We start from the raw sequence: 1,153,433 nt of genomic DNA, 5'->3' as shown, positions 1-1,153,433 counted from the left end.
GTCCAAAGGGGACAGCAGGTTTTGGAGACAAAGTGGCACAAATGTAGACAGTTCTTCTGTCCTGGCTGCTTGTCATGGACAGGAATATAAAGTGTGCCCAAAAGAGATTATGGCATAGTGCGGCGGGGAGGGTGGTCTAGTACATGCCTCTCTTCAGCTTTTTGGAAATAGGGTAGAACTGTCCAAAGAAATTAAGCCAGTGTCAGTAAATTATGAAATAAAAGACCTGATTCTGTATTTCTGCAATAGTGTACAAAAACCACAGAATTTTTAGCCACATGGAAAACAAAAACATAGAAAACCCTGAGGACTTCAATTTGCCTCACTTAGGCTTATCACCACTACATGCAAGTAACTCGTGCCTCTCCCTGCAGCCCCCTCAGCATTTCAGTCATGCTCTCCTTATATGTGCAGCCCATGTACTTGACTGTGGACATCTTCTTCCCACCTCTGTGCCTCATCCCAACCTCAGATGGGATATATAATTTTGTTCAGGACTATGTCACTTCCCCGTGGCACCAAACAAAGAAAATGACATTTCAGGCCGGGCGCGGTGGCTCATGCCTGTAATCTCAGCTACTCAGGAGGCTAAGACAGCAGAATCGCCTAAATCCGGGAGGCAGAGGTCGCAGTGAGCCGAGAACACACCATTGCACTCCAGCTTGGGCAGAAAGAGTGAAACTCCCGTCTAAAAAAAAAAAAAAAAATACATTTTAAAACAAAGCCTGGCTTGAAAAAAATTTTACTTTATCAGATAATATTACTGAAAAGTTCAAGAGATGTCTGGTTTCAGGCACAGCTTGAGAAGGCCTCAAACAAGGTCATCAGGATCGGGGTTCCGGTCCTCATCTTTTTTATTGTTGTTGAAGTCTGGCTCTGTTGTGCTGGCTGGAATGCAGTGGTGCAATCTCGGCTCACTGCAACCTCCACCTTCCGGTTCAAGTGATTCTCCTGCCTTAACCTCCCAAGTAGCTGGGATTACAGGTGTGTGCCACCACGCCCAGCTAATTTTTGTGTTTTTAGTAGAGACAGGGTTTCACCATGTTGGCCAGGCTGGTCTTGAACTCCTGACCTCGTGATCCGCCTCCCTCTGTCTCCCAAAGTGCTGGGATTAGAGGCATAAGCCACTGCGCCTGGTCTCTAGTCCTCATCTTTCAGCTCCACTTCCGACCTGCTGGCTTCACGCTCAGGGCCATAGCGGCAAGATGGCTGCCGCTGCTGCTCACAGTCTTCAACTACAGTCCCACAGATAGAGAGGTCTCTTTCCCAGAACGCCCTGCAGTGGTCAAGTTGAATCTCACTGGCTCTGATTGGGTCCAATCACTGGGCATAGGAAATGGGTTGTTCTGATTGGTACCAGCCTAGGTCCCGGTCAGATGCTTCAGCACTCCAACCAGAGCACAAGGATAAGAGGAAAATCTATGCTATTTAGTTACCAGAAAAAGATGAATGGCTGCTGGGGAGCATAGGTGAGAGATCTCCACTATACTAGACTTGAGAGGTCATTTAGTATAGAGGATAAAGGCTCAAATGCTGCAGCTAGATTACCTGTGTTTAAATCCTGGCTATGGCCTTGTTATCTGAGTGACAAATTATTTGTTTGTTTATAGAGACAGAGACTTGCTATGTTGCCCAGGCTGCACTTGAACTTCTGGCCTCAAGCAATCCTACTGCTTTGGCCTCCCAAAATAGTGGGATTACAGGCATGAGCCCCCACGACTGGCCTGAGTGACAAGTTCTATTAACCTCATGGTGCCTCAGTTTTCTTCCCTGACAAATGGCAATGATGAAAGTGTTTACCCCTTAGGATTGTTGTGAGGTTTCACTGAATCCCTATACATACACCACTTAGAAACTGTCAGGCAGTTACAATGTGATACCTTGATGTTAGCTGTTACCCAGGAGAAGACTTGACTCCAAGACTTCCCTCTGAGGTATCTGCACTTCCTTTTTCTGGGTATTTCCCCATTCTTTTTAGATTTTAAAGGAGTCAGGAGGTAGAGGCTGGTAGGTTTGTGGCCCTGGGGCCTCCCTTCCTTGCTCAGCAAGGCTGGGGGCGCCACCAGCATTGCCTTTTTTGATGTGGAAACTCCAGCAACTTTGAGTCAATACATGTCAATAGAGTCATCCATAAAAATGATCATCAAGGATCATTTATGAACTTCACAAATGCATATTGAGTAAACATTTATTGGCTGCTTCTATGTGTACTCAGGGCTGAGGTTGCCGTGTTGAATGAACATGTGACTGTTTTCTAGAACTGCATGGACTAGAGGGAAAGACAGGCAAGAAAACAGGCAACTAAAATAAAAAGGATTTATTATAGAAGTGTGTACCAGATGTCAACTCTATCTAGGATGGGGAATGGGTTCATTTTATACAAAAGAAGAGGTGGTTACACAGAATCTTTAAAAAGAAAAAAAAATGTGTGAAAAGGAAGGTGAGGAAGGGAGGGGAAGTAATTCAAGGCTGAGAGATGAGCATGCGCAAAAGCAGGGCAACGTAAAGAGTGATCTCAGGTCTCTCAGTGGGGACTAGCTTGGGTGTCTAAGTTTGTGCATAAACTTCTAAGAGGAAGCTGAAGATGGAAGGAAACTCAGAAGTGATGGAACGTCGCATAGCTCCTTCACAAGAGACCCAAATACAAATATACACATTCTATATGAAGCTTTGATGCCCTAGGCTTTGATGAGACCATCTAGACATTTTAACTACTTCTTTGAAAGCTAACTGTCCAGTTCTTCTACTGCTTCCCCACAGACCTTCCAAAGCTCAAACCAAAGAAAGGGTGAAGAGCAGGTTATTGGAAACAAGAGGTGGCAGACTGAGGTCTCCAGGGTGTTTATATGGTTAGGAGAATAAAGAGTGCAAGGGAAGATTCAGATAATCCACAAGGATTTATTGCTGGGAGCAGTGGCTCATGCCTGTAATCCCAGCATTTTGGGAGGCCAAAATGGGAGGATTGCTGGAGCTCAGGAGTTCAAGACCAGCCTGGACAATACAGTGAGACCTTGTCTGTACTACAAATTTTAAAAATTAGCTGGATGTGGTGGCGCGCCCCTGTAGTTCCAGCTACTCAGCAGGCTGAGCAGGGAGGATCACTGAGTCCAGGAGGTGGGGGCTGCAATGAGCAGTGGTCATGCCACTGCACTCCAGCCTGGGTGACAGAGTGAGACCCAGTGTCCCACAGCAACAGCAACAGCAACAAGGAGTTATCGAGTCCTACATGGACCTCATGTCAGGCACTAGGAGGTCCCTAGATATCAGACAGCTAAAATGAGCAGGAACATGGTCTGCTGGGTGGGCCTGTCCAGGATGGGGTAGCAGGCAGTGCCACATGCTGGCAGGTGGAAAAATGAGGGGGACTTGGCAAGGCCTATCAAAAGTGTTACAATTTTACTTACTTTTTATTTCTAGAAATTTATTTTAAGAAAATAATCATAGATAAGTACAAAGATTCATCCACAAAGATGTCGTCTTAGCATTTTTAGAACAGCAAAAAATGGAACTAACACTATGCCCAACACTGGGGATTAAATACACAAATCACAATTGATTTATTATAAATAGCCACCTAATAGATATATAGTAGATATACAAATGTTTCAGAAGTCCTAGTTTTATGAGAAAATATGTATTGCAAATCAGTGCATTCACAATCGTGTGATGATACCCTACGAGTAAGTAAGTCACACTCATGCATGCCCAGATGCACACACTGGGTAGGGAGAAGCTAGATGTATATAGACTGAAATGATATCAAACATTTTATCTGAGTGTTGGGATTGTCAGTTATTTTGTTATTTAAAATTTGTATTTCTTCTTAATAAATACCAAAATTTCTACATTTCTACTACAAATAGTTATTACTTTTATAATTCAGGAAATATATATTAACACACATCCTATCTTGAACCAGTCTGGTTCAAATCGGAAATCATTTAGAAATGATTTATTTCTGAAATCAAATGAGAAATCTTCACCTCTTTCCCATATTCCTTCTCTAGTTCCCTGTCCCCTTGTCCTCTTTCCTTGACTTCACTCTGTGGGATGTCTGGTCGTTTCCCCTCTTCTCTATTTGCAGGGGCCACCGATATGGTCTTGGAGGGCTGCCCCTCCTCACTGCAGCCTGCCTGCTCCCCTTGTACCTCTGTGTCCAGCTGGAGCCCAATGCCTGCTGTTCACTTCTCTGACTTCTGCCTCCTCAGCGGTTCTAGGTCATCCACTTTGGTGTTGGGAGAACCTACAGAAAATAAATGATAGAATCTTTAACCTTATTATTTATGTTTTTTTAAATTTATTTTTATTAGACTTTAAGTTCTGGGGTACATGTGCAGAATGATTATTTACTTTTTTTGAAAAAACAAAAACACGTATTGAGGGCTGAGAGCTGCTGGGCAGTTAGGGAAACCAGATTAACAAGCAACGATGGTGGGGCTGCGCAGCCATGCCTGAGTTCAGTAAGGGAGAGGCCACACAGAGAGGACCAGAGAGGGCTGCAGGAAGGGGCGAGCCTACCAATGAACCTGGCAGGTGGGGAGGGTTGAGATAGGCAGAGGTGAGCTGAGGGGCACAGCATGAGCAGGCCATTCCCCGGGTGTTTGCCAGGCCTGTGGTGTCTGGTCTGCTAGAGCAGAAGGTGTATGGGGAAAGACCAGAATGAAGACAGGCTCTACAGACCTCCAAATGGTCGCGGCTGTGAAGAACTGCGGGGGTTATCACCAAGGTTCCTTTGATTACCAGCAACAGAGACCCACTCAAATCTACTTACACTCAAACCACTCAGGTAAGGGGGATATTTACTGCAAGTCTTGTGGAATCCAGAAAGCTTTTGGCAACAAGGCCACTTTCTTCCTAATTCCACCTGGCCTGAGGCCTCCCTGAGCCTCTGCTCCAGGATGCCCTCTGCAGACCTGTCTCCTGTGCAGGCTCCCCTGCTTTCCCATGGCCCAGCCACCTTCTTATTCGGTATGACCTCCCAGCTTCCTGGCTTTCCTGCTCACTGCCCTAATTCTCAGGTTCTGAGAGAAGTATCTGATTGGTCCAGTTCATCTAATGTTTCTAGGCCAAAGGGGAGTGATTTGCTTAGGGTTTTTCTTCTTTGTTGACCATGAACTTCCCATGGGAATAGACTGTGACTCTTTTGTTCACCACTGTATACCCCATACTTGTCACAGGACATGGCAAATTGTCAGTCCTCAAAAGATATTTGATGCACAATGGATAGCCCATTTCTGGATGGATTGCATTCATCCAGTAAGCTGCCAGCATAGGTAAGGGCAGGCCTAGAAGGACGAGAGAAGCCATGGGCACAGGCAGTTTCCTCTGCAGGCCCAGTGGGCATAGGGTCCATGATCCTCATCTTTAATGGCTCTCTAGTGCCTATAAGACCATTAGAAACTCATTGAGGTACATAGAAAATGGTTGCCATAAAGCTCAGATCTAAATTTTCAGCTTAATTTTAGCAACTAGCTTTAGCCTAGATTTTTCCGATACAAGTACCCTAGTCCACTCCTTGACTGGCCTTCCCTTACATCTGCAATTTGATGGAATTTTCAGTTAATGATTATTTTAATGGCTCATCGTCCCTGTGTCTTTGTGAATTTCTTTATATCTTCAAAAACTTATAAATCATAAGAACAAAATTTAAAAGTTATGATTCATGAATTGGGTGAACACAGGTGGTTCAGGGTCATGAAGCCCTGCCTGGATTGACAGCCCATGAGAGTGATTTCCCTATCAGGCTCAAGAAGGAGTAGGGAAACTCTTCCCTCTCTGGGGCCTAGAGGAGAACACCCTTCATGGGTGGATCACGACAGGGCTAGCTAGGCTCACATGAGTAACGCATTGGGGTGAATTGTGTGGTTGGAGCCAGAATATTCTGGATTCGACCTTCATCTCTGCAGGTAACTGCTGTGTCCCGCAACCCACACTCCTCAACTCTGGAGCATCCCTTTCCTTCACCGTATGTCTGCCTGCATCTGCTCTCCGACCCCCGCCTCCAGGCTGTTCTGTCAGTCCTGCATCCCTCTAGGACTGCATCATAGGGTCCCACTTAGAGGTTCCTTGGCATTTGGTGACACAAGAATATTGCACTGTCCCTGCAGCCTTTGGAATCCAGGCTTGGAGAGGTGGGCGGACCAAAGCCCTCCCGTTCTCCCCTCCCCATGTCCCCCTGCCGACAGCACAGCCTGTAGATAGCTATGCTGGGCTCCCCCGTACCCACCTCTGTCCTGTTGTCTTAGCAACTAGACCGAGGAAGTTGGTTTTCTTGGTATCCAAGGTTACTCCGTGTTCAGACAAAGGCTGCACACTACATGTGCATGTGGATCTACAGTTGGTAGGAGGCTCACATTGTACATGGGTTATACAGGTATGTGTAGGTGACATGCCGAATCTGGGGTCTGATCTTGAGATACCCTTTCATTTGAATAACCAGAACTCAGGGTTATAACTAGGAACATTGGGTCCCCTTTGCAATGTTTAACGTGATCTCTCCCAAATCAACAGAAAGAGCTCCGCTTCTGTAAGGGAAGTGGGCTTTTAAAGGAGGGGATGTGGAAAAGGGGAAGGTGGGAAGGGAGGGTGTATGTTATTTATTTTTTGTTTAGATAAGTGGATTTATGACAGAAAAGAACAGGGCATCTTAATACTTTAGAGTTGATAGCTCTGGGTGCTGTTTCTGGGAGTCTCACAGACCTCTTCCAAGACTGTCAGGGTCAAGCTTCTAGTTCAAGGGACACACACGGCCCACTCTGTATAGTCAGATCTGAGTAGAGGCAGCAGGCCTTCATGCTGGGAGTTCCTTGGCGTCTCCAACCTGCTCTATCCTGCAGGCTGGAGCTGCCTGGGGCCAAGACTCTTCTCTGGCTGTCGCCTCTGAGCCCAGCTCAGTGACACAGGTCCCTCAGGCCCATGGGCCCAGTCCAGTGCTGCTTATTCCCACCTTGACTCATTAACATCCCTTTGTGTTTTCTAAAGCAGTTTCGCAGATATCTCATATGACCCTGCAAAAAACCAACGAGGAGGAAGGTATTATCAGGCCCATTTTGAAAGTGAGCAAACAAGGTCTTTGGGCAGCCCATTTTTTAGCCTGGAGCATTGGCTGAGCCTAGTGCCACATGCTCTGAGGCTTGGGGTCCCCCTCTTCCCATGGAGGAGAACAAAAGATGTTGGCTTCCTCAGCATGGAGAGGGCATTGGGCCCACTCTGCAGGTCAAATCTGATGAAAACAGAGTAAACATGGGGCCTCTGATCAGACTGGTGATGGGGTAGGAGCAGGGACTCTTGGGTTTTAATACCTCTGTCTCCTGATCTTTAGAATATTCTAAAACATTCAGCTTTACTTCCAACCATTCATGGGTGGATCACGACAGGACTAGCCAGGCTCACATGAATAATGCACTGGGGTGAATTGTGTGGTTGGAGCCTAACCCCACGACCTGGGAATGTGGTCCTGCGCAAGGTCTTTGCCATCTCTTGGGAAGAAGAGTTTGCATACCCTTTTTACTTGGTCTTCTCTCAGAGAAATTGGAATAAATTAAAACTATTCCATTGACTCTAGTAGTACAGTTTTCAATAAAAAGTTCATGGTTACAGCATAACCTGGTACAAAATGTAACTGGGTTGAACTGCATTTCAGAAATAGCTGCTGGATTTGCCCAGATTCGACTGTTACACACACAACCAACCACAGTGAAAATGGGTCATAAACACAACTTGCATTACAGGGGCAACCAGATTTTGGACACAGCACCAGGATCTTTCTTTTCCTTCCCACTTTATCTTTGGCTAGGCTTCGCACTAGCACAACCAGACCTTTGTTCTGCTGCCCACCCTGCAAAGTCAGTAGTGCTTCTTATTCTTGTGTTCTTCCTCCATCTATACAAGACGGGCTCCCCTCCTACCCTCTAAATCAAGATCCATGCTTCAACTTGAAGGATGAAAGAGAAAATAAAATTGAGTTGCCTTTGGGGGATTAATTAAAATTAATCCTGGATGGAATTAATGGCTTGAATGTCATAGTTTTCCCTCTCACTTCCCTTCCCCAGTGCTCTCCTGCCCCACACTCTACTCATATTGCTGTGATACCTGGTTTCCTGATGTGCTGTTGTAGCACTAGCTTCTCAACAGCCTTTGCTCAGTGCATCCATTCTTTCCAGTCTGTACTTCCCAACTCAGTTGGTCGTTTGTTCATCGGGTTAACACATTTATTGATCTTTTGCCGTGGGCCAGGCATTGTGCTTGGGATGCAAAGATCCATTCATGCAATCAATCAGTCAATTAATTATCAATATTTTTTGAGCAACCGTTATGTGTTCTAGGCCTCAGTTTATAGCAGAGAACAAAACAGGCTTTAGAGTACTTATAATCCACAGGGAGAGTGGTGGAAACAAATGAATAAATTATATACCTAAAGTATATACTATTAATATGTTAGTTAAGTGCCTTGAAGAAAATAAAGTAGGGAAGAGAGATGAGGAGTGTTGGGTGGGGCATGGCAATTTTAAATTTTGCAGTTAGGGGTGGCCTCACTGTAATGATGGCATTGAGTTAAAAGGCCTGAGTGAGAGGAGGGAGTGGACATGGATATCTGAGTGTGATAATTAATGTTATGTGTCAACTTGACTGGGCTAGGGGAAGCCCTGATAGCTGAGGAAACATGACTTCTGGGTGCATCTGCGAGGGTTTTTCTGAAAAGGATGATCATTAGAATCAGCAGACTGAGTGAAGAAGCTCCACCCTCATCAATGTGGGCAGGCACCATCCAATCCACGCTGTCGAGGCCCCCAGTAGTGGAAGGGCAAATTAGCTCTCTGCTTGAGCTGGGAAACCCATCTTTTCCCATCTTCAGACAGCAGAGCTCCTGGCTCTTGGGAGATCAGATTCTGGGACTTACACAAGTGGCTACTCTGTTCTCAGGCCTTTGTCCTTGAACTGGAACTTACTCCATTAGCTCCCTTGGTTGTCAGGCCCTCAGACTTGGACTGAAACACATCACCAGGTTCCCTGGTTCTCCAGACTGCAGTTGACAGGTGGTGGGATTTTTTGGCTTCTGTAATCACATGAACCAATTCTCATAATAAATCTTTTCTTATATATCTCTATGTATCTTGTTGGTTCTATTGTATTTCTCTGGAGAATCCTAACTAACACACCGGGGTAGAACCATCTGTCCAGTAAAAGGAACAGCCGTGCAAAGGCCCTGAGGCTGGAGCATGCTTGGTGTGGTTTAAGACCTGCAGGGAGGCCAGTGGGTATCTCATGTTCAAGGGGGAAAGTGGTAGGAGAGGAAATCGGAGATGTAGGGGATGGAGGCGGATGATATAGGGTTTATAGGACATGTAAAGGACTGTGGCATTGACTCTGAGTGGAATGTGAGCCATCCAGGGGTTTCAAGAAGAGGAAGGATATGATCTTCTGTGATGGAAATTGACTGGATGGAGGTCAGGAAAGGGCAGAGCAGGGAGGCAGTTGAAAGGGCACTGTAGCAAAGCATGTGAGAGACAAGGTGGGTCAGGATGGTGATGGGGCGTCAGGAACCTGGTTATGTATGCTACATAGAGGATATGTGACAGGATTTACTATAGATCAGATATGGGATGTGAAGAAAGAAAGGAGGTATGACTCTAAGGTTTTAGGCCTGCACACTGAAAAAGTAAAAATGAGACACAACACCTGCCCTCAAAGAACTCACAGGCTAATGATGGGGACCTCAGGTAAAGGAAAAATTTGCTCTCATAGAGGAGGTGCCATGGTGAAAATTTGTGCAGGATGCCAGGGAGGAATCTGGATAGCAGAGAGGGGCCATGAGTTGAGTCCTGAAGGGGGAGTAAGGAATTGCCAGGCCAGCAAGGCTGGGGAGGACGTTGCAGACTGAGAACCCAAGGAACGAAATGGGGAGTCAGTCAGCAAGCCTGGCAAAAGAGGAAGTAGCCACTGGTGAGTTTGAAAGCCAGTGTGGCTTCAGTGTTGCCAGACTCACCCAATAATCATTCCCAACCTTCTCTCCTCTGACATCTTACCATGACTGGAAAAGCTAACTCTACATTTTCTGCATCTTCTTTGCAGAGAGAAGTGACCATGAGACACAGTTCTAGACAAAGACAGTAAGCTTATATCTACCTGGGGTTTGCAGCAGAAATGTGATTCGCTCTCTGCGTTAGTCTGTTCTCACGCTGCTAATAAAGACATACCTGAGACCAGGTAATTTATTAAAAAAAAGAGGTTTAATGGATTCACAGTTCCACATGGCTGGGGCTGCCTCACAATCATGGTGGAAGGCAAAGGAGGAGCAAAGTCATGTTTTACATGGCAGCAGGCGAGAGAGAGAGAGAGAGTGTGCAGGGAAACTCCCCTTTATGAAACCATCAGATCTCATGAGACTTATTCATTATCATGAGAATGGCATGGAAAAGACCCACTGCCATAATTCAGTTACCTCCCACCAGGTCCCTCCCATGATATGTGGGAATTATGGGAGCTGTAATTCAAGATTTGGGTGGGGACACAGCCAAACCATATCACTCTCCTACTGAAGGAATAGTCATTGTTGCCAGGCAGGAACTCTTCATCTTGCTTGGAATACACACATAATGTGGAGTTGCAACCAACAGCCTTCAGCCCTGAGGTGGTAGCCCACAGGCTAAGGAAGAGGATGTGGAAAGTTAGGATGAGAAATAGTCTTTGAGGAGGGTGAGCTGTTGCTCCAGCTCTGAGTGCCTACTTGTAGACTTCTTGTTATGTGAAATAATTAAATGTCTGCTTGCTTGAGCCTCTGTTAGTTGAATGTTTTGTAAGTGCCCAAAGAAGAGCCAAGAATGGCTCTGACTTGTGGGCAGTTGGGAACCACAGAAAGGTTTTGGGAATGCCATGATCTGATTTTTACTTTAGCAAGATTTTTTGGGCAGTGGTATGGAGAAAGTTTGGAGATGGGAGGCAGGAGGCCCAGCTGGAGACTGCTACTCCCCTCCAGCAGAGCTCAAGGTGGGCCATGCCAGAGAAGGGCAGCAGTAGGCCCTTTCCACCACCCACTACCTTGCCTGCTCCTCAGGCCTCCAGCTCTGACCTTCTCCTTTCCACAGCTCCTACTTTGGTGCTGGGCTTTCCATCAGTCTCCCTCAGGGGACTCCAAGGCAGCTGATGTAGCAGGCAGCCTTGCTTGCCTTTCCTTTGGCCTCTGAGACTCATGACTTCCCTGGATTCTGGCCACATCCATCCACACAGTGACTGGAGGACTGTGTGGGTTGGTAGGCCCTTCTCAGGGACTAAAGGGCCTGATTTTAGACCAGGCCCTGCCTTTATCATGCTGGGGAGCCTCGGACAAATTGCTTTTACTTCTGCAGGCCCTGATTCCTTTCCTTTGAAGTCAGGAGTGTAGAAACAGAAGGTCTCTTGCTGCTTTAACTTTCTGCAATCCTGGGACCCCTGCTCTACCCAGGAATCAGATGCACCACTGTCAACATGGTGGGCTGGGGGCATCTCCTGGAAGCAAACTGCTCCCAGATGGTTTCCTCCACTTGATGCCATGGTATGGTGCCTGAAAACCCACCATTGGTCAGTTCATTCTTTTGAGTCCTGAAGACCTTCAGATTTCCTATACTTTCCTACTGTGCATATACTTCTGGAGAAGACATGCTTTAATCTCTTTCTACTTCTTGGTGGAGGGAAAGAAAAGGGAGGGAGTTAACAAGAATTTATAAAAATTGCCTACTATGCCAACTAAGAATCCCTAAGCCTAGCTGGGAAGGTGACTGCATCCACTTTTAAACATGGGGCTTGCAACTTAGCTCACACCCCACCAATCAGGTAGTAAAGAGAGCTCACTAAAATGCTAATTAGGCAAAAACAGGAGGTAAAGAAATAGCCAATCATCTATCGCCTGAGAGCACAGTGGGAGAGACAGTGATTGGGATATAAACCCAGGCATTCGAGCCGGCAACGGCTACCCTCTTTGGGTCCCCTCCCTTTGTGTGGGAGCTCTGTCTCCACTCTATTAAATCTTGCAACTGCAAAAAAAAAAAAAAAAAAAAAAATTGCCTACTGTGGGAAGAACATAGAGGCAAGATGGGGAGGAGGAGGCATTAATTGGAAAAGTCCAGAACTAGACCACCTCATTTAGAAAACCACTGTCACTGAGGCATCCTCATGTCTGGCCTTCTCTCCATTAGCCCCTGGGCCACCCACAAGCCTTCCCAGCTCCCACCTTCAAGGGTTCTTTTGTTTGTTGGTTTGTTTTGGAGACAGAGTCTCACTCTGTCACCCAGGCTGGAGTACAGTGGCGCAATCTTGGCTCACTGCAACCTCCACCTCCCAGGTTCAAGTGATTCTCCTGCCTTAGCGTCCTGAGTAGCTGGGACTACAGGTATGCACCACCACACCTGGCTAATTTTTGTATTTTTAATAGAGATAAGGTTTTGCCATATTGACCAGGCTGGTCTTGAACTCCTGACCTCAAGTGATCCACCTGCCTCGGCTTCTCAAAGTGTTGGATTACAGGTCTGAGCCACTGTTCCCGGCCCATCTTCACTGGTTCTTAACCCATCTTCTTATCATGACCTCCCTCTCTACTGCCCTCTCCCCACCTTAGATAAACGTTCAGGTGACGATGCTCTCATTTCTTTTCAAGGCCTTGGAAGACTCGGCCGAACGTTTATATTATTTAAGAGGGAAGTTATATGAAATGCTGGAGGGCAGTATAATTTTTCTCTAAAGAATTCCATCCCCTAACGCACATACTCCCTAGGCCTCCCGGATGCGTCAGTTGTGTGATGTGACAGCATGGACTCGGGTAGACCATGGAAGAGCCAGCTGAGGTTTCGGTCCCCAGTGGAGCCTCTGAATGCAAGGGAAGAACAGCTCAGAATGTGGAGGACCCTGTGTGCCTGAAGCTGGGGAAGTCTTCAGCTTGGGTGCCTCTTCCACACTTGCTCTAAGCACTGCCTTTATTTATGGGGAGGCAGGAAAAGGGGCAAGAAGAAATCCTAATCATTGCCCTTGCCCACCATAGAGGCTTCTATATTGCATAACAAATGACCACAAACTTAGCATCTTTAAATGACACCAGTTCATCATCTTGAAATTTCTGTAGGCCAGAAGTCCTGGCACGGCACAGCTGGGTTTTCTGCTAAGAGCCTCAGAGCTGAGATCAAGGGGTCAGCTGGAGCCGTGGTCTCATCTGGAGCTCTGGGTCCTCTTCCCAGCTCACTCAGATTATTGGCAGAGTTTACTTCTTCCAGTTTTCCTGCTGGCTGTCAGCAGAGTGGCTGTCAGCTCTTAGAGGCCTCCCTCCAGTCTGAGCCTGTGGCCCCCATAGGCAGTTCACAGTGTGACAGTGTGCTCCCTTCTTTGAGGCCATCAGGACAAATCCCTCTCTCCAGTGGGCTAAGATGGAGTCATGTGTAACATAAACTAATCCCAGGAGTGACTCTCCTGACATATTCCCAAGTCCCACTCACATCAGGGGAGGGGATGACACGAGGCATGCGCACAGGGAGGGGGTGGGCGGGGGAGTCGGGGGAGATGGGAATCTTGGAGCCATCCTTGATCCTGACCACCTCCCACCATCTCCTGTTCCCCTTCTCTCCCATCTGCTCTTCGCACCCTTTGGGATTTAGTCTCTAGGTACATCTTACCTCTAGGAAAATGTAAGTCATATTCTAGAATGGGAATTTTATTGTCGAAAGGGAATTTGAACTGAACCAAAAGAATTTGAACAGAACTGAGCCTTCCTCTTTGGCTAATCTGAAGTCCACCTGATTTGTTTACTGAAATAGAGGATTCACTGTGTTGTGACCAGTGCTACTAAATGCTTTATGTACACGATTTTATTTAATTTCTTGGTCATCTGTATGAGAGGAGCATTGGTGGCCCCATTTTACAGATGAGGAATCTGAGATTCAAAATGGACTCACTTAGGCTCACAAAGGTAACTACAAAGGAGGTAGTTTTGTCCAAAGGCCCTGCTCTTCACTGGTGCCCATCTTACCTCTGGCTATGACTTCATCTTGGGGTGGGCAGGGTATGGAATGAGGAATAACAAAGCCACCTCTCAGAATGACATTCCTCCATTGAATTAAATAGGAAACCAGTGTCTTCTGCAACCATCCGGGTCTGGTGCACCAGCCAGCCCCCTTTGGCTCTCTCTTCACAGCGAATGATGCCTGATATTTTCAAATCAGCTTTCAGTCATCTTCATTAGAAACACAACTTGGAATCAAAGAATAATTTTAAACCTCAGAAGTCAGAAAGAAAAGACTGTGCGTGGGTTAAACTTGAGGTGGAACTTCTAGCATTTAGGACTTGCAAAAATTTTGGATAGGAATCAGTGGAGCATGAAACAGCAACATTGATGGGCTCTAAGCAAAGCATGCACCTTCCCTGGGTGATCTCCCAGGCCTTTGCATGGACCAGTGGCGGCCTGGCATAGGTTCTTCAGAATCAAGCTCTTGATCTGCTGCTGCCAGGATTGTGGCCAAGGCTTACAAAGGAGGCAGGAAGTTGCTGGCATAAAATGGCCACACTGCTTTGCTTTAGAATCTTTGTCGACTTGTGTGGACTGAGAAAACACCGTGAAAGCCTAGTGGACACATCAAGGGAAGTCACTTAGCACCACGGTAAAATCACAGGCTTTCACCCAAGTCTTGTGTTTAAAACACCTGCTTTGCCATTTCATAGGTGTTTGACTCAGGAAATTTTTTTAGCCTCTCCAAGCCTCAGTTTCCTTATCTGTAAGTTGGGGGTATGAACACCTACCTCTGGGAGGATTCAAATGAGATATTAAATCCCTTAGTAGATAGTAAAGGCTCTGCCCACAGGAAGCATGTGACAGAGGCTCTGCTGTCGTGTTGCATTTGCAGCTGGGGCTCTCCTGCGCGACACTGTCTGCCACATTCCAGCAGAGGTACCTCTGTCAGCCAGGCAAGAAATGCCACATCTTCTAAGAAGCCTTCTTTTAGGAGAGGCTCCTAACTGTGCCTGGGATGCCAGAGAAACTTCTAAGGTGAGAGGATGTTTCAGAGCGACACTGATGGAGGCTCAGGAGTTGGCAAAAGAGGAGAAAGTGGGAAGGTGCTCCGGAAGGGAGGAGTGAGAAAGGGGGTGTTGCCACGGCTCTGCAGTTTGTTTTTGCTGGAAATGAAGCCTCTTATGTTTTCCCTGCCCTGATGTCTAGAGGAACGCATGTAGGAGTTTAAAACATGGGAAGTGTCGCCATCTGTATCACTTAGAGATGTTAAGTGTTTTGAAAAGTTTGTATGTAAATGTGAGCGAGACAGACAGACAGACACACACACGCACACACACACACACGCACACACGCACACGCACGCACACGCACACACGCGCACACGTACGCGCGCGCACACACATGCACACACGTGCACGTGCGCACACACATGCACGGACACACACACGCACGCACATACACATATACACACACACACACAGAGTTAAACAGTTACTTTGAGGCAACACTCTCCAAAGTTCAGTGATGCCCCCAGTCTTAGTAATCAGAACCTATTTTACAGAGAGCGACTGAGAGCAGGACGCCCTCTGAGAACAACACTTCCACTGCGTTCTTCCAAGTGGCAAACCTTGTAGTTGAAGATCCAGGCACTGTGGTGAGCACATTACTGTGTTATGTCAGATGTGTTATTATCTTTATCCATTTTCCCTTAATTCATCTGCATGCAGTTTCATTTCATGTAGACACAGAATGTTTGACAGGAAGACTGATTAAGTAGCAGCCCCTTCTGCGTAACTTGGCAACCGACCGGGGGTTTCTGTCTGTTTGTTTGTTCGTTGCTCTTCTTGTTTTTGTTTGTTGGTTTGTTTTGTTTTGGTAGAGACAGGATCTCACTATGTTGCCCACGCTGATCTGGGACTCCTGGCCCTAAGGGATCCTTCCATCTTGGTTTCCCAAAGTGTTGGGATTATAGGCATGAGCCATCGTGCCCAGCCTTGTTATTTTTGAAGCCTGAATGGAGGCTCTTTGTATCCTTGGACTTGTGACCTGGAAGGGACACAGAGTGAAGAACTGCACGCATTGGCCAAGGGGGACTGAGTGCCTACAGCTTTGGGTCATTACAGCTATTCCTTGCCAGTTCTTTGATTTCATCTCCCTATCGTTTTCTGCTTTGTTTGCATCCTTTCTCTTTCAAACTATGCCACATCATGATACCATCTGAAAACAAAAGTATCTTCCCCCAGATCTCTTGAAAAAAGAAGGAAAAGAAAGATAGGCAGAAAGTTCTCATGTTAACCCAATGAAAACTAGGGCAATGTCGCTGTTCTTGGACCTCCAGATACTACAGTTCTGTAGGCAAAGACTGCAGCAAAAGAAATCACACACCAGTTTACTCGGCGGTCAGATCAGACTGCGTGGAGATTGCAGGCCATCCCAGCAGGGTCAGGCCTACAGCTGACCAGCCCCCCCTGCCTGCTTCTCTCTTCCAATATGCCATTCTGAAGCTTGGGTTTCTCTGCATTTTCATCCTCTTTGCCTTGGAGTCTGCTGTTTACATGCAGGGGTTACTATGGTAATAGAAAAACCCTGTCGTGTTAACATTTTTTTACAGAGAGAGTTTAGGCAGAAGCATGAAACTGGTGTATTATCTTTTTATGGGGATAGAAGCCTGTGTTCTGAGTTTCCAAGGGAGTCAGTGGAGTTCTGGTCTACCCACAACTGTCCAAACCACCTGGAAATGGGTCACTGCCTGGGCCACTGGGTGGGGATGGACGGCCAGCCCTGGGTGAATCAGAAATGTCTTTGCCAGGAGCAGGGGACAAATAGTCCTGGCCCTCACTCCTTTCAGATGTGATAAGACAAGGTGTGCTGAACACCTCTGCACTGAGAAATCTGCCACGTGAATAAATGAACACATGGCTTTGTTCTCTGTTCATTCTCTCTGTTCTCTTTTCTCCTTTAACAGTTGTGTTGATAGTGGGATCTAATTAACTTAAGAGCTTCTGTACAGCAAAAGAAACTATGAACAGAGTACACAGACAACCTACAGAATAGAAGAAAATATTCACAAACTATGCATCTGACAAAAGCCTAATATCCATAATCTATAAGGAACGTAAACAAATCTACAAGGAAAAAACAAATCACCCCGTAAAAAAGTGGGCAAAGGACGTGAACAAACACTTTTCAAAAGAAGATGTATAAGTGGTCAACAGACATATGAAAAAGTGCTCATCATAGCTAATCATCAGAGAAATGCAAATCCAAGTGGCAATGACATGTGAGCTCACACCAGTCAGTATGGCTTTCATTGAAAAGTCAAAAAATAACAGATGCTGGCAGGGCTGTGGAGAAAAGGGAATGCTTCTATACTGTTAGTGGAAATGTAAATTAGTTCAGCCACTGTGGAAAACAGCTAGGAGATTTCTCAAATAACTAAAAATAGAGCTACCGTTTGACCCAGCAGTCCCATTACTGGGTATCTACCAAGAGGAAAATAAATCATTCTACCAAAAAGACACTGGCACTCAAGTGTTCGTCACAGCACTATTCACCATAACAAAGACATGGCATCCATCCGGGTGCCCACCAACAGTGGACTGAATAAAGAAAATGTGGCACATATACATCATGGAATACCATGCAGCCATTAAAAAGAATGAAATTATGTCCTTTGCAGGAATGTGCATGCAGCTGGAGGCCATTATCCTAAGCGAACTAACTTAGGAACAGAAAACCAAATATCACATATTCTTACTTATAAGTGGGAACTAAACACTGGGTACTTGTGGACATAAAGATGGTAACTATAGACACTGAGATGACTAGAGGGAGAAGGGAGGAAGGGAGGGGGGCAAGGGTTGAAAAACCAGCTGTCAGGTACTAAGCTCGGTACCTGGTGATGGAATCATTCATATGCCAAGCCTCAGCATCATGTAATATGCCCATGTAACAGATCTGCCCAGGTATCCCCTGAATCTAAAATAAAAGTTAAAAAAAAAAAAAAGTTGTGTCCAGTGGGTATGCGGGCTGAACTGTGAGCTTCCTGAGAGCAGGGCTGAAGCTTACTTGTTTTTTGCCCCCTCTTTCCCTGCTCCCCATTGGGTCCTGATTATAGACCTGTGGCTGCTCCATAAATGCTTGTATTGACTTGACCTGACTAGTTGGTCAACCCACAGCAATGGAGAACCAGAGAGACAGATTACATCAGTGGTTTGAAAGAAGTAGGGTACAGGGGAAGCCTTCTCTGGGGAGATCTATCTGGGCAGAGTTCCTGAATGAGAGGAGCTGAGGGACATCACGAGTCTTAAGACATCTCTATACTGGGGCTGGGAAAGTGGCGCCTACCTCCTTTCTCAGACAGCCCAGGGCAGAAGGTGACATGGAGTGTTCCAGATGACTATGGTGGAACACATTTACGTGGCTCATGACATGACCCACTGACACATTCTATCCGTCCTCCATCCTCCCCTGTTTCTTCCGCCGTCTAAAGGCTAATTATCTCTTCCTTTGCTCTGTAGCATAAGTGATTGGGAGGTAACAGCTGTTCACACTGGCATTGTACAGAAATCATAGTCTCATAGAACTTGAGCATTGCCGTGTTCCAAAGATCATCTGGAACAGTGAGTGATTCATAATCTTTCTTTCCCCCGTGCAACACTCTAAAGGGTTGAGCCACCTTCCTGTCAGCAGAAAGAGCCTTCTACAGTGGTGATCTGGACTGGGGTGGGGTAGGGTGGGGAGTGTCACATGGGTATCTCAGGGGTCATGATAGTAGCTGTCAGGTTTGCTTTCTGTCATTTAGAGGGCATAGCCCTGAGAGAAGGGGACATAGGACAGGTACATTGTGATAAAAGTGATTAGGAATAGCCTGGAGCACACGACGGGAAGTCCTGCTCTCTCTGAATCCCACAGTTCTGACACCCCCTTCTCTATGCTCCTTCTTAAGTTGAAAATCACTGATCAAGTTAACTTAATTTTTCAGATGTGGAAAGCCAGAGAGACCCAAAGAAGGGAGGCAGCCAGAAACACAGAGTAAAAGACAATGCTGTGTGTTAAACCCAGGTCCCACAACTCCTGGTCCAGATCAGCAGAGCATAGAACTCTCTGAAAAGGACGAACATGCTTTCTGCAGAAGAGCATAGGATATTGATCTACTCATTTGTTAGTTTAAAATGAAGGAAGAAGGAGGGGGTCAGGGAGTTCTTGAAAAGCAGCTGAAGAAGTCAGGGGTACCTGGACATCAGCTAGAGGCATGGAAGGGCAGGGGCTGGTGCTTGGGGGCAGGAGAAAATCCTGCTTTACCTTAGAGTGCAGGCTGCTTTCCAGGCTGGACTGCGATGGCAGAGGTGGTGGGGGACAGGGGCTGTGGGTGGAGATGTGCTGGGGCTGGGGTGTGCGGGATCTCAAGCCCACCGCGTGCATCCAACTCCTTATTCAGCGAGGCTGTCAGTCACGCACCAGCTCTGTCATGCACCAGCTAAATGACTTTGGCAAGCTGCCTAATCTCTTTATGCTTCAATTTCTTCATTTGTAAAAATGAAGATGGTAATGAAAGTACTTATCTGGCAGGTTACTATAAGGATTAAACAAGTTAATATGTGTAAAGTATTTAGAAGAGTGTCAAGTAGAAAGTAATCAACTATATTAACCATTATAATTGTGTTTATTGCCTTGGCTGGCTTACGGGTCCTCAGAAAGCCAAAGAAAGAATCTCAGGGTTGTTATAGAATGTGAGCAGCTACCAGAGAGAAGATTTAACAAGGTAAATCATGGTTTAAGCCAGAACCACCGGAACCTGTCGTGGGCAGATCAGTGAAGGACTCAGTGGTGAGGCCCCTTATGTGCCTGCCAAGCTGGGCATCAAACACTTTCCATTCATTTTCTCCAAGTCCCCCCAATTTCGGTGCCTTCCTCCCACCTCCCAGGGGTCTGCTCACATCACACTCCCTGGCAGTGAGTGTAACCCTCCTATTCCATGGGGACAGCTCCCCCAGGCAGGGAGACTTGTATTTTCCACTTTACTGGGATTTGCCATCAAACCTTCCCTGTCTTCAGGGCCCTGTGCCCTGCTAAGTGACACAGCTGCTTTGATAAACCAACTCTAAACATTCATGGGATACTGTTTTCTATCAGAGCAGCCCTCATAACCATCTCAGGAGATGGTTATAATTTTTAAAATCAGTATTCCAGAGACACAGGTGGTTCACTCATTAAGGAAAAAGAATTCCTAGTCACAGTACATTATCCTGCCGCTTTCCAGGAATGATGTCGACCATTCTCACAGTTCCTTCTACCATCTGATAAATCCAAAATGCTGCTGTTCATGACTATCTATAAGTCCCGAAGATACTTCCAATTCCCAAACCGACTGCATCGTCTTATCTTCAAGATCAGCTTCTTTTGTGTTCATTGTCGCAGGTGATGGCAACCCCCTCCCCCAATTACTTAAGCGTGAAATAGAAAATTAATTCCTTTAAAAAATGTATATATTTTTTGGAGATGGGGTCTTGCTATGTTGCTCACGCTGGTCTCAAACTCCTGGGCTCAAGGAACCCTCCCATTTCCGCCTCCCGAAGTGCTGGGATTATAGGCGTGAGCCACCGCACCTGCCCTTCTTGATTCCTCCCTTTCCCTTCACCCCTTGCCACAATTTAGTCAAACAAGTCTATGGAATTTAGGATGACCAGTTATCCCAGTTTTCCTAGGACTGAGGAATTTCCCAGGATGTGGGACTTTCATTGCAAAAGTCAGGAAAATCTGGGGAAACAGTGATGAGTTAGTCACCGCAGATGAACTTCACCTCCATTTCTTGACTCCATCTCCTCCATCTGTAGGCTACCTTGCTAGTTCAGGTTCTTCCTGGCACTTACCTGGACCACTGCAGTGGCCTCCTAATATATGTTGATGCCCCCAGACTTGCTCCCTCAAATTTACCCTCCAAACAGCTAGCAGAGCCATCTTTGGAGAAGGCACTCTGAGAAGGTCACTTCCCTTCTTGGCTCTCCTCTGACCCCCTTGGTTTCTCAGTGGCTCTGCACAGCCTACAGGACAGAGCTAAGATCTTTACTTGGCACACAGTGGCCCTGTGATCTGGCCCCCCTGGCTACCACTCTGGACTCTCAACAACCTACTGGTTGTTGAGTAAAACAAGCCCGCCTCTAGTGTCTTCCATGCTCTCACTCCAAAGTACACAGGCCCTTGACTTTGTATCTTTATCCCTGTTATTTGTCTTAATTTGGACTCTCACAGAAGCAGAGCTGAGACAAAGATTTGGATGCAAACAGTTAATTTGAGGGGTGATCCTAGAGGCAGGTATGAGAGAGTGGGAACCGTGAGACAGGGAGGAGGAACAGCCAATCTGTGTGTGCATGGTCACTGCTGGAGGATAGGGTGAGGGATTCCACCAAGCCCTCAGAAGCAGACACAATGCCTCCAAATGATGGGAGGCTGGAGTGGTTATCTGCCAGCTCCTATCCCCTTTCACTGAGAGATGCCTCTGGATGTAACCTCCCCCACCTTGCAGACCTGGCTTACAAGAGGCCCTAGAGGCAGAAATCAGAAGGATGCATGGTATAACTTGAGGTGGGTGTTGCACTGTCGGCTCTGAGCCCATTGTAGCTGAGGCTGAAGTCTGAAGCAGACCAAGGGGGGCTGCCTCTGCCTGGAATGACCTTCCTCATTTTTTCTGGCCTGAGTTGCAGGCAGGATCCAGGTTTGCTCCCATTCAACTTTAAGACACCCTGAATTATCATCTCCTCCCAGAATTCCTGCCCAAAAGACTTACTACCAAAGCAGGAGCTGTTCCCTTAGTACCTAGGACCATTATAGAGCTGGGTCCTGGCTTTCCCTCTGGGGCCACAAATCCCCAAACTCATGTTGATCCAATCCAGGGCCTCAAAGCTGAGGCTTTATTTTAATTGTCTATGAGAGTAGCCCTCATAACACTACTTAAGTAATGTTTATTAGGTTGCTGGGTACTCTTCTAACCACCTTACAAATTTCAACTCATTTAATTCTTAGAAAAACCCTACAGGCTAAGTATGGTTATTTTCTCACTATTTTACTGTTGAGGAAATTAAAACACTAAGAGGTTTAGTAACTTGCACAAGGTCACACAGCTAATAGTGTCAGAGCTAGGATGCAAACACAGGCAAGTGGCTTGGAATCCCAGCTCTTCCCCTCCACACACGGCTGCTCGGCTAGAGAGGGCTCCCTGGATACAGAACAAGAAGGAGCAGGAGTCTTAGAGGGGTGTATTGGCTTGCTAGGGCTGTTGTAAAAAAGTACTACAAACTGATGATGTCAACAACAGACATTTTATTTTCTTACAGTTCTGGGGGCTGGCAATCTGAGACCCAGGTGTCAGCAGGGGTGGTTTATTTCGAGGGTGCTGAGAGAGAACCTGCTCCAGCCTCTCTGCCAACTTCTGGTAGCCTCTGGCACCCTTGGCTTGTAGGTGGGGTTCTCTGTGTCTTCACATCATCTTCCCTCTGTACATAGCTGCCACTGTGTTCAAATTTCCCTCTTTTTTAGGACACCAGCCATATTAGATTTGGGTCCATGCTAATGACCTTATCTTAACTTTATCATCTACAAAGATCCTATTTCCAAATAAGGTCACATTCACAGGTATCTATAAGGGGTAGGACTTCAACATCTTTTTGGCAGGCTAATTCGGATCATAACAAGGGGGCTGCTCTGGGCTTCCACATCCCCTGCTCTTAGTAACGGGCAGAGAGCTCGAGCACTTGTGCTCCAGGACACACCGATGCATGAACGGGACACTCAGGGCATCTCACTGTTTGATCAGGCTTGTAGCCTTCATGGTACATATATTAGTCCATTCTCATGCTGCTATAAGGACATTCCCAAGACTGGGTAATTTATAAAGGAAAGAGCTTTAATGGACTCACAGTTCCACGTGGCTGGGGAGGCCTCACAATCATGGCAGAAGGCAAAGGAGGAGCAAAGTCACATCTTACATGGTGGCAAGCAAGAGAGTGTGTGCGGGGGAACTGCCTTTTATAAAACCATCAGATCTCATGAGACTTATTCACTATCATGAGAATAACATGGGAAACTACCGTCCCCCCACCACCATGATTTAATTACCCACCACCAGGTCCTTCCCACAATATGTGGGGATGACGGGAGCTACAATTCATGATATTTGGGTGGGGACACAGACAAACTGTATCAGTACATCTCACAACCCCTAGAATCCAGACGCCAAGAATGATGCACAACATTTCCCTATGTTCCTCCCAATTCACACTTAAGTCTATGTAGAATCAGCCCTGCTGAGCATCCTCGAATTTCTTTTCTCTCTGTGCTCTCTCCTTCCCTCTCCCTTGACATCCCCTAAGCGTTTCCTGCCATAGGAGCTGGATTGCTCCTCTCAAAGTGACACAAATCAAGGTCATGGACATAATGTTCCAGGCAAAATTCTGGGAGGAAGGTGATCCTTAAGCATTTATGTAGCCAGATGGTGTGTGCAGCATCTACATCTCTCAGAACTTGTGGGGGTGCTCTGGCCAACTTCCTCTGCCAGTCTCTGCCTCTGAGTCTGATATTGACAATTTCTGCCCTCACTCCCAGCCCAATCTCTGAAATTTCCACCTAACCACAGGTAGACCAGAAGTACTAGGAAATTCACAGCCTTAGAAGCAGTCCTCAGGGTTGGCATACAGATACCCCAGCTCACTCCTGCTTGGATGGGATAATTCTGAATGGAGTATTTTACACCATTTCTCAGTTTCCCACAGGTTTAAGTAGGTTTACTGGCTGCTTGGCCTTCCCCGTGCCACCTCCCCACTTGCACTTCCTGCAATTTTTGAATAAATTACTCACACTTAAATCTTTACCTCCAAATCTACTTCTGGGAAAACTGAAACTCAAACAGCAACCATAGGAGAAGCTCCAGGCCTTTCAGATTCCTCAGAGTGGAGTTGCTAGCTCAGCACTGCTCACAAAGAACCGCCTGTGATCATAGAAACGTCCTAGATCTGTGCTGTCCATAGCTACCAGCCACAGGGACTGCCAAGCCCTTGAAATGTGGCTAGTGTTACTGACAAGCTGAATTTTAAATTTTAACTAACTTTAGTTCATTTCTATTTAAATAGCCACATGTGGCTTGTGATTGCTGTATCAGAGAGCCCGTGTCTGAAGGACAATTACACCTTTCTTTTTGTCCATGCTTTGTAGCAGAATTAAAAAGTGATTTTGGCTGGGCATAGTGGTTCACACCTGTAATCCCAGTACTTTGGGAGGCCGAGGTAGGCAGATCACCTGAGGTCAGGAGTTCGAGATCAGCCTGGCCAACATGGTGAAATGCTGTCTCTACTAAAAATACACACACACACACACACACACACACACACACACACACACACACAAGCGCGATTTGATTTGTAAATACCATAGGTTGGGGGTTGATAAGGAGAAAAGTTGGTGGAGGGTGGTCAGGGAACGCTGGATTTTGACAATTCCTGTTTCACCTGTTTCTCTTGAAGAAAGTTGTGCTGTTGAAGGATCAGGGTTTCACTTAAGGCAGATGCTGCCCACAAAAGAATCCTGCTGGCAGCACTAACAAATGACAGGTTTACCTGCACTAAATGCAAGGCTTGTGCCACTTAGAAGGCTTGAAGGTCTTGTAATTACTTCAAATAAAATCACTCCAGAGTTCTCTTGGTAAAAACCCTTCAAAATCCAAGCTAACTAAGTGCCTCTTGTTTCTCTTTTAACCATATGTTCTTAGAGACAATGTTTTCCATGACCTTGAGTGTATTAGGCTTTCGAGAGAGGTTAGGAGTAGAGTCCTTCGGAGAATGTTAAACACATTTTCCTCGGAGGAAATGCTCCCTAAGAACCATTTGTAATGCAGAGAAAGAAATAAAAATATTTTCTGCATAAAGGGGGAAGTCAGGCTGTCCACATTACTTAGGACCCTTGGAATTACGAAGAGTTTCACATTGAGAACAGTCATGTCTCTCTTGCTGCCGGGACACAAAGGATGCAGTGTGGTGACTGCGCAAGTGCCTAGGGTTTGGGGTCACCCTGACCAGGGACTTGATGCCTGATTCTTCCTCTATATGACTATGAGACTTTGGGCTGGTTTCTTAATCTTTCCTTATCTGTAAAGTGGGCATAATAGTAGTACTTGCCTCATAGCATTGGTGTGAAGATGAAATGGAACAATGCAGGTAAAAGGTCAGCACATTGCCTGGCATTTAGAAAACACTCAATCAATGCTATTATCTTTACCATTGTCATGAGACAGACTCAAGTTCAAATCCCAATTCAGTCATTTATTGATTGTGTGTACTTGGCCAGGTGGTTTAACCTCTGTGTCTCAATTTCTTCACTTTTAAAATGGAGATAAAATCTACCTTGAAGGATTATAAGGAAGAAAAGTTATTTGTAGGCAGTACTTGGCATGCAAAAGGTATAACTTAATAATTATTATTATATCTTTTTCTTCCTGTAGTGACAGGAATGTGGTAGGAATGTAACATACCTTGGCTGGATTATTTTTCTCTATGCTGAAAAATATTAATATCAGGCCTCTTTGCAGTTACTTCAGTGGACTACTAAAATTACTTCTTAGTGGACTCTGAAATTTGTATAGTGTTTTATACTTTATCAAGACGTGCCAGGGATATTCTCTCTTTTGACTTCTTGCATTTACTCACTGTAGTCAGGGATAAGCTCGGTGTTTTATATGTTAATTTCAGTCATGCTTTTGTGCATATTCAAGTCCATTTCATGGATGAGGAGGCTAGGAGCAGGAAGAAGCTCACAGTAACTGAGCACTTTGTACCCTGCACTGTGCCCAGATTTACCTATACTATCTCATTTTGTCTCCATAGCAATCCTTTGCTATTCCTCGAATAGGCTATTGTTATATCCATTTCACAGGTAGGAAAACTGAAGCAAAGAGAGGTTCAACACATCATCCAAGATGACACAGGGTGGAGCCAACTTTCAAAGCCAGGCTGTCTCCCTCTGGATCCCTAGTTCTTCCTCACTCTGCTGTCCTGCCACACTGTGGCTTTTTTTCTTCTCCCTCAAGGACCTCCGCTTTGGTGAAATCTTGTCAAAATGAACCTCAGAGACATACATCCAAGGACCCTGCATGCACCAAAGAGGGTGGGTGGAGGGGGCAGAGCTTCCTGGGGGTCCGCTCTAGGGCCTGCAGGAGGCCTGACCTTGGGCAGACAGCCCTAGCCTCAGCTCTTCTTGTAGCTCCCCTGCTCTTTCCTCTTCTTGAACTGCTGGGTGCCAGCGTCAGTTCAGCTCTTTCCTCTCACCCTCTGCTCAAGGCCTAGGAGCACAGCAGCTGTCCCCACTTGCCGCACTGTGGGGAGGTTCCTGTGCTCACTGCTCTGCTGTGGAAGAGCTCAGTGAAGCATATAATGTGACTGTGGATATCCAACAGCTTTAGCTGACATCTTGGTAAGTGGCTTCCCGCTCCAGTTCCATGGAGGCCTTTCCCGGTTCTGATGTAGACCAGTGGGGTGGAGACTGGTGGGTCAGTGGGCATGCGGGGTGTGCTGGCATGTATGTCGCAGGGGGTCCAAGCAAGTTTTCTAGGTAGCTCTCATCTCTCCCTCTCTTGCTCTGTTTCTCTGTCCAGCAAACTGGATGGATGTTATTTGACAAACACAAAAGAGTTACAAAATCCACCCCCACTCCTTTGTTTTTTTAAGCAAGATGGCGTCTCCTTTTCAGGCTTGCTGTGGTGGGCTGAGCCGTAACCTTACATGGGCGGATTTGGGCTTCATTTCACATAATTCACATTGTTGGTTTCCTGAGTCACTGTCAGCATCTAACCTTTCCTGACAGCCAGGAGTGTGTGGGCGTGGATGGACAGGGAATCAGATAAGCCCCATCCATCTGTGCACACATCCGCTCGGCACCCCTTTACCTGATTCTAGAGAAAGCTTTTCACATTTAAAATAACGTGACTAAAAAATTCTTGTGTGAATTTCTTAATCCCTTGCTGGAGTCAGTGGACATTTTTGGACCAGGAGACATATGGCTGCCAAGAAAGGCTGAATCAGAAGGCAGGCAGCATCTCTTTAAATCCAAAACCTCTTTAACTGTTGAGTAGAAAATCAGAGTTCAGCATAGTGGCAGATTGTCAAGTTGTTCTCACAGTGAGAATCATTATCCAAACCTAGTCTTATTCTGAATGCTTTCCTATTTATTCTCTTTAATCTCATGGCTTCTGGGACAAATTCCTCTTCTGCAGTAGACCCAGCCTTATCAAAACAGGAAGCAACTGTGGAAGCTTTCTCTGGGAAAGGAATCCCTGAGTGGCAGATGACTTCCAGGCTTACATTTTACCCCTTTCTCATCTGCCACATGCCCATTCCTTACATCTCCATCCCCTGGTTTGTGTAGAAAGCCATAATAAAGGACAATCCTTGGGAGCTCTTCCAGCGGTCTGCAGTGAAGATGAAGCTGAGGGCGTGTGTTACAGTCCACAATGGTCACTTGGTGAGGCTCATCTGTGCTTGTCAGGAACTGGCTGGCCTCTATCCCCGGGACCTTGTAAGTTGTCTAACTCAGGGCACGCTCTCAAAGGCCCAGGGTACAATGCAGGCAACAGGTGAGGCACGTGGAGAAGTGGGGAGCACAGGTAAGGTTTAGAGGGGCAGCTGCTTTCGCCTGTCTGGTGGGAAGGAGGCCCAGTGCTGCTGCATCTTTTGATTTTTTTTAAAAAAGAGAAGCCAGATAGCCAGGCATCATGGCTGTCTGTAATACCAGCACTTTGGGGGCCGAGGTGGGCAGATCACCTGAGGTCAGGAGTTTGAGACCAGCCTGGCCAACATGGTGAAACCCTGTCTCTACTAAAAATGCAAAAAATTAGCTGGGTGTGGTGGTGCATGCCTGTAATCCCAGCTACTTGGGAGGCTGAGGCAGGAGAATCGCTCAAACCCGGGAGGTGGAGGTTGCAGTGAGCAGAGACTGTGCCATTGCACTCCACCCTGAGCAAAACAGTGGGAGTCCCTCAAAAAAACCAAAATAAGTCAGAAATACAGATTTGAAAAAAATATAAAAGATTCCAATTTTTTTTAAAGGCTGATAGCCAACCAATAACAAACAGGCAATACTGCAAAAACCCAAACAGAATATATCTGGGGACTGCATTTGGCCCACAAGCCACCCATTTGCAACCTCTGGAAAAGCCTTCCTGAATTGACAGCTAAAGCCATGTTTGTGGTCTCCCCTTGGTAAGCTTAGAGGATGCATGGGGTGTATTTTTGATACTTGATCATATTTCAGGGTTCATTTTATGTAGCCTTGTTTTTCCTTTGCTTCTTCATCATCATTTAATTCTAGTAAATGTTATCTCATTCAACTGCATGTATCACCAAAAATGCCTTTTTGGAATAAGAAAGATAAATCAATTTCTTAACTGCAACATACCTGACCTCCCTGTTTTCCCAGGTCCCCACATTGGGCTAGTCTTTAGGTGAGTGCTGATGAGTCTAAGACGATAATGGTAATTCCTTGGCAGGGATTGGCTTTTGGCATGCTCATGTGACACAACTCTGACCAACGAGATGTAAGAGAAAGTCTAGGGGAGGAGTGTACATTGGAACAGTTTTTTTTTTTTTTTTTTTTTTTTAAATGAAAAAGCTGTTGGGTTCTTCAAACCATTGTGAATCCCAGAGCTAACAACCCTGGGACTTCCTCCTTCTCCTGGTTAAGTGAGGTAACTAGTTTTTCTTATTATTCAAGCTACTTTTATTTAGGTTTTTCTGTTTGTAGCCAAAGCATCTGAGTTGGTATAAAAAGGAAATTTCTGGGTCGTTAGCCATGCTTGGCTCACAAGATCAGATAATTTACCTATTCAGAGGGGATAGGCTGGCTGCCTCTCAAGGGCCACCCTATTGAGAAGACCAAACTGTAGACTTTCCACCTCTGCTGCTATTGCGGGTGGGTTGCGGGAGGCTGCAGGCACATTCCCTCTGTAGCATTTACTGATTGCCTGCATGAAGAATCCTTAACTCCAATAAGCATGGTGAATGTGAGCAGAAGGAACTAGGTGTATGTTTAAGGACAGCCTCATAGAGTTCTAGAGATGAAAGCTGAAGGAATTTTCCTGAAAAGGACTGGGTAAGTTCATTTTCTTCTCACAACTCGTTAGAGGTCCTAAACTGTTAGGATGGTGCCAGGTTTTGTTGATTTTTTTTTTTTTTTTGAGATGGAGTTTCACTTTTGTCGTCCAGGCTGGAGTGCAGTGGCATGATCTCGGCTCACTGCTACTTCTGTCTCTCAAGTTCAAGCGATTCTCCTGCCTCAGTCTCCCAAGTAGCGGGGATTACAGGTGTGTGCCACCACACCCAACACATTTTTGTAGTAGAGACAGGGCTTCACCATGTTGGCCAGGCTGGTCTTAAACTCCTGGCCTCAAGTGATCCGCCTGCCTCTGCCTCCCAAAGTACTGGGATTACAGGCATGAACCACTGCACCCAGCCAATTTTTTTTTCTTATATCAAATATTTGAACCATGTTTAGCTCTCATTTTTCTGCAATAAGCTATGAAATGTGATTTGTAACACCTAGAGATGCACCAAGGGCTCAATAATCCACGAGCCCCCCCTAAATGCATGGATAGGACCAGCCTGAGGCAAAGCTATGATATGGGCCCTCCCATCCCACAGTGTCAGTGGACCCAGATGTGTCACTCTTTGGTCTGGGAGTCTTCTCCCTACCTCTGGAAGAAAGGCTGGGTTTCTTCCAACATTCGCCATTTCCTGAGCCCAACAAAGCTACAGAAAGTCCTATTAGTAATAAAGAGGATGGTGATAGTAGTAGCAGCCACTGCAGTAGTGCCTAACCACACTGAGACCTTGTATGTGTCAGACACTTTAAGTACTCTATCTATAGTAACTTATTTAACTCAAAAAAACCTGGGAGGTAAGTTATCCTCATTTGACAGATGAGAGAGCTGGAGCCAAAGTCACATAGCTAGTTAGTGGCAAAGTTGGGATTCAAAGCCAGGCAATCTCATTCTGGGCCTTGTGCCAGATGAATGTGCCACTGTCCTCTCAAGTGTTAATTGTGACTACTCCTGGGGATGGGGAGAGGGATAGGAGGACTTTTTAAACATTTTTAAACATGCACTAATTTTAGCTGACTTAAAAATGTTAGACATGACAGCCAGCACACACTCTTGGGAGTTCGTGTCTAAAGACTGTGCACCTTAACATCTGCTATGCTAGCGCTCACAGCCCATCTTCCCACATGGCTTCTGAAAAACCCCTATCGTTGTTTCCATTGATGAGATCCAGGAAGAGAGGAAATCGAGGATGGATGTTATGGTTACAGTTTGGGGGCCTCCATGTGGTTCCTGAACAACCTTGGTGAGAACACCCCTGGCTTTAGGGGGATGGTAGTGAAGTGGAGAATTAGTGAAGTAAAGGCACATGAAATGTGGAATTATACAATTTCTAATTCTTGGGCAGGGTGTTTATCTTGGCTTTTAAACTGCAGAGTTCATAACTCAAGAGTACAGCTAACTGATATATTTTTACAAAGTGATTATCTGATTTTCTTGGTTTCGATGTCTTTCGCCAGTTAGGTGTCAGTGGCTACCTGTGCTCTGGTTACTGTGGTTGCATAACAATTACCTCCCCGCAGTCCACCACCCCCAAAACATAGTGGCATAAAACAGCCATGTATTAGGCTCACAGATTCTGTGGGTCAGGAATTCGATCAGGGCAGAGGAATTCTATGGAGCAGAGACAAGAGGATGGCTGGCTTGTCTCTGCTCCACAGCATCTGGGGCCTCAGCTGAAAGCCCTGAAGGCTGCAGGTTAGAATCTTCTGAAGCTTTGTCCGTTCACATGTCTGGTGGTGGATGCTGGCTGTTGGCTGAGGTCATCAGCCCCTCCCCATGTGGCACTTGGACTGGTTTGGACTTCGTCGCTGCACAGTGGCTGGATTCTGAAAGTGAGCATTGGGAGGGCTTGAAGTAGGAGGAGAGGTGGAAAGCAATGCAAGCAGTGGATGGAGGCTCTAACCTTTTTGTGATCTAGCCTCTGAAGTCACGGAGCATCAGTCACTTCCACCATTCCTCAGTGACTTGAGCAGCCATGGGCTTGTCCCTAGATTCAAGTGGAGGAAAAACAGATGCCACTTCTCAGTGGGTGGGCACCAGTCACATTATAGGAAGAGCCTGTGGAATGAAATAGTAATCTCCATCTTTGGAAAATGCAATCTACCCCTCATAGGATGGTGGCATCAGTGGCAATAATGGCAGCAGCTGCAGAATAAGCCTCTGGTACATGCTTCCCACATGTACCAAAGAGACCCCCCCACCCCCACCATTATAGTTTAGAAAAGACTCCTCACGCTAGTTTCAACAGTTACCTACCCTATATCCCATTCCATAGAGCCTTGTTTGGAGCCCGTTAATTGGAGAAACTCATCTCTGTTAATGGGTGCTAATGGGTTACTCATCCCGTGAGACCTCACTACAGGTAATGGGGATCTGCCTTCTGGAGACAGGATTACTTATCCTAGGTAACTGAATAATGGCCCTAGAAGAAGGGAGTGGGCAGAAATGGCTCTCTTTTGGTGCCACTCAGCTCACATTGTGTGGGCAGACACCTGGCTCCACCAATGCAAGCCCGGATCCATATGACAGCTCAATTAATGCAAGATTGCTGGGTACAGCTATCCACTACAAGATAGCTTAGATGAGTCATTTATTTCCTGGTTTAAAAATGTCCCTTTTGACCTGGAAAACTGATGTTAAAAAAATTGTGTTTAACTGGTAGAACTAAAGATGATTTTTGTTCTCTACTTTTCTCTATTTTCTATTTTTTTCATGAGTACATATTATCCTTACAATACAAGTAAAAATAATTGTTTTAAAAATTTTTCATCAGGAAGGATAACAGGAGAGAGACCTGAGCCCTGACCTTCTTCTGTCACCATCAGCTTGTGACATCTTCTCAGGCCAGCCCTAGCCAACTCTGTGACTGTTTCCACAGGTGCCGATGTTGGCATCATGTCTAACTTCTGCTGCTTCTCAACGCTGCCATGATAATCTCATTAGAGAGCAGATGTGAAGTATTCGGAAAAAGGCATCATGCAAAGATAAAGTTCACTGTTATTCAGCCTTTTCCTTCCCAAATAAACTAGACTTCTTTAAAACATTAAAGCAAAGTGAGGCCAAGCTGTTTACTTCTTTACCCTAGCACGCAGGGCCACTGCAAAGCCTGAGGCTCAAAGGTAAGGTTCACAGCCAGGTGCAGTGCCTCATGCCTGTAATCCCAGAACTTTGGGAGGCCAAGGCAGGGGGATTACTTGAGGTCAGGAGTTTGAGACCAGCCTGGGCAACCTAGTGAGACCCTGTCTCTACAAAAATAAAAAAAATTAGCCAGGCATGGTGGTGAGCGCCTGTAGTTTCCAGCTACTCAGGAGGTAGAGGTGGGAGGATCACTTGAGCTCAAGAATTTGAGGTTGCAGTGAGCCATGATTGTATCACTGCACTCTAGCCTCATCTCAGAAAAGGTAGGATTCACCACATGTTTTGAAATCCTACAGAGTTCCTGAAGTCACACACACACACACACACACACACACACACAAATGTGATATGTGGTTAATGGAAAAATGGCATCAGAGACACTGCATTAATTAAAAGAAATGAATTTCATTTGGCATTTTCTTCTTTGGTCTTCCTAATATCTACCTTATAGCCATATGCAGCACCTGTGGACTGATAAATAATGTAGTCAAAGAATTCTGCAAGTCCAGAAAGGTCACTGTTTACACATCATCTGTCTGTCAAGTAAAATTCTTGGTTCAAAGCAAAAAAGCAAGTTTATTTTGGGAATTGGTGACTTGGAATAACAGCTGCAAAAAGAAATGAGAAATAAAGACCCATCACTTAATTCTTTTTCTAAATATTCATCTGAAGCCCAAATTTCATCATATTTGATTGGTTTTAAGGAGAAAAATCTTGCCAGATGGAAACATGAAGATTGGAAAAGCAACAGAACTTGGAATTCAGAAGTGTGGGGGATTTATAGAAGCGTTTGTTAAGAATGGAGGATATGCACAGCCTGGGTGGGTGTCAGCTCAACTGTGTGACCTTGTGTCCCAGCCAAGCCATCCTTGTCTGCACAGCTGAGGAGGTTGATGATGATGGAGAGACTTAGTGGTACTCCCCGCACTCTCTTCTGAGATCCCAGAGCAATCCTGATTGCGGCTGTAAGTATTTATGTAGAACCATCGCTTCTCGCCTCCAAGCTGGGAGTGACTTCGCATTGAACTTCAGCCCTGCCTGCCCCAGACTGACCGTGGCTTCTCAAATCTTACGTTGCAGCAGCTCCTTCCCGCCCACTTTCTCCCTATGCTATCAGGGTGACCTGCAACAAATATTCTCACACAGAATCCTCAAACAACCTCCAGCACGAGGCAGGTGATACCCTCATTCTCCCGTGGGAAAACTCCAGCCTAGAGGTCAGGGTACTTGACAAAATCACACATGAATGGCACAGCTAAGCCTGCCTGTCTGCAATGCCTACCTTTTGGTCTCTCTGCTGCCCTTTCAGCCCTGCCCCCGGGCTCCAGTTTGGGAGGCTCCTCATCTGTGCCTCACCCCCAGTGCCTCTGCCCTCACCTGTGCAGTGTCTGGTTTGCAGGTTAACACCTGCAGGCTCCTCTGGGGCACCTTACTCTTGCTTGCTGTGTTCTGTGGCCACCACGCTACCTTGGTTCTGGGGCTTGGCAATTTCAGGGGTAGAATCTCTGAATTTCAGGGAATTCAGTCTTGAGAAATTTCAGCTTTGCTGGGAAAAGTAACGCCTCCATTCCTTTCTCAGCCCAAGCAAATGTAGATCACTGTCAGGGAACACAGTATCAGCAATTTCCCCTTCTCTCCAGAGCAGGGGACTGGACTGGAGATCCGGTCTTTGACTTCAGTATTAATATCCAGGGAGTTGCTGCTTCCTTTCTAAACAAGGGGTGCAGCCTTTGGAGGATGGTGCCCTGGTCTTGGAAGAGCCAGGTTACCCATGTTTACAGGGACTCTGTCAAATGAAAAGGTGAAGACCTCAGGCACGGAAGACCTCCTGCTCCAGGATACACTGATCTTTCCTAACCTCCTCAAACACAGCAGACCCAGAGGGAAGCTAAGCAAAGATAGGCCTGCCTTGTAGTTTCTTTCAAACCCACTCATTTGATCTGGTTTTGATTAGAGTAGGCCAGTCGACAATGAGCAAAGCCTTTCACAAAAGTCAAAAACATATGGAAATTCCAAATTGGTGTTTAAAATTCAAAATTTGGCCCAAGAATCTTACTCTACAAGAAAGAAATGTGCATTTGTATATTCTTTCTCAGTTACTCGAGAACAGACTTCTGTATATTCTAATCAAAGGCCTTGGGTCCCAGAGGCTGTGTTGGTCTGGTTCCTGACAGCCCTTGAATTCCAGCTTCTAATCTTTTGCAGATCTCACTATGTGCAGACTAAACTAGAGATGTCTTCAAAGGTAGCTCTCTAGCCTTGTATGTGCTGGCTGTTTTCTGGGCTCAAATTCATGCCTTGATTGTCCGACCCATCTTCCCTGGAGAGACACAGTTCTTCCACTCCAGTCTTTGATCATTGTCTGTGTTAGGCTTGACCAAACTTTCTGAAGGACAATTGATTTTAAATAGTAGTCACAGGCTTAAGTGTAGTCTACACAGTAGATTTTTATTACACTGTAGTGAAAGGGCACACATAAAAGTGCATGTGAATCACAGAAGGCAGGCGAGAGAAGGGGGTCAGCTCAGGACAGGAAGAGAATAAATTTGTCCACAAATTACATAATCCACAAATTACATAATACATTAGCAAGTAACACATTCGATCCCAAACTCTCAGGGAGAAAAAAATAATTTGTTTTCATGTTCCCTCGTCTTATTTTTTCTTCTTAAATATTGAAAATGAGTTGTGATGACAAGTGAAACGACTTTAACCCCATGATCAAAATCCATACTCAGAGACAATATTAAAACAAGCGAAGAATGACTATTCTCCATTTCATTTCTCCTGCAATACTGTGACTGTAACTACCATTGCTAACTAAAACATTTGGATTGGCTTTCTCACATTCTAAAGCTCTTCTTATTTCTTTTGTCACCCCAGCAACTTTGTGACTCCCATTTCAGTGATCCCTGCTCCAGAGATGAGGAAACTCATTAGTTTATCACTATGCAGAGAGAGGGGTCTGAAACCAGTACTATGTGATGTGGATACTGACTGGGATTTGTGGATTGATGCCCCTACATTTCCATCCTCAGATCCTGTAGAAAATAACTAGCTCACAATGCACATGGCAGTCATCAAATTCTGTTCTGGTTGCCTATTGCTACATAACAAACTACCCCCAAATTTAGAGGATTAACACTACAACCACTTTCTTCTGTCTCATAGTTTTGTAGATCAGGAATTTAGGGAGGACTTGGCTGCGTGATTTGTCTGCACCCTGTGATGTAGAAAGGGATCATTCAGTGGTTATCAGCTGGCAGCCGGTCTGTCTGGAGGGCAGGCCACACACACACCTGGTGCCTTGGTAGGGACAGCTGGAAGGCCATGCTCGGCTGAGCCCTTCTTCGTCTCCCAGGAGAGCCTCTCCATGTTATCTCTCTAGCAAAGCAGTTGAGCTTCTTTTATGGAGGGCTCCCAGAGCCCGTGCTCTGAGTGACAGGAAATGAAAGTTTCCTGACTCTTAAAGCCTGGACCTGATCGAAACAGTCACAGAACCTGCCTAGATTCAAGGGGAATGGCAAATTTATATAACGTCTGCACAGCTTCATATAAACTGGCAAGGTCCAAAACTGATACCATTTGATGATGACTACATAGCTATTTATGAACGGAGGCTCACAGTTTGAGAAAGTTCCATATTTGAGGGAGAAGAGAGCGGCAATGTTATCTCATCTGAGGCCCCAAATTCCTACTCTCTGTTGAATGACTAGCCCTGGGTTTCCCAGAGCATGGTGTATGCAACTGTCAACTGTCCACACCCAGGAAGATCTAAAAAAAGGAGACAGTTCTGAGGTGGTTTGTGAGGCCTAGACTTCCAACAGCTCTTTCTTCCCCTGTGGTAGGCAGGCTGGTGGTGGAGGCAGGGGGCAAAATGCTACTGCTACATGACAAACTACCCCAAAACTCAGGGCTTAGACTTCTTTCCCTAAACTTAGGAATATTACCATATTTAGCAAAGGAGGCTTTGCAGATGTGATTAAGTGAAGGGTTCTGAGATGGAGAGATAACCCTGGATCACTGGTCATGCCCAATATAGTCACAAGGGCCCATGTAATAGGGAAGCAGAAGAACAGAGTGGGTAGCAGGAGATGAGAGGCGGGGAGCAAGAGGTCTGAGTGAGGAGGAAGAGGCCAGGAGCCAAGGAACATGGGCGGCCTCTAGAAACTGGAAGAGGCAGAGAACAGAGTCTTCACTGGAGCCTCCGGAAGGAACTGCTGACACCTTGGTTTTAGCCCCGTGAGACTCACTACAGACTTCTGACTTCCAGAACTGTAAGATTAAAAGTGCATGTGGTTTGAAGTCACTAGCTTTGTGGTAATTTGTTACAGCAACAACAGGAAACCAATTTACTCTCCTAAAACACCGCGAATAAGTTGCCTATGTAGCATCTCATGGTGTTTATATTGCACAGGGGTTGACCTAATAAAGTGCAACAAAGCCTCTTCTGCCCAGAGATAAACTAGGATTCTGCTTCCTGCCTCTGGCTAAATCCCTGTGAACACATGGTTTGATTTTTTTCATCCTGCCTTTGTAAGTGAACGGCTTCCAGGGAAAAGAGTTAAAAGTAACCAGGAGCCAAAAGCCATCTTCTAATGACTGAAGGAGCAAATAACAGTTAATTTTGCTTTTTTTAAACTTCTAAACTTGAAAGAGTGGTTTAACTAGGGAGGTCTCTTTTAAGGACAAGACCACTAAACCTCGAGTAGATTTCTTTCTTTGCTTTTCTTAGAGATGGGGTCTTGCTTTGTTGCCCAGGCTGGAGTGCAGTGGCTATTCACAAGCACAATCACAACACACTGCAGCCTGGAACTCCTGGGCCCAAGCAACCCTCCCACTGCAGCCTTCCAAGTAGCTGGGGTTAAGGCATGTACCACCACTCCCAGTTTGAATAGATTTCTTAAGAATTATCCAGATAATTCAGACTTACTGTCTTATATTAGAGAATAAAACTCAACTAATACCTTTTTTAAAGGGGAAATAATGTAATAATGTTTACATTATTACATTACACACTACAATAATAATATACTAATGTTTATTTACTTTTGTCAAGTACTTTCACAGACCACTCTCCATGAATATTAATCATGACAAGTAAGCTTGTCTTCCTTATAAGAGAGACTGGGAAGTGGAGACTCAGAAAAATTCAGCAACTCACGGAACTCCCATGCTAAGTTGTGAAGGGACTGATCTGGGATTTGAGTCTGAGCCCAAGTCTCAAGTGCCTCCCCTTAAAACTCTCAGGTCAAGGCCAAAGGCAAAGGTTCCTACCAGGCTCCCTGCTCCTCACCCAGCAAGAAGAGGGTTAAATCAAAAATCAGTAAGACATTTGCCTATATCAGGCACCAACCTGACCTCAGTTTAAAAGAACTGGCCTTTGAAGGCCAGGAGCGGTGGCTCACGCCTGTTAATCCCAGCACTTTGGGAGGCCGAGGCAGGCGGATCACCTGAGGTCGGGAGTTGGAGAACAACCTGACCAACATGGAGAAACTCTGTCTCTACTAAAAATACGAAAATTAGCTGGGTGTGGTGGCACATGCCTGTAATCCCAGTTACTTAGAAGGCTGAGGCAGGAGAATCGCTTGAACCCGGGAGGTTGCGGTGAGCCAAGATGGCGCCATTGCACTCCAGCCTGGGCTACAAGAGCGAAACTCCATCTCAAAAAAAAAAAAAAAAAAAAAAAAAAAAAGAAGAGAACTGTGACCTTGGGTACCAGGACAAATACCAAGGAGAGATCTCACTAGAGAGGGTTCTCTCTCCTTAGCATGTCTGTCCTCGGTCTAGATCCTCAGACTGGCCTCCCTGAGCATTTCTGAGTCTGAGAGCAAACTGCCTGCAAGCACTGCCTGAGGAAGACGATGTGGCCAGCTGCCCTGGTCAGCATTTCAGATGAGGAAAGACCATCTCCAGCTTGCTTGAAAGAGAAACAAGGAAATGCTCAGGGAGCAGCCGAGCTGCGTCCATCACCACCTCTCACTCTGGCACCCAGGGAGATGGGACCCGGGTGCCCCGAGAAAGACTGACAGAACAAGGCGTGGGAGCTGAAGGCTGAGGGCTGGAATCCATCGGGCTCTGAGATCATGGCTCTACTCCCTCATCAGCTTCAGAATCCAAGACCTCCCTTTCCTTTAAGATTCTTGATAAATTCCAGAGCAGAAGCGGGAGAAGCAGGAAGTTCAGGTTCAAGGTCAGAAGAGGTGGTGGTGTGGGATTAGCAGCTCGGGCCAGTTACCTGAATTTATCTGGAGAGAAAAACAGGGTTGCTCCCTTTCCTAACATGGCAGGATACTAGGACAGCCCTTGCTCCCCAAGGGCGCCTGGAAATGAATTCCAGTGGGTCTAGGAGAGGGAAGTGGCGATGTTTCCCTCCACTCTTCGGAGAAGTAAGACAATTCGCCAGCCTAGAGCGCTGGCAGAGCATAGAGTGATTCCTGGTTTGCTGGCTGATCTCCGCTGCCCAGCTGGACTGCGTTTCAATCAGCAACAGAATCCCAGGCAGTGTTTTGCTCTTCTGAATAGCAGAGGCACTTTTTATGCAGTTACAGGATAATTTCCTAACAAGTGCATGATTTCCTGCTTAGATACTTAGAGTGAATGGCCCTCAACTCTGCTGCACATTTAGATCACCCAGGACAGTTGAAAGCCCCCAAAGCCTGGAACTCACCCCGATCAGTTAGGTCAGCATTCCTGGGGTGGACCTCGGACACCGGGGTTAGAAAAGCTCCCCAGGTGATTCTAATGTGCACCAAAGGTTGGAACCAGCCGTTTAGAATCATTTAGGACTCTGCTGACATGTCACCTCCCCCAAAAGGCCAGCCAGTTTCAAAGAGCCTGCTTATTTTTTTCTGCTAACAGATATTACATGACAGAGTTATTTGTGTGTTTGTGTTGTCGGACTGCTCAATTAGAAAGTTCTGCATGGGCAGGGGCATCAGTGAGCCATCTGTGTTGTTTGCCACCATAACCCCGTACCCAGAACTGAGCTGGCAGAGAGGAAGCACGGTCTGAATCGTGGCTGAGCGAATGAATACATGACTAAGAGGCGGTTTTTATACATTTTATGATCCATTCACAGGCTTGTGGTGGATGAATAATGTTTGTAAGATTGCAGGAGAGTGTGTCAGAATGGAGACTGTCCCTAACTCCAGGCTCTGGGGGTAGAGCACCCTTCTATTAGGGAGTTGGTAAAATCCCTCAAAAATCACACTAGATCGCCCTGCAGAGTGCGGTCCACAGCGCCATCTGCTGCTCAAAATGTAGAACTGGGTTTATTTGTCTAAGATCTGGGAGGTTTGCTTCAAAGTGTCTCCCAGAGAAAAGGAGCCACAGGCAAGCCTCTTCCTGGACACAGTCAACAGTTTGGGTGTGCACCATTGTGTGTGTGAGTGTGAGTGTGTGTCTGTTTGTGCATATGTGTGTGTGCCTGTAAACAGTGACAGTGATTGAGATTTTACCTAAAGCACAAATGCAAAACCAAAGCCAACCACTCTTTTAGGATTGACCAAAGCGGTGAAGAATCTCTGGGTCAGGGCCAGAGAAGTCAAACCTAAGGATTGTGAAATAACTCCAACAAGTAAAAAATGTCCAGCGTGAAATGAGTGGGAGATTCCGCTCTCTCTCTCCCAACATCTGCTGCCTTCGGGCCATACCAAGGTGACCACAGAAAGGGCTGTTTGGTGGTCTTTGATCAGTTCCTGGAGCTAAAATGACAAGAGGTCCCAGCTGTTAGAAGAGCTATTTCAAGTACTTAAGCAGGCTTCCAAATGCTTACCTTATGTTCATTAAGCTTTAGACTGGTTTGGTATTTTTATACTGTAACCTGATCTTTAGAATGAAAGCTTCATACTCTCTGTCTGTCTCTCTCTCACCCTACACATGTACACATGCAAGATTTAATATATTTGGAAGCTTCTCTTTGACCCTTACAAAAATAATGTAGTCTATTTCAACTTGAAAATATTGTTGAAGGCCAGAAATAATCTCTGGGGGAGATGAGGTTACTTAACCTGGAGAGAAGAAAGTTGATTTAATAAAATCTTCAAGTGAAGCGCAGGTCTTGATTAGGTGGGCACAGGACTAAAAGATGTGTGGGCTAGTTACACCATAGGGGCTTCCCTTTATGGAGTTCTATGCAGAAAATACCATGATATCGTGTGATAAACATGCTCCCCTGAGTGACAGCCAGTCATGCTTAAGAGAGTTCTAAGGTCTACTAAGGACCATTATGCCAAATATGGGCACCAGCTGTTCTCCAAAGTACAGGGGTGAAAACAAAGAAAACTGGCTTACAATATGGCTTGAGGAATTCAAGCAAACATCAAGAATTTCTCAACAGTGAATTATTATGTTCTAGACCAAGCCATAGAGGAAAGGTATAAATATCCTTTTTATTGGTGACTCTTTTCAAGATAGGACACATTCTTATCTGAGATTGCTGGTGTCTGAGATTTTTAGGAATTGGAAGCAGTGAATATAAGAAATGATTTCTGTGGTCATTCAGCAAATATTTAATGAGCACCTGGTCTCCATCAGGCCCAGTCGTGGTTCCTGGGGAGAATCCAGGCTTGTATACGACCTGGTCCTGCCCCTCTGGGAGGATGAGGTGAGGATGGGAGGAGCAGTGAGAAAGATGCAAAGAGACACCAGACACCCCAGAGAGGATGCTGCTCATGGGGCTGACCAGGCTGTGCTGGAGTTGAGCCTTGGAAGGATGGGTTGGATTTTGTTTGATGGGACAGCTGGGAGTGAGGCAAGGTGGGTGCAGCCAGGCCAAAGTGACTCAGAGTGAGGACCCAGTCTTAGGAATCCACAAGTCAAGTCTGAGGGATGGTGGGTCATTTGGGTTGGAGCAGATGTATGTGGGGGGCAGTGGTGATAGATAAATAGAGAAAGGTAGTTGTGGGTGACCTCAAATGCCAAACTAACGAATTTAGACTTTGTTCAGTGAGCAACAGGATGTTAGTTATGACCTTCAAGATGCCAGCGGCCTAAAGAAACGGTGTGTTCTGAGCCTATGGTTTATGCTACTGGAGTCACAGGGATCCCCCTGAGTCCTAGATAATCTGGGAACAGCTAAGGGGAAGATTACTGGTGGCTTTTTCAGAAGAAAAGGTAGTTATTTCATGGAAGATGCCAAGTTCCACCAAACATGCTTGAAACGCCACTCAGGGAACATCACCTAAACAGCATCACCTTACAGTAGCGTCAGTAGACTTCCGCCTTATCGTGTTTATAAGTCATAACCTTATCCAGACAATAGCCCTGCTAGTCTACAGACTAAGAGGTGTATAAACCTCTAGCTGTTTTTCCAGGAGGAATATCCTTCCTTGGTAATTTTGAGCATTCATCTCAAAATAATTTGGGATAATCTTATGTATCTCCTTGGTATTTTGAGTGTGCTTTATTTCCTTTATTTTAGATTTTTACTTACACTGCATTCATTCCTTATGATTGGCCTAGTGTTATTTGGAGGCCTTTTAAAAACTGAAATCCTTCTGGTATTTCCAGGATAAGAGAAGCAAAGTGATTAAAGTTGGACTCTTGAGTCAAACTTCCTGAGAACATACTGACCTTGGGCAAATTACTCACCCTCTCTAGGCCTCAATTTCCTCATCTGTAAAATGGGGATAGCAATGCTACTTACTACCTGATTGAGTTGTGAGGACCAAGTGGTGTGATACCTGTAAGGTGATTAGAAGAGTGTCCAACACTAACGCATACTGGAAGCCCAGTACGTGCTATTTCTGTCACTTTACTTTCTGTACTTGGGTCAGAGTTGGCCTCTGTTAACAAATCTGGCTCTGGCTTAGTCTCTGATTCTTGTAGCAAGAGCCCTTTCTTTCCTGGCCCTGCCACCTCCTAGACCTCAGGTCCTGCCCTCCCCCTTTACCCTCCATACTCAATGACACCAAACTCTGCTTCCCAGAAACGCTGTGCCCCTTCATGTGTCAATGGCTCTGCACACGGCGTTTCTGGGGCTTTTTACATTACATCTCCTCTCCATTCTTTAAATCCAGCACAGGGGTCACCTGCCCCGAGAAGATTCCCCTGCCGTCCACACTGGCTCCCGCCATGCCCACCCCAAGGAGAGCAAGCGCCTGCCTTCTGTGACAGCTGGACCTGCTCATATTTCTGTCTCTGTGTCCACTGCCCTGGTGGGTAGTTACTTGTTCACAGGCTTTTCTCCCTCGCTGTGCTGCAGGTCCGGGAAGACCAAGACCTCGTCTTACTCATGTGTGTATTTGTAACACCAGCATGACGTGAGCCAGAGCAGGGGCCGAGTGAGGGTTTGCTCAGTTGAACTAAGTGGGGCTGAGAAGATTCAAGAGCCTGCTTGGAAGTGCCAGATGTGTAACAGATTCTGTCTGGTGCTTTGTGGGAACACTACCTCAATGAGTAGCATTCCATAGAGCTCAAGGTCTAGTTAGGGAGTCCATAGCCCGTAGGTGACAAAGGCCAAAGGGAGTCAAATAACAAAATAATGGAGAGCTGGTAAATATCAAGTCCAAGTGCTAAGGATGGGATGGAGTGAATTTGAGTCTGGAGATAAGGGAAGCAAAAGACCAGGATTTGAGGAAGGAAGGAGGAGGGAGAGGCAGGTTGGGTAGGGCAGGGCAGGAGGCTCAGGCATTCCAGGCTGAGGGCAGGCCTTGGAGAGCCTTGCATATCTCAGAGATGGCACCTTCATGCCCTGGACGGGGCAATAGTCTGCAAGAAGGGCCTGATAAGGGAGGAGCTTAGAGGCAAGAACTAAGTAGGGAAAACCATAGACTCTTGGCCAAGGGACCTTCATAATACATGACTTATTCTGCTAGTTTTTAGGTTCTTTTAATGAGTCTTCAATACTTTTTTGTGGAATGAATAAGCAAGGGAGGAAACCAGATGTGGAAGAAGGAAGATGAGCTGTGGACTTAGTCACCTGGGTTTGAATCTTGAAGTCACTACCTGCTGGTTCTGTGACGTAAGCATGTTCCCAATCTTCTGTAAGCCTCAGTGTCCTCATCTGTGAACTGGGGATGACACATGCTTCATTTTGGGGTGGGGTCAGTTTTACTTAGATATAATTTACATACAGTAAATGTTCACCAATTTTAAGTGTTCCCAATTAAGTGATTTTTAGAAATCAGGTATGTTGTTGTGTAACTACCACCACAGTAAAGATACTAAATTTTTACATCACCCTCTAAAATGTCCTTATGTCCCTTGCAGTCAATCCCCTTCTCCCACTCCTGCCCCTGAGCAACCAATGGTCTGCTTTCCGTTACCATCATCTTGCCATTTCTAGAATTTCATACACATGGAACCATGCTGTTATAATCTTTATGCCAACCTTATTTTTTTAACTTTGCATGATGTTTTTGAAATTCATCTATGTTGTTGCTATTATTAAGAATTCCTTTCTTTTTTGCTCAGTGGTTTTCTATTTTGTGAATATCCTACAATATATGTTTTTCTATTTATCCATTGGTGGACATTTAGGTTGGTGTCAGTTTTTACGTACTATAAATAAAGCTACTCTGAGTATCGGTGCATAAGTCTTTGGGCAGACAAATATTTTCATTTCTTTTGGATAAATACCTGGGAGTCAAAGTGCAGGGCATATGGCAGCCTTTATTTTAAAAACTACCGATCTGTTTTTCAAAATGGCTACACCATTTTACATTCTTACCAGCACAGCCTGAGAGTGCCAGTTCTCCAGATCCTCGCCAACATTTGATATTATGTGTCTTCTAAAATTGTAGCTATTCTAGTGACTGTACAGTGGTAATTTATTGTAGTTTTAATTTTCACATTTTTCTGATAACACGTTTTATGTAGGTAGCAGCACTTCATGTATCTTCTTTGGTGTAGTGTCTGTTCAAAAAGTTTGCCAATTTTTTTTACCTAAATTGAGTGGTTTATTTTCTTAATATTTTTGAGTGGTAAAAATTTATTATATATGATAGATCCTTGAACCACGTGTGGGTTAGGGGCACCAACACCCCCCCAACTCCTGCAGTTGAAAATCCACATATAAATTTTGACTCCCCCAAAACTTAACTAATAGCCTATTGTTAACTGGAAGCCTTACCACTAACATAAACAGTCGATTTATACATATTTTGTATGTTATACATATTATATACTGTATTCTTACAATAAAGCTAGCTAGAGAAAAGAGTTATTAAGAAAATCATAAAGAAGGTAAAATACGTTTACAGTACTGTACCATATTTATCAATACCGTAAGTTTCTATTGTCTGTTTACAAGATGAATCCTCTGTCTAAAATGGCAACTGCAGCTACTACAAGCCTCAATCTATGGTACATCAAGAAACTCAACCTTTTCCTGTACTGACATTACTTTTCTTGCTTCTTGGGAGCACTTCCAGCATCACTGGTGGCACTTCATACTGGTCCCATGGTGTTCAAGGATTACAGTATTACAACGAACACAATGAAAAATACCTGAGAACCAACAAAGATCACTTTTTATTTGGATGTGCAGCTTACTGGAGAGACGAACTGCCCACATGGAGATGAATAGCTTACATGGCATGTTAAGTGGATATTCTTAAAATGTAAGCTTCACCACAATAACAGCAGGAGGTGCCTATGAAGTTATTACAGTACCACAGGATGTACTATGGTTAATTTATGCAGTTCTGATTTAATACTCCATCTTTATGTTTGTTTCCATTTCTTTTGATTGTGAATGGTGCCATGTACAGTCCGCGTTTGTGTGTGTAAGTTTTGTTAACTTTTAACTTTATGTGAAAGATTTGTGTATATTTTATGGTAGTCAATGATAAAATAGACTAGTATCTACATACATTTTATGCATTCATGGCATACCTAACTTTTCCTTAATTTTAACATTTCTAGGCTACACAGTTCATCTTTGAATTTTTTCAAATTATTGCAAATCTACAAAAAGTTTTTCAACATATGTATTGAAAAATATCCACGTAGTGTTATAGCTCTTTTAGAATTTGTCTAGCAGCTTTTCCAGTATTCACCAGAAAGTCCCTAAAAAAATGAAAGAAAGGAAGGACGGAAGGAAGGAAGGAAGGAAGGAAGAAAGGAAGGGAGGGAGGGAGGGAGGGAGGGAGGGAAGGAGGGAGGGAGGGAGGGAGAGGGAAAGAAAAAGAAAGAAAGAAAGGAGGGAGGGAGGGAGGGAAGGAAGGAAGGAAGATCCTGCAGCCTCAGCCTCCCAAGTAACTAGGCTTACAGGTATGAGCTGCTGTATCTGGCAAACTTTTTAAAAAAAGTTTTTAGAAAACTTTTTAAAATTAAATTTCTCTCTGCATTTCATTTTGCATAATTTCTATTGTTTTGTCTTTTTTCTATTCTTTTGTCTCCTTTTTGTAGAGATGGGGTCTTGCTATGTTACCCAGGCTGGTCTCAAACTCCTGACCTCAAGTGATCCTCCTTCCTTAGCCTCCCAAGGGGTTGGGATTACAGGCATGAGCCACCCTGCTTGGCCTCTTTCCATTTTTAAACAGTGTCTTTTGAAGAACTAAAGTTGTTAATTTTGATGACGTCCAATTTATTAAGTTCTTCTTTTGTACTTCAGGCTTCTTATGTTCGATTTGAGAAATCTTTCCCAAACCTAAGTCACAGAGATTTTCTTGTGTTCTCTTCTGAAAGTCGTATAACGTTATGTCTTACCCTTAGCTCTATGGTTCATTCAGAGTTAGTCTTTCTGTATCGTCTGAGATAAGGGTCGAGATTTATTTTCTTACATATGGAAGATTTGCATAACTAACTCTTCCAGGACCATGTGTTGAAAAGATTATTCTTTCCTTACTTAATTACCTTGGGCTTTTTTTTTTTTTTTTTTTTTTTTTGTCAAAAGCCAATTCACCACATATGAATGAGACTATCTCTGGACTCTCTGCTCCACTGACGTATATGATTGTCTTTACACAAATACCACTCTCTCCATTGCTGTATAGTTCTATTGCATGTACTGAAATCAAATAATATAACTCATTCCACACTAACCTTCTTGTTCAAAATACTTTATACGTTTTAGGTCCTTTGCATTTTTCACATACATTCTAGACCTAGTTTGTCAATTTCTACAAAATGCTGGGGTTTTGATTGGAACTGTATTGAACCTATATATCAATTTGGGGAGAACTGACAGATAACAATATTGAGTTTTCTGACCCATGAATAGGGCATATCTGTCTTTCTTTAATTTCCCTCAGCAATGCTTTTTGGTTTTTAGTGTATGTCTTGCACATGTTTTATAAAATTTAGCCAAGGAATTTAATACCTCTCTCTGCTCTTTATATGGCACTCCAAGTACATGTGTTTATTACATGTAAATGTAATTGTTATTACAAGTAAGTACATGCAAATGTAATTGTAGTTACAAGGTCATTTTATATTGTCTTACAGGTCACTGATACTCAGTTCTTATTATTTTTGTTTGTTTGTTTATTTTTTGAGACAGGGTCTTGTTCTGTCACCCAGGCTACAGCACAGTGGCCCAGTCAGGGCTCACTGCAGCCTTGATGTCCCGGACTCAATCAATCCACCTGCCTCAGCCTCCTGAGTAGCTGAGACTACAGGTGCACATCACCACACCCAGCTAATTTTTGTGTTTTAGTTTTTGAAGAGATGGGGTTTTGCTATGTTACCCAGGCCAGTTTCCACCTCCTGGGCTCAAGTGATCTGCCTGCCTTGGCCTCCCAAAGTGCTAAGATTATAGGCCTGAGCCACCATGCCCAGCTCTTATAGACTTTTTAAAATCGTATTTCTCTCTGTGTTTCATTTTGTATAATTTCTATTGTTTTGTCTTTAAAGTCACTAGTATTTAATTCTCCAGTGTCTAATCTGCTGTTATTCCAAGCCAGTGTTTTTTCTTTTCTGATAATGTATTTTTCATCTATAAGAAGTTCCATTTATGTCCTTTATGTGTATTTCATTTCTCTCCTTATGATGTTCAGATTTTCCTCTAACTTTTTGAACATATGAAGTATATTTATAATAGCTCATTTAAGGTCCATGTATGCTAATTTAATTCTATGTCTGTTTCATTTGATTGTTTTTTCCTTCTGTCTGTGGGTTGTATTTTCCTGCTTCTTTTCATGCCTGATAATTTTTGACTGGATGCTGGACAATGTGAATTTTACATTGTTAAATGCTCAGCATGTTTAAACTATTATTTAAATGTTGCTGGGCTCTGTTCTGAGATGCAGTTATTTGGAAATAGTTTGAACCTTTCAAGACTTGCTTTTAAGCTTTGTTAGGAAGGGGAGTTCCGAACAATCTTTAGGACTTCTTGATTTATTTGGTCTCACTATGAAGTAATAACCCTTCTTACGGGTACAATGCTCTAATTATCTGGAGGTTTTTCCACTCAGGCTAGCGCATATAAACTCTTCTAGTCTCTGTGAGCTGTTGGAATTGTTCCACCTACATCTTCTCAGTGATTCTTTCCCCATTCTCTGTGGTCTCCTTACCTGCCTATGGGGATCAGTACAGCACAACCATACATACAAGGGGATCCCTCTGAAGAACTCTGGTCTGTTCTCTCTCTCTCTCTCACTCCTTGTTTTGAGGGAAAGCACTGTTTGTTTGTTTTTTTTCCTTTCTAGTCTCTTGCACAGTCACCAACACACCCTTTCTGACATCTGATGTATGGGGACTTCTCCCCATACATCAAGCAGTTATTCAGTAGACATCAGCTAAATGTCCAATAATTCAACTCAATTCTGACACTATGTACCTGGAGATAGTATCAAATCCCACAGGTGAAGGGCTTAGTCCCATAACACTGCTGATCCCTGCCCCCACTTCAGATGCCAGTAATAAGGCCCCTGTGCATCCTGACTGACTGGCTATAGATCAGGGTTCCCATCACCCTCTCTTTGGGTTCAATTAATTTGCTACAGTGGCTCACAGAACTCAGAGAAACACTTTACTTACATTTACACATTTATTATAAAGAATATTACAAGGCCAGGCATGGTGGCTCATGCCTGTAATCCCAGCACATTGAGAGGTCAAGGCAGGCGGATCACGGGGTCAAGAGATCGAGACCATCCTGGTCAACATGGTGAAACCCCGTCTTTACTAAAAATACAAAAATTAGCTGGGTGTGGTGGCGCATACCTGTAGTCCCAGCTACTCGGGAGGCTGAGGCAGGAGAATGGCGTGAACCCGACAGGCAGAGGTTGCAGTCAGCCACGATTGCGCCACTACATTCCAGCCTGGCGACAGAGTGAGACTCCTCAAAAAAAAAAAAAAAAAAAAAAAGAATATTACAAAGGATACAGACAAATGGCATGTGGAAGAGATGCATGGGACAAAATATGGAGGAAGGGGAGTGCCACCCTCCAGGCACTCCATGTGTTCGGCAATCTGGAAGCTCTCCAAATTCCATAATTGTGGATTTTTATGGAGGTTTCATTACATAAGCATGATTGATTCCCTCACTGGCTATTGGTGATCAACTCAACCTCCAACCTCTTCACCCTCCCCAGAGGCTGGGGGATGGAACTGAAAGTTTCAACCCTCTGTTTACATGGTTGGTTTCCCTAGAAACACGCTTCCATTCTCAGGCTATCCAAGAGCCCACCAAGAATTGCCTAATCAGAACAAAAGTTGCTTCTACCACTCTGGAAATTCCAAGGGATTCAGGAGCTCTATGTCAGACATTCTTATCACTTAGGAAATTGCAGAGGTCCCAGGAGCTCTATGTCAGGAACTAGGGTCAAAGACCAAAGTTGAGAACAAAAGACCTTCCTAGCACCACCATTTACAAGGGCTTCAGGAGCACTATGTCAGGAACTGGAGGTGGAGATCAAATACATATATTTCTTGTTATCTCACAATGTCACACTGTTATTTTTCCTACCAATTTTAGTCATCTTTGTCTCTCTTTCTAGGAATTGAGTTTCTTCAACTCAAGGGACCACCAGGCTCTGTCTGGGGCCACCTTTCTTACCCTGTAGCCTGTAAACTTGCTCCAAGTCCCGAGCTAAGGCACTCACAGGACTCACCTTGTTTGTTTTCCTTTTCTCAGTGATCACCTGTATGGCCAGGTTTTAATGTCTGAAGAACATTGTTTCATATAGTTTGTCCATTTTTTCAGTTGGTTAAGATAGGAAGGTAAGTGTGGTCCCTAGCTGAAAGCAGAAATCCTATATTTTTTCATTTGTATTAAACCTGGTAACATGCTGGGTACTGAAGCACACAGCCCAGCACCTGGCACTGGAATAGTGATCGGCTCCTTTACTCCTTCTCTTTGTGAAATGGCATGGGAGCCATCTGAGTCGTTTGACATGGTACCAGAAATGATTAGTTAGAAGACCATTCAGGAACTGTGCATGAAATATACAACTCAATTACAAAATATATAACTAACTCGATGACAAAATATAAAACTCAGTGGGTGTATTGAGCACCCATTGATGGCAACTAATGCTTGCTATGATTACTGTTATTGTCATTATTGCTGCATTGTTGTTTTGTTAATTGTTATTTTTATGTTACATAGTGAGAGCAGGATGCACTGAAATGGCTTCTTATTTTTACCAGGCTGTGATGATCTCGAGGGCAGGGTCTAGACTTTATCACCGTCTCCACCCCATCTATGGAAGCAGTGTGGTGTGATAGTTAAAGGCAGGGGTCAGCAGCCTTTTCCTGTAAAGAGCCAGATAGTAAATATTTTAGGCTTTGTGGGCCATATGGTCTCTCTGTCTTTATAGCACAAAGACAGCCATAGATAATACGAACAGGTATAGCTATATTCCAGTAAAGTGGTGTTTATAAGAACAGGTAGTACAATGAAGTTGCCCCATGGGCCATACTTTGCAGACCCCTGCTTAAAAGTGCTGCTGTGGAACCAAACTACCTGGGTTTAAATTCCAGCTCCGGGCCGGGCGCGGTGGCTCAAGCCTGTAATCCCAGCACTTTGGGAGGCCGAGACAGGTGGATCACGAGGTCAGGAGATCGAGACCATCCTGGCTAACACGGTGAAACCCCGTCTCTACTAAAAAATACAAAAAAAAAAAAAAAAAAAAAAAAAACAAACTAGCCGGGTGAGGTGGCGGGCGCCTGTAGTCCCAGCTACTCGGGAGGCTGAGGCAGGAAAATGGCGTGAACCTGGGAGGCGGAGCTTGCAGTGAGCTGAGATCTGGCCACTGCACTCCAGCCTGGGCTACACAGTGAGACTCCGTCTCAAAAAAAAAAAAAAAAATTCCAGCTCCGTTGCTTTGTGACTTAGAGTTACTCAATCTCTCTGTAATTCAATTTCTTCATTTGTACATTGGGGGTGAAATGAAGTAAAATATATAAAGCACTTGGAACTTTGCCTGGTAGATAGATAATAATAAGCTCTGTGTGTGTGTGTGTGTGTGTACACGTGTAAGTGATTATATATATTATATATATGTGAGATATATATTTTTCTTTCTTTTTTTTTTTTGAGACAGAGTCTCACTCTGTCACCCTGTGCAGTGGCATGATCTCGGCTCACTGCAACCTCTGCCTCCTGGGTTCAAGCGTTTCTTCTGCCTCAGCCTCCTGAATAGCTGGGACTACAGGCATGTGCCACTATGCCCTGTTAATTTTTATAGTTTTAGTAGAGATGAGGTTTCACCATGTTGGCCAGGCTGGTCTCGAACCCCTGACCTCAGGTGATCCACCCACCTCGACTTCCCAAAGTGCTGGGATTACAAGCGTGAACCACCAAGCCTGGCCTATATATTTCATATATATATATACACACACATATATATACATATACATATATATGTGTGTATGTATACACACACATATATATACATATACATATATATGTGTGTATGTATACACACACACGCACACACGCACACACATGAAATAAGCTAAGTTAACTCACTGGCCGACTATCTCTCTGTCAGGCATTCCAGTAATAATCATTTACTGGACAAAGCCTAATTATTACTGGAATTTCTAATAGACAGTAGTGCTCACTAAATATTGCCTAAGTGGTGAACAAATAAATGCACTCTTCTCACTTAAATTTTACTCATCCTTCAAGTTCAAGGTTGAGTTCTCTTCCTTTGGGCGTCCTCCTCAGCAACCCAGGCTCAGCCTCTCTTCCTCTCTCCCTTCATGGCAGTTCACTGGGTGTCACACTTGGCAGCCTTGGGTTCTCCAGAGCACTTTCCACCATCCCGCTTGTCACCACCTGCTTTCCATGTTGATGTTGTTCATGGACCGTCTGCCTCAATAGAATGTGAGCTCCTCACCATGGTTTATCCAGTACCTGGGACAGTGCCTTTCAGGTGCTCAGTAATTGCTTATTGATTAATGAATGAATGAATGAACGAATGAATGAATCCTTTCTGTTATTGCACCCTGTTGTTTTCATCATTTAACATTTCTCTGTGTATGCTTTCTCTCCCAAACTACAGACTAAGTTTTTTAAAGATAACTCTCTGATCAGCATTTCAGGATTACTATGAAGATCAAATTAAATTACATGTGGCAGTGTCTAGCTCGTAGTTTGGTGTATATTGATGTCAATTGCATATTCCTTATTCATACTTTCTTCTCTTCATTTCATAAATGTTTGCTTTCCAGGTATCACAGAAAGAATCGAAAGGCAAGGTTCTCAGAGAGATATGGCAGCTAAGACACCATCTGAGGGATGTTATCAATGTAACTCCACGAAATTGCCATATTTTAAATCCTGCAGTTCAGCAGTAAAGTGGTGGTATTTTTGTCACAGCCCACATCAAAGCCCAGATGGCGTGAGGGAGGGATGGGAATGGGGCTCCATAACCCCCAGGAACTCTGAAGATTTCATCTCCTAAGTGGTATTGTCCATCTGTTTCTGCAACTTCCTTAGCAACTTGACAAGTAAATCCTTAAATAGTAACTGCCAGCAGTATTGCAGTTCTTTGTCTTTCTGACTAGGTATGAAAGCAAAGAAGGCAGCCCTTTGTAAACGGTGTCACTGTTTGAGATGTTTGTGGGGCTCCTTGCTCTCCTAGATCCACATGGCCTTTCAGTTTGTCTCCACAGGGAGGTCTATACTTGGTCATGATCAGCTGACACTCACAAATCCTGTGTCTGGACATCTGTCACTCCTGCCAGTCCAGCATCCCTTTCTTGAGGTAGCAGCTACCTGATTTTCCTTGGGACCCCTCTGAATCTCAGACTCAGAAGGCTACGGTGGGCTGGGCACAGTAGCTCACGCTTGTAATCCTAGAACTTTGGGAGGCAGAGGCTGGAAGATCACGAGGTCAGGAGTTCAAAACCAGCCTGGCCAACATGGTGAAACCCCATCTCAATTAAAAATAAAAAAAAAATTAGCTGAATGTGGTGGTGGGCACTGGTAATCCCAGCTACTCAGAAGGCTGAGGCAGGAGAATTGCTTGAACCCAGGAGGTGGAGGTTGCAGTGAGCCAAGATCGCACCATTGCCCTCCAGCCTGGGCAACAGGGTAAGACTGTCTCAAAAAAAAAAAAAAAAAAGAAAAAAGAAAAGAAAAAGAAGAAGAAGAAAGCTAGGGTGAAGACAATGCCCTTTGGATAATTATTTATTTACGGAACCATCCTGAGAAGTATGACTCCTTTTAAAAGAAATATGTGAAAATAATATTTATTCTCACAACTTCGATCTCCTGGATAGTTCGATCTTTGAAGAGGTCTTTTATTGTTGCTGTTGTTGTTGTTTTTTTAATTAGATACAGAGAAACATTTTATTAGACATTGTGGTTTGATTGAAAGTTGGCTGGCCAGGCCTGCAGAGATCATGAGTATGTTCAGACATCAAATAGATTTCTTGTCTTAGATGATGTTTTTCAAATCAGAGCTATGTGGTTTTACTTTATGATTTTTTCAGATGACTCTGGTTACAGTCACCACCAGAGTGCTTGGTGCTGTTTATTAGACAACTCCTCAGGAGCCAGAATCCAGACGCTGGGAAATGTGAATGTTCCAACATGGTGGTCATCATGGAATGAGATCAGCAGATGGGAGTAGGAGCCTTCCTCTTCTTCATCTTGGTCCTGAGGCTCCATCAGCCGGGTTTCCAGCACACAGTAAGCCCAGATATAACAACTACATGGCCCAGGTTTTTCAGTCTTCATTTCAAAAGTGTCTCTTTGTCTCCATCTATATCTGGTTGGTCAGCTGTCTTGATTTTTCAATTGGGATCCAAAGTTACTATAAAACTAGGGCACCTGGTTTAATATCTTCATTACCTGGATTCTTGACTCCTCTGCCCACCTTCTTTCTCCTTCACAAGTTCCTCTTGTTCTTCCTGCCTCTAGAATATAGGTCTTTGGCTTTCAGCCATTCCCATGGCAAATTAACCCTTCAATCTTAATGACCACTGTAGTGGACAATGTTAGTGCTTCTTAAAAATTCTTTTTTTTTTTTTTTTTTTTTTTTTTGAGACAGTATTTTGCTCTTGTTGCCCAGGCTGGAGTGCAATGGTGTGATCTCAGCTTACCACAACCTCTGCCTCCCGGGTTCAAGTGATTCTCTTGCCTCACTCAGCCTCCTGAGTAGCTGGGATTACAGGCATGTACCACCACGCCTAGCTAATTTTGTATTTTTAGTAGAGATGGGGTTTCTCCATGTTGGTCAGGCTGGTCTCAAACTCCTGACCTCAGGTGATCCATCCACCTCAGCCTCCCAAAGTGCTGGGATGACAGGCATGAGCCACTGCACCTGGTCCTAAAAATTCTTTTACTGTGTTTTTAACCACACAAAGTTACACATAGTTCTAGAGGTGACTAGCAGTTTCCATTTCTCCCTCTACAGCCCTGAGACCATTAACTGCTGACTGTCAGCCCAGGAGTATGAAAGCCAAGCTCAGATTGGGATGACTCTGAGGTATTTCTTACCCACAGTTTCCCAGGGGAGTGAGGCTGAGACTTCCCCTTGCAAACCTGTTGCTTAGATCTCACCTTGCTTCATGTTGTGGGGTGCATTGTGTCTACCCCAAATTCCCATGTTGAAGTCCTAACCTCCCCTACCTTAGTATGTGAACTCATTTGGAAATAAGGTTGTTGCAGATATAATTACTTAAATTAAGATGAAGTCATACTGGAGTAGATGGGCCTCTAATCCAATAGGGCTGGAGTCTTTATTGAAAGAGGACATTTGGACACAGACACACACACAGAGAGGACACTGTGTGAAGATGAAGATAGAGATTGGAGTGCTGCATCTGCCAGCTAGGGAATACTGAAGTCTACCAGCAGCCACCAGTAGCCAGGAGAGGGACAGGGTGCAAATTCTCTTTCACAGCCCTCAGAAGGAACCAACCCTGCTGACGCCTTCGTCTTGTACTTCCAGAAATATGATTCTGTTGTGCAAGCCATCCAATTTGTACTACATTGTCATGGCGGCTCTTGGAAACCAATACACTGAGCTCCCTCCATTTCCCTCCTGTGCTCCTCACTCCTTCACTGGTCTCCACCTGGAGGACTTCTGTGATAAACCACTTGTATATGAATCCTCAACTTGCGGCCTTACTCCTGGAAACCTGAACTCAGACAGGTGTCAGGTGTCCCTCACCAGCCTGGTCTCTCCTGTGCTACAGACCTCAGTACCCACTGCCGACTGGACACCTCTACCTGGATGTCCCACAGATACTTCAAACTCGATCTAACAAAACCAGGCTTGTCACTTCTAAAGTATCTGTGTTCCCAGTTCTGCTCCTCTAAGGTGTAATGGCACCATCAAGCTTCAGATGGCTCCTATTAGAAGCCCTGAAAGCTACCGTTGCCTCCTTTCCCTCCCTCACTCCCTCAGAGACCATCATTGTCTAAAGCCTGCAGGTTTCCTCTAAGCTCCCAGATCTGTCCTCCCAACTCTGATCCTACCGGCTCCTTCCCTGGCCAGATGTTCATTTGTGTCCCTTGAACAATTTCACTAGTTTTCTAGTCCCCAGTCTTCCCTCTTCTATGCCCCATATGGCTGCCAGATTTTCGTGACACAACCCAATGGTGTTATTCTTCCTCTTAAAGCCCATCAGTGGCTCCCTGTCATCAACAGATGAGATCCAAACTTCTTGGCATGGTAGGCCTAGCCCCTGCTCCATATGGCACCTTCCTCACAGACCTCACTGAGCCATCTGGAGTTCTCCAGGTATGCCACGCTCTCTCCTGCTTTTTGTCTTTGTTCAGGTCTGGGTCTCCTCCTTTCCTCAGTCCCTGGCTGAATGACTCTTGCTTGCCCTCTAAATCTCTCCTGAAGCTTGGGCTGCTCCATGAAGCCTCCCAGCCACTCTGCACACCAACATCCCTGTGAGCCCCGGATGCCTTGGCCACACTCCAGGGTGTCTTCTATCCATCCCTCTGGATTGTAATTGTCTGTGCTTCCCATTGGACCAGGGGCTCTGTGAGGGGCAAAGGAAAACACACTGCAAGAGCCAGAAGGAGACAGCTGGGCAGAGCTCTGGAAGGAGCCTTTCCAAGACCTGCTTTTAGTGGAAGCTACAAAACCTCCTGGGAGGACACTGAATTCCATGTTGGTGTTGCACTATTGCTTTAAAGGTGACTTAAGCTGTTTATTAGCAAACCAGTGGTGTTTTCTTTGATGCCATGTCCCTGAAAATTACAAGTCTAAGATTAGCCTTATCATCACCTCTCTCTCCTTTCCCCTATTAGTGCCACCCTTTGCCTGGGGCCAGTAGACAATTGTGCCCATTATTTTCTGGTTCTAAGGAAGGATGAACTTCCTTCTAAGGCTTCAGGGATGACAGATGCCTTCTTGGGTAAGTGAGGAGGCTGAGATCAAAACTCAAGACGGTGAGATTACGCCTAACTTTAGGCCTATTAGTCTTTTCATTTTCTGCCTCTTGTCTGTTGTTTTAATGTAAAGGTTTCCCCCCTTTTAAAGAAATAAGAAGTCATCTGCATTTTGAGTACTAGATTAGGATACAAATAAATAGTATCTTCAATGCTTTACTTATTTAAAAGGCATTTTATTTTCATCCTCACAAAGTTTACACTAAAAATCTGGCTCTGTGATTCTCTTACATGATAGTAATTTATTTGACAAGCATTTACTAAGCACCTACTATGTGCCAAGCACTGGACTAGGTTCTGGGAATGCAAAAGTGATTTAGAATGAAGTATCTTCTCTGATGCTGAGACACTTAACAAGAGCATGATGTGATTGGCAGATGGCTAGTTATTCCTCAATCTCCCTTCTCTCATTCTTTATAATAGTGGAGTTTTCTCAGTCCCTTTGGACATCTGCGGCAGATAGTGAGAGAAGGATGAGACCTCGAGAGACCAGGAGAAAAGAGCAAGGTTGGGGCATGGGAGTAGGAGTGGGGACAGTTGCCAGGAGAAGACAGGAAGGAATCTTTGCAGCAACTGTGACCTACACTTCAGGTCTGCAGGGCCTGCCCTTTAGACCCACTCCATAAATGTTGATTTCAGTTTCTTTTACAATTCCAGATTTATGCTTATGAAAAGTCATATGGCAAAGTTGCTTGGTCAAATACTCATAAGAATGACCCACAGACCGAATTTGCTCCAGCTGCAGCCTAGCTGGAGTTTATGGCAGTCTTGTTAGCAGCTTTGAAATAGAGAAATAGAAGTTGCAAAAAATTCCAGTTCCATCCTCCCCATTTAATCTTCTCCGTGTTGGGGATAAAAGAGAAGTTGTTCCCAATATTTAAAAAGTTTCTATAACATAAATTGCTGGTAGCTACAAAATTCTGGTATCTGTATTTTCTGACTCCAGATCTTCTCATTTAACCCCAAGTCTCTTTAGTTTTTAATATATGTCCTTCTTTATCTCTTCTAAAATAAATGAAAGGACATTTGGATCTTTGGAGGCAGCTGTTGTTCCTCCAAGTTAAGGAATCTCTGTTCCAGAAATCTCTCCTTCCCTGCCTACATTGATTTTACAACAAACAAGCTTTGACCAAGTTTGCCAAGCAAGCTTTCTTTTCCCCTTCCAACCTTGCTGTCAGGACAGCATTCCTGCCACACTCCTCCCCAGGCTCAGATGCTAGACCATGTACTCCCTCCTTCTATCATCACTTTAAGTTCAGGAAGCAAATCCTTTGACTCAACCAGAAGAGGATTACTTAGTGCTTTCTCCATTCTTCATTTTAATTTTCATCTAAATGCATCAAAACTCTACCATCTGAGGCTTTGATTTTCTTTTAACTACAATTCAAGTGTTTTTAAGATTTAGACTTATCTTTCTGTCTCCTGTTTTTATTTTGCCATTTGGATTAGTCAGAAAAAGTCCTTTCTTTGCAAGGAAATTATCTTTGCAACTTGGGGGTTATTCATTTTCTAAAAATATTCTTGGGGCATGTATAAAGCTAGAAATGCATGTGTAATGTGCCAAGCATGTAAGTACAAAGACAGAATTTTTGCACATAATTTCAGCCATTCAGTTATTTCCAGGTTCATTGCCTCTTGTAATGTGTAAGCTTTCACTGGCTACACTATGGAAAACTTCCATTTCTTTCAATGGTTGAGAAATGAGATTCTTTGTGAATTGTTTCTTTTGGCTAGATGAAAGTTACTAAAATGGCATTAATAATGACTATATTAGTCTGTTTTCTGTTGCTTATAAGGGAATGCCTGAAACTGGGTAATTTATAAAGAAAAAAGAATTTGTTTCTTATGCTTACAGAGGCTGAGAAATCCAAGGTCGAGGGCCTGCATCTTGTGAGGGCCTTCTTGCTGGTGGGGACTCTGGAGCATCCTGAGGTAGGCAGGGCATCACATGGTGAGGGGGCTGAGTGCGTTTGTGTACTAGCCCAGGCTCTCTTCCTCTTCTTATAAAGCCACCCATTCCACTCCCATGATAATTCATTAATCCATTAACCCTTTAATCAATTAATCCATGAATGGATTTATCCATTCACTGGGGCAGAGCCCTCATGATCCAATCACCAATCAATTCTGACACATTTGTGTACAAGTTTCAACATGAGTTTTGGAGGGGACAAATATTCCAATCATATAACAACGGCCCATGTCCAAATAAGCCCACAGCAGTGTGTACTTAACCTTAGAACCACCCAGAACATTCTTGAATCTTTCTCTGATGGTTCAGGAGGTCTTCTCGGTCTCTCAGTTTGTTACTTAGGACATCACTAGACTATTGATTATCCATAGTGGCAGGAATATGTCAATTATTTGAGCTTCCCAGAAAGAATTTGACATTCCAGACAATTAGAAGTACACTTGAAAACATATCAATAAATAAGTGGACATATAAATGGCCACATTTTGAGCAGGCTAAATGTTAACAGACAAGAAATGATTTGGCCATAAAATAGATAAGCAGATACAGATGCTGAGATCCAGTTGCTTTAATATTATTTTTTTTCAGGATGAAACAGAAGGAACAGCCAGGGAAATGCATCCATTTAACCTTCCAGACTCTGAGGTCCACCTTCTTTAAGTAAATTTTAGATGCAGAGGCCATGAACTCAGCTTATAATCAGCCGTATCGCTCATTCATTTATTCCATATTCAAGATATTTAATGCTCACATTGGTTTGACCACATGCCAAGGATCTTCAGCTGACACATCCCTGAATACTCTACTGGGTGATATCTCTTCTGATTTGTTTCTGTGACTGTTCTGATTAGTTGGACTCATGCTGTACAGGTTGTTCATTATTTTGAATAACATCCTTGCCTTATAAAATTGTCATGGGATAATAGTTTATAGTATCAACCAAGGTTTGTTTCTTTTCTTTTTCCCTCAAGAGTCTCATTATATTCTTGGTACTTCCTCAATCAATGCATAAGAGCATTCCAGCCTATGGTATTAGTCAGGATAGGCCAGACTGTGCTGCAATAATAAACAGCTGCAAAAATCTCAATAGTTAAACACACAATAGTTTATTTCTCATTCATGCTACATGTTCACTGTGGGTCAGTGAAGGACTTTGCTCCATATAGTCACTCAGGAACTCAGGCTAAAGCGGGTGCCATCACCTTGTAGTTGTATCATTTGAGTACGTGTCCTCCTTGGTAGGCACAGCAGAAGAAAGCACAAAAAATTGTACATGGATGTAGGTATGCAGCAATCATTATTTTTACCCATATTTCATGGCCAGAACTAGTCAAGTGGCCCTGCCTAACTGCAAGTGCTGGGCAGTGTAAGAGACCAAATGGAATTTTTGCCTCATGGGAAAAAAGACCCAGCAAACGTTCTGAGAAAAGAAAAAGTGTCAACTGCGTTTTAAAATAAACTATCAAACATTTGGTAATGAACATATCTTGGAGACAAAAAAGTATGAAATTACAAGTACCAGGCTTTGAGCCTCAGAAACCATACCTAAAAAACTCAGAGCAAAACATATATATTTATAAATATAAACAAGAGATAAAATAGGTGAAGAGTTCTAACGATTGCTGAAAAAGAGAGATAAGTACAAGAGAAGAGTAATGGGGTTAGAAACTGGTATACATCTCTGCAAACAGTCCTCCTGGGTTGAGACCCAGGGTCGGGCTGTGCATGTTAAAAATCCCGAGTAGGTTTAGTAATATTCAGGAGCAGAGAAGACCTGGACCTCTCTTCCCAGGAGAGTCTTGTGGATAAGTCTCTTTTGAGAGTATGGTTATGACAAGCTAGAAATGGCAGCCTATATGTCCAGGAGGAAATAGTCTGAGATAGGCTATATTAGTCCATTCTCACACTGCTATAAAGAATACCTGAGACTACGTAATTTATGAAAGAAAGGACTTTAATTGACTCACACTTCCACATGGCTGGGGAGGCCTCAGGAAACCTACAATCACCTTGGAAGGTGAAGGGGAAGTAAGCGCCTTCTTCACAAGGTGGCAGGAGAGAGAGAATGCAGGGAAAACTGCCACTTTTAAACCATCAGATCGCATGAGAACTCACTCACAGTCAAAAGAATCTCATGGGGGAACCCCCCCCATCATCCAGTCAGCTCCCACCAGGTCTCTCCCTCAACATGTGGGGATTACAATTTGAGATGAGATTTGGGTGGGGACACAGAGCCAAACCATATCATAGGTCTTTGCATTTCTCATTTCCTAAGAGAGCACAAACAAACATCCCAAAATTCCTGGGATTCCCCAAGGAAGTGTCGGATGCCCAAGGGAGAGGGACAGAGAACTGAGAAGGCCTTGTGCTTAGGATAAGAGGGTGGGAAAAGATAGATGACCAGGGAGCAGATGGAAAACACAGATGCCACAGAGACACCAGCAGGGAAGACTAATGACTGGACCTGCAGGGCCATGAGGACCTTGAGGACAGAAGACCAAGAACCAGATCTGCCCTCCTCTCAGATTCTTGGACACTCTTGACATCCTTGCTTTAATGTGTAGCCTCTTAACCTGTGATCAAACTGTCCTCCATCCCTGACCCCTATGTGCCTCAGTCCCAGGACTGGGTCCTGGCCTCAGTTCTTGCCCACATGCAGGACTCACTGGCATTTGTTGATGTATCAGACACACCTGGACTGCTTCAGACTCTCTTAACCTCATCTATCTTCAGGACCCTTGGGGACTAGAGCCCAGACTCTCTGGGTCCATACATCACTTTAGGTTTCAGATGAAGTGCCACACCAAAGGGAGTGGAGTCTGGCTTCCTTGATGACTACGTGATGAATCCCCAAAGTAGAAGGGAGGTAACTCCTCTTGGGGCACACTTTGACCAATGCGAAGCATGTTACAGGGGAAACAGATGGACTAAATACCTCTGCATTTCTCTCAGTGAGGGACTGTTCTGAAGGGTGGTGGTTTTCTACAGCTTATCTGGAGATGTCTCCCATGGCCAAGTGGCTGGCTGTATCTGTGAAGCAGTGGGCCTCTCAGTAGCACTACTCTGTATTGGCTTCTTACTCTTCCCTGCCTTTCTTTCCTTTCCCCTCATTTTCCCAGCCCTAGGATTTTCCTTCCAATAAAGCATTGCACTTAAGCTTTGTCTCAGCCTATTTTCTAGGGAAACTAGGCTAAGACATTTGAAGATGTCCCATGTGTTGGCAAGTATATGAGGTAATTTCACGAATGTGATTCCATTTCACCTTTACAACAACCTTGGGCAGGGAGGGCATGACTTGACAAGGTCACCCATGAGCAAAGAGTGGAACTTTTTCATTGAAAAAGCAATTACTGACTATGTTCTAGCCATCAGGAATACTGTGGTGAACCATTCAGACACAGCTGCTACTCTTGTGAAACTCATGGTCTGCTGGAGGAAGGCACATAACAACAAGTAAACAAATCCATAAACAAGATAATTGCATAATGTGCCAAGTTCTAGAGAGACAAATAAGTCTATGTGATAGAGTGTGACTGGGAGAGGGGACACTTTTTTTCGATGTAGTATTGAGGGAAGGCCTCTCTGAGGATGTGACACAGGGCTGAGGCCTAAATGATCAGGTAGCCATGGAAAGTTCTGGAGAAAATATTTTCCAGGCAGAGAAAACAGCAAGTACAAACACCTTTAGGCGGGAACGAGTTTGGGGAGTTTGGGAAGGATGACCAGTGATTTTTTTCATCATACTATGCTTGGCCTAGGGTCTGGCTTTGAACATTCCAGGCATGGCAGTGACAGTGATACTCGTATTCGTTATCTATTGCTACATGACAAGTTATCCCAAAACCGAGTGGCTGAAAAAAGCAACAACAATCATTTTTTTCATGGTTTCTGTGGGTGAGGAACTTAGGAGCAGCTTAGCTGGGCAGTTCTTGCTTAGGCTCTCTCATGAGGTTGCAGTCAGGATGTAGGCTATGGCTGTATCATCCGAAGACTTGACTGGGGCCAAACAATTTGTTTCTAAGATGACTCAGTCACATGGTTGGTTAGTGTTAGCTGTTGGTGAACAGCTTCAGTTCCTCCCTCACTGGCCCCCTCCAGAGGACTCTAGTTTCCTCTTGACATGTGACTGGCTTTCCCCAGAGTAAGTGATCCAAGAGAGTAGGGCAGACACCACATTGTCTTTGATGGTCTAACTTTGGAAGCCATATACCATCATTTCTACATTGTTCTTTTAGCCACAGAGACCTGCTCTGAAACAGTGTAGGAGGATACTAGCCAAGGTTGTAAACACCAGATGACAAGGATTGGGGCCATATAAGACTGCTTACCACAATGCCCAAATGCTGTAACAATATCTAGTTTTATGTGCTCTCTTCTCTCTCTCGGTTTGCCTCCATTCACAAACTATCCCTATATAGGAACATGAATCTCAAAAGCTCCAGGCTTCCACATTTCAAGTTCAAAATAAAGGGACTTCTTTTTCCCAGTATCTCCAAGAAAATTCCTGGAATTGAGTCCCATTGACTTTGAGTACATGCTGTCATTTCGGCATTATTCTGTTGGCCACACAGATCAACTCTGAAGCAGTGTAGGAGGATACTGCCCAAGATCACTGGGCATGAAGATTGTTCATCAAGATAATTGGCTTGATCCATTTCTTGCTCAATGTCCATGATTGGGGGGAAGGGTGGGGTCCACCCCACCAAAGTCACATGGACTGAGAATCAAGAAGTTGCAGTGTCCTCAAAGGAAAACTAGGATTTTCTTATGGGAAGAAAGTAGAATGGACAGTGGGTGGGTGGAAATAGCAGGTGTGTGTACTACACCTATAATCAGGATCTCTCCCTCCCCTTCATCCTTATCCAAGTTGGCCCTTGGAAAAATGGAAATAATTTTACAAATTCAGTTTGATTGAGGTACTAAAACAACCAATGTCACGTTAAGAGTTACTCTTCTTTGCATTTTAAGAGGGAATATGATTTTATTCCCAAAGAAAGAAACTATGATGAGGTAATTTCAGTCATTCATGAAAACGACATGGTAGTCTTTTGGGATAGAGAAGTGAAAGTGTCCTAACGCCTCTCAAATCAGGCTATATCTACAGTCATATTGCCAACCATCCTGCATCTATCTTATGTCACTTTTTAAAAACAGTTTTATTGAGGTATGCTTGATGTGCAATTACTCATATTTAAAGCATATGATTTGATAAATTTGAAATATGTGTATACCCATGAAACCAATCAACAAAATCTCTGTTGTTATTAGCTATGTAAACATTTAGAATTGTTATGTCTTCTAGGTGAATTCACCACTTTATCATTAAAAAATAACCTTGTTTTTTCTTTTTTTCTTTTTCTTAGAGACAGGTTTCACTCTATCATGCAGGCTGGAATCCAGGGACACCATCATTGCTCACTGCAGTTTTGACCTCCTGGGTTCAAGCGATCCTCCTGTCTCAGCCTCCTGAGTGGCTGGGACTATAGGTTTGCACCACCATGCCCAGCTATTTTTTTGTATTTTTGTTTATATTTTGTAGAGACAGGGGTCTCTCTATGTTGCCCAGGCTGGTCTTGAACTGCTGGCCTCAAAACACCCTTCTGCCTCCTAAAGTGCTGGGAAATACAGGTGTGAACTACTGGACCCGGCCAGAAATGACATTTTGAAATCCCTGGTAATGTTTTTTGCCTTAAATATACGCTATCTGATATGAGTATAGCACTTACTTTATTCCCAGCATTGTTCCAACCACATGCCATTGCATGCATTGCTTCATCAAACCTCAGCAATAACTTTACAAGCAAGGTGTAGGGAATTTAGGTAGTTTGTTCAAGATCAAGATTTGAACCTGACTTTAGAATCCACCCTCTTCACCAATACAATATTAAAAGGAACTATAATGAGCCATAGAATTAGAATGAAACAATTATAATACTTTGAGAAGGAGGCATTTCATGTCAGAATATCAGATAAACAAAGATAACCAGGCAAAGTTACCTCTGCTCTCTGAATGCAGTATTTTTTTTTGAAAACTCACACACAAGTACCCCTTTGGAGGCTTGCTCACTTCGACAGCTCATAGAGGTTATTCACTGAGCTCTCTTTAGTCCTCTGCTTCCTCAGATAAAAGTTTTTGATTCACTTAAAAAATGAAACGTATGTTTGTAATTGCAGAACCTTATTGCACTAAATTCTTTTCCTTTGAAGCTATTCAGTGAAAGTTATTGTAATGAACCATAAAGTCAATAAACAAACACAAAATAAACTATTCTACCATCTGAGTTCTGCTTTTGCTTTTAGAGTCTTGTATGAGATTTATGCTTTCAAATCGTATTTCTCTTGTAGTAGTTTTAGAGGAAATGTGGGTGTGTGCATAGTTAACAGAATGATCGTTTCTTTAATAAAAGGAGACTAAATCAGCATGTCCTGAACAACATGTTCTAGGTAACAAATTGATGTTATTTATTTCGCATGATTGCACTCTATGGTACGTATTCTTATTTCCATTCTACAAATAGAGGAACTGAGGCCCAGATTTACATAGCCAATATACGGGACAGCAGGATTATGCAACCAGGTCTCTCTTTGGCACACACTGTGCTTTCTGCCTGCTATCAGACAATACACCTATTATTATATTTTTTCATAATTTATATTTATTAAATGTAAAAGCTACAGTAAATTAAGAACATAAAAGACTTAATATTGTAATTTCTGATTTTAAAAGAAAACGTATTTCTGGAGAAAAGCAGTGTAATTGGGGCTTGATACTTGGCTTCGTGAAGTTTAGAATTAGCGTGCTAAGTTGTGGATTGGAACACAGATTGCTGTAATCTGTATTTCAAGGTTGACGGCTAATACGCATTCCGAACAAACTATTGATGCGCACAATTGCGCTGTGATGTTTTGGCCAGCAGGTGGCGATATTGTGTCACAAGGGACGAGGTAAAAGGTGGGATTTCATTTCTCTATCAGTTACTGTATTTTAGAGTAAAACAATGGGTTCAGATTTGATTCCTTTGAAATCTACTTCCTCATATGAACAAGGAAACACAAATATTTCAGGCGACTCTGTTAGGCGGCAATTAGATATCAGATTGCTCTCCTTGGACCTCAGTGAAGAACGATCAGCACTCCAGAATCGTTGCTTGAGGGCCCCTGCACTCTGCCAGGGACTTCTTGGCTCCTGAAAGCAGGCGCTTGTCACTGGGTTCAGAAGCACCTGATGGAAAGGTAGCTCTTTAACATGGCAATGGATATTATAGTACATCTCTAGATCCAATAACTTCAGCTATTAAAATCCGATTCATAAAGTGAAGCACAGGAGAAAACAGAAACATTTAATAGAGATGAATTCATGTAGCTTATTTGTGAGAGAGACATTGAGCTCCTTATGGAAGGTCTGTTTGCTCTTATGTTAGACATAATTCGAACTCGATTATTTGGTTTTCTAGCATACCAGAAAACCAAATAAATGCCAGAAAACCAAATCATGTAACGGGTGAAAAAGTACTGTTTGGAAGAGGGAAATATTGTTAGAGGCAGGTACAAAGATAGACTCAAGTTCAGAAAGATGGTATTAAGACTGGGAACAGAAAAACCCAAAGAACAGCAAACGAAAACTTGAAGACTGGGACTAAATAGAGCAGGAACAGAGAGCCCCCGAGTGCATCACCATGTGAGAGCTCAGCCCAGTTGTCAAGAAGCCTGAGTCATCCATCGAGTGTGACTTAGACTTAGAATGCTCAGTTTCATACGGCAAATCACTATATAATGCAATAAGGGTAACAAGATTTCTATCAAAACAGAAGACATAGAAAAAACTGCAAGGAACAGTTTCAGTGACTGGGAAAATGGACTCCTCGCCCAGTGAGAGGCAGTTTGAGCTTTTGAACTCTGGCCGCAGACCCATCTGAATGCAAATCCTAGCTGACAGTGGGGTTACAGGAGCATAAGCAGGTTATTCAAACTTCCCAAGTCTCCATTTTCTCCTCTATAAAATGGGATTAGGCCAGGCAAGGGCTCACACCTATGATTCCAGCACTTCGGGAGGCTGAGGCGGTTGGATCACCTGAGTTCAGGTGCTTGAACCTGGGGGGCGGGGGTTGCAGTGAGCTGAGATCATGCCACTGCACTCCAGCCTGGGCAACAGAGCACGGCTCCATCTCAAAAATAAATAAATAATAGAATGGGATTAAAGGGTTTGGGTGAGAATTATAAGAGATAATGCATGCAAATTGCTTAGCCTAAACCAGGCATACGTCAATCCCCATCTTTTAATTTCAGGTAAGCCAAAATGTAAGTGTGTGGCTGTGACCTCCACCACTGTGGGGCTCCCCAAGACCTGCGGTTTCCTCTTTCCTCTGATAGGCGTGGGACTGGGTCCCACATCTGCATCCAGGGTTCTGGCTATAGCCAACAGTGTGATGTTCCCTGTGCTTGCTGCAAAGTGTCTCCCGCACCTCTGCCCCGGTTCTGTAGCTGGACATCCCCAGCTATGTGGCTGCTCTGATGCTGCATCCCTGGTCACTCGCTTGGTGGAAGGAGTAGTAAGCATGGCTGCAGCACTAAGCTCCTCTTAGTGCTGCTTCCACCGATGCCTGGACACTGTCACCAGGTGCTTGTCACAGGGTTCAGAGCCACTTAATGGAAAGGTAGCTTCTTAACATTACAATGGATATTACAGTACATCTCTAGATCCAATAATTTCAGCTATTAAAATCCTATTCATAAAGTGAAGTCTGGGAGAAAATAAAAGCATTTAATAGAGATGCATTCACGTAACTTATTTAAGAGACACCGAGCTTCTGTTCAATCTCACCATCAAGGACCTTACTGAGGCCCCACATTACAGAGTGGCCCACACTGGCAGTGTCCAGCAGAGGCTTGGCAAAGTCAGTGTCACAAGATCGAGCCCAGGTTCATGACAGCACTGACCTCAGGATGAGGCCTCCCAGCCCGGGTGGCGCCTGAAAGCCTGGGTCTGATCAGATTTCTTTCTGTGAAATCTTCATTTTTAGTACCTTGTGGCTTTGATGACAGCTCAATGTTCTCATGCTGGGCTGCAGAGTAAAGAGCTGCTATAACAAAGTACCACAAACAAGGTGCTTAAAACCACAAATTTATTCTCTCCCAGTTCTGGAGGTAAGGAGTCTGAAATCAAGGTGTCAGCAGGGCCATGCTACCCCTGGAGGCTCTAGGGCAGAACCTTTCTTTGCCTCTTCTGCTTCTGAGGGCTCCGGACTTCCTTGGCTTGTGGCTGCATCACTGTAATCTCTGCCTCTGTCTTCACATGGCCTCCTCCTCCTCTGTGTCCATGACTTCTCCTCTTCTGTCTCTCCATAGGATTATGGGCCCACCCAGGTAATTCAGGATAATCTCATCTCAAGATCCTTAATTATATCTGCAAAGATCCTTTCTCCAAATAAGGTCACATGTGCAGATTCCAGGCCATGGACATACCGTTTGGGGACCACCGTTCAACCACTTCGTATTCCACCGAAGGTGGAGGATGGCTCTAAGCCCTCGGGTTTGAATAATTTCCCCAGGCTCATATAGTGAGCTACTCCAGGGATCTACTCAACCTGGCCCTGCCCCGCCTCCCACCTTCCCACTCCCCTGACCGCCCAGGTCATTTTCATGCATGCTGAGCACTGACTGGGGAGATCTTCAGCATCTCGAGGCCTACCCACAGGGGTACTCTGCTGCCCACCCCATGCCAGTTCTCCCAGACCAGGGCCCCGTGAGTCCCCAGGAGTACCCTGCCCCCTCAATGCGCTTTCCTGCTCTCTATGAACCCGGCTGAGGCCTGAGGGCTCTGCCTTGCATGTCGACCTCATACCATGAGAATCCGACTGCAGCCTCACTGGGGCTCTGAGATGCAACCAACTCCACCAGTTTCAGTCCTTTTGAAAGTTCTTGGCACCTAAGGTGTACGCCTCACACGTGTGCATATACACACACACACACACACACACACCCTTCAGTGCCTCTCCAGGTGGAGAGCAGTACCATTTGCCTACAGATATTCTGAAAAGATTATATTAGATTGAACTTTTAGAACTTAGCTACTATTTTCCTATGAAGTTTCAATAGGTTAGAGATGACCTACCTTTCATTTTTCATTACTTTCCTCATAATTTAAATGTTTCTATGCAACTTTAAGTTGTAAATATTAAAGTGACTACCTACCATTAAAGGAAGCCTTATTAGAGAGTCACGCGATTACTGAACCCTTACTTATTTATCTGTTTGACAGTATTGCCTATGAGCAGGGTTGCCTGCCTTCTAAGTATAAAAGAATGCTGGTTTTATTTTATCACGAGTAGTACACAGTGTCTAGAGGAAGCCAGCCAATACTCACATTTTGAAAATTCATTTTTGGCTAAGTTGCTATGGAAACTCCTCCCCTCCCCATTGTGCCCTCCTGGCTCCATCCGTCCCTTCACCTGGGGTCCCCAAAGCACATCATGTATGGGGAGCACTGAACCCCCAGCACACCACTAGGGCTCTGTGATCTTGGACCAGACACACAGGACCCACTTACCCCTCAGGCACAGGAAGACCACACCTAGGGCCCACCACACTCATAGGAGCCCATAAAAATATTATTTTTTAAATTACAAATATATACATATATATAACTTTAGGTCTAAGAAAATGTTTTAATACATATCAATGTATTTGTCTTTATACCAATGCAGTCAGAAAATAGAACTGGTAATATTTTTGATGGAGGAAGGGCCGGGAAGATCGGAGTGCACGTAGACACACCTTCTCTCTAAGCCCGGTTCCTCAGGGGGATGGTGAGTGTGATCGTTTTTAGTCCCTGAGGCTGTTGTAAGGATTCAAGGAGCAAAAAACTGGATGCATGGTAGGTGCTCAATAAATGCTGCTTCTCTCATATCCTCTATCCCTTTCTGAGCTCCAAAGAAACACTCCCAGGCCCCACCCTATGAGTTAGGCATTCTTTCCATTTAGGGGATAAGGAAGCGGAGGCTGTGAGTCAGAAAGTCCAGATTCATCCCTCTGTGTTCTACCCTGTCAGACATGGAGGTCCTTATATAAGAAATATTTTTGACTGGGCACGGTGGCTCATGTCTGTAATCCCAACACTTTGGGAGGCTGAGGTGGATGGATTATCTGAGGTCAGGAGTGTGAGACCAGCCTGGCCAACATGGGGAAACCCTGTTTCTACTAAAAATACAAAAATTAGCCTGGCAAGGTGGCGGGTGCCTGTAATCCCAGCTATTCGGAAGGCTGAGGCAGGAGAGTTGCTTGAACCCAAGAGCTGGAGGTTGCAGTGAGCCCAGATCACGCCATTGCACTACAGCCTGGGCTACAAGAGTGAAACTCTGTCCTCCACCAAAACAAAATGAAAGAAAGAGAGAAAGAGAGAAAGAGAGAGAGGAAGAGAGGAAGAGAGAACGAGAGAAAGAGAGGAAAGAAAGAAAGAAAGAAAGAAAGAAAGAAAGAAAGAAAGAAAGAAAGAAAGAAAAGAAAAGAAAAGAAAAGAAATAATTTCAGGCTTGAGGATTGCCTGAACCTGGAAGGTCAAGGTTGCAGTGAGTCGTGAACATGCCATTGTGCTCTACCCTGGGTGAGAGAGTGAGACCCTGTAAGGAAGGAAAGAAGGAGGAGGGAAGGAAGGAATGAAGGAAAGAAGGAAGGAAGGAAGGAAGGAAGGAAGGAGGGAAGAAAGGGAAAGAAAGAAAGAAAGAAAGAAAAGAAAGAAAGAAAAGAAAAGAAAGGAAGGAAGGAAGGGAGAAAAAAAATATTTTGTACCACCTTCCTCCCCCATTTTACTAGGTTGAATTAAAATTAATAGATAATAACCTAACTATATGCCTAATTTCAAAAAATCAACACAATGCCCTAGAGAAGAAATAAAAAGACAGTAACTTCCAACAAAAGCATATGTATTTCAGTAGACAGAAGTGGAGGCCCGATTTTGCCAGAAGCCAACAGGAAGTAGGCAAACACTTGGCCCCCTACATGGAACCCCACAAATGGAGTGGCTGCACATGTTAACCTCAAGTTTCTTTGACATAGTGAACAACTCCCAACAAAGCTCTGAATAAAACTAAGCCTAGTCTTTTCCCCAGTTTGCATGGTACTTGCATTGCTGAAAAATTCAGTGTGCATTAAACCATGTGAAAAATACTTTGTTTACATCCAAATTGAATTAGCTTTTATGCTCAGAAGTTTTTCAGCAGGTGGTTCATGTACATAAAATTTCAGTGGGACATTCCAGAGTCATGCAGGAGAAGGGACAGTTTCGCCTGGCAGGACTGTCCTGCACATTGCACGGTGTCCAGCAGCCCTGGCCCCGTGAAAAGCCAGTAGCGCTCAACATCATTAGGCCAGCCACAAGCAGCCCTGAAGAGCACTGTGGACAGAGCCCACAGGGAAGCAGATCCTGGAAACACCACTTCCTGTACAGAGGATAGAGTGAGAAACTGTAGAGCTGCCAAAGGGGGCAGCTCTGAGGCTGCTATAAATGTCTCTAAATTTTTTTCTAAGCTCCATTTCTAAGAGTATTTCTTACCGTTAAACCAACTACAGATCTTGATCCTCTGATATAAATCTTGATGCTTATTAGCTGGTTGCACTGGTGAATGCTAAATGAGTTTTAGATTTTAATCCTGTAACATTCAGTCCTCTGAAGACCTGCTTGATACTGAGACCTTATATGCAGAAATTTACCTACATGCAAATGGACACATCTGCTGAAGCCACATGCAAAGCAACCCTTCAGACACTCAGGATCAGCAGATCCTTGCCCTGGGGAAATGCTGTCCGATTGCTCTCTAAGCCAAGGCGTCTTCTGGTACTTTCTCATGAGATCCCTGGTTTGTTTATTGTGCTTTCCTATGTGCGACTAACCTCACATTTGCATAGCTGATTACCTACATTTCCAGTGGGCTTATATTCCTCTGGGGTTTTGAAGAGCCCTTAGAATTTGTCCTCTTTGGAGCAAGATTTTCAGGCCACGAGCAACCGGGAGCTCCCAAACTCGCCACTAGGGGACTGCTTTTCCCGGGCCCTGCTCAGCGGCAGGCGTTGGAAGTTGTGACTGGGGAGGTGCTGGCTCCTTCCTGCTGGGATTTGTATCAGGGCAATCAAGGTCTTTCCTGCCCTAGTCCTGCCACGCTCTGGACTCCCACTCCCTTCTGTACACTGCCTCCCAGAATCCTATCTACACAGACCGACCTGAAAAATAAAAAGCAGTAAAAACTCTTGGTTTTTGTTCACTCTGATCTTTCTGCTGCTTTTCTGTCTGACAGAAGCTTTCTCCTGCTTCCAGGCCTCAGAGAAGTTGTGCTGGCCCCAACCCGGTAATACTCTATCGCATAGCGCAGCATTTAATATACAGCCGAAAGTGGGATCGGTTCTCCGCTTCTGCCTGCCTTCCTTTGGGATCAGGAATAGCAGCTGCTCACAAGTGGTCCCTTAGCACCCTGGGCATGAGGTCCACCGATGCACTACTTTGCTCCACCACAGTGGTCCCTTTGTCACTGGCCAGGCTAGGAGCTTCTGGAGAGTGAGACCATGCTTTTGTTTGTTTTTCTAGTTTTGTGGCTCCTATCTTTAGCAAATCACTGTACAGGTAATATGCACTCAACTACAGTTGATTGAATTAATAAATTACCACTTTCGGCGCTAAAAGATAGATCACCTACTCTATGGATCATCGCAGGCCCAGAGAAGCATAACCGCTTGGCTAAACTAAACTAGCAAGTTGTGGTTAGGACTAAATCAAGTTCAGTGAGTAAATACATTGTTTCAGACCCTTGGTTTTTAAAAATGTAGCCCTGTGCACAAGAACTTTTTTCCCCCATGAGAAGAACTAGTGCTCCAATGATGTTGCAACCAACTGATACAGTTTTGATATGTGTCCCCACTCCTCATCTCATACTGAAATAGAATCTCCAGTGTTGGAGGTGGGGTATGGTGCAAGGTGATTGGATCATGCGGGTGGATTTCTCATGAAAGGTTTAGCACCATCCCCGTTGGTGCTATCCTCTCAATAGTGAGCGAGATCTCTTGAGGTATGGTCGTTTAAAAGTGTGTGGCGCCTCTGGCCTTGCTCTCCTGCTCCCGCTTTTGCCATGTGAAGTGCCTGCTTCTGCTTTTGTCTTCTGCCATGAGTAAAAGCTCCATGAGGCCTCCCAAGAAGCAGATGCCACCATGCTTCCTGTACAGGCTACAGAACCACCATGCTTCCTATAGAGGCTGCAGAACCACCATGCTTCCTGTACAGGCTGCAGAACCATGAGCCAACTAAACCTCTTTACTTATAAATTATCCAGTCTCAGATATTTACAGCAATTCAAGAATAGACTAATACACCAACCCTCAGCAAAGGTTTACTGAATGAATCAAGGAATTGATAGAACAATGAATGAATGAATGACTTATCTCTTTGTATTAAACTCTTTAATATGAAGAAGACACACACAGAAAAGCACACAAGTTATAAGTAAACAGCACAAAATTCCCACAAAATGAACACACTTAATGATCACCATGTCTGGGCAGGCGTAGTGGCTCACACCTGTAATCCCAGCATTTTGGGAGGCCAAGCTGGGCAGATCACTTGAGGTGAAGGGTTCGAGACCAGCCTGGCCAACGTGGCGAATCCCAGTCTTTACTAAAAATACAAAAATTAGCCGGACGTGGTGGCGTGAGCCTGTAATCCCAGCTACTTGGGAGGCTGAGGCAAGAGAATTGCTTGAACCCGGGAGGTGGAGGCTGCAGTGAGTGAATATGGCACCACTTGCTCTCCAGCCTGGGCGACTGAGCAAGATTCCATCTCAAAAAACAAACTAACTAACTACCAACCATGCCAATAAATGAAACAACACCAGCACCCCAAAGCCCACTTCACACCCTTGCCCAATTACTGCCTATTCCATCCTCTCCACAAGCAACCATTTTCCCAAATTTTATCATAGATATGTTTTGCCTGTTTTTGAATCTTTACGTAAATGGCATAATACAGTATGATTTCTTTATGTTTGGCTTTATTTTTTTGGCTTAACATTGTGTTTAGGAGATTCATGTATATTATAGTATATTAGCTGTGGTTTGTTCATTTCATTGCTAAGTAGAATTCTACTGTATGATTACAGCATAGTTTATCCATTCTTCTACTGATAGATATCTGGGTTCTTTCTGGTTTGGGGTTATTATAAATAATACAGCCTGTGAACATTCTTGTCCAGAGATTTGGACATGGACATATAATTTGCACTTGAACAATATACTTCCCCCAAGAATATTCATGGGCATAGATTTGCTGTCACAGGGTATGTATGTGTCTAACTGTAGTAGATAACGCCAATCTATTTTCCAAAGTTGTATCAGTTTGCATGCTCACCAGAGTGTGTGAACATTCCCATTGGGTTGCATCTTCACCAGCATTTGGTATTGCCAGTCATTTTTAACTTCAGTGATTCTAAGGGGTGTGAGTCATAACCATTAATTTTTTCCTTAATTACTAATCAACCTGTTTACTGACCATTTGAATATCCTTATTTTTGGAAGTTCCTGTCCAAATCTCTTGCCTATTTTTCTATTGGTTGTCTGTTTTTTGTTTTAATTGATTTCTAGGGACTCTATATAATTTAGGCACTGTCTCTTTGTTGCTTACATATGTTGTATCTTTTGTTACTTAGTCATTTGCCCTTTTCACTCTTCTATGTTGTCTTTATGAAAAAAATTCACATACAAAAATAGAGGAAACTAGCACAATAAACCCACATATTTCTATCACCCAGTTTCAACTCAGGCCAGTCTTATTATTAACCCATTTCCTACCCTCTTTCCCATCCCCACTCCCACAACTGCAAAATATTTTGTAGCAAATCCTAGATACCATGTTCTTTCATGTGTAAATATTTTAGTATACATCACAAGGATGTAAGGACTCTTAAAATATAACAAGAATACCATTATCAAACCTAAAATTATTAACAAGAATTCCAGCCAGGTGTGATGGCTCATGCCTGTAATCCCAGCACTTTGGGAGGCTGAGGCAGGTGGATCATCTGAGGTCAGGAGTTTGAGACCAGACTGGCCAACAGGGTGAAACTTTGTCTCTACTAAAAATACAAAAATTAACTGGGTATGGTGGTACACACCTGTAATTCCAGTTTCTCAGGAGGCTGAGGCATGAGAATCACTTGAGCCCAGGAGGTGGAGGTGCAGTCAGCCGAGATTGTGTCACTGCAGCCTGGGCAACAGAGTGAGACTGTCTCAGAAAACAAAAAGAAAAAATTCATAGTATCTATCAATGAATGCCAGTTTGTTTTCATAATTACTTGATCATAGTTTTTTTCCCCCTCTGTACATTATTATTTTGCTTCAGAATAAAGAATTTTCTTTCCTTTTCTTATTGCACTGAATAGTTCTTCCAGTACCATGTTGAATAGAAGTGGTGAATGTGAGTAGCCTTTAGTATTCAGTTTTTATTTTCACTATTGGCTTTCTAAAAAGTGATTGCTTTAGGACTTACAAAATGTATCTTGAACTTTGTTTTCTGTGCTTTAGTTTGGATAAGTTTACATTTTTATGTCTTCAAGTTCAGGATATTTTCTTCTACAATTTCTAATATGTTATTAATCCCATCCAATAAAAATTTCGTTTTAGATACTGTATTTTTATTTCTAGAGTTTCCATTTATTTTATAAATATCTTCCATTTTTCTTCTTATTATGTTTATGGTATTCTTTGTATCTTCAAGTATATAAAACATATTTAAATAGCTATTTTAATATTCTTGTCTGTTAAATTTATCATCTCTCTCATTTCTGGGTCTGTTTCTATTCACTAGCTTCCTCTTGCGTGTGGGTCACAGTTTTTGGCTTCTTTATAGGTCTACTGATTTATTATTGGATGATGGATACTGTGAATCTTGTTGTGGATAGATAGATATTGTTATTTAAAGAGTGTTGAGCTTTTTGTTAGGGCAGGCAGTTAAATTCATTGTGGATCTCTTTGATACTTTAGTAAATTATGTTGAGCTGTGTTCTTGGGGATCAGTATCTAGAACAGTCTTCACAGCTGTTTTAGCCCCACTACTAAAGTAGGAATTTTCTGCAGTCTATAGAATGGTGCATATATTCAAGAAGACTTTTCCACTCTGGTTGGCGGGAGCTTGAACATTCCCTGGCCCAATGTGAGCTCTGGGAATTAGGCAAGCTTTTATAAAATTTTCACTTAGTATTTCTAATTTCTTGAAATAAGAGAATTCAGGGAAAAGTAGAGTACGTTTGCCAAAAATCAGAATTTCTTGTTTATGAGATTTAACAAAAAAATCTGAAAAATATCCCTCCTCCTTTTCTTCTACTTATCCTTCACATTCAGGCCTGTAGATTCTGTACCTTAATATTTTTCAGATGTATTTCTTCATCTCCATTCCCAAAACTGCCTGGTTTTAAACACTAGCTTCACCACATAATACGTTTGTGATTTTGGATAAATTGATAAATTTCCTGTGCCTCAGTTTCTTCATCTGTAAAATGGGGATCATACTAGTGTATAATATAAAAAGGATTATATTAGGCTCAAAGGTCTACTCCTTGATTTTTTTTTCCCCCAAATACCCCAACTTCAGGGAGATGCACCTTGCTTTTTAAACTTAAAAAACTTGTTTTGGCTATTTTTACTGTATTTGTACAGATGTTGCACAGATCCACATTATTTAAGAAATGGGCTCTCTCTTCCTTTTTCTGCCATCATGGCATGTGCTTGACTCCACTTCTTGTCATGTCTTCTCACAAGACTTTCAGGATTAAGCATTTCCTGGTCAAGTAACAATAGCAAAGTCACCTTATTCCCCAGTGGATTTAAATGAAAACTGGTAATAAAATCAGGTACAACTCTAAAAAGAACCATTGGAGAAGAAGCAAGCTGGGTCTCTGAGGAATTGCACATGAAATGGCACACATTTATGCATGACCATCTTACCACAGCAAGCTGAAAATGTCACCACTATCTGGACAGTTGGACATGTTTTATTGGGACTATATATTTTCTCTTTTTTCTTTGTGTATGTGTTGTATGTGTGCTGGTAGGCTTGGTTTAGTAATAAATATGTGAGACCTTTAGTTTCAAAAAAAAAAAAAGAAAGAAATGGTTACACAGCATTCCACTGCATATCAATCATAATTTATTTGATAGTCTCTTATTGAGAAGCATTTTAGGTTGTTGACAAATTTTGGTATTATAAACAATGCAAGAAGTATTATAAATAAACTTTACTGTCCTTTTGCAAACATATTTTGTGTTAAATTTATAGTAATATATCACCAAATTAAAAGGCATGTGCATTTTAAATTTTGATCAAATTTTTCTCCATAGAAGGGTACCAGCTTACAATTTCAGCAACCACATGTGAGATAATCTGCATTCTGATCAACAATGTACACTCTCAAACTTGATTTTTGCAAATTAGATGGGTGTAACATTTTGGTCTTAATGTTTACTTTTACATTTTTAAAATTAGAAGTTGAGTGTTTTTACATGCTTACGAGCCATTTGTATCTACTTGCTCTTACTTTCAGCTTGTTTTTCTACAGGAATGTTTTTCAGTTTTATAAGAAACTTTAAAAACTCTTTGTAAATTACAAAAGCTTATAAATTAAGGAAATATATGTGCTGCATAAAGTTTCCTCCTAGCTTGTCATTTTACTATTTTAAACATACATAGTTTAACTTTTTTTTTTGAGACAGAATCTCACTGTGTTGCCAGGCTGGAGTGCAGTGACTCGATCTCAGCTCACTGCAACCTCTGCCTCCTGAGTTCAAGTGATTCTTGTGCCTCAGCCTCTTGAGCAGATGGGACTACAGGCGTGCACCGCCATGCCCAGCTAATTTTTGTATTTTTAGTAGAGACGAGGTTTCACCATATTGGCCAGGATGATCTCGATCTCTTGACCTCGTGATCTGCCTGCCTTGGCCTCCCAAAGTGCTGGGATTACAGGCCTGAGCCACGCGTCTGGTGTACAGTTTAACTATTTTTTAAGACTTTATTTTTGTAGAGCAGTTTAAGGTTCACATCAAAATTGAGAGGAAAGTATAGAGATTTATCATAAGCCCCCTACCCCTACACGTGCATAGCCTCCCTCATTATCAATATCCCACACCACAGTGGTACTTTTTTTTTTTTTTTTGAGACAGGGTCTCACTGTGTTGCCCAGGGTGGAATGTGGTGGTACGATTGATCTCAGCTCACTGCAACCTCTGCCTCCGGGATTCAAGTAATTCTTGTGCCTCAGCTTCCTGAGCAGATGCGACTACAGGTGTGCGCCACCATGTCTGTAATTTTTTGTATTTTTAGTAGAGACAGGGTTTCACCGCGTTGGTTAGGCTGGTCTTGAACTCCTAGTCTCACGTGATCCACCCGCCTTGGCCTCCCAAAGTGTTGGGATTACAGGCATGAGGCACCAAGGCTGGCCCAGAGTGGTACCTTTTTCTTACAATTGGTGAACCTATATTGACATACTTATCACCCAAAGTCCATACTTTATCTTAAAGCTCACTCTAGGTGTTGTACATTCCATGGGTTTGGACAAATGTTCAATGGCGTGTATCCACCATTATGGTATAATAGAGAGTTGTTTCACTGCCCTATAGATCCTCTGTGCTCTGCCTCTCGCTCCTTCTCCCCACAGCCTCCCAACCCCTGGTAACCACTGATCTTTTTACTGTTTCCATAGTTTGGCCTTTTCCAGAATGTCATATCGTTGGGATAACGGAAACTTTTTCAGATTGGCTTCTTTCACTTAGTAATACGCCTTTAAGTTTTCTCTGTATCTTTTCATGGCTTGATGGCTAATTTTCTTTTTTTTTGAGATGGAGTCTCGCTCTGTTGCCCAGGCTGGAGTACAGTGGTACGATCTCGGCTCACTGCAAGCTCTGCCTCCCGGGTTCACACCATTCTCCTGCCTCAGCCTCCCGAGTAGCTGGGACTACAGGCACCTGCCACAATGCCCGACTAAGGCTTATTTCTTTTTAGTGATAAATAATAGTCCATTGTCTGGATGTACTACAGTTTATCCATTTACCTATTAACATCTTATTTGCTTCCAAATTTGGGCAATTACAATTAAAACTCCTATAAACACCCATGTGCAGGTGTTGTTTTGTTTTTTTATTGTTATTTTTAGAGACAGGATCTCACTTTGTTGACCAGGCTGGTGTGCAGCGGCTATTCACAGGTGTGATCAGAGCTACAGCCTCAAACTCCTGGGCTCAAGTGATCCTCCTGCCTCAGCCTCTGAGTAACTGGGGTTGTGGCACATGTCACTGTGACTGGCTCATGTGCTACATTTTATGTGGATGTAAGTTTTCAGCTCCTCTGGGTAAATACCAAGGGGTGCAGTGGCTGGATTATATGGTAAGGGTATGTTTAGTTTTGTAAGAAACGGCCAAACTGTCTTCCAAATTGGTTGTATCCTTTTGCATAATCAGTAGCAAGGAATAAGAGTTTCTGTTGCTCTATACCCTCACTAGCATTTGGTGTTGTCAGTGTTCTGGATTTGGGGCATTTTGTTGTACAAGTTATCAATACTTGCCTTACGGTTTTGGGTCTTGTATTTCACCATGCCACTCAGATTGTATTTTATTTTTCACGTTTATAGTTTTTTTTTTAATGTTGAAATCTCTGTCCATTTTATTTGGGATTTATTTTTATATGAGCAGTAGGACAGGAATCGGGCTTTATGTTTTTTTCCAAGGAGCTGGTCAGCTTCCTCACAATTTCTTGAATAATCTAACTTGTCCAACTAGTTTGGAATGCTACTTTTATAAGATAATAAATAAGCATAAGTGAGTTTCTTTGTGGATTCCCTTTTCTGTTAATCGAATCTCTGATTATTTCCTCTCCAGAAGAAAATGGGACCTTATTCATTTATAGGCTTTAATATCTGTTAGAGTCTCTCTCACTACTTACTCTTTTATTTCCCTCAGAAGTTTTCTTTGCATTCATTCCTTTTATTTCCAGTATCATTCTTTAAAATTCCTGCTATTAAAAAATACTATTTTATTGAGGTAACATAAAATATACAAACTAATTTAGAAATAGTTGACTTTGGGAGGGGGGAGGGATTGCATTGGGAGTTATACCTGATATAAATGACGAGTTGATGCGTGCTGACGAGTTGATGGGTGCAGCACACCAACGTGGCACAAATATACATGTGTAACAAACCTGCACATTATGCACATGTACCCTAGAACTTAAAGTATAATAAAAAAAATAAAAAAATAAAAAAATTTTAAAAATTAAAAAAAAAAAGAAATAGTTGACTTTATATTACTGTTTTCTTTTCCAAGAATAAGATAAACTTTCTGTTATATTATGCGGTCATTTAAAATTTTTCTGTGTATATATTTTCTACATTTCTTGTATATTACCTATTGTTTTTTTTACTTGCTGTGGTGTATAAGGTAGTTCTTGTATTATATTTCCCGTCTGGTTATTGTCTGTTTATATTAAAATGATTGTGTATTTTAATTTAATAAAATAACCACTTTTTGATGCTTTCTTTAGTTCCAAAATTTGGGGCTGATCATCCTGAGCTATCTAAAAATACAATTGCAGTCTTAATACATGATGATCATTTTGCTTTGTTTCCAATTTTCATCACTTCTTTCCCTAACTGTGTTGGATGGTGCTTCTAGAACTCTGGGAAATGGCAGTAGGAGCCTGCGTCCTCAGTCTTGCTTTTTGTTGTTGTTTTGCTCCAGGGTCTTCAGCACTGTGACCAAGTCTTGCTCAGATTCTAACGTCTTTCTCTTTGGTGTGTGGGAAGGTCTGTGGTTGAGTCAAGGTCAGAGCTTCTTTGCCTTGTTTCTAGGCCATTCAGAGAAACTACACCTTAAGGTAAGGGAGTTTTCCACAGGGACCAGTCACCTCCCTGGAGTTATGCCCCAGGGTTTGAGTCCCTGCAGCGATGCATGATGTGAAAAGAGTAGCTGCCTGAGACAGAATGTGGGTATTCCTGTTCTCCCATCCAGGCGGTTTCCCACCCAGTTACGTCATTGCCAAAGACACATTTTTTATGTATTAACTATAACTCATTTGCCATTTGTACCTTATATGTGTGCTTATCCAAATAGTCTGTTTTTCTAATTATAATTTAGGTTTTTAAAATTCTGGCAACAAATTATGTACTTCTCTAAACACCCGGTCCCTGGCATAAAGTCTTGCACTCAGTAGATTCTCAATCAATGATTAACTGAACTTAGTTATGTGAGGCACTTCGAAATGAGGAAAGTACACTTCATATAAGACATAAGTTCTTAGTAACGATGAGGACAGTCGTCTTAGTCATCTCTCAGTGCTGTTTCCAGATCAAAGAGATAATGGATGGAAGAAAACTTGGAATATTCGTAACATTGCTAAGGCTGACTTTCCATTCCACATACCATATTGTAATGAAATGATGATTATTGTTTGTTTTCTTAACTAGACCATGAGCTCTTTGAGGACAGGAGCCAAGTCTTATTTATCCTTACATTCTTGGCACCCACTCCAGGTCTTGACATGTAGTGAGTACATAATCAATGTAGAACTGAACAGAACTACAATCCACAGCATGTCTTCTGATATGAGGCCAGTTACACTATTGTCTGAAGGTCATGAGATACAGCTTCTATTCTAAATGGCCAAAATGGACCAACCACCAAAGATGAGACCTGGCTCCAGGGACAGCAAGCAAAAGTCCTTGGAGCTCCCTAGCTCTAGTTTCTGATGGTTCCTCTGATAATTAATCACATGCTTCTTGGGGCTGTCTCTACTGCTGTTCAATTATTTTATCCTCTTATCTTTTTTTTTTTTTTCACACATTTAGGTTAGCAACTTGTGGGGATTGGGATATCATTGTATTTTTAAAAAAGATTCCCTTGCTCCTAGTACAAAATATTGTTTCTACTCCTGACCCAGGCTCATCTAAAAGTCTTTTTTCTCCTCTTCTCTTCCTAGACTGATCTCTTTACTTCCTCTGCTAGATTCTTTTTTTGCTACCCTCTGGATTCCTGGGCCAACTTTTAATGATGCCAATAATTGCCAGGCACTGTGTGGGGCACTTAACATAGAGAAGGTATCACCACACACATATTGCAGATGAGGATGCATTTGAAAGTTTTCTTTTTCTATTCTCTTCAAGTAAGGCAAGACAGTTTGGCTGCCTGGATTTTAGGAGGTGTGCAGGTCTCCATGGAGAACACTGGTGAGAGAATGCACTGGTAACTTTACCTCATGATGTGAAGAACCTCACTGAATTTTAAACAATTATTAGATGACCTTGGTGACTTATAAGCACTTGGAAATGTGCATATTAAAAGTACCAGCATCTGTAGTTTTCTGAAGTGCAGATCTGCATGTGGGAGTTTTGAAAGCACATCCTCTGCCTTTGCCTTGTCTAGATGAAGACCTTATTTGAAGATCAAACTTTGTGCGAGATTTTATCATCAAAGTCTTCAAGGACTTTGGGGAGGTCCCAAGAGAACAAAACTATAGTGAGTCTTACTGGGAAGAGTCTGCTTGGGGCTTGAGTCTTAATGGATAGAAGCAATGATTGTTAAACTTTTTGACTTATGTTCCTTATCAGTAAAAACTGAAATTAAGCAACATTTATGTCCATGCCTCTGTATTTGTATGTCTATTTCAAAATCATACACATATATGACTACAGCATTATATTACATAGGATAGAAAATTTATACAAAAATGGAACATTTTAAAGGATGAGAGAAAACTGAAAAAATAATATTTTAATAATACTTTTAATTATTATCTGTACAAGACCAAATTATAGTGTAAGTTGTATAATTGAAAGTTTATTATTATTATTATTTGAAAATATTATTTCAACATAGCAATCAGTACCTGGGCCTAATGTTAATTTAGGTTTTAGTAGCTATCTGAATTTTAGAAAGGTACCTCATAGAGATATATAAAGCTAAGCACAAGAAGTGTGTCATTGGCAACACTTACTGAATCATGATGTTTGTTTTTCAACCTTTCTATATTGTCCATTTTCACATATGAGAAAATGAAAGCCCAATGAGGTTTGGAACTTTTCAAGGGCCCCCAGCTGGAATCAGATCCCAGGTCTCCTAATACCCAGGACACTTCTTCCACATTCCAAGGAAAAGCGTTTCCCAACCCTCGACATCTTGCTTTGCAGATACTCTCATGTCTTTTCACATGTATGTGTGGGCTTCCATCTTTCTTCAAGTAATTGGAGGATTTTTCAAGGCAAGGACCATGACTTTATTTTTTGTATTCCCCCAGTACCTAGTGGACAGTGGAGAGAAAGAAGGAGAGAGAAAGGAATCTGCTTCCACACTTCCAATGGAGAGATTCCACTAACTTTGGATTCCCAGTGTATAGACGTTCTCTTCTTGGAAGAAGAGGTAACTCCCCGCACCAGAGACTTTCTTTTTTTCGCAGCTCTTCCCATCTGAAACTGTCCAATAGATTTCTGGCACCCTGTACCTGGCATATGAATACCAAGTATTAAACTAACTTTGTTTACCTTTTTGGTCATAAACACTGAGACGGTTTTCTCCTTGCTTGCAATTGCTTATTAAATCATACACTTTTCCAGACTGCAGGTCTTTGGTGGTGGTGATGGTTGGGCACCGCCATCTCAGTTGACCAAATTGGAAAATATGCTAAAGAGCCTCGGCAACCATGGTTCCCCTGTGTGGAATGAGTCCATCAGCCTTTGGTGCAAGAAAAGAAGAGCTTGGACCGGTGCGGTGGCTCATGCCAGTAATCCCAGCCCTTTGGGAGGCTGAGGCGGGTGAATCACAAGGTCAGGAGTTCAAGACCAGCCTGGCCAACGTGGTGAAACCCTATCTCTACTGAAAAAACAAAAAAATTAGCTGGGCATGGTGGCAAGCACCTGTAATCCCAGCTACTCAGGAGGCTGAGGCAGGAAAATCGCTTGAACCCAGGAGGCGGAGGTTGCAGTGAGCTGAGGCTGAGATTGTGCCACTGCACTCCAGCCTGGGCAAAGAGCAAGACTCCATCTCAGAAAAAAAAAAAAAAAAAAAGAAAGAAAGAAGAGCTTGTAAGTATAGAAGAGGAAAAGAAAAGAAATGCACTTATTAAATCCTAAACCCTGCACAGCTAAAAGTTCGAGAGACAGATTTAAAAGATCATCTATTCAAGTAAAATCTCAGGAACAAGACTAACCAGGATTTAGTGTGCTCCTGCAGGAAGCCTATGAAAAGATCCCCCCAAACATCTTAGGGTGCTGTTTCCTCTATTTTCTGATATTTTTCTTCTTGTTTCTTATGACATGCTGATTCCAAGAATTCATGCGATCACACTTCACTATCTTCCATTGGCCTGAGAGTGGGATTCAGGTAAGGCCAAAACTTCTCTAGAGACAGAAGAGAATATGGGGTCCAATTCCAGTGGGGCTGGCACAGTTCCAATTCCATTTCAGTTCCACAAAACTGAATTGGAGCCCTGTGGTAGAAAGAAATTGTTTTATTTGCCTAACACTCTTGTTGGCTTCTAGCAAATTCACCTCCTACCATTTTGGGGATAATTCCTCCTCCTCCCTGACTTCAACTGTGCAGTTCTAGTCATGACTGCAATCATCACACTTCAATCGATCACTTCAGAAGTAGGGATGTGACTCAAACCATGCCAAGGAGTTTTCTTCCCCACCCCAAGGAGACTTTTGAAGGCTGGAGGTCTTTAGTGGTGGTGATGCTCAGGCACCACCATCTCAGTTGACTAAACTGGAAAATACGCTAAAGAGCCTTAGCAGCCATGGTTCCTCTGTGTGGAATGAGTCCATCAGCATTTGGAGCAAGAAAAGAAGAGCTTATAAGTACAGAGGAGGAAAAAAAAGAAAAAGAAAGCTGAAAGTTCTTGTTAGCTACAACTTTGGCCTTTCCTAGTTACGTAAACCACTAAATAATGGCTAAAGTAGTTTGAATTTAGTTTCTATTACTTACAATTAAAACTGCCCTGATGATGACAACTGTCCCTTAACATGTACTTGGTCCCATTGCCGGTGTTGAGGAAACAAAGATACATATGATTCTGTGTCCATTCTCAAATTGCTGAGAATCTGTGAGGAGAGAAAGATACCTCAGCAAATAAGCACAAAGCAATGTGATACGATAGAGGGCATGAAGACAGGGGTAGGTGTGAGGGGGAAAGAGCTCAGGAAATGCTAACACTGAAGATGGAAATTTGAACCAGGCTGTCAGGGCTCTGGAATCAAGCAAATAAGGACTTACTAGAATGAGCATTTGTAACCAGTCCCCTGCACTTTCTAACTAGGCAATTTACTTAACTTCTCAGAGGCTCCGTTCCTTATATGTAAGAGGAAGATCATAGTAGTACCTGTCTCACAAGTTTTGGTGAACATTAAATTATATAATGCTTATACAATGTTTAGTACAGTAACATTTTTGCAAATGTTAAAGATTACCATCATCCTTACCCTCAGGGCAGAGACCATTATCATATATTTTTAGGATTGTATTTCCTAAATGTTGCCAGTTAGGGCAGAGCTACTAGGGGAGAAAACATTTTATGCTTTGCTTGACAAATTCACTGCTTCATAAAGAGGAATACTTACATCACCTCCCGTATACACTCAAGGCATATGTATGGTTTCTAGATCACTGGCTTTTTGGAGAGGAGAACCTCAGAAGAAGAGATACTTGCTTGGAACTTCATGAGCTTAGTGTAACATCTGATAGAATCTGAAGGGAGATAGAAAGCTCATGAATTTACAACCTTTTATGTATGGTTTTTAATAACCTCCTGCTTGTTATTCTTCACAAAATCCATGGTGCTGGTTTAATTTGTTCAGCGTTGCAAATTAATAAACTATGAATAAAAAAGCACAGTGAGCTGAAGTTTCAAATTTGACTCTTTAATAGCCATTCTCAAAATTCTAAGACCAGAGGAATCTAGTCCTGATTTTTCTTGTTGGATTCTCCTGGAAACTGGAGCCTGAAGAGATTCTAATGAACCTTGGTGACTGGGTGATTAAGTTTTGCATACTGTGAAAATCCAGGTACATGTCTTATGTTGCCAACTATTGTAATTTATCAGAAAGAGAACAGAACTGGAAGCCTGGCTCTGATGACAAGATAGATTGAGCTAATATGAACGTTCCTCCTCCTATAACACATAGAAATGCTAGATACAATAAAATCACCACCTCCTCTAAGGTAATTACATGGTTGAACTGAGAGGAGAAAGGGAGGAAGGGAGGAGGAGGAGAAAAAGGAGAAAAGAGAAAAGAAACCCCCAGGTGCCTGAATTGAAGACGGTGTTTAAATCAAGAGCCATAAATGAAAAACAATATAAAACAACTGTGACAAAATGTTAACATTTATCCGGCTGGTGACTACATAGGTGTCTGTTATATTATTGTATTTATTTTTTCATCATTGCAATATTTTGTGATTGAAAATGGTGATTTTACAAAGAAGAAGAGAGAGGAGAAGAAGGATTTGGATTTGGTGCATCTGAGTCTAATGCCAGCTCTGCATGACCTTAGGCAAATGATCTAACTCCATCTCCTCATCGGTAAACTAAGGACAATGACATCTACTTCAAACGTGATTTCAGTATTAAAAGGGACAACATATAACGCCCAGCACATAGGCTCAGCATCTTCACTTTCCTGTTATCCCTTCTAACCTGAGGAAGAGCCTCATGAGTCACGCTCTCACTGAGTCTTTCTGGGACAAGGATGATGTCAGACCACTGTGGACACATTGATTGCTGATCTGTAACACTTATGACCATCAGAGGCCGTTGCAGCCTCTTTTCTCCTTTTATGATACAAACATTTTCTAAAAGTCTAGGCCAGTATTATGGAATGCCTTTAAATTTGGTTTGTCCAGTTATTTCCTCAAGGCTAGGGTCAAGTTAAACGTTTCTGGTGAGAATCCAACAAAGATGGCTTTGTATTCCTCTCAGTGCATCCTATCAGGGGCTCCATAAGTTCTGCTCACCTCTTTATGGATGATGTTACATTAGCTCTTTTGGTTAAGGAAATGGCCACTAGATCTCTCTGTTGTGAAGGTAGCTTTTCCCTTTCAGAATTAGTGAAGTATAGATGTGGTTGGACTTTTAGACTAAGTTAATATATTGTCCTCAGTAACATTTCACACGATGGTTTTAACATCAATGAATGATTTTTACACGAATTATTTCAAAGGGGCTGTAACGTTCTCTGGCTTCCTTTTGTCTGATTGCCTGGTGCCTACATAGCTTTCCAGTTACCTGTTTGATTCAGTCCCTCCCTTGAGTATCAGCACTCCCTAATCCTTCACTGTAATTCCGAGATTCATTTACTGTCTTGTCTTCTTGATTCACCTGCTCCTCTTGCCTGTAATCCATGATCTCATCTGGTTGGTGGTGGGTCTCCTGCTTCAGAGGTTAGCATTGTTCATTGTATACCTGATACTTTGACTGGCCTGGGTTGACCTGCAGTCCTTCTCTGCTTAGCTGTATCTCTACTTTGCCAGGGACTGCCCTGCACAATGGGAAATGGTATTTGGGGGACTCTGTCTAGCTTCCAAGCTTTCAAAATAAATTTTTTTATCCTAGCTTCAGAGTAAATAATAAACACATACACATTTGCTCACATTTACCCATCCTACTTGTGATGCATTCTGTTTCTATTCAATTTCATTTTTTAAAGTGCTAGTCAGCCCACTTGATTTCATAAGCTGAAATGGCTGGCAATCTTGTACTTTGAAAAATACTGTGTGAGAGCTTAATGCACCAAATCATCCGAGATCCGCCCTTCCTATGAATACAGAGCGCCCCTTTGGTGATCATTTTGCCCCTGTCTTATTTGAATTTGAATTGTGGAACTTGAGGGCTGGAAAGGTCCTTTAAAAACTCATCCAGCTTCATCATTCATTCAGTGCTTGAACTCCTTCAACAACATCCCTCCTGCTTGGAATATTACCAGCTTCTCTTTAAACATCCAGCCATGTGGAAATTACCATTGTCCCAGATACCCTGTTCCTTTTTTGGGTAAAGTTCCAGATCTTGGTTAAGGTCTTTTCTCTATTTAGACTCCTGGAGGCTATGTAGGACAAGCCAACTCCCTGTTCCACTTGAGAACTGACTGGAGACAGCCATCGAGCATTCTGAGTCCTCCTTTCTCCAAGTCCTTCAGGGGATCCTCGATGGATACCACATGGTTTCTACATTTGTAGCCACCCTCCTCAGAGCGCTTTGTCAATATCCTTCCTGAACTGTGACTCCTGCCTTTGACACATTATTCTAGCTCTTTTCTTCTGTTGTCATGCTAGCTTCATCTTATATTGATATCTAACTTCTCGTGGTTCTATGCCTTATCTGCCTTACTAAGTTCTATCCTTTATTTATGGTGACGGCATTTTGTACAGTGTGACTCCAAAGTAAGAAAGTCTTTATTCCCTGGTCAAATAAAGGTACATCCAAATGAATGATGTGTTTCAGGAGTTATGCACTTATTCCAGTGATGCCTTAATCACCCACATTATCCTTTAGAAATTGTATTCACCCTGGGAGAGAGGGAAGGAGAAACATTTGGGGCAAGATGCAGAGGAGACTTCCAAGTTCAGGGCTGACTTCATGTGTTCAGCCTGTACCATCACATGGGGCCCCTTTCGCAGAAGGGCCCTGTACTAGGATTAAGGCTTGGCCATCATGGTTGGAAATTCTTGATAATGTTATCTTTGAGCTTGTGTTTTTTAAGTAAAGGCTTTTTAAGTAAAGGCACAATGGAACATGTGCATGATCAGAGGAGAAACATGAAAGAAAGAAAAAGCTTTATGTCTTAGTACTTTTAATAGTACTTTATTCCTGCTTTTTGAGCAAGGGAGCCTCGTTTTTATTTTGCACTAGGCCTTTTAATTATGTAGCCAGTTTGGGGTAAGGTTCCTTTTCTTAACCTGAGTGGTAAGTACACAGGTGTTTATTTTATCATTATTATTCCTTAGGCAATTTATATTTATTTTATGTTCTTCTGAATGTATGGTACTTTTTATAAGAAAAAGAAAAGAAAAAAGTCAAAAAATGCTCTCAGAGCCTGAGACTCTTTTCTACAACCTCATGGAGGGTTAATCTTTCTTTTGAGAAATGAATTTTAGTTTTGGAAGCAGTCAAAAGTATTTGGATGATGATTCTGGACAATGACTTTGATGGAAAATATAACTTTAATTCACACATAAAATTATTACTCAGACTGATTTTATCATGAGGTTCATCAACTGCTTCTAAAGAAACTCTAAACAAATGTTATAAATGTACTTTGTAACACATAACATCATTAGATTGCTTAGAAGTTTCTGAGTTAACTCTTTTGAATAGAACAGTGATCTTTGAAAGCATCACTCCTTATATGATTGTTTAGAAATTAGACAAACCACTTTAAATACATTTCTCCACACAATTCTTGAGCACTGTGAAAATACAATAAATATTAATTTCACAATTTGTTTTTCTAAATAATTTAGGGAAAATTCACTATGCAAGGCAGCATAAATGATATATTAGTCCATTTTCACACTGCTAGAAAGATACTACCTGAGACTGGGTAATTTATAAATAAAAAAGATATCCTTCTGTGAAGCCTCTATGTCCCAGTCTTCTGGGAACTCCACCTCCTCTGTGTTCGAACATTAACAGATGGGACCCAGGCTGGGCATGGTGGTTCACGCCTGTAATCCCAGCACTTTGAAAGGACGAGGTGGGTGGATTACGAGGTCGGGAGTTCGAGACCAGCCTGACCAACATGGTGAAACCCTGTCTACTAAAAATACAAAAATGAGCCAGATGTGGTGGCAGGTGCCTGTAATCCCAGATACTCGGGAGACTGAGGCAGGAGAATCGCTTGAACCTGGAAAGTGGAGGTGGCAGTGAGCTGAGACTGCACCACTGCACTCCAGTTTGGGTGACAGAGTGAAACTCTGCCTCAAAAAAAAAAAAAAGAAAAAAAAAAGAAAGAAAGAAAGAAAAGAAAAGGAAAAAAGAAAAGTGCATTTATTACTTTGTTATAATGTATGTGGAAAACGTGAACATATGATGTATAACTTGTCCTAAATTAATAACACACCCCACCTGTAGATCTGAGATAAGGTTAGGACATAAAGTTCTTGACTCTTAACTAATCAGCACCTTTTCTTCTGCTCTGCTTGATATTCTGTAGGACTGTAGGTTTATTTTTCTTATTCTTGACAATTTAATCATTTTTGCTTATTAATTTAGATCGAAATGGTCAAACCACTTCCCCTCCTGTCGGAATACAAATATAGCCCCTACCACATTTAACCTATACACCATGCTCTGGATAATGACTTCTGGCAATAATGACACAGGGGACATAATTACAGTCAACCCTCCATATCTGTCGGTTCTGCATCTGTGGATTCAACCAACCACAGATCAAAAGTATTCAGGAGAGAAATATGGATGTATGTATTAAACGCGTGCAGACTTTTAAACTTGTCATTATTTTCTAAACAATACAGTATTAACTACACAGCATTACATTGTATTGGTTATTATAAGTAATCTAGAGGTGATTTAAAGTATACAGGAGGATGTGCATAAGTTATATGCAAATGCTATACCATTTTATTATTATTATTCAGGAGAAAAATAGGGATGTATGTATTAAACATGTGCAGACTTTTAAATTGTCATTATTTTCTAAACAATACAGTATTAACTATTTACACAGCATTTACATTGTATTGGGTATGATAAGTAATCTAGAGGTGATTTAAAGTACACAGGAGGATGTGCATAGGTTACATGCAAATGCTACACCATTTTATATGAGGGACTTGAGCATCTGTGCATTTTGGTATCTGAAGGAGATCCTAGAACCAATCTCCCATGGCTGCTGAGGGATGACTGTATATGCTAACGACATTCATGTGCTACATTCGTTCATGATGCTGGTGTCTTAGTTTCTCGGGGGGAGGAGAAGGATGGCAATATAATCCAGGTGATTAAATAAAGCACCATAGCCTATGAGCTTTGCCGTCTGTCTTGAGTGCTTTTCTGCTTGGCCAAGTCAGCAGTGGGCCTGAACCCGCCACCTCCCTGATCACCAGGAAGAGAAGGTGTTAGAACTCTGGAACGGTCATCAGGGAGCTGGTCTCCAGGGCTAAAGACAGAGGATGTGCTGGTGCCAGTTCTTGCCAGCTTGCTAGAACCCACTGTGCACATGTCTTCCCAACTCCATATTCAGTGACTTCATGTTGGTAGTTAAAAATTGGCCATGGTGCATGGTGACTCATGTCTGTAATCCCAGCACTTTGGGAGGCCAAGGCGGTGGATCATCTGAGGTCAGGAGTTCAAGACCAGTCTGCCCAACATGGTGAAACCCCTGTCTCAAAATACAAACACTTAGCTGGGCGTGGTGGCGGGTGCCTGTCATCCCAGCTACTCAGGAGGCTGAGGCAGGAGATTCACTTGAACCCAGGAGGTGGAGGTTGCAGTGAGCCGAGGTCGTGCCATTGCACTCCAGCCTGGGTGACAAGTAAAAAACCCCGTCTGAAAAAAAAAAAAAAAAAAAAAAAAAATTTGGCCATGGTGGATTTATCTATACTAAGGGAACTAGCAAATCCAACCCTTTTCTTTTTGGAGGGCCTGTGTTAAACATTTACCAGCACACAACTGGCTGAAGCCCTGAGCACTGAGACCTGAGCCTGTTGGGAAAGGAGCAGCAGCAGGTCTTGAGAAGGCTGGGCTGATGTCCCTTCCATCATGATTTCACTGGTCACACTGCAGGAAAAAAATCCAACACAGGGACCAGGCTGGTGGGACTGCAGCCTGGCTGACCCTTGCAAGCTAAGGATAAACTGAATTTATCAAATATTTCTTTCACTTTGCACTCAACTGTTTTGGGAGAAGAGAAGCATTTTTTCTTCCATGTGTGGGCCTGGCCTGTCATGAGAACTCAAGAGATGTCAGTGGGCGTCCTCCAGTGAAAACAGATTCCTGTTTTTTATAAAAATCATACGACCTGTTTTCATATTAGCTATCATTTCTAGTTCTCCTGCATCTTAATATTAAAGAAAAAACCCAGAAAACTAGGTAAAGAACTAAATTTTATTTGAAAAAAGGGTGAAAAAAGTAAAAGAAAAACCTTAACAAAAATTGATATAGAAGATAAGGGCTATATAGCCTTTTTACCTGTCTTTATTTTGTTGTTAAGGTGTATCCCTAATTTTCCACGTGTTTACACATCCTAGTGGAATGTATAAATGGAAAGTATTACAAACGATACGAGCACTGTCATCTTCGGTGATTTTGGATAGATGGAATCTGCTGGTTAAAGATAAATACTGTTGAAGAAACACAGCACTAAATGTGTATTGGATGGAATCTGTCCTAGCTGTTATTACCTCAGCTGATTTGAAGTCTAAGCGTGTAGCTTCCATTCCAGTTGACATTATCTGAACTGAACAGACAGGATGATGGATGGAATCCACTTTAAAAAATGACACAGTTGAAGTAATACCTAGAAACTTATAGTTTTAAATATTGTTTTCTTAGCAAAAATGAAATAATTTGCTTTCTCCTTTCTAGCAAGACTAATATTCAATTTCTAGTCTCATTAAATTGTCATTTTCTTTAATGTTCAAAATTGACATTTTTGGTCACATCAATTGTATTCACATTTTGGCCAGGCGCAGTGGCTCATGCCTGTAATCCCAGCACTTTGGGAGGCTGAGGCAGGCAGTTCACCTGAGGTCAGGTGTTCCAGACCAGCCTAGCTAACATGGTGAAATGCCACCTCTAGTAAAAATAAAAAAATTAGCCAGGCATGGTGGCATATGCCTGTAATCCCAGCACTTTGGGAGGCTGAGGCACGTCATCACCTGAGGTCAGGAGTTCGAGACCAGCCTGGCCAACATGGTGAAACTCCATCTCTACTAAAAATACAAAATTAACTGGATGTGGTGGCGCATGCCTGTAATCCCAACTACTCAGGAGGCTGGGGCAGGAGAATCACTTGAACCTGGGAGGTGGAGGTTGCAGTGAACTGAGATCGTGCCATTGCTCTCCAGCCTAAGCAACAAGAGCAAAACTCCATCTCAAAAAACAAACAAACAAACAAACATATATATATGTATATATATATTCATGTTTAAAATTGTGAATATATATTTTTTAAGTCACATAAAATTCCCACTACAGAAATGTCTGGAGATTCCTTTTTATTTTTTTTTATGGAGATAGATGGAGAAGAGTCTTGGTTAGCAGCTGGAGGAAGTATGAGAGATAGGTAGCATTTAATTAAATGTGTTCTGGATGTTTGGGGAAAACATTCTGGGTTTATTCAACATTTAGGCAACGGCGATCTTTGCAGACTACAGCTAATATTTGTCTCTGGAGAAGAAAGCTCCTAATCCCAGAACTTATTAAATACTAAATACCTTGTTGAGGAAAGATTGAGGCTAAAAATGTCAACTCTAAAATGTCAGAAAATTCTGAAGTTTCCATAGCAATGTTAATTTGCTCCTCTCATAAGCCATTTTAATGTTAGTAAAAATGCTGTTAGCTGACTGGGAAATGCAGCTCCCTCTGAGTGATATTGAATAAGCTCATCTTAATTAAGCTACAAGGCTCCTCCATTTCCTGGCTGGACACAGAAAAGACTTCATTGGCTGTATCGAGCAAGAAAAAGAAAGCCCTTTGTGATCCTGGTGGATGGCATCTGTGGCTGAGAAGCATCAAGAGGACAGAAATGGTCTTGGAAAGGCTCTGAGCTCACAAGGCTGGCCGTGGCGAACATAAAGCTCAAAGCATAAAGCAAGTTAACAGTGACTGAATTTTAGGGCAGCCGTGCCCACTGTGAAAGTGTCTTCAGGACTCTTGGAGGCTTGGAATCCAGGGAGGGCCACACAGTGATAGGGCTTAGCATCCTAAGGTCCATAGTCTAATTTAATGGGCTAAATATTAAAGTTTTTTTAAGCTATCCTTAATTCTCAATTCCCAAATTGCTCCTGAAGCTGTAGTCAATGCCATTGGTTTCAGAGTTATTCTTTTGTCCTGCTTCCAGTAACCATTAGTATATGTGTAACTGCTGAAAATGGCACTCAGGTTAATGGCTAAATCTAAAATAAACCTTTGAGATCATTTGTTCCAAGTGGCTGAAAGCTGGCCTGGAGAGGGGAGTGCCCGGAGCATGTACAAAGCCATCTGGCACGCTGGGGGCAGGATGAAGACTATGTGATTCCCTGACACTTGCTAGCAAATTGGGTATTCCTGGGCACATCAGTTAAATCTTTGGCTTGTATCTTGGCTGGGCGTGGTGACTCATGCCTGTAATCCAGCAATTTGGGAGCCAGAGGCGAGCAGATAACCTGAGGTCACAGGTTCGAGACCTGCCAGGCCAACATAGCAAAACCCCATTTCTACCCAAAACACAAAAATTAGCCGGGCAAGGTGGTGCACACCTGTAGTCCCAGCTACTTGGGAGGCTGAGGCAGGAGAATTTCTTGAATTCTGGAGATAGAGGTTGCAGTGAGCTGAGATCACATCACTGCACTCCAGCCTGGGTGACAGAGTGAGGCTCTGTCTTTAAAAATGAATAAATACATAAAAATAAAATTGAAAAATAAATATTTGGCTTGTATCTCATGAGAAATGGAGATAGAAATGTCAGAGGTGTTTGAACCAGAGCAACATCATCTTGAATAGGGCCTGGGTAAAATGAGGCTAAAACCTACCGGGCTGCATTCCCAAATGGCTAAAGCATTCTAAGTCACAGGATGAAACAGGAGGTCAGCAAAAGATACAGGTCATAAAGACCTTGCTGATAAAACAGGTTGCATTAAAGAAGCCGGCTAAAACCCACCAAAACCAAGATGGCGATGAGAGTGACCTCTGGTTGTCTTCACTGCTACACTCCCACCAGTGTCATGATGGTTTACAAATGCCATGGCAATATCAGGAGGTTACCCTATATGGTCTAAAAAGGGGATTCACCTTTTGTTTAGTAAATAATTTTTAAAAACCCGTAAAAATGGCCAGCCAGCAGCCCTCAGGGCTGCTCTGTCTGTGGAGTAGCCATTCTTTTATTCCTTTACTTTCTTAATAAGCTTGCTTTCACTTTACTCTGTGGACTCACCCTGAATTCTTTCCTGCACAAGATCCAAGAACCCTCTTTTAGGGTCTGGATCCGGACCCCTTTCCTGTAACAGTAATAGCTATTTCACATTTTTTAAGTGTCAAATTAAATGGACTAATAAATTCTAAATACTTAATCTGGTATTTGGCCTAAAACGCTATGATTTATTTATTTATACTCCCCTTTCTGCTCCATATCCTGTTTTCCCTAGCTAGATATATATGTTGTTCCAAACGAATTTAAAATGGGATGCCTTTTACATGTTGTTTGTTTCCTTCTCTTCAAATTCTCCAAATTCTTTCTCCAAATTCCCCAGTAACTCCAAATTCTTTACTTATCTACCTACCTAGAATTATTTTGTTAAGGGAGAACAACAAACGTTGTTAAAGTGATGTCTAATTGTTTCCTTGCAGCCAAAGCCATCTCAACTGCTACATCGTTTTTCTTTGAATCTTCAAATAATTTCAATTTGGATCAAGTACAGATTAGTGGAGGTTAAAGGCATATTCGTTAAGGAACTGATCAGAGGTCCTCCACACACTCCCACCCAGTGATTCCTGCCATGGCTGCCCCTTGTGATCCCCTGAAAACCTCTACATCAGATTCTTTAAGAATCAAGAGCCTTTAGGGGTGGGTGCGGTAGCTCGCACCTGTAATCCCAGCAGGTTGGGAGGCTGAGGCAGGTGGATCACCTGAGGTTAGGAGTTCAAGACCAGCCTGGCCAACATGGAGAAACCCCGTCTCTACTAAAAATGCAAAAATCAGCCAGGTGTGGTGGCAACCCGCCTGTAATCCCAGCTACTGAGGAGGCTGAGGCAAGAGAATCCCTTGAACCCGGGAGGTAGAGGTTGCAGTGAGCCGAGATCGTGCCACTGAACTCCAGCTTGGGCAACAGAGTGAGACTCCATCTTAAAAAAAAAAAAAAAATCAAGAGTCTTTAAACATTTCACACCATTTGACTCAGAAATTCCACCTTTAGGAATCAACCTATCCTAAGAAAATAGATGCCCAAAGTAGCTCATTTATTTATATATATATAAAAAAATCTTTCAAGTCCAATTAGAGGAAGAGGGAATGATGGTATAAAATATGTATCTTTAAACTATTGCAGATGTTTTAAAAATTAGAATTACACTGTGGTGTTAGAAGTCAGGATACCAACACTCTTGGGGTAAAGATAGTGACCAGGAGGGGGCATAAAGAAGGCTTGTGAGGTGCTGGTCATATTCCATTTCTTCATCTGGATGCTGGATGTATGTGTGTATTTACTTTGTGAAAATTCATCAAGCTGTATTCTTTTGAGAGATATATATATATATATTTGTTAAAAATGATGGCAAAATACACCTAACATAAACTGTATCATTTTAATCAGTTTAAGCGTACAGTTTAGTAATGTTAAGTACATTCACATTGTTGTGATAACAATCTTTTCATCTCGAAAAACTGAAACTCCAAGCTCATTAAACAACAACTCTCATTCCTCCCTCCACCCCAGCTCTGGCAACGGCCATTCTACTTTCTGTTTCTGTGAATTGAAGCACTCTACGTGCCTCATATAAGTGAAGTTATACAGTATTTGTCTTTTGGGGGCCTTATTTCACTTGGTATAAAGGCCTTACGTTTTATCTATGTTATAGCGTATATCAGAATTTCCTTCCTTTTTAAGGCCAAATAATATCCTGTTGAATTGGGTACACCACATTTTGTTGATCCATTCTTCCATCAACGGACATTTGGGTTGCTTCCACCTTTTGGCTGTTGTGAGTGATGCTGCTATGAACATGGGTGTACAAATATCTCTTTGAGAACCTGTTTTAATTATTTTGTGGATATATCCAGAAGTGGAATAGCTAGAGATATATGCATGTTTTATGTGTATGTTATATTTCAATAAAATATAACTTAAAAAATACTGGTGCCTGGGTTTTACCTCTAAATAGTCTCATTAAATGGTCTGGGGCCATGAGTCCTGGGCATTAGAGTTTGTAAAGCCGCCTTAGGGATTCTCACATGAAGCCAAAGTTGAGAACCCCTAACTCAAAAGATGCATTAAGTATATTTTCACAAACTACTTGGAGAGGACTGTGCAGAAGTAGGCGTCAGGGCCAATGTGTCCAGTCTTCACATCAACCTTTTCCTGGTGGCTTTTCTGACCCAGCTTTATCCCTTCAGTCTTTTAACTGAGAATCATTCTCCTCACAGGGTAACCTGGACCATGTATGTCAGTCAATGCTTATGCCTCCCACCAATTGCAGGTAGAGGAGATGACATGCCTGGGTCCTCACGTCAGCCCTTGCCAGAATGAGTGGGCAGGACTGGTCTTTCTACCCATAGAACAAGTAGGTAGATGCCTCCATGATGAGATGAGAGGAATAGTCAGGAGAGCCTCCCCAACACACAAATACACACACACACACAGACACACACACACACACATTCTCCTACTGGCTACCCAAGAGTCTTCACCTCTTCTTTTTGCCTGACTTAAAGTCCTGCCAATAAGTGAGAACCACTTTTAAAAGCCAACTGGGCCTGGCAAGGTTATATATGCACTATTAGCTATTCAAACCATATTGTGAGTTAGTTCAAAGAGAGGCTTTTCAACAATACAGCTGTGATATCAGGACATGAAAGCAGGGTTTTCCAGCCTAGTACTGTTGATATTTTGGGCTTGACAATTCTTTGATGTGGGCAGCTGTCCTGTGCATTGTAAGACATTTAGCAACATCTCTGGCCTCTACCCACTAGAGATGTCAGGAGCAGTCCACCCTCAGTTGTAATCACTAAAAATGTCTCCAGACATAGTCAAATGTTTCCTTATTGATGGAAGAAGAGAGGAAGAAGTGTTGCAACACAGAAAATTTAGAGGCAGTTGGGCCTGGAAAAGATTGATATCCTCTTACTTCTCATGATCCACTTGTGTCTCAGCCCCAGAAAACCCTCCTTCCTGTTATTAATGAGAGATAGGTGCACCATGGAAAATAAGGCACTAAAGACAAAGTCCAAGTGTTACAAGATAGTGCCTTGCGCCTACATGGAAGCTGTGTAATTTGGCACTGATTGCTCTCCTCCCAGCTTCCTTACTGCCTCCAAAATGTGAAATGTTGTGAGGTTAGGACTTATTATGGGAACCATTCTGCCCCACCCCTGTCCCCACAAAAATATGACCAGCTTTTCATGATGACAAAGCTACCTCTTGTGAATGCCATAAATGTGGTTAATTCATTGACACATATCTTGTCATTTATCACATTTTAAATCATATGACATATTCCCAGAGTTTTAAAATTTAAATTTGTAGCTGGGCACAGTGACTTATGCCTATTGTCCCAGCACCTTAGGAGGTTGAGGCAAGAGGATCGTTTGAGTCCAGGAGTTCAAAACTGGGCAACTTAGTGAGTCCGCATATCTACAAAAAATTTTAAAAATTATAAAAAATTTTAATTTGTCCCAATTCTAAAGGACTCTGCGTTGCTAACGTGGAGGTATTTTTAAGTACTACACACAGATGGAAGGCAGAGGAACAGTGCTGGCTGAGGGCTGAGCTCTGCTTTCAGGGGAGACCCTGAACCTCTGACCCAGACTTCCAGCCACTCTCTTCCTGTCGGGCTCTTTTTTGTACCTTGGAGCAGGAATCTTAAAGGCAGCCACAAGCGGTGGCTCACTCCTGTAATCCCAGCACTTTGGGAGGACAAGGCGGGCGGATTGCCTGATCTCAGGAGTTTGACATCAGCCTGAGCAACATGGTGAAACTCCGTCTCTACTAAAAACCAAAAAATTAGGGGGGCATGGTGGTGCATGCCTGTAGTCCTAGCTACCTGGGAGGCTAAGGTAGGCGGATCGCTTGAGCCCAGGATGTCGAGGCTGCAGTGAGCTGAGATTGTGCCACTGCACTCTAGCCTAGGTGACAGAGGGAGGCCCTGTCAAAAACAAAAACAAAAAAAGGAATCTTAAAAGCTACTTTCCAGGACTGTCTGTAAATGACAGAGCCTGTTTCCAGGACTGTCTCTAACTGACAGAGCCTGTTTCACGCCTTTGTCTTCTTCCATTTTGTCCTCTTCACCTGAGGCTTCTGCTTTATTAGGGTTATGGGGCCTAAGCCCCTCTTTTGTGAGGAACATTCAGCCAACACTTTGTTGCAGGCAGGGTAGTCGACTGGCCTGAAGGTGCAGACACCACTCCAAGCTCCAGTGTCCTCTGGCCGCTGCTCCCCAGCTCAGCTCATGATCCTCATGGGCAGCCGTCTTGCAAAGAAAGGCCATGAGTAAGTAAACAAAGCATTTGCCACAGGAGTTTGGCTCAGATTTAATAGAGGACGTGTGCAGTCTTTCAGTGCTCCTCGGCCCACAAGCTTTAACCACTGTACAAACTGATTTAGAACACTAAAGCTCCACTGTTTGTTTAATGCCTTTATTGACTTAATTCCCGCCTCTTAGGCAGGTGGCCCCGGCAGGCAGCGCCGTCATTGTTCTGAGTCGGATCTCCTCAGTGACACCGCGGCCTTCCTGCTGAGAGTTCCTTTCTTTATTTCATTTTTTCTGGTCCTTAAAAAGTTGGGCAATCAAATTACAGTTACAGGTGTAGTGTTTCATTTTGAAAGAGGTGTAATTCACTCCAGTCAGTATTTGCAGCGGTCGAATTAGGTTTGTGGTGTAATACGGACTTTTCCACTTTCCCCTTGGCTAAAGCAAAGGGCTGATTTCCTGGGTGACCGTGAGGAGTGCCGTTAACTCTTCTGGTGTATTAACTCTTTCTGAACCTTGGGCCTCATTTGTCAGTGACTTTCAAGGTGCCCTCATGTATAATTAAGATATACAATAAGATACATGCAAAGCGTTTGCAAACTTCCTGCGGTGCCTTGCTCCACTATTGATTTGGCGCAAAACAAAAAATATTTTCATTGTTCATTGCAACAACAACATCATTTATTAAACATACACTGTGCAAAGTACGTTATCTAGTGAGGTTTTTCCTTAGATGCCTGCCTTGGCTCCTTTGAGCAGCACCATAAACTTTTGTGCTGGGTATTACTGCTGTCTTTTATCAGACAGGGACAGTGAGGACTGGAAAGGTGAAGTGGCCTGCCCACAGTCCCTTCGTGTCTGGAGGCGGAGCAGGAATTTGATCCCAGTGACCTGACCACTTCCACTCATCAAGGAGAAAAGGAAACCCCACAGGCTCTAAAAGGGAGTCAGAGTCACGTGAGTGGTCCGGTGAGCTATGCCTGTAGTGGCACAAGTGGGTTTGCTGGGCTCGTGCCTCTCAGAGGCCACTTGACAACTTCTCCCGATGGCACAGAGCTGTTCTTGGACAACTTCCTTAAGCTTTCTCATCAGAGGGCACAGCTCTTGTGTCACCTGATCTTGTTGCCGGTAAGGAAGTTGGGAGCAGCATATATGCACACACATTCTCTCAGACACACAGCCACACGTCCATTCACACAATGCACATTCCCATAACCACACACATGCACACTATCAGGCACACAGACATGCACATGCACACATTTAATCGGACACACACATACACTCTCAATACACTCACACATACACCCACACACCTGTCCACCCTCGGTACACTCACACATACGCCCACACACCTGTCCACCTTCAATACACTCACGCATACACCCACACACCTATCCACCGTCGGTACACTCACGCATACACCCACACACCTGTCCTCCCTCGGTACACTCACGCATACACCCACACACCTGTCCACCCTCGGTACACTCACGCATACACCCACACACCTGTCCACCCTCGGTACACTCACGCATACACCCACACACCTGTCCACCCTCGGTACACTCACGCATACACCCACACACCTGTCCACCCTCGGTACACTCACGCATACACCCACACACCTGTCTACCCTCGGTACACTCACACATACACCCACACACCTGTCCACCCTCGGTACACTCACACATACACCCACACACCTGTCCACCCTCGGTACACTCACACATACACCCACACACCTGTCTACCCTCGGTACACTCACACATACACCCACACACCTGTCCACCCTCGGTACACTCACACATAGGCCCACACACCTGTCCACCCTCAATACACTCACACATACGCCCACACAACTGTCCACGCTCGGTACACTCACACTCACACACATGCACACTCACATTCACACACACACACTCATGCATGTGTACACCTCTTGCTTTCCTGCATAGAAGCTGAGTACACTCTGGGGTGCAAGATCAGGAGACCAGCACCCAATATAATAAACTGCCAGAGGGGCGGGTGGTGTGCTGTGAGATTTTGTGACTTTCCAAGGCTTGAAATAATCTGAGAATTTACAGCAAGGACCAGGAATTGTTGTAAAGAAAATTGGTCTCTATTCTAACTTTAATTGCCCCCAGCCTTCATGAATCAGCTTTTTGGCACCAGCCCCTTAGCTCGAAGCATGCCCTTTGAGGCCTCACGCATTAGCGCTGAGACCTTGGGCAAGCAGCCTACCTTCTCTTTTCCTCCATTTCCTCATCTGTAAAATAGGGATAATAACGGTGCTTGCCTTATAGTTATGAGTATTAAACAAGCCAGTATATGCCAAGCTCGTGGACCAGGGCAGGGCACAAACTGTGAACAAACATGTTCACAATCAGTGGGGTTTTAATGGCTTGGGTTGGCCTGCCATTATGAACCAGTAACAATGTGTACTAAAGACACACATTAAGTTTGAGACTTCATAATGGAAATGCGGTCTAAGGAGAGATGTACCAAGCTTTGAGGGCTTTCTGTCCTAGTGTCTCAATCTATATAATCTTTCATTTGAAAAAGTTTCAAGACAGAACGGCGATTTTTCCTTCTGAGTCTCAGAGCCTTCTTGACTCCCTTAGGCAGTGAATCACCATCTACCTCCTGGGTCAGAGAGGGAGCATCACAGAGTGCTAGAAAGATCAGGATTGGCACTTTGCTATCTCCCAAACCCTCAGTTAAAGGAATCCTCATCTTGTGAGAATTTTGCAAAACCCAGTTGGAGAAGGAGCCATACAACAAATAAAAATCTTAATTTTGGGCTGGGCTTACCTGTAAGTAGGTAGAATCTATGCATCAACGCATTTAATCTGTGATTCAAACAGATCTCCTTGGTCGGGTGCGGTGGCTTATGCCTGTAATCCCAGCACTTTCAGAGGCCGAGGCAGGTGGATCACGAGGTCAGGAGTTTGAGACCATCCTGGCCAACATGGTGAAACCCCGTCTCTACTGAAGATACAAAAATTATCTGGGTGTGGTGCTGCGCGCCTGTAATCCCAGCTACTGGGGAGGCTGAGGCAGGAGAATCGCTTGAACCTAGGAGTCGGAGGTTGCAGTGAGCCGAGATGGCACCACTGCACTCTAGCCTGGGTGACAGAGCAAGACTCTGCCTCAAAAAAACCCAAAAAAACAAAAAAACAAAAAAACTCTCCTTTTAAAAGTTATAGAAGAAACTGAAATTATTCTAATTAAGAATAGCCAGATCTATGACACTATTTTGTTCTATTTCTTTCCTTTGATCAGGTCTGGGATGATCATTTTTCAAATCTTCCAATCATCATTATCTTAGTCACTTTTCCTGTGTGTTCATCTGCACAGGCACCCCGGCAGTGGTTGCTTTGTTAATGGCTCTGGGCCACACCTTCTCTCTCCTTTGCTCTGTGGTGGTCTACGTCTTGATTCTACATGAATGGCTCCTTTCAGAAAGTCCCACCATGATCAAACCAACTAGACATGGTTCCTCTGTTTTCCAACCCACCTCCCACCCAAGTTAGGCCAATGCTTGATCAGAAAGGCACTATTTACTCACCTTAGAATTTCAACAATTTCCTTATCAGAGCACTCATCTCATCAAAGGAGAGGCCAGAAAGATTATTTTATAATCTGTGGAAGTAAAAGTTCTTCTCTCTCCTTCATCCTCTAAGAGATAAATGGAGATTATGCAAGTGATTTTCCTTTATAATTTGCTTTTTGTTTAAAATTTCCCCCATGTTTACAAAATAATTCCTATCTATGCCTAGAGAATTATTGGAATGAGAGTCACTGAATGCTAATAATAGTTTCTTAGGGAGGTGGCATGTAGGGTGATTTTTATTTTAGATACTGGTTCCTGCTCTTTAGTTTTCTGTATTGATTGATTTAAAATTGAACATGTAAAGTTTCGTCAAAAAATAAGGCCATTTAAAACATGTTTTTTTTGGTTTGTTTTAGAAATGGGAGTCTCTTTATGTTGCCCAGGCTGGACTCGAACTGCTGGGCTCAAGTGATCCTCCCCGCTCAGCCTCCAGAGCAGCTGGGACTACAGGTGCACATGACCATGCCTGGCTTAAAAGAAAGTCATTTTAAGAAGGAATTTTTAAATGCACACACACAGCAACAATGCCATACTTTTTCAAATCATTTTGTGTGTGTGTTAGTTTCTGAACACCTCATTCAGCAGACCAGTTAACCTTACAGGCCAGGTTAACACATTTCTTCCCAAGCTCTGTTCAAGGCATGTTTTGAGATGAAAAGAAAGTTTCTATGAATATGGAGGAAATGTTCTCCTTCATTTCAGAAGGCATAGTTGAATTATATTATCAGCTCATGAAGCCTTTGTAAAATACACCTAATGGGCTTTTTTTTTTTTTTTTTTTGGTCAGACTTCTCTAAAGACAACCAAAATGGTCAGTTGGGAAAACTGTTCAGAAGTTACAGCATGTAGGCTCTTCCCAGCATCTTTAAAAAGAAAGAAACTAGCCAGGTGTAGTGGTGCTTGCCTGTATTCTCAGCTACTCGAGAGGCTGAGGCAGGAGGACCATTTGAGCTCAGGAGTTCAAGGCTGCAGTGAGGTATGATCGCTACACTGCACTCCAGCCCGGGGGACACAGCAAGAGCGCATCTTTAAAAAGTTAATAACAAATAATAAAGTAATTGAAAAGAAAGTGAGTCTTGCTATAAATAAATGCCAGTTCTCCCTTGTTGAGCATCATCAGCTACGCTTTGGATATGCATTCTTGGAGTTGATTTCAACTTTCTTTTTTCTTGTTTTGAGGAGCATGCTCAGATTTAAACTTTTAATTGAAGTGTAATATGCATGGAAAAATGCAGATCTCATAAATACACAACTCAATTAATTTTTAAACTCAACGTTCTTCTGTAACCATCACTCAGATCAAGAAACAGAATTTTATACACCTACTGTGTACCTACAAAGATTTAAAAAATAAAAAAGGGGAAAGAAAGAATCAGTATACAATATATCAGCACCCCAGAAGTGCCCCTCATATCTTCTTACAATCGCTAACCCCCTACCCTCCACCCCAAGGGTAACCACAATCTTTTTATTATTATTATTATTATTACTAAGTTTATTTTCATTGTCTCAGGTCTGCTGAACTCTGGATCCAGGCTGTGTCAATAGGGTAGTGTGGTGCCTCCTGTACCTATCTCTGCCTCCTACAGTTATTTTTATTTATTTTTGATAGTAGAGACACGGTCTTGCTATGTTTCCCAGGCTGGTTTCAAACTCCTGGGCTCAACAATCTTCCTGCCTCGGCCTCCCAGAGTGCTGGGATTGCAAGTGTGAGTCACCGCACCCGGCCAAGTCCTTTATCATCTCCCAAGAAGACTATGAGAGAGATTTGGGGCCCAAGTTGATAATATCAAATACACTGAACTTGACTGTGTTCACCATGTTCTGGCTCTAGAGAAATGAGAGCTGCTAGTGAGGGTGGTGCCATTCTGTGTATCTTCTGTACCTTGAAGTCTCTCAGAAATCTTGCCCCTGGTCTTCTTGTTCTAAGGACACAACAGGTTCCCTTTTTCTCTGGAGATGAAATCTAGATCTTCGATTTTGGAACCAAATTTGGACTCTTGACTCTGGAACACTAATTTCTTTAGCAAGTTGTTTCCTGGAATCAGTCCCAGGGTATGGGTTTTTCAAAAATGCCTTGATGAGAGGGCATAATTGAGAGGCACTGTAGGTGGTACAACACCGTCGAGCTTCTCTGCTTTGAAACTCTGCACCAGGTTGATCTTGTCCGTGGCTCTGGCTTGATTCTAAAGTCTCTGGTTCTGGTCTTTTCTAGAATCCACACCTAGCTCTTCAATTCTGAAACCAGATCTGGATTTTTGACCCTTCTGTATTGATTTATAAACCAAGTTTTTGTTTGGTAGAATAACCTGAGCAAAGTTTTTGATTGAAGGTATTGATGAGGATTTTCAATTGATCTGTGAGTTTGCTGCAACTGTACCTATAATTTGTTGCTACCATCTTGTGTAAAGAGGTGTCTTTGGTCATGCTGGAAGAGAGTCCTGGAAGCTGAACTACTGTCTGGGAGACTCATAATCTCAGCTTCTTCATTCTGCCAGTTTTGTACTTTATGTAAGTGCAGTATTGACTCTTTCTTGTTTAGCTTTTCATTCAAACTCATGCTTGTGAAATTCATCTAATTTTGCGTGTAATTATAGATAATTCATTTTCTTTTTGTATGGTATTCTACTGTGCAAATATATTACAATTCATTCTACTGTAGATGGTCATTTGGGTAATTTCAGTTTTGAGCTATTATAATCAGTTATTATAATTATAATCAGCTATTATAATATACTATGCACATCTAGTACATGACTTTTGGTAAACATTGTAAACATTTCTGTTAGGTATGTGCATAGGAGCAAAATAGGGTATGCAAATGTTTAGTTTGCTAGACACTACTCAACAGTTTTCTGAAGTGGTTGTACCAATTTACCACCAGCCATACATGAGTCCCAGTGGAATATAAATGTAGAATTTCAATTTTTATAAGAGTTGTGCTGAATGGTAACTCTGGAGCTACCCTGAGCCCCAAAGATGATGAGGCAGAGGAGTTTTTCCAAAAAGTTCAAATCACCATTACTTCTTCACGTTCATTTTCAGGTCAAAACACCCCTGTATGTCAGGTATGGTGGTGCACGCCTGTAGTCCCAGCTAGTCAGGAGGCTGAGGCAGGAGAATTGCTTGAGCCCAGGAGTTCGAGGCTGCAGTGAACTATGATCACACCACTGGACTCCAGCCCAGGTGACAAAGTGATACCCCTGTCTCTAAAAAAAATAGTGAAATAAATAATAATAATGATAATCATAATAAATCCTTGTAAAATAGACAGAGGTATGCCTTATGCCATTTTCTCCTGAAGCTGAGGAAATAAGACAAAAGAGATCAAATGTTTTTTTTTTTATTATTATTATTATACTTTAAGTTGTAGGGTACATGTGCATAACGTGCAGGTTTGTTACATATGTATACTTGTGCCATGTTGGTGTGCTGCACCCATCAACTCATCATTTACATCAGGTATAACTCCCAATGCAATCCCTCCCCCCTCCCCCCTCCCCATGATAGGCCCCAGTGTGTGATGTTCCCCTTCCTGAGTCCAAGTGATCTCATTGTTCAGTTCCCACGTATGAGAACATGCGGTGTTTGGTTTTCTGTTCTTCAAATGTTTTTTCTAAGAGCCCTACTAATCCTGTATTTCCCACTCTAGCTCCAGAGCTTTGATTTTAGGTGCATGTGCCTACCTGTGAATTTGTTACAGAAAAGGCATGCTCAGGCTGAGGCTGGCATTTCTATAACATTGCTAGTTTCAAACCACAAGTCTGAATGCCATGAACCCTCATAGCATGTGAGGGTTTATTCCGCTGAAGATTCGCCAGGTAGAAAGGGCATATTCATAAACTCTTTTGCCTGAACTTGGAGCTTTTCTGGCAGTTTTTTGTTTGTTTGTTTTTGAGACGGTCTCACTCTGTAGCCCAGGCTGGAGTGCAGTGGCATGATCTCAGCTCACTGCAACCCGGCTTCCCAGGTTCAAGTGATTCCCCTGCCTCAGCCTCCCGAGTAGCTGGGATTACAGGCATGCACCACCACGCCTGGCTAATTTTTTTGTATATTTAGTAGAGTCGAGGTTTCACCGTGGTTGTTGGCCAGGCTGGTCTCGAACTCCTGATGTCAAGTGATCTGCCCACCTCGGCCTCCCAAGGTGCTGGGATTACAGGTGCTGACAGTTTTAAATGGAAAAAGGAGCCTATCCACGTTTCCTAGCCTGGTTTCTCATGAGACTCAGCTGGGCAGCTTTTTAAGCTACAGGTTTCCCCATCCCCACTCAAGGGCAATTGAATTGAGGTCCTTGGAATTGGGACTTGGGAATCTGTATTATATGAAGTTCTCAAGTGGTTCCAATTTAACTGGAGGCCAGTAGCAAACCTTTGACTGGAATCACTGTTGCTCTCATTTTTAAAAAAAATAACCATCCAATACACTTTACCAAAATCCTGAGAACAAGCAAAGAAAATGAATTTAAAGTCAGACTTTCCCCCTTCTTTAAAATACTCTATCAAAAGACAGTATTTTGGGCGCTAGGCTTCCTTCTGCAACAGGCATGGGACTCGCTCTTGCTCGCTCTCTTTCTGCCGCCATCTTGATTCCCCATTCCCTCCACAAAATGCCCGGCGAAGCCACAGAAACCGTCCCCGGTATAGAGCAGGAGTTGCTGCAGCCCCAGGCTGAGACAGGGTCTGGAACAGAATCTGACGGTAATGAGTCAGTACCAGAGCTTGAAGAACAGGATTCCACCCAGGTAACCACACAGCAAGCCCAGCTGGCGGTAGCAGCTGAAATTAATGAAGAACCAGTCAGTAAAGCAAAACAGAGGCGGAGTGAAAAGAAGGCACGGGAAGCTGTGTTCAAACTGGGTCTTTGACAGGTGACAGGAGTTACTAGAGTCACTATCCGGAAATCTAAGAATATCTTCTCTGTCATCACAAAACCAGATGTCTACAAGAACCCTGCTTTGGATACCTGCATAGCTTTTGGGGAAGCCAAGATCAAAGATTTATCTCAGCAAGCACAACTAGCAGCTGCTGAGAAATTCAAAGTTCAAGGTGAAGCTATCTCAAACATTCAGGAAAACACACAGACTCCAACTGTACAAGAGGAGAGTGACGAGGAAGAGGTCGATGAAACAGGCGTGGAAATTAAGGACATAGAATTGGTCATGTCACAAGCAAATGTGTCTAGAGCAAAGGCAGTCCGAGCCCTGAAGAACAGTAATGATATTGTAAATGCTATTATGGAATTAACAATATAACCATCTGAAAGCAACTTTTTTCGGTGTCTCAAAGGAGTAACTGCAGCTTGGTTTGAAATTTGTACTGTTTCTATCATAAATAAAGCTGTGGCTTCCTGTTGGATGAAAAAAAAAAAAAAGACAGTATTTTGCCAAATTAAACAGAAAAGGGAGTTCAGTGGAAGATGGCTCTGATTTCAGGGTAATAATAATGGTAGGTAACAATTAAATGGCATTTAAAAAATTGCTGAATGCTTGCTGGGCACAGTGGCTCATACCTGAATCTCAGCACTTTGGGAAGCTGAGGCAGGCAGATCACCTGAGGTCATGAGTTCGAGACCACCCTGGCCTACATGGTGAAACTCTGTCTCTACTAAAAATACAAAAATTAGCTGAGTGTGGGGCTGTGCACCTACAACCCCGCTACTCAGGAGGCTGAGGCAGGAGAATCACTTGAACCTGGGAGGCGGAGGTTGCAGTGAGCTGAGATTGCACCAGTGCACTCCAGCCTGGGTGACAAAGTGAGACTCTGTCTCAAAAAAAAAAAGGTTGCTGAATGCTTTCACATATTTTATTTCACTTACTCAGGATCTCTTTAAGGTAGACATAATAATTCTCAATCTACAGAAGATGATATTGAGGGTTGGAGGTTAAATGCCTCGTCTGAGGACATATATGCATGAAATGGCATAACTAGGACACAAACCCCAGTTTCCTGATTCCAAATTTTACCTACTTCTCACTATCCCGCAGTGCTCTGGGAGTCAGGAAGCTCCCTCAAGGTCAATAGGAATTAAGTGTTTTGACAACTCTGAATAAGCGCCATGAGTCTAACTGGACTCCATTCCATTCTCCTCCCCTCCCTCTCTTTGCCCTTCTCCCTTCCTTCAATATCCTTTTAGTGTCTCCCAAGCAACAGGTTATTTGCAATGTGCTAGGGAATCAGAGATTAAAGAAAAAGTCCCTACCCTAAAAAAAATTCATAGTCTAGTGGGGAGATAGACAAATCATTGTGTGGTGATGCACTAAACATCAACCCAAATAGGTCAAAATTGGAAGGGGAAATTATGACCTGATCACCAATCCAAGTGGCCATGTAAATTTATAAGAAGCCTACATTCCTAAAGGTAAGAAGAACTTGCTTTGATGAACTCTCACTTCAAAGGAGGCTGTTTTATTTGGAAACAATTCCTCTGCCTTCAATATCCTATTAGTATATCCCTCAAAATGTGTGTTTAGATCTTTAATTCCGTAACATGTGTTTACCCTTTCATGATTAAATTCAGAAGCATGCCATCTTAGTAGTGGTTCATTTGCATACTCTTTCAGGAATGATAATGTTCAAAGAGGTATAGGGGCCTTAAAGAAGTAGGGGAGGGCTGGGCGCAGTGGCTCATGCCTGTAATCCCAACACTTTGGGAGGCTGAGGTGAGTGGATCACAAGGTCAGGAGTTTGAGACCAGCCTGCAGCCTGGCTAGCATGGTGAAACCCTGACTCTACAAAAACAAACAAACAAACAAACAAAAAGTCTAGGGATAGGCTTAGAGATTTCCTTCTAGGTCGTGTGTATAGGAAAAACAACTTCCAAGATACTAGGGAGATAATTCTGTTTGTAGTCAGCAACCAGGCTGGATAGAGCATGGATAGGTAGATGAGTGTGTTCACAGGTGTGTGGCAGAGGTCAGTAGCAGACAAACTTTCCAACATACTGCTTCAATAATTGTCTTCATTAGTGGCAATAAACTATGCACTTTGCTTTCAAACACCTAAGAATTATTCAACAATAATAATTAGTTGCTGGGTGCTCCCTGGGTACCAGCAGCTTCTTAGGCATAGGAAAAGGAGACAGATACATTTCTGCCCCATCCTTCTCCAAATAGACTACTGATGACCAATCAGACATTCCTAGAAAATTGAGTGTGAGCATTGCTCTTAAATCTAACACTTTCCATAATTGCTTAACCCACTTGACATTTCTGAAGCCTTGCACACTCTTGATGGCCCATTTCTGAGTATTAGTCTCCTTCTCATCTTCATTATGTCCCCTCTGAGCAATTGTGACATCCTCTCCACTTCCCTCTCTGCTGCAGGGTTTCCAACTTTGAATCCAGTCTCATCTTTCAGTTATCCATTGAGGTTATCTTTGCTCTGCTTTACAACTATAATGATAACTGAGAATTGCATGGGCTTTTAAAACATTTACAGAGAAAGTTCCATCCATTATCTGAATCAAAAATCACTGAAAGCCTCATTGAGTCCTGGCCCCAGCCCTCAAGGGGAGCACTGATGTTCATCCCAGTGTGATGAACCTGTCATCGTGTGATGGACTGACACTCTCTTTTAATCCTTGATTCTTGTTCTTTCTATCTGTTTCGGGGGGGTTCCTAGGAAGCACACCATGGGATGAAGGTTCACATACAGGAGGTTCATAATGAATATTTTTGGGGTCAGTGCTGTGGAAGAAGAGAAGGGGAGGAAGCAGGATTGGGCAGAGGAAGAAGTCACGCTGCAGTACAATCTCAAAGAAAGTCTCGTTTGACCTGACTTAGAATTCTGAAGATGGGATGACTCTTCTGAACTGTCTGCTTGTGAAGTTAGACTGACAGCTGAGGGTCGTGGGCCGGCAGCACCCTCAGCAGTGAGGCAGGTGAGTCCTTCAGTCGTGGATGGGCATCCGGGCAGTACATCACAGCATCCACAACACGATTCCTCGTGCATGACATTCACTCAACACAACTGACTTGACTTGCTGTCTTGAGCCTCAGTATCTAGAGCAGGGAGCTCATGGAGAAGGGGAGCTGAGTGCCTGGGGCCAGGACCACTACCCTTGGTGGTGGCAGAGCAAAAAAGAGGCTAGAATGGGTCTGATCAAATCCCAGCAGATAAACGAGCAAAGGCCGAGGTCAGAGCAAAGCAGACAACCATATTTCTTACCTCAAGTCTTTATTTATTTATTTATTTATTTATTTAACAGATTCTCACAACTGCTATCCTGGAAATTCACCATCACCCCTAAAATATCTAACCACATTGTCAATTGTGCCGCCTGGTCAAGGACTGGGGACCTGTCTCAGAATGATCTTTCTTAAACACAGATCTAGTCATGACTTGGTTTTGCTCAAAACGTTTCAATGGCTCCTGATTGCCTGAAGAATAAATTTCAAATTTCTAAGTAGACTCTCCAGCTGATCCTGTCACTTGAATGAGCCTCTCTCTCTTCTGGGTCCGGTGAAATCTCTCTTGTGGAAAGCTGTTGAGAATGCCTGCTCCATAACCAGCTGCGAGTCATCACTCTTCCTGACTGCTTTGTTTATACTGTTACAGTAGCACTTAGCAAACTTTACTGCACTTCGCTGCATGCAAATCTGATAGGTCGCTCTGATAGAATGTAAACTCCGTGAAGGCCAGCCTGGGCTCCTCCATGTCAGCAGAGCTCCATAAATACTTTCATGTTTTAAATGAGTAATGAATAAACCGTTTTTAAAAATGCTTTCTCTTTTACTCCTATCAGATCTTTCCAGGAAGGATAAGCTAGAGAGAAATTGTTTCTACTGAGAATTCACTTTAATATAAGGCTCCCTGAGAAGAGGTTCTGAAATAAACAAAATAGCTGGCACCATCATGAGATCCTAGAAATGCTCCTTGGACAAACCTGAAAGTACTGAGAAGTAAGATGCCTAGTACCATAGTCTTGGGTGATTTGCTATAATGCTCTCTCTGTTAGAAAGAAAGTTTTAAAAATAAAAGCTTTTTTTTTGGGGGGGTGGTGGGGACAGAGTCTCAGTTGTCCAGGCTGGAGTACAGTGGCACAATCTAGGCTCACTGCAACCTCTGCCTCCTGGGTTCAAGTGATTCTCCCGCCTCAGCCTCCCGAGTAGCTGAAATTACAGGTGCCTGCCACCATGCCTGGCTAATTTTTTTGTATTTTTAGTAGAGAGGGGGTTTTTCCATGTTGGCCAGGCTGGTCTCGAACTCCTGACTTCAGGTGATCCACCGGCCTCAGCCTCTCAAATTGCTGGGATTACAGGCATGAGCCACTGCACCTAGCCAGAAAAGCTTTGACATACTTCTTTCAAATGATTTTCAAATGAGAAAATATAATTAATGTGTATCAAAAGGAAATTCATAACATCCATTTTCTCCTGTGGCTGTTACCTAGCCAAAAACCTTTGGCAACTATGATTTCAATATTCTTTACTTTGCTGTAAGAAATCGATGTGATCTAATGAACAATTATGAATTTATTGACACCAGGAGACTGGGCTCTAAAAGGACAAGCAGGTGCTTTGCTAAGCAACCCTAACAATCTCTGCTGACGGAAAAGAAAAGAAGACAGTCACTGCAGCCAGGTGTGCTTAACCCCACATGCTATTCTCAAGAAGGGTTGACACAACCATCACAGAATGGGAGACCCAAATCCCCTCCCACAAAAACCTTTTGGTCACACAGCACTTACCACGTGCCGGGCGCCATGAGCTTGAGCTCCATGCTTACAAGTCTCATGTAATCTTCGCAAGAACCTAAGAGATAAGAAAAACTTTCATGACTTGCATTTTATAGCTGAGGTTTTCAGAAGTTAAGGAACTGCCCAAGATCATGGGTCCTCTCAGCTGCAAGGCAGGACTAGAATAGAGTTCTGAGTAACTGAAGCCTGTGCCCTAAACCTGCTCCTTGTGAACTTGACTGCATGTTAGAATCATCCTGGGACTATGGAAAGATGCAAAATAAATCAGACAAGCAACAACAACAAACAAATAAATATATATATTGTGACATGGTGTGAGGGCTCTCTAGAGAAATACAGGACAGAAAAAGAATAGTGATGTGTGGAGAAAGGGTAAGTTGCCATGTTAAATGATGTCAGGAAAATGGCTAGGGAAATAATCAGTGAGATTACACATTAGCAAAGATATGAAAAAAATGGGGGAGCCGTGTATGTATGTCGGGGAAGAGGTTCCCAGACAGGGGCTATATGGCAGGCAAAAGGCCCTATTGTAGAACAATTGGCCAGTGCAACTACAGAGACTGCGACTGGGGGTTGGGGGGCGGAAGATGAGGTCAGAGAATCACATGAGAGTTTGTAAACCACGGACAGACTCCTCCCCTCTTACAATGTAAGTCTACTGGTTAAATTATTGATATTCCACTTTTTACAAACATTTAAAACATATATAAAACCACATTAAAAACATATCTTCAAAGTTGGAACACCTGAGCCAATGTTTGGGACAGAGAATGGAGGGGCTGGAGAACCAGGAAAGATGGGAACCAGGAGCAGCAGCGCCACAGTTCCTCTGTATATCTCTTCACCTTGATCTCCGTGTCCCCACTCCTAACTCCAATTATGCTATTGTCTTGTTTGGTGACCACGTTCCTATTGTGGCCTCCGCCCCACCTCATCCCCGCACTATATTCCGCTTTCACGTCCTCATCTCACCCGTTTTCTGGTCTTGGTCCCTGTGGTAGACAGTTAGATTGAGGGCCCCAATAAACCACAACCCAAAAGAGTCATAACCTGTGTAGCGCCTCCTGCATTGACTCTGGAATGGGCGATGTGAATGTTTCTTTGCTTTGGCCAAAGAAACATTAGCAAATAGGATGCAAGCAGGGACCCCATTGGTGCTTATGCATTGAAGTCATCTGCCGTATTGTAATATTGCTCAGGTGGTTTCCTGAGTATTAATAGGCTGTGTGGAGAGAGACGCTGAAGGATGAGATGCCATCTTGGACTGTCAGCCCGAGCCAAGCTCCCAGATGAAGGCAGCCATATGACTGCACACGACGGCAGTACGTGAAGCAGGAAGGCTGTCCAGTGGAGTCGGTTCAGCCCTCAGACTCATGAAAAATTAAGACATTTTGCATGTCTGTATTTGTTTTAAGCCACTAAGTTTTGTGGATTTGTTTGTTTGTTTTTTAAACACAGCAATAGATAAACAAAGCAATCCCCATCTCATCTGGACCAAACCTCTTACTCCCAGGCCTGGCAGACCATCTCCACATCTGTGACAGCCTGAGTTGCTGCATGTCTATGCAATTCCACCAAGACCTGCTGATCCAGCTTCACCTGAACTTGGCGTTACCACAACATCTGGCTTTGGACAGATTGGCATTTGAACTTTCTGAGCAGGAAACAAATTGAGAGAAAACTGGGTGTACAAATATTCATTACTTTCATGCTGTGTTTTGACCTGTGTATGACTCTCCTCGTTCAATCCTGGGCCTACATTATATCTGTGATTCTGCTGAGTCATTGTTGGGAAATGAATTCCTATTTGCCTTGTCTATCAGCCAGTGAGCACAGTCCTTCTGGTTCCCTTTCATAAATACACTCTTTCCTCACATCCTCGAAGGTGAGAGATTGTTGGCAGCTTCATTTATTTACTTTTCTTAGCTGTTTTAAGACAAGACTCAAATTTTTAAAATTTAGTTCCAGAAATAGTTGAGAAAAGCTGATATGTTACTTTTCAGGAAGAGAGTGACTTCCTCATTTCCGAAGGACTGCTTGCACACTCCTGCTAATACATTTGCTTCTGGTGCACTCAGTGTGCGCTGAAGGGCTCAGGAATTTGGGCGGAGTGGTCTGCATTTGAAAATTGCCCACGCTGTGGCCTGAGTGATGGATCGTCAAGTGTGACGCATCTGATAGGAGAGACCTTGGACCTTGAACCCCACAAGGGCAGTGGTGGCTGATCTAGTCCATCACTGTATTCTCAGTCTTTGGCACAGGGCCGAACACAGAAATATGCCTAATAAATATTTATTGCATGAGTGAATAGATTACCTTTACGAGAAATTTCGTGCCTTGGAAATGATGTTTAATATCCTATAGAAAACCACTTATCTCGATAAGCTAAAAAAATTAGAATAAAAAAGCTGCTGCTCCAAATGTGATAAAAACAAGTTCAGTGTTTTCTTTCAATTTCCATGTCAAATATTAGTGTGAAAACAAGTTTACTATATGACCAAGTGAACTCTGCAGAACAAGGGCCAGGTAAGTAAGCAATGAATTGTACATACGCTTCCTCTGCATTTCATTTGAAATTTGAAAGCAAAGGTAAAAATTTCAAAACCAGAAATTTTTTTTTAAGCACCATTTTTTCTGATGAAAAGTAACATATATTGGGCAGCAGGGTGGCTCACACCTGTAATCCCAGCACTTTGGGAGGCTGAGGTGGGTGGATCACTTGAGCTTAGGAGTTTGAGATCAGCCTGGGCAACATAGTGAAAGCCTGCCCCTTCCCTTCCCTTCCCTTCCCTTCCCTTCCCTTCCCTTCCCTTCCCTTCCCTTCCCTTCCCTTCCCTTCCCTTCCCTTCCCTTCCCTTCCCTTCCCTTCCCTCCCCTCCCCTCCCCTCCCCTCCCCTCCCCTCCCCTCCCCTCCCCTCCCCTCCCCTCCCCTCCCCTCCCCTCCCCTCCCCTCCCCTCCCCTCCCCTCCCCTTCCTTTCTTTTTTTTTTTTTCCTTTCTTTTTCTTTCCTTTTTTTTATTTAAGCAACACGGGTTTGCTTTAAATGTTTTATAAAATACGGTATTTCACAGTCTACTTTATTCCCTTACCAATATTTCATGCATCACTTTTCATTTTGCTGAATATTCTCTCATGTTATCATTTTTAATAGATAAGTTGTGTTCCTCTACTCTGTTTATGTGGGTATGAAATGTTTTTAACGTTCCCTAATTTTGGACATTTATATAGTTCACTTTTTTTTTTTTATACTATTATAAACAGTGTGATAATATGCATACCTGTAAAAACATCTTTGTATGTATCCATGATTATTTCCTAAGGCCAAATTCTAAGAAATGAATTTCCTGAGTTGAGTGGTTTCCATTTAAGTCTTTTGATACATATTGTTAAATTTCTCTCTGGAAAAATAGCCCCTTTTTTATACCTCATTCTATACCTCACACATAACTCCTGTGCACTCATCATTCACCACTGATTATTATTATTGCTTTTGGGGTTTGTTGTTGTTGTTTTGAGACAAGGTCTCACTTTGTTGCCCAGGTTGGTGTGCAGTGATGTCATCTCAGCTCACTGCAATCTCAGCTTCCCAGACTTAGGCAATCCTCCCACCTCAACCTCCTGAGTAGCTGGGACTACAGGCATGTGCCACCCTGCCTGGCTAATTTTTAATTTTTTTTTTTTTTTTAGAGATGGGGTCTCACTATGTTGCCCAGACTGGTCTTGAAATCCTGAGCTCAAGCAATCCACCTGCCTCAGCTTCCCAAAGTACTGGGATTACAGGTGTGAGCCACCATGCCTAGCCGCTTTTGGTTTTATTGTAAGTATAATCATGCTTGAAAATAAAAGCTCGTATTTGAAAACTCTTTGTTGTCAGTGAGATTAGACATTACTCTATTTCTTGGATTATTAGTGAGATTATGTATTTTAATATGTTTATGAACCATTTATGTATCTTGTTTTTGCAAGTGCCGGTACATGTCTTGTGGCTATTTTTTGCTATTGCAATGTTTTCCTTTTATGTATTGATTTTGCATATGCTCTTTGCATAGAAATGATACAGACTTCTTGTCATATAATTTGCAAATATTTTGCCTGTGTGGTCATTTGTCTTTTAGTATTGTCTGTGGTGATTTTGACATAGATTTTTTTTAAAAGTAAATAGTCTAATTGCATTATCTTTTTCCCTTCATAGTTTCTGTCTCTGATGCCATATTTAGAAGGGCTATTTGCACCCCAACTATTTAAAAAACCTCCTATTTTCTTTAAGTACTATTGTGGTTTCTTATAATTTTTATTTTATATTTAACCTCTTTTGGCCCTGCTCTTTAACATGTCTTTTCTTATACTTTATTTAGGTTTCATTGACTGTACTTCGCCAATTTCTTGAGATGAATGCTGAGAGTACTGATATCCAACTCATCTTCTTTTTTAATATGTGCACTTAAGGATATGTATTGCTCTCTAAGCATAGCTTAAGCTGGATCTTAGAAGTTTTGGTATGCATGACTTTTCCATTGTGATTTCTTCTTTAACCCATAGATTATTTAATGTGTAGTTTTAAATGTCCAAATACAGAGAGGATTTCCAGCTAATCTTTCTTTTGAAAAAAAAAAATTGATTTCTAGCCTACTTCCAGAGAACGTAATTGGTGTGATTTCCATCTTATACCATATAGACAATTTTTGTTTATGTGACATGTGAAAAGTACACATGACACATAAACAAAAATTGTCTATATGCTGCAAGATGGAATTGGCAGATAGATACCCTTTTTTTTTTTTTTTTTTTTTGAGATGGAGTCTCACTCTGTCATCCAGGCTGCAGTGCAGTGGCCTGATCTCCGCTCACTGCAAGCTTCGCCTCCTGGGTTCACGCCATTCTCCTGCCTCAGCCTCCTGAGTAGCTGGGTCTACAGGCGCCTGCCACCATGCCCGGCTAATTTTGTTTTTGTATTTTTAGTAGAGTCGAGGTTTCACTGTGTTAGCCAGAATGGTCTTGATCTCCTGACCTCGTGATCCACCTGCCTCGGCCTCCCAAAGTGCTGGGATTACAGGTGTGAGCCACCATGCATGGCCTAGATACCCTTTTTAAGTACACATGACACATATCTTGGGTGCAACATTCACATATGTCAATTGGATTAAACTTATTAATTAGGTGCTTCTTCTATAAGAAATGTGGAAAGTCTCTTACTACAACTGTGGCTTTTTCTGTTTCAGTGCTATTCAAAATGTGTTCTGCTGGCCAGTGGTAGTCTCCAAACTGTCACCTGTCCAAGAGCACATAAATTAGCGTGTTCTTAGAACACATTGTAAATTGAAACAACTATTTAGCAACTTTATTAGCAATTTGACATTGCTGTGACATCTATGCATTATTAGTGAATTTGTATTTTGTGTGGTTTTCACTTTCTCTATTAATCAGTTTTTATTGTAATTTTATAGGAGTATTAAACTGCAGCAGTTTAGAAAATTTTAAATGTTCCTTCACCACAGATACTTTGAAAAACAGTTTTATTTTGTAGTTCTGTTAAATTTTGTGCTGTGTATTTTCACCTGTTATTAAAGACATACAATCTTAGAAGTGCAAAATCTTTGTAGCAAACTGCACATTTTTGTCATTATGAATTATCTCTCTTTATCTGTAGTAACACTTTTGCCTTAAAAATCTACTTTTCATGATATTAATATAACTACTATAGCTTTCTTTTTCCATTTGTTTCTATATGTTTGCACTTTATTTTATTTTATTATTTTATTTTATTTGAGACAGAGTTTCACTCTTGTTGCCCAGGCTGGAGTGCAACGACGTGGTCTTGGCTCACTGCAACCTCTGCTTCCCGGGTTCAAGTGATTCTCCTGCCTCAGCCTCCCGAGTAGTTGGAATTATACGTGCCCTACACCACACCCAGCTAATTTTTATATTTGTATATTTTTAGTAGAGATGTGGGTTCACCGTGTTAGTCAGGCTGGTCTTGAACTCCTGACCTCAGGTGATCCACCAGCCTCTGCCTCCCAAAGTGCTGGGATTACAAGCGTAAGCCACCACACTCAGCCTCTTTGTACTTTAGATGAGTGTTTTGTAAGCAATGTGTTGTAATTTTTTTTAAATCCTGACTGACAAACTTTAATTGGATGTTTTAGTTTGCTTATATTAAATGTAGTTACTAATGTGTTTAGATCTAATCTGCCCTTTTACTTCTCCTTTCTCTTATTGATCTATATTCCTTACTTCTTTCTTGCCTTTTTGGGGACTCCATATTATTTATTATTCCATTTCCCTCTTCTATTAGCTTGGTAGTTTTGTTTTTTGTTTTTTGTTTTGTTTTGTTTTTTTTTTGAGACGGAGTCTCGCTGTGTCTCCCAGGCTGGAGTGCAGTGGCGCGATCTCAGCTCACTGCAAGCTCCGCCCCCTGGGTTCACGCCATTCTCCCGACTCAGCCTCCCAAGTAGCTGGGACTACAGGCGCCCGCTACCACGCCCGGCTAATTTTTTTGTATTTTTTTTAGTAGAGACGGGGTTTCACCGTGTTAGCCAGGATAGTCTCGATCTCCTGACCTCGTGATCCACCAGCCTTGGCCTCCCAAAGTGCTGGGATTACAGGCTTGAGCCACCGCGCCCGGCCTTAGCTTGGTAGTTTTATATAATTTTGCTTTTCTATTTGTGCTTACCTCAGTGACTACACTTAAAATCTTCACTTAAAGTCTAACGTTGCTTGGTATTTCTACTCTTTTCCAAGGTAATGCAAAAACCTTAGAAGCTTTAAACTTCATTTATTCCCTCATGACTTATGTGTAATTTACTGTTTAGTTCTTTATGTGTATTTTACCCTAAGGGATTACTATATATATTACATATAAAAATATATTATTATTGTATTTTACCCTAAGCCACTATTATTATTGTTTTATATAGTCAATGGTCAATTAAATTAGTCACATATTTACCATTTTTGTGCTCTTTATTTTTTCTTGCATCTCTGATCTTCACTCTGAGTTGACTTTTCTTCTGTGTGAAGAACAACCTCTTAGTTTTGATCTGTTGTAACATAACATGTCTCACTTCTTTTTGGTAACATTTGGAATTATTCTTTGGCAATTATTTTCCTTCAGTATTTTGAAGATACCATTCCATTATCTTCTAGCCCTTGTTACAGTCAAAAAGTCAGGGAACAGTTTGTTATGCCTTGGAAGGTATCTCTCTTTTTCCCTGGCTACTTTCAATATTTCTTCTTAGTCCTTACTTTAAGAAGTTTTACTATGATAATTTTACTTTTATTTTTCATGCTTTGAATTTTGAGTGATTCTGAAATCTGTGGCTTGATTATCTTTCATTAGTTTTAGGCAATTATCAGCCATTATCTCTTCAGATATTGCTTCTACCTCATTTGGGCTTCTCCTTACTTTAAGAAGCCTCATTTATACATATGTTAAAACGTTTTGCTATATCCTCTGTTTTTAATGCTCTTTTCCATGTTTTTCCATTTCCCCTCTCCTTTCTGTGCTTTATTCTGAGCTATCTTCCAGTTCACTAATTCTCTCTTCAACTTTGTCTAAATTCTGATTAAATTCATTCACTGAGTTCTTAATTTCATTTATTTTAATTTTTAGTTTTAGAATTTCCTTTTTTTTTTTTTTTTTTGAGACAGAATTTTGCCCTTGTTGCCCAGGCTGGAGTGCAATGTTGCGATCTTGGCTCACCACAACCTCCACCTCCCAGGTTCAAGTGATTCTCCTCCCTCAGCCTTCCCAAGTAGCTGGGATTACAGGCATGCACCACCAAGCCCGGCTAATTATTTTTGGTAGAGATGAGGTTTCTCCATGTGGGTCAGTCTGGTCTCGAACTCCTGACCTCAGGTGATCTGCCCACTTTGGTTTCCCAAAGTGCTGGGATTACAGGCATGAGCCACCACGCCTGGCCATAGAATTTCCATTTATTAAGGGTTTTTCTGGTTTCTAACCCACTACAAAATTCTCAGTCTTGTATTTTATCTCAAATAAAGTAAGCACACATTTTAAATCTGTGGTAACTGTATTTTCTGTATCTTCTCTGGATCTGTTTCTATTGTCTCATGTTTTCCATAAGTTTTAATAAACTGGTATCATTGTGTGCTTGGTTATTTTTTTAATTGGGTTTCAGATGTATATGCAATATACAATAATTTGAGACTGACAAAGTGCAATTTTTCCTAAGAAAATTATTTATATTTACAGGCATACTTCAGAGATATTGTGGGTTCAGTTACAGACTATGGCAATAAAGTGAATATTTTAATAAAACAAGTAATACAATTTTTTTGTTTCCCAGGGAATACATAAGTTATGTTTATACTACCATGTAGTCCATTAAATGTACAATAGCATTTTATCTAAGAAAACAACATGCATATATTGATTTTACAATACTTTATTGCTAAAAAATGCTAGCAATCATCTCAGCCTTCAGTGAGTCATAGTATTTTGTGCTGGTAAAGGTCTTGCTTTGATATTGATGACTACTGATTGATCAGGGTGGTGGTTGCTGAAGGTTGAGGTGGCTGTGGCAATTTCCTAAAACAAGTCGACAGTGAAATTTGCTGAATTGATTGAGAGATTTCTCTCTAATGTGCCATAATGTTTGATAGCATTTTACCTACCATAGAGCTTCTTTAAAATTGGAGTAATCCTCTCAAACCCTACTGCTGCTTTATCAACTGAGATTATGAAACATTCTTAATTCTTTGTTGTCATTTCAACAATGTTCACAACATCTTCACTAGGATACTGCATTCCATCTAAAGAAACCACTTTCTTTTCTTATCCATTAGAAGCAACTCTTCATCTGTTCAAGTTTTATTGTGAGGTTGCAGCAATTCAGTCACATCTTCAGGCTCCATTTCTAATTCTAGTTCTCTTGCTATTTCTACCACATCTGCAGTTACTTCCTCCACTGAAGTCTTGATCCCTTCAAAGCCATTCATGATGGTTGGAATCTACCTTTTATAAACCCCATTAATATTATTTTTTTGACCTCCTCCCATGAATCATAAGTGTTCTTGATGGCATCTAAAATGGTGAATCCTTTTCAGATGCTTTTCAATTACTTTGCCCAGATCTAACAGAAGAATCATGCTTTACGACAGCTATAATCTTACAAAATGTGTTTACTTAATAGTGAAACCTGAAAATCAAATTATTTCTTAGTCCAAGAGGTGCAGAATGGATGCTGTGTTAGCAGCCATTAGAACAACATTAATACACATCCCTGTACATTTTTTTTTCTGAGAAGTAGATCTCAAAAGTGGGCTTTAAATATTCAGTAAGCCATGCTTACTGAATGTAAGCATGTAATGACAGTGAACAGATATGCTGTCATTCAGGCTTTGTTGTTTTATTTATAGAGCACAGGCCAGATAGCTTTAGCATGCTTCCCGAGGGCCCTAGGGCTTTTGGAATGGTAACTGAGCATTGGCTTCAATTTAGTCACCAGTTACATTAACCCCTAAGAAGAAAGTCAACCTGTTCTTTGAAGCCAACATTAACTACTCTTTAGCTAAGTTCTAGATGGCGTCTTCTTTCAACAGAAGGCTGTTTCTTTCTACTTCAAAAATCTGTTGTTTTAGCATGGCCACCATCATCAGTGATTTTAGCTAGATCTGAATAATTTGCTGCAGCTTCTCCGTCAGCACTTGCTGCTTTACCTTGTACTTTTACATTATGGAGATGGCTTTTTTCTCTAAACCTCATGGACTAACCTCTGCTAGCTTCAAATTTTTCTTCTGCAGTTTTTTTCCACCTCTTAGGCCTTCATAAAATTGAAGAGTTAGGGCCTTGCTCTGGGTCAGGTTTTGGCTCAAGGGAATGTTGTGGCTGGTTTGATCTTCTACCCAGACTACTGAAACTTCCTCTATAGGAATCTCGCTCTGTCGCCCAGGCTGGAGTGCAGTGGCGCGATCTTGGCTCACTGCAAGCTCCGCCTCCCGGGTTCACGCCATTCTCCTGCCTCAGCCTCCCAAGTAGCTGGGACTACAGGCGCCCGCCATCTCACCCGGCTAGTTTTTTGTTTTTTGTTTTTTTTTTTTTTTTGTATTTTTAGTAGAGACGGGATTTCACCGGGTTAGCCAGGATGGTCTCAATCTCCTGACCTCGTGATCCGCCCGTCTCGGCCTCCCAAAGTGCTGGGATTACAGGCTTGAGCCACCGCGCCCGGCCTGGAGTAGCACTTTTAATTTTCTTCAAGAACTTTTTTTTTTTTTTTTTTTTACATTCATAACTGGGCCAACTATTTGGCACAAAAGGCCTACCTTTCAGCCTATGTTGGCTTTCAAAATGTCTTCCTCTCACTAAGCTTAATTATTTCTAGCTTTTTAGGTAAAGTGAGAGACATGCAACTCTTCCTTTCACTGGAATACTTAGAGGCCATTGAAGAGCTATTAATTGGCCTATTTTCAATATTGTTGTGTCTTAGGGAATAGAGAGGTTGAGGGAGAGGGAGAGAGATGGAGCAACGGCCAGTCATAGCAGTCAGAACATACACATTTATCAATTAAGTTCACCACCTTATATGGGTGCGATTTGCAGGGCTCCCAAACAATTAGATCTTTGATAGTAACATCAAAGATCACTGATCACGGATCACCATAACAGACATAATAATAACAGTAAAATTTGAAATATTGCAAGAATTACCAAAATGTGGCACAGAGACATTAAGTGAGCACGTGCTGTAGGGAAAATGGCACTGATAGACTTCCTCAATGTGGCACTGCTAAATAAACCTTCGATTTATTTAAAAAAACAGAGTATCTGGGAAGTGCAATCAAGGGAAGTCCAACAAAACAAAGCACATGAAACAAAATATACCTGTACTTCTAGGAGGCTGCTTAGGGTTATAACAATCCAGGATCAACCCAATCCAATCAGGGTTGGAAATGACTGGAAACTGTTCAATATGAGGGCTCATCTACTTCCACACTCACTATTCAGGCACAGCCCTTCAGGAACCCTAACCAATGTACTGGGAGTTTACTAGAGGCTTTCCTTTCCGAATTATCCTTTACTCCAGTTTTCATTCTCTTAGCTCCTTAAGGCTCTCAAAAGTGTTGTAGTCTACAGTTTCTCAGCCATCTACTTTGAAATTGCCCAGCACCTCCAGGGGCAAAGCATCCCCAGATGCTGTGTTTACCTCTCTGAGTTTCCTTCGTCTCTTAGATCTTGACTTTATTATTCTTCACGGACTTCTTGACTCTCAGATACCTTCAAGGAGATGTATTTTATAGTTTTTCAGGTTTTCTGATGGTTTTCAGCAGGAGCATTGATCTGAATTGCCTAGCCTCTTATTGCTAGAAGACGAAGGTTCTTTTTTAAAACTTCAGTTCACTTGGAATGTATTTAATTTGAGGGTGAGTTATCCTGTTATTTCCAACATCATTCCTTGAGTAATATTTTCATAATGATATAAATAATTACCATTATCATACTCTAAATGATTGTACAAATATTTGGGTCTGCTTCTGGAATTTTTATTCTGTTCTGCCCCTCTTTATATTTTTACACAAGAACCAAGAACCATGTCATTCGGTGGTTAAAGTCAATTGCTGTAATTGTGTAATACATTTTAATATCTGGTGAGAGAAGACTTCCTTCTCTCTGTTTCTCTTCTCTCTAAAAATAGTTCTCTATTTTTTTTTACAAAATTTTTTTGGAGGGTGTGTTTTTACCTTTATTGTTTCGGATAAATTTTAGACTTTTAATTATATCTACTCCCAAAAATTCCAATTAAAATTTTGATGGAAATTTTATTCAATTTATATATTAATTTGAGAACTCACAATTCTCAATATTAAGTTTTTAATGCAGCAACAAGGCATAAATCTCTATTTACACACACCTTTTTAAATTTATCCCAACCTCAGGCTAGGGAGCTGGGCTTTCATACTATCAAACCAGCTTATCATGAGATAAGAGTGGCGTGGGGAGGTGCAAAATTCCAGGTACTTCTGGCTCTCTGCATGTGCAGGTAAAGTGTTCCAGTAACCTGAGGGAAGTATTCCAAAGAAAAGTTCATAGTCACAAGTTGTTAGTGGTACAAACACACAAAGGCCAGGGAAACAGCACACAGAAAACAGTCAAGGGGTCCAAGGGGATCTGGCGGAGTCAGTAGTGTCTGTTATAACATGTGTTTATTTTTGGCATGTGTACATTTATCAGTCAAAAAATTTCATCAGTTGTGCTTGTTATTGTTTCTGGAAATCTGCCATGCCTACTCAGAGTGGCTTCTCCAGTGTTGTTCCCTGGGTAAACACTAGATTATTTCAGTTTCCTTCTTCCTTAACTTGAGCATTACCTACAAACAAAGTATTGTAAACCTTACTTTGCTGTACACCAATGTCTTTAACTTTTCACATTTTAGCACAACTTTGACTCTACAAGTTCCCCCAAAATGTTTTGAAACACAAAATAATGAAAAAAAAGACCCCAAAACCAGTCAAGTGGAAATACTGGCAGCAATAGAAGAGCATGGGGTTGGGGGATGGAGGCTGGGAGCTGAAAGAGCAGGGAAGGCCATGGAGGCTGTGACAGATGGGGGTGTCATGAGGTGGGAAGGAGAGGCAAGATGGGATGTAAGAATTACACTTGTTTTGCCACACACACATGTAACACACATACAAACAGATGAATCCACAAAAACCCACATAGAGCAACCCAGAATATGGTAGGCCCAGTTTGAACCTTTGCTATCAGCACTACAGAATTATATATGTATTGGGGACTCATAAGAAGATTCTTTGAATGAAGGACTAAGGAGTAAGGAGTCTTGTAGGAAAACATTCATCCAAAGAGAGAGAAGTCAGACTCTTCTAGAGTCCGAAAAGAAGAATGGTTTAAATATAGCACATCTGTCATCAAGCTGTTCTTTCAGCTCAGGACTGAGTCTATGTTCTAAAGGAAGGGAACTGTGGGCAAAAACTGAATGACCTCTTCTCACAAGAAGTAATATGTGACAATGGGAGCACCATCCAGCTCTACATGGGAACCCTTGTAATGAACGAAGGTAAGGGACTTATCATAGCACATAGGCTTAGATGCATCCGTCTGCAGTGGGCATAGCTTCAAATCATCAGAGGGTTCTGGTATACCCTGACTTCTGATACATCTGCAGGAAGTGGGTATCAGGGGCTCCACAAATAGGAGAAGAGGTGTTAGCAGCAGTGAGGACCCCACGAAGCTTGGGAATACCAAAGACTGTGATGCAGGCATCACTCCAGGAAGGTGGAGCAGCACAGGACGGGAGGAAGAGGGTGAATGTTGCGTAGCCCATGTTCATGAACACGTGTGAGATGCTTGCTGGAAACAGCTGGGAATGGGGTGGAGCCTGACTTTAAAGGAGAGAAGGCTACAGTTTCTTGTGTTAGTTCAGGTCTCCCAAAAAGCGGACACTAAGTCAGGATTAGATGAGCAAAGCATTTATTGAGGGCACTGCCTGTGAAGGAGAAGAAGGAAGAAGCCAACTACGTTGGGGAAACCATCAGACCATGGTGCAGGTCTGACCCCTGTGAAGGAGAATTAAGTAGGAAGAGTCTCGGAATGTAGCCTTATTCCAAGAAAGTTTCAGCCAGGCTTCTGGGGAGTTCTTGAGGCAGCATCTCCTGGTTGAGGAGACGCAGGTCCTGCAGGAACGCCACCATGTTCAATCATTGGTTGGGAACAGACTATGAGAAACCTGGCCTTGGTACAATGTCCAGAGGGACAATGTTGGAGCCATCAGACAACCACGCTCCCACTGAAGGAGATGAAGCAGCTCCTCTTAATGTTCATCACAGTTTCTTGCCAGCAGATGGGACTCAAACAGAGAAATACTTGTTATGGTTTGTGAAGCCACATTTTGAACCCCGGATCTGTGCTGAACTAGATAAATAAACTTGGATTGCAAAGGGTTAAACTTTTTGGAACTTAAATAATTATACTCTTAGTTTTCAGAACTCCTTCATCCAGAACTATACCCTTCTTCCTCTGTGATACCCTTCTTCCTTTGTGATGCTTATAAACTGAGGCATATCTAGAATGGGGTTTATTAGAACGCATCAAAGAGGTCCTGGAATTGCCAACAGCTTGTGCAGAGGCCATCAGAATGAAACTTTTCTGGCCTCAGTATATTGAAAGATAACAGATTGCTTAAATTTGTCTAAATGTACATATGTTGGCTAGGGAGACAAAGGTGAAGATATATAAAAGAACTCATGTAACAGATGGGAAGCAATCAACACTCCTTACTCCAGCCACTCATGCCAAGCCTCTACCCATGACAAGGGTTTGAAAGTTGTCTGAGGATTTAAAAATTGTCTAAATAATAGAAAAACTGCTCAGCATGTCCAAAATTCCAGAACATTGGTGACCCCTCCCCTAGAAAGGATTTTACCGGACTGAAAACCTGGCCAATATGCATTTATGATGATGCCATTTGTCAGGACCGTCAATTCAAGAATTATTTGCTAAAGTAGTGCTTCAGCCACAGCAGGTTGAGCATGTTTACCAACACATAGCACCCCAGGGGTTACCCCTGGAAAGTGAGAGAGGTGAATATAGGGCAGGTAAAAGGAAGTGCCTAGGTGGTGGCAACTTACTGAACTTGTTATGTCAAGAGGTAATGATAGCCAAAAACATAAATAGCACCTCTATTAAAAAGTTGAGATAAGTTTATGCCTGATAGATCACTAGCTGTGATTTAAAGGTGTTCTTCTTTAATCTTTTGAGGGTGACTTCAGAGAGATTATCCTGTTTATCCCACAGCATAGTCTACTGGGGCCTCTGTAAAAACCAGATTGCTGGATCAGATGTACAGTGGTTCTAATTCAATGATTCTCAAGTGAATGAATGAATGTGAGGAAATTCTAAGGCAGCCATTAACTTCTGTGGTTGTACTAGGCTTAGCTTATCACACTTTTATTGGTGGTGCAGGGCTCTTCAGCCAAGAAGACAACTTCATGAGCACTGCCCAGACATCTTTACCTGCTTAGCTCTAGGGCAGTTCCCTTTTATGCAAGGTATTGAAGCAGAGGCTGGAGCTCCTGGAAGAACTGAGGTTATCTAAACCCTTTCCCAACTCAAAGAAACAGGTCACTCTGGTTGAAGGGATGGGGGTTCAAGGGCTGACTGGAAACAGCACGTGACCTGTGTCCATCCTCCTTCTTTGTCCCCACTGAAATTTCTGAGGCCCCTCTTCAGGGCATGATGTGAGAACTGCTGTGGCCAATGAAATCAATGTACTTAGAGTTGGGCTAGATGACTAGTGGTGTCCTTCCAGCCCTAGGACTGCATAGTTGGCTGCGTGACGGCTGCCACATATGTCAGTCTGAGTTCTCTGGTAAACACAGATTGACCTTTCTAGAGGGCAGCATGGTGAACTGGATAGAACATGAGCTGTGGAGTCAGAAGGCTTGGGCTCTGGTCTTGACTCTGACATTTACAGGTGTGTGACTTTGGCAAATAACTTCACTAAGACTCAGTTTTCTGGCCTTTGAAATGGGGAGAATAACATCTACCTCAAATAATTGCTGGGAAGCTTCAGTGAGACACCCACATGGTCTTGGCAGAGACAGGACAGACCTGCACATACACACATTCTCCAGGAGCTCTTGTCTGGTTTCCGACACTCTTTTGTATCTTGGCTCCCCACATTCCCCTTATGGCTTCTGCCTTTGGCCACCCACTTTGTGTATACCACTGGAGCCCAATATCATTGGATCCTAGAGACACAAACCTCATAGTCACCCTTTGACTCAACCTACAACCATGGGTGTAAGGCACCAGGACACTCCTCAGACTGGCCTTGCAGACTCAGACTCTAGCTGCTGGAGAGGAGAGTGGTTGGGGTCTCCAGGCCCCAAGGCCCTCTTGGTTTCTGGTTTAGTTCAGAGTTGGCTTTTCTACTGGAACTTGGGTTCTGAGCCTTCCCAAAACTGAGAGAACATGTCGTGGCTTCACGCTCCACACTCCAAATCTTTCTGCCATTTAGATCCAGGCAACTGAATTATTCATCCCAAATAAGCATTGGTTCTGACCACAAGCCACTGGGGGAAGTTTGCAGAGAATGGCATGCACAGAGAGGACCAGACATTAGCTGGTACCCAAGAGTAAGAAGACAAATTAGGCTCACCCCAAATGAGCCACGGCTGCACAGAACAAAAGGAAAAGGCACCGAGGAGAATCCACTCCTCTAGCTGGGCATGATGGCATGCATCTGTAGTCCTAGCTACTCAGGAGTCTGAAGTGTAAAGATCCCTTGAGCCCAGAAGTTCAAGACTACAGTGAGCTATGATCACACCATTACACTCCAACCTGGGTGACAGAGCAAGACACTGTCTCTAAAAAATACATTTTAAAACAGAGAGAAAATCCACTCCAGCTCTGAGCCTGGAAAGCAACAAAACTTTAAGAAGGAAAGAGCAGTGGCCCGAGAGTTGGGAGAGCTAAGATCCTATCTTGGCTTGACTAGAATCCAGCTGTGAGTTACAGCTTCTTGATTTCCTCATCAGTAAAATGAAGAGGTGAGATGTGATTCTTACAGGAATGAACCTAGGAATACAGGGCCCTGAATTTCCTGCATTATTTATTCTTTAGTGTTCCACCCATACAGGCACATGGGGAAATGGATGGAAAGCCAAGTCTACCAATCTGGCTTACTTGGCAGAAGAGATCCTCAGTTCTTAAAACTAGTGAAAACAATACCTTGGACTTATCACAAAACGTGTGCTAAATAAGGCACCACTGATACCTATAGTACATGTTTTTATAATTCCTTAATCTCAGCTGACTGGCTCCCTTCTGTTCATTGTGAAGGAATCAGCAGGTGTGAAAGGATGCAGGGTAGCAAGTTATAGAGAGAGCAAGTTTGTCAAGCCCATCGCAGTGGAAACTGGGCAATTTAATCTGGGAATATTAGATAAGCAAACAGATCTGTTAATGTAGGAAACAGTATTGGTTCCACAAACTAAGAAGGGAGATTGGGCCAGATATGAAGGCGCCCTTTCCTCCTCAGAGGCAATGGTTTCTACCTGATTATTGATAAAGATGAGACTGGCATTTACCTCTTACATGGAACATGAGGCAGTATGGTGGCAGTAAGTTCCACACGTTGAGAAGCCTGGCAGCAAACAAGAATAACAGAATTTAGCAGAAAGAAGGTGAGCAAACAAGAAGCAAGAACCCCAGTGATTCTGAAGTAGGGAATTCAGGGAGCACCTTCTGGGCTTGCCTGGGGGGTTTTGGGGCAGGCAGGGTTGGCCCTGGAGTCCTTCTCACTAGCGTCTCACTTGGCCTTTCTAATGTATATGAGGAACTTCAGTGGATCAAATCACTTATGTAAAAACTTTTAATATTCTGTGTGCCACATAAGCATCTTATATCAGGCTTCCTGTGTTGAAGGCTGTCTTCAGAAGATTTCTAAACACAGAACCAACCAATTAATAATGATGATGATGATGATGATAGTGATATCTAATCGTTGGAAACTCTCCCAAGCATTGTACGTATATTTTTTCATTTAATCCTCACAACAACCCCTTGAGGTAACTATTATTATAACTTTTTAACAGTAGAGAAATTGAAGCTCAAAGAATTGAAGGAATTTACTCATGGTTATGAGGCTACTCAGTGATGAAGCTGGGACTCCAACCCAGAACTATTTGCACCTAAATCCATGCTCTCAGTTAATATGCCATACAATGCAGCCAACAGTGAACAGAAGGCATTTAATGAACACTTATTAATGACCAACATCTCTCAAGCACTTTACCTCTAAAATCTCATTTAAATACAGTAGTCCATACAGTAGGTGCTATTATTATTGTTCTTATTGGCACTACAGGAGAAGACAAGGAGGCTTGAGAGGTTTAGCAACCTGTCCAGAGTTGCATGGGAACGCAAGCAGTCGATTTTGGATGCAACCCTGGGCAGCTTGTCACTGAGTTAAACTGAGACAGTAACGTTCTGACTCTCACTGACTCTGCAGCACCTTTATTGTATGTTGTAAATAATCCGATGTTCCAAGGTTAATCCTATTTGGCAAGTTCAATTTTATTTCATTTTATTTATTTTATTTCATTTTAGTTTTTGGAGATGGATGCCTCTGTCACCCAGGCTGGAGTGCAGTGACGTGATCTTGGCTCACTGCAACCTCCGCCTCCCGGGTTCAAGCAGTTCTCTTGCCTCAGACTCCGGAGCAGCTGGGATTACAGGTGCCCACCACGATGCCTGGCTCATTTTTTAGTAGAGAATTTTTAGTAGAGACAGCGTTTTACCATTTGGCCAGGCCAGTCTTGAACTCCTGACTTCAAGTGACCCAACTGCCTCGGCCTCCCAAAGTGCTGGGATTATAGGTGTGAGCCACTGCACCCAGCTTTCAATTTTATATTTTGACTGTCTAAGGCCCTTCCTGCAGGGGTAATGTTTGGTACCTAGTGGACTGCCAACAGTTTGGACATTGGAGCAGTTTCATCTCGCCCCTATTTATTTATTATGGAATATTTATTATGAACTACTAGGAACTTCCCAGGCAAAGGCAATCTGCCCTGTATAAATTGAAGGGTGAGGAGCTTTATCTCCACATGGAACTTTGTCTAAAGCTTTTCAAAACTGCTATGTTGCCAATGCAACACTTATTTTGCTCCTATTTAACCTCTTGCCAGGAGGTTAGTAGGGGCCAACCTCAGAACGATGCTGGCTCTTCTAAGTTGAGCCTCTGTGTCGTAAAGGGCTTTAGGGTTTCCTAACACTAGACCTCCATCTGATGAAAATTCTAATCTAGTCCAGGCTTCCTGCCCCAGATGTTGTATTGCCTCATCCCTTCCAGACCTGCACTTTTGAAAAGACCCACTAAAGCGTTTCTAATGTCCACCTCCATTTCCTTCAGCAATTGTGAATGTAGGCTTCCTGGAGTGTTATCAGTATGAAGAATCTTGAGCCATTTCTGATGTAATCTATCCCTTCCCAAATCCTCTTCACCAACCCATTGTCATTTGATTCCAGATTAGGAAAATATCGGTTCTTCCTCACAAATGATGTGGGGTGCTGGAAGGGTTTCATATCTTTGTCCTTATCTGTTGTAGAACACATTATCCTTTGGCATTTGAGGAAGAAATTACTTTTGCATCCTTAATCTTGGCTTATTGTTAATTGTTTTTGTTCCTTTGGATGCTTCAAAATGGCAATTTGCCTTTCTTCCTATAACTATACCTTGTCTTTAAGAACCAGGACCTTGGCCAAGTCAGTTCACTCAGCATTAATGTCCTCATCTGTCAAGCAGTTGGACGAGAACAGGGGCCAGCAACCTTTTACTGGAAAGGGCCAGATTGTGAGTATTTTAGGCTTGTGGGCTATATTATAGGCTTGTCTCCATGGCAATTACTGCACACTGCCATTGTCGTGTGAAAGCAGCCGCAGACAATACACAAACAAGTGAGCCCGGCTGTGTTCCAGTTCAACTTTATTTATGGACACTGAAGTTCAAATTCCACATAATTTTCATGTTTCCCGAAATACTATTTTTTCCAACCACTAAAATTTGTAAAAAGCCATTCCTAGTATGTGAGATATACAAAATCAGGCAGTGGTCCAGATTTGGCCCTGGACAAAATGACTCTAACTTTCCTCCTTATTCAAAGTCTCATGACACTCCAGAGCTAGAGGGGGCCTTAGAAACAGGCAAGCACGGTCGCCTCGTGAGCCACAGAAGGAAACGGTAGCCCAGAAAGGTGAAGTGACTGACACACACCTATGTAGCTGGCAGGGCAGTGGAAGCTGAAGTCAGGCGAAGAGCCTGACAATAAAGAGTCTACGACTGTGTGTGCCTCCAGTATGTCAACACATATGCTAGGCTCCAGTTATTAGCGGAATGAGATCATTTTAGAGTTACAAGTTTGGGAATGACTCTTTACTCCTGCCTGGAAATAGCATTTTATATCTTTGTATTTTGGTAAAAACATGATTGTGAGCACTTTGTTTGAGTGAACATAGAAACTCCTCACTTCGGTAAAACTCCAAAGAGTTTTTGTCGTGTATGCTTTTTTTTTGTTGTTATGATTAAGGCCAAATTAGACAACAGCTTAAATCAAGCCAGTGCAATTTACAGAGGCCCAACATTTTTTAGGCTAGTTAAGTGATATAGAAAACCAACATTTGTGATACTTGCACTAAAAAAAAAATTAAGTAAATTTATCTTGAAAATTTGGAGGAATGAATTGGACTAAAATATTAGATGGAAGAGTAATCACAGACACACACACACACATACATACACACACATACACACACACACTCATATACACACACACACCTACACACATACACTCACATATACACACACATTCATACACACCTACACACTCACATACACACACACATACAGACTTACATACACACTCCCATACACACACACACGCACACACATACACCTGGAAGGGAAAATTTTGGTTCATCCCCCTCCAAAGACTGGTAAAATTAGCATGAATAAATTGAACACTAGGCGAGCGTGGTGCAGTGTATGCCACCTCTATTCTCCCAGGAGCCCTACAAGGTATTAGTGATAAATACTTTCTTTGTTTGCAAGAAGATGGAGTCAATCACAGTGCAGCACCTTAAACTATGAGGCTCCATTTTAAAATCTGTCAGTCATCATCCAAATGGATTGACCAGGAAATAAGATAGACCACTGCAAAAGCCTGCTTTCTGCCCCACACCCCTTTTGCTTGCTAAAAATGGAGAAAATGTCTTGGAGGGCTGTGTGTGTATGTGTGTGTGTGTGTCTGTTGCTGTGGGGGTCGGACAGCTGCTTTAAAAATTCAGTGCTCTTCCTTCCACTTTGGTGACCAGAAGGGTGGGAAGCAGAAGTTGGAGACAAGAAGGAATTTCATAAAAACAGCCCATCAAAACAAGTTTTAGGATGGTAGTAGAAGGAGGAGGAGATCACCGAGAAAAAGAGGGTTCCAGGAATTCCCATCTGGAACTTGGTTTACACTTCTTGAATATTCACACTGTTTCTTAACTTCCAGGCAAGTCTCTGCATTAGCAGCCAACTCTGGCAAGCACTGTCTAGGGATCCAGGGACATTTATTGCAAAGAGAGAGATGAGAGATGCCTTGTGGAGCTTTTCAGATGGACCACATCTTCTCATGTCATCATGCAGGCTCACTCTCCTTCCTGAACCCTTGCCTGAGCCTTTTGCACTCACACCTGGGAAGAAAGGGGATTTGAAGTTCCAGCAAAAACAGCCACAAATGATGCGTGGTAAGGCCTCTATCTACCAGACAGGAAGGCAGCAGCATAACTAGTCCAGGCCCTTGTGATTCAGGGACTCGCCAAGCGGCACTAAAGCTCCCAGCCAAGAGTCTAGGATCCACTTTTATTTGTGGAACCCTGATCCTGCAGGTTGCTAAGCCATTTTCCCCGGCTCCCCAGACTTTGCAGGAGCTTAAGGCTTCATCATGCAAAAGAAAAGGATCCCTGCTTTACACTTTGCAGAGTAGGAAATTAATGGCTTAGCTTTCCTCCTAGGATAAAGAAGATTTAGACTTGGTCAGTCATCTCTAATATGATGGCATGCCTTCCCTGTTCGCTTAACTACACCCACCATGCGGTCCATTCCTGAAAAGGAGATTCTAGGCATCCCACATCTACTGATACAGAAGTCCTGTGCTTTCTCACTTTCTGCTCGCCTAACTCGGTTCTTGGACATACTGAATTCCTAACCTCTCGGTATTGTCTTCCTTTTTCTACCCACTTCTATTCTTTGGACCTTTATTCATGTTTGTTTATTCACTTATTATTGATTTCTGCCAACAATGTGAGTACTGTTACGTGTAAATCTGTGCCAAAGATATACGTGATAGAGAACAAAACAAAGGGGGTTCCTGTGCTTTACAATTTACAACCTAGCAAGGAGGAAGACAGTCAATAAAGAATTATCTGGCCGGGCGCGGTGGCTCACGCCTGTAATCCCAGCACTTTGGGAGGCCGAGACGGGTGGATCACGAGGTCAGGAGATCGAGACCATCCTGGCTAACACAGTGAAACCCCATCTCTACTAAAAATACAAAAAATTAGCCAGGCGTGGTGGCGGGCGCCTGTAGTCCCAGCTACTTGGGAGGCTGAGGCAGGAGAATGGCGTGAACCTGGGAGGCAGAGCTTGCAGTGAGCCAAGATCGCGCCACTGTACTCCAGCCTGGGCAACAGAGCAAGACTCTATCTCAAAAAAAAAAAAAAAAAAAAGAATTATCCAAGCACTTACAGCCTTCTGATGTAGTGAGTGCTGTGAAGACTAGTGGCTCACAAAATATGAATAGAAAGCCTGTTAGTGCCAGGCTGAGGACAAACAGGGAACATGAAAGAGCCCCTTCTCCCATCCCTATTTTCATGGAAACAGACCTTTAACCAAACAATCACGCTCATGAGTGTCATGAGTGGTACAATCTGAGTATCTAACAGGGGAGCTTAACATATGCCTGAGAGTGATTGGGTGACTTCTGGGAGGAAGTGGCACTGAAGCAGACACCTGCAGGTTAGGTAAGAGGTGACACAGCCCTGCTAACTCCTTTGGCTTCTCTGCCATGTACCCACCTGTAGGTGTGACTCTAGGCACCTCTCCATGGATGTGAATTCTGCATCTGCCTTTTGCTTTTATCTGGTCTTGCCAATAGACCACACAGACTAGTCCAAATGCTCCGTGGGATTACACCAAGGCATCAGCCTACCTGACCAGCATCCCTGGCCCCTGACAGTGGGTATTGACATGTGGGAATGCCGTGGCTTTTCTTCCCACCTAGCATGGGCCCTGCACACAGTACCACTCACTAAATAGCAATATTGAATATAAAGTCACTAATTTCCATTTATTTGATAACTGGCTCCAGTCATCTGTGGGTGGGGCCTCTTCTCAAATTCTTCCCACATGCCTTTGCTCTCTAGGAAGAACTTCCTGCCAGCACGCTGCCACCTGCCTTAGTTATGACTATCCACAAACACAAGGCTAATCATTGTGTTATATTTTAGCCCTGGGGTGGGTGTCTCACTCGTTTGGTGAACCTGAACCCCATAGCAGTCCATTTTTCCTTGGCCTCTGTGGAAGCTGGAGGAACAATAGGGCTCCATTAGTTTGTCTGTAACAGCAGAAAGGTCAGGGAGTGAGCAGGTGCACAGAAGCATGGCTGCTCACGCAGGGCAGAGCTTGGGTGACGAGTCCTCCTTCCCTCATCACTGTTTATTCTTTTCAGTTCTCACTCGCCTGAAGCCTTGGCTGGGCTCGGTGAGCTAAGAAAAGTATTGAGCCCAGAGTAACACAGAGTTCCTGCTCCAGTTGCCCCAGTGGGTCTCTGAGTAAGCTGTTTAATGACCTGTTGTTACTCACTGTGAAAGAAGAGTCTCAGGACAACCTTTAAACTGGCCTCCCTGGGAGGTTGAGGGGGATCCTCATTAAGGTCATTTGAAAGTATTTAGCAAAGATGAAGTTCAGGGTCAGTGCTCAGTGTGGTTCCTAATAAAACCCTTGGCACTTTCGGGAAGAGCAATGCTGAGGGAGGTCCAGGTGCCGAGAGAACAGGCACAAAAGAGGACCAGGAAGGGGCAGGCCTGCCACAGGAGCCGGCCACGTGTGCCCAGCCTTTTCTTCCATTTCAGAGATTTCATGGCAGTGTTCCTGCAATGGGAACAGGCTGAAAAATCTGATCATGCTCAAGCGGTCACCCAGTTCTCATCTTGGGCTTTATTGTGGGACTATAATTGGTGTCACTGGCCAGAAGGTAGGTGTCCCTTTTGATTTTAACAACTACTTCCTCTGATGGCCTTCTTTGGCCGCAGTTCTTGAGTATTTTCTTCCTTTTGTACCTAAAATCTGTGATAACTTGGGGACATCCCGGAAACCACCCCAGCTGCTTGGGTGTGAGCTTCAGGAAGAAGAGTTGCATTAAATTGTCTACATAATATAGCCACATTTTAGAATTAAAATAGAGAAAATTAGGGGGAAACATACGTGGTCCCATTAACCTAACCCATTATTATTATTACCATTTTGATGAATTTTTCCCATGTTATTCCCAAATGTGTTTTGGTTTTTTTTTTTTTTTTTTTTTTTTTTTTTTTTTTTTTTTTTTAAAGATGGGCTCCCACTGTGTTGCCCAGGCTGGAGTGCAGTGGTTATTCACTCCAAGGTGTGATTGCATGACTGCTCAGCATGGGAGTTTTGACCTGCTCTATTTCCAACCTGGACTGGTTCACCCCTCCTTAGACAATCTGGTGGTCCCTTGATCCTGGGAGGTTGCCATATTGATGCCATACTTAATGCAGACACTAGACAGACATAGCTCTCTATAGCCCAGAACACCTAGGCTCAAGCACCCCTCCTGATTCAGCCTCCTGAGTAGCTGAATCTACTGAGTAGCTGGGACTACAGGTGCACACCACCAAACTCAGTCCAAATGCTTTTTTTTTTTTTTTTTTTTTTTTTTGAGACAGAGTCTCACTGTCACCAGGCTGGAGTGCAGTGGCGCAATCTTGGCTCACTGAAACCTCCGACTCCCTGGTTCAAGCGATTTTCCTGCCTCAGCCTCCTGAGTAGCTGGGATTACAGGCACATGCCACCACACACAGCTAATTTTTGTATTTTTAGGAGAGACGGAGTTTCACCATGTTGCCCAGGATGGTCTCGATCCCCCGACTTCATGATCTGCCCGCCTCAGCCTCCCAACCAAATGCATTTTTTTTACAATGCTATAATAATGGGCATTAAAATCAGTGTTCTGTTTTACTTTATATTTCTACCTAGTCTTCACAGAATCTATTTGAAGGCTAGATATTATTTATTGAAAAATAGATTGGCTTTATCGTAATTGTTCCTTAGATTTTACATTTTCTTGCATCCAGTCTTCCACTAGTGGACTGGCACTGGACAGATCAGTGTTGTATGAGATCCATGGTACAGTTCTAGGAAAGGGACTGAGTCACGCGGCAGGGTAGCTCTCTCTGATGAAGCTGGCTCATATCAAGGGTGTCTTCTCGGGTATCTGGCCTGAAGCTAATTGCATGTCAATCAGGCAGTGCACTGTATCATAGATAAGATTCTGGTTGCAAAAATCAGTATCTCAGTAGAGTTAAATTTAGCAAGAAAGAAATGTTTATAGTAAAGACAAAGGGGTGTTTGATGGCATAGAAGAGATTCTCCAGGCAGACCTCAGGGAGGGCCTGGACTTGCAAAGCCATCAGAAGCCTGTCCCATTTCTCCTCTGTACACACATCTGCTTCATGCTCTCTCTCTCTCTCTCTCTCTCTCTATATATATATATATATATATATATATATATACACACACACACACTAGTTATATGTGTATACCTAGTACCTTCCGGAGGCCAACACTGTTACTACTGTATATGATGTATCCCTGCCCCGTCCAAGGTCAGCCCCTCCAACTGTACCCTGCATCCTATTCCTTCTCACCTTCTCAAGGACATGACTCCTGAAACTCTCCCCTCCCTATCTTGCATCTCAATTTCCTCCATCATTCATGTCATTTTGTTTGTCAGCAAACACGTTCCAGTATCTTCCAACTTAAAGCAAATAACAAACTACCCTTAGCACCATGCCTTTCTCCATTTAACACCCAATCTCTCTGCTCTTCTTGACTGACCTCAAAAATCTCAAGAGAATTGTCTGTATTGTTGTCTTCATTTCCTCATCCTTCCTTCTCTTCTCAGTCTTTCTAGTTGGATTTGCATCCTTCCAGTTCCACTAAAATGTATCTGGTTAAGATAATGATGACCTACATCTGCCACATCTGTATCCTCCTTTAACCCAGCCTTTCAGAAATATTCCATATGGCTGGCTGTTCCTTTCCTGAAACATTCTCTTCTCTTGGACTTGAGGATACCCTGTACACTAGATCCTCTGGCATGCTATTCAGATCCCCGCTGCAGGACCAAGGAACTCGTTGCTCTGGCTGCCAGCATTGTTGGTGACTGACAGCTCAGGGCTAAGTCTATCTCTAGGAATTATCCTTATATGGAGGAAGCTGACTTGACTAAACGTATGCCCCTGTTGCAAGAATAGCCTGCACCTAAGGACTGGTTGATACAGAGGTACGAGTTCCAGCTCCCCCATGTCAGTTTGGGACAATTCTGAAGGATCATGCCAGCTCCAGAGCTGCCCTTTGGATGGGCTGAGGCTCCACTGTAACAGGATCACATTTCAAGCCTCTCTCTGCCCCATCCTGATCCCCTAACTTCCTTATAGGTGCTGTTCCTGTGGCCTTGCCAAATCTCTCTCTCTCTCTCTCTCTCTCAAACTTTGTTCCCAGAGACCTGCCCTAATATGCCGAAGTCTCCTGGTTTTCATACAATCTCATTGTCTGTTGCCTAAATATCTCACAAGTTCATTTAACTGATTGTTTTTTCTGTCTCAACAACTTTAAAATACCTCTTAATTTTTTTATTTGGCTTTATATTTTGACCAGCTTAGGTTCATAGAAAAATTGAGCAGAAGGTACAGAGATACTCCGCCTACCCCCGCCGCCACACATGGTCCGCATCTCCCAATGTCAACCTTCCCCACAAAGTGGTACATTTGTTGCAATCGATGAACCTGCATTGGCATGTCATTACCACCCAGAGCCCCTAGTTTACATTAGGGCTTACTGTTGATGGGCAATCTATGGGTTTGGGCAAATGTACTATGGCATGTATCTACCATTACAGTATCATAAAAAGTATTTTTACTGCCCTAAAAATCCTCTGTGCTCTGCCTATTCATCCCTCCCTCTCCTAACCTTTAGCAACCACTGATCTTTTCATTCTCTCCAGTTTGGCCTTTTCCAGACTGTTACACAACTGAAATTGTACAGTATATAGCCTTCTCACATTGTCTTCTTTCCCTTAGTAATATGCATTTAAGTTTCCTTCATGTCTTTTCATGAAAACACATTTTTCCTTCTCCCCCTCACTCCTTCTGTTCTTCACCTTCTTTTCTTTGTTTGTATTATCTGGCTGTTATACACGTGCTAAATAGAGAGCTGATAAGTTAGTGGTCCCCCTCCCTAATGGTTTTTTTAGAAACAAACACACTTGCCAATGACTGTGTTCAGGTTTTCTGAAATCTAAGGGAGAAGGAAATTACAGAATGGATTTTATCCACTGGGTCAAGTGAAATTAATGCAGCAGCAACTGACTCATTTGTTCTTCTATAATTAGGTAAATAGAATTTACCCGTGGGTACAAGTCTGAAGACTTGATACACCAATCAAACCAGTAATTGTGAAATTATATATGTACTTTGCTACTATTTTGTTGTAAGTACATTTCATTCTTCTCTTGATTCAACTCTAAAACAAAGAAGTAAAAGACCAAATGTTTGGATTTGCCACAGCTGTAAACTTCTCACTGCGGAAGGGGGAAGTAGAGCATTTTTTCACAAAGAGCTTCATCACCTGAGACATCAAGAGGAAACTGGATTCCTAGACAATTGCATCCAAATGAGATTACCTAGAAAATCAGAAATTACATAATGTACATTTTGTATCCTATTGCGTATTAAATGTACATATACAACCATTGTTGGTCTTTTAGTTTTGACAAACAGACCATGGACAGGTAAGATGCTAACATTAGGAGAAGCTGGATGAAGAGTATAGGGGACCTCCCTGCATTATCTTTGTGACTTCTCTACAAATCTAAAATTGAGAGTTTAAATAATACACAGTTTCATAGATAAGCTGTTGAGAGAACGTACCTCAGTGATGTTGAAATTGGGTATTTGGTGACTCCAGCCCTTCAGAGGTTAATGGTGAACACTGAAGTCAGAGAAAAAGTCTTTGAGCAGTTAAAAGCTTTCATAAACTTCTCATAGATAAGGCAGAACTGTCTTCAGGCCTGCTGGCAACAGCTATGCATGAAAATACTGAAAAGACTGGAAGCTGCTGAGAAACACTGACTAGAGCAAGCAGTACCGAAAGGAAAACTGCCAAAAAGTGCACAGCTGTTTGGGGGACATTTGGTATAGCGGAGAATGATCCTATATACTTCAAGAAGTGAAGCTGAATTATAACACATATCTCAATGGAGGGCATTCATAATGATGTTCTTGGATGACAAAGAAAGTTGGAAGCTATTTTTGGCTTAAGCAGGAAATACTGCTTAAAAGTTTCTGCTCCTTTCTGCTCAGACACCCTCAGAAATGCAGTGCAGATGGGAGAGAATGGGCTTTGGAGTTGACATCCTAGCCCATCTGACCTTGGGCAAATTCCTTAGTCTTTTTGAGTCTCTCCTTCTATGAAATAAGAATAATGATACATATCCTGCAAAGATTGCTGTGAAGATGCCATATTAGAATCTTTATAAAACAGCTAGCAAAAGCCTGGCACTCAGCAGGTATGAAGGGTTCAGAGAGATAACAAATGCACACCTGAGACTGAGTCCCGCTGCTCAGATCACCTCTCCGGCTGTGGCACTTTAAGGCCCCCTCTCCATTCTGTCTCTGAGGACAGGATGGTTTTATATGGGCCAGGTCAATGACTTTGATAGGTCACAGTGATCAGGATGAAAATTATTGGGTGAAGAGCCAGTAGGTTACGAGGAGCCCTGGCATCTTTGTGGTCCTGCCTTTTGCGCTTGACTTTCTGTCATCTTCCCTCTGCCTCCTTTCTCCCTCTTGGAGACCCCATAAGGCTGGTAGAGAAGACAGGTCTGGGGCCTCCACTGGCCTCTAGCTCCAAGAAGGGTTGCTCAGACCAGCTTTACTCTGAGCCTTCAGGAGAAACACTTTTTCAGTAGATAGACTTTTCTTTTGAGTAATCTTCCTGATTTTTCTTACCATAAAAGTAGTAACCTCTAGAGGACCAAGATCAGAGGTAAGGAAGCTATTAGCCTGGTCTCAACCTAGGCCCAGTGGGCCTGCCCATTATGGGAGAGAGACTCTTCTGCTCCATGAGGTCCATCCTCATGCAGAGCCAACGGTCCCAGGGGGCCATCTGCAGAGCTCCGAGAATCCTCAGTGTAGGCAGCTAGTGGAGGATTCTCTCAAGACTAAGGGTCCTTTAGGCCCCTCCAACCTGCAGTCATTACTTGACTCCCTAGAGGGTGATCTTTTACCTGCTCTGGCTTTCAGAACCAGTTCATATCCCTGGTCTGGGCTAAGCCCTGGCTTCTCAGTGTCTCCATCCCCATACTGTCCTCCAAGCCATGCCTTGAAGGACCTGATCTTGGCCTATTGCTTTGTGTCTATGTTTCAGTGCCCTGGTGAGAAAAGCATACCCTACATCATAGAAAAGTCTCTGTTCAAAAGGACTTAAAGACAAGAAATGATGCTCAAACAAAAAGTTACCAGGTATCATTCCAGGTGCTGTGGCTCATGCCTGTAATCCCAGCACTTTGGGAGGCTGAGGCGGGTGGATCATGAGGTCAGGAGTATGAGACCAGCCTGGCCAACATAGTGAAACTCTGTCTTTACTAAAAATACAAAAATTAGCCAGGTATGGTGGTGTGAGCCTGTAGTCCCAGCTACTTGGGAGGGTGAGGCAAGAGAATTGCTTGAACCCGAGAGGCAAAGGTTGTGGTGAGCCAAGATCATACCACTACCCTCCAGCCTAGGCAACAGAGTGAGACTCCATCTCAAAAAAAAAAAAGTATAAATATGAGCTGTCATGTGAATCAAGACATAAATGACGACAGTAGTCATGCATATTTTTTCTGACTGTCCTTGCATGAGTTGGAGATTTAGAAAATAGAACTTTTTGAATTTGGCCTGTTTTCCTTGAAAGTGCCCATCTCATTCTACCTCTTGCCTGACTATTGATTTCCTGAGGCCCTGCTCATATGTTCCCACCTGCCTCGTCCTGGGACTTAGATCTGAGGAGATCAGCCACTTCCCCACACACTTTAAACCAATTTGCAGCTGCCTGGCCATCATTTCTGATAAAAAATGTACTGTGTCTTTTCAAGTCTAAAAATAGGGTAATAATAACCTATAAGATTTTGTTGATAGCCAGTGTCCTGGTTTGAACTACTTATAAAACAGAAGGCAACATCCAAACAAACTGAGCCATGAAGTTGTAAGTCTCATCTCCTAAGGAAATGGTGACATTCAGCTCATCTCCTTTCTTGGAAGGAGGGACAGGTTCCCTCACCTTCTCCCCTCTCCCTTGTCAGGTCCCTTCCCATAGTTTAGTGGCTTCCTTACTCCTGACAGCCCCTTTCATTTGCCCCTTTCCCATCAGGTTCACCCTTCATGGTGTGACCTGTCCTCCCCTCCAAACAGTTGCTGAGCTCTTTGACCCCCAAGGGTACGCTTGCCAACATCCCAACATCTAGCTTTCATTAATCAGAACCAGACTAGGCATGGTAACTAGTCTGGAAGGGGAGAGTGAATAGACTTTTTTTTTTTTTTTCATTCTCTCTTAGGGCCAAGTGTGGATAAACGATGCAGGAAGATGAGAATTCTGTCTCAGCCAAGCAGTGAGCAATTGTCAGTGCATATCGGAAAGGTGAACCCAATGAAAGGCTTTGGGACATCAAGCCCCACGTGCGAAATATGAACCTATGGGAGAAACTAACTAGAAACATGAAGTAATCACTATGTACAGTTCAGATGCTAAAAATAGGGCAAAACCGAGTGGATAACACATTTGTCTTCAGCATTCCTTTCTTCACCTTCCTCCATCCCTTCTTTACCAGGACTGGAGCCCTGCTTGCTTGGCTCTGTCCCACCTGCCTGAAAGCTGGTCCCATAAGTTCGTTTTCATTATGGGAAGAGAGAACCCCAAACACTTGGTAGTGCTTGAGTCAGAGGAATGAATGATTAATGGAGAATTTAAAAGATCCTTACTGTTTGTTTATTTGAATTTAACATGGCCCAGGATATGGAGAGTGGGACTTAGTTACTACAGGCTGACTGCTGTTGGTTTCTTCTGTGTGCCTAGTTGGCCCAAAGAAAGGTGGCAGCCTGGACACTTGCAGAGACACTCTGGGCTGCCAAATCATGAGGGTGAGACTCTTTGAATCCTTAACCATTTTCATTTCATTTCCCAAATCTTCAGTTCAACATACTGGAGATACCAACATGGCTAAGACTCTTCTCTGTCCTTGAGGATCTCATGGTCAATCTGGAAGCAGACAGAGAGCTACATTTTCTATGAATGGTGCAGCAGGACTAACTCAAGATAGGACAACCATGGGAAGAATAGAAAGGGGGACAACCAGATGGAAAAGGACTATAGGAGAGTCCTCTTCTCCAAGTTATCCTGAGCCTGGCTTAGGAAATTGTAAGTCCTGTCCATCTGAGCCTCTAGAGCTTCACCCGGGTGGGAGGATGGAATAGGGCAGAAACCTAGCCGGTCCCCTTCACCTTTCTTGGGGGAGCATTCTTTTGGGAAAGTCACCTTCCCTTCCCACAAGTTTCCCCTGCCACTTCACTACATAATCCTTAGGCTTCCTGGCCCTAAGGCCTGCTGTGATTCTGTTGAAGGTCAATTGACCCTCTCCTCGACATTTGAACTAGAATTCTTTAGGGAGGCACTGGGGCATTTTATCAAGAATGTTCTATACAAAGGCTGAGCAATAACTGTGTTTGGGTAACATTACCAGGCTGTCAGCACTAGCCAAATGCTTGGTCTATGGTGGCCAGAATTTGGAAGATGGATAAATCCATGTTGCCTCCCTCCTCTGTCTACACTGGCCTCTGGACAAAATGCAAGATCCTGCAGTTCCTTGAACTGTTATCCCCCAAATGCTCCATGTGTTCTTGATTCTTCCTTTCACTACCGACCTTCCTTTCATGTGCCTTTCAAAACATTTATTTATGGGGATCAAACTCTTCTGCATCCGCTACTTGATATGCACAAAACTTCCTCTCCTTTCTTAACTAAAACCTGGCTCTCTCCCAGGGACTACCTTTCTGCTGTCCATTTAAGGGAAGATGGCTCCTCTGCCTCCCCTATTTGCTGCCTCAACACTCTCAAGCAAACCCCTCCTCCTTTCAGACTTGCGGCATTTGACCTGGCTCTCTGGGACTCATTGAGGTCATCTATAGATTATCCACTCATTTCCTTCCAGTCACTGAGGACCTTGTCTTCTGGCTCACACTTTTCCTTTCCCCCTAGATCCTACCATCATCATAGGGACCTGCCACATCACATGTCTAAATAGCTTTGTAGAAAACCTGTTCAGCATCTTAGCATCCAGGTTTCTGATGCCCCCAGTCCCAGCAGTCTTTCCCATACAGTTTTGGTAGTCTGCCTTCAGGACACACGGGAGAACTTCCATCCCTCTTCCCTCCTTCACTCCCTCCCTCTTCCCTCCTTCATTCCCTCCCTCTTCCCTTCTTTACTCCCTCCCTCTTCCCTCCTTCATTCCCTCCCTCTTCCCTCTCACCTCCCTTTCTCCCTCCTTTCTTTCCTTTCTTCTTGCCTTCCCAAATTTATTGAAGGTCTCTGCTGAGCACTGCGATCAGCACCGAACTCCAACAACAGGAGACAAAAAGGCAAACTCATAGGTGTATCCAAGTGTTCTAGGTCTGGGATAGTAGTCCCCTCAGTGGTTCTTCCTCATCTGTGTGGAGCCAGAGTGCCCACCCAAGTTCGAGGGTGCTTGTCCTCCCCTGCCGTCTCTATTATACTCACTTTTTGGTGCTCTTATCTGGTCTGAAGGCTTTACATATCACCTTATACTGATACCTCCCAAATTCGCATTTCGAGCCTGAACCTGTTCCCTAAACTCCAGTCTTGTATGACGGCTTGACATCACCACATAACATATCTCAAAACAAATTCTTCATTCTCAACTTTCCCATTTCCCTCTCCATACCTCCAATGTGCTCCTCCTCCAGGCTTTAGGTCAATAAAATGGCAACTCCCTCCTTCCAAGCCCGGGAGAGAACCTTGGGGTCATCCCTGACTCCAGTCCTTCTCTCACATCCACTTTCAATCCACCAGAAATCACGTCGATTCTACCTCCAAGATATATGCTGAATCTGACCACTTCTTTCCATAGATTTACCACCATCACCTTGCCCAGGTCACCTGCATCTCTCACTTGGATGTTTGCAGGCTCCTCCTGACTGCTCTACTGGCACCCATGCTTGCCCTTATACAGTCTATTATCAACACAGCAGTCAGAGGGATCCTGCTATGACCTGAGTCAGGTCCTCTCATTTTGCTACAAATGCTCCCATGCCTTCCTGTCTCACTCAGAGTAAGAGCCTACGTGCCGCGATGGCCTTCAGGTCATGATCAGCCCGACCCAACCTTGCTGCCTTACCTCCTGCTGCTGCCTCCTCATGGCCTCACCAAGCACATTCCTACCTCAAAGCCTTTGCCCTTGCTCTTCCCTTGGAATAGGACACTCTTCCATCAGAAATTTACCCAGATCCTCTTTCCCTTCCTTCACGCTTTTACTCCAATGTTGCCTTAGCAGGAAGGTCTGCCTTCATCACCTGATGAGACCAAGCAAACACCTGAGCCCACCTCCCAACACTTCTGCTTTATTACTCTCCTCACCACCTGTTGTTTAAAATATGCTTTTATTGTCTTGGTTTTGGTCTCATCCACTAGAATCCTAGCTCAATGAAGTCAGAGGCCATGTCCCCTTGATTTACAGCTGCACCTCTGGGACCGGACAGCAGGCACTCAGGGGATGTTTTTGAATGGCTCAGTGGATAGAAGTTAATTGGAGCACAGTAAGGAATTGTGAGTTGCAGTGGTCATCTAGATCTAAAATTCTCATTTTCAAGCCTTCCTTATCCATGGAATCCTTCATGGAAGTGAAACCAAAGAGTTGAAGGGGCAGAGGACAGCTGGGGAATCTGGAAGCCCATTCATTGGCTTCCCCTTTCACTTTGCAAGGAAGTCCCTAACATACCTTGGCTGAACCAAGGGTCTGAGGAGCACAATTTGAAGACCAGTGATCTAGGAGATAACATTGTGACAGTTTATAGTGGTTTAGAGACTGTGTGTCCTTTGGCTATGATTTTAGACACATTATATGCGTTCTTTTATGATGTTCTCTAATTAAATACCTTTATCTCAAAAGAAGTTCACCCTCCTTCTGAGGGAATACAATTTACTTTGTAACAATCAACTTTATGATGCAGTTTTCTGGAACACAATGTAGTAAAAAGCAGGGACTTTTTTTGGCAAGGCATCGTTGAACAAGGATCAAGGAGAAATGCTTACATTTGACTTTTTGGTAATAGGTGAAGAATTAAAAAACTAGATATTCATTTTCCAACAAACATTTCTGAGAGACTCTCTTGTGCCAGGTACCTGTGGTGCTGGAGAGTCTGCTGAGAACAAGGATGGGAGTCATTGCTCTGCAAAGCTTACATTTCAGAGGGTCAAGAAGATAGAAGACACTATATGAATACATGAATTATTTATTTTCAAATAGTATTGTATTCTGTAAAGAAAGTAAATGGAGACTATGTCATAAAAACTGACTTTGGATTTGTCAAATACCCATAGATTTATTCACTGTTCATTGACCAGAGAATGAATCCAGCTAATTTCCAGATCTCAAGACTGAATAGTAAAATCCAGTGTTCAGAATGATTGTCTAGAGAAGCTGAAATATTACATTATATTCCCTATCCTCATTTCTGAGAAAGAAGGGAGTAAAAATAGTCAGGAGAGAGGGAAAAAGGAGGAAGGGAAAGATAAAGAAACTAGGTTCTAGAAAAATATTTTACAAGGTAGAGAAAATCTCATCAACCAACACATGCCACTACTAAAGAATTCCAGCTAGTCAAAAATTCACTGTCCATATAAAAGCTGTGTCTTATTGGTTTGACTATTTAGCTAGAAAAACTAGGAAATAGTGTTTACATTTAGAGTCTTTACTTTTTTTTTTTTTTTTTTTTTTTTTGAGACAGGGTCTTGCTCTGCTACCCAGGCTGATGTGCAGTGGTGAGATCATAGCTCACTGGAACCTCAAACTCCTGGGCTCAAATCACTTGAGCCTCAAATCCTTCCACTTCAGCCTCCCAAGTAGTTGGAATTACGAGGCATGACCCACCATGCCTGGCTAATTTTTAAAATATTTTGTGTAGAGATGAAGTCTTGCTATGTTGCCCAGGCTGGTCCTGAAATCCTGGCCTCAAGCAATCATTCCACCCAGGGCCTCCCGAAATGCTGGGATTACAGATGTGTACCACTGTGCCCAGCTATTTATTGTAATTATTTTTCCTGATTTAAAAAAAACAATCACCTTCCCTATTTAATAGAGGAAATTCCACAGTGGTTTTTTATAAATATTGTTTTGAATTCAAGTATATATTCCATAATCTAGTTCCTTTAGGATTCACAAATGACATCCTTATCATCTGTGGTCTTTATATAACTGGAGATATGTCTGTAAAAATGACATATTTGTAAAACTTACAAAATATTTTAGATCAAAGTGATCCAATTTATTTCAAATGGATTCAAATTATCACTGACTTTAAAAAGAGTTCTGGGAACATCCCAGACCATATAAATTGCTTTGATTTTTCTGGATTGGCTAATAAGAGGAAAATGCTTCCTTCTCAGAGGAAGTCCAATCATGGCACATGTGGCCCAGGCAGGGCCCACGGGATTTTGATGCGATCCTCTTCCCATCCGTAAATACAGTTATCAAAGTCAGGGATAAGGACATAAGCTGAGTTTTAGGTGAAACTGAAGTTTCTCTAAAGCAAATTTCTATCATACTGGAGTCCATGATGAACACCAAGTGCTTTCTGGAATGTTCCTGATGTGGTGGCAGCAGTCTAAGCAGATATAAAATCAGAACAGTGTGACCAGTAAAATGCAGAGTTTTAAAATGTGGTTCCAATGGAGATGCTGAATGATGGTTTGGGTTTGGTTCATCCCCTCCTGTACCATCAGACACTCACATAATAAACACCACACTATAAAGAACTCTGCTTTGATCTCATTGTATGTTAACATTTCTTATATATATTGCTTAAAAAAAAAAAGTAAAGACAGATTACACTGTTAGAATACAGAACCCCCTGCTGGAGCAATCAGAACACCTCTATCTAGTATAGATGTACCTTGGCAAGAAGAGTAAACTGTTACCTCCACAGAGAGGCTAAGTCTTGGTCATGGGGAACAGGCTTAGAGCTTCCCCACTGAGTCCACACCTGGGACAATAATAGCAATAAGAAGACAATGGCAATAATTAATGACAACACCTATCGTGCCTTGAGTGCTTGCTCTGTGCTAGGCATTAAGGTATTATGCTTAGCACATTACAGGATTATCTCCATGTATTCTTCCTCAAACCTGTGAGGGCAGTACTATTGTTATTCTGAAGTCTAAGATGAGGAAACTCAGATTTAAACTATGTGTCTTGCCCAAGGTCCTGCAGGGCTCCTAAGTGACAGATATTTGAAATGTAGTCTATCTGATTGCAGAGCCTGAATCCTTAACCACTAACCTCTACACAGTCCAAGGTCAATAAATGTAACCGTCATGAGCAGTAGAGGCTGGGTTAACTGCCTGAGTCAGAGACAGAAATATCAGGGTCTGCTAAGAAGACGGTGAAGAAAGAGTACAGCAATTTCGAATGTACTCATCAATTCATTAATGGTCATTTTTACATGCTTGCTATTTGTTCAGCTAAGCTATCTCCACTCATGAGCTCTTTAATTCCTTCAGCAAACATTTACTGAGTGCTTCATCCTGGAGATATAAAGATAAGCAAGTGTCTGTCCCCAGAAGCTCCAGCCTAGGAGAGAAGTTGTGCTGATAGATATCAAAGAAAATCATCACTAACCCAAGCAAAGAAACAAACAAATCAAATCCCACCAACCCTGGGGGCTAGTTCCTTTTGGATTCTCTGGACTGCTCCCTTGCCACTTACAGAGCCCGGTGGGAGAGGCAGCTTGCCTATGCCTGTGTGAGGGAAACGGATTTCTAAGCTCCTGCTGTTGATGCGTGCTGCCAAATGGTGCAGATCTGCAGGAGACGGCACTTTGTTATTTATTAGCGAGTTGTGGACATTTAAAGATAGACCCAGATCTTAGTTAGTGGAGGGAATGAAGACTGAAGCTGCTCTACATGAGTACTTAGCAGGAATTGGGGTTGGCAAGTGGAAAGAAGATGGGCATGCGTTGATGGGCTTCCAGGTGAGACAGGCCCTGAGACAGCACAGAAATCTAAGGAGGCTCTCTGGAGGGATAGAGCTGAAGGCAGACAATGGGTGAGAGAAATTTTAGGACACTATTATTTCACACATACTTTTAAATTGCTTCCTGTATTATAATTGACTGCGACTGAATTTTTTTCTCCCCGAATTTTTAGTAAATGTCTGACATGCTGGTGTTTCTTGGGGGAAGGAGTGGGAAGAGCTGCTTTGAGCACCCAGGAAGGAGCAGGGAAGATGAATGCAGAAATGAGACCTGCAGCCCACATGTGGTCACAGAAACCTTGTAGAGGGGAGCTCGGCTTGCCAGGCTACCATGGTGATAAGATGTGTGCGGAGGACCAGGAGTCAGGCCAGAGCTGAGAGGGCGGAGTCACCTGCTGAAGCAGAAGCACTTCTGAAGTCTGGTTGACTGGGGTTACTCTAGAGACCCTACACTTGGGGGTAGAGGAGGCAATTTGAACTGTAAACTAGGATCTGTGAAGCATCTGGCATGTGCCCGGCACATCAGTCACAGCAAAGTGGGAGAGAGGAACACAGATGCAGACCGTTTCAGTGATCCAGTAAGTGCAGAGAGCACAAAGCGGGGCCTTCAACAACTGCGAGGACTCCCTGGATGAGATTGTGCCCAGGTTGGGCCTTGAAGGATGAGCCAGAGTAGCCTAACAGAGAAAAGGGGCAGGAGCATCTGGGCAAATGGAAGAGAGAAACAGAGCTCCATGGGTAAGGAACAGCAAGGTCTGTGGGAGGAATAACCAGGAGGGCTGCAGGGCTGAGAGTCAGCAGGGCTGGGGGAGAGATGGGAGGAGGAGTGGGTAGAGGCCAGGTCGTGGCAGGTAGGTGTGTCCTGGGGAGGTTGGCCTTCTCTCAGGCTCTGTCCCTGAACTCCCTATAAGACTGGGAATCTGCTGCCCGCAATGCTGAGGATAATCTCCCTGTTTCTCTCTCTGGTGCTCTGCAAGTGTCCATTCCACCCTCTCCCAGGATATCTGCTTTCTCTGGTGTGCATTACATGTAGAAGGCAGAAGATTGACAACTAAATCTCTGTGGTTTTACATTGGTCTCACCATCTGGCTATCTCTCGTCTCATCTCCTCTCTCTGCTTCTCCTTTTCCTTGTTCTATTCCTCCGTTTCTCCTTCTCCCTTCTCCTCCTCTTCTTTTTCTTGTTCTTCTTCTTCTTCTCCTCCTCCTTCTTCCTGTTCCTCTTCTGTCATTCTCTCTCCTTTCCTCCCCTCAATCCCACCCCACACACTCCCTGGGAATAGGCTGTGATTGATTATCTGTGGGTCAAATGGACATCTGTAGTCCAGTCGACTGGGCCCAGGGTGCAGGGTCATGACTGCCCCTGCCATGCAGTCGATAAGCATGACTGCCAGGAGCCCACTTCTTGTGAATGAATGTAGGGTGGGAAGTTAAGAGAATATCGCAAGTTGGGCAAACGCCCCAGAGCAATCTCTTCTGGAAAGGGCCGTCTCTGTCACTCCTTTGTATCTGCACATTTCATACAGTGCTGAGTACCCCTATGTGATTCTTAGAAGCTGCAGACTGGTTGATCGATTGCAGAAGCATCTTCACATCGGGGAGGAAAACCTACCAGAGCAGGGATAATAAAATCAATTACAAGGCAGTATTTGAGGACCACGATTTCTCATCCTCAGGTAGCCCTGGACACAGAGCAGGCTACTCAATAGATGGTCTTGACGCTGCAGCCCCAGTGTTTTTCTGTCTTCATCCCTCCTGTTTCCTGCCCTTTTAGTTTCTACAATTCAGAGTACAAACCTCCATTCTTCATTAGCACATTGCTCTGTCCCTTCCAGTCTCCCTATATCAGGGTCCTAGAGGGAAGGAAGAAAAGCAGAGTGGGCAGCGCCACAAGACCTTAATCTGGTTTTGGCCTCAGCACAATCTACCTCTGGGACCTTGGGCCAATTATTTGATCTCTCGTAGCTTTTATTTTCTCAGCTACTTAAAAAAAAAAAAAAAAAAAAAGAGGCTATGATGGTTTGCAGTTATTTCCAGGAGGCTTAGGAATCTGCAGAAGTGTTTCATGGGCAGCCACAGGCAGGAAGGTTCACGAGAGATTCAATCCTCACATCAACGACAGGGCACCTAAGATTTTACAGTAACAGGTTTAAGATTGAAAGCTTTACTGCAAAACAGGACCGGTTGATCTCTAAGACTCTTTTTTTCTTAAGAATTTTGTTAGGTAGCAAGGAAAGTGTTAACAGAAGCCTTTAAAAGAGAATGGTCTGCTTTTCTCTCATATAGAAGAAATATGGTCAGGCTAGCTGCCCCATAATATCAGCAATGGCCCTGGCCTCCTTCTTCCTTCTTAATCCACCATCTTTAGCACTGGCTTAGCATTGGCTACTGGCTTCCATTCTCACACTTGCTATATATACATATGTATTTTTGAGACAGGGCCTCACTCTATTGTTCAGGCTGGAATGCAGTGGTATGATCTCAGCTTACTGCAGCCTCTGCCTCCTTGGTTCAAGCAATTCTCTTGCCTCAGCCTCCCGAGTAGCTGGGACTAAAGGCGTGAGCCACCATGCCCAGTTAATTTTTGTATTTTCAGTAGAGTTGGGGTTTCACCATGTTGGCCAGCCTGGTCTTGAACTCCTGACCTCAAGTGATCCACCCACCTTGGCCTCCCAAAGTGCTGGGATTACAGGCGTGAGCCACTGTGCCTGGCCACCACACTTGCTGTATATTTACTGAACACTTATCTATATGTGCTTGAATGCCCACATATACAAAAATCCAGAGATCTCCAGGAATTTCTCCAAGCACCCTGTCTGTGAAGTTTTCTATAGGCAGAGTGAGAAATTCTCACCCCTGGGTACTTTTCTACTTTGTTTATATCTGTCAAGCATTGTGTTTAGCACATTGTATTATATGTCATCTCTAATGTGTCACGTGGGCCTGAGCTCCATGACAATGACATCATGTCTCACTCCTCTTTGGGTTCCTGGTGCCCAACCCCGTCCTCAGCATCCAGCAGACATGGCTGGGTGGACGGGGGAGTGAATGGATGAGTCAACGCATCATTCCGTCTTCAACTTCCCACAGCCCATCCATAACAAATGAGAATTTGGTTATTTGGTCATATTTGTTCCCAAGGAAGAATAGGACACAGCTGATTATCTATGGATCTGGAGCTCCAGGAGAGGTCTGAGCTGGAGATTGATTTGGGAATCCTTGACTATATGTGGAAGTTAATTTATGGAGTGGACTGAGATCACAGAGTGGGCCAATGGAGGAAGGGAAGGCTAGGGAACGCTTCTAGAAGTGAGTAGAGGCTGGGCGCGGTTGCTCACACCTGTAATCCCAGAACTTTGGGAGGCTGAGGCAGGTGGATCATTTGAGATCAGGAGTTCGAGACCAGCCTGACCAACATGGTGAAACAAACCCTGTCTCTACTAGAAATACAAAAATTAGCTGGGTGTGATGGTGCACACCTGTAGCCCCAGCTATTTGGGAGGCTGAGGCAGGAGAATTGCTTGAACCTGGGAGGCAGAGGTTGCAGTAAGCCGAGATTGCGCCACTGCACTCCAGCCTGGGCAACAGAGCAAGATTCCATCTGGGGAAAAAAAAAAAAAAAGAAGTGAGTAGAAAAAGAAGATGCCGCAAAGGAGGCTGAGAAGGAATGGAAAAATAGGTAGAGAATTGAGGCAGGAGAGGGCTTCAGAAGGCATCACGGGCAACAGAACAGCATCAGAGGCTATGATGAGGGCAAGGGGTCTGCCTGGTCTTTCCTGCCCTGCCCTCCTGACCAGCTTCGAGAGCTAAAGGACACCAGCTGCACCCAGACCCTGCTCCTCACGCTCAGCACCCAGGGAAGGAGCACATTTCCCAGGAGGCCAGAGATATCTATTCCCCACACGCAGCCACATTCAACCATCACAACCACTAATCCTCCATTATAAGGTAATTTTGTATATAGCAAAAGAAGTTACAACTAAAATATATAAATATATGTAAGGCACGGAAGGCACTCTTGCTGCTGAGGTTCTACGACTGAGATGGTCACAGCTTAGGTTCATCCCGGGGTAGTACAACTGACACCAAGCTCTGAGTCAAGGGAACAATCGGAATCCAAGCTAGATCTCCAGGCTGGCGTTACACCAGTGTTCACCAAGTGTATGCCAAGAAGCACTGGTTATAGGATTGTTAATAAACATACTGAGAGAAACGAAACAAAACAAAACAAGAGTCTTGTGGGTAAGTGAGAACCAGGAAGTCAGAAGCAGTTGGCTGAGCCAGGGGCTGGAAGACAGAAGCTCAGAATCAAGAGCAGAAGAAGAAACTCTGGAGTGCAGCCTCAGAGCATAAGAGCAGAACAGCAGCTTGCAGGATAAAAACCAAGACAGAGAGAAAGAAGATGCTAAGAGAGCACTGGGGAGGGAGAGATGATTCACACCAGGGAGAACTAGGGCCATTTCCCGGGTCGGCAAGCATGCCTAGCATACATTCATGTGGCGTGAATGACTTAGAGGGGATTTGAGCTGCACTTGGAAGAATGGCAGATAGGAAGGTGGGAAGGTCATTCTGGGCAGAAGGAAACATTTGAACAATAGCCTGGAGTATGGGGTTAGTTCTGGCCGCAGGTAGTTGGAAAGGGGAGTGTGAGGTTTTAGTCTGTGCGCTCTCAGCATCTCCCCGGGGAAGGAAGAACTACTTTTAGGCTTGTGCTGTTTCAGGGTGCAGCCCTGGAATGAAACTGGACCTGCTGCCCATATCAATGCCAGCTTTTCACTGAGAGCGGGCTGAGTCCTGGGCCAGGCAGCCCAAATTCGCACCTGGACAAAGCAGACGCCCAGACTCTCCTGGCCCGGGCCACCTGTGTGGGGCCTGCTGGGCAGAGCTCAGAAACTGTGTCTCCGTTTCTCTCTGCTCAGACTGTCTCCATTATGTTAAGCTGCAGGCCCCCAGGCAGGGCCCCTGCTGTTTTGTCCCTGGCTGCTCCTTTGAGCCAAGAATGGCAGTGATGCCAGTGTCTCCACCACTGCAGAGGTTCTCCTTTTGTTCTGAAGGACAGCACGGCTGTGCGCTCTGTCACCTGTCCGGAGGTCTTCCGCTGCATCCACACTGCCAGGTCAAGCGAGCAGGAGTTGCTGCATCCTTGGTTTACAAGGCTTGAGAGCTTTTGAGTAGGAGGGAGTGTATGCAAAATACTTAGTGAGGATGCCTAAGGATAGTGCAGAAGCCCAGCATTGAGCGTCCTGGAAAGACTTCAAATGAATCTTCACATTCAACATAAAAAATAAAACAAAAATAGACAGCTTTTCTTCAATTCCATAGTCACCTGTAAGAGACTGATGAAGGCTAGGAGACATTAATTAAAGAGTGAGAATCATTTTCTGGGTTCCTTCAGTGGTTTACCTTTCCCTTTTTGTCAATTTCTATTAAGTTCAAAACAGTTTTCATGCCTATAAAATCAATCACCTCAGTCCACAAGTCCCCATGCACTTATTGTGAAATATAATGAAAGCGTTGATAAAGGTGTGCAGAGAAGATGAATACATCTGCTGAAATACAAATCTAGAGAAACAGCTTGATTTACTCCTCCATCCCGCTTACTCCTTCCGGTGAGTGAATACCACTCACGAGAGTGAATAGGTATTTCAGCAGCAAGACGGGAAGACTTCCCAGGCTGCAGTCTTGGCTCTGCTGTCTATCCGATGATCATTATAGGCTGACCTGTCTAACTCAGTTTCCTCATATGTCCAGTGAAGACAATCACATATACCTTAAGAGTAGTTGTGAAGATTCAGTGATATAATGGCTGTAAAGCACTTAGCACAGTGCCTGGCACAACTTATAACTCAATAACAAGAAGACAAGCAATCTAATTTTAAAATGACAAAACAGTCTGGGCAACACGGTGAAACCCCATCTGTACAAAAATGTGCAAAAATTGGCTGGGTGTGGTGGCTTGCGGCTGTAGTCCCAGCTACTCAGGAGGCTGAGGTGGAAGGATGGTTTGAGCCTGGGAGGTTGAGGCTGCAGTTAGCCAAGATTGCACCACTGCACTCCAGTCTGGGAGACAGTAAGACCCCATCTCAAAAAAAAAAAAAAAAAAAAAAGAAAAAGACAAAAGACTGGAATGGACATTTCACCAAAGAAGATACATGAAACTCTAATAGGTGCACAACAGACGTTTAACAATACTAGTTGTTAGAAAAATGGGAACTGAAACCACATTAAATACCACTTTATGCTCACTTTAAAGTCTATAATTTTAAAAATAGACAATAACAAGAGCTGGAGAGGATGTGGAGAAACTAGAACCTCCCCACATTGTTGGTGGGAATGTAAAATGGTATAGCCAACTAGGAAAACAATTGGGAAGTTTCTTTAAAAGGTTAAGCAGAATTGCCAGCAGCATTTCCACTCCTAATTATCTGGCCAAAAGAAATGAAAGCATATGTCCACACAAAGACATATGTTCATGACAGCATTATTCATAATAGCCACAAATTGCAAACAATCCAAATGTCCATCACCCAGAGACTGGATAAACAAAGTGTGGTAATTCATATAATGAAATACTACTCAGCAATAAAAAAGAACAAACTATTGATACATACTACCACATGGATGGACCTCAAAAAGATTTTGCCAAGTGAAATAAGCCAGAAATTCATTTACATAGCATTTCTGGGAAATACAAATCTATGAAACAGAAAGCAGATCCGTGTTTGCCTGTGGCAGGCAGGTGAGACTGGAAATTCCAAGCGGACATGAGGCAGTTTTGAAGCTGATGGAAATGTTCTAAAATTGCATTTTGGTTATGGTTGTACAACTCTATAAATTTACTAAAAGTCCCTGAGTTAAACACTAAGATAGGCAACTTTTACAGCATATAAACTATACTTCCACATAACACTTTAAAAATTGTTACAAAGATTGTATGGCAACTCAAAGAAGTTGTGTGATATGTTAAGTAAAAGCAAAAAGTTAAGGCAAAAACAGCAAAACCCATAAGTATTTAAAATACAAAGTACATAAATAATTACAACCATGAATGAATCAGAATAAAAACAAGGGCTGGGTGCAGTGGCTCATGCCTGTAATCCCAGTACCTCGGGAGGCTGAGGTAGGAGGATCGCTTGAAGCCAGGAGTTCAAGACCAGCCTGGGCAACAAAGTGAGATCCAGTCTCTATAAAAAGTTTTTTTAATTTAGGCAGGCACGGTGTTTCATACCTGTAATCCCAGCACTTTGGGAGGCTGAGGCGAGAGGGAGGATTGCTTGAGCCCTGGAGTTTGACTCTGCAGAGAGTCATGATCGAGCCACTGCACTGCATTCCGACCTGGGCAACAGCAAGACCTTGTCTCTTAAAAAAAAGAAAAAAAAAGAAGAGTGAAAATGAAAGAACTATGGAGCAATAAAATTTGCCATATCAGTAAAATGGAGTTTTTTTTTTTTTGGTCTTTTAACAAAATATTATTTAATCATTTTTATTATATTAAAAAAGATAAGCTAAAGCAGATTTTGTGTGTGTGTTCTGTCTTCTAGCTTGCAGGGAGTGGAGGAGGAGATAATAGTGCGTCCTTGTTTTTGAGTTCTTTTCTTCTACATTTCTAGAGAGCTTTACAGACATTAGCTCATTAATCCCCAACAATCCTTGAAGCAGGCAGAGAATAATATCAGCTCCCCACCTTGCTTATTCCGGTTCATTTAAAGGCATTTTTTTAAAATTTATTATGAGGATATGAAGGAGTTATAATCATATTTTATGTATATACATTCTCATATATATATACACACACCAAAAGAAGTGGATTACACTTTACCTCCTCTGAACTAGGTTATTTCTCCCCTACTCCTATTGTCTTCTTAGCCCTTCCGAACTAAAGCTGAGGGGTCATGTTACCTTAGCCTCCAAACAACAGAAAAACACCAAGCTTGCTAAGTGCTTCTGTTGGGCTGAAATAGGAATTTCTCCTTTTATGGTATCCTTAAGTTATCCGGACAGTAGAAACGAACGTTTGGGCAGCAGCTTATCTAGCTGATTAATGGCATTTCACTCGGCATTGGTTAGGTTCTACTTTCTCTGCATCACAAACAGGTGAAGTCCCATGTTATGGAACCAATGATTTCTAAATAACAAATTCTGAAGAATGCCCTTGTCACACATGCATTCCACTTGTGCTGTCCGCTTGACTGCAATGCCCTGTCCTACCTTATCTGCCAAATGACCTTTCTTGATCTTTTTAGACTTAGCATCTTTTATAACCATTTACCTTTTTCTCCTTTACTTTTCTTTGAGTACTCCCCTCCCCCACATCGTACAGCATCTTCCCTTCTGTGCTCTCATGGTACAGATTTCTATTTCCATCCATATCACGCTGTGTTGTAAAGTACGTGGGTCTGTGTGCTTGTCTCCTCCTTATAGATGTGAGTTCACTGAAGAAGAGTTAGTGTCATAATCGTCTTTGAATCCCAGCACATCCTGTTGATGATGATGAATGTACAAGTTTGCTAGGGCTGCTGGAACAAACACAGACTGGGTGGCTTAAACAACAAATTTATTTTTTCACAGTTCTGGAGGCTAAAAGTTCAAGACCGGCACATCGGCAGGACTGATTTCATTCTGAGGCCCCTCCCCTTTGCTTGTAGATGGTGGTCTTTCCCACGTGTTCTTCACATGATCTTCCATCTGTGTGCGTCTGTGTCCTCATCTCCTCTTCTTACGTGCACATTGGTCAGGTTGGATTAGGATCCACCCACTTAACTGCATTTCACCTCAATTACCTCTTTGAAGGCCCTACCTCCAAATCTCCAAATACAGGCACATTCTGAGGTAGTGAGGATGAGGACTTCCACATGTGGAAGTAATTTGGAGGGGAGGGGGCACAATTTGGCCCATCACAATGGTGATGAAGATGATGATAACAGCTACCATTTATTGAATGCTAGCTATATTCTGGGCATTTGACTTCCCATCTGCTATGTCTTTTAGTCTTCGATAACCCTATGGTTACAATCAATATTATTGTCATTTTTGGTTTATAGATAAAGGAGAAAACAAAAGGAAGGCTTACAGAGGTGAGGTCACTTATCTAAGGTCAAAGAGCTGATGTGTAGTGAAAATGGGATTCAATCCCAAGCTATTTTGCTTCCAGAGCTACACTCTAAATTACTCTACTACCTGGCACATAATAGGTACACAGAGCATGTTTGAAGAAAGAATGGCCAAGTAAATGAATGAAATAATAAATACCACAGCCATGTAACATTTAGATTCAGTTGCACCACAGACTGTTGCATAGTTCTGAAAACCTACAAAAGATATACATGTAAAAGTTTGATAAATGATTATCCTGAAATATAACTTTATTCTTGTCCTCTTTTTTTTTTTTTTCTTTTGGGATGGAGTCTCACTCTGTTACCCAGGCTGGAGTGCAGTGGTACAATCTCGGCTCACTGCAACCTCCACCTCCGGGGTTCAAGCGATTCTGCTGCCTCAGCCTCCTGAGTAGCTAGGATTACAGGTGCACGCCACCACATCCGGCTGATTTTTTGTATTTTTAATAGAGACGGGGTTTCACCATGTTGGCAAGGCTGGTCTTGAACTCCTGACCTCAAATGATTCACTCACCTTGGCTTCCCAAAGTGCTTGGATTACAGGGGTGAGCCACCGTGCCTGGCCCTATTCTTGTCTTCTCATACAGGCAGATTAGAAGGGATCCTATCACATTTAAAATTTAGTACTTTTTGTTTAAAAAAATAAATTGAGATTATACAATCAAAGAGCATTAAAGCTGGTAGAAGTTTCACAAATCATTTGTTTCAGACCAGGCACAGTGGTGCACACCTGTAGTCCCAGCTACTCGGGAGGCTGTAGGGGAAGGATCGCTTGAGCCCAGGAGTTCATGGGTATAGTGTGCTATGAGCACGCCTGTGAATAGCTGTTGCTCTCCAGCCTGGGCAACATAATGACACATCGTTTCTAAGAATTTTTTAAAAAGGTATAATAAATTAAAAATTTAAATAAAGAAAGAATCATCTAGTTCAAACTCTTTGTTTTACAAATGAGGAAATAAAGGCACAGTGATAGTAGCTGGCTTGCCATTACTGTATTAGACTGGTGACACATTATTGACTATGCATTATTATTCTTATTATTTACCATCACTGTGCTCCTAGGTGTGGAGTAATCAAATTAGGTTTTTCTTTTCCCCAGGATCATTCCAAAGTGGTTGGTGTGTTAGACAAATGAGGAGACAAGAGAAGGGGTTGAATCAGAGTCCTTCAAAGCAACCCACCAAATTCCATTTTCCTATTTGCCGTTTTTCCCACTGCAACTCACCCAAAGTAGAGAAAGAGGGATTTTTTTTTTCATAAACTGGCTGAGAGGAGTATTCCTTAACCATGGTTAAAGAAAAGCAAAATTCTGCAAAATTCCCAGGAAGATTAAGTATGCCACGGGGTGGTGACAGGGACCTGACCTGTGTTCATAGCTCCACAGCTCTTGGCACCGTCTCCTGCTGGGATGCCGGGCCCTGCAAGCACAGTCTTGGAAAATCACAAATAAAGACAGAAAGAAATTGTTTAGCCCAACTTCCTCAGATGAGGAAATGAAGTTGTAGGAGGTGAAGTGACTTACTAAGGATCAATCAGCCAATTAGCGAGAATATTGGAAACAATGGGCCTCTTCCACAGATAAATCGGGCAGGTTTCGGAAAGTTTCACTCACACCCAGCAACCTCCACAGAGTCAGGCAGTGTTTTCCAAAACGTGTTCTGATGCCACTCATGGTTACACAAGACCTCTTTAGCTCTTTTTAAAAAGCAAGACAACATTTTTTTTCTTTTAATGGTTATGTATTGGCCAGGTGTGGTGGTTCATGCCTTTAACCCCAGCACTTTAGGAGGCCGAGGCAGGAGGATTACTTGAGCCCAGGAGTTCAAGACAAGCCTGGGCAACATGGAGAGACCCTGTCTCTACAAAAAGTTAAAAAGTTAGCCAGGCGTGGCGGTGCATGCCTGTAGCTCCAGCTACTCAGGAGGCTAAGATGGGAGGATTGCTTGAGCCTGGGAGGCCAAGGTTGCAGTGAGCTGTGATCATGCCACTGCACTCCTGCCTGTGACAAAGCAAAACCCCTGTCAAAAGAAAGAAAGAAAGAAAGAAAGAAAGAAAGAAAGAAAGAAAGAAAGAAAGAGAAAGAAAGAAAGAAAGAAAGAAAGAAAGAAAGAAAGAAAGAAAGAAAGAAAAAAGAAAGAGAGTGAAAGGGAAAGAAGGAAGGAAGGAAGGAAAGAAAGAAAGACAAAGAAAGAAAAAGAGAAAGAGAGAAAGGAAAAAGAAAGAAAGAAAAAAGAAAGGGAAGGAAGGTAGGAAAGAAGGAAGGCCAGCCAGGTGCGGTGGCTCATGCCTGTAATCCCAGCATTTTGGGAGGCTGAAGCAGGCAGATTGCTTGAGTCTAGCAATTTGAGACCAGCCTGGGAAACATGGCGAAACCCCATCTCTAATAGCTGGGTGTGGTAGCAAGCACCTGTAGTGCAGCTACTCGGGAGGCTAAGAGGCTAAGGTGGGAGGATTGCTTGAGCCTGGGAGATCAAGGCTGCAGTGAGCTGAGATTGCACCACTGCATCCACCTGGGTGACAGACCCAGACCCAGTCTCAAAAAAAAAAAAAAAAAAAAGAAAAAGGAAAAAAAGGAAGAAATAGTTAATAACATATTTTATACAAAAATATTCTAGGTTAAAAAACAGTGAGTTGATTTTTAAAAATACGCTCAATAAATAATATTACAGACACAATGCTATGATCATATTGCAAAAATCATGAAGGGGTAGTATGCAAAATATTGAGGTGTGGGACACGTTGAACAGGGATAATTCTCTCCTTTTTATAGATTCATGAATGGGTGCATAGAGAGGATATGGGAATTGCTCATGAAGAGGAAGAAAATATTTTTATATATAGTTCAGGGATTTGGCCTTACTCTGTAGCAACCCTATTCCACAAGCACTAGGCCTGCTTGCTGTTTGACAGGTCATGGAGTTTCGATGGCTTTAGGGTTGCCATCAAACAGAGCTTTCTCTTCCTTTCAAAAAATATTGTCAATATATTGTGAGAACAGCAGTTGTCTTAACGTTTTATTGATTTCTTACATGTTTGGTGCTGAAATGATCAATCAGAAAAAATCCCACTGCAAATGTTCTCATGGTAATCTGTCACTTATCAGATCCTGGTCTTTTTATTTTTTTATTTTTTTTATTTTTTTGAGATAGAGTCTTGCTCTGTTGCCAGGCTGGAGTATAGTGGTGTAATCTCGGCTCACTGCAACCTCTGCCTCCCAAGTTCAAGCGATTCCCCTGCCCCAGCCTCCCAAGTAGCTGGGACTACAGGCACATACCACCGCGGCCTGGCTAATTTTTTTGTATTTTAGTAGGGATGGGGTTTCACCATGTTGGCCAGGATGGTCTTGATCTCCCGATCTCATGATCTGCCCACCTAAGCCTCCCAAAGTGCTTGTATTACAGGCGTGAGCCACCGTGCCCGGCCAGATCCTAGTCTTTTATCTGAAAATTGGCAGATTGGACAGCAACCAGTCTACACTTGTTCTCTATAGCTGCTGTTCTGACATGTTTACTGTGAACAAATACATTTTGTTTTTATAGGGTGAATAATATCCTGAAACGGCACCTTAGGCTTCTCATTGCCCAATTTAAGCCAGTCTAACATATCCTCAACCTTTAATTCCTTTCTTTATTTAAAATGTCTTATTAAGTCCTCAAAATTCACGAAGTTGAGTCATGAATGAAAGTAAGGCTTTTCATGGAGTTTTTCTGTGGCTGTTTTTGTTGTTCACAGAGTTCTCACCTTAAAGATTTGTATCTGGAACATTTGTAATCAACTAGCAGAGGCTTAACCCCCCTTCAGAGGAGGATCAAGTGTTAATCTTCAGATTTCAAGTGTGTGGGTCCAAAACTCTGGGCCCGGAATCCTTAGTCCAGTTGCCAGAGGCCCACGGGTAATCCATGAAACCTCCCACTCCTATAGCATGTAGTAATGTTTTCTCTGAGACATTCTGTCAAAGGAGAATTCCAAAACAAGTTGGAAAGATGCAAGCCCAGCCCTGGGGCCAGAGCTCACAGCCATATGAGTGGAAAGCAAGACTACAGTGAATTACAGGCAATCTCTGGACTGGCTTTCAGATCTTCCCAGGGAACAGCATGTCCCAGGGTCCTTTTAAGGCGGTCTACCCTCTCTTGTGTTAAATGCAGTTAAGACATTTTCCTGGTCTTAGAAATGTATCCTCCTTCTTACCTCCTGAACCAGCTTTGGTCAGAGGCCATGAGACCATAGTAACAAAGAATTTACAAGTGTTCAAACTGAATGCAGGCTGCAATTAGGGGCCCACAGGTAAGTACAGCTCCAAGCTTGAGACAGATCTTGTGTGCCTGGTACATAGTGGGCACTCATCACAATTCCTGGTGTCTCATCCTCACCTAGCCCAGTGATCTCATTATGCCCTGGCTCTCCGTACTCTCTAGTTTCACACGAGACATTCTGGCTCCTAAGGTGGAAGTTGCAGTTTTTGTCTGGTTTCTGGTCCTGGCTGACTCTCCTCCTGCTCTGACCTGCAGCTCCCATCAGGCCTTTCTTCCTCCTCAGCTCTTTTGTTCAACTCCCTTCACTTCTACTGTCATCTTCTTCCCATCCCCATGGCCCAAAGTGCCCCTTTCACCTCTTCTTTAACTGGACACCGGGCTTTTCAGTTAAAACACTTCAGTGCTAGCTCAGGAATTCTACACAACACACTTGAAGACGCAGTTGCTTAAAGCTGACATTCCATGTTTACCACAGAAGGAAAACTTCCATATACTCGTAGGGGATCTCAGGGCAAGCCACTTCCTTTTTTTTTTTTTTTTTTTTGAGACAGAGTCTCCCTCTGTCGCCCAGGCTGGAGTGCAGTGGCATGATCTCGGCTCACTGCAACCTCTGCCTCCTGGGTTCAAACGATTCCCCTGCCTCAGACTCCTGAGTAGCTAGGACTACAGACACCTGCCATCACGCCCAGCTAATTTTTGTATTTTTAGTAGAGATGGGGTTTCACCATATTGGCCAGGCTGGTCTCAAACTCCTGACCTCAAATGATCTGCTCACCTTGGCCTCCCAAAGTGCTGGGATTAGAGGTGTGAGCCACTGCGCCTGGCCCAAGGCAAGTCATTTCCTAAAGAATTGGGGTTGGGGATATAGCCCTTGGAGAGTTTCTTTAAAAACTGTAAGAAAGCTGGGTGCGGTGGCTCACGCCTGTAATCCCAGCACTTTGGGAGGCTGAGGTGGGCGGATCACCTGAGGTCAGGGTTTCAAGACTAGACTGACCAACATGGAGAAACCCTGTCTTTACTAAAAATACAAAATTAGCCAGGTGTGGTGGCACATGCCTGTAATCCCAGCTACTAGGAGGCTGAGGCAGGAGAATCGCTTGAACCCGGGAGGCGGAGTTTGCAGTGAGCCGAGATTGCGCCATTGCACTCCAGTCTGGGCAACAAGAGCAAAACTGTGTCTCAAAAAAAAGTACTGCAAGAAAATGGTGTGAAAATACATGATTAATATATAAGAATGTATCTTGTACTGTTTTTGGTATCATCATTAAGAAGCAAGAAGCCTCTCAAGAGAGGCTTATGTGTTTCCTGACCAGTTCCAAGCTTCTGCTAAGTAGGCAACAGATCAGGTGAACTCATCTCCCCAGCTTAGCTCACTGTCCCTGGTGAGGACATGTGGCAGAGTTAGCCCATCTGTAGGCCAGGGACCTGTGATGCAGTCTGGCTCAACGGCTAAGCCAGTCAAATTCTTCTCTCAGGGATTTAGCAAAGACACCTGGAGGGAAGTTAGTTCCAATGGCTGGACCTGGGAGATCACACAGATTTGGGTGCTGAACAGCCATTTTGGGCCATGTGTAGACAAATAACCAGAAATATTGAACTGGGAAGAAAGAGGATAAAAGAGGCGATATACAGAGAACTACTTTGCTGTAAGCAGAGGAGTTGGAAATGTGAAAGAGTGTAGCACGGAGCTGCCTTGATTCCTGCTTTTCCTGAGGCTGTGTTTCTTAGTTTTTCCAGGGCTCCCAGGCATACATGTCCTTTCAATAAACTTTATTCTTTCTGGAACAATTTGAGTGAGTCTGTGTTCCTGATTCAAGCTGCGGTAGATCCTCTGAGGAAGGTAGTCTTTATAGGCGCTAAGCAGGGTGCCCATCAGAGCTCCCTCCAAGGGCAGATCGATTAGTGATTCCTTCTCAGTATTGGCGTGGACATCAGCCCAGGGGATGCAGCCCTCTTACTAGATACGTCTAATGTTTCATGGCCAGTCCCTGGATTCTGCTGTGGGAAGTTCCAACTTCGAGGGATAGGATCCACTACCGAGGTTGGTAAGGGGACTACTTAGGAAAGAATCAGCTCCAGCCATTTGTCTACCCTCAGGTTACTCCACATAAAATAGGTCCTGGCAAAAGGAACCTTATTAGGCTGACTTGGGTCTCATGCTCAACTCCTGCGGAGAGATCAGATAGCATAATTTGATTGGTTTCCTTGGCAAGAAAGACTGCCCTCAGTAGAAAACATGTAATTTCCCAAAAGGAAATCAAACTATTGCTTTCAGAATAAAGGGGAATGGACTCCAGCAAGTAAAAAAACAAATGCTCACCACGGTGGTGGAACTGAGATTCAAACAGTCTTTCTACCACTTGCCAATCAGAGTAGCAACAAACGTGTCTTTATACAGAAACAAAATCCGTCTCCCTCCAACTTTGCCTTATTGGTCTGGTTTTCCAGCTTGGAGTCCCACAGCACCAGCCTATACTTTCTGCCCTCTGTCCTTCGGTGACATGAAGGCAGTTAGCATACTCTCTCTCCTCGATCCCCGGCCCTGGTCTCAACTCCTAGCTTTAAACATTTCTGTTCCTTAAACTGTTCCTCATGGAATGTGGTTTGAGTTAGCTTCTCCACTCTGGTTGTTCTCTTAAAAACCAGCTTCAGATTTTTAATTTTCCCACTTCAAATGTGGTGACCAAAGGAACCAAGGGGTAACACTTCAGGTATGTTTTGTCCCAAGCAGAGCATCTCAGAATCTTAAAACTCTAAAGATTAAGCTGTCATTTGTTTCCACATCCTGCCTGACACTGGTGCGAGTGCTGATGGCTCTAGTTCTGTATCTTGGCATTGCCATTTGTTAGCTGTGTGACTCAAGTAAGTTACTTGACCTCTGCAAGTGGGTTTCTTTACCTGTTACCTGCAATCATAGTACATATTTATGATCATTGTGCTTATTAAATGAGACAATGCCATGCAGAGTGTTGGGCACAGTGTGTAGCCCACAGAAGGCCCTCAATATACTTTTTGTGTGTGTGTGTGATAGAGTTTCACTCTTGTCGCCCAGGCTGGAGTTCAGTGGTGTGATCTCCACTCACTGCAACTTCCAGTTTCTGGGTTCAAGCGATTCTCTAGCCTCAGCCTCCCGAGTAGCTGGGATTACAGGTGCCCACCACCACACCTGCTTAATTTTTGTATTTTTAGTAGAGACGGGGTTTCACCATGTTGGTCAGGCTGCTGTCGATCTCCTGACCTCAAGTGATCCACCTGCCTCGGCCTCCCAAAGTGCTGGGATTACAGGTGTGAGCCAATGTGCCCGGGCTCAATATACTTGTTACTATTACCATTTATTGTTGTTCCTTTTTAAAATCCACCCCAAGTAAGTCGCTATCCAGCCTGTCCATAACCACTGAAAGATAATCAGCCAGAGGAGTCATGTCTGTCCTTTAGAGTTTGCACGAAGGCACACAAGGGATGGATTGGACAAAGAACACAGCGTTTAGGATTTATCTACACTACTAGAAGGAAATATTATCAGGGAAATGACAGCAGGACTTCGTGGGAAGATGTGGAATGCCACAGGGAAAGGAAAAGGCTTTGGGGTGCTTTCCTCTGGGAGGTAAAGTGCAAGCTAATTTTGCTTTGGTTTTTTTCGGGATTGGCAGGAAGTAGTCATTATGTCAGAATCCATGAAGATCGAGTTCTGATTATCAAGGGGTGAAAATCGCCAAGCAAATATTTGTCATTGATAAGATACTTCATAATCAGAGTAGCTTCTCACACCCATAGTAAGCTCTGCTTGCGGGACTTTCGAACGTGAATTCCCTGCTCCGACACTAATTAGACAATTAAAACAAAGCAGGCCTGGAGTCAATGTAACATATGCCCTAGAAAATGCCCACGGTCCTCTGCCTCACTACAACATTGCTACTGAAGGTGTCTCAGCATGGCAGCGGAGTGGCAGAAGTGAAAGTCATTGTCTCTGGAATGGTAATCAGTGAAATAAAAGACAAATACATGATTTAAAGTGTGTGAACCATTGAGATGTCATCAAGGGGATAGTTAAAAGAACAGATTTTGGAATCGAAGATAGTAATTAGACTTCATGAAGTCTAATCTGTTCATGAAGGACCAACTATACCTTGTCTATCATGGTATCGTGAACTGGCGTTGTGCCTGAGTCAGAGCAGGAGTTGAATAACTCTCACTGATGGAATGAACTGTCTACATTCAGATCCTAGCTGTGCCACTTATAACAGTATGACTGTAGGCAAGTCCTGGAACTTCTCTCTGCCTCAGTGTCCTGGTTTGTAAAATGGGATCATGAGAATACCAGCCTCAGAATTGTGAGATTCAAAGAGAAAATGCAGACAGTTCAGCATAGCACATAGTAAGAAGTATGTAACCTCAAGTTTTTCTTCTGACTTTTCACTATTATTGTTATTACTACTGATTTTTTTTTTTTTTTTTTTTTTTTTTTTTTTTTTGAGAGACAGGGTCTTGCTCTGCTGTCTGGGCCAGAGTGCAGCAGCGTACACACAGGTCACTGCAGCCTCAACCTCCTGGGCTCAAGCGATCCTCAGCCTCCCAAGTAGCTGAGACTACAAGTGCTTGCCACTGTGCCCAGCTCTATTATTACTGATTTTTAAATAAATTCTGGTAAGTAGTCTGTAAAATAATAACCCTCATATTACACAAATAAAGAGCTAAGTTGCCACAGCAACACCTGTTTTACCACTAGCAGTAATCAACAATGAGACTAAGTTTTTGTTTGCTTGTTTGCTTTTTGCCAGTCAAATTTTAAGACCCTCTTCTTCTTTGCTGTAATTAACTCTTTGGACGGGCGAGGTGCTTTCAGTGGAATCACCAGCTGTGAATTCTTCCTTGCCTCTCCCATCTCACTGCTGGGACTTCAGTGATGTGCACCCTGGACGGCATCTTAGGGCTTCAGAGCCTCGAGAGGACACAGAAGAACGGAAAGTACCTATCATTTGATTGGAGCTGACAATTTCTGCTATGAAAAGAAACACTGGGAAAGAAGAGGGGGTTTTATTTTTTAGAAAACTAACTTTGTAAATTAAAGAAGAAAAGATTAATTACTTGGAAATTTTCAGAGTTTTGAGAATGTTTTAGCAGTGTTTCCTATTACATTATAATCTTCAAGTCCAGTCTCCCTGAGTTTGACTTTTGTCTTCTCATCAACCATGAATATGATATAGGGTAATTCAGCTGATATTATCAAAAAGCCTTTTGAATTCAAAAGGAAGTCATGTTAACGGAGGTGGGTCTGTGTCTATGTGTGTGTATGTATGTGTATATATGTGTGTATATATATGTATCCACACATACACACACACACACACATTTTATATATATATAATATTATCCTAATCTGTTATTTTTTGATTTTTTTTTTTGAGACAGAGTCTCACTCTGTTGCCCAGGCTGGAGTGCAGCCTCAGCCTCCCAAGTAGCTGGGATTACAGGCATGTACCACCACACCTGGCTAATTTTTATATTTTTAGTAGAGATGGGGTTTCACCATGTTGGCCAGGCTGGTCTCGAACTCCTGGCCTCAGGTGATTTGCCGGCCCTGGCATCCCAAAGTGCTGGGATTGCAGACGTGAGCCACCAAGCCAGGCCTCTAATCTATTATTTTATACACTAAAAAAGAAATTGCTTATTTATAATTACCTACTTTTTAAAAATATGTTTTACCAAAATAGTACTTTTAACTTTCTCTCTTTCTTTCTTTCTTTCTTTCTTTTTCTTTCTTTCTTTCTTTCTTTCTTTCTTTCTTTCTTTCTTTCTTTCTTTCTTTCTTTCTTTCTTTCTTCCTTTCTTTCTTTCTTTCTTTCTTTTTCTTTCCTTTCTTTCTTTCTTCCTTTCTTCCTTTCTTTCTTCTCCTTCCTTCCTTCCTTCCTTCCTTCCTTCCTTCCTCCCTCCCTCCCTCCCTCCCTCCCTCCCTCCCTCCCTCCCTCTCTCTCTCTCTTTCTTTCTCTCTCTCTCTCTCTCTCTCTCTCTCTCTCTCTCTCTCTCTCTCTCTCTCTCTCTTTCTTTCTTTCTTTCTTTCTTTCTTTCTTTCTTTCTTTCTTTCTTTCTTTCTTTCTTTCTTTCTTTCTTTCTTTCTTTCTTTCTTTCTTTCTTTCTTTCTTTCTTTCTTTCTTTGACGGAGTCTCACTCTGTCGCCCAGGCTGGTGTGCAATGGCGTGATCTCTGCTCACTGCAACCTCTGCCTCCCAGGTTCAAACGATTCTCCTGCCTCAGCCTCCTGAGTAGTTGGGATTACAGGAGCATGCCACCACGCCCAGCTAATGTTTGTATTTTTAGTAGAGACAGGGTTTCACCACATTGGTCAGGCTGGTCTCAAACTCCTGACCTCATGATCCGCCTGCCTCAGCCTCCCAAAGTGGTGGGATTACAGGCGTGAGCCACCACACCGGCCAATAGTACTTTTAACTTTCAAAATGTACACATCATCTACAATTTATTGATATAAAAAACAACAACAACAATATTTTGCCTTTTTCGGTGTCTTCTACGGCAACGCTGAGAGAAATAGCCAATATTTCTGGACAATCTCAAGCAAGGTATCACCCTTCAAGAAGCCTGTCTTTGGCTCTCAACAATATTATGGCCTCTTTATAAAGGAAAAGAAAAAAAAAGTCCGAGGAGGAGAGGGATGACTTTTCAGTTCTATTATCTTTGGCATTTTGTACCAGTCTGGGGTTTCTCAAGTCTTGACACAAAAAGCACGCATTCATTTTAGACATGAAAAAAGAAGTTCTGAATGCCTTTGCAGTTTCTTCCTTGAGCTGTCTTCAGGGAACTATTTATTTTGCTTCTTTACCTTGCAAATAGCTAACGGCTTCCAGCCAGGGCTCAACCCAACCCTTTTGTGCCCTGAAGTCATCGGTGAGTCTTTAAAAGAAAACCGATTCTTTGGAATGCTGTGCGTGCACATGCCTGTCGGACCCAGCAGGCCCCACCTGTGGAGCAGGTAAACCAGATCCTCCTGCCGGCCTCTGCAGCCACATTCCAGCCAGGCAAGCTCTTACTCTCTAATTGTTACCTGTCAAACAGGTCACCCAGGCACTTGGGTCTGGTCCAAACATGCGCATGTTCCCACGAAACCCTAAACCTGCAAACCTTTGACCTTTCCATAGTTCCGAGTTCCCTTGATTATTTTAGCCAGGGCTGATTTAAATCAGAAAGATGACTTTTTAACAGCTTCTTTTTCCTCCCTCACCCTGGATGGTAAGGCTGATTGTGCGCCGTGTGGGGTTTCTGGACTAGCACACTGTGGCAATTCAGGATGGCGTGAAGGCAGAGGTTAGGGGAGCGAGGGCCCCTAAAATGAAATCCACTCACGGAAGCCGTGAGCTGTCCACCCTGATCGCACGGAGAACAAATCCCCTAGGGTGGACAGAAACAGAAGTGACTCACAGCGAAAACTCTCTTCCTCCCCTTTCTGGCGCTGGGCTGGGCATAGGAGACTGCTGCGAGCTCAGTACAAAACTTGCTATAGGTAAGCCTGTGGGCAAGGCACCTGGGCTGTCTGGGACTTGGTTTCCCCTTTCGAGGAGGGAGAAGGAGGGGGGTCCCCTGTGTAAAGGCTTCTCCCAGCACCAGTTCAATGTTCTTTTCTCCTATTCATGCCACCCAAAGTAGGGGATCATGTCCCAGAAATGCTTGTACCTTTCACCAGTGTTGTAGGGGTCCTTTGCCAGTGGACCTTCAATCAGCTGAGGGTATGTGTCTAGGGACCGCCCTCAAGTGTGGAAAATCCCTGGGCTTCCTTCCCCTTCCTAGGGACATGTTAGTAGAATACAGACCCTCATAACCACAGCTTCCCTTCTGGATTTCACCTCATGAGTTCATACTTTTTAATTGAGAGGCCATTTTTCCACTGTTCTAGCCATGCTGTCTACCATGTTTATTCTACCCATAACAAATTCAGAATCAAAGCTACAGGCTCACTGAATCGAAACACTTCATTTTACAAGCACAAAAACTGAGGCCTAGAGAGGAGGTGTGACTGGCCAGATGGCTCTCGGCTGGCCAGACTCCTCGCAGAGCAGACCGTGGGAGTTGGTGAAAATCGCAGGCTAGCAAAATCATTGTCAGAGAAGCGCCATTGGAAGGTGACTGCTCGGTTTAGGGAATTTCAAAAATCCAGGCAAAGAACCCAAGCCTCTCAAGCAAGTTTCTGACAGTGTGGGGCTGTCAGGCCAGTTTGTTGGGGATTTTTCTTCTCTTGGGCCGGACAGGTTATTCTACCAAGAGTTCAGGATCGCTCCGTGCAGAGCAGGAACTGGCACTTCCTACGCTGTTTGTCCAGCTCAGACTTGTCCGCCAGAGCCAAACTGGCCGGCTGGGCTGGCTCCTGGGAGCGAAACTTCCTCGGGGCGCTGGGGTGGGGAGGTTGTAGGCTGCAGGCCTGCTTAGCGCCCTTCTCAACAACGGCTCTCAGGGAGAGCAAGCAGAGTGCGTGCACTCCGGGCGGCGAAGCCCCAGCAGAGGCCTGCCTGGCTGTGCTCCGGGCGCCGCTCATTCATGAGGGCTGCGCGGCGCTGCGGGCACCACGATTCCCACCGAGGTGCTGTAGATACCTAAGCGGCCTTCAGACGTCAAACCGGACAAACGAACACTTCTCCTTGTGAAGACGTCCAAGCACAAGAGGCCGCAATGTGGTTACTACTTTTTTTTTTTTTTGAGATGAAGTCTTGCTCTGTCGCCGAGGCTGGAGTGTAGGGGTGCAATCTCTGCTCACGGCAAGCTCCACCTCCCGGGTTCAAGTGATTCTCCTGCCTCAGCCTCCTGAGTGGCTGGGATTATAGGCGCCTGCCACCACGGTGGTTACTACTATTTATACAACATAACTAATTAGCATGATTTTCCTATTACTGAACACAAAATTTTCCACAAATACTGAACTGTTTTGCTGTCAACTTTGATTCAATCCCAAAGGTCCTCATTTTAATGCTTTTTTGCTGGCTTACTCCACCATGGACTAGCTATGAAACACTGAGCAAGTTACAACAACTCTCTGAGTCCAAGCTTCCTTATCTGCAAAAGGGGAACAATTGTCCTATTTCCTAATAGCATCATTGTATAGAACAAATGAGATGAGGTTCCCTGCCTGGTACGGGGCCTCGCACATAAAAAGTCTTTAATAAATGTCAGCAATTTTTGCTCTTGCGGATATAAAACTTATTAAAACATTGACCCACCTGTCCCAGTTTCAGAATGTATGTTTGACAATCAAAAAGTAACTTCAAAATAACTCAAAGTTGGCTGGGCATGGCGGCTCATGCCTGTAGTCCCAGCTACTTGGGAGGCTGAGGTGGGAGGATCCCTTTAGGCCAGGAATTCGAGACCAGCCTGGGTAGCATAGTGAGGACTCAGTCTCAAAAAATAAAAGTAAAATAAATAAATCAAAGTTAAATAAATCAAAGTTCTTTGCTTGTCATTCTCCAACACTGTGAAGGGGAAGTTCTGATTTCTTCAGAGGCCATAGCAGTTCCCTGTCCATGCAACACCTTCAATTCTAGGCTGTTTTCCCCGCCATTCCTCACAGTACTTACTGCCTCTACTTGCCATTTGTTGGCATGGAATCAGGGATTTTAAAGAGACTTTAGCATAAAAGAATACAAAGCGTGATTAGAAAAGGCTCTCTGAGGCTTTGGGCGTGGTGGCTCATGCCTGTAATCCCAGCACTTTGGGAGGCTGAAGTGGGCAGATCACCTGAGGTCAGGAGCTCAAAACCATCCTGGCCAACATGGTGAAATCCCGTCTCTACTAAAAATGCAAAAATTAGCTGGACGTGGTGGCATGCGCCTGTAATCCTAGCTACTCGGAAGACTGAGACAGGAGAATCGCTTGAACCCAGAAGGTGGATGTTGCGGTGAGCTGAGATCACGCCACTGCACTCCAGCCTTGGGCAACAGAGACAGACTCCTCCATTTCAAAAAAACAAAAACAAAACAAAAAACGAAAATGCTCTCCGAAGGAGAAAATACTTTTGGATTACAGTTTGAAGTCTTTTCTACCATTGGCTCAGTGAATTCAGCTGCAGTGGCTGTGTCAGTAACTGCTCCTCTCTGACCTTTTCTTTAGGGCACCATGCTGATGACAAAGCAGGCTTTCACAGACAGGGAAAGAATCCAAAGATGGACAGAATCCACTAACTGAGTGACCAACTCCCAAATCCTCAAATGGTGACAGTTCTTTTCAATGTCATGGCTTTTCTAGAACAGGAATGGCCCAAGGCCACCCCCAGCCTACATCCTGGCCACTAGGGATGGGTGGGGATGGACTGGTCAAGTGAGAAATCCTTGACCCAGGGGTTAGTAAGGAAGTAAGTCAGTTAAGGTACTGGAATGCACAATGATATTAGGTTGATGCAAAAGTAATTGTGGTTTTGCCATTAAATGTAATGGCAAAAACTGCAAATTTTGCACCAACCTAATATAACCAATAAAAATTTGCTAAATCCATGCTGACTGAACTCACCACACCTAATAAATGACAACTCCCATCATCTCTACCTCCTAACTCCCTCTCAAATCCACTGACTGCTCTACATCCTCATTGCTTTGATCCCCATATACAGCAGCAATATATTGCGTTTGAATTAAGACAACAGCCTCCTACCTGGTCTTCTAGCAGTGGTTTACGTGGTCTTTGGTGGTCTCTGCTGAGGTTTATGTTGCCAGTCTCCCCTCTAGATTCTCCCCATCCCTGATCTAGGAACACTGTAAATGCTCTTCCCCCTGCTTGGATGACTTTCCTCACCTAACCCCTACTCATCCTTCAGGTCTCTCCTTAGCTCGCTCGCTCTCCTTCCTTCCTTCCTTCCTTCCTTCCTTCCTTCCTTCCTTCCTTCCTTCCTTCCTTCCTTCCTTCCTTCCTTCCTCTCTTTCTTTCTCTCTCTCTTTCTCTTTCTTTCTTTCTTTTCTTTCTCTTTCCTTCTCTCTCTCTTTCTTTCTTTTTCTTTCTCTTTCCTTCTCTTTCTTTCTTTCTTTCTTTCTTTCTTTCTTTCTTTCTTTCTTTCTTTCTTTCTTTCTTTCTTTCTTTCTTTCTTCTTTCTTTCTTTCTTTCTTTCTTTCTTTCTTTCTTTCTTTCTTTCTTTCTTTCTTTCTTCTTTCCTTCTCTCTTTCTCTTTCTTTCTTTCTTTCTCTCTCTTTCTTTCCTTCCTTCCTTCCTTCCTTCCTTCTTTCTTTCTCCTTTTCCTTTTCTTTCTTTTTTTTTTTTTTTTTGAGACGGAGTCTCGCTCTGTCGCCCAGGCTGGAGTGCAGTGGCCTGATCTCAGCTCACTGCAAGCTCCGCCTCCCGGGTTCATGCCATTCTCCTGCCTCAGCCTCCCGAGTAACTGGGACCACAGGCACCCGCCAGCTCGCCCGGCTAGTTTTTTGTATTTTTTAGTAGAGACGAGGTTTCACTGTGTTAGCCAGGATGGTCTCGATCTCCTGACCTTGTGATCCACCCGTCTCGGCCTCCCAAAGTGCTGGGATTACAGGCTTGAGCCACCGCGCCCGGCCCAAAAGACACACCCACTCTCCCTTTTCTTTCAAGACAAGGTCTTGCTCTGTAGGCTAGGCTGGAGTACAGAGTACAGTGACATGATCTTGGCTCACTGCAACATCCACCTGCTGCGCTGAAGCAATCTTTTCATCTCAGCCTCCCAAGTAGCTAGGACTACAGGCCCTCACCAACACACCTGGCTAATTTTTTTTTTAGTAGAGAAGAGGTTTCACCATGTTGCCCAGGCTGGTCCCGAACTCCTGGACTCAAGCAATCCCCCACCTTGGCCTCCTAAAGTGTTGGGGTTACAGGTGTGAGCCACCACACCTGGCTGACATCACTTTCTACAGAATGTCTACACTGTACCAAAACTGGGATGTGACCTTGTTCCCTCCAACCCAGTGTCTAAGCAGCAGGGTGCCAGGCATGGCTTCCACCTGGTCACTGTGGCACACCATGCCTAGCATAGTGCCTGATCCATCATAGCTGTTCAACATGTGTTTTCTCATTTAATCTGTATAACCATCCCAGGATATCAGCATGGCCATGCCCACTTGACAAATGAAGAAACAAGTTTGGAGATATGAAGTAACTCCCCCAAGGTCATCCAGCTAGTATAGGACAGAGCCCACATTTTAATCCAGGTCTCTGGGCTGCTGAAGCCTGTGCTTTTAACTTCTACAAGATGCTGCCCCAAGAATCCTCAATTCACTTCATAATTAAATGGAGGCCAGACAGTTAGTTAATGAGGGCCTGAGTCACTAATGAAAGAGATCAAAAGGTCTGGTTCCCCTAAAATTCAGATTCAAGCAACTGTATGACTACCCTGTGAGTATTTTTGCTTTTAGTTTTGATGCCAGCAGTTAGAAAATTTCATGAGAGAATAGGGTCTAGGGGACACAGTCCTCCAGATGCAGGAATGCAGGGAGTAGCTTTCAGAGAATGCCATCCGGAGACAAGGAGGTAGAGCTCAGGGGAGGCAACCAAGAGAAACCCCCCAGGTGGTGTGTAAAGGAACAAGAGAATGTGATACCCCACCTTCCCCGGGACCCGAGACCTTGGAGCCAGAGGAGAGAAACTAAGCTTGATGCCAAACAAGGACATGGAATGAGTACAAACCAAATACTGTCCGGTGTCTCACTCACGTGTTCCTGAGAGGACTTCAGATTAAATGTTTGAGTTAGAGCTGAGAAGGACATAACACATCAGATGATCCTGTCCTGCCCCAGAAGAGAACGAGAGTCCACCTCATTTGGCCAAGGCCTTCGGTGGGGAGTGAGCATGAAGAGGTCTTCCAACCTCCCCGTTTCTCAAACTCGCCGTGCCCATCCGCACCCCCATCCTGCGCGCCTCTCGCCATACCTCAAAAAATTGAGGGAATTAAAAACTTTCTGCTCACGGCTGGGCAAAAGGACACCAAATCTGTCAAAATCAAGGGAAAGAAGAATAATGTGAAATGTAAAGTTTACTGCAGCATGTACCTTGCTTATCACAAAGACAAGGCAGAGAAAATGAAGGCATCTCTGCCTCTGGGGGTTTGGCAGAAGGTGCTGAAATGAACCAGACACATTGATATGAACGGTACTAACATTTTTAAAATCAAAAAGAAAAAAGAATGAATAGAAACAGACAATTAACACTAATCATGACCGGGCGCAGTGGCTCACGCCTGTAATTCCAGCACTCTGTGAGGCCGAGGTGGGCAGATCGCTTGAGATCAGGAGTTTGAGACCAGCCTGACCAGCACGGTAAAACCCTGTCTCTATTAAAAATACAAAAATTAGCTCGGTGTGGTGGTGCACACCTATAATCCCAGCTACTTGGGAGGCTGAAGCACGAGAATCGCTTGAACCCAGGAGGTGGAGGTTGCAGTGAGCCAAGATTGCGCCACTGCACTCCAGTCTGGGTGACAGAACAAGACTGTTTCAAAAGGAAAAAAAAACTCTAAGCGTAACACTAATCACATGTGTTGTTTTGGGTCCTCCCTATCCTGCCTTCTCTTTGCCCCACAACCATTGCCTCCTGGATCTTTGGTTTCTGCTAAAGATGAGATTCAAGGCCCTGGGCAAATAAATGAGATTAGAAACTTACAGAAGGTAGCAGGCTTTATTGAACAAATGATATGAAAAAAGAACATCTTCCGTACACTAGCCATCATAAGTCCTTTCTAGACAAAGCAAGGTAGGTAGAAAATAACTAAATAAAATAAAAATTAGTATTGAAATTTAAAAGGGAAGGGTGATGATGCTGGTTATAAAAAAATCTTTGACTATAGAAATAAAGAACTTAAACCTACTGAGTCGTCAGTAGCACCCAACGGGTCAGCTAAAGAAAAAAGCATGTCAGAAGGGGAAACATTCATTACAGAAAGAACAAATGATGATCTTTAGAAATCAGTTTGGCCTTTAAGAGTGAGCATTATATAAGAATACAAAGGCCATATCCCACGTGGAAATCACCGCTTCTGTTTATGGAAGCAATGTGTTTAAACTTGAATGTCAGAAAACTACATGAATCAACAGCGGCTGGGTGAAGCTATTGAAATGCATCCAACTTCCTACCTGTAAAAGGTAATAATGTTTCACAATTATGTATGATAATAACATTTGATGGCATGAGAACACAGCAAGGCTGAAAAAATCGTGTAAAATGGAAGTGACTTTTTGAAACTGGCTCTCCTGAAATTCAAATTCAAGCAAACGTCTCAGGAGGCGGGGGCTCCTTGAGTGATTGCTGTTTGGACCACACTAGATTAGCCTTTTTTACTTTTTTACTTCCCGTAAGTACTCAAAAGACATTTTTAACGCTGTGTTCTGAAAAATAGTTTTATAATGATTAAAAAAGAAGTTCAGATGCAGATGCACGTTTTTTATTTTAGTTTAGGTGCTAGCCATTAGAAAGTCTTATGAGAGAATGGACACACATTCATATACACGCACACATACACACAACACAACACAGAGGCTTTGTGCTGCTCAGTTACTTCAACTGAAAGTCCTTCCATGGAAAAAGTGATTGAAGATCCACCTGTGTCCAAAGCACATCTCCACTGATGCTGGTGGGAGCTTTGGAGAGAAAAGAAACTACAGGTAAACTGGCTAAAACTGGCCAAGAAAAAAAGAGCAGCTCAACTTCTCTTTAAAAGAGGGAATGAAAAGTTATGCTGTTCAGATTCCATTAATATATGTAAATATACAGAATAAATTCAGAGAGTACAATTCCTATGCTAGCAAAATTTCAAATAAACTTTGTAATTTAATACCAAAGGAACATTTTTTACCAGTCTATTGCGTGTTTTAGAACTTGCCAATGGCTTTGTGAAATACAAAGGAAATAAGACATCGTCAAGCCCCTCCAATTTAAATCTAGTTGGGGCCGGACACGGTGGCTCATACCTGTAATCCCAGCACTTTGGGAGGCCGAGTCGGGTGGATCACCTGAGATTGGGAGTTCGAGATCATCCTGGCCAATATGGTGAAATCCCATCTCCATTAAAAATACAAAAATTAGCCAGGCGTGGTGGCGGGCACCTGTAATCCCAGCTACTTGGGAGGCTGAGGCAGTAGAATCGCTTGAACCCAGGAGGCAGAGGTTGCAGTGAGCTGAGACGGTGCCACTGCACTCCAGCCTAGGTAATGAGAACAAACTCCATTTCAAAAAAAAAAAAAAAAATCTAGCTGACAAAACAAATGCACATTAAAAGATGAACAGTCCAAAGCAATGGGTGAGGGAAGGAGGGTTATGTGGCTCAGATGCTTGGGGACAGCATGTACTATGGGACTAGACAGAGAAGGATCCACAAACTAAGTGAATCTAAAGAAATTACCTGGGGTTGTAATGTCCAGTTCTGGCCAGGATGTCCAAATAAATAATCATCACAAGGATACTTGATGAATATCTCCAGAGCTTGTTACACTTTAGGGCTTACCATCTGCAAAGTGCCTTAGGTGTGTTATTCCATCTAACTCTTACACCACCACCAAAAGGGGTCCCTACTACCATCCCTGTTTTTCAGATGAAGAAGTGAGGCACAGAGAAGGTACTCATCTTTCCTTAAGTGACAATATCACAAGCAGCCTGCAATATTCACTGCTACACTAGCCAGAGAGTAAATGTTCAATAACTGCAGAGGCTTCTGGTCAAATGGAAAAAACTATCACAAGTCTCAGTGTTAACCTGCATATTTCTGCTAAAGTAACAACTACTTTAAAACACAGAAATCTGGTTTGAAAATCTCATAGATATCAGTGCATTATATAACGTAGCTATTGTACAAAGGATTTTCAATGAATTACTACCACTCAGGATGTTTGCCAATGAAATGTTGAGGTCTTCTCAGCATTCCATTCAGCTTATGATGCTGATTGTAACAAGCAGAGTTTTGGCAAAATGTCATTCTCTCCTAAATTGGAATGTCTGATGCTGCCTAGCTTTGTTAGTAGAGGTTAGGTTTAACGCATACAACCGGATTTCATCTTTGGCCGTATTTAGCCTGGAAGACGATCTGTTAACAGCCACCGGAGTTAGTAGTCTTTTACCTAGTAGCATTTAAAACAAGCCAAGACATGGCTACATTTCACAGAGATTTTGCTTGAGGTGACCCAGTGGTCCCTGCTAGTGATTACCCTTCTGTTAAAATTCAGCCTGAAGGAGTATCAGGATTAAATGAAACTAAGATCCCAAGATTCCCAGCTTCTTTTGTAGCATTAGGAGTCTGATTGTTTTCTTACTGCCATTCACACATACTGCTTGGGCCCATTATTGTAGTCCAACATATACAAAACGCTTGGACCTTTTTTGCATATATTGGAGAAAGTGTATCTATTATACAGAAACACATAAATAATGAGACCTGAAATATATATCTTATAGGCTAGAGAGACAATTTTTATCACAGATAAATTCTCACTCCGGTCCATACGGAGACATAAGCAAGGATGATTACTGCAGAGCTGTAGCGTTGGGGAGCTGGAAGCAATGTGAGTGGATATCACTGGGGGCATGCATGGAAAATGTGGGAGAGCACAGACTGGAATACTTTGCAGCAGTTAGGAGCAACTGACTGGATGTACTCATAGCAACATGGATGGAATAAAAAATTAACAATCAGAATGAGTCTTGAAGACAATATATCTACATAAAGTAAAACTGCAGGCATAAAAAGTGGCAAAACAGGCCGGGCATGGTGGCTCATGCCTGTAATCCCAGCACTTTGGGTGGCTGAGGTGGACAGATCTCTTGAGGTCAGGAGTTCGAGACCAGCCTGGCCATAAAGGAGAAACCCCCATCTCTACTAAAATTACAAAAAATTAGCCGGGTTGGCCGGGCGCGGTGGCTCAAGCCTGTAATCCCAGCACTTTGGGAGGCCGAGACGGGCGGATCACAAGGTCAGGAGATCGAGACCATCCTGGCTAACATGGTGAAACTCCGTCTCTACTAAAAATACAAAAAACTAGCCGGGCGAGGTGGCGGGCGCCTGTAGTCCCAGCTACTCGGGAGGCTGAGGCAGGAGAATGGCGTGAACCCGGGAGGCGGAGCTTGCAGTGAGCTGAGATCCGGCCACTGCACTCCAGCCTGGGCGACAGAGCGAGACTCCGTCTCAAAAAAAAAAAAAAAAAAATTAGCCGGGCGTGGTGGTGGGTGCCTGTAATCTCAGCTATTCAGGAGGCTGAGGCAGGAGAATCCCTTGAGTCTGGGAGACGGAGGTTGCAGTGAGCCGAGATCGCACCACTGCACTCCAGCCTGGGTGATAGAGCAAGAGTCTGTGTCAAGAAAAAAAAAAAAAAGCAGCAAAACGTGTTTGTGTGAGAATGCATAAAAACACATGTATGTACCATTATTCATCAAAGACATTAGAATGCTTGGTTGTCTGTGGAGAAATAGGAATAAAGAGGAAATGTACAAAACCAGAGAACAGTCTTGCATGGGCCAAGGAAGTCACTGTGCTATGAACTGATGAACAGGGCAAACTCAGCTCTCCGCGTCTGAGGTCCAAAAAGCAGAGAAGAAATGCGTGCAACTCAAAGAGATACTCGTCTTGGGTGCTCAGCGCTGTGGCTCCTGAACAAAATGTTTGAGAGGGCAGTTAATGGCTACCAGGTGGGTTTCTTAAGCACTCTGGATGTGCTTGGATGCTCTTAAGGCCAGAGGTTCCCAGTCATGGCAGCACATTAGAGACATGTGGGGACATATTTAAAAATGCCACTGCTGGGCCCCACCCTCAGAGATTCTATTGTGCCCAGGCATCAGCATGTTTCAGAGCCTCCAGGAGATTCTAACAGGCACCCAGGACTGAGAACCATTGATTAGATTTCTGTATTTTTTTTGCCTAGTTGCAAATGTTTCATTCTTTGGCATTTGAAAAGAGACTACTGAAATCAGATTATTTTCCTTTAGCCAAACATTAATTTCATTATTAACAGAGAGCACCGAAAATAGCAAAATTTATTTATTCATTTGATCATACATCCAAAACGTTTTGCTGGGCCACTGTGTGTTTAGGCCGGACCCTGTATAATTCTATGGGGTGTGTCCACAGTGTAGTTTATGCAAATGGAGCCCCCGGAGTTACTCAGTGTGCAACCTGCCCCACTGTATATAGCAGCCAGTTTGAGGGTCCACTGTGTGTCATGCATTGAACTAAGTGTCTTGACTATACTGGTGAACAAGATGAGCCAGTCCCTGCCTGATGGAACTTCCAGCTTCTAGGGTCTAGGGAAGGCAGTCACACATGTGACTCTTGGGAAGTGTGAGTGTGCTGGAGCAGGAGCTCGTGTTAGGGCCCCTCACACAGTCTGTGGGCAGCAGGAAGGGATTGCTGGAGCAATTGAAATTTGAACCAAAACCTGACGAATGAGTACTGGAGCTGGGGAAGAAGAACAGTGTTATACACCCAGAGGAAGCATCCCTGACAAGACAGGGAGAGGTTACCGTGCTCCTAACAAAGCAAAACAGCTGCATGCAAAATGGGACTTCAAAGGAAGACAGGGCCTGCTAACACAGGGTCTAGTGGGCCAAGTTAAGAAGTGTGGACTTTATCTCATGGGCGATAAGAAATGAAATAATCATAGATGAGGCTTGAAAGATCATTCTGGAAACAAATAGTTGGGCTGCAAGACGCTGAGAATGGATGCAGGGGCCAGTTATGGGACTATTGTGCAGATCTGGGTGGGAGCAGGTGGTGGCTATTTTCTTAACACCATTATATACTTGCAGGAGGAAGTGAGCATAAAGGTGCTTTTCTCGTGAGGGTAATCGGTAGAGCATATTGGTGCCTCTTCTAAAAAAACATATTTTGGAGCAAGATTGACACAAAACTGACTCATCTGGCAGGAAAGTTTGCCAATATGAGTTGAGAGTGAGTCAGAGAGACATTTTACAACTTATCAGCCAGAAGAATCACTGATAACGACCCTCGTTGCCATAGCAAGTTCCTGTCAGCCGTGGGATTTGATACTCTCTGCAATTCCATAGCATATTAGCTCCATTCTACAGCTGAGGAAATCAAGATTCAGAAGTTTCAGCAGCTTCCCCAAGGTCCCAGAAGCATGGCTTGCCCCAGGTCTTATTTTTCCCAAAGCCCTGTCCACCTCATCAAGCTGTCTCCGGAAGAGGAAGGAGCCAGAGGGGTGCAAGATGCCAGTAGCCCCTGTGAGAGGCCAGCTATGGGTCCTGCCTGTTACCCCAGGGACCATGTAGTCAGAACAGTCACACTTACTTGCAGTGGCTTCGGGCCTCTCACACAGTTATCATTTGAAGTGCAGGACAGTGTGACCAGGCTCTGAGGGAAAGGTGAAGACAGCATGGCAGCCCAATGAGACAGGCCTGAGGATGCACGGGCTGGGGCTGGGCCCAGAAAGAGACCTGGGCAAGTATGATGGCCACAGGCTTGCCAGGAGCATGCGTGTATAGGCAAGAGAGAGAGTAGGAGTGTGTGTATGTGCGTGAGAATGTGTGCATGTGAATGTGTAAATGTGAGCGTGTCATGTGAGCTGGTGTTTTTGCACATGGCTATGTCTGGGTGTGAGTGTGTAAGACAGCACGCATATATATGTGTGAGTACGTGTCTGAGAGCGCCTACATGTGTGCATGTGAACAGTCCACCTGAAGGGGTTCAGAGTTAAGGCGTTTTTGCTACCCTGGGTCACTCTGACGTATGTCTGTTCCCAGTTGACTAGGACCCTACAACCACTGTTAATGTTTTTCAGGGGGAGCCTGAAGGAACACAGTCCCAGAGTTACCCCGAGTCCCTAATCCCCCAGGAATGAAATCCCTGCACCCCAGCAGCTATCATTTAGAGCCTTTCTCAATTAGCAATCATAACGCCTAAAGCTTTGAACAGTTATTGCATGTTTATCTTTCTCTTCAAATTCACTCTGTTGGCTCTCATAACCAGCCAAGTTCAAACAACCTTCTGTCTGGCAGCCACAAAGACAGCTCCCCCAGCCCCCACTCCAAAGCAGTTATAACCAGACGGAGGTTGGAGCCGATTTCCATGATCTCTGTGTGTGTTCTGTTGCTTTTTTAAAAAACTGAGCTATGTGATGTGCCTATTTTCATCAAGGATTTGCAGTGGCTTACAATATTAAAAATACACATCCAGCAGAAATGCTTCAAAAACTCAGATCAAAACTGAATTCTAAAGAAGAGAAAGAGGTTTCATTGTGTGTGTTCTGTTGCTTAATTTTCATTTATGGTAAAATAAAGCCATGAGAGGTGCCACATGGGGTAATGGTTAAGAATATGCCTTGTCTGAGCAAGGTAGCTCATGCCTGTAATCCCAGCACTTTGGGAGGCCAAGGTGGGTGGATCACTGAGGTCAGGAGTTCGAGACCAGCCTGGCCAACGTGGCGAAACCCTATCCCTCCGGGAAAAAAAAAAAGAGACAGAGAAAGAGAAAGAGAATATGCCTTTAGGAGTTACTCACTCTGGCTTTTAGTGATTGTACTGTTTGTTTTCTCCAATCCTAAGTTTACTCACCAATAAAAACAAGGACAATGATAGCCCTACCCTGTATGATTGAAGAATGGAATAAGATAATGTATATAAAGTGCTTAACACGGTGCCCGGAATACAGTGAGCAGTCAGTTTAGCTAGGTCGTTGTTATTTTCTCTGCCATGTTAGGATTTGAATGGTATCCACGTTGCATCTCTTTTTGGTGGTATGCCCAGATCCAGGTGGAATTTCCCCCCTCTTCTGGTCCATTGGGAAGAGAAGTGAAAAGAATACAGTACTAGAGCTCCATCATCCAGTAGCCAAGAGCAGATGTGTGGCCTGATCTTGTGTATGGCAGCAGGGTTATTTGGGCTGCATGAGAGAGTGCATGATGGGATTTCGTTTAATTTTCTGTTTTTTAGTTTTGGTTTTGTTTGCAAGCTCTGCTGGGCATTTGCATGGGCTGGATTGGCTTGAGGGCTCTGTGATTACTAAGAATGGGGCTGAGCTGAGCCAAGGTGATGGCTTGTGCTCAACTGCAGGTCAGGCTGTGGCTACCTGGGGCATAGTCCTGGAAGATGTGTGGGCCTCCTTCTAAGGCCTCCTTGAGTTCTGTTGATCTTTGAGGAACAACAGATCTTAAGGGCAACCAATCTCAGAGAACACTGGTAGCCTATTTGACAGCCCCAGCCTATGGCATAAACACCTCCATGTGGGTTTTTTCACTCAACTCAAAATATCTAGACACACAGTCATCATGTGCATACATTCCTGATGTCTCCGTCGGGTGGGTGAGAGGTAATCCGTGATCTCTTTAAATGTAGTGAAGTGCTCAGGGGAGTCCCACTGAACCTTCCTACCCACTCAAGAACACTGCTACCTTCTAGCTTCCCCTTGGCATTACCTCAGTTTCCCAGATTTCTGAGGCAAGCACCCTCAGTACAGGACTGTGTGGGGAGTTACCCCAGGAGCTATCGATCTGATCCCGCCCAGTAGTATTATCCACGTAGATGTCTGTCTCACATTCTGGCCCTCCACCCAGCAAGTTGGATTCAAGGGTTGGAGCTGCCCATTGTTTCTCTATGCATCCCCATCCCTACCTGCCACTCCAGGTCTCCTTTGTGCCTGGCACTGAGTAGGCGCTGTATCAATATTTGTTGAATCAGGGCATGAGTATGAAAGCAAGTGAGCAAAGGAAGGGCGCATTTCATTTCACGGAATGAGAAAATATTAAAGCAGAAGTCAACCCTGCCAGTCTTTAGATTAAGCACCCATACAGTACAGTCATGGACACAGAGGCCAGGACTCCCCTAAGAGGTGGAGCATCTCAGTGGCAGGACCAGAGTCCAGGCGTCCCACTCTTGCTGTGACCCTGGGCTGCTGCTTGTTCCCTCTCTTGGTCTTCATCTGTCATTCTTAGAGAGAGACTCCAGAAAATGCCTGAGAAACAGAGCCCCACCTCTCATTGAAGTCAGTAGTTCATTAACCAGGATATAACTTGGCCTGGCCTCATTACAAAACCAAATCAATAAATATTGATTGAGTGCCTACTGTGTGGACAACCAGGTGAGAATGAGGAAAGACAGGAAACAAGAGTAGAGAGAAGCCTTGTGCATATCTGCCTTATGAATGGTTGGTCTGACACTACAAGTCATGTCCCTAACACAGTCCAGAGGACGCAGCAGGCAGCAGGCATGCCTGTGGGCTCTCAGCACTAAAGATAAGGGGAGGTGGTGTCTCTCCTGGCTCCAGAGAAAGCCCCTTTCCCCCTCAGGTGAGAGGGAGAGGAAAGAAAAATGTTATGTAAATAATGAGTCCACAACAACACCCTGTCCATGCATGAAAATTCCAGGAATGATTAAACCTGACTGGCTCCAGGATAAACAGAAAGTTAGCGTCGCAATTGCCCCGTGCACTTCACACACACTTTCTCTTTCTCTCCCTGTGTCACACTGACACACACACAGTATGTTGGTGCGCATCTATCAGCTTGTAACCAGCCCACAAGGAAGGCAGTTCTTCTGATGAGAAGGTGATCCTGGGAGCCCTCAAAGACGCCCACTGTCCCTGCTCAGCCACTCTCTTTCACTGTGTCCTGGGCACATCGGTTAGCTGCTCCAGGCTTCTACTTTCCATTTTAAAAAAGGGAATACTACCAGCTGGGCACGGTGGCTCACACCTGTAATCCCAGCACTTTGAGAGGCCAAGGCAGGAGGATCACTGGATCACTTGAGGTCAGGAGTTTGAGACCAGCCTGACCAACATGGTGAAACTCTGTCTCTACTAAAAAAAAAATACACACACACAAGTAGCCAAGCATGGTGGTGTGCACCTCTGTAATCATAGCTATTCGGGAGCCTGAGGTGGGAGAATTGCTTGAACCAGGTAGGTGGAGGTTGCAGTGAGCTGAGATCATGTCACTGCACTCCAGCCTGGGTGAGACAGTGAGACTCCGTCTCAAAAAATAAACAATGAAATAAATAAAATAAAGAGAATACTCCTGAGACACATTCCTCCTGAGGAAAAAAGAAAAGAACTCTAAATATCATTATTTATCTGCTTTACACGGTGCTGTGACTACAATTGTGCTTCATAGATATAAATACCCTTTAGACGTTGAACATGCCTCATATAGTCGAAGTATTTTTCAAAGGTCAAGTACATCCTTCAATATAACATTTTCAGTGGTGGGTAGACCAACTGGACAGATCAACAAGGAAATAAAAGACCTGAATGACATGTAAAACAACTAGACCTAGCCGACGTCTGTGGAGCACTCCACCCAACAACAGAAGAATGCACATTCTTCTCAAGTGCAAATGGAACGTTCTCCAGGATAAACTATGGGCTAGGCAACAAAACAAACCTCAATACATTTTAAAAGATAGAAACATGGGCCAGGCGTGGTGCATCACGCCTGTAATCCCAGCACTTTGGGAGGCCGAGGCAGGCAGATCAAATGTGGTCAGGAGTTCAAGCCTAGCCTGGCCAACATGGAGAAACCCCATTTCTACTAAAAATACAAAATTAGCCGGGCGTAGTAGCGCATGCCTGTAATCCCAGCTACTCAGCAGGCTGAGGCAGGAGAATCGCTTGAATCTGGGAGGCGGAGGTTGAGATCGCGCCATTGCACTCCAGCCTGGGCAACAAGAGAGAAACTCTGTCAAAAAAAAAAAAAAAAAAAAAGAAAAGAAAAAAAAAAAAAAGGAAATACTACCAAGTGTGTTCTCTGAACACAGCAGAATAAAATCAACAGTAGGAAAAAAGTTGGAAAACTCACAAAAAGAAATAGCCTGACATGAATGAAAATGAAGATGCAACATATGAGAACTTACGGGAAATATCTAGGGCAGTGACTAAAACGAAATTTATAGCTCTGAATGTTGACATTAAGAAAGGACAGTAACTTCAAATCAGTAGCCTAAACTTCCACCTTAAGAAAGGAAAACAACAAACTAAATCTAAAGCAAAAAGAAAGAAGAAAATTACAGAGATTAGAGCAGAAATTAATAAAATAGAGACTAGAAAAACAATAGAGAAAAAAAAATCCATAAAACCGAAAGCTGGTTCTTTGAAAAAATCAACAAACTGACCAAAAGTCTGCCAGGTTCTGTAGCTCACACCCATAATCCCAGGACTTCGTGAGGTTGTGGAGGGAGGATTGCTTGAACCCAGGAGTTCAAGACCAGCCTAGGCAACATAGGGAGACGCTGTCTCTAAAGAAACAAAACAAAACAAAACAAAAATTATCCCGGTGTGCTGGTACACACCAGTAGTCCCATCTACTTGGGAGGTTGGGGAGGGAGGATCCTTTGAGCCCAGGATGTCCGGGCTGCAGTGAGCCAAGATCACATCACCACAGTCTAGCCTGGGTGACAGTGAGACCCCACCTCAAAAAATAAAAATAAAATAAATAAAATATATTGACCAAAAGTCACTCCTAAACAGAATTCACTGTGGATAGGGCCCTTAGACAAGTTACTCATGCTTTACTACGGCCAAGGATGTTGAGGTTTCGAGAGCTGGTGGTGTGGCCAAGGCAGAGGTAAGATTGGAAACCAAATGTCTTGATCTCCACCTGAGGCTTCTGACAGTCTCCCTCCTCATTTAACACCTAAAGCAAATCACATGCTTGTATGAAATGCAATAGGAAAACCGCTGGAGAGAATTTTACCATTATGTAAGATAATAAATATTCAAGTAAGTCAAATCATTGTCTACTGTTTTGTCTCCCACATAAATCAAAAAGTATTTATTTTCATTTGCTTGAAGTAGATTACTCTTCCAAGCAAGATCGAAGTAGATTACTCTTCCAAATGACCTATTTTCTCTGGCTGTTTAAGAACAACCCAGGACCGTAATAGATGTGGCAAAAGAGAATTTGAATAATGTGCCTAAAAACAACTATTCCCCTGCAAGTTCAGGTAGTTCAGGACCAGCCTGGCCAACATAGAAGTATTTTATATAAACTCAATTAATCTTCTAAAAAATTCTATGACATAGATGCTACTACTGACTCCACTTTACAGACGAAGAAATTGAGGTGAAGAAGTTAGGGAATATGTGCAAGGTCATAAGCAGCTGAGCTGAGCATCGTTAAGTCTGTGTCCTTTTTTTTTTTTTTTTTTTTTTTTGAGACGGAGTCTCGCTCTGTCGCCCAGGCTGAGTGCAGTGGCACAATCTCAGCTCACTGCAAGCTCCGCCTCCCGGGTTCACGCCATTCTCCTGCCTCAGCCTCCCAAGTAGCTGGGACTACAGGCGCCTGCCACCTCGCCCGGCTAGTTTTTTGTATTTTTTTAGTAGAGACGGTGTTTCACCGTGTTAGCCAGGATAGTCTCGATCTCCTGACCTTTTGATCCGCCCGTCTCGGCCTCCCAAAGTGCTGGGATTACAGGCTTGAGCCACCGCGCCCGGCCAAGTCTGTGTTCTTAACTATGTCACATAAACAGCCCCTTAAGGAACCCAGATTTAAGATCTGGCTCTATCAAGTATTGTTTATGGTGATGATGATGATTTTAGCCTCTTTCTTTCAAATTCCTACTTATTTCCTCCAGCTGAAATCCTCTTCAGGAATTGGAGCAATTTAGGAATCATAATATGATAAAAAGTTAGAGCTGCAAGGGACCTTTGAAACCATATAAGCTAAGCCTCCGTTTTACAGATGAGGAGACTAGGGTCTAGTGTATTCAAACAGTTGTTGGGTGGTTGTTAATGGTAGAAGAACAATTTACATACAGTACAATCAATCCAATAACTCTAGTTTTGTAGTTACAGACCTCCAAACAACAAATTTATTTTATAGGTTTTTCTAAAATAAATTCTGGATCTTTCTGTAAAGGAGAGCGCCTAGCCCAAGTGTTCTGAACCCTGGCTGTCTATCAGAATCACCTGAAGAGCTTTTAAAAGACACTCAGTGCCAGTCATGGTGGCTCACGCCTGTAATCCCAGCACTTTGGGAGGCCTAGGTAGGCAGATCACTTGAGGTCAGGAGTTAGAGATCAGCCTGGCCAACATGGTGAAACCCTGCCTCTACTAAAAACACAGAAAAAAAAAAAAAAAATTAGCCAGGCACAGTGGCACATGCCTGTAATCCCAGCTACTCAGGAGGCTGAGGCAGGAGAATCACTTGAACCAGGGAGGCAGAGGTCGCAGTGAGTGGAGACGGCACTACTGGACTCCAACCTGGGCAACAGAGCTAGACTCTGTCAAAAAAAAAAAAAAAAGAAAAAAGAAAAAAGAAAAAAAGAAAAAGAGAGAGAGAGAGAAGAAGACACTTAGGCCTAGGCTCATAGAATGAGAATCTCTGGGGCAGAATCTGAACTGCATATGTTTTATCACCTGGGTAAATCCCATACACAGCAAATGCGGAAAACCACTTGCTTAGCCAATATGTGATATACTCAGGCCAGGCGCGGTGGCTCAAGCCTGTAATCCCAACACTTTGGGAGGCCAACGCGGGCGAATCATGAGGTTAGGAGTTCAAGACCAGCCTGACCAACATGGTGAAACACCATCTCTACTAAAAATACAAAAATTAGCCGGGCATGTTGGCACACGCCTGTAATCCCAGCTACTTAGGAGGCTAAAGCAGGAGAATCGCTTGAACCGGGGAGGCGGAGGTTGCAGTGAGCCGAGATCATACCACTGCACTCCAGCCTGGGCGACAGAGCGAGACTCCTTCTTAACTAACTAACTAACTAACTAACTAACTAACTTACTAAATAAATAAATAAATAAATAAATAAATAAATAAATAAAAATGTGATATACTCTTGCTGCTTGGCCAAACTAACACTTTATTTTGTCAAGGACTCTGTCAGTGATTGTGGAACAGTTTTTCATTCCATAGGCAGTCCTTCCTAAGCAGGGTTTGGGCGTCTCAGAAAAACAAAGTTAGTTAAGTGTGTGCTCAAGCTACTGAAAAATAAAAGTAATTTAAAAAGAAAAATTAGTGTGACTATTGGTGTCTTGAACTCTTTTGTGCATAAAAAACCACCTCATGGCATGCAGCCACTTCCTGGTATTCCATAAACAAGACATTAAGTTTGAGAAGGTGAGGGTGGTAGAGGAAACACAAGCTTTTGGAAGTAATTGGCATGTGTCTGTCTAATCCAGTAAAGGCTTGCAGACCTACCTGATATCCACACTGATCTTGGCCTTGGCCTTCCCTCCCTCAACATGCAAAGCCATTCCTCTCCCAGGCCTACTGTGTGGCCCCTAAGCTAAAACCAAGCTAAAATGGAAATATATTTACTTGTTATAAAAAAGGAAAATGTGGGCAGTCGCCCAGCGAAATAATCAGCCCGCTTGCCCAGAGGGCAAGTGCTAACGTACCAGAGCAGAGGAATGAAGTGGGGAGGAAACAGAAGGCTGTCTCCCAAGCCTGGTCCCTAACGCCCTGTGCACTCAATACACAAACAGCCATTTGAATCACTTTGGTTCTCCTTTTTTATTATTCTGCAGAATGATAAAGACCTAAAGCCTGTTTCTATAGTGTTTTCATGGCTGGAGTTCTATAAAACTGCATTTTGTCAGTTTGAATAAGTCCATTTGAATGAGTCAAATGTTTTAAAAGCCTCGGGATCCAACAGAGCTGGAAGAAAGTAGGGGTGGGGGTTAAATGGTTCATTTGAGATGTTTGCCTTCAGTAACGTGAGAGGGAAAGCAGAACAAATGGGCAGGACAGGCAAGGAGGGGCACAGGCTAACACCAACCCTGAAGGACGCAAGGAACATGTTGGGATTCAACACCCGCTCTAAGGCAGAACTCCCTGAAGCTGTATGAGTTAATGAAAGCTCTTTGACAAACAACAATGGACAGGAACAAAAGCATCAGGGTCCAAGGGAAACAATTACACATGGAAAAAATAGTTGAAATGCTTCTTATACTTCTAAAGGAGAAACAAAGTGCATGCTAAGAACATTGAATGTCTCAATGAGTTGTACCTAGGATCAGCTTGATACTGATGAGAGAATGTGAATAAAATGATCACAACAACACATTATGATCTTACCTTAGATTCTGAAATCTGTGACTCTATGAATTGTTACCCTACAGGCCCTGGTTCTCTCTTTTGTGCATATTTCATAGCACACAGGAAAACTCAGCTGTAAAAACCTTCTATTGTCCCCACCCTCTCCACCTCTAGTCTTTCTTTCTAAGGTTTGGTCCTTCTGCTAATGACAAAGGGGGCACCAAGAGGGAGGGCTTTTCTCCCCAAGATCCTTTTGTTCCCAGCATGGGCTGGAGTCAGGGAAGGGGCAGGCTCACCCCTGTCAGAGACAGAGCATTGCAAACAGGAGCCTCTGCTGTTTTCCAAGTTTGAAAACCCTCGTGACAAGCCAGATCGTAAGCAGAGATAGGGATACCACTGGCCAAAGTTTCTCAACTGCTCTTTATTTTTGGTTTGCATATTCACTGTCAAAAGATGCTCATTGTTAAGAAGCAGTCTGAAGCCTTTTTATATGCATTTAAGCAAAGTGATGTTGCTTTCCGTAATCCCTAGGAGAAGGGAGGAAAACCAATGTTTATTAAATTCTTAATACGTTCTAGGTCCCTTGCAAACACCATCATTTTAAACGTCATTTTTGACCCAATGAGGTCAGCATTATTAGTCCCCTTTACACAGATGGTTTCAAGCCCAACTGTGCCAAGCTTTCGAATCTTTGCTCTTGTTCTCTGTAGCATGCAGCCTCTTTCTCTATTTTTTCCTTTTGGCCCATCATTATCTTACTCAATTCTCTTGCCTTCTTTCCTAAGGGGAGGTTTTACCAAGGACAACATATTTCCCACACACTCTACTTATTCCCAGTGACAGGGCAGTTGTCCCTGAATGAGGCTCCCTGAGGGCCTTATTAAAAGCTTGGGTATTTCTGATCTGAGCAATTGCAACCTGATGATGTTTTATGACCAGAAGAGAGGATAAACCATAGCCCATTCCATGATATTTCAATCTTGCATCTCTCCTCTAGCTGTTCTTATGCTCCTTCTTGATAATAGGATGGCATTTCAGTTCCATCTTGGGTCATAAGGGTTCTGGAATGAAAGAGAGCCAAGTCGAAATGCAGTGTGTGGCTTTTCATCAGTGATCTCAGTTTTCACATTTCTAAATTGAGGATAATCATGGATTGTTGTGAACAGTGCAAGAAGCAATGTAAATAAAGAGCTTAGTATGGTGACTGCTCATAGAAGATGCCTCAGTAAGCATTTTCCCTCGTTTCCCTCCTTCTCCATCTCTGGAAATTGGAGACCAAGTGGGGGTGCAGAATCATATGTCTGCCAAGGGGATACAGTCTTGTTACAGGAAAGGGGTCCCGATCCAGACCCCAAAAGAGGGTTCTTGGATCTTGTGCAAGAAAGAATTCAGGGTGAGTCCATAGAGTAAAGTGAAAGCAAGTTTAAGAAAGTAAAGGAATAAAGGCTGGGCATGGTGGCTCACGCCTGTAATCCCAGCACTTTGGGAGGCTGAGGCAGGCAGATCACCTGAGGTCAGAAGTTCGAGACCAGCCTGACCAACATGGAAAAATCTGTCTCTACTAAAAATACCAAATTAGCTGGGTGTGGTGGTGCATGCCTGTGATCCCAGCTACTTGGAGGGCTGAGGCAGGAGAATTGCTTGAGCCCGGGAGGCAGAGGTTGTGGTGAGCCGAGATCACGCCATTGCACTCCAGTCTGGGCAACAAGAGCAAACCTCTGTCTCAAAAAAAAAAAAAAAAAAAAAAAAGAAAGAAAAAAGAAAAAGTTAAGGAATAAAGAATGGCTACTACTCCATAGACAGAGCAGCTCCGAGGGCTGCTGGTTGCCCATTTTTATGGTTATTCTTTGATGATATGCTAAACAAGGGGTTGATTATTCATGCTTCTCCTATTTAGACCATATAGGGTAACTTCCTGATGTTGCCATGGCGTTTGTAAACTGTCATGGCGCTGGTGAGAGGGTAACCGTGAGGAAGACCAGAGGTCACTCTCATCACCATCTTGGTTTGGGGGATTTTAGCCAGCTTCTTTACGGCAACCTGTTTTATCAACAAGGTCTTTATGACCTGTATCTTGTGTCAACCTTGTATGTCATCTTATGACTTAGAATGCCTTAACCATCTGGGAATGCAGCCCGGTAGGTCTCAGCCTCATTTTACCCAGCTCCTATTCAAGATGGAATTGCTCTGGTTCACACACTTCTGACAGTCTGGCCTCCAGTTCAGCCATCAGCAGGCTGTCGGGCTGGTGAGGAAGCTGAGCAGGGTCAGTGGCTATGCATGGGGGGCAAGTCCTCTAGTCTTTGCCCTTTCTTCCAGTTCCAGTGGTCCAGACCCGGATGACCACCTCACAGACTTCGCTGATCATGTGACTAAGAACTGTCGGTGGACATTGGGGGATTGTGGGGAGCAGAGTTGTCGGGGCTACCAAGACTGGAGCTTGTAGAAAATCCAACCATGGGAGTGAAATGGAAAGAAGGTGGGTTTTGAATTCAACCGAAAATGCTGGTGTTTGCCTCCACTACGTATCAACTTTATTTCGGACACGTGGTTTCACTTCTCTGAGCCCCAGTTTCTCCATCCCAACATTCACTGAGCTGCTAACATATGCCAGCCACCTCCTTGTGCACTTTTTTTTCAATTTTTTATTTTTGTGGGTACATAGTAGGTGTACATATTTGTGGAGTACATGAGATGTTTTGATACAGGTCACGTGATGTGAAATAAGCACCTCATGGAGAATGGGGTATCCATGCCCTCAAGCATTTATCCTTTGAGTTACAGACAATCCAATTGCACTCTTTAAGTTATTATAAAATTACAATTGAGTTATTATTAACTATATCAGGTATACTTTTCATATATGCTTTTTGTATATAACAGGGCTTACATTCATAAACATTCTGGAAGATATTGTCATATCCCAGTCTATTTTATGCCACTGCTAAGCATTTACTTGCTTAGCAAATAGCCGAGCCATATACTCACCCTCACATCATTTATACTGCAGAGGTAATTTGAGGTGTAAGTGGGTTATCAAGCCTAGTACATACTGTGTCTTCAATAAATATCAGTTCCCTACTCCTTTAGCCTACCTCACTTTATTGTTGGCCATAGAGTTCAACTATTAAGTTGAATGGCATAAAACTGACATTTAAAAAACCAAAAATGGTAAAATTATTGCAGAAATAGTAAAGCCGATACTAAAATTCATATGGAATCTCCAGGGACCTAAAATAGTAAAAATAATCTTGAAAAAGAAAAACAAAGCTGAAGGACTCATACTTCCTGATTTTAAAACTTAGTACAAATTTACAGTAATCAAAACAGTGTGGTACTGGCATAAAGACAAACATATAGGCCAATGGAACAAAATAAAGAGCCCAGAAGTAAACCTTAATATATATATATGGTCAAACAATTTTTGAAAAGAGTGTCAAAGCCATTCAATGGGAAAAGGACAATTTTTTCAATAGACGGTGCAGGGAAAAGCGGCATATCCACATGCAGAAGAGTGAAGTTGGACTCATCTAACACCATATACAAAAGTCAATTCAAAATGTTTCAGAGACCTAAATGTAGAACTTAAACCTATGAAACTCTTAGAAGAAAACATAGGGCGAAAGCTTCATAGGCCACGTGCAGTGGCTCACACCTGTAATCCCAGCACTTTGGGAGGCCCAGGTGGGTGGATCACCTGAGATCAAGAGTTTGAGACTAGCCCGGCCAACATGGTAAAATCCTGTCCCTACTAAAAATACAAAAATAGGCCGGCACGGTGGCTCAAGCCTGTGATCCCAGCACTTTGGGAGGCTGAGGCGGGTAGATCACCTGAGGTCAGCAGTTCGAGACCAGCCTGCACAACATGGTGAAACCCCATCTCTACTAAAAATGCAAAAATTAGCTGGGCATGGTGGGGGTGCCTGTAATCCCAGCTACTCAGGACGCTGAGGCAGGAAAATCGCTTGAACTTGGGAGGCGGAAGTTGCAGTGAGCTGAGATTACACCATAGAACTCCAGCCTGGGCGACAGAGTGAGACTCCATCTCAAAACAAAAAAAAAAGAAAAAAATTAGCCAGGAATGGTGGTGGGCACCTGTAGTCTCAACTACTTGGGAGGCTGAGGCAGGAGAATCACTTGAACCTGGGAGGTGGAGGTTGCAGTGAGCCAAGATCGTGCCACTGCACTCCAGGCTGGGCACTGCACTGAGTGAGACTCTGTCTCAAAAAAAAAAAAAAAAAAAAAAAAAAAAAGGCTTCATGACATTGGACTGGGCAGAGATTTCTTGGATACAACATCAAAGGCACAGACAAAAAAAGAAAAAAATAGATAAACTTCACAAAAATTTTAAAATTTTGGGCATCAAAAGACACATCAACAGAGTAAAACAGAAGCCCACAGAATGGGAGAAAATATTTGCAAATCGTATATCTGATGAGGAATTGATACCCAGAAATCTTAAAAATTAACAATAAAAAAAAAAAACCAACCACATTCAAAAATGGACAAAGGACTTGAACAGACTTTCTTTAAAGAAGATACACCAATGGCCAATAAGAAAATGAAAAGATGCTCAACATCACTAATCATTAGAAAAATGCAAATTAAAACTATAGTGAGATACCACCTCACACCCATCAGGATGGCTAGTATCAAGAAAACAGAAAATAACAAATGTTGGCAAGGATATGGAAAAACAGAAACTCTTGTGTTCTGTTGGTGGGAATATAAAATGGTGCAGTCACTGTGGAAAACAGTTCCTCTAAAAAACTTAAATTAGAATAACCATAGAATTTAGCCATTCTACTTCTGGGTATATACCCAAAAGGATTGAAAGCAGTCTCAAAGATATATCTGCATATACCCATGTTCACAGCAGCATTATTCACATTGGCAAAAACATGGTAGCAACACAAGTGTCTACCAACAGATGAATGAATAAACAAAATGTGGTGTTTTCATATAATGGAATGGTATTCAACCTTAAGAAAAAAAAAATGTCTGACATGTGCTATAACTTGGATAAACCTTGAGGACACTATGCTGAGTGAAATCAGCCAGTCACAAAGAGACAAATACTGTATGATTCCACTTGTATGAAGAGGAGTAGTCAAAATCGTAAAGACAGAAGGTAGAGTAGTGGTTGTCAGGGTTGAAGGGAAAGGACAATGAGAAGCTATGGTTTAATTTGCACAGAGTTTCAGTTTTACGAGATGAGAAGCGTTATAATGATGGGTGGTGGTGATGCTTGCACATTATGAATATATTTAATACCATTGAATCATATGCTTAAAAATGGTTAAGGTGGTAAATGTTATGTGGTTTTTACCACAATGTTTAAAAAGTACACTTAATACATTTAAAATGGTTAAATAGCAGCCACTGTATATGTCCTAACATAGTATGGAAGAAAGAAGGCTTTCTTTAATATAACACAGAAATAGCCAGATGCGGCGGCTCATGCCAGTTATCCCAACACTTTGGGAGGTCGATGTAAACGAATTACTTGAGGCCAGAAGCTGAAGATCTGTCTGGGCAACATGGCAAAACCCCTTCTCTATGAAAAATATAAAGATTGGCCAGGCATGGGGTTGCACCTGTAGTCTCAGCTACCAGGAGGCTGGGGTGGGAGGCTTGCTTGAGCTTTAGAGCAGGAGGCTGAAAGTGAGCCGTGATTGTGCCACTGCACTCTAGCCTGGGCTACAGAGCGAGACTCTGTCTCAAACATTAAATGAATAAAAGTAAAGTGGAAAAAATAAAAATAAAAAAATAAAACAGAAAGAGTAGCAATAGCCTACCAGTGGAAGCTTGATTAGATTTGTTTTTCTTGACCTCCTAAGAAAGTGATTCCGTGCCTTGCTTTGTTAAGTCTGGCTCAAAAAGCAAGGCATCAAAACAGACTGTTGAATGCTCACTGCGGTAGAAAACCAAAGCCCACAGCAGTGTCCCACATTGGGAGCCAATAGGGGAAAATGAGGGAATGAAAAGGTGAAACAGCAGAAGAAGGCTGGCTGGTGCGCTGCCTGACTGGACAGCCTGATGCAGCCACCAGCCTCAACCGGGGTCAGGGAGACCTGTGGGGCCCTGTCTCTTTCCCTGAAGCCAACAATAAAGTGACAGGCGCCCAAGAGAATATACTGCCTGTCTGAACCCAGGTTCAGACAGGTGAAGCACCGTCAAGGGTGATTGCCAGAACAAAACTCTGTCCAAATGTTAAGTTCCTTCCACAAAAATTGAGCAGTTCCTAGAATTTAACTCTATTAACATCTCAATACCTCCAAACATTTGATTACCAGAGCTCATCAATAGCTGCTCTCAAGGGCAATTATCTATCATTATCAATGTATTGCCTTACCCTTTTAATTAGGATGTTAATGTCCAGTGTAAACAAAGCCTTCTTTGCTAACTTCAATTGTGCACAACGAAAAGCCCTTTTTTCTTTTCCATCCCCCTAGGATTCTGTGGACTGAATTTACTCTAGTTCCTGAAGTGTGGAAAAAGTAAACAAGGTTTTGTTTGGATTCCACCCTTCAGTTTCTCTGGACTAAAACCCAGCAAAGTGGCAGAAAGTTCTCCCAAAGAAAAAAATTGTCCTGAGGTATGAAAATAGTTTCAGAGAATGTTACGAAAACAAACAAAAAAACCCCCACAAATCCAGAGGTTTTTTTTTTTTTTTTAATAGTTAAAGAGATGAGAGGGGAAATGTTTGGCATATATTCAATTGCTTTGTATTACCACCGAAAGGTAAACAATTTTAAAATCGTGTTAAATTTTATCTAAACAGGTATTCAGGTATTCAGGTCATTAAAAAAGGGTCCATATGGCAGATTAAATATTTCATACAGTTGTATCAATTTCTGACAGAGACTTAAAACAATACGATATTTCCGAAAGAAAGATGAGATGAAACAAATATCAGAAATTTTAAAACACACGCACATAAAGAAACAAAAATCATCTACATAAAGTGACCTTAGTATTTCTCTGTTGTCCTAGCGATCCATGGAGTGGTCTGGTTAGTGAGAGTTGCCTTATCTCTGGGGAATGTGCTAATCATTCCCAAGGTGCAGGTGTCCCTCACTGGACACAGCCAGCTTGACTCTGGAAGAACCGCCTGGCACAAAGCAATCAGGCAGTGGGCGTTCCCTTTGACAGGCTGGCTGTCTCTATGTAGAACCTACTGGAACCATCACATCTGCCTGGCCTATTCTGAACATTGTTTTGAGGCTAAAATGGGGCAAGACTCATCAATGGTTTGAAAGTTTAGGGGAGAAAATAATTTGAAACAAAAATGTCACAGTTCAGTGGTTAGATTGAGTGACTGTTGTGTCCTTTCTCTCAATGTTGATTACTGAAATGAATTCTATTACATTTATAGTAAAAAAAATTAGTAAATCGAAAAACATACGATGCTACATAAGGTAACTTTATTTTTTATTTTTATTTATTATTATCATTATTATTATTATTATTATTATTATTTTTTTTTTTTTTTTTTTTTTGAGACAGAGTCTTGCTCTGTCACCCAGGCTGGAGTGCAGTGGTGCGATCTTGACTCACTGCAAGCTCCGCCTCCCGGCTTCACGCCATTCTTCTGCCTCAGCCTCCCGAGTAGCTGGGACTACAGGAGCCCGCCACCACGCCCGGCTAATTTTTTTGTATTTTTAGTAGAGATGTGGTTTCACCGTGTTAGCCAGGATGGTCTCAATCTCCTGACCTCATGATCTGCCCGCCTCGGCCTCCCAAAGTGCTGGGATTAAAGGCTTGAGCCACCGTGCCTGGTCTATTTTTATTTGTTTTTATTTTTTGAGTCGGAGTCTCTCTCTGTCACCCAGGCTGAAGTGCAGTGGCACAGTCTTGCTCACTGCAACCTCTGCCTCCCAGGTTCAAGTGATTCTCCTGTTTCAGCTTCTCAAGTAGCTGGGACTACAGGTGCTTGCTACCATGCCTGGCTAATTTTTGTAGTTTTAGTAGAGACGGGGTTTTGCCACATTGGCCAGGCTGGTGTCGAACTCCTGACCTCAGGTGATCCACCCGCCTTGGCCTTCCAAAGTTCTGGGATTACAGGTGTGAGCCACTATGCCTGGTCCGTAAGGTAACTTTTAAAAATCCTATCTTGATTGGCCCACTTAAGGAGGTTTTACAATGGTTAATTCTGACTCCAATTTCCATTTGTAAGTAGAGGTCTGGTTAATAAAGGGTAAACACATAAAGGCACTCAAAAAAATCTATAAAACCACTTTCATATACCATCATCAAAAACTGATTGTTTTTTCCCTTTCTGTCTCTTATCAACAAAATCCTTGAAAATTATCTTTGGTATATTCCTCATAAATGCCAAAAATACATTTGAATATGCAAATATGTCTTTAAAAACACATTTTTCTTTGATTATAAAAAGTAATATAAGCCTACAGAAATTTTAGAGACTATAAAATAGCACCACCCAAAAATATCACCCATAAACCTACAAACTAGAGTCAGCCATTGTCAATATTTCTGTGTAATAGGCAATTTGTCCCCAGACAGGGAGCCAGGATGGCTGGGAGAGACCTTGGCTTCCCAGGTTGAGGGGCATGCATGACAAAGCTCAGCTCAGTTTGCCACCAGACCTATTATGTTCCTTGTAATGTAAGTGATTTACTTGAATATTACATAAACTAAGGGAATATGAGTGTGAAAACAAACAGAATTGTTCTTTTGCTTGTTTATTTATTTAGAGATGGAATCTCACTCTGTCACCCAGGTTGGAGTGCAGTGACACGATCTTGACTCACTGCAACCTCTGCCTCCCAGGTTCAAGTGATTACAGGTGCTCACAACCACACCAGGCTAATTTTTTTATTTTTGGTAGAGACGGGGTTTCACCAAGTTGGCCAGGCTGGTGTTGAACTCCTGACCTCAAGTGATTCGCCCACCTCAGCCTCCCAAAGTACTGGGATTACAGGCAGGAACCACCATGCCCAGCCAGAATTGTTCCTTCTATGCAAACTAAATTGAATGCTTTAGAAAGACTCCATCAAGGCAAGATTTTTAGAATCAAAAGTGTTCTGCACTCAGCGGGCATTGCAACTGCCTGATTCCAGATCAAGATGACAGCCCTCCCAGGCACTCCAGGCCTATGTTCCAGGACAGTAGTGGGCAGGATTGGGGCAGGTGACTGAGGCAGACACGTGGGCCATCACAGATGTTCTCTTCAGCCCAGTAAATCAGGATCTGGAAATGAACACTGTGTGGACTTCACCTCCCCACCATTTGAGATAAGATCACTCTCTCATCTGGAGAATCTCCAAATCTAGAGGACTGAAGAGACTCCCAAGGGTGTCTGCTAGTTCCATACACTTTTGAGTCTACCCCAGATCTTTCAATTGAGGAATCTGTAGATGATACTGATTAATGCTTTAACTAAACACCAGCTTGTCTTCCCTGCCACCCCCAGGAGAGTGCCCCACCTCTCTCCCCTTCCCCACCATTGGCTTTTCCTTCTGATTTTCCTGATTGGAAAAGTGCTGGAGGCAGTTTAGGAATGAGAGAAAAACCATCCACCAAAGCTGTGTTGGTCCAGGACCCTGAGGCAGAAATACTTCCAAGTGTGGATGGAAGGGAGCGTTCAGACAGCATTCACAGATGGAGCTGCAGCGGGGTGTCTCTCCTGGGTGCCTGTATCAGAGGCTTCCGAGTTACTTTCCAGCAGGCAGAATGAAGGGGACAGGCAGCAGCCACCTCACTTTCCATCGCGGTAACTGCCCCAGTGGTCTGAAGTGGCTCCTGCAGTAGACTCCACTACCTTTGCCTATCTAGACAATTTCCCTCTTCCCAGTCTTGATGTGGGGGTCCTACCCTTGTCCCATTGGATGCCTTCTCCCTGGGCTCTGACTATTGAACTAGGAGCAGAAAGTGGTGTGACAGTGCCCTGTGCCAACCATCAACTCAACCCCATGGAGAGCCGGAGGAACAAACCCAGCTCCTGTTCCTCCTGAGCCCTGATGTAAAGGTTCCCCTTTGATTCTGTCAGCTGCCCATATCCTTCTATTGAAATCCATTTCTGGGCCGGGCGCGGTGGCTCAAGCCTGTAATCCCAGCACTTTGGGAGGCCGAGACGGGCGGATCACGAGGTCAGGAGATCGAGACCATCCTGGCTAACCCGGTGAAACCCCGTCTCTAGTAAAAAATACAAAAAAATAGCCGGGCGAGGTGGCGGGTGCCTGTAGTCCCAGCTACTCGGGAGGCTGAGGCAGGAGAATGGCGTAAACCCGGGAGGCGGAGCTTGCAGTGAGCCGAGATCCGGCCACTGCACTCCAGTCTCGGCGACAGAGCAAGACTCCGTCTCAAAAAAAAAAAAAAAAAAAAAAAGAAATCCATTTCTGGCCAGGCACGGTGGCTCACGCCTGCAATCCCCCCTCCCTTTGGGAGGCCTAGGTGGACGGATCATTTGAGGTCAGGAGGTCGAGACCAGCCTGACCAACATGATGAGACCCCATCTCTACTAAAAATACTAAAAATACAAAATTAGCTGGGCATGGTGACAGGCACCTGTAGTCCCAGCTACTCGGGAGGCAGAGGCTGCAGTGAGCTGAGATTGCGCCACTCTACTCTAGGCTAGGTGACAGAGCGAGACTTCATCTCAAAAAAAAAAAAAAAAAAAGAAATCCATTTCTGATTAAAGTAGCCAGAGTTCATTTTTTTCTCTGATTGTAACTAAAAAATCCTAAAGGACACAGCTCACAGCCGTATGTGTGTATGTGTTTGTGTGTGTCTATGCATATGTGCATATGCGCACATTTGTGTTTTGCCCTCAAAGCACAGCCTGGGTCTGTGCATTTTTACAGTCAATAACTCCACAAAAACATCTATTCAGTTTACTGCATACACTCCCTTCACTAACATATAGGCTACTAAGCTAGGTACAGAAAATACAAAAAGGAATAAGATGCAATCACCTTGCTTCAAAGTACCCCCTGCCCATGTTCAGCCAGGAGAAAAATCGGATACATTTATTACACTCTTTTAGTGGGCACCTAGTGAATTATCAGCCCAGCCCTTCTAAATTAGTGGTCTTGGTGATGATGGTGGCAGTGAGGTGGGGGGGGGGGGTAATCGGGGGGTGGGCAGGGGGACAACCTGTCTCATAGAATCAATACAATACCTTATGAGATATTGCCACTTGTGATCAGCCCAAGTGGGTTTCTGTGTTTGCAACCCAGAGTTCTAACTTTATGCTTTTTTCAAAGCATAAATCCCAAGTGCCATGGGAATCCAACCTAGAGAATGACTAATTCTCTAGGGATGAGAAGAGCCTTGTAAGGCATTTCATTCCTCTTTTGCATAGGACCACAGAATGTTCCTTTACCTTTCCTGTTGCTATCTCAGGTCTTATTCTTCATGCTGTGCGACTCCAAGTTTAGCATGGAATTCTCTAGGTGAGATTCTTTTAATTCTATTTCATAATAGAAAACAACTATGTGCAAACGTAGGTACCTCTGTTTTTATAGTTAGGGTAACTTTTCCCAAGGTACTTACAGAATTAGGTATTCCAGTATGGGCATGTTTTGCTTTTACATGATACTGCATTCAGTAGCTTCCATTTCTATGTTCCACAAATGTAGAACATATTACCATCTTAGATTAGGATGTGAAGCAAGTCTGACATTCACAGTGTTCTTCATAGGAGCATCCCCACTGGTCACACTTAAAGAGATTTACCATTGCAGGCTTACACTACACAGCCATAAAACCAAATCCTTTCCTGTCATGGTTGACATGTCTAAGAATTCCAAGGTTCCCTCTAAATTCTCATTAACACCATTCATTCATAAAGTTAACTAGAGGGTATTGTTTATACCTGCACTCCCATCAAAGAATACGTCATTGGTTATTTTATTTTATTTTATTTTATTTATTTTCTCAAGACAGGATCTTGCGCTGTCACCCAGGCTGGAGTGCAGTGACACGATCTTGGCTCACTGCAACCTCCATCTCCTGGGTTCAAGTGATTCTTCTGCCTCCGCCTCCTGAGTAGCTGGGACTACAGGCGCCCGCCACCACACCCGGGTAATTTTTTTATTTTTATTTTTATTTTTAGTAGAGATGGTGTTTCACCATGTTGGCCCCGCTGATCTCAAACTCCTGACCTCAAATGATCCGCCCACCTTGGCTTCCCAAACTGCTGAGATTACAGGTGTGGGCCACCACGCCCAGCCCATCATTGGTGAGTTTAGAGTGACTTGTCTCATTTGAAAATTTAGGAAAGGAAATGGGACATACTTATGTTGGCTTCCAGCTTTCCTTCCTTCTCTTGAACAAAATCTGCCTATGGGTTTGGTCTCCCAGAGTGTCAGTTTGCAGGCTGGGGACTGGAATTCTGGACTTCAACCTGCAGGCTCAATTCTGCTCCCTTATGAAATCACAACCTCAACTGTACCTCTGTCAATTGTATTTGACATTTGTAATTGTCTTTTGTAGTTGACATTTCGGCCCCCATCTTTAATTTTTATTTTGTTTCTCACCGTGTTAGAACCTAGGTAGGGAAAAAAGAGTGCAATTTACTGGGGGCCCCCTTGGAGACTCCAATAAACCATTTCTCTAATTTTTCCAGCCCTGTCTTCAACATGCTGAGTTACATTGTTTCTCAATGCTGGTTGGGGAGGATATATTTTGTTTTCTACGGTCAATAGATACTTTTTTAGAAATTCACCATCTGTAACAGGCTTAAATGCCCTGACATCAAATTTATAACTACATTGTTGCAGCAACTTTGCTTGTAAAAACAAACTCTTGAAGTGGCTATCCTCTTTTTCAGTTTGGTAACATTTTCATCTTGTATTGTTTCATTTATCCTACCTCCTAATGTCGTTTTAAAAATGGCAAATTGTTAATTTGTGTTCTTTAAATACAGTCATTCTTTACATAATAAACACATAGCAATTTTATTTTCATAGAGAAGGAGGATCTCTTGTAATTTTCTTAAAATAGGTGATCCTTTTAGTTTGGCTTTTTTTCCCCATTAATGATAAGGACGTATGCTCAGAAAAAAAAAAAAATGTTAGAAAAATAGTAGAAGAGTGATTTTAAATGGCAGCTGACACCCAGCCTGAAGACTGTGGAGCTGCAGAGCGTGGTAGAGACGGAGCAAATAGGAGGCATCTATCTTTGCTTAGGGCCATTATTGCCATGTGGGCCCAGTGTTGTCAGAGCATGTGATTTTTTTTTTTTTTAAAGAAGATAAAATCAGACTTTTAACTGACATTTTACTTTAAAAATACTGTCTCAATTAAAAAAAAAATCACTAAAGATATCAACAAAGTACATTTGAGGGCAGAATTCCCTATTCCCTCCCCCACCCCTAGGCTGCCAATTTGCCTTTTTTTTTCTTTGAGATGGAGTCTTGTGTCTCGCTCTGTCACCCAGGCTGGAGTGCAATGGTGTGATCTTGGCTCACTGCAACCTCTGCCTCCTGGGTTCAAGCGATTCTCCTGCCTCAGCCTCCTGAGGAGCTGGAGTTACAGGCGCGTGCCACCACGCCTGGCTAATTTTTGCATTTTTAGTAGAGACAAGGTTTGACCATGTTGGTCAGGCTGGTCTCGAACTCCTGACCTCAGGTGATCCGCCCTCCTCGGCCTCCCAAAGTGCTGGGATTACAGGCGTGAACCACTGCGCCCAGCCTAGTTTGTCTATTGTCAGAGCAACAGAGGGCCTCTAAGGTTGTTCGGCATAGGTGGCTGCCTATATCATGAAATCTGTGGCAGGGAGGGTTGGGGCCCCTCTTAGGGACAGGCTGTCTTCCTTTCAGAGGACTGAGATGCCTGCAGCAGGGAACGGAGGGAGTGGGTGGGGACAGCGGGCAGATCCTGGCTAAGGACCCATTTTGCATTTTGCCTGGGGCGACTCAGGCAGCTGGTGACTCACTGGAGAATTCTACTCTGACTGTTCTTTCTCTCCCTCCTAATCTGCCTGTTCTCGCTGATTCTGTTTTTTAAACCAGAGAATTTCAGACTCAGTTGAGATTCTGTAGATTGATAAATTGGTAAATTCCTACCAGCTGAAGGACACAGCTAGACAGCTGAGACAAGGACACAATCGATTTAACCAAAAAGGCAAAATGCTTGGGATAAAAATCGAGCAGCCAGGAAAAACAAGAAAGGATTGCATTTATTATGAAAACATATAATCATTAAAGCACCCCAAATATGTTGTTAGAAGTAGCGTGCACTAATAAAAATAAAAGGAAAAGATATATAAAAAAAAAAAATCCAAAATAAGAGACCTGTGAAACACTTTAAGCTCTCCTGTTAAGACTGATTCGACATTCTGACAGGATGCATACACAGCTATATATTACACAGTATCCTCACACCTATTTTATTTTTACAACCATCTTGTTTGAATAAGGTGTATTAAAAACAAGCTTTTTTTTTTTTTTCGAGACGTTGTCTCGCTCTGTCGCCCAGGCTGGAGTGCAGTGGCTGGATCTCAGCTCACTGCAAGCTCCGCCTCCCGGGTTCACGCCATTCTCCTGCCTCAGCCTCCCAAGTAGCTGGGACTACAGGCGCCCGCCACCTCGCCCGGCTAGTTTTTTGTATTTTTTAGTAGAGACGGGGTTTCACCGTGTTAGCCAGGATGGTCTCCATCTCCTGACCTCGTGATCCGCCCGCCTCGGCCTCCCTTTTTTTTTTTTTTATTTTTAAGCTTTGGAAACTACCCATATCGGGTAGGCAGTCTTTAAGACAACCCCTGAAGATCCTGTGTCTCTTGTACATTTTTTTCTCACACTGCACCAAGATTGGTCTATATGAACAATAGGAAACAGCAGAAAGAATAGTCTTTCACTTCCAAAATCAGGTTGCAAAAGATGCTGTGACTTCTATTTCTGTCTCTCTCTTTCTCTCTGTCACTTGCTCTAGGGGAAACCAGCTTTCGTATGTCTTGAGGATATTGAGACATGGATGTGGAGAGATTCACAAGGCCTATAATTAAAGCCTGTCCAAAAGCCTGTGGAACAATCATGCGATCCTCTGGCCTTCAGATGACCATGGCCCCGCTGGTAGCTTGACCATAAGTTCATGAGAGACCTTGAACCCTGGCTGAGCTGCTCCTAGATCGCTGACTCTTAGAAGCTATGTGGTATGTTCAGTGTTTGTGTTTTAAGCTGCTAAATTTTGGGATAATTTGTTACACAGCAACAGACAACAAACATACCATTGTTTCATTTTTAAAATGCTTACTTAGGCGGGGCGCGGTGGCTCACGCCTATAATTCCAGCACTTTAGGAGGCTAAGGTATGTGGATCACGAGGTCAGGAGTTTGAGACCTGCCTGGCCAATATGGTGAAACCCCGTCTCTACTAAAAATACAAAAATAAATTAGTGGGGCATGGTGATGGGCACCTGGAATCCCAGTTACTCAGGAGGCTGAGGCAGGAGAATCGCTTGAAACCAGAAGGTGGAGGTTGCAGTGAGCTGAGATCACGCCACTGCACTCCAGCCTGGGCAAAAAGAGTGAGAATCCGTCTCTAAATAAATAAATAAATAAATAAAATTAAAAAGAAATAAAATGCTTACTTAGTTACAAATACATACAGAACTCTTAAAATTGTTACTTTTGGTGGAGCGTGGTGGCTCACACCTAAAACCCCAGCACTTTGGGAGGCTGAGGCCGGCAAATTACATGAGGCCAGGAGCTCGAGACCAGCTTGGCTAACATGGTGAAACCCACCTCTATTAAAAATCCTGGGTGTGGTGGTTCACGTTTGTAATCTCAGCTACTCAGGAGGCTGAGGCACGAGAACTTCTTGAACCTGGGAGGTAGAGGTTACAGTGAGCTGAGATGGTTCCATGGCACTCCAGCCTGGGTGACAGAGAAAGACTCTGTCTCAAAACAAACAAACAAACAAACAAAGAAACTGAAAACAGCTGGAAAATGCAGTATTTAATGTGCAGAGCAGAGCAGTTCAACTGGTGCACAGAGTCAATGAAGGGGAGTATTGGGGAGTAAGACTGAGAAAGGTAAGTCGATGTCCTTTATTTCTTGGCCCTCAGTGCTAGGACAAGCAACCAGTGAGCCAAGCAGCAGCTGGTTGTTAATTGTCTAAAGCAAGATCCAAACCAGGTCCACAGATTGCATTTAGTTGTTTGCCTTTTAAATCCATTTTAATGTAGGTTCTTCCCCTCTCCAACCTTCACATTTTTCCCCCATGCCACTGATTTTTTGCAGTAACTGACTCTGCTGCCTGCAAGCTTCCCAACTTTGGAGATTGTTTTCACTTGGCTCTTTGGAGTGTTATTCAACTTGTTTTCTTATCTCCCTTATTTCCTGTAGGCATTAGCTCTGGAGGCTTGATCCGATTCATCTTGATTTTTAAGACAAGAACACCTCAAAGGTAGTGCCATGGGCTTGGCCATGTTGGTCCTTCAGGAGGCCCATCAGGTCTGGTGATGTTAAGATTGATCAATGGGTTTAGGTGGTGACCAACTCATAGCTCATTCTAAAGTTTCCCATCATCCCTTTGCCATATTGATTTCATTCATTGATAATCACAGCTGATTTTTGAAGAGTAATCTCTGGTACAACAATAGACTTGGTCCATTGGTCACAATTTACCTACAAAAATTCATGTCATTCTTTGCCCTGAACCCCCCGAAGCTACGGCTTCCACTCATGGCTGTATCTCCAAACCTTAGACAAGTGTTTCTCAAACTTTAATGTCTATACAAATCTTGTGAAACTGCAAGTTTGATTAGGGAGGTCTGAGGTGCAGCCTGAGATTCTGTACGTCTAACCAGATACCAGGTTATTCCAACAGCAAACTGGTCTGCGGCTGCACTTTAAGTAGCAAGCCCTTAATGTGTCTCTAACATCTGACATCCAGGCAGGAGGCAGAAGGAGCTGTAGGTCACTCCGAGAGATCCTCTCTCATGACTGAAATGCCAACTGCCTAAGAATTAGAGAGGATGCCTGAATTGGGTAACACTGTAGGGCTCTCTTCCTGGCAAATTTGCTGTCTCCCAACCTGGAAATCTACTATGTGGGACCAGTCATGGCCTCAGACACCTCCTTCACTTGTCATCTGCTGCTAATGCCTGAACACATGACAAGACCCCCAACAACCGGGCTGGAACACCTAGATCTAGCCATGTCCTACTCCCCACTCCACAAATATCTCTGCCCAGAGCTCTGCAACTAGAGATAGACAAAGTACAGTGGAAATGTACTGTGCTCTGGTTATCTCCAAAACCTAGTATACTGAGAAGGGTATGAACCAGAAACTGTCACAGAGGCCTGTCTAGTATCTCTGTAGTACCCTGAGAAATGTCAGGGCTTTTTGCCAGGACCACATAGGAAGAGCTGACAGCACCTCAGGCGGGGGAGGGAGGGGCCATGCCAAGACCAGGTCTGACAATAAAAGCAAATTATCCCATCAGCAAATGTTGCAGATGATTGTCCTAGGTTTTTCACTGTCTGAATCTTATGCTCCCATTTGGTTTTCACTCATTCATATCTCTTGGCTTGAGATCCTAGATTCCTGGTCCAGTTTTCTTTTTCATTTCTTCTCTTTTTCTTTTCTTTTCTTTTTTCCTCTTCCTCCTCCTCCTCTTTCTTTCTTTTCTATTTTTCTTTTTTTTTTTTTTTGACAGTGTCTCCCTCCATTACTCAGGCTGGAGTGCAGTGGTGTGATCACAGCTCACTGCAGCCTAGGCTGGCTTGGTTCTGTTTTGATATCTCTTTTCAGCCTACTTAAGTTTTCCCTACAAATACCCTTTCTGGTATTTTTGACCTGCTCTCCAAATGTTTAGACATGGCTTAGGTGGTCAAATTTGTGATTGGGGCGAGGGTTGGGAAGGGGTCCCAAGGCTTAGACAAGAATGATTCTCATCAGTCTGTAGCTCTGCAGACCCCATATAAAGGTACACCCACCTCGTTTCTTCTTATGTGGAAGACCACTGGGGATGGGTTCAGGCAATTGGGGTTAGAGGAAGGTTGCAACTGGTATTTTAGGTTGCCATATGTGTATTGAGGAACTGCTGAAAGTTTTCAAATAGGGAGAAGGAAGTTTCATGATATTAGGTTATTTGAATATGTTTTTCCAGGTTGAGACATTTCCAAGATGTTGAGGCATCAACAATAAGCATGTCTCATTAAAAATCTCAGAGGGAGCATTCCATTCTGCTGTGGCCCCAGCCATGGTCTCTGGGTTCACATTTTGGCATTTTCCCTTGGATAAATATTATCTCATCTCGGTTTATTTTTAGTTCATTTAGGCCACCAAAGCAATAACAATAATCCCCAAAATGGAGAGAGATGCTCTGATGATCAATAGGATACATAAAAAATCATTTTTATGCAGCGTGAAAGTCAAGAGGGTGCTATTAATACAACCTCCCACAACCACCCTCTCACTCTCTCCATCCACCCAGTTTGTGTTATTTTCTTCAAGACCTTGCCTCAAGTATTTTTCCTCTCTGAAGCCATTCCTGACTCAATCTACCACATCTGTATACAGGAACAGGAACAACTTCATATTCAAGTCTAGGAAGTGGTATGGTACAAGCTTTGAAAAGGGGCAGATTAGACTGGGCGCGGTGGCTCACGTCTGTAATCCCAGCACTTTGGGAGGCTGAGGTGGGTGGATCATGAGGTCAGGAGATCGAGACCATCCTGGCTAACATGGTGAAACCCCGTCTCTATTAAAAATACAAAAGATTAGCTGGGTGTGGTGGTGGGCGCCTGTAGTCCCAGCTACTCCGGAGGCCGAGGCAGGAGAATGGCGTGAACCCAGGAGGCGGAGCTTGCAGTGAACCGAGATTGCACCACTGCACCCCAGCCTGGGTGACAAAGCGAGACTCCACCTCAAAAAAAAAAAAAAGAAAAGAATAAGAAAAAGAAAAAAGGCAGATCTGGATTTGAATTGTAGCTCTGCTACTTATATTATCCAAAGTGAAAGTCAAATGTATTATCTGTACTATGGAACTATTAATATTGTGGTATCACTGTTGGGTTTTTAAAAATTATTTCATTTTATTTTATATAGTTTTTTGAGGTGGGGTCTTGCTCTGTTGCCCAGACTAGAGTGCAATGGTGTGATCACAGCTCACTGCAGAGCTCAAGTAATCCTCCCTCCTCAGCCTCTGGGTAGCTGGGATTATAGGCATGCATCACCATGCCTGGCTAATTTTTTTAAAATGTATTTTTAGTAGAAACAGAGGTCTCGCTATGTTCCTCATAATGGTTTCAAACTCCTGGCCTCAAGTGAGCCTCCCACCTTGGCCTCCCAAAGTGCTGGGATTACAGACTGTGCGCAGCTGCTGTTGGTTTGCTTTGGTTTTTGTTTTGTTTTTTGAGATGGAGTCTCACTCTGTCACCCAGGCTGGAGTGCAGTGGTGTGATCTCAGCTCACTGCAACCTCTGCCTCCGGGGTTCAAATGATTCTCCTTGCCTCAACCTCCTAAGTAGCTGGGACTCCAGGCATGAGCACCTGACTAATTTTCTGTATTTTTAGCAGAGATGGGGTTTCACCACATTGACCATGCTGGTCTCAAACTACTGACCTCCAGTGATCCGCCTGCCTCGGCCTCCCAAGGTGTTGGGATTACAGGTGTGAGCCACCATGCCTGGCCCTGTTAAACAGCTGTCTCTCACTTCTTTCTTGCTAAGATAACCCTGATTTGTTCATGGTTATCTATTGGGTGGAGACTTTTTTTTTTTTTTATCTCATGGACAGTGCTTCCAACTCCTGATCTATACTTGTCATGTGACCCAATTCTGCCCAATGAGATACAAGTGGAAGTCTGATGAGAGCTTCCCATTAAAATGTTCATCCTGCACTGTCTACCTTCTTTATGCCTTTAAACTTGACTATGCATGGACGTGATATTTTCTACCATGAACAGCAGACTAGTGCAAAAACACTGATTCAGACTTGTGAATTATGGAGTTGTTGATCTAATGTCAGCAATTGCCTCCCTCTGTCCCAGGCTCCAGATCTCTTACCAGGCAAGAGAAGTTAAACAGTCTTGGCAAAGGCCCTACTAGCCCTACTAGCCGGCTGCTCTTTGGTTTGCTGCAGAAAACATCCTTAAGTCTTATAATTACCATCTCATAGAATACTGTTGAGATTTAAATGAGGAAGCCAGTTCACCTGGAGTATAGCAGAGGCTCCATAAATGCTTCTGGAATTTCTTTGCTCGACAATGCTGATGAAGGTGTTCAATGTGATGCCTCGCTCAGTTGAAGTTCCCCAACCATGGAATAGTTGTAGAATGGGAAGGGTGCTTGTGATTGAGAGTGTTTGTCACTTATTCTTTCATCACATATGTACTACCTGCCAGCTATGCACTGGGTAGATGATGGTGAACCAATAATAGGCATTATTGGTTAGTTGCCTTCATGGAGCTTAGAGTCTAGTGGTGGGAGATGGTTGGTGATCAAAGACCACACAAGTAAATGTTAAATTACAACTGTAATTCAAGAGGAAAGGTATTGCTCCATACATACATTATGGAGAGAGGTATCTTTCCAAAATACCTATCTCTCATCTGGGAGAGTCAAAGACGTTTCCCTGAGGAAGAGATGATTGAACACTGACACGAAAGAAGGTTGGGAGCTAGTTGGGTGAGGAAGGAAAGAAAACAAGAATTTTGAGGAGACAGATCTGTAAATGGGCAAGAGTGGATAGTACGTTTGCAATTTGTACTTTAATTTCTTAAATTAACTTTATCTTGATTAAAAGTGTGTGTATATGTATACGTGTGTATAAACTATACATGTATATAAAACTATATATGTAGTTTAAAAGTCAAGTGATTACATTGATTAATAATATTGAAAATAATATTATTTACAATGCATGCCTCACTCCTATCCACTTGCCAGTCATATTCCTTAGAGGCAACCTTTCTTTCTTTCTTTCTCTTTCTTTCTTTCTTTCTTTCTTTCTTTCTTTCTTTCTTTCTTTCTTTCTTTCTTTCTTTCTTTCTTTCTTTCTTTCTTTTCTTTTTCTTTTCTTTCTTTCTTTCTTTTCTTTCTTTCTTTCCTCCCTCCCTCCCTCCCTTCCTTCTCTCTCTCTCTCTCTCTCTTTCTGAGACACTTTCTTTCTTTCTTTTCTCTCTTTCTCTCTTTCTCTCTCTCTCTCTCTTTCTTTCTTTTTCTTTCTTTCTTTCCTCAATCTTCCCACCTTTGCCCAGGACTACAGATGCACATCACCATGCCTGGCTAATGGTTTGTATCTTTTCTGTAGAGACAGGGTTTCCCCATGTTGCCCAGGCTGGTCTGGAACTTTTGGACTCAAGCATTCCTTCCACCTTGGCATCCCAAAGTGCTCGGATGACAGATGTGAGCCACTGTGCTTGGCAGCAATTCTTTTTCATCATTTGAACTTTCTCTTAAAAATTCTAACATTTGGCCGGGCGTGGTGGCTCGAGCCTGTAATCCCAGCACTTTGGGAGCCCTAGATGGGCGGATCACGAGGTCAGGAGGTCGAGACCATCCTAGCTAACATGGTGAAACCCCGTCTCTACTAAAAATTACAAAAAACTAGCCGGGCGAGGTGGTGGGTGCCTGTAGTCCCAGCTACTCGAGAGGCTGAGGCAGGAGAATGGCTTAAACCCAGGAGGCAGAGCTTGCAGTGAGCTGAGATCACGCCACTGCATGCCAGCCTGGGCGACAGAGCAAGACTCCGTCTCAAAAAAAAAAAAAAAAAAAAAAAAAAAAAAAAAAAAAATAAATAAATAAATAAAAATTTTAACATTTACTCCTGCATTTCCAAGTAATATGCTGATTTGCTAACCCAGAACAGATTTCCAATTTCTTCTTTCTTGCCTGCCTTAGGGCTTGGAAAAGCTTGCTATTCACTCTTCCAGCCACCCTTGCAGATAGGGGTGACTGTGTGATCCAGTCCTGGCCAATGGGACATCAGATGAAGGCATGTTGGAAGCTTCTAATATCAATGCTGGTATTGTTTTTTTTAATGAATACCATAGCTGAAGTTAGCATCACTCCTCCCTCCTTCTTACTGCCTTAAACACAGATGTAATGGTTACAGTTGAAGGGATTATCTTCTGCCCACAGGGAAAAGGCCAAGAGAATCTTGGAGATACCAGAATTGACATCACTGAATATCAGGACCGAAGCCAGTGTCACTAGCTTTGAGACCATTATTTATTTAAGTGAGAAAAATTAAATTCTATTTTTCTAAAAAACTCTTAGCCTTGATTTACTAGCAGCCCAACACATTCCTAACTAACACTAATGCTGCTAGTTCATGATTTATAAGTTGCAGGCAGCATCTATGGACTTACTGCTATGGCAGCTGGTTTAACTCTTCCACAACCCTCCACTTCCTTTTTATACATACAACTTCAGTACCTTTCTCCCTTTATCTTTCCAATTGAGGTTTTTTTTTTTTTTTTTTTTTTTTTTTTTTTTTTTTTTTTTTTTTTTGAGACAGAGTCTTGCTCTGTCGCCCAGGCTGGAGTGCAGTGGCCGGATCTCAGCTCACTGCAAGCTCCACCTCCCGGGTCTACGCCATTCTCCTGCCTCAGCCTCCGGAGTAGCTGGGACTACAGGCGCCCGCCACCTCGTCCGGCTAGTTTTTTGTGGTATTTTTTAGTAGAGACGGGGTTTCACCGTATTAGCCAGGCTGGTCTCGATCTCCTGACCTCGTGATCCGCCCATCTCGGCCTCCCAAAGTGCTGGGATTACAGGCTTGAGCCACCGCGCCCGGCTCCAATTGAGTTTTATCACCAATTTTAGCAAATTATCTTTCAGTAATTATATTACTATGACCATATGAATATTATTCAGTTGAGCCAAGTATGTATTAAGATTAATATGATTATATTTCCATCCTTGTACTTTTTTTTTCCCTGGAGCTACTGAATGCTAAATATCTCCTTTGTTTTCTCTGTACCTATTGCTAATACTTTCTGCACTCACAAAGACTATCAATATAACTTCCTACAATCTTAAAGTTAGTAGTTGGATTCTCCCCCTCTATTTTATCCAGAGACCTCTGTTAAAGGAGAAGTTTAGTTACTCTCTAAGCTGGCTACAAAGCCATCATTCTCTGATTTTCCTCTTTTTTTTTTCTGAGACAGGGTCTCACTCTGTTGTGCAGGCTGGAGTGCAGTGGCATAATCTCAGCTCACTGGAGCCTTTGCCTCCTGGGTTCAAGCGATTCTCATGCCTCAGCCTCCCAAGTAGCTGGGATTATAGGTGTGCACCACCACGCCTGGATAACAGAGACGGGGTTTCACCGGTTTCAAGATGCAGCCTCAAACTCCTGGCCTAAAGTGATCCACCCACTTTGGCATCCCAAAGTGCTGGGATTATGGGCATGAGCCACCATGCCCGGCCCTTCCTCTTTTTCTGTTGGCTACCCTGTTTTCTGAATCTTAGGACTATTCCTTTTTTTTTTTGGTATTTTCCCATGTATTAATGAAGGATATCATCCAATACCTTTCTGAGAAAGAGTGCATGACAAGCAATTTTTGACACCTTGCACTTCTGAAACTAAATTTTATTCTACTTTTATACTTCACTGATAACTTGTCTATGCACAGAATCCAGTAAAGGCATTTTTCTAATCTCTTCAAGCTGGCGGTATTGCTAAAAAGCCTAATAGATTCTGATTCTTGACCCTTCATATACAAGCAGTTTTTCTTCGCTTATTTCATTTTATTTTTACTCTCTGGAAAGTTCAGTCAAGAAATTTAATGATAATTGCCTCAATTTATACCTTTCAGAATTCACTGGGCTGAGCATTCAGTGGGTCCTGTCAATAAGAAACATAATGCTTTATTTAGTTTTTAAAAATCATATTTTATGTTTTCTCTAATGATTTTCTCCCCATTATTTTTTTCTACTCTTTCTGAAACATCTGTTAGTCACACATTATTGTTTCTTAACTGACTGTACACTTTTCTTTTCTTTCTATTGTCCATTTTGCTGTCTTTTTGTTCTACTTTCTGGGAGATTTCTTAGATTCTGTCTTTAAACATTCCATTAAAGACTCTATTTCAGCTTTCCTATTTTTAATGTTCAGAAACTCTTTTGCCTCTCTAATATTTGTGTTTGTTGCTTTTATTTGATTGATTGATTTTCTTATTTATTTATTTTGAGACTGTGTTTCACTCTCGTTGCCTAGGCTGGAGTGCAATGGCGTGATTTCAGCTCACCACAACCTTTACCTCCCAGGTTCAAGTGATTCTCCTGCCTCAGCCTCCCAAGTAGCTGGGATTACAGGCATGCGCCACCACGCCTGGCTAATTTTGTATTTTTAGTAGAGACGGGGTTTCTCCATGTTGGTCAGGCTGGTCTTGAACTCCTGACCTCAGGAGATCCACCTGCCTTGGCCTCCCAAAGTGCTGGGATTACTGGCATAAGCCACCATGCCCAGCCTTCATTTTTATTTTTTTATTTTTAATTTTATTTATTTATTTATTTCATTATTATACTTTAAGTTCTAGGGTACATGTGCATAACGTGCAGGCTTGTTACATATGTATACTTGTGCCATGTTGGTGTGCTGCACCCATCAACTCATCAGCACCCATCAACTCGTCATTTACATTAGGTATCACTCCCAATGCAATCCCTCCCCCTACCCCTCCCCGTGATAGGCCCCGGTGTGTGATGTTCCCCTTCCCGAGTCTAAGCATTTTTTTTTTTTTTTTGAGACAGAGTCTCTCTCTGTCACCCAGGCTGGAGTGCAGTGGTACAATCTGGGCTCACTGCAACCTCCACCTCCTGGATTCAAATAATTCTCCTGCCTCAGCCTCCCAAGTAGCTGGGAATACCGGGTCCTGCCACCACGCCCTGCTACATTTTGCATATTTTGTACAGACGGGGTTTCGCCATGCCAGACTGGCCTCGAACTCCTGGCCTCAAGTGATCTGCCCACCTCGGCCTCCCAAAGTGCTGGGATTACAAGCGTGAGCCACTACGCCTGGCCCTTTGTTGCTCTTAAATAGTACATTGTTCTTGTTTCATGGGTGCATTGTTTACATATTAATTATATACTCTTTATACCATCCCTGTACTGTCAGTTTTTCTCAAAGTTATTCTTTTAGTTAGACTTTTGTTTTGTTCTGGTGTTTGTACTTCCTTTTGGAGGCTTTTCTCAAACACTGATGATCTCTGACCTCATGTTGATATTTAAGTGTGATATAAGAAGCTCGGTAGAGACTCTCTGTGAGGGTGGAACTGAATGACTTTTTTGAAAGGAGATATGGTAGACAGCAAGCGTCTTTCTTCCTTTTTTTCTCTTTCCTTTCCTTTTTTTTTTTTTTTTTTTGAGATGGAGTTTCACTCTTGTTGCCCAGGCTGAAGTGCAATGGTGTGATCTCAGCTCACCACAACCTCCACCTCTCTGGTTCAAGTGATTCTCCTGCCTCAGTCCCCTGAGTAGCTAGGATTATAGGCATGTACCACCATGCCCGGCTAATTTTGTATTTTTAGTGGAGATGGGGTTTCTCCATGTTGGCCAGGCTGGTCTCAAACTCCCGACCTCAGGTGACCTGCCCGCCTCAGCCTTCCAAAGTGTCGAGATTACAGGCATGAGCCACCATGCCTGGTTCTTCCTTTCTTTTCTCTCTGTCCCTCCCTCCCTCCTTCCCTTTCTTCCTCCCTTCCTCCCTTTCTCCTTCTGGATTGGGGAACACCTACACATTCACATCTGTAGATCTTTTTCTAGGACCTTATAATTTATTTAAAGAAACATCCTCTGATCTCTTGCCTTGGGGGAGAGGGATGGGGGGTGGTGGTATAAACTTGGCTCCTGGCTTACTAAGCTGGGTGGAGGAAACTATGAGATGATATCTCACTCATTAGCATATGATCTTTCACTTGCTCTCCTTCTTGCAGGTCCAGTGGCTCTCTCCTGATAGTTCCCCTGATGTACCCAAGTGGGAAGTCCTCCTGGTTCAATTTCACTACAGTACACTCTGTCTCCTGCTAGCGTGGAGGAGGGATGGAGTTTTGGGCTGAATTGTATCTCCCTAAATTCAAGTGTTGAAGTCCTAACCCCCTCGTGCCTCAGAACGTGAGTGTATTTGGAGATAGGGTCTTTCAAGAGGTAAATAAGGTAAGATGGAGTCATATGGGTGGGCCCTAATCCCATATGTTATAAGAAAAGGAGATTAGAACACAGACATGTGGGCTCACAGTGCAACGACCATGTGAGGACCCAGTAAGATGGCCACCTGCAAGCTAAGGAGGAGGCCTTCAAAGAAAGTGACTCTGCTAGCACCTCAATCTTGACTTCTATCCTCCAGAACTGTGAGAAAATAAACTTTTGTTGTTTAAACCACACCATCTGTGGTATTTTGTCATGGCAGCCTGGAAAACTAACATGGATGAGAGCTTGTTAGCACTGGGTGGAGGTGGGGGGCTAGGGGCCTAACAGCTTTGTATCAAGCTTTTCAATCAATCCCTCTGGCATCAGCCCTATCACTCACTCCCACCTTCAACAATAATTGGACACTTGATTTTCAAGGCCAAGCTTGTCCAGCCCTTGGCCTGCGGGCCACGTGCGGCCCAGGATGGCTCTGAATGCAGTACAACACAAATTGGTAAACTTTCTTAAAACACTATGAGATTTTTTTTTTTTTTTTTTTTTTTTTTTTGCTCATCAGCTATCATTAGTGTGTTTTGTGTGTGGCTCAAGACAATTTTTCTTCTAATTTGGCCCAGGGCAGCCAAAAGATTGGACACACCTGTTCTAGGCTTTTCTGAGGTTCTACAGGCTAAATGGTCATGACCCTCAGTGTCACAGATGATTAAGCTCATCTGTCTTAACTCTGCTAAATCAGTTTCTACTCCTTCAGTCACTTTCTAATTTCCAAATTTTGTTGTCATCTTTAATACTTTCATCTCCTTCCTTACTCTCCTATCACTGAGGATTCAGGAAGGACTAGAGGGCCAGGATGTGGTGGCTCACACCTATAATTCCAACACTTTGAGAGGCCAAGCACTGCTTGAGCCCAGGAGATTGAGGCAGCCTGCAGTGAGCTAAGATTGTACCACTGAATTCCAGCCTGGGTTATAGAGTGACTCCTTGTCTTAAAAGAAAAGAAAAGAGAAGAAAAAGATGAAGCAATAGAGATAAAGACACTTGCTCAATGCTGTTTTAACAGGGCAGTGCTTTCTGTGAAAGGGTTACCTATGGCTAATTCCAGCAACAGAAACACTTGCTATCCTTAAGAAATATACAAAACCCAACAGACTGCTGGCTGAAAAAGAGGCTCCAAACTGCAAGGGAACTGCCATTGAATGCTCAGTTGGTTAAGTTATACATCCTTAGGTCGATTTCAAATTCAGGCATCCAGGTACATTTTATTCTTCTCCAGGTTCCTTCTTGGGGATAATAGCCAATTTAACAAATTAGTGTTTTTACAGTGCAAAACAACCTAGGAGGAGATAGTACCTGTCACGGCTTCACAGCATATTCAATGACAGATCTGCTATAGTGGCCCGCATATGATGACATATGGCGGAAGACAGTCAGCAGGCAGACTCGTTTAACTAGATCTGCAGCCCTTTAAAACTGGATTCTGGCTGGGCGCGGTGGCTCATGCCTGTAATGCCAGCACTTTGGAAGGCCAAGGTGGGTGGATCATTTGAGGCCAGGATTTCCAGATCAGCCTGGCCAACATGGTGAAACCCTGTCTCTACTAAAAATACAAAAGTTAGCTGGGCATGGTTGCAGATACCTAGTGATGGGCCCAGCTACTCAGGAGACTGAGGCAGAAGAATCACTTGAACCTGGGAAGTGGAGGTTGCAGTGAGCAGAGATCATACCAGCACTCCAGCCTGAGCAACAGAGCAAGACTCCATCTCAAAAAAAAACAAAAACAAAAACCAACCAACTGAATTCTTCTGCCCAGATGGCATAGAATGGCATCCTTTTCCCCAAGTCTCACTATAATAAGAGGTTCATGATAATGAAATGACAATTTAGCATCAAATTCTAAACACTTTTGACAATAAGAAAATGAAATTAGCCATCTTAATAGTCATCTATTAAGACCATTACTTAAATGATAATCAAAATAACATTACTTTTCCCCAGGAATTTAATTAAAAATTTTAACTCATAAACAATTTTGTTAGAAACAGCAGTATCTTGTTACCAGTTTTTATATGAACATTTGCTTTGTTGCTGCCTCCTAAAATAACCATCAAATTCTAAACTGTGCTGAAACTTCCAAGTTCATGATGCATACTGCAGCAGATTCCAGGATCATTATTCTGAGGAGCTAACTACTCCAACTAAGGACAGCAGCCAACCATTAAATAAATAATCACTAGGTTCAGAATGGAAGAATCCACACAGGTAAAATCCATTACTTACTCTATGGCTGTCTGTTGCAAAACTGCATGTCCAGCATAATTTAGGATGATGGTCTTCAATGGCTAAGGGTGTGCAGCTTTATGCTGTCAGAATACTGTGCTGTGTTTCTCAAATTTTAAGATACATCAGAACCATCTATAGGCTTGTTAGAAACACAGGTTGCTGCCCACCTCCTCGAATTTCTGATTCCATGGGTCTGGGGTGAGTTGGTGAATCTGCATTCCTAACAAGTTATCAGGGGATCTGATGTTGACAGTCCATCCAGGGACCACACTTTGGGAACCACTGCTGCACTTAAGTGTTTATGAATAAAGATATTTGGAGAGAGAGTAGTAGAGTCTCATGGTGAGTGTGGCAGAAGCTTTCATATTTATTTACTATTCTTCTGCCAAAGGAATCAAAACATTTGAGTAACAGGTAATTTCATGGTTGACATTTTAAAATGGTCCTTTCGAACATCTTCCTTTGCTAATCTAACCAATAAATACAGCAGTAGTTAGCCAGTAGAGGGACAACAAGCTATCTGAACAAAGTTGAGTTATTAGATACCAAAGAGGAAGAAAAGATTCTTGACTATCATAAACCAACAAAAGGAATGGTTTAAACATGAACACTGGGTTTCTTTGCACAAACAAATTTAGGATAGTTTGGTAAAAGCTTTTGTACAATTTTGGAAACGGACTTCAGATTAAAAGGTTAAACACACTTATTTATCTTCATTCTCCCCTAAAAAGATGGTAAAAGAACATAAAGGGATAAAACCATAGGGGCAAAGAAGATAGAGGAGGAGTCATCAGCAAAAGTTATACTTCAACACAATTCTGAAGAATAGAGAGGGTCGATGGAGGAGTGAAAACTAGTTTAACAGAACAGTGAAAGCTACACTGTAATACGGCCATAGAGGTCAGTACAGAAAGAGCCCAATTCCCTACAAAACCCTAGCGTGGTCTGGGCCTTGGAGATGACAGAGATCACTAGAAGAAAATACTGATGAAGGGCCCCAGGATCCCAGAAGGTGAGGCAGAGGTGAGCAGGTAAAAGCAAGGGGCCAGGTCAATGTTGGCACTTGGAGTTGCTGGAGTCTCAGGTGCCCTGTCCCACTCCTCGCAGTCAGCAAGAGAAAGAGGAGGGAGGCTTGTCCAGCAGGCACAAAGAAGGCAGGAATAAGGCACCTGCAGGAAAGAAAAGAGTGTGAAAGATTGCATCCTAAGCAGTTACTCATCCAGACCTCTTCCCCTGAACTGCTTCCAGAATGCTGGCAGCCAAGTGAATGCCTCCTCAGGCAAGGGATTGTAAGATATTTCTCATGAGAAACTGACAAGCCCCAAAGAAAAGACATCTAGTTTCTGACATTTGAGGTATCTTCCCATGAAAAAATGAGCTTTCGTCTGATCACCATACAGCAAGCCCACCAGTGAGCCCATACTTTTCTCACCCACATACAGAGTTTCTGGTGAGGTTTCTATTACCTCATTCCTGAGAGGAAAAGATTTACAGACAGTTGACGAAAGCCTCTAACGTGATGGGACTAAAACAAATACATGAGAAGGGAAGCTAGAGAAAGCCAAGACTAGGCAGGAGGCAAAGGATACAGCCTATCTGGAAAGATAGAAAAAGTTAGTGCGACTGTGACATGATCACTACATTCTATTTATAACAGACAGCATGAAATGAGCTCTTTAAATAGTTGAGATAACAACTGCAGTAGAAAGTAAAGCAAGAAAATATCCTCCAAAATAGGGCAAAAGATGAAGAGATGTGCAACAGGAAAAAACAATGAAGAACATTCTGAGATTAATCCAGTTTAAAAAATAAATAATAAGATTGAATAATAATTGATAATTTAATAAGTGCCTGATACTGTTCTAAGTGAATCAGACATATTAGGGAGGTAACTACTATTATTATCTCCATTTTATAGATGAGGAAACTGAAGCACGGCAAAATTAAGTGGCATTCTCAATAGTAACACTGGAAGCTAGAAGATAAAAGAACAATTTCTGCCTGTAATTGCAGCTACTTGGGAAATTGAGTCAGGAGGATCACTTGAGTCCAGGATTTTGAGGCTTTTGAGGCTGCAGAGAGCTATAACCATGGCACTCCAGCTGGTGTGACAGAATAAGAACCTATTTTTAAAAATTTAATTAATTTTTTTTGAGACAAGGTTTTGCTCTGTAGCCCAGGCTGGAGTGCAGCGTCATGATCTCAACTCACTGCAGCCTTGACCTCCCTGGGGTCAGGCAATCTCCTTACCTTAGCCCCCTGAGTAGCTGGGACTACAGGTGCACACCAGTATGCCCGGTTAATTTTTGTATTTTTTACAGAGATGGGGTCTAGCTACATTGCCCATGCTGATCTTGAACTCTTGGACTCAAGTGATTCTCCTGCCTTGGCCTCCCAAAGTGCTGGGATTACAGGTGCAAGCCACTGTGCATGGCCTAAAAAGTTTTTTTAATTAAAAATTAAAATAAATAAGTGAAAGAGCAATTTCTATAAAATTATGAATGAAGAAATTCTGGTTAGAATTCTACACTTGGTCGAACTCTCTATTAAAAGTAAAAGTTGAATAAAGACATATCTAGTATGTAAGAACTCAAATTTTACCTTCTGTACCTTTTCTTGGGCTGTTACTAAAACATGTGCCATGGAAAATGAAGCAGTAAACCAAGAAAGAAGGCACAAAACACAGAAATGGGTATCTCACACTACAAATTAAGGAGTGTCCCAGGCTGGGCATGGTGGCTCATGCCTGTAATCCCAGCACTTTGGGAGGCCGAGGCAGGTGGATCACCTGAGGTTGGGAGTTCTAGACCAGCCTGACCAACATGGAGAAACTCCGTCTCTACTAAAAATACAAAATTAGCTGAATGTGGTGGCACATGCCTGTAATCCCAGCTACTTGGGAGGCTGAGGCAGGGGAATCGCTGGAACTCGGGAGGCAGAGGTTGCGGTGAGCTGAGATCATACCATTCCTGGGCAACAGAGAGAGACTCTGAAAAAAAAAAAAAAAAAAAAAAAAAGGAGTGTCCCAGGATGACACTTGAGCAGTGGATTCACAGAGCAACTCATCTCCACTGAAACAGTAGAACAATGAATTTCTGGAGGAATTGTTTTCAGGGGAAAATTGGAATTGATTGTTTGATCATTTGGAAAATAAATATGATAGTCATTTGATAGATCAGTTGTAGAAAAATATCAGGATAGGTGCATAATAAATTAAGTAAATAGATACAAGTTTTTATAAGAAAGAAAACAATAATAGTACACTATTGGCTCTGTTGTCATTGCTACTGGCATAGTCACTTAGCTCCTAAACTGTGAAAGTGCTGTGTTGGAAGGAGAAGTTGCTTGGCATGAAAGAGCTAAATCCTAATCTGAAGCAACAGGTAGTCAGAGCACAACATCTATTGGCAAATCAAGAGACGGCAGTATAAATTATTTAGAAATAGGGAGGTGAATGACAGAAGAGACAGATAAAAGTGGAATGTGGCTACCTCTAAAAAGGAGAGGAACATGATAGGTATTGCATTATCTTAAAATATTATATTAAAATAGTACCTGCATTGTCTCAAAATATATTAGTTTCTAAGTGTGTGTTTATATTGTTTTAAAAAAATACAATTTTGAAATTTATTTGTTGAAAATGGACACATGGAACAAACCAAACCTTGTTTTATCGTGTAATTTTCAGAAAATATGTGATCCATAAGATTAAAAGAAAAGTTGTATTAAGTCTGGCAGCTTTAGTATTAACTGGAAATAAAATATGGTAAGCTTTCCACGTCCTCCTTTGTTTCCACAATCCATATGTACGAGCTAGATCCCAGTCAGAACTTCCACAAACACTTCACTCTTTGGTAGCGGCGGTTATAAATTACACCTCTGCTAATTTGCATTGTTCCCAACCAGGAGAAACATTACCACAAAAAAAATCAGTTTCATCCTGCAGTGTTTCCGTAGCAACCATATTAAGCTGGAAGAATAAAGCACCTTTGTAGCGGTAGCGTCTATTGAATTACAATGTAAATGTTGATGCCTGCCTGGAAACGTCAAATGACAACAGGTTTACAGAACGAATTCAGTGGTTGTTTGCAGCTCTGGAATCCCAGGCTGCAGAGTTGAGATCGAAGAGGTGCGCCTGGCCATCTTAGTGTCCATTCAACCAAATCTCCTCACTCCATCAAAACCACGCCACTCCCCACCTGCCCAGCTCGTAAAAGGATGCTCACCTGCTTGAAAATCTGTAATATATCTGATGTCTTTTACACAGCAGGACGCGAAAAGTGTTTGTTGCGGATAAGAATGTTAAAAATTCAATTACGCAACAGACCAAACTTTGTGTTTCTTTCCCCCTCTCAGCACAAAGTAACTTTAGTCCCGTCCTCTTCTGCCACTGTCAAACAGCCCTGTTACTGTGGGCATTAAATGCCTTGTGGCGTACTGCGCATTTGATTCTGGTTGACTTGGGATACCTGAGCTCGGCTCTCATTAGTTCTTCCGCTCGACCCATAATCCCTAGTGTTTGCAGGTGTTGCATTCCCCCAACCCCTTTCTTCGCTTCAACCAGTACCCCCGACCTTCCCATCCCTGCCTTGGAGAAGGAGGAAAACGCAGCTTGAGGTCTACTCGAAGAACTGACCCTCAGCTCTCACAGGCTGCCGCCGAGCTGCAAGCATGCCGCCGCTCCACTCAGGTAAACTTCGGAGTGAGTTACCTTCACTTGGAGAAGGGCCTTACCTGAGTGCGCCTCTGCCAATGGCAGCTCACCTGAGGGAGCTCCCCAGCCAATCATCGCGCAGCTCGTCCCTCGGGCTTGTACCCTTTAGTGAAAGAATTCAGCTCCTTGCGAGAAAGTTACCTGTGGCCGCCCAAGTCCGCCACTTTCTGCTCTGTGTCTGCCCATTGCCACGATCCAGGAGGACTCCGCGCCGCCCGGCCGCCTCCGAGCTCGGGCCCCATGTGAGGGGCCCCCCCTTATCCCACCTTTCCGGCTAGGTGAGGGCGCGAGCGGGCGAGCGAGCGAGAGTGGTGAGGGGGGACGGAAAAGCAGAATTACCTGTAGCTCTTGTTCTGCCATCTCGGGCGCTCTCACACACCTTCACCTGCACAGACTTGAAAGTCCAGTTTCACCAGAGGCTGAGGCTCCAGGAAAAGGGGAGCAAGTTCATTGGATCAAACATGTCACAAGAGTCGGACAAGTAAGTGGATCACACGCGCCGGCTGCTGCTACTACCACTTTGGGCTGATGGCAACTGGTTTGTTATGTTTTTGTTTTTGTTTTTAAGTTGCTATTGTTGGTATTTTTCTTTCTTTTTTCTTTTTCTTTTTGGTGGATCCAGACTTTTCCGCATTATGTTTCTACCCTGATTAAGAGGAGAAACCCTACAACAATGTGAATGTTTAATATCCCCTTTGGGCCTTGATAGTAAAAGTGGGTTTTCCTTTTCCTTCCTCCCTTAGGAATGGTCTCAGCTCCCGCTCCCGGATGAATACTTGGATATTGCCAGAGGTTTTGGTAGATGGGCGCGGGAGGCCTGCTCTTCCCCCTCTGCTTTAGCTGCTCCCACCGATCTGGCGTTTAGGGCCATTTGGAAGTTCAGCTGAGTTCCTTCGATTTGTCCAAAGGGCCTACTGGAAAAGTGGGGCTTGGCCGCTTTTGTGTGACCGCAACAAAGAGCTTTTATACCGAGGCAGAAACGGCCATCTTCTCGCACCGGGCAGGAGGGTGGGCGTGAGTGCGCGCCCGCCTGTGGCCCCGAAGGGAGGCGAGGCGCTGGGAGGCCGGGGGGCGCGGGGGCGGCCGGCGCCGTCCCCCACTCCCTCGACATCCCGCCTCCCTCCTCCCCTCCCCCGCCTCCCTCCCCCGGGTCCGCCCCCGCATTGTTTGGCCACCTTCCTCAGGTGCCCGGGGGAAAGGACGGTTCGCAAAGTGGGGGAACTCATGTGAGGCCTCGAGTTAGGGCCTCGGCGGGGCGCCAAGGGGCGCCTGCTGCTGAGCGATTCACCCGCGCCCCGACGGCGGCTGCAAGCCCCTGGAGCTCGCGGCCCTCCACGCAGTTGGCCGCCAACTCGGACGCGGCAGGCGGGACTGCGTGGGGCGCGCAGAGCCTTCTCGGGGTGCTCTCGCCGTCAAGGCCGGGGGCTCGGGGCGGGGGGAACGCTGGGCTCGCGTCCTTCCCGTCCCGGACAGGCACTCCAGACGCGCCGGCGAGCCACAGCCTGCGCGGCCGGAGTCGCCCGCGGGTCACCGGGCCCGGTCTGGCCGCGTCCTGACGGCCTCCCCGCGGGCCGGCCCCCGCCCTCGGAAGGCTTTGTGCGATCCGGGGGAGGTGGGGCCTGGGCGGGCGCGGGAGGGAGCCGGAGGTGGGTCCCGCGGCCTTTCTCGGGATTCGGCGGGGACACTCCCTTCCCCCTCCTCTCGGGCGCGTCCGGGCCTGGGAACTGGCTGCGTCCTATTGGAATGCGCGGGGCCGCCCTTTTGCTTTCCCCGGTAACTTTGCCGTGGCGTTGCGGCCACCCCGAGGTGGCCTTCCTGAAGGCGTGTCGCCGGAGAGGGCCGGTGCCCCAAGGCCGCGGGCCGCTGGGCCTGTCATGGAGAAGTGGTGGGGACCCGTCCCAAGTTGAGGGACCACGAGGAAGGAGTGGGAAGGCCCAGCGGATCTGTTCAGGGGTGAAGGGGAAGGACTAGCTTCAACATAAAGCCGCTTGGTAGGTTAGGCGAACCTAAGAAAATGCGCTGTCATACTTAACAAGCAAAAAACTGCCAGATAGTTGTACCCCGTTAGCCACCGATGAGGAATTAACCGAGTACAGCATACCGGAGGGGAAGAACTAGCGTTACCAACACAGGAGAGGGTCTGAGGCAGGAAGAGGAGAGTGTGTGGTCGTCTGAGAACACCCCCAGCTCTTCCCTAAATCTTTCTAGTCTTTAAGGAAACACGACTCGAGTTTGAAATTTTCAGTAGCCAAATCCCGAGGCGACAGCAAGTTTTTGGGGTTTGTTTTGATCCTTGCGTGCGTCAAAGATGATTGCAAATCTAGTTTAATTAATCGCGCAATTAACGTTTAGTTTGCTTAGTTTTGTGATACAACAGGACTCGAATTCTGAATGAAAACGAGTCGGTCTCTATTTTCACCAGTTATATTTAGCAGCAATAAGAACAATGTGTTTACCACCAGAAATAAGTACTGAGCGCCCGCAATCTGGTTTCACCACACACATCACCTAGTTTTTATGGGTGATAAGTATCTGGGATTACGTCTGCTTACATTTAATGAACGTTGCTTTTATCTAGTCGTGGTTTCCAACACGAAATTTTGTATCCTGGGAAAAGTAATGGTTACAATGGTGCAAAGAGACAATTCGACCTGGTTTGTTTCTCTCTCATTGGGCTGTTGAAAATGCTTTAAGTCAATACATGACTTCTGGATCATTTCTGCGAATTCTAGCCCAGTTTTCTTAATATTAATATTCTAAGGGAGCCCTGGCAGGGGTGGGTCTGAAGCTCATGCAACTATGTGTGTGAGATGCGGTGGGGACTGTAAGGAAACGGGCCCCTGGGCACACCATGGGGCTTCCTTCCTGAGCAAGTGAGAGGCTTCGTGAGCCTCATTGAAAATCCGCCTTACGAGGCCTGTCTGTAGTTTCTGGAAATAACATGAACGAACACACACTGGATATTCTTTCATAATCCCATTAAGATTTAGGCAATCTTTGGGATTGCACAGGATGATATTTCTGGTTAACAAGTCTGGACTGAAGTAGCATGGTCTTTTTTATGGTGTGGACTTTTCAGATTGAAACGTTCTGCTTTTGATGTTCTGCAGTGTTGATGCTATCGCCAATTAAAACAAAGTATTTTTAGGACATTTCGTCTTTGTACATATTTTAAAATTCTCTACTCCATCTTAAATTTTATGAAGATTTAAGATCTTTGTCAGCAAGCATGTGTACAAGCGAAACAATGCTAAATTAAGAAACTCTTATTTTACTGCCAAAATGTATAAAATATATTCAGAGAACATATAGGTACTATGTGATTTGATACTCACAGGTGTTTTTCATTAGGTAAGTGTATTTTCTGGTTACCTACTATTCGTAACACATTCAGATAGGCGTAATAGAGACATGCGAAGATGGATAAGATGAGCCCTGTTCTCAGGGGGCTTAAACTGTAGTGGAAAGCAACTCCTGGACAGACATACTTTTAATAAACACGATGCCTAATAGTTACAAAAAATACAATAGTTACAAAAAAGTTTTTAAAAGTACAGTACAGGGGCTGGGCGCTGTGGCTCAGCCTGTAATCCCAGCACTTTGGCAGGGTGAGGTGGGTGGATCACGAGGTCGGGAGTTCAAGACCAGCCTGATCAACATAGTGAAACCCTGTCTCTACTAAAAATACAAAAAATTAACCTGGTGTAGTGGTGGGCGCCTGTATTCTCAGCTACTTGGGAAGCTGAGGCAGGAGAATCCCTTGAACCTGGGAGGCGGAAGTTGCACTGAGCTGAGATTGCGCCACTGCACTCCAGTCTGGGTGACAGTGCAAGACTCCATCTCAAAAAACAAAAACAATACAGGTCATGATAAATACTGCCTCTCCCTACTCATCGCATTTTTGCCTATGATAATTTTAGTCATTTTGTGTTTTTTGTTAAGGGGTCCTGCTATTATTCAGAAAATGGCTGAAGTTATAGGTATCTCATGTGGATAACATTTCAAGTAATGGGATGACTCTACATTTTAATTAAACTCTCTAGTCTTTAGTTTTATAAATGCATATGCTTGTTTACATTTGGCTATGCAAAATATCTTTTAAGGTCAGAAACGTCAAGAATTTATCATATCTTTTTCAAACCAATACATATACTCTTTCACTTTTTGAATGAGTATGCCTTGAACGCCACTATATACTTGGCATTGAGATTCACTGGTGAATAGAACCTAGTCCCTGCCTGCATGGTACTTAGTGTGTGTGTGGGCGGGGGCCGGTGGGAGGAGGGGGGGCGGCGGGGCGGGAAGGGGCAGACTTGTTGACAGTAAATCAACAAAAAAGTAAACATTAATTAGATGATAAGTGCTATGAAGGAAAGCAAAACTGGCTGGAAGGACTGAGAATAATGGGGGAGGTCTTTTGTATAGGGTGATCATGGACAGCTTCTCCAATGAGGTGAGCTTTGAGTGGAGGCCTGAGTGCAGTGAGGCATCAAGCCCTGAGATACCTGGGGTAAGAGTGTTACAGGCAGGTGGAAGAGCAATTGCAAAGGCCCTGGGGTGACAGTGTGGTTAGACGGTCTAGGACCAGAAAGGAGCTCTGTGTGGGTGAATCAGAGTCAGAGATAATGGCACTATCAAATAAACATGATCAGTTCTCTACGTATTAATCTGGACAGTTGCATACTCAAAATGGTCAAAATTGTTCTTGTAAGTGGTCTTGGTAATTAAGAGATAGCAATACCCAATGAGTAAATGATGAACCAGCTAATACCATCAGTCTTGTTTCTTTCCCTGAGTATCACCAGTTTAATGGTGAGGGGTCCAGAGTTCTGTTCCCTACAACGGATTAAATCTTGTACACTCCTTAATTCAGAGATGAATAAATGCACACACTCTGGAGGATCCCTGAGGATTCAAACTAAAGGAGACAAAGTACAGATAGTGTTTGCTCAGACACACCCACCTCCCTAAAACTTGTAGCATAACCTACCTTCAGCTACCATCTCCACTCCTTAACATTAGGCTTGTGCAAGGTAAAATTTGCCCTTGCTGCCTTCCTCTTGCTCTTGTTCAGTTTCTATAAACTGTATCCATCAGAAAACATGAACTTGTCCACTGTGTCTGGAGGAACACTGCATAGCATGTGCTTTAGTGAGTTTCCCATCTTCAATGAAGTAAACTGACATACAGGCAAAGTTAACCTAACTGAAAAACAAGTTGAAGATGATGCACATGCTTAAAAATAGGAATCTCCACAGGAATTTCTAAAATGATTGCATCTCAAACTCACCTGAGTTTAAAACATATAATATATCATCTGAGGCACCCTGGGTCCCAACCCAGCAGTGTTGAATTAGATTCTCCAGGAGAAAGCACAGGGAATCTGCATCTAAACAATGTTCCAGGCATTATAATTGCCTTAAATAGGACAACACTGCTTCAAATGAAACTTAATGCTAGTTTACATAATAGATACAATTTATATGCAACTTTTCAGGTGCATATGCTGTGTGTAAATGAAAGAAACCTGTGGACTTTTATTTTACTTTATGCTACCTTGGATGAGCAGCTTCAGATATGATTTTAACGTGGATATAAGACTTCTTAGGCCTGCTCTAGATGTTTACTTTCATTGTTTTGTTGAACTGCTGCTTCCGGAAGAAAGGGTTCTTTTTGAAGGGGAATATGTTTCCAGAGCTGCAAAAGAACTGATTTGAAGTGATGTCACCCACATGGGCCTCCCTAGGCTTGCCAAAGGTCTAGCTTGGGTTTCTGGCTGAATCCCACTCATGTGTGAGCTGATGTTCAATTTTTATTTATTTATATATATTTTTTTATTTATTTATTTGAGACAGAGTCTTGCTGTGTTGCCCAGGCTGGAGTGCAGTGGCACAATCTTGGCTCACTGCAACCTCCACCTCCTAGGTTCAAGAGATTCTCCTTCCTCAGCCTCCCCAGTAGCTGGGATTACAGGTGTGTGCCACCACGCTTGGCTAATTTTTTGTATTTTTAGTAGAGATGGGGTTTCATCATGTTGGCCAGGCTGGTCTCAAACTCCTGACCTCAAGTGATCCACCCACCTTAGCCTCCCAAAGTGCTGGGATTACAGGCATGAGCCACCATGCTTGGTATTCACTTTTTTGAGGACTGCTGTTTCACTGAATTCAGATTCTATTTTGTAGCACAAAGTCAAAGGTAAAGAGCTCTAGTTTGATGTTGGTCCCTGGTGAAATGATTTGATAGGATGATGATTGCAGTTTCATTTCTAAGGCTCATGGTAGCTTAAAGTATTACTCTGATAAGATGGTACTAGATCTTCTGTTGGCCTACAGTGAGGGTCTGTTTTAAACTGACTGCAGAGTCCAGGCCATTCAAATGGTCCCAGTGCCCCCTGACTTAAGGGAGATCAGGAGTAAGTGTTAGAGCGATCAATGAAAAGCTATGTCTAGCAATTTCTGCTAGGCTCAGGAAAGTAAAAGGAGAATTTAGAAAAGTAGTTGGATAAATCAAACATACATAGAAGCATTTAAACAACATTAACAGTACCCAGTCACCTCAAGAAGTGTTTGTTTGAAATGTATAGCAAATCCAAATAAGATTTTTTGGATGTTAGGTTGTTAAATTTACTTTTTAAAAAGTCTTAGATAATTCAGGCAACTGCCTCAGTTCCTCTTTATGACTTTGGTCTAACTATAGCCATACATTTCTGGTTAAAAAATTAACAATGGTTACATAGTATTTTTCCCCTTCCTTACTTCCTCCCTCATTTAAACCAACATTTTCTTCTTGTTCCCTCCTTCCCTTCTTTCCTTCCTTGGTTTGTCTCCCTAATGTCACTTTCCTGTTTCTTTTTTCCTCCCGTATTACTTGGTGAGAACTGACAGCTGCGAAGCTTCTGCACATAGAGATAAATGTGAGTCTGATTTTAGGTGCTGCCATAGTTAGTGAGCTTTGCTGCATTCTTTCAGTATTTACAGCATCAGCAGCCCATCGTTGTTACCTGGGCCAAGAGGTAAGATCATGTCAACTAGGTTTAACCTTGGAAAAATTTGAAGTTATTTTTAGTATAAGAAAAGCCTTACCCTAAGTTAATTAGAGTTCTCATTCATGATCCCTGGCATTCACTAGGGCACTGATACTCTTTTCCTTTTCAAGAGGTTTTCAGTGACTCTTGTTCAGTTATAAAAACTAGGCCTGGCCAGGCGAGGTGACTCATGCCTGTAATCCCAGCACTTTGGGAGGCCGAGGCAGGCAGATCACGAGGTCAGGAGTTCAATACCAGCCTGGCCAATATGGTGAAACCCCGTCTTTAGTAATAACACGAAAATTATCCAGGCATGGTGGCACGCACCTGTAGTCCCAGCTACTTGGGGGGCTGAGGCAGGAGAATCGCTTGAACCCAGGAGGTGGAGGTTGCAGTGAACCAAGATCACGCCACTGCACTCCAGCCTGGGCAACAGAGCGAGACTCTGTCTCAAAAAAAAAACCAACCAAACAAACAAAAAACAAAAACAAACAAACAAAAAACAAAAACTAGGCCTAACCTGAAAGAGGGCAGTGATTGGTTTGGCAGAGTTCTCCAGGGAAAATTCCTTAATGAGCAGCAACAGGCTGGATAGGAATTTTTGCTTTGGCCCAGGAGGACTGGTGGGTTGCTTAGTAACAACATGTACCTGGGAGTCCCTCAGACAGCTTCACTGGTCTTCAAATTTAGGCCTCCAAATTTCAGATTCATTCTACCATCTATCTGCCTGCATATTTTCTTCCTTTGGATGAATCTAGGCTCTTCAGATCAGTTTTGTTTATTTTTCCATTACCAGGAGAGTACATTTTATGTTGTAAGTTTCTTATAATGGTAAATGGTAAAAAGTACTGGATTATAATAGGTAATAACGAAAGTGTTTTTTTTTTTTGAGATGGAGTTTTGCTCTTGTCGCCCAGGCTGGAGTACGATGGCACGATCTTGGCTCACTGCAACCTCCACCTCCTGGGTTCAAGCAATTCTCCTACCTCAGCCGCCTGAGTAACTGGGACTATAGGCGTGTGCCACTATGCCTGGCTACTTTTTTTGTTTTTTCAGTAGAGACACAGTTTTGCCATTTTGGCCAGTCTTGTCTCGAATTCCTGACCTCAGGTGATCCATTCGTCTTGGCCTCCCAAAGTGTTAGGATTACAGGCGTGAGTACCCGACTGAAAGTGTTGTTTTATGCCGTAAGTTTCTCAATGGTAAATGGTAAAAAAAAAAAAAAAAAAAAAAAAAAGTACTGGATTATAATGGGTTAAGTGGGATAGAAGTAAGAAAGCATTCCTTTGGGGATCTCTACCTCCCATCCCTAGTTATACTGGGAAAAGAGAAATGATTCAGCTTCATGAGTTTTGGTGAGCAGTAGTAATATTATTTGTAAAAAGAGCACCTTTTGATTTGCCACATACAATACTAATCAAATAACACATTTTAAGAATTCTTATAGGAAGTGCTAGAAAAGCTGGTGCATTTCAGGGGATTTCAATGTATATTTTGAAAATAAGTCAGGGTTCTGAAGGTTGTTCATGCATTTGAATGGGCATTCAGTGGAAAGCAATCAATGCCTGTGGTAGATGAAGTGCCTTATTTTACTTTGTAATGAACATGGCAATGAACTTTGTGGGGAGCACTTCACTTTCACTCCCAAGGAAATGCTTCCTTTACAAGTGTGAATGCAGATACCCTCCGGAACAGAAACGGAAAGCAAGAATTGCTTGTGGCTTCTCTTTATTTTGGCGCCAGCCTTTCATCTGAACTCTGAATATACAAATATAACTAACCCTGAGAGCCAGAGTCTCTTCTTTTTTAAGGCCCATGAATTTAGGTCAGGGTTTTAGGAGACAAGGAAAGGTTGAAGTGAAGGAGAGAGGCATGGAGAAAGGAAAGGACGGGAGAGAGCAGGAAGAAACTGCGTAACTACTGTTAAGTTGCCAGTGTTTTCTCAGTGGAGTGTGAGCGGCTGGCAGGGGCTGCTGCCGGGGCCTAGGGTGCGACAGCATGTGGCTGTTTGGCCTCCTAGATAATTGGTTTTGGTGTTAATTTGCAATCTAGTATCCTAGAGCTAGAAAGAGCCTTAGGGATCATCCAAATGCATCTTAGGGCATGTGAGAGAGCAGGTATAGGATTTTGATCTAAAAGCCTGGTTTGAGGAGAAAAGTATCTTACATTTTTTCTTCTGTATTTCATTTTGGGATTCTAAGTAAAAATTGAAAATTTGGAGTTTTGATTAGTTTGAAAAAACATGCTTTTTTTTTTTTTTTTGGAAGATTGAGAGCAGGATAAGCACTGCATGTTTACTTCTTAAACCATGAACTTGAGTCTGTGAAATACCTGGTTAAAATTCTGATACCATTACTGGGAGTTAAAATGGACTTTTCTTCCCACACTCACCCCAAATCATTGTTTTTGGTTCTCAGTTCAGTGAGCCCCATAAAATAACTGCCTTTTGTACTTCTTGGATCTAACTTTTCAAAGAAACAAGGAACAAAGGTAGATTTTGCCTCTTTCCTGCATTGCCAATAAGATAATTAACATAAGATCAGAGGATTTTTCTTTCATTATTTTTCATCTGTAAAATGGAGTTGAACTAAATGATCTCTGAGAATAATTATCTGCTGCAATATTCTGTGTCTCATTTTCTCCCTCCAGAGGGGTCTGGAGAGCTGGTCGTGGCTCACAGCGGGGGCCATGAACATTAGCAAGACAGGAGGTTACAGGCACAGTGGGACCTGCTTCTGCTCCCAAGCTCCCTCACCTCCTTTACCAAAATCAGTGGTGGTCTGATTCAGATGACAAACAGACTTTTGGAAGGCAGGAGGAATTCAGAGGATCACATGGAATTCAGAAGGGCAGCGAGGCGGTGAAATCAATGGTTTCACTAGAGGACTCCTGCACAGCCTTACTGGGCTGGTAGAAAAGTGGTACAAGAAAATCAGACAAATGGGCTGGCAGGGACGCTGAGAACTTCTTCCCAGAGACAGCCGAGGAAGTGGTTCATTCTCGCAGGCTCATGAAGTGAGAGTGAGGCAATATCAGAATGAATGGAACATTGACTAAAATTTAGTAAGCTGAAAACCTTAAATAGGTGAAAGGGATGACCTTCTCCTCCTCCTTCTCTTCCTTCTCCTATTCTTTCTCCTCTTCCTCCTTCTCCTTTTCCTCATCCTCTTTCTTCTCCTTCTCCTCCTCTTCTCCTTCCCCTTCCCCTTCCTTTTTTTCTTTCTCCCCCTTCTCCCTTTCCTTATTACTCCTTTTAATAAAATGTAATTCACAGATACCCACTGTCAAAAAATGTTGCCAAGCAAGTAATTTAGTAAATGTTCAGAAGAGATTTCAAATAATATAAGGATAAGAATAGCAGCTGCAGTTTCACTTCAAGGATAAGGTAATGTATTATTTCACTTCAGGACGCACAATGATCATTCATTTAGGACAGGAATAAAATCTCCTCTGGTATCCTACTGTGTTATAGAACTTAAAAGTCTCTGAAGTCAGTTGCCCCTGAAAGGCTCTCATGTTGGAGGGAATTTTGATTAGGTCTCAGGACATTTATGTTTCCTCTGCAGAGTAGGAGTTTTAAGTTGCTCTGGAGTCCTGGGGTATACTTTTAAGAATATGTATATCTTACATATTTTGGAAAATAATTTAAAAAAGGACAACTACCTCAATAGAAAAGTGGTCAAAGAGCATGAGTAGACAATTAGTAAAAGCTGTATAAGTGGCTAATAAAGACAGAAAATAATATTAGCTGTAAGCTGTATTAGTGATAAGAAAAATACAGATTATCTAACAGAGATATTCTAAGTTTCCCTGTCAAAGTGGCTAAAATTAACAAAACTGGGTTCAGGTAAAATATATTTTTGGAGAATTATAAATTATCACAAACTTTCTGGAAGGCAGTTTTGCAAAACCGGTTGAAATGGGTCTACCCATTGACAACTAAATTCCAGTGTCAGGAATTAGTCTTAAAGACATAACCAAAGACATACAGTGCCACATGATTTTTAAAAGCAAAAAAATCAGAATAACCCTAAAAGCCCAGCTATAAAGAGTTGGTTTAGTGAATGGTTTAGTGAGATGATGGGACAATATGCAAGCATTATAAATCACATTCATGAAAAAATCCTTAATGATAAGATAAATGTTCATGATGTATTATATCAGAATGTTTATAAGCATAAAAAGATGAAGAATAAAGAATTCAGAAAAAACACAAAAAGTTAACAGTGGTTTGCTCTCTTAAGGATAAAATAAAGGTACTTTTTTCTGTTATTGTTTCTCTGTGTTTTCATTCTGTGCTGATGTGAGCTTGCACTGCTTTTGTAATTAAGGATAAATTTTATTTATGCATTTATGTATTTATGATGTATTTATTTAAAAAAGTTAAAGATTATGTATAAAAATAGTTATCAAGTGGAGACCCTTAGAAATGATACCCACATCTCTAAATAAAACGGAAAAGCCTGCTTGCTACTTGCTTGTTGCAGGTAGAATTGACCCGATCCCCTGCAGAAGTCCCTGCCCTCTCCCCTCTGTCCCAGGAATGCCACGCTGCCCTTCACGCTGGCACGCTGCCTGTCGGTTCTGCGCTATTCCTCAGTGACCTGTAGATGCCTTATCTGTGTCTCCACAACCTTGTCCTTTTACATTTGCATATGGGTTAAGTTCAATTATTAAATCCAATTATTTTTCAAAATAGCACAAGTAGGTGTAGGAGTTTCCAACATGTGTATAATTTGAGGCTGAGGAATGACTAAGAATGAAAGAAACTCAGTTTGTTCCACTCAGTGGGCTGCATGTGCCTACGTAGTTTCACTTGAAGCAAACTCTCCCGAGACAAACCTGCCGGCCACATCGCCTCAGACCCAGCCTGAATGTTCATGGGAGAGACTTGGTGTTGGGCCCAGTTTTGAGCTCTTTTGGAGGGACAGGGAGAGCCTGAAATATGACTTCCTTTAAAAACAAAAGGTAATTCTAGGCAAGGTTGAGGGTTTCTTTAAATTTTATTTTCTAGAATAAAAATTGATTTATTTTTTAGAGTATAGACTTGCTTCTCCCCGAAGGGCCACACAGTGACTCATCTGACTGCTTCTGCAAGCTGGTGCATAGATCATGCCAGACCAGCTTGGGTCTGTTAGTTAAGCTGCAGGCGATTGCATCATAGGATTTATTGCAGGCGTCTTTAATGGAAGTGTTGTCGCCAACATGAACTTATTTGCTTATCAACCTATCCAAGAAGCATCCACAGCAGGGAACAAAAAGTACCTGATGGGAACTTGCTGGGGAAACTGGCCTCCCAGAGTCACTGAAGTTGCCAACATTGCATTAGGCAAAAAAAAAAAAAAAAAAAAAAAAAAAAAAAAACCAGAAAAGAGGAGGCTAAAAATACGACAACAAAAAAAAGTGGAAATGAACTTTTGTAGAATGTGAGCAAAACCAAAGCAATCTTCGACTGCGGAATCAACACAGAGGTGGTGAAACAGGAACTAGTAGGTATACATTTTGGCTGTGTGCTCAAAAGTGAGTTTGCAATTGCCCCCTCTCTCCCACTCCCAACTGGTCCTACCCTCCCCCATCCTTTTCTTCGTATTGTATAGAAATTCTTCAAACCTCAAATACTATATCTAATATTTTCAAAAAATCATGATCTTCTTTGGATGTTAAAAGTCTAAATGGGTCGGGCGTGGTGGCTCACGCCTGTAATCCCAGCACTTTGGGAGGCCAAGGCGGGAGGATCACCTGAGGTTGGGAGTTTGAGACCAGCCTGACCAACATGGAGAAACCCTGTCTCTATTAAAAATACAAAATTAACCGGGCGTGGTGGCTCATGCCTGTGATCCAAGCTATTTGGGAGAGACTGAGTCAGGAGAGTCGTTTGAACCTGGGAGGCCGACATTGCAGTGAGCCAAGATCATGCTGCTGCACTCCAGCCTGGGCAACAAGAGTGAAACTGTCTCAAAAAAAAAAAAAAAGTCTAAATAAAGGCACCTATCCTTAAGGGGCTTGTGGGAGACTTGAGGGAAGGACTACAGTCTCCTTTTATCTTGTGTTTATCTTCAGTTTTAGCAAACATTCTGTAAGGTATGTTTTGTATCATATTCAGCCACATGAAAAACACAAATTTGCATTTTGATTTTGTTCACAAAATTTGGGACACAAGTCGTTTATCACTTTTAGCGTCTCGAAGTTGAACTGGGGCAGCAGCAGTCTCGTTACGCTTTTTAGCCTTCCTAATCCTTTCTAAGCAATAAAATATCTATGTGGTCAAATCCCAGGACACATTGAATTACAAGCTCCAAGCTTTTCCACTGCAGCACACCCATGCGTGCTTGGAAAGATGAACAAAATTAAACATGCTATTTAGAGCTTTCAGGGCTAACTAGATTTTGCTGCTGTTGTCATTGTAGCAAATATTTCTAGAGTATGGAAGAAGTTGAAAATGCTATTTTTATAGAGAGATTTTTATTGTACTGTATATTTAATGAATTATTTCATAAATTGCTGTTGTGAAGCATTTCGGAATGACCTGCCTCCTAGCTTTCAATGCTATTGCCCAGGCTGACTTTTATTGCAACTGTTTTATGATACAGTTTTGCATCATATGTGTTTACTTTTTAAAGAAGCATTTCCTGGGAGGTTTCTTTTTCTGATTATGAAAATAATATGTGCTCATGATGAACAATTGGAAAACAGAAAAAAGTGTGTAGAAGAAAAATCACTCATAATTCCAGTACCCTGTTAATACTTTGTCTTTTCTTACAGTTTCTAATATGTGCATGCATAGTATATCAATGTGGTTTTACAAAGAGTGTGCAAATTATGATTCTGTTTTTTGCATCATTCATGCCATTCTGCATTTTCCACTTAATACTATACTATTGGTACTTTACCAGTCCCTTAAGCATTCTCCTACATGGCATTTAAAGGTGAAATCTACCATCTTCTATTTTTAATATTTATGTTCAGTGTTATAAATCATGTTTGTATGTAAAGGTTTTTATCTCTGGTTATTACTGTAGAATAGACTTCTGGAAGTACAAGAACAAAAGACAAATATTTTTATGTCATTGATACATAATTTGAAAATGACACCTAGAAAGATTCTAACAATTTGTGTTTTCCCAACAGTGTTGAGGGTGTCTTTTTCTCATTGTCTCACCAGTAAATGACAATTGTAATTTGTTTATTTGCAAGGCAAAAAAATAAATAAATAAATAAATTGCAATTTGATAGTTAAAGGGATTAAACATTTTCTCAGATTTTTATTTTGTAATTTGTATTTCTTTTTTAGTGAAGCTCTTGCTTTTACCCTGGCTACTACCTATGATTGTGTTACGTTCTGGAGGAGAGGGAACTTGGCTGAGGGGAACTTTGAGGCTGAGATCCAGCTGTGCTTCCCTCTGGTGTCTACCCAAAGTTGTACCTTTCAACATCTGTACAGTTGCAACACAGAGGCCTGTTATTTTTCATTTATTAAAAAATAAATTGAGATACTCATATTTTTATCATTGACTTGTGAGAGCTCTTTTTGCACCTAAAACTATTAACCCTCTTGTTAAAATCCTGGCTATCATTTCAACTTGTTACTTTAATTTCACGTTTAAAAAATGTTCAGAGGTTTAAATTTTTAAATGGCAAATATGTTGGTCTTATGCATGTGTGAGTACTTTCATTCCTTTCACATATGGAAAGCTTGAGATTAATCTGTATGGATTTTACTCATTAAATTTTTTCTTTCATTTTAGCCTTTTTTAAGTGTTATTTAAAAGATTCTATAAGAGGTAGCTAATTTATACTTAAATGTAAAAGTATCAGAAAATAACAATTTTCTACCACTCAGAGATGTTAATACTGTTAACATTTTGAAATCTGTATTTTTGCTCCCTTTTCTGTGCATGTATATACAATTACACTATGTATGAAAAGATAAGATAGTGATTTACGTACTGTTTAGTAACTTATTTTTTAAACTGATACTTATTACGGATAGCTTTCCACGACAATAAATATTTTTAATGGCCCAATAGTTTTACATTGGGTAAAAATATCCAAATTAATTTAACCATTTCTTCTTTGTTGTATATTTAGATTTTTCCCTGTTTTTTACTATTAAGGTCAATACTTGAATGATTATCCTTTTTTTTTTTTGAGACAGAGTCTTACTCTGTCAGTCAGGCTGGAGTACAATGGTGCAGTCTCAGCTCACTGCAACCTCTGGCCCCCGGGTTCAAGCAATTTTTGTGCCTTAGCCTCTCGAATAGCTGGGATTACAGATGTGCACCACCATGTTCAGCTAATTTTTGTATTTTTCAGCAGGAATATTGGGGTTTTGCCATGTTGACCAGGCTGGTCTCAAACTCCTGGTCTCAAGAGATCCCCCTGCCTTGGGCTCCCAAAGTGCTTGGATTACGGGCGTGAGCCACCATGCCTGGCCTTGAATGATTGTCCTTATTACTAAATTTTGCACACTTCTTAGTTATTTCCTTGACATACATTCCAATGAATAGAAATTCCTAATCAAAAGGTACGCACTTTTTGAAGACATTTGGTTCATATTTCCAAATTGCCACCCAGATATTTTCTCCTAATTAACGACTCCCACCAATGGTGTATCTGAGATTAGGATTCCACATTCCGTCTCTGACAATGCATATTATAATCCTCTCTTTAGTCTTTGCCAATTTGGTAGGTTAAAAATGGTAACTTGTTTAGAATTGCATTTCTTTCCATTTACTCAGGTGGTTTTTTTGATCACAGGAGAGCTTTATCTTTGTTTGCTTTAAATATATAGAGAGTATTTTGAGATCTTGAAAGTGCTTAGGGTTTTGTACAGAGTTCAGCTATAGAGCATTTACAGTCAGTAAAAAAGAGTTTGTTAGCAGAATGTGGAGCCATGATCTCTTCGTCACTGGGTCTGAGAACAATCCCTAATTCACAGCCCTCATTCCTTTGCCAGTGAAAGCAGTGACTCAGATCAGCATTTCAAGTCCTCTGATCAATGACCACAAATTCAAGGAACCTAGTCAAGGGTGAGTTCAGGATGAATACATCCAAACAACAACAAATGAGTGGCCACCACATAAGCCTATTTGACTATGTGATTTATTGAGTGCCTATAGCCAGACGCAAAGCTGGGTACCGAGCTAAACGCGGAAACCCCAGAGATGAGACAGACTATTAGGTCAAAGTTTAAGACTGTAATTAGAAAGAACATAATTTAGGGGAAAAAAGCAATTGCACATTTACCTTCCAGTCTTCAATAATTAAGTTGTGGGAAATGTGGAGGCAGGTCCAGAATGAGGCAAGATAGTGTGAGTCTTCAAGTTTTGTGCTTTATTTCGATTTCAAAGGTCTGCCACTATTTTTCATTTCTCAGGTTTGGTCAGGCTTTCATCCCTTCCCTGTTTGTTTGTTTTTTTCTTTTCTTTTTTCCTGTTTTTTTTTGGGGGGGGTGTGTGTGTGTGGGGGTATATTTTTTCTTTTTTTCTTTTTTTTTGGCCTATTAGTGGTTAGGAAACACTTTGGTTGTTTATCTAAATAGTAGGGCTATTTAAAATGAAGTCACTTTTCAAAGATAAGGCTCCAGGGCTCTGCAAGTAAACTTTATATAAACTCTCCTAGAGCTGTGGGTTAAAACATCTGTCACATGCATGTTGCTTATAACGTTAAAGGTAACATCTGTGGAAAATGGCAATTTATGGAAGTAATTTGGTACTTTTCTAAACTGAGATACAACATTAAAACATGTAGGGCAATTAAGAATTTGTCTTAAAAGTGTTGATGGCATTAGAGACAGCTGCATTAATCAGGAACTCATTATCCAGTCTGTGAATTATTGAGGCTATTTTCTTCAATTTTCCTCTTATGGTTAACCTTGTAGATATATATATATGTGTACATATAAAAAATGTATACATATATAAAAATATATATTTTTCCTCTACAAATCTTGCAGAGAGGGCATGAACAGAAAAATTCAGCTTAATTAGTTTGGCTGCTGATTAAGGGGAAGAATATACTTAATTCTAGTAGAAGGTTAAACTCATTATTTTAAATACATTCTTAGATTATCTAGGATTTCATGTGATCCAAGCTATATTTTCTCCTACTTTTTTTTTTTTTTTAAATGTTCTTGAAGCTGTAAATTTAAGAATTGCTTGATTAGGAAGTCAATCACTTGCAAGCAACAAATAATGGTTCTCCTCCATAAAGCCTATAAAGTACTTATGTAAATGAAGGGTAATCTTCAAGTAATTAGTTATATTGCGTATATTTATTTATTTATTTATTTTGAGACAGGGTCTCACTCTGTTGCCTAGAGTGGAGTGCAGTGGTGCGATTTCAGCTCACTGCAGCCTTGGCCTCCCAGGCCCAGATGATCTTCCCACCTCAACCTCCTGAGTAGCTGCAACTGGAACTACAGACTCACACCACCATGCCCAGTTGAATTTTGTATTTTTTGTAAAGATGGGGTTTTGCCATGTTGCCCAGGCTGGTCTCGAACTCCTGGGCTCAAGTGTTTGGCCCACCTCTGCCGCCCAAAGTGGTGGGATTACAGGCATGAGCCACTGCACCTAGCCGTATTTTTAACTTTTTGCAAACTAACTCTATAAGTATTTGTCCATGAGTTTTATGACTTTTTCAGTAAATATTTTAATGTCAGCAGAGCATTATATACTGTAGATTTATTATCATTGACTTACATTTAGGTTACATGTAGGTTGTTGCTAGAGTTTTCACTATTATAAAGTCATAATTCTATAAAAATCCTTAGGCGTAAAATCTTTCAAGATTTTTATATTCCTGAATTAAGGACCAGTGAGCGAAGACAAAAAAGATTTTTAGATCATTTCCTAGAATGAATTTCTATAAGTAGAATTTCTTAGCTTAAAATTTACAAATACTAAAAAAAAGTTATTACACAATTAACTATCAATTTAGTGAGAAAAAAGATAAACTTCCCATTTATTCTTCTTTCCTACCACTTTTAATAGAACTTTTACAATTTTTGTGGATATTCTTCCAGATGTTTTTCTAGGCATTGTACCACATATAAATGCACATGCATTTGAGAGTTTTAGAATTTTTCATTTGTCGGCCGGGCTCATGCCTGTAATCCCAGTACTTTGGGAGGCTGAGGCAGGCGGATTACTTGAGACCGGGAGTTTGAGACCAGCCTGGCCAACATGGTGAAACCCTGTCTCTACTAAAAATACAAAAAATTAGCCAGGCGTGGTGGTGCGTGCCTGTAATCCCAGCCACTCAGGAGGCTGAGGCAAGAGAATTGCTTGAACCTGGGAGGTGTAGGTTGCAGTGAGCGGAGTTTGTGCCACTGCACTCTAGCCTGGGTGATGGTGCAAGACTCTGTCTCCAAAAAAAAAGAAAAAAAAAATTTTTTTTTCACTTGTCTTATTATTTACAAAAATAATTTTATACATGTTGTTTTATGATTTTGATAGTTCTGTATCAATAATACAGTCACTTCATTTTTTTGGTTGCATGATATTTCATAGAATGAATATACAAGTGACTGAAGGACAAATTCATAGAAGTGGAACCTTTGGGGCAAAGACTATGCATATTGAAGCCTTTTATAGACTGCTCTCCAAAAATGCTACTTTAATTTAGAATCCAATCAATAATGGTCAAATATGCTTACTGTTGCTTACCATCCCAGCAGTGCATCTTAGCAGTCTTTTTCAACCTCCGTCTCCTGGGTTCAAGCAATTCCTCAAGTGATGCCTTACGCTCCCGAGTAGCTAGGATTACAGGCGTGTGCCACCACACTTGGCTAATTTTTGTATTTTTAATGGAGATGGGGTTTGCCATGTTGGCCAGGCTGGTCTTGAACTCCTTACCTTGTGATCCACCCACTGCCTTGGCCTTCCAGAGTACTGGGATTATAGGCATGAGGCACCGTGCCCAGCCTCATCTTGTTTTTTTTTTTTTTTTTTTTTTTTAATGACGTCTAGGTTTTATGCCTTGCTTAGGAAGGCTTTCTCTGCTCTAAAATTAAACATAGACAACCTTTTCCCCCACACAAATGTCTCCTAAATTTTATTCTATCATTCTATTTATTTTATTCTTTTATGGTTTCACATTTTCACTAAAAGCTTTGATCCACCTGGAATTTATTCAATGAAGAAATGAGGTGAAGTTTTTATATAATTGTTTTTCTAGATGGCCAAACTATTGTACCAATGCCATTTATTAAGCGATACTTAATATTTCCCTCACTTGTCTGAAATCCAGCCTTTATTATAGATTAAGTTCCTTTGTATATTTAGGACTATTTTTTAACTCTTCAGTGTGTTACACTGATCTATTTATGCCTATGAAGCAACTATTTATTTAAGTTTATACAATGTTCTAATATCTGGAAATGTTGTGCCATCTAATTAGTCTACTTTAAAAAAAAATCTCTGGTTACTTTGGCTTTTTTTTTTTTTTAATGTAAACTGGAATCAGCTTCTGTAGTTCTTCAGAAAACCTGATTTGGGAGTGAGGAGAAGGGAAGGGATTCATTAAATTTTATGAGTAACTTTAGTATAGAGTTGATATCTTATTAACATCATGCATTCCTATAAAAACAAATGTTTTGCTCTATTTATTTAAATCATCTTTGATGTTCCTCAGTATCATTAAAACACTTTTTCATTAGAACTTGTACTTTTATTATATTTATTTTTAAAAGTTTATCCAAAAGCATATTATCTTTTTGGTACTATTTTAAGAGGTATCTTTGCTTATTAAATATATTTTATTTTATTTAATTTATATTTTGAGACACTGTCTCACTCTGTCATCCAGGCCGGAGTGCAGTGGCACGATCTCAGCTCACTGCAACCTCCGCCTCCTGGATTCAAGCAATTCTCTGGCCTCAGCCACCCGAGTAGCTGGGATTACAGGTGATGCCTGGCTAATTTTTGTATTTTTAGTAGAGAAGGGGTTTCACCATGTTGGTCAGGCTGTGTTTTGATTTCTTAAATCTTTCTCTTTTATTACACTGGTCAGGATTGGCAGAGGATGCTTTCAGAGTTTCACTGTTGAGCGTAATGGTGCTGTTGGTTTCTTGGCTGTTGTCTTAGTGCAATCAGACTGCCACAGCAAAGTACTGGGTGGCTTATAAACAATAGAAACTGATGTCTCGCCGTTTCATAGGCTAAAGGTCTGAGATCCGGGTGCCAACATGGAGGGGCTCTGGTGAAGGCCCTCTTCTTAGCTGGCTAGTTTTCTGGCCTCTCCACCTCTAAATACCATCACATTAGGGATAGTGTTTCAACATATGAATTTTAGGGGTGTACAAACATTCAGTTTATTGCAGCTGTTAATAATTTTTATATTGGGTTTTTTCCTTTGTTTTCTTAATATAGTGATATCAATCAATAAATTTCCTAATCTTTTTTGAGTAGTTTTGCATTCCTGGGATAAGCTTTACAGGGTCATGTTGTTGTTGTGGTAGTTGTTTAAATAATAGATTCAGTTCATCAATATTTTTCTGAGGATTTTATGTCTATATTCATCGCAATCCCACTACTTACTGGGGTTGTGGCCTGGGGTAAATTACTTAATTTCTCTTAGTTTCTCAACTGTAAGAAGGGGATAATAGTGAAAGATCTTGCCTCCCAACATTAGGGTGAGGTATATAACCCTTAGAACAGTCTGTGAGACGTGGTAAATACTCAGTAAATGTTCGTTCTCATTGTTGTTATTATAACTGACACTAGTCTCCTGTTTCCTGGGTGTGTGTATGTGTCTCTGTGTATGTGAGTGCATGCTATCGTTGGGCTTTTTTTTGGTTTGTTTTTGTTTTTGTTTTTTTTGAGATGGAATTCTGCTCTTGTCACCTATGCTGGAGTGCATTGGCTCAATCTCAGCTCACTGCAACCTCCGCCTCGTGGGTTCAAATGATTCTCCCATCTCAGCCTCCCTAGTAGCTGGGATTCCAGGCGCCTGCCACCATGCCCGACTAATTTTTGTATTTTTAGTAAAGACAGGGTTTTCATCATATTGGCCAGGCTGGTCTTGAACTCCTGATTTCAGGTGATCTTCCCGCCTTGGCCTCCCAAAGTGCTGGGATTATATACGTGAGCCATCGCGCCTCGCTGTTGTGCATTTTGATATCTGTGTGTTTTTTTTTTTTTTTTTTTTTTTTTGAGACGGAGTCTCGCTCTGTCGCCCCGGCTGGAGTGCAGTGGCCGGATCTCAGCTCACTGCAAGCTCCGCCTCCCAGGTTCACGCCATTCTCCTGCCTCAGCCTCCCGAGTAGCTGGGACTACAGGCGCCCGCCACTTCGCCCGGCTAGTTTTTTTGTATTTTTTAGTAGAGACGGGGTTTCACCGTGTTAGCCAGGATGGTCTCGATCTCCTGACCTCGTGATCCGCCCATCTCGGCCTCCCAAAGTGCTGGGATTACAGGCTTGAGCCACCGCGCCCGGCCGGGGGATATCTGTGTTATACCAGCTGATTATAATGAGCTGGGAAACGTTCCATGCTTTATTATGTGCTGCAACAATTCAAACAATGTTGAAATTATCTATTCCTTGAAGGTTGCTGGGCCCATGAAAGTCCTTGACCAACCTTTCAATGTCTTCTATGCTCCCTTTGTGTATCTACTGAGGCTTTCACACTAGGGCCAAGTTTCAGCATTTATGTTTTACAGGAAGTCATCAGCTTCTGGTCTCCCTTATCTCACTGGGTCTGTCTTCTCACCCTTTCTTCATCAGATTTTACCTCTCCTGCCATTCTCTTCACCCCAGTCCCACTCTTACACACATACACATACATTTACACGCTCACACACGTATGTGCACACACAGAGGACAGTTCAGTGCCTTTATGAATACTTGGCTAGAAAAACTGGAGCCACAGTACATTAGACTTATACAGTGATTCCTGGGGATAGAACTGGGACCAACAGGTGAAAACAAAGAGATTTTGTCTCAGTTTATGTATGTGTTAGTCCAGATGCTCCAAGAAGCAGACACCATGATGAGGTTAAACATGCGAAGATCTTACTAAGGGAATGCACCTGTGACGGAATGGAGTGGGGGAGCTCAGCAAGGCAAGGAGAGCCCCCAGACTCTGAGGCAAGCCCAACCCCAGGGCTGGGGAGACCCAGCGGTCTAAGAAAGCTTCCTCAAAGCCCTAGGAGTGCTTTATTTTGTGCCATCAGGGCATCAGAGGAGTCCTCCACCTGCCATGGAATCCGGGCCAGCACAACCTCCAGCTGGGAGCAGCTTGTGGGAGGCTTGGCGGCAGCCGGGCCGGGGGCAGCTGCTCTCCCTGCAGCTGGAGTGCTGCAAGGTGCCTGCTAGTGGCTGCCACAAAGTGAAAGTTTCCTAACAACTCGAGCTTTCTGCCAGTGGAATGAAGAGCTTTTTCAGGTAGTAACTTATTTCTAGAGATGTTTAGGCAGAAGAATGTTAGGATGGGACTGTTTGTGTTTGAGTGAAAAAGTCTCAACCTTTAAGTTCCATTTTCATTCTCACTTTTCTTTCTCCTCCTCCTCTCCTTCCTCCTCTACTCTCTGTCCTTCCTCCTTTCTTCTCTTCCTCCTTCTTCTTCCTTCTTTTCCTTTTTTCTTCTCCCTTTCCTTTCTTTCCCTTTCTTTCCTTTCTTTTTCTTCTTTCCTTCCTTTCCCCATTCCTCCCTTCCTTCCCTCCTCCCTTCCTCCCTTCCTCCCTTCCTCCCTTCTCCTCCCTTCTCCTCCCTTCTCTCTCCTTCCTTCCTTCCTTCCTTCCTTCCTTCCTTCCTTCCTTCCTTCCTTCCTTCCTTCCTCCCTCCCTCCCTTCCTCCCTCCCTCCCTCCCTCCCTTCCTTTCCTCTCTCCCTCCCTCCTTATAGGGACCACTGCAATGAGGTCTTGCAGTAGAAAAGAGAGAATAGACTTAACTCCCTCTCTCTTTCTCCCTCTTTGTCTCTCTCCACACACATGCGCGTGCGCGCGCACACACACACACACACACACATTAATATTATATATAAGGTTGGAGTGTGGTCATCACTTTTCCCACTTCCTCAGCTTCGCTTACAAATTTAAAAAATGTCCGATGACGCTTATATTCAGCAGTTCAACATCCCCTTCCCCTCTCCCAGCCTGAGAATGTCTTTCTTCCCAGGGTCCTGTCTCATTGTTGACAAGTTCAGGAACTAGAGGTTTACTTAAGTCAGGGTTTCTGTCCTTGTTACAATATAGTGAGGAAAAAAAAAAACGTAAAATGGAACCAGGAAGCCTGGGTCTCTCCTGCCATTTCTGCTCTTTCCACCCTTCAGAGTATGTCGAAAACCAAGACGTGTTGCATGCTGGGCACTGCATTTTCATGTTGCAATGAGAGGCAGCTTAAGTGTTTTCACATGGAAGACTTTCTCCCGTGAGGCATGCCCACAGTGCAGAGGTTGGATGGGGGGTGATTTCCAGCATCAAGGAGATAGGGTGTCCAGGAAAGCCTGGGGATTGCACCTAAGAGGTCAGCTTGACCTTCCTCTCTCCTTCCTCTCTAGTGAGTTTCCCATTACAAACTCTTCCTGTCTTTTGCCAGCTGACTGGTGTTGGGGCCATTGTAGTCTACCAAAGACGGCTTAAGAATATTGCACTTTACAATAATGTTAATATCAAGCTCTTACATAGTTACCGTGCATAGTGTGTCACAGGCGTCCCTCTAAGCACTGTCCATGGATAACTCAATTCTTGAATCACATCTGTGAGGGTTGATGAGGAAATGGGAGCACAGGTATGCTCAGTAGCTTATCAGAGGTCACAGGGCTGACAGGCATCAGAGATGGAACTGGAACCCTGTGGTCTGACTCTGTGGTCTATGAATTTAACCTCACGCTTCACTGCCTGTTTCCTGAAAAGGGACCAAATGGGGTTTTGATCTCCTACTTCTCAGGAGATCTGGTGCCCATTTACCTACGGCCTCCCTCCAGAAACCTGGTGGTTTAGTGGTTGACAGCTGGCAACTACAGGGTGCCTCTGGGCTGCAGTCATGTTGCAAATGACCCACATAGTATTTTCTTAAAATATAATTTTAATTTTTATCAAAGAAGTGTATTTAGTTTAAAATATCAAATAATACTTAAAGCAATCTGTAAAGAAACAGCAGTTTCTCCCACTCTTCTCTCTGATTATGATCTCCAGCAACTGTACTGGATTTCCTTTTACTTCTTTTCCTTTTCCTTTTTTTTTTCTTTTTCCCTTTTAGACAGGGTCTCCCTCTGTGGCCCAGGCTGGATGGAGTGCAGTGGTGTGATTATGGCTCACTGCAACCTTGATCTTCCAGACCCAGGGGACACTCCCACCTCAGCTTCCCAAGTGGCTGGAACTACAGGCACACGCCACCATGCCCAGCTAATTTGTAAAGACTGAGTCTTACTATGTTGCTCTGGCTGGTCTCAAACTCATGAGCTCAGGTGATCCTCCTCTCTTGGCCTCCCAAAGTGCTGGGATTACAGGCATGAGCCACCGCACCCAGACCCTATTCCTTCTTGTTTACCTCTATGTGTCTCAGAAATAAATACTGCTATTTCTTGATCTATGATTTTATGTATTATCTATTCACTTTCAACCATGAAGATAAAGGTTTGGCTCTGCCACAACCTACTTGCATGAATCAATTCTTTCTTCACTTATTGCTACCATCTGAAACCCACTTGCATGGACTTTTAAGGCCAGTGAAAAGCCTGGGCATTTGAAGGTGTGGCAGTGTGGAAAAGCCCCCATACCTCGGTTAAATGTTCTGGATCAAGTTCACTCTGTATCTGCAGGACAGCATCATCCTCTTCCTGTGGCGGGATGCCTTTGGGTTCTACATCAGTCCTCTACTTGATCATGGAGTCCTGGCGCCTCTGCTTCTATTGAGGACCCTCGCTTTGGCTCTTCACATCTACCCTTTCCATTTTCCTCTCTTAGTCACTAGGGCTAAAAGTAAAGGGAACCTGGGATTTTGGAGCCACATCAATAAATCACAGTGGAAAATTCTTATGAAACTTCATCTGGGGCTTTCAGCAGTCTTCTCCCTGTCCCCTTCCCAGTTTACCCTCCTTCAAAGGGTCTTACTGCATTTATCTCCCATTTTGTTTTCAGTTTTGCTAAGTTCCTATTCTCTGCTGGGGATGATTCACGGACGTCTCCTTCCATTCAACCTAACCCCTCAGGATGGACTAGCATCCCCAGGACAACAGAGAGTGCAGGGAAAGTGTCCAGACAGCTGCCACAGTAACACCAAGCAAGCCACTAATGGCCACCAGTGCAAAGGGCTGTGCTCTCAGTCTAGTGGACTCTTTCTGCTAACAAAATCAGGCTGCATTTTGTATTTGATTCAGCTCTGCAGGACACTTTCCTTGGGCAATATTCTAACAGTTGTTGGGGAGTCTGTAGTTAAAAAAATTCTCGCTTTCCTCAGAGACAATGCAGACAAGATGAGGCTTTCATAGAGCATCAGACAATATAAAAAGTACAACACTGACCTTTGTTTTTTTCTTCAGACTTTCATGTCCATTTGCAGTCATTTGATGCAAGCATCACAGACGTTGTAACTAAGCAGCTATAGTTCCTAGAAAGCTTTAAGGCTTTATGCTTCTTGCAGCCCTACCTGACTTTCTAACAGGCTTACTTGGCTAGCACCTGCTTGATGTGAGTGAACCTGGGAGAGAGAACTCCACATTTTCATGCAGCAGTGACACCAGGTAGAAGAGACAGCTCACCAGCACCCTGCTTATTCCCCCTACATCACATGGCCAGCAGGAGAGCCCATGTAACTGCAGGGTTCTAGAAGTTCTAGAGTTTTCAGGCTCCACACACTCTTCTCTACTGTAACATGGCTCACCCTCCTGATCTGACACTTCATCAACAGTATAGCAGCCTTTTCCTGAACTCTTCTGTGAATCTCCCCCCATGTCACATACTTCCCTGCCTCTAATGATGATATCCTCCACCTCCTTGTGACTTTCCCTATTAGAAAATCATTAATCCAGCTTGGTCAACATGGCGAAACTCCGTTTCTACAAAAAATGCAAAAAATTAGCCGGGCGTGGCAGTGCATGCACCTGTAATCCCAGCTACTTGGGAGTCTGAGGTAGGAGAATCACTTGGGACCTGGAGATCGAGGCTGCAGTGAGCCGTGATTGTGCCATTGCACTCCGGCCTGGGCAGCAGAGTGAGACCCTGTCTCAAAGAAAGGAAAAAATAAATAAAATCCCTAGTATAGGGAAGGGGAACCATTTCCAGGGTACCAGGAGTGGTACCCATACAGGATCACCTCCTCACTTGGAGGAACTCCACTTGACTTCTCCTGGTGTGTTTGGTTACAAGAATATAATACAACGATTCTGCAAGTGCCTAGTCTTCAGCTATTTTTGCCATTGCCTCCCTGCTCATCACCCATGCCACATGTTTTCTTTCTATGCACTGATCAACGTCCTTTCAACAAAACGATTCACTCCTAGCCCATGAGTTAGCTCTGCATGTTTGAGATCGTTCTGTGCTGCTTCTCTTTTCTCCCGTACTACAAAGACCCCCAAGTTCTTTCCATCTCCGCTAAAGTCTGAAAGTGGAGGTAATGACATCTCAAAGAGTGTTCTAAGGTGTGGTCTACTCCTCTGGACTTCTGTCCATATTGGGAGGATATTAGCAAGCACTCTAAGTAATTTGTTGATTTAACTTCTGTCTCCTGTGCTGCTGTTTGTGAGGCACATTGGTAAGAAAATCTTCCATTTCCCTCACTGGCCTCATCTGTTGGAATGTATGGTGTGGGGTTGTGCAGTTGGTAAACTTTTGAGATGTCTGCACACACACACACACACACACACACACACACAATTTCTGTCCATTTTTATTAGGTTTTATGGGAGAGTGGGTTTATAATACAGCCTAACTCTGATGCCTTTCACTGGAAATCTCTACTTATTTTTAGGTGTTTCAAGTTTTGTAGTTAAAGTTATCACTTTTTCTTCAATGATTTTTTTTTTTTTAATTTTAAGAGACAGGGTCTTGCTATGTCACCCACGCTGATCTTGAACTCCTGGCCTCAAGTAATCCTCCCACCTTGGCTTCCCAAAAGTGCTGGAATTACAGGTGTGAGCCACTGTACTTGGCCCTTCGTTGATTCTTCCACTGTTTTTATGTTTATATAACTGTTCGCAAATCCAAGATCAGATTAAATATTCATCACTTATTACTTGATTTTTTTTTTAAAGGATCTCACTCTGTTGCCCAGGCTGGAGTCCAGTGGTGCAATCACAGCTCACTGCAGCTTCAGACTCCTGGGTTTAAGCAATCCTCCTGCCTCACCCCAGAGAAGCTGGGATTACAGGTGTGTCACCATGCTCAGCTTTTTTTTTTTTTTTTGTATGATTGCATATGAAACAACTAAAAAAAAATTGTCTGGAATTTATTTAAATCGTCTCAAGTAAAGGTTTAATTTAAATAAGCGAACACACAAATGACCTTCATCCACATCACACACACCCCACCCTAACCGTAAGTGTATTGCAAACACACATATGTATGTATATATGAAGATATATGTATATGTGTATGCATATTCATGTAACATATGCATATACAGATAAAAAGGCTTTTCCCCCCCTCTATTCACTGCTAATAATCAATTTAAAAATGAGAATATTTTAAAATCCAAGCACAGATCCAGGACTAGAGGACTTGAGTGCTTCTGATTATTGTCTAACTATTGAAAAACAGATAATTAGTTCTTATTTTCCTAATAGTTCCCTTAGAAGCCCATCTAAATTTTAATCAGGCAAACCAAAGTTTAATTGGCTTTTATTATTTCCAACATTTTAATTTTAGATCAAACTTATCATAAAGTCAATTTATTTGCCCTATCTCCTTTTCTAGAAGGGATATCTTGTGTAAGCAACATATTTTGTATGGATTTTATACAGACTTTCCCATTACTCTCTTGTGGAACTCCTGCAAAGTAAGTTTCTAATCTATTCTCTTAGCTTTAAAGACAGAGGTGGAGGCCAACATTTTTCCCATAGAATATCTCTGTTACACAATTTTGGAGATTATAGACTGATTCACATAGTATGTGAGGTTACAAATTGAGTGAGACATAATGCTCACTTGCACAAAGATGTAAAATTTAAGACGGTATCTGAATAAAGAAAATGGCGGGAAATATTGACTGCCTTGAAATAAAGAAAAGAGCTACAGAATCTTAAGGAAGACCTTATAAAGGTGATTTTTCTCATTATGCAGAAAGTAATCCTTAGTTTATCCTTCCTGGGCCATTTCAGTAACTGCCTTGTTGGTCTCCTACAACCTCTTTTCTGTTCAATCCCATGCAGCAAACAGGGTGGTCTTTCAAAGGTCACAAGGGAACATCTTGTGTTTTCAAAAGATCACCTTGTGTATGGATTGAACAGAAAAGAGGTTGATCAAGATGTTCCCTTCCTAAAGACCTCACATAAGTACCCTGTGCACTTACAAAATGTAAAATCCTAAAAGTGAATTATAAATCCTGGCATAATCTGGCCTCTGATTATCTCCTAAGTTTCATCAGACACTGCGCTCTTCCTTCTTGAAACATTATGGTCCAGCTATGCTGCCCTTCATTTAGTTCTTCGACTGGGAGAAGTTCCAACCTGCCTCAGGGACCTTGCACATGCTGTTCCTGTAATGACATTCCTTCCTCTTTTCCTTGAGAAATCCCTCCTCCTTCTGCAAGTCTCAATTTGCGTTTGAATACTTTCGCAGTAACCCCATCCTAAGCAGCCCCATCTCAATCTAAATTAGATCCTCCATCAGTCTGAGTTCTTCAAGATGAATAATCTGAGATAGGATTATACATGCAATACTTGTATTAGGGGAACCACCTGCGAGAAAAATATAAGGAGGGAGCTGGCATAGTGGGGGAGCTGTCAGACAACAATGTGAGTCTGACCTGGAGTGAAGGAGAGAGGGAGGGAATGTTGAGCAGAAGTTTCCAGGCCTGCTGTGCAGTCTAAAGAAGATGCAGCAAGGCCATGGGGTGAGGCTGAGGGTCTTTGAGTCAGAGCCAGCCACCACAGGAGTCCCTGTTCCCCAAGAATGCTCCTGCTTTGGTAGTCCTACCGCACATGATCGCTGGCTGGAAGCAGCCCATGATGAAGTGTGGCCTCCACACAAATGCAATGATAGATTTCAGCAACGGGCAACAGGAGCCTTGGCCCCTGATGCTTTCTGTGGTTAGAGGTGTTGTGAGGTGCTCCTGGCTACCACATGGTCGCATGACATTTTCTCTTGCAGCACCCTGTATTTTTCTTCATTAACACTTGTCACATCTGCAATTGTATAGTCTTCTGTCAGAGTTTCACCCGGGCAGAGACTGGGTCTGTCTTTTTCATTGCTATATCCCAGTACTCAAAGCAGTACCAGCTCACAGTAGGTGCTCAGTTAGGACCTGTGGAATGAACGTGGTCTTAACTTTCATTGCTTTTAAGTAGCAGTGCTTCCATTATTTAACAAGACATATCTTCCATGATATGATTTTTGTATTACATCTTTATACTTGGACTTATATACCTAGGGATTAGGGCCGATTATAAAAAAAAGTTCTCAAAATGTAATTTTTTGTTAGCTTTTAGAGAAAACTGGTAATAAGCTTACATGAACTAATTAATTCATAGATGAAATGCTCCTTAATAGGAGAGACTGTGTCTGGCTTGGTCAACACTGCCTCCTGCACCTAGCTCAGAGCCTGTAGTACAGCAGGAACTCAATAAAGGGTTTGTTCAATGAACTGAGTGGGAAATTTAGGGCAGGGGGTGTGAATGGAGGAAGAAAACTTTGGCAGGAAGCTGTTTATAATTTTAGCTTTGTTCTCATGGAAGAGTGCTTATATGTTTGCAAAGCACTAATGATTAGCCAACAGTATGCAGTTGGTTCTTCATATCCAAGGTTCCAAAACTGTGGGTCTAACCAACTGTATTTCAAAGATAGAAAAAAAACAATAAAAATAATAACAAAAATAATACAAATGAAAATAAAACAATATAACAGCTATTTTCCTAGCATTTACATAGTATTAGGTATTATAAATAATCTAGAGGTGATCTAAAGTATATAGTAGGATGTGCATGGGTTATATACCTAAAGTACCAGGCAATGTTATACAAGACACTTGAGCGTCTGTGGGCCTGGAATCAATCGCCTGTGGATTTGTGTCCTCCAGCAATTTGTCCTTGAATTATTTCAATGTTAACAAAAATAACTGCGTAATCCCAGGGAAATGGTACAATCTCTCTGGACCTCAGTTTTCCTATTTGTAAAATGAGAAGTTTGGAGTGGATGATCATGAAGATTTCTTTTCAGCACTTGTGTGTTACAGGTCTATTCATAAACACAAAAACGAGTACCTCAGGTCATTGCCAAGCCTTACAAATATAAGTATGTTTATATATATAGAGAGATATATTTTTTATATATATATATAAAAAACATCTATATCTAAGTGTGTGTGTGTGTGTATATATATATAAAGCATCTATATCTGAGTTGTTTTGGAATTGAAGTTGCATGAAATATAACTTGCTGTTTTTTTACTTTAATTTCTCTTTTAAATAGTCCTTCTGGTCACAGACTGACTGGGACCACAAAGTAGAAAACTATTATTCTTTGTTTCTTTCTTTTTTTTTATTTAAGATGGAATCTTGCTCTGTCACCCAGGCTGGAGTGCAGTGGCGCAATCTCTGCTCACTGCAACCTCCGCCTCCCCAGTTCAAGTGATTCTCATGTCTCAGCCTTCTGAGTAGCTGGGATTACAGGCACCTGCCACCACGCCCCACTAATTTTTTTATTTTTTTTATTTTTAGTAGAGATGGGTTTCACCACATTGCCAGGCTGGTCTCAAACTCCTGGCCTCAAGTGATCTACCCACCTCGACCTCCCAAAGTGCTGGGATTACAGACTTAAGCCACCGCACTCAGCCAAAATCTATTATTCTTACAAGGAATGAAAGGGGATTTTTTTTTCCCCCATACAGGTGAAGACAGAAAGATACACAATAGAAACCTCATGACTTAGAGAAGGGAACTGCATAAAGACGACTGTGACCATGCTTTTATGTGTGAAGCAGAGGAGAGGAAATCAAGAATGCTGGATGCTATGGAGAGGAAACACCCAAACTTATTAGTTCCCCCGCACCACCCATTCCAGCTTGTTTCTTCAGTCCAATACTTCTATATCCCCTGAAAAGGTTTTTTTTTTTTTTTTTTTTTTTTTTTTTTTTTTTTTTTTTTTTAAGGGGGGTGGGAGTCTCACTCTTTCACCCAGGCTGGAGTGTGGTGGCACAATCACGGCTCACTGCAGCCTCAATCTCCAGGCCTCAAGTGATCCTCCCACCTCAGCCTCCCAAGTAGCTGGGACTACAAGCATGCACCACTATGTCTGGCTAATTTTTTAAATTATTATTTGTAAAGTTGGGTTTTTGCCATGTTGTCTGGTTAGTCTTGAATTCCTGGACTCAAACGATCCTCCCACCTCGGCCTCTCAAAGTGTTAGAATTACAGGTGTGAGCCACTGGCCCAGCCTTCTCTTCCATTTATATTCAGTTGCATAAGCTCTATCTATCTATCTATCTATCTATCTATCTATCTATCTATCTATCTATCTATCTATATTTAAAACTACTAAATAAAGACAAATCACTCACAGTCCCACCTCCAAAAGTTACTTGTTTTTGTTTTCTTCTGGTTCATAACCTTATTTGTTTTGACTCATATACTTACTGGTTTGTTTTAATGCAGTTGCTACCATAATCATCAATCACCAGGTGCTTCATAGAATGCCCCACCATTTGGGTTTGTCTGATGTTTTCTCTTCAAGATGTGCCTCTCTCAGGGTGTACCTTCATCACTTGGTTAAGGTAGTAGCTGCCAGGTTTCTGCACTGAAAAATTACTGTTTTTCTCTTTCCAAATAATTGAGTCACTTTTGATTGTTTATATTTTTCTAGAAATGTTCCCATTTTGTCTGTTTTCAAGTTTATTAGCATAAAGGGATTCACAAAATTCTCTTTTTTCAAAAGAGAATTGTTGCATCGAAAATTGTCTTCCTTTTCTTTTCTAATATTTGATTATCTTTGCCAGTTTGTTAGTTTTCTTTGCCATTTCAAAGAACCAACTTTCATCTTAAATTGTCCTTTCTGTCAAGTCTTTACTTCGTTAATTTGTTTTATCTTTATTACATCCATCTTTCTAAGTTAAGTTAATTCTTTTATTTTTTTTCTAACATGTTGTATGCTTAGCTCTTTAACTTTTTAGCCTTTATTCCCATCTAACATAAGCAGTTAAAGTATGAAATTTGCCTCTAAGTGCTGATTTATCTATATCCCACAACATATAGTATTTTATCATGGAGTTCTAATTTAAAAAACTTCCTTTAAGGGCTGTTCTTTGACTTGTGAATATTTAGAAAACTATATTATAATTTAAAAACATATAGTCTTTAAATTTCATCTTCTTTGCTGTTTAAAATTTCACTATGTTGTGGTCAGAGAATTTGGTTTGTATGATAAGAGTTCTTTGAAATGGGTAGAGTCTTGCTTGGTGGCCTGATATTAGGTCAGTTTTCTTATGTCTCATGGGTACTTAAAAGATAATACTGGCTTTAAAAAAAAAATCCAGTTTGAAAGTATCTATTTTTTAAAGGTAGCGTTAACCCATTTTCACATATTACAATTACTGATATATAGTGTCTTATTTTTTCTATGCCACATCATTATTTTTATTTTTGTTTATTTTTGTTGCATTGATCAATAATTCTTTTTTTTTGGGATGGAGTTTTGCTCTTGTTGCCCAGGCTGGAGCACACTAGTGCGATCTTGGCTCACCGCAACCTCCGCCTCCCACGTTCAAGCGATTCTCCTGCCTCAGCCTCCTGAGTAGCTGGGATTACAGGCATGCGTCACCATGCCTGGCTAATTTTGTATTTTTAGCAGAGACGGGGTTTCACCATGTTGGTCAGGCTGGTCTCGAACTCCTGACCTCAGGTGATCTGCCCACCTCGGCCTCCCAAAGTGCTGGAATTACAGGCGTGAGCCACCACACCCGGCTATCTTTTTTCATTATTTTTCTCTGGTTATTTTCTAGAGCAGTGCTTCTCAAATTTTTGTTCTCAGAATCCCTTTAATACTCTTAAATTATTGAAGTCCCAGAAGAGCTTGTATTTGTGTGGGTTATATCTACTGATATATATCATATGAAAACTTAAAGATAGTAAATTTAAAAAAATACTTATTTATGCCTCAATTAAAATAATAACTGTAAACCATATGATAGTTATAAAGCATATTAATGTAATGTTTTATTTTATTATTATGCTTTTTAACCTTTTTTTTTTTTTTCTTTTTGAGATGAGATCTTGATATATTGCCCAGGCTGGTCTTGAATTCCTGGACTCGAGCCATCTTCATGCCTCAGCCTCCCAAGTAGCTGGGATTCCAGGTGTGTACCACCACACCCAGCTTGAAATAACATTTTTGAAATGAAACATAACTGGTCAGTTGTGGCTCGTGCCTGTAATCCCAGCACCTTGGGAGGCCAAGGCAGGTGGATCACTTGAGGTCAGGAGTTTGAGATCAGCTTGGCCAACATGGTAAAATCCCATCTCTACAAAAATTACCGAAAATTAGCTGGGGGTGGTGGCACATGTCTGTAGTCCCAGCTACTTGGGAGGCTGAGGCAGAATGGGTTGAACCCAGGAGGTGGAGGTTACAGTGAGCTGAGATCATGCCACTGCACTCCAGCTGGGCAAGAGAGCAAGACTCTATTTCAAAAAAATAAAACCTAAACTAAAATTTTCTTTTTTCTTTTTCTTTTTTTGAGATGAAGTTTCACTCTCTTGTTGCCCAGGTTGGAGTGCAATGGTGCGATCTTGGCTCACTGCAACCTCCGCCTCCCAGGTTCAAGCAATTCTTCTGCCTCAGCCTCCCAAGTAGCTGGGATTGCAGGCATGCACCACCACGCCTGGCTAATTTTGTATTTTTAGTAGAGACGGGGTTTCTCCATGTTGAGGCTGGTCTCGAACTCCTAACCTCAGGTGATCCGCCTGCCTCGGCCTCCCAAAGTGCTGGGATTATAGGTGTGAGCCACCACGCCTGGGCTAAAATTTTCAAAACATATGAATTTAATGAGAAAGAGTAGTGTTATTTTACATTTTTTGCAACTTTCTTTAATGCCTGGCTTAGCAGATGACTGCTGGATTCTCACATCTGCCTCTTCATTCAATCTATTACAAAATGTTATTTTGGTTAGAGAATCCTGCTTCACACTGATAGTTGGAAAAGGAAAATATATTTTCATATAACTAGATATTCTTTGATATTTCACCAAAATTCAAAAGTGGGTTTTTAAAGGTTAATTGCAATGTGGAAACTGAAATCATACACTGAACTTTCTCTGTTACATTAAAATCTGTAGGCCTGTTTTGCACTTTGAATAGACCTTATACTTGTGTGTGATTCTATAACACCACGCATTGGCATTTGGAAATATTCACTGACTGAGTTATTCAGATTTTTCCAAATGTTAATGTGCTTCATGATACATTAGCAAAAAATTATACCCATTAACCTCATCAGAAAATAAAGTACTAGAAAGTTATCAGTAGTGGTGAATGCAAGCTTCCAAACATTTTCTTCTTTCTCTCTCTCTCTTTTTTTTTTTTTTTTTTTTTTTTGCTTGAAAGCTCAAATTTTACCACTGGCAACAAATACTGTCAGTTTTCTGTGAAGTGATAGACTCTCACTTGGTTTATTTTTGAGAAGACATCAGCCGAACACTCAAGTCTGAACACGTAGTTTGTCAATATGTCATTCTTTCAGGTAAAAATGGAATCCCTTGAAAAAAGCAGCTAGTTTCAACTCCTATTCAAAGCATCGCACGAGTGCTTTTCCTTGAGGCAATCACTGTATTTCAGTATGCAGTCAAAGTGCTTTACATGTACTTCCTGCTTTGTCACACAGAATATTAAAAAGGTTGGTACCCAAAGTTTGAGATTAATACAATTAATATTCTACACTGCTTCATGAAGGACATTCTCAAGTGAAACTGCATGTATTTGCTTGTTTGTTTGCTTGTTTTGTTTTTATTTTATGTGACGATAAAAATATAACACCTCAAGTATAGTTTAATGCCACTGTCTTCATTCATGTAAGAAGCTTGAACTTTTACCCAGTGTTAGTTTTGTACCATTACTACAAATGTCAACAGAGGGAATAAGGCACATATATCTCAGTATTATTAGGGAGATAATTTTAAACTCATAGACCCTTGAAAGTATCTAAGGGATTTCTCTAGGTGTCCGCACACCATACTATGGAAATTGTTGCTCTTTAATTTCTATATCCTATCCTATCTTTATCCTAGTAATTGTTACCCTTGAACTTTTAATAAGCATAAACTTATCTTTTCTATCAATATCAGGAGTTAACCATTATCGATTACTCTTCTTACGTACAAAGCAAAATCAACATACTTTTTATTTTATCTCATTATTACATTAAATTTTTTTTTTTTGTAGAGACACAGTCTTGCTATGTTGCCCAGGCTGGTCTCAAACTCCTGGCCTCAAGCAGTCCTCTCACCTTGGCCTCCCAAAGCACTGGAATTATAGCTATGAGCCACTGTGCTGGGCCCAATACACCTTTTAAACAACTCTGCTCCTGTCACCTCTCAGGTGCTTCATTTTAGGTTCATATTATCTTTAAGAATTCTTTCTTAGTGGCATACATTTCATTTCCATGATCAGAAATCAGTTACAATCAATATTTTACTGACTTATTTGATATTCTCTGATGGCTGTATCAATTTTCTTCCTTATCCGTGCATATCTTTCTTTACTTTGGCTCAAGGGATAAATTTTTCAAAAGGGACACATACATGAGTGGAATCGTTTTTTAATCTTTTCACGACTAAACAGGTATTTTACTTTGCCATCACACTTAATTGATCTTTTGCTGTGTTTAGACTTTCATGTTCAAATCCCTTTTCTCTTGCCCAGCAGCATTTAGTGATGTGGATGAGAAGTTTATTGGCTGGCAGTTTCTTTTTCTGTTCTGTTGAATGTTACTTAAGTTTTTTCCTAGTATTTGTAGCATTTTTAAATTTAATCTTCGACCCAAAAATTTCACCAAGATGTGAACAGAAGTGCCACTTTTTCATTATTCTTTCCAACACTTTGGTGCCTTTCCAATACTCAAGTTTTTTTTTTTTTCAGCTGTAAGACATTATTATTCTAGTCTAGTCTAGTCTTCTTTTGTGTATTTGTTTCTTCTCTTTCATCCTCTTCATTGCTTTCTTCTGTAACTTTTGTTAATTGAACTTTATGCCTGTAATCATCCAGCATACCTTTTAACTTTGTCTTATGATTTTTTTGTTTGTTTAAAAACTGGGCAATGCTTTGATTGCTCAGTTTATTAATTCATTTTGTGCTGTCTTTCCTATTCAGTCCTCATACAAACTTTTATTTTTATTTTAAAAATCATGTAACTTGTTTTGTGGTTTTTGTTTTCTAGTAGCCTCTGCTTCTGTTGTAGGTTCAGTAGCTTCTTTTTACCCCTGTCTCTTTTCAGATTTTTTTTTTTTTAACTAACAAGCAAAAAATCAAAAACAAAAACATGACAGCCTTAAAGTTGGAACAGCAATAAGTCAAATTGCTGCTAGAGTTCCCAGGTGTACCTGGGGTACATGTGCCCTCATTGCAAGGCAGGAGGTAGGTATGTGACTGTGCATTTAGGTATATTTGTGACCGAGAAGAATCAGAGAAATGGAAAGCACTGGAGAGCAGAAAGCAGCAGGAACTTTTCAGCAGGCAATCTCACAGGCGGCTCTGTTCCTATTCTTTGCCTCTGTATCCTCTGTGGTTCCTTCTGGTTCCAGCTGAACCGGTGATAATCCCAAATCGCTCCTTCCTCCTTTTCAGTTTCTCATCATCTTCAGACTTTCTGGAGATTGAAGAGCCATTCAAACCAAATCTTTGAGCTCTTTCCTTTAGCTTATCCAGGTTCATCGTAGGTTTGTTGTCAGATGACAGACCTTTTGTTGGAACTGGAGAAGTCCCAAACCCAGCTGCCCAGGCAGTTTTCTTACTTTACAAGCTCCCAGGTACATGCACTCATTCAGCCCTCTTCTGCATTCTCTCTGCCTGTCCTATTTCAGATGTAATTTTTACCACTTTCTTCTCTGCTTCCACATCAACAGTTTTTTTTCAGGGAGTTCTTCCTCTTTGACAGGGATTTCTATGGGGCTTTGTTTTTTCTTCCTCTGTTTCACCTCCAGTACATCCTCATTTGCCTCTTCTTCAGCATGACCTAAAAGATATGCCTGGAGCCAGCACTTTGGGAGGCCAAGGCAGGTGGATCATGAGGTCAGGAGTTTGAGACGAGCCTGGCCAACATAGTGAAGCCCCATCTCTACTAAAAATGCAAAAATTAGCCGGGCATGGTGGCACGTGCTTGTAGTCCCAGCTACTCGGGAGGCTGAGGCAGGAGAATTGTTTGAACCCAGGAGGCGGAGGTTGTGGTGAGCCAAGATTGAACCACTGCACTCCAGCCTGGGTAACAGAGTGAGACTCCCTCTAAAAATAAATAAATAAATAAATAAATAAATAAATAAATAAATAAAGGCCTGGAGCTTTTTGATGGCATCTTGTTTCATTTCCTTGGTCTCCAAACCACGAGCAAGATATTCGTGCTTTAGTTCAGCAATCTTTCGCTTATGGTGCGCCACCGTCTTGGTCGCCATCTTGTTACCCTTCACTCTAGTAGGCCCCTACCCATTACCTCTCAAGTATCTTCCTTTTAACTTTATTTTCTGTATCCAGCATTAATTATTTTCCTCATAAATAACCTTTTTTCCTCATCTTGGGGCTTCTCTTTTACTCATGTAAGGTTTCCTTAAATTTGTGGTTATTCTTAGTTCTCATATTAAAAATGAAGAGTTAGACTGAAGATTTTTTAGCCCGGGCAGGAGGCTGTTAGCAGAGTGGAGCTCACTATTCCTGAGGTGGGCTGCTCTCTTGATGGAAGGTCTGGTCACAGGCTCTGAGGATGCCCGGAGGGTCCTTTGTATATATACAAGTGAAGCCCAGCGGGGCAAGCTGGGGGTTAGACACATGAGATAACTTTTCTGTTGTGTTAAGCTCATATTTTTTGTGTGTTTCCATTTGTGGCAGTTTGAAGTTACTCTAGGTGTTTTACCATGTTTTTTCTCTCTCTGGCATTAGGAACCCCAAAGGCAGACTCCTCTGTATTTAAGAAGCCAATTAATGTTGTAGTTAGTTCCATTGGGCACACTGTACAGGAACTGGCTTGGCCATAGGCACTGAAGACTTGAGTTTTCCAAGCTCAGAGAGAAAAAACAGTCCTCAGGCACACATTAACCCTTCCTGCACCAAAGGTGGGGTGCAGCCTTCTCAACTCTGGCTTCTCCTTTATTCCAATCTCTTCTGCTTTCTATCTCCTAGAATTGCATTAAAATTTCTTTTCCATATTGGCTGTAAACATTAGAGGTAAACCCGTGAAATGGTATTTAAATGGAAATTGGTCCTGCAGGCTTGTAAAATGCTTTTGTACTTTCTCTCTTACTGCTAGAGATTCAATTGCTGTAATTTCCTCAGAAAAACTGACTCTTTTTAAGTTTCAAAACTAATTTGGTTATAACATAGATCTTTCCTTTAAAAATCATATTTTCGTTTGCTCTTAAATGTAATATTTCCCTTATTTCCCAATTCTTTAATCTATATTTCTGTTACATGAATCACTTGCTATCAATTTTCTGCAGGACATTTAAAAACAGATGACCTCTAGTTATATTATACTAAAGATAAGTTAGGACTTGCTACCCATCACCCCATTCAGTTCATTCAATAAATATGTGTTGCCTGCCTGCCTGCCTGATATATACTTTCTAGAATGTTCTAGGACCTTGGAATTCTACAAATAATGTAAACATGTTGTCTTTCTTCAGGGAACTTACAAACTGCCCTTTTACATAATTTCTCTATTACTCTGAATTTGGACATATCTCCTGTTATATTGGTCTTTTGTATCCTGTTTATGAGTTTTCCCTTTTCAACTAACTTTTTTTTCTAATTGTGAAAATAGAGCATGGTCAAGAGTAGGAAATAGAGAAGGATGCATAAGAACTCAGGCTCCGAGGTTGTGTGTGGTGGCTCACACCTGTAATCCCAGCACTTTGGGATGCTGAAGCAGGTGGATCACTTGAGCTTAGAAGTCCAAGACCAGCCTGGGCAATGTAGGGAGACCTTGTCTCTACAAAAATAAAAAAAATTAGTCAGGCATGATGGACCACTCTGGAGGCTGAGGTGGGAGGATCACTTGAGCCTGGGAGGTTCAGGCTGCAGTGAGCCATGATTGTACTACTGCACTCCTCTAGCCTTCTAGCCTGGAGGACAGAGCAAGACCCCCTAAGACCCCCTATCTCAAAAAAAAAAAAGAAAAAGAAAAAGAAAAAAGAACTCAGGCACTTGGAGGCAATGCTGATCTAATGCTGACTGCTACCTGACCCTGGGCAAGTTACTTAACACTCTATTCTCAGTTTACTCATCTGTATGAAGGGCATGATGTCCATATCTGACTCTAAGGTTATTATTAATATAAGGAATACATGAGTTAACCCATGTAAGGGGCTTAGAACATTAGCTGGCATATAGTAGATGCTCAATAAGTAGTATGATGTTATTATTGAAGATTACTTGAAAAGTCAAAAAGTAGAAAGGAGCAAATAAAAATTCACCTATAATCATTGCTAACGTTTTAGATTTTGATTTACTCTCTCTCACACACACACACCACACACTAACCAATTTTAGTCATTTCATAAGTTGCTATCTCTACAAATTCTCTCCTTTTTTTTTTTTTTGAGATGGAGTCTTGCTCTGTCGCCCAGGCTGGAGTGCAGTGGCCGGATCTCAGCTCACTGCAAGCTCCGCCTCCCGGGTTCACGCCATTCTCCTGCCTCAGCCTCCCGAGTAGCTGGGACTACAGGCGCCCGCCACCTCGCCCGGCTAGTTTTTTTTTTTTTTTTTTTTTTTTTTTTGTATTTTTTAGTAGAGACGGGATTTCGCCGTGTTAGCCAGGATGGTCTGGATCTCCTGACCTCGTGATCCGCCCCTCTCGGCCTCCCAAAGTGCTGGGATTACAGGCTTGAGCCACCGCGCCCGGCCCTCTCCATTTTAAAAATTCTTGTCTTGTCCTCTTACTTTCACTTTCTATTGTGATATCCTTTTCATTGTTTCTAGAACTCGGTGGGTTACCTTTCCTGTAGCTCTTTGGTTTTATTTCTAATCCTTTTACTTCATAGGTGAACTAATAGCATGCTTAGGGCACTACAAAGCTGGGGCTTCCGAGAGGGGGCAGGAGAGAGAGAGAGAGAGACAGAAAGAGACAGAGAGAGAGAGACCATGCTTCAAGCAGTAGATCAGTATATTTTGCAATCAGTATCTAAAATGAAACCATCTTAATTTCAATGGACATAAATTTTGTTTTACAGTTTACTGTTTTTAAAAACTATGCACTTTATGTGGTGGAGGGCATTATAATATTTTCACTGAATTAATCGAATCTTCTCTTTCCCTAGCATAGCCATCTTTAACGTGAAGCTTATCAATATTGTCCTGAGCTTATGGATTCATTTCATTTCCCAGGAATCTTAGACAGGTTATGTCAAGGGTAAAAGGTTAGAGTCATCAAGGACAAGCTCTGAGCATAGAGTCTTCCAAATAAATTTTAACTCTTTTTCTGACATGGAAAGTATCTGTTATCTCTTGTGATTTGCCTCTAGCAAGCACTAAAAGGAGCATGAAAGCAACTAGTAGTCAAACAATCATTTTTGGCATTTAAGTTGTGACATTAATCCTGGGTAGGAAAATTGGTTCATTAATTTCCATTTGAAAGTCTTATTCTGTTAATGGGAAAAAAGCCAATATTCCAAAAGAAAAAAGTAAGTATCATATTTTGAAGCTTTGCTCTTTCATTTTTGGTCTGAATATGGTCATTTTTTTGCTGGGAAGCTGAAGTGATTACATAAGTCAGTAATCAGCCATAGTGAATCAGCTACAAGAAAATGAGACCAATCTCAAGTGCTCAAAACTCAGAATATGAATAATGTAGAGAGTAGAATTCGGCTGGGCACGGTGGCTCATGCCTATAATCCCAGCACTTTGGGAGGCCGAGGCGGGCAGATCACGAGATCAAGAGTTCGAGACCAGTCTGACCAACGTGATGAAACCCTGTCTCTACTAAAAATACAAAAATTAGCTGGGCGTAGTGGCTCGTGCCTGCAATCCCAGCTACTTGGGGGCTGAGGCAGGAGAATTGCTTGAATCTGGGAGATGGAGGTTGCGGTGAGCCGAGATTGCGCCACTGCACTCCAGCCTGGGGGACAGAGCGAGACTCTGACTCAAAAAAAAAAAAAAAAAAAAAAAAAAAAAAAAAAGAGTAGAATTCATGTGCTCTCAAGATAAAGGCTATGCGTGTGTGTGTGTGTGTGTGTGTGTGTGTGTGTGTGTGTGTGACAGAGAGAGAAAGATAAAGAGAAAGAGGTGGGGGAGAGGACAGTTGAGACGGAGTACATAGCATGAAATCCTGGAAATTATATAAATGTTTCACTACTTCTTCTAAGGAAAAGGTAGTGGACAGAAATTTTTTTTGCCCCTAAGTCAAGTCGGCGTTGGGAATGATGGACAACAGGTAGAAGAAAGGAATTCTTAATATCATGCCTTTGTTGATTGAAGTTTAGCTTTCCCTTCCAGTTGCCTCAGGTCTGAATGTAAATATCCTTGGTTTCCTAGCTCACATTTAAGGAGAATAGAAGAATGAATCCCCACATTTTTTTTTAATTTGAAGGGGAGAATTAAGAGGGAGAAGAAAGTTCAAGCTGGATCAATGCTTATTAAATTAAATTTATAATTATGCTTCCTAAAATCAAGGCAACTTACATTTGCATAGCACTTTATAGCTCACAACCAACTTTACAAATATGCTGTGAATTGATTTTATGAAAACATGAAGAATGCAGCTCCTCCCATTCTCTCATTAATATTTTAAGCCACAACTTTTACTTCAATTCCTCAATGGCAATGGAGCTTTTATTCATTCATTCAACAGTTGTTAATTGACTACGAAGTATGTGGCAGACGCTGTTCAAGGTGCTTGTGATATATTCATGAACAAAACAACCCTAGCCCCGTGGAGCTTAGGTTCTAGCGGAGGTAGACAGACAAGGAACATTGACCATAATAAAAAACTAAGTTACGTTGCGTTTAAGGAGGTGATGGCTGTTATGGAAAAAAGAAAGAGTAGAGAGCTGGGTAAAGGAGATAGAAAGTTTTAAAGGAATTGGAAATTCCAGCATGGATGGAGGCAGGTTGCTGCATTAAATGGGGTAGTCAGGTTAAGTCTCATTAAGGTGAGATTTGGACAAAAGCTTAAAGGAGATGAGAGAGCTAGCCTTAGGTATTTGGGGGAAGAACGTTCTGGGAAGATGAAACAGCTGAAGTCAAGGCTTTAAGGTGGGACCAGTGCAGCAAGATGAGAATGAGTGAGAAGAAGAGTATCAGGAGAATGGACTGTAGAAGTAAGGGACCCATGATCCTGGGGGACCTGGTAGGTCATTGTAACAACCATCACTTCTATTCTAAAGGAAATGGGGAGTCATTACAGAATTGAGCACGAGAGAGCATGATGTGATTTCTGATTCAATGGGATTTCTCTAGATGCCGTTTAGTTGAGAATAGACTGGAAAGGAGGCAGAGGGTAATCATAAAAGCAGGGAAACGTATTAGGAAACTGTATTCATTTTCTATTCCTGTATAACATACTATCTCAAAATGTAGCAGCTAAACTAGCATACATTCATCATCTCATGCACTTTCTGAGGAATCTGGGATCAGCTTAGCTGTGAGGTTCTGGCTCAGGGTCTCAAAAGGTGGCAGTCAAGTTGTCATTTGGGTTCATAATTTATTCAAAACTTGACTCAGACTGGAGAGTCTACTAGGCTCACTCATCTGGTTGTGGGCAGCCCTCAGTTCCTCACCAGCTGTCAAGGCTTCAGTTCCTTGCCAAAATATGACACAATATGGTAGTTTGCTAGCACAAGGGGATGGGGTGGGAGTGGGGGAGAGACTTACAAAGATGGAAGCTGCAGAGTTTTATTGTCTAGCTCTGTAGTGATATACTATCACTTCTGTTATGTGCTATTGGTCATATAGACCAACCTTGGTCCAATGTAGGAGAAGACTTGCAAATGTGTGAATTCTAGGAGTCAAGGATCAATAAGGGCCATATAGGAGGCTGGCTACCACAGAGACAATGCAATAATACAAGTGCAAGATGATGGTGGTTTGGACCGGGGTGCTAGCAGTGGAGGTAGTGAGAAGTGGTCAGATTCTGGATATGTTTTGAAAGTAGACCCACTGAGATTTTCTAATGAAGTGGATGTAAGAAAATGAGGAATCAAATATGACTCCAAGTGTTGCAACTAGAAGGGTAGAGTTTTCACCAACAGAGACAGGAAAGGCTGAAGGCAGACAAGGATTTAAAGTGTCTTGCGGTGGCTGCGGTGGTGATTTAAGAGCAGATGTTTGGTTTTCCTACATTATTTATCTTGCTCTTCTCTAATCCTCATCATGGCCCAATTAGAGGGCACTACTCTGTGTCTAGGGCTCTGCTAGGTGCATTGCATGCATTTCTCTCATTTAATTTATCAGCTTTTTCACAAATGAGAAAGCTGAGATCCAGACGGGTTGAATCACTTGTTCTATGTGATAGGGCTAGTAAGTTCTGTGTGACAGGGATTTGACTCTATGACCATCTCCTGTGGTCAGATTCTGGATGTATTTTGTAGCTGTGTTACCCTGGACAACTTAGTTAACCTTTATGTGTGTTAACACTTTCTACAAACAATCTGACACACTTTAGATGTAAGTGCCTAGAGCCAGTCTGGGTGTGTATGAGTGTTAATTTACTCAGGGAGATGTGTGTGTGTGTGTGTGTATGTGTGTGTGTGAATGCACTTGGGGATGAGGTAGAGTTTGCTGCTTCTAGAAGAAAGCCAAAGGCTAAGCTAGAGAAGAAGGTTTTCCAGGTCCCAGGGTGAAGCCAGGTTGTTGTGAATCCGAGGTAGGACAAAAGCCAGTGACTGTGCATGGGAACTGCTGGGTTTTTTATTTGATGATTCAAAATGCCACTGTTTTGGTGTCGTTGGTGGATCCAACAGTTCAGTGACAGTTTTCTTTTTTCTTTTTTTTTTTTTGAGATGGAGTCTCACTCTGTTGCCCAGGCTGAAGTGCAGTGGCTTGATCTTGGCTCACTGTAGCCTCCGTCTCCCAGGTTCAAGTGATTTTCCTGCTTCAGCCTCCCGAGTAGCTGGGATTACAGGTGTGTACCACCACGCCTGGCTAATTTTTTGTATTTTCAGTTGAGATAGGGTTTCGCCATGTTGGCCAGGCTGGTCTCGAACTCCCGACCTCAGGTGATCCACCCGCCTCAGCCTTCCAAAGTGCTGGGATTACAGGTGTGAGCCGCTGCACCTAGCCTTCAGTGACAGTTTTCTTTTCATAGTCAATCATCTTTCCATGATACAAATTAAATGGTAGATTTTGCAATAAATAACACATAGGCTGTAAAAGTTTTTAGCAAAGGGAGGCCCTGAAAGTCTAAAATGGGGAAAATCCTGGAAAATTTTTTGGAGGATGGGATGTTGCAGCTGGACTTTGATAAGAGCACAATTTAGATAGAAAAGCAGGAAGGGAATTTCAGGCAGGGGAACAGTCTGAGCAAAGGTATAGAAGTAAGAATGGGCATCTTTAGGAAGCTGCAGAGAAAATGGCTTAATTCCTTATATTAAATAAGTACAAGGAAGTAAATTTTGAAAAGTAGATTGGGACCAGATAATAGAAGACCTTAAATGTCAGATGGAGGATTTTGGACTTGATGTTATAGGCAGTAAAGAGTCATAGTACACTGAAAAATCACGTTCTGTGAAGATTATCTCACTAGCCTTCAGTATGGATCAAAGAGGGGAAAGTTGAAGGCATGAAGAGATAAGACTGAAGCTGTAATCATAAATATGGTGATTGACTTCATGTAAGGGATAAAGAGAATAATAGCTAGCATGTATGCTGCTTTTATAGTGTGTCAGTATATTTAATTCTGACAAAAATAGGAAGTGAATATCATTATTCTGTCTACATTGGGATATGTCTCCATTTTATAGGTGAAGAAATCGATACACAGAAAGGTTAATTAAGTAATCCAGGGTAACACAGCTAGTAAGTGGTGCAGCCAAGATTTGCACCCAGGCAGTCTGGCTTCAGAGTCTGGATATTAAAACAGTACATAAGGTTTGGCCTTGAGTGACTGGGGACAGATAATGATGAAGAGTGTCTGGTTGAGAAATGATGATTCACTTAGTGTTGAAGACATTGAGTTTAAATTGAAAAGGCTCTTTTTTTTAACTTTTATTTTACATTCAGGGGTACATGTGCAGGTCTGTTATATAGTAAACGCACGTCACAAGAGTTTGATGTACAGGTTATTTCACCACCCAGATACTAAGCCTAGTACCCAATATTTATTTTTTATGCTCCTATCCCTCCCCTCCCCTCACCCCCAGCCCTCTGGTAGACACCAGTGTCTGTTTGTCTCTTTGTGTCCATTTGTTCCCATCATTTGGCTCCCACTTATAAGTGAGAAGATGCAGTATTTGGTTTTCTATTCCTGTGTTAGTTTAAGGATAATAACCTCTGGCTCCATCTATGTCCCTGCAAAGGACCTGATCTCCTTCTTTTTCATGGCTGCATAGTATTCCATGATGTATATGTACCATATTTTCTTTATCCATTCTTCTATTGATGGGCATTAGGTTGATTCCACGACAAAAGGATTCTATGTAGAAATACAGAAATGGTTCTCAGGTACTATATGTCTGTTAGTCATTAAGGTAGAGCAATGAAAGCTGTAAGAACAATGATGTAGATAAATAAGAAAAAGACCAAGGAATGGTCAGAGTTAGAGAAGGAAGAGGAGAGTTCAGGTAGAACAGAAATTAGAAAAGAATGGTTGGCTAAAAAGAAGAACCACCTTAGCATACTGTCTCACAAGTAAAGCAGGATTTTACAAAAGTAAAAAATGGACAAGAAAATTCAAGGAGTTAAGACCCAAAAACAGTCCATTGGACTTTGAGCTGGTTATTAGTAGAATTAGCTCTATGGAGGGTACTACTACTATCTAACTATTATCTAGGGAAGATCTGTAATGCACCAAGCACTTCAAATGGAAATATCTGAGTGATTCCTTTAGAATAATATAAAATATCAGGATACAGAAGAAGAAATGGAAGCTCAAAGAGATACCTGCTCATCAAGGAGATGAGCAACTCATCTGAATTCACTCATTGATAGAGCTGAGATTTAAACTGAAGTTACTCAACTCCAAAAGCATCCTTCCCCTAGATCAAGACAAAAATTCCGTAAAACACAAACCAATGTCCTTGTAGAAATGGATATAAGAAGTTGATTAAAAGTAATAATTTGTGTGCTTCACTGTCCTAGTTTTTTCCTTTGTTATTTTCTTTTTTTTTTTTTTTAAATTTCTTTTCTTTGTTTTTGTTCTCTACAAACCATGTGTCTAGGGCTGATTTTCAACAGATCACTGTGAGGGAGCTGCCCTGCTACATAAGAAGGCCTGACCCGGAAGCAGATCATCCACTAATGGTTTAGCACCGGGTTCACCATGAACATGCATTGCGTGACGGGCACTGTCCTAGTTTTTGTTTTGGATCCCAAGTGTCTTTATAAGTGGATTTGTGTCTGGATCTGTTGACCATTATTGCACATATCTTTAGAAGGGGAAAATGTTATGTGTTAAGCTTCCTCTGCTTCTCCCCAGTAAAGCATTCCTGCATTTGACTCCTATTATACTCAGGGGAGCGTGGAGGGGGCTGTCCTGGCAGAATGCTCTGGAGCCTTGTGGACTGGCTGGTCTTGGTCTCAATGGCACAGCTGCGTGGTCCCTTTCACTGCTTCAGCTGGCGACTCGTCTTTCAGCCATCTCCCAGCAGTGCAGTCATGGATTAAAGAAAACAAACGAGAAAAAAAAAAAAAAGTTGTCTGTGTGACATGGCCTTAGCCTTGCTGTGATTGCTCTGGCGATCACCAAAATTTTCCTCCAAAGCAGGACCTTGGGATTGAGTTTACAGTTGCTGTTTACCATTCTGTGTTTGAGGTTACCCAGGACATAGCCCACCTAAAGCTTCACAGAGGATATTTAAGAAATGGACCAGAAAAGAATTAGAATTGCCCTTCCAAAAGAGCAATGATAAAACAGCTTCAGAGTGTTCCTAATTGTGGTGAAAGCTGCTCTGTGAAAGTTTCCTTTCTTTACAAGTCTACATTTTTGCTCAGTGTACCAGAGAGATTGTTCTGTTTTTATTAAATTAAACTTCATTCAACAGTGCTGTGTACCAGAGAGATTATAATTTGCGAAGAAAAGACCACAGTCATTGTGTAGTTAAAGGGAAGAGCACAAAAGGCCCCTGTGGCTGTCAAGAATGTGAAAAAAAAATGGCTAATAAAGTTGTGATTTCCCAGAATATTTTTTCTGCTGATCACGTAAGGATTCATCAACAATTTCATTATAGGGGAAAGGCTGATGCCGCTCTTAAATTTATGAGCCAAGCTTTGTGCTAGGAAACATGAAATCAGCAAGCTAAGAGACTCAGCAGGAGGGAGTAGGGATTTCAAGAGGAAGATTTAGGGAAAAATCTCTCCAGTGAATCAGGACACATTTTAGTGACAATCGAGACTTGGCTGTGATTCTTCGGCTTGGTGCTTCCTGATAAACTTTTGGAATTTAGCCAGTGTTATAATTAACACCTCACCCCACCCACACTCCTCCACAGCAATGTGTGTGTCTCTGAGGCATGATAGAGTAAAATCCTCATCCTTTTCAATGGTGTGGTCACTCCAAATAACGTGAAGTCCTTCCTGCAGGACTGGGCATTTTTGGAAGTGTGCATGATGCCTGTGCCATCATGGGCAACAACTGAGGTTCCAAATCCTCTATTTTACTCTCCAAGTGGAGGCTGTAGGCCAGGCACCCAGGGTGGCCCCAACTAATCAATTGTGGTGGGCCAGGTGACACTGTCACAGCCCGGGCCCACCACCTCTGCTGCCTTCTTAGTTCTTCCCGAAGGCCTCATTATAGATCTTCAGGAGTCCACCAGCATTTCCTGTCTCCAAATCTAACCCTGCATATTTAGAAGTTTTCTACATGGAAATGCTATTTTATCATTAGATTAAATGTACATTTTTTCTAACGGACTCTCCAAAATAAATACAAATGTGCTCCTTTTGTAAGAAAATCCCATTATTCTGCACACTACGAAAATATCCTTCACTTTTAAAAGCATTTCCCACATCTCCCCATCTCAGCACTGACCAGCACATTCCTACCTATGCTTCAGCTTTGTTTAGAAATGTTGGCCCCCTACTTTGTCCCCTCATTAGGTTAGTCCCCTCTGTCATGTGCCCTCACAGCACCACCCTTTCTCACACGCATGGCCCTGTAGTAGTGATATTCTCTCTCTCTGGCAGGTGCATGGGGTAAGGAACAGTATGTTACGTGCCACTCCATCCTTAACAACCAGCACAATGTCTGGCAACTATTGGGCTCTCAATAAATATTTAAAGAATATTGTTAAATGAATAACTTTAATTTCCCTTCAATTAATGATTATCTTTAAGACTTTTAAATTATTCTCAACTTTACCAAAAATTGATATATCCACAAATTTTATGGGAACATAAAACTGTGCAGTGATAGTCATACTGTTATTTGCAAAGTACTATGCAGTTTGCAGAATCCTATTTTATCAATTATTTTATGTGATCTTCACAAGCATATTGTAAGGTAAGTAGGGTGGGCATTGCTATTCCTATTTAAGGCAGGAGAAACTAAATGTTAGACATTACCCAGCTTCCCACCACTGTAAATGGTGAACAAGTACTTACTTCTAAGGCCTATGCTACTCCATGTCACCACAGTGCCTAATAGTATGGTAGTAAGCCCGCCAACCAGGGTGGTTTTTTTACCTTTTTTTTTTTTTTTTTTTTTGAGATGGAGTCTCGCTCTATCACCCAGGCTGGAGTGGAGTGGCACAATTTCGGCTCACTGCAATTTCGTGCCTCAGCCTCCCAGGTGGCTGGGATTACAGGCACACATCACCATGCCCGGCTAATTTTTGTATTTTTAGTAGAAATGGGGTTTCACCATGTTGGCCAGGCTGGTCTCGAACTCCTGACCTTGTGATCTGCCTGCCTTGGCCTCCCAAAGTGCTGGGATTACAGGTGTGAGCCACCATGCCCGGCCTTAGGGTGTTTTCTCATGTATTCCAGAGCCTGATTCAGAGACCTAGCGACCGGAATTCCACTCTGCTAAACGTGCATTTCCCATCTGTCACATCCCAAACATATCTTACCAATGTCAGTGTCTTTTTTTCTGATTTTACACCAAAGCATGCACATGACAGCACATAAAGGGCCCTTGACACACTCTTTGTTGTGAGTTCACACCAGTTCTCCATCACAAAGTGAACTGAGGAACCATGTACCATTAGGAGATCCCGTAGGAGGGTCAGCAAAAATAGACCTCTTTTTTTTTTTTTTTAAGTCTTTCTTTTTCTATTTTCCATTTTAGTTTATTTCTATATTTTTCATTTCAATAGCTTTAGGGGTACAGGTGGTTTTTGGTTACATGGATGCATTGTATAGTGGTGAAGTCTGGGCTTTTAATGCACCTGTCACCTGAATAGTGTACATTGTACCAATGTTTATTAGATCACTCTGTTTGCCTTTGCATACCCATAGCTGCCTAGCTCCCACTTATAAGTGAGAACATGTGGTATTTGTTTTTTTTTTGTTGTTGTTCCTGAGTTACTTCATTTAGGATAGTGGCCTCCAGTTCCATCACTGTTGCTGCAAAGGACCTTATTTCATTCTTTTTTAATGGCTGAGTAGTATTTCATGGTGTGTGTACACCACATTTTCTTTATCCACTCATCAATTGATGGGTACATAGGTTTTTTCCATACCTTTGCAATTGTGAATTGTGCTGTAATAAACATATGAGTGGAGGTGTCTTTTTAATATAATGACTTATTTTCCTTTGGGTAAATACCTAACAATGGGATTGCTGGAAAGAATGGTAGATCTACTTTTGGTTCTTTGAAAAATCTCCATACTCTTTTCCATAGAGATTGTATTAATATACATTCATATCAACAGTATATAGCTGTTCCCTTTCCACCGCATCTGCACCAACATATGTTGGTTCTTGGCAAAAAAAGGACCTCTTTTATGACTGCATGACCATCAGAAGGCCTTGGCAGTTGAATTTCCATTGATTGATGTTGGCATTGCCTTTGCCAGCCTTGTCACATGTCCCTGCCATGTTACAATGCGCTGACTTAGGTGTTACTGAAATACAATGTCTCATTGTTCCATGTTGGTTTCATTTCAATGAACAAGCATATGAGGGCTAGGAGAGAAGTGACCGAACCTCTGCAGGCTCTGTTGTTTGATAGCTGAGCACCCAGCATGGGGAGATGCTAAGGACTGTCATGGTCTTTGGGTACTTGAGTCATCACACTCACCTGAAGACATTGCCTTGTTTGTCAATTGCTGCTTTATGCAAGGCTAGCTTGGTTAGGATTGATTGACTCCCACCCATTTCTGTTTCTACTGTAAATTCCCCATATAGACTCCCTCACTTTCCATGATGGTCTTTGTAGCTTGTGGCTTTTATATCACCTAAATATTGTAGAATTCTGTAGCAGCACAGGATCTACAATAGAGTCCGTCTCATTCCTGCTGTTCCATATCATTTTACACAGCATTACCTGTAATACATTGTGTTTGCAAAGTAGCTTACATTGCCTTTTTAAATTGAGACATGGGTTCATCTATAATTTGCTAGTAATTTCAAGTATAGATTAAACTAGATAAAAGTTTTCAATAATCATTAGCATATTGATTACATTTAATGTCTTGCATTTATTTATAATGAGAACTCAGAGAATTAAATGAAACATGCTCTCTCTTAGGGTTCCATTCTTGCATTCATTAATAAAGAACAATTAGGCCAGGCATGGTGGCACATGCCTGTAATCCTTGCGCTCTGGGAGGCCCAGGCAGATGGATCACCTGAAGTCAGGAGTTTGAGACCAACCTGGCCAACGTGGCGAAACCCTGTCTCTACTGAGAATACAAAAATTAACCAAGCATGGTGGTAGGCGCCTGTAATCCCACTTACTTGGGAGGCTGAGGCAGAGAATCCTTGAACCTGAAAGTGGAGGTTTCAGTGAACCAAGATTGCGCCATTGCACTCCAGCCTGGATGACAAGAGTGAAACTCTGTCTCAGAAAAAGAAAAAAGAATAAATAAATAAAATTACTTGGCCCCTAGAATGACTGGATACAGAGCCCTGAGTTTGAAGAGGACCAACTGTCTGTGCTGCTATAACAGAATCCCTGACCCTGGGTAGAAATTTGTTGGCTCACAATTCTGAAGGTCGGGAAGTCCAGGATCAAGGGGCAGCATCTGACCAGGGACTTCTTGCTGCATCATCTTATGGGGAAAGATGGAAGGGTAAAGAGAGAGCAAGATGGAAAGAGAGCAAGAGGGGGCAAAGCTATTTCAGTCACAATGAACCCACTCCTTTGATAATGGCATTAATACATTCATGACCTAAACACCTCTTAAAGAGGAGTGGGCTCAACACCACATAGAAGCCCTACCTTCCAATACCACCACAATGCTGATGAAATTTTAACTTAGGTTTTGGAGGGGATGAACATTCAAACCATAATACCAACTTATACTACTGGGACTACTTTTTAAAGACTTATTACTTTGCATAGACAGTAAAAAAATAAATCAGTTGTCACTTTAACTTTAATCTTCTTCCCTTCCTTCTCCCCCATTCTGGGGAAATAAAAATTAAGGTTTGTAGCCATGTAATGTGTATATTATTAGGGGTAAGAAATTTGCTCTCTCTGATAATGAACCTCCCATTTCTCTTGTTTTTACAGTAATAAAAGACTAGTGGCCTTAGTGCCCATGCCCAGTGACCCTCCATTCAATACCCGAAGAGCCTACACCAGTGAGGATGAAGCCTGGAAGTCATACTTGGAGAATCCCCTGACGGCGGCCACCAAGGCCATGATGAGCATTAATGGTGATGAGGACAGTGCTGCTGCCCTCGGCCTGCTCTATGACTACTACAAGGTAGGTCCCCAGCCTCCACTTTTCTCTTCTTCCTGCTCCAGGACATCCGTTTGCTGGTGGGAAGAAGGAATAGATTCTTCATCCCAGACCAGGGAACTAATAGCATTTCCAAACTCAATATAGAATTCAGCCTCTTCCTGTTCTCATTGCCCCCTGCTTCCCCATCTACAAAGCTCAACTTTATCACCCACCCAGAGGAAGTGCTCATTTTGGGATAATATTTTTTGTGTTCTTTGTTCACATGCATAAATATTATTTGCATATTATTCTTATATTACAAATACTTCCTTGTTACCATGTTTACTTTAGGATTATTATTTTTGATGAATTAAGTATATTACATTGTGTGGCTTTATTAGTCCATTTTCACACTGCTGATCAAGACATACCAGAGACGGAGAAGAAAAAGAGGTTTAATTGGACTTACAGTTCCACGTGGCTGGGGAGGCCTCAGAATCATGGCAGGAGGCAAAAGGCACTTCTTACGTGGCAGGAGAAACAGAAAATGAAGAAGATGCAAAAGTGGAAACCCCTGATAAAACCATCAGATCCTGTGAGACTTATTCGCGATCACAAGCACAGTATGGGGAAAACTGCTCCCATGATTCAAATTATCTGCCACAAGGTCCCTCCCACAACACATGGGAATTATGGGAGTACAATTCAAGATGAGATTTGGGTGAGGACACAGAGCCAAATCATATCAGTGGCTATACCATAATTTAGTTATTGCTCAGTAGTTGAACATTTAGGTTGCCTCTAGATTTTTCTATTTATAAGAAACATTCAGGTTTTCTAGATTTTTCAGTTTTAAAAGGAACATTCTGATAAATACTTTTGTGGAAGACGTTTGCAGCAATTTCAATACCTAATTTTGTTACAACCCTAACTTTCTCCATTTGTTTTGATGAGTAGTAAATTTTTATTTTGGAAAACTCTTAAGGCAAAATAAATATAAAGCACTTACATTTCAAAAATTTACTTGCCATATACTACCTATAAAATAGGAGTATTTCAGGAAATCAGACAAAAAACAATAGTTTTTCTCCAGCATAAAGAACTATGCCTGGTATGACCTGCTCCTTTTGAATTATTGAAGTGTAAAAAATTGACAAGTATTTACTGAATGAGATTTATTACCTGCCTTGATTGTAAACACCTTTGGCTGATGCTGGGCATTGGCACAAATGTGAGGATGGCTGTGTTTATTTTGCTGGTTGGGCACAATGAACTCTTATTTTAGAATAAGAACTGAATCCCACCTCCCCTTCTCCCTCCATCATGGAAAAACCAGAGGTTTCGGCAAAATCATGCAGGAGAGATAATTTCCCTTTTAGTAAACTTCGGTCTCTGCTTCCTGTTTCCTTTCTGCTTCCGACTTCCTGTTAACTTCCAGCAGCCTCCACTTTGCAAGCTATTGTCTCCTGTCGCTTCCCTAAAACAGTTCTCATGCTTTCAAAACATCTCCCACCACCACCTCTGGCAGGGCCACCACACCTACTCTTCTGCCAGAGTTTTCTAAAATTACACATTTCTTTTCCAACTTCTTTCCCGTTAAAACACTCAGGAGGGATTCCTCCTTGGGGAGATTATTGAAAACAAAGTGAGGCTTTATCTAAGATGGAGAACAAGGTATGAGTGGCAGGTGCAAGTGACTGACAGGTAGGTCCATCCAGAGTATTTTAAATAAAGATATTGCTAACTCAAATAAATGCATCCTTTACAGTTAGGAAGTGCTGGAGAAATATATGAAGGGCTTTCTCTTGGTCTAGGCTTTCTCCAGTCTAGGCTGACTTTCCCATTTATCAAGAGAGCCAGCACTGGCAGATTGTGACCACCCTCTTATGAAGGCATAAAACTCCCAGCAGGACTCGTGACATAGCAAGAAGGACCTTAACTTTGGGGGACTTGGGTTCAAGATGAAAGGATGCTTTAAGGCCTAAACTACATTGCATGTAAGTAAGGCTATTTTCTCTACAGTGAAGGGGAATTCCTGGGAAAAAAAAGGGTGAAAACCAAAATGATTTCATGGTAGGCTTTTTTTTTTTCTTCTTTTCTGGCTGTGGTGGTTTTATAGTTTTCATTCTTTCCGATTGAGGATCTCATTTGAGAAATGCAAGGATAAATTATAAATGTTTCAAACTGAAAATTTTCAAAACGTATTGAGGATAGTTGGGAAGCACAGAACTCATCAAATTAGGCTGCTTCGTGTACTGGGCCACTTCTTGAGGGCTTAACTGTTTTTGGTCTCATCCTTAGAAAGAAATTGAAAAGTGATTTTCTTCTATGATTAAAAAAATAGTCAAAACCTGACGGTTGTATTGATCTTCAAAATCTATAAATATATCTTTAAAGTGACCCTGATTTGATTATTCAGATCTTTACAACTTCTCTTTGTAACTTTTTTTTTTTTTTTTGAGATGGAGTCTCGCTCTGTCACCAGGCTGGAGTGTAGTGGCAAGATCTTGGCTCACTGTAACCTCCACCTCCCGAGTTCAAGCGATTCTCCTGCCTTAGCCTTCCAAGTAGCTGGGATTACAGGCACGCTCCACCATGACCAGCTAATTCTTGTATTTTTAGTAGAGACGGTGTTTCACCATGTTGGCCAGGATGGTCTGGATCTCTTGACCTCGTGATCCGCCCTCCTCGACCTCTCGAAGTGCTGGGATTACAGGCAGGAGTCACTGTGCCGGGCCTGTTTGTAATTTTATAATGTTAAATTAATATGTAACTTAATAGTTTTCATAAGGCTTTGAAGAAATATACTAATTATATTTAGGAGAAATATATTGTTCTTATTCTGTTTTTTTTGTTTTGTTTTTTTTTTTTTTTGAGATGGAGTCTCCCTCTGTGGCCCAGGCTGGAGTGCAGTGGCGCGATCTCGGCTCACTGCAAGCTCCGCCTCCCGGGTTTACGCCATTCTCCTGCCTCAGCCTCCAGAGTAGCTGGGACTACAGGTGCCCGCCACCTCGCCCGGCTAATTTTTTGTATTTTTAGTAGAGACGAGATTTCACCGTGTTAGCCAGGATGGTCTCGATCTCCTGACCTCGTGATACACCCGCCTCGGCCTCCCAAAGTGCTGGGATTACAGGCTTGAGCCACCGCTCCCGGCCTGTTCTTATTTTTTAAAAAATAGATTTTATTCTGTTATTATGAAATGGATATAATTTCATATATCTGTATTTGATGACAATTCTTTTTTTGTGTTAGTGAGAAAGAGAAGCATACCTCGAAACAAACATAATTAGTAATTTTTGTTTGTTTGTTTTGATGAAGTCTTGCTCTGTTGCCCAGGCTAGAGTGCAGTGGCATGATCTCAGCTCACTGTAACCTCCATCTGCCGAGTTCAAACGATTTTCCTGCCTCAGCCTCCCAAATGGCTGGGACTAAGATGTACATCACCGCAACTGGCTTATTTTTTGTTTGTATTTTTAGTAGAGATGGGATTTTGCACATGTTGGCCAGGCTGCTCTTGAACTCCTGGCTTCGAGTGATCCACCCGCCTTGACCTCCCAAAGTGCTGGGACTAGGCATGAGTCACCACGTCCAGTCTATAATTAGTAATTTATGAAGGCAATGTATTTTATTTCCCACAGATGCAAAGGATAATTAAGTATTAGTAAATATGGGTGATTAAGTACTAGTAAATGTGGTACCTAGATTACCTGTCCTCTTATATATTTGCTAGCATTTAAAGGAAAGTTGAAATACTGCTTTCTGTAAATATTCTGAGATACCAGGTAGGGAGTTTACATAAAACTCAAGTTGCAGCCAAGTCTGTAACTCCTTCTGTTGAATTAATATTTCCAAGACCATGTGGACTACTGGAGTTACATAGCTGCTTTTATTTCACACGAGCTTTGCTATATTTTTGCTTGAAACATTTTAGTGTTTCTGGAAAGAATTGGTCTTGTTTTCAAACACTGTTCAAATGATCATTTTGAAGCCCTTTTCAGTTCCCTGGGTATTCACAGCTTATATATGTTGGTGTTAAAGTTATAACAAAGTTAAATGTCCCTTGAGGCTGGACCTTTTTCTGTAGTCAAGTGAAATGTTAATGAAACAAAGCAGTTCTGGTTGTTTGGTCTAAACTCGTGTAAACTCTGGGAAGTTAAATTATTGTAAAAATTGCTGCCATGTTATCATTTATGTTTTACAGACTTTCTATGCCTCTTCAGAGTATGAATTGATTCTATTTTTGTCAAAGAAACTGTTTTTCCTCACTCTTGAAGTTGGAGTACATCATCCCCGAGGGGACAGTCGTGGACTCTGTCCACAGGGAGGAGTTCATGAGCTACACGCAGGCACTCCAGAAATGGTGGTCCCTGTCCTGTGAATGTGGCGAAGGCGTACCTTTCGTAATACTTCATAAATTTCAAGGTCTTTTCACCTGCATTTGATAACTGTCACCACAGCATCATTGCAGCGAAGTCCATCAGGTTTTACATTTTATAGTTCCGCAACTCAGTGGAATTTACCCAAGATCATAGGACAATCCTGTATGTTTCCTAATATCCATTGTTTTACAATGTCTACCATTTACAAAATGCCCTTTTTTGAATCCACTTAAAAATTTTAAAAGTATGCATTTGGAGCTTAATAAGTTGCCTACTCATCAAGTGGTGTTTATTTTTTAAAATCCAAATGTATAGAATCTGTCATAATTTAGAGACTAAAATTCTAGCTCAGTTCTCTATCCAGTTTAAACTATTTACCAATAATAGCTCCAGAGTTGTGCAACCTTTCCATGAATTTCAGGCATGACAGAAAAACGTGACAGATTCAATTAGCCAGATATTTTAAAAATGTTTTGACTTACTTTATGTAACTTTATTTTCCTCTTGAGAGAGCTGATTTATCATCATCTGGTTCTAGCTGTAGTGAAAAATAGGCTTCCCTGGTCAGTTGGTTTCTATCTGTTCTACTGACCAGTACTGCTGGAAACCAGTTTGTTGGTTGATTTGTTTGTCCATCTATCCATCCATCCATCCATCCATCCGTCCATCCATCCATCCACCCACTCACCTACACACCCACCCAAAAAATATTCACTAAGTAGCTATGACCTCCTAGCAATGGGGATAAATATTGGATATCTAAAGGCAGGTGAGACTCATTTCACTACCTCAGAGAGATCACTGACAATCACAGTCCAGGACAAACACAGTGCTATAAACCTACAACCATGATTTATGGAGGTCAGTGCTCTAAAAGGGTTATGTTCTAAGAGCAGTAGGTTGACTGACAACCTCCCAGATAATTCACCGGCTTTCCAGAGGAAACAATGCCTACTCTGCCAGAGTAGAGGACGATCTGTCACATGCACAGACCAGGACAGAAAAGAGAGAGACAGAGAGACAGAGAGTTGGTGAGGGGAGTTCATAACTAAGTGCAAGATGCCTAAGATGATTTCTGGATTAATCAAGGCAGAGAGTACAGAATAAAGGCTCTGAGAAGAATAATAAAGAGTTGAGTTTGATGTGCCTGCAAGATGTCCAGGAAGGGACATCTAGGACTCAAGGGAAGAGACCAAGTTCAGAGTTCTCAGTTTATCTAAAGATGGTTTGCAAAGCCAAAGTTTCAAAAAAGAGCATGGTTCAAAGAAGAGCAAACCCGCACGTTAATAACCACCTTTATAGTATTGTGCCTAGCACCTTAGACCGAGCACAGGTGTCTGCGCAGAGCTCACATCAGGGACTCTTGGCAACAATAACATTCACTTCCATGAATCTTTGGGGGTTGCTAACACGTTTCAGTGTTTGGAATCCCTATTCTTCTATTTCTTTGGTCCTGCCTTTTCCAGGCCATTTTCATTGATCAACTGATTCTTTCAATAAGTATTTAGTGAGGGCCTACTACATTCCAGGCACTGAGGACATAACCATGACAAGGTGGACATAGAGATTGCCATATCATGGACACATAAAATTAGATAGGACTCAAAGTATGGACACAAGTTAGCCTGGAGAAGGCATGGGTTGTGGTGTGGGTGTAGGAGGGGTGGGACATGTTCTAGGCAGAGAGGATTTTGTGTGATGGCTCTTTTGTGAGAAGGAGCATTGCATGGTCATAAATATAGTTGGCCCAAGTGTGAGAAGCAAAAACAGGGGCTGCCTGCACTGAGATGGGAGACGTTTTTGAGACTACCTACCTGAGAGTAATGGGAAGCACTCAAGTGTTTTAAGTATAATAGCAACACATCAAGGTCAGACTACATTTTAAGCAGACCACTCTGAGTCTTCCTAATGGATCCAGAAATAATTCACAGGAATGAAATGAAGGAGAGGAGAGACCAGTTAGGAGTGATTGCGCAGCCCAAGCAAGGACTTTGGCGACTGAGCCTGGAGGCTGGTGTCCAGGGGTGGGGGATGGGTTTCAGAGGCACAGGGGACTTTGTGCCACCTGGTTGGAAGGGGAGAGGGCAAGGGAAGCTTGACAGTCAAGAAAAATGTGATGGTGCCATAGCACATGACAAAAGAAGTAAACCATCTGTCCCTGCTTCAGAGGCCCTTCCTCATCTGGCCTTTGCTCATCTCTGAGGCCACATCTCCCCCAACTCATTCCTCATGCCGGCCATGCCTTCCTTGTTCTGTCCTGTCCTCTAACCTTTTTATAAGCAGCTCCAGTGGCTAGAAAGCCTTCTCCATCCACCTTACAAATTCCTACCTATGGCTCAGCCCCTCTGGGGAGCTCCACCCTCTAGGCTTCCAGAGAATCCTGTCAGTAGCACAGTTTTATCTCATATCACGGGGCATTAAGTTTTTAAAACACTATAGGAATAGCTACATTTTAGGAGAGAAACTAAGTGCTCTCTAGTGGGGTGGGTGAGTCATAAACTCAGGGTACAGCAGCAGGCAGAGCTGGGGAGGCAGGTCTTCTTTTTTTAATATATGTAGAGTTTTCCAGTTTATTACGTTTTTAATCTCAATGCCAGTAGAATTTCTTTCTCCTTCCCCCCTTTTATTATTTATTTTTATTTTTTAAATTATTATACTTTAAGCTCTGGGATACATATGCAGGCCTTTTTTTAAAAAAATTTATCATTTCAACTTTTGTTTTACATTTGGGGGTATGTGTGCAGGCTTGTCACATGGATATATTGTGTGATACTGAGGTTTGGGATACGACTGTGCCCAGCACCCAGGCAATGAGCATAGGACCCAAAAGGCAGTTTTTCAGCCCTTGCCCTGCATCCCCGCCTTAGTAGTCCCGTGTCTGTTGTTCCCATCTTTATGTCAATGTGGACCCAATGTTTAGCTTCTATTTATAAGTCAGAACAACATGTGGTATTTGGTTTTCTGTTCCTGCATTTATTCGCTTAGGATTATGGCCTCCAGCTCCACCCATCTTGCTGCAAAGGACATGATTTCATTCTATTTTTATGCCTGTGGGGTCTCCTTAAACACTTACTTCTTCCTTAATGCCTTTAAAAAATTGTCATAAAAGATATATAACATAAAATTTACCATTTTAACCATTAGTAAGTGTCCAGTTCTGTGGCATTAAGTACATTCACATAGTTGTGCAAACATCTCCACCATCTATCTCCAGAGCCTTTTCCTTTTCCCAAACAGAAAACTCTGTACTCCTTAAACAATAATTCCTTTCTTATCCTCCTACCTACTGGTCCTCTCTGTTTTACCTTCTGTCTATGAATTTGACTCTTCTGGGGTACCTCATCTAAGTGGAATCATACAATATTTGTCCTTTTGTATCTGGCTTAGTTTTTTAGCGTAGTGTCTTCAGGGTCCCTCCATATTACAACATACACCTTAATTTCATTCTCTGTTAAGGCAGCATAGTATTCCGTTGTATGGCTGTGCCCCATTTTGTTTTTCCATTCATCTGTTGTTAAACATTTGGGTGGTTTCCTCCTGCGGGCTACTGTGAATAGTGCTGCAATGAACACAGGTGTATTGAGTATTGAAATTGTATGTTTATCTGTCATCTTCAATAGATGATGAGAACTATCATTTATCTTTTTTCTATCCAGTGTTTAGCAATGCCTGATATAGTATAGACTCTGAAAGTTAACATGAACGATTTATAATTGATTTATTTTGTTTTTTATTAACAAATATAAAGTACCACACACTCCAAGTGCTTTGAAAATTACATTAACTCATTTAATTTTACTAAAAACCTGTGAGATGAGGGACTATTGTTATGCCCATTTTACAGATGAGGAAAGTGGGACAGAGTTTACTGAGTGGTAGAGCTGAGATTTGAACCCAGGCAAGCAGGCTCTAGGTCTGGACTCCTGGCCACTCTGCTCTGTCCCCACCCTAAGCCAGGTGTCTGGGCTTGTGTCGTATTCAGGTAAGTGGAAATCACAGGAATTGCTAGAGGACTCCAGTAGAGGGATGATTTTCGTGAATGTTCTTTCATCTCAAGAAAGCAAAAGGTGCTTTTTGGGTGCAAAGGAGTTTGGCTAGAAGGAAGATCTGGAGATATAGAAAAAGAAATAAAGAAAAATACACAAAGAAATTCAATAAACCAACCCAATTCAAGCCTACTTATTCATGTGTTTGAAAACTGTGGCAGAGTAAAGGATCTAGGATGCAGCAGGCGATTAGATGATGGTCAGAGACACGGCTGGTGGGATGGCCCTTCTTTCAATGAGCACTTTTTCAATATCTTTCAGGTAATGTGTTGGCATTAGGAGTGTTTTATTTTATTTTATTTTATTATTTATTTATTTATTTTTTTGAGACGGAGTCTCGCTCTGTCACCCAGGCTGGAGTGCAGTGGTGCGATCTCAGCTCACTGCAAGCTCCGCCTCCCAGGTTCACACCATTCTCCTGCCTCAGCCTCTCGAGTAGCTGGGACTACAGGTGCCTGCCACCACACCTGGCTAATTTTTTATATTTTTAGTAGAGACGGGGTTTCACCATGTTAGCCAGGATGGTCTTGATCTCCTGACCTCGTGATCCGCCCCCCTCGGCCTCCCAAAGGGCATCAGGAGTTTTAAGACAATAATGAAAGTGTATTTAGAAACAAAATTGTGGAAGCAAGTCCACAAGCTGTGTAGGAAGGTGGACAAAGGGGGGCCCAGGTATATTGGATGCTTCCCCCCGCTGCTAGCTCAGTACGGCCCCTGAGCCTAAGCACCCCCACCATGTCAGCACTTATCAGAGAGGAGGGTAGATCCCTGTTCTTTATGCTGACACTTGTTGTGTAACTCCATTATGTTTTCTGTCTGATCAAAGGCACCCAAGTCTAGATTCACCTCTGCTCACATTGCTTCTCTCCCCTCTTCCACTCCCAAGGTAGGGAGTGCATGAGAGGTGCTCGGGTCCAGGGAGAGTCACCTAGGCCAGCAGTGAGCAGCTGAATCATGTCTGCTGTGGCCATATGTTTATCACCAACCCTTTGTCTCTGGCTCCATAATCATTGTCACTCAGGCTACTCGCCTTTAACATCTCCTGGTGATAGCAACTTTTCCACCATTTCCCGGAGAACATCCCGTTTTGGTTTCTTTGCTTATGCTGGTGTCCAGCTCTGAACATGGTCATGGTTGCATCTATGTACATCTTACTGATGGTTGGTGATGTTTCCAGGTTCCTCGAGACAAGAGGCTGCTGTCTGTAAGCAAAGCAAGTGACAGCCAAGAAGACCAGGAGAAAAGGTAAAGGAATTTGCCTGGCCCCCAAAATAACTCTATGTTTTCTGAAAACAATGTTATTAAACTGTATGTTTTGTTCTTGAGAGGAGATGGGGTCAAGAAGCTTAGCATCCTCTGTCTTTTGAATCTGGACCAATGCCAGATCTCTCAATGAGGAGAACAAATTGCATTTTTGGTTGTGCATTCAAAGGGTCTCTGCACCCTCTTCAGATACCCGCTTCCAAGGAGGCTTAAAATCCTGAGTCAGAGATGAGATGCTGGCAAGATAGCACATTGCTGGGATTAACTTTTCTGATCAATCCTATGGCATTATAACTGCAATTAGGCCCCTCAGGAAGTGAGACACTTGAAAGATTGCTTTTGATGATGGGGGAGGGGAAAGAAAGGAGGTTTTTGAGACAGAGTCTCGCTCTATCACCAGGCTGGAGTGTAGTGGCACCATCTTGGCTCTCTGTAATCTCCACTTCCCAGTTCAAGACATTCCCCTGCCTCAGCCTCCTGAGTAGCTGGGACTACAGGTGCACACCACCATGCTTGGCTAATATTTTGTATTTTGGTGGAGACGGGATTTCACCATGTTGGCCAGGATGGGCTCGATCTCCTGACCTCATGATCCACCCGCCTCAGCCTTCCAAAGTGTTGGGATTACAGGCGTGAGCCACCGCACCCGGCCCAAACTCACCCACTTCTTTCAAACTCACCAATCAATACATCTCTTCCCCTGCAGTGGGATGGAGAGAAGCTGTGGTGTTTTTCTATTGGAGGTTCTTCCATATGGATATAAAATCCCCTACTAGCACATATGTCCGAATCTGACCTGGCCTTGATAGGAACTGCTTGTGACATTACAGTCTTCTGTGATTAGCAGCAGGGGCCTCTCCACCAACCAGCAGCCCTGTGCTGTGCAGCATCTCCGGGGTACAACCCCAGCAGAACATGGAAGACTGCCTGCATCGGAGTCACTGTTCCACTAGGGATCTCCTGAAGCTCCACACTGCCCTGGGGTCCTGGGACCTCGCTGGCAGAGGTGATGACAAGGACGAAGAGGCTGACACTCTTCAGGCCCTAAAACTTTCCCTTGATCCAGTCAGTTTTATTGAGTTAAGCTTGTGCTATCTGCTTAGTCCTGTGCCGGAATTACAGCAGGATCAGGGAAAAACAAGTTTAAGCCATGTACTCTGTCTACCTTTTACACCACAGACAAGTGAGTATCTCTTAGGACAACATTACAAAGCAACAGCTGCTCATTGTATTTTAATGGTTACTTTTGTGATTTTCACAGAGTATTAAAAAAAAAACTGCAGTGAAGTATAGACTAACCTACCTTATATAGATTAATTATGACTTAGACTTCTCATCGAATATAATTTGGAAGGATGTCATTGTGATCTACAGCATATTAATGAATTAAGGTGCCGTATGTTAACATAGTATCATTACAACTGTTTGTATACAGAAGTTGCTACCTGGAAAAAACAGAATCTCAAAGACATGATCTGAATTTTCTAAAAAGTATGTTTAACACACCATTATTATCATTGCATTTTTCTCATATTACAATATTTGGTTCAATTTTAAATTCTATTGCAGATAATTACTATCTCACAATAATTCTTAGTTTTAGTTACCCATTTTTTAGATGTCTTTGTGAAGTTCTCTGGTATTAGCTTCAAAATCTAAAACTGTTGAACAGAGGCATAGTTACACATTTTAGGGTGGTGCCGAAGCTGTTATTTTCTGGTGGTATGATAATATTCAACTAGATTTATGCAATTCCATAGCTTGCTTATTTGTTTGTTTATTAGGACACCAAAGCCAAAAAATACTTTGACTTGTATTCTTTCTTTAGAATTCATAAGTTTTGCATGAATTAAATAATTAAGAAACTTGGCCCCAAATGGACTCTAACTATAGAGAAGTTGGTTAACTTTGAATATTTTGGCAAAGCCAATGAGACTGTGTGTGTGCAAAACCTAGAGTGGAAACTGAATAACAACTTCGTAGCCAATAAATGTAGACCAACTTATGTACTCCTCACCTGTAGGGGCTTATCCCCAAGTGTTAATGGTTATTTCTTCACTAAAGGCTCTGGGCTGACATGAGTTCGGGAAATCCTGGGTTTTGGTTAAACAGGTGAAGGAACGCTGGAACCTTTACTGGGTTCATGATGTTTGCAACCCACTCAGGGTGGTCTCATTATGGCAATTTTGTTTGTTTTTTATTATTGATTTCACCATGGACTTTTTTGTGTGTGTATGTGAGGAATCTCTATTAACATTCCATGCAATGTGTAAACAATGAGGTTTAGGTTTAGGACATGGTAATGTAAATGGGTGGTCTGGGTTTTGGCACCCTCCAACTACTTGGATTCAGATGAAACATAAATTCTAAATTTTCACTATTTCTTATGTACAGGTTCACGCTATTGATTTGATCACGAAACCAGGTCATTACTTAAGGCCAGAAAGTGTGTAGACTTGTGATTTTACTCCTTAGGAAATTATTTTCTAGACTTATTTCTTCCTACAAATAAACTTTTAGGTATCTTAAATATTTTTCTATTTGCTGTGTTCATGTGGAGAAATTCTTTTTGCAAGTTTCACTTCGAAGTTTCATCTGAAAAATCAAAGCTGAAAATATCAAGTCCTGCTTCACAGTTAGGCAAGCTCAAAGGCTGATGGGCTTCCTTCTTTATACACAGGAGCCAGGATAGCACAGTTCTTGGAAGAAATTTTTTTTTTTTTTTTTGAGACGGAGTTTCGCTCTTGTTGTCCAGGATGGAGTACAATGGCATGATCTCAGCTCACCGCAACCTTCGCCTCCTGGGTTCAAGCGATTCTCCTGCCTCAGCCTCCTGAGTAGCTGGTATTACATGCATGCGCCACCATGCTTGGCTAATTTTGTATTTTTAGTAGAGATGGGGTTTCTGTATGTTGGTCAGGCTAGTCTCGAACTCCTGACTTCAGGTGATCCTCCTGCCTTGGCTTCCCAAAGTGCTGGGATTACAGGTATGAGCCACAACACCCAGCCCCAGAAGAGCAAATTTTAAGAAAATATTCCTCGCAATGAGAGATGCCAGAAAGTCCCAGAAAGCACATGCTGGATAAAAAACAGAAATAAACAAACAACCCAGGCATCAGAGAGGGGGCAAAAGATATATTTTCTCACCATATTACTCAGAAGAATCCATAAATTAGTGAGAGGTGGCCCCAAAATTACACTGACCAGAGGGACTTGGCTAATAAAATCATTTTGCTGTCAACAATTATTTTCCATTAATGAGTTCTTATTTGTTTCTGCTCTCTCCTAGACTTCTTTAGTATAGATGAAAGTACTTTATTCTAGTCTGGCAAGAATTAATTTTCTACATCCTTTCCTTTATCTCTGTACCACCCAGGAGGTCTGAGATCTGAGAGATTTTATTTTACATAAGCCAAGCTACACCACTTCCTTAAGCCCCCAAAGGAATTCAGTGCTAAGGACGTCAATGAGCTCATGTTCTTTCTCAATTTGGTGAAAATATTTGAATGATAAATTCTCATTATCTTATTTCTCCTTTAAGGTGCCCACAGAATGGTAAAAATATCCTCCCCACTCCTCAATCCTTCAAATTACCATGTTTGTCCTCCTCCTGCTTTTTTCTTTTTGTATTTTAAAACTAACTTTTTGGTAAAATTTTCAAACATATACAGAAGTACAGAGAATAGTGTAATAAAGCCCCCGAATACCCATCCCATTCTCCAGTTCAACAATGACACATTTTTGCCACTGCTTAATATCTGCTTGATATTGGCCTTTTCTCTCTTTCCTTTTCTTTCTTTTTTTCAAATTGCAATAGTATTTAAAATAAATCCCTGTCATGTCATCATATTAGTTATCCTCTAACTACTTCTGTATGTCTAAAAAATAAAAATGGACATTTTATTACATAAGCTCAAAATCATTATCACCCCTAACTAAAATTAACAATACTTTTTTTTTTTTTTTTTTTTTTTTTTTTAAGACGGATTCTCACTCTGTCCCTCCCCCACCTCAGCCTCCTGAGTAGCTGAGACTACAGGTTCAAGCCACTGTGCCTGGCTAATTTTGTATTTTTAGTAGAGACAGGGTTTCACCATTTTGGCCAGGCTGGTCTTGAACTTCTGACCTCGGGTGATTCGCCTGCCTTGGGCTCCCAAAGTGCTGGGATTACAGGCGTGACCCACTGCGCCCGACAACAATACTTCCAATATCACCCAATTCCCAGTCCATATTCAATTGCCTCAAAATTCCCATTGCCTGACAAATGCCTTTTTGGTTTGTTCAGGTCAGGATCCAAACAAGAGCTACTCGTCATACTTGATTTTTATGACTTTTAAATCTCTGTTAATCTAGAACGCTTCTCCCACCCTTCCTCCTTTTTTCATGCCTTTGACTTGTTGACAAATTTAGGTCAGTAGGATGTGCTGCATTCTGGTTTGTCTGATCGCTTCTTTTTGATGTTGTTTAAGTCATTCTTTGTGTTCTTGTATTTCCTAAGAGCTGAAAGTTAGATATGAAGGTTTGATTAGACCTAGAGTCAGGTTTTTTTTTTTTTTTGAGACAGAATTTCATTCTTGTTGTCCAGGCTGGAGTGCAATGGCATGATCTCGGCTCACCACAACCTCCACCTCCAGGTTCAAGTGATTCTCCTGCCTCGGCCTCCCAAGTAGCTGGAATTACAGGCATGCGCCACCACTCCCAGCTAATTTTTTGTATTTTTTAAATAGAGACGGGGTTTCACCACGTTGGCCAGGCTGGTCTTGAACTCTTGGCCTCAGGTGATCCACCCGCCTCGGCCTCCCAAAGTGCTGGGATTACAGGCGTGAGGCACCGCTCCAGGCCTCATTTTGTTTTTGTTTGTTTTTTTACAGTGAGACTGAGTACTTCAGGTTGCATGATACCAGAGGGCGCATGGCTTACTCGTAATCCTACTTATAGTGAAGCAAGGATCCCATTGCGTTTCGTTGTGAAGTTTGCCAGCCCCCCGTCCCTTAATGGCATTAGCATTCAATGATTATTGCCTGCATTGGTTATTTTATTAGGCGTTGCCGAATGGTGATTTTTCTAATTCTATTATGTTGCGGGGGCGGGTTTGAACACACAGAAACTGCCTTGGCCCCAGTGAAGCCCAGAGTAATTTGAGTGGAGGAGAAAACCGAGTGCAAGTCCTAAAGACTGTTCCAGTGAACCTTTCCCTAAATCAAGATCACCTGGAGAATTCCAAGCGGGAACAGTACAGCATCAGCTTCCCTGAGAGCTCTGCCATCATCCCGGTGTCGGGAATCACGGTGGTGAAAGCTGAAGATTTCACACCAGTTTTCATGGCCCCACCTGTGCACTATCCCCGGGGAGATGGGGAAGAGCAACGAGTGGTTATCTTTGAACAGACTCAGTATGACGTGCCCTCGCTGGCCACCCATAGCGCCTATCTCAAGGACGACCAGCGCAGCACCCCGGACAGCACGTACAGCGAGAGCTTCAAGGACGCAGCCACAGAGGTGAGTCCCAGGCGCCATCGATGGCCGGAACTCAAACCCAGAGAGCCCCTAGCTAATTTTTTTGCTATTTCCTTTCAAAGTGTGATAAATGCATTAAACAGTAAGTTTTAGTTTCAATTAGTTTTTTAAAAGATGTGTTTGTTGGTAGTCTGGCATTCTTTCTAAACAGGTGTTAATAAACCTATCTATGTGTTTGTGTGTGGAGGAATATTTCTATTTTTCTTGGTTCTTAGATGATGGATTTCTTTGTTTTCATTTTAGTCTTAAGATTAAATATTTGTGAGGAATTAAGAGATGTTTGTTTGGAAACTTCTGCTTTGTAAAGTTTTCACCTTGATCTTTTCCAGTTTATAACCTTCCAAATGGTAGGTAGCTAAAGGTAGGACTTGTCCATTCCTTTTTAAAATACAGCATAATTTTGGCCGGATGCGGTGGCTCATGCCTGTAATCCCGGCACTTTGGGAGGCTGAAGCAGGTAGATCGAGGCCAGGAGTTCAAGACCAGCCTGGCCAACATGGTGAAATCCTGTCTCTACTAAAAATACAAAAAAAAAAAAAAAAAAAAAAAAAAAAAAAAAAAATTAACCAGATATGGTGGCAGGTGCCTGTAATCCCAAATACTTGGGAGGCTGAGGCAGGAGAATCACTCGAACCCGGGAGGCGGAGGTTGCAGTTAGCCGAGATCATGCCACTGCACTCCAGCCTGGGTGACAAGAGCGAAACTCCATCTCAAAACAAAGCAAAACAAGCCAATAAAGTTTTAAAAAACCTTGTCTGATGGAATACTCAAGAAGGAGAATTTGCATTATCAATAATTAAGTGTGTGTATGTGTGCATTCTTTCTACCTTACAAATAGAGAATATGGATTCTTAGGAGCTCATAGGACTAACTTCGCTTGTTTGTTTTAAATTCAGAAGTTCTAAGTGCACAGTTGAGAATTTTGGTAATTGTATACAGTTGTGAAACCAACGTGAGAATCTAGGTATAGAAAGTTCCCTTGCCCTGAAAATTTCCTTGAACCTCTTTGCACTTGAAGCCTTGCCTGCTCGCCTTGCATTTGGAGAGCATGGATCCGCCTACTGTCACTATAGTTTTGCCTTAGCTAAAATTTCATGTAAATAAAGTGATAGAGGATATTGTCTTCTATGTTGCCTTTTTTTTTGCTTAGCATATTTTTGAGATTCATTTATGTTGTTGCTTGTTTTTTGTTTGTTTTTGAGATGAAGTCTCACTGTGTCGCCCAGGCTGGAGTGCAGTGGCGAGATCTTGGCTCACTGCAACCCTGCCTCCCTGGTTCAAGCGATTCTCCTGCCTCAGCCTCCCGAGTTGCTGGGATTACAGGCATGTGCCACCATGCCTGGCTACATTTTGTGTGTGTGTGTGTGTGTGTGTGTGTGTGTGTGTGTGTGTGTGTTTAGTAGAGACAAGGTTTCACGATGTTACCAGGCTGGTCTTGAACTCCTGACCTCAGGTGATCCACCTGCTTCTGCCTCCCGAAGTGCTGGGATGGAGGTGTGAGCCACTGTGCCCAGCCTTGTTGCTTGTTTTAATAGTTGTTTTTTAAAATTGCTGAGTAGTAGTTCATAGTGAGTGTATATCACTATAGCTAGTCACTAGTTGATGGACATTTAGTTGCTTCCAGCTTTTGGCTATTATGAAAAATGGTGCTATAGACATTCCTGTTTATATTTTAAAGTGGACATATGCTTTCATTTCTCTCGGGTAAATACCTAGAGCTGGAATTGCTAGGCCTTGTGGCTCATGTATAGTTAACTTTATAAGGTACTATCCCTGTTTTCCACACACTTGCCAAAACTTGGTAACTTTTAAACTTTAGATCTTTTAGTGGATATGTGATAGTGTCTCATTGTGCTTTGAATTTGCATTTTTTTTAAAATGTAGTGATGTTGAACATTATTTCATGTACTTATTTGGCCCTTCCTATAACTTCCTTTGTGAAGTGTCTGTTCAAATTATTTGTCCAATTTTTAAATTGAGTTTTCTTCCTTGTATTAAGTTGTAAGAGTTCTTTATATAATGTGAATATAGGCCCTTCGTTAGTCACATATTTTGCAGTTCACTAGCCTTTTTGTTTTCTTAACTATATCTTTCCATGAGTGACAGTATTTAATCTGATTAAGTCTACTTTATTAATGTTGTCTTTTATAGTTTATACATTTGTTATATCATTTAAGAAATCTTTCCCTAATCCAATGTCACACACTTTTTTTGTTTTTCTGTTTTTCTGTAGATGTTTATTAGTTTTATGTCTTTCATGTAGGTTTCTGATTCATTTTGAAGTAATTTTTTTTCCTTTTTAAATGATTTTATTTTATGTGCAAATAATGAACAGATGTTGTACCTATAAATTCTACTTTCCAAAAATAGGAGCTTTTTAAAAGAAAACCACATAATAACTTTAAAAAGGCACTAGGATTCCTCTGCTTCTAGATCATTACTGGACTAGAAAAATAAAGTTTGTTCTATCAGAAATCACAAGTTAGAACTGAGCATTCTCCAAAGTGGAAATTCTAGAGTATAGTGTCATTCCAGCAAAGATTATTCAGTTCTCATCCCCAACATCCACAACTACCTATCAGAAGGGTTAAACCAGGTCAAAACAGTCCAGCATAATTAGGTTTAATCAAACAATGTCATTATGCTCTTCTAAGATGCAAATAAACCAAATAGGAAATACTAAAATCAAAATAACATTTGACACTGTCATACAAATTGTTAGTTCCTTGTCGTATCCCCCTTCTGTAACATTAATAAAGGGAATATTTTACTGCAAAGAATGTTTTATTTTATACATCACTAGCCATGAATTTTTGCCATTAGTTATTATACAAATGCTGCCTAGTGCCATTATCCAAATGGCATAACCATTTCACATCCACAGTTCACTTCTATAGTTATAAGTAGAATTTTCATGATTTACATAAGTACATCTATCAGTAAAAATTTAACACTGAGATGCAATCTAACATCCGTAATATCTGATGTTTTGTAGATGGAAATGTAGGAAAGATATGTTTTAATCACTTTTCATTTAAGTGACTTTATGTAAAAAATAATAATTTAGCAGTTCCAAGTCTCCAAAGGGCATTTTCAAATGTACATAAAAGAAATGGTTACAGAGATTTCTAAGAAGCATCTTCCACGTCCACATCCTCTTGTAACTGTTGTACAATTTTCTCTTCCACTGCTTCCCTTTGCCTGCAAGGGGAGCTCGGATAAGATGGATGTTTTGCTTAACTTCTTTGATATCCTGAACTTCGTAGCTCTTTATTTTTCTTCAATCTGTTCATTATAAATTTAGCCTGGCTTCAACTCGCTTCATTGCATCAATAGTTTTATTCCATAGCTCTCACTGGTATTTGATAGGTTCATTTTCACGTTTTTCAAATTCAAATGAATTATACACTGTAAGCTCTTTACCAGCTGCTTTCTGGAATGCTTTGGTTCACCTAACTTTGTGAGGATTGCACTTCTTTTTAAAGTTTTTATGGCAGTTAGATTTGCAAAATCTGAACACCTTGCAATTATTGTGGATGAACATCATCCCATGGCCAGGGTAGATGGGTCCCGAACAAAAATAACACTTCTTAATATGCATGTTGAACCTGTGTGGGTCCCCACCAACCAAACACCAAGCTTGAGAGGTGATGTGATTTTCATATATGGTGTGAGGTAAGGATTGAGACCCTTTTGTCCATACTGATATCCAACCATACTGGTTTCATTCCAGCACGGTTTGCTAAAAAGATGATCTTGTATTCATTGAATTGCCTTGGGATCTTGGTAAAACAGCAATTTATGATATAATTGTTGGTACCTTTTCCAAATTTTGACCTAGAATATGTAATGTGTATTTTTATTAGCTCAGATCAGCTTCTTCACTGTTTAGAAGCACTGCCTCTGCATTCAAGATGAGGGTCATTGGTTCCCTATTTTCCAGCCCACCTGAGCCAATAAAAGACAATGGCAGAAGGAGAGAATGTGTGGTTTTCCAATTTCCTAAAGAGGAGCAAGTGTAGTGGCAGCATGATAATATCTTTAACCTGCTGCCTATTTAATTTCCACTGGGGAAAAATGCAGCTACCTGAGTTTGAGATTTTATCTTTAAGTAATAATATTTAAAAATAATGAACATTTGATGGGTACTCACTATGTGCTGGGCGTCATCCTAAGTGATATATAAGCCTCACAAAAGCCCTTTGTGGTAGGTACTATTATTGTCATCTCTATATTCTAAATGAGGAAACTGAGGATCAGAGAGCATAAGTATGCTCATGGTCATTTAGCAGTAAGTGGGAGAGATAGGACTCAACCTAAGCTATCTGGTTTCAGGACCTAAATCCTTAACCATATGACTACACACTCAGAGAAGACTGGGGCCTTCTAATTCTCAATAGTTCCATTGCTTAAGACAGTGATTCACCAAACTCTTTTAAAAAATATCTGACTGTCCTTGGTCCATATCAGATTTTTTTTTTTTTTTTTTTTTTATCTTTCAGGTAAGCAAAGAGTACAGAAGGTTGGTGAGCAGGGACTAGCTCTCTGCAAAGTTGCCGAGAGCAACTCTTTTATACTAGGTCATAGAAGTTGCACTAGCAGCCCTGCCACTCCTGGCACCAGTCATTTCTGAGTGCCTGCTATATTCTGTGGAATAAGGGAGTGACAAAAGTGACATATGATAAATTTCTTGTCCTTAAGAGGCTGTCGTATTTCTTGGGCTCTGGTAGCTTTATAATCAAACTTTCAATGCCCTTGAAATTTAAAAAATGGTCTTAAAATTACCTTTCTGTATCATACTGCTTAAAATAGTTAATAAACTTTCTTTCTTTGTTTTTTTTAAACTGAGTGAAGGATCCTGTAGAGTCTTTGGTATTGTTGATTATTTGATTTGCTCTCAAGTAGTCAGGGGTGCTTCTGTAGAAAAGCAAATAACTGAAATTATCACTCCACGATCCCATGTGAGGTACATGCTTTTTCACCAAAAGATTGCCACTGATGTATTTTCTCACACAGTGTAGAAATATTCCATTAGTCACAGAATAGTGTATGGACGTGGTCCAATGTCAACAGAATCATCATGCTATTTGGGGGATGTGTTATCAGTTATGTTTGTATTGTAGATAAAGAGTCTTGTGAAAGGAAGCTATTGTATTTTGGGCTTTATTTTGAAGTAGATGAGAAAGTAAAGAAACATACCAGAAACTAAGTATAAAGACTATTCCCACTGATTTTGGTTGAGCTGCTTTCCTTGTCTTAGAAATCAGTGTTTACATGGCATATTGTATTTCAGCCTGATGTAAATTAAATTGAATGACCTACTATGATCGTTAGCTATTTCATTGCCAACTGGTTATAAGATTAAGTGATTTCAGAGTAATTTCACCAAGAAAATTTCATTAAGGAAAATTTGTCTAAACTCGTTTATTCTAGGCAAACTATTAAAATATCTAGAGCCCTTGTTGAATAATCAAATTTATTTTGCCATTTGATCCCAATTCTTCTGTGTGCATGTGCATGTGCATGTGCATGTGTAGTGTAGCAGGGAAGGGAGTAGTTTGTTTTAACTGAGGCTGGGATTTTTGAAAAGACAGTGGTAGCATTAAAAGTACTTTAGCCTGGGAGTGGTGGCTCATGCCTATAATCCCAGCACTTTGGGAGGCAGAGGCAGGAGGATCATTTGAGCCCATGAATTAAAGACTAGCCTGGGCAACATAGTGAGACCCTGTCTCTACAAAACTATGAAATAAATTAGCCAGATGTGGTGGCATGCACCTGTAGTCTGAGCTGCTTGGGAGGCTGAGGTGGAAGGATTGCTTTAGTCCAGGAAGTTCAGGCTGCAGCGAGCTATGATCATGCCACTGCACTCCAGCTTGGGTGACAGAGCAAGGCCCTGTCTCAGAAAAAAAAAAAAAAAAAGGTACTTTAATGGATGAATTTTAGCTAATTTGATCTATCTTTTATTCTACATCCTCTTTGTAATAACTTTTGGCAAGTACGTGTTGATTTATACTGGGTATTAGGCACCGTGGTGATGTGGAAGCTTAGGGCAAAAGGCATGCCTAGTTTCTGCTAGAAGCTTACAATCTGTCTGTATGTGTGAAGGCAAATAATGCTAGATGCCATTTACTGAGTTCTACTCTGTGTCAGGGACCAAGGCTTAGTCATTTTACATCTAATCCTTACTACCATCCTGCAAAGAAGGTGCATTATTTTTCCCATTTTACAAATGAAGAGACAGAGGTTCAGAGAGGTTAAGAAACAAACCGAAGATCATGCCATTAATAAGCAAAGAGTATAGTTGATAAATGTACAATGGAGTGGTAATTAAGACCAAAAATGTTTTAAAAAACATTTAAAAATTAAAAGATGGAAAGATTTTTATCAAAAATCATATAGATATGTAATCGTAATAAGAAATCAAAATGGAAGGAAGAATTTGTTTATTCTGTACTACAGTTTTCTATAAGTTAGTTAACAATAGTTTCTGGTTTAGGAACAAAGGAACACCAAGATCTCAGTGATTTAATGCAATAAAATGTTATTTCTTGCTAATAAAAATACTGATGCATGTCTGTACAGCTCTCTTCCAATTAGTGACTCAGGAATCCAGGGGCCCTGTATCTTGTGACATTATCATCTCTATGTGTGGTTTCTAGTATCTCCCCAGCAGAGAAAGGGAGGCTGTGGAGATGGCATACTGACTAGTAAAGTCATACTTTACTGACTTTAGTCATATTGACTAGCTGACCTGAAAGCGGCGCAACTGCACCATCTCACATTTCATTGGCTAGAACTAGCCACATGATCAACCTAACTGCAAGAGGGCCAAGAAGTTTAATTCTCCCATTAGTCCTCCCATGTGCTCAAGAATTGAGAATTATTTATGAGTGAATATCAGACAGCTCTACTGTGTCTGATGTTCATAATTCAACTCCAGGCACATTATTTGTAGAATTAACATAGTTTGCAGAGCATCTTGAAATGAAAGCAAAGAATGACTATTTGTCATTATCTGGATAGATGTATGATCATTAGTCCATTGATTTTATATTCATCTAGTCTGAAACTGGAAGTGATCCTGGATCTAAACCCTATCCAACTTGATTGATTGACAACTGGTAGTCCATTATCCCCCACAAATTTAAAGGATAAAATCTCAAAGATGTTGATTCATCTACTAAATTGGAACATGGCTTCACTTCTGATTAATGCACAGTTTTATTATGTTTATCTTAAACATATGATGCAGTGGCTATGATAACACCAAATTTCTATCATTTTGTTAATGTGTTTTAACATCAAGCAAAATTTTAGAAAATCTCTGGCATACACATTTTATACCTTAGGAGGATTTAAATCTCTCTATATGTAGTCGAAGTTGATAAGACTAGATCACGCATTTTTTAGATTAACAGGGCATTTACCCACCTCATGCATAGAACATATATGAACATCCCAGTTCTGTTAAAGCTGTTATTTAACTTTGCAGCACCATTTGACACTGTTGATCACTCTTCCCTCTTGCAAATGCTCTTGGCTTCATGTCCACAGCTTCAGTTATCATCTGTGTCCAAAAGACCTTCCAATTTTATTCTCCAGCCTGATCCTCTCTTCTGAACTAATAATCTTTATTATATCTAACTGCCCATTTGATTTTTTTACTTATCCCATCTAACTTATGATCCTCCCCCATGTTCCCCTTGTGCTCTCCACCTTCATAAGTGGCACTGCCATCCTTCTGGTTGCTCAAGCTCTTCCTTCAGTTCATCTAATCCATTATGAATTCTATCAATTTTACATTCTTAACATCTCTGAAATTCATCCATTTGTCTCCACTGTACTTCACCATACGGGCCCAAGCTGTCACTATCTCTGGCCTCTAATACTGCCATTTCAGATTTTGTACACTGTACTTGTGATAGTCTTTTCAATATGGAAATCTGATCATTCCACCCCCTCACTTAGATCCCACTGCTCTTAGGATTAAAGATCTAAATTTTTTTTTTTTTTTTTTTTGGAGATGGAGTCTTACTCTGTTGCCCAGGCTGTACTGGTGCTATCTCAGCTCACTGCAACCTCCGCCACCCGGGTTCAAGCGATTCTCCTACCTCACCCTATGGAGTAGCTGGGACTACAGGCGTGGCACCACCATGCCCAGCTAATTTTTATATTTTTAGTAGAGACAGGGTTTTGCCTTGTTGGCCAGGCTGTTCTTGAACTCCTGACCTCAAGTGATCTGCCCACCTCGGCCTCCCAAAGTGCTGAGATTACAGGCATAAGCCACTGAGCCCAGTTAAAGATCTAAGTCTTTAACGGGTTTACGAGGCACTGCGGAGTCTGTGTCTTCAATGCTTCTCCCATCTTTTCTCATACAACTTTCCTCCTTCTATCCTCTGCTCTAGGCTCCAATAGGTTCTGTGAGCCTCACATGCCCCCTTCTGACTCAGGACCTATGTGTATGTTGGTCCATGGGCTAGAACTGAGCTGTATAATACCATAGCCACTAGCCATGTGTGATTATTAAAATGAAATAAAATTAAGAATTCAGTCCATCAGTCCCACTAACTATGTTTTACATGTACATGCAGCTAGAGGCTACCATACTGGACAGTGAAAATATAGAACACTTCCATTGTTGTACAAGACCCTATTGGGCAATACTGCCCTAGAGTATTCTTTACTACCTTTCTATACCCTTCCTTCTGTGTAACTTCCTTAGGGAAGCCCCCCTTTTTTTTTTTCTGTCACTCCAATTCCTACTGGAGTCAGTTTTCTTTGTATCTAAATCCACCACCCCGGAGACGACCACAAACACATCCGTAGTCAAAGTTACACTTATTTAGCCTGCCTCAGCAGGAGACCCTTAACAGCATCTCAGTCAGGGAGAGTTGAGAGCTCTTCATAATGTTTGGTCATGTGCTGGATGAGTCCAAGGAGGGATTACAGAAGTGACAACCAGCTCTGAATTGGATACTGTCAAGATGTAGGGACACCCAGCAACTGGATATCTCATGATCATTGTTCAGAAGGAGGGAGCATTATTCACCTTGTTATTGTGTTATTATCTTCTGGGGCTCTATTGGAAGCACTGCTTACCTCCTGTCGACCTTATCCATGTTTCTCTGGAAGCATTGCACTCTCTTAGGAACATTAAGGTTGACTGCCAGTGGTGCCAATTTTCGCTTTCTCATAGCAGTGAATGTGATGAGCTCATATAGAACTGTTGCTCTTCTTCAGAATGCCTGCACACAGAATGTAGTTTTTAAAAATAAACAATTGTTTGATTAGTGTTTTTTCCTACTTGACCAGAAGCTTCATGAGAGCAGAGACATATTCTCCTTTTGTTCACCGCTGTATCTGTAGCACTGAGCACAGTGCCTGATATAAAGTAAATGTTCAGTAAATGTTTATTGAAAGAGTGAATGAATAAATGATGGGACCTAAAAAATTAGTGGCTAGTCAAAGACAAGAAATGGTTTAGCAATTTGTGATTTCCATACAGTTAAAGAAACATTGTCTTTTTGAGACATATTCTTACCAGATAGCTCATTTCCACAACACAAGAGAAAGAACAGAATTCTAATATTTGAGATTTAAATATGTTTATGATTGCCTGATGTCCAAGGTCCTTTAAGAGTAATCTATCAAATATATATTATCATACCTTCTTTACTATCATTTTTCTGAGTTCAAATTTATAGATGCACTATATCAAGTCACAGTAAAATACAGTGATGTTGGCTGTCTGACTGCCTTTTGGCATCCTACAAATTATATTAATAGGTCTCCAAACAACTGTGGAAACTTGATAACTGTATCCAGAACGACCTGAGCATTTTGGTTCTAATTCCTAATACTAATTCATTTATAGCCATATAACCCATCAATGTAATCAGGTCTCATCTAAAGGATGGTGATGTTTTCTAGGTACACTATCCATTTAATTCTTTTAAAATTATAAAGATAATGTAACAGAATTGAAGAAAAAATTTTCAGCTTAATGAAAAATAATATCTAGGCTTGTAACATGGTAACTACAGTAGTCACCACTACTATAACATGGAACTAGGAAAAACGTTTATTTTTTTCTTTTTTTATTTTATTTTATTTTATTTTTATTATTATTATACTTTAAGTTCTAGGGTACACGTGCATAACGTGCAGGTTTGTTCCATATGTATACTTGTGCCATGTTGGTGTGCTGCACCCATTAACTCGTCAGCACCCATCAACTCGTCATTTACATCAGGTATAACTCCCAGTGCAATCCTTCCCTCCTCCCCCCTCCCCATGATAGGCCCCGGTGTGTGATGTTCCCCTTCCCGAGTCCAAGTGATCTCATTGTTCAGTTCCCACCTATGAGTGAGAACATGCGGTGTTTGGTTTTCTGTTCTTGCGATAGTTTGCTGAGAATGATGATTTCCAGCTGCATCCATGTCCCTACAAAGGACACAAACTCATCCTTTTTTATGGCTGCATAGTATTCCATGGTGTATATGTACATTTAGTTTTTCACAGTTCTTATCCTCATGCATTCATGCATTGAAGTGGGATTCTGTATTTCAGCCAGCACGTAGTTGAATCTTTCTGAGTCTGAAGAGTTGTAGTATCACACCTTCTCGCGCAATCTGGGGAATTAGAACCACAGAATTTACAAGTCCAATATGCTTTAGGAGGCTAGCCTATCCTCAGACTGCAGAAATCTATGGCATGGATGGTAATCCACTCTTGCCATGTATACTAATGCTGATTCACCATGGTTTTTATGGGTTACTGCATATTCCTTCAAGCAAAGACTTTGGAAATGCATCTGTGTCTCCAAGTCACTCCTTTAAATATTTTTTTCATCATATTACCTTCCTACTCCAAAATTTTCTAAATCCTGACCATATTAAATGTAAATACATTTTCCTAAATCAGTCTGTCCAGTAGAACCTTCTGCAATGATGGAAAATTTTTTAATACTATCCAACGTTAGTCACTAGCCAATGTGTGAATGTAGTACTTGAAATGTGGCTAGTTGACTGAGGAACCGAAAGTTTAAATGTATTTCAATCTAATCAACTTAAATTTAAATAGCACATGGAGCTAGGGGCTATCATATTGGGCACCAAGACCTAAATTTTCAAGTTCCTACTAAATAACCAAGCAAGGCCTGTGTCCTTGGTCTCATGTATGCACCACATTTGTACTCATCATTTTTGTCTTGACTCACGGTGGCCCTCTTTTGCTTGGGTTACTTTCTCTCAGTTCCTTCAGTTAATCCAGGCTATCTTTGGCTTCCAAGGGTCAGAGTGAAGCTCACCAGCTCTATGAAATCCCCCTATAATTTTGCTGATCTTCCTTTCCTGGCAATGCCCATTCTATGCTTTTCCAGTCAAGACACATGAATGAATGATGATTCAACATAGACTTTCATATGTAGTCATTTGCTGTATTTCAGTTTTTTTTTTTTTAACGTGAATGTATTCCATCCCCTCGACCAATTTTTATCTCTCTGAGGCCAGGACAGTGTCATATATAATTGTGTGTTTCTTCTGGCACCAAAGCAGATGGTGAAGCCCCAGAAAATTCCCATTGAATGCTTTGCTGATTACCTAATTGATTGCAAAAGAAACACAAATCTGTACCTTTGATTCTCTGTCATGATTATTTAATCAGCCAACAAGTATTTGGGCAATGTTCATGGGATTCGTCTGGGTAAAGTTCGAAGGGAAGATCATCTTCTTGAATTCAAGGAGTAAGACTGGATAAGAAGAAGGATCATAAATATGTATGGAAACTATGATATAAGGTATGCTGAATTCCAGAGATGACGGTTAGGGGTTGTGAGGAAGTTTGGAAAATAGCTGTGATGACATTTCTCCTTTAGAAGGAAACCCTTGAAATGCTGGTCAAAGAATGTAAGTTTATTGCACAGAAATGAGAGACAAGAAGGTTATTTCTTAAGACGAGACACTTGAAAAATGGTCATAGTGAAAGAACAAGATATGTGGTCAATGAAATGCTTTTTCATCCATATTCTACAATATTCACTTCAGATCAAGAATTAGGGCTTTTGGTCATCTACTTTTGAAAAGGTTCTAAAACGTAGCAAAGCACATCCTATATGCACTGTGCATACAATTGAACATCTTGAGACCCAAGCTTCTTTGTGTGTAATACTAAACTTAGTTTCCCCAGAAAACCTACTCTTACAATATTGTGATAATGAAGATCCTTAGAGAAGGACACTGAATAGGGTCAAACTATTACTTTATAATAGTATTTATACATGTACATAGTGCTCACTATGTACCAGGCTCTATTCTTAGTAACTTTATTTTTTTTTTTAAAGAAAATAAGGTCTTAATAGGCACTCCAGCCTATTGCTCAGGCTGGACTCAAGTGACGTGATGGTAGCTCACTGCAGCCTTGAACTCTTGGGCTCAAGCGATGCTCCCGCCTCAACTTTCTGGATAGCTGGGACTACAGGCATGAGCCACCACATACAGCTAATTTTATTTTATTTTATTTTTTGTCAAGACAGGTCTTGCTTTATTGTCCAGGCTGGTCTGAAACTCCTGGCTTCAAGCAATTCTCCTGCCTTAGCCTCCCAAAGTGCAGGATTACAGGCATGAGTCACCATGCCCAGCCTATTCTTAGTACTTTTTAAAACTTATTTAATTCTTCTATTTATTACAAATAGAAATTTTATAGATGAAGAAAATATAGCATTTGCCTCATTTTATATAGGTAGCAGGTAAAAGAGCTAGAACTTGACCCTATACAATCTTGCTCCAGAAACTATGTTCTTAACCATTCTACTGTATTGCTTTTTGCTGTGCTATATAATCTCTGTGTAATTCATGTTCTGTTAATTCAGAATTTGTGACATTTGGAATAAGTGTTGGAAACAATAGCAAATGGCAGAGATGTATTATGTATTTGAGGAAACAGCTTCCAGTATCTCAAACACTATAGGAACACCTGTGAACACGTGAATAACATACAAAGCACAAATGTATTTTCTGTTGAGTGTAGCTCTAAGTGAGGAAGTGACAGGTGAGTTCTGTGACTACACTTGCTGTAGTTGAAAACATAATATCAAATATATAGCTTTCTTTTCTAGTGAGAGAATAAAATAGTTGGGATACATTTATTATTATCATTTTTGCATAATGACTTACCTACTTGTTTTAATTCCGATGACTCATATTTTGCAGAAATTTCGGAGTGCTTCAGCTGGGGCTGAGGAGTACATGTATGATCAGACATCAAGGTGAGTTACCAGGAGATGCATCCTTAGAAACTGATTAACTGATAACCTTTTAAATATACCTTCAAGTTATACCTTTAAACTTTTTTCTTTGTAAACTTTTACAGAACAGTGTGATTTCCTTTGCCTCAGTGCTTTTTTCTTTATACAAAGGACTTCTATATCATTATTTCCAGTATTGACCAATTTTCTGGGGCCTACACCCCTTTTCTTCCTTCTGTTGGTTAGACATTCCTTCTTAGGTGTTCCTCTGAACCTCATACTCATATGCTTCTAGCCCAACAAGTGTAATAAGAAGCTCTATCTTTTTTTCTTCTTTCCCTCCTCTTCCACTGGTTTCACACCTAGTGTTCTGCTTTTATTTCCTATTGTGGCTAATGATGTAGCCATTTTCCAAGCCACCCCAGCTAGAGGTAAAGGATTTGGCTTCTTTCATGTTGGACTTTCTCAGCACTTGCCAAATGCTGAATTGTCTGTTCCACTTGTCATCTCTTTTCCAAATTATCCTTGTCAACTTTCTCCTGAGCTATTACAATACATTGGATCTCCCTGCCAACACTTCTTTTTTGTTCCACTGTGCACATAGCCAGCTACCAGCTATCATGCACTCAGGTGCCTTCCATGTGCAGCAGTGTGAGTAGGATTGGGGATAAGATATAATCTCCCCTTACAAGAGGTCCATATACTTTTGGAGGAGACAAATGTGATGACAGACAAATTGAAAAACATTTGCTAAGAAATGAGTCCTGCTATGGAGATATATAAACAGAGTTAAATGGACCTATAGTCCTGCACATGTGTGTGGGAGTAGGAAGGTGTGTGGAGTTGAGGGCAAATATTCACAGGAAGTGGCATTTGAGCTGCATCTTAAAGGGTTAATAGCAGGTGTTTTCTAAGGAAAGAAGGAAGATTAAGAACATTCCAGGTAGAAGAGTCATGTTTTAAGACCTTGGTTATGCTCATGTCTGAAGACAGGAGAGAATGGCAGCTGGGCGTGGTGGCTCATGCCTGTAATCCAGCACTTTGGGAGGCTGAGGTGGGAGGATCACTTGAGCTCAGAAGTTCAAGACCAGCCTGGCCAACACAGTAAGACGCCATTACATTTAAAAAAACAAAAAGAGAGAGAGGGAGAAAGTGGCAAGAAATGAATTTATCTCCCCCATTTACAAAACTTACCAAATATTTCATCATTTCAGGCAGAATTGAACTCAAATTCCTTATGAAGGTCATCAGGGCCCTCTATGTTTTGGTCCCTCTTTACTTAAAATCCCATCTCCCACTATGTTTCTTGCTCCTTTGCTTTTACGCATATGGCCCTCTTCCATTCTCTTGGTTTCCTCTTAAAGTCCTCTGGTTCTAATCTCTGGCTCCCCACTCATCCTTCCCAGATCATCTTATTTAGAATTTGGAGTGTGTTGTGGAGATGGGGCAGGAAGCAGGAGGCAGGGAAGACTGGACTTGAAATTGCCTTCTAAAATGTGGGAATAAAAGTCTAATTTGCATGCTCTAAATCCAAAGCACCATGTCAGCAGCTGCTAGGCCAGTGGGAAGAGCAAGGACCTACCAGTGACTTGACCTAGTTTCTCTTTCCACTGCTGCCATGGTCCAGCAGAGTGAGCGCGTCTCTTAGCCTCCCCTTAGCTGCGAAATGAGGAAGGTGGGCTGAATCTCAGGTTTTTATCCTGTGTTATGGGCAGGCTTGATGGACACAAATCCCTGAAATTATATTAAAAATAGTTTATGTTCATAAGTGCCTTTATCTGGGAAGGAAAGTTCACTGCTTTCTTCATGTTTTCAAAGCAGTCTGTGCCCTAGACAAGACGCAAGCTACTGGTCTAGGTGATTTCTAATATCCTGTCCGGGTCTAAAATGCTATGATTCAATGGCACTGTATTGAAATTGCTTTTTCAGACAAAATGACAATGGAATCAGTTCTGTTTTGAATGACTTATTTCCCAACTTCTTTTAAGACACATATTCCAGAATTTGCTTAGTTTATTAGCTTAAGCCTAAGATTTTTTTTTATCATAAAAGAGGAATATTATTCTGCCCTTCAGATTTTTTTGTCATCATAAAAGTTCAAAAATAAACAAAACATTACAGAAATATTTAACATAGAAAGCAAGAACCCCCCATAATCCTGTCAGGAAACCATTTTCAGAGACAAAGTTTGAGTCGTCTTTGTGCCCAGCCTTCCAAAGACTTTGAAATAAAAGAGCTAAAAATATAAACTCAATGGAGAGTTTCTGATGATCTAGAAAATACGCAGTGTTTGTTAGTGGATTGTCACTGTGTGCTGTCCTGCAGTATAACAGAAATAAATATTTCTGAATGAATGTGTTAAACAAAAAATGATTGTGGTTCATACCTGTTGTGTTATTTTAAATAATTGATATTCTCTTCTAAGTTGGGAAAAATCAGTGTTTTTCTTTTGTAAATTATATCATGTTTTTAAAAAAATATGAGGGACACTATTTAGAGCAGGGATCTGCACACTTTTTTTTGTAATGAACTAGAGAGTAAGAATTTGAGGTTTAGCAGGCTATCATCTCTACCACAACGACTCAACTTTGCTGTTGTAGTACGAAAGCAGTCATAGACAATATGTAAACAAGTGAGTGCAGTTGTGTTCCAATAGACTTTATTTACAAAAACAGGCAGTGAGAGGGATTTGGCCTATGGGCCATCATTTGCAAACCCCTGATTTTGAACAACCCTACCATGAGTTCTGCAGGCTTGAAAGCAAGAAGCAAAAGACAAAAAGTACTCCCTGTTATTAGGGAACTAGATTCTCAGGTGAATGTTTGAGTTTTGGATTTTCATGTTTTGAGATGCTTTATAGTAAGATACAGCTATCTGTAACACCTTGGTTAGACAACAAAACAAAACAAAAAAAGGTTAGGTATATATATGAATTGAACAAAATTATTTATTGCGTTGTTTTGTTGTTAGGGTAAAAATGGCAAATTCTATTCATTCTTAAGCTTCGAGCATTACCTAATTGCCAGCTAAGATCTACCAGGGGTTCTCCTGGTAGAGCGTTTTCTTGCACAATTGGCCAGGCACATCGTGGACTTTCTCCCCTTCCAAACCATCTGGTTTATGGGCCACTATTAGAAATGTTATATACGTTGTACTAGCAATGACCTTTGGTCTGGTCTCATCTCTTTTGCCATATGCTGTGTTTTGTCTCTAAAACAGTAAACATTGGTTAATATTGATGTGAAATGCTATTGATGTGAAATTGGTCAAAAAAGCAGAAATGTCCAAGTGAGTGGATCTGACCACTGTCTGTTTTCTTTCACAGTGGCACGTTTCAGTACACCCTGGAGGCCACCAAATCTCTCCGTCAGAAGCAGGGGGAGGGCCCCATGACCTACCTCAACAAGGGACAGTTCTATGCCATAACACTCAGTGAGACCGGAGACAACAAATGCTTCCGACACCCCATCAGCAAAGTCAGGGTAGGGGCCAAATTTCTCAGATAAAGTACAAAGGAATCCAATGAATGGAATGGCTACCTCACAGCCTTGTGGAATAGCATGGAAAAAAAGATAAAACCTTCAACATAAATAATTCTAGAACGAACGTCAGAGGGTTGGGGCAAGAGCACTTACCGGCTCGTAGTTTATCATTGTAATGAGTAACCAGTAAACCCCAGGGAAGGGACGTGGTTGGAACATGCTGTCTGACTGTATCCGAGGAATTTTCCCGCTTCACTCACTGCTTATGTGCTTCCTTGTTGTGGTTGTTTTCAATCAATGGGTCATAATTTTTCAAGTAAGTAGCTGTAAGTCAGAACCCCTCTGTGGGTGAGAAAGAGCTGTGTTCTATTCTGTAAAGGAAAATGCAGTTCACTCTGAATCCCTGGGCCCGGTGGAACTCGGTTTCAAAGCCTTCTGCAGCCCAGTGCTTTCTCAGGGTTCCAGAGACGAGGTACGATCCCCACCAGGAGTCACTTGGGGGAATTTTCAGATTCATGAGTGTTCGTTCTACTTGTGGGAAATGCAACTGGCTTTCCCTTCTCTGGAAGCCTGCCAGCTTCTGGCGTACGTGCTACTGCCAAGAAGGGAGAGGCCCGGTAATCCTTCTCTACTGAAAAGGAAAATGATAGCACAGCTCTGAAAAGAGGTGGAAGGATTTTCCTGATCTGTTGTAAAATGATTTATGCTGTTGTGTCCATGGTGCCCAGCCCACCTTATTTTAGTCACAGCTCCCTCCTCCTAACCACTTCAGAACACTTAAGAAAGGAGCACATGGTGTGCCTACAGCGCCACAACTCGGGCACACCCCCCAGTGCAGGTGGGGCACAGGTTCCACACAAGGCTGAGCTCACTGCAGTGAGAAAGTTGTGTGCCCATCAGGAGAATTAGTAAGTTCTAACGCTGTGGTCAAGACTGCAGTGGAGAATATGCCATCATCATAATAATAGCAAGAGTCATAAAATAACAATATATATTTATTATCTTCAAGCGCCAGGTACTGTATTAGGTACCATCTGTCTAGTAACTCATTGAAACTGACAACAACCCTATGAAAAAGGCACTATTGTTTTTATGATATTACAGATAAGGAAACTGGGTGATAAAGTTTCAGAAGCTAGTAACTGGCCAAGGTTACATAGCTAAAAGGCAAGGGAACTAGGATCCACCCTAGGCCATCAGACTCCTGAACCCAACTCTCTTTACCATGAGGTTGCGCTGTGTTAAGCAGCATGGAGGCCTGAAGGCAGGCAAATGTTAGCCTGGATATATTTCTCTCTGGATATATTTCCTATAAATTACATCCTCCCCCTCTCGTATACGAGCATCTGGTAAGACGACGCTGAATAAATTTGCTTTTTTTTTAAGCCTTATAAATTCCAAGTGTTAATATAACTCGTATACACCCTCTTAACACCATTATCATCAACCTGGAAAAAATGGTGGGTGGTTAGTATTCTAAGGTCATGACAAGAGTTTGGAGTACAGGGACTTTCCCAAGAATTCTACTTTGCTGAAATCATGAAAATAATTTAATAAGGAAATTTTATTTCTTTATGTTCCATTTTGGCTGAAATGAAGAGTCCCCCCTTTTTTGTAAGGACTTCAACCTCTACCCTTGGAGACTAAGTTGGCACCTCAGAGTGGCTCGCTCTTACTTCCCAGCTCTGGGGCAGGAAGGAGAAATGTGTTTGTAACCTACCAGCATTTATTTCTGAGAACAGTGTTTCATTCAAGTCAAAGCATGTAGGGCGTGGTAACAACAGTTTCAAACTGCTTTTTTCTTTATCATTGAAGAAATAAATTTCCATACCAAGAATATGCCATTATTTCTGCTAATTTAGACACTTGCCAGAAAAAATATTACTTTAAATGTTATTGTTATTTTGAGACAGAAATAAACACCAGGAAGCCACACAGTAAGCTTTTACACATAAATGGAAAAGTTTGAGGCGTGGCAGAGGGTAGAATGAAAAGCTGGCTGAGCTCATAGTTGCACCAGCACAGAGAATGGTTTTCTTTGTTGTCATGTATCCAGTGCCTCTGAAGATCACACTGCTTGTGAATTTGAAACAATATGGATACATATTTCTACATGGTTTTCCTAACAAACATCTGCTTTCTTGTGTAAAAATTGTTTACACATACTTTAGGCAAGAGCCAGATTTCGAAGTGACAGCCAGCCACCAGCATGTATTTACTGTCTATTATTCGTCAAGTGCCAGGGTGAATGGCAGACACTGTTTCTGTCCTTGTTAGTTTGATGTTAATTGGGAAGACATTGCCATTGGCTGAATAATTGTAAATAAGTAAATGACTACTAATGTGTAAACTGCTACAAAGGAGAAGGTTGTTTTGGTTTTGGTTTTGGAGACAGGGTCTTGCTCTGTCACACAGGCTAGAGTACAGTGGCATGATCACTACTCATTGAAGCCTCATGGATCCTCCTGTCTCAGCCTCCCAAGTAGCTGGGACTTCAGATGTGCACCACCACGCCTGGCTTTTTATTTTATTTTATTTTGTTTTATTTTATTTTATTTTATTGCAGAGACAGGGTCTCACTATATTCCCCAGACTGGTCTTGAATTTCTGGACTCAAGAGATCTTCCCACCTCAGTTTCCCAAAGTGTTGGGATTACAGGCATGAGTTACCCAGCCCCGCCCTAAGAAGTTCTTAAGGAATGAAAGTCCATGAAATATTTTTCTGGAACAGTAGGAAGGTGCCTAAGAAGTGTTTTGGATTGCAGTGAGAGGAGGAGTATTCCTGATACTGTAATTAAAGGGTTTTATTTGGAAGAGGGTTGTTTTTGGTACAGTTTCCATTTCATAAGTGACGGTGAATTAATGTGTATTTAGTTTAATGAGGCTGTTTATAATTTAGAACTGAAAAGAGTTTTGAATTCTTATTTCTGCAAGATATAATTAGTTTCTCAAGCTCATTTTTAAAGTACATTCACATTAGATTTAAATAGATATCATAGTTGCTCTTGTGTTTTTCGGTGTATGAAATATCTGTAGTTTAGATCTATGTTCACCAGTACGAATTTGTCTTTTAGCATTTTCCTCATTTCCTTGGTATTTTTCTCATTAATTTTGATATTCCAGCCTGAGGCACTTCATTAGCCCACAAACAGATGTTTGCTTCTTTACAAATGGCATCACATTTTATGTTTAAGGAGTAGAAATTTCAAAAGAATGCTTGTTTCCAATGCAAGAAAAAAAAATGTGGGTGGGTTTCTGCTGACCTCACTAAATAATACATTTGCTGATAATTGGTTGATCTGGTTGTTTATAACCTCCTGGTAAAACTGATGTAGGACTCTTTTTTTTTCCTTCATGCTGTTCTTATTTTTCAATCATTTTTTGAGTAGGTCCATTTTATAACAAAACAGACATACAACCAAGCTTGTCTGGGCTTTTCTAAAGCAAGAAAAGCAACATGACACAAAAATACCTCTGGTAGAACTTCCAGAACTGGAGACTGAGGCAACAGAGGCACTGAACAAAAAGTAAGCGCCACGATTCTTCCCTCTGCAGAGTGTGGTGATGGTGGTCTTCAGTGAAGACAAAAACAGAGATGAACAGCTCAAATACTGGAAATACTGGCACTCTCGGCAGCATACGGCAAAGCAGAGGGTCCTTGACATTGGTAAGTTGACCTTGACTTCCCTGTATAATCCTTGATAAACTGACATGTTGTCTCGATGCCAAGGGGAGCCCGGCGCAGTAATCACAGCTGGAGCCACAGAGCTCTTGTGATGTGCCAGGCACGAGTCTATGTCAGGACATTTAATGCAGATCAGACTGAGTAACCAAAATCAGGCTAAGGCGAGAGCAAAGCGTTTTCTATTCTATGAAAGTCAACTGTGTCTCATAAAATCATAGTCATATATTTAGATTTGCAATGACCATTTCAATTCCTAAGACGTGTTTTCATGGCCTCTCCATTTGAACCTAATAGGCAGTCAGCAGGTCAGATGAACTCTTATCCCTGTGACATAAATAAACTCAAGCTCATGTGACCCTAAAGGCATTTGGCAAAGGTCACGTGACTACACAGTGAGTTTCTAGTTCCCTGTCCAGTGTTTTTTCCATTTCAACACACGCCTAGTGTATGCAATGCTAGGTGGTCAGGCAAGTGAACCGTTTAAAGAAGAAGTGAATCTGCCAGGAGTCTGTATACCCCTAAACATGAGGTCTGTTCTGTACAGACCAGCAGCCCCCTGGATGGCACATCACTCGGGGTTCAGTCTGGAAGGCAACACCCATGCCCAGTAATTCACTGGGCATGAGTCCATTGCCAAGGTTGGAGAGGCTGAAGGCACAATGAGACAACTCAGCTATTACCTGCAGGGCTGGAGAATCAAAGGGAGGAGGAGGTGGGTGTTGGAGGAGCCACCCAGCAGGAGCTGGGACCACAGAGAGAGCTGCTTTCCAATGGGAGATGAAAGCACAGCAGAATCACTGCCAGAGACATTCTCAATGCCAAGAAGGAGGAGAAGAACTGTCCTGGCTTCTTTCTGCCTCCTGATCTCTTGCCAGTGCCTCCCATTGGCAGAATTTAACTCAGAGTCAAAGGGCACATTAACCCGGAAAGTGCAGTTTGCAGAATCAACCTCTGAGATGCAGAGCAAAGCAGGGGAAGTCAGGGAATAGATCTTAAAGGCTCCAAAAATTACTTAAAAACAGACAGTAATGTATGTGTTTCCAAATAATTTTAAGACTGTTTCCATAAGAAGTAAGTCATTTCTCATTTGTAGACTTTATTACTCCATTTTGCTGACTAAGATGCTGCAGTCCAAATGAGTGTGGGCTAAGTGAAGGTTCCCATCATGTTGGGTATGAAAAGGTATTACTGAGCCTTGCAAAGGATGATTACTTTGATTTCTTACACACTGCAGTGAGGACTTTTCAGATCTTCCATTTCACCCTGGCTAGGACTCCTTGACCACAATGGCAGATTTTAGTGACTAGGATAGGGTCAGAGACTCACCGTAGAAGATATTGAAACTAGTTACTGGTTTTTCTTGCAAAATAGTTAAGCCGCTCCTCACCCCTGCATCACACACATACACCTATTGTATTAACTAGTCAAACATATTTATCGAATAAACAAGGAAACTGGGGCCTAGGAAGGCTCACTGGCCTATATCACATGACTCCCCCTCAGATAATTAGTGCAACAACCGGGATAAGATCTGTCTTCCTGACCTGGGTTGATAAACTAAACCAAGACCTGGTGACTAGGACGGGGATTGGGGATACTTGCCTTAACCTGTTTAGTTAAATCTGCATAGAGCAGAGGAACAATTTTATTTTATTTAAAAAGTTAGCCTTAAAATTATTACCCAAGAAAATGAAAGGAGCAATTAAAGAGAAATATGGCGTGGGTCCAAATAAGGCAAATAATAATAGCATTTTACTGGCATACCTGTTGATCCAACTTTGATATCGTTACAGGGTTTACTTTTCTGAGACTAGAATGATTTTTCAGATCTTGTGAGACTTCAAATCTTCTCTTCTTTATCATCTCTTGCCTGCCTTCAGACTTTTCTTTCTGTATACACGTGTGTCCCCACAGACACACACATGCTTTGTCTCTGAGATTCGTGACATTTACTAAGTAGCTTCTGGGTAGCTGGGTGACTTGCTTCCAACCTGAGAACAAGGCATTAAATCCATCAGTTAGCTTCAATGAGACATGTATTTTCTGAGCACAGTCTCTACCCCAACTTCAACCTGACATCTGCTCACATAGAGTGAGAAAATATGCAAAAATCTCATATAATTCATTCTTCTGCTAGATTAAAAAAAATCAAATCATGCATTTCTCTGCCAGTGGGTTGTAAACACCATTTCCCATGTAAAGGAGCGCCGATGGTGTCCTGGCACATATGTCTGCCTGTTGCACCATCATCTGCTTTAACTCTGGAGTGTGATGTTGAGAAGGTCACCCCTTGTCTCCACAAGGAGTATCATGGAAGGTTATCACTGCCTGCAGAGGGTGAAGGAAGGCAGAGTGGGTGGGCCATACTTTTGCCAGTTTTGGTTAGGAGCCTTCTAATGGCCTAAACAATAAAATAAAAAAAGAAGTATCCGGAATTATTTGATGCATTTCTTTTTCGAAACCACCGTGAAGCTGGAGGTTAAACTCAGGGCTCAAAAGTCGCAGTTCCCAAATCTCCACTAGCATCTATGGTCTGCAGATCCAACCAAGTCAGCCAGGCAGTGACCCTGAAGCTGGAGTTAGAGACCAAGATGAGGGCCCCTTAGCTAAAGCAAGGGTTATTTTTTTAAAATTGATACATAATAATTATACATACTTATGGAATACCTGTGATATTTTGATACAGGCATACAATATGCAATGATCAAATCAGGGCATTTAGGATATCCATCGCCTCAAACATTTACCATTTATTTGTGTTCAGAATATCTCAAATCTTCTCTTCTAGCTATTTTGAAATATACAATAAATTATTGCTAACTGTAGTCACACAGCTCTGCTGTTGAATGCTGGAACTTATTCCTGCTATCTAACTGTGTTTGTACCCATTAACCAATCTCTCTTCATCCCGCCCTCCCCGTCACTCTTCCCAGTCAGGGTGACCTCAAGTGATCTGCCTGCCTTGGCCTCCCAAAGTGCTGGGATTATAGGCGAGAGCCACCGCACCTGGCCAAAATAACCCATTTTCTTGTTTAAAAGCCGAGATGCTAAGAGGGAAGAATTTTATGCAAGGTCACACATGTGATAAGTGGTATGTAGGTAGGATAGAAACCCAAGAATGCCAAAATGTGCACCATTTTTTATTTTTATTTATATTATTTATTTGTTTACTTATTTATTTATTTTTGAGACGGAATCTCACTCTGTTGCCCAGGCTGGAGTGCAGTGGCACAATCTCTGCTCACTGCAAGCTCCGACTCCCTGGTTCAAGCGATTCTCCTGCGTCAGCCTCCTGAGTAGCTGGGGCTACAGGCACGTGCCACCACACCCAGCTAATTTTTTGTATTTTTAGTAGAGATGGAGTTTCACAGTGTTAGCCAGGATGGTCTCGATTTCCTGACCTTGTGATCTGCCCGTCTCGGCCTCCCAAAGTGCTGGGATTACAGGTGTGAACCACTGCACCCCGCCATTAAAAAAAAAATATTTGAAGCTCTCTCTCCACCATATACTGCCTTTGTATTCCAGCCTCTAGCCAGTTCTTGGCATCCACCAGGCCATCTACATGGAGAGTGGCTGATTTACAGACGTCCTGATTCTTTGGTCTGTGCCTTCCTCTCCAGATGTGGAGGATGTTTTGCAGTCTGAGTGGTGGACCTCTTGGCTCCTGCTGGTTCTGACACTGGTGGAAGCCAGTTTGATACGCGGTTCTTGTACATTGGGTCATAAACTGTTTGGCAGGAGTTGGGGGCAGGGGAAGAAAACATTAGCAATGAACTCTAACTTGATATAAGTAAACCAAACAAACCCAGGCCCCAAGTGGATTCTGCTGCTTTTCAAAACACATAAGCAAAGTCCTCTAAGTCTCACAAGTTCATTCTTGTAAGCTCCTTGAATAACAACAATATTCAAGGTCATAAATAAGTTTACATTCTGCAGTCCCAGGAGCATTCCTGTATCAGTTATACCTCCTGTGTGGAATCACCACTTAAATTAAATTTGCAGTTTGATTTCCTCTGAGTGAGAAAGCCCCTTTAAAAGAAGACATGGAGTTAGGAATGGCCCCATATTAGTTAACACCGGTTTCAGGAAAAGCATAGTTATTCCATATTCATTCTGCAAAAGTTTACTGAACACCTACTATGTGCCAGACCCTTTGTTAGGCACTGGCAACACAAATGTAATTAAGGCAGAGCCCTGTACTCAAACTGCTCAAGACTAAGGGGCAAGAAGATGACTAGCTGAGATACCACGTGGTAAGTGGCAGCATAGAAGAGCACTTCCCAGAGAAGTTTCTGAGACTCATCTGAAAGGATAACTAGGGCATGTGAGGTCAAAAAGGTAGGGAAGGGTGCTGCAAGTCGTGCAATAGCACATTCATAGGTACGGTAATCAAGACAAACAAAAGTGGGACTGAGGCCGGGTGTGGTGGCTCACGCCTCTAATCCCAGCACTTTGGGAGGCCATGGTGGCCAGATCACTTGAGGCGAAAAGTTCTAGACCAGCCTGGCCGACATGGTGAAACCCCCTCTCTACTAAAAATACAAAAATTAGCGGGCATGGTGGCAGGTGCCTACAATCCCAGTTACTCAGGAGACTGAGGCAGAAGAATCCCTTGAATCCAAGAGGTAGAGGTTACAGTGAGCCCAGATCACACCACTGCACTCCACCCTGGGCAACAGAGCAAGACTCTGTTTCAAAAAAAAAAAAGTGGGACTGACAATTATTTAATAAAGTCTGATAACACTATTAGCCAAGGTAGGAAGGGTGGATACTCTCATGCATGCTAGTGAGACTGCTAGTTGATTTGACCCATGCAGAGAGTAGGGTGAAAGAAGAAAGTACATGGGGCTGTGGAAAGGCTTACATTTTTAAAGGGGATCTTAGAATGGCAGGGAGATGAAGCATAGATGGAATTTTCTGGTCTCAAACTCTGAAAGAAACCCTGGTTAAGCTGTTTTTATGTGTCACAGGCTGAAGCCCTGGGTCCCCAATAGAGGCTGACTGAGCCCAGGGAGGATTCTAGGGGTCCACAGACCCAGAAGGCTCTGAGTGTTAGAGGTTCATTGATTCTTGACACCTCAGTCCTGGTGGCAAACCTCAGAGCTGCGGATAGAACGTTAGGGAAATGCTATTTGAGTTCTTCTGTGATCACCCACCTCACCGTGTTTGCAGATGAACATCACTAAGCCAGAAGTGGAGCTCAGAGTTTCTTACTCTTTGTTGCTTTAACGTATCTTGGCTCTACAAAGTCTTGTTTTACAGTTTTGTTGGGGAGATATTCAAGTGTGTGTGTGTGTGTGTATGTATGTGTATTTATACTTTTTTATACTGAGGTTTATCATGAATATCTTGTTTAGCCATGTTTTTCTGTTGTTGAATGAGGAAGATTTTAGAGATCCAAGATGTGTAAGAGAGGGTAATAATAGAAATTATACCTGCAAATAGCCATTCATCCAAGTGGCTGTGTTACATTTGCACATCAGTCCTCCCAGAATAAGGACAGACAGTAGAGAATGTGCAGAAGTAGTAGTCAAATAGAATACTGTGATAAAATGAACTTTCTCTGGAATGAGTTGCAGTGCTTGATATTGGAGGCTTTGGATAACCACTGGGGATTTTTGGCAGGTCTGTAATGGAATATCTGTATTTTAGGGGGGTAATTCTAAGCCAGCATGTGGGATGGATGCAGTGAGGGATGGACTGGCAATAGAAGACCAGCAATAGCCAGGCGAAAGACTGGGATTGGAGGCATGAATTGCAAAGGGGAAATACAAAATTAACCCAGAGTGAGAGACAAACTGTAGAGCTGATAGAGCCTTGATGACTGATTGGCTGTGGGGGATACAGGGGAAGAAAAAGATTATGTAGAAAAGCGCAGCTTTGCTAAAGGGTTGGATGTCCTCCCCAGAGGCACGGGAGACAGAAGGAGCAGCATGGCCAAGTGTTGGGGGAATGGAGGTTGGCCAGGTACTGAGTTCAGCCAGGGGTGTGTTGATTTTGAGGCACCATCTACACACAGAATAGTCTGGGAGTTTCCCAGGACTTATTTGCACAGTGGAGTTACCCTGTTTTGCACAGTGTGTGAGCCATTTAAAAAATCTTTAAAATGGATCACAAATAAAAACGTTAACTGGACTAGGTATCAATCAAATCTCCTCAAATAGTGGATAATTCCAAAACCACGTTCTCGGGAAGGCATATTTTTCTATTTGTTACCTTTCAAACAGGGAAGGGAAATTAGAAGAGGAGGTTCAACAACCAACATTAACTTCATAGAGCGAAAGCCAGACGCTACAACAGTTAATTGGTAGCACATTCATATATAACTTCTCCCTATGGAAGAGAACTAAGAATTCCTTTACTACTTTCTGGTGCAGATGTTCCAAAATAATGCACGTAACAGTTCTTGTGCTTTCAGAATGGGCAGTACAGGTTGTGATGTAATGAGCCTGATTCCATAAACACATCCAAATAAACATCATTACTTTATAGTCACATCCAGTGTAAGCATTATTGATACAAGGTTGTAGTTAATTATGAAATAAACTGTACGCCCTTTATTCAATGTCTATCTTTAATGTTGGTTTGCAGTAATCTTTCCTGTATCAGGATTTATTAGTTACATTGTTAATATTAATCCTATAGATTTCCATGGTAATTAGCAGGCAATTATAGTACAATTTCAGTTATTAGCATGTGATTATAGGATTTTCATCTGTGTCCTAATACAAATCTATTTCTTAAGAGTTAGTGTTTAAATTGTGTTCTGTTGAAAGTAGTTTTATAGTAAGGTCACGCTTTTTTGAAAACTTAAGCTTTCAAAATGAAATGAAAACATTTCTTCGCTTTTGATTCTCCATAGTTCTCTTTGAGGGAAAAGGAAGCCTCTCAAAAGACTCTTGATCACAGACTTTAGTTGACCTCTGTGAATGATTCAGCATGGCTGTCCTGTTAAGGTCTAGAAGCTCTTTTTAATCTGGATTCATGCTCCACTTTCAAACAGGAATCATAATTAAAACCAAAGGACAGTTTATTTTAACTGTTAAAAAAAATAAAGAGTTTTTTTCTTTTAGTTTTTTAGAGGAAGCTGGCTTTGGATGTGCCCTATAAGCATGCTTTCTCAGTTTTTATAGCCAGTCCTGGGCTTGGCTACTCTGAGAGCTATGCAGAAAAGTGGGAGGGTGGAGATTTAAGGTGGTGTGTGGGAAGAGGTGATGTCCAATTGTTGGGAGGTCAGGTAGCCAGGTAGCTTGGTGGTCAGGTGGTAAGATGATCAAGTGGCCAGGTGGCCAGGTGGTCAGGTGGCTAGGTGGTCAGGTAGCCAGGTGGTCAAGTAGCTAGGTGACCAGGTAGACAGGTGGTCAGGTGGTCAGGTGGCCAGATAGCCAGGTGGTCAGGTAGCCAAGTGTCCAGGTGGCCAGGTGGCCAGGTGGTCAGGTAGTTTGAATTTGTGGCCCCAACAGTCCTGGGAGGCAAGGGCATCAGCAACTCCCAACTCTCTTCAGCAGGGCTTCCTGCTAGTTTAGTTCTCTGGCTCTCTGGAGGGCTGTCCTTTTCCCCAAATTATACAGATTTGCTGTCTCCCTACAGTCTGGAAAATGTAGGTCTTCCCTCCCTTAAAAATAACCCAAGTAAATAGAATTTCATTTTTTGATGTTTTTCTAGGCTGTTTCCATACTTCTGAATAGATATGAAAAATAAATTTGGTTACAAACCTAACCAAACCTCTTGAGAGCTCCCAAATTAAAAAAAAACAAAATCCAAGGGCTGGTGAGAATTAAGGCTGTAGTTGAGCTCAGTCAGAAGAGCAAGCTCCATCCCCACGTCCTCCCCAGGACCAGATGCGAGGGGGACTCGGGTGTGGGCCAGCAACGGCCTCACTTGCAGCTCCAGATCCTTTTCTGTTGCATCCGCCCTTGCTGTTATCACGAGTTCATGTGCAGTGTGAGACATGCTCTGTTTTCTAGAGACGTGCTAAAGCTGCAGTTACGGAAAACTCCTTTTCATCTCAACCTTGATTAGAAACATTTCTGTGATAAAAGTGCGGTAGGCTGTGAAGGTTAATTAACTTAAAACACTGTAAATGCAAGTGTTCTCTAAAGTTTGATATTTGTTTAGGCAGAAAATAATTTTCAATCATAATTGAGCCACTGTGGGTTTTCACTTACTGGATAACTGTCTCAGAATGAATCCTGGAAACTCATTCTGTTGAGGCCAGCATCTCTGGGGAAAATCCCTTCTGCTGTGTGTGTGATAGGGGTGGTCCTCGGGCTCCCTCTGGTTCCCTCCAGGGAAGGGTCAGGATCCTATCCCAGCTGCAGCCCCTGATCCTTGCAGACTCCCTTTCAAACTATTGCTGGGCCCTCCTCTTTCCTTCCACCCCATGGTTCTTAAGAGAGGAGCCTGTGCTTCCTGCCCGACATCTTAAACTATCACTCATTTCTCAATCCAGCATAATCTGTCTTTTATTAATATTTTGAAATGACAGATCTCTTTTCACCCTTCACTATTTTTTCCTACTTATTTCCAACCTCTTGTTTGACCCTTCTCTGGGGTTCTCCTTGCCTAGAATAGCCCGCCCTCGCTTCTTCACCTGGAAGACATCTCACACCTTGAGACCTTGTTCCCCTAAGATCTTCCTAATCTTCCCAGATAGAGTCAGCTGCTCCCACTGCGGGCTTTGCTTTAGATCTAAACAATAGCACTTGGCAGGGTTTCACTTGGTTCATTCATTCATTCATTTATTCATCCTACTAGACGCTGAACTTTTTGAATGAAGAGAGGATTTTTTTAACCTTGAATCTTTGTATGCTTAGCAGCTGGTACAGAACCTGGCAGAGAACAGATGCTCAACCAATGTTGCATAATCGATGAGTACATTGCCATGTGTGGTTTTGTGCATCTAGGTGACAGTGACAGTAAGCAGACATGTGCCTGGTTCACTGAGAAATCTGACTGGGGTTGGACTGTCCTCTTTCATGCTGAAAGAATCATTTTTGGTAGTATTTTTCTGATACTGGAAGACTATGCCTTAATACTTCCATTTCTTATATTTAAATATATTTTATTGTACTATAAACATTTTGATGTAACTTCAATACCTCTGAGACTTAATTGCTAGCCTACAAACATAATATATATATACTCATAAACAAGTATAAATGTCTCCTTTTAAACTTAACTAGAAATTATTTCTGTTTTCCTGAAACAAATGTGGAAAATTGTTGAAAGGCAAACTTTTTTTTTTTAAAGTAGCTAGATGTGTAATTAAAACTTATAACAAATGTGTCCCTTCATCTTTTTCTTCACTGCTCCTCGGAACTCAGTTTTTCTGGTTCCAGCATATTATTGTTTAATAAGCCTTTTCTGATATTTCTCCTACTCCTGGAAATGTTAAAGCTATGAGTGGTTAACCAGAAGGAATGTTACAGAGAAGACAAAAGCAGACAATACTTGAAGAGCCCTCTGAGGGTCTGTTTTAATGACAGGGTAAAGCTGTCCTATAGAGATACTGGTTTAGATGATGAGATTTCAAAATCAAAACATACGCACATACTCACACGCACAGATAACTGAAACCACTGATAGACCTACTGTGTTTAGTACTATACAATGCTATATTTCCTATCTGTCATTTTTTTATACACATTTACTGGACATTGAGTTGTTTTTCCCCTAACTGATGGGACTTTTGTTATATCCGTAGTTGTATCATCATTCTTTCATCTCCAGAGTGGAATTTATACTTTTATTTGATTTCATGTTTTTCGTTTGGAACCTCATTTTCTTTTTTCAGATATGCATTTAAGGAAACTTCAAGCACTCTCATAGTATTATAGTTTTCAGTATTATTGGATTGGCTTAAAAACGACACACACACACACACACACACACAAAATCGTAGAGATACAATTAGATAGTTCATGAGACTCATGTGTTTCATAAGCAAAACTATAGAGCTGGTCTATTCAGCCATCCTCTAGCATTTGCTAGAAGTTTCTGCCCCTGTGGCCTTCAATAGAAACAAATGTATGTCTTTGTAACATCCACAAGTGTGAAATTAGGCAAATTTAAAGTTTTTCTTCCTTGTTTACAAAACCTAAAACTTGCCAAGTTTTTTCAAAATTAAATTAAACTCTTTGAGGTTGTAGAAGCCAAAATAAGGTAAAGCTAATCTGAAGAAAACTCTTTGAACAGGCTTCAGGAATGTGGACCACCACTAGTTTCTCTGCTTTTGAAAAGACATGTGTTGAAATAATTGAGTGCTTAATAAATGAGAGTCTCGTCATTGTTCAACAATCCTGTGCCATAGGTGCTGTAGTGTCTCCATTTCACAGATAAGGCAGCCAGCTTAGTGAGGTCATGTAGTTCTCCAAAGGTTGCTCTGGACTCAAGTCCACTCACACCCACCATCTGGGGTCAGCATTACAATGGTGAACTGTAATAGCAACAGCAGTTTCCCTCCTTAGGAGAATTCAAATTCCTATTTTGACGTAATATCAAAATCTCTAACAATTTTGGAATTGATGAAAAATAAGTAAAAGTACACAGGACTAGCAACGTGAGTCATTCAAGTAGCAGTTAATGCAAAAATCATTCCTGCAACAAACTAGAATAGTCCATGAGCCACTTCCCACTGACTTAACACAGGTAAGAGGTTTACCTTCCTACGTCACTTAACTCATTCTGTGTCTGTGATTTGGGCAGTCAGGGGTAAGTGGGAAGCTTGATAATGAACATTTATCTTACCGTATTTTGAGTAGCTCAAGTAATTGGGCTTGTAGTTCAAATTTAGTAAAAGATAATCCACTTGAAGATTTGTAGTCTTTGTTCTGCACTACCAATTACCAAAAAGTTATTTCTAGTGTTTGAATCTATTCAGTCTGCAACTCTGAAGTACAACTATAAGTGTCTGAAAATTTTTTCTCACACTGAGGGTTGTTAGACACTAGAATGAGGCTGTGGAATCTTATAGAACAGACGTTCTTGAGACTCTTGCCAATAATATAAAATACCACCATTTCAGAAAGAGTTCAGTTTCATTTTGTAAATTAGAGTCGGTTTAACCAAGTGTTATAGTTTCTGGATGTATCATCGGGGGTGGGAAAAGATTAGAGAGCTTTGTGGGAGAAGGGGCCCTGTTTGCTGGGATGATTACTGCTGATTAACCACATTGGGCAGTAACTTCTAATCCTACGTGCCTATAACTTCTTGTCCCCTCATGTACTCCCAAGAGTGTCAGTATATTAGACAACAGCATGAAGAATAGAAAACCGGCATATGCTTGAGTAGTTCGTGCAGTGTTATAAGCATCTTACTTACCAAAGCACAGTTTGCATTTTCATTCATTCAGAAAACTGTCAGAAACTGCCAGGTACTTTTGTGTGATTTACAAATTAAATGTGTGGACAGAGACAAAATGGTTATAGTTAAATCTCCCTGAGCCACATGGACTAATGAAACGAGCTGAATGTTAAGCCTGTCTGAGTTACTAAATCTGGAGCTATGTGCTGTGGTGCAAACAGGGGCACACGTGCATGTGTGTTTATGTGTGTCTACGTACAGGATATGGCCTATTGTCAGTTTGAAATCAAGTTTGCTAGTCAAGACCAACATTCTTAAAAAATGAAATCATATAGAATAAAAAATACTAGCATACACAGAACATAGTAATGGGTTACAATATAAAATGTTCATACTCTGTGCTTCTGGTCAGTACAACTTGAAAGCTGTAACATTGTCTGTAGAATTCCTTCTCCACAAACAGGAGGGTGAATCAAACCCAAGTGAAACATTAGATGTAGCCTAAAAGGAAAGTTCTAAGAAACACAAATGTTATCTGTGAGGGTATTATCCTAAGCCATGGAGAGCAAATAGTAATGATATTATTAATAATTATACCTTTAATAATATATTAATAGAGGAGTCTCTCTATGCTGGTCACATATGTTTCCATAATTTCAGCTGTAATTGCCCTGGATTTTGTGTGGAAAGGTGCTCATTTGGCTGTGTAGCAGAGAAGTCAAAGGCCTCTGGCATGTATGTAGATGAATTTCATAAGTTCCAATCCCAGCTTGGGATTACAAACTGACTGTGGGGGATGGGAGAGTACTTACATGCTTACCTGTTTCCTATCCTATGACATAGGAATAATAACAATAAAAAGCTACCAAGCAAAGCTGTCTGAGGTAATACTTGTGAAGTATATATGTTTAGCACAGGGCTCTCAAAAAGTGGTGGCCATTATTATTATTTGCTCATGGGCCAGTATTTCAATGATGGAAATACTTTAGTGCCTCTGAAAATCAGCTCTAGTGTCAACACACTTAAGGAAACCCAGTCAGGCAGTCAGGTCACCTCTGACTCTGTAAAGCATTATGAAGAAAATAATGAACTCATAAGTGAGTTCTTGTGAGTCATTCGGGTTTTAAGAAGCCACTGCTTTGATTTTGAAAACAGAAAAAAAAATCTCAGAATCTATTTAGACACGGGTTCATTTATTCTGCCTGTTTCAAGTCAGAGCAAATGCTCCTGGAATGACCCTCTCCTGTTTCCTGAGTTTGAGCCGATCCTATTGGGCACTGCAGACAGGGAGAAGTGGATGTTTGAGGACAGGTGGGAGGTGCAAAGTGGAGACCATTATTGGTCCCACCTTCCACTATGAGACTAGCAGGGCCCAGTTCTCTTAGCTATTGTCTCTATTTTGTAGATGAGGAAATTTCAAGTTCAGAGAAGTTGAGTTAACTCACCGGAGGTCTCAGGGCTTGGTGGGAAGAAGGACGGAAAATTAAATTCAGGTCTGTGTCTCCACCACCATGTCCTTTCTCTTTATGCCCTGATTGCCACCCTGTAAATAGACTTGTAAGCATCAGGACCCCAAATATATAAACTATGTTGAGCTCTCAGCTTTTGTTAAAAGCATCTTATTAGGCTGTGGTATATGTACCTTGAGTCAGCAATTGTGCCCAGAGCCATTTTCAGCATTCCAGCTTCATTATTTCACTAGTCCAGACAGAATCCGCACCTTTCAGAAGAGAAGCAATCTTTATATTAATTATGCTACTCCTTTTAATCTCCAACAATATATACAAAAATAATTAGAAGGGGTAGTTATAATTTACCAAGCGTGTGAAGCTTAATTAAGGTGGAGGAATTAACACTGCCTTTGACGGGATTTCCAGAATCACACTTGCACCTCCAGTCAGTCTGAAGAAAGCTCAGCCTCCAGAAGTCTGAATTTAAAAACCTATTAACAGGCCAGTGATTATATGCAAAAGATAAAAAATAGAAAAGATAACAAAAAGATTCACCGTAACAATTCAAATAGAATTGGATCCCAGAATTTCTGTGCCAAATATAACTTGCCAGAAACACAAACACAAAGCATTGCACTTTCACACATCCTCAGCAGCCCTTTGCTGAAGCACTGCAAAGTTTATCATCATTTCCCCAACACAGACACCTCTTGTTTTCTTAGAAAGGCTAACTTTGGAATTTTTCTTTCAGTCTTCACAGTGCTTGCAGTAGATGGAGATCCTTTCTTGTTTGTCTCCTCTCTACTGAAGCACCCCAACCCTGTCCTTCTTGTCAAGGAATCTGCAATGATCCCAAAATGTCCAGTCTCTTTGCCTCATCAAGGTTACACTCCTTTAATGCTTCCCAACAAACTAGTAGCCATTGTAGGACATACTCTGATCCCAATATCTGCTGACAATGTATTGTTGAATTTGTAAGACGAATATGGGCAGTGGTTAAAAGTGTGGCCTTTGGCATCAAGCAGACCCGGATTCAGATCTCAGGTTGGCTTGTTACCAGCTACGTGATTTTCCACAAACAGCTTAACTTCTCTGTGGGAGGAAGATGCTGATTCCTGCTTCACAGAGTGGTTGCCAGGATTAGCAGAGGTGATAAAAGCTTCACATAGGCTTGGCACGAGCTTGTAAGTTCTCTGTGGCAGTTATTATCCTGAGAGCATTTGCACTTTAATGCCAGGAGATGACAATGTCTTTATCCAAAGGATGGAGTGTTTCAGGATGAGCTTCCAGGCATAGGAATAAGAAGACATCCTGAAGCAGGTGGTGCTTGAATCTTTCTGTGCAGGTAACTGCCTGTCCTCCCATATTGGTATTTAGTCCTCCTAAGAAGGGAAATCTGAGAAGCGAAGAGGAACTCTCACATGGACTTCATTGATAGTTGACTTAGGACCTTAATGACACATATAGCACTTTTTTTGTTTATTTGTTTTTTTGAGACAGAGTGTTGCTCTGTCACCAGGCTGGAGTACAATGGCACAATCTCGGCTCACTGCAGCCTCTGTCTCCCGGGTTCAAGCAATTCTCCTGCCTCAGCCTCCTGAGTAGCTGGGATTCTGGGTGCGCACCACCACACCTGGCTAATTTTTGTATTTTCAGCAGAGACAGGGTTTCACCACGTTGGTCAGGCTGGTCTCGAACTCCTGACCTCATAATCTGCCCTCCTTGGCCTCCCAAGTTGCTGGGATTACAGGCACGAGCCACCATGCCTGGCCAAATATAGCACTTTCTAATACTGTGTGGAGTGAACCAAATGCACCAAAATAATCCAATAATGAAATTGCTCCTTTTAATTATTTTGGCATTTCCATTTGCCATAGAACAGTATTAAGTGTAGTCCCCAGACCAGCCACATCAGCTCTACCTGAGAGCTTGCTAGAAATGCAAATTATTGGCCACATTCTAGACCTATGGAATCGGAATCTCTGAGAGTGGGCGGAGAATCTGCATTTTACCAAAGCCCTCCAGGTGACTCTGGTGCCCTGCAACATTTGAGAAGCACCATTATAGAATATCCACTCAAGCCTGTCAGCCATGGGAATTTGGAAACACTTGTTCTGCTTTGGGAGGATCCTAGCAGGTCCCTAGAGAATTTCCGTGTGTTCCCATACACTTCACTCTGAGATTCCAAGGACATACACAGCCTTAGAGAAGACCCTGAACGTTTTGGCTGTATCACTGGCAGCATATGACATTAACAATGAGATCAAGTTCACTCTTATTTCATTAAAAAGACTCCCATTTTTTCTCCCCATGGTTTTATTCTTTTTGTTGTTGTTGTTGTTGAGATGGAGTCTCTGTTGCCCAAGCTGGAGTGCAATGGCGTGACCTCAGCTCGCTGCAACCTGCACCTCCCGGGTGCCAGTGATTCTCCTGCCTCAGCCTTTAGAGTAGCTGGGATTACAGGCACCCATCACCACGCCTGGCCAATTTTTGTATTTTAGTAGAGATGGGGTTTCACCATGTTGGCCAGGCTGGTCTTGAACTCCTGACCTCAGGTGATCTGCCTGTCTCGGCCTCCCAAAGTGTTAGGATTACAGGAGTGAGCCACCACACCCAGCCAGCATAATTTTTTAAAACCTGTTTCGGCCAATAATAATATTGTTGCATCATGCCTGTTTTGGAAAATATTAAGCCATTTTCCTATTTTTTCACTTATCCTCACGAGGTAGATGTTAGTATTGTGTTTACAAACTAGTATTTAAAATGTGTAGTTTTTATGTTGCCTTGTCACTTTTTTTAGGGTAAAAAAAGTCCATTTGAAATTCAATATGTTCACAATGATGTGTTTTATAATTCGTTTAAAGAGGGATGATTATTTTTTAGCTATGGTAACTATCATTGCAAAAAGAAGCCATTCACTCAGGTCACATGAGTTCTAATCACAGGAAGGAATCCCAGATGTAGGAGGTAGAGAGGGACCCTCGAAAATGATATGTCCTCGTCCTAACTCCCAGAACCTGTAAATATGACCTTATTTGGGAAAAAGATCTTTGCAGATTGTGATTAAGGATCTCAAGATGAGATCACTCTGGATTAAGGTGGGCCCTACATCCAATGACAAATCCTTAGAAGGGGGAACAGTCTGGGCACGGTGGCTCACACTTGTAATCCCAGCACTTTGGGAGACTGAGGCAGGCAGATCACCTGAGGTCAGGAGTTCAAGACCAGCCTGGCCAACATGGTGAAACCTCATCTCTACTAAAAATGTCAAAAAAATTAGCCAGGCGTGGTGGCAGGTGCCTGTAATCCCAGCTGCTGGGGAGGCTGAAGCAGAAGAATCACTTGAACCCGGGAGGCAGAGACTGCAGTGAGCCATTGCATTCCAGCCTGGGTAATAAGAGCGAGAGTCTGTATCAAAATAAATAAATAAATAAAATAGAGAGAGACAGAGAGAGAGAGAATGGGGAACAGATGCAGAGACACAGAAGAGAAGGCCATGTGAAGAGAGAAGCAGAGATTGGAGTGACACACTGCTGGCATGGCACAGCTTGATTTCAAACTCCTGGCCTCTGGAACTATGAGCAAAAATATTCCTGTTGTTCAAAGCCACCACGTTTATGGTAATTAGTGATGACAGCTCAAGGAAACTGGCAGAGCAGCTCATGACTATGCCTTTTCCTGACTATAGCTGTCAAAATTGACAACATTTGGGTTTGAGAAACTTTCTTGAGAAAATAAGTTGAGGAAGGCTCAGCACCAGGTCACTGAGTTTCCATTCCTACCGTTGGCCATAAACTCTTAAGCATACAACACTCACCAAAGGACATTCACCCAGCTTTCAGAAACCGGAGGCACAACTATTAGCATTTTATTTGTCAGACAACTATGCATGTGGACGAAGTCACATTGGTTTGCATCAGCTGTTTAGTCTCTTGGAAGACTTTGACAGTCGTGAAGTGGGAGCAAAGCTATTGTACCACCTGTAGAGACTGAACACAAAGGGTAGAGATGAGCAGACATTTCTTGTATGGTATAAGGCTGGAGAGGAGTACATGACATTAGTCTTAGTTATCTTGCTTGTTTAGAATGCCTAAGGATCTGTCCATTCATTCACTGAACAAACTTATGGAGCACATCCTATGAGTATGATATTAAGCACTGAGAAAGCAGCAGTATTTAAGATAAGTTCCTTGCCCTCATATAACATATACAACTAATGAGAAATGCTGGTGATAAATAGTAAACTAATAAATAAAATACTTGTACATGCCATGAAGGACATATACAAGGTAATGGAACCACCCAATAACAAGTAGTCTTACTATCCTTTTGTTTTGGGCATAAAAAAGCAGATTAAGGATAGCTGTCTTGTTCATTTATTTATCTATATACTTATTTATATTCTGTCTCTGGGACTGAAAGAGCCAAAAGATCAGGGACCTAGTTTTGTTTCTTGCTGTTTCTCAAGCATGAGGACAATGCCTGGCACATAGAGGGCTCATGGTAAATATTCCTCAATACATTTGTTGATTAAGTGAAGGTGATAGAAACTGACAGGGACCTTGAACAAGATTAGAGTATTTTATTTGGATCTATATTGCATTTGTTTTTGAAATTCTTTCCTTATTTGAGCTAATATGCTTTTTATGGAAGACATTTTTTATGTGGAGAAGCAATGGGAAATAAAACCTCATAATGTTGTAACTCATGAGAGCTAGGATACATGTTTGACCAAATTTTCTTGGTTTGTCTTTATTTCTAGATATAACATTTGCTTTCTTTTTTACAATTCACCTAAAAGCTGCTTATTTTTAAATGTGTATTTAAAACTTCAAAGTTGCAAGACTATCTTTTAGAATAATTAGCTATAAAAAATCAAGGACTTCAGTTGATCTAAATTCAATGGTCTTCTTTTCTCTTCAAAATTTTAAGAGTTTGGCTGGCCTGCTGGAAGCACAGGTTTATATTTAAAATCATCCCAAGTATAGTCGTATAACCTTGTTCTAAATTTGAAAGATATAAAATTGTTTTTCTCTGCTTTTTGTTTTCTCTTTTAGCTTTAACTATTTATTTCAAAATCAGTAAGAAAACTGAATACCCTAAGAAAAAAATACGCAAAGAACAGAGCAGGAAGTGTTGTAATAAATAAATACATTTTTAAAACAAAGAGAAGGGCCGCGTTCCATGGCTCATGCCTGTAATCCTAGCACTTTGGGAGGCCGAAGCGGGTGGATCATGAGGTCAGGAGATCGAGACCATCCTGGCTAACACGGTGAAACCCCGTCTCTACTAAAAACACAAAAAATTAGCCAGGCGTGATGGCAGGTGCCTGTAGTCTCAGCCACTCGGGAGGCTGAGACAGGAGAATCGCTTGAACCCGGGAGGCAGCTCTTGCAGTGAGCCGAGATCGCGCCACTGCACTCCAGCCTGGGTGACAGAGTGAGACTCTGTCTCAAAAAATAAAAAAATAAAAAAAATAAATAAATGAAACAAAGAGAAAAAAATAAATACAGAGAGTCAAAAACAAAATGAAAGCTGGTTCAACCTCCTTTGCAATCAATAAATTACAAATTAAATTAATGAGTCACCATGTTTTACATATCAGTTTGGAAAGCAACATTTTGAGGAAACAACAACACATGTACTGTTGCTGTGAACATCAACTGTTTCAACTTTTGCAGGAACACTTCGACAAAATGAATTAAAAGCCTTAAATTTTTTTTTCTTTGACCTGCTACTTTCACTTCTGAGAATATATATTAATGAAATACAATTAAGCGTATATGCATTTTTAGCTGTAAAGATAATTAAATAAAACCTTATTTGAAATAGAAAAGTATTGGACATCATCTGGCTGAGACAAGCAAAATAAAGTCGTGGCACATAATTCAATTTAGTGGTATTTGGCCATTAAAAGTAATTTTATACCAGTTTATTGACATGGGAAGATGCTGATGATGTGTTAGGCAAAAATAAATACATTAAGAAATAACTGTTATAGTACTGTATAAAATGTTTACATATTTTTGAGAAAGGGAAGCAGAGAGAAAGATAGGAAGGATAAAGTGTACCACAGATATGTTTATAGTTGGTTATTTGTGGATAAGAAGATTGTGGTTGCTTTTAAATATTTTTCTTATTTGTTCATGATCTCTGACTCTCCTGTGGTGGCCACACATGCTTTTATATTGAAGTGTGTGCTTTATTTAAAATGTAAACATGTAGTTTGGCTTTAAAATTTCCATGGGGGAAACCACAGAAGCACGGCAAAGGACATTAGTAAGCAGTCTCCGTAAGGAGACACCTGGTTGGCTATCCTGTGTGAGAAGAGATGTTTCAACTTAAAAGTGGTAGAAGAAGTGCGAATATATTGTCAGTGAAATGCTGCCTTGTGCTCATCAGATTGGCAAGAAAGTAGGGACAAAGAGGGAAATAGAGTTCTGGTGGGAGGCTGCACTGGCTCATCCATCCTGGAGACTGAGTCTGGAGGGCTGTCCTGAAGAGCACATTTAGGAGCTTTTTATGTGATCAGCCATCGGTTCAGCTCCCAGGAATATGAATTTTTATCACAGAGTTGTCTGTACCAGAGAGCAGAGACCACTGAAGGGTCCATCTCTGGGATGGGGGATAAGTAAACTGTGGTCGACGGTCCCTGCAGCCACAGTTAGAAACAGGCATGCAACTAGCACTAAGGTTAGATCTGAAAAGGTCTAGTGTGGATTGCCAGATAAAATACAGGGTGCCAGTTAAATCTGAATTTCTTATAAATAATGAATACATTTTAAAGATAAGTATATCCCAAATATTTGCCCAATCTGGCAACTTTAGTCATAGAATGACAGAATTTATGATAATTAAAGCTATGTACACAGGCAAATCAAACCAATATATTCCATAAGGATATATGTTAACATATTTATAGCTATTGAATTTGTGGGAAGGATAATAGGAAGAAAAAGAAATATATAGTAACCAAATAAAGTCGTAAAATAAGAGAGGGCCTTGAATAGACCAATGTTTATAGTGAACTAAGTATGATTAACTCAAGTCTCCATAGCTAAGTCCAAAAAGATTTTTTTTTGAGATGGAGTCTCACTCTGTCACCCAGGCTGGAGTGCAGTGGCACGATCTTGGCTCACTGCAACCCCGCCTTCCAGGCAAGAAAATCAAGCGATTCTTGTGCCTCAGCCTCCTAAGTAGCTAGGATTACAGGCATGTGCCACCATGCCCGGCTAATTTTTGTATTTTTAGTAGAGACAGGGTTTCACCATGTTAGCCAGGCTGGTCTCAAACTCCTGACCTCAGGTGATCCTTCCATCTCGGCGTCCCAAAGTTCTGGGATTACAGATGTGAGCCACCATACCTGGCCCTAAAAAGAAATTGTTAAAAAACTTTACTGTGTCTCCTGAAATTTTTTTTTTTTTTAACTAAAGTCCTGATGACACTGCCTGGCTGATAAACAGAATATTCTGTTCTACAAAAAATTCTGTATGGAGTACCCTGGTACTTCTAGCAAAATTAAGTGGCAGAAAAGTGAGCAGGAGGGAGAGTGGGTAGGTGACATGGGGCTTGGAAGAAAAGAGAAAACCTTAATAATTTTATAAAACTAGTAAAATATGGAACTAATGAACAAATTAGCTAAGAACATTGGTTTGCTTAGTTTTACTCTTTTAAAAGAGGAACACGCTTACATTCTTACAGAGTAAGTATTAGTAAAAGAACATAAGTGAGCACCAATCCTTAACTGTTAGCATGGAGATAGCTAGAAAAATAAGCAAAGTTTAAATTTACCCATTGGAAAATGATGGTTCAGTACATGTCACCGAGTCACTCTTACTGCTTTAAAAGCTTCTTTTTTTTAATGTTACAGCCGATTACAAGGAGAGCTTTAATACGATTGGAAACATCGAAGAGATTGCGTATAATGCTGTTTCCTTTACCTGGGACGTGAATGAAGAGGCGAAGGTGAGTGACAAAATAGCATTGATTCATTGTTCATACCTCCTAATAATGTGCCCATCCTCTGCAGTTTATTCTTTTTTAAAAGCCTCTATTGGTAGCCTCGTATTGAAAAGAAAACGAACCTTTCATCTTTAGCCTTTGCGGAGGGTAAGGGAGAAAAAAGAGCGTGCTCCTCTGTGGCTTCCTGTAGAATGTAATGACCCAAATCCTTCAGGCCCCAGGCTTCATTTTAGCACTTGCAGCTGGGAAGATGAGGCCAGAAAACCTTTTCTCTCTGCAGTGCAGATTTCCCCAAAGGCCTCTCCGTGCAGCCTCCTCCAGACGCAGGGAGGAACTCAGAGCTGATGTGTTCGTAGGTAAGCTACTGGGCAGACCGCTGACCCCATAGCCCCACCAGGCTTAAGCTGGTTGAAGGATGGAATACAGGAAGCAGGCTGCAGGTCCCTGAGCTCTACTGACGGAAGTGTGGCCACCAGTGTGACCTTCAGCCACTTGTTTAATGTTGGCTGCTTCACTAACCTTCTTCTGTTTTTCGGGGTGCACACATGGTTAAGAAGTACAAAGGCAAAATCTGTGGTGAAGTGAGCCCTGAGAGAGACGTCCACTATTGCACCAGTTTGGATAAAAGAAGGCAGATGTGCTTTCCGGCCACGAGTCTCTGATTTTATGAAAACCCCAAACCGTTCTGCTATGCCCACTCTCCTTTCTGTGTTCCTTCGCTTCTGATCCTTGATTCTTATTTTGCACTCATGGGAAGGTGCCAGATGAAACGTAAGCTTGTTTTTTGGTTTAGTTCTGGACCATCTAGGTGGGTGTTAGAAGAGTTTGTCTTCAAGCAAATGAAAAGGTCAATGTACACTGCTCTGGTCAATGCTTTATTGTCTGAGAGCAGGGGGAAGGCTGGGTGAGAAAGGAAATGGGTTGGGAGTTTGCAGGCACGGCTACAGAAGAAGAATTGCCCAGTGTCTCATTTCACTCAAGTATAAAACAATGTAGAATAGGCCTGAGAAAGGCAGCCCAAATGGGCAAATGGTGATAGAGTGCCCGTACAGCCTGGAGAAGTTTCTGTGGCTCAGTCTCAGTGCCTCCCAGAAAGGAAGCAGACCTTGCTGTGGGGTGCGAGATTGGTCCCACACAGAACTGTAGGCATATGTGTCTCTAAGGTCCACTCCTCCTTCATTTAAAGTTTCCTGCCCAAGCCATGTGCTTTTGGCACTTTATTAATCTCCTCGGCTACCTGAGCCCCGTTCTCCCTGCCCCTCCCCTCTCCTGAGAACACTGTGCTCCTGTGCTCAGGGCTATCTGCACCGTTCCCACATTCCTGCCTAGTGCCTCCTTATTCCAGCCAATGCTTGCCCTTTCTCATCGTTCCCTGTTCTCTCAGAGGCTAGACTGCTGGACCTGATCAGTAAGAGGCAGTCTGTGTGACGGCACAGGACTAGGATGGCCACTGAGTCATCCTGAGCAAGTCATCTGACCTCTCTGGGCCTCCGTTCTGGCATGCAGACAAACACACAGATTTCCAAATGTCTCTACTGCAGCCAGCATCATGCTGAGGGCATAAACCACGATGGATGATCCAGTGCTCTGGAGGGGAGGCCTGGGAAACAGTAACTGAGCAACCGTGTGACCAGGGAGAGGCAGGGCCTATGTCAGAGTCCCTGGGAAGAAAATGGAAGTGTCTTATCAGTGTTAAAGGACCAGGCATGGTGGCTGATGCTTGTAATCCCAGCGCTTTGGGAGGCCAAGGTGGGAGGATCCTTGAGGCCAGAAGTTCAAGAGTAACCTGGGTAAAGTAGGGAGACCCCATGTCTACAAAATAAAAAATAAAAAATAATTAGCTGGGCAGGGTGGCATGCATCTGACGTCCTAGCTACCCAGGAGGCAGAGGTGGGAGGATTGCTCAAGCCCAGACAGTAAAGGCTGCAATGAACCATGATCATGCCGCTGTACTCTAGCCTCAGTAACAGACCAGGACCCTGTCTTAAACACACACACCACCACTACCACCACCACCACCACCACCACCAACAACAACAAAACAAATGTTAAGGCGAGCTATAACTATGAGCTGTAATCATTACCATAATTTTCATTATCACGCAATCTGTGATAATGAGTGCTAGTGGGTGAATGTTTTAACTGTTCTGCTTCAATAGGAACCTTTTATAGAAATGCCTAACCTAGAAGGGACAGTTTAATGATGGAAGCTTTAGGCTCTGTAGTAAACCAATGAGATAGTTAATGTGGAGTTGAGTTGACCTTCCAGCCCAGTTCATTCCATACCACTCATTCACCATAAGCAGGAGCTTACTTTCCTTGTCTAAATGTGTGTGCCTGTGCATGTGGGTGTACATGTGAGTATGCATGTGTATGAACCATGTTGCTCAGAGCAGACAAGTTTAAGCTCACATATGCTTTGAAAAATGACAGTGGAGGATATTTTATATTGCATTGTTTTATGTTGCAAAATTTGTTTAGCTTCATTAATAATATTTTAAGTGACTATTACTTGGTGGCAGCAATTGTTTGAGGTTTGGGTTAATCAATAAGTAATGAAAAAAGTTCCAAATATTTTTCTCCAGACTACTGAAGAGCACTTAATGTTTTATTTTACTTTAAGTTCCTGGATACAAGTGCAGAACGTGTAGGTTTGTTGCATAGATATACGTGTACCATGATGGTTTGCTGCCCCTATCAACCCATCATCTAGGTTTTCAACAAAGCAAGAAGTAAAAGCCCTGCATGCATTACGTATTTGTCCTAAGGCTCTCCCTTCCCTAGACCCCCACCCCTCCACGGGCCCTGGTGATGTGAGGTTCCCCCTCCGTGTCCATGTGTTCTTACTGTTCAGCTCCCACTTATGAGTGAGAACATGAGGTGTTGGTTTCCTGTTCCCGTGTTAGTTACTGAAGAGCTTTTAAAGAGAAACCATAAAAGTTAAATCTACTTCATTAGAAAGGCTGAGAGGATTTTTTTAAATCTGCGGAGCCTAAGGCATTTCTCTAAAATATCATTGATTTTATAATAAGCAGACTACAAAAGGCAAAATTGCATGATTGTTGAAAAAAAGGTTTTCAACAAAGCAAGAAGTAAAAGGCATCCCTCTCACAGTGGAAGTGTCTGTGATCTTCCTGTTGTGGACCTATCTGTCACAAGTAGTTGCATTTGCTTTCAAATTCCCATTGGTAACATCTGCACATAAATCTTTCCTAGGCTTCAGGGCAGCAGGCCCTTTCAGTATCACATGATATTTTAGTTTGTATGTCCAGAGGACACAAACTTGTGGCCTGCAGCCTTTAGATGGTCCACAGAATGCATATATGTATGTGTGTGTTATGCATTTTTGTACTTCTATTTAAAATTTTAACATTTTTTGGCCCACATTAAATAATCAGAAGATGATTATTTTTAAAAATCCAGGTTTTTAAGTCTCTTGGATAATTGAAGATTCTGGCAACCATTAAGCCCTAGTGTTTGCAAGGTGATGAGTGACTCTAATAAGGTACTGGGCTCTTTATGGCTTTCTCTAGCATTCTCCATTCTGGAATTTTCCCTGCCTAGCCCTGGTGAACATTTGAGTTTTCATGCCCAACTATGCCCCCCAGGCAACTGATATGCAGATTAGCTCTTCACTGCCTTTCAGCATTTAGGAGGGTAGTGACACAATGCAGGTTGAAGCCGTAGGTAGGTTCAGTCTTTCTGCCCGGAGCTCAGAGGAATGGGGCAAGCAAGGCCACCGGCATTCCCTGGCTCCCTGGCTCCTTTGGCCTGGTCCTCATGGTGCTGCAGCTGCAGCAGGCCAGGCACTGATTTGTGTCCCCACTGCTGAAGAGGGAATCTGTGACATTCTTCTGAATGCTCACAACAGTGGTAAATCTTGGTCTTTCAAGATGTTTAAAAAAAAAACAAAACACCAGAAACCACCTCAATCCAAATGTGAATACATATAAACAAGCTGGATAATACCACCTGAGGATTAAGAATGAGGGTTTTTTTTTGACACCAAGTTTTATATATCATCTTTGGAGCCGGCCATATCAGAGGAGACCTTCTAAATATGCTTTAAAGCCATGGCAGCATCATTGGAGAAACCTGTATGTCTTCCCAAGATGATTATGTTAAAGGATAGTTTTTATTTGGATATTTAGGTTTTGATGCATTTATTTAAAAAACAAAAACCAAAAAAACCAATCCAGTATTTGGTATTCTTGCCACAGATCTATAATCAAGACCTGATGATAAGGCTTATGGATTTTTCCAAAGCATACATTTTCTTTCATTGCTGACTTACATTTTATTTCTACCTCTCATTTAGCATGAACAGAAAAAAAGGAAAGACATGAAACTCTAATCATTTAATTTAATTAAATTATAGGAAAATGTTTTCCCAGGGAAGGTGTTAAAGCTATTAGTTAAAACGAGGTTTGGGGATTAATTCCAGATTTGCAGTGTCCGTTGCAGGTGGATTTTCGCAGAACTATTGCAGAGTTCTTCAACCCAGAACCCGTTTTGCTGGTTGTGACACAGAGTCTTTGCAGCAGAAATAGTCTCCAACAGGATCGGCTTTTGTCCTCAGGGTCTCTGCAGTCTGGAAGCCTGTGTAATGTGAACAGGTGTCCCTGGGCTGCTGATATCCAGGTGGACAAGGTTCTGAGTGTCCACACTGTCACTGCTTGGAAATTGATGGTGGGCAGGGCCCAGTGTGTGGCAGCAGAAAGAGCACTGAAAAGGGGTTCAGACCACCAGATTCTAGCCCTGGCACCCAAGTAACTGGCTTTTTACTTCCGTTTTTTTTTTTTTTTTTTTTTTTTTAAAAGCCACAAAACAATGGGAACTGTGTGTGTGCACATATGTGTGTGTGTAGATTAAGATCCCATCCATATGATCCCAATGGGAGGACTTCTGTGTCATATTCTTTCACATGACTCCCATTTACAAGAATTTTTAAATTTTCATTCTCTCCTTACCCAAACACTGGCACCTAAGAAGTAGATTTGTTGGTCACTAATCCCTAAGATGAGGAATTCCCACGCCAGACCCTAGTGAGTTATTAAAGGGCTGTGAGCTCAGATTCCTGGCACCGAGCACTGCCTTTTCCAAGTGATGACATCACCCCCCGAGCAGAGTGCAGCAAACCCTAATTACAGACTTCCTTTTCTCCTAGATTTCTAAGGAGTCTTGAAACTGGGCCCCTTATTTTCGTCCAGGGCTGTTTTCTCTGTTCACAATGATTTTAAGATTAAACCAATCTTGGTTTGCTACAAAGACCTCCCTCATGTGACCACAGGGAAGAATTACTTGAGCATTAAAGATGCTTAGTGCTTTGCACTGACTTTCAGGAACATGTTTCCTTTTCGGATTTTTTCACTGGAACACTGTAACAATTCCTCCATGTCTCTACGCTTCACCCTTCCTTGGTTTATAATACATAAGGTTTAAAAAAGCTTTCTTTCCATGAATATTTTTTTAAATTGCTCTGCCTCCAAGCCTTTTAGAATGACCTTAGTTCAGGATTCACTGAAACTGTTCACTACCATTGTGTCCGGAATTGGTGGGTTCTTGGTCTCGCTGACTTCAAGAATGAAGCCGCGGACTCTCACCGTGAGTGTTACAGTCCTTAAAGATGGTGTGTTTGAAGTTTGTCCTTCAGGTGTTCAGATGTGTCTGGAGTTTCTTCCTTCTGGTGGGTTAGTGGTCTCCCTGGCTTCAGGAGTGAAGCTACAGACCTCCACCGTGTTACAGCTCTTAAAGGCAGCATGTCTGGAGTTGTTCATGCCTCTCGGTGGCTTCCTGGTCTCACTGGCTTCAGGCATGAAGCTGCAGACCTTCACAGTGAGCGTTATAGCTCATAAAGGTGGCGCAGACCCAAAGAGTGAGCAGCAGCAGGATTTATTGCCAAGAGCAAAAGAACAAAGGTTCCACAATCAGAAGAGAAGAGAACCCCAACTAGTTACCAGCGCTACCGTGGGCAGCCTGCTTTTATTTCCTTATCTGACCCCACCCACATCATGCCAATTGGTCCATTTTACAGAGAACTGATTGCCCCATTTTACAGAGAGCTGATTGGTCCGTTTTGACAGGGTGCTGATTGGTACGTTTACAAACCTTGAGCTAGACACAGAGTGCTGATTGGTGCATTTGCAATCCTTTAGCTAGACACAAAAGTTCTGCAAGTCCCCACTAGATTAGCTAGACACAGAGCAGTGATTGGTGTGTTTACAAACCTTGAGCTAGACACAGGGTGCTGATGGGTGCGTTTACAAACCTTGAGCTAGACACAAAGTGCTGATTGGTGCATTTACAAACCTTTAGCTAGACATAAAAGTTCTCCAACTCCCCACCTGACTCAGGAGCCCAGCTGGCTTAGCCTAGTGGATGCTGCAGGGGGGCTGCAGCCTGAGCTGCCCTCCAGTCCCCTGCCCCTCACGCCCACACTCCTCAGCTCTTGGGCGGTTGATGGGATCCGGCGGTTGATGGGATCCGGCGGTTGATGGGATAGGGCGGTTGATGGGATCCGGTGGTCGGTGGGATCAGGCGGCGCCGTAGAGCAGGGGGCGGCGCCTGTCGGGGAGGCGGCTGAGACCCAGCGAGAATTCCAGCGCAGCGCGGCGGTGCTGGAGGACCCCGCGCGGCTCCTCAAGTGCAGCCCGAGTGGACACTGAGGCCGAGGAGGCGCCGGGAGGGAGCGAGGGCTGCTAGCACGTTGTCACCTCTCACTATCACACTAAATAATCATGCTGACAAATAAATCTACTACTAGCCATCTCCGATCTTTATGATTTTTAGAAAAGTCCATTATAATTCAATAATATAAAACTCTGATCTCCCAGGGTTATTCTTTGCTGCCTTCTAGGCCAGTGCCTCTGTTTTCAGAAGCAGAGTGATTACTTTCCTGAGCCATGTGTATCCCACTCCCCCCTTCCGCTGTGTGTTGAGTTGCAGGAGAGGACTTAGGGGTATTGGTTTGTCTACCCTTCTGCTCTGTTAGAGCATCAGCAAATGTTCTTCCTGCATTTTGGGATTGGGGAGGACCTTCCAGACAGGAAGTTGTTGCAGTTTTTGAAAGGGCCAAGGACAAAGTAAGGCATCTGTTTTTATCTCTGTTAATAAATTTTCCTAATGAGATTGGAGGTGGGCAGGGCTGAAACCCAATGGAGGTGGGGAAGGGAGCAAGAGTCTAAGAGGCATCATGGATAATCTTCTTGGGCCTCTCAGATTCTGATTCCACTAAATATGACCTCTCAACGTATCAGGTCCTGCAAGATTGGGCAAATGGAAAAAGTGAATTTAGAACTCAGGGCCCTATGAGTCCAGAGCCCATGCTGTTGACTATCCTGATAGAGAGAAATCTGATTTTTGTTTAAACCAAAGCAAGCTATGATTTTCCTTCTTCAAGCAATCTATAGGGGACAAACTGTGCGCATCCAGAAAGAAAGAAAATGAGTGGCTAACCCCATTTCCTCAAGCAAAGCAGATCAATCAGGCCACCCTGCTTTTGCCACCTGCCCTGTCCTCATGCCACACTTTCTCCTTCCCCACAAAAATGGGCCTGCTGGTCCAGCACTTCCAGCACATAGGGCTCTCCCTATCCACGTCTTCTGTTACCCTGGTACATCACCTGTCTGTATCATACATATTGACCGGAACTGATGTGGGAGTGAAAATTCCTTGCACTCTTCAATGGAGCATTTGCCTGCTGATTAGCCTAACACTAGTGAGATCCTCTGCAAAGATTAGTGCATGCTTTCAATTACAGTGCTGAGACATATCAGTGTTTTCTTCTCCATGCCTTTACACATTTATTCTTCATTTCTCCCATCTCTCTCCAGCTCCTTTCCCTGGTATCCTGAATTTCATTTTTATTCATTTACACGATCTCTTACACCTTTCTCTAGTATATTTCTTCTGTTATGAATAGTGGAGGCAATTCCTTGCTCTTTTTTTTTTTTTTTTTTTTGCAAAACCATGCAAGAAGCACAGCACTAAAAAATTTCCAAAACAAGAATGAGGATTATGATCAGAGAAGATGAAGCTTGCAGGAGGCATACGGTGACCCTCCACTCTACATGTGCAACTTAAGAAATCCAACAAACAAATCCTCACATTTACCAGGATGGTAATTGGAAATGACTACTTACACATAAGCCAATTTTCCTTTTAAAGAGAGATTCCTGTAATCTTGGTTCTCTTTGGAATGCTTCAAATGCATTGGATTTACGAAAGAGGTGTGTATGTAATTTTTGAAACTGTGGGAAAATGCAAGGTGAGGAGACATGTTGGTATTTCCTCTGGGTCCTATTTGCATTAATAGTTTTGCCCCATTGCCTTCCTGTTGGATTTTGCTTTAATACTAACAAGTACATATCGTCTAAGAACTGAGAGCCTGTCTCAGGGAGGTAAACAGAGATGTGCTAAGATGAGCTGGCTGGTGAGAGGAAACTAGAAGTGCAAGTTGAAAGTAAAATGTTCTCATCTGTATTTGTAAATCCATTTTTAAGGGAGAAAATGAAGTTGATTTAAATGTCCCAGCACTGCCTGACAGCTGCCCTGGACTTAGGAGTGCATCTGATGTGGCCTGGGTCATGGTGACGACAGTGAACTGGCTTCAGGTTGTGAGATGTGACTAGAGCCATCATATAGGCTGGCTTACTATTTCCGTAGAAAACCTAACTCTCTTCCTCCTCTCACTTCCTCCGCTCACCTCCTCTCTCAGTGTTGTCTTTTCAAGGTGAGCAAGCCAAGCCTAGCTTTCTGCTCCAGCAGCTGCTATTAGAGAGGAAAAACAGCTCTGTGTCCTCGTTATCTCAATTTCAGTAGCTTGAAAGATAAGATGGTGAGAACCGCAGGGCTTTGGCCATAGCTTATGAAAAAGGAATAAATTGGAGAAAACACAGGTGTTCTAACTTCTCGTATACTGCAAATTATTCAGTCTCTTTGGGTGAAAAATAAGGTTATACTAATTGAAAGTCTGGCTTGTGTTCAGTACCATATCATGGCTAATCCATTAAGTTGTCTCAAATGTGTTATTTTTCTCCTTTCCCTCCCTCTGTCTCTCTTCCTTTTTGGTCTAAACTGCTTAATCAGTTTTTATTGAGCCTCCATTGTGTGCCAAGCCAGCTCTTTTGAAAATTAAAGTTCCGGTAGTCTTAACGAATCATGCTTTCCGAAGGGCTGTTCCTAAATGGACAGCGTTCTTGTTCTGCTGAACTCCATTGCTGGATACCAAAGGAGAAGGAAAGATGTGTAAATACTGTTTTTCAGGATGAAAATGGAAACCAAAGGACTGTCTGAAGGAGACTACATTCCTGAGTGCCCTGTGGGTTCATGACCTTGCTTATTCCCCAGCCCGCACCCCTCAGCAGCCCAGTGCTTTTGACTGGGGAGTTCTTTTTCTGCTTACAAGACAGTCTAGGATGATATGGGGTTGGTAGATGTTAATGATCAAGAAAAAGTTATATTCCATTTTTTTGCCTAAATTAATGTATTGCCTGATTTTAAATAGGCAATCTTGTGGAAAATTACAGAATATTACAAAACATATCCCTTGGTCTCAAAAGTAAAAATAGGGTTGGGGGATACTCCTAGGAGGGGTCTTGAAAGATTGAATTGCACACTGCAAAGCAGGGCAAATGGCATTTTTATGTGTTTGCTGAGGTGTGGTGTGGGTAAAGGAAGCCTTACAAGAGAAAAGTAAACATTTGCTGGAGTCTTTGGTATTGAACTTAAACAAAGCCATGCCTTTGTTCCAGTTTTATAAGGTAATGGATGTTAGGAAAAGCTATAAAGCTGGAGTTAATTCATATATAAAAGGAATAATCTTTGGAAGGCATCTCACCAAAGGTATCAATGGCTAGATCTTTGTTAGAATTTTTTCTGGACTGAATTTTGCTTAGGACTCTGTAATTAACATGTAAGAACTATTGTATTGTGCAGAGAATTAGACTGCATACTTGGATTTCATAAAATGATTGTGTGTGCATGTATACACAATGACTAATATTTGTTCAGTGATTACCCTATACCAGGCACTCTGCCAGGCACTCCATATACATTATGCAATATTCATATTTTTAAGTGAATAACAATTTCCATGTAACTAATGAGGAATTTGAAGCCCAGAAAAGTTAACTAGCTTACCTGAGGTTGCACAGCTAGTGCATGGTAGAACTGGAATTCTAACCTTGGGCTGTCTGGTTCTGAAGCATGTGCTTTTTCCATGGCACCTTTTTGGTTTGGAAAGACCTAGTAGTAATATCTCCTTTCACCTCTGACAAGGGAATAATCATTCCTGTGAAGCAGCACACCCACTGCATATCAGGCACTGGGCCAGGTGGTGGAGGTCCTGAACAAACAAGCCAGGCAGAATCCCTGCGCTTAGAGAATGTTTGGACTAGGCTAGGAACTGAGATGCAGATGTAAATAATTGAAATATAAGGCAGGTAAGTGACAGTGACTCTACGGGAGATAAAGTGCTAGAAGAAAAGGTCTGAAGAGAGAGGCAGCTCCATTATTTATTTTTTTACATTTTATTTTTTAAAATTTCAAGTGAAAAATTGAAAGACTAATACATTTGATACCACTTACCCTTCACCTAGATTGACTCATTGTTAATATTTTGCCAGATTTGCTTTATTTCTCTCTCTCTCTCTCTCTCTCTTTCACACACACACACACACACACCCCTACACCTTAGTTCTAAGTACTTCAGCATGTAGAGAGGTCCTCTTTCTGTGGGATCGGGAAGGTACAAGGAAGGATGTGGCACACAGGGTGTGTTTTCCGGATCAGGTGGACTTAGACATAAGGAAGCTGGGAGAAGAGTGTGCAGTGGGGAACAAGGGAGCATCCAAAGGTGCAGAACCTGGAAAGCACAAGGAGAGAGGGCACTGCGCCACTCAGGAGAGTGTGACACTCAGGAGACAAGTTAGTGTTAGCTGTAAAGAGGGGATGATAGAAGTCATGACAAAGGATGAGATTGCTGTGGAGAGAATTGGAGGGTGGGCAAAACAGGGTGAAGGATGGGACTTTAGAAAATGTAGAGGGAGAGGAGCTGGAGAAGGAAGGGGTGGTGAGTAAGAGCAGAGAAGAAGAAAGGGGAAGGAAGGAAGGAGAAGGAGGACAAAGAGGACAAGAGAGGGCCACCAAAGCCCAATGGTTTAGGCAGTGATTGTTCAAACTGTGATCCTCAATAAGCAGCATCAGTGCTGACTTGGGAGATTGTTAGAAACACAAATATTTGTATCTCCCAACCCAGGCCCACTGAATTAGAAACTCTGGGGATGAGGCCCTGTAACCTGTGTTTCAGCCAGGCCTCCTGGCGATTCTGATGCATATTAAATTAGGAAACGCCTGTTATGAAGATGCTGCTGAGAAGGCTGCCCTTGCTTTGAAGAAAGCAATTTCAGAAGTAAATTTATACACGCACATGTGAACAAAAGCCACGTAGAAAGAAGTTCATTGCAGCATTGTTTATGACAGGAAAACACTGGAAACAACCTAATGTTGAAGAAATTGTCATTCCATATTTCATGCTTTTTTAAAGAGAGAGAGAAAGTGATCTTCAGACTTTATTGTTAAGTGAAAAAAGCAAGATGCAGACCTGTGTGCGTTTTATGCTACCACTTGTGTAAAATAGGAAATGATGTGTATTTGCATTTGCATAACGTGTTTCTGGAAAGATACTCAAGAAATTGTTGGCTGGCTGGGGAACAAGGAAGGGAGGTAATTTTCACAGTTTACCCTTTTGTGCCTTTTGGATTTTGTACCATATTCAGGTATTGCGAACTCAAAACAAGTTTTAAGTATTAAACATGGACAGAAAAAGCTTCATGTAATAAATGCTGAAAAAGTCGAGTGAATTAATCTTTCCATCTGTACTGAAGTTCTTCTGCCTGGGAGCTCATTATTTCACCAAGCAGCCCAATCTCTCATTACGCAGTGTCAAAAGTCTCCCTCACCCCGATGTGCTGCTTCGCAAGATCTGCTCATGACAGAGCCGAGTGGGAGAAACTGTTGTAGTTTGAAGAGCAGTGAAGGTTTCTGCCTGAGTGACTTCCCCGTGCTCTCCCCAGCAATACCTGGGATTCAACCCCTCCCAAAGTGCTGTGGGGAGAGAGATTTAATGTTTTTAAATCAATGTTCCTTAATTAAATGTTTGTTCCATTAATGCAAATCAGAACTCATCTACCTTTGGATCATTTAAAGTTAGCTTCACAAAATCCCCAGGGAGAGAATCCGGCTGGAAGGTAGCAATAGAGGGAGGAAGTAGTAATCCTACAGGAAGGAGGGCTTGAACTGGGGGACCCTGGGAATGCTAAGGAGGCCACCCAGGCAGGAGCATTCAGGGAGGTAAAATGGAGAGGACTTTGTTGACTCTGCCATGTGGGTGAGAGCTTGGAGTTCAAGAACAGGACCAGCTGAGAGACGAGCTGTCTGAACGGAGAGAGATAATGTTGATGATAGTAAAATTCTTTCGATGTTCATGACACTCTACAGTTTAAAAATATTTTTTCATTTAAGTGTCACAGTACCAAGGTAGGGATTGCTATGCCTATTTAAAAGAAGAAAGTGAGGCCCAGAAAGGTTAGACAATGAGTCCCAGGCTGTAGTGCTAGGGTTTGCACCAGGCACACCATTTTGAGCCTCTTGGCAGATATTTTTTTCTGGCTTTGCTTTACTTTCATTATAATCAAACCCAGGTTTGGCTTCTCACCACTTGAAAGCCAGACTCAAGAGACAAGGGTTGGTGGAAGGAAAAGCAGGTTTATTCAGAAAGGAGCATAACCAAGAAGATGGTGAGCTAATGTTCTAAGGTACCATCATAGGTCAGTACAACCTTTAGGCTCTTTCAATAGTAAGGGCAAGAGGACAAGAAGGGGGTTGAGATCAAGAGGTAACCAGTGACAGCAGACATCTGGACAGCAGTGAGTGTCCGAGGAGGCTGGGAACTTCCTTGTCCTTGATCAGGTCACAATGCTCCTAAAAATCTTTAACAAAACATAGTTAGTTGTTTACATACTTCCCCTTTCATCCCAGGATTAGTTATAAGACCTACATGACTGCTGTTTTCACATATTACGTCAGTGCTCTGAAATCATCCTTGCCTATGTGTAGGAATGGGTAAAGACCCCTTAAACAAAAATGGAGTTAGTTATGTTAGTTCTTTTGCTGTCTCACTGTTATGTCTTCTCACCCTCCAGCTTCAGAGAAAGCTCTTTCTTCCTCTCATAAAACTTCACTTGTGAGTTGATCTCCTTTATCCCCTGCTTCTGAGGCTCTTGACTCCCACAGCCACTCCTCCCTGCAGCCTCTTACATACCTCATCTCTTGTCGTGTGGATGCCTCCTTCATCTCAGAAGTGCACGTCTGCTGGGCCAGCTGCCCGCTCCCAGTGCTCCCATCCCTCCCTTAGCTGAGGTGCTTCTTCTCCATCTCTTTGACCTGTCTCACTTGCCCAGCAATCACCTTCCTCTCCTCCCTTCCATTGGTCTGGCCTCTGGAAGTAGCATGGATGCTCTCCACTACTGAACACAATGACCTTTTCTCAGTCTTCATGCCCCTGTCCTCTCTGTAGCTTGGATGTTGGAGGCTATGGCCACAGCTCTATCTGCCTTGACCTCAGAGATGCACACTTGGCCTCATTCAGTGCTTATTACTGGATCACAGTGATAAAAACAGATTGATTTGCCTCTTTCCTCACCACTCCCTGCCTTTCAGGTTCTTTCTTCACTTTCCAGATATAAACTCTCCTTTTCCATTAGGGTGATCTCTACATTTTTTCAGAGCCAGCATGAGCTTTTTTTCCCTTCCATCTCTCTTTCTCCTGTCTCAAGACTCCTACAGGAAATCTTCCCTGGCTGCCTTGTTGAGCTCTCTTCTTCTTTCTTTTTTTTTGAGATGAAGTCTCGCTCTGTCACCTAGGCTGGAATGCAATGGCGGGATCTCAGCTCACTAAAACCTCTGCCTTCCAGGTTCAAGCAATTCTCCTGCCTCAGCCTCCCCAGTAGCTGGGATTACAGGCATGTACCACCATGCCTAGCTTATTTTTGTATTTTTAATAGGTATGTCGTTTCACCATGTTGGCCAGGCTAGTCTCGAACTGCTGACCTCAGGTGATCCACCTGCCTCAGCCTCCCAAAGTGCTGGGATTGTAGGTGTGAGCCACCATGCCTGACCTTCTCTCTTCTTAAAGCAAACAGAGTCTGGAGTGTTCAATTTAATATCTAATTACATACCTTCCACAACAGTGAATACTGTTGGACCCCCACCTTTTCCTTGAGGGTAGGGCCCTGCCATAGATAGACTTGTGTATTTCCCATGGCCTCTATATATAGCATCTTCATAGTGTGGGTGGATGGATGGATGGATAGATAGATAGATAGATGGATAGATAGATAGATAGATATTGATGAAGATATTCATGCTTAATATATAGTTGATGCTCAATTTATGATTGTTGATACATAACATCTAGTCAGAGCAGCTAACTCCACTGTACTAAATTGACTTCAGCTACTCATATTAATCTTTGCTCTTAGGAGGTATTGCTTATGAAAGCAAGAACATAGATAAAGTTGTGTTTAGAAAAATAATTTATCTTCTCTTAAGTTGTTGGACAAATATTTGTTGACTGTCTACCATGGGCCTAGTACTGGGAATACAATGAGCTTGAAGCAGACAAGTACCCTCCTCTTAAGGGCTTTTCAGCATCATACAGCAAACAGATAATTAAACACTAAGCAAATAAATAATAAGATAACTTCAAGTAATTGTATGTGCTATGAAGAGAGGAGAAAAGAGAAATTTGACAGACTCTGCCACTGGTCATGGGCCAAGGGGTTGAGAGGAGGAGGAAGAAGAGGTAAAAGGCAGCTCTCCATGGAATGGTCAAGGCAGATATTTCTGCAGAGTTGACATTGGACTGAATCTGAATGAGAAGAAGGAGCTGGCAGTGTGATGATCTGCAAGGACAGCACAGAAGGCAGAGCACACAGCAGGCAGCAAAGCCTCTGAAAGGAGAACCAACAAAAAATTGAGCACTGAAAGAATACGGGAAACTATGGTAGAGTATGTGAGTCCACCAAGTGTGCATCTCTGTGTATACATACATACCCACAGAATTGAGAGGAGAAAATAAATATTTTATCAGGAAGAAAGGAAGAAATGAAATAAACATTCTTAAAAAGTACTTCCTAAAAGTGCTATATCATTGTACATTTTATGAAATCTAGGCATTTCTTATATCCTCAACAAAATAGCAAGCTCCCTGAGGGCAGGTAGTCTGTCTTACATCCTGTATTCCCATCTCCCAGCACGATGCCAAGCACAGAAAGAAGACATTAAATCACTATTTGATGAATACATGCATAAAAAAAGATGGTTGCCCAAAGCTGAGATTTCACATTTTAATATTGTCTACTTTTAGTCTATCTTCTGTCTCAATTTGGCATTGCATCTGCACACAAATACAATCCTATCAAAATGGAAGAAAAAAGGTAAAATGTGAGAAAGCTGTCTGTAGAAATTCTAAAAACCAAGAAAGGAAGAGTGAAGAATCTGGCAAAAGCACATTTATATAGTTATATATTGTTTGTGAAAGGAAAATGTTAAAATGATTATTTCTTAATATATACCTTGTACCTGTGATTTAGAGGCTTATCCTGTGCAATTTCTTGGAAAAGAATTTTTTTTCAACCTCAATTATCAGGATATAAGTAGCTTTCTTAGTCTTTAAAGAGAAACATCTTAAAAGTGCAAAATACAATTGTTTAAAGAGGAAAATAAATACATTGTATCAAATCACAGATGTTACAATTTTTTGAATCCCAAGTTGCTTTCTGAATCAAAGGTAGGCCCATTTATTTTAATGGAAAGCTCTCAGAAAAAGCTTTAGGAGTCAATAATCAAGTTAATGTAGCAATTCTAAAGCTCATTGATTTGTGTTTATTTTAATAAATCTTACTGCATGAATAATGTACACCTGAGGGGTATTATAATTTCAGCAAAGTCACTTGCCTTGGGTAGAAAACACAAAATGGGAATTGTAATTCATATGTAACAAATGATTTTGTAAAAAAATGCCAAATATCATGAGACTGCTTCTATTTCTGGGAAAGATCTTGGTACATTTAGAAATAATCTTTCTATCTGAATCAACCCTTGAACTGATGACAAAATTAAAATTGTATCTATTATCTGCCTGAATACACCTGATCTAATGAATTCTTTCTTAAAAAATAAATTACATGCTATTAGCATTATAGGAAAACAAGTAAGTGAGGTTTTACAAATATTATATGAGCATTCGTAACTTTCTTAATGCTTGGGAGACAGATAGATTGTTTATGGCATTTATACATCTTTTACATAATCAAGGCTTCCACCGAAGTGAAAAATAACTTTCTGTGCGTGACATTTGGATGAACATTTGGTAGAGGAAATTATACCTTTTCCTTAAGCCCCTCTAATACATATTTACAAACAAGTGCTTTGTAGATATACTTCCAAGTAATTTGCTTTCACATTTGCCTGCTGTGCATGGAGCTGAGATATGGTTGGGTTTGCAAGATGAAACAAATGAATGCTTATCAGTCTCCAAGCTAAGGCTTTAATGTCCTTCCATGACTTCCCAAACTCCTCCCCACCCCCAGTTTCAGTTAAAGTTCAACCATTTGGGTTTTGAGTGCAGCACAGCGAGACTATGATTGATACCATCAGGTACTGAAACTGTGCTTTGCCAGTGGGTCAGGCAGCTACGCAAGGGGAAAACAATGCCAACCCTATTATAAAATCCCTCCCTTATAGGTTCACTGGGAGCTGACAACACAATGTAGCAGAAAAGGCAGATTCTTGTGTTGTTTACTTTTAATGGAATTAGAGAGCCCATTAGAGCTTCTGCTAAGGACCTCTCTCTATTGAGAGAATCCAGCCTAAGTGTCTCCCGGTGAAGTCTGATGTGACCTTTAAAGACCATCTCTCCTGGGTGGTTGGTTTTTATAACTCCTCCAGGGAAAATTCGGTCCATGTATTATAGTATATTGCCAGTAAGCAATTATTTCAGTGGATCTAGTGGGGCTGTCCCACTTAAATGGCCCTTGTAAATATTCACAATCCATCACGTCGGCTCTTAGTTGAGACTTGAGCTGATAAGACCACATTTAATATTGCTTCCTGTCTGTCTGAGTGTATGTCCACTGTGAGTGACACGTGGTTAAATCAGTGAGCCAACCATGAATCTTAATAGCTTAGGAAATAGTCATCAGCACACTTTTCTCCTCTGGCTCCTGTAGTTCTAGCCAGGCTTTATGAGGAGTGGAAAATAACCAGTCTGTGTTAAGACTCTTGTGATTATGGCCACCAGCAGGAAGATCTCTATGAAGGACGTGGCCAAAATGATGAACAACTGCATAGCTCCCCAGAGTGATCATTTGCTTTGCTGACATACAACTGCGTTTATATACTCTGGCCAAGATGTTTTTCAGATGTTCCCTGAAAAGTACACTTTTTTATAACCTAAAGGTTAGTGTTTGATGAAGGTGTTGTTATCTTTAGAGCATCATCATACATTCTCTCTCAATCATCCCTGACTTCTGTGGTTGCAGGAACTATAACCAATGTGTCTATGCTAGCACCTAGCACAGCCTCAGGAACTTAGTAGGCACTTCAAAAATATTTGTTGCATAAATGACTGTTAAATAAAAATTCTCTGCCATTAGGGCTTCTCCAGGGACAGTAATAGCATTTTCTGTGTGGCTGTAGTGGACAAAATACTTACACCATGAAAAATCAGTAGGAGAATCAGACATAGCGTGTTTTTTCTTTCTTTCTCTCTCTCTTTCTCTCTCTCTGTGTCTCTCTTTTTCTTTCCCTCCCTTCTTTCCTTCCTTCTTTCCTTCCTTCCTTTCTTCCTTCCTTCCCTCCCTCCCTCTCTCTCTTTTCTCTCTTTCTTTCTCTCCTTCCTTCCTTCCTGTCTCTCCCTCCCTCTCTCTCTCTCTCTCTCTTCCCTTCCTTCCTTCCTTCCTTTCTTCCTTCCCGTCTCTCCCTCCCTCCCTCTCTCTCTCTCTTCCCTTCCTTCCTTCCTTCCCTCCCTCCCTGCCTCTCTCTCTCTCTTTTCTTTCTCTCTTTCTCTCCTTCCTTCCTTCCTGTCTCTCCCTCCCTCCCTCTCTCTCTCTCTTCCCTTCCTTCCTTCCTTCCTTCCCTCCCTCCCTCTCTCTCCCCTTCCTTCCTTCCTTTCTTCCTTTATTCCCCTTCCTTCCTTCCTTCCTTCCTTCCTTCCTTCCTTCCTTCCTTCCTTCCTTCCTTCCTTCCTTCTTTCTTTCTTTCTTTCTTTCTTTCTTTCTTTCTTTCTTTCTTTCTTTCTTTCTTTCTTTCTTTCTTTCTTTCTTTTTCTTTCTTTCTTTCTTTCTTTCTTTCTTTCTTTCTTTCTTTCTTTCTTTCTTTCTCTTCTTTCTTCTTCTTTCTTTCTCTTTCTTTCTTTCTCTCTTTCTTTCGAGTTTTGCTCTTGTTGCCCAGGCTGGAATGCAATGGCACAATCTCTGCTCACTGCAAACCTCCACCTCCCAGGTTCAAGAGATTCTCCTGCCTCAGCCTCCTGAGTAGCTGGGATTACAGGGTCCCGCCACCACACCCAGCTAATTTTTGTATTTTTAGTAGAGATGGGGTTTCACCATGTTGGCTGGGCTGGTCTCGAACTCCTGATGTCCAGTGAGCCACTCACCTCGGCCTCTCAAAGTGCTGGGATTACAGGCGTGAGCCATCGCGCCCAGCCTGTGTGTTCTTTCTTAGTAGTCTTCATCACTCAGTTCCTGTGAATCACCTGACATTTGCATCTTTAGTCATTCTCTTTTTCTTTACTGTTCCTCAGTCCTTGTCAGGCCCCTGCTGTAAGCCCAGTGAATGTGTGGGTTTGTATTTCACTAGTGTTCTTCAAGCCCAGGGCTCTGTTTTGTCTTCCCGGGGCTTCTGTACACACCTGCCTCTCTGTACACACAACACAGAGGATGACTCTGTGTTGGTCACCGCTGGATCACTCATCTGTCTCCCTCTTGGACTGTCAGCTCCGTGAAGCAGGATTTTGGGTTTCTTTTCCATCCCCCGTATCTAATGTTGTGTTTGACCCATTGTGGGCTTGTGTGGATGTTTACAGACTGAATGAATACATGAATTAAAGAAATAAATGAAGGAAATGAATATATTGGTAGTTAGATCATCTTTTTTTAAAGCAACTTTCGTGGTGTATATTTAAGATGCACAACATGATGTTATGGAATATATGTAGATACTTTATCCATCATCTCATATCCACCGTCTCACACAGTTACCCATTTCTTTTTGTTTTTGGCAAGAGCAGCTAAAATCTACTCATTTAGCATGGATTCCATATACAGTATATATATTTTTTTCTCTTTCCCCCGACCTCCATCTACAGTACACTTTTATTACTGATGGTCCTCATGTTGCACCTTAGTTTGCTAGATTTGTTGGCATAATTAGATCGTTGTTGGGCACTTGTTTTCAGAGAGTGGCTGGAAGTGTGAGAGCCCAGGGGTCAGGGCATAGGGTTTCTGTAATCAACCTGTCACTAAGCCCTGTCATCTGGCCTGACTGGTGTGGATGTGGTACCCCACTAAGACATTCCTCAGTGCCGAATGAGGAGCTCAAAAATAAAATAAAAATGAAGTTTATAGAGATGTAGCACTAAAAATGAGATGCCTGTATTGCCAAAAGCCTACAGGCTTTAGGTTTGAAATGAACTAGATCGGGCCTAGTAGTTAAATCAAAATTTCAAAAGGCTTTTATTTTATTTATTTATTTTGAGATAGGATCTCGCTCTGTCACCCAGGCTGGCAGGGTAGTGGCGCGATCTCAGCTCACTGCAGCTTCAAACTCCCGGGCTCAGGCAATCCTCCCATCTCAGCCTCCCAAGTAGCTGGGACTACAGGGATGCACCACCACACTCGGCTGGTTTTTAAAGTTTTTGTAGAGATGGGATCTCACTATGTTGCCCAGGCTGATCTCAAACTCCTCAGCTCAGGTGATCCCTCTGCCTCAGCCTTCCAAAGTGCTGGGGTTACAGGCAAGAGCCACCGCGCCCGGCTGAAAAGCCTTTCACATGCAGTCCGTTTCTCATGGTTTTACTTCCTTGAGGGCTGCTCTCCATAGTGTCGCTGTGGTGTGACGGACTTCAGGTCCAAGGCTTAAAGGTGAATGGAAAGCCCAGGGAATCAAATAAGACAAGCATTAAATAGTACATCAAATGAAATAGTTTTCAGAACACATAATTGTACAATTTTAAAGCAATAAATAATTTAACATTTTATTTTAAATAAAAAGAATACATGTGGCATCAAATGAAAATAGTACCAAGAGTATAATACAGTGTACCTGGATCTCCCCAGAAACCACCTCTTAATCATCAGTGTAGTTACCACGTAAACCTGGGTGCTACACTGAAACCTCCATTCTGTGATAAATCACTCTTAAATGGTATCAATGGTCTGCCATCCACTATGTAAAATGAGGAGAATTTTAGCTCATTTACACTCCTCCCTCTTTTCTTACCAAATTTTATAATAAAATAAAATAATTATTTTTAGTTCTTTTGTTGGTCAGCATTATAATCTTATTAATTTCCTGGAGTTTCCATTTTTTTGAATTCGTGTGATTTCTCTTACATCTCTTGATGCCTTGTGCTGTAAGGTGAGGATACCTTCACTATATTCACTATATTTTCTCTCTCCTGTTTCAGATCTTACATTTAACAATCTTTGACTTTTTCACTAACATGAAAGTATATACGTATCTACATTTTGTCCTGCAGGGGGATCCTAAAGGGAAAATTGAAATCTGAAGACATTGACTTGTGTAAGGTTTCTTAGCTGGTTAGTGCTACAGCTGGGGCTAAGACCTGAGGCATTTGACTCCCAATCTAGTAGGCTTTCCGCAGATAAGCTCAGTGATTCACTCATCTAATGTTTATTGAGTGCTTATTTTCCTCCAGGCACTAGGTACCAGTAATACAAAAATAATAAGTGGTCTCAAATTGCATGCTTCATAATCAAGGAAGAAAGACAGATATGTAAACAAATAACTAGGTTTCAATGCAGTAATTTGCAAAGGAAGGTGTTATCTGATTTTTTTTTTTATTCCACAGGTCAGAAATTAGAATAACTGATATAACTATTAGAAGTGGCAACTTTGATGTGTTGAGGAAACAGTGTTTTACCCAGGCCACTTATGCATGTTTAAAAAATAAGTAAGACTTTGCTGATATACTTCCAGGAAAGCAATTTAAATGGTCCATTTCAAGATTAAATGTGAAAGCAGATTTTAAAAATAATGTATAATTATAAATTATATGTTTTATGCTCAGCATGTTTTTATGTGAAAAGATTATCAAAATATTCTTCAGTTGTCCTTATGGGGTTGTTTAGTATTTTGACTTAAAGTCTAAAGTTTATGCATTTATTGTACATTCTTTTTATGGTGACTTGTGAACTTTTTCTTTCTGTTTCCCTCAGATTTTCATCACCGTGAATTGCTTGAGTACAGATTTCTCCTCCCAGAAAGGGGTGAAAGGACTTCCTTTGATGATTCAGATTGACACATACAGTTATAACAATCGTAGCAATAAACCCATTCATAGAGCTTATTGCCAGATCAAGGTCTTCTGTGACAAAGTGAGTAAAGATGACAGTTTTTTATAAAGGTATCTTTGTTATTACGTATTACTTGTAATGGCATTTCTTCCTTGTCACCTTCACTTGTCTAGTGGTGTCAAAATAGTCACTTTACTCATCACAGTGGGAGTGGTAATCTTTTATTCTCAGTTCCTGTTAGATATCTAGGAAGTCTTTAGTCAACTGTATTTTTTTTTCAGTTTATCATTTTTATCACTAAGTTAACGATTGACTGTTTCTTAGCTCAGGCTGCTATAACAAAAAACCGTAGACAGGGTGGCTTAAACAACTGAAATGTATTCCTCAAAGTTCTAGAGGCTGGAAAGTCCAAGGTCAACATGTCAGCTAATTTGGATCTTAGTGAGGGCTCGCTTCCTAGCTTGCAGACAGCTGCTTTCTCACTGTGTCCTCACATGGCATAGAGAGCGAGCATGCACACAAGCTCTCTGGTGTCTCTTTTGCTAAGGACACAAATTCTATCATAAAGACTCTACCCTCATGACCTCATCTAAACCCAATTACCTCCCCCAAATTTCACCTCCAAATACCATCACATTGGGAATTGGGAGTCCAACATATGAATTTTGGGGGCACACAAACTTTTTAGTCTATAACACATTGTGCTGTAGGTTTGATCCAATGAGATAGCTCAAATAACAGATTAATATTCTTTACTGGGCGTAGATCCTGTCCCAGAGCATATCAGTGCATCCGTTATTATTTTATGGGTTAAATGGGACCTCATCTAGGACTTTTTGGAATGGAAATAGCACTTATAAAATAAGTTCATTAGTACATATGCACTCAGTAAACATGTACTTTGAATCTCCCTGAATCCCACCCCAAAAGAGTTGAAAAATTTGAACAGAAGAACTTAAAACCCTATGATTAGGTGACAGGAAATCCTCACAAATCCCAAATATGAATGGGACCAAGCATCAACAATTTCAAACCCTGTGTGATATCAGCATTTGTGAGGGAAAGTAATGGGGCCACTTGATAGCCAAAGAACAGGAAACCTACAAAGTTGTCCAAAGTACTCACTGGAAAGTGAAGTGGGCTGTCTCTGGACAGCATGTGAGACTTGGGTGGGAGGGTGCAGATCTAGTGGATTCTAATTTGCCAGTGAGTGTAAGAGGACTGAGCATTGAAATGTTTTAGGCTCTATGAACTCTGGGAAGTCAGAAACTAAAGTTCCCTTCTAAGACAAAATCCTGCTCTGGAAAAAAAAAAAAAATTCTCGGAGTAAAGTCCAAGTTGATTTGGAAAAAAAAAAGGTGAGAAGGAAAGAGGTCAAAATGAAAATGAAGAGGAAGATGGGAAGGGATACAGAGTAGGCAGATCTCAGAAAATCTGACTATATTTGTATCACTTTGTGAACACACCAGATGGGGACCCTGGGAGCCACGAAACTAGAAGAAATCCTGGCTCACTCATTTCACTTGAAAATGACCAACAGAAAAGAAAAAGCAGTTGAATCCCATACAATGTTTTATGAAAAAAGAGATTAAGATCAGACTGACTTCCCTATGAATAATGAATGCGTTTCAAAAAGATAGGCCCACAAAACAGGTGAAAACTGTAGCCTAATATTTCAAAATAAGCTAAATGAAATTAAGGAAATAATGGACGTTATGAAGATCAACATAAATCTCAATTTGAAAAAGTCAACTTGAGATGTGTAGAAAATAGAATGACTTGAAAAAGATGAGTTGGAATTCAAGGAATTTAGAAATAAAAGATTAAAATGGATTAGAAATAAAAACTATGCTAGAAGCAACACAAGAGTAAATAAATATAAAAGATAATGCTTTAAGAAAAGAAGCTAGGAAACAAAATTTTTAAAATCAAAGGAAATGAAGAAAGAAGTGTGAGAGAAAATACAGATATAGAAGAAAGGTAAAGGAGATGTAATATAGACCGGGTGCATGGCTCACACCTGTAATCCCAGCACTTTGGGAGGCCAAGGTGGAAGGATCACATGAGTCCAGGAGTTCGAGACCAGCTTAGGCAACAAAGTGAGACCCCTGTCTCTACAAAAAAAATGTAAAAATTAGCCAGGTTCAGTGATGCATGTCTGTAGTTCTAGGTACTCGGGAGGCTGAGGCAGGAGGATTGCTTGAGTCCAGGAGTTTGAGGTTGTGGAGACCTATGCTCCAGCCTGGGTGACAGAGCAAGACCCTATCTTAAAAAAAAAAAAAAAAAAAAAAAATTCCAATATACATATAATAGGAATCTTTGAGGAAAAAAAAGTGGGGGGATGGAATACTAAAAATACATTGCTTTAAATATGCATTTAAATACATATTCTCAAAGGAAAACCTTAAACAGAAAGTATATGTATTTAAACAGTCCACCACACACTTGGGAAAATTGATCCACTATAACCAATACAAAATAGTTAAGCTATTGGACTTTTTGAAAAAAGAAAATAATTTTCTTTGGGCCTCTAAGTAAATAAAATAAATATTAAATCACTTATAAGGAAAATTTGATTATCAAACTTTTCAACAGCAACACCTTGTCAGAAGACAATGATATTTAAGGTAATCAAGTAAAGAAAATGTGGGCCAAGGATTTTATACACAGCCTAATTGACTTTGAAGTGTAAAGACTGCAGGCACAAACAAAATAAACAAATCCCCAACATCCAGAGAATATTTCTTCTCAGGGACTCTAGTAGTGAACACAATTTAGACAAGCAGTATTACTGTAAAGATATTGGTAAAACGATGGGTGGTGCACATTCAGGATCTATTTACCTGTAGATCTAATTCTAAATGATGGCAGAGACAGTGTGACAGTATATTCTGACAAGGTAGACATCGTACAATTGTTTTAAAACTGGGAAGGATAGGAAGGGTATATGAGCAGTAAAATAAGTTGACTAGCTGCTTATAGATTAACTGTGAGTGAAAGGATAGTACTTCATATTAGATGCTGGGGAGAGAGAGGAACAGGAAGAAGATATTAGTAGCCAGTTCACTGTTGCCCATCACTCTTTTTTAAAATTATTTTTCCCTAAGTTATTGGGGTACATGTGGTATTTGGTTACATGAGTAAGCTCTTTAGTGGTGATTTGTGAGATTTTGGTGTGCCTATCACCCAAGCAGTACACACTGCACCATATTTGTAGTCTTTTATCCCTCAACCCCCTCCCACTTTTCCCCAGAAGTCCCCAAAGTCCATTGTATCATTCTTATGGCTTTGGGTCCTCGTAACTTACCTCTCACATGTCAGTGAGAACATATGATGTTTGGTTTTCCATTCCTGAGTTACATCACTTAGAGTAATAGTCTCCAGTCTTATCCAAGGCACTGCAAATGCCATTAATTCAGCCCATCACTCTTATAGGTGCTGCAGTCAGTTGTATTAAAGGTTTAATACTATTAACATGTTTGAGAGTTCTGGTTTAGCAGTGGCAGGAGAAAGCAGAGATGGTCAGGAAAACAGAAAGAAAACATGTAAACAAGAACTGCATAGGGGTTAGGGACATGCGGTGTAGCAGTAAATATCCCTAAAGTCTCAATGGCCTTTCAGGCCATGATGATTTCAGTTAATGCCAATCATCCAGCCATCAGAGCAGCAGAGCAATCAATAGGACAGTTTCCATGACACTGGTAGGACAGTAGGACAGTACACAGTAGAACAGTTTAGGACAGTTCAGAGTACACAGTAGGACAGTTCACAGTAAGGCAGTTCAGAGTACACAGTACACAGTACAACAGTACACAGTAGAACAGTTCACAGTACACAGTAGGACAGTTCACATAGGACAGTTCACAGTACACAGTAGGACAGTACACAGTAGGACAGTTCACAGTACACAGTAGGACAGTTCACATAGGACAGTTCACAGTACACAGTATGACAGTACACAGTAGAACAGTTCACAGTACACAGTAGGACAGTACACAGTAGAACAGTTCACAGTACACAGTAGGACAGTTCACAGTAGGACAGTTCACAGTACACAGTAGGACAGTACACAGTAGAACAGTTCACAGTACACAGTAGGACAGTTCACAGTAGGACAGTTCACAGTACACAGTAGGACAGTACACAGTAGAACAGTTCACAGTACACAGTAGGACAGTACATAGCAGGACAGTTCACAGTATACAGTAGGACAGTACACAGTAGGACAGTACACAGTAGAACAGTTCACAGTACACAGTAGGACAGTACACAGTAGAACAGTTCACAGTACACAGTAGGACAGTACATAGTAGGACAGTTCACGGTACACAGTAGGACAGTACACAGTAGAACAGTTCACAGTACACAGTAGGACAGTACATAGCCGGACAGTTCATGGTACACAGTAGGACAGTACACAGTAGAACAGTTCACAGTACACAGTAGGACAGTACATAGGACAGTTCACAGTACACAGTAGGACAGTACACAGTGTGACAGTTCACAGTACACAGTAGAATAGTTCATGGTACACAGTAGGACAGTACACAGTAGAACAGTTCACAGTACACAGTAGGACAGTACATAGTAGGACAGTTCACAGTACACAGTAGGACAGTACACAGTATGACAGTTCACAGTACACAGTAGGACAGTACATAGTAGGACAGTACACAGTAGGACAGTTCACAGTAGGACAGTACACAGTATGACAGTTCATAGTACACACACAGTAGGACAGTACATAGTAGGACAGTTCATGGTAGGACAGTACACAGTATGACAGTTCACAGTACACAGTAGGACAGTACATAGTAGGACAGTTCACAGTACACAGTAGGACACTTCACAGTACACAGTAGGACAGTACATAGTAGGACAGTTTCCATGACACAGCAATCAGTAGGACAGTTTCCAAGACAGTAGAGAAGTTTCCATGACAGTTTCCAGAGGCCTGTTAAATCAACAGACACAGTTGTATAGGAATGGTGAAATATCAAAGGTACAGACAGCATAAGCAATTTGCCCAGAGACACACAGTGAGAATGCAGAGTAGTTAGATGCAAATCTAGGTCTAATTTCAAACTCATTCTCCTGGAATTGATAAATAACTTTAAACATAAAATACCAAAATGACAACTGGCATTTCAACACCTCAACAAAGAGCCAAGGTAGGCTTTAGAAACAAAACCAAACCAAAATTCAGCTTATATCTTTAATTCAGCATATTAAACATTTTCAAATGATGTATAACAGACAATTTTTTTTTTTTTTTTTTTTTTTTTTTTTTTTTTTGAGACGGAGTCTCGCTCTGTCACCCAGGCTGGAGTGCAGTGGCCGGATCTCAGCTCACTGCAAGCTCCGCCTCCCGGGTTCACACCATTCTCCTGCCTCAGCCTCCCCAGTAGCTGGGACTACAGGCACCCGCCACCTCGCCCGGCTAGTTTTTTTGCATTTTTTAAGTAGAGACGGGGTTTCACCATGTTCGCCAGGATGGTCTCGATCTCCTGACCTCGTGATCCACCCGTCTCGGCCTCCCAACAGACAATTTTTTAAAGCAAAAATAAGGAAGCATTTAAATAATTTGAATTCCCTTACTTTATTTCAGATATTCCGGGGGAGACTGTAGAATCCCCCTCCATGAATCCCCTTCTTGGAAATAAAGAATAAAGTTAGAGATGACGAGAAAGAGGGGAAAGAATTGGATAGAGGAACCTGGCAATCCATTCATATTCACTTTGGTAGTTGGAATTGAAAGTGAGAGAGAGGGCTTAAGGATTCTCCTAAAATTATTTTACATTATAGTGTTAATGTAATAAATACTAAGAAAAACAAAGAATAAAAGCATGCATAATGTACAGCGAATGTTATGTTGTTGTTCACCTAAGTCCTAGAATGAGAGGGACTATAAGACACTAAGAGGGCAGATACAATTACTGATTGATCATACCTTTTGTTTGAAAATAGTTTTATACATTTTCATTCAGTTATTTTAACCTGTAGAAGGGAAATGGTGAAAAAGAGGATTGTATGGATTTTTCCAAAGCAGTTGTTTCCTGAAGTCGTGTTAAGAGGGTAATCTGTGGCAAGGAAAGAAATGGTTGAAAGAACCACTTATTTGTGTGAATATGTTTGTAAATATGCATAAAAACTGGGAAGGACTATGTCAACAAATACCTTGCCAATCAGAAAGTAGGTGGCATTTCCAATAGCTCCTATTTTGCATATCAGTCTAGTAAATATCAGTGCTAAGTAAAAGAAAATGGTTGGAGAATGTTGGATAAATGATAAGCATTTATTCCAAGTAAGTAGCGATGTCAAGAGGTTCTAGCAGGAAGTTACACATCCTGATGTTAAGAGTTGGAGTGGGGTGTGTCAGGAAACTCGTAAGGAAGAAATCTCACGGGTCCTGCAGGGTGTATTCATCGTAATTACTGTCAATTTATTTAACAAACTAGACCCGAAATCTTTTGCTGTAATTTGTCATCATTGTTGCACTCTAATTTCAAAATCCAAGTAAAACTGATTCCTGGGAGATTAAAAAGAGAAATAAAAGTTTAATTTGTATACTGTTCAAATGGGTGTGTAAATACAAATGCCCAATTTGACTTGTCCTTTCAGGCAAAAGAGTTGAGGGCTATTCCGTTTTAAAACCATGTATTTTTCTCATCACAGTCTAGAGTTTTCAAGAGATGGAATTCTGCACTATTTACAGTTCTCCAGCTTGATTTCTAATGAATCAATTAATTAATCAATTGTAATTAATCTCACATCTGTGAGAGTGCAGATGAAAATAAAGGGCTCTCCTAACCATACTTGGTATTAAGATACTTTTATTGAAATGCATGTGTTAATACATTTTTAAACTTCAGGATCTGTTTATATACCTACCTATATAGATACCTACATGCATATCTTTATGCTAACATTAAATTCTTTCACAATCTTTCGTGAAGATTTTGTGTTACTGCAAACAATAGCTACGCATGGAAAAACTGAGAAATAAAGCCACATTCTTAAAATACATGTACAGGAGCAACTTAAGTGTTAAATAAAAAACAAAGACAGCCATCACCTCTCAAGTGGTGGCAAAAATGATCACAATATTGGCAGGAATTTTTCAGATATATTTTCCAAATTTAACACTCTATAGTGAACATTTAGATGGAGGAAATTATTTTCAAATGACAAATTTAGTATTTGTAACGAATTATTCTCTTCTGGAAGAACTAGACTTTTACACTTTAATAACAGTGGAAAGAATATTTTCTCAAAGTCTCAGGTCACAAAGAATCATAGAGGTGGAATACTTGGAAGGTCTTGCTCAAGGAGTGTTTTCTTTACTTTAATGGAATGTGTCGAAGCTTCCCGGGGTCACTGTGAAGTCAAAAGCTTTATTCTAGAAATAAGAATTGTGGTTCTCTTGAGTGGATTTATCAAAATTGTTTTGTCATGCTGATAGCTGGGCATTCTGGGCAGGAAATTTCTTTTGTAGAAGGGCCACCACCTGCTTTATAGATACTTTGTGTTTTACGTTAATTCTTTGGATTTGGCATATAAAAGAGTGCCTGAAAAATAACAAGCATGTGACTTTGCTAAATTCTACATTGAATATACAGGCTTACCTCATTTTATTGTGCTTTGCTTTATTATGTTTCACAGAAAGCAGGTTTTTACAAATGGAAGGTTTGTGACAACCCTGTATCGATCAAGTCTGTCAGCTCCATTTTGCCAACAGAATATGTTCGTGTCTCTGTGTCACATTTTGGTGATTCTCTTGACATTTGAAACATTTTCATTATTATTATATCTGTCATGTTTGCGATCAATGATCATTGGTGTTACTATTGTAATTGTTTGGGGCACCTCCAACTGCACCCATATAAGATGGTGAACTTAATTGATCAGGGTTGTGTGTGTTCTGATTGCTCCACCAACCAGCCATTCCCTAGTCTCTCTCCCTCTCTTCCTTTGGTCTTCCTATTGCCTGAGACAGAACAATATGAAACCAAGCCAATTAATAAACCTACAGTGGTCCCTGAGTGTTCAAGTGAAAGGAACAATTGCATCTCTCTCACTTTAATCAAAAGCTAGAAATAATTAAGCTTAGGGAGGAAGGCATATCAAAAGCTGACACAGGCCAAGAGCTGGGCCTCTTGTATCGGTTAGCCAAGGTGCGAATGCAAAGGAAAAGTTCTTGAAGGAAATTAAAAGTGCTACTCCAGTGAACACACAAATGATAAGAAAGTGAAACTGCCCTACTGCTGTTGTGGAGAAAGTTTTAGTGGTCTGGATAGAAGATTAAACCAGCCACAACATTCCCTTAGGCCAAAGCCTAATCCAGAGCAAGGCCCTAAGTCTTTTCAACTCTGTGAAAGTTGAGAGAGATGAGGAAGCTGCAGAAGAAAAGTTTGAAGCCAGCAGAGATCACTTCATAAGATTCAAGCAAAGAAACCATCTCCATAACATAAATGTGCAAGATTAAACAGCAAGTGCTGATGTAGAAGCTGCAGCAAGTTATGCAGAAGATGTAACTAAGATCATTGATTAAGGTGGCTATACTAAACAACAGATTTTCATTGTAGAGCAAATAGCCTTCTATTGGGAGATGTCACCTAGGACTTTCATAGCTAGAGAGAAGTCAATGCCTGACTTTGAAACCTCAAAGGAGAGGCTGACTTTCTCATTAGGGGCTAACACAGCTGCTGTCTTTAAGTTGAAGTCAGTGCTTATTTACCATTCCAAAAATCCTAGGGTCCTTAAAAATCTTGCTATATCTGGTCTGCTTGTGCTCTGTAAACAAAACAACAAAGCCTGGATGACAGCTTATGTGTTTCTGGTGGGCTTAATTTTAAGCCCACTGTTGAGACCTACTGCTCAGGAAAAGAAAGATCCCTTTTAATTGACAATGTTCCCAGTCACCTAAGAGCTCTGGTGGAGATGTACAAAAAGATAAATATTGTTTTCATGCCTGCTAACACAACAACATCCATTCTGCAGTCCATGGATCGAGGAATAATTTTAATTTTCCAGTCTTTTTATTTAAGAAATGTGTTTGGTAAGTCTGTTGCTGCTATAGATAGTGATTCCACTGATGGTTCTGGGCAAAGTAAGTTGAAGTCCTTTTGGAAAGAATTCACCATTTTAGATGCCATTAAAATCATTCGTGATTCATGGGAGGAGGTCAAAATATTAGCATTAACAGGAGTTTGGAAGAAGTTGATTCCAGCCCTCATGGATGACTTTGAGGTGTTCAATACCTCAGTAGAGGAAGTAACTGCAGATGTGATGGAAACAGCAAGATTAGAACTAGAAGTGGAGCCTAAAGATGTGATTGAATTGCTGCAATCTCATAAGAAACATGTAAGGAGTTGCATCTTATGGATGAGCAAAGAAAGTGAGATAGAATCTACTGCTGGTGAAGAGGCTGTGAACACTGTTGGAATGACAACAAAGAATTTAGAATATTACATAAACTTAGTTGATAAAGCAGCAGCAGTGCTTGGGAGGATTGATTCCAATTTTGAAAGAAGTCCTACTGTGGGTAAAGTGCTATCAGACAGCATCACATGTTATAGAGAAATCTTTCCTGAAAGGAAGAGTTAATTGATGCATCAAACTTCATTTTTGTCTTATTGTAAGAAATTGTTACAGCCACCCCAACCAGCAACCCACCTTGATCAGTCAGCAGCTATCAACATCAAGGTAAGACCATTTATTAGCAAAAAGATTGCAACTTGCTAAAGCTTCAGTGTGTATTTTTTTAGCAATGAAGTATTTTTAAATTAAGATATATACATTTTTAAGACATAATGCTACTGCACACTTGATACACTATAGTGCAAACATAACCTCTCTATTCACTGGGAAATAAAAAAAAAGTGTTGCTCTTTTTATTTCAATATTTCTTTTTTATGGGGGTCTGGAACTGAACTTATAGTACCTCTGAGGTATGCTTCTGTATAAATCTTGAAACAGATTAATTATTTTCCCTTTCCTCATAAATAGTACAAAATAAAACATTAACTCAGAAATCAAATTCCTTGACCCAACTTGGGGTGTTTCTGGGGGCAGCTATAATTTATACAGGTTAAAAAAATCTAAATTTTATTTCTATTAAATGTTATATTGTACAGAGCCCCAAGCACGTAGAAAAATGCCTTACATGGACCCAATTAAAAAAATAGCTCCTATTACAGACTTTAGTATTTTAAAGAACCCCTTTGCTTATGTTTCACATCCAATTGAAGATTGTATCTGTGCATTTAGCACTTCATTTTTTGAAAATATGTTTTCTAGCACAAAACTGTACAAAACCTTTATATATCAGGAAAAGATTTCCCTAGCAGATAGTTTTATATTTTATTCCCCTTTTGCTGTGAATTTCCATGATCTGCAAGTGTCAATGACAATTCAAAACTTCATATGAAGCACTATAAAGTTCTCCCCTTTGGTAGTAAGTAAAATAATTATTTCATTTGGTAGTTTTTAAAATATAAAAATGCACATTTAAATGATCTGGTTAAAATATTAAGTTATTTCAATTCTATTGTGTAAAGCTCTTAGAAATTCCCTGGCACAGAGTTAGCTATTATTACTCATTCTCCAAAAATTAGTTTAAAGCCATAAGCCATCTCTTTTGTGAAGCCTTCATTGACCATAAATTCTCACTGTGTCATGGCATCATGCTGGCCAGAATTGGGAATCTGCTTTTCTACAAAAACCAATTTGATAAGCAAAAAATATATCTCGTTGTCCTGTAATAATTCAAACCATGTGTGTGTCTTTGTGAATTGCCTATTTCATGACTCTTGTCCATTGTTCTATTAGTATGTTAGCTGTTTTTAAAATTTGAATCATTATTTATATACTAAGGATTTGACATTTTATGTGATATTTTATTGCAAGTATTTTTGCCAACCTTTCCTTTGTCTTTTAATTGATTTGTTTGCATACAGAAGGATTAAATTTTTATATTGTTAAATCTATCTGTTTTATATGTGATGATTTGGGGACAATTTTGGAAGGGTGAAAGGTTGCTGGCCATTCTATGCATTGCTGCTCCCTAAATATGCCACCACAATGGGCAAGAACTGTAAACATGAATCTGAAACTTAGGGAAGGAGTTTAGGTGGGAGATGTTGATCAGAGTGTCACCTACCTAGTGCCTTGTGAAAACGAAGATACAGATTAATTCTTCCACGGCAAGAGTAGAGATAGAGCAAGGAAAAGGAATCCATTTTGGAATGTCTGTATTTGGGGGATAAGGAAAAGAAAATGAGTTAGCAAAGCTCATAGAGAGAAATAACCAAAGAGAAAAGATAGGGCATCATTATAGGCCATGAAGTAAAGAGATATAGGGTGGTGGTCAAATGGTTAAGTAGGATGCGATTTGGCGATTTGGCAAGAGGAGCCCATGAAAAAGGCAAATTGCAAAAACAAAGGAGCAAACAGGAGTTTAATAGACTAAACATTTTTCTATTTGGTTGAATGAGCACTCTCTCTAAGAACATATGGAAATATTAAAACAAAAACAAAAACCATACTTACATGTACAAAGTAGTCCTACATCTTGTGTGGTTTCCTTATGGCTTCTTTCATTTCCACCACTGTAATAATTTTTTAAAGTTTAAAAGGAAAGCAAAGGAAACATTTTATAGGGAATTCACACTTTAAAACCCTCTCCATGCCTAGGAATAAATATAATGGGTCAATGATTCATCTTCTGACATTTTATTATAATCACTAAAGTCACTTAATGGGTTTCATTGGTTTAGCGAACTGTGTTGATTTTTTCCATATGGATTCAAAACTGAATTTCTTTAAATAGGAAAGATACCAAAAAAGGAGAGAAAATCTGGGAGAGGCAGGATCACTCACAGGACACAAATGTGCTATAGACTTATGAGTGGTCTTGGCTTTCAGAACCAAAGCCCAACCTTGCCAGAGGAATAGAAATGGGGCTGCCTGGTTTCCTTCTCACCTGTATTGTTTCATATCCTCATGACTTATGTGTGACATGACTTTTGCATGCTCTGCTAATATGCCTGGCATTGTCTGTATTTTTTTTTTTCCTATCAGGGAGCAGAAAGAAAAATCCGAGATGAAGAGCGGAAGCAGAACAGGAAGAAAGGGAAAGGCCAGGCCTCCCAAACTCAATGTAACAGCTGTGAGTTTCACTGAGACTAATGTTGCTTTCTAAAGACTGCAGGTGGGCTGTGTCCACTGGGGGAACAGGTGGAAGAAATGGGTTGTAGGTAAAACTACATACATGCAAGGCATGGTTTGCCTTCCCCTGGCAGTGGAGACAGGGTGATTGATTATCCCTGTGAAAAGCAAATAGAATCACATGAGCACAGTGTGTTTGAGCTAGGAAGGACTTTGCAATAACGTGGAGACCAGCATCCTCCTTCTGCAGACAAGGAATCTTGGGTGCATGAAGGGATAGGAGGGTGTGAGGGGCGTTGAGCTTCACCTCAGGAGTGCTCACTTGAAGTCCATGCTCCTTCTGGTTTTGCTGGGATGAGGTGGTGGGAGGTGTCAAAGTGTGTTCACATCTATGGTATTCAGAAAGCTTCCTAGGAGAAAATCGTGGACTTTAAGACTAGGACTTAGAATTGAGAGTTCTTAGTCATATATGACTCTCTCATTTATGAGTTTTGTGATCCCATCCAGCCTCTGATGGAAAGTTGGCCGCCATACCTTTACAGAAGAAGAGTGACATCACCTACTTCAAAACCATGCCTGATCTCCACTCACAGCCAGTTCTCTTCATACCTGATGTTCACTTTGCAAACCTGCAGAGGACTGGACAGGTATGACCTACCAGCTAACGCCCACCTCCCATCCATCCACAGGGAAGGTAGGGCCTTAAGATAGAAGAATTTCAAGACAGTGTTGACCTTAAAAATAACTTACCTTCCATTCACTAGAGAAAAAGTCAATGTCATTCCCTATAGTAAATGCATTTTTATAGAAAGGAATGTCTCAGGAGAGGAAACTAAGTCGAAGAGGAGAGTAAGCTGGTATTAGTGAAGTGTTGACAAAGCGTGGAAGAGAAAGAAAGCGAGAAGGCTGATAACCTGTAAGTTTTGTTCTGTCAGCTTTGTCATGGCGGGGATTATCCTGACACAGTAGAGCTCCACCTAATGGTGGGAAGTTAAACTGCACCTATAACTTCATAAAGTTGCACAAGGGGAGTCTCAGCTTAAATAAAACTCATTCAACAAATTTTCGCTTAGTAAATAAAAAGTTCCCATTTAATAGGTAAATCATTTCACATCAAAATAAAAATGAGGTTGTAGACAAGCCCCCTTAAGAAATAATTTCTGTCTTCTAGTTATATCTACAAGTGAAACGAAATATTTCAAACTAACGTAAATGTCCAATAATTAACTCACTATGGTAGCTCAAGTTGATGGAATATCATGCAGTCACTAAAATTTTAATTATGGAAACTACGTAGCAACATGGGACCTAGTTATGAAAATGTTCAGTGGAAAAAAAAATGTAGAATAGTAATTTGTGTTCATATTATGATCCCAAAACATATAACTGAATTTGAAGGGAGCAAGAAAAATTGCAACACTTTTTACAGGGTTATGAGATATGGCTGATTTTTTGTTTTTGTTTTTAGTATTATTTCTGTTATGTGATTAAAAAAAATTGTGTGAAAAAGGAAAAAAATAATTATTTCCTTAGCATTAACCAGAATTGTTTTTCACCAAATCAATTGGGTTTTAATGAATTATTGATTCGATGAGTTTTCTTTTAAACCCAAAGTTCTTTGAGGAAACATCTGTTTTGAGAAATAGGAGTATACTGACACATTTAAGTTTTTCTTCCATTCTAAGCATGCAGACACTCATTGGAATTGACCTTAGTGTAGGAAGAGAAATCACTACTGGCTTTACTTTCTCTTTTAGATGTATTTTGTCCCCCAGTATTCTGTGTTCTTTCATTAGATTCATGAGACAGAGCAACTCTACAACCACAGCTTTTTTCTTGTTATTCATGACCCAACATGGTAATAAAATGCCTATAGCTGTTTCTGAAAACACATTAACACTAAAAACTGATTTAACATTTTCATCCTGTCTTACTTGTTGGATAAGAACAAGGACACAAAGTGGGGAGGAGGAATTTTATAATTTATCAAGATAAGCATGCCAGTACCTATTTTTTTTAATTCCTAAGACCGTGGTGATGATTTGTGTCTGCACTGTCTGTGCCCCATGGGATTTTATGGAGCTAGGTTTCCATGCCTTCCAGAAGAAGGGATAATTGAGTTAAATTGTTCTTATTGTTTAGTTTACTGTCATGACTCCGGCCTCAGTTCCATGTCAAAGCTAACAACCTGACCTGTTCTCTTGGCAAGATTTCTCCAAAATACACAAAGTGTAAATTAATCTGAGGAGGAAAAGTGGCCCTATCTGGCTGCTCTTGACTGTCAGTCCACTGACCTATCCTGCCCCCAGGTGTCATGAGCCCGGCTGTCAGCCTGAGGCAGAATCAGAAGGAAAGTGCAGATGTTTCAGTCTGTTGGTTTCAGCATTTGCCAGGCAGCCCAGTCAGCACCCCCCTGTATATCCTGCTTGTATATCCCGCTGTATATCTGAAGGCCTTCCTCGGAGCTCTCAGCCTTCTCCCATGGCCTTGGATTCGGAGAGGAGGATCAATGAAGAAGCCTGCCCTGAGTTTCTGGTAACAAAGGAACACACTCAGCTGTCCCTAGAACAACCTGTGACTATCCTGTGATTGATCAGCTAGCTTAGCTGAAGGAAAGGAGCTTGGACAGTGGCTAGGGACTTTCAGACTGCCTTTTCTCCAAAAAGCTAGATGCCTGGGAGATCCTTTCAAAGACAGGAGGGAAGAGGCAGTGCCATGGCCTGAGATTCGGGGATGGAGCAGAGATTGGCTAACTTTGACCTGCAAAACAAGAGCCAGCGGTGGCAGGTCAATGGATATGGCTGGTTTCCCTTAAGTGGGTAGAAAGAGAAAGGGGAGCAAGAGAGACGCAAGGATTTGTAGCATCTCAAAAACCACTGCAGTCCTGAGACTTGCTAAAATCAGCTGCATTGCAGCTGTACACAACTGCAGGGCCAGCAGCCCTGTGGTTCTCATGGGCAGTGAGGGACTCCCAAGCTATGCTGAAGCTACAGGGCAGCAGTCCTTGTTCACTCAAGGACACGACTTGGGGAGTGGGTATTTCGCTGTCAGGCTACCTGCCCCCCACCTCTCCCATTATCTCATTGATTCACATGTGGATTGAAATATTCTTGAGACACTCATCAAAACTATTATGAAGGAATAAATCCAATGTGCAGGCACTATGGAGCCCTTCAGTCTCACTCACCTGATATTGAATCCCTGATATTCAGGCTGTTTTTGTCTGGATGCCTTTAAAGGTCATGTGATTAGGCGAGATTGGGAAAAATGGTGGGATGCAGAGGCATTGTCTTTTTAGATAATGTCTACTTTGCTTGCATCAACCTTCTTCAAAGCTCTTGAACCCAAGGAGGACTCCTCTCCTCTCTCACACACTCAGAAACCATTTCTTGCACTGTTGTTTGTAAAAAAAAAAAAAAAAAAAAAAAAAAAACTTTTTCCAAATCATAGGAGTTATTGATAAGGATTCAGATTCCTGAGTTCCATCCTTGATCTTTTGAGTTAAAATTCCCCAAGTGAGTTCCAGGAATTTTTATTTACGATAAAGTCTCCAGATATTTTTATGCACTCTAAAGTTTGAAAAACATGCTCTAAAAATTAAGTTAGTGCAATGGGCCCAACAGCTGACATGGTAGAAATAGTGGGTCCTTGTGAGCAAGGAGGAGAAATGACAAAGAAGGGACAGTGATGTAAAGAACATTCTGGAGGGTGGGAAAACACCTAAGAGAAGGCTGCTTCCATCTTTGAGTCACCAACCAACTTTGCAGAGGCCAGTAGTCAGGCCAGATAGATGCACTATGCCACGTTTAAAGAAAGCAGCAAAACACAAGCCAACATGGGGAACTTTATCAAAATAATCCAGTTGCATGGCCAGTGGAATGCCCCAGCCTCCTTCACTTAGGTGGGTTACTCCATATTCATGAAATTAAGCAGTCCTATTCCTTGTACATCCCAATGACAGTTGCTCTGAATGCCATGCTGAGACTTCTGGTGGGAAGAAAAAACTTACCTCCTCTGTTTTCTGTTTAAGAAGAAACTAAGTATGCAATACAAAGATCCTTCCAAAGACGGGAGAGAAGAGGCAGTGCCATGGCCTTAGATTTGGGGATGGAGCAGAGATTGGCTAACTTTGACCTGCAAAACAAGAGCCAGCAGTGGCAGGCCAGTGGATATGGCTGGTTTCCCTTAAGTGGGTAGAAAGAGAAAGGGGAGCAAGAGAGACAAAAGGATTTGTAGCATCTCAAAAACCATTGCAGTCAAAAACCACCATAGCCATTAAAAAATTAAGAGGACAAATTCCTGTAGAAATCTGAGCTAATGACTAGAATGACTCATTCCCGGAGAGTTCCAGGTAACCAGTCTTGTTTTGTAACTAGATCTAGGCTTGACGGCATCCCAGGAACAGCCAAGAGCCTTTGAGAAGGTTTGCAGGGAGGTTGTCTATCTAGACACAGCTGTTTCTCACCCAGGCAGAGGCAGGGACAGTGACTAATGTACTAGAATCAGAGGTTACTTTTGAGTTAATATGTAAATACCTGATACTAACTCACTCAAACACACTCAAACACACTCAAACACAATAGTCCTGTTCTTCACTCAAACACAACAGTCCTGACACACACAGATAAAGATGACAAAAGACTCACAATTAATGTTTACAGATAATTGGGTCAAGAGGACATATGTACATAGCAGATGCCCTCTGGATTTCTCCCATGGTTCTTTCTATAAAATAATAAGGATGCTTCATAATTTCTTTAATCTGATTCTGCCTTCTGCCATGCCAACTACCTAAAGTCTGTCTTTGGAGATCTTCCTTCTGGCCAGGAACACTTTCCAGAGCTAAATGACCTTTCCTGGCCTGAAGACTGTTGACTCCTAAATTTCTGTGGTTGCAGGGATGCCAAGATACCCTGAGCCCCTTTGGGGAGTAAGTAGACAGGCCTACTTACCGTCACACTGCTCTCTTACCCCACTCTCCATCCCCCATTTGATCCACAGGCAAGCTGATTCCAGACACTGTGCTACACAGGGGGCAGGAAAGGACCCACCCGGCAAAGCCAGAGCCTTTGTAAACAATGGATTTTAGATCCCACCAAAATATCTCCTTAATGTCAAGAGTAAGATTTGGCTTAATGCCATAGTTAATCTAATCCGACTGACTTTAGCTAGAAATAATCAGATTTCCAATCTTATTTTATTAAAATCTAGGAATTAACTCCATGGAGATTATAAGGAGGTTAAATATGGATTTCCTTAGAAATACACACACACACACACACACACACACACACACACACAGCATCATTAAACAGATTAGTCTTTTGCCTTTTTAAGAGACAGTTTATGCCTTAGGAAAGTGTACATCACGTAATATTTTTTCCATTTCTTCTCTCTGACCTACAGTAAGCCTATTGTTTTGTTCCACAGGTGTATTACAATGCGGATGATGAACGAGAAGGGTAAGACACTCGGTTCTTTCATTTCAACGCTCCAAGTCAGCGCATGTCAGTGGTAATGGCTCTTCCAGCACTGGATAACCCTAGGCAGGAAGTGAAACCCTCCTCTCACCTCAGGACTCACAGCTGAGAGACGCTTGATTCTGGGGACCATCTGGGAGGGAGGCTGGGGGCTGGAGGAATGAATAACTTTCTACTTCCAGGATTCTTTCCCCACCCGCTTCCTCCCTATGACCCACCCCTTTGAATAACTAGCTGTTTTTCTAAGGGACCCATTCCTTCCATTCCATCCTTTCATCAATAATCCAGTTGGTGAAATCTTCTTGGTAGTTCTTCTTACCTATTGTTTGGCCCCAACACAAGATCAAGATGAGCTTGAGGCAAGACTCAAAGATGACAGCCTACCCTACTTCCGGTACTGTCTGGGATGCACACACAACCCTCAAATCCCTCTCCCTGAGAAGAAGTTAGCCCGGCAGGCCAGTAGTGAGGCTGGTTTGAATATCATTTGGACTGAGAGCCTTTTCAATTGTGGGTAAGAGACAGTCACAGAGATGCCCAATGTCTCCACATCCTGAATGTGGTCCTGCAGGCTTTCAGGAGCAGCCAGATCTTCAAATTGCTTTCTCTCCATTAATTTAGTTTGTAGACTCAGAATTTTAGGGCCAAAAGGAAACTTTAAGGTCATTTAGCTGACCTCCCCTCGTAGATGATGGTAACAGCTATACCACCTATTTGACAAGCAGTCAGCCATTTTCTACTTGAAAATTCCCAGTGATGGAGAGTTCATGTGTGTGAGATAGCTCATCACACTATTGGACAATTCCAGCTCTTAGGGAGTTCTTTTGTCTGTTGAGCTGATGTCTACCTTCTTTTGACTTCTACCATTGGTCTTAGCTCTGCTCTCTGGATAAGTCTCATCTTCCCTCATCATTCAAACATCCCCTTCCTCCCTACAACTGTTCTTGGTAAAATATAGTTTTACTTCTCAACATCTTAATTTCCCTCCCAGGTATACTACTAAATTTGTTAGTAGTCTCCTTAAAATTGGCTGGATCAGAATAAATATATGTTCTGAACCACGTGAGTTGCAGATTATATTGGAAGATTTCTTCTTAGGACCTGGATGCTATTTTATACTCAAAGCAATCTAGAACTACATGCATTTTCAATAGCTACTTTATGTTCTTGGTTGCATTACATATGTGTCACTAAAATCTTTACATCTTTTTTCTTCAAGCTACAGTCAAACCAGGGCTTCCCTATTCTTATATAATTAATATATTTACTTACAAAACATTTCACAGTTGGCAAAATGGAGCAGATATTGCTGAGTTTATTCCTAGAGCAGAGGTTGGCAAACTATAGCCAGAGGACCAAATCAGGCCCACTGCCTGTTTTAGTATCGTCTGCAAACTACAAATGGTTTTTACATTTTTTTCAATGGTTGAAAAGAATTCAAAAAAAGAATAATATTGTGTGACATGAAAATTAAATAAAATCCAAGTGTTCTTAAGTAAAGTGCTACTGGAAACAGCTGTGTCAATTCATTTATGTATTGTCTGTGGCATCTTTGCTGCTACAGCAGCAGAGTTGAATAGTTACAACAGAGACCATATGGCCTGCAAAGTCTAAATATTGCCTGCCCCTTTGCAGAAAAAGTTTGCCACCTTCTATCCTAAAAGACAGAAAATCTCAAAGGAGTCAAATGATTCCCTAGCTGATGAGGAGCAGAACCTCATCCAGCACTTAACCTCTAAATTCTGAGTTCTAAATCTTCTAAATACCTAATTAGACTGTTCTTTCTATCTTGGCACATACATAATATATTCCCAGTGGTTAGAATGAACAGAAATGACTAGCACTGTCAATTCTAATCAGTAATTCCCATGTTTAATGAGGCACAATGTGGAGTCACAGAAACAACATTGACTCTGAGCTCAGGAAGCCCGAGTTCCACTCCTGGGCTACTGCTTACTAATGTAAAGCCTTGGGCCAGCTCATTGATCTCTGGGCTTTGGTTTCCTTAATTTGACATTGAGGATCTTGCATAAGATCTCGAAGATTCCATCCAACAGTAACATGCTATTGTTTTCATGGGAAAACTTAGTATTATGAGTGAGAAGGGTCTGAGATCCTGAAAGCTCCTTGATGTGCAGACCTCAGTTGTAAATCTCTCTCACCTCAAACTGTCCTTCCTTGCAAGCTGACTGCAGTTAGATGGCCATCGACCTACTTGTAACTCCATTGGTTTGGCTTCTCTGTCTTGGCTCACCCTGTGTTATTGTACAAACATGAGGCCCAAGGCCTGCATCTTTTGCTCTTACACATCACACTAGAGTTTGAATGAGTGACATGAATAGTGTTGGAGCCTGAGTGTTAAGACATGGTAGGTGTGTGGCTATAGTGATGTGTAAAAGTAATAATTAACATGACTGGATACCTTGGCTAGGCACTGTGCTAAGTGCTTTATGCAAGATCTCATTGAATTCTCCCAGACTTCCCATGACTCCCATTTTATAATGAGGACACTGAGGCTTCAAGAGATTAGGAGACTTGTTCAAAGACACACAGCTGGTAAGTGATAGAGGCAGGATTTAAACCTGGGTCTCGCTGTATTTCCCATCACTGGCTTTTAGCCATGATGCTCTACTGTCTAATCCTCTTAATTCTCAAACTGCGGCTACAAAGTAGGCATCAAGAGACAGGCCCTCGCTGAGATAGCTTTCCGGCCTTGACAAAGGCACACCCTTGGTTCATTCCTTGGAGTGTAGGACCTAGACTGTGACAAGCCCAGATGAGTGTGTCTAGCAGAGGGGAGCAGATCTGAGGCCACCATAAGTGTTCACCTAACCTTAAGGAGTGCCAGCTTCACGGGTATTTGTACAACTTCCATCAGGACTGCTCATTGGCCACATTCTTTCCTCTCCCCGCCATGTTGATTAATACATTAATTAATGCTCACATTCGTGTTCAAGTATGCAAATGAGTGCTTAAAATCATCACTCACACAATGACCAGACTGAGGATATAACACACAAGAGCCCCTCTCCTGGTAACCCCACAATCACGCAGATGTGTTGACTTCTCTGCATTTCTAGTCTGGTAGGCAGGGAATATGGCAGTTAGAAATAGAGTCTTTTGGACAGCAGTTCTCAACGCCAGGTCTCTTGCTGCACAATCAAATCACTTGGGGTTTTAAAAAATATCATGTTAGTCAGCCATAATTTGAATCTGGTTTTGATCTTAGAAGTTCTTAACTTAAAATAGCAATATTTTAGAGTCTCATTTTTCTCATCTAAAAATAGCAGGATAATAATACCCACCTGCTAGCGTTATTATAAGCATTAATGTATAGAATGTCCTGACACATGGAATTTGATTTTTTTTAAGTCATAGCTATTGTTATTGTTAAGATTCCTATTCCGACCATGAAAAAAATGATACTTAATTGAGAAATGGAAGAGAGGGAGATAGAGATGAAAAGAAAGAAGAAGCTAAACAAATACTTTTTCCGTAGAGAATAGTCCTTTAATGTGGAATTTATGGATGTCTCTTATGGAGAAAGAGGGGCAGGCTTTAAACCCCCTGAAATAATATGCAAGTTGATATGCAAATAGCATGCATGATGATAAATTCTATTTCCATTATTTTTGGAGATCTGGTCTTCATCTACATCTGGCCTCTGGTTTCTTGGAAACCCCTCTTGCTCTGATCCTCTGTCCTCAGTGGGTCCCGCTGAGGTCCTCTTTTTCCAGCCTGCAGCAAGACCCCTTCAAGTCAAGCAGCTCTGTGGCTTCTACACTGCATTTGGGGCACTAGGATCCTTGTAAGATTGGGTGATTGTGTGTTCAGAGGTCAGTGGTTTCTCTTCAAGATCTTACCATTTCCAGGCTGCTTGGGATGCTCAGACCGCAACTCTCTCCAAGAATTTATTTTCTCCCATGCTTCTTAAAGGCACACCACATACCATTATCTCCCTTGGAACCACCATGTATAATCTCGTTAATGGTTGAGACTTTAGGAAAACAAGAGCCAGAAGAAGGTAAACGTTGGACAGGTCACCCCCAAGGTTGGTTTCACACCATTCTGAGAGTTGGCTTCTGAAGTGACTTCACTCATGAGGCTCTGAGTGTCTGCAGCAGAGGGCCCTGCCTCTCCTGCAGGAGGGAGGTCCTGTAGACACTGCCAGACTAAACCTTGAGCTCGATCATAGCGTTGTTGAGAATAGGAGACCAAGATCCTGCTCATCTTCCATGGAATCAAACATTTTGGCTAGAATTTATTGCCTTTTTGGGGAGTCAGAGATTATTAACCAATCAACAGTGAGTGCATTTAATCAACATAATGTTAAATCTAAAAACTCATCACTCTGTGTTTATTATCAGTTTTTATGGGATTGCAAAATAAAATTCTTCTAGAGTCCTGTACTATTTCTCTTAGAGGAATGATTTTCCAGAGAATCAAGTGCTTTTCTTTGATAAAGTTGCCAGGGATGCCAAGCAAACCATGAAACGTAGGAGGTGGTGGGTTATGCATTACCAAATATACCTGAATATAAAGTGATTAAAAATAGTGGGCAATGTCCCCAATTTCCCAAGGAGAAGATGAAGACATAAAGTTTTGAGGCCAGTCTAAATAGGTAAACCTTTATAGATATAGCCAAAAGAGTCAACGATTTACTGATACTACCTTTTGCTAATTTAATTACACATACATTTAAATAAAAACATGTTGTATAGTTTAGAAATATCTATCACATTTTGTGAAATACGCTTACTGAAATTCTTCACAATTCACCTTCAACATTAGGTCCTTTCTCATCACTGAAGTTACTTTTTACCTCAAATAACTGATATAAATGTTATATGTGGGTCTGTTTCTACTGTCTGTTTTTCTTTTGGTCCTGTTTATTAGTCTGCTTGATAAACATTGATTTAATGGTAGACAATGTATATACAAATTATGGAGATTGTATATGATCATATTTCTTTCTTATGAAAGTTATGCTGCCTCAGTGGGTGCAGATCACTATAACTGAGTCAGGGGCAGAGCTGACCCAAACCTGAGATGTAGTTTGTATTAGCCTCAAACTACTTCTGGCTCACCCTAGGTTGTAGTTATGAGGGACTTACTATGGGTCTTTTTCTTTGGTGAGGCCTGATAACCTGATTTTTGACTCCTTAGGGTGATGAGACTGCCAAAACCTCTTCAATGATTTTTCAAGGGCTTTTTGCATAACTTATTCTCTTGTCCTATGCAGCTTAAGAACTCGGCAAATGCTTTCACTGGAATACTACAGAGTGTCTGGCTCACTTCTCTGTACCTCCCTTCTCTCTGGAAGTTTGACAATAAATTCTGGGTACCTTTGTAATCCTAAACCCCAATTTTTGTTTCTCAAACACTAGGAGATTGCTGAAAGCTATGAAAGCATCCTTGCCCTTAGGTCTGAGCCTCATCTTCTACACCCCACCAAGAACTGGCAAGTGCTTTGAGAGAAGAAGTTGTCACTGATGATCAGCTCACCTCTCTGCAGTAGATTTCAGCTCCTCAGGTTCCAGCTGCCTCACCAGCAGCTCTCCAATACCTTCAATAAGATTTAAAAATTTTTTTTCAACAGTTTTTCAAGTCTTCTTGGCTGGAACATTGGTCTACCACAAGCTATAACATTTTAGCAGGAAACAGAAATATCTATATTACCTTTGAAAATGATTCCTCTGGGGCCTACTGACCTAGTTTTTTATGACTTGCAATTTTGAGCTCATAATTCACTAATAGTTACTAAATGTATGTTGTGTGTTTTTTGTTTGTTTTTGGTTTTTTACTGATTCTCTCAAATGATTTCTATTAAACATCCTAAAGCAGCATTGATTGAAATCATTTTGGACTAAGTTCTTCCCCAAAGAGTAATTCGTTGAAAATAAATGGATTTAGACCCTACTTCATAATGTGAAAGACTTTGTGCAGCTTTGAATATAAGATGACTTCTTTTCTGAGGATAACATGGGCAAGGGACTTCCATTTAGGTAGGGCATTCATGGTAACAGCATACATAGGCCACAAGCAGAGTTGAGAAATAGGCAAACTACGTCTCCGTGGTGCCTGCAACCCCATTCTTTCCTCTTCTTGGGCACCTCCTCAGTAGGCAAACAATGCCTAGTGAAGTTGACCCTGGCAGGTAGGCTGCAACCTTGCCTTTTACAGGTTTGGCCAGAGATCCTTGGTTCAGACCTGACACCTTCCCACTGTTTTTCTGATGAAACTTAACACTACCTTTACACCTCAGGGACTTGCTTTTCCTGAGTTGATCCTACAAGGTAATGGCCGAATGTGCTGTTGAGCCTAGCATCATTCTACATAATAACCCCATATTGTGCCAGGGAGGTGGAAATTGATGTCAGAGAAAGCACCTTTTTCTTGCTCTCCGGTCCTTCTGTGGTACATGTATCCCTCAGTATTTGTGGAAGATTGGCCTCAGGACCTCCCACGGATACCAAAATTCACAGACTGAAGAAGAGTCTCTGGTATAAAATGGCATGGTATTTGCATATAACTGACACACGTCCTCCCTTAAATCATCTCTAGATTATTTACAATACCTAATCCTTCACAAATTCTGTGTAAGTAATTGATATACTATATTGTTTTGGGACTAATGATAAGGAAAAAAAGTCTGTACATGTCCAGTACAGATGCAATTTTTTTCTGAATTTTTTTATTGTGGTTGGTTGAAGCTATAAGAATGGATGTGGAACCCACAGCTACAGAGGGCGGGCTGCAATTGGACTGGGCATCAGGAGACCTGAAATTTGCTTTCTTCTTCTGTCAAATGGGGTAGTCATAGCTGCCCTTCTTTTCTTGCCTTGCTTTGAAAATAAATGAAACAGTTGAATTTGAGCCACACAAACTTATTCACTCCTACTGAGTTTACAGATTTGAAAGTGTGAAAAAGCATTTTTGAACTCCCAGAAGAAATGTGGTTTATCCAAGATGTTATTTTAATGGCAGAGTTGGTCATGGTTCAGAACAGGGTGCTACCAAAAGTCAGCAGAACTGGAAAAATATAAATAAATCTTGCTTGGTGAAAAAGAAAGTCACTAGGTTAGGAACCCTCACACAGCATGATGGAGTGTCTGGTGATATTTCAGGCTATTTACCCGTTATTAACCTACTGGTCACTGACTGCTGTGAATGGGTTTTTAAATCTTCTAGCCCTGAGGCCGTGGTCACTTCAGTTCCAAGATGGACAGAGTAACAGACCTGCTTTTATGACAACATAGTGAGAGGAAGGTGGAGGGAACACTGCCCTAAAATCTTTAATAAGTTACCACCTTCAGCTGGGATCTGGGTTTTATATTTTTTCTCTAGTTGTTTCTATAGTCTGACTTACTAGGAAATAAATGAAGAGGATGCTGACACTGAAGAGCATTTCTCATACCCTTCCTCATTATCTCAGGGTTATTGAATAGCTTTATCATGAGGTCGTTTCCTCAAAGGTGCTTCTCTGAACAGCCTGTTTCACGTATCAGTTGCATTGCCCTGCATTTGACACTGAACGCACCGCACCTCTTGTCATCACTGAAATGGGATAAAATTACTCCTTGCCTCGGCTGGCTTAAGGGTGCTCGTAAGACTTCAGTGACAGAGGAGAAATGTGCTTTGTAACATCTGAAGTCTTATTAAGGACTTTGAAGGACAGATATACCTTTTAGACCAGCTAGTATGAGAAGGTAAATTAAAGCAGCATTGGTTTAATAACTTAAACTGTTAGACTTAACAGAAATACTTTGGGGACTGTTCACAGTTTTATACCATGTGCTTCTTTTTTTTTTTTTGAGATGGAGTCTTGCTGTATCACCCAGGCTGGTGAGATCTCAGCTCACTGAAACCTCTGCCTCCCGAGTTCTAGCAATTCTCCTGCTTCAGCCCCCAGAGTAGCTGGGATTACAGGCGTGCGCTACCACCTCCAGCTAATTTTTGTATTTTTAGTACAGACAGGGTTTCACCATGTTGACCAGGCTGGTCTTGACCTCTCAACCTCAAGTGATCCTCCCGCCTCAGCCTCCCACAGTGCTGGGATTATAGGCGTGAGCCACCATGCCCGGCCATATACCATGTGCTCTTTTTACCACTAGACGCTACCATTAACTTCACTTGAGAATTGATACATAACTTCATAATGACAATAATGCTGATGGAGAGTTGAAGGTTTTGCATGATCTTGAAAGCTTGGGACTAATAATACTGTCAATCTCCCATGCAGGGAGCTTTACCAACATTAGTCCTTCAGGTGACCAAAGTGGCTGTTTGGGATGTCTGCTATCTGATGGTAAATGGAAACTCGAACATCTTTCAAACTGTCTGCCTTGTTTACTCTTCTCAAGGTCTCTCTTCCTCTAATCTCTCCAACTTGTTGTTGTCATCATCATCATCATCATCATCTTCATCTAACACTTGAAGAGCGCTTACTATGTATCAGGGAGCCTTGAGTGCTTTACACATGGGGATTTATTCAATTTTCTTAACAGCCTCCTTTTAAAGATAAGGAGACTGAGGCCCAAGAAAGTTGAGGAACTGGTCCAGGCTCCTATAGCAAATTATAAGGCGGGGATTTAAACCGAGGTCATGTGGTCTCAGAGTTCCTGTCTTAACAGCTGTGCGGAGCTACCCATCTCGCATTGTTTCACGTGCCTGGCCCCTGGAAGCTTGGGCCTTAATCCTGAATGTTGAAATCTCAAAAGATCAAAAGCCCTGAAGTCTAAAATCCCTCACGTCGTATTTTTGGGATTTCAACATTCAGGATCATGGCACCTGGGATTGTGTCTTTTGGGATTGTGATCAGCACTGGGTCCCAGGAATCTTCAGAGACACTAAAAATTTCTAAAAACCTGCATCTGTTCCCTTGAAGGTTTGAAAAACAGATTCCATTCGGGGACATTTTCTCATTATCAATGACTTCTATCCTCTCAGTTTCTGTTTCTCTCTCAGAAAAAAAAAAAAAAAAAAAAAAAAAAAAAAAAAAAAAAATTCCTCCCCTTGCTTAGGATACCCGGAATGGACAGGGACTGTGGGAGGAAATGCAGAAACATCAGAACCGGCCGAGCTGGGGACACGCAAGGCCTCAGCACCACAGGCTTCTGGGAAAGGGGACTGCAAACCTCTCCTGAGAAAGAGCAAAGGCCTGGGCAGTGAGGTCTGGGTGTCTAAGGAACTTCCACCACTGCAGTCTCATCTGCTGCAGCCAGATGGAGAGGTAGAATGCAGGAAGGCGGGAAAGCCACATCACAGAACTCACGTCAGGCTGACAGCATTTCCAGAGGTCTCTGCTGTTCCTCCCAAGAGGGCTGGCAAAAGGGAGGAGGCCACCCAGGCCTCAGCCGGTTGTGAGGGGCTGATGTGACTTGAACACCATACGGACGCCAGGGATTTACTTCCCCCCAGCCCCGATCTTGAGCCGAAAGAAGGGATAGGTATAGGACGGAGTGGGGAAAACCCACTTTTGAAGTCTCACCTTTGTGGATCCATATTCCGCAGTGGGAAGCACGCTAGGTCCATGCCCTAAAGATAGTGGTGTGTGTGCTGCTTCAGACAGGGATTGCTTGGGACCTGCAAGGGGAAGAGGAGGTTGGCGAGTGGATCCGGTTATAGAGCATAGGGATGGTATAAGCAAAGGAAAAGATAGAAACTGACACGTACATGAATGTGTGTTTTGACACCTTGCTTGTTTTACTTAAGGATTTCTGCTTATCTTTTCTAGCGGCAGTGTCCTGGTTAAACGGATGTTCAGGCCCATGGAAGAGGAGTTTGGTCCAGTGCCTTCAAAGCAGATGAAAGAAGAAGGGACAAAGCGAGGTATCTCTCCTGCTGGGGCATGCCCTCCCAGAAGGGATGCGGGGTGTCTCTCCCAAGAAGAGTTTGCAGCCCTCTTGCCCAGGCCCCCATGGCTCTGTGCCAGCCTGGTGACTTTCTCTTCACACAGGAAGTCCACAGTCTTCTCCTTTGCTTTAAACTCTGTCCTTTCAACACCTTAAGGAAACATTTGTTATTCCTGGGTGCTAGTTCTTTCCTTTGCCTTGGGAGAACGTAATGAATAAACAGACTCATCAAGCAGCCGGGTACAAGGTTAAGAATGAAACTCTTGCTGTGTGGATGTGACAGTCACACCTCATAAGAACTAGCGATTGAGCCTCATTTGATACATGCAAACAATTCATCTCACCCAAATAAATGAGCCTCGGGTTTCTGTGGCATCACCACTTACTCATTTTCTCCCAGTCAAGGGTCTTATTCTGCTTCACCAAGAGGGTAAGAAACAAAGCTTGACTGTGCTCATGTCTTGCCCAACATGTCAATACCGTATACGATTCCATGCCCTTCCTTGGAGTAAGAGGAAAGTGTGTGGGTGCACATTTCCCCCAATATCCTGATGCAGCCAACACTGAGGAGGCTTATAGAGACCCAAGACCTACCAGTATTGGATTTTTTTCTTTTTTTTTGGGGGGGGAGACAGGGTCTTGCTCTGTCACCTAGGAGGTAGTGCAGTAGCACAATCACAGCTCACTGCAGCGTCGACCTGCTGGCTTTCGGCTATCCTCCCACCTCAGCCTCCTGAGCAGCTGCGACTACAGGCATGTACCACCATGTCTGGCTAATTTGTCTAATGTTTTGTAGAGATGAGGTCTCAATATGTTGCCCAGGTCTCAAACTTGTGAACTCAAGCTATCCTCCTGCCTGAGTCTACCAGCAGTACAGAATTTTTTTTTTTTTTTTTTTTTGACAAAGTCTTGCTCTGTTGCCAGGCTGGGGTGCAGTGGCATGCTCTTGGCTAACTGCAACCTCCACCTCTTGGGTTCAAGCGATTCTTCTGCCTCAGTCTCCCGCGTAGCTGGGACTACAGGCACGCGCCACCACGCCCAGCTAATTTTTGTATTTTTAGTAGAGACGGGGTTTCACCATGTTGGCCAGGATGGTCTCGATCTCTTCACCTCGTGATCCGCCCGCCTTAGCCTCCCAAAGTGCTGTGCAGACTTTTAATGAGTCAGTTCTCCATGTTAAATATGCCCAACATCTGCATAGGCTTAAGTACTTTGTTATTGAGAAATTTTATTTTTTTCCTGTTTGTTGTAATGGGATTTGCACTGTGGTCAAGAGAACCCCTCTGTAGCCTGCCACAGCCACCCACAGTTGTGTGACCTTGGAGGGGTTCCTCACACTTCTGCTCCTCGGCGTCCTCATCTGTAAAAAGGAGATGGCAGGAGTGCTGTCCTCATAGAGCTGTGTGAGGACTGAGGAGTTAACACCTGGGAGACGCTTCAGGCAGGTACCTCCCACATAGGCAGCACTCTGTGTTCACTGTTGTAACTGTTAGTTTTTATTATTAGTAACTAGTTAAGTGATATTATCATAACTGTGGATAAGTAATTAGTGCTTCACTATTGGATGGAAACAGCATAAATGCATAAATGCTACATTAGAAACACTTAAACCTTTACAAAAATTTCTTTAAAAAAAATTTATTTTTTTGAGACAGAGTCTCATTGTCACCGAGGCTGGAGGGCAGTGGTGTGATTTCAGCTCATTGCAGCCTCCGCCTGCCACTCTCAGGTGATCATCCCACCTCAGCCTCCTGAGTAACTGGGACCGCAGCCACATGACACCATGTCTGGCTAATTTTTTGGTAGAGATAAGGTTTTACCATGTTGGCCAGGCTGGTCTTGAACTCCTGAGCTCAAGTGATCTGCCAGCCTCGGCCTTCCAAAGTGCTGGGATTACAGGTGTTAGCCACCATGCCCAGCCAAACCTTTAAAAAAATTTCTGATTTCACAGACTCACCATCAAATATTCCAGTACATTTGAACTTCACTCTTGGATGCCTTTTCTATAGAGTCAGGGCAGTAACATGGACATTAGGAATCACAGAATCACACAGGTGAAGTTAATTATGGCTAGCCTTCATACAGAGTGCTTGGAGGGTAATCCAAAGACTGTTTTTCAGATTATTTTGAGATTGTGAAACCAGCACAAAAATTGCCAGTAGAAATTGTATTGGGCTGTGGCCTTTGAAACATCTGAATCATAGACACATGAGGGCGCTGTAGCCTTCCAGCAATAAAGGGCACTTTCCCCAGGAGTGACTTTTCTCTGGAAAAGGTCAGTGGGGTTCCTGGGCCCCTTGCTTGGAGCATCCACTGAGCTGGTCTTTGACAAGCAGGGGAATGAGGCTCAATGACTTTGCCTGTTGTTTATTTATTAGAAGTTCTCCAAGAGAGAGAATGGGCATAATTATTACCAACGCCGTGATTATTGGTTTTTGCCTTTGTGGCCATTTGTCAAGGTGACTGGGTGGGAGTCCCTTGGGGGCTGCCCGTGTGGCCGCCTGCCTTTGGCTGCACAATGTCTGGGATGCATGATAGTTGTTCTTGTGACTATCAGCCTAGTGATTATTTCAGTCGCTCTGCCACAGACACAGAGTAATGAAAGCTGGCTCCCTGGGAAAGCTGTGGGGGTGTACTGTGAGCCCAGTACACCTCGGCAGTTGCTGTGAACAGGCCCAGCAGGGGAACGGTGGAGCTGCCCTGCCTGGTGCCTGTCGGAGGCCCATCAACACGGCACAATGCTCCCTTTAACACTTTCCAGCCACACCTGAAGCAAGAAGAGCAGCCATATCATTTCAAAGACCACAATTTCAAAAGAAGAGATTTGTAAATCCAGTGGAAGCAGTGCTCATAATAGAATATGGTTTGGGGGACCAGGCTTGGTAGCTCATGCCTGTAATCCCAGCACTTTGGGAGGCTGAGACGGGTGGATCACTTGAGGCCAGGAGTTCGAGACCAGCCTGGCCAACGTGGTAACACCACCTCTCTACTAAAAATACAAAAACTGAGTCAGGTATGGTGGCACACACCTATAATCCCAGCTACTCAGGAGGCTGAGGCATGAGAATCACTTGAACCTGGAAGGCAGAAGTTGCTGTGAGCCGAGATCATGCCACTGCACCCCAGCCCGGGTGACAGCAAGACTCCGCCTCAAAGAAAAAGAATATACTTTGGGGGTCAGCCTGCTGGAAATTACTTTTTTTCTTTTTTCCTGTTGGGGGCTGCAGAGAGAATTATAGACTGTTTATCTGCAGCAGCAACCAATGGCTTTTTCCCTTGACTTTAATTTTCCTTATCTGGATGTAACTAAGGTCCTGTATTCTAATTATTTTTCCTTGTGCTGCTAACATTGCATCCTCTTATAATAGCCACTAGGTCATTCGATTATTTTAGCTGAAATGAAGGCTATAAAATATTCCTTCCAAAGAACTAAATTTGGAAATATTTGGAGACACATTCTATCTATTTAATTGGTGTTTTACTTTTATATTTGGTAAAGACAAGAGACTTGGCAATACTTGTTTATTATTTTCTTTTTCTTTTTTTTTTCTTTTCTTCATATACTAACTGAACATCCACTGGCTGCAGAAAGGAAATGCAGGCAGAAGCCACATGCACCCGTGTAGACTTGGCCCTTGTGAAGCAACCAGCTTTAATGGAGTCCCCCCAGGATTGGGAGGAGGGGGAGGAGGTGGGAGTTTGGATGAGAGCTAATTTCACTTTCTAGCTTCAACTTTGTTCTTCTGGTTGATGGCTCTGTTGGTATCTGAGTGTCACTGGTGCCCAGAATTGGCAGGGTTTTTTGACCTCTGCATTTTTCCTGGATGGCCGTGGGGCTTCAGCCTTAACCCTCTTCCTTCCCTCTGAAGTAAGAATCAGAGGCCACATCCCTGGGAGGAGGGAGACCACTCAGTGGGGATGAGGGTGGCCTCTGAATGACACTTCCAAGTTTATTCTGGGAGCTGAGCTGCAACACAACTGCTGTAAGGATGGGGACAGGCAGAAAGGGCAAGGCTGGCAGAAGGAACATTAGCCAGCAGTTGTCACATCTGTGGGACCCTGGGGGAGTGTCTCAGCCTCTCTCTGCCTCAGTATGCACATCTTTAAAGATAGCCGAGACCTCCCTACTATCTCATACTCTCTACATTCTCAAATTCAGAATATTATTTTCAGAGAAATAAATAGAAAAGCTGTACTCCACTTCACTGAGGGCAGTAGAACCATGACGACTGCTTCCCCCACTGCAGGCCCTGGGCTAAGCGTGCCACATGGCTTTTATTTCATTTAACCCTCACAGTAGCCCTGCGAGGCAGATATTATTATCCCTGATTCACAGAGAAGACCAAGGCTTGGAGAGTTTAAATGACCAGGGCCCACAGCAGGGGTTGCGCTCTGGGGTCAAACCCAGCCCCGTGGGACTCCACATCCTATTCCTCTTCCTCCCCTTGCTCGGAAAGTGTCCCGTCTCCCTCCCAGGCCTGTGCACATGCTGGTTATCTGCCTGGAGTTTGCTCTCCCTCTTCTCCCTTTCTCCCCACTGCTCCCACCTAGTCACTTGCCTGCATTGATGCACACGCAATTCACAGGCTGGATCTCTCCTTCAAGGGAACCTTAAAGGAGCTTCCCCCAACCCTTCCAGGTCATGGCCAGGCCCCTATAAGGACTGTTTCCTGTCATTTCCTCCATAACCCTGTGTCTAGTTGTCTGCGTATTTGAGGAACACCTGCTTCTCTCAATGGACTGCAATCTCCTTAAGGACAGGAGCTATGATTTAACTAACACTGCTACAACCCCAACTCCTAGCACACACAATCTATGGGCCCAGGTGGGCATTCAGTAATATTTGTCAAAGGAACAAATAACACAGAGGAAAGAGGTTGCAGAAAGAGATGTCATGTACCCCTCTGGAGAAATTCCAATGGGAACATTTGTGTCAAAGCATCTTATGGCCAGGTTGTCGGTTTATCTCATTGAATCACTCCTTAACAGTCCCTAGCCACAGGTTGTTTATGGAGATGTCTCAATCACCCTTGTTGAATGTTATCTGGACCAGGGATCTGAGGCTTCGCAGGAGGTGCCAGACTCTAACACCTGTGTGATAGGTAACAGTTCCCTGGAGTAGCTGTGAAATTGTGCAGCCCCTCGGTCACGTGGCTCTCTTGCCCTTCTCTTCCAGTGCTCTTGTACGTGAGGAAGGAGACTGACGATGTGTTCGATGCGTTGATGTTGAAGTCTCCCACAGTGAAGGGCCTGATGGAAGCGGTAAGCCATACGCTCCTTTCAGCCTCCAGGAAACCTGCTGTGTTCCCTCTCCTCTGGAATCCATGTACTAACGTGCAGCCACTGAGATGGCTTCAGAATGAGCTTTATACAGAACAAGAAAAACCTGAGATTTGTGGAGGCATTGATCTCACTACTGTCAAGGCTTATTAGCATCTTGAGGAGAAGGAAGCGGAAAAACTGCCAATTCCCTGTCAGTTTAAGGCTAATCACAGTTAGATGCTGTGGAGGAAGGTGAAACTGAGTTCTCACTTGTCTCTTGGTATGAAACCAAATTAGATATGATTAACTCCCAAATATATACAAAACAAAAATAATTAAAAAGTGTCTCGCTGGCCGTGATGGTGTAGTCCAAATTAAAAATATGATCTCTTGGTTAAGAAAAAAAAATGAGCCGGGCGCGGTGGCTCACGCCTGTAATCCCAGCACTTTGGGAGGCGGAGGCGGGCAGATAAAGAGGTCAGGAGATCGAGACCATGGTGAAACCCCGTCTCTACTAAAAATATAAAAAAATTAGCCGGGTGCGGTGGCGGGTACCTGTAGTCCCAGCTACTCAGGAGGCTGAGGCAGGAGAATGGCGTGAACCCGGGAGGCGGAGCTTGCAGTGAGCCGAGATCGCGCCACTATACTGCAGTCTGGGCAACACAGCGAGACTCTGCCTCAAAAAAAAAAAAAAAAAAGAAAAGAAAAGAAAAAAAAATGATGCAGAATTATAGTGATTTGCAGTAAGACTTTTCCTTCCTACCCATGGTCTTGTCTAGTATTACCCAACTTGGGCTCACAAGAAGTTATTTTACATTTTGTTTATATGTTATTCACCTGAATATAACCTCAATAGAACTCTACTTTGAATACACTCTCTAACTGCCTCCACTCCCACCCCCACCCCCACCCCCACCATTGCCCCATACAACTACATTGTAGAAGATTTGTTTTTTTATTGTGATAGAGCCAGGAACACAGTTCAACATTATTGGTTGGTTCGGAAAACTGCTACATCGGAGAAGCATCTTGGCTTATGAAGCCAAATGTTAAACTATATGGGATAGTTCCTAGAAGTGGAATCACAGCATTTCTTTCGTTTGGGATCCCCTTTTTTGAGCTTCCTTTGTGTTATAGTATAAATCGGGACTTCACCCTTTTTATGATTAAATAATATTCCGTTGTGTAAATACACCACATTTTGTATTTCCATTTATCAGTTGATGAACATTGGAATTTTTCTACCTTTTGGCTATTGTGAATACTGCTACTATGAGCATTCATGGACAAGTTTGGTTTGAATACTTGTTTCCAATTCTTTTGGGTATGTTCCAAGGCATGGAATTGCTCAGCCAGATTCAAAAAGCCACATGTGGTATGATTCAATTTATAGAACATGTTCAGAATAAGCAAATCCGTAGAGACAAAAGGCAGGTTAGTGGTTGCCAGGGGATGGGGGTAGGAGGTGGAGCATCTGCTTAATGGGTTTTCTTTGGGAGGGATGAAAATGTTGTGGAATTAGATAGAGGTGATGGTTGTACAATACTGTGAATCTACTAAACAGCACTGCATTATACACTTTAAAATGGTGAATTGTGATATCTATTTATCTGTCTATCTATCTGTCTATCTAGTATTCATTGTTCACCAGAAAGTTTTAAAAACTGTGTAGGAATGTTATCGATGTCATCGCGCTGCCCTCCGTGATCTGTTGTTAACAAGTCCCGAGGCCATTCCAAGCAGAACACTAAGGACCTCCGTCTAAGAAACACACTGATGGAGGGTTAGGTCATCTTTTTTGTTCCACAGGATTTTTTCATAGGATGGAGTTTGTTGTTACTGGATCTACTTCACATTAAGGAAAAACAAAAACAGAAATCAATGCCACAAAGATATGATCTGTATCTCTTCAAATAAACCAAGATTTTTAAAATGAGTCTAAGATCGCTAGAGGATAGACTAAGCTGGAAGCTTACAAAATATTCAGACCTCTCTGGACAACTTTGGATAATTTCGTACTCCAGTCTAGCCTTTAAGACCATATTACCAAAACTGACTTAACTGGGACAGTGGTATTTGAAAACCACAGAAGCAGTTGCTTAAATGCATATTCTCTGACTTCAACTCTAGAGATTCTGATACTTCTGAATTGCAGGTAGATCAGGGAAGGGAGGAAGTGGGGATCAGGAACCTTGAGAACCTCTGATTTAAACCATTTCTGAATTGATTCATTACACTCCGAACCTTCCTTTTTCCTTGGTGTCTTTCTTTACCTTCCATGGCATCTGACCAGTTCTATAAGTGCTCTGTAGATGGAGTTGGACTGGATCACAGTGGAACTCAATGTCACCTTCACTCCCATCTAAACAGTAGTTCAGCAACCTCTGCCTACCCTGCCCGCCACAGCAGCATCTGGCTGTTGATCCCTTTTAGTGGGAGCTCATTACACCTGCCTCACTTTGGTTAGCTGAAGGTACAGGGTGAGGGGTGGGGATGTATCCTTTGACCCTGTAAGCCACAGAGAAGTCAGGTTCCCTAGGCTGGCTCTGGTCAGATTTCTTAGGGCAATTCTTATTTCATCTCCCCTTTATGTCTTAAAAGAAAAGGTTTCACTGAAGCACCAACACAAGCTATCTCCTTGCTTCCTAAGTTATGCAAATGGGAAAGCTGTGCAAGAGAAGTTCCTCCAGGAACCTCGGGTGATGCAGTCTGGAATGACAAAGCAGCCCCGCCAACTTGGGGGCAGCCATGAAGGACAGCAGGCTCTGTGTAAGCGAGGGCGTAAGCATGCTGTGAAATGAGGTGGTAGAATTTTCAAGAACAGTGGCTACCGCTCACTGTAGTTTTACCCTAAGTTTATTTGGGACCTGGGTGGGGTAAGACAGGGTTTCCTTTCAGGGTGTGGGTTCTCTTTAGACCAGGACCTTACTAGTGCATGACACTTTACCATAGTGACACTTACCAGTGCACACTCGTATATTGGTAATATGCATGTGTATAATATAAATATATGCAATATGACATTGTATATCTATATTGATATATACAAATGTATATTGGTAGCGTGTGTGTGTGTGTAAAATAAAACAAACACGTGTACTATACAGACAGTATAGCTTAGGGGTCAGCATATGGGCTTGGCCTCAGAAAACCTGTGTTCAAATTCTGACTGTGCCTCTTGCTAGCTGGACAAGTTTCTTAACCTCTTCTTCATTGTTAAAATGGAAATGATAGTACTACGTCCCTCGTGGGATTGTTGTGAGGATTAAATGAGACAACAGAGATCTGAAACTCTGCCTGGCCCCTGGTATATACCAATTCCACAGTTAAATTAGCCTTTGTTAGTGAATCATTGTTTGGGTAGAAATCCTCAGATTTTGGATTTCTCAAGTACTCCTTTCCTACAGTCCAAAAGGCAGAATGTTATTTTTACTCATGATTCCATTACATAATATACCACAAATTTGAAATTTCAGAGGAGGCACGGGGCTGTGGAAATGGTGCAGGTATCTGCATCTGAAACTCCGAAGTCATGTGGGGAGGTCCTCTCTCCTGAGCCCAGAGGCACAAAGCTGCTCCCAAGAAAGATCTTTACGCCCCACAGTCCAAAGCCCCACATTAAACAAAGTCTCAAGACAAGAAGGCAACGTGACCCTGGCCTCCATGTTTTGTTTTGACTTTTAATTTCAAAATAATATCATTGTGAGGGGGCTTATAGTTTTTAACAGTAGAAAGTTATATAGATAGAAAAAATACTCAGTGAGTAGAAAAGGAAAAAACCTTAACTTTTAAGAAAACATGATTAATCAAGAGATATTATGCTTGACCCGAGGCCATCACTTTGAACTCTGTCACTGGTTGAAAATGGCTTCCCATAAACACAAACATAGTTCCCTACTCATTACTGTGAGGAACTCAAGACCAGCTTGGCCAACGTGGTGAAACCCAGTGTCCACCAAAAAAATTAGCTGAGTGTGTTGGCATGCGCTGTAGTCCCAGCTACTTAAGAGGCTGAGGCAAGAGAATCACTTGAACACGGGAGGCAGAGTTTGCAGTGAGCTGAGATTGTGCCACCACACTCCAGACTGGGTGACAGAGTGACTCTGTCTCAAAAAACAAACAAACAAACAAAAAATAAAGATGCCATCCCAGAACCCCACCCATGATCTTCAGAATCAGATTCTATAGGGGTAGGCCCAGGAATTAGCACTGGTAACAAGCTTCCTGGTTGAATTGAAGCACATTAATGTGAGAGCCACTAGCTGGTGTGTACCTTGGCTGGGAACTGGTATTAGAGTCTGATTCTGCCTTAAGGTCCTACAAGCAGTATTCACTTAGGATGGTAATAAGTCACCTTATGACACTCTTTTGGTTGCACATGCTGCAAAGGTAGTTTTAAACCAAGACATGGCCCTACAGACTATTATTTCATAACCCCATCCCAGTGGATTTTAGGAATTGGCCTGGGTCTAGGCTATCACCTTCATCAAGGGCTTGGGAAGACCAAATGCTTTCTGTTGAGAAAGGAACTCATAGTCTTCCAGGGCCAGCAGAATTCACAACTCCAAATGTAAAAGTATGCCTTGTGTGAGTCTTGCAATTGTTTTGGAAATAGAAACACCTGCTTCATATCAATACTCACATTGTTTTGCTCTCTTCCTGAACTAATTATTGAAAGGTTGATTGTGCCTCAACTTCCTTATCTATAAAATGAAGTCATCAACAGCATTCAATGAGTTTAACACACATATTCAGTAGATATTAACTGAGTAGATGATGGCAATGATGTTGATGATGCAGCTATTTCCACATTAGGGATATTTGAATTGCTTTCCATTCGAGAACCTGCTCTTATTGCTCCTGTTGAACACCCAACTCCCTATCCTCAGCCAGGCATTATTTAAGTGTAGAAGAAAGTCTGAACTGGAGAATAAAGAGCCAAAAAAAATTTTTTTTTGGCAATTGGTGGTGAAATGTGGATTTGTCATCTTGATAGAATAGTGTTGCCACCTTCCTTCCAAGGAACTTAGGGTTGAGTCAGAAGGTGTCACATCAGGCAGATTTGTTGAACAGTTTGGCGATGGTGATAGTGTTCCTACAGCCTACACGGGTTTCCTGGAGTCTGTAATTTAAGCGACTTGATAGGATGGAGTTCTGTTATTTAAGAAATCAGGCTGTTCTTACACTCAGCAGACATTATGTTCTTCCTTGAGATAATATTTTTGAGTTTGCCTTCATTAAACAAGTCTCCAGGCCGGGCGTGGTGGCTCACACCTGTAATCCCAACACTTTGGGAGGCTGAGGCAGACGGATCACCTGAGGTCAGGAGTTTGAGACCAGCCTGGACAATATGGAGAAACCCCGTTTCTACTAAAAATACAAAATTATCCAGGTGTGGTGGTGCATGCCTGTAATGCCAGCGACTCGGGAGGCTGAGGCAGGAGAATCACTTGAACCTGGGAGGCAGAGGTTGCGGTAAGCTGAGATCGCGCCACTGTACTCCAACCTGGGCAACAAGAGCGAAACTCCATCTAAAAAAAAAAAACAAAAAGAAGTCTCCATGTAAGAGTGAGGTCAGGACACTGCCATTAAGTGCAAGTGCAGCAGCATGAGAGGAGATGGTAGACTGGGGAACTTGACTGACTCGATTCAAATCATGACTGTGTAGTCTTGAGTATGTCCATTTTTGAATATTTGGTTTCCTTCCTTGCAACATGTGAAAAACGCCTACCATGTTTTGTTTGTACTACCCTTGACCTCTTACTGTTTTGGAAAGAACTCTTGACCACAACAAAGAGGAATGTAATTATGGTTTAATCTATGCCAAGTTGAGTCACTTTTCTGTATTATTCTTCTTATTCAGTAGTCCTAAACCCCCAGACCCTCATTTCACCTGCCAGAAAATCCTTATCTATACAGATCTATACACCCAGATAGAACAAGAAAAAAAGTTATCTATCAGCCAGATGTTACTAAATATCCCCATACTTGGTATCATTTGGAGAATATAGACTATTTTTCTTTTCATTTGCATGTTTAGTATTACATCAATCAAGCCATCCACATAATTTTGATGATTCAATTTGGCTTCTTTATTGTTATAATTAGGTTTTAAACTGCTTTTTAAAGACAAAGAATTTGGTGGTGGTGATGGTGGTAGTGAGATGAGTTTCCAATTCTTTTTTTCTGCATTTCTAGTGATTTTTACCTAGTAATCTTACAAATAAAGCATCTCTGGCCACTACCTTCTGGCTAATCCCCAAGGCCAGCAGGGCCACTCATACCTCAGGGCCTTTGCACTTGCTGTTCCTTCTGCCAGAAATGCCCTTCCTCCATAGGGACAAGGCTCACTTCCTCCAGGCCGCTGCTCACATGTTGCTTTATCAGATGGGCCTTTCCAGCCCACCTATGTAAATAGCATCTTCATCACTCTCTGTCATTCATAACACTTATCACCACTTGACATAGTTATATTTGTTCCATGTTTATCGTTTCTCTCTTCCCCAGTTGAATGTCAAGTTCATGAGATCAGGGGCTGTGTTTCTTTTCTGTGGTGTATTCCCAGAGCCTTCAGCATAAGTTGACTGAATTGGGTATCTGCTGTATGTGTACCCCTAGACTGAGTGCTGTGGGTGGCATGATATTCACATCCCCTGCTTCATTGGATTCTTACAATATCCCCATGAACATGGCAGGTAAATAGCATCATCACTACCTTACAGATGTAGAAACTGGGGTCCAGAAGGGGTGGTTTCCAAAGGGCTGATAGCTCCACAAATTGATAGAGCCAACTTAAGTCCTCAAGCAATTTTAAGCCCAATTAGGGAGACATTTACAACTGGAAAGTTATCACAAGAAGGATAAACATTCCCAATCACAGCTCACCACATCTAAAGGAAAAGAGATTAGGCAATACTAGGCCATTAGGCAAGAAGTAGTCTGTGTGTTGTTGATCCCATGCAGTCAGAGAGCTGAGCTGGTCAAGTTACTCAACCTTTCTACACTCCAGTGTCATCACTTCTGAAATGAGAATAATAATGAGATAATATTATGAGGATAATAAAATGGGATATAGGATTGGTGTGAGGATAAATGAGTGTGTATACATGGTACTTAGAGTAACACACAGAAATTATAAATGAGTATATACCATGTGTGTGTGTCCATGTGTCTGCGTGTGTGTCTGTTAGTGTATTTTATGTGTCTAACACACACACACACACACATATATATATACACATACAGACAATGACTGTGAGTACTATGAGGTGGAGAGACAGACTGTGTTTCCCCTAAGGCAAAGAGGCTAGAGAAAGGGATAGGGATGTTCTCTCTGGTGAAGCTAGCTGATGTCTACAAAGAAAAAGGTTGCTCATGGCCTTAGTAGCACCCACTTTTTGTCCAACTGTGTCATTCATGGATGGAGGTGATTCATGAATCCTACCTGGTTCTCCTGACAGGTCAAACACAGACACCTAGGAAGCATTTACAAGCAAGAGTCCACTGCTTTTTTGATGTATATCTTAAGCGCCCCCAATGAATGAACAGCGTATCACTCCACATAAAAACAATTAAAAGTAACTGACTTCCAGAACAGGCAGTTCTGTTGTATGCCTCTAGAGAAGGCTGACTGAATCCTATATTGGTCCATCACTTCTGCCTATCACATACATGAGGTTTCTGGGCAAAGAACTTTCCACAAAATAAAAGTCTAAAAATTCTAGATCATCAGGCAACCAATAACACATTGATGAGACATCTCCAAGATCTAGAATCTTCCTGGGTGTCAAGGAAGTCTTTGGGGTTTTTACAAATATTGATAATGCACTTTTTATAAAGTATACTTTTAATAAAAATGCATGCTCAGTTGAGACAACTTGAAAAACACAAAGAAAAAAACCCAAGCACTCCGAATCACCCTGTTCCAACAGAACGATCATGTGCCACACGTTTTCATTCATAGAAGGATTGTTGTGTGGGTGATGTCATCCAGCCCCTGGGCAGAAGGAATTTTCTGCCACCCCTGACAGATGGCCAGCTTCCTCTGCATGATGATATCCTGCCTGGTCTCACTTTCCAGGGTTCTGAATTTGGCAAAGCGCATCTCCCTGATGTGCATGGAGGCAGGGAACACTGTCCCAGGGTGGCACATTTGTAAGCTGCCTTTGATGCGGAGAGTTGCACTGAGAGCAGGACTTTGCCCTCCTGGAGGCAGAGGTTTCACCTTTGCCAGTTGCTTCTTTGTACAGGATGGGGTCTGTGAGTCTTGTCCCCAAACCATCTCAACATATGCCCATCTTCTCCAGCAGTTCAGAATCTAAAGCCATCTGCCAGGTTGTTCCCTTTCAAATTCTGTCTCTGCCACTTACTAGCTGAGGGATCCTGGGTGAGTTACTGACTGACAGGAAGCCTCGGTTCTCTAATCTGAGAAACAGAGCTTACAAAAGCACTAATTCCATTCTCATGATGTGAGGACTAAGCAAGTGAATACATGCAAAGCTCCACAAGCCTGTGTGCTGGGGACCCAGGGACTCAATAAATGCTAGCTATGGCTGGTGCCACTGCTACCCTAGATTTTATGCCCCTTACCCAGTTCTGACTTGCATCAGTTGATTTGTGAGCTGAGGTGTTCCCTTTCATGCTTCGGGGAGCTGGGAATCAAACCCCCAAAAAGACAAAACCCAAGCATCAGATTCAGTTTTCTTTCAGAACAGGGGGAACTAACAGATATAAGCTGGTTGATGTTGAGTGGGAAAAAGTTCCTATTTTATTTTTCCATTTTATTTTAAAAAGAAGTTCCAAGTAACACTAACCAAAGTTCAAAGAAGCCAACTCTTGAAGGGCAAGGAAGTCAGAATGGTAGTTAGGTACAGATAACATAGTCTATAGGACTTCCAAGTACGCAACAAGCTCTTATATACAGAAAAATGTTTATTGGGGTGCTTACTTTTTTGTGCCATGGATACCTTTGGCAGTCTGGTGAAATATACGGACCCTTTTCAGAATAATGTTTTAGATGTATAAAATAAAATACATAGGATGATAAAGGAAACTAGTTATATTGATATTTAGTCATCAAAATAATTTTAAAAAGCATGCTTATGATATAGAAATACATGTGCTCCTTATTCATGCATTAAATATGATCCATGGGTGAGACTAATAACTACTATAATTTCAAAGTGATGAATGAATGTAATCAGTATTTTGGAACATCTGCAGGATTCTAATATGACATGAAATATCTGTGATTTCCCTTGTTAAAAAAGACACAGGTACTGCCAATGTTACTTTATGTTCCAGCTTGAAGAAAAGGCTACATTCCGGCCAGGCACAGTGGCTCATGCCTGTAATCCCAGCACTTTGGGAGGTTGAGACAGGTGGATCACGAGGTCAGGAGATCAAGACCATCCTGGCTAACATAGTGAAACCCTGTCTCTACTAAAAATACAAAAAATTAGCCGGGTGTGGTGGCGGATGCCTGTAGTCCCAGCTACTCGGGAGGCTGAGGCAGGGGAATGACGTGAACCCAGGAGGAGGAGCTTGCAGTGAGCCAAGATCGTGCCACTGCACTCCAACCTGGGTGACAGAGCAAGACTCGTCTCAAAAAAAAAAAAAAGAAAATGCTACATTCCAGTTTGAAGTTAGTGAAAATAAGGATGAATGTTTTCCCCCATTCAAGTTCATATATATACTCTTTGGGCATCTGTAGACCTCCAGGTTAAGATCAACCATGCTGAGGAAATGACAGCTCTAGAAATGATGTGGAAGTAGGTTGCCCTTCGAGGATTTTTTCTAGTCACCAGCTCTGTTAACTGGATCATTCTAGAATCCCAGGGAATGGGGAAGGTAGTGAGCTGACTCCTGAGAATTGGCTACATCTAGGTCCCTCTTCCTTCATCCCTTCAGCAAAGCTTTGCTCAGAGCTCTCTGGGTGCAGAACCAGCTCCCCTTGACAATTCCCTTTTAATTTGCATGTGCAAGCATGGCCACCAGGAGACATTGACAAACAGTGCAGATGCCAGGCATGGGAGGAAGAGAGAAAGAAAGCATAAATTCTTCCAAACGGTATTTTGGGGGAGGTGTGATGAAAGCTATGTCAACCGTACATTATTGAGTGTCTCACCAGATTTGGAAACAGCATTAACAGCATTAAAATATTCGAGGAACCTTTCTAGTGTTCGTTTAGACAGATATAATTCTTCTCAAGCAGTCGCTAAAGGAATTTGATATTCTAAAGAGATGGTGAGCTGCTATACAGCCAGGGTTACATAGAAGTATTTAGAAGAGGTTAAACATTTCTGGAAACTTACAACATTTTTATTTCTAATTTTATTGAATTGTGATTCAACGTAGCTTATCTTTGTTACCCAATCCATGGGAGAATCTCTTTAGGATATGTAATATTTATAATATTTGTGTGTGTATATCTATATATAAATGTGTGTTATAGGTGTGTGTATATTATATAAAGTATAATGATTATCCAACTGTTTTTACCTATCCGTCTACTAGATTTGTTCAATTCTTAAAAAGGTCTATTGAAATCTCTCACTATAATTGCATTGTTTCAAGGTTTTCAAGTGAATCTCCCATAATAATTGTACTTTCATTTTGCAAAAGCAAGGCACTTAAGCAAAAATGATTACATCTGTAATAATTACTTATAATAATTTTTGCTTAAGTGCCATGTTATCGGATGCATAAAGTTTTATGATTGCTGTAGCTTCTCCATCAATTGTGCTTTTTATCATTATATCATATATCATATCCATTCATATCCATATATCATATCATTATATCATATCCATTCTTAACCTCGTCAACCTTAAATTATACCTTGTCACTCCTCTTTTGCTTCTGTTTGCATTTGATTGGTGTGGTCACCCATCAGTCATCCTTCACTCACCACTCTGTCTTCAGTGCTTTTCTTTTAAACACCATGCAACTGAGCTTCTTTCTTTCTCTTTCTCTTTATTTATTTATTTATTTTCTTTTACACTCACTCAGACACTCTAGATTTTACTGGAAGAATGAAGTTTATTCTCATTTGGTATAATAACTGATACATTTGATTTTTCTTCCATCTTTTTGTTTATTATTTAGTTCACGTTGTGGCTTCTTCTTACTTTCTCTTTAGTTTTGCAGTCAGATTCTAAGTTGTTATATTTCAACTTTTAAATTTGAAAGTTATTATTTACTTTTCCTAAATTTTCCAAATTCTTAAAGTAATTCTTTGCTAGTATTTGAAAATAAACTTTCAACTATTTTCTCCACCAGCGCCCTCCAGCTCCGCTCCTCCCTCTGTGAGATGCGACCTTAGGGCTATATTTTCTCCCTTGCCTTCCCTCTTTTTGCTAAAATGAGCCAGTTGAAATGCCTGCTCTCTCCCCATCAACTTTCAACTTCTAGATTTTGCAAAAATAGCTTAGTGCTTTATTTCTAGAAAACGCTTAGATTTTCCTTTGTATTATGTCCTTTTTTAACTTCAAGAATCCTTATTTAGCACTTACACTTCACGTTTGCAGTCCATGTAACCCTAGCTTGTCCAACCCATGGCCTACAAGCTGCATGTGGCCTAAGGTAGCTTTGAATATGGCCCAACAGACATTTGTAAACTTTCTTAAAACATTATGAATTTTTTTTGCTTTTTTTTTTTTTTTTAAGCCCATCAACTATCATTAGTGTTAGTGTATTTTATGTGTGGCCCAAGACAATTCTTCTTTCAGTGTGGCGCAGGGAAGCCAAAAGATTGGACACCCCTGCTATGTATACTCAAGTTTACAGCATGACACTGGTGGCTTTTTTCCTTCCCCCTTTCCCTAGTTTGATGTCTCCATTTGGATGCATTTGCTATTTGGCTGGAGCTCTTTTGTGAGTCTAGTGGTCCCTTGAGGTTCTCGGGAGGATTGGTTCCAGGATACCTCCTCCAAACCCAAATCCACAGATGCTCAAGTCCCTCAAGTAAAATGGCATAGATATTTGCCTGTAACACACACACAGCCTCCCATTACTTTAAATAATCTCTAGATTACTTATAATATGTAATACATTGTAAAGGCCATGCAAATAATTGTTACACTGTATTGTTTTGATTCATATTACTTTTTGCCATTGTACTTTTATTTTTCATATTTTTTCTAATATCTTCAATCCATGGCTGATTGAATCCAAGAATGCAGAACCTGGAGATACTGAGGGCCAACTGTATTTTTTCAATACACTGCTCTTTCACCCTGATAAGTGAGAGATAGTTTGTTGGTGTATGGAATTTATGGAGTGAAATACTTTTTCCCTGGAGTCTGTAAGAGTTCCTGTCCACTGTCATTTGGTTTCTAGTGTTGAGATGAGAAGACTGAAGCCAGACTTATCCTTTTTTGGGGTAACTTGCTCTTTCTTTCTGGGAAGTTCCAGGATGTTTTCGTCTTTCTTCTTTTCCGTCATGATTTCCATCTATGCTCTATCCTTTTGCTTTGCACTTTGAAATTGTTTTTGACTTGATTTTTCCTGACACTATTAAGTTTGCTAAATTGACCACCTATCCTTTTATTCATTTGCTCAACTTAAAAAAATGTTTAGATCAATAATCATATTTGTATATCAGAATTTCGCGTGTGTGTGCTCCACAAGTGTTCTGTTTTTCCTAAGCGCTCTTTTGTGTTCTGTTCAAATGGATGCCTCCAACAGAAGTTCTGCCAATTTTCTTTGCAGTCCAAAGGCCCCCACTGGATGTGTTGTTTTTCATCCTTGGCTCGTTTGGCTCAGGTGTGGCTGTGAGAGAATCTCATCAGTGGTGGATTAGTGATGTCTGTCAGGCCCGCTGCTCGGTCATAGTCTCTTTTTGCTCTCCCAGCTCTCTGCTCACCTGTTCCGTGCCTTTGGGCCTTATTAGGGGATGGGGAGTTCTTCCTGTGGGGTGAGATAGTTGGAAGGGTGAGAATCTGTGATTCTCTGTAGAGTGAACTCTTCTTAGGATCCAAAGCTCCTCCAGCTCTGCTCTAGACCTCTTCAGCCTCTCTTTCCAGCCTCTGCTAGACTTTCCAATAATCCAAGTTTCAAACTTCACCTTTCTCAGCTGCCTGTGAGCCCCACCAGCTGCTGGGCTCAGAAGGGGCAGACAGATTTGATTTGGGAGCAAAGAGGGTACGAAAGACATTTAGGGCAGGGCTTTCCCAAATCCATCTGTAAACTATTACTACTTTATATTTATAAAAGTGAAATGCAATGATTGTAAAAATAAATAGAACAGAATTTTTCAAAATAAAAAGTAAAAGGGTCTCCTTGTTTCTGTCCATTCTTCAGTGGGTAGTCCCTGTTAATATGTTGGTGGATCCTTCAAATATTCTGTGTACTTACATATGTATATATAAATACAAGTAGGATCACACTATAAACACAGTTTTGCAACTTGGTATTTTCTCCTCAATATGTTAAGGATATTTTTGTTAATGTGAATTCATATAGGCTTCCCACATTTCTTTTGATGACTGCATGAGTTTTAAGTGTGAATGATTAAAATGTGTTTAATGGATGTTTGTTATGTGCAGTTTTCTCTATTCTAAACAATGATGCTTTGAAAATCTTTGTGTACATCTGAATGTATTTCTGTAGACCTGATTACTAGATATGGAATATGTGGGTCAAAGGATATATGCATTTTAAATTTTAATAGCTTCTGCCAAATTTCTTTCCAAGAGGTTGAGCATGTTATTCTTGCATCTGAGAGTAACATCTGAGAGAACTGCTGTTTCTCATAGTCTGGCTGATGCTGTATTATCAAGTTTTAGTTGTTAGTTTGAAAAATAGGCCGGGTGCGGGGGCTCACCCTGTAATCCCAGGACTTTGGGAGGCCGAGGTGTGTGGATCACAAGGTCAGGAGTTCAAGACCAGTCTAGTTAACATGGTGAAACCCTGTCTCTACTAAAAATACGAAAATGAGCTGGGTGTGGTGGTGTGCACCTGTAGGCCCAGCTACTCCAGAGGCTGAGGTGGAAGAATCACTTGAACCTGGGAGGCAGAGGTTGCAGTGAGCCGAGATCACACCACTGCACTCCAGCCTGGGCACCAGAGCAAGATTCCATCTCAACAAAATAAATAAATAAATAAAAATAAATAAAAGTAGTATCCTACTTTGCTTTAATTTGAAAATTTTAAATTATGACTGTGTGGTACAGTCATAATTTTTTTATATGCTCACTGTCCAATTACTTTTCTTCTGTGAATTGCTTCTTCAGGTTTTTTCTTCCTTTGTTCATTGAATTGCTGATCTTTTTTTTGATTTGCAGTTCTTTTTAACTTAAGGAAGTTAGTTCCATGTCTGTCATTTGTGTTGCAAAAATGTTTCCCAGTGTGTTTTTGTCTTCAGCATTTTAGTTTTTTTTTTTTTTCTGTACTGCATTTTTAAAGTTGTGTTGTTTTTATTAACCTTTTGACCTTTTTCTTCAGGTTTCATGTCTTGTTTAGAAAGATCTTCCTTACTTTAAGATGACAGCTCTCCAAAAAATTAACTCATGGTTTCTTCCTCTACTTTTATGGTTTCATCTTTCACATGTAAATCTTTGATCTGTATCAAATGTATTTTGGTGTAAGGAGTAGAGAAGGAATCCAATGTAACTTGTTAAATTTTTTTCTAGTTGGCTATTTCATCCAACATCATAGTTACAGTCCATCTTTTTCTGACTGACTTGGAATGCCACTTTTATCATAGATTGAATTCCCATGAGGCTGAATTTTTTGTTGAATGATTTAAAGTCTATCCAAAGGGAGAGGCTCATAAATGAGTGTTTTGAGAGTTTGACTCATGAGTGAAGAGCACTCTATTCCCGGGAAAATGGCCAAGGGAGTGAAATTGGAACTTTCCCCCTTGCTTCCAGTTGGGCGTCCTTCTGTGCTCATCTGCCTTCTTGTTATTGGTATTACAGATATCTGAGAAATATGGGCTGCCTGTGGAGAAGATAGCAAAGCTTTACAAGAAAAGCAAAAAAGGGTAAGAAAGAAACTGAACTTAAATTGACTTTCAAATCAGATAAGTCCACATGATGCCTTAAAAATAAAATGATGCCTGTCTTTTGTTAGGTCTGTTGCCCACTTTTCATAAAAATTGTGTCCTTCTTCCAGAGAATTGCAGAGCAGATTGGGTTTGGAAGATCTTTAGGGAGAGAGGGAAGGAGGGAGGCAGTGCATTGGCACTATGTCAGCTGAGATGCCCTATTGCAATGACAAGATGGGCAGGAAGACCACAGAGGTCTGGAGGTGCTGAGGACACTGGGGAGAACGTCGAAGTCACCTTTGTGCAGGGAGTGGAGTTTGTAGGGAATCACATATGGCCCTTGGGGTTGGTTTCTGGGTGGCATACTAGGAACAAAAAATGGTTTGGAACATAGGGGATTCTTCTAAGGTAATTATCAAGAAAATGTTCTCAAATGATCATTGGACCTGTGTGTTCTCATTGTTAAGAACAATAGGTCATATTTACTGGGTGTTCAGTAGGTTCGTGGTCCCTTCCTAAGTACTTTACATGTATTTCTCTATTTAGTTCTCACCAGTCTATGAGGTGGAATCTCTTATCTCTGATTTATTGATGAGGAAAGCAAGCCAGAGGGGCTTGAGCATCTCACCCAAGGTCTCATGTTCAGTAGGTAGAGCACAGATTTGAACCCAAGTCTGTGTCCTCAAAGCTCAAGTGCTTAGCTCCCAGGTTCTGCTGTCTGACTTTCTGTGTGGGCTTCCTATGTGTAAGGGTCTAAGAATAGGGGCCACAGGAGCTAGCGTACGTGCCAGGAGAGGGTATCTGTCGACTCAGCTTCTGGGGTATTTTCCTACCAAAAGCAGAAGATGAGTCTTTCAACTGTTCTCTGGATCACTTTCATAAAGGAAATTGGATTATCTGGGAAGCTGAGGCTCTCTGAGTGATGAGTCCTGTTGGTTGATTGGAGGATCCGACAGGAAACCCTTTCCACCTGAGCTCTTGTTGGAAGATTCACTAAAATGCACATTATACTTCTTGCCAAGGTCAGTGTAGTAGGCTGGGCGTACTCCTCTGACAGTGAGATTTGAGTGGTGTCTCACAGTCTTATTGCCGAGCAGAAATCCTCAGTGCAGAGGTACATGCTGATGATAACATTTTGCTTTCATCAAGCTCTGTGTCAGGTGTTGTGCTAAATGTTTTTATCCTATAAACAATCCTTTAAAGCTGGGTGACTGCTCTTATTTTTACAGAAGAATAAACTGAGGCTCTGAAAGGCTAACAGCTTGCCTGCTGACACATAACTGTAAAATGATAGAGTCAGTGGTTCATTCTCAAACTAGCATCTGTCTGACTTCAAATCATGAAATTGGCTTAAGGAAATTATGGAAGTCTCTGGAAGCTGTTGGCTTTCTTAAAACTCTACCAGGGATACTTAGCCAAGGAGTAGGTCATAGGTGGTAAAGTACAAGTGTCAGAACGAGGTAAAGCTAATTTCAAAATCAAGCTCAGCCATGCACTAACTGAATGAACTTGGGGAAACAATTTAACCTTGGTGAGCTCAGTTTTCTCATTTGCAAAATGGCGATGATGACACCTACCTTCACAGTGGCTGTGAGAACTAAATACAAGGTCAACATGCTCAAAAAAGGGTAGCTGCAATTCTTGCTTATTTTCCTCTTCCTCCTAAAAGTAGAGGCAATGCCTTTTTAAAAACGCATTTTCATAGAGGCAATATGGTTTAATGAAAAAGAGGGGGCCTAATAATTTAGGTCCTGGCCCTGGTAATCACTAACTCTGTCATTCTGGGCTTCCTAACTTCCCTGGGCCTCAGTTTACTCATCTATAAAGCAAGCGGGTTGGGTTGAAAGTTAGTTCTGAGAAATTGAGGCTTTGCTTTCCTCAAACTAGTTTTTGGGGAAAGAAAACAGAATGAGGGTCTTCCCCTGCCTTGTGTCCTTTCTCCTCCACTCCTCCCAGCCTCCACCGCAAAAGAATGGCTACGAGAACCCCCAGCCTGGAGCTCCCCTTGCCCTGGGCACATTGTTCACCACGTCTTTGTTTTTCATACCCCTCCCCTCTCCATGGCAGCATCTTGGTGAACATGGATGACAACATCATCGAGCACTACTCGAATGAGGACACCTTCATCCTCAACATGGAGAGCATGGTGGAGGGCTTCAAGGTCACGCTCATGGAAATCTAGCCCTGGGTTTGGCATCCGCTTTGGCTGGAGCTCTCAGTGTGTTCCTCCTTGGGAGAGACAGAAGCCCCGGCCCCAGAACCCGGAGACCCGTCTCCCTCATCTCACAACTGCTGTTACAAGACTATGCTGGGGAGTGGGGCAAGGGACAGGCCCCACTGTCGGTGTGCTTGGCCCGTCCACTGGCACCTACCACGGAGCTGAATCCTGAGCCCCTCAGGAAAGTGCCTTAGGCCTGTCGGATTCCTATTTATTGTCCATCTTTTCCTGGAGTCCGGGTCCAGGCCTTCCAGGACTCTGCAGGTCACTGCTAGCTCCAGATGAGACCGTCCAGCATTCCCCCTTTGAGAGAAACACTCATCCCGAACAGCCTAAAAAATTCCCATCCCTTCTTTCTCACCCCTCCACATCTCCTGAGTGGCTGGACAAAATGAGCTACTTCTGGGTGCAGTAGTCATAGGCGGGGCGAGAGGTGGATGCCCACTTTCTGGTCAAACACCTTCAGGTTGCTCTGGGGAAGGTCGTCTTGCTAAATACCTCCAGGGTTCCCAGCAAGTGGCCACCAGGCCTTGTGCAGGAAGACCATCGGCCACCGTGTAATTAGTAACACATAAAGTCTGCCTGTCTGCATTGTACATAGTGTTTATAATATTGTAATAATATATTTTACCTGTGGTATGTGGGCATGTTTACTGCCACTGGCCTAGAGGAGACACAGACCTGGAGACCATTTTAACAGGGGTTTTTGCCTCTGTGCCTGTTCAGGAGACATGCCGGGCTAGGGAGAGGGCCTTTGGGATGTTAAGGTGACTGCAGCTGATGCCGAGATGGACTCTGCAGTGGGCGTACCTGGGGGCTCGTTCCCTGTCCCCAGAGGAAGCCCCCCTCCCTCTCCACAGGCACGACTCTCCTTCGAGGCCACCACGTTTATCTCACAATGATGTGTTTTCCTTGACTCTCCCTTTGAGTTGTCTCGTGGGAAAGGCCATCCTGTCTGAGACCCCAGCTCCTTCTCCAGCTTTGGCTGCGGGCACAGCCTGAGCTTTCTGGAGAGCCTCTGCAGGGGTTTGCCATCAGGGCCCTGTGACTGGGCCTGCTGCAGAGCTCCTTGGCTATCATGAGAATCCTGGACACTGTGCCGTGCCTCCCAGTTTACAAGCCCTTCATCTCAAGTGGCCCTTTAAAAGGCCTGCTGCCGAAGCCCCTGAGTCGGCCGGCTGGGGCTTCCTCCTGGGCCACCAGACGGAAAGGGGCGATTGTTTGCCTCGCTCCTGCATGCTGGGTTTTAAGGAAGTGAGTGAGAAAGAATGTGCCAAGAGACCTGGCTCCCGTGAAAACAGCCTCAGGAGGCAAACTGGGAGAGAGAAGCTGTGGTCTCCTGCTACATGCCCTGGGAGCTGGAAGAGAAAAACACTCCCCTAAACAGTCACAAAATGATGAACCATCATGGGCCACTGTTCTCTTTGAGGGGACAGGTTTAGGGGTTTGCGTTCGCCCTTGTGGCCTGAAGCACTAGCTTTTTGGTAGGTAGACACATCCTGCACCCAAGGCCCTGGGTCTAGGACAGGTTCTCTACAACGGCCCAGATTTGTTTGTAAAGCACTTTGACTCTTACCTGGAGGCCCCTTCTCTCAGGGCTTCCTGCGGTCCCGCCTCATCTGCCCCTGAGATGCAGAGCAGGGTGGAGGGGCTGCTTCTAGCTCAGCTGTTTCTCCTTGAGGTTGCGGAGGAATTGAATGGGACAGAGAGCAGGTGCTGTGCCCAAGAAGATCTCAGAGCGGCAGTGAGGGGTCACCTTTCTGTGTGTCCTCTGGGCATGTTAACCCTTCCTATGGTGCCAAAGGTTTGCATCGTGGATCCAGCTGTGCTCCAGTTTGTCCCCTCCTCCTCCACTCTGACTGCCACGCCCTGGACCAGCAGCTTGGGGACCCTCCAGGGTACTAATGGGGCTCTGTTCTGAGATGGACAAATTCAGTGTTGGAAATACATGTCGTACTATGCACTTCCCATGCTCCTAGGGTTAGGAATAGTTTCGAACACGATTGGCAGACATAACAACGGCAAATACTCGGGCTGGGGCCTAGGACTCCAGAGTAGGAAAAAGACAAAGATTTGGCAGCCTGACACAGGCAACCTACCCCTCTCCCTCCAGCCTCTTTATGAAACTGTTTGCCAGTCCTGCCCTAAGGCAGAAGATGAATTGGAGATGCTCCACATGTTTCCTAAGTCCTTGAGCAATCGTGGTGGTGACAATTGCCACAACAAGGGATTTGAGGCCAGTGCCACCAGAGGGTGGTGCCGAGTGCCACATCCCTTTCGATCTGTTCCCCTCTGTGTCTTCGGAGCACCCCAGCTTGCCTTTGATGTGTACGCTGTGTATGTTAGCTGAACTTTGATGAGCAAAATTTCCCGAGCAAAACACTCCAAAGAGAGGAAAACTTGCCGCCTCTTCTTTTTTGTCCCTTAAATTAATCAAACTCAAATAAATAAGCTTAAAAAGATCCGTGGAAGATCATGGACATGTGAAATGAGCATTTTTCTTTTCTTTCTTTCTTCTTTTTTTAAACAAAGTCTGAACTGAACAGAACAAGAGTTTTTCCTCATACATCTCCAAATTGTTTAGACTTTATGAGTGTTTAGAAGTTGAGACCAACAGAAAAATGCAGTCAGATGTCATCTTGGAACTGGTTTCTAAAAGAGTGAGGCATATCCCTGCCCAGAAACTTAGGAAGCGTGAAGTGAATCAAATGTTTATTTTCCTTCTTATTTAAAATCATGAAAACGCAACAGAAATAGAGGGTTTGTGCCAAATGCTATGAACGGCCCTTTCTTAAAGACAAGCAAGGGAGATTGATATATGTACAATTTGCTCTCATGTTTTAAAAAAAAGGTAAATGTAACTTAATAGTTTTGTAAATGGGAGAGGGGGAATCTATAAACTATAAATACAGTTATTTTATTTTTTGTACATTTTTAAGAAGAAAAAAATAAATATTCATAACATAAGAGTAAAACAACAGTGCCTGGTGCTTTCTGCGTGGCCAGTATTGGGGATTTTTACCTGGTTGGAGAGAGGTTTCTGTGTGATGTGGGAAAATTCTAGCTGCCTACCCCGCCTTCAGGTCCTGGGCTTCAACAGAGCAGGGATTTCCTGGTAAAGTTACTTTGCTGTGCTTCACCCCAGTGTTAAATGTGAGGAGGACTGAAGGACTTCCAAGGCTTCTGTGTGACCACGGCAGGCTCCCCAGGGTGGTTATTCTTGGCCAGTCCCTTGGGGCAGGGAGTTGGTTCTGTTCACTTGCTTCTGCCCATCCTCTCTCCCAGGCACACTTGCTCACCCTTCAATTTCCACAAAAGCGTTCTGCTTCCTTAGTTCACCTGCACCAACCTCCGCATGGAGGCTGAAACCATGTGGCTCAAACTCCAGTTTTCTCACAGTCTCTTGCCCTGGAACCCACAGGCTCCTTAGGATCTGTTGGCTTGAACGTGAACACCTGTATGCACTATCCCAGTATCTGCTGGGGTTTCGTTGGTGGGCACCACTCTGTGGGGCTGCCCACACTCCTTTAACCGCTGTCCATGATTATCTGCCAAGAGCAGCTCTGTTCCAAACAAGTAGCGTTTCTACATTCTTCTACATCTTCCCATCTCTCTGTCTATCCATGTCCACAGCTTTCAAATCTTGGCTAAACATTTGCCTTTAGGAAGCCTCTCTTGACCAACTTCAACTCCAGCGGCATCTCCAGTGGCCTCCATGCCTAGACCAGGGGCTGGGAAGTGAGGGGCTGGAGGAAGCGCTCACTGCAGAGCCTTCTGGAGAGATCCTGGGATTAGAAACGGGCCCCAAGGAGTGTTGTCATGACTGTGTTCCACAGCCTTATTAGGAGGTCTTGGTGCTCTCCCCAGCTGCCCAAGTAGGTCCAGCTGAGGGCATGAGTTGGTCTCCACATCTCCCGAGACAGCCTCCCCCTTGGCCTGTGGCAGCCATGGTCCTGCTGTTAGGTGCTCACCATGTGTGCCACCCAGCTCCCTGGAATGAGATGCTGGTTGGATAGGCGATGATGGCTAATTGTCATTGTCGTGAAGTCTAGTACCAGCTCTTGCCTTCCACTCTCTACACTGATTCAGTTCAATTACTCTGGACCTGATGTTTTGCCATGTGCTGGAGAGAGAGAGGCAAGTTAGACATAGTCTGCCCTCATAGGAGGCGGGGTGCAAAAGGATAGTGATGTGGTGTCTATCAGCACAATGACAAACATTTGCCCTGGGAGAGTCAGGGCTGTCATCTCCCTAGTCCTAAAACACATAGACCCCTCTTACCCTTAGACATTCTGGATATGATGAGAAGTCACCACTGTGATCCTCACTTTGGGAAGGCTGCCGACTCGACGGTTGGAGCTCTTTGTTCCCGGGGGGTCAATGGGAAGGTTAAGGGCAAGGTCGCTGTGTCACTTGAGGTCCTCCAAGATGTAGATGACATGATGGGATTAGAAGTTTAGCAGATTTATTGGAGGAAGTCCATGTGGAAAAAGTCTCAGACCATAGCACAGTTCCCAGAAAGTCTCAGCCAGGTCAGTGGGGAGCCCCAGGCAATGGTCGCCCACAGGAGGAGTCCCACTCTGGGCAAGAAGGCCCAGTCCTAATGCCCCTGCCACAGACAGCCACGGCCCTAACGCCCCTGCTGTGTGCAGCCATTCACCTCCCGGGAGAGCATGGCCTCAGAGGGGCTCCACAGGCATGGCACCTGGAGCCTGGCAGGCCACTCTGCTCTCAGCTGCAGGTTCTCCTAAGGGAAGATTGGAGCAAGGCCAACCCCTTCTTTTAAAAAGTCTCCAATAAACAGTCAGTCAGGCTGCACTTAACTTCCCGGAGTGGGTTTTCTGCACTATCACCCTAGTACGACACGCCTTTTCTTCCCAGGAGTCCTTCGTCCCTATATGTCTCTGAGTTCTCTTAATGGGTGCATGGGATTCATTTTAGAAGCTCAGGAATGAATTTTGGGGACTCCGGAATTCTACAGCGGGACCTCTGATCAGCGAGAAGCAGCAAGAAAGAGGAAGAGGATGGTGAAAAGGCACCAAGGTGAACATCACCCGCTTGATCCCTGGCAGCAAACACCCCTCATGGACCACTGTGGAAAGAACTTGATTTCTGTTCTGCCATGGGATGGAGGTGTAAGCTACTTTGTAATTGTTTTCAAGGCATTGGCTGTGAGCTTGGTCTCCTGCTTCTTTGCTAATAACCCCAACCCTCCCCACCCCCATGCCTACCTCCAAGATCGCATATAGTGCTTGGTTCTGTGTTCGGCCGCCACTGGACACTCAATGGGAACCCAATAAAGTGATTAAATACTGGTACCGGAAAAAAAATACATCTTGAGACAGTGTCTTTACCTGTCTGTCTTCATGAGGATTATGTATTGGTAGCAGAGGTGAGTATTTAATAAGGGTTGGAAGGCCCTGCTACCCCTGCACTTTGAAGCATTTTCACTATTTCTTTTAGAGAACTATTAAAATGTCAGCCATTTCCTGGAATAGTGTTAGAAAAGAAGTCATGAAATAAGACTGGGATGCTCTCAGAGTAATCATTGTGTGCATCCCCAAGGGTGTACGGGACCATGCATTTTACGTTAGCACCCAGTACCGCAAGTGCCCAGGACCTGTCTAAGTCCTGGACATGTGGTCAGCATTCAACTGTAGAGAACCCTGCTTGAAATGAATAGATCATTGGTGATACCCTCAGCCTGAATATTTTTCCCTATGCAATCATCTGTTCCAGGTGGATTTGACTGATATTCTACTGACTTAGAAAACATAGACTCAATGTTTTTTTCTCTGTTTCTTCGGCCACCTCCAAACCAGAATTTTTCGGGAAAGCGTTCACCATACTTCTGGCAAAGACAAGCCAGGCAAGAGAAGGAGGTCCATTCCTTCAAAGGCAGCTCTTGTGTTCTCCTTTGCCCTTGACTGAGAGAACACTTGGACTCTTCCTCAGCTGGTGGGTACCAAACTAGGATGTGTGGGGACTCAGTTGGGTTGGGGCAGCAGGAAAATGCCCTGAAAATAGGAGCCTCAGGTTTGGAAATTTGCTGGAAATTCCGAGGTTGCTGGTAGGCAGGCTTCTGATGAGACTGGAGACACCCAGACACCTTCTCAGGATCAGACTTGTGTTATTCATGCTCAGGACTCATGGTGTCAGGGCCATCACTGGTCCATAGTGGCCGACTGTGTGCAGTAGGAAAAGATTCCCTCGAGGGCAACTCTACCCCCTACACAAGGTCTAGTTGGCCCGTGAGGCTCTCCCTTGGCTAACACTCAAGTTAGCAAGTTGGCAGCTCCTTTTCTCTACATTAACAGCCTCCTGTGCTGGAGGCAAGGCCAATGACAGCAACAATAGCCAACACTGTGATCGGAACTGGTTTTCAGAGTGTAGGCTCTGCCTCATGTCATCTTTTTCACTGAATCTTCTCAGGTTGAGAGGGGTGAAGAGATTATTTATTTCCTGAAGCTTACCCAGATCCCACTGAAGGGGAGGTTGCCTCAGTTTCTCCTTTTATTGTACTTAACATTTGGACTATAGTTTGAGGAAGGGGAGGAGATGGGAAGAAAGTGGAGACCATGGAGGGAGGGATGTAAGGAAGCTCATATAAAGACCAAGGATGCCTTGGAACAGAACTTTGGGGTCAGCAGCCTCTTTCATCCCCCACTCACACACCTTGGTTCCTTGTGTCGCTCTAGGCAGGAAGAACACCCAGGAGGAAGGCAGTATCAGAAGCTAGAGCCTCAATAAGGCACAGATTCAGCTGTGGCAGCAGTTTCAGCATGAAAATCTCATGTTCCAGACAATCATGTTAAACCAAAAACATGCTTTAATGCCAGGCAAGAGCTACACAGTCAACTGATATACGGGCCACTCCATAGGCTATGACTTATAAATTATATATTATTAAATCCACCGTGGGCATACTGATGGGATGGGACAACACCCCCAGTCCCCCAACCCCCGACTCTGAACGAGGTATGAACAGTCGAACACTCTGTAGAATCCTTCAGGTCATAAGCCACTTTATTCCAGTCCCTTGAACATCACAGGCTGATTTTATTTGGGACAGAACAGGTTTTATTTCCAAAGGTCCCTGAACACGGCAATGACAATGAACAGCCCAGCAGAGGAGTGACATAAACCTTGAGGCATGCAGCCTTCTGGGTGCTGCGGAGTCCCTTGGCCAAACTTGAGTGCGTTGGATTTGACATACGAAGACCTTCCTAGGAAGGAGAAGGAGAAAAGCCACCTCTGAGAAAATACAGACAGGGTCAGTGGCAGGCCAGGACAGGGACCATTTCCATACATTCTGGAAGTGTCGGCATTCATTGGCCTGCATGTGGCTCACTTTTCTTTCTGGAATAGCCGGAGACCTCTAGTCCTCACTCCAGCTCTAGGTTCCAAGGAACAGAGTGGGTCTGGCTCAACGAGATGTCTTGACTAAGGGCAGAGCCCGGGCAAGTTTCTCAAAACATTAACTGATTCCACCTACCAAAGGAGAATTAAAGGAAGGAATTAGGACTTCGATCCAGAGCAGGGGAAAGTGCGATGCAGCTCCTGAGCACTGCCAATAGGGCATGCTGGGTCTCCTCACCCAGTCTGCCTTCTGTGTCTTAGGTTAATTCGCTAGTTTTCAAAAACAGGTTTTAACACTTGGCCATGGAGGAATTTGGCAAGTCTTGGTACAGAACCACTGTGAGGAACTGACCCCTGGGGAAAGACTCGGATTATTTTTATAGAGTCTAGGTCTCAAAGTTTCACCCTACAGATTTGGTTCCTTTTGGTCTACCATACAAATTTGGATTTCTGCTACCAGTTACAGCAGACTCAAGTCATACATAGAAACCTGGAGGTTAGCATGTTCAGCCACGTTTTTCTCCTGGTTATGATGTCTCTCTTTCTGTGGTTCCTGTTCTTCGGCAAGTGGCTTGGCAGTAAATATACCCACTGGGGACCTCTCTGCCTTCTCTTACGGGCAAATTCCCCATGAACAACCTCAAGTATTTGGGCCTCCCTTTGCCAGCTACTTGCGAGAATATGACTCGCCTGTAACCAGCAAATTTTCACTCTTAGCTTTCAATTCAAATCAGTGTGTCTGAGGTCACCAGACCAAACAGCAACTCAGACTTGTGCTGTCACTTCTGGAAATAGAAGTCTGCATTCAAAGAGCACAGCAATGGAAAATACTTTTGGATTCTCCATCGGGGGGCCTTGGAAACCACAGATGCACTTGCCCTTGTCTTTATGATGAATTTGATGACTGCCCAACCTCTGACTTTTTAACAGGGGCAGGGAAACTGAATATTCCAGACCTGGCTCCCTAACCATGCACACAGATTAAACCACTGGGAAGTTCCAAGAATGTATACAATTTTTTTTTTTTTTTCGAGTCTGCAGAGTATTGATCTGCTCAGAAAAGCACCATGCCGCCAGTCTAATGCTGTCAATGGGCTGCTGGGCCTGGGAGGCAAACCACACTCCTGGCTCCCCGTAATACATGTTAACATTGCTGTGCTCCAATTGTCCTGTCCCACTACCACCTGTTCTGCATCTGCCCTCTAGGCACGGCCACTCTGGAAACGCATTCAAAATTAAGGTTGGGCCCTAGTCAGGGTTACTTTGTATTTTTATGGAATATATAAAATATACTTGTCGATTGGTACATTTGTGCAAAGACAGATATGACTTCAAAACAAGACATAGACATTCATTATAGTTGTCTTACTTCACAATAAGCTACTAAAAACAGTCTTCTGGAATAAGATTGTATTAGTGCTCACTAAACATGCATTTCATTTAAACAAGGCAAAACACTTAATTTGGTCTGCAATACCCAATATGTTATATACAGCAGTCTTTTTATTTTATCACAATAGGCAACAAGATGGGTCTGGTTTTGAACTAGGTTACCATTTGTGTTTAATTTCCAAAGACACGCATATTAGCTCAACTAGTGTAAACCTGTGAAAGAATAGCTGAGCCATCTTTTTCCTCTCTATTAATTTACCTTGAAATGTTCACAGCTTAGAAACTACAACCTGCTGGGGAAGAGGGGGGAGTGGGCCCCCATGGGGAAATGTCCCAGCTCCCTGGAATAGCCTCACCCCAGAGGGTAACTTGTTCTTGGGGAATCCAGCATCCGCTGCCATCCATCACCCCTACAACGGCATGTATGACAACAGACCCAGGCGGGGAGTTTTGTCTTTCAAACAATAAGCCCCTTGAAGCTTGCAATAGAATCACGGGACTGGATGGGTTTCCCTTCTTTTCCCCCCACCCCCGAGTCTTAGGTTTTAGAACAGAGACATTAGAATCAAAAGAAAAAATAATAGTAACGCTTAAAAACCGTCAAACAATGAACACCACAAAGTCTGTCCATGCTCTCCACAAGCACACTGGGGCTCTGGGCATTCCCACGAAGCATCCACGACAAAAGAAGCTGAAGGCGTCACGGAGGAAGGCGCATCAGACCGCACAGGGGACGGCATCACCATTGATATTGTTTGGCAAAAAAAAAAAAATTGTTAAAAAGAAGAATCAAAAGGGAACACAAGCAGCTCTACAATTCAATGGGTGGGTGCAGGGCTCAGAACTGGCCGGCACTGCTCGGGTCGCACTGCAGGAGGCGCACTATGGACGGGTCGCTTTTGGCCCCTCGGATGAACTCCTCCAGGGAGAGTTTTCCTAGGAAGCAAGAGGACGGGTGAGTGGTGGCTGGTGGCAGCTGCATGAGCTTACACCCTTCCCACTCCTGTGTGCTGGGCAGCGTCGGTTCACCTTCTGCCTGCAGCCTCACTGCCGCTGTGATACACAGCACTCACCTGTCCCGGGGAAGAGCGCAGGGGACTCTCCAGGAACACTGCTGCCTCGTTCACCATGGCATTGCCAGCACTTAGGACAGTGCAAGTGGCAATCACACACCGCTGCCTGAGAGCGCACTGTGTGCCCGGCCCTGGGCCCGGGGCTGGGGAGAGGGTGCTGGATGACGCTGACCTGGTCCCTGACCTCCTGGCTCCAGGCGCCCTGGAGAGACTCACTCAGCATTTGTAAAATAAGTGGCCCTCCTGCCTTTATGAGAACGAGCTGGCCTCTGGCAGCACCCAGTTGGTTCCCATGATGTTCCCCGGAGCCTTCTGAGCCACTTCGTGTTCTTCACGCCACTCTGTGTTCTTAGGTTTGCTGCAAGAGCCCATCCTATCTTGGGGAAGAAGTCGTGGACATAAGTGTTTGTTTATACAAACACCACGGGAAGACAGTTGTGCCTCCATCTGAGGTCAGGGGAAGAGCAGGGTATGTGTTCAAGGCAGAGGGTAACCCATGGGTTTCTGCCTCTCCGTTAGGGTGCTCTCCTGCTACCCTGATGGCTGGAGGAGGGAGGCTCAGCAGCCTGGGCTCCCACTCAGACCCCGGTGACCTTTCCTTTCTGCACACGCTGGGGCACATATGGAATTCTTTTCCAGGAAGGCCCTTCTGTCACTTGAGGAGAGGAGGGGGCGGTGGGGTAGGAGTTGGGGGGACTGCAAGGCTTTCCCCATTCCTGGTGCTTCCAGAAGGACCCTTCCTGTTTGTCTACCTCGCCCCTGGGAGTGAAGTGACATGCTAGATTGGTAAATTTGGGAGGAATTGCCAGGCATCTTCGCCCAGCCTTGCCCTCCCTTTTTCTCTTGGAAGGAGCTGCACGAGAGAGGATTTATTTCCATCTGCTCCTCCAAGGGCAGCACCTGGCCTGCCTGGCTCTGCACGCCTGTGGGTTTTTCAGCACGCCCTTGGACTCTCACGCTAAGCCATAGCCTCCAGTGTCTCTCTCTCTTTTGACCTCTGTCCTCTTTTATTTTCCAACTTATTCCAAACCTGACAGGAGGGGGCCTCCCCCAACAGAAACACCAACAAACATATCTTCTCCTCAGCCACAATTCCCTCCCCACCAGAACCTAGTTCTTGTTTAACGAAACCCACTTTATCTCCATGAAGGAAAAACATAGGGATGTATTTATTAATTTATTTTTAATTTGTAGAGCTGATCCCCGCCAAGCTTTGTGTTCTGGCCATTTTTTATGAGTCCTGCCCTGTCCACCGTAGTTAAAATGGTGATGACTTCCTCCAGCTTGGCAAGGCACGACAGAAGGGAGACTGGTGTGGTCTCCGAACACTTTGCAATCTCTCAGAGGTCGGCTCTGGGAGGCACCAGCTGGAGGTAGCAGGGGCAGACCTGGAGCTCGGCATGATATCTGGCTTTCTTCAGTTAACTGTCTGCATGCTTCAGAGTTGGTTCCTAGGAGAACTTGCCTGTGGGCCCAGATTTTTCTCTTCGAATCAGAGGCCAGAGGTTAGTTCCCAAGAGCATCAGGTAAGCTAAATCTAAGGGTAGGAGACTCTAGGTGAGGTCTGCTCTGCTCTAGACAGGGAGGGGTGCAGGTGGCCATAATTCTGGGGTCCAGTAGCCAAGCACTGAGCTGAAGCACCCCGTCCCCTGGTTGGGCTAAGATTTCTCTGAGAGTTGTGAACTTACAGTCCCTCTTCCTCCTTCCTTCTATGGCTCCCACCCTCTTCCCCCAACCCTAACCTTTGAAAATTTAATTTAATTTTAAACACAAGGTTTTCCCTTAGAAGGGCACAGGTCTTTAGCAGTGAGTTGTGCTCTGAGAATGCTAACTCAATCAGGGCTCTGTGATCCTACAGCAGCAAAGAACCAATGGAGAGACCCTAATTCATTGCCTACGATCAACACAGAGTTAGGGCTTTATCCTGTGATAAAGTTAGGGCTTTATCCTTTATCCTATATCTGATCTTCTCCCATCCTTTAGCCCTATCCTAAAGAGGTGTCCGGACCTAGAGCACAGCACAAACCCATTGTGCTTTTGAGTACCAGTAAAATCTGCAGTTTAATATCAACAAGTTAATTAAAATAATCCCATGCTTGTTTAGTCACAACTATTCATTGTAAATCAAAGCAAATAAAGGGACATAGGATGTTTCAAAATGGAATGGCACCTTTGTGGAGGAAACAAAGCAAGCAGATTGGCCCATACCACACAAACCCAGATTCTCAGGCAGCTCTACCTGGGCAGGGGATAAAAAGAGACAGAGGCTCTCTCTATGGCGAAGGCTTCTATTGTTCTGTAGATCAGCGCCAGGTGGGGGCCCAAGTGCATGTGCACATGGTTGACAAGAATTGCCGGGGCCTCTGAACAGATCGGGTGAGCTGATAATAACAGCAAGAGCTACAGAGCCTGGCCCTGAGCTCAGCGCTTTTCACTCAAGTATAACATTTAAATAGCGTTGCCAGATCTGGCAAATTAAATACAGGACGCCCCGTTAACTTTGAATTTCAGATAAACAGCAAGTGACTTTTTTAGTTTGGCATACTAATCCTAACAATTGTTTGCTGTTTATCTGAAATTCAAGGATAATTGGGCCTTCTGTATTCTCTCTGGCAATTTAAGATCCAAAATCCTTCTGTTAAGTTTGAAATTCAACTCTCTTTTTCACTTTGTTGGGTTTGAATTGTGGGTGGCACCATCCGGGTGGGAACCTCCTGGGCACCTTACTCCCTCACCACTAGCCCTGGCACCCCAGTGACTGTGGGAGCCCACTGTCTCTGGGAAACACAACATCTCAGTGCATGCACAGGAGACTCCAACAAAACCCCTTCGGCAGGCTGGAGTGAAGGCTGTCAGCACCTGGGTAGAACAACAGAATAACAACCCTCTCCCCATTTTGATGACCTGGACTGCAGGGCCCCAGCCTGCTGTGGCCTAAGCCTGTCCCAAGGATGGGTCTGTGCTAACAATGGTTTCTTGGGTCCTTTCATTCTTGCCCCACAAGATCCATTCTATTTTCTTGGAGGTAGAAGTTGACCTACAAGGAGGATAGAAAAGACTAGAAATAAGGCATTTCCCACAATTCTGGGCTCAGTTCTCCTGTGGCCACCTGGTCCTCTCCCCTCCTACCCACTCGGGAGGCTTGGAGGATGAGCCACTCGCATGAAGGACCTCAAGTGGCACTTCCCAGTATGGACTCCCCAGTCCTTCCAGCAACCCTCATCTGAGCTAAGCAGTGCAGCCCCCGCCTCCTACCATCTCTATTGGTGTCCATCTGGCGGAAGATCTTTTCTGTTCTTTTCTCTGGGGTTGACTCATCTTCAGGCATTTTCATTACGGAGGAAACCATCTTATAGATTGCCTGGGGACAGAAGCAACATGGTGGTAAGACAGAAAAACGGTATGGCACACAATCATTAAACCTCCCAAATGCGGGTTGAAGGGAATGTCCCCATCCGCATTGGACCTAGTCCTATCCCTGCTGATTGGTATAAGATGTGGCGGCACAGGTAGAAGAAGCTAGGCCCACAAAGCTTGTTCTCCTCCCGTGAGGACCTTCAGGAGGGACAACCAGCAGGAAGACCCTGTGTCTCCAGTGTTTTTTGTTTGTTTTTTGAGATAGGGTCTCTCATTCTGTCACCCAGGCTGGAGTGTAGTGGCACACTCCCAGCTCACTGCAGGCTCCATCTCACAGGCTCAAGCAATCCTCCCACCTCAGCCTCCCAAGCAGCTGGGACTAGAGGTACTCCTTACCACACACGGCTAATTTTAAAAAATTATATATTTATTTATTTATTTATTTATTTTTGGAGAGACGAGGTCTCACTATGTTGCCCAAGCTGGTCTCAAACCCCTGGGCTCAAGCTTCTCCTACCTCTGTCTCCCAAAGTGCTGGGATTACAGACATAAGCTACCTCTCCTAGCCATCTCCATTGTTCATGTGCATACAAATCCCCTGGGAATCCTGTTAAAATGCAGAATCTGATTGGGTAGTGCTGGGGGAAGGGGCGGGGCTGAGAGTCTGTATTTTTAATGAGCTCCGGTGTGATGCTGATGCTGCTGTTCTAAAGACCCTGCTTTGAGAGGTAAGGTCCCCACTTTGAGGAGCAAGGCTGCAGATGACATTCCTCAGGCTAGAGAGGTAAGTGGATGCCTATCACGGACCCTTGAGAGTCCACAATGACCCCTCAAGGATGACAGACATGTGACACTCTGTAAGTGTGTGCCATATGTTCCCCCAGGCAGACTTCCAGTCCATTCCAGTGCTTTTCCCCCTACGTGTGACAATGGTCTCACGTTCCTTCTCAGCAAGCTCCCAGGTAGTTCTGAGATGGAAACCACCTGCCATCAGAGCTCTGAATTATTACACAACCTCAGGCCTGAGCTAAACTAGGTACAGCTATGACATCTGATGGGCGAAAGAGGATTCTGTGGAGTTTTGTAAGCACTACTGAAACTATCACCCCACTGCCTGTGACCTCCACATGGGACTCAGCAAGGGCCCAAAGGCCTCTGTGGTCGAAGGTAGTTTTTATTTGGGAAGAGGAATGAAAAGTCATTGTTTTTATCCCCAGATCATGACTTTCCTAATCAGAGTCACTTTGGGCATCTTAGTCTTGGGGACAAGTTTTAGAAAAAATAAATTTTGACAGGGAGTAGGCAGAAAATTTCAGAAAGTTCTAGAGCTCTAGGGGCAGCCAGGCAGGTGGAGAGGACAGAGAAAGGAAAGCAGCTGTGGGGAGTCACCTCCAAATGGGAAAGGCGGGAGCAGAAAAAGACACTGAAGGTTCAACCGAGTTGCTTTACAGTCTTGCTCAGGACCAACCCTGCCAGAAGTCCCTTATGCGTTCTGGATAAAGTAGGGTGAGTACTCTAATCTCAGTTCAAATAAGAATGAAAACGGACTCACCCAGTGTTCTGGCCCTTAGGCTGATCCCATCCCTCAGGGACGCCTCTGGACAGGCCCCCTGAGTCTGTCTCAAACCCACCCAACGTGCTTACTGAACTCCAGAGCTGACTCCGCGGCGACTTGTTCTGGGAGGTAAAGCACAGAGTTAGGGTGCTGTCTAGGATTATGAGTGTCCCTGGGGTAAGCTGAGCCATTTCATTCCCAAGAAATGCTCACCAAAGTGTGTTCTGGAGACAAGAGGGGAGCCATCGTCTGTCCTCCTAATCACGGTCCCCTGCCTGCTGTCATCCCAGCCCAGGTCTACTCCACCAACTGTGCTGGGGCTGTAGTGCCATGTGCCTCACTGCCGGGGACACCTAAGTTCTTGGGGTAGCTAGGAAAGGCCAGAGAGATGGAGCTGTTTTTGCAAATGGGAGAAGAGAGGCCCTGAGATTTAACAGGCCCAGGTGAAGATTTAGTAACAGTAGACAGCAGGTGTCTTTTCACACCAGCAAAAGTCTTGAGGTCTAGCAACCTCTCCCCAGCTTGCTTTGCTCCCACAGTGGAAGCTTTTCGTAACTCTTGACCTAGTCAAAAGGGAATCGGCACCAACTAGGAAAACGTGCACACCCGTCACATACGTTTCGAGCTCATATGATCTAAATATTTGGTGAATTCTTAAGCCCAGGAATCTTAGGACAACAATAACACAACATCTAGAAATTGGCGTCCCTGCGGATCACATTAGCACAATCTCTTTAAAGGAGAGAGTGTGGAGCCGTTTCAGGAGTTGCAGAGGCGTTGTGGGGAAGAGCATTTATGGACAAGGGATGAGTTTATTTTTGCCAGAAGTTTTAAGGGGGCTGTGTATTTATTCATTCTCAATCTTCTTTGGGGCTGGACTGTTCCTTCTCCATGTCTGTCTGGCCTCAGTAAGGTTGTCTCATGTGGTACCTCTAGATGCCACTGGCTTTGTGCCTGTGACTGGCCATAGGAGGTGTCTCCCAGCTCGGATGCTCCACAAAGGCTGTTGTCAAGAGTCTGACAATATGATACGCTCCTTGGTGTCCTGGACAAGCAGCTTTGTTTATATTCTCTCATCTGACTGCTCACCTACCCCATCTCCCCTCCTCCTTGGACTCTTATCCATGTGTTAAGAATAGATTGAAATGTTACCCTCCTCCAGGAAGCCTTCCATCATCTTCCCTTCTTCTACTGCTATGTGTAATCTCCCTCCCTCGGGGCTAGCAAAGCGCTCCATCCCAGCCTCTCTTGTATCACTTCCTTCCATTTACCCTGAACTCATACCCAGGATGTTCTCCTTTTAGATGTGAGGGTAGCAGTCACATCTGGCTATTTTTTGAACCCCTGATAGTGCCTAACATAGGGTCTTGAATACAGTCAACCTCACTTAGTTTAGAGAATTTATTCAGGAATAACTGTCCCCCAGTTGCCCTCTCATTCTTTCCCCTCTCACCTTTCTTCTGCACTGCTCCAATGTACAAAGTTCCCCTTTATCCTTTTAAATGTTTTTTTCAGTTTCCTCTTTTCTTTTTCTCCTCTCTCTCTTCACATAATTAAACATATTCATGTGAAAACCCTTAAATATTTTTAATCTGTCAAAAGCTTTGAGCTTTTCCCTTAGAAACCATGCAAACCCACCCATCACTGCGGACGATCTCAGGTTTGGGGATTTAGAAGCTGATCCATGGACCCCAGGTCATGGAAATCCCTGCTCTTAGGTGACTGCTTCTTCATCCATCCACTCACTCAGTCATGCATCAAATATGTATAAGCAACTACTGTGTACCAGATATTGACATTGATCTAATCCTTTCCCTCATGGTTTTTGCTGTGAAATAAAGCAGACATTAGTAAAATAAAGAAATACACATAAAACCATTGTTGAGAAAAGTGCTAGAAAGAAGAGTGCATGGCTTCTGTGTTGACACAGTGGGAGAGTTAGGTTTTGCCAGAAGGGTTAGGGTAGGCTTCTCTGAGGACTGAGGATTGAGTAAAGATGTGAAGAAAGTATAGGGCTTAAATAAGTCAGGGATGAGGGAACCACCACATGGAAGCCCAGGGTGGGAGTGTGGCAAGGAGGTCAACAGAGTGTGGGGGCGTACAGTACATGATGTGGGTCTAGAGCAAGCAGGGAAAGACCACTGAGGCCTCACAGTGTTTAGGGATCTGTATTTCTCCAATGAGCAACAAAAGATGGAAGTGTCATTAAATTTGATTTTCCTATTCACATTCATTTCCCAAATTTACCTCTGTTGCCTTCCTTATTTGCAGTCAGTGGTGTTCAGAGAATTGAAAACTAGTCATTTGCAACATACCAGAAGCAAAAGAGAGCTAAAGCAGTGTTAAGAGGGAAATTTATAGCACTAAATGCCCACATCAGAAAGCTAGACGGATCTCAAATCGCCACCCTAACATCACAATTAAAAGAGCTAGGGAAGCAAGAGCAAACAAATCCAAAAGCTAGACAAAGACAAGAAATAACTAAGATTAGAGCAGAACTGAAGGAAACAGAGACACAAAAAACCCTTCAAAACAATCAATGAATCCAGGAGCTGTTTTTTTGAAAAAATCAACAAAGTAGACCACTAGCTAGACTAATAAAGAGGAAAAGAGAGAAGAATCAAATAGATACAATAAAAATGATAAAGGGTATATCACCACTGACACCACAGAAATATAAACTACCATCAGAGAATACTATAAATATCTCTAGGCAAAGAAACTGGAAAATCTAGAAGAAATGTACAAATTCCTGAACACATACACCCTCCCAAGACTAAACCAGAAAGAAGTTAAATCCCTGAATAGACCAATAACAAGCTGCGAAATTGAGGCAGTAATTAATAGCCTACCAACAAAAAAAGCCCAGAAGCAGATGGATTCACAGCCGAATTCTACCAGCGGTACAAAGGGGAGCTGGTACGATTCCTTCTGGAACTATTCCAAACAATTGAAAAGGAGGGACTCCTCCCTAACTCGTGTTATGAGGCTAGCATCATTTTGATACCAATACCTGGCAGAGACACAACAACAAAAAAAGAAGACTTCAGGCCAATATCCTTGAAGAGCATTGATGGAAAAATCCTCAATAAAATACTGACAAACTGAATCCAGCAGCACATCAAAAAGCTTATCCACCATGATCAAGTTGGCTTCATCCCTGGAATGAAGGCTGGTTCAACATATGCAAATCAATAAACATAATCCATCATATAAACAGAACCAATGACAAAAACCACATGATCATCTCAATAGATCAGAAAAGGCCTTTGATAAAGGCCTTCATGTTAAAAACTCTCAATAAACTAGGTATTGATGGAACATATCTTAAAATAATAAGAGCTACTTATGACAAACCCATAGCCAATAACATACTGAATGGGCAAAAGCTGGAAGACTGGCACAAAACAGGTATGCCCTGTCTCACCATTCCTATTCAACATAGTTGGAAGTTCTGGCCAGGGCAATCAGTCAAGAGAAAGAAAGGGTATTCAAATAAGAAGAGAGGAAGTCAAATTTTCTCTGTTTGCAGATGACATTATTCTATACTTAGAAAGCCCCATCGTCTCAGACCCAAAACTCCTTAAGCTGATAAGCAACTTCAGCAAAGTCTCAGGATACAAAATCAATGTAGAAAAATCACAAGCATTCCTATACACCAACAATAGACAAGCAGAGATCCAAATAATAAATGAACTGCCATTCACAATTGCTACAAAGAGAATAAAATACCTAGGAACACAGCTAGCAAGGGAGGTGAAAGATCTCTTCAAGGAGAATTACAAACACTGCTCAAGTAAATAAGAGAGAACATAAACAAATGGAAAAACATTCCATCCTCATGGATAGGAAGGATCAGTATAGTGAAAATGGCTATACTGTCCAAAGTAATTTAAAGATTCAATGCTATTCCCATCAAACTACCACTGACATTCCTCACAGAACTAGAATAAAAAATTTTAATTTCATATGGAACCAAAGAAGAGCCTGTATAGCCAAGACAATCCTAAGCAAAAAGAACTAAGCTGGAGGCATCACATTACCTGACTTCAAACTATATTACAAGGCTACAGTAACCAAAAGAGCACAGTACTGGTACCAAAAAAGACATATACCAATGGAAGAGAACAGAGACCTCAGAAATAACACCACACATCTACAACCATCGGATCTTTGACAAACCTGACAAAAACAAGTAATGGGGAAAGGATTCCCTATTTAATAAATGGTGCTGGAAAACTGGGTAGGTATATGCAGAAAACTGAAACTGTACCCCTTCCTTACACCTTATACAAAAATTAACTCAAAATAGATTAAAGACTTAAATGTAAAATCCAAAACCATAAAAACCCTAGAAGAAAACCTAGGCATTACCATTCAGGACATAGGCATGGGCAAAGACTTCATGATGAAATCGCCAAAAGCAAAAAAAGCCAAAATTGACAAATGGGACCTAATTAAACCAAAGAGCTTCTGCACAGCAAAAGAAACTATCATCAGAGTGAACAGGCAACCTACAGAATGAGAGAAAATTTTTGCAATCTATCCATCTGACAAAGGGCTAATATCCAGAATCTACAAGGAACGTAAACAAATTTACAAGAAAAAAAACAACCCCATCAAAAAGTAGGCAAAGGATATAAACAGACACTTCTCAAGAAGATATTTATGCAGCCAAGAAACATGAAAAAAAAAAAAAAAGCTCAACATCGCTGATCATTAGAGAAATGCAAATCAAAACCACAATGAGGTAATATCTCGTGCCAGTCACAATGGTAATTATTAAAAAGTCAAGAAACAATAGATGCAGATGAGGCTATGGAGAAATAGGAATGCTTTTACACTGTTGGTGGAAACATAAATTAATTCAACCGTTGTGGAAGACAGTGTGGTGATTCCTCAATGATCTAGAACCAGAAATACCATTTGACCCAGCAATCCCATTACTGGCTATATACCCAAAGGAATATAAATCATTCTACTATAAAGACACATGCACATGTATGTTTATTGCAGCACTATTTACAATAGTAAAGATATGTAATCAACCCCAATGCCCATCAATGATAGGCTGGATAAAGAAAATATGGCACATATATATCATGGAATACTATGCAGCCATAAAAAGGAATGAGATCGTGTCCTTTGCAGGGACACGGATGAAGCTGGAAGCCATCATCCTCAGCAAAATAACACAGGAACAGAAAACCGAACACCGTGTGTTCTCACTCATAAGTGGGAGTTGAACAATGAGAACACATGGACACAGGGAGGGGAACAACACACACTGGGGCCAGCTGTGGGGTGGGGGTCAAGGGGAGAGAGAGCGTTAGGACAAATAGCTAATGTATGCAGGGCTTAAAACCTAGATGATGGGTTGATAGGTGCAGCAAACCACTGGCACACGTATACCTATGTAACAAACCTACACATTCTGCACATGTATCCAAGAACTTAAAATAAAATTTTGAAAAAGAAAACTAGTCATTTGTAAATTATTTAATAATTATGTATTGTCTACTATGTGCTAAGTGGTAGAGAAACAATTGTCAACAAGACTGATATACTCTCTATTTTTATTTATTTATTTATTTTTTTGAGACAAGGTCTCATTCTGTTGCCCAAGCTGGAGTGCAGTGATGCTATCACGGCTCACTACAGCCTTGACCTCCTGATCTCAGACAATCCTCCTGTCCTAGCCTCCTGAGTTGCTGGGACCAAAGGCATGCACCAGCATGCCCAGTTAATTTTTTAGAAAATATTTGTAGAGATGTGGTTTCCCTATGTTGCCCAAACTGGTCTCGAACTCCTGGGCTTAAGAGATCTTCCTGCCTCAGTCTCCCAAAGTGCTGGAAATATAGGCCTGAGCCACTGTGCCTGGCCGCTCTCTCTTATTTCATGTCTCACAATCTTCTAGCACAGGAGTTGGGAGGTCTCATATGGGGCACCAAAAACACCTTATTTTTCAATAATCCCCATTTAGATGGGTATAGTCATCCCAGCAATGCCTTGATAGCTGTTATGAAAGCCCTTGCCTAGGTTACCTCTGGGTCCCCTGGTGGCAAGTAAAACCCATTGGTCTGGAGCACTCTTTGGGACTTTCAGCGTCTAAGGTTGTGGCCCATGAAACTCTTCTTCTTGGGATTCTGATGCAAAATCAACTGTGTAATAATCTAGGGGTTATTCCCTTAACACCCTTGGTTGAAGAAATGAATGAAAGCTCAAGCAAACACATGAATGTGTGAAGCTCTCACACTCAATGGAAAGTCTTCCAGAGTCTTGGTATTCAGTAGTAGGCTAAAGGAGTGAGGCTGTCACAGAGAAATGAGAATCAGTTAATACAACAAACAAACAACTCCCACTACTTCCTCCACAAAATGAACAGAGTCAGAAGGCCCCGACGTGAACATATGTGCAAGCAGGGCTTCTGGAATGTGGAGGGAGGCACCATGTCTGAGTGTGTTGTGGGTATGAGGAGGAAGTGGGGGTCTTCTTCAAGGGGCTCACAGATAACTCTTTTGTGACACTCAGATCAGATAGGAATTAGTGGGTTATTTACAAAGCCAGGCCTATGTCAGGGGTGGTACCAGAGCGGTGAGCAGAGAGCTGAGGCGACGAGTCCCAGTGGCCCCCAGACTGAGTGAGTGAGTGACAGCCCTGCAGAGCCACAGTGGCAGGACTGTCTGTCCCTTTGCTCCCTTCCCACGGCATCAACAACCGAGAGCTGATTGTATCAGAACTTTAAAATCTGGGACTGCATAGCACAGAGGAGATAAACACGACCCCAGACAGCCATCTGAGACAAATCATGTCTTTTACTAGCTCCAGTCCCCACCCCTTCTACATGTAATGGGATTAAACCGTGAAGAGACCAGGCTACTTCCCTACTTTATTTTTAGCAATGTCAATGAGAGGCCTAGCAGGGTCATCCTGTTTTTAATTAACTTGAAAAGTCCTTTTCTTGTCTCTGGGTAAATGCAGAGCTTTGGGACACCCAGAAGCCCAGCCCTGACTCTGCCTGTGCCAGGCTTGAGACAGCTCTCTGCTGTGGCCAGAGCCCCTATCAGCTTCCCTGTGGCCTACATTTTTTTTTTCTTTTTCTCTTTGAAAAAACAATCTCTTGGAATGTTGGAAAGGGAGGACTGAGGTCTGCACTGATCAAGGTTGTGCAATTAACTGAGGGCAGGCAAAATTCCAAGAATTAACGCTCAACCTCTTCTCTGAAGGAAACCAGATATTTCATCACAAAATATAGGGTGTTCTAACAGGAAACCAGACACCTAAGTCTCTGACAGCAGACTATGGACAACAGAAGTTCAGCAGCACCTGGTTGTCCTCAGATTATAGATTTAAAAAACAGTACTTCACATAGAAGTGAAGAACCATTTTTGCTGCTGAAAATGGAGTTTGAAACCACTGAACCACTTCGTGTACTGGTCCCTTTGTGATAGTGTGATTCTTTTTTTTCTCTTTGAGACAGGGTCTCACTCTGTCTCCCAGGCTGGAATGCAGTGGCATGATGATGCCTCACTGCAACTTCGGACCTCCTGGGCTCAAACCATCCTCCCACCTCAGCCTCCCGAGTAGCTGAGACCACGGGCATGCGCCACCACACTGGGCTAATTTTTAATTTTTTGTAGACACAGAGTCTCACTATGTTGCCCAGTCTGGTCTGAAACTCCTGGGCTCAAGTGATCCTCCTGCCTCAGCCTCCCAAAGTGTGGAAATTACAGCTGTGAGCCACTGCGCCCAGCTAGATACTGTGATTCTTAAACGGAATGAGAGAGTCCAAGATCTGTACACTGCACTCTCTGCACACTAGGGGAGCTTACTATTTAAAATAACCCAGCACTATGCCCTTTTATAACTTGAAGACTTATGGGAAGCTAGATGTAGCCTTAACACGGCAAGAACTTTATGTTCTGTGGTGTGCAACAGTAGAAGAGCAAGAGGCTGCTCTGCAGAAGCGGGTTCATGGATATTGGAGATAGAGAAACAAAGGCTGAACAATCACACATCGGCAATGCTGTAAAGGTGTCTCGCAATGCGCTTTCCAAGAAATGTCAGCCTTCCAAGATGTGTTAAGATCAGAGCGATCCCATCATCAAAACAGTATTGGGCAACACTGCTTACTTTATTCCCTTCTCAAAACATCACAACGCACATGAACATATTAAAGATTCTGGTAATTCCTGCAGTAAAGAGACCTGTTGAAATCTATTTAAACCAGGTTTTCTCAAACTGGTTTGACCAGAACCCTTTTGTTACAAAACATCTACGAAAGTAGTGCCTCAAGAAAGTTCTATCTGCACTAGGACTGACTGTTACTCTGACTCCCTCTTCATCTGGACTGTTTTCTCTGTTCCTCTTTTTTTTTTCCCCAAAACAAATAGCCTAGAATGCTGCTTCATGAGATTTGTCTTCCCAACGGCTTCTAAGTTTCTTCCAGACAGAGATATTGTCTTATTCATCTTTGTATGTTTTGGAGTCTAACACTTACTTTATTCAACAAACATTTGCGGACTTTATGAATAGCACAAACATGGTGCGAAATCCCTTGGCATCAGCACAGCCCTGCCTTGAAGGAGCTCACAGGACAGGTGGCAGCAGGACAGGTCAACACAGAAACACATCAGCATGAGAGTAGAGAGTGTGGCTTCTGGCCAAGAGGGAGTCATAGGGATTGAACTTAACCTCCCACCTGAAGCAGCAGCAACCACAAACCCAAAAAACAATGGACATGAAACGACAGTTTACCAGATGCTGAGAACTGGGCAACAAAGGACAGTGATCCCTGAGAAAATGAAAACATGAGAGGTAAGTCCTATGTTGGCCCCGGCTTAATGACTTGAGAGAGTTTCCAAGCCACAGTGCCAGGAGCAGGGAACTATGTGATACCTGGTGGACTCACTGATGAGCAGATGGCACTGAGAGTTTGGAGACACTAAAGTGGCTAGTGATCACTGGACAGAGTAAAAGAGAAGAGAGAGTGGCACACAGGGAACTCCGGAGAGCTGTGGCAGGTCTCCCTCAAGTAGTCAGCATAGTCAGTCTACACATGGGAAGAAACTACCCAGGACTGGGAAAAAAGAACCAAGTGGAAGGATTAGAGGAAAGAGTACCTGGCCCTCCCACAAGGTCCAGAAGCGTGCCTGTTTCCGTCAGCCAGAGGGAGAGCCTCATGATTTGTGGGGCACTGGCTAGTCAGAAAGGTCTGGCCTCAGTAGTGGTAATAATCAGCGCTAGCTGAGTGCCACTCTTGTGTCAGCTAATGAATCTGAAAAGCAAGACCGGGAAAGTTCAAACTGTTTCCAAGTAATTTAACTGTGTCTCGGAAGAAAGTTTAAGAACATTTATAGAGCTATAAAAATATCCAGCACTCAACATGGTAAAATCCTGTTGAAGAGATCATAAAGTAATTATATCTTTCAGTGGAGTTGTTCATGATTACAAAACAGCAATCTACTTGAAATTAACAACAACAACAAAAAGCATTATTATGATGGAGATCAACAACAGAGTTAAGTGCATAGGACTGGGGTGTGGGGGGCAGAGGAGACACCTCCACGGAGTGAGAGGCAGATGTGGTAAGAGTGCACTCTAGGACACCGCATGAGAAAAGGCTGTGGGATGTGAGAGGCCACGGTGACTTCTGGTATCTTCCAGCTAACATATAACTGAGGCATGGAGCATTCAAAGGTCACAAATGTGAGAGAGTCTTGAGAGAGATGGGGACCCAGTCACAAAGGCTGTTATATGCCTCATTAAGAAATTTAGACATCATTTAAAGTGAATGGGGGCCAGGCACGGTCACTCATGCCTGTAATTCCAGCACTTTGGGAGGCTGGGGCAGGCGGATCAGCTGAGGTCAGGAGTTCAAGATCAGCCAACATGGTGAAACCCCGTCTCTACTAAACATATAAAAATTAGCCGGGCATGATAGTGGGATAGAAGGTCCCACGCCCACGGAGCCTCCCTCATTGCTAGAACAGCAGTCTGCGATCTAACCGCAAGGCAGCAGTGAGGCTGGGGGAGGGGCGCCTGCCATTGCTGAGGCTTAAGTAGGTAAACAAAGCCGCTGGGAAGCTCCAACTGGGTGGAGCTCACAGCAGCTCAAGGAAACCTGCCTGTCTCTGTAGACTCCACCTCTGGGGACAGGGCACAGATAAACAACAACAAAAGCAGCAGAAACCTCTGCAGATGCAAACGACTCTGTCTGACAGCTTTGAAGAGAGCAGTGGATCTCCCAACATGGAGGTTGAGATCTGAGAAGGGACAGACTGCCTGTTCAAGTGGGTCCCTGACCCCTGAGTAGCCTAACTGGGAGACATCCCCCACTAGGGGCAGTCTGACACCCCACACCTCACAGGGTGGAGTACACCCCTGAGAGGAAGCCTCCAAAGCAAGAATCAGACAGGTACACTCGCTGTTCAGCAATATTCTATCTTCTGCAGCCTCTGCTGCTGACACCCAGGCAAACAGGGTCTGGAGTGGACCTCAAGCAATCTCCAACAGACCTACAGCTGAGGGTCCTGACTGTTAGAAGGAAAACTATCAAACAGGAAGGACACCTACACCAAAACCCCATCAGTACGTCACCATCATCATCAAAGACCAGAGGCAGATAAAACCACAAAGATGGGGAAAAAGCAGGGCAGAAAAGCTGGAAATTCAAAACATAAGAGTGCATCTCCCCCGGCAAAGGAGCGCAGCTCATCGCCAGTAACGGATCAAAGCTTGACGGAGAATGACTTTGACGAGATGAGAGAAGAAGGCTTCAGTCCATCAAACTTCTCAGAGCTAAAGGAGGAATTACATACCCAGCGCAAAGAAACTAAAAATCTTGAAAAAAAAGTGGAAGAATTGATGGCTAGAGTAATTAATGCAGAGAAGGTCATAAACGAAATGAAAGAGATGAAAACCATGACACGAGAAATACGTGACAAATGCACAAGCTTCAGTAACCGACTCGATCAACTGGAAGAAAGAGTATCAGCGATTGAAGATCAAATGAACGAAATGAAGCGAGAAGAGAAACCAAAAGAAAAAAGAAGAAAAAGAAATGAACAAAGCCTGCAAGAAGTATGGGATTATGTAAAAAGACCAAATCTACGTCTGATTGGGGTGCCTGAAAGTGAGGGGGAAAATGGAACCAAGTTGGAAAACACTCTTCAGGATATCATCCAGGAGAACTTCCCCAACCTAGTAGGGCAGGCCAACATTCAAATCCAGGAAATACAGAGAACGCCACAAAGATACTCCTCGAGAAGAGCAACTCCAAGACACATAATTGCCAGATTCATCAAAGTTGAAATGAAGGAAAAAATCTTAAGGGCAGCCAGAGAGAAAGGTCGGGTTACCCACAAAGGGAAGCCCATCAGACTAACAGCAGATCTCTCGGCAGAAACTCTCCAAGCCAGAAGAGAGTGGGGGCCAATATTCAACATTCTTAAAGAAACAATTTTAAACCCAGAATTTCATATCCAGCCAAACTAAGCTTCATAAGAGAAGGAGAAATACAATCCTTTACAGACAAGCGAATCCTGAGGGATTTTGTCACCACCAGGCCTGCCTGAAAAGAGTTCCTGAAGGAAGCACTAATTATGGAAAGGAAAAACTGGTACCAACCACTGCAAAAACAAACCAAAATGCAAAGACCATCAATACTATGAAGAAACTACATCAACTAATGGGCAAAATAACCAGCTAGCATCATAATGACAGGATCAAATTCACACATAACAATATTAACCTTAAATTGTAAATAGGCTAAATGCCTCCAATTAAAAGGCGCAGACTGGCAAATTGGATAAAGAGTCAAGACCCATCAGTGTGATGTATTCAGGAGACTCATTTCACATGTAAAGACACACATAGGCTCAAAATAAAGGGATGGAGGAAGATTTACCAAACAAATGGAAAGCAAAAAAATAAAATAAAATAAAAATTTTGAAAACGCAGATGTTGCAATCCTAATCTCTGATAAAAACAGACTTTAAACCAACAAAGATCGAAAAAGACAAAGAAGGGCATTACATAATGGTAAAGGGATCAACACAACAAGAAGAGCTAACTATCCTAAATATATATGCACCCAATACAGGAGCACCCAGATTCATAACCAAGTTCTTAGAGACCTACAAAGAGACTTAGACTCCCACACAATAATAGTGGGAGACTTTAACACCCCACTGTCAATATTAGACAGATCAACGAGACAGAAAATTAACAAGAATATTCAGGACTTGAACTCAGCTCTGGACCAAGCAGACCTAATAGACATCTACAGAACTCTACACCCCAATCACAGAATATACATTCTTCTCAGCACCACATCACACTTATTCTAAAATCAAACACATAATTGGAAACAAAACACTCCTCAGCAAATGAAAAAGAATGGAAATCATAACAAACAGTCTCTCAGACCACAATGCAATCAAATTAGAACTCAAGATTAAGAAACTCACTCAAAACTGCACAAGTACATGGAAACTGAACAACCTGCTCCTGAATGACTAGTGGGTAAATAATGAAATTAAGGCAGAAATAAATAAGTTCTTTGAAAACAATGAAAACAAAGACACAATGTACCAGAATCTCTGGGACACAGCTAAAGCAGTGTTTAGAGGGAAATTTATAGAACTAAATGCCCACAGTAGAAAGCAGGAAATATCTAAAATTGATACCCTAACATCACAATTAAAAGAACTAGAGAAACAAGAGCAAACAAATTAAAAAACTAGCAGAAGACAAGAAATAACTAAGATCAGAGCAGAACTGAAGGAGATAGGGACACAAAAAAAATCAAAAAATCAATGAATCAAGGAGCTGGTTTTTTGAAAAGATTACCAAAATAGATAGACCGCTAGCCAGACTAATAACGAAGAAAAGGGAGAAGAATCTAAATGACACAATAAAAAATGATAAAGGGGATATCCCCACTGATCCCACAGAAATACAAACTACCATCAGAGAATACTATAAACACCTCTATGCAAATAAACTAGAAAATCTAGAAGAAATGGATAATTTCCTGGACACTTACACTCTTCCAAGACTAAACCAGGAAGAAGTTGAATCCCTGAATAGACCAATAGCAGGCTCTGAAATTGAGGCAGTAATTAATAGCCTACCAACAAAAAAAGCCCAGGACCAGATGGATTCACAGCCAAATTCTACCAGAGGTACAAAGAGGAGCTTGCACCATTCCTTCTGAAACTATTCCAAACAATAGAAAAAGAGGGACTTCTACCTAACTCATTTTATGAGACCAGCATCATCCTGATACCAAAATCTGGCAGAGAAACAAGAAAAAAGAAAATTTCAGGCCAATATCCCTGATGAGCATTGATGTGAAAATCCTCAATAAAATACTGACAAACCGAATCCGGCAGCACATGAAAAAGTTTATCCACCACGATCAAGTTGGCTTCATCCCTGGGATGCAAGGCTGGTTCAACATATGCAAATCAATGAACATAATCCATCACATAAACAGAACCAATGACAAAAATCACATGATCATCTCAAGAGATGCAGAAAAGGCCTTCGATAAAATTCAAAACCCCTTCATGCTAAAAACACTCAATAAACTAGGTATTAATGGAACATACCTTAAAATAATAAGACCTATTTATGACAAATCCACAGCCAATATCACACTGAATGGGCAAAAGCTGGAAGCACTCCCTTTGAAAACTGGCACAAGACAAGGATGCCCTCTCTCACCATTCCTATTCAACATAGTATTGGAAGTTCTGGCCAGGGCAATCAGGCAAGAGAAAGAAATAAAGGGTATTCAAATAAGAAGAGAGGAAGTCAGATTATCTCCGTTTGCAGAGGATGACATGATTGTATAATTAGAAAACCCCATTGTCTCAGCCCCAAAACTCCTTAAGCTGATAAGCAACTTCAGCAAAGTCTCAGGGTACAAAATCAATGTGCAAAAATCACAAGCATTCCTATACACCAGTAATACACAGAGAGCAAAATCATGAGCAAACTCCCACTCATAATTGCTACAAAGAGAATAAAATACCTAGGAATACAACTTAGAAGGGATGTGAAGGACCTCTTCAAGGAGAATGACAAACCACTGCTCAAGGAAATAAAAGAGGATATAAAAAAATGGAGAAACATTCCATGCTCATGGTATGAAGAATCAATATCATGAAAATGGCCATACTGCCCAAAGTAATTTATAGATTCAATGCTCTTCCCATCAAGCTACCATTGACTTTCTTCACAGAATTAAAAAAGTACTTTAAATTTCATATGAAAGCAAAAAAGAGCCTGTATAGCCAAGACAATTCTAAGAAAAAGAATAAAGCTGGAGTCATCATGCCACCTGACTTCAAACTATACTACAAGGTTACAGTAACCAAAACAGCATGGTACTGGTACCAAAACAGATATATAGACCAATGGAACAGAACAGAGGCCTCAAAATTAACACCACACATCTACAATCCTCTGATATTTGACAAACCTGACAAAAACAAGAAATGGGGAAAGGATTCCTTACTTAATAAATAGTGTTGGGAAAACTGGCTAGCCATATTCAGAAAACTGAAACTGGACCCCTTCCTTACACCTTATACAAAAATTAACTCCAGATAGATTAAAGACTTAAATGTAAGACCTGAAACCATAAAAACCCGAGAAGAAAACCTAGGTAATACCATTCAGGACATAGTCTTGGGCAAAGACTTCATGATGAAAACACCAAAAGCAATGGTAACAAAAACCAACATGGACAAATGGGATCTAATTAAACTAAAGAGCTTCTGCACAGCAAAAGAAACTATCATCAGAGTGAACAGGCAACCTACAGAATGAGAGAAAATTTTTGCAATCTATCCATCTAACAAAGGGCTAATATCCAGAATCTACAAAAAACTTAAACAAATTTACAAGAAAAAAACAACCCCATCAAAAACTGGGCAAAGTATATAAACAGACACTTCTCAAAAGAAGACATTTATGTGGCCAACAAACATATTAAAAAAAGCTCATCATCACTGGTCATTAAAGAAATGCAAAGCAAAACCACAATGATATACCATTTCATGCCAGTTAGAATGGTGATCATTAAAAAGTCAGGAAACAACAGATGCTGGAGAGGATGTGAAGAAATAGGAATCCTTTTACACTATTGGTGGGAACATAAATTAGTTCAACCATCGTGGAACACAGTGTGGAGATTCCTTAAGGATCTAAAAATAGAAATACCATTTGACCCAGAAATCCCATTACCGGGTATATGCCCAAAGGATTATAAATCATTCTACTATAAAGACACACACACACGTATATTTATTGCAACACTATTCACAATAGTAAAGACTTGGAACCAACCCAAATGCCCATCAATGTTAGACTGGATAAAGAAAATGTAGCACATATACACCATAGAAATACTATGTAGCCACAAAAAAGAATAATTTCGTGTCCTTTACAGGGACGTGGATGAAGCTGGAAACCATCATTCTCAGCAAACTAACACAGGAACAGAAAACCAAACACCGCATGTTCTCACTTATAGGTGGGAACTGAACAATGAGAATATATGGCACAGGGAGGGGAACAACACACACCGGGGCCTGTTGCAGGGTGGTGGGCAAGGGGAGGGATAGCATTAGGAGAAATACCTAATGTAAATGACGGGTTGATGGGTGCAGCAAACCACCATGGCACATGTATACCTATGTAACAAACCTGCACATTCTGCGCTTGTATCCCAGAACCTAAAGTATAATTTAAAAAAAAAGAAAAAAGTATAAAAAATAAAATAAACACATGAATGTAAAAATGTTCATTTGAGGTCCTAAAAATAAATCTGCATATGGTTTTGCTCATTCACCCAGATGTTGATCTAGCACAAAAATATTTTCTTTAAAAAGGAACACAGCTGCATTTTGGCATATGTGGCAGACTGAATGATGGCCCCCAAAGACGTCTACATCCAAATCGCTGAAACCTGTGAATACATTAACTTGTACAGGAAGACAAACTTTGCAGATGTGATTACATTAAGAATATTGAGAGGGAAGGAAAAATTCCCCTGAATTATTCACATGGTCCCAGTGAAATCCCAGGATCTTTTTAAGTGGAAGAGAAAAGCAGAGTAAAATACACAGAGGACGGCAGCCTGAGAAGGACTCAATCTGCTGTTGCTGCCTTTGAAGATGGATGAAGAGGGCCATCGGCCAAGGAACTCAGTAAGCTTCTAGAACTGGGGAAAGGCAGGAGAAAGAATTCTCCCCAACAGCCTCCAGAAGGAACACACCCCTGAGGAAACCTTAGTTTTAGCCCAATGAAACTGATTTCAGACTTCTGACCTCAAGAACTATAAGATAATAATTGTGTTTTTAAGCGACTAGCTTTCTCAAACATTGTTATAGCCGCCAGAGGGGAACTAATCTGGTATGATTCAGAGCTACACAGAATCCACAGTAGTCCCATAAATTTTAGAGTTTTTCCCTATCAAATGTTATGAAATACAAAACAATTTCAGCTTGTCACTACAAGCACTATTCTGTGGATACTAAAGCTAAACCATAGGAAGCAATGTCAGGGAAGAGCAACTAGAAAATTCATGAGTTGGAGTCCTACACCCCATTCATTGTCAAGCTTAATTAATTATAAACTTGTTTTCACCCTAGTCTTCACCCAGACCAGTTACTGGTGTTTGTAGGTGAACAATCATAAATTTGTATTTTTCATTAAATTGCTTGAATTTCTCAGTTGTGGAGGGACATGGATTCAGCTAAGAATGTATGTATCAACACTTGTTATCAAGTTACAGGTGTTAACTCATATTAACAAATAGAACCTTAATTTGTTGATGGTTCTCCTGGTCCATAGCTTGCCCCTAACTCATCACTTTCTAACAGATATTTAGAAAAGCACAAAACAGAAACTTGACAGTGACTCCTCTGAAGCAAAGGATCATTCTCCTAAGTGCTGCAGACCAGCCACAAGAAAGAAAAGACGGCCAGACACAGGCACAAAGCTTCCCGCAGCAGTCACAAGGCTTGAGGAGTGTGGCTTTTCAAAGAGGGAGCGGAAAAAAAGAAAAAAAAAATAGAATGGGAAGCTCTGTGAGATCCTGCAGTAAATTCCAATTTATCCAGAATGATTGAAAGCAGGGAGATTAGCATAAGAATGTGGCAGAATACATGAATTGTCAGTTTGCAAAGTAGCAGAATAGAATAACATAGCCCTTAATAAGAAAATGGTTCTAAGTTTAATTTAATCTCTTTGATGATTTGGAAGTCACCTCAGGGTGCTACAATATTTCCTTTCTGTGGTCCTGAATATTAATCATCAGGACTTAGCGCTCTAGAAAACAGTTTAAGAAATTCAAGCTTTCCTCTGCAGGCTTCTTAAGAGCCATGAGTATCTGAGCATTTCGTAAGGAATGGGTGTCCTTACAGTTATAGCCTGGAAACACTGTGGGCCTGTGAATGGACTGAGATGCTTTATAGTGAAGAAAATGCCTCTGGGAGGCTGATGCACCTTCTTTTTGTTTTATTTATTTCATTTCATTTATTTATTTTTCCAAAAGACATTGCCCCAAAGCACCTTCCTTCTGACGATCACTTTTTACATTCCTTAGCAAATGTGGTGGAGTGAAGTCAACAGGGGTTGGGTGGGGGTCAATTCGTGCCTTCTGTATATTCTCTGCAATTCTCTCTGTCTCTTGCCCAAATTGGATTCCACAGAAAAGGGACAGTGTCCATTTTCCTCCCTATACTATTTGCTCAGGGCCGAGTTCTTAGCAGGGAGTGTTGATTTCATCAGCCTACGAGGACTAAAGGTTCCTCCCTGCCTCAGCATCTGCATCTTCATCAGTACTGATCACAAAACCATTGACCAACAGCAGCCAGGACCACTGGGCAAAAGTGTTGAGCAGGAGCTAACATGGTGCTGTAAACCAAAAAATAAAATTCTAAGGCTCCCCCAATCATCTGAATGAAACCCTCCTCTTAGCCAAGGGCATGCTAAAGTTAACCTGAAAAACGTGCTCAGGCCATGATGGAAGGGGTATTGGACATGCGTCATTATACCCTCCTCCCTCTTGGAATTCAGGAAAAGCCCACCGGTATTAACAGCAACACAGATCTTACATCTGATAAGAACTATTTCCAAGCTATTCTCTCTGAAGCCTGCTACTTAGAGTCTTCATAAAACCTTGGTCTCCACAACCACTAATCATAATCTAGACATTCCTTTTTATTGATCATAACTCTTACAACCAATTGCCAATTGGAACATTTTTAAATGCACCTATGACCTGGGAGTCCGGCTGTCCCCAGCATTCACATTGCCCCACCCTTCTAGATGGAACCAATGTACATCTCACATGTATTTGATTGATGTTTCATGTCTCTCTAAAATGTACAAAACTAGGCTGTGCCCCAATCACCTTGGGCGTATGTTCTTAGGACCTCTTGAGGGCTGTGTCACAGGGCATTGGTCATTCATATTTGGCTCAGAATAATACATCTCCAAATGTTTTGCAGTGTTTGACTCTTTTCATCGGCAGTGTCTAATGAGATTTTTTTTTCTTAGATTCCAGTCATGAAGCAATTCTCTTCAAATGGAGAATGTACTCATCCCTTTCACTACAGAGGTGTGGAGCATAGCACTCCCAGATTTAAAGAAAAGAACACAAATAACACTAATTAAAATGTGTCATTTTTTTTCTTTTTTTCTTTTTTTTGAGATAGAGTCTCACTCTGTCACCCAGGCTATAGTGCAATGTCATGGTCTCAGCTCACTGCAAACTCTGCCTCCCGGGTTCAAGCAATTCTCCTGCCTCAGCCTCCCAAGTAGCTCAAGTAGTTGGGGCTACAGGCATGAGCCACAACACCCAGCTACCTTTTTTTTTTTTTTTTTTTGAGATGGAGCTTCGCTTTTGCTGACCAGGCTGGAGTGCAATGGCCTGATCTTGGCTCACCACAACCTCCACCTCCTGGGTTCAAGTGATTCTCCTGCCTCAGCCTCCCAAGAAGCTGGGATTACAGGCATGCGCCACCACACTGGCTAATTTTGTATTTTTAGTAGAGATGGGGTTTCTCCATGTTGGTCAGGCTGGTCCTGACCTCAGGTGATCCGCCCGCCTCGGCCTCCCAAAGTGCTGGGATTACAGGCGTGAGCCACTGCACGCGGCCAATTTTTGTATTTTTAGTAGAGATGGGGTTTGGTCAGGTTGGTCTCAAATTCCTGACCTCAAGTGATCCACCTGCTTCAACCTCCCAAAGTGCTAGGATTATAGGCTTGAGTCACTGCACCCAATCTTAATCACCTTTTAAATTTTAATGTAATTCTAATTTTTATTTAATTAGCAAAGATTAAGAAAAATTAGACAAGTGCAAGGATATGGAAACATCCATCACACACTTTGGAAAAACAATTTTCAGAGTGCATCCAGAGCCTTGGAAATGTCTCATATCCTTTGGCCCAGTAATTGCACTTTTGGGAATTTGTTCTCAGGGAATAATCCTGAATGTAGAAACACTTTATTCACAATAATTATTGATTTGTTTTATTTTCAAAAGTTATAGCATTATGTATAACAATAAAAACTGAAAACAACCTAAACACCTAACAATGGGGAACATTAAGCAAATTATAATATATGGTAGGACTCTTATGCGGCCATTAAAATATCTGTACTCAAAGTTGTTAAAATTTGACAAATACCTTTGTTATTAAGTGAAAATGACAAGACAGAAAACTTCATCCACATAATGAAATCAATTAGATATTTCTAGATGTATGAAAATAGGGCCAGGAAAGATGTATTAAAAATTATTAGTAGAGATTCTCTTTGTGGGTAGGGTAGAATTATGAATAAGTTTTTCTGTTTATCTGTTATGTTTTTCTATACTGCCTTGTTTGTGCAACAGACATTGTATTTTTCATAAGTTTATTCTCAGAGGAAGGGAGGGATCTTTTTTTGTTTGTTTGTTTCAAAATCTTCATCTCTGAATAATTAATTTAACACAACTTGTTCAGATAGTTACTGCTCTAGGTGAAGGAACAACCACTGGTGGCCCAACAAGAAAGGAGAAGTAGTTGGCAGATCCTGGAGCACTTCCGATGAGTCAGGGTCATTTCGAATGCCTGCTTCTGCATCCCACCCAAATATGAACTGTCCCATTAACTGTGCACATGGGTTTAGTCCTACTGTCCTGGGAGCAGGCCCTGGACTTCAGCTTCAAGGCTCCATAACAGTTCATCTTGCAGGCCTCCATTTCCATAACCAAATTCCCTGGGGTTTGCTGTAGGCCACTGCACCCACATCCCACCCTCTCCTGTAGCTTAGTCCTTTTTGTCTCCTTGTGTTACGTCCCCTCACCCATCCAGCACCCCAACAGTTCTCTCAGGGGTTGTAGCTCCACTTCTGCAGGACCCAGATGTCCTGGAATGAGGGCTGGCTTCTAAAATGAGCCCTCTAGGAAGCCAAAGGCCCGCTCCCGTGGCCCTGCTGTCTGCTGCCAAATGCTCTCCCATTGTGCCTCACTTGCCTGCCAAGACAGGGAGCGACTGCCAGCATCCCTGGTGCTGCCCACCCACCCAGTCCTTTTTGTTCCTTGCAGGTGAGGCTCTCCTGGTCCTCTCCTGAGTCCTGTCTCTGTCTCCTTATGTTTGTCTCTGGGTCCCACCCACTGCTGAGCCACCTGTCATTGCCATGACTCTAGCTCCTTACCCTGCTTGCCTACCTCCCCAAGTTTGCTGGGGTCCCACAAGGAAAATGTAGCCAATGCTAGGGCCCCTCCCCCTGTTATGTTCAGGAAACTGACTCTGGGAGAGTGATTTGGGGAGTAAAATGGAGTGTCTCTTACTAAAATGACCTAGGCCTCAGTGCTACAGTGTTTGTACTTCTGATGGAATGGAGCCTGGAGCCCAGATCCCTGCTCTTATTCGAGACTCTAGTAAAGTTGTGAATAAATAATGATGATGATGGTGAACTTTCCATATGACTGGCACTGTGCTAACCATTTAGCATGGAGAGTCACACCTAATCTTAAAATAACCCCATGCTATAGGAGAGTACAACTGATAGTTCCATTTTATAGCTGAGGATACTAAGGCTCGTGTAGGTGAACTAACTTGGTCAAAGTGACTGAAAGATGCAAGATTTGAACTCAGGTCAGAGTTTTGTCATTAACCCCCAGTCTGGGGGATATAACCCCAAAGGATCTGGGTCCAGGCAGGTCATTGCAATAAGTTGATGGAGTGGCCACAATGAATGTGGCCCAAAAAGTATATGTCCATCTGCAGTGCAAGGGTCACCACAAAGTATCAGGTGACTTGTAACAGGCCAGATTCTGAGCCCAGTGTGGCCAGAGGTTCTGAGTTTTTCAAGAGATGCCAACCAGGGTGGATTTTTATGTGCAGTCTCCCCACACTGTAATGCAGGTTAAATTGTTCAAACATGCAGGGTGGGCCAAATGAAGTGTCCTGGTCACTCACCCGTTTGCAACCTCTGCACTGTGCTATACTGCGCACCTTCCAATTCTTACTTGAGATACATGTCCTTCTTTTTATAAAGGGCTCAGGCTACGTACCTGCACGATCTCTAGCATCTCTGCCTTGCTGATATAGCCATTTCCATCCAGGTCGTACATGCTGAAGGCCCATTTCAGCTTCTGCTCCAGCTTCCCCCTGGAAGTTACACTCAGGGCGATGATGAATTCTCTAAAGTCTATTGTCCCATCTCCATTTGCATCGAAGGTGCGGAAGACATGCTCTGCAAATTTGGAAGCATCCCCATAAGGGAAAAAGTTCCCATATATTTTCTTAAACTCTTCCATTGACAAATGTCCACTGGGGCAGTCTCTCAAGAAGCCTTTATACCATTCCTGGATCTCATGCTCTGTAAAGTCTGTGCTTTCCAGCAAGTCCTGCATGACCTCCGGGCGCAGCTTGCTGTTCTGTTTCCCCATCCTGGCGGCAAGAATTCAGCTGCAGATAGAAAAGAAAACATATATAACTTGTAGAGCTGCTCTTTAGGGCTGCATTTTATAATTTGTGATTGTTCCTTTGGGAAGAAGAAAAAACAAACAAATAAACTCTATACGAGTCCAATAACACTGTCTAGGTTTTGCAACATACTGGTCAGCCAAACAAAATAATAGAAAGATAGGCCAGTACAGGATGCACAGCAGAATTATAACTGACCAGAAAATGAATATTTCTTTTATACAGAGCCATCCTGAAAGCAAAAGGTTCAGAGAGAGGGTGAGGTAGAGGGAAGTGAGGGCAAGGAAGGAGAGATAGAGGAGGGAGGGAGGGAGAATTAATCGCTTACTTAATTTTGACATCAATTTGCCAGAGGTTGAGCTTAAATTTAAGAAGGCTGGGGTTCTGATAGCTAATCCAGGTATTAGCAGGGAAAACTAAAGGAAAGGAGGAAGAGAGAGACCAAGGGAAATCATTTAGCAGGTTTTATTGCTAGAATATTTCCAAGTAAAATGCTGCTTGGATACCTTCTGAATATTATAAACACAGACATGAAGACGGAAAATGGAAGCAAACCTGTCTAATACCAGCAAACTCTACCATGCTAGTTCAGTGATTTAAATGCATGGAATAAATCACTGACAATGTTGGGATTTCATAGTAAAGATGATGCATCATAAAGTTATGTCTTATGATTTTGGCTTATGAAATAGGCCAAACGTTTCTCTTTAAAATACAAATAACTTTGCATTTTCTTATCATAGCAGTAGCACATATCTATAGCAAAATAGTAAAACAGTGATACATAAAGAAAAAAATTAGCATCAGTTCAAATACTAACCCTTAGAGATAACAACTGCCAGATGTTGATATGTGTTCTTCCAGATTTTTTGTATGTGTACTTAAATATGCTGTTAATATATATTTCCATACATTTACATTTTAAAAACACAAGAATGCACACCTTTTTGTTATCTATTTTTAAACTTAATATGATGTGGAAAATAAAGGCAACTTTTACTAGGTGGGGAAATATCTGTAATTATTATTGACCTTGGGGTAAAATGCCACTTTGATATTTAAAGCTACTCTCTTAAAGAATGATTTATTTTTGGCCAGGCACGGTGGCTCATGCCTGTAATCCCAGCACTTTGGGAGGCCAAGGCAGGTGGATCACAGGTCAGGCGATCAAGACCATCCTGGCTAACAAGGTGAAACCCCGTCTTTATTAAAAATACAAAAAAATTAGCTGGGCATGGTGGCAGGACCTGTAGTCCCAGCTACTTGGGAGGCTGAGGCAGGAAAATGGCATGAACCCAGGAGGCAGAGCTTGCAGTGAGCTGAGATTGTACTACTGCACTCCAGCCTGGGTGACAGAGCGAGACTCAGTCTCGAAAAAAAAAGAATGATTTATTTTCCTGAGTATAGAAAGCACCATTTCTTCAAAACCAAACTTAAGTTATTTTCTCAATGCATAAAAAGTGCTTCTCATTTATAGTGCTTTTGCACTAGAGACAAATTGGCTCAACATTTGGCTCTCAATTACCAGTGTGTTTCTGGTTCTGAGGATGCAGAATAAGGCGTGGCCCCTTCTCCCTAAGTGCACCTAGCTGTGTGTGCAGGGGATGGTGGTGACAGTGAGGGGACAATATGACAGATATGCCACAGAATAGACAGTGGATTTGGCGAGAGTACCTGGAAAAGATGCCCAACCCAAAGGGGGCATGGGTGCTCTCAGGGAAGCTTTTTTGGAGGAGGTGATATATGAGATTAGTTCCTAATTCCCAAGGTATGTGATTTAAGTGTGGTCAAGATAAACCCCTTCTCAAAAAAAAAAAAAAAGTTCTGCACTTGTATTTTACATTTTTCCTCTATTGGGGAAAAAACAAAACAAAACAAAACAAACTTGAAAGCAAGGCTTAGAAACATTACGGAATACCTGAAAGACAGCATATCTCCATTTTAATAATGATTGTCAATCTTCTTTGCGATTTCAGCCATTGGGGGCTTGTTTCTGTCTGCCTTCTGCTACACGGTCAGACCCCTGAGGCAGAGTCTCCACTGGGGCTGCTTCGTCTTGCTAGGGCCCACCACAAATGGCGTTTGGTGAAAGAATGAATTAATGAAGGCATGACTGAGAAAAATGATTGATAGAAAGGTAACTACAACGTGGAAAGATGGAATAATCTTGGAAAAGGAGGCTTATTGCCAGAAACAAGGGGGCTTGGTTTTCAGGATGCTATTTTACACACTGAAAACTATCTGGTGGTTAAGACTTGAGCTTAGGACCTCTTGTATTGAATTTAGTGAGGCCTGTCTGGTGACCTCACTAAAAATAAACTTCTACAGGGTGGTATTTGTATCTTACACTGCTCAAACTGCTTTCATAATACTCATGGTTCAGATAATGACCAGCAAGCCTCATTCATTGCCAAGTTTATTGATTTTGTTTTCTGACTTCTGCACTGGAGGCAGAACCTGCCCTGCTCATATGCAGGCATCCAAAGGGACGGGAGTATGGGGCACCACACTTATGAGTATGGCCAACTGCTGTAGGAAGGAACTTACTTTTTGAGTTCCCTCCAGCCTTTTATTTTTTAAGACTCTGTCACTCAGGCTGGAATGTGGTGGTGCAATCACGGCCCACTGCAGCCTCAAACTCTTGAGCTCAAGCAATCCTCCTGCCTCAGCCTCCCAAATAGCTGGTATTACAGGTGTGCGCCACCATGCCTGGCTAAATTTTTAATTTTTTGTAGAGACGGGGGTCTCACTTTGTTGCCCAGACTGGTCTCAGACTCCTGGGCTCATGCCATCCTCCAAAGTGCTGGGATTGCCAGCAGGAGCCACCACGCTCGGCCCAGAGTTCCCTCTTCGGGCAGAATCAAGCAAACACCGTTTTATGCAAAAGCGAAATTAAACTACAACTCAAATGGAGAACAAATGGAATTTATAAATTGAACAGTCTAATATCTTTCACTTCCCTCTGTGTCCTTTTTTTCCTTTGGAGAGTAAGAAAAACAAAGTTACAGAGGCTGGTTTGTATTAGAATTGTGAAGCTGTCATTTAGTTGCTAAGTTGGCAATTTGCCTGCGGCCAGAATTCAGAAACATCCGGTAATACATAATACCCGGCTTTCTAGAGCTCTGAAACATTTTATGGAATTTACAAGTAAGTTCAAGTTTTCCTTTTGGGGAGTTCTTTAGACTATATCTCTTCGGGTGGTTTTCAATCAAATCACCATTATTACAGTTTGCGCAAATTGCTGCTTGCCTGATCTTGGGGAAAAATGCCATTTTGATATTCAAATCTATTCTCTTAAAGAATGATTTATGTCTCCAATGTATAAAGTACTATTTCTTCACAACCAAACTTAAGTGCCTTTCCCAATGTTTAAAAAGTGCTTCAAATTTATTAGCTGCTTTAGCACTAGAAACAAATTGCCTCAACATTTTGGCGAGGTCTCCCACTGAGACTGATCTGTAGGCAGCTATTTTTTGGTAAACAGTAATTAAACCACATTTACAAATTCATCAGCACAGAAAGGCCATAACACAAACAAGGCAGAAAAGCATGGAATAAGTTATTGGGAAAACGAGTGTTCACAATTAAGCCTATAATTCATTTTAGTAGATAACGACAAACACTTTACTAAGTATGAGGACTAAACTTGAGACACCATCTGGACTTGGTTAGATGGTACAACAAAAATCTCAGGGGACATCTGACAGAGTTTCATTCCTTAGGTGGCGAGGAGGAAGACAGAGGAAAGCCTGACAATGCCTTTTTCTTTGGGAAAACAGGAATTTCTGCTAGTTTGAGTTGAAGGGATGGGGCAGGATAACATTAGGGAAATGCTACGGTAATTAGCAGTCAAGAGAAAAACAGTTTGGAGACAAAAGTTGCACCTTGGGTCAAATCGTTTTCATAACTCCAATCAGTCATTAAAACATTTATTTTGTGCTAGTTGAACATAGGTATGATGGGCTATCTTTTAATAATTTTTTCTCTGCATATTATTTTACCATCACCATTTACATTTACTTTTCAGGTATCAGAGACTTAGTGCTTTAAGTAGCAAATTACCTAAATTATGAACACAAATTTTCAAAAAACAAAATTGAGCTCATAATTACCAAGTGTATATACACAGTGCAGAAGACGAAAAAAACTGAATTAGCATATCTTTCTCTTTTCTAAAGTTCCTATGAAGAACTTAAGACTCTTCTATACTATCAATCTATTCTGTACATTTAAAATAGCACTTGTTTTTATTTAAATAGTCAAAAACATAATGGCTTACACTTTTGTAAGACTAACCAATGAAAAAGGACTCCAATTCTAAACCAATCCCTGAAACCAAAGCATTCAAATACTTTAACATTAGTTCAATATTTCTACAGAGCACAATAAGGTTTTCACAAATAGTAACTCAAAGTTTTGTCTTTATTTTTAATAATGGGAATAGCCTACAATTCAGATAAACCCACAAATTCATATGGCCTTATCAACAGCAGTAATGTTAATATAAACGATGTTAATTCAGTTATCTTAGGGGACTTACCATACCATTAACCTATTTATAGAACGAACATGTTTCTATGAAAGCTAATATATCTTTTCATGTTTGTTGTTAAATGTGCTACAACAGAACTATAGGTAGAATCTCATTCTTCTTAAGTAACAATCTGTAAGCCAATTCTACACAATTAAGGCAGTTTTATAATCTAAAATAGTGATGCTAATACTGGTTCAGTAAACTAGATTTACTAATTTAAGAATCCTAAGAAATTACATATATGTGATTTTTTCAGACATCCACGTTAAACTACCAACTAATCAATCTGTGGAACTGTTGTTTTCTGCTCACACTTACCATTCTTGAATGACCATAAAGTGGACAACGCTAACATTTTTTCTAATCACAGTTTTTCTCATAAGTGACTAGATGATATTTTACCATTTCTAAGAGAAAACAATGAGACCTACTTAGTCTGCATGGGCTGGTGGAAACTACAATCAGAATGCAAAGACAAATCTTCAAGTGACTCAAAAATGTTTGTAGATAACTCAGAATATAGTCTGTTGGGAACTGTGGCACATTGGCCTCCTGGATGTCCCTCTGGATGAACACTGGAAAAACACTAGAACAGAAATGCTTGGCTTCAAAGCCTCGCTCAATTGTTTACTAGCTGGTGGGTAATTCACTTCACATTTCGGTGCCCCTCAGTTTTCTCATCTGTAAAATGAGTTTAATGATATGAGTTCATCTCTTATTGATTCGATGTGAGAGTTAAATGAGACAGTCAAACATGTAAAGCTCTGGCATTCAGTCAGGGCCAGGCACTGCCATAAATGAAAACGATGCCTTATCCTAAATGATCTTTCATGTGACATCCTATTGAACTTTCACAACCTGTGTGCTAGGCAGGCAGGCTTTCTCTATCTCATAAGCAAACAAATGAAAACTCAGAGGCTGGGTGACTTATCCCAGGTGACACTGCTTGTAAATGAGAGAGCCGAACTGTCAGTGTGGGCTGATGCGTGGTTGCCTAGTGGTTTTAGCCCTATGCTTTACTACTTCCAAGGACAAAGCATTTATAGAGATTAAGACAAAGCATTTATAGAGATTAAAAGTTAGAGAGAAGTAGTGAAGAAGGAGGAGACAACCTCCTATTGGAAATCATTCATTCCACAAACAGGCACTAAGTGTGTCTACTGGGGGTGAGGCACTCTTAGGCACCGGGGATTCAGCAGGGAGCATCACAGGCAAAGCCCCCGTTTTCATGGTGATATGGACACGAGGCAGGGAAATACTGGGTGGAAGAGGGCGGTTCCCTGGCAAAGGCCCCACCCTCAAGCCTGGAAATCACGGCCCTAAATAAGAACTGTTATCCCTGTTTTCCCACCCAAATGTTACATTTTTGGCCTGCACTGCCCCCCATCCTGTGCCTATATAAACCCCAGACCTCAGATGGCAGAGAGACAAGCGGCTGAACATCAAGCGAGAAGCAGCAACTGAGCATCAGAGACTATGGATAGACATGGCTTAACTTCAGACAGCATGACTTCAGAGAGGAGCCCGGCCAGAGACAGAGGGCTCTGGGGAAAGATCGCCTTCTTCCTGCACCATCCCCTTTCCAGCTTCCCTTCTGGTGAGAGCTGCTTCTGCTGCTTAATAAAATCCTCCACATTCATCACCTTTTGAACCATTCATGTGACCTGATTTTTCCTGGACGCCAAACAAGAACCTGGGTACCAAGATGGCAGGGTGTAAAAGACTGTCACCCTGACTCTCCACTGAGCTGGTTAACACTTGGCCATCTGCAGACAGCAACTGCTAAAAGAAGATTAATTGTAAAACACCACTAGATACTTCTGTGGGGCTGGAGCCCAAAAGGGCTCACCTCGGGCCCACACCTTCCTGCCTGCATGCTCCCCCTCTCACAGGGGGTTTGAGCATGGTGTCCAAGGAAGCAAGCCACACCCCTGTTGCAAGTCCCACAAAGGGGTCAAGGGAGCTCTCCCATCTCCATGGCACTTACAGTCTAGTGGCAATAGACATATAATACATGAAATAAATAAGCGAAATGATAGATGAAGACGTGCCATGGAGACAAGTAAAGAAGAGAAGGGAGTGGTGAAATGCCTGCAGTGGGTGAACGGGTGCTGGAATTTTGAATAAGAAGCCAGGGGAAGCCCCACTGAGAAAGCAACATTGGGAAAAGACCAGAGGAAGTGAGGCAGGTCGCCATGGAGATATCTGTAAGAAGACTCTTTGAGGAGCAAGAACAGTGAATGAGAGGGATCTAAGCTGGAGGCATGCCTAGCATGATCCAGAATGTGGCTGGAGTAGAGGGCATGAGGTGGGAGAGGAGATGACATCAGCACCATCATAAGGGACAAGGTTATGTGGAACCTGGAGGTGACTGTAGGGACTTTCTGCTTTCACTCTGACTGAGGCCAAGCCAGTGTAGGGTTTTTAGCAGAGATGTGATAGAGCTGATTTATATCCTAGCAGGACCACTCCGACTGCTGTGTTGAGTGTAAACTAAACAAGAAAAGGGCAGAGCCAGGAAGACCAGTTAGGATGTCCATGCAATGATCCAGGCAAGAGGTGATGGTGGCGGGAACCAGGGTGGTATCAGCAGAAAAGGGCACCTGGTTGTATTCGGGGTACAGCTTGAAGGTAGAGCCAACAGGCTTGGTTGATGGTTCATATGTAGGATGTGAAGAAAGAGAACAGTGCAGCATAGCTCCAAGGTTTGGGCCTAAGCAACTGTAAGGATAAAGTTGACATTTATAGAAATGGGGAAAATGCAAGAGAAGCAGGGCTTTTGGATGAGGCATGAGTATCAATATTTAGTTGTACATGTGTTAACCCTGAGATGTCTATTACACATCAGTTGGAGATGTCAAGCAGGCACTTGAATACATAGGTCTATAGGTAGAGGAAGAGGTTCAGTGAGGCGATATAAATCTGGTAGTCATCAGTATATAGATAGAGTTCAAAGCCAAGGACTGAATGAGTGCACCAGGGACGTGAATGTGGATAGAAAAGCACCGAGGAAGTGGATATGTATACTGTTTCTACCCAAACACCAGAAGACAGCACCAAGGAAATCAATGTAGATCAAGGACTGAGCCTTTGATCACGTGGCATTTAGACTCTGGGAGATGAGAAGGAGCCAGTAAAGGAGAATAAGAAGGAACAGCCAGTAAAGTAGGTAGACAAACACAAGGAAGCTAAAACCATGCCCTCTTCAATGTTGTGTCCGTCATGCCCAGTTCAAGGCTGGACATTGAAAGCTCTCAATATAACAAAACAAGTAAGAATTGGAGCTCTTGGTATTTTCTCTGAATCTTGTGCTCTCCCCAGCCCGAACCCCAACCTGCCTCATCTCAGTGAAGAACACCATCTTCCACGCAACTGCTCTCTCCAAAGCCCTGAGGCCCATCCGTGATTTCTTTCACTTTTGTTCCATCAGCAAGCTGTTGGATCCATGTCCAAAATTTGTCTTAAATCCATTCACTTCTCGCCATTTCCATTGTCAGCACCTCAATACAAACTATTATCTCCTACCTGATCTTCTACAACAACTCTCTCACAGAAATCTCACTTTTCACTCATCTTCCCTCTCCCTACTCCTTGTCCCAATCTATTCAGCCTCCAAGAGTAATGAGTAACCTTTTATAAAATATTTTCATTTTTTTAGAGACAGGGCCTCGCAATGTCACCCAGGCTGGAGTGCAGCGCCTATTCACAGGCAAGATTGTGGTGCACTAGCACGCTACAACCTCGAATTCCTGGATCAAGCAATTCTCCTGCCTCAGCCTCCTGTGTAGCTGGGACTACAGATGCATACCACCATGCCCAGCATAAAAGTATCTTCTTAAAAACACTAATCAGACTATGTCAATCCTTTGCTTAAAGTTCTATGAAGTCTTCTCATGCGCTTAGAATAAAGTTAGAATTCCCTCTTTGGCTCGCAAGACTCTGCGTGAGCTGGCCCTGGGCCATCTCTGACTTACCTCTCAGTTCTCTCTCTGCTCCAGGCACCTTGGCCTCCTGGACGTCCCCTCTTTTACCTCTTAAGGGCCTTTGCTTTGGTCCTGCATTTCCTTATGTGACTGTGCACCTTTTCTATTAGACACTGGCATCCTGTTATTCAGTAATTTACACTGGGAAGGGGAATGTGAAATCTCTCAACTTATTTTGGGTCACACCCAGTCTCCTAGAGATCAAAACATAAATCTGGAGTTGATATTGACTGCAGATGAAAAAGGTAAAACATATGCAAAGAGAAGACACCCAATTACCAACAAGGAGCTACTATCAGGAATCTAAAATAAGAACTTACGTTTCCACTTAAAAAGAAAAATCAAGGAATGACAACAAAAAATGATGCCACAGTGAGAGGAAATGGTGGCTGGTGAACAGGCTTTCAGGATAAGCGCGTTCCCTTCTTTATTTTGTGTATCCATGGAGGGAAAGATTTGCAGCCTTGCATTTCTGCGATTCCTCATAAGGTTCTGAAAGCTCCATGACTTAATTCCTCAGAGCCCAGAGTTAGATTTTCCAGGGCAAAGGACATAACTTATCCTGGACAGCCTGATTAACTTTAGAGGACAAGTCTCAACGCAAACTGCACAGAAGTCTCCTAAAATGGAATTTGCAAGAATCGAGCAGCTAAAGTCAAGTTTGGCTGCAACAAGGAACCCAGAAACCACAGGGATTCCTGAAAGAGATCAGGTTCATTAAACTTTTGCCTAGGGCCGGGCGTGGCTCATGCCTGTAATCCCAGCACTTTGGGAGGCTGAGGTGGGCGGATCACGAGGTCAGGAGATCGAGACCATCCTGGCTAACATGGTGAAACCCCGTCTCTGCTAAAAACACAAAAAATTAGCTGGGCATAGTGGCACCCCCCCCATAGTCCCAGCTCCTTGGGAGGCTGAGGCAGGAGAATCACCTGAACCTGGGAGGTGGAGGTTGCAGTGAGCCAAAACTGCACCACTGAACTCTAGTCTGGGCAACAGAGCGAGACTCCATCTCAGAACAAAACAAAACAAACAAACAAACAAACAGAAGGAAAAAAAACACACAAAAAAAGTTTGCCTAATTTGGAGCATGTAATCTTGCCCACTAACAGTTGCTTTGACTTTTCAACCAATGGAATGTCTAGATTGTGGAGACACAACTTAAAAAAGGTTCTTGAAATATAAGGAAGGGAGAATGGAAGAGTTATATAATAATCTCACTAACTTAGTCTTTATCTTGACCGAAGAATGTTCTCTCGTCTTGCTTCTGCTAGGATGAGCCAATGAATGTAAGGAAATGAGACCTATGCCCCATTTGGATCACCAAATGGCTTTGCTGGAATTGTATGAAATATGCTACGAAGCCATTGCTCCCAGTGAGGCCTCTTCCCAGTGAGGTTGGGCATGTGGGCTCATACCTCCTGTGTGAAGGGTCATGGCCTGGGGCTCCCAGCTACACACCTGGCTCTCATACCCCCTGCAGAGAGGTGACTGGGTTTGAGATGAGAACTGAAATGGTACAAAATTCTGGTGAGCAAGAGGCTCACTAGAAACAAATGTACTCTTCTTCTGCCTTCCCTACAGCATGAGATAAAGCCCAGGAAATCATCTTGTCTTCTCCAGGCAAGCAGAGGTTACAGTCTCCGAAATATCAGAGACCTTGCTCTACTGGAGTGTGCATTTCAGGTTGAAATGGGCCTGGCCTGGGGGTTTTTCCAAGTTTTATTTTTCATAAAAATAAAGTGCAACCACATTACTGCCAATAAAACATACTTCTGATAAGAATCTGAGCAGAACCTTGTCTAACAGCAACTCTTTCCCCCTCCTCCAAATATGGAAATACCTTTTTTTGTTTTGCGGATTACCAAAGTATTACATCATTATTGAAAAAAATCTAAGTAATAAAGGGATGTCAAAATGAGAAAGTGAACATCTTCATTCTGATCCAATAGCACTCCATAAAAAGACACTATTAACAGTTTAAATCATATATATCCCCTTAGACATTTAAATGCATATGTATCAAACCTGTACACTCTAACCATAAATGGGATCATTCTATATTAATCTTTAACCTTCATTTTCACTTAAAAGAATATTGGTTGGATATGGTGGCTCACACCTCTAATCTCAGCACTTTGGGAGGCCGAGGCGGGCAGATCATGAGGTCAGGAGATCGAGACTAGCCTGGCTAACATGGTGAAACTCCATCTCTACTAAAAATACAAAAATGAGCCAGGCATGGTGGCATGTGCCTGTAATTCCAGCTACTCAGGAGACTGAGACAGGAGAATCACTTGAACCGGGGAGGTGGAGGTTGTGGTGATCCAAGATCACGCTATTGCACTTCAGCCTGGGCAACAGAGAGAGACTCCATCTCAAAAAAAAAATAGAACATTGTGGAAATTCTTCCATGTTATACGTATGAATGTAACTCATACATATGAATGTAACCCTTTCAAATTGCTAAATTTTCATTTATCAATAGATTCAACAAATAATCAATTGAGCACTGCCCTTGTGCTAAGCATCGAATTAGGTAACAGATACAGTGGTTCATAATATGAGGCTTACAGCCCTTTGGTATTCCATTATATGGAATTTATTTAACTAATTCCCCTTCATAGACATTTAGGTTGACTCCACTTTTCTTTTATTCACTTGGTCATGGTTCCTGTAACCCTTAGGTAGAATTTATTGCAAAGAGGTTATTCATGTCATTGGCAAGATCTTATTCTTATACGTCTATTGCCACAGACTGTAAGCACAATTAAAACAGGTGCTTACAGTCTAGTTGCAATAGACATACAATAAACAAAATAAGAAGGGGAAATGATAGATGAAGAGGTGCCATGGAGAAGAGTAAAGAAGAGAAGGGAGTCGTAGAATACCAGCAGTTGGTGAATGGGTGTCAGAGCTTTGAATCAGAAGCCAGGGAAGGCCCCACTGAGAAAGCAACACTGGAAAAAGACCAGAGGAAGTGAGGCCAGTCACTATGGAGGTAACTGTGAGAAGACTCTTTCAGGAGTGAGAACAGTGAAAGAGAGGGGTCTAAACTGGAGGCGTGCCTAGCATGAACCAGGCTGTGGCTAGAGTGGAGGGTGTGAGTATGAAAGAGATGACATCAGCACCATCATGAGGGGTCAGATGATGTGGGGCCTGGAGGTGACTGTAGGGACCTTTGGCTTTCACTCTGGACTGAGGCTGAGCCAGTGCAGGGTTTTTAGCAGATAGAGCTGATTGATATTGGCAAAAACTTATTCTTGCCAATGACATGAAGAACCTCTTTGTAGTAAGTTCTCCAGTAAGCCATTCTCCTTTAAAGCCCTTATAACCCAACTACACATCTTGCAAGAGCTTACATACCCCCTAAGATGAGAATTAAATTGGAATTGGAGTTGGACTTCTACGCCTCACTCCCCACCCCCATGGTCTGCCTGAGTTATAGTGACACACATGTGAGTTTGGCATTTGCTATTCCAGAGCTTAGGAGGGCACATCCAACCTGCTCTTAAAAGAGTGCACTGTTGTAACCACGTAAATACCTTCTCTCCTGTTTCAACCTAAAGACATATTTTACCTCAATAGCATCCTACGTCTTCTATAGCTTGAAATTCAACTCCTGACGGCATCTCCTTTCCCAGATACTCCAGTCCATGTAGTGTCTAACTCTGCCTCTACTCCCTCCCAGGTTGCCAGCAATTGGAGGGGTACTTACACTGCAAGCTTAAAGAGCCCATGAGAAAGTGGACCAAGGCCTTACTAAATGGTCACATTCCAGGCCTACAGAAACTCCAAGGCTGTCCCAAACAAAGAAATTCTGGGAGTGTCTGAAGTCAAAGGCTTCAGATGAAGTCCACATGTCTCTTCACCATCAGACCACCGGGCCATCAGACCATTGCAACAGAACTGCCTGTTTTGGCTGCCTTGGGAGCCAGATGCTGGACCAGGGAAGGCTGCAGCCAGGGGAAGAGGAGGGTGCTCTGGGGCCTCAACAGCCCCTCAAGGCTGCAACCTCTGTCTCCCAGGTTCAAGCAATTCTCATAGCTCAGCCTCTGGAGTAGCTGAGACTTTAGGCTACTTAAGACCCTACTCTGGGAAACTTCTGAGGAATTCCTATTGCAGTAAATGTCTGCTTAACTAGGGTACTAAATATTATCTTACTTAAAACTCATTATTACTACTTTGGGTTCTGATAAAACCATAAAGCAAAACAGTCGGCCCTCATGGACTGGGGAGGCAAATAGATCCATCATGGTGATCCGGGGCTCATCACTTAACTTAGCAGAGGAGGTCTAGGAGGAGCTCAAGTCCCCATTTTTAGATGTTCTCTAGAGGCCACAGATTCATTTGGTAAATTGATTCAAGACCCTCCATAGACTCTAAAAATGTTCATAATTTTTTATTTATTCGGCACACATGTGTTTAACATCTACAGTTTCCTGGTTTAGAAGGAATCTTTTTGGAAAAATAGTATCCTACATAGGACAGAGAAACAACAGGAATCTGGGATTCTGGGTGCAATTCAGAGAATTTCTTTTTCTTTTCTTTTCTTTCTTTTTTTTTTTTTTTTGAGACAGGGTCTTGCTCTGTCTCCCAGACTGGAGTGCAGTGGCACAATCTCAGCTCACTGCAACCTCTGCCTCCCAGATTCAAGCGATTCTCACGGCTCAGCCTCTGGAGTGGTTGAGACTTCAGGCATATGCCACCACACGCCGCTAATTTTTGTAGTTTTAGTAGAGATCGGTTTTTGTCATGTTGGCCAGGCTGGTCTCGAACTTCTGACATCAAGTGATCCACCTGCTCCAGTCTCCCAAAGTGCTGGCATTACAGGCATGAGCCACCGTGCCCAGTCTGGAGCATTTTCAATAATATTTTATCCTCATGATTTCACTATAGAATTGATGTGAGAGATGTTATATATTGATTTTTCTCCAAGGATAAGGAGTGTAGAGGAGTGAACTGCCATGGCAAATTCATGCAACTCATGGTCCCAGGGGTGTAGAACCAGAATCATCCTCTTCACCCTCACCCCTTCCATGTCTCTAGCTGGATCACTTTCAGGGTTTCAGTGGCTGCTTCTGTTGGAAGGTGATGGTCAATCCCTATCCTGGCCAACATGGCTAAAAATATTAATGTTTGTCTATCAAACTTATGAAAATTAACGTTTACTCAGCAAACATATGTGCAAGTGAGAATCCTAATACTTGGTTCACAAGAAGAGAATATGAAGTAACTTCTTAACCTCTTGCATCTTTTGCTTCCTCCAGCAAGGTGTGTAGAAAGAGAATTGGACTTAGTAGCAGAACAACTCTACTGAAGTCCTTAATATGGTGCTGTGTTATGTGACCTTGGACGAGTCCTTGAACATCTCTTGGTCTCATTTGCTCTGCAGTAAAATAGGCACAATAGCACCCTTTCCATAGGGCTGTTTGGAGGGCCAAGTGAGAAAGGGGGAAAAATTCATTTTCCCCAATGAATAGGTCAGCATCATGGCTGGAATCTAGCAGGTGCTTGCTAAACATGGACTATTCATCTGAATGACATAAAGGTTTAGTTTGGTTGGGTTGTTTACAATGACGAGCCCTCCAGAGTTGGGGACGTTCTCCCCATTGTTTTACTTCCATGGAGAACTAGAAAGAACAAGAGTGTGGGACCCTCTGGGCCAGGTGTGGGATATAATCTCCTGGTATGCCGTTTGCTAAGACCCTTGGTAAAGTGCAGTATTAGGGTGGGAGTTACCCAGTTTTCCAGGTGATTTTGACTAGGAAATTTCCTTTGACTAGGAAAGGATTTTGACTCAATTTCCTTTGACTAGGAAAAGGAATTCCCTTCCCCCTTGTGCTTCCCAGGTGAGGCGATGCCTCGCCCTGCTTCACCTCTCGCTGGTCGGGCTGCACCTGCGGACCAGCGCCAACTGTTCAACCACGGAGCCTCCCTCATTGCTAGCACAGTGGTCTGAGATCTAACTGCAAGGTGGCAGCAAGGCTGGGGGAGGGGAGCCTGCCATTACTGAGGCTTAAGTAGGTAAACAAAGCCCCCTGGAAGCTCGAATTGGGTGAAGCCCACCATAGCTCAAGGAGGCCGGCCTGCCTCTATAGACTCCTCCTCTGGGGACAGGGCATAGCTAAACAAAAAGCAGCAGAAACCTCGGCAGAGGTATATGCCCCTGTCTGACAGCTTTCAAGAGAGCAGTGGATCTCCCAGCACGGAGGTTGAGATCTGAGAATAGAAAGACTGCCTGCTCAAGTGGGTCCCTGACCCCTGAGTAGCCTAACTGGGAGACGTCCCCCACTAGGTGCAGACTGACACCTCACACCTCACACGGCGGGTACACCCCTGAGACAAAGCTTCCAGAGCAAAAATCAGATAGCAGCACTTGCTGTTCAGCAATATTCTATCTTCTGCAGCCCCTGCTGCTTATACCCAGGCAAACAGGGTCTGGAGAGGACCTCAAGCAAACTCCAACAGACCTACAGCTGAGGGTCCTGACTGTTAGAAGGAAAACTAACAAACAGAAAGGACATTCACACCAAAACCCCATCAGTACATTACCATCATCAAAGTCCAAAGGCAGATAAAACCACAAAGATGGGGAAAAAGCAGTGCAGAAAAGCCGGAAATTCAAAAAATCAGAGCGCATCTCCCCCTCCAAAGGAACGAGGCTCATTGCCAGCAATGGAACAAAGCGGGACAGAGAATGACTTTGACGAGTTGAGAGAAGAAGGCTTCAGTCCATCAAACTTCTCAGAGCTAAAGGAGGAACTACGTAACCAGCGCAAAGAAACTAAAAAACTTGAAAAAAGAATGGATGAATGGATAACTAGAATAAGTAATGCAGAGAAGACTTTAAAAGAACTGATAGAGAGGAAAACCATGATGTGAGAACTATGTGACAAATGCACAAGCTTCAGTAACCGACTTGATCAACTGGAAGAAAGAGTATCAGTGATTGAAGATCAAATGAATGAAATGAAGCGAAAAGAGAAGTGTAGAGAAAAAAGAGTAAAAAAGAAATGAACAAAGCCTCCAAGAAATATGGGATTATGTGAAAAGACCAAATCTACATCTGATTGGTGTGCCTGAAAGTGATGGGGAAAATGGAACCAAGTTGGAAAACACTCTGCAGGATATCATCCAGGAGAACTTTCCTAACTAGTAAGGCAGGCCAACACTCAAATTCAGGAAATACAGAGAATGCCACAAAGATACTCCTCGAGAAGAGCAACTCCAAGACATATAATTGTCAGATTCACCAAAGTTGAAATGAAGGAAAAAATGTTAAGGGCAGCCAGAGAGAAAGGTCGAATTACACACAAAGGGAAGCCCATCAGACTAACAGCAGATCTCTCGGCAGAAACTCTCCAAACCAGAAGAGAGTGGGGATCAATATTCAACATTCTTAAAGAAAGAATTTTCAACCCAGAATTTCATATCCAGCCAAACTAAGTTTCATAAGTGAAGGAGAAATACAATCCTTTACAGAGAAGCAAATGCTTAGAGATTTTATCACCACCAGGCCTGCCCTACAAGAGATCCTGAAGGAAACACTAAACATGGAAAGGAACAACAGGTACCAGTCATTGCAAAAACATGTCAAAATGTAAAGTCCATCGATGCTAGGAAGAAACTGCATCAACTAGCGAGCAAATAACCAGCTAATATCATAATGACAGGATCAAGTTCACACATAACAATATTAACCTTAAATGTAAAGGGACTAAATGGTCCAATTAAAAGACACAGACTGGCAAATTGGATAGAGTCAACACCCATCAGTTTGCTGTATTCAGGAGACCCATCTCACATGCAAAGACACACATAGGCTCAAAATAAAGGGATGGAGAAAGATCTACCAAGCAAATGGAAAACAAAAAAAAGGAGGGGTTGCAATCCTAGTCTCTGATAAAACAGACTTTAAACCATCAAAGAGCAAAAGAGACAAAGAAGGCCATTACATAATGGTAAAGGGATCAATTCAACAGGAAGAGCTAACTATCCTAAATATATATGCACACAAGACAGGAGCACCCAAAATCATAAGGCAAATCCTTAGAGACTTACAAAGAGACTTAGACTCCCATACAATAATAATGGGAGACTTTAACACCCCACTGTCAACATTAGACAGATCAACAAGACAAAAAGTTAACAAGGATATCCAGGAATTGAACTCAACTCTGTACCAAGCAGACCTAATAGACATCTACAGAACTCTCCACCCCAAATCAACAGAATATACATTCTTCTCAGCACCACATCACACTTATTCCAAAATTGACCACATAGTTGGAAGTAAAGCACTCCTCAGCAAATGTACAAGAACAGAAATTATAACAAACTGTCTCTCAGACCACAGCGCAATCAAACTAGAACTCAGGACTAAGAAAATCAATCAAAACTGCTCAACTACATGGAAACTGAACAACCTGCTCCTGAATGACTACTGGGTACATAACGAAATGAAGGCAGAAATAAAGATGTTCTTTGAAACCAATGAGAACAAAGATACAACATACCAGAATCTCTGGGACACATTTAAAGCAGTGTGTAGAGGGAAATTTATAGCACTAAATGCCCACAAGAGAAAGCAGGAAAGATCTAAAATTGACACCCTAACATCACAATTAAAAGAACTAGAGAAGCAAGAGCAAACACATTCAAAAGCTAGCAGAAGGCAAGAAATAACTAAGATCAGAGCAGAACTGAAGGAGATAGAGACACAAAAAACCCTCCAAAAAATCAATGAATCCAGGAGCTGGCTTTTTGAAAAGATCAACAAAATTGATAGACTGCTAGCAAGACTAATAAAGAAGAAAAGAGAGAAGAATCAAATAGATGCAATAAAAAATGATAAAGGGGATATCATCACCGACCCCACAGAAATACAAACTACCATCAGAGAACACTATAAACACCTCTACGCAAATAAACTAGAAAACCTGGAAGAAATGGATAATTTCCTGGACACTGACACTCTCCCAAGACTAAACCAGGAAGAAGTTGAATCCCTGAATAGACCAATAGCAGGCTCTGAAATTGAGGCAATAATTAATAGCCTACCGACCAAAAAAAGTCCAGGACCAGACGGATTCACAGCTGAATTCTACCAGAGGTACAAGGAGGAGTTGGTACCATTTCTTCTGAAACTATTCCAGTCAATAGAAAAAGAGGGAATCCTCCCTAACTCATTTTACGAGGCCAACATCATCCTGATACCAAAGCCTGACAGAGATACAACAAAAAAAGAGAATTTTAGACCAATATCCCTGATGAACATCAATGCAAAAATCCTCAATAAAATACTGGCAAACCGAATCCAGCAGCACATCAAAAACCTTATCCACCATGATCAAGTGGGCTTCATCCCTGGGATGCAAGGCTGGTTCAACATATGCAAATCAATAAACGTAATCCAGCATATAAACGGAACCAAAGACAAAAACCACATGATTATCTCAATAGATTCAGAAAAGGCCTTTGACAAAATTCAACAGCCCTTCATGCTAAAAACTCTCAATAAATTCGGTATTGATGGAACATATCTCAAAATAATAAGAGCTATTTTTATGACCAACCCACAGCCAATATCATACTGAATGGGCAAAAACTAGAAGCATTTCCTTTGAAAACTGGCACAAGACAGGGATGCCCTCTCTCACCACTCCTATTCAACATAGTGTTGGAAATTCTGGCTAGGGCAATCAGGCAAGAGAAAGAAATCAAGGGTATTCAGTTAGGAAAAGAAGAAGTCAAATTATCCCTGTTTGCAGATGACATGATTGTATATTTAGAAAACCCCACTGTCTCAGCCCAAAATCTCCTCAAGCTGATAAGCAACTTCAGCAAAGTCTCAGGATATAAAATCAATGTGCAAAAATCATAAGCATTCTTATACATCAGTAACAGACAAATAGAGAGCCAAATCATGAATGAACTCCCATTCACAATAGTTTCAAAGAGAATAAAATACCTAGGAATCCAACTCACAAGGGATGTAAAGGACCTCTTCAAGGAGAACTACAAACCACTGCTCAGTGAAATGAAAGAGGACACAAACAAATGGAAGAACATACCATGCTCATGGATAGGAAGAATCAATATCGTGAAAATGGCCATACTGCCCAAGGTAATTTATAGATTCAATGCCATCCCCATTAAGCTACCAATGACTTTCTTCACAGAATTGGAAAAAACTGCTTTAAAGTTCATATGGAACCAAAAAAGACCCCGCATTGCCAAGACAATCCTAAGCCAAAAGAACAAAGCTGGAGGCATCACGCTACTTGACTTCAAACTATACTACAAGGCTACAGTAACCAAAATAGCATGGTACTGGTACCAAAAACAGAAATATAGACCAATAGAACAGAACAGAGCCCTCAGAAATAATACCACACATCTACAACCATCTGATCTTTGACAAACCTGACAAAAACAAGAAATGGGGAAAGGATTCCCTATTTAATAAATGGTGTTGGGAAAATTGGCTAGCCATAAGTAGAAAGCTGAAACTGGATCCTTTCCTTACTCCTTATACGAAAATTAATTCAAGATGGATTAGAGACTTAAATGTTAGACCTAAAACCATAAAAACCCTAGAAGAAAACCTAGGTAATATCTTTCAGGACATAGGCATGGGCAAGGACTTCATGTCTAAAACACCAAAAGGAACAGCAACAAAAGCCATGGGATCTAATTAAACTAAAGAGCTTCTGCACAGCAAAAGAAACTAACATCAGAGTGAACAGGCAACCTACAGAATGGGAGAACACTTTTGCAAGCTACTCATCTGACAAAGGGCTAATATCCAGAACCTACAAAGAACTCAAGCAAATTTACAAGAAAAAAACAAACAACCCCATCAAAAAGTGGGCAAAGGATATGAACAGACACTTCTCAAAAGAAGACACTCATACAGCCAACAGACACATGAAAAAATGCTCATCATCACTTGCCATCAGAGAAATGCAAATCAAAACCACACTGAGATACCATCTCACACCAGTTAGAATGGCGATCATTAAAAAGTCAGGAAACAACAGGTGCTGGAGAGGATGTGGAGAAATAGGAACACTTTTACACTGTTGGTGGGACTGTAAACTAGTTCAACCATTGTGGAAACAGTGTGGCAATTCCTCAAGGATCTAGAACTAGAAATACCATTTGACCCAGCCATCCCATTACTGGGAATATACCCAAAGGATTATAAGTCATGCTGCTATAAAGACACACGCACATGTATGTTTATTGCGGCATTATTCACAATAGTAAAGACTTGGAATCAACCCAAATGTCCATCAGTGACAGACTGGATTAAGAAAATGTGGCACATATACACCATGGAATACTACGCAGCCATTAAAAAGGATGAGTTCGTGTCCTTTGTGGGGACATGGATGCAGCTGGAAACCATCATTCTCAGCAAACTATGGCAAGAACAGTAAACCAAATACCGCATGTTCTCACTCATAGGTGGGAATTGAACAATGAGATCACTTGGACACCGGAAGGGGATCATCACATACTGGGTCCTATTGTGGGGAGTGGGGGAGGGATACTATTAGGAGATATACCTAATGTAAATGAGGAGTTAATGGGTGCAGCACACCAACATGGCACATGTATACATATGTAACAAACCTGCACGTTGTGCACATGTACCCTAGAACTTCAGGTATAATTTAAAAAAAAAGAAAGAAAGAAAGAACAAGAGCATGAAAGCAATACAAGCAAGCAAGAATGAAAGAGAACCACTGCTGGCTTCCAGCCCGACTCCCCTCCTCAGATTGCTAGCCAGGGCTGAAAGACTTCTGTGGATGTGTATCTAGAGGGGACCGCCAGTCCCCCACTGAGGGTATTCCTGCATGGAAGTCCTTATTCTAACCTGAAATTAAGCAAAGACCCATTAGAGAAGTAGTTAAAGGAGAGCAGAATGCTGGGTTTTTTGTTTTGTTTTGTTTTCCGGTCTTTTTTCCTGGGGCTGAGGAGGCTGTGGCTCTGTCTACAGATCCCATGAGCCCTGCTTGAGTGTCACTCATCAGTCACAGCAACCGTGTGATGCTTGGCTGTGTTGACGGTCCTCTCCAGGAGGAGCCCCAGGGCTCCCTTATGTTAGCAGTGCCCCAGGAGCAGGGAGGAGTTGATTGGATCACTGCCTGTAGCTGCACTTGTGGCCTCTGCCGCAGCTCCATCAGATCTGTTCTTCACCCAGCAGCCATTCTCAGGACTGAAATGCCTTCCTTTCCAACTCAGCCTCTCCCATTTTCTAAACGTCTTCATTACCCTAATTCCTACACACTCACCCTGCAGATCTCACTGAGCATGTCCTCCTCGGGGAGGCCTTCTCTGACCACCCGGAACATGACCTGCTCCAATCACATCTTGTGTTTAGGAAAAGCATTTACTACAGTTGGAATTATTTGCAGTTATATGCTTACAATCTACTTCTCCTGCCAGACGCTGAACTCCATTGTAGGGGGATTCTGTCTTGTTTCATATTGTATCTCTGGCACCTAACACCATTCCTGACAGATACTTAATAAGCATTTGTTGTCACTGACAAATTGACAATTTGTTGCCATTGACAACCTTTTTATTCTGCTGTGACCCCAGCATCCCACCTACAGGCTTTTTGCTCTTCTGGATAAATGCTGACACCTCTTCCTTGTTGGACACAGCTCTAGTTGCAAGGGATATATTCCCTAAAGGACCCAGGCCATTCATTCAAGGAACTCCTGCTGCAGTAATCAATGTTTGGCGGTAAGAACCACACCACACTTCTTCAATTACCAGGCCAACAAATAAGGCAAAAACAACAACAACAACAACAAAATCCACAGTGTTTTCTAACCCCATTCTGAATCTCGGTAAAGAAATCTGTGTCATTACCATGATGTTCCTTAAGCAGAATCTGCATTGATTAGATTATCTGCATTGTGAGTTTACGCTGAATGGGTCCAAAACAGCTAGAAAATACTAATTCTGGATGAAAGAGGACATAGAACAACCGTTGCAGATTAGAAATTAGGAGGTGCCCCAAAAAGCCATTGAAGGAAGGGAAGAAGAACAAGAGGAAGGAAAACAAAAGGAAGGAAAGAAGCAAGGAAGGGAGAAAAGGTAGATGGGGGGATGGAGGTTGGGGTGGAAAGCAGGATAAAATGACAGATTGAAGGGAGGATAGCAAGTAACAAAGACTGAAGACAATAGAAATCAGGTAATAAACAAAACCACATAGTCATGTCTGTGATTACCAGCACAGGCAGCCAACCTATTAAACCGACAAGAGAGAAAAGAGCATGAAAAGTTACAAGCAACCAGTCCTCTGGCTAACCTTGCCAGCTAAATAAGAATCTGTATTAAAGGAAGCTTTGCTCCTACTGCTTTACCAAGCCTGTCGAAAAAGCAGCACCCAACAGCATCCTCAGGACAAAGATGGGTGTGTCCCGAGAGGGTGACAGCAAGATGCTCTGTGCTACCTAAAGACAAATGTTCTACCATCCTCTTCTCTTCCCCAGCCTCCCCTCTCAGGTCTGCAGGGCTTTTAAGGGCTCACTAAAGTTGTCATATAAAAATGCAGGATATCCAGTTAAATTTGAACTTCAGATAAACAATGAATACTTTTTTAAGTATGTCCCGAATGTTGATGGGCATATGTATACCAAAAAATTGTTTGTGGTTTATCTGAAGTTAAAATTTAACTGAACATCCTGCATTTTTATTTGCTAACTCTAGCAATCCACATAACTCAGCATATTATCCTCTCCTTCAGATTCCCTTGTGTTCATGGCTGAATGGAGGCCATGTGATTAGATTTCCACAGTCTAAGGATTCCATTTGCATCGGGATTATATTGATCTATGCTGTAGCCAGCGGAGGCTAATATTATGTCTGAGGTGAGGAGTGAGGCTCCTTCTGCTTCCTTCTGAGTCACCCTTGATTCTCACTTCCATTCAATTCTGTTCTAACATCAGGCCTCTTGTAATAAAAAATCCGACTCAATTTTTTGATGCTTGACTGCTCATAGCTTTTGAGCATCACCCATCCCTCTTCCCCCTTGTGCCCCACACATCTGGGCTAGCTGATAAGTAAAGGTGCTCCCTCCTTGACACCAGTGGGAGACTCAAGCCAGGCAAGCCCCTGTTCGCATGCAGGAGCCCTCATTCTGTATGTACCCCCTAACTGCAATGAAAACCCCAAGCTGTCTCTTTTCCTCTTCCCTCAAGCCATTCTGGGACTAGCTTGGTAGGCTTGTCCTGCTCCAAGCCCCCATTATGTAAGTAGAAAACCGGTTCATATCCCTTTAGTGTATGTATAGTGCCATCAATCTTGATATCTGAACTAAATTTTGGATAGTGGTTCATTCCATGTCTAAAGAGTGGTCACAACACCTCTCAAAGTTCTTCTCCAGTGTATTCGTGTCCCAGCAACCAAACTGCAGGGACAGGAAAGGAAGGGAATTCCTATTTGTGTTCCTACTGCATGCCAATTACTGTGCTAAAAGGTATGTATTTCCCCTATTTATACAGCAGGTGTGGAGATGCTCTAACTACACCTGCCGGTGTTTCCACATCGTCCTGGAGGCTCCGAGTGTTGTCTTAAAAACACAGAGTTAAACCTGGCCATGTCCAACAAAAAGACCACTTCCCAGGCCCAGCCAATAGCTGTCCCAGTGTCCACTCGCCCAGTGGCGAGTGGACATGGTAGCTATGGCTCAGAGTTCAGGGAGAAAAAAGACTCCAAAGAGGTAAGAACCTCTGGGGTTTTCAAGGCCCATCAATCACTAAACAGACCAAACCAAGTGGGGTCTGGGCAGAATAAGAGCAGACTCAGAGAAGCCCCACAGCAAATGGCCATCCAACTCTGGAAAGGTCTTAGTGCTGTTAAGGGCAACTTGTTACCCATTCCCAGGCTCTGGCTGGACAAGAATTATATTTTCAGAACAAATTGGATGCCACTGAGGAGTAACAAATACACATACTGACTGATTGAGTGAATCAATTCTTTCTTACCCAGGGGAAAAAATGATTCTCAGTTGTTTTATTGCTGTGTTTAAAATCAGCTTTTCACAAGAATGTAGGACAGACGAGAAAGAGGAATAAACTAATTTTTTAAAAAAAAAAACAACTTTCGTTTGTCATAAGAAAAAAAAAATACAGCCATAAGGAAATTCTTGTCTCTCAACACTTTTTTTTTTTTTTTTTTTTTTTTTTTTTTTTTTTTTTTTTTTGAGACAGGGTCTCACTCTGTCACCCAGGCTGGAGGGCAGTGGTGCCATCATGGCTCACCAGTGTCTCCTCCTGAGTAGCTGGGACAACCAGCATGCACCACCACACATGGCTATAATTTTCTTCTACTTTGTGTAGAGACAGGGTCTGTGTTGCCCGTGCTGCTCTCGACTTCATTTCCTGTCACTGCTACCATTTCTTAATCCCAGCCTTCACTGTCTTCACTGTCTCCCATCTGAAGTCAAAAATATTAATTGCTCAGCCTCTTTAAGACTCCCCACATGTTCAAGTCATGTCCTTTCTCAAAAATCTTCCACGGTTCCCTACTGATGACAGATTAAATGCCAAACCCCGTAGCCTCGTCCTCAGGGCCTCTCAAGGCCGCATCCCAACCTGATTGGAATCACCAAACTCCTCACCCTACCTTGACCATGACAAGTGTTTTTATTGCCTCTCCAGCCCTATGAAGGAAGCTCGTGGGAGAATAAATACAAAACTTTTTGTAAACATGGATGTGTTTCCCAATAGTTAACATTAAAATTCTGATTCCCTCCTTCTCCTTGGAGTCTTCCTCGGCGTTCGGGTGGAGATGGTCACTTCCATTCGGTGTCCTCCCTCTTCCCAGGGAGCTCTGAGTGCACCGATGGAGTTTTGTTGTGCTTCCCTCTGTAGCACTGAGAAAGACGCTGTCATGTGGTAGATGCTCAAGAAACAATGGCTCCATTCTGTTGCCCCTACTTCATATTGACTGTAGATGGTGCTGCATTGCTTTTGTCATTTTTAAGAATTCCATGAAGCTGAACTATTCATAAATATTGGTGTTAGGTGAATAGCAAGGTAGCTGGCAAGTATTCCTGGCAATCATTCAGTTGGTAATAATGAAAGATCGTACCTTTCCAAAGCTACTGTCTGCGGTCATCTTTTCAGTGAGTCTTGTTTCTGCATCTGAGAAACTGAGACTTTCTTTATCTAGGTCCAAAGTTTATCACCAAAGGTACTGGTATAGGTTTTCTCCTTACGTTTTGTTTTTCCTAGGAACCTGAGAGTAGTCTCAGGGGACTTTTTTTGGTGATAGTATGCTCACTACAAAGCTGACTAAAAATAAGATAAAGTCACCTGGCTGGGCACGGTGGCTCATGCCTGTAATCCCAGCACGTTGGGAGGCCAAGGCAGGTGGATCACCTGAGGTCAAGAGTTCGAGACCAGCCTACCCAACATGGCAAAACCCTGTCTCTACTAAAAACACAAAAAGTAGCTGGGCGTGGTGGCAGGTGCCTGTAATCCCAGTTACTTGAGAGGCTGAGGCAGGAGAATCGCTTGAACCTGGGAGGCGGAAGTTGCAGTGAGCTGAGATTGCGCCACTGCACTCTAGCCTGGTGACAAGACGGAAACTCCATCTCAAAAAAAAAAAAGAAAGAAAAAGTCACCCAGAACACGGAACACCAAAAAATGCTATCTGTCTGGGGTTGGCTTGCTTACAGGAGACATGATAAGGCACGATGGTTAAGGACAGGGCTGTTGGCATCAGAGGACCCTGAGTGCCAGTCCTGGCTTCAAGACTTCGTGGTTGTGTGACCCTGAGGAACTCATACTTCTCTGTGCATCAGTTTCCTCAACTGATGTTTTAGTGTGGCTGATGTGAGATAACACAACAGAACCTGGCAAAGTAAGCACTCAACAGTGTCTCCATCACCATCATCTTCATCATCATCATCATCATTCTTGTCTCTCTGACTCTATGTCCTTCTATTTCAAGTTACCTCCCTCCACTTTAGTTTCACTGGTCTCTTTCTTCAAACATGCTTGGCATTATCCCCCCACTTAGGGTACACGTGCTGTTCTCTCTGCCTCAAATGCCCTCCTACTCCCATATCTTCATGGCTTGAATGTCCCCATCCCCCATATTCTCATGGCTCCAGGATCCTCTCCCATCTTCATGGCTTGGATATCACCCCCTATATCCTCATAGTTTGGTTGCCTCCCCTCACATCCCTGTGGCTCCATTTCTCCCCACCATGTCCTCAGCATCTTACCTACTCATGACCTCCTTCAGGTCTACCCCAATCTCCCCTTCTCAGCAGTGCCCTCTCTTACCCCCTAGTTTAAAAAATAATACCTGATCCTCCTTTTCTGCATTTTGGGTTGCCTTAACACTTGTAATTCTAATATACTACCAGTTTTATTTAGTTTAGTGTCTACCTTTCCTTGTGTGATGGCTAATATTGAGTGTCAACTTGACTGGATGGAAGGATGCAAAGTATCATTTCTGGGTGTGCCTGTAGTGGTGTTACCAAAGATTAACATTTGAGTCAGTGGACTGGGAGACCCACCCTCAATCTGGGTGGGCACCATCTAATCAGCCTCCAGCCTGGTTAGAATAAAGGAGGCAGAAGTTGGAAGGACTAGGCTTGCTGAGTCTTCCGGCCTCCATCTTTCTCCCCTGCTGGATGCTTACTGCCCTGGAACATCAGACTCCAAGTTCTTCAGCTTTTGGACTCTTGGACTTACACCAGTGATTTGCCAGGGGCTCTTGGGCCTTCAGCCACAACTGAAGGGCGTACTATCAGCTTCCCTACTTTTGAGGTTTTAGGCCTTCGATTGGCTTCTTTGTTCCTCAGCTTGCAGACGGCCTACTGTGGGACTTCACCTTGTGATTGTGTGACTCAATACTCCTAATAAACTCCCCTTCATATATACATCTATCCTATTAGATCTGTCCCTCTAGAGAACCCTGACTAATACACCCTGCTAAAATGCAGGTTTCATGAGGCCACTGACTTGGGCCTGCTTTGTTCACTGCTCTAACCCCAGTGCCTAGAACAAGGCCTAGCAAGTAACAGTTGCTTAACAAAAATCTATTGCCTGAATGAAGAAATTATTAAAACCCAATTTTGTCTCAATTGTAATTTGACCCCTGTTCCCTCTACTCTTAATCTCACCATACAGATTATAAAAGATTTAAATTAGCAGAGGACACTGCTTTTGGAATCATCTACAGGGTCTCTTTTAAACACTCATCCGTACCACTAATATCTGCTGAACTGAAAGTATGTGCAGGCACTAGACCAGCTGCCCAGTGCTATAGACTGAAATAAAGGCCAGTCCCTTCTCGCATGAGTCCACAGGACTTTCACATACACTATTTCAGTAGATCCTTGAAATATCATGAGAAAGGAAGAGGGAAGATTAATTATCCCAACATTAACAAAGTGGAGGGTGAAGAATTAAGGGTTTGCCCAAGGTTTTATAGGTATAGCCGATAAGTACCGAACGTGGAGGAGAACACAGATCTTTGTACTCCTTCCACTCCACAGGGTATCTCATGAAACAGAGCAGAGACTCAGAGAGGATGTGTGTATATTTGTGTGCTTAAGAAAAAGCTTTCCTGTTTAGATATTTACTCTCTGGTTACCATTTCCATGTCTCGTTAAGAGAAAATGAAAATAGAAGCTTAATCTGAAGAGAGGAAAGATGAACATATATCCACAAAGTGGTTTAAAGAAACCCAAACGGACAGACAAAAAAACCAACAAAGGCTCCCCACATCTCTATAAGACAGGTTCTGTGTGCCAGTAGGCAAACCACCTTCTATCTAAAGCTGTCTGTGTATGCCTGGTTGGGTTCACTCACATACCACGCTGCACATTCCCATCCATCCCCCTTCCCAGCAGGAACCACCTAAGATTTTTCCTGCTCATTCTAAATGCTAATAAGATAATTTCACTTCTATTGAACTATCTTTACTTTTTCTAGTCTACATTACAGCAAATACTGTAAAGGCAAACAAACAACTCGGTAGAATCAGTGTAAAAAAATGTATTCCCCAAATATTCTAAAGTGGCTCAAAATAGCTTATAGTATTTTCCTGAACTGTCACTACTCAGGCTAAGGACAGCTGAAGCAAGGTCAGGTAGATCCTACTCCCTGCTGCCAGGCCAGGCCAAGGAGAGGAGGCACCGGAATTCTGCATCCTGCATCCCTGTGTACACGCACAGTAAATCACTTAAAAATACACATGCTGCTGAATCACAAGATGTGCTAACGCCATGAAACGAAATTGTAAAGAAAATTACATTCAGCTTTTTCCCAAATAATGTGACTTCTGGCCTTATCTATTTAATCTTGCAGCACAGACAAGCTTATTAGTACACACAGCTTAGTAATTATGATGTCAGCAAACACAGCTCCACAGAGGTGATCTAAGAAGAGGAGACTTTACAGCTATGCATTTGTCATGTATAGCTAGCAAACACCTTAAATCTATGCAGCTGGCACACAGTGTATAATCAGAAGCCCAAATATAGTCATGTAATAAATGGCCGGGACTGACAACCTAAACCTTCCTCATCGAAGATAGAGCTAAAGGTTCAAATACACTTACTCCTATAGTCAAATTCAGCTTTATGGATGGTATTGAAACAAAAATGATTATTACAGTGAAAGGAAAACAAAAAGGAGGGGCTAGGTATGGTGACTTACTCCTGTAATCCCAGCATTTTGGGAGGCTGAAGCAGGAGGATCGCTTGAGCCCAGAAGTTCAAGACCAGCCTAAGAAGCATAGGGAGACCCCATCTCTACCCCCCAAAAAAAAAAAAAAATTAACCAAGCATGGTGGCATGCATCTGTGGTCCCAGTTACTCAGGAAGCTGAGGTGGAAGAATTGCTTTAGTCCAGGTCAAGGCTGCAGTGAGTCATGATGGCACCACTGCACTCCAGCCTGGGCAACAGAGTGACAGCCTGTCTCAAAAAAAGGAAAAAAAAAATGAAAAGGGCCGGGTGCGGTGGCTCACGCCTGTAATCCCAGCACTTTGGGAGGCCAAGGCAGGAGGATCATGAGGTCAGGAGTTTGAGGCCAGCCTGGCCAACATAGTGAAACCCTGACTCTACTAAAACAACAACAAAACAAAAGAAAAAAACATTAGCTGGGCGTGGTGGGGCACCTGTAATCCCAGCTATTTGGGAGGCTGAGGCAGGAAAATCGCTTGAACCCATGAAGCGGTGCACTACTGCACTCCAGCCTGGGCAACAGAGTGAGACTCTGTCTCAAAAAAAAAAGAAAGAAAGAGAAAGGAAATTCATCCACATAATTTTATTGAAGAAGAAAGCAATAAAGGAAGGACGCTATATGTAAGTATTCCATTTGAATAACTGTGAAGACAAATTTGCTAGTATTTCTCTTTCCCTTCATCATGAATTATGATGTGCAACAACGTATAAAATGATACAGAGCACCACGCCAATCCTGAGTCAATTGCTTATTTAAGAGTAGCATTTTCCATTATAAGAAAAGTATGCAAAAATAGAATTTGATTGTATGCATAGAGAAGTGATAATAAAAGAACATAGAAGCACAGTAATATACTAGAATTAACACACCAGTGATCAAATCTGAGTTGAATCCATTTTTGTTTTATAGCAAAAAATAAAAATTTAAAAACCTATATTTTAAGAGTAGTATGTATATAGTTTGATAAACTGATCCTCATTAGATCACAAGGATTTTTTTTTTTTTTTTTTTTAAGTTTAGGTTCTAGGATACAGTATAGAACATGCAGGTAGGTTTGTTACGTAGGTAATTGTGTGCCTTGTTGGTTTGCTGCACCTATCAACCTATCGCCTGGGTATTAAGCCCTGCATGCATTAGCTATTTGTCCTGATGCTCTCCCTCCATCCACCCCTGGACAGGCCCCAGTGTATGTTGTTTCCCCTCCCCTGTGTTCCTGTGTTCTCATTGTTCAGCTCCCACCTATGAGTTAGAACATGTGGTGTTTGGTTTTCTATTCCTATGTTCATTTGCTGAGGATGATGGCTTCCAGCTCCATCCATGCCCCTGCAAAGGACACGATCTCATTCCTTTTCAGGGCTTACAAGATTTTAAATATATATTTAAATATGTACTAGAGAGTGTATTTTAAAATATTTAAATTTATTCCCAGTAGATCAAATAGCAGGATTGAAAAATTAGAATGAATATCATTCCTAGAATAAAAGCCATGAGCTATGCACTTTAGCACGTGAGAGAAGCTTGGAATAATGTCTTTACTCAGGAAGATTCCATCGCCCTTTGAGTTATTTCACAAGAATTTCCTGAAAACTCAGTGTGTTCCTGGATATTACAGTAGGTCCAAAGCATGATATGGGATGGGATGGCAGGGTAGACTGGTCAGCTTGTAGAGCAGAGAGATGATTGCTTTATAGAAAAGTTGTGATATCTATATTCAAATAGCATAACCTAGTTAAGGCAATAACACATTACGCATGAAACATTTAAGTCTACAACAAAGGTAGGATTTCTCTTCACTATGAGATTGGGTTAAGCAGCAATTAGAATTGTTGGGTTTTGCCTTTAACCCAACCTATTAAGAAAGGTAAAGGTGGTTTTATGGGCACAGGGGGATGTTGACAGGTGAGTACAAAGGGAAAGTGATATTTTCCTCTTGAACTTTCCCTGCCTTTCATTCCCTGGACTCCCTCAAATAACACTGAGCTGTGAGTGACACTATCAATTCGGAGGCTGTTTTCATTATTCACAGATGCCGGAAGAAACAGGATGACAATAAACCAATCTCTTCATGAATTTATGAGGACAGATATCAGAATCGAATTATAAAAGTGTCCTGAGGATGAAGCACACAGCTAAGCTCTGCATACAGCATCTCGTGACCAAATTTTGTCTGAAATCTGCTCCTAATTGCAAATGGAACAAAGGACTGAGTAACCCCCAACATTTGAGTAACCCAAGTAGGTGGGAAAGGATCCCTTCGGGCCAAGGCGTCGGCTAGAAATCACAGAGGTGGCTTGGAGAGTGTGTGAACTCCTTTAACCCCGAGAGAAGTTAAGAAGGCACTGAGATGTAAATAGCACAGAGCCTTGACTTGGAGAAGTGTCCACGTGACTTCCAAGGAGAATACAATTTGTTGGTGGAACGAGCCAAAGACAGATCGACAGGTCAAGCCTCAGGCCCTGGGCCGCCATCAAGCTACTCTAATCGCCCCTTTCTCCCTTCCTCAGCTCCCACCATCTTTGGGATTCGGGGTCCTCATGATCCTCCCCAAAGACTCCAGTCCGGCCCCCTCAGTCCCCTGGTGCTCATCTACTGAAGGCAGGGAAGCACCGTCTACCTGTATCAATCGAGATGGGAATCCCAGCTCTGCCTTCCCGGCAGACTATCCCTGACCTCCACCTCTTCCCAAAGCAAATATATTTTTAGCTTCTTAAAACTAGAGCATTTTAAACATCACCAGTTCCAAACAGAACCAAATCCTTACGTGTGTGTAATTCAAAGTTCACTTGGGTGGTTATCATCGTCAAAGAAACAGTTCCAAAGTAACTGAGAAGTCTCCATCTCTAGCAAGACACATAGTGCTGGCAGATCTTAAAATGAGTTTTCATTTTTTGTTTAAAGTTTCTTTCTATCAAGTTTTTAAAATCTTAGGGTCTGATTTTCAGGCTGTGCAGAGATCCAGTTTCACTGCTAGTTTATCTACCATATATCTTCATTGTCAAGACCAAGCTTAGTCAGGCAAACTACCTGTGGGAATTTCTACTACCCACATGGCCCCACCAGGGGAGCAGGAGGCTATTACAGTCGGCAGGCTGTTACAACAGTGCTGCTTGGCCCTCTATACTTCTAGGCACACAGAGAAAATGACACTATTTATGCAGTACTCTGGTAAGTGGATGAGAATGCTGAAGACTCCAGGAAGCCGGTACTCCTGCTGCCTGGAAAGCCAAGGGATCGATAACGCCTCACTCACAGCTCACCTGGGATGAGAAATCCTGACTTAAATAACCAAAATAAAATTTAGTAATTGTATGGTGAGGAAAGACTGCTGGAGCCTTTGTAGGAATCGAAGCAGTGGCTTTGAAGCATTAGTCTTTGGATCTTCATGTCATCATTAAGCATTTGTCGGGGGTAGCTTGGGGGGGGACTATTCATTTCAGTGAGAACATCCTTGATGAAGCAGTAAAAATTAAAATTTTATGAACTCTCAAAAAATGTAGTCATTGCAGAAAAAAGCCAACAAATCTATTACGCATGCTCCACCATTGATTCAGAATAATTCAATTGCTTTTTCTTAGATAATAGATCCACTTTACCATTTTAGCCTGTCATCTCTCGTTGTTTAAAATACACATAAACCCAGACCGGTGATGTTCAGTGCCCAGCCATCGCGCCCTGGTGAGCAACAGTTTCGATTATGTGGAAACGGGCTTTGAAATGCAATGACTGAGACGTAGGTGGAGAAAATCTGTCCACAGAAGATTTTCTTTTCATTTCTCAGCTTCCCTCATACTGTGTCAGGTTTTCTTTGAAGACAAAATTAGATGTACTAGAGCCAAAGAACACTGCACGGTGGTCTTTCCAAGCATTGTGGAGTGGCTTGAGTTAATTAGAAACTTTTATAGATAGGACTTGGTTAAGACAATTCTTTTCTGGGAAAACACTTAATTACAAAGTGATGTCACAATGCAGTGAGTGCGCCCTGCTTCCCTACGTCTGTTCTGTCCTGCTATTTGGCATCACCACACTCACCTGCAATGTGATAGGTCTCTAACTCATCCAAGGGCCTCCTAGTGTGCTCAGTCCTAATGTTCACCCTCATTTCATTACTGGTCACCTGCCTAGCAATATGCTAAATGTTTTTAGCACATTATCTCATTTAATCTCTGTAATAACTGTAAGAGAGAGTATCACTCACCTCACTTCACAGATGAGGGCACTAAGGTTTAGGGAGATTAAATAATTTATCCAAGATCTGGCAGACAGTAAGTGCTACGGTCAGATTTGAATCCAGGCACACCAGACTCCAAGTCCCTGCTTTGATCATTATGCACCACCATATCTCATTTAAAGAAAGACAGCTGGAAATGAACCTACATTTGTATACTAGCGTACAGTTTTACAAAGTACTTTCAGACCCACTGTCTTACTGAATCGTCCACAATAATTCTGTGCACTAGTTATCATTGTACCCCATGTTACGGATTTTAAAATATAGGCTTGGAGAGAGAAAGTCATTGAGCCAGAATTCAGGCCTCCAGTGAAAAGATGAAATTCAGAAATGCTAAAACATGCAATAAAGTTTCATAATGGTAATGAATGAACATGGACATCAAGGTCCAAGATCTGGATTTGAGTTCCTGTTCTGTCACTTACTAGTTAGGTGACCCTGGGCAAGTCATTTAATCTGCTGTAAAATGGGCACAATAATACCTTATAAGGTATGGACCAAATGAGGTACTGTATGTACAAGTGTTGCAGAAATTATCCAGTGTAATACAAATATTAATAATAGCAATAGCAACAACAAAGGTTATGATACATATATGTTAGTGCCATAATTTCATGTTCACTTCAGCCTCTTCAGGATGGAAACACAGGAACACACGCAAAGCAGAGCTTCATAACTGCTCATGTTGATTCAGATTGCTGTGATGAGATTTGAAATTCAGGTCTTCAAATGTGAAGCAAAATATTTTCCTTCAATGTTTGCAAAATGAGCTTCCTTGTTTTTTCATCAACCAAAACCGGTACCCCAAATGATCATCACCGTGCACCTCTGAAATGTAATGGTTATGTTTATTAATTATTACATAATAATATATTACATTTATGTCTTTAACTGGACAAATATAAATTTTACGTAGATAAATCTTTGAATAGTAATAATGATGACCTTATCGTTAGCTAAGGTTCATTTTTCACTTGGATCGTTCACTAAATTCTACCAAAAAGATGTCATATCTGGGATGCCATGCTACCCCGATGGAATTACAACCTGGACTTGTTCCTCTCATTCTTGTGGTGTTAGGGCAAAGATGTTCCAATCAAATATGTGCTGATTAAGAGATATGGCCCAATCTCAATTATGCCATCACCAACACTGCCCTCAAAGCAGCCAACTCTACGATGTCCAGTATAAGTGGTTCCAACACGAAACCCAGTTCAGACACCTCTGCTTTGGAAAGTTCGCATTGCACACAGTCTGTTGGACCCACACCCAGCAGCTCTTTTCCTGCCCCACACCCACAGAGTCCTGATGTCCTTCTGGCATCTTCTCCTCCTTCCCACAGTGACGCAGGCAAAATCTGATTGGTCTAAGCCAATGATAGTGGTTGCATCTTTTTGCCAAGAATTGGTTAGGGGAAGTCTAACGAATCAGGAAAGGACAGCTGCTAGAAGCCTTTGGGAAAAGAGTCTCTTTGCTAATAAGATGGAACACAAGGAAGCAAAACAGCCTTTTCCTGCAGTTTGATGATATGACTAAAACTGTTATGGTCATCTTGTGACTGCAAGGCCTTAGGATGAAGTACCCCTGAGGCTGTGAGAAAGACAGATAGAAAAAGTCATGATGATATCATTGAGTCACCAGCTGGGCTTTCTCCCATAACTTTCACTAGTGTGAGATAGAGAATAAATTTTCTCTGTGGCAAGCCAAGGTTGGAGTTTTTCAGACTTGTACCTGGAAGCATCCCAACTGGGACACCATGGAAACAACCACAGTTGCCCTTCCCTACAGATTATCTCCTCTGTAAGCCTACTTTCCAGGGTTCCCTTTTTACACCGAGCTTGAGGAAAAGTGATCTTTTTTTTTGAGACGGAGTTTCACTCTTGTTGCCCACGCTCGAGTGCAATGGTACAATCTCAGCTCACTGCAACCTCTCCCTCCTGGGTTCAAGTGATTCTCCTGCCTCAGCCCCCCAAGTAGCTGGGATTACAAACACCCACCACAACACAACACCTGGCTAATTTTTGCATTTTTAGTAGAGACGGGGTTTCACCATATTGGCCAGGCTGGTCTCGAATTCCTGACCTCAGGTGATCCGCCCACCTCGGCCTCCCAAAGTGCTGGGATTACAGGCGTGAGCCACCACACCCGGCGGGAAAAGTGATTATTGTACACTAATAACAGAATGAGGAAAGCTCTGATTTGAGTGAATTGCCACCATCGACTCAGACCTTCCTCCTGTAATGAAATGAGACATTTTCCTTTCAGAAAATATCCCAAAGGCTTGGATTTGATCCCAGAGTTCAAGGGAGACCTGGCCACCTGCCTTTTTTGTGTCCCCATGGCTTATTAAAAAGGGAGGAAAAACAGATTCATAAATATGGTGATTTACTCTAAGTATTTACGTTTAGCCGATTTATGACACAAATAAAAATTCAATGCACTACAGTTATAATATTCACAAGCAAATTGTAGTATCAAGAAGAATACTAATTCACAGTGCACCCTAGGTGCTGTGATCTAGGGACCCAAGTTTAAGTGACTTGATTGTCAGCTCGTTCATCAATCTCACTAGTGTAACTCTGAGTTGACATATAAACTTAGTGGACAGAGTGACAAAAGTGTGGTCCTTCGTGAATATGAGGCCTTTCTCCATCTGCCTCCTACCCTGCCCACGGTGGGCTCGGCTGGCCTCTGTGGTTTTTTGTGATTGAGCATATTCCTATAAAGCACTCCCCATGAACCAGTGCTTTACACACACTAACTCATTTAATCCTCATAACAACACTTTGAAGATGGTCTTACTTACAGATGAAGGATGAAGCACAGAGAGGTTAAGTAAGTTATCCAAGATCACACAGCAAACAATGGTAGAGTCAGCACTAAAATGCAGGGCCATAACCACAGAACTCTTGTTCTTAACCAGTATGTTATGCAGTCTCTGTGCTGATACAATCATAAAACTATGGGGATGAAGAGAAGCAGATCTGGAGAACAGAACCAGGGTAGGCTCTCTCAAGGCCAGGGAGTATGTGAGGTTTGCTGGTGCCACAGGATAATCACTGTGCAATAGGAGTGTGGTCTCTTTTGCTCTTCTTACCCTGGAGCATGTGTGCATGCGTGGTGTGTGTGTGTGTGTTTTCCATATGTAATTGCACAACAGCATCTTGTCAGTTTCATGAGTTTCATTTTGTGGGCTTTAAAAATTCCTTCTACAAAACTTCCTAAAGCCAATGCTTTGCTTTCTAACACTTATTTCTAACCAGGGTTCCAGAGTGGATTAGAAATAAATCCTTAACATAATTACATTATCCTGAAATAAGACCATTTGTCTTTTTCTTTTAAAACAATTTTGCTATAATCACTTCAATTGTTTCTAAATTAAGCCTCATAAATGGCTCTGCAGAATGGATAGTCTCCATGATCAGAAGTGCTTCTCCAAAGAAGCAAAAACTAATCCTGGAACTGACCTGTCACAGAATTCCCATTCTGCTTTTTGAATAAGATTAAAATAAGGGCTGACTGAGGCGAGAGTTCTGGGGGCCTCTGGAACCCAGTCTGACAAGAACACTATTATAGAATAATTAATCGCAGACCACTATGTCCAGTAGGTCTGGGTGAGAGCCCTGCTTTTCCACTAAGTGTATGACAGGCTAGCTATTTATACTCCTGGAGCCTTAGTAATCTCACCTGCAAAGTAGGGATGATAGTGAGTACATGGTATATAAGGTTGCATAGAGAAACATTCATAAAACCCTTAGCTTGGTGTCCATGCATATACAGAGGAAGGAGGAAACTACTGCCCTTCCCCCTACATCTATTCAGGTTACTTTTCAAGAGGCACTGATATCACTGAGTGATCCCTCCAGTCCACTATTTGCCACAGGTGAGGACTACAGATTGTTAAAGTCAAATATATTCCCTCTATCTCTCTCTTTCACCTGGCTCTCGAGATATGCAGAAACCCGGTACCCTCTTCCTCATCCCTTTTACTTCCACATAGTACAGGGCTGCTGTCTCTTCTGGCATAGCAGATGGATGGTGGTGTACTTGTCTGTTCTCGTGCTGCTAATAAAGACATACTTGAGACTGGGTTGTCTACAAAGGAAAGAGGTTTAATTGACTCACAGTTCAGCATGGCTGGGGAGGCCTCAGGAAACTTACAATCATGGTAGAAGGGGAAGCAAACATGCCCTTCTTCACATCATGGCAGGAAGGAGAAGTGCTGAGCAAAAGGGGTAAAAGCCCCTTATAAAACCATCAGATCTCATGAGAACTCACTCACTATCACGAGAACAGAATGAAGGGTAACCACCTTCATGATTAAATCACCTCCCACCGGGTCCCTACCATGACACATAGGGATTATGGGAACCACCCCAGCCAAACCATATCAGGTGGTAACACTGGAATTTAACCAAAAGAGTAGAAGAGGCCGCGTCTGGGCCTTCAGTCCAAACCATTCTCTTGACCTGATAAGTGGAGAGGCCCAGCCTGGTTGTCCAACTGGTGATAACAAGTACTTTGATTTCCCAAGGTCTATATATTTGTAGCCCCTAGGGAAACCCCCAGGAGAGAAGGGCAATTGGCAGAGCAGGATTTGGATATTTCCAGGTCTCTGGCTGCAACATACTCAACCACCACATGGAATAAAATGGCAGCAGGCACGCCAAAAAGAAGTGTCACTCACTTCAACAAAGACTCCACTCATTCCTCCAAGTTGCTTCAATTCTAGAGACAAGGACACTTTCATTCTCCTTTTAAAAATTCCCTTTTCTCCCTTTAAAGCAAACAGACAACACTTGGCCTAGAGCTTTCTGTTAGACCCTCTGAAGTCCTTCCTGCCTAGGAATGTCCGGGGGAAGTGAGGAGCCCCTACCCTCATCTTCTGCCAGGTGATGAGCAGGCCTGCCTTCTCTGGGAGATGTTTGCACTTGGCCCTGGGAAATCTGAACTGTAAAGAGGTCCCCACCTCTGATGACACACCTTCTGCAGAGTGGCTCTCTTTTTCAGCAAGGAAATCACACTCGTTCTTAGGGTACATCACTTAAAAGGTTTTAGGTACGGTAACAGCTGGATTTCTCCTTTCCATCAGAAATACACCCAAGTGCAGAAATGACCAGTGTCATCACCTTTTATATCACTATTATAAACCACACATAGCTCAAAGGTAGAAACAACCCAAAAGTTCATCAACAGATGAATGGATAAACAAATGCGGCATACACATACAATGGAATATTATTCGGCCTTAAAAAATGAAGCTCTGACACATGCTACAACATGGGTGAATCTTGAAGATACTATACTACATGAAAGAAGCGAGACATGGCAGGACAAATACTGCATGTTTCCACTTATATAAGGTACCTAGAATGGGCAAATTCTTAGAAATGTAAAGTAGAACAGAGATTACCAGGGACTGGGGTGTCGGGGTGTGGGGAAGGAGATGACTGGAGAGTTAGTGTTTCATAGGTACATAGTTTCTCTATGGAATAAAAACGTTCTGGAAATGGGTAATGGTGACAGTTATACAACATTGTGAATATACTTAATGCCACTGAATTTTATGCCCCAAATTAGTTAAAACGGTAAATTTTTTGTTATGTTTATTTCGCCATGGAAGGAAGGAAAGAAGGAAGGAAGGAAGGAAAGAAGGAAGGAAGGGAAGGAGGGAGGGAGGGAGGGAGGGAGGGAAATGAATTGCCCAGCTGTCCAGGGATAACATCTCCATGAAAGGGGAGGACCCAGAAATCCACCCCGGCTTCCTGGTGGCCACATGTCACTGGGGCAGAACTTTCCTCAGTGACTGAGAAAAGATCAAAGACAAAGGAAGCGATCATCTTCACAAGACCTGGCAAAAAGCACTTATTAAGTAGTCCCACTGAAAAATAATGGACTCCACAATGATTTGTGCTCATTCGTGGAGACAGCCCACCCCAAAGGTGGGGGTCAGCCACGACTCAGCTTTCAAAGGCTGCCAGGCCCTTTGACCAGATGATAACCACATAATCCTGCTGTATTCTTCAGCACATGGTTTATGACCATGAATATTATTTATTTCCAAGTTAGAAGTATAAATTTATCAGACATTTCCAGAAAAATATTATTTCACCCAAACAATGGCATGTTTTGGCTACTGTAAATATAAAACTTAATTCCATCACTTCTGCTCACTAAATATATATTTTAAAATTTCTGATTTCATTATGCTGTTAGAAACAGGTTTTCTCTTAAATATTTTGTATAATATGGTCATTTTCTTGGTCTTCTAAATGATCCTTGCTAAAAATACAATAAACAGTAAAATATATATAATTCATCCATAAAAAATGCAACTTTCAGCTATAATTCAATGAAGTTGAATAGAAATCGTAATTTACATCTGCTTCTTTATTCCTAATAACTGTAAAAATAACTAAAATATTCTTGAGGTTATAGTCATGGAGACACTGCCACTACCTTAAAAATGTAAAATATAATTTAGTGATGGACATCTAAGCAGAATAATAAAAACTAACAGAGAAAAACAAACCTGACCAAAATAATTAAATTCTGGTTTCTCTCTTTTTTCAACTTGGATTAGTCCATAATAACTTAGTGCCCTGAAGTAACCACAACAAAGAGTGATTTCCAAACCTGGCAGATGTTAAGAGCTTAGATGAGTTGGAACACACAAAAGATAACCTATGTATCAGAAACCCAGGAGTGCGGGTCAAATAACATGAAATTATCCTGTGCTCTTTCATCCCTAAATTGAGTTTTCTTACGCTTTATTTTCACCAACTAAAGTGTTTGGACTAGGTTCCAACACTAATGGACCCTGAGGTGGGAAAAGAAAGCTGGTGTGATAAATAATGGATAAATAAGGTATAGCCCTGCTCTGCAAGAGCTTGCAATCTAGTGCTCAGCAATATAATGTGAGCTACAAATGTCAAATGATATATGCAATTTGAAATACTCTAGTCACCACATTGAAAATTAAGAAGAAAACTTAATTTAACCAAAATAGAATTTCAACATGTAACAATTTTAAAAGCCACTAATGAAATATTTTACGATCCTCTTTTTTTGTTCTAAATCTCTGAAATTCAACATGTATTTTATTCTTACAACCCATCCCAATTTGAATTTCAATGCTCAATTTCCTGTGCTCAGTAGCCACATGTGGCCAATGGTACCATATTGAACAGGAAAGACAGTGGGAGGCAGAGAAAATATACAAATATTTCAAATGCATGACTGTCTCTCATCAGGGCTATAAAAGAGACATAAATAAAACATCCAGGGCACCTTCAAAGAGGTGGTTGCATCTGAACTGAGTCTTGAGAGTCTTTAAGTTAAGAAATGGTATAATCAGGCTTGAATTGTATAAAGGTCTGACTGGTAGATGAAGGGAAGACCAGATGGGTGGGACAAGGATATAGAGAAGGAATCAAGAGCCTAGATGGGAGATATCAAGAACCTGGACAAAGGCCAATGTGAATTCTGGAGGTAGAATTAGGAACTGGACCTGCAGAGACAATATATGACACTGCTGGTTGTTACCCACAACCATTTCTCTTCACTTTCCTGTTAACAAAAGTTTGATTTCGTTCAGGTATTTTACACCCTCTACAATGTCATGTTTTTAGGGAAGATGAAAAGATCCCCAGGCCCCAGAGAATAGATCTTGATCAGCATAAGGCAGTTACAATAACTTTATCTTACCACGGACTGGCTTGGGAAGGGACTTGGGATCCAATTTTGGCCAGTAAGACAAGTAAGTCTGCAAGTGTAGGGGTGGGGTTCTGAGAAGGGCTTCTTAGATCTTAAGACACAAGGAAGGGATAGTCTCTTACTGAGTCTAGTGTGTGATGTGGTGAGGATGACATGCCTGGAGTTGATGCAGTCAATGTATCACTCTGAGGTGGGTGAGTCAACCAAGAACTGAGATTAGCAGAGTGGAATTATGGACTCTTTTTTTTTTTTTTTTTTTTTTTTTTTTTTGAGACAGAGTCTCGCTTAGTCGCCCAGGCTGGAGTGCAGTGGCGCGATCTCGGCTCACTGCAAGCTCCGCCTCCCGGGTTCACGCCATTCTCCTGCCTCAGCCTCCCAAGTAGCTGGGACTACAGGCGCCCGCCGCCTCGCCCGGCTAATTTTTTGCATTTTTAGTAGAGACGGGGTTTCACCGTGTTAGCCAGGATGGTCTCGATCTCCTGACCTCGTGATCCGCCCGCCTCGGCCTCCCAAAGTGCTGGGATTACAGGCGTGAGCCACCGCGCCCTGCAATTATGGACTCTTGATGGCATTATTAAACCACAGAATTAGCTAATCCTGGAAACACTCTACCTCTGGACTTCTTGTTCTGTGAGATAACGTATGATTTAAGATATTTTGGGTTATCTCTTATTTACAGTTGACAGAATCCTAATAAATAGGAAAAGAGAAGGATCTAGACGATGCCCCAACCACTGGTAAGAACCATAAGGTCTTTCCTTTGTGCAGCATGTCAGAGCCTGCGAAGTGCTTTCACCTGATGTCCTCATTGGACCCTCCTAACAGCCCTAGGGGGTGTGTCGGCAGATACCACCACTGTCTGCTTCCACCTGCAAAGTAGAGCCCTTTCCCTAGTTTTCCTTTGCATTTCCAGCAACTAGTACAGTATCCGGAATAATAATTTTAGCTATCATTTAGCTATCATTTCTTGGACTTTTTCTGTCTATTGGAAACTGTTGGATGGTTCCTATACAAAATCTCACTTTATTCTCTCATTTACAATATCTTACAACAGCTCTATGAGTTGGGTATTGTCTTAGTCTATTGGTGCTGCTATAACAAGATGCCATAAACTGGGGAACTTATAAATGGCAGAAATTTATTCCTCACAGTTCTGGAGACTGGGAAATCCAAGATGAAGATGCCAGCAGATTTGATATCTGATATGAGGGTTGGTTTCCTGGTTCATAGAGGGCAACTTCTTGCTGTGTCCTCATGTGGTGGAAGGGGCAATGGTCTCTCTGGGACCTCTTTTATAATGGCACTAATCCCATTCATGACATAATCACTTCTCAAAGGTCCCACCTCCCAATATCATCACCTTAGGGGTTAGAATTTCAACATATGAGTTTGGGGGATGCAAACATTCAGACCATAGCAGGTGTTATCACCATCTAACAGATGAGGGAATTGAAGCGCAGGAGGGTTAAATTACAAGTTCAAGGTCTCCAGGTAGTGACAGAGGTACAACCTGAACCCAGGTGTCTCTCTGTAAAGACTGTGTTCTTTACCACCAAGATACACTGGGCACAGGGCAAGTCCATACGTTTACTGAACGAATGAATGAATAAATGAATGAATGGATGGATGAATCAATCAGTCAAAAAATAAATGGATGTTCCAAGAGATTAAGTACCTTACACAAGGTCACTCCGCTAAAGAGAGATCCAGACAGGTCTTCTAACTCCAAGGCCAGTGCCCTTCCTACCACATCCCATGACCATACTGTCACTTATTTGGTACTTGGTTAGACATCACCTTGAATGGTGACTGATAATTTCGTTGTGTGTGAGTCTCATCTCAGAAACTAGATTGTCAATTCTTTGAGGTGGCACCATCTTATTTTGTTTGTAGCTAACACAGGAATCAGAATAATGCACTGTTCACAGTTAAAGGCTCGATTTTTAAAGAAACTACCTTCAAAATACAAATGACTCTAACTCCTGGTTTGCCCTCAACAGTCCCAGTTGATACCTGCTGCCCCAGCTTCAGTATTAATAGTGTTCCTTTTTACTCTCAGAAGTATTCCTGTTTGGACAATCAATCATATAGTCACCTTAATCATGGTAAACAAGAGGTCAATTTGGCCTGTTTCAGATATACTGCGTCAACCATGCACAGCACAGCTGTCTTTGCCTAAAGATGGATCCAACAGCCATCGGGGTTCATGCCCAATGCTGGGACACAGATAATTTTCATGCTCCTGACTCTTCCTTACCTCTTTCCTCCACCATTCATGCCACCTTCTCCTGTCTCTCAACATCTCTTCTTTTTTCTATTACTGCTTTCCCCTCCAGCAGCTTTTCCAGCCTGCATCTCACATTCTAAGACTTGCAGGCAGAAATGGGGGAATAGGTTTTGAAAAAGCCAGGGAAATACATTGTAACTTTGCTCCTACCGCCTCACTGCTGTTCTTGGCTGAAATCCTTTTTAACATAAGATAACACTCCTTTGTAAACAGCAAAATAGGTGAAAACAAATCTTTTGTGGCTAACCATTTACTTTTGGCTTCCATGTCCTGTATGAATATGTATGCATCAGGAACATGGGGACACACGGTAAACCAGACGACTTTTTTACCAGTGAAAACACACAGTGGTGACAAGATTCTCAACAGGTTAAATGCCACTGTGAGCTCACTTTGAACCACTTCAAGTTCTGGAATCATGACTAATGTGGGGAGAATAAGAAGCAGAACAATTCGTAAACACATACTGTGTGCTGAGCTGTCATCAGAGGGGACCTACCAGAGATTAAGTTTTTGTAAATCCCCCTGACCGCCCCCCCTTTTTTTTAACCAAGACAAATGGCAGGAAATCAGATCAGAGGTGGCCTCATTGATGAGTACAAATGTACTGCTAGTGGCTCCACTGTCTATGGAGATAAGTGTTTCAAGGTCCTTTATTTTGAGGATTTAACAGAAAAGCTAGTTCACTGTTTTGGTGAAGGACCTTGGGAGAAAGCTTCCATGAGGTGGCAGATCATTAAGAGGCCTTGACTCAGCACAACTGTGGCTGTCCTGAGACCCAAGATGTCACTGTATAGGTAAACTCTCCTGGCAAGGACATTCTCTTGGCCTGAATGGTCAACAGGACCAGCTAGGATTCCCTGCAACAGCGGATAGGCAATGACTATCAGACTGTACCTGGCCCGTGTTCAACTGCGCCACTGTGTGGCAGTGAAAAGCAAGTGCAAGGTAGACCAAAGAGACCTCAGCAGTCTATGCTATGCATTCGGAAGTCAAGGGCCATCCTTGCACTGAATAAACCCTGGAGATTTTAGGACAATTAAGAGGAAGAAAAAGAACAAGATAGAGATACTGGTTTGCCTGCTAATGGGGTATATTGGATTTCTGAAGAATTAACTAAAATAAGAGGGATGCAACTTTACCTGCACTGCAGTTTGTGAGTGGTTCTCACCAGTTACAAACGCACTTGACAAGAAAATCTGACTGGATGAGATTTTTCTGGTAAGAATATGGCTTGATATACATTGCATGTCTTGTTTCACAATTATTAAATTTATCCTATTAGAATCTCTACTATGCAGTATATAAGGAATTGACTGACTTATTCACCTGACAATGAATAATGCCACAGTACCATGGCCACCTTTCCAACATGGGTGTGGCTGAGAACTTCTGGAAGGATGAACACAATCAAAGACAATAATGGCTCCCTTCTTAGTCTCTTACGTCTCTGTCTTTCCTTTAAGATTTATTATTCTTTAGGAACAACATCTTTCCAATAAGCAAAAACTATTTCATGCCATAATCCTTTTTTCCTCCTCTTGCTTCCTCCTGAGTTCCATGTCAATATTTACACATCACTGCTCACTCCTACTGTTTACCCACAATGGCCTTCAGATCATGTCCTCAACCTCTCATCAAATAACCCCATATTTTCCGTTCCTCAATAGAACCTCTCATAACATTTCCATTTCAACAAAAAACAACTTTCTGAAGTCAAGTACTAGTCTCTCTTTTAAAAAGAAAAGTAACTGAACATTCAAGGTACTATGGTGAGCCATGAGAATACTAGATGAAGTTATGTGTTACTTTCCAACTGTTTGCCCCATTTTCCTTATCTCTCTGGAACTTAATACAGAGCATGTCCTGACCTCTGAGGGCTGCAGAGACAACTACTCAGAGAGGGCCAGTCCTCTCTAGTTTCTGTGACTTTTCCCAATGAACAAGAAGGAGGTAGAGAGGAAGAGCAAAAAGAAAAATGGTTGTCATTCTTTTTATTCCCAGGTCTAATGAAGTATTTTGAATTCTTATGTTCCAAAAAGATTTCATTGTTCCGTGAAATAATTTTTCACTTGGCCTTCTCCATCAGCCCAGTTCTAGATGGTAGGTTTTTTTTTTTTAATATCAATTTTACCAAAAAAAATTATTATAGTGTTTCTTCTTTCTCTATCCCTATATTTATTAACCTTGTCTCCACTCTACCTTCATTTATACCTAGCAAAGTGCCTGGGACACAGTAGGCCTTCAATATATATGGTGAAGTAAATGTGAACATAATTTCTTGCCTGCACTACTGTACTCATTTCCTAACCCAAACAACTATCAGAGAGGCTATTTTAAAATTTTTTTTTAGAGCCTCCCACCTCCCAAGCAGCTAGGACTATAAGTGTATGCTACCACACCTGGATAATTTTTTATTTTGTAGAAATTGGGTCTGGCCATGTTGCCCAGCTGGTCTCAAACTCCTGGCCTCAAACAATCCTCCTGCCATCAGCCTCCCAAAGCACTGGAATTAAAAGTGTGAACTACCATGCTGGCTGATTATTTTAAACTCACATCTCTTTATGCCACTTTCCGGCTCACCAATACCAATAAATCCCCACTGTCTTCAGTGTCATGTCTGATACTTCAGTCTAATACTACAAATGGTTTTGTAATCTGGCCCCAGCCTGCCTTGCCTAAAGCGCTTGACCCTCTCTCCACCAGCTCCTGCTCCAACTCCACAGAGAGGCAGGCCCTTCTTAGCAGGCCCCAGCTCTCCCCTCCACAGGCTGTCTCCTGCTGATGTTCCAGCCTCCCCTGTTCCTACTCATCCTGCCTGGATTCCCACCAAATAAAGCCTGAAACAAGTGCTCACTTTCCAATGACAAATCACCATTGATCCTGGGTGCCAAACGCTGTCTTGGGCACTTTATATAAACACTGCAGTATTTCCTTGAATCCCAATAACAATAAAAGCTATGTATTAATTCATTCAGTAATCTGTTCCTCCCATGAATTATGGCAGATCCAGGATTTAACTCTATATATCTGTCATCAAAGACCAGGTGCTCTTACTCACCACGTCCACCACATGCCTCCTGTCCCCAGGTGTCCTGACTCTAGGCGTGCAGCTCTCATACCTCTCGGCCCTCTCTGTGGTACTCATTACATTGCAAGAGAGTTCTATTTACAGATTAGAGTTCCCTCACAGGATTATGAATACCTCAATAGCAGGTCTGGTGTTTATATATCTGTGCCTCTCTAGCGTCTAGCATAGTGCTGGGACACAGGATGTGCAAAATACTTTGTTTTTTGTAATTTAATTTGAATCTATGCATCCAATAATAAGATCCCAAACCCTACTTGAATTGGACAGTTGCATCACATGTAGATCTTAGAGCTCTTTTACTACAAAGTACAAATCCAGTGGCTCAATCGGATAATGAGGATGCTGAATCTCCACTTGCCATCCCCAACTTACTTCATACATTAATATTTTTAACTCACTTATAGGAACCTGGCATTGTAATATTCATGACAACCATCTATAATCAGCCAGCCAAGCACACCAGCAGAAACCACCCACATTTTCAATAACAGCATTACTTAATCCTAAATGCTTTCTGGAAGACAAAGAAGCATTCATAAAATGGAACAGTAGTGAATGTTGATAATGAGAAAGTTTTATAACAAAGTGTCTTGCTGATTTATGTAGTACTTCCAAGCCAATGGCTAGAAGAAATTTTTATAAAGATTCTCTCTCCTGAGCCTAGGCGACATGCCAGAAAGTCGTCAAGTGTCTTCGAAGACAAACAGGGAGAGGGGGAAAAGGAGGGAGGGAAGAAGAGAGTCAGGGAGGAGGAGGAGAAGGAGGAGAGAGAGAGACAGGGATTTGCTTTTAGTGTCTTGATACACCGATGGGGAAAATTGTAAGCAGTAAAACGAGGAAAACATACCAGATTATTTTCCGGAAGGAGTTCTCATCTGAATTCAAGGTGGATCTTGAAGGTATCTCAGGGACCTGCCTGCTCTCAGGGCTAGGAGAGCAATGTTCTCTTTCCTACTCTTATTTCAATCTGCCACACAATAAAGGGTTCTGGGGGCCGAGGAACAGGGAACCCCATTACTAGACATACAGCCCCAAAGAAGACCAGACCAAATTACCAAAGTTTCAGGTGACCAGACTGAATTTCCAGGAGCTACAGTTACTTCCTTTGTGCAAAAAATATAAAAATGTACAGCTACCCCCAAAGTTTGACATGGGTAGTAATATCTGTAACTCAGGGCGTTAGATAAAAATGTATCATCAGTAAGGGCGCATGGGAGGCTTAAGTGGAGGGAGAGACTGGCCTGATCCCTGATTAAACAATACCTAGCACTTACTCTCTCTTAGTAGTTCAATTAAGGGCAGCGACGCTTGTATTTAGACACTGCGGTTCCCAAGGCCACACCAGACCCCAAGGGGTTGGTCAAGTCAAGATGGTGGGCAGTAAACAAGCTGACCCAAGGTTACGGCTCCAGTCCCAAGAGCCTAGTTTTGACATGATTCTCCAAGGGCTACTGACTGATAATACACAGATAGGTCTGATTAGAGAACATCTTTTCCCATTTCCTCCAGCAGAACACCTCAGATACTGACAATGTGTCACGCCAAGAACACATAGCCTGAATTTTCCACTCCTCCCACGCTGTTTGGCTGGCCTGGCTTAGCAACGGGCTTTATTTTTACAATGCTTATCACTCTGCAGCTTTACCTCCAGGCCAGTGGGCTCTGAAGCAGCTGGAAACCAGAGCCAGCTGGGGGCCCTCCACTGAGCAGCCACCACTCAGAGCGAGCAAGAAGAAAAGGATTGCCACAGGCCCTACTGCAAAATATTCTGGGAAGGACAGATGACAACAGGAGGGGGAAGGGACCTCCATTCATCCTAAAGTAAATGCAAACTGACGTCTGGATTAGGGGTGGCTGAAGTTCCCGGAGAGCGGAGAGCGTCTGGCTGTCTTAACTAGATGCAGCAAACCTCTTGCTAATTCAGATAGATGAAGAAAAGCCAGTGTGCATTCGTGAAATTCCAGAACCATGGCGCACAGGCTGTTTCTGTCAAATTCATACAGCAACTCAGCTTTATGTTAAACGTAAGTTTTCAAGTCGAGGTGTGGCTGTAGCCTATGTTATTGAATCTCTCTCACTTGCCATAATCAGTAGTAATTTACATTCAAATAGTACATGAAGTTAAGTCCTACAAAGGTTTGCTCTCGTGAATATAATAACAGCACCCTTTAGACTTTTGTTTATCATATTTATTTACCCAGTTTGGCCTTTCTTCAAAGGCATCATAGAGATAAAGCCAAAGCCAGGTCAGGTCAAATCATCATAAATTTCAAGTCAGCAGAGTGCAAATGGGTGAAGTTTTCCCTTTATAGTTAGAAGCCCTGTGTTCTATCCACTTCCTCCTGGGAGCTGTGAAAAGTTTGAACAGATGTTCACATTCAGGGGGGAGGGATGCTTTACTGCTGCTCTATTTACTTCCTCCAGCAGGATCCGTTTCCATTTCCTTATGGACTAGAGAGAACAATTCCACCAGCTTAACTGCTACCTGGGGGAGGGGCAGCCTGAGATCCTGGTTCCCATGAAACATGATGAATTAAGAAAGGAATGTGGGATGCCATGAAAACACACTTAGCTCTGTCTTTTAGTTCTCAAAATTAGGTCAGCAACTTTGCTGGAGCAGTAGCTTCATCTTTGGGTGCTTTAACGAGGCAGCCAATCATCTGGAACATGAAGCCATTTAGTCCAAGTTTATCTTTTGCATCTGTGTTACTACAGCAGCTTCCCCAGCTTAGAATGAAGGGCGTGTGAGCATAGGGAGAACCCACTTACGACTATGTTGCCCTGTGACATTTAGTTTCCTGCAGTGTTTACCCTGGGATTGAATAGTGTTTGTTTTTGGCAGTATCATGAAAACTCTCCAGAAAATCTCTTGGATGAAAGTGCATTCACCAAATCACCCAGTCAGGAAATATTTATTGAGAACTTATCATTTGAAGACACTGAAAGTGTAAAATGCAGCCCTACCCTTTAAGGCCTTATTATTTAGTTGGAGGTGACAGCAGTATTTACAGATATGGCTAATCAGGGACTTATTTGTTTCCCAATAGTCAGTCTCCCTTTCTTCCTTTTAGTAATGGAATCCCCTGATCTGCCACGCAGCTACCCTACAGACTCGGTTTCTCAGATTGCCTTAAGTATGGCCACGTGACTAAGTTCTGGCCAAACAGTTGTGAGTAGAAGTGAAATGTACCACTTCTGGGTTGTACATTTACTCACTTTTTCTCTTCCCCCGTTTCAGGGCCTCGAATGTACATGTGGGAGTATAATCCAAATTCCACTATCTCGGGAGAACAACATAGTTGGGAATGGTGGAGCAAAACTGTGGAAGGAGTTGGGCCCCAAATGACTTTGGGAGCATAAGGCCAATTCTTCTCCCTTAATTGTTCAGCTGAGATGAGAGACAGCAAGAGACAGAACCCTTCTACCTTGTTTAAGCCACTGTTACTTAGTCTCTGTTAAATCAGTTGATTCAATATCCCGACTAATATATATGCATTTCCCCTAAATAGACCAGGAGCTTCTGGATACCTCTTTATTTTTCCAACCCAGCCCCCTCCACAGAGCCTTCATAAAGTAGGTTCTCACCCCGTATTTGTGGATCATAATATAAAGATCTAGCTAATAAAAATTCCATTTTGCTCTGGTGAGATAATTTAATACTATTATATGTATTATAAAAAGATAAAAGGGTTAACTCATAAGGAAATCTCCAAAATGATGTCTGGCTTCGCTTAAGAGACTTAGGAAAAGGCAAGAGGAACATAATATTAATCCATTAGTTTCTGAAAGGTGAAAATGTTTCAAAACAAGGGGAGTTTATCAGATGGCTGAAAGACACAGAGATAAAAGAATAAACCTTAGCTTATGGTCAAACATGATCACATAAATCAGCACTGGTCCATAGACACTGCTCTCTGGACAAAGCCTATTTTTTTTTTTTTTTTTTTTTGAGATGAAGTCTCGCTCTGTCACCCAGGCTGGAGTACAGTGGTGCGATATCGGCTCACTGCAAACTCCGCCTCCCGGGTTCAAACAATTCTCTCCCTCAGCCTCCCAAGTAGCTGGGATTACAGGCGCTTGCCACCACGCCTGGCTAATTTTTGTATTTTTAGTAGATACGGGGTTTCACCATGTTGACCAGGCCGATCTTGAACTCCTGACCTTGTGATCCACCCACCTTGGCCTCCCAAAGTGCTGGGATTACGGGTGTGAGCCACCACGCCCAGACGCCTACTTTTAATAAAAAATGGACAATAGATGCTCAACTGAAGAAACTTACCTAATAGCAGCAGCTCTTGCCTATGATTCTGTTAGGTACTGTTTTAGGATAGCTTTACTACTTATTAACTTGGGACCCAAGCAAGTTACTTAATTCCTTTAAGTCCCAGTTTCATTATCTCTACAATGGCAGTTCATCCAACAAATATTTTTATCGAGTGTATACTACATATCAGGCACTGTGCTAGGCATTCTGTCTGAGGCAAATAGAAAAACAACAAACAGAAAAAGTAAGAAAATTATATGGAATATTAGAAACCAGTAAGTACTATGGATATAATTAGAGTAAAGGAGACCAGGAATACCGGTGGCAGCAGTTCAAATATGGTGTTCTGAACAGGGCTCCTTGAGTAATGATTGTGGCTTCAATTAGGGTGGTAGCAATGCAAGTGGCAAACTATGGTTGAAGTCTGGATAGGTGTTGAAGGTAAACAAAATTTTCTGACAGGTTGTAACTGAGATATGAAAGGAGGAAATGACTCCAAGGTTTTTGGCTTGAGCTAAACCTGGGAGGGTGAAGTTGGTAAGCAATGACAGGGGAAGATACACACAGAGTCATGTTTGCCCAAAAGATTGACAGTCTAATTTTCCGACATGCTGTGTGTGAATGGTTCATCTTATGTGTCAACTTGATTGGGCCACAGGGTGTCAGATATTTGGTCAAACATTATCCTGGGTGTTTTATGAGGGTGTTTTTGGATGAGATTACCATTTGAATCAGTAGACTAAGTAAAGCAGTTGTCTTTCCTAATGTGAGTGGACCTCATTCAGTCCACTGAAGGCCTGAATAGAACAAAAATCTGACCCTCCTCCAAGTAATAGAGAATTTCTCTTGCCTAATTGCCTTCGAACCATGACATTGGCTTTTTTCTTGCCTTCAGACTTGAACTAAAACATTGGCTCTTCCTGGGTGTTGAGGCTGCTGGCCTTTGGAATGGAACTACACCAACAGCTCTCCTGGATCTCCCACTTGCCAGGTCACCCTGCAGATCTTGGGACTTGCCCACCTCCATAATCCCATGAGCCAATTCTTTATGACAAATTTCTCTCTGTCTCTACACACACACACACACGTCCTATTGGTCTGTCTCTCAAGAGAACCTTAAATAATGCACTGAGCTTGGGATGCCTGTTAGATATTCTAGTCAAGTAGGTGGATGGATCTGAGTCTGGGATTGGGACTGAGTTGAAAACTGGTACTATATATTTGGGAATCACTGGCACAAAAACAGTATTCAAAGCCATAAGACTGGATGTGCTCATTGAGGGAATCAGTGTTGATAGGAAAGAGGAACAATTACTGAGTCCTCCAACATCTAAAGATCAGAGACTTCAGCTGCAGACATTGAGAAGGTGCAGCCGTTGAGATAGGAGGAAGCCAAGAAAGTGTGGTGTCATGACTAAGGGGAATATCACAGCAAGGAGGAAGGGGCGATGCCCTATACCAAATGCTGCTGTTGGTCACTTCCACTGGAAAATGCCATTGCATTTTTAGTGGTCTTGTGGCCACTGGTGACCCTGACAAGGAAAATAACACCAGAGAAGTGGCACCAAAGTCCCATTGGAGTGGGTTTAGGATTAATGTGAGGAGGGAAGTCAGAGGTAATGAGTACAGGCCCCCTTTGAAAGACCTTTGCTTAAAAGGAGTGCAGGAAAATGGGACAGTTGTTGGTAGGGAAAAAGGGGTCAAGAGAAAGTGTTGTTTTTGTTTTGTTTTTAATGGGAGCACTAGCAGCATGCTAATAATGTCATTAGCCGCCGTTTATGGAGCACTTCACTGTGGTGGCAGGTGCTTTGCATGTGACACCTAATTTAATCCTCCTAATAGTTTTGCAATGTAGATATTAATATCTTTATCTTTCATGCAGGGAAACAGATGCTAAAAGAAAGTGAGAAACTTAACAAAACCACAGTCAGAAAGTGGCTGTGTCAGGATTTAAACTCATGTTGTTCTAACTTGAACACAGGGACTTTTTACTACTACAGTCTATTGGCTCCCATGATAGAGTCTGCTAATCATAGAGCCTGCCTCCTGCAGCAAGATCAGACCTGTGAAGGTACCAGGCAGATGTGAATCTTCAGGATTCTCATCAGTATGTAGGAAGCTCCTAATCGTATAGAGCAGTATGCAAAGAGATTTGTATCCTTCTGTGGCCCCAACCTTTAGGAACAAGATATATAATACAGTTATCCTAATATAGACTTCTATACACAGCACTCCAGGCAAACGGAACTTACATCACATCCAAGGAGGGGAACAAACAGTAGCATGCAAATTCTATTTTCAGATTAAGCAGGGGAGTGAAAAGAAGTCCTGTCCTTTTTTACCTAGCACACTGGCGTGGATCCAAGGAGCTTCATAAATATTTGCTGTTTCTGCAGTTGCTGCATTAAACTGAGTGGGGCAACGTTCTGGAGAGAGAATGCCTTGGGAAGGGCTCATCATTGTCCTTGGCAATGAGAACTACTGGGGTCTCTGCCTATTGTCTAACCCCAACGTGTGCAAAAAAATCCGATTAAACCAAGAATAAATCCATCTGCAATATTACAGATTCCTTTAAAAAACATGCATAATTAAAAATTTTGTTCTTGGTGAAAAGTAAGATGCTCCTGGAATCTTTGTTCATGCTCAGAATAAGATTTAATTACCCAGCTTATGGGGAGTCCTGGGCTGAAGACGGGCGGGTGTGTGTATGTTGGGGAGGAGTAGGAACGGGGAGAAAGTATCTTCCAAACCCAAAGCAACTGGCAGGGACTGCAACAGTGAGCAGGTCAAGAGCATAAGGAAACTCTTTTGTTAAGCACCAGGGTGCCCTGGAAACAGCCATTTCAATTAGTGCCAGACTGAGTTGAAATGAAGATTAAGAGGTCATTTCAAACAATAGCTCAAGGATAATTTGCTTAGCATACAGATCTCTACTACAACATACTTCTGCTCTGAAATGCAGCATTAACCTCATTTACTGTTTAGTTCTACAGGGCACATAATATTAGTCAGAAAGGCCCCTTGTTTCTCACATAGAAAACTCCACTGGAAGTCTCACGTGCACATGTCACTCTCAGTGGAAGACACTGATGATGTTGTCCCAGATGCTCTTGATGGTCTCTCCCCCGCAACTCACCGACATCTCCTTATTTTCGGTTATTCTTAACTTTTAGGGAAAGTTTCTTTACGGACAAAATAACTCACATTTAGTGTATTCACCAAAGTGTCCTTTGAATTTTTTCAGAGGTGCACCAATCATATCTGAGCATGACATGGGAAAACGTTAGAAGCCTGCCCATCAGGAGAAAAAGAACCAGTAAATTCCATTTTAAATTGGAAACAATTGGCCTTCATTTATAATCTTTAACATGTTTTTCTTGATTATAGGAATAATACATGTTCATTGAAAACAAATTCACCAGATAGAAAAACATAAAAGATAGCATGAAAAATGTCTTGAAATCTAATCCCTTAAAGGGCATGATTAACAGTTTGGTTTATATCCTTCCAGATTTTTCTTTATACGTGATATGTACATATCAGAGATCCCTAACCTGAGCTTCTAAGTTGTGTGTGAAATTTTGTGTGCATCTATACATATGTGTTTTAAAAGGGACCATAACTTTCATCAGTTTCCAAAGAAGTTTGTTTGTTTGTTGTTTTTGTTTTTGTTTTTTGAGATGGAGTCTCTCTGTCACCCAGGCTGGAATACGGTGGTGTGATCTCGGCTCACTGCAACCACTGCCTCCTGGGTTCAAGCGATTCTCATGCCTCAGCCTCCCGAGTAGCTGGGACCACAGGTGCATGCCACCACGCCTGGCTAATTTTTTTGTATTTTTAGTAGAGACAGGGTTTCATCATGTTGACCAGGCAGGTCTCAAACTCCTGACCTCAGTTGATCTGCCCACCTTGGCCTCCCAAAGTGCTGGGATTACAAGTGTGAGTCACTGTGCCTGGCCCCCCAAATAAGTTTTAAAACTATATATGTATATATATACATAATATACACATTCCTATTTAATTTACAACAATTTAATCATATTCTATGTACAGTTCTGTAACTCATTTTTCTCCACTTACGGACATCTTTCCATTTTAGTAATAGTTGTTGTTCCTGCTATCATTTTATTCTCAGCTGAGTTTTCCCCCCTTCAGGTACCAGAACCTAGAGCTTAGAGACAGGCAGACCTGGCTTGGCCTCTTGGTTCCACCACTTACAATCTCTATAAGTTCGGCCAGTTACATAGACTTTAGAAGTCTCAGTTTGGTTATCTGTAAAGTCAAAATAATAATAGATTTACTAGAATTTTAATAAAAATACTGCAAGTAATAAGTAACAAAATATATTTTAGGCAGTCAGCACTTAAACGATGACTAGCATAGAGTAAATATTCAATAAATAAATACTGGTGTTTTTCATTGATAGAATCCATTGACTGAATGGATACACACACATACACATAAAACAACATCTGGAGAAGGTTTTTAAAGTCAGGTCTTAGGATGACAATAAAGTAGACTATTGGGAATAAAGTTGAAGCCACATTCTGGGACAAGACAGTATTTTCCATTCATTGGGAGTGAGCAAGCAAATGATGATTATATAGCTGCATATGTTCTAATGGATAAGGGGTCAGCCCTAACTGTGATGGCTAAGGAAATTGCCTATGGACTCAACTGAACTGGACTTCTCTCCTCTGGACCCTAACCTCTTCTATGATGTTGAAAATGTCATGATCCATACCATTCCATGTTGGGATTTGCCCAGGTTTTACTACAAGTTCTTAGACTTTCCATCTGCAAATTCTGCAAGCTCAATTTAAGTGCAGAATTCCACTTTCCCTGCACAATGCTGGCGGTCGGCCTCATGGATTAACTGGGGAATGGCTTTGTCTGTGGCCTGATCCACAGCTTTCTCTGCCCTGCTTGTGGCTACTCTTCACTTGTGGTGTTTGTTCTCAGCAGGTTAGAGCAAGAGTAGGCCTGCTGAAAGCCTCCGACCATATTCGGTAACTGGGCAACAACTATATGTCAGGCGTGTGCTAAAAACTGTGCATATTTTATCTTCCTAATCTCACAGCAATTCTGGAAGTTATCATCTCTGTTTTCAGATACAGAAATTGAGGCATAATTAAAATAAGGAACTTGGGCAACATTTCACATGTAGTAAGGGGGAGACTCAGCCTTTGACCTGCTTCAATCTAGAGCCCTGTTACCTATAAACTCTACCACAATCAGGTTTTGATTCTGAGTAGTGAGTTATAATACATGTTACATTTGCAAGACTCTGGTGGAAAAGAAGAAAACATCACTCTAGTGCCCACCAGAAATTTCCCTCGGACAGAGCAGAGTCCACAGCACCAGCAGATCTTATTCTCACAGGAAGTCTTGCTGCAGGATGGCATGGTTACACCCACGGTCCATACCTGCAGACCATAGCTACAATTCACTCCTTCAGAGTTGTAGGAGGGCCAATGAGAAAACCAATCAGAAAGGGTAAATTAGCCTGGTGTGGTGACTCAGGCCCGTAATGTCAGCGCTTTGGGAGGCGGAGGCTGGAGGGTCACCTGAGGTCAGAAGTTCGAGACCAGCCTGGCCAACATGGTGAAGCCCCATCTCTACTAAAAATACAAAAATTAGCTGGGTGTGGTGGTGCATGCCTATAATCCCAGCTACCTTGGAGGCTGAGGAATGAGAATCGCTTGAACCCAGGAGGCAGAAATTGCAGTGAACTGAGATCGTGCAACTGAACTCCAGCTTGGGCGACAGAGTGAGACTCCATCTCAAAAAAAAAAAAAAAAAAAAAAAAAAAATTTAAACAAAAGAAGGGGTAAATTAATTTATCTATGATGTCAATGTCTGTGGTAGGCAGAATAATGGCCTTCCAAAGATATTCACATCCTAATCCCTGAAACCTGTGAATGGGTTGCTTTGCAGGGCAAAAGGGATTTTTGCAGATCTGATTAAGTTAAGAATCTTGAGGAGGGAAGGTTATTCTTATTCTGGATTATTCAGGTGTGTCCAGTGTTATCACAAGGTTCTCTTAAGAGGGAGGCAGGAGCTTTGGAGTCAGAGGTGAGGTGATGGTGGAAGCGAGGTCTGAGTGCTGTGGGCTGTGAGCTAAAGGAAGGCAGTCAACATTGAGAAGCTGGAAAAGGCAAGAAGACAGCTTCTCCCCTAGAGCCTCCAGAGGGAAAGGCTGCTCTGTTGACCTTTAGGCTTCTGACCTCCAGAACTGTAAAATAATCAATTTGTTGTTTTTAGGCCACTAAATTTGGGATGATTTGTTATAGCAGCAATAGGAAACTAATACAATGTCTACTTTTCATGTTCTATAACCATAGTGTCCAGTATTAAACTTGATGTTCTATGCCCAATTTATTTATATCCATAAGACTAATGTTTCCTAGTATTTCAAACAGCTCATTAGTGATGTCCTAATTGCTCTGGTTCTCTCTCTTCCTAAAGCAAATTAATTATAATATACTACCTATAAGCTTTTAAGTGAACACACTCTAGATATTTCCAAACCTAATAGTGGAAGACCATATTCCTTTCCCTTGGAAAATAACCTAGGCATGCCATCCTCGAACTGGCTCACATTGATTAACGGACCCACAGCCTACAAAACTAAAACAAGCAGGAATGATTAGAAGAAAATACACATTCCTTTTTTCCTTCCTTCCTTCCTTCCTTCCTTCCTTCCTTCCTTCCTTCCTTCCTTCCTTCCTTCCTTCCTTCCTCCCTCCCTCCCTCCCTCCCTCGCTCGTCCCTTCCCTTCCCTTTTCTTTCTTTCTTTTCTTTCTTTCTTTCTTTCTTTCTTTCTTTCTTTCTTTCTTTCTTTCTTTCTTTCTTTCTTTCTTTCTTTCTTTCTTTCTTTCTTTCTTTCTTTTCTTTCTTTCTTTCCTTCTTTCTTTCTCTCTCTCTCTTTTCTTTCTTTCTCTTTCTTTCTTTTCTTTCTTTCTTTCTTTTCTTTCTTTCTTTCCTCCCTCCCTCCCTCCCTCCCTCCCTCCCTCCCTCCCTTCTCTCTCTCTCTCTCTCTCTCTCTCTCTTTCTGAGACACTGATGAACATTTCCAATGACCTACAACAGCATCTTTCACCAGCTCAACTGTATGAAGGTTAAAAACTCTTCCTAATTTTGATTCTAATAAATGACTTGAAGAAAAGTGTGTCACTGTTTGTTTACATCTGTAAATTTAGAAGCACTGTGAAATCTTAAACAAAATTAGCCCGGGGATGCGGGGAATCAGGTAACCTAATTATCAAAGGCTGAGCCACTTACATTCCAGGACTTTGGATCAATGCTGGCCAGCCTAACTGAAGGGAGAGCAGACAAGCCCTGGATGGGAGAACCAACAGCTCAGGGAGAGAATTCTAACATGAACAAAGATCATTCACAGATTGGTGAGGCTTTTGTTGTTCTTGGCATTGAGCATAAAGAAGAGTCCTATAGTTGTGAAAGGTTCCTAACACCATCATTATTATTTTAATAAGCCAGAAAACATCAGATCCCAGAAATGCATCCTTTGTACCATATATTTCAGGAAGAGAGCTTTGATTTTCAGAAATCCTGCTGTGTGGCCCTGCGCTCTCCAACTGGACACCAAAATAACCAATGTTTTCATGCAGGTACCAGACTGGTTTGGAAGAGCCAAAGGCACATTAGTTGGTTCTCTTGTATTATTCATTTCTAAAACTCAGCAGCTGAATATGCTTGGTATACCAGACTAACCCCTTAAAGAAATCTCAGCAAGAGGTGATGTTATAATCAGTAGCCAAGATTATTGTAAATTTTTTTTCTAGATTTTCTCCCATTATCTAAGATCTCCTTGTAAACAGATTCCTTCTTACTTTCTGATGGTAATGATTTACACTGAATAAATGATTTCAAATGACAGATTGACTATGCAAACTCCTGGTGGGCTTCCTGCAAAGAAGAAGTAGGCTGGCAAGTAGTTGCTACTTCTTTACCAGGAAAAAACAAAGTTAGAGCGAGTGGCTTGTCCGTGTGTGCCAGTTGTCATCTGGGACAAGCAGGACTCCTGACACACTTGGCAAGTAGCACAGACTTCCAAGTCTTTCTTTCTCTCTCAAGGCACAGGGCAGAGACAGCCACAGTCAAGATTTCCCAAAAGTCATGATTTCAAATGATTTTATTTTCAACACAGTGATTTTTTTAATTTAAAACTAAATGTGGTTTCATCTTTATGCAGGTTGAAGACTGTTTATATAAATACATTTTTTAAAACATAGATAAAATCTTTAGCCTGTATTATGATGCAGGGTTAAGAAAATATGGCCATTGTGATTTTATGCATTGTTATGTGTGATAATAAGGTTTAAATTTAACGCTTCAATTCAAACACATCTTGCAACTCAGAGGGTTCAGACAAAATTAGTTCACTTTCCTTGTTGTTGTAGATGTGGATCTAAGTTCCAGTTCCCCACCTCTGTATCAAAGTTACTTTCTTTTCTTTCTACCTACCTCTCCAAAAAATAAAAATTAAAAAAGAACTGCTATCGGGTAGATGCAGTTGGATGAAACCCACAAGCAATAACAAGATATGGCGCCCACACGAGGCCCTGCCTTGGCTAGGACTGTGTCTGACATGACCCTCTGCAGAGCCTTGCCAGGGACCACTCTAGCTAGCATCATGGTACCTCCAGATCAGCAAGTTCAGGGTGGAGGTGGGGTGGACGAAAATTCCCACAAAATACATCATTCCTAGGATGCAGGAGCATGAAGCATAGAAGAAAAGCTTTGCTTATTTAGAAAACTGCTCAAAATAAATATTACCCAAGATAAAACAGTCAAGGAAAATAGCCCATTCTTGTTTCATCTCTCTTCTCCATTTAAACTTGCAAAGCCTGTGGTTATAAAACATGCTTGGGGGCAGGCTTTATTGCCATATGCTTAGATATTCACAAAGGTTCAGATGAGGTACTACAGGGCCTACCAGGACATCAACAGATGCATCTAATGCCTAAGGAAATTATTAGGATTATATTTTATATTTGTGAAGCATTTAATTTTGGCAAACCATTTTCATGACTGTTTTGAAGTGAGATGGGCAAGGTTATTATGAAGTCATTTTGGATCGGTGAAAAAGAAAGGCACCAAATCAGGACAATTTATGCCTTATTATTCTTAGTTTCATACAAAATATCCTAAGAAAACACATCTCCCCAACAAGTTCAGGTCAGTTGAGTAGTTAACCCTGGATATACCCAAGGTACTATCTATGTCAGCAATTAGAGTTTGGCATGAACCGGGCACGGTGGCTCACGCCTGTAATCCCAGCACTTTGGGAGGCCGAGATGGGCGGATCACAAGGTCAGGAGATCGAGACCATCCTGGCTAACCTGGTGAAACCCCGTCTCTACTAAAAACTACAAAAAACTAGCCGGGCGAGGTGGCGGGCGCCTGTAGTCCCAGCTACTCGGGAGGCTGAGGCAGGAGAATGGCGTGAACCCGGGAGGCGGAGCTTGCAGTGAGCCGAGATCTGGCCACTGCACTCCAGCCTGAGCAAGACTCCACCTCAAAAAAAAAAAAAAAAAGAAAAAAAGAAAAAAAAGAGTTTGGCAGGAACTAGGTTATCCCGTTCATTCAATGAATAATTATTCCACAAATAGGCATTGAGTCGCAATTATGTGCCAGACAGAATACGATCAAGGCAGGCCTGGGCCTTCCACTTAGTTTACAGCTTTATCTTGTGCCTCTACCTGAGTGGTAGGAACCTGGGAATGAGGCCACATCCCAAAGAGAGTTCTATACACCCCTGAGAGACTTGGGTCTGGCCTAAAGGCAGAAGCTTTGAGTTGAGATGGCAAAAACAGTAGGAGTTGGGGATTCCAATGCCAAGAAGGGTCCCATGGTCAAACTAGTTTGAGAAACACGTCTTATCATATCCTCCTCTTAGAGATTTACAAGCAAATTAAAAGCACTAAAAAGTCTTCCAATTAAGAAACATGCTAACTTTCATTCATCCAGCAAATATGGTTATCCTGGAACAACCCTAGAACCAGCCTTCTGTAGAATTCACTGTGGGAAATGCTGATAGGCCCATAGTCTTAGAGCAGAATCCAAGGACTCTGATTTAGAAATCGTATCTTCCTAGTGGCAAACACATTTGTCAGAATGGCCTGTTAAGATTTGGACTTCAGGGACCCCCTCGGCTTAGCGAACTACCCAAGGAGAACAAAACAACTCTCTATCTGTTCTTTAGCATGCTACTCCTGAACCCACTGTCCTCAGCCCTGGGCATCTTCCTTGGTGTCCGGGTCATCAATTCTCTTAGGACTTGACTCTATAATTTCTGGCTTTGATTGCTCTCTGTGTTCTTTGACCCAAGTCTGGTCACAATCCCATTTGGCCTCCTGGTACCTGTTCTCATTCTTTGGTCCAAGGACACATCATGGGTCCCATGGCTCTACTCTACTATTCTGAAGCCAAGTGCCTCCCTTCTAAATTGTTTTCCATGAAATCTCTTGCTTCTGGGACAACATTTGGTTCACCATCTTAAATCTAACCTTATATTTCCTTGTGAGAATGGGTTACCTCAAAGAAGAGGGTCATGGTCCATCCCCATTTTAATAAAGAGAATTTAATGGTGATCCAGTGACCCCAGAAAGGGGTAGGAGTAGACCCTAGTATATTATATCATATATTATCTCATCTCATTGTCCCCAAAAATTATGAGGTAGTTGCAATTTTTTTACTTCTGTTTTCCAAATCAGGAAATGAATCATTTTTGAGGTTGTAACTTGCCCAAGTTTTAATCACAGAGTTTGTGATTGAACCAGGATTTGAACCCAGGCAGTCTGACTTCAAAGGGCATGCTGCTCTGAATCAAGAAGCCTCCCTTGATTTTCCATTCCATATCAGGGTCTACCAACTCATCGTCAAGAAGCCCTGTCTGGGAGCATGGCACTCCTGTCTGGTCATGATCCTGGGGCAGCCTAGGGTTCTCAGCTGCACCCCTCCCTCACCAGTCAGTTCAGCACACAATGCCATGGGTTTGTTCTTTTCTCCCTGTTCCTCTGCCAGAGCAATCTAGCTGTACTACAGCTCAACTGCTAAACCACTCTGTGCAAATGTCCCCTCTCTGGTAACAAAATGCTGGAAGCCAGGCTATATGTATAAGTTTCCAGAAGGTTCCACATGCAGGGGCTCTAATGGCAGGATGGTGGAGACCATGGGGGAAACTGTGGGGTCAGATTTAGAATTTTGCCAGGACCAGGATTCCCAATGCTCCCTGCACATGTGCATCACCTTGGAAGCTTCTTCCCCACCTAATTCAAAAGACCCATGCCCAGGCCTCATACTTGACCAAATGAGTCAGAAATCCTGTGAGAGAGGCCCCAGCAGTGGCATTTTATTAAAGCTCTCTGGCTGATTCTTACGTGAGACTAGAGTTGAATATTCCTTTTCTAAACATAGGACTAGTTATATAAATAAAAACACATTTCCTAAATGTTGGCCTATGTACCTCCCATTGAGGCTATTTCCCACTGAAAAACATGTGCTTTCTCAGAGGGAAGAAGTTTAAGAATTATGGACATTACTCTGATTATTATATGTTCTTGGGCCAGAATCAACTTTATTGGGACTTTGTTTTCTCATTCATTAAAGAGGACTAATGTTAACATACCTCAAAGGTAGGTAATGAAAAATGACTAATTCAGTGGTCATGGAGTACCGCTTATGCAAAGTTAAATTGCTGCTATGACAAGTAAGGGGATTTGGGTAATTTGTCTCTTAAGCATTGCCAAGAAATCTCCAATAATTATAAATAGCGATCTAGAATGGAATTCAATGAATCATACACCATAGACTCACTAATTACCTGTAAATGGCTGCTATTCTCTCCTTCCACTAGTATATTTCCTCCGGATAGCAACTTGGGAATATGAATCAAAAGAATACAATATCTTGAAATTTCTTTGGCACATTCCCACAAAGCCAATGCTGTCTTGTTGGCCAACTCTTTTCCCTGAAACAGGTGTGCTTCAGCTTAAAGAAGGTGGAGACCTACTATGAAAGAAATAACTGAACAAAGTATTCTTCCACTTCACACAGCTTTCTTAAAATAGAAACTTCCCTTGTGCATAGTTCATTAATTTATTACCCTTGAAGAGGAAAAAAAAAACAATCCACAATGATGATGTAACTCTGAAATGATCAAGTTAACCAGTGGGGAAATGTGATTTAATTTCTGAAACCTTTACATTAACTCATGTGTGATTAGAGAAGAGGTTTACTTCCATGAAGTTAGAAAGAGCAAAGAGACATATTTAGGTTACAAGGCACAACTTTCAGCAGCTGCTTGTCACATCTTGTCTCACAAGTGATGGAGTGCATGGGCAGTGAGTCATGGCGGAGGCAATAGGCGCCATGAATGTGAGAAGATCTACCCAAGGCATGTCGGTCCCACTAGCTGGGCTCTCCGCTTCCACATTCCCATGTGGCCCAGCGCCTAGGTCAGCCTTGTTTGCATAAGAACCATTTAACAATGGCTCTCTCTACCTACTATAAGCTGAATGCTGCACTAGGCCTTCTAGGAAGACAAAGATAAAGGGAGCATGCTCTCTGCCCTTTAGGCTTGTCAACTTAGGGTGCCCAGATATCCAAGTCTGGCAGCCTCAATCTTTTGGGCAGCCCTGCTAAGGGGATCTGTGTCCGTTCTGTTGGGAGCTTTGTGGATTAGTCCCATCCTTAGGTTGCTCCTCACAAATAGGAAACTTGCTGAGGGTTGTTTTTTCCAGTCGTGTAGTGATCTAGGCTGAGAACTTCCTCCTGGCATTGGATCTCTTTGTCACCAATGGCGTAAATCCACTACAGGAGTTTTTAGTGATGCTACATGGTTCATCACATTGGGCTCAGAGTACAGATTATGACTTCATAACTTACTGTCCCCTAAAGGCAAGAATTGCCATCAAGGCCTAATGTAGTGCCTGTATTCCAGCACTACTTGTTAAATTCAAGGGCACACAACTTGCCTCTCATGTTATGTGCCAACCACACACATGCTTGGCTAAAACTTCTGGTGCTTGGCAATCTGTCCACAGCATGAGATCCCTATAGAGTGAGGAGATTAGGAGGTGCAGGAGGCTCTCAATGTGTAGCTGGTGTGAGTTAAAAATCACCTAGGAGGTTTTACAGAGGCAGATTCCAAGTCCCACCTCTGTAGATTCTGAACTGGGCCTCAGGAATCTGCCTCTTTCCACCACACTGCTGTGGCTCTGATTCTGATGCCAGTGACTGGAGGGACCTGTGTTTAGACATTATACCTCTCCCCTCAGGCTTCTGGGAAGATTCCAACCAAGAGCGCTGGGGGATCCATTTGGGCTGGTGCTCCTCTCCACTGACCCAGCAGCTCAGATCCAGCTGGAGGTTGCAGTAATGTGAGAACCTTATCTTCTCTGTGCAACCTTCACAGGCAGTCATTTCTCTCCTGGTGTCTCTAGTCTTGACTTCATCAAGGGCTGCTGAGAACATGTCCCTTTATGCCACTGACTTTACACTGTTAGCATTCCAAGACCTCACTTGCCTATTAGGATAACCCAGCATTTCACTGAGGGTTGCCAAGGTGTCTCCTGAGTCATACAACTGAGAATCTCCTGTCTTACACTGTCACACTTCTAATGCTAGTAGCTTCATTCTTTTTTTTTTTTTTTTTTTTTTTTTTTTTTTTTTTTTTTTTTTTTGAGACGGAGTCTCACGCTGTTGCCCAGGCTGAAGTGCAGTGGCACGATCTCGGCTCACTGCAAGCTCCGCCTCCCGGGTTCCCGCCATTCTCCTGCCTCAGCCTCCTGAGTAGCTGGGACTACAGGCGCCCGCCACCGCGCCCGGCTAATTTTTTGTATTTTTAGTAGAGACGGGGTTTCACTGTGGTCTCGATCTCCTGACCTTGTGATCCGCCCGCCTCGGCCTCCCAAAGTGCTGGGATTACAAGTAGCTTCATTCTTAAAACAAACCCAGTTTGATGCTGAGAAGTTGGGGATGTGACGGGTATGCCCTGTGAGTCAGGGTCTCTGCCTCATCACGTGAGGAGTGAGATCTTTGGGAACAGCACGGATCCCAGACAGTCCTGTTATAGACAAACAAAAGAACCCTACTGAGATGTCATTAGTGATGTTCTGAAACCTGGAATTAATTATCCCCAAAGACAAGAGATGAACGATGTGCACAGCACATGATCAGACTGAAAATGGCTAACATAGAAAGAACAAATGGCCTGTGATCAAAAGCAGATCCCTGTACTTACCTGGCGTAATTCCCAGCAAATGTGCCCCTTAACTCCAATTTCATGAAAGACAAACCCCATTTTTCCTCTAATGTGTCATTCACTCTTTCACTCATTGACAAACACTTATCAGGTACCTGCTTTGTGAATAGAATAACACATCTAAAATTACAAGACTAATTTCAATTAACCAGGAATTAAGAGCCTGATTCCTTTTGACAACTAGTAATTCTTTTAAATATTAAGTTTGCAGAAATAGGAGGCAAAGCACTCCAACCTCTGGGAAGAACTTTCAGATGCTGACTGGAGTCGGAGGCACTGGAGCAAGGAAGTTTTACCAAACATCACAGGAGCAGCAGAGCTTGTTGGCTGAGGGGGTCATGCTTTATCCATTCCAGCAGGCAACAGAGGCCCAAGGATGACTTGAAAGCTCCATTCTAAGCTGCCTGTGATTTCATAATGTCCCTGTGAAGTGAGGGCTTAGTACAAGTAATGCTACTTAATACAAGTATAAGCAGATGCTTTAATGTACATTTGCAAAGAAGGCTGATACAGGTTTTAAATCATGATTATATAGAACTATGAAAGAGCATTTACTGACACCTATTGAATTGAGGACCCAACCTTTCTGCTAAAACAAAACAGCTCTATTTAGACCTGAACTCAGTGAACTGGCAAAGATGAGAAGGATCCTGTGGTCAGACTACCACTCTGCAGAAAAGGATACAACAGAGGTTAGAGATTTTCTTTGGATGAATTAATAATCAACAGTCCTCTGGGAACAATTTCCACCAGTCTCCCCCAAAGAAGCCATGTTCCAGTTTGCCTCTGGGCCTTCATCCATTCTGCTCCTTCTGCCTGAAACACCCTTCTCCAAAGCATCACATGACTGAAAAGGAGGTCACTAGCCTCATCAGCAAAGGAAGACAACACACCTGTTTCCCAGGTCAACATCAAGCTTGCTCATTTCTTTGTTCATTCATTCAGTCCCTGAGTTATTCAGTCTGTTTTGGGTACTTAATCCCAGTCCTCGTGGGGTGCAGTGAGGACACAGATATGAAATGAGACACCATGTACCTTCAGGAAGCTTGTAGCTTAATGGAGTAGACAGACAGAAAATTGTAGAACTGTGTGGTTAGTGGTGTAATTTAGATTGGTATTTGACAGGAGTTCTGGGGAAGTTAGGAATGGGACCCAGTGGAGTCCTGAAGAATGATACAGTACATGGTTGAGGCAGATATTGTGGATTTGATGAATGGAATTGGCTCCTGTGACCCATCTGTTTTCACTTCGTTCTTGTGTAAATGATCCATATTGATCATATGGTCAGTCAGGGTTGGGGGTGCTGTCTGGGCCACGAAAGAAGGAGAAATAGTCTCATGAAAAGTAAGACATGTGCCATGGCCTCCTGCCAAACATGCATCAGCACATTGGGGCAGCCACTCTAATGTTAATATAATCTCTTTTCAAGATGGCAGACTAGACATGATAGTCTACCTGTTCTTCCTTCAAAAATTCCAGCTAAGTGACAGAAAATATGTATGGAAAAGAATAAATCATAGAACTGGGATAGAAATCAAGAAAAGTTACCATCAGTAGACAGAAATTTTAAGAAATTTCTAGAAAATAGCCAAAAGGTATGTTTGGATTGAGCCAAAAAAACCACAATGTAAAATCAATTTTGGAGAGAGCTAGTGAAGAGATGAGAGCTGTTCTTCTCAACAGAATCCTGAAGAATTCAGGTCTGGAGCCACAGGGACAAGGAACAGTCAAGAAAATTAATAAAAAGACTATGAAGAATGTTGTTTTCCATCTCTTTCTACTCCCCTTTATGATTTGTACTGAAAGGCAGTACACAAAAGTAGTTCATCCCTAAAAATAAAGCCTTCCTAGTCCTGGCAGTCAGGACAGTCATAGGCTTGCCTGTCTGTTTCCCACTGTCACATGTGCCGCCTGTGAGCGGAACTGCCAGCCCTTCCATTCATGAAGAGAAGTGTGGTGGAAAACCATTCCTACATAATTGCCAAGGAAATCTCTCCAGTCACCTCTACTAGTCAGCCTTCATTCATAAATATGATTGGGCCAGTCAACCCAGCCCTTCATTTTTAAATAAAATCAACCCAGTCCTTCATTTATAAATATGATTGGGCCAGTCAAAAGTTACTGGTTATTGAAGGAAAACCTAGAACATATGAAAGAAGGATCCAGAGGAGCAACAGAACATCTGATACTAAAAGAAATGGAGTTGAAACAAAGGACAAAGAAGGTAACTTTAAAAAAAAAAAAGTAATTCTTTGAGGGATATGTGAGAGAAGTCTGCATTCATAAACATAAAAAATGATTTCACAAAGATGCTCAGTGATGAAATGACTCAAAAATAAATTTGAGATCCAGAAGACAAAATTGAGAAAATCCTCTGAATGCACATAAAAGGGAAGAAAGACAATATGAGAAAAAAGTTAAGACCATAGAAGAGAGATCCAAGAGACCTAACATCTCCTAGAGCTAAGAGACCCACTATCCTTTCCAAAGTAAGAGTTACTAGAGGAGAAAACAAAGAAAATAAAGATGAACACTTCAAATAAATCATAGAAGAATATTTTTCTGGGCTGAATAAACCTTGAATATTTGGATTTAAAAAACCTGAAGAGGAATAGTAATTTAAAAAAATACCCAGACACTTCCTGGTAAAATTTATTACCTCCAAGGACAACAAGAAAATGCTAAAAGTTCATGGGAGAGGAGTGGGGGATGGAGCTACCTATAAAGGAATCAAAATCAAAATGGCAGCAGACTCTGCATCTGCTTTCCAGGTTGCTAGAAGACAGTTAAACAAAGTCCATAAAATTGTGATGGAAAGTAATTTGGAGTCTATTTTTCAATTATGAGAGCAAAATGAAGATTTACAAAGACATAGCCCTTCTTCTGTTATTTTGAAAAAAATCAAACATATGCTCTAGAAAAATTGAAAGTGAGTCTAAGAAAGGGGTAGATGTGGAGACAATGAAAATAATCCAGTTGTGATGGAAAGAAATTCTAGTAGAAGAGCTTAAATCTAGTCCACATTAAATGGTAGCACAGAGGGCTTAGTGGAGAGCATCTTCAATAAGAAAGAGGTTACCATGACTAATAATTAAGCATCAAAAATTAAACTATGACATGCCACATACGTACTGACGATTTTAGTTTCTCCAGGTCAATCAGAGAAGACAAAGATAAGTAGAAACTTTAGAAAAATAAATATACACGAAGGGCAATTGTGGCCCAAATATAGCAAACTAAAATATAGTATGTGTTTAAACAATTTGTGGAACATAAAAAACACTGGTATTAGAAGCAAACAAAGTTAAGCCTCTATGGTCAAAGGGGAGAGTCAATAGATGCAGGGAGTTCTTCTACATTTCCTGTGAGTGTTAGCTCACTGGGGGAAAGAATTGCTTCCCTATTGTACAGTTCATTTTCCTTCTGAAAGCGGTTTATGACTTCATGAACTATATTCCTTACAGATTGCCCTTTTTTATACAATTTTCACCAAGAGAACAATCCTAAAGGTGGGAGTAGGTTTTGAACTCAGTTTTAAAAACCCTTCTCCCAACCAAGGGTATTTTTGTTTGATTATCTGCAGTTTTTTCTGTCTTCCTGAGACAGTTAACTAAGCTTTATTAACTAAAAATATAAGCCTGTACTCATTATGAAACAATTAGATTTTTAAGTTAATCCTCAATCTCTTAGAGTTTGATCTTTAATTTGTAATAAATTAAAATTAGTTAGAAACAGTAACTCTCACTTCAAACAGCTGTGTGAAGTTCAAATCCTCAATTTCATTTCAGAGTTCTTTTCCTTCTGCTGAAATAAAGTAAAATTAAATGTAATGCTTTTTAATTTTAAAATATTAGTAGTTGTTATCTTTAAACAGTGAAACATGAAGAATGTTTTTCATATTCTTCTGTGTCTTCCAAATATTCAACCATAAACATATATTGATTCTATACTTATTTCAAATGAATATTAATAGAAGACTAACATAAGACTATCTGAGTATATTACTAGGACTAGAAAGTCTCCCGGGTTGAATGGCTGGTTAGTTGAGTGATTATGTAAAACTCGCACTGGTTTAAGTAAGTGATTTGGAACACACACTTCAGCCTACCATCTCCTTTCCTTTAACATCAAGGACATATTCCCAATGTTGTATGTCTAAAACATCTTCCATGAAACAGATGTTTATTTTTTGTGTACATTTTGCCCATGTGTTTAAACCTAAGAAACTTCCAATTAATTTAGGACTTTTAACAGATATTTTATTAGTTGAAGAGCTTATGCAAGAGAAAGAGGAAGGACAGGTTTATTTTAAATTCCCTAAAAATGTCCCTGTTTAAAAACAGTAGAACGGTGGTTGGCAGGGGCTGATGGGGAGGGGTGAATAGGAAGTGAGTTTAATGGGGATGGAGTTTCAGCTTGGGAAGATGAAAAAGCTCTGGAGATGTACAATGGTAATGGCTGCAGAACAATGTGAATGTACTTAGTGAACTGAAGCATACACATAAAGATGGCTAAAATGGCAAATTTTATATGCATATTTTACCACAATAAAAAAAGTCCGTTAATTTTAAATCCAGGCATGATATAACATGATTTCAGTGAAAACTTTCTTTTTTTACAGTATTTCAAAATCAGTGCCTTTTAGTTAACCTTTAGCATAACTAAGTTTTGTGCCTTTTGTGACTCTAACAAAATACCCCTCCTGATGGGGATGCTGATGGAACAGTTAATGAACTCTTGGTTCATTAACAGTATAGTCTTGGCTCTAATCCATAGTCTGTTTTGACAGTCTGAGGAGAAAGAGAGTTCTATTTCTAAATAGTAACAGATTGGCCTTTAAAAACTGGAAGTTGGTCAACATTTTTCAAGGTGGGCACAAACAGATCTAATGACAATTTCTTTTACAAAGTAGAATTTGGACCAAATCTTGCATCTTTAATGGTTAAATAGCTTCTATTTGTGAAATATATTCTGAATATACATACATACACATATATATATACACACACACACACACACACACACACACATATATATATATACCCTGAGAGAGAGAATGGTTTGCTTTAAATACTCCTGGCAGTTGGGTTTGTACAGGAGCTCAGGATTCACCAACGGTTCCCTGACCATTCCCTCCTGAATAGCCAGGAGGTGACAAAAACCACAACATGGGCAATGACCTTTGGGCAAAGGCCTCTGGACACAAAAACCAATTTCCAAACCTTCACAACTGCCAGCAGCAATAGGAAGTGATGTTTTGTAAGTGGAAAACATACCTTTCATTCACCATCAGAGACTGAAATAAATGACTCGACTGGTTTAAAATCTTTATGTGATCAAATAGTTACAATATACATCGCTGATTCAATTTCTTCTGGTATTGGACCTTAGGGACAGTACTAATCTGTGTGCTGCTGGAGTGAAATTATCATCGATATCAATGCATTACACTTCACTAGAGGGATTAACAGATGCTGTTTTTATTGGCTACCTAGGGATTTATTTTCTATTATTTTTTGTATTGTACATATATATTATATATACTTTTTGCATGTATAATTTATAATATTTTTCTTACAGATGGCATGCTCTGGTTAAGAACATTCTGATAGTTGCCAGACACATATATTGATGATCAGTATTCAAAGATTTCAGATGTAATGCAATGCACTCACAACTTATGAATAAAATCTCACTAAACACAATTTAATTTTTCATTGGTGACATGATTCAAAGATTGTTCAGAATAATGGTGCAATATCCCAGGGGTTTCAGTGTATATATAATACATATAATATCTATAATTATCTATAATATATATTTATATCAATTTTCATTATATGCTCATTATAGTATAGTTTTATAGAAAATGTTTTAAAGGCTTGACTTGTTCATTTGGTTTGGAACTTACATGAGTATGATTTTGATGAGTAACAGGTTATATGCTTAAAACTATGAAGTTACACAGCTCTGTCTATGGATATAACCCAGCTAAAGTTAAAATGGCTACTCACACCATACAGACGGCAAAAGAGAATTCACATTTTTTAAAATTTAAAAAGTTAAAACGTTTCTATGAGAAAAATGGACAAAAAGGGAACCCCTAACTTAACACATATTCAGGGATTTAAATGAGCTGTGTAAAGAAACAGAGTCACTAAAATATACTCACCCCACTTAACATGTACATCACTTCCCTGCTCCTGGCTTTCCCCAGCTTCCTAGTGTCTATCAGATTGAATCCAGCTTAAGCTGATAAATCCTAGATCCTCCATGGACCCACCATATAGATTATACATTTTTTTCCTTTTCCCAACCATGTTCTTGATTCCAGGTGGAGAAGTGTCCTATTTCTGTCACTAGGATGTCCTCATCATGCTTCTCAATGAAGGATTATCCTTCCACTTTTGCTCCTCATGCCAGATGCTCTCCATCCTTTAGGCCCAACTCAAAACTCACTTCCTCTCCGAAGTCATCTCAATGCCATCTATCCTCTGGGGTTAATCTATTCACTAATCACCTAACGGAGATGGAAAGAGGAGGCACTGTATGTCCAGCATGATACTGGGCACTGTGGGAAGTTGAAGACAGGGTAGAAGACGTAGCTCTGGCCCTCAACTGCAGATGCCATCCAGCCTTCCTAACTAGACTGTCGCCTTTTCAATGACTGGCTGCTCCTATATTACTCTTGTAGTATCCTACTTAGCTGAAACATCTTGGACGAGGTGGGACATATTCTGGTTATTGAAAAGTCTGGGTGATTGCACCACATCTGCCCTGTGTCTATGGTAAGCAAATGAGGAACAACTGGAGAAACCTTAGCAGTCCTTGGACATGAAAGGAATATTTTCATAGGCACTCAACTCTAGGGCTCACTGTACAGAGTTAACAAATGCTGAATAAATAAATGAATGAGAGCCTTCTTAAGGGAAGAGGAGTAAACTATTAGGATGGGGTGAAGTTTAAGTAAGTGAGAAGAGAGTTAGGGCATTGATTTCTCTACAGCAGAAGGGAAAGGGATGCCTCTTTGAGTAAGGACACAAGGACCACATCAAGGATTTCAAATGCTAGATTTGACCAACACACGGATCCACAGGCCAATGGGATAGCTGTCATTTTGGCAACTTTGTTAAGAGGCATAAGATTTTGTTGAATTAGCTAAATTTTACCTGGCTAAGGCGAATACCCTAGCTTTACTACAAACCAGTAGAGCAGAAAAATTGCCCTAGAAGCGTAGGAAATGGGCCAAAAGAGAGTGTCAAAGAGACAACAGGTTCTAACAATAGAAAAGTAGGCAGCAATTTAGACAGAGTAGATATGGGAGAGGGAGACAAAGGTGGACAAGGAGGACTGAGCAATGGTCTAGGACAGATGGTACGAGTACTGCCATCCACACTGCACTCTCCTGCAGGGAGGGACCCAGTCAGTGGGGGCCAATGAGTGAGACCTTGCTAAGGCATGCAGTCTGGCCTCAGTGTAGCCCAGATCCTTTCCTAGAACCAGTAACAGCATTAACATGTAGGACATTGTTCCAAATTTCCAAAAGCTCATTTGCAATCTGTTTGGTAACAGAAACATATTTTCCTCCGGAAATTAGGTTAGGTTAGGCCAAATCGCAAAAGTCTATTTAATAATCCATATGTACCTGAAGTTTAGCCCTCTCCACAGACATTTCAGTCATTTCCAATTACCCCAATGTTCCAGTTACTCTGACTGCCTAAGAAATTACCCCCCATACCCCAAATGTTATGGGCTTAAAACAATAACAACTTTCATTTTGTTCATGAAACTGCAACTTGGGGCAGAGCTCAGCAGGGATGATTCCCTGGCATTGGGAGGGGAAAGGAAGACCTGATGACCGGGCCTGGAGTCATCTGACAGCTTGCCCTCACATGCCTGCCAGTTGATGCTGGATGTTGGCTGAGACTTCAGCAAGAGATGTTGGCTGAAATACCTACTCTTGGCCTCTCTATGTGGTCTGGATTTCCTACAATATGGTGACTGGATTCTAAGGAAAAATGTCAAGAAGTAAAAGAATAGCCAGAGAGAAAAAAATTATATTCTTTTTCTGATCTATCCTTGGAAGTCACCTAGCATTATTTCCACTGTACTCTATCAGTTGGACCAATCATAAGCCCATTTAGGTTCAAAGGGAGGGTCAATAGACTTCACCTCCTGATGGAGAGGAGCAAGATTCTAGAAGAACATGTGACAATGCAGTGGCTCACGCCTATAATCTCAGCCCTTTGGGAAGCCAAGGTAGGCAGGATCTCTTGAGGACAGGAATTCAAGACCAGCCTGGGCAACATAGCGAGACCCCATCTCTATAAAAATAAAAACAAAAAATTAGCTGAGCATGGTGGCATATGCCTATAGTCCTGGCTACTCAAGCAGCTGAGGTGGGAGGATTGCCTGAGCCCAGGTTCGAGGTTACAGTGAGCTATGATTACACCACGGCACTTCAGCCTGGGCAACAGAGTGAAACCCCATCTCTGAAAAAAAATTTTTTTAATGTGGTAATGGATTCAATTGTAAGGTTATTTTTGAATACAATCTGCCACAACATTTAACATTAATTCTGGGGAAAATACAATATGTAATAGTAAGTCCTCACAACATCATTGACAACAAAACCAATTCTTTTTTCTCATTAACATTACAACAAAATGATGTTGAACGAAATGACAGTATTTGAGGCTCTGCTGTATATTCCAAGTTGAAAGGCAATATAGCATAGTGAATAAAGAGCCAGGACTCTGGAGCCAAATGCCTAGAGCTCTATGATATACTTGTGTGACACTCAACAATTTAAGCTCTCAGTGCCTCAATTTCCTCATTTATAAAATTGGAATGTTGTTAAAAAAATAGTTATTTTGAAAATAACTTTGAAGACTATCTAGCTTCCTAAATGTTAGCTAATATTATAATACTCTTCCAATTCTGATGGATTCTTCTTGCCTCCTTGGGGGATGGTGGTGCCAGCACTACCAGAAGTAGAAGATTAATAACAACAGTTCACATGATTGAGTACCTAATACCTGTCAGTTTCTATGCCAAGTAAGTTGCCTCAAAAATCCAAGAGGGAGGCCCTAATATTATTCACATAAGAAAACTGTGACTTAAGTAACTTGCCCAGAGTATCACTAGCAAGTGGTAGAAACAGGCCCCTGATCAGTTTAACTAGATAGAAGGAGCCTGAGTCCCTGGAGGACTGTGTGGAGCAGAGCCCTTCTCCCAATCCTGCTTTCTGGGTGACTGAAAAATGAACAATGTTGGATTATACCATTAAGACTGGGGGCTGTTTATTACAGCAGTGACCCTGTCCTGACTGGGTTAGTACAGGGAAGATGGTAGAGATACTTTTGGAAATATCACTAATTTAAAGACTTTTCATAAAATGCAATGGTTTTCATTATTTGCATGAAAGAGGGTATTTGCATAAAAGAAGATATTCTCTAGGTCAGTTGCTACCAGTCTCATTTGTCTTCTGAATTACAGGACAAATAGCCTCTGGCCAACTGGGAATAGGACTGAGCACACCGACCTGGAATCCCTGACATGGATGGGAACAGATTGCTCACAAATGAGGCCGGCTGCTCACCAGCTGCAGAGTGTCTCTTCTGGGGTTTCACTCTGGTGTAAAACCTAATGGTTCCCAGGTTGTTTGTCTGTTTTGTTTGATGTTCTGTTTTGTACTGTTTCCTTTTAAAATTCTCTTTTGGACTGCAGTGGCCAGTGTGGCTGTGGGAAAAAGAACCACAGTTAATGGTACATATCTGGGCAAGTTCTCTACATAGTTAGACTGCATGTTCTGTGATGGAAGGGACCTGCCCTCTCTTGTACCTCATAGCAACTCTGGGGTCTAGCTCAATGCCTGACACCTAGTATGTGCTCAAAATTTGCTGAATGCATGAAAGACTGAATGGTCAAATAAAAGCTCAAGCAAACAAAAGCCAGGTTCCATAAAGGCACTCGGGTTCTCCACGCCAGTGGCATATCTCACTTGAGGATTCCATCAGGGAGGACCTCATATGCCTACTATAATACTGTGAATGCAGTAGTCAGTTAACAAATGTTTGCCAGTTGAGTGACTGTGCTGCACATGATCCACGGTAAGACGTAGGAAGGTATAGGATGGGGAAACTCTTGTGAGATGCTATTTTTGATCTCCATCGCTATTGTAAATATGGTCGTCACAAAGCTGATCATGGTTTGAGTTACATGAATCATATCAAAGTCTGTGGGAGTCACCAGAGCCAAAGAACACAGCAGTTTTCTTGACATTTATCTCTAATAGATAGGGCTTAAATTCATTAAAGCAAACAAAATCCAGAATCATCTTTTAAAAAAATTCATCCTTGCATAAAAGCAATGTGCAACCTTTGGTCTTCCTGCAGTCACTGGGAGAGATTCAGAAAATGTGAAGAATCCTCCCATCAACACAGGTAACAGCTGGAATGTCTTTCAGGTTGGAGATTTCTTTCCTACAAATCAAATATAAAACTGCATTGTGACCTGAGAATATTCTGGTTACTAAATTTTAAAGGGATGCTGTGTCTTTATTTAAAGGCACTTATGAAAATACGTGCAACAAACCCCCTGAAGTTCACCACTGAGATAAAAAGGGCAGACTGTTTTTAGTTTGGCTGCAGTGAATTTCAATATTTATCATATAATTTTTATATCAAAATCTTAGTGAGCATTAACTTTTATGGTATCACTTCTGGAAACAATAAAAAATACTACATTTTGGAATGCTATTTCTAGTGAGATTTCCATCATGAAGCACCAGTTGAATACACGTGGATTTTGTGAAAAATAATGGTACATTCCTTTTTGAAAAGTTTCAAACACCTGGCATTGAGAAGCAAACAGTACAGCCTGGCGTCAGAGATTTTAAACTTTTTCCAAGTTTCTTTATCAAGTTGCTACAGAGACTAAAAGCTCCCAAGACAAGTGTTCTTTTCTAATCCAAAGAATAAGAAACGTTTGAGAACATCTCTTTCGTAATTCCTTTGAGAACACACAAAGACAAATTGCTAAGCTTCCATTTCAAATGCGAGGGATTTGGATTGAGTTTAAACAACAGCTTGTGCAAAATGTCATAGCTCCCATTCTCTTACGCGGAGACAGTGGGTGCTGATGTCATAGAAAGGATGACTCTGGACGTTCTGAACGTAGGAGCTGTGACGGTAGCTGACCAACTGCAAAGTTATGCTGTTGGTTTGGAGAGGAAGATCAGGCACGATTTTCTGCACATTTAAAGAAACATGTAGAATGAGACAATTACTTACATAAGTCACGCTACACAATACTACTAACACCCCTTGTATCGGTCTTAAATATCCAATAAGGCCAATAAGGTTCTGCATTCAGATACTTGGGAAGTGTCTCCACTTCGGCTTAATTTCAAACATGCCTCATCCTAGAGATCTCTGTCAGATAAACCTTTAGGGCTCTCTCTTAAGTATCTGGAATTAACATGACAATTGATCAATTCACACATGTATGTGCTTTACATTAAGCTGGAAAGCCACATACTTTCTTTAATGCTTGCTTCAAATGTTATGAGCACATGAAGTACCTTCTAGAGTATTTCTTCAGCTACAATCTCATATAACATCCAGCATTCTTCATCGAAGTACTACTTGCTTATCTTCTCTGAGTGGATAAAGGCTCTTTTGTAAATAGTTATAGTCTTACTACCGTGGCCCATGGTTTTAACTCGCATAACTTGTACTAACACTATGAGTTTTCCTCTTAACCCCTGTCTAACCAGGCAAGGGTTTCCCAATCCAGGGAACATAAGACTGTTAATGGATCTCAAGGAAGAAAATAAAAGAAAGTTACAGTTTGGTAGGCTATACAAACATATTACTCCTTTTCATGCAGAATTTAGAGAACATTGCAAAATTCACACACTCAAAGAATAAATCCGATGCAGTGGACCTGAATGTGGAAATGGGGGGATGGGTTTTGTCCAGTGCTGTTCTATCACCTTTTGGCATCACTAACGTACATATCAATTGACTCGGGGGTGGATAAAATTCAAGAGGGCCTGGGGAACTTGGTTGGGAAAAAATTACATCTTCAGTTTCACTAACCTCAAACTGAAATTTAGTATTTCCTTCAATTAAAATGTAGGCCACAAACCACAGCACCCGTGATATTGTTGCCAAGAGAAATCACAGATATTTTCACCTCATTTTACAGTTGTTGTAGATATCCTGAAATATCTTTTATGCTCACCACTACTTCAAAATTATGGTAGTTATTATAACTGCTGTTAGTTTGTATTATTTAATAATGTGTTACTAACAAAACATGTATCACAATTTTGTAAACTTCAATTGACGTTTTTCAATGAATGAAAGTGGTTTGATTCGTAACCTTGCATACTTTATTTTATGCATGTAAAAGCATAATTCTGAGAAAAGTACATAGGCTTCACCAGGCTGCCAAAGAGGTCCATGGCACCAAAAAGGTTAAGAATGCCCGAAACTATACACAAAATATTTAATAATGCAACAGCCAGGTTTCTAGAGTAACTCATTCCTTGCCAGCATCTTTTGAAGCTGCAACAAACATGACCTTGAAATCAACATAGTCTCAATGCTGTAAATAAATGATTCTGATGAGAGTCTTTTTTTCTCTTATTTTCCCATAGGAAAAGACCTGTAGATTCTAGAGCATCTATGCTTTCACGGCATAGGTTGTTTTCTTTTAGTGATAAACTTCATCATTGAGATTTTGCCATCAACACTGAATTATTCTCTTATATTTCATACTGCTAAAATGCAGTCTATTTTGAAAGGGCATTGAATACAATTATTATAAGACTTTAATTTAAAACATCGTAGAGACAGCACCAAGAAAATCTCTGCTACCTGGAAAAACTGTAATGATAATTCCACATTTCAAGTAAAAGAAGTAAATGTCAAAGTGTACCTCATTGAAGATAGTGCTGTTAAATGACAGTGCTACTGGTCTTATCCGTGCTCAACTGAAATGTTACATATAGATTATCATTTTTCTAGGGGTGTTAAGAACATGGCCTCTGGGTTATTATAATTTTGAGATCAATTAAATGATGAGATTATGTCTCTGTAGATGTGCCTGGAATGAAAGCACGTTAGACTTTTGGAAAATCCTCCATGGAGACTCTGACCAAAAATAGACATGTCAAATGCCAGCAAGTTAAATGATTATTCACTCATTGAAAGCTATTCAGAAATTATTGATATACCCACAGTTATTCACTTATTACTGTAGCTAAATTCTGTTCAAAATTTTCACCTCCAAGAGTAAAATAAATGCTATTAGAATTCTGAAACTAATAAAGAACATAAAAATTAAAACAATATATTCTTGCACTAAATTAGGGTATAATTCACACACTGTAAATATACAGTATTCATATATACAGTTCAACCAGTTTTTTCTACTACTTAAAATACTAGCTGTATTACATGTAGTGCTCTAAAATTTGCCCCTTTTTCTGTTAAACTTGTAAGATTTAGACACCTGGTTATAAATCTAGACTTCGGCTAACTTCAGTATTACAGATATTCTTTAAATTACAACCTCCAAAACAATTCAAACTGTATGTCATGAAAGAAAATCTGAAATTACTACACTTGGGAAGGAAAGGAACTACAATACGAAGAAAACAATTTGTAGTATATAGTATTATAGGAATAAAGATAAAATTCTTATTAATCACAGTTATCAAATTATTCATTTAAGATCCAGAGCAAATTGTGAGTGATTACTTCTATCTGTGTTTGAGTTAAAGTAGAACGTGTATCAATGACACATTTCGTTTGAGGGCTATTGTTTTCTTCTTTAGGTAATTATGATGATTTTAAAAAGTAACAACAGCTTACATGACTCCTTAGCAAAGCCCATCTCATGCCATTCTCTCCACAGCTGAATTTTCAGGGGAGGATACTGGAAATATGCACTTTGCTCTAACAACCAAAAAGCAATTGCATGCACACATGTAAAAGGTTCCACCCCAACTTCCTTGGCATATTCCCGATTATTTCTCTCTAAACAGGAAGCTGTTGACAATTTTTCCTGGTACTTTCAGAATACCAAAGGTCTTATTTATAAGCAAAATCCCAACTTTTATTTCAGTTATGTTATTTCCCGTGGTTCCTATTGTTGCTAAATATGAATGCTGCAAACAAGATAGAAACCAATTCCAAACTATTTTAGGCTGATTCAGAATTGAGTAGCAATTGTAAAAAGAAAAGTTAGAAACACATTGCAAGGCTATGCTGGAGTTTTTAAACCCAAAACAATACTGAAGGGAGGATTCCTGGAATCCAAGAGAGAATATTTGGCTCAAGCTGCAAAATCCGTACGTCTACATAATGTTATGTTAGCAAGTGTTGAGCTTGCAAGGCGATTATATTTTAACCTACTTCACAGAACATTAATCCAAATTTAACCAAATTCCAGAGAACCTGCCTGAAATTCACAACTAGAAGCTGCTTCACATTTTCCCCTTGGTACAACAATAATTGCTCATGAATACAAACTTGTAGGAGGTAAGAGAGAGGGGAAAACCACAATGAGCTATAAAAACATCTAACTATTGTATATAAAGCAAACTAATTACCTCACTCAGAAGAAGTGCAAGATTTAATTGTCCATGCTCTACAGCCCGTGGAAACAGCAGTAGCAGCAGCAGCAAGGTCCAGCATCCACCAGATTCTCACAAGCCTTTGACTGTGTGGACTCAGCCACAGACTCTGCCTCTAGCTGACGTCAAAGTCCCTGTCACATGGCCAGATGAAAGCCAAGAGATCATTGGTTGTCGTAGCAACCACAGACCGGCTCTGAAATTATTTCAATAGGTCATCTGTCACTGTGGTGTGTGTGTGTGTGTGAGACAGAGAGAGTATGTGTGTACACACACACCATAGAACCATCACGGACAGCTCCCTGACAACCTCAACCCCCGAAGTTGTGACTCCAGCATGCTTACAACTTTCCCCTGCAAGGCTTTGGTGTCTTTTCTCTACAGTTACTTGCAGGAAAATACATGCCACCCTGAAGTTCTCATTTGTTTCACTATCACCAGCATGAAGCATGTCTCTCTCTCTCTTTCTCTATAACAAAAGGAAAGAAACTGAAAAATTCTGGAGTAGTTTTCTTAGCCAATTAAACTTATGTGCAAGCAAATATATAAAAATAGAAGCTCAGGGGGAGGGGCTGGAAGAAAATGTATTTTAAAAACTATATCAGAATCTACATAGATATACTGAGACCATGCTTGTGATGGAAAGAAAAAGAAAAATAAAAAACAGTGGGTGATGGCTCAGAGACAGATGAGACCGTCTAATGATCCTGATACCAAGTAGGATGTAGACATCAGATAACATAAATTCAGGATTCCTGTACTGTAAAATGGATAGGCAAAAATGATGACCAAATGAGTTTCAAAACAGTATTACTTTAAAATAACCGTGTGAGTAAGCTGAAAATTTTGCTTTGGGGCCATATGGGTGGCAAATCCTCCACTCTTGAGTCCTCTCATCCATACCCCTTTGCTGGGACTCAACATTGAGTCAACAGGGGCCAGGTAATGAAAGCCCAGAGTCACAGAATAAAAGGGTTATCTCACATGCTTTCTAACATTAGCTTTCTTTCCTTTAGGACCGCCCTGGCTTACTTTTAACTCTGCACACGTGCCTATTTCCCAGTTAATTCTCCTTCCTAATTAATGGGAAGCCAATTAAACAAAATCAATGAAACTCACAGGAAGGTACTCTGAAAAAGACATTCAGAAAATGCATGCCCAAACAAAGGACAAGGAGTTAAAAGGCAGGGAAGAGGAGACTGCCCTCAAAACTGTAAGGACCTTTACATGCTAGGCTTATAAGGACTTCTATTCTGTTTCTTAAAAAAAATAATAAATAACTAAACAAATAAGAGTAGCTCTGGGGTGCTACAAAATACAAATGGAACCTAAGGCAGCCAGGCAGATTACATTTGTGTCACTGTAAAAGAATGACATTTCTTTAGTAGAATCAGAAATTGCTTCTTTAATAATAAGACTAATGTTCAAGCCGCTTGGTCATAGAACCGTCCTATTCCATCCTCTTTTTCATCTTCCTTTATTTCTGTCCCAACCCCAACTAGGAGAAAAGATAGACGTTTATTTAAAAAGTTATTTTCCTGATGTGATTAGCTGTAGCACTGCAAAACTGAAATCAAACTATAAAGAACTTTCTTCCTTTAATTTCAGACTAATGACAGTTGGGAATTTACCTGTTTGAATGAGGACAATGGAATTCAATGTCTACCTAAAGCCTCACTAGCAGATTTCACCAACAGCCACAATTCATAAACTAACAATTGGTTCCAATTATTGTTCTGCTTTTATGTTCAGAAATGCACATCATAGTAATGAGTAAATGGGAAGAGGCAGAAAAACATACCCTTCTAGCTTTCCTGGGACCCATGTTCTCTGAGCTGCTTAATTTACCATCTCTCTGGCTCTAATCCATGGCTGCCTAATCAACTCTTCCTCCTCTTTATGCAGCTTTAGCATTTAAGAGAGAAAAACTGCAGTGCCACATTCTGCTAAGAGGTGGTCTTCTGAAATAAGAAGTTCTCAGTTCTAGAAAAAAAAAAATGCCTCAAATTCAGGACTTTAAACGGATTAATTTGAAAATTAGCAAAAAAACAACACTTTTATTTTGACTGGTCTAGCATTTTAAGACTAAATATACTTTATGCTGCCTTGGGCTTCAGCTCATCACTATTTAATATATTCAGTGAACTGGCTGGGCATGGTGGTTCATGCCTGTAATCCCAGCACTTTGGGAGGCTGAGGCTGGTGGATCACAAGGTCAGGAGATCGAGATCATCCTGGCTAACATGGTGAAACCCTGTGTCTACTAAAAATACAAAAAATTAGCCAGGCGTGGTGGCACAGGCCTGTAGTCCCCGCTACTCAGGAGGCTGAGGCAGGAGGATTGCTTGAACCTGGGAGGTGAGGCTGCAGTGAGCCACGATCATGCCACTGCACTCCAGCCTGGGCGACAGAGTGAGACTTCATCTTGAAAAAAAAAAAAATCCAGTGAACTGACCTTCAAAATGAAAAGTGGGTGCACGTAGTCCTTTTTCTACAACATGCTTCAACCAGAAACTGAAGAGAGAGATTAAGTAATTTGCCTACCTACTCATTTTCCTTTGCAAACTACCTAGGTTTAGAGTTTCCTCTTAGAGTGAAGGAAGCTACCAGTCTTCTGTGAGGTTGAAGGCATGATGATGATCTCTTTGGAGCTCAGATTTCTACCAATTTGGTTAATTAACCCAAATGTATTTGAACGTATCATAGGAAATACATGAGAGCTTTCTCCAATCATAGCTCACTACACTGAAGAGAATATGTGCCATTTTATTTTCTAATTGACAAGTCGTTTTTTTAAAGGTGAAAATGATTCACCAAATTTAAAAATACCCATTCAAAAACAGTTCTGCATCGTATTTTTCACTCTTTGTAAGAATGTCAAGGTTGCCTATTATTAGTTTGACCACTTTGCCAGAAATAACTGGTAAATGCCACTAAATAAGCAGTCTGACCTGGGCTCACACACCTGAACTAACAGGTGGTTTGGGTCATGCAATTCTAACCAGTCTTTTGTCAATGTTTGTAGGTAGGGATGTTGCTGTCTCCTCTGTCTTAACGTTAGTGGGCAGGCCTGGACCTACTGTTTAGAGCTACCGGGTTCAAATTTCTTCTTTTTTATGATTGGACCTTCAGCAAGTTACTTAAGTCCTCTAAGCTGCAGTGCCTACATCTTAAGGTTGTTTGGAGGATAATAAAGTTAATATATTATAAAATTCTGACACCTTGCCACAGGGTAGATGGCTCAAGTGTGTATGTCATTTCTTGTTTATCTGTTTGGCTCTGATAAGCCTACAAAGATCTTCAGGGAAAGGATGAAATCTTATTCATCTGTACAACACTACAGTTAGCACACAGCCCAGAACACAGTGAGTCCTCAATCCATGTTGAATGACTCAACTATGGGGAAATAAATGTTGAAGAGTAGAAAGAAATGGTTCCTTTTTCTTCCTACTAATAGGGAAGAGAGCCTCTCTCCAACCCCCAATCTCAAAAGAAGGCAAAGAAGAAAAAAGAAAGAACAAAAATATTGAGTTATCATAAACTTTTCTAAAACTGCATGGCTCCAAGTAAATCAAACTTAACCCTACTAAATCATAAATATTTATTATGAGTACATGTAAGTTATATGTGGACGTATTTAATGGTTCTTGCTGTTGATGTTGGAAAATCTTTTACACTAACTGACATTAATTGAGTGCTTACTACATGTGGAATATTTTTCTAAGTATTATACATTTATTAAATCATTTACTATAATAACCCTATGAGGCAGGCACTATTGAAGAAACTGAAGAAACTGAAGACAGAGATTAAGTAATTTGCTTACCTACTACATAGCAGAGCCAGGATTTATACTCAAGAAGCTTAGCTCTGTAAAATTTTGGAAATAATTTACATTTGATATGTTTTTAGAAAAAATTGAATTATTTCTCATGTTTATTTTACAATGTAGGTTTGTTTTTATTTTTAAATTTTTTGTGAAAGGGAGAAGGCCAACTTATCTTTTCTTCATCTTGGAACTTGAAAGATCTTAATCTATCTTTGGCCTAAGGAGTTCTATGGCAAGAAAAGAATCTAGTCAGAAAAATTTGAATCAAGGAAAATGGGCAAAGTAAACTAGAGAAAATGTCCTGAATAAAACTATGCCTAAATTATAGTCTTTGCTGAAGCAATGTTTAGAATGCACAGGTTTGGGTAATTTGGGTCATCTGTTTCCCACTATGATGAAGTAGCACGTGTTCAGTACTCTCACTGAAATAACAACAATAGCTAGATTGTTTTTTTATGGCTGGAAGACATCAAAGAGTGGCAGAGGCAGCAAAAATTTTAAGCGCCAGGGTCTCAGATAAAAGAAAAATATATTGAGTGTCTTATTCCATTTGGACTGCTATAACAAAATACCATCAACTAGGTAGCTTATAAACAGAAATGTATGTCTCACAGTTCTGGAGGCTGGGAAGTCCAAGATCAAGGCTCCTACAGATGTGGTCTCTGGTGAGAGCCCATTTCCTGGTTCCTGAATGGCACCTTCAAGCTGAGTCTTCACATGGTAGGATGGGCACACAGGATCAAGATAGCTATTTAGGGCCTCTTTTATAAGGAAATTTATCCCATTTATGAGGGCACTACCCTTATGATCTGATAACCTCCCAAAAGGGCCCACCTTCTAATATCATCACTTTGTGGGTTAGGGTTTCAACACAGGAATTTGGGGAAGACACAAACATTTAGTGAAGCACTGAGATATAGACTCTGCATTTCCCACTGCTTTTCTTCTGAAATTATTGGATGATTCTTAAGTGGTGTGGGGCTTTTAGCATTCTCAGAAGCTGAAGAGATAAAAATTGGAGTACAAATATTTTAAAATATTCAAGACTGGAGGGACTGAGACTGGAGAGAGAGAGAAAAAAATGGAATCACAGAAAAGATATTCCAACAATCTGTACTGTTTTCCCCTTGAAGCATTTCCCAATTCCTAAATGGCATGAGACAAGAGGACAAGAAGTGAAGTATGAAATGCAGCAAAGAGGCTAAAACAGAATGGCAGAGTTTGGCAGTCGTGTAGTACCAGGGAAACCAAAATTACAGTTCATATCCTCCAAGGAGTTGGAACCTGGTAAACCTAAGTTTTCACATCTCAAAACTGAAAGGTTAAGTCCTAGAAGAAATGAAAAACAGGAAATGGAGGAGCCCTCACAAAAGCCAGGATCCACCTTAGAATCATTACACTCCCTAACTGGATCAAGATAATTTGCCCCCTTTCTGACTACCTTCCAAAAAAATCAACCCTCTTTAAAGGAAGATGACATTTTCCAGAACCCCTAAAATTTTTCATACGCCATTTTCAATTCAATCCAAAATCACTAAGCATGCCAGGAAATAGGTCTAACTGACCAAAATCTCTGAGGAGAAAATAGGCAATATAGGTAGACTCATAAGTTATTCATTTTCTGTAGTCATCAGAGAGGGACTTTAAAATAACTCTAATTTGTATTTTCAAGGAAAAAGATGGCAAACTGGAGAATTCTCACACAAAAATGAAATTTATAAAAAAGGAAAATATTAAAATTAAATAACTAAAAAATACAATGGAAAGTAAAAGTACAATAGATGGGTTTAAGAGCAAAGAACATACATACAAAGAAAAAACTAATGAAAGAGACAGATCAACAGACAATATCTAGACTGAAGCAAGATAAGAAGAATAGAAAATACAGAAAAATGTAAGAGACATTGGAATATGATGAAAGGCTAATGTGAATTTGAAAGACGAGAGAAAAGGAACGTAAAGAATAAGCAATATTTGAAGAGAATAAAGAAATTTTCAAAACTTACAAAAAGACAATGTGAAAGGAAAATATCTTGGGCCCCCAAAATCACAAAGCTAAAAGGAAAATTCAAGCTAGAAACTGCTCAGGCCAAACCTGTCTCCCATTCTATTCAAAGCCATCCCTTTGCTCACTGAGATAGATGCATTTTCTGACTGCCCCCTTTGGAAAGGCTTATCAGAAACTCAAAAGAATGCGACCATTTGTCTCTCCCCTACCTGTGACCTGGAAGCCCCTCCCTACTTCGAGTTGTCCCCGCCTTTCTGGATGGAACCAATGTACTTCTTACATATATTGATTGATGTCTCATGTCTCCCTAAAATGTATAAAATTAAGCTGTGCCCTGATATCCTTGGGCACGTGTCATCAGGACTTCCTGAGGCCTGTGTCATGGGCATGCGTGACTTGGCAAAATAAACTTTCTGAATTGAGACCTGTCTCAAATGTTTGGGGTTTACAACACAAAACAACAGATTTAAAAAGTTGTATATACCCCCAAAAGGATAAATAACTACAAATAAAATCACACCTAGAAACCTCATGATCAACCTGCTAAAAACTGAAGACAATGCCAAAAAGTTTAAAAACAGCAAGATAAAACACCACATTGACTTCAAAGGAGCAACAAAAGACTTTTCAACAGAAACTGTCAAATCTAGAAGATAATGGAATAATAAACTTTGAAATGACAAAAGGAAAAAGTGCAAATTTTGTATTATGTATACAGAGAAAATGTTCTTTAAAAATGAATGGGGAGGCCAAGTATGGTGGCTCACGCCTGTAATCCTAGCCCTTTGGGTGGCTGAAGCAGGCAGGTCAAGAGATTGAGACCATCCTGGCCAACATGGTGAAACCCCGTCTCTACTAAAAATACGAAAATTAGCTGGGTGCGGTGGCGTGCACCTGTAGTCCCAGCTAATCCAGAGGCTGAGGCAGGAGAATCACTTGAACCTGAGAGGCGCAGATAGCAGTGAGCCGAGATCATGCCACTGCACTCCAGCCTGGCCACAGAGCAACATTGTCTCAAAAAAAAAAAAAAAAAAAGTAAGAATGTGGAGTGTCTTCTGTTCCCAGGAAGACTACAGACTGCAAAAAATAAATTAAATAAAGTAAGAAATAAGGCTTCTGAGACCCATAGGACTATAAAAAAAACCCTAATATTTGTATCTTCAAAGTCCTAGAAGAAATTCAATACCCATTCATGATAAAAACTCACAGAAAAATGAGAATGAGAAGAATGTCCTTATCTTGATAAAAAGTATCTACCCAAAGTCTACAACTAATTTTATACTTAATAGTGAAAGAGTAAGTGTTTTCTTCTTAAGATTAGGAACCAGGTAAGGATGTGCACTCTCACCACTGATTCAACAACATGCCAAAAGTTCTAGCCATTTCAATAAGGTGAGGAAAAGAAATTAAAGGCATACAGGTTGGAAAGGAAGAAATAAAACTGTTTCATTTGTGGATGAAATGACTGTCTTATAGGAAACCCCAAGGAATCTGCAAAACAAACAAACAAAACTTCCAGTAACTAATAGATGAGTTTGAAAAGATCACAGGATACAAGATAAACCTGAAAACCAATTGTATTTCTCTACACCAGCAATGAACATGGAGAGACTGAATTTTAAAATACAGTGCCATTTATAATTGCTCCAAACCAGATGAAATAAGTATAAATCTAACAAAACAGGTACAGAACTTGCATTCTGAAAACTATAAAATGCCAATGGAAGAAATCAAAGGTTCAAATAAATGGAGACAGATGCCATGTTTATAGATTGAAAGATTCAACATACCAAAGATATCAACTAACCTCTAACTGATTTACAGAATTAACACAATTCTAATCAAAATCTCAGCAAGATTTGTTACAGATATATACATAATTATTCTGAAATTTATATTGAAAAAGAAAGGATCTAAAATAGCTTAAATAATTTTGAAAAAAAGGAATAAAATGGAAGACATCACTCTAGCTGATTTTTGAACATATTATATAGCTACGACTATCAAGACTGTGGGATATTGGCATGGGGACAGACATGTACATCAATGGAACAGAATGGAGAACCCAATAGCTCACCACCTAAATATGACCAATGGGTTTTTGACAAATCTACAAAGGCAATTCAATGGAAGAAGAATATTTTTTTCAACATATGGTGCTGGAAAAACACCAAAATCATAATCTATAAAACAAGTAATTGATAGTATACACAAGGACCTGTTAAGAAGACGAAAAGACAAGCTACAGGCTGGAGGGGAAATATTTGCAAATCAAATATCTGACAAAGGACTCATATCTAGGATATATAAAGAACTCTCAAAACTCAACAGTAAAACACACAATCCAACTAAAGGATGGACAAAAGATATGAAGAGACATTTTATCAAAGAATATACACAGATGACAAGTCCAAAAAGGTTTTTCAACATCATTAACCATTAGGGAAATTCAAGTTAAAACCATAATGAGATCAGAACAGCTAAAATAAAAAATAGTGACACTACCGAATGCCAGCAAGGAGGCAGAGAAACTTAACTGATAAAGCTACTATGAAAAACAACTGGACAGTTTCTTTGAAAAATTTAACAAGCTACTATCATGCAACTCAGCAATTGCACTTGGACATTCCAGAGAAATGAAGGCAGGCTAACACAAAAACCTGAACCTGCTTGTTTATAGCAGCCAGCTTTTTGACAGCCAAGAACTGGGAACCACCCAGAGGCTTTGGGTTGGGGAATGAGTAAACGAACTGCACTATATCCATATGACGGAATACTGCTTAGTACGAAAATTGAACTTCTTATGCATACAAAAGCCAGCATGAATATCCAGAGAATTTTACAGAGCAGAAAAACAAGTCTCAAAAGTTCACACACTGTATAAATCCACTTCCATAACATTCTTGATATGACAAAATTATCGAAATAAAAAATAGATGAGTAGTTGCAAGGGGTTAAGGAGCAGGTAGGGAAGCCAGGAAAGTGCCCTGGCTGTAAAGGGCAGCAAGTAGGATCCTTGTGTGCCGGACACCTTCTGTATCTTGACTGTATCAGTATCAATATCCTGATTGTAATTTTGTACTGCAGTTTGGCAAGATGTTACCTTTGGAAGAAAATGGGTAAAAGGCATATGGGTTCGCTCTGTATTATTCTTACAACTGTATGTGAATCTACATTTATTTCAAGATAAAAGTTTAATTAGAATTTTTTAAATGAAGGTGAGATAAGATGTTTTCAGTGAAAAACAGAGAGAATTAATTCCAACAGAAGTATACCAAATTTCTCAAGAGTTGTTTAGGCATAAGAAAAATGATTCCAGATGGAAACATAGACATATAAAAAGGGAAAATATATAGATAACACTAAAGAAATACTAATTTTATAAAATTAGAATGTTGTGTGGGATATAAAATAAATGTAGATTTCAAATATAGAATATTAGCACAAAAGTAAAAGAGATGAATAGAATTAAAGTGTCCTAAGACTCTAGAATTCTTGTATAAGTACAAATAGTCCCTTATTAGGTACAATGTAATCCTTACAGTAACTACTTAAAAAAAAAAACAAAAAAAAAAAACTAAAGAACATATAGCTAATAAGCTAATAGAGCAGAAAAAATAATTCTAAAAATTACTTGATTCCCAAAAAGAAGAAAAGAGGAAAAAAGAACAATAAATAATAAGATAATAGAAATGGTAAGATTAAAGATGTAATCTCAAACATATCAATAATTACCATAATACATAAACTGACCAAATATTACAATTAAAAGAAAATAAACATCATACTGTATTAACAGGTATATTATAATTCTTTGCTGTATACAAGAGACACACTTTGAAATCAAGAGTACAGAAAGGCTAGAAGTAAAAAGATAAATACATATATATCATACAAACTCTACCAAGACAAAGCTGGTATAGCAATATTACTGTCAATACATAATACTTTATAGCTACTAGAGGCTGAGGCAAGAGGATCACTTGAACCCAGGAAGTTGAGGCAGCAGTGAGCTATGGTTGTGGAGGAGAGGAGAGGTGGGGACAGGAGGGGGAGACAAGGGGAGGGGAGGGGAGGGCAGAGGAGGAAGGAAAGAAAAGAAAGAAGGAAAGAGAAAGGATGAAGGAAAGAAAGGAAAGGAAAGGAGAAAGGGAATGGAAAGAGGAAGGAAGGAAGGAGGAAAGAGAAAAAAGAAAGAAAGAAAGAAAGAAGGAAGGAAAAGAAAGAAAGAAAGAGAAAGAAAGAGTACTTTATAGAAATAGTACTTTATAGAAATATAAGCAAGAAATACTACTAAAGATATAAATACTTCATAATTTACCTTTCCAAATATGCACACATTTAATAGCATCAAGATAAATTTTAAAAATCACTATCATAGTCTTAATTTAAAACATCTTTCTCAGTAACTTACACAACCAGTAGATAAAAGTAGAAATATAGATTTAAATTATAAAATTAACCAATTTGATCCAGTTAATATATTAGTCAATATTTGAAAACTGGTGACCTCAACAATTGCAAAATACACACCTTTTTTTCAAACGTATTCGCCAAAATTGGCTACATGCTGGGCCACAAGTAAGGTCTTGACACATTATAAATGACTGAAATCACAGAGAATACTCTTTGTAAACAGTGGATTAAAGCTAGGAATCAATATTGGAAAGACAAATAGAAAATCCCTGAATGGAAATTAAACAATGCATTTCTCAGTCATCCATGGGTTAAAGCCATGGCGGTATGATTTACAGGCACACTTCATCTTATTGTGCTTTGCTTTACTGTGCTTCACACATACTGTGATCTTTACAAACTGAAGGTTTGTGGCAAACCTGCATCAAGCAAGGCTAGCAGTGCTGTTTTTCCAACAGTATGAGCTCAGATCGTATCTCTGTATCACATTGGGTAATTCTTGCAATGTTTTTAAACATTTTTTCATCTGTTATGGTGATCAGTAATCAGTAATCTTTGATATTACTTTTGTAATTGTTTTGGGGCACCACAAACCATGCCCATAAAAGATGAAAAACTTAATTGACGGATGTGTGTGTTCTGACTGCTTGCTCCATTGATTGGCCTTCCTTCATCTCTCTCCCTCCCCTTGAGCTTGCCTAGTCCCCGAGATACAGCAATGTTAAATTAGGCCAATTAATAATCCTACAATGACCTCTAAGTGTTCAAGTGAAAGGAAGAGTTGCCTGTCTCTCACTTTAAACTAAAATCTAGAAATGATTAGACTTAGTGAGAAAAGCATGTTGAAAGCCAAGATAGGCTGAAAACTAAGCCTCTTGTGCCAAACAGCCAACTCTACTGCAAAGAAAAAGATCTTGAAGGAAATTTAAAATGCTACTACCGTGAAGATATGAATGATTTAAAAAAAAAAAAAAAAAAAGCAAAGCAGCTTTATGTTCATATGTAGAAAGTTTTAGTAGCCTGGAGAGAAGATCAAATCAACCACAACATTTTCTTAAGCCAAAGTCTGTTCTTAAGCCAGTCCCTAACTCTCTTTAATTCTATAAAGGCTGAGAGAGGTGAAGAAAATGCAGAATAAAACTGTGAGGCTAGCAAAGGTTCATGAAGTTTAAGGAAAGAAGCCATCTCAATAACATAAAAGCGCAAGGTGAAGCAGCATGTGCTGATGGAGAAGCTGCAGCAAGTTATGCAGAAGATCTAGCTAAGATCATTGATGAAGGTGACTACACTTAAAAACAGATTTTCAATGTGGATGAAATCACCTTCGACTGGAAGAAGTTGCCATCTAGAACTTTCATAGCTAGAGAGAAGTCAATGGCTGGCTTCAAGGATTTAAAAAACAGGTTGACTCTTTTGTTAGGGGCTAATGCAAGAGGTAAGTTTAACTTGAAGTCAGTGCTCATTTACCATTTCAAAAAATTGTAGGGCTCTTAAGAATTATGCTAAATCTACTCTGCCTATGCTCCATAAACGGAACAACAAAGCCTGGATCATAGTACATCTGTTTACAGCATGGGTTACTGACTATGTTAAGCCCATTGTTGAGACCTACTGCTCAGAAAAAAAGATCCCTTTCAAAATATTACTGGTAATTGACAATGCACCTGGTCACTCAAGAGCTCTAATGGAGATATACAAGGAGATTAATGTTGGTTTCATGCCTGGTAACACAATATCCATTCTGCAGCCCACGGATCAAGAAGTAATTTCAACTTTCAAGTCTTATTATTTAAAAAGTATATTTCATAAGACCATAGCTCTTAAAGTATATAAATAGTGATTCCTCTGGTGGATCTGGGCAAAGTAAATTGAAAACCTTCTGGATAAGATTAATTACTCTGGATGACATTAAGAACATTCATGATTCATGGGAGGAGGCCAAAATATCAACACTAACAGGAGTTTGGGAGAAGTTGAGTCTAACCCTCATGGATGACTTCCTGTAGGGGTTGAAGACTTCAGTGGAGGAGGTAACTGCAGATGAAAGTGGTTTCTTGAGATGGAATCTACTTCTGGTGAAGATGCTGTGAATGTTGTTGAATGACAATAAAAGATTCAGAATATTACGTAAAGTATACTGACAAAGCAGCAGTAAGGTTTGAGAGGATTGACTCCAATTTTCTACTATGGGTAAATGCCATCAAACAGCACTGCATGCTATAGTGAAATCCATGATGAAAGAAGAGTTAACTGATATGGTAAAACTTCACTGTTGTCTTATTTTAAGAAATTGCCATAGCCACCCCAACCTTCAGCAATCACCAGCCTGATCAGTCAGTGGCCATCAACACTGGGGCAAGACACTCCACTAGCAAAAAGATTAGAACTTGTTCCTTAGTAATTTTTAGAAAATAATTTTTTATATTAATCTGTGAAAATACATTATTAGCATTTTTAGAAAAATTATTTTCTAAAAATTTGCACTTTTAGAAATAATATTTTATATTACAATAATCTATAAAAATGCATTTTCTAAATATATAATATTTATAACCATTATATAAAATATAATGGATATAATTATTATATAATATATAACTAATATGATTAATATAATAATTATATCCATTATATTTTATATAATGGTTATAATATAACCATTATATTATTATATTAATATATAATTAATATAATTAACTATTATATATGATTAATATAATATAATTAACTATTACATAATGTAATTAGTATAATATAATTAATTATTATATAATATAATTAATAAATTAATATATAAATAATTATATATAAGTAATTATAATAAAATATACTTTTAAAACATAATGCCATTTCACACTTAATAGATTACTGTATAGTATAAACATAACTTTTATATGCATTGAGAAACCAAAAAAATGTGTGTGACTCATTTTATTGCAATGTTCACTTTATTGCAGTGGCCAGGAATCAAACTTGCAATATCTCTGAGACATGCCTGTATACTGCAACCTAGAAACATTTTTAACTGAATGACAAAAATATATCAAAATTTACATGCAGCACTATTTAATGAAAATGCACATATGTGTTTATGCTAAAACAGAAGTTCTACTTTTGAAGTGGCACTTTGAAAAGCTCCATGGACCTGTTTCCCAATGACTTAAGTATAACTTGTGAAAATACTTTTTAAAATCATATATATATAAAGTCCCTAATAATCATTCTAAGGGCATATAGACAATGAAGAAACATTTATTCAAGAAAATATACTAAAACTCTGAAAGAACACTTAGGATCTCGAGCACTTGAATTAAGATCCAGTCCTTCCTTAACCCTCAGCTCAGTCTGATAAAAGCTCCTCTCTTGAGAAGATGTGACCCATAAGTGTGGCCCATTTTTCCCATTAGCTCTCAGTCAAGGAATATAATTATCTCCCTTGGAAAGGTAGGACACCAGCCTTTCTCCAGCTCTAAGGTTAGTGACTGCACCCAAGAGGTTGGGGACTCCCTTCTTCTATCTATCCTCTATTCATAAGGCAGAGACTCTACTCTAGGTCCAGTAGATCAAAAATACCAGGGCTCATATTGCCCTCAATGCATCTTGCTTTTAGGGTAGAGGTTCTATGTCAGGGAAGGCAGTTTGAGAAGACTAGAGACTACTATCACTGCCTAGTACCTAAAGCAGTTACTCAGAAATTTTTCCCAGATGGAGAGGCCATCCATAGGAACAGAGAGCTCTAAAGCTCTCCCCAAAGGAGCTGACTTTATTTGTAATAGAGTATATAAAAGTTCAAGTTTAAGGGTGCTCTTGAAAACATGGAGATTTTGATGGTAAACAATTGAGAGGAGGTGGATAACTATAGGAGAGCAAAAGCTAACCTGCAGACCAGCTAGTTTATCAAAGAGAACGGGGAAAGGAGATAGCCAAAAAGATCCTTCCTGGGATGAGAGCAAACCTCAAATATCAACCGCCAAAACTTCACTGGATGAATTTAATTGGATAAGACTGAAATAATTTATGCCCAAGAACATTTTAAGAAATACTAGAAAAATCAGCAAAAAATTAGTGGAGCCTAACAGCTGGGTGTGATATCAAATGAAGCAGACCATATAACAGAAAGACTGGGAAAGAGACAGCCAAATATAGCTCTACCAAAACCAGTCATTCCAGGGTGATGTGAGTATGCCCAAGGCTGTGCCCTCTGAAAATAAATAGTAAAGGCTTTGCAGTGTAGGGAAAATAGACCTCACTAAAATAGTTTAATCAAGTCATTAAAAACAACAACAAATCCCCAAGCAAACAGCAACAGAAACTCCAGAGAAGAAAGAAGAATCAGAATCCAAAATTGCTATACTATATTACCTTAAAGGTTCAGCTTATAATGAAAAGTCATGAGACATGCAAAGCAAAAGGAAAATGTAATTCATACACAGGAAAAAAAAGCAGACAAAGAAACTATCTGTGAGATGATTTAGATGTAGTATTTTAAAAAGACTTCAAAGCAGCTACTATAAATATGTTAAAGGAACTAAAGAAAACCATACTTTATGAAGTAAAAGAGGCTGCAATGACAATGCCTCATCAAATAGAGAGTATCAATAAAGAGATAGAAATTATATTAAAAAACCAACTGGAAATGCCAGAATTTAAAAGCAGAATAACTGAAATGAAAATTTCACTACAGAGAAATGATAGTAGATTTAAATGGGTGGAGAAAAGAATGAGTGAGGCTGAAAATAGGTTGGTAGAGAACATGCAATCTGAAGAGCAGAAAGAAAAAGAACAAAGAAAATGAACAGAGAGAGCCTCAAAGAATTATGGGACATCAATATGTGTATAAAACATATGCACCTATGCACACACTTCCCAATTTAAATAAAAGCATTAATGTACACATCAAAGAAGTTAATGAACTCCAAACAGGATAAAGACAAATAGATCCAAACCCACACATATCATAGTTAAAATGCTGAATGATGAAGACAAAAAAAATATTGAAAGCAGCAAGAGGAAAATGGCTTATTACATGTAAGGAAACCTTAATAAGATTAACAACTGCCTTAGCAAAAACAATGGAGGCCAGAAGCCAGAGGGATTACATATTTAAAGTGCTGAAAGAAGACAGCTGTCAACCAAGAAGCCTATATCCAGCAAAACTATCTTTCAAAAATGGAGGCAAAAATAAAGATATTCCTAGATAAACTAAAACAGACCAAATACATTGATAGTAGATAGTACTTCACAAGAAATACTAATGGAAGTTCTTCATGCTTAAAGCAAGTGACCTCAGATAAAAAGAGCATCAGAAAAGGTAATTGTGTAATTATAAAAGATGTCATAAATGCATATTTCTTCTTCTCTTGGCTCATTAAAAAAGCAATTGTATAAAACTATATATATATATAAAATTATATATTGGAGTTGTAACATATAGAATTGTAAAATATTCAACAACGGCACAAAGGAAAAGGGGGAAGAGCAAAGTTGTATTAGAGTAAGAAAATAACACCATATGGTAATTTGAATCCACAGGATAAATAGAGAACCAGAAAAGGCGCAGAAACACAGACCAGAGAAATTAAATCATTTGCCCAGGATCAAAAAGCCAAAGAATTTTGATATTAATTCAACACCATATTAATAGGATTATCTGGTTTTACAATCCAATAGAAATAGCAAAGTAGAATAAAGCCAAGGTGCTCAAGAAATCTAAACCAACATCTGAAAAGCACATACAAACTATTAGAAGCAGACACAAAAATCTTCCAAATCACCATCACCTGCAGTCATAAAGGGTTACAACAAAGTTACTGAAATACTGGTAAAAATAGCACCCTTGTATTGTGCTTTATAATTTACATAGCACTTTCACAATTCTATTTTCCTTGACCCTGAATCAATAAAAGCATTTAATTTTTAAAATGGCTGATAATCCATGATTTAAATTTCTACCTCATATAGTTGGGAAAAGAAGAGCATCATAAAACTAAAGAAAGTAGAAGGAAGGAAATAATAAAATGAGAAGAAATTAATTAAATGGAAAAAATGTAATAGAGAAAAATGAAAAGATAGAAGTTGATACTTTGAACAAATTAATAAAATTAATAATAACACCTTAGAAGAGTGATCAAGAAAGAAAAGAGAAAGAAGTCTCAAATTACCAATATCTGTAATAAAAGGGGAACATAATTATAGATCTTACAGCTGTTAAGAAATAGCAGATTTCACAGGCTCATAGACTAGAAGATACCTTAGTGGTCACCCAGTCCTATCTACCTTTCAGTGAAGAAATCCCCTCTACACTATCACTAAGGAGTCGTAAGCACCTGCTGCTTGAATACTTTCCAGTAATGGTAAGCTCTCAATTATAAAATGTCAGGTCTTATAATTGTGGAACTACTCTGTTAGAAAGTTCCTTATGATGAACCAAATGTCTCCTCCCTAAAACTTTACTGTAAGATTTATGTTTTTCTCTTTGATGCTATGTTCACATGGCTGCCCTTCAGAGATCTCAAGGAGCAGCTATTACATCTGTGGCAGCAGTTGCTAATTGTTCTCTAATATCCATTTTCTCTTTCTTCCATAGATATAGAATCTTTAGCTTGTTAATAGCTGTGAAGAATAAAGACATTTCCTAATTCCCTTTCTAGCTCTGCGGCTTTATAATTAAGAACAAGCCAATGGGATGTAAATAGATATGTCACGTGGTAGCTTCCAGAATTTTCCTTAAAAACAAACAGGCAAACAAACTTGTCTAAACCTTTTGCCCCCTTTTTATGTTAATTCCTTTTACCATTCTACTGCTTGGGACCACGAGTATGGTGACTACCGCTGCAGACCATGAGGAAGTGGGCTGTATACCCTAAAGATGGATGGCGGAGCTGTGAGCTAGAAGAAGCTTGGGTTCCTGAAGACTTCATGGAGAAAAGCTGCCATTTCAAGACTACATTGCTTTTCTATGGACTTTTACATGAGAGAGAGAGAGAGAGAGAGATTTCCATTTTATTTAAGATACCACTACTACATGCCAAACCTATTCCCAACTGTTAGAGTATCCACCATCAAAAACATCTTGTGCAGGTGAAATATCACATGTTTAATAAGCTGTGGAATGTTATAAAATTTCCAGGAGTCCCTAAAGAAGAAAATAGAAGTGCCTTCTAAAAGCATTGCAGAAGAAATACTGGAAAACAGCTCTTTATTTCTCCAAGTATTAAATTAGTAAACTTTAATTAATATTTGGTAATATTCATGCATAGACTCTTTAAAGTCTTCCTGGACATGGAAGAGTCATATGGATTGAAGTCTAAGAAAAAGAAGGAAAGAGACATCAAAATCACTACAGGAGTAAAAATGGCCTCTTCTTTCACCCTGCATGCCTTTTCGCAGTTTGAATGAGGTAAATAAGTCTTTTCGCAGAGACAGAGAGCTTCTCACAGGAAACTAAGGATTTTGTTTTGTAAGAATATGGTCCACAAATCACCTCTTTATATTTAATCTCCTATATAAAAGGAAAGTTACAAAATATTATTTTTCCATCAACAGCATCCAGTACAACTAGTGCAAATGTTATAGTAGAATCTGTGTTTTTGCTCTTTTTAAACTTTTATTTATTTTTTTGAGACAGAGTCTCACTCTGTTGTGCAGGCTGGAGTGCGCTGGCGTGATCTCAGCTCATTGCAACCTTCATCCCCTGGGTTCAAGTGATTCTCCTGCCTCAGCCTCCTGTAGCTTGGATTACAGACATGCACTACCACACCCAGCTAATTTTGGTATTTTTAGTAGAGATGGGGTTTCTACTAAACCCCGTCGTGTTTATTAGTGGAGCCTAACAGCTGGGTGTGATATCAAATGAAGCAGACCATATAACAGAGAGACTGGGAAAGAGACAGCCAAATATAGCTCTACTTAAAACCAGTCATTTGGCCATGTTGGCCAGACTGGTCTCGAACTCCTGACCTCAAGTGATTTGCCTGCCTCAGCCTCCCAAAGTGCTGGGATTACAGGTGTGAGCCACTGCACTTGGCCTGCGCTCTTTTTTTTAAAGATTGTTTCAAGACCATGAATCTCTCTTTGTTGTCAGGCTGACACCACTGTACATTTATAAATCTGACTTTTACAAATCATCACAAATTCTATTTCTCTCTGCTTCCAAAGAATGAGGAAGTAGGGCTGAGCAGAGTGATAAATGTAGATTCTTTCCGTGTGGTGCCTGTGTTGACAGTGCAACGCCTACAAACAAGAGCAGAGAAGCAATTCTAAAATTGATCTCCAGTCTAAAGTCACACATTTTGTTGAGTTTCTGTGCAAAATGTTGGCACCAAGGACTCTTGCTGTGTTATAATAGAGAGAGTATAAACTTTGAAGTCAGGCACACTCTGAATTAAATATGGACTCTCCAAATACGACTTTTTATTTATGTGACTTTAGGACAATTTACTTAACCCCTTTATGCCTTGATTGTATTGTCCTTAAGTTGGCAATATTAGTAACTACCTTCAAGGGTGATTGTAAGGAGTAATGCTCAAATTTAGCAGTGTATCTGGTACAGTTAGACTGAAAGAGCTACTCTCCATAATTAGGGAGAATAATTAAGAAATATGCTATTTAAGGTCCAGTTTACCCTAAGTTATGCTTTCTAAAAAATGGATCTGTTAGAAATGTGATTTTTCTGCTTCCACTCAATTCCTTAGTCAGTAAATTATAACAGTTCTTAACATCAGGAGAATTATAAATTTATATTTATATTTTCATAGCCCAAATTTCTATTTAGTAGCATCTGATGACAGTACAAACCACAGCCTAGGATAATATTTAGCCTATTAAATTTATTTTTTTACAAGAGAGAGGAAATAGGACATTAGTTTATTACTTTGCTGATATTAGTGTCTCTTCTCAAAAAGCTTTCCCTAAAAAAGCACACACCACATACTCAAAGAGTTGCTAATGCCTAGTTCTTTTTTTAATGCAAAAGCTTTTCTATCATAACCCTTACACAGATTTATATAAATCAATGTTCTCACAGTGTAATAGAGATTAATCTTGCTTTAATAAAATCAAATATATATAAATCCTAATGCAGAAAAATAATTAATTAGGACATTTAAAGCATACCTATCCCCTCCTGGGAATATTTTGAAAAATCAATTTCAGAAAAAAATGTTTATTATGAATTTTCAGAAAGCCACTTGAAAAAAGGAGGCAGCCGTCAATACTGTTCCAATAGTCAGGTTACTGATTTCAGTTGTGTTTGGGCAATGCGATAAGCAGATTCATGCTCCCCTGTACCTGCTCCCCATGTGTCCATGTCCGAATCCCTGGAACCTGTGAGTATGTTATCTCACATGTCAAAGAGGAATTAAAGTTGCCAATCAGCTGACCTTAAAATAGAGAGATTATCCTGAATTATACAGTGAACCCAATGTAATCACAAGAGTTCTTCTAAGTGGAAGAAGGTAGAAATAGGGCAGCATAAGAGGGTCTTGGCCCACTGCAGTTGGCTATGAAGATGGAGGAAGGGGCCATGAGCCAAAGATGTAGGCAGCCTCTAGAAGCTCGAAAAGGAAAGGAAGTTGATCTTTCCTAGAGGTTACAGAATCGAATAAAGCCTGTCTACACCTTAACCCAATGAGACCATTTTGGAACTCTGACCTCTAGTACTGTAACACAGTAAATCTGCATTGTTTAAAGTCACCAAGTTTGTGGTAATTTGTTATAACAGCAATAGGAAATTAATACAGGCAACAAATGCATGCTGAGTACATGTTCCGAGCAAGACTTTATGGAAGAAGCAAAGATAAGCCCTTAAAACGGTGATAGGGAAGAAAATGGGAGAGAGTTTAAGCATCCCAAGAGAAGTACAGCAAAGTGCTGTGGGGCCTCAGGGGAGGGAGATGTTCCTTCGAGCTGGGAGTGAATCCACTACTGAAAAACCTACTGCAGGGTCTTCATGGCAGGCCTCCCAGAGGCAAAAAGTTGCCTAGGTGGCTTTTGGTAGTTTCTGTCAAGTCCTCTGATTCTAGAATTTCTGTTTACAAAAGGACTTAAACTGCAATGACAGTTTTCAAGAACTGGCCTATGTGGCTTATATCAGAGAATGTGCTAAACACAAGCAAGAAAAGAAATCAAAGGACTGCACTACTCTTTTTCTATCATCTACAATTCAAATATAGCATTGCAGAAAACATTTGTTCTCAGAATGGAGTGGGATGGTTAATTTACACAGCCATCCTGGGAATGTGTCCTGTTAAACCTGCCTTGAGGCTATGTTGCTTTTCCATAGTCTTATCTGTGCAAAATGACAACATTGGTTTTCTAAGTAGGTATCAACCGAAGAACCAAATGCAGGTTCTCTCTCAAGAGCCAGTGTGGTCATTCAAAGGGCACCGGGTAGAGACTCAGGGGTTATATAAAAATCCAGCCCTTTATTACCATCACCAAAGCAGTCTATGAACCAAGCTCACCACTAAAGCTTTTAGAGCCTAAATTTTTCTACATCCAAAATGAGATGTTCAGTTATTGAGTTTTCCATAATGTAAAGTCAATATCCCCTGAGCTCAGCAACTTAACTAAAGAGAAGTGAGAGCCCAGACAGTCTGGATCCACTTTGTGTCGTGGCTGACAAGGACTAAAAAAAAATTCCAGAACATCAAGACTTGACATTGGCTTGTTCTTCAAGCAATTTTTAATAAGAAACTTCACCATGAAATCCTCAATTGACAGTAAAGAGAGTCAAAACAAAAATGGGAACTGAGAGGCAATAGGGAGTTACCCTCACCAGAAGAGGAGAATAATGGATGAAAGGAAGATGTATGACCCATGAAGGCTGTCCACTTGGGATTGAGTAACAATGGAACCCTCTAAAGGAATTAGGGACTTGAAGTCAGATTCCTACCAGCATGAGTTCCCAGTTACAATCTCTGAACTCCTCAGGGCCTCTCTAGTCCCTACAATTCCTCTTTAGATTCTCTGAGCCACCTCAGTATCATACCAATAACTCCTCCTTTTTCCTAAGCCAGTTTGAGTGGGTGTTCTATCACTTGAAAGCAAATGAGCACATACAAACACCATCAGCACATCCTTGTTCTTTACTGAATTAATGCCACTGACTCCTCAAAATAGAAAAAAATCTTGGAGATTCTCTACCTCAGTTCATTCGTTCATTCTTTCCTTCAAAAATCTTCAATGAGTGCTTTCTGTGTGGCAGGCACTGTGCTAGGCTGGGGGAGACAGCAGTGAACAAGAAAGACACAGACCTTGGCCTCATGACACAGTTACTGAAGAATTTCAACATTTAACAAATAACGATACAGAAAGATAGCTACTGGTGCTTGTCCAGGAGGATCTAACTCAGTCTTGAGTTTTATAGAAGGGCTCCCTAAGGATATGACCTTTGAGTCAATAAGAAAGAGGAATGAGCCAGATGAGGAGTTGGGAGAAGTGCTGAGAAGAGCAAAAGGTATGATTAAAACCATTGCAGCATGGCATGTTAGAGGAATTGAAAAGGAAACCAGAATTCCAGAATGCTAAAAAGAGTAAGGAGCACCAGATGAACTAGGCAAACATGGGACAGCTTAGGGAGGGTTTTGTAAGCCAATGTAACAAGGATGTAACTGAGCTACGTGCTCAAGGATACACAGCTAGTTGGTGGCAGATTGAAACCTATGTCATTTGACTTCAAGACCAATTTAAAATATTTTAAGTGAAGCCCTTTAAAAAATTTCCACCCATTTCTAAAGGTAACACATGCTCATTATAGAGTGAACATATTTTCTTTTGGCACAAAAACCACTATGTAAATACCCCTCAGGTTTTGCATTACACAGCTCGCACAATGTGCATGGAAGGCTTCAATAACATCACATGATCACCCTCAGAAAACAGAACATCTGCAGAAACTAGACATCTTTAAAATGGCTTTTATTATAGGGTTGGTCCAGATTTTGCCATAGAAAAGTCCCAAGATTAGAATTCATGGTGAAAATCCGTCCATATACATAAAGACCCTCTACCCTTCCCCACATGTTAGATGCTTGCCCATTTTTACTACATAAAACTGCAGACTTGAAGACAATCTAGTGATTAAACTCGGAAAAGTGTCTCTGGAAATGTTATCAAAATAAATAATCTGAATAGGCCTTTATATATTAAAGAAATTGAATCAATAATTAATGCCCTTACAAAATAGAAAACACCAGGCCCAGATAGGTTCGCTGGTAAATTCTACCAAACATTTAAGGAAGAAGTTATACCAATTCTCAATGATCTCATTCAGAGGATAGAAGAAAACAGACTTCCTAACTCATTCTATGTGGCCAGCATTATCCTAGTACCGAACCCAAAGACATTACAAAAAAACTATGAGCTAATATCTTTCATAAACAGAATGTAAAATCTTCAATAAAAAGTTAGCAAATTGAATCCAACAATATATTTTTAAAATTATACTCCATAACTACATGGGATTTACACCAGATATGGTTTAACATTCAAAATCAAATCATGTAATTAATCACATCAGCAGGCTAAAAAAGAAATATCACATGATTATATCAAAAGATCAAAAAAGCATTTACAAAATCCAACACCTATTCATGATTAAAAACTCTCAGTAAACTGGGAATAGAGGGGAATGTCCCTAACTTGACAAAGAATATCTACAGAAAACCTACAGCTAGCATCATACTTAAGGTGATAAAGTCACAGCTTCCCACTAAGAACAAGAATCAGGCAAGGGTGTCTCCACTCATTTGCAACATCATACTGGGAGTACTAGCCAATGCAATAAGACAAGAAAAGGAAATAAAAGGTAGACAGATTGGGAAGGATGAAATAAAACTTTGTTTGCAGGTGACATGATCATCTATGTAGGAAAGCCAAAAGAATTAACAAAAAACTCCTGTATTAATAAGGGATTATAGCAAGGTTGCAGGATACAAAGTTAATTACTTTTTTATATACCACCAATGAACAAATACAATCTGAAATTAAAAACACAATACCATTTGCATTGGCATCCTCCAAAGTGGAATACCTAGGTATAAATCTAACAACTATGTACGAGATCTTTATGAGGAAAACTATAAAACTTTGATGAACAAAATCAAAGAACTAAATAAATAAAGAGATATTCCATGTTTATGGATAGGAAGACTCAATATTGTCAAGATGTCAGTTCTTCCTAACTGGATCTATAGATTCAAAGCAATCCCAATCAAATATCCAGCATGTTATTTAGTGGATATTGACAAACTTATTGTAAAGTTTATATGGAGAGGCAAAAGACTCATAATAGCCAGCCAATATTGAAGGAGAAGAACAGAGTTGGAGGACTGACATTACCTGACTTCAAGTCTTACTATAAAGCTACAGTAATAAGACAGTGTGGTGCTGGTGAAAGAATAGACAAATAGATCAATGGAACAGAATAGAGACCTCGAAAATAGACCCACACAAATACAGTCATCTGATTTTTGGCAAAGGAGAAAAGGCAACACAATAGAGCACAGACAGTCTTTTCAACAAATGGTGCTAGAACAATTGGATATCCACAAACAAAAATTACATCTAGAAAAAGGACTCTTAAAACTCAACGATAAGAAAAGAAACAACGTGATTAAAATATGGGCCAAAGACTTTAACAGATGTCTCACCAAACAAGATATGCAGACAGCAAATAAGCATATGAAAAGATGCTTCACATTAGATATCATCAGGGGAATGTGAATTAAAGTGAGATACTACAACACATCTATTAGAATGGCCAAAATGTGGAACACTGACATCACCAAGTGCTGGTGAGGATGTGGAGCAACAGGAACTCTCATTCACTGCTGGAATGCAAATGGTACAGCCACTTTGGAAGACAGTTTGACAGTTTCTTACAAAATTACACATACTCTTAATATATGATCCAGCAATCACACTCGTCGGTATTCACCTAAATAAGCTGAAAAATGATGTCCACACAAAAACCTGCACACAGGTGTTTATAGTAGCTTTATTCACAATTGCCAAAACTTGGAAACAACCAAGATATCCTTCAGTAGGTGAGTGGATAAATTGTGGTACATCCAGACAATGCAATATTATTTAGTGCTAAAAAAGAATGAGCTACAAAACCATGAAAAGACAGGGAGGGCCCTTAAACACATATTACCAAATGAAAGAAGCCAATATGAAAAGGTTACATACTGTATGATTCCAACTATAAGGCATTATTTTAAAAAGGCAAAACTATGGATACAATAAAAAGATCAGTGTTTTCTAGAGGGTCAGAGGGAGGGAGATTTACATAGGTGGAGCACAGAGTATTTTTATGGCAGTGAAACTACACATATGATACTGAAAGGTGGCAGAATATGTACCCCAAAATATTTCACTGTGGTATAAGGATTATTCTGAGAAAAACACACTTATAAAACAGTATGCAAGGAGACTCTAATCTCCCTAATTTCTTCCTGAAAACAGGAGATAAAAACTCCGATGTGAAAGACATCCTCTCTGTATGAAAAGAAAAGAAACATTCTGTAGTGGAAAGTCATGGCTGGAAGAATTCTATACAAACAGGCCTTGTTAAAATAATTCATATCTTACTTTTGCCGTGCCCCTACAACGTAATTTAGTTACTTTTTCACAATTGCCTGTCTTTGTTCAAACTAATGTAGAAGCATTTAGGTTTTGTCACTTCTTTGGGTCTTTGTTTCCTTATGAGGAGGGCTCCTGGGTCATATAAAACTTGTATTATATTTGTACATTTTTCTCCTGTTGATCTGTCTTATGTCAATTTAATTCTTGGGACCAGCTAAAAAACCCTAAGAAACAGAGGTAAAATGTTGTCCCTGCTACAATACTGTGATGGTGAATTCATGTCATTACACATTTGTCCAAACTCATAGAATGTATAACACCAGGAGTGAACTATAATGCAAACTATGGACTTTGGGTGATTATGTGTCAAAGTAGTTTCATCAGTTGTGACAAATGTGCCACTGTGGATGTTGACAATGAAGGAGGTTATGCATGTTGTGGGGGCAGGGGTAAATGAGAAATCTCTGCATCTTCCTCTTAACTTTGCTATAAACCTAAAACTACTCTTTTAAAAGTGTCTTTTTTAAAAAAAGATGAAATCAGCACATCCCTGCTCTCTTCATGGCTTGCCCTTCAGAGTGTTTCTATCCATTTTAAACCCAGAAGACAATATTTTCATCACACAAGCCACAGAAGCCATTTAGGATGTTCCTGCCTCTCTTTGCACTTCTGTCCAGTCCAATTCCTTGGCTGAACCCAAATCGAGCCCTTCTGAGAATGATTCATGTGCCAGAATAGAAGTCCCTGTTCTTCCTTCTGGGAAGGTGTTCTACACGGCTAATGGAATCAGCTTTTTCCTTCTACTTGGTGGAGCCAGCAGAAGAGCCTCAGGGAGCGCCTGGTAAGTAGATCAAGCGCTTGATTAGGATGCCATCCTCTTCACAGTTAATTGGCAGATCATTTTAGAAGTTCATGCCTTGGAGTTTGTTCTTTCCGGATTGTCATTTCATTTTCCTGTCACCCACATTAAAAGAAAGTCTCTTTTGCTTGTCCACACAGTTCCCAAGCCTAATAATAATCACGGTTTCAGCCTCTTGCCTAGAATTTCTGACAGCATAAATAATGCAGGTGCCCAGAATAAAATGTAGCTATGCTGGTTTTTGCTTCTTTAGCCAAGCAGCTACCAAAAAAAAAAAAAGGAAAGAGACTGAATTGATAGATGCATTTTACTGTCCAGCTGCCAAGAAGGCATTGCCGACAATGAGGATTTCAGAATAATAACCCTAAAGAGAGGAGTTCAGAGCATCCCATTCACTGCCCAGCAGCCTGAAAGATGCATTGTTCCCGACAGGTCAGGTGGAAGACCCCTCCCGTGAATGCAGCATTCTGAGGAAATGCTAAGCCATCCATTTTTTAAAGACCCTCTGACACCAGAGATTTCAAACATGATTTGGTTCTCAAGGAGCAATACTATATCCTCACAGGTGTGGAATAATCAGACATCTAAGAAGAGCAGTTTCTCCCAAAACAGCTGCGGGAAGGATAAAGATACAATCAGTTCATTTTAAATCTGTACGGTGGACTCTGTAGTTTCGTATTTGCATTCTGAGCACTTGTGGTCGGGCTATGAAGTCAGGCTTTCCAGCTGCTTGAGAGACGAGGCCCTGGTATGAGGACTTTGCCCTGGGAAGTATTTGGACTCAGAAATATATTTTTTAAAATGTCAACGTTTAAAAATTATTAAACATTATAATGTGAAATGCTTAAAAATAAAACTTCCATCCATTCCATTATCATGCACAGGACCTTTTCTCCATTTTTCTCAGGCTCTTTTCTAATTCTTAATTTGACAAAGAAAAAAATAAACACAGTTACAGTAATAATATTTAGGTAGCGATTTCCTTGGCTTGTTTTGCAATTGCCACTGCGCTGAGTGTTTCATGCGAATGATCTCACTTGATCTTCACGCTATCCCCTGGAGGTAAGTACCATGATTACAGACAGGAGAATGCCATCTCAGGAGAGCATACGGCACTCACCTGAGACACCAGACTTCACAGGTGGAGTTACATATTCATGTAAGAGCCAACACTCAATTCCAGAACACTGAGCAGCCAAAAATTTTCCCTCTGTTTTTCAATGTGGGCTAATAAATATCTTCCACAAGCCTTCAACACCTCCATGTTTCTCCTCTTCACATCTTTTTCAGTTTCTAGCCAAATTACAGTGAACTAATATGTCATACTATTTTTACCCATTTTCTGATTGCCACAGAGTTCAGTTGCTTCTAGATTTTCCCTATTATAAATGACAATATATAAGCATCTTTAGGGCCAGGTGCAGTGGCTCATGCCTGTAATCCCAGCACTTTGGGAGGCTAAGCAGGTGGATCATCTGAGGTCAGGAGTTCAAGACCAACCGATTAACATGGTGAAACCCCATCTCTACTAAAAATACAAAAATTAGCCAGGCATGGTAGCACATGCCTGTAATTCCAGCAACTCGGGAGCTGAGGCAAGAGAATCTCTTGAATCTGGGAGGCAGAGGTTACAGTGAGCCAAGATCGCACCACTGCACTCCAGCCTGGGCAACAGAGCGAGACTCCATCTCAAGAAAATAAAAATAAAAAATAAAAATAAGCATCTTTATACATCACTTTTCTTCCTTCAAATTGCTTCTTTGGGAATAATCCTAAAGAGAGTGATTACTTAGCTGTAGGTATGAAAATTGTTATGCTTTTTGACAGAATTTCTCTTCAGACTTTTAAATGAACTGTAAACTGTTATTGACACTAACAAGCATTAAATATACCATTTTCCCACAGGCTTGTCAGCACTACATCATATATATTTGTTTACTTATAAACACATAATGTTTATTTTTTAATGTATTGTTCTTAGTTTAATAAATGCCAAATAATAGCTTGACATCATTTGGATTTTTATTTCTTGAGTTACCGGAAAGGTTGAACATTTTAAAGATGTATTTGTTTGCCATTTGTATTTTCTTGTCTGTAAATTGTATTATGACCATTACTCCTTTACTTATTGAGACCCAGATTTCAATTCTTCACCAGACATAGCTTTGCACATTCTTTCCCCAATTCCCAATTTATCCCAGTGAGATTATTCTTCTTCTTTAGTTTTTACTATATAAGCTCTATGTTGCTCTCCCCTGTAAATCTCTTCCCACCCCTTGGGTTTTGCCAGAATTGTTTGTTTGACAGCACCAGGCCATTTTTGACACTCGTCCGTCATACATATCTGTATATATAATTTAAAAGATTTGGGATCTTAAAGAAGGAGTGAACTCATTTGTAGTTGCAGTATTCTAATTCTTCATATGAATAACACTTAGTGAGATGAACAGCAGCAGTGCCCGTGGTACAGAGTGAAGAGGAAAGGAGAGAACCCACTGCCCAGCTGCAAACGCACTGCCAGGAGCACAGGAGCAAATGAGCTGGCTGACGTTCCATGAGAATTTCAAACAAATGGGGCTCAGACCCTGTCACCTCCTGCACCTGTGGAAGAAATAGTGCCTAAAGCCACCCTTCCTTTTAATGTTTTGTTTTGTTAAACTCTATTGTCTAACCATTTTAAATTAGGTGAGCTGTTACTAGCCATAACTATTCTAACTGATGTCCTCCTTTACAACTATGAGGGTTAGATATTTTAATTTGTTTTATTATTAAGAGGGACTTCAGGTATGAAGCAGAGTTGACTGTCTGAAAGACAATTCTCCCATCTTCTGTGTACTGACCTCCAGTGATTTTATATACTTATATAATCTTGCCTTTAATGAAAATACAGCACCAAAATTTAAGGTCCCTTTTAGCTTTAACATTTTTAAACCAGGGACTTTGCCGATTTTGTTCACTCTGTATGTGTTCACAGCATTGAACAGTACCTGGTACACTGCAGGCACTCAAAATGTATTTGTTAAATAAATAAATGAGTAGATGAATCGATTAATGAATGAATAAACTTATATTTTGAGGGGTAAAGACTCCCCAAACAGAGTTATGATTTGAATTTAGAGAACTGTCTCAAGAGGGGTTTCTTAAACTTGGACTAGGGTTTTATACTGTAAAAAAATAAAGGAAACCCAATTAATACCGGTTTAGAATTTCCTGAAAATTGATATCCAGTCTCTATAATTTTTGCCAAAGTAATATGTGCCCTGGTAAGGAAGGAATCCCTGCTCAAGAATAGGATAGGCTGTAAAAAAATTCTGGCTCTGTAATGGTGCATGACATGGCTAATTCCAAATTAGCTTTTCCAGGTTAAACCAAAGCTACAAATGTCAGGATATGCTGTCCCTTGACATATCCAGTGGTTAGAGGTGCCAATCTTGAATTTGCAGAGGACTTGGCTTGAATTTCTTGACAGCACAGCTTCCAGTCTTTCTTTTATAGTTTTTATTTACTTTGATGACTGCCATAGTGTCATGTTCATCTCTGAATCCTAAACAGGACCTGGTGGAGGGCTGGCACCTCGAGAAGCTCAACAAATGTGTGACTATTTAACTGTCTTCAAAACAATACACTTGGAAATATGCAGGCAATATTTGAGTTAACTACATTGGCACCCATCTTCTTGTGCTTTCATAGCATGAAATGGCAAATAACCAGAAATTTGGGAAAGCAATCAGAGAGCAAGACCAAATGGGGACATTTTAATCATCAAGTATATAGAAAGCTCATGGTAAGTAAATCGAAACATGAAGTTCCAAAGAATTGTTTTTCAAAAGAGAATAATGTCATAAAGACACCACGTGCACGAGTATACACATGCATATACACAAGATTTGATTCATGCATCTTTATCCAAAACTCAGGCCATTTCAAATTCAACCAGTTGATTTTCCCTGCAGAAAGCTTCCAGGCACTCAACATGCAAAAGAAGCAAAGTTCGTTTATATATAGATGGTCTCTTATTTACAAATATTTTCAAATCAGTGCACTGCTCATGAGTAGTGATCAAATTGATTTTTTAATATATGTTAACTTCAGTAAGAAATGACACAATGGTAAACAGGTAGTCATTAAGCATTTATCATATGCTCACCATAATGCCAAGAACTTTATATACATTAACCAACATATTCTTACAATGACCTTTGATAGGTAGGTATTATCTCCATTTTACAGAAGAGATTATAGAAAAAGTAATAACTTTCCCAAGGTCATATAGCTGGTAAGCAGTGAGTCTGGATTTGAACCAAGTTGTCTCTGAAGATTATAGATCCTGTGTGATCCATGAAGGAGGCAGAGCCTTCCAACACCCACAGTTAAATAGTCACACATTTTGTTGAGCCTCTCGAGGTGCCAGCCCTCCACCAGGTCCTGTTTAGGATTCAGAGATGAACATGACACTATGGCATCATCAAAGTGCTTCCAATCTATTGGATGTAACTAAAAACTATAAAAGAAAGACTGGAAGCTGTGCTGTCAAGAAATTCAAGCCAAGTCCTCTGCAAATTCAAGATTGGCACCTCTATCCACTGGAGTACACATTGTTTCTTTGAGCTCATAGCAGCACCACAAAGTGGGGGAAAAAAACACTTTGGCAATCTACTCATAAATCCTATTCTTCCCATATCCAGGAACCTCTTGGGCTCTAAGTGAAAAAAAAAAAAATGTAATTTTTTTCCAGCATATGAGCCTCCCACACGCTGGCTGGATGGAAAGTGTTAGACAGAGGTCTCCTCCTGGCTCTGGAGATGAAGAGCTTGTGAAACTTTCCTCCAGACACTGCTTTTGGGGATAAAAGTTATTCTTACTGCATAAGGTTGTTGTAAGTATTAAATGAAAAATGTTTGTATGTCACCTAACATCTTTGTAAAAGCATAAATCAATGTCAGTTGCCTTCCTTCCAAAACTTTCTAAAGAAACAAATTACGGAAGACAAATTATAGAATGTATTGCTCGATTTTTGTAGTCATAGTCTATCTTTAAATATTAAGTAAGTGGAAGCTACTCAAAATTAAAAATATTTTGTGGAAGGAAAAGAAAGCCAAGTGAACATTTACTCATTCACAGAGCTGGCAAGGACGTGTCACACATTGCCATATTCCATGGCAGGTTCACCCAGAACACATTCCATCTCTTCATGAAGGAGAGAAAGGAGCTGGTCGATTGCCTGCTTGGTTTCAATTCCATTCCCTCTCTTCCAGGCTCAGCAAACCCTTCAAGCTACATTTCCCAGAATCCTGACAACTGGCTTCCAATTAGATCAAAGCAGTGGGAGACATCGGTGGACGTGGAAAGGGCGAAGGGGGAGAAACCATTGTTCTTCTCTCTGCTCCAGCTACATACCCAGCAGTGGCAGTCAGTTCTGGCAGTGGTGGCAGACAGCAGTTCTGGGCTCCTGTGGTGCTGGCTGTTCCAGCAGCAGCAGTAGCAGCAGCCTTGAACAGCTGCGAGCTCCTGCAGCCTTTGTAATTCCAGCAGGTACAAACAGGAAGTTCCAAAACAGATGCAACTCCAACAGTTCCAGTGAGCACAAGTCGGGGTGCTAGCTCCCCTCAGCACTTCCATTCTTCCAGTGGTAGCAGCCTCACAATCTAATTTCTGGGTTACCCAACCCTCCCTCTTTTTTGTTCCTTCAGCTCTTTTACAATCAGGTCTGTCTTAAACCTCCTTTGTTTGACATACCTAACATGCCTTCTTTTTCCTGAGTAGACCCTTACTGATGCAATTCATCAAGGAGTGAATGAGAAATCCCTTTCTGATGATCAGAATCATATTCGACCCAAGCAAAACCCAAAAAGTACAGTCTAATTGTTTTTATAAGCCTTGTCTGGATATAAAAAATCCTCTGATACTTTGCATTTATGTAGAGTTCAAAAGTTTTCTGATGACAAATGGCATCTCTTCATAGAATGCCAGAATAATTTTGGCAAGTAGTCACAGTTTTAGGCAATTAAAAATACAGTGAGCATGTAGAATGTAAAATTCTTTTGTTTTCCTCCTACTGTTAGCTAGGCCATTTTCTACATAATTGAAAAAGAAGCAAAAGAGAAATCTTAGAACTGGCTGGAAAACTAGGTACTGGAACCTCTGTTTAAAAGGCTACAATTCTAAGAGGCATCAATAGGAAAGACAAGAAGAATCCTTCAATGGTCTTCCTTCAAGTCTAAGTTTCTGTTTATAAGGCCTCCCCATTGGTGAACTTCACTCCAACCAACATGCTGAGTTTGGCTTGCCTTGTAATTTCACAGAGCTCTTTAGGACAAAGGTTTTAAAACAATATTTTTGGACAATCCTGGCAAGACATTGAGCAAATAAAAAAAAATGCAAAAACCACCAGTCTCCTGGCTTCTTAAGGTTAACAGTATGGAAAAAATAAATTCTAAATAGGAAGAAGTGAGGACATTACAGGTCTGATGGGCTCTCAAAATATTAGAAAATTCAAGACTATCCTCAGAATGTGTAGTTCTTTAACTGGGATTTAAGATCGGAATGCAGCAAAGCTTTAGAAGGAAGCCACACAATTCTCTGAATATGGCAGAGGCTGACAAGCACCCAGTGGCAGCACCACTGAAACAATTATATAGGGGAATGCCAACTGAGTCAACTGAGGAGGAAAATTCTGGAAAGACTCCTAAGTTTGCCTTCCAGAGTCCCTAGGATGAAAACTGAATGCACTAGCTTATTTATTGACCTACATGGGGGCAGTTAGCCCTGTACATTTAAATTTCCTTTTGATCAACTGTCAAAAGGAAACAATGCAAACGTTACAATTATCCTGAACAAAATGTCATTTACTTGTCATGAAACTTCTATATCCAGTCAATTGTTTCTTTGTTCTGATCTCAAAGAATACGGGAAGAACGAAATACCTTTTGGAAGTAGCACAGAACCTATGCTCTCTTCTAACTTCCATCCTGGCCCAGTCCCAACCTTTATATAGAAGCTGGAATATGCTATTATTACTGGCAGTATTTGTTACTATCAGTGCCAAGCTTCCTATCCATTGAGCCCTCCCAGCTTCCACTGGCCTTTTGTACCAGGGTCCTGATGGGGTCGAAAGCTGTGTCCATAAATGAAACATTGTTATTGCTATTTTCTCAGGCTGACAACAGTTTCCAGCATTACAAAGAAAACTACCATACTGGGGTATAAATACATACAGATCCTGCCTTCCCTTAATAACAACTGTAGATCTATCCTTATTACTTTATACTAATCTTAAATTTTATTTTATTTTATTTTTTTGGCTGAACCAATGCTCCTACCACCTCTTCAATAAAATGTGTTCAATAAATTCACAAATCTCCTTGGGAATTTTGTTTAGTTCAACAATAAGACAAGCTGAAAATGGCAAAGAATTGAGTGACTACTATTTATTCCAGCAGTGTGGAAGTCTTTTCTATTAACTCTTTTACTTCATCTTGACAATAACATTATGAATCAAGAAACAGTATTCCCATCTTACAGGTGATAAAACTAAAGGTAATTAAAATGACCAAAGTGGCAAAGGCAGAATGAAGTAAGCCCAAAATCTGAATCCAGATCTGTCTGATGCGAAAAAATGGCTTTTCTGAGTGTCCCACATTTGGTTGGCAGGCAAACAGAGGCCATCATTCATTCTGTACAAACTAACAACCAACCACACACCATACTGAAGAGGAATCTGGACGCTATCATCCTCCAGAGTCATTACATAGTGGACTATATTTCTGTAACATGATAGGGAATCTTTTCCATGAGGCAATTATATAGGCAACATTTTATTTCCCTCTTCTTTCTTTGTGAAGTGTCCCAAAGTAGACACCACCACAACTGACCCAGATCGCAGAATTTGATACGTATGTCCCACCCTGCAGTGATTCCTCCAGACCCACAGGTCACCACTGTCTTCAAATGGCAATTCCAAAATGGCAACCATAGGACAATTTGCATCCATCTGTTGTCATCCTCTGAGCAGAAGGTTGGGTCTCACAGTTAATGTAGTACACAGTAGGGATGCTCCTGCACCTCCAGTGCGCACAGCACAATATGCCAGGGGATCTTGAGGAAGAGCTCTTTGTCTGGAAGGCCTGTCCTTCCGCATCTTCCAGTCTAGTTCGTCCACACATGAAGCAGCCTGAGGACTTGTGGAGGATGTGTGAGGAAACCCAAATGGACAGAGGGTACAGCCTCAACGGAAGCATCCTTGAACAATCCAGTTAGATCTGGCCTGCCTTGGAATGTGGGTAAATGGAGAGTGAGATCACCTTTGGGATGTGTGTTGCCACCATCCCTGTAGTAGCTCAAGAGCAAAGGATCATTCGGAATTGGATAGAAATCGTGTTGGGCCTCCAGTTAACTCAGACTTCCCACAACCTCTGGGCCTAAGTGGCAGGATATCCTGTGGCAGTAATTCAGTCCAGTTCAGCCCTCTCAGTACCTTCCATCTCTGTTAAAAGATGGTAATCAGACACTGAGTTCCCTTGACTTAAAGCAGGGGTCTGTGAACTTTTTCTGTAAAGGGTCGGATACTAAACATTTTAGGCCTTGCAGGTCATACCATCTCTGTCTCAAGTACTCAACTTTGCCACTGTAGCACAAAAGCAGCTACAGACAATACATAAGTAAATAGGCATGGGTGTCTTTCAATAAAACTTTATTTGTTAAAAAAGAAAACAGGAGGTAGGCTGGATTTAGCCCACAGGCCATAGTTTTCTCACATCTGACTTAGAGGATTTAGATGGCAAGGCCAAAAGATGTTACCTGAAGACTTTTCCCTTATGATTTTTGTTGCTGGAATCAAAGTTCATTGAAAATACTTAGAGGAGAGAAGACAATTGCGGGCTTTTGGAAGGTAGAGAAAAGCACTGAGTCACAGTGATACAATATTGCCATGGTTCATAGGTTCCATGAGTCGCTGGAGCCATACCTCCAGCACTCAAGATACTGGGGAAGACAGCAGGACTTCAGAGAAGAACAGCTTCATAGTCCACCCAAGAAGATTGGACCCTGGAGGCAGGGTTTCCATCTTTGGTAATAAATTCCACATCTAAATGGGGCAAGTTAGCAAAGAAACAGTCCCAGAGATTGTGGGAACTTAGGCAATAAGCCTCTCAGCTAAAACATCTTCAACATTCCTCAGTGTTTTAGTCTTCATGAGACTTCTAGAATCTTCCCATGATTCAGGGGTTAGAGGGTTGTGAGGTATCAAGATGAAGAAAGATCAAGTAAGATTGAGTTTGGAGTCACATTTAACTAGGTTTTTTAGCATCATGCATAGTGTTAACTCATCTGCTACATGTCCCATAGAGCTTCTACTCCAGATAAAAGCTTGCTCTCAGTTTTTTCAGGGAAAACAGAAAGATGGATATGCATGTGGGTCATTTGGAATCTTTGAATAGATCGATTTTTAACCATTAAGTAAGTAAAATCATAAAGCAAGATGGCTCAGTTGTATAATTTCCTTTCAACCACTATTTGCTATTTATAAAAATGTTATTTAGCAAACAGACTTCTCATACCCTAAATTAGGAGGATCCTGGCTTAACAGTTCAGCAGGTAGAAGGTGTTTCCTACCAAAGAGTGCTATAATCACCTTGCCTCCGCTTTAAAATCACTGTTGTGCATAGAGTCACTGATGAAATATTCATAGACAAATCTAAAGACAGAAAATGTAGTTGCTCTTTCAGAGGATAAATGACCACACAAGAAATAGGTTAAAGCTACTACCATAGTAGTGTACTTGCTTCCTGTGGCTGCTGTAACAATATTACCATAAACTTCCTGGCTGAAAACAACAAAAATTTATTCTCTCACAGTTCTGGAGGCTAAAAGACCAAAAATCAGTACTGCTGGGCCAAAGACACAATGTTGGAGCTCCCTCCAAAAACTCCAGGGAAGAAGCCCTTCCTTGCCTCTTTCAGATTCTGGTGGCTGTCAGCATTCATTGGCTTATGGCTGCGTCACTACAGTCTCTGCCTCTGTGTCACATTGTCTTTTCCTCATCTGTCCATGTCAAATTTCCCTCTGCCTTTTTCTCATACAGACACTTGTGATTGTATTTTGGGCCCACCCACATAATCCAGGATTATCTCTCCATCTCAAGATCCTTAATTTAATGGCTTCTGCGAAGTCCCTTTTTCCACATAAGGAAGTATTTACAAGTACCAAGGATGAGGATCTGACATTTTTGGGAACTATTATTCAATCTACTATAACTATCCAAAGCCACAAGTCCCTGAACAAATAGTATGTGAGATCATGCCTTTCACTTTATTTCTGCAATTATGTGAATTTGAGACACCTCCCAATAGCTGGAGACTTCTCAAAGATATAGATAGATACATATCCATAAATCAGCACTACATTGCACAACCTCAGGGATTCACACTGCATTCTGTGGGAAAGGCATGTCCTGGAATTGTGCGATGTGATGGTTCCAAGTTATTACATCAGATAGAAACAGTTTTCTGTCTTAGACCAAAACACACAGAGTTGTTAGGAAAGGAAGATTTTCCTTAAAATTAGTCTCTACGACCAAGAATATACTCCCCCAATCATCTGCTTTCTCTTAACCCACAATCAACCACTGATTTTTCCTTTAATCCTTAAGTAACTTTTTCTACCTCAATTGCCTTTGTAGATAGGTTAGCCACAAGGAAATGAGTTCTATACCACCCTCAAAATGGACATGGGTCATTTCTAAAAAGGAGACAGTTTGTGATTTTGTAGGGGTGAGGCATTGTGGTAGGTGCTGGAAATGCACTATGTACATGGAGGAGATAAAAAGTAAGTAGACAATTTCAATGTAACATAGCAATTAAGCTGCAAACACTTAGCATCTTCACTCTGTCCAGGCCACTTTGGGCCATTTCTCACCTTGATCCCTGCCCTGTCTCCTTACAGCTCTCTACTTCTGCACTTGCCCCCATTCAGTCTATTCTCCATAACACAGCCAGAACAACCCTGTTAAAACATGAGGCAGACCATGTCACGACCTCTGCATGGAAGGAACCCTCCAGGGACTTCCCATTTCATGTGGAATAAAAACCTAAATCTTGCAAGGCCGAGGCTCTGCCCAGCTTGCCAGCCCTGCTCTCGATTACTTCACTGATTCAGTGCTTCCTCTCCCGGTCACTCATTCACCTAAAACTAAAACAGATGCACAATCCCTCTAGGCTTTTGCACTTACTGTTCCCTGTGCTCAGTAAACCCTTACCCCATAATCTGCAGTTCTCACTCTCTCACCTATTTGGGGTCTTTACTCTGCATTGTATTCTCAGTGATGCTTTCTCTGATGACTGAAGTTAAAATCACAATGTATTCCCTGGCGCTCCCTAATTTCCTTCTCTCTCTTTTTTTTTTTGTCCATAATATTTATCACCACAAACTTATATAACTTGTTTTTTTTAAGAGACAGAGTCTCACTCTGTCACCAAAGCTGACGTGCAGTGGCACAATCATAGCTCACCGCAGCCTCAAACTCCTGGGCTCAAGCCATCCTCCAGTCTCAGCCTCCCAGGTAGCTGGGATTATAGCTCAAGCCACCATGACCAGCTTCTTATTCATTTTTTAAATGATCTGTGTCTCCTAGTTAGGATGTAAGTTTCATGACAGCTGGGTTTTTCGATGATTTTTGTCCACTGTCTGCTTTGTATAACCACCATCTAGAACGCTGGTACCTAATAAGTGATCAATACATATTTGTAGTATGGGTGGGTAGGTGGGTGGGTGGGTGGATAGAAGGATGGGTGGGTGGGTTGGTGGGGGGGTAGGTGAATGAATGAATGTGTATACGGGGTATTATAGGATTGCAGAGAGGAGGAGGGCACTTAATCTAGTCTGAGGTGATGGGTTTGAGGAAGACGAAGCGTTTAGTTAATCTTAGTCACAGCCTTCCTCGGCCAGTTAGACAATGAAAATGTCTCCTTCTCACCATCATTCTTTATGATGATTTTACAGTGCTAATATTTTTTTCACAACCTATTTTCTAGATAGAATATTTGTTATCAAAAAAAGGCCAGCATATTTAGGTCTCATCTTTTTCTGGGAGAAAAATGAATAGCTGAATAACTTATCTTAAATTCAACAATTCCTTTAATATTTTGATAGAAAATAACTTACAAGGAACTTACAAAGAACCTGGTCTATGTATTACAAAAGGTTTTCATGATCACTACCCATCTCATTATACAGTGTTATAAAGACTCCACTATATTTTAAAAGTCTTGTTTTTATAAAGTTAACCCATATGGATGACATCCTGTAACATTTTGTGTAATTCTGGCATTAACTACTTTGTTATGAAAGCTTTCCTGTGAATAATTCATGGAATGACTTTTATCTAGCTCAATCTCTGCCTCAGTGGGCACACTTAACCTAGGTTTTCCATAAAACTTTTTTTAAAAGAAGTAATTTAATTGTTGAGGAAATTTAATTTTAAAGAAGTAATTGTTGAGGAAATATCTTTTCTGGTACATTTTCCCATATGTGTCACACACACACATATACAAATTTAAAGTAGTTCTTTAGGTTCTGAATTACTGAAACTGAACCTGACGAATACCCTAAACCGAAACATTGATAACACGTATGCTTTCATACAACTAAATAGCAAACATCCTATACAGCATCATTTGTTCTCATCCTTGATTCTTCAGACATTCAGCAATACTTTCTCTTTCTATTTCAACAGTATTATATGACTAATAAAGGCATCTGGCATTTTGTTTGTTATTATATCTATTTTTAAGTGTTATTTCCACCATTTTTAATAGCATCAGAAAGAACAAACATTTACCCAGTCGCAGATTGACCCAGTCACAGGGTTGTTTTTTTTTTGTTTTTTGTTTTTTTTAGGTAAGAAGTCTCAAAAGAAGCTGCTAAATATTTATCAATAAATTTTGCAAACTTTTAAAACACTGTTGAGAATCTTATGTTTTTAATCACCATGGGGTGGGATGGGGGAACTGCAGAGGTTTGTCTTCCTGTTTGGATGTTGCGAGGTTCAATGAATTGCTGATCTCAATGCAGTCTCAATACCCTCGGGCTTATAAGATACGATTGATACTTGGGTGACATTCATTATCAAGGATGGCAAAGATAATTCACATTTCAAATAACCTTCCTGAAAATGTTTTGGGCCGGGCGTGGTGGCTTATGCCTGTGATCCCAGTACTTTGGGAGGCCAAGGCGGGCAGATCACCTGCGGTCAGGAGTTCATGGCCAGCCTGGCCAACATGGTGAAACCCCGTCTCTACTAAAAATACAAAAGTTAGCCAGGTGTAGTGGTGCACGCCTGTCATCCCAGCTACTCGGGAGGCTGAGGCAGGAGAATCACTTGAACCTGGGAGGCAGAGGTTGCATGCACCACTGTACTCCAGCCTGGATGACAGAGCGAGACTCTGTTTCAAAAAAAAAAAGAAAGAAAATGTTTTGGCCGCTTGTTAGCTCAGATGAGATTGTCATTGTTCTCAATCTCACATTATGACTGACAAAGAGCACATAGGAATAACAGAAGGGTGGGGCTCTGCTGCCTGTGGGACTTGCTGTGCGCTTACACCACTGTTATTTCCCTCATTTGCATTTTTGGAGAGGAATAATTTTCAGTAGCTTGTTCATTCTGTCAGAGTAAGGAAGAGAATAAAATCGATAAATTCATGTCACGTGCTGAGTGAAGGGCAACATGAGACAATATGCAGGAAGTGAGGAAGCAAGCTGAGGGCACTTCGACCCTCTGAAAAGTGCAAAGTCCCTCCATCCTCAGCTGACCTGGCTTGGGTGTACATGATGTGGCGTTGTATGACATAAAACAGACACGGCATGGCTGGCTCAATCCATATTTTCAGTATTGGTAAAGTTTAATTTCTTCATTATTTTTAGAAAAAAATTATCTAAATAGTGTTATTTTGCAAGCAATCGATTCTCCTGTACACCCTACATGTATAGGCCACTGGTCTAGTGGAAGAGCATAAACCCTGGGCTTGCCAAGGCTGTATGGGCTAACGAGAGGGAAATTCCTCATAAGGTTGCCATGAGGATCAAATAAGAATGGTCTATAAATCATGAAAAGCCATGCCAATGTCAGACATGATTATTACTGCTTAGGAAGATCTATCTGTGCCATTGGATTATCTTCACCTAGGTTCATTACCTTGCATGTACCTCTCAAATCCCTCTCCAATTCACTGGTGAATCAGAATTGTAATAGTCTGATAAGTGAAACCTATCAAAGGGTATTTGAAATTCTGAGTAGGTCATTGTTGCTTTCTCCCCCTCCCCATTTTTAGACTTTTATATATTATTTTGAAGAAAAACTGGGATCATGAGACAGACTTGCTTTTCCCTAAAAGGCTGTTTGCTGTGCGAGCTCCTCTTCACCTTTCCCATGAACCCACAGTTACTTGTGGCCCCTGAGAATCACCTGCTCAGGGCTCCTTGCCTGTGCCCCCAGCATCTTCCCTTCTGCCCAGGGTCATTTCAGTGCAGCAGCCTAAATCAGAACCACCTTGTGCTCCCTCCGACCTCATCTAGATGATTCTAGATCTCAATGGCTCCTATCACTTCAGGGCAAGGCCACAGGAACCCTAGTTCTCATTAGGAAATCCAAATTCCCCATGCCCCCAGAGGCATGGAAACTCTGCATTGACTGCTGCTGTTCCCACGAAGCAGCCATGATTCATAGAGCAGCTCTTTTCTTAGTAACAATGAAAACATTCTCCTTTGTGTTTTGCCAGTGCAGATAAAGGCCTCTTAAGCAAATCAAACATGCCTCTGGGTTTTGCCTGGACTGTGCCATCAGCTTGACTCTTGGAGAGAAAAAGAGAAGACAGTAAGGAACGAGCATCTATGGAGTGCTTCCTATATACCAGCCTTTGTGGTCTGGTCTGCATTTTAACTTACATTATATCTGACTTACATGCTTCCAATCCTGTCACAAAGGAATGCAAATCCTCCTTTCTCTGTCTCCACCCGGGGAAAGAAACAACTCCTTCTCTCCCACTCGCTCTCTTTCTGCCCATAAATCCATGGGACCTTTTCCTTGAGGCCTCTAACAGCCCGACCATTCTGCCCAAGGCAGGGAACTTAGACCTACACACCAGATGGAGCATTTGAACTTCTTCCTCTCCTATCGGAAATACATGGCATTTGATTCTCCCCATCTTGGCTTCTAAAATAATTGTTTTCATTGCTTCCCAGGCACATAGCAAGGTTGGACAATCAAAAATGATTTCTTCTTTATAATGACAGTAACATGTTAGAATCTGTGCATGGCTGACCAATCTGTTGAATGTAGTCTTATTTATGGCGAAAATAAAATCTAACACAGCTCCAAGGAGCTAGAGGTAGTTATTGCCTCAAACCTGAAATATGAGAACTAGGTTATATTTATTTTTTTAAGCAAACACCTGATTTCAGAGACTTACTCAATAATACACGTTTGAGATTAATGAAAATATTTCCTCATATAAACAGTGAAAATGCCAACATAAATATTGTGGGCTTTGCCTTCCAGCCTTCTTGTGGAGTGGACGACTGCCGTCTTGCCACCCCTGAGAAACTATCCACAACTGTGATCTAAATAGATGGTGACTCATTATTCACCTGCCAGGTCTGAAATTACCATGTCAGCCCGTCTGTCTACCGGGCAAGTCCTTCCCAGTTATTTTTAGAAAAGTACCCACAGTAGAAGCAGCTCTAGAACATTTTCTTATATTGTGACCATGTGGAAGTATGATTGAAAATGGATACATGAGGCTTTCAGCCACACCCTGAGCCTGGGTCTGGAGAGGCTATGAGTTCACGGCAGCTTGCTTTTAAGGTGTAGCCCTTCTTCCTGAGCCACAGCTTCCCCTTCTGGAAACCTGCCTGGGCCTCAGGTTCCTCATAGGATGCAGTCAGACTAGACCACAGAGTCTCAAATTTTAATGTGTACACAGATCACCTGGGGATCTTGGTAAACTTCAGATTCTTATTCAATAGATTTTGGGCAAGGCCTAAAAGTCTCCATTTCTAGCAAGCTCTCAGGTGATAACAGTGCTACGGATCCACAGACAGACTTTGAGCACCAAGAGGCTAGATGACTTTCCAAGAAACTTTCAATACTGAAAGTTTTATCCCATTCGAAATGATGCAAAAAGGTGAAGTAACAAATGTTGCAACAGAACATAGAAAAGCTGAATATCTAAGTTTTGAAGTCTCGTAACAATAACACAGTTCAGCAGACTGTCCAAACTGCCTTGGCTATGACTGTTTATAGTTTTAATAAAGCATATAGGACCCCAAATGTCTACAGATTTCTTTACTTTTTTTCATGAGCAATTAAGATGAAATTACTGTTTTTTTTTGTTTTTTTTTTTAACAATTTTGTTAGCTCAGGACAATTCAACAATTAACACCCCCTCCAGCTCAGATATCCCCAAGGCCAAGGTTTAACTCCAAGAACTATTATCCAAACTGAAAAAAAAAAAAAAAAAAAAAAAGAGAAAAAGGTGTATACAACTGGTAAAAATATGCCAGTTTAAAATACAATTTGTAATTCTCAAAGAATGAGGATAATTGCTCCCCTTCTCTCAACTTAAGTTTTGGCTGGAAGGAATAGTTAGCAGAAGAGAAAAACAACGGCTCCAAATACACTTGGCAATGGTAAGGCCAATGCTCAGCTTTCCCTGGTGGGTGAGAGCCTGGCTTCTGCTACTTGTGAGAATTTATAGAAGCTTAACCACCTGGGACAGATGATCATTGTTTTATAATAGCCCTAGGGAAAGTTAAGTCCATTCTTTTCTCCATAACTGGCAACAAAGATCTAGAAAGAGAGTCCATGATGAGTGCCTTCTGGGGGGATTTGTAAATTCAGAAATGGCACAAAGACTCACACATTTGGAGCTGGCTTGAGGGAGAAAGGGAGCATGAAACAGAAAAATGAGGGTGTGAAAACGTGTGCAAGGTACATTAGTCGATGCATTTACTTCACACCTTTCTCCAGATGACACCACTGTAACGTGTGAAGAGGTGCCAGTGTCCCCCTGCTGGGGCTGGACTCACCCAGCTGCCCCAAGAATGGCCTGCAAGCTGAGCCCCACCCAGGGCCCGAGCCAATGAGAGCCAGGCTTCACGTGAAGCTGGAAACATCTTTTCCACTGGCGACTCAGCTGTTCACTCCGTGCCCCGGCCAGGTGTGGCTAGGCCACCGGATGGGCCTTCAGGTTCCCTTGTTTCCTGTTCCTCATTCTCTTCCTCATCCCAATCAGAAGCCCATGCTGGCCCGGCTTTGGGGATTGAGCTGCTCGGGACCCCATTTTTGGGCTCTCCCTGTTCTTCTGGGGCACCTGACCAATCTGGTAAAGGGATCTGTACTGCCAGGTAGCACAGGTAGAAGTATGATTTCCCCCAGGAAACAACCTGCTTTTTAACAGGGACTTTGACGAGTGAGGCAATGCCTTCTCCCTAAATAGTGACTCAGATGATACAACACAATGAACAGGAGGAAGAAACATGATGGGGTCAGGGGAGGAACTTAAGGCACTTTAGCAACCCATCCTACATGTAGGCCAAGTTAAACTGTACCCAGTGTGGCTGGTTTTATCACTTCCATCTGTTCCTGCTTAGAGAACGTTAAAGGTAAGCGGCTTCAGGTTAGGGCACAGGGTGAAGCACCTGGAGGCCTGAGTTCTGGGCCTGCCTCTGCAACTCCCTAGCTGTGTGGTCTTGGACAAGTCACCTCACTTCTTTGTAACTGGTTCCTATCTGTAAAGGGAAGAGACTAAACTGGGTCAAAAGTTTCCAAAGGTTATGTTTATTTCATTCTTTTTGAGGGATACTTTCTTTAAAAGGAATCTTACGTAGAAGTTCATTTTGCAAAGCAGATAAAAAGCAGTGTGCTTGGTTAGGTACCATCAGATGCTGTAACAAGTAAACCTCAACATTTCCATAGCTTCACAGCCCTGCGCAGTAAGTGCCAGTTGGCTTTCTATCTCAGGTGGTGCAGGGCCCCTAGCCCCTTCCATCATATGGCTCTGCAATACTCTAGGCAGTAGTTCTCAACAGGGGTCATTTTGCCCTCCCAACCCCTGCTTCCCTCCACCTTCTGCCAAACCATGAGACAACTGGCAATGCCTGGAGACATTTTGGGCTGTTCCAATGGGGAGGTGCCACTGGCATGGAGTGGGTAGAAGCCAGGGATGTTGCTTAACCCTCTATGATGCACAGGACAAGTCCTCACAACCAAGAATTCTTCAGACCCAAATGCTGATAGACTGACCTTAAGAAACATTGCTCTAGGTGCTTAAATTCTATATATCCAGCCAACAAACAGGGAGAGAGCCCTGAGGAACACTGCATGGGAGGGTTTGCTAGGACAGGGCTAGAAATGACACACATCACTTCCATTCACATTTCATGCGCTAGAACTTGCTCATATGGTATACCTAGCTGTGTGTGTGTGTGTGTCTGTGTATGTGTGTGTGTGAGTTTGCGTGTGGCCAGGGCAGAAGGGGAAGATGGGGGTGGTCCCTGACTGAGTAGCTATTTTGCGGAAACAAATCTACACCACCAAGGGGAGCATGCAGAGCTGTGGACATACCTTAGAACAGTGGTTAAAAATGATGGCTCTAGATCACCTAAAGAGTAGTAAGGCAGAATTGCGTAGGGCCTTGTTACCCAAAGGCAACCCCTAGAAGTCTAGAAAAGATCCCCCAGTGCTCATAAGCTGCCCTGCTCTAGCTACTAGATGACAGAATCACATAGACGCGCTCTAACAAAGAAGCACGTGGAAATCCATCATCATCTGTGGAACTACATTTCCCACTGAAGGGACGGGGCTGTGGCTGGGGTTTGTGGAGGCCACTCTCTTCCAACTGAAGAGCAAAGATAAACACCATCAAATACAAGAAAGACAGACAGTGGATTCAGCCCGTTTCTCTCTTGGCTCAGGACATAGCAGTCACTCTTTCCCTCAGTTACAAACCAATCAGGAGCTTACCTTGGAAACTACTGGCATTTGTAAACACAAATGAAAAGATACACAAATTGTGTTAGGTTTTCAGAAAAAAGCTCAATGAAATAAGCCAAAATAAGCCAAAATAAGCCAAAATAAGTCAAAAACGCTAGATCCTTTTCTGCCTCTAACAAGCAGTACTATGGGGAGATTCACTTACCCTTCCTGGGCCTTGGCACTCTCATTTATGAAATGTGGAAAGTGATCTGGAGTTGCAGTTTTCTGTGTCTTGGGGAATCCCTGGGGGTTCTGGGGGATCCCTTTGAGATCTGACTGGAGTAAATCAATAAGGATTATCCCCCACACCCAACTCCACTTTTGTCTTTTTGACATACCACACTTCAGTGTAAAACTTTTTTTTTTTTTCTATTATTATTATACTTTAAGTTCTAGCGTACATGTGCATAACGTGCAGGTTTGTTACATATGTATACTTGTGCCATGTTGCTGTGCTGCACCCATCAACTCGTCAGCACCCATCAACTCGTCATTTACATCAGGTATAACTCCCAATGCAATCCCTCCCCCCTTCCCCCTCCCCATGATAGGCCCCGGTGTGTGATGTTCCCCTTCCTGAGTCCAAGTGATCTCATTGTTCAGTTCCCACCTATGAGTGAGAACATGCGGTGTTTGGTTTTCTGTTCTTGTAATAGTTTGCTAAGAATGATGGTTTCCAGCTGCATCCATGTCCCTACAAAGGACACAAACTCATCCTTTTTTACGGCTGCATAGTATTCCATGGTGTATATGTGCCACATTTTCTTAATCCAGTCTGTCACTGATGGACATTTGGGTTGATTCCAAGTCTTTGCTATTGTGAATAGTGCCGCAATAAACATACGTGTGCATGTGTCTTTATAGCAGCATGATTTATAATCCTTTGGGTATATACCCAGTAATGGGATGGCTGGGTCATATGGTACATCTAGTTCTAGATCCTTGAGGAATCGCCATACTGTTTTCCATAATGGTTGAACTAGTTTACAATCCTACCAACAGTGTAAAAGTGTTCCTATTTCTCCACATCCTCTCCAGCACCTGTTGTTTCCTGACTTTTTAATGATCGCCATTCTAACTGGTGTGAGATGGTATCTCACTGTAGTTTTGATTTGCATTTCTCTGATGGCCAGTGATGATGAGCATTTTTTCATGTGTCTGTTGGCTGTATGAACGTCTTCTTTTGAGAAATGTCTGTTCATATCCTTTGCCCACTTTTTGATGGGGTTGTTTGTTTTTTTCTTGTAAATTTGTTTGAGTTCTTTGTAGGTTCTGGATATTAGCCCTTTGTCAGATGAGTAGATTGCAAAAATTTTCTCCCATTCTGTAGGTTGCCTGTTCACTCTGATGGTAGTTTCTTTTGCTGTGCAGAAGCTCTTTAGTTTAATGAGATCCCATTTGTCAATTTTGGCTTTTGCTGCCGTTGCTTTTGGTGTTTTAGACATGAAGTCTTTGCCCATGCCTATGTCCTGAATGGTACTACCTAGGTTTTCCTCTAGGGTTTTTATGGTATTAGGTCTAACATTTAAGTCTCTAATCCATCTTGAATTAATTTTCGTATAAGGAGTAAGGAAAGGATCCAGTTTCAGGTTTCTACTTATGGCTAGCCAATTTTCCCAGCACCATTTATTAAATAGGGAATCCTTTCCCCATTTCTTGTTTCTCTCAGGTTTGTCAAAGATCAGATGGCTGTAGATGTGTGGTATTATTTCTGAGGACTCGGTTCTGTTCCATTGGTCTATATCTCTGTTTTGGTACCAGTACCATGCTGTTTTGGTTACTGTAGCCTTGTAGTATAGTTTGAAGTCAGGTAGCGTGATGCCTCTAGCTTTGTTCTTTTGACTTAGGATTGTCTTGGAGATGCGGGCTCTTTTTTGGTTCCATATGAACTTTAAAGCAGTTTTTCCCAATTCTGTGAAGAAACTCATTGGTAGCTTGATGGGGATGGCAATGAATCTATAAATAATCTTGGGCAGTATGGCCATTTTCATGATATTGATTCTTCCTATCCATGAGCATGGTATGTCCTTCCATTTGTTTGTGTCCTCTTTTATTTCACTGAGCAGTGGTTTGTAGTTCTCCTTGAAGAGGTCCTTTACATCCCTTGTGAGTTGGATTCCTAGGTATTTTATTCTCTTTGAAGCAATTGTGAATGGAAGTTCATTCATGATTTGGCTCTCTGTTTGTCTGTTACTGGTGTATAAGAATGCTCGTGATTTTTGCACATTAATTTTGTATCCTGAGACTTTGCTGAAGTTGCTTATCAGCTTAAGGAGATTTTGGGCTGAGACAATGGGGTTTTCTAAATATACAATCATGTCATCTGCAAACAGAGACAATTTGACTTCTTCTTTTCCTAACTGAATACCCTTGATTTCTTTCTCTTGCCTGATTGCCCTAGCCAGAACTTCCAACACTATGTTGAATAGGAGTGGTGAGAGAGGGCATCCCCGTCTTATGCCAGTTTTCAAAGGGAATGTTTCCAGTTTTTGCCCATTCAGTATGATATTGGCTGTGGGTTTGTCATAAATAGTTCTTATTATTTTGAGGTACGTTCCACCAATACCGAATATATTGAGCGTTTTTAGCATAAAGGGCTGTTGAATTTTGTCAAAAGCCTTTTCTGCATCTATTGAGATAATCATGTGGTTCTTGTCTTTGGTTCTGTTTATATGCTGGATTACGTTTATTGATGTGAGAATGTTGAACCAGCCTTGCATCCCAGGGATGAAGCCCACTTGATCATGGTGGATAAGCTTTTTGATGTGCTGCTGAATCCAGTTTGCCAGTATTTTATTGAGGATTTTTGCATCGATGTTCATCAGGGATATTGGTCTAAAATTCTCTTTTTTTTTGTTGTGTCTCTGCCAGGCTTTGGTATCAGGATGATGTTGGCCTCAAAAAATGAGTTAGGGAGGATTCCGTCTTTTTCTATTGATTGGAATAGTTTCAGAAGGAATGATACCAGCTCCTCCTTGTACCTCTGGTAGAATTCAGCTGTGAATCCATCTGGTCCTGGACTTTTTTTGGTTGGTAGGCTATTAATTATTGCCTCAATTTCAGAGCCTGCTATTGGTCTATTCAGGGATTCAACTTCTTCCTGGTTTAGTCTTGGAAGAGTGTAAGTGTCCAGGAAATTATCCATTTCTTCTAGATTTTCTAGTTTATTTGCATAGAGGTGTTTATAGTATTCTCTGATGGTAGTTTGTATTTCTGTGGGGTCGGTGGTGATATCCCCTTTATCATTTTTTATTGCATCTATTTGATTCTTCTCTCTTTTCTTCTTTATTAGTCTTGCTAGCGGTCTGTCAATTTTGTTGATCTTTTCAAAAAACCAACTCCTGGATTCATTGATTTTTTTGGAGGGTTTTTTGTGTCTCTATCTCCTTCAGTTCTGCTCTGATCTTAGTTATTTCTTGCCTTCTGCTAGCTTTCGAATGTGTTTGCTCTTGCTTCTCTAGTTCTTTTAATTGTGATGTTAGAGTGTCAATTTTAGATCTTTCCTGCTTTCTCTTGTGGGCATTTAGTGCTATAAATTTCCCTCTACACACTGCTTTAAATGTGTCCCAAAGATTCTGGTATGTTGTATCTTTGTTCTCATTGGTTTCAAAGAACATCTTTATTTCTGCCTTCATTTCGTTATGTACCCAGTAGTCATTCAGGAGCAGGTTGTTCAGTTTCCATGTAGTTGAGCGGTTTTGATTGAGTTTCTTAGTCCTGAGTTCTAGTTTGATTGCACTGTGGTCTGAGAGACAGTTTGTTATAATTTCTGTTCTTGTACATTTGCTGAGGAGTGCTTTACTTCCAATTATGTGGTCAATTTTGGAATAAGTGCGATGTGGTGCTGAGAAGAATGTATATTCTGTTGATTTGGGTTGGAGAGTTCTATAGATGTCTATTAGGTCTGCTTGCTGCAGAGATGAGTTCAATTCCTGGATATCCTTGTTAACTTTGTGTCTCGTTGATCTGTCTAATGTTGACAGTGGAGTGTTGAAGTCTCCCATTATTATTGTATGGGAGTCTAAGTCTCTTTGTAAGTCTCTAAGGACTTGCTTTATGGATCTGGGTGCTCCTGTATTGGGTGCATATATATTTAGGATAGTTAGCTCTTCCTGTTGAATTGATCTCTTTACCATTATGTAATGGCCTTCTTTGTCTCTTTTGATCTTTGATGGTTTAAAGTCTGTTTTATCAGAGACTAGTATTGCAACCCCTGCTTTTTTTTTGTTCTCCATTTGCTTGGTAAGTCTTCCTCCATCCCTTTATTTTGAGCCTATGTATGTCTCTGCGTGTGAAAGGTGTTTCCTGAATACAGCAGACTGATGGGTCTTGACTCTTTATCCAGTTTGCCAGTCTGTGTCTTTTAATTGGACCATTTAGTCCATTTACATTTAAGGTTAATATTGTTATGTGTGAACTTGATCCTGCCATTATGATATTAACTGGTTATTTTGCTCGTTAGTTGATGCAGTTTCTTCCTAGCCTCAATGGTCTTTACATTTTGGCATGTTTTTGCAATGGCTCCTACCGGTTGTTCCTTTCCATGTTTAGTGCTTCCTTCAGGGTCTCTTGTAAGGCAGGCCTAGTGGTGACAAAATCTCTAAGCATTTGCTTATCTGTAAAGGATTGTATTTCTCCTTCACTTACGAAACTTAGTTTGGCTGGATATTAAATTCTGGGTTTAAAATTCTTTTCTTTAAGAATGTTGAATATTGGCCCCCACTCTCTTCTGGCTTGGAGAGTTTCTGCCGAGAGATCTGCTGTTAGTCTGATGGGCTTCCCTTTGTGGGTAACCCGACCTTTCTCTCTGGCTGCCCTTAAGATTTTTTCCTTCATTTCAACTTTGGTGAATCTGGCAATTATGTGTCTTGGAGTTGCTCTTCTCGAGGAGTATCTTTGTGGTGTTCTCTGTATTTCCTGGATTTGAATGTTGGCCTGCCCTACTAGGTTGGGGAAGTTCTCCTGGATGATATCCTGAAGTGTTTTCCAACTTGGTTCCATTTTCCCCCTCACTTTCAGGCACCCCAATCAGACATAGATTTGGTCTTTTTACATAATCCCATACTTCTTGCAGGCTTTGTTCATTTCTTTTTCTTCTTTCTTCTTTTGGTTTCTCTTCTCACTTCATTTCGTTCATTTGATCCTCAATCGCTGATACTCTTTCTTCCAGTTGATCGAGTCGGTTACTGAAGCTTGTGCATTTGTCACGTATTTCTCGTGTCATGGTTTTCATCTCTTTCATTTCGTTTATGACCTTCTCTGCATTAATTACTCTAGCCATCAATTCTTCCACTTTTTTTCAAGATTTTTAGTTTCTTTGCGCTGGGTACGTAATTCCTCCTTTAGCTCTGAGAAGTTTGATGGACTGAAGCCTTCTTCTCTCATCTCATCAAAGTCATTCTCCGTCAAGCTTTGATCCGTTACTGGCGATGAGCTGCGCTCCTTTGCCGGGGGAGATGCACTCTTATGTTTTGAATTCCCAGCTTTTCTGCCCTGCTTTTTCCCCATCTTTGTGGTTTTATCTGCCTCTGGTCTTTGATGATGATGGTGACGTACTGATGGGGTTTTGGTGTAAGTGTCCTTCCTGTTTGATAGTTTTCCTTCTAACAGTCAGGACCCTCAGCTGTAGGTCTGCTGGAGATTGCTTGAGGTCCACTCCAGACCCTGTTTGCCTGGGTGTCAGCAGCAGAGGCTGCAGAAGATAGAATATTGCTGAACAGCGAGTGTACCTGTCTGATTCTTGCTTTGGAGGCTTCCTGTCAGGGGTGTACTCCACCCTGTGAGGTGTGGGGTGTCAGACTGCCCCTAGTGGGGGATGTCTCCCAGTTAGGCTACTCAGGGGTCAGGGACCCACTTGAACAGGCAGTCTGTCCCTTCTCAGATCTCAACCTCCATGTTGGGAGATCCACTGCTCTCTTCAAAGCTGTCAGACAGAGTCGTTTGCGTCTGCAGAGGTTTCTGCTGCTTTTGTTGTTGTTTATCTGTGCCCTGTCCCCAGAGGTGGAGTCTACAGAGACAGGCAGGTTTCCTTGAGCTGCTGTGAGCTCCACCCAGTTGGAGCTTCCCAGCGGCTTTGTTTACCTACTTAGGCCTCAGCAATGGCGGGCGCCCCTCCCCCAGCCTCACTGCTGCCTTGCGGTTAGATCGCAGACTGCTGTGCTAGCAATGAGGGAGGCTCCGTGGGCGTGGGACTCTCCCGGCCAGGTGTGGGATATAATCTCCTGGTGTGCCTGTTTGCTTAAAGCGCAGTATTGGGGTGGGAGTTACCCGATTTTCCAGGTGTTGTGTGTCTCAGTTCCCCTGGTTAGGAAAAGGGATTCCCTTTCCCCTTGCGCTTCCCAGGTGAGGCGATGCCTCGCCCTGCTTCAGCTCTTGCTGGTCGGGCTGCAGCAGCTGACCAGCACCGATTGTCTGATTGTCCGGCACTCCCTAGTGAGATGAACCCAGTACCTCAGTTGAAAATGCAGAAATCACCGGTCTTCTGTGTCGCTCGCGCTGGGAGTTGGAGCTAAAACTTTGTTTAGACAAAGGATTTTATACTAAACAATATCTGAAAACACCTAATTAAGATGATCACTCATTTCTAATTCTAATATGCTATGATTAGTCCACAAGACTAGAACGATCTTAGTAAAAACTCTGTGCATTCCTCAGTAAGACAATTTTTTATCAATAAATTTTAAATCACCATTAAAAAGGCAAAATTAGGTTGGCCCAGTCCCCTAATTCTCTGTTTGTGATTGAGAAAGACTTTAGGTTTTTATGTTAGTCTCATTCATGTAGAAGAATACAAGAGGAAATTCCTTATAGCTTAAAGAGAACCTTGATAGATTCTAAATAAGTATTAATTAAGTCGAATTATTCCATATTTAATGTAGGTAATCTCAATCTCAAAAACCTATAATACATTTGATTTTTAATGTAACCTCTGATGGTTGTTCTCAAGCCCAGCACCAGCTAATATCAGCCACCCTGCTCTGCTAGGGTTATGGGATTCTTCTTCCTGCTCTCAGACCTAGGGGACCTCTCCATTGCCAATCACTTCACTGGGATGAGTTTTTAAAACAGTCCTACACAACACTCTTGTTTTCTCATTAGGAACCTAAATCTACTTCCATTCACAGCTGGCACTCGCCCTGTGACCTTGAACAGGTGTGCCCTGTGTCCTTGGTTGACGCCATTCCTGATCTGTAAACCCACTGAGACCAAAACAGAGTTCCCTCAGTGTCTAGTGTGGTTCTCTACAAATAATATGTATCAAATAAATAGTGTAAGTGACATGTGACAAAGACCACACAGGCATAAATCATACCATTAAATTCCATTATTTACAACATTTGGACATCTACACAGTTCAATCATATTTTGATGAATAAGCAAAACGTGTTTCCAGAAAAGCTCCAAGTAGAAACTTCTGCTCCAACTTCCAGCAGCAGTAATTACTTCCCATGTTCTCTACTTAGACACAGTCTTTTGCATTGAGGTTCCTGCTGGTGACTACAACCTACTACCACTGATAGGCATCACCATTCTTCTCCACATACAAGTCACTGAGATTATGAATATAAATCTTATGAACCTTAGCCAGCCCTACAACCCTACCACAAAACACCAAAAATAACCATGCCCAGGGAAATTACCATAGGCCTTTATTAAAATCCTGATTCCTGCCACCAGAGCAATACCATGGGCCCCAGTCAAGATTCTGATGGTCTCTTGAACTGGTGATGAAAAGGTTGTAAGAATTTCAAGTGATGGTAAAGGTGGCCTATGTTTTATAGGCTGGTGAAAGTCTCAAAATTGAAACATTCTGTATTGCAATTCTATTTGTTGGTCTGTCCCTCCCCTTTAAACATGAAGACCCTGAGGCAGGAATCATGTCTATCTTGTATACCCTTACTCCCTCAGATCCTACTTATCACAACATATAGCAAATTGTACTTGTTGAACGACAGCATAGAGAAAAGACAGACAAAATTATTTAGTGTGCTATTATTAATACAGTGTATTATACAACATTTTTGTTGTGACAACAACCTGATTCTCTAAAGGTGAAAAATTATTTCATTACAAATATAATATAGATCAAGTTCATATAACCTTTCTGTAGTCATTGAATAGTTAAGTGTTTCTTTTTCTTTTCTTTCTTTCTTTTTTCTTTTTTTTTGAGATGGATTCTTGCCCTGTCACCAGCCTGGAGTGCAGGGGCATGAACTCAGCTCATTGCAACCTCCACCTCCCAGGTTCAAGTGATTCTCTTGCCTCAGCCTCCTGAGTAGCTGGGACTATAGGTGCTCACCACAACGCCCAGCTAATTTTTGTATTTTTAGTAGAGACAGGGTTTCACCATGTTGGCCAGGATGGTCTTGATCTCTCGATCTCGTGATCCACCCGTCTTGGCCTCCCAAAGTGCTGGGATTACAGGCGTGAGCCACAGCACCCTGCCCAGTTAAGTGTTTCAGTCCTGAATATTAATACTTTCCAGAAACAGAAAACAGGAACATTTATAAGAAGTTCACAGTAAACAATCTGAAAAAAGAAAAAAAATTCCAGCTGTCTCATGAGCCAAGTAAACCTGCATTCACTCATTGAAATCGAAGTCTCACAAAATAAATTTTGGTGTTTCACTGGAAGGTCACTGGGTGGACCTATGCTTTTTGTTTTTTTGTCAATGTGTATGTTTTATTTAAAGTTGCATTGATTGACACCATTATTTCAGGGCACCTTCATAGGTCGTGCAACACTGCTGATATCAGGGGTCAGTATCATAACCAACGTTCACAATGATATTCTTGAGTCTTGAAGTAAAACATATGTTAGGCCTTGTTACTAAGGCAGAGACTTGAGATGTTTTTCATCCAGAAAGTGTTTCAGCATTTATAGGGTTATATTTCAACTACCTGTTCACCATGTTATTGGGGAAACCCTCCTTCTCTTCTGCTGATAAAGACAGAATGCCAGAGTAACAATAAGAGCTTAACACAATACACTTTTATTGAGTACCAAATGTCAGAACCCACCTGGGTACTCATGATGCCAAAGCAACTAAGATATGGGCCTTGCCTTCAAAGAGCTCACAGTCTGCGCTGGGGAAAACTGTATGTTGAACCACGGGAATTCCACACCTGACCTGTGACGATAGTGGGGTGCAGGAAGTGCTGTTGGCACTGGGGAGAGAGGGCCAGATCTAGACCTTGGGGACACCAAAAAGTAAGGAACAGAAGAGGGGAAAAAAAAGCTGTATGTCCTGTTCATGGAATTATTGCAGCTTGGCTGAGTGGGAGGTTGGGGTGGCAGGAGAGCTGGAACGTAAGGCTCAAGGGATTGGTTAATGCTATACTCCTTAAAGTCATAGTAAGAGGTTTGACTTTCAGTGGTGGCACCAAAAAGGGCTTTCCACAAGGAGAATCACCAGTGGCTCTGCAAAGGTACAAAGGGTGACATAGGGAGCCTACACTCCCTGCTGGAACCAAATATCAATCAACCTCCTCACTAAAGAATACAATTAAAATGAAACAAAGTATGTTTTCCCTGCAAACATACATTCATTCAAGCCCCTGGCCTTCTATATTGCTACCCCTAAGCTCCTATATGCAAATTCAGGAGTCACCCCTGAGGGCTTCCATATTCCACAGGGATGGGTATGGATAAAGTCAAATATCTTTAGAATAAATCAAGCCGAGGAGGTGGCTTTGCCTTCCTTATGTCAATCATGGCACCAAATCAAAGAGGGTCAGGATAATGAGGAACGCTGAGGTCCCTGAGAGGGAAGCTGTCTGGGAAGCATGTGTTAGATTCGGTCTCAGAGGGCGAGGATCTCACCAATTAGTTCCAGGCTCCCTGTGGCATAAGCTGTACATATTGGCAGTAAAGTAACTGAGAACCAATTGTGTCACCCCAGGCAGTGCTAAATTAGATGTACAGTGCATCTTCAACAGCTATTAATAGTAAGGAGCCTGGAGCCAATTAGAAATATGTCCATGTAATAAGGAAATGAAGTTCTCTTAAATGTGTAAAACATCACTCTGTCATCCATAGGCAACAAACAAACAAACAAACAAACAACCAGCTGAAGAGCATGTTCAAATTGAACAAATATTCCTGTGAGGATCCTAGGTCTATAATAAGCCAGAGATTGAATTAAAGATGATGGTTCTTACTTCTAGATACTGGCTGATTGAAGAAAAGAAAATAGTGGTAGAAATGTATGTGAACACACAGGAGCTGAATAAGTGAATACATTTGTGGTAAGTCTTTAAGAAATGAAGAGTCCACTGCAAACTCTGGCAATTAAATACAGAACATTTAAGCAAATATGTTGCTTGGTAGGTTTTGCAATATACAGCCTGAAAAACAGAAAATGCTTTGCAGTTTAAGCTACCTATGTGCTTTTTGCTATATCAAAAGCTGATACATTACGTATATATAAAATTAGGTGCATGAAAACTTGGAACAATATCAAACGTTATGAAACTGTTAGCCAGTTTAGCCAAAGTCTTCTATGCCATTTTAAAATTTTTTATTTGAGGGGAAAATATGATGTTGCAAACAACAGCCATAAAGCAAACAGGACAAGCCATAAAGCAAACAGGACAATTTCCTTTGCAAAGGAAATTGCAGGTCATGACATTAATTTTTAAAAATCTAGCCACCTTTGCAGATATGTGTGCCTATAACTCATATACGTAAACTGTATTCAAGTTTTGCAAAGAAGTTTAAAAAGTGCTGAGGTATTACTTGAAGCACAAAGATATTTTATTACACCATTTGTTACTTACGGCAAAACATCAAGATGAGTGGATATAAAAAATCATTGATTCAAATACTTGAAGAGCTACTGTTTGAAATTATTAAATTTAAAAATAGACCAACAACATACCAAAGCAAGATTAATATCTTTTAAATATTAAAAAGCATTAATTTAACACAATGATGAAGGCCTTATTAGATTCAGAGCTAGTGAAATCTAGTGAATAGGATGACGGGGTACCACAATTTCATATTTTTAGTCTTATTTATATGTCAGACTGCAGTCTTGGAGGATCTAAACAGGCATATTCAAATTTATTTCCAAATAATCACTTTTCATCTCTTTTCTAATTTTAGTCTGCACCAATCTTTCTGATTCACTGGGTCTCTGACAGATAGCTGCAGACTGAGGGCTGCTTGGCCAATGTAATGAGACCAGCTTCTGTCACTCAGGGATGCTGTGGCCTGAAGTCGGTGAGACTCACAGGGAGGCTGTGAGAACATCACGTACATGTGTTTTTCCATCCATGACAAACACCTCTTGCTGTCCTCCTAATAGCCACCCTTCTTCCCTTCCTCTAACACAGGGTTCCTCAATCCAGGCATGAGTGACAATTGTGCTGGATACTTGTTTGTTGTAGGGGACTTTCCTGTGCATCGTAGCATATTTAGTAGCATCTCTGGCCCCTACCCATTGGATGCCAATAGCAACTCCCCTCTTCCCCCAGGTTGTGACAATCAAAAACATCTTCAGATATTACCCAAATGTCCCTTGAATTGGCAAAAGGCAGGTGCAAAATTGCCTTAGGCTGATAACCATTGTTCTTACAGAACCCTGCTTATAGTCTTGTTGTCCCCACAGTTCTGTGAGCATCCATAAGCTGTAAGAAAGGCAGCTTACATTTCAGCCAAAGAGGGTGAATCTTGACTGGTTTAGATTAATTACAGTGGTTTCATTCCCCTTCTCAGATGTTGGTTTACATATAAGCATGCAGCATAATTCTGGCCAAGGAGACATAAGAAGAAGTCTGCTAAGGGGCCCTAACGAAGGGATTCCTCACTTTAGGCTACCCCTTGGAGATATATATATCTATATATCTCTAAGGGGAGATAGATATCCACACAAATAGAGGAGATATATATATCCACATATATATATATCTTTATATATATATATTTCTATCTTTTTCTCTATATATCCACACAAATAAAGAAAAAGAAAGAATGGGGGGAAGTAAAAGGCGGGAGAAAGAAGTATATTTGCTCAGCATGGCTCCTGTAGCAAAGTCCCACACACTAAGTGGCTTAAGCAACAGAAATTCATTTTCTCACAGTTATGGAGGCTAGAAGTCCAAGATCAAGGTGTCAGCAGGGTTGGTTTTATCTGAGGTCTTTTCCCTTGGCTTGTAGATGTCTGTCTTCTTCCTGTGTCTTCACGTGGTCTTCCCTCTCTACATCTCTATGTCCACATTTCCTCTTCTTTTAAGGATACAAGTCATACTGGATTAGGGCCCACCCTAATGACCTCATTTTAACCTAATCACCTCTTTAAAGACCATCTCCAAATATTGTCACATGCTGAGGCTTTGGAGGTTAGGACTTCAACATACGAATTTGCAAGGAGGACAAAATTCACACATACCAAGGAGAGAAAGAAAATTAAAAAAGGAAAAAAAAAAAAAAAAAGAAGAGGAAGAAAGGGAGAAGGTGATGTATCAGTTGGGAGTGATTTCCTCTGCAAGCGATAGACATTAACAGTTCATTAAAATAGAGCTTTGCTTTTATCACTAACATTCAGTCTGAGTATGGGTGGCGTGCTAATGTTGGTTGAATTGATAAAAAATGTCATTAAAAGCCAGTCTCTGTCACTCTGTCACCTTTGGAACTATCCTTATGTTAGTTGCCTCATGGTCACAAGATGGCTGTTGCAGTCCTAAGGCAGAAAGACAGGAAAGGGCGCTGTGCCAGTGATCTTCCTCTTACCTCTGTCCTCTTGTATAGAAGCAAAATCTTCCCCAAAGACCCCCAATCTATTTCCACTTATATCTCATTAGCCAAAACTAGAGCATGTGGCCAGCCCCAGCTGCCAGTGAATCTGGCAGAGCAAATATCTGGTTTTTCAGAACCTCTGGTAACAGGCAGCAGCAAGGGGTGGCTTGAGAGAGCTGCTGGATGAGCCCATCAAACACATCTATCCCAGGGAGGGAGAGAGACAGAAAGGAGAGAAAAAAATAGGAGGTGGTTGGGGGTAAGATGAGAAAAGAAAAAGAAAGTTATCTGTATTCATTATGAAATACCATACATAAAAAAGTAGTTTTTGTACACAGCCATCCCATGGTGTTCCCCTGTCCTACTGATTGGCTATTATAATACCCAACAGCTTGCTTAAGGGTTTAGATGATTGCTCAGCTTTTGGCATAAACATATAATACGTATTTAACGATTGCCTCTAGATAAGGAGTTATATGTGCACAATAAATCATATACCCCTAGCATGTAACACAGTACTTGGCACATAGTAGGTAAGTACTAAATATCTGTTGAACAAATGAGTCAAACCAGTCCAGGTAATTGTGGGAAGAGTACACAATATCTACTCAAAAAGATATCATGAGGATTTGCTGTGAGAACTTCTTAGAAATGCAAATTTTCAGGTCTCACGCTAGACCTACTGAATCAGAACTAGACAGAGTCAATACTCTGTGGCTTAAACACCTTCCAGGGGATTTTGATGCATGCGAAAGCTTCTGAGTATGTGCATGTACATGTGTGCGTGCATGCGCACGCACGTGCGCGCACACACACACACACACACACACACACATACTGCCCTTCATAATTTTAGGGCCATGAATATTTTATTTACTGCAGCTTCTCTTCTTCTGTGCTACATTGATCATCTGAAGACACTATTTTGTTCTATGAATCTTTAAAAATTGTGGGTTTTTTTTTTTTTTTTTTTTTTGAGACAGTCTTGCTCTGTCACAGGCTGGAGTGCAGTGGTGCAATCTCGGCTCACAGCAACTTCCACCTCCTGGGTTCAAGCCATTCTTGTGTCTCAGCCTCTGGAGCAGAATAGCTGGGATTACAGGCATGTGCCACCATGTCCAGCTAATTTTTGTATTTTCTGTAGAGATGGGCTTTTGCCATGCTGGCCAGGCTGGTCTTGAACTCCTGGCCTCAAGTTATCTACTAGACTCAGCCTCCCAAAGTGCTGGGATTACAGGCATGAGCCACCATGCCCGGCTGAGGATCTTTTTAAAAATTTTAAATGTTAAATTATGAAATATTAAAACATAAAAGAAAGTACAGAGAAAAAACATAGCACCCATACGCACACTCCTCAGATTTAACAAATGTTAACATTTGCCATACTGGCTTGCAAGTCTTTTGAAAGTTGCTAGGCCCAGCACTGTTCTCTTCCACCCTTCCATCCTTCTCTGACAGCACGTCTCTATTCCTGAGCATCCTGACCTTTTCCTGTGGCTTCCTAAAGCCCTGGGCCAAGAGAATTCAAGCACCTGTGGAAGTGCATGTTCTCACTGGCATTCCACCAGGGGCCAAGTTACTAGTAATTTTCATTACCTGGAGCTTTAGTCCCCTTTCCCTTAAGTTCCAATGGTATATGCTGAGATGACTTTATGCTCAGACACCCATGAGAGAGGTTGGGAGCAAACTGAATTGTCAATAATATCATGTGCTTCTCATCTGAAATGCAACTCTAAATTCTTTTTTTTTTCTTAGAGATGAGGGCCTGGCTCTGTGATACAGGCTGGAGTGCAGTGGCACAGTCAGCTCACTGTAGCTTCAACTCCTGGGCTCCAGCAATCCTCCTGCCTCAGCTTCCCCTGAGTAGCTGAGATTACAGACACACACCATCATGCCCAACTAATCTTTTTTATTTTTCATAGAGACAGGGTGTCACTGTGTTGCCAAGGCTGGTCTCAAACTCCTGGCCTCAAGTGATCCTCTCGCCTCAGCCTCCCAACGTGCTGGGATTACAGGCGTGAGCCACTGCACCTGACCCTCTAAATTCTTTTGCCTTCTTAAGCTCAAGAGGAATGTTCTTTCAGATGAGACCCGCTACAGAGAGAGAAAAGAATGAAGCAAATTCAGCTAGTGGCCAGAGAGAGGGGCGTTCTTACTCTAGCAATATTGTGCAGGGTGCTTGTTCTCTTTGCACCTTTTATTCCATCTAAAGAAGGAAAGAGAATACTACCCGATTCTTAAATATAATTAGGTTTATGAAGTACTTCCACACATACTGTCCCATCGGATACTGCCATTTGATGACAACTAGTACCCTTACAGATTGTTTGTCCTGTTGCCCACTGTGTTCCCAGCATCCCAACTGTGCTTGTATACCATAGACCTCAATTAATGTTTGTTAAAGAAATGAAGGACAGGAGGATGCTTAAAGTGGCAGCTACAGAATCTCCATGAAGGGCAGAGGTGACTGTCTAGTTGGAAGGCAGGGGCAGTGCCACTCAAAACAGTTCATAGAATCAGTCTATGAACTGTTTGTTTCTTGTTGTGCACTAATTTCTTTGAGAAAGTCTTAGTTTGAAAAAATGTCAGCTGAACTAAAGAGTGAGCCCAGTAATGTATTTGATTTACATTCGGATTTAAGTTCTTTATCTCAGTGCAGACCAGTAACAAAGAGTTCTCAGGATGGATCTGCCTGTGGACCATGCTTGGAGGAGCCCTGGGCCAGAGGAGCCAACTTGAAGCTGCGTGTGCTCTGTGTGCACTTTTTATGATACTTCTTTGTACTGTGTTCATTATGGGTTACTTGGGGGAGAAGCAGATGGATGTTATGGGATGACTACAACCCTCTCCACACAAACCATCCCTATCGGTCCCATTGAAGTTCAAGGATGATACATTTCAAATACTCTTTCTTTTTCATTGATTGTAATTGTAATTGTACATCTTTATGGGGTACAGGTAATATTTTGATACAGGCATATAATGTGTCATGGTAAAAGCAGGGTAATTGGGATATTCATCACCTCCAACATTTATCATTTCTTTGTGTTGGAACATTCCAAATCTTCTCTTCTAGCTATTTGGAAATATACCATAGATTATTGTTAACTACAGTCATCCTACTGTGCTATCGAACAATATAGAACTTATTCTTTCCATCTAACTGCATTTTGTACTCATTAACCAGCCTTTCTATATTTACCCTCCTCTGCCCCACCACTCCCAGTCTCTGGTAACTATCATCCATTCCACTCTCTACCTTCATAAGATGATCTTTTATTTACTCCCACATAGGAGGGAGTACGTGTGATATCTGTCTTTCTGTGCCTGGATTGTTTCACTAAACACAATGTTCTGCATCCATGTTGCTGCAAATGACAGAATTTTAATCTTTCTATGGCTAAATAATATTCCATTGTGTATATTTACCACATTTTCTTTATCCATGCATCTGCCGAAGAACACTTAAGTTGATTCCATATGTTGGCCACTGTGAACAATGCAGCAACAAACGTGGGAGTGCAGATATCTCCTCAACTTACTGATTTCCTTTCTTTTGGATATACACCCAGCAGTTGGATTGCTAGATCAGATGGTATTATATTCCTGTTTTTAGTTTTTTGAGGACTCTCCATCCTTTTTTCTGTAATGGCTGTACCTATTTATATTCCCACTAATTGTATGCAAGAGTTCCCCTTTCTCCATATCCTTGCCAGCATCTCAGATAATCTTTAATTGCAAGATCCTAGAGTAATACTTTTTGTTTTGCAACTAAAGCCCTTCAACTGAGAAGAATGGAAGATAGTTTTGAGAGGAAGGAGCCTCTGGCATTTGTTGGCATGTTAAAGTTGGTTGGCCTGGTTCTACTTCCATGCCAGTTTTTCTTCAAGCTCCCCCTCCACCCCGCAACATCAGGAACCTGGATCATTCTAGTTCTATTTGGGTGAGCTTAAACTGCTTTGTAAAGATTATCTAGTGCCTATCTTGGCCACCAATCCATCCCAGACCACTCTGGTGACATCAAGACAAGCAGAGCATGACAGTCTAGAACTTTCTGCATGATCATTCTAGGCCAGTGGTTCTCAGACTCTAGCAGCATTAAAATCCTCTGTAGGGCATTTAAAACACAGATCACTGACTCCATCTACTTCTAACTCAATCTGTCTAAATGCAAGACAGTTTAGAAATGTGTCTTGCATTTCTAAAAAGTTCTCAGGTGATGCAGTTGGCCTGGGACCACCCTTTGAGAACCACTCTTCCAGGTACTCAACACAGGTGACCATGGTGGGAGTGGACATTTTCCATTCCAGCCATAAGCAGTATTTTTGCCTACTTATTCCAGTAGAGACTGCAGGTTGTCACCAAATATCTGCTATCTCTTTCTTTACTGACAGAACACCAATGTTATTAACAACATACCCAGTCTTAAAAACACTACATTTTCCAGACTTCTTTCAGCTAGAGGGGTCCATGTGACACAGTTTTTATGAATAAAATGTAAGCGCATGTCACCAAGTGGGACTTCTAGAAAGTTCGTTAAAGAAGCTTGCCTGACTCTTGCTTTGTTGCTGTCTTTCACCAACAAATTTTCCACCACAAATGACTCAATTCCTTTCCCTTCTTCTTCTTCTTCTTTTTTTTCCCCCAAGTCAGGTCAGACAGGTAATGTGCCAGTGTTATAACAAGGTTCAGAGGGTGGCACATCTCACACATGCACGTGAACACCCAATTATCACACTCATGAGCTACAACAGGATCGCCTTCCCTTCCTCTTCAGTGGGATATGGACATGATGCCTTCTAGAAGGGGTTCCTCCATCTTGAGACCACAGGTGACAAGCAAGTGCCAAGGATACCTGAGAGGACAGAGACGCCTGGGTCTCTTGCAGCATCATGGCTGTCATGCCAGCTCCAGACTCCCCATCTCTAGACCTCTGATTATATGGGAAAGGGAAAACCCCTCATTTAATTATTTAAGCTATTGTTTGGGGGTCCATGTTATTTTTAGCCAAAGGAAATTATTAACTAAGATACCTACCATGTTAAAAACCAGTGCTAGACGTGAAGATGGAAAACATATGTTTCCTGTCCTCAAAGAGCTTTGATGTAGCTTTGAAGACAGGAAAGAGACACAGCTTCTGGGTGAACATGGGACCCAAGGAGACTTAAGGTTTATGGCAGCCAGAACACCTCCCAGGTGTCCTGAGGAGCTGTTTTGAAAATATTCAGATCGGGGAAGAGAGCATGGAGTTGAGGTATGAGGCTGAATTTAGGGATCTTAGATAAGACAGTTTAACTTCAGGCATTTACACTCATAAAAAACAGTGGCCCTTGAAAAGAAGATGCTGGGAAGCGTTCAGGTCTATAGCAGGGATGGGGAGTGGTATAAAAGGGAAAAGAGAAGGGACAAACCTTACAAAAGTTGCTATAAAGAGATTTTGGAGGTTCAATGAGGAACACGGAGTGAGACAAGCATGTGGTTTTGGTCAGGGAGGACAGTGGTTTGAAAACATTTTCAAGCCATGGAGCCCTTATCTCAGGAAAGCATCATAAGAAAAATAGCTAAAAATTGAGCTATTCTGGTTCAATAAGTTGTAGAGAACCCAGAGGCTCAGCTAACAACCTTCCCTTTCCTATGGCACCTCAGGGTCTCCATGTAGCAGCAGGGAGCTATAGGAACCAATTTATGGCGGAGAATAGGAAGGGAAAGGTGGAAAGTGAAGTGGCTTGGATACTATAAAATAATTCTGGAATGAGGAAACAAGAGCAAACTTGAAAAAAGTTTTGTCTGGAGATTTAGGAGATCTGAGCTCTAGGTGAGCTATTAACTCTCAAACAGACACAGTAAGAAGCTGTTGGACCCCTCAGAAGATCCATTTCCAAGATGCTTGCCAGACCTAAAAGTGTTTGATACTAATTTTAGGGAAATAATATTTACAAAAGAAGTGGTCATGATTCCCAGAATCTATGGGTTTTATAGGGAGAGTCACATTGAAATGGTCCTGAGATTTTTAATGTTGATTGCTTTCTGCTCTTGAAAGTGAAAGTTTCTCTAACTCAGTGCCTTCTCTGTTTTCCATTTAAAGGGTAAGATTTACAATATTAACTTCAATTTTTTGCATGTATCTAGTAGTAACAAAGAAAAATGAAAGGTAAAATCCAGCCTGGAATATGTTGTTCTACAACATTGCTTCTAAGAATTTTAAGACAAGTGAATAGAATTTGGTATCTGTTTGACCCAGCAATCCCATTACTAGGTATATACCCAAAGGAATATAAATAATTCTGTTATAAACATACACGAACACGTATGTTCACTGCAGCACTAGTCACAATAGCAAAGACATGGAATCAACCCTATGCCCATCAATGATAGACTGGATAAAGAAAATGTGGTACATATATGCCATGGAATACTATGCAGCCATAAAAAGGAATGAGATTATGTCCTTTGTAGGAACATGGATGGAGTTGGAAGTTGTTTTCCTCAGCAAACTAATGCAGGAACAGAAAACTAAACACCGCATGTTCTCACTTGTAAGTGGGAGCTGAACGATGAGAACACATGGACACGTTGTGGGGGGACCAACATACACCAGGGCCTGTGAGGGATGGGGAGGGAGAGCATCAGGAAGAACAGCTAATGGATGCTGGGCTTAATACCTAGGTGATGGGATGATCTGTGCAGCAAACCACCATGGCACATGTTCATCTATGTACAAACCTGCACATCCTGCACATGTATCCCTGAACTTAAAATAAAAGTTGAAGAAAAAAAAAGAATTTGGTATCTGATTTAAAAAGCACTAGGAATTTGTAACTACCTTGGTTATTTATAAGATAAAAATTACATGTTGATTCATAGTATAAATATGGAGCTATTAATTTGTAAAGTGGTCTGTAATGAATTTTTGTCCATTATTCCTAATGTCATTCTGTAAAAGGTCTTCATTTCCCTGCTCATTTTTCAGATAGGAAATCAGAAAGACACAAAAGTAAAATTCAGTTAACACAGCTAGATGATAGTAGTAACTTGCCTGGCTGTATTAGCATAGGAACGGAAGTCTCCTGCATTCTAATCTTTCTAAAATTAGCCAACTGTGATGGAAAGAATCATTCATTCCATAAATCTGCCCTGAACAGAATTATGAGCAAGCAGAGACAAGCTAGCGCTGGCTTCTTTTATCTTTGCTGCCATGACTGGCATTGAATTTGAAAGGAAGAGCTACAGCAAAGGCAGGGGCTCTGAGCAAGGGAAGACAGTGCATTCACACTACAGACAGGGGCCCTTCCCTGTGTTTCCCCAGCCATTCACAAAATTCAGGCAGTTCTTCTACATTCAATAAAACCAATTTAAGAGGTGTTTTGTTTTGTTTTGTTTTGTTTTGTTTCCCCAGAGACTATTCATTCAAGGTACTTTCCACATCTGATTAGCCATTCCCTTGTCACATCTGAAGAGGCCTCTGGACTGAGCAAGTACCTAAGTCCAGCTCAGCCTGGTGTTATCCAGAAAGATCAGCTACCGTGCTTTGGAGTCCATGTCACTGAAGAGGCTTCTGAAAGAGCCAAACGAGTGTCACAGGCCTGGGCATCAGTCTCTACCCTGCAAAGGAAAATTCTCACTTGATCTGGGATTGTCTCCCTCAGCTCTCTAATGTCCTGAAGCACTCCTTAGATGAAGCAGAACCCAGGTGACTCCTGTGTCAATGCACTTCCAAGACACTAGGAGATGGCTGATGTCACCAGCCATCTCCTGCTCGCCTGCTGTGTAAATGAACCTAACATAGAACAAATTGCTTCTTAACAGGTTTTATTTTTTGTAAGTAAATGATGAGAGAAAAAGAGAACAAGTTTGTGCAGAGCCCATGAGGGGAAAAAGATCACTATACACTTATTTAAAGAAGAATTTGTGTGAAGTTAATGTTTCCTGAATGCAAGGCTACCTGGGAAAGAAAAGGATCTGCAAATCTATAGGCTGTTGGGGGCTCTTGGATGTTTTCACAAAATAAAACAAAAACAATGACAAAATCCCGCAAAAGTTACTATATCTTGAGCCATAATCAGGTTGAAGATATAAGAACATTTGTAAAGACCTGGAACAACTTTTACCTATGTTGTATGTTTACTTTCTCATGATGCATCCTTTCATCACATCATTTTCAATGACTATGTATGAAGCAGAGGGTAGAAGATACGCTCTTCTGATTTTTTTAAACTTAGGTCTTTGGAAGGAAGATAAATCTATAAACATAAAACATAGCACCTTTAATGAAAGCAGCAGTAACAATAATCAGTCCAGTTCCAAGGTAAGAAAGTCATTTAATGAGAAGACCCAGATCAACAGCTGTCCAGTTGGATCCAGCAGGGTGTTACTAGGGTTTACTCAAGAAAGGAAAAGTTTCATGGCCAAACGCATTTCAGAAAATATTGGACTAAATGTTCTGTGTTTTCTATTTTTGTTTTTGTTTTACTTCAAGGCAACTGAAAGCCTTATCAATGTTTCAACATGTTTAGTAAATCTCAAAGCAGAGATAAAATATAAAGCATTTCCCAAATTTGTTTGATCATAAAAACCTGTTATTCCTGGAGAATCTTATGAGATTAGGTTCTTTAGCTTACATTTTGGGAAATGCTGAACTAGATTATAAGACAAATCTATAAATTTCTGTAAGGAAGAAAGAGAGTGAGGGAGAAAAGAAGTGAAGAAATAACAAAATGCAAAATCTTAGCTCACCTAAAGTTGCAAGCATCTTATGAAATCACTGTTCATACAATATTTCTAGACGTAAAGAGAGAGGGAAGTGTATGGCATTCTCATTAAATTAAAAAAAAAAATAGTAAGTGTGACGAAAGCACTTAGCATTGTCACCCATAACTCTCTTGTCTGCCCTAGCTCTCTTGTTTATCATATTTACTTTTGAAACTAAAAACTAAATATAAATAAATATACTAAAAATTAAAATAAATGATGGCAATACAATGTTAAGGTTATGAATAATCAAACTCTGTCTTGGATTTGCCCCCTGAGAACTGACTGGACCCACCCATACTCCATATCTGCCTCTGCACACAGGCAGACTGCACATACCCATTAGTATTCTCAGCAGCCACTCGAGACCTCCTGGATCCTTTGGGTTAGCATTGATCACACCAGGCACCAGGCTAAGCACTTAGAGTACACTATCTCATTTAATCTTTACAACAACTCCATGAAGCTGGGGTATTGATTTTATTGTATGGTACTATGGTCTCAATATGTCCTTCTGAAATTTATATTAAACCCTAATTTCCATCATAGCGATATTAAGAGATGGGGCATTTTGAGAGGTGATTAAGTCATGATGGCTCTGCCTTAATGAATGGGACTAGTGCCCTTATAAAACAGGGTAAAGGGCACATTCTTGCCCCTTCTACCATACGAGGACAATTCACCCCTTCCACCATGTGAAGATGCAGTGAGAATGAGGAACAGGCTTTCACCTCACTGAATCTTCTGGCATCTTGAACTTGAACTTCCCAGCCTCCATAACCATGAGCAATAATTTTCTATTATCTGTAAATTACCCAGTCTAAGGGATTTTGTTATGGCAGCCTGAATGGACTGAGACGCATGGATAAGGAAGTGTGAATTCAGCAGACAGGCATTAACTTTCTCAAGGGAGTTATATTTGCCAGTCTGGAGCTCCTTCTCTGATACACTGTACTATGTTCTTTTCACTTCCTTATTCTCCTAACTCCTTTTATGTCCACCTCTGAACTTCTGGCCTCTGTGATGCCATTGGTCTCTCAGACCTCAGGCTGGTCTTGGCCTTTCAACCTTGCCTTTCACTATCAGATGCAGGTGTGTCTGTCCTGAAACCCAGCTCTGGCTCTGGCAAACCAGCTGACATCAATCATGTGGCTGGAACCTTCTTCAGAACAATGGAGGCCAGGGCGGGTGACTCACTTCCATTCAGTCTCTATCTTTGGGGCAGATCCACCATGAGACATAACTTACCAGAAATCCAGTTACAAGGAGAAATGAGTATTGAAGACTAAGAAACGCATTTTGCAGCAGGCCCTCGCTGTACTGCGTCAGTGTCCATACATAGGGCAGCTGGAACAGAGGTCACAAGCTCAGAAGCTTCTCTGAGGCACGCAGGAAATTTAAGTAGATACTATGGTCTGCACTGGTGGGGACTGTGGAAATTGGAGAGCAGGTGCCTCATCTAAACAGCTGATTGTTGCTCAGCTGTTGTTGCCATATTGGGAATTCGAGCCTAATGATATCTGGTATTCCTATTTTCAAAAGAAGTCAGGAAATGCAGATTTCTACGTAAATTTTTCAAACTTCTGAATTGTGTATGGGCCATACAAAATACAATTGCAGGCCAGTGAACACCCTCTGATCCAGAATAACGATTTGCGAGACAAGTTGTTTGTGAGGCAGCATTACATAGTAGTTAAAAGCACACAATTTTTGAGCCAGACTGCCCATGTCCAAACCCTGGTCCCATCACTCACTAGCTTTCATTTCACTTCTCTTTGTTTCAGTTTCCTCATCTGTAAAATAAAAATAATATTAGTACCTACCTCATAGGGTTTCATGAGCATTAAATAAATTAAAACCCATAAAATGCTTTCAATACTATCAGGCATTAAGTTACAGGGTAAATAAGTGTTTAAAACAAAAGTTCAAAGATAATAAACAAGAAAACAGAAAACCTGACAGGCCAGCTTTGGAACCTTCTGGATGGCAGATCTATTAACATTTCTCCCTTTGGCTGGGATGAAAAGACATTTGGGAACAAAAGATCCCATAAAAATGAATGAGAAGAAGTGAAACACCTTCATTATGGCAATTTTGGTGTCAGAGCCTAAAAGATAGAGGGATCAAAATATTACAGTACTAAAATCTGATGGTTTCAGGTAGCAATGAGATTTAAGCTTATTACAATGTATTTATTTCTGGTGTTAATAACCCTTTACAAGACCTGGGCAATTTTGAAAGAAGAAAAGAAAATGGTTCTCCCTGTGGACAAGAAGAAACAAATGACTATTTAATTTTCTAATTTGGAGTGAACTAAGTTGATCCCTAGGTTTTTGCTGGGGGGGCCAGGGCGGGGGAGTCCAGTGGAAAGCAATTGCTAGAGAGTGGGGCTTGTTCTTTGCTAACAGAAAAGGTGCAGAGTGTGGAATGAAAACTCAATAGCCTCCTCTCTTCTCAAGAGACAATAGACTTCCATCTGTGTAAACCTCCCCAGGGGACCCTGCTTACCCCCATTTCCATTTACTCTCCTTTCCACCAACCTAGGGTGACATTAAGAAAACCAAACCCATTTGAAACACAAACTCTTACACATCGAAAGTCAGGGGAAAAGCCTGGTTGACCTGTAAGCCACTGCATGAGGCACAAAGATGCAAAAAGGAACTTTCAGGAACAACTGCTGCTCCGAGGACTCTATGCCAGATATAACATCTGCTTTGGCATGAAAGCAGGCTGGAGACCCCTAAGAGGAGGAATATAAAGTATGTTTAAAATGCGAAACCTGGCCAGGCATGGTGGCTCACACCTGTAATCCCAGCACTTTGGGAGGCCGAGGTGGGTGGATCATGAGGTCAGCAGATCAAGACCATCCTGGCTAAAACGGTGAAACCCCATCTCTACTAAAAATGCAAAAAATTAGCCAGGCGTGGTGGCGGGTGCCTGTAGTCCCAGCTACTAGGGAGGCTGAGGCAGGAGAATGGCGTGAACCCAGGAGGCGGAGCTTGCAGTGAGCTGAGATCCGGCCACTGCACTCCAGCCTGGGCTACTGAGCGAGACTCCGTCTCAAAAAAAAAATAATAATAATAAATAAAAATATATAAAAAAATAATGTGGCCGGGCGCGGTGGCTCAAGCCTGTAATCCCAGCACTTTGGGAGGCCGAGACGGGCGGATCACGAGGTCAGGAGATCGAGAGACCATCCCGGCTAACACGGTGAAACCCCGTCTCTACTAAAAAATACAAAAAAACTAGCCGGGTGAGGTGGCGGGCGCCTGTAGTCTCAGCTACTCGGGAGGCTGAGGCAGGAGAATGGCGTAAACCCGGGAGGCGGAGCTTGCAGTGAGCTGAGATCCGGCCACTGCACTCCAGCCTGGGTGACAGAGCAAGACTCCGTCTCAAAAAAAAAAAAAAGTGAAACCTTTAGTTCTACTTGCTCTTTACTCAGAAAGGCGAGAGTATTCCCTTGTGCCAATGAAGTCTCTCTGAGTCGTTTGCACTATTGGCAGCGGGAACTGCCGGGGGTAGCTACTAGGGTCTGCGCTTGAAGTGTGCACCAGCTGCTGCCCTGGAGGTGAGTGTTGGTCCCTGCATAAGAGCAGCCGCCTTTAAACAGATCAAATGAGTCTCATGATGACAGCTGTCTCACTCTACTTTCAATCTGGTTTTAATTTGGTTACTTGCAACCTAAGACACTAAACAGTATTTTAGGGATGAATTGCATTCCTGAAGCGCATGGGTCAGAAAGCTCCTACATTCACTTTTACCGTCCCTGTACTTTTTCTCTCCCACTTGCTGCCTTTCCACTTCCCCTCATTTCCTGCATTCTTAATATTCTATTGTCAGATTTTCCTGTTCTTGACAGCAAGTCTTTCCTTTTTCTTGATGCTTTATTCCTTCTTGCATAAGACCAGAAATTGATCAATACCTCATTTAAGTTCCAAACTGTATTTTACTGCTGAATAAACATATAGTTTTCCTAGACTCCCATGAAAAAAAAAAAATGGGACTTACACTTAAATTCAGGGCTAGCACATCAATTATCCCAAAGTATAACAACATATTTTGATATAACATCATATAGCTTTAAAAAAAATTTCATAAAGTAACAGAGTAAGATTGGGCATCTGAATCACATGTTTAGGAACTTGCAACATTCATTCATCTTACACGATAAACCTCAACGAGTATCTACAGATAGCATGCACTATTAGGTACTGGGGATACTGAGATCAATAATGCCATTGTGTTGGTCCAACTGGGGAAGACTGGCATGCCCACACAAATATAGCAGCGAGGGCAGGGTTGGGTTAGAAGTGAGCACAGTGCTTGGACATATGGGTGAGAGCCTCCTGATGAGGTTGCTGGGGAGGAAGAGGAATGGAGGGAAGAAGAAGAGGAGTCAGAAAAGACACAGGGGAACAAACATGAAGAATGAACAAGTGTCAGGTAGTCAGACGGGACCAGTATCCCTAACAGGAAGAAGAGTAGTTGCAAGTAATGGAGAGGGAGCACACCCTCTTCTCTTCCAGACACTTAGGAGAATAATACCCCATCCCCCTTGCTTTTGGATAGGACTATATGACTAACTCTAGCCAATGAGTTGTGAGCAGAAGTGATATTTGTCACTTCCAGGCCAGAGCACTTGATTGCTGATGTGAGATCCCTCAGTCTTACCTTCTCCCGGAAGTGAATCATCATAGGATGAGAGGCAGCCTAGAATGTTGAGTGTACATCTAAATGAGCAACTCCAGAGAGTCATTTGTACCCACAGAGGATTTCATGTGAGTGAGAAATAAACTTTAGTTTCAATAAACCACTGAGACTTGGGGGGCTGTTTGTTAGAGCAGCATAATATAGTCAATCCTGATAGAAATGGCTACATTTAAAGACATGGATATACTCAAGAAATAAATCTCAAGTTTAGAGGGGATGATAATAAGAATTTGCAATGATCATCGCACATCTTGATAGAGATGCATCAGGGCCTCAGATGGAAGGTAGAGTACAAGTACATAGGTGGAAAATGACATTATGGGTGTAGAGAAAACATGAAACCTAAGAAATAAATCAGAGGGAGTAGGGATGATCCCCAGAACCAACAATGAGGGGCCAGAAAGACAGAAATAAAAGACAGCAATGTCTTAGAAGCTCAATCTCTTAACATATCTACTGTATAATTGATGTCATGTTATTTGCTTCTAATTATAAAGTCTTAGTAATCATTTTCCCTTCCTTTATTTGAAGTCCAGAGATGATCAAATAGAGATATCTTCACGAACACTCATACTTCTTGCTGTGACACCCTCAGGGTTTAACCTCAGGTTGTCAGTGGGTTTCAGACTCACCTCTGCAGGACACCAGGGGTTCCCTGGAGGCAGCTTTGGAAGAGGAAAAGATGAAGAATGGGATCTAAGTCCCAACCCTGGATCAACTACAGCAGCTCTGATCTTGCATGTTTCTTGTTTTGTTTGTTTTTGTTTGGTTTGGTTTGGTCCTTTTTAAGACAGGGTCTTGCTCTGTCACCCAGGCTGGAGTGCAATGGTATAATCTTGACTCACTGCAACCTCTACCTCCCAAGCTCACATAATTCTCCCACTTCAGCCCCCAGAGTGGCTTGGACCACACGCACATGCCACCATGCCTGGATAACTTTTATATTTTTCATTGAGATGAGGTTTCTCTATGTTGCCCAGGCTGGCCTTGAATTCCTGACCCCAAGCCATCTGTCGATCTTAGCCTCTCAAAGTGCAAAGACTCCTTTACTGTCATTTTTTACTTGTCTGAGCCACCACGCCCAGCCTGTTCTTACATGTTTCTACATGGGCTTATGTGTAAGATTTTATTTGAAGAAATGGTGCTGCTATTAAGAAAAAAAAAAAAAAAAGAAAACTGCTAGTCTAAGTGAACTAAAATATCAGTACTTATTTACATAAATATGAAAACTTATGGTATACTTAATGAGCCAATAAAATATCTTCTGTGGTAGAAAATCCTCCTCCTTAGCAAGGTATAAAGGAGTCCCTGGAATTCAGGCTCATCCTACTTACCCAGCTCCATAGCTTGCTGCTTTCCACAAAGCCAGACCCAATCGCCAAATGCATCATAGCCATTCACAGTGCCACATCATGACACATACAGGTTGCTTATGATGTCCTGACTCCTTCCACTCCTCGCAAATTGCTGCCTCTCCATTAGGAGCCATTCAGATGCCCACCTTCGATAGAGCCTTATCTACTTTGACTCTCTCCCCACTCCTCAGGGAAACTATTCCTTCCAGTGTGCGTACACTCACAGCACCTCACTAATACCTCTGGTATATTATATATGTGACTCTCTTCCCCACCATGCTGTGAGCTCTTTTACCTCTAATCAATCCCAAGTGTCCACTGAGTAAATAAATGAAGATAATTCCAAAATTGCTTGTGAACTAAGCATTGCTACCATAAGGCTGTATCATAGCAACATAGTGAATAAATAATAGGATGTTAAGATTTGCTTCAAATTTTAACTTTTTCTGAGTATATAACACTGTCCATCTTCCTCCTCTAACTCTGTCTCCTTTTAGATTCACAGTTCTTTTGATTGAGATAGTTTCAATAAGACCTATTTGGGAGCACAATTTCTCAGTTTCTCTTTGGCATGAATTTCCAGCATGGTTCCCATCCCCAACACAGTCTAACACTGACACAGCCAAGAAGACACAGATGCACATATCTACTCACTCAAAGGCATTCTGACTTCTCTCCCCCACAGAACTCTGACTTTTTACTGAGTTTAGTCTTCAAGTATAAAGCCCAAAGAAATAATATAATAGGGGCTTCAGACTTCTTTGCTAATCCCATTGATCCTACTAGCACACCTCCAGACAGCACCTTCGATTTGCTCTGCTATCTCCAGAGGAAAAGAAGGCAGAGATTTGCATGCAGAAGAGGACAGCAAGTCAAAGTGTGGTGATGGTTGAAGCAGGGGGAGATGTCAAGTCAATGGAAGTAAAAGAGGGAGAACAAGATAGAGTTCTTTCTTCTTTCAGCATCAATAATTAATCCAGCTTCGGAGAGTTTTGGGGGAAACTATAAGTCAATTAAATTAAAACAATTAATAAGTTGGCCAACCTGTTTTGGTTAGCCCAAGACTTTCTTGGATTTAGCACTGAGTATTCACATCCCAGAAAACCCGTTAGCCCCAGGCAAACCAGTTCACCATAGCAATGCGATATAAAATATTTCCTGACAACTTAGCAAAGATACAAATATGTACTTATAATACCTAGTGTTAGCAAGGATGCGGAGTAATGAGCACTGACATTGTCAATGGGATAGACATTGAATCAGTGTTTTTGGAGAGCAATTTGGTTAAAACAACAAAACAAAACCCTTACTAACATATATACAAACTTCATGTTAAAAATGGCAAATTAAATACACCTATTAGTATCGTTTCCCAGTCAAAACTCTAATAAAACGACAGTAACAGAATGTAAAAATGTAAATACACACATAAAAGAGGATGAAGAAGAGACAACATCAGAAGAGAGATATCAACAAATTTTCAGAAAATGGAAAGCAGTTTCACACGTGGTTGGATTTACAGAGTGGAATAAAACTGAAATTAACCATCTGCAGTGATTGAAGTCAATGATTTGCCCTTCAAAAGCCAGAAAAATCTCAGGAATGACAGGCACCAGATCCCTCTGAAAATAAAGGTGAGAGGTGGAACTGAAAATAAGAAGGGTGATAAAAAGGTAGTTAGAAAGCATTTTTGTTCCAACGCACTCTTCTCTACCCCGCAGTTAGGCGACTTCCTCCCCTATCCCAAACTGATACTGGAGGTTTACTTACAAGAGGATGAACCAGAGAGGTTCTGAACAAAAGGCACAGCAGGGAGTGGGAGTAAGACCAGAGACTGAAAATGGGATTCACAGTTCCCATCCTGTACTCAGCATCTAGAATGTCAGCAGTCTGGCAAAATATTGGAGGATTTCTCTTGGAAGAAATAGAATAGCCCTAGGGAAAAGTCTACAGTACAGATATTTATGGGTTCCTCAACAAAATGAACAAGTGTCTGGATGATAGCCCCAATGAGAATCCCAAGGAGCTCCATTCCTGCACACAGAGCTTCCAATGAACTTGTTAGTATTGTGCACTTAATTATGAATGGAAAACAGAATGACCAGATATTTGAGAACAATCTCCAATGAAAGACATGCAACAAAACAAGAAGAGAAATGAACTTGGAAGAAACAAAAAATGTCAGAGGCAGAAAAAATTTAACAATTGTGATGGTTAATCTTGATTGGATTGAAGGATGCAAAGTATCATTTCTGGGTATGTCTGTGAAGCTGTTGCCAAAGGAGATTAACATTTGAGTCAGTGGACTGGGAGAGGCAGACCCACCCTCAATCTGGGTGGGCACCATCTAATCCGCTGCCAGCATGGCTAGAATAAAGCAGGCAGAAGTTGGAAGGACTAGGCTTGCTGAGTCTTCCGGCCTCCATCTTTCTCCCGTGCTGGATGCTTCCTGCCTTCGAACATCAGACTTCTAGTTGTTCAGCTTTTGGACTCTTGGACTTACACCAGTGATTTGCCAGGGGCTCTTGGGCCTTCAGCCACAGACTGAAGATTGCGCTGTCGGCTTCCTTACTTTTCAAGTTTTGGGACTCAGACTGGCTTCCTTGCTCCTCAGCTTGCAGATGGCCTATTGTGGGACTTCACTTTGTGATCATGTGAGTCAATTCTCTCAATAAACTCCCCTTCATATATACATATATCCTTTTAATTCTGTCCCTCTAGAGAACCCTGAGTAATATGATGATAATTAATAGCCTCAGAAAGGCATAAGATACTATATCCATGACCAAGAATAGGAGGCTAGATAAAGACCCCTTAGCAAATTAACAAAGAGATTCTAGAAGCTAAATGCATGATAACAGAGATTTTTTAAGTTTAATAAACAATTTTGGAGACACAATTTAAGAAATCTTCCTACACATAGTATAAAAAGAAAGAAAAGAAGTGTGAGGAAGAAGAACAGAGAGAAAGGATAAGAAGAGTAGTGCATTAAACCAAGATGTCCTTGTTCTATTATGAACAATAGAAATTCTGGAAGAGAAACTATCAGCATGTTCCCAAAACAGTAATATAAGAACATTTCCCAAAACAAAGGGCATGAGCTTCCAGACTAAATGTGCCCATGTGCCCAAAGGCCTGGCACAATAAATTTTTAAAAGACCCCAATAGGGCATATTATTGTGAAATTTTTAGAATGTCAGAGATAAAGAGTAGATTCAAAAGTTTCTAGAGATACATGACTGGTTACTATTTTTTAAAGGCTTAGAAATCAGAATTGTAGTTTTGAAACTTTTCAAAAGCAGCATTGTACTTAAGACCATGGATCATTGTCTTCAAAATGTTAAGAGGAAATGATTTCCAGTGAAGAATTGTATTCCAAGCTAATACTGAAATCAAGAACTGGACCATGATAAATATCTTTTCATATATCTTTTCATACATGCAAGTATTAAAACTTACCTCCAATGCACACTTTCTTAAGCTGCTGCCTCAGGAAACTACCGGAGGTTAAGTTCTATAAAAACAAGGATTAAAACTTGGAAAGATGAGGACCTGAAGGCCATGGAGGACATCCAACACAAGAAACAGGGGAATCCTCCCAAGGTGATGATGAAGTGGATTCTCAGAACAAAAGTGTGTTGTAGGTTTAGAGAATAATCACTCCTGACTGACACAGGAGAGCAGAGAGTTCCATAAACACAGCTCCAAGAAACACACAAGAAACCACTAAAGCACCAGAAATGTTGACCCTTACTGAGAAAATTGTTCTTCTCTCTTGGAGCTATAGCCATTGGCAATTAAGTCCAGGAGAATAAAAACGTTGTACAAGAAAGGAAACGCAATCACCACATGTATCCATGTGGCTCATATGTTAGCTATAATGAGTCAACCATAATGACATAAACAGTGAATACTGTTTTAACCCATAATTGTGATAGTATTATATTGGGAAGATGGGAGTAAAAGAAGGTGTGCACTGGAGAATTGAGGGAGAGCAGGGGAATGGGGGAATGAGAGGAGCTAAATCATCATCTTCCATTATAAGGAGATTGTGTCAAAATTGAAAAATCAAGAAACAGCAGTATATGCAGATTGTTTAGAAATATGGAAGCAATTGTGAGCTATAATTGCTTGTACTGGCCTCTGAAAGCTGAATGTTAAATTTTTAGAAATTTTATAAGCTGGTTGTTAAACACAGTCATTATTTAGAATTAAATTATATAAGCTTATGGTTAAATAAATTATATTTAAAAGCCAAGGTAATACATTTAAAAACTCATCACTCCTCTAGAATTGGAAAAGCAAGGAAAGGATTCTCCCCTGGAGTCTCCAGAGGGAACCAGCCCTGTCTACACACTGATTTCAGCTCAGCATGTCTGTTGAGACTTCTGACCCCTGGAATCGTAAGATAGTAAATCTGTGTTACTTCAAGTCATTAAGTTTGTAGTAATTTGTTATACTAGCAAAAGAAAACTAATACGGGCAACTTTGTTCCTCTTGATTTGGGTTGTCAGTGGGGCTGAAGGGGAGGAAACTGAGAGACCCCTGACCCAGGGGAAGTTAACTGTGGAGCTCACTAGATTCCTGCCACCCTCCGAGTCAGTGGGGTTTCTCAGCTTACACTGGGAGAGCCCACTGTGGCTCTAGCCATCAGACCACACTACATACAGAACTGCTAAAAACAGGGGTGGAACACACAGGTAGGAGGAGCCGTGGGAACAAAGACCTCATGAAAAACCTGGAAGACATAGTCTGAGCAAACCAAAGTCAATATGTTAAGCCCATATGCGTGATATTAAAAAAAAAAAAAAAAGCAAAAACCAAACAGCTCACCAAAGTATACAAGTGCCCTACCTCAAGAAAAGTAAACATGAAAATTGCAGTCTTTTAAAAGAACAAATACATCCAATGGTAACGAATCATTAGACAGCTCTGTGTTGAGCACCTGCTATAATGTTTCTATTGTGTTCTCTCATATGTTGTTGCATTTCTCGTACCTATGATCCCATCTGAGACCCTATGCATTTGTAAGATAGGAAGGCAGATGAGAAAATTAGTGTTCAGCAAAAGTAGGTGCCTTGTCGACACAAGTTAGCTGTTAAGGTTGCGTGTGTTCCCAGGTCTCGACGTCATGTCCAGGTACTATTTACCTTTTCACTGCACAGTGCTGCAGTAAATAGAAGATACATTTCCTTGCCCTCAGGGAGTTTGTAATCATTTATATCACAATTATATAACTGTCATTTAAAATAATAATAATAATTCCACAAATCTGCAAAAGGATTCATCACCAGGCTGCCCTTAAGTAGCAAACAAAACGGTTGCATTCCATGATACCACCAAGTATTCATGCACAGGTTTTAAACTATCACGTCTGACAAAGAATTAGAAGTTACTGTGCCTTAAAATCAATCCAAAACAAACGATTGACTTTCACAGATATTACAATATAAGTTAATGAAGAAATGAATAAAACTATAAAAATTTGTTTTAGTTGCAGTTTTTCAGGAACACTGTTTTTATATAAAGTAAATCTACACGATAATTAATAAACTACTTACGGCAATTGTGATTTTTCTAGGACTTACAGGATTTCCCTTAATCAAGTCTGAGGCTACAGGCATAACGTTTTTTTAGAAGCTGGTTCCAAATGAATGGTGTTTTAATTATGATCCATGAAGCCTCCTTAGTATTAATCTTTCAAAGTCTTGTACAAAAGTTAGAAAATGTTTAGCATGTGCTTCACTTTGCTATGCTTTTTTCTAAAAGCAAACTATTCAAATTACAAGCAAATAGTAACTAGTGATTAATATCTAATAGCATAATAAAGGAGGCAGTCAATTTTAACTAAAATTTTAAAAAATGACAAATATCCAAGTACAGCTATGTACATTTCTCACTGACTTTGATTGCTGCCATTTATCATTTAATCTCATGCTAGTTTTCTCTAACAGGGACAAATAGAAAATCCCTCCCTCATTTGGGGAAGAGTCAAAGTTAGGTCACATGCCCTGTCCTTGGCTCCCTGGGATAAGTGCTATGTGACTAAAGAAAAGTTTTTCCAGCTTTCTCTGACAGCTCACTCCCTTTTAAAAAGGCATTATTAATAACACACATTTGTTAGCACTTATTAAGCACTGACTGTCTCCCAAGTACTCTGCTACAAACTTTTTCATATTATTTCATTCAATTTTCACAACGACCCAAATGAATCAGGAGTTTCTGTCATCTTCAGACGTGAAGACCCAGGAAGAAAAGTCAAGTGTGTAAGTCCTCACAGCTACTGAACGATGGTTCTGAAATCAAATCCAAGCAAGCTGACCCCGGAGCCTGTTTCTCCACACTGTGTGCTCACTTCCTTAGAACTCCCACCCAGCTCCCAAACCTCCTCCTCACTCCATCACCTTCTCATTCCCTTTCATCTGGGAATCATTCTCACGGTGCGAGGGGTGGTATGGAGGAAGATCGGAGCCTATCTCATCTGTGACTATTTTCTTACCAACTTTGGGGTTTTTCTTTGATCAACTAGATTTACCCACTCAATCCAGATATTGGTTCTGTAACTGTAGGGATGAAGTTTCTTTCCATTTGCCAACTTGGCCTCTGCCAAAGTCTTGCTTTCAATTTTTAAAAAAGATTGTATCACCTCTATCCCCTTCCCTTTCTTTTTGAAATGTTTTAAACCATGTTTCTCACTTTTTTTTTTTTAACCCAGGCTTCCTCTATCATCATCTGCCTTCTCCCACCAGCCAGGGGGATTTAGGCTGGCATTCCATTCTGTGGTTGGTATTCTTAAAATAATAGGGGATTGGAAATTTAGAGATGCTTCCATGGGAGGGCAGGTCTCCATTCCTGCGTTGAATGAAATTCACTTCCTTATCATTCCATGTATTAATATCATATCAGGTAACCATTAAATGCTTTGAAAAACACAAAAGCACGCTGAGAGGCTAGAAAGCTATGGGTGAGAGTGGGGAGGACTATTTCAGACAGAGGGGTAGAGGAAGGGCTCTCTGAGGCAGTGACATTTGACAAAGATCTGGATGAAATGCGGGAGTGAGTCATGTGACCATTGGGGGAAGACTTACTTGGCAAGAAACGGCAAACCAGGGTTGTGGTTTAAGCACTTAGGGAGGGGAGCTTTCAAAAAATGCTGACGCCGGCTTTGCATCCCTGAGCAATGAACTGAGAATTCCAAGGGGATGGGCCCCAGGCATTAGTGTTTTTTTAAATCTCCCCACGTGATTCTAACATGCAACAGAAGAGAGAACTAAACTACATTAACCAACCATCAGAACAGCACCTTGTAATCAGATAGTATTATATACTTTCCCAAGCATTTATATGTCCTGTATATAATTCCAATTAAGCTCAATCAATCTATAAGACACTTAAAGCAAATCTACTTACTGCCATAGGGTGGCTCAGAGAACATAAAACGTTCCACTTCAAGTCGCCTGTGGAGTGGTGAGTTCCAGTTTCCTTCCAAGAGGCTAAGTGTGTGCAAATGTGTCTACTCGACACACAAGGATATCAACAACCAACAACAAAGCGCGACCATGACCTACAAAAGCCACAGTGCATGTGAGGGTGATGGAATGCCAGTGCTGATGAGGGCTAGTGGGATTAATTATGGATGCCTCCATGGAAAAGTAGAATCTTAAATGCTGACAGAGGAAAGGAGAGAGATCTGGAGAGAGAGAGGTGAGACAAGCATTTTAAGGTAACAACAAACAGCATCTTTATAAAGACTTGACAAGAAAAGCCATATTTTATATGATCTGATAGGATTGTTCCAATTTTCTTTCTTTCTTTTTTTCTTTTTCTTTTCCTTTTTTTTTTTTTTTTTTTTTTTTTTGAGACAGAGTTTCCCTCTTCTTGCCCAGGCTGGAGTGCAATGGCATGATCTTGGCTCACTGCATCCTCTGCCCCCCGGGTTAAAGTCTTTCTCCCGTATCAGTCTCCTGAGTAACTGAAATTACAGGTGCCCACCACTACACCCGACTAGTTTTTGGTATTTTTAGTACAGACAGGGTTTCACCATGTTGACTAGGCTGGTCTCAAACTCCTGACCTCAGGTGATCCACCCACTTCAGCCTCCCAAAGTGCTGGGATTACAGGTGTGAGCCACCATGCCCGGCCGGATTGTTCCAATTTTCTAGAAGGACAAAGAGTACTTGTAATCTTTATCTATCTTAAATGAAGGACTCAACATAGATTTGTTCATGAGTTTATAACAGACTGGTTAGAATGGTATTTTAATTATAATAAGTGCTCTCATCAGCAGATGGGACAGTTCAAGGACTCAACAAGAAGTAAGGGGGTTCTAGTTTCTCCCTGATCATGGACAGATATGCACACAAGAGCATCTAAGACTATGTGTATAAATATTCTACATCCAGAATAAGAGAGATTTTGAATGATGAAAACTCACATGTTTCTAATTTCATTGTAGCCAAAGACATATTTATTATTATTCCCAATTTTATACCAAAGAACCAATCAAATAAAATGATTTGAATTCCCTTTCCTGTGGTGTTTGTTGGAGTTTGAGGCAGAGAAGTCAAATCTTTTCCCTGAGTTTGTGTTTAGGAGGACTCCTGGAGGGCTATTCCTAGCCTCTCTTCTCCCTGCCTCACTGTCCTAGGGGAGAAGCAGTGTTTTCTCTAATCAGTCCTTTGGGGATAGAAACTAGGAATGTGGAGCCTCAGCCCTTCCTCACTCAGTGTATCTCTTTGAGGTGTTAACTGCCTGCAGGACACATGAACTCTTACGCGGTCCCAGACTGTGCTTTAGGGAGGCAGGGTTTATATTGTGGGGAAAGCTGCTGGGGTTTCCTTTCTCCTCTCTCTCTCTCTTTCTCTCCTCTCTCTTTCTGGGTGGCTGCAGTGGTAGTGTTTGTGCATGTGACATTTCTTTCATTAAGTGTGAATTCACAGGTCAAGCTCTCCAGTATGGTAGGTTTACTGGATCCTGGTGTAACTGAAATCAAGATTTTCTCTACCTACCCTCCTTTACTCAGTGTATTGTATTTGTGCTATGGTATTTGACAATAATAAATACTTGGTTTGGGGAATAGCCTTGTGCCTAAAATAATTTTTTTAGGAGCCACAGACTGTCTTATTTTTAATTTCAAGTGGATGGGGCTATTTCTATAATAATCTTAGGTCAATTATCAACTCTTCAGATGTATTGAAAAGTGATCCACTTGGGTGATCTTGTGTCTAACTCTACTTCCAAGTGCTTCAGTACTTGAGAGAACTACATCCATTCCTGGAAGATAGCCAGGCTAGGGCTGTTAAAGGAGCCTCGGCTGTACCCAGGCACCAGAGTGTCCATCAGTCTAGCTGAGTCTACTCCTATCAAAGTCTCCATTAATTTCCATGTTGCTAAAGCCAATGGTCAATTCTCAGCCTTCACCTTTTCACCTCCCAGCATCATTTGACACAGCTATTCAGTGTCTACTCCACGAAATGATTTCTTCTTCCTACCTTCCCAAATGCTTGTTCTCATTTTCCTTTGCTGGTTCCCCCTCATCCTCCTGATCTCTACGTTGGAGTCACCCAGGGCTTAGATCTAGAAACTCTTCTTTTTTCTGTCCACACATACTTTCCAGGCGATCTCATCCAGTCCTATGGCTTTAGATAAAATCTACATGCTGACAATCATCAGTTTGGCTCCTCTCCCCTGAACTCCAGATCCACACCTTCAAATACCTACTCATCTACTTTGCATGTCTAATCGATGTTTAGGACTTAACATGTCCCCAGATTGCCCCTTGATCTTTCCTTCAAATTCTGTTTCCTTCCCAGTCATTTCCATTCTCGTAATGGCAATTCCATTCTGGTTGTTTAAACCAAAACCATGGTGTCATTCATGACTTCTCTTTTCCTAACACCCCAGTCAGATACATGAGAAAATCCTGTTATATGAACTATCAAAACAGATCCAGAATCTGACCTCTTCTCATTGCCACCATTTCCACCACCAAATTTTAACACTAACAGCCATTCCCAGGGGTATTACAATGGCCTCCTAACGGGTGTCCCTAGTTCTGTCCTTACTCTCTTCAGCTTCTTCAGAATGCAGCAGCCAGAGAGGTCTGACTTAAACTTAAACAAGTCAGAGCATGTCACTTCTCTGCTCAAGATCTTCCAAGCACTCCCATCTTACTCAGAGTAAATGCCAGAGTTCTTATCTTTAAAGAACCCTCCACGATCTAGCTCCGTTTTCTGCTCTGACCACCACCCTCTACTATCCCTCATCTCTGTTCTCTCTGCTCCAGCCACTCCGGCCTTCTACTGTTCCTCAAGCACACCCAGCCACACCCAACACAGGCCTTTATACTCCGCACTCCCTCATCCCTGCATGGTCTCCCACCAAGTATCTGCCAGGTCACCTCCCTCGTTTCCTTCAGGCTTTTCCTCAAAAGTCACCTTCTCAATGGAACTATCCTTGGCCATTCTATCTAAAATTTCAAACTGCCTCTACCTTCAATTTTCCTATGTTTTCTTCTCCTTAGCAATCATCACTACCTAAAATGCTACATGTTTTACTTGCTTATGTTGTTCCCTATCTAAATATCAACTCCATAAGGACATGGTTGCCTCTTATTCACCACTCTCCCCCAGGACCTAGCACTGTGCCTGGCGCACAGTAGAAGCTCCATAAAGAATTGTCAAATGATTAAATGATGATGAAGCAACTTCTTAGAAATTTCTGAAGTAATTTTGAACTTTACCTTTGCGATTGGAACTTTGATTCCTTTGGATTTTTAACTCCATAGAAGAGCTTTCAATTTTGGATTTTAATTTCTTTGGACTTTAACTTTGGAATTTTCACTGGCAAGGGGACTTAATTTGTAGCCTTTATTTTTTGTCTGTGAAACGTATCATGGAAAAGGGTTTATACAAATTGAAGTCATTGCCATATCGTGGACATTTTATTAATATTTATCATAAAGTTGTCATGTTATCTCCCTGCTGAATCTCTGATGATCCTACTGAACAATGTGACATAATTAGGGATGAATTTTTCAGCTTTGGGTAATTTAATTAATGCACCATCTCTAATGTGACATTGAAGTTCATTGTTCACTCATTCAATAAAATGTCATCTATGCCTAGGTATGCTGTGCTCATTCATTTGAACCAGGGGTCAGCTGCAAATTGAAGGGCTGAGGGCCATATCTGGTCCCCTCAACCCTTTTTTCTGGCTTGCACATTGTTTAAAACAAAATGAAAATAGATTTTTAGTTTTGCTAAGATGTAGCAACACTGGGCCTCTTCCCTGGCACTGTATGTCTACTGCCTCCTTTAGAAGGGACTGACAGTCTCCGTTTGACTGCGGTCCACCTCCAGGCATTCAATCATGCTGCTTGCCTGGCTGTTGGAGGAACACTGCTTGTAGATGTCAGCATCTGGCCCCTGCTTGGGCCTCTAGCCTTAGAGGGCCCCACTTTCGCCTTTTTTTGTCTGTGATCCTCCTCAAGTGTCAAGGAATCTGAGAGCCCTGTGCCCACACTGAGCTTGCACTGATATTCTCCTAAACCCTGACAGCCCTCCAGGTACCAGGGATCCTGGAATTTCCTGTTCAATTGGTCTGAGCTGAAGAAGGAGAATAGGATCTGGAGGCAGGAAACCTAAGGCTGATTCATGCTGACTTCCTAGAACTAAATCAAAAGGAAAACCCCAACTTTTCACACCTAAGTAACAAAAGGACCAAAGGCTACTCCCTTTGCAAACCTCCCCCATTTCCGCCGGGCAGATGCAAAGTTGAAAGCACCTCTGTAGGAGCATAATTTTGTGACTTCCTTTCAGCCTCTGATTGGTTGCAGAAAGCAACTCCTTGACACATGAGGAGGAGCACAGACAAAAAAAGGCTTTCTGCAACCAATCAGATTGATCACAGGCCACTACTTCATTTGCATGGGGTGTATGCCAAGTGCCTGATGGAAAACCTCTAGAGGGTATTTGGACCCCAGAGGATCCTGTAACCAGGGTCCTTAAGCCAATGCTCGGCCTGCTCCCACTCTGTGGAGTACACTTTGATTTTCAATAAATCTCTGCTTTCATTGCTTCATTCTTTCCTTGCTTTGCTGTGTATTTTGTCTAATTCTTTGTTCAAAATGCCAAGAACCTGGGCAAATTGCAGTCAAGACCCTCTACTGGTAACAGAGCCACTCCTAGGATCTGTGTGAGCCCTTGCCTGGGGAGGTCCTCCCAAGGGCAGACAAAACAGTTCTAGTGTAGGGGGCAGTGATGGTAAAGGATGGAGCTGGAACAATGTGGGCCTGGAGAGTTCACACATGTGGTAGGCCTCCCAAAGACATCCACATCCTAGTTTCCAGGGCCTATGAATATGTTACTTCCTATGGTAAGGAGACTTTACAAATGTGATTAAGTTAGGGATCTCAGGAAGGGAAGTTTATCCTGGATGATCTGGACAGGCCCAATGGAATCACAAGAATCCTTACGAGAGAGAGGGGAGAGGATCAGAGTCAGTAGTAGATGTGGTGATGGAAGTAAGAGGTTGGAGTGATGAGATAAAGGGGCTCTGAGCTAAGTAAGGAATGTGGGCAGCCTGTAGAGGAGGGAAAAGGCAAGGGAAGACATTCTCCCCATAGGGCATCCAGAAGGAATGCAGCCCCCCTGGGACCTTGATTTTAGACTCTGATCTTCAGAAACACAAGATAAAAAATTGGCATGGTTTTAGGCCATGACATTTGTGGCTAATTTGTTACAGCAGCTACAGAAAACTAATACAGCCTGATTGCATGGGAGTCCTGCCACAAAGAGCCAGGGATGGGAAGGGAAGACAAGGTGAGGGGCTGCAGGTTCCATGTGCCTCTTGCCTCAGGCACCTTAAAATATTAATTGATAACAATAAAATCTCAAAGTCCTGTTTTAATAAAAGACTTAAACCAAAGTCTACACACGTATACTAATTTTTAAGTGTCATGTCTGTGCGATGACTAAAATTGTAGGTATGGTTAGCATAATGGCATTTAAGTAATCCTCCCATTTATGCATTTGTTATAAAATCATTCAGGAGTGTGTTACAAAGAATAATTTAATCAAATCATGATAAACCAGATGTAAGCAAGAAAAATATTTTATTGGGGCTTGATTTCATGTATCTTTTTGACAAGCTTCAAACCAAAATTCTCTGTATCAAATTTCTCGAATATTTACATGTGTTTTCTGTTCCCAGGAAACAGACACCATAATATTTTATTTTACAGTTTGAAAGTTGAGGAAATTAAAAACAGAAAATACACTAGTTCATGAGCATGGGACAATACTAATTCACCAGAAGAGGGGACTCAGATGTTGTGTTCTTTCCAACTCAGCCTCCCATCACTCTCTTTACTTCACACACTTAAAAATTTCCCCCCATCAGAAATATAATGACGTCAATAGTTTAGATATAAAGAAAAATGACTTTTTCCCTACTAAAGAGCAGTGTTAGAAATGAGTGTTTCAGAGAAGGGACAGAACAAATACCTAATAATAAAACCTTTTCCCATAGTTCCTGTCTTATCTTAGGGGATTCTATTAAAGTTTGATTTGGCTGCACATGTACTCACCAAGGTCCCTTTGTTCACATAAAGTTCATATGAAACAAACAAGAATAAAAATCACATAAAAGAGAGTGCACTTAATAATCCTTTTTTTTTTTTTTTTTCTGTTCCGATGATTTAAGTTGTTACTTTGTTTGAACCATTTCATGAACCAGGCAAGGGTAGCAAAGTGGGCTGTGAAACTCACTTTAACTCAGTGGCCCACACATATGCAGTGAATTCCCTTCCGGAAGAGGCCAACTCACCACTGCTGCTGCTGAGATTCATGTACTCTCCCCAAAGGTCTGACTTAGTCAAAGCATTGACATAGTCTTGAAAATTCTGAAAAGTGAAAGATGGTCTGTTTGTTTTGTTTTACTGGGGACAAAGGTCTGGAGAAATAGGATTTGGCCCACAGGTCAGCCTCTACAGAGACTCAAGAAATGAGAAGAGAAAATAAAGAGGGAATGAGGAAAGAAACAGTATCTAACAAAAAGGTTCGAAAAGGGTTCAAGGGACCATGCTCTATACCCCTCCACCCAAAAAAGAAAATGTTCATGAGTTATCTAAAGAACATCTGGCCAAAACTGACCCGAAAAATGTAATTTCAGATGAATGTTCTCTCAAGTCTGGAAAGAAACCAAAACCTTATTATAAATATCCTAGTTGAGGTTTTAGAAAAACAGTATATGAAACTGCATTTCATGTGTTTGAGTGCAATTTAATTCTTAGGTTTTTCCTAAATTCATCCCAGGAAACAGTAATTGATAGTATTCCTGGTACAGCTTAACCAAGAGCTTCTTGTCTTTTGGCCGAATCTGTCCTGTCTGCTGTATAGACCATACCTAATTTCCTCAGAGCCTCCCAGTTCCTGTCCCCTTTTGGAAAGGATGGTAACGATATTAGCACTCCCTCTTAATAGGCACTATTTTTAAATAGAAAAATCTGGAAAAGCACAAAACAATACAGAAGGTTTTTCCAATCAGCCTTTGTGCAGCTGACTTGGCTCCTAACATACCTCCCTCCTCCTAATCAAAATTCTCGATTGGAACTCATCAGCTTCGACAGGGGCCCAGCACAATGCATGCTAGACCCCAACACAGTTCCCCTCAACAGGGCTGGGACCATCTGCAGGCACTTACTTCAGCTGTGTGCCAGGGGAGATGTTCCCAAACAGAGATATTTTAATCCTCTGGAATTCAGATTTTCTTTTTTTTTTTTCTTTTCTTTTTTTTTTTTTTTTTGCCATACCAATAGCTGGTTTTAATTTTTTTTAGAGGAAATACTATAGTTTAAAAAAAGAGTTCCAAAATATTTAACGGAATTTCCAGCAATGATTATTTCTAAAATGTAAAGATTTGAAACATAATTTATACAAAACTAAAAACCAAAAGGATTCATTCTTGCTTTTTCTTTTTTTAAAAAATCCAGACAATTTGTCACAAGAAAGTTCAGCATGTGATAGCAGCTGCAGCCTCAGTCACCCTCAGAATTGCTGTCCCTCCTCATGGGGACAGAGCTCTGCACTGAGGACAGCAACACATCTTTAATCAGCTTCTTAGGGTTTTCCTCCAAGTCCATCTTAATTGCTCCAGATTCAGACAGTTTTCACCCCAACTCATCTCTTGTCAGGTTCATGTCGCCAGATGCCAGAGGACTGATCAACTGAGCCTTGATGTCTCCTTCCAGGTAACAAATATCATGGGCAGATTCCTATCAGGATAATTGGGTATGCAGGTTGTTGAAAATGGCTTTGATAAATTTGACATCAGGAAACTTTCTGGCAAATCCACTGAGGTGCTGATTTATCAGGGCACACAGGGGAATTCCTTGTTTATAAAGGTGCAAGATGACCCACAAGCCCTCACCAGCTTTGGTAACTTCTTGAACATAATACTTCTTTGAGACCTCCAAAACTTCTCCAAATGTATTCTTCAGTTGAATTGCTTTCCACTCAGCGAGTCTCGGCCATCTGTACATTTCAATAGCATGTTCATCCTCCTCATTAAACTTGTCTTCATCATCCTCCAGCTCTTCCAAAGTCATATCTTTGTATGTTGTCACCACTGACTGCTGAAGGATGCACTGCTCCTCTTCTGCCTCCTCTTCCAATTCTTTCAGACTTTTCTTGGTGGGTAAGATGCCCTTTTTGCCTAAGATGTCATTCCACACAGTGTCTGTGTTGGGGTCCTGCATCTTGTTTACAATCGCTCAAGCCAGTTGTGCTGTGAAATTCAGATTCTCTAAAACCATGTTTACAATTTAAATTTGGCTGACCCTTGCAGATATGTGGGCCTAAGTCAATAAAATCTATATCATGATAAAGGCTAAGGTCCTTCCCTTTCTTAATTAAGTATGAAAAGATGCTAGAGAAAGTCTACAGTCATTTCTAACTCTTTCTCTCTGGTAGTCTTAGATCCATCTTTCATGCCAAAACTATATGTCATAGAGGAGCTGACCTGTTTAGAGCATGATTCCAATAGCAGGAAGCATATTGAAGAATATCATACTTTGGGCCTCCAAGCTGAGCCCCTGTGTGTATCTAATCAGTTCTCACATCATAAGAGAGAGAGAATCCGAAAGTCCAAAATGAGGAGGAAATGAGGATCTCTGCAAAGTCTCTCAACTTCCACTAATGCTTTGCTTCTAAGAGCAACTGCATTTCTCTGCAGCAGTTTTCCCCAGCACTCCTCTCACTTTTCTGCTGCTTTATTTTACTTCAGCTAATTGCTCTTTCCCTTCAGCATGTTCCTTTCCCATTGACTTCTGTTTTTTAAGCCAGCATAATACCTTTCTTTCTTCTTTCCAGCAGCCCTTGGCCTCTCGGGAAGGCTTAGTCATTTCTGCACTACATTCCAAATCAAAATAAAGTGAACAATCTCCAGTGCCTTGGAAAGGGCTCCCTTAGATTTTCATTGAGAATGGCTTTTTATTTCCTCCCAAGGCCTAAGATCACTGGAAGGACACGGAAGGCAGTGAAGGCTCCAGAGCTCTGTCCCTCACCTTCACGGTGGTATTTCCCAAAGTGTGAAAGGCAAACCACTAGAGTTACTCAAGACAATTTTAGTGGTGCATAGTTATGGTAGATTATGGTTGTGTATTTGTTTTCATGTGCTTTAGAAAAAAGTATAGCGGGCATATCCAACTTCAAAGCTATTCACAGCTATAACTGCTGCTTAGGGCAGATGCAAGGTAAAATATAGAGAGGGAGTGGTCTAAAGAAAGACATTAAGTAAACAATAATATAGATAGAATGTGATATAGTAAAAATCGTGGAGATGGGACCTGAATGACAAAAGCCTGGGAAATGCTGCTTGATGGAAATGACTTGGACCTAGGAAGAATGGGACATGATGTCAGCTCTGGCCATACTGCTGCCCCCATTGCAAAGCCCTGAGCTTGGGGTAGAGGGTGGGAAAGCAGCTGTTAGCCTATGAATCACCAGGCTAAGATTCACAATTTCACACCAGGGACCAAAAATACTCAGAAATGTTTCTGAATGGATAAATCAACTTCATATTATGCTATAACCAAGGATAGCATTGCCATTAAATTTACGATTAGAAGCACCCCGATCCAAAACTCTTTCAGTGTGGAGGCTAAAGCCTGCAAAGGTCACATGATTTGGCCCAGTTTCACCCCAGGAAATAGTAGCAGCACTAGAACTTAGACCTCAAACATGATTCATTCTAAATCTTTCTACTACATTTTGCTGCTAGATGTCTTTCATATGCCCAAAAGTCTTAACTACTCCTGAATATATCTAGCTAGATTTCACAGAGTAGTAGGAGATAAAATCAGAGAGGTAACACGGGATGGGGGAGATTGTGTCAGAACTTGAAGGCCCATTTGAGGACTTTCAGGAGCCCAAAGGTGAAGCTGATAGCTGTATCTAGACACTAGAGAATTAGCAGTAAACAAGAGACAACAAACTTTTCCATTGTAAAGGTTTACATTTTAATGGAGGAGAAAATCTAGAATCTGAAATTGCAAATTACCTATGTCTAAATGCCAAATAAGTAATGGCCCAGGATGATAGGATCCACACTGGGAAGGGTTTCCATGGGTTATCTGGCCAGCTGGGCTTTGATGGCCTCTTTCAGCATTTCCCACACTTCTGCTATATCCCAACAACCAAAGGCCTCCAGCCAAACAGCTGCATTTTCCTTAACCAATTTTTTTCTTTTTTGAGACAGGGTCTCCCTGTGTTGCCCAGGCTGGAGTGTACAATCATAGCTCACTGTAACCTCCAACTCTTGGGCTCAAGTGATCCTCCTGCTTCAGCCTCCTGAACAGCAAGGACTACAGGTGTGCACCACTAAACCTGGCTAATTTTAAAGTTTTTTTTTTTTTTTTGTAGAGATGAGGTCTTACTATGTTGCCCAGGTTCGTCTCAAATTTCTGGCCTCAAGTGATCCTCTTGCCTCAGCCTCCCAAAGCACTGGGAATACAGGCATGAGCCACTGTGCCCAGCCTCTTATCCAGTTTTTAACTCCTCTCCTCTTCCTAAGTAGAAGGGGAGGGAGGGAGAAAATGGGAAAAAACAAACTGGCCAGAAAGAGAAAGGAGCAGAATCAATGGAAACAATGATTCTCCTACGGAGTATTTTAAATCCTGAGCTATGCCAGACTAAGTTACCTGTGTTAATATTTTATTATTACATTATTAAATTGACAACATAACTGCATAGTAATAATGACTAGCCACTACCGAGAGTTTGCTATGTGCCGGGAAGTAGCCTAGACAGTCTGACCAACTTGATCTCACTTATTCCTTACCACAACACTATGACACAAGTACTATTATTTTTCATTTCACAGAAGAAGAACTGGATGATCGGAGAGGTAAAGTTCCACATCCCACAGACAGTAAATGGCAGACTGCAGTCACAGATGTCAGGATGCTGGACTCCAAAGTCCTGGCTGTTCGTCCTGTTCAGGGAACTCCCCTCCTCAACAGGAGGCAACAGCTAGCTCAGGCTGTCCAGTCAATGCACCATTCACACAGGATTTCCCTCTCTTTTTTCTAACCTCTCTGCTCGGTGCTCCATGTCCCCTGGTTACTGGGGTAATGGATATCTCGGTGGTTTTTGCTAGATTTCCATGACCATTGTGGTCTGTCTCTATTTCCCAGCACTTCTCAGCCTTTTAATTCTCTCCTCATTATTGAAGCCAGCATGGAGCAATTTTTCAAAACATCCAATTAGCAAGTGCACAGAAAGAACTGGGTCCATAATTAATTAATGATTCTAAGATGCAACAAAGCAAAAGCAAAGCCAAGGACGTGGAAGGCACCAAAAACTGAAACTGCATGAGGAAGATGTTCACATTCAGGATCCCTCCCTGGGAAGGACAAAGAATTAAACAATGTGCTCACTGATTCAAATCCCTAAAGCACCTCCACATGTCCTGGAATTGAAAAGACATCAATCACTGGGTGACAGTCCCAAGTGGAACATCTTTCCCCTCCACGATGAATGACTGTCTCTGTTGTAGTGGTGAACTGATTCTTTCTCTATTGTTTTTACGAGAGAAGCTTGGCCCCTCTTTCGTCTCAAAATTGTTCAACTCCTTTAGTGACAGTCTTTCTAGCTAGATGGTCTAGCCTCTGGGATTTCTTGCTCTTCCCCAAGCAGAAGTCAAGTTAATATACCAGGATTTAAGAGATCAAGCTAGGATGACTGTGGAGACAGAAAAAGGGAAAATACTAGAGAAATGCCCGGATTCTCAGATGTACAGTTGCTATTCTAATTTAGAGAAGAAAGGAGGGCTTGGATGGAAGTCTACCCAGATCAAATTCTCGCAGACATCAACTCGTTCTCCAACACACAGGGTGAAGTGTAAATGACAAGGGAGCGCTGGCACAGTTATTAGTCAAATTGCTGTCTTTTCATTAGGAGGAAATAGGGATTATGTTTGCTTTTGATTATTATGAACAGTAGTTGCTGCCTGAAAGACTAGAGACAACAAAACAAATAGCCTGAACAGTATTATAGCAAGTTCCTGCATCTCACAGGACATCATGATATACTTGCCGTTAGTGAAAATTAGAAGACGTACATAAACCATGACAGTTGTAGGAATCCTTTACTACTTTTTCTTACCTGCAGCCTAATTTCCTTTTGGTTCTACATTGTGCTAATGCCAGCTTTCAGGACTTATCTCCGTACTTAAGGGAGTATATCTAAACCCACTCTACCAAGCCACAGACTAAGCATTTTGCTTAATACCATGGCAATGGATACAAGCAAAGTTAGATGAGAAGGAAAATAAAATGTCACCAGGACATTTACAGGACATAGTACTTATTGCTGCTGCTGCTCAAATCAAATAATAGTAAATACTATTATGCATGTTGCTAAGCAATGTCACATTTTCAGTCCTTAATAACTGCATTAGTAACACAAGATGGGACAAACTACATTTTGACATCAATGAGACGTTTTGCCTTCTTTGAATAATCAGCCTAAGCAACTGATGACTTCCAGCACAAAGCGAAAGTGGTTATCTTTTCTCCCCCGGCTAGGATATGTATGAGAGCTCTGTGGTAAATATCCTATTGGAAAGACTAAGGGTTCTCTCTGCTAACCCATTCCCCCACAAAGTCTTCAAGTCTTAAGTAAAAAATAAATGAATTAATAAATAAGTAACATTCTTTCCCTGAAATGTCTCCTCTCAGCTATTGTATATGTGTATGTAGCAAGTGCTAGAAAACTGTGAATTTTAAATACAGTTAAAGATTTGAAGTAAAATGCATCTACAAATATATATCCTTCAGATTCAAAGATAATACTGATTTGAAGGATCTTATGTGAAGATAATCAACATTGCAGCAGTCCCAGATTCTGTATTAATGACAACCCTCTGGTTTACAGATACTAGAAGGTTGCTTAGGGTGAGCTGATAACTAATGACTTCTTGTCCCTCTCCCCATGTTACCCAGCGTTCCCTGATTACCCAGAATTCCCAGTTACCCAGAATTCCCAGTTACCCAGAATTCCCCTATTATCCAGCATTCCTAGTTACCCAGCATTCTCTTGTTACCCAGAATTCCTAATTACCCAGCATTCCCCCATTTATCCAGCATTCCTGGCTACCCAGCATTCCCCAGTCATTCTGCATTTCTCAGCTACTACATAAGCATTAGTCAGAAATAGTCTGCAAGAAAATAACCTTTTCAACAGGATTTTACCAATGGAATTCTGGAAGCTTCCATCTCATTAGAGGAACAGTATTGCATAAAAGATACTATGTATGAATATTATAACACAAACCCTGGAGGCAGACTCCCTAGGAGGAATCCTGATTACACAATTTCCCATTTAAGTGACTTTGGGCAAATTAATGTCTTTGTGTCCCTTTTTTTCCTCACCTGTTACTGCAATGATTAAATAAGTTGATATATATAAAGTACTTAGAGCAGTGCCTCCTTCTGGCTCTGGGGAAGAGCTGTTTGAACACCTCCCCATCAAAACAAGCAAATACTGCAGTTATTAAAGGAGAAAAAAGCTGACTCCAGAATGTATCTTTAGGATCTGTATTTGTTGCTTTTATATTTCAGAGGAAGCCACTGATCTAATGAAGCTAGAAAATGCTAAATTTTAAACTCCTATAACATCAAACTGTTACTAATTATGGTTCTGGGCATATGCCATATGTTTCCCAGAAATAACAAATGTTCCACGGAAAAGTCAGTGGCCAAGGGTGGGAAAAACATATAGTAAATGTCCTTGTTTTTCTTGGCTGTTAACATTAATATAATGAAACATTCAGTGAAAACTATGAACATTCAACTGCAACTTCCTACCAATTCAGAAGACATTCTTGAACTACTGAAAGTGAGAGCTGTTATGTTCAAATAGCGTTGTCAAGTAATTTATTAAGAATCTTACATTTTAAACTTTGAAAAATGTTACTCTGCCCCATAGAAATTACACTGGTAGATGCTAAACTAATTCCATGTGATTCTCATTTTCAGAAATACAATTTTAGACTGTTCAAGAGTTTCAGTATTTCTCCTTGAGCTGCATAATAGAAAGCCATTTTGGTTTTAAATATAATTTTGTTTTTTTACAGGGGTTCCCTTGTACAAGGAACACATTTCTCTCATACAGTCTTGCTATTTAAGAGGCTAATTGTTTTAGATTTCTTTTAAGCTTCCTTCATTTTACTTAAGTGAACTTGAAGTAAGTGAATTTTTACAACTATCTAGTGAAAGAAAATTAAATTATTGATCAAGTGATCTTTATAAGGAGGTCATACCAGCACCAGGAGGCTAAGATTATGTTTTCTTTTAGTAGATTTTACATTAAAGAGCATGTATTTTAAAAATAAATCAGCCTGATAGTCCCATTTATTCTTATTTTCTGTTATAAGTAAAGGATGATGATCCTAGAGGTGTTAAAAAGTGATCAAGATCTAATCCAAGCTACTTTGGAGGCAGGAACTGCTACTGACAGAACCTCTGCATGTAATCAATGTGCTGTTATGTGAAAGTCAATGCCATGTCCTAGAATTATGATGATGAAAAAAAGCAGCCCTAGGTTCTGTCCTCATGGAGCTTAGAGTCTAAGACAGCACTGCTTAAAATGTGGTCTATAGACCAGTCTTATCAGACTTCAATAAGGCAAATACAGATACTGCAAGTAGTTGTCAATAAATTTTTATAGCAGCTGGATATTGCTGCAGCATCCAAATGTGTAATCAAGTGAACTCATCTCATTGAATGGGGTATGGAATGGTTTGGAGATTGCCAAACTTGCATGGTGAGTTTCCTGTGGTAGATTCTAAGTACTGGTAGTCACAGACAGAAGGACACCTATTGATTTGTGATGAATTGGAAAGTTTTTCAAAAATTGAATTCTCTCCCAGATAGCATGAAAAGCACTACTCTAGTGCTTTCAAAGCATTATACAAAAAAAAAAGAGAGAGTTTAATTCCAACTAAGAAAATTTGAGAATATTTTGTCAAATAAATGATTCTTAAGAGTGGATTAGAATTTGAGGGGTAGAAATCACAACATGAGAAGGGCTATGGAGGCAGAAAAGTGCAAAGATGACCTGGGCTACCTCCTTCATTATGGCTGGAATATGATATGGGGACAAGGCAAAGGGAGGTAATGGAGATAAATGTGAAAAGATGGATTGAAGCCAGTTACTAGAGGGCCTTGAATGTCATGAAAAGGAGTTAGAACTTCATTTTTGAGATAATCAGAAGTCCTTAATATTTCTGAACAGCATCATGACACAAAAGCAGCTCTATTTTTTCCAAATAATATTGGCTCATTTGAACTATATGTGACACTTTAAGGCAGGAAGCCTTTAAGTGAGGTGAACAATAACAGTAAAAAGGAATTTCACTTTCATAAAACTACCTAACAAAATAAATATCTATTAAAGTAAAAAAATACAAATAAAAAGGAATTTTATTTAAAAATAATCTCTTTAATGGTGTCATATATTACTACATGTCTAAGTACATTTTTGCAATTTGAAGTCTTCCCTGCACCACAGCACAGTAAAACACCACTTTAGAAGATCTAATCATGTATGATTGAAGTAATTTTGAAATACCATTTCTTAGCTTTACAGTGACAGATAGAACACATTCTTCCCATTTTCAGAAACTTTGATTAAGCCACAGATAATATGGGAACATTAACCAGTATACTATTATAATAAATTACACTAAAATGTCAAACACCATCACCAAAGGACACAAGAGCAGCACTTTTTTTCTCTCTGTTATTCTCAGTTTCCTATAAAACTAGAATTGATTTCATTAAATGTTCCTCATTTATGTCTCATTTAAGTTTGGTGCCAAGGCACCAAAAGGCTCTTAATTCTTGCAGTTGACTGAAGTGGAGTCTTTGTGGCATTAAGACTCTCATAAACGTATCTTCTTCAGAAACAGCTGAACCACTAAGTAAGATTTAAACTTTGAGGGTAAAATTTTCTAAGGTTTTAACAAATGAAATGAGACTCCCAGAAAAACGTATTATCACATTAGAATTTCACATACTTGGCTGAGTAAATATCTAATTATTTCATCTTATAATTCTGGTTTGATAATATCATCTTCAATGTGGATGTGAGAATTACAGAACTATAAAGATACTATCCTGTTACACTGAAAGCTATACACTTAGAATTGCACACATTTGTGATACAACTACAATACAAGGCTAAAACAGAGCAGCGTGAGTCATTGATCAGGATGCACTAAAGCAGGGGTGGTCAACTGAGGGTGATATTTGCCCTTCCCAGGAGATATTTGGCAATGTCTTCAGATGGTTGTCATGACTGGGGCATATACTACTGGCACCAGGATACTGATACTACATACTGCAATACATCCTATAATGTGAAAGACACTCCCTTCCAGAAGAATTATCTGGTTCAAAATGACAATAGTGCTATGTTGAAAAAAACTTGTACTAAAGGATCACATTAACAACATGTCCATCATTCCTCCCAGTTCTAAGATTCTTGGCATATGCTACGGTCTGAAAGTTTGTGTCTGCCTCCCTCCCCAAATTCATATGTTGAAGTCCTAACCCCCAAGGTGATTATATTAGGAGGTGGAGTTTGGGGCAGGTGATTAGGACATGAGGGTGGATTTAGTGTCCTTATAAAAGAGACCCCGGGGTCTCTTTTCCCCTTCCACCATGGGAGGATACAGTGAGAAGGCACCATCTATGAACCAGGAAATAAGACCTCAACAGACCGAATCTGCCAGTAACTTGATCTTGGTCTTCCCAACCTCAAGAACTGTAGGAAATAAATTTCTGTTGTTTATAAGCCACCCAGTTGATATTTTGTTACAGCAGCCTAAACAGACTAAGACAGCATATACAGAAATAATCACTTTGATTCATACAGTAGGAAAGTCAGAAACAAGGAGGTTCCTGAAGATTAAAACAGATAATTATTATGCCTTCCTTTGATATAATGAACTACTAATATCAAACCCTCTGCCTTTTGCAAACAAGACCTGAAGGTAATCCTCACCGGTGCCCTGGTGTAATTCCACTGATGTCAGTAATACTCTCTATGTAGCTATGCAAACATTGCATCAAGAAGTCTTCCAGCAGACCTTTGTAAAAGACAGGCACAGCTGAAAACCTCAAATAAGGTTCCAGGCATGTATTGTTTTCTGTGTTGTAAGTCAGTAATGGCTTTAAGAAGCAATATGAAATAAGAACTTTTGAGAATGTGGGAGAGAAATCCCTCTCCTTAACTGTGTACATTGATTCTAAGATGTGAACCTTTTCTAGACATGCTAAATGTGCAAAATGCATAAAGCATATTAAATATATAATAAGGTATCATAAGGCCTTTTGGTAAGAAAAAATAGAAAGAGGTCAGACACTTAGGGAGGCCAACACAGAAGGATTGCTTAAGACCATGAGTTCTAGACTAGCCTGGGCAACACAGTGACACACTCTGACTCGACAAAACATACAAAAATTAGCTGGGCATGGTGTTGTGCACTTGTAGTCCCTGCTACTCAGGAGGCTGAGGCTTCAATAAGCCAAGATTGCATCACTGTACTCCAGCCTGGGCAACAGAGTGAGATCCCATTTCAAAAACAAATGAAGAAAATAAAACCAAAGAAATAGACTCTGAAATGCTCTCCCTTTCAGCTCCTTCTCCATCAGTGTTAGACTCGGTGAGTTTCATTTAAGTCTTCGTATTGCTCCCTTCCTCCCCCCCTCACCACTCCAGAATGAGGCACGGGGAGGACAATGGGATCGCTATTGTCTCAGAAACAAGAATAAATTAATACAAAGCCTGGTTTCCCTCTCTTGAAATTTCTCCAAAGTCTTTGACTGTGAATTGGGTACTCTGAAGGACATCTGTCCTGAACATCTCTTAGGACTTCTAGAGCATATGTCTTTATTTAACTAAACAGAAGAATAACCACACTTACATGCAATACAATTTATACTTGAAATTGTTTTTAAATTGTATCTAAAGACCTACACTACTTACTTATAAGCAAAAACTTAGTATAAAACCTATATATTGCTTATTGGCATATTGTCTGCCTGTTCCACTAGAATTTCAGATCCACGGCAATAGGGATTTTTGTCTTGGGTATATTGGCTGGGTGAGTAAATGAATATCTTCTCCCTATCAGCAGAGTCATTATACAATTGCAAACTCCTTTTATTTTTACAGAAGACCACAGGACTCATTTCCTGTTATAAACTACTCATGTTAGTTCATTTATTCATTCTCTACAAAGTCTTTCATGACTTGGCTCCTGCCACCTCTCTAGCTTTCCCCCATAGGATGCCCACCTTGCTCTCCAGCAACACTAGCTTTGGCTCAATTCTTAGTAAGCTCCATGCTCCCTTCTACCTTAGAACCTCTGCTCTGGTCATTCTTCTGGCCATCTCCCACACCTTCAGATTTCTGCCTTCCCTGATCCCCACTGAGACTAGATGTGGTACCTGCATTTTATAGTCTCAGTTACTTGTTTTTGCTGTTGTTGTTTTCTATCATAGTATTTAACACATTTGTAAAATGTATTTGTGTGGTTATTTGATTAACTTTGCTCCCAACTCCACTCTTCTCAGCTGTATGCCTTCCTGTCCCTATTAATATCCTGCCATCTAACACAGTGCCTGTCACACAGCAAGTGCTCAATACATAGTCATTGAACAAATAAATGAGTTATGTTTCTAGAAACATAATCTGTTACCAAATATGTAAGTCCATGTTACACCATATCATTCTTCCCTAGGGCTCAAGTTAGTAGGTACTTAGTCAACATTTGTTGGTTAATTGAAATCATCATCCATCTCCAGCAAACACCATTCTCGTATGTCTATATGACACTAAAAAATTTGTTGCAAAATTGCTGGAAAATAAACTACTCTCTTTCTATTTTTTTCTACATACTAATACAAAAGGAGTTTGTTTTTGTTTTTTGACGAATTTATTAGCTGTTTTGGAATTAAGAACATGACTAGATGGAAAATAGTTGGCAGGGAATCAATTACTCGACTGATGAGTATTTGTCTCTGTGGCTGTATTTGAAAACATCTGGAAGCACACTTTCATTATCCTCTGAATATTTGGTGTGTCGTGCTCTCAGCCTCTGAGATAATCTCTCTCCATATTATTCCTAAATGAAAGGTATTCTGTTGACAAAATCAATGTTTTTTGACAGAGGGGAATTTGTGGGACATTGAAAATACAGAAGAATGAACTCCTAAGCTAAAAGGGTTAAAACAGCTTTCATTCTTTTAAGAGGAGAAGCAAAGAAGTCTTTAGTTTAGAAAACCACAGAAAAATGAAATTCCATGTAACATCCTATAAGTAAGAAGCTAGTCACATAAGGAGCCTTGGGAAGAGTACAGATTTCCTGGGGACCCGGACAAACCATCCTGGCTTAAGCAGGCTAAAGAGAGATATCCAAACAACAGGAAATCAGTAATAATTGTAAACCTAGAGTCTATTCATATACCTTGCTTTCATATAATTTCTTTACATGTATTCCTCCCATCTATGGTTATCTGGACTTCTGCCACTAGGCAATTTTTACTAAATTGTCTGAAATTCTTGAACAAAATCCCAAAAAGCCCAGGAAATTTGGGCAGTATTTGCTAAGTCAGGCCATTCTTATGGAAAGCACCTGTTAGGAAGTTTAACCTCTATTGAAGAGGTCATCCTCTTCCCTGCCTGCCCACTACTCTCTCGAGCCCACTAATAGTCAAGCAGGGAGTGGCTTCTTCACTGCCCCAAGAGCTTTTCTGTCAATTTCTCGTCCCAATCATCCTCGTTTGTGTCTGGCAGATGCTGCAAACCTGCAGCATGAACTCTCGCAGTCTCCCTTTGCTCCATGTGAATGAGAGATGAAGTCTAGCTTATTTGGAGCTCACTCTAGCAAGGAATTACCTGCCCCTGAGACAATAAACACAGAGAAGGACCCAGGTGCTGCAGGAGGGATAAAAATGACTAGAAGCCAATAGCGTCATATTGATTATCCACACCTCCATGCCAAGGGGAAGTGTTCTTATCTTAAATCCTACTCAAGCTTTACTGTCTTTAGGCAAAAACACACATTTTCCTGTTATGCTTTAGCTTGATGTCAGAAAGAACCAAGGAACTAAAGCAATGGCGACTGCCATGTCTCAGGTTGTGATATCCATAAATAGTTCAACCAAATTATCTCAAGAAGAAGGAGCTTCCCAGACTGCATGATCATTACTAGTTACAATGCACAGCTCTACCTTGGCCTCCAGGAGAAATGCAATAGGGCTGAGACTCAGTTCTCAATGCCATGAGGAAAGGAAAAACATTAGATTTTGCTTAACGTGACTTCAAATATTTCATTACTCTTCTATAGATCTCATTAGAAGGGCTGGACTACCAAATTTGGAATAAAAACTTTTCACTTTCACTTTCTTATTACATCTAGGTGAGCCATGTTGCTCAGGTAGTAATTAAACCATAGAGACTTAATGGGTGAAAAGGAAGTGGGATAAAAAGAGCTAAGTCTACTCAAGTTTCATTTGATATCAGTGTATCTGTCCTACCCCCATTTATTTTATTTTCTCCATTTGTTCCTCATACACAACTGTTTGACCAAATAAATATCAGATTAATCTTCATGACTTTTTTCCAAACAGGCACAAAACATATTACTGAGGTCTAAGCCATATGACTTTGCCTGCAATTCTTCACTAGCTCTTGTCTGGGGCCATTAACTTAGTTTGAAAAGTTTCCAAGAAATTCAGTAGATTTCCTTTCCTGAAAAGCCAATTTCCTAACTGTTCAATGAGATGGCTTTTGAGACTCATATCAACAAATTAGGAAAGTAATAATGTTCCTCTTCTAACAGGAAATTCACTATTGCTGGTGTTGCTGCCCTAATTATACTATAATAGAATTTCAAAAGAATCTTTTTTGAATTAGAAAACATCCCATCTACTTGCTGCATAATATCCTCTTCAATCCTCTATACTAAATGAGTCCATTCGGAAAGTAAGGAGGGGTATAAATTACCTTTTTTCCAGGAATCAACAAGCCAGGTTTTTTACTCCATTATCATATGTTCTGTTTTGTTTTACTAAATGTCTTACACTTAAATAAGGTTTCCGTTTAATCAGTCATTAAAAAAGAGAACAGATTTTTTTTTTTAATTAAAATGGGTGCATAGCTTTCTTTTCAGTAACATACACATTCATCAAGAGTTAAAAATGGAAATGGCTACCCCATAACAAAGCTTATTTTTCTACTTAGCAAATACAAATATATAAACACACAGAAACCTACCTAGGATACAGCTTTGCATTCTGAATCATAATTTACACAATTTAACCCTTTCAAGAGATTAAGAAACTAACTCACAGTATGCAGTCACTCAATGCCTGGGATCTCGGGGCCTTCCTCAGTATGGCAACAGATTTTAACACCAGGAGATCAGATGCCCTGCAACCGAGATCACTCATAATTAGTGAATATTGTACTTAAACATTTGACAGCTCTGTAAAAGTTTTGGTGAGACTGTCACTTTTATTTCTTTTGTAGTTGCCTTCACAAACAGGAAACAGGAAATACACCTCCAAGAACACTGATGTATATTAGCCTAATTGGTTTTTGGTTCAAAGTACCCAGGAATGAGTCTTGTAACCCAGGGGTAACAGGCACAGTCCCCAGAGTAGGAATCAGCTCTGAGCATCTCACTGTCAACTCCTCTGGACAGATGCTATGCAGACAATTTATTACAGGGAGAAACAGGCGTGCTGAGTAACATTCAGGCCTTATGGCCTTAATTCAGGAAGGATTATAAACATTAGAATAAACTAACTTAAATATAAATATATACATATACACATATATTAAATACTATATTATTTAAATATATTTCAATTATTTAAAAGAATAAATAACATGTTAAAGTAATGTAATATATATAATTTTTCCTGGAATATATATAGAAACTATCACTTAGGAATCATTTGGTTACGAGTAACAGAAAACCCAGCTCAAACTCACTTATACAAATAAATAACAAAATAAGGAAATATTCGGTTCATTGAGGTGGGGAAAAATCCCAGAAGTAAGATTGGTTTTGGGAAACCACAAGTTTGTTGTATCATTTGATTCTAGACAATTCTCTTGGTACAGGTATTCTTTGTGAATTGGCTTCACCCTCAGGCTGTTCCCCTTCTGGTGCAATAAAAATGGTTGTAGCAGTTCAAGATCACATATCTATCATCCCAGAGGATAGTGTCGGCGTCATGGCAGTCCCAATGAAAGTTCTGAGGTCATTCTGATGGCCCGTTGCGGAATCGGCCACTGTATTTTGGGGTCTCATAGGTCAAATGGCTTAAACTAGTTAAGACTTATCCCTGGGGGTAAGAGTAGGGTCAATCCAAACAAACATCACATAGAGAGACATTGGGGGTACTTAGAGTAAAGGGAAAGTGGGAAGGGCATCAGCAAATGTCCACCACAACAGTGCTTCACAATAATCTGAAGACTGATATTTGAGGATGTCTTTGTATAAAAATCCTAGTACTCAGGTTATCTGCAGATGTCCAAAAGAGAATGAGTGGAAGTTCAATAGATATTGATGACCCAAGGCTCTATATTTAGCTGGATTTTCTTTTTTCTTTTTTTTTTTTTTTTGCAGAGTTAGGGAGACAGAGTTTCACTCTGTCACCCAGATGGGAGTGCAGTAGAGCAATAATAGCTCAGCGTAACCTCAAACTTCTATGCTCGAGAAATCCTCCTGCCTCAGCCTCCAGAATAGCTGGGACTAGAGGGATGCCCCAACATGCCTGGCTAACTTTTTTTTTTTTTTAATAGAGATAAGGGCTCGCTCTGTTGCCCAGGCTGGTCTCAAACTCCTGGCCTCAAGTGATCCTACCACCTCAGTGTCTCAAAGTGCTGAGATTACAGGCATGAACCACCACACCCAGCCTGAACTTTCCATCGACATTGGATTTGCTCTCTGAGAAAATAGTTCAGAATATTTCCACTCTGTTTATCAAGTGCATTTTACAGTGTATGAAGCACTCTTACCTTTGATCTTCTATTTTGCCATGAAAACAACTCTGTTAGCAGTGGGCAGGCATCCCCACTGGAAGCTTAGACAGTGGGGCAGACACTGCCAGTTGCCTATCCAATCACAAGTCTACCGTTTTCCCTTACAGAATCTTGATTTTGTCCAGGGCAGGAATTTGCTGAGTTAAGATTCAGCTAAGAATGGTGGTCAGGTGGAACAATTTTGGTTCTGGAGATGCAAACAAGCCGAAGTTACTAGGTAGGGCTCCTGGAAAAGTGCTTTCAAAGGACACTGGCATTCACTTTTTGTTCTTTGCCCTTCCTCTTCATCATGCCTGCAACTCTGATGCAAAGCTGGAGGAAGAGCTATCTCTTGCAGTCAAGAAGTCACAAGCATGAAAACAAAAGCCACATGCTGTGAATGAAGCCTAAACTGAAAGAAGGAGCCACTGCACTGGGCCTGGCTTGCCTACTTCCAGGCTGTTATATGAGAAAAAGTAAATCCTATTTGGTTAAGCCACTGTAGAAGGATTCTTGTTACAGGCCACTGCACATAATCCTAACTGATACAAAGAGGTTTCTCAACCAGGTGATGACAGATCAAGGCTTAAACACAAGTCTTCCGACTCCCTGTCCAGTGATATTTCTAATAAATTGCATTACCTCTTTAAAAGCAGAACCCATACTCTGAATGCTATACAAACAGGCATTTTAAATGTATGCCTTTTTTTCCCCCCAACAAATAGCTTATTTAAATGATCTGAGACATAGCTCAAATGGTGACAGGGGATTCATTGCTTTTTGTTTGTTTTACTTTTTAACATGAGGCACTCAAACATTTGCAAAAGTTCTAAAGCAAGAATGCCTTGGCTACAGCAAAGAAAAGCTAGGTCATTTTACCAAAATTTATTTCAAGGCTACCTAAGGAAGAATTAGCCAGCTTCCCACATCTTGTGGATGAGGGTTTTCTTCCTTGATTTTCTCATCCACTCGGCTATTACAAAATAACAGGGTTCTCATTAAGTGTGGAATAACTGAGCCAAAAGTAAAGGAGGAACCATACCCAAAGAGTAATTCCAGAGGAATTAAAGATTTAGTTGTAAAAAGCCAAAGGTTTAAACTTTTAGAAGAAAATATAGGGAAACATCTTTCTGATCTTAAAATGGGAGAGAAGTTCTTAAGGCACAAAAGTGTTAACCATAAAAGGAAGGCAAAGTTGATAAATTCGCAACCGTAATATGAAGAGCTTGCATTCATCCAAAGGTACAATGAAGAAAGCAAAAACATAAGCCAATATGTGAGACAAGTTTGCAACACTTGAAATGAACAAAAGACCAGTATTCAGGTTATATAAACATATGTTATACATCAGTCATAAAAAGACAACACAATAGAAAAAGAATGAGCAGCAGATCTGACAGGCACATCACAGAAGAGAAAAACATGAATGGTGAATGGATGTAGGAAAAGATGAGCAACCTCATCTTTAATTAAGAAAATGCAAATTAGTGGGGGTAGAAATTGATATAACCACTTGAAACAATTTAACCTTGTCTTATGAAGTTGAATGCTCTCCTACCCTCCATCTGAGCAAATCACTCCTATGTACATTCTCTAGTGCTATGATTTGAATGACAGTGTCCCCTCCAAAATTTATATTAAAACTTAATCCCCAATGCAACAGTGTTGAGAGATATGGCCTTGGGGGTGGTGATTAAGTCATGAGGGCTCCACCCTCACAAATGGGATTAGCACACTTATAAAAGGGCTCCAGGTTGAAGGGAGTGCCCTCTTTCCCTTCTGCCCTTCCGCCATGTTGAGGACACAGCATGTATCCCCTCCTGAGGTGGTAACACTCTTGGAAGCACTGACTAGGCTTCAGGAGATACCAAACTTCCTGAACCTTGATCTTGGACTTCCCAGCCTCCAAAATGGTGAGAGATAAATTTCTATTAGTTATAAATTACCCAGTCTCAGGTATTTAGTTATAGCAGTACAGACAGACTGAGACATCCAGAGAAACTTTTGCACACTTCCCAGAAGACATGCATAAACATGTCTTTTTCGAAACAGCAAAAAGCTAGATTTAACACAAATGTCCATTAACAGGAGAACAAGGAAATAAGTGATAGTCATTAAATGGAATATTAGATAACATGGAATATCGATAAACCACAGCAGCATGCAATGGCTTGGGTACACCTTAGAAACATAATGAACGAATGAAAGCAAGTAACAGCCAACTACATAGAAATGGTATCTTTTTCACATATAAATAATTATGCCCAAGAATACCAAGAACGAACAATATTTGTGTTGAGGCAAACCCATATGTAATTTTTTTTTACAGTTCCATATTATTTTATCACACATGTACATCCACGTTACCATCACTACAATCAAGATACAGAAGTGTTCCATCACCACACAGAACTCCATCCTACTACCATTTTATAGTTATACTCACCCCTTGGGCCCCCATTCCTCATCTTTGACAATCACTAATCTGTTCTCCATCTTTATAATTTTGTCATTCCTATAATATTAATAAATAGAATCATGTAGTATGTGACCTTTGGATATTGTTTTTTTTTTTTTTTCACTCAGCATAATGTCCTTTAAATTCATCTAAGTTGTTGCATGTATCAGTGGTGTTTGTTCCTTTTCATTGCTGAGTAGTATTCCATAGTATGACAGTAGTACAATCTGCTTAACCACTTACCTATTATAGGACATTTTGTTTTGTTTCCAGTTTTGGGCTATTAAAAATAAAGCTGCTAGGAACAATTATGTACAGACTTTGTGTAGATAAAGTTTTAGTGTCCAGGAGAGTGATTCTGGGTCACATAGTAAATGTATGTTTAGTTTTAAAGAAACCACCAAACTATTTTCCAGAGTGACTCTAGCATTTTATCCTCCAGCATGGTATGGTAATTCCATTTTTTTGCATCCTCACCAGCATTTGACATTGATATGGTTTGACTATGTCCCACCCCAAATCTCATCTAGAATTGTAGTTCCCATAATTTCCATGTGTCGTAGGAGAGACCAGGTGGAAACAATCGAATCACGGGGGAGGTTCCCCCAACCAGTTCTCATGATAATGAGTGAGTTCTCACGAGATATGATGGTTTTATCAGGGGCTTCCCCCTTCACTGAGCACACATTCTTCTCCTCGATGCCACCATTTGAAGAAGGACATGTTTGCTTCCCCTTCCACCATGATTGAAAGTTTCCTGAAGCCTCCCCAGTCATGCTGAACTGTGAATCAATTAAACCTCTTTCCTTTATAAATTGCCCAGTCTTGGGTATGTCTTTATTAACAGTGTGAGAACAGACTAATACAGGAATTATCACTATTTTTATTTTAGCTGTTCTAATAGGTGTGTGGTGCTGTCTCATCATGGCATTCATTTGCATTTTCCCAGTAGCTAGGGATGCTGAACATCTTTTCATGAGCTTATTTGCCATCTAAATATTGTTTACAATAAGATATCTCTTTTGCCCATTCCCTCATTGGATTTTTGTTTTTTTAAAAAATTGTTGAGTTTGGAGTTCTTTAGTATAATCTAGGTATGTGTTTTGCAAATATTTTCTCCTAGTCTATAGCCTGTCTTTTCATCCTTCTAACAGAGTTCTTCATAAAACAAACATTTTAAATTTGGATGAAGTCCAATTTGTTGATTTTTTTTTCTTTTATAGATCATGCTGTCGATATCATGTTCAGGAACTCTTCAACAATCCATAGGTATTTAGATTTTCTGGTACGTTTTCTTTTACAAGTTTTCTAGTTTTATGTTTTATTTTAAGTGTATGATCCATTTTGAGTTGCTTTTTAAGTTTTGGGGTGGCATATATGTGACTGTTTTCAGGTTCTCTGTTCTGTCCTATGTATCAATCTTTTTGCTAATTCCACACAGTCTTGACTACGGTAGCTATACTAATTTTGAAATTAGGTTCAAATTAGTACAAGTGATTTCTCCTACTTTATTTTTCTTTTTTGAAATTATTTCAGACATTCTAGTTGCTTTTCATATAAATTTTAGAATAATCTTGTATATGTCTCCAAAATTCTTGTTGGGAGTTTTTTGTTTTTTTTTTTTGTTTTTTTTTTTTTGAGATGGAGTCTCGCTCTGTCGCCCCGGCTGGAGTGCAGTGGCCGGATCTCAGCTCACTGGAAGCTCCGCCTCCCGGGTTCACGCCATTCTCCTGCCTCAGCCTCCCGAGTAGCTGGGACTACAGGCGCCCGCCACCACGCCCGGCTAGTTTTTTGTATTTTTTTAGTAGAGACGGGGTTTCACCGTGTTAGCCAGGATGGTCTTGATCTCCTGACCTCATGATCCGCCCATCTCAGCCTCCCAAAGTGCTGGGATTATAGGCTCTTGTTGGGATTTTTATAAGAATTTCATTAAACCTGAATCTGAATATCATTTTGGGGAGAATTGACATCTTTACTAAATTGACTCTTCCAATCCACAAACACAAATCCAATCCACACTTCTCTACTATTTAGATACTTTTTGATTACTTCTATTGGCATTTTGTAGTTTTCAGCATATGAATCCCATAAATGTTTCATTAGATATACACATATGTAGTCCATATGTTTTTGAGAGATTGTAAATGATATTGTATAATTAATTTTGATATTCATGTGTACATTGATAGTATATAAAAGTACAATTGATTTTGATATGTTTATCTTACATCCTGGAACCTAACTAAACTCATTTATTAGTTCTAGGAGGTTTTTTCTTTATAGATTAAATTGAATTTTTCTAGTAGACAATCATGTCACCTGCAAATAGGAATGGTTTTATTTCTTCCTTTCTGATTTGTTTGGCTTTTATTTGCTCTTCTTTCTTTATTGCACATGTCGAACTTTCAGTACTATATTGAATAGGAGTGGTGAGAGCAGTCATCCTTACCTGATCTTATGGAGAAAGAATTCAGTCTTTTACTATTAAATACAATGTTAGCTATAGGTTTTTCATATACACTGTTTATCAATTTGAGGGAGATTTCTTCTATTCTTATTTCTCTGAGAGTTTTTGCCATGAATGCTGTTTAATTTTGTCAAATGGGTTTCTGTACATCAATTAGTGTGATTGTGATTTTTTTCTTTAGACTGTTTATATAGTGAATTACATTGAGGATTTTCAAATATTGAACCATTCTTTTATTCCTAGAATAAACCACCCTTGGTTATGGCATATAATTACATTTATATATTACTGAACACTATTTACCAGTATTTTTAGGATTCTCACATCTATCTTTATAAGAGTAGTTAGTCTCTAGTTTTCTTTTATTGTGCTTTTTCTAGTTTTGGTATCAAAATAATATCAGTTTCATAAAATGAATTGGGAAATATTTCCTCATCTTTTATTTTCTAGAAGAGGTTGTAGAGAATTGGTATTAATTATTTTATAAATGTTTTATGGAATTTTCTAGAGAAACCATCTGGACCTGGAACTTTCTGTTTTGGGAGTTTCTAAATTACTAACTCAATTTCCTCAGTTACAAGACTATCAAAATTATCTATTTTATATTGTATGAATTGTGGTAGTTTGTGCTTTCTGGAAAATTGCTTCATTTCATATAAGTTGTCAAACTTAAATGTGTAGAGTTATTTGTAGAATGTCATTATTCTCTTTGATGTCTGCAGGTCTGTAGTGATGTCCCTTTTTTAATTCCAGATATTGACAATATGTGTCTTCTTTCTTTTTTGTCAGTGTTGCTGAAGGTTTATCAATTTTCTTTTCAAAGAACTAGCTTTTTGTTTATTTTCTTTATTGTTTTTCTCCTTGTAGTTTTATTAATTTCTGCTTTTATCTTTATTATATCCTTTCTTATGCTTACTTTGGGTTTATTTGGCTCTTTCTTTTTCTAGTTTCTTGAAAAACCAGTTTCTTCAGATAGGAGCTCAGGTTATCAATTTGAGACCTTCCTCTTTTCAAATGTAAGCATTGTATTAGTGCTATAAATTTTCCTCTCAGAACTGCTTTAGCTGAGTCACATAAATTTTGATGCTGTATTTTCATTTTCATTCACTTTAATGTATTTTTTTATTTCTTTGAAACTTCCTTTTTGACCTACAGATTCTATTTGAAAGTTTGTTGTTTATTTCCAACTGTCTGGAGATTTTCCTGCCATCTTTCTGCTAGGGATATCTAGCTTGATTTGATTACAGCCAGAGAATACACTTTGTATAATTTCAATTCTTTTAAATTTGTTGAGGTTTGTTTTATGGTTTATGGTATATTTTGGTATACATTTTGTTAGTCAATTCTTCTGTTGTTGGGTGGATTGTATAAATGTAAATTGGATCTAGTTGGCTGATAATGTTATGGTCTTCTCTATGTTTGCTGATTTTCCGTCCAGTTCTATCAGTTATTGAGAGAGGTGTGTTGAGGTTTTTAATTTTCATTATGAATTTGCCTATTTCTTTTTTCTGTTCTATCAGTTTTGTTTCACATATTTTGCAGCTCACATTTTTGGGTATATATTTAGGGTTTGCATGCAAAATAAGTATGTTTGCTATGTCTTTCTGGTAAATTGGCCCTTTTATCATTATATAACGTCCCTCTCTGTCCTTGGTAATTTTCTTTTCTCTAAAATCTTCTTTAACATTAATATAGTATTCCTGCTTTTTAAAAAATTAATATTTACATTAAAAGATTTCATTAAAAGATTTTTTCATTCTGTAATTTTTATCCTCCTATATTGTTATATCTGACAGGAATTTCCTATAAACAGCATATAGCTGGGTTTTTTTTAATCCATTATGTCCATCATCTTTCATTTGTATATTTTGGCCACTTATAGTTAATGTAATTATTGATATACTTAGGCTAATATCTGCCATTTTTGTTGTTTCCTGTTTGTCCTGTTTGTTCTCTACTTTTTTCCCTTAATTTTTATTTTCTAGACTTATTGTGGGTATTTAGGACTTTTTAAGAATTCCATTTTTATTTATCTATAGTATTTTTAGGTATATCTCTTTGTCTTCCTTTTTCAATGGTTGCTCTCCTTATTACAATAAATATATACAACTTACCAGAGTCTATTGGTAGAATTCTTACCTCCCTTTACATTCCTTTACTCTTTCTCATTTATAAAATAATTTTCTTAAATATTTATCTATGTACATCAAGAACTACATCAGATAGTGTTATTTTTTGCTTTAACCGTGAAATATAATTTAGAAAACTTAAGAGGAGAACGAAAGTTTATTGCACTTACCCCATTTTTGTTCTTTGTATTATTCTTATCTCTTCTTTTTTTTTTTTTTTTTTTTTTTTTGAGATGGAGTCTCACACTTGTTGCCCAGGTTGGAGTGCAATGGCGTGATCTCAGCTCACTGCAACCTCGGCCTCCTGGGTTCAAGTGATTCTCCTGCCTCAGCCTCCCGAGTAGCTGGGATTACCAGCATGCATCATCACACCCAGCTAAGTTTTGTATTTTTAGTAGATATGGGGTATCAACATATTGGCCAGGCTGGTCTCGAACTCCTGACCTCAAGTGATCCACCCACCTCAGCCTTTCAAAAAGTGCTGGGCTTACAGGTGTGAGCCACCATACTCACCCTATTATTTTCTCTTGATGACACACGTTAGGTAATTTTTATATTCCCATAGATCCCTGCCATTTTTTTCTTCAGCCTATTTGATCTATTGCTAAGATAGGGTAATTTCTACTATTCTATTTACAAGCTCACCAATTCTTTCCTCTGTCCACTCCATTCTCATGTTAGCCCATCCATTGAGTTTTTTTTTTTTTTTTTTTACTTCATTCATTACATTTTCCTAGAAATTGGAAAAAATAATGAAGTAAGAAAAGAATGCAAAAAGGAAGCCAATATGTTTTTTGAAGTAGTAAAAGGAAACAACTTCTTTCTGCTTCCTAAGAAATGAATACATTCATGGGTTGGCCAGGGGTCCAGTAACCATGCAGGCTAATGTGACTCATATTTGACTGGTCCTGCTCCTTTCAACAGCCCTCTGTTAGAACATGCCCTAGAGTTCCCCTACAGAGCAATGTGGCTACTCTGGGCAAGGCTGCCTCCAGATGACTGGACCCACAGCCGAGGCAGGAACAAGCAGTGTTGCAGCGTTAAGCCATAGCTTATCAGAGTGCTGCAGAGCTTTCCTCCTCTGGCCTTTTCAACGCTGGCCCTACTCATTTTACTCTCAACCTTCAGTTCCCTCAAATCCCTGACTGATTCCATGGCTTTTTATACTTTTCTCTCCCCCAGCATGTGCTTCCTCCTAATTTCTGCTTTCTGCTTGCTTACCTGGCCTCTGACCCATTTTTGCTTGCGTTATGACATTGTGCACATGTGTGGATTCCCTGACCCAGCTCTTCGGCCGGGGCCCCTAACCTAACTACACACCACCTAGACATTCTAATGGTTTCACTTTCACCAACAACTGCGTTGCTCTCCAAGGCTAACGGAGTGAAGACCTTTCTTTCTTCTCTGCAAGGCAGGGGTGGAGAAGATCGATTTTAAAGGCCTACAGCCTCTACTCTCCAGGACATATTTCTGTGAGGTCACCAGCTGCTTCTTATGTGTGCTCCTTCCATCCCAAGCCCAGCACGTGGAGGCAGGACAAGAAATGAGTGGGCAGACAAATCAACACTGAAAGGCTTGGTAAATACTAACAGCAAATACTAAAAATAACTACACCGCAGAGGTTTACTTTTAGGAATTTTTTTTTTTTTTTTTTTTTTAGATGGCGTCTCACTCTGTCACCAGGCTAGAGTGCAGTGGCATGATCTCGGCTCACCGCAACCTCTGCCTCTCGGGTTCAAGTGATTCTCCTGCCTCAGCCTCCCGAGTGGCTGGGACTACAAGCATGTGCCACCACGCCCAGCTAATTTTTGTATTTTTAGTAGAGACGGGGTTTCACCATGTTGGCCAGGATGGTCTCGATGTCTTGATCTCGTGATCTGCCCACCTCGGCCTCCCAACGTGCTGGAATTACAGGAGTGAGTGAGCCACCACGCCCAGGCTATGTTTAGGAATTTCATTTGTGCTTTTGCATTGGGGCGAGAGCGAGGGAGAGAATGAGGACTGTAGAGAAGTTGGAAATGTTGCTGTTCTCTGGAGATGGAGCTACTGAAGACCTTCCCTGGGTAGACAGCACTCCTCCACCTCCTCCCTGAAACACTTCTCTCTCAGCCTTCCCAGGCTTCCTCAGCTCTGCAAATGCCTCCTCCCTGTGCCACAAAGGTATCTCTGCTCTTACCAGCAGAGAGGAAAAGTGGCTAAGAGATTGCAGGCTGTTTTGTTCCTCAGTCTCATCCTCTCTCATATGCATGATAGCCTGGCTGCCTTTTGATCTCAGCTTCTAAAAGAAAGAAGGGTGACTGGGGTTAGTGTGTGTCTCCTGTATATCTGTGAGTCCCTTGTATGCTGGGTGTGACATGGCAGAGCCATTAACCCCACATGACACAATCTGCAGACACAGACTCCAGACTAGGAATCCCACACATTCCCCAAAATGCCCACTGTTGCGCTCCTGTAGGACTAGGGATGAGCATAAATGGCCTTGATCCTTTTAAGGCCAGGGTACCCTGGTTGAATAAAATGAAGGACAGTAAGCCTGTTCAATTCTGTTTCTGTTATTTTCCCTTCCCTGGTGAGTAATTCAGCTATGCTGTGAATCGATAGGGATCTCTGGAGCTGGAAGAAGACACAAAATGAGAGAAATAAATTGCTCCCAGTTGGATGAATTATAAGCACCTTTGAGCTCCTCATCATATCTATCCTGTGCAATCAGCAAAGGAGTATTTTGAGCCTGAGTTTCCACCCCCCTCCGCTCCCCTAATCCCTCCTTCATATCATGCACTCTCTAGCACAGTCTGACAGCCAAAAGAAACAAAAGGCCTTCCTTCCCTACTCTCAAAATCGCCACATCTTTTCCCATCTCCCCCCTTCCTTCCTTCATGACTCCAGTGAAGAGGGAGCATCCTTCACGGAAAGGTTAATCCCTCCGTTTATATCCTGCTCTCCCCTCCAGCGTCATTCACATCTCACTCCATCCCTTCACCACCAGCCCTCTTACATCTTCAGGATACCACCTCTCTGGGCTCCTTCCCCAAAGCTGGAGAACAGCCTTGGCCTCTGTGATTCTGCAAGCCTTCCTTCTATTTTATTACCCTTTACAATTCTCTCTCTCTCTTCTTCTCCATCATGCATCCCAGAAGAAGGATCTAACTGATTATTTTCATCATTCTTCCTATATTTACTCAACCTATTGCAGCCAGACCTCTCTCTGCTTCCTGCAAGGTCCCTACTGATTCCCAGGTTGCCAAACGCAACAGCTTTGAGCTTTCTGCTCTACCCTTCTGAACCCCACTCTGCCCTTTGATTCTGTGACAGTGCAACATCCTGGTGCTCCTGGAACCTATCTGTCCATTCCTAGACTCTTCCAGTTTCCTCCTCTTTTGCCCATTCCATAAACAAGAGTAATCCCCACCAACAAAGGTGGCCACATTTAGCAAAAAAAGACATAGAAAGCCCAATTAAATTTAAATTTCAGATCAATAATGAATAATTTTTATATTGCATGGAACATTCTTACACTAAAACTTTATTCTTTGTTGATCTGAAATTCAGTGTTAATGTTAACTGAGCTGCCTATTTTTTAATCTGACAATCCTACCACAGTTGTTTCTTCAGAGCTTATCTCCATTCTCTAACTTCTTCCCTTGTTGATGTTTTCTATGCCCATGGCTTCTATGATTTTCTTTTCTCAGATAATTCCCCAATTTTTATCTCTAGCACCAATCTCTCTCCTCTCCTCTTCTCTCTCTCTCTCTCTCTCTTTTCTTCCCTTCTCTTTTCCCCGGGGGTATTTTTTTGACCCCTCCACTTGCTTTTCTATCTGGACTCTCTATTTCTTCCCTTCTCCAGCCTCCCAATCACTTCAACTCCAAATTCAGGAGGCCAACCTCAGCAAGTGGCTGAGCACTTATTGGTTTTACCCTAACCAACATTCTCTCAGATGTATCTTTCCTTCCATTTCCATGGATGCCACTGACTTGAGGTCTCTGTCATTTCTGTAAGTCTACAAACCATCCCACACTATTTACATTGCCTTCTGACTAGTCTCCCAACTTCTACTTACAACCACTCTCTACCCCTCCACATACCACCACTCAATTAACATCCTAATTAAAGTGCAGATGTGGCCATGCCACTCCCTTGATCAGGGAAGCTTCTGACTGGCTACTGGTTAAAGTTGAAGCTCCCTAGCCAGGATCCAGAACCTTCAATGAGCCTTCTTTCTCCTCTTCTCTCCCTGTGGTCTCCTCTATGCACCCCAAATTCAAGGAGCATCAGAATATGATTCCAGGGCCTCCCTATCTCTATTTGCTGACACTCAGACTTAGATGTAGACTACTTTGAAGGAGACTCATACGGTTTCTGCATAAATAGATGCTCTATAAATGCTTGCTGAATTAGTGAAGTAAGTCAATTTGAAATTGACCACATTAACAGAATGAAGTAATTAAATCCATGAATCATTTATGTGATTCATTTATGCAAATGAATGCAGTTTTTCACAAACTCATTGTTTGCTTACCATCAATTATGGGTGATGTCAAGTTCATGTAAGTATCTAATATCTCTATGATGTCAAATCACAGCTGGGCCCTGATGGAACTCCACAGGGCAGAGACAGACACAGACCACACCTGCTGCTTCTCTCAATTTACTTTTTGAACTCTAATCCCTTCCCCATTTCCCTCATTTCTTACATATAATTCTTTGTAAACATCCTTGAATTTTCTGATATATAATCTCCAAACAACTGGAAGTTCTAAATCGCCGCCAAAACCACATTCTGATCCAAGAACATCTGGGTGCTTTAATCACCTAAATCAGAAGCCTGCAACCTCTTTCTGCAATAGGCCACATGGTAAATATTTTTGGCTTTGCATACCGTACGGTCTCTGGTTGCAATGACTCAACTCTGCCATTGAAGCATAGAAATGGCCATGGTTGACACAAAAACAAATGAGTGGGCCTGTGTGCCTATAAAACTTTACCTGCAAAGCAACCAGCCAGGATGCCAGCCACCATTTGCTGACCCCAGCCTAAACCAAGCTTCTGATGAATGATTTACTTAGTTTTCCTTCCAAACTAGACCTTTCATTGCAGTCACTTGATTGGGAAAAACATCAGAATTTCAGTTGGTGTAGTCTTTTCATGAGATCATAGTTAAACTAAACTCAGGACTACAGAGTTGATCAAGAGAGAATAAGGAGTGGATATTTGAAGGCCGCTTTGGGACTTTCCTCCTAGCCTAGTGGACATCACCCCAGGGCAAGGGCATGGAGAGGCCAGATAGGTGAGCAGTCCGCTTTTAGGCGCAAGATTTAAGGTGGTGCCACAAAAGCATAAATCTACATAAGTAACATTTTAATGCAATGTTTTAAAGAAAATCAAAATAAATGAAGACATTCATGATGAATAAAATATCATATTTTAAATTAAGACAGGATCGCTATTACTGCTTTCTTCTTTTGCCCTGGGTTCCAGTGTGACTCTGCACAGCACTGTTATCGATCCTATCTTTATTTAAAACGTTGATCTTTTGTCCATCATGGACGCTTTGTATTCATTTTTTTAAAAACATTGTGCTAAGTGCTATTTCTTTTGATTATGGAGTTTTTGGCACCTTCTAATTTTGCACAAAAGCAAATGTCCTACTCACCTTCTCTAGTCTCAGCCCTGCAACAACCTCGTCATCATTGTCAACATCTATGCCCATTTAGGAGAATTATAGGCAGCTGTTTAATGTTACCTTTGCACTAGATCTTTCCTCTTGGCTACTTTGATGCCATTTTCACTTATTTGGATCCACCCCATATGCAGGTAAATTTGAAACATGTAGAAACTCTTGTGTCATACTCTCTAGAGCCACTTCTTAAAGGATATGTTAAAGAGAGACATAATATGTTAAAGAGAGACAATAAAATATGAGTTTTATTAAATTTTATTATTTTATTTTATTAAATAATTTAATAAATTGTATTATTTTATTAAATATTTCATTAAATAATTTTTTAAATTCCTACTAAGTGCCTAGTGGCACTTAGTATATTTTATTAAACTCCTACTAAGTGCCTAGAAGCACCATGCTAAAGGACTTTGTATCCATCATTTCATTTAATTACGACAGCCCGCAGAGGGGACGGGACAGGAGGCAATAGAACATTATTTCCAACCCAGTGCTAGGGAGAAGATGGCAAGTGCTCCACTTTGGAAAGAAATTACATTTCATGCTTCTCCAGGCAACTTCCAAGGAGTCATCAGCCCATGTGAGAAGCATGTCTGGTATTATATCTCTGTAACAAGATGCACAGCAGGCACTTTCAAGCATTTAAAATACTTGAATGTGCAAAGTTTCACAGTTGGTCACAAATTCATAATAGCTATGTGCCTCTTTTATTGGGGAGATGCCATGCCATGTTGGGATTCCACAAGGCAGCAGGGCTCCCCCATTCTTTAAAATAGAGCAGCTCAAAAAACTCCTCTGGCAATTTTAACTAGGCAAGAATAGAAAACACCCCAGGCAGAGTGTGAGAGACCAATCTTGTAAACAGCAGGACAGCAAGGTGTAAACAAGAAGGGAAAGAAAATATACAGCCTTTTAAGAAATCGTTGCTTTTGACAAGGACAATAAGATAGGAATAAATTCAGCCCCGAATAGCATGGAAAAACAAAAGCTCAGAGAAGTGTTAAATCACATGCCAGGTGGCTGCAGGAATTCGCAATGATCCATTCCAATCTGCCAACCCGTCCCTTTTGGCATCCGGCTGGATTTTACACAGGCTCTTCTTCCAGTTTTATGTGCTTGGAAGTTTTGAGGGGAGGGTGTTGTTTGGTTTTTTTCTGAACAAGCAGCAAACCCAGCATTTTCAAGACTGTTGCAACTTTCCTAAGTCACATGTTTTTTCTTCCTCTGACCCCACAAACAATGTTGTTTTGGAGAACCACAAACCACAATATTTCCATCTTTCATTTCACGGAACCATGTTCTTGCCTGCCGTAAAAACATGTTCACATCCTTGTACTAAGTCTTAGTAAATGCATCATATGATCACTAGTGTCGTTAGAAGATTTCATGCAATAAAACTCCTGCATCTTCTACCCTTTCAATAATTCCACCAATTATTAAGCACTAAGCATGTACTCATACTCATGACCTGAAGATAACAGGAATGAACTGTCAGATCCCTGCTTGGAGGACCACATAGTCCAATGGAGGAGAGAGACTTAGAAATAAACAGCTACAATAAGGAAGGAAGCTACCTTTATCCCTCGAGCTGGAGAGTGATAATGTGCATGGGTTTATTAAACAAAAATTTAAAGAAGGTCATTATTTTGGATTAGGCTCCTGCACTAGGCCCCAACAGACCAGACCAAATCAAAATGGAGTCACTTGTGCTAAGTGCCACATCAGCAAACTGAACTTTGAAATGGGCCAGTTTTCCAAAACTCAAGAGATTCATAGCAACAAATCAGAAGAGGCCCAGTTTACCTGAGCCAGCATAATAAAGAAGTCTCCTCTGTTTTAACTCCATAAGGAAAGTGATCTTTTTCAAGGTGGTCTTTGAAACGACTGATCTGCTTTTTGTTCCCTGTTTCTGCTTTCTTCAGCCTTTTACTGCCTATAAGCCCCCTCCTGTTGAGCCCATCAGAGCACCCATTCTATTTTATAGAATGAGATGGTGCCTGAGTCTAAAATCACAAGTAAAAGCCAAGTCAATTTTTCAACTAAATTTATTGTAATTTTGTCTTTTGACAGGTTCCACTCATACTTTTCAGCACTCCTCAGCAGGTTGCTTCCAAGAATTGATCAAAGGATGAAGTATCCATCCTGTGCAGGCACAGATACTGGACAACACTCAGTGCTTCCCATGAACCAAAGAAATGTCCTCCTGTGAAGCCCTCCAGCCTCCTGCACCTTCATCACTGCCTTGCTCCATACTCCTGTTCTCAGCCTCAGACTTCCACACTGCCTTGCTCAAGCTTATTGATGGCACAAGTGTCATGCTACTTACTGTGTACCAAGAATTGCATATAATTATCTCATATACTATCTCATATAGTTATCTCATTGAATTTTCATAACCACCTCAGAACAGGCTTTGTTATCCCAGCGTTATTGATAAAGAAAATGAGCCTCTGAAATTTTCAGAAACTTGCCCAAGGTTAAACAGCTAGTATAGAGAAACTGAGGCGAGAACCCAGGATTATGTGATTAGAACACCTCTTAAACAGTACATTCATCTTTCTCCATAGGCATGTTTAGTGTAACGCCCCTGCTAGGTTATTTACATCTTAAGAACAGAGATCGACATTTCCATTTTTTAATAGTTCCTAGACAGGGTAGACCCATAGCAAGCAAAGTATGCATCTACCTATGTGATATGATTTAAGGGAGGCTGGACAAGGATGGGTTAATCATGTCTCCACCATTGCCTATCATGGTACCTAGAATTTCACCATTGGGAGGGCATTATTTTGGGCCTGAAGTCTTTCTAGTCTTCAGGATCACTCTTTGAGAACATGATTGCCCTAGGAGGAGCAATCCTACACTGAGACCTCAGTGAGGATAAAGATGTCAGAGAATGAGACACAGGAGAAATGCCCAGAAAGGAGCCTAGGGCCTCTGAGATGGGAAAAGTGGTCCTGAGAAGAGGATGGGAGGTTCTAGGACAGATGTGTTCTAGGAAGTTTTGCTTGACTGGCCCCATCTCTGTGGCCCTGAGCACAGGGCAGGGCAAATGGAAGGTATGTAAGTTTTTACTTGACTTGAGGAAACAGTGTTTTGATCCGATGTGAGAGGAGGAGGTATGAGGGATGGTGGCAGGTGGGCATCGAGTGCTGAGGTCACCAAGTACTGTGATGGAATAAAAGACAAGAAGGCAGGACCTTGCCCTCCAAGAGCTTATAGTGTCTGGAGAGAAAAAGTATCAATAGCAAACAACGGGGAAATAAGACAGGGATGACCAAATACAGAATACATATGTAATAGGAAATCCCAGGAAAGGAGAGCTTAGAATGAGAGGAGGTAATTTCAGGGACACAGGGTCCCAAGAATAGTACCAAATAAAGAGAAATAACAAATGAGCTGGTGAATGTCTGTCTTACCAGACTGCCACAGCCACGTGCTACCTAGGCACTCCCTAACAAGGAAATCCAATGTGGATTTAATCACTGTAATACAGAAAGGATGCTAGGATGGTCTAGAAACAAAATGGAAAGACAGATATAATGTACAAAGATACTATTTATAAAATGCATTACTTCAAAATAAATCCAGCTCTTTTGACAAAAAGATCTAGTGGTTGTTCTATTCACATAATAAATAGACCCAGAATTTTGGTAAAAGGTGCATGTACCAGATTTATATATTAAGATACGTGGCAAATATATCTGATAAAACCACTAAGCAAACCTAAATCCCTGGTGAAGCTCAGTTAAAACCATGAGAAAGAGCTCTGATGACCACTACAGGCCAATGACCTTGAGAAAACCTAAAACTTTCCATGAATTTAGCCCTGATCAAGAATCATTTCGCTCTGTGACCTTCCAGCTAAAGATAAATGCACTTGCTCTGAGCTTTCACTGAATGCCTCCTTCACAAACAGGAAAGGTTACTTCTATTTACTCTAATCTACTTCCTATTTTCAAAAAAGACCCCTTTATTTAATTCATACAAAGAAAACAACCCCAGGGAGGAAAGAAGGAAGCAGGTAAGCTCTGACCTTTATGTGCTAAATGAGTTATTTTACCAATAGCTACAGGTGATCATGTTCTCACAATGCTTAATAACAATCCTTTGTACCCTTTGGCACAAGAGGAACCAATAGCTACAGCCCCAGGCTTATTGTGAACGAGTAGAAAAAAGAAAAATACAGGCATGTAGAGACTTGGGGAAAAAAAAAAAAGCAGGGGGGAGAAGGAGGCCACAAGAAATCCTTCCTCTTGTGAATTTTTTTTTCTTCTTTTTTATTTTTTTGAGACAGAGTCTGACTCTGTTGCCCAGGTTGGAGTACAATGGCACGATCTCGGCTCACTGCAACCTCTGCCTCCTAGGTTCAAGTGATCCTCCCACTTCAGGCTCCCTAGTACCTGGGACTACAGGCATACGTCACCATGCCTGGCTAATTTTTGTATTTTCAGTAGAGACGGGGTTTCGCCATGTTGGCCAGGCTGGTCTGGAATTCCTGACCACAAGTGATCCGCCACCTCGGCCTCCCAAAGTGCTGGGATTACAGGTATGAGCCACGGCACCCAGCCCCTCTTGTGAGTTTATTAATTAAATGATTGCAATATATATTTCCTTTTCATTTCATCTTGGCTACTAATGAGCTGCGTTTCCACAGGTTACCTGCTTTCTTCATGGTGGCTGCATATCTGAGACATAAATAGCAAAGGTTTCTGCTTCAGTCCCCTAAGAGGTTTGTAGTAATCTCTCTGGATATTCATAGACACAGTGATGACATGATCCAAACCCACAATTAGACACAAGGTCTAATAAGGGATCTTGTGCTTTATTTCCAGATGCAAGCAGAAACTTGCACTTCAGATACCTAAATAGAAGGATTTCTGAGACAGTTTCGTGTTCTAAAGAACAATCAGGAAAAATAAATATTTTTGAGGTCCTAAAAATCTGGGTGGTGATTACAATGCTGGAGCCAAACGGCCATGCCAGTATTTTTGTAATTCATATTTTATAAGAAAGGATTCAGAACTCGTAAAAAGAAACTAGTAGGGCCGGGCACGGTGGCTCACACCTGTAATCCCAGCACTTTGGGAGGCCGAGACGGGCGGATCACGAGGTCAGGAGATCAAGACCATCCTGGCTAAAACGGTGAAACCCCGTCTCTACTAAAAATACAAAAAAATTAACTGGACGTGATGGCGGGCGCCTGTAGTCCTAGCTACACGGGAGGCTGAGGCAGGAGAATGGCGTGAACTCGGGAGGCAGAGCTTGCAGCGAGCCGAGATTGCGCCACTGCACTCCAGCCTGGGGGCAACAGAGCGAGATTCGGTCTCAAAAAAAAAAAAAAAAAAAAAAAGAAAGAAACTAGTGAAAACAATTATTGAATACATTTAAAATATGAAATTTACAAACATCATGTAAAATATTTAAAAAACTAAACAGTATCATTGTATTAATAATTATTGGCAGGCAGAATTTTAAAATATAAGCATTAAAAAACTGGTCTCAAAAATGAAAAAAAATTAAGTCATGAAAAGTTGAAAATGAGATCATGTTATTTGAACTTTCATAAAATGAGTTATTAAGGTGCATAGACATTGTTGCTGTGGAGTTGAGAACATATTTTTGTGCAAATTTCCTCACTAAAAAAGAGAAAGTATTAGTCAGGGAAATGATGATGTATTTATGAGCTGTCTCCAAATCTTTTTTTCTGACTCCTTCATCTTCAGATAATCCTAATTCTCACTTGATAACTTTGAGGAGTATTTAGAAGTATTTTTTAACAACTTTGTTGGGGGGAAGAGATGAAATCTATTTATTTACCTCGAGCTATAGTTTGCTTGAAAGCAAGAAGCAGGCATTTCTGATTTGCCTCTCCTTTAGTTTGCTCATGTGTGGTGGAATCCCAACGCCCAGCCACATGTATCTGTTTTGTAACTCTCATATTGTAGTGGACACGCCCTCAGGTGTTCCCCACTGAGTCATGTCTTATGTAATCCCCTCCTACAGAGTGCAGGCACAACCTGTGACTTGCTTTTTAGCAAATGGAATATGGCATAGTCAATGCTTTCATTGAATATTTCACTGCCTTGATGTCTTAGCAGGCTGCAATGGGAGTTTCTCCTGCAGAGGTTGAAGGCATAAGCTGTCATGTTGTGACAAGCCTGTGAGACGCCACTGGGAAGAAGCTATGGGCGATTCCTAGGACATGAGAGTGACCCAGGTGACTGCCAGAAATAAAGTGGGAACCTCAGTCCTACAATCTCAGCTGGATTCTGCCAACAGCTACGTGAGCTTAGAAGAAAAAAACCCAAGCTCCAGACAAGAACACAGCACAGTCAAGACCTTGATGACACCTTTCCAAGACCCTAAGCAGAGGTCCAAGCTGTACTTAGACTCCTGACCCAAGAAGATGGAGCATAACAAATACACATTGTTTTAAGTCACTATATTTGTGGCGATTTGTTATGTAGCAATATACAACCAACACATGTCATAATCCACTTTGCACTCAAATAACAGCCATTCTTGAAAAAAAGTTCTGCTTTGCCAATTATTATTTTCTTCCTGCTGTTGACGATAACAGAAATATAGCAGAATGCTTTATACATGTGTATACCTTTATTCAATTCAAAACTTGAATGCAGAATATCATTCTCCATCCGTGAGTCTTGAAACACAAATGAATTGGATTCAACATTTTTCAAAATATCAAAATACTTTCATTTTGGTACTTAAAAATTGGAAGGTATACCCCCAAACCAGTTTCTTTTTTTGTTTGTTCTCATTTTTGTTGTTTTTGGTTTTGGTGTGTCTACTTAACTGTTTTGTTTTGTTCTAAGACAGTTTCACTCTTGTTGCCCAAGCTGGAGTGCAATGGTGTGATCTCAGCTCACCACAACCTCTACCTCCTGGATTCAAGCAATTCTCCTGCCTTAGCCTCCTGAGTAACTGGAATTACAGGCATGCGCCACCGTGCCCGGCTAATTTTGTATTTTTAGTAGAGATGGGGCTTCTCCATGTTGGTCAGGCTGGTCTCGAACTCCTAACCTCACATGATCCACCTGCCTCAGCCTCCCAAAGTGCTGGGATTATAGGCATGAGCCACTGTGCCTGGCCTACTTAAGTGTTTTTTAAATAAATGTTTTATTTTCAAACAGTTTTAGATTTACAGAATTATAAAGATAATACAGAAAGTTCTTATATACCCCATACTCAGTTTTCCCAAATATTAACATCTTACATTAGCATGGTACATTTATCACATTCAATGAACCAATGTTGATACATTATTGTTAACTAAACTCCATACTTTAGTCAAACTTTCTTAGTTTTTACCTAATGTCTTATTTTTGGTCCAGGATCCCACATTACATTGAGTCATCATCTCTCCTTAGGCTTCTCTTGATTGTGACTATCTCTCAGACTTCAGTTGTTTCTGATGACCTTCACAGCTTTGAAGGGTACTGGTCAGATATTTTGTAGCATGTCACTCTATTAGAATTTGTCTTATGCTTTTCTCATGATTAGACTTAGATCAAGTATTTTGGAGAGGAAGATCACAAAGGCAAAGTGCTCTTCTCATCACATCATGTCAAGGGTACCTACTACCAGTGTGACCTGCCACTGCTGATGTTAACCTTAATCACCTGGCTTGAGATAGTGTTTGCTCGGGTTTCTCCATTGTGAAGTTACCTTTCCCCATCCCTTTCTTTACTATACTCTTTGAAAGAAAGTCATTCTGTGCAGCCCCCAGGGAGGGTTATGCTTTACCCTCTGAAAGGCAGAGTATCTTACATACATTATTTGGAATTCTTCCACATTATCTTCATTTATTTATTCAATCATGTATTTACATCAGTATAGACATGTATTTTGTGCTTTAAGTGATATCCTAATTCTAACTTTCTTTGCTCGAATTTTCCATCTTTGGACATTGAAAGTACTTTCGGTTGGGTCCTGTATTCTTTTCACATACAACCATCATTGTGGATTTTTATTTTGTGCACTCCTTTACTTTATAGCACTACAAGATGCTCAAGGCTCATCTTGTATATTTTCTGCCACAGTCTTAAATCAGCCATTTCTCCAAGGAACCCTAGTTCATTTCATCGGAAAATAGTATTAGAAACCAAGGTATGGGAAATAGGTATGTATTGTTTGCTTCCAGACCAAACCAGTTTTTCAGTCTCTAAATATGGGATCTTGGAATGTCCCTATATTCTTAATTTATTTTAATGTATTTGACAAACATTTTTGCAGTGATTACCATGTGCCAGGCACTGTTTTAAGCACTTTGAAAATATTAATTCACTTAATCCTTGTAATAACCTCCTAACAACAAGATAGGTGGTATTAGTCCCATTTTATGAACGAAAAAAACAAGAAACAGAGATATTTGGATATGTCCCATAGTCACCCAGATAGTAACTGACAGAGCTGAAACTGAACTCAAGTATCTGGATCCTGATTTGGAGCTAACCACATTGGAGTTAGATTTGGAGCTAATTCCTACATTGCCTTGCAGTGGTGAGGACTTTGCAGAGCTGTCACACAAATTGATGAATTAATTCACCCACACATTCATTCTCTAATACAAATCTGTTATGTTCCCATTAGGTGCCAGACTATCTGATATCTGTTAATTGGTGCTTAATGCCACTTGAGATACCTCTTGGAATATGACCCAATTTAACATAAAGGAGGAGACTATTGTAATGTGCCCCTTGAGAAGACACTGGCAGCTGCCTGGGATGAAGATGTTATGTAAAAACTGCTCCACTCAGTGGCTGCAAATATACTTTATTATGCTATAAGTAATATTCAAAGGTGATAGGCAGGCAGTACCTTATTTACTTCATTTCTATTTATTTATCATTTCCATAAATTTTTTAAAGGGTCTTTAGTATCTTTTATATATATGAAACTCCCATTCATTATGCTACTATTCTTGATAAAACATTTGAACAGAATGGTCTCTTGTGAAAACCACTGAACAAAACTGAGATTTCTATTTATAGCTAAAAAGAAAATTTTAAATGTACACTTACTTTCTGACTGTCACCAATGAGCAGTCCCAGGAGACCAAAGTTGAGATAATCTGAAAGAAGACATGCAAAACAATAATGGTGAATGCAAATATCTTTAAGGAATCTTTGTCCTGAGGTCATTATCCCACCTATTTTAATGGCAGAACACTGGGAGACTGATGTCCCATGACATGGTTTATTACTTGTTAATAATGTGTTTTGGAAAAGAGAGTGCAGGTTAGGGTGGATGTGAGGTTCAGCAAAATGGACTCCCTGAGAAAAGAAAGCAGAGACTGAAACAATGGGGAACCTGGAATGGACTTCTTGTTAATATTTAAAACTCTTTGGAAGAGGATATGAGAGTTAAGTAAAGGAATACTCAAGAATGTGGGCCATCATTTTCAGTTCAGAGCAAGTACCAGATGAGCTGCCTTCTAGATATATCAAAGTTTAGGGATATCCAAAAAAGAATTATCCCACCAAATTAAGCTTCACAAAAGAAGGTTAAATAAATAAAATATTTAAATAAAATATTAAATAAAATATTTAAACAAAATATTTCCCAGACAAGCAAGTGCTAAGGGAATTCGTTACCACTAGACCAGCCTTATGAGAGATCCTTAAGGGAGTTCTAAACATGGAAACAAAAGAATGATACTTGCTATCACAAAAGTACTGTTAAGTACATAGCCCACAGACTCTATAAAACAACTACAAAATAGAAACTACAAAGCAACCAGCTAACAACTTATGATAGGATCAAAACTTTACATATCACTATTACTTGAATGCAAATGGTTTAAATGCTCGCACTTAAAAGGCACAGAGTGGCAAGTTGGATAAAAGAATGAGGCCCAATTGTCTGCTGTCTTCAAGAGACCCATAGGCTCAAAGTAAAGGGTTGGAGAAAGATCTACCATGCAAACAGAAAACAAAACGAAAAAAAGCAGGAGTTGCTGTTCTTTTATCAGATAAAACAGATTTTAAACCAACAACAGTGAAAAAGGACAAAGAAGGGTATTACATAATGATAAAAAGTTCAATTAAAGAAGAAGACTTAACTATCCTAAATATATATGCACCCAACATCAGAGCACCCAGATTCACAAAACAAGTACTTCTAGACCTACAAAAAGACTCACACAGTCACACAATAATAGTAGGGAGCTTTAACACCCCATTGACAGATCATCAAGGCAGAAAACTAATAAAGAATTTCTGGACTTAAATTTGACACTTGACCAATGAGAACTAACAGACATCTACAGAATACTCCATCCATCAAGTATAGAATATATATTCTTCTCACCTGCACATGAAACATACTCTAAGATTAACCACATGCTCAACTGTAAAGCAAGTCTCAATAAATTCAAAAATATCAAAATCAAAACCATACTCTTAGACTATAGTGCAATAAAAATAGAAATAAACTCCAAGATCTCTCAAAATTGCAAAATTACATGAAAATTAAACAACTTGCTTCTGAGTGGCTTTTAGTAAACAATAAAATTAAGGCAGAAATCAAGAAATTCTTTGAAATAAATGAAAGCAGAGATACAACATACCAATATCACTGGGATGCTGCAAAAGCAGAGGAAAGTTATAGCAGTAAATGCCTACCTCAAAAATTTTGGCCGGGCGCGGTGGCTCAAGCCTGTAATCCCAGCACTTTGGGAGGCCGAGACGGGCGGATCATGAGGTCAGGAGATCGAGACCATCCTGGCTGACATGGTGAAACCCCGTCTCTACTAAAAAATACAAAAAAACTAGCAGGGCGAGGTGGCGGGCGCCTGTAGTCCCAGCTACTCGGGAGGCTGAGGCAGGAGAATGGCGTGAACCCGGGAGGCGGAGCTTGCAGTGAGCCTAGATCACGCCACTGCACTCCAGCCTGGGCGGCAGAGCAAGACTCTGTCTCAAAAAAAAAAAAAAAAAAAAAAAAAAAATTTAAAAAGATCTCAAATTAGCAGTCTAACATTAAACCTAGAGGATCTAGAAAAACAAGAGCAAAGTAACCCCAAAGCTAGCAGAAGAAAATAAAATCAGAGCAAAAATGAACAAAGTTGAGACCCAAAAATTCATATGAAGAAGCAACAAAACTAAAAGCTGGTTCTTTGAAAGGATAAACAAGATTGATGGACCATTAGCTAGATTAATGAAGAAAAAAAGAGAAGATACAAATAAGCACAGTCACAAATGACAAAGGTGATATTGCAATGAATCCCACAGAAATACAAAAGATCCTCAGAAACTATTAGGAACAATTCTATGCATGCAAACTAGAAAATTTAGAGAAAATGAGTAAATTCCTGGAAACACACAACCTCCAAAGGCTGATTAGAAGGAAATTGAAACCCTTAACAGACCAGCATCAAGTTCTAAACTTGAAGCAGTAATTTTTAAAAAAACCCTGTTAATCAAAAAAACCTCAGGACTAGATGGATTCACAGCCAAATTCTACCAGATGTACAAAGAAGAGCTGGTACCAATTTTACGGAAACTATTCCAAATAATAGAGGAGAAAGAACTCCTCCCTAACTCATTCTACAAAGCCAGCATCACTCTGATACCAAAACCGGGCAAAGACACAACAACAAAAAAAGAAAACTACTGGCTAACATCTCTGATAAACAAAGAAGCAAAAATTCTCAACAAAATACTAGCAGACTAAATCCAATAGCACATCAAAAAGTTAATTCACCATGATCAAGTAGGCTTCATTCCTAGGGGGCAAGGTTCGCTCAACATATGCAAATCAATAAATTTGATTCACCACATAAACACAATTAAAAGCAAAAACCATATGATCATCTTGATAAACACAAAAAGTTTTTGATAAAATCCAACACCTCTTCATGAAAAAAACCCTCAAGAAACTAGGCGTCGAAAGAACATACCTCAAAATTCAAGAGCCATGTATGGTAAACCAACAGCCAATATCACACTAAAGGGGCAAAAACTAGAAGCCTTACCCTTAAGAACTGGAAAAAGACAAGTATGCCCACTCTCACCACCCCTATTCAGTCTATTAATAATACTGGAAGTCCTAGACAGAGCAATCAGGCAAGAGGAAGAACTAAAAGGCATCCAAATGGAAAAGAAGAAATCAAACTGTCTCTCCTCACAGAGAATATGATTCTATACCTAGAAAACCCTAAAGACTCTGTCCAAAGACTCCTGCAACTGATAAACTTCTTCAGTAAAGTTTCAGGATACAAAATCAATGTACAAAAATCAGTCACATTTCTATACACTAACAATATTCAAGCTGAGGGCCAAATCAAGAACACAATCCCATTTACAATAGCCACACACACGCATACACACACACACACACACACACACACACACACACACACAAATACCTAGGAAAACATCTAACCAAGGAAGTGAAAGATCTCTACAAGGAAAACTACATGACATTGCCAAAAGATACCTAAGATGACACAAACAAATGCTAAAACATTCCATGCTCATGAATCAGAAGGATCAATGTTAAATTGGCCACATTACCCAAAGCAACCCAGAAGATTCGATGCTATTTGTATCAAACCACCATCATTTTTCACAGAACAAGAAATGAAATTAATATAGAACCAAATTCTATAATTCTAAAATTTATATAGAACCAAAAAGGAACCCAAATAGCCAAAGCAATCCTAAGCAAAAAGAACAAAGCTGGAGGCATCACGTTATCTGACTTCAAACTATACTATACGACTACAGTCACCAAAACAGCATGGTACTGGTGCAAAAACAGACACATAGACCAATGGAACAGAATAGAGAACACAGAAAATAAAGCTGCACACATACAACCATCTGATCTTCAACAAAGTCAACAAAAATAAGCATCACGGAAAGGACTTCCTATTCAAAAATTGGTGCTGGGATAGCTGGCTAGCCACATGCAAAACAATGAAACCAAACCTCTACCTTTCATCATATAAAAAAATTAACTCAAGATGGATGAAAGATTTAGATGTAAGACCTCAAACTGTAAGAATCCTAGAAGAAAACCTAGAAAACATTATTCTGGACATTGGCCTTGGAAACGAATTTATGACTAGGCCCTGAAAAGCAATTGCAACAAAAACAAAAACTGATAAAATGAGAACTAGTTAAACTAAAGAGCTTCTGCACAGCAAAAGAAACTATCAACAGAGTAAAGAGACAATCTACAGAATGGAAGAAAATATTTGCAAACTATGCATCCAACAAAGGTCTAATATCCAGAATCTATAAGGAGCTTAAACTCAGCAGGCAAACAAAAAATAAAAGAATTTTTAAAAAGCAAAAAAATGTGGACACGTCCCACAAGAAAACTACAAGCAGCCAACAAACATGCAAAAATGCTTCAAATCACCAATGATCAGAGAAATGCAAATCAAAACCACAATGGGACACCATCTCACACCAGTCAGAATGGCTATTATTTAAAAGTCAAAAAACTTTTTAATAAATTTTTTGGGGCTACAAAGAAAAGGGAATGCTTACACACTGTTGGTGGGAATATAGAGTAGTTCAACCCCTGTAGAAAAGCAGTTTGGGGCTGGGCATGGTGGCTCATGCCTGTAGCCCCAGCACTTCGGGAGGCCAAAGTGGACGGATCACTTGAGCCCAGGAGTTCAAGACCAGCCTGAACAAGATGACAAAACTCCACCTCTACAAAAAATACAAAAATTAGCTGAGTGTGGTGGTGCATGCCTGGGACTACAGGGAGGCTGAAGTGGGAAGATCACTTGAGCCCAGGAGGTCCAGGCTATAGTGAGACATGATTGTGCCACTGCACTCCAGCCCGAGTGAAAGAGTGAGACCTTGTCTCAAGAGGGAAAAAAAAAACAGTCTGGAGATTTCATAAAGAAATATTCTTTAAGAATTAAAAACTTTAAGAAAATTCTTAAAACAGAACTACCATTTCACCCAGCAATCCCATTACTGAGTATATATTCAAAAGAAAATAAATTATTCTACAAAAAGACACATGAACTCACATATTCATCGCAACAGTATTCACAACAGCAAAGACATGGAATCAAACCTAGGTGCCCATCAATGGTGAATTAGACTAAAAAATATGTGGCACATATATACCATAGAATACTATGCAGCCATAAAAAGAATGAAAGCATGTTCGTTGCAGCAACATGGATAAAGCTGGAGTCCATTATTCTAAGTGAATTAACACAGGAGCAGAAAACCAAATATCACATCTTCTCACTTATAAGTGTGAGCTAAACATTGGTACACATGGACATAAAAATGGGAACAACAGACACCAGGGACTACTAGAGGAGAGAGGGAGAAATGGGGGAAGAGTTGAAGGACTAACCACTGGGTACTATGTTCAGTACCTGAGTGACAGAATTATTGATACCCCAAACCTCAGCATCATGCAGTATACCAGGTAACAAACCTGCACATATACCTACTGAATCTAAAATAAAAGTTGGAAAAAAAGGAACTAGCAGACGCAGTCCATGTAATGTGACAATAGGAAATTACAATAAAATGAGTCAATAAATAGGAATATTATATTGGTTAGATTCATAGGGAAGGAAGGTATCAAAAGAACTGCCTGTGAAAGGACTAACTCAGCATGTCTGATTGAGAAGGCTTCAAGGAAGTGGGTGTGATCTATTGGATCCCATTACTAATGGGCACAAGGAAGGAGGAGTCTCTCAGATTTTGTGTCTGACATAAAATGTGCATTTAAGTACCTGAGAGTGCCAGTCTAGACAATCTAATTAGTCTGTCAAGTGCAGTTTCAAAGCTATTAAGAGGACCAAAGCCCTCTTCAGAAATCTGTAAAAAAAAAAATCTCAAATTATATTATTGAATTATCAAAGTATCACTTTTATTGGGAATAAAATATCAATAAATGTGCAATTGTTTGGATTTCTAAAATTCCTCCTTTTTTATTAAAAAATTAATTGTAATAATCAAAGAAGAAAAGGTATTCCAACTGACATGTTAGGAAAACATTAGAAAACATGTAACCAATTTCTGTATATTTGGTGATGTACCAATAACTACAAATGCACCTCAGTCAATGCACCAAAGACTCATATTCATCTAAGCACTTAATGGAGAATTGAAGACTGTTAAAGGAGAAATCAGGATTTTACCAAAGAGTTAATAAAGGTGTCCCTCTGAACATAGACTAGAAGTGGTATACGTCAGTGGTAAGGACTTCATGTAAGTTATTGAACCTTGGAATGTTCCACAGATTATAACTATTACTCTATTTCTAGCTCCAACAATCTAAGAATTCTTATCTAAGACAGATTCTTAATTTTTTCCTTACTCATAATAACCTGTATATTTTAATAATATAGATACTATGGGAGATGTTTGGTTTAATAAAATGTAATCTTTCCAAGTATGATTTTTTAACTGAAAAAAATCTGTGAAATAATTTTTATGTATATTCCTTCATCTCAAAGTTATATTGTTGACACCCAAACATAATACAACTTGAAAAGTACTTTTTTTTTTTTTTTGAGACAAGAATCTCCCTCTGTTGCCCAGGCTGGAGTGCAGTGGCACAATCTCAGCTCACTGCAACCTCTGCCTCCGGGATTCAAGCAATTCTCCTGCCTCAGCCTCTAAGATCTGAAAACATGTCAAAGTGAATTTAAAGTGTTTTATGATTTAAAATATAATTAACTCAATTTTAGATTTTGAGATTTTACTTTAAAAAATGGTGTCTCTGGAAATGATGATGCTTCATGCAATAAAAAAAAAAGTGCTTGGTTAAATGACAAGATAAATAAATGAGTGGTGACTAGTGCTGACCTATGAGAGAACCCTGACAGATTTCTGTAGCATCAGAATGGACAGCCCATTAAATACCAAGCTACTAGGTGATGTGTAAGACAACTGGATGAGACCAAGAGAAGAAAAAAATCTATCTTCTACGTTATTGGACACGTTTCATTGACCTGCTCACAGAAGCACATTGAAACACACCCTATCTTACCTATTTGTTCTCAGCAATTAATGAGAAAATAGTGAAGGTGGGATTGAAAGAGCAGGAACATGTAGGAGCACAAGGATAATAACAACAGAGTATGTATTTCATTCTTCATATAATAGCTGCTTTATTAAAATATATATGCAAAAAAAAATTCTACAGATTGCTGCCATGGCTTGAATTTTTGTGTCTTTACAAAATTGGTGTTGAAACGTAGTATCTCCAGTACAATACAGTTGTGCCCCATTATCCACAGGAAATATACATTCCAAGAACCCCAAGGGGATGCCTAAAACCTCATATAGTACTGAATCTGATACATACTATGTTTTCTACATATGCTATGTTTTTCTTCTACACATACATACATACATACCTATAATAAGGTTTAATTTAGAAATTATACACAGCAAGAGATTAACCACAACCAATAATAAAATAGAATAACTGTAACACTATATTGTATTAAAAATCACATGAATGTGATTTTTGTATTGTATTAAAAATCACGTGAATGTGGTCTCTATTTCTCTCTCTCTCTCTCAGAATATCTCCTTGTACTATACCTAGGAAAGTGAAACTATGGACAAGGAGGGACTACTGTAGTATTAAAGGTGGGGCTTTAAGTGGATGATTACATCATGAGGGCTCATCCCTCATGAATGGAATTAAGGCTCCTATAAAAGAGGGCCTCACACAGCATTTGGCCCTTTTGCCCTTTTGTGTCCCTTTCACCAAGTGAGGACACAAGAAGAAGCGCCATGTTGGGCAGACAGCAGCTCTCACCAGACATTTGCTGGCATCTTGATCTTGGACTTCCCAGAAGTCCAGAACCACAAAAACAAGTTTCTGTACTTTATAAATTACCCAGTTGTGAGTATTTTGTTATAGCAGCATGAAAAGACTAAGACAACTACACATTTATCTTGCTAATCTATCTCACTCCTGGGAGGCAAGGAGGTAAGACAGAAAGAGCACAGAAATGAAAGTCTAGGGTCTAACCCCACCTTGGCCACTTATTGGCAGATAATGACCTTGGAGCAGTCACTCGCTATCACTAGCTCTCTATACACAGAAAATGATGTGTAACTGCTGTCAAGTCCCTTCCAGTTCTGACATCCATGCCAAGTTGGTCCTAACTTTTCCTTTAAGATCTCTATCAAGGCCGGGCGCAGTGGCTCAAGCCTGTAATCCCAGCACTTTGGGAGGCTGAGACGGGCGGATCACGAGGTCAGGAGATCGAGACCATCCTGGCTAACACGGTGAAACCCCGTCTCTACTAAAAAATACAAAAAAACTAGCCGGGAGAGGTGGCGGGCACCTGTAATCCCAGTTACTCGGGAGGCCGAGGCAGGAGAATGGCGTAAACCCAGGAGGCAGAGCTTGCAGTGAGCTGAGATCCCGCCACTACACTCCAGCCTGGGCAACAGAGCAAGACTCTGTCTCAAAAAAAAAAAAAAAAAAAAAAAAAAAGATCTCTATCAATGAATGTATGGCTTATGAATAAACAAATACATGTAGCTGGCCAACTTTGCTTTCTCAGTAGCCTGGAGAGAATCCTTTTGTAATAGTGATAATGGTTACAATACTTTATACATATTGGTTTAATTTCAAGGTTTTTTTAAAAGGGACTTTGTACATAATTACATTTTTAAAAATAAGTTCTTTCTCTTATATTTAGTGCTGGGATTCTATTTGCATTATTAAAGGTATTGACTGGCATCCCATTTTTCCCTGTGTTTCGAATAGAATATGTAACATGGAATATTTGAGCTTGACTATTTTAAAGACTTTATTAACAAATTTATCAGGGCTGATAATGTTATTGGAAAGATAGTTTTTTTTATTTCAACTTTTATTATAGATTAAAGGATACATGTGCAGATTTGCTACATGGGTAAATTGTGTGATGCTGAGGCTCGGACTCCCACCAATCCCATCATCCAGGCCATAAGCAGAGTACCCAATAGGTGGTTCTTCAGCCTAGGCCTCCCAACCTCTTTCCCCATCCACTGATCCCGAGGGTCTATTGTTCCCATCTTTACCATCATGTGTATTCTTGCATCCTCAGAGATATGAAACTCTGAGAACATTTAGATAAAAATGGCTTTGAAAAGTTCTAATATTATATAAAGATACTATATAGTCACCAATACCATTTAGCCATTATTTCTAACCATGCTATCAGTCAGCCATATCATCCATTCATGCTAATGGTGAATGAAATGGTTTCTGGTCTGTCAGCACTGGTATCTAATCTTTCACTCAAAACATGGCATTTTCATTGAGCAGTACAGTATATTCTGACAAGTGCTTGAAAATAGAGTCAACAGCACTTCACATTTTGTCTTAATTCGATTTAACAAGTTTGGCAATTTGCAGTTCAGAATTCAACCCTAACTTTCCTCAGGAAATGGAAAAGGCTTAGTATTCATTCATCTGGAAAAAATCTACCATGCTCCAAATCATAACTAAACTGGAAGCAGATGATATTCATCCTCTCAGGGGCATTTAGCATAAACTAAATATACACACAACACAGCTGACCATTTATAAACACAGTTACCATCGGGACCAGAGAGCTGTGTCAATGGCCTTGCATTCATTGGCCTGCAGTGAAAAACCAGAGATCCTGCTAAGATGGAGGCTAATGTCTGAACAGCATGCAATCCACACTGCTCCATTTTACACAAATGTCGAAAAAATATTTTAAAGCATTCCATTGTCTTGTCTACTTTTAGACTGAGTCCTTAAATGAGGATTCATCTAGTTCTTTTCATTTTCATAAACATAGACATTAAATATAGATTTAAGAGGATTCAGGCTTCCTTAAAGGACCCTCATTATTGCCACTCTCCTGAGGTTCCTTCAGATGCTGTGATTCATTCTGATGTTGATTCTGTGATTCAGTTGTGAGGGATGAATATTTTCCTTATTTATATCTCAGAGTTGGTCTTAAATTCAGAAAGCATGTATGACAAAAGAAAAATAAATAAATAACACAAAGAAACAAATCTCATTCCAGAGAAGAGAGATTGGCTAAATGAGGGTTAAATCAATCAGCCAGTCAAAAACATTACAGAGTATCCAAGAGGGCAGAGCTCAGGCATAATTCTCCCTTCTGTCCACGTCACCTGCAATGCTCCCCTTGGAAGAGTGGCTGGGTGCTTCACATGCAGAAAAATATAGACACCTGATAGCCAGACTATAAGGGGTGCATTTATCCATTCATTCAACAAACATTTATTCAGCATCCACCAAGGGGCAGGGGTAGGGTACTTTAAGGTGCTCGCTCCAGAAGGCAGAAGCCAGCTAGTCGCTTATGGCAGACAAGTAAGAATAAAGTAACAAAATGTGATCAGTTGAAGGACAGACACATATAAACATGAATAACCAATGTGAGCAATACCCCCTCACACTCTACACTCATTCCCCGTCTCATTAGCACTTGGCTCATTAGCACCATTGCCACTTCGGGTTATATATTTATTTATTTACTTATTTATGGCTGTCTGTCTCACAGTCACATTATTTATATGTTAAATAGATATATAACATCAAGTGGCAATGGTGCCAATGACATGTCCTTGAGGGCATGGGATTTCTTTGGGTCATTGAGCTAAACCAGCCCCCAGAACAGAACCCCATACCCAATAGGTGTTCAATAAATATGCCATAAATACGTTCCTATAAAAGAAGCTTCACACAGCATTTGACAAATGAATGTATGAGCGAATCAACATTATAGAGGTCATTCAAAAGAAGGAATGATTGACTGGAAAGACAGGAGGAAATGATGCTGGGCTATGATTAAAGGCAATTAAATGTTGATAAGAAAGAAGCTGAAAAATCAGGCAAGAGATGTTCACTGGGCAGGTCCTCAGGAGCCCCTTGCGATGGGTCTATGCAATCCAGGCAGTTGTGTCTACCCAGTGTCCTGTCCTTGTGGAACTGTCTTCCCAGCTCCATGTGGCTTTGGCAGGGCAACTAATCCCAGACTTCAACTCCTCTGACCACAGGGGAGAGCCCCAGCCCACTGCAGTCTGTCTGATTCTCCCTCCCGGGCATTTAAATCTGCAGCCAACAAGAACAAGAGCACTGGCAGCAGAGCCATCAGCAGTGGCAGGACCTTGGAAAGATGGCTCATGAATTCCTGCTTCTGGCACCCCCCGTTCCCCTGGTTCTCGTCTTTCCTGAGGCCTGTTTGGTCAGCTCTTCCCTCAGTTCTTTAAGCTATCAATAGCCCTCCAATAAACTTTTCTTTTCTGGCTCCAGTAGCCTCAGTTTATTTCTGTTGATTACATGCTAAGCTTTCTACAACCACAGGGGCTGATTAGAAGATAATTGTGGCTTGGAAGGACTCAGAAATAAATTTCTATTTGACACTAACCATGCACAGGTACTGAGCTAAGCTCTTTACATGAATTATCCAATTTAATCTCCAGAACCATCTCTATTAGTGACTATTTCCATTTTAAATAAGTTTAAAAATTTAATTTCTTTAACTCAACTTAAAGAAGTTAAATAATATGTCCATGCTGACGATCTACCAGGTGGCAGAGCCAGCACTTGGCTTCAAAGACCACAGTCTTAACAACTTCCCGCCACTCTTCTCCCCACTTAGGCTCACTGAACTCCTGGGAAACACAAGTGTTAGCATGTCATAAACAACTAGAAATGCCACTTGTATCATGGCCAGGTAGGGTTAGGGTTAGGGATAAGGAGGTGGTGAGTCTCCCTAGGGAATGAGTGGAGTTAAGGGAAGTGGCACTAGTTTCTGTGGCCACTTTCCTGGAATGCTCTTCTCACGTTCTGAATTGTGTTACGGGTTATTATTTTTTGTTCCTATACCATACAAAGAAATTAGAACAGTCGCTGTCCTATTGAGAAGAGCCAAAACAGGTGCCTGAAACAAGTGGCCCCAAAGTCTCTCTTCAATTAACAGACACTGGCCCTGTTCTCCTGTGGCTTCCTCCTTCACTCTGAGTATTGCTGGTTTGCAGTCACTTCCCACCTGGGACCAGATCCCAGCAAGTCTATTTACCCACTAGCATGATCCTCACCTTGCTGTCCTCTGTCATCCACCCTCATGCCTCCTCCCACCTCATTTTACCTCTTCACCAGTTTATTATTCATTCATTATCAGTCATTCAGAAAACATCTGAGGGCCTGAATGTGTCAGGCTCTGTGCCAGGCACCAGGAGTGTCCCACCAACAGAAGAGCAAAGTCCCCGCTCTGGTGGAGCATACAGTCTAGATGGGGGGACAGACGGAATACAAGTAAACAAACGTATCCATACAACAAGACTGCACTGTTGTCAGGGAGCTGCGGCAGAGAAGTCAGACCTGAGATGCAGCGTAGCAGAGAAGGGTCTGCGTGTGATGAATGTGTCTGAGCAAGGATCTGCTAAGTGGAGGAGTGAAGGGTAAGAAGGAGCCAACCTCGCCAAGAGTCAGGAAGGGCAGTCTAAGCAGAGGGAACAGCCTGTGCAAAGGCCCCGAGATGGGAAAGGGTGTGGCATGGTTCAACATCCGAGCAGTGGGTACAGAAGAAAGTGGCATGAGATGAGGCCCACTGAGGCAAGAAGTGGAAAAATCAGGCAAGAGAAGATTGCTGGGCAGGTCCTCAGGAGCCCCTTGCAATGGGTCTATGGAATCCAGGCAGTTGTGTCTACCCAGTGTCCTGTCCTTGTGGAAGTGTCCTCCCAGCTCCATGTGGCTTTGGTGGGGCAACCAATCCCAGACTTCAGCTGCTCTGACCACAGGGGAGAGCCCAGCCCAAGCCAAAGTCAGGGCCTGGGTGGAGTGTGGGTTTTATTCTCAGTGCAACCTGTTCTCCTATTACTCTCAGGGAAAAATATTTTTTAAAAACCTAAAAATAACAGAGGAGAAAATATTTTAACAAATATTTTCACGTCTATTTAATGCCTAAATGACTGATGAAGTGCTAAACTCTTACAACATTGGAAATCTGTCAGGATTGCAATTTGAATGACAAGCCAGGAACTAACTGAAAAATGATCTTGCAAAAAGCCTCACACAGCAACTGTTTTATGAGTCCTTAACAGAACTTAACAACTAATTAAGATTGTCCAATCTCTCAACGATCCGGCAATGTAGAGATTATGATGCTCATCTTCTAGGAAAATGAAGCTTGAAAAGTTCCCACAGCTAACCCTGTAGAAGAACTGGGATTTATAGCCAGGCTTGTCCCACTCCAAATTTAGTCTTAACTATTATGCTGTACCTTCCCCAAATTCCATTAATTTAGTACAATACCATCTTATTTGACTAATAGTACCGAAAAACAATGTATGCTACAGAAGTAAGCCTCTTGGACCACGGAGATCCTGTTAAAATGAAACCTTTAAAACATATACCTCTTTGGATGATAATCTTTCCAAATTTCTGCCTTTTATATACCAGCTCCACACATTAACCATTATGAATATCAGAGATTCCATGATGCTGCCCTCAGGTACTTTGAAGTGCAAATACCTGCTCGCTTCTAAACCAAATGGGCTCAGGCTATGGACACTTTTTTTTTTTTTTTAACGTTTTCTGTGTTTTATTTTTTTCTTTTCTCTTCAATAACTTTCAGGAGTTTTTCTTTTTTTCTTTATTGATCTCCTGTTTATTCATTTTCAGGACTTCTTACGACTTTCAGCGTGCTTGCCTCTTGCAACTTTTCCCTAAACGTTAATGCTCTAGTTGTTCTTTAGATTGAGAAACATGATGATTTAGCATTTTGCATTGGTTAGCATTTTTAGTGAAAGATGAATAAAGAGAAACTGAGTCAACAGTATTAAATACAAAAACACTGCGCTGTGAAATATACCGTACTGGAAGGACTGGCTTGAAAGGGAGGCGTGCGGGGTGTCAGGGGAGGTGAGGGGTGAGCCTGAATGGTGCGGGGAGGCCAGATCAGGTAGAGACAGTGTTATCTAGAAGGCCTTTCAAGTGGGCAGCTCAGAACTCAGGACACACTCTTTTATGGGTATTCCCATATTATGTGATAGTCGGGCTGTCAGATCATTCTATAAAATCTTATTTAATCCCTTATATATATAAAATGTTTTCCCCTCGATTCTATGAGAATGTGAGTAGGAGCAAGAAATCAAGAACCCAGGTGAATATTGCAAAGTTCTAGCCCCTAAAGAAGAAGAAGGAGGAGGAGGAGGAGGAGGAACTGAGGGAGGGAAGGAGGCAAGGAAGGAGGGAGGGAGGGAGGAAGGAAGAAAAGAAGGAAGGAAGAGAGGAAGGAAGGAAGGGAGGGAAGGAGGCAGGGAGGGAGGGGGGGAAGGAGAGAGGGAGGGAGGGAAGAAGGAAGGAAAGAAAGAAGGAAGGAAGTGAGGAGGGAAGGGAGAGAAGGAGGCAGGGAAGGAGGGAGAAGAAGGAGAGAGGGAGGGAGGGAGCGAAGAAGGGAGGAAGGAAGGAAGGAAGGAATGAAGGAAGGAAGGAAGGGAGGGAGAGAAGGAGGGAGGAAGGGAGGGAGGGAGGGAGGGAAGAAGGAGGGAGGGAGGGAGGGAAGAAGGAGGGAGGAAGGGAGGGAGGGAGAGAAGGAGGCAGGGAGGGAGGCAAGGAGGGAGTGAGGAAGGGAGAGAAGGAGGCAGGGAGGGAGGGAGGGGAAGGAGAGAGGGAGGGAGGGAAGAAGGAAGGAAGGAAGGAGGGAAGGAAGGAAGGAGGGAAGGAAGGGAGGGAGGGAAGAAGGAAGGAAGGAAGGAGGGAAGGAGGGAAGGAAGGAAGGAGGGAAGGAAGGGAGGGAGGGAGGGAGGGAAGAAGGCAGGGAGGGAGGGAAGGAGGCAGGGAGGGAGGGAGGGAAGGAGGAACAAAGGGAGGGAGGGAGGGACGGGTATTTCCCTGGGGATGAGAGGGCAGATCCAGGTTTGGGGGTCTGAGTTTATACAAATACAGACTTCTTTATTAAAAATACAAATTATGTCTTGTAATCCCAGTACTTTGGGAGGCCTAGGCGGGCAGATCACTTGAGGTCAGATGCTCGAGACCAGCCTGGCCAACATGGTAAGACCCCATCTCTACTAAAAATACAAAAATACAACCACACTGCCCAGTGTGGTGACAGGTGCCTGTAATCCCAGCTGCTTGAGAGGCTGAGGCAGGAGAATCACTTGAGCCTGGGAGATGGAGGTTGCAGTGAGCCGAGATCACACCACTGCACTCCAGCCTGGGCGACAGAGTGAGACTCCATCACAAAAATAAAAAATAAAAATAAATAAAAATTATGGTTACAAAATTAGATAACAAATATGAGTATTTTTTAAAATGAGAAAATTACAAAATTATAAATTTTAAAAACTAAAGAATAGCTTCGCATCACAAAAATCCAGAAAAATAACATATTTTTATTAACTACCAGATGTATGTATACATGGAAGTGACTGTAAATTACATAAATATATCTCATTAAACCCAAACAAAATGCATCCCCGATTCAGCTTCCCTTTAGTCTGATTCCCAAAATGCCTCTGGCTACTCCAACGCCATCTTGCTGCTGATCAATACGACAGAGGGTAAGGGTAAGTCCTATGGGAAGAGACAATGGTCTTAACCAATCATAAGCAAAATCGCTTTATTTTACAAAAACATGGCTATGTGAGCTCAATGTCAGGGTGCCTTGAGCTCCTGAGCTCACAGTGCCTCCAGCTCAGCACTTTCCTCTCCTGCGGCTCCTTAACCACTGGGCTCTCTTCCTCCCTCATCACCCTAAAAGACCAGCAGGAGAGGGCCTGTGCTCCCAGTTTAATAAATTAGGAAAGCTCACATCTCCTGTTCCACACAACCCACCAACACAGAGCGCACATAATGGAAACTGTAGCAGAATGAGTAAGCAACATTCATCCCACTGGAATTGTATGGGGTCTTGGCTCTAAAATACTTCCCAGAGATAGCAATCCAGATAGCAGCATTCAAACAAATCCTTTGCCAGCATGAAGTATGTGTGTGAAAGCTGTGGGGGAGTGTGTCCCTCTGCAGCCAGGACATCAAGTGCCTGGGTCATTACCTTGACCTTTTCTATTCCAGGGAAGTCATGGCATTAGAAGTCTGTGAGTTGCTTTGTTTCTATGGCAAGGCTTATACAATTCCTTTTTTGGAGGCGTTTGCTAGCGATTCTGCTTTCTGAACTAGAAGCCCCTTATCAGTGCCACATAAACAGAGGTGAAAGCTGTGTCACCAGCACCACCGTCCCTGGTGTCATTGAGCCTGATGTCCGCCAGCCTGGACCACTCCACTGACTTTCTTTATGGGCCTTGGGGTCACCAAGCCTATATTGAATTAAGTACTCATTATCTGGGTTCCAAGAAGCAGGGAACAAGCAAACATCCACCCCTGGGTGAAAAAGCCATTTGCTGCCAAATGGTGATTTGGACTTTATAAAAGAACATAGTTGATGACCTGAGGCAGTTCACTTATCATTCATCTGAGCAAGAAACCAAGACTCCTCCAATAAACAAATGTCTGGCCTTTTTCACAAGGCTGGTGAGGACATGCTGGTGGCCCTAAAACAACCCTGTTAACAATATCAGATACACTGTGTATCTGATGCCACAAATTCTACCAAAGCAATACCAAGGACACAGAGTTGGGGGACCAGAAAGAAGCCTGAACTGGACACTCAAGTAAAATGTGTGCATGACTCCATGTCCTGAGTCCTGAAAAAGTTGCAGACATTTAGAAAGAAATATGAAGACATGCAATGTATTTCCTATAACAGATGCCTCAAGTGTCAATCATCTTCCTTTTTATTCCTGTTTCTTTTCCTTTCTTGTATTTTCTTTGTTGGTTTTGGTTTTGGTTTTGGTTTGCTTTTGCTGTCTTTTTCATTTTCCTTTTAACACAACTACTCTCGTGTATGGGTGTAGTCCTGTCCCAGTGGCCCTGCAAAGCACTCTACACACATTATCTCTTTTATTTCACAAAGCAGTCCTAAAAAGGAGATGCTGTTGTTCTCATTTTACATATGGAAAAACAGAGGCTTGGCTAGGGAGCAAATGTATTAATGGGGTGTGACCCCATATCTGTCTCACTCACAGCCCAGGCCCTTAGGAGCACCTGTCATCTTTCCCTTCAGAAGCAGGTGGCCATCACAGCCCATCTGCCACACTACCTACCATTAGAGAAGGGATCTTCTGTAGCCCTCATCTTGAGCTCCCTAAGCTACATCCCACCTACCCCTCTATTTTCAGCAGCAGTTGGAAGGCAGATCGAGGTGAGTGCAGGCTTCTCTAGGGCTGACGGTGCTCTGTCAGTTGTATCCAGGGCATGTTCTTTCAGCCACCAGGCCCCTCCCCTGCTGCAGGGACTTGCAGTCCACAGATGCAGCCAGGCAGCAGAGGAGTAAAGCCCCTGACGACAGTCCTCAGCCAATGGTGAGTGGTAACTGATAGATAAATACCCACCTCCTGACCCAAGACACAACTCTGGGAGACATTTCTGCACGTCCCCCAGAATAATCACATCATTATTAAAAATCTGCTTCCAGGGGAAACCAAACTAAGCCATCTCCCAATCACCCTTTCCATTCCCCCTGCCTGTTCAGCAGCGCTTCTGCTTCAGGGTGTGTGTCTTTTATATGGTCAAGGCAAGCTGTGCAAATGAAGGACTTTCTTTCCTTTTTTTCCCCTCTTAGCCAATTATTTCCCTTAACCACAGATTTCTTTAAAGAAAAGAATACAAGAGAGAGGGAGAGAGAAAAGCAAGGTCTAATCATTCTTCTCTACCTTTGCTCAGAGTCCTTAAGCCCAGCTGCCTTATATCTCCATTACAAGGCAAGCTCATTAGAGGTACTGAGGGCTGAACAAAGCCCCCCGCTTTGTTAAGGTGGGGAACAGACTCCTGAGCACACTGTAATAAAACAAACTTAAATGATGACAATCTAACAAGTTAGTTAGCTAGAGAATATTATTTTGCTGTCAAGTATTTAGACATAAATTATAGGCAGTTCAGATAAATGACTCTAAAGTTTGTTACTTTTACACACACACAAAATTTAGAATGTTTTCCCCTTCATGTTGTTTTCTATTACCTAGAAATAGCATTGATAGCAACAATTTTTCTTCCCCGATGCACACATACGCACATATACACATACCTGCTAAAAATCAAATATTCTGGATCTCCTTTTGCTAAAAGCAGTTTGCTTGTGCTTCTACCCTGACCAAGGATCATGATCTACCCTGACCGAGGATCGCTGTTGTAGGCTGAATAATGGCCTCTCAAATATGTCCATGTCCTAGTCCCCAGAATCTGTCAATGTTACCTCGTCGGAGAAAAGGGACATTGCAGATGTGATGAAGTTAAGGATCTTGAGATGGAGAGATTATCTAAGAGCGCCCACTGTGATCACAATTTTCCTGAGTCAGGAGCCATCAGTCAGGGGAGAAAGCACTGTGACGACGGAAGCAGAGATTGGCAGGATGCAGCCAGGAGCTGGGGCATGCCAGCAGCCTCTAGAAGCTGACAAAGGCCAGGAAATGAATTCTCCCCTCAGAGCCTCCAGAAGAAACCAGCCCTGCCACCTTCACTTTAGCCCAATAAAACTGATTTCAGACTTTGGACCTCCAGAACTACAAGAGAATAGGTCTGAGCTGTTTGAAGCCTCTAAGTTTGTGGTGATTTGTTATAGCAGCAATGGGAAACTGGTACAACTACCTCTCATCCTGCAACTGCCTTTCCATGCTGCCCTCACCTCCACCCCACTTTGCTCTGCCCTGACAACCTACACATTATACTCAAATGAGGGATTTGGGAGTACCCGGTCCTCATCGATCCTAAAGGACATGTCTTGGGGGTTGGAGGCCTCAAGGCAGCAGAATATCTGTACCATGAGGACAAGAAATGATTGCAAGCAATGGGATAGGATGTGCAGGAATAATCAGGAGTTCCAGACAGTGGTAGGGGCTACAGAAAAGGATTTTGGAATCATTAGCACTTAAGTGATGGCTGAAGTCAACCCACAGAGAGACTTCATAAATATATGATAGTGACTTAGATAGGACTAGGAAGTAGATCAAGGGGATTTGATATGCAAATGACATGTATATCAGAGATACTACAGAAAGTGTGATCCAGATCATAATTTTTAAAACTTTTTCTTGAGCTGAAATACAATCTCAGTTTGATGATGAAGAGGATTACATATGATTCAGAGGAAAGCAAGCCTCAAAAACAACCTCTTGAGTTCTGTACTTGGTGCAGGTATACAAAATAGTCATGGTTTCTGTCCTTAAGAAGATTGCAGACAATTTTTATTACAACATAATGTGTGATATGACAATGGTGTCAACCAGTGTACTCATGGGGCACAACGGAGGACATGGTCCAACCTAAGGACTGAAGAAAACCTTCCTGGAGGGAGTAATAGCTAAATGGATTTTGAAAAATCAGTGGGGAGAGCAAGAAAGGGAAGAATTCCAGGTACACGAAATAGCACAAAGTCAGAGGGGCTAGTGAGTGGATAAGCTCCCCCAAGAAGATTAGGCATGGTAAGAAGAATGGAGAAATAAAAACAGAGCCCTGGAGGACAGGAAGGGTTAAAGAAGAAGCAAAAGAAAAGAGACCCATAAATTAGTCAAAGAAATAGAGGAAAGTCTAGAGAAAATGGCATCATGGAATCTAAGAGTCGGGAGCTTCAGGAAGGAGGGAGTTCAGTAAGACAAATACTGAAAGGGACAATAGAAAGAAAGCCATGAGTGAATTTCCTTAGAGCAGTTTTATTAGATTATGACAGGAAAATTAAAAAAAAAAAAAACAGATTGCAAAACACTTAGAACTAAATGGGAAGTGAAGAAATGGAGGCAGCGTGCTGCACTTCCAAGTACCTTGGTTGAGAAGGAAATGAGAACCACGCCGACTTGTCAGGTTTTTAAACTTTGAAGACAAAAATAGGCTTTACAAGCTGCCACTAAAAAGAAGAGATAAAATTTAAATACACAAAGAGAAGATAAGAATCAACTTGGGCCATCCTCCTCAGACTTAAGGCAAAACTAAAATAAGTGAAAATATCACCAAAGAACAGTGGGGTAAGCTGGCTGGGAAGAAGAAAAACATTTTAAAAGTAAGAGACTATATATAAAAAACTTGTCAAAGAAGTCTCAAATTAAAGATCACAAGAAGAATTAAAGACATCTGAAAGCAGATGCGCTAAAGAAAGAAGTGGGAATAGTTAGAAAAATTTAAGACAAAGGAACAGCCTCTACATCAAAAAGGCAAAATTAACAATAGCAAGACAAAATGTGAAAATTACAACGTAAAAAAATAAACATAGGTAAGAAATTTCAGACAATTAATATATAATGATGAAGTAGGAGACAGGGGAATAGATACTCCAAAAACCAGGTTTCCACAGTTAATCTGGAATTTAGCAAACAATTCCTAAGCGCTGACCTAAAAGATAAGATTTTATATACATCCTAAGGAAATTTGATAGCAATAGACATGAAAATGAAAGTTGAGTTTAAGTAGGATGCTAAAATATTCTTTTTATAAAATGAACCGGCCAGATAAGATTTTGATGGCCCTAGCATAAAACTAAAGAGTTTATAGTTTACAATAGAAAACAAGTGGTTAAAATGGTAAAGGAAAATAAAGAACAAAAAGGGAATAATCCATGGTGTCAAATGCTGTTGAAAAGTTCAGCAGGATGAGATCTGAGAACTGATCACTGGAGTCTGGTAATGTCAAGGTCACTGGGGGCCTGGACAAAGTCTTTGGTGGAGCAGTGGGGAGGTAATTCTGAGTGGAGTGGGTTGCAGAGAGAAAGCAAGGAGAGGAAGTAGATATGATGAGTCCGGACAACTCTTTTGCCATTAAGGGGAATAGAGAAATTGAGCTATAGCTTATAGGATCAAGAGATTCTTTTTATATTTTTTTTAAAGATGGAAGACATCATACTACGTAAGACGATGGATATGATGCAGGGAAGACAGGAAAATCAATGAAGCAGTGGTGATTGACAGCCAATTGCAGAAGCTAAGGCCTAAGTAAGAGAGCAGGTGCAGGGCATATGAGAAGTGCTGGCTTTAGTAAGAGCAGTGATGATTCATCTCAGTTAACAGGAGGGAAGAGGGCACAGGGCCAGAAGCAGGGAGGTGAATAGATTTTGTAGCAGGAATCTGTGGAAGTTCCTTGATTGCCTCATCTCCGTGAGGGAGGCAAGGCCATCAGCTGAGAGTGAGGAAGGGGTTGGTTTGAGGTTTGGGAGAGAAGAAGGGTGCAACAATTATCTACAAGAATGAGAGTAAATTGACTAAGGAGATTTAGTAGGATTCTAACATGGCATTTTCTACTTGACATTTGCAGTCATGAATTTTCAGTAAGACCAATCAGCAAGTTTGCATATTTTTCTCCAATCACATTCAGTCTCTCTTAGATTTAATAATCATGGTTAGGACTTGTCAGGTGAGGAGGGGAGGTACTGAAGGCGTATGCAAGGCAGGGACTACTAGAATGGAACCATGAAGAGAAATGGGGAAATGAAGGGAGAAATAGCCAAGAGGTGGCAAAGTCAATGGATCAGAGGTCCCAGAAGGCAAAAAAATGTTGCAGTGCAGTTATTTAGAAATATAGAAGGTAATAATCAGAAAGTAGAATGCTAGCAACAGATTATAGAAGGTATATAGTTATTGGTAAGGGCAAAGTCAGAGTAGAGGTTCTTAACCCCATTAGACTTGCTAATATATTAGAATATTCAGATCTTTCCCAAAACAGAGCCAAAATCTCTGATGGCGAGGTATTTTTTATTTGTTTGTTTGTTTGTTTACCAGTGCCTTGGGAGATTCTAATATGCAGCCAAGGTTGAGAACCACTGGTCTAGGGTAGGTTTATGTTTAAAAATCTACCATGATATAGTGTTTTAAGCTCAGATTATTGTGTGGCCAGTTAAAACCCAACTCTCTTCCACATGATCTCCCACTGGACCTTGTCTCTTGTATCCTATCTGGGAAACTGAGTTTTAAAAATCTGATAAACATAGGCATTTAATTTTTTCCTCTTAATTCCTTCAATCTTATTGACTTAGAGTTTGGCTTATTGAGATAATTTTAAATTTTGTTTTATAATATTAGCTACATCTTCCAACTTCTGGCACCCACAGAGATGACTAGCAAGCCTTCTATGTTTTCCTGTGAATGAATAAACCATTAAATGATCCTAACCAAGAAAAGCCTAACAAAGAAGTGATGTTTTAAAACAGACGTCATTCTAGGGATCCATTGCTCTTGGGGCCACACCTCTTTTTTAACTTTTATTTCAGGTTCAGGGGTACATGTGAAGGTTTGTTACACAGGTAAACGCGTGTCATGGGGGTTTGTTATACAGATTATTTCATCACCGAGGTACTAAGCCCAGTAGCCAATTGTTATCTTTTCTGCTCCTCTCCCTCCTCCCACCCTTCACCCTCAAGTAGACCCCAGTGTCTGTTGTTCCCTTCCTTGTGTTCATGAGTTATCATAATTCAGCTCCACTTATAAGTGAAAACGTGGTATTTGTTTTTCTGTTACTGCATTAGTTTGCTAAGGATAATGGTCTACAGGTTCATCCATGTTCCTGCAAAAAAACATGACCTTGTTCTTTTCTGTGACCCATGGTGTATATGTACCACATTTTCTGCATCCAATGTGTCATTGATGGGCATTTAGGTCATTTCCATTTCTTTACTATTGTGAATAGTGCTGCAATGAAATTCACAGGGTCACACCTTTTGACCAGCCAAGAATTTTCTCATTTCTTCATCATTCCACAAATATTTGAGGATTGCTGGCTATGGGCTAGGTCCTGTATGAAGTCATGGGATGCAAATGTGATCAAGACAGGCATGGTTTCTGCCCTCATGGAGCTTACATTCTTTTAATGAGACAAATAATCAATAAAAAAATTAATCAGCCAAATAATTAGAGTTGTGGTGTGTGATAAAGGAAAACAAACAGAATGTTGTCCTGGAGAATACTGAGACAGATAACTGAAAGCTATGGTCCCCAAGTCACGTATTAGCCCCAACTTCTCAGTTGTCCATAAGGTTACTATGAAAGACTTAGGAAAGATGTTTCTGAAATCCAGACTTCAAGTCTAATGCATGCTCCTGCTTTAACCATGATGTGCCATGACTTGTTTTTTATGAGCCCCTACTGCTTCTCTCTCTTTCCAAAGATTCTGATAAACCTTCTGCTTAATAATCCATCCTAAATTTTAATGAACTCAATAAGCAATTGTTTCAAGAATCCATTATTTTCTCATTTTGACATAAGAATATCTGGCTCATTAGACTTCTGGTTGTAATGATAAATCACTACTATTTATTTTATATTATATATACATATTTGAAAACTCATGTGCTATTTTGCATTTAACCTTTATAATACTCTTATGAATATACTTTTATGCCCGCTTAAGAGAAGCTGAAGCCATAGCTCAGAGGTTTGAAAGTCCACCATGGTTACATAGTACTTCAGTGGAGTCATGGAGATATGAATCCAGACAGTCTGACTCGGAGCCAGAGCTCTTAACAATTATGTCCTACAGAGTCTAGTAACAATCTTGTTCTCCAAGATAAATAGCTATAGTTTTCATATCACATACATTTGGATAATAATGCAAAGAAAAGATCAAAATTGTAGCATCAGGATGGGTAGGATAATCTCAGTCTTATTATTTCTAACTATGTCTTAATAATGCAACAAACAAAGAAATGATGGTAAAAACTTGTAAGTGGCAATAGAAAGATGCAACGAATAATTGCATCCAAGAAAATGTTTTAATAACGATAATAACCTATGGCGTATCCTCAAGCCTGAAGCTGAGGTCAGACCCTCAACCTGTACTGAGCACAGGGACATGACCCCATATATCCCTGATAATTACAAAGTGATCACCAGCATCTGTCTGGTGTTGCCAAAGGGCTTGCTCTCCTTATATTCACAATTGGAAATCAAACAATTAACTCTTGCCTCATCTGTATTCATTCAAAGGATGGAGTATAATGTGCAATAAATGTCATTATTAAATACCTTGTTAAGTCCGAGATCGATCAGTGCGTGGATCTGATTGGAATTTCCCTATAGAGGGAGAAAGCACGCTTTCACTATTAGGGAAGGCAAGATGTATTGCTGTAGCCTGAGGCCAGAAGAAAAAGTCTTCTACTTTAGTCAATGAGTGCCCACAGTCCTTGATGTCTTTCAATAAATGTCTGATAAATTAATGGAGGCATAGGAAACAGGAATTGCAGTGACAGTATAAATCAGTACAAGTGAATGAAGATCTTTCCCACAGCTTTAGTGACCAATGGACAGCACTTTACCTCTATTCAATACTCCATTTTTTTCAATGCTAGAGAAATTCACAGATTCAGATTCAATGAATGAAAGCATATCTTAATTGATAAGATGTCTGAAATATAGAGGAGTTTTAATGAGGCACACCTTTGTAAATCACACAGAAGCCAATTGTACATGAACCAGAGGCAAGCATTACTAAGTAGGTTGTCTCCCCAATCCTTTCAATGACTTAGATAATGATTGTTTTTAATTAATTCTTTCTCTTTATCTGCAAATTGGAGTTTGTAAAAGCTTTAAGTAGCTTAATTTTTCTTCTTATCTCCATTCTGGGTGACAGAAAAATTTGCTTGGCTAATCCTTTCTTCTTAGTAAAAAAAAAATAAATAAACTTCAGCTCAACCCTATCCAAATAGCTACAAATTCTGATGTAATTAATGAAACTTTATAACAATTAAATTCAGTGTACTTATCAACATATTACATAACAGTCACATTGCATTGACAAACCTGGTAGAGAGAAAGGAGCATTGTGGAATGCCTACCATCGGTGAGGTATCTTCTATCTGATAATGTCTTTTGATCCAACAGTTCCATGAGGCCACTACTATTAAAAGATTCCGAGAAGTTAAATAATAGCCTTAAGATCCGACAGCTAGTAAGTGGCCATGTGACCATAGGTCAGTCTTCCTTTAAAGCCCATGGGTGCTTTTCTCATCACATTATAAAAGACCAAAATCTCTGAGAGCCAACTCAGAGCTTAAGAGCTGCTTTTAAGAGAGTGGCAATTAGCCTGCCTTTATTCCTATTTTCTTAATCACATATATTCAAGGTTAAAGTTGTACTTCTTTGAACATTTGTCCACATCTTGAGCATCATGAATTTTGCTCCATTTGCAATTTTGAGGAGTACCTAGAAGAATGTTCTGGATGCAGCATGTAGAAATGAATCTCAAATACTTTTAGAAAAGTAATTATTAGAGCAAAGATCCAACGAAAACTGATTCCCTTAGATGGCAATAGGAAGAAATTGGGTTAGATATTGATAAGAACTTACTGACTAAGGGGCATAAACACTGAAGTGAACTAAGAAAATTTAGTGACACCCTTGTGTGGACCTATATAACAATCAGTAATTCATCATCCATCAGAGGAAATGTGTATGGAAGCAAAAGAGGAGTCCATTTTAGAGAGCCTCAACATGTCCCCATCAACTGATGACACCAACAGGTAAAGTAGAAATATACCAAACAGCACTAGATATATGAATCTGGATAGAGCTCCCACATCTGTTTAATTTTCAGTGTGATGGCTACAAACAGCAGCTGGCACAGCAGGTTTTGGGAAACTCAGAGGGCAAACACAGTACAATGAACACAGCTGTTAAGCCAACAGACAATATAAACCCAGAAGGAGACAAGCTCTAGGTTTAAACAAAAGACATAAAGCATCACAACATGTTGGATAAACTGCACAGAGCCTAATTGCTCAGCCAATGAATGAAAAAAAAAAAAAAAAAAAACAGAATAAAACTGAGTGGTTTCTAAGCTAAAGGTGCACCACACAGAACAGCTAAATCTGCCCTTGCTACAGCTAACGCATTTAGATGGCTCCACAGGCTTCCAAATAGGACCTTGAGTTGATAGAACCCACCATCAAAGCTATAAAATAATTTTAAGATAAAATTAGTAATGCTTATTAAAAGGATTTTTTAAAGAAGAAGGTAAATACCAACTTTTCACCAAGGAAAAAACCCAACACAGCTAAGATTTTAATCTAACCTGAAATAATAACAAATGTAATGGAGACATTTCATCAGATAAATTTCCCTCTGCAGTCTAGGCTATAAGACATTTTAAACAACAAAACTTGTCTGTGTTTCTCTATCATAGACCAGCGGTCCCCAGCATTTTTGGCACCAGGCACTTGTTTCCTGGAAGACAATTTTTCCAAGGACCGGGATAGGAGGACATGGTTTCAGGATGAAACTGTTCACCTCAGATAATCAGATCATCAAGCATTAGATTCTCATAAGGAGCATTCAACCTAGATCCCTCGCATTCATAGTTCACAATAGGGTTCACGCCATCTATGAGAATCCAAGGCCGCTGCTGATCTGACAGGAGCTCAGTAGGTAATGCTGGTTCGCCTGCTGCTCACCTTTTCCTGGGCAACCTGGTTCCTAACAGGCCATGAACCAGTATCAGTACCAGCCTGACATAGACCACTTTGAATCAGAAATCTAATATAACATTCATTCATTCACTATACATATATAAACTAGTGTTTATGATTCTTCTCATGCATAACATAAACTTATGAACAAGATTCCAAAAATAACTTCTGTGCATCTTTCCAACTAATAAGACAAACAAGGGCTCATATTGTGTATTTTGTGGTACATTTGTCATATGAAGGCACCTGCAAAAATATTTATGGGGAAGTAGGGATGACAGGCTGACAGGGGGTGATAACAAAAAGCACCATCAGCCTTAACTACAGCAATTTCAAATATATGATTGTTTGATATCAGCTCTTTACAGTCATTAATATCTCACAAGCACAAGCCAAATGGCTTCAAATTAGAAAAAGGTATATATCTGGTTGCATAAGGAAAACCAAAAACAGTAAGTGGTAAATTATGATTTTCTTTTTCTTTTTTCCCCAGAATTTTGGTTAGCCATCACCTGAATGAGTCATCTTTTTACAGAGCAAACAGTTCTTTATGGTGGTATAATTCCATTTGGAGTCAAGGGGATGAAACCTACATTTGAAACCAAGCACTTTATTTAAAGTGAAGTGAAAAGGAGAGAATCCAAGTCTCACTTAACATCATTCATTTCCAACACTGTATATAGCTTATCTAAAGAATAGGTGACACCCACTCTCAGAACTAGAACTCATGTTCTGACTGCACTTGGTAAACCATAAGAGACAATAAGGAGAGGCAGATGCACTGAAAGAGTATTTACCCATCTGCTGCTGGCCTCTTGCTGCACCAAGAACTTCACAGACAAGCTATTCAACACCAATCTTGAGGCCAGAAACGTTTCTGTGCTATGCAAACTTTTCATTTTAATGAATATCAACTATTTACTAATGATCTGTTCTTGCCTGTGAAGAGATCACAGTGCAATAGAGAAAACAGAATCCAAACAAAGATAATTCAGTATGAAAAATACTATTAGAGGTATAATCAATATACTAGGAGAACACAGAGGAGGCACAAACCCTTGCTGGCATGTTGGGCAATAACAAACAGAATACAACAGAACATAAGAACTACCCCAATTACATAGGAAGAGCTGAGTTTGGGGCAGGCATGATCCCAAATGCTTACATGTTTTACCTAACTAATTCTTACAACTGAGTGAGATAGAGAATAATAAAGTATAACATTCATTAACTTATTTAATTATCACAACAAAATTGTATACTTCTTACTACCCCCATTTTATAAATCGAGAAACCGAGGCATTGAGAGGTTCATTAGCTTTCCCAAGGTCACATAGCAAGTAGGTGGTTGAGCCAGCATTTGAAACCTAACAATCTGGCTCTAACATTCACATGCTTACCCACTGTGACATACAGCTTCATCCAATTACCATCTCATATTTAAAGATGAAGAAATTAAGAGCCAGCTGATGAGTGGTGGACTAGATATGACATGCAAGTGGCTGACGGCAGAGCCTCCTTCCCTAAGCACCATGTCATGAGAAGGGGCATTTGAGCTGGGACTGGAAAGATGAGAATTCTGCAAGATGAAGGCAAAGGGGAAGTGTGTTCTGGAGGAGGAAGCGAAGAGTGTGTACAGAGAACCAAACATTGTGGCGGTGGGGGTGGGGTTCTGACACTGAGAAATGGTTTGCAATGGCACAGTAAGTACTCTGGGGTTGCCGCACTGACTGCTTTTGAAGCAGGTGGCCCAAAAGAGACTCCCCATCCAGGAAGAATAGGTACTCGAAGAGAAAAGCATCCCTGCCACCCACCAAGGCTGCCATTCTAGAACTTTACCAACAACCAGTTGCTATCATTTTTTTAAATTCAATTTTTAGCATAATCTCAAATGCCAGAAAACAATCCTTTCCTATTTGCAGGAGGTTTTACAGGGCTGATTAGGACTAAAAAGGCATTATTCCCCATTCCTCTTATCAGGAACCTCATTGACAGAGGCATTTACCTTCTATGAATACAAATGACTATGGCTATTGTGATTAGAAGCAGAAGAAAACCAGCTCACAGACCCTGAACACAATATCTGGGGCATGACAGATATCCCAGTCACTCCTGGAGCAGGAGGGAGAGCTGAAAAGGCATCACGTTGAGAAGGCCCACCAGTGCTGGGCACATTTGATGAATCTAATTAACAGGGGCAACTTGTTGGCTGGGCACAGTGGCTCAAGCCTGTCATCCCAGCACTTTGGGAGGCCGAGGTGGGCAGATCACGAGGTCAGGAGATCGAGACCATCCTGGCTAATACAGTGAAACCCTGTCTCTACAAAAATACAAAAAATTAGCCGGGCATGGTGGTGGGCGCCTGTAGTCCCAGCTACTTGGGAGGCTGAGGCAGGAGAATGGTATGAACCTGGGAGGCAGAGCTTGCAGTAAGCCGAGATCGCGCCACTGAACTCCAGCCCGGGTGACAGAGCGAGACTCCATCTCAGAAAAGAAAGAAAGAGGGGAAAAAAAAAAAAAAAAAACGGGCAACTTGTCCTGCATTACTGTAATAGTGAGCATTAGCTAGTCCCTTCCAGCAGCCTAGTATTGATATTATTATCCTTCATATGGGAGGATGGTCACCACTGGAGTGGAAGTGAGGATGACAATGTACCAGACAAGTCATACAAGGTGACTTCCAATCAGACTGTTTCCTCTGAGGAGTTGGTCACCCATCACCCTTTTTGAGAGTCTTTATCATGGGCAAGACCAGCCTGCTTAACTGGACCAGAGACAGGTACCTCACCTGAAGGTAGTTTTTACAGGCTGCTTATGTGTACCCCGACCAATACCAGAGGGTGACACCGTCAGATTTTCTCTGGAAGAGTCTGAATGCAAGACATATAAAGAACAGTAGAAAGGAGAGTGGCAGAGAAGCAAGAAAACAGAGAGATGCTGTAAACTGAAGTCAAGGAACAGCAGGTGCCTGCTTGACTGGAGTATCTGTGAGCAGCATGAACTTGATCACAAGCATCTCTCTCTGCAAAGAGAAAATCACTAATAGTAATGGCACATGCTAGCTTTTCTTCTGCCCTCCAGTATCCCAGAAGGCTGACCTCTATGCCCTATACATGTATACCTGAGATCCCTTTTCCCACTGGGCAGTACCAATTGGAGACCATGCAGGAGACGAATGAGCAGGAGGAGAGTCTGCAGTATTTCTTCCTGTTCCCCCTTTGCCAGCAATGCGCTTCCAATGGTGACTGCAGCTCTCTTTAATGATGGCTCCTGTCCACGGCCCTGTCCACACCTCCCTTCTCCCAGGTTCCAGCTTTTCCTGTCAGGCCCAAGAGTAACAACAGCTTCTCACTACTGCTAGTCCCTGCCTGCTTCAGTAACCCATCTGGTTCCCCTGCTCTTGCCCACACCTCTATAAATAATCCCTTCATTAAATTATCTTTCAAATCCCAGCCTGTAGCCTTTCCTTTCAGTTGGGGTTGATGTGTGACAGAACACAAAATAGAGAGCAACTGACATAAAATCTATGGAATAACAGCTGGCCTATCAGAGCAATGTTTGTGTCCTACGTGACATCCGTTAAGAGGCCTTCTTATTCTTCCTGTTCCTCTGTTACAATAAATCAGTAACCCCAGCAAGGCTCTCTGGAGAGCCTCGGTAATGTATGCAAAAACTCAGGGGGCCACTGCATGACTTTCCTCATGATGGTGTTCATTCAACCAGCCACTTTTCAAACAAGCATTTATTGAGCCCCTACTATGTGCCAGGCATCATGCTACGCTCTGGGGATAGAGGATCAAAATAGACACAGTCCCTGCCCTCATGGACCTTACAATGGTGGGTGGAGATGAAGGTGGGGGACGACGAGAGGCAGGGGCTAAAATGGGGAATGGAGCAGAGAGTAAACAAGTAATGCCAACAAGCTTATAATCACAAACCGTGACTAGTTATTCAAAGGAAAATGGAAAACAGGTAAGAGAATAATAGAAGGTCTCATGTAGAACTTCATCTCTATTTAATGACTGGAGCTGCTATCAGCCAAACTCTCCATCTTATGGATGAAGAGATTGATACAGAGGAAATTAAACCACAGTGAGTACAGAAAAGAGCATGAGATAAGCTGTTTAGGTAAAAATGCTTAGGCTGGCACTGTGAACCCATGTCCCCTCCAATAATGCATCTTCTACTGAAGACAGATAATGCTTGGTTTTGATAGATGTGTCATGTGGAAGACAAGTTTTATGATGGCCAACGTTAGTCCAGACATTGTCCTCAATCCCTGCTTTCAAAGGTTCCTAAGCTTCTAGAGAACCTATCTCCTGCCAGGCAAGAATTTTAGTGTTTGAAGAGTTAGTGAACGAGGCTAAATGGTGTGCCACTCACATCCTTTGTTCCATTTAGAAAAAGGTTCTCAATGCTCTCCTTTTTCTGCAGGCACAAAGCATTTAGAAACATCCTCCAGAAGCCCTTCCACCTCATCTACCTTTGTCTCCTCGTATTATAGCTTCCCTAGGAGTACAAGCATCCCAGTTAATAGGGCATCAGAATTTCTGAAAAAGAGATGGAGGAAAATCTGCCTTTTACTTTCTTTTGGTTCCCAATGTCTTGAATAAAGCAAAGCTCTGTCTTCAGTTTGCCTTCTCACTTAGTGATCTATGAAAAAAAACAAAGCGTGAATTTTTGGGGGTCTTATTTTGAGAATAGGGTAATTTGCAATCTTTGATGTTTTTATATAACATTATTTAAATATTCAATAAATGATTATTGAACTCCTGTTATGTGCCAAACATTGTGCTAATCTCAGGGGATGCGATGATGGGCTAGACCTACATGGAGCCTGCCTTTAAGGAATTTACAATGTCGCCAGAGAGACAGACAAGTAAGAAAGCAATTGCAATACATTATAGTAAGTGTCACGTAAGGGTACAACTGAGTCTTCAAAAAGTTTATGGAAAATGCATATTATTTTAAAAACTATGCATGGAGCTCAATTTTTTTGTACCAAAATAAACTCATACTAACTTTTTATAATAAGTCAGAATGGTATCTAGTTTGAGTTACTAAAAAGGATAAGACATCATTTTCAATTATGCCCTATCGGAGCAACAGGAATTACACTAATATTGCAGCAAGAACAAACATCAAATTTATGATGAATCTTGGGTGCAGGAATGATGAAATCATTGATGCTTTATGAAAAGTTTATGGGGACAATATCCCAAAGAAACCAGCAGTTTACAAATGAATAATACATTTTAAGAAGGAATGAAATAACATTGAAAACAAAGCCCACAGTGGAGACTATCCACATCAATTTGCAAAAAAAAAAAAAAAATTAATCTTGTTTGTGCCCTAATTGAAGAGGACTGAAAATTAATGACCCAAACAATAGCCAACACCATAGACATCTCAACTGGTTCAGCTTACACAATTCTGATTAAACAATTAAAGTTGAGCAAATTTTCCACTTAGTGGGTGCCAAAACTATTGTACCCAGGTCAGCTGCAGACGACAGCAGAGCTTTCAATGGAAATTTTAAACAAGTGGGGTCAAGATCTTGAAGCATTTTCTCAAAGAATTCTAACAGGAGATGGAACATGGCTTTATCAGCACAATCCTGAAGACAAAGCACAATCAAAGCAATGGCTACTGAGATGTGGAAGTGGTCCACTCAAAACAAAAGTAGACTGGTCAAGAGCAAAAGTCATGGCAAAAGTTTTTTGGGGATGCTAGAGGAATTTTGCTTGTTGACTTTCTGAAGGGCCAAAGAATGATAACATCTGCTTATTATGAGAGTGTTTTGAGAAAGTTAGCCAAAGCTTTGGCAGAAAAATGCCTGGGAAAACTTCACCAGAGAGTCCTCCACCACGACAATGTTCCTGCCCATTTCTCTCATCAAATAAGGGCAATTTTGTGAGAGTTTTCATGTGAAATAATTAGGCATTCACCTTATAATCATGATCTGGCTCCTGACTTCTTTTTGTTCCCTAATTTAAAAAAATTATTAAAGGGCCCCATTTTCAGTTAATAATGTAAAAAAGACTGCATTTACATGGTTAAATTCCCAGGACCCTCAGTTACTTAGGGATGGACTAAACAGCCGATATCATCACTTACAAAGTTGTATTGACCTTGATGAAGTTTATATTGAGAAATCAAGTTTATACTTTTTTCTCTTTTAATTCCATTTTTCCATGAACTTTCTGAAGCCCTCTCGTATAAGGCACTTAACAAAGGATAGAAAAGTCAAGGAAGACTTCCCAGAAAAAGTTTTCACTTTCAGTTAATGCCTGAAGGATGACAAGGAGCTAGACATAAAAGTGTAGTGGGTGAGGGATTAAGATTGTTCTAGGCAAACGCAACAGCTTCACGTGCAAAGCTCCCGAGGTGAGAGAGAGGTGCATAGAGATGCTGAAAGAAGTTTATGATGGCTGTAGAAAAAGATTAGGAAAAACTGTGTTGAAGTCTGAGGTTAAAGCAGTAGGATGTGGCCAGGTTATGGCCAGTCTTGGAAGCCAAGTTAAGGAAATTGGCCATTATCTAAGGTCATTAGGAGTCCTTGAAGAGTTCTAAGCAGGAAAATAGGTGACGAGTTTTATATCTTGAAAAAGTCCTGTTGGCTGCAATGTGAGATAACTACTGAAGGACTACAAGACTAGAGGCAGGGAAACTGTTTGGGGAAGATGTTGTCATAATTTAGATAAGAGATGGCCCTGGCCTGGACTAGGGTTTTGGCCCAAGATATAAAGAAACAGACAGTGTTGAGCTATTTAGGTGACCGAGTTGACAGGACTTAGATATGGGCTGCATGGATATAGGAGGTGAAGAAGAAGGAGACCCAAGGATGATCTCAGCACTCTTCCTACCTACCTAGGAGAAGGGTGCTGAGAAACTGAGGAGCAGGCTTAGTGGATCGGAAGAAAAATCGGGAGTAAAACTTTAGATATGAGGAGTTGGAGGTGATTTTAATGTATCCCAGGCAAGACACTTAGTAAGCAGTTGAATAATCCCTTTGGGAACCAGGAGAGAGACCAGGGTTAGCCACAGATGTGGAAGTCACTAGCATATAAATGGTGATTAAAACCATGGATAGGTAGCAAATGCTCAGGGAGAGGGTATTGAGATGAGAATAAAGCTTGAGCGAGAACCCAGAAGACATTAACATTTTGTGTCCCATCAAAGGAAGAACAGCCTAGAAAGGAACAGTTGAAAAGAATAGGAAATGTGCACGGTGGCCATTCCACAACCCCAGAGTGCAGGGCGGAGGTTACCCTGAAGACCCAGGGCCAGGCTGCCTGTGGGGAGGTCCTGGCTCCACTAGTAAGTGAGAGGAGCTGCAGCAACTTACTTAGCTTCCTGGGCCTCAGTTTCCCTCCTTTTAAAATGGTGATAATAACATCTGTAGAACTTGCTTCATAGAGTGGTTCTGAGGTTCAGATGACTTACTATGTATACAGTGCTCAGAACAGGAACTGGCATGTACCAAGAGCCCATCAGGTGCTTCTTGTTAAGTGTATCTTACAGTAAATATCTTATAGAGTTCATTTATTTTGCTAGGAGTCACGTGTTCCAAGTAATAAAAAAGTGCATAAAAATGAACTGCTTACTACCTACCCACCTTGTATAAGCCACTTATATTCATAATTATCCCCAAATAAAACTTGCCTTTGAATAGAACTTTTATGTAGCAAAAGGCTTTCATTGCTCCTTTAATTTACCCCACAATCCTGTGAGCAAAGACAGCTGTTTTCTCATCCAAGAGATCAAGAAAATTACCCAAGGTCATGCAGAATGTAAGACGCAGACTCAGGATTTGAACCCTAGTTATCTGGTTGAAGGTTCACTAATCATCACAGGTCAGTCTCTCTTCTTTCTCTGCTTGGAAATAAACTTGTAGGTCCTTGTCTCCATAGCACTACAAAAATATTTCCATTAATTTTCGAGATGGCTTTCACCTGCAGAACTCCTGCTATGCTAGTAGTATCAATCTAGTACTGCTGAGAGGCTGCGGGTCAAACGACGTCAGGAAATAAATGTTATTACTATGGTAGTGCTCTTGAACTCGGCCTCCCCCTCTGTCATATGGTAAGCTCCAATGGTCAATCCACATTTGAAAGACACTAAACAGCTGATCAAACTATCAGGTACGGAGTATCCTTCCCAGCCCCATCATTTCCAGTGGCCTGATAGAAAATAACTGAAGGCCATCCAAATAGACCAAGTGGTTATGTTTTGTATTCTTTTGCAATTTAACTTAAGAAAATCCAGCAATTGAATGATCCTTATGCCCCAGGTTGAGATTTTTAAAAAAACAGATCAGGTGATACTATGTATTCAAAACTCTGAAGAGGTGGTTGGTTTCTCAAAATTTGTGTTTGTGGACACAACATTGAGTCAGAAAGGGTTATTCTGCAGCCGACATTGTGTTCCAACAACCATCCAGACTGAGAGGTGAGTCATCATCAGTCAGGAACTTCATCAAAGTTCTTCCACTTGGTTGTCACCGGGCAACAAGGGGCTCTGAGCAGCACGTAATTAAAGCCGGAGCAGCTGAGAGGGAAAGGCGGCTGATCATTCAGGTGTCAAGAAAGAGCCAGGTTGGCAGGATGATGGATTGAAAAATGCATTTAGCCTTGCTCTCTCCCCAAACCCTACAAAAATGACAGTAAAGGGATTTTATTACAGGCATAAACCCACAAGGACAAAGAAAATGTGAAAAGAGACAACAGTAATGAAATTTTGGAAGCTGGAAAGCAGATGGGCAAGTGGTGACTGACTCAACAAACCTGAAAATATGAATCCTAAGGCGGTAGCCGGAAAGCCAAGAAGCAACCAGATTTACATTGCATAATCCCCAAATGGCTCAGGAATTAGCAGGACCAGGCATTTCTAAAAGTAGGAAATGTGAAAAGAGACAACAGTAATGAAATCTTGTTGGGGCCAAAAGCAAGAAGATTCACTGGACGTCTTCTTAAGAGACCATCAGACCCTCAGAGAGCCTTCCTATGCAGCAGGATAGGTATAATAGATTGCATTATCTTTCCATTTTGTCAGCCCTCCCTCTGCTGTGTGATTTTGTAGTCACTCCCACTAAAAGCAGAATGTATATCTGTGCCTCACTGAGGTTATGCTTGGCTAAGAGACCTCCTTGGCCCATGGAATGTGGGCAGAGTACAGTGAACAAAGTCTGAGCTTGGGCTATAAAAGACATTGTCTCCCTCCACTTGTTCCTATTGAAGGTCTGACATTGCAGTAGAAGAGAATTCCTGAGTAGCCTGTTGGTCCAAGAAGAATGAGCCACATGGAACAGACCTGATCTAAGCCCACAGCCTGAATCCAAGCCCAACCAAGCTCAATGACCTGCAGTCCCATAGGCTAGAAACAAGCTCTTGTAGCTGTAACAGGCCACTGACATTTTAAGGTTATTTGTTCAACAGCAGAGTTGACTCAGATGGCAATAGGTACCCAGAAGTACTAAACACTACAGTGTATAGTTTTTAGTACAGCAGCATTCCACTTCTAGGTACCCAACTTCCTCTCACCCTTTGGTTTTGGAGGCCTCACGCACTAGGCAAAGCCATGTAGGCAATGCCAAGCAGACACACCTCAGCCAGCCCTCCTTCTGGGAGAATCATTTCCAATGGTGGTCTTGGTTTTGGGAATAGGTCACAGGCGGCAATATATTATAACTATAACCTATTGCAATATATATGTTTTCAGAGGCTAGAAAAAATGATGAGGAAAATATTATAGGAGACTAGAAAAATGGTGCCCCATGTTTTTTAATGGCAAAATGTTTGGTATAATTGTTACCTACAGTAACTTGGAAGATTGAAAATATACCTAATGAACTCAAAGCCTTGAGCAGGGAGATGTCCAGGCAGCATGCTGGCAGAGGCAACTGCAGCACCTTCAGCAATCTTAGAGTGAAGACAGTGAGGAGCTGGCAAAGACGGAATAATTTAGAGGACAGGCCATGCTCCACAAACGTCGGGGAGAGAGCACACCAGAGGCCGGACTACAGCTGAGTGCAGACTCCCTGCTCAACTCTGCCTCAGATGGGGCTGGATTTGGAGGCACCCGGGTTTGAAGAGGCTTCAGTGCCTGCCATCAGCCATGACTGGAGCCTTCTGGAGCTGGTGATTCCTGAAACACTTCATGTGTGTGTCATATTTTAACATTCCTCCCAGTGCCTGGTACTCAGTAAATGTTTCTTGAACAAATAAATAAATGGTTTTAAGTCATCTGACCCCCTTACTTCGGTTTCCTGGGTCTCGTTCAGCCATATGTTTCCACGATGGATATCCATCTGATTCTCAAGCTATAGAGAGGCCTGAGAACTTCTACGGTCTGTCTGTCCGACTTCAGATTGTCCCTCAGGCATCCACAGGTAGGACCAAGTGGCCGGCACCCTCCATGCTGAGCCCCCAGTCCTCTCCAGAGCACGGAGTCCAATGTCAGTCAAGCCACAGCCATGCCTGGACTAAGCGAGAGAGAGGAAGGGGTCATCTGGCTAAAGTATTGTTTAAACACCTTATTTCTCTGATAACTTTTTTATCATGTCAACAAAAAAGGAGCAAGTTCTTCCTAGGGCAGTGTTAGACCCAAGCTCCTCTTGGAATCCCTGGAAGATGCTGGGCAGGAGGGCAAGTGGGAACTGACTGCTGAGTGTATCTGGGAGGAAGCCCCAGAGAGCTGCCCTCCTTGTCCTCTGTTCCTGAGGGAACTGAGAGTGCTGGGTCTTGTCCATGCAAAGAATGCAAGTACGGGACTCCGAGTCTGTCCCATGAAACCACTGACCACTCACATCTTCTTCCCCAGCTCCCTCTCACACCAGACCTGCTGAAATCTACCAGCCTTACAAACTGCCTCTTCTCCACCAAGCTGTGACATCTCTTCCTGATTCCAGCATCTCCTCTTCCTGTGGCCTCATCTGCCATCCATCTTTGGCTGGCAGAACCCTACTTCTTCTTACCCCCTGGTTTTGGGGGCTGCAGGCACTAGGCAAAGCCATGTAGGCAATACCCACCAGACACATCTCAGCCCTCCTGGTAGAATCATTTCCAGTGTTGACACCCCTAGGCCTGCTGACCCCCCACTCATCTCTGGTCACAGCTGAGAGCACCTGTGTTGTCAGCAGGCTCTTGATGGGGGCTTTGCATCAGCTCCCAAAGCCCACAGGGCCTGAAGGCAAATTTCACACCTAACACACCCCAACTGAGAAGAAAGATAGGAACATAGTGGGAAAGATTTGAACGTTGTGATGATGGGGCCCTTAAGTGTGGATGGCACTACATGGTTCCCTGGGGCAAATTTTTTCCAGGTGCTAAGGGAGCACAGGAGATCCGCACCTTGTGAAGATGAGATCAGAGTTCTCTGCCTGGCTTGCCAACTGCCTGTGCGGTCACAAATGCAACTGACAGAGCTGGCTGTCAGAGGCAACAGCAAAACTTTTTTTTTTTTTTAAAGAAATAACACTTTCTGTTTTCCAGTGTTTCCTTCTATCTCCCTCCTTTCCTTCATCCCTGCAGGTTTTGAGGAGTTTGGGTGGCTGCACATCCTAGATCTCTGGTAACGAGCCAGATTTCTCACAGGAACGCTTCTGCCGCTGGCCCAAGACTTCAGTCTCTCACAGAGTGGAGGAGCTGTCAGGACAATCACATTCACATTTGGGAGAATGACAGCAGCTCTTCCAACTTGGGGCAGATGGGGTGGTGGCTCACCCCCTTGTCACCAGATGAAGACTAGCTGCTGCTGATGGTGGCTCCTCAACCTAAGAGTCTCTCATTGTTGGTGCTTCCCAACTTAAAGAATATTGTAGGAGGCACGAAGTTGCCACAGTCCCTCAGAGGTCTTCATGATGTGAACCAAGGGTCAGCTGATGGCTGTTAGGACTTGACCTTATGCCAACCATCTTTGTCAATAGCTCTCTTGCCTCTAATCTGGAGCGACACCAAGAGTCAGGCAAAAATCTACCTTGCACTAACTGGCGTGTAAAACAAAGATGACATGCAATTATCAAACTGCCTTCCCAAGATCCGAGGAAATCTTCTTGCAAGGACCAGGGTTTAAAATGAAGGATCAGAGATCTCAAGGGGGTCCTGTAATAAAACAGTTTAAAGAGAACCAGGAGGGCTCAGCCAGAGCCTCGCTCATGACAGGCACTTGATAAACGCACGCTGCATTCAGTGAGATGGAAGGCGAGTAACTTAGGCCAAGGTGCTATTATAAGATGACTATGTGGATTTCAGAGGGCACAGCCATCTCTGTCATACAGAATTGTGACTGCCTCACCCTTTGTTGAATGCAGTAAATTATCAAACCTGAGGGGGTAATGGGAATTCCCAAATTTGTAGCCAGTTGGTCAAAAGCGCAGGTGGCCTGTGGGCTTTGGGAGCTGATGGAAAGCCCCCATCAATCCCAGAGCTTGTGGCTAGTGTCCAAAATAAGAGAAGTCTTGTAGAGGGCAGAGCCCTTGACCTAACTCCAGGTAGTTAGCAACAGAATTGCACTAAAACTCCCAAATACTCTGTAGACACCATGGTGAGAAAGAGAGACACAGTCCTGGCCTTCTAAGGGCTTAGCATCCAGCCAACATGGGGGACACTCACTAGCAAGTACTATGGGAGCTGCCTTTGAAGTGCATTCCAGGGTATGGGCCATCCTATGGCAGAAGGAGCCTCAGCACCTAGGGACCTCAGGAGCAAGCCTGTCTCTTACTCATCCATATTTTGGATGGCAACTCATGATGGTCACTTGCACATCATCAGAATATGACAGGACTTTGTTCAGGCCAGAACGTTTTCTCCTTTGAAAGTTCCTCGGTGAGTGATCCCCTCTCCCTTGCCCAGGTGGGTCATGACACATGGAAAGCAGAAATATTCCCCGCCCGGAGCCTGAGGCCCTCCTCATTTCCCCTGACCTCTCCTGGCTTCCTGCTTTCTGCTTTTATTTCCCTTCTGAGTCCACCCCTCATACTTCTCCCCTCTCCCTCATCCATTCTCTCTCTCTGTCTCTCATCAGAGAAAAATACTCTTACCATGGGGAGAAACAACCATTGTCCTCCCTCAATCGAAAGGATGACTGCATTTTTCTGCAATAACAAGCAAGAGCAATTTGGACATGAGGGCAAAAGAGGAGAGAGAAGAGAGGACAAAGGGAGGAGAGGAGAGAATTGAGGCCAGAGTTCTTTCCACAGCACTCCAGGCAAGTCTACAAAGTGATCCAGTTAGCACTTGAGACAAAACTGACTTGCCATTCCTGGCAGTGTAAATAGACCAGTAGACTACAACTTACGCTAAAGATAATATAGAAATAAGAATCGTCATTATCATCATCATAAATGCCATGCATGATTCTAGAATCATAATATTTTCGTGAACAAGTATTTCAGAGCTGGGATGAGGAGTCTTGCCTCTGTGATAGTTGATCTATGGCTTCCCCCAAGTCCTTGATCCTCTCTGAGCCTCAGTTATTTATCTGCAAAATGGAGCTCTGACCCATTTTGGCACACAAACAGCCTATAAGAGAGCCAGGATTTGACTTAGATCACGTCACTCAGAACCCAGAGATCTTTCCTCCATCCCATAGCCTCCACTCTCCTCTTCAGATCACTACTGTCTTGCCAAGTGAATAAATGGCAGAAGCAATGAATAAGGCGAGAGTGAAGAAGAACCTTAAAGAGAAAGTATCGCCAAATGCCTCACGGTCTTAATTAAATGAGAATATAGGGATAGAACAATAATCCCTAGACCTAGTTTTATATTTTAAGAGGGGGGAAGACGTTGGCCCTAGTGAAACAAAAGGGAAATGCCTTCCAGAGAGTCCACTAACTATTCTCTTTCGTAGAGAGGGCAACTGTGAATATATACAATCTCACAAAAAAAGTAGACTTACTGGGCCTATCTTGGAGCCTAGAACAAGGCAAAAGCTGAAGCCCAAGGACAAGACCCTTCTGAAAAAATAAAAGTCACAGATCATTAATAATTAGGAAGCTGAGACGTCTGGGGTCTAAAATGTGACTCTTACCCATTTGTTCACTTTGCAAATACAGGCAGTAAGTTAAGGACTCTAGGAAATACAATGTTTAACAACATAACAGACTCTGCTCTTAAGTGACTTGGGCTCACATATTTATAAAAGTTTCCAGTAAAACATAAATTAGTATTTTAGAAACAAGATAATTCTTAATCTGTTTTCGGTTTAATTAAATACAATAAGGTGGGGATAAAATGGCCAAACATAGAGGTAGCAAAATCAAAACTCAGTGTTTTCAAACATAATTGATCTTAAAAATAGTTATAGAAGGTATTGAGACAATTGACAAAATTTATATGTAGACTGTAGCTTAGATACTAGTATTGTAGTATCTAATTTCCTAATGTTGATCATGGTAATGTGGTTATGAAAGGAATATGCTCAATCTTAGGAAATACACACTCAGGTATTTAAGGGTAATGGGTTGTGGTATCTTCCAAGTTACTCCCCAGTAGTTTAGAAAAACACATACAGAGAAAGAAAGAAACAGAAAATGATGGAAAGCAAACAAGCAAAAATGTGAACCTATAGGAGAATCTAGGTAAGGGAATTAGAATAAATATTTGTACTATTCTTGACATTTTTCTATAAGTTTGAAATTATAATTTAAAAGTATCCCCAAACTCTCTTGATTGATATGATGAATAAATCATGGATGTTAAAGGAACATTGCTTACCCACCCCAGAGAGACTTCATTTGGCCAGCACTGAATCTGAATCATGGTTTTCCTATCTTCTGCAGCCAAAACACAAGAAAATCTCAGGCTGGTTACATGCCAAGCATGGAAAGGTAACATGTTTTAGAATGTGAGGCCAATGACTATGCTTAAATGAATCAACTCAAACCAATTTCTTGAAGTTTACCCAAACACAGCTGGCAGAAAGAGATACCTAATCAGAGTGAGACTATCCAAGTCACAGTAATCACTAATCCCCAACTGTCCCTAAGCCACAAATGCTACTGCAAACACAAATGCTACTGCAAACACACACCAAAGGCAAGTGCTTTGAAGTTTTATAGCAATACAGGTATGTATATGTATCTACATACATTCTGAGGAAAGAAGGGGATGGGGGAGAGAGAGAAAGAAGGAGAGGGAGAGGGAGGTGGAGAGAGAGAGAAAGAGAGAGACAGAGAGAGAGAGAGAGAGGCACACACAGAGAGAGACTATCTACTATGGACCATTAAATAATGCCTACTTGGATGACAGTCAAGAAATGATATGGACAACCGGGTAAAAGTCCCCTACATAACCTCACAAAATTGAGTCAGAAAACTGATTGAAAAAAGAACACCCTTCATAAGTCTGAAATCCCTTTTACCTAGCCCACACCATTGTGCCCAGCTGGAAGTATATAATCATGTAATGGTTGCACTTCACTTTCATTCTCAAAATGCATTCTACCCAAAGTTTACTTCACAATTTCATAAAATATAGAGATACCAATTAGGAAAAGTTAAATTCTGAAAATGCCATATTTAAATGAAATTTTAATCCCCCCTCCCAAAGAAATAAATGAAAACAGGGAAAGTTTCTTCCTTAATAGAGCTCAGAGATAAATTCAGACCCTGTCATTAACCCAGCGGGAGGCTTGAAAGTCATTTTGATTCTTGCATTGTTGAGAGGGATCTAGTTCTGGCATTCCATAAATTCTAATTAAACAGAAAGAGAAAAACTTTAAAAATGAACAATGCAATCAATTATAAACATTCTATTTAGACAGAGTTATGTTAGCATAACAAGTGAGCTTAAAAAAGCAAAAAAGAAAATAATTATTAACCAGATGGGTAGTAAAAAGAAAAGTTGGGTTTTTTTTTTTTAAGCACAAAGCCTTCATCTGAAGCCAGGCAGAGATGAAGATAAACAAGAAGTTGCCCTCCACAGCCAAAGAGCATAATACCCAGGAAATCAAATGAAATCAGTCTAAAACACTGACTGCAGTTAACATGAACTTAGCATCCTGATGCCAAATGAAAGATTTAAGCAAGTTCCCTATTTTTAGACCTCTGTATCTTGGTGGCTTTGTAATGAATCAGGATGTGTCTTGGAAAACTCGCTGGCAGCCTGGAGGATATTTGTTTTCCTACCAAAAATAGTTGGAGTCTCCTAAAATGTGAAATGGACACAAAGTGAACAGAGCACTTGAGGAATCTGGCTCAACGGTTGACTCAGAAGAGATCAGTCAGGAGCCCAAGGCTAAGGCCTGACACCTTGTCTGGTTATACAAGAGCCTGAAGGAACACAAGGATGGCAAGTAAAAGATGAGACAGTGCTTTGTCTATGGTGTGAGACATGTGATGCAGATCTCCTAAGAAAAACTGGGAGATTTCAGAGCTGAGACCCCACCAGGCTGTTGGAATGGAGCCCCCAGGCTGGGGTATCATAGATCAAGATACCCCATAAGATACCCCAGAGTTACCCTACTTGGAACTAGTAAATTCCTCCCAACACCATAAAAAGATGTGCACTTCTCCTCCAGAAACACTTTTTCTATGGGACCTCAGCATCACCCAAACTATTTTACTTCTGTGTCAGAGTAGCTCAGGGTTCAAACTCCAGCGGTATGATCCCGCCTGGGGCATCCTTCACCATGCAGGGTGTCAGTCCTCTCACCTATAAAATGAGAGGGTGAAACAAGTAATCACTGAGGTTCTTTTCAGTTCTAGAAATGGAATTATAATGAGCAATTCTAAATTCAGAGAAATTAACTTTCGGACCTCCATAGTCTTGGCCGTGGGCAGTCGTAATCAACATATTTTTGTCTGGTCAAATCGCACAATTATATCTAGTTGGCCAAGGATGGACCAACAGGCTTCCTAAGAGCTTTTAGGAAAATCTTTAACCCTGTTACCTTAATCTGATAATGCTTGTAGGAATTTACTCATACAGCATAATTGGTCACATAAACTGAAGCTTCGTTATTATATCACTGATGTAGGGAGGAATCGAGCCCAAGGAGAAAACGTATTGGATCTCATTCAAGGGAGCTGTGTTATTAAAGGACTGAGGAGGCTACATTACATAAATGTTTTACCTGCTTACAAAATAATAAGAACAATAGCTAAGAGATGTTGACTGTTTGCCATATGCCAGAACCTGTTCTAGGGCCTTTGTGTGATTGTCTCACTAAAATCTCCTTTCAATCCTAAAAAATTGGTCATTATCCCTCAATCGCTCTAGTAGAAGAGAAAACTGAGGACAAGGAGGCTAAATAACTCAACCAAGGACATTCAGAAATAGGATTTGAACCTGGAATACCTGGTTTCAGAGCTAGCATGCTTCGCGAGGTTTCAGTATAAACACAACTGCACAGTATATGAATGATGCTAATTCCTTGAACTCCTAGCCCACTTTTATTTTATATTTTAAATGTATGATTTGGACAATACCAAATATACAGAAATGTTGCAGAAACATCACACGAGCTGTTTGAAAATAAGTTGCTGATATTTTTCCTCATCATTCCATGAATAGTTTACTGTAGTAATCCTATAACCACAACATGAACATCAAAATTGTGAAACAAAATACTGAAGCATTACTACTATCTCATCCTCAGACCCCATTTATGTTCATCCACTAGTCCTAACAATGTCTTTTCTAGCAAAAGGGGCCAGTTCTGAGTCACTGGTTGCATTGAATTCTCATGGCTATTTAGCTTCCTTCAATCTGCAACAGATTCTCAACCTTGACATTCATGAACTTGGCATTTTTGAAGATGACAGGCTAGTTATTTTTTTAAATGGCCCTCAATTTGAGTTATTCTGATGTATTCTCACAATTAGGTTCAAGTGATGCATCTTTGGTGGTAATATCACAGAAGTGATGCTGTGTTCTTCTCTCTGGACTTTGCAGGTGGCACAAAATTTCAATTTGTCTCATTCATGGTGATGTTAGCTGGAGAAACCTGGTAGACATACCAGAGTAAATTACTCACTTTTCTTTTGTAATCTGTAAGTATTTCATAAGAAGGTACTTTGAGACTGCATAAATATCCCAATCCTCAAAAAACTTTCCAGTTATTTATTTGTTAATTTATTTGTATTAATGTGAACTCAGATTCCTGTCTCATTCACTGAGTTATAACCTGTCATCACTTTTCTTGATGTTCAAATTATTCCAGATTTGGCCAGTGGGAGGTCCGTCCAGCAGGCTACTAGGTTTTTCAGAAACATCCCCATCATTCTTTGAGTCTTACTTTTTGGCACAACATGTTGTTGTAGGCTCAACTTGTACTTTGTCTGCCCTTGTTCTGAAATATATAATTTCTCTAAAGATCCTTGGTTTCCTTTAGTGGAAAATGGTATTTAGGAACCAGTATCTGGGCACTAGGTGTGCTCATAGCAATTGCTCACTGCTGCTGATGCCCACCCACCCTCCCTACTGCAGATACCTTTTCACCCCCTCAGGCTTTAACGCCTTAGGACTGTACAGACACCTCTTCATCCCACTTGGGCTCCAATGTCCTTCCTGAACCACCAAAGCATCCCTCTCCGATTCCACAATACCCAGGCCCATGTACACTGAGTGAACACCTACCTTAGACAGCCGTATGTAACAGCTTTTGGACTAACATGTTCCAGAAGGACAGAAGAAGAGGACTGAGCCTGCCATTTGCTAATTCTTTCATGCTCAAAGGAAGGGATGCTAAAGAGCTCCCATATTATTCGTTTCTATTTTCTATACATTTTCTGAGATGCACCAGTGCCCACCATACCATGCTGGTGCATTTGGCCAGTGTCCAAAAGATAATGGCAGCACCAGCCAGAGAAAAAAACTCATTGAAGTAGCTGCTAGAGGACTTTTAAACATCAGAACTTACCCAAGGAAAAAATAAGTTCCTTCGGTAGAGTAGGATGCAGTGAAGAATAGAGTAGAATGCAGTGAAACACACTGCTTGACCCATTTTTCAGGAAAAAATAATCATATCGAAAACTTCAAATCAAAAATTTTCATTTAACATACCGGCATTACTGTTTTACAAGTAGGAATAGTGTGGCTAGAGAAGGAGAAAATTGGTATCGGAAAAAATGGAAACAACTCAGCATGGGATTTGGAGTTACTTGAGTCAGAGCTGGTGACACCTGTGCCACTTAACAGCTGGATGACCTTACGCACGTCACAGAACCTCTGTGAACCTGGACTTCTCACTTGTAAAATGAGGAAGTGATAGAAAAGGAACAATAATAATCATGAATTGGATCGTTTTGCTCTGTTGCTTTTAAAACCCCCCAGAGGCTTTCCACTCCCTCAGCAATTTGCCTTGGCTTTGAGGACCCTTTGTTTCACTTTCACCCTCACCGATATACTCTGATCACCCTGACTGATTTCTATTCTTTGAATATACCAAGCTCCTTCCCTCCGTGGGGGTTTGCATTTGCTGTTTCTTCTGCCTGAGACACTCTTCTTGTCACTTAGGTCTCTACCCAAATGTCACCTCCTTAATTTGAAGCCATTCTCTTCCTCCGTCAAGCACCCACCGTCATCATAACAGCCTGTTTCATTTTCACCGTAGCACTCACCACTATCTAAAGGATCACATTTGGGCTTATTCAATCATTGTCTACTGTTCCCATTAGAAAGAATATGAGCGCTGTAATGATGGTTGTATCCCTAGTACCTCGGACAGTGGCTGGCACATGGTAGGTGTGTAATAAATATGCATGACATAAATGAATAAATGAATGGTAGCTATTATAGATGGTTTGATGAGAATCAAATGAGATAATATAAGTAAAATATTTAGCACAGAATCTGGTAAATAATAAGTTACCAGATAATAATAATGTGGTATAATAAAAAAATATCAGGGAACCTGAATTCTAGCGTTGGCTCTGTTTCCAGCAAGCAGGGTAACTTTGGGCAAGCCATAAAATTATCTAAGCTTCAGTTTTCTCACCTATAAATCCTGCAATGTAAATTTGAGTATTTCTCAGGTCTCTTCCAGGATTAAAGTTCAGCAGTTTTTTTCTATCTCATGGTCAAAGTTTCCAGTCCTGTCCAATGACAAATTAGTCCTTTGTTGGTAAAAACTGAACTACTGTTGCCTAAGCAGCATCTCTGAAAGACCGACTGTGGTACTGCTGGGGTATTTTGGAACTGGTGTCCATTTGCTAACTATACTTTTATTTTTAATTGACAGGGTCTCACTATGTTGTCCAGGCTGGTTTTGAAGTCCTGACCTCCAGATATCTTCTTGCCTCAGCCTCCCGAGTAGCTGGGATTATAGGTGTGAGCCACTGTGTCTAGCATGCTAACTATACTTTTAATTCAAATTTACAAAGGAATTTCTAGCCAGCTCTGCAGGGTCCCTGCATTTCCACTCTACCTCAACTCTCTCCTCTACTCTAATTTCCAAAGAAAAAACTGAGGCTGGCTTTAGCTTTACAGTCATTTGGCTTGGGCCATAGTGAAATATTTACCAAAACAGAATCCAGAGAAACCTCAGAAAAGGCAGTAAAATTTGGCATTTCACCCAGATATATTTAGTGAAGTTTCAAAACCCTAGATGAAAATCTACAGTCCAAGAGACATCAGTTTATCTCAAAAGAGAGAGTTCCTAAAAACACTATTAAAGCAAAGGACCAAACTGTGACTTATTCATTTTGTTATTTCAAAAAAAAAAAAAAATGCAGAAGTCTATACTTAACCACTCAAAAACCCATAATAATCTCCTCAGTGACACCAAACTCAGTGAATTGGCAATAATTCACCCTTGAAAAATGACTCCTGGGCAACAAGTCTGAAAACAATGCAATGTGTCTTATAGACAAAGCTGTGTCATGGCACAGTCTGCCAAACTCCAGTTGGCAGCCTGTAATTCATCTTGTTACCTTGATAGTCCAATAAAACATATGATCTACCTACAACAGAAACAAACACAAAAGAAGGATAAACATCTCTTCCATTCAGCTTGCTCTCATTTCTTGATTTGCTAGAGCCAGTCAAGTCAATCTGGCTGCTGGCCTATGCAGCACCTAGCTTCAGTCAAATTAGTTTTAATGCTTCCAACAGCCTGCTTCCATTACCCTTTTCTCCTGCAACAGATGGCAAATTCAGTGGCTGAAAGAGGTTTGGATCCTTGCTATTCAAAGTCCCTAGACCAGTAGCAATGGCATCACCTGGGATCTTGCTGGGTATGCAAAATCTCAGACACCTCTTCAGATTTATTAAATCAGAATCTGCATTTATGGGATTCCCCAGGTAATTAACATGCACACTAAAGTTTGAGAAGCACTAAGTTAGAGTTAAGCTTTTGAGGCACTTGAAATTAAATAAACTTAGTCTATATTAATTTGGAATAAAGGAGAATAGATTATTAGGTTGGTTTCTCATACAGCAATAACTTATAATTGACCCCATGGGGTTTTTGTGATATTATTTTGGTCTTAAAATTTATTTTTTCTTTTTATTTACTAGGATTTCTCATAATCCTGGGGCAGGTTAAAAACAAAAAACAACAACAGAAAAAAGATGTATTGCACAATACCTGTGAGGTAGTAGTAAACTGGCTTTACGAAGATAAAGAGCCCTGATTCATACCTTTTGCCAATTTCCATGGTGTAAATACTCCTTCAGAGTCCATTTCGGGCTGCCAACAGTTTAACAGCTGGCATACAGAATTCCTAAAAATTTAACAATTGGCTTATAAACTCTTAAGAACTACACCAACACATCACTGAAAGACCCTCAAAAAGACTCTTTTCAAGTCATGGCCACTTTTCACTAAAGCCTCTTTACAATGAAATGACACCAAGTTAAACCTTCTAAACATGATTTTCATTATGCCATGCCTCTGCTCCAGAACCTAAGAAACTTTACTGAAAATTACTGAGCACACATATCTAACCTCCTTTTCCTGTTTTTTAAAGATTCCCTCTCATCTCAGTGCACCCCACTTATTCCACTTCATTGTCTAGATCTCCTTAACGTGGCACTAGACTTCCCACTTCTGTTTCCTGCAACCTATCAACTCTTGAGGTCATGGCTGAGGAGGTATGTGACTACAATTGTTGCTGACATCACTTCCCACAATGAGGGACAGAACTGCTACTGGATAGATGACAGAATAACAAAATGGAAAGAATCTGGGTGCTGATAATAAAATTTGAGTTTCTGGATCTACTTTTCCTGAAGCTTGCTCTTCTTATGAACTTCCTATTAGATGAGCCAATAAATATCCAAGTTTTATAGCTGCAACTGAAAAACAAACCTAGTAACAGTGTGTCTAGAAGGTAAGTTCTTTATTGGCACAACAAGCTACCGTAAATTCAAATGAGGGCATCACAAACACAGCCTATCAGCCCAGCAATCTCAGGAAAAGAGAAACCACCTGGAAAGATATCACTAAGAAGTCAATCATGATAATAGTGTGGTACAGTAGCTCACAGTTTCACTGAATCTTAGATATGGAAAAGATCTTAATGGTCTCCTCTACTTCCACTGAAAAAAATCCATGACAGGAAATGACCAGCCTCTTATACTTAATTGAACTTCATGTCCTTCCAAGGCAGTACATCCTATTATTTTAAATTATCTGTAATGAGCTAAAATATGCCTTTCTTTAATTTCTAGTCACTGGTTGTAATGATCTTCTCTTAAGCCACGCATTAAAAAATCTTGAAATACATGAAAATATTGATCATGGCTCTCTTCTAACCTATTCTCAAGTGTCCAGACTGCTGACCACTTCTCACCTATGAATAGAAGGACTGAACCTTCTCACCTATGAATAGAAGGCCTCTAGACACACCCCACCACTTTGACATCAGCTTATATTAATCTACTTTCTTTGCATACAAGGATGTAATCTATTACAAATCTAAAGTTTCTCTAATTTGACCACAAGAATATAGTATTAGTGAAGGTAATACCAGTTTCTATAACCAATAACCCTCTGATTTCACTGGTGTAATCCAATAGAAGTTTTTCTTTCTCCCTTGCATAGTTTCAAAGGCAAGGTTCTTTGAATCAAGGTTCTCAATCATCACCATGGTGATGATTCATGGTCCCAGTAGCCTTCCATCTTGTGGCTCCACCAACTTCACTGCATGGCTTCCAAAGCCACCATGGAAACAGTATGAGGAGAGCACCTGGTGAAAAATGTGGTTTGGGCCAAATCTGGAACTGGTGCACATGACTTCTGCTCATACAGTCATTTTATTTCCCATAACCCAGAGACTTAGCTGTGTAACCAGAAGGAAGAGGATAGAAGTTTGGTGAATAGTGAGCCAATCTCTGCCACAAATACCATATTAAAATGTCTAAACATCTGTCTAAATGTCTAAACATTTACAGAAATCCAAATTATCCATAAGGACAGTCAAAGATTCGCCCAATTTTGAAAGAATGATGTCTCACAGAAAATAGATATGGCAGCACACATATTTCATAAAAATAGAAAATGTTTTGGTACAGAATGGGAAGCACCTAAGGAAGAGTGACTCCAAAAGGCTTCTTAAGGAGTGTGTTAGGAATGCCCACTTCTTCTCAAGCATAAGAAAGTGGGCGAAGGATATGAACAGACACTTCTCAAAAGAAGACATTTATGTCGCCAACAAACATGAAAAAATGCTCATCACTGGTCATTAGAGAAATGCAAGTCAAAACCACAATGAGATACCATATCACGCCAATTAAAATGGCAATCATTAAAAATGTCAGGAAACAACAGATGCTGGAGAGGATGTGGAGAAATAGGAACGCTTTTACACTGTTGGTGGGAGTGTAAATTAGTTTAACCATTGCAGAAGACAGTGTGGCAATTCCTCAAGGATCTAGAACCAAAAATACCATTTGACCCAGCAATCCCATTACTGGATATATACCCAAAGGATTATAAATCATTCTACTATAAAGACACGTGCACCCGTATGTTTACTGCAGCACTGTTCACAAGAGCAAAGATTTGGAACCAACTCAAATGCCCATCAGTGATAGACTGGATAAAGAAAATGTGGCACATATACACCATGGAATACTATGCAGCCATTAAAAAAGGATGAATTCATGTCCTTTGCAGGGACATGGATGACGCTGGAAACCATCATTCTCAGCAAACTATCACAAGAACAGAAAACCAAACACCACATGTTCTCACTCACAAGTGGGAGTTGAACAGTGAGAACACATGGACACAGGGAGGGGAACATCACACACTGGGGCCTGTCGGGGTTGGGGGGCTAGGGGAGGGATAGCATTAGGAGAAATACCTAATGCAGATGACGGGTTGGTGGGTGCAGCAAACCACCATGGCATGTATATACCTATGTAATAAACCTGCATGTTCTGCACATGTATCCCAGAACTTAAAGTATAATTTTTTAAAATGTTAAAAAAAAGAAAAGAGCAATAGCAGATTGAAAGAAAAACACTTATTTTTGGAAAAAGTTTTCTATTGCCTGAATAATTTGTAAGGAATAGCAATGCTGTGCTGTTATTCCCACAATACTCATATTTATTTGTCACTTAATCAAATGAAATAGATCAAAAAGGATAAATTGATAGGTTTAACTGGATGAAAATAAAAGCTTTTGTATGTTAATAAACAGCATAAAAGTTTTAGGAACATTCTTGCTATGATTATGACAAAGAGCTAATATCCCTAAAATATAAAGAACACTTGCAAATAATGAAATAATAAAAAATAAGTACTCTGATGGAAAAAAATAAAGAACATTATTAGATATTTCACAAAATACAGAGTATCAGTAAAATAAAATAGTTTGACTCAATGGCAATCAAAGCAAAAAAAAAAAGAGAAAGAGAAAAGTTACCCATTTTTTACAAATCAAGTTGGCAAATCTTTTTTTAAAGGTTAAAACACATGTTGGCAAGAATGTGGCAAACTTAGCATTCCTATCTAGACCTGTTTGACATAGGTATGAAGAAGCTTAAACTTTCTCTCCAATCTAAAACTTTCATATTCAAGAGTCTACCTTAAAAGAATAATCAGAGGAGATCACAGAGATTCAGGTGCAAGGATGTTCATCAGAGCATTATTTTTAATGATGAAGATGGAAATACCCATTGTGTCATTGCTTAATTAAACCACGGTACATTTATACAAGAGAATGCACCCAGTAAAAGTCATGTTTTTGAAAAATAATAACGAAATAATGTTATATGGGGAACAAATTAGGATGTAAAATAATATATATTCATGATGCTAATTTTAGAGCATATACGTGTGTGTGTTCAGCCGTACATAACACGTCCATGATAAAAAGCAGTTGGAATGCCTGACGGAGGGAAAGAACTAGAGCTTTCAAAACAGCTGCCAAAAATTTTTGGAACAAACTAAATTCAAATTATTTTCATTTTTTACCTTTCTGTTGGTGATAACATCGTGCTCACTATGCCCTTAAAGCCTGAAAATTTTAGCAATTGATTCATGAACAGTGTCGTAAACCACAATGGAAGTTGCCAAGGACGTACGCTGGACTCCCATTTCTCTTAGAGGAGGAGAGCAAACAGCATCAAATAATTCAAATGAATGTTTAAAATCCAAGGACTTTTATTAGGGAACACAAGTTCATCTTCACCACATTTTGATGTAAAAACAATATGACTCTAAGATCAATTCCTCTTTTGGTAAAGATGCCTTTCTTCCTGAGAAACCCTTGTCTGGAAGGGACGGGAATCCTAGGGGCCCCTATTCAATCCAAGCAGTCAGATGTGGCTACTGTCTCTTTGCAGAGGAGAAGGTAGAAAGTTGCATCAATTGGTTAACTGTCCCATACCCTGCCACTGCGACAACCACAGTGGTGCTGCTAAAAGCAGAACACAGACCTCCAGTGCCAGGGCCTGCCAACTAGCAGGCATCTCAGAACCCAAGGGCCTAATGGATTATCAATGCCAACAAGAGTCCTGGGAACCAAGGCCCCGCACTGCCACCAGCAAGGCAGCAGAGGGTGAGGATTCTTCTCTCTCAGCCTCACTCTCTTGGACTCTCTACCCCAGAGTAGGCCTGTGTTCCCAGCATTAGAGTTGCTTGACACAGCTCTTGAAATTGACACACACACACACACACACACACACACACACACACACGCACTCACCTTCAGAATCATTTCAGGCCAGATGCTCTGCCAAGGCAGGTTAGCCAGAGGAGTTTCAGCATCAGCAACCTCCCCTCTGACAACCCCAGTGTAGTGTGACACCCAGATCACTAGCCATGAGAACAAGTCAGAGCCTCAAAGGGAAAGAGAATATAATGAGTTGCCCCTTAAGAAGTGTTAAGCAAATCTGCCCATCACTTTCAGCTTTGTCTAATAATATGTTTTGGAGAACATATGACCAATGTTACCCATCTACAGACCTCCAGGTTTCTCCAAGCCCCAGACTCTGGAGTAGGTAGGTATTGGCTTTACATCTACACAGGTAAAAGAGGCTACTCGAGTGGGTCTTCCCAGAATAAAGAAGTTTTGTTCCAAGGTGAAGAAATCACAAAAGCTGGAAACAAATGGCCAACTTAAAAGAAAAAAAATAATAGATCTAACTTCCATTTCATATAGCCCCTTGTACTTTAAAGCACCTTTTCTGGATCAAACAAGGAGATCAATAGACAATTTTTGTGACAAATAGACTTTTCCAGGATGGAGTTTAATCATCTAGGACTAAGTCATGATAAACAAAAAGTCACGACCTCATCTCTTTGAGGTCAGTGGTTGACACCAAGGTACTGCCTAGAGTGCTTTGCTGTCAGACCTCACTCTTCATCCCTAAGATGGGTCACAATGCCTCCTGGCTCAAGACACCGTGAAAAATGCATGCTGTAATGCCTGCACTGTTATGGCCCAGTACCTGGCACAAGGAAAGGGATGGTAGTTTCTTTCCCCACTCCCTGTGCCTGCCATCTAGCCACCCTTTCCTCAAAACCCTCCACATCACTCTCATGTAAAAAAATGCTGGTCCAAATGGCATATGCCTTCTTCACATTGTGTTCTTCAAATTCTATCATAAATTTTTTCCCCTTCCAGTAAACTCTCAGCAAAACCCCACAATGTATACCAAGCAAACTGGTGAATGTGTTCCTGAAAGAGCTTGCCTGAAGCCCCATTGCCTGGTGAAAAATACTTGCTAGCAAAATGCAATCCAAGCATCTCTGAGGACCCCAGTTGCTTGAGAATCCAGTCCTGAATGAATTGCGATTGGATTCTACTGTATTCACAGGAGGAGAAGCAGGTTGGAGCTTTCATTGGTTCAGCCTTAAACCACCTTGGAATTTGGCAACACAAGCAGTCTCTGTAAGTGAGGAAAGCCCCCAGGGCAGAGCCGAGCACACCACCTGTCTCCATTAAATCTGGTGACATGCAGAACCATTTGTTCCTTGCAGTTCTCAGCACAAAGCTACAGTTATTTTTAATTCCAAAAAATATGGCACCATCCAAATGATGTCTCCATTTTTATCTAAGCCAAGCTTGAAGGCCCATTCTCACATTAAGGGGAGAAATCTCCTGCCTGTATTAGCTGGTGAATCCACTACTCAGAATGGACCAAGAAATCTGAGTGGGTTTCTATTATTCAAGATTCCATTCTCCTGTTTCTGAACAGCCCTCAGTCTATTCCCCCACACTTCGTAATGACGATACTGTTACTTCAACATAATTTTTAGCTTTTCAAAGCCTTTCAACATTTCTTTCATTTGACTAGAAGAAATTCTAAAAAAGACATAGTTTGGGAGAGAGTATTATATTAATTACCGTATCTTTTAATGAAGGCATAAGTAAAACCCAGGTCTTCTGATTCTCAGACAGGGCCAATGGTTATGAGAGTCCAGGGTGGCTTCTGCCTGGCAAAAAAGACACACCTCAAAAGGACTTTTTAATTTCTTCCAGCGTGGAACTTCATCTTGGTAACTACTACCAGATAATGGATGACATTTCATTACATTTTGTGATACATCTAGAATTTTCCATATTGAATCATATGAAATGACTAATGTTTGGCTTACAAAAACAATTTCATATGATTTGACCTAATACTTTACACCTTTCAGCCTTCTGCAGACTAGACAGGCCCAAGCTCTTAGATTGATTTCAGGTCTGAAAAATGTAGAAAGTAGAAATAAATCTAAGTGTGCATGTGTGTGCACGCACATACGTGTTTACAGATAATACAGCATACATCATTTAGCTTAGCCACTTAGGTACAATCCCCAAAGTGCTCTCCGAGTAATACTACAAATAATAATAGTAACAATAATGATGAGAAGGAGAAGAAAGATGAGTTAAAGCAGCTCCATAAGCATTAAGTAACTTACCTGTAACTTTCCAATCACTGATCTATCTCTGTAGTAACTTAGCTATCATAGATCATTTCTTAGTCCAAGTCCTTACTTATTTCAGTTTCTGCTCTCCAGATTCTTAGAATGCAGGAAATAACAACCTCTTTAATACCTTTTACTTTTTAATATGGAAATTATGGAGACTTTGTTCATTTATTTAAATTGCTTCTGCGGGTTTCTACTTTTTCTTCCAACCTCTTTTCACCCAAAATGAACTTGTATTTGCATTATGTATTATTGCATTGTAATAGCACTATAATAACAAAATCTTTCCTTGCAAATTTTCCATCAATGGTACTGCCTGCCCCCTCCTGGAGGGCAGATTTCTACCATTAAAAGAGTCTGAACTTTTTGTAGAATTTTTGTGGCCCCATCCCCAAAAGCTCTGTCTACTCCAAAAATTGTTTTGGCTGTACAGGCTATTTTCTAGCAGTAATATTACTCTATACAGTTGTTAAGTTTCAGGGCTCAAAGCCTAACATGTGGTTTAACAGAAACTAGGCTGCTCCTAGGAAGGCATATGACAGAATTTTGCTTCTATCGTTGTAACAGAATTTTAATTTTATTAAAATTAAAATTTAATTTTAGTCGAGTTTTTAACTCAGAAGAACCCCATAAACCCACTAAGTTGCATCAACTGTGTTTGCTACAATGCTGTTCAAATCTGCCCCCTCACCCAATGACAAAAGTCATTCCCTTGAAGTGTTCTAAAGATGTTGCCACAGTTCAAATATGGTTTTCCACTCCAATACTCAGGCTGAGATTTGATTGCTGTTGTGGCAATGTTGCAAGGCAGGGCCTAATGGGAGGTGTTTGGGTCATGGGGACAGGTCTCTTATGAGTATATTAATGCCATCTTACAGAGGGAGTTCCCTCTCGAAAGACTGGATTAGTTGTTATAAAGTGAGGTCCCTCCCTGTGTTTGCCTCCTTGCACATGCCCACCTGCCTTTCTGCTTCTGCCATGTCTTGATGCAGCACATGGCCCTCACCAGAAGCCAAGCTGGGACCATGCCCTGGGACTCTCCAGACATCAGAATCATGAGCTAACCAAACTCCTTTCTTTATGAATTATCCAACCTCAGATACTCTGTTAGAGCCACACAGAATGGACTAAGACAGATACGAAGCATGAGGTGTCAGTGTGCATCATGGTCTCCAGCTTGACTCCTCCTGTCTGAAGCATCATTCCTTCCCTCAGACAATAAAGGTTAGGTGGTTGATATAGTTTGGCTCTGTGTCCCCATCCAAGTCTCATCTCAAATTGTAATCCCCATAATCTGCATGTGTCAAGGGCAGGACCTGGTGGGAGGTGATTGGATCATGGCGGCAGTTTCCCCCATTCTGTTCTCATGATAGTGAGTGAGTTCTCATGAGATCTGATGGTTTTATAAAGGGCTCTTCCCACTTCATTCATTTGCTCTCTCTTGTCTGCTGCCATGTAAGATGTGCCTTTGCTTCTCTCTCACCTTCCACCATGACTGGAAGTTTCCTGAGGCCTCCCTGGCAATGTGGAACTGTGAGTCAATGAAACCTCTTTCCTTTATAAATTACCCAACCTCAGGTATGTCTTTATAGCTGTGTGAGAATGGACTAACACAGTGACAGTCCAAAGTGGTACCAACTGCATTCATAGTGGGCATCAACACAAATCATGCCTTCTGTTGATGGCTGAAATGGCTTAATAAAAGACCCTGAGACCCCAGAAAGACTGACCTGGCCTCTTGACTCTATTTTTATTTACCTGGCTGCCCACCTAACCCCAGTTTTCCTCCTCCTTCCCTTCATCTTATACGTGCCACATATGAGAAACCTGGAAAAGACATGAGAAAATATGTAATGGCTTGCAGAAAGCCATGCCATTTCCTGCAGCTGGGAGGTTGGGCTCTTAGATTCACCTTGGGTGGGAAGAGAATTGGACCTGAACAGCCTTTCCATGTATTCTCACAAAACCTCTCACAGGAATCCACTGCTTCACTAGAGATATGTGAGGAGGAGGAGGATGTTGATGAGGATGAAAACTGACATGCAAATTTAAACTTCTATCTCTAGAAAGCACTCACAAAAAATAAAGGCACAAGTCAAGAACGTGGAAAAAAAATCAAGTACTTCCAATGACACTGGCACCAGGACTTCTGGAAAAGCAGTGAGGAGGCAGGGCTTTGAATAGAGCCCAAGCTTTGCGGTCAGGCACAGTTGGACTCTGGACGGGCCACTCATAGGCTATACCACCATGCACATCTCAGCTTCCTTGTCTCTAATTGGGACAAAAATAGCTATTTTAATATATTGTTGTGGGGATTAAATGAGATAACCCATCTGCTACTCCAGAAAAGGGTAACTATTTTTTCCTTCTCTTCCCCTTATTTTTGTTAGAACCCACTTTTCAACCTGAAGATAATTTCTGCAGGAACAATGATGTTTGAAAGCTTACCAGGAAATCTGCTACTCAGTGAATTCAGCTTATTTCTAGAAGGTTCATTACTAAGGGCATTTTTGAGTATCCTCAGTGCCTGGCACTGAATTGGAAGTTACTTTTTCCCAACCTAAATACATAGTTTAGAAGTAGTTCAATGTCCATCGTGGGGAAAACATATAGTTAATATTGAGATAAAGCCTTGAAAGATGAGCAAACCTTTCTCTCCCTGATGGGGAATGCTCCAGCTGGTGTAATTCAGCTGTCCTGAGCTAGGCCACACTGAAAGATTATGATCCCAGAGTTCCCCAGAACTGCATAGGGTAAGCTGGATCTGGATTGAGGAGCAGCTCACAACAAACAGTTTGTTCACTTGCAGTGGGAAGAGACAATTGTCACTTTAAGAGCAACTGGATGAGCCAGGGTAAAACAAAGAGCCCCCAAAGTGCTCCATGAAAAATTTAATGGGGATGGGGGATATTGAGAGGTGCCCCAAAGCAGGAGTGGTATGAGGAAGAGACGGGCAGTGATATGGATGGGGCAGGAGGCCAGGACCAGCACCTTGACGAGGAAAGCAAAGAGGAAAATTTGCAGAAAGAAATTTTCTGTTCCAGGTATGAGAACAGAGGACCACACTTTGTTCAGATTTCCTTAGTGTTTACTTAATACCCTTTTTCTGTCCCAGGATCCCATTTCATCATCATGTCTCCATAGGCTCCTCTTGGCTGTGACTGTTTCTCAGACTTGCCTTGCTTTTGATGACCCTGAGAGTTCTGGAAAGTCCTGCTAAGGCATATCATAGGATGGCCCTCTGTTGCGAGTTGTCTGATGTTTTTCTATACTTAGATTGAGGTTAGGGGTTTGAATGAAATAGACTTCAGAGGCAAAGTGCCATCTTCATCATGTCATATCAAAGGTGCATATTCCCCAGGATCATTTTTAAAAGAAACCTAATATTTAACCCTAAACTATCTATGTGCTGCTGTCTCCCAACTGGCATCCACAAAGAACTAGGACTGTCCACTGCACACAAATGCCATGTATGAGAATTGTTTGGGGTAAACCAAGGAGAAGAAGCTGGTGATGGGTTCACACAGAGCACAGAGGGGAAGAGCCACAGGTGAGACAGACGTGTGACCAAGAGTTCTGGAGCAACCAGAAATCAGAGCAAGAGTAGGCCATGAGACCATAAGCTTCTAACGTTGCAGAGCAACTAGGATAGAGTTCAAGTCCTTTTTATACATCAAAGAATCAGGCAACCCCAGGTAACATCTGAATTACAAATTCTTCTGCACTTCACATATTTATTGAACAGCTACTATGAGTCAGGCACCGTACCAGGTGCTGAGAGCTGGAGAAAGACATAAAGATGAATCAAATGCTTTTCCTTCTCTAAAGACCCTTAAGGAAATACAAAGGCTACCAGCCTGATAATCCTTCTAATCTTGCACTTGCTCCATTCTTTCATCAGTTTATTATCTTCACAAGATCCCAGGGTCACACAAGAGCTATTTAACAAGTGGCCAGGGGCAAGAACTTTAGCTCTCCCTGCCCTCAATAATCCTCCCCCAAAGCCAGCCCAAATTTTACTTAAAAGTATTCCTTGATATAATTAATTTCCACTTTACCAATTTCCCATTTCATCAATTTTCATTTCACTGAAAGTAATGGCAAAACCCGTAATTACTTTTGCACCAACCTAATATAAACAAAAGCATATTTGGAAAACTTTTTAAATTTTATGACCTTTGATACGCAAGCTAAGAAAAGCTGTGTGCTTCCTTTCCAAATTTACCTTCATGAAAAGTCCCTGTCCCACTCTCTATCCCCAGTAAAAAGATTACTGCCTCAAACCCCCTTCTATGTAGAAATTCTGGAGTTACTCCATGTGACATAGGGAGGCAGAATATTACCATGGCCTTTTGACAAGAAAATGCAAGCACAGAAAGGACAGGCACTTGCTCAAGCATGTGGGATGTCACATAAGCCAAGTACACAACAGGGATCAGAACAACTCTGATCCTGCCTGCTGAAGCCGCTCCCTTAAAAAATACGTAATAGCCTAAATGCTTACATGACTAGCTCAGACACACAAGCTGATACAAGCAAACATGCAATGATACTTTCTGCAATTTTTGTGTGTGTTCAAAACAGCAATAAAAGATAGTAAAATAACTAATAACATGCCAACAAGGGGTAACTGCTATTCTAGAAATTATACATGCATTCAGAGTAGAAAGATCTATGGGAAAACACCTTAGTTATGCCAGAAAGGACAGGAAATGGAAAAATAGCACCTCTGGGCATACGCCAGTACTAATATTTTGAAATGAAACAAAATATGCCCATCTATGTAAGCACTAAATATAGATACCACACATACTGAATCAATGCAATTGACACATATACACAACACCAGAGAATATTTGAGCAAGAGAGGACCTTAGGTCATCCCAACCAGAGGTTTTTCAATGCTTCTTAAGTCTTAGAACCTTATGTACAAATGAAATATTATAAAGCTAAACATTACATTGGTTGGGTGAATTGGCCCAGTGACCCCTTTGGCTCTAAGGGGATCAAATAAACTCTGTTTGAAAACCACTTCCCTAACCCAGTTTCCTTATTTTACAGGACTATTTGAAAATATGCCAAGAGTAAGAAAAAATTGTGTGTACTGGTGCAGTGAGGGGTGTTTTACTCACAGCCTTAAGTTTATTTCTTCATGTTCCAAAAGTTTGCCATAGCTGCAAACGCAGTGGTTCTGAAACTTCAGTGTGTATAGGAATCACCTGGAGAGCTGTTGAAATGTGGCTCTCAAAGCCCCACCCCCAGAGATACTGATTTAGAAGGTTGGGGTGTGGTCATGGATTTGCATGTCTAATTAGCTCCCAGGTGCTACTGCTGGGGCCTCACTGTGAGTGTCACTGTACTGAAGAAAAGCCTACAGAAACAGCCTTGCTCTATTGGAAAATGGGGGCACCAAAAATAACCCTTGTAAGGCTCCTGTGCCCAACACACCAAGGTGCTTGCAACTACTAGCATTTGTTCAGATGACTGAATTTGTGAGACCTCTACAATTTAAGGTTAGCTGCTGCCAGTGAGCAGCAACTTGACATTGGCAATATCACTTCTCCTCCTTGGGACAGTGCAGAGGTTGACCTTCCAAAGCTCTCACATAAATGTCCTCATTTTAATATGGGATTTTCATACTTTCCAGGTTTTCTGTTCCTCTGGTAGGCTTCTGTGGAGAGTATGCAAGCTGTGTTTTCTATCTTCTTTTTTACCTTATATCTTCTCTTTGCATTTCACCTTCACTCTCCAACCTATTCTACTCTGCTCTGGGCCTTGTACAATTGACCCTTATGAACCAAAGCAATGGTTCCCTTATGCCTTGACTGCTGGTTGGGTTGTACTCATAGAAGGCATTGGCAGGAGATTGGGAGGTGGAAGAAAAGTGTGCACTCCCCCAGCTTCCTCCCTGACAAGATGCTGTGGGTTTGCTATGCTCCGTTACCATTTTCACAGCTCCTTTTAGGTGGCCAACTCTTTATAGCTCTTCTCTGTGGGTTCTGGTAACTCTCCATGCCTTACCCTAGGGGAAGTAAAGGCTCTCAGCTGTGGCTAGCCCTGGGTGCTGCACTATCTCTAAATGATTTCTATAAACCCTGCCCTTACTTTCACAAGTCACCCCTTTGTTAAATTCTCCTCAAATTACCCATTTGAGAGTGCCTGCCACCTCCTGTTGTGACCTTGGCTGGTACACAAGCCATGTCTCTTTGATTGTTCTCCTGAGAGACCTGGGATTGGGGACTCCCCCGACTAACAATGACCTACTCTCCCTGTGCTAACTCAACTTAGCAAAACTCCCCTCCCCTTCCCTCATCACACACGGATGAAAAGATAAAATAATTTATTTGATCTCAACTTACACTTTTGGAAACTCGAATGTTCATATGTAAGCTAGTTGTAGCATCTGATGTATGCAATAGCTTAAATACCCAAAGCAATATACAAAATAAATTGTACACATAGATTCTTTTAGATTTTATTTGAAGCTTATTTTTTTTGATGGTTTGCCAAGCATTTTAAAGCCTGATTCTTTCATTAGGAGAATGCCTGTCATTCAATAAACATTACCTATTTTTCAACAATATAAATTAAGCTCCTACTATGTGTCAGGCACTTGGCCAGACCCAGTGTATACCCAGGTGAAGAGTCTATACCCCCACCCTCATGGACATTACAGTCTAGCACAGAAGGGAAATACTTAAAAATGAATCACAAAATTGATTCTTAAATTACTACTGTGGTGCTATGGAGGAGAAACATAGACACTGTAAGAGCATCCAAGGCAAAGGGACAGGAGTGGGGAAAGAGGAAGTTGGGGGGCCAGGGACAGTGCCAGGAAGTTGGGGAGGGCCCCTGATCATGCCTAGAAAATAGCAGGCTTACGTGGAGATACTTCATCTCACCACGATCTTTTCTGAATCTTTTCCTGATGTAAATTTAAATTTAAAGAGAAACAAAGACACATTAAATATATGAGTTCTTTAGCAAAGAAAAATGGTTATTTCTCCTTTCCACCTTTTCATTACCTGTCTCTCAGCAGGTAATGATGGAAAGGAGAAATAACCATTTGCCTAGCATGAAACATTACCCAGAATTTTTTTTACAGTGGAAAAAAAAGAAAAATATTGTGGTTATTACATGTGTTTTCGCACTAGGAGGACAAGTCTCTATTTTCTATTTTTGTCCTAAACTATATTTATTCAACATTCACACTCTATGTTTGGATACCTCTGCTGAAAAGTTAAAAGTATTCTAAGAGAATTGGGAGACTTTTGTTCCATCCTTTAGGACATTTTTGTTGGAATTATTGTTAAGTTTCCCAAAGAAATTTTCTAAGTACTCAAATTGCTAAAAGGCATTTAAAAATGAACAATTTTCAAATTAGCTGAATGTTCAAGCAGCAAACTTGTTATTAATGTGGGGCTTGGCCCCTTAGACACTTCCTGCTCTCACTGTTTCAAGCAGACATCCCAATAAAGGCCACACAGATGTGAACACTCAAGGACAACGCCACCATCCGTCCTTCCAGGTGCACCCACTCTGCCCTGAGCATTTCTGGGGGCTGCAATCCTTAGCCAGCTCTCAACCACACTCTGGCACCAGCACAGACAGGTACTGGCCCTCCCATTTTGGTGACAAATTCCTCCTTTATGACACACACTGTGATCCTCTCAGAGTTTTTAGATTTTTATCCTAGCTCAGCATAGGGCCACTGGGCATATTACTTACTTTCATGAAGGCCCTGGTACTTAAGATGGTCTTCAGTTATTTAAAGAGGCTAAAAGAGCTCTAGGTAAGTCACAGTAAATAGAGCAGGAAATGAGCAAGCCCGGGCTTTGTCTCCTCTCCTCTTCCTTCTCTGCGCCCTCAGTGCCACCTCCCCAACAAGCCCCTTGTCCCCTCTCAGCAGCTTCTTTATTAAGGTAGATGTGCCTCATCCATACAGCAACCAGTGACCCGAATACAAACATTGTGCCCACCCCTGAGAAGTGCACGTGCCTGCTTGTCATACTACCCAGCCTGCTTGTCACACTACACAGGCTGATTCTTCAAGTTCAAAAAATATGATTCTGTATTCATGTATCCCAACTATGTTTACCTCTTTTTTCCCCTTTGCTAATTTAAACAGTACCTTTTATCCTTTAGTTAAGCAAATGGTGATTAAGAGCATTTGTATAATAATCAAGGATGAACTATTTCCACACCCTTCATCCAGGCTCCCAGAGATTATCACCATCCTCACTCTCATTACTGACACGGATTAAGAGTCAGGTCCTGTCCTAAGTGCTTTACAGAAATTGTATTTCATTTTATCTTCCTATGAATTCTGCAAGGTGAAGACTATTTATTCTCCACATTATACAATTGAGGAAACTGAAGCATTAAGAAAGTAAGTTACCTGACCAAGGTCACCTGGGTACTAAATGGAAGGCCTGGGAGGTCAGCCCAGATCTGCCTGATTCTACCTACACCATGATATTTGTCAAAATGGAACTCAACCCTTCAACTGAAGCATACATAATGTATGCAGGTGGCGGTGGTGAGACCCTGTTTTTATAGTAGTCTCTAACATGCCTGAGGGGGCAGGCAGCCTGCCTGTCTTATTCACCGTGGATCCTCATCACTTAGCACAAGCACTCGGCACAAAGTAGGGGATCAACAAGTGAGTGCTGAGGAGAGGGAGGAAGGAAGCAAGAAACGAAGAAAGGAAGGCAGGCAAGCTCTCCAAAGGAAAACAGTGTTTGGTAAAAACCAGTGCTGGGTAAAAAGCAGATAGCAATCACATCTGTCTGAAGCTCAGTTCCTGGATCTGAATGCTATGGCCCTTTAAGAAACAAGGATGTGGGTTTTCAGTAGCTCAGAGTAATGAACAAGATGGGGGGCAAACTATTAGTCAAATGGTAGACTACCCAGATCAATCAAATCAGCCCACATACAAACAGGCAAGAAATGCTCAGAGAGCCAAACCCCAGAGAAGCAGAAAGCAGTGGGCAGATTTTCATTACAGAAGATTCCAAGAGTGGGGCTGGGCCGATGACCACTGGCAGGGGGACACTGGGAGCAACCTCAAAGACTAGTAAGTAATCAGTAGGGTGTCTTTCGGGTAGCAGTCATCCTGGAGACATTTATTTTAGCTAAAACCTAACAAGGCTCATAAGGCCAGCCCTCCCCCAAAGTATGGCAAAGAATGCATTCTACACCAAGAATGACTTGTCATTCATTCCACTGTTCATTGCACGTCTACCTCACTGGATGCTGGGGACAGAGTAATGAACAATGTTCCTACTCTCAGGCAGCTTACAACAAATCAGCAAATATGCATGAGAAATATCAGGAAATAAGTGCTATGCGGAGAATAAAAATAGAGTCCTATAACACTCTTGGAGCTTACAGCAAATCAACAAGTAACCATGAGAAATCTCAGGATGTCAGGATGGGAAGAGGCATCTGCAAGAAACCATGTTACCCACTTTAAAATAACACAGAAGAAAAACAAGAACTCATTCTGAGTTTTCCCAGTAAAGCCAAAAGCTACAATCTCTTCTTCTTCCTGGAATTTATAGACATAGTTTTCCTTTCAGAATGCTGAAAGAAGTGTGACTGAGTTAGACTATAACAGCTCAAATCATTATACAACAGAGCGAGAGCAGCAAATAGAAAAAAGTGAAGAAATCCCCATCTATAGTGTTAAGGATGGATTCTGCAGGCCTGGGTCATTCTGGCAACTAACCTACTTTCCCAGCCAGTGTAGATGCCCCGGAGACCCTGTTAGCTTCAAGGAATGGTGAAAATCAGAAACTCAGCCAGGATCGTCCTTGTGTTACGTCAGGGCCTGAGGGGCCTTATGAACTCACTGGCGGGAGGACAGGGTGGTGGTGGTCCTGTGAAGGCTTGGCAGCTCTGAGGGGCAAAAACACAGCGCTGAGCCAAGGCCAAAACGGGGGCAGGGGTGGGGAGCATTGGATGACTCCCCATCAGCCTTGGCATCCCTGGAAGCCCATACAGTGGTCAGGACAACAAAAGACAGTGTCTATAGCACTCAGACAATGGCCTTGCTCTCTCACCAAAGGGGAAAATGTACAACCCCAAAGCCCCACTCCCCATCTTCTCCCTGCCCACTCACAAGGAAAAGTGGAGGTGGGGCGCACATTAGATGCTGTGTCACAGTTATGCCCTGTCTTCTGGCACAGGCGGCATTTTACTGAAGGGGGAGGCATGCACAGTGCAAACGTTTTAGCCCCCAATGAAGAACTATGTCACAGGCAAACAAGGAGGCCAGAGTTATTCTGTGGGCACTGCAGAGGGGCTGCAGGTTTTTAACAGGGCTGGGATCAGACCCAGGCTTTGCGAGAGAAAGACGTATTGGTGAAGGGTCTCAGGATACATAGACAAAACTGAACAAGAAGGCAAAGTATCTGGAGACAATGAAAAATGAGGAATAACCGAAAGAACTGGGGAAGAAAAGAAAACTTAGGGGACACAAAATAGTCCTCTTCACATATTTCAAGGGCTCATATTTGGAAGAGGGTTTTACATTTCTCTACAAGGAAAAAACTCAAATAGAAGCTCAAGGGGGCAGGGATAGATTTCACCTGAAGACTAAACAAAAGTACTTTCTGATGACTAACACTGTGCAAAAATAGAGCAGGTTACCCATGAAAGCAGTGAGTCACCGGCAGTATTCATGTCCCATCCAGATTGCATAGCCATGAAGATCCCAGGCCATTTTAAGCCCGATTATTTCTTGCTTTTCTTCTGTCATCCCTAAGGCCCTTCTAAGTCTATCCCAGTCCTATTCCTCCTTAAAAACCCAATTCAAGTTCCATCTCCAAGTCACTGCATGCTTTTCCACAACCATCTCTCTGTTTTCCAGATAAAGCACTTATTACCAGTACCATTTATCTGGGAGATAAGTACAGTTTTGTGGCATTATTTCAACTGAACGGTCATTTAATTATTGTATGTCCATCACTTTTCACGGGTTTTATCTCTGCAATCAGATTAGCTCCTTGAAGGCAATAACCGCCTCTTGTATTTCTCAAACTAGCTTTGCACATAGCAAATGGCCAACCTGTTGGTTTATTACCAGGGTTTCTTAGTGCCTATTCTGAAAAACTACAGGTCTCAGTATAAATTTCTTGTATGCATACCTACAAGAAACCTTGTGGGTTCCTTCAGATGTCCTATCTTGATTATTTCATTTGTTGATTATAGCCAGTTATATTTTGGTTTCATTGAGCTAAATATTTCTTCCAATTAAAATAGTATTCTTCCACAATGTATTTTTAGAGAAGGGGAAAAAAGATTAAAACTTTTAATTAAAAACATTTTATAACCTTTCTTTCCATCCTAAAATAAAAGGAATGGTTCAGCAGCAGAATGTCATCCAGAAAACCAGCCGCTTATGAAAGGATTAATTTTTCTCATGGCTGAATTAAACAAGTGCAATTAACAGTACTGATTTATTCTCCTGCCCAAAGGTTACCCTTGTGAATATTTGAATTCAAGACCAATGACAAATTAAAGTGACTTTCAAATTAAATGGCCATAAGGAACTTCTCAGCTCCTGTGAATCTTTTTATGGCTACATCTGCTGAACCTGGCTTTTTAAGGAACTATAACCTATTTATATGAACATTTCTTTTTCTAAACACAGACTTCAGTGTATATGAATTCCAAGTATCAAAGGGTAGTTTACATCCTTATTTTGGGAGAAGGAGCCAGATTCATTCTGATACGGTTTCAATGTTTTGTCCCCTACAAATCTCACGCTGAAATGTGATCCCCAATGTTGGAAGTGGGGTCTTCTGGGAGGTGTCTGGGTCATGGGGATGGATCCCTCATGAAGGGCTTGGTTCCCTCCTTGTGATAATGAGCGAGTTCTCCCTCTGAGTTCACGTGAGATCCAATTATTGAAAAAAGTGTGGCACCTCCTCTGTCTCTTTCTTGCTCCTGCTCTCATCATATGATGTGCTTGCTCCCCCTCTCCCTTCCACCATCATTGTAAGCTTCCTGAGGCCTCGTCAGAAGCCAAGCAGATGCTGGTGCCATACTTGTACCCCCCGCAGAACCATGAGCCAAATAAACCTCTTTTCTTTATAAAGTACCCAGTCTCAGGTATTCCCTTATAGCAACACAAAAACAGACTAACGCACATTCTAAGCCAAAGAAATTGAAACTACCTTAAGACACTGCTTTTGAGCAGGTGCCATGAGCTTGTCATACACCAAGTCCTTTTGGATATTAGGAATTAAGGCAGACTGAATGGGAAGTAACTATAAACTCTAAGTTTTACAGTTTACAAAGCACTTTATAACTATAAACTAAATATAAACTATAAAATACTATGGACCTACCGTGTATGTTGAAAGTCACTGTGCAAGAAGTTAGGCTTCTCATAAGGGCACAGCCTTGAAAATTCCTATGAGTTCTCACATACAAAAAATTCCACAGCCAGGCACGGTGGCTCACGCCTGTAACCCCAGCACTTTGAGAGGCCGAGGCCAGTGGATCACGAGGTCAGGAGATCGAGACCATCCTGGCTATCATGGTGAAACTCCGTCTCCACTAAAAATACAAAAAAAATTAGCCGGGCGTGGTGACAAATGCCTGTAGTCCCAGCTACACGGGAGGCTGAGGCAGGAGAATTGCTTGAACCTGGGAGGCGGAGGTTGTAGTGAGCCGAGATCACACCACTGCACTCCAGCCTGGGCGACAGAGTGAGACCCCGTCTCGAAAAAAGAAAAAAAAAATTCCATGTACCATTGTCATGTAACACGTGTTCTGTGACCTTGAATAAGTTAGCATACACTGGAAACTGTGAGGGGTTTAGCAGACGCATGCTTTTCCCTTCCATCTTAGGTCTGCTTCAGCACCAAACAGCAGCCTAAACCCACTGAGTATCAAGAGTCTAAACAATTCCATTGTTAAAGGAGAAATAAGCCACAGTGTGAATAGACCCCCAAGTGGCTGTCTTCTACCAGACACACATACTTCTGAGATACAGACTGAATGAGTCTCAGAACTGTCCTCCCTTTTGAGCACGTTTATCACAGAAGTTCACCTACCTTTGGGGTTCTGTCCCTCTGCTACCAGGTAGCGAGGGCTGTTGTCACCTAATTGATGGGCATGTTTTCTCTTCTTCCTCACCCCTGGCCCATCTCAGGGGCTCTGCCGAGGGCTTATTTTCTGTTATAGAACCAAGATTTCCTTTTCTTTAGGAAAGGTTAGTTCTAAACACCTTAGCCCTCCCCCTGTTCCCTAACCCCAGGACTCCGTCCCTATGCCATGGCCTGAAGAAAGCCAGAAATAAGAAGTTTCAAATTCTCTTTGTCCCAGAGCTCATGATATTTTGGGATGAATTTCATGCAATCTGAATTTTCACCCTTATCTTAGTAGAGAAAAACTTATGTTAAATTCACCCACGCAACTTAGGCCTCCCTGATGAGTTTGTCTTTGTGAAACAAACGTTAACAAACCAGAACTGTAGGGTTGTGTTGTGTGTATGTGTTGTGATGGATACTTTCCGCTGGCTCCTTCAAATCCACTCCCTCCCCTTCTCCACACTGCTCTGTACCCCAGAAGGCTGAATTTTATGGAATGTAGCCATGGGCCTTCTGGCCTTTCTGGGTTTTGGTTGAGGTTTGCCAATGGATGGCCTTGGCAGGTGATCAGAAAGAAGAGGAACTGGTGGGTTGACTCTTCCCACCATCTTCCTGGCGGGTGGATGTGCTCTTCTGTGTAAGGCGCAGCCCCTGTCCAGTGGTACCTCCTGTATCTGGGTTTGGTTCCCTACCCAGTCCCCTCCAGGCTTAGGGGTCACAGTGGCTTCTCAGGGTGCTTCCGTCATCCTCTGTTAGTTTCTTTTAACCATGCCAACACTTTTGTAAACATGTCTCTCCTGAATCATCTGCTTGAATATGCTGCTTCCTGCCTGGACCCTGTGACATTATTTTCAGTCTAGCATCCTTCAGAAATGTCTTCACCTGAGGTTTCCACAAACCATGAGCACCTAAGAACAGGATGTTTATGAAAACGGCTCACTCCTTATTACTTGGACAGTTCTCTGTTTCTAACTCTTTAACTTTCCTAAAGATTTTAATGCCAAAAACATTCTGTATTCAGTTAAAATATAGTACCACAATTCCAGGTACTGCATCCAAAGGGAAAAGTTCCTGCTTTCAAGACTAATTGTATAGACACAGCCTTCTTCCAACATATGGTTTCATTACATAGTCTTGATAAATACCAGTATAACAATATATATCATTGTGACCTCAGATAGTATCACTTACAGAATAAATGGCCTGAGCTTTGAAGAATAAGGGCAAAAACCTGCTCTACAGGATAACTGACTAATAAATGCTGAAGCTCTGAAGCAAAAAGCGTTTGCTTAACCCAGTTTAATTATTTCTAAATGACTCAAAAACAACTCTCAGAAACTTGGGAGGCCAATAAGCACTGAAACATGTTCTTTCCATCAGCGGAGAGGGCTTAGAGCACTCTCCAAAACAATATCCTCTCTCCCCCTACAGTTGAAACTGAAGACAAGCCAAGAGCTGCCGAGTATAACGTTAGCCACGCAGAACCCATTTGAAGCAAACGGAGTACAGCAACATTCTCTTGATTAAGTTTCCTTTTGAGCAAGATTCAGGGAGTGCTGAAAACCCAGCACTCGACTTTTAAATCACAGAGAATGGTATTTAATGATTGATTCTGTGCTTCTCCGAGACAACTCTACCCAGGGAGTACCCATCATCCCCTCAGTTCACTCACTGGGACTCAACTTCCCATCTCAGCTGAGAGCTCAGGCCCCCACACACTTTGGGGGCTGGAATACCTCCCATGGACACCAGCCCTTTAAGTAGCCTGTGACAGAGGACACCAGAGTCAGGGACATGGATTTTAAAAAACTATGTAGCTTAAGGGCCTGCCCTTATCCTTTAATCAAAGGGTGAAGGTTTTCAAAGCACAACCCAAGTTACTCACATAAAGCATATTACAACCCCTGATGTTCAGTTTTGGAACTCAGCCGCCATGCTGTGTGGAAGCCAACAAGCCGTGGAGGGGTGCACATGGACAGAAACTAGGGCTCCCCTCACCCCGGGTCTTCTGATGACCCCCACAGCCCCAAGCTCCCAGCCGCCAGCCATGTGAGTGAGCCGTCTTGAAATTGGACTCTCCAGCCTCCACTCGACTCATCCCAGCTGATGGTGTACAGAACAGACCTGAGCCTTCCCGCCCGGACCAGCTCAGGTTAGAGATCCGTGAGGGATGGAAGTGATTGTTGTGCTAAGCCTCTAGACCCCAGGGTGGTTTGTTATGCAGTCATAGACAGCCCGAACTTTTCCTGGTAATTCCAATATGAAACTCGTTAAATACGTCCTCAGCCAGTGACAGGATGGAGAAATGAGAGATGAGGCAGATTCTATAGCTTTTATATTTTTAAAAACTGTGAGAGGCTAAATATAACAAAGAAAAGCAGTTGTGGTCTTTCACAGTTTGACATTTTACTCTGTTTTAAGGGCTAGAAAAATTAAAGGAAGAAAGAGGATGAACATGAATGTCACTGGGACCAGAAAATCAGGCCTGAATGGGCATTCCAAGCCCTGTCCCCTCACATTAGGATCCCTCAAACATTTCCTTTTTCTTCCCAAGCTGCTTGTATTGGCTGGAAAGATTATTTATACTCAACATTTCTTCCCGAAAGGATCTTCAGATCAAATTTTTAAAACACGCATTTAATAACATTCAAGGAGTAAGGGTTGGAACTTGGAAGCCTTAGGGACTCTTTCCTCTCAAAACTCTCTTGCACACTCCTGCCACACAACATTCCTCAAGCTGCCATCGGTATATCACTCCCCTGTTCAAAAATAAATGGTCATTCCTTTTTGTTTACTGTGCTCATTCCAATTTTCTTTTCTTTTTTTTTTTCTTTCCTTTTCTTCTTTTTTATTTTTTTGAGACAGAGTCTCACTCTGTTGCCCAGGCAGTGGCACGATCTCAGCTCACTGCAACATCCGCCTCCCCAGTTCAAGTGATTCTCCTGCCTCAGCCTCCTGAGTAGCTGGGATTACAGCAGGGGTCACCATGCCTGGCTAATTTTTGTATTTTTAGTAGAGATGGGGTTTCACCATGTTGGCCAGGCTGGTCTTGAATTCCTGACCTCAGGTGATCCACCTGCCTCAGCCTCCCAAAGTGCTGGGATTACAGGCGTGAGCCACCGTGCCCAGCCGACAACATTCCAATTCTCTTTGTCCATCTTTTATGGTACTATGGCTTCACCTTGAACTGGTTCTGAACATGCCTTGGCTATTCCCAGCTATAAGCTTTGATTCATGTCAAGCCATAGGCTCTTACCTATGTCTTTTGTTCAGTCAACCATCTTGCAAAGTCATGTTTGAACCTGATCTCAATTAAAAAAAAAAAAAATTCCTGCCCACCACAGCTGCCAGCAATCCCTCTCCCCATTTAAACTCATACAGCAGTCATAACTTGCAGCTCTCATCTGACTCTGTGCAGCTCTGCCCATTCTCCAGCATCAAGGGCAGGGCCATCTCTCTTGCATCTTTGCTCTCCTCCTCACCCAACTCCACACACACCCGGAGCCCAACTCAGTATCTTTAATAGCTTATACACTAAATTACTGCTTATTAGATTAGTTAACAGAACAAAATAATTATAGCAAGTGGCTAACAAAGGTTCTTCCAGGAATATTTTTGTCTTTCCCAGTGCTTAATCTTAAGGACAGAACTGCTAATTAGGTAATTCTGAGCTTGAGCCAGCCAGTGGGGTTGATAAGTAAGAATGTGAGGGGAGTGAGGAGTCTCCAGCAGGGAGGCGCTGCTGATGCCCTGTTAGACATGCCTGGGGGTCCCCAGAATCACACCTGCATAGGACAGATGGAATTTTAAAGGCCACCTACACAGAGGTTTATCTTACGTTTATTACATATGAAAAAAGGTATAGACATTATTTAGTGCAAACCTTCATGTCACAGATGAAGACAGTAAAACTCAGAGGATAAGTAATAAGCCCCCCAAGTCAGCAGAAATGGCCTCAACCTCAGATCTCCTCACTCCTATTCCAACATTCTTTCCACTACAGAAAACTGGGCGACTATTGCCTTTTCTCAACATGCACTCCTCTTTGAAGGGCAGACTAGCAGCAGTGTTTCAAAGTGAATGTTTGATTAATGTTTTTAAAGGCATTTTTTCCTGTGAAGAGTGACCTAAATTGCCAGACATTTTCTTCTTGAACAAATTCAAAAAATTCCTACTTTTGTCCTCTGACTGCGAAAGCTGTGTCCATGTATGTAATATGCAACCAGTCTTTCCAAAGGAGAAGGTATATCCTATCTGAGCACTGCATCGTGCATCTCTCTGGGCTGAAAACAATGAACCAGGCCACCTAATTGGCATATCCAAAAGAAAAATATAAATGATAAAAGCTGATGCATGAAAAACAAACCCAAGACATAGGCAGGATGTGTACATTTACTTGAGAAATTGATAAAAATCAACTTAAATTACTAACTCCTTTCTTGCAGAGCCTCAGCACCTCCCCTGTCAGCATACTAGCACATCCATTTTACTAGATGGATATTCCAGAGTCCAAGATGTATTACATCTTTCCACCGACCTTGTCAAAACACACCTTTTCCATCACAAGAAGTGATAAAGTAACACCATACCCTAGATCAATAAGATCTGACACACAAACTGACACAGTAGCACAAACTCACCTGGAAAAGGAATTTTTAATTAAAAGAAGTAACTCATAAGACATGGGTACTCCATAGTGTTTTCAAGTTCTTGCTCTACATTTTGACAAAATAAGGAAAAACTGAAAGGCATTATATGTGTAATATATAACATATTAACATATGCATATGCATGTATGTGTGCGTATGTATATACAGAGGCTGAGGCAGTAGAATAGAGTAGTTAAGAACCCAGACTCTAGAGCCAGGTCACCTAGTGAACATCCCAGCTCTGTCACTGTATGACATTGAGAAACTTACTTAATTGTCTAGTTCAGTTTCTTCCTCTAAAACATGGAGTTGATCATATTAGTTAATTCATAAGGTTGTTACGAAGATTCAGTGACAATACAGGTCAAGTACTTAGAACGGTGCCTGGCCTGACTAAACATAAGTGCCGTTGTTATTATTGTTGTTGTCGTTATCTGTGGTAAGGACAAAATTATTAATATGTGACTATCCATGGTCTTCCCCCATCCTTGTCTGCTTGTAATGAAGGTATATTCTTGCTTACCAAGTCAGCTTCAGGGTTTTTCCCTTGTTATATGAAGTCTGAGTCTGAGAGAGTAAATCCGCCAGAGGACATTTAGACTCTATTTCCCCAGAGAGGTTCTACACAGCAAGAAGAGCCCTGTGGGTTGCATGGGCCTTGGGGAAGATGGCTGGATAAATGGGCTAGACAGAAGGTGCCAGCAGAAAAAAAAAACCAGAGAAGCCAATGAGAGGTGAGATAGCAATGGGAAGAGAGATGGAGAGGTGTCTAGCAAGTGCAGCATGCGACAGGATTGAAAAGGAGAGGACCGGAGTTTTAAGAATGTCCATTAGATTTGTTTGAGAGAAACAATAAAGATTGAAATTAAATATTTCTAATTAATTTTGATTGTTGGACGTTTCTTTGAATTTGGTGCTCTACTGGGACTGAACCTCGTGGGAACCAGGCTTTTGTGAGGGCTGTGTGGCAAGTGATAAAGAGGGAGCAATGTGAAGTATACAGTTTCAGATTTATAACAAGTACAAGTGATCACAAAACAGGGAATGTCAGTGAGCAGAGCACACAGTTTTCAAAAGGAGCTAAAACAGGCCTTGGATGTATTCACTACAGCCCTTTGAAAAATATTCTGGCAATAGGTATCCAGAGCCACAAAAATGTTTCTCACCCTTAATGCACTACTAATTCATCCTAAAGGAATAAACTTTGTACACAAAAAGATGCTCATGACATTACTTATTACAGTGTAAAAAAAATTGGAAATAACCAACCAACCAAATTAGAGCAGATTGATTTAATAGGACGCTATGACTTTGTTTAAAATTACAACGCGGCAACTTGGAAAACAATTTTGTGATGTAATATATAATATAAAAACCGAGAACACTGACTCTAATCCTGGAGCTGTCCATATGCAGTTTAAAGGAGACAGGAAATATCATTGTTTTAGATTGATGGACTATAGCCCTGTTGCTGATGTTGTTCTGCTGACTCACTTGCTTCTCCTGGCTTTCAAAACTCCTTCAGTTTCCTTGGAACAAGTGACTTATGGACTAACCCTCATCCGATTAGAGCTGTGGCATCTGTAAGTGCCCACCTCACTGTAAAGAGATCTGGTCCTAGGCCCTCTCATTCTCCTGGTTCTAGTACAGAAATGATAAGAATAAGAATTTGCATTCATTTTAAGGTTTTGAAACTTTTACAATTTCAGATTCTCTGACAATTGGGTTTAGAGGGTTAACACAGCCTTTCACATCACATTTCTTTAAATAAAAGTCCCAGCACGCCTGGGTCAGTAAGGAGAATGCTTAGATAGTGTTTTTGTGGAGAGCCTGCATGGTCCTGCCACATCCCCTGTAGAATTCATCCTGGTTTTTTATTTAAGAAACTTGCTGAAAAAAAGAGAAACATAACATCTTAACACCATTCATTCATTCACTCGTTCATTCCACAAGGAAGCACCAATTATATGCCACTGTTTTTGGTACCAAATATGTCATAGTCTCAACCTATAAAAAGTGCACAGAACAGGTAATTCTCACAAAATGTGATGATAGCCTTGAGAGAGAAATCATGGGCAAGACCTAGGGGGTACAATGAACCCAGCTTTGAGGAAGCCAGGGAGGGAGACAGCATCCCACTTAAATTCAGTCCTTATTAGTTCAAAGCAATCAGGTGGGAAAATGAAGAAACAGGCTCAATTCAGGTTCTGTATTCATGTTTCTAAGCCACTGATATAGTTTGGCCAGTGTCCCCACCCAAATCTCATCTTGAATTGTAGCTCCCACAATTCCCACGTGTTGTGGGAGGGAGCCAGTGGGAGGTAATTGAATCATGGGGGTGTGTCTTTCCCTTCCTGTTCTCTGGATAGTGAATAAGTTTCATGAGATCTGATGGTTTTATAAAGGGGAGTTTCTTGCACAAGTTTTCTTCTCTTGTCTGCCTCCAGGTGAGACGTGTCTTTCACCTTCCGCCATGATTGTGAGGCCTCCATACACATGGAACTGGGAGTCCATTAAACCTACTTCTTTTGTAAGTCTAAGGTCTATCTTTATCAGCAGCATAAAAATGGACTAATACAACCACATTCCCTGAGACTCCCACAGCATTAGGGCAAGCAATATTCTCCTAAATATAGCCCCCTGCCAACCGCCTATCTATTAGCAGATATCATAAAAGTAACTTGTGGAACAAAATCCCCTCAGCACATAGCAGATGAACTAACACCTGAGTGCCCACTGTGGCTAGGCCATTGCACTAACTGGTAATCTTGCCATTTTGATTTGCTTTGTCCTAGACAAAAATATTCTGCTCCATCTTAGCTAGGCTCTAATTTGGCTCTGTGAATGGCAGTGGCAGAAAGTAATTTCTTTTGGTCTTAAGCAGAAAGGAAGACATATTTTGTTAGGGGTAGAGGGCATGGTGATTCATTTTTTGACTGCATTGTATCAACAACATCCTATTTTTATATAAAAAAATTCATCTCCTCCAATTCTGATGGTGCCCTGAGTCACCTCAGTGTGGCAATCAGAGAAACTACATAGTCTTGTCATAATCGCTATCAATCATCAGGTGCCCCTAACCTCTCACAGAAACGCCACCAATACTACCTGTTCCTGTGAGGCTGCTACCCTTAGAGCAGCAAGCACGATGAGAATTTGAGGGAAAAGGAGTCAGTATTGATCTGTCTCTATTGTAATGTCACTATCACAGAGACTTTAACCTTAAAATGAAAAACCTTCTTATTTTGGCCTCCTGAATGAAATTTTGGGAGGAAGAAAACTAATTTTGAAACATTCAAAAGGTCGCAAAAAGTTACCGAAGACATAAATAGTACCGATTCATGTGTCAGTTCTCCTCCCAGGCAGGTAAGAGCCAAGAAAGTTCAGGAAGGGCTAGGAGGCTCAGAGGTTTCTGGTGCCAACAGAGAAAGGCAATACAGGACCCTGAGGAGAGAGAGCAATACAGCTCAGCAAACCATTCTATGCAAAGGGGCTAACTAGGTCAAGGAAGGGCTCAGGTTGAGAGGAGGAGAAAATAGAATGGAACAAATCTGTTCGTGCTTTTCTTAGCTCGTCTGTGGCCAAGGCAGGTGCCATGGAGGGCCCACAACCGTTTTAGAAAATCACTGACCACCATGCAGAGCAAAAATCGGTCTTTGGAAGAGGATGGTCCTCTTGAAAATCCCTCAGAAAGGTGTCTCACTGGGGACTTGCCATGTCACTTGTCAAAAAAGATGGTAAAAAAACTAGCACAGCCAGTTTTTTCTTATGGTACTGGAGCAAACCCCTGCTTCTCTGGTTGACTACCAGCTAAAGTATCTGGCTTCATTTATAGGCTATGTTGTATGAAAAGTGCATTACTACACTCCATGTGGCAAGATGCCTGCATTATGAAAGTCGCATGGGAACTGAAGCCATCTGAACAAAGAACATGGGCTGGTGACAAATCCTTCCCTGGAGCCAGATGGATGGGCGGATAGACGTGCTGGTACTACTCAAATGTCCGGTGGCCTTGTTCTCATTCTCTGTCTCCCCAACCCCCATTTCCTCTTTCCTTTCCTCTTCTCTAATCACATACAGTTGAACTCGATAAGTAACAGTATATAACCTTTGCCCAAGGTCAAGTGAATTTATGAATTTCTATTATTAAACTGCAATTATACGTATTATTTATAAAGGCTAAAAATATAAATGCTTCTAAGAAATATTAAAATACACAAAGACAAATCATGCATTATGGGTTAATAAAGAAAACCAAACTATCAAGGAGATCTTTCCTCCATGTTGCAACTGACAGGAAAGAGGTCAACTGTGCTGGTCCACACCACAATAATATGAATGGCTCACACCCCATCTTTGCCACTTACCAGCTGGCTAAACTTGAGCAAAGCCATTAACATCTCTCTGTCTGAATTCTAAATGGGAATAATAATGGGTTGTTGCAAGGCTGAAAGAGCAAACACATGTGAATCACTCACAGCAGTTTCTGGAATGGGGTCATCGCATTGCACAACTCCAGAGTCATATTAACATTGTTGTCCATGAAAGGCACCCCTGGGAGTGCAGTGTTCAGCCCATGCCCAGGCCTGGCACACCACAGGTGCTCACTCAGCATTTAATATTCTTATCCTTTACTGAGCTCTTACTATGTGCTGAGCAATGTGCTGAGTGATTTTCAAGGATTTTTTTTACTTAATCTTTCAAATAACCCTATAAGGTAGGTACTATTATTTCCATCTTCAAAATAAAAAAAAAAGTAAGGCACAGAAAGTTTAAACAGCTTGTCCAAGATAAGCTGAGGAATCAGGATTCAGACACTGGTGGTCTCATGCTTATTAGCCATACTAGATACTACGGATGGTAGGGGCATGCAAAGGGCCAAAGGGACAAGTCCTACTTAGAGTAAGTTAATAAACTAATACAATTAATCCACAAGTTCACTCTACAGGAGGGAAAAAAAAAAAAGATGATAACTAATCATTCCTTCTATTTCCAGAATGTGTAGCCCTGGGTTCATTACCTGCTGCTGCCACCTTTTCCCTGGTGCTACAAAAATTTAGAATGCCATACCCCAAATTATAAATATCATCAGTTTTCCAGAGTCATCAAAGACCTTTCTGTGCCCACAGCGCCTAACAAAGGCACCTGTCATTAGTTAAATAAGTAAACTACTAGGTTGTTAACAGAAGGGTCAACACAAATCTATCTGCTAATTGGCTGTTGAACTAATGTCCCAGCAAAGGGAAGAGGAGCTCTGCTGCCCACAGTGGGACCTGGAATTTCAGTCTTTGGGTTTTGGACTATCTCTTGCTGTCTAAGGAGTAACACTGGGTGGGATACTATTTTATACCAGGAAGTCCCAAGGATGGGATGCAGGGGCAGGTCTGGCACAGAATGGGGAAGGGTGGGTGAAGCTCCAACAAGTCCCCCTCCTCTTGGTCCTCCTACTACTGCCTCTCCCTACTACTCCAGGCTGCTCCTGCCTCTCCTACTACTGACTCTCCATGGCATAGGATTGGCCATTGTGTTTGGGACATACTGCACTTTCACAAACTAAAAGGACATAGACTTCTTGAAGCAATGTGGCAGAACAAACTCTGGAATCAAACCGGGTTGAAATCTTGACTCTATCACCTATCACTGTGACGTACCAAACTCCTTGGAGTCCTCTGAGCCTCAGTTTCCTCATCTATACAACTGACATATGAATAGAGTCTTCCTTATAGAATTGATGTGAAGATTAAATGCAAGTCACCTCCCAGCACTGCATAAATAAAAGCTGCTCTTCCAGACTCTGGACTGATTGAAAAGTAGTGACATTTTCTTTCTCTAATTTATGAGGACGTAGACATTACAATAAGTGCTATGTTCATCAAGGCAATTGCCATAAGAATATCTCTAGGCAGCATATTTTCCTAAAGCTTCTTTTACTTAACACATTTCTAGAACTTCTCCGGAACTGCTTTCAGTGTGTATATCTTTGGTGATCTCTCTCCTGAGGGGATGCATTGAAATAAGAGTGACCATTCAGAGCCAAGGGAGGTATTGGGAAGAGAAGCATCCTATTGGTCAAATGCCAGGGTGACTGTGAAGTCCCAATCTGGTTCCAACACTACCACTCTAGTGTTAGTGTCTCCAGCTCTATCACTACCACCCACAGCTCTCTGATTTTACACACTCAAGCCTCACCCCACCCCTAGCCCAGCAGAGATTTTCCTGTTCCCAGGGCTCCTCAAGGGCTACTGTTCCTGAATGAAGTGTCACAGCCTTCTCTTCCTGATCCATCCAGAGATATCCTATTTATCTAGCAAATCCCAGCCCACATGTCAATCCTTCTGTGAAGCTTCTCCTGTCCATGAGCCACACTAGCACAGTGGTTAAAGACACAGGCATGAAAGTCTAATGACAAGGGCTGAGGAGAAGCAGCAGGGCAAGGGGGCCATGTGCATGACCTGGAGAGTGCACGACCCAGAGAGCCACATAGCTGGGATCTGAATCCTGCCTCTACTACATGCTCACCAGCTTTGTGACTTTAGACCAGTTACTTCATATCCCCAAGACTCATTACTCTCAATGATGAAATAGAATAGAGTAGTAGCTACTTCAGAGGTCTACATTGGAGTTTATATAAAGCACCTAGAACAATACCCAGCAAGCATTTGTTTAATAAAGTTCTAAAATCATCTCTTAGCTGGGTGACCTTGAGTGACCCATCTAACTTTTTTTGCATCTCACTTTTTTGTCTTTAAAATTTGAAAGAAAAATAACATCTACTTCGTAGGATTGCTGAGGATCAAATAAAGTAATGTATGGAACTTGAGCAGTGCCTAATTGTGTAGAGCCTTGTATATGGTAGGATTTCAACAAAATTATAGTTGTTTTTTTTTTTAAAGTTTGCTTCTTCTGAACTCAGTAACACCTTATTTATATCTCTATTATGGTACACATCAAATTATATTATGATAGCCCAGACTGGGGACTTCTTGAGAACAGGAACTCAGTCATTATTCTTCTGATGAAGGGAAAGTCAATTCAGCTGGCAACTAAGATGTGCGAAGGATCTGAAAATTCAAACCAAAACCGTAATTGCAAAATTAGATTATTATTCACAACATTGAAAACCTGTATAAGCCATGACATGCAAAACAAACTAAACCCGGACTCTATACCTGCTCATTCAGACACGTATTGTATTCAGCCATTCTTGCACTGATATAAAGAAATACCTGAGCCTGGGTAATTGATAAGAAAAGAGATTTAATTGGCTCACAGTTCTGCAGGCTGTATAGGAAGCATAGCGGCATATGCTTCTGGGGAGGCCTGAGGAAGCTTCCAATCATGGTGGAAGGCAAAGGGAAAGCAGGCACACCACATGGTGAAAACAGGAGCAAGAGAAAGGGGAGGTGCCACATACTTTTATACAACCAGATCTCCTGTAAACTCAGAGAAAGAGCTCACTCATCACCAAGAAGACGGCCAAAGCCATTCATGAGGGATCCGGCCCCATGATCCAAAGACCTCCCACCGGGCCCCACCTTCAACACTACGGCTTTCATTTCCCAAACATGATATTTGGTTGGGGACAAATATCCCAACTATATCATATATGTTCTAAATAAGGCCACAGACAAACTGATCTACCTGTAACGCCACAGAGTCATGTGTCCTCAAGATAAGAGCACTGATTGTTCCAGCAACTTCCTGGTTTATGAATTCTGACCAATCTCTTTCAAGAGCATCCTATAACTAACTTCAACCCTGCAAACTCTATAGATATTCTTCCCAAGCTTCCACCTGTTGAAATGCCCCACACCTCTCCAAGGTGTGACTCTCTCTTACTGCAGCAGCAAGGTAATAAACCTAAGTTTGTTTGCCTCTGGTGTGTTCCTGGCAGTCTGTTCTGTGGGCTTTTTGGCATACCAAGGGCTTGGCATGGTGCCTGGTACTGAGCAGGAATTCAGTCAATTGTGTCTTGAACAAAAGGATGGAGTAACAAGACTCTTTTCATAACTTAGGAGTTCTGAAGAGAATTCTAAATAGACAGTTTCAAAAATATTAGGAGCCACATCTAACAGCCTTGAGAGGACTATGTATATAAGTTTCCAGGCTGTATGCCTTAATGAGCTATCATCAACTGAAGCTATGTAATCAGAAATGCTGATGAAAAGCCAGTCCTGTTGCTGGGCACTTCTACACATCAAGTATAATTCCTGGCCTACAGGAAATTAGAAACTAATCAAGGACACAAGGTGAAGAAGCAGGTGAACATCATCTGGGTTCCTACAGTGCCGAGCATTGGATCTTGTCCATAGCAGTTGCTCTCAACAGTATCTTCATTGTTTACTGACAGGGGTTTTACTCTGTTGGTAATAACTGGCTGAGAGTTTTTAAGCAGAGTCAGATCCTGATAAATATTACATAGGTCTAGGAAGCCTGCTGTGGCAAGAGGAAGGGAACCCTGTGAGCAGGCAGTCTTGCTGGAGGTCATCTTGATGAGTCAGGGCAGAAAGAAGGTCCTTGCCTATGAAGATAACAGTGGAAAAGGAAATGGATGTATCTTTCAGAGCTAGAAGAGACAACCATGGCAACTAACTGACCTCCAGGGACTATGGCAGGCAACAGAGTTAAAGACGCATCAATGTTACGACCGCAGTGGTTTGGAAAATAATCCTGACACAGACAAGAATAGCTGCAAAGGACAGAGATTATCTTTACATCAGTGCTAATCCCCATTATCACAGGCTTCGGGTTCTTAACTTAGGTTAAAGCACAAGCTAGCATGGCGTTGCATTAACTACTACCTGCCTGCTCAAACTCTTTGCACAGGTCAGATCAATAAGAGCAAGATAGGCCTTAGTATCTACTTAGAGTCAGTAACTATGAGCAGCTTATGGATTCCAGCTACTCAAAGTCATGACATTCCTTTCACAAGACATGATAGACAGATTTGGCTTTTTAAGCTTTGCTCAAAATTTCAGTTAAGCTCATTTAAGCTCTGAGAGTCAAAGGCTCTCGAACTTTATTTAAGCCAATGAGCCACTAGAGCGAATAGCTTATGACGACTTTTTGACGTTTTAACTTAACATTTTGTGATATAAAGAGAGCAGCCAATATGAGGACAAAGCCAGGCCAGACATTGTTCCAGGCTAGGGAACAAAGGAAACACAATGTAAACTAAGGAACAATGTAAATACATAAATAATATTTTTAAAGAGTATGCTTTTATTTATTTTTTTCTGGAACCTTTTAGATGAAGGTAGCTTTGCCCAAGAATCCATCACAAATAGGGGAAGAAAAGATTGGGTTAAATAAGACGAAAACATCACTGCAGATAGGAGGCTGAGAAGCTTTCACTGTATCATGTTTAAAGACTTGATGCAAAGTTACTTCAGAGAGGTAGTCCACCGGGAAAAGGAAAATCAAACACGAATTTCTTCTCCCAAGAACGTAATCTTCTGGGCATGCCATTTTGTTGCTCATTAAAAACTCCCTGCTAAAGAAAATATTTTCAGGTCGCTCCACTGAATCTGCTGCAACTGGTCTATTTTCAGCTCTATTTTCTCTGAGCCTTGCAGCAGAAGTTCTTAAATGATCCTGGGACCAGGTTTGGTTCAAGTTGCCAACAGCATTTAAGATCATGTTGTTTTGCTTTTGTTTTCCAATAATCTACAGCTGGGGATATGAGAGGCTACAGTGGATGTTTTTCCCAGAAATTGGCTTTTCTACCACTGGATCATCTGAGTCTATTTTCATTAAATAATGTATGCACAAATAATCAACGAACAACTGGAAATGATTATTCAGTAATTACATTTAGCTCCAACAGAAATAGCCCACTAGGACAATAAGAGCATTCAGGTAATGACAGCCATTTTTAACTCTGAAAATGCCAGTTGGGGCAACCAATAACAGCTGTGCCATCCCTCCAGGCCCCTTGAGGTCAAATGCAGCCTCCACATTCTTAAAGGTCACCACCTTTTTCACCACACAGTGAGGCTAAGAAAACTCAGGCAAACAGGGTCTTTCTACACCAGAACTTCAGAACAGGCTAGGGGAGTAGCAAGTCATTTTAAAACAATAAAACTGACTCTTTTTTAAAAAATGGATTTACTCATTAATTTAATGCATCTACTTTGCATTTCCTGCAAACCTCATGTCACAAGTAATAATCTGGGGGCTCAATTGCAATGGGCCATTTTGCTGGTATTCCCTGTCTCTCCCCACCCCACAATTCCTCCAGCCATACTCCACCTCTCGCTGCCCCAATGTCATCTACACTGCCATGACCCTTGGCTTCTGTTGGGTTTGATGAAGGGTGGCACCAGCCAAAGGTGGGGGAGCGGGAGGAGTGTAATCGGGTGCTGTTTCTCCTACTCTCTCCACTTCACTGCAGTGTCCCACAGTGGGTATGTCCCTTCACAGCTCTGGCTTCTGCCCAGTGGCCCTTCCACCATGATTACAACCCTCATGGGACTCCACAATTTGCTCCTCTTGTTTCTGTGGCCCAAGGATGGCAATGGCTTCCCCCTGCTGCTGGTTTTTGGGAGCCAGATCACCCTCTGTTTATCACTATAATCCTCCCCAGGGGTCTGCAGTAGTCCCTTCACTAGACTCTCTTCATTCAAACCCTCGGAGGCAAATTCTGTTTCCAGCCAACACCCCAATGTAACCAGCTTTTAAAATAAAGATAAAGGTGTCCCTTTCCTGACTGAGAATGATGAGCAAACACAAAAGGCCCATACCTATGAAAAGTATGCATGAGTCAAACAAACTTCCACTAGCCTTCTCTTTTAGCAGACTTAATGTATTTAATGTCAAACTCAATGGCAAAAAAAATGCAATTAGAGTTAATATTCCTCTTTTCTAACTTCTACTCCTGGTTTGAAATGAGGGGGAAAAATATCATACCCACTCACACTCGCTGTCAAAAAAAAAAAAAAAAAAAAAAGCCCAGGAAAGTCCAGTTCTAAAGACTAGTGATTCCACGTAAGTCCCATGGATGCTTGAATAAAATGAGTTCTTTAGAAGTCATTATACGAAAAAGATACTTGCACACAAGTGTTTATACCAGCACAATTCACAATTGCAAAAATATGGAACCAGCCCAAATGCCCAGCAATCAATGAGTAGATGAAGAAATTGTGATAGATATATACCATGGAACACTACCCGGCCATAAAAAAGAATGAAATAAAGGCACCTGCAGCAACCTGGATGGAACTGGAGACCATTATTCTAAGTAAAGTAACTCAGGAATGGAAAACCAAACATCATATGTTCTCACACATAAGTGGGAGCTAAGTTATGAGGATGCAAAGGCATAAGAATGATATAATAGACTTTGGGGACTTGGGGGAAAGGGTACAGAGATGAGGAATAAAGACTACACATTGGGTACAGTGTACACTGCTTGGGTGATGGGTGCACCAAAATCTCAGAAATTACCACGAAAGAACTTATTCATGTAACCAAACTCCTCCTGTTCCCCAAAAACCTATTGAAATAAAATAAAATAAAAGCAACTATGTATATGGAAAATAAAAAAATTAATAAAAAACAAAAGTAGGCTATTATTCTCTAAAAATAAAATAATAATATGAGCTCTTTTCAAGTGCTTATTCCTTTGCAATTACAAAAAAAATTGAAAAACATTTTCTGAATCTTTTTCTTTAGTTCCCAGAATTTGATTCACTATACTGCAGAAAGGGTAATCATCTCTCCTTTCAAAAACTGGAGAGTTAACAAAATGGAAAAAATAAAATAAAAAGCACTGTTTTATCCAAACCTTACAAGGTAGTATACGTCACTCTCAAAATTCATGATCAATTCTAAGACTGTATCTCAGATGGCACTTCTTTTCTTCAGTTTGAATATTTACTTATTTAGCTGGAAGCTATGGTTTTCTCTCACATCATTAACCCACTAAAAGGATATTTGTTGAATTTGCAACAAGTTGACAAACTGTAGAGTTTCCAAGGCTAAACGTAATGTTTTCATTGGATCTCTTTTTTTTTTTTAAGTAAGCAATGGGCCCCTAATAACATAGTAGATATAAATTAATAAACAGAGCACAAGTTTTAATCCCGGCACAGTTAGCTACCCAGGCTATCTCTCCTGCATTCTACTTTAAAACAATTCTGGTTATTGTCACTTCAACTCCTCCCTAGACCTAGTCTCTAGATCAATTCTCCACCTTTCTCTCCCCGCTCTGTGCTCAGGAAGAGTATGGCCCATTCCCTGCCCTCTGGCTTCTTGTTGAGTTCCATTAACAGGAGGCATCAGTAGGAGATCCGAGCTAGAGGAAGTAAGTTCACGGTCTGACTCCCTCCACTTGTCTGTACTTCAGAGTCTGGTGGTTCTGACAGAAGCTGGTTCTCCAATGGCACATCTCTGACTACTGCTCCCGCTGGGTGGCCCCAACTCCTCTTCCCCCTTCCCAAAGTGAATCAAAGCTTTTCACTGTAAATAGTTCCTGGTTGCCTTAACAACCCTTATTTGTTCGCTTATTTCTGTCTACACTTCTGTAAATAGTGCTTTGTTATATTTGTTAATTTCTCTCCAGAGTGTGCCTTATGTGTCCTGCTGGGTCCCCCAGTGATTCAGGCACGACTTGGGATGAAGAGTACAAGGCACCGCTCAGGCCAGGGAAGGTCCCCTCTCAGCACCTGTGAGGTGTGCCCTGGCTTTGGAAGAGCAATGGTGTTCACTTCTAGTATCTGAGAACCACCTGGAGAGCTTATTAAAAATGCAGGCTCAAGGAAAGACTAAAAAACTATCATAGATCCAAGGAGACTAAGCAGATACGAGGACTAAATGTAATGTGATAGCCTGGATTAAACAGGAAAAAAGGGCAGTAGTGGAAAAATTGGTGAAATCTGAATAGTCTGTAGCTTAGTTCGCATTACTATACCAATGTTTATTAATTTTGACAAATTATTTTGGTCTATAAGAAGTTAACAGAAAAATCTGGTTGAAGGAAATACAGGAACTCTTTGTACTATATTTGCAACATTTTATTGCAACATTTGCAATATTTCTGTAAATATAAAATTATTCCAAGATAAAATGTTTACTAAGGGGAAAAGAAGCAGATTCTCAGGTGCCCTGAATCAGAATTTCATCAGTTGATACATAAGCATGTGGCTTGATGACTGAACGTTGAAATGTACAGCTCTAAAGGACTTGGAAAATATTAGCTCTGGTAGGGATAAGGATGGAAACAATTGCTTACTGATGCTAAACTACAGCATGATTACTTGACTATTTAAAGAAAAATGCCAAATGAAGCTTTATCAAGGTTCACCTTCTATTCCAGTTAATTAGAATGATTCATCCCTCGACCAGTTGCTGAATTTATTTTCATCCATAAAAACACTTGTATGTAGGTGCAGGTAATTATAGAACCAAACAAAGACAATGACACTAGAGTTCTTCTACTTCCTCCTCCCTCTGAGATTAAGGTTTTTTGTAGTGCATGTCCACACCCTCCCCCAAACTTTGAGTTTCCAAGAAGGCAGGGCCAACCGACTTTCCTCATCGTTTTCATGGTGGGTGTTCTGTTTCTCTGAGTACACTTTGAGTTCCCCAAAGGCAGGAGCTGGATTTTCAATTTCTTTTGTGCTTTTCTACAGCCATTCAGTGTCCTTCACCCAGAGGTTCTGGCAAATCAACAACCTATGATTCTCCCTCTGTGTCCATATTTTTGCCTATTTATTGTAGATATAATTCTTCCATTCAACATTTCCTATGCCTTTGGCATGTGTAAGAGGTAGAATAGACAGAAGTGAAAATGTTGACATTATTACTTGTTTCTTAGCAATGTTAACTGAGCACCTATTATGTGCTGGCTATTATTCTAGTCATTGAGGATCTGACAATAAATAAAAGAACCTCCACCTTCAAGGAACTGAAAGTCAAATCAAGGAGACAGACAAGCAAGCAGACAATTCTTTTTTTTTTTTTTTTTTTTTTTTTTTTGAGACAGGTCTCGCTCTGTCTCCCAGGCAGGAGTGCAGTGGCCGGATCTCAGCTCACTGCAAGCTCCGCCTCCCGGGTTTACACCATTCTCCTGCCTCAGCCTCCCGAGTAGCTGGGACTACAGGCGCCCGCCGCCTCGCCCGGCTAGTTTTTTTTTGTATTTTTCAGTAGAGACAGGGTTTCACCGTGTTCGCCAGGATGGTCTCGATCTCCTGACCTCGTGATCCGCCCGTCTCGGCCTCCCAAAGTGCTGGGATTATGAGCTCTCCGTTCCCATCCTCATACTTGGTGCATCATGACTGAACAACCCTTAGGGACAGGAATAGGTTCTAGTTCCAAGTCTGCCACGGGTTAAGAACCGATTTTTAAAAAGGCACAAACTCTTAAGTAATTAAGAATGTGCCACTCCAAAATATGCTGCTCTGGCATATTGACGATTCTGAATTAAAGGCAGTTAAAAAAAAAAAAAAAAAAGCACATGCAAGATCACTCTGACCTTCCTTCTGTTTCTTAAAAGCAGGAGATAAAACTCCCATGCGAAAAAAAACGTCCTCCTTATACCAAAAGGAAAGCAACATTCTTAACATCAAGGAAAAGAAGTTGAGGCCAGTAGCAATCTGTACAAACAAACCTTGATAAACTCACCCTTATTTTCCTAGTTGCTTCTCCACCCAATTAACTACGCCCGACCAAGCCCCTTTGCCTTGACACCATTACACAATTTACTAGTCTTTGTCCAATTCAGTGTAGAAGTAACTGATTCTAACTGCTTCTTTGGGTCTTCATTTCCTTGTAAGTGCCCTCAGGTCACATAAAACTTGTATTAAATAGATTTGGGTTTCTCCTGTTTATCTGAATTTCCAAGCCCAGCTACCGCCCCCTCCCCGTGGCCCCCTCCACACACACACACACACACACACACACACACACACACACACACACGCGCGTGCGCCCTAAAAGAGAAGAGGAAAAGTTTTCTCTGTCCTATACCTTCGGTCCTCTAATTCAAAAAAATAAAAAAGTAGAGAGGGGTAATTTTTTTTAAAATATCTGTCTCTCTGCCTCACGGCACTGTTACTCCATTGTGGCTCAAATAACAATGGATGTAAAAAAGTGTTTTGAAGATGCCAAGTGTTATAGAAATGTCAAGCAATAGAAATCAATGACTTAGACAGTCCCTGCCTACTAACTGTAAGGCAAAAAGCTGGGGGTCCAATGACCTCTCTATTAAGCACAAATTTCAGACAATAAGATTGTATAAAAAGCAATCCTTTCAAAGATTTAAGCTCTGTTGCCTTAGAGTTAGCAATTAATGAGAATTAGAGTAACATCAAAGAACTGTGTCAGAAGGGGAGAGGTTGCCTGTGCACAAAGTGGACCTGCATTTTATTCAGGGCAGACCTGTTTTTGCTTCTGTCTCCCTGAATAAGGAGGAAAGCTCAGGGTAGTTCAACCCTTCTCTGAAATTGGAAGAGATTTCTTAGCTGGGGTCCTTCATATTTCTATTTGATTTGAAAAGAAGCTTCCAGGTCAGAGATGAAAGAAAAGCTACTACAAGTCAGTGCTGGAGCGTATAAACCGGTGAGCAATTTTCAGCAAATATCTCATAAAAGATTATGCTTGAGAGAAGTTTTGAAGAGCAGATTTGCTGTTTCAGATAAATATAGTGTTTATTCTCAGCCTGCAAGGTAGAAAATGTTCTTTTGGAGCAGTTTACCATCTTTCTGTCTGGAGAAATCGATGAGCTTCTAAGGGCTCTCTTTAGATGCCATGGTAACCACATGATTCAGGTCAAATCTTTCATGTTTGGGATACAGCTTAAGGAATTTTAAAATGCTACCTCAGAAAAAAAAGCTCTTACAGTAGGCACTGCTGGTATGTTCGAGCTGGACATTAGACACATTCACTTCAGGGCACGGGCCCCACTGTGTCCCCCAGTACTGGGAAGCACTTGGGTAGCCAAGACGAATAGAAGACACTATATCAAGGGACTTACAGTGGGTGGTGAGGAGTCCTGATAAGATAAGTAAGCAACAATGAGGTAGGGGCCCCAGGTTGGGGAGGGGCTTCAGGTTGGGGAGGGCCCCACTGTGGGGAGAGCAATGACCAATTGTTCTGAGATATAGCTAATCACAAACATGTAGCACCCTCCAGCAAGATGTTATAAAACTTCCCTCCAACCCTTGCCTCTTTGCAGACAGCCCTTTCTCTGCTGTGCTACCCACTGCATCCTTGCAGTGTATTTGCATACTTTCTCTAATTAATCTGCCTTTCTTTACCTACAACTGTCTTGGTAAATTCTTTTACTGCCCTTGCCACTGGCCCCAAATAGTTGCTACCCCCAACAGGCGTGGTGCCCAGGGATTAGCAATTATAAAATATCCAAGAATCTATAGTAATTATGACATCATAAAGTCTGAGCTTTTTAAATTTGGTTTTTTAATTAAAATTTTATTCTCTAGCTTTCGCTGTGACTTCAACTGTAAAAGTCTTTCATGAGGATTACATTGGTTAAATATAAACATGAGAATAAGTTGAGTGTTGAGCAGGAAAACAGTAACAGGAACAGAAAGAAGTTTAAGTTGTTCATTTGGGCCTTCAAATACACTTAGCCTGAAAAACCAGGAAGAGTAAAAAAACTGTCGGCCTGTGGGAAAGAACAGCAACTTTGGCTTTCCTGGTAAGGCAAAATTACCTCCAGCACGGGGGTCTCTCTGACGTCTCCCTAGAGATAATAATTTTCCTTTACTTGAAAGTAATGAACAATTATCGGTGATGGGGACTTTCTCTTCTTCATTGTGTGTGTGGGTGTGTTTATACCATATAAGGTTACATCAGGAAACGCTTTGGAGGTCACTATACACACGAACCAATGAGCATCTCAATCATTTCTATGTATGTACAAGAAAGTTGATAATTTCAACCAAATGGTCTTCATAAATCCCATGAATTAGCTGTGAATTTCTTCAGGGAAGGATGCACAAGAGAAATGTCATGTCTGGTCCCTTTTTTACCATGTAGTCGAGGAGGCAAAGACAGACCCACAGGAAACATGGACAAGAGACATTGTTTGATCTCTCTTGACCCTTACTTACTCTTTATTTCTTTCTTGACCTCATGGAGTCCTCTTTGACTTCTACCCATCCACCATACCCATTAACCACTTTCTCCATCTTTATGGTCAACCCCTACTCCCCCAACACAGACACAGATACATCTTCGTCTCCTTCCTTCTGTGCCCAATCTGAGAATGTTATGAACTCTCCATGGATCCTCAATATTCTTCTCCTCTTATCTTTTCAAGCCTGGATCAATCCTGCATTCTTTACTCTCTGTTCCAACACTGATAACTCCAGGAAAAATGCTACACAACCTTATAAATCCCTTCGAGGAAGTCACGGGGTCTCACTTGAGAATGTTAATTTCCCAGTTAGGATGTAAGTTTCTTGAGGACAGAAACTGTGTCCCATACTTCTTTGTTAAGCCCAAGGGTACCCTTGAAGGCTCAATAAATATTTGATGCAATGAATTAATGCTAGAAATAAGGAACTAGAAAGGTCAGTGCTCATTTGACAATCTTATGTATAAAACTTTCCTACCTAGTTTATGTGTAAATAAACACATAAAGTAGGTATGTGCTATTCCAAAATAATTCAAAAAACATAGCCTCAGAAGGGACTGCTACCTAAAAATCAGCTTGTAAAAATTATTCTGTGGATTTCAGAATTGTAAAACTCTTCAAACTTATTTTATAACTCAAAATATTTTCTAATTTAAGATCATCCTTCCTGTTAGTTAAAGCAGTGTATTGAGATCTTACTATACTGTATGAGAAACCACATTTAAAGTTTCACCAAATGGAAATTCATCTTCAGTTCATATTTGTATCTCTCCCATGGAAAAACAAAAGGGTCTTTCCATGTTAGTCAGAAAGGCAAATATCAAAGCAATCCTGAAATATCTCATTTCAGGGAGAAGAAAGTCAACATTCTTATGAGGCAATTGGCCACTGTGAGGTGTAAAGTTTCAATGGGACATTGCCCTGAAGGAGTCCTGGGTACTTTGAGTCCACACTGGGAATGCAGAATGCTTTTCCCTTAAGTCAGTGGCAAACTGGTCTCAGCTGTGTGGGGACCACTGCTCTGCCAAGCAAACTGTGCTGCAGGTCATGAACCTCATACCAGCTTGGCAGGAACAAGCCCGAATGTCACCTGATTCTCCTACAAATGTAATAATATCCAACAAGCAACTGATTGGACAGCACACAATGTCATTTTCTCTAATTAAGGAACTCTCAAGAAAAACCAAAATAGCAACAGAGCACTGTCAGCAAAGCAATCAGTGGCGACAATTAGCTGTCAATTCCAACTCCTGGGCTGAGCCTCGGGTAGGAAGCCGGGCTAGTTGCTAAGAGTTTCCAAATCAGGATTACATCAGGAGTCAAAGACGACAAGGACATAAGGAGAGGCCAGAGCCTGCTATACACCAACAGCGCCTGCCTCAAACACTCCTCTAGTGCGGGGAGTAGCAGGATGTGTAATCACAGAAGCTACTGCCCAGTCATCTGCATTTGCTTGTTTGTTTGTGTCTTGAGAAGAAACGCAGAGGGATCTAATGATGAATCATGCAGTGAGCTTCTGAAACAGCTGAAGGCCTAGTGGCTGTGGTCCTTGCTGTTTATTTACCCTGAGTCACCCTTCCTCTTTACCTGAAACAAGTCTACCCATTCTCTAAGATCTATAAGCAGTTCATCCCATCTCCTTTAAAAGGGCTTCACGACTACAAAACACACATGAATTTTCCCTTTTCTCAGCTCCCATAGCAGATCACCACATTGCAAGGTCATTAGTAGTAGGAGTTGAGTAAACATATAAAGCAACTAATATAATACAGTTGGCACAATATGTAATAATATATAACAATCAGATATGTTTATATATACACACGTACACTCTCACACACACACATAAATATATACCCTCACACGCATACATATATAATTACTAGAAGAAGCATCATTCTCTCCATCTCAACATTCCTACTACCTGGGCACATAAAACAAAATGTTTATCTTCTTGAAGCTACTAGAAGGTGATTCTTCCACCTCACTACATCCCTCCATGCTCCCTCAAGGGAGTGAATTGAATTGCTGAGCCTGAGAGTGGGTAAGTGCATGGTGGGCTAGGTACCTCCCCTTCTCTCTATTTCTAGTCTCAGCAGTACGTATTTTTCTTTTCCATGAAAGAAGATTTCAGCAATCGAAGTAATAGGAGGTGTCATTATAGATGAATCTGTTTATAATTTAAGCTCATTCTCCAATACAGCAGCACTGGTCCTACCACTAATCTGTAGCTCCTTGTTGGTCTGATGTCTACATTTAGTTCTCCATCCATAACAAGCCCAGCTCCAATTGCTTTTGCAGAAAGAATATGCCCAACTTAAAGATAAATTTCTCAGCCTCCTTTGCAGCTAAGGGTGACCATTGAGATTATGCCAGAATTCACTGGCCAGGGCAACCAGAACTCTTTACCTGGGCTGACTCCACCAGGCATGACCTGGTGCCCTTCTCTGGCTACCCGCTTGGAACACATATGTAATGGTCCCAAATTGAACAAGATATGTTTAAAAAAAAATTAATGATGTTGCCAGAATGTTTTGACTTCATGTCTCTAAGTGGGGACAGGAATGAGCTTAAAATACTTGAGTCCAAAAACAAAAGGAAAGACAAAAGGAGAGCAGATGCTTTAATCCAGAAATCATGGCTAGCATTTTCTGTGGAATTAAAAGAAAGAGAACAGCTTAAGAATTTGGACAAATGTAAAATCAACCTTTATCAAGAGTTGAGAAAACTAGAATTTTGGCAGCACACTCCCTTCACTGAATAACAAGATACTCAAAGTCGGGAAGATTAAGAAGTTGAGAGCTCTTGGCAAGAACCTTGTCAGAGGAATGGGTCCTTGCTACGACCCTGTGAGCCAGGTGTTTGAATCATCAATAGCAACTTCATGCAGGAACGTGTTTCTTAAGCTGAGACCAATATGGAGAGGGCAGATTTGCTCTAGGAAGCAGGCTTCATGTGGGTCTCTGTCCATTTGGGCTGCTATAATAAAATACCATAGACTGCATGGCTTATAAGCAACACTTATTGCTCACAGTTCTGGAGGCTGGGAAGTCTCAGATCAAAGTGCCAGCAGATTCGGAATCTGGTGAGGGTCCTATTCCTGATTTATAGATGGTGCCTTCCTGCTATGTCCTTACATGATGGAAGGGGCAAAATTCCCATAGGTTTCTTTTATTAGGGTATGAATTCCATTCATGAGGGCCCCACTTTCATGATCTAATCACCTCCCAAAGACTCTCACCTCTTAAAACCATCTCTTTGGGGGTTGGGTTTCAACATATGAATCCTGGGGGGTATACAAATGATCCCATCATAGCAATAGGTCTAAAAGGAAATCTCTTTATGAGAGAAAGCACCAGAAAAATCCCTGCTACAAGAAAGAGTTTTTAAATGCTAGGAGCACAGAGCTCAAAAAAAAAGTTTAAAAGTAATAAGTTTTAAATAAGCATATCAATGATAATTGTTCAATTAAATTGATAATTTAACTAGAAAATGCATTTAAAATGTCTTAATTCTGTGCACTGTACCCCCCACCCCACCAGGTTATCCTTACAGTAGAGTTACCTTCACAAATATTTTGACTTTGAAAGATTTTAATCTCATTAAATACAGAGTCGACTACAAAAAACACAGAAACCATGATTATGTAAAACACCGCATCTAGTACATTCTAGACGTTCTAGTACACAAGAATCACTCAGGGATCTTGTTGAAATGCAGATCCTGATTCATCAGGTCTGAGATAGGACCTGTGATTCTCCATTTCTAACAGGATCTCAGTGGGTGCAGATGCTGCTGGTGCCTGGACCACCCCTGGAATACCAAGGGTGTAGACGGTTAATATAACCAAGCTGAAAGTTGAAGTGATGCTCCCAAGATGGCTAGGAAATCAATAAGTTGTGGAATTAGACTGATGCACTTCTCGACCCATAGACATTAGTAGTCCTTCTTTAAGATCTTTAACTGTACACCCCTCTTCTGAGAAGCTGCAAACTTCTCCAGAATGCCCATTCTACTGTCTCGTTTTTGTATTTTTTTCATTTTTCTCCCATTTCATCACCCTGTCTTGAAGATATTTATGGCAAGGAGAAGCCAATCTTCCTCTCTCCCTTACCCCAGACCTCAGAATAAAGCTATTCTATTGCAATATTCCTGCCATTGTAGTCATATATTTCTGCAAAGGAACAAAGAAAAATGCCAAACACAGCCAACCTAATAAAAGAATAAAATTTAAGTCCTCTCAGTTTTCCTATTAAATTTTAGATTGTGGTTTTATTGCCTTCTTTTGATTCGGTTTCCATTCATTTTTGACTGGCAATTGTATTTACAACCAAAATTTTCCTTTAAGCTAGTGACTCTTAAAAAGTTGCGACACAGTTCTACATCCATGTAAGATACAGAAAACCACAGAGAACATCACTGTCATCCTAACAACAAGAAAAGCTTCATAATCAACAAAATCATATTTGTATTGAACCCATTAGAGAGCTAAGGACACAAGGCAACCAAGTGAACTAAGTTTACCAAGAGTGGCATGCCCTTCCAAGGAGAAAGGGGTCACACAAACTGTCCCCTTTGGCAGGGCACAGTAGAAAGAGGCAGCCATCATGAAAGCAGGAATAAGAAAACAGCTAAAATGTTAATGAATTTCTAAAGGGCAAGTGTGGGCAAGTATGACAGTATCCCTGGGAGCCTCAGAAACATGAGATGAGCCCCAGCTCTCTCTCAAGCTTTTTCCTAGGGTTCCGCAATGAACACTCATTAAAAAGAAGAAGGGTGGGGCTGGAGACTGGGGAGTTCTCCTTTTAGTAGGGCAGAGGCAAGTAACTCCTTCTACTTCCCAAACTTTATTTCATATTAAGCAAAAGCTTTCAACAACTGGTAGAGGACCAAAACACCTTCCTAGCCCCAAGGTCCAAGCAAAAATCCACTGATTCTTGGAAAGGGGTACAAGCAAAAGCCTGCCATCTGCCCTAAGGGAAGGACAAGAAACTTGCAGGTCCAGGATCCTGTGCTGACACAAACAAGAGGTCTGTTACCAGTGAGGGAGGGGCAGGAAACTCTCTCCCACACAAAACACTCCACAGATACAAGGCAAAGGTTGGCTGCCTTGAAGAGAAGCAGGAACACTAACAAAGCCCCAGTCCCAAGGCCCAGAAACATAAGGCCTACCTAAGACTGAGGCTGGCCCAGTTGAACTGAGAACTCACCACCACCACCACAGCTTTGCCTAGTACAATGAACAAGAGCAATCTACTGCTAGCAGAAGAGCACAAACATGGAGAGAGAGGTCCCCTTTGTGGAGCAAGGGTGAAGAGTCTGCTGAAAACTGAGGATGGAGCTTAGACATGTAGAAAAACATTCTGGCATGCCACTGCATAAGGTCACTGCAGTCCACCATTGGAGAACTTTGGAGTCTGTTACGCTGAAGGTAACTACAGCAATCACAAATTCAACTCCACCTAAACTCGATACTAATTACCAATCTTGTTGTTAACTACTAACAAGATTGACTCAACCCTTCATATCAACAATCTTACAGAAGAAAAAGTATGCCCAATTCTGAGTAGCAATATTATTTACTTTATTATCTACTGCTGTTCTACAAACACTTTCCAAAATGCAATCAAAATTACAAGACACTCAAAAAAGCAAAAACAAAAAGCCCTCAACTCATTGTCAAAATAAAGCAATCAACATAGCTAGAAAGAGAGATGGCCTGGATTTTAGAACAATCAGAGACTTTAAAATAGCTATGATTAATATGTTAAAGGCTTTCATAGAAAAGGAGGATAAAATGCAAGAAAAGATAAAGGATCTTAGATGAGGGAGGGAAAGTATAGAAGATAAACAAACTTAAAGATAGATTAATAGAAACTTTATCCAAGTTGAAATCAAAAGAGAAAGAATATTTTTAACAAAAAGATGATGCAAGAGCTGTCAAACAGTATAAAATGGTCTAATATGCATATAATTAGAGTACCAAAGAGGGGAGAGAAAGATAGAGGTGTCAAAGTAATTAAAATGGGGAAAGAGCAGCTTTTTCAATATGTGATGCTGGAAAATTTAGACATCCATATAAAAAGTTATTCTTGACCCTTACCTCACAAAAGACATAAAAAATGACCTCAAAATGGATCATATAACTAAATATAAAGCTTAAGCTTTAAAATTTCTAGAAAAAATAAGAAAATCTTTGCATCCTTCATTTTAGCAAAGATTTCCTAAATAGTACTTAAAACTACTCTTCCAGGCTGGGTGCAGTGGCTCACACCTGTAATCCCAACACTTCGGGAAGCTGAGGCGGGTGGATCACCGGAGGTCAGGTGTTTGAGACCAGCCTGGCCAACATGGTGAAATCCCGTCTCTACTAAAAATGCAAAAATTAGCTGGGTGTGGTGGTGGGCACCTATAATCCCAGCTACTTGGGAGACTGATGTAGGAGAATTGCTTGAACCTGGGAGGCGGAGGTTGCAGTGAGCCAAGATAGCGCCACTACACTCCAGCCTAGGTGACAGAGCAAGACTCCGTCTCAAGAAGGAAAAAAAAAACACAAAAAAACAAAAAAACTACTCTTCCACTTTTAAAAACTGATAAACTGAAATTCACCAAAATGTAAAACTTTCTACTCTTTGGATGATACTTTTAGGACTTTTAAAGAAACAAACTAGACACTGAGAAAAAGTATTTGCAAAGCACATATTTAATAAAGCATTTGTATCCAGAATATATTCTAATTAGCTACATATCATTAAGACAAATAATTTTTAAATGGGTGAATGATTTGAACAGACACTTTATCAAAGAAGATATGCAGATGGCAAAGTGGCACATGAAAAGGTGTTCAATATCATCAGGGAAATGAAAATTAAAGCTATGATGAGATAACACTATACACTCAAATTGCTAAAATTACAAAGAGTGATAATACCAAGTGCTAGAGAAGCTATGGAGCAACTAAAACTTTCTTATATTGCTGATTGCAATGTAAAGTGGCACAGTCCTTTTGGAAACAGTTTGGGGGATTTTTTTAAATAATGTTTAACATATATTTGCTATGCTTTCCGTATGATACAATAATCCCACTCCTAGTAATTTATCCAAGAGAAAGGAAAACATACGTCCACACAAAGGCCTGTTCATGAATGTTTGTAGCAGCTTTATTCCTAGTAGCTAAATACTGTAAACAACCCAAATCTTCATCATTTGGTTAATGGATAAACTTGCGGTATACCACACAATGGAATTCTTCTATTCAACAATAAAAAGGAACAAACCACTGTTACTTATAACAGCATGGATGAATCTCAAAAAAAAAAAAAAAAAAAAATACTCCAAGTGAAAAAATCTGAAACAAAGGCTGCATACTATATGATGCCATTTATATATTCTGGAAAAAAGAGAAAGCAGAGAGCCAAATCCAGATTGTGGTTGTCAAGGGCTACAGGTAGAGGGAGTAGATTTACTACAAAGGTGTACATTTTCAAGTGTTTGATACATTCTACCTCTTGATTGTGAGGTAAAACAATGATTACATACATTTTTCAAAATGTATCAAACCATATATTTTAAGAGAATGAATTTTCCATGTGTTAATCATACCTCAGTAACCCTAACCAAAATAGACATATAGTGCTATGGCAAAAGAATGGGGCTTGGTCAACTGGATCTTCACATGGAAAAAAATTAATCTTGACCTTGTACTTCACACCATGTACAATGAAATCAATTCCAGACATATTATAGATTGAAATGTAAAGGTAAAATAATATATGAAATTCATAAAATAATGAACTTTTGTTCATAAAAATGAGTAAAAAACCACAGAAAAAGAGACGATATTTGTAACACATATATCCTACCAAGGATATATCTAAAATATATATTATTAAAAATGCCTATAACTCAATAAGAAAGACAATTTAATTTTTAAAACAACCCAATGTTTTCACATGTTTAAGACCCAAAGGGGCTTCTCACAAAACAAGATACCCAAATGGCCAATTAATATATGAAATGGTGCCCCACCTCATTAGTCTATAGGGAAACGCAAATTTAAACAATATGATGCTATTACACACCTACCAGAAGAGCTTAACTAAAAAAAAAAATAAAAAATAAATAAATAAATAAATAAATAAATAAATAAAAACAGAAAACACCTTGTTTTGGAAAATATGTGGACTAATTAGAACCCCCATACACTCCTGATTCTGATTATAGTATAAATTTTTTAATTGATGCAACCATTTTTGAAAACAGTTTGATAGTATCTACTAAAGCTGAACATATACCTGCCTTATGATCCAGAAATTCCCCTCCTGCATATGTATTCAACAGAAATATGTATATGTAACTGAAACCATAACAAAACTGACTCAAGAAGAAATAGAAAACCTAAATAAATCAGAAAATAAATCAGTTAGTAAAATTTCTTTCCTCAAAGAAAACATCTGGCCCAAACTGTTTTACTGTCAAGTTCCAGTACACATTTAAATAGCAAGTAATTTCAGTATTTTGAAAACTATTCCTGACAAGGAAAATCACAGAAAGATTTTAGTCAATCTCACTTATGACTAAAACTTAGCAAATTGTATCTAGCTAAGTATAGAAAAGATAACACATCATTACAAAGTTGGTTTTATCTCAGCAATGCAAGGTAGCTTAACATTAGAAAATCCATTAATGTAAACTAAAATTAACAAATGAAAGCATAAACATCATTTGATCATCTCAGTGGATATAGAATAGCATTTAATAAAATTCAATGTATATTTATAATAGAGACTTTTAGCAAACTGGGAATAGAAGAGAACATCTTAAGGTGATAATGAATATTTTTAAAATACTTCCATCAAATGAATGTACCATAATTAATTTAATACAATTTACCTACTATTGGATATTTACATTCTCTCCTTTTCATTTTGTATTATTTTACTATCATAATGTATGCTGTGATGAACATTTTTGTGCATGTCAAGTTACCAGTGCCTCAATTTCCTCATGTATAAGATGGAAATAAGACTCAAAAGGCTAAAATGAGGATTACATAGAATGTTAGGTTTATGTATGTCTTAGGGAATCTTGGGAGAAAAGTGTTGTTTACAAACCTAAGAAAAACTTGTTCTATACTTACCTGGTGTTGGATCTCTCACAGCACACTGCAGGCTCAAGTCAGAAGAAATCACTCTGTCAAAAATAAAATTATTGTCTTAGCTTATCAGGAACTAGGAAGAATAATTAAAAAGTCCAAATACATCTAACAGAGTTCTGTTAATATATATAAAACACAAACTTTAAGTCTTAGCATTGTATCACACTTTAATATGCCACTATTTCTTTCTTTATTATTGGTTCTACATTGGTTCTGATTGCTTCTAAAATCAGAATATAATATCTGCAGAATGCAATCAGTGATGGGGATTATTGCTTACTCCAAGATTTCCTTGTATCATTTGCTATTGTCCTCTCATCCCACTTCCATCCCACTAATCAAGCGAGTATGACTACTACCATGCTTGCTTCATCTGACTGTGATATATAGCACTTCAGTTTTGCACAGTAGTCAGAGTGATCATTCTAAAATTTAAGCATAACACTCTTCTCCTGGAACCCCTTCCACAACTTTCTCTTGCCCTGTGGATAAAAGCCAAACTCCTTGCCATGACATCTAAGGTACTTCATCATTTAACATCTGCCTACTTCTGTAGTCTCATCTCTCATCTCTGTACCATTGCCTGAGCTCCAGCTACTTCACACTTCCTTCAGTTCCACCTCACCTCTTGCCAGCTCCCAGCGTTCATACACGCTGCTCCCTTGGCCAGGACTAACTTTCCTCCTTCCCCACTCACCTCCACCTGACTAACTCCTACTTGTCCTTCCATTCTCCACTTAAGTGTTGCTCCTCCAGTCAAGTCATCTGCTGCACTTGACCATCTTAAGTTCATTTATTAACACTCCCAAAGAACACTGCACTTTTTCTTTTGTAACATCATATATACAAATACATATTCAGTATTTCTTGTCTTCCTTGTGAGTTCACAGATCATGTCTGTGTCTTTCACAGCTGGATCCTCAATGCCTAGACCAGGACTGGTCTTACAGAAGATGTTTAATAAATATTTATTGAGCAAAAGAATTAATAGAGACATCCTCAGTCCTTAGCTTTCCAATGCATCTTTTGATTCATATTGATAATTTAATAAGCTTCCTACCATATTTAATTAATTAGGACTCACTGATTGTAGAAACAATACTATTTTATATACCAATTATAAAGAAAGAAATGGTGGCACATTATAGTGTGATACAATGCTAAGACTTAAAATTTTTATTTTATACATATTAAAAGAGCTCTATTAGACTTTTTTTTATTTTTATGATGCCCATATAAAAGGAAAATATAAAGATATAAGTGAAATAAATTGGCTTAGGTATTCACATTCAGAACCACAGCATTAACAGGGCACCAAGCTGAGATGGGTGGAGGTCAATGAGCCCACAGCCTCTAGCCAAGCCCTGGCACCAGGTGCCTCCACCATGGAGGAAGAGATACTTTCTGACCTTCCACTAGCCCAGTAAATGACAGTGTACTCCCAGCAGAGACTCTTCTCCCTAACTACTTTTTTGTCCTATTAAAATATCATTTTTTAAGGATACAGTTTTTTGATACAGAGAACTTTCTTCGGCATGCACCATCACATTGAAGTAGAGAGGACAGGAGTGCCAGAGGTCTCCTAATCCCCATCCAGCACTCTAGGACTCGGGATATCAGGTTGGAAATACTCAGCCATGTCTGGGAACATGAGGAGGAAAGAGACACAACCAGAAAAGCCATAGCCCTCATGTGACTCAGTTTCCTCATCTGTAAAATGGACATACAGAATTAGATGATGTATTTGTACAGGGTCCCAGCAGAAAAGAGATGATACTCTCAAATGGGAGCTTTAGTGCGGGGGACTATTTACACAGTGTGACTATTTACACAGGGTTAAGGGAACCACCAAGAGGGGGTGATACAGGTGCCTCCCATTGGCCAAATCCAAATAGAAACCAGAGGTCAGGGGGCCCATTGATGGGATCCATGGAGACCAGCCTCCCTGGATCCAGAACAGTGTGGAAAAGGAGGAGGGTGGGTCTGAAAGGACAAATGGAGACTCCCCAGCACAGATCATCTCTGAGTCCCCACAGAACAATCCAGTTCTGGATAATCCAGTATTCTATGATTATTTCAATAAAGTGTTAAGCTTTGCAACAGCAAGAAGAGATTTATGTTTATTCCAAAGACTTAAGGAAAATCCACCAGGATGCAATTTTTCATCATTCCATGTGCTTAGCTCAGATGACAGCACTCTCTTGCAGTTTTTGGAAACGGTTCAGATTGAGAACACCCCACTATACAGACCCTGTTTTTCTCTAATTGAGCTCTTAAAATGTAGGGGCATTCTGTTTTGATCTAGTATTGATGTGTCCCCTCTGCTCTCATCCTCCAGATCCTTTTCAGAAACAGGTTCTTGCAGTGTCCACTACCTCACAGAAAACAGGTTCCAGCAAGAGCAAAGCAAAGGCTTTGGCTTTCTAAGCCAAGCCCCTAGAGTCTCAGAACATAGTCAACATGATGAACTAGAGCCATACTTACCACCCCTCCCACACATCCAGACCAGAAACCATTCTTTTCTGCTGGGAGAAGGTATGGAGAGAAAGGTAGAACTGTGTAGTCATAGTGGTTCCTGAGAAAGAGGCTTCTGGTGAATCCATTTCCCCCCATCCAAGCCAGTAAATGGTAAGCACCACATGTGTTTTTGTCCTCTTTCCCCCTCACAACTCATTTTTAAAACTCTCATTCTTTCCCTTGACTGGGCCAGTGCTCCAGGTATCACCCACCCCATCACACACCCTCCCTTCAGTGACAACCAAGTCCCATTAGCACTCCCAAGTCATGGGGTGCTTGGTCCTAGGGCCAAGGTATGAGATTTGTCATTTCAAAAATCAAAGATCCTTTCAAAAATTTCATTTGAATAAATAGCTGCTTCTAAAGAAGTTCCTAGCATCACCCGCCCTAAAGGCCCAGGCAGTGACACTGACCACAGTTTCTAGTATCTGTTCTTTCCTGAATTTAGAGATGATGCTATGCTCCAAAGCACAGAGGGTTTTGTTGTAACCATTATACTGAAGCCCAACTAGGCAACACTGGCCATTAGAGAGAGGTCATACTGTGCCGTGAAAGCGCTCTTAGAATAGAGAGGAATCACACTGGGTTAGAACGAAAACTCATTTAGAATAAAACAAAAATAAGTTTTCAGAAAAAAAATCTCTATTTTTCTTTCAAATGAGTCAGATGACTTTTATAAAGTGAATGAAGACTCTCTGATTTCTGGCAAAAATAAATAAATAAATAAATAAATAAATAAATAAAAGGAAGAGAGAGGCTGCCCATTCCCAAGGGGGAATCTAGCAGGGGCAGGGAGTTTGATATGTTGACCTTGACCAAACTGTGTAATCTCTCTGTCTCATTTTTCTCATTGGCAAAAATGCCAGTGATTTGGATTAAAAAGTTATCGAGGTCCCTTCCAGTTCTAAGAATATATGGCCTTCAAGCTAGGAAAGGGGCTTTCCACTTCCGAGACCAAGGATTTGCCATAGAAAAATGAAGCAAAAAAGGAAGGTCTGCAATTATCAGCCAACCAAGGCTCTAGTCTGACAAATAACAGAAAAGAAGTGTTGTGTGGATCTTGTCATCAGGGTGGCTTGACCCGTCCTAGCTGTGTTTCCATCTCAATGATACAATACAAATGGGCTATTCCAGGCATCTCAAGAATGCCCCAACCATAAAAGGAATTCTCCTAAATGGCCCCTCTGTGATATTACGCAGAACTTCTCTTTACATGGCAGTTTCACCCAGCTTCAGATTCAACTCTAGATGAAAATATTACAATTGGATGATTTGATGACAAGTGCTGAATCTAATCCTTGTTGCTCTTTTGCCAGAGTTCTTATAAAGAAGAATGCCAGATGTTGTACTTGTATATTTCATGGGTAACTGAATGGGAAAAAAACAGAACACAGCAAACCTAATTGTGACATTTAACTGCTTTTGAAAACCCACAATATAAACATACCAGAAATACCATATTTTTAAAAAACTGTAGCAAAGTCAAATGTCTCTCAAACACACACAAAAAAGCCTGTCACGAGTAATTCCGAATAAAGCAATCTGTCAGTTGTAAAATGCAAGTACTCCTTTATAAATAGTTTGCATGCTTCCAACTTGCTTAATAAATACCATGTTAATAGATCAAAAATATTCAGAGAGAACATCTTCAAGCCCAGAAAACATTAACTAATCAGTTGCTTATGTAACATCAGGCTGGATCTCCCTTATCATTTATTGGGTACAAATCACATTTATCAGGGGCACTTATCGGGGCAAATCAAAACACCATCGATTGCCCAAAACAATTCCTTTTCTTGCTATCCTTTTCCACTCATCACATAGCCAGGAGCCTGAACACCATTTAATACTCCACTTCCTCCTCCTCTCATCAATAACCAAATCCCGCAGATAGTGACTACTGAAGAACTTTGTCTTCTGGTCTCCACCCATTTCCATTGCCTTAATTAAGCCTTCGTCCTCTACCTATTGGACAACTGCAAGATCCTCCAGCCTTCAGTGTCTTCAAGTAATTCATTCATCTTTGAGATTTCTCTTTCTTAAATACACTTTTGATACATCACCCCTCTGATCATACTCACCCTTCAATGGCTCCCTGTTGCTTCTAAGAAGAATTCAAAATTCAACACGATGTCCTCCCTCACATCCCATATTCCAGCCTTGTCAAGTTGTTTTGCTTTCCAATTATCAGGATACTTTGTTCTCCATGTCCTAACAAACCAACTGCTCCCCATCCCAACTCCAAAAGAGCCCATGTAACGATTATGTTTTTTTTCTTTTTTCAAGAGGAAAACTTCTTTCCTGGGCCCTGTATGACCTGTCCCTTGCCTCTCAACCTGAGACTACCCTCCTCTCGGGCTCAACTCTAGCTGTGCCAGCCCTCTGTAGGTTCCGCTTCCTTCCTCAGTGGAGACATTTCAACATGGAGACCCCTTGCTAGCTACTCTTCATTCACCTAACTTGAACTCATTCTTCAGGTTCATTATTTGACTCAGGGTCAATGTGACTCTCCCAGTCAGACCTCCCATCATGCCCACCCCAAAAGGAAGTTTGGTCTTTGCTACATGCTCTTCACTATTCTTTTCCTTCATTGCATTTATCACAACTCATGGTTATATAGTTAATATTGAGGTTATTATTTCAAAGCTCATCACCCACAATGAGTACTCACTTCTGTGAAGTAGAGATGGTTCAGGTTCAAAGTGCATCCCCAGAGGCTAGCACAGTGCCTAGTACTCAATAAAAGTTTAAAAATCAATGAGTAGTAGCTCCAGCCTTACTCCATGTGTACATAATATTCTGTTGTCCCCAACCATGCAGATAGAAAAGTCCACTGCCTCCCTAGCAACTCACCTGTGCCCTGAACAGAATTAAATTGGAGTACCCATGATACATAATGCACTTCCATCTTATTCTTTTTTCTCCTAGACTACAAACTTCCTGTGGGCAAAAATCATGTTATATCTTTGAAGCATGTGGATCCTTAAGTATAACAAAAGGTGTGCAGAGGGGGAACGTATGTCTACAGCTATACATTTTGGGGGGTGCCACAAGAATAACAGTGTATTAGTCCATTCTCATGCTGCTATAAGGACATACTTGAGACTGGGTAATTTATAAAGAAAAGAGGTTTAATTGACTCACAGTTCCACAGGGCTGGGGAGGCCTCAGGAAACTTATAATCATGGTAGGGGAAGCAAACACATACTTCTTCACACAGCAGCAGGAAGGAGAAGTATGAGCAAAAGCAGGGAAAGCCCCTTATAAAACCATCAGATATTGTAAGAACTCACTCACTGAGGGTAACTGCACCAATAAGTCAATTGTCTCCCACCAGATCCCACCTACAACACATGGGAACTATAATTCAAGATGAGATTTGGGTCAAACCATATCATTCTGCCCCTGGCCCTTCCCAAATCTCATGTCCTCACAATTCAAAACACAATTATGCCTTTCCAACAGTCCCCCAAAGTCTCAATTCATTCTAGCATTAACCCAAAAGTCCAAGTCCAAAGTCTCATCTGAGATAAGGCAAGTTCCTTCCATCTATGAGCTTGTAAAATCAAAAGCAAGTTATTACTTCCTAGATATAATAGAGGTACAGAAATTGGGTAAATGCAGCCATTCCAAATGGGAGGAATTGGCCAAAGCAAAGAAGTTAAAGGCCCCATGCAAGTCTGAAATCTAACAAGGCAGTAATTAAATTTTAAAGCTCCAAAATAATCTCCCTTGACTCCATATCTCACATCCAGGTCACGCTGATGCAAGAGGTGGGCTCCCATGGCCTTGGGCAGCTCCACCTCTGTAGCTTTGCAGGGTACAGCCACCCTGTCAGCTTCCTTCACAGGTTGGTGTTGAGTGCCTATGGCTTTTTCAGGCACACAGTGCAAGCTGTCAGTGGATCTACTATTCTAAGGTCTGAAGAATGGTGGCCCTCTTCTCACAGCTCCACTAGGCAGTACCCCAGTGGAGGCTCTGACCCCACATTTCCCTTCTGCACTACCCTAACAAAGGTTCTCCATGAGGGCTCTGCCCCTGCAGTAAACTTATGCCTGGACATCCAGGCATTTCCATACATCCTCTGAAATCTAGACAGAGGTTCCCAAACCACGATTCTTGACTTCTGTGCACCCAAAGGCCCAATACCACGTGAAAGCTGCCAAGGTTTGGGGCTTGCACCCTCTGAAATAACAGTCTGAGTTGTATGTTGTCTCCTTTCAGCCAAGGCTGGAACTGCAGCAGCTGAGATGCAGGGCACCATGTCCCAAGGCTGCACAAGGCAGGGAGGCCCTGGGTTTGGCCCACAAAATCATTTTTCCCTCCTAGGCATCCAGGCCTTTGATGGGAGGGGCTGTTGTGAAGGTGTCTGACATGCCATGGAGACATTTCCCCATTATCTTGGTGATTAACATTCAGCTCCTCATTATTTAAGCAAATTTCTGCAGCAGGTTTGAATTTCTTCCCCCAAAATAGTTATTTTCTATTGCATCATCAGGCTGCAAATTTTCCAAACTTTTATGATCTGCTTCCTCTTGAACACTTTGCCACTTAGAAATTTCTTCCGCCAGATACCCTATATCATCTCTCTCAAGTTCAAAGTTCCACAGATCTCTAGGACGGGGCAAAATGCCACCAGTTTCTTTGCATAGCAAGAGTGACCTTTACTTTAGTTCCCAACCTGTTCCCCATCTCCATTTGAGACCACTTCTGCCTGGACTTCATTGTTCATATCACTATCAGCATTTTGGTCAAAACCATTCAACACATCTCTAGGAAGTTTCAAACTTTTCCATATCTTCCTATCTTCTGAGTCCTCCAAACTGTTCCAATCTCTACCTGTTACCCAGTTCCAAAGTGGTTCCCACATTTTTTTTACAGCAGTGCCCCACACCTAGTACCAATTTACTGTATTAGTCAATTCTCATGCTGCTATAAGGAGATATCTAAGACTGGGTAATTTATAAAGGAAAGAGGTTTAATTGACTCACAGTTCTGCAGGGCTGGGGAGGTCTCAGGAAATTTACAATCATAGTGGAAGTGGATGCAAACACACCCTTCTTCGCACAGCGGCAGGAAGGGGAAGTATGAGCAAAATGGGGGAAAGCCCCTTATAAATTCATCAGATCTTGTGAGAACTCATTCACTATCCACAGACCAGCAACATGGGGGTAATTGCCCCCATGATTCAATTACCTCCCACTGGGTCCCTCCTATGACACATGGGGATTATGGGAACTGTAGTGTTTCAAGATAAGATTTGGATTCTGGATCCCAAACAAGTTTGAGGAAATTTGAATATGGACTATATTTGAGATGATTTTGTGAAATTATTATCTTAGGTGTAGTAATGATATTGTTTACATAGAAAAATGTCCTTATTTTGAGGAGCATGTAGAAGTATTGAAGGGTGAAGTATCATGATATCCTCATCTACATTCAAGCGGTTCAGGAAAAGACTGAACAGTTATGCATACATCTTACTTAAACACAAAGTTGAGCCTATGTGTATATACAGGAAGAAAGCAAGAGAAAGAAAGCAAATGTAGCAAAATGAAGAGAGTATGACTATGTACTATTTTCTATAACTTTTCTGTAGGTTAATTTTTTAAATAAAAAGGAATGCAAGTAAATAAAGCAAGCCTCTTTCACATGTGAACTAAATATTCTACACAATGCCCAAGTATGCTCCTTTGAAGTTCTAAATGCACTAGCCACTGAGGGGGAACAATGCCTGCAGCCTTCACGTAGGGAAGGATTGTTTATCAAACCCTGGGGGATCCCAACCTTCTGATGGGAAAATAATAGCCCCTGGGCAGTACCATTAGGAAGACTATCTCTGGGAGGAATAAAAACTAATCTGGTTAGCATTTCCTGATGACCCAGGCAAAGTGGTCCCTGCCCCAACACAAGCCAATCTCTTTTCTGCTAATTCCTTTGCCCACCATATGTGAATTACACTGCTCTTTGTGTTAAGTGACTAGAGATTAAAAGATGAGCATGATGCAGCCCCAACCTTCTGGTCATTTGTTCCAAAAGTGACCATTTAATTATTGTCCAAACCAAGATAATTTTGAGAGTAAAAGGAGGGTACTAACCAGACAAGGTGCTGAGATAACAGGTATAAACTGGGAGTGTCCCAGGAAAATTTGGATGTATGGTTGTCACTCCAGAGTGGTGACAAACACATAAATAATAGCAACAACAGCTAGTCACATAACAAAATAATATAAAGAAACTGTCATGAAGACATTGCCTGGGAATTCAGAGGAGTGATATTTCTTTGAAGGAATCAGGAAGGACTTCATGGAGGAGGAGGAATGATAGGATCTCTGCAGATACAGATAGAAGAGCAAGTCATTCTGGATAGAAGAAACTGTGTGAGCAAAGACCAAAGTAGTAAAATGTAGGGTATACCAGGAAAGTGGAGGCAACTAAAAAAGCTGATCTGAAGAGATGTCCATAGGAAAGACAGGGAGATGGGCCTGGAGAGGTAAAAATGGAATCATGGTGAAAAGTGTATAGTTAATCCAACAGGCAACAGGAAGTCACTAAGTGTTTTTGAGGGAGACAGGAATAAATCTGTGGAGGGCCCTGAATGTCAGGCAAAAGACTTAAAGCCAAAGAATCAGATCTTTTACAGAGGGAAGGGTCTTCTACAATAGAACTCGTAAGTGAAAATCTATATTACTCAGCCTGCAAACATGAATGCTATAAGCCAAAATAAATTGTCACAGACATTGATGTCATAAGCTTTTCAAAATCACCTTTATTCTTTCTTGTGAGTGATTCTGTTTCATGTGCTGGGCCAAGTATTACTTCTCCTGTCAATGTTTCATCATAAAAACCTTCACGGCCCTATTTCCATAAAGTCACTGTCACAGTAACAAAAATGAGAGAGTTAAAATGTTCAGAACTGCCCAAGCTAGAGATAAAAACCAAAAACACAGCATTCGAGCTGAAGGAAAAACAGGTCACTAAAAGGGGAGGGATGCGATAAGCTTGCGGTCAGGATGCGAAATTACATTTTGAAGGCACAGCTCACTTTAATGCAAGTCCTCCTACTGCACGCAAAGAAGCCTGAAGCACTCTCACATTTAGTAAGATTAATTATATTATTCCTAAAGTTTATTTATAGCTCTTTACTGGGTTGCATAGAAAATTTCAGGGGTAAATGTTAAAAGGCAGGTTTCCAACTATTTTCAATTTTATTCCAGATATTTGACTAGACAAGAGCACATGCCTCCTAAAAGAATAAGTTATTCTAAAGAAAACTATTCATATCAGATCTTTCCGGAAAAGGTGAACAACACTGGTGAGGCAATCTCATTTCCAGAGGAGAATGGCTCAACAGGAAGCCAGCGTTCTGGTCTCTTAAGACAAAGCCAGCAATATTTGTAAACAGAAACCATGTATTCCCTTTCTATAGAGGGTGTGCCCCACTCTTCAAAACATATTCCCTGGTCATGTAAGGCCATGAATAAATCAGAGAAAGGCCTGCGCTGGAGAAGTAGTTCTTGATTTTTCAGTTCACAAGAGTTTTATATCCACAAAGAACATCCAAGAATAACATCCAGGAAAAAACAAACAGAAGCCAACTTTCAAAGGCTTCCACTGGTCAAAGATGCAATAATTTGAGCTTTCAGAAAGATAACTGCAATTAAATGGAAGCCATTAAAAATGCTTAAGTCCACAAGTTCACGTATGTATATAAACCTTTGGAGGATGAAAGAGAACCAACTTATTATTATGAAACCTGGTCAATAAAAAGAATCAAATATTTATCTTGTCTCTCTGTATGAACTATATCACTGGGTAACCAAAAAGTAAATAAGGGGCTGGGCACAGTGGCTCATGTTTGTAATCCCAGCACTTTTGGAAGTGGGCAGATCACTTGAGGTCAGGAATTCAAGACGAGCCTGGCCAACATGGCAAAACCCCATCTCTACTAAAAATACAAAAATTAGCTGGATGTAGTGGTGCACGCCTGTAATCCCAGCTACTTGGGAGGCTGAGGCATGAGAATCACTTGAACCCAGGAGGTGGAGGTTGCAGTGAGCCAGTATCACGCCACTGCACTCCAGCCTGGGAAACAGAATGAGACTCCATCACAAAAAAATAATAAATAAATAAATAAACAAATAAATAAAATATAAAGTAGATAAAGGGAAGCAATTCTTTGCATCCCAAGTGATAAATGCAAAAAAAATGTCAACGTGGAATATCATCATCTTAGAAGCCCCAATAACTAAATGAATCTAAGCATTAACCATTGTTAATATTACAAAAAGACAAACAACACAAATGTTATCTGCTTCCTGATGGAAAAACACATCTATAATCTTGCCAAACGAATTGCACCTGAGTTTGATCAAACCTCAAATTCCAGCCACCACGCTGCAAGAAATACAGAGGAACACAATGAAATGTACCATAAGATTGCAATCAGCAAAATCTAGCCTATGAGAAACTCTACAAGTCAGAAGGCTGAGTTCATCCACAGACAAATAATAAGGAAAAAGAAAGGGATGGAGCAGGAATGTACAAATTAAAAGAATGGCATATCAACATTCATTAAACAAGCAGAACTAAGCTATAGTATCTAGGGATGCATAGCTGGGCAACTGATATGAAAGTCCAGGTAATGGTTACTTATAAAGTGAAGGGGGTTATGAAGGAGATGGGTCACACAGAAGAGACTTCTAGGGAGGCTGGTGAAGTTCTCTTTCCTGGCCTGAATGGTAGTTACAAATGTGTTTGCCTTATGGTAATTCACTATGTTACATATTTGATTTGCAGTGGGGGTTGTATCTGTGTTTTATTTTATAATGATGTAGTTTGATCTAAAAAGAGTAAAGAAAAATATCTCCATCAAACTCCTTGAAAACATGAAAAATCTGATCACTTTCAGAGGTATAACAGGTAAATAAGGCAATAATAATTCCTATTAAAGGAAGGTGAGCAAAAATATATTCAATAAATTGCTATGATCGATATTAGAAAAATGTTAGCTAGGAAGAAATAGAATTTGAGTATGAAAACATGAAAGGAAAGATGTTCATTAATCATAGAACCCTGCGGCCTCTGATCTCCCTGTGATCCCTGGAGGTGTAGTTCATTTCCCCGTGTACAAAAGGGGATTGTGTCCAAGCCTAGAGTAAGCCCTATGTAAGAATCATGGCTTAGAGTACTAGAGTTTTGGAGCAAAACCAGCCTCTTCTGCTAATTTTCTCTCTCTGAGTAAGAGCTGCTGATTTTTCCCCTTGAAAGTATATTTTCAGGCTCTTGTGAAGACAGAACTCCTGCCCTAGGACACTAGATGACCATATGAGCTTTGCTGCCCACCATAAACTAACAGGTCATCATTTAATCCACCAAACCATAAAATCAGCTAAGTGAAGTCACCCTCTGTCACCAAGTGGAAGTGGTATATAAGATGGGTCTGTAGCAAGTCCTATGGATACAAGTAAGCCATATGATTCGATGGCTCAGATTCCTATGGCCACCTACTCGTGATACATTGCTGCCTCTCTCTCAATCCACACCTATGGCTTCAAAAGGAGTTCCCTGTAATCAGACGATGATAGGGGAAAAAAAGACTCGGACACGTTTTGCATATGATACTCCATTATACATCAGCAACAGCTAGAAGCAGGCTGTTATATATCCACTCAGGGGTGGCCCTGAAAACTAGTAGAGAGAGAAAATCCTCCCAGTTGGTAGAACTTCATAACACATCTGGATATCTGTTTTGTCTAGACTGAAAGATGGCCAGAAGTACAAATCTACACTAACTCATACATAATGGATAATGATTTGGCCAGATGGTCATCGACTTGGAAAGAACAGAATTGAAAATTGCTAAAAAGGAGGACGGAGGAATAGGCAGATGGATGACCTCTTGGAAAAGGCAATGAGTGGGAAATATTTGTATCTCATGTGCATGCTCACAAAAGGACGTCCACTGCAGAGAAGGCTGTCGATAATCAGGGGGACAAGATAACATATTCTGAGGATGTCAGCCAGCCATTTCTTCCCAGCCACCCTAATAACTTCTCCATAGATTTATCTTCTGAGTGGTCATGACAGTAATCAAAGAGTCTTACATGTAGGCTCACCACAGTGAATCTGGCTAGCACCATTACTGTGTGTTCACCCTGCGAACAGCAGGGGCCAGCAATGAGTCCAGGTGGACTATTTAGCCATGCTATGGTGGGTGAACTACACTGGATTCTTTCCATTATGAAGTGGGCAAAGATTTGTTCTCAGGGAAATCAACATTTCCTCTGGATATGGGTTTGCCTTTTGCAAGTACCACCAATTACATATTTAGAAAATGCCTTATTTACCATTGTGGTACCACTTACGACATCACTTCTTATTAAAGCGCTAATTTCACAACAAAAGAGTGCAGCAATTGACTTGCAGCCACAGAATTCTCTAGTCCTGCCATATACTCCATCATCCAGAAGCAGCTGACCTGGTAGAATGATGGAATCACCTACTGAAGGCTCAATTGTCACTAACTGGGAGGTAACCTCTTGAAAGTCGATGGCACTATATCTTACAGGATGAAGTACATGCTTTGAATCAACAACCCTTAGAGAGTGGTATTCCTCCCGTATCTATAATACATGGGTTGGAGAATCAAAAATTAAAATGGGAGAGTCTATTCTAATTATTATGCCTAATACGCTAGTCACAAAAATGTTGCTACCTGTGCCTAAGATTTTGGGCTCTGCTCATTTAAAGTTATTCATTTCCCAGAAAAGAAAAGCCAGCTGCAGAAACCAGAATGGTTGCACTGAACTAGAGTTTGAGATTACCACTTGGTCATTCGGACTCCTTAAGCCATTGTACAAACCAAAATGGTTCTACTGTGCTAACTGGGGTCCCAATTACTAAGCTAAAATAAGATTGTTGCTGGATAATGGGGGCATTAAGAAAGATGTCTGTAATCCAGAGGATTCTCTGTGGTGCCTTTTTACTTCCATGTCCAGTAGTAAAGTTAATAGAAGATTTCAATACACCAACAAAGGAGGGATGACTAAGGACACAGACTTTTCAGGAGTAAAGATTTGCATCAGCCCTTCAGAAAAAGAATCCTCACCAATCAAGGGGTTAAAGAGAAAAGCACATGGGAGTTGATAAGGAAAGAAAGAAGACATATAGATATATAAAAATGTAAATCCTACATCTTTCTTTCTTGCTTGCTCTCTCTCTCCTCCCTCTAAATACACACACACACACACACACACACACACACACACACACACACACACACAGCTTTGTGATCAGTTACAGAAGTGAGAACTATAGCAACTATGTATATTTTCTTCCTTGTACATATTTGTGTATAGAACTCACTTTCGCCTTTTTCCTTTCCCCAAGTGTGTCTGTTATACAAGGAGTGTGTCATATAAGTTAACTACAAACTAGGTGGTTAACTTTACAATTTAGTCTTGTAAGTTACATGATAAATGGGATTTTGATTAACCTGTAAGGGGAATTAACATCATCAACATATAAATGTAAATGCACTGACTAATGGCATTTCGCATCCCCCTTATCAGGGAACTAGTGAGCATGCCTTCATTTGTACAAAGGATAATTGCATCAACAGAAGCATTGCAATGTTGCTGTTGCTGCTTTGTCAAGTTTATATATGGGTGGAGGGCTGTGTATAGATGAAAAGGAGACAAAGGGGTGGACTGTGCCTAACAGTGTATTGCCAACCCAAATTCGCATTCATCCTTATACCTTCCACTATACTGATGGGGAAAGAAAGTAGCACGCCACATTTCTCAGACTAACTCACCAATTGGCTTCTTATTGGGCTTTGTCATGGGAGCACTAGCAGGATATTGTAAGACCGGAAGAAGGGAGGAGTGTTTTTGTTTCTTTGGGCTTCTGGCAGTGCCTTCAATGGCAGTGGCAGTGATGACATCATGGTTGGCTAGTGTGGGCTTCTGGGCTGCTGCTCAGCATCTTTGGTTTAATAGCATGGACCGTGAGACAACTGAAAGCAGGGACTGTCTTAAACTTATGTGTCCCTGACAGTGCTTGGCCTAGGGCTAACCTCACAGTAGGCACACTTATAAGTGTATAGTAGTGTTCATTGTATTCACCTTGTTTTGTAATGAACCTCTAGAACTTCTTCATCTTGCAAATCTGAAAGTCTATACCCAATAAACAATAACATTCCTTTTCCCCCTGCCCTTAGCCTTGGTAACCACCATCCTATTTTCTATTTCTATGAATTTCACTACTTTAGATAAGTACACACATGGTTTTTAAAATCTTACGTAAGTGTAGAATCTCTAAGAGTTGCAAACGATACTAGAAGTAACCTAGTGCAAGGTCTCACCCAGTGCATGGGCCCCACCTTTTTCATCCTAAATTCAGTAACGTACTTTTTGATCACCTGGTCTCTGCTGGAAGAATCTCAGTGACTGCTTCAAAAAGGTGAGCCATGCTATGGGGGGACTCTTTCTGTAATAACAAAGTTCTTCCTCATATTTACCCAAAATGGTGACCTTTTACCCATTGATAATGGTCTATTTTCTAGAACAGAACACATTCCCTCCCTCTTCCAAAGTTTAAATGTTTTTATGTTATTTTAACAATATATTTGTATCACACTTGCTTTAGCCTGCCATGAGACAATGATTCACATGAAGAAAATCAGAAAACACAAAGAATATCAACTTCTGTTGAGATCCAACACTCAGTAACAGTGCACTGTGTAGCCAGAGGTCTCCATAGTCCAGAGAAAGGCAACAGAATCCAGGAACTAATTAAAAGAGTGAATCAGCGTTTGTTCCTGAGGCCCTCTGCTTGACTAGGCTTTTAAAAATAAATATTCTTCCACATGTCCATGAGATTACTGACAGTTTCTCATTAGGTAACTACTTATCTCTTTTTTTTTTTTTTTTTGAGACGGAGTCTCGCTCTGTCACCCAGGCTGGAGTGCAGTGGCCAGATCTCAGCTCACTGCAAGCTCCGCCTCCCGGGTTCACGCCATTCTCCGGCCTCAGCCTCCCGAGTAGCTGGGACTACAGGCGCCTGCCACCTCGCCCGGCTAGTTTTTTGTATTTCTTAGTAGAGACGGGGTTTCACCGTGTTATCCAGGATGGTCTCGATCTCCTGACCTCGTGATCCACCCGTCTCGGCCTCCCAAAGTGCTGGGATTACAGGCTTGAGCCACCGCGCCCGGCCTACTTATCTCTTTAATGAACCAAAAGATTCTCTCCCAGGTAGTCACAATATTTACCACAATTGCAAAGATAAAAATTTTCAGTAATAGAATTTCATTTGCAAAAGACTCCTCGTTCAAAATGATTTCTGAAGTTGCAGAGGCAGGACATGGTCATGTTCTTGCACCATTTCTAGTGACATTCATGGCAACCCTTTCCCCAACTAATTGCACATGTTACTTATATCACAAAATCATATTATTGCTATAGAAACATAGCCTAATAATAATAATAATAAACAGTTTGAAGAACACAGAGACTATGACAAAATATCTCTAGTAGAAGATCAGAAGCTGGTCAGGAATGGTGGCTCATACCTGTAATCCCAGTGCTTTGGGAGGCTAAGGTAGGAAGACTGCTTGAGGCCAGGAGTTCAAAACCAGCCTGGTCAACATAGCAAGGCCCATCTCTACAAAAAAAAAAAAATTAATTAATTAAATTAAATTAGCCAGGTGTAATCATGCCCACCTGTAGTCCCAGCTACTCAGGGGGCTGAGGCAGGAGGATCACTGAGCCCAGGAGTTTGAGGCTGCAGAGTGCAGTGTCCTGAGATCTAACCACTGTACTCCAGCCTGGGTGACAGAAAAAAAAAAAAAAAAATATATATATATATACACACACACACACACACACACACATATACACATAACCTAATATATATATATATATATATATATATCACTATATTTTTTTCACTTAAAAGAGAAAAGTAAAAATAAGTAAAGTTCAGGAAGCAATAATTTATAAAGAATAAATGTAAATTGCTAAACATATGGAAAAATATACATCTAGCTTGCAATCAAAGAAATGCCAATCAAAATAACATAAGAGGCCAGGCATGGTGGCTCATGCCTGTAATCCCAGCACTTTGGGAGGCCGAGGCAGGAGGACCGACCACCTGAGGTCAGGAGTTTGAGACCAGCTTGGCTAACATGGTGAAACCCCATTTCTACTAAAAATACAAAAATTAGCTGGGCGTGGTGGTGCATGCCTGTAATCCCAACTACTCAGGAGGCTGGGGCAAGAGAATCCCTTAAATCCTGGAGGCAGAGGCAGCAGTGAGCTGAGGTCATGCCACTGCACTCCAGCCTGAGTGATGGAGTGAGACTCTATCTCAAAAAAACAACAACAAATATCAAATATAAGATACTACCATTGCCTTGACACATGAGGATAAGGGGAAACACACACACAATACTGCAGGTGGAAGTGCCAATTGGTCAACTTTTTATAAGATTAATTTGCCAAAAAAGTAAGAGAAATCTGAAAAATATTAATATATTTTGATCAAGAAGCTTTATTTCCTGTAACGTAAAGAAAAAAATTTTTAATCAACACACAAAAAAGCATGTGTAAGGGTTTTATAATCTGTAGTAATAAAAATTGGGAACACCTAAATATCAAACAATGGATAAGTTAAATAAATTAGAGCTCCCTCAGAAGATGGACTTGTACATAACCATTAACAAAAGCAAGCAGTTATATGGCAATGTTAAAAGGCAGGCTCTATTTGAAGCAATTTATAAATATATTAACTCATTTAATCTTTACTATAATTCTATGAGATAAGTACTATTATTGTCCCTATTTTACAGAGATAAAAGAAAGGCATAGAAAGTTAAGTAACTTGCCCACGGCCAGGAAATCAAATAGTGTTAAGCCAGTATTCATTCAAATTCAGGCAATCTGGCCCCAGATTCCATGCTCTTAACCAACATACAATTATACTATAGAAGAATATTTAAGAACATGTCAAAAATCTCAAAATATACCTGTAAAATGTTTTTAAATGAAGCTATCAAATTGTAGTTTGTAGATATTGTATACATTTGGTATGTGTATAGACAGATGTAATATACATATCATACATGTATTATATATGTCAAACTAACAGGAGCTATCTCCTACAGATATAAATATAAATAGCAGGAGCTATCTCTAGGTGTTGAGATTAAGGGCATTTTTACTTTCTCCTTTCTTCTAATTTTCCAGTGTTATTTTTCACAACTAACATATATTACACTTACAATAACAAATACACAAATGTTCTTGGTACCAACTCAAGTATTCCTGATAGGCCACTGCCTTCAGCCTAGAACTTGAGAGGACCCAGTTCTTAGCATGACCATCTGGGAACACATTGAAGCACTTCATTTTGGTATACCTCCTTTATTACCATGAGATGTTGGGTTTGCTTTCATGAAGAAAACAAAAGAGTAAACAATCCTGGACCTGAACTGATAGCACTTTATCAATAAAAACATTTCACATCAATAAAAGATTTTTATTATTTCAATATCAGAGGTTTCAAAGAGCCCACCATGTATCCAAATAAGGTGTCTTTACTTCTCCCCTTTCACTCATAAGTCATCTCAGTTTATCAGTTTGCAGGAATTGAAGCTTCACACACAAAATTCCAGTCTGGGAAGAAGAGTGCTGCTTATCCACAGGGCCTTATGCCACGTGACTCATTGGGATTTCCAGACGGCCTTTGCCTTACTGTACCAAATTGACCCTGGAGCTCCTAATGGTAATTCCCAACTGAATCGATTTTGAGATTTACATTGCCCCTGAGAAAAGGACAAGTGAGATGTGACAGAAATTAAACCAGCACCTTCCCACACAGACTCTGCCCACGCCACGAGGAAAGAAAACAATTGCTGACGGGTCAGCAAGACAGAGGCAATAATTATATTCTCTCAAAGAACAATCCCTGCTCCGGATAAGACATGTTCATCACACAATGCTCTGCATGGGGCTTGCGGAGTCTAAGAAACACAGTGAGCCTGTAAGCCAGCAAGGATGCTGCATCAACTTTCATCAGGATCAAGTCCAGGAACCGCTTTGGCAATTTACACCACCTGGCATTTGGTGGCCTTGATTATTCCCATAGCAGCAAAGCCCCTAGAAGCCCTAAGTGGCAGGGCTCCAGTTTCTACAGCATTCACCAGAATAGCACATTAATACATTTCAGTGGCACATCCATATTCATTAGTAACCCATTCCACAATTTTCCCACAACTCACTTTAGCCATGTGGCTGAAACCCCCTGGAGCTTCAAAACCACAACGATCAGTGGGCAGAATTCTAGAATGGCCCTCCAGGGTACACATCTCGTATCATCCCTTCCCCTTGAGTGTGGGTGGACTCTGTAAGAATGATAGGATGGTCACTTCCTCAATTAGGTTAAATTATACGGCAAATGGTGATGATCTAGTCACTCCATACTAGCCAACTAGAGAGGGATCAGAAGTCAGAGAGACACACTCCTGCTGTCCTCAAAAAAAGCAAACGTGTTACAACCTGCCTATGGGGGCTACTTGGCAAGGAATCACAGGAGCCCTCTAAAAGCTAAGCAAGGCCCCAGCCAATAGCGAGCAAGAAAACAGGGACTTCAGGCCTACAACTGCAAGGAAATGAATTCTGCCAACGCAAAGAGCAACCTGAGCCTTGATGAGAATTCACAGGCCCTGCTACCTCCTTGATTTCTGCCTGGTGAGACTCTCAGTACAGGACCTAGCTAGCCTGTGCTAGGTCCTCTGTGCCTGGACTCCTGACTCTGGGACCTCTGAGATAATAAATGTATGTTGTTTAAGCCAAAGCCCCTAAATTGTGGTAATTTTCTTACACAGTCATAGAAAAGGAATATAATGATGATTGTTAGAATATGGGTTGCTGATGTTCCTTATCACACTTGCACTGTCTTCAGAAAAGAAATAACACAGTTTAGAGGGAAGACATGTGTATCTATACCTTTCACCCCAAGGAGTCTAAAAGAGAGCAATCATTGACATTTGTCTCACAGTTTGGAGTTTATTTAACTTTCATATACAATCTCATCTGAATTTTACATCATTAATATGATAGAGCTTGGGAAGTAGTGAATAGGAACTAAGATTCTGGAGTCAGACTGCCTGGGACTGGCTCCCTATTCTGCCACTTACTAGATGAGCTCAGTCCAGTTCCTGGACCTCTCTGTGCCTCAGTTTACTCACCTGTAAAACAGGTGCTATGATTTGAATGTTCATCCCCTCTAAACCTCATGTCAAAATGAAATCCCTAGTGTGGTGATGTTGAGAGTTGGGGCCTAGTGGGAAGTGTTTGGAAAGGGGGTAGATCCCTCATGAACAGGTTAGTGCTCTCCCTCAGGTTGAGTTCTTACTCAGTTCCCACGTGAGTGGCAACCTACCTACCCCCAAACACTTCCTCTCCCCACATGTGATATCTGTACATGCCTGATCCCCTTCACTTTCCACCATGAGTCTAAACAGCCTGAGACTCCCTCCAGATGCCCAATCTTGAACTTTCCAGCCATCAGAATTGTGAGCCAAATAAACCATTTTTCTCAGGTATCCCTTTACAGCACATAAAAGGTATCCCTTTATAGCACACAAAAGGAACTAAGACAACAGGGATGCAATAACATGTACTTCCTAGGGGTTTGTGAGCATTGAATGAGTTTACATAAAGACTAGCTTATAGTAAGGATTGGATACACATTTATTGCTATTTGTATCAATTACATTATCTAAACAGACTAGCAAAGCAAAATTGGCTTTGTTCACTTCTTATTGTAACATGCTACTACAATTGAAATCTAAGGTTTGAGACCAGCCTGGCCAACATGGTGAAATCCCATCTCTACTAAAAACACAAAAAATAGCCAAGCATGACGGTGCATGCCTGTAATCCCAGCTACTTGGAAGGCTGAGGCAGAAGAATCACTTGAAACCAGGAAGTGAAGGTTGCTGGGAGCCAAGATCGCACCACGGCACTCCAGCCTGGGTGACAGAGTGAGACTCCGTCTCAAATAAAAAAAAAAAAAGACAGACAGAAAGAAAGAAATCTAAGGTTTCAACAGATACTGCAATAAAGAGTTTGTGTATCAACCTAGAGAAAGGTAACCTGTAGCTGGGGAAGAACGCCCACCCAGCCTGTAGCTGTTATCCTGATTAGAATGGGGAAAAACAGGCAAGAATGAATGAGCTTGCTGCATACTCCAGAAAGGATCCTGGCCTGAGCAGGAGTATGGTTGCTTCCTTTTGTCCAACAGGATTCTGGGTTTGAGATGAGGACACAGACCCAAGTGGGTTCCTACCACTACGATCAGCATTACATAGCCTCCATCCCAGTCTAGAGCGCAAACAGGCATCCGTCTTCAGAACAGAGCCAGACTCATAACATGACACTTTCCAGTCAAAGATTATACCACCAAGCCAATGGGAAGCTCCCTATGACAGGGCTGCTGTGGTCTGAAGGAGGAGTTTAGGTTTCTGGGCGCTGATGTGGTTATACCCTGTAAAAGTTTAAGGGGTGGTTACAGGCATATTTTCCCAGGGTAGTTTTCTGTCGCATTAAAGTACCATGGGCCAAAAGACCTTCTCAGTCATCTCTCACCTATTCTGCTACTTTCTCAATTCAGGTTTTAAAGAACAACTCTTATTGGTAGGGGAAAAAAGCATATCTGAGTAAATATCTACGTATCTCCTTTCTTTTATTATCTGCACTCTTTTGTCTCTATTCTTCACCTTTGCAGCCTTTGTGCCACATAGCGACACACACCCAATGTCTCCTTTCTATCTTGTCAGGTATTTCCAAAAGTCACTCCTCCTCAACAACAACAAATCATTGATAAAAGGAAAGGAAAGTTACAACTAAAAACACTTGACCTTATCTCCCAATAACTCAAAGGCATGTTGGTTTGTTTCAGAGAGTTTACCTTAATTCGCACTGGAAGATGTACTAGAAGATCCAAGAAGTAAAGCCCAAATGCCTGCAGGATGTGTGCAGTTAGCATGCAGGAATTGCGGGATCTAAGGTGAACCAGAGGAGCTGAGATGACCTGCCTTTTAAAACTCTGTGCAGACCTAACAGAATGGCCCAACACAACCCCCACAGTGAACCACAGATGACTGGGGCCACTCACTTGTAATGACCAAAGGCCTAGAGAGTAGGAGGCTCTTTCAAAGCCAGTTTGATACGGGGAATGCAGACACTGAACAAAGGCAGGAGGAGCTAAAGAGAAAGTCAAAGCAATCAGAACTGCTTTCTGAAAATTGCCATCCTAGTTGATTTTTGAGCTCAGAATTCTCCACTTGGCCTGTTCCAGTCCAAAAGAGAAGCTGGAACCACACAGGCAGTGTGAATGCAAAGGCAACAATCAAGAGGAAATGCCTCAGCCGCTAGCGCTCAATTAATGATCTTGGATATTTTGATCAAAGAAAAATGTGTTCTCTTTTTAACCAAAAAAGTCAAATCACCTACTATTATAGGATGGGTTTTAAACCATTTGGTGGCAAGCTCTGTCCATCAGAGCATTACCTATCGGGTAGACGGTTTTTAAAATAGGCTTTTCCCCAGGGAAGAATTCCCTGCTAAAATCCCTGGAGAGCAAATGTTGCCCTAGCAAAGCTTGGTCTAGGCCTAACAGTACACACAGTCCTCAAAGAGTTTGGTGTACTTGTTATTTGTATAACAGGATGCCAAAATGGGAAATTTTTATATCTCAGTTTGGAGATTAATAGACTCCAAGGCAGAATTTCAAAGTTAATGAACAAGAACCAGTTAGAAGACAGAGACCTCTCACCCACAACAAGAATATCAAAGTCAGAGACAAGAGAAAATCTACTGAGAAAAGAATTTGTGAGAAGGATTTCTTTGGAGAGAGCTGTACTTTAACCCTTGGGAAAGGGTTAGAGAGAGTCTATTCTCACTTCAAGCCTAAAGAAGGGGAATTCAATGGGACCACTCAGAGAGCTTTACATGGGGCTCCTACAATTTGGAAGGTGGATGCAGATCCTAAAGCAGGTGATACCCTGCGCTTGCTGACATGAGCTCAAGGAGAGGTAGCTGTGTTGGTATCCAAGTTTCTGAGTGCAGAGGATGCCTGGATGTATCCTACAGACCAGAAGTGAGCCACTCATGAGAGAGCTGGTGTGAGGTCACATTAGGTTATGTCTTGTCGGGTCTCCCGGACATTTTATGAGACCCCAACTAATGAAAGCTGGAGGTGACTACCAACCAGACTCCTTGAAGTGAAGAAGGAATCAGTGAAGAGTCAGAGGAGAGAGGGCACATTATCCGCATCACAGAAGCTAGAGATGAAAACAACCGGTGATCAGGGTGGCAAAGGGTAAGGGCAGAAAGCAGGGGGGTTGGGAGATGTTAGAGGGTGGGTAGTCTCTGAAAAATCCACAGAAACATCCAGAAGGAAAAATGTTAGCCTTACATGCACCTGCCAGGCCCCAGAGAGTTCAAGGCTATCTAAAAACAGTGACACCAAGTCAAAACTTCTGGCTCCTCTTATCTTTCCATTCCAATGTGGAAGAGCCAGATGCAGTCCAGTCGTGTAGCTAAAAGGAAGAGGAGAACATGAAGAAAGTAGCCAACATACCACTCCAGCCAAAACAGCTTAAGATAAATTGAGATTTATCTTCAAGCTGCTCTGTCAATGCATTAAGAGCAAAGTATAACCTCACCTCTCACACAAGGAGGTCATTTGGTCACATGGGCTTATTCATATTTGAACTTCACCTAATGGTTAAGAGCAGTTAACTGTATTTCCCAATTCGTGTAGAGCTCATGTGTGCTCTTCACCCATTTCCATTTGAGGATGATAATTTATTAAAGTTTAAGCTTTGGAAACTCTTCTTTAGCATGAAAGAGATCTGAGTTTTCAAAATTTGTTTAGCTTTTTGTTTTGTTTCGTTTTTGATGTTCTTCCTGCTGCCTTCTGTAATTGTTTCCATAGAGTTGATGGCTATCTTGCCCTTAACACAGCAAGCATCTGTATTCTTGACTAAACATTAACAGACTAACATTAATAGGTTGAAAATCTGGATGCAAGCAAAATGCTGTAAAATAAAGGCTGTGGATTTGGGGGCATGGAGAAGGAAAGGTCAAAAGAATTGAGACTATTAAGGAGTAAACTAGAATGGGACTTGAAGTATAAAAGGTAAAATGTTAGGTGGTTAGTTAGGAGCTGTTCATCTCCGTTACAAACAGGATAAGAAGAAGAGGAAGAAGAGGAAGAAGAAGAAGAAGAAGAAGAAGAGGAAGAAGAGGAAGAAGAAGGAGGAGGAGGAGAAGGAGGAGGGAGGAGGGAGGAGGGGTAGGGGAAGGGGAGGGGTAGGGGAGGGAGGAGGGAGAGGGGAAGCAGCAGCAGAAGCAGCAGCATTAGCTGTATGTGTTGTGTTAAGTCAGGCTGGCGTTAGGGGGCTTGGAAGGAGAAAATTACACCACTGCTCATTTTCTTTGCTTCCCTCTCCCTACCTGAAGTAAAAGCCAAGCCAGAAAGAAGATAGCCTAAGTCCTGGGACAAGGACTCTGGTTACATTCTTACTAGGAAGAAAAATAATTTGAGCATTTGTTCAAAGACTCTAGTTTGCCTCAAATTCTTGAAATTCAAATGGTATCAGAACTCTGAGCACCAACACATGAAATTTTAACATATGTTCACTTACTTGCAGCCAGTGATGACCTTCATTTTAAGCAGAATATGTTAAAACAACACTTGAAACATTACTACATGGATTATTTTTAAAAAGTTCTTTTTTGAGAATTTAAGTCTGATAAATTTAAGCCTAACAAAGACTGGAAGAAACAGAAGAGGAATTCAGAAAGATAATTGGAGATGCTGTAAAGTTATTATTTACGAATAAGCAAATAAAAATAGTTAATCCTTGCTAGGGAATATGAGGACACACCAAAATGGGTTTAGGAAGAGAGGCATATTTGGGAAACTGCTTCTCTGGGCTGAGGGAAACCTTAGCATAACTTCTACGGGCATGAGAAGGATGAGGCCATATTTCATTCCACAAATGGAGTAAGCAGGCAAGAAGAGAGATGGTATGACACTATTGAGTGGACATTTCTGCAAGCTAGGAAGCACTTCCATGGAGAGTCAGAAGGGATTCAGAGAGGTGTCCAAAGACCTGAGGGGGAAACTTGAAGAACTCCTTTAACATTTCGGGATGATCTTGTTTGTGCCACAGTTAAGAGCATATAGCTAAGAGCATAGCTCAGGAGCAGGTCTACATGAGATGAATTCCATGGTACCTGTGTGCACTTGGGCAAGTTACTGGTCCTCTCCGGGCTTCAGTTTGGACACCAGTAGAACAGGGATGCTAGCAGGACCACTAGGTGGAGTCCCGTGAGGATTCAATGCATTAGTACATGGGAAGTACACAGTAGGTGCATTTAAGTGCACTAGCCCCTGACTGGACAATAGCTCTACAAAAAAAGAATAAAGGAAATCAAGAAGAAAATCAAGACTAAAAAGGTTAACAACTGCTCAACATCACACTCAAACCTAAACGTCTATTTCTAAACCCAGGGCTTTCTACAGTAATGCACAGCTGCCATGAGACTTCTGCCATGGGGCCCATAACAAGAAGGAATCAAGTTTAGTTTCATTTCTTCTTGCCATGCTCTATGACAGTGTCAGTAAGCAGTGATCAAGCAGTTGAGAACTGCCTTGTTCTACAGGGTCTTAAAGTATAACTAGTCCATTAACCCTAGAGGCAGAGTCAGTTCAAATCACATCTCAACTCCTACCAGCTGTGTGACCTTGGGAACTGCACTTTAACCTCACTGAAATGCACATAGCTCACAAATAGACTGGGAATGTTATGTGCCTACCATACCGGCTGCTTATGAAAATGAAATTAGAAAATGCTTACATATTTTCTTTATTATATAACTGAATTATATAAAGCATTTTCCAAATAAAAAAAAATTTGTGTTTAAAAAAAGAAAAAAGTACTAGTTTATGGTAAACAGTCAAACTGTAGCTGTTTTTGTCATCATCGTCATTATCATCACCAACACAGGGTTCAACTAACCAATTGGTACTCGAATTTCCTCTATATCAGTCGCTTTTAAACATGTTTTTACCACAATCCATGGAATAAAAAAATTCATTGTGACTCTGTATGCCCTTCCATATATATTTAAAGTAGACATTTTATAACACAATATTTTCCCTTGATACATGCAATGTATTTTCCATTCTATTCACTCCATTTCATTTTTTAAATGTTGGTCATGACCCACTAAACTGATTCCATAATCACTAATTGGTTACCACCCACCATTTAAACAATGCCATGTTGCGTCGTTTCTGCCAACCATTTCTAAAATCTCAAAGACAAAGTTCACCAATGTTTATTGAACCCATAAAGCGGTAATCACTAAACTAGAATCTAAATGTTAAGATAACTTTCTAATTAGATAATACATTCCCCAAAATAATTTAGCATGTGATAAAAATTATTCCATGTACACTGTAAATAAGCAGCAGTTGTTCATTTTGCTTTTACAGATCACAGTTTACTGTTCACCAATTACATTAACGTAATTCATTGTTGGCTGGATGTGCCCTGAAATTGCACCAAATATCTATAAACTCCCCTTCACCAGTTGAGAGCAATATATGATAAACTCTCCCAGGTCCTTGGGCTAAGGCTTGGTCCCTGATAAATGCTCAATAAATGGCACCTTTTATTGTAATTTTCTTTCACCAGGATCGTTAGCATGTTCTATTACAGATGCTCTAGGTCTGTAGTAATAAAGTAGCTGCAGGGCCCATGTGACTATTTAAATTTAAATTAATTCAGACAAAGCTGAAATTTCAGTTTCTCAGTTGCTTTAGCCACATTTCAAGGGCTCAATACCACACACAGCTACTGGCTACCGTACCAGGCCAGGGCATCTAGAGGTCCCACAGGGTCCCCGTAGAAAAAAACTCAGCCTGTTGCCAAGATGATGCCAGGTTTTCCTTTCCTTTACTGTATCTCACAATTCCATATATGTTTAAGCTTCTCTGGCAGAATCAGACATTCATGCTCATGTATGTACTCTCCATGCATATTCTTAGACCACTTTTACAAATTGGGAAAGCAATAGCAATGCATTGTAATTTTCTTTCACCCAATTAATTTTACCAGCTAGATAAACATCTAATCTTCTAGTCATTTTTTATTATTATAGGTTTATCTTAATTCATCTCACAATTAGTATTTTTATTTTTATTTTTAAGATGGGGTCTCACTCTGTCACCCAGGCTGAAGTCCAGTGGTGAGATCTCAGCTTACTGCAACCTCAGCCTCCCAGGCTCAAGTGATCCTCCGGCCTCAGTCTCTCAAGTAGCTGGGACTACAGGTGTGCTCCACCATGCCCAGCTAATTTTTGTATTTTTTGTAGAGATGGGGTTTGCCATCCAACTCAAGCAATCTGCCCATCTCAGCCTCCCAAAGTACTGGGATTACAGGCGTGAGCCACCATGCCTGGCTCACAATGAGTTTTTTTCCCTTTTTTTTTTTTTTTAAACTTTTATTTTAGGTTCAGGGGGTACATACGAAGGTTTGTTACATAGTTGTTACAAAAATAAACTCATGTCCTGAGGGTTTGTTGTACACGTTATTTCATCACCCAGGTGTTAAGCCCAGTACCCAACAGTTACCTTTTCTGCTCCTCTCCCTCCTCCCATCCTCCACCCTCAAATAGAATCCAGTGTCTGTTGTTTCCTTCTTTGTGTTCATAGGTTCTTATCTTTTAGCTTCCACTTGTAAGTGAGAACAGGTAGTATTTGGTTTTCTGTTCCTGCATTAGTTTGCTAAGAATAATAGTAGCATTGGTGTTCCTGCAAAAGACACGATCTCATTCTTTTTTATGGCTGCATAGTATTCCATGGTGTATACGTACTGCATTTTCTTTATCCAATCTGTCATTGATGGGCACTTAGGTTGATTTCATCTTCATTGCAGCACTATTCATAATAGCACAATAAGTATTTTTAAATGTTATAGAGGTGATATCTGACATGATATTAGTTCATTAATTAGCTGATATTTGAAAGACACTCTTGGCTTATGAATTTCCAATGCCGTTGATATACTCTAGAGCAGCACTGTCCATGAAAGCTTCCTGTGATGATGAAAAGGTTCTATGTTTTCACTGCCTGGTATGGTAGCCACTAGCCATGTGTGGTATTGAGCCCTTGAAATGTGGCTAAAGCAACTGAGAAACTGAAATTTAACCTTTGTTTTATCCTAGTTAATTTAAATTTAAATAGTCACATGGGCCCTGCAGCTACTTTATTACTGCAGACCTAGAGCATTTATAATAGAACATGCTAATGATCCTGGTGAAAGAAAATTACAATAAAAGGTGCCATTTATTGAGCATTTATCAGGGATCAAGCATTAGCCCAAGCCTTTTATATACACTTTATGTAATTTACTTCTTCTGACAATCTTGCCCAGTAGGTACTATTATTATTCTTCCCATTTTTTTCAGGAAAAAATCTGTAATACAGGAACCCTCCAGTTCTAAAACCAAATGTCTCTGTGATTTAAATAAAAGGGTTGAGATCAAGAGGTTTGGAGAGTCTCTGCCCACTTGAGGATATGACACTATTTTTACATTTACTTAAGATTTATTCTTACCAGCTTTTGAGAGGGTTTGAAGGGGCTCATAGACTAGATTGTGCTTAAGACATTTAAGGATCATAAAGAATAGAGATCACTTAGGGAAAAAAATGATAGAAGAAAGGTCTCTAAGCACCAAATTTCTGAGTTAGAAGATTGATTAAAGCTTTCCACCTAAGGCAAAAAATAAAAATATAATTAATTAACTAAAGACTAAAAATATTGGGGCTTTAAGTTATACACAGCATCTGTTGTTATTTATTTCTTGACCAAGATATCAATCAAATTGGTGTGCAGGCTTCACCAAAGATACAGGATTGCTCAAGTAATTCCTGTCTCTCTCTTCCTCCATAAAAGCAGGCAATATTGCAGGAAAATATAACTCAGTAAAGGCAATTCTCTGAGAAGTTCTATTAGCCCAAGACTCACCTTTTGATAGCATATTAGTGTCCCTTTGTTCATCCAGCACTAACTCAGATGTGGCTTCCCTGACGGGTCCCTGGGGAACGGTCTCTTGTGTGTACTGTTGCTGCTGACCACTCAGAGACTCTTTCTCTGGACTGGAAGCGGGGTTCACAGCCTTCTTCACCAGCAGAACAGGAGGAGAGTAAATAACACAAGTGGCCACTTGGCTATGAGCAGACTGTTTCAGCCAACATGGGAAATATCTACAGGGGAGAGCTGCATGTTTACATTTACCTGCAGTTGAGCTGAATTGCTGTGTATACATGACATGTATACATGTGTGTGTCAGAGGTTTCATTAAATGTTTTGAATTTGTTTGTGGGTTTTGCCTCCTTATGTACTTTCCTCTATTTGAAGAAGAGAAATAAGCGCCAAAAAATACACGCACACACTTCTACTTCGAAACAATGACTTCTATGGGGACTCTGTAAGGGGAGGTGCCTTGTTTTAACCAGGTCAAACAGAACTAAAGACTTAGTTGCCTCTTACCCTTCAGTACACAGCTGCCTCTAACTCAACTTTTCCTTACTACTTAAACTGGTGGTGGTGGAAGAGTTAGGATAAGGAGTGCAAAGCCTGTAACAGCCTTAATGCTCCTCCAATTCCATTGGAAGAGAAAAGTAAAAGTTTATAATTTGTCTGCTTATCATATGTGAGGCACTTTATGTATCTTAATTTAATCCTCACAGATCTATTAATGGTAGGTTTGGCCTTTTCCTCCATTTTAGAGATGAAAAACACGGAGGTAAATCACTCAGGATCCCACAGCCAGTAGCCGTCTATATCCACAGTTCCACATCTGCAATTTCAACCAACATCTGAAAAAATAAACAGTCTTAAGGGACATGAAATCCGAGGATGCAGAGTGAAAGAGGCAACTTTCCACATGCACAGATTCCAAAGGGCCAACCGCATGGATCCAATCCCCCATGGATACTGAGGGACAATGGCATGCATTTAAGTTTCCTCTATGTCTTTTCATGGCTTGATAGCTCACTTCCTTTTATCGCTGAAAAAAATATTCCATTGTATGATGTATCATCGGTTATTCATTCATCTACTGAAGGACATCTTGGTTGCTTCCAAGTTTTGTCAGGTATAAGTAAAGTTGCTGTAAACATTCACGAGCAGGTGTTTTAATATACTTCAGTTTTCGATTCATTTGGGCAAATACCAAGAAATATAATCGCTAGATTAAATGGTTTGAGTATATTTAGTTTTGTAAGTAAGAAACAAGCATCCTGTCTTCCAAAGTGGCTGTACTATTTTGCATTCCCACCAGAAATGAATGAGAGTTCATGTTGTTCCACATCCTCACCAGCATTTGGTTGGTGTCCGCGTACTGAATTGTAGATGTGTAGTGGTATCTCATTGCTGTTTTAATCTACAGTCCGTAATGAGAGATTATGCTAACCATCTTTCCATGGTTGCCATCTATATATCTTCTTTGGTGAGGTATCTTTTCAGACCTTTTGCCCATTTTTTAAAAACTGAGCTGTTTTCTTATCATTGAGTTCTAAAAATTCTTTGTAGATTTTGGATATGAGTCCTTGATCAAATAAGTGTTTTTCAAAGATTTCTCCACGTCTATAACTTGTCTTTTCATTCTCTTAATAATCTCATTTTTGAGTAAAACAATCAGGACATAGTCATATATTTATTTTGGAATATTTTAAATGAACAGAGTTAATGTTATGTAATTGATACTGCAAGGTGAAATACTAAAAAGTGAAATAACTACCCATTATGCAAGGTTTTTATTGATTCTATGTATTAAATAGTGATATTACTTCAATAATATGTTATAGGACCTCTCAGGGGAAGACAGAAATGCAGCACTTCCAATTTTTTTAGGGTCTCATTTTATTAAAAACACTAAAAAGATGACAAAAATTATACTACATTTATATTTTTAATATAGTATATACTTTAAATATCATACATTATACATTTGTATATATAATATATTCTATCAATTATGTTTGTATATATAGCATATACTATATATTTTTGTAAATATAATTTTATATATGCTATATATACCAAAATATATAGTATATGCTATATATACAACATATATGCAAAGTAATTTTTATATAAAATCACCCAAAAAATGTCACACGTGTTTATATACCCTCATTTGGAAGAAATGTCCAAAGCCTGAATGTGAGGTCCAAGCCAACTCTCTCTGCCCTGTCTCTCAACCCCCCAAAGTGTCCTTTCTTCCCAGTCTTGTTTTGACCTGCTTGTAAATTTCAGTTAGCCTGATTGATTTTCTGGAGCCAGGTGCTAGGTTTGGATCCTGTCTCTACTCCTAGCACCAGTGTGACCCTAAGCAAGTTGTTTAACCTCTTAGTGCCTGAAGTTCTATTTACAAAATGCAGCTAGTAACTCCTGCCTGGAGTGCAATGGTGAGGATCAATGAGCTAATGTGTGGAAAGGACATGGACAGGTCTCCGTACATGGTACTTAGGAGAGCTCAGTGTGGCTGGACCACAGTAGCCTTTGCACTCCCCAAAGCAATTCTCACAGTTTCTAATCTTGTCAATTTACCTAGTCATCTCAATTGTTCTTAAAAACTTTTACTCATTTTTTTCATTGTTATAAAAATATAAAACTGCCTTTTCTGCACAATTATTCTTTCTTTTGTCAACTGGTTTATAAAAGGTGAACGGATGAATCTCAAACTCATTTACATGGATGCATCTCAAATGCATTCTGCTAATTCAGCTGCTGCTGCTTTTCCAGTGTTGCAGGGCTGACATTTGGGTTATTCAGCAGCACTGTACTTTGAAGGGCAATAGCTTTGAGCCTTTTCAGCTCATGACTAAGCTATCAGAACACAGAAGTCCAAAATCATAGTGTGCTATGCAAAATCCAAACTACAGTGCGCCAAGTTATCACGTTTCATTACTTCAGTATGTTTAAAACACAAGACTTCTGGAAGATATTCCTCTAGGGTATTCATTCTGAACAATAACAAGGAACTATGCTGAAAGAGAAATTTCAACAAAAACTAAAATAGAACTTCAAATGGGCAGAAGAATGCACAATTCCAAACTGCGATCTGCCCAGAGAATGAAACCCACCAGACTTTTTCTATCTGCAAAGAAACCGAATTTAATGTTCTTTGGGTTTTTATCAACACCAGGTAAATGGAAAGAATCTCTCAGAAGCACTTTATGAAGTTATACAAAGAACTATTTTTAAAGCATTTCATGGTTGGCAGCTTAAGATAAAAACTAAAAAAAAAAAAAAAAATTAAGGAAAGGCTTCTTAGTTCTTCCAATGTGTTGATAACATGTGCTGCAGATCTCAGTAATTGCAGCAGATCAATCTTGATGACACAGTTGAAAATACTATATCCCAAGAGTATGGAAATCCAAAGGAAAAACCCCCCCACTGGGTTAGGCACATTTTATCTAATGCATTAGGACCTCATGAAAATCACACATTACAGAACTCCATTCACAGGCTCCCTCTCGACTGCCTGGACAGCAGACCCACCTGCCATGACAACGTTTTGGTGTCAACTCTGAAGGCATCAGGCTTTCTGCCATAGAGGACTTCTCCCTCTCAAAAGTATTCTCACTTGTGTTATCTTGGAAGGTAAGGAGAGCTTGAAGTGGTTAAATCCACACATAATTCAGGAACTTTATTTTCCTTAAAGACTTCCATCTCTTCCCCTACCTGGTAACAGTTTCCAAAACGGACAAAGCTGAATCTCACCGCTTCAGCTTTGCTTTCCCACATTTGAAATGAAACAGGCATGAAATTGGCCAACTTTTCTCCTAAAGGCCAGAGAGTAAATATTTTAGGCTTTGCAGGCCATTCCGAGCCTGTTGAAATTACTCAGCTCTGTAGTTGTAGCACAAAAACAGCCACAGAGAAGACACAAATGAATCAGTGTGGCTGTGTTCCCGCCAAATTTCATTTATGGACACTGAAATTTAAATTTCATGTAATTTTTATGTATCATGAAACATTATCCATCTTTTGATGTTTTTCCCAGCCGTTTAAAAACGTTAAAACCATTCTTAGCCTGAGGGTCATATAAAAACAAGTATTGGGCCAAACTGAGCCCACAGGCCAGAGTTTGCCCTGAAAGAAATCTCAAAACATTTCATAGTCACACATAAACAGGAGCCAGATCCTTCTACTGGAGTGAACTATAGAATCCTACAAGGAGAAGCTCCCAATTTGCAAATATAAACAGCAATATGCCCAGAAACTCGTTGTATGTATGTTTAAAAATTCACCATATATCATAATCTCATTTCATGTCTTATGAAATTCAAACCTAATGAAGAAATCTTGATTTCTTTAATATCTAATTTAATATGTCCTCTCAACATTAAGAGATGTTTAAATAGTAAACACTAATATTAAATATGTATTTGGTATTTTAAATATAGATTTAAATAGGAAATATTTTTAATTGGAATATTTAAAAATGTAATTTCTATTCTTAACTGACTGTAAAAGCAGTTAAGTAGGGAGAGAGGTGCTATGAGTAACACTGCTCGACCATTTACCATACGTCAGGCACTGGATGCAGCATTTTCCGTGTGTGATGCATTTAATCCTCACAGCAGCTTTGTGAGGCTGATCATTGTTATTCTCATTTTACAGTGGAGAAAACCGAGACATGAAGCTAATACACAGTGGAGCCAGAATCCCAGACAATTCAGCTCCAGAGCTGGCAGTGTTAACCACCTAGTAACAGTAACATATACCAGAGGAGTTAGATGTTGTTTCTCTTTGACTTTGAATCAGTAATCTTTTAGGATTGCAATGGCCTCTCATTTTTTATGTATTTATACTTTACTTTTACTGACACACAAATGCATATTTTTAAGGACTCTCAGTCTTAAAATTGATTTGCCAATTTAGATAAAATATATATAAGGAAGCTACCCAACTATGCACAAAAAAGCTTAACTCTTTATTCACATACAAATTGAATGCTCTCCCAATTCTATCCATATGTGATCCTTACACAATTTGAAACGCTTTACATCTTTCTTTCTAACATAGTAGAACATGTCAACTGTGATTTTCCTCATTGACCCTCATGGCATCCCATACAGGTAAAGAACTAAGATAGAAGCAGAGTCAGATCTTTCTTTCAGTCATTCACTCACACGTTGAGTCAGAAACACATGCACTGAACATGATTACCATGTGCAAGCCATTGTCTCAGAGGCAGGGAGGTTTACAAAATGAATAATGTCCCTTGATGGTTAATTTTACATATTAACTTGGCGAGGCCACCATACCCAGATATTTGGTCAAATACTGGTCTAGATGTCACTGTAAAGGTATTTTTTGGATGGGATTAGCTTTTTAAATCTGTAGAATTAGAGTAAAGCAGATTACCCTCGATAATGTGGGTGGCCAACTTCACCACTACACAGTATATTCATGTAAGAAACTTGCACCTGTACCCCTTAAATATATAAAAATAAATAACTAAACAAGATAATTTGGATGAGCCTTGTCCAATTAGTTGAACTCCTTAGGCAGAAAAGATTGAGGTCCCCCAAGAAAGAATTCAGACCGCCTTTAGACTTTAGCAACATCAGCTCTTCTCTGGGTCTCCAGACTGCTGGTCTGCCCTACAGATCTCAGACTTGCCAGGATCCATGTGATATGTCTCTCTCTTTCTCTTCCAATAGATAGATAGATAGATAGATAGATAGATAGATAGATAGATAGATAGGATGATATATATTCATAGATGATAGATAAGCTCTATCTTTATCTCTATATCTCTATCTCTATATTTCTATCTCTGTCTCTGTATCCACTCACACATCTTATTGATTCTCTTTCTCTGAAAAACACTGACTAATACAAGTCCCCTCCAGAACCATCAGATCGGGCAGTGGGGGGTATTCTTAAAATTCACCCAGTGTCGATGAGATGTAGACAGAGGGTGCTCTCTCAGGCTGCCGCTGGGAGTAGAGATGTTGCAGTCGCTGTGAGGAGCAATATGTCAATATCCAGGTCACTCATCCTGTGACCTGGCCTCAGAAGAACAACCTGGAAGGACTGCAGAGCCAAACCCACTGGGAATCTGCCGAGTGGACCAAAATGATTGCCAAGTGCATTTACACAAAGATGCCACTAAGTGAGACAATTTCAAATCTATCTCAAATCATTCAAGAATGAGAGAGAGACCTAAGTCATATTCATTCATGATATGCTTAAAAAAAAAAAAAAAAAAGAAGCCGGTGGGGGCCATGCCTAGCACTTTGGGACTCCATTGCCTTGGGAGGAGCAGTCACTGCTCCTGCTTACCAGCCACCCAAAAATGGCCTGTTGTCCTCACAGCCAGAGCAAAAAGCCTACATTCACGACATAAAGAGAAGAAAGACGCTAGAACAGTGTCTTCATATAAGTGCTTGACAAATACAAATATTAGCTATGAATAAGGACATAAAACTATACGTTTCACTGTTTTTATTTTAAGCAACTTGCTACATAAAATGCCTGCCTTGTTTCTAGCACTTCTACCCTGCATATGGTGGTGCCAAATGAGCCCTTTGGATGGAACCAGCCGGTTCTGTTGAATAGTCCATTGACTCAGACATAGCTTGATTTACTCTTTTTCCACCAAATTAACAAATGGTGGATATTTGTCAGTCATTAGGCAGTTGGTAAGAGGACCACTCTCATTCTTAAACACACAACACATGACTATGTGAAATTTCACAATGAACAGTTGATTGCAACAGAAGTAAACTGAAATCAAATTTCTTCCTCAGCTTTCTTATTGTGTTCTTTTTATTTCCTACTGGGTCTTGATGAACTAAACTACTTTTAAAGCCTCATTTTTCCTGCCCCCTACTGTAGATCAAAACAGAGCCCTTCAAATTCATCACAGGGAGCTCATGGTTGGCACAAAACAAACACCGAGAGGTATGTTTCATTACATCCTCAGTGATCTCTTAGAGTGTCGTATAATGAAGAACATGAATTTCTGGCAGGTAACTTGGCACTCTTCCAGAGGTCAGTCTGCCAGATTCATTTGTAAAGCTTTAACATTTTCTATACTTTTGAACTAAACAATTCCACATCTTAGAAATTATCCAAAAGGCAAAATAATATCATAAGACATATGGAATGATTTAACTGCATTATTTTCTCAATTTTTGAGAAAGAATTTGTGTACCTTCTCTATTAAGAACAATGGGGCTTATGTTTGTTTTTGCTTATTTGTTTATGTGTGTGTTTTAAGCGCCTGAGCTTTAGGGAGAAGAAAACTCAAGTCAGAACTTTGAGCCTGCCCTTTTAAAGAGCCACAAGATATGAGGAAGTCACCTGGTTTCTTTGGGTGCCAGCTTTCAGATCTGCAAAACGGCGATAATATATGCCTTCCTCAATGTTCATTACAGACCCTTGCACACCTACATTTCAATAGTAATAGTCAGTAAATGCAGTCAGTGTATTTTTGAAGGAATGGGTGGATACACAATTGAACAACTGAATAAACCATCCAGAGTCTCCCCATGGAGCTGGCTGGTCATGGTGAGGATGCCAGGCTGTCCCATGGACTAGAGTCCTCCATCTTGGCCACAGGTTTCCTGAGCTGAGAGAAATCACAAGGAGCTACCACACCTTCATCCTCCCTCTCTATCTGACCAAAGACTTGTTCCATTGTCCCATCCTAGTTGATGAGACTTAAAGTCTCTTTAGAGAAAGAAGCCTAATGCCGTACACCTATGGCTCTCGAGTCCAGGCACTCGAGCTGGAGCACCTCAGTTAGTGAGCAATTCTCATGGCTCAGGACTTCACTCTATTTCTTAAACACTGGATGAAGACAGGATTTACATCATCGAGTACTCATGCTGAGAAACAAGACCACAGGCTATGCAGCCATCACTTCAAGTGCTTATCGTATGTTAGAGATACAACCTCTGCATTTATTGAGAAGAAAGTGGAGTCTGACAGTAACTGCTACAAGGATTTCACCAAGAGTCCTGACAGCTGTCCCTCAAACATTCCTAACAACCCTATGATCAAGTGAAAACTCTTAAAGTGACCTACAAAGCCTTTTGTAATCTGCCCCTGCTTACTCCTCTGGCCTCATTTGTGGGTACCTCATGTTAAGACACACCAAAAAGTCTGTAATTTCTCTACTCTACATGCTCCCCCTTGCCTCTGGGCCTTTGCACATGGTTTTCCTTCTGCCTAGAACATTCTCCCTTCTACTTGGCTAGTTCACACACACACACACACACACACACACACACACACGTACATGTAGATAGATAGATAGATAGATAGATAGATAGATAGACAGATAGATATTTCTCATCAGTCTGACTCCTGTATCTCTTTCTTAATTAGTTTTAAACTCAAGCAGGAAAGAAGAATGCTATTTATAGACTTCTTCAACTTACGACCTCAGCATCTGTGAGTATACCAAAGAAGATTTGCAATGCACAACCAGATATTTAATAGAAGTTGTTTCTGGGCACGTTTGGCTATATTTTATAGTTTTCCTGATAGAAATATATGTTGCTAAAATTTTCATGCTCCAGTCTCTACTGAAAAATAACTGTTTCATTTTAGATTTCCACCTGCCTTGATGAGCTAGGATTTAAATTCAAGTCAGCCTTCTTCCAAAGCCCATGCTTTCACAACGTGACCATATGATTTACTACTCTTCCCAGTTTGGGTTAAAATTACTTCTTTTAATTCCACACTCTCCACATTTATCTCTCAGATCCAGCTTACATTCACTGCCTAACTTTCCTTTCCTCTTATCCTTTCCCAGGGGTGAACCTTTAAGGAAAAAAAATTTTGAATAACAATAATCAAGGTAGTTTTGAGGCATGAAGCACTTGAATACTAAGCTCTTAGAGTCTGAGCTTTTAATACAATAAAATATTTGCTGGAGATTGGATCAGAAAAGGGTGTGTAGGTTACAGTCAATTTAAAGTCCACTATTGCTCACAGAAAGTATTCAATAAATATCAGCTGATGAACATTTGAAGATGCATTCCAGAGTACTAAGGAAGATAATTTTCCAGCTGAGAGATTTAAATGTTAGGAGATTTAAAATAGCCAGCAAGGTCTCCTTTTATGATGTGCCATCTTTAACTGGGAAAGCAGCTAAAAGAATGAGAACACAGGTCAAACAACACGGTTAGAAAGGAAGGTGAGCAAGATTTACCATTATTTTACTGCACAGGGACACTGTGTCCACCCTGAATGCACCCCTCAGGCAATGTGAATATAAAGTTTTTTACTATAGCAATTCAATGACTAGTTTTTTATTGAAAGGCATATCTATTGCACCCAAACTCCTGTCATTCACAGTGGCTTACCCAATAAATTTCTGGATCAGTGAGTTAGACAGATAAATAAAATAAGAAAAACTAGAAAAAGAAGAAACGGAATGTTTTCTACTTACCTATACCTGTCCCTCTGGGCGCCATTCATTTTTCCCCCACAAAGAAAGAAATTGCTTCTTTAAAATAATCAACTGAATTAAGTCAGCCACTGATATTTTTAAAATTCGGACCTCTGCTGAGAGCGTCACCTGTTCCATTTTGCCACACACCATTTCCATTTCTCAGCAGCACTCTCTCCCTCGCTGTTGGCCTTGGCACAGTTACACTGGGCTTTCTTTTTCTTTCTGAAACAGTCTACACTCTCAGGCATCCATGGTGGCTGCAGAATAATGGCCTGCAGATGCCCCATGGTCTAATTCTCAGAACATTGTGAGTATATTTCTCCCCATGGCAAAAAAGGACTTTGCAGATATACTTAAGATAAATGACCTTGAGATGGGCAGATTATCATAGGTTTTTCAGGGTGGTCCAACCTAATCACATGAGTCCAGAAAACCAAACAAACGGCAGTGCGAGAAGCACTCTGTCCACCGTTACTATCTTTGAAGATGAAGGAGGGGGCTACAAGGAAAGGAATGCAGATGGCCTTTCTTGGCTGGAAAAGGCACAAAAATTGATTGTCCCCTAAAGCCTCCAGAAAGAAATGCACTCTGCCAACACCTAGATTTTAGCCCAATGAGACCCACGTCAGACTTTTGATCTACAGTTATAAATTTGTATTGTTTAATCTACCAAGTTTGTGGTACTTTGTTACAGCAAATATAGTTCCATATGTATTCCCCTCTACCTAGAACATTCTCTCCTACCTCTACTACATGGTAAATGTTTCATTCCCTTCTGTTCCTCAAATATCATCTTCTCCATGAGGACTTTCCAAGGACATCCTCTTGTAAGGTTCTTTGATGGGCTACTCCATCCTCTTTGCTCCCAAATCTTCAAATATTCACCTCAAGTGGGTATATTGTGATTATTATTATAAACAGAACTCCATCATCTCCCTATACTATGTATCTTTAATAGCAAAGACCATGTGTTCTCATCTAAGTTCAGGGTCTAACACATAGCAGGCAGTCCCTGATATCTGAACGAACAAATGGATGAAAGGATGTTTATAACACTTCTAGTTACAGACTGGAATTCTAAAAGAAGTCAAGGCAAACAGAAATGAAATCAGGCTATAAACATGTAAAACCATTTGTAAAATATCAAAATAGGATCCGAATACTCATTTTTCTAGGTTTATAATATTCCATGAATCACTGCTATGCTACAGTACCATTTAGGAAAGAAAAAGATTGACTGTTTAATGATCTCATAAGAATTATCTGCTAAGTTTGTTAACTATTAGGTAGGAAGGGAAAAGTCTTCTTTTCTTTGGTGAGACCTGAACACCCCACTCCCTGTCCCAGTCTTAAGTGACAGATTTTGGGGTTCTTAGTGCCCTTTAACTATCTAAAGATAGGACTGTGGTTCTCCAACTTTGCAGGCATCAGGATCCACCAGAGGGCCTGGTAAAACCCAGCTGCCAGGGGGTCTACCCTCAGAGTGTCTGATGCAGCAGGTCTGGAGTAGGGCCATGAAGTTTTGTGGTATTTTTTGGTGTTTGTTTGTTTGTTTGTTTGAGATGGAATCTCGCTCTGTCGCCCAGGCTGGAGTGCAGTGGCACAATCTCGGCTCACTGCAAGCTCCGCCTCCCAGGTTCAAGTGATCCTCCTGCCTCAGCCTCCCGAGTAGCTGGAACTACAGGCATGTGCCACCACGCCCAGCCAATTTTTTTTGTATTTTTGGTAGAGACAGTGTTTCACTGTGTTAGCCAGGATGGTCTCGATCTCCTGACCTTGTGATCTGCCCACCTTGGCCTCCCAAAATGCTGGGATTACAGGCATGAGCCACCACGCCTGGCCTCAAGTTGTATTTCTGACAAGTTCCAGTGATACAGACGATGCTGGTTAGAGAACACACTTTGAAAACCAATGTTCTAGGTCATAGATCACCCTGGATCTCTGGTTCTGACCACTTCTGGCTTCTCTGGACAACCAGTCTGAGACCTCACTTCTGAGTCCAAGCACTGGCTGGGTGAGGTAGGATTAGGTAAATACTAATTTCCTTCCTCCTTTCCCTGACCACCCAGAACTATTTCTGATGGAACCAGACCCTCATTTAGCTTCAGGTTTCCCAATGCTTATTCTTTTCCATTGACAATGGCAACACCTCTCCCTTGACTGAACCCCAGAGCTTGATGATTAAAACAGATCAGCCACAGCATGTGGGCCTGGGAAGCACAGGGCTGTCAGACAAGTATGGAAAATTCAACAGATTTGAGGGCAGATCTGACAAGATTGCATTACAATCAGTCATCTGTGTCCCGAGTACTTCAGGCTTAACTCAAACCAAAAAAACAAAAACATTAACTTCTTTACCAGAAGTAAAACATTGTTTCTAAGCAAGTGGGAAAGCAGCAAAAAGAATGAGGACAAGGTGAAACAATATGGTTAACATTTCCAAAATATACCTAAAATTCTCTTCCAACTCTGCGTGGCTTGGCAGTGTTATTTACATCTGGAAACAAAGCGACAAAAGCCACTTTTCCTCATTTTCCACGATTTAGCTTGATCGTGCTCTTTCAGACTTAGAGATGTCCCAGACTCCTGCCCCGACAACACATCCCACACCCAAACAATCTACTCCTTTCTCCCCTCCCCAAAAGTGAAAACTCAGTGAGATAAAGCAGAGGTTCTGGAGAAAGAACAAGAAATCCCATCCAGAAGACTACAGTGAGTCAAGCTGAGTCTCTGCAGAATGACCATCTGCAGAATGAGCAGGGAGAAAGCATCAGATTCTCTCTGAGAACTACAGATACCCACTTATGGGAAGGAGTCCCCAGGATGAATGGATAAATCTCTTTTATGGCTCTGATGGACATCCAAGTACTTCATGACTGTGTCCATAGGGTTACCCCGCCCCACCCCCCTGGACCACTGACATTTGGGACCTAAACAAAAGGGAGCTGGTCACCAAAGCAAAAATATTCCAAATTTCACCACATTCCAGAGTGCAACAGATTATTTTTCAAAACTGCCTGCTATTTATTACTAGCTACCCAGCGCTGGCCTAGACAACTCCTTCAAGTTAAATCTGAAATGGGCTTTGCTGCTTTAAGGCCTCCGAGAGCTGAATATAATATATGCAGCTGCATTTCAGCCCTGCTCTCCATGAAACAAGAAATGTGAAATTTTGCTGCTGATTCCCAATAGTGCTAAATTCATAAAAATGAACTTTTGCAGTCATTTGAATAATATTTTTAAATGTATTCAACATTACATTCAAATCCCCTCCCAGGACTGTGTTTTCATTCCAGCCCAGCCGCCACAGACCTCCATACTCGGCAGAATTTTCAGCCGTGCATAAATACAAGCGCATCTACCCTGGTGAAATTTCACGTACACAGGGAGATTATTTTTAGTTATGGAACCCAGTCAAAACTTTGTATAAAGCAAAATCAACCACGAGCAAAATTGGTAGACAAAATGATGATGTTCTTATTTTTTCATCTATTTTTATATTCTTTGTAGACATTTCTAGACATGAGTCAAGAGAAGCAAATGCCTTAACAAAGGGAATTTTGATGATAATGGTGACATCACTAGCCAAGTTATTCCTTGACTTTTTGGTTAAATATAAAATCCATATGTAGATAAGATCACATCTACCTATATGTTTCACTTTTCAAAAATGTCAAAGTTAGCTGGGCATAGTGGCTCACGCCTGTAATCCCAACACTTTGAAAGGCTGAGGTGGGAGGATCACTTGAGGGCAGGAGAGGCTGAGAGGGGAAGATCCCTTGAGCCCAGGAGTTCAAGGTTACAGTGAGCTATGATTGCACCACTGCACTCAAGCCTGTGTGGCAGAGCAAGCTGCTGTCTCAAAAACAAACAACAAAAGTCAGAGTAGAGGTAGTCTGCCTTTCTGAGAAAAGGAAAAATAAAGCTTTCATCAGATAAATAGTCAAGCAAAAATTATTGAACACCCACCAGAATGGAAGCCCCCTAAGGACTGAGACTTGGTCTTTGTTGTTCACTGTTGTAGCCTCAGCATCCACCACAATGACTGGCATATGGTAAGTGCTCAGTAAATCCTGTGCTCACATGCTCCAGGGTGTGGCCACCTCATCAACATGCTAGACCATATCGGTCAGTTATTGCCACAACAATGCTGTGTGTCACACAACCACAGAATCTCAGTCTAACACAACAACAAACATTTATTTCTTGCTCACAGATCTGTTGTTTGGCTATAATTTAGCTGATCCAGGTTGGCTGAGCTGGGATTCAGATAGGCTCTACACGTCTGTTATCCTCTTTGAACCAACAGCATTTGAAACATTATCTTCCCCTAGAGAAAGAGAGGAGTACAAGGGGCCAAGCCAATCCACAAGCTCTTATAAAGTCTCTGCTTTCATGTCAGATAATATCCCACTGGCCAAAGCAAGTCACATGACCAAGCCTAGCCTGTGTCTCCTCCCATAGAGGTAGAGTCAGAGAGGGTGCAAATATCTCCCATAGGCTAGCATTTCTAAAACTTGAATAAGGTACTTTCCTTTTAAAGAAAAAAAAATCCTCAAGGACCACCAGGGTTGCCCAGTTATTTTTATTATAACTCACTTAAATATATAGAAATACAAAATGATTTATATGCTTGTAGTCTCATACCACTATAAAATAAATGCACAAATTAACCTAAAACTGCAAAGCCAATAAAACTCAAAATAACATTAGTGCCATGTAAAGGATTATATTGTTTTGCTGAAACTAAGTTGCTGCTTTCGATTTGAATATGGTGCTGACTGCAATGGCCCAGATTCCCTTGCATTCATCATGCTTGAGCTGCCACGTGCCACATAAAGACCCCATTTCCCGAACATTTTTCTCTCTTCTAAAAACAGCACTCTGTGATATCATTTGGCCTATACTTGACGCAGATGCATTATTTTTATATTAAGCCTATTTTTTCTCATTAGACCATGACAATTAATGAATTTCTACTCAGGACCGACCAATGCTTCAGAAAATCCAAATGCACTAAAAATGAATGAGTAGAGGAATAGGTGCTTGTGGTATTAATATCATCCAGATGATCTGGAATAAGGAGATAAAGGGACATATTTTTTAAGATCATTATTTAAATGAAACTTCAAATTTTTCCATCTGTTGCCTCCATGCTGTTCTCATGGTTTCTTCCAGTCGCAGTTGCCAACATGTCCACTACAGCCCCAAGCAATGCTCTAAAAGCTCAAAACTACTCTTGAAAGCCTGTTTCAAAGGAAATAGACCGGAGAGATTAGGAAGAAGGAGGCCTGAGAAAGAAAATATCGTTTCACAGTCAGGGTGGACAGCTGCCAGCTTCTGCCTTCCCAGCATTCACACCTGACTTCCTTTAGTGACCTAAGGGGATGGGCAGAATGACCCAGCCAACTTGCTCTTCCAGGAATTTGAATCTCCAGGGAAAAACTTCAGGATGGAAAACAGCTCCTGATTCATCCTGAGGTGAGTCCTGAAAAGACTATCCCTTAGTTTCCCAGGATTTAGAACCCCAGAATTGCCCCCACTTCCTTTTGAGACCAGGTTCATGTACAATTCATGCTTTTCCCTCAATCCTGGGAACGGCTCCATGGCCTATAGCGGATTCCTTTTTGGCTTCAGTAGCCAGAGTTGGTTTCTGTGCCCCAACTGATAAATATTCCAGCATGAATTTCTAAACATAAACAACCTCAAACAAGGCAATGATTACACGAACAAATGCAACTGTGTTTGCCTGTAGGTTCCCAAAACAGAAGTGATCTCATCCCCAAATGCTGTTTATGCTGTATATTCAGCTGTCACTGCCCTAGAGTTAACCCTTCCTCATCTATCCTGCAGCCCCAGAAATCTGGGAATATCTACACCAAGAGGAGAGAGTACTAGCAACACCCACTCCCCAACACTGCCAGGGCTCAGCGGAAGGGTCACTGGATGCTTGTACGAGTCAGGTATATGTTCCTTTAACCCAGCCCCATGTCCCTGAAACAGATGCCACCAGGGCAAGGCAGGCCGAGGCAGAATGAATGGATGGCTCCCCACACCTCCACGGCACCACTGGACCCAGGTCCACCAAATACAAATAATACCTGCTGAATCACTTTCAGTTCTTTTGTTCTTTGTATGAACATCATTCACTCCCTTTCTCAGACACTTGTTGAGCCCTTTCTACTTCTACAAGTGATGCAGGTCCAAAGCAAACAGCTTCCACAGACAGAGATCCCCTTGGGGATAGCAGCTAAAGCTTATTAACCTCTGAAACCTCAGGGTCAAGTGCAGTGTCTACGGGTAGTAGCTGCTCCATGAATCTGGTGGTCTAATGATATGAAATGTACAAAAATTACATACCACACAGGAATGAAAACTTTCTTCACACCGTGTTTGAGCCAGTGTGCAAAGTCGAGGGTTGTCAGCGGGAAGCGCCCTAGAAGCTGTGCTTTATTCTTTGGCGCTTTACTCTTCCCTAAGTGTCTCCCCATCCACTCATGCCCTCGCTCATTCAACTAGGATTTATGGGAACCCCAGCCTTGCTTCTCTGACGTGTCTTCAGTGGAGTCTAGCCTACAATGGAGTACCAGATTTGACAATTCTTCTTACCTCGGCATAAAAAAAAAAAAAAATCAAGAAACCTCAGGCAATGGACTCTACAGCACAGGAGGAACCAAAAAGCTAAAAAGCAGCAGGGGCTTTGAGGGCTGAAGCGGGAGTGGAGAAAGAAGAAAGAAACAGTTGGAGAGATGTTCTCCAGGCTTGAAATAGAAATGCTGAGCGGCTGCAACAGATTTCGATCTGCTAATCTGAAAAGTCACATTACTTCTTGGTCCTGATGTGAATCAGTGAGGTTTTTTTTTTTTTTTTTTTTTTTTTCATATCCGCCCATATATTTCCACTGCTGCATACGCAGGCGCCACCACCCAAGGAAGCTGCTTTGCAGCTTGCCTGTTACCTCAGGGCAGTGTGACAGCGGGCAGAGCGCGGATGTGAACAACTCCAGGCACTCAGCCTTCTGTCCGAGCTACCAACAGATCCCCAGGAATGCTTGCTACAAACCTTTGGGAGGTTATTCCTCTGTGACTGATTGCTTACAAACGAAACAGAGGCCTTTAGTACATTGCGGCGAGAGACACAAAGGTCAGGGCATTGAGGCTGCACATGTTTGGAATTCAGCTTTCTTTGTTCTCTACCACCTGCATCCTCCATCCAATGTCATCCCAATTTCAAACTCCCCAGGGCTACAGGAGTTTGCTACTGGAGGCACTAATATCATAAATATCACAGCTATGCTGCCTCAAAAGTAAAATTTTAGTGTGGGCAAGGTGGTGTGTACCTGTAATCCCAGCACTTTGGGAGGCTGGGAGGATCGCTTGAGGCCAGGAGTTCAAGACCAGCCTAGGCAACACAGCGAGACCCTGTCTCCACAATAAACATTAAAATAAGGTAATAAATAAATAAATTTCTTGCACATTTCCATACCACATTTCCAAGGAGACAAGAGTGGGTTGTGGGTTTCTTGACAATTTTTATAACTATATATGATTTTATAACTATATATGGCTCTCAATTATTCATGAGAAGACAAATAAGTAAGCCTTTAGAAAACCCTTAGGATTTTTTCAGCTATTAGTTTTACCCTCCTGGACCCAACTCACAGCACTAACAAGTAGTAAAATGAGCCATTTCTTCATTCCCCACTTCCCTGAAGGTGAGGCCAATAAATACTGAAATGAGGAAAAGGCAGGCAGGCCGGGGAAGCCTGGAAGGAAATGTCACAGGTCATGTGCTCCACAAATGTCACAATAACTTTGAACTAGAAATAACTTTTGTCCCCAAGAGAGCCACTCCCTCCTCACTCAGCCTTCCTGAAATATATTTTACATTCTAGGATCTCATTCATTTGCTAGCAGGATCAGCGTACGCTTTTTACCCAAGGTAAGACAAGGTTTGTATCTCTAATACCATCTTACAGTTATTCAAGCATTTGTTCAGCAATTCTAGAATCTTATTGCATTACTCGCAGTCGGCACTCACTGTGTGAGTGGCATGGTGCGCGGCCCAGACAATACACGAAGAACAAGATGACTGAGGCATAGCCTGGGAGGCAGTCATTCATGACACAAATAGCTATTTAGTGACCATTGTGACATAGCTTTAAAAGAACACAACTTGTGAAATCCATTTCCTTTCAAGACTTGGCCTTAGAGAAGAGAAGGAAAACCCCCAGCAAGGCGGGTGTGTGCCCACAGGTTAACGTGCCTTGGGGCATGTCTGAATAGGAAGCTTCCACCTAATTCTTTCTTGTACTCTGGGAAAGCAGCATGAGCTCTGCACCAAAATGCACAAATTTATGTTAAATAAAAATATTGGGGAAAACGCTTCAAACAAAGCACAACATTTCAGAAAGAGAGTGCTCACAGCCCCAACTCATGAATGAGGCGGTTGGCCTGACATTGTCCTTGATGTCATCCTTCCATAGTTCTCGTCACCTTCCAGCCTCTAAGCTCTACCCATCTCCATTTGCCTCTGGACACCTACCTCCAAGCTCATTTCTACTAATGAGGTATTGGGTGAAAATGGCCTGGTCAGAATTGTTTGCATTTTAAAGGAAGAGTCCAGAAGACTGAAATAAATCTTTCAGATTCTAAAAGTGGAAATGAAAAAATTATCTCCTTGGCCCATCAAACCATCTCCAATAGAGTCCCCCAAACCACTGCCCATTCCTAACCCATGGAGAGAAATGGGTCCACTTCTCATATGTGCAAACCCTGAGTCTGTGTCTTATTTCTACGTGTGCTCATTTCCAGCATGCTGGCCTCTGAAGCACCCCTGAGGTGACAGGAAAACACGTGAAGCCATTTTAAAATAACAACTGAACCCAAAGTGGCAGGCTGTGTCAAGATATCAAACTCAGATCAGGTATCACTGAAAAAATGTTACTCAAACGCTTAACCTTGCTGTTGTTGTTTACTCGTCCTTCAACTGTATACTTTTAAAGTGACACAGAATCAGTTTTGTCCCAAACACACACACACACACACACACACACACACACACACACACGACTGTCCTTATATGACCTTGACATAATTTTAACAAGGACTTTCCAGGAAGAGAATCTAGTAAAGCACCACTAGGCATTATCTTTCTGAATCATCATAACTGCCTCTTGCTACCATAAAAAACTGGTAATTGTTGAAGAATGGGAGAACGTAAGCCAGATTCAGAAAGTTAAACATATACCTGTGAGGCAGCCTAAGCAGTATCATTTATACCCTCTGGAATGTGTAGCCCCAGAGTCCACTTCAGATATTATTGCAGTAACACACCTCACTATCCTGCAGCAGGAAGCAGGCACCCCACAAAACGGGGAGCAGGTAGAGAATAAAGAACTAAACCAAATCACATCTAGCAAACAGACTTCCCCTGTCGTATTCTCCCAGGCTCTGTTTTTCCTGCCCTTCTCTCTTTCCTGGTCTAATACAATTATTTTCCATCTGGCTTCACAATGCCAGAACCCTTTTTCTCACAGGCTCCCCCTTTGCTCTGTTCCGTTGAATTGCATTTCCATTTCTAGTCCTCCAGTTCTATCAGTCTGGGTCTACACAAGTGGCTTTATCTTCCAGTGTTTCACCCACAGACATACATGAGAACTAGTTTTGCAACCTACCACCACCCAAAGCCCAAAATATTTAAAGGAGAGTGAGAGAGAGAGAATACTTCGTGTACCTACACGCAGGAATACACCACAGTAGAAGCGTATCAGGCATCAAGAGGCTGGGCACAGACTGACAGGCACCAGACCAGCAGTGATCAGGGAGATCTCACGCTCCCCCACTTAACCCTCCTGTGGCTGCCCAGTGCACCTGGAAAAAACTCCCCCTCCCTCCATGGCCGACTCTGGGTGTCCTGGCCTTTACCTCCATCTCCGGCCTCATTCACAGCATCCACTATTTCTCCTCCATGCTCAAGCCACTCCGGCCTCTCTCCTGTTTCTTGCGTAGGCCACGCTCTATCCCATCTCACGGCCTCTGCGCTGCTGTTTTCTCTGCCTGGAATGTTCTTTTCTCTGTTCTTCACAAGGCTCAATTTGCTATTGTCTCAGGTGTCAGCCTAGAAATCACCTTCTAATCCCTAGAAAGGCCACCTTTGGCTACCCAGTTTAAAGTTGCCTCCCTACCCCTGCCCACACTCTCTAAATTCCACCACTCTGTTGATTTCCTCCATTCTAGCTCTTACTTCTAAAATAATCTAGCTTTTTAAAACACATTTCTGTCTTGAGCACTGCAATATTTCTTCGTTTTTTTCCTCTCTTAGGGTCTCACTTGAGGAAGAACACAGTCATATTTAAATGTCTAGCCCATAGTATCTGCTCAATAAATATTTGCACAACAGGATACTTAATTTAAAAATTAACTTGTGTTTCTTTTTTTTTTTTTTTTTAATTTCTCTCTCCCCTGTTCCATGAAAGTAGCCAAGCTGACTTCTGTTGAAAAAAACCTTGTTTCTCAAGCCCCAAGTGATGTTGCTGGCAAGGTATTTTCCTTCCTGACTTTTTTCCTAAAGTCTGAGCTCATTGAAAATATTAGCCAAGTGCTCTTAAAGACAACAGGGATATGGGCAAAAATTAGCTGACATCAGCAAAATAGAAGGGTTGTGGCAGAGATAGGTGGGCAAGCACTAAAGAGCCATAGTCCCCCCACGGTGTCGAGTTGTTGCCAGGAACTGGCTGCTCAGCTACGGCCCTTTCCCAGCTCACTTTGCAGCACCTACATGAGGCCGCGTGATTAGTTCTCACCAATGGAAAGTGAGAGGAAGCGATGTGTGTCTCTTCCTGGCCAAAGACTTCATTCTCCGTATTCTTCTTTCCTCCTCCCACATGGTGGGGGTGAAGAACTGTGAAGCCCTGGAGGATGGTAGCTTCACAAGATGCAAGCAGCCTGGATCCCTGAGTCAGTGCCTGGAGGGAAGCTGTTCAATCAGAATATGTACATTTAACACTGCTTGAGGGAAGATAAACATTTGTTTTGTTAAGCACTGAGGTTCACAGGTTGTTTGTTTCAACAGTTGTCCACCAGGATTAGTGCCAGCTAGATGGGCTGGGAGATACAATGAGAGGGGTAGAATCTGACCACTACTTGGTGACAATGTCCTGAGGCCATGGCAAGGTGCAACTGTGGTACATTGAGGACGTCTGGACCCTTGGCCCAGGTCTGGGTCCCTCTTTTCACCTGTGTTCCACATATCTCAATTCTGGTGCAACCCTGATATGGAAAAGGGCCTCAAGAATGGCTAAGATCCCACTTTTGGACTGAAATTTATACCTGCTACATTAGTTAAATAAATTAATAAATAAATAGAAATTAATAATGCCACAGTCCAAAGCACTTGAAGGCAAAAACATGCCAGATACTCATAACCAAAAAAAGTATAAAATCAATAAAATTCAGTTAATCACCAGCCATACAATGCCACAATGAGAATTTGCTGATTGAAACTAGTATGTGGATGTCTTTTAAACACCTCTGACTGTATTCCCAACACACACTATTCAATTTTTTTAATGAATATTTATTGAGCACTTACTACATGCCAGGTGCTTTTCTGCATGTTTGAGATACATCAATGTGTAAAGCTGACAAAAGTATCTCCCCTCATGGAGCTTATGCTCATAGAATACTAATACACACACACACACACACAGTGTTTAGAATAAACTGAGTTGAATTCCCTAACCTACAGAACTGATAGGATGATAAGACTTGGGCAAATCAGTAGTGACTTTCTAATAGTATATAAAAATAACCCATATCATCTTCTAATTGTTAGGTAAAAGCTCTAATTACCAAATGAAATGTTCTATTTTTTATTAAATATACAAGAAGCCAAACAGGATCCTTACAATAAGTAAAAAAATTTAAAAACTTGACATAGAGAATATAACATATTGTTATTAGGTAAAACAAAAATAAAATATATAAAGGAAAGCATATTTTGAGGACATTTTGATGGGAAACAGCAACCAGTTGAAAAATACATATTACAAAATATTGGATAAGAAATTCAGTTCTGGCCAGGTACAGTGGCTCACACCTATAATCCCAGCACTTTGGGAGGCTGAGACAGGCAGATTACTTGAGGATAGGCATTCAAGACTAGCCTAGGCAACATGGCAAAACCCTGTTTCTACTAAAAATACAAAAATTAGCCGGGCCTGGTGGTGGGCACCTGTAATACCAGCTACTTGAGAGGTTGAGGCAGGAGAATCACTTGAACCTGAGAGGCAGAGGTTGTAGTGAGCCGATATTGTGCCACTGAACTCCAACCTGGGTGACAGAGTGAGACTGTGTCTCCAAAAAAAAAAAAAAAAGACATTCAGTTCTGGGAGAAGGCTGGGACTTCAGTTTCAGTTCAGAAAAATACCAAGACTACAACCACTCAAAAAGTGCACTGAAAAAAAAAAAAGGAAAAAAAAAAAAAACCTTTCCAGGAGGCCCAAGATCATGACCATTCCCAAGGGAAGAAGGTGAATTTGAGTTAGACCAGAAGAGCCCTGGAGTTAGCACACCAACCCCCAAATTAAGAATGAATCTCACTAAGGACAGAAGGGCTTTGGTCCAGGCTCGAAATAAACAACTTCTATTTATTTGTCCTACCTATTCTCACTTTATATCTACGCCCACCAAAGAAACTCTCTTCTCTCTTCCTTCTTTTCTTTCCAGGCAATCTCATTCACTCAGGTGGTTACAATTATAATCCATCACCTCTTAAACACCCCACCTCCACAATCCTGAACACCAAGCCCATATTTCCAGATGTCTAGTTGGCCTCTCCACTTGAATGTCTCACAGGAACACATATTCACTGTATCCTAAACCAGGCTTGTCATCTTCCCCAACAAGCCTATACTTCCTTCAGTGTCTCCTGTCTCCGCTAATGGCTCCACTGTCCACCCAGAAACTTCAAAGCAACCTTAACACTTCCTCATTCATTCCCCACTTGCGTACAATCAGTTCCCAACTCAAGCAACTCTTCCTCTAAAATGCTTTTAATATCTAGATACTTCCCATCATCTCCAAGGCCAACACCTATCCTATAGAGGCCAAACTGCTCCACTCCAATCCCACCTCAGGTTCCCCATGCTCCCAGGACAGAGTCCAAAATCCAAAATCATTTACCTAGGCCTACATTGTCCTGCCCTCCTCCAGCTTCATCATGGTCTGTCCAGCCTTCTTCCGGTTCCTGGAAGGTGCCCATTTCCTTTCCATCCTAGGCTTCGGCTAAGCAGCCTCTGCTGTGCTGGTTGCTCTGCCCCAGCCATTCCCCCAGCCAGCCCCTCCTCCTCAGGCCTCAGCTCCCCTGCCCTCTCAACACACATCAGATAAAGTCCCCATACCACATTTCCACTGCACACTGCACTTTTCCTTCCTGGCACGTATCATAATAACTATAATTAAATAATTCATCGTACACAGTTGACCCTTGAACAGCCCGGGTTTGAACTGCGCAGGTCCACTTAATTGTGGATTTTTTTCAACCCATCATGGATGGAAAATATAGTATTCATGGGATGAGAGACTTTTTGCATTCACGAGTTCCACAGGGCTGACTTTGGGGACCTGAGTATGAGCCAATTTGGCATCCACAGGGGTCCTGGAACCAATCCCCTGCTTGTACCGAAAAACAACCATAATTAGTTGTTTCTTTTGTTTTCCCTACCAGATATGTTTCAAAGGAAAAGACTGTATCTGTCCTGATCCCTGTTGGACCCATGGTAGGAGCTTGATAGGTGACTGTAGAATGAATGGACATACAGCCTCCTGATCACTGCCTCCCTAGCATCCCCTCCTCTCTCACCCTCAGTTTGGCTCAGCCCAACTCCTGTGATGGCAGCAGTCCAACCCCAGCAATCCCCTAGTAATAAACTGAAACAGATCCTTCATGAATCTTTTCCAAATTAACCCAGATTCACTCACCACCTCCACATTCCCAGATCATGAGTTTCCTCCTTCTTTTGGATGTTCATCTCACAAAAGAGTGGTTTTTGTTTGTTTGTTTTCTTTTCTTTTTTCTTTTTTTTTTTTTTTTTGAGACGGAATCTCGCTCTGTCACCCAGGCTGGAGTGCAGTGGCCCGATCTCAGCTAACTGCAAGCTCCACCTCCCGGGTTCACGCCATTGTACTGCCTCAGCCTCCTGAGTAGCTGGGACTACAGGCACCTGCTACCATGCCCAGCTAATTATTTGTAGTTTTTAGTAGAGATGGGGCTTCACCATGTTAGCCAAGGTGGTCTCTATCTCCTGACCTCATGATCCACCTGGCTCGGCCTCCCAAAGTGCTGGGATTACAGACATGAGCCACTGCACTTGGCCCCAAAAGAGTATTTTTATACGTAATCCATGTACGTGAGGTTAGTGTTGGGATAAGATGAACCTCCTAACAATAATGTCTGGTAACCACATGGTATTGTATACATTTTAATACATCCCCCACACCCTTTAGCTTATTACCCATAAAGCATACTTAGCAAAGTGCTTAAGTGGTTTGTTCAAGATAGTAAATGGTATGAAAAATCTGCCAGTAATTTATCCATTACATCCATTCTGTGAACTCTCAACAAAGCCTTCTGAATACATGAAATTCCCCTTCTTCCCTTGGGAATGGTCTCCTGTGGACATGATCCATGATCTTGGGCCTCCCGGAAAGGTTGGTTTGTTTTTCTGTGTACTTTTTCAGTGGTTACAGAGTTCTGGTATTGAACATTCGAAACTGAAGACTCAGCCTTTCTCAGAACTGAATTTCTTATCTTTTTATAGCAAAATTTTTCAATTGGTTGCTGTTTCCCATAGAAATTTCCTCAAAATATGCTTTCCTTTATATATTTTATTTTTGTTTTGCTTGTCTAACAATAGCAACAAGTTATATTCTCTCATGTGATCAGAACATGCTACATCCCATTTTCCTGAATCCCCCGAAGGAACACTAAGACAGATCCTATGGCCCAGATCCAAGTCCTAACCCATAAGCAACTACATCGTGGTTTTAAGTAATTGACCAAGTAGCCTCCATCATCTTGAAATGATAGCCTCAGTTTACCTGAGTTAGAAAATCTCTTTTTTTTTTTTTTTTACTGGATAAGTGATTTTTCAACCTTAGGAACATTTAAAGAATGAAATACTGAGATGATGAAATAGCTCAAGTTTACACTTCTGTGTTAAATTTAATAAGTTTTATAATATTCGAGACACTTTGCATGTATTTGGTATTTAGCTGTTTATAAAGTTTAAGAACATCTGACATTTAAAAGTCTGACAGATTTTCTTTGTAATTTCAATTTAAAATGTATGATGGCTTTAGACTTAAAAGTCTGAATATGAATATGCATCTAATACAAAATTTACTTATTTAACAAACAACTAGTAAGTACATTCCTTGTACCTAGAACCGGAAAAAAGCTAGAGCTAGCATAGCGTTTTGAGACTGAAAGTACAGCGTGTTAAGGGAGTTTGTGTACTGGTGTCATGGTCTGAATTGTGTCCTCTTTCCCTTCCTCCAGCCCTCTCCCAGTAAGTACCCTCTACCCTCCCATCAGCCCTGGGAAAGACGGCTGCTTCTTTCTATTACTATGCCTGCGTGACTTCAGCATTTCCTTTTAGCTCGTTCAGATTTCCAACACCTGGGGAACCATTTCCCTGTATGAAATCTCTGGTATTAGAAATACCTAGTGTGGTTTTGGGTTTTCCAACTGAATCCTAACTAATTTAGTCTACAATTCTCCTGAAGATACAAATATACAGAAAGTCAAAAACAGAAGCAAGTCAAGACTTACAATAAACCACACCATGGCCTGGGCAATGATTTCTTGGATATGACCCTAAGAGCACAGGCAACAGAAACAATAGACAAATGGGATTTCATCAAATTAAAAAGCTTCTACGCAGCAAAGAAAACAATTGAGTAAAGAGATAACCTACAGAATGGAAGAGAATATTCACAAACCCTATATCTGATAAGGAGCTAATATCCAAAATATATAAGAAATTCAAACAACTCAAAAGCAGGAAAACAAATAACCCATTTAGAAATGGGAAAGGATATGAATAGACATTTCTCAAAAGAAGACATACAAACGTTCATTGCGGCACTAGTCACAGTAACCAAGATATGGCAACACCCTAAGAGTTCATCAGTAGACAAATGAATAAAGAAAATGTGATCTATATAAACAGTAGAATACTGTTCAGCCTTAAAAAAGATGACAATTCTGTCATTTGCAGCAACATAAATGAACCTGGAAGACAGCATGCTAAGTGAAATAAGCCAGGCACAGAAAGACATATACAGAATAATCTCATTTATATGTGGAATCTAAAAACGTTAAACTCATAGAAGTAGAGTAGAATGGTGGTTACCAGAGGCTGGGTGAGGGGAGTGGAGGATGGGAGAATGGGGAGATGTTGTTCAAAGGGTGCAAAGTTTCAGTTAGACAGAAGGAATAAGTCTTAGGGATCCATTGCACAGCATGGCTAGTATAGTTAATGATAATATATCATACATTTAAACATTGCTACAAGAGACTTTAAATGTTATCGTAATAAAATGATAAATATGTGAGGTGATGGCTATGTTCATTAGTTATATTTAATTTTGCACAATGCAAACATGTATCATATTATATCCCATTATATAAAACATCACATTATAGCCCATAAATATAAATAATTATTATTTGTCAATTAAAAATAAAATAAAATTTTTAAAGATGCACAACAAATAGTGTTGACAATGGAGCAGGTAAACAAATACTCTCAATTTGATGTTGATGAGAATATAAATTAATTTAGATTTTCTGCAGGAAAGCTTTGCAATATGAATCAAAAAATAAAATTTACAATTTGAGTCCTAGAATTCCACTCCTAGGAGTTATCCTAAGGAACTAATCAGACAAATGCTCAATATTTATGAACAAGGATATCCATTGCAATATTGCTTATAATAGTAGGAAAAAACCCTAAACAAAAATATCTATTAACAAAGAACTGGTTATTTTATGGGCATGTGCGTGCACACACACACAGAAATCCTAAGTAGCTGTTAAATTAAAATAATGTAGTTCTGTATTTCTTGACATGGACATATACCCATAACATAGATTGTTAAATGACAAAAGCAGGTTTCCAAACAGGATATATAATTTTTTTTTAATTTGGAAAGTACTTGTAATTAGGCCAGGTATGGTGGCTCATGCCTATAATCCCAGCACTTCAGGAGGCAGAGACAGGCAGATCACTTGAGGCCAGGAGTTCAAGATAAGCCTGGGCAACATGGCGAAACCTCATCTCTACTAAAATTACAAAAATTAGCCGGATGTGGTGGCACATGCCTGTAATTCCAGCTACTCAGGAGACTGAGGCACCAGAATTGCTTGAACCCAGGAGGCGGAGGCTACAGTGAGCCAATATGGCACCACTGCACTCCAGCCTGAGTGACAGAGCAAGACTCTGTCTCAAAAAAAAAAAAAAGTAATTGTAATTATTTCATAACAGTAATTATTTCATAACAATTACAATTATTTTATAACAAATGATTATAACTATTTCTGAATGGTAGGAATTCAGGTGATTGGGGCAAAAGAAACATTCCATTAATAATAGTCACGGCCGGGCGCGGTGGCTCACGTCTGTAATCCCAGCACTTTGGGAGGCCGAGGCGGGCGGATCACAAGGTCAGGAGATCGAGACCACGGTGAAACCCCGTCTCTACTAAAAATACAAAAAATTAGCCGGGCGCGGTTGTGGGCGCCTGTAGTCCCAGCTACTCGGGAGGCTGAGGCAGGAGAATGGCGGGAACCCGGGAGGCGGAGCTTGCAGTGAGCCGAGATCGCAGCCACTGCACTCCAGCCTGGGCGACAGAGCGAGACTCCGTCTCAAAAAAAAAAAAAAAAAAAAAAAAAGTCACAAAATTACTTCTAGAACACTGTTTTAATGTCAATATGTAAATGTTTAAAAGAACAACATATATAAAATATTTGAAAAATTCAAATATTTGAAAAAAGTTATCACTCTGCATTTACATTATTTAATCCAAATTCACAAGAGTATTCATTTTTGATTTTCTCTTTTCTATTGTTTTCTGTCACTTTCACTTTTTTCAAGATGATCCATATTTATTCAACAGCAAAAACATAGTTAGCTCATTCATGGGGACCACTCTCTGGAAAAACCAGAGAACAATCCCTGTGGTCATGGAGTCAAAACTGCCTTAAATACTTTACCAATCTACTGTTTAAATGTCTAACAGCATATCTACAGCTCGCAAAGAAACAAACAATGGAATTACTGCCTTAGAAAACAACTCATCATGCATCTTTCAGCCATGTGGACAATGAAATCTATAAAAGAGAAATAACTACTGCAACCAAATGCAAAAATAGGTATCAATGTCCAATCAATTATTTTCCTCCTGCCTTGGGAGTCATCTCAGCTCATGGGCAGCCAGTTCACAATCCTATGTGTCTTCAAAACTGGCAAGAATGGCTGCTACTGGGAAAAGACCACCACCCACTCACACAGGCCCTCATCCTCACCCCTTAATACGACTTCACTCACAAACTCCTAGTGTGTAGCAGAAATCTAAAAATAACATTGCTTGTTGGAATTTAAAGACTCAAAGCTGAAAATTTCCCAGGCTTCACTCCAGCAATATTGAAAATGCAGAATTTTTTTCTACACCAACAGAAGCTTGGGGAATTGGGACCAAAGGCAGTGAGGTTCAGGGATCCATCTGCTCTGTGCTATCCTGGGGAGAAGCAGTTACTGCTATTTTGGAATTCTCAAAATGCTTAGTAAGAGTCTTATGAAAGAACGCAATGAACACGAACATAACATCAGTGTAGGATCCAGGAACCAGGAACCACAAACCAAGCAGAATGACCTGGGAGAGTCTTGAACACGCCTGTGGCAATCCTTGCAAATAAAAATGTATCAATTCATAAAAATGGTTTTTAATCAGTCTCCTTTTTCTTGGTAGCGGTTCACTGATCATATAGAATAGCAAATTACAGCTTTAATTTCATTGTTTTCCCCTTCATCATTTACATAACCAACCAAAATTCTCTTAGCCTTTTCTATGTTTAAAGCACTATGCTAGGGTTTTGCCTCAAAGCATCTTGCCTCAGGCAGCTTACAGGGGAGAAAAATGTATAGAAGTTGTGCAAGAAGGTTTAAAAAATGAAATAAAAGGCATAAATATTGGAAAGGAAGAAGTAAACCTTTATTAGCAGGTTACATAATTGTATATCTAGCAAATCCAAAGAAATTGATCTATAAACAACTATAAGAATATATGAAGTAAGGAGAGAAACAAAATAGAGTTAGTACACCAAAACAAATTGTATTTTTATATATTAGCAATCAGCAATCAGAAAATGAAATTTTAAAACCATACCATTTACAATGGCATAAAAAATCAAATACATAGAAATACATTTAACAGAAGATATGCAAGACCCCTACATTGAAAACATTGCTGAGATAATGAAAGAAGACCTACATAAATGGCAAGATATACAATATACACAGATGAAGATATCAATTCTCACAAACTGACCTATAGATCCAACAAAGTCCCAGTCAAAACCCCAGCAGGTATGGTTTTGTAGAAATTGACAAGCTTATTCTGAAAATTATGTGTAAATTTAAAGGATCTAAAATAGCCAAGACAACTCTGAAAAAAGAAAGATAAAGTTGGAGGACTTAAATGGCCAGACTTTAAGACTTACCATAAAACTTACCATAAAAAATAGTCGTTAAGACAATGGGCAAAAAACTTGAATAGGCACTTTATAAAAGCAGACATCCAAATGGACATTAACCATATGAAAAGGTGCTCAATATTGTTATCCATCATGGAATTAAAACAACATGCCTCATTAAAATCACAATGAAACACCACTACACATACCATAGAATGAAAAAGATGTACATATCAAATGATGGTGAGGATATAGACCAACTCTGGGTTCAAGAGATTCTCCTATCTCAGCCTACCAAAATGCTGGGATTACAGGCAGGAGCCACCATGCCTGGCCAGCATCTTTATTCATTATTGTGAAAAACTGGAAACAACCCAAGTATCCATCAACAGGAGAAGGTATGAAAAAAAAATCGTTATATATTCATACAATGGAATTCTACACAGTAATAAAAAAGAGCAAGCTACTGATACATGCAATCGCATAGATGAAGCTCAGAAGCATTGTGTTGAGAAAAAGTAGCCAGATACAAAATAGTATGTATATATTGTATGATGCCATCTATTTGACTTCAAGGACATGAAAAAGTAACCTATGATAGAAATCAAAACAGTCATTACCTTCGGTAGCTGGCAGTGGTTATCACCTGGGAAGGGGCATGAGAGAACTCTCTGGAGTGATGAAAATGTTCTGTATTTTGATGTGAGTGGTTGTTGCACAGGAATATACGTATGTAAAAATTCATCACGCTGTACAAATAAGATTTTTTTTAATCTATGTAAATGATATCTCAATATAAAAGAAAGTTCTAAAATAAGCAGATGGTAGGAAGAAAAGCGTTCCAGAGAAGATGTGCATGTAAAGGGTTTATCAGAAGGGTGAATTTCCAGCTGGGGTGTCCCTGAAGGATGGGAGGGGCAGCACTCAGCAAGAGAATCACATTTAAAATGACCCTTGAAAGAGGGGAAAGATTTGGCTCTAGGGAGAAAGGGAAATTAAATCAGATTTGTCAGGAGAAATGTATCAGGTTTAACCACATGAAATTTCTGATAGTCAACCATTTTTCAGCCTTCCAAAAATGAGAGTATCATCTGGGTCAGTTTAACATGAAGACAACAACAGGGTTTGTGAAGGGCAGCTCTTTGGGCACGCCTCTGCTTAGGGAAAAGAAGAAAAGCCAGAGAAAGAGCAGACAGAGAGAAAAAAGCAAAATAATAATAATAATAATAATACATTTAATAGGTTTTATGCACTTTGGGAAATGTAGTGCCTTAATTAAAAATCATCTAATGAAAAACTCTTGCCCAAGGAGCTGACAATTTACATAAGCTACACAAAGCCAAAATACTTACAAAAAGTGTTCAGCATCACAATCATCAGAGAAATAAGCATTAACCATGGGACACCATTCAAAAGATTTTTCTAAATAATTGTACATTTTTCTGGCAAGGGTTAGAAAAGCACTCTCACACATTCTTTCATAAGTGTAAATTCATACAGACTTTCTGGAGAATAACTTATCTCTATGTATAAAATTCTTAACATTTTCTATATCTCGTGACTCAGTAATTTCACTTCTAGGAATTTATCATGTACATAATAAAAAGTACACATAAATATGGATGTAGAAAGATATTTACCATAACTTTATTTATAATATAAAAGATATTTAAATAACCTAAATGTCCAATAATAGGGAAATTTAGAATATTCTAAATATTTCTATTTATTTATTTTTTTTTTTTTTTGAGACAGAGTGTCGCTCTGTCACCCAGAGCTGGAGTGCAGTGGTGTGCTCTCAGCTCACTGCAAGCTCCGCCTCCTGGGTTCATGCCATTCTCCTGCCTCAGTCTCCTGGTAGCTGGGACTACAGGCGCCCGCCACCATGACTGGCTAATTTTTTGTATTTTTAGTAGAGATGGCGTGTTAGCCAGGATGGTCTCGATCTCCTGTCCTGGTGATCTGCCCGCCTCACCCTCCCAAAGTGCTGGGATTACAGGTGTGAGCCACCGCGCCCAGCCAAAGTTATTTTTTAAATCACCCTTTTATAGCTGGGCATGGTGGCACATGCCCGTAGTCCCCAGCTACTCAGGTGGCTGAGGAAGGAGAATTGCTTGAACCCGGGAGGCGGAGGTTGCAGTGAGCCGAGATCGTGTCACTGCACTGCAGCCTGGGCAACAGAGTGAGACCCTGACTCAAAAAATAAAATAAAATATCACCCTTTTATGAGAATATTTCATGACATATAATTATATAAAAGAAAGCTCACAATAAATCTCATCTTTAAAATGACATTTGGAAGTTGTCCTGTTTTTGATGAGGATAGAGAGATAGAGAGATATATCTATATAGCTATATATAGGTGTAAAGATTATCAGAAAGAAATTACATGAAATGGCAGAATTACAGTAAAAATATTTTATGCTCTTTTTTTTTAACAACAGCATGGATTACCTAAAATTATAAAACAAAACAAAATATATATTATTTCTAAAGCTATTTGTCTCAAATTGTCAAGTGGCATACAAAGCAGTCCACAGGGTGTCATATGTGCTGCTGGCACATCTCCTGAAAGGAGAGTACAAAGATGGGTTTGCCTTAAAGCTATAGGAGCTTAAGCTTCAGGACCCTTTCTCAGGGAACATAAGCCCCTTCTAAAGCCCTAGGGAGGGTCCTAACGCTGTACCTTCAGAGCCATTTTTAAAAAGTTTTGCATTAATAAGGTATTTCAACAGCGACTGGTTGAAATTGCTGTCTCTTTTCACCACAAGTTCTCCTTCGTTCTTACATAAGGTAGCCAGACTTGCACTAGATGTTTTGGGAATCTGGCAGTTGAGTTGGAATACCTCGAGTTAGAGGTTTTGCAGGACATCATTAATGAGTTTTGTGATCATTTCTACGTGTAGTTAAGTGGTTGTTATCTGTCCCATGGTAGATAGGACTTTCAGGAACGTTCCTACCATCTACTGTGTTGATTCACCCAGTGTCATTACTGAAGGCACAAGGCGAGAGGACATGAACAAGTCCTCAGGTGTCTAGCACTGAAGTGTGGGGGCGGCGAAGGAGAAACAAGGTTTGAAATGTATAGAGCCAAAAGCTAGTCTACGGGAAAAAAACACCCAATCATCAGATGCGGAACAGAAGGTCCAGCTTTCATCAACATCTGCTCTCATTTTTTCAGGATTCGATGGGACCAGTGGTATCAAGGCAGAGGGTTGGTTAAGCTATTGGGTGGACTAAGAGGGAGGAAATGGCACCAGAAGCACAGTCTGGTATCTGTGGGTTGCTTCTCTAATATCGATCCACCTCTCTGGGCAAATTCTCATTCTCATCTGTAAAGTTCTCCCTGTCTTTATCTCAGAAGTTCTTGACATTGGTGTGACAGCTGATTCTGAACCCCTAGGAGACTGACCTAGCTTCCTGTTTGTCATATTCTCTTCGAGATCTTCATTCTTGTGCCCCAACCCAGACTGATGACCTATATACTTTTTCACTGGTTTTTGAGTCTCAGAAATTAGGTTTCTGGCCATCAACCCTGACTGCACTTGATCAGCAGCTCTCATGTCGGTTCCACAGGAAATCTTCCGCCTCTTCCTGTGGGCATATTTACTTCCACACAATATTACTACTGATGTGTATGCAGGTTTACACCTACTTGCTTCTGTAAAGAACTTGAAGATGCTTGTAAAATATATGCGATAAACTAGAACAATGGTTTTTTAATCAATTTGGGGTATATCAATTATGATTCCATTCAGTTGCGGCTTTTTAATCTATTTTGGGTGGGGCCATTACGATTCCATTCAGCTGGGACCTTTGTCTTACTGCTCCATCATTTCTTCTCGTGTATGGCTTCTTTTCCATAAGGTGATAATGTGGCTGCTACACCTCAATGCGTCACAGCTGCATCCCAGGCAAAAGGAAGGAGGAATGGGAAGAGACAGCATCACAGACTTCTGCTTACTTTATATTGGTTAGAACTGTGTCTCCTGGCCAATTAGCTGTAAGACACTCTGAGAAACTGAATATTTAATGGGGCCTGTTGCTCTGAAAAAACTCAGATTTCTCTTGGTAAGAAAGAAGGAGAACATATAACAAGTAGACAACTCATTGTAAGTGCCACACCAAGAAAAATCTAAACCTCATAGATGTTACCAAAAGGAAATTTTTCCCTATGTGTCCACAAATATTTATGGAAACATAAATATAAAACTATAGGATTACATTTACATAATACTATAGGATTAAAGTAATGTAACAGGAGGTTCAGCTGTCATTGAAATTTGCTCTCATTTTCTCAGGGCTTGATGGGACAATAGTGGTACCAAGGCAGAGGGTTGTCTAATACTATAATATTATGCAATGTGTGTTTGTATAATACTGTAGAATTATGTAGGTCTGCTAAAATTAGAATAACCTGGATGATTATTTATTGCATCTCTTGGGGTTTTTTTTCTCCTTTATAGTTCTCCCTTCTGAGGTTCCTTCTTATGTAAATCAATAAAAGAATCTTAATAATAAACTTAAGAGGCATTGGCAAGATGAATCAAGACTCATGAAAATGTTTCCACACAGGCCAGGCATGGTGGCTCACGCCTGTAATCTCAGCACTTTGGGAGGCTGAGGCAGGTGGATCACGAGGTCAGGAGTTCAATACCAGCCTGGCCAAGATGGTGAACCTTTGTCTCTACTAAAAATACAAAAAAATTAGCCAAGTGTGGGTCAAGCACCTGTAATCCCAGCTACTCAGGAGGCTGAGGCAGAGAATTGCTTGAACCTGGGAGGCGGAGGTTGTAGTGAGCCGAGATCCCGCCATTGCACTCTAGCCTGGGTGACAGAGTGAGATTCTCTCTCAAAAAAAAAACAAAAAACTGGAAACAAAGTAAATGTCCCCAAAGAGAATATCAAATAAATTATGGTCATTCTAATCTATGAAATAGTATGCAAAAAATAAAACTACTATGAAATACTATAAAGGACTATACAACTTGTGTATGCTATAATTAAAATTCTAAAAATACATATAAATAGTATAAAGACCAAAAAGGAATAAAAAAAGAAAACGTGTTTATTAAGAAAATGTGTTATGAAGATATTCCCTCTTTCTTTTCTCAACTTTTGAAATGTTTTAAAAATGTTTGTAAAACAGTCTGCTAAGAGAACACAGGTGACTTACTGTTAGTAACCAAGTCAAGCTAATGAGTGACCACACAGAGGCTTGCAGAAAATCAGTCTCACTCTCCCTGGGCAGATGCTGAACCTGCTGCCTGTACCGGTTATAACAGACAGTCTCCCTAAAAATGAAGCCAAGAGGTTGGGAACATAGAAATGGAGTAAGATTTTAGCAGCTACATAGGATTTGCCACATCTCAAGGCCATTAAACTCAATAATCAGAGTGAAAAAGGTCAACTCTATTATCCACAGTTTATATGTGGGAAATAGAAGCTCAAAATGACTCCCCAGAGAGAATGCATCCTCTCACAGCAAGGAGGATCTAGGGAACCAACACAAAATAATACGTATATTCACCTAAGAGGCTTCTAGATTGAATAAATCCTCTCTAGTTGCATCTTTAAGCATGTACCTCAAATGCTGGTGAACAGGTAACTGTAATTACCCAAATAATTACAGGTAGCTGTAATTACATAATTAATTGCAGGTAAGTATAATTACCTAAAGCAGATAGCATGCCTTCCTTCTCAAATGACACACACTTGAAGTTGTTTTTCTAATGGCGATGGTAGACTTGTACAATTGCCTACATTTGTGACCCTGCTGTCCCTGTGGTCCACTCATGACTCACACCTGCACAGTGACCTGTTGCCTGGGATGGAGAATTCCGCCTGACGCCAGAGTGAAGCGATGCTATACCATCTTCCCCATTCATGTTCCTTCCGTTACAGTTCCTTCCTGAAATCATGTAGTCTCTCTTCATCAAGAGCTAGTCACATAACTCCCCAAATTAAGTAATGTTCTCTATTCCTTTCCTGTCTCTACTTTGCGGTGGGGGGAATTGCTAATGTGAGCCTCCTGGGATGCCTTAGCACTACTTGGTGAAAGGTTCATTCCAACAAAACTCGTATCACGTTGAAAGGATCATTTCCCCACTGCCTGGAGAAGAATTGACTGTGATGATCACCCCATCCTATGGTTTCTCCACAGGGTTCAAAATATGGAGGCTGCATTGTGTCCATGGACGGGAGCATAGAAAGAAACCTTTAAAAGCTGGACCGAGAAAGGAAAGAAGGCAGAAAAGTAGGAAGAAATCCTGATACTGGTGGTACCAAATGCCTCTGAAATTGTTTGGAAAGTAAAAGTTAAGAGGGAACTAACAAAAAGTCTGTAAAAATGAGATAAATTAAAAGAAAGGTATGATAAAAAGAAATAATATCCCTTAACAGTCTGTCAGCAAAATTTAAATTACACTTTAGGCAAGTGTTAGAATGCCTGCCTGGCCTATCCCTTCCCCTTCTCATGAAATCTGGACCTGCCCACAAACTTAGTAGACAGCAGGCCTCATACCCCCATTCCCTTTAGCTACTACTGACCGGGTCAAGGACAGAGAGCAGACTGGAAGGAGCCCTACACCTTGGTGGGCCAGATATCAGTTGAATTCACTGTCTCTGGAATTTGACCTCCTACCTGACTGGCTGCTGCTCCTCAGTTCTCTTTGGTGGCTTTCCTCCTTGTCTCCACCTCTAGATATTGGGGTACCCCAGGGATTAGCCCCAGGCCTCCTCTGCTCTATACATGTTCTCTCTCTGGGTGATTTTAGCTAGACCTCTGGCAAGATTTAGCTAACCTGCAGTCCTGACCGCTCCCCTGCTCCAGATTCAAATATCCAAGTAGCTGCTTGACAGATTCATTTGGAGACCTAGTAGGCACCTCAAAACTTAACGTGTCCAAAATATGAATTTATTTTCTCTCCTCCCTCGCCCCCATCCTGGTCCTTTCCCTGTCTTCCCTCATGTCTGCAAATGGTCACCCCATGCAACCAGTTGCTCTGGCAAAGCTTAGTCATCAACCTCAATTTATCTCTTTTTTTTATCACCCCATAACCAACTCACCTACAAATCCTGCAATATCCCTACATGGCCCCTTCTCACCAACTCCACTGCCACCACCCTAAGCCCAGCCCCATCACCTCTCAAGGGGATTACTGTAATAGTCAGCTTCTTGGTCTCTTTGCTCCTACTCTTGCCCCTCTACATTCTGTTTTTCACACAGCCACCAGAGTGATCTTTTAAAAATGTGAATCATGATCAAATGTAACTCGTCAGCTTAAGACCCTTCCAATCAATGGCTTTTTATTTCGCTTAGAAAAAAAGTCCAAATGTCTGACCATATTACAAGTCCCTTTGTGAGATGTCCCTACCTCTTGCCTCTCAGACCTCAAATCCCACTACTCACCCCTAAGTCATTATGCTCCAGCCACCGTGACTTCTTGCTGATCTTTCAAAGCACCACCTTCACTCCCGACACACGACCTTGACTCATGCTGGCCTCTTTGCCTGGAATTGTCTTCCCCAGATCTTTGCATTGCAGGCTCTGCCCATGATTCTAGTCTATTCAAATGCCCCCTCGGTCACTTTCTTTAAAGCGGCATGACATTCCCCCATCCAATTACCTTAATACCTTATTTTATTTCGCATTCACTCATCAGCATCTGAAAGTATACTGTTTATTGATGGGTTTGCTTTTTATCTGATTATTGCCTGAACCTTCCACAGGAGACCAGGGCTTAAAACAGCGCCTGGAGCACTGTAGGCACTTATTAATACTTGGTAAATGAAGGAATATAGGTCTTAGCATCTACAGTCAGTGGTGAGTTCTAGACTGCAGAGATCAGAAACATGCTTGAACCTAGTGGAGGAAGCTGGCTGAGAAGATACAGAGAAACCAGAAAACTCCTGCCACTGGAGACCACCGCATCATTTCTAGTCATTTCCTGCTGCAGTTCCATGAAGGTTGGCTGCGTTGCAATACCTGTGTTTGGGAGTTTGCTGTGCCCTTTCCATGAAACCCCCTTTACCTGAGCTAGCTTCAGTGCGCTTTCGCTTCGTGCACACAAACAGCACTGAGTACCAACTAAGACCAGACACTGCAGAGCTACCAGCCGGCCTTGTTATTTCTTTTCTAACCCCAAAATGGCAAACATATCCTGGGTAAGTGAGCTGGACCAAAGAGGACACTCTGCACAACCACCATATTTTCCCCATTTTCTAGGGAGAGAAACTGAGACCCACAGGTGTATGTGTCTTTCTCATGACACCTGCTAGCATCTGGCAAAGTCTTAATTTGCAAATAGGAAGGATGAGCACCTCCTGTCATGGAACATGATCTCTATACATGGAATCCACTCTTTTGGAAGGCAATCACATGATAGCCTGTGCTCTCTATAAAGGGAGAAATATAAATGACTCTGTTGTCCGTAACCCAGTTTTGATTAACTAGGGTTTAAAATGTCAACAGTGCATTTCTTTAAGAGGTTATGGGCATAGCAACAAGGAGCCCTATCTATAGCAATAACTGCTGTCATTTTAACAGTCCTTTTCTCACGCACCTCCCACAGCTAATCACTTGACAGCTTTAAATGAATATGAACTGCAATGCATAATTAATAAATTCAATTATTTTCCCTTTGCACATCTGAACACATAAAGCAATCTGCCAACATTTAAGGAAATCCCATCATGCTACGAAGCATAAAGTCATATTTCAGGAAGTGAGAAATTAAGACACAAGAATAATGGCACACTTGCCCAAATATTATAAAGCACATCCAGCAAAGTGCCACAGCAACGTGGCAGAACTACTGATTCTTCTGCCTCCAATTACTCAGGCCTTGTCAAATAACAGGGAAGACCTGATGCAAACACACAGCCATTTCACTGCATTTCTCAAGCCTTTTTAATAAAAATAGATCCCAGCTGCCACTCACCTTCTTAAAAAAAAATCCACCCGAGGAAATATAATTCAGTTATCTTCCAATGACTTCATATGAAAGGTTAATGGCACGGTGTGCTGTTGGCAGCCAGCAGTGTTTGCTATTTCGACTTCTCACTTAAGAGTTCCATTATTCTGTACAACCCCAAGCAAATGCCTTTATTTAAACCACCTCCAACTGACCTTTATAGCTTAATGCTAGGTTCATCTTGACAGCTTCCTACAAGCATTCATTTCAATACTGGCCTGCAGAATTACCCAAAAACAATATAGCATGGCACACCACATTTTTTCAGAGAGCACAAAGGGAGCGGGAGGCAGGCCAAGTATTTTACTGCAGATTTTAAGGGTTGACTCCCGGGCACACTATTGTTCTGTTCCTGTCAGGGCTGGTCAGAGAACTTCAGGGGACCTCAACCCTATGGGATTAACGTATTCTTGTCAGGGGTAGGGTAGGGAGAAGGAATTTAATAGGTGTTCCCACTCATCAAAGAGAAAGCCTTAGGAGTTTCATTTTACTCAGAAGGAAGGCTCTCAAACAAAAGCGTGGGCTCTGGGGAACCTCTGGGAACACTAAATGTTCCGTGAACACTGTGCATGGTGGGCATGAGGACTTGGGGTTCCCATAAAAACTGTGTTTGCAAGGAGACAGAAGGGCTGGCGTGTGTCATACCTAATCAATGGTTCTTGAATTATACAAGACCAGTGGGCTCTGAGGCTCCAGCTGGTCTGTGTCTCCAGCCCACTCATTAAACAGTGAGGCGAAGCCTCTAAAAGTGTGCAAAGGCCTGAGGGTTTGAGACATGGGACAAGTTTTGATGCCAAAGAAGATTTGAGGGAAGTTTTTTGTTTGGTTGGTTGGGGTTTTTTTCCCCCAAAGTGTGGTGTTCGGACCACCTGCAGCATAATCACCTGCAGCATTTTGTAAATGTTCCGATTCATGGACCCCTCTTTTTACCTTCTGAATCTAAAGCTCTGGGAGGTGGCTTTATACAAGCTCCCCAAGTTCGAGAACTACTCCCTTAAGAATAGAAGCAATAAAAGGGTTCTTTTATGACGCCTTCTCTTGGTGGCTCTTCTCTTATTGTCAAAAACAAACAAAAATGAAAAGAACAAAATATTCAAGGTTTTAATAATGTTAGAAAACATACTGTTTACCACAATGTCAAAAATTCACATGACCACAATATAACCAGCCTACAACTGGGTCTGCTTAGAATTCAAATGTATCTACACATTATTTTTGAGGTTAAACCTCTTTAATGAGTCATTTTGTTTTCACTGTCTCAACAAAGCCTTTTCGTACAGAAAATTGATCCTTAATGTTGTTGGTATCACGCTGATGGAAATAAAAGTATACTGTGGCACAAATGGGCCCTGGGCTTCCAAGTAGTTTAGTTCATTTACGCCTATTTCTGATTTAAGTCGAGGAGTATTCAAATAATGGTAAAAAGCCCATTGGTTTTGCACATGCGCACTTTACCTCTTCTGAACTCTGCAATTCTCCCATTAGTTCAGTCCGTCAGCCAGCGGACTTAAGCCAGGCATCGTGCTGACATTTAAAGATGATTCCTTTTTCGTCATAAGAAGAAACACAGAACATCATTTGATAAACATAAAAATTAAAGAGCTCTGCTGGCAGCCCCTTTACAAGGCACTGGAGAAACCCTGGGTTGGGCACGACTGGTGCTTTTACCAACACAAGCCTAAAGGACCCCTCCAGCTGCTGGATTAGCCCTAAAGGCAACTATTTGGTTTATTGGTGTAAATATGAGCTATTAGTGTCTGGTGGTCCATCAGAGTGGCCCTAACCTACTGCTTTGCCTTGTAACAATCACACAATGAAAAGAGCAGAGTTGAGTGTTGTATTTGCACTGCCTGTCTAAATCTGGTTTCATAGCCCAACATCCCCCTTGCCCCATCCACAGGGATACTCATTAATGCTGCCGCAGCCAAGTTAGTGGCTTGTTTTCTATCTCTAAGAGTGCAAAAAGCAATAAAAAGGTGTCAGTAGTTGTCCTGAGAGACTTTTTCTTTATTATTTATTTCTATTATTCTCAAATAATAGCCCTTTCAATGGGCAGTTATTTGAGAAGTAAAGCTCTCTTTAAAGGTATGATTGACACATGAGCTCTCTGTCCCTGCCAGAAATTGATACAAATGAAGAGAGCTTCTTATTGCAAGGTTTCCCAGGATCCTTCTCTAACTAAAATACATGTGGAGCACCCACAATCGGCCACCTCCAACTCCCATTCCAGACGGTCAAATATGCAGCATCCACAAATGCCCCACATAGAAAACTTACCCCTATGCATTGTTTAACATTTGCAATTACTATTTCCTCAGTCACGGCTAGAATCATTATTTTTTCTTTACATTAGAGCATCAGGAAATAAATCACTGGATTTTTAAAATTGAAAAAAGAAACAGGAGGGAGTTTTCAAGACCACGTGGTGGTTAAATAGAATAGAAGCCTATTCACTTCAGAAGACTTCCTGGCCATAAGAGACTGAGCTCTCCCCCACCGCAGGGCACAACTGTAATGGGGCTGCAAATTCATGTTAGCATTAGGTCTGCCTCTCAGTCCCTGGCTGAGGCCATTCCGACTACGGTTCTGACTCAGATAATTTGCCAGTCCACGGGTGAATAATGCAACAGAGAGCTCAGAACAAAAAGAAGAATTACTACTGAGATGCAAACGTCTCCTCTACTTAGTTCCAGAAGAGCGAAAGAAAAGTCAGTTTGTTTCACTCCTTGTATTTATTAACAGTGATTTTTCCTTCAGTAGATAAGGAATGAAAAAACTACAGGAGGCAACACTCATAAAAGTAAAATATAACCTCAGTGTCTTCCCCATGGATGAGTTCATAAACCCTGACTCAACCCTAAAATGGCAACTGGCTCCATAACTGACTCTGAAATTGTCTAATTAAATCTACAAACTCAAACCAGGAAGACCTTTTTCTCGAATTGAAATAATTTATGAATAGCAGACCAGTATTTCAAACCAGCTCAGCATGATTTTGGCTTATCTTTGGCAATAAGCAGACCATTCTAGAACACCCTATAAGCCTTCCCATAACCAATTAAAGCTTGATGCCTGCAATTATAGAAGAAAGGTGAAATGCCTCTGTGAATGGGGATAATGAACCTTTCCTGTGTAGAAGCTTAGATTACAACTGGGTGATCCAATACAAGGCTAAAGAGTTCCTTTATTCTTTTTATCTTTAACTTTTAAAAAAATCAGACTAACACATATGTATTATTAAAGTCAAAGAGCACTCTAAGCCTGGAAAGAAAAAGAGCTGCCAATTTTACCCCATTCCTATCCCCTCCCAGTCTCATTCCTTCCAAGTAGGCACTCTCGACTCTTTTTGGCTATTCTCTATGATCATAATCTCCACATTTTTACATTAACTCTTTCATTGCTATCGTTTCCTTTTTCCATTCAGACAATATCTACTTCCTGCTGTCAAAGAGTATCACCTAGCTGTTGCATTACTTCCTCCCATTTTCTGACTCCACCATCACCTCTATATAGTCATATCGCTATTTTGATTAAAGCAATACAGTATTTACATTGTTATGACTATGATTCCAGACAGCTTTGACCAAATTCTGCCTCCACCAGGCACTGGGTATGTAAACTTGTGCATCATTTTCAACAAATGTAAAATGAAAAAAGTATTCACACCTACTTCATGGGCCTGAGGGTTCAATGAATAATTATGTGCCAACATTTACACAGTGCAGGTGCAGACTGAGCACTCTCTAAATGCACAGTCAGAAGAGATTTCCTTTCTTGCTCATGTCTTTTCTTTTGCCCTGGCCTCATTTTTCATTTACTTAATTTTCTACATTACTTTCACTTATGTATCCTGAAAACAAAACCCTAACATTTCTTTTATTGCAGATATTCTTACCGCTAGGGAATGTATCCAAATCACACGGCACCAAAGTAGGTTAGTGGCCACGAATCTGCAGCAACTTCAATTCCTGCCTCCTCAGAAGAAATAATTTGAGGGGCATAAGGCAGAGTGAGAGACTGAGGCAAGTTTTAGAGCAGGAATGAAAGCTTATTAAGAACTTTAGAGCAGAAACGAAAGGAAGTCAGGTTCACTGGAAGAGGACCAACGGGGACTTGAAAAGAGGACCAACCAGACTTGAAAGATTCAAGTGCATGGTTTGACCTTTGACCTGGAGTTTTATATACCGGCATGCTTCCAGGGTTTACGTCCCCTTCTCCCCAATTCTTCCCTTGGTGGGGTGTTGTCTGCATGCACAGTGGCCTGCCAGCACTTGGGAGGGGCCCCACGTGCAGTGTGAAATTGTACACATGCTCACTTGAGGCGTTTTTCCCTTACCAGCAGAGTGTTCCTAGAAGAAGGTCATATACCAGATAAACTCCACCATCTGGCCTCTTAGTCCACAAGCTTGAACCCGCCCAACTATGGAGATCTTATCAGGAAGCTGCTGATCACCACTTTCAGGTGTTTTCTATCTATTGGAAGACTGCCTTTCCCTGGTGCTGCCTGCAACCAATTATTATTTTAGAGACAGTTTAACAACTGTCTGACCATCACCTGATGGTCTCCTGACTTTCCTGGTTGGGTTGGCGGGGTGGGGGCTCTCCTGCCCTGCTTATGTCTAACTACCTACTGTAACAATATTAAATTACATCATTTTTATTTGTTTGTTTTCCTTAAAGACATCCTTCTTGGAGTGCTTCCTCCTCCTGTTAGAATCTTTCCAAATTCTGTGGGCCTGATGCACACTGTAAATTGGCTACTCCCTTCTCCTGTTTACTGTGCAGGTTCTTGACCTGATCCCATTTCTTTTTCCCTCTTGATTTAGATGTCTTTTTGGTGGGGCACATTCCCAGCTATTCCTAAGGCAAGATACATAGAAAGGAAATTCCTTCAGTCATGTAATTGTGAAAAACGTATTTATTCCACCTATACATTTGTCAGAATTTCCACAGAATATAGAATTCTAAATGGAAATAATTTTCCCTCAAAATGTTGAGGGCTGTGCTCCATCATCCTCCACCTCCAATATTTCTTTTGAAAAGTATAGTGTCCATCTAATAATCGATTTCTTATTCTTTGTGGTAGCTCATAAGATTTTTCTTCATTCCTGGTATGAAATTTTATGATGATATGCATCTCTTCTACCAGACACCCAGTGGACCCCTTCAATCTGGAAATTCATGCCCTTTGGGAAAAGTTTTTCTTTTTCTTTTTTTTATCTTCTGATTTCCTTCTATGCTCTTTTTGGAATTCCAATTCATTGGAGGTAAGCCTCTTGGATTTTTTTTCTTCATTGCTATCTTTTCCCTCCTATTTCCTTATCCCTTAGTCTTTCTATTCTACTTTCTGAGAATTTTTCATTTCCTAACCCTTCCTTTTTTATTCCTCCTCTCGTATTTTTAATAACTTATTTTGTCAATATCCCTTTCTTGTTAATAGCACACTATTCTAATTTAGGGAGTGCAATAGCATCTCTTATCTTTCTAGAATACTGTGATCAAGTTATTCCTTTTTTTTTTTTTTTTTTTTTGAGATGGAGTTTTGCACTTACTGCCCAGGCTGGAGTGCAATGGCGCAGCGCGGTCCAGGTTCACTGCAACCTCTGCCTCTCAGGTTCAAGTGATTCTCCTGCCTCAGTCTCCCAAGTAGCTGGGATTACAGGCACACACCAACATGCCCAGCTAATTTTTGTATTTTTGTAGAGACAGGGTTTCACCATGTTGACCAGGCTGGTCTCAAACTCCTGACCTCAGGTGATTCTCCCCCCTTGGCCTCTCAAAGCACTGAGATTACAGGTGTGAGACACCCTGCCTGGCAGGGGAGCTACTATGATCAAGTTATTCTTAGCATTTTTTTTCTATTGCTTGTATTCATTATTTTCTTCTGAATTCTTTTTTCTCTTCAATTTTATTTCCTTTTTTTATGTAAGAGACTCCCTCAACTATCTGGTCATATGTGGCTCTCTGCTTGTATTTAAGAAAGAGTCATAATAATTTGAATGGAAGTTCTGGGAGAATGAGTAAAACTCACAGTGGGTGATTGGCAGAAACTTGTCTTGTTAAGAAATCTGCAGGTGTCTGTATCTTTTGATTTGCTAGTCAATTTCCCCACAAAGCTATTCCCCCATTCCTGCAGGGTCTGTACATGCACATGCCTGGTTGGATGGAAGGCAGAAAGTCTCACCCTAGATCTTCACTTAACTTGGGGTATCTCAACCTCAACACTATTAATATTTGGGGCCAGGTAATTGTTTGTTATGGGGATGTCCTGTGCATTGTAGAATATTTAGCAGAACTCTGCCGTCTACCCACTAGTTGCCACTAGGAAACTGCCACCCAATTGTGAAACAACAAAAAATGTCTCCAAACATTGCCAGATGTCTGATTTGTCCCACATCTGGGAGTTCCCAGTCACCCTCTCTAGACAGTAAATTCCTATCTATGCAGAATAAACAGTACTTCCCTAGCATGACGACAGAAGAGAGGGGATCTTTTTTAAACAAATCTTCCTATCAACCCTGCCTTTAGAAGTATCTAGTGCTGGCCAGGCATGGTGGCTCATGCCTGTAATCCCAGCACTTTGGGAGGTCAAGGCAGGCAGATCACCTGAGGTCAGGAGTTCAAGACCAGCCTGGCCACCATGGCGAAACCCAGTCTCTACTAAAAATACAAAAATTAGCTAGGCATGGTGGCAGGTGCCTGTAATCCCAGCTATTCGGGAGGCTGAGGCAGGGAGAATCGCTTGAACCCAGGAGGAGGGTGCAGTGAGCTGAGATTGCGCCACCGCACTCCAGCCTGGGTGACAGCAAGACTCTGTCTAAAAAAAAATTTTTTTAAAGTGTCTAGTGGCACCAATATCTGAGCCTGTCTGGAATTTTGTGGCAAAAATCAGCTTGTTTATAATTGGCTTTAGGCTTTTAACCAAGCAGAAAAAACTAAAATTCAAGTCAATTACCATTCATCCAACTGCCTTCCATATTTCAAAATTTTGTTGACTCTCATATATAGTCATCTGATTTCTTATTTTCTTTGTCCTTATGAATTTATGCTGCTTAATATTTTTTTCCTGACATTTTTTCAGTGTTATGGATGGAAAAGAGTCAACAGTAAACATTACATTTGGGTACCCTGTTTAAAACATGTTTAAATTTGGGCACCTAAAATTTCTCAATTCTTTCTCAAATTCTAAATTTGAGAAATTAAAAAAGCTAACAATTCTCATACAGGCAAAGAAAACATCACTTGAGCATTGCTCATCTGAGTGCACAAGACTGTACAGGTCTTTTGTGCATATTTTATCAAAATACCAGAGTTTATGATTGGAAAACTATATGAAATTACAAATATTGCACTAAGACCAAACCAGGACAAAAATATCACCAATCCAAGTCTGGCGATGTCGAGGTTATCTTAAGATTAAACAAACCTGTAGAACAGAGCCCTCTTATTCCCAATGAATCTAATGTAACCACTCTTTTTCCATATTCAAGATGAAATTTTATATCTCAGAAAGACACATCTATACCATCATTAGCTCCCAAAAGTCAAGTGGCTCAAAGAATCTGTCCACCTAAATCCAGTCACTTCTCTCCATATCCATAATTACCATATCCATAATTACCCTCCTCTTAAATCAAGTCACTATCATCTCTTGCCTGGATTTCTGTCTAGTCTGCCACCATTCAGTCCAGTCCTCTACAAGTGTAATCTTTTCAAAGAACAAATATGATCATTTCACATACAGAGGTGTTTGAACCAGAGCAAATCCTTCTTGAATAGGGGCTTGGTATAAGGAGGCTGAGACCTACTGGGCTGCATTCCCAGACTATTAAAGCATTCAAAGTCACAGGATGAAATAGGAGATCAGCACAAATACAGGTTATAAATATATTGCTGATAAAACAGATTGCAGCAAAAAAAGCCAACCAAAACCCACCAAAACCCAGATGGCAATGAGAGTGACTTGGTCGTCCTCACTGCTACATTCCCACCAGTGCCATGACAGTTTACAAATGCCATGGCAACATCAGGAACTTACCCTGTATGGTCTACAAAGGGGAGGTATGAATAATCCACCTCTTGCTTTGCATACAATCAAGAAATAACCATAAAAATGGGCAACCAGCAGCCCTCAGTGCTGCTCTGCCTTTGGAGTAGCCATTCTCCATTTCTTTACTTTCGTAATAAACTTGCTTTCATTTTACTCTATGGACTTACCCTGAATTCTTTCTTGTGTGAGATCCAAGAACCCTCTCTCAGGATCTGGACTGGGACCTGTTTCCGGTAACATCTTTCTGGCAAACCATGGAAGGTACTGTAGTAAGGAAACCCCCCAACCCAAAGGCTAATTTTGGGTAAGTGGTGGGGTCTGGTAACATCTTTCTGGCAAACCAGGAAAGAGACGATACTGAAGAACCTCCCACCCCCAACCCAAAAGAAATAGACTGCAGCACTGATTGGCCGACTTTGGGTAAGTGGTAGGACACCCAGGTAAAGGATGGAATTGGGTTGGAGACCCAACTTAGGAGAGTTAGAGTCTCTCCTAAGACAGAGTGGGTTATAGGCCCCTCTTAATAAAAGGCAAGGATGCTTGACCAAGCTTGGGTTTGAGGTCCAACTTAAGAAGATTAGAGTCCTTCTTAAGATTTAGAGGATCAGTAAAGTCAATTTTGACTAAGACCAGGTTTGGCACTATGGGATGTTAACTGCTATTCTCTTTGGATTAACCTGCCTTGCAGTCTTTGCTGACAGCTACAGGTGACAAAACTAGGGATGTACAGGACCATGGGACATGGGGAGTTTTTTCCTTCCCAAAAGGGGAAACTTGAGAGCTGATGGGACTGCTGGAAAAGATCCCTTCACGACTGATAAGCAGCTGCCTGAACTTATGAGCAATGGGTGGGTCTGTCTCTGGCCTCCCTGAGATCTTCACCTTACCCACCCTGCCTTAGGCAATGCTTTTCTCTCTCTCTCTCTCTGTCTCTCTCTGCAAACTAGTTAAATGAATGGTAAAAAAAATTACTGTTTATCTCCTCTGTAAAGTTTTGATTAATGGGAAAAAAAGGATTTGGGAGGCTAATCTCAAGCTGTAGCAAATCTGTTGCACTTTGTGCTATGAATTTGTCTTTCTGTATCTTTCTGTCATAGAGAGGGTTACTTTAGATAGAAAATGGACTTAGAACCTAAGCCTGCTGTTCAAAATGGCCCAGGAAACTGGTCAGTCATGTCCTTAGGAGCTTGACCTTGTAACCACGTGGCCATGCTTTCTCTTTTCACAATGGTGGCCTGGTTTCAGGGTTCAATTCCTGGCTTAGGAGTGAGCTCTTCCTGATTTAATATCTGCATGACCTTTACCATTTTTTATTCTTTCCCTCCACAAACTGTCTTGAATTTCCTTTCTCAGAGTACCTGTGAGGTTACTTTTAGTAAAGTTTAAAAGCCAGAAATATTTGCCGTTTGGCCAGGCTAAAGATGAGTAATAAAAAATTCAAAAGGATGTTTTTAAAGAGTGCTATGGTTAAAAGTCAGCTTAATTAAAAGTGGGTATTCAAGCTCTAACAGCCTGGAGTTCCTTGGGAAAAAACACAGGAGGTGCCACAGACCCTGTTTTCGGGGGAGGGGGGGAAGAACAACCTCTGTTTTCCTCATGGAACCCCAGGAATTAAAAGTAGATAGCTCTCCAGGAATTAAAAATAGATCTTTCTCAAAATCTAAGGCTTTGTTCTGTTTTGCATTGCATTATCTGACATTTTTGACTTTTGGGAGCATCAGAAATTACTTCACATTATGAGACAGCTCTGGTGTGTAATAACTAGGTAGGAAATGTCCTTTTGGGGATGGGCTGATTCCCTCTTTTGGGGATCCAGAATCTGATATAAAACTGGGACCCTTAATTTTGGGGGATCTGTTCTGCCTTCCAACTATGTTTGCTTATTACGCCATTAAAAACTACATGCTTTCCTGGCCCTGGGGTCCATCCTGAAGCCAGTAATTCAATTAAGAAACTGGCAAATAGGCCAGATGCAGTGGCTCACACGTGTAATACCAGCACTTCGGGAGGCCAAGGCAGGCAGATCACAAGGTAAGGAGATCGAGACCATCCTGGTTAACACGGTGAAACCCCATCTCTACTAAAAACACAAAAAATTAGCCGAGCATGGTGGCGGGCGCCTGTAATCCCAGCTACTCAGGAGTCTGAGACAGGAGAATGGCATGAACCTGGGAGGTGGAGCTTGCAGTGAGCCGAGATCGTGCCACTGCACTCCAGCTGGGGCGACAAAGCAAGACTCTGTCTCTAAAAAAAAAGGGGGAAAAAGAAAATAAACTGGCAAATGAAAAATATTACAACTACTAGGTCTTCTTCTGTCTGTGTATTTCTATATGTTTTGTGTATGGTGCTTATGTATGAAAGAGCTTTAATTGGCTTAAGAATAATAAGAGCTTAAATATTTTAAAAGAGAAGTAAAAAGTGTAATGCCTTTTAGTTCACATGACTTTAGTAATCTTTGGAAAATAAAAACAGTTTTACGTGGAAGGTGTGTAAAGAAAGTGAAATGTGTTTTTGGTAAAAAATTATAAAAAGTCATGGGAATGTGGATTTCTGGCCTAAACTAAATGGTTAAAGGGTTGTTTTAAGTTAGATAGGATAAAGCTGAAGGTTTAAACAAGTTGTAGAAGGTCTGTGAAAAAATTAATCTCATAAAATAAATTCTGTGTGTGAACAAATTGGCTAAAGTTAAAGGGGTATTCAGCTTTTCTGTAAATTAAACATTAGAATAAAAGCACAACAGGTTTTTCTTAAAGCACTAATCTAATCTGCTCTTTAACAAAAACTTGTAAAGGGTTATAAAAGGTTTATAAGAATCTTATCTTGGCCAGGTGTGGTGGCTCACACCTGTAATCCCAGCACTTTGGGAGGCCGAGGTGGGTGGATCACCTGAGGTCAGAAGTCCAAGACCAGCCTGGTCCACATGATGAAACCCCATCTGTACTAAATATACAAAAATTAGCCAGGCATGGTGGCAGTCGCCTGTAATCCCACCTACTCGGAAGGCTGAGGCAGAAGAATTGCTTGAACCCAGAAGGCGGAGGTGGAGGTTGCAGTGAGCCAAGATCACGCCATTGTGCTCCAGCCTGGACAACAAGAGCAAAAATTTCATCTCAAAAAAAAAAAAAAAAAAAAAATTATCTTATCTTATGGTCAAACTGATTAAAATTGGATAGATTTTAATTTTATCAGGTTTTATTAAAAATTAGAGTTGACATTAACAGTATACTAATATAAAGGTGAAAATTGACTTATTTGGTAGAAAAATCATATAGACAGCATTGTCAAATATGAAATAGTGTTTGGCTTTCTTTGGGTTGTATTTGCATAAATGTGTTATTGGTATGTGTTCCAAAATTATGAGAACCTCCTATAATTCTGATATGACTTAGTGTATGTTATCAATAGTTATAATTATTATGTGAAACTGTTATACACCACAGAAGTAACCAAATTTTCTTATTAATTGTGGCTTTAATAGTGTCTGTCCTAAAACTTTTTGCCATCTACAGATGATTATTGTCTTATGTTGATCCTCTTCAAAAGGTGGCTTATCATCAGCTTCAGGACTTTGACAGACATTCTTAAATGCAAGTTTCTGATAACTTTGGAGACTGTGAGATTAGAATAGAGGAAAAACTTTCAAGACTCTCATGGAGAGCTCAAATGTTAATGACAGAACAGGAGTTAACTGCATGGACTGAACTAATAAAAAACTGAAGTAATCTTTTTTTAATTTTTTGCTTAAAACATTGCTGAATCTTTTTGTTTTCCAGAGCCAAGAAAACTTTTCTTTTGAGTTATTTATAGCTTTTAACAACCGAGTATACTTCTATAAACAAAATTTGGAGCATATTTGTTTCTCTCTACCTGATTTCTCTGGAATTTGGAAACTAGTTGTGAGTATTCTTAACTTATGGCAATATAGTTATTTGCATAAGTACAATAAGAATCGGTTTTCTTTTGTAATAGGACACAATTGGAGAAATTGGTTATTTTACCAAGGCATTGTCTGGAATGGTATGCTTTCCTTTAAGGAATCAAACTTGACTTGAGCCAAGATAGAACTATTAGAAGCCCCTTGGGAAAACTGGTCTCATATCTTGTCTACAAACCATGTACAGGGTTCCTGACCTGTGGTAAGTAAAGGATGTCACTTTCTAACAGGCCCCAGAGCCCCAGGGTATCTTGGGACCTCGAGGAGAGTAGTTTACCCAACTCATAGGTATTTGAAAGTACAAACCCGTGGCTGGGCTTGGCTTTAAAAAAAAAAAGTCTTATCTGAGATTCTGTCTATGGAACAGAGTTCCATCAAAGCCAATTTAAAGAGCTTAAGTGAAAAATAATTATTCTTGCTGCACTTTATACAAGTAATCATGCCAAGCATAATAAAGCAAATCAGTCTTATCAGGATTTGTTGTTAGTAAAAATGGGAAACTGGAGAGAGAAAAAAAGAAAAATTATGTTTCAAGAACTATGGTACACCTGTTATTAGATTTTAGTCTTAGTTGTTTTTTGAGTTTGTTTCTGCAATTTAGGCTAACCTTGCTTATTGCTGTGAACCAACCAGTGATGTCTGACTGCTGCTCAGAAGAAAGAGGGAGGGATAATGTAAAAATCTGAATCAATATTCTAATTCTGGGCACACTGTAATCATCTAGCAACCCCATATCAGCATGGTTTCAACAGTTGGCCAGTTCATGGAAAGCCTTCTTATTTAGTTTACTTGGAATAATTTTACTTATTTTGCCTTACTGTTATAGAATATAGTGCTGTTATACTCTGTGTAGGAATGCAGGATAAACTTACTGAATGCTTTCTTAAATCAAACAATTATTAATCTTCCAGATATCACCTTTTGTCAAAACTCGGAGTTATGAATGGCCCTCACCATACTGATGCTTTCTGACTGAGCTCCTCTCTACCCTGAACACAAGAGACCCTAATAGTTAGGCAGGAATATCATCACCCCTATTCAGCCCGAAGAAGTTACAGAAGATGAATCTTTGTCCCTTCACAACTCTTAGGATTAAGGGTTCTCTTATAAAAGGGAGGGGGAAAATGTCAGAGGTGTTGGTACCAGAGCAAATTCATCTTGAATAGGGTCTGAGCAAAATGAGGCTGAGACCTACTGGGCTGCAATCCCAGACTATTAAGGCATTTTAAGTCACAGGATGAGATAGGAGGTCAGCACAAGATATAGGTCATAAAGACATTGCTGATAAAATGGATTGCAATAAAAAAGCCAGCCAAACCCACCAAAACCAAGATGGTGATGAGAGTGACCTGGTCATCCTCACTGCTACACTCCGACCAGTGCCATGACAGTTTACAAATGCCATGGCAACATCAGGAACTCACTCGGTATGGTCTACAAAGGGGAGGCATGAATGATCCACCCCTTCTTTAGCATATAATCAAGAAATAACCATAAAAAATGGGCAGCCAGCAGCCCTCAAGGCTGCTCTGCCTATGGAGTAGCCATTCTTTATTCCTTTACTTTCCTAATAAACTTGTTTTCACTTTACTCCGTGGACTCGCCCTGAATTCTTTCTTGTGTGAGATCTAAGAACCCTCTTTTGGGGTCTGGATCAGGACCCCTTTCTGGTAACACCCCCACCTTAAAATTCAGTGACTTCCCAATGCTCTTGGAAGGAAGACTGAAGTCCTTAATATGCCTAACATATCCTCACATGTCTGGTCCCTGTCTCATTTCATAATGTGCTTCCTCTTGCTCTCTGTGCTTCAGTCACAGCAACAAGCCTTTTTCCATGCTCCTCCCACATTGACCTTCCCTTTGAACTATTCCTTCTTCCTGGAATGCCTGGAATTACTGGAATGCTATTTACCCACACATCCCCTTCAACTAGTTATTTCCTACCTATCCATCAAATCCCAACTCATCCATGGAGTCAGCAGCCTTTCCTAGCTCTTTTCTGTCCAATGAAGACAGTTCCATTTTTTGCACCTCTCACATCATGCCTTGTTATCACAATAGGAATTCTTCATGTCTTCCAGTGCTTCTTTGACTTATGTACCTCTACTCCTCCACTGGACTATAACTATATGAGAGCAGGGACTATGTCTGTCTTACTCATTGCTCTAACCATAGAGCTTTGCACATTGCCAGATATTTAGCAGGCACACAAAAGTTCCTCTTTACACCTGTAGATCCAGCTTCTCAGGAGGCAGAGGAGGGAGGATCACCTGAGCCCAGTGAGGCTGAGGCTGCAATGAGCCATGATCACACCACTGCACTCCAGCCAGAGCAACAGAGTGAGATCCTGTCTCCAAAAAAATAAATAAATAAAGTCACCATTTGTTGTATAAATGAATGACTTCACTAAACTCTGATGAATTAAAGAACTATCCTAGGTGCTCTAGAAAGAACTACTCTTTTTATTCTTTCAGAGTGACTGTTTTGGAGTCTGAATAATAGTTTGATTGGACAGTAGGAAATGCTTTTCATCATGAAGGGGGTTATCAAATGCATTGAGAGAACTGACTCAGAGATTGCTAGCTGTCAACATATCCCTTCTCTCCTATCTACATTATTGAGTAGCAAAGTGCCCAGCTAAAAATATTGACATGCCCTCAGCTTTCCTTAAAGGTAAGTATGGTTGGTAAGATTAAAAATAAAGTGAAAAAAAAAAAAAAAAAAAGATTAAAAATAAAGCAAAAAAAAAAAGATTAAAAATAAAGCAAAAACAGAAGGTAGACTTTGGGTAAAATCCTCAAGAGGATTGACTCAGCTGGGAGGCATGGCCCTTTGCCTCTTTCTTCTTTTCTCCGTCTTTCTACCTGAAACATTGGCTTAAGCTCCAAAAGCCATCTTGGACTATAAGGCTGTCTTAAGAACAAAAATATGCAGTAAAAATGGAACAGAAAACCACAAGGTTCCTGGGTCCCCAGTGACCAAAACACAGCCATACATTCTTGGTCTTACTACCTGCCAGTATTTTTTCTAAGAGCAAACAAAACAAATCCTTGTGCTTTTGAGCAACTGAAGTCAGCTTTCTACCCTGCAGTCAAACACAATTCCTAATTGATGTGACAGTTAATGAAAAGAAACAAACTCTGCCCTTAAATACCTCAATGCCCGACAAATTCCTGAAGATAAGATAGATGAGCCCAGAGTGGCAAGAATTCATCAGGGTTAATCATTTCCAATCACATCCCTAAGGCAATTATTTATAAATGAGCCAGGGTATTTGATTATCTATAAAGTATCCAGTGATGGACATTTCACCATCTACTTCATGATGAAAGGCATTTCCTATTGTATATCCAAAATTATCAATCACACTCCAAAAGGGTCACTCTTCAAATACAAAACTTAGGTGTTCAGACTGGCTAATAACTCAATATTAGAGAGTTTTTACTTCTAAATTCTGTGAAGAATACAATGAAATTTGCAACTTTACATGAAATCAGCTCAATTTAAAAGGGCGGTTGGAGATAGCATTAAGTGAGCACTTAGTCTGTACAAGGCCCTGTAGCAGATGCTTTGTATAAATCATCTTATGTGAACGTCCCAATGGCTCTGTAAGGTAGATATTGTACTCATTTTATAAATAAGGAAACCGAGGACCAGAAAAGGGAAGTGATCTGTCAAGGTCTCTCAAACAGGGCTGGGATTTAAACACATCTGCCTCCACATCCTGTACTATTTCCACTACTCCATTCTGCTTCCAAACCAGCGATTGTTAGTATCTTGAGTGTGTGATTGAGATCTCACTAAGTCCTATTAATGAGCAAACGCTCTTCTTCATGGCATTTATAGTAAGACATTTTTATGGGCTGAATTGTATCTTCCAAAGAGATATGTTGAAGTCCTAACTCCTAGTACCTGTAAATATGTCCTTATTTCGAAAGTCTTGATAGATGTAATCAATTAAGATGGGGTCATACTGGATTAGGGAAGTCTGTCATTCAGTGATTGTTGTCCTTATAAGAGGAAAATCTGGACACAGAGACACACAGAGAGAAGAATGTCATAGGAAGATGGAGACAGAGATTGGAGTGATGTGTCCACATGACAGGGAACATAAAGGATTGCTGGAAACCACCAGAAGCTAGGGAGATGCAAGAGAAGAGTCTCCCCTAGGGCCATTGGAGGGAACAGGGCCCAGCTGGCATCTTGATTACCAGAGAACTGTGCGGAAATACAATTCTGTTGTTTTATGCCACTCAATTTGTTATAATTTGTTGCAGTAGCCCTGGAAAAATAACAGAGAAGTTAGCTGGGACTTCGGCCTGCCTTGGCTTTAGCAATAATGTATGTTTTGTTGAGTATAAAGCGAGGCCTGTGTCACATGATATGGGGGTGGTACAATGGTCAAATGGAGCTGGGAATGTGTCCAGTACTTCCTCCTGCCCCATCCAGGAAGACACTGAGAAGGGTGTGAGAGATAGAGGGTGGCAGATGGAATGAGGGAGGCAGGACCACGTGTGGTGGGTGGCTTGTGTTAAAGAACTGAGCTGGGCCAGCGAGATGTGAATAAAGAACACGTGTTCTGATGGTGAGGCAGGAGCCCTTGTTACTTGATCTAAAGAACTGAACACCTCATGTTTTTCCAATTGCCCAAAATAAGGCCGTAAAAGGTAAACCAACTTGGACCTGTGTTTTGATTATGAGCATCTGTTAGGCTCGGACCAGCTAAAACCCATTGACTAGGGACTGACTCCAATTTTATATTTTATATAATGCCAAGGACATTGTTAGTAGGTTCATTAAAAGTTTCAGTTAACTGATGCAAATGCTTAGAAGCACTGGGGAGATAATTACTCAACATGTACACCCTGAAATGTATGAAATTATTAATAATACAAACCCAAGCCAAGACAATATTCTTGTTAAAAATGAAACTAAGTAGGAGACATTGGAAGTGAAAAGTATCTGAAGTTGTTTTTTTCATTACTTGGCTTACCTCATGGTGGAAGCACCCATTTCAAAACAGTTTCTAAATGTATGTATAATAAACATTTCAAAGACAATAATTGTAACAATAGTTATAACATTCTGTTAGACTAGTCACCTTCCAACAAAGCCAGTAAGCTGAAATACATAAATCTTACCAAAGCTTCTGTCTTATCAAGGTGAACAACTCATTTCAGTTTACCTAGGAACATCCCAGGTTTAGCCCTAAAGGTCCTGCATCCCAGGAACCTCCCCAGGCCTGGGGAGACCTGAACATTTGTCCCCCTGCCTCTAATAAAGAAGAGTATGGTCGCATGAGCAAGCACTAAAGGGCAGGAAACTGATCCAAAGATCCAAAAGGTAAATTCAAAGAAGAATCTTATGGGATAAATACTGGTCCAAGGGATGAGGCTAAAACAAGGCCAGCAGGCTGAAAAGCAAAGATGAGTTTTCAAGAGCACTCACATTGGCTTCTCATGACCACAGGGTTGGTTTCTTCTAAGGCCTCTCTCTTGACTGTCGGTGGCCATCCTCTCCCTGTGTCTTCAAGTTGTCTCCCCTGTGTGTATCTGTGTCCTAATTTCCTCGTCCGATAAGGACACCAGTATTGGATTAGGGCCCACCCGGATTGAGGCAGGAAAATAGGGTCTGGAGGGACGGAACCTAAGCCCATTTCATGCTGACTTCCTAGAACTGAATTGAAAGGAAAATCCTAACTTTCCAGCCTAAGTAACAAAAGGATCAGACACTACTCTCTTTGCAAACCCCCATCTTTTCTGCACAGCAGATGGGAAATTGAAAGTACCTCTGATTGGTTGATTTTTGCAACCAATCAGATATTTGCATAGGAATGTGACCTTTGGAACTTCACTTCAGCCTCTGGTTGGTTGCTTTCTGCAACCAATCAGACTGATGGTGGGCCACCACTTCATTTACATGAGGAGAACACCAAGTGGCCAATGAGAAATCTCTAGAGGGTATTTGGACCCAAGAAGATTCTGTACCAGGACTCTTGAGCCCCTATGCTGGGGCCCACTCCCACCCTGTAGAGTGTGCTTTGTTTTCAGTAAATCTCCGCATTTGTTGCTTCATTCTTTCCCTGCTTTATTTGTGCATTTTGTCCAATTATTTGTTCGAAACGCCAAGAGCCTGGACACCATCCACTGGTAACAAGATGACCTCGTTTTACCTTAATTACCTCCTTAAAGACCCTATCTTCAAATATAGTCACATTCTGTGGTACTGGGGGCCTAAGACTTCAACACATGAATTTTAAGGGGAAAGATACTAAACATAGTGGATGACTTCTGGGAAATACAATTACAGCCCTGAAAACATCAGCATCACCTGAAGTCATGTATGTTGGAGATTTAAGACAGACAGTTCCCGGATAGCTTACCTACATTTCATAGTATTCGTACATTCGTACGTTTCATACATTTCATTTTTAAAAAGTGAGACTAACAGTTAGGAACCACAGAGGAACTAGCACAGGAGGAAAAAAAAATAATGAACGACAAAGAATCAGTTCATTCATGGCATCTAACATTCACACTGCACTTGATAGTCTGTGAGCATTTTCCACCTATTATTTCATGCATCTGCACAACAAGCCTGCAAGCCAGGGTCCTTACTCACAACCAAAGGCCCCCACACCCAGTTCCAACCACACGGGTGCTTAAGTGCATGGCGACCATATTATTTCTTGCTCTTGGCTTTGTGCTCTCTGTGGCTCATCATAAGATATTTATTCCAGATCCCTTCCCGGTGACACATGTAGATGCTGTTTCATCAGAGGTTGAGTGGGTCATGAAGGCCAAGGCCAGCAGTTTTGGATGCCTCCATGAAGCTGGATATCACTTACTTGTTAGCATCCCTCTCTGGCAATCATCAATAACCTCATTTCAAAAGTACCTCCTTATACAAGACTCTCATCAACTGATTTCATCATTTTTAGCATTGAAATCTTGGTCTTCAAGCTCTCTGCTCTGACAGCATGTCTGATAACCTGAGAAATCAGTTTCACCCCTGAAACTAAACTGGCCATTATTTCCTAATTTTAAATTATGACATGACAAGGCTTCACCCTATCTCTTTGTTTCTTATTTCCTTGAACCCTCTCACCCTTACCAGCAGCCAACACAAATCACAACGCAATGCAAAGCCACAGAACACACCGTGAATCGTACAGTTTCAGAAGATGTCATTCACACAATGTGCACAGAACTTCCTGCACAGCCATCTCTGTGCCCCTGCGAAGGGCATGTGGTATGAGGCAGTAAAATAAGTATAGTCTGTGTTTGGGTATGAGAGTTGGTGGGTGGGGTGTGAATGCATCCAAGATATGCTTTAGGAAGAAGTCAAAAGAGAACTGAGAGTGAGAAAGAAGACTGGAATGACCTCCAGTTGTCCATCCAGATCCCTGGAGACAGATCTTCATGTGCTAAATTAACTATGTCCCTTATCCTCTGGCTTCTAGATGGGCTGAGGTAATGGAAAAGACTGCAGAGGGTGGAGGGTGGGATGAGAGAGCAATTGGGGTATTTATCCTCCCCATTTCCTCCTCACCAGGCCCCAGTTTGACAATGTTGCATTCCTCTAACCCCAGTTTCAGCTCCTTCCAGGCTTCCCTCTCCAGCTAATCCTTTCACAGGTTCTAGGAACTATTCTCCCCGGCTTCTTTTGGCCTGAGGATTCTAACAGCTTCCCACGTTGCTGGGCCTGTGGGGCTTCATCATCGCTTGCTGGTTTCCCTTAACTTTGCTGACACCATAGAAATAATTCTTCAGTTAAACTCTCTTCAATCACTCCTTTATACAGTCATTTACTCAGCAACCATAATTGAGCAACTTTGGTAGGCCTTGTGTCATTCACCCTAAAAGAAACAAGGATGAATAAAACTAGTCTTTCCCCGAAGAGAGTTTTGAAGCATCTTTTTTCTTGTTCTGACATCAGACCCTGCCCTCCCTATGAGGAGGGAGGGCACCAGACCCTGCCCTTCCAAACACTTGGAATTTAACCAGCCACTCCTCAGTTTCTTGTACCATGATGGCCACATGAATGAGGCTTGGCCAATTATGATACTCATCCCCTGCCACAGTGATTGACTCAGGGATGAGCATGTAACCCAACAATGACTTCATCTCTCACTGGTAATTTTGTGAGAGCTACTATAGAAGTTTTTTTCTTTTTTCTAAGCTTGTTAATTGTGAGGGTGATGGGTACCTGAAGCTGTTGATGGCCATGTTGGCTTCCATATTGGAGAGAACCAACTGAGAATTCGGTCAACACAGAAGAAAGCAGAGATGAGAGGTAGAAAGTGTGAGAAAGACAGGTTCCTAACATTCTTTGTACACCTTGATCCAAATGGATCTGAATTCCACCTCTGGAATTTTCAGTTACCCAAGGTATTTTGTTTATGTAATTTGAGTTAGATATCTGTCACTTGCAAACAAAACAGTCCTGAGTAGTAAAAATGGCCTCCTTTACTAATCCATGCTACACCAATCGTCCAAGGCACCAAAGACTTGTCAAGGGAAAGAATTCCTTCACATAGTCACTAACAGTATCTTTTGAGAATGGGGAGCAGGTAGAAAAGAACATTCCAAAGTACAACACACTTTGATGAGACAAGAATGTTAGATCTTAACTTTAGGGATTTCCCCTATATGTCTTGAAATTGAAATGTATTCATTTTAACATAAGTAAACAGGAAGAGCCAAGTCCTTATCAAGAGATAATATGCCCATATCAAGATACACAACTGATCCTTGAATCTTGACATCAAGATTTTGTTCACATAATAATAAAGTTGAATTGCCATGTGCTTCTGTCAGATAATGACATTTAGGTTGATGTTGCCATTACTTAAAAAAACAAATCAGAAATAGCAATCTCTCAGCCGGGCATGGTGGCTCACACCTGTAATCCCAGCATTTTCGGAGGCCAAGGCGGGTAGATTGCCTGAGGTCAGGAGTTTGAGACCAGCCTGGCCAACACGGTGAAACTCCAACTCTGCTAAAATTACCAAAAATTACCAAAAAACAAACCCTATCTCTACTAAAATTACCAAAAAATTTACGAAAGTGGTGCACGCTTGTAATCCCAGCTACTCGGGAGGCTGAAGCAGGAGAATCACTTGAACCCAGGAGACAGACTTTGCAGTGAGCTGAGATCACGCCACTGTACTCCAGCCTGGACAACAGAGCAAGACAGAGCAAGACTCTGTCTACAAAAAAAAAAAAAAAAAGAAAAGAGAAAGAAATCATAGTCTCTGAAAACAAAGAGCAAAAACTGTATTTTGTCCTTTCCATTTAATACTCCCTGAAAAATAGTCACACTTTTCCTAGCTTAATGCAACATGAAAATTTGGAAATAAAACCTAAATTATTTTCATATTCCTCACTCGTCAACACTTACAACAAAAGGCCTCTTTAGCATATATAGCACACAAACCAAGAAGAATAAGTTTTGTTTGGATCAAAACAATCAAATATATTGCAATTTTCTTCCTCAAATAGGAGCTTTTCATAACTAAATTCAAGGAGGAATAAATCACAAAATGTTATATCCAGATACTTTTATTAATGTGACATTAAATCTTAAAAATCCCACAGCAACTACTTTGAACAATCTTAAAGGATCCAAGTCATTTTCATGAAATATCTTGAAGAATGTTTTTCAATGCTTCCTCAAAAGTTAATTATTTAAGCTGAAGTCCTGGAGTGTTTAGGCTTTGGGGCACAAGTGAGAGAAATAAAAGCTGGAGTTACAAGAGCAGAGCTGGGAAATGGTTGAGAAAATCGTCAAGAAACATAAAAGCTTGAGGGACTCAGAGAGTTTACACACATGTTCACAGCAGCATTGTTCACATTAGCCAATAGGTGGAAGGAACCCAAACGTTCGTCAACAGATGAGTGGATAAACAAAACATGGTATATACACACAAGGAGACATTATTCAGCCTTAAAGAGGAAGGAAATTCTGACGCATGCTACAACATGAGTGAACCTTGAGGACATTATGGTAAGTGAAATAAGCCAGTCATAGAAGGACAAATATTGTATGATTTCATTTACATGAGGTGCCTAGAGTACTCAAATTAATAGAGCAGAATGGTGGTCGCCAGAGGCTGTGGGGAGGAGGAAGTGGGGAGTTGTTGTTTGAAGGGTACAGAGTTTGAGTTGGGAAAGATGAAGTTCTGGAGATGAATGGTGGTGATGGTTGCACAATAATGTCAATGTACTTAATGCCACTGAACTGTACACTTAAAAATGGTTAAAATGGTAAATTTTATGTTATGTATATTTTATACTATGACCAGCAACAAAAACCCTCAAAAATGCTTAAAGGAACAGGCAGACATGTGGGCACGTGAAACCAGTCAGGATGTGTGACAGACAGAAGGGTGGGGATTCCAGGGACCCGTGTGCGTGCGTCCTCTCTAAAGAGAACACGCATCACTCAGCTCTCCGATTGCTGCCAGGCAGGAAATGGACCCAGTAGTATATGCGGATATTATGATTTTTCAGGAGAAGCCTGAAATCTGCATTTTTATAAAACATCCGCTATTTTTTTAAGTTAGCAACAAATTTTTAGAAGTTTTTAAAAAACTACAAGTCAAATAAAGGGTGTCTGCAAGCCTCTAGCTGACACCTGATTTAGTGGTGAATTAGCAGCATTCTATATACGAAGGCTGCACTGGATCCAGGGCAGAAAGCCGAGTCCTAACAGTATTAGCTTGTGCAGGGAATTATTTCCAGAGTGTGTTGCTGGCCTATGCATTCACAAAGGAAGGCCTAGGAATATATCGCAACCATAACCTTATTTTCAGAAGCTTTGAACAAGTGGAAATGGGGTATTTTATGTGTGTGTTTTCTTTTGCTTTTGTGTGGCTAAAATGAGAGCTTTTGGAATTCTTGTGTGTATGGACCAGGCTGTTCATTTATTGACCAGTGTGATAGATTCCCACATTAGTCTCAGACTAGAAATGAATGCCCCTTTGAATGCCCCTTAGAATAATAAAGATGTGAGCAACATTTATCCAAATTACATGAAGAGCAACTTAGCAGTATTAACACCTCTCACTCTTACAAATGGGGCTGTGTGGGAGCCTGAATTTTAAAACAAAATCAATGTTTTAATTTTCTATCTTATGGAGTTGAAGCTGGGGATGGGAGAATGACTTCTAAATAATTAAGCATCTTATAACAAACTAACATGAACTGTAACTAAGTAAAGGCAACTCTGAAACAGAACTCATAGCTCTTAAAACTCATCCTCTATTCTTCAAAATAATCGATTTTATTTGTCATGTTTTTCTTATTATTGCTATGCTGTAAATGAAGCAAATAATGTCTTTTGATTAAGAATGTGATGTAATTCATTGATTGCTAGGCAATAATATTCAATTCATTTTAACAAATGTATATCGAGCACCTTTTCAATGCTCAGAATTGTGATGGGCACAGTAGGTAATACAAAAAAAATTGTGTCCATCCTCCTCTCACAATTAACACTCCACCCAACAATACAGCTTACATTTCAAATAGGGCAACAAGGAAAGCAAACGTAAAGCAATCAGCGCACAGACGAAGGCAGAGACTACCCTGTGGCTCCCCTTGAGTTCCACGGGGAGGAAACATTTTGTGCCCCAATACCCCTAACTCTTGCTGGGGGTACCCTTGTTAGGGCACATGTGTCAGAGCTGGCAGGGACACCAGAGGACATGGAGCAGTCTTCCACCTTCAGATTTGATATTTATTGCATAGATGAGGTATCTGAGGCTCAGTTAAGGGATTTTTCCAAAGGCACCTAGCAAGTGGAAAAAGGGTCCAGAACCCGGAGCCCAGCTTCTGAGGTGTGGCCCCCCAGCCCCACTCCACTGCCCATTGCCTCAGCAGCAGCGAGTACTCTTCCTCCGCTGCAGAAGCACTTCCTGAGCTCCTCCTTCTGCACACCAGGCTCTGCCCAATCCCACCGATGTCTGGAATGCAGTTTGTCGCATTTATGAAAGTTTAACAGCAAGATCAAGGGAAAGGAGAAAGAGAGAGGTGGGTGAGCTCTCGGTTTCTAGCTGGGCCTCACAATTCTTGTGCCTCTCAGGGGTCACTACAGGTCCAAGGCCTGGTCCTCAGCTCTGCACATGCAGCAATTTGATTTTATCAGTTCACTCGGGGGTGATGAGACCCTAGGGGACCAACCCACACCAACTAAATGATCGAGGCACTGACTGATAAACCAGAAGGCCACTTTAGTATCCTGGGAAACATATTGTCAGGGGGATCCGGATATGCTTCTCTTGGGCTTTGAAGTCCTTTTGGGGAAACCAGATGAGTTAAGAGGAGACTCTGGAAAATACAGACTCAGAGGAAAGGAACTTTGGTGGACTCAGCTTCACGCCAACCTCCCAGCTGTCCCTGTGCCTTCCCTCTCCTCTACTGTACTTGCCAACGATTGCCACGTCTCTTCTCCCTAAACACACTCTACCCCATTCTCTGCCTGTTCAAATCATATTAATAGTTAACACCTATTGAGTGATTGAGTGCTTGCTTACTATGGGATGGGCACAGTTCTAATAGTTTTATATAATTTCCCTAACACCCAATTCTCTCTTAAACAAGAGAATAATGACAGTCCATACTGCACAGTGTTAGGGAAATTATATAAAACTATTAGAAATAAAGGCTCAGAAAGGTTAAGTAACTTGCCCATAGTGAAGCAGCTAGCAAGACACCACCAGGATTCAAACCCAGGCAGTCAGACCCTAGAGCCCATGTTGATTGTTTTTTTTTTTTCTTTTCTTTTCTTTTCTTTTCTTTTTTTTTCTTTTTTTTTTTTTTTTTTTTTTTGAGACAGGGTCTCACTATGTCACTCAGCCTGGAGGGCAGTGGTGCAATCACAGCTCACTGAAGCCTTGACCTCCTGGGCTCAAGCAATCCTCCCATCTCAGCCTCTAGAGTAGCTGGGAGGCACTCTGGCCCCCTCAATGCCTATCTCACTGTTGTTTGCAATTGAAAAACCTCAAAACAGCATGTAAAGAAATAACAACTGTTAAATATGAAAGTCAACATTACATGAAAATCAACAGAAGAGAAGAGAAACAGAAGAGAAACAGAAGAGGGGACTTTTTTAATCCCTTAAATACAAATTTTTAAATAAGTGAAAAGGCAACTGCCTGAAAATTTTGATAGGCATAAGCTGATAATTTGTTCCAATGGACATCTGGGATCATTGTAGCAGGTGGAGTAAGCAAAGAGATATGGTAGTTCTGTTAGTACAAAATTATATTTACAAACACACACGCACACGCACATGCACACAAACACATACACACAAACTGCTACTGAACATCTGCGGTCACGGAGACTCAAACCATATCCGCAAGTGTGAAGACTTGCTGGTTTGACCTCCACACGACTTCAAGTCCCTGATTATATATTTAGTTCCTGATTATATAGTTAAAAACCAATTATTTCCCAGTGAGTATTAAGATCATTGATATATAAACTGGGCATTTTAATCATTAGCTAAATAAACTGAGTTTTAAATCCTAGGCACTGTGAAGGTTTACACAAAGCCTGTATGTAATTTACCAGTCATTTTAATGCCAGAACAGCTTAGATTTCAAATAGGGGGCACCTAGCAAGAGCCCTTCAAGTCTTATCCTTCTACTTGATCAAAAAGTAAAGACAAAACCATCCTGTGATCGTCTTTCTCAAAAAGTTGCAAATCTTAATAACAATTTTCTTTGACTAAATATCATCATCTTTCAGAATTATAACCTAAAAAAAGGCCTAGGATGTAGGCCTACCCCTGCACTTTGGATTTCCTAGGTCTTTAAATTTGTCACATAAGAATCAGCCTGTGGTCCAGTCTGCTTTTCCTGGGCCCCAAAACCTTTATTACAGCTGGCCAGTTATTTGTAATAGACCTGAAAATGTTCAATAGTGATGTGGGTTGTTTTGCATGGACAGTATCCCTTCCCATTTCTTGTGGTACTAACATGTCCATTGTCACGGGAGACCACACTCCCCCATTCCCAGTCCATGTGCTTTAATGCATGTGTGGGGAGTGGAAGGAGACTTAAGCCCTTTCCAGGGATGGACAATGACTCACGCCTGACCAATCAGCTTGGCTGCCATGTTTGGTTGAGCAATAGGCATGAAACCAATTCAGGGTAATAAGAATCAAACCTGGAAACTTTGCTGTAACTATGGGGAAAGAGAAGCTTTCTGCTGGAATTGTTCAGTGAATAGATAAGCCCAGAGCTTCTGATGGTATCTCGAGATCATGTAGAGAGGACGTGCCTGCGGATAAAATCAATCCAGACGAACACAGAGCCAAGAGATAGATTTCTGATAATATCGCTTGAGACCTTGATCCAGGCAAACCTTTGCCTTTATAATTACATGAACCAATTAATTTGATTTTTTTTTTGTAAGCCCCTTTGAATCAGGTTTCTAACATTTGTAACCTAAGGAGATGTAGACTATATAGATACAGATATATATAGATTCTTTTAAGTAGAAACTTTGTAAAGATAACAAAAAATGTTTATCAAAGTATAAAATGAGTTTGTACCAGAGATGTTAACTTCTTGCTATGAACTACTTCCCATTCCAGTGTGCACTGCCTTTCGCACAATCCCCTCCTCAGGGAAATGGCCACTAATGAGACTAAGATAAAGAGCAACATGAAGGCAGGTAACTATTTTGCTGCCCCGGGCTCCAACAGCTTGTGTTGCCTGACTCAGTGAGCTGGACCAATAGGAATCTCTTGCTTATAAATTTATGCCAGGAGATGCTGAGGGAAATTGAAGTCTCATGGTACAGCCTTATGGGTTTGGTTGACCTTCAGGCGCCATATGTAAGATAAAGAAACAAGACAGGAGAGAAGAGCAGGGGCTAGTTGAGCAGAGACCACATGACCTCTGAGAAAGAAAATGGCTCCATTCCTGATTTTCCAGTCCCTTGTTTTGAACGCCATGAGGCCCAGCTGTACTTTGATTCACTGTCATGGAATCTTTTCCAGGAACAGATCTAGAATAGTGGTTAGAAATCATGGCTCCAGAGTCACCTCCTGCGTGCGACTCACTTCTCCCACTTCCCACACAGCTGCCTTAGAGAACATCCTCTATGCCTGCTCCTCCATAGTAAAATGGGAATAATAACACACTACCTCCCAGGATGGGCGAGAAGATTCCATGAGATAATATACTCAGAACAGTGTCTGGCACATAGTGAGGTCTGAATCAATGAGAGTAGTAGTCATTGCTACAAGAACCCTGATACTCAAATTAGTTTGAGTGACATCCTAGTCCTTTACCACCAAGAGGGCCCTTCTAGAACAACATTTTTTTTTTTTTTTTGAGACAGAGTCTCACTTGAGTGCAGTGGCGTGATCTCGGCTTACTGCAACTTCTGCCTCCCAGGTTCAAGCAATTCTCCTGCCTCAGCCTCCCAAGTAGCTGGAATTACAGGTGTGCACCGCCATGCCCGGCTAATTTTTTTGGTATTTTTAGTAGAGATGGGGTTTCACCATGTTGGCCAGGCTGGTCTCAAACTCCTGACCTCATGTGATCCTCCAGCCTCAGCCCCCAAAGTGCTAGGATTACAGGTGTGAGCCACCACACCCAGCAGAACAACAATTTTCTAAATGGTTAAGTATAAATATATTTTGATACAATACATATAAAACTATTATCATATATTTATATACCTACAGCTATGGGTAGCACAGGAAAGTGTATATATATTAAGTGTGTATATATTAAGTATAAATATATTTTGATACAATACATATAAAACTATTATCATATATTTATATACCTACAGCTATGGGTAGCACAGGAAAGTGTATATATATTAAGTGTGTATATATTAAGTATAAATATATTTTGATACAATACATATAAAACTATTATCATATATTTATATACCTACGGCTATGGGTAGCACAGGAAAGTGTCTTGGATGTGTGGACACATCCCTGTTCTCATCCTTATCCTGCACTGTGCCCTGATCCTCTAGGGTCCTGCACTGAACCTTCAGGGCTGGTTAATTCCATACACCAGGGCTGACATGCCAACCTCTAAGACTTCTCTCTTTGTCTGCAACTGCTAGAAGCTTAGCCTCCTCTTCCATTGCAGTCTATAGCTCTAGCTATTTCTGCACCTCCTTGTTCTTGTAGAGGAGGTGTCCTGTGTGTAATGCATGCACTCTGCAAAAAAACGCAGAGGCCATGGAATTAGGAGAGTTTCTATAGACCATTCTGTCTTTCAGTATGTAGACAACAGCTAAGTCCAACCCATAAGCCTTCTCTCATTACTCAAACCACTGTCCTATGACGCTTCCTGTGTCAAGTGGGCCCACCCCTTCTGAGGTTGGAAAGAAAATTCACCTGAGGCTGGAGGGTTTTGATTTTTCTACTGCTTTGTCCCCGTCTGTGAAAACCACACAAGTTAAGTTCACAGACTTTGTCCCTTTCCAAGTAAGTACTATTTAATCATTCTGAACTGCTGATGTATGCTTTCTAGCCCTTTAAAAAAAAACTGATTTTACTAAAGAACGATGATATAAATCAACTTTCAAAGAAACTTTTTATTTTAGAAAATTATTTATCCACAGCCTAAATATATGTGTGTATCTATTATACATATATATATATACACACACACACACACACACACAGAAATATTCTTCAAATCTGTTCCCCAAAATGCATTATGAATAAGAGGCACACAAGAGTCCTAAAAAGGAACAAAAGTTGGAGTTCTTAAGGAAAAAGTAAGAATCTTTAACAATGGCCCTGGTACATTTTGTTTTGCATTCTTTTCTAAAAGGCAATAATCAAGGAATTAAATCTATACTCCCCAAGGCCTTTCTCCCACCCTTCTGGTAAAATCAAGGCCTGAACTTTTTAGTACAATTGCTACTCTAAAAATCAGAGAACCAAAGTATTCTTACAGCTACAGAAGAGGGCTAAGGAAAGAAAGGCTGAGCTCATTCAGCACACTCCAAAGTCCCAAGCAAAGGGACATTCTCATGTGGGAATAAGCCACTTTTTAACTTTAGAGACGGTCCCTTGAGTTACAAGCTGATTATGTCCTAAGTTTCTTTCTAACCTGAAATGTTTAGAATTTAGAACGTATTCTCCTCTAACAGCAACACTATAAGTACTGAATTATGTCACCCTAAAGAAAGCGTTCCTGAGAAGTCACATAGTTTTGTCTTGAGGGCCCAGCCACAACTGGTATCCTTTTTTTATGGAAATGCATTTAGAGTTCCAAATAAGACATAGCGTCTCAGTGCCTCTGACCCTACAGGACTGTCACCAATGCCAAGACACCAGTGGTGGCCAAGGCCTGCGTCCTTCCCCTCACCCCACCCACGCTGACCTGCAGAGGGAAATCTCAACAGGCAAGAGTAGGGGCAGGAGGGGCTCTTCCTGCCCCTGCTCCTGGTCCCCACTTGGCCGCCAGCAGAGAAGGCAAAAAGCAGGAACTAGAGGCCAGCAAGGTACAGGATGGGGGAGGGAAGGAGACTTGGCTGAGACTTGGGCAGGCGAGCTCCCCCGCCTCAGCTGGGGACTGCCTGTGCTCTTAGCTATCATTTCCACTGTGGGTTGCTAAGTGCTATACATAATGCAAAAGTAAATAGTTACACAGCGCAGTTTGGCATACACAAAAACACACATCAATCAACCAATGGGGGAAAAATACTCTCAAAGTTTCTAGGTTTATTTTTAGATCCTGGTTGACCAGTTGAGTAACCTAAATGCCCAAAGGAAGAGAAGTTGGGGCCGAAAAGTGTAGTTATTTAGAAACAGAGGACACTGACACCGAAGATCTCTAAGACCATCTGAGCTTATAAAATATGCATCAGTCAAGTCCTTGGGTGTTTTAAATGCCTCGTGGTAGTTCTGTGAATAGGAAACAGCCTGCAATGCACTCGTAAGACGTGCTGGACGGAAAACATCCTCCAGCATTGCAATCAAGGCAGCAGAGTAGACGCAACACAAAATATTGATATCCTTTTGTAAAGGTCTAAGGACAATAGCAGGAGCTACAACAATACTAAAGTAGTAAATTCTTCAAGGAGAGGAAAAGTGCTTTTTTCACCTTGTATTTCCCACATCTGGCATAGTGCCGTGGACAGAGCGGGTTCCCAATAAATGTTTGTTAAATAGGAATAATAATAATAATGCTCCTGGAAGAGCCGTCAGTTCTAGGCAGCCTTTTTGAGATTCTCCTCATAGTGGTCAAAGTAGCCAACTAAGATTAAAGTTTCAAACACAAATTTATCACTAAGAAAGGGAACCAGAAGGACAACCACAAAAACAGACAGAAGTATATAAAATAATGAACTATTGGATTGGAAAGCAGGAACAACCGTGCGTGAATCATGGAGACTGGCTCAGCCTCATCCCCTGTAAACTGAGATCGTATTTGTGGCCCTCCTACGTCACAACAATGCAGGATCAATGAATGTGAAATCGTTAGCAGAAGCACTCTGAGCTTCTCAGACCGCGCACTCCCATGGCATCCCGATATTCAATCCAAGGCAAAGATGTGGGGCCTGAGAAATCAGGTTATTCTCCGTGTAACCACCTAATTCCAGGTAAATGCAAATTCTTCCCTGCCTTTGAAAAATACTCTCCTGATTATGGTACCACTAGTTTATAGCTGAAAAAAAAAATGGACACATAAAAGGGATAACTTGCCTTATGGAAATGAAAGGGTTTTTTTTTTTTTTTCTAAGCCTCATTCTATAAAGGGTGATGGGCCAATTCATTAGTAAGTTAAAGGAGAAAAGCAATCAGTTTGGCCCCTTATTTCCTCCTCATCCTACACAAAAATAAATTATAGTTGGATTAAATAATGATTTTTTTGAAGGTTAAGAATGTTTTAAAACCAGCAGACAGCAGAGTAGCAAACCCCATAAAAGTGCAGAGCAGGCTGTCCTGTCAGTGGAAGAAATTGCAGGGAAACATTTGCCCACTCGCCAATGTCAAACTATGTCAAATGGGCAAGTGATATACTAATATTTGGGGAAATATTTGTACCAAATGTGCCAAAGATATTTTATTATGATAAAGATCTTATGTCCACAATATATATTTTAAGTAAAAAATAAAGCAAGTTACAGAATAATATGTATACTATGACTGAGAATATCAAGCCCCCTTTGTATCTTTAAAATGAAGTGTATTCACACAAGGAGAAAGGGAGGGAAACACCCAGGCCTTTAGCACTGGCTCCCTGGGAGAAGAAATGAGCCATCAGAGCTTTTTCTTTGTGGATCTTTGTCCTGAATTGTTTCTCTTGTTATCACAACCATATATTGCTTTTAAAATTTGAAGGACATTTTTTTTAAAATTTTAACTGATATGAAAAACATTGAAGGGCAAAGAACATGTAACTGAAAATTAGGAAGAGAAGAAATGCAACTAGTATATAATAATATAAAAAAGAAATGTTCAGCCTCACTAGTCATCAAAGAAATACAAATTAAAAGAAAGTATTTGGGATTGCCTAGGACAGTCCCTATTTCTGCCTGTCATTTTGCTGTAATTATTAGAAAGCACCCCACTTTCACTCTCAAAACTGTTCTGATGTGAACAATAAATTATACGGTCATCCTAGATGTAGCCAAGAAATATTTCTTGGCCAGTTATCATGTGCTACCTACTAGGTTGGGCACTTAGATTAGTTAGTGAAAGTATTTTCAAGTGATGATGGTCAAGGCATGGTAAAGGAAGATGAAATCGACACAGTCACACAACATGATTTGCTCTAACCCATTTGGAAAAGTAACTTGGCTTTTGCTAAAAATGTGTTAAGAGTTTTTAAATGTTCAAACCTTCCATCTATTAAATTCACTAAAACTATATCCTAGGATATCATGTTAAATGGAGAAAAATGTTATTGTACAAAAATAATAATAGCAAAAAATGTATATAAAATGTTGACCAAATGTACAAAAATTGAATGACTAAGTAAACTGAGGTATAATCCATTCAATGAAATATTATATATGCAATAAAGCATTGTCTACAAAGATTGCAGAATAAAACATAAAATGTTTGGGACATATGGTTAAATGAAAAAAATAATTTTAAAAAATAGATAAATATGACTATGTAACTAAAAAAAAAATCTCTATATTAAGTAATGATAATAAATACCCCAAGATGCCTTTGAATATTTGGAATAAGAGTGATTCTTTCTTCTTTCTAATTTTCTATATTGTGCATATTTTATTTTATTTTATTTTATAATACCTTACTTTTATAATTGTGGGGGCAATGATACAGAGGGAACGACACCAAAGGTCTGGGGAACATATTCTTTAAATGTCTTCCTGCTGCTTTCCCAAGAAACTTCAGAGGCTAGAATGGACTTCTGGTTCTCATTGCTTGTCCTTTGGCCTGGCATAGAAATGGTCATCATGTCTTCCAAAGGGTGAGGCGGTGGGAACGCAACATCACCAACTTCCCACATCCCCAGCCTCCACTTACAACAACTGAGAAAATTTAGATTATATGACTAAAGAGACGTGTGTGTGTGTGTGTGTGTGTGTGTGTGGTGTGCAAATGCGTATCTGAGTGTTGCTTCCTCTCTCCTTCCCCTATCCTCAAGGGCAGCAAGACAAACTCCAGAGCAATGGTGCAGCAATCTGCCTTTAAAAATACAATAACAACGCAAAAGAGTGAGAGCCAAAGGAACCCCAGCCAGAGCAACACCCCAATATTAAACAGTTTTAAATAACAACAAATTAAAGTCCATCTCTCCTCTCAAACTTGCCATATAATCCAAATGACTCATCTCAGATCTCTAACTGCAGTAATTGAGGCCCTATCTCAAATATTGGAATTAGGCTAAATATCTCCCCTTCAAGCACATGCAACAGTCAGATAAATGTTCAAAATCTCTTACAGAACACTACAGTTACATACCCCACATAAATGATACATACATCTTCACAAAATCGTTACATAAACATAGGGGAAGAAAAGACCCCAAATATTAACTCTGGCTGCCTTTGAACATTTGAATTACGGGTGATAACACAACAGTTATGTTCCTAAAACTGCTGGGGTAAATTAGAAACTTTTAATTTCAATATTACTATAAATACACCCAAGGATGTTCACCACTGAAAGAAATTCTCTGAAATGTTTATAAAAACAAAAACATTTTAGTAAAGAAAACAATGATCTCCCTAATTTATCTCTTTAGGAAATTCAAATATTTGTGATATCTTGCATGAGATTATTTTCTTAAAGGTAGGGTGCACCTGTACCTTTGATATTAAGAACAGCAGCATCAGCACTTCTATTCGTGAGATGCTGCATCTTCTCCTTACATGTGTTATTCTACTTAACCCTCTCAACCTTCACAACAACCCCATAAGGCAGGTACTATTATTGCTTCCATTGTCACCTGAAGATTCAAGCTCCAGGGGCCTCACAGCTAATAAGTGGCAATACTAAGACCAAAACCAGATTAATCCAGCTCCAGAAGGGATGTACTTTTTCCACCAGAGAACTACAGATTGCCTCCACATTATTTTTTTATACCAAAAATATCCCTTGCCTAAGCTTGTTTTAGACAAACTGTGATAAAAACAACTGTTATCAACTAACCAAACAAATTGGCTATCAATACACATTTAGCTATTGTAAATGAAGAAGATACTGAATGACTACATCAGTTTTCAAAAAAGTTATCCAGTCCCCAAATTAGAACTACAGGAAGGAAGCTGCTATAGTTTAAATATGGTTGTTTGTCTCCACCAAATCCGATGTTGAAACCTGATCCCCATTGTTGGAGGTGGTTCCTAATGGAAGGTGCTTGGGTTGTAGGGGTGGGTGCCTCACGAATAGATTAATGCCCTCCCTGGGTGGAGGAGGGAGGGAAGTGAGTTCTCACTCTATTAGTTAGTGGAGAGCTGATTATTAAGGGCCTGACACCTCCCCCTTCCTTTCCTTCCTTTCTGGCCATGTGATCTCTGCACGTGCCAGCTTCTCTTCACTTTCTATCATGAATGGAAGCAGCCTGAGGCTCTCACCAGATGCCCAATCTTGAATTGTTACAGACATCAGAATTATAAGCCAAATAAACCTTTTTTCTTTATAAATTACCCAGTCTCGCTTATTCCATTATAGCAATGCAAAATGGACTAAGACAGAAGCTATGCATGCCCTTCAGACAATGGAAACAGAAAAAAATAAACCAATTAAGTGGTCTAGGGCAGGAAAAAGAAAGGTATAGACAGGCCTAAAAATAGTTTCCACCTTATCTCTGTTTCAATAATAGCAGATTAGCACGTATTCTCTTGGAAATGTCACCCAGGCAACCAGAAATACAAAGACAAAGATGTTCCAAAAAACACATGTATGTAAATCTATTTTTGCCATCTTTTGAGCATAAATGATCACTATTGCAAGAAAGACAATAATTAGGGGATTATCTTTTTTAAAAGTAGGCACAGAAGAAAGTTTACCCTCGTGTAAAGTAGGGTAACAAAGTATAAAGGTAGGTATCTATCTGGTAAGAGGCCTTGACCCATTGCCTCAAATTCAGGCCAACAATCTATTAGGAATATTAAACATATTTTTCCCTATGTTTTTCAAATCTCATGTTTTTATCTCATAAACCAACGGCAGACGAATACAAAATACGGTAGGCTGGCAAATTTTAAAAACGTATTTTGAAAACTGCTCAAAAATAACTGCTTTAGAAACCACTTAAGTAGAGTAACTGTTTCTTTACCTGGATTGTCTAGGACAGTCCCCATTTGTGCCTGCTGTTTTGCTGTAATTACTGGAAAGCCCTCCCCTTTCACTCTCAAAAATGTCCCGATGTGAACAATAAATTATGTAGTCGCCTTATATTTAGCCAAGAAATATTTCTTGGCCAGTTATGATGTGCTACCTACGGGGTTGGGCACTTAGATTCGTTTTTTTAAAAGGTATATAAGATAACAACAATTTCAGAACAATCTAGTTGAAAAGACAGAAATAACACCCCGAACAACCGTGAATCAATGAAAACTTGATAATCCTTGGTGTAAGTCTAGGCTGTCAGTGCCTGAATTCAGATCTGAGAAAAGTAGCGAGTGTATCCCCTAGAGGGGGTCACTCCATGGAACTAAAGCTAAAAGCAACAATGCTTCTTGAGCACTTCCTGTGTGCCCGGCACTATGATAAGCACGATGCCTGCGTGATCTCGCTTCATGCTCAAAACAGCCCTGTAAGTGAAGGGCTGTCATTTGCTCATCTTATGGATGAGATGACTTCCCCAAAGTCAGGCCAGAGAATTCAGATGTCTAGCTCTCAAGCATATGTTCCCCACCACTGTAGATGTGGATGTGCTGCCTTCTGATCGCCCATCTCTGCCAGCCCGGCAGAGTCACCTGTTATCACACCCCTCAGCTTCTCTCTTTCCACCCTGCAGCACAGCAAGGTGTGGCCAAACTCTCGCCAAGGGTTACCAAATCAGGTAAAGCCCAACCAGAAAATGAAAGAGGCTGCTCTTGTATCCTACAGAGGAATCCTATTGAAGAGGCTATTGAGAAGAAAGTCACATAGGGGTTCAGGAAAGCAATGAAGGGTAATGCCGGACTCTAAGGCTAGTAATAGCAGGAAGCCATGACCACCCTAGACCTGAAGGCATAAGGGGAGGAAGTGGCTGAAGGAACCTAAAGAGGGTGGCGATATGGAGAGGACAGCTGAGATATCCAGACTGCTTACTGCCCTTGCCCTACAGAAGAGCTGTGCGCCAACCAAGGCAGAGGAAACTGGCCTGGTCACTCTTTGGGAATTAAGGTGCCAGGTAGGCAAAAGGATACCATCCTCAGCATATATACAAAGCCAGGGCCAGTTTCATGGGCATGTGACCTGTGCCATCACACAGGCCCCATGCTCAGCAGGGCCCCACACTGGCATGAATCCTCCACTAGCACCATCTTGAAATTCTTAATTTTTTTAAACAAAGTTCCCACAGTTTGATTTTGCTCTGAGCCCCACAAACTATGTAGCTGATCCCCTGCAGGGCAAACCTTTTCTTCAGGTAGGGAGACTAAATTCTGTACGTATCACAGTACTCCGATACACGGTTCAAAACAAAAGGATCCAAAGTTAATATTAACCAGAGTAACAATGATACAGTAGGATAGGTAACATGAAGGGGCATTTTTACCTTTTTTTCTTTCCTTCCTCTCTTTTGAAATCAAACTGTAAAGCAGCTGAGAAACCAAAATTAGCTGCCCCTTAGAGAGAAACAGACCTTAATTACAACTGCCTCTCCATAGCACAGACTGAATGGATTTTGGCTCTTCCCCAGTTAATGCGATCAATGCAGACAATAAAACAGAATAATTGATGCCCTGGAGAGGACTTTTCTGATACACCTCATTTGATGGGCTACAGTCATCGAATTCTCCAGGCCATTGCCAAAGCTACTCTTTACCTTGCCTTATGTGCCCGATGTACGGAGGCCCTACCTTGGGGCTCACTGTTGAAAATACATAAATAAAAGACCCACCGATGGGCCAATGGCATTCACAAACAGTATTTGTAGTGGATGCTTCCTGAAGCATGGGCTTAGAAATGAGTCTCTACTGCTTCTGCTTCCCTTTCCTGAAAGGCTCCAGCATCCGTAGCCTTCCTCTGAGGAATTATATTTCTAAAAGAATCTGAGAAAGCCCCAGCTGAGAAGCCCGAACAGGACCAGTGCCAGCTCTTTTTCCTGTTCATTTCCTTCAATGCCATCCAGCAAAACGAAGCCCAGAAAACATTTAGCTGAGATAGGGAACAAACTGACTTTTGACAGCCTCTTTCACTCACCCCTTTATTTCAGAAGTAAAGGATGGTAGATTTTAAGTGTTTGTTTATTTTGTTGTCTAAAGTTAGAATAAAATTTCAAATGATCAAATCAAAAGCATCTAGAATCTAGATGCTAGAATCAAGGAATCTAGAATCCAGGCAGCAAATCAAAGCTAGGGGCACCGTCACAGAGTCAGAGAATCAATAGTTGCCATGTATACTAACTACTGAGCTCTGTCATGGGGTGAATGGTGGCGACCCCCAAAAAGAGGTATGTCCAAGTGTCCAAGACTTTTTTTTATTTTTTTTGTGGGGTGTTGTTGTTGTTTTGAGACAAAGACTCACTCTGTCACTCAGGCTGGAGTGCAGTGGTGTCAACATGGCTCACTACTGCCTCTATCTCTCGGGCCCAAGAGATTCTCCTACCTCAGCCTCCTGAGTAGCTGGAACCACAGGTGTATGCCAAGAGGCCTAATTTTTTTTCTTTTTTTTTTTTTCTTTGTAGAGATGGGGTCTCACCTTGTTGGCCAGGCTGGTCTCAAATTTCTGGACTCAAGCAACCCTCCTGCCTCAGCCTCCCACAGTGCTGGGATTACAGACATGAGCCACCAGGCCTGGCCATAACCAAGCTTTAACCCCTGGAACCAGTGAATACGACCTTTTTTGAAAAAAGGGTCTTTGCAGATGTAATAAAGGATCTTAAAATAAAATCATTCTGGATCACACAGGTGGGTTCTAAATCCAGTGACGAATGTCTTTATAAAAGATGCGCAGAGGAGAGACGCACAGAGAGAAGAGCAGGAAGCAATGTGACGTGGAGCACAGCTCAAGTGATGCAACCTCATGCCCAAGAATGCTGCAGCCCCCAGAAGCTAAAAGAGGCAAAGAATGAAGCCTCCCCTAGAACCCCTGGAGGAAGCATGGCATCTTGGCCTCAGACTTCTAGCCTCCGGAGCTGTGAGAGAATAAATATCTGTTGCATTAAACCACCATTTTGTGGTCATTTGTTTCAGCGGCCACAGGAAACAAATATAAGTTCACAGCCCCATCTCTCACCTGTGGCCTCAGCTTCACAATCTCCAGCCAGGGACTATATGAAGCCTTCCAAAGCAGCCCATTCCGTGTTCACGGTGGGCCTAGTTCCGGCCCCACATGAGTCTAATCCCTTTCCCTCAGTGCAGTGCTTTCATGTATGTGAAGAAAAGAATATAAAAGTCCACAGAGCGATTCCAGGCCAGAGAGTCCCAGCTACTGTCCTCGGCATCTGCCAGCTCATGAGAAATCCCCTTAACTTGTACCTGTCAGGGCAGCACAGACGGAACAAGCCTCTCCCTTCTTTGAACAGTATTCTCTTATGGCAGCCCAAGGTCTCACTAATGTTTAAACAGCCAGGTGACACTGTCAACTCTGTTGGCACTTTCAACTCAAAAAATAAAAAAAATTAAAAAAAAAAAAACCCACAACTTGCATCTTTTTCATGTGGAGCAAATGTGATTCAAGGACAGATTGTCACTCCCATCAAGTATATGGAAAATATTCTTTTTATCTAAATATAATAAATCAAGTATGAAATATGCCTGTTAAGTACATTATTTTTGTAAAAAGTGGGGGATCTGAGCAGGCACCCGTACCACCTATTGACAGCCAAGCCAAGTTTGTACACATCAGATTATTTCCAGAGTCAAAACACACAGGTTGGGGAAAACGTACCTTCCAGATCCAGCTGCATATACAGAAGAAATGTGCTGATTTCTGATTGTCAGTCTTCAGATTTCAGCTCCATAACCTGCACTAGCTCCCAATGTTGGTAAATCACTCAACCTCTCAATGCCTCGGTTCAGTTCCCTGTAAATTGGGGATAACTAGAACACTACTTTGTGTTGGCTGCTATGGACTACAAGATAGTCCCATATCAACAGGCCTTCTTGAGGTCTGGCTCTGGCTAGTTTGGCCAACTGGGTGGCACCGGCACCAGATCAGAGAATGGAAGAGAGTGGTTGGGGCCTTATTCACCTGGATGCCTCCCCACCAGGCCATGATAGGCAGTAGTCATATTCCTCTACTGAAAACCACAGCTCCTGCCAGGAGTCCTGTCCCCTGAACAACTCCATGTTCATGCTGTCAGGGCCGGGTGGTGAAGGCTTCCATGCATTGCTGGCCACTTCTGGTGGGTTCCCTGACCTTACCCACACCTTTGTAAATAGTCCCTTCATTAACTCTCCTCAGTTACTCCCTTTTGAACAGTTCATCTTCCTCCTTAAGGGATGCTGGAGGAGGAATCTTTCATAGGATTTATCAGAATTAATCAATACTTGAATCACCTTTAGGCATTTGCTATCATGAGTGCTATTTTTAGCAACAGTAGTCTACTTCTCTGAGGAATCCTGGGCCATGAGATCTCTCAATGCTGTATTTATGTTTCCTCCCCAAGTTCAAAACCATTTACTAGAGATAGACATAATATTTTCAGTGGTACAGATGTGGGGAAAACTATTATGTTCTCTCATCTAAATAATTAAAGTAACTTCTCTTCTCCCCGCCCCCTCCCTCTCTAATGTCCAAACCTTCTGATCATGCCATTATTACAGGCAACACCTATCCAATGGTTCCCCTCAAATGAAGTTTAAACTCTCCCACTATTTCTCACAATTCTATTCCAACCTACCTTCAAGAATGTGTTCAACATTTCACACCTACTAGTATTAAAAGAAAAAACAGAAAATAACAAGTGTTGATGGAATCCTTGTGTGTTGCTTGTAGGTATGTTAAATGGTACCACCACGGAAAACAACGGATGTTCCTCCAAAAATTAAACACAGAATTGCCATATAACTCAGCAATTCCATTTCTGGGCATATACCCAGAAGAACTGAAAACAGGGACTTTAACATATCACTGTACACCCATATTCACAGCAGTGTTTTCACAATAGCCAAAAGATGGAAGCAACCCAAATATCCATCAACAGATACATGGATAAACAAAGTGTGGTACATACATACAATGGAACATTATTCATCCTAAAAAGGAAAGAAATTCTGCCCATCTTACAACATGAATGACCTCTGGCGACATTATGATAAGTGAAGTAGACCAGTCACAAAAAAGACAAATACCATTTATATGAAGTACCTAGAGTAGTCAATTCATAGAGACAGAAAGTAGAATAGTGGTTGCCAGAGGTTGAAAGGTAGGAGGAAATAGGAATTTAGTATTTAATGGAAACAGACTTTCAGCTGGGCAGGATGAAGAAGTTCTGGAGATGGATAGTAATGATGGTTGTACAATAATGTGAATGTACTTAATGCCACTGAACTGTACACTTAAGAATGGTTAAAATAGTAAATTTTATGTTGTGTATATTTAACCAGTTTTTTAAAAGGTTGTATTCAAGAAATATTCATTGCTTGCCTACGGCACAAAGCACTGTACTAGGGCTGCCTCAGGAAACAAAAATGCAAGACCACCATCCCAAGGAAGGGAAGTCACCTCCTGCACATTCCCCCACCTGCTCCAGATTCTAGTCAATCCCTTCCCTAATTATGTCTTGCACTTTCACGTTAGAATATAAATTCCTAAAGACAGGAGACTAGATCTTATTCAGCCTATATCTCTACAACCTAACAGAATGCTGAGCGTGTAGAAACTGCTCAAGAATATTAATCAAATAGTTGAGTAAAAATCCAGGCAGAGAATGCCATGTCATTTTTCTCATGTATTCTAGCCAGTCAGAACTTAAAATTTCTTGAAGTTATATAGCTATAATTGCAGGAATAGAGAGGCTAGAGCTTCACATAAGCTCACTAAACTCACTTTAAATATTCTGCTCACAAGTAATTCTACTAAGTGCATAAACTGTGGATATCAGATGAGAACTCCACTACTTCCTGACCATGTGACCTTGAGCAAATTATTGCATGCTGCTAAGGCTGTTTCTCTTATCTACGAAGAGGGAATGCTAATAGTCCTGTAGGGAACATCTGCTGCTTTGCAATCCAAAATCCAGGGGCTCATCTCTTGGTGAGAGTATAACAATTTTCTGCTGGAGAAACACCCCTGCTCCTATTTCTCTGCCTATCTCTAGGGATGAAACGTGTGACATGTGACCAAGCCCAAGCCTAGTAACATGTGGCACCCTGGTCACAGGAAGAGACACAGGACTGAATCAGTGCTGACGAGCCAAAGTAAGTCATTGTGAGCAATGCTGGGATGGAGACTTCCACTTTCTGGCTGGATTGAAAGCCCAGACTATGTAAGGTCTGGAGCTCTTCCAGCCATCCTACAATGAGATGGGGCCGCAGTGAGATGCTACTAACAATGGTGCCGACTCCATGAAAGCAAACTGAGAAAAATAGAGAAATGAGGTCCTGCTAACAGTGTTTGAGGCCTGAATCAGGCCATACCTGATATGTTTTCCCCTGGACTGAGGAGTTATCAGAGCCAAAATCACATTCCTTTTTTGCTGAAACAGTTTGAATGTTGGGGTTCCTGACACAACAGAATTGAGTCCTAAGTAAAACATCTTCTGAAAAATTATCATAAAGATTAAATGAGGTATCCCATGTAAACCAGGGCCACATAGTACACACTCAATAAATGGCAATATCAGTGTTAAGTGCAGTGATTGTTTGTTGCTGTGGTAGAAAGCTCCTGCCTTCTAAGGACTTTTAACTCATGTGCTCTATCCCTGTATTTCTGTCTTCATTATCCACAAATGATGTTATCTAGGCTAGGAATGGTGAAGACTATTTCCTAATCCCATTCCCTAGCAGACAGACATCACTAGCTGACCACAGCACACTTTCTTGCTGAGCCCAGACCCAGCCTTGGATTCCTATCGGACCCAGCTTTCCAGGCAGCCACTACCAACCAGATGACATGCAAAATGAAACCAATGTGTCTCAGCTTCACTGCAATAGTTGGCAAAGTGTTTCTATGAAGAACTAAGTAGTAAGTATTTTAGACATGGTCTCTATCACATGTTCTTCTCTGTGTTTTGTTGTGTTTTGTTTTTGTTTACAACCCTTTAAAAATATAAAGCTCATTCTTTGCTCTCTTGCTTGTACAAAAATCCCTGCTCTAGAGCTTTGAAACCAGACTCTGGGGCTGCCTCAGGGAAGCAGCAGTTCTTATCTTCCTGTGCAACTTCCTGGGACCCCAGGAGTTGGAGAGCTTGGAGTGGGTGCCTGAGTCGGAAAAGCACCCTCTGAACATATTGAATAGTCCAAAAAGTAACAGAAGAGCTTTGGTGACTGGAGGTTTCCTGTTATCATACCAATACCAGGCGATCTGAAATTCACACTCTGAGGGATGCTGTAATTCAAGGAAAAGCTATAAAAACCCATCTGTATTACGAACTTCACCTCTGCCTCCAGAACCAATTCACCGCACAACCCTTTAAAAAAATTGGACCTCCATCCCCTACAGCCACGTCTGAGATGCCCGACCTTTTTATGAGGGAAGCAAGGAAAGAGAAGGGTTCAGATCATTACGTTTCTTCATTGTTAGTCTGCCCCTCACCATTAAAAAGACACACCTCGAGGGCAAGGATCAGATCAGTTTCAAGACAGTATGCCACATTTCTTTTGACCAACTCTTGATTCCTTAGTATTTCCCAAGGTTTTTTGTTGTAGAGTGTTAGATATAAAGCTTGGTTTGGTCCTCCTCTCTATTATTCTCTGTGCTTGATTCTGGCTTTAGTGAAAAGGACTGGATTGTGTTTGACTGGTGTTTGTTTATTCATTCAACAAACATGTACTACAATCAGAATCCATCTCTTAAGGCACTTGCAGGTAGGAAGACAGATGCATAGATAATAGTGCAGAATGATGCAAGGGCTATATCCAGGGTAGCATGGCAGCATGAAGCAGAGGCACCTCTGGGAGAGGGAGTGCCATGCAGCCTGCTGGAAGGCAGTGTGGCAGCAGCTGAGCTGCAAAGAATGCATAGGAGTTGACCAGACAAGGAAGGTTGGGGAGAGGATAGATGCTGAGACCCAGTGGCATGGGCAGAGGCTACATGGCGGGGCGGGGGGGGGTGGGTCGGGGGGAGGCTGGGGAGATGAGGTTAATGAGGAGAGAAGGGTGGGACCGGGAAAGTGCCTGGAGTCTAAATTCTATCCTGAAAACCACAGAAAACCTCTAAAGGAAATTAAGCAGAATGACTGGCTTAGATTTTTGTTTTCAAAATGAGTGTCCACGGTTTGGAGAATGGACTGGAGTGAGATGGTCCTGATTGGGAGCAACAAGCTCAAAAGCAATTGGAACAATTCAGTCAAGAAGTGCTGAGAATATGAACTAAGTCAGTGATAGCAGGCACTGAGAGAAGAGGGCATATAGCAACAACAACAAAAATAATAAGAGCTCACATTTATGCAGCACTTACAATAAGACATGATGCTTAGTGCTTTCTGGGTATTAACTCATTTTATCTTCACAGTAACCCTGAGATAGCTTTGTTATCTATTATCAACCTCATGCCTCAGATCAGAAAACGCAGTAGAGGTTAAGTAAGGACCCCAAGATCCAGGAGCTATTGGTGAATGAGCCACAGCTCAAACCCGGCTGTCTGGCTGCAGAGCCCACACTCCTAATGTCCATATTGGCAACTCTCCTAGTACAGTTACAGACAGAGGGTCTTAAGGACTGGACAATGAATGGTTGAGACAGGGGAGACTCCAGGACAATTTCCAGAGATCTGACTTGGGTAGGTAAACATGTGAATTTCAGTTTTTCGAGCCTCCTCCCCTGAAGCTCCCCCCCAGATCTGTCCTTGCCCCGCTAGGGCAAGTACCCACACTCCCACCGTCACACCACACCCCCTCTCCTTTGCAGTCTTTGCATCACGGCCTTTGGCCATGAAACACAGGGATCTCCCAATTGGAGTGAAAAACTTCACAAGCATTTCCAATTAGGTCTGAGAAACCCGACAGCAAACTCTGCTCTTGGTAATACAGTGGCTTAGGTTTATTATTTTCAAATCAGCCAGAACTGGGAAAACTTTGAGCGAGCTTGTGTGGTTTCCTTCTGAGAGAGTGAGATCTTGGCAGCCTACTTCTGTGTTTCACCGTAGCTGCCCTACGGAACAGAACATAGACCTTCTTGCGGGGCTAGCGTGTAAGCACAGCAGCACACACAGCCGCCTCGCCTGCAGCCTCCGACAGACCGGCAGGAAGAAACTAACCCTGGCAGGAGCTCTGCAGAGAGCCAAATGGCATTCTTTCTCCATGCACAAAAGTTAAAGCAAGCATCTGCAGCATTAGGGGAAAAAAAAACAAAAAAAACTTGTGTATTTCCTGCGGACAGGGAGACCTCCTGCCCCTCCCGGGCTGATACAACCCACTTTGCACATCCTGCTTCTCTGGGAGCTAAAAATAAATCGGTATGCACTGAAAAACACTCAAACACATCTCCCCAGCACACCCTTTCCGAGTCCTCGAGGGCAAGGACACGAATCTTTCAGGTCTTGAGTCCGAAACGCAGACTGTTTCCTCGTCCAGGTTCAACCAGCGCCTTTCGACCTCTCCCTCGGCCCCCTCCCCAGACGCCCACGCCTCGCACCCGCCTCCTGCGGCCTTTCCGGGCAGACTCCGCAGGCCCGGGATCCAGCGGATGTCCCGGACCCCCGCCCCGCACTCCGGGGCGGGATGCTCCAGATGTCCCCGGGCCGCCAGGCTCACCAACGCCCCCTTCCGCCCAGTGCGCCCCATCCCGCCCCATCCCGCCGGCCCCACGCGTCTCTGCGCGGCCCTCTGCAAAGTTGCTTTCTCCTTTTCCGCCTCCCACCCTCAGGGTCTGTGATTTTGTTTTGTTTTCCCTCAGAGGCATTGGGGGAATGACAGAGGAATTGACAGGGTGAACTGCACCCAGGAGGGAGCTGCTGGAACCAGGTTCCCAGGACCGAGCGCTCCTCGAACCCACCCCTGCGCCCGCGGCGCCCCGAGCGCCTAGGTCCCCCCAGCAGCCGCTCCCGGCGCCGCCGCCCCCGGCACACCCGCCCCGGCTGCAACTCCGACTCCGCTCTGGCTCCCGAGAAGCGGAGGGAAGGCGCTGCGACTCACCGCCTCGGCCGCTCCTGGCGTCTGTGTCGCTTCGGGCGAGGCGGCGGCAGCAGCGGCAGCGCCTTCCCTCCGCCCGCCTCCCCCTGGACAGCACCGTCGCCAGCCGCGCCCCCCTCCCCAGCCTGGCTCGCCGCCTCCCTCCTCTCGGCCGCAGACCCCCTCTCCACTGCAGCCCCGCAGGCAGCCTCTCGGGGTGGGCTTGACGGCGGGGATACAGGGGGGCCAAGATGAGGAGCGGGATTTGCAGGTGCAGTGGACGCCCCCGCCTTGCCCTGGTACAGCCACCAGGCGTGTCCCCACTGTGCCCCATAGTCCTAGCTCACCGCCCAGGCCTCTAGCCAACCTGCACTGCTACTTTCCGAGGGGTACCATCTGTTTGCCTCCTTGGGTCATGGGAGGTCAGATTCAGCCTAGAGCACCTCCTTCGAAACTTCTATTTGAGTGGGGGTCCGGGTTCCCTACTCTCCCGCAGTGAAGTTCAAGGGAGCCTTGGAAGGCAGTTGAAAAGCTTCTCAGGTGGTCTACTCTGGACTCTTCATGCCCACAAGGTGGGAGGGGGCTGCTTTCGTCTAACCAGTGCTTTCTCTACCCAAAGCCTTCTGTAAGCTGTCTAGGAAAGGCTTAACAAAAAATCCGGAGGAAGACATCTAAGGGGACCCTCTCCTGCCCTTCCTTCCTCCCCTCAAATTTTTCATCTCGTGTGGAGATAATGAGAAGCGAAATGTCTTGTCAATTCATTCACCCAATATTTATCGAGTGCCTGCTGGCTGCCAGCACCTGTTTCCTGTCTTGCTGTGTCGTCCACTCATGGCCTCTCAAAAAGCCACTGTAACTAACTCCTTGTGCTTGTCAACCCCAGTGACATTTCCAGAACCCGCAGAAGGTCTCAAGAGCAACTCAACTTCATCAATTTAAGAAGTTGCTGGTTACAAATAACAAGGCTGCAAAGGCACCGTGACCTGGCCTTCCTTGTTATAATGTTTGCAAAATCTTTTAACATGACTGGTTATAGAAAGGACAGTTCCATTGAGGTCCAGACAGCTGCCAACTCTGATTTAAACATCAAGTAAAAGGTTGATCTAATCAAAAGCACCCTTTCCTAGCTCTACTGGTTGCTTTCAATTGAAAAACAAAAATTATCTGAGAGGCCGTTAAACCGTTATCAAATACTAAAACCTTTGCTTGCATTGGGTGAGCAGGTTAGCCCAGCATTTCCCTTCCTGGACATACAGGAAGAAAAATGCTGGACTAACCTGCTCACCCAACGCAAGCAAAAATTTGCATTGGAAAGTTGGATTTTTTGGTTTTTCGTTTTTTTCATTTTTCTTAATACTAGGCCCCACTCCAAGAGAGTCTAATCCTAATTGTTAAAAAAAATTCAGGGTTCAGGAATGGCCAGCTTTGTATGGGTATTTTTTTCACATGGGCCCCAGGAGACTCTGATGTGCAGCCAGGGTTGGAAACCACCATGGGATTAGCCAATCATCAAGCAAGGCCTCAGGCAACAGAACCCAAACCCAGGCAGATGTGATGCAGTGAAAGGTCTGCACAGGTGTTGCAAACTCAAATGTCCCTAAGGGATAAAAGCAGGTGACAAAGAAGTAACTTAAATGGTTATACAGAGACAAACTGAGAATGGCACAATGGCCCTGAAAAAGGCGGCCTCATTTTTCTACATGGGAAAAGAAGGTCCAGTGTGGCCATCAAGTCGGGGTATTTTATTTTACTTTGGTTTGGTTCCCCCTACCCCCAAGAGAAGCCAGAAGTTCATATTTAATGCGAACTCTTCTAATTTTAAAATATTAGCAACTAATTTTTTAAATATTTTATGTGCTCTATAAGCCAAGACAAAAAGAATCTGTAGGCCACAAGTGGTCCCCTGGTCATCGGTTCATCACCTGCAGTCTGGACAGACTCTGTGCATAGGCAGCAGTTAGGAAGGTGCTTGGGGTGGTATACCTGAGAGAGGGTTGATTTTAAAGTCCACTTTATCTACTTTTCTTTATTGATGTGACTTTTCTTTAATGATCTCTACTGTTAAAAAAAAAAAAAAAAGAAAGAAAGAAAAGAAACAGTTTTGCTGAGGTATAATTCACACATCATACTATTCACTCAAAGTATGCAATTTAATATTTTTTGCATATGCACAGTTAGTTGTACAAACTATTACCATAACCAGTTTGAGAACTGATTTTCATCACCCCATAAAGAAATCCCATACCTGTTAGCACTCACTCCCTTCTTTCCTCAACTTCCAGTGACCACTTATCTATCTTCTCTATATATAGATTTGCCAATTCTGGACATTTTATATAAATGGAATGATACAATATGAGGACTTTGTGACTGGCTTCTTTCACTCAGTTTAATGTTATCAAGGCTCTCTCATGTTGTAGCATGCATCAGTACTTTGTTCCTCTTCATGAACAAATAAGAGGTCATTGTATAGCTCCATCATATTTTGATTATCCATGTATCAGTTGACAGACATTTAGGTTCACTTTTTTACTGTTATGGATAATGCTACTATGAACATCTGTGTTCAAGTTTTTCTGTGGATGTACATTTTCATTTTTCTTGTGTGTGTGTATATATATATATATATATACCTAGCAGTAAAATTGCCAGATCTTGTGGTAACTCCACATTGAACATTTCGAGAAATTGCCATACCTATTCCCAAACCAGCTGCACCATTCTACATTCCCACTAGCGCTATATGAAGGTTCCAGATTTCTTCCATATCCTCGCCAACACCTGTTATCTGCTGCTGAAAAAATTATACCATCCTAGTAGAGGTCCAATGGTATCTTTTTTTTTTAAATTTTACTTTAAGTTCCGGGATGCATGTGCAGAATGTGCAGGTTTGCTACGTAGGTATACATGTGCCATGGTGGTTTGCTGCACCCATCAACCCATCATCTAGGTTTTAAGCCCCACATGCATTAGGTATTTGTCCTAATGCTCTCCCTCCCCTTGCCCCTCACCCCCCAACAGACCCCTGTGTGTGTTGTTCCCTCCCTGTGCCCATATGTTCCATGTGTTGTCATACAATGGTATCTTATAACATTTGATTTCCGTTTTCCTAATGGCTCATGGTGTGGATCATCTTTTCATATTGGCCATTTATATAACTTCTTCACAGAAATGTCTATTCAGATCCTTTGCCCATTTTAAATTTGGTTATTTACCATTTTATTATCCAGGTGTGAGTTTTTTTGTGTATTCTGGATGTAAGTACCTTATCAGATCTATGATTTGTCAGTATATCCTCCATATCTGTGGGTTGCGTTTTTATTTTCTTGGTGGTGTTCTTTGAAGCATAAAAGTTTTCCATTTTGATGAAACACAAATTATCTATCTTTTCTTTTGATGCTTGTACTTCTAGTGTTGTATCTAAAAGGCTTTGCCTAATTCAAGGACATAAAGATTTATGCCTGAATGTTGGGCCCTCCTTTTTTTTTTTTTTTTTTTTTTTTTTTTTTCCCAAAGATAGAGTTTCACTCTTGTTGCCCAGGCTGGAGTTCAATGGCGTGATCTCGGCTCGGCCCACTGCAACCTCTGCCTCCCAGGTTCAAGTAATTCTCCTGCCTCAGCTTTCCGAGTAGCTGGGATTACAGGCGCCCGCCACCGCACCCAGCTAATTTTGTATTTTTAGTAGAGATGGGGTTTCACCATGTTGTCCAGGCTGGTCTTACATTCCTGACCTCAGGTGATCCACCTGCCTTGGCCTCCCAAAGTGCTGGGATTCCAGGCATGAGCCACCACTCCTGGCCGGGCCCTGCTTTTTTAAACGCTCTTTCAACAGTGTGGTATTGGAAACTGGGAACACTGAGACAACTGGCAGTAAGTCTACGGTCAGAGCCTCCCACCTCAAGAGATCTCATTTGCTGAGACAGTTCTCTCACCACCTCATTTGGTCAACTTTGGGCACTGAATGGCAAGTTTGTGTCAAGCAAGCAACTGAATGTATAGATTTTAGACTAGCCAGTCCAACAATGGCAAGTATTCATTCTAAGGGCCTCCTATGTGCTTAGAGCTGCTCCAGGCTCTCAGGATATAGCACTAAACAAGACAGGTTCATGCTCTTGTGGGGCTTATAGTTTAATGAGAGAAAAATAAATAGAGCACATAAGACACATATTAGATGAGTGCATATGTCAATATTCACATGAATGATTGACGGAACAGCTGAGGAAGGAGCCACGCAGAGGAAACATAGTGCAAAGTCTCTAATTTGAGGGTAGGTTGGGAGGAAATACACAGCTTATTCTGGAATCAAGGAAATCAGATGTGGCTAGAGCTTGGTGGGGGCGCCTTTGGCTGAACTCCTCAGCAAGTAGAGCCTGAGCAAAAGGTTAGGCATGAACAGTACCTAAGGAAGTGAAACCACAGGGGCGTAGGACTGAGAGAAAAGGGAAGTGAGTCAGGAGAAGAGGGAGAGCAACCACAAGGAAGTGCATTCTGTAGCTGGGCATTGCCACTTGGGTCTGCAGGAGCACCATGGGTTGGTCAGGAGGCAGTGTGGGGGCATTACCGAGAGTTTAGGAGGGATCCAAGAGAGAGGTACTGATCTATGGTCTTCAGAGAAGCAATGTAATGCTTCTGAAGCTCAAAACATCTGTCGGTAGTGAAGGAAGGCTACTGGTGTGGTTGGAAGAGAAAAAACTTACTGGCAGGCTCCCTTCTCCCATAGTTAACTTAGCCCTCCTAGGTTGCCTGTGAGTGGCCACAAAGTAGCTGCCTGGACAACATCAGGGAAGTCCCAAGGTGGAAGGCAAGGCATATGACAGGAGGTGAGGCACTGCTGGGCTGGCTGTATCTGAGAGCACCCTGAGGGACTGGGAGCAGCAGCCACAGTGAGCACTTCAATCCAAAGTAGTAGCAGAAGTAGTAGCAACCTGGCCTCCTGAACGCAGTGACAGTACAGACCACTGCTAGGTTCGCTCTAGCAAATTGGTGCATTATCATCAATCTTACAGGATGCATAAAATGAGTTTAATACAGTGGAAAAAAGGGAGAGTAAAAAACAAGGTCACAGAGTGTCAGGGCCAGACCGTTTTGCAACTCGGGATCAAGAACATAACATTTATTCTCAGTTGGAATTTATTCTAAGAACAATACAAAGTCATTGAAGGCTCTTTTGCAATTTATTTTTTTAATTGACAAACAATAAAATTCACTTTCTTAATAAACAGTTCTGTGGGTTTTAATAAATGCACAGTTGAACAGTCATCACTTCTATCAGAATTCAGAGCTCTGTCACCCCTCCAATAATGTGACTGCCCATTGTAGTGAAGCCTTTGCCCTAACCCTAGCCCCTGGCAATCACTGATGTGTTCTTTGCCTCTGTGGTTCTTTCTTTTCAAGAACGTCAGATCAATGAATCATATAGTATGTAGCCTTTCAAGTCTGGCTTCACTTAGCATAAAGCATGTGTTTTTCATTTGTGTTGTTGAGTACATCAATGATTTATTCCTTTTTATGGTATGAATGTACCATAGGTTATTATTCATTCACCAGTTGAAGGAAAGTTAGGTTATTTCCAGTATGGGGCAATTATTAATAAAGCTACTAAAATAGTTGCCTACAGTTTTTTGTGTGAATAGAAGTTACTATTACATTTGGTCAAATACATAGGACTGGCATTGCTAGATCCCATGGTAAGTGTATAACTATGATATATATAGATAAACTATATATATCAAAAAGACAGAAAATAACAGATGCTGGCAAGGATGGGGAGAAAAGGGGAATGCTAATACACTGCAGGTAGAAATATACATTAGTACAACCACTATGGAAAACTGTATGAAGGTTCCTCAAAAAACAAAAAATAGAACTACCATATGATCCAGCTGCTAGGTATATATCCAAAAAAAAGGAAATCAGCATATCAAAGAGATACTTACACTTCTATATTTACTGCAACACCATTCACAATAGCCAAGGTATGGAATCAACCCAAGTGTCTGTCAATGGATGAATGAATAAAGAAAATGTGGTATATATACACAATGAAATATTATTCAGCCAAAAAAAAGGAATGAAATCTTGTCATTTGTAGCAATGTAGGTGCAATTGGAGAACATTATGTTAAGTGAACTAAGCCAGACACAGAAAGACAAATACCACATGTTCTCACTTATATGTGGAATCTAAAGCGAATGAACTCATAGAAGTGGACAGCAGATGGTGGTTACCAGAGGCTGGGAAGGGGAGGAGTATGAAAGGAGGCTGGTTAATGGGTACAAAAGCACAGCTAGATAGAAGTAATAAGTTCCAGTGTTCGATAGCACAGTAGGGTGACTATAGTTAACAATAATTTATTGTATATTTCAAAATCATTAGAAGAGAAGATTTGAAATGTTCCCAACACAAAGAAATGATAAATGCTTGAGGTGATGAATATCTCAATTATTCTGGTTTGATCATTATATGTCATATACCTATATTAAAATAACACATGCACACCATAAATATGTAAAATTATTATGTATCAATAAAAAGGAAACTGCCAAACTGTTTTCAAAGTTGCATTCAACAGCAATATATGAGAGTTCGGGTTATTATTTTTAAAATTTTATTGTAAATTGACAAGTTATAATTGTACATATCTATGGGATATGAAGTGATTTATGAATTATGATTTATGAATACAATGTAGAATAATTAAATCAAACTAATTAACGTATCCATTACCTCAAATATTTATCATTTTTTGTGGTGAGAACATTTGAAATTTACTCTCTTAGCAATTTTGAAATGTATAATACACTATTATTAACTATATTTGCCACAACGTGCAATAATAGATCTCAAAAGAAAAACTTACTCCTCCTAGGACTTCATATTCTTTGACTGTCATTTCCCCCTTCCCACCCCCAACCTTGATAACCAGCATTCAGTTCTCTGTTTTTATGAGTTTGATTGTTTTAGGTTCTACATGTAAGTGAGAACATGCAGATTTTGTCTTTCTGTGCCTGGCATATTTCACTTAGCATAATATTCTCCAAATCCAACCATGTTGTCATAAATGACAGGATTTCCTTCTTTTTAAAGGCTGTATAGTATCCTATTATGTATATACTTGTATAGCACCTTTTCTTTATCCATCTCTGTTGATGGGCATTTTGGTTGATTTCATGTTTTGGCTATTGTGAATAGTGCTGCAATGAACATGGAGGATACAAACATCTCTTAAACAAGTTAATTTCAAATATTTTGGGTAAATACCCAGAAGTGAGTTTGCTGGGCTATATGGTAATTCTATTTTTAGTTTTTAAAGGAAACTCCATATAGTTTTCCATGATTGTACTAATTTGTATTCCCACCAACAATGTACAAGGGTCCCCTTTTTTTCACTTCTTTGCCAATACTTATTTTTTTGTCTTTTTGATAATAGCCATTCTGATAGGTGTAAGGTGATAGCTCACTGTGGTTTTAATTTGCATTTCCCTAATGATTAGCAATGTTGAACATTTTTCATATCGCTGTTGGCTATTTGTATGTCTTCTTTTGAGAAATGTCTATTCAGGCCCTTTGCTCATTTTAAAATCAGATTATTTGTCTTCTTGCTATTGAGTTGTTTGAGTTCTTTATATATTTTAGATATTAATCTCTAATAGATGTACGGCTCTCAGATATTGTCTCCTAATTCATAGATTGTCTCTTCATACTGTTGTTTCCTGGGCTGTGTAGAAGCTTTATAGTTTCTTGCAATTCCATTTGTTTATTTTTGCTTTGGTGGCCTGTACTTTGGGGGTCAAATCCAAAAACTCATTGACCAGACCAATGTCATATAGTTTTTCTACTATGTTTTCTTCTAGTAGTTTTATAGTTTCAAGTCTTATGCTTAAGTCTTTAATTCCTTTTGAGTTGATTTTTATATATGGGATGAGATAAAGGTCCAATTTAATTCTTCTTTATGTGTATATCCATTTTTCCTAACACCATTTATTGAAGGGACTATCCTTTGCCCATGTGTATCCTTAGCATCTTTGTCAAAAATCAATTGACAGTACATGTATAGGTTCATTTTTGGCTCCCCATTCTGTTCCATTGATCAGTGTGTCTATTTTTATGCCAGAACCTTGCTGTTTGAATTATTACTTTGTAGCATAGATTGAAAGCAGATAGTGTGAGGCCTCTAGCTTTGTTCTTTTTGCTCATGATTGCCTTGCCTAGTCAGGGATTTTTATTTGTGTGTGGTTGTAAATGAATTTTACTTACCTTTGTGTTGTGCATTATTCATTCTGAGACCCAAGTGTCCTTGTGATATGATCAGCCATCATCCAGAAAAACTTAGAACCCTCATATATTGCTAGTGAGATTGAAAAATGGCGTAGCCACTTTGCGAAAGTATTTATTAGTTCCTCAAAATGTTAAGCATAGAGTTACAATATGACCCAATATTCCACTCCTAGGTATATAAAAAGAAATGAAAGTATATATATTAATCAGGATCCTCCAGAGGGACAGAACTAATCAGCATATGAAAGGGAGTTTATTAAGAAAAACTGGCTCACACGATCACAAGGAGAAGTCCTGCAATAGGCCATCTGCAAGCTGGGGAAGAAAGAAGCCAGTAGTGGCTCAGTCTGAGTCCAAAAGCCTCAAAAGCAGGGAAGCTGACAGTGCAGCCTTCAGTCTGTGACCAAAGGCCTGAGAGCCCCCGGCAAACCATTGGTGTAAGTCCAATAGCCCAAAGGCCAAAGAACCTGAAGTCTGATGTCTAAGGGCAGGAAGGAGGGAAGGAAGCACCCCGCACGGGGAAAACGATGAAAGCCAAAAGACTCAGCAAGCCAGCTTATCCCACCTTCTTCCACCTGTTTCATTTTAGCTGCACCTGTAGCGGATTGGATGGTGCCTGCCCACCACATTGAGGGTGGGTCTTCCTCTCCCAATCCACTGACTCAAATGTCAGTCTCCTCTGGCAACATCCTCAAAGACACACCCAGAAACAATACTTTATCAGCTATCTAGACATTCTTCAGTCCAATCAAGTTGACACCTAGTATTAACCATCACAGCATATATCCACACAAAAACTTGAACATAAGTGTTCACAGCAACATTATTCATAATAGCCAAAAAGTGGAAACAAATCAAATTTCTATCAGCTAATGTATGGATTTAAAAAATGTGGTATATCCATACAATGGAATATAATCTGGCTATTAAAAAGTGAAGTACTGATACATGCTACAATATGGATGAACCTTAAGAACATTATGCTGAGTGAAAGAAGCCAGTCACAAAACATCACATATTGTATGATTCCATTTATATGGAATGTCTAGGACAGGCAAATCTATAGAGACAGAAAGTAAATTGGCAATTTCTTAGGGTTGCAGGGATGAAGGGGAAATGGAGAATAGCAGCTGTGGCTATTAGGTTTCCTGACGGGGAGATGAAAATGTCCTAAAATGCATTGTGGTGATGATTGCACAACTCTGAATGTATTAAAAGTCACTGAGTAACACACTTTAAATGGGTGAATTGTTTGGCATGTGAAATATATAGCTCAATAATGCTGTTTTCAAAAAAAATGTACATAACTATAAAAAAGCATTTTCAAACTATACACTCCTGATCACTCTAGCCTAAAACAACGCTTCTCAGTCTTTAGATCCATAGAATCACCTGGGTGTCTTGTTATACTGCAGGTGGTAATTCATTGCCTCTGGATTTGGGCCTGATATTTGCATTTCTAACAAGTTCCCAGGTGATGCTGATATTTCTTGTCCAGAAATCACACTCAGAGTAGCAAAGGATGTTTGAGGCATTTTCCTTTCCGGATGGCATACCAAAACCTCTGTAACAGGAGAAAAGGCTTAGGGACGGGGGCTGATCAGTAGACAAAGTTCCCAGCTGCTTTTTATATGCTCTCTAAATTGAACATGCCATTTAGCAGAGGTTTGAAAACAGTTGGCCCAAAATCTCATCAGAATCATCTGGAAGGATGGAGCGGGGGTGATGGTGAAGCAAGAGAGATTGCCTGGGCCACAAAATTTCAGGTCCCTATACCAGAGATCTGTCCCTGCATAGACTGGTTAGGTGGGTACTTTGAGTTGCCTCTCTTGGAGAGAGTAAGGGGATGTATCTTCTGTGTGTTTTAGAATTAGTATTCTTATTAATAAAAAGTACCCTCACCCACCCCATAGACAATTCTGTTATTCAGATAGATTTGGAGCCCACCAATGTAGAAGGCTTCTTTGCTCCCTTCTGGATCTTAAATTCTATGAGACAAGCTCCTTTATTCAGCTCAGTTACTCTGTTTTCTGTATGACATGCATAATTTAGGGCCCTCTATCTATAGGAATCAAAGCTTAGTACATACTTCACCAACCATAAGGTCTACTGAGAGAGACTCACACATAAACCTATGTTACATTGCAGGGAAAATGCTCTAATATTCGTATGCACTTGCTTGAAGGAGAGATCTTCACCCTGAACTCTAACTGAATCCATGGTGCCTTAGATCAAAGCTACACCCCATATAGCCACCTAGAAGCCAATCTTTTCTGAATTTTGCCCACAGAAGAGTCTTCCTCTTATGAAACCTCAGAGTTTGTAGACTCCCTTTGAGATAACTTAAGCCTGACATCTTAATTAAGACTTTGGAATTTCCCTTTAGATCTCTTCTTTCCCCTTCAGTTTACACGCTCTATAAAAGGAACTTATTTCTTTTAAATGTCTTTTCCTTTCAAGGATGATTTCCATTCAAGGATGATCATATCTCTACACCCTACGTCTAGATTATGGTTTCTTTCCTCCTACATGTGTATTTAATAATATCTCTTCATCTGATTATAGCTTATGCTTACTAGCTAAGGATATGTTGACATACCCACCAAAGTCACAACTTCACTGTGTGGAGGGGAGTAGAGAGGTTTTCATTAAAAACGGTTGTTCACTGTCATAGCACAGTACTACTTCAGTACTACTCTTCATCTCCAAAGCGTGGATGTGAAGAAGCAGACCAGTCATGTTGGCAGTGACAGCTGATCAGTTATCTTTTAAATTTTCTCATGAATACTAATTTTCTAAAGCAAACACTTTTCATCAATTAACATTTGTCTTTTTTTTTTTTTTTTTTTTTTGAGACAGAGTCTCGCTCTGTCACCCAGGCTGGAGTGCAGTGGCATGATCTTGACTCACTGCAGCCTCCATCATTGGGATTCCAGCAATTCTCCTGCCTCAGCCTCCCAGGTAGCTGAGATTACAGGCGTGCACTACCACACCCATCTAATTTTTGTAATTTTAGTAAAGACGGGCTTCACCATGTTGGCCAGGCTGATCTCGAACTCCTGACCTCGGGTGATCCACCGCCTCTGCCTCCCAAAGTGCTGGGATTACAGGTGTGAGCCACCATGCCCAGCCAATTAACACTTTTAATAATAATAATTAATTTGATGATAATTTTGTTTAATCTTGAAAGTATTCCATAAAAGACAAATGGTAGGAGGTCCTAGAATTTTGAAGAACATGTTGTGGGAGAAAATTATACAACAGAGACATTTTTACCCATTAACTTTTATTTGTCTTATGTTATGAAAAGACTAGGGTTTTTTTTTTTTACTACTGATAGTAATATATTTCAGCCATTTCTTGGAAAGCCTCTTCTGTATGAAGCATGATGAAGTTACAAAGATCCATAAGCTAATTCTCCTACCCTCAGGGAACTCTGTTTAATAGAGGAAAGAGACACATAAACAGATGGTGACATTATATTAGAATGGTGCAAAAGGAATTGTGGTTTTTGCCATTAAAAGTAATGCTTTTGCACCGACCTAATAATTTGGAGGTGTGCTATGGTCAGAGAAGGGCCGCTGTCTCGCGGGTTCACAAGAGGGGTCTCTAATCTAGATCCAGATGAGCGAGTTTCTTTGAGTCTAAAATAAAAATAGCTAACACTCAGTGCTTGCTGTGTGCCAGGCACTCTTCAAGCACATCGCACACATTCGCACATTTAATCTTCACCAAAAATCCACAAGGAAAGTATTACTATTACCCTACTATCAAATGAAGCTTTTTAAAAAGGCTATTGACTTGCCCATGGTCATAAAGCTCTGTAGATGCTGGGTTGGAATCCAGCATGAGGTCATTAGTATAATAACCTCTCAGAGATGTCCACATCATTATCCCCAGGCCCTAAAGGAGTTAAATTAAGAGTTGAAGATGGAGTTAAAATTGCTAATCAGTTGGCCTTAAGTAGGAACATAAGCCTGTGTAATCCAGGTGGGCCCAACACATTCATGAGGGTCCTTAGAAGTACAAGAGGGAGCAGAAGAAGCAGAGGAAGACGCAAACCACAGAAAACGGAGAGACATGCAACATCACTGGCTTTGGAGATGGCGAAAGGGGCCCAAGAGTCCAGGAATGGAGATGGTCTCCTCTAGAAGTTGGAAAAAACAAAGACACAGGTTTTCCCCTAGAGCCTCTGGAAAGAAAACTGCCCTGCCAATATCTTGACTTTAGCCTAATGAGACCCATTTCAGATTTCTGACCTCCAGAACTGCAAGATAATACATCATGTTGTTTGAAGCAAGCACGTTTGCAGTAATTTGTTACAGCACTAATAGGAAACTCATGCAAAGGCCCAACTCTTTCTCCTTCCAGTGGATAGGCTGAATTGCAGAACCTTCTTCCTGAATGTTAAGTTAGAAAAAATGTAAGCTGATGCATAGCTTGGAAGATTTGGCCCAGAACTCCTTACTTTATCCTTATCTACTCTGCAAGTCACCACCAGCCTTTCACTCTCACACATTTCCCCATCCCTTTGGCTTTTCTCAGAGTATCTTTGATTCACTAGAAGGATTCATGGTCTGATTTTCTAGCAGATTATTGCCCAAAATGTCAGAGAATTATAAGCACAAGGCATTATCAGAAAGGGACAGTACTTTCATTAAACACTGTGACAACTCCTATCAGCCAGGCTATCACTCCTGCACCCATCACACCCGCTCCTGCAACTTTTGTAGAATGTGGGAGAAAGCCTAAGTATTAGATTGGTGCAAAAGAAACTGCGGTTTTCACCATTAAAAGTAATGGCAAAAACCACAATTACTTATGCACCAACCTAATAGTGGCTTGACAGTAAGTAGAGATTTGTTGCACTCAGTGATGCCCCCAACACGTAGTTGGTCTGGAAGGCAGTCTAAAGAGAGGAGAGTGCCTTGAATGTTCAGGCAGCTGCCTTGCCTACAACTCCCCAAGAATGAGCGAAGGGGAGAATCCAGCTCCAGGCTATAGGAGATCATTTTCACTGTTTCCTGTAAAGCTGCCAGAGACCATGAGAGCAAGTGAAGAGCGAGGCTTCTTCTCCCTGCTTACATGGGCACCAACCCACTGATCATTTTATCATCTTTGCAGTTCATCTCCCAAGCCTTCAAAACATTCTCTAGGTCTCTTGTATGTGGCACGCAGAACAAAGTGCAGTTCTCTGCAAAGATCCTTCTGACAGGCAGGCTGAAGGTCCTGGGCACCAACCTTGAGGCCATACAGTGTGCTGGAGTCTTGAGAGCTGATTGTTGAGTAGTCAGGAATTTTGCAAGCCACTGGGAGCATTTACACAATAGAATTGGACAAATGCCACAAATCAGGATTTATCCCCTCACCGTTCCTGCCCCCATAGCTGATTTCTCAGGACACCACCTGGTAACACTGGCTGTATGCATGGTGCTTATTTATTTGCTTTTGAAAGTCAGCAGGACAAGTAAGACTGCCATTCAGATGGCAGGCCATGAGGACGTAAAGACAGGCCAGTCCACCATCAGAAAAAATATAGCTCCCACGCCCAGCACTGGCTCTATAATACAATGTAGATAAAAACACAATGTGTTACATTAGCAGGGCAGACAGGCTCACTGAGTTTCAGAGGAAAGAACGAATATTTGCTGAAGATCAGAGGCATCTTCATGGAGGAATTAGTTGGAACTTTATTTCTTGTTTTACCAATAATTGCTGAGTACCTCCCATGTGCTAAACCCTGTGCTAGGTTCTGCAGGGAATACAAAGATGAACCCAGACAGGGATCCTCTCCTAGAAGATTGTGCGACTTTGAGGGACCTCCAAGAAGGCCCCCAGGGCATCCGGGCTCTCATCTGGAAGTTGTTTCAAGATTGTTTTCCTTGGTCCCTGCTGCTATCTCTGTCTTTAGATTTTCTGCTTCTCAACATCCCAATTTGACTTGCTTCTTGCCTTCTGTTCTCTGTTCCTCAGACTTTGGGACTTCATATTATAATTCTGGGTGTGGTTCTCCCCAGCCTTCCCATTTCCTTTTTCTTCCTGTAGCTCTCAGCTCATATGCCAGCCGCTCAGGCAGGCCTTTCACACCACATGCCAATGTAACCCCCACACACGTGCACACTGAGATCCAGCTATACTTTATTACATCACCCAGTTTCTTTCTTGCATGGCAGTTATCATAAACCGTACTTAAGTCGTTTACTTGCTTACTTTTTTATTGGCTGTCCCTACCACTACTACCTACCACTAAATCAGTTCTCTAAAGGCCAAGGACCATACCTATCTCATTCACCACCGTATCCCTAACTCCTAGCACCATGCTAGTGCATTCAATGATAAATATTTAATTAATTGATACAAATACAAATGCAGTGAAATGATTGGACCTCAGAGGAGGGAGAGGTTACATTCAACTTGAAAGATCAGGAAAGACTTCACAGAAGAGATAGGATTTGAGCTGAATTTTTTTTTTTTTTTTGAGTTGGAGTCCTGTTCCGTAACCCAGGCTGGAGTGCAGTGGCGCCATCTCTGCTCACTGCAACCTCCGCCTCCTCGGTTCAAGCGATTCTCCTGCCTCAGCCCCCTGAGTAGCTTGGATTACAGGTGCCAGCCACCACGCCCAGCTAATTTTTTCTGTTTTTAGTAGAGACAGGGTTTCACCCTGTTGGCCAGGCTGGTCTCCAACTCCTGACCTCAAGCGATCCACCCGCCTCAGCCTTCCAAAGTGCTGAGATTACAGGCAAGGGCCACAGCACCTAGTCTGAGCGGAATCGTAAAGGATAGGTAGGATTTGGGGAGCAGAAGGTACAAAGTGAGTAAAGGCATGCAAGAATAAGTAGGAACCAGCAGAGGAAGAGATAACAAGAGCACAACAGTTGCTCCAAAAAAGACTGGACATGTAGCCACTGCTATCAGTTCAGCTATACATTTAGAACTTAAAATTTTGAAAACAGAAACATCTTCTAATTTTTCTTTCCTTAAAACAGTGATTTCAAAATCGAGCTCCACAGAGTCCTCTTCGGGAACAGCCTGGTTAGGGGTGAGTTGGAGGAGGGACTGTTTATCTGGACTTGCCTTCCCCAATCCCACCCTCAATTTCCCAACCTCAGTTAGCCAGAGCAGCTCTGCTTTTATCTATTCTGTTTGTGCTTTCGAGGAAGGTGGATCCCATCTTTCTTGCTCTATCTTCTCTACGTGACAATATTTCCTTATGTTTCTTTTTTGTTTTCAACTCTCATGGGAAAATATGCTTTTCTTCTTTTTGTCTAAGTCTTAAACACCTTCCCTCCTTCCCCAGAGATCTGGACACACTGGATATCCATATGTAGATTTTCAGAGCAAAGATTTATTCTTTAAGAAGATAACGCTTTCAAAACATAGGCTATTTCTTCTTTCTTATAAATCCTATGAGCCATAGCTAGATGTATTTGCAAAGTATGTTTGTAATTATGTTACAAACGGCATCATGGCCATGTTTAAAGAAATGGAAATGGAGAAAATATATTTAGGTATCTAGGCAGAAAACAACTTTGCCTTCTGGGTTCTGGGATGGTGCTAAATTTTAATAGTAAATAGAAATAAATGGAGCAATTACTCTCCACCGCATTCTGAATATTCTGAACTGCATTTAAAAAGGTAATTTTAAAATTGAAAGTACCCTTATCAGCTCTTACATCTTTATATTGACTTCTGCCTCTGATAGATTTCAGTCTTGCTGGTAATTTATTTCAAAGTAAAAGGAGAATCCATGACCTCCTTTCTCATTCTGTGATTCAAATCTATACTAATTTCTTCATAGACCACATGTTTTATTTCCATTTAAAAGGCACCCCTACAGAAACCTTAGTCTGTCATGGCTTGATCAAGGGGCATTTTATTTTATCTTTACTGGTATTATCTTTACTGATAAGAGCTTTAGATCCACAAAGACTCAGAAACTTTGCTATTGATTAATCTTTACATGGCATTAAAGGTTGAATCCCTGCTGTAACAATTCCAGGGTAATTAAAATCGTATGGTAATAAATCCCATCCATCTAGGAGCCCATTCAAGAAATTCTAATGAACTAAATAACTTTAAATGTAGTTACAGTAGGATTTGGTCAATATTTTTCATATCTTACTGAAAAGTGTAGAAGTAAAACTCAGGGTCTGACACAGATATAAACTTCAGGATTAAAAATTATGAAGTTTCTCTTATCTCATCAACCTACACAATCTCTACTGCTGGTGCTGCCATTCATGTTAGAAGTTCTTAGTTTCCGGTTCCAGTAACACTAAGAAGTGCAGCAATGGACTCATGCCATAGATCCGTACACACCATTGCCCAGAAAGCAAGCAGCTGGCTAGATGGCCTGCTGAAAACTCAATTATAGCAACAGTTGGGAGACAACACTCTGAGTGGATTAAGACAGGATGTAGTTAGGCTTTAACAACCAGTGTAAGGGAATATAAGCAGAATATCTAGGTCCAGGAATCAAGAAGTGGAAATGGGAGTAGCTTCTCTTACTATTGCACCTATGAACCCAATTATATAATTTTTTTTTTACCCATCCCTGCAACTTTGAGTTTGGTGGGTTTGGAGGTCTTGGTGTTTTGTTTTGTTTTGGTTTGGTTTGGTTTGGTTTGGTTTGTTCGAGACAGGGTCTCTTTCTGTCACCCACGCTGGAGTACAGTGGCACCATCTCGGCTCACTGCAATCTCCACCTCCTGGATTCCAGCAATTCTCGTGCCTTGGCCTCCCAAGTAGCTGGGATTACAGGCACATGCCACCACACCCAGCTAATTATTTGTATTTTCAGTAGAGACAGGGTTTCACCATGGTGGCCGGGCTAGTCTTGGACTCCTGACCTCAAGTGATTTGCCCACCTCTACCTCCGAAAGTGCTGGGATTACAGGCATGAGTCACTTTGCCCAGCTGGTCTTGGTTCTTAAAAGAGAAATTCTTCCACAAGAAGACACAACAAAAGCTTCACTGAATTGGAAGTTTAAAGGGTGCCTGATCATTCTGGGTTCCTTGCACCCCTGATCCAATAGGCAAAGGGTTACTCTTCTGGCTGGCTGGCATGATTTATCCCAACTACCAACGGAAAATGAGGTTGCTGCTGCACAGTGGTGGTGAGGAGGATTATGCTTGGCACCCAGAAGATTCATTCTCTAAGGTACTTCTTAATACTCCCATATCCAAGAATAAAACTTAATAAGAATTTACAAAAAAAAAAAAAAAAAAAAGGCCAGATGCAGTGACTCACACCTGTAATCCCAGCACTTTGAGAGGCCAAGGTGGGCAGATCACTTGAGGTCAGGAGTTCGAGACCAGCCTGGCTAACATGGTGAAACCCCATCTCTACTAAAAATACAAAAATTAGCCGGACATGGTTTTCTACACCTGTAATCCCAGCTACTCAGGAGTCTGAGGCAGGAGAATCACTTGAATCCAGGAGGCAGAGGTTGCAGTGAGCCAATATTGCACCACTGCACTCCAGCCTGGGCAACAAAGCAGTACTCTGTCTAAAAAAAAATAACAATAATTACCAAAAAGAAAAAAATGTTTAAGCAGAGCTACTAAAGATGCAGATTCTTCAATAATGAAGGCTTGAATTAATTCATCAGGTAAATAACTCTGATCAGCTGAAATTCTGATCAAAACAAAGGAAACATTAAAGAGTAGTGGTAGAAGAAAGTTCAACAGCCTCCTTGTGACCATTTATAGACATAGGGACTCTTGACAGCTATTCATATTTCCTTCCTTGCTTGTCCTATGTAGTTTGTGTGTTCATGAATATGTATATATGTGTGTATGTATTCATATAGTAATATGTATATTAGTATATGCTACAAAATTATTATATTTGTATACATAATTATTTGTATATATAACTACTAGTATATTTATTTATAATTCTCTCTAGTCTCCTCTGTTCCTTTATTATTGAATATAAGAATTGATGGTGGTGGTTAACATTGTGATTCACTGTTAGGTAACAAAATATTCAGGTGGCACTGTGACTGAATTTGAAAGGTCATTAACATAGTCTAGAGATATCCATCATGATTGTCTCATAGGGATGGACTTAATGACTTTTGGAACCTTTTGTTTCTTCATTTTGGGGAGAGGGTAAGGAATATTTTGGTCACACAAAATATTTGTTACCTTTTGTTAAGTGTTAGCATAAGGAAGTGTTGATTGTTGTATGGAAGTACAAATGTGTAGAAAAGTGATTATAAATGCTCAGTGGCCAAAAAGGTGAACTCTATCAAGTTATTGAACCATTGTCTTTCCATTTCAACTCACTGTCTATACTCTACTGATGGAGGCTTCAACACTACTTTTTCAGTAATTAATAGAATGAACAAGTAGAAAGAAATGCATCAAGGATATAGAATTCCTAAATAATGCTATTGACTTGATCTCATTGACATTGCTGGAGCACTCCTCCCAACAACAGCAGAACACATGTTCTTTTCACGTTCATATGAAACGTTAACCATGATAGACCATATTCTTGGCCATAAAACAAATTTTAGCAACTTTAAAAAAAATGAAATCATACAAAATATGTTATCTGAGCATAAAACAGAATTAAATGAGAAAACGAGAAGTCAATCACAGGAAAACATCCGGAAAAATTGCTAAATATTTGGATTTCTTTTTGAGATGGAGTCTTGCTCTGTCGCCAAGGCTGGAGTGCTGTGGCATGATCTCGGCTCACTGCAACCTCTGCCTCCTGGGTTCAAGCGATTCTCTTGTCTCAGCCTCCCCAGTAGCTGGGAGTACAAGTGCACGCCACCACACCTGGCTAATTTTTGTATTTTTTTAGTAGAGGCAGGGTTTCACCATGTTGGCCAGGCTGCTCTCAAACTCCTGACCAAGGTGGGTGATCCGCCCACCTTGGCCTCCCAAAGTGCTGGGATTATAGGCGTGAGCCACCACGCCCGGCAATATTTGGAATTTAAGTCCCACAATATTCAGAAATTAAACAACATGTTTATAAATTACCTATTGGTTAAAGAAGTCTAAAGGGAAGTTAGAAATGTTTTGAGGGAGGGGTATTGATATCTCTGACTGTCATTGTGAACTTGTCTATTTGTCCTTAAAGTTGTATCATGTATTTTGCTTCATGCATTTTGAAGCTCTGTTATTATATGCATAGACATTTAGAATGTTTATGTTCTCTAATTGACCAGTGTGTCATGATGAAATGATCCTCATTACTCCTAGTAATAGTATTTGCTCTGAATCTACTTTATCCAATATTAATGTAGTCACTCCAGCTTTGTTTGATTAGCAGTAGCATAATATATTTTTAATCTTTTTACCTTTAGCAAATTTGTATTATTATATTCAGATTTGGTTTATTTTAAGCAGGATACCATTGAGTTTTGCCTTTTTATCCTGTCTGACAATCTCTGCCTTTTAATTAATGCTTAGATCATTTCCATTTAGTATGATTACAGATATGTGTGGGTTTAAAGCTACCATTTTGTTCCTTGTTTATTATTTGTCACCTCAGTTCTTATTTCATTGTTTCCTGCCTCTTTATTTTTTATTATTCCATTTTATTTGTTGACTTATTAGCTACACCTCCTTTTGTTTATTTTATATGATTGCTTTTGTGATTTTAGTGATGGCTTTCGTTATTTTGTTACTGAATGTCTTTCTTAGTGATGACTCTATCATAGTAATAATATGCCCTCAATTAATAATAATATACACTCAAGCAGTAATATACTACTTCACATATTGTATAACATTATAACAATACAGTTATATTTCCCCTTCTCAGCCTTTGTACTGTCTTTATACATTTTACTTCTACATATGTTATAAACCCCACAACCTAATGGCATTATTTTTGTTTAAAATGGTCACTTACATTTTAAGATATTTAAAAAATAAGAAAAATGTATTTGATATGTACCCACATATTTTCCATTTCTGGTATTCTTCAGTCCTTTAAATAGATCCAGATTTCCACTTGGTATAATTTGCCTTCACCTGAAGTACTTCCTTTAACACTTTCTGCAGCAAGTTTGCTATTAATACATTCTTTCACAGTTTATATGTCTGAAAAAGTCTTTATTTTGCCTTCATTTTTGGCATTAATTTTTGCTATGTATAAAATTCTATTGTCAAATTGTTGACAGTTTTTCTTTAGTACTTTAAAGATGTCTTCTGTTTGCATTATTTCCAACAGGAAGTCTGCTCTCATACCTGTTCTATCCGTTATGTGTCTTTTTTTTTTTTCTGGCTAATTTTAAGGTATTTCTTTTAATCAGTAGTTTCAAGAAACTTAAGATGTGCCATCATATAGTTTTCCTCAGGTTTTTTGTATTTGAGGTTTATTTGGTTTTTTCAATCTGTAAGTTTTTCATCAAATTTGAAAAACTTTTAGTCATTAGTTTTTCAATATCGTACTCAACCACACACACACACCCCTACTTTGAGGACTCAAAATACACACGTATTAGGCTACTTAAAGTTGTCCCACAGTTCACTGATGCTCTGTTCTTTTTTTTTTTTTTTTTTTTTTTTTTTGGTCAGTGTTTTTTCTGTGTTTTGCTTTAGATATTTTCTATTGCTATGTCTTCAGGTTCAGTAATCTTTTCTTCTACAGTGTCTAATCTGTTTTAATCCTGCCCAATGTATCGCTCATCTCTAAAATTTCACTTTGAGTCTTCATATATTTTCTATGTCTCTCCTTGATATGAATATTTTTCTTCTATATTCTTGAACATACTGGAAGATACTTATAATGATTACCTCAATATCCTTGTCTACTAATTCTATTATCTTCATCATTTCTAGGTCTGTTTGTATAGATTAATTTTTATCTTCATTATAAATTATGTTTTCCTTCCTCTTTGCATATGCCTGAAAATTTTTATTGGATGCCAGACATTGTGAATTTTACTATTGTGGGTTGTAGGTATCTTTAAATTCCTTTAAATAGTCTAGAGTTTTAAGTAAGTTGGTAACAGTTTGATCCTTTTAAGCTGTTTGGCAGGACAAGAGAAGTATTTATTCCGGGCCTAATTTTTTCTCAACTACCAAGGCTAACACTTTTAACTACTCTGCCCAAAGTCCTGTGTATTGCAAGGTTTTTCCACCCTGGGTTGGGGCAACATGAATTATTTTCATCTCTGTGAGAACTGTAGGGATTGTTCCACTTGTTTTTCTTCTGACAGTTCTTTCTCCCGCCTCATTTTCTTCACATTCATGCTGTAAGCAATACTTAGCTGGAGTCTCCAGGACTCCGGGAATCTCTTGAGCTCTCCTTTTGGGAAGCTCTCTTCCCTCAGGTATACTGCCTTAAAAATTCTAATCATGTTTTATCCCCTTCTCCCAAATTCTCAACTCTGTCTCTTTAATTCAGAGAGACCTTTGAGCTCCACTTGGGTTCCTCCTTCTTCAGCTTTGGTCGGGAGACTCTCCAGGCAGTAAGCTGGGGTAGATGATAGGTTCTTTTTGTTTGTTTACCTTGTCTGGGAGATCACTCTCCTGTGCTTTCTGTTCTATGTGTGATAACTGTCATTTTCATATACTTGTGCTTGTTTTTTAGATGATTGGGGCAAGAGGGTAAATTTAATCTCTGTTACTTGACTATGGCCAGAAGTGAGAGTCCTGTTTATTATGTTGAACTGAAAAAATACTTGCATATGGTTTAAAAAAATTAGACAATACAAAAGGGAATATGTTAAAAAGTAAGTCTTCCTTATACCTCATGCCACTAATGCTCCCAATTTCCTAATCCCTTCCTTTTCAGATGCAGTAACACATTTCTTATAAAATGTTTCATAAGGATTCTATGTATCTATTAGCATATGTATGAGAGAATACTATACACAACATTCTGTAGCCCCTACTTTCTTATGCTTAACAATATGTCTGGAGATGGTTCCATATGTGTGCACATGGTTCTCTTTATTTTTTATGGCTGCAGAGTCTTTCACTGTATGGCTATAATATGATTTATTTAACCAGTTTCTGATTGATGGATATTCAAATGAGTTTCCAGCCCTCTACTATTTTAAGCAATATTATAATGAATATTTTTGTACATAAATCTTGGGCACATATGACAATACCGTCTTTTAGTCCTTGTGGGCTACTATAACAAAATACCATAGTAGTTTATAAACAACAGAAATTTATTTCTTACAGATCTGGAGATTGAGAAGTCTAGGATAAAACTGCCATCAGATTCAGTGTCTAGTGAGGGCCCATTTCCTGGCTCATAGATGGCACTTTCTTGCTGTGTCTTCACATGGTGCGGCAAGAGTTCTCTTATGAGTTCTTTCCATAAGGACATTAATTCCATTCATGAGGGCTCCATTCTCATGACATAATCACCTCCCAAAGGCCCCACCTGCTACTGCCATCACTTTGGGGATTCAGATTTTACCACATGAATTTTGAGGAGACACAAACATTCAGACCATAGTATAACTGTACAATAAATTCATAGAATTAGAATTGTTGGATCAAAAGGACTATGCATTTTACAAACAGAATAAGCAGAGTTAAATTGTCCTCAAAAGAGACTGCACCAATTTACATTCCCATCAGTAATGTTATAAGAGAGAGGCTGTTTAGCTTGGATGTTGCATAAAATAGGAAACAAAAATATTAAAGATCTGAGTAATGACAGGTTGAGCTCAGTGTTTCCACGAATCTTATAAAGTAGGAAGGGGAAAGAGAAAGAAAGGAAACAATGAATTTCAGGTTGTGTGATTTAAATCAGGTTATGTTTATGATAAAAATGTATAATAGATAATTTTCCCCTTGTAAGATTTTTTAAAATATGCATGACTGTCAAAAGTAGAAACTATAACATTGTCTGGTGGGGTTTTCAATGTATATAGGTTAATACATGTGAAAATTATAACATAAGTGGTGAAGAATAAAGGAAGCTATAAAGTTCAAAAGTCTCTATATTTTACCAGAAGTGAAAAAATATTAATCTTATTATACCACAAAAGGTTAGAAATGTATATTGTAATTCTTAGAACAACCAGTTTTTATTTAAATGATACACAGAGATTTAGTCAAAAAACCAACAAATAAACTTAAATGGAATACTAAAAAATTTCAAAAACTCCAAAAGAAGACAAGAAAGAGGGAAGGAGAAAAAAAACAAAATGGTAGAACCTAACCATATCAATAATTACAAAATGCAAATCGTTTAACACACTAATTAAAAAACAGAGATTATCAGATTGTATAAAAAATAAGATCCAAGTAGATGTTCTTTACAAGAAACTCATTTTAATATAGTGATGTGGATATGTTAAAAGAATGGAGCAGTTTTAGCTGTGACACGTAAAGAAACTAGAAGTCATCACTCCTGTCTTTACAACAAGAAAAAAGTAGAACAAACTGAAAATCAATGACTTTTTTTTGAGCCATCAAAGAACTGAGGTTGCAGGGCAAACCATCACCCCAAAATTGATAGAGGCAAATATAGATAATCACAGCCCAGATCAGCTGACCCAAAGCAGAAGTTGCTGGAGACATAAACTGAGGGATGAAAACTACCAGAGCCTTATCTGATTGGGGAAAAAAATTTGCTAAACAACATCCCCCTTAGCCTTTCCTCCCTGCAGGGGAGTGGGAAAAGCTAAGAAACACTTTTGAGGCCACAGCCCAGAGACACAGGCTCACAAAAAACTGAGACTTATTATAAGATTATAGAATGCTTCTTATTTCCATACCTTGTCACCTTATCAGCAGAGTTCTGGTAGAATAAGAGTGGACTAGAGTTGAAAGAGCTGCAAGGTGAGGGCTCTATTTAAGGAGTCCTTAGAAAATTCCAAAGACAACAGGAGAGACAAAAACAAGAACACTAGAAGAAATTGAAGTCTCTGGCAGTTACAGATTCAGTGAACATTAACATAAAACCTCATATTAAAAGTTATTTGCCCAAGATCTCATCATTCAATACATCATGTCTGGCTTTCAACAACAACAACAAAAAAAGTGCAAGCCATGTGAAAATGCAAGAATAAAACCAGTCAAAGCAAGCAACAGAACCAAGACTCAGATCAAGATCCTGGCAGGGTTGACTTCTGAGACCTCTCCTTTGAGCTTATAGATAGTCATCTTCTCTTTGTATCTCCACATAGTTTTCCCTCTGTGTGTGTGTCCCAATCTCTTTTTATAAGGATACCAGTCATACTGGAACAGGACTCACCCCAATGACCTCATTTAACCTTAAGCTTCTTATCCGTATTGCCAAATATAGTCACATTCCGAGGTATAAGGATTAAAACTTCCATGTATGAATTTTGGGGAGACACAATTCAACCCATAACAAGGGACGTTCTGCCAAATACCTGACCATATGCCTCAAAGCTGCCAACACTGTCAAAACCAGGGAAGTCTGAGAAACTGTCAGAGTTCAGAGGAACCTATGGAGATGTGACAACTACATGTAACAGGGTGTCCTAGATGAGATCCTGGAACCAAAAAAAGGACATTAGGTAAAAACTAAGGTTATCTGAATAAATTATAGATATTAGTAATAATGGTCAATACTGGCTCATTAATTATAACAAATGTACCATAGTAATGTAAGATATTAATGTAGGGGAAACTGGGTGAGGGACATATGGGAACTATCTGTACTATCTTCTCAATTTTTCTATAAATCTAAAATCATTCTAAAAACGGGAGTATTTTTTTTAAGGATGGAAAAAGATATATTATGCTGGAAGTATTTTCAAATATCCAACAAAGAGTTCTAGACAGAACATAAAAAGAACCATTATACTTCAATAAAAAGAAACTTCAATTTAAAATATAGATAGCTCTTCCTGGAACACTCATGCTCTGCAGCTTCCCAGGCTGGGCTGCAAACATATTATAAAAAATAAAATAAAATAATAAAAAGCATATGGACAAAAGAGTTGGACTGGCATGTCACCAAAAGGATACATATATGGTAAATACATATATCATAAGATACTTAATATTAGTTATTACAGAAATGTAAATCAAGAGTATATACCATGAGGTACAACTACAAACTCACTAAAGTGTTGTAAATTAATGAAACTGAACATATTAAATGTGAAGATGTAGATCAACTGAACTCTCATTCATTGCTGGCAGGAATATAAAATGATACAACTGCTTTTTGACAGTTTCTTAAAATGTTCAATATATCCCAATTATATGTCCCAGACTTTCCACTCCAAAATATTTACCCAAGAAAAATAAAAACATGTGTCTACAGGAGGACTTATATGTGAATGTTCATAGCAGTCTTATTTGTAATATCCAAAAACTCAGAACAAACCAAGTGTCCATAAACAGGTGAGTGAATAAAGTATGATAAAGTATAACTAAGGAATAAAAACAGACTACAGATATATGCAACATGGATGAATCTCAAAATCATTATGCTGAGTGAAAGAAGGCATAACATCTAAAAAAAAGAGCTTATCTACATAAAATACTGGAAAATACAAACAACCTATAATGGCAGAAAGCATATCAGTGCTTGCCCAGAGATGGATAGGAGGAGCAGGAAGGAAGAATGACAAAAAGGCACAAGAAAATTTTTGAAGATGGTGGTTCATTATTTTGACACAATAGTTTCACAGGTATATAAATAAGTCAAAACTTCTCAAACTGCACACTTTGAATAGATGCAGTTTATTATATGTCAATTATGTCTCAAAGCTGTTAAAAAGTTTACTAATAAATCATCTTCAAAAAAACCAAACTAAATATATAAACAGATTTCCAGTATCTAATTAGCAAAAGCCTTCAAAATATGACTCTTTTCTAGGAAATGAAATCTGCCTTCAAGGCCTGGCATTTCTTCCCATCACATGGGTCTCCCCAAACACTCCTGGTAGCCCAGCTTCCTTTCCCTAACCTTCACTCATCCCCTCCTGTTGTCCCTCCACCTAACCAGATCTCTCATCTTTCAATGCCCAACTGCCAATTCAGCTCGCTCCCTCTGACTGCCTATAAGTCTCATAGCCAGTCTCTCACATTATCTAATGTAACTGCTTCCTATCTTGCACTAAGCTTTAGATATAGTGAATGCTCAATATTTATTGAATGGAAAAATGAGCTTGAATCATCAGTTACATGATTATTACTCTTACTTTTTTTATTAGATCATAAACTAATAGTGACCTAGTGAAAGATAACTATTTTTCTGTATAAGGAGACTTTACACTATAAATGTGTTAAATCCTCCCAGATTCAATGCAATCCCAAGTTTTAAGAGTCTGATTAACTTAAATCTAACCGAAACACTTCAGGTAACAAGGATTTCTCTTTTTAATCCTTGGAACTTTGTTCTTCAAACTAGGATCTTAAAATGGAGAAATCAATGATATCAATCAATTGAATGGAACTGGTTTCCTGAAACTAGGTTCTTAAAATGGAGAAAAGATTAGCAAGTAGAGTAGCTTGGGGCCAAAAGACGTAATAAAATAGCTATGGAAAAGATGGCACAGAACGACAACACAGCAGTGGCAGTGGGAATAGAAATAAAGTGAATTCAAGAGATAGAAGCTTTGAGACTAAATGGTGGATGGAGGGAAAAGGAGGCATCAAGGAGAGCAGTCTGGGACACAATTGGTTCTCCACGTACATTACTTCATTGTATCCTCACAGCAACCCTGTAAAGTACTATTGTCTCCATTTCATAGATGGAGAAACTGAGGCACAGAAGCATTAAGAAACCTGCTAAGTCATACAACGAGTAAGATAAACAGGGCACTAGCATGATGAGAAAGCAACATAGGAAATATGGCAGACAACATAGATTGTTTTGGCCGCTCAGCACCTACCTCCCTGCTTCTGATAACAATTCTAAAAGAATTGCTATGGGGATGCTGCATCTTCTCTATTTTCATTCCATGCACTTCATATGACCCAAAAGTGGACATATTGGGTATCACCAGCATTTACCTTGTGCTCGTTTTTTGGCAAATGACCCAGGAATTGGCATGGATGGAGAAATGACCCAAGTTCTTTGAAATCTTAGGCATCTAGATTCAATTCTAGAATTTTCATTTGAACTATTAGGAAAGCAGGTACTCTTTTTTTGCAAGAAGGAACATTTTAACTGAAAAGCAGTTCTCAGTTCTGTGGTTGTCTTGCCCTATAAGAAGAAAGCCTAACAAAGAATGAAACCAACACAGCAGAAGTTAGAACTATGAGATGGAGAGAAACTAGGTTCTGGGGACATTATCCAAGCCACTGTATCCAGCTTTCCTTGGAGCTAGACTAACCCTACACCTTCAACAATATTCATAAGTTATCTTTTTAGTCAAGTAGTTAGAGTCAGGTTTTCTGTCTCAGCTTCAACTTTGACCTGAAAGAGCCCTACCTGATAGATAAGGGTTTCTCTCTCTGGACAGAGATGACTTGAACATGTTTTTAGGTTGAGATGAGGCTAGTTGAGTAGGAAATTATTTAGAAGATAATAATATAAGAAAATCTTTATTTTACTTGTTTATATATTTATTTAGCCCTGGGTAGTACAGATTGTCTTCCATATTTTATTCCCGCTATGTGTACATCCCATTATCATTCAAGGAAAGTGCCTCTGAGGCAAAATAAAAGCTCAATATCCAAAGAATGATTATACACCATGGTCTACTCACTAAAGGCAAAAATCTTTTTAAAACATCTTTTTTAATTTCTAGGACTCCCTCATCTCATGTATTCACATGTCCAGCTCCCATTTAGCTTTCAAGAATTAGCTCAATGGTGTCAAACTCTGGAAAGATGCTCCTTTAATTTTCCTCAGCCCTATCTTACAAGCTAAATTAGAGGCCTCTATTGGATGTCCCATGTCTCATGCATATGAGGATCAGAGCAATTTTAACAACCACCATAGAATCACGATTGCCAACCCTCCAGACTTGATGAGCTCCATTAAACCATGATGGAGACACAGTAAATGCAACGAAATCAGAGTGGAAAAGAAACCATGCTACTGCTACCCTCCCAGACAGTCTCTCTCGAACTCTGAGTATGCTAATGAAAGAACCTGTAATTTGCTACTCCAAAATAATGAAAAGCATTAGAAGTAACTCACTTTCTCTTAATGTTTAGGGTCTGTTTTTATTAATGGCCTTTTTGGTCTGACTATACTTACCAAGCTTTGAGGCTAAAGGGAAAATAAATTGCACCTAATTTACATGAAGATAGAGGCTTAGGGAGGAATGCTTTCATCTGACTGCATGCAGTATAGTGGAAAGAAAGGATCAGGCATGTACATGCAGTTATTTTATTTGTGTGCTCCCATGTATTTAAGGAAAGAAAGCCCTACATTTCTGAGTTTTTGCTTCTACTCAATATGCTTTTGAAAATCAGAACTGGTTAGAGAAGGGAGTTAAACCAACTAACACTGGTCTCTGCCTTTCTTTGTGAGTTGCCCTTTCAACAAATCTTATATTTTCATGGGCCTGAAGAGCAACAGCAGAAATTGCAAGAAGCCTGGCAGGATGGTGACATGGGATGCAGGCAAAAGCAAAAGTAAAATTCATAATTGAGTTTCACATGGAAAGTTGGAAAATTGCCCACTTTTAAAAGTATTTTAACTCCCTCTATCCAGTCATTATGAAATCTAGGAGCCACCTGCAAACTATGTGTTCAATCGTTTCCTTCAAATTGACTCTCCTAAATCAGTCAGTTTTAACATCCATTGTCATTAGCATAGAGTTTAAGAAACTTAGATGTCTTTGAGAAGACATCCAAAATGTGGCAGAATATGACACATGATAATATGTGACACTGACTATGTGAATTATCAAAGGTGAGTCATAGTTCTATTTATTCTGCTAAAGTATACTCTGTAGAAATTGTTTATTGAGACAAACATGGAAAGTAAACTATGAGTGCCATCTCTCTAAGTCTGGGTCCTCTGGAAAGATGAGCCTGAGGCAAGGGTTAAGGTACAGATGCTTTCTTCGAGAGGTGCAGGCCTAGGATGAAGGGAAGGTGAAGAAAAGTGGGAGTGAGACAAAGAAAGATGTAAAGCAAAGGCTGGATTACTGTGCAGGCTATTCCTTTACAATGAGTCACAAAGATATGTAGCAGATCATTGAGCAGGTTCATTTCCTGGAGCTACAGGACTTTTCTGACAGGGCTTCAAAGAGGAACTGTACCTCAGAGAAATCTATAGAAGGGAGAAAGGAAATAGAATCTATCTGCCCAGTTTCTGCATGGCTCCCATTTCCTATTGGTTAAGGTTTACCCCATAGGCAGCTAACTCCCCTACATTGCCAGGCCATGTCATCCAGCCACCTGGTGGCCACTGGAAAAGCCAGATTCCACATTCTGCAAGACACCATTCCACTCAGGTCTAGAAAGAGAAGGAGTGACTTGTCACATGAGAGCTGGTAAAGGGAAGGTTCATGAAGCCCTGGGGCTCGAACTTAGGGAGGCCTGCAAAGGTTTTTACATTCTCCCTTTAAGACGTGTCCCTGATCAAGGCTGCATTGGGGCAGTTCAAGTTGGAAAATATGTCAGTCAACAAACACTAAAGGAACACTCATTAGAAATTTACTTAGTATTAACTTAGGTTCTGTACAGGATATTAAGATGTTTGTAACTCAACCTTTGCCCTTAAAATAACCAGACATGCATGGAGATCAGAGCTCTGGGCTACTAAAGCTATTAAGATTTCCAGGGAAGGATACCTAAGAAAAGGGAGCTGCACACGGGAAGGGCCCCAGAAGTATGCATAGGATTAACTGCATGTCCTTAGTTATCTAGTGCTGCTCAACAAATTACCCAAAATGTAGCCGCTTAAAATAACACTCATTTATTATCTCCTGGATTTTGTGGCTCAGGAATCCATTCATGGCTTACCTGAGTCCTCTTCTTCAAGGATTTCCACAAGGCTGCAATCTGCCAGGGCTAGGGTCTCACCTGAGAGCCCAACTGGGGAGGATTCTTTTCCAAATTCACTTTCCTATTGCTGGAATGATTCAGTTCCTTGAGGGCTGTTGGACTAAGGGCTTGTTCTTTGTTGGCTGTTGGCTTGAGGCTACCCTCAGTTCCTTGCCACATAGGCCTCTCCAACATGGTAGCTTGCTCATCAAAGCCAACAAGTCTGCCAGCAAAACAGAAGTGATGATATGTCAAAACCTAATTACAGAAGCAACATGCTATTACCTTTGTTGTATTCTATTGATTAGAAACGAGTCATTAGGTCCAGCCCATACTCAAAGGGAAAGGATTCTTTCTGTAAGGGCATGTAGATCACGAGGTGGAAGGACCATTGAGAGCCACCTTACAAGTCAGGCTACCATAGCTGGACTGCAAGACAAGATTACCCAGGGCCCTGCAAAGATCACATGTAATAGGTTCAGAGCTGGGGAAGCCAGAATGAAAAGATTGTCACTAATAGCTAGAAAAGCCCCGAATATTTCAAACTTAAACAATACATTTATAAATAACTCACAGATCAAAGAAAAAATTACCATGAAAATTGGAAAATATTTTGAACAGAATAAAGTATATAAAAGTATAACATATAAAAATTTATGGGCTGTAACTCAAGTTATAATAAAGGAAAACTAATAACCTTAACTGTTTATATGAGAGCAGAAGAAAGGTTTAAAATTAATGAAATAACTGAACACCAAGAGAAGCTAGAAAAAGATAAGCAAATTAAACCTAAAATAAGCAGAAAGGTGAACATAATAAAGATACCACAGAAATCAATGAAATAAAAAATAGACGATACAGAAAATTAATAAGATCAAAAATCGACTCCTTGTGGCAGAATTCATAAACCCCTAGCAAACCTCAAGAGAAAAATAGAGAAAAGGCAAATTGCCAATATCAGTATTCAAAGGGGATGTCACTACAGAAACCATGGCATCAAAAGTATCATATAGGAGCAATATGCACAACTTTATGGCAATAAATTAAATAACTTCGATAAAATGAACAAATTCCTTGAAAAATTCAACTTATCAAGTAACGAATATGTTACGTCACAGAAGATCCCCAGGGCCCTGTTTGTCACAATGGAAGGGAAAACTGCAAGAAATGTTATAAAGGAAGCTCTTTAGAATAAAAAGAAATGACATCATATGGTAACTCAGATATACAGGAAGGAAAAAAGAGCACCAAAAATGGTAGCCTGTGGATGAATATAAAAACTATAGTCATTGGCTGTGGGGCTCAGCCAGTGTTGTGCTGATCTCAGTGCGGGGCACTGAGATGTTCCAAAGCATTATTAAAAATGTATGGATCGCCATGAAGCCCTCCTATAACCAAGCATGCCAGGAGATTTGGGTAGGAATGGGGTTGATAAGCATTATTGCTTATAAAATCAGAAGTGCTGATAAAAGAAGTAAAGCTTAGAAAGCTTTGAGTCCTGCACCTGCTCATGGTCATTACTAACCAGTTTTACTTAGATGAAACATTAGTCTGCCTGTAAATTTATACAAGCTGTGTTAGATAGGAACACAGAACATTGCTGTATACTTGCATAAGTGTGGTCTATTTCATGGCATGAGTAAGTGTATCTGTGAGATGCAACACTAAAACAAACTACATGTTTTTTCTTCTCTTAATTTAAGACATTTGACCCTCTAAGGCAAACATTGTAACGCAGTGTTGTTAGGTTTAAAATTTATATCAAAATTATATTATTCCATTTGTATGAAATGTTCAGCAAATCCGCAGAGACAGAAAATAGATGAGTGGTTTCTAGGGGCTGGGAGTAGAGAGGAATACAGAGTGAGTACTAATGAGTATTGCTTTTATTTTAGGAGTGAGAAAAATGTTCTGGATTAAATGCTCTGGTTTTGCAACTTTGTGAATATAATAAAAACTACTGAATTATATACTTTAAAGGGGTGAATCATATATATGGTATGTGAATTATATCTCCCAAAAATGTAAGAAGACACAATATATATGAAAAAAACAGCCAAAAGGATGAGAAAAAATCGTGACTATATTATTACAAGTTTTCTGTAATTTTCCTGAAGTAATTCAGTAGAAAGTCTAAGAAGACTATAAGTTAATGATGCATATGTAATCCTTAGAGCAATCAATATAAAAATAAATAAAAGGAACTGTAGTTAAAAAGCCAAAGTGAAAACCTTCTGCTTCCAATTATGGGAGAGTAACAAGGACTAGACATAAGCTTTTTCATTGGAAAACTGAACAAAATGTATGCAACAACTGTTCAGACACTGGACAACGAACAACACAGGACAGTGATCCATGAAAGAACAGAAACAGCCAACCGGGCCCCATACTGACCACAGCATTTTGCTTGCAGTCAATATCTGGATTATGGGTACCCAGGTTGGAGGAGTCATGCAGAGCCTGGGAGCCTCATGAAAATGAAGAGATGGAACTGAGAGTTTGGGGAGACTGAGACAATTGGAAGCTGTGGGCCGGGATCTGAATAGGAGGGAGGTAAGAAGATGAGAAGACCCAGAGATTTGCATATAGGTCTACTTGAGTCTGATGAGTGCTGGATTATGCATACAAAGAGTGAAACATCACAAGACAAAGTAAAAAAGAACCAGGGAGTCGTAAACATAGAATTCCCCAGAGCTCACACCTGGTAAAAAGACAATAGCTCTGACCAGCCAGGGTGGAGAGTTCTCAGTGGTTACCTAGGGAATTTCTAATCACAATGAAATGATCACAACTATAGCATCTTGCTTAATGTATCAAAAGAATTAATATCACTGCAAACAAAATTCACCAGTCCATTAAAAAAACACAAATACACAATGAACATGTGGAGTTTAAGAAAAGATCACTTATATTAGAAAATGTATTAATATAATTCACCATATTAAATAGATCAAAAAGAAAAATCACATAATTGATTCCATAGATACTGAAAGACTTCATAAAAATTTAAACTCCATTCTTGATATTCCAAAAAAACTCTTGATAAAAACACATACATGCTTCCTAAAGATGATAAAATATGATTTCAACTATAGGACCTTACTTAATGAGGAAATGCTAGATATATTTATATTAAAGACAGAAAGAAACAAAGACAGAAAAAAGACAATCATATCCTTTATAACAATTGCTTTACATTGTTCTGAAAAATTAAAAAAGGAGAAAGATATAAAATTTACAAAAATGTACAATAAAGGGGGAAGTAAAAGTATGAGAATTTATGGTTGTGATATAATTGTTCACCTAGAAAACTCAAAAAGAATTAACTGAAAATTTAAACTACAAGCTCAAATGGAAACATTTTTGCAGTTCCACAAGATTTTTTTTTTACATTTTTTTTTACATTTTTTAGGATTCCATAGGAACACATAGCAAAATATTTAGGATTTTAACTTAGTCATAATTTCATGCTTATTATATTTAGGTATCCCCCTAATATCTGCAAATAATTTCCAGCTATCTTTGACATATTCCTAAAATGAGAGAGAAAACATTTAAAAAATCTCTTTTCTGTACCACTGAGGAGGTAGGAAAATAAAAGACATTCTCAGAAGCCAAATATAAGCAGAAAGCCATGAAGTGAAGTGAACCAGTGGCTGCCCGGGGGTATTCCCCAACAGTGGTGGCTTGGAGTTTCAGTTTTTTGGCTTTTGTTTTTGTTTTTCTGTTTTTGTTTTTATTTTTGTTTGAGACAGAGTCTCTCTCTGTCGCCCAGGCTGGAGTGCAGTGGTGCGATCTCGCCTCTCGGGTTCACGCCATTCTCCTGCCTCAGCCTCCGGAGTAGCTGGGACTACAGGCGCCCGCCACCTCGCCCGGCTAATTTTTTGTATTTTTTTTAGTAGAGACGGGGTTTCACCGTGATAGCCAGGATGGTCTCGATCTCCTGACCTCGTGATCCGCCCACCTCGGCCTCCCAAAGTGCTGGGACTACAGGCGGGAGCCACCGCGTCCAGCGGAGTTTCAGTTTAAATAGTTCACATGAAAATAAAGTCTAGAGCCTGCACGAAATGGAAAGAAATCGAATCAGACCTTTGTATCAAGTCAGGATCCCCAAAAGATGACATTCACAGCAGAAGAACTGACTAGGAAAAAAAAAAAAAGGGTGTTCCACATAGGCGGATAAGAAAACTTGCTTGTTCTCTTAAGTCTTATTTTCTTAAGAGGTACGTTTGACATCTTGCTGAAAAATTCATAACAACAAGTTACCTTGTCATAAGTTTGGGGCTGGAATCTAGCCTATCTATAAAGCCAGAGAAATCCAAGCTGAGAATGTATGATAGCACAGGTCCGGATTGTTAGTGCTGCCGGGTGCCTGGAAATAGCAAGCCTAGTTCCTCTGGGGAGAAATGTCCTGAATTCAGGCCTCAAAGAATAAAGATCCGAGTTCAGTAAGTTTACACACAGACATGCACAAGGGAAATAGCCATCTTGAATGAGAGTCAGCCTAGGAAACAAATGGGATGAAGACCACAGACACCACAACCACTGAAATAATCACATGGTGAGGATAAAATTAGGATACCTAATGTGTGTAAAGAAAGGAAGGAGGGGATTGAAATTATGGCATTAGAACCAGAGTTTTTAAGTGACCAAACTGATTCGAAAAAAAAAAAAACTTCTAAACATAAAAATATACTAATTGAATTTAGAAATCCCTTGGATAGTTTGAATCACCCATTAGGCACAACTGAAGACTAAACTATTAAGCTGTCAATATGACTAAAAAAAAATATAGGGTCTGGGGTCCTTATATTAATCTCTAATTTAGACATGAAACTGTGTATTCATGACAATAGGACAATAGTGATGAAAAGATGATCACAGACTATGGTAAAGGCAACTAGAAATCCACCAAATAACTGTCCCCTTCTATTGAATGCACGGGTGGTTGAGAGTCCACTGTTCAGATAAAGCTTACATTTCTAAGTTTCTCCCCTGCAACTAGTTGTAGCCATGTGGCTAGATCACTCCAATAAAATACAAAGGAAACAAAGTGTAAAACTTCCAGATCAAGGCTTTTTAAAAGTGGACGCACCCCCTCCACGTCCTCTTTACGTTGCCGCCCCTTTGCAGGTGTAGATGCTGAGCTGTAGGAGATGCTGGAGCCACAGATCGAAGCAGCCCCGCTTTATCCTGCTTTGTGTTTCCTCATAGCACTTGTGACCATATGACATGGGATATATTTATGTATTTATCACTTATATCCCCACATTTAAGTGTAAATTCCATGTGAGTCTTAACTAGGTTTAGTTAATTGCTGTATCCCTGTGTCTAGAGTTCAGGTTAGTACTAGTACATGTTAGAGATATAATAAATATCTGAGTGAATACAATTGTTTATAAGCCCCACCCCAAGTGGGTCTTAGGCAGCCAGCCTGGTGTGCAAACTACTGCTGAAGCTCATATGAAGTAAATTCTCCAATATTAAAATATGGGCCTGGCACAGCGTTTCTCTGCATGAGCTCTGTTTGCAATGGCATCTAGGAAACAGACACCACGAAAGTCTACCCTTTCGAAGCCAGGGCACCAGCTCTGGGCACCTCAGGGAGCAGAACCTCTGTTCATTTTGTTCTCTGTCTGGTTTTTCAAGGCTACCACATGCCCTGTTCTTATCTGGGTGGGAATGTGACTGCAGCTTTGTAGCCTTTGTGAAGGGAGATGTGCCACTTTGTCTCAGGAGCCAGAGTTTGAAGGAGACTTCAGAGCTTGCTGAGTGCTACCTTCTTTGGTTGTGAAATTGGTCTCTTTTGGTTTCTAATTTTCTAATTTTGTAGTCTTAAAATGTTAATGACATACCAGAAGTAACAAAGAATGGAATCATGCTGAATAGCAGCTAGGAACAATCAGATAAATAATACTTTTTATGCGTTTGGAACCTCATCATTTACAAAAGGTTTTCACATATCTTATTGTTCCTAGAACTTCTCAACAGCCCTGTATGAAGACAGTGACCCCATTTTGTAGAGAAGGAAACTGAGGCTCCCAAAAATTGTTTGTCTTTTTTAAAATGGCACTGTTGATGAGTGGTAGTGTTAAGACTTAGCCCCTTCTGTTTCCAAATCTCAAGCTGTCTCCATTACACTATTTAATAAGATTGAGGAGAATGAACTTGGATCTATGTCACACACCATATGGCACAATGTCAGTGCCATCATCATCACTCTAATATCTATGGGACACTTATTTTGTGCCAGATTCATGCTAAGTGTTTTATGTGCATTATCCAATGTAATCCTCACAATGACCCGAAATGGAGAAACCATTATTTTCAAAGAGGAAACTGAGGCCGAGAGATTGAGGAATACTTGCTTGGGTTACAAAACCGGGTTGAAGCAAGAGTGAGTTTTAAACTAAGTTCTATCTAATTCTAGACCACAACCTCGTCTTTTCTCTACTGAAAAGTTGATGTCATAAAGACAAAACATTAATGTCACTGAGGTTCATGTCCTCATCTTCTCTTTCCTATACTATTAGAAAAGTTCCTCTCCAAACTTTCTCCATATCCGAAGTCTTGACTACCTCCCCTCCCTCAATTCTGTCTCCAGACTAAAGTCTCAGTCATCTTTCCAAAAGGCAACTGAACAGGGAGAATCCCCTGTTTGAAAAACCTCCACTAATTCCAAATCATCTCCTGATGAAGATCAAACTCCGTATTATCTTATTACATGCCTTTCACAAATAAGTCCTAACCTGCTCTTCCAGATACACTCTGGCAGCTTCGCTCTGCTCAGCCTACATTTTCACCATGGTATTCTCAGATTTGTCTTTTTTCTAACAATGCTCTTTCTGCCCAAGATGCTCATATCTGTCTTCTCTATCTGGCAGACTTGTACTCACCTTCTTTTGGATTAAAGATGTCTATGGTGGTTATCCTGCACCTTTCTCACCACTGTATGCGTGATGTATGGATAACCCTTTTAGTTCAAAGATCTCTCCACCCCTAGGACTGCCACCAAAGAGACCACACTCAGGGAGCTCTTCATATTTGGATTTGACCTGCACGATAAGCCTCTGGACCTTGCAACAATGCCACAGTGGAACATGACTTTTGGGAAAGAGATGAGTATGACTTTGCATGTGGGAGAGACATTCACTGTTTTGGCCACAGGGCTGGCTATGGTACATACCTTCCAAAGATCATCAAATTGATTCCTCTTTGACCTGTGTGCACATTCCACTCCTTCATCAAAATGTGGAATTTCATTTCCCCTGTCCTTCTAACTTGGCTGGTTCTGTGGCTCTTTTGACCAGTATAATGTGGCTTTTGACCAAGAGAATCTAGTACTCCTAAGTTCAGGCCTTAAACTTCCATTTCATTCTTCTTATAGCCCAGCAACTTTATTATGGGGGCTCAAGCCACATAAAGAGGCCACATGGGGAAAAACTGAGGTGCTCTATTGAACAGACTCAGCCAGGATCCCAACCAGTAGCCAGTACTAACTGCCAGCCATGTGGGTGAGCCATCTTGGATGTTCCAACCTAGTTGAGCACTAAGATAACTCAGCCATTGCCAACATTACAGGAAGAAACTTCAAGCTGAGCCCAGTCAACCTAAAGAATTATGGAATATTATAAAGGATTATTGTTTTAAGCTACTAGGTATTGGGGTAGTTTGTGATGCAGCAATAGATACCTGAAACAAACCACAATGCCTAGAACAGTTTGTGGCACTTAGTAGATGCACAGAAATGAGCTGATAATGAACAAATGAATGACAGTAGTAAGTACCTTTGATATATTTCTAAGTAAAAGCTTCAAATGACCCTGTCACCGTAGCCACAGCTCATTAGGCCAGTCATGAACAACTGACATTATTGCAACTTCTGCAATGTCCAAGGAGAAGAGCTTAGCCCAACATAGCCAACTGTGACAACTAAAGCAATCAGATCCTCTATTCAAGAGTCATAATGTGAAATACACAAAAGAAGTCAGCAGCTGGTAGTAGGGTGAAAAGGTACAATTCTTGTACATGTGAGCACAACCATGAAGCCATAGAGGTCAGGGATCAGTAGAGGTCCTAAGGCAATGGGATATATGAAGCAATGAAAGCATAAGACACACTTCTGAGATAGGAGGAAGAGTAAAGTATAGGCAGTTGGTAACCTAGAGAAGTGGTAGAGATTACAGAGAGTAGCTGAGACACCATAACCGCAAAGCAGTAGAGTAGAAAGTAACAGATTTTGCTTCTTAAAGGAAAACCAAATAGGTCAGTTGCTAAAACCTAAATTATATTCTACAGGATCAATTCCTCTTCTTCCAAAAGCCCTAGCCATGCAACTACTCTGTCTTTATTACTTCCATATAGAGTCATAAAATATAACCTTATCACATGAGGAAAACTATGCATGTCATGGTTCTTTGTAACTTGAAAGTATCTTTCCCAGGTGTTCTATATATGTTTGCTAAACTGAACTGGATGGATAAATGTTTTTCTGGGAAGCTATGGGATACGAAGAAATTTTTTTGAAATCCCATCTGCATGATGACACTCAATTTATGCTTTGTAATAATCAGTATTATACTATATTGTGCTGTGGTGACAAATACTCTCTCTCATCTCAGTGGCTTATGTCTCTCACAAAATCTGCTCCAGGTCTGGGTAATCATAGGGCAGCTACCCTCCATAATGGCTCAATATCTCCATATCAACTTGTACTTTCATGAAAGCTGAAGCACTGTATTGCAGACACTGTTGAGGCCACACCCTCACTGACATTCACTTTAACCTGCCAATGGCTGCTTTCTTCAAACACCCTTTGCTCTAGTAAGACCCTTTGCTCCAGTAAGTGGTTGTCTAGCTCCCAGAGCATGCTTACAGGGAAAACTGGAAGTGCTAGAGAATTATTATGCCCAGAAGCAGCTCTCAGCCAGCAACAGATAGGGAATCAGTGGATAAATACCCCAGCCTCAGTTGGAATAATTCTGCAGCAAGTTCTACCCTGACTCCAAGAATTCCCCAGTAGTATTGAAATCCAGTTGCCAATAGCAATTACAGGCTTTATAAGGCACCCTTTGCTGGCTTCCTTTCCTTGGTTGTCTTACTTCCCTGTTCCCTTACTGGTGTTTCTTCCCAAACTATTTGCACTCAAATCCTTGCCTCAGGGTCAGCCTATGGAGGTACCAAACCAAGGAAGCCCTAGAAAATGGCACCAACTATTAAGAAGCTATCATCCAGAAGTGACACTTCTGCTTACCTATCTTTCGCCAAAGCAAGTCATCTGACCATGCCTAACTGTAGGTGGGTGGGAAAGGCCACTCCTTCCTAATATCTTCCAGAAGTAGGAGGGGCCAGAGATAGGTGAACCAGAGTTACTCTGCCACATACTTTTTGCAAGGTAGAGAGAACATTTGAAAGGAGTTAGAACTTCTGTCCCATGACTTAGTTTCCTCAACTGACCTGACACTCTGAGAAGGAGGGTGAGGCTATTTTTAACCCCTGGAGGGCTTTGCTTCCCCTTCTTAGAGCCCAAGCACATTTATTTTAGAACACAGGAAAGCAAGCTGAGAGGGCAGTTAAAAGAGAGACAATAGGTAGTAAAACAAGAACTTAACAAAGATCTGGGCAGCATGCCCATAGCCATGACAGTACGTCCCTTTGGTTAAAGGCACAAGTGTAAATGTTGTCACCCGTTCCATCCTGGAGAAAGACAGAGAGTGTCTTTTAACATCCACAATTATTTATTTTTTGAACATACTGAATAATTTTGTGCCTGGCACAAGATTAAAACCTGCAGATGCAGAGATAAAAGACCCAGTTCCCAGGGAATACACTTTTCTGGCTGAGAAAGGAGAGTAAACATCTAAACAGAAGATACGATAGATCTGAAAGTGTGGAAGTTTTAAGAAAAAATGTGTTGTAAATACTCTAAATGGCACTCCTTTTCTTTCCTTCCCTTCACAGCAAAACTTCTTGAATGCATTGTTTAAACATATTAGTTTTCTATTGCTGCTATAACAAATTACCGTAAACACAATGGCTTAAAACAATACAAATTTATCATTTTTTAGTTCTATAGGTCAGAAGTCCAACCTGGGTCCCACTGAGTTAAAATCAAGGTGTTAACAGGGTTGTGTTTTTTTTTTTGTTTTTTTTTGTTTTGTTTTTCTCTGGAGGCACTAGGAGAGAATCTATTTCCTTGTCTTTTCCAAACTTGAAAGGCTGCCCACATTCCTTGGTTCATGGCCGCCTCCTCCATCTTCAAAGCTAGCAATATTACATCTTTTCGAATGTTCTTCTGTCAACACTTTTCTCTCCAAACAGACTAAAAAGGTTCTCCACTTTTTTTTTGTTTTTTGTTTGTTTGTTTGTTTGTTGAGACAGAGTCTCGCTCTGTTGCCCAGGCTGGAGTGCAGTGGCGCGATCTCGGCTCACTGCAAGCTCTGCCTCCCGGGTTCACGCCATTCTCCTGCCTCAGCCTCCCCAGCAGCTGGGACTACAGGCGCCCGCCACCATGCCCGGCTAATTTTTTGTATTTTTAGTAGAGATGGGGTTTCACCATGTCAGCCAGGATGGTCTCCATCTCCTGACCTCATGATCCACCCACCTCGGCCTCCCAAAGTGCTGGGATTACAGGCGTGAGCCACCGCACCTGGCCAGGTTCTCCACTTTTAAACATGTATGTGATTAGATTGGGACCATCCCGATAACCCAGGATAATTTCCCCTGTGCCCTAAGTCACATCAACAAAGTCCCTTTTGTTATGTAAGCTAATCTATTCACAGCTTCTGGGGACTAGTGTGTGGATATCTTTGGGTGGCCATTATTTTTCCTACCACAATACATTAAACATTTTAAAAACACACCTTACCACATATAAAGAGAGAATACATGCACAAAATCAACATTCAGAGTGTAAAAATGAACAATTCACAGACATGGATTTGCGGACAGTGTCACCAGATGGAAGAAAGAACATTTTTGCTTGCAATTAAGGAAATGCACATTTAAAGCAACTTTAATGCCATTTTATACCTTATACACTAGCAAAAATAAATAATAATCTTAATAATCCAATGTGGCTTGATTAATACATTCCATGAATGTGGCTTCAGGAAAATATATTGTTGATGATGCTGTAAATTGTTTTAATCTTTCTAAAAAGCAATTTGGCAATAAGTAACAAGTTGCTCATGTCTTTTTTCCAAATAAATCATCTTTAGAGATATTGACCTAACTAAATGACCTCAAAGAGAAAATTTTAGAAGTCATTGGTCTAAACAAGCCTTCACAGTCACATTATTTATAAGAGAAAGAAACTGGAAATAACCCAGATGTCCAAAAATAGAGCTACAGATGAGCAAACTGTGACATATTTACATGATGGATTGCTCTATAATCATTAAAAAGACAAGTTTATGGATTATGTTGACTCAAGATTATGTAGGCTTGAAATATTATTAATAAAAGGGCAAAGTACAAAATAGTAAGTGCATAGCTATTTCAACTATAACAAAATAAATATAGTCTGTAAATTATAGTTATAAAATAAAGAAAATAGGGATGTAATAATTTAATGTTTAGTATGTTTTAAAACTGAAGTGCTCATATTCTAGTTTAAAAGTATTACATGGATATTGTGTTGAATTACTAGACAAAAGTTATTTAAGGGAAGTTAGACCATACACACTTGTGTATATGGACTGTACCTATGAAGAAACATTGACAGGGCCCTGTCACGTATTCAGGCCTAGGTACATGGTTCACAGCAAGTAGAAAAGAAGAGGAAGATAGGGCCCTCGGGCTTGATAAACATTCAAGAAACAAAAAGGGGACAGGAGATGAGAATATAGACTTTTTTTGGTTCAATTCTATGGAAAAGACAAAAACCAAAGGGTTTTAAAATTATGTTTTCAGAAACTCTAAATTTTACAAATACTAGAGTTCTCTGAGACATTTAGTGAATGGAATTAGGCTTTAGGTAATGATTAGGAATCACTGACATGTAACTATTTTATTTTTGTAAAAATGCTTATTTTTAACGACTGTTTTTATTTCACAATGCTCTTTCAAAATTATTAGACACCATGGAATAGAACAAAAACAAAAGCAAGGCACATCTCCTAAAAATTAATCCCCGTCCCAAGAAATAATCCCTGTTAATATTTTATAAACGTCATTTTAGCTAGGCTCATTTAATCAGGTTCAACCAGAGACACAGAACTGGTAGGAGATATATAGCAACAGAATTTATTGCAGGGGAATGGTTTACATAACTATAGCGGCTGGCTAGGTAAGTCTGAGATCCATAGGACAGGCCATCTGGAAGAGCAGAGCAGAACTCTAGGGCACAGGCAGAAGCAGCTGAACACAGGCAGAATTTCTTCTTTTTCAGGGAAACCTCAGCTCTACTCTTAAAGGCCTTTCAGTAGAATAAGACCCACTCAAGTTACCTAGGAAAATCTCACTAACTTAAAGCCAGTTCATTATGAATTTTAATCATAGCTAAAGAAATACCTTCACAGCAATACCTAGATGAGTGTTTGATTAACTGGGAAGTTTAGCCAAGTGCAGTTGACACGTCAAAAAGATCATCTCAGTGCATCCCTTGTCAACTTGGCCTCCATACGCATCTCCTCAAACCATATTTAATCTCCAGATAGGGACAATAACAAAGTCATGCTCTGCTTTACATGATACAACTATCTTTTGTACAACCGAAATCAAGCTAATCTTTTCCCCAAAGAAGGATACAAAGTCCTCAGGTGATGTTCACTCTTCTATTTTGATAGCCTGTAACTTAAACACTATGATACAAAGGTAACCATTACTTAATACATCTTATGTGAGAGGATAAGGGTATAATAATGAGAAGAAAACAAAAACAATTGTTTATATATATATAAACATATTCATTAAAAATAAGTAAGAAATACTCATAACAACTACAGTCCTCGTTTCTGCAACTGGTTACCTGGTCATAGTATTTATGACTGCATTCCTCCACTGCCCACTCCATATTCCCTTTGCCCTTAGCAAGCACCTGAGCTGGCCATAGTTCTTTACCTGGTAGTGTGACCCGAGCCTTCATTCCTAAAGGATCTGAGACATTAGTAGTCCTTCCTGAATTGGGTTGTTGTAGTTTTCCATTGATTTGTAGTAATCACAAGGCACGGTAGTACTAAGAGGTATTCTAAGGAGCCTTCTGTATTCTAGACAAACCCTTCCTTATCTCCACTGTGTGCCCAGTTTTTCAGCGGTAACCAGGATCAATCACCCCAGCCAGTACAATAACTGCTTGCCTGTGGATTCATAGGCATGAGGAGCACAAAGTGACTGGGTGGCAGTCTCAACTTCCAGGTCAATGGATCACTGTTGTATCTCTTGGAAGAAGTATTTTTCCCTTTGAAACTAAAACCTATATAGATCATCAAAGTCTAAGTGTGTGGGGACAGAAAGCAAAAACTTTGCTAGGGGATCACCAGCCATGCCCATTTTTACGCTTTGACTCCTAAACTCATGAATTCTGGCTATGGGAGCAACAACACCACAGATTAGATATTGATTCAGAGCATATACAACAACCCAGAGGACACTGTCCTCACCCTGCAAGGTATTGCCACCAGCTGGCTGTAATTGAGTCTTCAAAGGGCCATTCCACCATCTTATCAAGCCAACTGCTTCAGGATGGTAGAAAACATGGAAGCCAAATGATGGCACTTAATTGCTAAAGGCAAGGTAGACATGGTTACCATAGTGGATAATGGAGTCAAAGAAGTAATCGGAATCGTTTGACTCACAGAGACCTATGACTTTGGATAGTTAATCATGGTGTCCTATGTGGCAGATGCGTGGTTGTCAGAGGCTGAGGGAGACTGGGGAAATAACTGCTAATGGAACAGGGTTTCCTTTGGGGGGGGTGAGGAAATGTCCCAGAATTAGATAGTGGTAATGGTTGCAAAATTTTATGAATATATTAAAGCTATTGAATGGTATAAAAAGGGTGGATTTTATGGTATGGAATTAATGGTATGTGATAAATAATTTACAATGTTTCTACTTTTTAAAAATGCATATAATATGTATTCATGTAGAAAAACAAGAAAGTACATACATATAACAATGAAGAAAATAAAATCACTTAAAATTCAAAAAAGGTGAATAGAAAAGTAAAATACAATTTCAACTTTAAAGGCACTCATCTTTTGGTACTTTATATCTACAAACTAAGAGCAATACGACATATAAAGTGCTATGAAAACTATGACCTGCATATGATAAGAATGAAATACTTCTAGACTATCTTTCCCACGATATGCACAGATGTGACTACCTGCCTGCAAGCCTTACACCCTCACAAGCATTCATTATAATTAATGTAGAAGATTTCAACAGGGTTTCTGTCCCAAAAAGAAAAGAAGACCCACCCTCTGGTACTGGCCCATGCCTAGGTGAGCTCTCGAAGTGGTTGCTGAACTGTAGGTGATCTGGCAGAGAAGATTGAGCCAAACAATATTAAGGAATCTACCCCAGCAGAATGACTTTGCTAAGAGTTTTTGCTTTCTGTAAATTTTGTTACTTAAAGTACAGCATTTAGCTATCTCCATTCTATGTGTTGGTTGCTCCTACACATGCTCTTCAGTCTCTGGGGTAACTCCAAAGAACAAAGTGTGGAGCTTGACAGAACCCTCCGCCTTCTAGGTATTCGCAGCACATCCAGGCCCACCTAGCAGCTCCTGTGGTTGAAGGAACTTCAGCAAGACCTGTCGAGTATGTCATTTTCTAAGAAATCTACCAACATCTTTCATGCAACGGGCCATGTCCAGTGCTAGGTCACCTTAGTCTTTCTCCAAAATGGGACATTCTGGAGCTTCAGAGCCTTTTGTCTCCAGAGAAGCTGAGAAATGCTCACTTTCTCTGTTCATGCTCAGTGACCTCCCCTTCTATGTCTTCAGCCAGCTAGCACTACCCTGTCTGTGGGAGGCAGCTGGAAGGAGTGCTTTGGAGATAGCCTGTCTAATTACTTAAAGTACATTTCAATCAAGGATGTTGTGCTCACAATTTTGTTTTTTGATTCATCCCTCTTTCACTTTTGTGGTTTCAATAATGTGATACAAGAGCCTGTCCCTTCCCCTGTTCCTTGAAACAGAATCTTGATGCTGATGGGCCAGCTAAGCACAGGAAGGACCAACTAGCTTCACATCGGGAAAAACTACCTTACAGAATCTTAACCAACTCTTTCCATCTGGTAGAGAAAAAGAAAAGGAGAGAGAATTGGTTTGACAACACTGTGGGAGGGGGCGGGAAGGGGCCAAACCTCCAGGCTACAAGTATTCTAGTATTCACTTCCCACTCATCGCTTTAAATATCTATTCTTTTATGTTTCCACATCCTTGTAATCAGTTCTTGTTAGTGGGAATTGTATTGTGAATTCACACCTTGAATTCCTTAGTTCTGTGACTAGATGAGTTCATAGAACCTAAAAGTTTGACCTGAATAAAGTCCTAAGAGCAGAGATGGGGATAAAGGGAAAGTAAGAGCCCACAGGTAGCTCTCTCAGAGGAGGGAGAGCTGGAAGACAGAATGCCACAGAAGGCCTAGGAGCGGGTGGAGTGTTCAGTCCTTTGAATAAAGTTAGCAAGTGAGGTTTTTGTGGAGGTCCTCAGTGAGACACTGGGCCCATGGAATTAACAAGGCATTATGTTCAAGGCCAGGATATGGGCAGCAGAATCTGTTCCACTCTCAGTTCAGTGAGTCCAGGGGTTTGTCTGGGCTGCATCAGAATTACCTGGGGGAGGTGATTGAAACTTATCACATTCATAAATACGTGCATGTGCACACACAGAGAGAGAGAGAGAGACAGGGAGGGAGAGAGAGAAAGGGAGGTGATTCTAGAATGGGTCCTGGTAGAGAAAGCGGGCAAGGGTGGTTTGAAAATGGATGGGCACAGTGGCTCATACCTATAATTCCAGCACTTTGGGAAGCCAAGGTGGGCAGATTGCTTGAGGTCAGTCATTCAAGGCCAGCCTGGACAACATGGCAAAACCCCATCTCTATTAATATTAGCCTATAGTCCCAGCTACTGAGGTGGCTTGAACAGGAGAATTGCTTGAACCCAGAGGTGGAGGTTACAGTGAGCTGAGATTGTGCCACTGCACTCCAGCCTGGGCAACAGAGCGAGACTCTGTCTCAAAAAAAAAGAAAAGAAAAGCTCCCTAGTTTATTCTGCTACATGACCTTATCCACAACCCAACCATTGTCCTAACTTAACATGGAAAAAGTCACAGAAAACTCTTTTTTCCTTCTTGTCACAAATGCCATTTCCCTCAACGTGCCAGGTAGGACAGTAAGCACAATCCAAACTGGAGGAAGAATAGACTAGGGAATGTAGTGGCTCACTTCAGTGTGGCTTCAGGTGCAACTTGATGTAGGACTCAAGTGATGTCATCTAAATAAGATCCCCACTCCCTCCATTTCTCTGTCTCCACCTCATCAGTGTTGGTTCCATCCTCTGGTCTCATGTGGTCATAGATGACTGTGGCGGTTTGAGCTACTACATCCTCTCTCCTTCGTGTCCAACAAGAAGAGAGTAAGAATCTTTCCCAGGATTCCTGATGGCTATCATTGCCTGTCATTGGCCTATTCCTGAACTGTTCGTTGTGCCCAAGAGAATGTGACCCTACAACACTGTAGCAAGTGTATTCAGTAGTAATTCCCCAGTCTCTTCTCCAAAGGGATCTACTTCTGTTTACTAGGATAGCTACACGTTGGAGAAATGGGAGTGCCCAGACTTTTCAAAGATTTGTATACTGAAATTGATACTCAGAAACCCTAAATGCCCTCATAGCCTGGGACCAGGCAATAAATGGGGTCCTGGCCCAAGTCTGGCTCACAGTGGACCCACTGGGTACAGACAGCTACCTGTTTTTCCAGTCTTCACATGAATAACTAGAATGGAGATACCTGATAGTTGGTAGAATCGAATGCTTTACACTGGTTCCTTGACCTGTGAGGTAAGATATTCTAGGGAAGAAGGTCAAGTAGAAGTATCTGAAACTGCCCCAAACCCCTGACTAAGAGAGTATATAAAAAATAGGGCTACTTCTCGGGGAAATGACACAGATTAGTGCCACCTTCAAAAGCTTTTAATGAATTCAGGGTTAGTGGTCCTTCTATATCCTCCTTTAATTCACCATGTGGCCTCTACTAAAACAAGATGGGGCATGGTGGATAAGAATAGACTATGGCAAACTCAACCAAGTAGTAACCCCAATTGCAGCAGCTGTGCCCAACATGATATCTCTATTACAGCAGATGAACCATGGCCTCCAGCACATTGCATGTGACCACTGACCTGGTATCTGTGTTCTTGTTCATTCCTACCAGGAAGAGGGATAAGTAGTTCACAATCACATAGGACAGAAAACCCTACATGGTTATGGTCTGGCCCCAGGGCTATGTTAACTCTATTACCTTCTGGCATAATACAGTCTGAGGGCACCTGGACGGCCTGACACTCTGAAGAACATTGGTTTGGTCCACAACATCAGTGATGTCAGGTTAATCAGAACTGATCATCCAGGAGTAGGAAATACGTTGGAGCATGGGAAGACACATAGACTCCAGGGGTGAGAGGTAAATTCTACAAAGATGCAGGGGACCACCATGTAAGTGAAGATTCTGGATGGATCCAGGGCATGCTGGGACATCCTCTCCAAAATAAAATACAAATGTTTGCATCTCACACCTTCCATCATTAAGAAAGAAGCACATTTGGTAAATGTTTTGGGGTTCTGGTACAGCACATTTGGAATATTGTTCCATCCCATCTATTGGGTAGCTCAGAGGCTGCCAGCTTTACGTGGGGCCCTGGGCAAGAAAAGGCTCCGAAGTAGATTCAGGCTGAGGGGCAAGTAGCCCTGCTTCTTGAACCATGCAACCCAGTAGTCCCTATGGTACCTGAAGTATCTGTGGTAAGAAAAGATGCTGTGAGGTGTTTCATCACATGCTACAGTAGGAGCATTGCATGGTAGACCCCTAATGTTTTTGAGCAGGGGCATACCATCTGCAGCAGAGAACCATGCACTATGCATGACCCAAAAGCAGCTATTAGTATACTACTGAGCCTCAGTGGAGAAAGATTATCTCATTTTAATAAAAATAGAGCAAAGCTGATAAGCAACTTCAGCAAAGTCTCAGGATACAAAATTAATGTGCAAAAATCACAAGCATTCTTATACACCAGTAACAGACAAACAGAGAGCCAAATCAGGAATGAACTTCCATTCACAATTGCTTCAAAGAGAATAAAATACCTAGGAATCCAACTTACAAGGGATGTAAAGGACCTCTTCGAGGAGAACTACAAACCACTGCTCAGTGAAATAAAAGAGGACACAAACAAATGGAAGAACATACCATGCTCATGGATAGGAAGAATCAATATCGTGAAAATGGCCATACTGCCCAAGGTAATTTATAGATTCAATGCCATCCCCATCAAGCTACCAATGAGTTTCTTCACAGAATTGGAAAAAACTGCTTTAAAGTTCATATGGAACCAAAAAAGAGCCCGCATCTCCAAGACAATCCTAAGTCAAAAGATCAAAGCTGGAGGCATCACGCAACCTGACTTCAAACTATACTACAAGGCTACAGTAACCAAAACAGCATGGTACTGGTACCAAAACAGAGATATAGACCAATGGAACAGAACAGAGTCCTCAGAAATAATACCACACATCTACAGCCATCTGATCTTTGACAAACCTGAGAGAAACAAGAAATGGGGAAAGGATTCCCTATTTAATAAATGGTGCTGGGAAAATTGGCTAGCCATAAGTAGAAAGCTGAAACTGGATCCTTTCCTTATTCCTTATACGAAAATTAATTCAAGATGGATTAGAGATTTAAATGTTAGACCTAATACCATAAAAATCCTAGAGGAAAACCTAGGTAGTACCATTCAGGACATAGGCATGGGCAAAGACTTCATGTCTAAAACACCAAAAGCAACAGCAGCAAAAGCCAAAATTGACAAATGGGATCTAATTAAACTAAAGAGCTTCTGCACAGCAAAAGAAACTACCATCAGAGTGAACAGGCAACCTACAGAATGGGAGAAAATTTTTGCAATCTACTCATCTGACAAAGGGCTAATATCCAGAACCTACAAAGAACTCAAACAAATTTACAAGAAAAAAACAAACAACACCATCAAAAAGTGGGCAAAGGATATGAACAGACATTTCTCAAAAGAAGACATTCATACAGCCAACAGACACATGAAAAAATGCTCGTCATCACTGGCCATCAGAGAAATGCAAATCAAAACCACAATGAGATACCATCTCACACCAGTTAGAATGGCGATCATTAAAAAGTCAGGAAACAACAGGTGCTGGAGAGGATGTGGAGAAATAGGAACACTTTTACACTGTTGGTGGGATTGTCAACTAGTTCAACCATTATGGAAAACAGTATGGCGATTCCTCAAGGATCTAGAACTAGATGTACCATATGACCCAGCCATCCCATTACTGGGTATATACCCAAAGGATTATAAATTATGCTGCTATAAAGACACATGCACACGTATGTTTATTGCAGCACTATTCACAATAGCAAAGACTTGGAATCAACCCAAATGTCCATCAGTGACAGATTGGATTAAGAAAATGTGGCACATACACACCATGGAATACTATGCAGCCATCAAAAAGGATGAGTTTGAGTCCTTTGTAGGGACTTGGATGCAGCTGGAATCCATCATTCTTAGCAAACTATCACAAGAACAGAAAACCAAACACCGCATGTTCTCACTCATAGGTGGGAACTGAACAATGAGATCACTCGGACTCAGGAAGGGGAACATCACACACAGGGGCCTATCATGGGGAGGGGGGAGTGGGGAGGGATTGCACTGGGAGTTATACCTGATGTAAATGACGAGTTGATGGGTGCAGCACAGCAACATGGCACAAGTATACATATGTAACAAACCTGCACGTTATGCACATGTACCCTACAACTTAAAGTATAATAATAATAAATAAATTTAAAAAAAAAAAAAAAGTGGGCAAAGGATATGAACAGACATTTCTCAAAAGAAGACATTCATACAGCCAACAGACACATGAAAAAATGCTCGTCATCACTGGCCATCAGAGAAATGCAAATCAAAACCACAATGAGATACCATCTCACACCAGTTAGAATGGCGATCATTAAAAAGTCAGGAAACAACAGGTGCTGGAGAGGATGTGGAGAAATAGGAACACTTTTACACTGTTGGTGGGATTGTCAACTAGTTCAACCATTATGGAAAACAGTATGGCGATTCCTCAAGGATCTAGAACTAGATGTACCATATGACCCAGCCATCCCATTACTGGGTATATACCCAAAGGATTATAAATTATGCTGCTATAAAGACACATGCACATGTATGTTTATTGCAGCACTATTCACAATAGCAAAGACTTGGAATCAACCCAAATGTCCATCAGTGACAGATTGGATTAAGAAAATGTGGCACATACACACCATGGAATACTATGCAGCCATCAAAAAGGATGAGTTTATGTCCTTTGTAGGGACATGGATGCAGCTGGAAACCATCATTCTTAGCAAACTATCACAAGAACAGAAAACCAAACACCGCATGTTCTCACTCATAGGTGGGAACTGAACAATGAGATCACTTGGACTCAGGAAGGGGAACATCACACACAGGGGCCTATCATGGGGAGGGGGGAGGGGGGAAGGAATGCATTGGGAGTTATACCTGATGTAAATGACGAGTTGATGGGTGCAGCACACCAACATGGCACAAGTATACATATGTAACAAACCTGCACATTATGCACATGTACCCTACAACTTAAAGTATAATAATAATAAATAAATTTTAAAAAAATAAAAATAAAAAATAAAAATAGAGCATAGACCATTAAGTGACCATGCAACCAGACCTGCCCATCAGCAGGTAGGTTCTGTCAAAGGTGAGCAATCCTTCATAAGATGGAAGTGGTACGTCCAGGATCAGTCACAAGCAGGGCCAGAGGGCATAAGTAAGCAGCACATGGGGACGGACCAGAATCCCTCTGCTTCTGGGCCTCTGCTCATACCTAGGGCTACATGGAAGTGGGGAAGCTTTTGAACGAGGATGAAAGTAGACTAGTCCTGTTTTGTGGATGGGTTGGCTTGGCATAATCAGGTAAGTCTGCTGCTGACTTACACCACCACTTCGTTATGGCTCTGGAAGACAGGGAGGTCCTCCCAGTGGGCATAGTTCTAGGGAGTGCACCTAGCTACTCACTTTATATGGAAAAAGAAGTGCCCTGCATTAAGAATATATGCAGGTTCATGCAGAGTGGCAATGGCTTGACAAGTTGATCAGAAGCTTGGAAAGAAAAATGGAGTATCAGGGTTAAAAAGATCTGAGAAAGGGACATATGGACTTATAGGATGGGCAAAAATCATGAAACAAAGTAAATACAATGTAAAAGAAAACAAGGAATTACTTTAATTTTAAATTAGTACTGGGTACAATTAGACTTTCCTTTTGATTTTAGGCAACTTCGTTGTTTTTAAAGGGAAATACTGTACATAGCGACGGGAATTCTCACAGCTACCTCCACCAGCTCTTCCCTGGCATGTTAGGCACCCAAAAGTGTCTTCCAGACAGCCAAGAAACTGATCTGAAGTGCTATCTGGAATGTTCTAGGATGGGAAAAAGGGATTGGTTCTAGCCAGCATGAGAGAAAAGAAGGTTGAGAGTTTTGTAATACATGTGGGTTTTTATTATGTTAAATTCCACGTCTATTATGTATTCCCATTAGAAATTTATTTTATGGCTGCCTTTTTCCCTGGGGGATTTGTGATGGCAAACAGGAGTGGATGAGTGTATCAGTCAGGATAAGCCAGGATGCAGCAAAACATGGCTCTACCTACCCGGTGGCTTAGAACAACAAGGTTTGTTTCTCCCTCATTCTACTTATCCAGTGTGTTAGGCCGTTCTTTCATCGCTCTAAAGAAATACCAGAGACTGGGTACTTTATAAAGAAAAGAGGCTTAATCGGCTCCTGGCTCTGCAGGCTATACAAACATGGCACTGGCATCTGCTCAGCTTCTGGGGAGGCTCAGGGAGCTTTTACTCATGGTAGAAGCAGGAGCGGGCATCTTATGGCAGAGCAAGAGCAAGAGAGAGTTGGGAAGGGAGGTGCCACATACTTTTAAAAAAACTAGGTCCCCTGAGAACTCAAGCATTTATTATCACAAGGACAGTACGAAGCCATGAGGGATCCACCTCCATTACCCAAACACCTCCCACCAGGCCCCACCTCCAACACTGAGGATTACAGTTCAACATGAGATTTGGTGCGGACATATATTCAAACCATATCATTCCTCCCATGACCCTCCAAATCTCATGTGCTTCTCACATTGCAAAATATAATCATGCCTTACCAACAGTCCCCCAGAGTCTTAATTCATTCCAGCCTCGACTCAATGAAAAGACCCAAGTTCACAGTCTCATCTGGAAATGAGCCCCTTTCACCTATAAGCATTTAAAATCAAAACAAGTTAGTTACTTCCAAGATACAGTGGGAGTACAGGCATTGGGTAAGCATTCCTGTTCCCAAACAGAGAAATCAACCAAAACAAACAGGCTACAGGCCCCAGGCAAGTTCAAAATCCAGTAGGGCAGTCATTAAATCCTAAAGCTCCAAAATAATTTCTTTTGACTCCATGTGCCAGATCCAGGACACACTGTTGCAAGGAATCTTTGGGCAGCTCTGCCTCTTCAGCTTTGTAGGGTACATTCCCCCATGGCTTCTCTCATAGGCTGTCAAGTGCCTGCAGCTTTTCCAGGTGCAGAGTGCAAGCTGCAGGTGTATCTACTTTCTGGGATCTGGAGGACAGTGGGCGCCTTCCCATAGCTCCACTAGGCAGTGGCCCAGTGGGCACTTTGTGAGGACCCTACAACACCATTTTTCCCCTCCACACTGCCCTAGTAAAGGTTCTTTGTGAGGGCTGTGCCTCTGCACCAGACACCTAGGCTTTCTCATACATCCTCTGATATATAGACAGAGGATTCCAAGCCTCCTTCATCCTTTCACTCTGTGTGCCTACAGGCTTGACACTGTATGGAAGCCACCAAGGCTTGTGCCCTCTGGGGTAGCAGCCCATGTGGTACCTGGGGCCCTTTGAGCCATGGCTGGAGCCACAGCAGCCAGGATGCAGGGAGCAGTGTCCCACAGCTGCCCAGGGACAGCAGGGCCCTGGGGCTGGCCCATAAAACCGTTCTTCCCTCCTAGGCCTCTATGCCTGTGATGGGAGGGGCTACCTTGAAGGTCTCTGAAATGCCATTGAGGATTTTTTCCCATTGTCTTGGCTATCAGCACCTGGCTCTTTTTCAGTCATGCAAATATCTCTCATAAGTGGGTGCTCTACAGCTTGCTTGAATTCCTCTGTCCAAAAAGCTTTTTCTCTCTCTGGCACATGGCCAGGCTGCAAATTCTCCAAACTTTTATGCTCTTCTTTCCTTTTAAATATAAATTCCAACTTTAAGTCATTTATTTGATCCTGCCTCTGAGTGTGGGTTATTAGAAGCAGCAGGCCACCTCTTGAACACTTTGCTGCTTAGCAATTTCTTCCACTAGATTCCCTAAATCATTACTATTTAGTTCAGACTTCCAAAGACTTCCTAGGGCATGGACACAACACATCCAAGTTCCTTGCTAAAGTATAATAAGGGTGACTTTTGCTACAATTCCCAATATGTTCCTCATTTCCATCTGAGACCTCTTCAGCCTGGCCTTCACTATTCATATTACTATCAACATTTTGGTTACAATCATTTAACCAGTATCTAAGAAGTTCCAAACTTTCCCTCATATTTCTCTCTTCTTCTGAGCCCTCCCAACTCTTCCAACTTCTGCCCATTACCCAGTTCCAAGGCTGCTTCCATATTTTCAGGTATCTTTATAGCAATGCCCTACTCCTCCATACTAATTTCTATGTTAGGCTGTTCTCACATTGCTGTAAAGAGGTACTCAAGACTGGGTAATTTAAAAAGAAAAGAAGTTTAACTGGCTTATGGTTGTACAGGCTGTACAAGCATGGTAGCACCATCTGCTTGGCTTCTGGGGAGGCCTCAGGGAGCTTTCACTCATGGTGGAAGGCAAAACAAGAGCATATACTGTCCACATGGCAGAGCAGGAACAAGGGGTGGAGGCAGTCCCACACACTTCTAAAAATCAAGACCTCCTAAGAACTCACTCACTATCCCAAGGCACCAAGCCGTGAGGAATCTGCCCCCATGATCCAAACATCTCCCACCAAGCCCCACCACCACCATTGGAGATTTAAGTTCAACATGGGATTTGGCAGTGACATATATTCAAACCATACCATCTGGTGAGAGTCAGCTGCTGCTCTGATTTGATTAATTTTCACTTTGGGACTCAGGCTAATAGAGCCACCTCAGTCAGAAACATTACCAGTCATCGTGGCATTGTGAACCATATATGCTGGCTGTTAACTCCTTCTGCTCAGAAGTGGTCCACCTTTGTTTTGTTTTTTTTAGAATAAACACATCTGTGGAATGTTTCCCATATTTGATTGGTCAAAGCAAGTCACATGGCCACTTCCGGGTTCAACAGGGTAGGAATGTATAATCTTCCCATAGATAGGGACACCACAGAGAGAAGCACCAAAATCATGGGTGAACCATAATATAGTTGACCACAGTGGGTTGTTTTATTTTACACCTTTAAAAGTGGTCCTTATACTCAGAAATTCAACTAAAGTAGGCCTGTAACTACAGTACTTTTTGCCTTTCTATATGGCTGGATTTAAAGATTAACAATAAAAGGCATTCAATCTAAAGACATCAAATATTTTTATGCGTGATAGATATTCTGTGATCTTTCCTATAAAAGGGTATTCTTTCATTGTTTTATCATGTGATAAACATATAGCAATTTATAGTCATCAGAAAATTAGAATCTCAAAATCTAAACTATAAGGGCATAAGTGAGCTAGATACATATACTTTTTCCTAATGTCTCTTATTCACAAATATGTGAATGAAGGAATGGAAGAAGAGCATGTGTTGTATGTGGGGGGTGGTCGGGGGGAGAGAGAGAGAGAAAGTTTGAGAATTGAGGAGGAGGGCAGACCTACCTTAGAAATTCAATACCTTGTCCAGAGAGAGAGAAAAAAAAATTGAAAATTGAGGGGGAAGGGAGACCTACCTAGAAATTCAATACCTTGTCCCACACTGGAAGCTCCTCATACAACTTGTTAGTTCTGCCAGGAACCACCATGGACAGTTCCCATGGCAAGCCTTGCTGCAGAGAGAATTACCACGTTTCTGGGGCAAGTACATTGTGCACAACCCATTAACTCCATGCAAAAGTGACCATATTTCTAATTGTTGAAAGGTGTGAAGTTCTAGGATAAACGCTAGATTTATCATCTTTTCAAATAAAGGGAACATTTGAGTCATGGAATGCCACTTGCAGTTTCTAATAATACAAATATACTTGGAATAAAAACAAGTATCTTCAATAAATAATCTTTATCTTCAATAAATAAGCATTTTAGTGAAATTACAGAGCTTCGACAGCCTAATACAGATACTTCTGTATCATCAGATATCAGAGAAATGCCTAAAAGGTGATCTTGACAAGGCAGAGAAGAATTAAAAGACCTTTGCCAGTGATCCTGTCTTGGCTGTATCCACCAGAACAAAGACATAAGATTCAGCTCTCAAACACTAATCCAAGCTTGTAGAGCTGGCATGACTTAGTCTAGCAAAGTTAGTGGTCTTCTGAGTCAAGCATACTGAGTGTGAATCCTATTTCTGCCACTCACCAACCATGTGACCTTGAACAAATTAATCTCTCTGAGCATTGATTTTCTCATCTGTAAAATAAGAATAACAGCTCTTATTATTATGGCTGTGGTGGAGATTAAATGAGATAATATTCCTGGCACATGATAAGTCCTTATTAAGGCAAAACTATCATCAATCAATCAATCAGCAGCAGCTTCATCTTCATCATCATGAGCCAATCTATAGAAGTAACTAGGGAGCTACAAAGGTAGCTCAATCATAAAACATTCTGCTGGCTGATGGAGGTAATGTTCGTTTTCACAAATATATTTATAATGTCACTACATATCCTAGATTTCTGATTTTTAAAACATCATGATTATATTAATTGACTAGTGATTGATTTAATGCCTTATTTTAAAGGGTTTAGAAAATATGGGTGTTACAGTCGTGATTGTTTTTCTTATTAAACTCAGCAGCAATCATAGTACCACAAAAATGAGTGTCTTCATAATTGAACTATTTCCATTCTCACTGAGAAGTGTCTGAAATTTGTGGTTTTATTAACTGAAATTAGTCTTCATCCTCATGCAGAAAGAAAAAGCACCTGCTCCTAATAATAATGCCATGGAAAACATCACAAAAATCAGATATTTTGTATTTCCTCCTTGGATAAATTTGCAAAAAACCTCATAAATGTGTAGAGTTCTCTTGAGGGACAAACTTAAATCCATCCAAAAAGTGTTGCCTTCTGAACTTAATTACTACCAAATTATTTTATTTGCATAATCCAATTGTTACTGGGTGAAACACAATTTGTAGGATGAAGTTTTTCAGAAAGGCATAATGGGGAAAAATTAATTATAGTGCTCTAGAGTTCACCCAAAAGCACAGAAAATACACATTAATAAATGACTTTGTGTGGATATCTAGAGCTCATAGAGGTATGGCTATTTCTCTCCCTGAGATAGGAATGACTTTTTCCCAGGTACTTTGGAAGCCATGGTAGCTTTGATAGCCATATTACTGAAATACAGCCCAAAAGTAGACAGGCACTTCAGGCTTGCCACTTCATTTCACTGAAATGCCATTCTACATCAGGTCTCTGTATGGTCATTTCACTCAGAGTTTATTAATCTAAAATTTGCTTTCTCACTTGAAGAGATGAAAATTAGAGATGCTTTCCTCATGAGCTACCCTCTCTTACTATGAAATCCCAAGAATGTGCTGTTCATAAATGAACCATACATGAAAGAGGAACTATAGTTAGAAAACAAAAACATGAAGGCATGCCCAAAGAAAGGCAAACTTCAGGAACTGTAAATTTATCATTTTTAAAACAAATAAATCAATATTGGCAAGAATGCTGAGAAACAGATCCTCTTATCCATTGTGGGTAAAACTATAAACTTAATATTAAATTTTTGAAGGTTGGTACTGTGTTTTCAAAACTAAGAATCTGGAAATCTTATCAAAGGCAGGTAAAGACCATGGGGTCTAGAGTTGGAGGCCTGTCTTTAAATCCCTATCCATTACCTGCTATGTGACTCTGGACAGCTTTTTCAACTTCTCTGAACCTCAGAATCCTCATTTATAAACATTGGGATAATAATATCATCAACTCCTTAGGGCTGTTGTGAAAATCAGTTGAGATAATATCTGCAAAGTATGTATCACAGAGCATGTTAATTTTCTATTGCTACATAGCACACAAACACCACAACTTTAGCAGCCTAAAACAATATACATTTCTTATCTCACAGCATCTATGGGTTGGGAGTCCGAACATGGGCCACTGAAAAACATGAAACAAATGGCCATCATTTAAGAAATGCAAACTCAATGTGGGTGAAGCATACTGTGTAGTGCAAGAGAGTAATTGAACTATAAAACCAATAGAAGCAGATCAGAATTCTTCTGGCTCCCTACTGATGCTTTCAGACCACAAAACCCATACTATTATGGGAGAGTTGACCTGAGTATAATGATAACAGAAGTAGTAAGTGTTAGGCAGGAATCTAGACCCAACATGGCAGCATTACCCGGTGTAGCAGGCCTTTTGTTAAAGACTCCCTTCACCCTTCACACCCGCAGACTTGCATAAGTCAGAGGTTCCAGCTGGGCAGCCACACTCCCCCATGACCTGCAGCTCACCTGCATTCCACAAGTTTGTAAACAGCAGTTTCAGTTAACAGTTTCCAAAGACCCCTTCCTCGTGACCCTTACTCAACTCCTGCCCTAGTAGTTTCAAGACCCCCCAGGCCCTGTTTGCACAACCAGCTTCCCTACCTCTCAGGCTATAAGAAGCCCCTACCCTCCTCCCTCAGTGCGACTTCCTTGGCCCGCACCTTTGGACCGAGGAACCTCGCCCGCGAGTCCTAATAAAGGCTATTCTTACTGCCATTTGCCTTGTGTCTTAGTTCCCGGTTTGGTTCCAGCCTCAGTTTACCTTTACATTTGGTGCTGAAACCCGGGAGGAGACCCCCTCCCCAGACCCCTGCTGGGTCGGGCAGGCTCTCCTCTCCCCAAGTCAGGACCTCCTCTCCGAGCCGGGAGCCATTTCACCAAATCCAAGACTCAATTCGATCACTGCTGGGTAAGTTTCCCCTCCGTCCCGAAGGCTCCCTCTGGGAGTCCCTGTCCGAAATGCGTGGCCACATCAGGGGCTCTCTCCGGTCAGCTGTGACCTTGGCACCGGGGACTAGGAGACGTCCAACCTCCCTGGGAGCCACTGTACCCCACACTCCACGTGGCAGTGGGAGGACACTCCCATTGCCTCCCAACTGCCCGCCTTGAGACCATGAGAACTACCTAGTCCAAACCAAACCAAAAATCTCCTCTGGGGTGCCTCTTGGCGAATCTCCAGACTTTAAGTCTCAGCCAAGACATAAAAGCGGCTCATTTTCTTCTGCACAATAGCATGGCCACAATATAAATTGGATAATCAGTCTCAGTGGCCTGCAGAAGGCACTCTAGACTTTAACATTCTCACAGATCTGACCAATTTCTGCAAGAGACTAGGCAAATGGTCCAAGATACCCTATGTTCAGGCCTTTTGGGACTTGCCTTCTCGCCCAGATCTCTGTGCTCAATGCTCGTTAGCTCAGGTCCTACTCGCAAAGTCTCTTCCCTCGAGCAAGGAGAGGGATGATTCCTCCTCTTTTTCTGAGCCTCCTGACACCATATCCTGGCCACCCCTCCGGTCTCCCGCCCACCCCTCCGATCTCCCGCCCAACCTCCTCCTTACCCTGACCCACCGTTATCCCCGTCCTCGTCAACGCCTCCCCACCCCTCCCCCTCTCCTGTGCCTTTACCAAACCTGACAGATTCTGTCTCCCCTACCTCCACCTCCTCCTCTTCCTCGCCTGTCTCAGCCCATACTCGGTCCAGGACCGACCTCCTGTGTCCCTTACGAGAGGTGGCAGGTGCCGAAGGAGTAGTCCGGGTCCATGTGCTGTCTTCATTGGCAGACTTGTCTAAGGTTGAGGAGCGTGCAGGCTCCTTTTCGGCCAATCCTACTCGCTATATCAAAGAGTTTAGATATCTATGCCAGGCATATGATCTTACCTGGCACAACCTTCATGTCGTTATGACCTCAACCCTGTCTCCTGAGGAGCAGGAACGCATGCTAGTGGCAGCCAGGCAGCATGCTAACCAGGTTCATTTAACTGACCCTGCCATGCCAGTCGGCACCAAGGCAGTGCCCTCAGCTGAGCCTGACTGGGACTACCAGGTAGGGCAGGCAGGCTGCCGTCGCCGAGACATGATGGTTCAGTGCCTTCTTGCCGGCATGCAGGCAGCCTCTAACAAATCAGTCAACTTTAACAAACTAAAGGAGGTAGTCCAAGGTGCAGATGAAAATCCTGCTGTTTTTCTTAACCGGCTGACTGAGGCACTTATCAGTACACCCACCTTGACCCTGCCTCCCCTGCAGGGGGGACCATCTTGGCCTCATATTTCATTTCTCAGTCAGCCCCCGATATCCAAAAAAAGTTTAAAAAGGCGGAGGAGGGCCCTCAAACTCCCATCCAGGATTTAGTTAAACTGGCCTTCAAGGTCTACAACTCCAGGGAAGAAGCAGCTGAGGCCCAACAACAGGCCAGGCTAAAACAGAAGGTACAACTCCAAGCCCAGGCCTTGGTAGCAGCCCTGAGGCTGGCCGGCTCCAGGAGCTCCGAGAAAGGAGGTACTACCCGAGCGCCACCTGGTGCCTGCTTCAAGTGCGGCAATGACGGCCACTGGGCCAGGCAGTGCCCTAACCCAAAGGAGCCAACCCGCCCCTGTCCGAACTGTCAGCAGATGGGCCACTGGAAGTCAGACTGCCCCGACCTAAGGATGGTCGCTGCACCTCCACGTGACGACCCTCCTCCAGGTATTGGAGGCGCCTTCCAGCTCCTCGACACTGACGAAGATTGAAGAGGCCCAGACTCGGGGACCCCTCTCACTCTCGCCAAGCCCAGGGTTGTGCTCCAGGTAGCAGGTAAGTCCATATCCTTCCTTATGGACACGGAGGCTGCCTACTCTGTTTTGCCTTCCTTCAGTGGCCCCAGCCACCCCTCCACTGTCACAGTCATGGGAATTGACGGAACTCCCTCCACCTACCGCCAGACTCCTCCTCTGTCTTGCCGCCTGGGTGGCTCCCTCTTCTTGCACTCATTTCTTATTGTTCCTTTGTGCCCAGTCTCCTTGTTAGGACAAGATCTCCTCTCCAAGCTAGGGGCCTCAGTTCACTTCCAACCCAACCCCTCCCCACACCTCGAATTCCTCTTCCCCCTTCTCTCACCAGACAAACCCCACCAGGCTGACCCCCCACTCCCGTTTCCAGTCCCCATTAACCCTAAGGTGTGGGACACCTCCACCCCGATCATTGCCCAGCACCACACTCTGGTCCGCATCCGGCTAAAAGACCCTTCCAAGTTTCCCTCTAGACCCCAGTTTCCTATCTCCCTTGAACATCGACAGGGATTAAAACCTATCATTACACACCTGCTCCAACAGCACATTCTAGTTCCCGCCAACTCACCATGCAATACTCCTATCCTGCCTGTACGGAAAAGCTCTGGGGCCTATCGTCTCATGCAGGACCTACGCCTCATCAATGAGGCAGTAGTCCTTACCTTTCCAGTTGTTCCTAATCCGTATACGCTCCTCTTGCGCATTCCCCCTGACACCACCCATTTCACTGTCCTTGACCTGAAGGATGCCTTCTTTACCATCCCTCTACACCCAGACTGCCACTCTCTGTTTGCTTTTACATTGGAAGATCCAGACACTCATATTTTCTTCCCAGCTGACTTGGACTGTTTTGCCTCAAAGGTTCCGTGATAGCCCCCATTTTTTTGGACAGGCACTGGCACAGGATGTTGTCCTCTGTCCCCTGACCCACAGCACACTATTGCAGTATGTCGATGACTTATTACTATGTAGTCCTTCCTAGGAGTGCTCCCTTGCAGATACTGCTACACTTTTAAATTTTCTAGGTGACCAAGGTTATCAGGTTACCCCGGCTAAGGCTCAACTTTGCAGCCCTTCTGTCACCTACCTAGGCATACTCCTCACACCCACTATAAAAAGCCTCACAGCAGATAGAATAAGCCCCCACTGCTTGCAGTACCCTTACCCAGCCCTTTTAACTCCTCTAACCTAACCCCCTCCTTTCCCCTTCCTGGCCGAACACGACATCAGTGAGTCAGGACTAGTAGAAACCAATCTCCTCACTCTAGAAAAGATTCGGGAAAGACTCCACCAGAAAAACCTCGGATCAAGGCCCTCACTTAGGTGGTGGCAGTCGTCTGTGGCCGGTTAAGTCCTACCCTTCCTAAGCCCCTTACTAATCATTGGCTTCTTGCTACTCATAGCTCCCTGTGTCCTCCACTTCATCCAGCACCACATGAAAGAAGTCTCCCAGGTCACTTTCAATCAGATGCTGCTCCACCCCTATACCCGAGTTCTGACCTCCAAAGAACCCCACGACGACCCATACCAGCAGGAAGCAGCCAGATGAACACGTCGCCCCATTTTCTTATTAGAAAGAGGTCGGAATGTTAGGCAGGAATCTAGACCCAACATGGCAGCGCTACCCGGCGTAGCAGGCCTTTTGTTAAAGACTCCCTTCACCCTTGTACACACCCGCAGACTTGCATACGTCAGAGGTTCCAGCTGGGCAGCCACACTCCCCCATGACCTGCAGCTCACCTGCATTCCACAAGTTCGTAAACAGCAGTTTCGGTTAACAGTTTCCAAAGACCCCTTCCTCGTGACCCTTACTTAACTCCTGCCCTAGTAGTTTCAAGACCCCCCAGGCCCTGTTTGCACAACCAGCTTCCCTACCTCTCAGGCTATAAGAAGCCCCTACCCTCCTCCCTCAGCGCAACTTCCTCGGCCCGCACCTTTGGACCGAGGAACCTCGCCCGCGAGTCCTAATAAAGGCTATTCTCACTGCCATTTGCCTTGTGTCTTAGTTCCCGGTTTGGCTCCAGCCTCAGTTTACCTTTACAGTAAGCTTAGAAGCAATAGTAGTATAAAACAGCTTTTTTCAAGCTACACTCATTTGGCCATACCTGCCTCCTCCTCTCCTTACCTCTGGCATCTGATTTCTTTATTCCATCCCTCATTCCTTGAGGATAATGTGAGGTACCAAAGTTCTGCCCTCCAATTTCTGTACCATTATTATCTTTCATTCCATCAAGGTCTAAGGAAACTACTATCCAACATTCTAGCTTTACAAATCCTTTGACTCTCACAACCCATTGCAGCCATCCTTTACCGATGGCCAAGTTCTCGATTTTGATAGCATCTCAGAAATCTTAGATTCCATCTTCCCCCTGAGCACAGTGTTTGATCCTCTCTACTCTCTCAAATTTTCACTTCCATTTCAACCTTCTCCCTCAGAAGGGCTTCCAGAGCCTGGAACTATTTTGTCTCCCATTGCATCAGATACCCTCTATATCCGTATCTCTTTTTTTTTCTAATGAGAGAGAATCTCACTCTGTTGGCCAGGCTGGAGTGCAGTGGCACAATCTCAGCTCACTGCAACCTCTGCCTCTCGGGTTCAAGCAGTTCTCCTGCCTCAGCCTCCCAAGTAGCTAGGATTACAAGAACACAACACCATGCCTGGCTGCTTTTAGTATTTTCAGTAGAGATGGGGTTTTGCTATGTTGACCAGGCTGCTCTTGAACTCCTGACCTCAAGTGATCTACCCTCCTTGGCCTCACAAAGTGCTAGGATTATAGGTGTGAGCCACTGTGTTTGGCCCTATATCCATATCTTTCCCAATGCAGCCAGATCCAGTGGCCCATCCCTTCAAACACTCTCTTATCTCTTGAATTTATTTTATTTTTACTTTAATATAATTACAAAATATGTATATGTGTGCTGGTTATTCTCCATTATTTCCTCCACCCCACTTCCAATCCCCACTCTTCTCTGTCCTGCTCTTGCCCTGGGAGGCTAACCCCTGTGGATCGCACAGTTCAAGTTCCTGTGCTACATGGCTTCTGGTTGGATTCAATCAATGGGAAGCAGTAAGATATTAGTAGGAGGGAGGAAAAACAGGTCAGGGTGGCACTTACCGCTGTAAACCAGCTCTGACACTCCAGCTCTGACAATGTGACTCAAAGAGGAAAAACATGAAACTCCATTTATACCCTTCTCCCTTCTCCTCTATAAAATGAAAGCCTTAAGTCACTAGCATGGGGCAGCAAATTCTGTCACCCCAGGGAACAAATGAAGATCTACTGCAGCTGGGGAAAGAATAAAAGAAAAAAGGGTGAAAAGGGGAAAGAAATAGTACAAGAAAAAAGGTAACAGTCCTGGGCCCAGAATACTGTACCAGCACAATTAAAGGCCCCCTCCACTGGAGGGGAACAGAAAACTCCCTCCACACAAGATCTGCTGCAAGTACAAAACAGAGTTTGGCTTCCATGGAGAGGAGGAGCAGGATGACTGAGATGCCACACTAAAACCCTGTTGCAGAAGATGTAAGACTCAGACTAGATCAGGATAACAGAAAAAAAATATCCTGACCTCCACCACCAGACTTAGCAAGTACCAAGTAAAAAGCAACAATAGACTACCTCTAGGGGAGGGGCAAGAGCTTGGAGAGAGATCCCTCTACAGAATGGTGCACAAGGAAAGCAGAAAGCGAAAATGAAAGCAGGAACATTGAGGAAAACTCTCTGGTACCACAGTCCTCATTCTAACAAAGTTAACACCAGAAGAATGTGAAGTTAGTGGTATACAAACATAACCATAACAACAACAGAATCCAAATCTAGCTCAACTCCTGACTCGATGGACTCAGCATCTGTCATCTACCATTACCAGCACACATATACACTAATGGTCTCGCAGAAGAAATTGTGTGCCCATTTCCAGGCACAAATACTGTATATCTCATGCTTTGCTATGCTATATGCAATGGACAGCATTTTACTAAAAATTATAAGACACTCATACAAAGGCAAGGGAAAAACCCACTCCCAAAAGACAAAGCAATCAACAGTACAAAACTAAGAGATGACCTAGGTGTTTGAACAATCTGACAGGAAATAATTACTATGATTAATATCTTAAAGATTATAGTGGAAAGGATGGAAAACACATAAGAACAAAAGGAAAATTTCAGCAGAGAGAAAAATCCAATATAAATGCTTAGAAGATTAAACACATATAATAACAGAGATGAAGCATGCCTTCAATGTTATAATTAGTAGAACTGATGCAGTTGAGGAAAGAAAAAGTGAACTTTAATGGTAAGTCAATTACAATGATCTAAACTGAAATATAAAGAATAAAAAGAATAAAACAAACAGAACAGAGCATCCAAACACAGTGGGACAATTCATGATGTAACATACATGCAATTAAAAATCCAAGAGAGGAGAAAGAGAATGTGGTGGAGGAAGAATTTGAAGAGAGTGTGGTTGAGAATTTTTCAAAAATAATGAAATACATCAAACTATAGATCCAAAAATCTTAGAGAGCCCCAAGTAAGATAGAAACCCCCCATAAAAAGCACATAGACACATCATATTTAAACTTCAATATGTAAACCAAAGAAAAAGAGAAAGTCCTGAAGGCAGCTAGAGGAAAAGAACATGTTGCATCCAGAGAAACAAAGGTAAGAATTACAAAGACTTCTTGTCAGAAACTATACAAGCCCAAAGACAATGGAAAGAGATCTTTAAAGTGCTGAGGGTGGGAATGGGAAGGGGTGGGGAAGTTCAATCCAGATTTCTACACTTAGCAAAAATGTTTTAAAAATGAAAGTAAAATTAAGACTTTTTTAAATAAACAAAATCTGTTCTGAACAATAAGGGTTCAAAAATAGGAAACAATCCTTGCCCTTAAAAGAATCATGGGGTCTAATCAGGAAGATATGCTCATAAAAAGAATTGCGATATAATGTTATAAGCGAAGGAAAGATAACCACTTTGATGTGAATGACATCTGTGTCTGTGAGATGTCTAGTGAGTAAATGGAAATCGGGGTCTGGATTTCAGGAGAAAGGAAGGGGATCTAGGAGTCACTGATATATGGTTAGCAGTGTTTCAGAAAACATTGAAATCACACTGGAAGAGTCTGTCGTGACAGAAGAGATAGGAGGCGGTTCCAAGATGGAGCTGGAGAACACCAAGACTAAAAGACACAGAGAACGAGAACTGTGCTGGGCTCCAGGTTCATCTGCTTTCTTAAACTGACCATGAGCCAAGAAACAAGTGGAAGAGGCCAGATGAAAGGGAAAAGAAGAGCTAACACCATTTGAGCTCTTAGTAATGCCAGGTATTGCTCTCAGCACTTTTCATTCTTATTCTTATCAATTTATTTTATTTAATTCTCACAGCAGCCCCACCAGTCAGATGCTTTATCCCATTTAACAAATGTGAAAACTGAGGCACAGAGGTTAAAAAATTCCCTTATGGTCACATAGTAAGTGGTAGAGCTGGGATTCTGATATGGTTTGGCTGGGTCCACACCCAAATCTCATCTTGAATTATAGTTCCCATAATCCCCACGTGTCGTGGGAGGAACCCAGTGGGAGGTCATTGAATCATGAGGGCAGTTACCCTCATGCTGTTCTCATGATAGTGAGTTCTCATGAGATCTGATGGTCTTATAAGGGGCTTTTCCCCCTTTGCTCAACACTCATTCTCTCTCCTGCCACCTATGAGGAGGTGCCTTCTGTCATGATTGTAAGTTTCTTGAGGCCCCCCCAGCCACGCAGAACTATGAGTCAATTAAACCTCTTTTCTTTGTAAATTACCAAGTCTAGGGTATTTCTTCATAGCAATGTGAGAATGGACTAATACAGATCCCAAGCCAGATGTTTAACCCACACCCCTTGTTCTTCCCACTGTGCTATACAACCTCCAAAGGTGATAGGAAGGAAGCACTGCTATACTCATAGCCACACAACCCTCAGTCACAATGGAAGCCTAAAACCTACAGGGGAAGTAGATCCTCCAGCTTTTTCCAAGACACTGACAGAGGTTCCTGATGAAGGATATCTGGCATTGACTTTCCATGAGATACAGGGACTCATATACCCTGAAGGTGTCCAATCCAGACCTTGGCTCCATATTTTGTTTCCTTCTGAATGGCAATGCTGGCCCTAAGGTCATATTTCCTCATTCAACAGAAGCCTGCTGCATATCTGTGGAACTCCTCCTAACAAAACAGGATAAGTAACCCAACCCTAGGAAGATGGGATTAATCACAGAATTTTTAAAAAATAATATAAGGTACTTCTTTAGTCATGAACATAATTTCTATTAGTCTGGGAGAGTAGAACATGGCTCTAAAATGCTAGTTCTGCAAAGCCAGGGAAAAGACTTTATAAACAGAAACAGTGCATTGTAATAAATGAATGGTCTGTTTGCTGGCATGAGGGACAGTCTTCTCAGCAATGCTCTATCCCAAGGATATTTTTCCCGACAAAGATGGTGGAATCATTGTACTGAGAGTGTAAGACTAAAGAATAAACAGAGCTTTGTCTTGTGCTTTGGTTTTATTTTAACTACTATACAATGGGGGAAAGAGAACTGGTATTTCACATACCAGAAACTAGAATGGAATTTTTAGAGTGTTAGAACAGAGAGTTTAGCTTTTGGTAGAAACAGAATTTAAAACTAAGGCTTATTTTAAGTTATATCTAAATTGACTAAAAAATACAGTTTATAAACCATTATTACCTTCTATACTAAGTCATGTTTTATGACTTTCCATAATTGTCTAAAACATATTCCATGGTTCTTGAAGGGCACAAATACATGGTAAGTTTACCTGTCACGTGGGCAAAAATGGCAAAGACCTTTACCACCAAGGATAGCAAGGCCAAGTTGATTTGTGACCTTGTCTCCATCTGATTAATTAGTAAATATTTAGCTCTTGAATGGCAAAAATATACTAAACTCTGTAGCTTTTCCTATGAGCAGATAGAAAAGAAAACAATTTACAAACAGCATTGGAATTAATGGTTTCAGTGTCTCCTTGAGAACAAAGGAAGACTCACATCTCTGTTTCCTGTTTTTCTTTCTCAGAGAGGAAATTTGTATTACTCTATTTCCAGAGAAGAACATACCAACAGACTGATGGGGAAAGGTAATGAAAATAAACTGTAGGAATAGGACCAGAAGAGTAGAAATAAGAATGCAGAGTCCTAGGCTGTAGGTCTGTGTGGCCTGGGACTCCAGGCTCCCAGGTGATGCTTATAGTGCTGGTCTGAGGACCACACTCAGGACAGCAAGGGCACAGGAAGCATCCCTGCAAGTACACCCCGAGACATTGACTCTGGGTGGCTGCAGCCCTGAGCTGGTCACCTTCAGCCTCTGCAGCTTCCCGTGGGGCTCCAAATCTTGCCAGTTTGTCACAGTGTGTAACAAAACTATGTAACAAAAGTGTGTAACAAAAGTATCTTCTCAGTGTGCCCTGATGGGTACAAGGTTGGGAAATACTGCTTTAGAGGTCTGGAGGTGAAGATTTGGCTTTCAGGAGCAGGGGCCTAAGAAAAAGTCCTTAGAGATCATGCAGAGGGCAAAACGTGGAAGAAAATTTGAGTAAAAACAAGCTCAACATGGGAGTGCTCTGAGGCCAAGAGAAGGCCAGGCCAGAGTAGCTGCATATGAGTGCACTGGAGCATGCTGGCAAACACTCAGGCCTTAAGAGACATTCCAATTTAAAATTAAAATTAAATTAAATACAATATAAAAAGAGATATTCAGGACTCAGAGAGCTAAAGACCAATATGAGATTTTACAATAAACATAGGCCAGGGCCAGAAGGATGGAATTTGGAAAAAGTGGGCTAGATTCAGATTTGGGATTAGCCATTCCTGGAAGGGTTTGCCAAAATCTTGAGAAGGAATTGGAATTTAAGCAAGAACGCATTTGTCATTATATTAGATGATGGACATGCATGTGACTGCTCCTTTTTTTTTTTTAATAGACTTTATATCATTCATCCATAGTTATATTGCTGTTCTCAGCTCTTTCATTTTGTTTCCCATGATTGGAGCATTAAGGAATGTCTTCAGATATTGTAAACGAGTCCTGGGTGGTGAACCCTGGACATACTCAGTCAAGCATCTGGTCTTAATGCCTTATATAAGGACTTTCCTTAACTAAGTTAGTCCCATATCCAGTACTTACAAGAGATCTCAGCGCCTGATTGCTTGCAGCAAAGAAACTCTGTGGCTAAGTCCTCCTGTCAGCCTTTCCCCAAAGTCCTGTACCAAACAGGACCTTTGTCAATCCACTGGTTCCCACACTGAAGACGGTGGCCGTGAGCTACACTCTGTCTTCATCATGTTAGTGTCATAACGTCATTCCCTGGAGAACTTTGTCTTCACTCTCCCAGCAACATCAGCTGGGCCTTTTCCAGGGGTTCAAGCTTATCTTCTTTCCTTTCCTGGAATGCTCCTTGAATGCTTGTAACTCTTTGACTTAAAGAAGTCTCAATATACGAATTAAACCTATTTGCTGTTTGTTCCAATATGGTGAATAGTTCAGACATATAAGGTTGAGTCCATTCAGTCCAACCCACTTGATACCTCAGAGTTTCTCCTTTCTTCCTTGTGTGTTAAACAGGCACAAATTGAGTTGTAATCAAAGTGTAACTTGATTTTTATCACCCACTGACATGTTAAAATCAAATCCCTGCCCTTGGATGAAAACTTGGTAGGTGCCATGGCCTCTTCTGTTCTTTCTTGGGTTGTAGACTCTCCTGGGGCCCATAAATTACAAAACAGTTCAACTGAGTAATTTGAATGTTCAGTCCAAGACATTAGTCAAAACTTCGAATTTGATTTAGTGTTAAATATACCAAATATACTCTCCTTCTCCAGTTCAAATTTTCTTGCAGTGGCAAAAAGTGATGTGATTGGTTTTGTCTCATGACCATTGCTTACAGTTGTGCAAGTTGGGCTCTAGGCAACTCCAGGGAAGTGGAAAGGGCCCACCATTCCTACTCAGGCCTTTTCCTGTGTGCACAAAGATGCTGTTTGGTGGGACGCTTCTTGGCTTCTTCCCCTTCACTCCCCCTGCTCTGGCTTGCCAGGTAAGGGACAGGAAATAGCTTCTCCAAACTGGTGCCCCTCTCAGTTAGAGTTACACTCTCTGCTCTAGTCAGAGTTTAAGGCTGGCATTCTTTTGTAGGCTCTTCTGAAGATCTAGGGGGAGTTCTCCTGCAGGCCAATCCAGCTGCGATTCAGTCATGGGAGCGACACCAGCTTTCCCCTGTCTGGCAGCTTCCAGTCCCCCCCAGCTCTCCTTTCCTGGGAATTTACCCACACCCACTTGCACTGTTGGAATTCCTTTCTCTCTGGTGAAGACCCTCTTGGTTAGGACTCAGGCAGGTCCAGGCCAGCTCTGTCTCTGGTATGTGGGAATTGCTGCAAGTCCACCCCAGCACAACCTGTTGCCACCACCTGTGAGTTCTTGCAGTTGTGAGCACAGGTCACCTGTGTTCTCAGCTGCAGGGAGCACATGTCAGCCCTCCAGGGGGTCCCGCGGCAGTCCCTCTCAGCAGACTTGAAATGGGGGTAGCCCTCACCTCTCGCCAGAGGGGAGTGGGGCTTACAACCAGACGGCATTTCTCTCCAAAGAAATTCATTTATGCTGTGTCCTTGTTTCATTCCAACCCTCCTCTATTTCCTTAATCTGGCTAAAGGGCTGAACAATATGGAAGAGTTCCACACAATTTCCTATGTAAATGAAGGAATCAGTCTTACACTCGTTTTGGTGCCTGTTGGTCATTGTATTGGGGCATCTTGAAATTAAACCTCAATTATATCCATTTTAGAGCCACTCCACTCTTCTTCTCCTAGTATTAACAAAGCATTAAGAGTAAACTTTCAGGGAAAACCACAATTCTCCTTTCCGACTCAACAGGAAAGACAATAGCAGAGCTCATGGGGTAATAACCTCTGTCCAGCCCTGGGCAGCCAAGATGAAGGTCTACTTGGAGTTCTCTCAGGCATAAGCTCCACGAGAGCCAGGCATGGGTGCATGCTCTAGTGATCCAGGGAAGTTTGAACTTGAGAGTGATGACCTAGAGTATCTGGTAGAATAAACTTCTAAGCAGCAAAGTATTCAAGATGTGACCTGGCTGCTTCTAATAGCCTACATTCAGATGTGGGAGCAAATAAATAACTTAAAGTTGGAATTTATATTTAAAAGGGAAGCAGACAGAAAGTAGAGGTATGGAAAATTTGCAGCCTGGACATGTGGTAGAAAAGAAAAGCCTGTTTTCAGGGGAGGAATCCAAGCAGGCTGTGGAGCAACCACTTGCTAGAGAGATTTGCATAACTAAGAAAGAGCCAGGTGCTGATAGCCAAGACAATGGAAAAAAAGGCCTTGAAGGTATTTTGGAGATCTCAGAGGCAGCCCCTCCCATCACAGGTCCAAAGGCCTAGGAGAGAATGGTTTTGGGGACCAGGCCCAGGGCCTGCTGCTCCGGGCAGCCTCAGGACACAATAAATCCAAATCTTTGCTAAGGCATAAGAAGGGTGACCTTTGCTCCATTTCCCAATAAGATCTTCATTTCCATCTGAGACCTCAGCAGCCTGGACTTCACTGTCCATATTGCTATCAGCACTTTGGTCACAATGAATTAACCAGTCTGTAAGAAATTCCAAACTTTCCCTCATATTCCTGTCTTCTTCTGAGCCCTCCAAACCCTTCTAACTTCTGCCTCTTACCCAGTTCTAAAGTTGCTTCTACATTTTCAGGTATCTTTATAGCAATGCCCCACTCCCAGTACCAGCTTTTTATGTTAGGCCATTCTTGTGTTGCTATAAAGAAATACCTGAGACTCGCTAATTTATTTTAAAAAGAGATTTATTTGGTTCACAGTTCTACAGGCTGTACAGGGAGCATGGTGCTGATACTTGCTCAGCTTCTGGGAAGGCCTCTGGGAGCTTTTACTTACAGCGGAAGGCAAAGCAGGAGCTTGCACATCACACGGTGGGAGCAAGAACAAGAGAGAGTTGGGGCCAGCTCTCATGAGAACTCACTCACTATCAGGAGGACAGCACCAAGCCATGAGAGATCTGCCCCATGACCCAAACACCTCCCGCTAGGTCCCACCTCCAACACTAGGGATTACAATTCAACATGAGATTTAGCAAGGACATACAGTCAAACTATATCATCAACTGTGAGTAAAACTCATATTTGAGGAGGTTCAGAGGGTAAGGAGAAGGGAAAGGCACAGAGACTGGATATGGCCTATAATTTCTTCATTTTAACCTCATTTTACCCATGGCTAGCCTGAGGCTGAGAGATTGATTGATTGATCGAGAAAGGGTCTTACTCTGTCACTCAGGCTGGAGTGCAGTGGTGCAACCATGGCTCACTGCAGCCTTGACCTCCTAGGCCCAAGCAATCCTCCTATCTCAGCCTTCTGAGTAGGTGGGACCACAGGTGTATACCACCACATCTGTTCATTTTAATTTTTTTTGTAGAGACAGGGTCTCCCTATGTTGCCTAGGCTGATTTTGAACTCCTGGGCTCAAGTGATCCTCCTGCCTTGGCCTCCAAAAGTGCTGAGATTATAGGCTTGAACTACCATGACCAGCTGAGAACAAGTTTTAAAAGCCAAGTTATTAAGAAGGATTTAAAGTTAAAGCTGATTACCTAGTTCTAGTTCTAGTTACTGCTCTATATTGGACTTGGGCAAGGTTCTTGACTTTTTGGGACCTCAGTCTCCTTCTCTTATAAAATAAGCACGTGGTAGCACCCTGAGAGTAACAGCTTTCAGGATAGCCTGGGCTGACCACAGGATTAAAACCCACCAAGACTAACCCAACCACAAACTGGGATTTGATGCATCTCTTCTCTCTCCCAGCACTCTTCCCTTTCTACACTCAACTCAGATCCAGACTCTCGTCTACACTGCAGCTCCTTCAAACCACAGATCAATATATATTCCCATTTTATAGATAAGAAAATTGAGGTTCAGAGGGGCTTAAGTAACTCATTCAAGGTCACATGGCCAATAAATCATAGAACTGAGATTCTTCTGACTGAAGTATTTCATCTTTCTGCTTTGCCACTCTTTGTAACTCCCGACCTCGTACTTTTTTCCACACACCATACGCTTTGAATCCTAGTCTCAGCCTAGCATACCTGACAATACCTCCATTTGAGCCTGTGCCCCTCCTTTCATGCCCTTCTCAGTTACGAAACACTAAAGCCAGGAAGGGGGCATTTCTTATCCTGCCTGCGTCTTCCCACTCTTGCCACCTGGCATGATGAGCACAGGGTCTCACCATCTTCAGCTGGGCTGTTTTGTGAAAGGTGTAAGCTACAGGATAGAATAAGCTCTGTAATTTATTCCTGTCACAGAAAACTTGAATATTAGCTAGATCACAACAGGAAACCAGCCATTCAAAAGTAATACAATCAAACATTTTGTTCAGTACAAACATACCTGCAGAAGGGAAAACAATTCCAGCTGTCTTCCAATCTGGAGAAGCCAGAGTTTCTTGTATTCCAGGCATGAGTACCTGATGTACTGTCTCCAGGACAAAAAGGTTTTGATTTGAACATCAAGCATTTCTAATTTGGTTTCAGTTAAAAGGCAGTAGCACTCCTCCCTAGGAAAGAAGGGTGCTGGGTCATTGTCCCAAATTGAAAAGCAGGCAGGGCACCCCAATGGCAGAGCCCAGGAATGCCTTGGACACCTTCTTCTGTGACCTCACCACCGTCAGGGGATGAGGCCACCAGGAAGGCATCTGACTACTCAGGACCACCTTATTCCATCTGCTGAAATATAGAAAAGCCATGCCAAATGAGGGCTGGGAAATGAATGTACATGAAGGATTCCAGCATTGCTGAGAAGTGGATATGAGTGTCCATGTACAGTTTTAAATGTTTTGTAAGGAATGTAATCAGAATAGGAGTATTGAAATCACCCTATGGGTGAGGGACACAGAATGATAAGAAGAAATAATGAACTCACTTTGAATTGTTTTAAAAGGGCCAGGCATGGTAGCTCCAACCTGTAATCTCAGAACTTTGGGAGACCAAGGCAGGAGAATCACTTGAAGCCAGGAGTTCAAAACCAGCCTGGTCAACATAGTGAGACCCTGTCTCTACAAAATAAAAATTAAAAAATTAGCCGGCTGTGGTGGTAAACACCTGTAGTCTCAGCCACTTGGGAAGCTGAGGTGGGAGGACTGCTTGAGCCCAGAAGGTCAAGGATGCAATGAGCTATGATTGTGCCACTGCACTCCGGTCTAGGTGATAGAGTAAGACCCTGTCTCTAAATAAACAAACAAACAAACAAATAGGGGCCAGGCACAGTGGCTCACACCTGTAATCCCAGCACTTTGGGAGGCTGAGGCAGGTGGATCACTTGAGGTCAGGAATCCTAGGCCAGCCTGGCCAACATGCTGAAATCTCATCTCTACTGAAAAAATAACAAAAATTAGCCAGGCTTGGTGGAGAGCACCTATAATCCCAGCTACTTGGGAGGATGAGTCAGGAGAATCACTTGAACCTGGGAGGCGGAGGTTGCAGTGAGCTGAGATTGAGCCCCACTGCACTCCAGCCTGGGCGACACAGCAAGACCATGTCTCAAGAAAAAAAAATAGGAGAGGTTGTTTCAATTAAGATGTTTTTCTTATACGTAATTGAAGCCATGAGTAAGAGTGGCTTAGGTAATTTTGTTTATTTACTGTTTTACAGAACAGGAAACGGGTGATAGGAGGTTTCAGGGCTGGTCCAGCCATGTAACAGTATATTCAAACCCCAAGTTTCTTTTTCCTTTTACCTCTTCCATTATTAGAATCAAGGCTTTTTGGTTCCTCCTTGTGTTTGTTGCCTCATGGTCACAAGATGGCTGCCATTGTTCCAAGGATCATATCCATACAGAACTGTTTGAAGGCAGGGTACAATGAGGCATGCCTGGCAGAGACACTCTTTTCACAAACCTCACCCTTAGCAAGGAGGAAAACGTATTTCTCTACAAGACTCCAACAGACATTTCTTTGTTTCATTAACTAAACTGGGCCATTTGGTCATTTTGAGCTGCAAGGGAGTCTGGGAAGCCAAGTATGTGGTTTTCCCAACTTCTGTCATTGGAAGTGGGTAAGGGCTTGGAATGACTTTGGTAGATAGCTAAGAGTATCTGATATGGAGATAAATAAATGTGTGGCCAAAAAAATAAAAATAAAAATTCTTCCCATTGGGCCAAAGAAAAGGTTTTAGAGTATATCTACAGTTTTAGTAAAAAGAAAGTTTCTAATATTGAAAAAAGGCCTGTGTATGTGTGCATATATATATAATATATATACATATGTACATATATGTATGTATATATGTGTGTGTGTATATATATACGTGTGTGTGTATATGTATACCCACACACAGGGCAGCTTCAAAATTCTGTATTCTTCTAACCCAACTTACCCCAGGGAAAAATCGTGGACATGTACAAAGTCATAGATATGTGTGTGTGTATACATATATACACATATATGTACATGTACATGTAGACATATATGTGTGTATATACACACACACACACACACACACACATATGCACTACTACTACATCATCCTGCTCTGCCAGGCACTGAGGTCAATTACAGAGTTGGTCTGGAGAAAAGAATGACCCGGCCGGGCGCGGTGGCTCAAGCCTGTAATCCCAGCACTTTGGGAGGCCGAGATGGGCGGATCACGAGGTCAGGAGATCGAGAGACGATCCCGGCTAACACAGTGAAACCCCATCTCTACTAAAAAATACAAAAAAATAGCCGGGCGAGGTGGCGGGCGCCTGTAGTCCCAGCTACTCGGGAGGCTGAGGCAGGAGAATGGCGTAAACCCGGGAGGCGGAGCTTGCAGTGAGCTGAGATCCGGCCACTGCACTCCTGCCTGGGTGACAGAGCAAGACTCCGTCTCAAAAAAAAAAAAAAAAAAAAAAAAAAAAAAAAAAAAAAGAAAAGAATGACCCTCTTTCCTTTGTGTTACCCTCTTTGTGCTTTGTACCCCAACAGACCAAGTTTTGTGAAACTACTCTTCAGTTCTACCTGGGAAGGTCTCTCAAATGCCATCCATGCTCCATTCAGAATCTTTGCCCCATCCCATCACTTAGGGTTCACCCCCCTCAGTCCTGTCTCCTTCCCCAGATTTGATTCTCTCTGAGGAGAACCTATGCATAGAAACTTTGGTTGAGCCACCATTGCAGTTTTCTCCACATACCCAACCATGCCCAAATCCATGGGTAGGGCCTAGTCTCAAACTGAGCTCTGTATTGCAAATAATAACCAGTTTGAATTCTATTCATTGCAAGGAGATGCTTTAAAGACAGAGGGGCAGCAAGTCTGCACCCTTAAGCTATCAATCCAGTTGAGGGGACAGCAGGATGAGATCTACTGGGACCAGGGGCTTTTCTGAGCAGTGACATACTGCGCTGCTAAAGTTATTTGACTTTGCCATTTGTAGAATGAAATACGAATTGTTCCTTATTAGGGCTTGTGATTTGTTAATTAGCCTTAAAAGAAAATGTTCATGATAACAGCGACAAATGATGTTAAACCTACACAGATAATTAAGGTAAACGGAATGTCAATTGCTCCTAATGCTGTCAGCAGAGTAAAGCTATCTTATTTGTTAAGGAAACATAAGAATATATTTCCCAGCCAACTACAATGCTAGATACTAAGAATACTTAGAAATTTATGCTAAAAATGTCCACAGCCAGTCTGCAAGATGGAACTGAAAACCTATACAATAAAGAAATTGTTAAAGGTGATGTATCAGGAAGCCATTAGCTTGGCCTTAGAAGACTTCTTAATTTTAAGGCCCCTCTAAGCTAATGGAAATGTTCCAGCATAGAGTTGAAATTTTAGTACTAAATAGAAGCTTTGAGATAATAGCTTCAATTATTGAGTGCTTACTGTGTGCTGGGTGCTATTTGAAGTGCTCCACATATTTATATAACACAAGAAGTCCATACTACTGTTCTTCGCAGTTCACAGATCATGAACTCCAGGCACAAAGACAACTAATTTGTCAAAGTCACCCAGCCAGCAAGTGGAAAGCTAGGATTTGAACCCCAGCAGTTTGGTTGTAAAGCCTGTGCTCTTCCACATCTCACAGTGCAGAGTCCAACATCTCGAGGGACTGTCTATGGGTTGCCAGTGAGTTACCCGGGTCAAGATAGATGTAGGTTTCATAGGATGCAGCATCATCTCATGACCCCCTCTCTCCCAGGAAACCTGCTCTCCAGATCTGATTGTGCAAACACCCACATCTTGTCCTGACCAGAGATACTGCCCTCCTCACATTGAGAAGGGCGCCTCCACATACCCAGGGCCAAAGGACCTCACATGACCCATTCTGGGACAACAGACAGGTGCTAGTGCATCCTGCTCTATCTCCAGCTCTTCTCAGAATAGGCTGGAGGATTAGTGCTGTCTGACATTTCTGACCCTCCCCTCTCCACCCAACTGGTGGATTAGCAAATATCAAAGTCACAGGTATTCATGACTAGTCCAAGCCACCTGATACTTCGAAAAGGTGTGTGGTTTTGTCGGTTGTTTCATAACTGCTTGGGATCCGTTTATGGAAAGAGGCTCTTCCTCTTTCAGTTGGTACCAAAACAAGAGTTTCCCCTTGATATCATCCCCTAGACTTTCATCTTTGTACAGCCAGTCATGGGAAAATTCCTCCAAGGGCTCCTACTATAATTTTGCCATTCTAAAGGGCCAGGGCTGAGCACATATATCTTCTGTGTCCGAAGATATCTCTCCTGCCGGACACCAAGCTCCTCTGGAAACAGAATCTTCTGTCTTGAAAATCTGCATCCTCAGTTCCCTCCGTGAAGGAGCAGGCTCTGAGAAACCAGTGGTTCAAGGGCTCCACCATGAGGAAAGCAGGAAACAAGCCCTCAAGCAAGACATTTCTGTCATTTTCAAAAGCAGGTGCTACTCACAGGAAGGCCAAGCCCAGAGATGGGGAATGGGGACGAGGGGAGCAGCCAGGTCATGGCTCTGGCCTGTCTGGTGAGGAAAGGGACTCGGCACAGTGTCTCTCCTGTCCCCTTATCTGCCCCGCCTTTTGCTTCTCCTGGCCCCAGAGAAGGCAGAAGGCCACAACAGCTTCTGTTGGCTTTCTCCCCACTCCATTCAGGGCACATGGGGGCTACTGACTCTGAGCTCTACATTGGTAGCAGCTGGAGATGCTAAAGCTACTCTTCCCTCTCGGATAATTAGATGCAATTAGCTTTGCTAAATTCTCCCATCAGCCCTGCCCACTAAAGTCCTCACTGACTGTAATAGCATTGCCTACCAGCTGCTGCAGTGTCTGACCCTCACATCTGCTGGCTTCTCCCCTGGAGCCAGATCACTCCTGCAGCTACCAGCTCTCACCACCCACACCCCCATCCCAGGCCACCAACCCTTTGAGATGGGTTGGAACTCTGTGCCAATTAGCGGTGACTGGGGGATTCTGGGGAAAGCATAAGCTTTGGAATCAGTTAGAACTGGGACAGAAATCTGGATCTATCTGTATCACTTTACACGAGGAGCAGAACTGCTCTGAAACGCATCTCGAAAATGAGAGAAATGTTTTATTTCCTTTTCTCATTTATGTTTCGACCCCACTCTGCGGGCAGACATTGTGTCTGTTCTGTTCATGGTTTTATTTCCAGTACCTAACACAGTGCCTGGCACTTAGAAGATAATAAATATTTGTGGCGGGAAGGAGGAAAAAGACACTTTCCCAATAGGATTAAGAGCACTAAATGAGATAACATGTGTAAGAATCTGGGTTACACATGTTCAATAAATGATGGTTTCTAACCAGCAGCTTATTTTGATTACATGACACCAGTCTTCTCGATTCAATTAATTATGCCACCTCATCCATTCATTCACTGAAGAAATACTGAGCATCTGTTACAAGTCACGCAGGACAATAAAAATGTAAAGAGCATGGTCCCTACCTTAAACTAGTTCAATTACAATTTCAGTACACCATATGCCACAGCAGTCATAAGTACAGAGAGCCATGAGCACGCAGAGACTAGCCAGGAAGGAAGGCAGAAGCAGGGAAAAATCTGGAGGTGGAAAAAAACTTTCTATGTTGAAGTCTGGTGCCCATTGACAAAGCTGAGTCCCTGGAAATGAGTAGATGATGAATTTTATCACACACAAAAGATATGCTTGGAATAATTTTTTACCAATCTCTTTCCTTAGAGATGTATCTGGATGTTGCCGTTAGCTGGTTAGACTGTCTCTTGGAGAACTGTATGAAGGGCAGTCCAAGTTCTCTGAGACTTTTGGCTCCAATAGACCCAAACCACCAGACAGCAGGAATTAGAAACGGGTGCTACGTATGGTCTGTGTATTAGTCCGTTCTTGCACTGCTATAAAGAAACTGAGACTGGGTAATTTATAAAGAAAAGAGGTTTAATTGACTCACAGTTCCTCAGGCTGTACAGGTAGCATGGCTCGGGAGGCCTCAGGAAACTTTCAATCACAGCGGAAGGTGAAGGGGAAGCAGGCATGTCTTTCATGGCCGGAGTAGGAGGCAGAGAGCAAAGCGGGAGGTGCTACACACTTTTAAACAATCAGATCTCGTGAGAACTCACTCACTATCATGAGAACAGCAAGGGAGAAGTTGACCCCTTGATCCAATCACCTCCCAACAGGCCCCTCCTCTAACTGAAGATTACAAATCAACATGAGATTTGGGTGGGTCCACAAATCCGAAACATATCGGTCTGGAATTTAAATAAATTGAAGCAAGCATATCTTTATTTGCCACCACTTTATTACCCTAAGTTCTGGGCAAGACTTCTTGGAAAACTCCTCTAAACCCTTTGAGCAACATCTAACATTTTACACAGTAGACCACATGATGTGTTCTCAGGTTTCCAAAATTTGTCATACGCAACCACTGGCTGGACATGCCATTGTGAGTTTTACCTGTAATATTTCTTTTCTTAACGCTTTTAAATTACTTTTTTACTTAAAAAAAAAAAAAAAAAAAAACTTTTCAAGGTCAGGCGTGGTGGCTCACGCCTGTAACCGCAGCACTTTGGGAGGCCAAGGTGGGCAGATCACTTGAGGTCAGGAGTTCGAGACCAGCTGGCCAACATGGTGAAACCCTGTCTCTACTAAAAATACAAAAAATTAGCCAGGCATGGTGGTGTGTGCCTGCAATTCCAGCTACTTGGGAGGGTGAGGCAGGAGAATCACTTGAACCCGGGAAGCAGAGAGCCGGGATCAGTGAGCCGAGATCACACCACTGCACTCCAGACTGGGTGAAAGAGCAAGACTCCATCTCAAAAAAACAAAACAAAACAAAACAAAACAAAACAAAACTTCACAGAGGATTTTCCAAATGTAATTAGCAAACAAGTATCAACTGCCCTTGCAGTCTCGATGTCTTCAAACATTATTGCCATTCCAGTCATGAACTGATGCTCAAACACAATTCTCAGCAAGCCATGACGCATGACCTTGAGATGGACAAATGCAGCTCTAAACTGACACCTGCCAATGGAGTGTGTTATGGAGGGTTTGTAGGTCTAAGGGATCATATCCCACCAAAAATTGTCTTGACTTCCACCAGCTGTAACAATAGAAATGTAGGTGCATTCAGTGAAAAGATGATGCAATTTAAACCATGATGCCTGAGTTAGGGTCATGCCTCTACCCCTTACTAGTTGTGTGACTTTGGACAAGAAACTTAACTTCTCTGAGCTTCAAGTCCCAAATATCATTGTTATCATAATAATAATATTATTATGACAGCAATTTCTCATAAAATTGGTGAGCCAATGAAATGATTGCAATGGTATGACTGCAAAATCACCTTGTAAACCCTAAAGTATGTATAAATATTTATTAATTTCTGAGATCAGATGATATCGGGCACGTTCAGGGTGGTATGGTCGTAGACTATTAATTTCCTGAGAAATAAATCCTCAAGATACAGTGAAGCTTACACTTTTACTGTCAGAACTTGGACATTATCATTATTGATGAGAGAGTATAAAGAACATAGCCTTTGACCATTACTCAGACAATTGAGTAAGCGACTGGAGAATGCTTCTCACCCCTTCTTTCTATGATGTGTAAACATGCTAAGCTGGAGAAATGATCAGAGAACAGGAGATGTGGTTGTGAGAGTTGGCACAGGAGCAGAAAGCCCAGATGCGCAATGAGTGCTATCCTGCCATAAGCACATCACCTAGCAAGGTCCCATAAAACCAGGACAACTCTTTCCTTCACATGGTGGATCTTCACTGCACCTCAACCCAGCCAGTTTTAACAAGTCAGTACCACCCCCAGCTATCTACAGTTGCCTCACCATAGTCCTGATAGTGCTGTACATGGCCCCATTCCTGTCCCAGCCTCACTTGTCTACCCCTCCCAAATGCTGGCCCTGAGCCTTTGGGTAATCCCTGCTCCAAAAGCAGTCAGTCGGTGTCTCCCTCTACTGGCCTTATGTTACCTGAAACAGGGCATTGCCCTGGGAACTCTTCCCATGTTGCCTTCGGAAATAAAGCTTTTATTTTCTCATACCCCATGGACCTCTCAGGTATGTGGGGAAAGTTGCGCTGGAGTCCTCTGATCCCACTGACACCTCTAGACCATAGACACCCCATTCTTTTGTTACAACCCTGCTCTTTTAAGACTCACAACTCAGCTATACCTCCATCTCCTACTCCTCATCTTGTCCTCCTGACAGTACCTCTCTTTCACTGAAGACTTAAACACTTGGCTCTCAGGATCCACCCAAGATACAAAACCCTGGACTCAGCTCCCTGATGTTCTCATCACTAATGAACCCACCCGCTTCCCCAGCATCAAACCCCAGCCTCCTTCTCCCACACTTACCATGTTCTGAATCACCAATTCTAGCACCTCACTCTGACCACAATCTCCTCCCTTTCCAGAGCACTTGTTCACCTACTCCCCCCATCACAGTTCTTAGACTTAATCAAGACCCCCAAGTCCTCTCATTCATCTACTTTCTCCCAATCCATGAGCCTCTTCTCTTCATGTCTCTCTAGCCAGCTAAGATTCCAGAGTCCATCATATTACTAGTAGTGGCATTCCTATTAATAGCCCTAACTCTGTTCCTCATCTACATTTTACCATACATACATATATTTTACCATACATAGAAAAATCCAGGAAAATCCCATTTTGAATGCAACAATCCAGTTTTTACATATTTGTACCCTAGCTGCTGCTAGAGAAAAACCATACACTAAGGTAAACTGAATCTACTATGATCTCCATCCTCCACAATTGCTTCTTCACACCTTCCCTTGCTGCCCCTACCCCCACTTCCCAAGGAGGTGACCTTATCATCTCTTTCACAGAGAAATTAAGTCAACAAACAACAAGTTTACAATGTCTCTTCACTAAACTACAGACATACCCCATCACTATCCATTCACCTTCCCTGGCTTCCCTCCTGCTACAATAGGGGAAGTGTCTGAGGTCAAGCCCTCCACCTGCGCTTTCCCACCTTCTCAGGAGGCTTACATTACCTTCTCACACCTCTCTTCTTACCTTTGCCAAGATTGTCTTAATGAATTCTTATCTCAAGAATTTTTCTCAGTCGGGCACAGTGGCTCACGCCTGTAATCTCAGCGCTTTAGGAGGCTGAGTCTGGCAGATCACGAGGTCAAGAGATAGAGACCATCCTGACCAACGTGGTGAAACCTCGTCTCTACTAAAAATACAAATTAGCTGGGCGTGGTGGTGCATGCCTGTAGTCCCAGCTACTCGGGAGGCTGAGGCAGGAGAATCGCTTGAATCCAGGAGGTGGAGGTTGCAGTGGGCCGAGATCGTGCCACTGCATTCCAGCCTGGCGACAGAGCGAGACTCTGTCTCAAAAAAAAAAAAAAGAAAAAGAAAGAAAAAAGAAATTTTCTCAATTCCAACCTTATTTTGGGGGTTTACAATCAGCCTGCTTTTTCAGCCCTGCAGGGTACTTAATTTTTTGTCTCTTGATTTCCTTTTGGTTTTTCTTACAAACTTACTAATTGTTTCCTGAGCTCATCTCTTTCTTGTATTTCTTTGAGGAAAGTACCAATAATTTCCAGCACTCTTTGTGACATGTCTTCTATATGTCCTCCGGATCCATTTTCCACCCTACTCCTGGAGGCTGATCTGTAAGGATGGCATCAAGTTTCCTTGCCCTCTTGTGCCTAGTTGGTTTTGGCTAATGGGGAGCCATTGAAGGAGAGAGGAGGCAAGAGGAACAAGGTGAGAGTATTTATTTTCTGGCTCTTTCTCAGCAAAGTTGCCTTAGGCTTGCTGTCTCCTTTAAATAAAGATCACATCTTATCAGTAATTCTCTCCCTCTGGTTTAACTGCTCCCTCAAGCTTAACTCCTTGAATGCAGGGGTGGTAACAGCCCTGTAATTAATTGGCAGCCCCATGCACTACACTATTTCCTATGGTTTCCTGTCCATAACTTTCTAAATTGTCCTTTTGCCAAACTTCTTTTGAATTACCCTAACTTGAATTGCCATCTGTTTCTTGCTGACCCTGATACTCACATAAATACCCGGATTATTTCCACTTACTTTTTTTTTTTTTTTCTTCCAGGGATCAACTTCTGTTTTAACTAGAATCCTTTTGGTTGAAAATCAAGAAACATAATTTGACCTATCTTAGGCCAAAAGTAGCATTTATTACCTTGAAAATGAAACTACGCAAAGAACACAGTTGAGCCTCAGAGAGTTTAGAACTAGGACTCTCTCTAGCTTGTCTTTAGAATAAAAGTAGTTCTCTTTCTTCAGTTTCAACTAGGAAAACCCTAGGTAAGGACCTGGCCCAGTCTGGATCACATGCTTAAGCCTGTGCTCAGACAGAAGCAGTGCCTACTAGCGGATTGGCAGCCCTGGGAGAACCGCATGGTGGGAATGAGAGCAGCAGTCCCCAAAATTAAATGGCTGTTAGTCCCAGATATTTTCAATCACTCCCTGATTGTAATGACTCCACAGCAGAAAAAACACATGGGAATTTATATCTACTGCTAACTTCTTAAGTTCTAGATTTGGGGCTCTTATATTGTCAAAGTTTTCTACAAACTCTGAGAATACCTCTATGTGTGCAAAGTCCACAAAGATATGGTCACCTCTTTGGGAAACAGGGGTAGAGGTAGAGAGAGGAGGTGTGAAAAAGCAATTGTGCACAACGGAGGTCAAGTTTACCAGGAAATTGTAGTCGGATTTCCAGATAGTGCTGAGATAGGGAAATCATGAATTCGTAGAGAATCTAACTGCCTCGTTGTATGACTTTTCTTCTAGCAGCATTTGGCTGCTGGGGTGCAAATACTGGAAAAACTAACTTGTTTCATTCAAAACGGACGTGAGGGTTTTTCTAAATTTTTCTATGTATGGTAAAAAGCAGATAAGGGACAGCGTTGAGGGTACTGGTGTGAGTGCTACTACTAGTAATATGATGTTTGTAGAATCTCAGCTGGAAACAAAGAAACATGAAGAGAGGCTTATGGATTGGGAGAAAGACAGGTGAGAGAACTGGGGATCTCATTTAATGTAAAAACTGTGGTCGGGGTGACAGTTGAACAAACCAGTATGTATTTATCTGCAGACACAAATAGTAAATATATACATTCCTTTATTAGAGTAGCCCTTGCACTTCCTCAAAAAGGAAATGGACAAAATGATGAAGCTATGATGGTTTATTTCAACATACTGAACCAAAAAAATAAGAAAACTAATTTATTTGGAAAAGAAACAAATTCTGTACACGCAGGGTTGGCTTGATTGACGATAATGTATTTCAGCAAAAAAAAAAAGAAATTTAGATAGACTACACATAATAAAACTTTCTATGTACACAGTAAATAGTAAATACTTTGGTAAATGACCAGACATTTGAAAAAATGAAAACACAGTTGTAAAACAAAGTACGTAAGAATATTGTGACCTTATTTAACTGTACAAAAAGCAATCATTCTCTCCAGTTTTCCATTTTCACTTACATTTTCTTTAACAGGATTAAGCCCCAAATTGAAGGGATTAAATCCTTTCTTCCTAATCCCTCGCGAATATCAGATTCTCTTTCAAATCTTTAACTGTTTACAAAGGAGCAGAGCACTTAAAGGGAAATGGTGGGAAACAAAGAGATTTCAATTCTGTGCCACTCATCCAGATTCTAATGGGGAATATTTCCCAAGTCCACTATCAATTCACTCAACTTGGTTGAAAAACATAATACCTGATTGTAGGACTAATTTGGTTTTTATTTAGCCCATCTGCAGCTTTAGCATTAAAAATCAGGTCCTGACATTAGCCCTTAGCTCAATATCTACAAATGAAATTTGGGAATTACATGACAGTGATATTAGCATATTTAAATGTAAAATGCAAAATGATTAATTTTTAAATATGCAAACTGCTACATTTTCTCAATAATCAATTCATGCACAAATAAAAAATGGCAATAGAAAAAGAAAAATATGGATGTTTCTAAATGAGACAATTATAAAAATTTCATATATTAATATCAAGACAAGACTGGGGTCAGCTTACATTGTAAGAAAAACTATTACTGTATATGACTGGACAGCAAAACCCAGTCCTGTCTAAAAGCAATGGATCAAACTGTCTTCTCAAGTCCTTCCTGGCCATATTTCTATGTGCTACAATGAAACATTTTTAATAAATGCAATCTATCATAGAACTACAAGTTTTTATATTCCTAAATAATGAACTTAACTTTATTATAGCAATGATTTAAATACATGTGCTGTAAAAAAGAGAAAACAGTTGTAAACACACTCTTAATTTTTTTCTTTACCTGCAAGATATTTTTAAAAGATTACACAACTTCTTGATTCTTTAAGAACTAAGAACCAAAGTATTGAACATAATAAATAAATGTGCAAACTGGAGGCCTGGAAAAAGAGACAGAATACCAAATAACAAACCAGTGCATTAAAAATCCAGTATGTCAGTATTAAGACTTCTTCATCCAAATCCAGTTAGGTTTATTGCTATTATAAATAAGCTTCACATTAAGGCATCAGTCATTACCTACGAAAAAGATTTAGATTCAAAACAAGGAATATACACTGTACAACTTTTTTTCTCTCATTCTGATGTCATTACAGATATTATCAGTTTTAAATGTTAAGTTTTTGTATGGCAATATATAAATATCTTTAAACATATTACCTGAATATAGTTCAAATGTTTCTCTATATTTTGATACTTTAATTAATGTATATATTTAAAGTATATTCAATTAATGAGGAAACAGACAAAAGCAAATCAACATAGATGGCAAAGGACTAAATATGAGACATTACAACCTCTAAAAAAAAATACTGTACAGTGACGATGAGCAGATCTTGGCCAAGTCATTTAACTTCCCTGAGCCTCATTCTTTCCATCTGTAATATTTCAATTACAGTTGTTCTGTCAAGCTGTTTTGAGATCAAATGAGATGATGTAAAAACACCTAGCAAACTGTGAAGCAATGCAAAAATTAATGGTATTATCGTAGGCCAAAAGATCTCAAGTTTCCGACAGTCTCTCTAACAAATAAAGTTATGGCCTGCTCCTTTTGCATTCACTTGAGAACTCCCAGTTTTGATTAGATTGTTATGGAAAGAATGGAGCCAAAATTTATGCAAAGATAAAATCTCTAAGTTTTAGCATTCAGAACTGTATAAAGTACAGTTTGTTGGGAGTGGGAAACAACTGCTTGAAGGGGTATACAGAACACCAAATAATAATGTATTCAAAATTCAGTATTTCAGTATTAAGACTTCTTCACCCAAAGACAGGTTTAACTTTAACTAGGCTCAGGCTACCTCTTGATACTTACTAAAAACAAATAGGGGCAGACTTCTCAAAAACCTTGGTTCCCGGCCTTTCATCAGTCTCTTCTAGAGAAACCTCCTTTTCCCTCATCATTGGCTAGCATGTAGCATAGTCACATTAAAAGAACTATCTCTTAACAACAGCTCAAGAGTTATAAAACCATAAAGAAACACAGCCAAAGTCAATTGCTGGTACATTATTCAGCCTGGCATAAATTTGAAATGATTCAATAATCCCTACCATGTTCTCCCTTTCTCAGTCCATAAGCCCTTCATCTACGTATAAATGGTTCTGGGCCAGCTTTTTCCAATCTTTGTTCTGAGGAACACTAGCTGGGTGAGATGTTAACAGGTAAAAAACATCTGTGTTAAGTATGCTGGGAATATGCAGGGCGAGATAAATTTATGTACCACACTGAACTGCTCAGTCTTTGATGTACTGACTGTACTTGCTAAACAGCATTTCCCAAACTCATCTGACCATAGAATCCCATTTTTCCCCTACAAAATATCTGGAGTTCTTAGAATATTATTTGAAAATGCTATTCTGGCCTGATTCTAAACATTCCAGGGCTAAATCTGGCAATAGTTATGTTTTTAATTTCTGAAGAAGAATCATTTTTCTTACAAGGTCAACTACCATGATAACCTCCTGGTTTCCACTCCGTAAGTAGGCTTCCCAAAGCAACTAAAAACTAAATTTTCTTTACTACATACTGAGGAATTCAAAGAACTTATTCTTGCGTTAATGAGAATTAAGTTCTTTTTAAGGAGATACTTATATTCTTCCCCTAAGCATTAAAAATACAAAGATCTAATTCTAGATCCTAGGGCCTAGAATCACAATTACTTTAAGGAAAAGAAAGTATTTTATTACAACATCACTGCAATTAATATTATCAACGACATGATAATTAGTAGTGGTGCTAACAGTAGTAGTGTTGGTTAAGCATTTATTTTTGCATCCTAATCCTCATATCCACTCTATGAATGTAGGACCTACTATTACTCCCATTTTAAATATAAGTACACTGAGGTTTACCAAGATTAACTGACTTGCCAAGGATCACACATTGGAGTAAGGGCAGAACCTTAAACTCACGTCTGACCCCTCACCCCATGCTCTTAACCACATAATGCCATCTTTTATTTCAGTGACAAGACAAAAGTGTTTAGGCCACACTCTTGCTGTTAAACAGGAAAATTACATAAATACAAATTGTGTGGAATAAGTTTTGGATTTCCTTTTGAGCAAACCCCCAGTCCTTTAAAGGATATACTTTAAATTTTTTTTTAAAGCAGAGGAAAATAGACTACTATTTACCAATGACAAGTTTATAGAGTTTTAAAACAAGAGGTTTTTTAAAAATCTGCATCCAAGGTGAAGACGTTATCTGTGGTTTCTGCCATAACTGCAAAACGCTGATACTCCGAAACTCGTTTCTCAAAGAAATTTGTTTTTCCTTCTAAAGAAATGTTTTCCATAAAATCAAAAGGATTTTCTGCCTGAAAAATCTAAAAAGGAAAGAAATATCATTAGACATTCTGAACAGATCAAATTACATCCCACAATAAGAGCAAAGATGACCAAAACAGAGGTCAGGTTTCTGGAAACTTGTCTAGTCAGTTACAAGATCCCATCATTCCCCTAAGACCCTGGAGGCACTCAAGGCTGACAAATCGTAAGATGACCCAAGATCGACCACTAACCTCCTCAAGAAACTCTACTAGCATCTCTGGCATTCTCATAAATAGAAAAAAACACAACTATTTCAGGAATTGAAATATTTAATACTGCCCAATTGAAAATGTTCTCACAGCTTGAGATATCCAATACACCATGAGCATTTTTCATAGGTATTACTATTAGTCACACATACATGATACTATAAAATGTTAAATTAGCAACAATCTACTGTGGTTCTAAATATGTTTCTTAGTTAATAAGAGAACAGATAATCAACAAATTGTCATTAAGGGACCATGATCAGGGAAGACACAATAAATGTTATCCATAGTCACTAGATGTCTCCAAATAAAAAGGGGGACTATGCTAACAAGAAGCTTTTTTACTGCTTCAGAATTCAAGAAGCAAGCCCAGGCATGGTGGCTCAAGCCTGTAATCCCAGCACTTTGGGAGGCCGAGGTGGGTGGCATCACCTGAAGTCAGGAGTTCGAGACCAGCCTGACTGACATGATGAAACCCGTCTCTACTAAAAATACAAAAATTAGCTAGGCATGGTGGCAGGTGCCTGTAATCTAAGCTACTCAGGAGGCTGAGGCAGGAGAACTGCTTGAACCTGAGAGGCAGAGGTTGCAGTGAGCCGAGATCACGCCATTGCACTGCAATCTGGCTGACAGAGCAAGACTCCATCTCAAAAAAAAGAAAAAGAATTCAAGAAGCAGACTTGGAGATACAGCTTGATGGAAAGTGTGGGATATTTCAGTGATTCACAAGGGTAACAGAAGAGGATTTCTCAATTTAGGAGTATCCCAGCAAAAAATAAGAACACCACAGATAAACATATATTCAAGTAACCCAATTTTAAATATGGGCAGAGTGTCTAAATAGACAAACTGATACTTCTTTAAAGAGGATATACAAAATGAAAAGATGTTCAACATCACTATCCATTAGAGACAAGCAAATCAAGATCACAATGAGATATCACTTCATACCTACTCGGATGGCTATACTTTTTTAAAAAACAGGTAATAAGTGTTGGTGAGGATGTGGAGGAATTGGAACCCTCATACAGGGTGGGAATATAAAATTGTGCAGCTGCTTTAGAAAACAATCTGGAGTTCTTCTAATGATTAAACATGGAGTTACCATATGACCCAGCAATTTCACTCCTAGGTGTATACTTAAGAGATATGAAAATACATCCACACAAAAATCTGTACATGAACGTTCATAGTAGCATTATTCACAATAGCTCAAAAGAAGAAACAACTTAAATGCCCATCGAATGGATAAATAAAATTTGGTATATCCATACAGTGGAATATTATTTGGTCATATAAGGGAATAAAGCACTGATACATGCTACAACATGAAGGTACCATGAAAACGTTATAATAAGGAAAGAAGAGAACCACAAAAGACCACATATTATTATGATTCCATTTGTATGAAATAGAATATACAGAAGAGGCAAATCTACAGACACAAAAATTAGATTAGTGGTTGCCTAAGACAAGGTGGGTAAGAGGAGGAAAGGGGAGTGACTGACTGCTAATAGGGATAGAGTTTCTTTTTGGGGTGATAAAAATGTTCTAAAATAGGTTGTTATGATGGTTGCACAACTCTGTAACTACGCTAAAAACTATTAATTGTACATTTTAAATGGGTGAATTGCAAGCTATGTGATTTATATCTTTAAATAAAGCTTTAAATATCTATATATCTTTTTTCCAAAAACTCATATGCTGTGTGTGGCTGAGTGAAATTCTATGAAATTCCCCCATCAGAAATTGTATGTAAAAAGTGAGGGAATATTGGAGCTGTGATACACAGCAAGATACAGTGAAAGGGCACTGAACCAACAGTCACAGACTCATTGGATTTTAGAACTGAAGACTTTTCAAAAAATTAGATCTAAGTCATTCACAGCACGGACAAAGTAACCAAGACCAAACTAAATTAAATGGCTTGTTTTTGGTGTTTTTTTGGTATGTGTTTTTTTTTTTTGAGACAGAGTTTCGGTCTTTTTGCCCAGGTTGGGGTGCAATGGCACAATCTTGGCTTACTGCAACCTGCCTCCTGGGTTTAAGCAATTCTCTCACCTCAGCCTCCTGAGTAGCTAGGATTCTAGTCACCCACCTCCATGCCCAGCTAATTGTTGTATTTTTAGTAGAGACAGGGTTTCAACATGTTGGCCAGGCCGGTCTTCAACTCCTGACCCCAGGCAATCCACTCACCTCGGCCTCCCAAAGTTTTGGGATTACAGGCGTGAGCCCCTGTGCCCAGCCTTATTATTTTTATTTGTAGAGATAGGGTCTTGCTATATTGCTGAAACTAGTGTGGAACTCCTGTGTCAAGCAATCCTCCTGCCTTGGCCTCCAAAGTGCTAGGATTACAGGAGTCAGCCACAACGCCCAGCTCCTACAAGTTTTGATATATAGTAATCATATTGTCATTTACTTTATATTTTCAATTAATTTTTATTTTCATTTTAAATCTCATTTTAAAGAAGATATACGTATATGCAGAGAGAGAGAGAGAGAGAGAGAGGGAGAAAGGGTCTCACTCTGTTGCTCAGGTTAGAGTGCCGTGGCACAATCTCAGCTCACAGCAACCTCTGCCTTCCGGGTTCAAGTGACCCTCCTAGCTCAGCCTCCCGAGTAACTAGGACTACAGGCATGCCAACATGCCTGGCTAATTTTTTGTAGAAATAGGATTTCACCATGTTGCCTACGCTGTTCTCAAACTCCTAGTCTCAAGTGATTCTTCCACCTCAGCCTCCCAAAGTTCTGGGATTACAGGTGTGAGCCACTGCACCTGACCTAAAGGATATATATTTTTAATCTCTAAGTAGATGAAGCTTTTGGTAATTATTAAATCAATTTCTACTTTTATTGCATTAAAAATCTAAGGCCTCTATAATTTCTGCATTTTAGAATTTATTCAGATATTTTGAAGCCTGTGGAAAAACACAGTTTTACATTGTGTTTAGATCTTCTTCTGCAGGAGGTGGCATGTTTTACATACCTACAGTTAGCAAGTTCCCAAAAGGAAAATCAGACCCAAGGGTCAGCAGTTTTCTAATAAGCAGCAGAACATGAACATGTGGATGTGATGATATGGTAACAGGTTAAAGAATAGCGAATTCACTATAAGGCTTAAATAAGCAAATTCATTTTCTAATAACAAAAATATTGGTAAAAGTTATGAGCAAACACAATTTCTTTTAATACACATAGTTTATAAGTTTTTTTGTTTTGTTTTGTTTTGTTTTGTTTTTGAGACGGAGTCTCACTCTGTCGCCCAGCCTGGAGTGCAGTGGCACGATCTCAGTTCACTGCAAGCTCCACCTCCCAGGTTCACGCCATTCTCCTGCCTCAGCCTCCCGAGTAGCTGGGACTATAGGTGCCCGCCACCACGCCTGGCTAATTTTTTGTATTTTTAGTAGAGACGGGGTTTCACCATGTTAGCCAGGATGGTCTCGATCTCCTGACCTTGTGATCCACCCGCCTCGGCCTCCCAAAGTGCTGGGATTACAGGCGTGAGGTTCATAAGTTTAAGAGATTATATTAACATAGTTATAATCTTGATTTCTCATTAATTAGTAAACACAGACAAGATCTTGCAACTAAAACGTTAAAATGCAGTTTATCTTACCAAAAAAACCTACGCCACACTTGACTCTTTAAGTACCTGGGTGGTTATCAGAATATAATTCTGCTATATCTGCTAATACAACATTAGCAAAATAGGTAATGATTACCACAGCATCATAGATTTCATAAGGATTCTCATTAAAGACAATTTAAACTTACATTTTCACGACAAGAAATCAAAATCTGTAATTTCTAATTACCATGGTATAGTACATAGTGAATTTCTGTGTTTCACTTAAGTACAAAGTGACCATCTAGTGTGAGTTTATGTGTCTAATATTATTTTAAATGCTTTAAGTGTATCAACTCATCAACAATCCTTTGTAGTAAATATTATTACTATCTCTATTTTATAGATGAGGAAATTGAGATAGTTAAGCAACTTGCCAAAGGTCACACAGCTAGAAAGTGGTGGAACAAGGATTCAAACCCAGATAGTGTGGCTGCAGGCTCCATGTCTTAAGTAATAGGAAAATCACACGTGATGAAATTCAGGTACATTATCTCTGATAAATGACAAAAATAACTTGGATAACTCTGTTCAAAGAGTTACATTATGACAGTTAATGTCTTCCTAATAACTATTCCATATTTAAAAGTATTAATTCCCAAACTACAACATAGACACATGGAGATTTATAAGCGTGAATATACGTATGCATATTAAACCTAACCCCTTGAAAATAATCATATTAAATATATAGCTGAAATTATTGCAAAATAATTTATTGAGCTTATTAGTTCTAATATTTTACCAGCCTCCTACTTCAGTTATTAATTTTAAATTTCAAAGGATTTTGTAAAACCTTGTTCATATGAAACAAGTCTCTGTCATGGACATTTAAAAAATAGAACAGTATGTTACAAATGCTTTCAGTAAAATATATTTTAGGGTCCTTGCTTTCCTATAATATTTTAACTAGTAGTAACACATTTTTAAACACATTACCTTTGAGAATCCAAGTTCCACAAGTAATCTGTCAGCTACAAACTCAATGTACTGTTTCATCAAAATGCAATTCATTCCAATGAGGCCAACTGGCAAGGCTTCTGTTAAAAACTCCTGGGATGAAAACAAAAACAGAATAAAGTATAAACAAAACTATAAATATGTATGTTCCAAATAGAAATAAAATTTTGTTTTATTTCTAAGACTGATTTTGTCCAAGGAAATATATTAGGATAAATTCTTTCAATGTAGCAAATGATGTCCGTATGTTTAAAAATGGTTGGGGTATTACTATTCACATTTTTTCACATTTTCAAAGAGCCAAAATAAATGGAAATGAACTACCAAATTACTGGATTTCTTAAAGTAGCAGATATAAGACTTGGATTTGTATGCTTTCTCAATAGAAAAAAAAAGATACTTTGTTCTAAAATATCTGGAAAAAGATTCAAAGATAATCATCATAAAGAACATGACCATGGAAGGGAGCTGGGAAAGAGAGAAAAACTCAATTAACAAAGAAAATGAGAAAAAAGAAAGAAACAGATTTGGGGGTTGGGAGATAAAATGAGCTCTAACCATACTGAAAGACTATGTAGTGGTAAAGTGTTAAGAGGAAAAATAAAAATATATTAACCACTTGGATTTAGTTCTCAAAATGACTAAAGATACCAAAGTGCCTGTTATGCCTTTTTCCTCTTCCAATATACAAACTATGCCTGTTAAACTATGCAGTGTTACCAAAAAAAAAAAAAAGTAATTTTAGAATGATAAAAACACATCGTAAGTAGAACATGTAGCTCCTTCTAGTAAGAAATCTTTACATACTCTAACTTAATTGTTACTTTTCATTAATTTACTTATTCTTTCTATAAAAATTTGTGTATGCTTCAAGCTAGGTACCTCGCTACATTATTAAAAATACAAAACAAATAAGAAATCATCACTGTTCTCTAGTCACTAAAAATATATAAATACAAAGCTACTATAATTAGCTGATTATGGCATAAAATTTGACAGAGATCAGTAAGACAGAAAAACAGCCCTGAAACAGGTTTTAGTATACATAAAACCTTAATATATAATAAAGACTGACTGAATAAAGCAAATTGTAAACTGACATAATAATTGTAATATATCATGTACTGGCATTGTCAGATCGACCATAATAAAACTGCTGGTATTTTTATTGACCTACAAAATGACCTACAAAATTTTTATTGACTTACGAAATTTCATATGAGTCAATATAATAGTGGAACAAACATCAGAGAAAGAGAGATGTGCTAATTACACAAACTTCCTGGTTTACCTGCTCAATTTGGACAGCATCAACAATGATCTCCCTGACCCTTTCTTCTGAAGGCTTATTTACTAAGTATTGGAACATCAGGCAAGCAAAGTCACAGTGAAGTCCCTAAAAGAGAAGAAAAGCGCCACTGTCAAATAACTGGTCATCAGCTATTTGTACACAGTGATGGGTCAAGCATCATATAAAGTGGTTCTAGGAATATAACGCAGAACTTCTGGAAAATGGAAGAGGGTTAATAGGACTAGGAACTTCCTTCCTTCAAATCTCATTAAATGCCAATACAATAACCTATAACAAAAACGTTCAATGCCAGCAAATCTTAGTTCATCAACATTATAGAAAAACTAATTTATGAACAAACAATCTGCAAATAAAAGCATTTTGGAAAGGAAAATAAAGCAAGAAAGCCTGAAATGAAAATTCACTAATTTTTAAATTTCAAAAATAATTAAGGAATGATTGAAAAATAATGAGTAGTATTTAAATAACAGATTTCAAAAATACAACATTTGTAATTAAATAAGAAAGGCTCAAGATAAAAATAAATTCAGTTCCAATGAAAATGGAAACTGACGAGGGGCTCGGTGGCTCATGCCTGTAACCTCAGCACTTTGGGAGGTCAAGGTGGGCAGATTGCTTGAGTCCAGGAGTTCAAGACCAGCTTGGGCAACATGGCAAAACCCAGTCTCTACAAAAAAAAAAATAAATAAATAAATAGAAATAAAAAATACCAATAAGCAAATAATAAGAAAATGGAAACTGAACAACGATGAGTATCACCTGAAGTGATATAAAGCAGAGATGATCTTACAGATAACTCAACCAAAAATGAAAATAAACTTGTGAAATACCCCTGAGTATGGTTATACAAATGCAATAAATAGTATAGAATCTTAAGTAATTGGAGAATAGGCCAAGGAGAGTCAACCTAAAATAATCAGGACTCCAAAACACAGAATAGATAGTATAGAGCTAAATATCAAAAAAACAAAAAGAAAATTTCAAAAATTCAAAATGAAAAGAGAGAGAGCTCAGATATAGAAAGATGGAATTCCCAGGCCGGGCATGGTGGCTCATGTCTGTAATACAGCACTTTGGGAGGCCAAGGTGGGCAGATTCCTTGAGTTCAGGAATTTGAGACCAGCCTGGGCAACCTGACAAAACCTCATCTCTACAAAAAACACAAAAATTAGTCGGGCATGGTGGTGCATGCCTGTAGTCCCCGCTACTCAGGAGGCTGAGGCAGGAAGATCCCTTGAACCTGGGAGGTCAAGGCTGCAGTGAGCTGAGGTCATGCCACTGTACTCCAGCCTGGGTGACAGTAAGACCCTGTTTCAAAAAAAAAGGAAGAAAGAAGAAATTACCATCAAGGCTGAAAGATGTTAAAGTGTTGATGAAAACTGACAGGTAACTTATTACAGAGCGCAATACCAATCAAAATCTCAATGGAATTGGTGTGTGTGTGTGTGTGTGTGTGTGTGTGCACTTGTAATTTATTTTAAAAGGCTTTAGAGCAGAAAAGAACGGAAAGTACACAGAGGTCAAGTCCCAAGTGGGCACAGAGGTCAAGTGCCTAAATGGGATTGTTTTTAATTCAAAAGTTAATCTGGAAGGCTGGGCACAGGGGCTCATGCCTGTAATCCCAGTACTTTGGGAGGCCAAGGTGGGCAAATCACTTGAGCCTAGGAGTTCCAGACCAGCCTGGGCAACACAGTGAGACCCTGTGTCTACAATAATTTTTTTTTTAATTAACTGAACGTGGTGGTACATGCGTGTAGTTCCAGCTAATTAGGAGGCTGAGGTGGGAGGACTGCTTGAGCCCTGGAGGTCAAAGCTACAGTGAGCCAGGATCATGCCACTTGCACTCAGCCTGGGTGACAAAGAGAGACCCTGTCTCACAAAAAAAAAAAAAAAGAATAGAATAAATGGACAGAATCTTGTAAGAACACTTTCAAAAGAAAAGTTTCAATATTTACTCTACAAATTATTAAAATATATGAAACTATAATAATTAAAATGGTTTGTTATAGAATAAAATCTGATAGGTCAATAAGGAAGAAAAAATAGCCATGAAACTGATTTTAGTCTAATAAAACCTTAATAGATAATAAAGAAGACAGTGCAAGTCAATGAAGAAAGGATGGATTACTTAACAAGGCAAATTGAAAAAACTTCCTAAGAGTGTTTGGAATAAAATTAAGTTAAACTCTAACGTTTTACTATATTATATTTATGCTAAATCCTACTTAGACTAAACAAATTCCAACTGTACTAGAGAGTTAAATGTTAAAAAACCGAGACGAAAATATGTGTAATTAATTTATCTCTGGAAGAGGATTACATAAAATTTAAGGTTTTGTATGTTAAAAGAACAAAAATTAAAAAGCAAAGGAAAAATCGGGAAAATATATGAAATAAATATAAGCAAATGTATATTTTATATTATATTTGTGCTATAAATATAACAAATGCTATAAACGTATACTTGTTGAAAGGACCCAATCAGTCACTGTACATTGGGAATACACCAATGAACAAGCAAGCATGACCTCTTCCTTTAAGGATAATAGACTACTGAAGAAATAACCTTAAAATAGTGAGAGCACTCAGAGTTAAATAAGAAAAATGTTAATATTAAACCGGAAACAAAAGCAAAAGATAAAAGTAGGCAACTACAGAAAAAATACAAATGACTAATATCATTATGAAAAAAGTGTTCAATTTAAGTAATAAACAAAGCAAATAAAACCAATAATGAAATACCAATTACCCCTATCAAATTTGCCAAACATTTAGCAAATTAATCTAAATTCTGGTGAGAGTATGGTAGAAAATGTTTATACATTGCTAGGTGGGGCTGAAAATTGTTATAAAATTACTGGAAAAAAAAAATCTGCAAGTATGTATGTATGCATGGCTTTATAACTTAGTAATTCTACTTTTTGTGATCAAGCTTAGGAAAATAATATAAAGGGAGGACAAAGCTCATATATATGTAAAGGTATTCATTTTACACCATAGTAAAACAAAAAACCTGGAAATAATCTAAATTTCTAATTATAAAAGTCAAATAAATGATTCATTCATTAGCTCATATATCTAACAAAACTACTATTTTCAAAAGGTGCTTAATGCCATAGAAAAATGATTGCAGTATTTTGCCAAGTGGAAAAAGAACATCTCAACTCCTAAATATATGAATGATTAAAATATGTTTATATATCTAAATTGAATTAAATGTAGAAAAAAGTCTATAAAGAAATCCACAAAACAGTAAATGTGGTTCTCTGTGTGTTGAGATTAATTTTTTATTCTCTCAATTCTCTATAACAATCCTATATGACATTTCTAACAAAAGTTATTAAAAATTTAAAGACATGAAAAAGCAAAAAGTAATTATACGAAGCATTTTATGGCATTTAAAAAAATACTTTCACATACACTATTTCATGGCATTTTAACAAAATGGTTAATTTTTATAGTTGAAGAAACCAAAGTTCAGAGAAGTTAAGGATTAGCATAGGCAATAAATGTTAACTGAATGGCTATAATAGCCAAAACATTGAGAACAGAAAGATAAATAAAACAAAGTCCCTGCACTAAGGAGCTTAAAGTCTAGCAGAAGAGAGAAATAAGAAGTACAATACATACTATGGACTCCAAGATATGGACAGGTGCAGGTTTCAAATGGATACATAAAAGAAAGAGTGGCCAATTTCACCTAATCGATCAGGAAAGTTTTGAGATGTCTCTTTTGAGAAGGTAATCCAAAAAAGGTTAAAGAAAAAAAAAAGTGGTAAGAAAGATGGAAAGGGTATAGCAAGCAGAGGGAGACCAGGTTTAGTTACTGATTGGATGTGGCTGAAAAAGAAGAAGCAATCTAAAATGACTCCTAGATTTCAAATTAGATGACTGGAAAAGAAGGATAGAGACACTCAATGAAATAGGAAAAACAGAAGGAACAACAAATTTTTGGAGAAAGATGATGAGTTTGATTTCTGAAATAACAGGTTTGAGACACCTGGGGGAACTTCAAGGAGAAAATGTCGAACATGTACTAGCATACATGGGTTTGGCACTTAGCAAAGAATATCTGGGACAAAGGGTAAGTTTTGGGAGTTATGAGCATTTAGATGGTAGCTGATTTCATGACAGTAAATAAGATCAGCCAAGAGGGCATATACAGTAAAGGAGCAAGGCCAGCGCGGGAACCTAGGAGGACACTGATATTAAGAATGACCAGGAGGCTGAGGAGAAATGGTAAGAGACACAGGAGGAAAATGCAGTGTCTTAAAAGCAAGATGACGTGACTTCCTATTTTAATTACCAGGATACCTGTGTCACCATAGCATTTTTCAGGAGAAAGAAAAATAAATGGGCTGGGTACAGTGATTCATGCCTGTAATCCAGCACTTTGGGAGGCTGAGGCAGACAGATCGCTTGAGCCCAGGAGTTCAAGACCAGCCTGGGCAACATGGTGAAGCCCTGTCTCTAAAAAAAAAAAAATACCAAAATTAGGTCAGGTGTAGTGGCACCTGCAACAAGGGAAGGCACCTGCAACAGTCCCAGCAACGAGGGAGGCTGAAATGGGAGGACTGCTTGAGTCCAGGGAAGGCGAGGCTACACTGAGCCATGATCGTGCCACTGTACTCTAGCCTGGGTGACAGAATGAGATCCTATCTCAAAAAAAAAAAAGATAGAAAAGAAAAATAGATGAACATCAAATATGAATACAAATATAGCTAGAAAAACATTCTGTTCCTTACTTCATCTCTGCTGATGAGTTCATTGGAAAAAGTGAGTCCTGGCATAAGACCTCTCTTCTTTAGCCAGAATATAGCAGCAAAAGATCCTGAGAAGAAAATTCCTTCTACAGCAGCAAAGGCCACCACTCTTTCCCCTGGGAGACATAAAATCATTTCAGTTTTTGAAATATCAGATACCGCAAACATTTGCATATATATATGCAAATATGTATATTTGATAAATAAATTTAATAAATATTTATTGATGTATATGGTGTATATATATCAATAAATACCATGACTGTTTGCAAAGAAACAAAATACACAAGTTAGTGCCATGGCCAAAGATCTCCATAGGAGAAAATGTGCCACCTCTACCTACTGGAGCAGAAAGGTATGCCTCCTTCAAATCCTCTGTCAGACAATGGACTTCTATAGGTCTTGGTGTCTGGACAAAGAAGGACCTTCCATACTCAAAACAACAGGTGATTTATGTGTGCCCCACACATGACTGTGAGTGCAGGTACATGCATATGTGTGCAGTATGTATACATATGTGTGTGTGTACTAGACTGGTGAGTAGAAGGTAGACTTTATGACAAGTGTCTTCCTCTGAAAGTAGGAGAGGTTGCTTAAGTTTATATTTTCAGAAACTTATGGTATCTTTTTTTTTTTTTTTTTTTTGAGACGGAGTCTCACGCTGTTGCCCAGGCTGGAGTGCAGTGGCGCGATCTCGGCTCACTGCAAGCTCCGCCTCCCGGGTTCACGCCATTCTCCTGCCTCAGCCTCCTGAGTAGCTGGGACTACAGGCGCCCGCCACCGCGCCCGGCTAATTTTTTGTATTTTTAGTAGAGACGGGGTTTCACTGTGGTCTCGATCTCCTGACCTTGTGATCCGCCCACCTCGGCCTCCCAAAGTGCTGGGATTACAGGCTTGAGCCACCGTGCCCGGCCAACTTATGGTATCTTACAGACCATCTGCAAACATTTCAAAAACCATTGGCATGGATCTGCAATTTAAAAAAAATAGATAAGCCCAACTGAGGATAATAAGTATATCTATTAGATAAAATATCCCCATAAAATAAGCAAAAGTACGTTTTCTGCTAAATACGAAAAGGCCAATTTTAAAGGTTACTCATTGTTAGGCAAGGACTTCATAGAAATCCATCTCCTATTAAGAAACTGTCTACAGTGGCAGCATATCTGTAACATTATGCAGGATGATCAGAGCTCTAACCCAAAAGGTCATTCACAAGGTGCTTATGTCACCACACTGCATATGCTTGAGAAAAGTATTTATATATGTCTAAGGAGAAAGGTTTGGTCTATTAGACTGTGAGATACAGGCAGCTGAGTGCTTGAGTGCATTACAAACCTTTTTCATAGATGACATCACGGTTTATACCTCAGTACATGTCACAGGACCACACACAAAGAAGTCACTTAATAAACAAGTCCTAGGCCGGGCGCGGTGGCTCAAGCCTGTAATCCCAGCACTTTGGGAGGCCGAGACGGGAGGATCACGAGGTCAGGAGATCGAGACCATCCTGGCTAACACAGTGAAACCCCGTCTCTACTAAAAAATACAAAAAACTAGCCGGGCGAGGTGGCGGGCGCCTGTAGTCCCAGCTACTCCGGAGGCTGAGGCAGGAGAATGGCGTAAACCCGGGAGGCGGAGCTTGCAGTGAGCTGAGATCCGGCCACTGCACTCCAGCCTGGGTGACAGAGCGAGACTCCGTCTCAAAAAAATAAAAAAATAAAAAAATAAAATAAATAAATAAATAAACAAGTCCTGAACTGACTCATTGGAACCTATAGAAGTACTAGATGAGAGAAGACATTAAAATCCACTCTAGGCTAAGTGCTGCAGTGGCTCACATCTGAAATATCAGCACTTTGGTAGATCGAGGAAGGAGGATCACTTGAATGCAGGAGTTAGAGACCAGCCTGGGCAACATAGCAAAACCCCATCTCTACAAAAAATTTAAAAATTAGCTGGGTGTGCTGGTGCACACCTGTAGTCACAGCTACCTGGGAGGTTGATGTGGGAGGAATGCTTGAGCCCAGGAGGTCAAGGCTGCAGTGCGCTATGATCACACCACTGCACTCCAGCTGGGCAACAGAGTGAGCCCATTTCAAAAATCATCATCAGCATAATCACTATTCTTAAGATAGAGACTTGTCATTAGTTTAACATATAACTTACTGTATCTTTTATCTTACTATTAAGATAACTTACAGTTATTGATACATTTTTCATTGACATTAAGGTAACATCAAAAGGATAATTATCTGTAAGGGAAGTAGACTATAATTAAATACAAACGTGAATAAAAGAAAAATTGATATTTTTATTTTTATTAGAGAGTGGGGTCTTGCTCTTGTCACCCAGGCTGTAGTGCAATGGCGCATTAATGGTTCAAACAGTCTCAAACTCCTGGGCTCAAACAATGCTCTCACCTCAGCCTCTGACGTAGCTGGGACTACAGGCGTGCGTCACCATACCTGGCTAATTTTTTTATTTCTTTAGAGCTAAGGTCTCTCTATGTCGCCCTGGCTGGTTTGAACTTCTGGCTCAAGCCATCCTCTTATCCCAGCCTCACAAGTAGCTGGGATTATAGGCACAAGCCACCGTGCCTAGTGGAAAATTGGTATTGTAAGCATGCTATACATTCATGTGAATACTAAAGAATGAAAATCATAACATAGTTATAGAAGGCTATTCTTTTTTGGAGAAGATTAAAGGATTACAGGTGGCACATTTTACAATTTTTTGAGATATATGTGAAATAAAAAGAGGGTTCCAGAACATTTCTCCTAAAAACTATAGTGAATGTAAAGGCCTCATGATTCATTTTAGAGAGGGGAAGGTTGGATATATTTTTAAGATACAGCTGACCTCTATGATGGCAATGTACTAAGATTGTGTAGCTAATATTTTTTGAGGCTTGAAATAAAATTTCATTACATATATTAAGTTTTAATCTATATATTTTAAAGTTCTTTAAAAATATTTTAAAAATTAAACAAGATGTCTCAATTTTTAAAAATCTATACAGATATATAATAAGGAAAATTTTTGCTCTATAGGAATTGAATCTTGTTATAACATAAACTTTCAGACAAACTAATAATTTTTAAAGAAATATTCTTAGTTTCTCTTTAGCTAAAAATAAAGGCTTATAAGAGTCTGGATATAAGGAAAGAATAGTTGCTATGCTGGATCTTAGTGCAAAAGGCACTAAGAAGGTCACCAAAAATGTTAGGCAAAACCCTAAGCCAGATGAATGAGCTGTCCTTGTCAACTTATAGCTACTAACGGTGCAGGTAGCCCAATCAGTTCATAAAATAGCACTTCCTCAGCTGGTTAAAGGAAAGTAACAGTGTGCAGCAAAGCAAGGCGATATTTCCATGTTACTGTCTTTTAGCTCCACTCCCAAAAACGAGAGTCACCAATGCACTCTTCACCCTTTCCCCTTTCCCTGTTCCACTCTACATTCATTCAACTCCCCCTCCACAATTTTAGAACATGTTCTTTCCTCTGAGACCCTAAATTAGAACCCGAAATGGGGTTTCCCTTGAGATTAAGCAATATGAAGAATCTAGCTGGAGTCCTCATGTAGTTACATAGTGACTGCCAGCCTTCTCTGTTTTCTCTATTTCTAGGTTGTCCTTCTTGGGTAGTTCATGAAATACATGCTTTCTGTGGGCCTGCTCATCATTTTTCATCACTACTTCTCCATACTAGTATTTTCAGTGTATATGGAACACTCTGCCTTTTCCCTTCTTTTTTCTCTAAAGCCAGCATTTCCCATAGTGTTTCTGAAGCTCCTTGTGAGGGAATCAACTGAATACAAAAATGCAGATTTCTCAGTCCCATCTGGGCCTCCTACATCACTTTTGGCAGGATTCTTAAGAGTTTTTCCACAAATTCTCCAGATGATTTTTACATATATTGAGAACCAGTGCTTTTCTCATTCCTATTTAATTTTTTTTTTTTTTTCTAGAGTCTGGGTCTTGCTCTGTCACCCAGGCTGGAGCACAGTGGATCATAGCTCACTGTAGCCTCAAACACCTGGGCTTAAGTGGTCCTCCTCCCTCAGCCTCCCAAGTAGCAGGGTCTACAGATGCATGCCACCATACCTGGCTAGTTTTAAAATTTGTTGTAGAGATGGGGGTCTTGCTTTGTTGCCCAGACTGGTCTTAAACTGCTGGCCTCAAGTGATCAACCTCAGTCTCCCAAAGCACTGGGATTACAGGCTTGAGTCACCATGCCCGGCTGCCTTTCTCATTTTCGAAATGAACTGAAGGCAAGGAGGCAAACATATCTGCTTCATCCCTGGTATACTACATGCTGGCCCATATATGCACTACATCACTGGTTCTTCAGTGTGGTCCAGGAGTCCCTGAGAGATCTACAGACCCAGGAGACCTGTGAGGTCAAAACTATTTTCATAATAACATTAAGGCATTATTTATTTTTTTTAACTACCAGTCTCTCATACTTTACAATGGTATTTTCTAGAAGCTACATGACATATTCATAATAATCTGAAAAGCTAAATAAAATATTCCTCCCTTTTCTAACTATAATATGTATTTAAATGAGGCATATACTACATACATATACACTGCAACAAATCGAATGCAAAGGCAGATATGGTACTCCAACTGTTTTCTATTAAGTCGGACATTTAAAAGATTTATAGAAATTTAAAAGCATGCTATTCTTTTTTTTTTTTGGGAAAATACAGAAACTTATATAAAAATGTTATCCGTATTAAAATGTAATGGGTTGATTATTGCTATCTTAGAATGCACTAATACATATTTTTAAATTATCTCAATGTTAATTTCTAATGCAGAAATATCAATACCTATAACCTACCCAAGTAAAGGCACTTTGGAGCTCTTAATAATTTTTAAGAGTACAAAGAGGCCTGAGACCAAAAATTTTGAGACTTGCTTCCTCACATAATGAATAAAACCAAAAAGTAAAGAACACCAATTAAAAACAGATAAGAATGAGATGTGTACTTAGAGCTATCCAAATGAAAGATAGAAATATTTTAATTAAATTTAGTAAATATTTATTGAGCAACTATTATGTGTAAGACATAATATGATACACTTCCTTAAAAAAATGCTATGGGATCTCAAGTCAGCCAGAAGGGTGTTTACATTTAGCTTACCTATGAAAAATAAGCCTGTTATTACAAATTGTTTTTTTGTCCTGGTTGATTACACTAATCTTTAGTTTTTGAGAAACTAGATATTTGTTTCCTCAAAAATGTTAAGTTTTCACTTGCTTTAAATTCCTAAAATAGGCCAGGCGTGGTGGCTCATGCCTGCAATCCTAGCACTTTGGGAGGCCGAGGTGGGCGGATCATCTGAGATCAAGACTAACCTGGCCAACATGGTGAAACCCCTATCTCTACTAAAAAATACAAAAATAAGCTGGGCATGGTAGCAGGTGCCTGTAATCCCAGCTACTTAGGAGGCTGAGGCAGGGAGAACTGCTTGAACTTGGGAGGCAGCAGTTGCAGTGAGCCAAGATCACAGATCACGCCACCGCACTCCAGCCTGGGTGACAGAGTGACACTCTGTCTAAAAAAAAAATAAAAATTCCTAAAATAAACTTAAAAGCCAGGTACAAACTGTGAATTGCTATAATACTCTTGTTATTGCTATATGACTGACTCCTATTTAACTGTCATTATGCACTAACATCTTAACTTTTCAACTTCCAACTTATTAAGTAGAATAGATAACAGCTTTATTTTACCAACACTTTCTAATTAATTATTAGGAATAATGATTTTGGTAAAGGTGCATTTGAGATATTTGTACTCCTCTTCCATGCTGTAACTTTGATTAGTACTGGCTAGTCACACCACATAAAATATTGTCATATCACCTGAGGCAAATCTGATCATATAGAAATTAGAGCCACATACCAAAAGTAGATTTTCTATCTGCTATCCATCGCAAGGCCCAATCTGCTTTTTTCTTAACATATGGCATGGTTTCAATTGCATTAAATAAAAATTCCCTGTAAAAACAAAAGAATGAACAGCAAAGTTATTCACTTGTTTTTCTTTTTTTTTTTGAGACAGAGTCTTGTACTCTCGCCCAGGCTGGAGTGCAGTGGCGCCATCTTGGCTCACTGCAAGCTCCGCCTCCCGGGTTCACGCCATTCTCCTGCCTCAGCCTCCCTAGTAGCTGGGACTACAGGTGCCCGCTACCATACCCAGCTAATTTTTTTGTATTTTTAGTAGAGACAGGGTTTCACTGTGTTAGCCAGTATGGTCTCGATCTCCTGACCTGGTGATCCACCTGCCTTGGCCTCCCAAGGCGCTGGGATTACAGCCCTGAGCCACCATGCCTGGCCTCACTTGTTTTTCTTAATTGGACTAAACTTAATCAGAGATAATAACTGTAACTCTATGGTATGATACCAGATCGGCAGTTTTTATACATTTTTACATGCCCATAAAATAGAAATAAAACTCAAATTATTAGTTTGAATCTGATTCATACAAAACCAGCTAAATCTGAGTATTCAGTTTCTAAACAGAAGATGCTACTGAACAGTTCTTAAAGATAAAATATCTAAAGGTTAACTGGTTCTATAACAAGTTTTTTTTTAAACTCAATACATTATTAAGCAATAGAAAATATTATGCTCAGAAACTTCCATACTTGAATCTTTCCTTAACATTGAATTTTGGAATAAATTCTGATCTGAATATAACCAAGCCATAAGCAATATTTTGTAAATAAAATCCCAACAATACCTTTTCTTGGGATCTCTGATGTAAGTGTCTATCAGCAAACTGTACATCTCTGAATGAACATTCTCGATGAGAATTTGAAAGCCATAGAAACAGCGAGCCTCTGGAACCTGCACCTCCTGACTAAAGCGCTCCACCTAAGAAGAAAGGGAAACAGATATATCCAGTTCTATAGGCTCTCATTAAACACTGCAAATCAGAATCCGGACATCAGCATTATCACTTAAAAACTGCCTGTCACATAACAAACAGGTCAGAAAGACCTTATGGATTATTTTAAGCAGTATCCTAGGCAGTACTGTTTATCCATCAATTATCCATGGTAAATTAGTTGCACAGTATATATATACACATATATATACATATATACACACATACATATCTATATACACACACACACATTTTTTTTTTTTTTTGAGATGGAGTCTCACTCTGTCGCCAGGCTGGAGTGCAGTGGTGCCATCTTGGCTCACTGCAACCTCTGCCACCCGGGGTTCAAGAAATTGTCCTGCCTCAGGCTCCCAAATAGCTGGGACTACAGGCACGTGCCAACACACCCAGCTAATTTTTGTATTTTTAGTAGAAATGGGTTTTCACCATGTTGGTCAGGATGGTCTCAATCTCTTGACCTCGTTAACCGCCCACTTCGGCCTCCCAAAGTGCTGGGATTACAGGCATGAGCCACCGCACCTGGCCTATCTTTCTATTCTTTTTAAAAAGAAATTATGCCTTCTGATCAACCATAGTTAAGTTTCAAAATGGGGAGCCAGAACCCAGTATTCTATTACAGAGCTCCAAAGGTTATTAAAGTGCAGGTTCTCTATTAAGCTTACCATCTGAGGGTAAAAATCAAACTCATGTTACTGCACTGTAAATAGTTTTGATTGGTATAATTTATGCTTGATTTAATAACATTTGCTGGTCAAAGGATAAGCAATTCATCAGAAAAACATTTAAAGAGTTAAGCTTCATCTAGTTCATTTTTTAGACATCTTTCCTCTGGCTCAATTTAATAATCTTAATGACATTATCATCATTTAACTGCTAAAGGAGAACAAAAGTTAAATCAAGCAAAAATCTTACCAAATTTTCATTTACAATTCCATCACTGGCTGCAAAAAAGGCTAAGATGTGAGAGATGAAGTACTTCTCATCTGCTTTAAGCTTGTTCCAGTGAGGGAGATCCTTTGATAAGTCGACCTGGAATAAAAAGATTTTCAAAAATTTTAATTTGGAGTTAAGTTCTTCTCAACGTGTTTGGGAAACTGTTGGGAAACTAACTTCCATTGTAAAGTTAAGTAGGAATATCCCACTACCAGTAAACTATGGAAAAAGAAAGATGTTAGCATTGCAAAGAAATAGAACAAAAATGTTATGCTAATAAGTGTATTATATTGAGAATTTTTGTTAAATGATAGATTACAGCTACTCTTGGTGGGGGAGGGGGAACAGCTAAACTACATGAGGCAAAGGAAATGTTAATTTATTACACCATGGTAACCATTTTACTATATATATGTATCTTATAACATCATGTCGTACACCTTAAACATACACAATAAAATTTATCTTTAAAAAATTACAACAATCAAATTTTCTGGCTAATTAAGAAGCTGGCCAGGATGTACTTTAAAAATATCCAAATTAACATAATCTAGTGGCACCAGAGCAAATGAAAGAAGGGCTAAAAGGGGAGTAGGGAGAATAAAAACTAGTCAAGAAGGCACTGAAGTGAATAAGCTAATGATTCTCAACAGTCATTGCTTTAACATTTTATACAATATTTGCTATGGTGTTAGATAATTAAGCACCTATTAACCAACTGTAGCTGCTACTTTACTGCCAGGTAATCAATCTACTTTTACATCCAGAAGTAATGCCAGGCAGGTAACAACCTGAGTTTTGTTTTGGGACGGAGTCTCGCTCTGTTGCCAGGCTGGAGTGCAGTGGCATGATCTTGGTTCATTGCAACCTCCGCCTCCTGGGTTCCAGCAATCCTTCTGCCTCAGCCTCCTGAGTAGCTGGGACTACAGGCAGGTGCCACTATGCCCAGCTAATTATTTATATTTTTTAGTAGAGATGGAGTTTCACCATGTTGGCCAGGATGGTCTCGATCTCTTGACCTCATGATCTGTTCGCCTCGGCCTCCCAAAGTGCTGGGATTACAGGCGTGAGTCACCACACCTGGCCTTGTCTTGTTTTTTTAAAGAGACGGGGTCTCACTATGTTGCCCAGGCTGGTCTCAATCTGCTGGCCTCAAGCAATCCTCCTACCTCAGCCTCTCAAAGTGTTGGGATTACAGGTGTGAGCTACCACAGGTGACCAATAATCTGGTTTTTTGTTTGTTTTTGTTTTTGTTTTTTAGACAGAGTCTCGCTCTGTCACCCAGGCTGGAGTGCAGTGGCCGGATCTCAGCTCACTGCAAGCTCCGCCTCCCGGGTTCGCGCCATTCTCCTGCCTCAGCCTCCCAAGCAGTTTATACGTAGGCATGGTTTCCATTGGGAATGGAAATATTTTTGAAAATGTTCATTAGAATTAGTCTTTGGAATTAAGGGAGATATACTTTAGAATTTGGTGAAACCTACAATTTAAAAATTGTCTATTTTTTAAATTTTTGAGACGGGGTTTTACTCTGTCACCCAGTCTGGAATGCGGTGGCACAATCTCAGCTCACTGCAACCTCTGCCTCCTGGGCTCGAGCAATCCTCCCATCTCAGCCTCCAGAGGCACAGGTGGGACCACAGGCGCACAAAACCATGCCTGGCTAATTTTTTGTATTTTTGGTAGTGACAGGGTTTTGCCATGTTGCCCAGGCTGGTCTTGAACTCCTGAGCTCAAGTGATCTGCCCGCCTCGGCCTCCCAAAGTGCTGGGAGCACAGGCCTAAGCCTCTGCACCCAGCCAAAAATTGTCTTTCAATGTACCCTATCTTAGTCAGTTCTGGGGGCTATAACAAATTACCATTGACTGGGTTGCTTAAACAGCATACTTTTATTCTTCTTTTTTAACATTTCTGGAAGCTAAATGCCCAAGATCAGGATGCCAGCCTAGTTGGGTTCTTGGTGAAGGCCCTCTTCCTAATTTACAGATGGCCACCTTCTTGCTGTATCCTGACATAGCAGAGAGAGAGAGATCATATCTCTCATGTCTCTTCTTATAAGGGCACTAATCCTATTCATGAGGGCTCCACCCACATGATCTAATTACCTCCCAAGATCCCACCTCCAAACAGCATCACACAGCATATGTAGACATCATTTTGACAGGGACAGGAGGCAGGGAAATTCTGGGCAGAAGAAGGTGGTCCCCGGCGAGGGCTCCACCCTCAATCCTGGAACTGCAGCCCAAAGTGACAACATGCATTCCTGTTCTCCCACTCGAATGTTGCCTTTTCCAAAACCATCCGTGGCCCTGCTACCCCACCCTATGCCCATAAAAACCCCAGGCTCTACCAGCAGAGAAGAGGAGAGGAGAAGAGGAGAAGAGGAGAAGCAGCTGGATGCCAGAGACTATGGTTGAACATCAGAGAGAAGCAGCTTAACTTCAGAGGGACAGCTTGACAGCATCCTTTGGAGAGGAGTCCACTCTATCCTCTTTCCAGCTTCCCTTCCCACTGAGAGCCACTTTCATCAGCAATAAAATCCTCTGTATTCACCACCCTTCGATTTGTTCATGTAATCTGATTTTTCCTGGATGCTGAACAAGAGCTCGGGTGCCACAGGTGTGGATGCTAAAGGCTGTCACACTGACCCTCTGCCCTCACTGGTGGAGACCAACTGTTTCATGTGAAAAGGCAGAGGGCCCACTGAACTGTTAAAACAAGCCATCCATGGACAGCAAAAACTAAAAGAGAGTTGACTATAACACATTCCTTCTGGGTCTTCAAGGGTTGTGGGTACTCCCCACAGATACTGCCACGAGGCCTGCATGGAGTTTTGCTCTTGCTGGTGCCCAAAAGAACTTGCCCAAGCTCCTGCACCTGCTCACCTGCATGCTCCCTCCCTCAAGGGGTTGAGCACAGTGGGTTCAAGTGAGTGGAGTTTGCCCCTGCCAGCGCAAAAGCGGCCAGCTAGCTCCAGCGTGTGCATTCCAGTTCCCACCTGCGAAGGGATCAGAGAAACTATCCTGCTTCAATTTTGTCAGAAAAAATCTTTTAAATATTTCTCAGGATTAACTTCATAAACAGTTGAAATATGTAACTGTCCTTGTCTTTTGCCTTTCTTCTATTTACTCTAACAAAGCCTCACCTTGGCACAGTAGCTCATGCCTGTAATCCCAGTACTTTGGGAGGCCGAGGCACGCAGATCATGAGGTCAGGCATTCAAGACCAGTCTGGCCAACATGGTGAAACCCCGTCTCTACTAAAAATAAAAATAATTAGCTGGGCGTGGAGGCAGGTGCTTGTAATCCCAGCTACTTGGGAGGCTGAGGCAGAAGAATCACTTGAACCTGGGAGGCAGAGGTTGCAGTGAGCTGAGATTGCGCCACTGCACTCCAGCCCAGGGGACATTGGGAGGCTGAGGCAGGAGAATCGCTTGAACCCAGGAGGCGGAAGTTGTAGTGAGCCAAGATTGTGCCACTTGGCAACAGAGAGAAACTCTGTCTCGAAACAACAACAATAACAAAACAAAAAACACAAAGCCTCAATCTCTTTGACCTTTCCAAAAGGACTTAATGTCCCAACTTTTTAATCACATGCTATTTTCCAAACCCTTTTTCCCATTGATTTATTCTTTAAGTGTTTGCTGAGTACTTATGCTATTTTCCAAACCCTTTTTCCCATTAATTTATTCTTTAAGTGTTTGCTGAGCACTTACTGCACACCTGACACTGTACTAAGCACTGGGGATACAACAGAGCAGGGTGGAGGAAACATTTGTCTTCATCTTTTAATATGCAACCTAAAAATCAAGTTCTGTTCTATTAAAAGCTCAACTTAAGTTTAACTGAAGGACATCTTCTTCATTCTAATATATTATAACCCCTCACTTTTTTTTTTTTTTTGAGACAGTCTCACTCTGTTGCCCAGGCTGGAATACAGTGGCATGATCTTGGCTCACTGCAGCCTCTGCTACCCAGGCTCACGCGATTCTCCTGCCTCAACCTCCGAGTAGCTGGGATTATAGGCACCTGCTGCCACGCCTGGCTAATTTTTGTATTTTTAGTAGAGACAGGGTTTTACCATGTTGTCCGGGCTGGTCTCGAACTCCTGACCTCAAGTGATCTGTCCACCTTAGCCTCCCAAAGTGCTGGGATTACAGGTGTGAGCCACATAAAATATATGTTTGATATTAAATGTTAATATTGTAAGATGCTTCCTTTTAAATATTAAAATTATCTCTTTGAACACTCACTTTCAAAGGTCTTGTAAACTTTATTTACACTACATTAGTCACATTTCCTTCCTGCCTAGCTTTTTCTTATTTGAGCAAATTCTCAATTTCATCATTTAAATACTGATTCCAAACTATATAATTATCGTAATTGCCTGAGTGGCTTTAAAAAAAAAAGTCCCAAACCCCAGATTTTTGTCTTTTGATCAGGGTTTCTGTTGATCAGCCATATTTAAGAATTAAGCTCAACCATTTAAGCTTATCAAATGGTAATTTACATAATTTGTAAATGAAAAATATGTGGAACTAAAAATGTGTTTGACTTATCTTCAAAATACGTATTTGAATCTTCCTATAATTACCTAAAAAACATGTATCAACCTGTAGATTTCAGTTTTTAAAAATTAGTGCTTCTTTGTTACAGGTCACATATTATCTTTGCTAAAAGATGCAAGTTAATCTCCAAATGAATTTCAAGAATCCTAAGAATCCTAAGTACCTTTTTAACATGAGGAACCAAAAAGCCACCTGTGTATTCCACTTGTTCTCTGAACTGTATCTTACAAAAAAACTTTCTAAAAACCACAGACAGTTAGGGACAGTCAGGTGTGTCGAGCATTATGACCCAGTATGAAAATATTGGGTGTTTGTTTTTGTGTGGTTTGGTTTTTTGCTGTATATGTCAACTATAATATAACAAAGATGTTGACCATATATAACACTACAATGTAACAAAGATGGCATATGGGTAAAATTAGTGTAATAGAACTTCAAACATGGTGCCTTCTGATTTCTCAGTTAAATTTTCCCCTTCTGTGCATAAAATAATAGTTTACATTTATTTAGTGCTTACTAAGTGTCAACTACCATTTTAAACATCTCATTAATCCTCATAACAACCCAAATAGCCAAGTACAACTAGCCCAATTTCCTGATGAGGATACACAGAGAGGTCATGCAACTTTCCCAGTCCCATATCTAGTAAGTAGTGGCACAGGATTTGTACCTAGGCAGTCTGACCCCATAGCCTGCATTCTTAACAGCATGTGTTTAACATTTATAGAATTAACTTCTTGAAAAAATAGATAGATTCAAATCTATCTATCCAAATAGATACATCTATCTAAAAAGATACATATACAAACATATACAGAACAAGAGTGCTGTACAGGTAACACCCATCAAAGATCAAGACAATAACTATTTGTTCAGTTAGACTACAGGGCAATCATCTTCATGACCACTGTCCTTACCAACCAGCAAATATTTTCTAGTTTGCTGTGTTCAACTGATCTCCTAGGTGGAATTAACAGAAAGCATTCTACAGCTGGTCTTTCAGTGGCAACTCTGTCACGTCTGATGTAGCTGAGGGCACGGCCAAACTGGGAGCAGCACTGTGAATTCCACCTGGCTGACTCAGGAGTGAGTCCATGAAGAGTTTGAAGATCAAACTCTTCATGCAGCGCCTCCCTTTGTACAATCAGATAAGCCTCTCAGTTGGAAGCAGAGTTGCTCCAGCTTTCACTCATTTTTTGACTAAAGCTGCAATTTTACTTATTCTGCCGACTTTATAAGACTAGTGAGACTAGTCTTACTTGGCCATATCAAACTCAAAGTCTGTTTAAAATTTGAAAATGTTGGCCGGGCGCGGTGGCTCACGCCTGTAATCCCAGCACTTTGGGAGGCTGAAGTGGATGGATCACAAGGTCAGGAGTTTGAGACCAGCCTGGCCAACATGGTGAAATGCCGTCTCTACTATAAATACAAAACTTAGCCGGGCGTGGCAGCGGGTGCCTGTAATCCCAGCTCTTGGGAGACTGAGGCAGGAGAATCGCTTGAACCCGGGAGGTGGAGTTTGCAGTGAGCCGAGATCGTGCCACTGCACTCTAGCCTGGGTGACAGAGTGAGACTCTGTCTCAAAAAGAAAAAAAAAAAGAAAAGAAAAAGAAAAAAGAAAATGTTCTAATACATTGGAAATAAAAATCTGGGAGAATTAGATGCCATTGTTGCAGCAGAAAACTAGTTTATAGATAGTAATCTAAACTAAAACATTGAGAACATCGTATTTAGTCTCAGTAATTCCAAAACTTATCTTCTGCAACTGATCTTCTTCAACGTATAAGTTAAAGTTTTTCAATATCCTGTAAAACAAGAAGGGAACACTGCACTATAGGACATGAATGCTCATGAAGGCAATGCCACGTACCTCTTCTGCTGTCCAGAAGGAAGCCTGTGCCTGTTTATACATTTTCCAAATATCAGGGTACTGGATTGGAAAGATGACAAACCGGCGAGAACTCTTTCTTAGGAGGGGCTCTTCATTTGACTTTATTTCATTGTCGTTGGTATCTGAAGATGATCTCTTTGAAAAATAAAGTACAAACATGCTTTTTATATAGACATTTCTCCTTTATTCATACCTAAACATACATCTAGGGAAGTCAGGGAGACGGCACTGGTTTGAGAGCCTGTCTGCCTGGGTTGAATCCTTACTGTTACCTGGTAGCTGACTAATACTGTTAGGAAGTGCGTGTGTCACCATAGGAAGCTGCTTAACTTCTCTAACCCTCAGTCTCCTCAGCTGTAAAGTAATTCCTGCCTCATAGGTTTATTCTGATGATTAAAAGTGCTTTAAACAAAGCCTGGTATACAATAAGCACTCAAAAATTATTGTAATTATTGCTAGTTTGAGGATAAGTAGAAAGCTAGATCCATAAATGTCATGATGGACAAATTTCTAAGTTTGTGAACAAAATGTCCCTTTAGAGTCTCTCTGATATAGAATGCTGGAATGAATAAGCTACTGGTATAAGCTACTTTATTTTAATGTTTTTTCTTTCTGCTCTTCACTGAAATACTATAATATTTATCTGAAAACTCATTACCTACAACTTAACCTTTGTTCATCTTAACCTTCTGATACTCCAATTTGTTACTTCTATTTACATTTTAACATTACTGCATATGATCTCACTGTGGGCTGTCTCAAAGCTTTGTGAATAAAATGAGAAACACAAACCTGTATTCATACTGCTTCAAAATATGACTGCACTCTAAGAGCAAATGGTGCCATGTAGATATATTTAAAATAGTCAGCGGGAACATCAGAAGAGGACCAGAAGAGTTGCACATGCATGAGAATGAGTATAAACAAAGGACATACCAATAAGCTAAACATGTATAAACCAGGATTAGAACACATACAAATTCTAGACTCCTAACCAAAACTGTCTCTCTCTACTGTGACAGGCCCATTATGTTCCTTACTCCAGCCTCCACCCATTGTCACCTCACCAAAGCAAGTGTTATAGAGGAGGAGGCTAAGCCTTCGCAAGAAGAAAGCCCAAAATACAAGCATAAGGCTATGCAAATACAGGGGGACTTGCATGCTTTATACCTACTGCCATCACAGTACAGATTGTCTTGATTTTAACTATTTGTTTAAAGGTGTGGGCCTCCTCAGATACAACACTTGAGCCCTGGAGAAGAGGAACCAATTTTTATTTGTTGTGATGTTCCCAGAACTTAGGATCGTGCCAAGCATGTTAGCTAAGTAAATGGGCTGCTAATTTCTCTTCTTCCTGTACTCAGATTTCTAGGTACCTTTAGAAAATTGTAATTTAACATAGGACCTCAATACATCAGTGACACAACACAATAACCACTAAATCAATCACATTTTCCCCTCTTCATATTACCCCAAAGGCCTGGGTTAGGTTCTAGATATAAGTACATAGCTCATTGCAATGTAATTCCCTGTTAATTGTCTATAGTTTCCTGTGCTTCTTGAAAGTAAAAACCATTTTCCCCCTTGTAGAATCCCTGTGCTTAGCACAGTACCTGGCACTTAGTTGGTACTCATTCCACAAATATTTGAGTAATTTTTTTTTTAAGACTGGGTCTTGCTCTGTCACCCAGGCTAGAGTATATAGATCATAGTAGTGTGATCATAGATCACTGCAGTCTCAAACTCCTGTGCTCAAGTGATCCTCCTGTCTCAGCCTCCCAAGTAGCTAGGACTATGTGCACACATCACCACGCCTGGATAATTTTTAAATTTTTTGTAGAGATGGGCGTCATGCTATGCTGCCCAGACTGGTCTCAAACTCCTGGCCTTTGCTAGTTTTGTTACTGAAATTTGGGATATACTGAAAGTATGAAAGTTGGGAACTTCCATACTTTTGTTACTGAAAGTTGGGAAGGACACCACAAGTAGTCACTCTTCAGCACCAAATGCCCTGATGATGAATGAAGTTTTTAAATGATGATAAATAAATGATCTGCTGAAGACTAGTACCTTTAAGTTAGAATGAAAGTCACATTTGTATATACATTCTCCTGTTCTATCCTGAAAACCTGTAGACTATTAAGAGGAGGAGCTGGATTAGGAGTGTATTACAAAGGATTTTGCAATGTGAAGAGAAGGAGGTTAACCAACATCAACCCTTGAGCTGGGCTAGAGATGACATATTATTTCATAATGCTTAGATACGTGCACAAACATACATTTAAATACAACTTCAGAAATTTCATGCATCTTGGAACTCTAGGCTCTCCAGAGTACCATCTGTGGACCTAATCTAAGAACCCATATTTTAGAAGAAAAAAACAATGTGAAAAAAGATATGATGAGCAGGGCACAGTGCCTCATGCCTGTAATCCCAGCACTTTGGGAGGCATAGGCGGGCGGATCATGAGGTCAAGAGATCGAGACCATCCTGGCCAATGTGGTGAAACCCCCTCTCCACTAAAAATACAAAAATGAGCTGGGTGTGGTGGCACGTCCCTGTAGTCCCAGCTACTCGGGAGGCTGAGGCAGGAGAATTACTTGAACCTGGGAGGCAGAGGTTGCAGTGAGTTGAGATCACGTCACTGCACTCAAGCCTGGCGACACAGCAAGACTCCATCTCAAAAAAAAAAAAAAAAAAAAAAAAGGTATGATGGTATGTGACATTTTTGAAGAATTAGAAGTCATTTTCTATTTGAAGAACTAGAAGTCTGGACTTCATGGTAGTGGGGGACAATGGGAGGAGATGAAACCTAAAAGGCAGCAGAGAACACTTCCCAGTGAACTCTGTGATCCCCTTAATGTCACAAACACCAGGAGAAAATTTCACTTTTAAATGTTTTTATCCTTTTAAAATAGTAATGAAAATAACCAAATGTTTTATACTGTACAGAAAGGAAATCAGCAAATCATCAATGCATAAACTTGTGTTTCCAGGTTCTCTTTCTTTTTTTTTTTTTGGATGACCTCAGATGAAAGTTTCTCTTGGTGTCTCTGCTTAACTGAAGAATACCATGAGAGTGAAAAATAGGCAGTTAAAAAAAAAAAATTTTAAACCCTGTAACCATTTGTATGGATTTTTCAGAGTTGAACCAAGCTTTTAATTTTTTTTCCAAAGCCAAACAAAATTGAAAAAACAATATTTATAGTGACAATAATACAGTAGAGGCTTTATTATGCAAAGCAATCCAAACAGGTACTTGAAAATTGGCTAAAGGTAGGAATCATAAGAAAATGGTGTATTCCTTAAACTATGTGACTTAAACACATCATTTTTTTTTTGAGACAGTCTCGCTCTGTCACCCAGGCTAGAGTGCAATGGCATGATCTCGGCTCACTGCAACCTCCGTCTCCCGGTTCAAGCAATTCTTCTGCCTCAGCCTCCTGAGTAGCTGGGATTACAAGTGCCCGCCACCATGCCCAGCTAACTATGGCATTTTTAGTAGAGATAGGGTTTCACCATGTTGGCCAGGCTGGTCTCAAACTTCTGACCTCAGGTGATTTACCTGCCTCAGGCTCCCAAAGTGCTAGGATTACAGGTGTGAGCCACTGTGCCCAGCCTAAACACATACATTTATTTACATTTATTTTTACTAATCTTCTGCCATATGGTCAAACTTTTTTAAACTTGGCTCACCGACTAAAGCCCCAAGTGTTTTGAATATTCCACACCATAATGTATCACCTACACTTTCTAGCTTTAAAATTTTTCTTTTTTTAGAGACAGAGTATTGCTCTTTCACCCAGCCTGGAGTGCAGTGGTATGATCATAGCTCACTGCAGCATCAAATTCCTGGGCTCTAGGGGTCTTCCTGCCTCAGCCTGCAGAATAGCTGGGACTACAGACACATGACACCATGCCTAGTTAATTTTTTTTAATTTTTGTAGAGATGGGGTCTTGCTATGTTGCCTAGGCTGGTCTCGAACTCCTGGCCTCAAGCGATCCTCCTGCTGCAGCCTCCCAAAGTGCTGGGAGTACAGGTATGAGCCACCTCACCCAGCCTCTAGTGGGAACAGAAATATATCAGTGCCAGCTGGATGTGGTGGCTGGCCAGGTGTGGTGGCTCATGCCTGTAATCCCAGCATTTTGGAAGGCTAAGGTAGGCGGGCAGATCACTTGAGGTCAGGAGTCCAAGACCAGCCTGGCCAACATGTTGAAACCCCATCTTTACTGAAAATACAAAAATTAGCCACGCGTGCCGGCGCATGCTTGTAATTCCAGCTACTTGGGAGGCTGAGGTGGGAAGACTGCTTGAACCTAGGAGGCAGAGGTTGCAACGAACCAAGATCACTGCACTCCAGCCTGGGCGACAGAGCAAGACTCCATCTCAAAAAACAAAACAAAACAAAAAGAAATATATGGATGCATGAGAGAGCAGCCTACTAGCCACAGAAACTTCAAAGCTCATGGGTATCTATATTTTTATAGGGTTAGTAAAGGAGCAAAATTGGTTAGTAGTAATCTGATTTTTAAAAAATTGTGGAGCAGGTCGAAGTGGGCTGCTTATATATAAAACACTTTGGCATCTAATAACTCTAACATGTATGCTATTGGGAGCCACTGAAGGCTTTTAATCAGGCAAATAACATAATCAGATGTATGTTTTAAGATTGCTTTTGTAGAAACATTGCTAGATTAGAAGAGAAATTAGAGGCAGATAGAACAATGAAAAGATTATTGTACTACCCATCTCTTGCCTGAACTAGAAACACACAAAAAAATTGATTTAAGTGATATTCAGAAGTAGAATGAATTATTCTTGCTAAAAATTTGAATTTGGGACAAGGGGACAAGGAACAGTTAAAGATGCCCTTGATGTTTCCAGCTCCAGTAACAGGGTGATAACAAGACATAAAAAATACATAGAAGGTGCTCAGTACCCGGAGAATAAATGAATAAATCAGACAATAATTTTGCTTCTCACATTAGATGTTTAACAGAAGTTTAACTCCTCCCACCAAGCCAGGTGATAACAACAAAGTTACAAACACAATATCCTTACAAAGTCAACTAGGTCATTAGAAAAGATAATGAATTCAGGTCATGTGTGGTGGCTCACGCCTGTAATCCCAGCACTTTGGGAGGCCAAGGCGGGCGGATCACGAGGTCAAGAGATTGAGACCATCCTGGTCAACATGGTGAAATCCGGTCTCTACTAAAAATACAAAAATTATCTAGGCATGGTGGCGTGCACCTGTAATCCCAGCTACTCGGGAGGCTGAGGCAGGAGAATCACTTGAACCCAGGAGGCAGAGGTTGCAGTGAGGCGAGATGGTGCCACTGCACTCCAGCCTGGCAACAGAGTGAGACTCTGGCTCAAAAAAAAAAAAAAAAAAAAAAAAAAGAAAGGAAAAATATAATGAATTCAGTTTCAAGATGTCCAGTAAGCAGTTAAAAATACAACACTGCAGAACAGGAGTGATGGAGATCCCATTAGTGGTTGCCAAGGGAATGGATGTGATTATCCAGAGAGAACATACAGAGTAGCAAGACAACTGAGGATACAGCTTTAGAGAATGCTGATATTTAAAGGGCAAATGAAAGAAGAGGAGCCAGCTGAGATTAAAACAGACTGAAATGGATGCAGGACAAGGAAAAGCAAAAGTAGGAATGATGTGATTTGGCTAAAGCAAAGGATCCAGACTTTTAAGATAAATCAGACTAAGAAGTTAGGAATCAATTTTATGGCCAAAGATCTTCAAACATTGGAGGTCTGGAAGGCTCATACTCCAATTCTCCCCATTTGCCCCCATTTGCTGGCGTTCACTGCAGGGTAAAGTTTGAAAATCTGTACCCCACAGATTTGGGGGAACAAATAGTCATGGAGAGTTTCTGAATGGGAATTAACATGAATAGAGGTTGCATTAGGAAGACTAATCAGAAACCCACGTATAGGATTAATTGATACAAAACTAGATTTTGCAAGCAACTAACGAACCAATTTCAAAGATGGAAATGAGGACTTGAATAAAGATGTGGCAGTTAGCATGAAAAAAGCAGCTTCAACAAGACTTCACCAGCCTAAGGTGTTGGCCAGGCTTTTTGGTAGGAACTGCGCCCCTTTTGGGAGTTTTTTGGGGGGTACAGGGTCAGTAACACAGAGGCACTGGTCTAATGAAGGATTAACTTGGCAATGGTAATTAGGATTGAATGGCAGGTAATATAGGAGATAGAGAAACAACAAAATTATTGTAGCTGCACAGGTGTGAAGCGATGAGAATTTGAAATAAAGTTTAGCAGTAGGCATTCCTTAGTGACATTCTACTGTCTTTTCCAGAATGGTACTTTCAGTTTCTGACTGACTCAATTTCTGGTCATCCAGTTGGGAAATATGCCTGGGCATGTCAGGACAACAATTTAGGTCAAGATTCCCCAGCAAGCATCTATGATGCCCCAGTCTAGGCTGGCATCATACCAGGCTCTTACCTCTCATCCAGCCCCAATTCTACCACTTCTGTTTCTTTGCCTTTATGTCTCTTCTACATCTGTAAAATATCTGCATGTTGTCATAGTCATACACTACTTGTAAGTATCATTTTCATCCCACAAAATCTGACAGAACAAATGGGATACTGGCCCAGGTGCAAGAACTTGGTTTTAAATTTAGCTCCACTACTGAGTCCTGGGCATGCCATTTAATGTTTTCTGGCCTAAACTTTATCTTGAAAATAGACTACGAATTAGATTAGCAATAGTTAACTCTGAGAAACTGACAAAAACTATGGACCCCTTTCTCAGAAGATTAACATCTGCACATAGAAAATCTACATACCACTTCAGACTTATAAAGCCCCTTCTAGTCTACCTATGGACTCTTTAAGACAGTGGGGGGTTTTTGTTTTTGTTTTAATATGTGTACCAGGATCAGCTGAAGTACTTGTTAAAAATGCAGATCTCAAAAGATTTTGATTCATTATGTTTGGGGTGTGGGTCCAGCAATTTACATTTTTTACAAAAAACTCCAAGTCACTCTGATGTAGGTCTCCTATCATGTATGCACTCTGGCATCTAGAAAAACGAAGTGCTTCAGGCATCCCAGCATCTCAAGTTAAAAACTTTTGGACCACTAAAATTCATTCTGAATCTAAAATTCTGTCTGTCTTTGCGGGTCTGTATCGAGATAGGAGTAATAAATAAAGTTTAATATCCAGGTGTTAAGCCTGAATCACTGCTGGTGTCATTAGCATAAACAGCAAAGTCTGAATTTTCCCCTTTGAGTAAGGAAGTTGGTACTAAACGCATTTGTTTAAAAACAGGAAGAAAATGCTTGAGGGGTATTTACAGTTAGTTACTAAATGCTTACAAAAATCAAGTCAAATAAAATAAAATCCCAAACCTGGAATTTACAACTTTCTAAAGAAATGTAGGGCCAAGCATGAATCTCTTGGGGGTGGAAACGTTTGTTTCCTCCAAATCTTCACAGTATTAAAACAAAGGCACCACAGCAACAGGTTCCAGTAGTACAAAAAGCATTTCTCTTGTTCACAAACGACTTAGAAGTATTTGCAAAATGACAGCTTGAAAATTATACAGCAACAGTTTAAACTACCATACAATCCTAGAGTCTAACAAATTCTGGTTTATTTTAGGTACTTTTATCAGCATAAGATCTGTGGACAGGATGAACAACTTGGGCTTAAAAGCACTTACAACTTTCGTGGCACTTTGCATAAAGCATTTTCCTTAATTCTCTGTGAAGTATCACTTCCATTGTATAAAGGAAGAAAGTGACCCCAAGATTCAGTTAGTTAAGGAGCCGGGCCAGAGCAAAACCGGCCTCCTACCCTGATTTTTTCATTGGGAGGAGGTCATGAGGAATTCGTATCCCCTTCTACGTGTCATCTTCACCCCATCCACCTGTGTCAATTTCCACACGCGTTCTCCATCCCAAATGGTATGCACCTCTCCAGCAGAGCCGCCACAGTCCTCGTTCCTTGCCTCAGTTTCCCTAGCCAGGGCTCCAAAACAGGGAAGGAGGGTGGGAGAGCGTGAGGCGGATAAACGCAGGGGTAAGTCTCACCCCGGCCTGAGGCCTCCAAGCGTCGTCCTTGGCTGGCTCCGGGGCAGAGCAGCGGAGCGGGACGCAAACCCAAAGTCAGCTCCTTCCTCCGCCCTCCCCGGGGACGGCCTCCTCGGCGCTCGCAACGACGAAGCCAGGCTGCGGCGAGGGAGGGCGGACAGGCCTGTCCTGACCGCGACGAATAACATTTCCTACAGCGGTCCTGCAACTTGCAATCTAATGGGCTGGCGTGTCTGCGGGGAGGGGGAAGAAGCGACAGCAACATTTACCTCATCCAGATCCAGCCCGGCCGCTTCCGGCCTTTCCGGGTCACCCATCGCGCAGACTCCGCCGAAGCTACAGGCGCTGAAGGAACTGAGCTAAGCAGGCTACCTCCAACTACCACAGGCCGCAGGTGGTCCGCTGGTCCGCTGGGTCCGCCCCGCCCCCAGCGCTAAGGACCCGGCCGGCCCCGCCCCGCCGCGCCGGCCCTGCTTTCTCGCCGGTCCATCGAGTGACTCTCCCAGCGCCGGCCTGGCCCCGCCTCCCCCACCTCGGGGCTCCGCCTAACCTCGGCCAGCCCCGCCTCCCCGCCTGCGGCCTAAGGGAATCTCCTCGCCTGGGCCGACCCGCTTCCCCAACCTGCGGCCTAAGGGATCCTCCCCGTCTCAGCCCGCCCTGTCTCCCAGCCTGCGGCCTTAGGGATTCTCCCAGTCTCGGCAGCCCCGCCTCCCCTGCCTCGGGGCTCCGCCTATCCCGGCCAGCCCCACTTCCCCGCCTGCGGCCTAAGGAAATCTCCCTGCCTCCGCTGGCCCCGCCTTACTCTATTGCACCGCCCAGTCGCCCGGCTTTCCCCTGAGGGACGCCGCCGGCTCTGGACGGCCCAGCCTACTCCAGCTGGCCCCACCTCACCGCATCGGTCCCGCCTCCTCCGCTCGCCCCCTCCTGGCGCCCACTCCTGAGGAGATCGCCTAGAGCCCCCGCGGTCTCTTTTTACTGCCGGCCCCGTGAGGGAGTCGGCTCCCTGTCCACCCCGCCCGGTCCCACCTCGCCTCGCCCTCCCCGGGTTCTAGCCACCTGGTGCGGCAGGTGTCTTGCAGGTCGGCTCGAGATTCCCGAGCTCACCCTCGTGGTGCACCAGGAACACGGTGCTTTGCGCTAGCCCGGACTGTCCTGAGACACTGCGGGAGGCCAAGAGAACGCGCTGTTGCTGTGTGAAGCGCCAGGGACGGGGCAGCTACACCGCCAAACACTTCGGTAGGGAAAGGGCTGGCTGGTTTTGTGCGTAAACAATCGAAAAGGGGAAGTGGCTGGGGGAAAGTGTGTGTGTCAATGCGGGTGAGTGAGGGGGAGAGGGACAAGTTACTAAAGTCAGGAAAACATTTTGAAAAAAAAAAATTTTTTTGAAAAAAAATAGTTTGGTCTAACAAAAATAAAATGGAAGAGAGATTTAAGTAGTTTGAAGCTGAAAGACTGACGGGATCTTGCCGTGACCCGAACAGCATGCACCTGTTTTGTGGATGGCTGAAGGATGGTAAATAGGATCAAGATCTCACTGTAAGCGTTGAAAATGCCGAAAGCTCTTTCTCAAACCTGCCATAGAGTGGGGGTAGACAGTCCTTCTTAAAGCAACTACTGGGTCAAATGCTGAGTGAAATTTTTTTCATCTGTGAACTTTAATAGCCACATAGATTCTACTAAGCAACTGAGTCTCAATTTACTATAGGCCACTTGGCAAATAATCAGATTCATTCACTTAATGTCATCAAACAATATTGTGTGTCGGGCATCATGTTTAGGCATTCATGATACAAACATGAATGAGTTTGGTGAAAAAGAATCATCGTGGGCATGCATTCTAGTTCCCTCACTTGTTAGCCATGCTACCTTGGGTCAACCTCTCTGAGACTCAGCTTTCTCATCTATAGGGTAAGAATAATAATCCCTTCCTCATAAGGTTGTTGTGTGAATTTAATAATATATTACTTGTTAAAACACTTATGGGGTGGGAAATTACCTTGATGTAATGGTAGCTTCCACGTACAAGTCAGGCCATCCCACAGGGTCATGGAACTCGAGACCAGGAGTTCGAGGCCAGCCTGACCAACATGGCAAAACCCCATCTCTACTAAAAATACAAAAATTAGCCGGTCGTGGTGGCGCATGCCTATAATTCCAGCTACTTGAGAGGCTGAGGCAGGAGAATCGCTTGAATCCGGGAGGCAGAGGTTGCAGTGAGCTTAGATCGCGCCATTGCACTCCTGCCTTGATGTCAAGAGCGAAACTCCGTCTCAAAAAACAAAACAAAACAAAAAAAATGTCCTTGGCTTTGCAGTCGTAAACGAAATACATTACAATTCTTCAACTGAAGAAGATAGGCAAAAACTGTTATGGTGTTTTGTTTGTTTTATGTGTGGGTTGTTTTTTGTTGTTGTTGTTAAAATGGAGCAAAATAACGAATATAAAGATAAGACCTCAATGAGCATGGCACTAATGGAGAAGGGATTCTTCACAAAACCATATTTCTTCCCCCATCCTGTCTTCATTTGATGTGGATCAAAAGATAACACTGGCCATTTGGTTAAAAAATGCAATACACTTTTATGCATTATAACTATGGCGCATACAATATGCCATAAAGACTATATGAAGATGTAGAATTCTGTTACTCCTAGAGATCTTGTAGTTACACATTTAATTGTTTACATAGTTACATTGTAACTAATATATACTTTACATACAATAAAGTAATGGGGAAGAGGAAAATGAAAGGATAGAGAAAATTATAGTAGTCAGGGTGTGGTGGAACCAAATTGCAGTTTTCTTTTTTTTTTTTTTTTTTTTTTTTTTTTTTTTTTTTTTTTTGAGACGGAGTCTCGCTCTGTCACCCAGGCTGGAGTGCAGTGGCCGGATCTCAGCTCACTGCAAGCTCCGCCTCCCGGGTTCACGCCATTCTCCTGCCTCAGCCTCCCGAGTAGCTGGGACTACAGGCGCCTGCCACCTCGCCCAGCTAAGTTTTTGTATTTTTAGTAGAGACGGGGTTTCACTGTGTTACCCAGGATGGTCTCGATCTCCTGACCTCGTGATCCGCCCGTCTCGGCCTCCCAAAGTGCTGGGATTACAGGCTTGAGCCACCGCGCCCGGCCTCAAATTGCAGTTTTCTAAATGAAAATGCATTCTTGGTACCTAAGAACAGAGTTCTGTATTAAAGTAGCAGACTCCTTTTTCAGTCAAGACCTCCTGTCCTTGGAACACATTAATTGTATCTTTAGCCTACCTCTCCAACTTTACAGGTGTGTCTATTTCATTGATTGGTTGCACATGAAGTCTAGAATCTGATCAGCCTCATTGCCTAACCCTGTTCACAATAGGCTTTCATTAATTTACTAAGCAGTATATGCCTTTTTTTTTTTTTTTAAAGATGGAGTCTCATTCTGTCACCCAGGCTGGAGTGCAGTGGCGGGATCTTGGCTCACCGCAGCCTCTGCCTCCCGGGTTCAAGTGATTCTCCTACCTCAGCTTCCCAAGTAGCTGGGATTACAGGCGCCTGCCACCACACCCAGCTAATTTTTGTATTTTTTTTAATAGAAACGGAGTTTCACCATGTTGGTCAGGCTGATTTTGAACTCCCGACCTCAAGTGATCCGCCCGCTTTGGCCTCCCAAAGTGCTGGGATTACAAGTGTGAGCTACTGCGCCCAGCTGGAATATGCCTTTTAATCTTAAACTGCACCACAGACCCATTCTGCGCTGCCACTTTCAAATTAATAGGATTGTTCTCGATCTTGCCTCCTTCCTTGGGCTTTCCGTCAGCCAGTCTTCTTAGCTGCCACTTCACAAAACGGGTGTCAGTTCTGTGCCAAACAAGCATACAAGCTGTACCCTATTAAATCATTTTAAAACATAACAGCAAGGGGAAAGAGATTGAGGGGACTAACATATTTTGGTTAGGATGTGGGAAGGGGAGAGAGTGGAAGGATTATACCGTCTGAATCTTAATGTTCATGTACTGTTTGATGCATCAGCCTTCCTTGCTGGTGGAAGGACCATATGGTCACTATGAGGACCATAGTGAGGATGAGCAAGAGTGCTCAGCAGGTAGAAGGTGGAGCCAGCACACATTTTTCTTTTGGAGAACTGCTGGAACCTGACTCCAGCTATAACTGGATTTATAACCAGTTATAATAAACCTACTGAGCAGTTATGGATGGTATCTGTGTTTCTTGGACAGAGCACGTGTGGGGCCAGAGTGGATCTCACCAGTGAGTGGCTGATTTAGGGATAACGTAGTTGTCAATCTGGCAGTAACATGATCATTCCCTTATGAATATTTAAGATTTACTGGGGGCTGGGCACAGTGGCTCACGCCTGTAATCCCAGCACTTTGGGAGGCCGAAGCTGGCGGATCACCTGAGGTCAGGAGTTCAAGACCAGCCTGGCCAACGTGGAGAAACCCCGTCTCTACTAAAAATATAAAATTAGCTGGGCGTGGTGGTGCAAGCCTGTAATCCCAGCTACTCGGGAGGTTGAGGCAGGAGAATTGCTTGAACCTGGGAGGCGGAAGTTGTGATGAGCCACGATTGCACCACTGCACTCCAGCCTGGGCAACAAGAGCGAAACTCCATCTCAAAAAAAAAAAAAGATTTACTTGGTCTTTCCAGCCCTTTTAATCTAAAAATGGAACTCTCATGTGTTCCATTATTTTTGTGTATGTTCAATACACATATGTTCCGTTCATCCTATTTTTAACATGCCTCACAGCATAATTATTTATTTATACATAATACATCTTACAAATTTCATTATGTCTAACAAGTCATTTGCTCCCATACTTAGTTTCTCTCAATTTCTGTGGCAGAATTGAATATTCTTAAATAACATAGCAAAAACACACAACAGTATTTAGAATAGTGTAGTCTGGATGAGTTTCCCCCAGGATGTTCAAAGTTATTGGGAGAGCAAATGAAAACAATAACGTGTGCAACTGAAAGATCTCAAGGAGTAAGAGGATTCTGCATCTTCATATGGACTTTATGGCATGTTTTATTTTCCAAAAATGGCCATACACTATTTCTGGTACCATATGCTGTTCCAGAACTTGGATACACCTCCCATTAAAAGGTGATGTCTAATGCACTTCCCTTTGCATATGGGCCATCAATACTAACTTTTGTTTGTTTGTTTGAGACGGAGTCTTGCTTGGGCGCCCGGCTGGAGTGCAGTGGCACAATCTCAGCTTACTACAACCTCCGCCTTCTGGATTCAAGCGTTTCTCCTGCCTCAGCCTCCTGAGTAGCTGGGATTAGAGGCACGCACTACCACGTCTGGCTAATTTTTTGTATTTTTAGTAGAGACAGGGTTTCACCATGTTAGCAAGGGTCGTTTTGATCCCTTGACCTTGTGATCCGCCCGGTGACCCATTTCTCAAGCTTGATGTCTCAACACCCACACCTTTTTTTTTTTTTTTTTTTGAGACAGAGTCTCGACTCTGTCGCCCAGACTGGAGTGCAGTAGCGTGATCTCAGCTCACTGCCATCTCCGCCTCCCAGATTCAAGGGGTTCTCCTGCCTCAGCCTCTGAGTAGCTGAGACTATAGGCACGCGCCACTATGTCCAGCTAATTTTTGTAGAGATGGGTTTTCACCATGTTGACCAGGCTGGTCTCAAATTCCTGACCTCAAGTGATGGGCCTCCCCTGGCCTCCCAAAGTGCTGGAATTACAGGTGTGAGCCACCGTGCCTGGCCTCAACCCCTTTTAAATAAAAAAATTTTCACAGCCACTTTGTTTTTTTTTTTTTTTCTTGAGACGGAGTCTTGCTTTGTCACCCAGGCTAGAGTGCAGTGGCCGGATCTCAGCTCACTGCAAGCTCCACCTCCCAGGTTCACGCCATTCTCCTGCCTCAGCCTCCCACGTAGCTGGGACTACAGGCGCCTGCCACCTCGCCCGGCTAGTTTTTTGTATGTTTTTAGTAGAGACGGTGTTTCACCGTGTTAGCCAGGATGGTCTCGATCTCCTGACCTTGTGATCCGCCCGTCTCGGCCCCCCAAAGTGCTGGGATTACAGGCTTGAGCCACCGCGCCCGGCCAACACAGCCACTTTGATACTGAGTTAAACTACATATGTATTGTTACTTAAGTATGTACAAACCTAAGACCAGTAACAAACTCCTTATTCTTGGAGCTTTACACAACTAAAAGTAGATTTATAAATTAAATACAAACAAGACTATAGAAATGATAAAATTCCAGTTTGCAACCAAAAGCAATGAATGATGATGTTGCTTTGCTAAAACTATATTGCATCAGTGTGAATTTTATAGTGACCATTAATGAAGCATGTTTTTTTGCATCCTAGCCATGGGATAGATAACTTTTTCTATAACTCTTTTTATCAGTTGCCTTTCATAAGGAACAAATGTGTCATTTACATATTAAATTCCATTCTTTAAATTTTTGTCTATTTGACATAAGTGCCATCATAAATGGTTAACCAGGTAATTCAAGATACTGCATATATGTTAAGAATCAAAATAAGATGCTTGTGGAAAATTGGCAGATCCTGAACCCTAGTTTGAAAACCACTAAACAGGTCTATATTTAATGAGCCATTCTTTTATAATTCAGGAAGGCCTCCAGTGTCAAGGAAGGTGAGAATTTTGGAGTTAGGTTGGTTTAGAGCTAATTGGAATAGGCCAAGTGCAGGATAAAGCAAGCTTGAAATAAGGCAGTGGTAGTGAGGAATGCAAGAAGAATCCGTGCATGTGAGTTAAGTAAATGTACTCAAGATGACTTGATCAGTGGTTGGATATGGACTTTAGGGTAGAGGGAGGATTCTAGGATGACTATAAGTTTCTTTTTTTCTTCTTTTTTTTTTTTTTTTTTTTGAGATGTAGTTTTGTTCTTGTTGCCCAGGCTGGAGTGTAATGGCACGATCTCAGCTCACTGCAACCTCCGCCTCCTGAGTTCAAGCAATTGTCCTGCCTCAGCCTCTCAAGTAGCTGGGATTACAGGCATGTGCCACCATGCCCGGCTAATTTTTGTATCTTTAGTAGAGACGAGATTTCTCCATGTTGGTCAGGCTGGTCTCGAACTCCCGACCTCAGGTGATCTGCTTGCCTCAGCCTCCCGAAGTGCTGGGATTACAGGCATGAGCCACTGTGCCTGTCAATGACTACAAGTTTCTAATCCAGAGACTAGGCAGTTAGCAGTGCCTTTTGCCAATGAAGTCTTAGTAGGAAGACAGTGAGTTGTTTGGACATGTCAAGATCATGATTCTCATGAAATCCAATTGGGGGTTTCTAGTTATGTGGTTCAGAACTGATGGGCTCAGCCGTAGATCTGATCCAATTGTGACAACCTGAAAGCCATACTTAGCAACCCTTCACATTAATAGTAAGTAAAGCAGTTTTTGCAAAAGAATTAGCAAGCAATATATATTTTTTCTAAAAAATTTCAAGTTCAGTACAAAGAACATTTTCCCTCTTAACTGTTTCACAATAAGTTGCTAATATGTCTAGGCTAAATGCAGAAAAAAAGAAGTGAGGCAATTTTCTTTTACTTATAAGTGTGAGAGCATTGGAAAGACAGGAGTTTTGGGTCATAAGAGTTGGATAATAAGACAACACTTCAAAGGTGCAGAGTTCCAGGTGAGATAAATCAACAAGTTACAACAGTATGTTCCTAAATTGCATTGAAGTTGGTCATTTGAATCCATTGAATGAATTTTAACATTCTACTGGGCACTGGAGAGGAAAAGGTAATTGAGATGGAGTTCCTACAGTAAAGGAACCTAGAATAGAGGAAAAGGTAATTGAGATGCAGTTCCTACACTAAAGGAACTTAGAGTAAACGGTAATTGAGATGGAGTTCCTACACTAAAGGAACCTAGAGTAGAGGAAAAGGTAATTGAGATGCAGTTCCTACACTAAAGGAACCTAGAAGTAGAGGAAAAGGTAATTGAGATGCAGTTCCTACACTAAAGGAACTTAGAGTAGAGGAAAAGGTAATTGAGATGGAGTTCCTACACTATAGAAACCTACAGAGTAGAAGGGGAAATCAAGCAGACACATTATTCAGAGGGAGTACAAAGAAAGTAAGACAGCTTTGTCAAGGTGGAGGGTGGAGGGCAGGTCAAGGAGAGCACCTCAAAGAGGTGGGTAAACCGGATTCTGAATTATGAATAGGAACTAACCATTCCAAGATGAGGGGCCATGGAGAGTGGGCAGTAAGGTCAGAGGGAGCAGTATTTATACAGTCTCCAAGGTGACAGAGGTCATAACCTACCAGGGAACTGCAAGTCTTTCAGTATAACAAGATAGCAAGTAAATATAAGGCTGTAAAGCAGGATACCAATCATGAAGGGCCTTGTCGAGTTTGAACTTCATTTTACATAGCCATCTGTGGAAAGTCAGTGTATTTTAAACAGGTGAGGGAGTAAAATGGTTAATATGCATTTTAGAACTTGTTCTGCCTCTACATATTAAAGGAAACAAAACAAACAGAAACCAGTTAGCAAGCTATTGACATAATCTAGGTAGAAGGTGGTGGATGTGGATGTGGAGAGAAGTAGATTAACTCAAGAGTTCAATACTTAGTAACTGTAGGGCTTGATGGTTAATATGAACATAGGGGTAAAGAGGGAATTGAATGATTCCACATTTCTGATATGGGAACTAGATAATTTACTGATTCATAAATGATTTTTTGACCAGGCATTGTGGTACACACTGGGCTTAAGAGAAGCGAACAAGGATAGAGTTTCTGATAGCCTCTGCTATTGTGGAGGGTCACTAGGAGAAGTCAGACAGTGAGCACGTAAACTAGTTTTGGATAGTACATGGATGGACCAAGAGTGGTGAGAGTTGGAATATCTGTGAAGCTGTTAAGGTGAAGTCATAACTGTGGGAGTGCAGGGGCCCTCTTGTTACTGTTTAACTTGCATTGGTTTAGGGCATTAGCAGTAGGGGAAAGTACAGAATGACCAAAATTTGCCCAGAAACCATAGTTCTTTTTCACTTTCTCAGATCACTTAAACACTTCAGCTGCTGTACCTTAAACTTGGCAAGTTTTTGCCTCCCTTAAACAGGTGTCCCAAGATCTGCTGAAGTTTTATTTTAAAAATAAGAGAATCAGTGTTTTACAATGCTTCCAAGAAGTTCATGTGATCAAGAAAATGTACATCTCATCCAAGTCAAGGACCATAGCTTTTCTATATAGTGCTCTACTGATGCACTTATTATAGGTAATATAGTGGTTCCAGATATTTGGCACCTTTTATAAATAAATTCTTTCATTCAAAAATTATGAGTGAGGGCCAGGTGCGGTGGCTCACGCCTGTAATCCCAGCACTTTGGGATGCCGAGACGGGCTAATCACCTGAGGTCATGAGTTCAAGACCAGCCTGGCCAACATGGTGAAACCCCGTCTCTACAAAAATACAAAAATTGGCCCAGCATGATGGTGAGTGCCTGTAATCCCAGCTACTCAGGAGACTGAGGTGCGAGAATTGCTTGAGCCTGGGAGGCAGAGGATGCAGTGAGCCAAGATTGCACCTCTGCACTCCAGCCTGGGCAAAAGAGTGAGACTCCATCTCAAAAAAAAAAAAAAAAAAAAAAGCTTACTTTGATCAAGGCCCTGTATTTCAGGTTACAGAATTTCTTTTAATATCTTAAAACTTTATCAACATTGGACGTATCTTTTTAAATGCATGCTTCTCCACTTTCTTCCAGAGCATATAGAACAGTTTTGAGTGGATAACTATCCTGACGTAAAGTAAATGTTAGCCTTGAGTGCTATGTTTGAATTGGGTAAGGCTGATGGCATGTCATCCTTATGTAGCAGGCGCAATATTTGCAGTATTCAGACTTCTAGACCTGGTGCTAACCAAATGTTTCTACATTAAATGGCTTAATTCTGTTGTGTTTTTTAATGTTTTCTAGCTTCCTTGATCTTAATTTCGCTATTTCTGGTCTGTGTTAAAGCAGGAACCTGATGATCAAAAACTCTTAAGAATTAAACCCTCTCCTTCTAATCACTGTACTTGGACTTCAGTGCCTATATTTTGAGGTTACTATGACTTTTTTTTTTTTTTTTTTGAGACGGAGTCTGGCTCTATCTCCAGGCTGGAGTGCAGTGGCGTGATCTCATCTCACTGCAACCTCCGAACCCCAGGTTCAAGTGATACTCCTGCCTCAGCCTCCCAAGTAGCTGGGATTACAGGCACGCGCCACCACACCCAGCTAATTTTTGTATTTTTAGTAGAGATGAGGTTTCACCGTGTTAGCCAGGATGGTCTCGATCTCCTGACCTCGTGATCCGCCTGCCTCGGCCTCCCAAAGTGTTGGGATTACAGGCGTGAGCCATGTCGCCCGGTTGACTGTTTTGTTTTTACTCACTCTTCCATACCCCAACCTGTTTCTTGGTAGTTGAGGATCACTATGACTGTTTTTATGTAGGCAGAATTTTTAAGAAAACAACACAAATTCAGGTATTTGTTCCATAAAGGTACTAAAAAGTAAATGTATTAAAGGTGATTGTCATATAAGCCTTCCATTTCTACAGGTAGTAACAGTGCCTGTGATTTCACTAGACAAAACTGAACATATAAAAACGTAGTCGGCTACCTGGGAGCCTGAGGCACTTTGTTTACAGATAGTTTCTTAGGGCTAACTCAAAACACATCTAACCAGAACCATGCCATAAGCTTGCCAGAGAATCACAATGCATTTAAACATCATAAATAGCCAAATTTCATCTTCCCCATTGAAGACAGCATTTCAGATACAAGTACATGGGCTGGTAATGTTTTTCCTGAAGAGATCCTACTTGTATCAAAGTCAGCCTGTAGCTGATTGAAAGTTTAAACACTGATTTAAAGTTTAGCAGCTAGAAATAGAGTCTGAAAAAGATTTAGAAAACTGAGTTATTTTACCCACGAAACACACATCTGCCCTTTTAGAGCAAGCAGCTCTTTATACCTTATGAGAAAACTTAAGAACAAAAAGTTAGCTTTTCACTTTAAGGTACCATGGATGATTTTAGACAGTTCTCATATTATCAGAGTTCAAATTGTTATCCTTGGGGATAATTGCGCAGGACAAAAGTGTTTTTTAGAAATATTTAGCAAAAATGTATGAATTACTGCCTTTTCATAATGCAGCCAGGACTTTCATTGGAATGTTTGATTATCCTATGATCAACTCACTTATAGCTTCCACAGAATAGTACTGCACAACGTGTAGTATATACAAGTTCCAGAATGCTTGGAGTTGTACCTCACTTTAGCACTAATTAGCTGTGTAACTTTGCGGAAGTTGTTTAACCTGTGTCTCCATTCCTCTTGAGGATCATAATAGTCTCTTTCTCATGGGGTAAAATAATATATGTGGAACACTCAACAAGATGCATGGCACATACTAAGTACCATGATAAAAGTAATTTAGAGAAACAGAAGATACTTTGTTTAATCCAAGATACCTTGAGGTAAATTTAAAAGTCACATTTTAAATACATTCCTATTGTTTTTCATAAAACTATCACTTCTGTGGTAATCAAATGGTGTTTAAATAATCTATGTTTATGCCTACTTATATAGGTTGATATAAACAGTAAAAATATTTTCATTCACTACCCAAGCACAGTCTATTGAAAGCACTTCAACCAGCCCCTTATCAGGAGGAAGAATCCAACCTAGGACTAGTTTCTCAACAGATGTACTTTTCCGTAGGTTGTAAGTAGTTGTAAGTAGGAAAGGTTTGTCTCTCAGGAGCTTTCAGCAGGACATTTACATTTGTAAATAGAAAGGAAATATTCTTTGGGCAGTGTTTCACAATCACCTGGGATAATCTGAACGAAGATTTCTGGCCTCTACCGAAGACTTACTGAATCAGAAAGGAGGCAAGAGGATGAGGAATGCTTAAGAATCTGCATTAACAGACTCTACAACTGAATCTTACTACAGACGCATGGAAACTACTGCCTCAAGGGATTATCTCAACTTGAGTTTAAATATAGGAATTGCTGACTACCTTTAAACATGTAAAAATAGTAGCTTTATGGGAGGGATGTTGTTTGGGGGCAGCTACTAGTGAAATCATTCCTTTAAAATACCCTCTCAAGTCTGCCCCAGTTATCCATTATTCTGGGTAGTCTTGGTATTCAGATGATTTAGGGAAAAAAATAGTAGCAAACTCTGAAAACACTCAGTAAAGTTCATCCTTGGTCTTCTCTTCCTAAATTTGTTTTCAATTGTTAGATTTAAACACTAAACAAGACCAAAAGAGAACTTTATTTTACATGTCTTTATTTTACATTTAGAACCATTTTATGATTTACTTAAAAAAAAAATCTGTTTTTAATATTACTAAAAGTATTTTTTAACCAAAATCTTGATTTAGGAAGACTTAAGACATTGTGCATTATTTTAAATATTTTCATTTCAGTAACTATTAAAAATAAATTCACAATTAGGGTTTCAAATGTCCTAATCATACCTAGTTTGTTCTCATTTAATATTTTATCAATCCCATCATGTGCATACAGAGGTTAAGGTGATATATAAGTTTTATATCTTTCAAACACATTGATGCTAATCAGCTCTTGATCTAATTACTATTTCATTTATTCAGAAATAGCATTTAGACATAAAAACCAATGTCTCACTTTGTAAAATAACCTTTGGCTAATTTACACACATCTAATACAGCGTGTTATATAAGTTTTAAGTAATACAATGAGTCACTACTATCATTCAGCTTTAAATATTTTTAGTGTTAACAGGGCTGAGAATGTCATGTGGTTCAGTCTTCTGAAGGAAGTTATATAATAAAAGCATAGTGCCTTTGAACATGAAGACTATCCTCAAGGCCGGAAGTCCTACAAAGGAACTGAGAGATTCCAGAGAATTGCTCTCCTCATTTTTAATATGTAAAGTGACTGTTTTAAGTCACTTCACTGAAGACTTAGTGAAGAAAACAGTGTTATTATGCCACTGAATAAAGCTACTTAAACCAGAGTAATTTTGGGATATTAATCCTAGGCTAATTAATGGGTCATCAAAAAAAAAACCTGTCAGTTATTAGAAGTTAACTTCCTATACCAAGTAAGGGGTCACACTTCACTTCCCCCATTTGTAAAAAGAAAAGGTGGCCAGGCCAGTGCCATTTAGGATTCTCTGCTAACTGTAAAATGTGGACTGATTTTCTTCTGTTTCTTATAGTCCAGGTGTATATAAACTTCCAGTTCTTTAAATCAAAATTTTTATGCACATAACCATGTCAGTGTATTGCCCTTAGTTTAAAAATGTACAACTACATAAATAAAAACTATTGTTTCTTCAATGTTACTTGACATTTCTTCTGTAATTTCTTTATTTAAAAAAGTAAATGTAACAAGATACTTAAAAAAGGCTAGATACAAAAGTAGTTAAGCTGCTCACGAACATTTAAAATTTTCCAAAATGTATCTTCAATAATCATGATCTTATAAAACATTTTACAGTTATCAGAAAGTGCCCAGGCTGAGTTTACATAACTGAAATACCTTAGTACAAATGTCTAGTTAGAACTGAAGTGCAGTAACCTCTTGACTGACTGCTCGTTGAAATAGGGATACAAAGAAAAAGTTGATTGTGATAAAAGTATTGTGCATTGGCCCCATCATATGTACAAAAAAAGTGCCCTCACTCAAATGAGCAAATTACATGCAAAATATTAGTGATATCATTTAATATCCTAGAGCTCAATGCAGTCAAACCGCAATAAAAGTGGTTTTTGTAGGTAAAAGTGATTTCATCTCTTAAGATCTGAATGTCGAACTTTTTTACAAGTTCCATATACATGATACACAGTTGCAGCCAACCACAAATTAAACACCATAAAAAAAGTTAAAATGAAAACACAGAACATACTTAATTTTTTATTTTGAAATTCCCTATTCCCTCTATACAAGAACCTTTGCTGAAACAGTTTCCACAAAGGCAGCAGTGAATTTTCAGAACATTTACATTTTTTCCCCCTCAGCAAAAAGATAAATCACAGTGTAAATTATGTTGTTCTGCTGTCATCTTTGGCTGGGGTTAGACCCAGAAGTTGGTGACTAGCAAACCAATATAGCCAAATGTTGCTAGTGCTCCTCAGGCCTTTAAGCTATAAACTGAGAAAGGAATGTCTGCATTTTATCTCTTTAAGGTACCACCAGGGGGGTATGACAGCATTAACTTCCATAAACTTTTATAGACAAATGGAAAAAATCTACAAAATTCGCTAGTAATATTACACAGCAATACACACTTTTTATACTCTACACAAAACCAAAATTCTTGGTCTTAATGGCGAGTAACAATTTCTGTTTGAGAATCTGTTTAGAGGAATAGAGTGGGACGTAAAGTCGAGAAATGCAAGTATTTGCAGTAGGAAGATGTTGGTCATCTGGTGGTCTTATTGTGATTGAGGGCATAGGCTGGAATCCTTCTTCACTGGCTGGCAATGATGGGCTTGATGTCCAAAAGTAAACCTAAACAGGAATTTAACAGGTTAATATTTAACTCTTAACTCTGGCAATATATACACAAAGCCCTATTGTTATGAAAGGAGATATTATTTTGAATTGGGTTTTAAATATATTTTCTTATACTAAAAAGGAAAGGGATCATTCATACCTCAAGACAGGTTTTTGTTGTTTTTTTTTTCCCCAAGGAAGTAAGTCCAGAGTAGAGGAAAAAAAGGTGACTTTCTGTTACAGAGCCTCAGTCTTTTCATCTGTAACATGAGGCTGTTGGACTAAATGGTTTCTAAGAGCCTTTCTTGCAGCTAAATTCCATAAACTGTCTATTAGTGGAAAAAAGGCTACCAAACAAAAGATATGGTCTTAGGTTCAAAACTCACACAGGTTATCTTAAAAAGTTATTTTGCATTAAGGAGCAAAATAATGTAAATAATAAAGCAAATAATAAAGCAAAAAAAGTATTTACTGCTACACTGTGATACGGAATCATTTTATAATAGTAATTATTGGGGAACATCTATGCATCAAAATTCATGCAATAAGCCATGTTAACACTAAGTTATATATCTATAATAAAACTTTGTGCAACACAGTGTAAATGATGCTCAGTAAATGTTAACTTACGCTTTTTAACTTAACCAAGGATACGCCTCCCTGAAATATTTCACTGAACATGTAACATTCCTCATCAATCCATCCCTTCATACATACATATGCATGTGTCTGTCTCTCTTAAGGAAAAGCTTTTTTTTTAATCTAATCATTTTAAAACGCACAATTTAACAATGAAGTATATCCAACTTCCTAGAATGACTAGGAAACCTAAACAAACTTATGATTTCCTGAAGCACAGTTGCATGGGAAAGCTCATCTACAATTCTATATAAAGGGACAGAAAAAAAAGAGAAAACCTAAGTATCAGGATCTATAAAATCTGAAAAGAAATAGAAAACTGGTACTCTGGAGATGAAGCTGATCCAAACCACTCATTTCATAGATAAGAAACAAGCTTAATGTAAAGTGTTTCTTCAAGGATGAATGTGGTTAACCAGGGTAGATGACCTCACTGCTGGATCTCCAAGAAGTTGGAAGAAGAGAAATACTTTTACTAGTGAATTATACACTCCAAGAGGGAAATAAACTGTAGCGTTACCCAGTAACTCTGGAAACCTATAATTTGCAGGACTAATTAATTCATGGGAGAACTGTTTCAGAAACTCCATTCTTATGTCCTCTAGATGCATCAGGATGAAACCAACAATATGTGAAGGATGACTTCCCAAAAAGAGGAGAAGGGTAAGGGGGAGGAAGATACCATGATATATTGCTTACACCCTAAACACAGATTTTCAATAAGAGTTTAAGGTTCACAAATTAAAGCTGTTGACAGGAAATTCTGAGGTCTTCATAGAAGGTTTTCTTTTTTCTAAGATTGAGTCATTAGCAAATTTTTCTTTCAGTAGAAGGCAGAAACTCATGAGATTTAAGTTGGCTGACTGGACTGAGGAAATACTGGTTTAAAAACGGCAGAAAATTAAAACTTGGGAATAGATTAAAACAGATAACTTAGAACTTATACCGGATAGCCAATCATTTCTATTTCTGTTTTTGGTGGTTCTTACAGACTTGATATGGCCCTTGTCTTAAGGAAACAAGGTGCCCTGAATCTAAAGACTGACTAAAGGTGGCAGAACTTAAGCTATTTAGGTGATCCTGAAACCAACAGGGACAGTTATGGTATATGGCACTAGTGGGAACTTTAACAGCCACAAGACTGGGGAAGTCAAATGCTGACCAATTATATCAAACCTACCTGGTGAACAAACTAAGTCAAAATTACCAGGGTGGCTAAAAGCTGAGAAATGAACTGGGTGGCAGTTAGGACTGCTGAACAAACCTATCTCACCATAGCAGAGAAATATTAGAATACACTTAAGAACCATGTAAAGATGAGTTCCCCTCCTTCCCTCCACCACCTCCAAAATAAACTCTTGCCTGTATGAAGGTAACTGGGAATCTGCAAGTTTTTTCTTTCCTGCACAAGTAACCACTTCCCCCTTATTCAAATAAAATAAAGGATATATCTAGAAATCTGATCATTTTAAAATATTTCCATGAGTGGTGTAGTTTAGAACTAAGGCTGGTTAGACAACTAAGGCTGGAAATGTTCCAGGAACCATGAAGAGTACGAGTATAGAAAGGATCTTCCAAGGTTTTTTACATAAGGAATGTCCTTCAGATTTCTACAAGAAAGTCAGCAGCATACTGCCGTTCAAGATGAATGGGCAGGATGACTTGGTTATGGTTTTACTTGATGGGTGGACATCAGTTCCACTGAGAGGCAGACTTTCCACTAAGATCAAAGCTGCTGTTGTCTAATTTATGACTCTAAGTTAGCTGGGGCTCTGTACTAATAACATTCTGAACGATTTAGTACCCACATATCACAATTAAGCTACTCTCTTCCTAGTATGCAGATAACAATCAAGATAATACTCAGAAATTCTGTCAACACTTGGCACTAGTCAAAAGGATTAAGGATGTATACAGGGAGAAGCATACGTAGGCAGTACAAGAAAGAAAGATAAAAAGCCATGTTGCAACAATAAACTGTTATCTTCTGGGACTAAGGACAGCATATTAACAGCTAAATGTACTTCACTCTGCTTACAGCTTTAGTAATACTTCAGATATTGTTATAGAGCAGAAAAACAAAAACTGCCTTATTTGTGACCTTCTATAATTGCCCTACCCCAAATTAAAATGACCAACCATTACAAACCTAAAAGGCCATCATACATGGTATTTTTAAATTTTATATCCTTCTACAAATCTTGTGAAATTTTGTGAAATAAATTTTAACTTACAAGATCTTGTCGTTCTGTCATGCTCATCTTCTCTACTATTGACCAGAACCAACGCTTGAACTGCAGAAGCTTCTCAGCATTTTCTCCTAAGAATGAAGAATGTAAATAAAATACACTATACCAGTTGTTGTTATTATCTGTAGAACATTACTAATCTTCTTATAATAAAAGGATGCAAGATTAAAACATTATTTAAGACTTGGGGGGAGTGTCTAATTCCTAATACAGGAAATTAAGAGCATTTGCATAATGTAAAACCTCTACAGTTCATTAGTCAATCCTGACTCAATATGACCAAAACAAGACAAATGAACCACCAGCCTTAAACTTGGTATTTGCATGACCTTAATCTCATCTGTATGTCATTATTCTTATGATCTCAAGAAATGCAGATTCTCATTCTTTCACCGGGTGGGGAATGCAGAGAGGGGAGACCAGAGATTCTGCCTGTCTAAAATGCTTTCAGATGATGCCAATGCTGCTGATCCGAGGATCATACTTGGAGTGGTAAGATCTTAGGCAGTTTCTTTCGATACTCTGTCTTCCTTCCTAAATTTTTGGTTTGTAAATGAGACAAATTCTTATTAGTATTAAAAACTGTATTACAAGGTAGCACAAAAACTATTACAATTTATAATTTGGCTGAAGCTGCTTGCAAAATAGGAAAAATAAAGGGGAAAAAATCAGTACCTTTGTGTACATAATAATCTTGGAATATAGGTATAATCCTTTCACAGAGAACTTCTTGGAGCTTCTAATGTACAATCACAGCTAAAAAGCCTATTCCTAGACCATAGGACTTTCAAAAGAAAGAATTGCAGCAAATCAAACACTGGAGACAAAGGTTTTTCTTTCAAGAGGATTATCACTACCACTCCTTATTCTTCCTAGATTCCTAGAATCTAGGAAGTGTTTGTGTGCTACTGTGTTTTTAGAAGTGCGATTTGGGTCCAGCTCTATAAAGCAATCATCATACAAATTCTTTCATTAGGGAGTTTAAGCAACATGAATCAGAAAAGCCCAGAGTTGTCACAGGGATTACTTTTTCTTAATCAGTATATACGAATCCTTTTTTACACAGTTGCTCACCATGAAAAATTTTTGTTTGTATTCATATTTTTTGAAATCTAGAAAAATTAAGCAGTAAAAGAGAGTTAAGAATAACCTAATGCTAAGCCATCAAAATACTATTTACTTCAAACATACCTTTAAAAAAATGTAAAAAAATTGTTTTAATGCTTGAGTAATACAAGCAATTTCCCAAACCCTATAAAGAGATCTAAGAACTTCAAACTCAGAAAATGCTGACTGACCTATCTATAGAGTTCATTCTTTAAACTTTTTAAAAATGTCCTACCTGATTCATCATTGAAAGAGGTAAAACTGATCAGCATTTGCACGTTGACTTCACCGCAGCCATTTACCAAAAGCCTAAAATCTTCTGCCGTTAAATCTTCTAATGAATTTTTTGGAAGCACATCTAGTAGACCTTTCCTCATTGCCTAGGGAATTTCAGAAACAATAATACTTCATTTTCCATGTAACATTTATTTATATTATTAAAGCACAAGATCTAATTTTAGCAGCCTTCTCTAAGAATGTTAGTTCCCATTTTAAACCAGAAAGGAAAAAAATTCAGTCCTGTATTTTTTATTAAGATTCAAAAGAGAGAAAGGCAGGAAGTGGGGAGGGAAGGCACAGTGAATAAGCTATAGGTTCAAAAGTGAAGTAGTAGTGTTACATACCAGTGGTTTAACAATTTTAAAAGTTATGTTAATAACAAACAGGCTAGTCATCAAGAATAGCTTCAGTCTTCAAAAGTGGTATCCTGTCAGCATCTCAGGAAAGATACATTGACAATAAACCTCCCAGATACAAACTCAAAAGCTAGATGTTTACTGAGAAATTATCATGTGCCAGGAATTGTCTTAGTACCTTACCTAATTCAATTTAATCTTACCCTCATTTTGCAGAGGAGGGATACAAGGCACAAAAAACTTAATTTGGTAACATCATACAGCTAGAGGGTGGTAGAGCCATGATTTGAACTCTAACAGTACGACTCCAAAGCCTGCACAATTATTGTAGCACGGGGATCAGAAACACTGAACACCACCAGTCATAAAGCTATATAAACATTTTACAGGCTGGGTGCGGTGGCTCACGCCTGTAATCCCAACACTTTGGGAGGCCGAGATGGGCGGATCACGAGATCAAGACCACCCTGGCCAACATGGTGAAACCCCGTCTCTACTAAAAATACAAAAATCAGCTGGGCGTGCTGGTGCGCACCTATAGTCCCAGCTACTCAGGAGGCTGAGACAGGAGAATAACTTGAACCCAGGAGGCAGAGGGTGCACCGAGCCAAGGGTGGGCCACTGTACTCTAGCCTGGTGACAGAGTGAGACTCTGTCTCTCCAAAAAAAAAAAAAAAAAAAATTTTACCCTGGATGGGGAAAGAATTAACGTAGTAGGACTGATGTTACTCTTCAGAAGGGCCTGACTGTACAGCTGGCGTTGGCTGGTGTCTGAGAACTTGGTTTTTGCAATATTCCAACATTACTGGACAAGGCTGTTTTGAATGTCTGGAGCAATGAACCATGCTGTATCAGACTGCCTGGACTATTTGTGCAAACAATGCAGTTCAAGATGAATGTGTGCTTTCTTCAAGGATTCTGGAATTTCAGTAATCATGGCTGGTTGTGCAGACAGAAAATGCCAATGGAACTAGCCTCAAATAAAAACACTGAGCTCTGACTCCAAAGTGGGCTTCCCTAAGCACAAACAATGTATACATGTTGATACATTTCACTGGTGGAAGAATTGTGTTCTTTGCAATAACTCATCCCCCTGCCTGAGAGAGAATTTTGAAACCCTGCACCTGGATTCCTCAAGACTCGGCCTAATATTTCTTTTTTCCCCTACTGATCTTGCTGTGGGTCCTTTTGCTACAATAAACCATAGTTGTTAAGTACAACTGCTTCTGAGTCCTGTGAGTTCTTTTAGCAGGTTACCCAAATTAGCTTTGGTAATAAAACTAAAGGTGTTTGTGGTATCGAAAAGATTGGTTTGGGTCCTACCACTAACATTGTAGGACAAAGGACTAAGATATATTATTTTACACATACATTTTAAAATATAAAGACAATTCTTTATCTGACCAGAACGTAAGCGATGGAAACATTTTGGTATAAAAAGCCTTTGTTCCTCTCAGTCTGTCTCAGTAACTCTACCACTAAAACAGTAGGACCCTACAACAGTCGTTCTGGTACCATAAGCACCTTTTCCACACTTTCGTTTGCCAACGCTACTGTCTCACGATGGCGTGGTTTTTCCAATAGTTTTATCAAAAAGAAAATGAGTACTTGGTCTGAATTCTTAAAATTAGGTGCAATTTACATTGTAAATAAAATATTTTGGTCTAAAAACTTTGGCCTTTTATAAATAAGCTGAATATACTTAGCTAGGTTACCACACATGAAGACACAAATAGCCTCACTGGATCACACAACACTTTCTAGAAACACTTACATGTAAGGGCTGTTCTGCAACTACCAACATTCTGTGTTCTGCATATTTCCGCACATACTCATATACATTCTGTGGAGTGACTGGTATATTTACACCATTAGGAATGAGTTCGACCTGTGAAAAATTTACCAGTGCTATTTAAAGGCAATTTTGTCAAAGCAGTAAAACATTAACTGTTTATAAAACTAGTTCCTGGCCGGGCGCGGTGGCTCACGCCTGTAATCCCAGCACTTTGGGAGGCCGAGGCGGGCGGATCACAAGGTCAGGAGATCGAGACCATCCTGGCTAACACTGTGAAACCCCGTCTCTACTAAAAATGCAAAAAATTAGCCGGGCGAGGCGGCGGGCGCCTGTAGTCCCAGCTACTCAGGAGGCTGAGGCAGGAGAATGGCGTGAACCCGGGAGGCGGAGCTTGCAGTGAGCCGAGATCGCGCCACTGCACTCCAGCCTGGGCGACTAAGGGAGACTCTGTCTCACAAAAAAAAAAAAAAAAAAAAAAAGAAAAAAAAAAAAACTAGTTCCTAAAATATTTAAATATAAACACAGTTCTTTATTTGACCAGAATCTAAGAGATGGAAACATTTTAGGCCATAAAAAAGTACAAGCCGCTGGGCGCAGTGGCTCACGCCTGTAATCCCAACACTCTGGGAGGCCGAGGTGGGTGGATCACAAGGTCAGGAGATTAAGACCATCCTGGTCAACATGGTGAAACCCCATCTCTACTAAAAATACAAAAATTAGGTGGGCATGGTGGCGCATGCCTGTAATCCCAGCTACTGGGGAGGCTGAAGCAGAAGAATCGCTTGAACCAGGGAGTCAGAGGTTGCAGTGAACTGAGATGGTGCCACTGCACTCCAGCCTGGTGACAGAGCAAGGCTCCATCTCAAAAAAAAAAAAAAGTACAAGCCCTTCTACCTCAGTCTGGCTCACTAACTCTTGATCCATCTTTAACACCTACAGTATCCATTTCTCCTATGTGTTCACACATGTTCTTCTCTTTCAGTCCCTAACTAAACTGTCTATACATAAGACAAGCACAGCAGATTAACCAAATTCTCTTGCCAGAATCAGAAAAGTGCATATTTGCTTTACCTGTCCTCCACCTTCTTCTTTACATAGGTCAATTGCAAATGCCAAATCCATTGCTGAGAAAACAGCATCAGCATCTGAACTCTGAGAAGCGAGGATTAGTTGCCGCAAACTCTCATACATTACAGGGTCAAAAAAAGCAAAATCATGCCAATTGACCTAAAAAAGTAATCATATGAAACTCAGTTATGAAAGAAACAGCTTCATTCAATTAATTAGTAAATTAAAATCTGATAAAGAATTTTATCTAATTTGAAGATATACCGACATAGAATAACTTCCCACTCGGTATATAACTGTTTAAAGAGGTAAGTTTAATAAATATTTGGCTCTGACAATATTTGCTTTTCAAAGCATAAGAAGGGTTATATTTTGAAAAAATATAAAGCCAAAAGCATAATAGTTTTAAAGTTCTAAAACTGCAAAACTTTGCACTACTATTAAACACCAATTATGGGGAGCAGCTGGCTCTGAACTTAATATACATCTTATTCTTGATAGTAACATAAAATACAGATTATTAAATTCAGATGATAAATCTGACACCCAAGGATATTTAGTAACTTGCCCCAAGGTCACTTTATTGGGTTAAACTTGGGTCTATTTGATTAGCTGTTTCCTAAACCCTGCTGAAGACTCAATGTATCAACCATTTTATGTTGCCAAGCTTTGAGTCTAGTTCTTTAAATAAGGACTTTTTAGCTGGAACACTTTAAGAATTTAATAGGGTCAGAGTTAAAAAGAAAAAATCATATGATATTCATGTACTAATAGAAAATTATTCATCAGGTCTGATTAAAGAGAATTATTAGGAGACTACAGCTTTAACATGCTTATTTATCAGATGTGTGACATGTACCTCTGGAAAAAAACTAACCTAAGTCCTCAAAGCCACTGGCTGGACATGGTGACTCACACCTATAATCCCAGCACTTTGGGAGGCCGACGGGGGGGAATCACTTGAGGTCAGGAGTTTGAGAACAGACTGGCCAACATGGTGAAACTCCATCTCTACTAAAAATACAAAAATTAGCCACGTGTGGTTGTGTGCGCCTACAGTCCCAGCTACTTGGGAGGCTGATACAGGAGAATCGCTTGAACCTGGGAGGTGGAGGTTTACAGTGAGCTGAGGTCACACCACTGCACTCCAGCATGAGCAACGGGGCGGGACTCTATCTCAAAAAAATTGATTAATTAAAGCCTTGATAGGTTCTTGGCTGCAACTTTGAAATGACAACAGCAGGTTCTCAAATAACATTATTTCATTATAAAGTTGATAAGAAAAAACTGGTTGCATTTCAATTAGAGTTGCAGTTTCCAAGAACTTGTTAACAACAATAAGAACTTACTCAATCCCAGCTACTCGGTAGGCTAACGCATGAGAATCACTTAAACCTGGGGGGTGGAGGTTGCAGTGAGCAGAGATTGTGCCACTGCACTCCAGCCTGGGTGACAGAGACCGTCTCAAAAAAAAAATAAATAAATAAAAATAAAAAGGACTTAATCTATTCCATTTATTTTGTGTCAAGTAATTTCTCTAAAGTATTTTTAGGAACGTGGGCGGTTTTGTTTTAAATCAAAAGCTGCATAATTAGCATTGTATATTAATTTTAAAGCAAATAGTTTTTCTTTTCCCCCTGCCATCATAAAGGGAAGTGAAGGCTATCAAACTATCAAAACGCATAAAGAAGATAAGCTAATTCCATCATCCACAGATCAATATTGAGCATGCTGTGTTGTACTTCTTACATTCTTTGGCCACCCCCATGTACCTCTTGTATGTATTTTTGAAGTTGGAATGCTTTTTTTCTTTTTTTTTTTTTTTGAGACAGGGTCTCGCTCTGTCACCCAGGCTGGAGTGCAGTGGTGCAATCATGCCTCACTGAAGCCTCAAACTCCTGGGTTCAAGCAGATCCTCCTACCTCAGTCTCCCAAGTATAGCTGGGAGCACAAGTGCATGCCACCACACTCAGTTAACTTCTTACATTTTTGGTTGAGTCAGAGTCTCTTATGCTATCCAGGCTGGTCTCAAACTCCTGGGCTCAAGAGATGCTTCTGCCCTGGCCTCCCAAAGTGTTGGGATTACAGGTGTCAGGCATGAGCCACTGTGCCTGGCCTGGAAGGCTCTTTTCAATACTACTACCTTCTCTACCACCCGGTACAACTAATAATAGTGGATACAATTTACTGAGCACTTACTATTTGCCAGGTACTTACGATGTTGTGTTTCTCACCAATTTATAAATGGGGAAACATGGCAGAAATGTCAGCATATTTGTTGGCAACAGGACGTAGGTCTGTCAGACCCCCAGCCCCGCCTGTGTTATCCACTCTGCTATGCCATCTCCCCATAGTCTTTTTCTGTCATTAATTTATTATTATTTTTGTTGACCATAATTGTATAATTAAATGTTTTAAAGTTACTTATAATGGCTGTAATGCTTTAAGATTTAATAGTTAATTAATGCTATAAACAGTATGCTAGCATTTATTATTTTATAAAAGAAAATTTCTGCAATTGTGAATACAATTAAGTTCATCAAAATCACTTACTTTTCTACCAAGCAATACTTTAATTACATGTCTATTCAATGTGATAGGACATAGTTCATTCTGTAACAGACATAGTCCAAGAATCCTAAAAACAAAGACAGAGAAATAAGATTTAAATAATTCTAGAATACATATATCCCCCCACACATATTTTGAGAAATTCTCTACAGCCTCCTTTCTATTCAGCATAAAGTATAGCACATACACTTTTTCAAAAAACAAAAAACAAAAAAAAAAACACAACAGGAATAGCAGGCTGAGAATGTTTTGTTTTTGAGACAGGGTCTCACTCTGCCACCCAGGCTGAAGTGCAGTGGCACAGTCAGGTGATCCTCCTACCCCAGCCTCCCAAGTAGCTGGGACTATAGGAATGCAGCACCGTGCCTGCTGATTTTTTTTTTTTTTTTTTTTTAGTAAAGACAGGGTTTGGCCATGTTGCCCAGCCAGGTCTCCAACTCCTGGGCTCAAGTGATCCTCCCGGCTCAGTCTCCCAAAGTGCTGAGATTATAGGCGTGAGCCACCACACCCAGCCTACATACATTTTAAAACAAATATACTTTAGAAAATCTCATAAATTGAAATGTTTTAAAAAAATTCAAACCCAAGATTAAAGTTCTTTTACCTGCCAATGTTTCTGAAACAATTCAACCTTGCTTCTGTGTTCTTGCCAGGCCTTGGAGTGTAAAATCCTCTTTTCCCAGGTTGGTAAAACAAAGGGGCATTGTCATCACCATCGTCTGTATCATCTAAGTCCATATCTACTACACTTCGACTAGAGCCATGACGCTTTCGGTTTTCCTGCTAACAAAGAATATCAGAGAGTGAGCCCCAAGATTCATTGAAAAAACAAAACATACGAAATGGTTCTCTGAAATCATTCAAATGAAGTCAGGTAGGAAGAGCAACATAAATATTTAAACATATGTGTATAACAATATTAAAGGTAAATCAACTTTTAATTTGCCCTTTCGGAATGTGACACACAAAGCTTGTGTATTATTAGGTCTTTAACATCTCTGTTGTTAAAGTCATTTAATGAAACCTGGGTAAGCTTCTTTCACTTTATTACCTGAAAATTCTTTTCACTGGATACAGAATTCTGTCATCACTTTGCTGAATTTCTGGACTTTTGGCTTCCAAAAGTGAGAAATCCACTGTCTTTCAAATCACTGTTTCCCTATAGGTAAAGAACCATTCTTTGGCTGCTTTCAAGACTATTTCTTTATTTTACAGAAGTTTGATGATAATGTATCTGGACATAGTTTTCTTTCAGTTTCTTCTGTTGAGTTCACTGACTCTTGAATCTGGAAATCTATGTCTTTTAACAAATTTAGGAAGTGTCCAGCCATGACTTATTTCTTCAAATATTTTTTCTATAGCAATTTCTTCTCTTCCCCTGAGTATTTCAGTGACGTATATGTTAGGTCTTTTGAAGCTGTCCCACAGGTCTCCCTGAAACTATTTTTTTGTTTTAAATATTTTCTCTATCTGTTCTTCGGAAAGGGTAATTTCCATCTATCTTCAAGCTGACTGACACCTTCCTCCAACACCTTCATTCAGTTATTAACCCATCCTGTGAATTTTTTTCTTTCCGATATTGCACTTTTAATTATAAAAATTTCCCTTTGTTCTCTTTTGAAGTTCCTATGTGTCTGCTGAGAACCTCTATCTTTCCTTTCACTAGTGTTCACCATTATCTTGCAGAACACGGGATAGTCTCTGATAATTCCAACAAGTGGGTCATCTCGTGGTTGCCATCTATTGGTTCTTTTCCTGAGAGGTGGGTCCAGTCTTTCCTGGTTCTTTGTATGCTGAGTAATTTTAGAGTGTGTCCTGGACATTGCGAAGTAGTTGTGAAAACTCTGAGTCTTAGTAAATCAATATGAATTTAGCAGGCAATCAACCTCGTTAGGTTCAAATTGGAAGTCTCACCTTCTATGTGCAATTGTTTCAATGCCAACTAAAAAGCCTCCCTTATGCTATAGCATGATATGTCACTTGTTTTCGTAACGTTGCCACCAGTTACTTCTTTGAAGAATGAGTCCTAGAACTCCTGACCTCGTGACTCACCCGCCTCGGACTCCCAAAGCTGGGATTACAGACTTGAGCCACTGTGCCCAGCGAATTAGCCCTAGGATTCTATACATCTTTCCCTCTCTGCTCTTCAATTTGTTACATATTCAAAGTAAAGCTTAATTCAAACTGTGCTCAAATGGACACCAACCAATGGGTGGCATTACACTGAGCCGTAATTAAGCCAACCTTATTATTTGATTCTATGCCTAATACCGATATATTTACCTTTGCTTCTGTCTCTCTACTGTAAACATTCATTTTATTTATAAAGACAGTTTCTTCGGAAATCCTGCTTTCATCCCCTTTATTTAAATTTCCTTACAATTTAAATTATGTGATTATCAGCACATGAATAAAATGTTCCTTACCTGTACCTTTTCTGAGGAGTCTACTAATCCAAGATCCAGGATACTATCAGCTCCATTTTCCCTGAAAACAAAAAGTCTTTCACATTCCAGATAACGGAGACTTCTAGAATTTAGTGTATAATTTAAATTTAAAAGGACTTACTTAAAAAATACATTCAAGTTTTGGAGTCAATAAATATCCAATGCATCCGCTAGTACTAATGCAGCATGAGCAGAGAAGTTGGTAATACAAATCTTTAAAAAAGTATATCACTAGATCCTACATGTATGATTCAAGATAATGGACTAAAGGCTACCTGACAAAATGAATGTGGTCTTCATAGGGGTGCTGGGACACTTCTACAATGCTCAGAGGGAGCACTATAGAAGAACAGAAAAATGTTCAGAAAGCAATCCAATAGGAATCAAATTCTCTAGTGAATTTAATGATTCTAGAACACTAATAAATTCACGGTTTACTCCAGAAAGCCAGGTGAAAGCCGTCAATATTGTTGAATATTGGTTGCATTCAACAGAAAACATGACTAAATATGCAACTCTTAACATATATTCACAAAAATTGTTTTACCAAAAATGTACACTGTTCTTGATTTTTCTATAATGGACTAAGCTATATCAGTGTGCTGTAGCTCCAGAGACAGGGCAGAGGAATAAACAAACAGTACATAAAATCCAGAGAAGAAAACCAGGAGCATCAGCGAAGAAAATACAGTTCTCTCAATAGTCTATGGCTTGGACCATTAAAGGCTCTGGAAGTGGCTGTTTAGCTCTAGTGCACAGCCTACCAGCTTATACATCTCTAGGACTGTATCTAATCTAAATTCCTAACTCAAAATCATGATTAGGAAGAAAAAAATACAAATTTTCATCTAAAATAATAAACACTTCAAAGCTTCAAACTGGGTATCAGAGTAGCCCCAGGATAGAAACTACAGCATAAATGTGACCAATTTTTTTTTTTTAAGACAGAGTCTCACTCTATCACACAGGCTAGAGTACAGTGGCGCAATCTCAGCTCACTGCAACCTCCGTCTCCCGGTTTTAAGCAATTCTCTCTGCCTCAGCCTCCAAGTAGCTGGGATTACAGGCGCTCACCACCACACCCAGCTTATTTATTTACTTATTTTATTTATTTTTTGAGACAGAGTCTTGCTCTGTCACCTAGGCTGGAGTGCAATGGCATGGTCTTGGCTCACTGCAACTTCTGCCTCCTGGGTTAAAGCCATTCTCTTGCCTCAGCCTCCCGAGTAGCTGGGATTACAGGCGCCTGCCATCATGCCCGGCTAATTTTTGTATTTTTCATAGAGACGGGGTTTCACCATGTTAGTCAGGCTGGTCTCGAACTCCTGACCTCGTGATCCACCCGCTTCAGCCTCCCAAAGTGCTAGGATTACAGGCATAAGCCATCGTGCCCAGACATTTAAAATTTTTTTTTCAGTAGAGACACGGTTTCGCCATGTTGGCCAGGCTGGTCTTGACCCTCCTGACCTCAGGTGATCTGCCTGCCTTCACCTTCCAAAGTGCTGGGATTACAGGTGCAAGCCACCACACCTGACCTTATCTTCCTAAATCACTTTTACTTGTCACCTTGGAAAAAGGGATATGTAATCTGTTACATATTTTTTAGATTTTATATTAAATTCATACTTTACAGAACAGAAAGCAAAAACCTGCATGAATTTTTAAGATAAATCAGGAAGACTAAAAGAAATTTCATGGTTATGGCAAGAACACAGGTATATTATGGCCTTTGCCAGGAGGGTATTCTGGTAAGTGAATTTGAGATTTACTTTCTTTCAAGTAATTTCTAAATAACCTAGATAACTATTAAAACCCTACCTTTCTAATACATGAGAAGAACTAAGCTGTCTCACTATGGAATTTAAGCTATCATTGAAAAATACATTAAAAAAATAAAAATGCATTTAAAACCTTATACTTTATGACATATTTTTTAAGATACGATGGCACCCACATACTGAAAATAAGTAGCTGATGTTTAAACTGAAATGCCTTCCCAATTGTACACATTACCGTCCATGTGCAATAATGAGTTCCATGGCCTCATCCACTCTTGCTCTCAGAGAATCTTCACTTGCTAGAAGGAGAAGCAGTTGAGCTGGGGATAATTCCAACAGCATGCCAGTGATTTTACTTGCAAATGCCTGTAAATGATGAACAAATGTTAACTTGACTACTCTCTAAAACCTCTTGTCTAATTACATCTACAATCTTTTATTTAAAAAATTAATAATAAAACAAGAAACTTGGGTAACACATACAAAAATTTCAGAACCAGATCTTTTATGAAACTGGAAGGTCTTTTATGAAACTGGAAGATCAATCGTAGAAAAATTTGGCAGGGAATAAACAGTCCTTGCACTACCACATCTTGTTAAGGCTACTTATAATATTTGTATGACAAGTTTTCTTTTTAGGTTTTTTTATATCTCTGAGTTAAACATACATATACTCAACTTCCATATATTTTTTTTCTTCATCAGAGAGCCAGAAATATCTTTTACTTAGGGTTAAAAAAAAAAGGGGGGGGGATAGGGTAAAGAAAAAGATACCTATGTTTAAGGCTGAGGACTTACCAGAAGAAATAATAGTTTTCTGTTATTCCTTCACTATAAAATGTGTACATACAGTTATGCATAAAGACAAAAAACATAACTAATTTGTGTATTTCGTATCATATAAAGAAAAACTCTTGATAGAACATTCAAAATAAAATTCTTCCTGCTATACTAATCAGCATTAATGTGTTCCAACTACAGTTTGCTAACAGTCTGCTCCAAAAGTAGTAATAATTTGTTCAAATAAAGATACAAATAAATATAATGCACAGCAAATTATTTAGTATGCAAGGAAGGTAGAACGGAGACAGTGTCCCAACATAAGGTGGGTGGAGGAAAAAATAAATTCAAGCTATACAGTTACCCTTCAGTAAACACTGCCTTATTCCCTCCTGAGCTTCCTTCTTACTGCAGAGCTAAAAAGAGTCCTCAACCATGTGGTTTTGCCAGTAGCTGACAATTTTTTTTTAAACACCACCTTTAATTCAAAAGCAAAAAAATAACACAGCCAGTTAAGAGGTAACTAAGTACACAGTACACACTGGTTGCATTGCTTGTACACGAGGATAAAGTCTCTCTCCAAGTGCCTGCCGATGTGCTGGCAAAGGATCGGGATCATCACTGGGATTCCCTTCAGAGGCTGGCCTAAAGGGCCTAGTGTCGATGGAAAGCTGTCTTCTAAAGTCTCTGTAAGAGAAGGAAAACTATTATGACTTCATTTCCTTTGACTAACAAGTAAAAATATCAGCACAAATAGTAAAAAAGTTAGAAAACTAGAGCATACAGATTGTTCAGTTATGGTACCAAGGTGGCAGAATGCCAAAACAGATGATGGTTAGGAAATAAAGATTATCTAGATTTTTGTTACTTAATTTAAAAATTTTATTGTAAGGGAGTAGGACCTTAACATACCAGATATCAAGAGTCCACACACAATTCTGGAAATTTTAGTCAAAAGTAAAATGCAATCCATCCTAACAAGAGAAAACCTCAAAGATTTTAAACAGCACAATCTGCCAAAATTAATTTTTTTTTTTTTTTTTTTTTTTTGAGATAGAGTTTTGCTCTTGTTTCCCAGGCTGGAATGCAAGGCAATGGCACGATCTCCGCTCACGGCAACCTCTGCCTCCCAGGCTCAAAGAATTCTCCTGCCTCAGCCTCCCAAGTAGCTGGGATTACAGGTATGCGCCACCCCACCTGGCTAATTTTGTGTTTTTAGTAGAGACAGGGTTTCACCATGTTGGTCAGGCTGGTCTTGAACTCCTGACCTCAGATGATCCACCCACCTTGGCCTCCCAAAGTGCTGGGATTATAGGCGTGAGCCACCATATGTGGCCTGAAAAATTAAGATTGTTTAAGATAAACTTAGGAGAGAATGATACAGGTAAAAAAATTCAAACAGTAACTTCAGTCAGATAAAGAGAAAATAATTTCAACTGCCTCTGGGTTTTTAAAGCAGAACTTTTTATTAGTTAACAGACTATTCTTAGTTATTGTATTTTATTAACAGACTATTCTTAGTTACTATACATATGTTCAAAATTAAAACTTTACTTTTCTAAAAAACAATCCATAATTAAGATTCTTTCATTTACAGGCCTATCTCTAATTCATCCAAAAAGGTGGTACTGAATCAAAGACACAAAATTTACCTATCCCGGTCCCTCCGAGAACCTGCTCGCAAACCACTACTCCTCCTCATTTCCCTTTCTCTCTCCCTTTCCCGATCTCTCTCTCCTCGGTTCCTTAATCTCTGCATTAAACCTAGAAGAAAATAAGAAATATACTGTATTTAGATGAATGCAAATTCAACTACCTTAAATTTCAAAGTCAATGCAAAGAAATGAGACAAACGTAAAGAAAACATGACAGCTAAAGATTATCCTTCCCTCGCATCTGTGTTGTTAACGCCTTTCTCTCCCTATGGGTTTTCAGGGTTAAAGGTGACTGTGTAGAATATACCTGGCACAAAATAGATGTTCACTCAATATTCGTTAATTTTCTCCCTTGTCATGTCAAAGTTGTGAAATAATATACAGCAAGTGAGGTTATGATAGTGTCACTATAAATAATGCTGAAATTTCTTACATGACTAGACTCATTTAAATATCATCTGTTCTTAGTTTTGGGCATGAAAGCATTAAAGGCAACCAGAGTATTACCTATGATTATGTTTAAATTCCTAAGCCCAAGCCAGAGTACGGTTTCCTGTAAGTGTACAAAAAAGATAGTTTTGAAATGTTATGATTTCCCAGTTTCGAGTTTCCTCATTCACATCTCATTTCTTTTCATTATAACATTAAAGAAAGTGAAATGGTGAAACTGATGAAAAGCTGAGGAACTCTCACCATCAATCCTTTCTATAGCTCATTCAGTCTCCATCCACCTACAAGTCTGATAATCTTCTGCTCCTACTTGATGTGAATCTCCTAAGGCTTTTGTAATTTTCACAAATTTTAAAATTTGCTCATTGTAATCTTAAAACTTAGCTAAGAGTCCTAACCCCAAAGTGCTGATCCTCAGTGAGGTAATAAGCTTGCACCAGGATTCTTTTTTTTTTTGTAAGTCTTACTAAACAGTGAGCTTAGTGACACAGTTGATTTACACTTGGCTGCAAAATCTTCTTCTCACTGGGGAACAGCAACAAGTTTGGAAATCGTAATTTGAACAGCACTGCTCTTAGAATAGCATTTTCTTCTCAAATATCCATGTGGGTTAAATATTGAAGTGGAGGAAATGCTGCAATTTGCTCAGTGAATTTTTATATCACTATGTATTTTACAACCTCCTACCCACCCGCAACATGTAACAATTGAGATGAAAAACTAGTACAATCACAAACATTTATCAAAATAAATTTATCAAAATAAACGTAAAGAAATTGTCATCAATTAGAATAGTTTAAATAACATTAAATCAATCTAGAATAAAATTATGTAAAAATGTAAATTTATACTCTCACACATATATAAACCATGATTACCACTGTTGGTTTGAGGGACAAGGAAAGAAATTTTATGATGCTTGTTATCTGTAGACTACTTACTTGTGTGGGTGCCTTTGTTGGCATTTTGGATACACTCTAGATTTGGCAATTTTTCATTTGACAAAAATGCTTGTGCAATGGCTGTATAAAAACTTCGTGCTACACCACTGCCCTCTCCTGGCTCATCCTTAAATGTGACTTTTACTCTGTGTACAGCCATTGGTGTAGTAGCACATCTTCGACCGAAGTGATTGTTAAGCTGCCTCATAGTCTGCTGAATGAGAAGATCTCGATCCCGATCAACCTATTAAAACACATCAAGAAGTAGTAAATTCAATGTTGGAAAGTAGTTAGAATTTTTTGTAGTTTGAATTTTTCTATTTTCAATCTGAAAATCTAGTTTTAGCTTTTCCTTGAGAGTTTAAAAAACTACAAAGTAATCAGAGTTCTCAGAAGCTTATCCATTACGAAATACAATGTTTAAACCATTAAAGCACACAAGAAGGTCTTGCAAATTAAATCAGGACAACAGAATTTAATTCAATTCTAACACTTTCTTTCAAAGGTTTATTGGAAAACAATAATCTTGTTCAATTTTGGGATACACCAGAATACCAAATAATCAGAGATGTTTAAAAAAAAAAAAAAAAAAAAAAAACAGAAAAAAACACAGATGAATTCCTTGATGACAAGCTAAGTGGGCAGGAGGCTGGAGGGGAATTAACCAAACTGGAAAATTGTTTGCATCTTTTCTCACAAAGATATATATAATCATTAATGAGTGTGTCTATCACCTGTAGCTACATAAAAAGCCTCTGAAATGAGAGAAAGCCAACTTAGAAAAAAAAATGGGCACATCAACTGAGTTAAATACAACTATCCTAAATATATGAAATAATGTTTAACTTTGCTCAAAATAAGATAAATTCAAATTAAAACTATACTGAGGTGCTATTTCTTACCTATCAGATTAGCAAAAATCTAGAAGTTTAACAAATGCTGGCAAGACTGAGGCAAATCATGTATTCTCACATTGATGGTGAAAATGCAAAATTATGCAACTGCTATGCAGAAGTATCCGTCAATGTCTAGCAAAATCACATGCACATACTCTTTGACCCAGCAATTCCACGTCTAAGCATCTATCTCAGGGACACACTAGCAAAAAAACACAAGGCCATTCATCACACTATCTGTAATAGCAAAAGACTGGAAATAAGCCTGAATACCTAGCCTGTAAGGGATTAGCTGCAAAAAATGCGATAACAACCATAAAAGTGCAGTATATTAAGCAGCTATAAAAGGAAGGTAGAACATTTCACATTTTCTCTGGGATATACTATTAACTGAGAAAAGCAAGATGGAATAAAATGTATAGTATGTTTGGGGAGGTGGGAGGAAGTATGTAATACACACATATGCTTATATGTTTTAAAAGGGAGGGAAGGAAATAAACTTGAAAAAATGGGTAAAAGAGACAAGAATAGACTTATATTCATTCTTTTGTAGAGTTCACTCTGCCACACTGTAGATATTTTACATTGATTACAAAATAAAACCAAAAGAGGAAAAAGGAATCCCTAAAATCTGAAAGCAAAATGAAACAAAAGGTCCTAATCATATAGAGCTGGTAGCAAAACCTACAAAGAGAAATTACTTCAAGTGACTTTAAAATAAACCTCCTTTAACTGTGTTATCTCTAACTGTATATGATCTAAGGACAAACATCTGCAAATAAATCTTTAATTATTTTGAATAATCATTTTGTTAGTGGTAGTGTTGATGTTATAATTCTTTTTAAGAGACAGAGTCTCTCACAGTATGTTGCCCAGGCTGTCCTCGAATTCCTGGACTCAAGCCATCCTTCCACCTCAGATTCCAGTGATGTAATTCTGACTGCTACTGTGTATGTTGTGGCATTAAAACAAATGAGTAATTTGATTAATGTTGTTGGGAAGTTGGATATTCAGTCTGAAAGAAAGGAGATAAAGACTTAAGATCTAAGAAGCAAGGCCAGGTGTGGTGGCTCACACCTCTAATCCCAGCACTTTGGGAGGCCAGGGTGGATCACCTGAGGTCGGGAGTTTGAGACCAGCCTGGCCAACATGGTGAAACCCTGTCTCTATTAAAAATACAAAAATTAGCCAGGCATGGTTGCAGACACCTGTAATCCCAGCTACTCAGGAGGCTGAAGCAGGAGAGTCTCCTGAACCCAAGAGGTGGAGGTTGCAGTGAGCCAAGATCATGCCACTGTGCTCTGGCCTGGGTGACAAAGCAAGACTCCGCCTCAAAAAAAAAAAAAAAAATCTAAAAAGCAAAAATAACAAAAACAACCTTGTGGTCCTACATCTTGAATTTGAATTGGGAGTATCAATATTAATTCATTATTTTATTTTTTTAAAAAAAGAACAAAATAAAATGCACTGCCAAACTGTTATCAATTAAAAAGACCTAGAAACCATGATCAACCCAGTAGCAATTTGCAATCTTAGAGCACAGACTGTAATCTCAAAACACAATTTCCTACTAAAAGGAATCAAGGCTACTTTAAGAAATGGCTGATTTAAGGTCTGCGACAGGAAATGCACAAGATGAAACATACCAGGAAGTAAGAAAGTTATCAAAAATTACTGGGCCAATGCCAAAAGGACTGAGGAATCAAAATTGACTCAAGACTCCCATTAGCCAAAGAAGACACAATTTGAGCATCAATATGAATAATAATCTCAATGGAATTAAATACATAAAAAAATCTTTAAATCAAGGCATGCATAATGATACTTAAAAACTAAAACAAAAAAATTCATAGAGGATGCTAGGGAACCAAACTGCCAGAAAAAACCACTATTCTAAATTTGATGGTTACAATAAGAAAAAAATAAAAAGAAACCACACACACACACACACACACACACACAAATAAAAAATAAATTTGGCAGTTTAACATGTCTTTTATTTTCTTTAATTTTTTAATTATAAGTACATATACCTAAGTAAAGCTATTGTTATTTTGTATGTTTTAAAATTTATATAAATAGCATGCTACAGGTATAGTATAAGAAAATCTAAATACCTTTACCTCTAGTGATAAATCTCTTGACTGCTGGTTTCTCAGTTTTTCCATTTCTCTACGGAATTTTGATTCTTTTACCTCAAAACCACCCAATTCAGTCAGGATCTTTAAAAAAAAAAAAAAAAAAAAAAAAGCATGACAGATTATTCCCTGAAATATGTGCTTATCAGGCAGAATGGAATTTAAAGTGCACAAAATACATACTGATCCAGGTTCTGCTCCAACATCTTCCATGAATACCCTGCCGAACAGTTCTAAAGAAAGGCGCCAACGTCCTAGCAGCATATCATGGGAAATAACCATTCCCATAAAGCTACACTGTGGCCTGTAAGAAGTTTAAGGGAAGGGGCGGGGGGGAGGAAATACTTTAGCCAATTTCAAAGACTGATGTTTTTCGTTCAATGGTAGTAACTTACTTTATTTATTTATTTTTTTTAATATTCTGAGGTCTTAACTTCTTCAAACTGCATCCTAACAGAGAACTTTTCCATAGCTACTTGTTCCCCACAGAACTTATTATTTTTCCTCCCTTATTCCTTCTGTCTTCTACATACGGATAAATCCCTGGACTATGTCTTACCTTCATCTTTCATTTTATCTCCTCTCCTTAAAGTCCAATGTCCATCTCCATTTAGGTGACTCCCAGATTCACCTCTACTTCAAACTTGCACCATGAACCAGAATTTCCATTTGTTAAATAAATATGTCCACGTCAATGATGCTCAATTCAAACTCAGCATGGCTAAAACTTAATATGGCTTCTTCACCACAATGACAATTCTGATTTTTTTTCAATAGTACCATCTCTTTCCCTAATGCCCTGACTTAGAGCAGATTTTAATTTTTCTTCCTCCTGTTCCATCAAAGTAATCAAGTCCATCTTAAGTTTCTCTTCCTTTCCACCATGTCCTTTCTATCCCCAAAGTCAACATTCTGCCTCAGCATCTTTCCCCCAACTAACTGAAACTATTAATAATGACAAACACCTTTCTAACTGGCCTCCTTACCTCTAATTCTCTCCAGTCTGTTTCTGCACATTCTAACCACCTCAATTCAATCCATACTGCTTCTAGGAAGCTTGGGCCACCCAAGTCCACAATTCTCCCCTGCCTTATGTGGTTGTTAGACAATGTATATACAATGTATCTTATTTTCAAACTAGGTTTTAACTCCAATCTAAGCAAAAAAATTATTATGCCATGTAACCAAAAAACAGAGTCAACAAATCATACTAAGCCACAGTATATACTAACAAATTTTTATTAGATAAATAAAGAACCTACCTCTTGTAAGAGAATTACAGACTTGGAAAAGGAGCACAGATAAGTGTGAATCACAAATCTAGAGAGTTCAACTCTTTCTAATTATTCAGTTTCCCCTTAGCTGAACTGCTAACAGCAAGTCTATAAATAGTAACTAAACATGGATATACATTTTTAACACTGTACTGAACAATAAAAACAAAGGGTCTTAGCAAATACCTGAAAGATGTGAGAGGTGGCCCTTCACTTTCAGTAAGTCCTATTTCTGCTAGTAAGCTACTTTTTAATTGTGCAGCAAGATCATGAGCAGATGGCCCTGGTTTTGAACTCTCAGCTTCTTCTGGCAGCACGGGCTGTTCTTCCCCTTCTTTTTTTTGCCGGTTTTGCATGTTCATTACATTTTTCAGATTGGCAGCATAAGACATTTTTGTTGGAAGAACCTATGAATATTTGCATTTAAAAGTTACAAATGAAGGGAAAAAAACTAACTAGATTTTGTCCTCAACTTAGTAATACAGGAATCATATGCAAGTTTTTTTCCCTTTCTGGAGCTTCAATGGTTCTGATGGCCCTAGCTGACCACCAATTTCAATGCATTTACCAAACCAACCTCAGACAACAATTTTTTTTTTTTTTTTTGAGACGGAGTCTCACTCTGTTGCCTAGGCGGGAGTACAGTGGCACAGTCTTGGCTTACTGCAACCTCCGTCTCCTGGGTTCAAGCGATTCTCCTGCCTCAGCCTCCCAAGTAGCTGGGATTACAGGCGCCCACCACCATGCCCAGCTAATTTTTTTGTAATTTTAGTGGTAGATGGGGTTTGGCTATGTTGGCCAGTATGGTCTTGAACTCTTGACCTCAAGTGATCCACCCACCTCACCCACCCAGCACTGGGATTACAGGCGTGAGCCACCACATCCAGCTTTTTTTTTTCCCCCTCTTAAATTCACTTTTTGGCCTGAGCACAGTGGCTCACGCCTGTAATCCTAGCACTCTGGGAGGCTGAAGTGGCCGGATCACTTGAGGTCAGAACTTGGAAACCAGCCTGGCCAACATAGCGAAACCCTGTCTTTACTAAAAATACAAAATAATTATCCGTGCGTGGTGGCGGGCACCTGTAATCCCAGCTACTTGGGAGACTGAGGCAGGAGAATAGCTTTAACCCAGGAGGAAGAGGTTGCAGTGAGCCAAGAATGTGCCACTACACTCTAGCCTGGGTGACAGAGCGAGACCCTATCTCACAAAAATAAATAAAATAAAATAAAATAAATTAACTTCTTGCCTTGGAACTTCAGAGAACTTTTAAATAAATCTTTATAATATCAGTGGTACTTAAGTCTCATATATTTTTAATATTTTCAGTACTGCATTCTCTTTTTTATTACTGAGATAATAAAAAACATTCTGTTCAACTACATGTCTTCTAAACCTGCTTTTTAATGTTTTACTACATTTTCAGTGGACAAACAGTAGAGTATAATTTTAGGCTCCCAAATCGGAGCTATATCTGAAAACTAGATCTACCACTTAACTAGTTGTGTGACACAGACATTCCCACATGAAATTTACTTACTCTCTTCAAGACTCAATTTCTTACCCAAAAAATCAGGGTGATAATGCATTCTACCAAACATAGTTATGAAGATGGAGACCAATGCCCAGGAGACAGATTTAGTCCACAAATATTAGGTATCATCATTAATGCTATCTTATTTATCTAGTCTTGATTAAAATTAGTTCAGCAAGTTAAAGTTGCAGCCAAAATTACACATGCTCATCTACAGACTTTTATTATACATGAAAAATTTAAATTTTCAGCCACATACAGCAGTCAGCTCTGTGAAACAGACAAAGCACATAAGGAGGATGGTATTTTATGGATGAAGTGATCTGACAGCAAGTTAATGACAGTGTTGGAATTCTTCCTACATTATATCACAAGGCAGGAAATTCTGACACTTCATTTCAGAAAATATAATAGTCTAAATTAATGCATTTCTAAAAATCTATATGCTGGGACAAGTTGTCCTTAATAAATATTATATTGCAAAAACTTTTACTGTCTTACCTCTAGGCAGTTTCTATCCGCTGTAACCTCCATTAAACATTTCCCACTACTGGCAGATGAAGAATAAAGACCCTGACTTGGACGGCCAAAAAGATCCTCCTTTCTAGCATTTGGCTGAAATTTTAACAAAAATACTCTAGTTACATTGAATACTTTAAAGAAAATAAACTCAATTAGAAAGAAACCTTAAGACTAACTTGTTTAATTCACCTGCAACAGATGTGGCTGATCAGCCAAGGGGATGGCTTCAGCCAGAGGCACTTCAAATGGATTTGGGGGTATACACCCAAGGAATGTCATGGAGTCTGAACGTCGGAAAAATGGATGGTTTTGGCCGGTTTCTGCAGGAAGAGAGTCATCATCCTTATCATTCAAGGTAGCACCTAAACATAAAAAGATAAAATGTTTTGTTTTTTAGGAAAATTATTTAATTACTGGATTAGGGTAACAGACCTTTAATCTGCTCAATCCAAAATTCCTACTACCTCTTTCATAAAATTTTAATGCCACACAAAAACAAGTTTATAGTCCAAACTTTTGGTATTTTAAAGTAAATGTAACAGTTTAATATGGTTACAATGTAAGTTTTATGTTATGTGCAAATTTTATGTTATATGTATGTTACAATAAAAAATGCAAAATAAAAACCAGCATTTAACAATATTGTGCCATTTTGTATTGGACAGAGGTTTCCCATATCCTCCTCTTTATCTTTTGAGATACCCACCACCCAAATACAGTTAGATTCATGAGTATATTCAGGACCCAACTCACTGACAACACCAAACAGAGGAGATGATCAGGAGCTGAAACCTGAGCATTTGCTAAGCAGAGAGTAATGTCTGAACAATTTACATATCTTGATAGTAAGTCAGTACACTAGCACCAAATCTCCTCAATGGAGTAAAACTTTGGCAGTGCCTTGTTTGCATATCACATATCAACAGCAGTGAGCTATGGCTGGGTTCTCAAAAAATGGCAGTTAGGCCAATTGTCTTTCCACAGGTTGAATAAAAGTACTAGTTGACAATAACAAACTGGCGAATGCATTATTTAGCCCCATTTGAAATAACTGAAACCCACAAATAAACTCCACTAGACCCCAAAGTGTGATATTGAAACTTCTGGATAAAAGCATGGAGTTGGGATATTTTCTCTTTTCATTGTATTAATTGCTAGCATTCTGATATTTAGGAGCTGTAACTGGTAATTCTCATTTTCTTGACTAAATCTATTTTGCATCAATATTAACAAAGGTTTTGCTAAGATTTTATTAAATGTAGTAACAGTACATTAAGAGTAAAGGTAAACATAATACTAAGACAAATATAAGATAGAAGATAAAGAAAAAATACTGTTGGAAAGTTTGTAACATTTCTTTAATACATCCTTAGTTTTGCAATGTATAATGCAAGAATGTGTAAGCACAAATGGACAGAAAATGTAAGAAATGAGACATAGAGAAGAAAAGAGAAATTCCCACCCAGACAGAAAATAATGAAGTTAAAAAGCTTGAAGGGGAACTACTGAGGCAGCCATTTCTTGAAGTAGATTAGCAGATTTTCTGTGCACTAACTTTGATTGGTGTCATCATCATTTTCATGTTCTGAATCTTCATTATCAATACCCAGTTCCAAGAGTTCTCGCGTCCTTTAAAAAGACAAGTGAGTCATTTTACCTAAAGTATTTGTATAATATGAACAGTAGCAAAAGTCAGGGAAAACACAAGCAAAAACACACTAAAAAGGTCACTAATGTATCTAACCAATTTCAAACATTGCAATATATTGTCAGAATCTGGGAAATGGTAGAGTGAACAGGTTTATGTACTATTATTACAAAATGGACTCAATAGAAGAAAAAGCAAATCACCTAAGAAATAGCGAGTACCTACATAAACTCTAACAGAAAACATGGACTGGGCATGGTAACTCAGCCTGTAATCCCAACACTTTGGGAGGCTAAGGCAGGGGGATCACTTAGGCCAGGACTTCAAGACCAGCCTGGGAAACATCATGAGACACTGTCTCTCCAAAACATTAAGAAATTAGCCAGGCATGGTAGCACACGCCTGTAAGTCCTATCTACTTGGAAGGCTAAGGCAGGAGGATCTCTTGAGCCCAGGAGTTCAAGGCTGCAGTGAGCTTTGATTGCACCACCACATTCCAGCCTGGGCAACACAGTCAGACCCCATCCCTTTAAAAAAAAAAAAAAAAAAAGGAAAAAATGAAGATGACAGATAATCAGGCCAAACTATCTCAAGCATGAAGTTTAACCAGATTCTTAGGTTTCCTATTTTAAGTGAAGAGTGGCAATGGGGAAAGGTTGGATAAATTCAAGCCCACTTTCCCACATAAAATGGTCCTGTGCTAGTTCTCTTTTGCAATGCTATTCTCCTTACTTCAAATTTTGACAATGTACTAATAGAGACCATACCAAGCAAGTATTTCTCAAATCAATCTCATGGCAAGAATGGATACCTTTTGCGTTCTAGTTGAGGTGTATCCAATGTTGTCTGCTGATTCATTGCCTTAATCCAGTATATAAGTGCTTGAAAAACATATGCCACATGCTTCAATGAGCAAACATCCAAAACTGGAAGAACATCAGAATGCTCATCATTATGAGACCGCATTAGAGACAGGGCATAATTTAGGAAGTCTCCTCGTGCAGACATCATCCCTTGACGGGCGCTAAGCAAGGTGGCACGTCTATAAGAACAGAAAGAAATGACAATGTTTATTAGAAGAACACAAATGTGAAATTTACTATCATAAATAAGCAAAATTAGGAGCTGAGAATATTCATAAATACAAAGTAGTTAAGCCTGCTGCTCAGCTTTAGAAATATAACCACTATGCATGATTTACAGTCTTATACTTTGTATAGAAAAGGAATTCCAGTATCCTTTGGAAGGGCAAAAGGAACTCCTTCCCTGAAGAGAGTGATTCTCAAACTTCAGGGTCCATCAAAGTCACCTGGAGGGCTTATTAAAACAGACCTCTGGTCTAATCCCCAGAGTTTTAGTAGGTCTGGGGTAGAGCCCCAGAATATGCATTTCTAAATAGCTCTTACGTGAGGTTGATGGTGCTGTTATCTAGGGACCATACTTTGAGAATCACTTCATTAAAATGACACCAAAAACATAAGCAATGAAAGAAAACATAGATATCCTGGGCAACATGGTGAAACCCTGTCTCTACTAAAAGTACAAAAATTAGCTGGGCATGGTGGCAGGCGCCTGTAATCCCAGCTACCTGGGAGGCTGAGGCAGGAGAACTGCTTGAAACTGGGAGGTGAAGGTTGCAGTGAGCCAAGATCACGCCACTGCACTCAGCCTTGGCAAGAGAGCAAGACCCTGTCTCAAAGAAACAAACCAACAAACACCCAGATATAAATTGGAATTTATGAAAATTAAAATTGTACTTTCAAAGGTACCATCAAGAAAGTGAAAAGATATCCCGGAGAATGGGACAAAATCTTCCCAAATTATATATTTGATAATGGGCTTATAAGCAGAATAAAGAACTCATACACCTCAATTTTAAAAGACAAGCCAATTTCAAAAATGGGCAAGGCCGGGTGCAGAGGCTTACACCTGTAATCCCAGCACTTTGGGAGACCAAGGTGGGTGGATCACTTCAGGTCACGAGTTCAAGACTAGCCTGGCCAAAATGGCAAAACCCCATCTCTACTAAAAATACAAAAAAGTTGGCTGGGCGTGGTGGCAGGTGCCTGTAATCCCAGATACTCAGGAGGCTGAGGCAGGAGACTCGCTTGAGCCCGGGAGGCAGAGGTTGCAGTGAGCCAAGATCACACCACTGTACTCCAGCCTGGACAATAAGAGCCAAACTCGTTTCAACAATAACAACAAAAAAAGGTGGGGGGTAGGATCCAAATAAGACAAACGAATGGCCAGTTAGCCCATGCAAAGATGATCAACATCACTGACCATTAGGGAAATGCAAATCAAAGATACTAGGTCACACCCACTGGGATAGTTATAACAAAAGACAGATAGTAAGTGTTGGTGAAAATGTAGAAAAACTAAAACTCTCATACATACACTGCTACTGAGAATGTCTTCCTCTTTGGAAAACAGTATTGCCAGTTCTTCAAAGGGTTACAAACAGTTACCATATGGCCCAGCAGTTCCATAACTAGGTATACATTCAAGAGAACTGAAAATACACATCTACACAAAAATCTATACACAAAAGTTCATATGAGCATTATGCATAATAGTGGAAAGGTGAAAACAACCCAAATGTACAACTGATGAATGGATAAACAAAATATAGTATGCTCATACAATGAAATATTACTAGGAAATGAAAAATAATGAGGTACTGATGTATGCTAAATATAGATGAACCTGAAAATCATTATGCTAAGTTAAAGAACCCAGTCACAAAAGACCACATACTGTATGACTCCATTTACAGGAAATATCCAGAATCTATTGAGAAGGAAAACAGATTAATGGTTGCTTAGGAAGGGGAAGGGGGGGAAGTAGGGGAAAATGAAGAATGATTGCTAGTAGGTTTTCTGTAGAGAAGATTAAAATATTCCAAAATTCATTATGATGGTTATACAAGGCTGGAAAACTATGGAATTGGACACTTTAAATGGGTGAATTATATATGATATGTGAATCATTACATTAAAGCTGACAGAACACCGCCACCAATCATGATCCGTTATCAGAATTCTATGTTCTCTGGGGTAAGGACTACAGCCTAACAAAGATAAGGCTTTCGTCTTTGTGAAGCAGCCTTCCTAGGACAGGAAAGCTGCCACCTCTCAAATCTCTATCTTTAGAACAGATATCTTTACCAACCATTCGATTCTGCATAATTGACATTTCTACCATTTTTTCCCCAGTTCTCACGTGTTCAAAAGCAAGTTTGTCCATTACACTACTCTAGGTTTTTCTCTTTAATTTTCCTATTAGTTATTCAGGATCAAGGTCTAAATATAAATGATGCCCCTGCTACTTAATCCCTCAACAAGGCCCTAAATTCTGTTTTTGATTTCAATGCTTCTCTCCCCTCCTTTTGGTCTTCACTGCTCTACTTTAGTAACTATTACCTCTACTGTAGATGCCTATCACTGTCTTTCTAAGTAATCTCTTAGACCTTTGTCTTTCCTCACTTTATGATCTGCCCAGAGTAACAAAGTTGTTTATCCTGAGGTCGAAATAGAACCAAATCCTTGGATTTTGACTTTAGGTATGAGGTACTTTTACTATATTACTGCTGTTGCTCTGTTGTTCAATATTTGAGCTGATACCTACTCCTGAAAAAGGTCACTTTATAACTGAATAGAAAAGAATATAACAAATACATAGATATATATTTTAATTATAATTCAACAGGCTAGGGGAGGCAGAAAAAAAGAAATGTGATTTGAGAAAAAAAGAGCAGCACTGGTAATCGCACATACTTTCCCCCTCCTGAGTACAAAGTACATTCATAACCAATCATAGTCAAATAACTTTCTAAGAGGAGAAGGGGAGGTCTTCAGGATAATGAGACAAACATAGAGACCAATAACTTCAAAAATAAAAAGGCTTTAGTATCAGATTCCTATGATATGAATGGATTTTTAAAAATAGCTTGGATGGTAACTAGCCTATTCTGCCTCAACAAATAATGCAAGCAAGTCATTTCTTTCTCCCTTCACAGTATGATGAGGTCTTACATAACAGCAACTAAAAAGCTTTACCCTTCTAGGATACAAAGATTCTATCTAAACACACAAGTATAGATACTCCTCGACTGAAGATGTGGTTATGTCCTGATAAACTCATCATAAGTGCATTTAATACCACCAATAAACTCATCATAAAGTACAAAAAAATTATAAATTGGGGACCAGGCAAGGTGGCTCGCACCTGGAATCCCAGCACTTTGGGAGGCCAAGACGGGCGGATCACACGGTCAGGAGATCTAGACCATCCTGGCTAACACGGCGAAACCCCGTCTCTACTAAAAATACAAAAAATTAGCCGGGCGCAGTGGCGGACACCTGTAGTCCCAGCTACTCAGGAGGCTGAGGCAGGAGAATGGCATGAACCCGGGAGGCGGAGCTTGCAGTGAGTCAAGATGGCGCCACTGCACTCCAGCCTGGGCGAGAGTGCGAGACTCCATCTCAACAACAACAAAAAAATTGTAAGTTGGAGATCCATTTTAAGTTGGGGACGTTCTGTATATATGAAGAATTTCATACCGTCTGCCTTCAAGTGTTCGTAAGCTAGCTTCTTCTCGCGCAGTCATCCTCTCTCTTCTCGCTGAATTCTGAGAAGCGTGAAGAGGATGATTTGGATGTCCAGGATCACCAGCAGATGCTAATGCAGAACCATAACGTAATTGAGCTTCAGTAGAATCCATAATACTGACCATCCAGTTCCAAGTGGGAATAAGCTTTTCTTCTACATAGTTCTATGAAGACCAAACTAAAATAGTTAAAACTATCCAAACAGAGCTAAATTCGATACAGCAGCAGTATGTCAACTTTTAAACATTTGTAACATTTAATTCCCCTAATACTGGAATTCTCATAACTGACAGCCAAAAAAATACACTGGAATGAGAAACTTTTCAGTGCTTTCGTACCTGTAAGTTTACTGCATCTTGGTAAGTCAATTTCACGGCTGCTGGAATCTGAGAGTATACTAGGTGATTATACTTAGGAATAAGGCCCATCAAGTCTGAGATTTGTCTAATGACAATGCTGTAAGCCCTGGCTAAACTGCTTGCAGATGTTAGGTAACTGCTGGCGTTGCTAGCTTCCAAAGCAGCTGCTGCAGCTGCAGCACTTGTACTGATGGTACCACTCCGGCGTAAGTTTGAAGGATCAATATAAATCAAACCCGCTGAACTTGCTATAAGGAAAAACGACAACGACAATGAGCTAATGTTAGTTTTTAATTGTGTTTCACTGGGATTATATATACTTATGTAAATCTAAATGGTCAATTGTGGTAGCCAAGCAAAAAACTTTGCCCAAACCACACTATTTTGGGGAGGGGAGTATGGAGGGGACAAGAATTAATATAAAGTTCTCAACTGGGGGAAATCTGATCCCCATAGCACCCCCCCACACACCCTGCCAAAGGGTCTATACATTTGGCAGTATCTGCAGACATTCTTGGTTATCACAACTGTGGGAGCCAAGGGGCGGGGAAGAAGGGTGAGAGGGGTTTTACTGGCATCTAGTGGGTGTAGGTTAGGGATGCTGCTTAACATCCCACAATGCACAAGACAGCCTCCCACAATTATCCAGCCCAAAAATGCAATAATGCAAAGACTGGGAAACCCTGCTATAATTATATGTGCATAATTTTTATATTTGAAACTCAACAAAACAATGAGGAACTATCATAAAACTAATTTTATCCCCAGATGAACATGCATAAGTTTAAAAATCTATCTAAGTATTCTTAGGAATACCAAGTTTTCAGACTTGCCTGCTGGTGTAGATGTACTGGAAGGGGCTGTACTGGCTGCTCGCTGATGCTGGGTGTTGCGGACAGCCCACTGCATTGAGCGGGGAGCTTGGGCAGCACCACTGGCATGGGAGCTATTTGTGGTTCTTTCTAATGGTTCATCGAGCATAAAGGTCTCCTGTTCTATGTCGTCACTCTGACTACTGCTGCTATCAGAATCACTCGAGTCATTCGATTGAGAATCATCTTCAGAAAAGAAGGCAGGAACACTGCTTGCTCCTAAAATTTTTATTTTTAAAACCAAAAACATTGTGAGTTTAATAATTAAAATTACAATCTACTCCCTCATTCAGGAAAACATACATATTAAACATACATATTAAACACAATGCCAGACTGTATTTAATAATCCACAAAACCCACCACTAAAATAGTTTTTATTAGAAAATAACTTAAGTCTGGCTCTGTGGCTTAGGCAGGAGTGCAGTGTCACCATCTAGGCTCACTGCAACCTCTGCCTCCTGGGTTCAAGTTATTCGTATGCCTCAGTCTCCTAAATAAATAACTTTTAGTTGGGTGTAGTGGCACATGCCTATAATCCCAACAACTGAGGAGGCTGAGGTGGGACGACTCCTTGAGCTCAGGAACTCAAGACCAGTCTGGGCAACATAGCAAGATCCCATCTCTTTAAAAAAAAAAAAATTAGCCCGATGTGGTGGCTTGCACCTGTAGTCCCAGCTACTCAGGGGGCTGAGGTAGGAGCTCAGGAGGTCAAGGCTGGAAAGAACTCTGACTGCACCACTGGAATATCCAGCCTAGGTGACAGAGTGAGACCCAATTCCAAAAAAAAAAAAAAGACAAGAAAATACAAATCTTTTAAATAAACTTTAAAATTCATTCATTATTTAATAAGCAGAAAAGCTGGAGAAAGAGTTATTAAAATAATACTTTCTTTTCTAATACCCAGAGAACAAGGATGAAGTTATAAAAATGCTTAGCTACCCTTGCGTATATCACACAAAGTATGAACAAATCCACACTGAATACACACACACAGCCTTAGCATAAGCAAGAAGGTTGTTGGGATAAGGCAACATACCTGCTTCTGAACCAGCAGTCGCTGCAGTGACAACGCTTCTGCGCCCACTAGCATTATCTTGGTTGCTGTGGTTACTTTCACTATCACTTTCTGTTTCAGCTGCTGCTAACAAGTCCAGCTCCATATCACTCCCTAAAAAAATACATTTAAATAAGAAAAAAGCACACACTCACTATGGTTTAAAACAGGGTCTGATAAGCCAGAATATCATAAGGGTGGTAACTAAGAAGGCATGGGGGGTGGGAGTTGGGGAGAAGGGGAATTGTGTGAGAGAGAAGGGATAACTACTAAAAAAAGACTCAGTAACTACTCAACCTTAGAAGAATGGCTAGGGAAATTATGGTAGTCAACAGACTAGCACATCAGGGCAGTGCAGGGGAGGACTGAAAGTAAATATACAAGTTATCAGCATCTGGGTGTAATTATGGGTGATTTATTTTCCTTTTCTTTAATTTCCAAATGTTTCATAATGCACCTATGATTTAGTTTTTAAAAGTCTTTTAAGAAACTGACTTAAAAAGAAAAAACGGAAATTATTTTATATATGTATTATATATAGCACCTAAATTTTCCAAATAGATGCTATAGAAACCCTTGGCAGAAAGTTTAAATTGACCATTTCACTACACATTCAAATGAAGTTTCTCGCTGTATTTAATATCTCCCTTTAAAAGTACCTGATTTACTCATACTGAGTAATTTCTCAAATAACCTGCATACCATCTTCATCATGCTCATCATGTTGTCCCTCTGCCTCAGCATTTTCTTCCCCATGTTCTTCCTGTTCATCGTGATGATCCTCTTCTCCAGCCACACCCTCCACCACCTCAACCTAAATCCAGAATCTTATTTGTAGACAATCAAAGTACATAATAAACCTTTATCTCTACCAGTGTTCTCCCAAAGTAGCTAGTTAACTAAAATGCAAAGATCCCTAACCATAGAGAATTCAAAATCATGTATCAAGCAGTTTTGAAAATCTTCATCTGTTAGTGACAATTTGCTATCAAAAATTACATCCTGGCCAGGCACAGTGGCTCACACCTATAATCCCAACACTCTGGGAGGCCGAGATGGAGACGGGCGGATCACAAAGTCAAGAGATCAAAACCATCCTGGCCAACATGGTGAGACCCCAAATCTGCTAAAAATACAAAAATTAGCCAGGCGTGGTGCGTGCCTGTAGTCTCAGCTACTCGGGAGGCTGAGGCAGGAGAATCGCTTGAACCTGGGAGGCAGAGGTTGCAGTGAGCTGAGATCGCACCACTGCACTCCAGCCTGGGTGACAGAGTGAGACTCCGTCTCAAAAAACAACAACAACAACAAAAAAAAAACAGAATATCTTTGCTGTTAACACTGAGACTATCTCAACTCTTAATCCTTAGGTAAAGACAAGTTTGTGTCCAATTTCCTAATATCCAGTAAGTCACAAATTATTAAAATAATTTTACTATGTATAACCACAAATGAGAATATATAACAAACACCTACAAACTGGATGCAAATGCATATAGTAGTCTCAAGCTACTATTAACGTAATTTCTAGTGACTACTCTTCTTTTCCCACAAAATAAAAGCTTTTTAAATCTACCACAATTAAAATCACCTCTTCCACATCCGCTGAAACAATATCATCCTGTTCTTCATCTCTGCCCCGAACAGGCTGTGACTGGCTGATGCGCCTCTGTTGTGGATTCCTGATGATGTAGGATGACTGAGACTGACTGGAGCTGTAAAGAATCAGAAGCTTATGAGTATACTGCTGCCACAGCTCAGATATGCAACACATATTTTTATTACATCTGAGACACTTGCTAGGATGTGACTTTAAATCTGAGCTGAGAATTCTTGGAAACCAACAATACTTAATCTATAATATATCAGAAAATATAAATCTCAGAATATGTTTTTTTCTTTTTAAGTCATTTCAAATCTGTGTTGATGCACATATTTGTATGAGTCCATCCCATCGAAAAATTCTACAGGAAAATTTTTCCTCCTCCACCAGCAGGTCTCAGTTTCCACAGGCTCTGACAGCACCATTTGTCCATTAATAGGAAGTGTTTAATACAAGTGATCTAACTTTTAGGAGATCTGACATGATTTCTACTTTGAATGAGCTTATTAACTAATGACTTGCTGATGTTTGTGGGGAAAACATCAGTTCAAAAGCATGATTTTAAAATAGAGTCATAACCAAAGGCAAAGTGGCAAAAGTTTCACTTCCCTAAACACCTGACTTGGAAACAACCAAGAAAAGACAGTTGACTGGATTATAAAAGGAAAAGGGAGAACCAGAAAATACAGCTTAAAATACAGGCCAGAAATCTGAAATTGGCTAAATAACCCTGTCACCTATTATTTATAAAGAAATGGGGGGTAAAAGATGTTGAAATCAAAAGATCTTTAAGTGATTGCACTGACAGGTTCTTTCCTTATCTCAGTTGCTATGAGAAATGAGAATCAAACCAATTACACCTGAGAGTTGACTGAAACATCATGCTTTCAAACAAACAGATAAGTGGTCTCAATATGATGTTTAACACTAGAACTGTAAGTAACTGGTAAAACGGAGATTATGGATTACAAAAGTGGGAAAGGCTAAGAGAAAATCTGTAGAGATGAAAAAGGGTATTTCCAACCACTAAAGAGATTTCAATATTAAAACATAAAAGTCAGCATTGTGTGAAGCCACAACTAATGAGTATTTCTTTTTTAAAACAAACATCCTGGAACAAACATCCAAAGAACTATAGTCCCCTCAAAGTGCTTACTTTAAGAAGTTATGCACTTAGTATGTGTAATACTGCCAAAACAGGCTGGGTATAGTGGCTAATGCGTGTAATCCCAATGTTCTGAGAGGCTGAGGTGGGAGGATTGCTTGAGGACAGGAATTTAAGACCAACCTGGGCAACATGGCGAGACCCAATCTCTACAAAAAATTTAAAAAGAGTAATTTAAAAATACCAATACATAAAACTTATTACATGAACATCCCTTACCTGAAATGCTTGGGACCAGAGTGTTTGATCTTGTGTGTGTCGTTTTTTGTTTTGTTTTGTTTGTTTGTTTGGAGTATCTACATTACATATATTTACCAGTTGAGCATCCTCAATCCCAAAATCCAAAATGCTCCAACAAGCATTTCCTCTGAGCATCATGGTGGTGCTCAGAAAGTTTTAGGTTTTGCAGCATTTCAGATTTCACACTTTCAGATTAGGAATACTCAACCTGTGTAACTCCCCAGTTACTTGTGTGACTTCAACTTTTTTCCCAACAGACTTGCTGGCACAGTGAAGCACAACAGTCCTGAAACCTCGTCTAAAAAGTCCTGTTAATACACTTCTAAGTTTTGGGGACTTCTAGTTCCGGCAATTTGGCAGACTGTGCAGAGAAACCACTCTTGTTAAGGAACACACATATATGCTAGATATTTAAAAAAAAAAAAAAAAAAAAAAAAAAAGGACAGCTACACTGGTGATAAAGAGAAATGATTATCCTGTATAAAACTTGGAGAGAATAGTCCCAAAGGTACCTACTGATGTCTCTTGGGCTAGAAGGGCTTCAAGGAACCACAGATTTCACATGAGAGTCCGGAGGCTAAGCAAAGGATAAAAAGTCATCACAGTAATCTCCTCTTCTGTCACCCTCACATATACAACGCTGAACATAAATCTTAAAAGGACAACACCATGAAGCAGTGAAACAGAAAAATCATACCTCAAGAGACTTACCTATCTCAGCCATGAACGGATGCAGAAGTTCTCTTTTGAGAACTTCTAACTACAAGTCTGCATTTTAGAGAGTTTTGGACTGCACTCTACACTATAAAGCCTGGTTCAGTGTTGGTTAACTGTGTGGCGGCTCAACACTATCAGCAAGCACCAAGCAGTCTTCCTCTCTACTCTGTCATCTACTATCCAGGAGAATACAAAAAAAAGGAAGGAAGGATCTGTCAAGACAAGTCTAGCATCTAAACTTTAACTAGCTGTGTTACACTGGAGAAGTTGCCTAACTTTTCTGAGCCGTAGTTTCCCCATTTTACAAACTAGAATGATAGTGGTTATCTATGACGTATTGGGAAAATTAAAACAGGTAATGTGTCTACAATACTTAGGAAAGTTCCTAGTACATACTAAAATTTCAGTAACTGTTAGTTACTGTTATATGAAAGACATGGAAAGAAAGTAGAAACAGATTATTTGTTAAGAACATAACAAGAACATTTTCAAGAGGTGGAAAGAAGCAACGGAAAAAACCACTCTTAAGACTTCACACTCAATGGGGTGATATACACCATCTATAATCCAACACAAGTGAAATCCCAGAGAATGGTCAAGTCTGTGTTTTTAAACTTAAGATATCCTTGGAATACTAGTCAAAATACACCCTTTATGGGTAAGAATGTACTGTACTATAATAGAACTTTTAACAGTTGAAGAAAACATTAGCACTATTTCTTGATTATAACATGAGATCTCCTGCTGGGAAGATTTAGGAAGTTGCCTCAAGAAACAAGCAAAGGGAATGGAATAAAGAGAGTTTAAGAGTATATAATACTTTAATAACGAGACTAAGAACAAGATAACACAAAATCTTGAAACTTACTAGGAACAGTTTCATGGGCAGTGTTTAGAGATGAGATGATCCCAAAATCTGTTCAACAGCCATCGATTTTTTATGTTCCAGAACAAGATCAAGGGAAGGATACTAAGAATTCACAAACTAATACCACTTAAGTAACTAATGAGTTCCTCACAGGGTATCAAGATCAGGAAAATCATACGGAGTTCAAGCAGATCTCACTAACAGAATCATTTAATAACGGGATAGATTTGACAAGTCTGAAGATAATACAGCTTGATTTCTAAGTTTTCAACAAGTCCTGGAGGTATATCAGTATCAAGGACACTATGGGAGAGCTCTGTCAGACAAAACTGGATTTAAAGGGACACCTGACATTAAAGGAAAAATTGGGACACATATTATACTGGCATATAGGAGAATAGTGAGAGCAGATACTCAACACCAACCCAGATCAAACCCAAGGATGACAACTTGGGAGCTATCCCAAATACTAAAGCAGGCCGCCCTTAGTAACAGAGATGTTCTCCAGAAAAGGAGGAGAAGGGTCTTTAGATCCTAAAGGTCCCTATTAAAACATCATCACACGTGCACATGGTTATAAAATCAGACTTGAAAAAACAAAATACACTAAATATTTGCCAAAGATCTAGAGCATTACTACTGAAAAGTCTGGTACCTAAACCAGCAGAAGTGGCATCACCTGAGAACCTGAAAGACATACAAAGTTGGAGGCCCCACCTCCCGACCTCTAGAGTGGGCATTTATATTTTAATAAGAGCCCCAAGTCATTTTCATACATATTAAAGTTTGAGAAGCAGTGTGCTAAAGAACGTCAGAAAGTTTTAAGTTGCTCAACATCCTGATTCAACAAGCTTACAGTGTAATTAGGGAAACTATCAAACAAATAGAAAAGATAAATGAAACTTAAGAACAAATAATCTTATAATTAGAAACATTTATAATGGAGTTATTTTAGCCCTGTCCTTGATAATATCGTTGTTGTAGAAAAATATTAAAAATTCCAGCTTTTTGGCTGTTATTTATGTTATACAAATGATCATGTACACCACCTGAGTGCTTATGCAAAGGTTTTAGAAGTCAAACACGACATTTCCAAGGAAAGGATTAATTGGAATCTGTTACCTGGTAGCAATTTTACCTGCTAGACTGATCAGATGACGGTCGTGGTGGTAGTGGTTCCACTGAAAATAATTCTTCACTGCCCTGCATGGCATCTATGCTAGTACTAGCCAGGGTAAATGGTGCAGTTGGACGAGCAATCCCCATTCTGACAGGAACAATCAGTGACTCTGCTACGTTGCACAATTCTTCCACAGCATAAGGTAGCAATGCTTGGAATACACGCTTGCATTTTCCAATTGGCTGTGGAATAAAGTTGCTAGAACAAAAAGAGAAATATAAGCAATCTATCTCTTCAGATACATAAATCGCTATCACAAAAAACAGTGTGAAAATGGTATCCAAGCCAAAATCAAAAAGGATGCCTTACTTTTTCTTTTTGGATGAAGCCATTTCCACACTCAGAATGACAAAAACTCTTGCCACTGAACGTAGAAACCTCATTGTCACAGCAATAGCTTCTTCTCTACGTCCAGGTGTGTATTTGTTTTGGAGTTCTTTCACTAGTGTACCTAGTAGAGTATCTAAAAGCTTTACAAAATTATATTCACTCTATTAATGTTAAGATATTTTATACGATGTTTAGACACTCATAAAGTTATAAGTTCTAACGTTTTTTAAGCATTAACATTTCATAATAAAACCTCAAAACAAATTTAACCAAAACATTTATAAGGTCAATTTATGAAATATACCTGCCAATGTGCTTGACATATAGTGATTCCTAAATGTATGATTTCTTATTTTTTGTCCCATAGTCCTCGGTATATCAACTAATATTTAGAAGAACAATACCCAATATATCAAATCAGAGGAAGAATATGTTTAACTCAGTCTGGGGCACTTTCCAAAACACCAAGGCAGACTCAACTGTTCATATGAATAAATTCATAATCCCATCTCTCCCTCACGGAACCCCTGTTACTTTCTAGTCTCTTTTCTGTGCGTAGTTTCTTGTATAAATCTTAGCTACAGAAAACACCCAATTTTCATAGTTTGGTTGTTGTTTTTAATGTTATTTACAATAAGATTTATTTTTAAATTACTGCATCACATTCCAGTAAGTGGTCAGGTTATAATTTGATTCAAGATTACACTATTATTGGGCTGATAAAAGTATTTTTCTGTTTTTAAATTTTACATTATTCTGTGACATGCCTTTATTTTTCTCATATCGTAAATTTCTTTATGACAGGTTCTCAGGGCACTGATAGTTTTATGGCTTTCCAGAGAGAAGAAGAGATGCAATCCCACCCCATCCCTATCTGAGTGTGTTATTACCATAACCTCATTAGCACTGGATCTTGAGGTTTAAATTCTTTCCTAGTTTCACAGCAAAGAAGAGTACTTTAAAAGCATACTTTTCAGGTACTTGCAATACATATTCAAAGAACTTACCAAAATATCTGCTGTACACTTAACTATAAGGCAGTGAGTGAAACAGTCCAGTCGAATTGTGCCACTTTGCTGATTGAGGTATACTTGCTCCTCTGGCAAAAGATGGCCTATTCTACTGCTGGCACTAAGACTTGAGGAGGGAGGAAAAACAGAATGAACTGTAAAAGGTCTACACTAATGTAGGAAATACATAAAGCTAAAAAGGTTTTAATGAATACGTACGGGTCTTTATTCTCCTGCGACCCAAACATAATCATAGATTTCAAGGCATTCCAGTCCTGTAGAACACGCTCCAATGCAAGCTGGGCAAATCTTGGAGGCTCTAAATCATGATCAGGCATATCTGAATCTAAAATGAAAAAGAAATAGTGACCAAAACAAAAATAAAACATATTGCTTCCCACAAGTGTCATAAATGTCTAATTTACTCACCTTCAGGACTGGCTGTTTTTCGGTTACGATCTTCCCTGATTCGAGGTGGTCTGTACTGGCAATGCTCCACAGTCTGCCTTGCGACTGTCTGTACTAAGAACAGTAAGAGATGCTCTCCCCTGCAAAATAGAATGTTGTCGTGAGAAGGGAGGCCGAAAAGCTACTCAGGTATGCTGCGCTCTTCTGATTTAACTTACTGTAAGTCCTAAAAATCCTACTTGCCTGCTGTTTGGCAGAGTAACCAGATTAGTAGCAGTGAGCAGGCGATAAAGTAGATCAAGACGAGCCGATTTCTGTCCAGCAATAAGAGTTTTACATTTACATTTCTCCCAACAATCACAGTAGGCTGTTGGTGATGTCCGTTTGAGTCTATAGAGAATTTATACACAAGTACAAAAACTGAAAGTTTTTAAACATACAAAGGTTTATGTTGACATTATGAAGGTATAACTCACTGAAACCAGAGAGAGCCCTTGTTAATTCCTAAATGCAAAGTATAACTGTCAAAGCTTATATGACAAAAGGATTACTTGGTAGTAATGACATCTATAAACCAACACAGAATTCCTATGAGAAGAGGTACTCTAAGGTATAGCCACTTTTGGAATTTCTTCCCTAATTCCCCACCGCTCCAGTCCAGTTCAAGTGGTCCTCCCATATGACCTAATGAACCCTATAACTCTATAGGCAGATATTTCTTGCTTATGGCCTCTGATAGGATTGGGAACACTGTCAGGACTATTCACCACCACCACCCTGGCATCTAGTACCCTTGGCAAACAATCAATAACAACAGATTATCACACTTTTAGGTGCTTAAAATAAGGAAGACAAAAATACCAACCAGAATTCTTTTAACAAAAATTATAAATAAGCAATGCAATATCTATTAAAATTTTTCACTTGTCCTATACAATTACTTAATGGTATAGTAGATGGTTTTTACAGTCCAATTCTCTATTATAACATTTGTAGCCATTTATACTGAAGTCCCTATCCATAATCCTAAAACACCACAGATGTTAGTGCTAGGTATTTCATTGCTTCTGAGGTCTGTGAAAACCAACAAAACTAGTTGTGGTAACTGTTGCTGAATGAAAGATTGTTGCATTTAGTTTAAGAAAGACACAGTCCAAACATTCACCATGATTCCCTCCAGGCCTATGGCAATTTTCTCCTAGTACACCCTACTACAGGGCACCTGAGACCTCTGCTGCATAATACACTCGGGAACATTCTGTAGATATATTTCTCAAAATACTAATCTGATCCTAGTTACAATGTATAATCACCTACTTTTATTTAAGGAGGGCAATGTTAGAACTAGCAAAGAAACCAAACATTTCACAGTATAGTTTAAATCAAGAATCACATTATTATACATAAACTGACTTAAACAAGAGAAACATAACCTCATGCTTTCTAAATTAAAACATGACTATCGATTATTTCCATACAGCAATATAAATCTAAACAGTTTATAATATTAAACTAAAGAAAACTAGAATTGTACTCACTTGCAATCATGACCTTTATGACAAACCCTTGCACATTCCGTACAACAACAAAGTGACTCCAGCAAGCCACAAGTTCGACACTCAAAAATATCCTAAAATTAAGAGTGTACTTTTAAAGGAATAATTATAAGTATGCGTATATCTCATCATAATTATCATTTCTGGTATTTTCTAAAACAATTCAATCTCAAAATTATTGTGCTTTGGAAAACTAGGACTTATAAAGGGCTACAGCAAATACACAGTTTATAATATACAAATAGAAATATTACCAGTTGAAAAAAATAATTTGTATCATCCCCAAAAAGGCACTGTAGTTATAAAATCTGTATCAAGATTTGCGGATCAGATTATACTACCCAGTGAAAATTTCCACTTTTCATGGTATGCCATATTTAACTGAGCAATCAGCTCTTCTGCCTCATTTACTTAGGAATTAAATCAACTTTCTTCATATCAGACTTAACAATTCCAAAGCTGAAAACTCTAAGTCTAGTGATAGTCATAGGGAAAAAAGACACAAAGATATGATTAATACAGGAAAATGTAAAAATAACTTACCTGGTTAATGTGCTCTGCTCCAGTCCATGTAAAACTGCAAGTGTCATTACAACATAAGACATATAAAGGAGAGTCATCAGGGTTGGTACCTGATGGGCAAACCATTCCCATGAATACATCTTCCTCTTTTTCACTTGAGGATACTTCAGCTAAAAAAGCAAGAACACATCAGTTCATCTTGCAGCAAAGGACTTAATTAGCCATCCAATGTCTTCAAATGGAAGGCCTTAGCATATACACAGTATAAACCAGAAATTATATATCAATTTTTAAAAGTGATATACAAAGATGACATGCAAAGAAATCTAACCAACTCTGGAACAATGTAAAGCATAATTATATCATACCCACATACGATGCCCATAAACACACTATACATCAGCCATCTGAATCCTTAGCTCTGTTTCAGGCGGTTAAGACTCAAGTCCCAGCTCTATTTAGCAAATTATAGACCATCTCATAAACTATCAGTATTTTAAAAAGATAACTACTTTAATCTTTCAAAGGCTGGAAGGTAAGAATTGATATTCCTTAATGCTTTCTATTTAGTAGGAATTCTAAGTCAGAAATAACAAGACATTTGTCTATTATTCTGTAAAGTTATATCACTTAACACCAATTAACTACCAAGAGGTTCTATGAGTAACCCATCTTATTTTCCAAAGATTTTACACTGTTCATTATGGAGTATTTTTAAATCAATAAATTTATATTAGTTGTATTTTGATGGAAAGTTGGAAGATACAGTACACTTCAAGAAAGAATGATAACACATGAATTTCACACACACACACAAATCTTGATCGTTTCCAACCAATTGTATCATTTACATATATGGAAATTCAGTCTGAATAATTATAGTATGTGTACAGAAGAGAATCTATCCAAACTGAAAAATATGTAACTCACTTAGGATCTGAAATAAATTACCTTTTGCAATTTTCTGAGCAGTTTCCAAGATGGTAATTGCAGCAGGATAAGCTCGGCCACTTACAGCTGACATAAATGGGGTCATCCCTCTTGCATCCCTAAAATAAGAAAAATTATATGTAAAAATATTAATTACTACTTATTTTCCTTCCTGATAAAATAAATGTTCATGATAAAACAAAAACCTAAATTTTTAGTCTTTCACATACAAATATACAACTCAAACAAGCTAAACATAAAAGCCAGTTTGTATTCATTTAGTGTACACTACATGATATTGAGACGGTCTCTTTCACTCAACAGAGCTTAGTAGTAGAGGGAGTATCATGCTGGATTCTGATCAATTGTTTTAAATTTACATAACTGTTGTCCATATAGTGTCAGAAGATAAACTTTAATAGTAAAAGCTAAGCTAAGCTAAATCTTCATATGAAAAATATATCAAAACCTCTTACTTGGCAGAAAGAAGTTCTCGTAGATAGGGCTGGAGAACCACACTGTCACATAACAATTTTAATATAAAATGAGCATTCGCCTTTCGATCCTTGGATTCTACTACAGATGGCTCTGTGGAAGGACCTGTAATTAAGCAGATCCATTTGGTACAAAACAAGAATGAAGAAGACACAGTAAAGGAATATTCTGGGCTACTCTGCCTACGGGGTACATAAGCACATAGATAATAGGGCACACTGCCTATGGGGTAGCTAGCCCTGCTCTGCAAGGAGCAGTTACAATTTTTTTTTTAAGAATATCCTGGAATAATATATCAGGCATATAAGCCACCAGAACAGTATTCTAGTATCAGTAATAAATTAACTTCATCACAAAGAATTTAAACCTATGAACATTTTATAAATCTCATCTGATTTCTAAATGTATGTACATAGACACCACATATTTGCACTGACAGATGGAAGGTAATTCAGAGAATTAGATGTTTTTCAAGCAAAGAAAAGTCTCTGTGAAATAAAGTGTAGATCTGTAGAACCCTATATCCAAACTGTGTCCTTTTTTCTTCCAGATGACTAGGCAGACAAAGAGTACAGATTCTTACCTGGAATAGTGGAGGTGCTTGGTCCTTGACCAGTACCGGTCGCTGCTGTGGTAAGAGATCCCACAGCGGGGGCCAGGATAAAATCAATGTCACCATCTTTCAGTAAACAGAACAGTAGGATGTATATCATTATAGGCAACATATTCCTAACATGTTCTCTTAACTGGCCTTAAGGCTTTTCTCTGCAAGCCAAAGGTCAAACAGGATAGAGTTTAAGTGGAAACTTCTTTTCCAAACTATAAGAGAAGGAATCCACTAGGCAAATCTATTGACTTATCTTGATAAATTACTAATAAAGGGATTATTGAGCTTCTTACCGGTACAGAAATAAATATTTCAGTAAAAGTGGAACACCTGACAAGAGTTCTGGAATTTTAATTTTTAAAATATAAATACCTTAAATCTAATTTTTATAGCTAAACTAGTTATAATATTCATCATACTACTTTCAAATCTCTCAAATTTCTACATATCCCTTTAAAATGTTAAAATTATTTCCTTTCATGACCTGCTCTTTTTGTTAAACACTAAATGAAATTAAATAACAGCTCTTACCAGGATCCATCGCAGGAGGGTCAGGAACCCAACTAGGGGGAGCTATGGGGGGTGAAACTGGATCCTGGTGGTCACTGGATGAAGCTCCAGCTTCATGTCTACCCAAACCAGCTGCTCTCAACGAACGTCTCATCATTTCCCGTAATCTCAAACTAAAAGAACATGAACAAAATCAGAGCTCACTACCATATCTACACATAATGAAATGGTGTACAGAACTTCTCATCTGAGAAGATGAAAGTATGTCCTACAAGCAAGCACTCCAGGCAAGGGAAGTGAAGTACAAATGCCAATTCTGGAATCACAGAATAAGTCAGTGAGGGATAGAAATAAAACTGGGGGCTCCTAGTACACCGTTCAGCACTAAAGTCACTATCTTAAGCTCCCACACAAACTTAAGCACAGGGAACGAAAGCTGCGGTGAAGTAAGATTAGAAATAATCTTTCATACAGTTCAGATAAAAGAACAGCTAAACATTAAAATGAAAAGTTTCTATCCCCCATTTATAATCAGTAATAATTAAGTTTAATAGTAGACATCAGCAATCATACTGATTAGCACAAAACCAGTACTGTTCAACACTAAATCCCTTTTATAATCTCAAAAGCAACTGAACTAATATCCACGCAATGAGTAGTTTTAAAACAAACACCAATTTAGATTTTTACACACAAAAAAAGAATTTTTAACAGTATAACTTGCATCCCAAAGAAATGAATGAATGAAACTAGAGTTTATAAAATGTGTTGTTAGATTAATGTGTGGGCATGATTTTTTTTCCTCCTGCTATAAAAAAAAAAAATACTGTACAGGTGTACACATCACTAAAAAGAAAAAGAAATAATCACAAACACAGAACTCGTTAGGGGAAGTGGGAACTACCTGTATGAAAATCTATACTTTACCTTTGAATAAAACCTTACAACGGCTACAAAATTAATACATTTAGAACTAACAATGATTTAAGAGAGAGCACAAAAGGCAAATCCCTTCACTCAGTCACAATTTTAGAGCTTGTAAATGGATAAAGAGTAAAAATTTCATGTTGAGGGCCAGACAACACATAAGGGACTTCATTCTCCCATGTAGAATTAATCTCAGACATGACATTCTCATGTGAAAGACCTAACACCTTACTAGATACGCATAATACATCTAGAAATAATTTCAAGTTTTATTAATGTTTAAATCTCTATTGCAATTGTTATTTGAGGATAAATGTGTTTTTCCATATCAATACATTTTTAATTTTAGAAGGAACTTTTTTTAAAAAGGCATTCACAAAAATTACTTTTAGAGGCTATGTTCAGGAACATATCTATTTTATAAGACTTATTTATGACTTTTTTTGGAATAAAAACACTCTGGAAGATTCTGCAATGTAAATGTTAACTGTCTCAAATAATATATTTGCCATTATAGTATTCACTATTAAAAAATAACTATAGTTAATTCTTTTATAGTATCAATATCTTTTTTCCAATTTAGAAATTGGAGTTTAAGAGTTTTTATAATGTGGATGGGAGCATGGCACAGTGACTGTTTCAGTCCAGGTCACTTCCCTGTCCAAAGACATCACCGAGAGGAAAAGGAAGACTCCTTACCAGTAACAGCACACACCATGGTGACTGTTCACACTGTGATGCTCCTATACAATTTTAATTAAGCTCAACAGACACCTGGTATCCTAATGTGTCTTGCTCAAAGCACAAAGAAAAAAAAAATCAGCAATAATTGGGAGACACTACAAATAACCTGAAAATAAATGCATGTTTTGGCCTTTTCAAGAATGCTTACACCAGAGTCATAAACTCAATGGCTAATGGGTCAGAAAGGTAAAATAAGGGCAGTCAGGTGTAAGAAATGGGGGTAGTGACAAGCTAGAGGCACACATGCTTATCTAAAGGCATTCAAATTAAAGGAAAAAAAAAATTTAACATTGCGCAGGCCAAACAAAAAACATGTGGGCTATTCTCCAACTTCTAGCTTAAAGCAGATTAAGAATAAATGAAGATAAATTGAGACCATAGTCTCATCTTGAACTTGCAAACTCCCAACTTTGTTGCTGTGATGTAGTCAATTCAATATTAAATGAGGGGGTCATTCCTTGTCATTTTTAAAATTGTCCTTAACCTCTTTTCTTCATTAGGTCTTGGGAACATTTTTAAGTACAATGCCCAGCTCCTCATATAGATTCTTAAAAAACAAAAAACAAAAAACAAAAAAAGAAAATTATTCTTCAAGATGTTGTACACAATTCATGAAGATTCACCTGTATCCTCAGTGGCTGAGGACAATACTGAGGAGATACCACCTTGGCTGCTAAGATTCAGAGTTTTGACATTTCTTCGTATAGGCTTGCCTGGAGTCATCGTATTTTCTGACAATATGGAAGAATTCAAGGATGATGTAATTTCCTCTTTGTAAGCACGTTATATCCATGCTACAGAAGCCTTAGAATCCAGTCATGTTCAAACATAACACTGTGACAAAAAAGCGAAGGTCATGTGTCTTCCAGATTAACAATCTCTAGAGTACATACACCTGCAATCAGATGCATCAATCAAGCTTTCCACTAAATCTGCCCTTTGTACTCAGGAACTATTGAGTCACATAATAAAACTTCTGAGTCAAATCATCATCTGAAGGCATTTAACAGTATTCCATTCAATATTGAAATTGCATCAGTTTTGAGCTTACAGCTCATGAATCCCAGCCTGCATACTCATCAAGGGGCATCGCCTAGAAAATCCATTGGAGGCTAGAGGAGGGTTTCACTTCAATGAAGCAGTCTGTGGACTTCCTACTGCCCGGCGTGGATAATAAGACTCCTGTGCTTTCATCTGTTCAACCAGCAGCCCTGAGTTTGAACTGGTTAAGAGCACTGCAGTGAAATCTTCGGCAAATTCCTCAAAGGAGCTTACTCTGCAAATTATTTCTGTGAGCAACACATCACCCACTCTTGAAGCTCCTTTTAGTCTTTGCCTTCAAAATAATCCTGACATGAAAAAAAGATGGCAGCACTGGCATTGGACCAACCATATCAGAGTCCAACTTGATTTGCACCTGTAATTTCCCTGAGGAAATGAAATACCTGAAATAATTCAGACACTAATTTCTTCATGAAGAATTTAAGTTGCTTCCCACTTTAGACCAAACACTTTGTCTGCCTAGTATAGTCCTGAATAAATAAATTGGTGATAATTTCCATTTTGTTTAGTCTATATAACGCTTTTGCACTGTTTCAAATTATAATTTGGTCACCCACGAATACTTTTTGATAAATCTCACTTCAGGATGTTTTTGAACCTGGGAAAGTATCAACTTGGATCAACTTGGTAGCCTTCCTGTTGCCAATTTAAGAATACACATTTTTAAAGGAATAGTTAACTACGAAACAGAAAATAGGCAAGGAGAATCTTCATTTTGCAACCTACCACATTAGCACATAGTAAGCAGTGCTTCCATTAATGATCTTGTCAAGCAGACAATAAATTTTTTTCCTACAGAAAGAAAACTATATCCTGAATTCTTTATATTCATTATCTAGTCAAATACCTAGCAATATTTAATGTGTTATAAAAGTTTGTCCATCCCAAAACTCAGCCTGAAAATTTAAACATCAAACATCCATAATACACATCAGCCTTTCATTTTTTTTCCAGATCAAGATATCTGAGAAACTGACGTAAATAAGCAATCTGAAAAGATTAAGGTTCCTTCAATTACACTACTACTTGTTCTTCAAATAAGACAGTAACTTCCTAGGAAGCAAGATGATGAATTTAGAACAAATTAAAAGAAACAAATTTAAACTACTTGTCTAAATTATCTCAAATTTATTAAGTGTCCCAGCTCTACCTTAAACTTTAATTTGTTAGATTATTTTTCCCAGGGTGTTATTGGGAGGAACAAAAATGAAACAAAAAAGGACCCACCAATTCATGTACACGACAGGTAAGAGATACACTGCTCTCTGTACTTGGTTTTTTCCTCCAATTAAAGTTTCCTGGTAAAAATCACATTACCTTCGGCTACTTGACGATCCAGCCCGATTACCTGGGCCATTACTTGAGACAACTGATATTGCATTTGCAATGGCCTCAACAGCAGAAAGCCTTTCTGCAAATGTATTTCTTTCAGAACGCTCCGCTTCTGAAAAATGAGAAAAAATTAAGATCAATTTAAGTTTTAAAACTAATACACTGAGTATGTACAGTCCACTAAACACTAATTTCTATATATTTAGTACTCTAATTCACATATTAGATAACCAATTGTTCAGTTTTTCCTCCTTAGAGCAACTAACACTTAAGACAGATTGAACTATAAGATCTTTCATATGTGATTTATTTCCTTATTCCGCCTTACTTCTCAATCCACGAAGGGAAAAAATAAGGTCATTAATAAGAAGACTGAAATTTAGCTTTCACAATTAAAATAGAAAAAGACCTACTTACCAGTATTTCAGTCTTAGTTTATGTATTATGTATAATACTTACTGATTCAATGATAATGATAGAAAGGTCAGAAACCTGCAAACCACTATTCAAAAATGTAGCTACCAGAATATCATCAGCAAATTTAAAATTAATAAAAAAAAACATTATGAATTACATATTTACACTTTGTTCTCAATTTCTGCCTTCATTTAGCCAATTAAAAAGTTTATGTCAAAAAAAAAAAAAAAGCTTATTTACCTTCCAAAAACAAAACACCTCACTAAGTGATTTTTCTCCTCTGTATTCTAAAAATTTAGATAAAAGCTGCCTCAATGTAACTTGGCTTAACTTGCTAAATAATTCTCATGTAATAAATGTCATCTGCAATTATAAAATCAGTAAAGTTCATTTAGTATTATATATCCAGTTTGTATATATCATATAGTATTAAAGACAATAAAAACACACTAGTGGAAAATTTTGTTACATACCCATCTTTACCTTCCGAGAAAGTAAAAAAAAAAAAAAAAAAAGGACACACAAATCTTTATAGTGATTTGCTTTTCTTTAACAACTGTTACATTTTCAAAATTGCCTAAAAACTCCCTTTAAAGACCTTGCTATAGTTCTTAATCTCACCCTCTTCTTCTTTAGTTTCTTTATTGCTGGTTGGAAAGCAAACTGATACACAAGCATGCAAAATATTTCGATTTCCATCACATCTGTGGCTGATGAATGTCTGTAGCATCTGTAGATTCTGCTCTAAAACAACCGCTTGCTCAAGATTCATTAGATATTGTCGACAGGCCTCATAGTCACAGCGCAGAATGTGTTGCATTAAGGTTTGTTTCTGTGCTCAGACAAATTAGGGGGAAAAAACCTCAATGAATTTGAGTAGCACATTACATATATTAAAAATTTCTCACGGCCAACACAATAATATATAATCAGATTTGCAAATAAGTAGAGACAATTTCAGGTGGCCTATCAAAAGAAACAGAACTTAAGGGTAGACTTTAAGCAGAACATACAATCGACAGGAATAGAGAAGGGAGGATAAACTTTATGTTAAGGACAAGTACATATTTTTAGCTTTCTCAACTAACTCAACTCTGCAACTGAAATGGGAAAGCAGCCACATACAATGCATAAATGAATAGGAGTGGCTGGATTTGGCCTTTGGGCCATAGTCTGCCAATCCCTGGTTTTTACTTCATGTTATATAACTATCTAATTAGAACCCTATTAATAATGATAGCCAATTAAGCGAAGGATATAAATTTTATTCCAGGCTTACTCTCACCTTCTTAGGCTTTTGTGTGTGTGTCAGACAGCGTCTCACTCTGTCATCCAGGCTGCAGTGCAGTGGTGTGAACACAGCCCACTACAGCATCAACCTCCTGGGCTCAAGTAATCCTCCCGCCTCAGCCTCCCATGTAGCTGGCATGTACCACCACAGCAGGCTTATTTTTTGTGGAGGCAGAGTCTTGCCATGTTGCCCAGGCTGGTCTCAAACTCCTGGGCTCAAGTGATGCCCCACATCAGCCTCCCAAAGTGCTGGGCATGTGCAACCTACACCCAGCCCTCTTATGCTGTTAAGAGTTTATATGAAAACCAAAACCTTCAATTCTGCAGGAGTCATGACAGGTGTAATTTAATGAACAAAGACACAGTGGTATTGGTAAGTATTTATAGAACATATCATTCGCTTTCTGACAAATAGCATGAACATACCAAGAAGTTCATTCTTTCAGAATGGAAAACTGTAGTTGTGGAATATTTAATGAACCGAATATAGAGCTTTAGTTTTATAAAATAAAGTCATTCATTTTAACTATAACTAGAAAAAGGCAGGTGGGAAAAGAGCATGTGGGAGTATAAAGGAAAAAAGAAAACTGCATTTGAACAACTTGTCACCTTCTGGAAAACTGTCAAAATAAGCTCTCTCCTCTCCCCAACTTGAGAGCGGGTGGAGAATAGATGTCCACACAGGAAAACACACTTAAACAACTATTTTCACTAACAACCACACGTGAGATAGGTCACTTTGACTGTGGAACTAACTATGGCTCTGAAGTCACCTCATCAATAGCAAGCTCCAGCACACAAAGGGCTTAATACTAAATGTTCCAAAACATAGGGAAATTTATACATAATATGTTAAGAGAAAATGTCAAACAAAGTCTCCCTGAAAACAAAGAACAGAGTACTTTCAAAGGGCAACTAAAATCAAGATATTTTGTGGTACACTGCTGTCATATACACTAGTTTCACGCAATAGCCAATTATTTAGTCAGAAGCAGCTACTACTCTACAGGAAACTCATCTCCAACCTGCCAGACTGTAGTAGATGGGCTCTCACACTGAGGGTGTCAATACTACTTAGTTGTGTTACAAGCAGAAAAGTTTACTCTGCATCATTGTATGTTACATCTGTCACTTATTCTTATAGCAAAAGGCAGAGTGAGTTCGATAAAAAATTTCTTGTGGGACTACTGTGTGGTAGGCCCTAGTCACTGAGGTATAAAGACTAATGATGACACACCTTATCCCTACCTGTGGGATGATGACTCTACCTGTCAGATGCTGACAAAGTGAAGAGGTCACAGAATCAAATGCCTACACTTGAAGTAATATAAATGAGTGAAGGAGGCTGTGTGTAAAAGAGATAACAGAAGTTGTATACTAAATGGCATCACTAGCACTTGGAGCAACAAACTCTAAGTAGTGAGAACTGCAATGAATTGTAAAGACCAGTCTAATGTTTTTGGGATATAGATTACAAGGCCCAATCTCACCAGATCTTCTATCTTTTGAGAGCAACTGAAAATCTGGATTTTAAATATAAATCCTGTGGTTTTTCAGTATTGGTAACCCATCAAGAATTCTAAAATGATATGAAGGCTATTTCTAGACATCAAGTTCAGACCACAGCTACCTCTATATCATCACCTCCTTTAGTTTGAAACCACTAGTGCAATAGGTTACAAGCAAACCTAAGCTAAGAATGAGTCTGGGTCTCTATTTTAGATGCAGTTCTAAAAAGTACTGTTCACCTCCAACCTAATGGAGGGTGAATATGCCCCCATATTAAACTCTATTTCCATCCTTTATAGAAAAACTGCTCAAAAAAGTTGTATTTATCTTCAGCTCCTCACCTCTCATTTTCTCCTAAGTTCACTCTAACAATGCTTTCATCCCCGCTATCAACAATGACCTAGATGGAGCTAAATCCAACAGTCAATACTCAGTATTCACTTCACTGACCTACTGCATCATTTGACACAGTTGGTCCCAGCATCCTGATTGACACGTGCTCTTCATTTGACTTCCAGGACACAACTCATTCTAGCTTTCCTCCAGCCCTGTGGATGTTCCTTCTCGATCTCTTGTGCTCGTTCCCCTTTATCACCCTGACATTTAAATGTTGAGACTATTCTCAAGGCTCAGTCCTTGGACCTTTTCTCCTCACAACCTCTATGATCTTGTTCAGTATAATTTCTCTAAAAAAACAACTCCCAAGTAAATTTCTCCAGCTTGAGCCTTCCTCTGTTAGTCAGACGTATACATCTAACTTTCTACTCACCATCTCCTCTTGGTTCAGGAATCTGTCGATAATCTTCTAATAGACAACTTAAATTTCACCTGTCTAAAACCAAATTCTTGAACCTTCACCTTCACTTCTTCTATCAGAAGAGACATCTATTACAGTGTCTTCACATTCACTTCCTCTATTGGAAGAGACATCTTAAACTTCACATGTCTAAAACCAAACTCTTGAATCTTCACCTCTACAGTCTTCAACTTAATGACAACTTCATTCTTCCAAAATCATTAACCCTCTTGCTTCGTCTATTTGATACCCTACATTTAGCCACTAGCAAATGCATTAGTTCTGCCTTAAAAAGATACCTAGTACAGTCATGTGCTTCATAAAAACATTATGGTCAATGATGGACCACATATATGACTGTGGTACTGTAAGGTTATAATGGAGCTGAAAAGTTCCTATTGCCTAGTGACATCATAGCTGTCGTTAAATCATACTGTTCATGGCAATGCTAGCATAAACAAACCTACTGTACTGCCAATCATATAAAAGTACAGTACATACAATTTATGTATAGTATAACATTTGATAGTGATAAAAAAACTAGGTCACTGATTTCTAAAGTATTTACTATACTTTCTTTGGTTATTTTAGAGTGTACTTCTATTTTTTTTTTAAAGTTAACTAAAACAGCCTAAGGCAGGTCCTTCAGGAGGTATTACAGAAGAAGGCACTGTAAATTGTACATTTTTTTAAAAGGCAATAAAAAATTTTAAAAATAGAAAAAGTGCTTAATACCTGGGTGATGTAACAATCTGTACAAAAAACCCTGTACATGAGTTTACCTTGCAGTAAAAGCTCACACGTACTCCCAAGCCTAAAATAAAAGTTTTTTTTTTTTTTTTCAAAAAAGAAAATAAAACTCTGACAAAAACAAAACAAAACAAAAACCTTAAGGATATAGGAAAGAAAACATTTTAGATAGCTACACTGTGTGTGTGTGTTTTAAGACAGTCTCACTCTGTCGCCCAGGCTGGAGTGCAGTGGCATGATCTCAGCTCACTGCAACCTCCACCTCCAACTACCAGGTTCAAGCGGTTCTCGTGCCTGAGCCTCTTAAGTAGCTGAAATTACAGGCACAACCACGCCCGGTTAATTTTTGTATTTTTTATAGAGACAGGGTTTTGCTATGTTGCCCAGGCTGGCCTCAAACTCCTTGCCTAAGTGATCCACCCGCTTTGGCCTCCCAAAGTGCTGGGATTACAGGTACGATCCACTGTGCCTGACTGTGTACAATGTGTTTTAAGTGTATTATTACAAACAGCCTAAGTGTACAGTGCTTATAAAGTCTACGGCAGTGTACAGTAATAACATAAGCCTTCATATTCACTTATCACTCACTCACTGACTTACCCAGAGCAACTTTCAATCTTCTAACCTTCATTTGTGGTAAATGCCCTATCAGGTGCACCTTTTTTTTTTTTATCCTTTAGACCATATTTTTACTATACCTTTCCTATGTTTATGTAAACAAATACTTATCACTGTGTTACAAATGCCTACAGTATCCAGTGTAGAAATACACTATATAGGTTTGTACCCTAGGAGCAATAGGCTATACCATCTAGGTTCATGTAAGTGCACTATATGATGTTTGTACAACAATGAAATCACCTAACAATGTGTTTCTCAGAACGTATCCCTGTCATTAAGCAACACAAGACTATGTATCTAGAATCTAGTCACATTTCACTCATAACTCCATCCCCTGGGCTAAGTCACTATCATCTCCCACCTGGATTATTATCATATCCCTCCTAACTGGCACTCCTACTTACTCACATTCACCCTAGTACTCTCAGCACGTCGTAAGTGATCCTTTTAAGATGTTCAGTGATACCAGGTCAATCTTGGCTGAAATTGCTCCAATAGCTTCTAATGCACTGTCTCCACATCTAACAAATACTCAATGACAACATGTTTAAAACTACATTCATCCTTTTCCCTTATCCCATTTTTCCCCCCTGTTATATTTCCTCCCTACCATCAAACATGTCCAAATCAGAAGCTTTATTAATTCTTCCATTTACAGCTAAAATCCAGTTACCAAGCTTTGTAGGTTCTAGTTCCTTAAGATCTCTTAAATCCATCCCCTCCTTCCTTGTTTCCAAAAGTTGACATTTACTTTGTTTCTAACCTGGATTATTGCCTTAACTTTTTTTTTCTTTTTTTAGTGTTTCTTTTGTTTTGTTTTGTTTTGTTTTGAGATGCAGTCACGCTCTGTTACCCAGGCTGGAGTGCAGTGGTGCGATCTTGGCTCACTGCAACCTCCACCTCCAGGGTTCAAGTGATTCTTGTGCCTCAGCCTCCTGAGTAGCTGGGATTACAGGCGTGCGCCATCATGCCCAGCTAATTTTTGTATTTTCAGTAGAGACAGGGTTTCACCATGTTGGCCGGGCTGGCTTCAAACTCCTGACCTCCAGTGATCTGCCTGCATCTGCCTCCCAAAGTACTGGGATTACAGGCGTGAGCCACCACGCACAGCCTACATTAACCTTTTTATCTGATCTCTAAACTCCTGATCTCTATCAACTGCTCTCTAAACACCCACCAGCCACTGCTAATCTTTTTTAAAAAATCAAAAGCATGTCATTCAATGGCTTATAATCCTCCTCCTCCTCCTCACTTTCAGGCTAAAGTTTAGGTAATGTTAGGTGAGCACACAAACACCCTAGTGCCTCTCTCCAGCCTTTTCAGTTGCTACTCACTGACCCATAGGATCCCTACCAGAATTCTGGTCATATCAAAAAAAAGTACTTTCTCCCAATTAAGATTCACAAAGGTTGCTCTTGGTGCCTGGGATAATACCTCCCAACTCCATCCCTGTGTCTAGGGGACGCCTATCTGATCTGTCCAGGTATCGTTTCTTAAAGGAAGTCTTTGGTACAGTCACAGTATGATTTATATCTCTCCCCTTTGTGCTCCTACAACATTGTGTACACCTTGCTCAAACACTTAAATTACATATAATCACTGATGTACTTGTCTATGTTGTCTTAATAGACTATTAGCTCTTTCAGGGAAGAAAGGGGCAATGAATGATCTATTTAAGATTGTTGCAAGATCTATTCAAGACTATTTAGTGGTGTTTTCTGAATAAAAATGCCCAGTAGTTTCAAAACTCAAATTACCTCTACAGCCATGATGATAATAGCAGCTTTCTTTTTGATTGTTGAATTGGCAGGAAGATTTATTAAAGAATGCACACCCATTCCAAGACTACTAATAGGTGGAAGATCCAGCCAATCGGGATCCCTTATTCCTCCCATGCAATCTTTGGCCATTGGATAGATAGTACCATTTCCATCTCGAAGAATAATGGGAGATTCCTATAATAATGGGAAGACGGTAAAGTTTGACTCCTAATCAAAAGATGTATCTGATTTTTATGACAGGCATATTTGTTTTCAAATTAGATTTTAGTAATAACAATAAGAAACCTAGTATTCAAATGTGTTAAATATTCTAAATTTTTGAATAATTAACAAGCTAACCAGAGCCAGACAGACCCCCTAACTTCAGAAAAATGCCACTGTTGTCCTATCACTTTTCAAAAGCAAAAATGAGCCTCTACCTGTCCAGCAGTGAAAATGGCTACATTCCTCTCATTCTGACCAAGGAAAGCAATGCTGCTTGTAGGAAAATTATTTTCCTGTTCTGCTTTTCCTGTAGCAAGATCAAAGATACAGTATCGTACCCAATTTCCAGTCTTCAGAACAGCATGAACACCTTCAGAAGCACATAAATGAGAAGAAAAATTGTTATACATCTTATCTCTAATATAACATCTACAATATTTTAACTTCTCTGGCCACACTTGTAAGTCATTTCAAACAGATACATGCCATTCCATAATGTTACAGACAGGAAACAAAAAAATGCCAATGCCCTGAATTATTTTATCATATTCCCATTTCCTGAACAAGTATTAATGGAATATAGAATATGCCAGCTGAAAAAGTTACAAAATTTACCTTTGGAATCTACATTCACTGCTAATATTTCTGTTTTTTCAGGTATACAAAGCTTTTTAGGAGTCCTTTGGAAACAGTCGGGAACCTTCGGTGTTCCACCAGTTTTGACAACCTGCATGACACAAAAGGAATTTTGCTTTCAAACTCCATAATAAACTCAAGGAGTCAGTTCCAATATTCACTTGCTGAATGACTTCTTTACACTTACCTGCAATTCATCAATCCTAAGTAACCTACAATCCTGCAGGAGAGAAGAAGGGTCAGCATCTGGACCAGAACTGCTCTGACAGTTGGTATTACTGGAAGTTCCTGGAAATTTTACAGCAACATAGGCACCATCCACTTTTAGCACCTGGAAGTATAGGCAAATTCAATGAACATTAAAATAAAATCAACACACAAATTCTATTCACTGAACTAATTTAACGTTAAAGGAATCCAATTCTTTGTATGTTTCTTCAATGATCACCAAGTTATAAAATTAACCGAGACAGACTCACCAAAGTTTTGCTATTGACATCTATATGCAAGGCTCATTTGCTAGAGAAAACTGACCCACGCGGCCACTGATTACAGTCTGCAAATGTTTTCAGCAATCAACTGAAAAACTTACGTATATAGCCCATGGGATCCTCCCATCTCCCCTCTTAATTACATTAAAGCAGCTTTCTGTCTGACAGAACTTTCTTGAAAATGGCAACATTCTACATGGGCAGTGTCCAATGTGGCAGCCATTAGCCATAAGTGGCTACTGAGCCCTTGAAATGAAGCTAATGTGACTAAGGTGCTGACTTTCTAAGTTATTTGATTTTAACAAATTGAAACAGCCACATATACAGCTAGTGGCTACAATACGGTCAGCACAGGGATAGGGTCAGCAACGCACAGAAAGACAAGCACAGAACTTGAAACCAGGACAAATGTGGGTCCCGCTTCTGCTACTTGATGCTTTTTATTTTAAGCCAGTATCTTATTCTTAGAAGAAAACACCCACCCATAAACTACAGGTCTATTTTGAGAATCAAATGAAATAGTATATGAGAAAGACCTTTGTAAGCTGCAGAACCTGGTATATCTGCTCTTTCCTTTAAGTATAAATGAAAGACTATCACATTTCAGAAACTACTGAGTAATCCTGAAAACCTTTACTTTACAGACATTCTACAACTGCAAGTGCATTTTAAATATGTATTAGTAGAAGAGTGAAATTAATGGCATTCAAACTGATGATTTCTTACAAGGCAAAACTTTCTTCAGGGTGAAGAGAAAAAGTGGAAGGTGACTTGTAATAAGATTTTTCAGTACTATGTAAGAATTTTAAATGTCATGGAAGATGATCTCAATTAGAACTGTCTAACAGATCCAAAGAATGGGCTGTACCAAAAAGTAATGTATCTCTGTGCAACTTTTCTACAAATCTAAAATTATTCCCAAATAATAGGTTTTTTTTTTAAAAGCAACAGATCATCACAAATGCTCAAGGAGAGGCAAAATCTCTTTGTCTGTCAGGGACTGAGAAGATAGATCTGCATCAGATGAAGGGTGCAACTAAAGATACCACTGAAGCTAATCAATAAAACAGCCCTGAAGAAAGGACTCAAATATGAACCACAAATCCCTGGATAACCAAGATCATTATAGTTCTGTTAGTAATTAATTCTTAGATATTTTGAACAAACCTTGCCAACAGGAACATTCTTGACATCTTCCACAAAAACCACTTCCCGAAGAGACCACTGCTCTTCATTCACCTTTTCTTCTTCTTTTGGTGCAGGGGTTGACCGTCGTCGTTCTTAGACAACAACAAAATGGTAAGTACCAAAAAGAAAATGTAAAAGAGACTTTATAGATTTCATCTAAATTTATAAGAAAGACTATCTTTAAATGGATACTAAGTGAAGGTTCTCAAAAATTTCCTAAGCTACTGCTTTATGAATTGGAGTTTTCTAATCAATCTGTACTTCAAATAAATTCACAGTGAAAAACAACAATAACCATTAATGTTTAACTGTATTAACACTAGTATAAACAAGTGCAAAGAAATAGGATAAAATGTATTTTGTACTCCCCAAATTAGGGTTATCTAACCAAAGTTTAAAAAGGAAGATCTGCCAGATAGTTTTAAGAAAATTATCGCATAACTACTAAAGTCTAACTTTTAATTTCCTAAATTGCAAAGCAATTACATCATAAAATTTATTTTAAGGGACTTTTGAAAAAATTCTATCCATGGTGTGGTAGTAAGTTTATAAATTCTACAAATTTTGAGCAAAAGTTGTGACCAAGACATAACCAATTTACAATAATAAGAGTCTCAACAAAAGTGAGTAGACAGACTAGCTAGTGGCAATTATTTCCTTCTATTACTATAATGAATTTCACATATCTTTTTAAAACTCTAATTCTGAAAAACAACAGAAATAGTCAACACTGTAAATACCATCTTTCTATTCAAAGAAAGTTATGCAAAAAAAAAAAAAAGTAATAGAGATACAAATTATATAAAAAGATGTAAAAAATGATATGAGTTGCCTTAAATCAGAAACAAACTAAACACAGCTGTCTGCATGAGACCAATTTTGACCAATGTGTACAACAAATAAAACTTACTATATGGCATTGATGCACTGCTGGCAATTGAGGACGCATCACTACAGGTGGATGCTGGAGATGGTGGAGGACCCATTTCTGTTTTCACTGGCTCCTGCTTACTTTCAGGCCTGAGATAAGAAATAAGATTTTCCTTATAATTAGATAAATGAAATAATGGAAACTAGTATTTTTTAAAGACACCACAAGTATTTTCTTATAAGAGAATGAATATTAAAAATATTTTTATTAAATTGTGTATTTATACTAATTTTTTATTGTATATTTTTAAGACTCAAGAATAAAAGGTACACAATGCATACTTTCAAATAGTGGTTTAATATGGGAAGGAAAAATATAAAAGCTACCAACAACTTGAGACAATGATTCAGATAAGCTTTACCTAAAAATAACAACAAAATTTACACTTAATTTATCAACACAGCTTTATCAAAGCCTCTTGAGCACGTAAGTTTCACACTGCAACACTGCTAAGATTTGGATATGGCAATTTAACCGAAAAAAAAAAAATGGTAAAGGCAAGTAAGTAAAAAGCCCATTAGACTATTAATTTCTTAAGAGTTCAAAGAAGAAACTCTAGTCACAACGGTTTATAAAAATTTATTCTTAAATGATCTGGTGACAGGATTAAAAAACTAGCCTTCTTTTGAGTTATTTAATACTCTGTTTAAGAAAATAACTACAGCAACTAAACGGCATTCTACAGATGGCACAAACATAAATATTTTTATTCATTAAAGGGTAGAAATCAGTTTTTAATCAGAAAAGCCACTGATTACTCACAAATTTGTTATTTATATACCTCTTATAATCTGGACCATCATCTTAACCCTCTTGTCTCCTATTACTCTCATCAGAAATTTCACCTGAGTTTAGAAACAATCCAAAAGAAAGCCGGTATTATTTTCACTGGGATCTTAACAAGAGTGATCTGGATAAGCACACAGCGAATACTCCTGGCTGCTCCACAAATGCTGCGATGGTGGGGAGAAGCCAATACTGACTAATCACTAGCACACCTTTAAAGTGAATGCATTTCGATGACTGGCAAACAAGGGTACTACTGACATGAAAAAGACTATATTCTTAACATTTAATTTCACTTAGTTCTTTTGCTAATATTTGAAATGGCTGACTTAAAGGAAGATCTTGAAAAACTTCATAAATTACAGGCTTTAAATAGCATGTTCTATTCTAATCTTGTTTATATTTGTACACATCAAAATTATTTCAAATGTTCTTTACAAAGTTCGTAAGACAATGAAAATGTTTTATTACTTTTATTTTTAGTACAAAATTCAACGTAATTAGAAAAAAAGTCTACAAATCTTTTTTTAAAAACCAAGACAGAGAAAGAACACTAAAACTAAAAGCAAAACCTTAATTAGGTATAAAGTGCAATAGCTTTGGTTTGTTAAAAATTACATTTAACTTAACAGTAATCACTGTTTCTACATTTAAGTTTGCACTTTTGACACTGAGAAGAATGACAGCAGTAAAGTCAGTAAATTTATAATCATAACATCTGAGTATAAATGGAAAGTAAACTAAAAAAATTTGGAACCTTAAAAAGCTGTAGGTACAGTAAAATCCCTATCATTTTTCAATGACTGAATACATTTAGAAAAAAAGAAAATACACTGATGTTTTAAATGTTATTTCTAGAACGTGATTATCACTACTCTCCCACATAACTATACTGGTCACCTATATTTTATAAGATTAAGAAAAAATGTTATTTAACAATTTTACTAAAGTTTTAAAGTTCACATACCAAACAACCAAATTACAGTACAAACGATTATTTTTAAAGATGAGTAGATGTTTCTAAAAGCACAGGTGTTAAGATCTCTGTACCACTCTCCAAACAATAAGCCAGCCCCAGAAATGTGGGGCTATACAAAATTCAGTGGTGTTTCTATTCACAAATCCCTTCAACCCAAAAAACGTTTACAAATTCTTTACAGATATTTCCCTCTTGAGTACATTAACCTGTAAAAAACCATTTCAATAATCAAGATGTAGGGCAGGAAGTTAGGTAGAAATTAAGATGATTACACAAGGAGAGAGGAGAATGTCGGCTTAATAGTAAGGCTTAAACATATTATTACTGTCACAAAACACCTGCAAAGGATATCGCTAATAACAAAACAAGGGCATCAAAAGAATGCTACAATGTCATCTGGATATTAAAATCAACTGTTTTAATACACAAATATTAGCCAAGTTACAAACAGTAAAATTTAGCAATTCCTTTCGAATTTCCTGGGAACCTTAACAAGACCCTATCATATTAAGAGTTTACAACTTCACTATATACCTCTAAGTCTTCCTGGATTATTCCCATTCATATGCAGAGCAAACAAGGAACTGGTGTGTAAAAGCACGATTAGTTAAGGTATAGTACTTACTTAGCTTCAGTGGTTTTGCTAGCTTTTTCCATGTTTTTCAAGCTTTCAGGAGATCTAAGTTGAAATCTACAGCTGTCATTCATATTCCAAACTGACTCCATTAAGACACCAACTTTAGGAATCCCTGCACTAATTGAAAATGCAACTGCTCCAGCATGATAAAGAGGGTTATTTCTCAAGCATACCTAGCAAACAAAAGAAAACCATCATCAAGATGACATAACTTTAAATATATATATACATATAAAATATTTATTTCAAATGGATGAAATATAATACATAAAAGTACTGGGCTTCCTAGTTTCCCAATATAATCCTACCCAATCAATAAGGCTGAAAAAGCATCACCTTAAAGGTCTTCATTAAGAAAATTTGTTTCTAGGCCGGGCGTGGTGGTGGCTCACGCCTGTAATTCCACCACTTTGGGAGGCCGAGGCAGGTGGATCATGAGGTCAGGAGTTCAAGATCAGCCTGGCCAAGATGGTGAAACCCCATCTCTGTTAAAAATACAAAAATTAGCTGGGCGTGGTGGCATGTGCCTGTAATTCCAGCTACTTGGGAGGCTGAGGCAGAGAACTGCTTAAACCCGGGAGGCGGAGGTTGCAGTGAGCCCAGATCACACCACTGCACTCCAGCCTGGGCGACAGAATGAGACTCCATCTCAGAAAAAAAAAAAAAAAAAAAAGAAGAAGAAGAAAAAGAAAAGAAAATTTGTTTCTAATATTAAGGAACAGGAATAATTTCAACAATTTTGCTAAAAATTTAGCATTAACTTTAAATTTTCATGCAGCAGATATCCCAACTATTCTGCTACAAACAGAGCAGAAACAGCAGAGAAGAAACTAGAAGGCATTATCACTTAAAAAGCAAAATGTGAATAAAACAATTATACTTGTCTGTTTCCTACAATTTGAAATAACTTTTTCCCTTAATTCATGATAGGCTCTATAACTTCATCTCTATAGATGTGTCTTTCTTCCAGAAGACTATTGTTTCTTGCTAGCCAGAAGGTTCCATGAATAATTTTTCTTTTAAATTAAAAAAGAATATGTAGACATTAGTGTCAGAAGTTTAACTGAGTTCAGGAGTAAATAACCTACAGAGGAAAAAAAAAATCTCACTGTCAGGGACTAACCTCAGGTCATACTCTGAAAACCAATGGCCTTCAAGACAGCACTGTTAAACACACCAACAATATCTCCATCTTAGATAGGAACATTTTTTCTGGAGATACCTTTTGATTTCTCCAATATCCCAATCTTACTATGTGATAGATGACCAGAGGTATATACGAAGATCATGATTTTTTGTGGCTTATAATTAAATGAAACAAACAAAAGAAGATGGTGGTACATTTGAAAAGTGCAGGAACTGGAAACATTGGCTTAGAGGTACAGTTCTACCAAAGAATAGTTGCGTATCATTAACTCTAACTCCGTGGCATAAAATCTTAAGATGACCTATAAATACAGATGCTGCTGAATACTCTAAGTGACCAACAGTTATTTTTGATGTTAAGACATGAATATTTTCCTTGTTCTGCAGCTGCAACTGCCCTCAGCCTCCAGTATTCTACAGGTTTAAAATACAACTTTGGTTCTATACCAAGGTATTTTAATATGTTATCTTTCAGCAATTTAGTGTCAAGCTTTTTTATTGATAGCTTTTCTCCAGTGCATCTTTAAAGTATTTTTTCTGCTCTCCCTGCCTACAGTAATGCCATCCTACCTGCTGATATGGCAGCTGCTGCAACATCCTGCTAGTACATGAGTGCAATTAAAGAATGTCCAGGACATCTGAAATCAGTATTTAAATTAAATAGGCAAAGGGGGGATCCTACAAAGGAGGAAAAGAGGGGCAAAGAGAGGGGGTAGGAGCAGAGGGAAAGAGAGAGAGCATACCCTGTCCAAAGAAACTAATATAAATAATGAAGGCCAATCAATAATATTCAAAATAGTGGGTAATCGCTGAAAATTTTCTGGTTAGAAGACCAATAGGCAGAAGAAAACCATGAGTAAGACCAAGAAAAAAGGTGTCATGAAGAAAGAGAATAGGTACATTTTACTACCTTTGTACTGAGAAAAAAAAACCTGCATTTAAAGTGCTAGATGAAGAAATTAACACATTCTATAATTAAAAACCACCATTTTGTCTTAAGTTTTAAGGATTACGTTTTTAAACATTCATAACAGCATTTGCTGTAATGAATATAAGCATTAAGTTTTACCCAGAAGATAAACCTCAACCAGAATGTAATAAATTAGACGTTCTCAGACTCATTTGATCTCAAGACCTTTTTTCACTGTTAAGTATTACTGCATATCCCAAAAACCTTATGTTTATATGGGTCATATCTAGTTTTAATAATCAGTAAATTAAAACTGAGTAAATCAAACATATTAGTAATTGAAATTGAGAAAATTTTAAATATTTTACAGTAATAAAACCCCACATTCATATAAACAATTTTTATGGAAAATAGATTTGCAAAAAAACAGCGGCGAGACAAGTAACATTGTTTATATTTTAGCAAATCTCTTAATGTCAGACAGCTGTATTCTCATGTCTGCTTCTGCATTCAATCTGGTGATACCTTCTTCTGACAAAGCTAATTCAGCTAATAGGAAACTAATAGGAACCTATTAGCTAATAGCTAATAGGAAATTAATAGGAACCTATTAGCTAATAGCTAATAGGAAGCTAATTCAGCCTGACACAAATATGTAATAGAAAAAGAAAGGAAATTTTCAGACTCTGAAAGGGTTGAGGAGAAGGCAGGAGTCTCTGGACCACACTTAGAGAACCACTGAGATATTAAGAATATCAGCTTCCAGAAAATAGTACCTGTAGAAGCCTAAAACCATCTCATTCAGGGTCAAAAACCAGAAAGTGGTAGAAATGGGGATTTGACAAAGCCCCCTGCCTCATGCTGACAACATCCCCATAGAGCAGTATCTTTCAAACTGTTTAGTCGTAAGAATCACCCGGGATGTTTGTTAAACACAATGATGCCTGGCCCTAACACCAAACAAACTTAAACATTTCAGGTAAGAGGTTCCAGATTCTGCATTTTAAAAGTAGCAAGTGATTCTTAAAACCAGGGAACCTTGCCCCATAGGGAAAGGTTACTAAATCTATACAGTATTACTCTAAAATCTGGAGTAATACTGTATAGATTATACTGGACCAAAATCTATACAGTATTACTCTACTGAATGAAGGAAGAATGATGTGACACATACATGTTACTGGAAACTGATTCTTCAAATGATGCTTACCTGTAAAATTGCTTACAAGGGAAGAAAGTGATTCTGAAGAGAAATGAGGTCCCTTAAGACAGGAAGACAGGCTTAATTCATCACTTACCTGGGTACCAACAGTGATGTTCGGCATTGAAGAAATACCAGCACTGGATTTAGGCTTTTTATTTTTCGCTCTAGCTTTCTCTAACATTTTCTTCCTTTGACTAAAAGGAACTACACCCCTGAAAACGAAAAACACAAATTGGTCAAATAAGCAGTAAAACAGCCCACTAAATAAATTTGAAATTACACATATTATGAGTTAAGCATTTCTGGCATTTCTCCAGTAATTTCGCCTCAGAAAACTATTAACGTGTACAATTTCATCTTAATTCTAATTTGTCCATAAGATTAATAACTGGATCTACTTTTATTAAACCTTTATAATTAAATTTTATGGGAAATTCATCAATTGATTTCCTTTTTTTTTTTGAAACAGGGCCTTGCTCTGCTGCCCATGCTAGAGTGTAGGTGGCTGATCTCAGCTCACTGCACTCTCTCTCTCCTGGGCTCAAGAGATCCTCCTGCCTCAGCCTCCCAAGTAGCTGAGACTACAGGCACCCACCACCACACCCAGTTACTTTTTGTATTTTTTGTAGAGACTAGGTCTCACGGCATTGCCCAGGCTGGTCTCGAACTCCCAGGCTCAAGTGATCCTCTGGCCTTGGCCTCCCAAAGTGCTGGGATTACATGTGTAAGCCACTGTACCTGGCCCTAATTGATACATTTTCTTCCAAATAATTATACTTCATTAAGAAACTCCCCTGTATATTGTTTCCAAAATGCAAATTTGCTGTTAACTCCTTAAAATACAACACAGAAAAAATGTGAGGTCACCTTCTAACAGTAAAGCTATAATTAAATAAGGTAGAGAATATTCATACAATGAAATAAAAAAAAAAATTCTATAACCTATACTTTCAATTATGTAAAAGCAAAGTACATGATTATGTAGAGAAAAAAAGATTTAAAATACCCCCAAATGTTAATTGTAGTTATCTCTCGTGGTAGGATTCTAAAGGATTTATGTTTCTACTTTATATTTTATAAAACTTATTAATTATATTCACTAAGTATGTACTACTTTTATAAATGTAACTGTTACAGTTTTTTAAAATGTTACTTTGTTCCAAAGTGAAATTTCCCTTCCATAAGGCATTATCTTTTAATTGACCTTCTCATGTTGGTATTCCACTACTCAAAGCATCTCTCTATACATATACAAGCATTCGCTGATAAATTCCTCCTCCCTATAGACTCACCACCAATATAAATTGTTCTCCAGCTGAGCGCAGGTGTAAAGGGCACAGCAATGTAAAGAAACTATCCGCTCTCCTTGAAGTTCCGAGTAAGTCTGAGCAGTGTGCTCTAATTTAGAAGCCACAGAACTTAAAGTTTCATCCACCCATGTAGCAACCTAAAGAATAAAATATTAGAACTTTAAAAAAAATCAAGCCATCTTTTCAAAAGGATTGTGGTAAAAACTAGGGCAAGGCATATACACTTTAAAGACTGGAGTTCTAAAATGTTTTGAGTTAAATGCTATAAAAATAAGTAATTCAGAGAGGTTCTTAGTAAGACTAGAAACTAAAATACCTTCTTCACACAAATCAAAATAGCAGTTATTGAAATGAATCTCTAAGGCCATCTTTAAGGTCAGAAGTAAACATCTGCTCTACCAATTTTTAAAAGAATTTAGTGACTTTAGGCCAGGTGGCATGCCTGTAATCCCAGCACTTCGAGGGAGGATCACTTGGGGCCAGGAGTTTGAGACTAGCCTGAGCAACACAGTGAGACTCTGCCTCTGCAAAAAGTTTTAAAAATCAGTAGGGCACAGTGGTGTGTGCCTACAGTATTAGCTACTCGGAAGGCTTGAGTTCAAGGCTGCAGTGAGCTACGACCATTGCACTGCAGCCTGGACAACAAAGCAAGACCCCAACTCAAAAAAACAAAACAAAAGAATTCAGTGACTTTAAAGCCAAACCGATAATTTGAGGCATAATATCCATACTTTCTCATTTGGTATTTCCTAGCTTCTCAACATCTTTTCTTAGCAATTTTCTTGAATATTTTTGCCTTTCCTTAAACCAGAAAGCTTTTTTTTTTTTTTATGTGAGACGGAGTCTTGCACTGTCGCCTGGGCTGGAGTGCAGTTAGTGGTATGATCTCAGCTCACTGCAACCTCCACCTCCCAGGTTCAAGCAATTCTCCTGCCTCAGCCTCCTGAGGAGCTGGGATTACAGGCACCCGCCACCACATCCAGTTAATTTTTTGTATTTTTAGTACAGATGGGGTTTCACTATGTTGGCCAGACTGGCCTTGAACGCCTGACCTCATGATCTACCCACCTCAGCATTTCTATTTTTAAAGTTACAGTATAAACTAGCCAACAAAAATATACATTAGATTACTAAGGCTTGAGACACTTTGTATTTATGTTAACATAGAAACATCGAAAATGAAAAGATGGAAAAGGAGCAAAAAAAGAAAAAAAGAAAACAATAATTAAAGCATGAAATGTTTATCAATGCAAAGTGTTTCATACCTTGTTATTTTCTGTAGCTACAGTTGCTCTTATGCTATTTGCAGACAGGAGGACTATCTTTTCATTGGTTAACCCCAAAAATGTTGCTCGTGGATGATGTAATGAAGGATTCTTTGAAAGCATAAAAAAAAATTACTATTTTATATGCTGATATGTAGAGCTATTCAATCCAAAATTTCATAAAATAAAATACCTGGGCATTTCTGTAAGGCTCAGATTCACTCCATTTCCACTGATAAAGTTCTCCTTTACTGCTGACAGCCAAAAGTTCAGAATATAGAGCCCCAATACAGATGAATTTTGTTCCATCCTATAAAGTAAAATACAATACTATAAATATAAAAATTGCCAAATCTACTGATTTGAACACTGTCACTTTAATCACTTCATCAAATCTAGATTAATTATGAAAACACATAAACCACAACTACATCAAGTCTTTAGCACAGCCTACAAGGTATCCAATTAAGGTGGCCCTGGCTCCCTCCATTAACTCACCTCCATTCACACTGGCCTTCTTCCTATTCTTGGACCATGTCCACTATGACCCTACCCTTGGACCACTGTCCTTGCTGTTCCCTCTGTCTTGTTACTCTTTCTCAGGTGACATTCCCTCAAGAGACTGTCTCTGATGACACTATGTACAGAACCACCACTCTCACATTCAGTTCCTTATACTGCTTTCTTTTTAATCCACAGCACTTCACAACTTGACACATCTGTTTATACACTATCTCACTCAAGTATAAGCTTTGTCTTATTCACCACTGTAACTTAAGAACTTAAGTGTACAAGTAGGTGCTCAATCAATGTGCTGAATGAGTGAAGGGAAAAAAAGAAAAACAGAATAAGGAGCTGACGCAGAGAAAAACGATGTCAAATCAAAAGATTCTTTCCCTGTAAGCTCTTTCAAGCTATGGAAACAAATGCCTATATTTAAGGTAATAATTTGTTCACTTTTATGTTGACATACATGCAGTAAGTTGAAATGCAATTAAATTATAAAAAGCTTGGCTAATAAATGTAAATAAATAATAATTTTCTTTAACATAAAACCAATGATCAGAGCCACAAAGCTACCTAGAAATCTCACAGCAAAATTTGCCAATAACAGATTTTAGGTTGCAAAAATGCTATTGGTCTATACACGGTACTTCTCCACTTTCTTTGGGATTCTGACCCCAGGGTATGATAAACAAACGGTGTCTTTCTGGTTTTCTGCCAAAATTTAATTTTATTTGATCAGATGGTAACGTTACAGTGCTCAGCTAAAACTTGTAAAGTTTACAAGATTTATTAATATAACACAATAACAACAGGTTATGCCTGACTGTTACACAGAAATAATACTAATTTTAATCTTCTATTTTACCTGTACCAGTCAACCCTATTTTCAAGTCACTTTTATTGGGGGATGTAAAAGAGACCAAATTTGGAATTCTCCAAGTTAGCAATTCTTCCCTTACCTTTAGCATGGATATCTACAAACCATTACTGACTTTCTCCATAGAAGCTGCATCAAATTTTACCTTTCTACTTCATATTCTCTTCTCAATCCTACGGTTAAGAATTAACTATAATAGAATCAGATTAAGTGAGTCCCAAACCTAGATCCAACACTTATTAAGTATGTGACTTCAGGTAAACTATACAATTTCTCTGGAACCATTTCTTCATTTCTAAAATGGGTATTAAGGTAATGCAAATCATGGTAAGGGAGAGGGGACTGCAGGGTAAAAATCAAATGGAGTAACATATAGTTGACCCTTGAACAATATGGGTTTGAACTGTTAGGGTCTGCTCATAGTTCTCTTCAGCCTCTGCCATCCTTGAGACAGCAAAAACAACTTCTCTTCTAACTCTTCCTTCCCCTCCTCAGCCTATTCAACGTGAAGATAATGAGAATAAAGACCTTAACGGTAATCCACTTCCACTTAATGAATACTAAATATATGCTCTTTTCCTTAGGATTTTTTTTTTTTTTTTTTTTTTTTTTGAGACTGAGTCTGGCTCTGTCGCCCAGGCTGGAGTGCAGTGGCCGGATCTCAGCTCACTGCAAGCTCCGCCTCCCGGGTTTACGCCATTCTCCTGCCTCAGCCTCCGGAGTAGCTGGGACCACAGGCGCCCGCCACCTCGCCCGGCTAGTTTTTTTTTGTATTTTTTAGTAGAGACGGGGTTTCACCGTGTTAGCCAGGATGGTCTCGATCTCCTGACCTTGTGATCCGCCCGTCTCAGCCTCCCAAAGTGCTGGGATTACAGGCTTGAGCCACCGTGCCCGGCTAGGATTTTCTTAATAACATTTTCTTCTCTAACTTACTTTATTGTATAAATAGAGTATATACTACATATAACATACAAAATATGTGTTAATCAACTTTATGTTGTTGCTAAGGCTCCCAGTCAACAGGAGGCTATAGTAAGTTTTGGGGGACTTAAAATTACGTGGATTTTCAACTGCATGAGGAGTGGGTGCTTCTAGTTCAAGGGTCAGCTGGATAAAGTACACAGCACAGAGCCCAGTGCAAAAAGCACTCAATCAAATTCGACTATGACTAATCTCCTCCCCTGACTTCATCTCTGACTCAACCAGAAAATGACAGCTCTCAGGCACAGGCTTCCTCAATATTCCTAGCTCTAGAGTTGCTTAATGAAAGCGCCATTCTCACCTCCTCCCTTCTCCCCATCTCAGAGAAAGAAGGATTTTCCTCCCCTATTTAAAGATAACCCACAGACGCATTGTAGGCAACTCCTTCTCATATCCCCCAACAACCATCCAAACAAATCTCTCCTTCAGTCCTAACATGGTAAAGTGAATTACTGCCTGGGCATGTTTCACCTTACCAGTTTTCAGTGATGGCTACAACATGTTTTCCAACTGCCAAATCAATGCCCAATGTATTTCATCAATCCATCTTCTCTTTAAACTCTTCAAATGATTTGCCTCAGTTCATTATCTGTTATGGAACCCATCCTTCTCTCCTCACTTCACAGGTCACCATTCTCTACTGGTCTTCCATCTACCCTCCATCTCCCTGGCACTACTACCGTGCACTACTATGCATGGTCTTCCCTCCATCTCCCTGGTACTACCATGCACTCCCTGCCACTGATTCTGTCTTTGTCCCTGTATTCAAATTGTGCTTCACCTTCAGCCTCAGTGACTGCATCCACTAGAGCATCATGCTTTTAAATGCGTAAATCTCGTATCTCCAGACTTACCTACAGCTGTCTTAAAAAGCACAATGACATCTCTAAAATGAATCTGCCATCTCCTGCAAAGCTGTGCCTTCCCTGCAGTCCCTATCTCTATGAATGACATCACCACCCACCTGGTAATGGGAGACATGACAATCAAATTGACTGATGAGAGAAAAGAAAGAGATGAGGGGTGCTCCCAGGTTCCCATGTCTACGATGCTCTCAGATTCTTTTTTTTTTTTTTTTTTTTTTTGAGATGGCGTCTTGCTCCATCGCCCAGGCTGGAGTGCAGTGGCGTGATCTCGGCTCACTGCAAGCTCCGCCTCCCGGGTTCCTGCCATTCTCCTGCCTCAGCCTCCCAAGTAGCTGGGACTACAGGCGCCCGCCACCACGCCCGGCTAATTTTTTATATTTTCAGTAGAGACGGGGTTTCACCGTGTTAGCCAGGATGGTCTCGATCTCCTGACCTCGTGATCCGCCCGCCTCGGCCTCCCGAAGTATTGGGATTACAGGCGTGAGCCACCGTGCCCGGCCAGATTCTTCTCTTTCTCTGTCCCCATAACCCTGCTTTGGCTGAGATCCTCACAATTTCCTTGAACAACTGTAGCATTCTCATAACTGACTTTCGATTTTTCCTGTTTCTTTCTCCCATCATGCCAGTAATGTTCGCCTCCTTAAAACTAATCAAATACAACAAAACAAAACCCCACCAATCACATCAAGTCACTTCTCTAAGGACTCTATTGACGTCTAAATTGCTGCAAAACAATATCCTAACTCCTTGCTTGGCAAACTGCCTAGTCATCCCACCTCTTCTCCTTCTCCCCACCACAAAGCAGCAATTCTGAATTTTTCATTGTTCCTCAAACACATCATGACCTTTCGTGACTCTGGGCCCATGCCTAATACGTTTTAAATACCTTTGAGTCTTGGTCAATGCCCACCTCACCTTACAAATGCTGCTTAAATGTCGCCTCCTCTGCGACGCTTTTGCCAGATCTCTCAGGCGGTATGGGCCATTTCCCATTCTGAACCCCTATGGCACTTTATTCATACTTTCAGTCTAGCGTTGACCACACTGTGATCACATTATATTCTATTTAATGTTTGTGTTCCCCACTGAATTCCTTGTGGAAAGGCCAATATCATACTCACAACTACATTACCATATGCCAGTTTGGTATATGACACAAAGCAGGAACACACTGACCAATTGTTGAATGAGCAAATGAATCTTAACTCCAGCTGCTTTGGGTAAAAATGCCTTACGAGAGCAGTACAATCCTGAACAAACCATCCCAGTAGCAAGAGCCTGGTGCATGGTGCATTAGGCCCTCTCGGAACTGCCTTGCCTTTACCTTTCAGAAATAGGGCAATGTCCCCCAGGGTGATAAGGCCTGGATGAGCCAATTAAACCCCTACAGGCCCTGAAAATCCACTATGAACAAATGAAGATGAATAGCACAACTATGAACCCACAGGAAGAGGACAAAAAAATCACCTACTACGTCTTGCCTTCTTCAGATTTATCCATATTAAAGAAAATTATTATATGTAGAGAAATACAAAATAAATACATACACAAGGACAGTATTTTAGCTCACTCATTTCATAAGTCATAGAAAATAATGTTTTTATTAAATATGAATTGCTGCTTCTCAGCAAGCTGACATCTGCTCAATCCAACTAGAGAAAGTGGCTATGCACGTTTCCTTAAAGAGCAGTAGTTTGTAGCTCTATTTTTCAACAAAAAGAAGTGGAATCAGTAAATCTGCAACTGTCCAACATAAATGGATCGTAAATTTAACTAGAAATCCTTCCTCAAAGGGGGAAGGAAAACTATTAAAAATATGAGACATGAAATAGTGGCCAAAGCTTTAAAAAACACTTGGCCCAGCAACACCAACTCTATTAACTGGCCACACCTATGTTTACTAATTTATATTGTGAAAAAGTTAGCCTCTCTATTCCTAAATTTTGCCCCACAAAACTTGGTTTTCACATATTTTCTACTATGAGCAAACACTGGTTTCATCATTAGGTAGCAGCTCCAACTCCTGTCACTAAATACAATGTACTGCATGTCATGATTGGAATGGATGGCAACTACAGGATACACTGCAATTTGGCCAACTGTGTCCATTCACACTTCATTTCTCTCTGCCTATCCACTTTTTCATATGCTTTTTATGCCAAGCTTTTCCTTTTTATGATCATTTTTCATTTTGTTCTTACTTCATATTAAATTACATTTGTGACACATCTAGTTAATCCTGGAAGTTTCCAGATGTCAATAAAATCAAATCAAAGATCTTCCCCAGCCAACTTCCACTTTTAGAACCCTCTGCCTTCATTCTCCTCAGTGTGGGAAGCACAATGAAGGTGAAGCAGTATAACCAGCAAGTCTGATCAGTTGGTTCCAACAGGGAGATTGCTCCAAAGAGCTTAAACAAGGGGTCAAATGAAATGGTCCATTTCCTCTCAACACCATTCAAAGAAACAGAGTAACATACAACTCTACAATATAAAGGGAATAAATCTACTTATTGTTTCCTCTAGACTAGATAAAAATAGACCCAGAACAGTAAGGAATATTAATTTTTTTTAGCGTGGGAACAGAACCTCGCTTTGTCGCCCAGGCTGGAGTGCAGTGGCATGATCTTGGCTCACTGCAACCTCCGCCTCCTGGGTTCCAGCGATTCTCCCACCTCAGCCTCCCAAGTAGCTGGGACTACAGATGCACGCTACCATGCCTGGCTAATTTTTGTATTTTTAGTAGAGACAAGGTTTCACCATGTTGGCCGGCCTGGTCTCGAACACCTGATCTCAAGTGATCTGCCTTGGCCTCCCAAAGTGGTGGGATTACAGACCTGAGCCACCAGCCCTGCCAGTTAATGTTAATTAACAGGACTGAGTTGGGTGCAGTGGCTCATGCCTGTAATCCCAGCACTTTGAGAGGCCGAGGTGGGTGGATCACGAGGTCAGGAGATCGAGACCATCCTGGCTAACATGGTGAAACCCCGTCTCTACTAAAAAATACAAAAGAATTAGCTGGGTGTGGTGGTGGGCGCCTGCAGTCCCAGCCACTCGGGAGGCTGAGGCAGGAGAATGGCGTGAACCTGGGAGGCAGAGCTTGCAGTGAGCCGAGATCGCGCCACTGCACTCCAGCCTAGGTGACAGAGCGAGACTCCACCTCGGGGGAAAAAAAAAAAACAGTTCTGAGTTGCTGAATCACTTTTGCATCTTCATCACGTAAGTCTCATCGAGCACTTTCTGAGAGCTTAGTGAAAATACAGAATGTATGCACCCCTTAAATTGAAACAGTTTTGTTGCAGAGCACAAAGCAGAGTTTTTATGTTCAGCTTCAGCAAGTTTACCTAGCATAGATTTCTCTGTAATTTTTCTCCCTCCACTCCCATCAACTTTTATTACTTAGCTCTTTGTGTTTGACTTTTAACAGTCTTTGCTACTACTGTGGCTTCATCTTCCCCTTTTAAGTCCCTTTAGATTCTTTCTATTAAAATAAATTTTGGTCAGGCGTGAAGGCTCACGCCTTTAATTCCAGCACTTTGGGAGGCCGAGGCAGGTAGATCACTTGAGGGAGGCCAGGAGTTCGAGACCACCCCGGCCAATACGGCAAAACCCTGTCTCTACTAAAAATACAAAAACTAGCTGGGCATGGTGGCACATGCCTGTAATCCCAGCTACTGGGGAGGCTGAGGCACAAGAATCACTTGAACTCGGGAGGTGGTGGTTGCAGTGAGCCAAGATCATACCACTGCACTACAGCCTGGGTGACAGAGCAAGACTCTTATCTCAAAAAACTAACTAACTAAATACATAAATAAATTTTATTGTGTATATTTGAAGTTTACAACATGTTATAGGATACATGTAGATATTTACATTGTTACTATAATAGATCAACATATCTATCATCTCACAGTCACTATTTTGTGACAAGAGCAGCTAAAATCTACTCAACAAAATCCATAATATGATACCATTTTATTAACTGTAATCCTCATGACATACATTACAGCTCTAGATTTGCATCCTACATGTCTGCTGTGGATCCTTTAACGCCATTTTCCTTCCCTCACACCCCCACACTCCTTGTCAGCCTGTGGTAACCACTGCTTTATTCTCTACTTCTGTATATTTGACCTTTAAATAAAAAATTAAAAAAAGACTTCACATATAAGTGAGATCACGCAGTATGTTTTTTCCCTGTGTCTTGCTTATTTCACTTAGCATAATGTCCTCTAGGTCTATCCATGTTGTGGCAAATGGATCTTTATTAAGCTGAATATTTTTCATTTTTTTCTGTTGTGTCTATGTGTGTGTTTTCTTTATCCATTTGTCCATGAAGGACACTTAAGCTTTTTCCATATATTACCTATTACAAATAATACTACAATGAATATGAGAGTGCAGATACTTTTTTTTTTTTTTTTTGGGAGACAGAGTTTCGCTCTTGCTGCCCAAGGTGGAATGAAATGGCACAATCTCAGCTCACTGCAACCTCCGCCTCCCAGGTTCACACGGCTCTCCTGCCTCAGCCTCCCGAGATGCTGGGACTACAGGCACATGCCACCACACCCAGCTAATTCTTTGTATTTTTAGTAGAGACCGGGTTTCACCACATTGGCCAGGTTGGTCTCGAACTCCTGACCTCAGGTGATCCACCCAGCTCGGCCTCCCAAAGTGCTGGGATTACACACGTGGGCCACCATGCCCAGCCCAAGTACAGATATGCATGATTTCCTCTCCTCTGCATACGTACATAATAGGGATTGCTGGGTCCTACGGTGGCTCTATTTCTAACTTCTTTAGGAACTTTCATACTGCTTTCCAAAATAGCCGTACCAATCTACGTTCCCAATAGCCTATAAGGGTTCTCTTTTCTCTGTATCACTGTCAACATGTGCTATCTCTTGTCTTTTCCATAACAACTATCCTAATGGGTGCGAGATGGTGTATCACAGTGGTTTTAATTTGCATTTCCCTGACAATTACTGACTTATTAAGCACCTTTTCAAATATCTGTTAGCCATTTTTATGTCTTCTTTGAAAAAATGTCTTATAAGGTCCTTACCCGCTTTTTAATCAGGTTATTTTTCTGCTACTGACTTCAAGTGTTCTTTATAAATTTTGAATATTAACTCCTTATGAGATGCATGGTTTGCAAATAGTTTTTCACAGTCTATAGGGTGCCTTTTTATTTTGTTGATTGTTTTCTCTACTGTACACAAAGACTTTTTGTTTCATGTAGTTCCATTTACTTATTCTTGCTTTTGAAGTTTGAGTTTTTGGTGTGAAATCCAAAAATCACTGCCATGAGCAATGTCAAGGAGCTTTCCTTAAACTGTCTTACAGTCTGTAAGGTTTCATACTTCACATTTAGGTCTTTTGTCTATTGAGTCGATTTTTATGTACTGTCTAAGATAGGAATCCAATTTTACATGTGAAAATCCAGTTTTCCCAGTACCACTTATACTATCTTTTCCCCACTGGTGCCCTTCTCAAAAATTAGTTAATAATGTATGTTTGAATTTATTTCTGGGCTCTCTATTCTGTTCCATTGGTCTATGTTTCTGTTTTTATGCCAGTACCATATGGTTTTGATTGCTTATAGCTTTGTTTATTTTAAACCAAGAAGTATGGTGCCTACAATTTTCCCATTATTGCCTTCACTATTTGGGGTATTTTATAGTTCTTTACAAATTTTAGGATTGCTTTTCTATTTCTATGAAGAATGCCACTGGAATTCTTATAGAGATTACGTATGAATCTGTACGTTATTTTGAGCAGTATAACAATACTAATTCTTCCCATCCATGAAGCTCTCTAGACTCAAGAGATCCTCTCACCTCAGCCTCCCAAAGTGCTGAGATTATAAGCACGAGCCACAGCACCTAGCCAAGTTTATTTTCTTAATTTCTTTTCTAGCTAGGCTGTTATTTGTGTATAGGAATACTGCTGATTTTTGTATGCTGACCTTGTAGCCTGCAACTTTAATGAATGTATTAATTCTAACAGGTTTTTTTGTGAAATTTTGGAGGGGGTTCTACATATAAGATCATGTCATCTGCAAATAGAGATAATTGTACTTCTTCCTTTCCAATCTGGTTGTCTTTTATTTCTTTTTCTTGTTTGATGTTCATTAGTGCTTCTAGTACTATGATGAATGGAACTGGCAAGAGCAGGCATCCCTGCCTTGCATTAAATATTAGTGGAAAACCTCTGAGTTGTTCCCTGTTGATTGTTAGCTATGGGTTTTTTCATATATGGTTTCTATTATATGGAGGAGCTTTCCTTTCACACCTAAACTGTTAAAGAGTTTTATCAAGAAACAATGCTCGACCAGGCATGGTGGCTCACGCCTGTAATCCCAGCACTTTGGGAGGCCAAGGTGGGTGGATCATGAGGTCAGGAGATCGAGACCATCCTGGCTAACACAGTGAAACCCTGTCTCTATAAAAATACAAAAAATCTGCTGGGCGTGGTGGCGGGCACCTGTAGTCCCGGCTACTCAGGAGGCTGAGGCAGGAGAATGGCATGAACCCAGGAGGCAGAGCTTGCAGTGAGCCGAGATCACGCCACTGCACTCCAGCCTGGGCAACAGAGCGAGACTCCGTCTCAAAAAAAAAAGAATGCTCAACTTTTCCAAATGCTTTTTCTGCGTCAATCAAGGTGTTCATGTGATTTTCAGGTTTCATACTGCTAACACGATCTATCACATTGATTAATGTGTATATATAAAGCCAGCCTCATGCCAGGAATAAATTCTACCTGGTCATGATGTATAATCTTTCTGAAATGTATTGAATTCAGTTTCCTGAATTTTTTTGGAGGATTTCTGCATCAATGTTCAAAGATATTATTAGCCTATGGTTTTCTTTTCCTCTGGCGTCTTCATCTGGCTTAGGCCTTGTAAAATGTGTTTGGTTCAGATTTTTATTGGAAGTAGGTTGGTATAAACACATGTATAATTACAATTTACTTGCAGACATTCAGCAACATACTAAATTTCTAAACTAGAAAAAATAAATTGCAAAAATGACCAAGAGAAAATACAGTCATGTTATAGAACCACCTAACTGAAAGATTACCTCTTCTCACCAAAGTAAATGAATTATCGAAGCTATTCCAGAAATACAAAATGTAACGAGCAGTCATACAAGTCAAAAAAACAGTAAAAAACAGTAGATGCATAGATGGTTAGATGGAAAGGTGGACGGACGGAAGGATGGAAAGAATGGCTAGAGAAGGGTGAGTAAAGGGAGCAGGGAGAAAGGAGTCGGAGGCAGAGTATGGGAGGAGAGAGGAAGGAAGAGAGGGAGGGGGAGACAAGAAAGAAAGGATGGATTTTAGGGAGTAGGGATAGCATAATAAGAAAGTTGATGTTTTGGGGTAAAAACCTTCAGAAACCAGTATAAACTTGGCTAGTTTGACTGTGAGCATCATAACCTTGGACTTAGAGCACAGACTTAGTTAGGCACTCCCTCCCCTTCTCACTTTGGTACATATAGGCTGCCCTTAATTTCCTATTACACTAAATTATTACTGTAATAAAATGTTTTCATAACTTGAGTTCATTCTAGTCCAGTCAGATAAAGGGGGCATGCATGATCTGTATCTTTTTGGTCTGTGTCCAATTCACTACCAACAGAGAACCTGGCACATAAAATACAACTCCCACATAAACGTACTTGGAAATACCCAACAGGGCTCTCTCACCCTCCCATGATCTGCAGGAACTGCCTGTTCTCCCTTTGTGGGACAGGACCATGTTTCTCCTTGCTCTTTGCACTTTACATAAACTAACTCATTTAATTCTCATAACAAACCCATAATGTAAAAATTATTACTATCTCTATCTATATGAGAAAACCAAGGCAGAGAGAAGAAAGAACTTGATCAAGGTCACACAACTAGACAGTGGCAGGGTTAAGATAGGAAATCCAGCAGCTTGACTTCAGAGTCCACACTCTTTGTAATCATTCTGCACAGCCTCCTGTGATTTCCCAATGCCTCCTGTGCTATTGTGTAGCTATTATGTATGTATGTATGGAAATCTATTATAGTACTTACTCAGATTACTATTATTTTTCTTCTTCCTATAAAATCTCTTACTCTAACATCTAACAAAAGGTCTAACACATGGCATATATTTAGTCAAGGTTTCTAAATTAATAATGATTGAACGACCCTTACTTCTGTCTTTATGGAGCTTTCAAGATGCCTATAATTTTTAATTATGCTTTTATATTATATTAGTTTTGATATTTAATTCAAAGAATAATTTTGGGAAATCTTTGTATTTTACAGTCACCTCAAATATTTTCAGTTCAATATTATACCACAAAACCTTAAAGAAAAGAGAACATCCTATCATTAAAATAATTTTATTAGCTTACAAATGGTAAAACTGCCAGGCACAGTGGCTCACGCCTGTAATCCCAGCACTTTGGGAGGCTAAGGAGGGTGGATCACCTGAGGTCAGGAGTTCAAGACCATCCTGGCCAACATGGTGAAACCCCGTCTCTTCTAAAAATACAAAAAACTAGCTGGACGTGGTGGCGGGTGCCTGTAATCCCAGCTACTCAGGAGGCTGAGGCAGCAGAATCATTTGAACACAGGAGACAGAGGTTGCAGTGAGCCAAGATCGCATCCCTACACTCCAACCTGGGCGACAAGAGCGAAATTTCATCAAAAAAAAAAAAAGGTAGAATTTTGAGGAACTGGTTGTTCCTCTAAATGGATGCTGGGAAAGTAGGCACTAATCCAGTTCCTTTACCAACAGAATTAACTTTGTACCCTAACAAGAGGCAAAATGAAAATTACTATGAACATTAACAACCATACTTAATATTTAAGAGTATTGTATTAGCTCATTTCTGAAATTAAACTAGGATGCATATTTTGATTGCCCCTACTCCTTAAAAAAAGCTACTCCTTCCCATATTTAAAAAGAAACTTCATTGCTACATCTGCCATTTACAAGCCATGTGAAATAAGCAAAGACATGAAGTTTCCTTCTCCATAAAAATGAACGGATCAGAGGCAAGCCAAAGGTCTTTTCCAGCTATATTCCAAGTTTACTACTGTGTACAAAACTGAGACTATCCTTTAGCAGCCTGGTATGTCAAGAACGTAGAAATAACACTTTCAGTCAAAATAATGCAAGTTACCAAGATTTTTTTTTAAAAGCAAACCCCAATCAAGATTATAAAGGAAGCCACATTTTAAGAATATTACTTTGAATGAGTAATCATCACCTGTCTCCTACACTAAACCTCACAAGTTTCTTAGGACTGGCTCAATATCCAATCTTGTGATTAATATAGCCCCCATAAGTAGCAAGGTACTAGGCAATTAGCAGCAATGTCTGTGGCATGAAGGAGATAAAATGATAGATGCATGCTCTGCAACTGCTCTAGTTTCCCAGTGTCAGCCTTAGTATGACATTCAAACTGTCTTGAGCTGGGAATTCCTACTGGATCCCTCATTAGACAAGCCCCTACTCTTGGCAGACCACTCTCATCTGGTGCTGGTACCTCCTCTTCCCAGTGGTAAATACCAAATGCATCCTGACACCCTATCTCCCTGCATTCTCCACCTACCTCTCTATTCCCTGTCAAGCCTCCCCCCAAAACCTTCTGCTCCTCAGGAATCACTACCCCTAACTAATTTTGGGAAACCAATATAGGTCTCACATATTGCCAGTTTCTGCACGTGGTATTTATCCTGTGCCTCTGTATAATACTTTGTTTTCCTAAAGTTAGTTAAAAACAAGATCTTCTTTCCCTTTAATAGCTCTCTATATTCTCTTGTAGCATTCAGCCCTGCAAACAAGCACCTAATGGTATTTATTGATCACTATGCTAATGCTTAACAGTTTAATTAAAGGCTTAAGCTGTTTTCTTTCCCAGAATTCAAGTATGATTTTTAGATTTCAATCATGTGCTAATAAAAAGTGTTTTTCGATGTTGCTATTTTAAATTTGGTGTTTAATGGAAAAAAGAATATAGGTAGGATATGCTTTGTTTCACATACCACTCTTCTTCCATTCACTCGGTGGCTAAACAAACCAAGGAATAATGCACTAAAAGTCTAAAGTGCCAGGATTTCATGATGCACTTACAACTGTCTATAAAAACAAAGTGTACTTAAAAACATATCTATCATATTTTTAGCCAGGCCAACAAGGGCTAGCTAAATCTAACAGAGAGTATAATGACTAGGCTTGCTAAACTTGTACTATTCAGAAATACTTTCATTAATCAAAAATAATACATGACAAAGAAACCTAGATTAATAATATGTGATGGCCCTATTAAAACATAATTCAAGAGTCCTCTTTTACTTCCTGCCAATATGAAACAGACACAGCTCCAGCATGATTCAGGCAAGAGAAACAGGAAACGGTAAATGATGTACCAAAAGAAAAAAAAAAAGTGAAAGCCCAATGGTTTAAATCACTCCCTACCACATGAAGTAAAAGTAGAACTTGGGACATTTCTAGTTTTAGGGAAATAAGTAAAAGAATGCAATTCAGGGAAAGTTTGGCATTTGCCAAAGACGACAGAATAACCTTTTGCTTCCAAAGAGACTGATTAAAATTCAGGTTCCTTCTTGCATTCAAGCTTGCCACATGAGCTGAATGCAGAGGAAAATAAATGAACTACAACAAGACTCACGGTAACTATGGAAACGTAAATTTGGAAAGTTAAATAATATTTCCCTTCAATATTCCAGATTCAAGTTCTAAATCAAAGAAAGGAAAGAAATCCTTATCAGGCTCCCTTTATCTGCTAGTAGGGCCCCAAAGTTCCCATCTTCTTTTAGTTTATTTCTGCTTCAGAAAAATTCCTACCCAAATGGTTCTGGAAATAAGAAAAAAGAGACACAGTAAAAAACAAGTGAAAAACATGGGTTCCAATAGGAGCCTCTGAAGATGAACTATCAATTACATACATACCATGAACAGGATGCATCAACTCTGTTTCACTTATGGCAGTGATGGATTTTTAAAGATTCAAATCAATTACCAAATCCTAGATGTTTTCTATAATCCAGTCATTGCACTGTTCCTCAGGATGCAGAGCATACTCCCCTAGCCCATTCCTGTTCAGTCAGCTTTGTCTCCCACAGCATTCACAGCAAAGGATCTGTCAGAACTCACTGCCATTAAATGGCATAGTTAACTAATCAAGGAACACAGATCCCTAATCTTGTCATGATATACATGCTGTATCAATGACCAAAAACACGCCCTGCAGAAACTGGTGTCCACTTGACTTTAGAAATTTGACAAAACAAATTTCTACCAAGGAATGTAACATCATTTATTAGAGTAATTATTACCAGAAAGGAAGTACTGGAATAGCATGCTGATGTGTTATCTAGAACTACCATCCTAATTACTCTGATTAACTTCATCAAGCAGTAAGATACGTTGCACCACTGAATACATCTCACTGAGATGACTCATGGAGTGCCAAATAAAGATACATTCTATTTATATTTTAAAACAAAACAAAAATATTGTTTTATATTTGTGTTTTTCCTTGAGTGATAGTACAAAAACCAGAATAAATAAAATGGAAACCTTGGAGGGAGGGGTTGTCAGGGATCCACTTAAATGGAAGCGGTGTGAATTTTTTCCAAATACCTTATCAGGCCACCACTGCAAATCTTCTCCTAGAGATACTGGACTTTGAACAGGTGTATTCTTCTTATCCAAGTTTGGCTCTCCTTCCTTGCTGGTAGAGCCCCTTTCATTATCAAATGAGGCTCCATCAAGCCACCTTCGTTCACGTAAACGTAAAACGGATTCACGTTCACGCAACAGCTCAGAGTCTCTCTCTAAGGGAAGAAGGAGAACTGGTATGCAATTGGGTCACACCAGTGGGATAAAAGTAAGCCACTCTCTAGTAAAGACCCTTCAGGATGCAACTAACAGCAGTTTCTCTACTCATAAAAATTTATGTAAATGTATATCTAATAAGGCTGACATGCAACATTCAAAACATCAACCCTTTCAAGTGAATGTATAAAAATTATAACTAGTATTTTAAAAAATTAGAGGCAGACTTTTCTATATTTCAACTATGTGGTTTTAGAGCTGAACTGCTTTATTCTGAACTATATTTGGTTTTTTAAAAAGAATTTTAAATTGTTGGCTTGCATTAGAAATGCTTACTATGAATTCAATTTATATACTAGAAAATATACATTCCTCATTTGTCTACTGGTGGGTTTAAAAAGCACATAAATTTAGAACTTCCACATGTTACACATATAAGCAAACTCAAAAAATATACACATAGAAAAAACCCTAAAAAGGTTAAACTATGAATCCATTAATATAAGCTAAGTAGAAAGTTTTTAAAAACCAAGCCCTTGTTTAGAGTAATTTTTATAGGACAGATTTTTATGAATAAGTCTTAAATTTTTTTGAGGAACCAGACAGTCTGTTTTTTTAAAAAGGAATCTTTATAAAATGATTTCCTTACCAAAATGCTTCCCATGACTATTGGCCTACAAACTATCTAAAGCCAGTTTTTCTGAAGTTGCTCATATATTACTTTTTAAATAACATAACCAAAATAAACTTTCTAAGAACAGGATAAATAAGGATTAGAAACAATAATTAAATTGAACTATACAAAACTGCCATATATATAGGTCAAAAGTGGTCAAGTATTAGCTATTCCATATGGTTCAAACTAAAAGTAATGCCTACATAGAATGAACATAGGAAAAGAGACATTTGACCAGGTACGGTGGCTCATGCCTGTAATCCCAGCACTTTGGGAGGCCAAGGTGGGTGGATCACTTGAGGTCAGGAGTTTGAGACCAGCCTGACCAATATGGTGAAACCATGTCACTACTAAAAATACAAAATTAGCCTGGTGAGGTGGCCAATGCCTGTAATCTCAGCTACTTGGGAGGCTGAGGCAGGAGAATCACTTGAACCAGGGAGGCAGATTGCAGTGACCCAAGATCATGCCATTGCCCTACAGCCTGAGCAACAAGAACGAAACTCCGTTTCAAAAAAGAAAGGCAGGGGGGAGGGGGGAAGAGACATTTAAAGGAGTTATTTATGTTAGATATGGAATATTTGAAAATATATTACTTGATACAGTTAAGGCAGTAAAGTATGCATTTATTTTTAAATTCATAACGCTATTACATAGTGCATTCAATATATTAAAAGATCACCACAGATCTGTTATTTTAAAACTTTATTCCTAAGTACTAAAAGTATATGCAGCAAGCTCTCAATGTAACATGGCATATTTTCCAGTTTAAAGATCAGTAAATACAGCTAATTTCTGTTATTTGAATCAAGTAGTTTTATATTCTGGAAAGTAAAAATATTGACAATTATAATGTAAACAAGCTATACACAAACATATGCAGAGAAAGGCAGGATTAATTATTTCAAAATCTTTCTAACCTCTACCATGTACTGTATCTTTTAAGGATTTCAAACTTTTTTTTTTTTTTTTTGGAGAAAAAAAAAAGCCTGCACTCCCAGGCTGGAGTGCAGTGGCATGATCTCAGCTCACTGCAAGCTCCGCCTCCTGGGTTTACACCATTCTCCTGCCTCAGCCTCCCAAGTAACTGTGACTACAGGCACCCACCACCACGCCCGACTAATTTTTTTTTGTATTTTTCTAGTAGACATTGGGTTTCACTGTGTTAGCCAGAATGGTCTCCATCTCCTGACCTCATGATCCACCCACCTCGGCCTCCCAAAGTGCTGGGAATACAGGCATGAGCCATCATGCCCGGCCTCAAACTTCTGAAAATAGCATTTTAGGCTGGGCGCAGTGGCTCATGCCTGTAATCACAAAACTTTGGGAGGCTAAGATGGGCGGATCACCTCAGGTCAGGGGTTCAAGACCAGCCTGGCTAACACGGTGAAACCCAGTCTCTACTAAAAATACAAAAATTATCTAGGCATGGTGGCAGGCACCTGTAATTTCAGCTACTCAGGAGGCTGAGGCAGGAGAATCTCTTGAACCCAGGAGGTGGAGGCTGCAGTGAGCTGAGATCATACCACTGTACTCCAGCCTGGGCAACAGAGTGAGATGTTGTCTCAAAAAAAAAAAAAAAAAAAAAAGAAGCGTTTTAATAAACTAAACATTTCTACACATTTAATACTGGTCCTAAACCCATTCTAGTAAGTTTTTTCACATTTCATTATTTTATCCAACCAGGATTTAAAATAAACAGATCACTTATTTTAAACAAATAAACTAAGACTTGTTTTCTGAATGCTGCATGTCACTGTAAAGTAGAATTCTGCTTTTAGTTCAGAATCCATATTCCTAATTAAAAATACATTTAGGTGAAGTCATAGTCCTTGACATCAATTCCACAATGTAAATAAGATCAACTCTAAAATACTATTGTGGCTCTTCAAAATAATAAATAATTTTAATGCTAAAGCATTCATAAAAAACTAATAATAACTGCAATATTAGAAGTTCAAATACAGTAAGTCGATTCCACCACTATCTTTCCATACAGCTAGCCTGTGACAATAAATAAATAAATAAATAAATAAATAAATGCAAAATTACCTCGAGATGAGCCTAGCCTGGAAAGTGATGAACGACGAAAAGAAGGGTAACCAAAATAGCTAATGTCTTCAGAAAACATGGCATCTGCATCAATAATGACACTTGGGTGGGCAGAATGAATGTCAGCATCAAGGAGAGACATAAGATCCTCTATAAACAGAAACAAACATCACTGAAGGATACACACAAAGAGCATCTGTAGACTGCTGAAAGATCTCTAAAAATTAAAATACATTAAAAAACTAGGGACTGACATCATCTGAGGAAAAACACAACTTACATTACTAACAAATATTTTAAGAACACCAAATGCATAAATGTTGCCTGAGCTACTTACTACATAATCACAAGAAATATAGATCACTCGTTAAGATATAACACTTGTGGCCAGGCGCAGTGGCTCACGCCTGTAATCCCAGCACTTTGGGAGGCTGAGGCAGGCAGATCACAAGGTCAGGAGATGGAGACCATCCTGGATAACTCGGTGAAAACCCGTCTCTATTAAAATACAAAAAACTAGCCGGGCATGGTGGCGGATGCCGGCAGTCCCAGCTACTCAGGAGGCTGAGGCAGGAGAATGGTGTGAACACAGGAGGCAGAGCTTACAGTAAGCTGAGATCACGCCACTGCACTCCAGCTTGGGTGACAGAGCAAGACTCCGTCTCAAAAAAAAATAATAAAAAAAAAAGATACAACACTTGTGACATCACAGAGATAAGACAGTCAAGATCAAAATGTAGTTCAGTTATTACATATTTTCAGTAATAAGGGCATCAAAAAACAATACTGTAGAGTCATGTGTCATCTAGTTATAAAGCTATGCACATACAGCCATGTCTTTGTTGGGATCAAGCACAAATCCACTGAGCAAAACCACTTCCCCATTTTCCCTTAAAAGAAACTTTACAATCAAATCAAGCAGTTCTACAGTGAAAAATATCTACCACCTTGAAAAGAATACTCAGAAAAGTCTATGTACTTTAAATTCCAATCCCCAGTCCAAAGAGCACTCCAGCACTGAGAAAAACATGACAGTGATCCACCAACCTCCAGGCAAATAAGATTCGCTGGCTGTATCATCCCCATCATCTCCATCTTCATCATCCCGGCTAAGTAAATTATTTACAGCAAGGTTCACATCAAGATTTGTTCGCTGAAGTTCTCGAATAATGACACTTCTGGATTTGCCTTGTAAAACAACTTGGGCCTGAAATAAAAAATAAAAAGAAGTGCTATGGTAATTTTCTTTTGATTAAATTCTTTATCAAAATCAGCTTTCTAGGACAGGGCGTGGTGGCTCAAGCCTGCAATCCCAGCACTTTGGAAGGCCAAGGCGGGTGGATCACCTGAGGTCAGGAGTTTAAGACCAGCCTGGCCAACATGGCGAAACCCCGTCTACACTAAAAAATACAAAAATTAGCTGGGTGTGCTGGCTACACCCGTTAATTCCAGCTACTTGGGAGGCTGAGGCATGAGAACTGCTTGAACTCAGGAGACAGAGGTTGCAGTGAGCTGAGATCAAGCCACTGCACTCCAGCCTAGGCAGCAGAGTGAGACTGCCTCTCAAAACAAAACAAAAAACAAAACAAAACAAAACAAAACAAACTTTATAGGATCAAAATAGAAAAAGTTATTTCAGAATTCATGATATGAGTCATGACTACAACCCACATATTCAGTAAAACCTCACCTTGTCCTGTTGTCTGACATTAAGTGTTCTATAAGATCCATACCTGTGAAATCAGCTCCTCTGGAATGACAGATGCTGGAATAACTGGCTGGGGCTGACTGCCCAAAAGCCCAGACCCTCGATCCCGTCCTGTCCGAATAACTCGAGTCTGCCGCCGGGAATCTCGAGCTCCAGCTGACGACCTACCAGAGGATCCTCCACCACTTCCACCCACTCCAGAACTCCAGCGGCTTCTAAATATTGGAGAATTTATAAAATTAGCATTTTTAAACAATCATTCTGATGGCTTGGGTCTCACTGTTATTATTTTCAGCTAAAATAATTTGTCTAATTGACATAACATGTTATGTAGTGTTTTGACAAAAGAATAAGGTAATAGAACTGGGCTTTAAAATAATAATACTGTTTTTTAAAGAAATGGGATCTTGCTATGTTGCCCAGGCTAGAGAGCAGTGGTTATTCACAAGTACAAACAAAATACACTACAGCCTAGAACTCCTGGGCTGAAGTGATCCTCCTGCCTCAGCCTCCTGAGTAGCTGGGGACCACAGGCATGCACTAAGATACCTGACAACTGTCCCAATTTTTTTGTGTTTTTGAGATGAGGTCTTGCTATGTGGGCCAGGCTGGTCTCAAAACTCCTGGGCTCAAGCAATCTTCCCGTCTCAGCCTCCTGAGCAGCCAGGATTACAGGTGTGTACTACCATGCCCAATCCAATTTTTTTAATGCTTAAATATAACTTCACTTTTTATAAAGATAAACATCACACTTTTGCATCCTTACAAAAAAAAAATTGTTTTGAGACAGAGTCTCCCTTTGTCGCCCAAGCTGGGGTGCAGTGGCAACATCTTGGCTCACTGCAACCTCTGCCTCTGCCTCCTGAGTAGCTGGGATTACGGGCGTGGGCCACCAGAGCCTGGCTTTTTTTTTTTTTTTTTCAGCCTGGCTAATTTTTATATTTTTAGTAGAGACAGGTTTTCATCATATTGGTCAGGCTAGTCTCGAACCCCCGAACTCAGGTGATCTGCCCACCTTGGCCTCCCAAAGTCCTGGGGAAATAATTTTTTAAAGACACCTATGTATTTTTAATCACAACTACAAAATGAACACATCGGCCAGGCACGGTGGCTCACATCTGTAATCCCAGCACTTTGAGAGGCCAAGATGGGTGGATCACAAGGTCAGGAGTTCAAGACTAGCCTGGCCAACATGGAGAAACCCTGTCTCTACTAAAAATAGAAAAATTAGCTGGGCATGGTGGCACGTGCCTGTAATCCCAGCTACTCTGGAGGTTGAGGAAGGAGAACTGCTTGAACCAGGACCCAAGAGACAGAGGTAGCAGTGAGCCAAGATCGCGCCACTGCACTCCAGCCTGGGCAACAGAGCAAGACTCTGTCTCAAAACAAATAAATAAATAAAATAAAATAAAATAAATAAATAAAGTGAACACATCTTGCCTTTGCATGAAAGACCTATCAGACTTAACTACCAACGTTGTTACACAAAAACTAAAATTCAGAGTTTAGAATTCAGTGCTTCCCATGAAATAAACATTCATTTGCTAAGATAGTACTGCATTAATATTCAGCGCTATCAACCACCTTGTCCAAGAGGGAGCTGCTATTTAAATATGGTAATTTTTTCCTGTGAGAAAACAACTTAGAAAGGGCATGACATCTACATCTTCACTTACTGCCCAAACATGAACATTAAGAAGATTCAAATCAACTCATCTAGATAACCATGACTGCCTTCTGTACTTAATCACATCTTAAAGAAAATGGTCACACAAGTCACTTCAGCTTTTTAAATTAGGGCAGCGTCTGTTCTCTTCAAAATGAATCTAATACTTGGAGATCATTTGACCTAGAGAGAGGTATTTTACTCTCAATTCCTACTGTACTCACTGCCTAAGGCTGAAACCTTCAAACTCCCAATGCAAACAGACTTCATTTCAATTTGATTTTCCAAACCATTTCCCCCCTTTAGAAGTTTGGAATACATTAACCAATAATGATTCTTAAATCAGTATATATCAAACTTTCATGGTTTCTCCTCTCACTTGACTGGAAAGTCCAATCTCTGGCTAAACAAAAAAACTGTTTAAATAGTTTCCTCAGTAAAATGAAAAAATAAACCTAGAGAAGCTGTTGTCATCCTTTTGATGGGCTTCTGTACTTGCTGATGCACACTACCAATTCATGTTTATGCAGTATCTGTATTTATAGCCTAAGAACTGCCCAAGATAACTTTGGAGAAAAGCAATATAGTGCATCCTCAAGGCTGCAGTATGAAACAGCATTTATTTCAGTTAATAAATGTCATGTTTAAATAACTGTTCATTAAAAAGCACATTACGTCAACAAAAAAAGGAAATTAAAAAAACAATCCAGGCTGGGTATGGTGGCTCACACCTGTAATCCCAACACTTTGGAAGGCCCAGGAGGGAGGATTACCTGAGCCCAGAAGTTTGAGATCAGCCTAGGCAACATGGCAAGACCCCATCTCTACAAAAAATAAAAAAATTAGCCAGCCATGGTGGCCTCACGTGTAGTCCCAGCAGGGAGGCTGAAGTGGGAGTATGGCTTGAGCCCAGGAGGTGGAGGCTGCAGTGAGCCATGATTGTGCCACTGCACTCCAGCCTTGGCTACAGATCAAGACTCTGTCTCACAGAAAGAGACCAGAGGAGAGAGGGATAGGGAAGAGGGGAGACAGAAGAGCAAAGGGGGAAAGGGGACAGGAAGGGAGAGGGAGAGGAAAGAAAAAAGAAAACAAGCCCCACTTAACAGTAGCATCAAAAAGAATAAAGTACTTAGGAATAAAACCTAAGACTTATAACCTGAAAAGTAGAAAACACTGCTGAAAGAAATTTAAAGACGACACAGATAAGAAAGGTGTCTTGGGTTCATGAATTGGAAGACTGAATATTGCTAAGATGTCTATACCACCCAAAGCATTCAACACAATCCCTACCAAAATCCCAATGACTTTTCTTCTTTAGCAAATAAAAAATTAGCTGGGCATGGTAGCTCATGTCTGTAATCCCAGCACTTTGGGAAGCCAAGGCGGGAGGATCGTTGGAGGCCAAGGTGGGATAATCGCTTGAGCCCAGGAGTTCCAGAACAGCCCCGGCAACACAGCGAGACCTGACTCTAGAAAAAAATCAAAACATTAGCCAGGCATGGTGAAACGTGTCAATGGTCTCAGCTATGCCGGAGACTGAGGCAGGCAGAATGCCTGAGCCCAACAGGTTGAGGCTTCAGTGAGTCATCCATGTTTGTGCCACTGCATTCCAGCCTGGGTAACAGAGCAAAACTTTGTCTTAAAAACAAAACAAACACAAAAAAAGAATGGAAAAGTTTGTCCCTAAAACTTCACATGGAATCTCAGGCAAGCCCAGACAGCCAAAACAGTTTTGAAAAAGAACAAAGTTGAAGGATTCACACTTCACAATTTCAAAGCATATAACAAAGCTAAAGTATTTAAAACAGTAAAGGCTGGGGATTAACGACAAAAAAGACCAATGAAACAAAATGGAACCCAGAAATAAACCCTCATATATATGGCCAAATTATCTTCCACAGGTGCTAAGACCACTTGGGGGAAAAAAAAATGGTCTCTTCAACAAGTGGTGCTGGGAAGAGTGGATATCCACATGCAAAAGAATGAAGTTGAACCCTTATCTTACATTATATACAAAAATTAACTCAAAATGAATTAAAGACCTTAGCATAAGACGTAAAATGATAAAACTTCTAAAAGAAAACAAGGGAAAAGCTTCACAGACTTGGTGATTATTGCTTAGATAGATGCCAAAAAACACAGGCAACAAAAGCAAAAATAAACAAATGGCACTACATCAAACTTTAAAACTTTGTGTATCAAAGGACACAATCAACAGACAACCTACAGAATGAGAGAAAATATTTGCAAATCATATATCCAGTAAGAGGATAACATCCAGAATATATAAATAACTCCTACAACTCAACCATAAAAAATTAAATAACCTGATGAAAAAATGGGCAATGGACTTGAAATGACATTTCTCCAAACATGATATATAAATGGCCAACAAGCATATGAAAAGATGTTTAACATCATTAATCATCAGAGAAATCCAAACCAAATCACAACGAAATATCAACTAATACTGATTAGGATGGCTACTATCAAGCAAAAAAAAAAAGAAAATTACAAGTGTTGCGAGTATGTGTAGAAACTGGAACCCATGTACACTGTTGGTGGGACTGTGAAATGGCACAACCACTTTTGGAAAACAATATGGAGATTCCTCAAAACATTAAAAGAACTACCATATGATCCACAATTGCACTTCCGGTATATATTCAAAATAATTGAAACCAAGGTCTTAAAGATACTTGCAAACCCATGTTCAAAGCAGCATCATTCACAATTGCCAAGTAGTAGAAGCTACCCAAGTGTCCAACAAAATGTGATACATACATACAACAGACTATTATTCAGCTTTTAAAAGGAAGGAAATCCTATCACATGCTACAACATGGATGAACTTTCAGAACATTATGCTAACTGAAATAAGCCTGTCACAAAAAAAAAAAAAAAAAAAGACCTCAATGGTTCCACTTATATGAGTCATCTTAAGTAGACATTCACAGAAACAAAGTAGAATTGGTGGCTACCAGGGACTAGAGAGAGAGAAAAAAAGAGTAGTTGTTATTTAACGGGTATAAAGTTCCAACTTCACAAGATGAAAAAGTTCGAGAAAGCTGTTTCACAATAGTGTGGACATACTTAACCCTACTAAACTGTATACTTAAAAATGATTATAATGGTAAATTTTATGGTTTTACAATTAAATTTTAAATTCACTTAAAACTGAAGTTGTATTAAAGAAAGTACTACTCTAGAAAGTAGACATGTTTTCAAGTTATATATTAAAACAATTATGCATCAGAAAACAACACACAACCAATGAAACACAAATAGGGAATAAAATCAACTACTAATCAACTACTTGTGTGCCTATAGTCCCAGCTACTTGGAAGGCTGAGGCAGGAGGACTGCTTGAGCCCAGGAATTTGAGGCTGCAGTGAGCTATCAACACACTACTGCACTATAGGCTGGGTGTCAGAGTGAGACCCTGTCTCTAAAAGAAGTTTCTTAAATTGTTTTTAAAATTAACTACCGGCCAGACATGGTGGCTCACGCCTGTAATCCCAGCACTTTGGGAGGCTGAGGTGGGCGGATCACTTGAGGTCAGGAGTTCAGGACCAGCCTGGCCTATATGGTGAAACCCCCATCTCTACTAAAATACAAAAATTAGCCAGATGTTGTGGTGGGCGCCTGTAGTCCCAGCTACTTGGGGGGACTGAGGCAGGAGAATCACTTGAACCCAGGAGACAGAGGTTACAGTAAGCTGAGATCGCACCACTGCACTCCAGCCTGGGTGACAGACTGAGACTCCGTCTCCAACAATAACAACAACAACAAAAATCAACTATTAAATCAGCACTTTTACTTTATAGTTTCCTATGAGTTTTAAAAACTAAGTCTTTCAGGAAAAACTATCTTCAGGCATTTTTAAAAGCATTCAAGAGCTAAAATATATAAATTATTTCAACGTGAAAACAGGAAAAACCACATTAAAGAGTCTTAAAATGATATAATTATAACTATATATACCAGTTTGCCTATGATAGTGCCCGTTTAAGCCTATTGGCTAAGCCTAATTATTAATTTCACTCAAAAACATCCCTGTTCAGACAATAAATTATATGGTCATCATAGATAAAAGGGAAGACTCGATATTTTCACTAGAAATCCATCACCAATTTTTTCCACAAGCAAGTACTATTACAAGCCTGATCAGAAATAGCATCCAAGTACACATCTGCTCCTGGGCAGACCTTACAGGCATCTCAAACTCAAATCTCCATGGGAGGGAGATAAGTTACGTAAACAAGGGAAGCCAAGATAAGAGGGAAGACAGGAGAGACTATCTGCCTATCTAAAAACACTCAAATTATTTTCTTTAAGCACTGCTGATTTAATCCATTACACCACCAGCAGCTGCCAGTTTACAATCTCTGCTACACAAGCCCTCAATTGAGTTTAAAGACAACCGTCAAAGTATCTCTCTGGTTTCTCCATTCACCTGACTGTTACCATAGAGAATACAGGTATTCCCACTCTGGCCTGCCGTGTGCAGTGTTTTCTCCTATCAGAATCCAAACCACCTACCAGTCACCATACCTCAATCACCCCTGAACATTCCTCTAACCAGCTCACTATCTATATAAAGATTAATGTGTTAAACTAAGCATATTCTAATAGAGGTCTATTGGTAGTCACAAAGGATAGTATTGGAATCAGCTGATTTCTTTTATCTATAATTACAGTGAGCAAAGTAATTTTTAATGTTAAACTAAAAAATACTGGGAAAACTTGTTTCTACTTTCTGTGGTTTGCTTATCAAATTAATCCTACAATTTTGACCCCATTACACAGTTCTCAAGGTACACAGAATGACTCAAAATGAACTAAGGATATCATGCCTAGTATGCAATTAGTCCACAGCTTGCAAACGTAAAGCCCATGGGCCAAGTCTTGTTCTTAAAGGTGGCTGGTTTAAAATGTGTATGTATCATCAAAAACAAGAAGAGTCTGAGAAACGGTCATAGTCAAGAGGAATCTAATGAGAAATGGTGACTAAATATAATATGGAGTCTTGGATGGGATCTTAGAACAGAAAAAGAACATTACAAAAAACTAAGGAAATGTGAATAACCTATAGACAACTTTAGTATCATTACTCAATCATTAATTGTAACAAATGTACCATACTAACATAAGATTTTAATAATAGTGGAAACTAGACATGGGGTAGGTACATGGGAACTCTCAGTATGATGTTTGAAATTTTTTTGTCGATCTAAAACCATAGGCTGGGTTCACACCTGTAATCCCAGAACTTTGGGAGACCAATGTGGGCAGATCTTGAGCTCAGGAGATCAAGACCAGTCTGGGCAACCTGTCAAAACCCAGTCTCCACAAAAAAATAATTAGCTGGGCATGGTGGCACATGCCCGTAGACCCAGCTACTTGGGAGGCTGAGGTAGGAGGATGGCTTGAACCCAAGAGGTGGAGGTTGCAGTGAGCCAAAATCACGCCACTGCATTCCAACCCGGGTGACAGAGCCAGATCCTGTCTCCAAAAAAAAAAAAACCCTATCCTAAAATAGTTTATTTTTTAAATGTACATACACATGCGTGCACACACGTTTGAATGATGTGACTGTGTGTATTTATTTCCATGAAAATATCAATTAGTCCCAACATTTAAGATAAGAGATTATCACACAATCCAGATTTGCAAGTTTTCTTGGGACAAAATAAGGCAGGGAGGGGCACACAGATTTGAATTTGCCAGCCGTGGCCCTGTATTTTCCTACAGCCAACACCAGTTTACCAGCTGCCTCCTTTAAAAACAGGGAATCCAGTTTGTCAGAATCCTGCTACAAACTATCTTACCTACCTGGCAGGGGCTTCAACTATTTGCAAGTAAAAATATACATTTCAATTCATGTGCTATTAGCTCAGAGTAAACCCTAAAGGAATATGGTAGCTCAAATCAACGAAAAGCAGCTTATACCTATCATCTATTGTTCAATGGTCACAAGTAACAGAATAGAACTTTCAACACTAAAAGGTCCATATTCACCTTACTATTTATTAAACACAAATAAACTCCCTTCTCTTCCCCAAATAAATCTGGTGCTCTTACCCTTAAGCAGGTTTAAAATGAGTTTAACAAAAATACCTAGGAGATTTTTTAAATACCTTGCAGGATAAACTTGAATTATTAAAGAAAGAAAACAGTAGCAGCTAGAAATCGTTAGCACACAAATCTGACAATTAGCAAAATCTTCTAAGGAAAAAGCATTAAATGGACCAGTATGTATTCCTAAAAATAATCAGTCAAAATTAATGATCAATTCCCAATTATCCATGCTGGTCGGGCATAGTGGCTCACGCCTGTTATCTCAGCACTTTGGGAAGCTGGAGCAGGCAGATCGCTTGAGGTCCAAGAGTTCAAGACCAGCCTGGGCAACATGGCAAAATCTGCTCTACCACCAAAAATACAAAAATTAGCAGGGTGTGGTGGGACATGCCTGTAGTGGGTCAAGATCACATTACTGCACTCCCACCTAGGCAACAGAGGGAGATCCTGTCTCTCAAAAAAATCCACGCTAAAAAACTGTACCAATAATCCCAACTCTCTCAAACGTGGCTCTCAAAGAGACCACTCACTCCCTGATCCAGGACAACTCCCAGCAGCAAAAGTGAGTAGGCGCGGACTCTGCAGGATGGGAGTGGGGATCAAGGTCTCCGAGGACAGTCTCTTTCATATTGGATTGTATTTGGTAAATTTGTGGTTTAAAGACTTCCCTTTGAGGACTCAAGATTTGCCTGTCCTAGATTCCCTAATACATGTTATAAATTGCAAGCTTCTTTAAAATTAATTGTAATCAACACAGAAATTGAAAAACAAAAAAAAGAGCATCATACAAATCAAGGAAACATATTATAAAGGAAAATACGTGTGACTGTAAAAAAAATTTGATTTACAAAATAACTTAATCACAATTTCACCTTCAACAAACTGCAAACAATTTTTTCATACAGGCCAAGAGAAACAATCAGAATTTAAGTGCTTACACTTTGTAAACATCTGCAAACTCAAATATAAGTAAACAAATCACTGGCATCAAGTTGGTCAGGAGGTACTACGACACTTTACAGTATTGCAATCACGGACCTAATGCTTAAAGAATGCTTACACAGTCTGTTCTGGCAGAGAGAATAGAGGCACGAAGAGGTTGTTACGGGGAGTGTAAGCAATGGATAAGGGGACTCAGAAAACCAACGATTCTGTCTACATTTTAAAGTCTTAAAATTAGCCCTAATCTCCTTCAGAGCAGGTCTACAGAGGTTTTATTCAAACTCAAGTATACGCCTTTATTACTATATTTGTTGTATATTTTTATTAACAAAGTCACAAAATTCTACCGTTCTACTTCAGTCATTCTGCCATACATTCTATCATAATTGGTTATTTCCAAGTTTTAAGAGGATTTAAGTCTAAGACAATTTGAGCAACATAGTAAGGTAAATGGGTTATAAACCAGAGAATAAAACAAATATCCATGAGACCATAATGATACAAATAACATAAGAGAAAAAGAAATAAAATAGAATAAAAAATAAGGACAGGCGCGGTGGCTGACACCTGTAATCCTAGCACTTTGGGAGGCCGAGGAGGGCAGATCACTCGAGGTCAGGAGTTCAAGACCAGACTGGCCAACATAGTGAAACCGTCTCTACTAAAAACACAAAAATTAGCCAAGCGTGGTGGTGCGCGCCTGTAATCACACCTACTCAGGAGTCTGAGGTACAAGAATCACTTGAACCCAGAAGCAGAAGCTGCAGTGAGCTGACATCACGCCACTGCACTCCAGCCTGGGTGACAGAGTGAGACTCTGTCTCAAATTAGATAAATAAATAAATTCATAAAAAGTAAACAAATAAAGAAATGGGGTAGAGGAGGGAAAAGTTCTTCCTTACAGTTGAATTCCAATTAATAAATGTAAAAGAAATGATGAGAATCTTTTTTAAAAATCACCATTTGGCCAACACCACAGTAGCAACTGATTCAGACAAAAAAAGAATCATCAACAAATGTTAAACTCAGCAAGCAAAAGTATGATGAGAAATAGGATATTTGCAGAGTCACAAAGTATCTCCCCACAAAACACATATTAATGAAAAATAGGAAAATAGTTAACTTTATAGTGGAGAAACAGGTAAACACCATCTTAACTAATCACAGGACACCTCCTTTCCAGTAATAAAACAATAGTAACATCACATGCCACCTGATATGATGCACTGAAAAGGGCACATCATCACTTCTGTGGTATTCTTGCAAAAAATATATCACTTAAGTTTAATCACGAGAAACAATAGACAAATCCAAACATTCTACAAAATAACCACTGGTTTTTCAAACTCATCAGGGTTGGAAAGATAAAAACAGAGGATCTGGCCCGGATTAGAGGTAACTAAAGAAGCATGGCTGCCTGGGGAACATAGTGAGAGACCCTGTCTCCACAAAAAATTTAAAAATTACCTACAAAGAAAATTTTAAAGTTAGCCAGGTGTGGTGGTGGCCCATGCCTATAGTCCTAGCTACTTGAGAGGCTGAGGCAGGAGGACTGCGTTAAGTCCCAGAGTTCAAGGTTATAGTGAGTTATCATTGTGCCACCGCACTCCGGCCTGGGCAACAGAACAAGATCCTACCACTATTTTAAAAAAAAAAAAAAAAAGCAGCAGCAGCACCATGACAACTCAACGCAACTGGGATTCTGGACTGAATCCTGGACAAAACGGTATTAGTGGACAACTGGAGAAATTTAAATAAACTCTGTATATTAAGCAATGATCAATGTTAATTTCTTGGTTTTGATAAGATGATTATGTAAATGTAACCATTAACATTTAGGGAAGCTGGGTGCAACATATACAGAAATTCTTTGTGCTATTTTTGTAAACTTTTTTTAAGGTCAAATTATTTCAAAATGAAAAGTAAAATTTAAAAATGAGTAAGAGTAGGTAAGGTGCAGCGGCTCAGGCCTATAATCCCAGCACTTTGGGAGGCCAAGCCGGGTGGATCACCTGAGGTCCGGAGTTCGAGACCAGCCTGGCCAAAATGGTGAAACCCCATCTCTACTAAAAATACAAAAATTAGGTGGGCATGGTGGCACACGCCTGTAGTCCCAGGTACTTGGGAGGCTGAGGCAGGAGAATCACTTGAACCCGGGAGGCAGAGGTTGTAGTGAGTCGAGATCACGCCACTGCACTCCAGTCTAGGTGACAAGAGACTCCGCCTCAAAAAAAAATTAAAAATTAAAAATTAAATAGAGTATAGGATTAGGAACAAATCCCAGTATATAAACTGATAAGCAAAACCTGGAATGAGCAGACTTTTACTGTAAAGGGCCAAATCATAAATAGTTTATGCTTTGGAAGCTAGTCTGTCCCAGCTACTCATCTCTGCTGTTATAGTACAAAGACAGTCACAGATAATAAGTATGGCTGTCTTTCAATAAAAACAGGGGTGGCTGGATTTGGCATGCAGGCTATACTTTACTGATCCTTGAACTAAACAAAAAAATGTTCATCTTTAAGAAAGGTACTATTTGGCAATGGTATAACAGGTAATACTTACTCTTAAATGTAATCAAAATGTTTCCAGTTTTATCACATGAAATAAAATTTCATGTTATTACATGCTACTTTCAGAATTCTTTATCATACACTGTGTGCCTAGGACCATTAAAAGAGCACATATAACATTTTAATAAAGACAAGAGCTACATTTAGTATAGCTAAAGGATGTACTCAACTAAATAACTTTCCTCACATTCCAAAATAAATTTAGTTCAGCAAGAAAACACAAACGCAAAGAAAGTAATCATTTTGGCATTCCCCCTCAACTCCTTTTTTCTTTTTTGTTTTTGTTTTTGAGACGGGGGTCTCTCATTTCCATTGCCCAGGATGGTATACGGTGGCATTATCACGGCTCACTGCAGCCTCAACTTCCTGGGCTCAGATGATCCTCACACCTCAGCCTCCTGGGTAGCTAGGACTACAGACATGCGCAACCACATTCAGCTACTTTTTCGTATTTGTAGTAGAAATGGCATTTTGCCATGTTGCCCAGGCTGGTCTTAAACTCCGAGACTCAACAGATCCACTCACCTTGGCCTCCCAACGTGCTGAGAGGTGTAAACCACCATACCCAATCCCAATTTTCAAATCCAACTTTTACTTTACCTACCAATTTGTGGTCTAGAGGAAAAAAAGCCAAAAACTTCCTCCTCTATTTAATCATATTTTGAAACTAGTTAAACTGCTTCTAGTTTTCTGTGAGCAGCCTTTGAACACACATGCTGACTGAAGTAGCATAATCTAATCATTAACTGGTTACTTTCAGAAAATCTGGCCAGTTACACCAATCAAGGTATTAAATGAGTAAAAGCATCTGGCTCGAAATTTGTATATGGCTTCTTTTCTTTTCTTTTTTTTGAGACGGAGTCTTGCTCTGTCGCCCAGGCTGGAGTGCAGTGGCGTGATGTCAGCTCACTGCAACCTACGCCTCCCAGGTTCACGCCATTCTCCTGCTTCAGCCTCCTGAGTGGCTGGGACTACAGGCGCACTCCACTACACCCGGCTAATTTTTTGTATTCTTTAGTAGAGACGGGGTTTCACCGTGTTAGCCAGGATGGTCTCGATCTCCGGACCTTGTGATCCGCCCGCCTCAGCCTCCTAAAGTGTTGGGATTACAGGCGTGAGCCACTGTGCCTGGACGTATATGGTTTCTTTAGTTTAACAGTATACAAACTTTAGATAAAAGTGGCTGAGTGTAATGGCTCAGATGTGTAATCCCAAAACTCTAGGAGGCCAAAGCAGGAGAATCACTTGAGGCCAGGAGTTTAAGACCAGCCTGGGCAACACAGCAAGACCCTATCTCTACAAAAAAATAAAAATAATAAAATAAGTAAGGTTTAATTACATCATTTACAAACTTCATTAAATTGATTCAGAAAGAACTACCAGATTTGGATGCCAAAAATAAATAAATGTTAGACTTTCTTTTACCCAAGAATAAGTTGTAAGAGAGGACCAAAGATAAAATCATTTAAAATTTTAAATGAAATAAATGGCATGATATTATAAACACATATAAACATTATACACATTTTTTAAAGATCAAGAGCCTAAATTAATTGTAATTAGCCTGTGTGGGTTATTTTTATCATGGTGGCTCACCCGAGCAATATGAACTCCTGCCCAGAGTTCAGGAGAATTTTCTCACTCCATTGCTAGATACAATGTTGAAGATGATCATTCAGACTGAGAGCACTCAAAGGAAGATGATACAGACCATCAGTAAGATGGTGCCTTCAACAGGCCACAACTTACCCTAAGGTGTTGCCTGCCAGCCTGCCCAGAGTCTCAGAACCTGAGAGAAACCATGGGGAGTCGCTTGTCCTACCAGGCCTTGACGTCCTCCCTGCCCCCGAGTTGCTGTTCAACTTTGACCTGGGGGAAAACAAGAGGTAAATTTTTGAAGACCAACATTACAAACCGGTTATTTCAAATTGCATTGCTTAATTTGGAAATGATCTATAAAATCATTTCAGTTAAAGAGTAGATGTGACTTGATACCTACTAAACATGTACTATCAATCTTCTGATAGCTGCTTCTGTTAAGTGATAACCAGCTACTCTGCTACTTTTAATGTTACTACTTTGGCTGTAAATCACTGCTTGCATAAAAATTAAAATTAAACTACAAAGTAATAGTTTCACTGTTTTAAAAGCATATAATTTTCTGCGATGCTTTAAGTTGAGGGTTACCAAAATCAAAACACAGGTTTAATACAATACCTAAGAGCTAAATACATATTAAATAGAAAGGACATAATATCTTACCCATCATTATTATCGGGTTTACCCAATTCCAATCTGTCTGGCTGTACTGAAAAACCAATCCTGCAAACTCTACCATCCTAAAAGCAAAGAAAACAGAAAAAATTCTCCAAGTAAAAATATGTATTAAAATTTGAATTTATTCAATAGATTCTGTGCCCATCACTGTCAGTCAATTCAGAAGACAATAAATAAACTCCCTTCCAAAAGGTGCTCACACCTGAGATGGGGAAATATGACATACATACACTGTCAAGAAACCAGCAGAAAATAATTTACAACATCTCAATCTGACACAATTCAAACTAAGAAAATGACCGGATTTAGGAGCCTCCCCCATTCTGTTACTAATTAGTTTTACACTCTGGCAAATCATGTAAGCTTTCTCTGGGCCAGAGGAGGAAAGAGAACTGGGAGATCTTCAAGATAACTCTTTCAAGTAACTGCTATTTTCCTGTTACAAAGGAAGAAATACAATGATGCACAATTCTATTTTAACTGTTTATTTTTCATTTCTCTGAGAGTGAATAATTTACCTCAAGAAGAAAGGCAGCATGATTTGGTCCCACCACACACTGTTTAATAGTAGCCTGTTCCAATACATTCAAAGGGGGGTGGCTGAGAGATTTAAAAAAAGAAAAAGTAAGTAAAATTATTTTTTAAATGGTAAATACGTCATAGGGTTTATTCTTAAAATCAATTAGAAAAAAAAAGTTGGCAAAACCTGTTTTTTTAACTAATATTTACTTTAAAGCAATAATTTAAAAATATCTCCATAATCATTTATATCTCCCTGTATGCCAGATTTAAAAAAAAAAAAAGCATGAATGTAATTTATAATTCAAATAAGCCCAACTCATAAAAAGCTGATAGATTAAAAGATTCTTAAAGTCTAACAATCACATTAATCTTAATCATATCAGGCTGCTGCCTAAATATGAGTTTTTTCTTAATAAAGAAAAATGGTTCTTTGTCAGAAGATTTAAATATTTTAAAACTCTTACCTGTTTAAATTATATTTGTTCAGCTTCTCAGAAACTTCCCGTAACCTTTAAAACAAAACAAAACATTAACAAATCACATGGACAGATCTTTTGTAAACAAATAATTCTGACAGGTACTTGTACTATTATTTTGGTAATTTCCAATAGTAGCACACAAAACAATTGCTATGGTAAGAATGTTTTTCATATTCTAGAATGTTTTTCATATTCTTTCATTTTTGTCCCAAAAAGATCACAAGCAGACTCTGCAATTTCCTTCCCTCACCACCCCATTTGCAACCTCAGTAACAATAATAATCGTATTAATCCCATTTTCTCATTAATCCCAGGTGAGAAAACTGAAGCTTCTAGAGTTTATAGAAAAGGTAGCATAAAGTTGTTGGTACCTGAACCAATGCCCAACCAAAGGCTCATTTGTTTAAAAAAAACAAAACAAAAACTGTGTTATCCATGCCAAGAGATTGAGTGCACATGGATATCATGAAATGAAAATAGAAAGCCTAATTGACTTAAGGCATCATCTCAAGTTCTTGAACGGTCTTATAACACAATACTGAACAAACCAGAGCATCAATGTCCTTATCTATATAAAGTAAGGTCAACACCTCTCATTTCTAATAGCATTTAAAACAGTATTGAACAGATTTAGAAAAATCTCAAAGGGCTACATAACAAAGAGATATTAATTTGTATTTTCTGTTATGATTTTATTGTTTCTCTTAAGAAAACAGTCTTGAATATAAAACACTATAATAACTAAACTAAACTAGGTACTTTGTCAACCTAAGGAAGTCATTTTACAATGTAAAGATATAATCAAATGTAGATTTTAAGAGTTCAATTCTATTATCAAAAAATTAAAAAAAAAACACTGCCTGATCTGATCTTTTAAAACTTTTTTCAGAAATAATCCTTGTAAAAGCTGAGAATTGTAGAAAGCAATGGGAAAAATTAGAACATTAAATCAATAGAAAAAGTCCACGAATTCTGACAAAAATGAATAAAATCAAATTTCAATCATTTGTACTAACAGATAAAAATGTTATACATACTCCAAAAATAAATGACATTAAAGCCAGTTTAGGACTTAAAAACTGCCACAAAGCATATATAATCTATGGGAAAATAACCTAATTATTTCAGTAAGAGATTCAATTAGGAGTCAGCTATTCTTTAACTTTATCCTGTGAGTTCTATTCTCCTAGTGAAGAGCGTCTTTCAAAGGTGCACAGTAACTGTCTCATATCGAATTGCATTCAGTATCTAAAGTAACTTTCTTTTTTCTGAGTCTCGCTCTGTTGCCCAGGCTGGAGTGCAATGGTGTGATCTCCGCTCATTGCAACCTCCATTTCCTGGGTTCAAGCGATTCTCATGCCTCAGCCTCCTGAGTAAGCTGGAATTACAGGCACCTGCCACCACACCAGCTAATTGTTGTATTTTAGTACAGATGCGGTTTCGCCATTTTGGCCAGGCTGGTCTCAAACTCCTGACTGCAATAGATCCACCCAACTCAGCCTCCCAAAGCACTGAGATTACACGCATGAGCCACCACGCCCAGCCTAAAGTGACTTTCAAATGCGGCCATATTTTATTTCTCTGTGAAGAAGTAGATACTTACTGGTGACCTTATTCTCACTCCTAAAGAACAGTATCTGATCATGTGTGATTTGGCCCCCAATAAAATACATTTTCATTTTTGTAGCCCAGTTTTGCATTTACTGCCATTAACAAAACATGTTTTCATTGGTTCAAGAAAGTTAAGATTTTCAAAGAATTCCAGTTTGCCCATTTACAAAGCACACTTCTGTGTTCCAAGATAAAACACCTTAAGAGTAATATACTGTGGAACCCATGAGCTCTGAGAGAAGGCTGACCAGAGAAGGCTGACTAGAAAATAGGGAGAAGATAAACAACGGTGGGTTTGCTCTGGAAAGTAACAGCAGCCTTTAGAAGACCTTAAGAAGCAGAAGGAGCTCTCACTTTCCTGGGTCCACATTTACTATGAGTAATCACAGTAGTGACACTTTCAGAAGATAATCTGTTCACTGGCATGCAACTAAACTCATTCATTTCCATTCCTTTGTTAGTAGCTCAAAAGTGCCTCCAGAGCTTTCACAAAATATATAGTATTGGTAGAGAAAAAAAATTGTCAAGGCCTTTTTCAAAACTGGACAATGCCTGAGAATAAGAATTAAATGTTGTTTCCATGGCTTCAAATATTCCAGGCAATTATTTGTAAAACTAAAATAAGCTTTGAGGATATCAGAATGCTAAAAGATATTTGAACTCAAGAACTCTAATTTCAGGCTATCGGGAGAGACAGCACAAATGGTTACTGCTATCAATTAAATTTTCTAATCTTAAAAGTCCTGGTGAGACCCCTAACCACATCTGAAATACATGTCTGAAATGCACATCAATTTGTATGGGAAACAATGCCACCAAACAGCAAGAAATCTGGGGTTTACTCCCAGCTCATCTACTACTACCTGGACTCACTAAAAGTCCACTAGGTCTCAAGTTCTCATCTATGTGAGAAAGAACTCTTTTAGTCATCTCTAGTTCTGAAAATTCTTATTCCTGAAATTCTGTTTTTTTGTCTCTTTTGAGACTGGGTCTCACTCTGTCGCCCAGGCTGGAGTACAGTGGTGCAATCACGGCTCACTACAACCTCATCCTTCCAGGCTCAATCTAGCTTCCTGCCTCAGCCTCCTGAGTAAATGGAACTACAGCCTGTAGCTAATTTTTCTATTTTTTGCAGAGACAGCATTTTAGCATGTTGCCCAGGCTGTACTCCTGGGCTCAACGGATCCACTCGTCTTGGCCTCCCAAAGTGCTGGGATTACAGGCATGGGCCACAGTGCCCAGCCTCAGTCCTGAAATGCTTATGAATATATGAAAAGCAAGTGTTTCAATGGAAGATATATATGTAATGTTTACAAAGAAATATTCAATTTTTATCATACCCATTTGAAACTTTCAAATGATTTTATACAGACATTTAGAATGCTTCCCCAAATATCAAATTTTAAAAAACTCTTAAATTCAGTCCATAGATTTACATAAAATGTATCATCCTTTCAAATCTCAAGACAGTTATCATGACTAAACTGGGCCCTACAAATTAGTTTACATGAATCCAGATAACAGTAACAAATAAATCTTCACCGCCAAAAAAGTAAGCTATATTTAAGAAGTATTTATTTATCTTTTACATTATAGAGTCCTCAGTAGACAGGCAAATCACAGAATCACTGCAGGCCTGTGATAACATTCGTTTAAATTTGCTAACTTATCCATGCTGTTCCCTTCCTTTAGCCAAAAAAAAAATGAAGTTTTTTTAGTTTGCTAATTATTTTATATAATAGAGATTCGCCTACTTTAAAGGATCTTCATACAATGTTTACAATAGGCAATACTACATAGGCAATATTAACAAAAGTTTACTCTCTCTTTAAAACAAAAAGAAACTCACACCGAAGCTCACCAAATTCCATTTCAGAATAAATTTTTACATGTGGTTATGATGAAAAACAATTTTAAGAGTACAGCATAATATTAGAAAATAACCTCATTGGCCAGGCACAGTGGCTCATGCCTATAATCCCAGCACTTTGGGAGGCCGAGATGGGCGGATCACCTGAGGTCAGGAGTTCAAGACGAGCCTGACCAATATGGCAAAGCCTCGTTTCTACTAAAAATACAAAAATTAGCTGGGCACGGTGGTGCATGCCTGTAGTCCCAGCTACCCAGGAGGCTAAGGCAGGAGAATCACTTGAACCCGGGAGGCAGAGAGCCAGGATCAGTGAGCCGAGATCATGCCATTGCACTCCAGCCTGGGTGACAGAGCAAGACTCCATCTCAAAAATAATAATAATAAAATAACAAAAACAAAGAAAATAACCTCATAATAGCATTTAATCTCATTCAAGGACCGACAGGTGAACTTTGGTGAGGTGGCTGTAACACACAATGAATAAGTTAGCAAAAAGCTTCTGACAGTCCTTGGTACTCTACACTTCTATTCTCTACGTTTATTCTATATTCTGATTAAATAAACTATTTCATTTCTTTAAATGTATAGATCATTTTACAGATATAGAGGCTGAAATTTTTCTTTAAAGTAACAAAGTAAGGTAACAGCAAATTGATGTTAATTAACAGAGACAGGGAAACAGTGTAACGGTACTTGGTAGAAGCTAACATATTTCATTGCTATACTTGAAATCCCCTATAAGTTCAAGCTCATTCTCCCCAAATTTAACATTACAATTTCAAAGGTTATTTATCTTTTCACTGATCCTCAACTGGCAACAGCACTAAGTGCAGGTTCTTCAGTTTCATAATTCTCTGCCTACCTCTGTCATATAACATATCTGCATGTTCAAATACCCCTAAACTGGACTAACCCTGACGGATCCTTTCTTGCTGAATTTCTAAAGCCAAAAAAAAAAAAAAAAAGATATAGTTAAATCCTTCAAAGGCTTCAATTCTCAAAGACAGAAAGATATTTCTGACATCACATTCTCTACAAGGTGATGGTTTCCATATACCTGGAACTGTTAAACAAGGTACATCCACTCATGTTTCGTGACTCTCAGCAATCACCTTAATGGCAAAGGTGGCATCATCTGCCACCAGTGCATTTCCTCCAGTCTCATTCCACTTATTTCCCACCCAGATCAAATGCCACCTCCTCCATGAACCTTTCCTAGTAATTTCCTTCCTACAGAAGTCTACAAATTCTCTCATACCTAGTCATTTGTGTTTCTATCTGAACTGTCTTCACAGACTCTAAGCTAAGACAGAATACAACTTGCCAAGTCTTTCCTTACCCCTCTGCTTTTATGGATACAGTTCCAACAATGAAAAAAGTACATTACTGGTACATAACTCATTTCAGAGGTAGAAAATGTTCCTGATCTTAATCTCAACAAAACTAACTCTCCAGGTCTTCCGTCTCAAATTAAACATGTGAACAGTGTGAATATACAGATTTAAGATAGTTGCCCATGTAACTCTTAAAAGATCACTTACCATGGAAGGAAAAACAAACACTAATCATCATTTCCTAACAATCATATTAGGAAACTGCCTTTAAAGTGACCCCACCCCACCCCAACTCTGGATATCCACTCATGGAATAAAACTTTTACATACCTGTATAATTTTATTTTGAAGTAAAGGGCTTAATAATTCATGCAAAGAACCAATAGATACAGTCAGTGAAGGTTACCTAAAACACTAAATCACAGACTCCTGCAGAAAAAGTCTTAAAATTCACCTCTTGTCATCCATGTCAGAGAAAGCAGGTATTGCCAAAACAAAAATGCAGTACACTTAAAAAATCTGTGACCAGCTATATTCTGGTAGAAAAAGAAATACTGTAAGAATATTTCTGGCATTTCTCCAATAGCAAACTGTCTAAATCTAAAAGCCTACGTCTTGGAGTGGTGATCTTGCCTATACTTTTTTTTGTTTTGGAGCAACTACTGTGTACCTACATATATGGTAGAGACGAGCACCTCTCTAACAAGACAACGTATCTCTAACCACAGAACATGGTCCACAGTTAAATATATCATGCACTTTCTTAAGTATAGAGGCAGTCAGTCCTCAATTTTTACACAGTTCTTTTACACAACTTTTGCACCATACCATAAACACTGCCACTTCTTAAACGCTTCTTCTCATGCCAACTGTTTCATGTTATCACTGATATCAATAAATTTCACACTATCACGTGGGGTGGTCCCACCTGCCAGCCACTATACTTGGGGGATAAGGCTACATAAACTTTGGACCCTTTCTGATGATCATTTACTTCTAGATGCCAACATCTAGAAGGCACATCCCCACTCCAGCCCCACCCCCAGCAAACTGACATCCTGGGCTAGTTTATTCAATGCAAAGGGTATCCCAACCCCAAATCCCTTTCCACACAGTCCTGGAGGAAGCCAATGGCGAACCACCTAAGGCAAGTTCATAGTGGAGCCCAAAGGAGATCTTTGTTATAAGACCTCCTATACCAACTGAGTCTTCAGCTCATGTTGCATCATGGATTTGTTTCTGGGTGAAGGGAGCAATGCCTTTCCCCCTATGCACTCTGTATTACAACAAACATTAGGAGCTACCTTGGCCTATGAGGTTGGGAATGGCAAACAGCCAGGAAGGATTATTCCTATAGCCTTAGAAGTATCCTTTCCCCCAGATGAATTACAATCTCACACAAATATATACACTCCACTGGGGCTGGGGCTACCATAAAGAGTCACACTAGCCTTCTGTTTGCCTCAGCCCAAGCAAGAAGCACCAACCAGTGAGGAAGGAGTCTCTTCATCTGTGTATGAAAAACTTGCTCGTTATATGCCTGAAAGTTGAATTAGACACTCGATTTTCAGACACATTTTTAAAAATCCATTTTTCAACGCTTGTATCTGAATTTAACCCTGATCTTCGGTACTCCAACTCTAGGATTTCATGGAACAGTAAACGTGAAGTGAGGGTAGGAAAATGAGAGATGCAATATAATTATTTTGACAACACACACAGAAAAAAAATCACTATGTTTTTACATCAAAAAATGTAGGAAGGCCATAATCTTAGAATAAATAAATATAAATTTAGCTATATTTAAAACTCCCCATTTGGTCCTTAATTTTTCTCATCTCACAGTTGACCACAGGAGACTTAAGAGTTTAACAATGAGGAACCAATGAGTAAGACTCTTGTGATGGCCACACAGGAACTAAAAATGTTACCAGGAACAAAAGAATTTAGGCTTCAAGAAAGCAAAGACCATATATGTTCATTTCTTTCTAGCTCTTATAGGAGGGTTTCTGTTTTTGTTTTTTTTTTTCTCAAGGGACACAGTCCTGCTCTGTCACCCAGACAGAGTGGTGGTGCAGTGGTGTAAGCATAGCTCACTGCAGCCTCAAACTCCTGGGTTCAAGAGATCCTCCTGCCTCAGCCTCCTGAGTAGCTGGGATTACAAGCGCATGTCACCACACCAGGCTAATTTTTATTTTTTGTAGAGACAAGAGTGGGGTGGGTGGGCATAGGGCGGAAGTGTCTTGCTATGTTGCACAGGCTGGTCTCAAACTCCTGGCTTCAAATGATCCTATCTGCCTTGGGCTGCCGAAGCCCTGGTATTACTGGTGTCAGCCATCATGCCCAGCCTAGGAGGGTTTTCTCTGAAAATAAATCAGAACCTTTGGTTGTGGTGGAAAATGCATACAATATTCTTTAACACAGTTTCCTCAGCAGCTTCCTTTCTTCACCTCTTATAAGGTTTGATTCTCAAACTTGTTAAATCTCAGGACCACCTTATACTCTTAAAAACTATTGAGGACCCCAAAAATCTTTTGTTTATGTGGGCTACATCTGTTGATAACACTAAAGTTAACCAATAAAATTTCTGAATATTTAAAAAATAAACTAATTACATATTGACATAAATTACCTTCCTGTAAAAAATTTTCCCAAAAATATTTGACAGGCAGAGTTCTTTCACATTTTTGCAAACCTCTTTATTATCAGGCTTCATATAAATTAGATTCTCTGATCTGCTTCTGCCTTTATCTATCACAGTATATTGTTTTGGTATATGAAGTATATGAAGAAAAGCTGGCCCTTGATAGAAAAGTTAGAGAAAAGTGAGGTATATTTTAATATCCTTTCCAGATAACCACAGGCATTATTTCTTTGAGATTATACCAAAACTCCGCAAATGATTTCTTAAAGGTTGAGAGCAATGTGGAAATCTGAAACCTATTAATGAACTTTGAATAACTCGAGCATGATTTTGTCATTTGGACCAGCATACACTGGTCATTTGGAAAACACTGATTTACTGACTGACACAGATACTCAAAAATCACATTTGCTAATGTTACTGTCAATCTACAGTGTCAAACTCACAGCGATGGGTACAAGTTTCCCAAAATTCTAAAATTTGCTTGAAAGCTCAAATTTATCACTATAAACAAAGACCTTCGTTGTTTTCCTCAAGGTAACAGGCTTGCTTACTCATTTTCAAGAAAATGTCTATTAAATATCCAAGTCTGAATAACCATTATTTGTCAGTCAGTCTCAAATAAAAATTGTTTCCATGAAAAAAGGGGCTTGTTCAGTGTGCAACTCAAACAAATGCCAAAGTGCTTTTAAAACGATCTTATGCTCAAAGGTAAAGATTTAATAAAGTTAGTAACTTCTGTTTCATCAAGGATACTTTGAAGTGAAACTGGCTTTTTCCCCTACAAGTACAAGAAAAGCAAAGAATACAATGACAACTAGTTGTCCAGTTTGGTGCCACTGTTTTGATTTCTGCCAAAAAGCCAGTATTTTAGCCACCACTGCTTCTAAACCACAGCACAGATGTCAAAATGGTGAAAAAGCCTCCGTTTTATTATAAAGACAGTTTTGACCTCAGAGCCCCGTAAGAATCTTGGAGGTTCACAGACCACACTCTGAGAACTGCCATACTCTAAATGACAGTGCCATTAAAGTGACCAATATTAAATCGACATTGGGGGGAAAATGAATAATAGTTCATTCTTCTTACTAAAACAGCCACAAATGCCAACCAAAATAACCTCCTACTTCTATGCCTTTTAAATGCTTCTCAAATTATGGATATTCTTTTTAGTCTCCCTCTGTCGCCCAGGCCGGAGTGCAATGCTGCAGTATCAGCTCACCGCAGCCTCCGCCTCCTGGGTTCTATCAATTCTCCTGCCTCAGCCTTCTAAGTGGCTGGTATTATAAGCACACACCACCACACCTGGCTAATTTTTTAGAGATGGAGTTTCGCCATGTTGGCCAGGCTGGTCTCAAACAAACTCCTGACCTCAGGTGATCCACCCACCTTGACCTCCCAGGGATATTCTTTTCAACCGATAGATAAATTTATGGGGTGCATGCATACAACGTGTACAAGTACACAACGTGTATACGTGTATACATGTATAAAATGTGTAATAATCAAATCAGTATAATTGGGATTTCACCTCAAACATTTATCATTTGTGATAAGAACATTCCAAATCTTCTCCTCAAGCTATTTTGAAATATACAACAAATTATTGATAACTATAATCACCACACCGTGCTACTGAACACTAGAACTCATTCCTTCTTAACTGTATTTTTGTACCCGTTAATCAATCTGTCTTCATCCTACCTTCCTCACTACCTTTCCTAGTCTTTAGTAAACACCATTCGTTCTACTCTACACCACTATGAGATCAACTTTTTTTCGCTCCCATATATGAATGAGAACATGCAGTTTCTGTCTTCCTGTGCCTGGCTTATTTCACTTAATATAATGTCTTCCTGGCTCATCCATGTTGTTGCAAATGACAAGATTTCATTATTTTTTATGGCTAAACAGTATCCCACTGTATATATACACTACATTTTAAAAATCCAGTCATCTGCTGAGAGGACACTTAAGTTGATTCCCTATCTTGGCTACTGTGACTAGTGCTGTGATAAACATCTCTTAAATATACTGATTTCAATTCTTTTGGACATATACCCAGCAGTAGGATTATTGGATCATATGGTGGTTCTATTTTTTAGTTTTTTGAGGATCCTCCATGCTGTTTTCCATAATGGCTATACTAACTTACATTCCCACCAACAGTATATGAGAGTTCTCATTTCTCCACATTAAATTACGGATATCCTTTTCTCTTAAAAAAAAAAAAAGACAAGGTCTTACTATGTTGCTCGGGCCTCAAACTCCTAGACTCAAGTGATCCTCCCACCTCAGTCTCCCCAGCAGCTGAGACTATGGATGCATTCCACCATGACCAGCATTCGATATTCTTTGATACTACATCAAAACTCGGCAAGTCATAGTTTCTCAAAAACTAGTTACAATGTTAAATCTGAAACCCTATCAATGAATTTTTCATACTGTTATAAAAAATATGTTGGTGTAATCCTGTACTTTGAATACATTGCCCATGCCTGATTCCGTGTGTGTGTGTGTGTGTGTGTGTGTGTGTGTGTGTGTGTGTGCTTTTTTTTTTTTTTTTTTTTAAGACAGAGTCACAGAGTTTCGCTCTGTCGCCCAGGCTGGAGTGCAGTGGCACGATCTCAGCTCACTGCAACCTCTGCCTCCCGGGTTCAAGCGATTCTCCTGCCTCAGCCTCCTGAGTAGCTGGGATTACATGCACCCATGCCTGGCTAATTTTTGTATTTTTAGTAGAGACGGGGTTTCACCTTGTTGGCTAGGCTGGTCTCCAACTCCTGACCTCATGATCTATCCGGCTCGTCCTCCCAAAGTGCTGGGAACACAGGTGTGAGCCACTGCGCCCGGCCTCTGAATCTGTTCAGATTATAAAATGATGTAGCAGCTGGGTATGATGGCTCATGCCTGTAATCCTAGCAACTCAGGAGGCTGAGCAGAAGGATCTCTTGAGTCCGGGAGTTTGAGGTAAAAGTGAGCTATGATCGCCACACTGCACTCCAGCCTGGACACAGAGCTTAGCAACTACAGGCATCCGGGTTTGACACGTAAGAATTAAAGAATTACTACAAGGTTATTTCTTTGGCGAAAAGCAATCTGATCACAGTCTTATAATTCAGATTTCAGCTTGCACATTGATCCTTGTTAACCTTTGCTCAGTCACAAGCCTTAACCACATTTTATTTCTTTAAATTTGGCTCAACAATTTCTAAAACGGTAGTATCACTTTTCTCACTTACTGCCTACCCAAATAAATCTGTGCCAAGTAGCAAACATCTGACTGACTTTACTCTTGGGTTAAATGACCCCAAATTGAAAGACAAAACAAAACACAGAAAGACAAAACAAAAGGTGGTTTTTGTGCGGCAAGTTCCATCTGTTGGCTTCTTCAATCACAGTTTGTAAGGAGGACTTACACTTTTATTAATGCTTATGGAGATGATAAATGCCAGTTTATATATAATGCATTCACGTTATCCTAAATAACATTCACCTTCAAGATGCATTCAAAGAAGAAAATGAAGTTTCTAAATAAATATTGTAACTTCATAAAGGGATATAAGCGTTTTTAATGTGAACTACTTCTAACTATTCCCCTTAGTATCACTTTTAGTTGAAACTGTCAAAAACATTTCTATTAAACTGAGAAAATGATGTTTCTCTAGTTTGCAGAGAAAAATGCTCTGCAAACTAGAGAAAAATTACATTATTCATGGTCATTTCATTGGCTAAACTTTGTAAAAATTTATACCTACAACTAATTTCTTCCTCTAACCTGAAAAATACTCTGATTAGAAATTCTTATATTGTATCACAAATAACACTTTCCCTAATTAGGTGAAAACGAGACCAAAATCCCAAACTACCAGGGCCATTTGAAAGATAAACACATCTCTGAAAAACGAAATGCTGAACACACACACACACACACACACACACACACACACACACACAAAATGAGTCATGTTTCTTTAAAGCAAAATCAATCATGTTATTTTCAGCTCCATTCAAAACAGGAAAGGGGAAAGTATACACATGCCAAACAAGAAGAAATTTGGTAAGAAAAGATTCAGGATACGGCTTTTATACACTACTTATTCTTAATAATTTCATAAGTCCTTCTGTCTTACCTGATTTCATTTGCTTAACAGTAAGACTATATATACATACATGCAAGAATCAAACTACGCTAGCAGATAGGACCAAAAGACTTCTTCAGAGCTCCTGACCAAAAAAGTGTAGCATCCGACCAAAATTTCAAGAGAATATACTAGGCTTTCTTCATTGTAGACCATCCACATTCTGAATACCTGTGACTTCATTCCTTAAAGCATCTCCCAAATGGGGATAATGTATTCAAATTACCACAAACCCAAACTTAACTCTCCATACAAATAAAATGTCTAATGAGATAGCTGATGTACTTCACACTATAAACACTGCTATTTGGTAAGTTATTCAGTCCTCGAGAAAGAACTGTAAACTGAAATAATACCTGTAATGAAATCTGATTTCTCTATAGAAACAAGAAAATGAGGGGGTTATATTCCTGATCGAGGATCTTGATGCCATTAGTTTCTGGAGAGATTCTTTGTACAAGATTTACGGAGATGGCTTCTTGTTGCCATTTTATTAACATCAAAGATGAAATCGCAGTTTTGCTGCCTTTGAAACAGTCATTTTATGTCCTAAGCTGCCATCTCATCAGCCCTGGGCACCACACCTACTCTTTGGTGAGGGGTAGCCTGGTGAGGTGGGAAGAGTATGCTATAGTGTCACAGAAACCTGGGTTTGATTCCATCTCTACTTTAACTGGCTCTGGAACTTTGATACAGCTTATTTTAACATCCCAGAGGCATGGAAGGTTTCTTCTTCTATTAAATGCAGATAGAAACTACCACTTGTCTGGTAGTGTTGCTGTAAGGATTCAAGATAATTTTGTAATGTACCTTGGAAAGAGCAGGCACTTAAGTGTTCAATAAATGGCAGCCATTTATCAACATTACTGAAATGTATTTTTCATCCTTGGATAGCTCACTATATTGCTACTTCAACTCTGCCAAGCTCTGGCTTGAAGTGGTTCTCAAACTAAATAGGGCCCTATTTGATTCCTAAGATCTGCTAGGAACTTAAGGATCCAGGGAATGACAGCTAACTCTGGGAGTTCTTCGAAAAAGAAAGCTGTGAACACACTGTAACTCCCTGTTTCTTATACATGAGTTTTTATTTCAGCGTTTTTTTCTCTTTTTGTCACTGTCACTCTAATCACATCTCTCTCTCTCTTCCAGAAGGAGCCTGTACTCCAAACACAATTCCCTAACGAAATTATACTCACAAACTACTCTTTTATTTTTGTTTACATAACTATTCCCTCGGCCTTAGAATAACCATATCCCTTCTGAATGGCACTGTCAGAAAAAAGAAAACAGGTAGGTACGTAGGTAGGTAGGTAGGTGACAGATATTAGACAGACTGATGGAATAACTATATCCCTACGGCCTTCTGCACACGTAGCTACTAGTCTCAAGCCTACACTGAAACGAACTGTGGGAAACTTTAATTTACCCTTCATTCCAGACTAAACTAGGCATTTCTCTAAATTCCAATATACCTAGTGCATACTTCCCAACAGCGCTTCTCATACTCAAACTACTTGTGCAACAAAATACCTGTCTCCCTCACTGCCAAACAAACTCTAAGGCAAGAACCATGTTTTATTAATTTCAAAATTCCCAATACCTGACACATAGTAAATGCTTATTTATCTGGATGGGGGGAGCTTAATACATGGGCATTCATGTCTTAGCTCTAAGCCCTACATTGCCTCAAAACGGTGGATTTGTGACTTTTTAAAAAATCTTTCTTTCAAAATTTTTAAACGCTTAAAAAGTAATTTTTGGCCAAGCACAATGGCTCACGCCTGTAATCCCAGCACTTTGGGAGGCCAAGGCGGGCAGATCACTTGAAGCCAGGAATTTAAGACCAGCCTGGGTAACAGCAAAACCCCATCTCCACTAAAAATACAAAAATTAGCCAGGGGTGGTGGTGCATGCCTGTGATCCTAGCTACGCGGGAGGCTGAGGCACAAGAATCACTTGAACCTGGGAGGCAGAGGTTGCAGTGAGCCAAGAGTGTGCCACTGGCACTCCAGCTTAGGCAACAGAGTGAGACTCTGTCTCAAAAAATAAAAATAAAATAGGCCGGGCGCGGTGGCTCACGCCTGTAATCCCAGCACTTTGGGAGGCCGAGGCGGGCGGATCACAAGGTCAGGAGATCGAGACCACGGTGAAACCCGTCTCTACTAAAAATACAAAAAATTAGCCGGGCGCGGTTGTGGGCGCCTGTAGTCCCAGCTACTCGGGAGGCTGAGGCAGGAGAATGGCGTGAACCCGGGAGGCGGAGCTTGCAGTGAGCCGAGATCGCGCCACTGCACTCCAGCCTGGGCGACAGAGCGAGACTCCGTCTCAAAAAAAAAAAAATAAAATAAAAATAAAAATAAAATAAATAAAAAATAAAAAGTGGTTTTAAAACATTCTGCTGTGACCAATATTAGCAGACTAGGTTTTATAAAACACACCAAACAAATGTTGTCCTGCAAAATAATCCCCCGTAGGCTACACTGTAATTCAAATGGTGCTACAAGAATATGAGGAATTTTTGAAACTCTAAGAATTAGCCCCAGAAAGAGTTTACCAGATAAACAGGAAAGTCACTCAGTACTTTATAGTCGTGGGATACTCTCCCAGTCCTCTCCCCTAAGAAGACAATCTTCTTTCTCCTCTCCCTCTCCCTCCTCTGTGGTTTATATCTGGGTTGGTGTTAAGGAAATGTGCTGCGGGGACCAAATGGAAACTGGAAGCAATAGCAAGGGGGAAGGAGAACTCATCAGGAAGCAAAATTACAGATAAAAGCCTATTATAGTGCAGAGCCTGGCTGCCTAAACGCCTTACATTGGTAACAGGAATCTAACTGGTGAAGTGCCTTAATACGAAAATTATAGAAAGTCCAATCACTGGAGGTCTTCCAATGGGCAAGTAATACAATAAAATATTCTAACATCTAATGCTTACCAGAATAGGAATAATGGATATAAACATACACATTAAATTGTTTCTTTGGTTTGGGCAATCAACAACATTGTAGCTTTCGTGAAAAGGCAAAATTAGTGGTCAAAAGCCCTGAGTTTTGACTCCTAGCTCTGACACTGTGTAATCTTGGATACATCATTTAAAATCTCTTGCTCTCATGTTCCCACTTCTGTCAAAAATGTATCTGTTTCACAAAGTTGTTTGGAGAAATAGGTAACATCACATGCAAAAGTAATGTGTACCCTCTAAAATAAGAGTGCCTAAATATGGATCATCGAAATCCCCGGGCAACAATTAAAAAGACATATTCTTAGGCCCCATTTAAACCTACTATATCAGAAATCTCTAAATACAAGGCTCAATAATTTATATTCTGGCTAAATAAATATTAGTACATGCATGAAATATCTCTGGAAGGAATAATACTAATCACCTATGAGGAAGGGAAGTAGAAGGCCAGGAAACAGAAGAGGGATGGAGGCTTTTCACTGTATGCCAATTTACAATTATTTATTTATTTATTTAATTTATTTACTTTTATTTTTTGAGACGGTGTCTCGCACTGTTGCCCAGGCTGGAGTGCAGTGGCATGATCTTGGCTCACTGCAACCTCCGCCTCCCAGGTTCAAGCGATTCTCCTGCCTCAGCCTCCTGAGTAGCTGGGATTACAGGCGCCTGCCACCACACCTAGCTAATTTTTTTGTATTTTTAATAGAGACATGGTTTCACTATGTTGGCCAGGCTGGTCTCAAATTCCTGACCTCATGATCCGCCCCCCTAGGCCTCCCAAAGTGCTGGGATTACAGGTACAATTTTTTATTTTTAGACCACATGAACATATTACCAACTTAAAATTGTTTTTAAAAAATGTCTACACATCCACAGTAATTCTGATGGCTCAACTGGGTTTGGAACTCACGACTCACTCTAAAACACCATAAATACACAAAAGGATTAAAATATTCACAAAAGTAGGGGTCCGTTTAGGGAGGCAGTAAATAAGCATACTATTTCCAGTTTGGAGACTGTTGCTTAGGACAGCCCCCTCTTAGAAATTCACAATTCACACCTCCATTAAGCCTCCAATAAGCCCTACAATGAAAAGGCCTGTTTATGCTTAATCTTATGCTTCCCAAATTGAAGCTGAACATGGAACACTCGCTATTAAGATCTTGGGGAACCAGAGGACACTGGTTTGAGAGCTAAGGTTCCTGAAGTAGAGCAAGTCTTAGTCATCTCTCTACCCCAGAACCCAAAAGAGTGTATCTAGAACATAGAAACCTCCTCCAAAAGGTAGAACTCAACAGTGACAGTCTGCTTTTCCTGTCTTTTCTCCTCATCTAAAAATGGTTTCCCAATTTCCTTATCAACTGAAAGGATTTTTTAAAGAGCATAATAATCTACTGTGCCTAAAATCATATTGTTAAAAAGTGTAAAATACTGGCCAGGCATGGTGGCTCACACCTGTAATCCCAGCACTTTGGGAGGCTGAGGCAGGTGGATCACGAGGTCAGGAGATCGAGACCATCCTGGCCAACATGGTGAAACCCTATCTCTATTAAAAATACAAAAATTAGCCGGGCGTTGTGGGGCACACCTATAGTCCCAGCTACTCAGGGGGCTAAGGCAGGAAAATCGCTTGAACCCAGGAGACGGAAGTTGTAGTGAGCAGAGATCTCGCCACTGCGCTTCAGCCGGGACAACAAAGCAAGACTCCATCTCACCAAAAAAAAAAAAAAAAAAAAAAAAAAAAAAACAGGTAAAATACCTACAGCCCAAATAAATGTTTTCAATCCAAATAATACGGCAGTAGGTATTTTTATTCCTTTAAGTGGGAAAATGAAAGATCTTTATGATTCAAAAGTGCCTTGTTTTAGGAGACAGCAATAGATTTCAGTATTGTTTTTCCTTCTCCAATATAAGCAGACCCTGCTGGGCATCTTTATTCCCATTAAGCCAAACTAATCAAGTGAGCTGTACAATCAAACCACTTGACAACCTCATTTTTTACTGAAAACCTACAGATCTGCATAATCAGAATGGGTCTAAAAGCTATATCAAATGGCCCTTTGAAGTCTGCACCTACATCAATGCACTGTAATGGGTCTCTAATCTAGAAACCCTTCCTTCAGCTATCTAAACCAAAGGAGTCAAACAAATGTCATCAAAATTTAAAAACCTGCCACAGCCAAATTTAAGGACTCTATCATTGTGTTTTGTCACTATGGAGCACAAATTAACACAAATGATTCCTCTCTGTGTGGTATCACAACTACCATAATAAAAGCTTGGTTTTAGTCTTCAAGGATCCACCAGAAAATGCTTCCAGTTCTTTGTCTTACAATAAATATTAAGTTGGTACAAAAGTAATTGCAGTTTGCCATTAAAATTGCAAGAACCAGGTCAGGCGCGGTAGCTCACCTGTAATCCCACCACTTTGGGAGGTCAAGGCAGGTGGATCACTTGAGGTCAGAAGTTCCAGACCAGCCTGGCCAACATGGTAAAATCCAGTCTCTACTAAAAATACAAAAATTAGCTAGGCGTGGTGGCGCACACCCATAATCCCAGCTACCTAGGAGGCTAAGGCAGGAAAATCACTTGAACCCAGGAGGTGGAGGCTGCAGTGAGCTGAGATCGTGCCACTGCACTCCAGCCTGGGTGACAAGAGTGAAACTCGGTCTCAAAAAGAGAAAAAAAAAAAAAAAAAAATTGCAAGAACTGCAATTACTTTTGCACCAACCTAATAGCTCAATGTACACTGACTCAACAGATTCAACAAGCGGTCCCAGACTAATATTTTAGTTTACAGACTTAGTTTACAGACTAATATTACTGACCAAGTAACATCTCACCCCATCTCAGTGTCCTCTCATCTTCTCTCAGTAGATACGGGGGCGAGGTGGGTGCCAGAGGGACAAGTGGGTCTTTTAGATAGTGCATGGATATGACAGTAGGAGAGCTAATCTTGGGAAAGACTATGAAGAAGAGCTGCCTACCTTCCAGTCCCTAATTATCTTCCCCAATACTGCTGCCTTTTTTGCCGTGCTTTTTTAAAAAATGCCTGGAAATCACTTACTAGTCACAGAGATACATCTCAAGGCATAACAAGTTTGTTGGTATAATCAGCTACCTCCTCTCTTCGGGTTTCTGAAAGGGGAAGATGGTGGAGGAGTGAGTAGGGGTATATGCAAACATTAAACTCATCTCCAGCCAGATGCTCTTTGTAACTGCTACCATCTCAAACCCGTCCTAGTAATTAATCACTCTGTTAGGAGAACACAAATGTTTGTAAAACGCAGTCGCCATCATCATAGCTACAACACAGCAGTGTAGCCCTCCTGTTTCCCACAAAAATAACTGGCATCTGTTTAATACTTCAGTGTGTATAAAAACAGAAAACAAACCTAACAAAATGGAGGCAGTCTTATTAGAATATTATCAATAAATAATAGTGTCATAATATTGTCATAATAATAAGTGTCGATTCACACTTGGACCATACAGATCCTTTGTCCTAGACTAAATTCTCTATACTTCCTTCTTACCCTGACCACTCCACCAACCCGGATTGTGGACAGTCTGTGTAAAAACCATTCTACAGATGTGGTTGGTCCTGTTATCTCCACTTTCTCTCCTTTCCATCAAAAGCTGAAAAAAGTGAGTAAAACTAAAACAAAAAGGAAAACAATGTACGAAACACTTCTTAACAAGTATTTACTGAATATTATGTGCAGATATGCAAATCAGTAGCGTGAAAGAATGGCTGAAGTACGGATGATGCACTGAGTTCCCCCTGAGGAAAACGTCTCCTACTCTATGTATGTAGCTATGAAAGGCAACTGTAAAAAAGAGAAAACCAAAAGACAAAGCCGAGATGAAATACAAGATGAGCATCTCCACACAAGAAAAATAGAGTAAAAGAGACTGGGTGCCAGAGCTGGGTTCATCCTAGAAGCCAGTTAGGCCCACATTTTTAGTAGAACACTATGTAACTGAAACTTTTAATAGTAACCATTAAAATAATGGAAATACAGTCTATAACTTTTGAATCAAGAGGGAGGGAAAAAAAGGAATGCAGGAAACTAACCATCTAACAGAAGAGGAAAAAAACAGCAAAGAGACCGGGCATGGTGGCTCATGCCTGTAATCCCAGCACTTTGGGAGGCCAAGGAGTTCGAGGTCAGCCTGACCAACATGGTGGTCAGCTTGAGGTCAGGAGCTCGAGACCAGCCTGATCAACATGGTGAAACCCCATCCATACTAAAAATACAAATATTAGTCACACATGGTGGTACATGCCTGTAATCCCAGCTACTCGGGAGACTGACACAGAAGAATCACTTGAACCTGGGAGGCAGAGGCTGCAGGGAGCCGAGATCATGCCACTCCAGCCTGGGCAACAAAGCTAGACTCAAAAAAAAAAAAAACAGCAGCAGCAGCAAAGTAAATGGATCAAAAAATATGAAATTCAGAGAGCAGAAATAAGTCTACTTATTCAAATAGATTAATCTCACATATTACAAGTCAAAGATTAAGGGGAAAAAAGTCAGGTATCAGTAGCGAAAAAGACAGCATTAATAGGGACAGAGATTATATAATAATAAAAGGAACAAACTACAAAGAACACTGAATAATGTTCATGAATCTGAAAGTTTCTAATACCACAGCCTCAACAACATATATAACAAAAACTGGCCATTTGAGAAGCTGTCAACTCTAATGAAAAATTTAACATGCCTTTTTTTTTTTTTTTTTTTTGGACGTGGGATCTCCCTATGATATTGCCCAGGCTGATCTTAAATGATCCTTCCACACCTCAGACTCCCGAGTAGCTGGGACTACAGGCAAGCGCCATCACGCTCAGCAGAGAAAGTTAACATATACTTCTGTATTAGTCTGTTTTCACACTGCTATAAAGACATACCCGAGGCTGGGTAATTTATAAAGAAAAGAGGTTTTATTGACTCAGTTCTGCATGGCTGGGGAAGCCTCAGGAAACTTACAATTATGGCAGAAGGGGAACAGACACGTCTTCCATTGCAGCTAGAGAGAGAGCGAGCAAATGAGAACAGGGAAAACTGAATTATAAACCAAATGAGAACAAGGAAAACTGAATTATAAACCAGTCAGCTCTCGACTGGGCATGGTGGCTCATGCCTGTAATCCCAGCACTTTGGGAGGTCGAGGCAGGTGGATCACTTGAGGCCAGGAGTTCAAGACCAGCCTGATCAACATGGTGAAACCCCGTTTCTATGAAAAATACAAAAATCAGCCAAGCGTGGTGGTGTGTGCCTGTAATCCCAGCTACTGGGAAGGTTCAGGCATGAGAATCTCTTGAGCCCAGGAGGCAGAGTTTGCAGTGAGCCGAGACCCCACCCCTGCACCACTCTGCCTGGGTGACAGAGCAGGACCTTGTCTCAAACAAACAAACAAACCAAACCATCAGATCTCATGAGAACTCACTATCATGAGAACAGCATGGGGGAACTACCCCCATGATCCAATCACCTCCCATCGGGTCCCTCCCTTGACATGTGGGGATTATGGGGATCACAATTCAAGATGAGATTTGGGTGGGGACACAGCCAAGCCATATCCACTTCTTTCAGATACTGACAGTTCAAGCAGACAAAATATCAGTAAAGGCAGAAACATTGACAAAGAACATCAACAACCTTTCTTTAACGAATATACAGAAACCCGCTCCCCAAAGTGAGGAGTCACAGATTTGTTTTTAAGGCATAAAGCACTTATCTCTGACTTCTGAATTTAACAGATAAGTAAAACTTCCTTCAAATTATAAGAACAAATATAATTTTACCAACTTTTTATTTTTCCAAATGAGATTCAGAAAAGAACAACTACTATTACTAACATTTAAGGCCGGGCGCGGTGGCTCACGCCTGTAATCCCAGCACTTTGGGAGGCCGAGGCGGGTGGATCACGAGGTCAGGAGATCGAGACTATCCTGGCTAACATGGTGAAACCCCGTCTCTACTAAAAATACAAAAAACTAGCCGGGCGTGGTGGCGGGCGCCTGTAGTCTCAGCTACTTGGGAGGCTGAGGCGGGAGAATGGCGTGAACCCGGGAGGCGGAGCTTGCAGTGAGCCGAGATCACGCCACTGCACTCCAGCCTGGGAGACACAGCGAGACTCCGTCTCAAAAAAAAAAAAAAAAAAAAAAAAAAAACATTTAAGAAAAGATGGTTTTTAAATTTTAAAAAGTCAAAAAAGAAAAAAGAGCAATCTAAAACAAAACCTTTTTCTCACTAATCATGGACTGTGAAGATTTTCTTAGAAAATGGCACCACAGCAGAGAATTGTACAATTCAATATTTCTTAACTGTTTTGATCTCAGGGAAAAGAAACATACAGATATTTCCATTTAATAGTGAGTCTCTGGTATAACAGTCTCCTTGTTTTACATTTGAGAAAACAAGTGACTACAGAGGTTAAGTGATTTACCTGTAATTACTCAGTTAAGAGGAAAAGTGGGAAAGAAGGCATGTAAGAAAACCTTCCCTCTATCCTTGCCATCATGCCACAATCTGCCACAGGTCCAATTCAATTAACAAATACTTCCTGAATGCCCCCAGTATAAGGTTTTACAAGAAATAAAATGAACTATAAAATACAGCAGGGGAGGAGGTCAGGGAGAGGAGACCAACAGAATCACCCATGGAGAGGGCTTCTCTACATACTCGGGAATACCACCCTTAATAGTGGGCCACAGTTACAGAATCCAGTGTAACCTACCCTTCAAGAAGCCTAAACTTCAGGAAAAAAGGAAAGCTGAGAACCACTGATTCAAATCCACACATCTCAAGTAGTTTATAATCTACTTGTAAAAGCAAAGTAAGTAGAAAAACATTTCAAAAAAGAAATATAACACAAGGGTAGAGGGAGACAGACACACACACACACAAAAATACACAAACCCTGATTACAGTGACTTTAGAATAATTTTTTTAAAGCCTGAAGATCAACAGAAGCCTCACAAAATTAAATCTTGAGTGAGGCTTGAGTGCACTTTGATAAGTTAGTTATTAAATGCGCATATCCTGGGATACTCATATTCAGGAGGAAAATGCAGAGTTATTGCAACGTCAATAGCAGGCTTCAAGCCTCTCCTTGAGAGCAAACAACAGACCACAGTCAAGAACCACAGATACAAGAGCAGAGATTATGAGAAAAGTGTGTGCGCTAAAGAGAGAATCACATTAAAACACACACACACGGTACGGAGAAGTTGTATATTTAGAGAAAACAGGAATAATTTTCATGCATGTAACTTCTAGTTAAATGTATGTATATCTTAAATACCTCCTGCAATTCCACTAAGATGACAAACTTTGAAACACAAATGAATTCTAAAGTTACAAGGACAAAGAGAAAAAGGAGGCTAGTGCATTCAACAAATTTTGGAAGCTGGAAAGCCGACAGACAAGTGGTCAATGAGTTCACAACAAAACCTAAACCCTACATGGTAGGAGGAAGCCGAAAAAAAGCCAGGTCAATTTTTAGGAATTGGAGGCATCACATTCCTCTAAAGCCTGAAGATAACGCAAAACAGGAACTGTTGGAAATGAGCATAAGGAGCAGTTAAACCCCTAGCTCTCCACCCTCTACACAGGAGACTGCTCCCCTTCCAGAAGCTAAACATTTCCTACTTAGCAAAATTCAACCAGAGTAATAATAGCCTGGGAACACACCCAGAACTGGTGTGGGAGGGAGAAGCGATGTCAGAGACCAGAAGAAAAAGTGAAAGCTGTCTGTTAAAATCAGTAATCAGCCCCCATCCCAGAATGCTTACAGTCACTCTCTTACCTGACAGGATTCCTCTTTGGGGAAACCAGTCCAAAAAGAAAAATATATATATTTAACAGAATATTTTTTAAGAAGTTGGTCTGATGGAAAACAGGGGAGAAAAGGTAAGAAAATCACCGTAGCTATGAAGGTGGCACACATTCAACCACTAGGAATTCCAAAAAGAGAAAAATGGTAAAATGGATGAGGAGAGAAAAGTATTAAAGAAATAACAAGAAAATTTCCTGAATGACAGGAGCTTCCAGAATAAAGGGACCCATGAAGTATTTGGACCCAAAATACAATGAATAAGGAAAAGACCTACATCAAGGTACGTCAGTGTGAAATTTCTCAACCAAGGGACTAAAGGAAGACCCTAAAAAATCTCAGGGCATGAGGTCTTAAGGCATAGGGTTAGGGGGATGTCAAGCAGAAAGAATCAAAACAGAACTGAACTCCTCAAAAGGGATACTGGAAGTTATGAAATAATGATGCAATGCCTTCAAAATTTTGAGGAAAAATTATTCCCAATCAGAAATCATATATCTAGCCAACACAATGTACAGCCAAAAAAAAATTTGGTTTCATCTTAATAAACCAAAAAAATGGCATACCAAAAACAGAGTAGGGACAAGCCTTTCTGAAAATGACACAGAACTTTTTAAACAATCAAAATGGATCCAAAATTCCTTAAAATGCCACTGAAACAGTTAAGTGAAAAAAACAAAAATCAATCCTGCCTTTTTGGATGAAGTACTGTACATAGACTCACTAGTCCAACCAACTTTACAGCAATGATTCTCATCTTTTCCTCAAAGGTGATAGAACATTAAAGGTACTATTTGTGTTTAAAATGTATACGAGCAATTTTAATCATCTTTCAATATTTTAAAGGTTAGTATACATTAACAGAAATCATCAGGAGTGCCCTAAAAATTTGAACTGTGGCTGTGCACGATGGCTTATGCCTGTAATCCCAGCACTTAGGGAGGTCAAGGAGGGAAGAACACAGAGTCCATGGGTTTGAGACCAATGTGGGCAACATAGTGAGACCCCGTCTCTACAAAAAACTTAAAAATTAGCTGTGCATGGTGGTACACGCCTATAGTCACAGCTACTCGGGAGGCTGACGTCAGAGTATCGCTTTTGAGCCTTGGAGGTTGAGGCTGCAGTGAGCCATGATTGTGCCACTGCACTCCACCCTGAGTGACAGAGCAAGACCTTGTCTCAAAAAAGAAAAATCTGAATTGCGTACATCAATAAGTAGAGGTAGACAACACATTGTTACAGGGTTCCTAGGCTCCATGAAGCCACTGAGAAGCCCCAAGATGCTCTAAAAGGAAGGACAGCACCATGTAAGACAGAAGGCATGAGAATATAATACCCACAATGCTTCAGTCAAGGGTGGAAGAGATGGGTAAACAGCCATAGAGCAGATGGAAGACAGGAGCTTGGGGTGAAGAAGAGCGAGGAACAGAGCAAAGACCAAAACAAAACACACACACAGACAAATTTAGGGACAAGTCTCTTTAAAAACCAAAAGAACTCTGCTGGGCTACAAAGGAGTTCCAAGTTCCACCTAAAACCAGCAAGTCTAAAAGGGCCTTGACCTTACTTCTCTAAACTCTCTTACTAGTTTGAGTTATTGGCTTGACCAGACAAGCAAGAAAAACTCTAACCACAACAATCAAGACCTAAAGGCCTGACCTTTAAACTAAATCAAGAGCTTTCATCTGAAACACCAACAAAGGGTTACTGAGTCGCTCAACACATACCAAAAAATAATTTGAAACAGCAATTCACTGGAATGATGGCAAAGGTTACTTAGACATTTGCATCAACAGGGTATTACAGCACACAATATGCTTAGTACAGAGCCTAGCACAAAACGTTAGCTGCTCCTGCTGTTTCTTCTGTTACCATTTCTGACTGAAAGAAAAACTGTTAAATGAGACTGGTAAAAAGGAATTTGGGGATGCAGAAATGCTGTTATTACAACTGCTACTTCTTATAATCAGTACCACTTTGGATGAAGAGATCACAGGTGAACCCAAATATCTATCATTACATCCCATTAAAAAATAAGCACTCTTGAAAGATATTCAAAATAGATCTCATAACTAACTCAATACCTGGACATAACTGAAGTTCATGTATAAATTGTTCTGTATTTCATATTTACTGTAAAAATAATGTGAAGCATGGAATCTATCAAATTCCTGGTTATCTCAACTTCTCCAAATTACATTTACAATTACCTCTATCCCACTCAAGTGACCTATCAAAAACACCTACAACAAGTATAATTAAGGTACCACAGTCCAGTAAGCACTTCCTCTTTTGACCTCTTCCAGAATTTCTCGGCTCTATTTCTTTTTTGAGACAGGTCTCACTATGTTGTCCAGGCTGGAGTGTAGTGGCTATTCACAGACACAATCATATACTGCACTACAGCCTCAAACTCTCAAACTCCTGGGTTCCACTGATCCTTCCACCTCAGCCTTCCCCAGTAGCTGGGACTATAGGAACAAGCTACTGCACCCAGCTAATCCCATTCAATTTTGCAATTAATCATTTATTGCTTTGAATTGTCATCTCTGATACTGCTATTCTACCTTTCACATTTCTATTTTCCGAACTATATAGTAAGCTTACCCTTAAGGATAAGGCCTGCAACTTTTTGCACATCTAGGCATTTAGTACAAAGGAGGTACTGTGTGGATTGACTAAAGATATTAGAATATTATACAAAACCAGAGACCAACTGTTCACAAACTTTCTCACCCAAACACATAAAAGATAGAAACAAATCAGTGTTACTATGGTAATGATATAATGATTATAATATGATGTGCGTAGCCCACCATATCACACCCTAGCATGTAAGGATGGAGAAGCAAGAGCTTCATAAATAGGTGCTGGCACACTGACTTCAAACATGAACCATGGTCCCTGTTTCAACATTCACATGGAGGCCAGGTGCGGTGACTCACATCTGTAATCTCTACACTCCAGGAGGCCAAGGCAGGTGGATCACCTGAGGTCAGGAGTTTGAGACCAGCCTGGTCAACATGGCCAGGCTGATAGAAATCCCGTCTCTACTAAAAATAAAAAAATTAGCTGGGTGTGGTGATGCATGCCTGTAATCCTAACTATCTGGGAGACTGAGGCAGGAGAATCGCTTGAACCCAGGAGGCAGAGGTTTCTGTCAGTCAATCACAGCACTGCACTTCAGCCAGGGCACCAGAGCAAGACTCCGTCTCAAAAAAAGAAAAATGAGCGTGGAGACTGTCACTTTATACATGGTGTCCTCTCCCACGCAAAAGGGAAGAAAATATATGCGATAATGATCCTGTCCTCTGCCAACAGATTAAAATTTTAATAGTTTTTTTTTTAAATTCATGTAGACAAAAGCTAACAGTTAATGTACTGTTTTTAAAGGCTGGAGCACAGTCTTTTACTATGACATTTTGTTTTTATCTACAAATATTTAAAACTTTAGTTCATATAGGCCAGGCACGGTGGATCATGCCTATAATCCCAGCACTCCGGGTGGCCGAGGCAGGCGGATCACAAGGTCAGGAGTTCGAGACCAGCCTGGCCAATATGGTGAAATCCTACCTCTACTAAAAATACAAAAATCATTCGGGTGTGGTGGAGGGCTCCTGTAGTTCCAGCTACTCTGGAGGCTGAGGCAGGAGAAATGCTTGAACCTGGGAGGCGGAGGCTGCAGTGAACCAAGATTGCGCCACTGCACTCCAGCCTGGGTGACAGAGTGAGACTCTGTCTCAAAAAAAAAAAAAAAAGACCTGTGCTCAGAGACCCACCACTACGCGGCTGTACAGCAAGAGAACCACACTATCTCCTTCAACTCAAATTTCTTCCCCAAGAACAGTGTCAGGATGTGAAATAAAACAACGTTTGGAAAACACAGTGCTTCATGCATAGTAACAATGCTAAAAATAACATTGCATTAAAACATTGCATTAAAATAACATTAAAATGTGCAAACCTCATGATTTACCTAATCAGCCTCTAAATATTATATAATTCTAGCCCAGAAACTTAAGTTCTTCAATCTCCATAGGGAGACCTCCACGAAACAATAATTTACTATAATGTCAGTTTCTACCAGTGTTCCATGTAATCACACAAAGAAAACTTCTGTATCGATTATAAAACTCACAGCCCATTAGGCTTTCAAAATATCTCTAATATAAAAGATTCTCCAACATTTATGTCAAACCATGATTAAGAAAAAGTTCCTGGTCAGGGGCGGTAGCTCATGCCCGTAATCCCAGCACTCTGGGAGGCCGAAGCAGATGGATCACTTGAGCCCACGAGTTCAAGATCAGTCTGGGCAACATGGTAAAACTCGAAACTCCATCTCTACTAAAAATACAAAAATTAGCCAGGTGTGATAGCACGCACCTGTAATCCCAGCTGCTCGGGAGGCTGAGGTATGAGAATCACTTGAACCTGGGAAGCAGAAGTCACAGTGAGCTGAGATCACACCACTGCACTCCAGCCCTGGCAACAGAGTGAGACTGACAAGAAAGAAAGGAAGAAAGGAAGAGAGAGAGAGAAAGAAAGAGAAAGAAAGAGAGAGAGAGAGAAAAGGAGGGAAGGAGGGAAGAAAAGCTCCTCTGTGATACACTGAGCTTTTTAACTTTTTAGCCACTGTTTCTGTCTTGGCTTCAAGAAAGCCTAAAAAATGATTCTACTTAATTTGACACTTCGCTAACATTTCTATCATCTTTCCCATCCAGAACTTCTTACTCCTTCCCCTCTGTTAGCCCTAGGCAGACCCTTAAAAACTGTCTAGTCTCACACATCCTTGTCTTATGAGTAACAAGAAGGCTTTCAGATATAAGGCCTCTTTTGATTAGAAACAAAATATGTGTATGTATAAAGCGTATGTATAAAATAAACACAGGATCTTTCTCACATTCACACAAAAGATCCTGCAACTTCTTCACATATTCGATGTAATAAAAACTGCAAAATACCCAAGAAAAATGGCACATATGACTAACAACCCCTTGAAAACTGACGACAAATAGTATCAAAATACTCCCTTAGGCACAGCTATGAAATAATAAGCCCTATTTCCAATAAACTTTACATGCAAACAGATGTGTCTTCTTCGTATTAATCATACTGGCAAGCTACACATTTATTTCAACAATAATGCCCCACACCCAAAATATTTTTGGAGTTTTCCTTAATTGGAAGTGGCATTAAGGTTTATTTAGAATGCCACTGCATACCCAGTCCCCAGTACAATGCCTGACACACAGTAGGCACGCAAACTATTAAATGAATATACACAATAGTAGTATTTCCGGGCAGATGTGTCTCTGAAAATAGAAAACATTCAGTCCTAAAGCTTACTAATTAAATGGATGATGAAGCCGAGTAGTTCTTTTTCCTTTTTTTTTGTATCAGAAGGGTAACGTGCTGATGATGTCATAACAAGGTTTGAGGGTGGCACATCTCACATATGCATACGAAGACCCAACCATCACGCTTATAATAGACTACAAAAGGATCCTGAGTAGTTTTTATAAAATACTATTTCTTAGAAAATACACCCTGAGTCTGAGCAGAGTCATAGTAAAGAACTAATCACTAACTCACATTTCAATCTTTAAGTCTCAGAAGACATCACAAGTTTCACATTTCCCTAACGATGTACCTAATCAATCCCCTGACTATATGAGTAATACTAGTGATGTCAAAGAAACACATTTATGTTGACTTGCCTTGTGATTCGGACCTAGATGCTTTTAGGGGGGCTTCTGTGATGGTAAACCAATTGTCGAGTTCAATAATTCTCTCTGGAAATTGTTCATTAGTAGTTATACTTCCATAATATGCATTATTCTGTCCAATGCCATAAATGTTAAGTCCTTATAGTTTGTTTTCAAATACATGGTATCAGTGTTTTCTAAAACATTCATAGTACCCAAATCTCTTTCTAAATAATTATGCTTTACTATTAATTTATCATTTTTCTTAATGATCACCGTGGTTTAAAAGAAATCCATAAATTATTTGATACTTCTCCCATCAAGAGGTAGAGTCTAATTACTCTTCCTCATACATAAGCTAGCCTGATGACTTGCTTCTTGCAAAGATAATAAGGCAGAAGTGACACTGCAAAACTTCTAAGGCTAGGTAATAAAAAGGAATTCCAGCCTGGTTTTATTTCTTGGGATGCATGCCTTAACATGGTAGCCCTGGCTACCATGTTAAGGACTCTGGCTAATCGAAGTCTCCATGTTAAAGAAACTACACAGATAGAGGTGCCTAAGGAATCCCAGCTGTTGCAGACCCCAGTTGTTTGAGTCCTTAAACGAAGAAGCCTTCTAGATGACTCCAGCGTTTGACTGCAACTGCATGAGAAACAGAGTAAGAACCACCTAGCAAGTACTGTCAATTCCCAGAAGTGTGAGATAATAATAATATATGATTGTTGTTTTACCCATTAAGTTTGGGTTGGTTTACTGTCCAGCAATAAAAAATCAGGATGATGAACAAAGAGAGAACTTCAATATTTTCTCGGGCCCTGGCTCCATTAGTGTATGACTAAAGCCTCATTTATGCTTCATCTTTACTATCTTCCTTACCATCTTCCTTCTACTGTACTACAATTTAAAAAACAAATTTTCTTCCTATTAATATTAAGGATTTTTATTTTCTTTTTTTTTGAGATGGAGTCTTGCTCTGTCACCCAGGCTGGACTGCAGTGGCACACTCTCGGCTCACTGCGAGCTCCACCTCCTGGGTTCACGCCATTCTCCTGCTTCAGCCTCCCAAGTAGCCGGGACTATAGGTGCTCACCACCACGCCTGGCTAATTTTTTGTATTTTTAGTAGACTGGGTTTCACCACGTTAGCCAGGATGGTCTCGATCTTCTGACCTCGTGATCCACCCGCCTCGGCCTCCAAAAGTGTTGGGATTATAGGCATGAGCCACCGCACCCGGCCAAGAAGGATTATTTTTTAAAACACATAAAAACTTTCTATTAATTTATACCTATGAACTTCCTTCAACATTTATTTCAAATACTTATTTACAAATCTATTTAACCATAGACTCATCTGAGTAGTACATTTGCTCAAAATAAAAGACAATCCTTTTTTTTTTTTTTGAGACCGAGTCTCGCTCTGTCGCCTAGGCTCGCATGCAGTGGTGCGATCTTGGCTCACTGCAAGCTCCACCTCCCAGGTTCACGCTATTCTCCTGCCTCAGCCTCCCAAGTAGCTGGGACTACAGGAGCCTGCCACCACACCCGGCTAATTTTTTGTATTTTTAATAGAGACGGGGTTTCACCATGTTAGCCAGGATGGTCTCAGTCTCCTGACCTGGTGATTCACCCGCCTCGGCCTCCCAAAGTGCTGGGATTACAGGCGTGAGCCACCGTGCCCGGTCAAAGCCAATCCTTATGTAGTATCAAGAAGCAACACTTTGGGCCAGGCATGGTGGCTCAGGCCTGTAATCCCAGTACTTTGGGAGGCTGAGGTGGGTGGATCACTTGAGGTCAGGAGTTCAAGACCAACCAGTCAACATGGTGAAACCCCGTCTCTACTAAAAACACACAAATTAACCTAGCGTGGTGGCAGGCGCCTGTAATCCCAGCTACTCGGGAGGCTGCGCTGAGATCGTGCCAATGCACTCCAGCCTCCGCAACAGCGAGACTCCAGCTCAAAAAAAAACAAAAAAAGTCACACTTTTATATATACAACCGACAGGCCAACTCTCAACAATCACACCCGGTAACGAATACTGATAGAAATGTTATTTCCTCGTCCCTGCAATCAGGAGACTGCATAAGGAAACAAAAGTTGACAAACCCAAAACCTTCACCAACCATTAATCTCTTAGTAAAATGGTCTCCAAACATCCCTGTAAATGTAACAAGTGCACAAACGGGCCTATCGCTTCCACATCTTTTGAAGCTAAGCCACTGCTAGTCACAGGCTGTTAAATCTGACAATACCATGTAGTCCGATGCAAAATATTTGCAAAATGAAATTGCCAATCTTGCAAAAGCTACAAGACTTCATGAGGTCTAGAGAAAGCAATGCTGAGAAATTCAACAAAACGTACATACACGTCAGTGGCAAACAAACATATACACAGACCAATTAAAAGACAATGAATAGGCCGTACGCGGTGGCTCAAGCCTGTAATACCAGCACTTTGGGAGGCCGAGACAGGCAGATCACGAGGTCAGGTGATCAAGACCACCCTGGCTAACACGGTGAAACCCCGTCTCTACTAAAAAATACAAAAAACTAGCCCGGCGAGGTGGCGGGCGTCTGTAGTCCCAGCTACTCGGGAGGCTGAGGCAGGAGAATGGCGTGAACCCGGGAGGTGGAGCTTGCAGTGAGCTGATATCCGGCCACTGCACTCCAGCCTGGGCGACAGAGCGAGACTCCGTCTCAAAAAAAAAAAAAAAAAAAAAAAAAGACAATGAATATCGAAGATGGGTGTGGTGGCTCACGCCTGTAATCCCAACACTTTGGGATGCCGAAGCAGGATAATCCCTGGAGCCTAAGAATTTAATATCAGCCTGGGCACCATAGTGAGACCCCATCTCTACTTGGGAGGCTGAGGTGGGAGAATCATTTCAGCCCGGGAGGTTGATGCTGCAGTGTACAGTGATGGTGCCACTGCACTCCATCCTGGGCAGCAAAGCAAGACGCTGTCTCAAAGAAAATTAAACTGAAAGTGACAATTGTACTTTAATATAGAATGTCAACATCAAATGATTACATGTAGCCCTTGGAAAAACCACAAATATGTTTGTAAAAATTACTCCACGATAAAATTCAAATGAAACCAAATGCAGCATGTGAACTTTGACTGAATTCTGGTTTAAAAATTCCCACTATTATACACACACATTTTGAGGACAGGTGGAGAAAAATGAATATACACTGAGTATTGGATGGTATTAGGGAAGTTTTGTTAATTTCCTATAAAGTGTGATAACAGTACAGTGGTTATATAGAAAAAGGAGAAAAAGGTTCATATTTAGAAGATACAAGCACATGTATTTAAAAATGAAGTATTACAATGACTGCAACTTTCAAATAGTTCAAAGTTATTTACATACACACATATTTTGCAAATATAGCAAAATCTTAGTAAGTTAGGCAGGAATATCATCACCCTTATTCAGCCAAGAAGTTACAGAAGATCCATCTTCCTCCCTTTACAATCCTTAGGATTAAAGATTTTCTTATAAAAGGGAGGGGGAAAATATGTCAGAAGCGTTCGAACCACAGCAAATCCATCCTGAATTGTAGACGCTGGTTAAAGTAAGGCTGAGACCTACTAGGCCGCGTTCCCAGACAGTTAGGCATTCTAAGTCACAGGATGAGATAAGAGGTCAGGACAAGATACAGGCCATAAAGACCTTGCTGATAAAACAGGTAGCAGTAAAGAAGCTGGCTAAAACCCACCAAAACCGAGAGGGCAATGTGAGTGACCTCTGGTAGTCCTCACTACTACACTCCCAACAGTGCCATGACAGTTTACAAATGCCATGGCAACGTCAGGAAGTTACCCTATATGGTCTAAAATGGGGAGGAACCCTCAGTTCCTAGTAACTGCCTACTCCTTTCCCAGAAAAACTCATGAATAATCCCTATTATTAAGATCAGGAAATAACATTCTATCGGTATATGTTACCAGTATGATGGTTGACAGTTGGCCTGTCAGGTGTATTATTTACTAGGGTATATGCTACTGTTTAGCATATAATAAAGAAATAACCATAAAAATTAGCAATCAGCAGCCTTTGGGGACTGTTCTGCCTACCAACTAGCCATTCTCTTTTCCTTTACCTTTTTAATAAACTTGCTTTCACTTAAAAAAAAAAATTTACTGAACCTAGAAGGTATTATCTACCTTCTAAAAGGTTATCCAGATAATTCATTGTTTGTTCTTTCAATTCTTCTGCATGTTTGAAAATGTTTACAATAGAATACTGGAAAAAACAAAAATAAAAATCTCACTAAAACTACACAAACACACACACACACCCCAGTCAAGAATCTCCATTTAAAGAATGCCTCCTAAAGAAAATACAGAGGAAAAAAAGAAAAAGGTAAAGTTATAATGTGCTACCTTTCACCTGAACCTGGGAGGCGGAGGTTGCAATGAGCTGAGATCACGCCACTGCACCCTAGTCAGGGGGACAGAGCAAGACTCTATCACAAAAAAAAAAAAAAAAAGAATTATATTTCTTTTAAGAAGTTTCTAGGGCCAGGCATGGTGGCTCACACCTGTAATCCCAACACTTTGAGAGGCTAAGGAAGGCAGATCACTTGAGGCCAGGAGTTCGAGACCAGCCTGGCCAGCATGGCGAAACTCCATCTCTACTAAAAATATAAAAACTAGCCGAGCATGGTGGCACATGCCTGGAGTCCCAGCTGCTCTGGAGGCTGAGGCACAAGAATTGCTTGAACCAGGAAGGCGGCGGTTGCAGTAAGCCAAGATCCTGCCACTGTACTCCAGCCTGGGCAACAGAGTGAGACTCTGTCTTTAAAAAAACAAAAAATTTCTGGAGGAAAAAATATTTTAGATGAAACTAAATCACCATTCTTTATTCAATGACTTTCATGTTCTTATTTTAGGTGAATAGTTAAATAAGCTAAAACACTTTCCTAGGAATGTATTCTTTTTCTTTTTCTTTTTCTTGTTCTTGAGACGGAGTCTCGCTCTCGCCCAGGCTAGAGTGCAGTGGCACACTCTCGGCTCACTGCAACTTCTGCCTCCCGGTTTCAAGCAATTCTCCTGCCTCAGCTTCCTGAGTAGCTGGGATTACAGTCGCGCACCACCACGCCTGGCTAATTTTTGTATTTTTAGTAGAGACAGGGTTTCACCATGTTGGTCAGGCTGGTCTCTTAACTCCTGACTTCGTGATCTGTCCGCGTTGGCCTCCCAAAGTGCTGGGATTACAGGCATGAGACACCGCGTCTGGCCATAATTTATTCTTTTTCCATTATTAAAATAACATATATACATATGCAAAAGTATGTAAAATACAAAATCATATCAAGAAATATCAAAAGTAATCAACCATAACCCAGAGGCAAGTATACCATCATTTTGTTTTAGCACTTAAGAAACTTTAGTCTTTACCACGGTTAGTATCATAGACTTTTTCACCTCTTAGATAGAAAAATACATTGTCTTTTATTCAGTTCAGTGATTCTACTGGTCTCTCCGAAAGATTTGCAGGTTTTTTTGCAGTGAGGCATTTGACCTGAATCATCCATTCAAGCTTGATCGTCCTAATTAACAATAGCAAACACCAACAACTTGGCTGGAGAGAGGTGAAGTACATTCTTTGTAGCCGTGAAATCAAGCAACTTGCCTACATGGAAAATGGAATTCACACCCCTTAGTGCACTGGTTCCACTATTCTATGCCTAACCAACTATATTACCAGTTATGGCCAATTTATGGCCTAGCACGTCATATTTACTTGATCATGATATTACCAAAGTCATTATTGAAGATAATTAACAAGATATCCTTTTCTACAAGAAAATTATTCAACTGATTTGAAACTCTATGTACACATCAGTCTAAGCATTCTGGGCTTCTTTTAGTTCCTCAAATACACAGCAGAGGGTCTTCGCATGTGCTCTTCCTTCTGCCTAGAGAGCTCTTCTAGTTCTTAACACCTTGTCCTACATCCTACAGCTCCCCCACCAACCCCTCAGCCTACCTCCTTTTCATTCACTATCCCGATTCTCATTTTCAACACTTCTTCAGGTAAGTATTTTCCCTGCCCAAGACTGAACTGGTGCCTCTAGTGAAGAATCCTGAACTTTCCCCTTTTACTGTACTTGTCACACGGTCCTGTAATTGTCTCTTTTCATGAACCAACCACCACCACCAGATACCCAAGACTAGAATGACAGGCACCAGACGCCCCTAAATCTTGCTGAATAATTAAACACCATTTTAATGACTTCACACACACACACACATATACACACACACACACACACATACACACACGCGCGCGCGCACACACACACACGCACACACACCCCTGTTTGGATACATATACACAAACACCGTGTATTCATATTTATAATTACATAAATACACAAACATACATATACACAGTGTGTGTTCACATTAATACATAATTACACACACACACACACACACACACACACACACACACACACACGCAGAAAAACAAGTAACTTCCTCTATCCTTTGCAAAGGAAATGCAATAAGGCTAAGTTAATGTAGGGTGGAGTCTTTGCCACTTAACTAATCACCTAAGCACTCCGGCCCTCAGTTTCGTCAGCTATAAAATAAAACCTAAAATCCTTCTTGGTGTAAAGTTTCGATGAACATCTCAAAACATTCTACTTAGCAGTGTAAAGTCACAAGGTAATATCTATTACAGTCTAATACACAGAACAATGGGTTTCCTGGAAAACAGAAGTTAAAAAGCTTCTCATTGAGCATTTGGCAGTACTAGGACCTCCTAAACAGCCTTCCCAAAAAACAAGAGCAACACCCTTAATCCATCAGAAATCAAAGGTAAACAAACATTTTGAAACTCAGGTGATACGCCATCATCAATGCGCTTTTGCTTTATCACATACTTGATAAAGCTGCACTCCAGCCTGAGCGACAGAGCGAGACTCCATGTCAAAAAACAAAATAAAATAAAGGGGGAAGGGGTGAGGAAGCAATAAAGAAGACCTGGGGATGCTTTTTAAGAGCTCCTCTTCAGTTAAACTAACAGATAGCAAGAGTTTAGAAAGCTCTATTTTCTGTCCGCTACTACTAAATACCTATTAGAATAAGTACAAAAAAAGTAGAAGGGCAGGTCTGAGGCAGGAAATAAAAATCAAACCTTAAAATGGCAGAACTGGCCAACATATATCAAATATAACTCATAAAACAGTATCTATAGCTCTACAATCACACAGATTCAAGGCTGAAATGGACTTTCAGACATTAAATATACCTCCTCATTTACAAACAAGTAAAATGAAACTCACTGCACGAAAATGACTATGTGACTGGTCAGTGGAATGACCAAGCCTCCTAACTCCAACTCTATAGTCTTTCCAGTTCTCAGAGCTCTCTTCCATAGGGCCTGTCTGTGGTAGGCACACAGTGTCTTTCGGATACACAGTATCACTCTACAAATTCTGCAGGAATTGCAATACTTGATAATTAGTGTCAATATCATAAAACAAACTTTCCAAAGATAGATAAAATGTTATTACAAAACTTAACAGATATATCTAAATTCAAATTATCTATCTATCTATCTATCTATCTATATGCACACTTTTTTTTTTTTTTTTTTTCTTGAGACAGAGTCTTGCTCTGTCACCAGGCTGGACTGCAGGGTCGCGATCTAGGCTCAGTGCAACCTCCGACTCCCTGGTTCAAGCGATTCTCCTGCCTCAGCCTCCCAAGTAGCTGGGATTACAGGTACACACCACCATGCTCAGGTAATTTTTTTTGTATTTTTAGTAGAGACGGAGTTTCACCTTGTTGGCCAGGATGGTCTCGATCTCGTAACCTCGTAATCTGCCTGCCTCGGCCTCCCAAAGTGCTGCCCGACCTGGTCTCATTTTTAAGTATCTCTGTGCGAGCAGCATTTGAAGAGGCCATATAGTCAATTCCAGCCTGTGCACAATGAGCAAACAGACTCCCTGCAAGGCTCAGGTATCCTATCTTCCCTCCATCAATGCCTATAGATCAAAATTCAAGAGAACTGAAGGAAGAGGATAAACCAGTCCACAGGTCCTGCAACCTTGTCTTCAAAGTCCTTCCTACGCAACCATTAGATCCTTCTTCCCTATCACTTATATTATCAATTAGCACTTAATTCCTTCTTTACATGTCTGTCTCCTCATTAAACTGAAAGCTCCATGAGGGCAGAGGCCAGCCATCTTTGTATTCCAATGTATACACAGGTTAGCTGGCAAAGTATTTGTTGCACTGAGTTAAAGAATAAAAATCTGGCTGGGTGCAGTGGCTCACGCCTGTAATCCCAGTACTTTGGGAGGCCAAGGCAGGCGGATCAACTGAGGTCAGGAGTTCGAGATCAGTCTGGCCAATATGGCAAAACCCCATCTCTACTAAAAATACAAAAAATTAGCCAGGCATGGTGGCACGCGCCTGTAATCCCAGCTACTCGGGAGACTGAGGCAGGAGAATCGCTTGAACCCAGGAGGTGGAGGTTGCAGTAAGCCAAAATCGCCACTGCACTCCAGCCTGGGCAACAAGAGTGAAACTCTGCCACAACAACAACAACAACAAAAAGAATAAAAATCTTTGTCCCACTTTCCTTGTTCACTTATTTTCCATTCATCAACATAATTAAGTAAAAGAAATCATGGACAATCATAGATTCACAGTTCTTTCTTCCTCTGAGTCATTCTATAATACAAAAACCCTTTTCCAAATATTCCATGTTCATGGATTGGAAGAATCAGTATTGTTAAAATGTCTATACTACCCAAAGCAACCTATACATTCAATGCCATCTCTATCAAAATACCAATGACGTTCTTCACAGAAACAGAAAAAATAATCCTAAAATTTATATGGAACCACAGAAGACCCAAAATAGCCAAAGCTATCCTGAGCAAAAGAACAAAATTGGAGGAATCACATTAGCTGACTTCAAATTATACTACAGAGCTATAGTAACCAAAAAGCATGGTACTGGCATAAAAACAGACACACAGACCAATGGAACAGAAAAGAGAACCCAGAAACAAATCCACACATTTACAGTGAACTCATTTTCAACAAAGGTGCCAAGAACATACACTGGGGAAAAAACAGTCTCTTCAATAAATGGTGATGAGAAAATTGGATGTCCATATGCAGAAGAATAAAACGACCCCTGTTTCTCACCATACTCAGAAATCAAATCGAAATGGGTTAAACTTAAATCTAAGACCTAAAAGTTTGAAACTTCCCCAAAAAAAATTGGGGAAATTCTCCAGGACATTGGACTGGGCAAAGATTTCTTGAGTAATACCCTACAAGCACAGGCAACTAAAGCAAAAATGGACAAATGGGATCACATCAAGTTAAAAAGTTTCTGCAGGCTGAGCGCGGAGGCTCATACTAGCACTTTGGGAGGCCAAGGAGGCTGGATCACAAGGTCAGGAGTTCGAGACCAGCCTAGCCAACATGGTCAAACACTGTCTCTACTAAAAATACAAAAATTAGCTGGGCATGGTGGTGGGTGCCTGTAATTCCAGGTACTCGGGAGGCTGAGGCAGGAAAATTGCTTGAACCCAGGAGGCAGAGGTTGCAGTGAGCCAAGATCATGCCACTGCACTCCAGCCTGGGCAACAGAGCAAGATTCCATCTCAAAAAATAAAAACAAATAAATAAATAAATAAGCTTCTGCAAACTAAAGCAAACAATCCACCAAGTGAAGAGACAATACACAAAATGGGAGAAAATATTTACAACTATCCATCTGATAAGAGATTAATAATGAGAATATATAAGGAGCGCAAACAACTCTACAGGAAAAAATCTAATTAAAAATGAGCAAAAGGTCTGAATAGACATTTCTCAAAAGACATATAAATGGCAAACAGGTATATGATGAAAAAAAGCTATTCCCTACCACAACCACAAGAACATGGAAATAGGAGTTAAAAAAAGACCAAATGATCTAGCCCAACTCTCTCATTTTACAAATGAGTTGTATCATTTATTCAAGGTCGTATCATCATATGGCCAGTGTCGGATACAAAGAACAAATTCACGATCTTGCTTACTCCAACTTACATTCTATCTACCACCATATCAGCCTATCTAAAAATTTAAATCACTACATATTATCTCATCAATTTTTTTTTTTTTTTTGAGACAGAGTCTCACTCTGTCGCCCATGCTGGAGTGCAATGGCACGATCTCGGCTCACTGCAACCTCTACCTCCCAGGTTCAAGTGACTCTCCTGCCTCAGCCTCCTGAGTAGCTAGGATTACAGGCGCTCACCACCACGCCCGGCTGATTTTTGTATTTTTGGTAGAGACGGGGTTTCGCCACATTGGCCGTGCTGGTCTCGAATTCCTGACCTCAGGTGATCGGCCAGCTTCGGCCTCCCAAAGTGCTGGGATTACAGGCGTGAGCCACTGTGCCCAGCCTATATCTCATCAATTTACAATCACATCTAAAAATGCAAAGTTACTTATGTCTTCTAATCTATGTTATCTTAGAATAAACCATTTTGGCTGGGTGCAGTGGCTCACACCTGTAATCCCAACACTTTGGGAGGCCAAAGGAGGTCAGGAGTTTGAGACTAGCCTGGCCAACATGGTGAAACCCCGTTTCTACTAAAAATACAAAAAATTAGCCAGGCGTGGTGGCAGGCATCTGTAGTCCAAGCTACTCGGGAGGCTAAGGCAGGAGAATTGCTTGAACCTGGGAGGTGGAGGTTGCAGTGAGCCAAGAAGGCACCACTGCACTCCAGCCTGGGCGACAGAGCAAGACTCTGTCTCAATTAAAAAAAAAAAAAAATCAAAAATGCACATGCAGAGAATGTTTCGATCTCTAGTATTCTGACATGGATGCCAAAAGTATCTACCATAATGTGTTACCACTGAAGGAAGTTGGGTGATAGATCCATGGTACCTCTCTGTACTAATTTGCATCTTCTTTTGAGTCTGTAATTATTTCAAAATAAAAGGTTAGAAAAACAAGCTAGGTGCAGTGGCACTCACCTGTAATCCTAGCTACTTGTCTGTAATCCCAGCTACTCCCAGGAAGCTGAGGCAAGAGGGTTGCTTGAGCCCAGGAGTTCAAGATCAGCCTAGGCAACACAGCAAGACTCTGTCTCAAAAAAAAAAAAAAAGATACAAAAACAATACATGGCATACCCACCTGATGCCACTCCCTGAGCTTGCTAATCTACAACCTCACTCTTCTCCAAGCTTTCCCCATGAGCCAGAAAAAGTTCCAAACACTTCTCAACCCAAAGTTTCAGGATGGTTTGGTACGGCAATTGAAACACACCAGCCATCCCTGGCGTAGCACTTTTTGCACATGGGAAGAACACAAGCATTTACCCAACAAGAAAAACTAATCTAACACTGTTCTCAAACTCTGTGCAGGCAATAGCATGGAAAACATTTACACAGCCCAAACTCTACCTCTTGTACCAGTCTTTCATAGTGCTACTATCTATGGATGAGCCTCATTTCTCCCAGCTAGACTGTGACCTTACAAGCACCCAAATGCATTTTAAAAAGCTATCCTTTCAGTATCTCACAGTTGTATAGAGGACCTAGAATTTATGTAACTTAATCTAAATTTTTCCAATTTCGTGGTTAAAAAAAAAAAGAAGCGAACAAAAACACACTACTCTAGCTTAAAGTCTTCTCTCTTAATTGGGAAAATTATTTCCTCGCATTTTAGTTTTACCACGCACACACACGGTGGGAGTAAAATTCAAAGAACAGAAGAGAGGAAGAGAGAGAGAGAGAGAAAATCAAGAACAGGAAAATATTCTATTCTCAAACAGACAGGTATAAAACCTGTAAGTCTAACGGGAAAAGGAAGGTTGGAGGCAGTGAAGAACTGGCAAGTTTGGCCCTATTTGCCATCATCAATTAATGTTAAGACAAAGGGCCGGGCGCGGTGGCTCAAGCCTGTAATCCCAGCACTTTGGGAGGCCGAGACGGGCGGATCACGAGGTCAGGAGATCGAGACCATCCTGGCTAACACGGTGAAACCCCGTCTCTACTAAAAAATACAAAAAACTAGCCGGGCGAGGTGGCGGGCGCCTGTAGTCCCGGCTACTCGGGAGGCTGAGGCAGGAGAATGGCGTAAAAACCCGGGAGGCAGAGCTTGCAGTGAGCTGAGATCCGGCCACTGCACTCCAGCCTGGGCGACACAGCGAGACTCCATCTCAAAAAAAAAAAAATGTTAAGACAAAGAAAAGAGGTCTTCAAGCTCTGCTGCTCCTGAAGACTACACAGTGGTCTTCAAGCTTTGCTGCTCCTTATGACAGTCCATCCCATGAGATGCACTGCTTTAAATCAAGAGACCTCCTAACTGGGAAAAGCCACCACAATCCATGATTTTACTACAATTTGATTAGGTATGTTACAATAATTTCAATTCAACTGTCAGAAAAACCTTCTACTTAAAAAAAAAAAAAAAAAAACTTAAACAACTCATGTCCCCAATCCCCAAAACATGCTATTATCTCTCAAGAATGTCTTAAAATTGATCAAAGAAAGACAAAGACTGAATCTTCATGTCAATTGAAGAAGCTTTTTACATTCCCAGAGCCCTCTGAAGAGCAGAGAGACCCTAGAGAAAAGCAAAATACCAACTGTCCTCAAGTCCCTGCCACTCCAGAGTTTCATGAAACCAGAAACATTCAGGGACAGTATGGGGTGGCTGCTAATTCCTGTACTGTACTACAGTACTGACTCCTGTCTCTGCATGCAAGTGTCACATGTACTCTTCAGCAGCTCTCAGCTCTCAAAAGTAGCAGAAAGATGAGCAGATGCCAACAAAATCAGCCCACATGTCATCTCTGACCTACAAACCATGGCCTGCCAACCTATACTACAGGAATCACTCATTTCTGTTTCTGCATCCCCTAGGCAGTGACAGAATTCTACCAGCGATCATTTCATGTAGCAGCAATTTGGGTTCATCCTCCTATTGACAACTATAGGAGGCAAAAAAAAAAAAGTACTTCCCCCAAAAAACAACTACAGAAACAAAGGTCCCACTGCCCATACTCCCCCTACTCAATTATTCTCTAATCTACATATAATAATCAGAATACCTGATAAGCAGAAAAAACACAATCACTTAAGGAAAACATCTATGAATTTCCTGGAGATGAAGACAAGTTTAAACATCACTAGAAATATAAGCCTATTAAGAGAATTAATATTTAGCCAGGCATGGTGGCTCATGCTTGTAATCCCAGCACTTTGGGGGGCTGAGGCAGGAGAATCACTTGAGTCTCAGAGTTTGAGACCGGCCTGGGCAACATGATGAAACCCCATCTCTATGAAAAATATAAAAATTAGCCAGGTGTGGTGGCATGCACCTGTAGTCCCAGCTACTAGGGAAGCTGAGGTGCGAGGACTACTTGAGCCTGGGAGATTGAGACTGCAGTGAGCCAATACTGTGTCACTGCACTCCAGCCTGAGTGAGAGTGAGACCTTGTCTCCAAAAAAGAAAAAGAAAGAAAAAGAAAAAGAAAGAGAGAGAGAGAGAGAATGAGAGAACAAATGTTTAAACTACAATTGCCCACAATTTCATAAAAATTGTTTGATTGGTAATGCTTCCTTAAAAGACTTAAAGTAGGGTTTGTAGAGGCAAAGGATGTTACAGAGCAATAATTGGACAAGTTCGAATTACTTCTGGACAAGAAACAAAGTCACTACTACAACATAAGAAAACAGATAATGAGCTGAAAAAAACCTAATACCCCTCTCCCCAAAGCCTTCCATATAAAACTCTGTTTTCATCATTTAGAAATTAAAATAACCCTACCATATTGTCTGTGCTTTCTTAGCTTTCTCCATCAAATTAACTTCCTAATCTCAAATTTAGCTTTTCTTTAGGCTTAAAAAACCATCTTCCTCCACTTCTCACTTCATAACAAGGAGGCTGTCACAGAAAACACCCAAATGAATTTCCATCATTCCTGTAAGTAAGAGTCTTGAAGACACAGGTAAGGCCATCTCTGGAGTTCCAGGTTGTCTGTGAGGTAGACCTGGTATCTGAATTCAAGTAAAGACCTGGAATACCTCATCATCTGAATTCTGAACAGCAGATTCATGCTGGAGCAGAGCCAGTTTCTTGAAACGGCAGGTTCTCGACACTTCTATATTACAGAAATGGGGTCTGAACTCATGGGGAAGAAAATAAAAACTTATCTACTGATCCATTCATCACAGTGCTTTGTAGACTAACCATTATCATAATCGTTATAACTAGCAATCTAGAATACAACCATTACATTTAATGGAATTCTAAAATATAATCTTTTTACATATACTAGTATGTTTTTTAATTAACACAAAAATTTGCTGTCAAGAAAAATCTAGCTTTTTATTATCAGTGGATTTTTCCTATGAAAAATATTGTAACAAATTGAAGCCAAGAAAAACTTCAGGCCAGCCACGGTGTCTCCTGCAAACCACAGTGTCGGTTAACAAACCCCTTCAGTTTGTTAACCACTACACTTGGGAGGCCAAAGTGGGAAGACAGCTTGAGGCCAAGAGTCTGAGACCAGACTGGGCAACACAGCAGGACCATGTCTCTAATTTTAAATAAATAAATAAATAAATAAATAAATAAGGCCAGGCACAGTGGTTCACGCCTGTAATCCCAGCACCTTGGAGAGGCTAAGACAGGATAATTGCTTGAGCCCAGGAGTTTAAGACCAGTCTGGGCAACACAGAGAGACTCCAACTCTACAAAAAATTAAACATCAGCCATGTGTGATAATGTAAGCCTGCAGTCCCAAATACCCAGGAGGCTGAGGCAGGAGGATCGCTTGAGCCCAGAAGGTCAAGGCTGCAGTGAGCCATGTTCACATCACTACACTTCAAGAGCCTGTCTCAAAAAAAAAAAAAATTAAAATAATAAACAAGAAAAAAATAAAGATTAGAGAATAGCTAGAAAGAGCAAACTACCCAAATTTACATCAGCTAGAAAGCAGATTTAAAAACTGTGGTACAGTCATGAAATAAGTACTACCTTTTTTGTTTGAGACAGAGTCTCACTCTGTTGCCCAGGCTGGAGTGCAATGGCGTGATCTTGGCTCACTGCAACCTCCGCCTCCCTGGTTCAAGCAAAGAAAATACTACTTTTAATATAAAAGAAAAAACCACTACATGCTGCAACACAGATCTGTCGCAAAAGCATTGTTCTAAGCAAAAGAAAACATACATGATTCCATTTCTATGAAATTCAAAAAGGAAAAAATTACAGTGAGAGAAAGAGGAACAGTGGTTGCTAGGTAGTCAGGACCTAGGGGGACATGACTGAAAATACAAAGGGACACCAGGTAACTTTTTGGGGTGATGAAAATGTTTTGTACCTGGATTGTGGTGGTGGTTACACAACTGTACACGTTTGCCAAAATTCATCAAACTGTACACCTAAAATGGGTTAATTTTACTGATTGTAAAGTATAACTCAATAAAGATGAAAATAAGAGTCAAAGACATTTTATCAAGTGAATGATACTGTCAGAAATTGAACAAATAACAGTACTTTAGCTGTGCAAGTAACATAAATTGTATATTTACAAGTAAAATAACATTAAATATTAACACCTTCTTTAATATCCTGACAAAATGACAATGTTACAAAGCATGGTTATCTAAGAATTTATTGTATTTCTAATTTTGAAGGGGTTTGTTAACCACCACACTGATTCTCTCCAGAAAGTAGTAAGAAATATGATCTCAGAGAATAATTTCTTATAGCCAAGTCCAGTTGACTAATACCTCATCTGTCTATTAATTTATGAAAATGCTGCAAACTTTTCACATGACAATCTTATTTCTCAAAGTGACGAATCACTTAATTTCAAGAATCCTATCTTATCATCATTATCTAACAACTACAAGAGACTGCTGACAAAATGCTGTCTTTCTGGAGGTTAAGAAGTTATAGCACTGAGGCCAGGCATGGTGGCTCACGCCTGTAATCCCAACACTTTGGGAGGCCAAGGCAGGTGGATCACCTGAGGTCAGGCATACAAGAACAGCCTGACCAACATGGTGAAACCCTGTCTCTACTAAAAATTGGCTGGGATGGTGGCTCACACTTGTAATCTCAGCTACTTGGGAAGCTGAGGCAGGAGAATTGCTTGAACCCGGGAGGCAGAGGTTGCAGTGAGCAGAGATCATGCCATTGCACTCCAGCCTGGGCAACAAGAGCAAAACTCCAACTCAAAACAAAACAAAACAAAACAAAAAAAAAACAAGTTATAGCACGGAGCTTTTTTCTGAGGTTTTGTTTTGTTTTGTTTTTTTGAGACAGAGCCTCGTTCTGTCACCCAGGCTGGAGTGCAGTGGCGTGATCTCGGCTCACTGCAAGCTCCGCCTCCTGGGTTCACGCCATTCTCCTGCCTCAGCGTCCCAAGTAGCTGGGACTACAGGTGCCCGCCACCATGCCCGGCTAATTTTTTTTGTATTTTCAGTAGAGACGGGGTTTCACAGTGTTAGCCAGGATGGCCTAGATCTCCTGACCTCGTGATCCGCCCACCTTGGCCTCCCAAAGTGCTGGGATTACAGGCGTGAGCCACCGCGCCCGGCCAGCACTGAGCTTTAAGGAACTAAATAATTCCCCAGTGGCCCCTTCTTCTAAGGTTACAATCCAAGCAAGTTTCTCTTATTCTACGAATGTCAAATTTTTTAACATGTTAGAACCCAATCAGCTTTATTAAGTAAAATTATCAAAATTGTCAATCACAAATAAACATTGATGAGACAACAGGAAAATCTGGGCAATTCTGTTATTAAGGATTTTTCAGGTTTTTTTTTTAAAGGCTTCATATTTTGAGATATATAGTGAAGCTATAGCAAATTACCCGAGACAGGAGAATAAATGGAGAGAGAGTTGAAATCAGATTGGTCATGAGTTGACAACTCTTGAGACTGGGTGATGGCAACATGGTTGTTCACTATATTATTCTCTCTACTCTTGTATATGCTTAAAGTTTTCCAAAATAAAAAAGCTTAAAAATAATACTCAGGAAAACTTAAAAAACAGTTCTAAAAATAAATCAACAATTCATAACCACAGTGAGCTAAGAGAAGTGGCTATTTTCATTTGACCAGAATGCCAAGGAGTCAAAATTACAGAAACATGGATGCTAACTGGAGTCTGTCTTCTTAATGAGAAATATGTGTAATATGGCCGAGCACAGTGGCTCATGCCTGTAATTCCAACACTTTGGGAGGCCTAGGTGGGCAGATCACGAGGTCAGGAGTTCGAGATCAGCCTGACCAACATGGTGAAACCCCATCTCTACTAAAAATACAAAAATTAGCCGGGCATGGTGGCTGCCACCTGTAATCCCAGCTACTCAGGAGGCTGACGCAGGAGAACTGCTTGAACCCAGGAAGCAGAGGTTGCAGTGAGCCAAGATCGCACCAATATGCTGCCACTGCACTCCAGCCTGGGCAAGAGCAAGACTCAAAAAACAAAATAAATATGTATGATAAAATGAGGGAAGCGAGATATTAAGTACATCCTCCTGCAACATAAAATTGCTCCCTTTAATATACCTTATAAGACCTACGTCCGTGTAACTCAGTCTTCAGCAATTAAATTTTCCTTTAGAGACTATTTCCTAAATAACCTAACTGTCTAATTGTTAGGGGAAAAAACTCTGACCTTTCCTAATTTCACCCATTATTCCCAGTCATATTCCTGTGTATCCTGTAATTTTCTTCACAAGTGTCTGTTTATTCCTAGTCCTATGATTCAGCCACAGATTTCCTGATTTATAAAATTGCTCTGCCTTTGTTTTGATTTTCTATTTTTGTTTGGTTATTCTATACCCTGTTGTTAATCTTACTTAAGCAAATTCATTTGAACGTATTGACTTCTTTTCCAATACAATAAATCTAGTATTGGTTTTTTATTGTCTGTTTTTGTTTTTGATATGGAGTCTCGCTCTGTCACCCAAGCTGGAGTGCAGTGGCACAATCGTGGCTCACTGCAACCTCGGCCTCCCAGGTTCAAGCAATTCTCCTGCCTCAGGCTCTTGAGTAGCTGCAACTACAGGCGCCCACCACCACGCCCAGTTAAATTTTGTATCTTAATAGAGATGCGGTTTCACCATGTTGGCCAGGCTGGTCTCAAACTTCTAACCTCAGATGATCCGCCCACCTCAGCCTCCCAAAGTGCTGGCATTACAGGTGTGAGCCACTGCACCTGGCATAATGAATTTAGTATTGTTTTTAGGTAACAATTTCAATAATCAAATGGTGAGATTTCTCACTGATTTGGTGATATGATGCTCTATCCCACACAACCTAATGTCTGGGGGGGGGGGTTTTGATTGATTTTTGTTGTTGTTTTTGTTTTGTTTTTTGATGCAGCACAATAAAATTTCAAGTAGCTTTCAATTATCATAACCTCTACTCACCTCAACCTTTGTTGTGGTTCATATAATCCCTGGCATATTTTCTGGCTCCTACTGAGAGGGTGAAGATATATCTGAGTCTTTAAAACCTAAAAGTTCTTAATAAACATAACGAACACTCACTAAATGCCAAGACTTGTGCAAAAACACACTTTCTATGCCAACACTATCCAAGAGAACTTTCAGTGACGATGGCACTGCTCTGTACCTGCACTGTCCAATGTGGTAGTGAGTAGCTACATGGGGCTACAGAGAATTTAAAATGTGACTAGTTACGGATGAAGTGACTTAAATTTTTATTTAATTTCAATTAATCTTAATTAATTTTTTCCTTTTTTTTTTTTTTTTTGAGACAGAGTCTTGCTCTGTTGCCCAGGCTGGAGTGCAGTGGCACGATCTCGGCTCACTGCAAGCTCTGCCTCACGGACTCAAGTTCTGCCTCATGGGCTCAAGTAATTCTCCTGCCTCAACCTCTTGAGTAGCTGGGATTACAGGCGTCTACCACCACACCCGGCTAATTTTTGTCTTTTTAGTAGAGATGGGGTTTTGCCATGTTGGCCAGGCTAAGGGGTCTTGAACTCCTGACGTCAAGTGATTCGCCCACCTCAGCCACCCAAAGTGCTGGGATTACAGGCGTGAGCCACTGGCCAGACCTTAATCTTAATTTAAATAATCATGTTTTAAAAATTAAGAATATATATTACGGCCAGGCACGCTGGCTCATGCCTGTAATCCCAGCATTTTGGGAGACTGAGGCAGACAGATCACCTGAGGTTAGGTTCAAGAGCAGCCTAGTCAACATGACGAAACCCCACCTCTACTAAAAAATACAAAAATTAGCCAGACAGCAGTGTGGGTCTATAATCTCAGCTACTCGGGAGGCTGAGGAGGGAGAATCACTTGAACCCGGGAGGTAGGCGTTGCACTGAGCTGAGACCGGCCGGGTCATTGCCTCCAGCCTGGATGACAGAGTGAAACTGTGTCTCAAAAAACAACAAAAAAAGAATGTATATTGCTTGAAATATTCTTCATAAAAGTCATTTTCACTTATTTTTACAACTAAATGCATTGAAGATCATCTAGGATGGGCTTCCTTAACCTTAGCACAACTGACATTTTGGACCCCGTGATTCTTTGCTGTGGGGGCTATCCTGTGCGTTACGGGAGGTTTAACAGCATCTCTGGCCTCCATCCACTAGAGGCCAGTAGCAGTGCCCCAGCTGTGACAATAAAAAAATGTCTCCATGCACTGCCCAATATGGGGAGGAGGTGGGGTGTGGAGGGTGCAAAATCACACCAAGCTGAGAAGTACTAATCTAGAACTAAGAGTCAATTCTGCTCTCAATGCTAAGGATATTCTAGGGCAACTTTTTTGAGTTCCTGCTTTGCTATCTGGAAACCAAGCAACACATAAAAAGTTAAAAGTAACCATCTCTTCATAATGTTTTCCACAGAATCCACATTATAATATTGATCTTTTCCCATCCACTGTCTCAACTGTTCCTCCCTGACCTTGAGGAGAGTGCTACACCTAATTCAGAGACTGATGTGGGAGGTTCTAAGAGGTTAAACGACTAGGCTACCAGCACAGTTTCAAACTCCTGTCTATAGTATCTTACCTTGTGTTATAACACCTGAAAGGGAAACTCCTTAGAGAAAAATCCTTTTGATATGACAATCTCAATAAAGACTGTTTATGATTGCCCAATACATTGTAATGCCAAAAGGCAAATCTCACAGGAAAATCCCACATACAGACAAGCAATAAGAACTGGTTTGTTTTGTAACTAACCTGCATCTTGAGGAATAATTCAGGACAAGGACAACAAATGTCATAGCCACATCACCTTAAGATGACCTATCCTAACCTAGTACCAAGAAAAGGTTAAGAGGGTCAGCCTCTGAAAAAAAGGCATAAACAGATCAGGAGCCCTAGAGAGAGCAGTTGAGGGGAAAATGGAACCAAAACTCTAAGACAGGTGGCTGCCTGAAGCCTGGGATGTCTGAGACAGCAAAACCATTCTGGAATACAAGCCACGTGAAGTGGAATGGAGCCCTGAACTTAAAAAAAAAAAAGGTCAGAAGACCCATCATGTGGACCTCAGCTGTCTCTCAGTAGCTGTACCCCTGGATAAATGCTGTAAATCTCTGTGCCTATTTTTTCAGCTCATTAGTGAGGCACTTTCCAGGCTATTAGTGAGCAGGCCTTTCCAGCTCTCCCCTCAAGCTCGACATGCAGAACCACATTCTTTATATTGTTTTACTGTTTCTCTGAGACAATGTTTTAAGCAGGAACATAGTACTAACTCAAGAAATCCACTGGAAAGGAGATCAAAATGTCCAAAGTATCTGAGCACTGAATGGTTTCAATTCAACTCAATGAATATTTGCTTGAGGGCCCAGCATTCTGTGCCAGGTACCTTGTAATCATTCTCGGAAGTCACAGCCAACATCCTCTTCTTTCCACCCCAGCCATCCCCACCTGTATTCATCAATTTCATTCAGGCATCATTATTATTCATTATTGGCAAGTCTGAAAACACAAATTATAAAAAAAAAAAAATACTTTTTCATGCTTTGTACATTTTAGACACTTGAGACATCAGGCTATTATGCTGAAGAAAATATTTGACTTTTTAACAGGATGTGGGTAAAGAAAGAAAATGTATTTGGAGAAGAAAACACTACTGTTTTGGGAACCAAAAGTTTTCTTCAACTGAGCAATTTATTTGCAGTACCATTCTGCCTGTCTAATCTTATTACTTTTAGACCAAAGTATAAAGTCGATTTACACCCTTTTCATATGTAACTATGATGATCATTTTATTTGTGACTCTCATACATTTCTCATAATAAAAAAAAAGTCAAGTTACAGTAGCAGTCTCTTTTTTATTGGCCAAACTTACTAAAACTTGGTAAAGTTTTTATCTTTAGATGAAAATACGCTTATTCTAGTTAATCAGAAGGTTCCAGAAAACCAGTCTCTTTTGGAAACAGATTTTTCTCAAGTGACAGGTTGATCCTATTACTTTACAACTAGGTATGCAAAAAGGAGCCTTCCTTTTGAAAGGGAGACACAGAACAGCTCCTGCCACAAATCAATTACTTCAAAACTTTGGGTATGTGCCTATCTTAAATGCTGCCTTCACAAATCTCAACGGACAAGACATGTTTACCACTACTAGATACAACCATATAGGTCTTTATCATTTCACCTACAGTACCTTTCTATTTTTCAAATATCTGCCACCTTGATGCACATGGTCAAGTTCACTTTTTTTCTAATTTCATGAAATTAAAAGTCACAATGATCTAAATATTTTTAATGCTGTATAATAAACAATCAAAGCTGATTGTTTATACTAGGAATGGAAAAAGAAGAATTAGCATTTAAAAAGATACATTACTCATAAATTTCTCAAATAGATGAAGCAAAAGGAATGCTCAAAAATGAATCAAAATGCCCAACACAACCACAAAATAGGTTTTGGCATGCAGAGTCAACTGAGTAAGCTAGTCAGGATTTTTGGTACATAAAGTTAAGACTAATATAGAAAACATGCCCTACTTCTCTCCTACTCTGGTGTAGTTTTGTAAGTAACAAGACAAGCACTACCAACATGGTTCTATTAATGACCGTAGAGTTATCCTCACTACTAGCCTGTTTCTAAATTTTACCAAAATATCTTATGTTAATGTCTCCAAAAGATCTTTAATGCAGTAAAATCAGACTAAGAACCACATAACAAAATGTTAAATAACTTAAAAGTTATTTCAGAATTTTAAAAAATTATGTGACAACTCTGAGTGGTTAGTATTTTCAGTAAGTATTTCAAAAGATTCCCAAACATGTTAAATACAATATGGCTACAGCAAAGATTAGGCAAATCCGAACCAAATGCAGAAACTAAACCGCCAGCTCTGGATTTAAAAGCTGTCTGCTCCACTTGAGGCGGTTAGATACAGAGACAAGAGGCCAGTATCTCAACAGCAAGTTAGGCCTCTTCCTCCCTCCGGGAAGCGCATAACAAATAGGGCATCTGCAACTTAAGTCACCCGGTCACTTAGCAAAAATCCTAACTTCTAAACTTGGGACCAGATGGCCTTCTATACGCAAAAGAAATGTAGAGAGCAGTGAAGTATTGGGGGAGAGGAAGACTTAAAATGCTCCACTTTCTGATCCTGTAAACATTTAGCCCATCATTAGATCTGAGCCTGAGATTCTAAGACATGCTTTAATGGAGGCCTCCCTCAACCACCTCCTGAGTCTGTTTTCCAACAGTGAAGGAACTTTTCCTGCTTTATCACAGTTCCCTGAGAGCATGCGGCACTGCAATTCAATATCCTAAACTGGCAAGGAACGGTGGCGGAAGAAAGGGAGAAATCCAAACCAAAGCAGCCTTCTCATAAAAGACAAAAAATAAAATAAAATCATAATTCATCCTCCGCCCATAGCAAACCCAACCCAGAAATTTACAGCGCGTTAAGAAAAGCAGCATTGCGAACTGCAAACGTAAGAGTTTTCCTTTGACACTCTACGCACGGTTTTCAGCTGTCAAATTACAACTCAGGAAAACACTATCATTAGAATAGAAAAGGAAACAAAAAAGCTCGCATCACAGGGGCTGGTAGCAGGAGCTGCCAGCACCATTTCAGGAGGAGAGCAAAGGGAATCCAATGCACTTCCCCACCCCCGCTTGAATCCATCCCCTCCTGGGGCAGACAAACCTCACTGCAGGGGCTCAAATTTAATAATAATAACAATAATCATGGCGCTTCCTCCCTCACTCCCTCCCCCAACCATCACCTCCCCCCTGCCCCCAGCGATATGCCGGGAATCGGCTTCTCCCCACTACCCCACCCCGGGATTCCCAGGTCCAGACCACCCCACCGGACACAGCTGCCGGGGGCACGGGACGAGACGAGCCCAGCCCAGCCTACCCTGGGGCCCCTGGCCCCGCTTCTCTTCTTCCCTCTCTTTTTACCTCCACCATCCCCCATCCGCATTGTCTGTCTCAATTCAACTTTGACTAATATGGATTCCTCGGGCCTTGGCCGGGCAGTAATTACCGCCTGCCCCCCGGGAGCCAGAAACCATCCCCCCATCCCCGCCGAGTTCAACGCCGCTCCTCTCGGGAGGGGGGAGGGGGTTTACAGCGCGCTCTCCGGTCTACACCGCGAGTCCCGTCTACACCGCGCTCCCCCCGCGGCCCCCTGCCCCCGGGATCAGAAGTTTGCCCCGGAAGGAGCCTAGCAGGAGGCAGTAAGGACCCCCGCACCCCACCCCAGCTGGCCGGCCGGCGCGTAAACACCCGCACCCGCCCGGTACGGCCCGTGGGGGAGGGGAGGGAGGGAAGGCGCCCCTCCCCCCGCGCCCGCCGACCCGCCGCCCCTATTACCTGTCATTGAGCTGGTCCTCGGTGCCCGGCAGCGGGTGAACCACGAAATGGATGGACGTCATGGTGCTTTCCTTCTCGTCCTCCTCCCGAGGGCGGCCCCCTCCCGCTCTCGCCCGCCCCCCAGCCCTCTACCCCTCCCCAAAACCCACAGCCGCCACCGCCTCCCAGTCCCCAAATGGAGGGAAGCAAATACGCAGGGGCCGCCGCCGCCTCCCTGCCGGGCGTGTGTCCGTGGCCCGGAGGGGTGGGCAGGAGGGCGAATCCACACGCCACCCGCTCCCCCGGCGACAGCCCGGAGTGCGAGGCTGGCGGCCGGGACCAGGGGCGCGCCGCCGGCCAGCGGCAGACGGGCGTTGGGAGAGGGGCGGCCGGGGGAGGAGAGGGGCGGCTGCTGGCTGCGGGCTACGGGGACGGTCTGGTCCCGGCGGCGGACGGGGTCCGGACTAGGGGAGGTGGAGAAGGAGATGAGCCCGCACCGCGCGTCACTAGCGAGAAGCCGCCGCCGCCGCCGCCAACACCGCCGCCGCCATCTTCACTTCTGCCCCAGTTTCTCCGTCTCGCAGGCTCCGCTCCGGAGCGGCGGGGGAGGGGCGAACGGGAGGAGGAGGAGGAGGAGGGAGGAGACCGGCGGGCGGGGGCGCGGCGGCGAGAGGCGGGGCTCCGGGAAACGGGCGGTAAGGCCCCCTCGATTGGGCGGCTCAACGTTGTCCGGCCACGACGCTGTAAGGCGCGTGCCGATTGGTCCGTTCGGCTCCCGAGCCCAGCCCCGCCGGGGGTGGGATGTCTCCAGAGTGAGTGTTCCGGAGAGCACGTGTTAGGGAAGGAGGTGGCTGCGGGCGAGCCCGCCGGGAGGGAGGGTAAGTGTGAGTCCCAGAGGAGGTGAGGAGGAAGAGGGGCTCTTGCGTTCTCTCGCCCGTATTCCCCTGGGGCAGCCCTAATTATTTGGCGGGTCCTTAGGAGTTTCTTGTTGCCTCTCATCTTTCATCCGCAGTTGTATTTAAAGTGGAAGTTGGTAAAATCAGTTAAGGGGCAAGACATATACAGGCTTTTATTGGAAAAGTAAGTAGTTATGTAAGGGCCTTTCCAGAAAGAGATGGTAGGATCATGGAGTTGACTTTGCAGCAACTTCTATTTCCTCAGTCTCCCCAGTTTCCTCACCACCATCACATGTCCAAAGACAAAATGAGGAAATTTCCACTAATTTCCTGATATAAATGATTCCTGATTTTTTATTACTTTTTAATGAAAGACGATAAACCTGTTCTACAAAGGAGTTCAATTTGTTATCAGTGGAATCAGAACGGAAAATTATTTTTTTTTTTTTTCTGAGACGGAGTTTCGCTCTTGTTGCTCAGGCTGGAGTGCAATGGCGAGGTCTTGACACACCTCAACCTCCGCCTCCCAGGTTCAAGCGATTTTCCTGCCTCAGCCTATGGAGTAGCTGGGATTGCAGTCGTGCGCCACGGCTAATTTTGTATTTCTTTTTTAGTAGAGACGTGGTTTCACCATATTGACCAGGCTGGTCTCGAACTTCCAACCTCAGGTGATCCACCCGCCTCGGCCTCCCAAAGTGCTGGGATTACAGGGCTGAGCCACTGCGCCTGGCCAAGATAGGATCTTTTAAAACTGAATTCCTTCTATCAGACACGTTCAGAGTTTTGGCCACCGCGCCTGGTGGCTCACGCCTGTAATCCCAGCACTTTGGGAGGCCGAGGCTGGCGGATCACCTGAGGTCAGGAGTTCAAGACCAGCCTGGCCAACTTCGTGATACCCTCATCTCTACTAAAAATGTAAAAATTAGCCAAGCGTGGTGGTGCGCGCCTGTAATCCCCACTATTCAGGAGGCTGAAGCAGAAGAATCGCTTGAACCCGGCAAGTTGCAGTGAGCTGAGATCACGCCACTGCACTCCAGCCTAGGCAACAGAACCAGACTCCATCTCAAAAAAAAATTTTTTTTTAATCGAATAAATCTTTTTTTTTTTTCCCCCCTAAGGAACCAATTCAGGACTTTCTTCTCAAAGGTCTATGACCTCCTTTAAAAGATCAAGTACCTCTTCGAAGGCAAAAACTGAGAACATGAAGTTCCTTCTACAGAGGTGGTCTGTTAATGAATTACACACACACACAGTTTTGCTTAGGAAGTTCTTTTGAGCAAAATGTGTGAAAAATTACTTATAAATCAGGATAGACCGGTACCGTTGAGGCAGATAATGGAACACTTTTGTAGGTTACCAGCTCAACCATTGGGCCAGATTAGTTTAGACTAAAAAGTGATTTCAAGGTCACTATTAGATGTCCCTGTGAGTCCTGAGGAAGGAGGGTAAACCAGTAGACACCACTAGATTTCAAGCCAAACTGATCTAAAAAAAAAAATTTTTTTTTTTTTTTTTGAGATGGAGTTTTTGCTGTGTCACCCAGGCTGGAGTGCAATGGCGCTATCTCGGCTCATTGCCACCTCCGCCTCCTGGGTTCAGGTGATTGAGGTGCCTGGGATTACAGGCACCTCCACCATGGGTAATTTTTGTATTTTTAGTAGAGACAGGGTTTCACTGTGTTGGCCAGGCTGGTCTCGAACTCCTGACCTCAGGTGATCCACCCGCCTCAGCGTCCCAAAGTGTTGGGATTACAGGCGGGAGCCACTGCGCCCAGCCCAGATCTAAATTTCAGTTCTGTTTCTGCTACTTAACTACGTGGCCTTACTTGGATTTAGATTAGATTTGGCCAGGTGCGCTAGCTCACGCCTCTAATTCCAGCACTTTGGGAGGCCGAGGCGGGTAGATCACCTGAGGTCAGGAATTTGAGGCCAGCCTGGCCAACATGGTGAAACCCTGCCTCTACTAAAAATACAAAAGTTAGCCGGGAGTGTTGTGGCCGTAGTCCGAACTACTCCAGAGGCTGAGGTAGGAGAATTGCTTGCTCAAACCCGGGAGGCGGAGGTTGCAGTAAGCCAAAATCGTGCCACTGCACTCCAGCCTGGGCGACAGAGTGAGAATTCATCTTAAAAAAAAAAATAGATTTAACCTACCATTGCATCTTTTTTCCTCATTTGTTAAATATTCCATAGTAATTATCTATCTACACAGGGTTGCAGTGAGGTCTAAATAAGGTAATATATGTCAGACACCTAGGCTCAGCAAATGGAAACATTTACTTGTCAGATGCTATGTTCCACTTTTTTTTTTTTTTAAGGCAGGATTTCATTCCCATCAGCAGGCTGGAGTACAATGACATGATCTCAGCTCACTGCAACCTCTACCTAGCAGGCTCAAGCAATTCTTCTGCCCCTGCCTCCCGAGTAGCTGGGACTACGGGCACAGGCTACCACGCCCGGCTAATTTTTGTATTTTTTTGTAGAGATGGGGTTTTGCCATGCTGCTCAGGCTGGTCTTGATCTCCTGGGCTCAAGCGATTGGCCCACCTTGCCCTCCCATCTATGTTCAACTTTTACACTTTATACCTTTTAATACTTGAATCACACTATAGGGTAAATTTTAATATCCCCATTACCTAGATGAGGACACCAGGGCTCAAGCACCTGAGGTAAGTACTGAAGCTGAGACTGAAATCCAGGTCTTCTGACTTGGATTCCATTGTTCTTTCCACTGTACCACAACTGCCATCTAGAAGTTAATAATTTAGAAGGAGCAGACTATTCAAAGCCAATAGAGAAAAAAAAATGATATGATAAATGGAAGAAGAGTAATGTGGAGGTTGAAGGAGGAAGCGATTCCAGCCAAGAGAATTAAGAAAAGTCACTTAAGCTGAGCCTTCTTTTTTTCTGTGAGACGGAGCTTCACTCTTGTTGCCCAGGCTGGAGTGCAATGGTGCAATCTTGGCTCACTGCAACCTCCGCCTCGCAGGTTCAAGCGATTCTCCCACCTCAGCCTCTCAAGTAGCTGGGACTACAGGCGCCTGCCACAATGCCCAGCTAATTTTTTGTATTTTTAGTAGAGATGGGGTTTCGCCATGTTGGCCAGGCTGGTCTTAAACTCCTGTCGTCAGGTGATCTACCCGCCTCAGCCTCCCCAAGTGATGGGATTACAGACTTGAGCCACCACACCTGGCCAAGCTGAGCTTTCCAGAATGTTCTGAGCAGGCCGGGCGTGGTGGCTCACGCCTGTAATCCAGCATTTGGGGAGGCCGAGGTAGGCGGATCACGAGGTCAGGAGATCGAGACCATCTTGGCTAACACGGTGAAACCCTGTCTCTACTAAAAATACAAAAAAAAAAAAAAAAAATTAGCTGGGCGTGGTGGCATGCACCTGTAGTCCCAGCTGCTGGGGAGGCTGAGGCAGAAGAATGGCATGAACCCAGGAGGCGGAGTTTGCAGTGAGCCGAGATCCCGCCACTGCACTCCAGCCTGGGCGACAGAGCGAGACTGGGTCTCAAAAACAAACAAACAAAAAAAAAAAAAACAAAGAAAAAAGAATGTTCTGAGCAAATAGAATACCTGGCTTAAATCTAATCTTTTTAGAATTGCCCCCTAACCACACCATGCCCATAGTTTGCCTCGCTTCTCTTTCTTCCAAATCTCTCCTTCATCTTTTCATTATGCTTTTATCCTGCTTTCAACTTGATTTACCCACTCCTAGTTTCCTAGAACTGAGACTTTTTCTCCTGGTTGAAAGTTGGTCTGCTCCCTCGAGAGAGCCTGTTGGCAAACTGCCTCTCTGGTCTTTGATAATCATCTTGGCTTTGCTACCTTTTTGTTGTCCCAGATGGCATATTAGGAAGAATTTTCCTCTTCCAGGGCTGTAACACCTTGGTGGGTCACACTTTGAACAGAGAAAAACAAGTAAAGGCATGGAGTTGTGAAAGACCATCACATGTGTGGGGGCTGAGGAAATACAGATAAGGGAATGGAGATAAGCAGGGGTCAACAGAAGCTCTTTGAAGAGTAAAGTGCAGTACAACCTTAGAAAACAGACTCCTTTTTAAAGGGAGCTCCTTTCTAATAATTTGAACTAATTCTCCCTTCAAGGACAGCTGGAAAAGTCAGGCAAAGTATTTCTTCACATTTGCTTAATGGCCCAAGAAAGCTAACAAAATAATGATGAATTACCAAAGCAGGGTCCAAGGAATGAATAAGACCCAAGTGAGTCCTCTGTTTGGAGCCACTTTTTCCCCTGGGATGCATCTCAGTTCCAGAAATACAAACTGAGAAGCTGAGGTAGAGCAGGTCTGACAGGTACTTGGGGCTAAGACAACAGGGATTGATGTCTAGTTTCACCCAGTGCAGTGGGGAATGCTAACAAACCCCTCTTACTCAGTGTTCATACCTGAAGGACTGCCTCTCTGAAATAGGCCATATCTTAGATTTGGTTTCCCCAAAAGCAGACCTTGAGACAAGGATTTGGCTGTAAATCGTTTATTTGGAGGCTGATTGCAGGAAGCACTGTGTGGGAATGGAGAAATGTATGAGGATAGGAGAAACGCCAATAAAAGGTGGGCTGATAAGTGTTTTACTACCACAGGCGACTGGGACCCAATCCCACTCCATCTCACAGTAGTTAAGGGTTGCTCCTAGGTTGTTCAACTAACTAAGCTGTTAATAGCTAGGTTAATGTCCAACAAAAATTCATTGTCTTATATACAAAAAAAGAATTAGGAAATTAACATTTTAAAACACCATTTAAAATAATATTAAAAATGATTAAATAATATATAAGAACAACCAATAAAAGATGCACAAAGCCTGTACACAGGTTTAAAGTATTTTTGAGGAGCTTCCAGACCGCTGACAACGTGGAGGTGCTGGGAGAGTGGCATGAACACAGAAGGCATGGAAGCTCCTTACGCTTCTCTCCCATACCTAGTCCTATGCATCTCTTCCATCCGGCTGTTCCTGGGTTGTATCCATTAGGGTAAACCGGTAAACACCTCTTGGGCTCAATGAGAAGGAAGAGAACACATTCTGCTCTTCAGATCTATATACTGTTCCCCACTACAACCAGTGAACCGAAATGTTGAATCTGGATGGGGGCCCTGGTGACTGAGATGGCATCCTCTAAAGATCTAGGGCACTCTCTTGGCCCTGCTCTGCATCCTTTGCAGGCTGTGTGTACACAACAAGGATATTTCCTGGAGGGAATTCATGAAACAGCACTACCTAAGTCCAAGCCAAGAATTCAGAAAATACAAATGCACGCTGGGTGCGGTGGCTCACTCCTGTAATACCAGCATTTTGGGAGGCCGAGGCAGGCGGATCACAAGGTCAGGAGATCGAGACCATCTTGGCTAACATGGTGAAAACCCGTCTCTACTAAAAATACAAAAAATTAGCCGGGCGTGGTGGTGGGCACCTATAGTCCCAGCTACTCGGGAGGCTGAGGCAGGAGAATGGCATGAACCCAGGAGGTGGAGCTTGCAGTGAGCCGAGATTGTGCCACTGCACTCCAGCCTGGGCAACAGAGCGAGACTCCATCTCAAAAAAGAAAGAAAGAAAGAAAAGAATATACAAATGCAGTGTCCTCATGAGGGAAAAAGAAGCTCTGAAAACAAGAGCTCTTGGATGTTCATCTATACCCATGGTACAAATGGAGCATATATGCGTCAATGGCAACTGAAATGACCGCTACAGAAATGTATGTATATAGACCCAGAATGCCCTGAAAGAACTCAGGTGTCACCAGGAGAATTCAAAAAAAGCAACACATTGTCTGGGTACAGTGGCTCACAACTATATTCCCAACACTTAAGGCCAGGAGTCAAGACCAGCCTGGGCAACATAGCCAGGCCCCATCTATACAAAAAAGAAAAAAATTTACCCGACATAATGGTGCACACGTGTAGTCCTAACTACTGGGGAGGCTGAGGCAGGGGAATTGCTTGAGCCCTGGAGATCGAGGCTGCTGTGAGCCATGATTGCACCACTGCACTCCAGCCCAGAAAGCAGAGCAAGACCCTGTCTCTCTCTTTTTTTTTTTTTTTTTTTTTTTTTTTTGAGACAGAGTTTCACTCTTGTCACCCAGGCTGGAGTGCAATGGCACAGTCTGGGCTCACTGCAACCTCCACCTCCTGGGTTCAAGCAATCCTCCTGCCTCAGCCTCCCGAGTAGCTGGGATTACAGGCACCCACCACCACGCCTGGGTAATTTTTGTATTTTTAGTAGAGACAGGGTTTCACCATATTGGCCAGGCTAGTCTTGGACTCCTGATCTCAGGTAACACCTTGGCTTCCCAACGTGCTGGGATTACAGATGTGAGCCACTGCACCCAACCAACCCTGTCTCTTTAAAAAAAAAAAAAAAAAAAAAAAAAAGAGAGAGAGCAGAAGCTTCAAGTACATTGAATTTCATTGTAACATGGATGAGTAGGTTGATAGCACAGAGGACCAGAAGACGGATGAGACTGTCAGCTACTAGAAGGTCTACCCACATCCCCAAATTTTGGTTGAGTGTTCTGTGCTTCCCAGGTAGTGGCCCCTGTCTACATCAGTCGCCCCTGCCACTCTCTTCTTTGCATTTATGTATCAGTGTTTTCCAACTACTTAGAGTTATGTATCATATGGTTTCTTGATACCATACCTTTGCCTGTGTTGTTTCTCTGCCTGGAATACACTTCTGTCCTATTTACCTAATTTACTCTTAACATTTTTTTTTCCAAGATTCAGCTCATATGCCATCTCTTCTTGACTAACCCAAGACTTTTTCTGATATCAATTCTCCTTATATCTACCCAAGCTGAATGATCTTCCCGTCCTTTAAATAAATTATATTATATCAAAAAGAATTTTTCTTTAGAGAAATCAAAGATGATCTAAATACATGGAGGGGCCAGGCATGGTGGCTCACACCTATAATCCCAGCACTTTGGGAGGAGGAGGCAGGAGGATCACTTGAGCCCACGAGTTCAAGACCAGCCTAGGCAACATAATGACACCCATCTCTATCTAAAAAAAAAAAATTTTTTTAATAAAAAATAGGCCGGGCGCAGTAGCTCACGCCTGTAACCCCCACACTTCGGGAAGCCGAGACAGGCGAATCACCTGAGGTCAGGAATTCAAGACCAGCATGGCCAACGTGGTGAAACCCCGTGTCTACTAAAAATACAAAAATCAGCTGGGTAGTGCATACCTGTAATCCCAGCTACATGAGAAGCTGAGGCAGGAGAATTGTTTGAGCAGAAAAGACACAGAAAAAGATGTTCATAGCAGCATTCTTTGTAACAGCCCCAAACTGTAAATAATCCAAATAACCATGAAAAATAGAATATTATGGCATGTTCATGCAGTGTAATACCATGCAGTAATAAATATGAATGAACCAAAGCTCTTTGCAAAACCTGAATGAATCTCACAAAAATAATATTAAATAAAAGAAATCAGAAATGGTACAATTTCACTGATATAAGCTTCAAAAACTGGCAAAGTGACACTCTGTTGTTAAGGATGCATGTTTAGGGAGCAAAACTAAGAAAAGCAAACGAGGTTACCTTAAGGGGTAGAAGTTACTTTATGGGGGAGGAAGGAGTTTGCATTAGAAAGTAGCACAAGGGGAATCTCTGGAGTGCTGACAGTGATCTATTTTTTGACCTGGGTTTTGGTTACAGGGTGTTCATTTATTATCATTTACTTGGCTGTACAATTTTTTTTTTTTTTTTTTTAATACAGAGTCTCGTTCTGTCACACAGGCTGGAGTGCAGTGGTGTGATCTCAGCTCACTGCAACCTCTACCCCCTGGATTCAAGCAGTTCTCCTGCCTCAGCCTCCTGAGTAGCTGGGATTACAGATGCCCGCCACCACGCCCAGCTAATGTTTTATATTTTAGTAGGGAGGGGGTTTCACCATGTTGGCCAGGCTGGTCTCGAACTCCTGACCTCGAGTGATCCACCCGTCTTGGCCTCCGAAAGTGCTGGGATTACAGGCATGAGCCACTGCGCCCAGCCTTAGCTGTACATTTTTATTTTGCATACTTTTCTAGATGTGTGCTAAATTTCACTATAAGAAAAGATTTTTGGCTGGGCACAGTGGTTCACGCCTGTGATCCCAGCACTTTAGAAGGCGAGGCGGGCAGATCACCTGAGGTCAGGAGTTCGAGACCAGCCTGACCAACATGATGAAACCCCGTTTCTACTAAAAATACAAAGATTAACCAGGCACGGTGGCAGACACCTGTAATCCTAGCTACTGGGGAGGCTAAGACAGGAGAATCGCTTTAACCCAGAGGCAGAGGTTGCAGTGAGCTGAGATCACGACACTGCACTACAGCCTAGGCCGCAGAGCGGGACTCTGTCTCAAAAAAAAAAAAAAAAAGATATTTTTACGGTGGCTCATGCTTGTAAACTTAGCACTTTGGGAGTCTGAGGCGGGTGGATTACTTGATAGTTGGAGACCAGCCTGGGCAACATGGTGAAACCCCGTCTCTACCAAAAACACAGAAAATTAGCCAGGCATGGTGGTGAACGCCTATAGACCCAGATATTGGGGATGCTGAGGGAGGAGGAACACTTGAGCCTGGGAGGTGAACTGAGATTGCGTCACTGTACTCCAGCCTGGGTGACAGAGCGAGACTGTCTCAAAAAAAAAAAAAAAAAGATAGAAAGATAAAAATAATGTTTTATATGAAAGGAGAGAACATTAGCACTCCCCTTGACAAGGATGGAAGAGGCTCTCAGACCTGACAACATGCATGAGGTTAAGGCATTGCCACCTACTTCATGGCATCTAAACATCATGTTGTTGTTGTTGTTTAAAGACCAACCCTACCTGATACCTATATACATATGGAAATATTAACCCAAGGTGAATTGTAAACCTAAATGCAAGAGCTAAAGCTCTAAAATTCAGAAGAAAACATATGAGTGAATCTTTGTGACCTTGGATTAAGCAATGGTTTTTTAGATATAAAAGCACAAACAGCAAAGAAAAAAAAAGATAAATTGAATTTAACTCATTTTATTTTAATTCGATAG

At 41.0% G+C, this 1,153,433-nt stretch overlaps 5 protein-coding genes, 1 long non-coding RNA gene, 3 other non-coding genes and 6 pseudogenes across 21 annotated transcripts; 6 read left to right on the top strand and 9 right to left on the bottom strand.

Moving 5' to 3' along the window:
- Nucleotides 1-45,194: 45,194 nt before the first annotated feature.
- Nucleotides 45,195-45,256, top strand: LOC112425641 (U7 small nuclear RNA). The gene has a single exon (XR_003016760.1). It is a non-coding gene; the product is annotated as a U7 small nuclear RNA (small nuclear RNA).
- Nucleotides 45,257-103,799: 58,543 nt separating this feature from the next.
- LOC105476044 (double homeobox protein A-like) lies at nt 103,800-104,412 on the bottom strand (annotated as a pseudogene).
- A 2,091-nt stretch (nt 104,413-106,503) lies between these two features.
- Nucleotides 106,504-107,333, top strand: LOC105476043 (nascent polypeptide-associated complex subunit alpha-like). Its single transcript, XM_011731664.3, is given in 1 exon segment — nt 106,504-107,333. A coding segment is annotated over 1 exon segment (708 nt). The 5' UTR covers nt 106,504-106,528; the 3' UTR covers nt 107,237-107,333.
- Nucleotides 107,334-135,113: 27,780 nt separating this feature from the next.
- LOC139355794 (uncharacterized) lies at nt 135,114-167,306 on the top strand. 2 transcript variants are annotated; one of them, XR_011606845.1, is made up of 4 exons: nt 135,114-135,447; nt 142,090-142,172; nt 166,641-166,803; nt 166,938-167,306. It is a non-coding gene; the product is annotated as an uncharacterized lncRNA (long non-coding RNA). The 2 variants fall into 2 exon arrangements; XR_011606844.1 differs by lacking the exon at nt 142,090-142,172.
- Nucleotides 167,307-222,996: 55,690 nt separating this feature from the next.
- On the top strand, nt 222,997-407,603 carry LOC105476041 (grainyhead like transcription factor 2). 3 transcript variants are annotated; one of them, XM_071067933.1, is made up of 16 exons: nt 222,997-223,114; nt 275,274-275,469; nt 285,030-285,097; nt 290,220-290,613; nt 303,840-303,895; nt 307,200-307,356; nt 310,912-311,023; nt 331,667-331,761; nt 353,280-353,438; nt 365,439-365,526; nt 366,033-366,172; nt 370,956-370,987; nt 380,742-380,836; nt 386,036-386,121; nt 401,043-401,107; nt 403,178-407,603. In XM_071067933.1, the coding sequence occupies exons 2-16, from the start codon at nt 275,302-275,304 to the stop codon at nt 403,290-403,292; spliced, it is 1,830 nt and encodes a 609-aa protein (XP_070924034.1). In that variant the 5' UTR covers nt 222,997-223,114; nt 275,274-275,301; the 3' UTR covers nt 403,293-407,603. The 3 variants fall into 3 exon arrangements, with proteins under 3 accessions (XP_070924034.1, XP_011729963.2, XP_011729962.2); XM_011731661.3 differs by lacking the exon at nt 222,997-223,114 and adding an exon at nt 223,149-223,416; XM_011731660.3 differs by lacking the exon at nt 222,997-223,114 and adding an exon at nt 223,149-223,619.
- On the bottom strand, nt 259,968-260,906 carry LOC105476039 (SAP domain-containing ribonucleoprotein pseudogene; annotated as a pseudogene).
- On the bottom strand, nt 293,760-294,232 carry LOC139355793 (probable ribosome biogenesis protein RLP24 pseudogene; annotated as a pseudogene).
- Nucleotides 407,604-410,336: 2,733 nt separating the features above from the next.
- LOC105476037 (neurocalcin delta) lies at nt 410,337-853,983 on the bottom strand. 6 transcript variants are annotated; one of them, XM_071067930.1, is made up of 7 exons: nt 853,914-853,981; nt 742,214-742,266; nt 643,500-643,549; nt 620,036-620,116; nt 439,649-440,045; nt 416,408-416,513; nt 410,337-413,015 (listed from the first exon to the last, which is right to left on the bottom strand). In XM_071067930.1, the coding sequence occupies exons 5-7, from the start codon at nt 440,024-440,026 to the stop codon at nt 412,918-412,920; spliced, it is 582 nt and encodes a 193-aa protein (XP_070924031.1). In that variant the 5' UTR covers nt 440,027-440,045; nt 620,036-620,116; nt 643,500-643,549; nt 742,214-742,266; nt 853,914-853,981; the 3' UTR covers nt 410,337-412,917. The 6 variants fall into 6 exon arrangements, with proteins under 6 accessions (XP_070924031.1, XP_011729958.1, XP_070924032.1 ...); XM_011731656.3 differs by lacking the exon at nt 853,914-853,981 and adding an exon at nt 800,703-800,782; XM_071067931.1 differs by lacking the exon at nt 853,914-853,981 and adding an exon at nt 758,322-758,413.
- On the bottom strand, nt 577,109-620,029 carry LOC139355792 (phosducin-like protein 3 pseudogene; annotated as a pseudogene).
- On the bottom strand, nt 580,953-581,057 carry LOC112425646 (small nucleolar RNA U13). The gene has a single exon (XR_003016765.1). It is a non-coding gene; the product is annotated as a small nucleolar RNA U13 (small nucleolar RNA).
- A 31,391-nt stretch (nt 853,984-885,374) lies between the features above and the next one.
- LOC112425600 (ATP synthase subunit ATP5MJ, mitochondrial pseudogene) lies at nt 885,375-885,557 on the top strand (annotated as a pseudogene).
- A 52,485-nt stretch (nt 885,558-938,042) lies between these two features.
- LOC105476132 (ribonucleotide reductase regulatory TP53 inducible subunit M2B) lies at nt 938,043-975,255 on the bottom strand. Its single transcript, XM_071067929.1, is given in 10 exon segments — nt 938,043-941,720; nt 946,498-946,611; nt 947,810-947,914; nt 952,576-952,709; nt 958,514-958,608; nt 959,354-959,487; nt 960,434-960,550; nt 966,889-967,044; nt 974,991-975,044; nt 975,046-975,255. Coding segments are annotated over 10 exon segments (1,272 nt in total). The 3' UTR covers nt 938,043-941,567.
- A 13,613-nt stretch (nt 975,256-988,868) lies between these two features.
- On the bottom strand, nt 988,869-1,143,657 carry LOC105476035 (ubiquitin protein ligase E3 component n-recognin 5). 5 transcript variants are annotated; one of them, XM_071067924.1, is made up of 59 exons: nt 1,143,523-1,143,657; nt 1,091,574-1,091,618; nt 1,091,106-1,091,187; nt 1,090,573-1,090,649; nt 1,090,060-1,090,179; nt 1,077,074-1,077,263; nt 1,076,388-1,076,547; nt 1,075,341-1,075,490; nt 1,072,418-1,072,629; nt 1,057,734-1,057,850; nt 1,057,541-1,057,651; nt 1,056,258-1,056,412; nt 1,055,060-1,055,177; nt 1,051,694-1,051,878; nt 1,049,283-1,049,392; nt 1,048,352-1,048,464; nt 1,046,881-1,047,024; nt 1,046,673-1,046,784; nt 1,046,273-1,046,427; nt 1,045,830-1,046,027; nt 1,039,728-1,039,938; nt 1,038,675-1,038,801; nt 1,034,646-1,034,797; nt 1,034,091-1,034,186; nt 1,033,489-1,033,612; nt 1,033,034-1,033,131; nt 1,032,104-1,032,252; nt 1,031,543-1,031,634; nt 1,030,248-1,030,394; nt 1,030,026-1,030,144; nt 1,029,816-1,029,942; nt 1,029,594-1,029,723; nt 1,028,566-1,028,726; nt 1,028,215-1,028,454; nt 1,024,075-1,024,198; nt 1,023,189-1,023,300; nt 1,022,469-1,022,600; nt 1,021,387-1,021,648; nt 1,020,537-1,020,801; nt 1,020,151-1,020,362; nt 1,016,400-1,016,630; nt 1,015,496-1,015,569; nt 1,014,130-1,014,302; nt 1,013,920-1,014,033; nt 1,012,073-1,012,293; nt 1,010,796-1,010,916; nt 1,010,598-1,010,696; nt 1,007,579-1,007,822; nt 1,006,185-1,006,296; nt 1,005,075-1,005,219; nt 1,003,988-1,004,118; nt 1,001,954-1,002,014; nt 1,000,132-1,000,310; nt 999,510-999,594; nt 996,960-997,115; nt 995,868-995,981; nt 993,694-993,838; nt 992,337-992,422; nt 988,869-989,478 (listed from the first exon to the last, which is right to left on the bottom strand). In XM_071067924.1, exons 1-59 carry the CDS (start codon nt 1,143,582-1,143,584, stop codon nt 989,266-989,268), a joined length of 8,400 nt encoding a protein of 2,799 aa, XP_070924025.1. In that variant the 5' UTR covers nt 1,143,585-1,143,657; the 3' UTR covers nt 988,869-989,265. The 5 variants fall into 5 exon arrangements, with proteins under 5 accessions (XP_070924025.1, XP_070924026.1, XP_070924028.1 ...); XM_071067925.1 differs by having other exon boundaries at nt 1,000,132-1,000,307; XM_071067927.1 differs by having other exon boundaries at nt 1,034,091-1,034,135.
- Nucleotides 1,119,384-1,119,493, bottom strand: LOC112425647 (small nucleolar RNA U13; annotated as a pseudogene).
- Nucleotides 1,143,658-1,153,075: 9,418 nt separating the features above from the next.
- On the top strand, nt 1,153,076-1,153,201 carry LOC112425645 (U6atac minor spliceosomal RNA). Its single transcript, XR_003016764.1, has one exon. It is a non-coding gene; the product is annotated as a U6atac minor spliceosomal RNA (small nuclear RNA).
- The last annotated feature ends 232 nt before the right edge of the window (nt 1,153,202-1,153,433 follow it).

Source organism: Macaca nemestrina, chromosome 8 (genome assembly GCF_043159975.1).
Source record: "Macaca nemestrina isolate mMacNem1 chromosome 8, mMacNem.hap1, whole genome shotgun sequence".
Taxonomy (NCBI): Eukaryota; Metazoa; Chordata; class Mammalia; order Primates; family Cercopithecidae; genus Macaca; species Macaca nemestrina.
The sequence above is the reverse complement of the archived record's forward strand: the minus strand, read 5'-3'. Positions and strand labels throughout refer to the sequence as shown.

Bases quoted from the DNA above. Each gene is read 5' to 3' on its own strand.
- LOC105476041 (XM_011731660.3), top strand. From the start codon at position 223,600: ATGTCACAAGAGTCGGACAA. The intron at 285,098-290,219 runs GTAAAGGAATTT...TTGAACACACAG, and splicing joins CAAGAAGACCAGGAGAAAAG to AAACTGCCTTGGCCCCAGTG. The intron at 370,988-380,741 runs GTAAGACACTCG...TATCTTTTCTAG, and splicing joins GCGGATGATGAACGAGAAGG to CGGCAGTGTCCTGGTTAAAC.
- LOC105476037 (XM_011731659.2), bottom strand. From the start codon at position 440,026: ATGGGGAAACAGAACAGCAAGCTGCGCCCGGAGGTCATGCAGGACTTG. The intron at 416,514-439,648 runs GTACGTAGCCTG...TTCTGTCCCCAG, and splicing joins AGATGCTAGAGATCGTGCAG to GCAATCTATAAGATGGTTTC. The intron at 413,016-416,407 runs GTAGGAGGCGGG...CTTGCTTCCTAG, and splicing joins GATGGACACCAATAGAGATG to GAAAACTCTCCCTGGAGGAG.
- LOC105476035 (XM_071067924.1), bottom strand. From the start codon at position 1,143,584: ATGACGTCCATCCATTTCGTGGTTCACCCGCTGCCGGGCACCGAGGAC. The intron at 1,091,619-1,143,522 runs GTAATAGGGGCG...TTTGTTTTAAAG, and splicing joins GAGGACCAGCTCAATGACAG to GTTACGGGAAGTTTCTGAGA. The intron at 1,000,311-1,001,953 runs GTAAGGAACATT...ATTCTTTGTTAG, and splicing joins ACTCCTCAGAAAAGGTACAG to CAGGAAAACCGAAAGCGTCA.